The sequence below is a fragment of the Erythrolamprus reginae genome, chromosome 1 (assembly GCF_031021105.1).
Source record: "Erythrolamprus reginae isolate rEryReg1 chromosome 1, rEryReg1.hap1, whole genome shotgun sequence".
Taxonomy (NCBI): domain Eukaryota; kingdom Metazoa; phylum Chordata; class Lepidosauria; order Squamata; family Dipsadidae; genus Erythrolamprus; species Erythrolamprus reginae.
This window is the reverse complement of record NC_091950.1, coordinates 338,640,277-339,610,872: the sequence shown is the minus strand read 5'-3', so window position 1 is coordinate 339,610,872 and position 970,596 is coordinate 338,640,277. Positions and strand designations below refer to the sequence as shown.

Here is a 970,596-nt window from a genome sequence, read left to right as displayed (position 1 = left end):
CTCTGGTTATGTTTTTCCTATCGTAATAAATGAGGTTGAATGTGTATAATTTTAGAAGAACTGTGCATGCATGTGCGTACATATACTTTATATAGTACATAATCAGGGGTGGGCTACTGCCCAGACAGGGGGGAACGCAAATGGAGCTCCACCCCGGAACACCCAATTTGCATTGAAAGATGTTGAAACAAAATGCAGAGCGTCCTGCATAAGCCACGCCCACAGTGTGCTAGCAAAAATTTTGGTAGCCCATCACTGATTAAACCTGTGTGGTGATGTCCTTACACAGCTTCCAAATTATGTGAGATGCTGCTAGTTGGTTGATGTAGCAGCCAATATTTTCCAAAACATATTTCTGGAGGTTAACTTGAATATTACCTTCAGATTTGTGAAGACCACATACTACATTTTGTCCCTGAGTATGAAGGGTACTGTTCACCTAAGTGGTAGGAGACCAGACAAAAATCTGATATTGATCACTCCCTGAAGCCAGCTCATTCCTATAACATCGCTGGTGGTCTTCATCCCCTGGCGCTTTTGCATGAGGCACGGGGGACACGGCTACCGGCGTAGCCGCCATCTTGTTTGAAGGCCGAGATCTTGCGAGACTTCGCGAGATCTCGGCCGAAGTCTTGGGTGGCTTGGCCACCCGATGACGAGTCCGGCGAGCAGTCAGCCAGCCCTATAAAAGGGCTGTCTGGCTCAAAATCTCCCTTTTTGCCCGGACTCGTGCTTGCAAACCCCTACCTGCCCTCCCTCAGGGGTTGCCCTAGGGGCCGAATAGGAATTTTTTGTGGCCTTGGCATTTGCCACGATTGTTTTTTGCCTATTCCACACTGTGGAGACAGATAAGTGGTTAGGGGGTGTTTTGCCCCTGTTCAGGTTAATTGGCTTACCTTTGGTCATTTGGGTAGGCAGGTTAGGGACGAAAAACTGGGTGGTGGTTTAGCAACTGCGTGTTCTCCGCTGGGCATCTTTGGGGATGATTGACAGGTTCTCTCCAAAGGCTTGTGGTTTTGGCGACCTGAGCAATTGGGGGGAACCTGTCTTTGGGTCCCGCCCATTTAATTCCCCGTGCAGGGGTTAGCCAGCGGGACTTCCCACATGCAAGTCCATGGCAATGTCTCAGGTGAGGGAGGGGTCCCTCACCTGGATTAGCATGGAGCTACGCCCATAAGTTGGCCCAGAAGTTTATCTGATATCATTTTCCGCCCCGGAAGCAATTGTTGACCCTGCGGGTCCATTTTAGGGTTATAGTTAATTATGCTAATTTATGCTAATTTATTTAAATAAATTATGCAAATTTAATTAATAAAAATGACCCAGTTTTAAATCCAGCTCTTGTGTCCGTGTCTTACTCCGCCTCTCTTGCAACATGATATTATTCTGCAATAATCAATTCTCTATTATGTTGGCTTCTGTACAGTTTGCATATAATTCTTAGCAGGCTGATAGGGTGATAATTCAAGGAAATGCCCTTATTAATTGAAATGGTAAACATCCCATTGAAACCTTATACGAGTTGTAATTTTAAAAATAATTTGCATAAGATATTCCCAAGTTTTCATTTTCAAGAAAACATTGTGTCATATCACAAAAAGCTCTTACACTTGGCCACAGGTAATATATAAGTGCACAATATATTATAAGTCAAAGAAGACCAGATATGATGCAGAATAGAATGAACAGCTTATGTTTTTCAAAATTTTGAATTCTTGACTGAATGTTATATTGGTAAAAGTTTGAGATTGATGTGGATGTCATTTGAGAATTACCTTTCAGTTTTTGAACTCTCAGTTCTTTTTGTGGTTGGTGTTTGCATGAGTCACTCTGATGCAGTCTCAAACCTATTGAAGTAATCTTGACAGTTAGCAATAGGGTGATAAAGGGAGTTAGGGTGGCTCTAAAATGTGTACTGTAAGCCACAATAACTCAACGTATTGCTTCCCAATAAAGAGGAGATGGAAGTAAGATGTGTGTGCAAGTAAAAGACAGTGCAAGAATCTTCAGGTTTTGGAGCTAGTCTGAATGAAACAGGCTGTTTCCAGATGGTGCAATAGACATAGCTAGTGTAATTTCTCAGGATAACCAAACCTATTAGTCGATTTTTTTCCCTTTCCATTCTCTTAAATGTGATCAGCAACTCAATTCTCCAAACATTAAACATTCCCTAATGGTGTTCCTCTCTCCAATCCCCACTCCTTCTTCCTATACAGGCTTTGTTAATTCCCCTGAACATCCTGGCTGTTGTTAATATGGGGTTGATTTTATTACATACTGATGCACCTATATTTTTGAACATCAGAATTTGGAACTTTGGGATAAAACCTCACCGTTTTAATTTTGAGAGTCATTCTGTGCATGGCTTCTATCTATATTTTACCTTTTGTGTTCGGACTTCAAAAAAGAAAAAGACCCTGTCTGAATTACAGAGTAGGTAGTTTATCAGCAAAAAGTAAATTCATATTTCCTTTCATTTGCAGAGGCCTCTCTGCCAGCATTGAATACAAGAAGAAATAAATGCACAATGCAATGACACTTCCATATTTAATAGCATTTTTCCCTTATATATTCATTTGCAGTTCCACATGCAGGATAAAACAGAAAATCAATCATAAAGTGCCAAGAAAACACATCTATATTTAGCTAAAGAAAGTGGTTTCATTTTAGTCTGTAAAGAAACTCACAGACTTTTTAGGCTAGCTGGGTTGTAAAAATCTACTTCATTGGAAGCAGTGAACTTAGGGACGTACATTGAAATAATGATGCAATAATAATAATGATTTATTTGTAAAAAAACTGAAAACATTGCAACATGTCATTACTATTTTCTTTCTACAGAAACAGAGTTTGTTCATGTAATAATTATTTCTATGTGGCTAGCACAAATTACCATTTATGCTGAGGAAAAATTCCTCCGAAAGATATTTCTTTTGGAAAAGTCATATTCTAAAGAGTAATCACTGAAGTTACTTACGGTATCTTAAAATAATGAGATCTCTAGATTTTTGTTCCTTTCCATGAGGTCTAAAACCTTTGAGGTTTTATTGGTTTGGAACTTCTAATGCTTTCCAAATAACTGAAATGGACTATATCAAGTTCAATTATTTGAATTCATCTCATCTATTTCAAAAGTCCTGATAGTTATGGAAATTTCTGCTTAACAATCTTTCTTGTTTCTATTCCCCTTCTACCCTTACTCTGCCCTTTCCTTTGAAGTCAGTGGTTTTATAATAATAAAACATTGTCATCTCAAATATAGTTCCATTTTTTCCTTTCACGATTTCAACTCAAATTCAGTGTTCAATTTTTAAAAATTATATCCCTGACTTCATTTTATCTAAAATATCAAAGCAATTTACTAAAACATAGTCTACATTTTTCGGCAAGGGAATAAAATTAATGTTAAAATACTATGTCAACCATTCGTAGGATAGCAGACGATTGTCCAGGCAACTGGGAAAATGTTGAGGTGAAAAGTCTTTGCCAGTGTAAAACATTTAATAGGGGAATTTTTGAAATCTCAGTAAGATTCTTTCAGATTATAAAGACCCTCCTCACTGGCATTACTAACAGAATACTGCTAAGACATTGGATTTACCATATTTTTGGACTATAAGACGCACTGGATTTTAAGTTTAACCTTAGTTTTGGGGGAGGAAAACAAGGAAAAAAGGCCTCTGTCTCCCAGCAATTTGTCAAACAGCAAACAGCACGGATGATATACATTGTTTGCTGTGTACTTCTGTGCATGCGTGCCTAACCCATAGAAATAGCAAAGAGTTAGATAAATGTACATTATGGCAGTACAGTGATCCCTCGCCATGTCGCAGTATGGATACATTGTGCCCAGGACAAAACAGCCTGAGGAGAACTAAGCATGTCTGGTGACTCTAAAATAGTAATTAACCATTTGGGATCACAGAGTCTTGGGAAGTCATTGACCTCAAGAAAAACAGGAAACAGTGGCTGAAAGGCCTTCACATGGCAACCGCTTATTGCAAATCTCATTTACCTGCATTGTGAGTTATATATTTGTTCTGGGGGGGGGGGGGGGGAAGGCAAATAGTTTTAAACAGTGAGAAAGCCAGGGATCTGGAATTTCTGACTTGAAGTCAGTAGATTCTTCCTTTATTGTGGCAGGGACAGGTATGATACACATACTGTTTTCAGTTTGTAATCAACCATGAATCATCATGTACAATGGCTAACGTATCAGAGTAGTGAAAGCAATATGAATAAATTAAAGGTCAGAGCAATTAAATAAAGTTTAATCAAATGAGATAAAGGGTCTTTGATATTGCTGGGAGCTAATCACAGCACATGGTTATTTATTGATGTGAAAATACAACAAGCTATCATAACAAGAAAAGGGATGGCTTTAACAAAGTTAAATAGTTCTATCTGTCCTCTTATTATAAATAGTCCCTTAATAGATGCCTGTAATAGTCAGTTGAAATCATTTCCTAAATATTCCTGTTGCTATAGCACCAAGTGCTGATTATGACATTTACATGCAAAGCACTAAGTGAGAAAATTTGCTGGAAAGTCATTGAAAAATGGTCGTTAATCAGCTTGTTCTCAGCCCACCCTCAAAATTTATGCAAAATTTAAGAACCGAAAGATTTGTTGAAGCTGTACATCCAGAGGTGTAATAGAGAGAAAGGAGCCACTTTTATGGCAACCAGCCTCAGCATGATGAATTTTAATAGTATGGGACAAGAGGTCCCATGATCCTCAGTCTTGTAAATATATTGCCTGGAGAGATTGCGATTACAGTCCAACACTTAGGCGGAGGAAGACTCAAATGAAATATGTTTTATATTGAAGATTTTATTTCTAAGAACACTACTACCCTTTTTGTTCACCAGTTTTCTTTCGAATAATGAAAGTTCTGGGGGAAATGTAGATTAAATCTGTTATTTTGAAGAAAAGACATGCTATAGCTGGCCTGCTATAGTAACTATAACATATCTCAACCTGATGGGCACATAAAACAAGGATCAAAATGTGCAAAGTTATAGTGAGCGACAATTTTTCTTTAAGATTCTCTAGCAATCATGAAACCAAGCTTACATTTTTTAAACATTCTACTCCATTTTTCTTTTTTAGTGTCCAGTCTGTTTTCCAGTCTGTTGATTCCACCTTCTTTTTATCCAATTCCACTCAGAACAGAAAAGATAAAATAATGTCCATCACTCTTCTCTTCTTCTACAACCCCTTTTGTTGCTTTCCTCCCAAATGAATCAGAGGTGGGGACTGCAGTGAGAATTGACAGAGATCAATCTACCTTCTTTCTACCAGCAGATTCATCCACCAGATCAGCAGTGACATATAGCCAGAAATAACCCATTTGTTTGTAGCTACCTTCACACCAAATCATTTGTATTCCCCACAGCAGTTAGAAGCAATCTCCAGCTGTCCTTACAGTGCTGAAAACAGTCAATTAACGCTCACTCTCAGCTGACAAATAGGAGACTAAAAAAAAAGTTAAACAATCTGCATCCTGACCTTTAAGCTACTGCAGATAATGGTATGAAAAAAAATCCCTCCAAGGGATGAGGATTATAAACTAGGTAAATTGTGAATGCCTCTTCCCACCCCATTGTCATGTTTCTACCTTATTATAATGAAGAGTGCAAAGTCATGTGCTTGAAGGTCCAGACATGAATGACTTAAATGACATTAATATCTGGTCCTGTCAGTCTTGAGCAAGGGTGGGGAACTATGGCCCCTTTTATGACTTGTAGACTTCAACTTCAACCAACATGGCTGGTTCAGGAATTTTGGAAATTATTATTATTATTATTATTACTATTATTATTATTATTATTATTATTATTATTATTATTATTATTATTATTATTTATTAGATTTGTATGCCGCCCTTCTCCAAAAACTCGGGGCAGCTCACAGAATATAAAACAAAGTGTACAAAACAAATCTAATACATTAAAAAACTACAGCTAAAAACCCTATATATTACTAAATCAGACAATCCAATCACACCATGCATCACATTTATTGGTCAGGGGGGCAAGATCTAATTGCTCCAGGCTTGGCAACATAGGTGAGTCTTAAGATTCTTGCGGAAGACAAGGAGGGTGGGAGCAGTACGAATCTCTGGGGGGAGCTGATTGAGGGATGGGGCTTCCACAGAGAAGGCTAGGCCCCTAGGCCCCACCGAATGACATTGTCTGATAGATGGGACCTGGAGAGGGCCAACTCTGTGGGACCTAACCGGCCACTGGGATTTATGCGGCAGAAGGTGGTCCCATAAATAATCTGGTCTGATGCCATGTAGGGCTTTGTAGGTCATTACCAACACTTTGAATTGTATCTGGAAACCAAGCGGCAAGTTGAAGCCCACAAGTCATAAAGAGGCCATAGTTCTCCACCTCTGGTCTAGAAAGTAGGCAGGCCACACCTCATCCCATGTTGGGCAAGTCCAACTCCTGCAACAAATAAGGAGCAGGATGATTTCTGGTTCAGATAATCTTTGAAACAGGGAATGAGTCAGCCCTACTCTTTCGACTTTCATCATCTCTCAGTCATGTAAGAAAAAAAATGCCCCAACTCAAAAATAGTTGACGAATTAGAAGAAAATAGTCACCTAGGAAATAGTTGATGTGGATTAAAAGTCTGTTGAGTAATTCTGTGGATTGATCCAAGTTTGTATCCTGACTCTTCTCCCTGCCTCCACACACCTGTATTATGTGTTAAGGAATTTGTATTCCTTCTCATCATTCCTATCATTCTTTTCCTCCCACTTAGGACTGTATGACTGTAACTTGTTGCTTGTATCCTAAGATTTTTATTAATATTGATTGTTTCTTCATTGCTTATTTGACCCCTATGACAATCATTAAGTGTTTTACCACATGATTCTTGACAAATGTATCTTTTTCTTTTATGTATGCTGAGAGCATATGCACCAAGACAAATTCCTAGTATGTCCAATCACATCTGGCCAATAAAGTATTCTATTCTATTCTATTCTATTCTATTCTATTCTACTGTACTCTACTCTACTCTACTCTACTCTACTCTACTCTACTCTATTCTTCCTGGAAGTGTCTTTGAGTTAAAGTTGCAGGAGCCACGTTATATCCTTTTCCTTTTCTACCAATTTTCAATTAGTTCCTGGGCAGAGGTGGGTTATTGGTTCTTCAGAACTAGTAGTGGAAATTTGGCACCACTTTCCAAACAGACAGCGATGTTAAGCAGACCAAGCTCCTGAACTGGTCCTCCGGTCACCGCGGATTGCAAAAAGACCCTCTGCACAGAGGATCATTTCTGGAAGTAGTGCATGCGTAAAACTGTTGCAATGTAAACTGGTGGGGAAGGTAAATAGAACCCACCCCTGTTCTTGGGCCTTAATTTGCATAAGCTTTGTATCTCCTCATAGAAGCACTGCTTGCATTCTAGCAGGAAAACTCTATGTTGCTAAACTGCAGGGTCCCCCCCCCACTTTCTTCCTCCACAGAGGCATGGCATCAGACCAGATTACTTGTAGAACTGTGTACTGCCACATGAATCCTGGTGACTGGTTAGGTCCCACAGAGACGGCCTTCTCCAGGTCCCATCAACTAGACAATGTCATTTGGCAGGGCCCAGGGAAAGAGCCTTCTCTGTGGGGGCCCCGGCCCTCTAGAATGAGCTCCCCCCCAGAGGTTCTTACTGCCCCCACCCTCCTCACCTTTCGTAAGACTCATTTATGTCATCAGGCTTGGGCCGATTAGATCTTGGCCCCTGGCCAACGAATGATTGTATGATCGTTATACAACTGGGTGTGATTTATTTTAATATTTAGAGATTTGAGATAGCTGTTTAATTTTAATTGAATTGGATTAAGGCTATTGTAATTTGCTGTTTTTATATGTTGTAAGCCACCCCAAGTCTTCGGAGAGGGGCGACATAGAAATCCAATTAATAAATAAATAATAAATAAATTGTGCACAGATGGACTTTCTCTAGAATCTAAGTGTAATGGTGGCATCATATCCAACAAGCTCTTTCCCAGAAAGTGGGAGGAGGATCTAGGTCAGAGTTTCACCACTTTAGCAACTTTAAGGTCTGTGGACTTCAGTTCCCAGAATTCTTCTGCCAGGATGTTGAGATCTAGATGCTGCTGTTAAGACTTCCACTAGGAAGTGGAAACCAGTACACTCCTAGGCATATTTGCAAGCAGCATGTCTCATAACAATTCATTTAATGCAGTGGTGGGTTCCAACTCACCTCTCTGCCAGTTCACTCCCTCCCGCGCCACATGGGTGCATCTCTTAGGTATGCATGTGCATGTGCAATAAAAAATAATCCAAAATCCGCAGCCATCACTGGTTGCTGATCAGTTTCTGATCACAATTCAAAGTGTTGGTTATGACCTATAAAGCCCTACATGGAATGGGGCAAGAATAGAAACATAGAAGTCTGATGGCAGAAAAAGACCTTCGGTATTCCGATAAGGTCCCACAGAGTCGGCCTTCTCCGGGTCCCATCGACTAAACAATGTCGTCTGGTGGGACCCAGAGGAAGAGCCTTCTCTGTGGCAGCCCCGGCCCTCTGGAATCAACTCCCCCCAGAGATTAGAACCGCCCCCACCCTCCTTGCCTTTCGTAAACCCACCTATGTCGCCAGGCATGGAGTAACTGAGTTGCCCCTAGGCTATGCTAAGGCTATGGTAGAATTGTGTAAGGTTTGTCTGAGTTGTATGGTTTTAATAATGGGTTTCTAATGTGCTTTTAATATATTGGTTTGTGATATTGTATTCTGTTGTGAGCCACTCCGAGTCCTCAGAGAGAGGCAGCATACAAATCGAATAAATAATTATAAAAAACAAACAAACAAAGAAAAAAAGACGGCAACCGCATGCACAGTGCTGGAACTCTGCTTATATGCATGCTTAGAAGGAATTTTTTATTTTTTTAAAAAAATAAAAAAAATAAAAAATGATGATGGCATGGACTGGCACTGACCTATCCGGTTTGATGATGTCATCATGTGACATTACCAGTGGGTCGCTACTGGTTTGGTGAAGCAGTCCAAACCAGGAGGAATCCATCCCTGATTTAATGGTTTCCAGACTCTTCTGAGCTGCTGATGAGAAACTTCCAGACTGTGAACAAGCTAGGCCTACATGCATTTAAAAATTGTGCTCACCATAAAGGAGAGATAACTCTATTTTTACAACCATGTAGTTTCCTCAACATGTGTTGCTAAAAGGACTGCAGGAAGGGAGGTGTTACTTAGAATGCTTGGAGACATCAGGAAAATGATTAAAACTCTGGAAATAAGAGGGATAGAGTAATGGTTTCTAGAGGCCAGGAAACATAGAAACATAGACGATTGACGGCAGAAAAAGACCTCATGGTCTATCTAGTCTGCCCTTATACTATTTCCTGTATTTCTTCTTAGGATGGATATATGTTTATTCTGAGGCATGTTTCAATTCGGTTACTGTAGATTTTCCAACCATGTCTGCTGGAAGTTTGTTCCAATCTATTACTATTTCAGTAAAATAATACTTTCTCACGTTGCTTCTGATCTTTCCCCCAACTAACCTCAGATTGTGCCCCCTTGTTCTTCTGTTCCCTTTCCTATTAAAAGCACTTCCCTCCTGAACCTTATTTAACCCTTTAATATATTTAAATGTTTCGATCATGTCCCCCCTTTCCCGATTGAATTCATTAAGTATTTGCTGATAGGTTTTAAGATCTTCATAGAAACATAGAAGATGAAAGATAGAAGGAAGCACAGTGAAATAAGAAAAGAAGATACCACAAACTCTGGAAACATTTGTATATGATTCTAGATACTTTGTATTGCAGTTGAATGAGAAATAAATCAGCTTAGTTGATGAACAAAAAGAAAGGCACGAGACCATATAGCTACGGATTTACTTCTGGAATTGTGGAGAGCATCCATGGTGCTATGCCTTATGGGAGAAACTTTTGAGTCCCATCCAAAAATGATTCCATTATTCCCCCATTTCAGCATGTCAACCACAGATTCAGAATGGTTTTTGGAAGCTTCTTCAATTTAAAAATTGTTTGCTCGGCAATCGAAGCTGTAGTTCAAGAAACACAAGCCAAAATGGAGTGATTGAATCCTTTCAATATAGCTAACATCCTTAGATTATTAAGAAAAGAGATTATATGTGTGTTTGTGTGTTTGTGGGGTATATTTATGGTCCACATTTTTTGTCAGCACAGTAATTGCAGCACTTTGTTACATAGCCAAGTAAGCATATTAATGTTTATTCTCATGGTGGCTGTACATACTTTATTCATGAGTGCAATTACTACTGCAAGATGGGATAGTATGACACAGTGACTTATGTATAGAGAAACAGAAGGGTCAGTGCAGGAGATGAACCCCCCCCTTAAAGTTCTAAATGAGAAACTGTTAGTGGTTATATCATATATGATTTATCTAGGCTGTTATGCCCTTAAGGAGTTCACGATGGTGATGAGTACTGCCACTTGACTTTCTACTAGCAAAGTTTGGAAGAAAGTGCCATATATAGAAAACCGCATCTTGGAGGTACATGTGGCTCCTTGATTTCTGCAACTACTTGACTCTTTTGTTATTTACCATACTTTTTGGACTATAAGACACAGCGGTGTATAAGATGCACAAAAATTTCAAAAAGGTAAGTAAGGAGGCCTCCCAAACCTTTTTGTTTTTCACAAAAACAGATCCATTTTCCACAAAAAAGGGGCATGCAGAAGGTTTGGGAGGTCTGCAGAGTTCTCCTGAGGTCTGGGGGAAGACAAAAACACCCCTGTTTTTGCAAAAACCAGCCAATTTTTGCCCACTTTTTTTCTTTTTTTTTGCAAAACTGAGGGTGTTTTTTGCCTTCCTCCATTCCCCATCCAAAATGATTCCATTATTCCCACAGGAACTCTCTGCAGGCTTCCCAAACCCTTTTTTGTGAGAAGCGGGCCCATTTTTCACAAAAATTGGATGCTTGGACAGGGCTTCAGGAGGCCAAAATGGCTGTATTCGGTGTATAAAATGTACTGACTTTTCTACCTGCTTTTAGTGAGGAAAAAGGTACCTCTTATACTCCAAAAATACGGTATTTCATGAATAGATTTATAACACCCATCCTTCAGGACTTTAAGAAGGCATATCTGACATTCCCTCTATTTTTTTACCACATCAACAACTCTGGCTTAAGAGAAAGTGACTAGCCTAAAAGAATGCAGAGAGCTTCAGAGATTGAGGGGGGATTTAAATTTGGTTCCCCCAGCATTATTTTGCAAATCATTGATATGGCCCTCATGAAAACTTTTCCTCATCCCACAGTATATTTCCATGCAAAGGATATGCCAACAAATTATGCTTAGTGCTTCACATTTTAGAAGCTAGGACTACCTGTGAGTCAAATTTATATTAAATAGGATATTAAATAGGGAGAATCATATACATAAGCAAATAATCTGATTAGTTAGCTTGAATTTCCAGTTTCTCTTGTAAAATTTCACTTTTCCATAGGGATAGTTATTATTGCGAGATCTTTTATAATTATTGGCTATCTATTCATTTAAGTTATAGATTCCAAAGACTCCCATCATATATTTTTTTCACGTTTATAAAGCTGCTCCATAAAAGATTCCTAGTTCTCTCTATATGCACAAGTATTTTGCTTAGCAAAGTTGAAGCAAGATGCCTCACACTTCTGTGCATTACAATATTAAGAATTCTCCTGTGCATTACAATATTAATAATTCTACTTGCAATATATCACAATGAAGATTGCTTTGGTTTCCAGAGTAGTTTCCTGAGGCTAGAAATCTGTCATTTAACCCTATGTCAGAATGCTGAAATCTTATGAAACTTTAAAAGTTTTGGGCAAGATTTCAATGATCTCATCTTGAGAGTTGAGCAATTGCACCATGCCATCAATAAAATATAGCCTTATTAATGCAACTATGGACAATTCAAAAATGACTTGGAAAACTGCCTGCAGACTTGATGCAAACCCAGTTATTCATGTAAACAGCCTCACTAGATTTCTGTGTGAGCCTGAGAAAGAGATACCACTGCTGTAAAAATGTAGTGCAACTCTTACAGGCTACACTGAAAAGTTTTTTTTTAAAGGCTGCTTTTAAACTAAGGCCACTATAATAGAAAAAAAATCCCCTTGAGGTGTTTTAAATATTCAAGGCTGCTTTACTGCCCATCCAGGCACAACCCTAGGTGCTTTGATTTAGTGGAATAACAGAATAGCAGAGTTGGAAGGGACATGGGAATTTTCTAGTCCAACAATCCCCGGCTAAGGCAGCAGACCCTATATCAGTGATGGCAAACCTTTTGGGCACTGGGTGCCCAAAGTGCGCACACATATCCAAACTGCAATGTGTGGGTATGTGCAGTAGATACCCGAACACCAGCTGGCTTGTGGGAGGCGCATGGCAGAGATTAAAAATAGAGCTGGGCCAACAGTGCATGTGCCCCCATAGGTTCGCTACCATGGCCCTATACCAGTGATGGCGAACTTTGTGGTATACTAATAACAAAAGATTTAAGTGCCAAAGCCCATTGCAGCAACATAGCCAAGAAGGCTTCAAGAGTTGTAAACCTAATCCTACGTAGCTTCTGCTCTGGTAATCTTACACACTACTTACCAGAGCTTACAAAACTTTCGCCAGACCCATCCTCGAATACAGCTCATCTGTTTGGAACCCAAATCGCATCTCAGACATTAACACCCTTGAAAATCTCCAAAGATACTTCACCAGAAGAGCCCTTCACAAAATGCGAACTCGTGTTCTTTTTCATGCAATTTTCTTGGCAAGATTTTCGAAATGGTTTGCTACTGCCTTCATCCTACAGTTGGCCTAGAGTCATTTAGTTAGCTTTGTTACCTCAGGAAAAATTAGAATTCACAGTCTCTAGCCTGGTGCGTTAAACCATGACACCAGTCTAGTTCTCAAGGTTTCTTTAGTTGAATCAAGAAATCTGCAAGTTTGCACAGCTGAACAAAACATAAAAGTCTAGTAAATTACCTAATAATCATAGGTTTTCAGCAGAAAATTGCTTCTCATGCTTTGAGGTATATAATTACAAGAAGTTAGATTTAAAACTTAGAAAAAATCCTGGGTTGAAAACTGGGACATATGAAATATATGAAAAACCTATTGATAGAATTAGACATCGACTCTCTTTGCAATACTTTCATCTCACCAATGGTAGCACTAAATAAGGAGCTTTCTCTTGGCAAGATGAAGTTTGTATCTTTCTCGTGTGATACAAATCAAATATTGTTTTGTTTCTTCAAGGGGATTACTGAGATTTAAGATCTGGGGATTTATATAATTCTAATATTTCAGTATATAATGCAATACCTGGAGAGAAGAAAAAGAATGAGGGAACAAAATATAAATAATAGAAACATAGAAACATAGAAGACTGACGGCAGAAAAAGACCTCATGGTCCATCTAGTCTGCCCTTATACTATTTCCTGTATTTTATCTTACAATGGATATATGTTTATCCCAGGCATGTTTAAATTCAGTTACTGTGGATTTACCAACCACGTCTGCTGGAAGTCTAGGGCTTTCTCCTACTAGGTTGCAAAACTCCAAACAATCACTATATGACAGCAAGGAGATGGAGAAAAACCTTATTCTTCACTGCCTTTTACTGGTCATCTGAATTTTGCAGTCCAAAATAGGGGTCTCCAACCTTGGCAACTTTAAGACTTGTGGACTTAAATGCCCAGGATTCCTCATCCAGCAAAGCTAGCTGAGGAATTCTGGGAGTTGAAGTGTACAAGTCTTAAAGTTGCCAAGATTGGAGATCCCTGGTCCAAAATATGGTAGCCCTATAAAAACCCAAATATAATTGTATAACAGTCACAATTCTTTTTGACTCTTTCATATGTATGCCATGGTCTGAATAAATAACAGAGAGTACACTACACCATAAATATTCTGACCTTTGGATTTTGTTGGGAAGAGCTAGAAAAAATTCTGGTTTAACTTGCATAAAAAGAAACATTTTCCTTTAAGCTAGAATGTTAAGGACATAGTTATCTAATAAATTTGAACTGTTGGATATTTAACTTGAATCATTATGTGTTTGTATCATTATGTATTTAACTCAACTTTTGCTGCATTAAGGCTCTATTCTTTAAAAAAAAAATTCACAATTTTGCATTCATACATATACCATAATATTAAAAACATTACATACGTTTATACATTTATTCAAAATGCCAGAAACAAATATCCTAAATTTGCACCTTTTATCCTTTTATTTTATCTTGCATTTTTGGAGTGATTGAATGAGTTAGAGGCTTCTAGGAACCGAGCCTTTCCATTTCCACATATTAACCTCCTAAAAAGCAAAATTGTTGAATTTCAGCAGGATAATTTTAGAAATGGTTTGTCTCCCGAAGGTCTCTTTCATCCAATTCCACCTTTATTTGGAGGGAAATAAAGAGCATCGGAAAATGAGTTATTTTGTATTGAATGTATCTTCCTCCTGCTGGGAGGGAGCGACACTTTGTCCATTTGTGGGCTGCATCAGCGGAATACAACAGAACGCAGCACTCAAGTCCTCAGGGATGGACTGTATCATGTCATAGAAAAGTAGGGAATTTTTCAAAGTGGGGAACTGTTTAACTTCTTTGGCATTTGCAGCAAAAATAATAGCAAATTAATTGCAAAAAATCTGTATGCTTATGAAATTATTTTACAGCATCAGGAAGGCTAGTTTTTCCAATTCAGGAATATGCTGGAGTGGTCAGGAAGCAAAAAAGAAAAAGGCTTTCAAAATGTAACTGATTAAAGTCTTGTCGCTGGCAGGCAGCAGGGCAAATGTGTACAGGACAATACTAATTAAGGTTTCACAGCTGAGCTCCTGCTGTGTTTAATATTTATTGGCGAGGACTATGTCACAAAAGCTAATCAGGAAGGGAAATTGAGTAAATATTAAAAAGTCAGACAATAATAGATTTTAATGCTATGCCTGCTGGATGGAGGACATAAGGACAAAAAGGAGGACATATCCTCCTTATACCAAATGTCTAGTAACTGTGCCCAGGTGAGACACTAGAGCCATATTTATCTATAGGAAGGCCTCTGAACCCAACATGGGTGATAGTGACTATCCTGAGGCTGGTTTTATGTTTGTAAAATGGATGTTGGGTAATTGGCAATCCTTTGTGGCAGTCATGTTGTGCATCCAATGGCACTTTTGAGAATGCCCACCAAATATTCTCAGAATTATCAATACTGAAGCTTTTAACAGTTGTCTTTCCTGCAATTTGCTAAGGAGTATAAACACAGACATATCCTTTGTACAAGGCATTTTAAATTCCTTGCTAACTGGAAAATAATTTCTCCCTTAAAATATATGATCTTTTTTCCTGGTGGGTGATGCATTTATGCTATTTATAAGTTGTGTTGTGCAATGCTATGCTATTTTTACCTCCAAGAGCTGAAGAGACTCAAGCTAATGTTGAAGATATATTACTTGTGTGTGTGATGGGGTGTTTGTTTGGGCATATTTTTGGGGACGGGATCCCCTTATGATTGGAAAATTTTAAGTGGGGGTAGGCACAGTTTTTAAAGTCCCATGGGGACATGTCATGCCTATTTTTTTGCTCTTAAAAGAAATATGGAGGTGCCAAATGTTGACAGTGCAACCTGAGGATGGTATAATGGCTTCAAAAATAGAAACAGAAGTGGTAGGGACCTCATTGTCTAACTTGCTCATTCCTGTGATAAAGGAAAATATCTGATAATCTGAAAGTAAAACACTCACACATACACTCAGAACTAATCTACGGATTAGGAAATCTCAGAAAATATAAATACCGTAGTACCTCATGATACAAACCCCTCATCATACGAACTTTTCGAGATACGAACCCGGGGTTCGGAAATGTTTTGCCTCTTCTTATGGACTTTTTTCACCTTACGAACCCGCCGCCCTGAATGCCAAACCTGGAGGTTCAGCAAAAGTTCGGGATCGAGTTTGGGAGGCCGCCGAGAAGCACCGCTGCCCGGCTGTCACCTTCTGAAACAGCCGGGGGGCTTCTCGGCGTTCTCCCGAACCTGAACCTGAACTTTTGTTTAACTTCTGGGTTCAAGAAGAGCCCAGCTGTTTCAAAAGGTGACAGCCGGGCAGCAGCGCCCAGCGGAGTGCCGTTTTTGCGATTTTATTTTGCTTGCACACATTAATCGGTTTTACATTGTTTCCTATGGGAAACATTGTTTCGTCTTATGAACTTTTCACCTTACGAACCTCCTCCCAGAACCAATTAAGTTTGTAAGACGAGGTATCACTGTAGTTTGAAATTAAGAATTTAGACTATTGTGTTTCCCTGAAAATAAGACTCTGTCTTATTTCCCCCCCCCCCACGATAGGCACTAACCTGGCACTCTGTTATTGGCTAGGGAGGCCTTCAGGAAAGGTCTTTAGAAAAGGCCTCTGTAGCTGATAATAGAGCTCTGGATTTGGAATAACTAATTTCCAGGCTTGCAAAGTAAGTCTAAATGAATATGTACTGTAATTCAAAGAATCAGTTGAAAGGTGATCCCTTTGAATTGACACAGTACTTTCAACTATATGTATAGGAGAGTGCCAAAAGGATTAGAAAGCTGAGATCTGGTAGCTTTCTTTCATTTGTACAGATTCATTTTCTCCATAATTTTTTGGAAATTTGAATTAGATCATTAATCAGATCTGTTTGAAATTCTCCATTGAATCAATTTAACTTCTCAAAATTAGTAGGAATTCACACTGATTCTAGATTGATTTGCTCACCCAGAAAAATGAAAAGTTCATTTCCTCTTACAAGAACTGTTGTAAGATTGCACATTTCTTGCATGGAGTGGTTAACATAAACAGCTTCTGTGACAGAAGAATCCACAAATAATTTAAGGAACAACTCAGATACATCCAGGTATATGACCATTGTCCTGTTTGTACCAGATGAACAATTCTGATTAATTCAATCCAGTATGTAACATTGGCACTTTTTCAATGAGATGTATGCTGTATCCTGTTTCTGCTTCTCTCCTTTGGGTTTGGGGAACAGCAGGAAGAATTTCAGTTTGGCAGCCAATGAAACCTACTTTGCTCTTGTTGCAGTAGCAGGTGGATCATGAATAGATTGCTGCTTCAACACATTATTGTTGTCATTGTTCTATTATCATGGCATTCTTTATACTTTTTAAAATGTGAATTGCATCTCTTGATGCAAAAAGCAAAATTGGTTAATTTTTTTTAAAAAGCACTTTGCTGGCTTCACTGAAAAGCTGCAGACATTACTGTCATTGATGGCTTGGTTGAACGTCAGTTCGGGACTCGTTAGTCCCGAGTTTCTGTTCTTATTGACATGAATCGGATTGCTATATAAACTAAAGCTTTAAACAAAATTAATGTGAACTATTCAGCTAATTTGATTCCTTCCAGATATCTCTCCTTTGGTAGTTATCCTGGTTGGGAATTCAAGAAATTGCAAACTCAATATCTCATGAGGATGTGTTAGAGATATTGATCTGAACAAATGCCGTTTTAGATTTTATTTATTTATTTATTTTTTGGATTTGTATGCCGCCCCTCTCCGTGGACTCGGGGCGGCTAACAACAGTGATAAAACAACATGTGACAATCCAATAGTAAAACAATTAAAAACCCTTATTATAAAACCAAACATACATACAAAACATACCATGCATAAATTGTAAAGGCCTAGGGGGAAAGAATCTCAATTCCCCCATGCCTGATGGCAGAGGTGGGTTTTAAGAAGCTTACAAAAGGCGAGGAGGGTGGGGGCAATTCTAATCTCTGGGGGCAGTTGGTTCCAGAGGGCCAGGGCCACCACAGAGAAGGCTCTTCCCCTGGGTCCCACCAAACGACATTGTTTAGTTGACGGGACCCAGAGAAGGCCCACTCTGTGGGACCTAACTGGTCGCTGGGATTCGTGCAGCAAATGTCTAAACTTTATAATGTCTAGGTCAGAGTATGAGCAAATAGAATAATTTAAGCAGATTTCATTTTAAGAGACCTGCCACAAATTTTCGTTTATTGCTCCAAGCATAAATTAATAATAGTAACAGTTATAATTATTTCTCCAAGGAATAAAGAACAAAGCATTTCCTCCCATTTCAACATCTAAATGCTGTAAGGCAGGGCTGTCACACTCACAGCCCGCGGTCTGGATGCATCATGTGCTGGCCATGCCCATGTCTGGTTTAGTTGGGGGGGGGGGAAAGTAGTTGCAATACGTCACGTGATGATGCTGTGATAGCATAAATTTGACACCACTGTTATAAGGTTAAACAGGCCATGTAATAGAACAAGGTTTAAACTTCATGGTCATTATGACATAAATCAATGATTGGTTGTGTTTGCACATCATGCTAAATTGTAATCCATGGTTTACACAAGTACTGCAACTGGATTTGCTCAACAGTCTACGTGGCAACTAAGTATATTTGGGTCAGTATCAATTATGATTCATACTGTTTTGTTCTCCTGTCATGCCAAGTTATAATATAAATTGGTTTTGGCCAATTTATTTTTGTTGTTGATCCAGCCAACCATGACTTAGTCAAATTATGGTTAAACAAATTATGGCATATCACAAAGTGTAAAACTGAACTTTTTGTTGCCCAAACACATTATCCACGTACTTCCACAAGGTCTGTGATTTCATATAAGGATTTCTATAACAAATAATACATCAGAGGTAGCTAATAAACTACAGTGTTAGGTTAACTTAATTAGTGCCACCCAAGAGATCATAAGCACGATTGCATCCTCATGAAGCTTAACATTTGCTGCTGAATATACAGCTAACCAAACTTTGTCACCTAAATGCTGCAGAACAAAACTGACTTCCAAATGCAAACTTCTAACTCAGCTGCTTTCCCTAAACATTGTCGCTCTTGGAGCACTTCTGACAAATGGGCCCCAGAAGATTTGCGATGCATAAGATGCAGCCAACTATGAACAGACAGTCAAGCATTTTCTTAATCTCAGTGGCTACAGAATGCCTCACTGATCATTTTTAATGAGTTACATAAATGGTATTTTGTGATGGTCTACCTATGCAGTCCGCTTAGGTTAATGATTTTTTTTTTTTGCAACTTCCATTAGACTCGGATGATATGCATAACTGTTCAATCTGACGAAAACATTTTAGTGAAATGGTTTTCTAAAAAGCAAAGCTTTAGTATCTTTTTTTAAAATGGGGTTTTTGAATGACGATACCAGCATGACTTTCAAAATTAAGAAATGATATTTCATATACAGAGACATACAAACCTATTTTAGAGGCTCATTTAATTTCCCCATTGTTTATTTAGCACATTTTGCTTCTTTCTTGCACATTTATAAGTAATTGTAAACCCCCAACTGGTATCATTATTGAAGTAGACCCAAAGACAGGGTTTGAGCAATCGGTACTTTTATTCAGCTCAGAGAATAAGTGACAGCTCAGCAAGGTAAAGTGACGATTCAGCGAGTACCGACTGGCTCTGCAGGGAGAAGCCGCTTCTTTTATACTTTTGCGGTTCCCGCCAAAGCGAGAGCCGGCCGCGTCTGAGCCAATCAGGAGCGACTTCCTGCTTGGGCTCAGACAGCGCTGGAAAAGAGGAACAAACTATTTACAGCGTTACAAGGTAGCCATTTCAGGATACAACACCCCTCCCCTCATAGTTGGACCCATCCATCAAGAAAGCCACGTGACGAAGTCGTCCAATCGGTGAGGCCTTCGAGACTCTCGCGCTGACCTGCGCAATCCATTTTCTCCTTCGCCACTGACTGTGGAGGATGGCTCGCCGCTGTTCTCCCGGTGCGGCGGACTAGGCCTGGCGGGCCCAACGAAGGCCTCGGAGGACGAGGATGGCTCGGCGTCGCTGGATGGTTCCCCCTGGCCCGATAAGTCTCTCTGCGTGTTTCTTAGTTCGGGCAATGTATAAAAGTCTGTTGAGGGGGGAGAGTCCGAGTCAGCGGGTTGTTGTAATTGGTTTTCAGTTCGTTTCCGAATGTGGTCTATGTGTCGTTTCCACAAACGACCATCCTCCAGTTTAACAATATAAGTCTTGGGTGCATTTTGCTTAACAATAATTCCCTTCATCCAGTTTACATTTCCATCAAAGCATTTTACATATACATTTTGACCCAAATACATTTCTCTTTCTGGTTTTATGCACATTTGGTTATTATTCAAACAGAACCTTGGGTTTAACCTGTCTAGTGGTGACCTCAACTTTCTCCCCATCAATAACTCTGCAGGGCTTACATGTGTGTGCGAGTTAGGGGTAATGTGCTGGGTTAATAAGAATTGGTCCAAGTTCTGTTGCACATCTCCAGGGCCTGACCTGTGCAATGCCTCTTTTGCCACCCTTACGTAACGTTCTGCCAACCCGTTAGCCCAGGGCGAGTAAGGCGAGATGAGGGCATGTCTGACCCCCAGGCCATCTAGGAATAATTCGAATTGCCTGGCTGTTAGTTGTGGTCCATTGTCAGACACCAATAGATCAGGGCAACCATGGGATGCAAACAGTCTGCTCAATACCTTGATAGTGGCACTTGTGGTTATGTTGTTCATTGCTATTATTTCCAACCATTTGGAGAAAGCATCAACCACTATTAGGAAATACTGAGACCCCACTGGGCCAGCAAAATCAATGTGGATCCTAGACCAAGGGCCAGCAGGCTGTTCCCACTCAGCCGGAGTTGTTTTGGGGGGATTGGGCCTAGACTCTTGGCACGGGTCACACTTTGAAACCCAACTTTCAATATCAGCATCAAGCCCTGGCCACCATAAATGCCCCCTTGCTAGGCTCTTCATCCTGACAATCCCAGGATGGCCCACGTGTAACATTCTGAGTACCTTTTCCCTTAGGCGTTTGGGGATGATCACTCTATCCCCCCACAGCAAACAACCTTTTACATATGACAATTCAAGCCTTTTGTTCTTAAAATCACACAATTCAGGTTTAACAATATCATTTTGCCATCCCTTTAGAACACAGTTCACTACTTGTTTCAGGATTTGGTCTTGCTGCGTGTGTGCAGCTACCTCTTTTGCTGTGGTTAGTGGGTTTTCCTCGAGTTCTATCATTAGCACGTCTGTGGTTGGAACAGGGTCTTCTACCAAGTCTGCTATGGGGCATCTGCTGAGGCCGTCTGCATGATTGATTTCCTTCCCCCCCTTGTGGGTGAGCTCATACTGATACCCAGAGAGGAAAAGGGCCCATCTGATTAGTCTTGGAGACATAAAAGGTGGAGTGGGCTTGTTGGGGGCTAGCAGGCCTAGTAGGGGTTTGTGGTCAGTGACTAGCTCAAAATTTCTTCCAAAAATGTAATTGTGAAACTTCTTTACCCCTGCCACTAATGCCAGAGCCTCCTTGTCTAACTGGCTATAATTTCTCTCCGTGCTGGTCATGGTTCTTGAAAAAAATGCTATTGGGGCCTCTGTCTGATTAGGTAGAACGTGAGCTAGGACTCCTCCTATGCCGTACGGCGAAGCGTCGCACGTGAGCCTAATGGGTAGTGAGGCACTATATTGGACTACTACACTTTTAGAAGTTAGTAAATTTTTTATTTGAGCAAAGGCTTCACGTTCAATTTTCCCCCATGTCCAGCGGGCTTCCTTCTGGAGTAAACGATGGAGAGGCTCTGCTACTGTTGCCTTCTGCTTTAAAAAAAACGGAATAAAAATTAAGGAGGCCCAAAAATGCTTGCAACTCACTCTTATCTCGTGGCTCTGGGGCTTCTCTAATTGCTCTCAGCTTCTCAGTTGTGGGGTGGATACCTTCCTTATCTATTTTATATCCTAGGAATTCAATACTGTTAGTTCCCCAGACACATTTATCAGGCTTGATTCGTAACCCTTTGTCCTGTAGCCTCTTAAGTACTTCCCTTATTCTTTTGTTCACTTGTTCCTGGTTTTCCCCTGCAATTAAGATGTCATCAAAATATGGGATGGCCCCATTTACCCCTGACAATAGGCGTTCCATGATGCTCTGGAATATCCCTGGGGCTATGCTCACCCCAAACTGTAACCTCGTGCATTTGAAAGCCCCCCTGTGCGTTACAATTGTTTGAGCGTTTGCTGTTTGTTCATCGACCGGAAGTTGCTGGTAAGCCTGCGCCAGGTCGATCTTTGCGAACCTTTTTCCCTCCCCCAGGGAGTGTAAGAGTTGTTGCACAACCGGAATGGGGTAGGGGTGGTGTTGGAGTGCCTTATTCAGGGTTGATTTGTAATCAGCGCAAACTCTTAAGGAGCCATCTGGCTTCAGGGGTGTCACTATGGGAGTTTCCCATGGCCCCTGTTCCACAGGGACCAAGATACCTTGACTAATGAGTTTGTCCAGCTGTAAGTCTAGCTTGGGGAGAAGCGGGAGGGGAACCCTGCGAGGTTTCAGTCTAACTGGTGGGACCTTGGGGTCAATAGAGAAAGATATGGGGGTTCCCTTATACAATCCTAAGGTGGGGCTGAACACTTCAGGGAATTCTTTCACAAAGTTAGGCATAATATCACAGTTTACATTACACACACCCGAAATTTCAATCCCCAACGGTTCCATCCATGCTAGCCCTAGCAGGGAGTGTTTGGCCCCCGTCACAATAAGCATGGGAAGGGTACATTTGACATTCTTAAATACAATAGGTACATTTGCAGTTCCCAGGACCGAGATTACCCCCCCTTGGAAGTCTCTGATCACCAAAGAGGTTTGAATTAGGTCAGCCTCAGACACATTAGGCATATATAGCTTAAATTTTTCCCAGGGCATGATGGTATATCTCGAACCCGTATCTAGCTCCATTGAGCAAGGCTGGTTATTTAGCAACAACGAGATAACAATTTTAGCCCCCTTTTTGGTTGCCGTGTTATTCACGGAATATTGAGAGTTACCTCTATTGTAGTCTCGGTTAGCGGTGGGGTAATTCCTTTGACCCGAGTTGCGGAACGGTCTCCTTTCTCGCGATTGGGGGGGGTGGTTTTGGGGTCGCTGGTATTGTTGTGTGGCAAAAGTTTCTTCTGGTGCCGTTGCCCTGCATGCGATGGCGATGTGGCCTCTCCGGTTGCAACGGCGGCAAGTGGTGTCGCGGAACGGGCATCGATGGCGCTGGTGATTTCCCCGGCAGCCCGCGCAGGGGGCTGGATGAGTAGCTCTAGGGTGTCTCGGTTGGTCTTGCAGGAGGAGGCAGTCGTCCCCGTTGCTAGTTAGCTGGCCGCGGACGTCTGTTCCCATGGCGCTGGGAGACTCGGCGTCGATTTTGGCAATGGTTTCTCGCCTTCCGTGCTCTTTTAATTCTCTTGCCGCTGCGTCGGCTGCTTCCGCGGTTTGCGCTAATTTGATTACGGTTTGTAGAGTCGGCTCATCTTCGGTGAGGAGTTTACTTCTCACTGTGTGGTTCTTCATGCCGAAAATCAAGGCGTCGGTGAGGCGAGCTTCCGGATCTTGAAACTTGCATTGAGCGAGTACCGTTCGAAGCCGCGTTGTGAATTGGCTTATCGACTCGGTTTCTCTCTGAGCCATCATGTGAAATTGATGCCGGTAAACCACGGCTGGTCTGGTTGGTTTAAAATGGCTCGCTAGTTTCTGTTGAAGGACGTCCCACGCTGTGGCTCTTGCTTGTTCTGGTTCGGTGAGAGTTTGGGCAAGTCTACGGATCTCTGCGCCGCAGTAGTTTAGAAAAATAGCCCGTCTGCGATCGGCTCCGGCGTCCTGCATTCCCGCCGCCTCGAGGAATATCTCGAAGGTGGCCATGTACTCGTCCCAAGTCATTTTCTCGGCATCGAAAAGTTCTGGAGCCTGGCCGATCTGGATTTTGTCCATGTTGCACGCGAAGTTCTTCCGTTCGTTCGTCGCCAGTGAAGTAGACCCAAAGACAGGGTTTGAGCAATCGGTACTTTTATTCAGCTCAGAGAATAAGTGACAGCTCAGCAAGGTAAAGTGACGATTCAGCGAGTACCGACTGGCTCTGCAGGGAGAAGCCGCTTCTTTTATACTTTTGCGGTTCCCGCCAAAGCGAGAGCCGGCCGCGTCTGAGCCAATCAGGAGCGACTTCCTGCTTGGGCTCAGACAGCGCTGGAAAAGAGGAACAAACTATTTACAGCGTTACAAGGTAGCCATTTCAGGATACAACAATTATGACAATTTGCAGGCACTAAATTATAATTTCTTACCTTAAATAAAAAAATCTGGAAGCAAAATTCACACACTTGCTTGAATAATTTGGATATTTAAGTCAGGCATCCCTTTGCTATAATCTATTCAGGATTTCTTTCTTGTCGTTTTCTTTGTTAAATTATATTTTATGTGCAATTCTGCCCTCCCCCCAAGAGATTAAAATAGAATTTATCCAAAAGAAGATACAGTATTTTTCTTGAATTCTGATCAAAACTAATCTTCACATAAATATTCATGTTGTATCATACAATTAAATTAATAATAATGAATTTTGATTGTTATGAAAAAAGGAAAATGTATAAATCAATATGCATTTCAGTCTGCAATTAAGGCTTCTAGCAATGATAAAATATTGAAAATGAGGTACATTTTTCAAACTATTGGATATTCTTTGAGCATCAGGTTTTTTGTGATCAAAAATACACAAGGGATCTTTTCTATTGATCCCCTGTTAGTTTCCTACCATTGATATATAATTTAATGGAACATATTTAGCTACCAAAAGAGAAATAGAGATTTCTGTAAAAACATTAATATAGGAAACTTAGATCCAAAACAGAATTACTGTAGCAGAAACAGCATCATCTGAACATATTTTCTATCTTCATTCCTCTTCTTTTTGTTTCTGTTCTTTATAAATAGTCTTAATTTATAATTTTTATTATAACCAGTGTCTTATGTGATTGGGAAAAGATATAATATTGTAAAATAAATAAGTAAAGGATCATATGATTCTGTAGAACACATCGCTCCCTGAACAGCTTCCAAAAATATTGTAATGTTATATTCTAAAATATTTTTTCAGCTTTTTACAAAAAATATTAAGTAGTTCAGATTGGAAAATAAAAAGCGATCTCTGCATTAAAAAAACAAGAGGCTTACCTCTTTTTGAATCTTAATAATGTTCATTTTAAAAATACACTGCTGAAAAAATAAAGGGAACACTTAAACAACACAATATATCTCCAAGTAAATCAAACTTCTATGAACTCAAACTGTCCACTTAGGAAACAACACTGATTGACAATCAATTTCACACGCTGTTGTGCACATTCAACTTTGTACAGAACAAAGTATTCAATGAGAATATTTAATAATTAATAATTAAAACACTTTGCAATAATTCTAACAAAAACAATTGGTCTAAATAATTAGTGAATACATACTTTACAAGAATTTTTTATGAAAAAAAATTAAGCAATAAGATAAGTGTGATGACAATAGGAGAAATTAAAAACAACCATTGAAATTCTACTTAAATAATCAAATTACATTTGAAATTGCATGGGTAGCAAATGTAAATTTTTGGAAATACTTGTTGCAATTGAGGAATTGTCTTTTTATATTAAATTAATTAGTACCACCCACAAATATCTATGATATTAAATACTTGTGACAGTTTCAAAGTGTTGGTTATGACCTATATGACCTTCATGGCATCGGACCAGCATATCTCCGAGACTGCCTTCTGCTGCACGAATCCCAGCGACCGATTAGGTCCCACAGAGTGGGCCTTCTCCGGGTCCCGTCAACTAAACAATGTCGGTTGGCAGGCCCCAGGGGAAGAGCCTTCTCTGTGGCGGCCTCGACTCTCTGGAACCACCTCCCCCCAGAGATTAGAACTGCCCCTACCCTCCTTGCCTTTCGTAAACTCCTCAAAACCCACCTTTGTCGTCAGGCATGGGGGAATTGAGATATCTCCCCAGGGCCTATACAATTTATGTATGATATGTTTGTATGTATGTCTGCTTAATAATGGGGTTTTTAAAATATTTTAAATAGTAAATTATTAGATTTGTTATGAACTGTTTTATTGTGTTGTGAGCTGCCCCGAGTCTACGCAGAGGGGCGGCATACAAATCTAATAAATAAATAAATAAAATAAATAAATATCATAAATGGTTATTTTGAATGCTCTCATGCTTTGATATCATATGCTAGAAGAAGTACAACAATACCAAGGTAGAAATTATTATTATCCCCCCCTTCATCTCCCCTCCCACATACATATGTAGCAGCTACTCCTCACTCTTCATGCTTCATGCTCTAAATACTTCCCCCATTTATCTTGTTTCAGTACATATTATACTCAGCGGTGGGTTTCAGCAGATTCTGACCAGTTCTGGAGAACTGGTAGTGGACATTTTGAGTAGTTCGGAGAACCAGTAAATACCACCTCTGACTGGCCCCACCACAATCTATTCTCTGCCTCCCGAGTCCCAACTGATTGGGAGGAAATGGGGATTTTGCTGTAACCTTCCCCTGGAGTTCGGAGGGAATGGAGATTTTGCAGTATCCTTCCACTGCTACACCCACCAAGCCACATCATGCCCACCTAGCCATGCCCACAGAACTGGTAGTAAAGATTTTTGAATTCCAGCACTGATTGTACTAATTAGAATGTTACTTTTGAATTTATCATTAAACTGAAACTTTTAAACTGATAAAATGAAACTAAAGAGGAGAGGCAAAATTGTAATTTTTATTTATACTTTTGATTATATGTAAAGGAAATTAAATACAAGTTGTTTTTAAATCTTTATTCAATGCAGTTCTACAGTTTGATCCTGCCTACTCTAAAATATGGTCCAGGCTTTCTAGTCAATGGGTAGCCCACAGTATGAAATAGAGTCATCAGTTCTTGATTTAAATGCTTAGTAGCAAATTAGTGTTTGCCTATCTTGAAAGTAAAATTTTGGTCTTGGAAAGACCAATGTACTCCAGTGATCGTTGTGGGTGATGTGCTATCATAGATGTCAGTAAAAGTCTACAGTCTCTCAGCCGTTCCATCCTTGTTCTTCCCAAGTGGACTAAGGCCGCATGCCTGTAGGAATGGGGGATGGCTCGGGGTTTTGATTAGCATTTAAATATTCATTTGTAAGATATCTGTCTTGGGAACATGGGCATTAAAAGGAACGTCTCTCTGTAATTAAATTAGTATAATTTTTCATGGAGATATGCTATTTCAGCGTTGCAAGATGTTGTGATCTAGTATGTACCATTTGTCATGGCGATATAATTAACATTAATAAATAATGTCAGAATAAAGAGCAATGCACATTTAATTTTACATTTTCAGAGTGCTTTAAAAATATTCAGATCACAATCTCTCATGATGTTCTTCTTGTTTCCTGGAATCAAGAGGTGGTGCTTACATACTTAGCATACACTGTTTTCTAAGAGAAATACACATAATTGGCTGATAATCAGTTTGAAAAAAAGGGGGCATTTCTAATATCCATACAAAATGATTTGGCATGGGACATTACTGAAATGAAATCATACTTTCAATATTTTACTAGCACTCTCTGTGTAATTCTGTTTATAGGTGAATGTCCTACCCTATTGTCTTCAGATAATAAACTAGCCTTCTTGCTAATCATTTTCTACAGGCAGATGTTATTTAGCATCCAGACTTCTGAAAATAATTTAACTTTTCTGAATAATAATTTCCTCTGAAGCAGTGGAAAAGCTAAATTATCTCTACTTGCTGACAGTAAGTCAGAATATGAAGGAGCAGTTTATAAATCATAACTATTTCTGTGAAAAAGATGTGATTTAAGAGATTGCCTCACTCAAGGAGTCTTCAAGTCTTCTCAGCAGAATGCCATCAATCAATCAAACCATTAGAAAAAAAATTCCATACAATCCACCATAGTTTTAATATGTGTAGTAATTTTTTATATACCCTGTTTCCCCCAGAATAAGACATCTCCTGATAATAAGCCCAATTGGGCTTTTAAGTGCAAGGCAATAAGGTTAAGCACTTATTTCAGAGTTCAAAAAAATATGAGACAGGGTCTTATTTTCAAGGAAACCCGGTAGATAAATTTTAAATTAATTTTAAACCTTTTAAACCAATGTTTTGAAAACAGTTACAGTAATCCCTCGCTACTTCATGGTCCATTTTTTGCGGATTCGCTACTTCGTGGGTTTTCAAAGGGGGCTTAAATCCATTAAATCCATTGAAAATTTTAAATCCATTAAAAATTCATAAAATTCTTCTACCGTACTACTGTACTCTATTAAAGAAACTGGTAGGATATCACATGTAGTTCCAGCTGAGAAACATTATAGAATGACTGTTTAATGCAAAGGGTGGGTTTTAAAAGTCCAAATACAGTGGCACCTCATGATACGAACCCCTCGTCTTACGAACAACCCGAGATACGAACCCGGGGTTCAGAAATTTTTTGCCTCTTCTTACGAACTTTTTCCTTCTTACGAACCCGCCGCCGCCGAGAAGCCCCACCGCCCGGCTGTCACTTTTTGAAACAGCTGGGGGGCTTCTCAGCGTCCTCCTGAACCCGAACGCCAAACCCGAACTTCTGGGTTCAGCATTTGGGAGGCCGTTGAGAAGCCCCCGGCTGTTTTAAAAGACAACAGCCAGGCGGCAGGGCTTCTTGGCGGCCTCCCAAATGCCGAACCCGGAAGTTCGGGTTTGGCGTTTGGGTTCAGGAGGATGCTGAGAAGCCCCCCCGGCTGTTTCAAAAGGTGACAGCCGGGTGGTGGCGTTTTGTTGCATTTTTATTTCGTTGCATGGATTAATTGATCTTACATTGTTTCCTATGGGAAACAATGTTTCATCTTATGAACTTTTCGTCTTACGAACCACCCCCCGGAACCAATTAGGTTCGTAAGTCGAGGTATTACTGTACTCATTAAATACATTAAAAAATATGTTTCCTGTACTTCACGGAAATTCATTTTCCCCCCATGAAAAACGTGTGGAAAAACTTGTCCACACTGTATTATGGTTGGAATCAAAACTAAATGGCTAACTCCGGCATGGGAAATATTTAAATATTAAGTAGCTATTCCTTGTATTTTTTTCATAAATTCTGAAATACTTTTTTAGTACTATTCAGAATGCTTCTTTGCTACAATGAGTGTAACCATCCACACCCAACCAAGACACTCATCCAGAACAATCCCAAACTTAATAGTAGTGACACTTTTCAAGAATTTCAGGAGAATCCAGCTGATTACTTTTCCCTTGTTCTGCCTGCCAGTCAAGAAAAAATAACATACTATACTTACACTGTCAAATCGAGGCCTAACTTTTGATTGAATTAGATCTAGGGGACAGTTATCCTTAGGGGATAAAAATTATACTTAGGGGATAATTGTTAGGTGTAGAGTCATTTTCAGTTCAGATTCATTCCCTAAGCTAGGGGTGTCAAACTTGTGGCTGGTGGGCTGGATGCATCATGTGATGGCTCTGCCCCCCCCCAAGTTTGGCAAAAGGGAGAAAAATCCCAATATGTCATGTGATGCCACCATGATGATTTGCATTTGACACCCCACCCTAAAACAACAATCTAGTCAACTAACAATCAGTACTAAATTGGTGCTAGACAACAATTAACAGAATTCAAGAGCTGACTGGAGTTGGAAAGGCCAACTCATGATTCCAAGCTGAGTCCTTTCTTGACTGTTTCCAAGCTCTGCCTCTTCTCTTATACGAATTGAAACCAATAGGAGGGGTTATTTTACAAAAAGATCTATTTACATATATGAGTTTCACCTTTTTTAAATAGGAAGCTGAGGCAGTACATGCTAAGGTCTCTTTTGTATTATCTGAATAACTCTCAACTGAAATGAGGGATAGTGCTTAACTTTATAAGTTATGACCTATAAAGCCCTTCATGGCATCGGACCAGAATATCTCCGGGACCGCCTTCTGCCGTACGAATCCCAGCGACCAGTTATGTCCCACAGAGTTGACCTTCTCCGGGTCCCGTCAACTAAACAATGTCATTTGGCGGGACCCAGGGGAAGAGCCTTCTCTGTGGTGGCCCCGGCCCTCTGGAACCAACTCCCCCCAGAGATCAGAATTGCCCCCACCCTCCTTGCCTTTCGTAAACTTCTCAAAACCCACCTCTGCCGTCAGGCATGGGGGAATTGAAATATCTTCCCCAGTCCTATATAATTTATGTATGGTATACATTGTTTCTGTACATTATGTACATTGTTTCTATCAGTGCTGTGAGCTGCCCCGAGTCTACGGAGAGGGGCGGCATACAAATTTAAATAATAATAATAATAATAATAATAATAATAATAATAATAATAACAACAACAACAACAACAACAACAACAACAACACTGTCTTATGTACTGAAGGCACTAATTTTTATTTTAGCTTTCTACTCAGTTATTCAGCTGAGTTAGAAGAGTTAGTTAAGTACCAGGTCTGCTGGAGACATAAACGTGGAACAATCCCTGTACTTAGGCAGCAATTTAACTACTATATCACTGCAGCTGTAACCAAGGGAGTATTAATGTTACATAAATCTTATATAATGTTGCATAAATTGTTATCTTCTTGCACACAAATGATAATAGTATTTAGTAATTTTAACCATCTGCTGGGTTTTCTCAGTATTTCACTAACAGCTTGTGCAGTGTGTATTATCTTATTGTTCAGATCTGAGATGTATCTAATATTGACAGGTATGTGAAAGTTACTGTAGATGTATGAGAATCAAGGGCATATGTTCATACATTTCTAAATGCATCCAGTATATGGAAGAATTCATGGAGCTAATTCAAGTTTCTATTCTGGCCATCAGTACTGAAGAAACAGTGTAAGTAGGAAATTAAACCGTGTGTCTTGAGAAAGGTAAGTATAATCTTCCACCAGCAAAACAGTAAAATAATAATAAAAAAAAATCTGCAAAATTCCTTCAATTCTCATTGAATTTAAAGAAGAAAAATTGATTTTCACCCATTTTTGAAACGTATCAGCAAAGACTTAATGAACTCAATCTGAATAGTCTGGAGGACAGAAGGAAAAGGGGGGACATGATCGAAACATTTAAATATGTCAAAGGGTTAAAACAGGTTCAGGAGGGAAGTGTTTTTAATAGGAAAGTGAACACAAGAACAAGGAGACACAATCTGAAGTTAGTTGGGGTAAAGATCAAAAGCAACATGAGAAAATATTATTTTACTGAAAGAGTAGTAGATCCTTGGAACAAACTTCCAGCAGATGTGGTTGGTAAATCCACAGTAACTGAATTTAAACATGCCTGGGATAAACATATATCCATCCTAAGATAAAATACAAAAAATAGTATAAGGGCAGACTAGATGGATCATGAGGTCTTTTTCTGCCATCACTCTTCTATGTTTCTATGTTTCTATGATTTGCAAGTCACTTCCGTTTTTAAAAAAAAGCATATCTAATATACTTTCATGAGACCCTGCAAAAATATTTTAATAGGAAGGATTAGAATCATTGCAAATCAGTGCTTCAGAGGCACAGAAGGATATTGAGAAAGTCTCAAAGAAAAGTAGCAAGATTATGTACCCTATTTAATTTCTGATGTTGATCATCCACCAGAGTAATTAAAGTATTCTTATTGCTAGCAGTATTGTGCTATTTGAAACCATGACCTATTAATCTATTATTTTGTTTTTCATGGTGGCAACCAGATGCCAGGGTTACTTTGCAAACAGGAGAGGGAAACATATCCTTCTTTCCACATTGTTTCGGTACAACTGGTATTTAGAAGCAATTGTCCCCAATCTAGAGATTACAAGGTGACTGATTACCATATTTTCCGAAGTATAAGACTCATCAGAATATAATACAGTCATACCTCGTCTTACGAACCTAATTGGTTCCAGGGGGAGGTTCGTAAGACGAAAGGTTCATAAGACGAAACATTGTTTCCCATAGGAAACAATGTAAAGTCAATTAATCCCTGCAACCCAAAAAACCCCCCCGCAAAAAAAGGGCGTTCGCCGACTGCTGGGAAGCCGCGCGGCTATTTTAAAAGGTGACAGCCGGGCTGGGAGGCTTCCCAGAAACCTCCCGAACCCCGAACCTGGAAGTTCGGCAAAAGTTCGGGGTTCTGGAGGTTGCTGGGAAGCCCCCCAGCCTGGCTGTGACCTTTTAAAACAGCCGGGCGGCTTCCCAGCAGCTTCCCGAAGCCGAACGCCAAACCCGAACTTCCGCATTCGGCGTTCGGAGACTGCTGGGAAGCCGCGCGGCTGTTTTAAAAGGTGACAGCCGGCCTGGGGGGCTACCCAGCAACCTCCCGAACCACGAACCAGGAAGTTCGGCAAAGGTTCGGGGTTCGGGAGGTTGCTGGGAAGCCCCCCAGGCCGGCTGTCACCTTTTAAAACAGCCGCGCGGCTTCCCAGCAGCTTCCCGAAGCCGAACGCCAAACCCGAACTTCCGCGTTTGCTAACTGCTGGGAAGCCGCAGGGCTGTTTTAAAAGGTGACAGCCGGGCTGGGGGGCTTCCCAGCAACCTCCCGAACCCCGAACCCGGAAGTTCGGCAAAAGTTTGGGGTTCGGGAGGTTGCTGGGAAGCCCCCCAGGCCGGCTGTCACCTTTTAAAACAGCCCCGCGGCTTCCCAGCAGCTTCCCGAAGCCGAACGCCAAACCCGAACTTCCGCGTTCGGCATTCGGAGACTGCTGGGAAGCCGCGCGGTTGTTTTAAAAGGTGACAGCCGGGCTGGGGGGCTTCCCAGCAACCTCCCGAACCAAACCCGGGGTTCAGAAAAATTTTGCCTCTTCTTACGAACTTTTTTCGAGTTACGGACCGGCGTTCGGGAGGCTGCTGGGAAGCCCCGCCGCCCGGATGTCACCTTTTAAAACAGCCGCGTGGCTTCCGCAAAATTTTTCTGAACCCCGGGTTCGTATCACGAATTGTTTGTAAGACAAGGGGTTCGTATCTTGAGGTACCACTGTACGCACCTTAGTTTTTGGGGAGGAAAATAGGGGGGGAAATCTGCTTATCAGGTATTTATCTGGCTAGCATCCTTAGTCTGGTCAGCTTCAGCACATTCTTTTATCCCCTAGTTAAGGGCTTAATTTTTTTTTTAATTATGAGAGAGTAACAATGAATGAGCTTGTAAGCCAGTAAGAGCTGGGAACATCATTAGCACCTGGAAAGAAACAATCTGAGCAAGTAGAACAATGGAAAAATCCCTGCAAATACTTAGGGCTTGGAAAACATTCTTCTTTGCAGAGAGTAACAATGAAAGAGTTTGGATACATTAATAGCACCTGGTTAGAGCTGGAAAGAAATATCTGGAACAAGTAAAGCAATGAAAAAACCCCACTATAAAGACAGGGTTTACAATACATTCTTGGCAGAGAGTAACAGTGAAAGAGTTTGCAAGCCAGTGAGAGCTGGGAACATTGTTAGCACCTGGTTAGGGTTGGAAAGAAACTTACTCAGAGCAAGTTAGAGTAATGAAAAAAACCCTGCAAAGACTTAGGGCTTGGAAAACATTCTTCGCAGAAGGAGCCTGCAGGTTAAGAGCTGGGAAGATCTTTAGCAACTAGTTAGGGCAGAAAAAAAAGCTACATTCAGAGTATTAGATGCACTCAAATTATCAGCCTCTTTTAGGGAGGAAAAGGGAGCATCTTATACAACAAAAAATATGGTATGTGCCATCCAGTTGAGGTTAGTAACTACACAGATGATTTTTTCTCCATGATGATATGTCTCTAACCTGTTTTTTCAGGTCTTCAGTGATATAACCATAATCATTGTAACTGAGTCCATTCTCCTTGCTGCTCATTGGCCTCTTTCTATATTTCCCAGTATAGCCTTCTCTAGAGAGAAAGTCTTTTGTGTTTCCCCAAAAACAACACCTTGTTTTATAGTTTTTTGAACTGTGAAATAAGCGCTTGGCCTTATTGCCGTGCACTTAAAAGCCCAATTGGGCTTATTATCAGGGGATATCTTATTCTGGGGGAAACAGAGTAGTTCATAATAATGTATGAAATGAAAAACAAAACACAAGATTCCCTAAGCTCTTTAATGTGCATTGCTTTAAAGAAATACGTGGAAGCCAGATCTTGTTCAGTGGATCACTCGGAATAATAGATTTGATTTCCCTGTTAGTTGTTTGATTTCCCTACTGGTTGTTGAATCCCCGTTTCCTCTTTTCCCTTCATCGTTGATGGCTTCTCTTTGGGTTTGCACCTGTTAGTTGGCCATTATAATGATACCTGCAATCACTAAGTGAGGAAGAGAATTGCATGAATGAATCCTATCAACCATTTCAGAATTAATAGGCTGCACATGATTACTCTGAACCCAAAACTGAATCAATGGCCCAAATGCCTGCCATATTTGGTTTGCTTCCATTATTATTATTATTATTATTATTATTATTATTATTATTATTATTATTATTATTATTATTATTTAGACTTGTATGCTGCCCTTCTCCAAGGATTTAATCACTATATAAGTTGTCTATTTATCATCAGCTGCAGTTTACTGTTTGTGTTGGATGGGAATAGATAAATTGGATGAAAGCAAGCAATCACATCTGCCCTTATTGTCCCTGCAGCAGCAAGTGAATTATTTCTAGGAAATCTCTCTGCTTTTCTAATACCTTTCTGCTAATAAGGGGAGACATGCATATTCAAGGCTACACATGAGTGCACAATTGCTTTGGAAAAATGGCAACAATAATTGACTGACCAGCTCCCTGGCTTTGCTGCTTAGGATGCCATAAGGTTACATTAGCTATTTGACTGTCCCATCTGCAAAGGGGAAAATCTAATCTCATTTCTGAAAATGAAAATTGGTGAGTGCTGAGAGGGAAGAGAAGAGAACAAGTGAGCTTTGGCTACTTGATAGTCTTCATATCAGGGGTGGGTTTCAAAAAAAATATATCAAGGGGGTCCCTGCTGAGTGGGTGTGGCTATGGTGGGCGTGGCCTAGTCAAGAAAGAAAGGCTTGACGAAATTCTCAATCTTAAATTAGACAAAACACCAGAATGCTTCCTTTTAGGTATTTTAAGGCAGAATTTTTAAAAAAATCATATTTACTTAGTCATTCATATTACTACAGCGGCCAGATTAGCATTTACACAATGGTGGAAAAACGAAGACACACCCCAAAATGGGTTAATAGTAGAAAAAATTTAAAATTGTGCAGAAATGACAAAGCTAACTCTGGAACTTAGAAATAACGATGAATCTTTGTTTTATAACTGCTGGGACCCCTTTTACAGCTGGTTAGAAAAAAAGAATAATCTGCCCAACAACTGTTAAAAATGCGCCATATTAAAAAATTATCTCTATATAAAGATAATTATCTGGTGTTTAAATTATCTCAATGGACGAATGAAATAAAATACAGTGGTACCTCGTGATATGAACCCCTCGTGATAAGAACACTTTGAGATACGAACCCGGGGTTCAAATTTTTTTTGGCTCTTCTTATGAACTTTTTTCGCCTTACAAACCCACCGCAGATCGCAAAATGGCGCTCTGCTGGGCGCCACCGCCCACTGTCAACTTTTAAAACAACCCGGGGGCTTCTCGGTGTTCTCCCGAACCCGAACCTGAACCCAAACCTGAACTTTTCCAGTTTGGGTTCCGGAGGCCGCCGAGAAGTGCCTGGCTGTTTCAGAAGGTTACAGCTGGGCGCCGCCGCTTGGTGGAGCGCCGTTTTTGCAATCGGCGGCGGCGTTTTCGGCTGATCTGGAGGCTGGAAAGGAGGTGGGGAATCCCAATAGGGAATTCCATGGGCGGAGCTTTGATGTCACGAAGACGTTTTTCTTGGAGGCCACGTTTCGGCTGACTTATCAGCATCTTAACCACTTTTCAGGGAGATGGAAATGTCTTTCAAATAAATTGTGGCTATTCTTTTAATACCTGACCAATTATTCCAAGAGGTCACTTAGCAATCGAAATATCAACCTGGGCATATTTAAGCAGGTGAAAAAGAAGACTTGAAATAGACAGAGACTTCACTATCTAAAATGAGAAAAAATAACAGTGGATTCTCCCATTCTGTTTTCCCTAAGTGGCACCCACCAATCTTATTAGGTGAAGCTGTCTATGTCATTCTACTTGGTGGTTGGAGATTTGACTATCATTCAACATATCTGGAAGGTTGAAGAATGCTATTTCAGGGTTGTTGTTGTTTTGTTTTTTGTAGAATGAAACATTAAAATTACTTTGGGCATCCCTGCAGAAGATAAGTTCTTTCTTAGGGGAGCAAACTATGCAGGACAGAAGGCAATGACTTTTCAGTAGATACCATACCTTTCACTTAATGTATATTTAAGAGGTTCAGTTACTTCATCATAAAAAACACTTAAGTTGATTTGACATCTTGTTCATTAAGCTCATGTTGAGTTTTGCCTAGGATCTTATTTTTTTCTCATATCCTCTTACTTTTTCTAATACATTTGGAGGGGTCATGAAGCATTACTATTTGGTTCTTTTTATTTCCTCTACTTTCAATCTATTTGGATCAAATAGAGGATTTATTTTCTTAAATTCAAATATACCGTGATTGTCCTTAAACCTTCCCAAGCTAAATCTCCCCAATGACTTCCACAAATCCATAGGACATTCATCAAAAGAAGCCATCAGTTTGGAAAGAATCCAGCACTCCATACAAGTTTTTCTGAAGTGGGTTTACTTGTGTCTGAATCTGGATGAGTGAATCATTATTTCTATCTAAAGCTGTACTTCCCCTATTTCAAATATTTGTATGGAAAAACATTAGAGTCTCCTCTCCTGACTTTCAATATTCTACTACTAACTTTCTCAATTGTAAATGTTTTTAATAATGTTCTCTGGATGGGTTTTAATAAGATCATCAAAAAGTACTGCAGCAGGCAATGAAACATAACCAAGATATACACAGATTTGTAGATTTAAAAAATGCAGATGTTATAATGTCTGGGAAAATAAAAACTTTACTGCTGCGGGCAGAGAAGGGCTGCCATCTTTGGCACTACCAGTGCACCCTTCAAGGCTGTCACAGGCATGGGCACATCAGCTTCATGTGCATCCGTCGGTGTGAGATTTGGCTTCTGTGCATGGGCAGAAGCAAAAAAACCAGCAAAAATAGCTGAAACCTTGCTTGCACAATTCATGCAAGATTTCACTTGCTGCACATGCGCAAAAGCCAAATCTTGTGTAGGGGGTGCATATGAATGCGTCGGGGATGTGCAGCTCATACGCATCCTGAAAATTGCTACTAGAGTGGAGCACCTGACTGTTCCGGTAGCATTCCATAACTAGCTGCCGGAAAAGAGTACAAAGAAGTTGCAAGCAAATCTTCATGAGCAGAGAGAGGCAATATATAAAAAAACAAGACCCAACTATTTTTCAGGACATCTTTTTGAGTACCAGATTTCATCCATGGCTTTCCAAGTGTAGCTTGGAAGGTTCCTCCTCTGAAATCCTGGAGATAGGAACCAATTAGACTAACAGCCTGGAATCCCTGGATCTATGTAAGAGATCTTCCCATATTCCCTTATTAACTGGACCTAAATAATTTAAAAATTGGTATTTTAAAATCAGTATTTTTAATTAGGTCTGAAAATAGGGTTATATAAGACGAAGTACGTGTTTTATTAGACTGAAATGTCCAGATCTATTTTCTCAAGTTGCAGTTCTGTTTTGAGCAAATCAGCTTTTCTGGACTATTTCCAAAAGCAGCAGCTATAAGGCATTGCAATAATCCAAACAGAAGATTATGGAACATGATTTACCTAAACCAATTTATCTTGTTCTAAGTAGGTCTTAAATTAATAACAAAGGGCATTTAAAAATTAAATTAAAAATTAAAAAAACAGCATGGGTTTGTTAAAAACAGATCATGCCAAACTAATCTTATTTCATTCTTTGACAAGTGACTAAATGAGTAAACCAGTGAAATGCTGTGGATTTAGTATATTTAAATTTCAGTAAGGCATTCGATAAAATAGACCAAAACCTATTTCTTGGTAAGCTAGAAAAATGTGGGATGGACAGCATCACTACCAGATGGATTTATCACTGGCTGACAAACTGTACTCAATGAGTCATCCTTAATGGCACTACATATACATTGAGGAGGTACCACAAAGTTCTGTCTTAGGCCTGGTACTCTTCAATATCTTCATAAATGGCTTACATAAGGGAATAGTGTTGGTTATGGCCTATAAAGCCCTTCATGGCACCGGACCAGATTATCTCAGGGACCACCTTCTGCTGCACGAATCCCAGCGACCAGTTAGGTCCCACAGAGTGGGTCTTCTCCAGGTCCCGTCAACTAAACAATGCTGCTTGGTGGGACCCAGGGGAAGAGCCTTCTCTGTGGTGGCCCCGGCCCTCTGGAACCAACTCCCCCCAGAGATTAGAATTGCCCCCACCCTCCTTGCCTTTCGTAAGCTACTTAAAATCCACCGCTGCCATCAGGCATGGGGGAATTGAGATTCCCTTTCCCCCTAGGCCTTTACAATTTTATGCATGGTATGTCTGTATGTATGTTTGGTTTTTTATATTAATGGGTTTTTACTCGTTTTTAGTATTGGATTATTATTGTACGCTGTTTTATGATTGCTGTTAGCCGCCCTGAGTCTTCGGAGAGGGGCGGCATATAAATCCAATAAATAAATAAATAAAATAAAATAAATATAAGGGGAAATCATCAGATTTGAAGATGACACTAAGCTAAGCAGGAATAGTTAACACTCAAGAAGATCAGGATCCAAAAAGATCTTGATAAGCTTGAACACTTTGTTGGCCTTATCCAACAAAATACTTCTGTGGGAAATACAAAAGGAGAAGCCATACATCTTTTCGGTAGGGGTAGTGGTAGACCTTGTTAAATAACCTCCACAGTCTCAATAAGCAAATGAAGATTTTTTTCCCCTTGCGTTGTCTGAAGAGCATTAGATACATGAAGAATTTGGAAGAGTACTGACTTGTAGTAGAAACAGAGCTATACAACCAGAGTTCTGTAATTCCATTTTTTTTTAAAAAAACCACAACCCTACCTTTTAAGCTGTTTCTTACAAATATGCAAATCTCTGCTTGTTTACCTGAAAGCAAGTCTTCTGGGTATAAAATAATTTACTGATAGATGCACAACACTGCACTGTATTAATGCTTCTGATATTTACTTGAAAGAGAGTACATTCAGTATTTATTTTTCAAATATGTTTTGAATGCAAAACATTGGGTTTTGGAAGTATAACAACAATGTAATGTTGGAAAAGTTTAACATTTTCAACCTATCTACAGCAAAATGGTTTATACAAGAAACACCCCCGATTGGTGGTGGGGTACGAATGATTGTCTGGTAGTGGGCACAATCACTGTGCACTTGTTATATGTTGTGTGTGTGTTTTATATTATAAAATCAATTAAAAATATTTTTTTTAAAAAAACCTATCTATAGCAACAAAAGCAAAACATTAGCCTGAGAAGTATAGTATATCCCAAAACAGTCCTTTAAAGGTTGTTGTAAGCAGGCATTATAGAGAAATTTTTTAACCTGGAAACCAATAATAAACATTATACAGTATTTTGCCTGAGAAATAAGAAAGAACCTATTTTTATATATCAATGGAGAAAGCTGTATTTGTTTTGAAGAGGCTGCATTTCAGACAATAAATTAGAACATGTCTTAAACTAACTTGGCAAAAAACTAAAAATATACTAAAGCTTGCTGTGGCAAGCAAGCAAGCTGGACACTAGGAAGATCACGTGGAAGGCAGGAAGGCATGCGGGCTGCAGGGAATGGAGTAGGGAAGGCAGGCTGGGATGGCGGGCAGGGACACTAGGTAGGCCATGACTTCACAGGCTTACCTGGCAGGCAGATCGGGGGGCAGGGAGAGTGAGCGGCAACTAGGGGACTGGTGGTTTGGGGACATGGCCAACCAGCCATTGCTACCAGTCCTGAGAACCACTGCCAACCACTGCTACTGATACACCCAATCCAGTCCGGACCAGGAATATTTCACCCTTGGCTCTGATCCTAAGGAGTACTATTTCTACTGAGTTCTTCTTCTAGATGGTCACTAAAATGACCATTGGAGCATGAGGATTTCTTATATTACTATTAACAAGCTCTGATGCTAAGGAGGTCTACCCCACTCCCAACCTGAAAATAAATCTGATCAAATGCAAAACACAAGCAGAGGAGTTTCAGTTTTGCTTTTGCTTTCACAGCAGCAAGCAGCTTTACTATGGAACAATTGAGCTAAGCCACACACAGACTCCTTCCTTTCTCCTTGCACACACAGCAAATACTGTTTGAATTTCCCAACGCCCCTCAACCATCTCATACACAAACAAGACGCTAGCCAGATGAATACCAATGGATGCTAGTAGGCAGAGACAGGCACACATGGCTCTTATTTTCCTCCTCAGTTCAGACTAATCTGTTCCTTCTACTGTAAAACCAGTTAAAGGGAAAAGAGGCAAAAATGCAGGAAAAGATTGATAGAGCGATTAGGAAAACACAAGTAAGAGAAGCTGCCTGTTTCTCCCATGGCCAGTTCTATGTGGCATGCTTCAGAGTCAGTTCACTTGACAGGCTGGTCATACAGCAAAACCAGGAATGTTGTTTACAGGGAGGTTCTGAGCAATTCATCTGAAGGACAAATTGAAAGTCTATGCCAGTGATGGCGAACCTTTTTTCCCCTCACATGCCAAAAGTGTGGGTGCGCGCTATTGTGCATGCACAAGTGCCCACATCCATAATTCAATGCATGGGGAGGGCAAAAACAGCTTCCCCCACCATCTGGAGGCCAGAAACAGCCTGTTTCCCAACTTCTGGGGGGCCCATAGGTTCGTGTTTTACCTTCCTTAAGCTCAAAAAGCTTCCCTGGAGCCGGGAGAGGGTAAAAATGCCTTCCCCCGTTCCCCGTCTCTCTGGAAGCCAAAGATACCATCCCAGAGCTTTTTTTGAACCAAAAATCAACTGGCTGGCACACACATGCACGTTGGAACTGAGCTAGGGCAACAGCTCACGTGCCAGCAAATACTCGTGTCATAGATTCACCATCACTGGTCTATGCTATGCAAATAATGTCTTCATCTGTAACAGCAACTTAGCTTACCATCTCTAATGAAACAATATAGTCCCTTTTCAAGCTACTCATAATTTTCAAGCTTTAAATGTCAATTTATCAAGCCCCATCGCATTGTTTCACAGCGAAGCACTGGTATCAGCTAATTGAAAATATCTATCTAGTTGTGATAGAATTCTTGTAGTAGATATTTATCTTTTAAAGGAATTTTAGGTATAATAATCACCTTGTTAAAAAGAGCATAGCATTGAGGGTTTAACGCTGAAGTGGATCATAAAAAGCAAGCAAGCAGTTGATCAATTAATCAACAAAACAAACTGGAAAGGGAAGATAGGAGATTACCTGGCAACTAATTTATATTGAGCTTTCCATTTTCACTGTTAATATTTTTATTTTAAAATAGCCTCGATTAATTCTATGAAACAGGTGCGAATTTCCCATCATTCCATATAGCTCAAATAATTCCAGTAGACAGCACAAATGACAAACAAATTCACATGACTTGATCAACATATGGCACTATTCTTTATAAAATTTCAGGATTATATTGTTGAAAATTAGGTCAAATGAAACAAAATTTTGACCTTAATCTGCCTAGATCTGTTTACTCTGATTTTTTGTGCTAATCCTCATATAGTATTAGGATAGAAACATTATACCACATGATTATACTACTCTGAAAATATTGTAACCAATTATTAAGAGAAAAAATAAAAGCTACCATCCTAAACACTTTTCTCAGATGATTAATGTATATGAGTTATCAGCCAATGCTGATCCTTATTTGTCACCTTCTAGAATTTAAACAGTGTACAATGAACAAATCTAATATTTAAAAGAAAATATCTAAAAACCCATTATTTTAAAAACATGCACCGCCCAATTATCATTGAGGCTTCCTGCCAACAGCTGGTCATGTGTCTTAAAACATCTGGTCTAGGAAGTGAGGAAGAATTTTTTAAAAGTGCATTCAATATTCGGGGCTTTCAACTCATCAGGATGGCATAGAAATTCTCCTTTTAACTTCCTGAAAATACGACTCCCTTCAATTTCTCTATAAATCTCCATACTTTTGGCCTGAGCTTGGAAAATTGGTGGCAAAAAAATCACCATGATCACCATTCGAGGAGACATTAGTGCCCTTTGAAACATTTCAATTGAAATTGCCGAGCTTGGAGTTCGGAGCTCAGCGCAACAACCCAACTACCAACCCAAGCTATTTATATTCAAATACATTTCAACCACCTTATATTCCTTTAGTCTTCCTTAAACACTGGACCTAACATAAGTTCCTCTTGTTCCATGTCATTGGAAAGGTCCTGGCCCTGGGCTCAGGTTGCTGCTACTCAATGCCAGGTCGGTGGTAAATAAAGCTCTCCTCATTCGGGATTTGATCCTGGATGAGGAGGCCGACCTGGCATGTGTAACTGAAACCTGGCTGGGCCCAGAGGGAGGAGTTCCTCTCTCTGAAATTTGCCCAGCCGGGTTTCAGATATGGCATCAACCTCGACCCCGGGGAAGGGGGGGAGGAGTGGCTATTATAGCCAGGGAGAGCCTTTGCCTGCGTAGACTCGTTGCTCCGGAGATTGCGGGTTGTGAGTCCCTCCTGGTGAAGTTGGACTTAGGGGTTCAGGTGGGCTTGTTTCTCACGTACCTGCCTCCCAGCTGCGTGGCACAAGCCCTGCCTGTGCTGCTCGAGGAGGTAGCCGGGCTGGCGGTGGGGTTCCCTAGACTTATTGTCTTGGGAGACCTCAACCTGCCGTCGCTCGGCGAATCCTCTGGATTGGCACAGGAGTTCATGGCCACCATGACAGCCATGGACCTGACCCAAGTAGTTCAGGGTCCGACTCATGAGGGGGGGCACTCACCCGACATGGTATTCCTCTCTGAGCAACTGAGTAATGGTCTGAGACTAAGGGGCTTAGAAGTGTTGCCTTTGTCATGGTCAGACCATTTTCTACTGCGGCTTGACTTCCTGGCTCCAATCCTCCCCCGCAGGGAGGCGGAACCAATTAAGATGTTCCGCCCCAGACGCCTGATGGATCCAGAAGGCTTTCAGAAGGCGCTTGGGGTTCTTCCAGATACACTCGTCCGCAGTCCGGCAGAGTCTCTGGCTGAGGCCTGGAACAAGGCGGCAGCGGAGGCCCTTGACCGTATTGCGCCGTTGCGACCTCTCCGTGGCGCTAGACCCCGTAGAGCTCCATGGTTCAATGAGGAGCTCCGGGAGTTGAAGCGCCAGAAGAGACGTCTAGAGAAGCGATGGAGGAAGAGTAAGTCCGAATCCGATCGAACACTTGTAAGAGCTTTTATTAAGACTTACAAAGTGGCGCTCAAGGCGGCAAGATGCGCGTATCATTCTGCCTTGATTGCATCAGCGGAATCCCGCCCGGCCGCTCTGTTTAGGGTGACCCGCTCCCTTCTTAATCAGGGGGGAGTTGGGGAGCCCTTACAGAGTAGTGCCGAGGACTTTAACACGTTTTTCGCTGATAAAATCGCTCGGATCCGGGCCGATCTCGACTCCAATTGTAAAACAGAGTCGACTGACAACGAGTCAGTCGAGGTGACTGGGGCTAAACGTCTTTGTCCATCTGTCTGGGAGGAGTTTGACTTGGTGACACCTGATGAAGTGGACAAGGCCATTGGAGCTGTGAGTTCTGCCACCTGTTCACTGGATCCGTGTCCCTCTTGGTTGGTTTCGGCCAGCCGAGAGGTGACACGGAGCTGGGCCCAGGAGATTACCAACGCTTCCTTGGGGAGGGGAGTCTTTCCAACACTCTATAAAGAAGCGCTCGTGCGCCCCCTCCTCAAGAAGCCTTCCCTAGACCCAGCCGTACTCAATAACTACCGTCCAGTCTCCAACCTTCCCTTCATGGGGAAGGTTGTCGAGAAGGTGGTGGCACTCCAGCTCCAGCGGTCCTTGGAAGAAGCCGATTATCTAGGTCCCCAGCAGTCGGGTTTCAGGCCCGGTTACAGCACGGAAACTGCTTTGGTCGCGTTGATGGATGATCTCTGGCGGGCCCGGGACAGGGGCTTGTCCTCTGTCCTGGTGCTTCTTGACCTCTCAGCGGCTTTCGATACCATCGACCATGGTATCCTTCTGCGCCGGCTGGAGGGGTTGGGAGTGGGAGGCACTGTTCTCCAGTGGTTCTCCTCCTACCTCTCCGGTCGGTCGCAGTCGGTGTTAGTGGGGGGTCAGAGGTCGACCTCTAGGTTTCTCCCTTGTGGGGTGCCTCAGGGGTCGGTCCTCTCCCCCCTGCTATTCAACATCTACATGAAACCGCTGGGTGAGATCATCCAAGGGCATGGGGTGAGGTATCATCAATATGCCGATGATACCCAGTTATACATCTCCACCCCATGTCCAGTCAACGAAGCAGCGGAAGTGATGTGCCGGTGCCTGGAGGCTGTTGGGGCCTGGATGGGTGTCAACAAACTCAAACTCAATCCAGACAAGACGGAGTGGCTGTGGGTCTTACCTCCCAAAGACAATTCCATCTGTCCGTCCATCACCCTGGGGGGAGAAACATTGACCCCCTCAGAGAGGGTTCGCAACTTGGGCGTCCTCCTCGATCCACAGCTCACATTAGAGAAACATCTTTCAGCTGTGGCGAGGGGGGCGTTTGCCCAGGTTCGCCTGGTGCATCAGTTGCGACCCTATTTGGACCGGGAGTCACTGCTCACAGTCACTCATGCCCTTATCACCTCGAGGCTCGACTACTGTAACGCTCTCTACATGGGGCTACCTTTGAAAAGTGTTCGGAAACTTCAGATCGTGCAGAATGCAGCTGCGAGAGCAATCATGGGCTTTCCCAAATATGCCCATGTTACACCAACACTCCGCAGTCTGCATTGGTTGCCAATCAGTTTCCGGTCACAATTCAAAGTGTTGGTTATGACCTATAAAGCCCTTCATGGCACCGGACCAGATTATCTCAGGAACCGCCTTCTGCCGCACGAATCCCAGCGGCCAGTTAGGTCCCACAGAGTGGGTCTTCTCCGGGTCCCGTCAACGAAACAATGCCACTTGGCGGGACCCAGGAGAAGAGCCTTCTCTGTGGCGGCCCCGGCCCTCTGGAACCAACTCCCCCCAGAGATTAGAATTGCCCCTAGCCTCCTTGCCTTTCGTAAGCTACTCAAAACCCACCTCTGCCGCCAGGCATGGGGGAATTAAGACTTCTTCTCCCCCTAGGCTGATACAACTGTATGTATGGTATGTTTGTACGTATGTTGGTTTTATACATTAGGGGGTTTTAAGTTAGTTTTTAGTATTGGATTTTTACTGTATATTGTTTATGACTGTTGTTAGCCGCCCCGAGTTTTCGGAGAGGGGCGGCATATAAATCCAATAAATGAAATGAATGAAAGGTGACTGAATGAATGGTTGTAAGTTGAGGACTACCTGTATTAATACTAGAAGACTATATCAAAAAGGTCTTCTTCAGATGGGCTCTTCTTTCACCAGGTCTTTGTCCTTACTTTTATTTTCTTTTACAATTCTAATTCCCTTCCAGGTTTTAACCGGAGCTATGAATAACTTGAATTCTGCCTTATTCAAATTATTAAAATTAAATAAAAAAAATACAGCCAGCTGCACAATTAATGGGAGATATGTATGTGGAGAATTCACAACTCTAAAGAATTGCCAACTGTAATGAAATTCTCGTCTTGCACATTACAGCACTAGCCAAGGATTAATTTGTATGACAAATCCCCAGCATCTGTTTGCCTAGAATGGGAAGCCTGCACTGATATGATAACTCAGCTGAACCATTTTAAGCACTGTAATTGCAACTCCAGGAGAATTCATGGTGATTGCCTTTGGATCAGGACTGGAAACAGTAGGGATCAGGAAGTAAAGTTTTGATCTTGAAAGCAGGTAAAATCAGGCTTGTTTTCATTTGGAATTTGGCAGGAAGCCTTCTCTGAGGTGTCTGTTCCAGCAAATTCATTCAAGGAATAACATATTCACATAGCCTAGAGGAGTATCTAGAAGAGAAACAGGCAAGATCCCCAAAATGCAGCTAGAGAAATTTATGCACGTAGCAGCTTTGTTCTTGCTGCAAATAGAGAAATCAAACATATCTTTTGGAAGAGTAAAAAGGGAATACAAAACATGCAATCAATGGTATAAAAAGCATATATGTATTTTTAAAAGAAAAAAATTAATAAAAATTATTTTATTGAAAAAAAAAGCAGAACCAATTCCTCATACTAAGGCAGGCTCTTGAATCAACTTATGGAAGAAAAATTGTTCCGTTCTTGGTCCATTTTGCAATCCTTATTTAGGTATCTTTTCAGCCTCCTATACCAACCATTTTTTTCTGCATAATGCTCCACCAGTTGTATCTTAGAGTTATTAAGGTAGCAGAAATAGTATCATTCATTCATTCATTCATTCATTCATTTATTTATTTATTTATTCATTCATTCATTCATTCATTCATTCATTCATTCATTCATTCATTCATTCATTCATTTATTGGATTTTTATGCCGCCCCTCTCCGAGGACTTTCCAAGGATAGGTACTTAATGAGGACTTTCCAAGGATAGGTACTTAATGAGTAAGTACTTATTAAAACATAGAAGTCCGATAATGCACTTGATAATAATTGATAATAATACGACTGATGGACCATACTAATACAGATTATTCTTTCATTTCCCCTTCTTCATTTAAATTCTCCAGGGAATGCTTTGTCACTTCATAATGGAAGAAAGAAGTGATGGAATGTAGTTGAGGACAAATTCTAAGTTTAGAGTCAAAATTCACTGTTCTTGGGCCCACTTCTTAGTAGATGCTTCACATCTTCTGCGTGACCTTCTTAGAGAGGTCATTCCTGTTTTTAAATTAAAAAAACATTTGGAGTCTATTCCACATATGGATTATTTGCAGGCTAATATTTTAATATTTTAAAATATGCATTCTGCATTGTTTGTGATACTTTGCTGTTTTATATGTTTTCTTCTTTTCTCTTTTCATAGTCAACAATTAGTTGAAATGCCAGAAGGTGTTATTATCTAAGAAAAAAAGGGTGATGGCAGGATATGTTTTATTTATTAAGCTTATTATATCTCAACTTTATTTTGTATATCTCAAGTTGATATACCCAATGCTTCCTCCTCTTGTTTTTCCATAACAACATTTGGGTGGAGGGGGTTGGACCAAGAAAGAGAGACTAACCCAAAGATGCTTTCTAAGATAAAGGAGGAATAGAATGTCTTGCTTTTGAGTTAAACATCTTAACTACAACACTATGTCATAAGCTTAAAGTGTTCAATTTTTTACATTGTCAGTTTTGGACCTGGGAATGGATACTACTGGTAAGGGGATAGAGGGGAATTGTATGTGTGACTCTTGTTAAATTTTGGATTGAGAAGTTTAATTTTTGTAATTAGTTCCTCTCATGCACCAGCTTTTTCCTCCTATTTGAAGTGACATGAATGTCTAGTACCATGAGGATGAACTTATAGCATGTCTACCACAGGTGGCACAGGAGCCATATTGGAGGGTACGCGAGGTATTATCCTATGTCAGTTCCAGCACACATGTGCGTGCTAGCCAGCTGATTTTCTGCCTTGGAGAACACTGTTTCGCCCTACGGAGGCTTCAGGGGAGTCTTCAGCGAAGCTTCCTGAAGCCCCAGAGTGCCAAAAAAACCACCCAATGTGCAAACTGTAAGTTTGAAAAAATGCACTTCCAGTTTTCCCTTTCTGCTGTTTTTCACACTCTGGGGCTTTAGGAAGCTTCCCTGAAGGTTCCAGAGTGTGTAAAATAGTTCAACAGGCAAATTGAAAATCTGCTTTTCCAAACTTTTGGTTTGCCCATTTAGCAGTTTTTTTTAATCGTTCCAGGCTTCAATGAGGCCTGTGAGCATGTGCAGGGATGGGCAGTGCGCAGGGGCAGTGTGGAGGGGTACGCATACATGTGGGGGGAGTGGAAATGGGTGTGGGCACATGCACACATGCTATCACACACACACACACACACACACACACCCTTTTGGCACACGAACCAAAAAAGATTCGCCATCACTGTTCTAGTATATACCATTTAGACTCATCATTTGGATTTTACAGCAACAAAAGGACACTGTCAACTGTGACAAACAACACCTTACATGCAGATATAACAATGGTATTTATGACTGGGTGGTAGCTAGACATGTTTATCATAAATCAAGGCTACGACATCAGATTTATAAAAGAGCAGGAACCCCCAACCTCTAGTCTCTGGGTAGGCTGCGGCATGCTAGAAACTAGTACATGCAAATAAATGAAGCCTCATCCATGAATGCAGGCAGCACCAGAAACCATGCCCCCTTTGTCTGGGGAAAAACCTCTCTCTGTGGGATTGGTTCTTGATGCCCCCAAAAGTTGGGGCTGCTGTGTTCAGTTAAGGAGTCCAGCCTGGCACCTGCCACCATAAAGATTATATAAAATGTTCCAAAATGTTTCTCCAATATGCTGGAAATGCAAAAAAGAAAAAGGTATATTTTACCATCAATGGTGGACCTGTTCAGTGTTCAAAAATTATTGGAATAAGATGGCAGAATGGTTAAAAGAAATAACAAAGGAAGAACTGGAAAAAAATCCAGAATTATATTTACTGGGTGTTTTCAATAAGGAAGTCAAAAAAGAAGTACGATATTTGATTATCCATATTTTGACAGCTGCAAGGATAGTATATGCTCAACAATGGAAATCCGATAAAATACCAGAGAAAGAGACGATAATTAAAAAGATGATGGATTGTGCTGAGATGGTCATGCTGTCAAAAAAGTTAGAAGGGAAAGAAGATTCAGAATATTATATCAGAAGATATGGGGAAAATTTTATAATTGTCTAGAGTAAAGAAATAAAATAAATAAAACTCAAGGATAGATATCTAAAAATATAAAAATGCAAAGCAGTATGTTAATATAATAACAAAAAGAAAAAAGAAAGAAAATGGAAAATTCTCTGATTGAAAATTCTAAATGAGCAGGGAAAGCAATTTCCCAAATGTTTGTTTCATGTTTTCTTTTGTTTTGTTTGTCATTGTAAAGTTTATATATGTATAAAAAAATTAATAAAATATTTATATATAAAAAAGAAAGGGTCCAGCCTATAATATACCTGTAGAATAAGCAGATCTGTGAAGATTTTTGTTTTACTTGTAGAGCAACCCTATCTGTTTATTCAAAGGAAAATTCCATTGCTTTCAAAGGACTCACATTCAAGAAACTTGAATTAGAGTGAGAGTCCTTTTGTTCCCACCTGAAGGAAACCATAAAAGGCGTTAGTTATTTTTTATGATCAAACTATGACCATATATGTCGATACTATACCTTTCGTTCAGTTTTTCAGCAACAGACAGTGACTTATTTTAAAGGTAAACTTTTTATCAATGTTGTTATATTTATTTGAAGACCTTGAACACAGTTGGAATGGGTCTTATTATGTCCAGCTTTTATGGACTTCAGTCATAAATATTACAGTGATTTTTGTTTTTCAAACCACTTCTAATAGAAATTAGAATGGTAAACTCACTAGCAACTGATAATTAGAGCTTCATAATAGGTCACATCCTTCACATTTAAAAGACCCTGAGCAAATTATCTGACTTCTTGCTGAAAGAGTGAGGGAAAATCCTTTCTGAAACCCAGGGGGACTATTGCCTGCTAATGCAAAAAATACTAAATGGACCAATCTCCAAATAAAGCACTTTCTTATGTCTGTATGCATGGACAAAGCTAATTTAGAGTCTGCATGACTATGAACTGAACAATTTGAAGTATTCCTTCTGGGAATGCATCAGGCACGACAGAAGAAAGTCATAATGGATGTGGATACAGAAGGAGTCAAATATTGACTTTATTTTGAGCTAGCAGTATAATGTCTGAAAGGAGATTTGCGTATTTCCCCACACATTAAGCTATACATGCTCTCTCACATCCTAAAGCCACATTCACATATGATTTTCCCCCTTGTTATTAAAAAATGCCATAATAAGCTCAGGATAGACCTTTTCAGATAGCAAAGAAGCTCAAACTGAATCCAACCTCTGCTTCTTTATACAGAGTGAACCTGTACACAGCATAACTGTACAGTTGGTAAAAAGCCTCACAAAGAGAGTCCCTGGGTATATAGGATTCAACCCCCATGGGCTTTGTCCAGAGATTCTGTTGACTGCCTTGGTTCAAATCTTGGATTTGTTGGTGTAACCCCATTTTTGTCAGAGAACAAAAATCAGGCCACTTGGCTTGGGAAACTGAACAAAGAACCGAGTTAGTGACAAAATAAATGTAAACTGTTGAATTTTTCAGTAGATGTGGCAAGGGAATTCAGAGAATAACGCCGGCTGACTCACCGGCCCCACGGCGATGTTGCTGAAGGGCCGGGCAGACTCGGACCCTTCAGATGGCGGCCGCCATCTTGTTTTCGGCCGAAATCTCGCGAGACGAGATTTCGGCCGGGAATGCCCTGCCCACGTGGCTGGGCATGACGTCAGGTCTGGGCGGGGCCTGCTGGCCCTATTTAAGGGGCAGCAGGCCGGGAAACAGCCTTTTCGCCCGGACCTGGTTGCCTCAGCAGACACTTGTTTGGTGCTGCTCGGCCGCCATTTTGTGTCTCCCTCGTGTTGCGGCCGCCATTTTGTGGCCTACCGAGGGGGCGAAAAGTGCTTGCTAATACTTCTCTTGCTTCAGGACGTCGTTGAGGCCTCACTCCTTTCACCGGAGCTGTTTGCAGCGATCCCCCTCGGGCCCGAGGGGGACTGGTAACCTCCTCCCGGCTGGGAGGAGGGCGCGGTGGGGGTGTTGGGTTTGGGGCCCCCGGTCTTGGGCGGGGGGTGTTCCTGGATTGCAGGCCTCTAAGGCCTGCCTGTGCAGGGAGGTTTGCCATCATAATAATACATTAATCATACATACTGTGTCAATATATATAGCTAATTGTACTGTTATACCCAATACAGGGGTTAATAGGGGTAGCAGGGGCTCCCAGGCCCTAGGTAGGGCCCTGTGGGGGGAGTTGGGCCTGCCATTCGTGCTGTGGGTTTCGGCCTAGGTGGTTTTTAGTGGCTTATTGCTTACCTAAGGGGAAAGTGTGATGGCTCCTAAGAAGAGGCCTGCCACTGCTCCTATGGCTCCGCCAGCAGCGCGCCCCAGGAGGGCCCTTAGGCCTTCTGCCCGGGCCCGGGCCAGCAGGGAGGGGACTGCTGGGGTGGTCCCTGAACAGGGGGGGGTGGTCTCGTTGCCTCCTGCCCCTCAACCTGATTTTTCTCCTGCTATGTCTTGGGCCAGGGTGTTGGAGAGGCTCGATGAGCTCGAGCAGTGGAGGAGCGGTGCGGTCCCCGGAGTGTCCAGCGATCAAGTGCCTGCGGCGTTGGGGAGGGATCCGGCGGCGGCCCAGGCTGGGCAGCCGGCTCCGTTCGGTCGGCAGGCCCCTGCAGGGCCGATGGCGGCTTTCCCGGGCCCCACACCATTGGGCCCCCCGTGGATGTCTTCAACCCCATACGGGGCAGGTGAGGCTGCACCACACACCACATCTCTGTCTTTTCTTCCTCCCCCCGCCCCGGGTTTTCCCCCGGCGGGGGTCGGGAGTGGGTCCAGCTTTTTGGGGTCCCCCGCGGGCACCTGCGGGCAGGTGTGGGCTCCTCCGGTTCCTCCTCCGGGGCCGCCGGCGGCCAGCGCTGCTCCGTTGTCTGGGACGGGTCCTGCGGGGACACCAGCGGTGCCAGGGGCAGGGGGGTGGGTTCCTCCGGCCCCTCCTGTCATGCCCCCGCTCCCAGTTTTCCCCTACCCCCATGGGGCGGGTGTTTTTGGTGTGGCGGCCAACTCGGTATGGGACCCCTTCGCTTGTATTAAAGCGGGGGCCATACCGTGCGGGCTGCCGTCCACCCCTCTAGGATGCCACCTTCACCCGTCGGTCAAGGAGGCTATTTGGTGGGGCGAATACGTCGATCTTTTTTCGCTTTTGAACCGCGAGGTTCCCAAGCAGGAGAAAGAGATTGTCCCGGGGGAGAAAACGAAGAAGACCAAGGTAACGAAATGCTTCAGCTCCTGGCTGTATGCCTTTCTTACCTATGGGTCGGTAGTGATCCAACGGCAGCCGGCTATGGCCTCTGCCATGTTTAAGTATATAGACTTAATTGCCAGGGCCCATTTTGAATATAAGGGCACCATCTGGCGCCATTATGATAAGGGTTTCCGCATGAGGATGTCTGTGGAGCCCAACTTGCCGTGGGATATGGTGGTCCCGGACCTGTGGTTCCGGGCCACGCATATGTCCGGGAAGGAAGGGTGTAAGCGCACGGATAGTGGGCACTTTATGGAGGAGGAGCCCGGCGCGGCTTCGCCGGCCAAGGCGACTCCTGGTGTGGCTGGCAAGGGGGCCTCGCCCGCTTGTCATGAGTTTGCTGCAAAAGGGGCGTGTTTTCGTCCCTTTTGTAAGTACAAGCATGCCTGCGGGAATTGTGGGGGGTCCCATGCAGCTTCAGTCTGTCCCCGCCCCAAGAAAGGGGCGGAGAAGAAGGGCGGGGGTCCAGGAAAACCTCCCCCACCAGCTGGGGGAAAAGGGGCCCAGCCCAATTAATGTTTCTGTACTTGAGGGTTGGTTGATCGACTACCACCCTCGCCCGAGAGCCGAGTTGCTCTTGAGGGGCTTCTCCGAGGGATTTAGGATCCCTTATGTGGGTATTAGGAGGGCCTTCATGTCCGACAACCTCAGGTCGGTTGTCGGACATGAAGACATTGTACGGGCTAAGATTCGAAAGGAGGTGGCTGAGGGCAGGGTCCTTGGGCCCTTCCCGGAGCCGCCCTTTCCGAATCTTCGTGTGTCCCCCTTAGGTGTGGTCCCCAAAAAGGCGAGTGGTGAATTTAGGTTGATTCACCATTTGTCTTTTCCAAAAGGGGAGTCAGTGAATGACTTCATTCCTGACGAGCTTTGTTCCGTCCGGTACGCATCCTTTGATGCGGCCGTGGCTATGGTTAGGGAGTGTGGGGTGGGAGCCCTTATGGGTAAATGCGACATTAAGTCGGCATTTCGGCTCCTCCCCATTCACCCAGGCGACTTCGAGCTGCTGGGCTTCCATTTCGAAGGTGGGTTTTACGTGGATAGGGCATTGCCGATGGGCTGCTCTATTTCCTGATCCCTCTTTGAGAGTTTTATTACCTTCCTCGAGTGGGTGCTCAGGAGGCGGAGTGGCCTGGGGTCTGTCGTTCATTACCTTGATGATTTCTTGATGGCCGGGCCTGCGCAATCGGAGCAATGCTTTGCTTTGATGCGGGACTTCGAAGCCCTTTGTGCTCAATTGGGGGTGCCTTTAGCCTCCGAGAAGACCGAAGGCCCTGCCACCAGGATTACCTTCCTGGGTATTGAATTGGATTCAGTGGAGCAATCTTCCAGATTGCCCCTGGATAAGTTGATTAAGATCAGGTCCAAGCTTGAGGCGGTCCTGGGCTGCAGGAAGGTTACTCTTCGGCAGCTCCAGGAGTTGGCTGGGATTCTTAATTTTGCCTGTCGGGTGGTGGTGCCTGGTAGGGCTTTTTCTCGCCGGTTGTATGATGCGATGAAGGGGCTGAGTTTGCCCCACCATCGTACCCGCTTATGTGCAGGGGTCAGGGCTGACCTCTGCGTGTGGCGGGAGTTTTTGGAACATTTTAACGGGTTGTCGTTTTGGCGGCAGGAGCTTCTTTTGGAAGCGGAGCTGCAGCTGTGTTCCGACGCCGCAGGGACTTGCGGTTTTGGGGTAGTGTTAGGTGACCAGTGGTGCTGGTCGGCATGGCCTCCGGAATGGAGTGCCTGTTCATTGGTTAAGGACTTAACCTTTTTGGAGCTTTTCCCCTTAATAGTGGCCTTAGAGCTCTGGGGGGAGCAGTTCAGGGATAAGACTGTGCATTTTTGGTGTGACAATCTAGCGGTTGTCCATGTTGTGAACGCCCTGTCCTCTAAGAGTGACAGGGTGATGCGGCTTGTCCGCCATTTTGTGCACAGGTCCTTGTCTTTGAACGCCTTGTTTTTGGCTAGGCACGTCCCTGGTTTAGATAACGGGGTGGCTGACGCCTTGTCCCGTGGTCAGTTGTCCAGGTTTCGGACCCTGGCCCCGTGGGCCCGAGAGTCGCCGGAGGTGTTTCCAGCCCACCTGTGGAGCCTGGGCGGGCTCTCGAGAGCTGGAGGGACGAGGCCTCCAGGGCGATCGCCTTATCGGTAGCTCCTAGTACCCTGCGAGCTTATCAGCGTGCAGGTAAGGAGTTTGGGGATTTCAGGCTGGGTAAGGGTTACCCCCATTGCTGGCCTGCCCCGGTTGAGCACCTAGCTGAATTCTGTGTCCTGCTGAAGGGGCGTGGCCTTTCAGTGAGGACTATCAGGGCTAGGTTAGCCGGCCTCGCCTTTCTGGCCAAGGCGGGGGGGGTTGGTGATTTTACGGGTGATTTTCGCATCCGGAGGATGCTGGAAGGTTGGGTGAGGGAGCGACAGGGGTTTCCCGCTGACGCTCGTCGGGCCCTGACGGTTCAGCAGCTGTCTCTGATTAATCAGACATTTGGCAGTCTGTGCGCCTCTCCTTACGAGGCTCGGCTGTTCAGGGCAGCGACTTGCGTTATGTTTTTCGGGGCCCTCAGGGTCAGCGAGGCAATGGCCTCCTCGCAGTCTGACTTGTCGCTCCGCGCCTTCCAGCTCGCTGATCTGTCCTTTAGACAGGGGGGTGTCTCTCTTTTGGTGAGACACTCCAAGACAGATCAGTTACACAGAGGGGTTAGACTTGAACTTAGTGCAGCCACCGATAAGTCTGTTTGCCCGGTGGCTGCTTTGCAGCAATTTTGTGTTTTGCGTGGGTCAGGGCGTGGGTACCTTTTTATACACCAGGATGGTTCCCCCCTGACCCGGTATCAATTCTGGGCGATAGTGTCTAAGGCTATGTCTCAGGTAGGCATGGATCCCGCCGGCTATGGAACGCATTCGTTCCGTATCGGCGCCGCCACTAGCGCAGCACTTTCTGGTCTCCCGGCCCAACGGATTCAGGAGATCGGCCGCTGGCGGTCAGCGGCATATTTGGGTTATGTCAGGCCCGCTGAGGATCCGGGGCAGGGTTTAGGCTAGGTAACCTCTCTGTGTGTGTCCTCTTCCAGGTTCCCAGTCCAGGCAGAAACCGACGGCGCTGCTGTGTGGCCACAGCATGGTCTTCTGGGCCGGCCGCTCAGCAGCCAGAAGTGCCATCGGGACCCAGCTGTCGTTGGGACGGTGGGTCAATGTTGTTTGGATGGGCCGGAGGGGTATGCGGTGGGAGGGCCTCCTACCGACGCTGCTGGGTACGCAGCATCTCAGGGCGGTACCCGGTGCTGCTGGGCGGGCGGCTACCCATGGTCGCGCCCAGATGGGACTGGGTGGTCGGCAGCCCATAGCCGCACCCAGATGGCTGGTCTTGCACCTCGGTGGCAATGACCTATGCCTGCTTGGCGGTCTACCGTTGATCGTCCAGGCGCGCGAAGACCTGCGGCGGCTTCGCACGGTATGGCCCACCACGCAAGTGGTGTGGTCAGAGATCCTCCCAAGGATCGTTTGGAGGGACGCCATTTCCCTTAGGGCCATCCACCGGGTTAGACGTAGGGTGAATAAGGCCGTGGGAAAGACTGTCAAAGAATTAGGGGGGATTGTAGTTGCCCATCCCATCATCACTGTAGATCGGCCGTGGCTTTACCGGGCCGATGGCGTTCACCTGTCAGAACAGGGGAACGCCATTTTCTTACAGGACCTGCAGAGGTCTCTGCGTGAGCTGGCGCAGATAGAGGGGGGAGTCGGGGGGCCAAGATAGAGATCTGACCCCCGCTCCGTGGCAGGTTAGGGGCGGAAATCTGGGTGGTTTCAGCAACTGCGCGTTCTCCCTTGGGCATCTTTGGGGATGATTGACAGGTTCTCTCCAAGACCATGGTGGGTGCTACCTGCGCACTTGGGGGGAACCTGTCTTTGGGTCCCGCTATTGAAGTCCCAGGGTAGGGGTGAGCCGGCGGGACCCCCCTCATGCGAGTGTATGGCAGGGTCTCAGGTGAGGGAGAGGTCCCTCACCTGGACCAGCATCGATTACGCCCATAGTTGCCCAGGAATGTTGACCTTTTACGTCATTTCCGCCCCGGAAGTATTTGTTTGACCCTGCAGGTCCATTTGGTTCCGGGTCATAGTTAAGTATGTTGATTATGCAAATTTATGCTAATTCATGCTAATTTAATTAATAAATTATGCAAATTTATTATAATAAAAATGACCCAAGTTTAAATCCAGCTCTTGTGTCCGAGTCGTTACTCCGTCTCTTCTGCAATAACGCCGGCTGACTCACCGGCCCCACGGCGATGTTGCTGAAGGGCCGGGCAGACTCGGACCCTTCAGATGGCGGCCGCCATCTTGTTTTCGGCCGAAATCTCGCGAGACGAGATTTCGGCCGGGAATGCCCTGCCCACGTGGCTGGGCATGACGTCAGGTCTGGGCGGGGCCTGCTGGCCCTATTTAAGGGGCAGCAGGCCGGGAAACAGCCTTTTCGCCCGGACCTGGTTGCCTGAGCAGACACCCACCCGCCCTTCCCTATTTTGCAGTGTGCCTAGGGGTCGCCTTCGGGGGCCGAATGGGAATTTTTTGCAGCTTCGCCCATTAGGCCAGGCTGTTTTTTCGCCCATTCCACACTGGGGAGATGGATGTGCGGTTAGGGGGTGTTTGCATTTAATTAGGTTAATTGGCTTACCTCTGGTCATTGGGTAGGCAGGTTAGGGGCGGAAATCTGGGTGGTTTCAGCAACTGCGCGTTCTCCCTTGGGCATCTTTGGGGATGATTGACAGGTTCTCTCCAAGACCATGGTGGGTGCTACCTGCGCACTTGGGGGGAACCTGTCTTTGGGTCCCGCTATTGAAGTCCCAGGGTAGGGGTGAGCCGGCGGGACCCCCCTCATGCGAGTGTATGGCAGGGTCTCAGGTGAGGGAGAGGTCCCTCACCTGGACCAGCATCGATTACGCCCATAGTTGCCCAGGAATGTTGACCTTTTACGTCATTTCCGCCCCGGAAGTATTTGTTTGACCCTGCAGGTCCATTTGGTTCCGGGTCATAGTTAAGTATGTTGATTATGCAAATTTATGCTAATTCATGCTAATTTAATTAATAAATTATGCAAATTTATTATAATAAAAATGACCCAAGTTTAAATCCAGCTCTTGTGTCCGAGTCGTTACTCCGTCTCTTCTGCAACACAAAATTAACTCTTGGCTTTTAATTTTTCTAAAAAAACACTGTTCCATGTTACTGATCAGCTTATGTAAACCTGGGTCTTTTAGGTGACTCCTTCCTAAACATTATAAGTCCAGGCAGGCAAACTGAAATACCATTGTTTTAAATCATACCAGACCTTGTCTTATATATTTTTTTGAATCCTCACCCTCAAATAAGTATGTGGCCTTATTGCCATGCACTCAAAAGCCCATTTATTATCAGGGAATGTTTTATTTTGGGGAAAATTTTCATAGGACACCTTAGATGCATCACATTTAAAAACTATGTCAACTCTTAAAACTAGAAGTATAGACCATTTTTTCTCTTCTTCTTTTTAGGTCTCGTCATGTATTGTTCAAACTATGTATCTTGTCTCCACCCACCACCCACCTTGGGCCCACATTACCATATACAGAACAGATTAAAGTGCTTCTATTCGTAATCTTCCATTTCCTGAAAAATAATTCATTCACTCTGCTTTTTTGAGCAGAATGGGATATTTCTCAAATTCTTCTTTATGGAAAAACTTTTGAAATTTGATGTGGACCTTAAGTCTCCTTTACAAAAGAAAAAAAAAGTTATGTAAGCTAGGGTCCCCGGTGTTTTGTTTCAGAGTTATTTTCAGGTTTATGGAACAAATAGTGCAAATCTGAAATAATAATACCTGAATAGTACCAGAAGAATTTTATTCCCTGAAACCAAACATCTTTGAGACATCCTTAGAGAGGCTTGCTTCAACTTTCAACATTTGTTTACAATATGCAGGTAATCAAAAATGAATACCTTGAGATCCAATTAATGTCTTAATAAAACACAAAATCTATTAGGGTAATCCTGGTAAATGCGTACATTTAGCAATGAATGAGACAGATTCAAATTAAATGTGGTCATTTACAAAGCACTTGGTTAGCTTGCTAATAAATGTTAGGTTTTTTTCCAACTCAATTCCCCATCTCTTGCAAATGTTACAATTTAAAGCATGTCGAATTTTGGATCTTTGCTAGAGCATCTCTTTGGCTTGTATTTTGGCATATCTGCAACTGCTGTTTTCTCAGTGATACATCCCCTCCCCCTTTTGAAAATGTCAAATTCCCTTATTGGTTTCAGAACATGATTTTCTTTTTCCTCCCCAAGGCATCTCTTTTGCACCTTCTGCACAGGTAGTATTTGTTGTCCTTTAAAAAGACAGAGTGCAATATTGCATTGCCAGAGCGGGTCTGGATGAAACTGATAAGAGATAAACAGACCACTGGATGGGAAATGCTGAAGCAAAGCATTTACTTTACTTTGCCGTTTCAGAAGTCAGCCATGACCATTCAGGGAGAGAGGCGACCATGCTAGAAAGCAACATTTTTCTGATTTGCCTGTTTAGTATCAGGAAAGACTTAATGAACTCAATCTGTATAGTCTGGAGGAAAGAAGGAAAAGGGGGAACATGATCGAAACATTTAAATATGTTAAAGGGTTAAATAAGGTCCAGGAGGGAAGTGTTTTTAATAGGAAAGTGAACACAAGAACAAGGGGACACAATTTGAAGTTAGTTGGGAGAAAGATCAAAAGCAACGTGAGAAAATATTATTTTACTGAAAGAGTAGTAGATCCTTGGAACAAACTTCCAGCAGACGTGGTTGGTAAATCCACAGTAACTGAATTTAAACATGCCTGGGATAAACATATATCCATCCTAAGATAAAATACAGAAAATAGTATAAGGGCAAACTAGATGGATCATGAGGTCTTTTTCTGCCGTCTTCTATGTTTCTCGTCAAAACTTGACAAGATTTCAACTTCTACAGCATAGATTAAAGTATTCCTATTCTTAATTTTTTATCATAATTCAGATGTAGCAGATTCTAGGCCAGGGATGGCGAACCTTTTTTTCCTCAGGTGCCGAAAGAATGTGGGCATGTGGTAGTGTGAATGCCCACACCCAAAATTCAATTCCTGGGGAGGGCAAAAACAGCTTCCCATGCCCCCCGGAGGCCCTCTGGAGGCCAGAAATGGCTTGTTTCCCAACTTCTGATGGGTCCAGCAGGCTTGTGTTTCCCCAGGCTCCAAAGGCTTCCCTGGAGCCAGGGGAGGGTAAAAAATCCCTCCCCTACCCACCGGAGGCTCTCTGGAAGACAAAAATGCCCTCCCAAACCCTCTGTGTGAGGCAAAAATCAGCTGGCCAACACACACATGCACACTGGAGCTGAGCTAGGGCAATGGCTCGCATGCCAGCAGATATGGCTCTGTGTGCTGCCTCTGGCACAGGTGCCATAGGTTCGCCATCACTGTTCTAGGCAATCAGAATAGAAGATGGCTTTAGTACACCAGTACTATAGATTTGCATTTGAATTAAACATACCTTTGTTGGATAATTTATCTGAAAGAAGTTTGAATTTAGGACAATTTTGGGGCCATATTGATCTGGGAAAAAATTAAAAATGTAAATGATGTTTTTCATATTAAACAATATTCCCCCTATTATGACCTTTTAAAAGGGGAAAATAATATTCCTTTCAGATATGTAGAATAAAACATAATAAACTGGGATTAAATTAATTGGCAATACAGTTGTGGGCTTCTGTGAACTCAGATTTAATTTTGCTATGCAGAATAAATTCAAGAAAGATGCATTTATATACAATTAAAGCTCTCATTATGACCTTTAACTATGTGAAACAGTGCAACATAGGCAACAATGTTAGCTCAACTTACAGAAAATGTCCCAAATCCATGACTCCGGAGGGAATAAAATTAGGGAAAGTTGTAGCTGGTTTAGTGCTGCTGTCTGCTGCTGCTGCCACATTGCTGGGCTGCGTCTGTGATCACATAATCATCATTTTCAATATTCTGTGATGGTTTCCCAGCCTCTCTTGTAATCCTTTGCTCCCTCTTCAACCCAGAAGCAGTCATTTACTTGTCTGTTGGGAAGGAAAAGGAAGGGAAATGTATAATGCTTTCCTACCAAATTCCTACAAGAAAATTCAATGTGGACACTCTCAGTTTCCTTGTTACTGCTCACATTGCTGGGACCGCCAAAAATTCCTTTTTGGCCCCCTAAGGGCGACCCACAGTGGCACACTGCAAGATAGGGAGGGTGGGCAGGTGTTCGCTGCTCGTCGTCAGGGGCGAAAAGGAGGCCCCGATCCTGCACAGCCTCTTATATAGGGCTGGCAGGCTCAGCCCCGACGATGTCATGGACCAAGGCTGATGACCAGAAAATGGCCGGGATCTCGCGAAATCTCGCGAGATCCCGGCCAACAAGATGGCGGCTGCACCGAGGGCAGTGTCTCCCTGGCCCAGCAGCAAATCCGGGCCAGGGATAAGTCACCGGCCGTGCATTGTGAGGTGCCAATGATGGGGATGGTGGTATTTGTGGTACTGGGTTCATTGACTGTTAAAAATACAGTATACTGATGAGCTAAACAGGGCTGCATTTGGGTCTCATGCTGTGCATGAACTAGTTTCTTATGAAATCACCTTGGGGAAGATACCTTCTCCAAATTGAGATATTGATGTGGAAATTCACACTTTTAAATCTCTGCATATTTATATTCCTTCCCAGTATTTGGTTTAAGAAGACCTTAATTTTAAAAGGAAATTCATTTTAGTTCTTGCTGAATGTTTGTCTGGGTTTGTTTTGTCGGTATTTTTTGTCTGTTTCTAGCCTACCTGGATATTTTAGATGCTTGTTATCCTTAATCTTTGGTTTATAAATTACAATTCATGCAGCATTCTGTGTCTAATTGATATTACTAGGGTATAGTTGTATCTTTATCTGCATTATCTTCAGATTTGTAGAATTATTCTTAAAACTGAATGAATACATAATATTGATGCTTTGAATGGTCTTAGTTCTGCATGTTTGTTTAATGGGTTAAGTTTGATTTATCTTTGCTCCATTGTATTCCTCACTTGGAGAACAATTTGTTACAGGAAATTATAAATAAGCAAATGCTTTGACCAAGTGTGAAAAATGGCAATTAGAGACCAGAGAAAAGAAAGTTGTATTGCTCAAAGATGCAATCTTTCCTTTGGAAAGGGGAAGGGTGGGGTTTTACAATTTGATTCAAATTATTATTTGCAAAGTGTGGAAATGTAGTTTCAGTTGCCATTTAACTAACACGTATATTGATATCAAAAACATATTGAAATATTATCAGTCATAAGTGTGTTTAGTGAAAAGGGAATATCCTTCGTTCTCTTATATTTAAAAGGAGGTTGCTTTGCCATGATCGGAAAGGGAGATTTATTTATTTATTGTTTTGTCAAGTACATATTGGTGGTATACAAAGATATAACAATGTTTATATACATGATGGTAGTAAAAGAGAAACATTAGGGCAGGGGACAGAAGGCATGCTGGTGCACTTATTCAAGCCCTTTAGCCATATCACCGTGACATTTTTGCAAAAATATACATACAAACAACATTCTATGGAGTCGTTTCTTCTTTTTTTCATTTTTAAAATGTACATTGAAAGCTGACTGTTTTTGATATAACATCTACATTTTTAGTGTCAAGAGGCTTATCTAAGACACACACACACAAAAAAACCCCTCTGCAAGCTAATCCAGGCTTTTAATAAGAAATTTTAATTTTCCAGGTTTCAAGTATCAAAGATGCTATATTTAATTGAAAAAAAATGTAGCATTAAATAATCAACTCTCCCAGAAATAGAGCCATATGTATGACATCCAGTGCCATAGTTACATATGAATGAGCAAGTCATTTAAGAAGTCAACAAAGATATTCTCAAAATTATTAACCGAGAATTGTTTTACTAACTAATCAAACAAATGTGTACTACGTATTTTATTCAATAAATTGTATGGATAGAAGGATATATGTATCTTTAAGTGCTATTATTTGAAATTTATTCATTGTGGAAAAGTTGAAAACGATGGTTGGGTACAGGATAGTTTTTAATAACATTGGATGAAATGATTAGCTTGGTAAATAGACTGTGTTTCATTTCAGTTTACAGTATTATCAAAGCTGTATTTATGTACGGTTCTTATGAGAGCTTTGACCTTGAGTGTTAATTGCCAGTATAGTGTTTAAAGTCTTGGATTTGACTCAAGATAGTCATTAAGATTTTGGATTGGGAAAATCCTGATTCAAGCCAGTCATGAAGGTTACTTGTTGCTTTGGCCAAGTTACTGTCTTTCTATCTAGATTTTTTTTTAATAGCTCTCTTCATTAATAGCATGCAAATTAATTTTAGTGGAGATTTGTTGTTTTAAGCTCTCAAGAGAAAATGTAGGATATAAATGTAGTTACTGTCAGTCAATCAAGCTATCAGAATAATTAAGATTCAGGACAGATAAAAATGTGTTTCTTGATACAGACAATGGTTATCTTAGAACTGATGCCACAAAATGTGATGATGGCCTCTAACTTAGATGGTCTTAATTTAGCTATTATTAGCTACTGTTTATGAAAGCTACACATAATTGCTGTATCAGAGGTTATTGTCCTCACTTAAGCATTTAGTTTGGTCACTGTGGCAACACGGCATTGAATTAGATCAACTCAAGATTCATCCAGTCTGTTTACTATTCAAGAACATAACACATTTATTTGTTCCTTTTTTGTCCAGATGGAAGATGTCATAGCTCGTATGCAAGATGAGAAAAATGGGATTCCTATTCGTACAGTCAAAAGCTTTCTCTCCAAGATTCCCAGTGTTTTCTCTGGTAAGATTCAAAATACAGCATGTGCTTCATTCAGTACTGGAAAAAACACACACGAAAACAATGATAAATTAGAAAATTAGTACAGACAAGATTAAAAATAATGACTATGTGTCTGCAGTAATTTACAATGAAGTTTCCAGTCAATTTTGTTATGCATAACTTATTTTTATTTCCATTTCTCTTACTGTTGGCAGTATATCTCTACTTTGTACACACTAGCACACAAATTCTTAGTTATCTAACACATATAGATTTTTTTGAAAAATATCTATGGCTTTCACAAAAATAATTTTCCATGCAGTGTTAGCATATTATTTTGCATTGGGACTGGATACGATGCTCCCCCTGCCCCCAGCAGTTTCTTCTTTGAAAGAAGATTTGGAGCTTCTCAAGAAGCCATGTGTTTCTGGAACATTAATATTGACAAATGTCTCAGAAAATAGAAAAATAAAAATAAATTAAAAAGACAAGGGCAAAGAAGGCGCTTCTGATGTTTTCGACAATGGTTTTAAATGCATTTAGATTTTATCTTCTTTCTCTAAAGTTACATCATAATTTCTTTCTTCCATTAGCTGTTGTTTCTAACTGTCAAACTTACAAATAGCATTTTTCTTTTTTTCTTTTTGAGCAAGAAGTCCATAAGAAGTTTCCAGTCTCATTCGTTATGCATATTTTTATTTCCATTTCTCTTACTGTTGGCAGTATATCTCTACTTTGTACACACTAGTACATAAATTCTTAGTTATCTAAGACATATAGATTTTTTGAAAAATATCCATGGCTTTCAGAAAAATAATTTTCCACAATATTAAATATTGTTTTGCTAATTTAACTTGAGTCATTTTAATATCATTATCAGAGGTTGGTTTTGGTGGGCCAATTATTCTATTCCAATCTTCATTAAACCCCAATTTCCATATGGTTAACTAACTAATATAGTTAATTATATTAGTTAATCTATAATTCCTTGTAAAATGTTACCTTATCCTCCTATATGCCAATTATCAAAGTCATGGCCCCATGCAAAATAGCTTCAAGCCTGATATATACAAAAAAGCAACAGTCAATTTCAGTTGAGATCATAATTGGCAGTTTATACAGATGGCGAGATGTCCCTTTGCTTTTTATCTTTTCAGGGAATAGATTACAGAAGGGTGACAGTAGGATAGGCAATCTGACTGAGGAACAAAATGGAAGGAGCCAAACAGATGCTTCATGGTGTCTAGAATCTCCCATTTTTTGTGTATCAAATGCAAGATGATTATTATGGGTGATGGAATGCAACTCCTGTAGAAGTCTAAACACATATTTCCATTTAATATATGAGTGCTGGAGAAGAGGTGGAAAACTAGGCAACATCAGGGGAAGAACTGTGTATAAACCTGTTATCATTTCTGTGTAGAGAATTTTATTATGTGATGGTTTGTGCAGAGTAAGGAGTTTTATAGAAAAATGAGAATTAAGTTATTGGTAGATTGATTTTGATGAATGAGCCTTTTGTTATTTATTGTACATCAAAATCTAAGTCCATTTTTTCCAAGAATATAGGAAAAGACAAGCACTTGGAAGAAGGGCGTATTTCAGACTTAGCTTACCTATGTACACATATGCACACAAACACAGAAACCAATTTGTCAATGGAAAGTTTCATGGCATGCCTTGCACACACTTGATTGTAACCCTAATAGCTGCCTTTGCTCAGCCTTATTATGCAAAGTGATTATTATAATCTGCCTTTTTAAAAAATGGTATCTCGAATTTAAGCAATTGATCTGTGTTTGCTGAACTTTTGTTGACCTGGAACAATTTCTATTTCAGCTGAATCAGACCTGAAATTAAATGCAAATGTAATGATTTTACTTTTTTTTTTGGCTAGTAATGATATTAAACAACTGAATGCTATTCAATATTCCATGCCTCTGTTTTGGATTGTTTTATCTTTGCCAAAAAATCAGTAGCAAATCTGAAAATATAAAGTATCTAGTGGGTTGGTATAATTGGAGTCCAGAAGCTCCCTGATAGTGGATGTCATTCATATTCTTCATCATTTGACATAATCAGATATAATCATACTGCAGATTAGATGTCTTCTTGTCTGTCACTGATTAAGTATCAGTAATAAGGAAAGCAAGTTGATTTACATTCTCAAAGGTGATGATTACAGAGAGAATTGTCTAAACTAATGATAAGCTAAGGAAATCAGATCTATTAATTATAAGAATAGCATGGAAGGGTGCACAATTTTTGAATGTTTAAAATGTGATAAAGAACAGTTGAATAAACATGTTCCCAAAGAATAACTTTCTGTTTTCTTCTGTAGCTGGACCTAAATGTTGAAAAATTGACCTAAATGAAGGGGAAAGAAACAACCATTATAACATGGCTGACTTGTCAGATGTTTCTGCATGATCTGTTTTGTTAAACAAAGGCATGCATCCTAATTTATTTTATCCCCACCTATAGTGAGTAAGGTGAATTTTAGTGAATGATTTTTATAGATGGTAAAAGATCAGGAAACTTAATGGGATCTTTTTTCGGCTAAATGGTTTGAAGATGAAAAAGTCTATATTTGAATGTAACCATTCAGGCACCTTCACTATAGATTAAACTATCTATAATAAAGTAACATCTCTGGTTAATTTAGATTGTGTTCTGCAATATACAATAGCTTTGGATATCACTTCTAGGAATTGTACTGTGAAAACTATTGGTGGCAATCAACCCTTTTTTGTGTTATGTCAACATTTAACCTGCTGTTTTACAGGTTTTGTTGACTTTGACTCCTACAATCTTTCAAACAGTTTGACCTTTGGGAAAAGCTTCTCTAAGCACATGCTGGAAGTTGTCCAGATTCCGCTTTCTGCTGTCAGTACAATTCAAGGACAAGAAGGCCTCATATTGCCAAATAATCTCTGTAATTTCAGGACTAGGAGTCTAGTCAAGCATCTCACCACTTCTCACCACTTCTGGAATAGAGTGAAATGCTGAAACCAGTTGGGTTGCATATATCTCAATATTTCCCCAGTGTTTTTTAAATAAATAAATAAATTTCCCAGCCTTTTTTTAATGGATGCATTTTTAATGTAAGCCCACCAAGTTGGAATGTATTGACTCTCTTGAAATGTTAAGATTAGTATTGTTAAGAAGGAAAGTGTAGCCACAAATTAATTTTCTGGCTAGACCATTCACAATAATGGAGAATGCTGTGCTATTACAGACTCCAAGAGACTGGCTTTTATTGAACTCATTCCCATAAAAGTGTTATATTGGTCGCACTGCTGTCTGCCTAGGATCATTTATTAAGGTGATCAGCATAAATTTTCAGATTTTTCTTTCTGCAATATGTTTCCAACTTACCTTATATTTTATTCAGATAAATGGCACACAACTCACTGAACTAATTTTATTTGCTTGAATAAAAGAAAATAAAGATTGCAGCCTTTCTTTGTTTTTCTTTATTTTTTCCTTTTTCAAATGAACACGAGTCTTCGGAGAGGGGTGGCATACAAATCTAATTATATATATATATATAATATATATATATGACAGTCTTGGTATATTCGGGTTTCTTCCCGTGTAGGATTTGGAAACTTCTAGCGACGTTTCGATGAGGTCCCACTCGTCATCTTCAGGCTGGTGTTTCTGTCCTTGTTCTAGGGCGAACACAGCGAGACCTGAGCTGCCTTCCTTCTATAAATACTGGTGGCTGGGTGTGGTTTGATGGCTCAGCAATTGCCTGCTGTGTAGAAACTTCCTGGTGAGTCAGTGGGGTAACACCTGGGGTCGTTGATGTAGCTGAGGTATGCTGATTAGTTAATGGTTGTGGATTAGGCGTGATATTCTGAGTAGTTGGAGCTTGCAGGCCACTTGATTGTTTTGCAATGTATGTTCTGAGTCTGGTTTCAGTTTCTATGTCTGGGATACGTTTGAGGGCTGGTTTCCAGATGTCTGGTAGGTGGGAGGTATCATCCCGCTTGTTCATATTTTGGGGATGTTATATATATATATATATAGAATGGCACCATTTCGGCCTTGTTCTGGCCTCATAAGCTAGCCAGTAAAGGTGTGGCAAATAAGGAGCTGTGATGTTCCTTCAATACACCAGAGTGATTCGACACAAAAATATGTAACCCTTCCCTGGTGCAGAGCTGAAGGGATTGGATACTGTGGCTAGAGGATAATTCTCTGCCTTACAAGGCAAAGGTTGCAGGTTCAAGTCCCAGTGGGTATGGTTAGCTGATGAGGCCAAATAAAGCCAAAATAGATCTATCCTAGTCTCCCTTAATTTTCAAATTCAGCAAAAAACAATTGTGACACATATATCTATATCTATATCTATATCTATATCTATATCTATATCTATATCTATATCTATATCTATATCTATATCTATATCTATATCTATATCTATATCTATATCTATATCTATATCTATATCTATATCTATATCTATAGAGATAGAGATAGAGATAGAGATAGAGATAGAGATAGATACATAGATACATAGATACATAGATACATAGATACATAGATACATAGATACATAGATATACTGTATAGATACATAGATAGATAGATAGATAGATAGATAGATAGATAGATAGATAGATAGATAGATAGATAGATAGATAGAGAGATATAATTTTTGGTTTTGAAATTATCTTTCTTATTTTAAAATTTTTACATGTAAGAAATTTAAATTTGCTTTCACTTAAGAACTGAAAACATTTGAGGTTATCCTTTACTTTTTGGTGGGGTGATAACAATTTTGACTTCTGCTTTTCTAAGCTTTAGGTTTTTGTTTTTAAGTTATTCAATATCTGGGATTAAGGGAGGATTCTTAATAAAAGATTCAGATCACTAAATTGGACAGGTTAAAGAAGAAGGACATGGATTTGCTAGGGATAGCAATCTCTCAGAGTTAACTTTTCAAAACTTTTGTTAAAAAAAGATATTCACCAACTGTAGAAACTATTGCTGTACTCACTTCCAAATTATTTCCTGCCTTTATTATTTTTATAAATAACTCAAGGGAGCAAACATACCTGATTACTTCCTTCCTCCCCCTATTTTCCTCACAACAACAAACTGTGAGGTGAATGGGGATGAGAGGATGTGACTGTTCCAAAATCACCCAAGGAGAGACTTATAGTTTTAATTATATAAAATCACTTAAAAAACATCACATTTAAAAATAGTTTAATGTATAAACTAAATCTTCTCACATGTTTATTAATAGATGTAACTTCTGTTGATATGAGATGGATAGTTGTTAACTTGACAGAAGTATTTTGGGATTCTGATTTCAATCGTTGCATTGGAATCCTTCAAACTTGAAAGACCAAGACTCCCCAGAGCATGAAACCTGGGTATGGAGGATAGGCTGTTACCCAAGCAGCAGATTCCCCACTCTCCATGTCTCTGAAATAATCCAATGGAATGGCAAAGGCCAAAACGATTGGTTCCAGTTATGTCACAAACTGTACAGTCACAAACTGCTTCCAGGACTCCAGCACCAGATTTTGCCTCAAGGTTTATTTCTGAAGTCTTTTTTTCATTTATGGATATAACCACAAGGCAGTGGAGGTTTGCACTCAGAGTTTCCCTTCTCCTAGTGCAGTGATGGTGAACCTATGGCATGTGGAATCATATCTGCCAGCATGTGAGCTGTTGCACTAGATTAGTTCCACAGCGACTTTAGTAATCGGGTTGTCTAAGCATGGAACTCATTACCGGACCCTGTAGTATCATCCCCTAACCCCCAACATTTTACCCTAAGACCTCTCCAGATTCCTAAGAGGTCAGTAAGGGGCGTACATAAGCGTACTAGAGTGCCTTCCATTCCCTGTCCTATAGTCTCTCCTATATATCATATATCTTCTCTACTATATCCTCTATAACTTTCATTGTGTGTTATTGTGTATTGGACAAAATAAATAAACAAATAAATGCATTTTTAAGGAGGAGGAAAAAAACTAAAATATGTTAAACTATGTTGATGAATTTGAGGTGAAATTTTATGTTTGCTTAAAGAATATATACAGACACTTAATTATTAAATTTAGCATTAGCAATAGCATTTAGACTTATATACCGCTTCATATTGCTTTTACAGCCCTCTTTAAGCAGTTTACAGAATCAGCATATTGCCCCCAACAATCTGGCTCCTCATTTTACCCACCTCAGAAGGATGGAAGGCTGAGTCAACCTTGAGCTGCTGGTGAGATTTGAACTGCTGGACTACAGCTAGCAGTTAGCTGAAGTAGCCTGCGGTGCTGCACTCTAATCACTGCACCACTGCGGCTCTAAATTTAATAAGAACTGGAGGGAGGGGAATGAAATAATGGGTCTGACTCAGATAAAAAAGGAAACATTAAATAAAGGACATACACCTAAAATTAAAATATAATGGAATGACCACAGAGATAATAAATGAGAGTTATGATAAATTTAGAGATTGAAAATTAGCTTTGTCTGACTGTTAAATAATTGAATTAGAAATTCTCCACTCGTGGAAAGGTTTTTGAGGGTGTAAGGGAAAGTAGGAAGGAAGGAGAGAAAGGAGAAAGAGGAGAAGAGGAGCTAGGGAAGAGAAGGAGTAAGAAAGTAGGAAATAGAGGTGGAATGGCCACTTGAGATGGAAAGAGGAGAGTGGGTAGAGAAAAACTTGGGACAGACTGGGCGTTATAGGTTAAAATTGTTTTGTAAATTTAGGTTACTGCTTGTTAGAGATAATATATGGTTGTTATTATTATATAATGAAGGTATATGTGATATGTTGCTTGGTTGTAATGATGGAGAAAAAGAAAAACCTTTTGGAAAAACAGAACAGCAGGAAGACAATAGCTAAGCTATTAGCAATTCTTAATATATAGTAAAAGAATTTGATAGCATCTCCGATTTCCAGTAAAATGCCAATATAATCCAGTAGATGCTGATGGATTTAACTCTGATGTAGCCTTTGGCTTCTTATATATTGGAATTGCAAACTCCATCCATCATGCATTGCTGCTAGGGAAAAAAAACTGATGTCAGAAAATGTGTACTGACATTTTTACAGTAATACTTAGGTAAAACATATGTTGCACAATTTATCCTAGTGAGGTATAGTTCAGACTTGTAAAAGGCATACATTATGTGTAAATTCATGTAGATCTCTGATCTTCATTCAATAGTTGTTCAAGAGAGGGTTTTTTTCATCTATGAAGTTTCTAATTTAAAGATTGTATCTAAGACTGCTTTTTAAAGTTAAACTATCCTACCAAGCCATTTTGAAAAAAACTATAGTTTGTTGAACTGTTCAGTTTGGCTAATCCAAAACTAAACAAATGCTCATTATAATTTAGTGTAATGCAACTAATATCTTGGTTGGTTAAAGTACCTCTCCACATATTTTAATAAAATTACATGTGATGTAACACTTAGCACTTATGTAGTAAGATATTCCAATTTATGACATATAGCATATTGGGTAACAAATAATGGCATGACATATTTAGGGTATGTTTAATGTATTTAGGGTTCTAAGCAAATCTTTGGATAGAGAAAAGGACAATGTATAAATTTTATAAATAAATAAAAACAATTTGACAACTGTGCTTTTACATTATTTATTATCTTATCTGCTTACACAGGACCTTGTTTGCTTGTATCTTTTTACACGTTTTAGCTTTGCTATCAGTATGTTCCTCCACTTCCTTTTGATGTCTTTATGTGTTCTGATAAGCAATGGTTCATTTTGACTACAATTTCTTAATTAAGTTACATGGATTATGTGTCAAGCCCTTCAACTGGAAAGCACAATCAAGAAAATACGTTTCACACAGACATTGTTTAATGGGGTTTAATGCCAAAAATTAGTACAGAAAATTTAGAACAGAGATAATAATCTTCCAGTTCTCCTTTATTAGTGAGTTATTAACATGGGATTTCTTTGAAGCTTTTGAGATTCCCTTTTTCACAGGATGTCTCCACTATGGGCTATGAATCCATTCCTTTGACAATCCAGTAAACAACATTTCTGTAAAGGAATTTAGGGTTGATCTTGGGGAAAGCGTAAAAGAGAAAAGAGGTGGTAAGGAAGGACTTGGACTGGAAATTGCACAGCCCTGAAATTGAAGCAAGTGTAGAAAGAAACATAATTCCATCTTGATTTTTTTTAAAGTATAGGATGGGATGGAAGTAAATTTAGTCAAGTTCCAAGATTATACTACAATATCCTACAACTATAGAGTAGCATTTCTGGATTCCCTGCAGGGCCTGTTTCTTAACCTAGCGTAACTAGAAGGGCTGAAGCTTTCTCTTCAATGACTTCTGGTATCTAAAGTTACTTTTCCTCTCTTCAGCTCAAGATAGTATCTCACCATGTAGTTACCAAATTATGTTAAAACAAAATGAACTTCAGGATTCAGTCCTTGATCTGTCACTCTTCAACAAAGACATAGAGGAAATGCCTATCACATTTGCAGATGACATTCATCTCCATTCATAGTCTTTCTACCTCATTTGAGGGATCTGTTTCCCTAGGGCAGGGGTGGGGAACAATGGCCCTTTTGTGACTTGTGGACTTCAAGTCCCAGAATCCATGCGAGTTTGAATTCTTAGGCCCAACAACTTGACATCCCTTCCAACTATGCTATTGTATTAAATATTTTCTCTGGACCTTTGTTTCCTGCAGGCATCTACTTGAGCCTGAGTATAAATAATCCTTCAAATTTCCTCTCCCACCCTGATATTGCTAGAGAGACAGTCACTATCTTCCAAGTGGCTTTTTAAAAAAACTTGCAGCAAATCATAACTGGTAGATGGCAAAGAGGATTTTGGAAGCTGCTCTGGGCTGTTTTTGGCTCAAATCTAAAGAAAGAGAGATGGAATGGGCTTTTTCTTTCATTGATGGAGAGATTAAGTTTGAGTCACATTTCCTGAATGAATGAGAACCTTTAGCTCAGCTTGTTCCCATGGAAATGGGTGCAGTGCTTGCAACATCATGAACAATAAAAAAAATCATTTGATTTTAATTTTACCTTGAGAGAAAGTGAACCATGAGCATATACAATGATGTAAATATTTGTTTAGATTCTTGAGGATTTCTGAGGAAGGAAGGAAGGAAGGGGGGAGGGAAGGAGGGAGGGAAGGAGGGGAAGGGAGAAAGGAAGGAAATGGAAAGAAGGAAGGAAAAGAGGGAGGAAGCAATAAAGAGAGGGAAGAAGGAAGATGTTGTGGTTAGCTCTGGCCCAGCTCCTGCCCCAAGGAATGTGCAGGTGGATGTGGGGGAAACATCCACATGCTGCAGGCCTGTTTTGCTCCCGATGGAATCTGCCGATGAAGCCTCCTCTGACCAAGGAAGCAAGAGTGACAGGGAAGAGGGGAGTTTGGCAGACAGCCTAGGAGGAGATCAATCATCTGCATCACCCCTGGATTCTGAACAAGAATTAATGACACATCCACGCATGCGTAGAGTGATGCATAGGAGACAACAACTGAAGGATTATTACAAGAGAAAATGAGGTCACCTGTGGTTGGGTGGGGCTGCTGTAATTAGTGCTACAGATAAGAGGGCAGCTTGGTGTTTAAGCCTCATGGGAGTTTATCTGATTCATTGTTTCGTCAAGATCGTGGTTTTTGTGCTGTTCAAGATTGTGTGGGGACTCTCTGGACTTTAGAATTGGACTCAATTTCCCAGTTATTGGGTGAGCAATTGGATTGCATTTAACCTGTGCCTTATGTGTACCAGAAAATCCCTTTGACATTTAAAAAGGGAGCTGTTTCTGTTTTTCTATTCATAAAAACTTTTGGGTTTTTCTTTTATTGTGTGGTGTGTGTCTTCCTGGACTAATTACCCTGTAATTACGGGTGGTTGAAACACGCCGGCAGAACAGAGGGTAGGTAGGAAGGGAGGGAGGGAGAGGAAGGGAGAAAGGAAAGAAAGGTAAAGAAGGAAGGAAGGGAAGGAGGAAGGGAAGGAGGAAGCAAGGAAGGGAGCAAGGAAGGAAGGAAGAGAGAAAGGAAGGATCTATTCTGCAACTGCAAACCTTCAAGCTTCTAATTTAGTAGGGATACATAAGAATTGCTACATTTAAGCTAAATTTCTGTTCATATTTAAAATCACTACAAACTAATGCTCATTCTGTGCTTTGAAGAATATCAAAACACAAAGAAATTGTGAGTCAGCCACAGATATAGAAACACATTCAGTGTTTCTAGGTAAATGGTGTATCTTGCTCTCTCTGCCATCTGGTTCTTATCTCATGACATGTACAAAGCTGAGTCATTCTGTTGATTTTGCAGTTCCCAGTTGTTTCAATCTGGTAAGTGCTTTCCACATTAAACTACAGGCATGTGGCACAGTAGTCTATGTGGACTATATCTAGTCTCTAAGAGTTGACACCGACTTGATAATACATAAATAATGATCAAATGAATCAACGTGGCACTGTAAGTTGTTATTTCAGCAATCCAGGAAGGCTTCCTCTCCTAAGAAACCAGCATTAGGGCAATAAAGATGCTTTCAGAATACTCTGAAATTTTAAGCACTTATAGGCCAGTTAGCTTGACATCAGTTATAGTTAAAATGATGGAAACTCTACTCAAAAAGAGGATAAATCAGCACCTAAAAAACAATAACTTATTGGACCCAAATCAGCATGGCTTTACTGAAGGCAAATCATGTCAGACTAATCTCATTGATTTCTTTGACTATGTCACAAAGGTGTTGGATCAAGGTGGTGCCGTGGATATTGCCTATCTGGACTTCAGCAAAGCCTTTAATACGGTTCCACATAAAGAGCTGATAGATAAATTAGTGAAGATTGGACTTAATCCCTGGATAGTTCAGTGGATTTTAAGCTGGCTGAAGCATAGACATCAGAGAGTTATTGTTAATGGCGAGTATTCTGAGCAGAGACAGGTTACAAGCGGTGTGCCACAAGGGTCTGTTCTGGGTCCTATTCTTTTTAATATGTTTGTGAGTGACATAGGGAAAGGTTTGGTAGGGAAGGTTTGCCTATTTGCCGATGACTCTAAAGTGTGCAATAGGGTTGATATTCCTGGAGGGGTCTGTAATATGGTAAATGATTTAGCTTTACTAGATAAATGGTCAAAGCAATGGAAACTGCAGTTTAATGTTTCCAAATGTAAAATAATGTACTTGGGGAAAAGGAATCCTCAATCTGAGTATTGCATTGGCAGTTCTGTGTTAGCAAAAACTTCAGAAGAGAAGGATTTTAGGGGTAGTGATTTCTGACAGTCTCAAAATGGGTGAGCAGTGTGGTCAGGCAGTAAGAAAAGCAAGTAGGATGCTTGGCTGCATAGCTAGAGGTATAACAAGCAGGAAGAGGGAGATTGTGATCCCCTTATATAGAGCGCTGGTGAGACCACATTTGGAATACTGTGTTCAGTTCTGGAGACCTCACCTACAAAAAGATATTGACAAAATTGAACGGGTCCAAAGACGGGCTACAAGAATGGTGGAAGGTCTTAAGCATAAAACATATCAGGAAAGACTTAATGAACTCAATCTGTATAGTCTGGAGGACAGAAGGAAAAGGGGGGACATGATCGAAACATTTAAATATGTTAAAGGGTTAAATAAGGCTCAGGAGGGAAGTGTTTTTAATAGGAAAGTGAACACAAGAACAAGGGGACACAATCTGAAGTTAGTTGGGGGAAAGATCAAAAGCAACGTGAGAAAATATTATTTCACTGAAAGAGTAGTAGATCCTTGGAACAAACTTCCAGCAGACGTGGTTGGTAAATCCTCAGTAACTGAATTTAAACATGCCTGGGATAAACATATATCCATCCTAAGATAAAATACAGGAAATAATAGTATAAGGGCAGACTAGATGGACCATGAGGTCTTTTTCTGCCGTCAATCTTCTATGTTTCTATGTTTCTATTCAGATATTTTAAGCATGCTTCTATTCAGAATGATTGTGGAAATGAATAAACGTAGAGAATCTTTCCCTGATACTTTGGTTATACATTACCTTCCCAGATGACAGAGGGCATTTATTTCAGAGAGTTCCCATGGGGTCCCTCTGAAGCATCTCGGAGAAACCCCAAGAATTCACCCAGACAAGCATGTGGGCCTGCTGCTCATCAGGTCTTTTCCTATGAGCATATAAAATTCACTTCAGAAGAAACACAGTCCATGAAGCTGTAGAAACATGTTATACTCATAAGGCCCTATGTCCTAACTGGCTTTAGAAAGCCCTGTTTCTGTAAAAACAGAGTCCTGTTCCTATAAAAGGAGAAGACCTGTTCCTCTATAACAGCGTTTCCCCAACTTTTGACATCTATGTACACTTTCTATAATTTTTTTAATGCTTAGTACCCCTCAACAAAAAAAATATGGATATATTTTAATAACAATCAAATATATTTATTTTTTTCCTTTTTTTGGTACATACAAAAATAATAATAAATGAAAATTAAAATTGTTCATAATAAAATATAAATAAAAGTTATATTATAAATAACATTAGAAGAATGAAATTGTTTGTGCTGAGATGACAGATCATCATAACTTGGTTCCCCGGTTGTTAATTTTAATCTGAGATGCTGTTCCACGTCCAATAATTTTTTTCGACTTAATGTCTACAAATGCTGAAAAAGCAACTTCACATAAATATAAAGTTGGAAAAGGCAAGATGTATTTGAGAACTTTTTCTGAAGGCGTAGCCCCACCAAACTATTCCTGTACTCCTGGGGGTACACATACCAAACTCTGGAAAACACTGCTCTACAAATTTATATTTATTTATTTATTTATTTGTTTGTTTGTTTGTTTGTTTATTTATTTTAAAAAACCCATTATTAAAGCAGGCATACACACAAACATACCATACATGAATTGTATAGGCCCAGTGGAGATGTCTCAATTCCCCCATGCCTGATGGCAGAGGTGGGTTTTAAGGAGTTTACAAAAGGCAAGGAGGGTGGGGGCAGTTCTAATCTCAGGGAGGAACTGGTTCCAGAGGGTTAGGGCCGCCACAGAGAAGGCTCTTCCCCTGGGACCCGCCAGACAACATTGTTTAGTCGATGGGACCCAGAGAAGGCCAACTCTGTGGGACCTAATTGGTCGCTGGGATTCGTGCGGCAGAAAGTGGTCCTGGAGATATTCTGGTCCGATGCCATGAAAGGCTTTACAGATCATAACCAACACTTTGAATGGTGATGGGAAATTGATCAGCAAACAATGCAGACTGCGGAGTGTTGGTGTAACATGGGCATATAGAAATGTTTCACAGATCCATGTCCAAGGGGCGTATATAAGTGCACTGATGTGCCTATCGTCCCCTGTCCAATTGTCTTTCCCTATCTCATATATCATATATATTCTCTCCTTATCTATCTATCTATCTATCTATCTATCTATCTATCTATCTATCTATCTATCTATCTATCTATAATATTTAGTCTGCGGAGAGGGGCGGCATACAAATCTAAATAATAAAAAAAAATAAAAAAAATATATTCTCTCCTTATCTCTTATATCATATATATTCTCTCCCTCCCATCTACTTGTCTTCTTTTTACTTTCTATCATTATATATATTACTTAATGTCTTTTCTCTTCCATATGTATTGTATATTGGACAAAGAATAAATAAATAAATAAATAAATAAATAAATAAATAAATAAAAAGTTACCTTTAGAAGGAATAAACAAGAAGTGTGAAAATATTGGAGGACCAATAAGTTTGCAAAGTTCTGAAAAGTTTAGAGAGATGCCAAAAAAAGAAGAAATATGTTCAGTGAAAGTGCTGTCTCACTGCCCCAAATATGGAGAGTAGATGGGAGGTGTGTGTGTGTGTGTGTGTGTGTGTGTGCGTGCGCATAATATAATGAGGAATGTATAAATAGCTGTATTCTGTATTGGCAAATTAACCTAGAAACACATGGATATTTTCTGTGATCTCTTTGGTCTTAATATGCATATTGATCTTTGTTAATTTGATTTTGCTTAAAATAAAGATTTTCCCTTTTATTAATCTGAACTCCTGGATTTTTCTTACACCTGTCAAAGCAACGAAGCAAGCAAGCAGAAAATCAGCCTTGTTTTCAGATATAGCCAGGGATTAGATCATGTAATTAGAGGTGTATATGTTAAGTATTTCCATGTTCTAGCTAATTTTTCAAGCCACCTTTTCTGGAAACTATTACAGGGAATTGCCACTTTAGTTTGCTCTCATAAGCAATGCAGAAGTTACAAGATCTGAATGAATAGCCGGTCCGAGTGTTAAAAAGAATGAGACTACTACTTCAGACAAGGACAAAGGGGCGGTAGCATGTTGGATCAGATTATGAACTGTAGCTCATTGATGCAACATGCTCGCTGCCAAACATTAGTAAGCAAAGGGAGACACTTGCAAAAGCATTGAGGAGATAAGCTGATGGAGGACAGACAGGCAGTGAGAAGTAAACAGGTGAGATTAGAAAAAAGCAGATGGAAGTGGAGATCATGAGAAGTCACCAGTGATGGAAACAAGCCAGTGTGCTGAAAAGCTGAAAGAGCTGGCATCCCCCATAAGTGTGCTTAGATGTTTTATGGGGCAGTATCTATCTATAAATGGTAAATACTGTCCCTATAACAAGAAATTGTTATGTAACTTAAAAGCAATGTTTCTCCAAACCTAACCACACTAGGTTATCTTCTGGGTTATCTCCAAACCTAACCACTCTGGCTTATGTTCTGCCTTTTCACCAGGATGAGAGTTCAGAGATTAAGGGCTTCTGACTCGAGTGATCTAGGTTCAAGTTCAAGACCTCTTTCCCTATAAGACTTGCTGGGTCTCCTTGAACTAGTTGACAAAACTGGGGATTAATGGGAATGAGTGTAGGAGCAGGAACTCCTCAATAGAGAAGCATAATGAAAATATTATACCCTTTTTATCATTTAGAAAAGAGAGAGTGAATTCTGATTTTTTAAAAATGACTTATGCTTCTGAAACCTTTCTGTTTTGTCTCCTCGCCCATTCTGTTTTTCTTTTCAGAAAAACATATTCACTTGGTTAGGTTGCTCTCTGGTTTGTGTCTTCTGTTCCTCAAGTACTTAATATTACCCACTATACCTCATTTGTTGCTTCCTCATGTCCAAACCAAGAAAGCCTGTTGGAGGTGGGGAGGTTTGATTTGTCAGCTACTTATTAAGAACTCAGAATTCACTCAAAGCATCAGTAGAATGACATGTTAATGGAATAATCTGCTTTTACTTAAGACAACTTGTGACCTACCAAGAAGTCTTTGTGTAAACTCTGTCTGCAGACTCTCTGCTATTTTTTTCAGCCTGAGGCAGTTTTTTAAAACTCTTGATAGACCACCATAGATAAAAGGAGTACTATGTCCAGATTTTCTGATCACAAACTGGGCAGCACTGATTTCTCTAGTGTCACATGAAGGGCACTAATAAGCTTTGAATCATTCTTTAAATTTGAACAACATTGTTATAAGTGGAAGACTAATTCAATCCTCAATCTGAGTATTGCATTGGCAGTTCTGTGTTAGCAAAAACTTCAAAAGAGAAAGATTTAGGGGTAGTGATTTCTGACTGTCTCAAAATGGGTGAGCAGTGTGGTCGGGCGGTAGGAAAAGCAAGTAGGATGCTTGGCTGCATAGCTAAAGGTATAACAAGCAGGAAGAGGGAGATTGTGATCCCCTTATATAGAGCACTGGTGAGACCACATTTGGAGTACTGTGTTCAGTTCTGAAGACCTCACCTACAAAAAGATATTGACAAAATTGAACGGGTCCAAAGACGGGCTACAAGAATGGTGGAAGGTCTTAAGCATAAAACGTATCAGGAAAGACTTAATGAACTCAATCTGTATAGTCTGGAGGACAGAAGGAAAAGGGGGACATGATTGAAACATTTAAATATGTTAAAGGGTTAAATAAGGTTCAGGAGGGAAATGTTTTTAATAGGAAAGTGAACAGAAGAACAAGGCGACACAATCTGAAGTTAGTTGGGGGAAAGATCAAAAGCAACATGAGAAAATATTATTTCACTGAAAGAGTAGTAGATCCTTGGAACAAACTTCCAGCAGACGTGGTTGGTAAATCCACAGTAACTGAATTTAAACATGCCTGGGATAAACATAGATCCATTGTAAGATAAAATACAGGAAATAGTATAAGGGCAGACTAGATGGACCATGAGGTCTTTTTCTGCCGTCAGTCTTCTATGTTTCTATGTTTCTATTGTGCTATTCCCACAAATGTCGATGCTGCCTCATCTCTTCCCATGTTATCAATTTGCCCTTTAAAGATCTGATCTTGAATTTAAGATTGTGGGGATGGAGAATAGAAAATCACATCGTCTCTCTTAACCTTTGTTGTCAAACAAGCCTTTAGCTGACAGCCTTGAAAATTGTAGAGCAAATCCTAGAAAATATGGAATATGACATAAAACACAATCTGCAGTAGAAAAGAAAAATAAGTGACACATAAACAAAAAAAAGCTAGCCATAAATTGACATATGAAATTAAATCTATACCGCTTCCCGTTGCTTCTCCAGACAAAAAAAAAATTATTCTTATCTACATATCTTTCCATTACTTGCAATGGATTTATAAAACGTGAATGCATATGAATTGCAAAACAGTTCAAATGCAGGCATAAATTATTTCAGTCTGATAGTTTCCATTTGGGGCACGCTGATAAGTGTAGAGATAACATTTTTTTAAAAAAAGCCATATACATAGCCTTCTATTTATTTTCTTATTGTTGCTGCAACTAGTGGTATTTATTACTGGTGATAATTTACCATTATTGTAGGAATCACTTGCAGTGGAATGTAACTAAATCGTTTTGTACTTTATGTTATATAAAACAGTTTGGACTTTCATTGGATTACCAGTAGATATATTTGAGAAATAGCATTTAGTGCAGTCATTTTTCATACACTGTCTGGGAATTTATGGTATTTATTTGGAAGGATTTATGCTTCGCGTCGTGGCTTGGGGCTCCATCTAGTTTTATTTCTGCAATGAATAATAGACAGATGTAATTCTCTGCTTCTGTGAAGGCAACTCATTTGGAAGAGGTTTATGTAATCATTCTGGATGAAAGGAAAAGGAGGATCAGTGGGAAGATCTCACTCTGGCAGTCAGGTGCATGTGATTTGGCCTCTGCTCCGTCCTTTCCTAAGCTCTGACATAAAATCCTTTAGAGGTTGCTATAAATATAGAGGAGTTTCAGTAGATTCGCTCTGAAAAAGAAAATGCCTCACCTACAAACTTAATCCTGGTGACAGACATACAGTATCTATCTTTTCTTCACAACTAAACAGAAGCTGCTTGCCTTTGCTTACTTCTGGGTTATTTTTTTCAACTTCTCATTCTACAGGGAAATAATAATAATAATAATAATAATAATAATAATAATAATAATAATAATAATAATAATAATATTAGACTTGTATGCCGCCCCTCTCCTAAGACTTGGAGTGGCTCACAACAACTAATAAAGAAATACAAATCTAATATTAAAAACAATTATTAAAAACCCATTATAAAAAAGTCATACAATCCAAACAAACCATACATGAAATGGAACAGCTAGGAGTATGTCAATTTTCCCAAGCCTGGTGACATAGGTAGGTTTTCAGAAGTTTGCGAAAGGCAATCTCTGGGGGGAGTTGATTCCAGAGGGCTGGGGCCACCACAGAGAAGGCTCTTCTCCTGGGTCCCGCCAGATGACATTGTTTTGTTGCCGGGAACTGGAGAAGGCCAACTCTGTGGGACCTAATCGGTCGCTGGGATTTGTGCGGCAGAAGGCGGTCTTGAAGGTATGCTGGTCCGATGCCATGTAGGGCTTAAAAAAGAAAAATAATTTCCTTTTTAAAATTTAGTATATTTTAGGGAATATTTTTAAGGGATAAGAGAAGAAGGCGGAGGAGGAGAATGAGGAGGAGATGAGGAGGAAAGGAGAAATTACAACTTATTTAAAAAAAACCCTCACCTTCCATTGGCTTCACTGTAAGATTCAGGTAAATCAAATGATTAAAAAAATATAATAGAATAGAATAGAATAGAATTTTTATTGGCCAAGTGTGATTGGACACACAAGGAATTTGTCTTGGTGCATATGCTCTCAGCATACATAAAATAAAATATACATTTGTCTAGAATCATGTGGTACAACACTTAATGATTGTCATAGGGGTCAAATAAGCAATGAAGAAGTAATATTAATAAAAATCTTAGGATATACGCAACAAGTTACAGTCATACAGTCAGCATGGGAGGAAATGGGTGATAGGAATGATGAGAAAAACTAGTAGAATAGAAGTGCAGATTTAGTAGAAAGTCTGACAGTGTTGAGGGAATTATTTGTTTAGTAGAGTGATGGTGTTCGGGAAAAAACTGTTCTTGTGTCTAGTTATCTTGGTGTGCAGTGCTCTGTAGCGACGTTTTGAGGGTAGGAGTTGAAACAATTTGTGTCCAGGATGTGAGGGGTCAGTAAATATTTTACCCACCCTCTTTTTGACTCGTGCAGTATACAGGTCCTCAATGGAAGACAGATTGGCAGCAATTGTTTTTTTCTGCAATTCTGATTATCCTCTGAAGTCTGTGTCTGTCCTGTTGGGTTGCAGCACCAAACCAGACAGTTATAGAGGTGCAGATGACAGACTCAATGATTCTTCTGTAGAACTGAATCAGCAGCTCCTTGGGCAGTTTGACCTTCCTGAGCTGGCGCAGAAAGAACATTCTTTGTTGTGCTTTTTTGATGATGTTTTTGATGTTAGGTGACCATTTTAGGTCTTGAGATATGATAGAACCTAGAAATTTGAAGGTCTCTACTGTTGATATTATTTTAGGATGAGATAAGATTTTAGGATGAGAACAATTAATTCCACAGGAATACTGTATTGGCCTCGTTAAGTATATTTTTTAAAATTTCTAAGTACGTTTGAGATTGAACAATACATTATTGTAAACTTTTGTAGACCAGAGGTCAAATTATTAAATAGTGTGATTATGTGCTTGATTATGTTTATATATTTCCCTAAATTAGAAACCATTGGCTTAGGTCACAAATCCTACTAAGCTATAAAACATGGTTTATAAATCAAAAAGGTTGGATTCATACAATAAGCATGCCAAAACATAGTTGAGTACTGGGTAGTGCTATATTCACAACTTGTTGGCTACTGCATTGGGTAAACCCAACCATTTATAACAAACAGACTATGACAATGTAATCTATGAAGTCAATCAGTGTATATCTACTGAACAGCTAAAATAGATGTTATATTTGTCACAAATGACCTTACTTCTCTTTAAAGGATTAAAAACATAATGTAAAATCCTCAGTCGATCAAAACAAAGATAAGAAATACTGTACAGCACTTGAGATAACAAGACTCCCTTTCCTCATTTTCTTATAGATTTTTGAAGACATGTAGAAAACTGCTCTATAAATGTACTGTATTGATTTTTTAATGTGTAATGAAATATTTAAAAAATATTTCTCTCAGCCAGAATGTTGAGGCAATTCTCCTGATTAGCCTAGTTTTAGAAGAAATGCTAAGACTTGAATTGGTATTTGATGGGAACATGGATAATGGGAGAACAAACAAAGTAGTAAGATTGTTATTTTAATTAAAGCTTCATGCCCCAGGAGGGAGGAGCTCAGCTTCTGCCAGAATCTTTATTTATTTATTTATTCATTTTATTTATTTATTTAGTCCAATACATAATACACATTGAAGAGAATAGATATGTAGTAATATAAATAAAGAAAAGAATAGAAGAAAAGATATAAAAGTATAGGTGAACATATTTGAAAGGAAGAAAAGATAAATGAGATAAGGAGAGACAATTGGACAGGGGACGGAAGGCACACTGGTGCACTTATGCATGCCCCTTACTGACCTCAAATAATTGAATCTATTTATTTTCCAATGAAATATAACTTCTAGATAATGATCAGCATAGGTCTTTTGGAAGAAGGTATTTGAGATCTTCAGAATGTAATTCTTGGTCATTAGCTTTCAAACTTTTTGAGCAAGATTATGATGCAGCTAACAAACAAATAAATTATTTTTAGAAAGAGAGAATCCTGCATGCCCTATTTATTTAACAAATAGTTAAATAAAAGCCAGATAAATCTTGTCTTGGTGAGAAGTCTATACCATCATAAACAAAATCAGTTTGTTCTTCAGTTGACAAACCCTCCAGCAATGCTGGAGCAGATAATAACGATAAACCAATAAGAATTGAACTGTATCCATTAATTTGAAGAATAACCAGGGAGTTGTGGAAAGGCATTCTAGGATTGCAATGAAGGCTTCTATTTCATATTTTATATATATCATGGAATAAATCAGACCACGCCAAATTATCAAAGTGTTTATGATTATTAAAAGCCAATAAAGAAACAGAAAATGGTACTGCAGGGATGAATTATATTTAATTCCTGTATAATTTAATCCATGCTGTAACAACCTGGCATGTAATCATATTGGCCCGAAGATATATAGTAATCTCCATATAAGTTAATTTTGTGGAAAAGGACAGTAGGGTCACTGTGATGTCCTCCTATAATCATACAATTTGGAAATAAGAGTTTGGAGCTTCTCCAGATTTGGATATAAACACTAAGTTACCACAACTATTTTGCAAAGCACTTGAAGGCAAGTTAAGAAATAGTGGATGGAAACTAATCAAAGAGAGATCTAACCTAGAACTAAGGAGAAATTTCCTGATAGTTAAAACAACCAGTGGAACAGCTTGCCTTCAGAAGTCCTCCATCACTGGAGGCTTTAAGAAGTTTAAGTTTAAGTTTAATTGGATTTTTATGCCACCCCTGTCCGAGGACTTGGGGCAGCTCACAGACTATACAAAGACACAATAATCCAATTAATCCAATTAATAAACATAAAAAAATCTTTAAAAATTCTGACTTTAAAGAATTCTGACTTAAGAAGAGATGGGACAACTACTTGTCCGAAATGGTATAGCGTCTTCTGCATGAGCAGGAGATGGACTAGACTAGAAGACCTCCAAGGTCCTTTCCAACTCTGTTATTCTGTTAGTATCTCCTTCCGGTATAATATAGAGGAGAAAGCTTTAAAAGAAGGAATTAAGATGTACTGCAGTACTGTAATAATAATAATAAGGAAAACTTTTTATTATGGGAGACTTGCTCCTTTAGAGAAAAAACAATTGGGGAGGGAATAATATGGGAGATTTTTTGATCAGTGATTGGGCTAACACTAAGAATTGTTTAATGCAATTTGTAAAGGAATGTCAGCACAGGGGGGTAAAATGAGGACCCGGATTGTGGGGGCAATAGCCTAGCTCTGTTTAAAAGGTGCTATCGCTAACATGTTGTAAGCCGCCCTGAGTCTAAGGAGAAGGGCAGCATAAAAATCAAATAAATAAATGAATGAATGAATGAATGAATGAGGAACGAACAAACGAACAAACGAACAAACGAACAAACAAACAAACAAGATTTTGGACTGTAAGCTGTCTGTCTGTCTTTCTTTCTTTCTTTCTTTCTTTCTTTCTTTCTTTCAATTTTAAATATTTCCTTATGCATGGGTAGAAAGATTTTCCTTTTTTCCTTAACAGAAAAGATACAAATGTATATATTTATGGTATAAAAATTAGAGCAATAAAAATAATGGAAGGTATTGCCAAAGAATTGCAGAATGATGCCTATGGAGTCATTTAGAATTAAACCCACCTCAAAGAAATATTTTCTTTTCCATTATGGATTTGGTGTGTGTGTGTTTGTGTGTGTGTGTGTGTGAATATAAACAATAGATGTAGTCAAATTGTCCTTAAATGAAAAAGAACAATTCTATTTAAAATTTAAGACAACCCAAATGACTGTTTACATTAGTAAACCTTGTCTAATTAAATAACTTTATCTCAATTGTGATTAGAGTCACACTTTTCCATTCAATCTAAGTCAGTACAAACTCACAGCTGAAGCAACTACCATTTATCTTTAGCTGTTTCAATTTTTAAATAGTGTTTTCCCTTTCTTCTGATAATAATTTTTCTGGCTGATAGGAGTTAGAATGCATTATCAATTATGCTGTTGCTGAGGCAGTCTTGGATCAAATGTTTCTAGCTCCTACTGGTCACTTTAGATTATTATGGACTTGATCTTTTTCAGCATTTACTAGGTTAGGGGCAGTGTCTGGCCATGTTCGTTTAGCCAAAGGATGGATGGACACTTGGTTTCCATAGAGGCATCTTCTCACATAATTACCTGACCAGTGCTTTCCAAAATGCTTGCCAAGTTTGATGTGAGTATCTTATAAACAAGTGCTCTTTTGAAAGAGTGCCTCAAGAGAGAACTAGCTGTGTGCAATAGCCAGGAATGACAAATGGATTCTGCCAGCTGAATGCCACTCATACTGTCACATTGAGTGCATTAAACAAAATGTGCATCACACTGTGAGCATTACAGGGAAAAATAACACCTGCTTCTATCAACAAAGGCTTTATGTTTTTATTACTTTGAGAGAGTGATGTTTTACCTACTACATTCTGGTACCATGGCTATGCATAGGCTACTTCGGGATGCTCTTAGCTACAAAGACAGAACTAGACTTGCTGTGAATCTTACCATTTCCCCCCCAGCATTAGTTAAGAATGCAGCCCAATCATTTATTTATTTATTTATTTATTCATTATTTAGATTTGTATGCTGCCCCTCTCCGCGAACTCGGGGCGGCTCACAACAAAAAATATAAACAATCGTACAAATCCAAATAAATTCAATAAATTTAAGTATTTAAAATAGTTTTAAAAAGAACCCCACTATATTAACAAGCACACACACAAACATACCATACATAAATTGTACGTGGCCGGGGGAGGTGTTTCAGTTCCCCCATGCCTGACGACAAAGGTGGGTTTTAAGAGCTTTACGGAAGGCAGGGAGAGTAGGGGCAGTTCTAATCTCCGGGGAGAGTTGGTTCCAGAGGGCTGGGGCCGCCACAGAGAAGGCTCTTCCCCTGGGGCCCGCCAACCGACATTGTTTAGTTGACGGGACCCGGAGAAGGCCCACTCTGTGGGACCTAATCGGTCGCTGGGATTCGTGCGGCAGAAGGTGGTCTCAGAGATATTCTGGTCCGATGCCATGAAGGGCTTTAAAGGTCATAACCAACACTTTGAATTGTGACCGGAAATTGATCAGCAGCCAATGCAGACTGCGGAGTGATGGTGAAACATGGGCATACCTAGGTAAGCCCATGACTGCTCTCGCAGCTGCATTCTGCACGATCTGAAGTTTCCGAACATTCTTCAAAGGTAGCCCCATGTAGAGAGCGTTACAGTAGTCGAATCTCGAGGTGATGAGGGCGTGAGTGACTGTGAGCAATGAATCCCGGTCCAGATAGGGCCGCAACTGGTGCACCAGGCGAACCTGGGCAAACACCCCCCTCGCCACAGCTGAGAGATGGTTTTCTAATGTGAGCTGTGGATCGAGGAGGACGCCCAAGTTGCGGACCCTCTCTGAGGGGGTCAATAATTCCCCCCCCCAGGGTAATGGACGGACAGATGGAATTGATGGTCTCTTCTTCCAATTTCATCCTCCTTTGCTCCTGCAAACTGCAAGAAGGCCTGTTGTGCTCAGAAGTAGCCCGGTCATGGACACTGAACACCTTTGCACTCGTAACTCTTGTTTGAACATCTGAACAGGGAGATAAACCCTTAGTTTCAAGCATTTTCATCTCTTGCTTGCATCTCATTTGATGCTAAGAAAAGTTATTGCTAGTTGCTTTTGTCCCAGTAGACAGAGCTTAATAAGCTGGGGAGGAGGGGAGTCCACCAATTGCTCTCCTTAATTTTTCCTATATTTTAAAAGCATTCCTATCACTAGCTTCATTATTGTGGCCGAATAGGGATCGGCAATCAAGGTAGCAAATTTTATTACAATGCCCTTTTCTGCTGGTTCAAGGACTAATAGATAACCATGCCCTCTGTTTAATGGGAAATGATACATCTAAAACAATTTAGAGTGAAAATCATTTCATTTCTTTCCTGATCTGTTCCTGAAAAGTAGAGGGGTATGCTTGCATATAATGTGTTTTCCCTAAAATAAGACCCTATTTTTTTGAACCCTGAAATAAGCGCTTAGCCTTATTGCCATGCACTCAAAAGCCTGATTGGGCTTATTATCAAGGGATGTCTTATTTTGGGGAAAACAGGGGTAGGTGCATGAAAAGGACAGATGGGTGTTTTGTTACCTTTTCTCAATTAATGAAAATCAAACAAGGTGTAAAAATGTGTTAAAAATAGGAAAGCGGTGACAGAACAAAAAGTTTGAGTCAGCTAGACTGTTTTTGCTTTGCTTCTAAGAAGAATTAACAGGGTAAAACCATCAATGATTTTGATGAGGTAGAACAAAATAAAGCATATATACAGTATGTGAATACTTATATGTGAATAAAATACTTATAAGTGAATACTGATACCGAATTGATTTAAAGATCATGTTAAGCCATTCCTTATCATTAACTGAATAAACAAAACCAAGCCCAACATTTTGTGCCTGAAGGCAATATGCGAACCTTCTATAGTCCAGTAGTTATTGGTTTCAATTCTGAGTATATAAGATTTTCTTTCATATTAGCAGAATACAATTAAAATAATTGAATAGATAGATCTTAATTATATTTCCTATAGAATATTCTAGTTAGTTCCCATTATGTATTTATTCTATCAACCTTTTAATTTCCACTGGTAATGTAATTGGCATAATATGTACTTAAATGAAACTTTTGTAACTGTGGTTGAGTATCTGTTTATGTATGATGGTATAATTGTATGTGCCTTCACCCCATATTTGAAACCTGCTCTTTCTTTGCTAAAAAAAGGATCTATCTAAGAGAAGAAGCTATCTGTATTGATTTTATCCTGATAGCTCCTTTTTGTTCTTACACTCCTTTTTGTTTTTTTGACTACACCATGGTTAAAAGGGAATTATTTTGTGCTGTTTAGCAACCTTGGAGCTTTATTGCTTATTTTGAGTAACTCTGCTCAAGGGATCCATCTTCATTTATTCTAAACAGATTTCTGACATGTCCAGTGTCTGACATTTCAAAGATTAGTGCAGTATCTGCTATCATACTTTTAGGTGCTGATTGAAACTATTCCCCAAAGAATGTTATTGAGGAAGGCTTTTAAAAATTCCACTGCAATTTGAAGACGTCCCTTTATATAAACTCTTTTAATCTTTTGCCCTTCTCTTGTTGCGCTTTAATAATTTTTCAATTACAGGTAAGCTGTTCAAAAAAAAAAATCTGGAATAAAATCAATGAGGAAATGATAATGTGAAAAAAGGCCTCCCTGCCTGACTTTAAGAGTTTGGGAAGGAGGAAAGGGTTTTAAAAAATCAAGAGGTACAGGCTGTGACTGTACAATCATTTTTTGTTTGTGTCGTCCATGGTTACTGCAACCATCTTGTCTTTTTAACTGCAACTTTCTGGTGGATGCCTCTGGTTTCAATTGGAAATTATGTTTGTTTAAACATTATTACAAACTTCTATACTTGGCAATTTGGTAGAGATGGGCTGTCTAAAAAAGTAGAAGCAGGGATGGGTTCCTCCCAGTTTGGACTGGTTCTGAACCAGTAGCAACCTGCTGGTAACGTCACAATAAATAAGGGGGGGGGGAAGGAAGGTAAAAGGAGGGGGAAGGAAAGAAGGCAAAATCAGGAGGGAGGGTGGAAGGAAGGAAGGAATAAGGATGTGAAGTGGGTTCATGCGACTGGGTGGGATTGTGTGATGTTTGGGTTGGCCAACCAGGTTTTGTGGCTCTCGGCGTTTTGTTTTCTGTGGAAAATAGGTCCATATGTCTCTTTGAGTGTTTAAGGTTACGGACTCCTGACCTAAACTAACAAAAAGAAAAACAAACAAATGATTTAATGTGCCTCCTGCATCATTTTTATTTCCTTCATGATTTAACCTTTTAATTGTTAAGGTATCCAAGACTTCTAAATCCTTTGCTGGCATACTCCTTATGGCAGAGGTAGCAGATCACAAGAAGATACATATGAATAAAATTCACTTATATCAATCAGTAGGGCTGATCAGTATTAAGAAAGAGAGAGAGAGACAAGAAAGAAAGAAAGAAAGAGAGGGAGAAAGAAAAAGAGAGAAAGTGGGAGAGAAAGAAAAAGACAGAGAAGAGAGGAAGGAAGAGAAAGAGAGAGAAAGAGGAAGAGGAAAGACAGAAAAGAAAAAAGAAAAAAAGAAAGGGAAAGGAAGGAAGGGAGAGAGAAGAGAGAGAGAGAGAAAGGAAGGGAGGGAGGGAGAAAGAAGAGGAAGGAAGCAGCACAAACCCTGCCACTAACATGGCTTCAGAAAACACTTTGAAACAGCACAGCAATTTAGGGCTGGAAGATATCTCACAGCCCAACCCTATGCTGCAGCAGGAAACCTCCATTGTCTGGATTATTCTGGTGCCTCTAACAGAGAAGAAAATTGCCAGAAAGTAGGGGTTTACTAGGACAAGGCTGGCATGTAGAGGAAGGCATGACCACAATTGAGCCCAAAGCAAGAGCATTATTAAGTGAGCTTCACCTCATTTTACTCAATCCATGACATTACCTGGCTCTAACTGTGATGTGCAAGTTAGAGAAGAACATATGAAGGCATGTGTAATGTTCTAATGTACAAAAGTTATTTATTTATTTATTTATTCAATTTGTATGCCGCCCTTCTCCGTAGACTCGGGGCGGCTCACAACAGTAATAGAAAACAATATATAATACAAATATAATAATTAAAACTAAAAACCCATAATTTAAAAAACATGCACACAACATACCATACATAAACAGTATAGGCCTGGGGAAGTTATCTCAGTTCCCCCATGCCTGACGGCAGAGGTGGGTTTTAAGGAGTTTATGAAAGGCAAGGAGGGTGGGGGCAGTTCTAATCTCAGGGGGGAGCTGGTTCCAGAGGGTTGGGGCCGCCACAGAGAAGGCTCTTCCCCTGGGACCCGCCAAACGACATTGTTTAATCGACGGGACCCGGAGAACGCCAACTCTGTAGGACCTAATCGGTTGCTGGGATTCGTGTGGCAGAAGGCGGTCCCAGAGATATTCTGGTCCGATGCCATGAAGGGCTTTATAGGTCAAAACCAACACTTTGAATTGTTATGATTAATTATGATTAACTATGTGGCAGAAAGTGGACTCTGGGTGTGTTTTTTCAAATGCAGTAACTGTGGTTGAATATGTAGTTTTAGAAGAGGTGTGTGTTTGTGTTTGTACATACACATTCAATATATATAGTAGATAATGTATCTCTTTGTGTGCCTTTGTGTAATATGTATGTACACATATGATATATATACATAGGATTAAATAGTATATTTTGGATGTTCAGTAGTAGTAAATAGACAGGGAAATTATATTTTGTTGAGGCCTTTGAGGTGAGGAGAGGCCAGGCACCCTAACCCTAAGCCTTGACATGAGTAATGTCAAGTTGAGCACTCTCACCCAGTCACATGATCTCCCAGTCACATGATCACAAAGCCACGCCCATTGTCACATGACCATCAAACCATGCCCACAAAATAAGCCATGCCCACAGTGGTACTAAAAATATTTGGAACCACCCCTGAGTAGAAGAATAAGACAATATACATGCCCTCCTATCTCTTCTAAGGTGTGCGGTAGTTCTCAGTGCTTTTGCCTTTCCCTGGACTTGGAGTTATTTCTAAATGCTTGGCAAAACATGAGCAGTACTTCAGAAACATTTATTAATCCACAGAGTGACATTAATTTCAGCGAGTTTTGGATAACTACAGAGGCATTTAAGTAAGAACACAAAGAATAGGACAGATATGAAGCTGCTTCTCACTCTTACTTTACTTTAAAGTAAACAAACATAAAGCTAGGACCAGAAGATCAAAAAGCAGCCCCAAATCCCAGTTTTGGGTAGTTTTATTCAAAATACCAATCTGGAAAAAAGTTGTTGCTCTCTTGGAGTGACTCAACAGATAAAAATGGGATGCTTCCCCCCAAAAAAATCCTACCAAACACAAGACAACAGAAGTGGGAGGAATAGATTTCTGCCCATATTTCCCTCTAAGGTGTGCAGTGGGCTGGAGTGCACTAAAAATGAAGCCTGATGCACACTTTTCTATGGCTGCTCAGAGAGGAGGGTGGCGGAGGACACCCCTTGCCACCACCCGCCACCCGCTGCCTGCCGCCGCCACTACCATGAGGTCTTTGCCGGGACTGGCAAAGCAGCATTTCACTCTTCCTCCTCCACCTCCTCCTCAGCAGCAGCTCTGCAGGGCTTTGAAATGACATCAAGCCCTGCACCCAGGAAAGTGGTGCGCTTTTCAAACGTGCCGCTTCTCTGGGAAGCCGGCTTTGCCGCCTCCTCCTCTGCCGCGCTGGGGGCTGCCCCCTGCTGCCAGGTCCTCTCCACTGCCCATAGAGAGAAAGAGAGAGCTGCTGTGCTGGCGAGGGGCTGGTGGTGGTAGAGGCACTGGCGGTGATGTCACGTCAGTGTCGCTCTCAGAGACCATGGACAGCAGAGAGGGCTGTGATGGCCGGTAAGGAGGCAGCCACGGGGGGGGGCAGAGGGGGGGATCCGACTGTCCAGGCGCCAGGAGTCTGGTGGGTACATGTGGCCGAGTTCCTCCCACGTGGGCTTCTCGGGTGAAGCAAGCAAGAGAGAGAAAGAAAGAAAGCAAGAGAGAGAGAGAGAAAGAGAGAGAAAGAAAGCAAGAGAGAGAGAGAGAAAAAGATAGAAAGAAAGCAAGAGAGAGAGAAAGAGAGAGAAAGAAAGAAAGAAAGAAAGAAAGAGAATGAGAGAGAAAGAAAGAGAAAGAGAGAAAGAAAGAAAGAAAGAAAGAAAGAAAGAAAGAAAGAAAGAAAGGGAATCAAAAAGAGAGAGAGAAGTGACTCTTGATTTAAAGCATATGGTGAAAAGCAGCCAAATAATAACAGCCTCCAGCCCTCATCTGTTTTTGGAAATGGTTTAAGAGTTTTCTCTCTCTCTCTCTCTCTCTCACACACACACACACACAAGGGAGGGAGGAGATGAATGGAAAAAGAGAGGAGAAGTGAGAGGGGCAAATAATGAGAGGAAGAGGGAGGAAGAGGGAGAAATGAGAAAGAAATGGGAGAGAAAAGGGGGAGGGAGAGACAGGAGAGATACCCAAAAATGAGACAGTGGTAGAAATTTGAGGAGGGATGATTGATTATTAAACATGGATTGACTATGGAATGACGGTAAAAGATATATTTAGGTGTTGTTTAATATTAGGATGTATTAATTTGTAAAATTGGATTAGAATTATACAACTATGTAGAATTACATAGGTAAAATTAATGGAAGATTCATATGATAAATAAGGGTTTTATGATATGTACTGTATGATTTTATGACTTTGCATTTTGAATTTAAAATATACTTGAAAATGTAGAAGATTGATGAGAGTTAATAATAGTAAATACTAAGTGCCTGAAAATTATTTGAGCTTGGAAATATTGAATGAAATTATAGCAAAGTAAATATGGAAATATATTAATTGATGCATTGGTGTTCAAATAGATTTTCATAGTATTATTAGATTACTATAATACTATGATAAATATTTAAGAAATGAAGATTTTAAAGCATGGATTTATTAATAGTTGTGTTTTTGGTTTTGCTGGTTGTTTTAGTTTTAATAGTAATAGATTTTGGTTTTGTTTTATTATGAATTTCTTTTAATAAAAAAGAAGGGATTTTTTTTTCTTATTTATTTATTTATTTTTCTTATTTATTTATTTATTTATTTTTTACTTCTATGCCTCCCAGTCCTGAAGGGACTGCCACTCAGACACTATACTTTTACACCCACACCCAAAAATAAAAAATAAAAAATAAAAAATAGAGTGAACATTGTTTCTGTCTATTGAAGAAAGGTGGGATGGGGTGAAAATCATCTTGATTTACACATTGTAGTTGGCTTATTGAGCAGCTATTGAGTAAACAAAACTTGTATGGATTCACACATTATGCTCGTCATAAACCATGATTTACAAACCACAACGGCTAATTTCACACATTAAGACAAAACCAAAGATGGTGTTGCATAGTATGCAAACATACTCTGCATGCAATACCATGCATGAAAATTGACATCCAGCTTATGGTAACTTGTTGAAAAACTTTGAAAATTAATAAATAAAATTAAAAAAAAACCCTTGACCTCCAGTGCTAGTTCCAACAACACATGTTCTGACAAAGCACACAATATCTCAAAAATATTTCACTTTATTTCATACATCTAAAGCTCAAAAGGTGGGTGGTTCTTGTTCTGGTCTTCTTTTCTGCTCAATATATTTATATACATTTTTTTTTACCAGCAAACAATCAAAATGCAATTCAAAGAAACAGCCAAACTGAAGTGCTGAAATGGGGAAAAAAAGCCTTGGAGAGACAGGTGAGATAGAAGTTTAACAACAACTGTCCTTGGCTTGCGACCGTACTGGCTGCTCCCTGATTGGTTGAACTTAAACAGCCAGCGCGCGGGAGATTTGGACAGTTCTCATTGGTTCTTTCCTTGGGAGCCTCCCTATAAATAGGGGAAGCTGTCAGCCCCATTTCCGTTGTTGTATGTTGGAGCTGAATTGCTTTGAATAAACAGCTATTTTTATGCAAAGCTGTATCCTGCCTCTTCATTCGATCCAGACTTCCAGCTACAACAATAACAACAATGTAACAACAACAATAATAATAATAGGAGATAACATGTGTTAACACTAAAAATACAGTTACCTTTGAAAGGCATTTAGCTCAAAATATCAGAATCTTTTGAGATCCTTATTTTTTTTAAAGTAAAGGCCAAATTAAAGAGAAAACAATGACCTGTGGTAATATAGTCAACTATATGGTATTTATTTGTTTGTTTGTTTGTTTATTCATTTATTCATTTATTCATTTATTCATTTATTCATTTATTCATTTATTCATTTATTCATTTATTCATTTATTCATTTATTCATTTATTCATTTATTCATTTATTCATTTATTCATTTATTCATTTATTTATATATTTATTCATTTATTTATTCATTTATTACTTATTTATTAGATTTATAGGCTGCCCTATGGCGGTATGGTAGTTGGGTTATTTCTTCATTAATGTGTTACAACATCTTAGAAAGTCACTCTATCATTGTTGTGGCTATATAAATGTTGTCTTTATTAATGATACATGGCTGGATCATTAGGCTTACCAAATCTTGTATGCAGTCACTCAATTGGCTGCTAAATGGCAGCAAAAATCCTTCTATATCTAATTGCTGTGATCTGATGGCAATCCAGACTCCAGCAATTTAGAATTGATAGTCCTATCAGTGATGCTATAAAATGCTATAAATTACTGGTATGGAAATGGCCATGGTGTAGCATTTCTGGACTAGGGATTTATGGCAGCATTCAGCTATCATTAAAGCAACACAAATCTTAATTCCTGATATGTTGCCCCAGTGATGGTAGAGTGACATTATATATTGCTAGAGCTGAAATGCTCTTGCAGTGTTAAATATCAAGCCAAGAAATCTACGGTCCTGAATAAAAGGAGGTCAGGACATTTTAAAATAAGGATGGGAGATGGAAAATATACCAGTTTCCCAGTCATGAAATCCATTTTTTTTAAACTATCAGTTCTATGGACATGGCTTGGTGGGTGCGGTGTGGCTTGGTTGGCATGGCTTGGTAGGTACGGCAGGGGAAGGATACTGCAAAATCTCTATTCCCACCCCACTCCAGGAAAGGATATTGCAACATTTCCATTCCCACCCCACTCCAGGGGAAGGATACTGCAAAATCTCCATTCCCACCTCACTCCAGGAGAAGGATACTGCAAAATCTCCATTCCCACTCCACTCCAGGGGAAGGATACTGCAAAATCTCCATTCCAACCCCACTCGGGGGCAGTGTTCCCTCTAATTTTTTTTTTCGGTGTGAGCAGAAAAGTATAATGTTTGAGCGGCACATTTCCATGCCTGGGCGTGGATTGGTTAGAAACAAAAGGGGGGTCACGTGACCTCAGTATACACAGCAACGGTCATAAAAATGAAACAGCAGCAAAGTTTTGATCCTCTGATCATTGGGCTGCTGCGAAGGTCCTAAGTCTGAAAAAGGGGCATAAGTTACTTTTTTCAGGGCTGTTGTGACTTTGAACGGTCAGTAAATGAACCAATGGAGGCCAACGTTTTTCTCTCCTGAGTAAGATGGTTATTAAGTGAGTTCTGCCTCACTTTACCACCTTTCTTGCCACAGTCGTTAAGTGAATCCCTGCAGCTGCTTGAACATCCCAAAAGATGTTCACATAACCCTGGGACATGGCCACCCTCATAACTAACTTGTCAAGTGTCTAAAGTTTGATCCAATAACCCCTTTATTTTTCTAACAAAATCCTTTCTTCCCAGAAGGAAGAATAGAAAGAATAAAATGAAAAAGGGGATTAAAAGAGGATACAAAAAAAGAAAAAAGAAAAGGGTTTGGTTCAAAGTTCTGCTCAGATTGAAGAAATTGGAGTTTGAGAAGGGTTGATTAAGCTTGGAGTATTGTTTTGTTTGTTCTTTTTTAATTTCTATTTTTTTATTTAGATATATTAATTTAGGAATTGCTGAGATGTTTTAATAAAGTTAGAAGTATTGATTATAATAAGATATGCAGTAGGTGATACTGATTTGGATTAATGCATAAATGGAATTGAATTTAGCACTTTGGCATAATTTTTAAGTTAGAAATATAATTGGTGGTGTACTTTTTGAAGGAACATTAAGGAGGGAATTTAACTAAAAGAAAATGTATATAACTGGATGACAAATTTTTTTAAAAAACTTTTGCAACTTTTGGGATGATTGATATTAGTTACTAAGAAAATACTGCATTTTATTCATGGAAAATTAGATGGTACATTGTATTGTTTGAATGTATGTTGAGAGAAAAATTAAAAAATAATTACCCCCCCCAAAAAGTCTTTCCACCCTCTTTCCCTCCATTCATTTTATTCTTCCTCCTTCCTCCCTCCATTCTTCCTTCCTTCCTTCCTCTCCACTTCTCTCTTTCCCTCCCTCTCTTTCCCTTTTCCTTCTTTCTCTCTCTTTTCCCTCTCTCTCATTCTCTCCTTCCAGGTCTCTCTCATTCCTGCGTCCTCTCCCTCTCTCCCCCCTTCACTCTCTCATTTGTTTATCTCTCCTCTCTTGTGTGTCCAATCACACTTGGCCAATAAAGAAATAAAGGAAGGATTGTCCCGGAGCAGATTCCATTGGCTCCAAAATGGGGGGGGGGGGGACCCGGCCGAGTTGGAGGGAAACGGGGTGGGGAAGAGACGTGCTGCCAGGCACTCGGCTCCAGCCCCTCCCTCCTTTTCATCCTCCCTCTCCAAAGCTTCATCCTCCCTCTCCAACCCCCACCCCCCTCTCCGAAGTTTCACAACTCCCATTGTCTCAGCACTCACAATGGACAGCTTGCGTCTCTTTTGACTGCTGGATTCTCCATTTCAAAATGCACAGGGGGGGGGGCAATCTTCCAGGCCCTGCTTTAAAACCCCTTAGGAGGCTTTTGAGACTCCTTCACAGCGGTCGGGTGGTTTCTGTCAACAGGGGCCCCCTGACATCAAGCCTGCAGCCGGCTTTGCTGACCATTGCAGGTCTTGACGTCAGGGGGCCCCTGCTGCCCTGACCGCTGTGCTCGCCTTGTGCCATTGTGGGGGATGCGTGCAAGCCCCTTGCCTCTACCTCCTCCGTATCCACAGCCCTGCTGCCTGAGCCCATTTACAAGGGGCTGGTGGAAGGCCCGATGTCACTTTTGCTAAAGGTGGGGGGGGGGAGTAAAAGTGACATCGGTCAAGTAGGCACTTGAAATTTTTCTTTCTTGATGCATTCATTTTTCTAACCAGGGTCATTTTTTAAATTAATTACTGAAGTTGTTGTTTGAAATGTTTCTTATGTCTTGTTTTTGTTTTCCTAGGCTTGGAATTTCACTTGATATAAATTGTTTTTACTTAAAATAAAAAATAAAAACACTGCTGAATAGAAATAGTGAAAGTAAAATAAGTGAATTAATCCAGCTGTGTGGCTTGTTAGAGCTTAGCATGATTTGTAAATCTAGCCAGTTTTACCTGATGTAGAAAGCAAACTACAATTTATCATGCTGTGTTAACCTAGCCCTAGCCTAAGGAGGAAATTGAACTACTTTAATAATTTATCTTCCTTGGGTCAAAAATTGTTCACGATGGCACTTCTACCCCTGAAATGAAATGCAAGATAACCTTAGGTTGCACTGCAATGGTTAACAAGAATAAGATCTGGAAAAGCAGATATATTGATATTAATTCAAAACGCAGGCAAATTAGAACAATAGTCTGCCCTATAATGATGTATGGATGTGAGAATTTGACACCAAAAATGGCTGATTGAAGATGAATTGATGTCTTTGAACTAGGATGCCTGTGTGAATTATTATGTATGCCATAGACAGTCAACATACCCAACAGAGTATTGCATAATACTCTGTTGGGTATTTTAAATGTTAAATCATATAAAACCAGACAGATGACTAGAAATCAAAATCACAAGACTATGTCTGATTTACTTCATGCATGCAAATTCATTGGAGAAGTCCATGATGCTAAGAATGGTTAGTGAAACAAGAAGGGGCAAGCAAAGTGCATGCTGGCTTGATAACATATAAAGATCTTGACAGGGTAGAATGGAGAGACCTTGCCTATAAAGTTGCCAAGAGTCAGATACAACTGAATAGTTAAAGCAACAGTTAACCTAGCCATTCTGTAATGTTGTACTCCTTAACATGCACATAAATGTTGTTCTATGCTCATCATATTTTCACTGCAGTTAAGATCCATTGAACTACTGGCATGCAGTGTTGGAAACCTTATCAATCTTATCTCATGGGGAGGGGGGAGCAGGAGAACAAATATGTAATTGGCTGTAGAAAATAAAATAAAATGAACTGATCCAAAGATCCAATTTCAGTGCTTTTACATAAATATTTATTCATTCATTCATTCATTCATTCATTCATTCATTCATTCATTCATTCATTCATTCATTCAATTTTTATGCCGCCCTTCTCCTTAGACTCAGGGCGGCTTACAACATGTTAGCAATAGCACTTTTTAAACAGAGCTAGGCTATTGCCCCCACAATCCGGGTCCTCATTTTACCCACCTTGGAAGGATGGAAGGCTGAGTCAACCTTGAGCCGCTGATGAGATTTGAACCGCTGACATTCAGATCTACAAGTCAGCTTCAGTGGCCTACAGTACAGCACTCTACCTGCTGCGCCATCCCGGCTCATGTATTCCTTCATACATTTCAGGCAGGTGTGAAATGTTCCTAGTTCATTCATGCCTGTTGGTCATTGGAGAGCCAGTCGCGAAGGGAGCATGAGGCTCCGCTTACCAGCCTGGAGGCCAACATTTGGGTTATTTTACCCTCTGTGCATGCACAAAGCATTCTGTTCCTTCTGAACTGGGAGCATTTCACCCCTGATTTCAAGCCCGATAGATTCTTCATGAAAAGTGCCTCACCATTCAATGCACAACCAATACAAGCTATGGAATAGTTAGCATTGTCATACATTAATTACCTCTCAGAAACACCAGATTGTTACAACCAGAGGGCATCACCATAGCACACAAACTAACTGTATACCTGCAAAACATTTTAAGTAAACCAAGAGACACAGCAACCCAAGAAGAAAAAAGCCTGAATTATCTACAGGACTGTAACAGCCACTCTAACAAGTGCCAGAAAACTAGCAGAGCACATTCAATAAACATCAACAACGAGAAAGCAATGAAAATGCCTTAACTTCACAATACATGGACAGAGTCAACCGTAAATTTACCTGGGAAACTAGACTGAGCTAAATCTAAAAACACTACAGAAACCCTGGAAGCTTGACATTCTAACAAGTAAGCCATCAACTGGGACATAGAGATAGACAACATCATTCAAAAATGTATGCACAAGAAAATTGACCAGATTCATTCTGGTCAATTTTCTTTGCCCCCCAACTTTTTAATTTTTTTTTTACATTTTAATAAAAGTAAACTTTATTTAAACATGCAAAATGCAAACAATTAAACTCACACAGAAAAAGAGGGAAAACATTAAAATAAAAGTTGGACATTTTGTGCATACATTTTTGAATGATGTTGTTTAAGTCTATGTTCTGGATGCTGGATGTTATAGATTCATTCTATATTTAAAATTTCCAATCTTCGTTATACTCACCACCTTTTCTTAAATTTAAGAGTCAAGAAAATAGTGATAGTTATAAAACTACTCTTCTGTTCCAAAAAAAAGAAAAAAAGCTTCCTTTTCCAAAGATGGTACAATCTTTTATGCAAATCCAGGTAATAAATGTAATTATTGATGGCTCTGCCACAGCTGTAAAGCATCCAGAACCTGCCGACTATTGAGATTGATGACACTGTAGTGAGACCAAATGGCCCTTTGGATGCTCTGGAATTTATCTGGGATGCAATGCAAGTACCAAAAGAGGAATATAAATGAAGATGCTGGTACATAAAAATATAACTATAAGAGTTTGTTTGTTTGTTTCCTTGCATTTATTTATTTATTTGTTTGTTTGTTTACTTACTTACTTACTTACTTACTTACTTACTTACTTACTTACTTACTTACTTACTTACTTACTTACTTACTTACACTTCTATGTGCCCAATCCTGAAGGACTCAGGGCGGCTTACAATAATATAAAATTACAAATACAATTAAAAACAAATACAATTACAATTATAAAATCTAAAACTATAAAACCCCAATTAAAACCCACAGTTAAACTATCTAATCAGCATAACATTCACACCATTCACACAATTTTAATTTAATTTTTTTTAATTTTTATTCTTTGTCCAATATACAATACATATGGAAGAGAATAGACATTATTTATTTATTTATTTATTTATTACTTAGATTTGTATGCCGCCCCTCTCCGAAGACTCGGGTAAGTAAGATATATAACGATAGAAAGTAAAAAGAAGAGAAGTAGATGGGAGGGAGAGAATATATATGATATAAGAGATAAGGAGAGAATATATATGATATAAGAGATAAGGAGAGAATATATATTATATATATATATATATATATATATATATATATATATATATATATATATAATATATATATATAAAGATATAGATATAAATAAGGAGAGAATATATATGATAAATGAGATAAGGAAAGACAATTGGACAGGGGATGATAGGCACATCAGTGCACTTATATACGCCCCTTACTGGCCTCTTAGGAACCTGGAGAGGTCAATCGTGGAGAGTCTAAGGGAGAAGTGTTGGGGGTTGGGAGTTGACACTATTGAGTCTGGTAATGAGTTCCACGCTTCGACAACTCGATTGTTAAAGTCATATTTTTTACAGCCAAGTTTGGAGCGGTTAATATTAAGTTTGAATCTGTTGTGTGCTCTTGTGTTGTTGCGGTTGAAGCTGAAGTAGTCGTTGACTGGAAGGACATTGCAGCATATGATCTTGTGGGCAATACTTAAATCGTGTTTTAGGCACCGCAGTTCTAAGCTTTCAAGACCCAGGATAGATAGTCTATTTTCGTAGGGTATTCTGTTTCGAGTGGAAGAGTGAAGGGCTCTTCTGGTGAAATGTCTTTGGACATTTTCAATGGTGTTGATGTCTGAGATGTGGTGTGGGTTCCAGACAGATGAACTGTATTCGAGAATGGGTCTGGCATAGGTTTTGTAGGCTCTAGTCAGTAGTGTGAGATTGCCAGAGCAATCTCTGGAAGCCTTTTTGGCGATATTGTTGCAGTGGGCTTTAGCACACTTTTTTAGCACACAATTTGGCCATGATAGATGTTAATTCATGGCCCCCAAGGCCTGCCGTCAAAGTCATGTCTTCACACTCTTGCAGAAGGCCAGTAGGGTGGGACCAGTATGGACATTGGAGGGGGGAGTTGATTTCATAGAGCTGGGGTGGCAACAGAGAAGGCCCTCCCCCTTCATTGCTTAGTCGAGAGGACCTGGAGGAGGCCAACGCTGTGTGCTCTTCTTGGTTTCTTATTGGAGGTATGTGGCAGGAGATGGTCCTGTAAATAGTCTGGCCCTGAGCCATGCAGGGCTTTATAGGTAATAACCAACACCTTGAATTGTGCCTGGAAACTATAATAGGAAGCCAGTGCAGCTCACAGAGAATAGGTGTTATATGCAGCTGTGTTCTGGACAATTTGGAGTCCCCAAATACTCTTTAAGGGTCTTTAAAAGATGTTTAGTGATGTGTAAACTGTAACTCAGTAATAGAACACAACCTTTTAATATGTAAGTTTCTGAGACCTTCTCAGAACTTCTGGTCATCAGAGTAGGGTAGATGAACAGATTTTTTGCTTAACAGATCCAGCCTTTAGTGACTTGGAGAGTCAAGGAAGTCGTGCTGAAATTATCCCAGATATTCTCAATCCTAATGATTATTTACTCTGTGACTTGTTTGAATATTTGATTATTAATAAACTTTTTCTCCAATGATGTATCTTCCTTTATGATGGTTGGCTTTTACCTTGTGTCATTTGGAAGTTGCTCTGGCATAAGATGAGCTATTAGTGCAATTTGCCACATGTTAAGTTATCCTTGAATGATTAAAACTCCCTGTTTTGGGAACATTAACAGTCACAAGCAGCTGTTAGTGTGTTATGGAAGAGGTTACTGTTGTGCAAATTATAGAGTGTTACTGATGCTTTTTTAGAGAAACAGATTAGTTTAGTTTATGTGTGGGATACAACTTGAGAAGACAGAAGAAAATGTGAAAACATGGCACTGTTTTGACACCGTTAATGAAGGCTATTAGAATAGCCTCTGCAACTTAGTTATTGTGGTTCCCAGGCTACCCCACCTCCTTTTCTGAGTTCTTTGCAACTTAAGTGTGAAAATTTGCACTCAGTTAGCACACAAGAGTTGGACGCCTCTGGGGAGAAAAGAAATTATAGCACATATTCTAAAAATAAACATGCCAACTCTGGACTAATTGAAGTGTCTTAGCACTTTAAATCTAGCCAAAAAACAAAGAGTTACTGAAAATACTGAATTTAAAAAAAACTTTCTTTAAGGTATCTGTTCATAAAAAAACATTTTTTCTCCTTCAGTGTTCTCAACAACTCCAATAATCAAGTTGATGCCTTTTCAAAATAAACATTGAAGGAAAGCTTTAAACAACAGCAAGATAACTTTAATCCAAGATACTGGTGGGAAGATGGAAAGCAACCAAAACACTCAGTTTGTGATACATCCTCAAGTATGTAGGGACAAATGTTAGGGTGTGCTGACACACTATTTCAAATGAATAAGGGCAGGAAATACATTTAGTTTTCTGTTTCCTCATTGTTGTGAAAAAAAGATACACTAAGTTGATTCCCAGGCTATCACATAAATTATAGCTGTAAAAATAAATGCTAACTTTCCAGTATGTGCCTTGAAGGAAAGGTTAGCTTATCTTCAACGAAATGCTACACATTTTTGCAACAATTTAGTAATAATAGTTCATATTATTGCTTTATCTTCCTTATTTATAGCATTGTCACACAATCAAGGTTTGAATTAGAGTATAACTGAAAGAGGACTTGAAAATTGGGGGGAGCTTTTTTAACCCAGTTTATGTTACATATTTTCATAATGGACTTTTTAAAACAAACAAACAACAACACCGAGACTACATGGTTTGCTAATACAGAGATTAACATCTCAGATATATGAGAAAAACAGACTAGAAGGGAAAGTAGGTAGGGAAAGCAAGTAGGATGCTTGGCTGCATAGCTAGAGGTATAACAAGCAGGAAGAGGGAGATTATGATCCCGCTATATAGAATGCTGGTGAGACCACATTTAGAATACTGTGTTCAGTTCTGGAGACCTCACCTACAAAAAGATATTGACAAAATTGAACGGGTCCAAAGACGGACTACAAGAATGGTGGAAGGTCTTAAGCATAAAACGTATCAGGAAAGACTTAATGAACTCAATCTGTATAGTCTGGAGGACAGAAGGAAAAGGGGGGACATGATCGAAACATTTAAATATATTAAAGGGTTAAATAAGGTCCAGGAGGGAAGTGTTTTTAATAGGAAAGTGAACACAAGAACAAGGGGACACAATCTGAAGTTAGTTGGGGGAAAGATCAAAAGCAACATGAGAAAATATTATTTTACTGAAAGAGTAGTAGATCCTTGGAACAAACTTCCAGCAGACGTGGTAGATAAATCCACAGTAACTGAATTTAAACATGCCTGGGATAAACATATATCCATCCTAAGATAAAATACAGAAAATAGTATAAGGGCAGACTAGATGGACCATGAGGTCTTTTTCTGCCGTCAGACTTCTATGTTTCTATGTTTCTAGAATATTTCATGACAACTGTGAAATGAGAGTTCTCCAGTATAAAAGATGCAAAGGAATGGGGCCATGGCAAATGTCTCAGAAGGGACCATTTCTAATTTCTTGGCCCATAAATGTGAGGGGGAAGAGATGTACTTCCAGATCAGCACAATTCTGTCAATGTAACCTAATATACCTTCTGTTAACGTTAGAACTTGCTTAGCACTAGGAGTTTAGCACAACTCAACACTATATTTGTTATATTGAATTAAAGTCATCTTTTTCAAATCTGTACAATATAGCCCACATTACAGAAGACAAGAATTGCACTCCAGTAAAATAAAGTAAAACATGATCTGGATTAAATACTCTGAAACAGTTTAGGAACAGGATAAATTAAGGACTGTCCTTTTTCACAGATTGCTGTTAATAATTAAACCTGGTGATCAGAGACATACCCTGTTTCCCTCCAAATAATACATCCCCTGATAATAAACCTCATTGGGCTTTTAAATGCATGGCAATAAGGCCAAGCGCTTATTTCAGGATTCAAAAAAATATAAGAGAAACATGGTAGTTATGTCTTACTCTAAAAAAGTTAGATTATTGGATAATAGATTTTTTCAGAAAGAGTTTGTAATTACTGATCATTTCTGAGCAAAGTGTGGTTAGTTTCTCTTATTTATTTCTTTGAACTGTTCCATCTCTAAAGGGTTCAATAATATGCAAAATTTGTTCTTCAGTTTTTAACTGTGCTTTCCACAGTTAAAGGGACTTTCCCTTCTGCTCTCTGATGCAGCCCCCACCTCCAAAATAAACACTGATGTGTTCCCAGCAGTCTGGAGAAGTTCAGAAGACTGGCTGGGCCTTTCCCTATGTCAGTGATGGTGGTGGCATGTGGAGCCATATCTGCTGGCATGCGAGCCATTGCCCTAGCTCAGCTCCAATGTGCATGTATGTGCCAGGCAGCTGATTTTTGGCTCACACAGAGGCTCTGGGAGGGCGTTTTTGGCTTCCAGAAAGCCTACGGGGGGATGGAAGAGGGTGTTTTTACCCTCCCCCAGCTCCAGGGAAGCCTTTCAAGCCTGGGAAGGGTGAAACACAAGCCTACTGGGCCCACCAGAAGTTGGGAAACAGGACAGAGGGTCTCTGGGGGACAGGGGAAGTTGTCTTTGCTCTCCTGAGGCATTGAATTAAAGGTGTGGGCACTCATGCATGCATGATAGCATTTCGGCACCCGAGGAAAAAAAGGTTCACCATCACTGCCCTAAATTGTCAGATTTCAGGGCAGAAGCTAGCAAATTCAGTAAGGGATTTTTAAAAAAATACTAATACTTGCAGTATTTAAAGCAGAGTAAAAATAACCAGTTAGGGCCCACTTCTCAGGGTACCTTCGCCAGACAATGTCAGCTGGCGGGACTGTGTGGGAGGGCCTTCTCTGTGGTGGCTCTGGCTCTATGGAATCATCTCTCCTCTGAGATTCGCATGATCCCCACCTTTCTGGCCTTCCGAAAGGCCGTAAAAACATGGATTTACTGGTAATCCTGGAGTCAGTGAAGATCCCATCTTGTCCTGGCTGAATGTGTATGAATGTCTAGGGTTAAGGGTCTTAGAATTGTTTTTACTGTTTTATATTGTTGTTTGCTGGCCAGAGTCCAAAGGAGTTGGGTGGCCTAGAAATCTCAAAAACAAACAAACTGCTATCACAATCTACTTGTTGCATCCTTATGTTATATATTAATAAACAAATCTATTGAGAAAATCAACTTTTGCTTTGCTTTAAAATGACAGTAAAATGTGGCTAATTTTCAGCAAGTGCGTTTAAATTATATTATAATTTTCTTCCTAGGTTCAGACATTGTTCAGTGGTTGACAAAGAATTTGTCGATAGAAGATCCAGGTAAATTTCATTTTTATTTATCAACCACGTTCCACTTTGTCCCTGCAAATCCTTTAAACTTCTCTTTATGATTGTTTAATCATGGTATGGAATATTGTTTGTTTCAAAGAGTTTGAGGATTCTGAATTTTGTGTTGACTCCAGATTAAGAAACATACCATGTTTTTGTCTTCACATCTTACACGTGGTCCATTAGAGCTTGCTCATAATGAAAGCTTGTGGTTCTAAAAATACTCCCAACTAATGAATTATGTCAATTAAATTAGCCCTCTCTTTTGTATGACTTTCCATACCAAAGGACAATGTTTATGAAAAGATCAAAATATAGAATATTTTCTCTTAATGGTTTTCTACAACTCTGTCCCACTATCAATTCAGGTTGATAGCAGAAGGAACAGAGAAAATCTTCTTACTAGGATGTCTTCCCATCCCCTAGAGAGGTTGGGTTAGATAAAGATACAGTCACTAAATGCATACTATATTAACCATTCAAAATACTTTGGGATTTTTAAAAATAATTTTATGATTAAAATGGGCACAAGAGAAATATTCAATATTAAAAAAAATAGCAACATGTGGCTAACTGGTAAAATGTAATAATGTTGTAAAATTTAAAACCCCTTATACGTTTGGGAAAAAAGTCCCTTAAAGATAAAATTGAGATCCAAAGAGTTTCAATCCATTTCTGTTAATGGAAAGAGTAATTTCTCCTACTAAATTGTCTTCCATTGGATCATTCTGGATCTTAATATTCTCATTTATTTATATCATACCTTTATTAGTTTTATGAGGATATACCTAACACTTCTTTCTTCTCCTATTTTCCACACAACCACAATTCTGTGGATGGGTTAAGGGGAAGTGATTGACCCAAAGTCACCCCGGCTAGATTTCATGCCTAAAGTGGGATAGAACTAAGGGTCTCCTAGTTTCTAGCCTGGAGCCTTAACTATTAGACCAAACTAACTCTCTTTGAATATGATCATACAGAACTCTCCAATTTGAATTCTAGCTCAGCCAGCAGAGTAAAAAGAACCGCAGATATTTTACAGACTGAATGTGCTGGGAAGCGGGCAAAGTTTTAAAGGAATTTTCAACAGCAATTCATATAATCAGTGACTAGAAACGTTTTGAGAATTCTTATTGATTCTAGATGTGGACACTATTTTTCAGTTTTTCAAGAAGATGATACAGTAAAAACCCTTGCTTTTATCCTGTAGATTTTCTTATATATCCAGTGTATATTGTACTATTTTTTTTTTAAAGTGTACATGGAGATACTGAGGAAGGTTATCCATAGATCGGGGATTAAGGCCCTAAAAACATAGGAATTAAGGCCCTAAAAATATACCTCTGCATGTAGGCCTGGGGCCATTGAGCATTGCCATCAGCTCTGGCTGACAGTATGAGTGAATGAGTGTTACTGGGGTTTTTTTTTTAGCTGAATGGTTTTAATTGTGGGGTTTTTACAGTAGATTTTATATTGGGTTTCTCACATTTTGTATTTTTGTATTGATTTTATTATGTAAGATGCCCTGAGTCTACTGGAGAAGGGCAGTCTAGAAATCCAATTAAATTAAATCCAAATCAATCAATCAATCAATCAATCAATCATAACAATGCACTGAATAACAGCAAATTTTGTATCCTCTGAAAAGATGCTAAGAATCTTTGAACTGTACTGTTCAATGCAGTGAGGGATTAGACATGGGGAAGGAAGCAGAGCTGGGTTCCTCCTGGTTTGGACTTGTTCTATAGAACCGGTAGTAACATGGTGGCCTGAGTTGCTGGACCCAGCAGCAACCCAGGCCTGCCATGCCCCCAAGCCAGTTCTCTCACCTTGTTTTCTGCTTCTGTGCATGTGCAGAAGCTTTTTTTTTAGTACTGCGCATGCGCAGAGGGTCATTTCTGGGGAGTGATGTATGCATGCAAAATGTGTACTTCCATGGTGATGCAAACCAGTGGGGAAGATAAGTAGAACCCACCTCTGCAAGAAAGTGAAGCTCATCCCGACGTGGAGGAAATTCTCTTGACTAGTAGATGTGTCAGGATCAGGCCTACCTGAGAGAACATTCCAAATCGCAGAGAGAAGAATTGTATAACTTTAACAATGTAAAAACTGTCTCGTCATGGTGAATGTGCAAATTGTAATGTAACCTGATTGGCTGACAATAATACATAATGCACCTTTGCGTTGATGTGGATTGTGGCTTGGCTTGAAGGTATTGTGGTTTGGTGTGCTTTAGAGTGGCTTGTAAATTAGGTGGCTTGTAGTGGATGAAGAATTGTAGCTAAATATTGTAACTGAGAATACAGTACTACTTTGTATATTAACTACTAGAGAGCTACAGTGTAAATAGTTAGTGTAGATTTGCTACAACAGAAGTAAATATTTTCCTAAGAACCTCTTCAATTATCTTCAAGATAAAGGTTCCTGATATCCTGGTCTGAGGCGGGCTGGTTACCTGCTGTAGCTATCTGGGTGGGCTAGCTTCTGCAAAACGTTGCTCCAACAAGATGGTCTAACAGGGTACAAGGAATCCAACCCATTCAAGTTAGGGCAGAGTATCTCCGAAAGCTCAGGTTCCCAAATTGCACATGACTTTGGATTCTGTCAGTCTGCAGGGACTCAGACAGCAAGAATGGTTGAAAACGCCTTTGCATAGCTTTATTTGCCAGCTGCACACTATTTGGGGAAAAGGGATCTGGCTACAATGACTCATACCTTAATCACTTCTTATTTAGAATAACATAGGACATGGGATTGTCCTTGAAAACATTCCGAAACTACACCTCATAGAAATTGCAGTAAATAAATGTCTGCAGCCACAGTTTCAAGCTTGTGGTTTGTTTTTGGCACAAATCAGAGGATTGGTTTTGATCCACCTATTCCTAGATTGTGTGTAGGATGCACAGAGTTATCTTCATGAATGCTCCATAATTTACAATCCTCACTGGAAAATCTATAATTAGACTAGATTATTGGGAATTAAAAATGGGGCATCTTTGATAATGGCACCTTGATTGTTGCAGAGGAGGTGAGATTGACTTGCGCTGTTTTAAGCAAGTGATAAAAAACTGTTGTTCTATTGGGATTTTGAAGAATGTACACGTGTTGTCCTTCTTCAGTTTAATGTTGCTCTGAGCAATTTCCCCCACCCTCCTCTAATGGGGAAAATGGTTTTCTAAGTTCAGAAAATATGCAGTATATAGAGAGAGGAGAGGAAAAAATGGAGAAAGGCAAGAAAACAGAGCTGAATTTAAACTACTCCACCAATCTGACAGATTTAGCATGTTGTGATAGAACACAGAATGTAGAACATAGAATAAAAGAGTTAGAAGAGACGTCTTCTAGTCCAATCTCCTTCTCAATCAGGAAGTTATTATTATTATTATTATTATTATTATTATTATTATTAGTAGTAGTAGTAGTATCATCATCATCATCAACAACAACAACAACACTACATCACAGCAAATGAGACCACTGGATTTTGTATTTCATCACCAGTCGGGCGCTTCCCAAGCACCTAGGAGTGCATGATGTAGCGGCGAATTATGTGTGCTAACCCCAGTAAAGTGACCTTTTGCAGTTGACAGATGGAGATTTTGGCACTGCGCCCAGTGTGGCAAGGACCACTGGGATCACTTTCACTGGCTTATACCAGAGTTGTTGCAGCTCAATTTTCAAAACTTTGTATTTTGCAAATTTCTCTAGCTTCTTTTCCTCAGTTTTGCTGTCTCCTGGGTTTGTGCTGTCGATGATCCATCCTATATTTTTCTCCACAATCATGATGTCTGGTGTACAGTGTTCCCTCGATTTTTGCGGGGGATAAGTTCTGAGACTGCCCGCGAAAGTCAAATTTCCGCGAAGTAGAGATGCGGAAGTAAATACACCATTTTTGGCTATGGACAGTATCACAAGCCTTCCCTTAACACTTTAAACCTCTAAATTACCATTTCCCATTCCCTTAACAACCATTTACTCACTATTATTACTGGTACTCACCATTGAATAAGACACTTAGTGGTCCTGATATTTATAAACATAATTATTTATTAACAATATTTTTTTTTTAATTTGCAAAAATTATTAGTTTAGCGATGATGTATGATGTCATCGAGCAGGAAAAACTGGTATAGAAAAAAACCCGTGAAGTATTTTTTAATTAATATTTTTTGAAAAACCGTGGTATAGGCTATCCGCAAAGTTTGAACCCGCAAAAATCGAGGGAACACTGTATTATGTTCCCAAATTTGGTCATTATTGTTGTTGTTGTTGTTGTTGTTATTATTATTATTATTATTATTATTATTATTATTATTAACATTTATGGGGTGCTCTTCTCGTGGACTCAGGGTGGATTGCAGCAATAAAAACATAATACAAATTTTAAAAATACCCCAATACATAATAACAACACTAAAAAGTCTATCCCAATAAAACAACAGACAACCAACACTCATACAGACTATTAACCAGGTCGGAGGACCATCACTTAACGACCCCAGGCTTGCTCACATAAGTATGTTTTAAGCTCTTTTTGAAAGGCTAGGAGAGTGGGGGCAGTATGAATCTCTGGGAGGAGTTGGCTCCAGGGAACCGGGGACGTGACAGAGAAGGCTCTCCCCTGTGGCCCCACCAGCTGGCATTATTTGGCCTATGGGACCTGGAGGAGACCGACTCTGTTTGACCTAATTGGTCATTGGGACATATTAGGCAGAAGATGATCTCATAAATAATCTGGTCCTAAGCCATGTTATACTTTTCAGACAAATGATTATCTAATTTCTTCTTCATCTCTCTCTCTTTGCAGCATTTTTGAACATAGAGGAATTTGAATCCAAGTTGTAATATTAAACAGTATTACTCTTTCAGACATTTAGCATGGTAATATTTCTATAATTCCAACTCTCTCATGGATACAGGATCAATACTGTTTTGCTGTTTTTGAGGGTAGAGAACTAGGTTTAAGATATATCAATACAGACAAATTTGTGGCTTCTGTAAAAACATTTTGGCTAGTGAGAGAAAGATTGCAAACACCTTTGTAAAAATGCACACTCTATTTTTATTTCTCTCTCTTTCTCTCTCTCACACACAGGATATAAATGTAGATGCAGATATATATGTGGTTGTAGATATTGGTGTGATTTCCACACAGTGTCTGGCACTATCAGTTCTGCTGCTTCCTTTGGCTATGTGTGTTTTCAAATCCTTTGCAGAAGCACCTATCAGTTGAGCAGCAAGGGTGCTTTTAATGTCAGGGGTGATGGTACCTCACAGCTTGCTGCTTTTTAGGGCACAGAACTGAGAGATCTCATCTTCACACTGTTAAAATGCCGTTGTATGGTGTGAATGTGTTAGCAGCACATATATTTCTCGTTATTCATATAGCTTGAATTTTTTACATTTAATTTAAAGAGATGATGCTCTTTTTGGCATTAGAACTAGAAGAACCCTTTTGTATTATTTTAGAAGAGAAATACGGTAGCCCAAGTGAGAAACTTTCATGTTTAACTCTCAAGCCTTAATTGCTTATGTTCCATCTTCAGCAGAAGGATGTGAATGTGTCTTACTCAGGTTGTGTCATACTCATCACCCATTTCATTTGGTCAAAAATCATTAAACCAGGGGTTCGATCTTCCCCAGGCTCAGGGTTGTCTCAGCCTTCCATCCTTCTGAGATCCGTAAAGTGAGGATCCAGATTGTTGGGGGCAATATGTTGATTCTGTAAACTGCTTAGAGAAGGCTGTAAAGCACCATGAAGCAGTATATAAATCTAAGTGCTATTGCTATTCTATATTAAGGATCTTCTCTTTGAAATATAATCTTTGTATACAGTGATCCCTCATTTTTCACGGGGGATGCGTTCCAAGACCACCCGTGAAAAACAAATTTCCGTGAAGTAGGGGAAAGATAGTTTTTATGTATTTAACGAGTATTTGGACTTTTAAAACCCACCCTTTGCATTACACAGTCATTCTATAATGTTTCTCAACTGGAAGTACATGTGATATCCTACCAGTTTCTTTAATAGAGTACAGTAGTGCTGTAGAAGAATTTTATGAATTTTTAATGGATTTAAAATTTACAATGGATTTAATGGATTTGAAAATCCGTGAAGTAGTGAATCCACAAAAGATGAACCATGAAGTAGCGCGGGATTAATGTATATGTCTTAATATGACTTCAGACAAACAAAAGGAAGGATTCTTAGAATTCCTACCAGGAAGGATTCTTATAATTCAGTGATGGCAAACCTTTTATGGCTCAGGCGCCAAAAGGGTGTGTGCATGTGGTCTAGTCCACACCCATGCTTTCCTCCCACACATGGACACAAACCCCTGCACTACTTCCCCCATGCATGTGCACACCACCACCGCCCATTGTGCCCTGCCATGCATCCGCACAAGCCTCACTGAAGCCTCTGGACTCCTGAAGCCTGTGGACGATGAAAAATGACCGAACTGAAAGTTAGGAAACGAACTTCTGATTGGCCCATTGGGCCATTTTTTGCCATCCTGTGGCTTCAGGAACTTTTCCTGAAGCCTGGGCAGAGCAAAAATAGCAGAAAAGAAGCCCAAAATTAGCTGGCATAGGGCAATGCCGCACATGCCCTCAATTATGGCGCCGTGTGCCACCTATGTCATGTGTGCCATAAGTTTGAGATCACTGTTATAATTAGTTCCAAAATCTTATTTCCATTCAGTCTGAGCCCTTTGTCCATTGATTAACTGTCCAAAATCAATGTTTCAATCACCCTTTTGTTGCTTATTTATGAACAAAAACCCTTTTCTTTAAGTTCTTAAACTTACAGGAAACCTCTTTCACTGAGTATTGAAGGTGACCCACTCAGCATAATGAAACTTCTGAAGTTTCTTTGTACCCTAAAAGCAACTTACCTATTTTCGGCGTATAAGACAACCTTTTTCCTCCCTAAAATAGGCTGATAATTAGGTTGCGTCTTATACTTTGAATGTAGCTTTTTTCCCCCAGCCCTGACTAGCTGCTAATGAACTTCTCAGCTCTTACCTTGTAGGCTCTTTCATTGTTTCTCTCTGAGAAGAATATTTTCCAAGCCCTAAGTCTTTGCAGAGTTTTTTCATTATTTTAACTTGCTCTGAGTAAGTTTCTTTCAGCCCTAATCAGGTGCTAACAATGTTCCCAGCTTTTATTTATTTTAGACAAACAGGTTTTACCCACTTGCAAGCTCTTTCACTGTTACTCTCTGCAAAGAAGAATGTTTTCCAAGCCCTAAGTCTTTGCAGGGGTTTTTCTATTGCTCTACTTGCTCAGACTGTTTCTTTACAGGTGCTAATGATGTTCCCAGCTTTTATTGGCTTGCAAGCTCTTTCATTGTTACTCTCTCAGAATAAAAAAAAAATTAAGCCCTTAACAAGGAGATAAAATAATGTGCTGAATCTTACCAGACTAAGTACGCTAGCCAGATGAATACCTGGCAAGCAGATACTTTCCCCTATTTTCCTCCCCAAAAACTAAGGTGTGTCTTATATTCTTTTATACTCTGAAAAATACAGTACATGCCATTTGCAGAAGCAATTAAGAAAGAAAGTGGCAAACCCAGACAGGATTGTTGCAATGCACAGCAGAGAGCAAGAGTAAATCTCTGGCTCTCTAGTCTAAGCTTCATAATTGAACAATGTTCGGAATATGGGCTTCTCTCCCCCTTTCTAAGCATTGGATATTTATCCCAATGTTTACTTAATAATGACCATGGTGTGTGGCAAATGCAGGGCAAATGCAAAGAAGTAGTTTCGGAGCATTTGTGCTAACTCATCTAAGAACCCACTGCAAGGGAGTAGCAAAATCTACATAAAAATATCAGAATATGTCTGTATTGGATGTTTGCCATCAACGTTTAACCGTCATGATATTTTTTATTTACTTGAAATGGCATAGATAGTTTGCCCTTGTTAATGCACGCAGTAGTTCCAGTAACTGGGCTTGTGTATTCAGTTTTTAATACTGAATATTGAAATACTGAGTATTGAAAACTGAATATACAGTTCATCTCATTACATTACATCTCATTTATCTACCACACTTGTACTGATACATCAATGGTAACAGGTGAACAAAGACCCCAAAACCTCTATCATTAGATACCAGAAGCACCATCTGGGACATCGACTGTACAGATTGTGGTATTAATCATTTTAAAAATATCATTCAATTAATCTTATACTTCTAATTATATGCTAATGCTAAATGTTCTTATGTCAGCTTATGACAGAATTGGAGCAAGGACTGAAAATTTCAGAGCTAGAAAACTTTTTTTCAAAAAGATACTATTTTAAAACTACACACTCCACCTCTATGTATCATGTTAGCTCCTTTAATTTGAAATTGGAATATCTTCCAGCCATGCAATTGATCTATTTCCCATCACCACTTAATGCAATTATTCATTGTTATTAATGCAAACAATGCATGGAAAAAAATGACATGCAATTTTCAAAGTTATCCTGCAGCCATTGAATAGATGTGCTAAGAGGGGCATTAATTAATATTAATTAATATTAGCTCATCTATTTAACACCATGTATATAAACGTAATGATTTTTAAAATTAGAGTCATTACATACTTTGTATTGCATCTCCTTAATGATTGAAACAATACTGGTTTCAATTATGTATTAGGTAAGTCTCTCTTTTTCGTATTGCAATAGCATTGATTTATGAAACTCAATGAGTATTCTGTATTAAGTGTCAAGGGTATAAAGGGAATGAATTTCTAACTTAGCAGGTATAAAAAATTTATACAGTTCAGATGTAGGTTGTCTTACTTATGCCCTCAAAAGTTCCTCAACTCTACTTTTCAGATTTGGATGCTTTGATTTTTAGTTTCATTGTCTTGAGCCGTGTGTCATAATATGACAAAAGAACAGATGCCATAGTTTCAAATATTTTAAAGTGAATAAATTAATAATGATATATAGAAGAATTGGTGCTTATTCTAAAACTTCTCCTCGGGTAATAAAATAAAATACATTTTCTCAAGCTGCATGTGGCTTCAGAGGTGGGTTCCTCCTGGTTTGGACCGGTTCATCCAAACCTGTTGCAACCTGCTGGTGACGTTACGGAACTGGTTCGGTAGGTGCTGGTCCATGGGTACCGTCATCGTTTGTTTGAAATTTATTTATTTATTTATTTATTCATTCATTCATTCATTCATTCATTCATTCATTCATTCATTCTTCTGAGCATGCACAGAAGCCATGTTTCCAGCACTTTGTATGCATTGCCATCTGGTTTTTGGCTTTTAAATGTATGTATGTATGTATGTATGTATGTATGTATGTATGTATGTATGTAGATTGTTCTGAGTTCGGGTTTTGCCCCGTGTAATATTTTGCATGTCTATGTGACGTTTTGGTGAAATCACATTCACCATCATCACATCATCACATTCACCAAAACGTCATATATATATACATGGTGGGTTTTTTTTTTGCTGAATTTGAAAATTAAGGGCGACTAGGATAGATCTATTTTGGCCTTATTTTGGCCTCATCAGCTAGCCATACCCACTGGGACTTGAACCTGCAACCTTTGCCTTGTAAGGCAGAGAATTATCCTCTAGGCTACAGTATCCAATCCCTTCAGCTCTGCACCAGGGAAGGGTTACATATTTTTGTGTCAAATCACCCTGGTGTATTGAAGGAACATCACAGCTCCTATATATATATGATTTTTTGGCATTGACCATGTGCACGCAAGCAAAGTACATATGCACCAACAAGGCACAGTTACGTGGTGCAGGAGGAATGGAACCGGCAGCAACACCCCTGAGTGGCTTCATATATTCATAGCATAAAGAGAGAGCCTACTCAATTGGTTCCTAGAGCATTTCCTACCTTAAGATGACTTCATCAAAAATGCCAACTGCACTGGAGTTGCTTTCAGGAAAATGACTCTGTGCATTTTATGTAACAAATAGAAGGCGCTAAGATCCCAGTTTTCCAAAAACAGCGGTTAGTTCCTCACATATGAATCAATGCTCTGTGATAATAGCAAGGTAGCTATGTCCCCCCACTTGTGATTTCCTGCAACAAGGGCCTTGCTCGCCTCATAGTGTATTAAAACTTTGGTTTTCAAACTTTCTTTTGCATACAATTATGACCTGGGTTGTCTGGGGCACTCTGATATTTTAATTCCCATTGTTGTTATAAAGCTTCCATCCTTGGAAGTTTTCAAAAAGAGGTTGGGTAATAATTTTTCTGAAATGGTATAGGATAGGGGTAAGCAAAGTTGGCTCTTCTATGACATGTGGACTTCAACTCCCAGAATTCCTGAGCTAGCATGTTTGACTCAAGAATCCTGGGAGTTGAAGTTCACAAGTCATAGAAGAGCCATCTTTGCCTATCCCTGGTATAAGACAATGATGACTAACCTTTTTCTTGTCATGTGCTAAAAGTGCATGCACATGTTCTGCAACCTATAATGCAATGTGTGTGTGACACATCCAGCATGCTCCACCCTGATGCATACACATGTGACCCCCCACTTCCCTTGCATGCCTGCATATCCCCCCCATCCAATTTTGGGCCTAACAGGCCTTCCTGTAGCCTCCTGGAATAAAACAAAATGGGCTGCCAGGCGGAGCTGACCCTCCAGCCCCATGCATGCATGCGTTACCACCACCCCTGTGCCTGCATATGAACCTTCCATATACACTCTACCCTCTGCACATGTGTGGCAGACACCAAAAATCAACTGGCTGGCTGGCGGGTGGTGCAGGCACAATTGTGGTAGAGATGAGCTGGGCAACAGCTCACAGGCTCACAGAGAGGGCACTATGTGTCACATGTGCCATAGGTTTGCCATCATGGGTATAGGATCTCCTGCTCAAACAGTGAGTTAGACTAGAAGACTTCCAAGATCCCTTCCAACTCTATTACTCTATGTTCTATTATAGCAACTTTCTATTTCAAGATAGATTCCACGTATCACAAATTGTAAGAACATCACAAGGGGTGAAATTTAAATGCTTCCATTACCGTATTAAAAATACAGAGCATTTGTGTAGGGTACTCTACAAATATGTATGTGTCAAATACATAGTTGACTTTATAAGCGGGAGAAGATGGAGGTAAGGAATAACAGCATGTCTTCTTTATTTTAAGCTGTCAATCTAGAGAAACAAGTTGATAGATGTCATGAACTCAAGCTATACATTCTGTGAATCTTGTTACCCACCCACCTCACAGGGATGTGGGTGGATTTACTGTATATGTTTTTGTGGGAAATTTTGCCACTTACTTATTAGTAAAGGAAGTTGGACTACATGATGTCTAAAACTGATTAAAGTCTATATGTATCTGATGAAATTCAGTAAGGGAGAGGGGCGGCATACAAATCTAAATAACAAATAAATAAATGAATAAATAAATAATTAAAGAATGAAACCAATCATATGCTGCCTCCTGTTGATCAGTTAGGGGCAAAAAATATCCCAGGAAAGATGGCGGGCCAACTTTAAAATCTATATATTGTACTGTATCAACAGTACAGGTAAATTGATGAGGCAGGTGACTTTCCTGGAAAAATGTCTTGAAAATAAACATAATAACACTAATAACAGAAAAGGGTGAAACACTCAAAGATTTAGAAGACCACATTAAACAATCCATATTAAATAACTTGACAAGATGCCTAATAAGTCAGGAGAAAGTTTGACACATGTTCAAACTGATTCATTTTATTAAAAAGCATAAGCTAGAAGGCATATAAAAAGAATAAAATACAATGCATATAAAAAGCATAAACAGTAGAGACCTTCAAATGTCTAGGTTTGACCATATTGCAGTGTCTAAAATGGACACCTAACATCAAAAACATAATTAAAAAAGCACAACAAAAATGTCCTAATATTATTTGATTGCTTATTTGTACCCAGCCTATCATTAAGTGTTGTACCTTATGATTCTTAGCATATGTACCAAGACAAATTCCTTGTGTGTCCAATTACACTTGGTCTATTCTATTCTATTCTATTCTATTCTATTCTATTCTACTCTATTCTGACTGTGGCTCACATCATCAAATCCAAGGAGTATTAAACCTGCTCCTATGCTCGGGTCTATAGAATTTCTATTCTATAGAATAAAATAGAAATTTGAAACCCTGTAGATTATTTGTCATGCAGATCTGAAACTTGTGATTAATTGACTTTTCCTCATTTGAGCGGTTCGTACTATGTGTGTGTGTGTGTGTGTGTGTGGGTTGTTTACTTTTTGCTACACACTGATTGTTACATCCAAAACAGTACAAGTGTATAGTAAATGCAAACACAACAGCAGGGTTAAACTGATGTGGGATTTAAATTTATATGAAGCAAGGGACAGGGGAGAAAAGGAAGTTATGCAGTAGTAGGCTACGTGAGATGCAGATTATAAATACCCCATTAATTAGTAATTGCAAGGTGTTAAATTCCCATTGTATTGGTTAATTGTGTGTATGGAGTCAGCCTGAAACCTTTTGATGTGTGTGAGTTCCACAGTCACACTATAGTTTTGCTGTTCCAAAATGATACCTTTAGATCTATAATTGAGCATCCTTGGAAGTTAACATGTTCTGATACTACTTTGACCTTGTAAGTCATGATGACTTAAAGGAAGAGCAGACAAAATTACCTCTAATCCTGTGTGCAAAGTTGTTGGGGTGTCTGATAGAGTTGTTGGGGGTAAATGTGAGAGAAATAATAATAATAATAATAATAATAATAATAATAATAATAATAATATGACAATGTAACAAATATAATATTTTAAAAAACCATCTAAAAAACCCATCATTTAAACCATGCAACACAAGCATACCATACATAAAACTATATAAGCCTGGGAGAGATATCTCAATTCCCCCATGCCTGGCGATACAGATGGGTCTTAAGCAATTTACGAAAGACAAGGAGGGTGGGGGCAGTTCTGATCTCTGGGGAGAGTTGATTCCAGAGGGCTGGGGCCACCACAGAGTAGGCTCTTCCCCTAGGGCCTGCCAGATGACATTGTTTAGTCAACGGGACCTGGAGAAGGCCAACTCTGTGGGACCTTATCGGCCACTGGGATTCGTGCAGTAGAAGACGGTTCCGGAGGTATTCTGGTCCAATGCCATGTAGGGCTTTATAGGTCATTACCAACACTTTGAATTGCGACTGGAAACTGATTGGCAGCCAATGCAAGCCACGGAGTGTTGGAGAGATGTGGGCGAATCTGAGTAACCCCATGATAGCTCTCGCGGCCGCATTCTGCACAATCTGAAGTTTCCGAACACTTTTCACAGGTAGTCCCATGTAGAGAGTGTTGCCGTAGTTGAACCTTAAGGTGATGAGGGTATGAGCAACTGTGAGCAATGACTCCTGTCCAAATAGGGCCACAACTGGTACACCAGGCGAACCTGTGCAAACGCCCTTCTCGCCACAGCAAACATCTGAGTTTTCATGTTAGACTCAGGCTTCTATAGTTCTTTGAGATTAACTAGATTAAAAATTGAAATGATGGATGACTAGTGATGGGCGAACCCAACGATGTTCGGGTTCGGCAAGTTTGGACAAACTTTTTTTTGCAAAATGTGACCGAATCCGAACCCGAACTCGAACCCGAACCCGAACGGGGAATCCTTCCCATGAAGAGATTCCAGGGGCGGAGCTTTGACATCACCGGCAGGTTGCTAAGGACGCCAAGGTGATCACTTCCTGGATTTCATGGAATCCATGAAGTGATCACCTTGGCGTCCTTAGCAACCTTCTGGTGACATCAAAGCTCCATCCCTGGAATCTCTTCGTGGGAGGGATTCCCCAGCTCCTTCAAAGGGAGGTCTTCATATAAAAATAAACATTGTTATTTTTACGAAAAAGGACACCGCAGTGTCACTGCAAGCAAAGGGCGGTCCTTTCACGTAAAAATAAACATGTTAACTGCTATAGTGAAGCAGTTAGCATGAAGTAAAAGCTATATTTGTATTTTGGAAATGAAAGCTATATTTATATTTCTGAGAAATCATTATTTAAAATATGTTCCATTATGTTCAGAGTGTCATTCTGGAACTGTAATTGTGGGCTTCAGTTCAAGTATTTATTAGCTGAATTTCAATATGAAAAGAGTCTATTCTATCTCCTGTTCCAGGTGTTCCTTCTGTGATGCCTTACTAAGAGAGAGGTACTTATGTTTGAATGAGGAAAAAAGACTATTCTCTGCAGCATACAGTTATTTTAGTAATTTATCTGATGGCTTATATCATTATGTACAATGCTTAGGAAACACATTAAAAACTTACTAATAAAGATAATAAACTCATTTCTGATAATAAATTCAATTTCCTTTATAGGAAATTGAAAAAATACAGGTAGTACTCTCTTAGTGACCATGAGTGGGATCATTGACTCTGTTACTAAGTGCCACAGTTGCTAAGTGGAAAATAATCTCTTATGACATCACTACCCATTATTTCTTTTGATAGTGACTTTCAATTTTACTTCCGTATTCTCCATTACCTTTTTATCCACTTAGTACCAAACCTGGCTGCAGGCATCTTATTGGTCCTCAGTTGCCACAGTGGGGGAAAGAGGTTGGAATTAGTGATGGGCGAACCCAATGGTGTTCGGGTTCAGCGAGTTCAGACAAACCTGAACCCCAACTCCGAACGGTCCTTGGCGTCATAGCTCTGCCCGCGGAATCTCATCGTTTTTTATTTTTATGGATTTTAAATTTTTATTTATTTTTATTTTTATGAAAAAGGATGCCCCAGCAGCGCCGCAAGCAAAGGAAGGTCCTTTCATGTAATTTTTTTAAATTTTTATGTGAAAGGACCTCCCTTTGCTTGCTGCACTGCAGCGGCATCCTTTCAGGTAAAAATAAAAAAAAATTACAAAAAAGGATGCCGCAGTGGCGCCACAAGCAAAAGGAGCTGGGGAATCCCACGAAGGGATTCCGGGGGGGGGGGAGCTTTGACATCACATATACCGGAAGGTTGCTAAAAAAATTATTTATACACAAAAGGACCTCCCTTTGCTTGCGGCGCCACTGTGGCGTCCTTTTTCGTAAAAATAAAAATAAATAAAAATAAAAAATCCGTAAAAATAAAAAACGATGGGATTCTGGGGGTGGAGCTTTGATGTCACGTATACCAGCAGGTTGCTAAGCATGCCAAGGTGATCACTTCCTGGATTCTGTCCTCCCTCCATTATTATAGTTCCGTCCCCGGAATCCAGGAAGTGATCACCTTGGTGTACTTAACAATCTGCCAGTATACATGATGTCAAAGCTCCGCCCCGGAATCCCTTTGTGGGATTCCCCAGCTCCTTTTGTGCCTCCCTCCCAGCCTCCCATTCGGCCGACACCTCCCCAGTGTTCGCCTTCCTCTGCCGCCACCGGCGCCCAGCTCCTCCTCCTCTTCTCAGCAGATGACAGCCGGGCGGTGGCGCTTCGCAGTGCTCAGCACAAACGCCGAACCGGAGCATGAATTTAAAAAAAAATTGGGTTTGGATTCGGCATGCCGAATACCGCAAAATTTGGTATGGACCCGAATTGTGCAAGTTCGGTTCGCCCAACACTAGTTGGAATGCAGCTTTCCCGTGAGAACCAAAGTCATCTCTACTGGCAAGAGATAAGGTTGGGAAAGGAGTGTCTGAAGATTCCACCAATTAACCCAATTAATCAATATGACCTGTGTCACTTGGGTATAGGGTTATTTCATAGTATAATTGTACTGAAACCACAGGAAAGATTTAGATTTGGCTTTCCATTGAAGCTGTGCCAATATGATGTACTCATTAAAGAAGACCTTTGAGAAAGAGCCAAGTCTCAAGTTTTGATTTGCTTGGGTTTGTTAGACGGAGCCTTGACACTTTGCTTCTTACAAGCCAGTTGTCAAGCATAGAAATTGTGATTGTTTTGCAAGACATGACACAGATTGTAAATGTGCATCAGTTGTAAAAGCCCTGGGTATTGATCAAATGGGATGCTACAAAGCAGAGGATTTAATCCAGCAGGTTCTGACAGGTTCTAGAGAACCGGTAACAGAAATTTTGAGTAGTTTGGAGAAGTGGCAAATATCACTTCTGACTGATCCCAGAGTGAGGTGGAAATGGAGATTTTGCAATATCCTTATCCACAGAAGTGGGGAGGAAATGTGGATTTTGCAGTATCCTTCACCTACCACACCCACCAAGCCACCCCACACCTACCAAGCCCCTCCCACAGAACTGGTAGAAAAACTTTTGGATTTCACCATTGCTGCAAGGGTAATAAAATTGGTTGCAAAGCTTGGTAGTTTACATTACTGTAACTTTTACATTACTGTAACTTTAACTTTAAATGAAGCGACTAGTAAATAAAGACTATCTGCAACCTAGAAAATAATTTAAAAGGAAAAAAAAGAAATCTGAAAATTGTATTAGATTATTTTAGGACTATCCATCCTTTTAAGGCTTGTTAACAATAAATTTTATTTCTCACTGTTGGCTTATGTTTGCTGAAGATCATGAAGTTGAGAAAAGCTACTTTACCATAATCAAAAGAAATCTAATAGTGAACTGTCTTCTTTACCTGAGATACCTGGGATCCAACCTGAATCATCTATGTTATTATTATGATGATAAGTCATAGAATCCTAAAGGAGAGAAGCCATTAAGCTACTCAGTCTATCCTGCTGCTTAATGCAGAGGCTTCACGTAAAGCATCTCCGGCATAAATCTAGTTGGATAGTGAAGGAGAGCTCATCACTATAAAAATAATTGATTCCACTCTTGTATTGTTAGGATTTCCCCCCCCCCCTAATGTTCAGTCAGAATCTGCCTTCGTGAAAATTTCATGTCAGCCTTCTGGAACAATGGAGATGGGTCACAACCCCCTTCTGTACAGATTTCCCAATATTGAGCAGTGTAGCTGAAATTGGCAGTAGGAAAACTAACCTTTCCATCATTTGAGGAAAAATACAACAGATTCTCCACTTTGGCTGAATAATTTCAGTGCTATGTTTTATTGGCTTGCTTGCTTAATTCACAGTCATGTCTTAACAGTAACAGCAATACGCCTCCAGTGCCTCTTATCTCTTTTCCCACTCTAAGCCCTCTCAAAAGGGGTGATAGCTAAACTCTGCAGGACTCTCTCCATATGCCCAGACAGGTTTGGAGAAGAGGAGGTGGTGGTGGAGGAGGAGATGGCAATTCTTTTCCCCCAATCTCTTCTTCTTACAAGCCCTGATGAAACAGATGGAACTCTAAATAAGGGAGGGAGAGACAGTAGAAATGGAGGAAGATCTCCTGTCCCATGCAGTGCTTGCCATCCGGCTCTGTCTATCTCATCTTTAGAAGAAAGCGGTTACTTAGAGATTTCCTTCCCCTGTGCTTAAGATCAGAATGGAGGGGACACAAATGCACACCGAGTAGAGTGTCCCTGTGGCATATTTCCACATTCTTCCAGGCTCAGTTTTAATTTGGGAGCAGTAACTAAAAAGAACAAGTTTCTTGAATATGCATTAGCTTTGTTAAGTGAGAGTCAGTGACGGGCTCCTACAGGTATGATCAGGTATGCAGAACCGGTAGAAAATTTTTGATTTTTTTTCTTTTTTTCCCTCCTGGGCTCTGGGTATGTTTTTCCTGTTGCAGTAAATGATGATGAATGTGTATAATTTTAGAAGAGCTGTGTGTGCATGTATGTTTGTACATACACATACAGTTTATAGTAGATAATTTATATTTTTGTGTGCCTGTGTGTAATACGTATGTTGGCCTTCTCGGGGTCCCGTCAACTAAACAATGTCGTTTGGCGGGACCCAGGGGAAGAGCCTTCTCTGTGGCGGCCCCGACCCTCTGGAACCAGCTCTCCACGGAGATTAGAACTGCCCCCACCCTCCTTGCCTTTCGTAAACTTCTTAAGACCCATCTCTGCCGTCAGGCATAGGGGAACTGAGACATCTCCCCCGGGCCTATACAGTTTATACATGGTACGTTTGTGTGTATGTTTGCTTTTAATAATGGGGTTTTTAGTGTTTTTTAAATTATTAGATTTGTTTTTATATTGTCTTTGTTATTGTTGTGAGCTGCCCCGAGTCTACGGAGAGGGGCGGCATACAAATCTAATAAATAATAATAATAATAATAATATACATAGAATTAAATAGTATATTTTGGACATTCAGTAATAGTAAATAGGTAGGGAAATTGTATCTCTTTGAGGCAAGAAGAGGCCAGGCACCCTAACCCTAACCCTTGATGTGAGTGACGTCAAGTTGTCCACCTTTAAACCAGTCACATGACCTTTAAGCCATCCCCAGGCACATGATCATCAAGCCACTCCCACCTGGTCACATAGCTGGCAAGCCACACCCACAAAATAAGCCACACACACAGTGTGGTAATAAAAATTTTGCAGCCCTTCGCTGGTGGTTTAGGTTTAGGTTTAGGTTTATTGGATTTATATGCCGCCCCTCTCCGCAAACTCGGGGCGGCTCACAACAATAATAAAAAACAGTACAGTACACAATACCAAATCCAATGCCCACCCATCCAGTTCCAATTTAAATTAATAATCTCATAAAAAACAGTATATATAAAAAACAGGCACACAGGCAATCAATCAACAAAACAACATGGGCAAGGGGGAGGTGTTTTAGTTCCCCCATGCCTGACGGCAAAGGTGGGTCTTAAGGAGTTTATGAAAGGCAGGGAGGGTGGGGGCAATCTTAATCTCAGGGGGGAGCTGGTTCCAGAGGGTCGGGGTGGGAGTATTTAAGCTTGCTATTAAAACAACAATAATGTGTCCCCAAGATTGCTGGCCAGAATAGTCGAAGTACTTTGCAATCAACTTATTTTCTGATAGTATTTTTTAAAAATATGCTCTTACTAGAAATGACTGTTGCACATGCCTCATTTAACTCCTTTTATCATCACAAAGCTTTTTGCATGGAGCTGCCTTATGAATGATTTTGTATTCTCCTCGTCATCACCATTCAATTTCCCACCCCTCTTTGGAAGCACACATGGCAAGATGCACTAATGTTATCTCTACAAACCTTGAAAGAAAATAACTGCTCTAATGTCACCCTGCAAGCTTTGAAGTTGAGAAAGGACTTGCAAATGGATCTCTTCAGTCCAAGTTCAACCTTTTCGCTATTATATGATTCTGCCTCTTCATAAGTGGGTTATGTTTGAAGCCGCCTTGGACTTGGGATTTGCAGCAGAGTTCTAACAGTGAAGGTCATCCATGAGGGATTTCTTTAAATAACCCACGAAGAGCAACTGTGTGAACATTAGAGTGGATTATCCCAACAGACACAAATTTAAAGACTGTGAAACCTATTAATTGGCTGCAGAAAGGGCTTGTAAATATATTCTTAGAGCACTTTGTGTCTGTGGAATAACAATGTCTGATTTTATAATGTGTTTATTGTTCTGAGTTTAAATGAACCATTGTTTACTGTTCAAACGTGGTTGGTAAATCCACAGTAACTGAATTTAAACATGCCTGGGATAAACATATATCCATCCTAAGATAAAATACAGGAAATAGTATAAGGGCAGACTGGATGGAACATGAGGTCTTTTTCTGCCGTCAATCTTCTATGTTTCTATGTTTCTAAACTGTGAATAAACCAATAAACATTGATATTTCTATCATCTATGTTAGTATGTCCAAGGTTTTTGGTGCAGAAAAATAAAAGACAGGATAATTTTTTATACAGTTTTTCCAATCTAAATTCAATACAATGTAATGTTTGATTTCTCTTGTTGCCTCCTGTTCTTAATCAGTAGTGGACACAAGGGTACCAATTTAAAAAATCATGATTGTAGGTGCAGACATGAAAGCAAGGGCAAATGACAACACATGCATTATAACGTCATCATGACAATAGCCTTACATGAGACATCATTGCATAATTACTGCTTATACACAGTGATGGCAAATGTTTTTATTTTAATATTATTATGATTTCTATCAATTGTAAGAAGGAATTTTCCTCTATAATTCCAATCAGCCAAATTGTCACTGACGCATGAAAATTCTACAACAGAACATAGTTCAAGTAGAAAAAAAAAATGCATAACATAAAATATTACAATGTTTTTGTCTCTTTCTGGTATAGTGGAAGCCCTTCATTTGGGAACTCTTATGGCAGCCCATGGTTATTTCTTTCCTATCTCAGATCATGTTCTAACCCTGAAGGATGATGGTACCTTTTATCGGTTCCAAGTAAGTTTTTACAGCATTGTTTTTTAAACTTTAATTAATAACTAGAGTTATTCACCCCAAACGATAAGCAATTCTATTCATGAAGTGATGGTCTTCTCCAGTGATGGCGAATCTTTTTTTCTCGGGTGCCAAAAGAGCATGCATGCCTGCTATTGCACTTGTGTGAGTGCCCACACCCATAATTCAATGCCTGGAGAGGGCAAAAACAGCTCTCCCCGCCCATCTGTATGCCTTCTGGAGGCTGGAAATGACTTGTTTTCTAACTTCTGGTGGGCCCAGTAGACTTATGTTTTACCTTCCCCAGGCTCCAAAGACTTCCCTGGAGCGGGGGGAGGGTACAAAAACCCTCCCCATCCCCCTGGAGGCTCTCTGGAAGCCAAAAATTCCTTCTCAGAGTCTCTGTGTAAGCCAAAAATTATCTGGCCAGCGCACACATACACGTTGGAGCTGAGGTAGGGCAACAGCTCGCGTCTAACAGATATAGCTCCGCGTGCCACCTTTGGCACCGGTCTAGTCAATATATACCTCATTCTGTCCGGTATAGATATTTTCCCCACAGAGAGTCTCTTAATATTATGTCAATACAATAAGTTAGTTGGGGGAAAGATCAAAAGCAACATGAGAAAATATTATTTTACTGAAAGAGTAGTAGATCCTTGGAACAAACTTCCAGCAGGCGTGGTTGGTAAATCCACAGTAACTGAATTTAAACATGTCTGGGATAAACATATATCCATTGTAAGATAAAATACAGGAAATAGTATAAGGGCAGACTAGATGGATCATGAGGTCTTTTTCTTCCATCAGTCTTCTATGTTTCTATGTTTCTATAATCGTCCCTCACTTGATGCTTCCTAAATATTCTGATTTATAATAATTAGAACTAGAAAATATTACCAGTGGATGTGAATTATGGAAATAATATTATTGGGGAAGTCTATACATTTGGCCTTTCATAACCAGAATCACTGTTTATATTTTTAATGGACAGATTATTTACAGCTTTTGCTTTTCTTCTAACCCATAGCTAGATTAATTGTATGAAAAAAGTACAAATCAGGGCGATATGTCAGTGAAGATTCTCAGTGAGCCAGCAACAGTTGTCTGGAAGTTCAGTCAAGGAAACTGGACTTCTTTTCTTTTTTAGTTTCAAACAAAAAGTTGGCATGCCTCAACTTCCAGATATAGGCTAGGACCTTTTGACAAGCAGGTGCAACTAAAACCTAGTTTCAAGCTATTCATTGCAGTCAGGCAAGTCCTTGCATTCAAGAACAGTACAAAATATTTAGAAAAGATCAAGAATTCCTATTTATAGAAGAAACTGATTTCAGCTTAAATATTAGGTTACTTACACAATTTCAAATTGGGGAGTGCTAATAGAAGTGGGGTGTTTTTTTGCATTTAATGCCACGCCCACAGCATCTCAATTCTCAACACAACAATCTCAACACAAAAATAATATTTCCAGTGACCGATTAAGTCCCACAGAGTTGACGGGGTCTAGGGTAAGAGCCTTCTCTGTGGGGGCCCCGGCCCTCTGGAATCAGCTCCTCCTGGAGATTTGCACCACTCCCACCCTCCTTGCCTTCCATTAGAGTCTTGAGACTCACCTATGTCACCAGGCTTGGGGCAATTAGGTATTAACGAAATGAGATATATGTTGTATGATTGAACTGGTATGATTGTTTTTAAATATTGGATTTTTAGATTGTAATTTTAAATTTAATTAGATTTGCCATTGTACTGTATTGTTATATTATATGCTGTTAGCCACCCCAAGTCCTCGGAGAAGGGCGGCATACAAATCTCATTAATAAATAAATAAATAATAAATAAATATCAAAAATTCACAGCCTTAACATTGTCAAATAAAAGGAACTGTTGAGAACAAGGTGGTATTTAAACAGAATGAAATTAATAAATTAATAAACACAGTTATTTAAATATGCAAATTTATTCAATCAATAATTTCCAAGAATAGCTAATTTTATCATATTGTATAGCTGTCCATCTCACAGTGACTCAAAAATGGACATTCAGAATATATATCATGTGTTGCTTTGTCCATTTTTTTTCTTTGTTTTGTTTTGCAGACACCCTATTTTTGGCCATCTAATTGTTGGGAGCCGGAAAATACAGATTATGGTCAGTGTGCATCCCATTTCTTTCAGTCTGGAGTCTTGCAGTGAATGAACTAATCTGTTAATTTACAGTTTATAATTAAGCAACTCGTAGCTGTATTTTTCAAACTTAGAACGAGAACTACTAATGCTGAGCCCCAAATTGGCTTGGGTTCACTAAGTTTACTAAGGTGGAGGTCAAATCTTTGCATGGATTGCGAATACAAAAAATGCATCTCCTTTTGCAAAGGTGTGTACTATTCAGATCCAAAATAGACAAAGATACTTTGGATATGGTGTGGACATCTTATTGCACCTATTGGGTGCTTCTTAAAATGCCTGATAACCATTTGGCTCAGGAAAATATGTAGGATTGCTTCTTCCTTAGCTCAGAATGGATTTTCCTATGCCACCCATACGCAAACCAAGGGTACCATATTTTTGGAGTATAAGATGCACCGGAGTATAAGACGTACCTTAGCTTTGGGGGAGGAAAACAAAGAAAAAAGGCCTCTGCCTCCCAGCAATTTGCCAAACAGCAACGCAAACAGCACAGATGATTTATACTGTTTGCTGTGTATTTCTGTGCATGTGTGCCTGACCCATATAAATAGGAAAGAATTGGAGAAATGTACGTTATGGCAGTATATTAATCCCAGAAAGTTTTTTTAAATGTAATCACACTAACTCTTCCCAATTATTTAAATAGATCTACTCCAAACATGACTAAGTCAGGGTTTAATTAAGCTGCCTTATCTTAATACTAATACTTAATACTAAAACAGGACATTTCAGATTATACTTTTACAGATCTTTAAAATTGATGTGGCTTTCTGGAAGTATTCTCTGCTATTTAAAAGAAGATACAATAGCACCGGGCCTCTTCAGATCAAGCATTTATTTTAAACAGCTTCTTCATTTAGATTGGTCAGAACAATAATAAAGCAGTCTTTAAAAAAATAAGTCTAATAATTTGAACATTCTATAGATATTTATAGTTATTGACTTACCTCCTTGCAGCAAAAACCAAACAGCCAGTTTCAGCCTTTGCTTCTCCCTGCAGCAATTTGCCTCCGTGCAGCTTTAGTTTCACTTTCATTTTAGGAAGTGGGCTTGCTGGCAACTTCAATCAGTTGAGGGTTGGGAGGCAGATAATCAGCGGTTTGTGCTAATCATACTCTGCTGCTGTTTGCTGCAAGGAGCTAAATTGCTGGCAGGCACAGACCAAAGAGTGGGGGTCAGTATTGGGTTGCTAGCCAGTATGGACAACACTGCATCCGGTAGTGAAAATGGAGCCAGGTTGCCAGCGGGCACGTGTGCACCCCCCAGTGATATTTTGCTTTTGCGCATGTACAGAAAGCAAAATCTTGCAAGAGGATGCGTGTGTGAGAGAGATTTTGGCAATATGCCGCAAGAATACCAGCGACTGATTAGGTCCCACAGAGTTGGCCTTCTCTGGGTCTCATCGACTAAACAATGTCATCTGGCAGGTCCCAGGGGAAGAGCCTTCTCTGTGGCGGCCCCGATTCTCTGGAACCAACTCCCCCCGGAGATTAGAACTTCCCCCACCCTCCTTGCCTTCTGTAAACTCCTTAAAACTCACCTCTGCCATCAGGCATGGGGGAATTGAGGCATTCCCCCCTCCCCTGGGCCTATATGATTTATGGATGGTATGTCTGTGTGTATGTCTGGTTTAATAATGGGGTTTTTAAATGTTTTTTAAATTTATTAGATTTGTTATGATTTGTTTTATTGTATGCTGTGAGCCACCCCGAGTCTACGGAGAGGGGCGGCATACAAATCTAATAAATAATAATAATAATAATAATAATAATAATAATTTTTAAATCTCTATTTTAGAATCTCTATTTTAGCAGATAGTGCATCAAAACGTATGGCATTTAGTAATATGCAAAACACCTGTACATATTGTTTTCCATAGGATATAATATTTCAATCTAGTGAATTATTTTATTTTAGATTGCACAGCCTGAATAATCCTTCAATCAATTGTCCATGTGTTTTTAAGTATATACAGTACTGACTTCCACACCATGAAAAGTTTCACATGTTAACTATTATTAGACGTGACTACATTAAGAATGGCACATTCTGGTTGTTTTTGTTATATAGAAAGGAACCCAACTGCTTAACATAAGGTAGCGTTTCCTTGTCTTCAAGAATTCATTACTGAAAAGCATATTCTGAATAACGTGGAAGAAAGTTACAGGGAATGAATTAATACCGCTAGCCACACAGATATAGAGCCATTTAGAATTTTGAAGAGAATTTTGTGAGTCGTTCTTTGATTTTTTCACCTCAAAATTATGAACAAGCTCTGTCTGAGGTGATATCAAGTGATGCATTCCTTGAAACACATCATTTAATGCTGCTTTGATTAATATCTGCATATATAGAAGATAGTTCTGCCTGGGCACCCTGGGACTGATTATTATCACAACAGCCCCAGATAAGTCTGTTAAGTACATATCGATACGAGAGCCAGATTAAGTCACAATTCAAAGTGTTGGTTATGACCTATAAAGCCCTTCATGGCACCAGACCAGAATATCTCCGGGACCGCCTTCTGCCGCACGAATCCCAGCAACCGGTTCGGTCCCACAGAGTTGGCCTTCTCTGGGTCCCATCGACTAAACAATGTCGTCTGGCGGGACCCAGGGGAAGAGCCTTCTCTGTGGTGGCTCCGACACTCTGGAACCAGCTCCCCCCTGAGATTAAGATTGCCCCCACCCTCCTTGCCTTTCGCAAACTCCTTAAAACCCATCTCTGCCGTCAGGCATGGGGGAACTGAAACATCTCCCCCTTGCCCATATTGTTTTGGTGTTAGATTGATTGTGTGCTTGTTTTTTAATATTCTGGGGTTGTTTTTTATGAATTTTTTAGCTTAAAATTGTAATTGGATTGGTGGGTATTGGATTTCTTATTATGTATTGTTTTTACCTTGTTGTGAGCCGCCCCAAGTTTGCGGAGAGGGGCGGCATATAAATCCAATAAATCTAATCTAATCTAATCTAATCTAAGTCATCCTAGTCTAGTGTTTTGTTTCTCACTGTAGCCAACCAGTTGTCTGTTTGGTGCTGGCAAGCGGGAGACAAGAATGGAGTGAAAGTAGAGGAATTAATAGATTATGGGTGGATCAAACTGAAAGCAAGGGAAATCAAGTGGTGAAGAGGAATTCAGAAATGCACAGGCAGAATGAATGCTTGTTATCCCCTTCTTCAAAGCTGGCTATAAATCAAAGAAGAGGAAAGTGCAGCTGAGAGTAGCTGTTCTGGCAACTTGCATTGAGATAGAAAAGTGAGGTCAGTGCAACTAGTCATGAAATAGATTCTTTTTGATTTTGTGGGCTAGATTGGGGTTGCTTTACCTAGGCCATAATTCTATGAGTTGCAAAGTGCATGTAACCCTACCTCCCAGCATGCGATGACACATCCTTTTTTTACTCTCCCCAGGCTTTGGAGCCTTTCTAGGAAGTGGCCTTTGCCAACGGCCTTCCCCAACCCTCCAGGGGCCCTCCAGAGGCAGAAAATGGCCCACCTGCCAAGTTCCAATTGAATTGGAAGGCCCCCCCTCTTTTTTTGCTCTGCCCAAGCTCCAGAGCCTTTCTAGGAGCCTTGGAAGTGTGAAAGCGGCCTCCCCCACCTTCTGGGGGCTACCAATGGCTATTTCCCAGCTCCCAATGGGCCCAGAAGGCCCCCAAATCAGCTGGTTGGTTATGTGCACCGGACCTGAGCTCATGTGCCCACCAATATGGCTCCACATGCCACTTGTGGCACATTGCCATAGGTTCGTCATCACGGGCTAAGGCCCTTGTGATGAACATGATTAAATCCCCCTTTCAACTTGTGTGGGTTCTTTTTTTGCAACTTGGTCATCTTTTATTCTTACAAATGAAAGCATATATACGTGTCCCAGGATAATGTTGCAGGATCAAATCTGGGTCGATCACTGGGACCAGAGGCTTTTTCTTTGGAGTTTTCAGACTCATGCTGGAGCCCTTCTTCAGGGAACTTCCCTCTAGCAGAATGTGTGCTGTTCTGTGTGTAGTATTTATAGTGCTTTTTGTAAGTGTCTTTTTAAAGACGTTGACTGGGGGGTGTTGATGGCTGGCTTTTAAGTCATTAGCTGTCATTTGCTTGTGCTGCCCAGCCCTCGCCTTCTGAGAACTTGATAGGCTGGGGGTAAATCAGCACTGCTGTTGACTGACCTAGGGCCATTTCAATTCAATTCAATCCAATTTATTAGATTTGAATGCCGCCCCTCTCCGAAGACTCGGGGTGGCTCACAACAATAATAAAAACAGTATAACAATGGAACAAATCTAATAATAAAATTACATTAAAACCCCCCAACAATTTAAAAACCATACAACACATACATACCAAACATAAAATATAAGAAAGCCTGGGGGAGATGTCTTAATTCCCCCATGCCTGGCGATATAGGTGGGTCTTGAGTAACTTGCGAAAGACAAGGAGGGTGGGGGCCGTTCTAATCTCTGGGGGGGGGAGTTGATTCCAGAGGGCCGGGGCCGCCACAGAGAAGGCTCTTCCCCTGGGGCCTGCCAAACGACATTGTTTGGTTGACGGGACCCAGAGAAGGCCAACTCTGTGGGACCTTATCAGCCACTGGGATTCGTGCGGTAGAAGGCATTTCCCAGTTTCAATCACTTTCCTGTCTGTTTCTGTGCCTGGTCATCCAACATTCAACTTTACAGCAACTAAGATCATTGCTTTGAATCAATGTTGACTCCTGTTCACAGACCTGGACAAATCCCTGCAGTTTTCTTGGCAAGATTTCAGAAGTCATTTGCTTTTGCTTGTTTTCTAGGACCGAGAAAGAGTGGCTGTCTCAAGGTCATCCAGTTGATTTTGTGCCTAAGGGGAGATTAGACCTCATAGTCTCCTGGTTTCGAACCACTACACTAAGCTGGATTTTCCAATTAGTCCTTTCTCCCCCTTTTTTTTCTTTGTTCTCTTCAACTGTCTTCTAGGTCTGTGATATTACTATATATAATAGCCAGTGGTGCTCATTCCGGGAAAGTCTATAACACATGCCTCTCCCACCATACTAGGGTCCAATCTACTATTCCCATACTTGGGTTTATTCATTACACAGAGACATCCCTCATCTCCCACAGTCCTTCCTTTGAGACTGTTTTTTGGAGACACACTGTCCCCAATTCCAATGTAACCCAGTGAGTCTTTAAGATCAATAGCTTTCAATAGAGTCGGCTTTCTATGAATTTATCCAGTTTCTTTTAACATCATCCATATTAAGTGGCCATACCATAAATTAATTAATGCACCATGTAAAGAAGTGGTTTTCTACTTGGTATGTATTTAAATAAGTTCTTACTGTTCCCTTTTATATTTTTTAACCACAAATTCCTCAGACCCACTCGCTTTGTATGTTTCTTTTTCCGTCTCTGTTTCTGTGTCTGTCTCCACATTCCTTAATGTCCCCTGACACATTTTCTGTGCTTCCTTTAGTCTTTTTATTATTATTATTAGAACAAGCTTTCAATTTCCTCAAGGAAGCCTCCTTAACTTTTCCAGCTCCTGGGGATTATTAGAAAACTTTGACTTCCTTGGATTGGTTGATCTTTTATTCTTCAAAACAACATGCCCTCTTGTTCTTTGATGCACATTTGAAGATAATGATGACTAGATGGAATAGCAATCTGGTCAAACAGATATTAAAATTTAGTAGGGTATAATTGTTTTAATGGAAGTAATGTCTAGTATTCTACTTCAATCACTGACTCAGCTTCCACTATATATAGAAAGCTGTGGGTTTCCTGCAAAGTAAATGCAGATAAAGTATAATTATTCCACTTGTTTGCTCATAGTTTGGAATCTCATAATGATCTGGTCTCTACTGGCCAAAAAGACATGCTAAAATAAAAATAAAAACAAACATATGGCTTTGATGAGCTTGAAGGTACAATTAAATTGCTGACAGTGGAGCAGAGGGGAAAAGCAAAACATCTCCAAGTAAATTTAAAAAGCGTTTGTTGTGTTGGAATGTATTTATAATCTGTTGCTAGGAAAGAACAAGTGTAGAATTTAAAATATGTTTCTTTGTAGAACTTCTTAATATTAGACTAATCTCTAACTACATTTAACTAGATTTAACTACAGTGTAATCTTGTTTTTTCATATGAATTTGTTATCCTACTCTAGTACCCATGTTTATGTGTAAACATAAACATGGTGTGCATAAGCGCACCATTGTGCCCACCGTTCCTGTCCTACTGTCCTATTGTCCTTTTTTTATCATTACTTTTTACTTATGTTTATACAAACTACTATCCTATACATACTTGACAAATAAACAAACAAACAAATAAATAAATAAATACATAAATGTTTAGTCTACGAGTCTACGGAAAGGGGCGGCATACAAATCTAATAAATAATAATAATAATAATAATAATAATAATAATAATAATAATAATAATAATAGTATGCAGCAGGAATAATGTGTGTAGGAGTATCCAACAAAACCTCACACTATTTACAGAACAGGATGCTGTAAGACAGAAAGTTTATAAAAGTAGTGCATAAGGATCCAAAAATGGCAGAAGTTAATTCATGTCTCCTATCTCATATGTAATATACAGTAAGAAGCCTATTTAATCTCTTCCTTAGTGCAAGTTGAAAATATATTTTATTTATTTATTATTTCGATTTCTAGGCCGCTCTTCTCTGGAGGGTGGCCTACAACATGAAGAATAAATACATAAACATAGCACAGTCAAAATCAAAGTTAAAACCAAACCAATTTAAAAACTAAAATCCATTAAGCATACTAAAATCCAATTTAACAAGGCTAAAACCCATATCATTAAAACCATTCAGTCACATTAATCCACATCTCTGTCATAATGTGGGCTGGAACAGAATATTTATGTTCAACAGCCCCAAGGCTGCTGGCAAAGGTGTTTTTTCTTCAGCATCTTCCGAAAGGAAGAGTGGGATATATTGGCATATCACGATTTGGGATGACAGGATATCATTGGGCAATGCGCAGAGTGCATCTTTGGCATCAATTGATCACCTGTTTCTTTAGAAGCAGCCTTTCCTAGCTGTACATACTGTAACAACATCCAGCACAACCTATTTATTTGTTTAATTATTGATATAATTTGCTTATATTTCTAAGATAGGGCAGATAACCTTTTTGTGGGTATTGATTTTTTTAAATGTTTTCAAAACAATTGTTTTCCTCCTCAAAGGGCTGCAAAGTTATGGCACCATTGTAGTAACTTCAGTAGAATTCCCAACCCCCCCTCCCCGTTGTGTTGTTCTGCTTATTTTTCTTCTTTATAACTAATGTGTAAAATCTGTTAAAGAAAAGCATGCTTGCATTCTTCCTCTGAAAACAATGGAAATTGAGGCCAGTATAATTCTGCAGATTGCTATCAAGGCCTGCTGAAGAAACAGGGAGCTGCTCTTTTCTCCATGGGCTTCTATTATAAGAGCTCAAGGTAGACCATGCATAGCCAAGAGGATCCCAAGCTGGGCTCTCTTTTCAATCATATTAGGGGTGAATAATTTTTCAGGGTTTGAAAGAGACACTTAACTTTTGAGGAATGTGTCAGGCGCCAATAAATAAATGAAATTACACACAAACAAAAAAACAAACGAGAGAAAGAAAAAGAAAGGAAGGAAGGAAGGGAGGAAAGGAGAGAGGGAGCCATACTTCCAAAAGCTAATATGATCAGGACAAACACATGGAGTGAGGATAACTACATTTGTTCTAAATTAAAGGTAATTCAGACAAAATCCAGTATAGTTATTCCATTTAATTCTCTCTATAATCAATATTTTTGCATTATGTCACATTGAAATTACAATTCACTGTGACTTTTGCATAGCTGTGGTACTGTCTCCCCACCACCACCACTTATATACACATCGGCATTGGCTTATATAACCTTTCAAGCAAGATCAATCTTTGTTTTTTATAGCTCTGATCAGCTGTACTTATTTATAACCCAAGCTATATACTTTGCCTTTTACCAGAAGGCAAATGGACTGATTAGAAAAATGCAACAGCGAATTAGGCTCTGGGTAGCTAATATTATAAGGAATTGTTCAGAATATGACGTTTTCTGGCTTCAGACCAGTGACTGAATTCCTTGTAATGATGAATAGCCTGTGGCACTCCATGTGCAACTCAATCTGTATTTAAACAAAAATATATCTGGCCAAGTTCAGTGCTTCCTTAAGGACTGCACATTGGCATGTATTTCTCAGTTGCTATTTCAAGACTCATTTTAGCAAAGTTAACTTTATAATGGGTCTTTTAGGAAAACAAAATGTTGTTGGCTCTTACCAGTGAAGAGCTGCAAAATTTTTAATACCACACTGTGGGCGTGGCTTATTTTGTGGGTGTGGTTTGCCAGCCATGTGACCAGGCAGGAGTGGCTTGACGATCATGTGACCGGGGGGTGGCTTAAAGGTCATGTGACTGGCTTAGAGGTGGCCAACTTGACGTCACTTACATCAAGGGTTTGGGTTAAGGTGCCTGAACTCTCCTTGCCTCAAAGAGATACAATTTCCCTATATATTTACAATTGCTGAACATCCAAAATATACTATTTAATTCTATGCATATATTATTATTATTATTATTATTATTATTATTATTATTATTATTATTATGTCAATACAACACAGCAAATGAGATCACTATGCTGGATTTCATATTTCATCACCAGTCGGGCTAAATCATAATAAGTGTGTCTTGCTTCGACCCAGCACCCTCAGACTGATGGGGGAACAGAAAAAACCATTGGAATTTTGGAACAATACCTATGGTGCTTTGTATCAGACCGGCAGGCTGATTGGTCACATTTCCTCCTGGTAGCGGAGTTTGCATTTAATAACTCCCGGCATACCTCCATAAGACTCACGCCATTTTATGCGAACTATGGCTTCCATCCCTGGTTTTTCCCATTAACCCTGTTAGATTCCCTGGTCCCCGCAGCAGAGGACTTCTTATTGGAACTGCAAGCAGTCCACGAGATTGTGAAGCAGTATTTGATTAAGGCCAAAGAGGACTACAAACGGGTGGCGGACCGGTCCCGGTGAGATGTCCCCCCGATGGCTGTTGGTGACCAGGTGTGGTTATCTACCAAACATCGCGTCGGAATTACCTCAATGTAAACTGGATCCACGCTTCATGGGCCCTTTCCCGATTGAGAAGGTCATCAATCCGGTGGCCTATCGGCTTACTTTGCCTGCCAACCTGCGTGTTCACCCTGTTTTCCACCGTTCCCTTTTGGTACCTGTTTCTCCTGAGTGCCCACTTCGTCCCAGTGTCCCTTTGTTGCCTGCCCTCTGTATTCAAGATCATCTGCCCAAGGTCATGGTCCATGCCATCTGGGACTCCCATTGGGTGAATGGTTGTTTTCAATATCTTGTGCAATGGGTGGAGGTTGAGCCTGACGATTGTCCGTGGGTGGAGGCTGCCCTGGTTGATACTCCCGTCCTTGCTGGGCGTTTCATGACCAATTTCCACAGAAGCCTCATTCCTTGCGTGGGAGCCCGGGGAGGGTCCTTCCGGGGGGGATGGTGTTGTGGTTGGCTCTGGCCCAGCTCCTGCCCCAAGGAATGTAGAGGTGGATGCAGGGGAAACATCAACATGTCATAGGCCTGTTTTATTGCCGACAATCAGGTAGTGCAGTTTCCTCGGACGAAGAAGAAGGTGGGGGTGACTTGGAAGAGGGGGGCTTGGCACACAGTCCAGGAAGCCAATCTCCATTATCTTCGGTTGATTCGGATGAGGAAGTGTTAGACCCAGCATGCACAGAATTATGCATCGAAGAGACCAATTGAAGAAATATTAAAAGAGATAAGAGAGGCCACCTGTGTTTGGGTGGGGCTCCAGTAATTAGAGCTGCTGATATAAATAGCAGTGTGCTGGCTTGGCCATTGTGGAAGAATATCTGATCGTTGTTCTTCAGGACCGTGCCTTGATGTTTCCGAACTTTGTTTGTTGATTTTTCACGACTTGGAAACCAAAGCAGAGCAAAGTGTGTGTGTGTCACTTCATGGAAGAAGGAGGGCTGTGACATTTCTTCACAGCTGTTAGCTAAGTACTTAAGGACTTATTAAGGGGATTGTACAGCCTACAAGGTTGTTTTGGGACTAGTGCTCCTTGCAATACAAAAAGGGTACTTTGTTTCTTTTGAATTTTGTGATAAAGAACATTGTTTTTGAACTTTCAAGTGGGTGTGTGTCTGAAATTTTTACCCTTGAATTTTCGGGGGGACTCATACCAGAGAGCCCGGCAGAACATGAAGAAAGAAATGTAAATTCATGAACACAGGCTGAGATATTTATGAAGGTGGAACTCACTTTGTATCAAAACTTGTATAAAAGGTAGACGAAAATAAGACTTAGCCCAACACAGAAAATATAATTAAACTTAATACATTTTGAATATTTCCCAAGGATATAGAAAATATCATAGGACTGTTTCAGCGGGCTGATTTTGGTCTGCCTTTAAGCTTGAGTTACCAGATTTAAGTATTGCCCACAAGATCATATGCTGCAACTTCCTTCCGGTCAACGACTACTTCAGCTTCAACCGCAATAACACAAGAGCACACAACAGATTCAAACTTAATATTCACCACTCCAAACTTGACTGTAAAAAATATGACTTTAACAATCGAGTTGTTGAAGCCTGGAACTCATTACTGGACTCAATAGTGTCAACTCCCAACCCCCAACATTTCTCCCTTAGACTCTCCATGATTGACCTCTCCAGGTTCCTAAGAGGCCAGTAAGGGGCGTATATAAGTGCACTGATGTGCCTATCATCCCCTGTCCAATTGTCTTTCCTTAACTCATATATCATATATATTCTCTCCTTATCTCTTATATCATATATATTCTCTCCCTCTCATCTACTCTTCTTTTACTTTCTATCGTTATATATATTACTCAATGCCTATTCTCTTCCATATGTATTGTATATTGCAGTGATTTTCAACCTTTTTTGAGCCGCGGCACATTTTTTACATTTACGAAACCCTGGGGCACATTGAGCCGGGGGGGGGGGGGACTAAAAAAAGTTTGGACAAAAAATTATCTCTCTCTTCCTCCCCTTCGTTCTATTTCTTTCTCCCTCCCTCTTTCTCTCCCTTCCTTTCTCTTTCTTTCTCTCTCTCTCTCCATCCCTCTTTCTCTTCCTTCCTTCCTCTTTTTTGCTCTCTTTCTCTCTCCTTCCCTACGTCCCTCTATGTCTTTCTCTCTCTCTCCTTCCCTCCCTCTCTTTCTCTCTCTCTCTCTCTTGCTTTCTTTCTCTTGCTTGCTTTCTCTCTCTTTCTCTCTCTCTTTCTTTCTCTTGTTCTCTCTCTCTCTCGCTCTTTCTCTCTCTTTCTTTCTTTCTCTCTTTTGCTTTCTTTCTTGCTTGCTTTTTCTCTCTCTTGCTTTATTTCTCTCTGAGCTTCGCGGCACACCTGACCATGTCTCGCGGCACACTAGTGTGCCACGGCACACTGGTTGAAAAACACTGGTATATTGGACAAAGAATAAATAAATAAATAAATAAATAAATAAATAAATAAAAGATAAGAAAACTGGCAGAGTTTGTATTGACTTACAGACAAATTTGAGGGGGGGTTTCCCCCTGATGTACCAGCTTTTTTAAAAAAATCTGTTCTTGGCTGAATTGGATTGCTAAATTATCCTGACTACATTTTTTAGATAAGCATTTAGAGCAGTGTTTTTCAAACCTGGCAACCTTGAAATAAGGGGACTTCAACTGCCAGCATTCTCCAGCCTGTATGGGAATTCTGGCAGCTATGGGCCTAGCATCTTAAAGTTGCCAATTTTGAAAAACATTGATTTGGTGCTTTATGTAGAAATTACATTGTCAAAGGGTCCAGAATTATTTTTGTGGACAAGGTTGTTTATGTGAAATACCTACTAATGTCCTGTTTCAAAATGTAAACATATTCCTCCTCACTCTGAGGTTTACTGGTCTTGGGGGAGATTTGCACCACAGTCGCCATTGAAATAGAATAGAATTGAATTCTTCATTGGCCAAGTGTGATTTCGCACACAAGGAATTTATCTTTGGTGCATATATTCTCAGTGTACATAGAAGAAAAAGATACATTTGTCAAGAATCATGAGGTACAACACTTAATGATTGTCATAGGGTACAAATAAGCACTCCGGAAACAATATTAATATAAATCATAAGGATACAAGCAACAGCTTACAGTCATACAGTCATAAGTGGGAGGAAATGGGTGATAGGAATGAGAAAAAACTAGTAGTAATAGTATTGCAGACTTAGTAAATAGTTTGACGGTGTTGAGGGAATTATTTGTTTAGCAGAGTGATGGCATTCGGGGAAAATAGATCGAATAAATTGACTGAATAAAAATAGATTGAATAAAAATAAATTTAAAGAAAATAGGCTGAAGGAGCACCAAATATTAACTGTTTTACAAGAATATCAAACAATAGCATACATTTATTTCTTAAGCAATTTAAAACCTTACATTCCAAGTGGCAAAAGCTATCTGTCAATGACTATTTCAGCTTCAACCACAACAATACACAAACATACAATGTATACAAATTTAAGGTAAACTGCTCCAAACACAATTGCAGAAAATACGACTTTAGCAACAGAGTGGCCAATGCCTGGGATACATTACCTAATTCTGTGGTTTCATCCCCAAATTCCCATAACCTTAACTTTACTGTCTACTGTTGACCTCACCCCATTCCTAAGAGGTCTGTAAGGGGCATGCATAAGTGCACCAATGTGCCTAGTGTCCCCCATTTATTTGTATTCATTTCCTATACTTATAATTATGTTTATACTTATAGCTGTTGCCTTATACATGCTTGAATGAATGAATGAATGAATGAATGAATGAATGAATGAATGAATGAATGAATATTTCTACCCTTGTAGTCCTTGGCTTTCAAAGTCACCTCTAGGCATAGGTTGTAAAACTCGCCAGACTTTGTAATTCTTTTTTCTTTAGTAACAGTGCATTCTTTCTTAAGTAAATGGCAAACATAAAAGCAAGCAAACAAAATTTAGTTGTTTTAATGGAACAATTTAATGGAACTGGAAAAGCTACAAAAAGGGCAACAAATATGATCAAAGAAATGCAGCACCTCCCTTATGAAACCATGCCTTGGTCTCTTCAGCCTTGAAAGATGGTGATTAAGGGGTGACTTGATCAAAGTGTATAAAATCATGCATGGAATAGAAAAGGTGGATAGAGAAAAATTCTCTATTGTGTGATAGAGAAAAATTCTTTTCTCTATCACACAATACTAGGACGCAGCGGCACTCCCTAAAGCTCATAAGTAAGAAAGTGAGGACAAATGAAGGGAAATATTTCTTCACCCAGAGGCTCATTGGTTTATGGAATTCACTTCCAGAAGAGGTCGTGACAGCTGTCAGCTTGGATAGCTTCAAGGCAGGATTAGACAGATTCATGGATGTCTAGTGTATTGGTGGTTATTGAAATGGATGTCCAAGTTCTGCCTCTACGTTGGTTGAGGATGGCAGGATTCCCTTGGGTACCATTGTTGGGGGTCAAGGAAAAGGAAGGATTTTGCCTTCTCTTTCTGCTCAAGATCCCCGTGTACAATTGGTGGGCAGCTGTGTGACACAGAATGCTGGACTCGATGGGCTTTGGCCCAATTCAGCATGGCTCTTCTTATGTTCTTAATGCTTTTGGGCAGATCATCATGTTTTCAAAAGAAATACAGGCAAAAATGTGATAGTCAGAACATTTTTACTCAATGAAGCACATATTAAAGTTTTAGGTCTTGATGTCTGGGCTTTGAGATAGTATCAGAGATAGCAAGAAATGATTGATATTTTTTTGTGTGTGTTCCAGCTGTTTACCTCTGCAAGCGAACAATGCAAAACAAAGCCCGGCTTGAGCTAGCAGACTATGAAGCAGTAAGTACCTGGATCCTTTCCTAGAAGCGAGGCTTGAAAATTGGGTCATGTGACTTGGATACTCTGCCAGAAACAAAAGCAAAGCCCTTGCAACAATCGTGGTCTTGAAAAAAACCCCACGATATTTGGGAACTTAAAATTGCTGGCAGGCATTGATATTGGAGTTTCACAAGCACATTAAAAAGAATGGCTAAAAATTCTATGGGATAGCATTGTCTAAAAAGATTGAAGAGCACCATGGCAAAAATAGAGATCATTTCACTTAAATTGCAGAAGACTCATAGTCATCCTCAAGAAGAGCTCTAAAATGTTCAGAAACATTGGTAACAACCAAGGATTTGTGTTAGAGAAAACTGCTTTGGTCTATGTTGACTCTAACTCAGAAAGCTTCATCACAGAAAAGCTCACTCTGAATGCTCTACTTACACTGTTTAAAATGGAGGGTGTTTTCTTTTCTTTCCATTTCAAGAATGTAGATTGGGAAATCGGTGCAATTTTATTTTACTGCCAACCTGTTTATTGGTTGTACCCACAGTTCAAATAGGACACAGTGTGTTTTACTATCCCAAAAGAATGCATTTAGTTCTCAGAGCCCATATATATGTAGCATGCTAATGTAGATGGGGAAATTGTGCATTGATTTGCTATGGAAATGAAGGAACAGAATTGTTGCATCTTTCTAGGTGAACACAGTATCTTTTTTTATTTATATAGCAATGTTTAGAATAGGTCAGATCTGTGGGAGAAAAACCACTATTAACTGATTAAGATGTTTCCAATAAAAAAGAAAACAAAATTCACACCTCATTTAGGACTGGGGAGAGAAGGCAAAATTTGACAAGCATAAATGAATGCCTGGGGAATACAGGGTCTGTGAATTGAAACATTTCAGTGAACAAAGACGTAGCTTCTTATTTTAAAAATGATGGGTATATCCAGAGGTCGGTTTCAGCAGGTTCTGATCAGTCCTGGAGAACTGGCTGTGGGAATTTTGAGTAGTTCAGAGAACCAATAAACAACACCTCTGACTAGCCCCACCCCCTTCTATTCTTTGCCTCCCGAGTCGCAGTTGACGGGGAGGAAATGGGGATTTTACAGTAGCATTTCCTTGGAGTGAGGAGGGAATGGAGATTTTGCAGTATCCTTTCCCTACCATGCCCACCAAACCACGCCCACCAAACCACGCCCACAGAACTTGTAGTAAAGAAATTGAATCCCACCACTTGGTATGTCCATTTAGTTTTCTTTACATTGGTCCTGAAATTGATGACTGTTATCTTCTCCCAGGAGGTATCTTCAGCTTTAGTCTACAGTTGTGAAGTTCTCTGGTGGTCTCCCATCCAAGTACTAACTATGTGAGACCCTGCTTCGGATTCCAGAATCTTGTCACCTGCTCAGTCAAGCCTTACTTGGAATCTTGAAATGTCAGAAGAAAATTGCAATGACTTGGATCTAAATTACATTTATGTAATGAAGATTTCAAATTCTCCAAAGTTTTTCCTACTCAAGAAACTTTCTAATATGTACTGTGTTTACAGGAAAGTTTGGCCAGGTTGCAACGAGCATTTGCACGGAAGTGGGAATTTATTTTTATGCAAGCAGAAGCACAAGCCAAGTGAGTAGCCACAAACATTTTGTTGCTTGATTTTTCATCTGCTATCTCTGGAAGCATTTCAATTTATCTTTTTATATTATTTATCCACCTCATCGTTTACAGAGTGGACAAGAAAAGGGACAAGATAGAAAGAAAAATCCTTGATAGTCAAGAGAGAGCATTCTGGGATGTACACCGGCCAGTGGTATGTAAATTAATCCTGTCAGCCTTTACATTCAGAAATGATGGTGTAGTTAGTGTATAGTTTTAGAGATACAATGGTACCTCTACTTAAGAACGCCTCTACTTAAGAACTTTTCTAGATAAGAACCAGGTATTCCAGATTTTTTTTGCCTCTTCTTAAGAACCATTTTCTATTTAAGAACCTGAGTCCCAAAAACTTCCCAGGAAATTTGAGAGTGACACAAAGGTTCGGCCAGTTTCCTGCCATTCTCCCTTTAATCCTGACCATCTTGGGCTTTTCTGGGCTGCCAGAGGAGCCTTTTGGTGGCGCTTAAGGAGGCTTTGGCAGTCCAGAGTGAACAAAGCATTTTCCTTTCTCTGGGTGCTTGGAGAGGGAATAAACCTCTGCCATCGCCCAGAGAAAAGAAAATGCTCCCTTCGCTCTGAGCAGCCCAGAGTGAACAGAGCGCTTTCCTTTCTCTGGATGCTTGGAGAGGGAATAAACCACTTCCCTGTGGTGACTTCCTTGATCTGCCTCCCATACACCCAGAGTCCCTCTTTTTTTTTAAGCCTTAAAGTTTTGGATTGTTTGGTTTTTTAAAATGTTTTTTATTGAAATTCTTTAAAAACATTAACAAAACATAAACAAACATTTGCAAAACAACCAAGATACAAAAATAAGAGAAATCAAACAACACAAAAGAAAAACACAATTACAAATAACAATCAATATAAACGTACATCACAGAAGGAGGAAAGATATATATTCATCTATTAATAATTATAAAAACTCGTTCTATCACTCCTTTCCATTCATTTAAATTCTGGCAAATACAGTTGGCATCCCGATTAATTATTTTGGTTATTAATTTTTACCTGTAAATCAATTATTATTTCTACCGCCTTACATTAATTATATATTCAATACTTAGACACCTTCTTCGGCAGCTACTGTCCTCCTCCTCTTCTTCTTCCTCCTCCTCCAACCCAAATTCCGAGCTTTTATTTCTTTCCTAATGGGTTTGCATGCATTATTTGCTTTTACATTGATTCCTATGGGAAAAATTGCTTCTATGTACAAACATTTCTACTTAAGAACCTGGTCACGGACCAAATTAAGTTCTTAAGTAGAGGTACCACTGTATATTATTCCCTCCTTCTCTCCCTCCTCTCTTTCTTCCTCTCCCCCTATTGACTCATAAGACTTCACAAATGCAGAGATGCTGACCCCCACAAGTAAAAAATGGCTGAACTCTCTCCAAGCCATGGCTGCCACCTGCTCTTTGAGCAGGAGTCTTGAGTCTAGGAAGACTTCCAGATTGCACTCCAGATCTCTCTGGAGCAGTGCCTCTCCATCGAAAACTAGGGATGGAAGAATCTTATCTCTGGATGGTTCAAATAGGAAATAACTGGATTATCTGGATTAAAATAGGAAATAACTAATTACTAAATAACAAGTTACCATTGGACAAAAATGTTGAGATGTGAAATCAATGAAATAAAATTTATTTATTTATTTATTTTAAATGAAGGAAGGACAAACTCTCACAAATCACTTGCTGACCCCCAAGGGTGCATCATGATGTCACATTTTACTTGCATCAGCTGTCAGCCTGTAAATTCTTAGGGGTGGAGTTTGTGCTTTTATAGTTTGTGCTTATGTTTTCATAGTTCTAATCCCTCAGTTCATTCTAGATGTCTAAGAAGATGGGAAATATATGGATTAATGTGGGTGTCATAGGATTAATTTGACACCAAATTCTCTAAGTAAATACCATCTGAATTCCCAACAGGGAGTGCACTCATTATCTATAAATTTATTTATATATCACTGTTTCTAGTTTCTTGGCTTGGAACTTGCAATGTTCACACCTAATCCAAAACAAGCATATTGCCTACTTGAATTCTTCTTCAGTCCAACTGTAATCTGAAATGAAGAATAATTCATTCTTTCAACTGTTCGTGGCAATATGGGGTAAAGTATGCTTAATTTTGAAACCATTGCTTTACAGCTTAGTTTAGGTAACATTATAACTGCCAGTGAGTGTAGCATTTGCGCTCTCTTTATACACAGTAGCTTGATGTGTCAGTTTTAGTGGGAATATAATTTTCTCCTTGCTTGTCCTTTGATTAGCATACTGTTTTCCACTTGGCATTAATTCACCTTATTTGGGTGTTGGCTGCTAGAGGGGATGCGTTCTGGTCTTTTTATTTCCTCCCTAGCCTTTTTGTTATCTCTTTTGAAGAGTGCGTAAATATGGTTTCTTTTTGTGTTTCTAATGATGGCTGATTTATCTGAATGCCAGATTTCCAGGAATTCCTTAGCATTTTTGACTTGGCCTGGTCTAGGATGCTTACACATTCCCAGTTGAAACTGTTTTTGAGTCTGTCTTTGTGTCATAAGATTAAGTTTTTATCCTATGTTCTGACTGCTAGTTGGTGCTCATGGATATGTTATGCTAGTCTTTTGCCTGTTTGGCCTACATGGTGGTTGTTATAATCCTTACACCTTACATTCATTCCTGTTTTTCTTCTTGGGCTGATGGGTCTTTTGACTTAAGATGTTCTGAAGAGATTTGGTTGGTTTGTGGTTTAAATGGTCTGGAAATAGACTTATCTTTTTATAGGGTTTCTGTTGCTGAAGAAATGGCAGGAAGAGGAGAGGGAAAATTCTGTTTTGCCTTTTTCTCTACAACTATTGTTACAACAGCTAGTGAAAAGGAAGGAAAATGCTTCATGCTGTAGCTATGGAGCACTACAGCATTAGAAAATTAAGAGTGAGTAAAGAGTTTGAGAAAAACGTAAACTGCAGGGACAGGATTCTTTATTCTCCCAGCGACATTATCTGGGCTGTGACAGGTTCCTGGGCTTTTAAAAATAGCTGTCCTGAAAAATACCAGAACTGTTTGTGACTTTGAGGAAGTGCTCTTAGCTATTCAAGTTGTATCCTGAATCATGCTTTGGGGAGATGGGACTGTTTTGAATGAACTATACTGCATGATATCCATGTTTACAAACATTTTTGTTTTATTAGGTATTATTTCCAATATCAGCTGGATCTAAAAGAGTCCTTCTGGTTGATGCCAGTCATATTCATACACAAAACTAGCAAACTTATTTGACTGAGTGAGACAGAATTAGTAAAGGAAGATGTGCCAATCCTAATAAAATGGAATAGTATGGTAAAAGATTAAAAAGTAATGGCCTATATATGTTACCTCTCTTTTCATTTTTATAAAAATAACAAGTATGTATGAGAATAAACAATGATGGTTGTATTCATTGATGTGTATCTGCATAGACACTCAAAAGATTACACGGGGCAAAACCCGAACTCAGAACAATCTACATACATATACCCGTGAAAATCTACGAAAACACACACACACACACACACACACACACACACACACATATATACATGTTTTTTGCTGAATTTGAAAATTAAGAGAGACTAGGATAGATCTATTTCGGCCTTATTTTGGTCTCATCAGCTAGCCATACCCACTGGGACTTGAACCTGCAACCTTTGCCTTGTAAGGCAGAGAATTATCCTCTAGGCTACAGTATGCAATCCCTTCCGCTCTGCACCAGGGAAGGGTTACATATTTTTGTGTCGAATCACCCTGGTGTATTGAAGGAACATCACAGCTCCTTATTTGCCTCTCGGCCCAACCCAGGGCCATTTCCAAGACAGTTAATTTTATTGATAGCTGACAATTCTATCTATATGTGTTACATGTTTTTTTTGCTGAATTTGAAAATTAAGGGAGACTAGGATAGATCTATTTCGGCCTTATTTTGGCCTCATCAGCTAGCCATAGCCACTGGGACTATATATATATATATAGTATGGGTGGGAGATGATATATTTCCATGTGAATGTAAGACTTATGAGAGGAATATATATGTAAATAAGTATGGAAATTGTGTCTGTGTGTATATAGCCAAATTGGAAGTAGGGGAGGGGTAGATTGTGCTTGTTGCATTATACAGGTAGTCCTCCACAATTGGGACCAGCAACTTGGTTGCATGTATATATATATTATTTTACTATAAAACATACAACAATGCTAAAGGAAATAGTAACTTAAATTCGTATCATATCATATCAAGACTATGACATTCTTACACAAAGTGTTTAAATTTGTTTGTCAAATCTTCCCCTGAGCCCCTGATATACAAAGCAGCAATTGCAACAAGAAGATTTAATTAAATTCAATTGAGTAATTACAAATCCATGCTTGTAAAATGAAAAACAGATGCTTTATGGTTACTAATGGGAGCAGTGGATCAATAGCCCTATATTTATTTGCTGTTTGATTATAATATTTAATCATGCAATCATGAAGTTAGAAGTGGCCTTATAGACTTTCAGGTCTAGCATCTTTCTCAATGCCAAAAGTTAAATGAAAGATTCTTAATAGAAAGCCTGTACTTGAACACACCCAGTGAAAATAGGTTTTCGGGCAATTGGTTCCATTATCAGACTGCTCTTACTGTCAGAATTTTTTAAACCTCTTATGCAGTCAGAATCTATTTTGAATTTACAAGTAGCTGGATGTAGAACAATGACTCATCTTTACCTTCTTCTCTGTAATGTTGCTTGAATGCTATTGTGTCCCTCATTGGTCTTCTGTTCTCAAGGCTAAATATTCCAGTTCACTCTCCTCAAATAACTTAATTTCTGGATTCCTGGTTAACTTAATCAATTTTCTCTGAACTTCTTCCGATTATAGACTTATATACCGCTTCACAATGTTTTACAGCCCTCTCTAAGTGGTTTACAGAGAACAAGCATATTGTCCCCAACAACCTGGGTCCTCATTTTACCTTGGAAGGATGAAAGACTGAGTCAATCTTGAGCCTACTGAGATTAGTCTGAATCAGTAGTGGGTTGCTCCCAGTTCATCCCAGTTCTGTGAACTGGTAGTTGTGGAAGTGGGAGGCTCCTCCTACATGCCCGGGACATGTGTCACTTCTGTGCATGTGCAGAAGTGTCGACGTGCCCATGCACACAAAATGGCAGCAATGAGGTTTAGAACCTGGTACTGGTCTGAATGCTTCTTAAAGTAGGATGCTAAAAACTAGGCACAAAACTCAATTTGACATCTGAGCAATGCAGAATAAAATGGATTTTCTTGTCCTTTGGAAGCTATTATATGTCTACACATGTCCTAAAATTCCATGTGTGTTTTTTGCAGCTAGATCATGATGCTAAAACTTATTTGGTTTGCAGTCAATATTATTCCAAAATTGTTAGAAGCACTTTATTACCAAACTAGGTATCCCAGATGCTACACCTGTGCATCTCATTTCTGTGTGAAGAGCTTTGCAAGTTTCATGAATTTCATTCTTTATTTTGTACCTATTTCTCTATTCCATGAAGGTCATTTTAAATTGTATTTCTGTCTTCTGGGCTGTTCGTAATTTCTTTTTCTTTTTGGTATCATGTTTACCCACAGGGACAATTCCATTGCTTGTTTTTCCCTATGGAGAGCTGTTTCTTCTGTCAACTCATGTTGTAGTACTTTCCTTTGTCTGTCTGATAAATCTTTATCTTCATGAGCTGAAGCATGCCCATTTGTTGCCATAGTTAGAAACATAGAAACATAGAAGATTGATGGCAGAAAAAGACCCCATGGTCCATCTAGTCTGCCCTTATACTATTTTTTGTATTTTATCTTAGGATGGATATATGTTTATTTCAGGCATATTTAAATTCAGTTACTGTGGATTTACCAACCATGTCTTCTGGAAGTTTGTTCCAAGCATCTATTACTCTTTCAGTAAAATAATATTTTCTCACATTGCTTCTGAGCTTTCCCCCAAGTAACCTCAGATTGTGCCCCCTTGTTTTTGTGTTCACTTTCCTATTAAAAACACTTCCCTCCTGAACCTTACTTAAACCTTTAACATATCTAAAAGTTTTGATCATGTCCCCCCTTTCCCTTCTGTCCTCCAGATGAGGAGGGGGGGGGGACTTACTACTTATTCAAGTACAAGTAACCATAGTTCCCTCTAAGCTGAGCAGTGAGCAATCGCTCACTTAAAAATCATCATCAACTCAGAATTTTCCAAACCTGCCCAGAAGCCGAGAGGGAAAGAGTGAGAGGGAAGGAGAGAGAGAGGAAGAGAAGAAGAGAGAGAAACAGATAGAAAAAAGAGAGGAAGGAAAAGAGAAAGAAAAAGAATGGGAGTAAGGAAGAGAGAAAGAAAATCAAAATCTAGTTTGAAACTAGCTCAACCATTTAAGTGGCATTTTGATATTGATAGAGTTGCCCTATTATGAGCTCACTGTTATAGAAACACAGTACAGTATTTTATTTTGAAATTCTCTGAGGCAAAACAGGGTGGGTTTTTTGTTTGTTTGTTTGTTTGTTTGTTTGTTTGTTTACTTACTTACTTACTTATTTATTTATTATTTCTGTGCTGCCCAGTCCCAAAGGGACTGCCGCTTAGACACTATACTTTTCTGCCCCCCCCCAAAAAAAAAATTAGAGGGAACACTGCAAGTGACACTTTATATTTTCTGCAAACATTTGCCAGATTGTTTCCAGGCAAGATCCTTGACAAATAATAATAAATAAAAACAAATAAATAAACAATCAAGGTCAGAGACCATCAAGGACTCCGCAACTTCAGTGTTATGTTGTAAAAACCACCAGTAGGAAGTGTCATACTTCATCTGGTTGTTGTTGTTTTTGTTGTTCATCTTCTTCTTCCCTTCTTTTAGTTCTCTTCTCAAATTTTCCAGGGAGGGGAAGTTTGAAAGATATTTCCCCTTAAACTCTTTGGCTGTTGGACCTCTGTTCTCAATTAATTCACCCAGTAAATAAAATGTATTTCTTGTTTTTACAATAGATGAGATAGCTACTTTTAAAGCAAACATGGAAAAACATTGTGTTTCTATGATATAAGCAGTAATTGATATAGCAATTTTATTTACAATTGGTTGCCATCATGAAAGGTAATGTTATACAGATAATTATATAAGATGGCATTATGTAATATTGCCTGCTTGCTAAGCTACTTGCTAAGCTCTTGGGAAACGAAGTCTAGCCACATCTAGAATATTTGTGTAAAGACAATTTGAGTTTCTGAGACTGAATAGTCTCATAAACTCAAGCTGTCTTCATACAAATATTGTTAGACTTCATTTCCCTTGAAACCATAGCTGAATCCATTCCAACAAATTACAGAAGCAATAAAATACCTTAATTTGGCTGTGGATTAAGAACTGTTCATGATCATTGTGTATACAGGTAGTTCTCAATGACCACAGCTGAGACCAGAATTTCTGTTGTTAAACATGGCAGTTGTTAAGTGAATCATACCCAATTTTACTACCTTTTTTGTCCTGGTTGTTAAGTGAATCACTTACAGTTGTTACATTAAATAACGTGTTTTGTTAAGCAAAACTGGGTAATGACATTGACTTTGCTTGTCAGAAGCCAGCTGGTAATGCCACAAAGGACAGTCAAATGAGAATGCAATTGTCATAAATCCATGCCAATAATGAAGCAAACAAATTTTGATCTCACAAACATTGACACACCGTGATGGTTGTAAGTGAAAATATTGTTTGTAAGTCACTTTTGCCAGTGGCATTTTGAATGGTCACTAGATGGATAGTTGTAAGTCAAGGACCAATTTTAACAATAGTTATAGAGTATCAAAACCCTTTGTTCAATAGAGTCAAGTGTAATGTGTATACATTTTTTACAAAAACACAGAGGAAAAATGTTGAATTTGAAATTTTAAAAAATCTAAACGCTAATATAAAACAATCACATTTATCTACATTATGTTTTCAGCCTGGGTGTGTAAATACGACTGAAGTTGATATTAAAAAGTCTTCAAGAATGAGAAATCCTCACAAAACAAGAAAGGTATGTTCTTATCTTTAGTAATTATTTACATATAAGCATATTTTGCTTTCCCTTATAGTGGAGAAATCCATTATAATATTTCTGGGTATATATATTTTGATAGAAAATTCTTTAAAAAACAAAAACAGGTTTGGATTTATTATGGAAGCAAGTATCCCCCCCCCCATGGAATGAATGCTTAGAATTTAGGGGGGGATTTCTCCAGCCCTTTGCCAATTCTTCATTAACAAAATCAACCCTTTTGCAAATAATATAAACTGCTCTGGATCATCTCAATAGAAGCCATCCTGTGCACTTCTTATGTGACAGCAAATGCAGCATTGGTACATGACCTTTTAATAAATGGTTTCTGCACTCGTGACTTAACTCTCAACTGTATCTGTTTATCAAGAATAGATCTATTAAATGATGGATGTCACCATTGTGAATATCTGCTGTAAAATTGGGAATTGCAAGTCCTGATATGGCTAGTAACTGCTTGGTCAGATGTTGCCGCATGGATATTTCTAGTCATGGTGTTCATGAAATTTTTCTGGCAATAGTAATTATACATCTGAAACAATTATTGCAGGTGTGAGTTCCAGCAATATGACTACATAAATGCAACAGAGGAACTGGCCTTTGATTTAGTCTCTGAAGGAAAGGCAACCATCAATTAGAAAATGCAATGACATAGAGAGGTTCCCAGTCCTGACTACAAAACTATTCAAAGTGAGAATGAAAAAGTGGTGACATTTTTCAGATATTAGAATTAAATCCACATATTTGTTATCCTGGATTAGGATTGTACATTTTTGAATGAAATAAAATGGCAATCCAAAATGCAACGTGGTTCAGTTAAAATATTAGTGTTTAAGCCAATAATCAGCTTTGTTACAGTAGGTTATAATGACATTTTGGCTGCTGTATATGTAAAAGAGTTGTGCCAAGAATTAGTCACATCTCAAATATTTGGCATATCGTGAAGATGTGTACAAATAATAGGCCATTACAGCATTTGTAACTTTAAAAAAAATTAGCTCACAAGCACAACAGCTATTTCTAGATCTCTAGATAGATAGAAACACCCCTACACTAACCATCAACCTCTTCTTTATTGATGTAAGTAATGTTACACAAGGCACAGAAAAGGAATAAGAAATAGTAAGCCAGACAACTTTTAAGATGTGAGATAGGGAAACAGGATTCCCTTAAATCTATTAATACCAATACCATCCACTATACCTTTCTAACCCTACAAACTATACTTCTTTCCCTTACATTCATCTGTTACTTTATACAAGGGGAATGTATACATTGCTTTTGTTCTTTAAACTTCATCCAACTCTGATTTTCTCAGCCTTTCATTTTAGTTAATCCGTTCACCCTATCTTTAAACATTTGTTTGTTTCTATCCACATTCATTCTCTATAGGATCAAACTACCTCAACATACTTCTTGATTTCTGATCATTTATATTTTTGTTCAATTAGAATTCATTTAACATTAATTCGTCAACCCATATTTTGTTGTTTGCCCACACCACCACCCAGTAAGTAAGTAAGATAGCTTACTTTTATCAACCAATCAAATCTTTATTCATAGACCAACAAATAAAACACTAGAGTGTTCACTTTTTCACTTCACTTATTTTACCAATAATTAATATTGATATAATTTTCACATAGGTCCTTGTAATATACTTCTTGTTTCCCATAAAGGAGAATGTTTGTAGCTCAGGGATGAAATGAGGGGTCCTTGGAATGAGGTTAGTTGTTTACTTGCAGATGTTTCATTACCCAAACTAGGTAACATCATGAATGAAAGTGTCCTTGGCCATTACTTTCACCAATTGCTTCAACAGAGATGGGAGTACAAGAAGACCTCAAGTCACCACCACCCTTCTTCAGGGAAAGCACAACCCTATTCAGAGTAATGCAGGGCCAATGTTTTTGAATGTTTACCGTATTTTTTGGAGTATAAGATGCACCTTAGCTTTTGAGAAGGAAAAAGGGGAAAAGAATCTGCTTACCAGATATTCATCTGGCTAGCGTCCTTAGTCTGGTCAGCCTCAGCACGTTATTTGATCCCATGGTTATGGCTTTAAAAACCCTTATTTGGAGCGGGTAACAATGAAAGAGCTTGCAAGCCAGTAAGAGCTAGGAAAATCATTAGCAACCGGTTAGGGCTGGAAAGAAACATTTGGAGCAAGTAGAGCAATGAAGAAACCCTGCAAAGACTTAGGGATTGAAAAACATTTTTCACGGAGAGTAACAATGAAAGAGCTTGCAAAGTAAGAGCTGGGAAAATTGTTCGTACCTAGTCAGGAAATAAAAGCTTTAAAAAAAGCTACAGTCAGTATATAAAACGCATTTGAATTTTAAGCCTCTTTTAGGGAGGAAAACGGTGTGTCTTATACTCTGAAAAATACAGTAGTTCTTTACTGATAAAGAGTAACTCTGTCCAGGGTTTGTTTTGTGGATGTTCAGGACTTCTACACTATTTCTGATTTGATCCAAGGTAGCAATGTACACTTGAATTTCAATCACATATTGATAAGACCTCACCCCAGTCTGAAATTTGACTTCTTTCAGTGATTTCATGTAGATGTTGAGCAAGATAGAGGAGAGCACTGAGTCTTCTGGAATGCCTCATGGCAATACCCGTGGACTTAAATGCTTCTCCTCATGACCACTGATGGAACTGTATAGGTATAGCAATGTTCTGTTGTTATATTAACATTTTTCCTTCTACTTTTATATGCAGTCTGTTTATGGATTACAGAATGATGTTCGAAGTCATAGTCCAACACACGTACCAGTGCCAGAAACAAAACCTCCCACAGAAGAGCAATTGTGTAAAGAGGTTTGTGAGATTATATTTATTTGATTTACTCACCCATGTAACAAAACAAAATGCTGGACTTATTGCATTCTGTAAAAAATAAAAATATAAAACGCATTATGTATTACTTAAAATGAATGCCTGGAATGTTTTGAAAATGTCAGAACTGAATGAAATCCTCTACAGTAGATGGCAGTCCAGATTCATAATGGCTAACCCCAGAGGGCTCCTGGGCTTTCAGTCTGATGTTGCTCTATGGAGATAAGTCTTGGCTGAGAGTGTTGGAAGCAAGTGGGGGAAACCTAGAGGGGAGAGAAAAGGAATGTCCATCTGGGAATAGCATTGTTTTCAGGGTTTGATTCACAACACACTCAAATATAATACAAGGTGCCATATTTTTACCACCACCACCAGTCGCTTCCATTTTCCTAAAAATATTAAAGGTTATAATTTTGATCTATTATACTCTCTAGATTTCAGTGGATAATAGAAGTAGCTCTGTGTGTGCGTGCATACGCATGTGCATATATGTGTATGTGCACTTTTATCTGTGTTTTACATGCACACACACCAAACTCTTTCTCTTTGTCTGTCTTTATGTCTGTCTGTCTGTCTGCCTCTCTCTCTCTCTCTCTCTCTCTATCTGTCTGTCTGTCTGTCTGTCTGTCTGTCTATCCATCCATCCATCCATCCATCCATCCATCCATCCATCCATCCATCCATCCATCCATCCAACCAACCAACCAACCAACCAACCAACCAACCAACCAACCAACCAACCAACCAACCAACCAACCAACTATCATCAGCTACCTATCATCTATCTTCATCATCATCATTAGCTAACTAGCTAGCTAGCTAGCTATCATCTAGTTAGCTATCATCTAGCTAGCTATTGCATTTCAAGAATAAATCCCTGGGAAATAATGCTATTCTCTAATATATAGCAACAGCACTTATATACTGCTCCATTGTGCTTTACAGCACTTTCTGGTTGGTTTATAATGTCAGCATATTTTTCCCAACAACCTGGGTCCTCATTTTACCAACCTCAACAAGAAGGAACCTTAAGTCAACCTTGAGCCATGTCAGGTTCGAGAAATCCTGTATTCTCATGGAACAATCCTTAGGTCAATGCACCATACATGTTTTATTGCAAACCCAATATTTCGACAGTTTTCCATGAGCTACAAAATGATGTTTACTGTTAATTTTATTTTAGGGTGTGATCCAACTGAACTTAGATACTTGAACCTCTGAGTGATTTTTATGTTCAGCCTTGCTTTGAATCCTGATTTTAATAAATATTATGGAACACATCTGTATGTATATATTATAGGGATGGTGAAAGAGGGGTTATCCCCTTAGATTGATGATAATTTAATTATTCAAAACTAAATATATTTATATCATAGATACAGAATAATTACTCATAAATAATTTTATCCTTTTTGTTTTAATGTATGTGGATCTGCAAAAAATCTACATTCTTTTAGATTCAATGGCAAAAGTCCTTTTACTATTATTGGCCATGATCGCATTGTTATGAGATCTTTATTTGAGTTGGATTGTGCCTTCTCTTGACTTAATTTATAAACAGATCAATGCATAAGGTCTCATGGCTTAGCATGAGTTCATATAAAATGCTCCATTTCCTTAGGCCAAATTTATCTCTGTTTACTCAAATCTTGGGCTGCATTTACCAGTTGTTTGTTTTTTGCCTTTTTGTAGATAAAATATTGGCAAATACAGCTAGACAGACATCGGTTAAAAATGTCAAAAGTTGCTGAAAGGTATGTATATTATTATGAATTTGAGTAAAGTCAAAAAGCTGCAATTTTCTTTACTCATAAAATAAATGGGAGCCATTATTAATGAACGATTCCAACATAACTGAGAAAAATGCATTTAGTTAGGACCTTTCTTTGTAAAATTCTTAACATTATTTGTAATAAATGAATTGTAAAAATGTTAGCTGATTGTGTTTTTCTAGTCTACTAAGTTATACCGAGCAGTATCTGGAATACGACCCTTTCCTGCAGCCAGCTGATCCCTCTAATCCTTGGCTGACAGATGATGTTACTTTCTGGGAAACAGAAATAAGGTATGTTGGGGGTAAATTTGGTCTTTTTTTCCCAAATAAAGATCAATAAAGATATTCAACAGCATTAGTTTTAAAAAATCAGATTGCACGAAAGAAGGAGAAATAATATTTTTTGCAATGTTCTGCTGTTAAAGGTTTTCCTAGGTAAAAGACAATCAGGGACCAGTTTTTATGTTTCTAAATTCTCTTATGTCTGTGTTATCAAGCAGTGTTCTCTCCCTAGGATTAGTTGCTAGAGTGAAGCAAGGGGGGAAAAACCACACAGATATGCTGGAAGAATTGCATTATGCCGAAAATAGTACAGTTTCCATATAACCACCCATGTGAACGTGCTAACAACTAATAGTAGTGGAACCAAATACACTAATAGGATTATTTTTCTTGGCCAAAATGCTGCACAGAACTGATGTTATTTAGGAGATTAACATTCTTTGAACTTTACCATGAAAAAAAGCTTTAGTTATCTGCCTATGCCATAGCTGTAGTGTGGCAAATATTTACTGCAGTTAAAGCAGTGCTTCTCAAGTAGTGGAGGCGCGTGAATGTGCTTTTTTTGCCACAGGGAAAAACCTTCGACACATTACTTGGTGTTGTGTCCAGGCCAGCCCATTCTAAAAGAAAACATGTCACAATTTCAATCAAATTTCTTGAACTTGTGAGATGTTTTCTTTAGAACGGGTTGCCCTGGAAATAATGCTGAGGAACGTGATGGAGACAGTACTAGTGTCCAGGTAGGACACACGCTTGTGGTGGGGTGCAACTTGGGGGTGGCAGGTTGGGCAGGATGGGCTATAAGTCGTGCATCCTACATGGACTTGAAGCTCCGTCACATTTCTGGTGTTGTATCCACTGACCCTTCCCTGCCTCTGGCTTTCATACGAACCTCATGAGAAACTCTTGTGGTCTGCTTGAGCTGACAGCCAAAGTTCTAGCTGGGCAGGTGCTTCCTTGTCTCTTCCAAATACATCCCTGTTCTGTCGGGGTCTCTGGTAGACTCCTCCCAAAAATTCACAGGTACAAATTTCAGACACACACACGTTTGAAAATTCAAAACAATGTTCTTTATCATGAAAATTCACTTAAACTAAGCCCTCTTTTGGTATAGCAAAGATCACTCGTCCCCAAACAAACTGGTAATTTGTACAAGTCTGGTTTAGTTTCAAAGTGGGGAAAAATCAGCACACAAAAGGTCAAAGTCAGCAAAGCAGTCACGAAACACAAAGATCAGATAATCCTCCACAATGGCCAAACCCACAGGCTGCTATTTATAGCAGCCTCACTAATTACCACAGTCCCACCCAACCACAGGTGGCCTCATTTTCTTTGATAATAATCTCTCAGTTGTTGTTGCCCATGCATCACTCTCCGCATGTGTGGCTGTATCATTAACTCTTGTTCTGAATCCAAGGAGGAGCTAGATAATTGATCTCCTTCTGAGCTGTCTGCCACACTCTCCTCCTCCCTGTCACTCATGTCTTCTTGGTCAGAGGAGCCTTCATCATCAGATTCCACCGGGGGCAAAACAGGCCTGCAGCATGTGGATGTCTCCCCCACATCCACAGTCCTTGGGGCAGGAGCTGGGCCAGAGCTAACCACAACACATCACTCTTTCTTGGCAGTGGGGAGGGGGGAAGAGTGCGTGTAAGACACAGAACCAGATGGAACCTTGCATGCATGGTCTTACATACATAAAGAGTGCATGTAAGACACAGCTCCAGAAAGAACCTTGTTGAACACAAGAAATCTTTCCCCTTTCGTTCCAAGGGTCTCACGAACACTCACATCTGGCAGAGTTTTGAAGAGAGAAAGATTTATTGCATTCAGTGTGTTTGGAAGAAACAAGGAAATACAGTTGAACCTGTCTAAAAGTTGCAGGGCGCATGAAATGTTTACTTCTTTCTAGGGGAGGAGGTAACAGAAAATATACTGCTCAAAAAAATAAAGGGAACACTCAAAAAACACATCCTAGATCTGAATGAATGAAATCTTCTCATTGAATACTTTGTTCTGTACAAAGTTGAATGTGCATAACAGCATGTGAAATTGATTGTCAATCAGTGTTGCTTCCTAAGTGGACCATTTGATTTCACGGAAGTTTGATTTACTTGGAGTTATATTATGTTGTTTAAGTGTTCCCTTTATTTTTTGGGGCAGTGTAATTGAGAAGCACTGAGTTAAAGTACGGTAATATGCAGTTGAAGTAGCCCTTTATGTGATTAGGTTACTTTGCACGGCCTGCATCATCTTCTCCCAATAGCAAGACAGATACATAAGCAATCCAGCTATTTCAACAAGTCTGAGGGATTGTTGGTTTGTTTGTTTCCTTTCAGCAAAGAGCCACATCAGCAAAGAGTAAAGCGATGGGGTTTTCGCATGGATGAAGCGCTGAAAGACCCGGTGGGAAGAGAACAGTTCCTCAAATTCCTGGAGTCTGAATTTAGTTCAGAGAATTTAAGGTTAGGCTTCCCCTCCACTCATTGACATCAGGGCTGTCTAAGGAAATAGTATAACTGGGATGAATCTGTTATTTCTCCTCAATGTGCTCAGCAGAGCCCATTTTCCCCACCCATGGGAGTTTTTAAATGAGGCAACAGCAGGAGTCCAATTTCACATCTGGCCTAGCTTATACAATCCTTCTGGGAAGCCCTGAGTGATGTTTCCACTTCTTTTTTCCCGGCTAGGGGGGTATAACCAGTAAGTAATCTATCAGTGGGGCATTGTTGAGCCTTCCTGAGAATATGTATTATTTCGCCAGTGATCATTATCATCGTGTTAATAATCTTTGCTGCATTATTATTATTTTTTTCTGAAGCATTGAACAGGAGAAATAAAAGATGTATTTGAGATAAATGCTTCTACATCATTCTAGATAAAAATTAACTTACAGGATGATTTGGTTGAAATAGCATTTCTCTAGAACAGTGTTTCCCAACCTTTTTGGAGCCGCGGCACATTTTTCATATTTTCAAAATCCTGGGGAACATTGAGGGGGGGGGGGCTAAAAAAGTTTGGACAAAAAAATCTCTCTTCCTCCCTTTTGCTCTATTTCTCTCTCCCTCCCTCTTTCTCTCTCTTCCTTCCTTTCTCTCTCCATCCCTCTTTCTTTCTCTCTTCCTTCCTTCCTCTCTTTCTGTCTCCTCCTTCCTCTCTCATCTCTCTTTCCTTCCTCTCCCTCCCTTTCTCTCTTTCCTTTCTCTCCCTTTCTGTCTATCCTTTCTATCTCTCACCCCTTCTCCCTCTTTCATTCCCTTTCCCTCTCATTCCTTTCTCTCCCTCTTTCCTTTCTATCTCTTTCTTTTTCTCCCTCCTTCATATCTTCTTTCTCTCCCCCCTCCCTCCCTCTTTCCTTTCTCCCCCTCCCTTTCTCTTCCTTTTTCTCTATCCTTTCTACCTCTTACTCTTTCTTTCTCTCCCTCCTTCATTCACTTTTCTCTCCCTCCCTTTCTCTCTCTTTCCTTCCTCTCCCTCCCTTTCTCTCTTTCCTTTCTCTCCCTTTCTGCCTATCCTTTCTATCTCTCACCCCCTTTCCCTCTTTCATTCCCTTTCTCTCCCTCCCTTTCTCTCTCATTCCTTTCTCTCCCTCTTTCCTTTCTATCTCTTTCTTTTTCTCCCTCCTTCATATCTTCTTTCTCTCCCCCCTTCCTCCCTCTTTTCTTTCTCCCCCTCCCTTTCTCTTCCTTTTTCTCTATCCTTTCTACCTCTTACTCTTTCTTTCTCTCCCTCCTTCATTCAATTTTCTCTCCCTCCCTTTCTCTCTCTTTCCTTTCTCTCCCTCCCTTATTCTCCCCTGTGCCTGCCTGTGCCTGCCCTGCACCACCCAACACGGACGGACAGCCCCCGGTCGTCGGTTCGTCGCCCCCTCCCACACGGAGGGAGATCAGGCTGGCGAGAGCGGTAGATCTGCGTCCCCAGCCACTGGAGGGAAATCGGGCTGGCGGGGGCAGCGAATCCACCTCCCCAGCTGGGCGGAGGGAAATCGGGCTGGCGGGGGCGGCGAAACCACCTCCCCAGCCGGGTGGAGGGAGATCGGGCTGGCGAGGGCGATGAATCCGTGTCCCCAGCCGCGCGGAGGGAAATTGGGCAGGCGGGCGGGTGGCCGCGGCTCCCTGCGCGCCCCTGGAAAAGGGTGCGCGGGGGGGCATTTTGGGGTGCTCTGGCGCAGGCGTGCCCAGCCTACAGGGAACGGTGCCCGGGGCCGCTGCAGCCGGCAGCCTCCCGTTCCTGCTACCATTGCCCTCCCGCCGGGCCCGAAAGGACACTTGTTGCCGCCTCCACTGGAAAGCTCCAGCTGGGTTTCCGGTCTCAGAAGCTGAGCTTCATGGCACACCTGATGATGTCTCGCAGCACACCAGTGTGCCGCGGCACACCGGTTGAAAAACACTGCTCTAGAATATGCTAGCTATGGAGATTTTCAAGTCATCCAGGTTATTGTTGTCCCGAACGTGTTGTTCAAAAGGCAACTGGACTTTCTTTCTTTCTTTCTTTCTTTCTTTCTTTCTTTCTTTCTTTCTTTCTTTCTTTCTTCCTTCTTTCTTTCTCCTTGAAAACATTTCTCATATATTACAAAGCTTCATGAACAAGAAGCTTCTTGGATGAGAAGCAAAATATTTTTAAGGAAAAAGATTAAGAAAGTCCAGTTGCCTTTTGAATAGCACCTTTGGGACATTTCCATAGGATGAAGCTGTTCAATGTATACTTTGATGAATCCTGGACAGTAATTTAAAGAAGGAGCTGTAGCTGAATTAAGATATCAACAATGTGGCTATGCACATTTGAGTGTCTCCTAGTGTTTTTTTCCTAAAAGAGGTTAGCAATAAAAGGTCAATTTCTCAAGGATGTAGAACAGGGAAAGGTTCAAAGATAAACAGAGACCATCATAAGAGTGAAAGAAGTCAACTTTATTCCAAGAGCGAATGCATCAAAATCTCCTCAAGCAATCAATCAAATCCAAACTTCTTCCCAGCCAGATTTCTTATAGGAATGTTATCTCTATGCAACTTTTGCTCTGTAAATGCACAGTTTACATGATGTCGTCATTCATACACAATGAACAGTAAGCATTCATACTGTTGCAAATTGCAAGGGCAAAATCTAGGGAAGTCTTGGCAGCAGGCTTTGAGGCTACAAGCTAGAATTTCCCCAATCTAGAATTTTCCCAGTCCTTCAGGCCTACCCAGAACTCTGTGTTTGCAAAGCCTAGAGTAGGGGTAGGCAAAGTTCTATGACATGTGGACCTTACCTCCCAGAATTCTTGAGCTAGCATGATTGGCTCTGGAATTCTGGTAGTTGAAGTCCACAAGTCACCGAAGAGCCAACTTTGCCTATCCCTGACCTAGAGTTCAAAACTCATGCTAACTTATGCTAACTTATGCTAACAGCATAATGTAAACAGAGCACCTATATGTGGCTATGGATCACATCTGGGCATGCCCAACCATGTGACCTTAGACCTACACAAGGAATATTACAAAAGGATATAGTGTTTTATTGCACCAATAAACAAACAACACAGGCACATTATTTTAATATAATTTATTTAAAAAATATCTACTTGAAGTTTCAGGGATTCCTAAGGGTAAGAAAAATAATGATATGAATGTTGAGCTTAAGGAAACACAAAATTTGTATAAATGCAGTTTTGTTTGTAGAATGGAATCATAAAATATTTGAAATTTGCTGATCCACATTGATAATTTTATGGATACAGCATAAAATATACATAGATTGCAACATGTTAATATAGAGTCATAGGATTGAAGAGTACTGTTGGGAGAGTTTTGCGCATGTGGAAGGTAACCCCACCAACTAGCCATAGTTCACACTATACCTAATTGAAGTCTTCAATGAAAAGCACTGCAGCAGGCTTTTCTTCTTAGCAAAATGTTTCTCGAAATAAAGTATCACAATACTATCATACAACTCCTATTACATCCACCACTGCAACCACCCACAAAGCACTAACCAACAAACCCCTATGCACAAACCATTAACTACAAACTACAAAACCACAAACCACACCCATGCAAGGGTACTATTTCCTTTATATAGGTTTCAGCCAATCAGATTGCACTACAGTTAGCAAACCCATGATTACATACTGATTATGGATTACATTAGCCTTTCCTATGGTTAGAGACCATTTTCTTGCATTGGAATATTACTTCAAGAAATAAACTTATTTCTGACACGAGATCTTCTAGTTCAACCCATGCCCAATGTAGGAATCTTCAAACCAGATAAATGGCTGTCCAATCTTTTCTTGACTCCTTCCACCCACCTCAGGAGCCAGACTGTTCTCCTATTTAATGGCTCTCCCAATCAGGAAATTATTCCTTGTTTCAAGCCTGAATTTTCAATTGTTGCTTCTCATACTATTCTCAGGTACTATGGAAAATAAATCTACACCCTTTTCCTTGTTACAGCCCTTCATATATTGGACAATGACTATATGTCTCTCCATAACCTTCTCTTCTTTAGGTTAAGCATACAAGTTCCTGATGTTGTTTGTAGGATTGACCCTCAAACCTCACTATATTTATCAGTCTTCTCCGCACTTGGCATTAATGCCATACATTAATTGACACAGAATAATGTTAAAGCCCAATTAAATTTAGCCAAACATTAAAGATTAGTCTTTTCTGTTTTACTTTCATTCCTATAATATTTCTTATGGCTTGGATTCTTTTTTATCTTTTGATAATGTTTCTTGCAATGTCATGTATTTCTCAAGATAAATTTATCTTCCTCTTCCCTTTTGTCCTTTTGTCCTTAGGTTATTTGCTATTTTCTAATTGTTCCTTGTCCTCTAGGCATGACAGCTCTTTATCCAAATCCAAAACAGTATATTTATTGAAAAATAAGAAGATGCATGACTCACTTGCCATTTCTTTGTTCAGCAACAATTCCTCTATTTTGAGTTGTTTGCAGCATCTGTTGTTCCTCTTCTTCCGATGCTTCTTTGACTTCTTCTTACTCTTGGCCTCAGATTTATTGTTATTTTTCATTATTATTTGCATTATCCATTTTCATTCCAATATGTGAATACCTCCTATGTAACTCATAGGAGAAAAATCATAGAACATAGAATAATAGAATTGGGAGGAATCTCGGAGGGCTTCTAGTGCATACTCTATGCTCAACTAGGAGAACCTATAGCATTTCAGATAAATGGTTGTCCAATCTCTTGTTGAAAGCTTCCAGTGATGGAGCATCCATAACCTCTGAAAGCTAGTTGTTCCATTGCTCTCACTGTTAGGAAATTTCTTCTTAACTCTAAGTTTTCTTCTCTCCCTGGTTAATTTACATTGATTATTACTTTCCTTGCCTAGTGGTACTTTGGAAAATAGTTTGACTCCCTCGTCTTTGTAAGAGCCTTTCAAATATTGGAACTCTGCTATCATGTCTCCCCTAATCCTTCTTTTCATTAGACTAGACAAACCCAGTTCATGTAACTGTTCTTCATATGTTTTAGCTTCCTAATAATTCTTGTTTGTTCTTAATCATTTTTGTTTGTTCTTCTCTGCAGAAAAATAAATAAACCTTGATTCTCTTGCCACAAAATGCTCTGAAATCAGGCAGGCATAGCAAAGACTACAGGAAGCTTAGAAGTGGTGCCCTGTTACCTGTCTTCCTTCTTTCTTATAATTTTGATGGATGCTGAGTACAGGTTCATATATGATGAAATGCAGCTCCCATATCTTCACTGTTATCTTACAAAGTCTTTAACCATAAATGTTAAGACCCCATTTTGTTGCATCAATGATCACTACTGCTGATTTTTTCTTGGTATCAATTTTTGTAAGGCATGAATTTTGTTTATGGGTGCGTATCTATTTCTAAAAAATGCAAAATCAAAAAAGGCAAAACCTGTCCCACACATCTGATAACTACTCTTAGCACAGCATTGCTCAAACACAGATGGCATTTTTTGCCTTTCCAACTGGGAGTACCATAAATTATAATCTTATTGAAAGGCTAGCTGGATGAAGATGCAAGATGAATCTTTCACTTGATGAATACTCCATGTTAGAATGACTAACCAGAGAGTCAAAGAAAGATCAGAGGTCTCGATTGAATATTGTTACTTGTGTTAGCAAAAACTTCAGAAGAAAAGGATTTAGGGGTAGTGATTTCTGACAGTCTCAAAATGGGTGAACAGTGCAGTCAGGCGGTAGGGAAAGAAAGTAGGATGCTTGGCTGCATAGCTAGAGGTATAACAAGCAGGAAGAGGGAGATTATGATCCCGCTATATAGAGCGCTGGTGAGACCACATTTGGAATACTGTGTTCAGTTCTGGAGACCTCACCTACAAAAAGATATTGACAAAATTGAACGGGTCCAAAGACGGGCTACAAGAATGGTGGAAGGTCTTAAGCATAAAACGTATCAGGAAAGACTTAATGAACTCAATCTGTATAGTCTGGAGGACAGAAGGAAAAGGGGGGACATGATCGAAACATTTAAATATATTAAAGGGTTAAATAAGGTCCAGGAGGGAAGTGTTTTTAATAGGAAAGTGAACACAAGAACAAGGGGACACAATCTGAAGTTAGTTGGGGGAAAGATCAAAAGCAACATGAGAAAATATTATTTTACTGAAAGAGTAGTAGATCCTTGGAACAAACTTCCAGCAGACGTGGTAGATAAATCCACCGTAACTGAATTTAAACATGCCTGGGATAAACATATATCCATCCTAAGATAAAATACAGAAAATAGTATAAGGGCAGACTAGATGGACCATGAGGTCTTTTTCTGCCATCAGACATCTATGTTTCTATGATCTGAGGAGGTTATTTAATTACATGAACGAAATTATTTGATTGATTACATGAAATAAATTATTCTTTGGTGTGAACTATCCTTACGTAATTTAAATAGATCCTTATATATTGACTTGTTTATACTGTGATTTTCAACACAGTTTTCTGCACAAAAGTAATTACAGTATATTCTTCTAAACCAAACTATCAGTTACTTAATCCAAAGAATTTTAATCCAGTGACATACTCCTTATAATTAATGCATTTGTTTAGTGGGATAAAGAAGAGGACAAGCTTTATTTTTCATTGTTTCTCCTATTCTTTGAACCATTGAAGATTATTATTATTATTATTAGACTTCAACTTCCAGAATTCCTGACCCAGTCATAAGGTCCACAGGTCATAAAGTTGCCATAGATTGTTTGTTTACTTGTCTAACATGTATAAGATAACAGATATAGGAATAAACATGATTATGAATACAGTATAAGGATACAAATAAATGGGGACAGTAGGACAGGGATGGTAGGCACATTGGTGCATTTATGCATGCCTTTTACAGGGGGTGAGGTCTACAGTAAACAGTCTAAAGTTAAAATTATGGGGGTTTGGGGAAATAACTACAGAGTCAGATAGTGCATTCTGGTCATTGACCACTCTGTTGCTAAAGTTGTATTTTCTGCATATAACTATTAATATTAATATTATATTAATGTAATATTAATTGCATTGTATTAACCCACTTCTATTTTAGAGTGTTAAAGGTATAAATCCAGGCACACCGATTCTTAGTACCTGATGTTCCACTAACCACAGATAGTCAAGGATTTACTTCTTCCTCCTCCTCCTCTTCCTCCATCTTCTTCCCACAAGTGCAGGGTCTGCTTTTTTCAAATCGACCCAAAGGTTGCAACAGGAATTTGCCAAGTGGCTTGTCGACTAAGCCTAATATCAATGCCTGAGAGAGTATTACTGGCATTATCTCAATGTATAAGGCAGGACTAAAATGCACAGTTTCCTGGTTTCTAGCTTTAACCTGGTGCTTTAACCACTACATCAAACTGGATCTCATCTCATCACACTTACACATAGAATATAGGATGTACTGATCTAGGGATTAAAATGATATCTATCACAGAAGGATGCAAAAGACCAAAGGGATGATGAAATGGAGCATATTGCCTTACATGCATTCAGAGAGGAAAGAAGGCAAACCCATCACTAGATAGAATCTACTTGTTCCCATCTGACTCTGATGTTTCATATATCTTTTCATGGCCTATCAGAATACTAAAGAAAACTCTATAGAGAGGTTTTTTTTCTCAAATCAAACATAATACTTCTCTTATACTGATAAATTCTATATTTAGTGTTGATTAATTATGGATTTAAATAAAATCATACAATGCTACAATGATTATAATACGGCAATTTCTCCATCTTTATAGTACATATTGTCATGTCTCTTAGTTTTAAAGGATGGTTATAGATTGCTGAAAGGAGTCACTGAATACAAATTGAGTCGATATTGCCTTTAGTTCCCATATCTATAACCATAGTTCTGATGTTTTGGTTCTGGTGTTTTGGTCAAAATGGTGAACCCAACATGTACCATCAAGATGCACATATAAAAGGGGCAGAGTTTTAATCATAACAATGCAGGTTTTTTAAAAAAATCATTTGTCCACTTCTCCTGAATTGTCTTTATCCACAAGATATGCCTGATAAATAAAATAACAGTGCCTTAAATACAATTGCCCTGACATTGGAGATGCATGTTCATCAGCTTTGAACTCTAACTACAGTAAGATAATTGCCGACATCTGTCGCTGAAAATTCTGACACGTCTATAAAAAATTTACTAGCTCCCTATTCTGAAGTTATTTATCTATCAAATTTTTGAGAAAAAAATACTTCAAACATGTATTTAGGTTAATATTTAGAACAGAACAGAACAGAATAGAATTTTATTGGCCAAGTGTGATTGGACATACAAGGAATTTGTCTTGGTGCACATGCTCCCAGTGTACATAAAAGAAAAGATAAGCTTGTTAAAAATCATAAGATACATTTAATGATAATCTGGGTACAAATAAGCAATCAAATCATATTAGGAACCTAATCTTATGTAGCTTCTTCTCCAGTAATATCTCACTACTAACCAGAGCATACAAAACATTCGCCAGACCAATTCTGGAATGCAGCTCATCTGTCTGGAACCCATACCACATATGGAACATAAATACATTAGAAAGTGTCCAGAGATAATTTACGAGAAGAGCCCTCCACTCCACTACTCGCAACAGAATACCTTATGCAATCAGACTTGAAATCCTGTGCTTAGAAAGCTTAGCACTACATCACCTTCAGCACAACATAAGCATACCTCATAAAATTATCTGCTACAATGTCCTTTCTGTCAAGGACTACTTCAGCTTCAACCATAACAATACATGAGCACACAACAGATACAAACTCAAAGTGAACCACTCCAAACTTGACTGAAGAAAATACGACTTTAGCAACAGAGTTGTTAATGCCTGGAACTCATTACCTGACTTTGTTGTTTCATCATCAAACGCCCTTAGAATGTCCACTGTTGATCTCACCCAATTCCTAAGAGGTCAGTAAGGGGCATATATAAGTGCACCAATGTGCCTACTGTCCCTATCTTAATGTTTCCTCTTATCAGTACCTATTTTATAGATATAAACAATGTTATATCAATGTATATTACCAATATGTACACTTGTCAAAATATAGATAGATAGATAGATAGATAGAGAGAGAGAGAGAGAGAGAGAGAGAGAGAGAGAGAGAGTAAGCAACAAAATTACAGCCATACAGCCATTTGTGGGAGGAGATGGGTGATGGGATGATGAGAATATTAATAGTAGTGCAGATTTAGTAAAAAAAAAAATGGAGTTATTCTTGAAACATCTCAAAAATAATGTGAACATGGAGAAGAACTATGAATGAAAAAACACACGCACACCACAAAGATGTATGAGAAATGGATTCATCTACTTCACATTAAAGTGAAATGAGACCCCAGAGAGATGATGCAATGCTTTCAGGCTTCTACATGTATTTTTAAAGGGATATTTTAAATCAAACCAACCTTTCACGATGATTCAGTATCCAGTCTATTACTGCTCTTTGCCCATTTTGTTATACAGGTTCTGGTTAGCAGTAGAAGATCTGAAGAAGAGACCCATCCGCGAGGTTCCTGTTAGAGTACAGGAAATCTGGCAAGAATTCCTTGCCCCTGGAGCACCAAGTGCCATTAATCTAGACTCAAAAAGTTATGACAAAACCACACAGAATGTGAAGGAGCCAGGGCGTTATACATTTGGGGATGCTCAGGTTGGTATAAATATTTATACAGATATGTACCGGTGATGTGTTGATGGAGGAATAGAGCTGTGAAAAACTGTTTCTGACTCCTTTTCTAATATATTCCAAATCTGTATTTAACAAAGATCACTATATGTATGCAATGTGCTAGAAATTAAGCTTAAATGCTATTTTAATAACTTGTCCGCTAATTTAAAATAGGCTTGTGCCAATAAAACCTAGATATAATTTCCTTGAATCAACAAATTTTTTGTCTAATAATAAAGTTTCTTAATAATCATATAATGTAATTAATAGGATAACCAAGTTTATTTACATTCTAAAAATAACTTAGTAAGTAATGGAAATATACTATAACTTTCCCCCATATACACCCTGTAGCTAGTGGCACATTGATCCTAACCAACAAGTCAACTCCTAAAGTTTTGGGAATGGCCACAGAACTATTCCAAAGTAACTTTTAATGCAACAGAAGTTGAAAGTATGATGAAGGCAGAGTAGTGTTGTAGTAATGGAAGCCCTGCCTCTTTTGTACAGAGGATGGAACTTGTGTCAAGATACCACAGTGCTGTTTTTATCACTTGCTTGCCTCATCCCCTCTGAGAATCCCTCTGACTAAGGGAAGGATTTGATTAAACTGAAATAATTCAATTTAATTTAAAATGAAACAATACTTTCTTTTTATCTTGACAAATGGTCTCTTTGGTCTGGAATTGTGTTGTGTTGCTTTGGATTTGGTATTTTTTATATGGCACTGAGATTTCCTATTAAAAATTTAGGCTGTTCTACTCCAATAAGTTACATGCAAAAGAAACTGAGTACAAGGAAAAGGTAGGATCTGAGTTCAAAATATAAAACTTGTAGTTTACTCACATAGTTTTCAGATACAAGCTGAATAATAGAAAGCAGGTTACTTAATTGATCCAAATCACCCTAAATCACTTTCAAATATTAAATCACTAATAATTACTATTAAAACATTAACAATTATTTATTTCCTCAAATGAATTGGAAAATCATACCCAAATTCAGTCTTCTTCAAGTGAATAAGCTAAATCAACTTAGTAGGGCATTTCGTAACTTTAGGCAGCTGTCCAATGTCTTGAATTTTATCTTCAACTCACAGTAAATTAGCCAGAAACATTGGCTACAGCTGCCTGCATTTTACTGACAAGGTCCAGAAATGTAGGGTGACATTTTATTTAAAAATGCATCTGAATTTTTCTACTTGCTAAAATCTATGCAGAAAATGCCAATAATTTTGATGCCACTAGATGGCTGTCTATATACATATTTTCTGTACCAGCTGCCTTGTTGGTCTCTGGTAGGTTTGCAATAGTGGAAGTGATTGGATAGTGCAGTGTTTCTCAAACCTGACAACTTTAAGATCTGTGAACTTCAACTCTTGGAATTGCTCAGTCAGCATGTCAAGTTGTCAACTTGTCAAGTTTGAGCAACACTGTTCTATCTTTGTTTTTCTGAGATACAGCTTTGGTGTTTAAGACTGTGGGCTATTGCGAGCTGTGTGCTTGAGCACACTTGTTTTAGTAGCTGTCTTATATGAAAAAAATATCAGCTGGCAGCTGTCTAAACAGAAGTGCTACTGTTTAAAAATGAAGAGGTGTTTTATGTACTTTTTAATCCTCTTGCACCTTTAAAGATAATAGAAACCCTCAAATGTTGACTTAGTGGGTGACTACTTGGAAGAAAGACTTTTCAGTAGCCATTTCCAAATTACACTATCATTTGTTATCTTTTCAGCACCAGGGAAATACTTTTTAAAAAAAAAAACTCTCAGCCTTTTAATGCTTTGTATCTTTGAACTGCTGCTTGGTCTTTCTTTCCATTTTATTATATGATGGCTCCTTTAGCCTCTGTTTCTGTTACTGGATTATTTTATTTATTTTATAATTATACAATGCTCTGTATACTTACTCATTTGAAAGACTCCAAAAAACTTACAATACAATGACACTAAGACAGTGATGGCGAACCTATGGCACGGGTACCACTGGTGGCGCGGAACCATATTTGCTGGCACACGAGCCATTGCCCTAGCTCAGCTTCAGTGGGCATTGTGTACCAGCCAGCTGATTTTTGGCTCACACAGAGGCTCTGGGAGGGCATTTTTGGCTTCCAGAGAACCTACAGGGGGGATGGGGGAGGGCATTTTTACCCTCTCCTGGCTCCAGAGAAGCCTTTGAAGCCTGGGGAGGGCAAAACACGAGCCCACTGGGCCCACCAGAACTTGGGAAACAGACCGTTTCCAGCCTCTGGAGGGCCTCCGGGGGGGGGAGATGTTTTCGCCCTCTCCAGGCATTGAATTATGGGTATGGGCACTTGTGCATGCATGATAGTGACCACCCACACTCTTTCGGCACCTGAGGAAAAAAAGGTTTGCTACCACGGCACTAAGAGATACATGGAAGTTAAAACTCAAATGTACCAGCATCCAAAACCTCTACAAAATAAAATTGTTTCCATCCACTCGAAAAAGGCTAAGGGTATTTTGGACTCTGTGTGTGTGTGTGTGTGTGTGTGTGTGTGAAGCAAGTACTTTGTGATCAGCCACAGAGGACGATAACTGTGTTTCCTTCAGCCCTCTTGGGTTGGGGACCTTTGGCACATCCCTGTGGGGATAACCACCTGGTTGATAACCATCTGATTGAGAAAAATGCTCTGCCGTCGCAGATTATTACTTTTTGATTTACAGCGGTACCTCTACTTAAGAACTTAATTCGTTCCCTGACCAGGTTCTTCAGTAAAAACGTTTGTAAGTATAAGAAGCATTTTTTCTCATAGGAATCAATGTAAAAGCCAATAATATGTGCAAACCCATTAGGAAAGAAATAAAAGCTCAGAATTTGGGTGGGAGGAGGAGGAGGAAGAAGAGGAGGAGGACAGTGGTTGCTGACAGAAGAAGGTGAGGGGAGGGGAATAAAAAAATCCAAAACTTTAAGGCTTAAAAAAAAAGAGGGACTCTGAGGTGGTGAGGAGGAGCATGCACCTCCCATACACCCGGCACGAGGCTGCCTCTCATACATTGTGCCAGGGAGAGAAACTCAGGGGAAATGGCAGGAAACTGGCCAGGCCTTCATGCTGCTCTCAAATTTCCTGGGAAATTTTTCCAGGCTCGGGTTCTTAAGTAGAAAATGGTTCTTAAGAAGAGGCAAAAAAATCTTGAACACCCAGTTCTTATCTAGAAACGTTCTTAAGTAGAGGCGTTCTTAAGTAGAGGTACCACTGTATATATTTTTATATTTTTATGATATGTATCGTTCAAGATAACATTAGCTATAGGACAAGTAAGTAATCCTAGAAAAACCCCCCACATGTTTTTATAAGCCAAATGAACTCAGTGATCCGGCAAGAATCTCTTTTGCTTATAGATTTTCCTTAAACAATCATTAGTTTGAGAATATCACAGAGCCAAAGTTCTTGGGTTTCTTGACATTTTTGCACTAAATTTTATACTGGTGTAAAATTGACTAATTCATGCAAATTAGATAAATGGCCATTAAAAGCCTCTTTTTGCTGAAACAAAATCCTTGTAAAGTAGCTTGCGCAGAAGGCTCTCCTAATGCTTGAATTGATGCCAATTCTTGCTAATTTCTTTAACTGAAAACCTTAAAGTTTGCGGCTTTATTAGAAATCAATTTTTAGTAAGCACTGTATTAACAGAACCAGATTTTCAAGGCCTTTTCCACATGTACACAATAATATGCATTTTTTTTAATCGTATCCTCTTTCTTTTGTTTAAAAAAATACTTTCAAAAGTGAAAAACTTTTCTATATTCTTCTATCTTAGGAGCACATCTACAAGTTGATGAAAAGTGACTCATATCCACGTTTTATACGATCCAGTGCCTACCAGGAATTACTGCAGGCCAAGAAGAAGGTATTATTCCATCTTTTCTATGTATTTCTATTCTTTCAGCAGTGGTTCCCATATATCGTACTTTCTCTCTTTGGGCAAATGAGCTGAATATCTGGTAGGTAAAGAGTTTAGTTCAATCTGAGCATTCCGTAATAACAGTGGGATCCATGCCTATATTTATTTTGCATCTTTGCATGAGCAAATTAATTTCATGTAGACATTTATTTTGTATCATTCTGCAAGGAATTGTAGGACTACAACAGCAAAACAGATAAGAGCAAGTCAAAACATTTTAGAAAGACATATAATTATATTTGATGTCGTATGATTGTTTACTTTGCAGCAGATATACTTTAATTACACAAAGCTACAAACACTGAATTTGTTTCATCTAAGCTTTTTTTTAGTCAAAGGTAAATTCCACTAAGTTCAATAAGGACTCAATCTATACTTAATAAAATCATGAAATTTTGCAGCAATAAATCCTTGGTTACTGGGAATTTTTCTTCTTCTTGGTCTTGTTCAGGATTTGTGGCTGAAAAAAAAGGCCATTAAAACATCCTTAGAAAGATAGTGCACTATTGGCCTCTAGCCCTTCCAGCAATTGAATCAGATGAGGATGTCAGGGTCAGCATCAAGGCAATGTGAGAGCTCCGAAGGGAAAGAGGTAATGAAGCTGTCACAGAGAGAGAGAGGGAGAAATGGAGCCCTCATATGGAGTCAACAGCCCCCAGGTCTTGAGGTGACTGATGAGGAAAAGGAAGAACAACTAGGTCCAGTGCCTGGTACGTGGATGCAGAGAAAGCAGAGGAGAGGAGGGCAGTGGAAATCTGGGGGCCAATCCTTGGGATGAAAGAGCCACCATTGCTAGCGAAGTCCCATCCTAGCTCTGGAGATAAAAGTCAGGGGGCGGAGATGAATGGATGTGGCAGACAACGATTCATCTTCCTCAGTAATGGGTTCCAGGTTACGCTATTTCTAGTGCCACCCTGGTAGGAAAATCCGGGATGCGCATGGAGCTGTGTGTCCCTGACATGCACATGAGCATGCACAAGTGCGACTTGGCTTCTGCGTTTGAGCAGCAAGTGAAAAGATGCTTGTGTGAAGATGCTCACATAAGCAAGATTGCAGTGATTTTCACCAATTTTTTTGCTTCTGCATATGTGTGGAAGTAAAAATATTGGTGAAAATTGCCGAAATCTCGCTCGTGCGTGAATCCTCACTTGAGATTTCACTTGCTGCGCATGCACAGAAGGCAAATATCACATCGACAGGCATTGGCACACCACCAGATGCTCACATGCCCGTGATGCCCTCGGAGGGCGTACTGGTAGCACCGAAGACAAACGGCCCTTCTTTGATCTTCCTGCCAGTCAGACTCGTTAGCATTGCGGCGGGAGATAAATTTTTTGCTGGGGCTGCTGATGCTCCTAATAAAGGAGTCATTGATTTAACTTCAGAGGGTCTGCCATGTTTGGGAAGCTAGAACAGTTAGATAGTGACAGTAAGGAAGGAGAACATAATGAAAGAACAGTGAGCTTAATGTTCCCAAAATCGAACAATTATAAATGATTTTAAATGTGTACTTACAACACATTTAGACTCTACATATTCTTACCCATGCACATTTGTTTCTCACACTCTCAGTCCTTTCTTTTTGTCTATCTTCTCCTGTCCCCGTTCATTTTTTGGTGGGACTTTTGGCCACCAAAAGAAAGAAGAAAGAGTTACCTTAATACTCATTGTTTTTGCCTTACCATCCTTCGCCTTGATTGGACTATTCTTGATTGGACTATTCAGTACAAAGATTTCTTGGAGACAAACAAATTGGTCTCATACCTGAGACTTGTATTTTTACTGTCTGTATCTCACATCCAGAGGCGGGCTACTGATTTCAGCCCTACCAGAACGTGCCGGGAAAGCATCTCTGTGTGTGTGCCCGATGTGCCTCGCATGCCCCTGGTGCACACCCATGCCTGGCATGTGATTTGGCTTCTGCACATGTGCAGGAACCAAATCTCATGTGAAGATGCAAGCATGCATGATTTCTGGGTTTTTTGCTTCCACGCATGCATGGAAGCATAAAACCCCTGGAAATTGGAGACAAGAGCTACCGGTCACTTGCGACTGGCAAAATAAGGTAAGAGCTGAGCCGCCAGACCCTGCCGCCCCACCCCCCAGCCCACTGCCCCCCACCCCCTGCACCGGCATGAGCGATGGGAGCTGCTGGTTCCCATCCACCCACCGCATTGCCAGCCACAGTCATTCTGACCCCGCCCCTGATGCCGGCACGAGCAGCCTGCCCGTTCCCCTGCACTGCGGTTCTTACCTTTGATCTCCTGGTTGATGGGCCATGGTGCGGGCAGCAGGCAGGGCAGCCCCGAGCTCTCTGCTCTCCCATGTGCCCGAGAGATGCCAGCAGCGTGGGACAGCAGAAAGCAAGCCACCCAGCCGGAGCTCAGGCGGGCAGCTGTTGTCTGCTGGCCCCAGTTGCCGCTCTAGGTGCCGCAGCGAGATTTGGCTGCTGTGCACGTGCAGCAGCCGAAATCTCAAGTTGACATCCTTGCGACATCCAGATTTGGATAAAAATTGCTGCTTCTTTGCTTCTGCGCATGCGCAGAAGCAAAATACTGGTAAATTTTACCGGAATCTCTCTGGCTGCACATGCATGTGCGTGCACGCCCAGCAGCAAAGGAGTGGGCCTACGCAGTCCATTGCTGCTGTTGGAATGACATTCCTGCCATTCCGGGTAGTAGCCCACCCCTGCTCACATCCTATTAGATATCTGTAGAGAAGGGCTGGCAGATCTAAAAACACAGACCACAAGTTGTGAGAGGGAAACCCTCAGTCTTTGCTGCCATCTAGCAGTTGTCTGAATTTTTCCAGCTCAGACTAAGAAAGGTTACAGAGGCAAAATCAAACAGAAAATAATCCTCCAGCAGGCAAACTTCAAAAACTTTGAATTGTTCTGCATAACTCTAGATAACTGGCTACCTTAATGCTAGTAATATGGTATGGGTGGATAACTTGAGTCACCATCCCCATCCTACCATTGATCTTTCTTTTTGAGGAGAAAACTGAAAATAAACTGAAGAATCTGGGATGAGATATTTTGTCTTAAAGTTCCTGGTCATGGACAGTTTCTGCACATAGCCAAACAAGCTGAGACCTCTTTGAGATCTTCCCACAATGTGTGTTAATAGAGAACCAAGACCTTCCAAGGTTGAGAAGTTTGATGTTGGGAATGTTTTGACTTTTTATATTTCTTCAAAATATTTATTATTATTATTATGACTATTAATTTTGGATGTCCATGGATGTCACCTAGGGTTTAATGGACACCATAGTACACACATGCCAGTAGTGAGTTCCGAATTAGTTTGGTATTTATTTGCATGTGCACTTGCGTGCACATGCTTGCACACACACTTGCATGTACATAAGTGTTCCAGGCTGATGGGAAGAGACTGCCGCTGCCACTACTGGTTCTAAGAACCAGTCCAAACCAGGTGCAACCGACTGCTGATAAAGGCTTTGTGTTATTAATTACTTTTACTACTACTGGATGAACCCATGTATTGGGTTCATTTATGCAAGCCCCCCAAAGTAAATACCGTAAGGACATGGATGCACAGAGAGAATTTGGAGAATGGATATGCATGGATAGCCGGCTTCCACTGGTCTTATACCTCTGTCCACACTACATGGAGATCTTATAAAGAGCATCAGTTAACTCTGATAATTTAGAGCTCATAATTATCAGACCTCTGGATCCAACGTAATGTACTTATGTAGCTTATTTCGGATCCTCGTGCTGAATTTATTTATTTATTGGATTTATATGCCACCCAACTCCCAAGGGACTGAATGTTTAAAGATCCAGTAGGGGGAAAATAGTGCAAAAACAATGGAGAGCTGGTTTGCGAGCTATATGTAGAATTTAATGAATAATGCTTACATAGGAGTGATACGTTGTGTCAGTCTGTAAAATTCGGAAGGCAGACTATAAAGAATCCAAATAGTGCAAATCCATAATCCAGTTTTGTAGTAACAGTAACAATAACAGTGACAGTAACAGTAACAATAACAATAGAGAGCCAGCATTGATAGAGGTCAACAATAGGAAGCTTCTCAAGGCGAAGCAAACTAAGGAACAACACAGAAAATTCAATGTCGTATGGACAGCTGGCGGAACAAAGCATTGCATGGCCAGTTCTTGGAAAAGATTGAAGGCAAAGTGGATAAAGAAAAGACCTGGTCATGGCTTAAAAGTGGAACACTCAAAAAGGAGACAGAAGGACTAATACTGGATGCACAAGAACAGGCCATTAGAACGAATGCTATCAAAGCCAGAATTGAAAAGTCCACAGATGATCCAAAGTGCAGACTCTGTAAAGAAACAGACAAAGCAATCGATCACATACTCAGCTGCTGCAAAAAGATTGCACAGACTGAGCAAGCAAAACTACTGTGGGACTTCAGACTTAACTGACGGAATTCTGAAGCCTAACACGCCAGACATCCTGATTGTGGAGAAAAAGAAAGTATGGATCATCGACATTGCAATCCCAAGAGACAGCAGAATTGAGGAGAAGCAGCTAGAGAAATTAGTGAAATATGAAGATCTAAAAATCAAGCTGAAATGACTCTGGCATAAGCCAGTGAAAGTGGTTCCAGTGGTCCTTGGCACGCTGGGTGCAATGTCAAAGGATCTTAGCGGACATTTGAAAACCATCGGAATTGACAAAATCTCCATCTGTCAATTGCAAAAAGCTGCTTTATTGGGATCAGCACACATTAATTCGCCGCTACATCACGCAGTCCTAGGTGCTTGGGAAGCGCCCGACTGATAAAATACGAAATCCAGCATAGTGATCTTGTTTGCTGTGTTGTATTGACAACAACAACAAAAACAACAGAGTTGGAAGGGACTTTGGTGATCTTCTAGTCCAACCCCCTGCTTGGGCAGGAGACCCTACACTACTTTAGACCAATGGTTATCCAACATCTTGTGTTGGACCATTCACAACTTGGGAAGGCAAGCCGTTTGACTGATCAATTGTTTTAAATTAACTGTCAGGAATTTTCTCCTTAGTTCTAAGTTGCTTCTCTCCTTGATTAGTTTCCACCCATTGCTTCTTGTCCTACCCTCAGTGCTTTAGAGAACAGCCTGACTCCCTCTTCCTGGTGGCAACCCCTGAGATATTGGAACACTGCTATCATGCCTTCCCTAGTCCTTCTTTTCATTAAACTAGTTCCTGAAACCGTTCTTCATATGTTTTAGCCTCCAGTCCTCTAATCATCTTTCTTGCTCATCTCTGCACTTTTTCTAGAGTCTCAAAATCCTTTTTACATCATGGTGATCAAAACTGAAAGCAGTATTCCAAGTGTGGCCTTACCAAGGCATTATATAAATTAGTTCATGTTCCTCCTCTTAAAAGGTTAAAAGCAACAGGAAACCAAGGAAATAAAATTAAACCATCCAAACAGCAAGAGTGAGAAGGCATCACCTAGGAATACAATAAAAATAAGCTCCCTTCCAAAGCTTGTCTTGGCTCGGAGGACTAATAGTGTTAAGATTCGCATAACAAAAGGAGATCAGGGGCACAGGAACAAGTATACTGCTCAAAATAAATAAATAAAGGGAACACTCAAATAACACATCCTAGACCTGAATGAATGAAATATTCTCATTGAATATTTCATTTGCACAACTATTCCATTTGCATAACAGCATGTGAAATTGATTGTCAATCAGTGTTGCTTCCTTAGTGGACAGTTTGATTTCATAGAAGTTTGATTTACTTGAAGTTATATTGTTTTTTAAGTGTTCCCCTTATTTTTTGGAGCAGTGTATAATATTTATACTTTATGCTTTTAAAGGCTTCCTGGAGGCGGCCGGCTTCTGATAGCCATTCAAAACTCCCACTTGCAGCTAGGCCAATCAGTGAGTGACATGTAAATTTAGACGGTACCATAGTATGTAATAATATGTAGTAATATGATGGAGCATCTTATTGAGCCTGTAGCAGCAGAGAAAAGAGATAACTAGCTCCTTGTACCTCAGGGATCTGGTCCACCTGTGCTATTTAGCATTTTAAAAGATACAAGGAACTTAAAGCAATGCATTGTCCTAACATTTAATGGCATGTGTGCCTTGAAAACTGTTTAAAATCAATACTCCTCCCTGAGGTGAGATACTATTAATACAATAAACAAATGGAGATTTTTCTTAAACAGAAGAGGGCTAAACATTAAAAAAAATAGTTTATGTTCTTAGATTGTGTAAGTGGTCACGTAATTGGCAGAATGTGCAGGGCTCCTTGTCTCGTTTTAATTTCATGTTTTGTTTTGTATTATCCAAGTTTGATCGGCTTGGCAGTTAATTCTAAGCAAAGCTCAGATCTCGTACGTCAGTGATGTTCTTCACCCAGTGAATCAGCACTGTCAAAACTGACCCAGGCAGACATCCATGCAAGGGAGGGGTGGGGTGGGGTGGGGGGGTAGATGAAGCATGGGACAACTGCTCCGGTTGCCAAGTGTGATTGTCTCCGTCCCGCCCTTTCCAGCCTCTCTGTGCTCCTCTGCATGCCTAAAACTAAATTCAGGTTGGCAACCTATACCCCTCTATGCACTTTGACTTCCCTGCCCCAGGGGAAAATTGTAGGGGAAAATATATTTCCCCTTCTATTTCTATGAGCATTTCATCTTCTTTGCTTGCTTTTGTATTGTGGGTTTCTTTTTAGGACTTTTGTGTTTTAGCAACCCATTGCTTCATTGTGCTTTTATTTTTTATGTTGTTGTTTTGCTTCTTTTGCTTTTGTTTTCCTTTTATGTTTTTTTTCTTTCACAAGTTGGGAAACACACTGGATCGCCGAACATCATTTGAGAAATTCACACGGAGTGTGGTAAGTTTATAACCTCGTGAGCCTTACGATTGACGGATTGTCCTCTGATATTATGTGGGTTTTGTTGACGCTGACCTCCAGCTACCAGGCGATGTTACAAGTCAGGCCCTGCTGGCAATAATTTAAACAGCAAGGGCAAAGAAGCTGTTCAACAATGCCACCTCAGTGCTGTACCAGAAGCCTTTTCTTTTAAAGAGAGAGTATGACAATTAGAATGTTATTAGACTGAATCCATTTGACCTCACATTTTCTTATCAAAGCCACCTGTAAAAAAAAAATTAGACTCGGGTCTTGGGTTTGTTTAACAATGCATGTGCCAATGCCTTTGGATTCACAGTTTTCAAGCTTTGCACCGGTTCAAACTAAAGCGTTCAACACATTTATTTTTGTAGGGCAGAAACATCCCAATTTTCCCCTGCCATAAAAACTGTACACCAACACTGAGGGCGAATACTAACCTGTTATGAAAAGAGGTAGAAAGATCTTGGCTTCTACTCCCGTGTGTTGACCTTGTCCGCCGAGTGGTGTGCGTTTCCTGTAAGCACTTGTGGTGTGTGTGTGTGTGAATGTGCCTAAGTGTGCTGTATTGTGGCTTTTGCTGTTGCAGTCAGTTAACAAAGCTGTGTATATTGAAGTGATAGTTTATGAAGACCATCAGCAAAGATCATGGTTTTTGTTTTCTGTGTCTTCAGAAAACCAATTCTCTTAACATTTTGTAAATAAGCAAGGTTTTATAATGATAAGAACCCCATAGCAGGCATAGTAAATCTCTATTACAAACAGTATGATTTTGAATACTTCGAATGCTTGCAAGGAAAATTAGGTATTTGGAGAATGGGACTTAGAAATTGGATATTTAGGGGGAAAGAGTCAAACCTAATAGTAATAGAATGAAATATAAATTTAAGAATTTACCACATTTGGGGCTTCGTAACCCATTCATCCAGATCCTGTTCCTTTTAAATAACCTTGGACATTAAGAATTGTTTGAGAATTGTACCCCTGCTTGTCGGCCAAATAAACAACAACAAAAAAATAGTGGAGAGTTTGAAACAAAAACCCCTATTTTTGCATGGTGGTTTCAGTATAGCTTGTTACATTGTGAATTCTGTTACTGTTTGGGAGCAAAAAGGACCTAGAAAAGCAACACATTTGTAGATGTGTAACTGAACTCTCTATTATAACTATAAAATTATCCCCTAAGGGTCAAACTCAACCCCTGGTGGCTTGCTTATAGGCAGCAGTGCAGAAGTAACTTGGGCTATTTTAGGGATTTTTATTTCGTTTAGTTTCAATCCCCAATGTAACCTAGAGAAGGCAGCCTGTACCGGAACTTTGTGTTGTCTGAAGATCTCTAAATACTAACCAGGTACAATTCTGTTTAGCTTCAGAATCCCAACAAGTTGAGATACTATCATCTGCTGAAAATTTCTAACTAGTACAAATCAGTAAATCCAAGTCTCAAATAGTAGATTGTCATCTCTGAACTCTTAAAAATATCCTCTTTGGCAATAGCGACGAGTGTTTTCAAAGCCATAACCACACATACGCTGCACCATTGTAACAAAATTTCCTCTATTTTTCCTTTCTTGCTAGCATAGATGATCAAGTTTCAACAAACTCCAGGCATGGCTTGAGTCCATCTGAAATCTGAAAAATAGCTATTAATTCAGATGAGACTTACTGGAACTACTAAGAACAGGGTTTGGATGTCCAGTTTCCTCACCAGAAATATAATTGGGATTTGATGAGATGTGACAGTAAGGATAGAAGAAGGGGTAGGTTGCTGGGAGTTATATATTAGCCAGTTGCTTTGCTTTCAGAATGTGAGAATCAAATACTATGTACAGTATCTTTATGTTAGTGGAAGAACTTACACAATGAGAAATTCTAAGATGGTAACTCCATCCACTTATTAAAATTACTGTATCAAATGCATAAGCTCCAGCAGGTTTTCTTACAGAATGTTTCCAGCAATGGATAAACAGCAGAACTTCAATGAGAGAGAAAATATTGAAGGGTATAAAAGATGTTGCTAATGACCCTTCTAATACTATGTATGTCAGTAGGAACTGTGTCCTTTTTATTAACACAGTATTTTCTTCCTTTAATCAATCTATTGATCATGAAGTTGTAAGAAATATGAAGATGTCAAATAACAAACTAGGTTTATAAAAACACTGCAGCCCAATGAAATTAATGCCATTTTAATCTAATTATCCTATTGTTTACTTTCCTTTGCAGATATACTTGCATTGTACATACATACATACATACATACATACATACATACATACATACATACATACCTATTTATTTGTCCAATACACAAATACATAGGAAGAAAAATAGACATGTAGTAATATATATAAGGGTAAAATGAACTTAGAGGAGAGGATATATGAAAGAAAGAAAATATATATGATAAGTGAGAGAAAGGAAAGACAATTGGACAGGGACGAAAGGCACACCAGTGCACTTATGTACGCCCCTTAATATACATACTGATATACACCCCCCTTTAATATACGTACTTAATATATGCCCCCCTTACATACATACTGATGCCCATTTTCTGATTACTGGGCTTCTGTACCAATTGACTACTATTATAACAACCAGATACAACTTCATCTGGTGAGGCAGTTTGATAGATAGCATTACCAGCTGACATAGCATGCTTACAGCAAAGGAATCTCCCTTTTGGCATCACAAGATAATTTGAGTGTGGACATGGTTTGTTTCAGGATTTGCGGAATGAGTGTGATAGCTTCACATATTTCACTTGCCTTATTGATGTCAGTGTCAAGAAAGTATACCCTATTTTCCCCAAATAAGACATCCCCTGATAATAAGCCCAATAGGGCTTTTGGGTGTATGGCAATAAAGCCAAGCACTTATTTCAGGGTTCCAAAAAATATAAGATAGAGTCTTATTTTGGGGAAAACATAGTAGTTTAGTGTAATTATATATGATCCTAGAATAGAAATTAGAAAAAGAAGAGTTATAGAAGTTACCTGGATAATTTCCATTAATGACTTTGAAATTTTTGATTTTTAGAACTGCAAAACCTCTGTGGTTTTGTAGAAATATGTAAATTGGTGATGCCCATTGCTCTCAGCTCTACATTCTACATTATATGAGAAATCCCAATGACTTTGTTTTTCTCATCATAATACCCATTTGCTATATCATTAAGATGTCCTTAATACAAGGCCTCTTGGTATTATTGCTAATATGTACAAGTGATAATCATCGAAAGAAAGGAAAGATCAGATTTGATGATTTTATAACAATACAGAATTGATGTTGGGGGGATTATATGCAGGTAATTATCACCAGCAATATAAATAATGAACTGCATTTAAAATGTAAACCATTTTAGCCATTTGATTGCTTCAATTCATCGCGTTAAAATTCAGGGTTTCATAATGAAACTTAGATCTCCATTGCTGTCTTCAGAACACTGAACATTTGGACATTAATACCAGATAATGAGAAATCTGAAAATGTGCAGGTGAAATTGGATGGTTTTCAGAATGCAATTTTAATGGCTTCCACTCAGGGGTGGGCTACTGCCCGGATGGGGGGAACACAGTGGGGTAGCAAAAATGGAGCTCCATCCCAGAGCATTCAATTTGCACTGAAAGACATTGAAAGAAAATGCAGGGTGTCCTACATAAGTCATGCCCACAGTGTGGTAGTAAAAATTTTGGTAGCCCTTCACTGCTTCCACCCGATAAAATGTGAGAGTTCCAAGAAAAAGTGATGGTTTTCCAATCAAGCCTACGTTGATCAGAGGAGGCTTATCTCCCTTGAGTCATTTGCATTTGGGTTTGATTCTCTTGATGATGATTGGAAGCTGGTTTGGTGAACCAATTCCAGTGGTTCCAATCATTTTAGATGGTCCAAAGTTCCACCTGTGCAGTTGTGTCTGAAATAATACGATACTGCAGCAACAAAGTGATAAGCTGCTCATATCTGAAAGAACCCAAGGACAGACATCCCATATTTAAGGTTGTGAAAAAATGTTAGTGGACAAGTAAGTGCTTAATAATAAACTGGGTTTTCAGTGAACATGCCTCTGTCTTCTGTTTTCTTTTGTTTGTTTGTTTCTATCTTTTCCCCAGGGGAAATCGCTCACATCGAAGAGATTAACCAGTCTAGTGCAGTCCTACTAAGAGGATCATCTTGTAGCATGGAAGCAGACTCAAGTCATTATACATACTTTGTAGCTCACTTATTGCCTGAAATCAAAGGACAATAGAACAAGATGTTGCATGAGCAAGGACCTGACTTGTTTTCTTTTGTGTATATCAAGGCATTACAGACTCCAAGGAACTCACTACTGTAATCTTTTGATGCCTCCATTTTGAAAACTCTCTGCTCACTTTCGCCTTCATATCAAGCTGGATCTGTGTCTATTTATTTTCTGCAATTTCCAGTACAGCTTTTTTTTTTAAGCTTCTGTTGGGCACAGTTTATTTACAGTGCTGTCATTCACAAACTGGAAGACATGTAAAAAAAAAGAATATATTAATAAATATACCTAATATGGCATCACAGCTATTGCACAATAAATTAGCACAGAAGGTTCTGTCTCACAGATGTATTCACATCAAGAAAGAAAGTCTGTGTCTTTGTCCGTTGTCTGTAAATTCTGTTAATGTTTCTTGCATTTATTTTTATACCATATTTTAAGGGGAAAAAAGAAATTCTTTTATTCCAAATGTATTTAAACTGATCCTTTCTCTGTAAATTTGTGTATGTTTATATTGTTGTTTTATCTTTCATTAAAATATGCAGAATCTCTTCTGTCTGGTAGACTTAAGCTTCTTGACTTGGTGGAAACACAAATGAAATAATTCAAAATATTTCATTTAATTCAGTGACATTTAAAAAACATAAATTACAAGAGGACTGTGAAGACCATAATTTGATTACAAACAGCGAAAGAGGAGAGTGAGATTAATAAATTATATTAAAAAATCTTCCCCACTATTCACATATTTATCAGACCTCTATTTTCATTAAAATTCCAGTATAATGTTCATTGTAATAATAATAATAATAATAATAATAATAATAATAATAATAATAATAATAGCAACGACTCTGGCATAAGCCCGTGAAAGTGGTCCCAGTGGTACTTGGCATGCTGGGCGCAGTACCAAAGGATCTCAGCGGACATTTGAAAACCATCGGAATTGACAAAATCTCCATCTGTCAATTGCAAAAGGCCGCTTTACTGGGATCGGCAAACATAATTCACCGCTACATCACACAGTCCTAGGTGCTTGGGAAGCGCCCGACTGGTGATGAAATACGAAATCCAGCATAGTGATCTCGTTTGCTGCGTTGTACTGACATAATAATAATAATAATAATAATAATAATAATAATAATAATAATAATAATTATTATTATTATTATTATTATTCCTGAAATGGATCACAGTAGGGAAGGCTAATGTCAATAGTATTGTTAAGGAGTATGCAGAATCCTTGAGTTATCAAGGATATGCACAGAGGAAATGTGGGATTCCAGCAGATATCCAGGAGATATGATAATTATTCAGTCATACAAGGTAGATATATTAAAGTGTATAAAATAGTGTTTACTTTATAAATAGCATAGCCAAGTTAAACAGTCAATACCTCCAATACAATAATAGTATTACAAGCCTGTCTTTGTTTTACATATCAGGCATATATTACAGCTTAAAAATCCATCAAACTAACACAGAGCTTACTACATCAGTCACAGTGAATTAGCAGAAAGAACAGAGAGAGCAGAGAGCAGAGAATCATGCTTCTGGCTCCCTCTTATGGCAATTTGCAACACTACCTCTTAAAGCTATAGTACTTCAATACAAACAAACATTCATTGTTAGCTTGTTTATATATTGTAAACCCAACGGTTTTGTACATAGTACTAACAAGTATGATAAAGTCTCTGAAGAGGGGCAGCATACAAATCTAATAAATAATAATAATAATAATAATAATAATAATAATAATAATAATAATAATAAAAACACAAATAGTGGCATTTATGGGGTTCTAGGACTGTAAGCATCTGCCAGCATGGTGGGAAAAGAGACAAGTAACAAAATGTGTGTTCCAACATAGAAACACAAACTCCATCCATTATGTACTTGCATACAACATCCATGCAAATACAAAGGGTAGAACATGTGTCATAATGTCACAATGCCTGTTTCATCTTTTGACATTGCTATGGTCAGGAGCACATGTGTTTGTCTGGATTCAACTCCTTGTATCTTGGTCTACCAATTCACAGAATCAGGCCATGAATTTTGCTCCCTTGATTTCATTTGCTTTGAAAAGCTGCTGCTCGAGAATTTTATTATAAATATTATAGCAATAGGAATTGATTCAGCAACTGCTAAAAGGAAAGCCAATTCAATTGCACAAGCAATTTAAGTGGTTAATTGGGTGATGCAAAAGTTATGCTTCAACACCATCTATAGCAGTATAAAGAATAATCTTATAATTGGACCACTGCAGTCCTGAAAAGAACAGGAATCTCTTTCTAGTGTATATTGGAATCTATTTATGTCCTTATAATGTCCCCTTCTGGTGTCTTGATTTTCTCCCAAATGGCCTTGAAAAAGAGATGTTTTTCTTACCAAAGACTGTGCCTCTTGAAGCCTGCTGGATGAACTACAGAGGTTCTCTGCCAACAATGGTATGTGATAATTTCCAGATGTTCATACAATCAGTGTATGAACTGATTGTCTGTGTTCTTAGATTGCTAGCAAACAAATTATATGAGTGGTCATTTAGGATATTGTGGAAGGACACATTGTTAGAAAACAATAACAAATTACTAGGAAAAGCCTAAACAAAAGCATCCATGACAAAACTCCTAATCTGATTTCACCCCACCCTCAAGCTGTTTACTAAGAAAATTCAAGGTTGCTGCTTCCAATTATTATTTCATATTCAAATAATGTATAAAGGTGACAAGCATATTTGGGACAATGTTCAGGATATGGACATTCAGTAGAGAGCAATAATGCACAAGTTTTGGGGTAATCCATATACCCAAAGTAGCAATCTTAAATTAGTTGATATATAACACATAAAAGTCTTTTATTGTGAATGTGCTGTAAAATTTCCAAATACCGGTATATTGAATACATCTGATGTAACCTTAGGATCCTGAGCATAAGGGCAGAGCTACAGATTATTTAAGGAATGCGGGATTCCAAAACTGTTGATGGTGGAAATTGAATTATTTGTAAAAATAATACAAGTGGGATATAAATAAATAAAGTATTGTGCAGTCCAGCATTTTCAGCATAGACAAAATACTTAACCTGCCTTTTCCCATCAACCAATTCTTCTTCTTCTTCTTCTTCTTCTTCTTCTTCTTCTTCTTCTTCTTCTTCTTCTTCTTCTTCTTCTTCTTCTTCTTCTTCTTTTTTGCTATTTTCTTCTTCTTCCCCCAGTTAAGGTCAGAAGCCAACAAATACGTTAACCAACTTAAAAGCCATCTAGGAGGAAGTTACAGGTAATTATCAGCAGGTAGAAAATGAACTTAAACAACATACTGTATTAAAGGAATGTTTTCAACAGGATCTCTGTGCCTCTCAATTACTCTGACGTATCACACATACCTATATTTGCTAACATATTATACCTTCATTTGGGTGTGAAAGGACTAAAACTGATGATATTAATTTACTTTGGCTAATGAAACATAACCAAGCTTAAAGAGCACCAAGAACCCCTCATTTTAATCCTGAACTACAAATATTCTCCTTTATTGGTTTCACCTTAACCTGTTAGAATTAGTCAAAAGGACTTATTGCAGTCTAATGAGGATCTCCTCCACTCTTCTTCTGCAATTTGTAAATATTTTTGTAGTTTCCAATCACATGGTCACATGTCAAGATCTAACAGCCAAAGAATGTGAAACAATCTGGTTTGCCTAATCATCTTGGCCTACACCAGTGATGGTGAACCTTTTTTCCCTCGTGTGCCAAAAGAGCGTGAGTGCACAATATTATGCATGTGCAAATGCCCACACCCATAATTCAAGGCCTGAGGAGAGTGAAAACAGCTTTCCCCGACCCTCAGAGGCCCTTTGGAGGCCAGAAACGGCCTGTTTCCCAACTTCTGGTGGGCCCAGGAGGTTCATGTTTTGCCCTTCCCAACCTCCAAAGGCTTCCCTGGAGCCAGAAGGGTAAAAAACGCCCCCCATCCTTCCAGAGGCTACCAAAAACGCCCTCCGCACAATCAAATAATTAAAACGCAGCAATTAAAAATGCATTTAAAGCCCTAAATAACTCACTACTACATACTATCAAACATCTCCACCACTTATATCTTGGCTGGAATAAGATGTCTTCTTTTTAATAATAAGTTTTATTGATTTTTAATAACAATAACACATACACACTACATATAGTACAGTGCACAGTGATCCATGCTCCCACCAGCCACCTCCCAGAGCCTTTGTGTGAGCCAAAAATCAGCTGGCCGGCACACACATGCATGTTGGAGCTGAGCTAGGGCAATGACTTGTGTGCCAGCAGATATGGCTTCGCATGCCACCTGTGGCACCTGTGCCATAGGTTTGCCATCACTAGCCTACACCTTCAGTTTTCTCCCTGACCGCTGTGTAATGAGGCTCTGAATGCCACTTTTATGAGACAAGATAACATGTGGCACAGGGGTTGGGATTCAATAGTTCTCCAGAACTGATCAGAACCTGCTGAAACCCACATCTGATGTGACAGTCACAAAGAAAAGACAATGTTCATCTGATCTGGTTGGTACCACAACATGGCAAAGGACAATGTGCACCAAAATGGGTGCCTATTTCTCAAACATTGTGGTGTTCTTGGTTTTATTTGAAATCCATTGATAGTATATCTAGCCCCATACATTTCTCGCTTCCCCCCCCCCTCTTTGGGCTTTCCTGCTGTTGATCAACCTCTCTTTTTCCCTTGCTTGATGGCAGAAAAGCAGTTTTGGAGACTTGGTAAGCTTTTATTTCTGTAGAGAGCAGATTTTAATATCAGACCAGTTTGCAGTCAAAGCTTTCTCCATAAAAATTTGGCTATTTTTTTTTTACCCATCTGTCAAAGAAAGTTACTTGTGAAACTGCAAATGCTGTCATTTCTATCATCCTCTGATCCATTCTGAATTTGCTTACATTATTAATACATTCTTTAAATTGTTTCCTCTACAATTTACAGTACATTCCATTCATATTTTTTACATTTTTATTTGCCTGATGTTGGGGAAAGACAGGGGTTCTTTAAAATTAGATTTAGATTAGGAGTTAGATTTGCTGAGAAATGTAACTAAATCATTCTTAATCAAAGATAAATATTTTTAAATAAATGTTTTTCTTCTCTTTTTCTTATTCACATTTCTGAACCATCCATCTCACTCAAAGAGGTACTTTGGGTGGTGTAAATAAAAACAGTACATACAAATTAAAATGTTGAAAATTTAGAAATATTTTTTAAAAAAATTATAGAATTGTAAATATTTTCAAGGAGGCAAGAATAATGACAACATCTTAAAATTATTTGACAAAATCAAAGGGAGAGCTCTCATGGCACCAACCAAACCAATTGTGTTGGTTCTATCAGGGCAGGTCAATATTTTATTCCTAGCATATTGATTATTATTATTATTATTATTATTATTATTATTATTATTATTATTTATTACATTTGTATGCCGCCCCTCTCCGTAGACTATTGTAATTTAGTTACTTTATGTCCTGGATAAATTATTTTAGTTTTAATAGAAAACACCCCCCACCCACCCCCCAAAAAAGTTGCAGTACAACTTTCAGTCATCAGTTTGAAGTTTAGATTATTTCAAATGCATCCAGCCCTTGCTTGCAAAATCACAGCTTCGGGAGGGTTTTTTAGGCATAGAATATGCTCACTGGTACACAAATTTACACAATCCACACACAATGGTAAACAAAATTTTTGAGGACCTCTGACCAGTAAATTGCTATTTCTGGCCTCCCAATTTAAAACCATTTTGGATTAATATCCAGTAAAGGTTAACTCAAAACAGGTATTGTTTTTTCTCTCCCCATGGATTCTTCTCCCCATCATCTAAGGAAAGAACAAAACCATCCTCTCTGCATGTGACAGGCTCTCTCTTGGACTTATGTTGCACCTTCTCAATCATCAACCAGCTGTTCTGCTGATTAATAACACTGTCCTACTGGGATCAATCTCTGTCTTCACAACCCCTAGCAAAGTTCCTGTAATGACTCCCACTGTGAAATGGTGAAAGCAAACTCAGAAATACTGCAGCTTTTTTAAACCTCCTGCCAGCAGAGTGTACATATACATGTGAAGGAACCCACTGGTTGCAGGAGATAAACAGATGCTAGTAAACAGTTACTCTCTCAATATCTTGAATAGAGTAGAGTAGGGTAGGGTAGGATGGAGTAGAGTGGAATGGAATAATAATAATAATAATAATAATAATAATAATAATAATAATCATCATCATCATCATCATCCAGATGATCCACTGGAACTTGTGCCGGAACTACCATTTACCAGTGGCAAAGAACTGGTGGGATCATAAGCCCGAAAAAGTGGTCGAAAATGAGCAAGCAAAACTACTGTGGGACTTCAGACTTCAAACTGACCGAATTCTGAAGCATAACACACCAGACATTGTGATCATGGAGAAAAAGAAAGTATGGATCATCGACATTGCAATCCCAGGGGACAGCAGAATTGAGGAGAAGCAGCTAGAGAAATTAGTGAAATACGAAGATCTAAAAATCGAGCTGCAACGACTCTGGCATAAGCCAGTGAATGTGGTCCCAGTGGTACTTGGCACGCTGGGCACAGTACCAAAGGATCTCAGCGGACATTTGAAAACCATTGGAATTGACAAAATCTCCATCTGTCAATTGCAAAAGGCCGCTTTACTGGGATCGGCAAACATAATTCGCCGCTACATCACGCAATCCTAAGTGCTTGGAAAGCGCCCGACTGGTGATGAAATACGAAATCCAGCATAGTGATCTCGTTTGCTGTGTTGTACTGACATAATAATAATAATAATAATAATAATAATAATAATAATAATAATAATAATAATAATATTTGTATGCCACCCCTCTCCGCCCCCCGGGGAATAGAATAGAATAGAATAGAATAGAATAGAATTTTAATGGCCAAGTGTGATTGGACACACAAGGGATTTGTCTTTGGTGCAAATGCTACAGCCTCCTACATTTCTTGCTACCAAAGACACAAGGGAAGTGCTCCCTTGGCTTGGATCCACTTTTTGTACTCTGCCATAGCCTCTAATGTAGAAATCCAAGAGGCTGAGATCACATAACCTATTCAGTGCTAAATCAAGGCAACCACATTATGGCATGATTCCCACATTATTAAGGCATAACATGGGTTTGGCTTTAGCATGTGGAATGAACCCAGCCTCTGCAGTCGCAAATCATTGTTTTGGCTTTACTGGGGAGTTGGGGTATGGCTCAGCATATCATGCAAGCCAATTCTATGGTGTAAATCAATGTTTTTCAACCTTGACGACTTTCAGAAGTGTGGACTTCACCTCCTGAAATTCTGGGAGTGACCACCCCCTTGAAGTTGTTAAGGGATGCTGCAAGCAGGCGGGGTGGGGGACAGAGTTGGGGAGAGGGAGGGATGGAGGGAATGTTTGAGCATGTTTGCTCTAGTGGTTAAGGCATCAGACTATAAACTAGGAGATTGTCACTTCTAATCCTACCTTAGATATGAAATCCAGTTGAGTGTCTTTATGCTGGTCAATCTCTCTCAGCTTTATTCATTCATTCATTCATTCACTCACTCACTCACTCATTCACTCACTCGCTCATTCATTCATTCATTCATTCACTTAGTCACATTTGTATGCCGTCCTTCTTCTCGTGGACAACAATAAAATGAATATACCATGTTAAAAACCTCCAATAAAAAGCATTCATCCATCAATCATTCATCCATAGGCTGGAGCAAGATGTTGGTGTTGGCTTATCTACAAAAAGATATTGATAAAATTGAACGGGTGCAAAGACGGGCTACAAAAATGGTGGAAGGTCTTAAGCATAAAACTTATCAGGAAAGACTTAATAAACTCAATCTGTATAGTCTGGAGGACAGAAGGAAAAGGGGGGGACATGATAAAACCATTTAAATGTGTTAAAGGGTTAAATAAGGTTCAGGAGGGAAGTGTTTTTAATAGGAAAGTGTACACAAGAACAAGGGGACACAATCTGAAGTTAGTTGGGGGAAAGATCAAAAGCAACATGAGAAAGTATTATTTTACTGAAAGAGTAGTAGATCCTTGGAACAAACTTCCAGCAGACGTGGTAGATAAATCCACAGTAACTGAATTTAAACATGCCTGGGATAAACATATATCCATCCTAAGCTAAAATACAGGAAATAGTACAAGGGCAGACTAGATGGACCATGAGGTCTTTTTCTGCTTTTTCTTCTATGTTTCTACCTCACAGGTTGTTGCTTTGGGGAAAATATGAGAAAGAAGGAGTGTTAGACATTTTTACTACCTCAAATAGTTTGTAAAAAATTATAAAAGTGGAAATACAATAAATAAAAATACATAATATTTATTTTCCTGCCTCCCACTCCCTTCGGTAGGTGGAATAGGGTTAGAAGTCACACACTGATTTTCACCCAAGTGGAGTTGCTGAAGTAGCTATAAATTCTATACAAAATAAAATGGTATGAGATTAAATCGCTGTTTAAGGACAGGCGCTCTGCATATGCTAGGTGGCACATTTCAGGATTGAACTCTAGCAGGCAAAATGCATTGAGGACTCATCCTATGGTAACTCTGACTCATTTTAAGCCTTGAAATTACCTATTAAAGCTGTTGTGGAAATTTGTTCCCAAGTTGAATGTTTATTCATCAAAAAGGGAAATCAGATATCCTTTCCCTTTCACGACTGGGAAAAAGATCAATAGTAAAGTTTGATATAGATTTTGAGGAGAGAAAATAGAGTTTGCTTGGATAACTTCCTTTCCATCTGTGCACTTCAGCATGATTTTTTTTAAAAAAAAATGGTGATCATTCAGAAATGACTCCCTAGTTAGTAAGTTTACTTTTCATTAAAGCAGCCCAATTCTATGCAAACTTCCACATCAAAAAGAAAAAGCATTGAAGTAAACGCTTAATGAAGCCACATAGGGAAGTCTTGGGGAAAAATAAGCTGTTTTCATAAATGGAGGGGATTTACTGCATTCACACGAGGCCTGCAGAAACAACAAATAATCCTAAACCAGGGTTCTTTTTCTAAGCCAGCTTCTAGCTGTATACTTTTCTACGCTTTGCCAGAAGTATATCACTCCAGCAGATGGCAGCATTGGGTTTGACTTCATCAGGAATGTCTTGAAAATTTCCCCAAAAAACAGCACAAGTTGACAGACATTCTTCAAACAATGTGATAGGAGCCACCACTGAAGAAGATTACCTGTTTCCCACATTTGTCTTTTTACTAACTGACAAGTAGTATAAAGATGTGCGGAAGAAGCTAGAAATAGAAAGGGGGAAAGAAAAAAGAGGGGGAAAGATTGCCATCCCAAAAGGATGCATCTCCTGTGTCACAGAAACACAGAAGACTGACGGCAGAAAAAGACCTCATGATCCATCTAGTCTGCCCTTATACTATTTTTTGTATTTTATCTTAGGATGGATCTATGTTTATCCCAGGCATGTTTAAATTCAGTTAATGTGGATTTACCAACCACGTCTGCTGGAAGTTTGTTCCAAGGATCTACTACTCTTTCAGTAAAATAATATTTTTTCATGTTGCTTTTGATCTTCCCCCCAACTAACTTCAGATTTATTTATTTTATTTATTTATTAGATTTGTATGCCGCCCCTCTCTGTAGATTGTGTCCCCTTGTTCTTGTGTTCACTTACACTGTCCCACTAAACGAAACTGTGTAAGTGACAGGACCCGTAATAGGCCCATGCTGTCAGATGTTAATGGAAATAAAGGGAGAGAGGCAGTCCAGTAAACATCTGAGCCTTATGCCATGAAAGGTTTTATATCTCCCAACTTGCATCATGAATTACGTGCAGCTAACCAGGTAGCCTGTGGAAGAACAATATTACATAGGCCTATCAAAATTTGCCAATAACTGTTGGTGCTTCATCATTCTGGACCAAAGGGCAAAAACAAATACCAAGCTGCTAGGAAATATTGTAGCATAGTTCAATCATTTCCTAGAAAGAGATAGAGATTGCAATATCTAGAACAGAGGTCTTCAAACTTGGCAACTTTAACTCCAAGTCCTCGGAGAGGGGCGGCATACAAATCTAAATAATAATAATAATAATAATAATAATAATAATAATAATAATAATAGATTTCAACTCCCAGAATTCTCCAGCCAGCTATGCTTGTGGACTTCAACTCTCAGAATTCTCCAGATCGTGCTGGCTGGAGAATTCTGGGAGTTGAAGTCCATAAGCCTCAAAGTTGCCAATCCCTGATTGAATATTACTTAAGAATAGTTTAGTTCTTAGTGACTTAGGAGAGTGACACTAAGCTAAACTAAACTAAACTAAACTGAACTGAACTGTAGCACGGATTGGCAAGTAACCCTGGGGTCTATAAATTAATCTGGAATATGGGGGGAAAGCATCTGGAAGATGGCACAGGCATTTCCACAAATATAATGTAGAAAGTTCATTTAGTCATCAGGAGCTGACCCTAACTTTCTTAGGGTCCTGGAGATAAGAAGCATTCTTTTTTTACTGTTATTTCTTTCTAATATTTCAAGCTTGGCAACTTTATTTTTTTTAAATGCTAATCACAAGGGCTATATACTGAATCAGGCTGAAAAGCAGCTGGACCCTGAATACTAGTTGGAACCAATGTAAGGAGTGTTACTATCACTGTGATACTTGTAGATGTTCCTAAAAATAAGAGGCTCTCTGATTAGGAAATATTTTGGTCTAATTACTTGAGTTCAGACATGTGTTTATGTGTGTTGAATTGCTTGTTTGGGCTTTCGAAGCCAAAGATATTTTATTGAAAACATTAGACAAGGTAAGACACGTGGCTAAATGTCAAACGTTAGGTTCACTATGATCTGGGTGGAGTACATGATTCAAGGATCTGGTATTGTCTATTTAGGAAACGGTACATCTGTAAAATGCAAAATCACATTCTAGGTCAATGAGTTTTAAATACCATTTTTTGAGTGTAATAGGTTTCATAAGATTGTCTGGACACTATATGCTTGCAGCTTCAGATTGAAATGCCAATGGCTTCCTGTATAACAAGCGAAGCCTGCCTGATTTCTTCATTGCCTTTTGACTTAGGAAAAGTTTATATAACTTATCCCTCACAAATCCCTGTCAGTGCAGTTGCAGTCTAACTTCTGGCTAAAACATCTGAAATATCTTGTCTGCTTGGGCAACTATCCTGATATTTAGGAGGAATTCATATTAGTTTCACTTCTCTTAGGTGGGAACAGTTATTCTGATGCAGAAAAGTTGTGTGAGTCAGGTCTATTTGGATAACATCTTATCATTCATTTTTGGGTAGACCATGATGAAATTGGGATAGTAAACCTTTTAGAGTAGATTAACCTTGCCACATTTCGGCTGGAAACCATCAAGGGTTTGACTGCATGACATTAAAATATTTCCCAAGCACCTCCTTCAAGGCAGTGATGCATAGCAAAAATCTAATTTATGCCGAGTCATGCCAAAAGTATCCTGCTCAGTTTAGAATGAAAATGAAAAAAAAATGCCTTTTTAAAATGTAAGCTTTTCCTTTTCTACTTCCACAGTGCCATGTAGTCACTGGAGAGGGGCCACCAATACAGTAAATAGAGAGTAAAATTGCAGATTAGGGTATTGTGATTTCATTTAAGGTGGAGCCAATAGTGTTAAATGTTTATTTTAAGGATATCTTTACCTGTTCTCACATTGTTGTTTCATACACAATTGAATGCTGAGATGAACATGAATGAGTTGAGAATCCATTGATCCTCAGGTCTTTTACATGCTCTTTGAAATCCTGCCATGATACACATGTCTGAAAGGAGACTTATTACCAGAGATCACCTTGCACTCTCTACCTGCTCTTATACAAACATATACCTGTTCTGTTGGGCTCTCTGGTAGACTCCTCCCAAAAATTCATAGGTACAAATTTCAGACACACACACATTTGAAAATTCAAAACAATGTTCTTTATAATGAAAATTCACTTAAACTAAGCCCTCTTTTGTTATAGCAAAGAGCACTGGTCTCCAAACAAACTTGTAATTTGTACAAGTCCCTTATCAGTTCTGTGATACTTAGCTTGCAGCTGTGAGGCAATTCACACTTCTTCTTCTTTCACAAAGTGAAACACACTTTGCTCTGGTTTAGTTTCAAAGCGGGGAAAAATCAGCACACAAAAAGTCAAAGTCAGTAAAGCAGTCACGAAACACAACGATCAGATAATCCTCCACAATGGCCAAACCCACAGGCTGCTATTTATAGCAGCCTCAGTAATTACCACAGCCCCACCCAACCACAGGTGGCCTCATTTTCTTTGATAATAATCTCTCAGTTGTTGTTGCCTATGCATCGCTCTCCGCATGCGTGGCTGTATCATTAACTCTTGTTCTGAATCCAAGGAGGAGCTAGATAATTTATGTCCTTCTGAGCTGTCTGCCACACTCTCCTCCTCCCTGTCACTCATGTCTTCTTGGTCAGAGGAGCCTTCATCAGCAGATTCCACCGGGGGGGGGGGGGGGCAAAACAGGCCTGCAGCATGTGGATGTCTCCCCCACATCCACAGTCCTTGGGGCAGGAGCTGGGCCAGAGCTAACCACAACAATACCTTGATCCCTTTTCAACGTATAGTAATTAATTTTTTTAAAGTGCTTAGATTACCCACTTCCACAAATGAAATCTAATTTCTAATTTCTTTCTATAGAACAAAACTCTAAGAAAAGATTATACAGTTTTGCTACTATTAAACTAATGTTGATCGAAGAATGACAAACTAATATTGATCAAAGAATGAATCTCATTGAGATCCCAAAGCAACCTTCTGTGGATAAATTTATACCAGGGACTTTAGGGATATCGGTTGGGAAGGGAGAGTTAAATTAAAGTCAAGATGGATTTTACAACTGTATAGAAAGCACCTCAATTGCATGTCTATGACCCCCATCTTCATATGTTGGATTTTTCCTATTGATCAGGGGTCACAAACTCGTGTTGTCCCAGTGGCGTCATGTGATGTATCATGACTTTTTCCCCTTTGCTAAACCAAATGTGGGTGTGGCCAGCGTGTGACACATCTGGCTCATGAAACACGAGTTTAACAGCCCTGCTATAGGTGTTCCTGAAGGACTTACAGTTTTAAGTCCTTAAACAATCAGCACATTCCAAGTGTATCCCTTATCCACAGGAAAAGAAAAATATGTTTTCTGGCTGGAAGAAATAGTGTACATTTGTTTACAATGGATAGATCTATATATGTTAAATTAAATTGTCTTTTGCCAATATGTATCTTTCACATATGTGGCCTCCATTTTGCACCATGCATAGTTGGATAATAAGCCTAGAGATTGCAATAAACCTAAACAGTGCCAGGTTGGAGAGACTTGCTGGTTTTGAACAGGTTTTTTTTTTGTTTGCAGCATTAATATTTATATTGAGTTGACTTGAATGAAAGAAAGCACGGAAACCATAGCAGCTCAAGCTAAAGCCTGACAAATCAAATCATGGCATAGAACTTTAAGACTTTAGCCTTGCTCAATGAAGAATTCTGAGAGTTAAAGTCCACAAGTTTAACTTAAAATTGCCAAAATTACACACTCCTTAGAGTGATTTATGAAAATGTAAATGCTCACCATTGTCCATGAACCTCCTTCTTTATCTAATGAAAGATTATTTTTTTAAAAGTGAGTATTTAATTTATGAAAATCACAATAAAGCACAGACTTATTCCAATGTGCTAGAAAAAAATGGTTGCTTTGATCCTCCAAGGTATCCAATAAGCATCCAAGCAAATAGAAATAGTAGTTGAAATTGTGAGCCGCAGAGGCTGCAGCCCATGAAAGTTGTTAATGGACAAGCCTGCCAATCTAAGAAAGGTCAAATTGTTCAGAAAATAATAGTAAAAATAATAACCACCATCATTGGGAAAAACCTATGAAGTAGAGTAAAAAAACAAACAAACTAGCGGCATGAAAGATTTTTGAAAAATCCTCAGTATAACTATCTAGAATTAGTATTAGAAGAATTTAAATATTTATAATTGAGATGAAGCTGCAATTATATAACATATTTATGAAAATATGTGTGTGTAAGAACTGTGTGTATATATGTAGACACACAAACATATACCCGAGAGCAGCATTATTTATAAAAGAACTGGTGGTCCTATATCTCTTTAGGAGAATGGCAAGGTACAAGAATCCTGCTTTACACAATGTCATGGAGATAACCAGCTGCCTTACCTATTTTGCACTTCAAGGTGCATAATCTAGGCTTTCATTGTATGTTTGAGTTATTTGTGGAAGGATAGCTGGAAGCCCTTAAGGCTGCATTCTCCAACCCACAGCTCTCCAAGGAGGTCCAGTCCCTGAACTGATCAATTGCATTGGCTCAGAGTTCTGAGTTCTATACTTTCAACCTATCTGGAGGGCTCCAGAGGAATTTGGCTAACATACCATGAAATAAGCTGATCACTGGGGCAGCACAACCTGGTTTCGATAAAGTCATAGATTTAAAGTCATAGATCTTCACAAGAGGAACAGGCAAGTGACATCACATGCACCATCATATCATGGTACAAATGATACAAATTGCAAAACTTGTGTCATTGATGCACTTATGTCGGTATGCATACACTATCATCTACTACACTCCTATGCTTAAGGTAGTGTCTATTATGATGAAAGTATAATATGACATATTGCACATACAAGCATATTAATTCCTATCCCATGCAAGAAACGGTTAAGAAGATCAGCAGTGATTTCACATTTGGCATTTGTATTAACTCTCCTCAGGTTCTTTGCTCAGCTCTTCTTTTCATAACACTCTATTTATGGTACATCATTGATAAGTCTTAAAAGACTTACAAAGCGAGGTAGACACTTTTGGAAGGCTAACAAGTTTATTAACCCTGCTGTTGTGTTCGGATTTACTATACAATTGTACTGTTTTGGGTGTAATGAAATGTAACAATCAGCGTGTAGCAAAAAGTAAACAAAACGAAAAAACCCCCACCCTCATAGTAAAAACCCGTCAAATGAGGACAAGTCAATTAATCACAAGTTTCCGATCCGCATGACAAAAAATCTACAGGGTCCCATATTTCATTTTAGGTCATATAGACCTGAGCATAGGAGCAGGGTTAAGCTCAATTAACAATTGTTAATAGGGAAACCGCAAGCCTGTCAGCTTAGCGCAGCACACTCTAGCTAACAGAGTGTGCCGTGCTTAGCATATGCTAGCAGCAAAGTCAGCACCATTCACAGCTCTTTATATAGTCACACCAGAACGGCGGCGACCAATCAGCTTGCAGCTGCAGCTAGTGTCAGCTGTGGATCTGAAGGAAGCCTGGACACAGCACCCCTCTATCACTAGATGGCGCATTCCTAGTCCTGTAGGTAGGAAGGCCTTCTTCTCATTCTTTCAGACCTCCTGAAGATTTCTGTTGAAGCTGGAATAGGTAGGACTGCCACAGAAGATCCTGCTGCCGTCTTTGGAGACTTCTGCTCTGCCAATTCCTTCCATCACTGGAACAAAGTTCTTAGTGTTGGGAGAGTCATGCTTACTTTGGTTGCTGTTGGTCACTTCACTTCCTGGAATAGGCCCATCTGTAAACAAACGTTTATCTGGTTGGAGTTATTTTCTAAGGTGTATGCTTTTTTCTAGGGCTCCAGCAAGCCTTAGTTGGTCAATGTGGCATCGCCACATTCACCCATCTTCCAGAACCAGTGAATATGACCTGGGGCATGCTTGGTTAGTGAAAGTTCCCGACAACCATAGGGGATGGCTTGTATAACTTCTATTTTTATAAGTAGGTGGTGTTGTAGTCTTAAGTCTCTGATGATACATACAAGCTGTCTCTCAGGGTTAATACACTAAGAGACAATACCCTGATAAACAATACCATGATAAACCAATATAGGTCTTCATTCAGGGCAGCTGCCCTTTACTACTAGATAATTCTAGTAGTTCAGGGTAGTTCAAATTCACAGTAAAGTGCAGCTGCCCTGAATTAAGACCTATATTGGTTTTTTAGTTTCCCCCTCTTTTTGGTTTCTGTGATAAAAGGCATACCTTCTGGATATCACAGATGGAACAGGGGAATAATAGTTCCTCAAGCTCTCTGAAATAACACCCCAGGGCACAGTGTGTACTTTTTGAAGAGCCAAAAGATTTTTTGCAGTTTCAAATACTTCATTTCGCCAGAGAGGAAAAGGGCTTTCCCCCCATTATTAGAAATGCAAGAGAGTTTGTTAGCCATTAGAAAGAATTCAGATTTATCTAAGTTACTGTCCCAAGATTCAGCTGCAGGACTGTAAGTGGCAAAAACAGGTAAGGCTGCCATTCTCCACAGAAGGAGATTTATCGTACTGACTTCCACTCTTTGTACGATAGTTCACATCCATGATTCTTCATCTCTGTGTCTTTAGTCTAGTTTGTTTTGGGGATGTCTATCCCACCTTTGTCGCCAGTTGATAAGTCTTAGAAGACTTACAATCCGAGGCAGACATGTTTGGAAGGCTAGCAAGTCTCAGGAGAAGGGCGGCATAGAAATCGAATAAACAAACAAACAAATAAATAAATAATAAATAATAAAAATAAAAGTTTATTCAGCTCGATTAACAATTGCTAACAGGGAAAGCGCAAGCCTGTCAACTAAGCGCGGCACACTCTAGCTGAGAGCGGCAAAGTCATCACCATTGACAACTCTTTATACAGTCACATCAGAAAAGCGGCAACCAATCACTCTGCAGCAGCAGCTGGTAGCAGCTACGGACCTGAGGGAAGTCTGGACATAGAAATCATCACCAAGGAGGGTCATATCTATCATGAGACATCAAACGTGGCTAGCTTTTTGTCCTTCACTAAACATGAATATCCTTTCTCTACCCTTGCCCCATTTTGTCAGGCACAAATATAATGCAGGTTGAAAGTTCTGAGCTGCTTGTTGCATTCAAAAAGAAGCAGAGAAAAAGGATGTGCATGTGTGTGACCACTAGATGGCAAGATAAGCAGAAACTGATTTTATAACACAGTTTCCAATTTGCTTAAGTCTTGGACTAAAACATTTAGAATTCCCAGGGAGTCATAAAATGACTTGAAAATCAAAAAGATGGTCCACCATCTCTAGAAAGCATCAAGTTGGGGAATTTTACCCAAATACAATATTGCCGTCATAATATTTATGTATGTATGTATGTATGTATGTATGTATGTATGTATGTATGTATGTATTTATTTATTTATTTAATTTATTGATTGATTGATTTTGTCCATTACACAATGAAGGTTATAGTGGGTATACACATAGTAAAATACATAATGAAGGTTATAGAGGATATACTCATAGTAAAATATATCTAAGAAAGAATAGAAGATGTAGGAATAAAGTATATCAATGAAAGAATAGAAGAAGAGATATAGGAATAGAAGAAAGGTATAGGAGATATAGGAGAGCAATAGGACAGGGGATGGAAGGCACTCTAGTGCACTTGTACTTGCCCCTTACTGACCTCTTAGGAATCTGGAGAGGTCAAACATGGATAATGTAAGGGTAAAGTGTTGGGGGTTTGAGGATGACATTATGGAGTCCGGTAATGAGTTCCACGCTTCAACAACTCATCACTGGCTCAAGGTTGACTCAGCCTTCCATCCTTCCGAGGTGGGTAAAGTGAGGACCCGGATGTGGGGGCAATATGCTGGCTCTGTTAAAAAGTGCTATTGCTAACATGTTGTAAGCCGCCCTGAGTCTAAGGAGAAGGGCAGCATAAAAATAGAATAAATAAATAAAGAAATAAAGAAATAAATAAATAAATAAATAAATAAATAAATAAATAAATAAATAAATAAATAAATAAATAAATAAATAAACTCGGTTACTGAAGTCGTGTTTTTTACAGTCAAGTTTGGACCGGTTAATATTAAGTTTAAATCTGTTGTGTGCTCTTGTGATGTTGTGGTTGAAGCTGAAGTAGTCGCCGACAGGCAGGACGTTGCAGCATATCATCTTGTGGGCAATACTTAGATCATGTTTAAGGCGTCTTAGTTCTAAGCTTTGGATTGAAAGTCTTGTCTCGTAAGGTATTCTGTTTCGAATGGAGGAGTGAAGGGCTTTTCTGGTGAAGTGTCTTTGAACATTTTCAAGGGTATTAATGTCTGAGATGCAATAATCAAACTGAATGTGTTCCACCATGTACCAGTACTAATTTTGTATTGTCCAAATCAAGACATTTTGATCCTACATCCTGGTGTTGATTCTGTTCCATCCAGAAATCCAAGACAATTGTTTACCTACAGCTGGACAAATATGACCTTCACACTAAATCCAGTTCCTAAGAACTTTTTCATCAAGTTCTGAATTGATAGCGATCCTGCTAATTTATCCATCATACAAATCAGAGGTGGGTTCCAACAGATTCTGACCAGTTCTGGAGAACTGGTAGCATAAATCTTGAGTAGTTTAGAGCAGTTTAGACCTTGGCAACTTGGCAAACATAGCAATTTTGGTCTCTCTGTATCGAATTCCTATAGTGTTCTTGCGAATTTAAATAGTAAGGATGTTGGAGATATTAGCAAGGTCCCTCAGGCAGAGAATGAGGGGATGTTCAAAGGGGAAGTTGTTGTAAATGTCACCAAACCATCAAGTACAGTTAGTAGAAATAAAAAGAGGACACATTTTCTTGTGGGTGATTCGACCGTTAGAGGTGTTGATTTGGGACAGAGCAAGGATGTGGTTAAGGTGCTGAGGTGTCTCCCAGGGGCCACTGCCAGCAGGGACAGGAGGCGGATTACAAACATTGTTAAGACTGTGAGTAAAGGTAATAACGTTGATGTGGTGGTGCATCTTGGCACAAATGATTTGTCCCAGAGAAATGTTAATGTAGTAAAAAGAGATTTTCAATGTCTAAGTGTGGAGCTGGGTAAAATAACTGATTCAGTGACTTTCTCAGAGGTGTTACCAGTTTGTGGCCAAGAGGATAAAACAACGTGTATCAGAGAGTTTAATGTGTGGTTAAGGCAGTGGTGTAAAGCTGAAGGTTTTGGCTATGTAAGTCATGATGTCAGAAGGTGGTCTAATAGGGAGTTGTTTAAGAGGGATGGTTTGCATCCATCATACAGAGGTACCCAGGTGCTCGGTGAGGAATTCAGAACTTTTTTGGACAGGCATTTAAACTAGATAAAGGGGACAGAGATGTAACTGATGTGGGTGATTTCTGTCCCCGACCAATGAGGATAAAGCAGTTTTTGGAAGCTTATGAAAAGGGAGCTGCAAATAATATAGATGTAGTTGTTGATGATAAGGGGCAAACTAATAACGAAAATAATGTTCTTCGGGTAATGTGCACAAATGCTCAAAGCTTGAGCAACAAGCTCTGTGAATTAATGGCCATAATATTTAGAGATAATTTGGACCTGGTTGCCATAACTGAGACATGGTTTAAGGATTCTAATGAATGGGAAATATCCATACCAGGATATACACTGTATAGGAAGGATAGAATAGAGAGAAGGGGAGGTGGAGTAGCCATTTATATTAAAGAAAGTCTAAAAACAACACTAATTCAAAATACGTGTCAAGATCTAGAGACTCTCTGGATTTGCATGCAAAATAAAGAAGGTTCTGTCATTAGAATTGGGGTGATCTATAGGCCTCCAGGGCAATCCGAGGAATATGACAACAAGATGGTGGATGAAATTACCCAAATGGCAGTAAAGGGAGATATTGTGGTTATGGGTGATTTCAACATGCCTGATGTTGACTGGAATATCCCCAGTGCCCTTACATGCAAAAGTAAGAATATAGTAGAGGCCTTTACAGGAGCAGCTCTGGCACAGCTGGTTAAGACACCAACTAGAGGGGAGAATATTCTAGATTTAGTTTTTACGAATGGGAATTGGGTTTCAGATGTCAAGGTGGGAGAAAATTTAGGTTGCAGTGACCATCTATGTTTGTGGTTTGATGTAAAAACTCATTGTGAGCAATCCTATAATGCAACCAAAGTATTGGATTTCAGAAAAACAAATTTTAATGCAATGGGAGAATATTTAGATAATGAATTAAAGGGGAGGGATAAAATGGCAGGAGCGAGCATCCAGTGGACTGTATTAAAAAAGGCCATCTTAAAAGCCACTGGACTGTATGTAAGACAAATAACTAAAGGTAAAAGGAAGAAGAAACCGCTATGGTTTAGCAATGATGTAAGGGCTATAGTCAATGAAAAAAAGGCTGCCTATAGGATGTATAAAGAGTCTGGAAGTATAGCTGATAGGGAGGTATATAAAATGAGACAGAAGGAGGCGAAACAGATAATATATGCTGCTAAAGCCTCAAAAGAGGAAGAAATTGCCAAATCTGTAAAGAAGGGGGATAAAACCTTCTTCAGATATATTAATGATAAGAAGAAGAAAAACTGCGGCATCACGAAGCTTAGTACCGGGAATAATACATGCATTAATGGGAATAAGGAGATCGCTGACCATTTCAATAGCTACTTCTGTTCAGTTTTCTCAAAAGACACCTTACAAAATAATACTATAGAGGGATATAGCATTGCTTCCAGCTGTACGGATTCAGCTCCAGTGATCTTAGAAGCCGATGTCTTAGAAGAACTTGAACGATTAAAGATAAATAAGGCAATGGGTCCAGATGGCATTCACCCCAGAGTTCTTAAAGAACTCAGATCTGTCATTGCTACCCCCCTGACTGATTTGTTTAACCAATCCTTGTTAACAGGAGAAGTTCCTGAGGATTGGAGAATGGCCAGTGTTGTCCCTATTCACAAGAAGGGCAGTAGAGAAGAAGCTGGTAACTACAGGCCAGTTAGCTTGACATCAGTTGTAGTTAAAATGATGGAGACTCTACTCAAAAAGAGGATAAATCAGCACCTAAAAAACAATAACTTATTAGACCCAAATCAGCATGGCTTTACTGAAGGCAAATCATGTCAGACTAATCTCATTGATTTCTTTGACTATGTCACAAAGGTGTTGGATGAAGGTGGTGCCGTGGATATTGCCTACCTGGACTTCAGCAAAGCCTTTGATACGGTTCCACATAAAGAGCTGATAGATAAATTAGTGAAGACTGGACTTAATCCCTGGATAGTTCAATGGATTTGCAGCTGGCTGAAGCGTAGACATCAGAGAGTTATTGTTAATGGCGAGTATTCTGAGCAGAGTCAGGTTACAAGCGGTGTGCCACAAGGATCTGTTCTGGGTCCTATTCTTTTTAATATATTTGTGAGTGACATAGGGGAAGGTTTGGTAGGGAAGGTTTGCCTATTTGCCGATGACTCTAAAGTGTGCAATAGGGTTGATATTCCTGGAGGCGTCTGTAATATGGTAAATGATTTAGCTTTACTAGATAAATGGTCTAAGCAATGGAACCTGCAGTTTAATGTTTCCAAATGTAAAATAATGCACTTGGGGAAAAGGAATCCTCAATCTGAGTATTGTATTGGCAGTTCAGTGTTGGCAAATACTTCAAAAGAAAAGGATTTAGGGGTAGTGATTTCTGACAGTCTCAAAATGGGTGAACAGTGCAGTCAGGCGGTAGGGAAAGCAAGTAGGATGCTTGGCTGCATAGCTAGAGGTATAACAAGCAGGAAGAGGGAGATTATGATCCCACTATATAGAATGCTGGTGAGACCACATTTGGAATACTGTGTTCAGTTCTGGAGACCTCACCTACAAAAAGATATTGACAAAATTGAACGGGTTCAAAGACGGGCTACAAGAATGGTGGAAGGTCTTAAGCATAAAACGTATCAGGAAAGACTTAATGAACTCAATCTGTATAGTCTGGAGGACAGAAGGAAAAGGGGGGACATGATCGAAACATTTAAATATATTAAAGGGTTAAATAAGGTCCAGGAGGGAAGTGTTTTTAATAGGAAAGTGAACACAAGAACAAGGGGACACAATCTGAAGTTAGTTGGGGGAAAGATCAAAAGCAACATGAGAAAATATTATTTTACTGAAAGAGTAGTAGATCCTTGGAACAAACTTCCAGCAGATGTGGTAGATAAATCCACAGTAACTGAATTTAAACATGCCTGGGATAAACATATATCCATCCTAAGATAAAATACAGAAACTAGTATAAGGGCAGACTAGATGGACCATGAGGTCTTTTTCTGCCGTCAGACTTCTATGTTTCTATGTTTCTATGAAGATATTTGGACTCCAACTCCCAGAATTCCCCAACCAGCGAATGCTGTCTGGGGAATTCTGGGAGTTGAAGTCCAGATATCTTCAAGTTGCCAAGGTTGGGAAACACTGGTTTAGAGAACCAATACCACCCCTGGCTGGCCCCATCCCCATCTATTCTCTGCCTCCCGAGTTCCAGCTGATCAGGAGGAAATGGGAATTTTGTAGTAAATGTCCCCTGGAGTGGGGAGAGAATGGAGATTTTACAATATCCTCCCCCTGCCATGCCAACCAAGCCACAAAGCATCCACCAAGCTACACCAACAGAACCAGTAGCAATAACATTTTGAATCCCACCACTGATAAAATATCCAATTTCAATTTCAGTATTATTTTAATTAATAGCTCAGAGATCCACTTATTGCCTGAAAATAAAATAGTCAGGACTGTACAGACAGGAAAATAGGATGAAAGAAAGGAGAACAAATTTTTGCCAAAGGATTGGTCCTTTTCATGAACTCCTCTACTTGTAATGCTTATTGTGACTCATCATTCAATCATTATCTGCAGATGTAGGCCTTGAGCTCCTCATGCTGTCCATTTTGAGCACAGTCCAGAAAAGGCTAATGCAGAGGTTCCAGACGAGCCAAAGTCAAAATGAGAGTTAAGAATGCTTAATTTCCTCCATCAAACATTCTTAACTGTGGCTAAATTATATCTTTAATGTTTAATTAGATGAGTCATCTGAAGTACATAATCTGTGGCATTAATACTTCACCATATTTTTAGAACTTTGATATACACATTAAAGTAGTACCACATGGAACCCAGATTGCATAAAGCTGCCATTGGAGTGACACATGAAGATTACTGTGCACTTCCAGTAAAGAATGCTGTGTTTATAATTTGTTAAATTTCGCCTTCTCTCCCTAGCTACTTTTACCCTCTTGCTTTGCCAGACTCATTGTTTTGTCTTCTCCTTGATACATTCTCCTAATCCGCACATTTCAGCAATGAGAATACATGCTGCTTGTCCTCCAGACGTGTAGACTGGGATGACAAGTGCAGTTCTTCCCTGGCAGTATAGCAGCAGGAAATTCGGGAAACTGTAATTCCAACATATTTGGAAAACACCATACTGGTGACAGATAAACTAAAGTTTAACAGAATATCTGATGAAACGTTTTTGGGGTATTGCGGGAAAATGAAGAGCAATTTAAAGAGAAATGCATGTTTGTTTGTTTGTTTGTTTATTTATTATTTATTATTTATTATTTATTATTTATTATTTATTATTTATTATTTATTATTTATTATTTATTATTTATTATTTATTATTTATTATTTATTATTTATTATTTATTATTTATTATTTATTATTTATTATTTATTATTTATTATTTATTATTTATTATTTATTATTTATTATTTATTATTTATTATTTATTAATTATTTATTATCTATTATCATTTGTCATTTGTCATTTGTCATTTGTTATTTGTTATTATTTATTTGTTATTATTTATTTGTTATTTGTTATTATTTATTTGTTATTTGTTATTATTTATTTGTTATTTGTTATTTGTTTGTTTATTAATTATTTGATTTGTATACCGCCCCTCTCCGTGGACTTGGGGTGACTCACAACATGTAAACAATAAACAGTATACAAAATACAATTGGATCCAATTAATATAAATAGTTAGTTTAAAACATTATAAAAGCTAAATATCAAAAACATTCATACAATACAACCAAGCATAGTAGGCATTCAATGGCCAGAGGCTGGGATCTAGTGATCCCAAGCCTGGTGGCATAAATAAGTTTTCAAATTCTTACCATGGTAGCTTGGCATTTTTATTTCAAAATATTTTCTAGGTTGGGATGGGCTAATAGCTAATTGCTAGCAGCCTGGATAGCACAATGCCCAGCATTCTCCGATGTTAGGGGGTTTCTTTTGATGGCCACTCCTGCTTTATGGACTTATAGAAAAAGTAAGTATCTTAGTAGGACAAAAACCAGAGATTAAAACTAGTAACATTGGATCCACAGCTAGACTTGGGTAGCGATTCTGGTGCTGGATTGGAGACCAAGGTTCAAGTTCTGCTTGAGCACAGAAGTCATTAAATGACACTTACCCCATTATTATCTCCCAGCCCTACCAACCTCACAGAATTGCGATTGTGGGAATTAAATCAGGGAATGTTCTCTTTCTCCCATGTAAGCAACTTTGAATTCTTAAGGGGGAAAATCAGGATATAAATGCAATCAATCAATAATTCAATCAGCCCTAAGGAATCAGTGGAACTTCTGCTTGTTTCAATGGCTCTGCTCAAAGCAAACCAGTGTCTGGAGCAACCTGTAGTGCCTGATGTGAAAGAAAATAGGTAGACTCTCTCCTGTAGGGTCATTACAGGACAAGGGCACATTCTCTGGCCTTGTCTGCTAGAATAATTGCAACTAGCATGTGTCTGTTGAAAGCAGTTCTGGAGCAGTTGTTTTAGTATTATCCCGTGTCCTTAGCAAACATCACCGGAAAGACTATCTTGTGGTCAAGCAGCTATTTTCTTTATCTGTGTGGGCTTTCTGCTAAAGTTAGACTAGAGCCAAAACCCAGACCCAAACTTCTTTATAGCTTGGATTATGGAAGGAATTTGGTTCTCTTTATGTCCTAATCCTGATAGTCCTGAAATACAAATCTTCAATTAGGATTAGGTGGTCTTTGGAACAGTTCAAGACTGATGTCAGTAAAATGTCTTTGCATTATTTCTTATGGAAAAGTATATAATCAAATATATCTGACAGATAATTTTTGACTTAATATTCTGCCAGAAAGCCAACTTCGATAGTGTTATTTATTTATTTATTTTATTTATTTATTCAATTTTTTTATGCCGCCCTTCTCCTTAGACTCAGGGCGGCTTACAACATGTTAGCAATAGCACTTTTTTAAAAAACAGAGCTAGGCTATTGCCCCCACAATCCGGGTCCTCATTTTACCCACCTTGGAAGGATGGAAGGCTGAGTCAACCTTGAGCCAGTGATGAGATTTGAACCGCTGACCTTCAGATCTACAAGTCAGCTTCAGTGGCCTGCAGTACAGCACTCTACCTGCTGCGCCACCCCAGCTCTTATTATTAATATTAATTAATGTCAATATTAAACGTATTTACATATAATATTTCATTCAGCCGGAGCATTTCATGCTTGTTGTGAATGAAAGGAAAAAAAACAAAAAGAAACCATGGACCAGCTAATGAGCAATTGACACTGAAGTGGTACTCTTGAAGTTAAGTGGATTGCACTACACAAGTGGTTCATAAATAACTCTTAGAAGTAATAGCACTTTCACAAGGCTCTTCTCATGATTGTGAAAGTTCTTGCGGATCCAAAGGAGCAGAACACCAATGGGGACAACCACTGACCTTCCCTAAAGGCCCATTCAGAAGTTTATAATGTTAGGCTAGATAGGCTCCCATAATACTCCAATGCTATGTATATACTGTATGAGCAGAACACTTCAGCATGTTTATTTAGAAATAAGCCTTATGAACTCCATTAACTTGTTTTCCAATAAGCATATTTAGGTCTACAGCCATGGTTTCACTTGCTCATGCAATGTTTGAGCACTAGGGGTAAAAGAGCTCTTTTATTCTTTCTCCAGACTGAACATCATCTTAGTGTCACCATGTAATGTTTTTTTTTTGTTAAAAATCCCAAAAGTTCCATGGAGACAGTGAGGGGCTACCAAAATTTTTCCTACCACACTGTGGGTGTGGCTTATGCAGGACGCCCTGCATTTTCTTTCAACATCTTTCAATGCAAATTGGGTGTTCTGGGGTGGAGCTCCATTTTTGTTATGCCACTGCGGTTCCCCCCCATTTGGGCAGCAGCCCACCCCTGTATGGAGATCTTTAAAAAAAACCTGGCAAGTGCCAAATTTTTCAAACTTCATCAAACCACAAAGGAATGTGAAAAAATGGAAACAGGAAGTATTATGAAGGGCATTTATCATTCCCCCTTTCTCCCTACCCTTGACAATTTTCTCCAAAGAGTTTCCTCTCTTCTTTCTGGAACACATTTGAGAAGTGCACAAAATGGGGATCTTAAAAAGACAGTGGCAGAATGTGCACACACCAGTAAAATGAATTACTGAATGAAATTTATAACCAAGGAGCACACCAGGGGTGGATTCTACTTACCTTCTCCACCGGTTCGCATTGCGACATTTTGCACACATCGTCTTGTGCAATTTGGCTTCCGCACATGGTCAGTAGCTGGAATCAGCCAAAACACAGCTGAGGAGCTGATCAGCTGTGCTTCAAGTGAAAAAATAAAGGTCAGCATTAACTTGGGGGCAGGCGGGAGGGTTCTTTTTCAAGCAGCTGAACAACAACAACAACAAAAATGGCGGCACGCATGGACTGGCACCAGCCAATCCAGTTAAGTGACATTACCAGTGGGTCGCTACCAGTTTGGGCGTTCCATTTTAAACAAGAAGGAACCTACCCAGATGTGGATTGTATTTACTCACATTTACCATTGCACTATGCGCACAGCTTCAGGTCTCTGGCATGCGCGCACAAATGTCCCAGCGTGTTTTGCTTCTGTGGAATCCGCAGGAAGCAAAATCTTGTGAGCGGACATGCATGAGATTTCCACAATTTTTTTCTTCTGCGCATGTGCAGAAGTACAAAATCATCAGAATCTCTCATGAGCATGCATCCTCTCACAAGATTTTAATTCCTGCGGATTCCACAGAAGCAAAAACACGCTGGGGCGCATGTACATGCGTGCCAGAGACCCAAAGCTGTGTGTGCAGTTCCAATTTTAATAATAATAATAATAATAATAATAATAATAATAATAATAATAATAATGATGATAATAATAATATTTATTAGTATGTTTATTACTGTTACTGTTACTGTTACTGTTACTGTTACTGTTACTGTTACTGTTACTATTACTATTACTATTACTATTACTATTACTATTATTATATTTATTATTATTTAGATTTGTATGCCGCCCCTCTCCGAGAACTTATTCCTGGTGCGGTGTCCTTATTTGTACTGGTAGCAACCCAATACTGAACCCACCTCTGGAGCACACCGACACACAACAAAAGCAATCCAAGACAATCCTTTCCCTTATCAGTATTACCTTGGGAACCCAAGTACTGACTGATTACAGCTTCTGTTTAGTTAGTTTCTGGTTTTTTGTTCTAAAAGCTGGCAAGGCCTTTAGAAGCATTTCTTCAATATTTCTTTTTTGGCTACACACAGAGCAAAGACGCTTCAGTTTCCATGGTACCACACCTACAGCTAAATGAATGTGATATCTCAATGTATATATACCTAAGCATAACCCTAACCCTATATTCTGTATATACCTATACAATGCTCTTCTAAACTTGGGAATGTAATCTAAATGAAATCACATATGCACATATAAGGAAGCATAAGCATTGTGAAGACTGTATAGCACTCTCTATATGGAGGCATAATGTTTCTCATGTAGCATAATTGAGCGGTTATTTAGAGGGCTAAATTAGACATTAATTTTGGCTTCTTGTTTATTTGGCCTCTTGGTCTGGTAGGTGTCTTTTTAGCACTGGGACAAAATTCCAAGTTTAATTTATATAACCCTGAGCCTAAGCAACACAATATGTGAACACACACTGACAGTAACTGTGTGTCTTTGCCCAGGCAATGAATGTAACCCAGATAATCCTACCAGGAAAAAAAAAGTCTCCTTCGTTCCAATGAATGAATGAGAATATAATTACCTGCCTGCTACAACTCCCAGCTTAATTTAACGGAATGTGAGAACTCTCACTGATACTATAGAAATGTGGACTTAGAAGATATGTCACTCAAACAATGGAATTATTGATAGAGATTACTACAGATAGATGGCAGTGGAAAAGAACATATCATCCTGACCAGTGCTGCAAACAGTGATGGATAAAAAAAAAAAGAAATAATCCAATTTGAAAGCCTAGCACATTCACTGGTTTTCAACATAACTGCCATTTCATTCCACCTATATGGACTAACACTGATTAATCCAAATCCACCCAACAAAATACCTCTCACCACTTCACAACCCCAACCTCAACCTCAATCACTTCCAATACTCCAAAAACCCACTAAATCTACCACTGATATCTCTACCCTAGTCAAGGATGCCATGGAACGTGAACAAAAATGCCAGAATGCTATCCTCTTTGGTCTTAAAGAAAGCCATGAATCAGATATAACAAAAATAAGAAATATCATTCACCTGCATCACTCACATGCACAAACAATCGCCCAAGAAGACATTTTGGAAGTTACCAGAATTGGACCTGAGCACAAGTATAATGATGGCTCAATAGCACCCCGCTTCTGCAAAGTGGTATGCAAAACTGAACAAATAAAACAGCAATTCGTCAAGACCATTAACCACATTGCCAGAAATAACAAGTCTTTCAACAAACTCAGATCCAGACCAGATCTTTCTCTCCTCCAACGTATTCGCTCTCGTGAACTACGGGCAGAACTCAAGAGACGCTATGAACTTGGTGAAACAAACCTTTACATAGATAACTGCACGGAAAGAATCAAACCCAAAACCCATAATCCTCCCTGCATCTTCCGGTCTAACTTCTTCCAACCTACCATCTCACAACATCAAACTGACACCTGCCAGACCACCATCCAAAAACAACAAATGGACATTCCTACCACCTCAAAGAATAGGAAAGTGTGCCCCTTACTTCCTCTAACCACCCCAAAACCAATCCCCAACACAAGACCAATCTCAAATGTAAACTAATAATGCTAGAAGTTTAGTCAACAAGATGTCTGAATTCCTCCTTCTACTTGACACCTCCAACTTTGATATAATTTTTATATGCAAAACATGGCTAAATGATTCCTAACCAGACTCCATTATCATATAAAAAAACTACCATGTTTTCCGCTCAGACCATGAATCCCGCAGAGGAGGCGGAGTAGCTATATTCTACAAAAAATCGCTGAACCTAAAAATCCTCAAAGTTGCACAGGATTTATCGGTACCTGAAACTATTGTCTGTGATTTATCCCTAAATACCACAGTTCGCTTCTTACTCTGCTACAGAACCCCGGACTACGACAACGAACATGCAAACAAACTATCCACATTACTAACGTGGGCAACCAACTGCCCATACCCCATTATCTTCCTCGGAGACCTCAACCTACCACACATTAACTGGTCCTTAAATGAATGCAGCACGGAACCCATCCATTCTACCATATATAATACCGTCACCTATCTGGGACACGACCAACTAGTAACTAACAATACCAGACTTGATAACTGTCTGGATCTCATCTTCTGCAACAGCAAAAGTGCAATACATATGGCTTACAAATAACAGAACCATTTTCCAACAGCAACCACAGCATGATAAACTTCAGTCTCAACCTAGGCCACACTATGATCCACCAAAATAATACAACACCAAAATTCAATTTCAAAAAAGCAAACTACAAACTCATTGAAGCCCACCTCTCAACATTAAACTGGAAAACTCTATTCTCTGAATGCTACACTACTGATGACCTCTACAACACATTTCTACTCAAAATGAAAATTATCATCAGACTTCATGTACCTCTAACATGTACCATAAACAAAAAAAAAATAACCTCCCCATCTCAATAAGAAAATTACAAACAAGAAAAAAATCTTTCTGGAGAAAAAACAAAAAAGGACAAGTTTCCAACTTCAAAAGCCGATATAAAAGCATTTGCAATCAAATAAAAGCAGAATGCCTTAACTACTACAACAAACAAGAGGAAAACCTCCTACGCACCAAATCTAATAGAGCTTTCTACAACTTTGTCAACAATAAACTCAAAGACTCTAGACCTATCCCACCTCTCAAAGGACCCAACAACAAAAAATACCACGATGATTCATCCAAAGCCAACCTCCTCAACTCTTTCTTTGGCTCTGTCTTTGTTAACAGCAATGGCTCATCCCCCAATTTCATCAATCGCACCTCAAACTCCCTCAATGACCTAAGCCAAGTAGACTTCACTGAAGACCGAGTTGAAAAAGCATTATGTGACCTTAAACCTTCTCTATCTGTTGGACCAGATGGTCTATGTGCTTACTTCCTAAAAAAGCTCTCTTCTACCATAGCTGAACCACTAAGCATAATTTTTGAAAAATCCTTCAGAACCAGCACACTTCCTAAGCTATGGTAGAAAGCAATGGTCATCCCCATCTTCAAAAAAGGAGACCCCTCTCTTGTCGATAACTACAGACCAATTTCACTATGCTGTGTGCCATACAAAGTCATGGAATGAATTATAAACAAATCAATTACTCTCCATCTAGAAACTAATAATTTGCTCTCTAACAAACAATTTGGTTTCAGAAAAAACTATCCTGCAACCTGCAGCTCCTCCACTGCAAAAATATATGGACAACTCATCTATATCAAGGGAAATCTATAGAAGCAATTTATATCGACTTCTGCAAAGCCTTTAATTCAGTGGTCCACGACAAACTACTCCTAAAACTCAAATCCTATGGCATCTCAGAATCCCTCCATAGCTGGATTACAGCATTCCTGTCAAACAGACAACAAGTGGTCAAAATAGGAAGCACCATATCCACCCCATCCCAGTTAAAAGTGGTGTTCCCCAAGGTAGTGTACTGGGACCAATGCTCTTCATTCTCTATATCAATGACCTTTGCAGTTACATCACAAGCAACTGTGTCTGCTTCACTGACGATGTAAAACTCTGCAACACCACCAATAACACAACTACTCTCCAACAAGACCTGAACTCTGTTTCTGAGTGGTCTAACACATGGCAACTCCAAATCTCAACTAGCAAATGCTCTGTCCTACACATTGGGAAGAATCTGAACTCCAAATACGAACTGAATAATTTGCCGACCCCTATTCTAGTCGAACTCCATTTTCAAGGCAAGTTCCATGATGCTGGATACTGCTACTCTGTCTACAAGAAGGCTTTCCAGGCCTCCATTCAATCAAAAGGCTGCCCACAACTTTCACTCCTACATAGATTCACTAGCTTAGTCAGCTGGAATCAGCTTTTTTTTAAAATTGTCTTTCCTGCTCATTGATCCAGTCCTGCTCTCTGGAAAAGAGTGAGTATCTCTGCTCCCCTGTCTGCCTTTGTCAATCTTTTAGCTATTTGAAGCCTGCTATCATGTCTCCCTTGTCCAAGCTAAACATTTCTATCAGCTCTTTAGCTGTTCTTCATAGCACTTTCCATTCATTTCCCCCACAACTGATTGTCAAACTTGGTTTCTAAGTTTCTTGCACGAAATTGCCTACATTTGGTAAACTGCTCTATAATTTGGTAAAACCATCCCCATTGCAACAGATCAAATTATATGGAATATAAAATAATAACTGATGGGGCTTATCGGTATTTTAATTCTTGTTTATAACTTATTTCATTCAAAATGGATGCAATTAGTTCAGAATCTGAGAAATGGCCCTTTCCTATGCATTATATTCATGGCCAAATAAACAAATAAATCCCCCAACTTCAGATTTGAGAGGGGTACATGGGCAAACTGGATCAGGAAGAAAATTTGAATGACTTTTTTAATATGTGTATGGATGTGTATGTACCCATATATACATTGCAGAATAAAAATCTGTTCGTTGAAGATTATATTCTATAATTCACCATGCTGATCCAATACAACTTGGTAGATTTTTTTAAAAAATTCCCAGTCTAGGACTAAGAGAAACAGCTGGTGCAAAGTTATGCAACAGGCTTCCATTCTTAAGGAAGACGTAGAACTTGAATGTCTTCATTCCTTATCCAGGATCTTAACTAATGCACCAATACTTGCTCTCTCCTAAGGACAGATATATAAAACAGTTGGAAATTTAATGCTGGAAATTAATTATTTGGCTGGCTAGAGATAGTGGCAGTTATGTCCAGCATATATGGAGGACACTAACTTAAAGAAATCTATCAGACATCATTGTGTCTACATTTATAGAATAACTTGTTTTCCGACTCAAGATATCAAAGCCCCACTTTCATTTAATTTGTTGCCTGGTTAGAATGAAAAATTACCATTACCTTTGCTAGGATTGGGGGATGGGGTGGGGATTCTTCATCCCTGCTTGGCCCCCAAATAAGCCAGATAATTGAGCAAATAAAAATATTTGCAAAGTCAAGTGACTTTGAAATACCCGTGTTCCTAATAGGATTATAATAACTTGTGGAAGGTCATTATAATTCTAAATAAAAAGATTAAATAAGCAATAAGTCAGGCACAAATTAAACAGACTCATGTAAAACAAGTAAAATGAATAGACAAAAAATGAAAAAGTAAGGTTTGGGAAGGAACTTAATGATGGTTTATTTAGTATGATGCATGGAGTGTATTGAGAAGAAATTACGCTACTATATTTTTCTCCAATTTATTTTAATTAACTACTCTGTGTATTTAAACAATATATTCTAAGTATTTTAGCATAGTATAGTTGACAGAGTTGAGAGATTGCTTTATCTGAAGAACGAAAGGTCAACTTCAATTTTATGTTCAGTAAATATTCCTCATTAAATTATATCACAAAAATTAATCAACATTTCAGTTGTATATAGAAAAGATAAAATATGCTGAAGAATGGTTTAGGTGAAACTGATATAATGAAAACACTCTTTTTTCCTCCTCCTCTCTCTCATACTCATATACTGTATATCCATTACACAGTGTGCTTGGGTTTATTCCATCAAACCCACACTGGCTACTTTTAGTTTCCTTTTACTGTTACTCAGTCACAGCCTTATAGATTTCATCAAGCAGTCAACTTTGAGTTGGTGCCCAACTCCTCAAAACTGTGATTTGGGATTGTTGAATTGTCAACATTTAAAAATGTTGACAATTTAAAATGTTTAAAATATACATTGTAAGGCGCTATATAAAAACTAGAACTCAACACTCAGAGCATTAATAAAGCTAATTTATCCTTGGGGGTCGTCGTTACATCATCTCTGCCCTCAGGGCTTGAATATGATGGAACAATCAAGTCCTCACTAACTTTTTGAAAACCAAGGTGGAGGGGGCTCTTTGAATATTGGAAAGGTGGTTCTCCAGAGAAGGGGACAATGACTGAGAAGTCATGTCTCTGTGCTTTGTGTAGATGACACACTCTGATTAAGGGGACATATAAAGAGGCCAATCTTCTACATCTTATCAGGTGTTGTGATTCCGTCTGAGGCTCCTCAGGGAACGGCTGAACCTCTGCCGGCTCCCTGCTCAGAGGGGGAGGATGAGGAACAGGAGGAGGAGGAGGAGGCCCAGGCAGAAGGGGAGGAGGAATATCAGGCCGAGGGAGAGGGAGAACAGCCAGAGTCCCCCGGGGTGGAGCTCTCCCCAGCAAGCAGCCTGGAGTCCTTAGATGAAAATGCTCAAGCCATCATCGATCACAGGCAGAGAAGAGCAGAACAACGAAGGGGACAATTAGCCAGGTACTTCCAGTCCTAAATAGGTAACAGCTGCATTTGGGTGTGGTTCTCCCCAGAAAGGCTGAAAAGGCAGACCCACCCTTCCTGTATTGTGGAGTATTATCTTTGGGAGTCCTGGGACCTGGCTGTGATCTTTGGCGTCTCTGATTCTGACTTGTGGCCTTGAAGGCTGAAACCTTGGGGAAAAAGGCGTGGGGGCTTATTCTCTACAGTGGTGTGGGTGCCAGCAAGAAGTCTGCTGTATTGTCTGGCCGTCAGGACTTTGCTGTGAAGCCTCATAGCCTGCCTGTTGGGAAGAACAGGTTTTTCTCTGTGTTTATTTTTCAAACTATAAAGTGCTTTTGCTTTTACCAGCATGTCTGGCTGCTTTTTCCAGTTGGTGTTGAAGTCTGGGGGCACCCAGACAGATCATCAGGTAGGCAGAAATCATCAGGACAATGTGGCGCACTGATATCCAGATCCTGAAGGATTTTTATAGAGAATCAGCACTTTAAATCGTACACAGAACCCAACCAATGCAGCTCTTAAAGTAGGTGTTATGAAGGTGCCTCCAGGTGTACGCATAACAATTCAAACTCCTGTAATATGAACCAGCTGTAATTTCTGAATGAACTTTAAGAGGAACTCCTTGTAAACCACATGGCAATTGTCCAGTTGATAAGTTGTCCAGTTGAAACTAAGATATGAATGACACTGAGTAAAATTCCCATCCCAGGAAAAGTTGCAAATGGTGGATGAAATAATCCTGTGCAAAAATCTTGGGTTTGTGGAATTCAGAACTAATTGTTTCCCATCCCATTCTGAGACTATTTGGACACTTGCCAAGACTTTGACATTACTTGTTTGGTCAGGCTTGAGATGTAAAATTCGGCATCATCAAAATAGTAATAAAATTTGAACCGGATTGTCTGACGCTTTGTCTTCCCTATGGATTGAATACATTTTGAATAAGAGTGTGGAGCATAGAGTCCCATGGCAGCCCAAAATTGAGGCGCACATGGCAGAGTTTCTCCTCTTACACCATTATTAACTGGACCTGTTCCTTAACATAGGAAGAGAACCATAAAATCATAGACTCTTTACTCTTCGGGGCAGCTCAGCTCAGACAGCTATGACTGATGGTACTGAAAGCTGTTGAGAGATCAAGCAGGACCAAGAGGATCACACTATACCTATCTTGGTCTTATCAGGAATAACCCACAAGTATGCCTAATGCTATCTCTGTGCCTTATCTAGACTTGATGTCTGACTTGAATGGCTGGGGATAATCTGTTTCCTCCAGGGCTTCCTACAACATTTCATTCTGGTGAATGCAGATTTGAAGGTCTTATAAAAGCTTCATCTCATTTTACTAGACAGCAGAGTGAGAGGAAAGTGCCTCATTCAACTTTCTGGTTATTTGGGGGTGGGCGGGTGGATTATATTAGATCCTTAGGGGAGCCCTCCTCTAACTTCTCTCCCTACTCCAGGCAATACAAAACCTACCATAAAATGCAGTAATGCAGGCTAAAGCACTGCTCACTCTAGGAGTTCGATTCTGAGTGGCTCAAGGTTGACTCAGCCTTCCATCCTTCCAGGATCAATACAAGGAGGACTCAGATTGTTGGGGGCAATATGTTTAGAGAGGGTTGTAAAGCATTATGAAGTGGCATATAAATCTAAGTGCTATTACTATTGCTATACACAACTTTCAGCCATATCCAACCCAAATGAGAAGTGGGAGGGGGGGAAGACTGTATTTGCCACATTTTTTGCAATAAATACCAGTACTTTGGTCCTCCCCATTCACTGGTTTGTTGGGTCATTCACATATGGTGTTTGCAATAGAGTGGCAGACCTTAGTAAGTGGGCACGCTTGGCTCCTGAAAACTGCTCACACTAAGAAGTCTACTTAGATCATTAAGCAGCCACCAAACTCAGGCAATCTCACAGCATCTGAAAACTATCATTTGTTTTCACACACCCAGGGCCTCTTGAAATGGAACAGTGAAGTTTCTTTTGATTGGAGCTCAATTGCTGGTGGATGCCCATATTGTCAAGAAAGCTGCAGTGCAGAAATGGTTTGCTATTACTTCACTCTGTTGTTTATTTATCAGCCAGTCTAACGTGGGAATTCTGATTTCCCTCATACCTTAGTACAGGTAATCCTTGACTTACAACAGTTTATTTAGTGACCATTTGAAGTTACAACAGCACTGAAAAAAATGACTTATGACCATTTCCCACACTTGTGACCATTGCAGCATCTCCACTGCAGCATCCCAATGGACACATAATCAAATTCTTGGCATCTGGCATCTCTTTATGATGATTTCAGGGTCCCAAGTTCACGTTATCCCTTTTCACAATTTTTCCACAAGCAAAATCAGCAGGGAATCCAGATTCAGTTAATCATGTTAGTAACTTAACTGCAGTGATTCCCTTAACAACTGTATCAAGGAAGGTCATAAAATGAGGCAATCTTCCCTTAACAAATGTTTTCACTTAGCAACAGAAATTTTGGGGTCAATTGTGGCCATAAGTCGAGGACTCCCTGTGATTAGGCCTACTTTTGCTTAACTTTTGAACACAGATGAGGTTGACAAGATGTTACATCAAAATGAATGTAACTGTAACATCAAGCATGTAACTGATAAAATATTAAGAAGCAAAGTAACACTAAGCCAGGATTTTTTGCTATCATACTTGGTTAATATAATACTGAATGCTAACAAATTAATTTGGCCATATTACATATTATGATAATATATGAACAGTGTCATTATAGCCTAGTGCAGAGGTCCCCAAACTTGGCAACTTTAACATTTGTGAACTTCAACTCCCAGAATTCTGCATGGTTGGAGAATTCAGGGAGTTGAAATCAACAAGTCTTAAAGTTGCCAAGTTTGGGGACCCCTGGCCTAGTGTTACATGTAACTGAAGCCAGCCAATTGGAGTGTTGAAATATCTCTATCAGAGTTAAGTTGTGTTTAACAGAATCCAAGGATTCTGTGTGGTTCCTTAGACTGAAGTTTAAAATCCTCTGTTTAGCATGTTTCTGGAAAAAAGATCATATCTACATATATATTCAACACTATTTTCAAATCAATGATGTAAAAGCAAGATGTTTATATTTTCATTAACTTGCACTTCGATATATATTTTTCCTAGACTAAATCAGACATATTAAATATTTTTTTTATTTTTTTAGCCACTCAAAAAATAGATTGATTTAACTGCATCCTTTTCAAATTGGTTCAATCTTATTTCTCTGGATGGTGCGCCCCCAAACACAATCCAAATCACCTATACAGAACAATATATTCTATTGCAACCTTCCTTCCTTCCTTCCTTCCTTCCTTCCTTCCTTCCTTCCTTCCTTCCTTCCTTCCTTCCATTTATTTAATTCAATTTGTACGCTGCCCTTCTGTCTAGGGATCTAGGCTGCTCATAACAAAGATTAAAACATCTAAATAATATTAAAAGCTCTAAAAAAAACCCAACCTATTTATGGGAACAACTGCAGGAAACTTGTATCAACTCGTGACATTTTCCTCTGCCACTTTCAGAGTTCAGCTCCTCAAAGTTGTGACCTCCCGTCGTCTCACATCATTTGCATCACCATGTTAATACCATGCAATGAATTCCGAAATGATTCTCCCAATTCCTTGTCCAAGTTTCCCCAAGACTTACAGGCAAGAGCGAGCGAACAGTCCCCGCACTCCCTCTTCGAATTCATATTTTTCTTTAATTTTTTTTAAGCACTCTGGCTTTTTTCAGAAGTATCCATTTCTCCTCAACTGCACGCAGTTTGAGGATGGCGACGGCGGAAAACTTAACTTTACGGGAGTGGTGGTGGGGGGGCAGAATGGTTTTCTAGGCAAGCCCCGCGGATCCAACGGTACAAGATACTCTAGGCTGCAGGTGAATAAAACTCGCAGCGAAGCGTGGAAAAGACCCAGAAAAAGTAGCGCGCCTGCCTGACCGGAGGGCGGCCGCAGCGTTTGTTTTAAAAACAAAACACAAGAGAGAAACAGCCTCCTGAGGAGAAAGCGGCGGGCGGGCGGGCGAGCGGGAGGGACTTGAGGGGAGCGCTGAGCGGCTCCGAAAAGGGGGAGGCGGGTGTGATTTGTTTGGTGACCGGAGCCAATAAGAAAGCGTAGGCTTCGGCAATATCCCCATGCGGCGACCGAGAAGGGAGTCAGACCGAGGCGTCCCTTCTCGCGCCTTCTCGCCCGGCAGCCCTCTTTTCCCACACGACTTCTCCCGCCTTGGCTCCGCCGCGAAGCGTGGCACCGCGCCGCCGTCAGGAGGGAAATAAAAGGGAAAACGCGTCCCGAGGAGCGCTCGCCGACTACTCGGAAGAGTCTCCGAGCCGACGGGGTTTGGGAAAGGAACCCAGCGAGAAGCTTCTCTCGATCCGGAGAGCAGAAGCCCAGGGCCGGCGGTTGCCGCCTTGGCTCAGCTGACAGGTAAAAAGCCGCCCGAAGGGACTGTGGAGGTGGCGGCGGTGCCTTTTTTGGACTAGGAAGCAAGGAGCGGGCGGACGCCGAGTCCCTTTTCTTTTCTCAGGGCAGGCAGAAGACGCGCGCGGGCATTGGAATTCCACACATACCCCAATAAAAAAAGGGTCAGAAGCGTGATCCCCCCCCACTTTGGGGAAGATTCGACACCCCCCCCCCCATTTTTTGCGGGAGCGGGTGGGGGGGGGGCAGATAGTGTAGCATCCCAGCCCGCTTTTTGCTTGCGCTCTTCAGGCTTTCGCGTTTCTCAAATCAAAATCGCGGCTTCCTAGATACTGAACTACCAGGCAGGCGTGTAAGGCACATCGTTACATCCCGGTTTGTTTGAAGCAAAAAGGGGTGGATCGGGTTGTGCTCCGTAGCCGAAGACCATGCTTCTTCTTATCGCTGCGCATGTGAAAATTGAAGGCTAAAGCCCTCAATATATATTGTATATTGTATTTTATTTTGTATTTATATTTTATATTGTTATATTTGTGTGTGTGTGTGTGTAGGAAACAACACTGATTGACAGTTAATTCCACATGCTGTTGTGCAAATGGAAATGGAATAGTTGTGCAAATGAAATATTCAATGAGAATATTCCATTCCTTCAGATCTAGGATGTGTTATTTGAGTGTTCCCTTTATTTTTTTTGAGCAGTTTATATATCTTATATCCTAGATCTGAATAAATGAAATATTCTCATTGAATATTTCATTTGCACAACTATTGCATTTGCACAACAGCATTTGAAATTGACTGTCAATCAGTGTTGTTTCCTCAGTGGACAGTTTGTTTTCACAGAAGTTTGATTTACTTGCAGTTATATTCTGTTTTATAATATAATTTTATATTATATTGTATTTGTGTACACATACACACACACACAGAGTATAAAATATAATTGATTTCTCTCCTCCCACCCACTTTGTGGTAAACCCAGTTTTAGGATTAAATGATTTTGGATAGGCCTGGTTTAGCGTAATTAATCCTAAACCATTTTTAAAAAAATAACCCGGCAGTTTTTTAAAAAAAAGTTCTAAGGATTTATACCAGTTTAAGGATTTATACCAGTTTATAACCATACGCTTTTGCACCGCAGAATGTGATTTTAATGATTTGAATCAGGAGTTGTTACAGGGATAGAAATTCATCCTTGCTAGGAGAGGAATGTTTTGTTTTAAAGGGAACCAAAACTTGGAAATAAATGTGATAGCTTTTGAACTGGACCTAAACATTTAAGCAAGCTGTTGGACACAGAAACGTGGAGAAAGTTTTAATTTGAGGTGTCAGGAAGTGTGCTAGGAGTTACCTAGTTTTCTTTAAGGAAGATTTTAGGAGGATAAAAGGAATAGCTTGACTTTGTTTTCAAGAAAGCAACCTTCTTAAAGGAGAAAAGGAGGAGGGAGTGAGGGAGAGAAGGATGGGAATGTGGACAAGCACTCACCTTGAAAGCCTCTTGAATACTGTAAGTTGAACCTGGGTCCCAGCCAGTTCCAATCGCTGTAGTAAATGGTTTTTGATGTAAAGCTACAGGAATCCAAACAATGCCTTCTGAATCAAATAGCAACAGGTGCATGGTCCACTCACTGGGCCTTAATTAGCACTTTGCATATCAGGCCACATTGGTGGTGCTGCATGCTAATTCACTATGAAATCTAACATCCGTTCAGGTTCTTGACTTCCCACCAGCACAAATACAATGCAGGCACTGTGTTTCCTTGAGGGTTTATTTTCTGTTTTTTTAACATGTTGAATAAGGTAAGGAAACAAATATTGTTGAAATCATTGTTCTGGTATGTTGTGCCGTGGACTGAAACCAAGCAAATGTAATTTTCTTTAACCTCTGTGGGTATATTTTTTTTCTAGCCTTTCTTCTTTTGTTATCTGTTTATTATAAACTTGAAAGTAGAGACAAAGAACACACTTTTTGAATGAAGGCTGATAAGGAAATCGCCAACCCAATCCATAGACCTTGTGGACTAGAAACTGAAATGATTTACACCTGATCCCGAGCATTTCCAGGTGTAATGAAAAATACTGCAGCTGGGAACATATATATATATTTGCCCCTTTGAGCTTATATTTAGCTTTTCCTCAAGAGATGTAAAGCTGGCTCTCTGCTTAATTTAACTGTAACATTTGCTGATTTGTCATATATATGAATCCTCCAAGTCAAATAGTTGGAGTCAAATGCTATTAGTTTTAAAACAAAAGACATGTTTTTAGCAAATAATTCAGAAGGTGAATTGCTTTCAATTCAGTGGGACTGCCTTTGGAGTAGAGATGCAAGAGTTCTAAAGTTAGTCTTTTGAATACATTGCTTGTTCCCAAAGTTGCCTAGGGAACATGGGACACATTTATTAAAACTACACTTATAGGTAGAAGACATTACTTAGATAAAGGATTTTATCTAGCACTGGACTGATAGGATATTTGTAATGTAACTTTTTGGAAGCTCTTGGCTATACTTTCGAAAACAATGTGAGAGTCTCAACTTAAAACTGGAAGTGAGTAATGAACCTGCCGTTGATGTATTCAAGAGTCAGCTTCCTAAGGAGAGCTGATTATTCAGGGAAGCAGTGGAGGAGGTCTTGTTCAATGTTAATGCTAAACGTTTAACATAGCTATTATGTTAACAGTGTCAATAGCTCTTTATATCTTTCATCAGTTATTTAAATTAGTCTGTGATATCAGAAACTTGCATTAGCAACAGATTTTTATTTTTTAAACTTTTTTTTAAAAAAGCAACAACTTAGGACATTTAGAACAACCAAATTAATAAAACAACAGTAAATAGTTTTGTGATAGAAGTTGAATCTGTTTCTTTTGGATGGGCGAGTCCAGCGGAAGACAAGTTTTATTGAGCAGAGGAAATAATCTGAGATAAAGGGATGAGTCTTTTCTTTACAGACATCTTCTCCTGTGGTTCTTGTACTTAATTCCTCCACTCAATCTGTTCTTTTAGGGTTGAAGGATCTTCAAGCAGGGAAAGGAATGGTCCTGGCAAGAGAATATAAACTATCCAATGCTGTGCTTTTTTGTGTTACAACAGATCAATTCAGCTATCATTTTAGACATTGCTAACTCTGCTTTATATAATTGCTGGATTTATTTAGGGAATTGTGTAATGAGAAAATATGGAAATCTTTGACTGTATCCTTAAGATCCTTTTGATGAAGGAATAGGTTCTCTGATGAGGAGTGTTTCTTCTTCTTCAATTGTATCAGATTTTTCTGTCTTTTCCCTGGAGAAACCCCTCCTTAATCTGTAAATTTTAGCTGTACATCTGATAAAATGCAGTTAACAGAAAGGTGTGAAGCTCCTTAGTAAGAATAAGCCTCTAGTTTTTTTTCCTTTTCTGAGTCTTATACATGGGGGCACACACATATGAAACAGACAGTAGTAATAAAAATACTTAAATACATGAGGGAGATTTTCAGTGGCTCCTCATTGCTTTAGTTAGCAGATCTGCAGGAAACTCAAGACAAATCCTGTAAATCTGTCTGCCTTGTGGCTTCAATCATTCAGGATGGCTGTCTTTGCTGTAGCAAAGTTCCACCTATTGTAGGGAATGAACAACAATTATATATAAGTGGATCGTTTTATTAGATACCACCATATCCTTTAAACTTGTGAATTGGGGACGCTATTATATGCAAGTGTTCAAGTTCAGGGTTTTTATCCCATCTTTTTAATTATAATCCAAGGCATTGAACATACCTAATACAGTGGAACCCCGACATAAGAGCTGCTCTACTTAAGAGCAACTCGAGATAAGAGCTGGGAGGGGAGAGATATTTTTGTTCTACTTACAAGCCCAAATTCGAGATACAAGCGCCAAGGAGCTGTCTCCTGAAGCCAAACGCTAACTTCCGCGTTCGGCTTCAGGAGACAGCTGCGAAGCGGCGCGCGTGTTTTAAAAGGTTGCAGCCGGCCTGGGGGGCTCGGGGGGGTGCTTGCAGCTTTCTTTCTTGCTCTTTTTCTTTCTCTCTTTTACCTTCCCTTCCTCTATTTCTTCTTTTCTTTCTCCTTCCCACCTTCTTCCCTCCCTCCCTCCCTTCACTCATTCCTCTCTTACTCTCCCCTTTCATAAGTTTCCTTGCTTCCTTCCTCTGTTCCTGTCCCTTCCCCCTTTCTTTCTTTCTTTCTTTCTTTCTTTCTTTCTTGCTCTTTTTCTTTCTCTCTTTTACCTTCCCTTCCTCTATTTCTTCTTTTCTTTCTCCTTCCCACCTTCTTCCCTCCCTCCCTCCCTTCACTCATTCCTCTCTTACTCTCCCCTTTCATAAGTTTCCTTGCTTCCTTCCTCTGTTCCTGTCCCTTCCCTCTTTCCTTCCTTCCCACCCTCCGTCCATTCATTCACCCATTCCTCTCTTGATCGCTTAAAGCCGGTCCCTGGTGCAAAAAGGGTTGGGGACCTCTGTCCTACAGGATTGGGTGGCAGAGAAGTTGAACATATGTAAATTTAAAAGTTTAAGAAAGTTTACAAGTTAAGTGAAAGAAACTTCATTATTCATTTATATGTACATGTACATTTCTTCATTAAAAACATGTCTTTCTGCATAATTTAGACTAACTTTGTGAGTTTTTTGAGGGCTGGAACCAATTAAAATTATTTACATTAATTCCTATGGGGAAAAGTCGTTCGAGATAAGAGCTGCTCGACTTAAGAGCCCAGGTCCGGAACGAATTAAACTCGTATCTCGAGGTACCACTGTACTCCTGCCTCTTCCCATTTTCCCCACAATGACAACCCTGTAAGGTGAGTTGGGCTGAGAGATTGACCGACCCAAACTTATCCAGCAGCTTTCAGGCCAAGAGAAACCTAGAACTCAAATCTCCTGGTTTCTAGGCTAGCATCTTAACCATTCTCCAGATTTGTTCTACTAGTTATTATTTTGTAATTCACCAAGCTGTCATGAAGGGTAGGGTTGTTATTGTGGCAAAAGAAAATCTCTGTATTCATATTGTTTCCCCTATGCTTCAATTTAAATGTTTTTCTAAACCTGCGTGTTCTTATTTTTCCTTGTTGGGAAACCATGATTAACTATTATTAATTCTAAACAAACCTTGGAAATTTTTTCCTGGTTATAAGTATAGCGGCTGGAATGGTGTTACAAAAATGCTCTTGATGCCTCTAAATTCAATTCCACACATGCTTTTTCAGTTAAATTCTGTGTAGACACACAGTCATTGTGTGGTTTTTGAAAGAGATGTCAGATCTCTTGAGGCAAATTTATATACTATTTATTATTTGCAGAGCTTATAGGCCATTTCAATTTGAGCCCAACAAATTGAATTAATGTTTTTTTTAATCAAAAGTCATATGGAAATGCTACTTTTCCAGAGTAAGCTTATGCATATTTCAGAACCTGCATTATCCTGAATATCCAATATAGATAGGACTGTAGTGAAAGATTCCCAGGAGCGGAAAATTCTTCCTTTTTCTCTTTTGGCCAAACTAGTAGGTCAAATAATGGCACAATTAATTAAGTTGTTAACCTAAGAAAGGGATCTCCAAACTCTTCACTTCATCATTGACTTCATGAAGTTTCATATTGTTTATTGGTATCCAAAATTATATGGTGTGAATATAATTAATATTTGAATTATTATTATTATTATTATTATTATTATTATTATTGTTGTTGTTGTTGTTGTTATCTAATGTATTATGTAATAATAATAAAATATGTAATATTTAAATATGAAAAACCTACATTTTCATTAATGGGAAGGATGCTTCTGATAAGTAACAACATAAGCAGTGACATTTGATTGGAGAATGAGTTTAAGTTGTAAGTCACTATACTCTTCCAGGTTCCGTCTATTTAGATTCAGTATATTCAGGTTCAGTCGAGCGTGAACCAAACAGCAATCTTAGGCAGCTAAATGTTAGCATTGTATAATGTTAGCACTGTACACGCCTGACTAATGTAACTTTGTCATGATAGATAGATAGATAGATAGATAGATAGATAGATAGATAGATAGAATATTCCTATTGATCCACAGCCATTTACTGATGACTTGGGTAGTTCTATTGACCCTTGAGAGTTAATATTGATCACTTTGGAGAATTCTAAGATAAATTCATCAAAGACTTGAGGTTTTCATCTAGAGTGGTTATTATAGGCAATCTAAATCCAACATTTATAAACCAAGTTTGTTTCTTTCTTTATATTAGGACGTTTGAAGTCTCATTGAAAAATGTTATATTATGCAAGACAAATTCTGTCCTGGACGTAGCCAACAATGTCATTTGGCGGGACCCAGGAGAAGAGCCTTCTCTGTGGCGGCCCCGACCCTCTGGAACCAGCTCCCCCCAGATATCAGAGTTGCCCCCACCCTCCTTGCCTTTCGCAAGCTCCTTAAAACCCACCTCTGTCATCAGGCATGGGGGAATTGAAATTTTTTCCCTTCCCCCTAGGCTTATAGAATTTATACATGGTATGCTTGTTTGTATGATTGGTTTCTTAAATTGGGGGGTTTTTAGACTATTTTTTAATATTAGATTTGTTACATTGTTTTCTTTATTGTTGTTAGCCTCCCCGAGTCTTTCGGAGAGGGGCGGCATACAAATCAAATCAAATCAAATAAATAAATAAATAAACAAACAAACAAACAAACAAACAAATAAATAAATAAATTTCTTCCAAGTAAAATGTATTATTTCAAGGGAGTTCAGTGGCATGTTTACTATGACAGTTAACGGAACATTGAAAGTCAAACTAAAATCCAGGGGAAACTGATAAAAAACACATTGCACTTGTGGAGACATGGCCCAGCAATATTGGGAAGTTTAAAGTTTCATTTGTTGGTTGTTCAGGCTTCATCATATGGGCATTTATAGCCAGCCCTTTACAGTTGTGCCAAATTTCACAAAGCTTGAAATTTGTAATATGTCATTTTAGTCAGTTCTCTGAAATTATCCTGCTTTTATTGTTGTTTTCCAAAGATTTTATTGAATTCTTGGAACTAATGACCTGAGTTAATATTTAAGAAGACACAGTGATAAACAATCTCAAAAACAAAAGTATATGTGTAAGCATATGGCAGTCATAGAACTGGCATCTTGTCTAACTGAAAGAGAATATTCTGAAAACTTGGGTTTATTGTTGATTGCCAAATCATGCAGTGTATCTGTATAAGAGTACTTTTAAAGAACAAAGTTAGAGGTCACATTACTGCTTCTCAGATTTAAAAACATAGCACAGGATGGCACACTGTTTAGGTGCCAAGATGAATGAGAGTAAATACTTGACTAATGGAATAAGCAAAGATCTCTAGCTTAGAGCTGCTGATTTAATAAGCTGTGAGGAATATAGTAGAGTTACCTTGCAATTTGTTCTGATGGTGGGAAGGCAATATATTTACTAATATCAGGAAAGAATAATTAATGATATCAAATGGACAAAAAGAAACCATTGGTGTTTTAGCAGTGTTTCTGGCTTTGCTTGAGGAATGAAATTGAATATGTAGGAGATGGTATTATGTTGTTTGGATTTGTTGCTGTGTAGAGAACATTACTTGTTCTTATAGAAAATTAAATTGCTTTTCTATCAAATAGCAATTGGTGCATTTAGTTTAATGACTGTAGCTTAAAACAATGAAGAGAGCCAAGAAAGGAAATTATAAAGTACACACAATTAAGTCAGGTCAGAAGCCCTGGATTCTGCATCCCCTCCCCTTGGCCATAGCAAATATGGGAGGAAGCACCTTTGCTTTCCTTTTTGGGTAAAAGCTGATTTGGAGGTGAGCCTGTAGCACAGAGGTTAATATCCTGCCTTGCTTGCAGCATGCTACAGGTTCAAATCCCAGTAAGGGTATGTCTGGCTGATGAGACCATAACAAGGTCAAAATACAGTGGTAGCTCTACTTAAGAACGCTTCTACTTAAGAACTTTTCTAGATAAGAGCCAGGTGTTCAAGATTTCCCCCCCTCTTCTTAAGAACCAAGATGTGGTTGGTAAATCCACAGTAACTGAATTTAAACATGCCTGGGATAAATGTACTGTATATCCATCCTAAGATAAAATACAGGAAATAGTATAAGGGCAGACTAGATGGACCTTGAGGTCTTTTTTTGCCGTCAATCTTCTATGTTTCTATGTTTCTAAGAAGATCTTGCACCTGTGACATTTAAACCAAGGGGGGGAAAAACTACTTATGGGACTTCCTTTGAAGACTATTCAAACTCTACAATTGGTCAAAGTGCAGCAGCCTGTATGTTGGGATGTGCTGGTTATCAAGAACATGTAACACCAATATTGTGCATTGGCTCTGTGTTGGCTAGCAATGATGTTCGCTGATTTTGCCCTATAAAGCCCTAAATAGCTTAGACACTTTCAGAGGTATCTTCAAGGAGAATCAACCCATCCTGTCTAACCGTTTTGAGAAAGGTTCCTAGTTGTTTTGCACTTCTGTGAAATGTGGAGACTGAGGCTAGGAAGTGTGGAGTCTTAATCATGGCCCTATGAGATATTTTATGCAAAATCTTATAAAAAAGATTGCCACCTTCTCTTAATACCATCCCTGAAGATTACAGGGAATATTTGATAACTAAGGTTTGCCATCATTTTTTTTCCTGTGCTTTCTCAGTTAATACAATTTTTATTAGTTTCTATTATTTTAATTAGCTTTTTCACTGACAATATTTTCAGCATTTATGTTATAAATATTTTAGTTGTCACTTGTAAACCAGAGAGTTTATTATACAATACATCAATTTATCATCAAATGTCTGGAAAGCTGCAGGTTCCATGAACCTTTAGGCTAAGGACACAAATGGCTGTTAATGGGGTGGGGTGGGGTAGGGGGGAAAGTCCTCTTATGGAAGTCCTCCTAGGAAAGTCCTCCTAGGAAACTCTGCTGCGATTCTTGTCTTTGGGAATGATCCTGCCATTGGTGTGGCTCCTACCCTTATATTAAAATACAGTTTTGAAAATCTGGTTACTCTCCCAGGATTTAGACAGGCTGATCGATTGTGGACTCTCCTTTTGTCTTTTTGCCTGTTTTGATTTAATTGGACTTGTTTTGAATACTTTGCTCTTCCAGTTTAGTTGTATCTGTTGTATGCTTTTCGTATATACATTCTAAATTGTAAGATGTCCAGAATTATTTTGGAACCAGGCAGCTGGTTTAGGAGTCACTGAAGGAGAGAAAATCTTTTTTTCCCTTCTTTGATTTTCTTTCTTATCCTACTTCTTCATATTGTATGTTGTTTTTTAAAATGAAACAATCTTTCCTTTCCTGCTGACTTTTATAGAGCTGATTACCCTTGAGTCACATCTTAATACAGCTTCTTAGCTAGCTTTGTGGATGGCAGCACCTGCTGACTTGTTGGATTTAGAAGTTTAGCAGGGTTAGGACTGATTAATACTTCCATGGAAGACAACCAACAAATTCTACTTTTGTAGACTAGGCAGGGAAATAAACAGACAAACCAACAATATCAAAACATTCTGGAATAATTTAATTTAACTTAATTGATTTGATTTATATGTCACCCAATTCCATATCAGGGCAGTTTACAACAATAAACAATACAATACAAAGTTACAATAAAAAGGTCAAATAATAAAAACAATAAAAGCCCCATTAAACTAACAATAAAACCGAAAGCTAAACTATCCAATCAGACACACATACATACCAAATCAATCACAGATGTTAACATTCATGACCCCCAGGCCTGATGGCAAAGCCAGGTCTTCATGGCCTTTTGGAAGGCCAGTAGGGTGGGAGCAGAGGGAGAGAACATCAGAGGGTAGTTGGTTCCACAGGGTCGGGGCAGCCACAGAGAAGGCCCTTCCCAGCAGGCCCACCAACCTGTGAAATTATTGCCAAGAAAGCAACTTGGTTTTGTTGATCCTGTCATCAGGATCAAGACTGATTTCAGAATATCTTTGTCTTTAAACACAGCCTCCCTCTGGTTCATAACAGGAATTGGAGAAGAGTCGCAATCAATATCAGGTTCCTACCGGAATGGGGGGGAGGGGTGCACTGGTAACAGAAATGGAGCTATAGGTGACCAGCAGGTCCTCATGAACAGGTAGATCACTGTTATGACCATTGTTGGGACCAGAATTTCCATTGCTTACCAAGGTGGTTGTTAAGTGAATCACACCCATCTTTATGCGGTTTTTGAGATTATTGTTAAGTGAATCACTGCAGTTTTTCAGTGAATCATTGTCAATAAGCAAATTTGGCATCCCCTGTTGCTTGTGAAAAGCTGGCTGTGAAGATTGAAAATCGTGATCACGTGACTCTGGGATGGTGAACCATCATAAATACATGCTGGTTGCAATGAAACCTTTTTATTGGTTTATCAAAATTATAAAATACAAAGAAATATTCAAAAAAGTAAATAGATGCCGGTTGCCAAATGCCTGGAATTTAATCAAAGGAACTATGACAGTTGTAAGTGCGAGGATTGATCATAAGTTGCTTTTTTCAGATGCATTGTACATTTGGACAGTTGCTAAATGAATGGTTATAAGTCAAGGATTATCTGTACTCCAAACTGACACTCAGTCATTTCAAATTTACTAATTTAAGAATTGATTGGTACGTGCAAGTGAGATCATCGGGAAATTCCAGGAGTAGAAAATCAGGTGGGGGTGGGGGGATTCAAGAAGGCCAAGAAGACAATGCAGTCATATCAAAGTATATTTTAAAACCATAATGTACATTTTTCCAATTTTTTTGCTATTTCTATGGGTCAGGCACACATGCATATATGTGTGTGTGTGTGTGTGTGTGTGTGTGTGTGTGTATGTATGTATGTATGTATGTATGTATGTATATGTATGTGTATATGTATATGTAACATATTTTTGCTGATGATGAAAAGGAAGGGAGACTACTACAGATCTGTTTCGGGCTTATTTGCCTTCATCAGGTAGCCACATCATTTTTGTGGGATTTGAACCTGGGGCCTCTGCCTTGGTTCCAGCTTCTGCGCATGAATAGAGCATCCTTGATGACATTCAGGTGGGTGAGTGGAGCCTCCTGCTGCCATTGCTACCGAGACACCTGAACTGGGGTGAACCAGTTGAAATCCACCACTGGATTCACTCTGTTTTCTTGAGTACAATGCTCCAAGGAATTTAGGCTAGGGGTTGAGGAGTCAGGTCTCTGTCTCTTTCTCCCCTGCAGGGATTTCCAAGCCAGCCAGTCTCTTAACCCCTCCCCCTACTCTAAATGCAGATTCTCTCATACCTGCAAAGGAATTATTTGTGAGAGGGAAGGGATCTGATATTGATGAGGATGAGTTTCAAGGTATGATTTTCTTGGCCCTTGAAGTTTTCTTGTGTTCACATTATGCTTATGGGCTTTTCACTGAAATGTAGTTGACTACCATTGAAAAACAGCCTAATGACTTTAATCTGATTGGATCTTCTGCTTGATTAGTATTTTGCACATTTCTGCAAAAGTTTTATTTACCATAGTTTTTGGCGTATAGGACACACCTTTTTCCTCCCTAAAAAGGGCTGAAAATTTGGGTGAGTCTTATACTTTGAATGTAGCTTTTTCTTCCAGCCCTACTAGGTGCTAATGAACTTCCTGGCTTCCTATTCCTCCCAAAGAAGATTTTTCCCAGCCCTAAGTCTTTGCAGGCTTGTTTTCATTCTTGCTACCAAAGCCCTACATGGCATTGGACCAGAGTACCTCCGGAACCTCCAGAACCGCCTGCTACCGCATGAATCCCAGCAGTCGATAAGGTCCCACAGAGTTGGCCTCCGGGTCCCGTCAACTAAACAATGTCGTCTGGCGGGCCCCAGGGGAAGAGCCTTCTCTGTGGTGGCCCCAGCCCTCTGGAATCAACCCCCCCCCCCGGAGATTAGAACTGCTCCCACCCTCCTTGTCTTCCGTAAACTACTTAAGACCCACCTATACCACCAGGCATGGGGGATTTGAGACACCTTTCCCCCAGGCTTATTATAATTTATGTTTGGTATGTATGTGCTGTTTGTTTTTTAATTATGATAGGGTTTTTAGTTTTTTTTAATATTAGATTTGTGCCAGTATAATATTGTTTTTATCGTTGTTGTGAGCCGCCCCGAGTCTTCGGAGAGGGGCAGCATACAAATCTAATAAATTATTAAATTATTATTATTATTTCTCCCTGTGAAAAAGGCTTTTCCAGTCCTAACTGGGAGATAAAATAATGTGCTGAAGCTGAACAGACTAAGGACTCTAGCCAGATAAATACCTGGTAGGTAGATTTTCCCACCCTATTTTCCTCCCCCAAAACTAAGGTGCGTCTTATACTCTGCAAAATACGGTGTAGATTCCAGAACAATTTCTATCATAACATCCGTCCCCTGTCCTAATGTTTCTTCCCCCCCCTTTTTTACTAGTATCATGTATATAAATATTATTATATCTTTGTATATATACCACTAATACATACTTGACAAAACAAACAAATAAATTGTATTAACAAGATGTATTGCATTTGCAAATACAGTGATCCCCCGTTTATTGCGTCCCCAACCATTGCGAACAGGGTACTTCGCTATTTTTCAACCCGGAAGTCAAAATACCATCTACGCATGCGTGCCCGGGGCACGCATGCGTAGATGGCAACCGGGAGATCAGCTGCTGGGCGGCTTCCCTGAGTCTTCCCCCTCTTGCTGGCGTCAGCGAGGAGTTTCCCCACCGCCCACGCAAACTCCTCGCTGCCGCCCGCCCTTCGCCCGCCCACGCCGTTCATTCTCGCCGCTTTTGAGCTGAGTCCGGAAGCGAATTCGCTCCCGGACTCAGCTCGAAAGCGCCGAGACAAGCCGTTCCTTGCCGCTTGCTATCGGCGCTTTTGAGCTGAGTCCGGGAGCGAATTCGCTCCCGGACTCAGCTCGAAAGCGCCGAGAGCCAGCGCCCCCCAGACCCCCAACCCGGGTTTGGGGGGCTGCTAGGAAGCCCTCCATGCCGGCGGCAAACAGCCGCGCCGCCCCCAATCTTCGGCTCCTCGCTAGCGCTGTGGGAGTAAAAACACCATCTGCACATGCGCAGATGGTGTTTTTACTTCCGCAGCGCTACTTCGCGAAAACCCGCTCGTTGCGGGGGGTCCTGGAACGGAACCCTCGCAACGAGCGGGGGATCACTGTATATCTTTGCGAGAATCCCTATAATTCAAACACTGTTACAGGGATTCCTTTCTTATTCTGAATCAGGGACCGAAGTACAGTAGGGGTTTTATTTTTATTAGTGAGCAATGAATCTTGGCAACATTCTTTTTCTGTCCTCTGCAGGAAGGAGAACTTGAAAAACTGAAGAGATAGCTGCATGGATTGTTTGGCTTAAGTCAGTGGTTCCCAACTTGGGGCCCATGCCCCACAGCAGGATAATTTGATTTTTAATGGGGGCAATTGGAGCCTTGTTTAAAACCAAGTTAATGGCCTTTTAGGTTAGGCTTCACTTTTTGAATAGTAAGAATTATATGTCATGGGGCATCAGGATTTTAGAGATGCTTGCGTGGGGCATGGCCAAAGAAAGGTTGGGAACCACTGGTTTAAGTTGAAGCATAGGCAGAAGTGATACCTATTTCTCACATTGTTATACAATCTGCTGGAAATAAGTTTTATTTGTTTGTCCTGCCTTTATTATTTTTACAAATAACTCAAGGCAGGTAACATATCCAGCACATTTTCCTCCCCCCCCAACCTCAACAACCCTGTGAGATGGGTTGGACTGAGAAAGTGAGTGGCCCCAGCCTGACTTTCATATTAACCTCGGACCTAAACTCATAACCTCCTGTTCTCTAGTCCGATGTCTTAACCACTAGGCCAAACTAGTTCTGAATAACAACAGCTGTTCCAAATATGATGTTATATGAAAAAAGACTAATATATTTCGATAGAAAATTGAGAAGAGTAATTGAAGGTTTATAATAATCTTACACATGCCAAATCAGAACTGTCATTTCACTTCAATGTTGAATGGAATTTACCCCCAATCAAATAATATAAGCTGAGAAATAAAGGAATTCAGAGTTTGGCTAGGAGTGAAAGTAATTTCCCCCCTAAATTATTAGGTTGTCCAGCCTTAAGAGAAACTAATGGCAAATAATTCTAGTAATAATCACCCAGGCCCTCCTTTTCAGTGGAGGTCACCTTTTCCTATCAACTCATCTGACTGACTTTAAAATGTGTCTGTAAGCTGAAGCCAGAGTTCACATATATTTACCCAAATCTCTTTCACATATATTTACAAAACGTCCTTACAGAGATAACTTAAATCAAGAAAATATCATTGTTTTAATAAGGCACATATAGGACATTCCTTCTGGATTCCTTTAGGCTTATTCTCTTAAGAGCAAACATACCCAGTGCCTAAGCAAGACACATTTTCAGTTATCTGTTGGGAATGGTTAGAATACTGGACACAGCCTAGAGAGAAATGAACCCTGTTTGAACTGTTCACAATCTCAACACAAACTGTACATAACTTAGGGGTTCTTTTAATTTGCTCTTATCTCTGGACTCTCACTACTGTCTAGGTAGGAGTATGTTTTGACTACAAGGGCTACTCAGAAGTATAAAGAAAGATATCCAAGATGCTTTCCAGCAGCTATCCATTCTATTTTGGCTACATTCTTTTTCTTCTCTTTGAATGTGTTTTGTACTTTCCAAACTGATTGATAATTTCATGATTACCAAGGTTTGGAAGAGGAAAAACGTGTTTTCAGAAGTTGCCAGGTAGAATTGCTTTGTAAAAACAAGCTTTGAAATGTAATTGTTATGATACCGGAGTTATTCAACAGGCCAATGCACCAGAAAACAATCTCTTTCACTGTTTTCTACTCCTGCCTTTAACATTCCGTGAACCTTCAAATTATCTTCTGTTCTCCTGCTCATTTATTTGAAGCAAGTGCTAATTTTTCTATAAATCCGGGAAGGAAATGAAATTATTTCCCATTTTAAAAACTCTCAAGGGGGAGGAGCTCATTTTCCATCCAGGAGCCATTATATTCAAATGCATTTTCTTTTTTAGAACTGGAGCTACGAAAGCATTGTGGATGGTCACTCTGCCTTTTTTGTAAGAAACAGGATCATTGGCAAGGGTCTGTGAATTTGACACATTCTGCAATGTAAAACAGAATTTACTTAATTCATTTGTGGAGAAGGGGATTAATTATTGTATTGCAACCTGCAGAAGATCCCAGCATTTATTATTCCATCTTCTGTTATGTAGGTTTTTAAAAAAAATAGATTGAAGAGGGTCCTGAAATTGATCGGAGGAGTGATTAATTTATTATGGAGCATAGGCAGGGGTAGGCTACTGCCCGGATGAGGGAGGGGGAATGCAGTGAGGTAGTGAAAATGGAGCTCCACCCCAGAGTACCCAATTTGCCCTGAAAGATGTTGAAAGAATATGCAGGCTGTCCTGCATAAGCCACGCCCACAGTGTGGTAGTAAAAAATTTGGTAGCCCTTCACTGAGTATAAGGGTTCTGGAGTATAGATGTTATACTGAGTAAGGTTATGTTTCTTGGGTGGGTTCTCTTCTTAGAGCAGGCTTTGCTGGTTAAGCAATTTGTCTTATGCCCAGGTTTTAGAGTTTTCTTACGTGTCATTTAAACAAAGCCTCTTACTCTGAGAATACCCAAAAGAGCTACAGAATTCTTTGAAGAGGTGCTTTGCTCTGATGAAGGTTCAAATGAAGCACCCACTCCAAAGTCACTCTGAGATGCAATGGCACACCACGGCTCCTAAGAACAAAGTGAAGCAGCCATGTGGCTCTGCTTGTCTGTGCTTCACGGCCCCTCCAATATCTGCTGGCATTTGCTAAAGCTGGAGGAGGCTGTTCTATAGGCACAGCCCCTACTCAGAAAACTCCTTCAGCTCTGTTGTATGTGTGTAGCTTGGCTGGCTGATTGGGAGTCTCCTCTCTGCCTCCTCCTTAAATGAAAGGCACAGGCACATATGAGTGGAGATGACTGCAAGAAGACTCTTCACAGCCTTTTGGGGGTGTCAAGCCACATATTGGTAGAAGGTTTGTGAGGAGATGGTTTGCAGTGTTCACAGTAGTGCAGAAGCTTGAAAGATGGAGTGCCTTGTTGAAGTAAATGTATTGCCTCTTTGCTTTTGATGAAGAGGTTTATATCATTTCAATAGCACAATACTCTGTCAAAGTGAATCTAACTCACAGGTATTTAATTTAATTTAATTTAATTTATTAGATTTGTATGCCGCCCCTCTCCGAAGACTCAGGGCGGCTCACAACAATAATAAAAACAATATTCCAGTGAAAACAAATCTAATATTAAAAAGTACATAAAACCCTATCATATTTTAAAAAGCAAACAAACAACATATACATACCCAAACATAAATATAAAAAAGCCTGGGGGAAAGGTGTCTCAACTCCCCCATGCCTGGCGGTATAGATGGGTCTTGAGTAATTTACGAAAGACAAGGAGTGTGGGGGCAGTTCTAATCTCCGGGGGGGAGTTGATTCCAGAGGGCTGGGGCTGCCACAGAGAAGGCTCTTCCCCTGGGGCCCGCCAAACGACACATATACAGGTCGTCCTTGTTTAGTGACTGCCTTGTACACTGACTGTCCACAATTATAATGGTGGTGAAAAAGCAACATTGGGACCATTGGGTCCTTGCAATTTACACTGCTCAAAAAAAATAATAAAGGGAACACTTAAACAACACAATATAACTCCAAGTCTGTCCACTGTCCACTTAGGAAACAACACTGACTAACAATCAATTTCACATGGTGTTGCGCACATTCAACTTTGTACAGAACAAAGTATTCAATGAGAATATTTCATTCATTCAGATCTAGGATGTGTTATGTGAGTGTTCCCTTTATTTTTTTTAGCAGTATTTTATAACCTTTGCAGGTCTGTAAAGCAAAGAAAATTTGAAGTGAGATCATAAGCACAGTCACTTTGCTTAATGTCTAGTCTGATGTTTGGTTGCTAACTGAGAACTATGTATACCATCCACACTTTTTTATGGTGTATGGAGAGCAAAATCCTGAGTTGGGCTGTCAGCAAGCTCAAGTGTCTGGATCATCAGTGTAGATTCCTTTGAAGTTAAATCTTCATTTAGTTGTAATTAGATTCTAACTTTTACTGAACATTACAAAATTTAGAGGCATATTACAACCTTCTGCAAACATCAAGAGTTTCCTTTCTTATTCATGCAGAGCCTTTCCAAGCCTTCTTAAAGTGGTGTTGGAGTGGAATGGATGGAAGAACTTCCTAGAGAAGATAGATTACTCTTTTTTTCTGTCAGCACAATTGATAGGTCATCTCATTTGTCCTCTCCTGGATTAGTTTATATTCTGGCAAGTTCTGAATCCCATGACCTCTGTTTGAGAAGAAAATGAGCAAAATGAGGAATTTCCTTTTCTATTTTGATTTTTTTGTTAGGGTGCCAGTGGTACCTCTACCTAAGAACGCCTCTACTTACAAACGTTTCTAGATAAGAACCGGGTGTTCAAGATTTTTTTGCCTCTTCTCAAGAAAGAACCATTTTCCACTTACAAACCCGAGCATCTGAAACTGTAACCGGAAAAGGCAGGGAGAAGCCTTCGTGGGGCCTCTCTAGAAATCTCCTGGGAGGAAACAGGGTTGGAAAAGGCGGGGAGAAGCCTCTATGGGGTCTCTCTAGGAATCTCCTGGGAGGAAACAGGGCCTCCATCCTCCCTGTGGTTTTCCCAATTGCACACATTATTTGCTTTTACATGGATTCCTATGGGAAAAATTGCTTCTTCTTATAAACTTTTCTACTTAAGAATCTGGTCACAGAACGAATTAAGTTCGTAAGTGGAGGTACCACTGTATCTCCTTTAAGTAACTTATGAGACTGTGCCATATCCCACTGACAAAATCGCTAAATGAGAAAATTCTTGCCTGGATGCTTACTTAGTCACTGAGGAACAAGGCTGAGCCTGTAATGTATAATGTACCCTGTTGAGCTAGATCCCTGAAAATCTACATAACACTGCACTTTATTATATAGAGTATGTGGAACACACTTTTTCCTAGAAGATTCTGTCCACATTTCCTTAATATTTTTTATTAATTTTTTTTGTATTTTATTTGATGACCATAACCCCCAAGATTCTGCTGATGATAATAATAATTTTCTGAATAGTATATAGGCCAACAAACTGGCTTAACACATCTAAAAACAAAATAAAGAGAAATGTATACAAATTGGCTCCCCTTCACCATTCATAGTATACTATTACATAACAGTGCTGAATCACTGCCCTGCCCATGGGATCCTTATTTAATCTAAATGTATTGCTTAATTAACTTTATTTTATTAATCAAATGTACATAGTAAGCCTGTCTCACCAAAAATGACTCTGGATGACAATTGAAATTGTACTATTTGAATGCTACCTGCAGCACATATAGTGGGGGTGGTGGGGGTGGTTTTTGTCTTTAATGTAACTGAAAAAAACAACAAAAGTTCAATGATAATAGGCATAAGTGAATCAAAATTCAGAAAGGATAGACACATAGATGATAGATAGGTAGGCAGGCAGGCAGGCAGGCAGGTAAGTAGATAGGTAGATTGGTACATAGGTGGTAGATAGATGGTAGATAAATAGTAGATGATAGACCATAAATAGCTAATTATAGCTAATTATTAGCTGATTAGAAAGAAAGAATGGAATAGTGTAATATAGTTTTAAGGGAGAGATAATAAGTTTGTAATAGGAGTGAAGATCTTAAGCTTCCAAATAGGCCAGAAATTCCCGCCTCTTTGAAATAGTCAATGGATTGCTGTAATTAGCTGCAAGAAAGTAATATGCTGTAGCCTAATTGTATAGGAACACATGAGGTTACAACAGGGAAAAACGTGTTCAGAAGCAGAACAAAGTGTGCCATGATACTGCTTTGAAGAAACTATCCTGGCTATGGGGGGAAAAAAAGGAAGTGTAGGTTAATCCTTAATGTAAGGCAAATTCTTAAATTGTTGTGATATATCCTGGAGTTCTCCAGATAGCAAATCAACTCTGTTAAGTGTTGTTAGGGAAGTAAGTAACAGAATGCCCGGCCAGTGACTTATCCCCGGCCCGGATTTGCGGCAGGGCCAGGGAGACGCGGCTCCCGGCGCAGCCGCCATCTTGGAAGATTTCGCGAGATCCCGGCCATTTTGTGTCATCGGCTCAGCCCGATTATGTCATCGGGGGCGGAGCCTGCCAGCCCTATAAAAGGGGCTGCGCAGGCTTGGGGCCTCCTTTTCGCCCCGACGACGAGCAGGCGAACACCCTCCCTCCCTATCTTTCAGTGTGCTACTGTGGGTCGCCCTTAGGGGGCCGAATAGGAATTTTTGGCAGTCTCGGTATTTTCTGTGACTGTTTTTTTGCTTATTCCACACTGTGGTGAAGGATGGATGGTTAGGGGGTGCTTTGCTCCCCGATTAGTTTTAATTGGCTTACCTTTGGTCATTGGGTTGGCAGATTAGTGGCAGAAATTGGGTGGTGTTTAGCAACTGCGTGTTCTCTGTTGGGCATCTTTGGGGATGATTGGCAGATTCTCTCCAAGGGCTCATGGTGCCTTTAATTCGATCTGAGCAATTGGGGAGAACCTGCCTTTGGGTCTCGCCCATTTCTATCCTCTTTCAGGGGTTAGACGGCGAGACCTCCCACATGCATTCGCATGGCTGGGATCCAGGTGAGGGCGTGGCCCCTTCACCTGGATCAGCATGGAACTACGCCCATATGTTGCCCCGGAAGTTTTTCTGATGTCATTTCCACCCCAGAAGTAATTGTTTGACCCTGCAGGTCCTTGTTAGGTTGAATTAAATTTATGCTAATTTAATTAATAAAAATGACCCAGTTTTAAATCCAGCTCTGTGTCCGCATCGTTACTCCGCCTCTGCTGCAAATCAAAATATAGCCTTATAGAAAATTTCCAGAGCTATGATGAAGGTGCACTTGGATTCACCTTTGATAACTCTCATTAGTAAGGTCCCATTGTCATCTCCCAGTTTAAATACAAAGAGAAATCAAACAGTTTTACCTATCTATTTTTTATTTGATTTTTAGTGCACTCTTGAACTGTTCACAAAAACCAGTCCCTTTATTATACTTTTGACTCACACACTCTTTTGTTTTAACCAAGATCTAATAATAGATCTATAGCTCATAATAGATTAGCCGTAATTACTGCCCAGTGGTACCATTACTAAATTCTTCATTTGTACAGGGGGTTGCATTGCACCAAAGGAAGATTAGGGTCAGCTCTGCATTGCTTAAACAATTTGCCTGGTACGGCATTTGCTAAGATGAATGGGGAAAAAAAATAAAACAAAAACTCACAGGCACTGCAGTGAAAGAGCAAAGCAGTAATCAATACACAGACTTTTGTTACATGAGACCAGAAGGAAGGGTTTAGGATTCAAGCTAATGTGGTTTTATTTGAGTCTTATTCTGATAAACACCTCTTTTTATGCTTAATTTAAACATGGATATTTCCAAAACAACATGCCTGAGTCGAAGAGGACTTTTGAATGACTCAGTACTCTTTAGCTAACTAGCTATGTCCTCGTCCTGTTGTTCTCCCCTCTCTTCTCAGAATATTGTAACATTCCAGGAAATTTTCAATTAAACATTCTCTTGCATCCAAATTAGGAAAATGTGGTTAAGAATTTCAGAGTGAGATGGGATGTTAAACCATGTTTTGAAATTGGTTTCAGATTTTGTCATTTTTCCAACTATTAGGAAAGTACGGTGAATGGAAAACTTTGAGGTTATAGTAAATGCAGTGAATGGAATGGGGAAGAGACAGAATGCCATGATACAAAGTTTGTAGGAGTCCGTTAAGTCAAAGTGCTAATATTTTAATTGATTTTGATTACTATGTTCAGAAGATTAGATGGGTGCTTTAGTGTGGAACAGTAAACAAAGTTAATGTTTGCAATTGGATAGGAAAAAATGGTAATGAAAATAGAAATTTTCATTTTAAAATGTGCATTCCTGTAGGTTGAGTGATTCATAAAAGTACATTGATACATGAAATAAAACATATCCCCAAACACACTTACCCTGTTATCACTCAGAATTCTCTGATAAGGAAATTCTTTCCCTTCCTTTCTTAAGTGCTGCAGGGTGTTTTTTTTTAAGAACAAAACAAAAACACGATAATAAACAGTGATTTAGGAAAGATGGAAAAAACCTACAGGATTATTTCCCCTTAACTAAAATACTGACCTTAGTCTGACAAAAAGTAAGCCAGTGCATGAACAATTCATTCATGTTTTACTGTTAACCAGAGTATAGGAAATTAGAGAATGAAAATAACAAAAACAAATGCATGTGTTGCTTTCCTTCTCTCTAGCACAATAAGTGGTAAATATTCTTTCCCAAATTATTTAATTTAATGTAAAAGACTGCATTTCTCTGGCAGAAGACAACTAGATCTATAGATAGATCTAAGGTATACAGGAAGTCTTTATAAGTGTGGTCATATCAAATCATGTTAATGTTAACAAGTTCTTCTCTGGATTGTTGTCATCTAGAAGTTCAATGTCATAATCTCCATTCTCCAGATGTCTGTTTAGCTTCACCTGATTGTTAAAATTTTGTGTTGATGCATAAGCAAAGCTGTCTTCTGTTGTCATTTTTTTTAAAAATCAGCCTGTTCTTTATTTTGAATGAAATCTTTACACCACCACCCCCTTTCTACTTGAAGTACTCATAAAGCATATTAAACAATCACTCTTCTTTTAAAATATCAGGGATTTCATCATAGCAAATCTAAATGGCTTCATTTGCTTCTGAAAGAGTAGATCTCTCTGAATGTGAGTGCTCTTTCATTTAATAAAGGATAAGCTGAACAAACCACTTCTCTGCTTAGCAAAAATAAATTGCTTACTCTGAAGAGCTGCAGCCAACAGACTGTCTGGTGGCTAAGTTAAAAATTCTTAATATTTAATTAGGAATGTTCTTGTGCCCCTTCCCTACTTTCCTTTAAGAATTAATCTACCACTGTAGTATTTAAAGTTGTATAAGTTGGAAAGAAGGACAAGGGAGGATGCAAGAGGGCACAGTCTTGCATTTTCCATAGATGAAATGTTACTTTAGGATAGAGGTGAATAACATCTAGAAAATTTAGAGAACATCAAAAACCAACTATCTGGCAATAGAAGTGAAGAGGAAGGCTCTGGATGAGTGGTTAGAGAAGGAATAACAGAAATGTTTTGTCATTTATTTATCTTTTCTTCTTATGTATCTACAGGAGGAGATTTTATTTATTTATTTATTCAATTTTTTATGCCCCTCTTCTCCTTAGACTCAGGGTGGTTTACAACATGTTAGCAATAGCACTTTTTAAACAGAGCTAGCATGTTGCTCCCACAATCCGGATCCTCATTTTACCCACCTCGGAAGGATGGAAGGCTGAGTCAACCTTGAGCTGGTGATGAAATTTGAACTTGCAAATCTAGCAGTCAGCTTTAGCAGCCTGCAGTACTGCAGTCTACCCACTGCGCCACCTCGGCTCATATAATGTCTGCTATATGATTCTTTAATTTCCTAAACCATTGTAAGGAAAGGTATGGTGTATCTGAAGACATTTTCTAAACTAATATATCCCAAACTTTTCCCCTCTGGGCGTGTTAGGCTATCATGCCCGTTGTCCACAGCAGGGGTGAAAGGCTCCCAATTGGCTCGTGCCTGTCAGTTGTTGGAGAGCTGGTTGCAAAGGGAGTGCGATGCTTCGCCCACTTGCCCGGATGCCGCCATTTGCGTTCTTTTACTCTCTGTTGCATGTGCAAAGTTTTCTGTGCATTGGTTGCCGATAAGTTTCCGGTCACAATAAAGCCCTTCATGGCATTGGACCAGAATATCTATGGGACCGCCTTCTGCCGCATGAATCCCAGTGACCAGTTAGGTCCCACAGAGTTGGCCTTCTCTGGGTCCCATTGACAAAACAATGTCAATTGGCGGGACCCAGGGGAAAAACCTTCTCTGTGGCGGCCCCAGCCCTCTGGACCCCACCCCCCCAGAGATCAGAATTGGCCCCCCCTCCTCACCTTTCGTAAGCTCCTTAAAACCCACCCCTGTCGTCAGGCAGGGGAGTACTGAGATATCCTTTCCCCCTAGGCCTATACAATTTATACATGGTATGTTTGTGTGTGTGCTTGTTTGGTTTTTAATAAGGTTTTTTTTTAGTTATTTTAAATATTAGATTTGTTATATGCTGTTTTTATTATTGTTTTTTAGCTGCCCCGAGTCTATGGAGAGGGGCGGCATACAAATCTAATAAATAAATAAATAAACAAATGGTGGCATCCAGGTGGATGGGTGGAGCCTGACGACTGACAGGCAGGAGCCAGCCGGAAGCATTTCACCCCTGGTTCACAGGGGACACTGAGGAGACCCCCAGGAGACCTGGAAGGTGATCCCACACCCATTTAATCCAGTGCAATAAACATGTGGAATCAGGAATAGCTTGCTGCTCCTTTCCTAGACATTTTCTATTTCTCTCCTACAAAACTGGAGAAAAGTGCTCATTATCGTATAACGTTTTATTGCTGCTCACTTGGCTAATTTATTTTTTTCAAATGTGCCAATAAAAACTTCATCGTTCTCTATCTATATCACTACATATTGTCTTCCCCCTCCTTCTGAAATCGTAGTTTCTATGGAAACTAATTAAGATTCAGTGCTATGTCTGTATCTGTGGCAGTTCTGCTGCATATGGCTCTGAGGCTAAAAGGAGTGTGACCGGCATCCATCGGTCAGCCTTCCAGTTATCAACCACAGTTATAGCACTTCTCTTCCAAATTACTATTTTGATGGCCCTTTCTGAAAGCTCTGCTTGTACTGTAACTAAGATTCAAAACATTACAGGAATGTTCGCCAAGCCATTTTTACTTGATACCTCCTTGGTCTGGTTTCCCCCTTTTTGGGGAAAGAGTGCTGTAACACATATGCCTGGCTGCACAAGGAAAAAAAAATAAAGGCTTTGGGTTTAAGACCTAAGACAGTATAGATGAGTTTCAAATTACAGACTGAGACCTCATATTATACTGAACCCCAATATAATTGTAATGTGAACTTTGTTTTAGTGTGTAGTATGGAGCCAGAATATTATGTCTTTATAAATTTATGATTTAGTAAATTCGGTTAAATTTCTCTAGATAAATATATAGTGGTTTATGCAATGTGTGAATTGAGTTAAAGATATCTTATGCCTCTAGGTAGGTCAGATGATGTTTAGATTAATACATTGTTCTAACAGGAGACCTCTGGAGAACAGAAGCTCAGCACCAATAGAATAGTTGACTCGGGTTTTCTGTATATAATGCAACTTCGGCCAACAGACAGTTATGCTGGAATTATAGAGCCCAGAATTCCCAAGCAGCATGGCCACAAATGAGAAAGGTTGGCAGGGGAAGGCTGTTTAAAATCAAAACTATGATTGAAAAATAACAGATAATCCTTGCCATTATCATAAGGTTGAACCAGGACAATTCATGATCCGCAGAAGGCATCTCCCTGCCCCCAATCTCCAAATTGTGGAGTAAATAAAGAGTGGTGCATTTGTTTCGTAATTCAGATAGATGGGAACATTTTCTACTTTGGCCTTCCGCTGGCTGATACTCTCAGAATTTGTTGGAACTACATCATCTATAATTCCTAGTCATTTGAGTTGATGGCTGTGGGAATTGTAGTTTTAACAGGTTTGGAATGGTGGATTTACACAACAGAACTCTGGCAGTTTTTAGCATATTACATAATACCTAATTTAGGAATTAAGTAAATATAAAGGCAACATTCTTCAGCATTTTAAGTACTATAGAATCCGTGTCATACTATGGCCAACATATATATTTTATTTTAGCAAGTAAGGACATGATGGACTATGGTGCTGTGTGGAACCAGAAAGCTACATTGTAAAACCTGTTTAATCTTCAGTTCACCACATTTAAAATGTTATTGTGTTGGCTGAACATTGTGTGTGAAGCCACTGTTTTAAATCCTTACAGTTCAGGCAAGCGGTATTAGAAGACTTGACCTGTAACTTGGACAGCTGCCAATACTGAGACTTAAAGGAAAACTGAGGTATTCTTGAAGTGTAATACCGTGAATAACAACAGAGTAAAGAGATGTTTGTCAGCCTTCCCTAGTAATTGTAATGCTTTAGGAAGCAGTGCTGCCAATACAGTCTGCCAGGTACATATAACTCTTCTAATATTTGAACAGTGATTTTCAGGAGCTGGTGATTATCCACATGTTCTCTAGTCATTAGGGTTAGTGTGGGAACAAATACTGCTTTTCAAGCTGGATCCAAGGTCATTGATTTCACCCATGTCAGTTCCTTTCTAAAAGGATGATGTTCATCAATTCTGAAACTGAGACTTTAGTGTAGTATTCTGAGATCTGGCAAAAGTTAGAATGAGCAAGAATCTCCAATTTTAATATTAAAATTTCCAACACTGTCTTAAATTTTAGTTTGAATGATGAGTCACTGGGCTTGTTAGATATTGCTAATTATTACATATATTTTACTTTGTTCACCTTCCAAACTAATGTAAAGCAAAGTCTAAAAGATCCCCAACTCCTCATAAAATTCTAATCGCCAATACAGCGGTACCTCTACTTATAAACTTAATTCATCCCATGACCAGGTTTTTAAGTAGAAAAGTTTGTAAGAAGAAGCAATTTTTCCCATAGGAATCAATGTAAAAGCAAATAATGTGTGCGCTTGGGGAAACCACAGGGAGGGTTAAAGCCCTGTTTCCTCCCAGGAGATTCTTAGGCCCCACAGAGGTTTCTCCCTGCCTTTTCCAATCACAGTTTCGGAGGCCCTTGGTTTGTAAGTGGAAAATGGTTCTTGAGAAGAGGCAAAAAATCTTGAACACCCGGTTCTTATCTAGAAAAGTTCATAAGTAGAGGCATTCTTTGGTAGAGGTACCACTGTATTACAATACAATATTATATATTACAATATGCTAATTGTGAGAATGCGGATTGTCTGCACAATCTCTACTGCTCCCAGTTGTTGATCATTAATGTAAGGAAAGCAATGATAGTATCAGGACCCGGACCCAAAGTCATATGTGTACCAATTGTGGCTAGCAGCAGCCAGATGCCTATGGAAAACATGCAGGTTAGAATGTGAACGTAGAAGAAATCTCCCATTTATGTTCACCAGCAACAGATAATCACAGGCCTACTGCTTCTGATACAGAACGTAATCTGGAGTCATCAGGACTGGTAGCCAGTGATAATCTAATCCTCCTAATCCTTTTAAAGCTATCCAAGTGGGAGGCATCACTACATTTTTTGTCTTAGCAAATTGACTTCCTTTTATCTATTATGAGTTTTTCATCAGTCAACTTCATTGGAAGAGCCTGGGCCCTAGTTCTTTGAGGGGAAAAACAAATTCCCCCCACCCTGAATAATTTTGTACACTTCTGTCACCTTAATTTTATTTTTAAAAGGGTTATAATATTGTCGGTTTTAAAAATATATCTTCCTAAGTATTCTTCCCTAATTTTTTTCCTTTTTAAAAGAACCAGAGCAGCATATTACACTGATTTCTTTATTGGTTTCTCTTCATATTCAGATACCTTTTCTAATCAGAGAGTTTTAGAGCAGTCATTACTTTTATCTTAGAGTTCAAGAATTCTCAAACAATAAAGTCTTAAAACTGCATGGTAACCTTTACTTTGGCAACCTCTATTTATGAGATGACAATAAAAATGTCACTTTATGCACAGATATCTTATAATCCAACCATCCAAATGCATCTGTACTTGGTAAAATAATAGCTTTTATTCTCCTTGCTATGAATCCTAAGCTTGTTAAAATTCATTTGCACTGTTTGCATTTCTGGTGTGCAAGATGTTTGTTCTTTCAATTTCTGATAGAATAATATTTTAATAAAGATTGTATTGATTGATTATACCCAGAATTTCTAATATTTTACTTCCCAAAATTCTAGGGGGATTTGATCCTATTGATTTCATCATTAAAAGTTATAATATACTCATATATTTCACATATATTTTGCAGGGTGTCGGCCAAACCTGTAAAACAGGGAAATCAGGGAATTATCAGGGAAATTGGTGGTTTGGGAAATATCATAAAATTATCAGGGAATTCGTGAAAAAACAGAATAAATCAGGGAAGAAAACAAACTATTAAAATGTTTAAAAGTCAGGGAAAAATCATGTAAAAAAAATAAACAGATCGCGCTGCCTGGCAGAGTCAAACAAAAATGAGCATAAATGTAGCAATAACTTGCTTCCTCAGCTACCAATATTTCTCCACAGCTTAGCCATTTAGTATGACATTATCTATAACCGCATCTTAACTAGATTGCAAGTTACAGGGAAATATCAGGGAATTTCAAAATGCTTTCTTCCTGGACATCCTGATTTTGTTATTGCATTTATTTTAAACATGTACATACCTGCCCATCTTTCAGCCCACTATGGGTGTCTCTGAATCATTTTCTTTTGAAGCCAATCTAAGATAAACCGCTAACTTACTTTTGAGATCTGGCACTGTTGTCCACAGTGGTTTGGGGACCCTGAATGATATTCACCAAAAGGGATTAAAAAGAGTAAAAGCAGATTGACCAGAACAAACAAAAAACATCCTGCCAACAGGGTAGCGAGTCCTCATACCAACTGGTATCTTGAATAGCCACATCTCTGTGGCCATTTTAAAGTCCAGCGGTAATGGGGTGGTCCAGACATGGGGTAAAATGTTTCACAGTTCAACCAGTATTGAGAAGGCCTGATGGGGCTGCCATCAAGCTTTCTTTCTCCAGTCTGATGATATAGATAGTTTTAGTTTGGAGAAGGCAGTCATCTGGATCCTGAGCCATGTAGAATTTTAAAAGATATAACCAGAATCTTGAATTTGGGGATCAATAGAGATTCCAGAGGAGTGCAGTGCAGCTGGTTCAGTTTACCAAAGAAAATGCATTATGTGTGTGTGGGATCTTTGGAATAACTACCCAGGCTGCCTCTTGCACACCAGGTGAAGCTTCCTAATGGTCATCAGGAGAAATCCTAAATTGACTGAAGTGCAGTAGCACAACTCTTAACAAAGATACATAGGACAAATAGACAAAAAAGCAGAATTCTTGTGAACTTTTAGAATCTGATATAAAATGGGGAAAAGAATATACCATATTTTTCAGATTATTAGGCACTCTGGACTACTAAGACACACCTAGCTTTTGGAGAGGAAAACAAGAAAAAAATCTGCCTCTGCCTCCCAGCAATTTGCCTCCTCGCAGCAAACAGCCTGGTCAGCTTGAGCACAGCCTGACTTAGCATGACAAGCTGATTGGAGGTTGGATCTGCCTCCCGGGATACCACCTATCAGCTGTTCCAGGCTGCAGGGATCACCACCATCCATTGCCATTGCTGTATATCACGATCTCCACATGCCACATTTTCAGTCACTGGGCACCCCATTTCCATCCTCCACGCATTACATTTTTGGCCCATTCCAGGTGGCAGGGATAGGCAGCAGCAGCAGCAATCCTAGTCACCTGGAATGAGCCAATAATGGGACATGCAGAAACTGAAAATGGGGCATGCAGAGGCCATAAATGGGATGGGCATGCGGGTGTGGAGTTAGGCGGCAACAGCAATGGGTGATGGTGATCTCTGCTGCAAGGAGGAAAATTGCTGGGAAGCAAAGGCCGAATGGTGGAGGCTGGAGGGTGGGTGGGGCTTTGACAACATTCGCTGTATAAGATGCACAGACATTTCCACCCACTTTTGAGGGTAGGGGAATGTGTTTTATACATAGAAAAATATGGTAATACTTTTTTTAAAAAAATTCTGCTGTCAACTAGAAAGAAAAGGGAGGGAAGGATTATTTCGTTACAGTAAATTGTACAATGGCATTAAGTTTTGCATTCATATGAATAAGTAGGAAAACTCAATGTACAAACCAGTGATGTATATCTGTTTTCCAATCACTTGAATTTAGAATAATTAAATAAGCTTTGATCCAGATGAAGTTCTGACTCATTGTTTGTATACTTTTGGGTCTGGCAACAAGGAAGGAAAGGAATAATACTAGATTCAGTTGCATCTCCAGAGAAGTCCGTGATTAGCTGATTGGAAAGGAATTTGGCCTCTGCATATCCAGTTGAGATCCAATGATTTTGGCCATAATAGCTGAGTGTTAGTCAAGTAGAATGCTATGATTCCTCTGAAGACTGGCTGGAGTCTTTTGATGGAGATAATCATTTTACATTTTGGCTGCAATCCTGAACACACTTATTTACAAGAGAAGCTTATTGATTTCTGCTGGATTTTGATTCTACGACAGCTGGAAATAAGCATCTTCAAGATTTAAGATCATTGAATAAGCATAACTCAGGATAAAGTCAAATTTAATGTATAACTAGTTTAAATTATGCAGAAAATTGTGCTGGTAAAATAGCTGTGCTCGCTATGTTTTCTGATGATTTTTTTCTTTGCAGGATTCTAAGACAATAGTCCCTTCTTCTTCCAGAAGATCAAGTGAATGGCTCAAGATTTTGGCATCCATTTTCTGCTTAAGTAAGTAGCTTCAAAATGTTCACATTCTAAGTTAAACTCAGATTCTATTCTATGTATCAACCAGTTTACACACTTAACTCCATATGCAAAATAACCCCCTTACCAAGTATGCAATAACCTAAGACAGTTTGTGCTTGAACTGCTGATTTCTATAATTATGCTAATCAGTGAGCAGTCTCAATTTTATGCTGGAGAATCATTCAAAGCCAATCTCTTTGCATGGCCAAAAAGAAAGAAGGCAGATACTTGTCTGATTTCCATCTCAGGTGTCTCTAATATAGAGTTTACTTGAAGCATCTGGATGGATTTGTTATATAACCATCATACTTATTGTATTTTGCCTTATGCTTGGAAAGAATGGTGTGGACCTATTGCATTATATTAAACCCCGATGACTTAATTTGGAATAGAACAGACATCTGGCAAGGCAGTTCTAGGCTCTATCAGACCTCTTATGATTTATATCCTCTCACACTTTACATGGAGCACAATTAATCTGATAATTAACTCATGGGCAAGGAAAGTTGCCATCAGTTAATTAATCAAGGAATCGTTATGGTGCCTCCTGTCTTTCCAGAAAGCAAGTGAAAAAAGCATTTTCTTATTGGTTATAAGATCAGTTAAAATACAGTGATACCTCGTCTTACAAACGCCTCGTCATACAAACTTTTCGAGATACAAACCCGGGGTTTAAGATTTTTTTGCCTCTTCTTACAAACTATTTTCATCTTACAAACCCACCACCGCTGCTGGGATGCCCCGCCTCCGGACTTCCATTGCCAGAGAAGCGCCCGTTTTAGCGCTGCTGGGATTCCCCTGAGGCTCCCCTCCACAGGAAACCCCACCTCCGGACTTCCATGTTTTTGTGATGCTGCAGGGGAATCCCAGCAGCGCAAAAACGGGCGCTTCACTGGTGACGGAAGTCCGGAGGTGGGGTTTCCAAGCAAGGGGAGCCTCAGTGAAATCGCAGCATTGCAAAAACACAGAGGTCCGGAGGTGGGGTTTCGAGGACATCAGTGTTTTTGCGATGCTGCGATTTCACTGATGCTCCCTTCGCTGGGAAACCCCACCTCTGGACTTCAGTTGCCAGCGAAGCGCTCGTTTTTGCAATGCTTGGATTCCCCTGCAGCATCGCAAAAACACAGAAGTCCGGAGGTGGGGTTTCCCATGGAGGGGAGCCTCAGGGGAATTCCAGCAGTGCAAAAACCTGCGCTTCGGCTGGCAAAAGAGGTGAATTTTGGGCTTGCACGCATTAATCACTTTTCCATTGATTCCTATGGGAAACATTGTTTCGTCTTACAAACTTTGCACCTTAAGAACCTCATCCCGGAACCAATTAAGTTTGTAAGACAAGGTATCACTGTACTAGAAAAAGAAGGTGGTGTTATGTATGCTTGTGATTGTGTTGAGTTGTAAGTTTGTCCTTATACACATTGCAGAGGGAGACTACCAGTGTATGGAAGTGAGAAGATGACATTACATGTTTGCAGAAGCAGCGGGGAAATCATCACATGTATTTCTCTTCTTCCCAGTTCCTAAGACATGTTTTCATGAATGTGCGCTTAGGTCCCCAAAGTAACCGCCCTTGAGTTTTTGGAGAGTGGCGGCATACAAATCTAATAAATTAAATTACATTACATTAAATTAGACAATGGAACATTTTGATAATAATTCAGAAAAAAAGGGCTATGGAGAAGATAGAAATACTTTCTGCAGCTCTTCAAAGCAGCTGTGCCTCTTCCCTTATCATTGATAAGACAATCCCAAGAAGAAAAATTGACCAATTTTAAAGAGTTTCATATGGGTTCTGTGTGCATGTTCCACTCCCTGCTCCGAAATATTTTAATAGATATAAATATGAATCCTATTGCTTGCCTCCAGGATGAAAAGAAAATGATAGTAAGTTTCATTTTAATATCTTAGCAGGTGGCAGCAGATGGTTGACCTTATGGTTGGCCAACTTAATATACCACTCAAAAAAATAAAGGGAACACTCAAATAACACTTCCTAGATCTGAATGAGTGAAATATTCTTGTTGAATATTTCATTTGCACAACTATTCCATTTGCACAACAGCATGTGGAATTGACTGACAATCAGTGTTGTTTCCTAAATGGACAGTTTGATTTCACAAAAGTTTGATTTACTTCAAGTTATATTCTGTCTTTTAAGCGTTCCCTTTATTTTTTTATTTTGAGTGTATTTAGAAGGGAAATCATTAGAGAATATTGAGAAATATTTTTAAAAATACTAGAAAAAGGCAGTGGCAAATGTCTTTTGTATTATTGCCAAGGGCATGGAAAACATTTTATCAATTTATAAACCATTTCATAGGCACTAATATTTATTCTAATCTTTTGTTCCTTCCTTTTGTTAGTCATATTATAATTAGCCCTGTCTAACCCCCCCTGTTTGAAAAGTGGTGGATCCTTGCTGATTACAATCACTTATAGGACAACTATACATTATATAGTTGTGATATATTTGTGTCTTATATTTGTGATATTTTATGAGAACATTTGTCACACACCGTTTTAATTTCAAAGTAATTTTACTGTAGTTATATGATGTATTATAATTATGAATGTGCAATTGATATTTTCAAAAGTTTAATTCCAGAACCAAAGTGGACTATTAAGAGTTAATTTGTGATAAGATATGAAATCAATAAATTTAATATTTTTAAAAAAAATTGGATTGAAGCAAGAGCTTTGTAAAACATTCTGAGCCTCCCAAAAATATATTAGTGATGCTAATGAAGTCAAGTCAGTTTCTTTTTTTAAAAAAGCCCTGAATGTATACTATTCTGCTCTTCTATTTTCAATTGCTTATTTATTTCGGAGTTATTTCCTAAAAATCCCTTGAGGGTGCAGAATAAGACGTGCAGAATTAGAATGCTTAGAATGATACATTTTGAAATGATGTCTTGCCTGTTTTCTAGACGGATAACTTCTATTGTTGTTTTGGGTTTCTTACTGCAGGATGATCTGGAAACTTGCTTTATCGTTGTTTCTCATGTCCACTCTGGTTCAAGTGATAGAACCCAGGAAAAATCGTCCTGCGGGAGCCATCCCTTCTCCTTACAAAGGCAGCAGAAATAATAACTCTGACCGACGGCCGCATCTGAACAAAGAAGTGCTGGCCTCCAGCCAGGAGGCCTTGGTGGTAACAGAGAGGAAATATCTGAAAAGTGATTGGTGCAAAACCCAGCCCTTACGGCAGACTGTCAGTGAGGAGGGCTGCCTTAGCCGTACAATTATAAACCGCTTCTGCTATGGCCAGTGCAACTCCTTCTATATCCCCCGGCATGTAAAAAAAGAAGAAGAGTCTTTCCAATCGTGTGCCTTTTGCAAGCCTCAGAAAGTCACCTCCTTCACAGTGGAACTAGAGTGCCCTGAACTGGACCCACCTTTTCGACTTAAGAAGATCCAGAAAGTGAAGCAATGCCGATGTATGTCGGTGAGCCTGAGCAGTACAGGCAAACAATAAAAATGAGATTTGGCAGCTGACTCTGCCTTAAACCCTTTCTTCAGACACAAAACTGGTTGACTGTTTTTTTCCTTGACTCAGTTTGGAACATTTCTACAGCAGCATCCTTCGCTTGGTTTGCCTACTGGAAATAAAGGCTGCTATCAGCAGATCAAAACATCACATCCTTATCACCCAAACAGCTCTTTGTCCACTGGGCTTGCCACTAAATGAGAAGTCGTTGTCTGATGTGAAAGTGAACCTTTCGGGGGCCAGTGATATAAATTCAGTAATTAACTCTTCCTTCCACTGTGTGGAAATTGTTTTGGCTTTCACTTTACGCTTTTGGATGAATAATGGCTGGATGAAGTATTTGTCATTTTCCTTTCTCATCCTTGGTTAACATTTTGGTTTATTTCTGACTATTTAATCCTGTCTTCTGTGCGATGGATATAGCTAGGAACAGCAAAGGGAAGCATTGATCTGTCTTGATTGATAAGACTCGTGTGCTTTTTAAACAGCCTTATCTTCCATGGATATATCAGCTTGCACTTTCCAATGAAGAGGCTGCAGTGGATTTATACCTATTTTCAACTAAACTGTCTCAAGTACAGAGTGCTACAGCATGGTCTCATTTGTCATGTTACTGCAAATAATTGTTAAGCTTTTTAATGTAGACATAAGCATGTATAATTTGTGAGATGACTCACTGTTTGAAGTCTTGAGATGAATCTTAAATATGAGAGCAGATTGTCCCTCACAGCCCACAGGATTTTGCTAGTGTTAATTTTCCTTCTGTAGACTTATTTTGTGGATTTATCCCCATCTATTTTGAGTGACTACATTTGTGAAGGAAAGCAAAAATTGATCTTTAGCAATATCATAGCACAAAGCAAGCAACACAGTGTATTTTTCCTTTAAATTAATTCCTGTTTCCTTTATACGAAATTGCATCTATGTAGGATAAAATTTAATGTATGAAAACTTGATAAACCCAATTAATACAGGATTGCATGTTAGGGTTTTGCATGTTCCAGAAGTTACCATTGAGATTTCTTTGAAAATTTCTGGGTAACTCTGATGGTGACCCCAGTGCATGGCTTGACGTTTGCATTTGTGATAAGTATTCAAATTTTCAAATATGATTTTTGTTACTATTTTCCTCCTGATGTGATCAGAAAGGTTTGAATAAAGCTGCAAATTGATGCCACCTCAAGGGTTCAAGGGCACAGGTGGGGTTTTTTTATGCTAGACAGGTTACTTTGAGAGGTTTTTAGTGATTGATCTTCATTAGGCCTGTCAATTATGGAAATTGGCACAGGAAGAGGCGATTGGGTAGGTATGTGGCCTTAGAATTCAATCCCTTATGTGATGTTACATAAGAATAATATCATGCTTAGAAAACACAGTAAAGAAGAATGGGGCTTACCTTGGTGGTTTTGATAATAACTTATGATTTATATCAAAGATATTAGGGATGAATTAATTAGGATAGCTGTATTTTTATGTACAGGCTTGCTGCCCAAGAACACTGCTTCTTGGAAAAAGAGAACATTTGGTTCTTATTGTTAGGACTTGGTAAAACATTGTTCAAGCAATAATGTAGTATAATTATTTAGAGAGAGCTCTTTACCAGCCTGTTACAAACAAACCAGATCTGTTATGACAGGGGAATACTTTTCGGGTTGTTTTATAAGAGTTGAGTTAATGTTGTAATAGTTCATACTATTTAAATTTTGTTTTATAAATGAAAATGAAGTGGAATAAATATTATAAATATAACAATTATTTTTAGGCGTATTGTTAAATTATAGAAAAAGCTACTCTAGAGATATATGGAATTCATGTATATTTGTTTCATGTATATATTCGTAGAGCTTAAGTTTAACCTTTGTTAGGGAGTTTTCTTTGTCCACTTAATTTAAATATGAAATAATTAAAATATAGAGCCATTATAGAATATTTCAGTTAAAGGCAGCATACGTGTAGCTGAAAATAACTAATGAAAAGTATCACTATGAAATTTTATGTATGGAAACTGTGAATGTAATAGACATACATTAATTTCCAATTTTCTGTTATATCACAGAGAGAACCTTTAATTCTCCAGTTTTATTGCATGTCATCAATCCCAACGATATGGCTGTAGTTAAGCAGTATATCAGAAATTAAAGGTCCTGTGTCAATGCAATGTATGTTATGTATAATATATATACAACCTCAATTCTTAAATAAACTGGGTTTATTGATTGATGATTTTGAATGAATGAAAGGGGCATCATGATTGTTCTTCTCCAAACGAATAGTTGTAAATACACAAACTTCAACATAACATTAACATAACACCTATTAATATTACTGTACTTTTTTGATCAGCAGTTGGAGCTGTTGTCATACAAAAACATTTTAATGGAAATAAATGAAGGAAATTACAACTGTAATAAAACATAACACCTATCATTGCAACTGTACTAAAATTGGGCTACTGAATTTTCTTTCTAACATCTCAGCTATGTTTTATTTGCAACTTTCTATATTATTTTTAGTGAAAGGGGTAGGACTAGGTATCAAAGCAGTATTACTCTAAACATGACATGGAACAATAAATAACAATTGGAATAGATTTCGTACCCCAGGAGTGGAGCTGAGCGCTATTTCTCCCCACCCGATGGCTGCAACTGGCAGTGCCTGATCCGCCCCACCTTCTGGGAGGAAGCCCACCCAGTCGCTTCTCGGAGAGGCGAGGAGCAGCAGTGGCTGTGAAGTTGGAGAATCTTGGAAGAAATTGTTGGAGAAGCATGGAATTTAACCCTGTGGAATAAATGGTCCTCTGCTACAGGATACCAGGGTGGGGGCTGCAGGGGGATAGAAAAAGGTGAATGGCAGCGAAGTCTGTTCCTGGCGTGTTTTCACATGGGAAGAAATTGCTCTTGAGGCGGAAGAAATCCAGGAGGACTCACAAGGTGGGAAACTTGCCATGGGTGTGAACGTTAATCAAATGTATTTAGGTGGCTCAGTTACATTGAGGTATAAAAATGTAAGGAGCCAAGCACTAATTAATGAGATATGCCGGAGAGATAATGGTATATGTTAGCGGCTCCCTGGACCAATCAGGTGATGAAGAGAGCGAGTTCCAGAACAAGGGACTTGATTGAGCATGAATGATCCTTCTGTTGGCCATGAGTGTTTGTGTGTGTGGGTGCGTGCGTTTGTGTGTGTGTGAGTGAGAGAGAGAATTGGAACATTTTTTTTTAAATAAATCTTTTTATTAATTTTCATAAAAGGACGCACAAACTTACAAACATTAAACATATAGTTTGGGGAGGTATCCTCCCTACTTATCTCAAAAGTATAAATGCAGATATAGAAAAAAGAATACATAATTGAATACATAGTTGAATACTAATACATAAAAAATAGCTAATAATAAAAAAACTAATAACAAATAATTTAAACTAGGATGAAATCAATTATTCTTCTCATCTTATTACTATTGTATATGTAAACTAATTCTAATACTATTCCTTAAAAAAAGGTAATTGGGACATTTTTTAAACGCCGCAGGATGCGGGACAAATTATGAAAAAGCGGGACTGTCCCACTAAAAGTGGGACGTTTGTCACTTTAACATACGCACACACAAGCATATTAATATTTGTAACACAGCGGTGGTCTAATTCAGGAAATCAATAAAGTTCAGCTCCATTCAAAGGAATCTTGCAAAGTTCTCTTACATGGAGGTATAGACACATGAAGTTTTTCTTTTATAGAAGAGGCCATGAACTGGATCCAGTTTTAGTTCTAGTGATCCATTGAAATAAGCAATTCACCTTAGCTATGGCCAGAGTCACCATCCAAATTAGGCAACAACCAGTCCTGATCTCAACAGCACTCTTTTTAGCTCTTCTACCTTTGCTTGGCAGAGGTGCCGAATCTTGCCCAGTAAGGAACTGGATTAGCCCAATTCCTGATTCTAACAGGTTATTGTCAATAGTAGTCATGACTATAGACAAGGCAGCAAACAGAGTTATAAACAGACCAACATATGCCTAGTGTTGGGAATCATGCATTCTTCATTCAACCTGGCCTGCAAGAGCTAGACTGACAAGACACTTTCCTAAATATAACTTGAGCTCATTGGTTAAATTAAATTAGTTTGGTTAATTCTGAATCAAAGCCACTTTATGTTCTTCCCAAATCACTACAAACCCTTCTATTCTTGTTGCATGGTATTCTTTTTTCAACTTTATAGCAAAACATTTTGCAATTGAATTGTTAAGGAACTACTATCGCCACTTCTTCCAAGCTGGCGTCTTTTCCAGTTGCGTTACAATAGCTTTTATTGTTCCAAATAACATGGCCTTTGGAATTGGAATGATGGGAACCACATAAATTAATGCAGAAAGAAAAAGAAATCAGAGCTACCGGCTATAATGCCATCCAGTATAATATAAAGCTTACAGAGAGATAAAACCATTTTTCTTGCTAATTCAAAGCTAATATTTTAAGACATTAGCCTGCCATCTGGTGGTAGATAGATTAATCCATCAGTTATAAATTGTCATATTTACAGATAATACTCAATACAAAGATAGCCCAGCTTCTTGTCTATGGTAGGCTTTCAATTGCCAATCTTGTACTGTAAGATATTCTTACAATAACCACATTTTGAATTTTCAGTAAATAGTTTGGAATAAGAACCTGGAAACTAAGAATTACTTGGAATCACAGGAATATTTTGCAAGTTACACACCCCAAACTAGTGACAATAAAACCATTATTTCTATATGTCTACCGAGATTCTCATCCAAGTCATGATTGTCCCAAAGGTGCTTTTTTTTACAAAAGGCAACTGGACTTCCTTTGTTTTACATGAAGATGTTTCACTTTTCATCCAAGAACCTTTTTCAGTTCTGGAGGTTCTTCAGTCAGAACTAAAGAACCTTCTTGGAAGAGAAGTGGAATGTCTTCAAGCAAAAAGAAAAGTCCAATTACCTTTTGAAAAAAATTGCCTTGTGGATGATAATCTCAAATTCAGTCTTACCCACAACCACTTGTTCTAGGCTTCTTTATCTTGCAGCATACAGTACATAGCTGTGGTGAGATAAGAAAGTAATATGATATAGTTAGACTTTAAAGTCAGTAGAAACCAACTAACAAAACCAAAGCATGAATCGCATGTGTTAGATGAGAGATGAATGGTCATCTCCGAGCATTTGGAGACTTCAGCTGGTACAAAATGCAGTGGCACATGCAATAACAGGTGTGCCAAGGTATGCCCTTATTACTCCGACTTTACGGGAGCTGCATTGGTTACCAGTCAGTCTCTGAATGCAATTCAAGGTGCTGGCTATCACCTTTAAAGCCCTAAATGGCTCAGGGCCAGACTATTTATGGGACCGTCTCCTACTTCCTATCTCACTGCGGCCAGTAAGGGCCCACAGAGTCGGCCTTCTCCAGCTCCCACCTGCCAAATAATGTTGAGTGGCGGGACCTCAGGGAACCCTTTGGAATCAACTGCCCCCCGAGTTCCATACTATCTCCACCCTACCAGTCTTCCGGAAAGCCATTAAGACCTGGCTTTTCCAGCAAGCTTGAAATTAGGATTGACTGTAAGCGGTGATGGGCTCCTACGGGAATGGTCAGGAATGCAGTTCCGGTAGCAGAATTTGGAGTTTGACGCCAGAGCACCCAATTTGCACTGAAAGATGTTGAAACAAAATGCATAATGCAAAATGCGGAGAGGAGCAGCATACAAATCAAATAATAAATAAATAAATGAATAAATAAATAAATAAATAAGCAAGCCACACCCACAGTGTGGTAGTAAAAAATTTGGTAGCCCTTCACTGACTGTAAGTATGCATGGTTTTTTAGAACATATTTTATTGAACTGTTGATTTTATTGCTGTATTTTATTGTTTTTATGATTATTGTTAGTCCTTTTTTGGAGTGAGCGGCATATAAATACAAACAAACAAATAGGATGGCACTTTTTGAAAATAAGCTATGTTACAGTGGAGGGTCAGTCGAATTACCCCCCTTCCATGGCAGAAAAGCCCCCTTTCTGTCTCTACCTTTCCCAGCGGCCATTGTACTAAGGCCCGTTAAGTTCCGTCCTCACCAAGCCAGGGAGAGTGGGTACCTCCATATCCTTCCCTTCCTTCTAATATTGTCTCTGGTGAGACTGAGCTAGAGACCCTTCCCACAGAAGTCCTGCCACTGTGAAGGAGTTTCTACTGTGGATGCAGCAGCAGCCTCGCCCCCGTCCCCCACAGTTATTTAGAGATCCGTGCCTTGTTTGGGGGTATTTGTGGCTTAATGAGATCACTATAAAGGAAGCCTGTTTCTCTAGACAAGGTGTGTGTCTGTGTGTGTGTGTGAGAGAGAGAGAGAGAGAGAGAGAAAGTGCAGGGGGAGTCACTTGTTTGGCAGCAGAGCGGGGTACGTCTTCCATGGGTGGGAGGCTGGAGGGGCAACTGCAAGAGAAGCCTCCCCTACAAGGAGTAGCAAGAGGGTTGGCAGTGTGGGGCAAGGACTTCAGGTTCAGTGGAAGGGGGTCGGTCTGGAACTGGTGCATCTGCTTCCTGCTGTCCCCCCCCCTCCTCGGTGCAAGGGAGTGGGACAGGCATGATAGCTGTACATATGGGCAAGGCAAGAGGGAGCAAACCAGACATGGACAAGTGGAGGAGGTGAACAGTCCCATTCTGGGATGAGAGAAATGAGGTATGGTCAGAGTAATCCAGAGGACGAGACCTAGAGGTGCAGTGGGAAAAGTTTAGTATTGCAGGCAAACTCCGCCCACAGCCTGGAGTTCAATCCTGATGGGGCTCAAGGTTGACTCAGCTGTCCATCCTTCTGAGCGTGTTAAAACGAGAACCCAGATTGATGGACGGCAATATGGAAACAATGCTTCTACAGTGCAAATTGGAAAGATTGCTGTAAAGCACTCTGAGGCGATAAACAAGCCTAAATGCTATTGTTATTACTAGAGGAACCTCCTCTTATTTAGATCTGAATAGATAGAGAACAATATGACAAATTGAACCCTGGTAGTGCAATGGTTAGAATGCAGTATTGCTGGCTAACTGCTGACTGCCAGCAGTTCAGTTGCAAAGAAACACCCCTTTTTGCCTTTCTGCGCCCAGATGCTCCAGGAGGCAACCTCGTGCCAGGTGTATGGGAGGCAGCGCGAGGGAGTCACTACAGCAAAGTGGTTTATTCCCTCTCCAAGCATGCAGAGAAAGGAAAATGCTGCCCAGAGCAAAGGGAGCATTTCTTTTCTCTGGGTGCTGGCAGAGGTTTATTCCCTCTCCAAGCACCCAGAGAAAGGAAAATGCTTTGTTTGCTCTGGACTGCTAAAGCCTCCTTATGCACCACCGAAAGGCTCCCCTGGCAGCCCAGAAAAGCCTGAGGTGGCTGGGATTAAAGGGGAAATGGCAGGAAACTGGCCCGGCCTTTGTGGTTCTTAACAAGAGGGGAAAAAATCTTGAACACTCATTTTTTTATCTAGAAAAGTTCTTAAGTAGAGGCGTTATTAGGTAGAGGTACCACTGTATTAGTCTAAGTGCTATTGCTAAATGCTAAATTGAGGAAGAAAGCATGCCTCAGCTAGTATATCTCTTTCCTGATTCTTCCCTCGGTGTTGGCTTTATATATTGTTTTAGATTATATTGTACATTTCTTAAAAGAGGAAGTTTTAATTTTGTTTAACAAATAATTCAATTTTTTTGCGATCAGAGTGATTGTTAATCATCTCAAGAGACACAAAAACTGAAGCACTACAGTGATTTCGTTATTTCTTTTATTTTTCATATAAATTAACATTCTAAAAAAAATTGGAATAGAAACACTAAATACAATATTGCACATAGCGATCTTTGTTAAGTGTAGCATTATTCAGTTTAGAATGGCAATATACACACAGTAGATACTGAAGGGAACAGGAAATCTACAAAACAGAAACATGCTTCAATGTTTTTTAAATGCATTGAACTGAAAAAAAATGCAGAAACAGCAAAAGACTATAAATTACATAAATACAAACATGAGTTTAATCAGTGCTATTAAAATATGTTTTACTTCTTTAATTGCTTTTAATAGGTCTTTTCTAACAATCTTCTCTTTTCCCTTTCCCAAAGAAATAATCTTTATTCTTGATGCTATTTGATCATATAATGCAGTTTTGGGGCTATCCTGAAAGATGATAAAAGTTTCAAGCTGATCATGTAACAGGAAATCATTTCCCAGTGGAGGAAAAATATATATTTTTAGTGACTGGTATTTTAAAAATTCAATTCCTGAGGTCATATTTTATGCAGCTCTTATGATTCCTGGAAAAACATATTAATCTCTGGACAACCAGGTATCATATAGAAGGTTACATGAAGAAAAATAAATATTTCAGAACTTAGAGATTGCATCACTCTAGCACCTTCCATACTAAGAGGCATTGAGATATATACATAATTTCCCTACTTTTGGCTTTTTAAAAATGTTTTAAAAAGTTGCTCTTAGAAAGTGTGGAAAAAATGTGGTAACTAGATCTGCCCAATCATTAAATTGTTTTTAGCAGTTGAGACAGAAATATTGCAAAACAATTGCATCTGCTGTACTTTTTGTAATACAAGTACTTAATAAAATATAAGATCAAACAGAAGTAATAATCTTTGTTTTATCCCCAGAAAAACAAAGGCTCTTAATAATCTTTCATAATTTAGAATGGGAAAAGGGAAAGATCTTTAGTTCTTTAATTTTTACTCAAGAGTTTGATAGAAAGTCTACCACAAGTTTCCTGTTATTTTGCAGTTTCTTCGATGAATATACTGTAATATTGAAATACCCGAGATTGTTTGGTATCTACCAAGTGAGTCCTGTGCTTAACTATAATTGAGCTTTCCCCTTTTTGTTTCCATCCCATTCACCAATATCAGCAAATCATGATCAACTTTGTCAATTATAACAATAGCTGGGGTGAATGTCATATTTATGACATATTTTGTCAGGAGGCAATGAAGTAATATTGGAGATCATGGCTTAGAGTGTAAAAGAAACACTTTTACCAATTCAGAGTACACTTACCGTACTTATAGGAAATAGATACAAACAGTTCTTAAGAAGTAACATTCTTTCTAATCTAAATGCAATGTTGTAATGTATTTGCTTTGGGGGGAAAAAATCCTGCAGGAATGGAACAATAAGATGTTTATAAAGTTTTCAGTATGTTTAAGACATACTGAAATACTGCTGCTTACACAGACTACTTTAGTCTTTATTATTATTTTACCATATAAATTGCAAAATAATATTTGGATGGAATGAATGTAATATATGGGATGCCTGTAAGAGGAAAAATATCAAATAACTTCCATTACTGGGTATCCATCGTGCAAATCTGTTCATCAATAAATGTTCATAGTAGTCAGTGTAAACAGGAAACAAAATGCAAGAAAATCAAGAATGCAGATGAGCTGAATGGTAATATTTCCTTTTCCCCTACCTCCCCAAGGCATGATCAATTTATTGAGTCTGGATACAAAGACATAACTCTTTCTTCTTTCAAATTTTCATACTTATCTTTGCTTTCTGAAAATGAAGGGCACAGAACAGAGTGAGCAAGAAGAGATTTTAGTATTTCATAGCATATTCATAAACAGAAACCTGTTATATAATCCACAGTCCTGCATCTGTTCAGTAACTTTGATACTGTGCAATATTACTCTAACTCTGCTTCCTGAAAAACAACTGTACTACCTTTATAGGATCAAAAGTGTTCTGTGTATGCATAAAACACAATTGAAACATTTATCTCCCAACAGAAAACATTAAAAAACCTCTGCACATCAAAGTGATTGCGACCCACATCCTTAGTGAATGTGTGTCTGACAGTTTAAAAAGTAGTTACCAGGGAAATGGTACAGAGTAAGATTTGCTGTTAATCACCCCAAACAAGACAAAGAAACACAGGAAACAATTTTTCTATAACCCAAAGATCAAAATTCAATTAACTCAGACTATTTGGATATAAAGTTGAGTTTTCCCCAAGATATAATCTCCAGATGCTTAAAACAAACCATTTATCTTGTATTACAATTAACTGACTACAAAAGATCATTTACAGCTATTTGTTGCTGTAAATGATCACCATCACTACTGCCTAAATCTAGTGAGCTGGTTAGTTTTATTTTAAGATCTAGCATTCATTTTCTACATCTTGGTTTAACATTTAACATTTTTATAGATAGTAAGAATAATTATACTTACAATTCCAGAATCATGCTTTTGTTTTATATTGTAAAGTGATTTTCCTTTTTTCTGTCTACATACTTCTTCAGCCTCTTTAAGTCTGCAATACAATATGTTAATACATCAAGTCAATAATCCTTGCAAAATACAAGGCTGTTGTAGAACAAGTTCAATACACAACCATCCAGATCATATGCAAAATATAAATTATCAGCAAATACCATCAAGGAAGTACTATCGGGCACCAAAAACCCCAATGGTTACTGTAGCTGCTCTATGCTGCCGTAAAATTAATAGAACAGAAAAAGAGCAGCTACCCAGCTTCAACAAATTGCTTATTGAAAACTGGAGATACATTGCACAATATGTAATTTCTATAGTTTAAATGAATAACACTGTAATAATTGGTTATGTCTTCATCTGGAAGTTGGCTCAAGAAGAATCGAGTTTTCGGAGAGGGGCAGCATATAAATCCAATAAATAAATAAATCTAAAATGTTCCCAAATATATTTTAGACTTTTAGAAAATTGGAGAGCAAAAATGAAGAGTATTCTACTGATATCCTGCTGAACTTTGTTCACCTCCTGGAAGGTGAACTGTCCCAAAGCAATCCCTTCTCCAATTTCTTCTACAGCCACTACTACATGAGTAGGAAGAGACAGTGAGTAACCTTAAGTCATTGTCGCTATGCTTGAAGATGAAATTTCAGCTGTGTTTTGCTAGTCCTAAACCCAAGATATTTGCAGTTATATCACAATTCAAATAGGTCTTATACTGATACTCATTGTCTATGTACCGATCCTCAAATCATTTTGATTTTGAGGTAGAAAAACAAATATGTAATGCTTATGCTACTTTTTTTATGCTTATAAGCATAATGCTTATGCTACAAGTATTTTTCTACTTGTTCTTTTTTCCTTGTTCCCACTTCATTTTCAAGCTGGACATTTTTATTTATTTATTTATTTATTTATTGATTGATTGATTGGATTTGTATGCCGCCCCTCTGCGTGGACTCGGGGCGGCTAACAACAGTGATAAAAAACAGAATGTAAAAATCCAATACTACAACAGCTAAAAACCCTTGTTATAAAACCAATCATACATACAAACATACCATGCAGAAATTGTAGAAGCCTAGGGGGAAAGATTATCTTAATTCCCCCATGCCTGATGGTAGAGGTGGGTTTTGAGGAGCTTACGAAAGGCAAGGAGGGTGGGGGCTATTCTAATATCTGGGGGGAGTTGGTTCCAGAGGGTCGGGGCCGCCACAGAGAAGGCTCTTCCCCTGGGCCCCACCAACTGACATTGTTTAGTTGATGGGATCCGGAGAAGGCCCACTCTGTGGGACCTAACTGGTCGCTTTTAGAAGAATGAGCTTCTACAGTATGTGACAAATAAACCAAGAACTCAAAAGATTTTTGAAAGAACCTCAGCAACTTCTTATGCCATCCATTGACTTGTAAACTCCCAACTCTTGAGTGAAACATTTTATTATCACAAACTCTCAGAATCTGAGATTTAATGTTTTCATGAAAGGGAGCGTTTTTTCTCTGGCAAGGCCTTTCCATTCTTCTCATACAGTGATTTTGACTTATAAGCTCATTCCTTCCGATACGCAGGCAATTTGTTAGCAGTTGTAGGGAAAGAACAGAGCATTTCAGGAGACAGTGTGGCTACATGCTAGCATTTCTGGAAGCTGTCTGAGGCTTGTTTAGATGGAAAAATCTACAGTCCAATCCAACACATACACAAAGAAACTACTAAAACTGCAGCAAGAGAAGTTATTTCTCTGATTTTTGTTCAGAGCAGATGGCGATGGTGAAATTGGCTATCTGAATAAAAGCATTTATTTGCAAGAGTATTTTCCCTCAGACTAAAATGTTGACAGAGTCCAAAGCCACAAACAATAAAATTAATGAAAATAATCATTATAGGCTGTGTTGTGAGAGATAACTTAGATGACGGTTTCCTGGGACCAAACAAGATGCCTGTGGCATGGATGCAAAGAAAACTTCAATAAACTGTGCATATTTTGATTGTGCTTGCTTTCACCACAGCACAACCCAGTAGTTAAACCATATTCCTGTTTTTTAAACCCTAATCTATATTGGCTGCAGCAATGACTGAGGAAAAAAGCCAGGGACATAAAAGCTTGCAGAAGATGCAAGCTTTAGTAGACCTAGTTGATGAATCCTCTTAGCCATAGCAACAACATATTTGTTCATCTGAAGCCAAGGGAGGCTGATCTGCAAAGGCTAACAAAGGCATGAGTCTTGCCTGGGACCTTCAGGATTGTAGTAGAGACATCCTAGTCCCAAAATGGCAATACAGTGTTCCCTCGATTTTCGCGGGTTCGAACTTTGCGAAAAGTCTATACCACGGTTTTTAAAAAATATTAATTAAAAAATACTTCACGGGGGTTTTCCCTATACCACAGTTTTTCCCACCCGATGACATCATATGTCATCACCAAACTTTTGTCTGCCTTTAATAAATATTTTTTTAATAAACTTTAATAAATAAACATGGTGAGTAATAATCTGAATGGTTGCTAAGGGAATGGAAAATTGCAATTTAGGGGTTTAAAGTGTTAAGGGAAGGCTTGTGATACTGTTCATAGCCAAAAATAGTGTATTTACTTCCGCATCTCTACTTCGCGGAAATTCGACTTTCGCAGGTGGTCTCGGAACGCATCCCCCGCGAAAAGCGAGGGAACACTGTACTTCTGTTTTTATGGAACATGACAGTCTTGGGAAGGAATCGCTCATACACAGGAAGAAGGAAATATTTCTTACAAATAATATTAGGCAGGTCTAAATTTAATTTAACCTTCCAATTTTTTGAAGGGTAGCAATAGGTTATTTGGTGATGATCTCAGAAAGACTGTGGCCACTTTATTTGTAATGGTAAACTTTAGTAATAGTGATATGAAATCATGTCTAATTTGAAGTTTTTAAAGTCAAAAGTAGCACAATCAATATTTCAATATTGTTTTCTTTTATGTGTGACATACAAACTATGGAATACAGGCATAAACTATAACTGACTAAGAACAATGCAATAATAATTGTCATGCTGATGCTAAATTTAGAATGCAAAATAAAAAATTTTAAACTCCAAAATTTCCAAGATGATTTTCTTGGAAATGCTAGTCCAAGTGGAAAATTGAATAGTTCTGTTTTGAGGACAAGATTTCAAGAGTTAGGATTTGGGCTGGCTAAGCATTAAGGGAAATATTTTGGGACAAACAATTATGCACAAGCAGGGAAAGCACCTCTTAATCCAAAATAAAGCCAGATCATTGACAATATAAATAACAAAGAGAGTATTAAATTGACCCATGGAGACAAGCCAAGATGTGATTCAAAATGAATCATCTGGGGGCATCTGAATGAAAATATTTATGGTCAAATTTGGGACAATTAGGATTAAGGAATGAATGAATATGCAGTTGTAAATGTTAGCTAGTCCAACAGTGGAAAGATTTAATTGTTTACAATTAAACAATTACACAGAGAGACAAAAAAAACACATACAATTTCCCCCTTATATTAATGTTTGGCATATCTTCTTCAGGATGAACAGACATGACTATTGTAAAAAATATAGAAATAACAGAAAACTATTGGAATCAAAGGCACCCCCAAATAAACTATCGACAGAAGGAAGGGAGCTGTTCTGTGTATTCAAAAGAGGTGTGTATTAAACTAGAAAGTCCAAAATGTTGTAAGTTCCACTTCAGAATCACAGAATTGGATTACAGAAGTAACTGAATCCAGGAGACTGCTACTGTTTCCTAGATCAGGGTCTGCAACCTTGGCAACTTTAAGCCTGGTGGACTTCAACTCCCAGAATTCCCCAGCCAGCAAAGCTGTTCTAGACCAAAGATAATCAGAGTGTTGGGTTCTATTATTCTCACATGAATTTTAGCACATGCATTTGAGAAAGGGACAATATTTCTAGATTTCTTATATGGCTACATTGAAGAGAGTTCTTTGTAATAGTGAGCAAAAAAAAAATGCAGACCAGGAATGATAAGTGGCATGGAGAGAATTGTGCAAGATGCATATGGTGTAAGGGAAATAGTGACATGCACTGTTCTGGAAGGTGATGAAGCAAAATTACTTCAACATTCAATCTGAACTAGTGGTGACTGGGTCAGGAAAGATCCTGACATCGTGGTGGATTATGAGAGAAACTTAGTGATGAGCAGAGGTGAATTCTATCAGTATTGATTTGTAAAATCACTGGAATTATCAATACCGGAATGTGTAGCATTACATCTCAAAGGCCTAGTCTGTAGAGTATATGCACTTGTGGTTTGATAAAAGCCTGATACCCGAGTTTCTATTTTATATTGTTAAATATTAACTTCACTTTCATGCAATATTTCATGATCAAGGAAAGACATTTGGAACTAGCTAGCTCCCTCAGCTTGAAAATACCCCCCCCCCCCCAATGCATGAGACTTTCTGTTACTTGAGAGTTGGGGCAAAAATGAAGTCAATATAAATAAGGCACTTTAACTTTTTAGACTAGAATAGAGTAGAGTAGAGTAGAGTAGGGTAGGGTAGGGTAGGGTAGGGTAGAGTAGAGTAGAATAGAATAGAATAGAATAGAATTACTTATTGGCCAAATGTGATTGGACGCACAAGGAATTTGTCTTTGGTGCATATGGTCTCAGTGTACATAAAAGAAAAAATACATTTGTCAAGAATCTTGAGGTTTTTTATACTCAAATAAAGTAATTGGAAAAATGACATGACATGTCCCTACACATATATACTGCTCAAAAAAATAAAGGGAACACTCAAAGAACACATCCTAACTCTGAATGAATGAAATATTCTCATTGAGTACTTTGTTCTGTACAAAGTTGAATGTGCACAACAGCATTTGAAATTGATTGTCAATCAGTGTTGCTTCCTAAGTGGACAGCTTGATTTCACAGAAGTTTGATATACTTGGAGTTATACTGTGTTGTTTAAGTGTTCCCTTTATTTTTTTGAACAGTAGAGAAAGATTTATGGAACCCATGCCTAGTACTTAAGGATTTTTTTGAAAGTTTATAAAACACTAGCATTTAAGACTTATATATTACTTCATGGTGCTTTATTGCCTTCTCTAAGTGGTTTATACAGTCAGAATGTTGCCCCCAACAATATGGGTCATCATTTTGCTGACCATGGAAGGATAGCAGGCTGAGTCAACTTTGAGCCACTCAGAATCAAACTCTTGGAAAAGAGCAGAATTAGTTTGCAATGCTGCATTTTAACCACTGCGCCACCACAGCTCTTAAAACTGCTTACAAAGCCTGTTATTCACACACATCCAAATTCTGACTTGAATTAATTCAGACGGAGAGCAGAGGATTAACCTGGACAAATAGAACAGTTCCTTGTTTCCATCATAATGAAGTTGTTGGGTTTCTTCCCCCCCCCCCACCGCATCCCTCTTATTTATTGTCAGTGTATACAAAATGCTGGTTGTGATTAAGCCTGGAAACAGCACGCAAGATGAGCAAGATAAAAAAATAGGTAAAAGAAACCAGACTTCCCTGAAGCAACATTTTATCTTCTTTCTCTACCAAACACCAGCTGATTGTGGGTTTATCGTGGTAGAAATTCTCCCATCCTTCAACCCAGCCAGAAAAAAAAAGACACTTCCCATACGACTAAGCATTAATAATTTTGTCTGGAGAAATATCTCTGGGAGACAGATTCATTTCCGACTGGCTCCAAGAAGGCCTGGAGCAGATACCTTTATACTTTGCCCGAGTCTAGTCATACATGACTAATTTAAACAGACTGGCAAGCCTGGAATGTTTGTGTGCTTGAGAGAGGAAGGTGTCAGAGCGACAAGTCCACTCAGGAAGACTAAGGAATAGTTCCCATTCTTTCTTACACACAGAGAGAGAGAGGGGGGGGGGGGGGGGAGAGAGAGAATATACCATAAATTAGACTTTAACTTTTTACACACTCAAATGGAATAATTAAACAATGAAATGACATATTCCTACACCCATACTTAATTTGTGTGCACACACATACATAGGTAGACAAATATGTATTTGGAACCCAAGTCTAGTATTTAAAACCCTGCTGTTCTGTTCGGGTCGTATGTGACCCGAAGCCAAGTTTGAGTCCCTGTAAAAAATTTTCCCTGCATATCTGAAACTTGAAATTTCATGACTATTCATCATTTCAGGGGTTCTCTCTATGAGAATTTTTTTGGGGGGGTGGGGGGCTTAGTTTTTGCTGGGCAAAAAAAGTTACAAATCTTATGTTCCCGGGTCACCCTGACCCGGACCGAAAACTCTTCATTTGCAGTGCTTATGTTTGGTCTTTTTGAAAGCTTTTTTCACTTGGAAAGTAGTCTGAACATTTCTGCACACAATGATATGAAAATTGAAATGAAAAAAGTAAATCTTATTGGTTTATTTTGCGGATATAATGCACGCCCCCCCCGTTTTTGTGAAATTTTTTTCAATTTATGGATAGTTTTGCTTGCAAAATGCATTCTATTTTACTAAAGTTGGTGTGGGATTGGTAGCTTGAACATTTCTGAATATAAGAAAAATATAAAGGAACTGAAAAAAATGATTCTTATTGGTTTTTTAACATCAGAAATAAGGCCTCCCCCCCCACTTGGCTGCTTGCAACCATTTTCACTTTTTATTTTTTTATGCTCCAAATCCGAAATATTCTTTAAAATCTTAGGCATTCATTTACTCAATTTAACAATGCTGATCATCAAAAAATATTTTTGGGGTGGTGGCTAATTGTTTTCTGGGCAAAAAAAAATCATAACTTTGAATCTGTTTCTGTTCGTATGTGACCGGACCAAAAATAATTTTTTTAGGTACTTGAATTTGATCTTTTTGAAAACTTTTTCAACTGGAAAACTAGTTTGAACATTTATGAACATAATGATATGAAAATTGAACTGGAAAAATTGAGACTTATATTTTTATTTTGATCAAAAAGCCCCTCCCCCCATCCTTTTTAAATTTCGTGTCAATTTCTATTTTTTAAGGCTACAAATCCCTAAGGAATTTTCCCCCAAAAGGTTTGATATACTAAATTGAACATTTCTGAATATAAGAAAAATATAAATGAACTGAAAAAAATGGTTCTTATTGGTTTATTTTTGCCACAAAAGGGCCACCCCCCCTCGGCCTTGCTGTGTGCCATTATTGTCACTGTTTATACATATTTGTCTAGAAATATTTGGAATATCCTTTTGAAAATCAACCACATTGTAGCCAGAGAACTAATTTTATGAAACAAATCCATTTTACTAAAAAAAAGTATGTAAGTTTGAAATTAACAGTATAATTTTTATATAAATTGAAATAATTGAGGCATACTTTATGTGCAAAATAAACCAATATGCATCAATTTTTCCAGTTCAATTTTCATATCATTATGTTCAGAAATGTTCAAGCTACCAATCCCACACCAACTTTAGTAAAATAGAATGTATTTTGCTAGCAAAACTATCCATAAAGTGAAGACTATTTAAAAAAAACGGGGGGGCGTGCATTTCATCAACAAAATAAACCAATATGCATCAATTTTTCCAGTTCAATTTTCATATCATTATGTTCAGAAATGTTCAAGCTACCAATCCCATACCAACTTTAGTAAAATAGAATGCATTTTGCAAGCAAAACTATCCATAAATTGAAAAAATTTTCACAAAAACAGGGGGGGCGTGCATTATATCCGCAAAATAAACCAATAAGATTTACTTTTTTCATTTCAATTTTCATATCATTGTGTGCAGAAATGTTCAGACTACTTTCCAAGTGAAAAAAGCTTTCAAAAAGACCAAACATAAGCACTGCAAATGAAGAGTTTTCGGTCCGGGTCAGGGTGACCCGGGAACATAAGATTTGTTACTTTTCTTAAACAGAACAGGATATTTTTCAATGTTTAAAAGATGCTTACAAAGCCCTTTATTCATTACATTTTCAAATTCTGACTTAAATAATTTCAGATATAATAGATAGCAGAGGGTTAATCTGTTTTTCTTCCAAGACCCTAGCATGGCAATTATCCATTTATTAATTTAATATTTTCTGGAAAAAGAAAGCAATTTTCCTAACTGTTGCAGGTTTAAAACATAGCCCCAGTTTAATTTGCATTTGCTCTTTAAGATGAAAATATAAAACATTCTGTATTGATTTCCCAAGATTTATAGTATAGAGATCCTCACTTTTCAATGGGTATTGAAGATCAGATTTTAAAGTAAAATCTGCAAACTGTGTAATTTCCATTTATAACTTAAAGATTGAGCCAACAGATCTGCAGCAGACCATTTTTAAAAATCAATAACATTTCCTTCACTATGACTAATCACAACCAAATTATTTGATTTTTAAGTGCAGCAACGAGGGGGGGGATTTAAACTGGCATGATTTAACCCCCACTCCACACCACCTGACTCTAATCTTGTTCAGAGGGAAAAGAGCTGCTTATAAATTAAGTTTAAGTTTAATCAGATTTGTATGCCGCCCCTCTCCGCAGACTCGGGGCGGCTCACAGCAATAACAATACAATGTAAAACAAATCTAATATTTAAGTTAATTTAAAAAACACCACAAATTAAAACCAATCATACATACTAGCGTACCATGCATAAATTTTTTAAGCCTAGGGGGAGGGAACATGTCAATTCCCCCATGCCTGACGACAGAGGTGGGTTTTAAGGAGCTTATGAAAGACTAGGAGGGTGGGGGCAACTCTGATATCTGGGGGGAGTTGGTTCCAAAGGGTCGGGGCCGCCACAGAGAAGGCTCTTCCCCTGGGTCCCGCCAAACGACATTCTTTAGTTGACGGGACCCAGAGAAGATCCACTCTGTGGGACCTAACTGGTCGCTGGGATTCGTGCGGCAGAAGGCGGTCCCAGAGATATTCTGGTCCAGTGCCATGAAGGGCTTCATCGGTCATAACCAACACTTTGAATTGTGACCGGAAACTGATCGGCAACCAATTAATGCAAAGTGCCAGAAGATCAGGTGTTCATCTCCAACTCAGTAAGATAATATGACTCTTGAGTTAGAAGCAACCATCATTGATGGGACTTCGAGGAAGGATATGTCAACCTCTAGGCATCAGGATCCAGAATGAAGAAATGGACATGACATGGAAATTGTAAGGTGTGAAGGGAGTTGAGAGAAACAGGCATGTTCAAAGAATGGGATGGAAACAACTGATGAGGAAGAAGATATTCACAGTAATTACCTATGCCCAGTTCTTAAGAACTTTAGCTACTCTTGATTTTGTAGGTAAAACCCAAGTATATGGGGGCAATGTCCCAGGCCGCCAACCTTTCTCTCTTTTGATTGTCCCTAAAATGAGAATTTCCATGTCTCCAGGTATCTTGTTCCCAAGTCAAATTCATTGACTTCTCTTTGGTGGGTAATTTACTTTGAGAGCACATGCCTCGTGCTACAAGATTTAATGCCCTTCTTTGGAAGTAGCAGTGACAGCTTACCGGCATGCTCCTTCCTATGCAGTGCATAGCTACACAATGCCAGACTTTAAATCGTTCAACAGCAAGCCTTAAATCATCCTGCCGAGTAATCTGTAGGGAGACATACCAGCCTTTCTTCAGAGGGAGATCAATGAGCTGTGGAGACGTATTGGCCAGGAATCTACGCTTTCATCTAGAAGTACAACATGACACACCAGGTGCCAGCTTAACTGTTATTCCTGAAGGAGGAGGCAACTTTTATAGCAAAGCAAGTCCCAGATACATCATGGGATTGATATTTTGGAAGTTGATAGCGGAAAGCGTTTGGATATTTTTGATTCAATCTGCGATAGACTTGGTGAAATGTGATTAAATGTGATTTGCATTACATTTAGGGATATACAATTTGGGAAAATTAGTGATTTTCAGACTTTTTATTTTCAGCTTAAAAATATCTTGAACTGGACTCTAGTGCAAGATAAGAATAGTTTGTGGATATAGAAGCCTGTATAATTTTCACTAAGAGAGCAAGCATTATAAAAATATTATGGCCATGTCTTCACTTTATTTGGTGCAATTGCCATAACGAGGCGGAAATGAGAAGAAAAGGTTTCAGGAAAGAGATTAACAAGATCTTCAATACTGTCTCCACATTCTCTTCCTTAAATCTGCCATCATGACTAAAGATACTGGTGCTTTTATCAGCTTTAGTTAATCTAATTGCAAATGTTTGGGGAGAGGTATAACTAACCCAAGTAATCCATGCTGAATCTGGATAATCACAACGTGCTGTATATATGTCTACTCCTGTGGATAAATCAAATGTTTCAACGAGTACAAATCAGTTATCTAATTTCTGGCTGGTATAAAATGGTTTACACACATTTCAAATGTAAAACGATTCAACTGAACGTTTGGAGGCAACAATATCTAATCAGACTGGGATCTGACTGAAATGGGATTAAAAAATTTAACTCAACTAAGCATTAACTGTTTGAATATCTTGCCAAAAGGGAATCATTATGTTCTCGGGGGTCCAAATGAGTTCCCAGAAGATTTTCTATAAATTCAATAATTAATTTAAGGAATATATACTGCTAGGCTAGACAGTGCTCTAGATGCCTTCATAGGTACTGCTTTACATACTATGTTGGGGATGATTTAAATCAGGGGTGTCAAACTCACATCATCACGACAGCATCATGTGATGTATTGGGACTTCCCTCTCCCTTCGCTAAACTGGGCGTGGGTATGGCCAGTGTGTAACATAACCAGCCCATGGGGAGTTTGGCAGCCCTGATTTAGATCAGAAATATTGAATATTCCTGACAAAGAACCATTTAGCCTGATTAAGCTTATTTTATAACTGGAAGTCTACTGCTTCTCTAGACAAGTGAGTCCATGGGCAAATTATATTTTGGTGTTTGGATAGCAAGGTCAACATTTAATTGGACTCAGCTTTCTTGTAATTTAAGCCCATCATTCTGGCACCTATGATCTACAACAGTGTTTCCCAACCTTTTTTGAGCCGCGGCACATTATTCATATTTTCAAAATCCTGGGGAACACTGAATGGGGAGGGGGGGGGCTAAAGAAAAGTTTTGACAAAAAAAAATCTTCCTCCATTTCGCTCTATTTCTCCCTCACTCTTTCTCTCTCTTCCTTCCTTCCCTTCTTTCTCTCTCTCCATCCCTCTTTCTTTCTTCCTCTCTTTTTTGCTCTCTTTCTCTCTCCCTCCTTCCCTCCCTATATGTCTTTCCTCTCTCCCTTGCTCTCTCTGCCTCTCTTGCTATCTCTCTTTCATTCTCTCTCTTTCTTTCTTTCTCTCTCTTTCTCTCTCTCTTGCTAGCTCTCTTTCTTTCTCTCTCTTTCTCTTTCTCTGTCTCTGTCTCTCTCTCTCTGCCTCTCTTGCTATGTCTCTCTTGCTCTCTCTCTCTTTCTCTCTCTTTCTTTCTTCTCTGCGGAGGCCGGCGAAGGTTTTTCTTATTTTAAATGTTCCGGGTGGCAGGGGGATGCGGAGCCCGCATGCACACACCCCCGACATTCCAAATCCTGCCTCAGCTGTGAGAAGAAAAAAGCGCTCGGTGAAGGGACTGCATGCAAGAGGGGCCGGGCGGGCGTTAGCAGCCCGATGAGGAGGACGAGAAGCCGCTGCAGCCACCCCCAATCCCCCTGGAAAAAGGCAGGAGGTAGCAACGAGGCGCGAGGACAAGCAGGCAGCTTGGCGGAGGGGAAGCGCTGACGGGCTCTCTTCCTTCCCCACCCCCGCGCTTCTCTCCTGCCCTGGCTTTTGCTTCGCCCGCAGATTTCCCCGCAGTTCAAAAGGAGGCAAGAGGTGGCCTGGATGAAATTGCGGGGAAATCATGGGGTAAAGCGAAAGCCAGGGCGGACTTGCAAAGGCGGGCTCAGGCTGCATGAGGAGAAAGAGGCGGAGGGAAAGAAGGCAACGGCAGCGGGACCTGCAGCTTAGTGGGCATCTCCTCGTGGGATAGATTCCTCTCTTTCTCATGCTGCTCCCACCATGGCTGCGTGCGGTCCCGGTGCCCCTGGCTGAAGGTCGTCCTGTGGCTGGTCTTGGGCTTTACGGTTGCTTCCTGGTTCCCTCTCCTCCCTCCGCCTGTGTCTACCGCCAGCGCCTCATTCCTCGGAGCTGCCGCTTCCTTCCAGGCAGCCCAGCCACGCTGCCATAGAAAGTGCAGAGGTTATTGCCGCCACCTCTGCCTCCACTCAGGGAGCCATCGTGGTTGAGCTGAGCGAGAGGAAAAGGCGCGGTGACCACGGTGGCTCCCTGAGTGGAGGCAGAAGCGGTGGCAATAACCTCTGTGCTTTCTACGGCAGCGTGGCTGAGCTGGACGGAGGGGAACCCACGGCAACGGGCAATGGCTTGGTGGGAGGCGACGGCGGGAGACACAGGCGGTGGGAGGAGAGGGAACCAGGAAGCGACTGTGAAGCCCAAGACCATCCACAGGACGACACTCAGGCAGGGGCGCCGGCAGCACCCCGCCCAGCTGGAGCTTCTCGCGGCACACCTGGCCATGTCTCGCGGCACACTAGTGTGCCACGGCACACCGGTCGGGAAACGCTGATCTACAACAATATGCAAATCCTGGCATTCTCTTTGCTGATAACAATGTTATCAAAACATTCTTCAGTATTTATATACCTCAGCATAAGCATACAAGTCTTTTCAATTACTTTTTCTAGAACTTAGTTTCTATTCCTTGATAAACCTTTGGCTTCCCTTGATCTCATTCTTTTTTCAGCTTTGATGATCAGAGGGGGACATCATACTTGAAATGGATCTTGACCAACATAGAGTAGAACACTGTTTCCCATAATTTGAATGCCATGATTTCTATTGATTTCTTCAGTGCTTAGGATGAAATTCATCTAACTCTAGAGACCTGGACTCATTAAAAATAAATATTTCCTGATCATGTCTCTATCAACCTGGCTGTTTAACTTTATCCTTTCAAATTTTCTATTAGAATACATGCCACTTTTCTAGGACATTTTGAACTTTATCATTTTCCTTGAAGACATCCTTATTCTTTTGAAATTGCAGAAAATCACTAAACTCTTCAGTCAACCACACTTCTTTTGATTCTTTTCTGTTTTTCTCCTACACAGGAATCACTTAGTATAGTTCCTCCTTTCTTAGTGTCTATGGAGATTCTCAGTCATCCTGGGCCTAGAAAGTTTAGAACTAAGACGCCTTAAACAAGATCTAAGTATTGCCCACAAGATAATATGCTGCAATGTCCTGCCTGTCGGCAACTACTTCAGCTTCAACCACAACAACACAAGAGCACACAACAGATTTAAACTTAATATTAACCGCTCCAAACTTGACTGTAAAAAATATGACTTCAGTAACCGAGTTGTCGAAGTGTGGAACTCATTACCGGACTCCATAGTGTCATCCCCAAACCTCCAACACTTTACCCTTAGATTATCCACGGTTGACCTATCCAGATTCCTAAGAGGTCAGTAAGGGGCGAGTACAAGTGCAGTAGAGTGCCTTCCGTCCCCTGTCCTATTGCTCTCCTATATCTCCTATACCTTTCTTCTATTCCTATATCTCTTCTTCTATTCTTTCATTGATATGTTCTATTACTAAATCTTCTTTTCTATTATTTCTTAGATATATTTTACTATGAGTATCTCCTCTATAACCTTCATCATGTATTTTATTATGTGTATATAGATATATACCCACTAAAACCCTCATTGTGTATTGGACAAAATAAATAAATAGATAGATAGATAGATAGATAGATAGATAGATAGATAGATAGATAGATCGATCGATAGATAGATAGATAGATAGATAGATAGATAGATAGATAGATAGTTGTCCCAAAGGTGCTTTTTCAAGAGGCAATTGGACCTTCTTGTTTTTCTTTGAAGACATTTTGCTTCTCATCCAAGAAGCTTCTTCAGAGCTGAATAAGCTTCTTGGATGAGAAGTAACATATCTTTAAAGAAAAACAAGAAACTCCAGTTGCCTCTTGAAAAAGCACCTTTAGGCCTCCTTTCTTGAGAATATCTAATCCTTAGAGTTATTTTGTTCATTAGTTTTTCCTTGACATGGAATCCTACTTAGCATTATTCTGTATTTATTAAAATCCACTTCCAGTCCAAGCTATGTATCTGTTAAATCTTAGTCCTTTTTAAGGACTAAATTTTAGTTTTAGTCTTTAGTCTTAAATTTAAGTTTTCAGACACTTTATTATTACAGCCAGTTCTCCCAGTACCACATTTCTGCTACTTCCTTTTCATTAACTCAACAAGCATTAAGTCAGGGATAGTTTTCTTTTGGTATCTTCCTTCAGCAATTTTTCAGCATGACAAGCCTGAATATTCTGGTGAGACAACACTTAGTAATCTGTCTCCCAATGGTTGCCATAATTACTTACGACTTCTTTGAAAGATCTGCAAGATGCTTTCTGAAAGTATTTAAAATTATTCCGGATTGCATCTTCTGCACTGTTAATATATTTGTGTTAAGCCATCCTACACTGAATTTTTTTTTTAAAAAAAATCAATAATATGCTATCCATGTGGCATAAGGCCTAAAAATAAATATAGAATTGTCAATCAGAAGATAATAGCAGATTGCTATTATGAAACAAACAAACAAACAACAGGAACCTTTATAGCAAATTCTACAAAATGCGTTATTGGGTTCCTAAGGAATGATCTGTATTAATGCAATATTCTGTCCACAAGAATGTCAGCATTTTAGTTAAAACCTTCACTTCAAGTTTTCTAAATCTTTTGCTGTAGCAGGGATAACAGTTATTAGTACTGAGAAAGTGCAAGGACATATGTTTCTTCTGCTGCAAAGAAAGATGTGATCAGAAATGCAGTCGCTCTTCCAGAGACCTAAGAGATGCTGTTCATTTCAGGAATAAAATCTTCCCCTTTCAATTCACACCCTGCCTAAAACACAAGAGAAATGGTAGGGGATAAAGGGGTTAGGGAACCTTGGAATGAGCAATTAAGATTCCTGCCATCAAGTAAGAAGGATAAGTTGTTCTCTCTTAGCCAAAAGTGAAGAATAATGATGACTACTAAAAGAACAGAGTGCAGTCACACTCCATTGCTGTCAATGTTGAGCTAAGTAAACCTTTGGATACCCTCATGTATTATGAATGACTGGAATGTAAGCCATTGTTCATGCAAGCAATATCTGGTTACTCAAAGATTCAGCGCATACCACTCTGAATTGTGTTTTTTAAAAAAGCCCCCTGCATTTAAAATAAAATTCTGGAGAAGAGAAAAAGGTCAAAGGTTCCAGAGCAAAGTTAAAATACAGACAGCAGGTGCACCATTCGGATATGATGTCAATGAGGAAGTGTCCATGCTTTGCTAAACAGTAGCTTGAGATTCTACTGAATCTGAATATAATCATCATATTGATACAGTGAAATAAAGCAACAAGGTGTTTGGCTTTAGTAAAAATTCATGTCATTAATTATTTGCTTCCATTTCTGGGGAGAAATGTAATACATACTACTAAAGGAATTCAAACATACACGCACACACAGATACACACACAATATATATATATATATATATATATATATATATATATATATATATATATATATATATATATACATACACACATATACACATATACACATATACACATACACATACACATACACATACACATACACATACACATACACATACACATACACATACACATACACATACACATACACATACACACATATATATATATATATATATATATATATATATATATATATATATATATATGTTTTCGTAGATTTTCACAGGTATATGTATGTAGATTGTTCTGAGTTCGGGTTTTGCCCCGTGTAATGTTTTGAGTGTCTATGCGACGTTTTGGTGAAATCACATTCACCATCATCAGGCTGAAGTTTTGAGCTTCGTGCTGTTGTACAACAGCATGAAGCTCAAAACTTCAGCCTGATGATGGTGAATGTGATTTCACCAAAACGTCGCATAGACACTCAAAACATTACACGGGGCAAAACCCGAACTCAGAACAATATCTATCTATCTATCTATCTATCTATCTATCTATCTATCTATCTATCTATCTATCTATCTATCTATTCTAGTCTCCCTTAAAACAAACGTATCCCAGCCATACAAACTGAAACCAGACTCAGAACAACACAAGACACTACTACCAATCCCCTCCACCAGACCCAAACCCACACCCATCCTACAGACCAAATACAACCACCACTCAGAAGCCAAACTACAGCAGTGCTCCCAACTGTTGCAGCCCCCTCTGACTTGCACACAAAGCAAACCGACAAACACCATAAACACAAGACCAGACCACAAGCCCACAGGACAGAAGCACCAGCCTGAAGATGATGAGTGGGACCTTGTCAAAACGTTGCCAGAAAAGTCTGAATCCTACATGGGAAGAAACCCAAATATGCCAAGACCTTCATGCCTGTACCCATGAAAATATACGGAAATGTATGTATGTATGTATGTATGTATGTATGTATGTATGTATGTATGTATGCATGCACGCAGGTAGGTAGGAAGGTAGGTAGGTAATGTATATATATGTGTATGTGTTTTTTCTGTTGGATCACCCTGGTATATTGAAGGAACGTCACATCTCCTTTTTGCCTCTAGGCCCAACCCAGGGCCATTTCAAGGCAGACTAGTATAGATCTATTTCAAGCTATTTTTGCTCTCATCAGCTAGCCATACCCTTACTGGGATTTTGAACCTGGGGAGTCTTCCAATAACATAGCAGTAAGTAACATTGTAACAGCTACAGTTATAGAATCTTTCAAGTCTGAACTTGATTCATTCTCTCCCTCACTTTATCTTTGTCTAAGCTGGAGAGGGGCCTGACTGACATATTTAATCAAATTAGTTCCTTGAAATGGGCTCAAGCCCCAATTTTCCTCCTGTCCTTCAAGGCTTTTCCCTATTCCCTCTGTACTAGAATAACTGGAAATATTAAAATGATGATAGGTTAGAAAATCAAGTAAAATAGGTACTAAAGATCCATCTACCTCAGGTAACTTGGTGCCCACAAAACATTTCTATTAATGGATTGTCAGAATTGACAGTATCTGGAGGGCATCAGGCTGGTCTAATCATCTTTGGCAGTTACTTTCAAAACTTTTTGTTAACCATTTTTTTAGTGGCCAATAACTTTTTACTGATTTCCAACTGATATGATCCATATTGTTACTTTATAGCTTCATCTTTGGTATAAGTAAAATTTCATCGTTGCAGTTTTATAAGCCATAAGAACTTTTTATAAACCATAAGATAGAATAGGGTGGAAAAACTGAAAATAAAAACCGTTGAAATGAATGCTATTGTACTGAGGATTCTATAGTCTTCTGAGTTCAAAATAGCACTGTCAATTAAAATAATACACAAAGACATTATGTTGAAATAATATGGCTGCATATCTTGAGACAAATAACTAAGAGCTCAACAGATACATGAACATGAACCTCTTACACATCTATTGTTTTGAATTATTTGTGTTGGGAAAGCTGAAGTTAAATTGTGATAGACTGGGAGAACTGAGCGATTTGCAAAAGCTTGCAGTTCCTAATTATTTTAATAATAGTGACTGACCTTCCTCCCCCAAACTGTTCTGCTTAAATGATAAAAGTTTTGGTGAGAGCAATTGGGATTGAATTTAGAGTTACAGCAATTGAAATCTTTTAGTTTTGCTAATTTGAAATATATTTTGGACTCAGGATTCTGTAAATCTGAGAGCATGTCTTTTACGACCTCAGGGCCAATGCACCCCAAGAGTCTTAGTATAAAAACAAAATAATTATCATAAACTTACTTAAGTTTTATGCTGTTAAGGAAATGAACTGAGCAACAGCTGCAAATCACCTAGAGTGCTGTCCGGGAATGGTTGGTGCTGATACATTCAAGCAGCAGAACTAATGCTTCATATTCTTTGCCTATCTATTCCCACTGTTCAAAAATAGAAAGTGGAGGATGCTTCCTTTGACAATGAATTAAGAAAACATTTAGTAATAATATGTAGGAATAAAAGCTTATTCCACCTTTTCTTTCCACAAAAAAAATTAGTCTTTCTGTTGGGAAAAAAAATTAAACAGGAAAACTTTATCCACGTATTCATTTTTTAAATGGGATGAAATAGGTCTTTTTAACTTTTTCAAAATATTCCTGGCCAATTTTCTGTCTTAACAATGAGTACATAAAAACATTTCGGTGAAACCACATTCACCATCATCAGGCTGAAGTTTTAAGCTTCGTGTTGCTGTAAATTCCATATTTACAGCAACACGAAGCTTAAAACTTCAGCTTGATGATGGTGAATGTGATTTCACCGAAAAGTCGCATAGACGCTCAAAATATTACATGGGGCAAAACCCGAACTCAGAACAATCTACATATATATATATACACACACACATTATATATAGGGTTTTTTTCCTGTTGGATATGGCTAAGGCTAGCTGATGAGGCCAGAACAAGGCCGAAATAGTACTATCCTAGTTTTCCTTAATTTTAAAATTCAGCAAAAACATGTGACACACACACATATATGTATGTATGTATATACATACATACATACATACATACATATATATATATGTATGTATATATATATGTATGTATATATATATGTATATATATATACAAATACATATATGTATGTGTATATACACATACATATACAAACATATACATATATATATGTATGTATATATATATGTATATATATATACAAATACATATAGGTATGTGTATATACACATACATATACATACATATACATATATATATATATATATTACATATATATATATATAACATATATATATATATATATATATATGTATATATGTATATATGTATGTATATATATATATATATATATATATATATATATATATATATATATATACAGTGATCCCTCGATTAGCACGGTCTCGATTAGTGCGAAACGCTACAACACGGTTTTTCAAAAAATATTAATTAAAAAATACTCCACGGTTTTTTTGCTATACCATGGTTTTTCCCACCCGATGATGTCATACGTCATCACCAAGAGTCACTTCTCTGTCTCTTTCTCTTTCTTTCCTGTCATTCTCTGCTTCAATCATTTTCTTATTTCTCTTTTTTTCTCCACTTTTTTCTATCATTTTTCTCTCTCTTTCTCTCCCTGTTGCCGGCGTGGTATATGAGAGAGAAAGAGAGAGGCAGAGGTCAGGCGCATTACCAGGAGGTGGAGGTGGCGTGGGGACGCTGGGTGCCGGGGACACCGAGGAGGGGGTGGACGTGGCCTCTCAGCTGCAGAGCCGAACAAGGGCGGAGGCAACGGTGGAGTCCGGCGCTGGGGCCATGCGGGGCCGCTCATCCAGGGGGGCGTGGACTGGCAAGTCGCCCTCCTTTCTCTCTCTTTCTCTCTCTTATACCACACCGGTAACAGGGAGAGAAAGAGAGAGAGCGGAGGGCACCTTGCCGGTCCACGCCCCCCTAGATGAGCGGCTCCGCATGGCCCCAGCACCGCCCAGGCAAAGGGGAAACCCCAAGATCGCTTGCCGCTTGCTGCTTGCCGTATTGCAGCGAAGGAGGCGAAGCAAGGCTCCAAGCTGCAATACGGCAAGCGGCAAGCGGCAAGCGATCTTGGGGTTTCCCCTTTGCCTGGGCGGCGGGAAGACCAAGGGAAGGTTCCTTCAGCCGCCCAACACCTGATCCGCTCCGCAGCGCGGCAGCAGCGAGGAGCCGAAGATGGGGTTTCCCCTTTGCCTGGGCAACGGGGGAACCCCATCTTCGGCTCCTCGCTGCTTCCACGCTGCGGAGCAGATCAGCTGTTGGGCGGCCGAAGGAATCTTCCCTTGGTCTTCCCCGCCGCCCACACGCAAACTCCACCATCTGCGCATGTGCGGCCATGAAAAAAATGGTGCGCATGCGCAGATGGTGTTTTTTACTTCCGCACCACTATAACGCGGAAATCGATTAGCGCGGGAGGTCTTGGAACGTAACCCCCGCGCTAATCGAGGGATCACTGTATATATATATATATATATATATATATATATATATATATATATATATATATATATATATATATATATATATATGTGTTAAATGTTTATAGCTGGAATTTAAAATTAAGGGAGACCAGGATAGATCTATTTCGGCCTTATTAGGCCTCATCAGCTGGCCACACCCATTCTTTTACTGGGATTCGATCTGGGAAGCTTCTGCATTGTAAAGCAGATCGAATCCCAGTAAAAGAATGGGTGTGGCCAGCTGATGAGGCCTAATAAGGCCGAAATAGATCTATCCTGGTCTCCCTTAATTTTAAATTCCAGCTATAAACATTTAACACATACAAAATATAGTTTGTCGGCTATAGATATATTACTGCCTTGCAGTGGCCCTGGGCTGGGCCTATAGGCAAAAAAAAGAGGAGCTGTGACGTTCCTTGGAAATATACCAGGGTCATCCGACATAAGAAAAAACATATATATATATATATATATATATATATATATATATATATATATGTAGATTGTTCTGAGTTCGGGTTTTGCCCTGTGTAATATTTTGCATGTCTATGCGACGTTTCGGTGAAATCACATTCACCATCATCAGGCTGAAGTTTTAAGCTTCGTGTTGCTGTAAATATGGAATGTTTGTAACTGCCATTATATATATATATATAATTGTAATATATTTATTTATTTATTTATTCAATTTTTATGCTGCCCTTCTCCTTAGACTCAGGGCGGCTTACAATATGTTAGCAATAGCACTTTTTTAACAGAGCTAGGCTATTGCCCCCACAATCCGGGTCCTCATTTTACCCACCTCGGAAGGATGGAAGGCTGAGTCAACCTTGAGCCAGTGATGAGATTTGAACTGCTGACCTCCAGATCTAAAGGCAGCTTCAGTGGCCTGCAGTACAGCACTCTACCTGCTGCGCCACCCCGGCTCTTTATGTATGTATATGTATGTATATGTATATGTATGCATATATAATTGATCACTTCAATAATATATATTACTCTGGATATATACTGTATATATCCACTAACAGATAAACTAATGCAAAATGCACATGCCTCAGCAGCATGTTATTTCAAGACACAGACCATTCTATATCTGGTGTTTTGCAGTACAAACTAGACTGGGTAGCAAGTCTTGTCAACAGACACTGGAGAAGGTGGAGAGACCATATGTGCCCCTCGAGTTTTGGTATGGTTTCCAGCCTCCTCCTCCTCCTCCTGCTCAACATTTACTAATTATAAATTTAAAATAAATATAATAGCTTTAAGATGTATGGCACAATATGATAAACTTAGAAAATCTTGGGAGAAGACATAGCAAAGAGAGATTTTAAAATAGACAAATTTGCTCTGGTATTTTCCAGGTATAAACAGTGATGTTTTGGAATCTTATCTCAGAGTAAAATCTTGCCAGGATATTTAGCAATATTATGCTGTTGTAAGAAGAGTACAACATGTTCTATGGCAGCATAACAGAGAACATATAAATTATAGCATGTGTTTTAACAGACAAAGATTCCACTATAATCTTTGATGGAGATTTTAACATAGAAATAAGGAGTCTCTAGTAAATTTTCTAGAATTTGAAATGTTTAGATATCCTTTACTATTTTCATGATGACAAAATCTGAAGGTCAATAAGCCTACTAGCTGTTATCATTTATTTTTACTTTCAGATTTATCTATTGCTTTCTTCAGTTACAACCAAGCTTTCCTGTCTGCAAACAATCACAAAACAAGTAGTCCTTGACTTACAACAGTTCATTTAGGGACCATTCAAAGTTAAAATTGTGTTTTAAATTATTTATTTATTTATTAGATTTGTATGCTGCCCCTCTCCGTAGACTCGGGGCAGCTTACAGCGTTAATTTAAAAAATGTATAACAAATCTAAAATTTAAAATATCTAAAAAACCCTTATTTAAAAAGCAAAACATACACACAAACATACCATGCATAAACTATATAGGTCTGGGGGAGATGTCTCAATTCCCCCATGCCTGACGGCACAGTTGGGTTTTTGAAGAGTTTATGAAAGGCAAGGAGGGTGAGGGCAATCCTAATCTCCGGGGGGAGTTGGATCCAGAGGGTCGGGGCCGCTACAGAGAAGGCTCTTCCCCTGGGTCCCGCCAGATGACATTGTTTAGTCGACGGGACCCAGAGAAGGCCAATTCTGTGGGACCTAACTGGTCACTGGGATTCGTGCAGCAGAAGGCAGTCCCGGAGGTATTCTGGTCTGATGCCATGAAGGGCTTTATTAGCTTTTTAAATGTTTTAATATTAGATTTGTACTTATATTGTATTGATGTTATGTTGTGAGCCGCCCCAAGTCTTCGGAGAGGGGCGGCATACAAATCTAATAAATTATTATTATTATTATTATTATTATTATTATTATTGTTGTTGTTGTTGTTGTTGTTATGATGATGATGATGATGATGATGCCACTGAAAAAAGTGACTTATGAGTGCTTTTCACATTTACAACCATTGTAGCATATCCACACTCATGTGATGCCTATTTATGACAGTTGCAGTATCCAGGGTCATGTGGTCAACATTTTGTAACATTCTGACAAACAAAATCAATGGGGGAGTCAGAACTGCATTACTCATTTAACAACTGCAGCGATTCACTTTCAATTGTAGCAAAAAAGGTTGTAAAATGAGTTAAAATTCACTGAAAACCTGTCTCACCTAGCAATAGAAATTTTAGGCTCAGTTGTGGTTGTAAATTGAGGATTACATACATGAGAAATGTATGACAAAAAGAAAGAAATCCCTTCCCTCAGTCGGAAGATCCAGTCTAAAATTCCCAAAAATGTTCTAACCATTTAAAGTCTATTAGATGCTATCCTCAGCATATAAAGAAAATTATTATAAGCTCCTATGCAGATGGTATTTACCAATCTTTAGCCAAGATTTACCCAGCATTACAAAACATATGCTGGAAATGCAAAAAAGAAAAGGGCACTTTTTTCCATATGTGGTGGTCCTGCTCTAAAATTCAAAAAATCTGGGAAACCATTCACAATTGGCTCAAGGAAATGACAAAGGAAGAAATAGAATATTCACCCGAGGGCATGCTTCTTGGAATTTGGAAAAGATCATACTCTAAGCAAACACTTTTCTTATTGACTCATATAAACACAGCTACTAGAATTGCGCAAACATGGAGAAACGAACAGACTCCTAATACAAACTTAATAATAGACAAGATATACTCATGTGCAGAAATGGACAAGATGACAAACTTACTTAAGGGAAATAGAATTAATGAATTTAAAAATATGTGCTGTAATTGGCACGAATGGATTCAGAAGAAATTTCTTGTATAATATGATACAAAATTGCAGTATAAATCGTAAACAACAAATACCTTTTGAATGCTTTTATTCTGTTCTTTATTGCATAGTATTAAGATAGAGTTACTTATAAGACCTAACATAATTAAGAACGATTGTAACAGGTAAAAAAGTTGGACAAGATCTGTAAACTGAACAAACAAAATGTGATATATATATATTTATGAAAAAAAATAAAGTCTATTAGATGCTACTTACCTTTCTTGCAAAATAAGTTTATTTTCTTTTTTCCAAAATTCTTTAAAATCAGAACTGAATTCATGCCATATGCTGAAGAAAGCATTCAAGGAGACCTCCTTTTCACCCATTTTTGGTTTCATATAGAAATATGCTGCAGTCTCCAAAAAGCTATCAAAGGAAACAAAGACAGAAAGTATTTATTTAATATTATTTCATCTGCTTCTCTCATACGAAGATGATACTTTTTACAACTTATTTTATATTTGCCTAGAATACATTCATCATTCCCTTCATCTTTATAATCAGTTTCAGCAAAGGTAAAGACTGACATTTAGTATCTGCAAGGGATTGTGAAAGCAAAATTGCATTGAAAAATTGCATGGGACCAGTTTTTAAAACCAAGAAAACCAAAAATTGCTATATCACTTTTTAATAGCATATCAATCCTTTTACAATGAATGTCATGCTTGCAGTTGTGATTTCATGGCTAATACAACAACATGTATGCTTTTAATCTGTCTGCCTGTAGCACATGATGTTTTTTTTTAACAAAATCAATTAAAACAATAAATAAAAATAAACTCACACTGGGTAGCAAAGCATCACTGACCAACAAGGTTAAAAATAATGAGGGGAAAAATGTTACATATGCATGGCTGGCTAAATTTTGTGCCTAACATGCAATATTTGTTCCGTGCATAGAACAGAATTCTTTATTGGCCAAGTGTGATTGGACACATAAGGATTTTTAATGGGTTTTTTTTTTCTTATATACTTGTATATTTGTTGCTTGTACAAACAGATATTATGCTTTTTTTCCTCTATGAAAATATTATTTTGTTAATATTGTGGATATAAGCATGAGAAAAGCTCAGATCCCACCATTACTTTCTACTTTTATTCTTGAGTAGCCTACTGTTTTTTGTTTTTGTAGTGTTACCCATTTGTTTTCTAGTCAATGAATTCTTTATCAGTTACAAAGCCACCATGGCAGCCACTTTTGACAATGAAATAGATCCCTTCTTTATGTCAGCTATTTTATGAATGAATGAATGCCCATGACATTCCAAATATGGCCACCAGCCTTAAAAATTGAGGATTGCTGAAGAGTTGTATCATTCTCACGCAATAAAATATATACCACAGTAATGAGAAAAGGTCCTCCAGTCAAATCAAACCATCCCCAAAACAATTATGAAATAGTTAGAACAATTATGAAAATAGTTTGAACAATTCATCAGTGGAATGGCTTGCCTCCAGAAGTTGTGAATTGTAGGTTTTTAAGAAGATGTTGGATAACCATTTGTCTGAAGTAGTGTAGGGTCTCCTGCCCAAGCAGGGGGTTGGACTAGAAGACTTCCAAGGTGCCTTCCAACTCTGTGCCTTGATTTATGACAGGTGAAAACAACCCTTCTCCCAAACTTAGTCAAACTCATGGAAATGAACAATATTCTAGGTCTTTTCAAAGACACTACAATCAATATGCGGTCCCAAAAGATGCTTTTTTTTAAAAGAGGCAACTGCACTTCCTTGTTTTTCTTTGAAGATGTTTCGGTTCTCATCCAAGAAACTTCTACAGCTGAGAGCTGAAGAATGAGAAATGAAACATCTTCAAAGAAAAACAAGGAAGCCCAGTTTCCTCTTGAAAAAACCACTTTTGGGACAACCATGACCTGGATGACTATGGACTCTCTCCCTAAACAATCAGTGTGCAGCTCATTCAGAAAGTGGAAGCATTAAATATCACCAAATTCTCCCACAAATATATTGTGTTTTTTCAGACTTCATATGTTTCCTATACAACACTGTATATGTATCAACTGGAACTACCTCGGAATGATATGCTAGGACCACAGACAAACACTACATTTACCCAAGAATATATAAGTTTAAAAGCATCACATTCAAACAAGCCCCTCCAGGCTTCACATTTAAATATAAGATAACAATAAACCACAATTCTCCATCTCAAGCCTTTTCAATATTAAAAATATAGAGTAGATTGAAATTCTGACAAATAAATTCTTGATGAGTTTGATAAATAGCACCAACATTTACCGGAGACATGAAAGCTTTTGTTAAGAATACTATGTGATCAAAGAGGGTAAAGGCAGGCTTTTGCACAGATCACTGCTAATCTTGCTGGGAACGAAGAGAAAGCTGATTCAGACACACGGAGACATTTAACTGCCAACGGAATTCCTTTATCTAAACAGCTACAAAAAAATAATCAAGTCCTCAGCTGGGTCACTTCTGCAAAAAGTGAGCTTGTTTGTAAGATGCAAAACATCAGACACTGGAACGCTGTCAAAAATAATACACAAATATCATTTATATACAAATATGGAGACTAGGGATTGGAATACAAGGAGGCTTAGAAGCAGGGTTCCTGTGGAATTAAGTTGTTTATCAAGTGAGTGCAGGCAACTTGCATTTAAAGTAATCACCTCCATTTGTTCTGAGAAAGTTTCCCATATATGGTGATTAAACCAACTCCACAGCATTCATTTATTTAAAAAAAGAAAGAAAAAAAACCAGAGAAGTGAATGCAAGGTTTGGAACACTATCACCGCTGTCTTCTCAAAAACTAGTTCTGATACACAGAGAGTGCAAATATCTGAACTTGAAGGGAAATATATTTGTTTTTTTAATAAGCTGCTAATATTTTAAAATAAAGTTTTATAGCTAGAGAAGAATTTTGCACCTTTACAAACAACATTTGAATTCATAATCTATGCATTCTGAGAAGAACTTTGCTAAAGTGATTAACTTCAAGATATAGTTTCCTACCAGTTTACAAATGTGAGTTTGCGTGCCTCATCTGGGCATGCCCAAGGTCTTCTGCCCATGTGCAGGGCTCATGCATTACGTTTGGGTGAGGAGGGGTGGAGCCTCCCACAGTTGCCGCTCTCGATTCACACGATCCGGAGAGAACCGGCTAAAAACCATCCCTGATTTACATGTATAATGAAGGGGTCTCTTTTAGCAAACAATTCATGATTAGTTTTAGGCACAGCTGCAGATGAACTGTGATCAATTCCAAAGGCTGGTAACAAAACTTCAGAAAAACATATGTATATAATATGACCCTTTCTAAGTTTTGCTACAGTTATATCAAGGTATTTCTCCAGGTTTGGTGCAAACAATTGGCAGCTGTAAGATTTTTTTACTTTGACTTTTTGCTATGATCTAACTTGTTTTTTTCCCTTCTGCCTCTATCTCTGTCTGCATTAATCTTAGTTTTGGAAAATTGGGAAATTGTTTATTTTGCTTAATAGTTAATTTTACTGTTTTGTTATTTTGGAAGGCTTTTTTAAAGGTTAAAAAGCAGGGTAGAAATGTCTTTAACAAATATAGGATGCAGAGTAAGACACAACTTTTCAAGAGCTATTTTCAGATGGCTTCCAAGGCTATTTTATTATCGTCCTGTTTGTACATTGAAGTGTTTCTTTCTCACAGATCTATAAAACCCCAAATCTATTATAAAGGATCCTATCATTCCCAGGCATGTCTTCCTATGAATCTTGCAGTGAATAAAAAAAATCTCTCCTGTGAATTCCTGGATGTTATACTGCTGGCAGTTGGGCAAACTGGAAGCAACTGAAAGTTTAGAAACTCATTAAACTAGGAATGTATTGAGGAGCAATCGATCAAAGGAAATCCACTTAAACAAAGAGATTTCTGACAACAACACAAGCGTTAATGGGGAAAAAACTCTTAAAGTAAGGCAAACTAAAGAAAAAAGATGGCAATATTTTATTGCTATCACATTTCTTATAAACAACTAAGCTTGCGAAGGTTATAAGATAAAAATGGAAACAGAACATCTCCTATTTACTGTCTGCAGCGAATGCTCAATAAATAAATCCTTAAAAGGCAAAGATGAGGACAAAACCAGGGTCAATGATTTCCCAAGTACAAGGGCTTGACATAGAAAACTGCTGAAGTGCTAGGAGGGTGTAGAAGTGTTGTAATTAGAGGAAAAAACTTCCAGCCAAAACTCCACAGTTCTCGTCATGGGTTTGCTAATTACTTGTCCCTTTGGTGAGGACACTTCCTAATGAAGAGCAGCCTTTGAAAAGCTAGTGCAGGAGGTTGAAAGCTCTTGGCTTAGATGCTTATCTTGAGGGTTAGAACGCCGTACCTATGTTTCCACCACTAACACAGAAGGTGGGGGAGGTCGCTGTTAGGGATTAATAGAAGCAGCAAAGGTCAGCAGCTTTGCTTCAGCTAGCATGACTTTTCAATCCTGCTTAGAAAAAAAAAACCCGAGCCTTTGGTTGTTCACCCTGCTATTTTGTTTATGGAGGGCAGAGGCTAAATATCTCCTGCAAGGATTTCCAAGCAGCTCAGATCCCCCATATTCAAGACTGAGATATTCCTAAATAAAGATAGTGCCTTGATATTTGCTTTTTATGGCTTCAATTCCAGAACAAGTAGTGGAACGAAAATCCAGCAGAATCAAATGGGATGATTCCTACCTACCCCACCACCAACCTCCAGGAAAACAAGGGTGGAAGAGATTCTACTAACAACACTTCGGGTACATGGCTGCAAGGGAATTATTTTGTGCCAAAATAGAACAAAAGTCAACAACACTAAGGGAATATCTTGGCTTGGACTCTTTTTTAAAAAAAGATTCTAAAAATTCCTAAATGCAATTTGGTGGCAATTTCTTACTGAAATGTTTTAAATGCCACTTAAGAATGCTGTACTCATAGAGAAATATCTGAACTTCATTTTAAGGTATATGGGATATATGGGTACTCTATTGAGCCCTGATTTATATGAAATGAATTTCATTACTTGGTTACCATCACAGGAAGACCCTACATTGATCAGACTAAACCAAGGCCTAAAAGTATATATTTTAAATGCAAATGATTCGAGTTAAGCAGAGAGTTCAGATGTGAACATTTTATCACTATAGAGAGCATGGCAACATCCCTCGTAAATATTATTTCTTTTCCTCATAGGAGAGCCTTTAAAAAAGAAAATATTTATTTTGTCAAGCATATATAGTCAATGATAGACAGCCTACGATTAAAGTTTTGGGGATTTGGGGAAGAAACCACAGTCAGGTAGTGCATCCCAGACATTGACCACTCTGTTGCTGAAGTCATATTTTCTGCAATTGGAGTGGTTTATGTTAAGTTTGTATCTATTGTGTGCTTATGTATTGTTGCGGTTGAAGCTGAATTAGTCACTGACAGGTAGGGCATTGTAGCAGATAATTTTACATACTACACTTAGGTCAGACCGAAGGCGATGTAGTTCTAAATTGTCTAAGCCCAAAATTTCAAGTCTGGTTGTATAAGGTATTCTGTTGCATTCACAGTGGCAAGACCTGATACCCTACTTCTTGAAAAGTTATGAATAATGACATCCCTTACAGGAATGCTTATCAGTGTGCTTGGAAGTAGTGCAAGTTCTATTGAGTTGCCCTTTATACCTTACCTTGCAAGCAGAGCTAATTTCTCCCCTTATTAGCAGATGCTTGGGCTGGCCGCAATCAGAGATTGTAAGTATTTTATTAAGAGATCAGTCTAGTGAAATCTCCAGGAAAGTTGCAAAATTCTGCACCACCGCAATTGCTATTGGAAGGCGTTGGGTCTGATCTATGCATAGACAAGAATAGATTTTGATAAACATACTAGATTATGAAGCTTTTAAAAATTATTTTTGCTTGCTTTGTAAAGTTGCTTTCAGGTAACTTTTTTTTCCAATCTGATGTCAATCTTTGATCTATATGGTATGTGTATGCAACTGCATACCTAATATCTATATATCTCTTTATCTACTTATAAAGTACAGTGGTACCTCTATTTACAAACGCCTCTATTTACGAACTTTTCTAGAGAAGAATGGATGTTCAAGATTTTTTGCCTCTTCTCAAGAACCATTTTCCACTTACAAACCTGAGCCTCCAAAACTGTAACCAGAAAAGGCAGGGAGAAGCCTCCGTGGGGCCTCTCTAAGAATCTCCTGGGAGGAAACATGGCCAGAAAAGGTGGGGGAAAGCCTCCGTGGAGCCTCTCCTAGGAATCTTCTGGGAGGAAACAGGACCTCCACCCTCCCTGTGGTTTCCCCAATCACATCCATTATTTGCTTTTACATTGATTCTTATGGGAAAAATTGCTTCTTCTTACAAACTTTTCTACTTAAGAACCTGGTCACGGAACTAATTAAGTTCATAAGTAGAGGTACCACTGTACTGGAAATTTCTGACCATGGCAACAAATGCTGATGTATAAATCAGAAGTACACAGTGCAGGTTAGACTGCATCTTTGTGACCAGGAGGAGGAGTGTATTCTACAAGAGAGCAATGGTATTGAGAACAGCCTTTCTTAGATTACTATATGGTAGATTCAAGGTAGCACCCTGAAGAGATATTTCCTGCTAAATCTTAGTTGATGGGCTACATAAAGAAAAGGGCATACTAGCATTTCTTCAGTTTCTCAGCAGTTTGAGGCTTTGTATTTCATTAACTCTCCCGTGGGCTTAGATAACTGGCAGCCGGTACAACATTTTCAGAATAGTTTAGTAACTATTCTAACTATTTAATAACCTAGCCATAGCATTCCACACTAGTTGGAGTCTCTGGGCCAACTACATGACTAACCCCACCTGCAGTACATTTTACTAATCTAAGACTGATATCATTTTCTAGTTAATATGACGCTTGTACAGAAATAATCCTGAGTAAATGTAAATATTAAAAGCAGAAAGTTCTCAGTATATTAAAATTTTCCCCCTAATGCTCTAAAATGACAGGAGAAAAATATGTGTTTTCAGCCATCTTTTAAAGTTATCTGACTTCCTTGGATGACAGCGGTGGCAGGGACTGATGAGGGCAAGGGATAGCATTTATAGCATTTAGACTTATATATTGTTTCATGTTGCTTTACAGCCCTCTCTAAGTGGTTTACAGAGGGTAAGCATGTTTCCCCCAACAATCTGGGTGAATTTACCGACCTTGCAAGGATGGAAGTTTGAGTCAACCTTGAGCCTATTGAGATTCGATCTGCCAAACTGCTGGCAGCCAGTGATCAGCAGAAGTATTTATTTATTTTTTTATTATTTATTTATTTATTAGATTTGTATGCTGCCCCTCTCCGCAGACTCGGGGCGGCTCACAACAGTAATATGAATAATGTATCACAAAGCTAATTTTAAAAAGTCTCTAAAAGCCCCTTATTTAAAAAGCAGACATACACACAAACATACCATGCATAAATTATATAGGCCAGGGGGAGAGGTCTCAATTCCCCCATGCCTGATGGCAGAGGTGGGTTTTAAGAAGTTTACGAAAGGCAAGGAGGGTGGGGGCAATCCTAATCTCTGGGGGGAGCTGGTTCCAGAGGGTCATGGCCACCACAGAGAAGGCTCTTCCCATGGGTCCCGCCAGACAACATTGTTTAGTCAACGGGACCTGGAGAACTGGAGAAGGCCAACTCTGTGGGACCTAACTGGTTGCTGGGATTCGTGTGGCAGAAGGCAGTCCCGGAGATATTCTGGTCCAATACTATGAAGGGCTTTATAGGTCATAACCGAACACTTTAAATTGTGACCGGAAACTGATCGACAACCAATGCAGACTGCAGAGTGTTGGTGTGACATGGGCATACCTAGGGAAGCCCATGATTGCTCTCGCAGCTGCATTCTGCACAATCTGAAGTTTCCGAACACTTTTCAAAGGTAGCCCCATGTAGAGAGCGTTACAGTAGTCGAACCTCGAGGTGATGAGGGCATGAGTGACTGTGAGCAGTGACTCCCGGTCCAGATAGGGCCGCAATTGGTGCACCAGGCAAACCTGGGCAAACACTCCCCTCTCTACAGCTGAAAGATGTTTCTGTAATGTAAGCTGTGAATCGAGGAGGATGCCCAAGTAGCTTATACTCTAACCACTGTACCACCGAGGCAGTGGTTTGCACAAACAACCTAGCTTCTGCACAGGTGCAAATGAAGCTTTGTGTGCTCATCCACTGCTTGCATGGCCTGATTCTCAATAGCCCACAGATTAGTACTGTCCCACAGCCTGGATGTTGGAGACCCCTGTTCTAAATGGCAACAAGAAAGAGACAGGCTTCAATTTTGTGGAACTATGACATCCAGCAGGTAACCTGGACTGAAGCATCCCAAAGGTGCTTTTTCAAGAAGCAACTGGAAAGAAGCTGAAGAAGCTTCTTGGATGAGAAGTGAAATGTCTTCAAGGAAAAGCCAGAAAGTCCAGTTGCCTCTTGAAAAAAGCGCCTTTGGGACAACCATGACTTGAATGACTGAAAATCTCCATAGACATTTAGCTATGTACTTTGGCTGGACTGAAGCGATGTATACTAGACCTACATTTGCATCATGCTGAAGAAGTCATATAACATTTCCAATTCCTGAAAACTACATGTTCAAAATGCCTTCATCTTCTTGAACTCACTAGTCTCCAACAGTGAATACCACTTCCAGATTCCGGTCTTGCACAGACTCTCTTGATACAGATAAAACAGAAAGACATGCCTGGGATAAAAACATCCATCCTAAGATAAAATACAGGAAATAGTATACGGGCAAACTAGACGGACCATGAGGTCTTTTTCTGCCGTCAATCTTCTATGTTTCTATGAAAGCTCAGAGAAATAAAGTTGAATGGCATTGGCTCAAATCCATATTTCCCAATGTTCTTGAGCTATTATAGCTTAACTGCCATGAGAAAGAAGTATGATTATCCCATGCTATACTCAGAGTGAATCACAGAAGAACAACATGGTGCCTAGATGTCTAAGAGAATAACTAAAGTTGTGCTCTAATGGAATATCTGGTTAAGGTTTCAAGGCAAGAAAGAGAAAGGTACTTCAACAAGGCATTCAATGTTATTTCCACAGTTCACTGAGATAAGTTATTATCATTTTTCAGATGTCTAGAAACTGTTAACAATCAAAGGATCAGAGCACATTTTCTGACGAATACATACCTCCTTCAAGCTATCTAGCATTATAGGCCAAATCCATCCTGTTAAGACTCCTATAGTTAGATCAAATTGGCCATAATAGGTAGAAATAGAAGCTGGGAAGACATGGAGCTGAATGCAAGGTTGCTCACACGTTTGGGTTTCTAGAGCTGAAATTACTCCTACAAAACAGAAGGGGATGGGACCTTGAATGCCCCTTTGCACTTGCATCAACGGAAGCAAACCACATCAGCACAAAACTGAGTGATTTTATTCCAGTAGTGCCTTGCAAATGAGACAGAGCAGATGTCTGTGGGTTCCACAAAGTTCACTGGGGAGCAGCAGATGTTAAAAGCCCCCAAACCAACTGCATGAAGCAACTTTCCTGGATGGTGCAATGTTAAAAAAAAAAAGGGGGGGGGAGGAACAAAAAAGAGGACATTTTTTCCTTCAATAAACCTCCTAGCTTCTTGATCTACTTAATGAGAATGACAAGGAAGTTTCAAAGGCCAGCTCTTTATCCAACCTGTGTATTTGAACTCTAGCCCAAAAATAAGTTTACAGTAGTCCCTCACCTATCGCTGGTGTTACGTTCCAGACCTGGCCGCGATAGGTGAAATCCGCGATGGGGAATTTATCGACTGATAGTACTTATTTAAGTATTTATATTGTAATTGTTTGGTAAGTTTTCATTGTTTTAAGTGTTTATAAACCCTTCTCACACAGTATTTATTTTAGATACAGTATTTAAATACAGTATTTACAATTTTAGATTTTTATTTTTTTTAAAAAACCCTGCCGATCGAGTTCGGCGGGCTGTTTAAATCTGCCAATCGACTTCCTCAGAAACCTGCGATGAAATGAAGCCACAGTAGGTGAAGCGCGGTATAGCGAGGGACTACTGTAATTGTGTTCAGACACTATATTAAGATTTCTTTCTTATATGGATAAGAATATTACAAAAACAACATGTGCTGAAATAAGCATGAACATAGTTTATAAAGGCTATTTTAAATAAAACAATTATTTCTATTTTTAGTTTTTTTGTACGTCTGTTATGAATCCTGTTAGGAGTTACTGGAGTAGAAATTTAAAGCATTGCTGCTGATACAGCCAACCACCTCCACTCTTCTTTCCAGAAGTTCACAGTTGCTACTATGATACTCCAGCAGAGCGATGCACATTTACATCACAGAGCAGAGGATTACTGCAACACCACCAGTAAAGATACTTTGCCATGAAGTTAGCAGCACCTCTTACGAAATATTAGTATTATATGTTTTATATATCAGCCAGATACCAAGGAAAGAGCATCCTGTATGTGCGTAGCAATAAATAACAGCTATTTTTTAGAAATGCACAAAACAGTGCAGCACATAACATCAAAAGCATACACAGAAACAATCCATACAAACGCAAGTTCAGGACAGTAAAAATTATTCATCATGATTACTGGAAAAAAGTACAATGAAATACACACTTCCAAGAGTTGACACACAAAGATGCAACACAGAATCTCATGTTTCACCTTAAAACATATACTTGAACTTCTGTTTTAGCTTTGCAGTATATCCACATATATATGGGTGCCTGTGTTCATTTTCCTGCTTTCCCAGCTACCTCTTTCTCTCCATCAGATGTAGACTCTTCAATTTTTTTCAGACATAATCCAAGACAGATAAAGATTTGCTTTCAAATTTCTTTTTTAAAAATGGAAGCTTAAATAATAATTGACATCACAAACAATGTAAGTAATTGTTTTTGACTTAGGACCGTTTGTTCAATGACTATGTGAAATTAAGAAATTGGGATGAATAAAGTGACTTATGATCAGTCTTCACACTTACGACTGTTGCAAAAGTTCCCTCTTAACCTGATCAAAATTTGGATGCTTGGCAACTGGCATATTTACAACAGTTGTAATAACTGGGGGTCACATTGTCACCATTTGCAGTTTTGCCAGGGGGCCTTCCAATGAACAAAGTCAATTGGGAAACCTGGATTGGCTTAACAGTTGCATGATTTGGTTAACCATTTGTTGTGGTTAGCTCTGGCCCAGTTCCTGCCCCAAGGACTGTGGATGTGGGGGAGACATCCACATGCTGCAGGCCTGTTTTGCCCCCGGTGGAATCTGATGATGAAGGCTCCTCTGACCAAGAAGACATGAGTGACAGGGAGGAGGAGAGTGGGGCAGACAGCTCAGAAGGAGATCAATTATCTAGCTCCTCCTTGGATTCAGAACAAGAGTTAATGATACAGCCACGCATGCAGAGAGCGATGCACAGGCAGCAACAACTGAGAGATTATTATCAAAGAAAATGAGGCCACCTGTGATTGGGTGGGGCTGTGGTAATTAGTGAGCCTGTGGGTTTGGCCATTGTGGAGGATTATCTGATTGTTGTGTTTCGTGACTGCTTTACTGACTTTGACCTTTTGTGTGCTGATTTTTCCCCGCTTTGAAACTAAACCAGTATCTAAGTATCTAAGTATCACAGAACTGATAAGGGACTTGTACAAATTACCAGTTTGTTTGGAGATCAGTGCTATTTGCTATACCAAAAGAGGGCTTGGTTTAAGTGAAGTTTCATTATAAAGAACATTGTTTTGAATTTTCAAACATGTGTGTGTCTGAACTTTGTACCTGTGAATTTTTGGGAGGATTCTACCAGAGAGCCCGACAGAATGCCATTATGGCAAAAAAGATAGCAAAATCTGCTGTGATTCATTTAATAACCACATGGCTTAATAATAAAGTTTCAGTCCCAATTGTGATTATAAGTTGAGAACTAGCTACATGTAGAATTTAAGGTCAGAAAGTGAGATAGACAAATAAAACCCGAGTCTTCGGAGAGGGGCGGCATACAAATCTAAGTAATAAATAAATAAATAAATAAATAAATAAAAACGATTTTTTAAAAAACGTTTCAGGCCACATACTTCCTTAATTTGAGATTCCAACTGTTTCAATCAAAACTTACATCGCTTTTGCACAGAATGCTGAAGATCTCAACTCTCCTGAAGAAAAGTAGAGACCTTTTAATTTTTTTCCCCGATTTCCAAAAAATGGGATCTGTCTTTCCACCCCTCCACTTCCAGATTAAAGAAATTAAAGAAATTGCACTGATCATGTACACACCAAATTTCACACAATTGGATTGTCGCTGAGCAGAAGGACCCCTTGTTTCATTTTTACAAAAGATAGCGGATTCCTCCCTTGTGAGTCCTCTTTTTGTTTAAAAAAAAAAAGGATTTCACATAGAATGACTGAGAAACAGACTTAGGGCTGAGATCTTGAAAAATAGTGTCTGTCTTCGCTGAAAATTGCGAATGTTTATGCCTGATACACTGTCACGTCTTCTTTTGAAGCAAGCTGTATTTTTCACTTGAGTCTGTGAAATATTTTATGGGTTCTTGAGAACTGCCCAAGAAAGCTGCAATTGGGAAATGTCATATCTTTTGCTCTTGCACTTTATCAATATTATTCAGGGACTGACGTCATTGTTTGGGACTGTATCACTTCAACTTTAATAACAGGCTGGAGCCTTCCTTGTCTGCCTGTGTAAGCTGGATAAACACAGAATGGTGTGAGGGTTTTTTCACCCCCCTTGTCTCAGGATCCTCACCCAGAGATCACACAATGTGGTGTTATTGGGAAGTAAACATTTCACTTTTCTTTTTGCTTGTGTGCCAGAAACCCATTTCTTGAATAAACACTTCACACACTGTCGGTCTTAAAGTCACTAAATATGATAAATAAATAAAAATGTATACAGCCTTTCAGAAACGATTAAACACCTCACTTCTGACAAATGAACAGCCGGCGACTTTATAGAATCCACAGGTCAAACATACCATTTCATTATGTGTGAAAGATTAATTTTCCATTTCAGCTCAACTGATAAACAATTAAATTTTTTCCTCCTAGAACGTTGTGCTTAAAACAGGATCCACTTGAAGAACTTTTTAGCTATTTCACTTTCTTTCATGGCTGCTTGGCTTTACAATGCCATGGAGAGGCAGCGTTGTAAAACCATTTTTCCATTTCAAACAATGAATCAATGTTTCCTTGTCATTCTAAGACATGTAATCATGACAGAGACACTCTGTGGCATATAGTCACTTCAAAAAGAAAAATCCAACCACATTAAATCACATTAATTGTGCTTCAGCTAATCCATCACTGCAGCTAGCAGTAACTCGTCTATTCACCCAGTGCCTAGCTATTTTACCCATGATTACCAGAATGCAACTAATCTCTTATTTATTTAATTTTCTTGAGCTCTCCTCTCACTCTCTGCCCCAAAAATGTCTTTGACATTGACATAGTTTGAATGGTAAATAAAATTTGGACAGCACGTATACCTAGAGGAAGAAAAAAGCAACCCAGTTTACTGTGGCAATATAAAGGAGTATTTTTCCACATCATATAAATGCTAAAATATTTCCAAAAGCTCATACATACAAAGCAAGCTAAAGACTTAGATAATTGTATTTTAAAAAATAAAAACAAAATCATGATGACATGCATTTTGCTTTACGATCCCTGGAAGATTTTTTTTTGTCTCTAAATGTTTCATTGTGTATTATAGGATGGAATCCAAAAGTATATTTCTTTGAATTAATTTCCACAGAGAAATTCCTTTATATCTTTAAAATCTGCTCTAGAAATAGACTGAATGACTATCTGAAATATATGGGAATATATGAGAATGAGTTGGAAAGAAGGGAGCTGGCATAATCCTGTTATGTATTTAGATACTGATCACGTAACAATGGATTTATCACAGAGTTCAGTAAGATAATATTCTAAAGTATTTAGAAAATTACAGTGTGTTGTGCTGTTCTTGTCAATAGTTTTTAAAAAGTTTTAAAAGTTATAGATTTCCGGGGGGGGGGGGACAAAATAGATGGTTAGATAGAAAACCACAGTCAACCTCCTGCTACCACCAAACAACAGTGAAAATTGGAGAATTTCCAATTGTTCATCTACAGATGCTTTAACCAATTCTTAAGCACTACTGCAAGAATTTTATAAATGTAATAATTGAAATAGCCTCATATACAAAAGGTGAAATCAATATCTCCCTGCTCCTTCCTTTAGTGTAGCCAGTTCTCATTAAGCATGAGAGGTATATCTTTCAAAGTGCAAGTATAAATCTTCAAAAAATGTGACTATAATCAAGGATATAAGAACTCAAAGCCTTTATGTGGCCCATGTCTTCAAGACTGCACAGTTCCTTCCTTGTATCTACTCATAGAATTCTTCTAAGTAAAGTTTTTAAAGTAATTTGCAGAGTTTAACAATTATTTAAGTTTTTCTGCCCAATACATGAAGACTTAAATTAAAAAGAATATTGAGATTCATCCTTCTCCAAACTTTCATAGAGTGAGAAGTAGACTGAGGCAAGCACCCAGGTATTTAAACTACTAAAGATTATGAAGCAAATAATGGAAAAAATACAGCTACAACCAGAGTAAATTCAAAGCCATTTAACCTAAGGAAACATTTCTAACCTAATTAGGGTAATAGGAATACATTTTCCTCCTAAGGATGTTCTCTAGCGTTCCTAATGTTTCTAGAATCTGTTTGGATTATTACATATATAAATACTTAATTTTGTAAAGCCACGATTCAAAATTTGGCAGCTCTGTCATTTCCAGTGGATTTGGAAAACATGAATTTTAAGAATTGGCTTTAATAGCAATGGAAATTTCTAAAAAATTTCCATTTGCTACAAAAACCAGTTCTTAAAGTAAGCCGTATGAGCAAGGAAATTGCAAAAAGGCAGAGAAAAGAAATTGTGCAATAACAACTAAAAAATCTTCAAAGCCTCAGTTCTTGCTAATGCTTACATCATTACTGAATTAGACCGACAGCAGTGGCTTTTTTACAAACTTAATTTGACACATAAAAGCAATGTTGAATTTTCAGTATGATTAATAATTTAATACCATCTTTTTTTCTCTTTCCTTTGTATGTAGTGGGGAGCCTTAAATATAGCATAAGAGTAATGCATCTGTTTTTAGTCTGAAGAAAATTCCCACAATTTCAAGCAAACAACCACTGTATTTGAATTCTTTCTGTAGTGCTGTAGTAATTTCAGCAAAAGCCTAAACCTTCCAGCTTTAATAATGTATGAGAAAATGGGCTACCCAAAGATCTGAAATAAACTATGTTTGCATGATTGTCCTTTAAGATTTCTTTCATAATCTAGAATCAATGAGTACCAAAGGAGATCTTTTTTCAAATTAAACTTGTTCATCTCACCTTTTGTGGGTCTCTGCCAGAGATTTTTCTTCCATCTCATGGTCAGTTTTGGCTAGATGACAAACAGAAAATAAAGTTAAAGATAAAATAAAGGTTGTTGTGGTGAATGTTATTAAATAAGCTCTCATTGCACATACTTTGGGGGAGAAAACTACCATCTCAGGATTTTTTACAAGATTCTTGAAGCAATGAACGTGGCCTTGACTTTAAAATAACAAAATGTAGAGTTAATATGTCCAGAAACAGTTCAAAGTTGCTTGAACTCATAGTAGAAATGAGCATATCTGAAGACATTTCCATATAAGGGTTTTCCTTAATTGCCCCAATTCTTTATAAACAATTTTCAACTTTATAAAGTTGTTTTTATAAAGACTGTTTTTCACAGTCTTCAATTCTGCCAATTTTACCATAAACAGACAGGATCACCATGAGCCCAGCAATTTTCTCCCAGATGCCATTACATAAGGTTTCCCCCCCTTTTTTCAAGCCTCAAACTGAATTTCTTTTTAATAATAAAACACAGTTCTGGGGGGGAAAATCACCGGCTTCTATTCAACATGAAACAAAAAGAAAGTGTCTAATGACTGCACATTCTACACCCCACCCCCTGTATCTTCAGTATATGTTGTGGGTATCTATGAGCGTATGATATGGGCAGCATAGGGAACTCTTGGAGTATCAGTAGAGAAGAGGGAAAGTGATAGTTCATTTGACCCCAGATTCTGGGGAAATGGTTGAAGAGTGCTGCTTATAAAACAGGGGGGAAATCAGTCTGTGTGGGTTTGTTTTTCCTTTTATTTAAGGATCATAAGAATGATTAGATATTGAAATCAAGTTTGCTGAACAATATTGCTTAAATAACCATCCAGTCTTTTTAACAGGGACTGTAAATTTGATTCAAAAGTGACTACAGGTAGTCTTTGACTTACAACCGTTTGTTTGGTGATTGTTCAAAGTTACAGCTGCACTGAAACAGGAACTTATCAACATTTTTCACAGATACCACCTTTGCAGAATCCCCATGATCATGTGATCAAAATCCAGATGCTCAGCATCTGGTTCATACTTATGACCGTTGTTATGTCCCAAAGTCATGTGATCCCCCTTTCGCAACGTTCTGATGAGCAAAGTAAATGGAAAGTCAAATTCAATTAGCAACCAGGTTACTTACTGATCAACTGTCACAATTCACTTAGCAAGTGAGGGTTGTAAAATGGAGTAAAATTCACTTATCAAATGTCTTGCTTAGCAGCAGAAATGTATGGCCTTAATTATGGTCGTAAGTCAAGGACTACCTGTACAAGCACAGAGTCAAGTAAGAACAAAGCCAATAGGAAATAAATTGCTCACTAGATCCTGTAGGCTTTTAAAAAGGGCACCCTTTCTCCCTTTTAAAACAAAATGGCTCAGAAATTTGGATAATCTTTTAAAGATTCATCAAATTTATTTTCATGCTCACCCATGAGGGTGGGGGTGGTAAACCACCATGACTCATGGTTTTGTTATATTTTGTTTGCATTAATGATCTTTCTATATGTTATGATAATCCTCCACTTAAAATTGAATATCTTTACATTAATACTCTATTAGATATATTTTGATGACGAGTTATGATACAATTCTCCCTTTTGGCAAATTATACTAATTAAGAGTAACTGTATTATTCATTATTCTTTAGAAGCACTACTAAGGGAGGAGATAGAGGAAAATAATATAATAATAATAATAATAATAATAATAATAATAATAATAATAATAATAATCCAAAGTGCAGACTCTGTAAAGAAACAGATGAAACAATCGATCACATACTCAGCTGCTGCAAAAAGATCGCACAGACTGACTACAAGCATAGACATGATGCTGTGGCACAGATGATCCACTGGAACTTGTGCCGGAACTACCATTTACCAGTGGCAAAGAACTGGTGGGATCATAAGCCCGAAAAAGTGGTCGAAAATGAGCAAGCAAAACTACTGTGGGACTTCTGACTTCAGACTGACCGAATTCTGAAGCATAACACACCAGACATTGTGATCGTGGAGAAAAAGAAAGTATGGATCATCGACATCGCAGTCCCAGGAGACAACAGAATTGAGAAGTAGCTAGAGAAATTAGTGAAATACGAAGATCTAAAAATCGAGCTGCAATGACTCTGGCATAACCCAGTGAAAGTGGTCCCAGTGGTACTTGGCACGCTGGGCGCAGTATCAAAGGATCTCAGCGGTCATTTGAAAACCATCGGAATTGACAAAATCTCCATCTGTCAATTGCAAAAGGCCGCTTTACTGGGATCGGCAAACATAATTCGCCGCTACATCACGCAGTCCTAGGTGCTTGGGAAGCGCCCGATTGGTGATGAAATATGAAATCCAGCATAGTGATCTCGTTTGCTGTGTTGTACTGACATAATAATAATAATAATAATATATAAGATGTTATTGCAAGCAGATGGGCGTATGATCTAAGAATTGACTAAATAGTGGCAAAGTGAATTACAAGTAGATGTGCAAGAGATGAAGAATATAGTGGAGACTATAAGGAAAATCAAGAATATAAGGAATAGAAAAAGAAAATACTACATAAGTGCTATCACACATCTGCTCAACTTGCATATTTTCAGCAGCATGTTAAGAATACTTGTTGGCAAAAAAAATGGTAATATTTTGAACATGCAAATAAACCTGGCAGATGGCTAGCGTATAAACTTAGAAAACAGAGTCAATCAAAATTAATCCAAAAATCAGAAGATAAAGATGGTAAAATAAAATATGATACAGAAGGTAAGGCAGACATTGTGTATAATTTTTATAAAGAATTATGTGCTAAAGATCATGTTATTGAAGATGAAGTTTTTAACTATTTAGAGGCTTCAAATTTACCACAAATAACAGAAGATCAACAGGCCACCATGGATGGACCAATAACAATGGAGGAACTCCTAATAACAATTAAAAAACAGAAAAGCAACAAGGCCACAGGCCCAGATGCCATACCTGCAGAATGGTACAAGATAGACAATGAAACAATAAGAAACCATATGTTAGAAACTTTTAATTTATGTAGACTTGAGGGAAAAATCCCCAAATCTTGGTCAGAATCACTGACAACTTTAATACATAAACAGGGTACAGAACCAGAAAAAATTAAAAACTATAGGCCTATATCATTATTAAATGTAGACTATAAGATTTTTATTGCCATTTACGCAGAGAGACTCAAAAGAGTTATAAATGGAATAATACACCAAGACCAAAATGGGTTTCTTCCAGGGAGACAAATTAAAAATAATATTAGAACTGTAATAAATATACTAGAGTACTATGAACAACACCCAGACAAGACGGCATCTCTAATGTTTCTGGACGCTCAAAAGGCCTTCGACAACGTTAATTGGATATTTATAAAAATGCAATTAAATAAAATGAGATTTGGCCCAAAATTTGTTAACCTAATAGATACCATATATTCAAAACAAACAACGAATATAATATTGAATAACAGTCAATAACCAATACTTGACATAAACAAGGGAGTTCGCCAAGGATGCCCTATATCACCATTGTTATTTATTATGACCCTTGAAACCCTATTAATTAAAATAAGAGCGGACCCCAAAATAAAAGGTTTAACCGTAGGAGATGAAACCTACAAACTTCAGGCCTTTGCAGACGATCTAATGTTTATAATTGAAGAACCGACTACAACAGTTCCTACCTTACTACAAACCATTGAACAATATGGAAACGTAGCAGGTTTAAAGATAAACAAAAGCAAAACACATTACTTGACCAAAAATATGAATAAAATACTAGAAACTAAATTAGAAAGTATTTCTGGAATAAAGACTGTAAAAAAGGTAAAATATTTAGGAATAAATTTAACAGCGAAAACAATAACATTAAAAAATGATAATTATATGAAATTACTAGCAGAAATTAAAAAAGACTTAGCAATGTGGAATAATTTGAAAATATCTTTCTTAGGAAGAATTGCAACAATTAAGATGAACATTTTACCCAAGGTTTTATTTCTTTTCCAGGCAATACCAATAAACCCAGGGGGTATCTTTTTAAAAACTTTAACAAACTTAGTTAAAAAATTTATATGGCAAGGTAAAAAAGCAAGGATAAAAATGAATTGTTTAGAAGATATTAAAGAAAGAGGAGGATTTGGCCTTCCAAATTGGAAACTATATTATCAGGCCGCTGCATTAACATGGCTTAGAGATTGGATAATCTTAGATAATAAAAGAACACTTGACCTAGAAGGACATGATTTAATGCTTGGATGGCACGCATTTTTATGGTATGATAAGGACAAAAACCATTCATATTTTAAAAGGCATACATTAAGGAAATACTTATTAGAAGTATGGAAAGACATAAAGAAGAATCATTTCTTAAGCATCCCAGATTGGTTAGCTCCTTTAGAAGCAATAACGCATCCAAAGTCTATAAAGGACAAGAAAATGACTTATAGATATAAAGAACTATTAAATGATCAGATGAAGCTTAAATCTAGAATTGAACTACAAGAAGAAGGGATAATAATAGATTGGTGGCACTACGCCCAGATCCGATCTAGATATCAGAAGGATAAAACTCTTTACATTTTTAATAAAAGTAAGAATCCTTTAACTACTTTAATAACCACTAACTCAACAAAAATGATAGGGAAAATATATAAACTACTTATTGCTCATAAAAATATAGAGTTGACTTTAAAAGATACTATGATAAGATGGTGTAGAAATATTGGTAAGGAAATAGATATAGACACATGGGAGAAAGTGTGGATTAATAATTGGAAAATGACTAAATCAGTTTCCCTAAAAGAAAACCAAATCAAAATGTTTTATAGATGGCATCTCCCACCAAATAGGATAGCAAAAATGTTTCCCAAAACATCCCCAATATGCTGGAAATGTAAGAAGGATATAGGAACTTATTATCATCAATGGTGGACATGTGGCAAAGCAAAAATATATTGGAAGATGATTGAAAAAATATTAAAAGAAATAATAAAGCAAGATATAGATAATACCCCGGAATTTTACTTATTAGGTGTCACAAACCAGATCTATAAGAAAGAAATTTTTTATTTAATTATACACATATTAACTGCGGCTAGAATAATATATGCGCAAAACTGGAAAGGGGAGGAAATCCCCAAGGAAGAAGAGGTTATAGCTAAGATATTAGATTGCGCTGAAATGGATATGATGACAAGAAGATTAAACGATCAAGAGGATACTAAATTTTATGAAACATGGAACAATGTTTACAAATGGATAGATAAGAAAAAATAAGATATATCTCTAGTGGTTGTTTTTTTTATCTTTTTTTGTATTAGTTTTTACCTAGGTGATAATAATATTAATATTAGTTTAAAAGGACTTTTTGATGATTATGATATAGTAATGTATGTATAAGTATAAGCAACATACCAAGATTTTCGAAGTATAATAGTTGAATTTAGTTTTACTGTTTGGACTGAAGATTTGATACTATTTTACTATAGTAATTAGGATTATATTAAAGGTATTTTTTCTTTGGTAATTATGTTATACTAACCCTACCTAACACCCATATTAAGATTTGTAAACTTTAACTCAAATTTATTAATTTTTTTTTCTATATAACAGTTAACATATATTTAATTATGTATTCTTTTTCTATATTTGAATGTATACTTTCATAAGAAGCGGGGGAAACACACCCCCACTTTATGTTCATTGTTTGTATGTATTTGTTTGTTTTTTATGAAAAATAATAAAAAAAATTGAAAAAAAAAAGAATACTTGTTGGCACGGGTGTCAAGATAAGGGGGCATTTATGCATATGATTTGGGAAAGTCTGGTAGTGCAGAAATTTTGGAAAGAAGTGCAAGTGGATATTAATAGGATGTTAAATATAAAATGGACAATTACAAAGGAAATGGTAGTATTAGTAAAAAAGAATGAGATGAGAGAATTTAGAGAAATAAAAGAAGCAGTGATAGAAAGCGCTCAGGCGGTAATAGTCCTAGGCTGGAAGGATGCGACAAAATGCACAATACAAAATTGGTATCAGCACATGGTGGATCGTATTCAGTTTGAAATTATGGATAAGAGGATGAATTCGGCCAATGAAACTAATCTGCAGGAACTGATGGGACGATGGGACAAGATAAGAGGATATGCGGTTAGTAGAATTTGAGACCAAGGTACAAAGAATACATTAGAATTACTTTATAATATGTAAATAGGATATATTGCTCTCAAGTTAAAATGGTATATGGAAAATATGCCCCCATCTTGGTGGAGGGGTACGAATGATGTTTGGTGGTGGGCACTTTGAGCCTTGAGCACATTGTTATGTGTTGTGTAAATGTTTTATTATTATTATAAAAAACAATTTAAAAAACTTTTTAAAAAGTAACCATGAAATTTGCCTATAATTACACAAGTACATGGATATAGTCTTTGAACATAATCTGAATAGAAACTAGACCTAACAAATCTTGATGAAAAAAAATATGGATATGTTGACTGCAGTTAGTGAGAACTTGCGGGATATTTGCTCCAAGAGACTTGAAGACATGGTTAAACTTAAAGAGCACAACAGCATATCAATCAGATCCATTAAAGTTCAGCTATTATGCCTACCATTAAAAGTTAAATTAAATTAAGTGTTAATTTAACTTAATATTGGAGCGGTCTACACCATATCAACAAGACAACGAGTCTTCAGAGAGGGGTGACATACAAATCTAATAAATTATTATTATAAGAGGTTTCACAAAGGTTTTTGTCCTCTTCCTCATTCTCTTTCAGTAATTTGTTTTTGTTAGGATTGTGTAACGTTTAGAATTTGATCTCTGAAAACTGTTTCACAGCATCCTGGTGTATGAATGTAACACTTGTCTGTAACAGTTTAAAGTGACCAGTCTGTTATTAATATTACATTTATTTTCTAAAATCTTAATTATCATCTCAACACCCCATCATTAGACAAAATGCTCAGGAGAAATTGAAAAATGACTACATCCACATGGTTTTGTGGATGTAGTCATTTTTCAATTTCTCCTGAGCATTTTTTTAAATACCATGTTTTTAAAATAGATACTTGATCTATTTTTTGTTTGTTTGTTAAGAACCATTGACAAAGGATAGAAAAGGACAAAGCTTTGTTAAAATTCATGGAAATGAGATCCAAATTTCAGGTAATCTGGATGTAAAGATTCCCTACGTTTTCATCGTATTGGTTTTACAACCCGTGGAGACACAGAGTTTGATGACAGGGCACCAGATTTTCCCATTAAGTTACCCACAATAATAAGTCAATGTTAAACTCAATTAAGTTAAGGCTCACAAACATGCTTCTTGGGGTTGGACAGCAGGAGAAACATAACATTAACTTCACAACCATTTCATTTTATTCCAAGCCTGCAATTTAACATTAAGCCAAATTGGGCCTGCAGCCAAATAAATTTAAACTGGGTAAACCATTACATAATTATCCTTTGAGCAGAGGTATACTTTTTTTTAAAGGCTTAATTACAACTATTCCTTAACTACAAATGCTAAACATTATCTCAAAAACAGTGCAGCTCCTTGGCATCAGAGGTGGGTTCCAACTTCCTACCGATGCGCCTTGGTGTGCTGCTCTGTTAGAGGCCCGCTGATTGCACAATTTGCACATGACAGCTCCGGTGCTGTCTTTGCCAGTTCATCCATGGTGCCATCTTTTTTTCCTAATTCTCAGCATTTTTTCTGTTTTCTGAGCATGTGCAGAAGGAAAATTTGCTCATGCGTGGGAGCAAAATTGCACAAGGGGACATGTGCACACACTAAACATCACAATGTGGATGCGGTGCATTGGTAGGAAGTTAAGAGGAACCTTCCCTTGTTTGGCATCCACTACAGTTGAAATACTGCTTAACAACTTCCTAGTATAGGAAGGTTTGTTAGTGAATGTTAATTCGGTGTACAATTAAGACATAAGTGAATACCTAGAATGAAGGCAAATACAGTAATCCCTCATTTTTTGTAGGGGATGCATTCCAAGACCACCCGTGAAAAATGAATTTCCATGAAGTAGAGGAAATCTATTTTTTTATGTATTTAATGAGTATTTGGACTTTTAAAACCCACCTTTTGCATTAAATAGTCATTCTATAATGTTTCTCAGCAGGAACTACATGGGATATCCTACCAGTTTCTTTTATAGAGTACAGTAATACTGTAGAAGAATTTTATGAATTTTTAATGAATTTAAAATTTTCAATGGATTTAATGGATTTAAGCTCCCTTTAAAAACCTGTGAAGTAGTGAATCCGAATCTGAGAGTCAAGGCTTGTATCTGCCATGGCATAACTGGGAGGCATCTTCAGTTGGGACAGTGAATTGATTGAATCATGTGATGGACATATGAGTACAGAGGAAAGCACTCCTTTTGGGTGGGGAAAACCCAGAAATTTCCCAGATGTGCCAATGTGACATCTCTAATAAAATGGATCTTTGGGGAACTGGGTGCCTCAGAATCTTACTTGGTTGGAGGTGTTACTTGGAATGCTGACTCAGGCAGGATATTGGACTAGAAGACCTCCAATGTCTCTTTCAACCCTATGATTCAAAAATGTATCTCTGTCCCCCCTCCCCCCTTAGGGCATTTCATAAAAACATTTTTTTAAAAAAAATAAGCCTTTTGGAGATGAGAAGGGCAAGAATATGAGAGCAATATCCAGCATTGTAAATCTCTTTATGATTGTGTGGGACATAGGATAAAAGTACAAGTAGAACCAGAGAACATTGGTAAATACTTTTTCTTCTGTAAATAAAAACTGTACAAGTAGTAACAAGTCCAGCATCTTATACAGAACAATGAGAAAACATGAGCCAATGTAGATGAGTGATTGCTATCAACAGTCCTATGCCACATGTCTTACTCTTGAAAGAGATGGGAAGATGACACAAAACTATGTATAGAAATAACTAGAGAAAAAGAAGCCAACAATTTTTGACACTCAGTGCCACATTCATGCTGCTTAGTTACTGGCTCTTCACTCTTAATAAAAGGCAACTGATACTGGAAAGGCTTGTGATGAATAACTGTTGAAATATAAGCATCTTGAAAGAAAGTATGCTTAGCATGAAGTAAAAAAAAAAAGATAGCAGGCAATTTCTGCGTTAGAGCCAAAAATAAGTTTGCTGAATGTTCTTGGAGACCAAAAGTTTCATTGTTGTTTTATGAGCTTACAACTATAAGAATGGCGATTACTTCTCAATGAAAAAAAGTTGTCTCGTTGACTAAACTAAGAACTGGATTCAGAAAGACACTATGGATGGAAAAAATGATGAATCGAATTAATGAGAAAAACGTTAAAGATTACATCCTTTTTTAGAACATGCACGGAACAAATCCATAGAAGCCAAGCAAATATGGAATATAAAGAATTACCCATAGTAATGAAACCAAATCTTTCATTTTTACTAATGTTTTTAATTAGGTTAAGGAAAGTATTGCCCACATCTATTGAGAAACTTGCACACTGTCCTGAAAAAGCCGAGTCTCTTTATAACCTATGGAGAAATTAAACTAAAAAAAATGAAAATTCCATTATTAAAATAAAAAGGAGAAATCAATCTTCTCTTTAAATTGCAATCTTACAGAGGAGTTCACATTGCAACTCCCATCATCTCTGATCTGTGGACATAAGATGGCTAGAATCTATGAAAACTGGAATCAAATGATGTCAAGAGTATTGTCAGCCTATTTTGATCGGAAGAGAAACATTAAACTGGGTATGAATAATCACAGATGGAATGCAGCAAGAATCTTTACATCTCCTTGTGTGAATACTTCTGCAAGTTTACTGATTTTTTATTTTCCTTGTTCCTTTGCTACATTACATGTAAATTTGGCCCACATTTCAAAGAACTCACACCGTTAATTTAAGAAAATGGATAATTGGTTAATGTTTTGCAGGATGAATAATGTGAATTTTCCATGTTTAAATTAATATACCTCTTTAAGCAGGAGTGTTAAAATATTGTGGGTGCATGTAGCAATTTATTGCAATGTATTTATATGTATATATACCATATAATTAATGATCTTGTGATAAACTTAACAATCAGATTGAAAATGGTTGTAAATATTATTATTATTATTATTATTATTATTATTAATTGGATTTGTATGCTGCCCCTCTCCGTAGACTTGGGGCGGCTAACAACAGTGGTAAAAACAACATGCAACAATCCAATACTAAAACAGCTAAAAACCCTTATTTTAAAACCAATCATACATACAAACATACCATACATAAATTGTATAAGCCTAGGGGGAAAGAATATCTCAGTTCCCCCATGCCTGACGACAGAGGTGGGTTTTAAGAAGTTTACGAAAGGCAAGAAGGGTGGGGGCTATTCTAATCTCTGGGGAGAGTTGGTTCCAGAGGGCCGGGGCCGGCACAGAGAAGGCTCTTCTCCTGGGTCCTGCCAAACGACATTGTTTAGTTGACAGGACCCGGAGAATGCCCACTCTGTGGGACCTAACTGGTTGCTGGGATTCATGCGGCAGATCTATGATCTAGCACACAGAAATTTAGATATTTTTCTTATTTTAATTAGGATTTTTTATTACCACTTTAATACAACTGCATCCAAAAGGAAGAGAACATTTCACTAGATATAAAATAAATTATAGACTCATAGGATCATAGGGCTGGAAGGGATCTTGGAGGCTTTCTAATCCAACTCCCTGTCTTATGTGAGCTGCCAAAATAGATAATCAAAAACGCAGAAAGTAGAAGCTCCTTATTAGCATGTAATGGCAATCCAGATAAGTTGGAAGTCCAGATAAATCAGTCCTAATTTTCCCCTACAGGGTTATGTGTTGGGAATTAACAGATTTAACATGTTAATAGAGTTGGAAGGGACCTTGTAGGACATCTAGTCCAACCCCCTGCTCAAGCAGGAGACCCTACACCATTTCTGACATATGGCAGTCTAATCCCGTCTTGAAAGTTTCAAGTGATGAAGCTCCCACAACTTCTGAAGGCAATAATAATTATTAATTAATAATTATTATTTATTAGATTTGTATGCTGCCCCTCTCCGCAGACACGGGGTGGCTCACAACAACAATAAAACAATGTACAATGTGACAAATCTAATGTTTAAAAGAAAACACATTAAAAACCCAACATTTAAAAACCATGCAACACAAGCATACCATACATAAAACTATATAAGCCTGGGGGAGATGCCTCAACTCCTCCATGCTTGGCGATATAGGTGGGTCTTAAGCAATTTACAAAAGATAAGGCAGGTGGGGGCAGTTCTAATCTCTGGGGGGAGTTGATTCCAGAGGGCCGGGGCCGCCGCAGATAAGGCTCTTGTTGTGGTTAGCTCTGGTCCAGTTCCTGCCCCAAGGAATGTGCAGGTGGATGTGGGAGAAACATCCACATGCCGCAGGCCTATTTTGCTCTTGATGGAATCTGCCGACGAAGCCTCCTCTGACTAAGGAAGCATGAGTGACAGGGAAGAGGGGAGTTTGGCAGACAGCCCAGGAGGAGATCAATCATCTGTATCATCCCTGGATTTGGAACAAGAATTAATGACACATCCATGCATGCGTAGAGTGATGCATAGGAGACAACAACTGAAGGATTATTACAAGAGAAAATGAGGTCACCTGTGGTTGGGTGGGGCTGCTGTAATTAGTGCTACAGATAAAAGTGCAGCTTGGTGTTTTAGCCTCATGGCAGTTTATAGGATTCATTGTTTCATCAAGATCGTGGTTTTTGTGCTGTTCAAGATTGTGTGTGGACTCTCTGGATTTTAGAATTGGACTCAGTTTCCCAGTTATTGGGCGAGCAATTGGATTGCATTTAACCTGTGCCTTGTATGTACCAGAAAATCCCTTTGACATTTAAAAAGGGACCTTTTTATGTTTTTCTGTTTATAAAAACTTTTGGGTTTTCCTTTTATCGTGTGGTGTGTGTCTTCCTGGACTAATTACCCTGTAATTGAAACACGCCGGCAGAACAGCTCTTCCCCTGGGGCCTGCCAGATGACATTGTTTAGTTGATGGGATCCGGAGAAGGCCAACTCTGTGGGACCTTATCGGCTGCTGGGATTCGTGCGGCAGAAGACGGTCCCGGAGGTAAGCTGCTCCATTGGTTGATTGTTCTCACTGTTAGAAAGTTTCTCCTTGTTTCTAGCTTGAATCTCTCCTTGATCAGTTTTCATCCATTATTCCTTGTCTGTCCTTCAGGTGCTTTGGAGAATAGCCTGACCCCCTCCTCTCTATGGCAGCCCCTCAAATATTGGAACACTGCTATCATGTCTCCCCTGGTCCATCTAGCCATGCACAGTTCCTTAAACTAGCTATGCACAGTTCCTGCAATTGCTCTTCATATGTTTTAGTCCCCAGTCCCCTGATCATCCTGGTTGCTCTCCTCTAGAGTCTAGAGTCTCAATGTCATTTTTATAGTGTGATGACCAAAACTGGAGGCAATATTCCAGGTGTGGTCTAACTAAGGTTTTATAGAGTGGTATTAGTATCTCCCTTGATCTAGATTGTATCCTTCTGTTAATGTCTGGAGCAAAAATAATTTCCAGTTCTGGTTAGCTTCCTTTGGGATAGCAGTTTATAAAGTTCACATAAAAGTTTACAAAACAGATAATTTTGTATGTGACTTAGATCTACGCCTGCATTAAATATGTGGAGTTAAAGGCTGCATTAGATAGGAAGATTATGGAAACAAAGAAAATAAGTCCAGCTGCCAGGATTCAATTTCCAGACCTGGATGGCTGAGAAGCTTCAACAACATATCTGGAAGCAAGCTATTTTCAAGGCAGTAGTTGCTATTGCTAGCTGTAACCTAACTCCTTGTGCCCTAACAATCCTTTTTCTTTCAGGATTTTTGCAAATCTGCTTCCAACCGATAGACTAGCCAATACAAAAAGGCTAGATTGAGCAGAAGAAATTGTGTACAAAAACCCAAGTACATACAGTGGTAACTCTACTTAAGAACGCCTCTACTTAAATTTCTAGATAAGAACCGGGTGTTCAAGATTTCCCCCCCTCTTCTTAAGAACCATTTTCTACTTAAGAACCCAAGCTTGGACAAATTTGCCAAGAAATTTGACAGCACCACTAAGGTCCTGCCAGTTTCCTGCCATTCCCCCTGGGTTTCTCTCTCTTGCGCAGTGTATGGGAGGCAGTCTCGCACCAGGTGTATGGGAGGCACGTGCTCCTCCTTGCCGCCTTAGAGTCCCTCTTTTTTTTAAGCCTTAAAGTTTTGGATTTCTTTGATTCCCCTCACCTCACCTTCTTCCTTTGGCAACGACTGTCTTCCTCCTCTTCTTCTTCCTCCTCCTCCCACCCAAATTCCGAGCTTTTATTTTTTTTCCTAATGGGTTTGCATGCATTATTTGCTTTTACATTGATTCCTATGGGAAAAATTGCTTCTACTTACAAACTTTTCTACTTGAGAACCTGGTCATGGAACAAATTAATTTCTTAAGTAGAGGTACCACTGTACTTCATTTGCCATTTTAAAAAATGAAATGTTTAATCCATGAATTGCATATTGGAGAACTATATACTCGGTGCTAACTTTAAGAAATTAAACTTCAAAAATTGTTTTGAAAACTTTTCCTGAATACATCCTGTATAAACAAATCTTCAAAGTTGACCTTTAAAAAAAAATTTTTTTTTTCCACAATCGAATGCTTGAAAGAAATGCCACAAAGGAGCTCAAAATCTATTTGTCTGTCTGTCTGACATCATGACCAGTCTCCCCAAAGATAAAAGAGCAACTCCTAGTTTGGTGTGGAGGAGACGCCAGCAAAATAAATATCAAGTTCAAAAATGAGTTGGATCCAGTTAGAGGAGGTGGTTGGAGAGCAACTTGGAATGCTGCTGGCTACTCCATTCAGAAACCCTCCTCCCTCCTAGTCATGTGATCTTGGGTGGGCCTGCTTATGAAGGGGTTGGAAAGAATTTCAGAAGCCGTGCTCTGCATGCTTTCCTTGTTTTGCTTCTTCTCCATTATCTTTATGTGTCCAGTCTTGCGGAAGCAACCCGTTGATTAAACCGACCTCAATAACAAACGGCCATAGAAAAACCTATTGCAATTAAAGCCTATCAAATTCTCAGCGGGGAAGAGAAATCCTGCCTGAACTTTTTCAAGTTTGAATTTGATCCAGCCAAATAAAAATGAGAGGAGTTTACATTCCAAGGTATATAATGTTACTTTAATTATAGAAATTAACCAAAGGTTTTGGCCATCTATCTCGTATAGGGCAAATATAGGACTTTTTAAAAAACTAATATGCTGCTGGGAAAGATATTAAATGGAAATGACATCCACAGGGGAGAATTAGATGACCAGAAGGGCCTATATAGGATGATTTCCAATCAGCACATCCATGTCCTGTGTGGTACTGTTCTTTCTATAGCAGAGATTTTCCAGGTGGGAAAAACTGCCAAGAAGAATGTTTTTAAGGGGAATGAAAAGAGAAGAGGCTGGAGAAAGAATTGAAATCAGATGGAAAGATGATACAATTGGGAAAGATGATACAATTGGGAAAAACCATGTCCAGTCAACAAAGCAGTGGATGTGATGTGCCGGTGCCTGGAGGCTGTTGGGGTCTGGATCAATGTTCCCTCTAATTTTTTTTCGGGGTGGGCAGAAAAGTATGGTGAATTTCTAAAGAGAAATTTTCTAAGTAAGAACAATCAACTAATGGAGTGGTTTACCTTCAGAAGTTGTGGTTGCTTCATCACTGCAGGCTTTTAAGCAAGAGACTGGTCTGGAATGGTATAGGGTCTTCTGCTTGAACAGAGGGTTGGACTAGAGGACCTCCCAGATCCCTCCCAGCTCTGTTATTCTGTTATTTGTCAGTCTTCTGATTCTTGGCAGAGTCAGCAGGTGTCAGAATAATTTAAATCTTCCATTATCACAATCGCATGCTTCTTTGAAAGACTAGTCACCTGATATAGCAGTGATGGCGAACCTATGGCACAGGTACCACTGGTGGCATGCGGAGCCATATCTGCTGGCATGTGAGCCGTTGCCCTAGCTCAGTTCCAATGTGCATGTGTGTGCCAGCCAGCTGATTTTTGGCTTGCACAGAGGCTCTGGGAGGGCATTTTTGGCTTCCAGAGAGCCTCCGGGAGGATGGGGAGGGCATTATTACCCTCCCCTGGCTCCAGCGAAAAAGGTGGAAATGGGGAGGGCAAAACACAAGCCTACTGGGCTCACCAGAAGTTGGGAAACAGGCTGTTTCTGGCCTCCAGAGGGCCTCTGGGTGGCAGGGAAAGCTGTTTTCACCCTATCCAGGCACTGAATTATGGGTGTAGGCACTCGTCATTCGCAACAGGGAACCCCCACGCTCTTTCGGCACCCAAGGAAAAAAAGGTTCTCCATTACTGTGATATAGAAAGGCCCCATCTGTATTCACTTTTTCATCCAAGTCCATGAAGATCCAGGGTTGGAAGAATACTGATAGTATATTTTTAAGAATTTCAAGGTACACCACTACTAAAGACACTAGAAAGACACTTTCTTATTTAGTTCCAAAGTAGAGGTCCTTTTTTCCCTTAAATAATTTGAGTGTGTATATTTGTGCATGTGTTTATGTGGGCATGATAAGGATAAAAACCACTGGGAAAAAATGAAATAAAGATGAAAAAATAACTATGTCCTGGTGTCTAATCTACTAAAACTGCAACAATAATGGTATTTGCTGTATTGTAACTATGTCCTACAAACCCACATTTCTTTTTATATTTCCTGAACGTGACCTGGACATTTTTATAAAATTCTTTGGATTTTGTTTCTAAAACATATGACTGTCCAGAGACAATCTGCAAATGAAATAACCCAGAAGTTTACAGGCCCTTTGAAAAATATCACCATGTATTTGGACACAAGTCAAAGCACCAGTTTATGAAACTGTCAAGAAGCAAATGTTGGAAAATTGCTTCCTACACAGAATACAAACTCAGAAAACTTTCTTAGAGAACAATGGCTACTAATAACATTCAGAAAGGGAGCACAGAACAGGTAAGCTATTTTGAAATAAGAAACCATCAGATTAAGCTAATCTGCACATTTCTATGGCTCCAAAATAAATAGACACGTCATTCACCATGTCTAAATATTGTTTCTACAACATTCTTGTGACAAAGCTTGGAAAGATTAAATTACTAGTCATTATTTACCTTGACTAATGAATTTGTCCAAGTTGTCTTTAAAGGGTTGGATGTGTTCTTCTAATGAAAACTTGCAAACTTTGCCTGCTTCTGTTTCACACGCTGAAAATTAAAGTAACATGAGGATTTGAAATAAAATACTGATTTATTATAATATTCATTATAAAGAAAAGTAGACTTTCATTTTTAGTTTCTCTGTGTTAAATCTAAACAGACATTTAGGATAAATTGCAAAGACTGATTTCTCACTGCAAAGGTACATATTTTTGTTGCATTATTGGCACTTTGTCTGAAGTTTATTAAAGACATATGATTGGTCATGAAAATCTATACTAATGTATTTTTAATGCGCAGCAATACAACCTCCATAGTTATCATTGCAATGCCACATATCTAGAATAAAAATGCATCTCACTAAAAAAATCAGCATGCAATATCACAGTAACAATATACTATCTGAGCCATATAAAAGGCTCAACTGTTTGCTTTTCTGATGCAAGCCAAAATTTGCTTCCTTATGAATGAATATGCATGCAGAATCCAGTGGCAAATTTGAAAGTCATTTAAATATATTGGCCAAAGAATAGATCTTTAAGATCTATATGTTGTTATTGTTTTTATTCTTAAAATTTCCAAATCCCAGCTAAAATATGGTGAATAATTCATCTTTTATGGTTACCAATTTAATATTTATTGTTAGATGTATAGCATTTTCTTCGGGAACTCAAAGCTACACACACAGTAATCTTACTCCAATTTTTCCCCAATAGTCTCCACGTGGACAAGTTGTGGTTAGTAAGAATAATAACTGGTCCAAAGTCACCAATATGTTTCAAGATAACCAAAGTACTTCAACCTGTATCTTCTCAGTTTTGATCCAACATGTTACCACGATAAACCCATAAAATTATCTTGTGAATGGTAACCGACACTCACCATTTGAGAGAAAAGCAGAATAAAATTATGAAAGAGTTTTAAAATATTGAATGCTCGGCAAAGCTGTGGGTAACCAATTTTAACCATTTCTTTCAAATCACATATGAAAAAACAACTACTTGTGCTCATGCTAAGATATTGAACCGAATGGTGTATTTTTCAGGTTATCAAGCTCAGAGTATTCAATGGTTATGTTTAATTGTACACTTCAAATTAAAACATTAAACACAGAAAGCAAAATATAAAGTGATCTTAACTATTAAGGGTACATAGATGTGGATTTTATTACACATGTGGTCTTAAAATTGGCAGAATGGAAATTAAAGTTTCAAACTTATAATAACTGGAATTAGGAAAAAATTAGAAAAAAACTCAATTTTTATTTTTAATTAAAAAAAAACCCAATAAAATGAATTATGGTAGTTTTTCTCATCTTGGCACCTTCCAGAAATAACTAGACATTCTAGAAGAAATGCTTCCAATAAAAATTAAAGAAGATTGAGTCAAAATGTACTGTAGCTATTTGCTTATTTAATTCCTTAACATTGCTTTTACATGAATATAAAATCCATGACATGGCTTTGAAAATAAAAGTTTTTGAATCAGATCTAGAGAAGGTACATTAAAATTACATTGGGAAATAAATATTTACTTATAGCAAAGTCTTAATGAAAGTAGTAAGACTTGTTTAATAGGTGAACCTGCTTTGTTTTTAAAAATAACTAACATTTGCTCCTTGAAGAGATTAAAAAAACATTAATACTGGATCTGCCTTACAAGGATAAGCTTTTAAAACTTATCCACAAGTGCAAATCAGATAGCCAAAACTATTTTTAAACTCTCTGGAATCCTTTACTCAGTTACAATAATTTACCAAGGCTCAGATCACACACGCTTGTAAACATGTTTAACAACCCTACCATGTAAATTCTATTGACCTCAATGAGACCATTCATGGTTACCAAGTTTAGTGTTTATAGGCTCTGTGTCTAAACAAATGTGATGTTAGGCCAATTACATAGTAAGTGCGGGAGCTGCGGTGCAATATAAGCTTGTTTTGATCGCTTTTGTGGTTTCACTGACTTCTGTTGTCTCTTCAGGGAAAACCAGTCTGGTTTTTGACTTCAAGAGCAGAAAGTAGAAAACTAAATGTACATGTTTAGAGTGAAGAATGAACTATTGACAGTTAACAATGTCATGGTGTTATTCTCTTTACAATGTTCAAAGCTTTGGACACAGCAAAAATGAGCCTCATACATTTTGCCTACGAAGATATAGGAGGAAATATTGATGTTATTATCAACAACAATTAATTAGAATCAGTATTTTTTATTATATCAATCCCCCATCATCTCTTTTGACCAATTGAAGACAAAATAAGTGGATTCAATTTACCAGTAAATTTATGACATCACAAGGATGTGACAACTCACAGACACATACAGTTATGTATCTGGATTCCAAATTTGCCACTGCTTCTGGTAACAATATGCTATTTATATGACAAAAATAGCATATGTTCACAAAAGGACAGGTCTCTTTCTCCAAACACAACAGTTTGTTTTAAAGCTTCTGGGTACATGTGAAAAGTTCAATATGCATTTAATACTTTGTCAAACCATAGCAAAAAAAGAAAAAACAGTGGTAACAAATCATAGTAAATTAGACTGTAGGTGGTATTAATATTGAAGAGTGAAAATGTTACAAAAATTCAGCCAAACTTCTTTATAGAAGATGCACTTTCTTGTGTGCTTCATCTTAGCTTGGCACGCCTGGAGGAGGAGAATACTCATGTGCAAATGCTGTTTGTTGATTTCACTTTGCTGTTCAACACAATAATTCCCTAGCATTTTGTGAACAAACTGGGTCTATAAGGTTTTAATACTTCTTTTTATAACTGGATACTTGATTTCCTTATGGATAGGCCTCAGTTTATGTGAGTCAGAAGAAATGTTTATATTTCCCTCTCATTGAATAGGTTTCCTACAGGGCTGTGTCTATTGAGTCTATTACTGTTCACCTTGATGACCCATGACTGCTGTGCCAAGTCTCCTGCAAATCATATTCTGAAGTATGCAGTGATGGAACTTATCCAGGATGACAGTGAAGATTCTTATAGGGAAGTGGTGAAGGCTTTGGTGGACTGGTGCAGTAAAAAATAACCTGGTTTTGAATGTTAACAAATTAAAGGGGAATACTGTTGATTTTTAAAAGAAACGGCATAGTCATACTCCACTTTGTATCAAGGATGCAGCTGTGGAGGTGGTAATAGTACTTAAGTTTCTGGGGGCACAGTTAACTAAGAATCTGACTTGGTCTCCTCATATTTTATCTTTAGTGAAGCAGGTAAACCAGAGTCTGCATTTCCTGTGTTGGATAAGGAGAAGACATATTTCTCCTTCTGTCCTGGCCACATTTTACAGAGGCGCAATTGTGAGCATTTTAACAAACTGCATCACTGATTGGTTTGATGGTAGAAGGTAGATAGAAGGTCCATACAGAGAGTGGTAAGGACAGCAGAGAAGATTATAGGATATTGCTTATAAGCACTATGTGTTTAGAGCTTGAAGTATTGTTAGGGACCCCACACATCCACTTCATGGTTCGTTTCTTTTGCTCCCTCTGGGAGAAGGTTTCAAAGTATCTATAGCAGGACTTATAGATTCTGTAACAGCTTTGTTCCTTATGACCTCCATGTTATAATCTTTTCTCCACCCATATGCATCCAAATTAGACTCTGATGTTTTTCTGTGTCGTATGTGTGTCTGTATGTGTGTATATGCATAAGGGTTATCTTTTGAGAACTGAATGCAACAAAATGTCATTTTCATATATGCTGATTAGGGTACATTTAAATTGACAATAACGTTTTTATTCTATTCTATTTTAACCGGAAATTGGAGGAGAGGATATTATAATATTAAATCTCAGTTACTACCCCTCAGGAAAAGGTATTAAAAATACATTCAAATTGTACAAATTCAATACATGAATTGTCCCTGTAATTTAAACATGGACAGATGTGAATGCATTTTATTTCCTGCTCTAAACATTCTTCCAAACCCTTTTATTAATATATATTGGACATATGAGCCTTGGTGGCGAAGCAGGTACAGTGCTGTACTGCGGGCCACTGAAGCTGACTTGTAGATCTGAAGGTCAGCAGTTCAAATCTCATCACCGGCTCAAGGTTGACTCAGCCTTCCATCCTTCTGAGGTAGGTAAAATGAGGACCCGGGTTGTGGGGGCAATAGCCTAGCTCTGTTAAAAAAGTACTATTGCTAACATGTTGTAAGCCACCCTGAGTCTAAGGAGAAGGGCGGCATAAAAATCAAATAAATAAGTAAATAAGTAAGTAAGTAAGTAAGTAAATAAGTAAATAAGTAAATAAGTAAATAAGTAAATAAGTAAATAAGTAAATAAGTAAATAAGTAAATAAGTAAATAAGTAAATAAGTAAATAAGTAAATAAGTAAATAAGTAAATAAGTAAATAAGTAAGTAAGTAAGTAAGTAAGTAAGTAAGTAAGTAAGTAAGTAAATAAGTAAATAAGTAAATAAGTAAATAAGTAAATAAGTAAATAAGTAAATAAGTATGCATTTAAAAATATTCTCTATGAGATTTTAATCTGATCTCTCTACTCCATAGCCATACAGAAGCTGCAAAAGTTGGGAACTATAAAGATACTTCGTAATGTAGCATCAGAAGAGGAAATCACATTTAACTCTGGGTATACACCTTCTCTTTTAATTGCCTGTTCTGCGAAAGGATTGTTCTGACTTAGGCCAATGACTGTTGGGGCTTCATAACCTCTCCCAGAAGAGCCTAGTTTGGAGCTCTAAGGATTGTAAGACATGACTCAGAGACTGAATGAAATCTTGCCTTTCATTTACATATGGTTTCAGTTTAGAAGTCTGGATAGAGCAGTGTTTCAGCCGATTAACCATTTCAGCCATATTTGCAAAGACTACTGCTGTCTGTGGATGCGGCAAGGATGATGAGCTGGCCGCAAGAGCCTTGTATGAGTTGGGTCAACAGCAGTCATGCAAATCACTGAGGATTTGAATGGCCTCATTATCTTAAATTGAATCACATCCAAAGAGGCAGCTCTTGTATGCTGTTATTCCTCATTCTACAGGAGTAAATAGCCTTGGAGTATCACTCTGCAGCTTTGGTCTATCTAAGTAGTTTAGGATTGGAATGGCATGGAGGTTCCTAAGAGTGATTCTGCACTGCCCTCTATCGGGGTTACTGATCTTGGTTAGCCAGAAAGTTTGTTTTGTACTCCTATGTGGCTGATACATGCCACTTCTGAGTTGTATAATTTTCCCATAGAAACTCAACATTGGCAAGTTCAAGAGGTGGGGACTTTAACTTCCATATATCTTAAAGTTGTTGTAGTAGAGAAATTATGTTATATTTTAACCTACACAATAACCCACATATTTCAATGGTAAACTGTTTCTTAATGTTGACTGTGAATCATATAGTGCATTTCAAAATAAATTTGAGTAATTCAAGTAATAATATGGCAAGGTCTCAATAGGGTTATGAAATTATAAGTTATCACTGAACAAGACTTAATATATTTAAAAACATATTAAAATTATGACTTTTTCTACATTTTTTGAGTTCATCATATTTACTGATCTTGTATGTTTAATGTGACATATAATTATGTAGATGTCTGAAAATAAAATCTCTGTAGATTTAAGTTTAGATTTTGAAACAGTTGGAATTTTATTTACTGAATCGTGATTAAACTGAACCGGAGCTGATGTTTTTATTGATGGCCGGAGTGAAGGAGGTATATCCCCTTCGATTCAATGTTGACTTCTAGCAATCCCAGAGACCAATAAGATCTCACAGGGTTGGCCTTCTTCAGGGCCTGTCTACCAAGCAATGTAGGTTTGTGGGCCTGCAGGGAAGGGCCTTCTCTGTGGCTGCCCCGACTCTATGGAACCAATTCACCCCGATGGCTGTACTGCTCCCAACCTACTGGCCTTCCGAAAGACTGTGAAGACCTGGCTTTGCCGGCAGGCCTGGGGGCCATGAATTTTATATCTGTCATGGCTGAATCAAGTATGAGTGGTATGTATGTGCATTGATGGGACTGCTGCTTTGTGGGTTTTATATGGGTTTGTTTAATATTTAATTGTTTAATATTCAATTTCTTTTTATTATTGTATTGTGTTTTTATAGTGTTGTAAGATACCCTGAGTCCTATTGGGATTGGGCAGCATAGAAGTTGAATAAACTAACTAATCAACCAACCAACCAACCAACCAACCAACCAACCAACCAACCAACCAACCAACTAACTAACTAACTAACTAACTAACTAACTAACTACCAGTATTAGTCCTGCAGTTTTCTTGGCAAGATTTAGGAAGTGATTAGCCATTGCCTGTTTTCTAAAACTAAGAGAGTGAGTGTCCGGAGGTTACGGAGCTGGCTTTGGGCCTAAAATAGGACTAGAACTCATGGTTTCCCCATTAGCTCATTACACCTAACTGCCTTTTATTTGTTTTTTGCTTTTTAAAAGAAAGAAAACTTTTTATTTTTTAGGTTAATTAATAGAAGTACATAAAGCATCTTGATGTAAATACCAAGAGTTCCTCTGGGTACATTTTATTTTTTAAAAAAACCTTTCCTATTCCCTTCATATATAGGGGAGGCCATTCTTATAATACAAAGAGGTAATTACTGTAGGTGTTCCAAGGTTTCACCCTTTGGAATGGCTTTTCTGTATGTATATTTTACTAAAGACCCTAAGAACCAATATATAAGCCATTCAGTCTCATCTTTACCTGCAAGGTGGGTGGCATATATATTTGATAATACTGTAATAATGGTAATATTAGTAGTAATAGTAATAATAATACAAATAGAATAGAATAGAGTAGAATAGAATAGAATAGAATAGGATAGGATAGGATAGGATAGAATGGAATAGAAAAGAAAAGAAAAGAAAAGAAAAGAAAAGAATAGAAAAGAATACTTTATTGGCCAAGTGTGATTGGACAACACAAGGAATTTTTCTATGGTGCATATGCTCTCATAAAATAAAAGATATAGATAATAATAGTAGCAATAATAATATCTCGTTGCCATCAATCTTATTTCCAATCTATTTTTAAAATATTTAATAAAAATATTATAATCAAGCAAAGAGAGACATTTTGAGAGTACCCAAAATTAAATTTCCCAAGCTAGGATTATGCTGCATCAATTTTTGAAAGAAGTTTGTCTAGCACTGTTTCCTGACATGCGTTGGGAATAATTCAGTCTCAACTTAAACGTGGTTTATCTCTAGGTAGTTGTGCATATTTGCAAACTAGGACTGAAGTCTCTTGAAAAAGTCCTATTTTCAGTTAGTTCTAAAATGTGTGCATGTGTGTGTGATTGTGGTGGGAGGGAGGAGGCTTTTCAGAACTCGATATCAATATTCCATGTAAAATACCCCTGCATTGTATCAGTGGATCCAGCTATTCGATACGCTTTAAGACAGCCAGGTGATTTAAGTCAAGTACTAACATTTTGAGTGACGAATGAGTGAATTACCGAAAGTCATAGCTTGACACAACTAGATCAAGAAACTCTGGTGACAGTCAGGAGAGATCAAAAGCAGATCAGATTGCTTAACAAACTCTGCGTCAAGGAACTGAGAAAGGCACAACTGAGAATCCTGGAGAGCTGTGAAATTGAAGGGCAATTAATGGAGCCAAACCAGTAGATATATTAATGAAATCCTGAGCTGTCTCAGACCCTTTGTTTATTAGAATGTCTGTCTGGCACATAACAGATTAATGTCCAGTCACATAAAGCTTTAAAGCAAATGGGAAAAAAAACTAGTGGTAGCTGAAGAAGAAATATTATAGAAATTGTAACTTCCAGGGGTAGGTTCTAACTTGCCCCACTGCCCGTTTGCTTCCTCCTGTGCTGTGTGAATGCATGTGCACTTTGTGCCAAAAAAAAAATCATTTTTTTTAAAAAAGAGCCAAAAACAAGATGGTGATGCATGCGCAGTGCCAGAAATTCAGCTTCTGTGTATGCACAGAAGAAAAAAACCTGGAAACACCCCCCCATTTTTTTAAAAAAATGGTAGCGCCCATGGACCAGCACCAACCAAACCAGTTCTGTGATGTCATCGTGACATCACCAGTGGTTTGGCCAACCAGAGGAATCCACCTCTGATTACTTCAACTACAATAAAAAATCACTTGTATTCTAAAGTACAAGAAATCTGCCTACATCCTGAAAAGGAAATATCTAAAATTAATGTTTTTTTTAAAATCTAATATGCCTTACATCTTTTTTCCTCCTGACTTAACAAAGTTCAATGCTTTCTTCCCGTAAAACAAGCAAACAAATAAGGTGTGGAATCTGTGCAGTTACTATTTTAAAAATATTGAAAAAATGATTCTTCCTTTCAATGAAATTCAATTTACCGCAATTCTCCTTTTTAGCCCTGTGTATACTAAAGATATCACCCTGATTATGTACCGTAAAATAAATATTGTTATTACAAAAATAGTACAGGCTTGTTTGAGGGCCAGTTGGGTGTCACCCTAGAAACCAGGAGACTGTAAATACACGTCCCACTTTAGGCACAAAGCCAGCTGAGTGACCTTGTAACTGTTTCTTTCTCTTAGTTCCAGAAAGGAGACAGTGACAATTATTTCTGAAAAAAAACCCTTGCCAATACAACTGCAGGCACTATTCCAGGCAGTGTCTGAGAATTGGACACAATTGAACTGAAAGCTACCTACAGAGCAAATATGAGCATCAAATAAGGCTAGTTATAAGTGTTTCCTCCTTTGTTGACACAAGTTATTGACACTTTTAGATACAGGAAGAAGCTGCTTGTGAAAGGAACTCTGTTTTCTACATGCATGTACAGTGGTACCTCTACCTAAGAATGCCCCTACTTAAGAACTTTTCCAGATAAGAACTGTGTGTTCAAGATTATTTTGCCTCTTCTTAAGAACCATTTTCTACTTAAGAACCCGAGCTGGGAAAAATTTCCCAGGAAATTGGAGAGCAGCACGAAGGCCCGGACAGTTTCCTGCCATTCCCCCTGGATTTCTCTCTCTGGCACAGTGTATGGGAAGCAGTCTCGCGCCGGGTGTATGGGAGGCGCATGCTCCCCCTCACCACCTCAGGGTCCCTCTTTTTTCTTTTTTAAGCCTTAAAGTTTTGGATTTTTTTGATTCCCTTCACCTCACCTTCTTCCTTCAGCAGCGATTCTCCCCCTCCTCCTCCTCTTCTTCCTACTCCTCCCACCCAAATTCCAAGCTTTTATTTCTTTCCTAATGGGTTTGCATGCATTATTTGCTCTTATATTGATTCCTATGGGAACAATTGCTTCTACTTACAAACTTTTCTACTTAAGAACCTGGTCACGGATTAAGTTCTTAAGTAGAGTACCACTGTATTTAATTTGGGAGGGCAGAAATAAATGCTTTATATCTAGCAGGAATTTAAAATGTGCAACACCACCAAGACTCCTGGTCACATCCACATCTTGGGTCCCTAGTAGTCATGCTGTTTTTAATGCTGTTCCTGCCCTTTGGTACAACCTTCGGGGTAGATCCAGCTGGCCCCAACCCTATGGGCATTTACAAGGTGCATAAGATTTATTATTATTATTATTATTATTATTATTATTATTATTATTATTATTATTATTATTATCATGATCATCATCATGATCATGATCATGATCATGATCATCATGATCATGATCATCATCATCATCATCTTGTTTATTTACTTACTTACTTACTTATTTATTTATTTGATTTTATGCCGCCCCTCTCTGCATACTCGGGGCGACTTGAGTTGGGAGAAAAGGCAAGTCCTGTTGTTCTTCTTGTAATATCTTAGTGACTTGAAAGAGAATGATAGCATTTTTGACCCCAGTAGTACATTATAGTAGGGTTGCCTATGGATTTTATGAAGTATGTCATTGTTTTTTGTTTTAATATCTGTATGCCATCCAGAGTATACAGAGATGGGCAGCTCTACTACTCAAATTGTTTGCAAACAAAGTTAAGCTAAATTAAACTAAACACAACACCCTGGAAATCATTCAGTATACATCCTTCATTTATTAGTGCCATTATCCCTTTTAATTACTTTTCTTATTAATGACTCAATAACCATAGACATTACAATCACCACCCTAATTCTAATTGGTAGAGAAATCTTGGGTGTATAAAATCAATCCCATTGCCTTCATCTGAGCCAGAAGCTGTCTTGTGACTTATAACATTGTCTTACCCTTCTGTTTGGCCTGGCTTCTGTCTTGTCTCAAACTACAGCTCAAACATTCCAATGAAATGCAAAATGCCATTCTTTCATTGTGCATACAGCAAAAGTGATCTGACTTACATTTTGGCTATGCTGATCACATTCTCTCATGTCCCTTGGAATAATACATTAGTGGAGGAAGGACCAACTTAGTGGTAGAAATAGTACTATACTTCAAGACTTCCAATACCCTAATTGTAGGCTTGCTCTTGTAATGTAAACTTCACTAATAACCTTTCATTAATACACAGGTATTTAATATCAGCACAGGATGGGCTGAAATACTATTCTTGCATGTATTCCACATTCTAGAGAGAGATGTGTTGCAAAATTGAGAAAGGTACATCCCTTTTTACTAAAGCTCTTTAGAAATCGACATTTAAGGCAGGGTAGATGCCCTATATATGATTGAGAGAAGGCTAAAAGATTCAAAAGAAATTCATTCATTGTTTTTAAAAAACTATTTTATGAATTGATCCATTTAATTTAAATCTATTTGATTACATGATCAAGCTCCCAAGATTACAGGTGGTCTACATAATGTGTACTCTAAAGTATAATGATTAAGAGTATGTCTGTCATATAGCATTACTAAAAAACCTGCTTTCCAAAACTGATAATCAAATGAAGCACTTATAATTACTTCCCAAATGGCTACTGAAAAAAGACTGCTTTGATAACTGTGAAAGCTAAAAGAAGAGCATCTCTGCTAGAAAGGGATTTCAAAGCCTTGGACCTATGACTAAGAAGGACAATTTTAGGTTTTACATTCCATTCAATTCTTAATTCAGGAAGGCAGGTTTTAACAACAGGAGATTTTCCTTAACTTTAATCCTGTACAGCAGTGTTTCTCAACCTTGGCATTGTTTCTCAACATTGAAGATATGGGGAGTTCAACTCCCACAATTCTCCAGCCAGCTTGAAGGTATTTACCTTTTTTATAGCAACTTTATGCTGTGTTTCAATTTTCATACATTTGTTCATTTTCATTCCTAAAATCTATTTTCTGCCCAGTCACTGCTATCACAGTATTATTTTAATCCAATTCCAAAAGCAAAAACTATTTTTATCCATTATATTTACCATGTTTTTAATATCTATATTAATCCATATCACACAGGCTCACAAGAGTGTTGATATTTTGCTCCAACTATGTATTTGCTTTTGTTGTATTATGGTACTTCTATTTTTAAAGCCTGTTTATCCAGTAAGAACAGTTTCTTTTGGGGTTCTTTGTGAATCACCAACCAGCCTTGGTTTCAATCCTTGGGGACAAAGAAAATGAGGGCCTGCCTATATAATGGAAATTAAAGTTTAGGGAAAGTGTCTAGAGCCAAAGATATTAATTTTGACAGCTGGAAAAAGTTAGTATATTTTATATCAGCTTTCTTGGCAAGAGACACCTCTCCCCCCCCCTCATTCTTTCTTTCAATCCCTCTCATTCATTCTCTTTCTTTCTTATATAGTATTACATATCTATAATCCTTAATAGGCTGTTAAGACATGCCAATATTAGTATTCTGATATTAGCATTAGCATATACAGGACAGAAGGGTGAGGCTTGGAAGCAGAATTAGAGCAGGACACAAAATTCTTCACTTGGTTTGTGGGCAGAGCAACAGGGTGGATGGTTTCACCTACAATTTCTCCAAGGTGACCTCTCCTCCCATCATTGATAACTACATTGAAAAGGCGGGATCAATTCCTCCAAAAAACGTCTCCTAGAATTTAACTGATGCATTGGAAATCAAACAGAATGCACACACCACTGAAAGAGATATTTCTAAAATAAAGAGAGAACATTTCCACATACCCTTTGGCTACATTGTAACACAAAAAGCCCAAGGCTATCAGATTCCCTTCTTGAAAGGAAGTTTAAAGTTTCTTGACCCAAACAGGCCTGGCTGCCTAGCTTCCTGATTTGGACACTGCATTTGCCACACAATTAAGATAAAAAGGCGGGGTGGGAAACATTGTAGGATTTTTTTTTCTGCCCTGTGCTAGACAGAACAATAGCTAATTGCCTTAGAGAAACTAACACTTATGGCAAAGATGAGATTTGAGCTGACCACTTTCAAATCTTCCTATTCTTTGCCCAACTTCTTAGGCTTTCGAGATAGATTGCAGAAACATGCAACAACCTTGATGGATCAGGATTGTGGAGGGTTTTTTTCTGCAATTTAGCAACGGAATTGTATGCATGTCAGTATGGATAGAAATCCTTCTTAGTTTCGTGAAACTAATTCCGGGTAATTCTGCACAGGGTGTAGCCCAAGAAGTTTCTCAAACAATGAACCCTGAGAATATGAATATAGATATACATATTCATAGTCTCCCTTCCTGTTCATTATCAGCAAACAAATATATACAAATATATACTCTACAAAAATCACACACACATACACACACACATATTAATTATTAATTATTAATTATTAATTATTAATTATTAATTATTAATTATTAATTATTAATTATTAATTATTAATTATTAATTATTAATTATTAATTATTAATTATTAATTATTAATTATTAATTATTAATTATTAATTATTAATTATTAATTATTAATTATTAATTATTAATTATTAATTATTAATTATTAATTATTAATTATTAATTATTAATTATTAATTATTAATTATTAATTATTAATTATTAATTATTAATTATTAATTATTAATTATTAATTATTAATTATTAGATTTGTATGCCGCCCCTCTCCGGAGACTCGGAGGTGCTCACAGTATATATTATACCCAGTTTCCCTGAAAATAAGACCCTGTCTTATATTTTTTTGAACCCTGAAATAAACACTTGGCCTTATTGCCATGCACTCAAAAGCCCGATTGGGCTTATTATCACGGGATGTCTTATTTTGGGAGAAACAGGGTATAAAATGCCACCTGGTGCCCAACATATTTCTCTATCTGAGAATTTGACTGTTGTGGTGGCATTCTCGTTGCCATTTCTTTTACACTTGATGGTACAAATTAGGCACTAGGTGTCATTTTACCAGCATGTTTCCATATTCTGCTTAGAAGTCAAAGCTTTTACCTTTCAAGTCTTTTTTCAGTTTGCGAAGATCCTTAGTGAACTCTTCAAATTTTAGCTGAGAAGCTTGAAAAAGATCTTGCGGCTCTGGAAGAGGAAAGATGCATTGTTCTTTTCCAGCATCCTGGCAAAACAAATAAGAAGGTTGAACATTGAGACAAGAACTATATATTTTTCTCCCTTTCATTACATATGTTGCCAAAGTTATTCAAGAGCAAGTATCACTTAAGGCAGAGGAGAGGAATATGGTGCTTTCGCCTCTGCTAAATTTCTATTTTAGCGATACCAGTAGTATAATCTGTAAAGGGAATGTTCTTGTCAATTAAATGTCAGAAATAGCAATTCATTGGCAAACCTAAGAGCTGCTTTGGTATAGCAGTTAAAGCACCAGGCTAGAAACCGGGAGAGTGACTTTTACTCCTGCCTTAAGCTGGGTGACTTTAGGCCAGTCACTTTCTCTCAGCCCAACTCAACTTCCAGGGTTGTTGTTATGGGGAAAATAGGAGGAGTAAGGAGTATTAGGTATGTTTTCCCCTCTGAGTTGTTGATAAAAATAAAGACAGCATACATACATACATACATACATACATACATACATACATACATACATACATACCAGAGGTGGGTTCCTCGTGGTTCGGACCAGTTCTCTACAACTGGTAGCAAAAATTTCTTGTATATATATATATATTTGGTCCCGGTTCAGCAAGCAGCAAGAAATTTTTGCTACCAGTTGTATGTGTGTGTGTGTGTGTGTGTGTGTGTGTGTGTGTGTCTATATATATATATATATATATATATATATATATATATATATATATATATATATATATACTATATATATATATATATATATATATATATATATATATATATATATATATATATATAATCTTGTTAGTTTTGTTTTACTTTGACAGATTTTAGCCAGTGATACTACCGAGTAGTATGCTAGCGAAATCTTTCACTTTTGAAAGTATATAAACAAACAACAACCAAATTTATTTACTGCTTCATTGCATGATTAAGGAACCAGAACATTAAAAGATGACATTCAATATTGCGAAAGGAAATTCCCTGAACATGCAACACTTTTTAACACTCGCCTTTATACTGCAAAATCCCTATGCCCTCAAATGCTTTCCTTAGTTGAGAAATGAAGCTTGAGTTTGAAAAAGCAGATTTTGAGCATGTATGAAAGCATTTGTCAACTTATTCTTAGTTCCCTCAAGAAATTGCTCTACTAGATCTCACCAAAGGTTAAATGACAAAAACAAGAACTATCCCAAAAGAAAAAAAAATTGTTAAATTGGAAGTTCATACTTACCTCATCAAAATTGCGCAAATAATATGAGACAATATACGAGAGAAGACTCCTGCTGTTATCCTGTATAAAGTCAAAATTAAATAGCATTTACATATGAAATATATTGACATTTAGATTGAATTATTTGTATTTGTATACATTTGGAGCACAGATAGTTCTCAGATAACCACCACTCATTCAGTGGTCATTCCAAGTTATGATGGTGCTGAATGAGGAGACTCATGGCCAGTCATAGCAGTTGCTGTCACTGTGTGATCATGGTTTGGGTGCTTGGCAACCAGCTTGCAATTATGATGGTCGCAGCATCCCACCATCACATGAGGAGGCCAGGTGGTGCTAGAATCCAGTGGCTGGAATCCAGTATTGTAGGCTAACTCTCCTCACAGTCTGGAGTTTGACCTGATGGGCTTTAGATTAACTCAATTTTCTATCCTTCCAAGGTTAGTAAAATGAGGATCCAGATTGTTGGGAAGATTTTTGCTTGCATTGTAAACTACTCAGAGAATTCACATGTTGTGATCTTCACTGCCAATTTCCAACCAGCAAAGCCAATGATGAAACTGGCAGGAGTTCTCAAATGGTAATCATATGACAATGTTCTTAACTACAATGTGCAATTCGTTTAACGACTGCAACTGGGATTGCTGGAGCTGCTGTTGTAAGTCTGTGCAGTCATACAATACCACACTTGATGAGATTGCTTAGTGATGGAGTTGCCAGTCCCAGTTTTCACCATTAAGTGAAGTCTACCTGTGTAATTGCAAGAAAGCAACTGAAACCCAAAAATTGAAATGAGAATAAAATCAAAAGCCTTCCATGCATTTATTCAACTGATAATAAAGATTTTTAAAGTATCACTTTTAAGATAACGTAATAGTTTTATAGCGTAGTCAAGAATTCTAAGACATGTTGAAATGAAAAGATCTTCCATCTGTGAGCCTTACAAATAATCTTTCTTCAGGTTGTAATTTTTTTTATATTAATGAAATTTTAAAAAGGAAAATATATGCTAGCAGTGGGAAGATTACTTAGATGTTATATAAATTGATTATTAAAAGGAACACTTACGAAGTTTTAAAACCACTGAATATGTTTATTTTTCAATATTAATAATAGGAAAAATATCAGAATGTTAGATGTTGTAATCCAATGTTTTAGCAATGAATAGGATTTTGTGACAAATTAATTTGTCAGGTTTGGGATTTTTCCCCACGAACACCAGTTTATTCTATTTCACTATGAATTTACAAATTTGGAGGGAAAAAATAGCACAAAACTGATGGATCATTGTTATATGTCCTGGTACATCATTTTTTATACTCCCCCCTCCCAAATACACATATAAGTAGTCCTCGAGTTACTACTACAACTCTAGGCCAAAATTTATGTTGCTAAGTGAGAAATTTGTTATGCTCCATTTTATGATTTTTCTTGCCACATTTGTTAATCGCTGCATTTGTTAAGTTAGTGACATGGTTGTTAAGTGAATCTGGATTTCCAATTGGCTTAACTTGTCAGAAGGCCACAATCACTGGATACTACAAAATATGAACCAGTTTTCAAGCATCCAAATGTAAATCACATGACCATGAGGATACTGCAATGGTCATAAGTGTGGAAAAATGGCCTCGTCACCCCCCCCCAAGTATCATTGTAACTTTGAATGATCACTAAACAAAGTATTTTAAATTGAGGACTGCCTGCATTTTCTGCAAACATTTTGTTAGGCTTTGAATTACAAACTACAAAAATCTGTAATTGAGAATGAATTGTGTAACATCAATTTGTTACACAACACTAGCATCCAAGAGTTATTACAAGACTAAATAAAATAATATCATGTTTTATCTCTGCATGTGGAGATTCCTTCCTTCCTTCCTTCCCTCCCTCCCTCCTTCTCCCTCCCTCTTCTTTCTTTCTTTCTTTCTTTTTTCTTTCTTTCTTTCTCAGAATCAAACTCCTGGAGTAAGCAATGAGTTAGCCTGCAATACTGCATTATAGCCACTGCGCCACCAGAACACTGTGAGCATGGGCCTTTCATGCTTAATAAAGCAATGCAGCATATTAAATGCCATAATAATTAAGACATGGGAGGTAAAACTTACACTACTCTTGACATCTTTGAGTTTGGGAAGTATGTCTAATCCAAAGCCATCTGCTTGTCCTCTTGTCCTATTTCCACCATTCATGTAATTCCCAAAAGCGAGGACCAAGCCTAGAACCCGCATTACTCCTGAGCCACTTTTTAATATCTGGGGAAACAAGATGCAGAGAAGTTACTACAGAACATGTTAGAAATATTTCATTTTATTTAATGAAAAATGTACAGACATAACTGTTGTCCAAACAATTTAATTTTAAATAATTCATAATCACATTGGGATGATCCCAAAATAATAAAAATTGTGAAACTTCAGTAAAGCTTGATTAAATGTCTGTAACTTAAACCTTTTTTTATTAATACTGAACAACTTTAGCATAATAGGCTGGGCCCACAACCAATACTATAATCACTCTGGAGCAGTGGTGAAGCGCTACTGTTTCGGCCTGGTGCGAGTATACCGATAGTATACTATTGGTTCAAAGAACCAATAGTGAATATAAAATGGGTGATTACAAGGGAGATGGCAGTACTAATAACGAGGAGGGATATGGGCTATTTCAGAGAAATTAAAGAAGCAGCTACAGAAAGTGCCCAAGCAGTCATAGTTTTAGGATGGAAGGATACAACAAAATGGACAATACAAAACTGGTATCGGTACATGGTGGAACACATTCAATTTGAAATTATGGAAATTAAAATGAATATGATCGATGAAAATAAAGTTGAAAAACTGATGGGAAGATGGGATAGGGTCAGAGGGTTTATGGCTAGTAGAATTTGAGACCGAGCCATAAAGAACAAATTGGAATCACTCTACACACCTGGTTTTAAAATATTATAAATTAGTGCACCCTCATTTGGTGGAGGGATTGAATGATTGTTGTTGGGTGGCGGGAGCACATTTCACTGTGCACTGTTTTGTGTTGTGTGCATTATTTTATATATAAAAATCAATAAAATTTATTTTTTTTTAAAAAAAGAGAACCAGTAGTGGTTGAAGCACGAGGCTCCATCCACCTGCCCAAACATTACCATTTTCTTTTTTAACCCTATGCTCATGCAGTGCAGCAGTGGTGTGCGTAGATTTCACCGCTGCTTTGGAGACAATTTTTGATGTAAAACTATCACCTAAAAGATGCAGGGAATGCTGGATTAACTAAAGGTAATGGTATTGGAAAATTCTTTTGGAGATAGAGCCAAGAGATGCTGTCTAGGGACCAGTCAAATAAGGGAAAGCACAATCTACAACTAGACAGTGGGTGAGGCAAGAGATTTGGAAGAAACCTTCCTCAGTTTCTTAGATTTATTATTTATTTATTTGATTTTTATGCCGCCCTTCTCCTTAGACTCCGGGCGGCTTACAACATGTTAGCAATAGCACTTTTTTTTAACAGAGCCAGGCTATTGCCCCCCACAATCCGAGTCCTCATTTCACCCACCTCGTAGATTATAAAGGAGATGGGCAGAGAGGAAAGAGATATACTTTCAGACTTGCAACATTTTTATCAATTTAGCTTTACAATAAAGTATAATTAGCTCATCTGGTTTTGATTCCCATCTAGTTTACCCATGAGACTAACTTCAATATTAGAATCTTTCCTCCTACTTCCTTTACAACCCAAGAAACTAGGGGAGAATCCTTTCTGAGACTGTTGCCCATCCCACTATCCAATTGTAGGTCATGCTGTCTCTTATTCAACTGTTTCCTTGGCAGGATCACTTGGCCCAGTCTCCCAAGGCCTTTCCCATACACCATCAGACCAGCCTCCTAAAGCAGTGTTTCCCAACCTCGGCAACTTGAAGATATTTGGACTTCAACTCTCAGAATTCCCCAGCCAGCTTTTGCTGGCTGGGGAATTCTGGGAGTTGAAGTCCAAATATCTTCAAGTTACCAAGGTTGGGAAACACTGTCCTAAAGCACTAAGCAGGCAGTAGAACATAGACAGCAGCAATTGTAGGAGAGTGAGTTAGTCTCCTGGCACTGAAACACTTGAAAGAACCCTGCAGGCTGAGCCCTATAATCAGTGCAAATATTTCTGAATGGAAGAAGGCATCTGGCAAAATTAAACTATGCAAATTAAACTTTATGAAGTATATTCGTGATTTGGCAAATGTGAAAAACACAGAGCTTTGTAATAAAGGGGACACAGATCTATCCTTTCCTTAAGGAGGCATAGGAATTCTTGATAGCTACGAAATGTCTGGTGAACAAAAAATACTCCACCTTTTTTTTAAAAAAGGAACAAATGGCTATATTGATAACTGTATGAGGATAAAAAATTGGATAGCCTCATGTGTGCCTTCTTGTTCTCCTTCAAGAAAAAGTGGGATACAAATAAACAAATAGGCAAACCACCACACTGGACATGATTTAACTGCCTAACAAAGTAGACACACTACTGCTCTGTATATAATTCTCATTCCATTAAAGTTGATAGTAGTGAATGAAATATTTGGGGGAGGAGCATATGGATCAGTTCCCATGAAAATTTCAAATGGAATATAATGCAAGGACTTTCAAATCCCTTATGACACTTCTTCCAGTTAAATTATATGGATATATGGAATAGCAGCAAAATGTTCATCAATAGCTTGACCTCTGACTGGTTGCAATGCGGAAAGCATTGAAACTGGTCCAGCATAACAGCAGTGGTAGCAGAACGGGCTGCAAACAAGCATGACACAAGCTTTGAAAAAAGGCAGCAAAGTTTGGTGACTGAGGAACATGACTTTAACTTGAACATTTTAAGCAATCCATTAAAGCCCTGTAGATTTTCCCCATGGAGAATTACAGCTATGAAAGCCTCACATAGAACGAGAGTATTGCGGGGAAAAAGGGGGAGCACCGGAGTGTTATATACCCTCCTCCCACAATAGTTTAAAAATCATCTTTGCAGCATTGTCAATAGAACTATGATTAGTTGAAAGTGAATCTTGAAGTTATAGTAATTCAAGATTATATATCCTGTATTAACTAATATTTGTTCATTGTTATAAAGTGAAATGTGAGAGATTGCTGCTGTTGCCAATGCTCCCAAAATTACATTCGGCTGGTTATTATATATTATTACAGAAACAAAGGCACTTCTAAAAGAAAAAAAAATCAATGCATGTTTGTTTGGAAATACTGAAGGGAAAGCCAGTGCCTGTTACAAAGAGAGAAGATTTTGCTTTGGCACAGGAAAAAGGTATATTATTCTCTAGAGGTTGATGTGCATTGGCTATAGACTTGTGGTGTTATTATACTTTAGCACTGAAAGCCAAATCTTAAGATTTACTTTGATCTTGAAGCACAATCATAAAATGTTCCATTCAGCAGGACTGCTATCCTTCACATTTAATGAGCATGTAAAATAAATAAAACTTTTGAAATATGAGTATTGTTGAATAAGGGAAGATTAAATATCAGCCAATCTAGCCCTTGCATCAGATGGTCCAGAACCTACCTCACACAGTTTCTGCAACAATTCAAGTTTGCTTCGGAGGGAGGAAATACTTTCAGAGAATGTTGATTGGAACAGGATACAAAAGGCTCGTTCAGAGAAGTTGGGAATCAGGGAGAGCTCATAAAGAAACCTGAAGATATTAAGGAAAAATATGACTGAGGTCTATTAAAAGACCTTGATGGACAAAAATAGGTTCAGAACTATAGTATAAATTCATTCCCAATGAAACCAATGAATAATGAAAATTTCTTCTGAATAAGAACTGATTATCTGTATGACTGTGTAATCCAGACATAGGGGGAAGGTTAAGGATATTTATTGGTTTTGGGCACAACAGGTAAAGCAGGTAAAGGATATTTATTGGTTTTGGGCACAACAGGTAAAGCAGGTAAAGGATATTTATTGGTTTTGGGCACAACAAAGAACAATGAGATCCATTCATTCTCTGAAACTGGCAGTAGAACTTTGGAAGCTACCTGGAAGTCTTCCACCTGAAATGGGACTTCCAATAGATACAGATACCTCTCACTCCTTACCAACTCAATTTAAGCCAGTGCTAAGCAATGGGAAAAAAACAGCTTTGAAAATAGTGACCGTCATTTTAATTTCCCACAAGAACACTGTTATCCCAACAGAGAAATGTTCTGACACTTGCCTTGAGGAAAAAGAAGACAGCGGGAAAAGAGAAGATCTATTAAAGTACATATTCCTTGAAAGGATTTAGGTCCTCAAAGAAGTGACTAATAGTAACTATGCTGTTATTGGGGCTCAGAACTTTGGTTCAGATATTGATGTGATTCACTCATCAGCAGCAGAAAAAAATAGATTAAAAGATAAATTATCTAGATCAGGGGTGTCAAACTCGATTTCATTGAGGGCCACATCAGGGTTGTGTTTGACTTTGGGGCCCAGGGTGGGTGTGGCCATTTTGACATCCTTCATGTCAGGGGCATCTGTGGTGGTCCTAGCGCTCTGCCAGTGAAAATAGATGCCTGAGGTCCGGTTCCAGACACAATGGCCTCCTGCCATCTTCTGCCAGGGAAAACAGTGTTGGGGGGGGGGGCTATGTGCAGCTCTCTAGAACTCTGTTTTTGCTGGCAGAGGCACCGCAGGCTGGTCTTGAGTTTGACACCCCTGCTCTAGATGTAAGTATAGACTTGTGGTCTGTACAGGTTTATATAGTTCTTGAAGTGGATGGGAATAAACATCAGAGATTGCTGCAAAATCTTACTTCTCCCTCCTGATAGAGGACTGGTTAATACAGAAGTACACAAACTTATGTACACATATACACACATCTTTGCCTGAAAATTTAAATTGATACTAAATATTATTATTATTATTATTATTATTATTATTATTATTATTATTATTATTATTAATTAGATTTGTATGCCGCCCCTCTCCGAAGACTCGGGGCGGCTCACAATAATAAATGTCCTGTAACTTTCCATAAGAAAAGTCTTGAGACACAGGCGAGATCTTGCAACATTTCATCTATCTCACATTATAATTTAACTATTTTTAGCATATAATCAGCGAGTTTGCGAGATGAATTAACATTATAAGAAAAGTGACATCAAATATAGTTTGGTGCCTATCGAATACTATGTTTACAAGTGCAGTTACTGAACACACATGCACACACGCATATATATATACACACACACACACACAGAGAGAGAGCTAAATTGAGTATATTTGAAGTAGGGATTAAGATGTAAATCCAAAGAATGTACAAAAAAAAAGGAAGTATCAAGGTTATGAAAAAATAGCTAAGCAGGGATAAGGATCAAATTAATCCTATTCTCATAAAGCAAATAATTCTTTCTGGGGAGAAGCAAACAAACCAAAAGACATGTAGCAAATTCATTTACTGGAAGAAGTTTGGGAAAACAGGAGGGCATCACTATTGTACAAATCTCCAGAATAGCTTGAGAACATCATAATCCAGTTTTCTCAACGAAAGTGGAACTGAACCTCATGGTTATTTATATGTATTGAACAGGTTAATTATTTGTTCCAATTACTGTGTTTCCCCTCAAATAAGACCCTGTATTAATATTTTTGAACCCCGAAATAAGCGCTTGACCTTATTTTCGGGGAGGTCTTATTATTTTGGGGTGTGTGGAGCAAGACAGGGCTAGAGGAAATGGCATTTTGCAGGGGGGACTTATTTTCAGGGGAGGTCTTATTTTCTGGAAAACACCATAGAACAATTTGTGTTGTATCTGAACCTGAATTAAAAAGTTAATACTTGGCGCTCTCCAACCAGTGTAGATGATTTATAGTATCCTTACTGTTCAGGTTTGTCCAAAGATTTGGCATTCTCCTTTTCTTTACTTGATTTGCCATGCTTTTCTATCTTTTCCAGTTCATCCGACTGTGCTCTCTTGAAAAAAAAGATTCATAAAGAAAATTATGAATGGAAATAATAATCATGTGTATAAATAAGTATCCAGTAAATTGAATAATGCTTAAGTTCATTTATAACCATTCAATTATAATTCTTTCAGTTTATTTTAATTATTTATACAGAAAGATACTCAATATTTAACATAAATATGTGGTAAACTTAGTTCATGAAATAATGTTAAACATAACTATCACTAAATAAAAACCTACTTTCAATGTCATTTTATTCAAGCGTGGATTAAGCTGATGCATATATGAACGAGAAAGCCACTTTTTTAATAGAAAAGGGAGAGAAAAACATTTAAAAGAAAGACATAATTATTTTAAATTCACACTCAATATGACTTTATTGTAGGAGATTCAATCAGTTCACAGGTCATTATTTAAACAGAAATAGGCATGACAATTTGAATCGAAAATTGCAGTGTATGATTTTTGCAATAATTCCTAGTTGCCTTTATATTAATAAGTTGATTTCTTCTCTCCAACTGTATACAAAGGATACAAAAAAAATGCAATTTTACACAAAAATATATTTTTAAATCAAAGCAACACACTGAACATTCTGTTAAAGCGTTCTACAATTTATCATCTGGAATATATCAAATTGGAAATGACTGATTCACGGATATGATTAGGAGATGCTGTTTTCTTTCAGCAGTATTCTGTTCCAGGTAAAGAATAACAGTTTATTGTTAGCAATACATTTACATCCCACCTTTATTTCTATTTGGTTCAAAGTAATGTGCATACTGCACACAATAAAATCTTCCCTGTGAAATGGGTTGGATTGAGAGACAGCGATTGTTATTTTAATGTATTTTCAAAGAATTTTTCCTAAATGGAATTCCAGTCACAGAACTTTAATGCTTATAAAAACATGTCCTTCTTTCTGAAATTGAAACCCAGACATATAGCTTCCTGGCTCTTAAACTGTCAACCTTATAATGTATGCATTAAAAAAAGAATGCTGTGCAAAATCTTTAATCCTTTTCCATGATTTCATATTGTAAAAGCAAATTTCTAGCATCTAATTGGCAAAGATGTTTCAACTGAACTTCGGGATGTAAGAACTGCGGTTGTAGACTCTGACACTATTTCACAATTAGACTACAAGTGAGATAATCGGTCTATTTAGGAAAACTAATGGAATAAATCACAACCATAGCTAATACAAAATGTTTGAAAACGTTACAGCATAGAAGTGTCAGATTTTTAACATAATATAAATTAATCTGAATTGTGCAAGAATATGTGTTGGAGCAGGGATAACTTTATTTTCCCTGAATACAGCAATGTACTAGTTATTCACAAAGGAATCATACACTGAAAACTTGCACAAAGTACAAAATGTCACTGCCAGCAAACAATCGGCATGCAAGACACAATCCTGGGAAGTGGTAAGGATGGGGTTAGGGGAGATACTTTGCCAGATTGAGAGATCCAAGAGCTGCAGGCCACATGGGAAAAATTACGCTAAATTAATGCTTGAGGATGTTTTGGCAAATCCATGTTTCTGTAGTGGCTGTCCAAATCTTGTTAGATTTTACTGAGATTTACTGCAGCCAATCAAAAGTAGAGTTGCAAAAGATCAAGCAACTTTCTGAACAATGAACCATTCGCTCAAATCTCCCATCTGGAACAAAATGAATAAGCAGCACACTTGTATGCGAAAAGAACGACAGAGGTACGCCCTCTGTGAAATAGGTTCTTAAAAGTGACACATTATTCAGTTCTGTAGCTGTCTCTGTTATTTTGAATGCATGCAGAGGAATTCCCAGGATGTGCCATCTGATAATAGGAAAGGAAGGCAAATTATCATTAAAAATCCAGGCAAATGGAAGACAGCATTGCTTCTAACGTATGTGAACCTGGGACATCTATTGTAAGTGAAGTATACTGAAAGTCTAGGAAGCAAAATAACAGATATTTTGTTTCCCCAGAGGCCTATGTCAAAAAGGCATGCATGGTTTGCTTATAAATGTTTATTTATTAGATTTATTAAATGTTGTCTGACTCTATGACTTTAGGATAGCAGTCCCCAAGTTTTGCGGACTGGGGGGGAGGTGTTCTATTCCCAGGCTATCGGAGTGAAACCACCAACTCAAAATTCACTATTTCATGGTAAAATCACACTAAAATCTGGCATTACCAGAAGTGGACAAGGAGTGCTCACAACAGGGGAGAGGGGGTGTTGCAGTGGAAGTGGCAGGTAAGCAGGTGCACCCAGAGATGTGTGCTCACACAAATGGAGCTTTGATCATGTGCCCTTGCCCACTGCTTACATCAGTAAACTATGTGCATGTGTATACCTGCCTACTGTGTATGCAACAGAACCGAATGGGCTGTGGCTCAGTACTGGGCCACTATGCAAAGATTGGGCACTATCCAAAGATTGGGCTACTATCCAAAGATCTGGAAAGCCATTAAGCCTGGCTTTTCCGGCAGGCCTGGAATTAGGCTGATTGTAAGTATGTATCCTGTTTCCCCAAAATATAAGACAGCGTCTTATATTAATTTTTGCTCATGTCTTAGATGTCTTATTTTTTTTCAATGAACAAACATTTATTATATACTGGGCAACCCCTATTTCCAACTATTAGTTAATATCAATCTATTGCTGCCCTAGACTTTAATTGCAATAATTTATTTTAATCAATAAAAAAGAAAGAAAGCGAGAAAAGATTGATGCAGTGTTTTGGGATGCAATTTATGGACAGCTGTTCGGGAATGCTGCAAAATGAAACCTTTCCTATGTCTTACTTTTGGGGGTGACTTATTTTTGGGGAAACAGAGTATGTTTTTTATATTATTGTTATTACTGATTTTTATTATTAGATTTTAACTGTTTTTATTGTTGTATTTTTTTCTGATTGTTAGCTGCTCAGAATCCTTTTGGAGTGAGCGGCATATAAATACAATAAATAAATAAATAATAAATAATTGAGGACTACTCTCTAGCTAGCTTATACTAAAAAATAGAGAAGAAAAAAGCCCCATGGCTCCAGGGAACTATATTCCTATAACATGTCATACAACCAATAGGATCTCTATAAATTAGTCTCTATCTGTGGTGTTTCTCCAGGTTTGGTTATAAATATAATCTTAAAAATGTCAAAATATTTAATAAATGTATCTAAAGAAATTAAAACACACCAATCAATCTTTCATTATTTTCCAGAACTGATATGTTTTAAGGGCCTATGATTAACATTTGCAATATACTGCTCAAAAATTAAAGGGAACACTTAAACAATACAATATAACTCCAAGTAAATCAAACTTCTGTGAAATCAAACTGTCCACTTAGGAAGCAATTTCACATGTTGTCAGCACATTCAACTTTGTATAGAACAAAGTATTCAATGAGAATATTTCATTCATTCAGATCTACGATGTGTTCTTTGAGTGTTCCCTTTATTTTTTTGAGCAGTGTATTATAAATTTATTTGAGTCACTGATTATCAAAGCCCAGGTGAGGTGAAGTGGACAGAATGAATGACCACTGTATGCCTCACCAGTTACTGTAGAGTGTATTGGAATATGAGAAGAGACCTCAAGGTCAACAACTCAAGTATTACCAAGAAGTTGAAAAATAAACTGTACATCACTGTGACATCCAGATAAGGGAACTGAAAGCTACAACAGCAGATGGAAGCCAGTGGTGAGCCCTGTACTATGAAGATGCTACCAACTTTGAACAACATGCCACAAAAAACTAATAGAAAATTGTGAACGGTCTGAAAATAACACCCACAGTTACTACAAAATGGACTTCCAGTGCCCCCACTGTACTAGGTTCTGCATTTCTAAACTGGGACTGGAAGTGCAGAAGTGTCCACAGATGACTTGCCCATCAGGGTGTCTTTTCTGAGCTTGAAGAACTACTCTATATATTGGATTACTGAAGGAAGCTGAGACTTTATGCATGCAAGTATTAGACTTGGAAAATAATTTAATCTCTCTTTTATAATGGTAAAATTCTGATATTCAGTGAAACTGAATGGGGAAAATTTAGAGGAAACCTTGCAGCTATGGGATTTGGAAAGGTCCCTAAATTTCAACTACGGAATTTGTAATGGTCTGTATCGTAAACAGAAAGTAAATAAATTGACCAAAGCTAAATATAATTAGTGTCCTGCAATCATAAAGCTTAACTATTAACTCCAGAATCAACATAGTATGATTCTGGGTATCCATCTCTTACAAATAATTGTGGATTATAGTTTTCATGCCCTACTATTTAGATTCTTATCCACTGTGCACTAGGTAAGATCCAGCCAGGCACTTACAAACGATGAGATTTAAAATAGACTAAAGCTCATTTGGTCTTTGATGTGCACAGTACAAAACCTAGCTTTCAAAAACCTTTAATTATTTCCTGATTACAACATTTTTGGATGAAGCTTTGGTGAGATGACAAAGGTTTAAGCCTTCCACTCTCCTGATTTGGATCAGTGTCACGAACAATAACAAGTAAGCTTGGAAGTTATTATTCTGCATCAGTTAGATTACTACATATTCATACATCATGGTGGAGATGTTGTTTATAACATTATTTGGGAGAAAAACAAGCAAACATCTTGAAGACTTCTAATCTCTTAGTAAAAGGTCTCTAGTTTTGAGTCTTGCAATTAAACATAAATTTCCATATGGCATCTAATGTACTGTGAGCAAGAAAACTTCCCTGATACAGGGATTTGTGTGTATGAAGCACCATCTGAGAAGGTGGTGTGTGTGTATATTGGACAATAGCAAAGGCAAGCTTTTAAAATGTCATTTTACTCCTTTCCAAATATTCATTTGAACGTGTCCAGGAAATACATAACTTACTATTCTCACTGGATCTTTCTGATGCAAGCAGAATTTTGTAACATATTATTTGAGTAATGAGACAGAACCCTTTAAAGATAATTTTGGCTATATATCACTCCTTTCTTCTTTTCTTTTTAAAAACCTAAACTAAATATATTGTGTGTATATATAGGAAATAAAAAAGAGGAATTTTCCCCTCAAAGACATTTTATCAAAGGAATATTTAGCAGATGGTTCACATAAAATTTCATTAGCCCCTGATTACATTTGACACATCTTTGAAATGATACATTGAAATAAGTTAAATAGAAACCTGCTGGGTGAAAACTAATTATGATTCAGAACAAACAGAATGCAGGATTACTATATATTCTTTTACAGTTTCCTATTTGTTATACTTCAAATTAGAAACCAAAACATTTTGATGAAAACATCTTGGAAGGAAGTCTTCGGAACCCATCAATCTAGGGCTGTTTATAAAGAGAGAGTTCTTTACAGGTATTATCTCCTACAACAGAATTATATCTATGACTAACAAAGCCAATTTCAAGACCTCTTTTTGACTGATCTTCTTGGACTGTAATAAATGCAGTTTAGTGTAGGAAACCAATAAAAAGAATAACAAATCCACACCTTGTGAATGGTTAAATTGCAGGCTATGGCATCTTGACCATGGTAAAAACTGAGCAGAGGGACAGGTGGAAGGCAGAGACCTGAAAGTTGCTTTATTGTTACTCATTGGTCTCATGGTAAATACTGGTATAATCAATTGAGGGCACTTTGTGAATGTTTAAATGTAAGGTTGTGCCATCTTAAATAGAAACCGGGATCTCTAAAACTGATCACAACACCCAAATTGTTTCATTTAAATGAGGCAGCATTTCAAATAATATGAATCAAGGTGTTCCAAGCTAGTGCTATCAATTATAATGGAGATGATGGATTAGATGTGATAATCTCCCATACAACACTGCTTTCCCCTTCCCAGAGCTGGTTTGTATGTTGGCCTGCACATGTTGAATTGATGTTTTTCATACTATAGGGCAGTGTTTCTCAACCTTGGCAACTTGAAGATATTTGAACTTCAACTCCCAGAATTCTGGACTTCTCCCAGAATATCTGGACTTCAACTCCCAGAAGTCCCCAGCCAGATATCTTCAAGTTGCCAAGGTTGAGAAACACTGCTATAGGGGTTTTAATTATTAGTTTTAGTGTTAGGTTGGGTTTCACTCATCATAAGAACATAAGAACATAAGAAGAGCCATGCTGAATCAGTCCAAAGTCCATCAAGTCCAGCATTCCATGTCACACAGTGGCCCACCAATTGTACATGAGGATCTTCAGTAGAAAGAGAAGGCAAAACCCTCCCTTTCCCTTGACCCCCAACAAATGGTACTCAAGGAAATCCTGCCTGCCTCAACCAACATAGACGCAGCACATGGACATCTGTTTCAATAACCACCGATACACTTGGCATCCATGAATCTGTCTAATCCTACCTTGAAGTTATTAAGGCTGACAGCTGTCACAAACTCTTCTGGAAGTGAATTCCATAAACCAGTGACCCTCTGGATGAAGAAATATTTCCCTTCATTTGTCCTCGCTTTCTTACCTATGAGCTTTAGAGAGTGCCCCCTCATCCTAGTATTGTATGATAGAGAAAAGAATTTTTCTCTATCCACCTTTTCTATCCCATGCATGATTTTATACACTTTGATCAAGTCACCCCTTAAATGTCATATTATATTATAAAGGTCATATTATATTGCATTTTATTCCTTTGTTGTAAGCAGCCCTGAGTCTGTGGAGAAGGGCGGCATAAAAATCCGACTAGGTAGGTAGGTAGGTAGGTAGGTAGGTAGATAGATAGATAGATAGATAGATAGATAGATAGATAGATAGATAGATTGATAGATTGATGCATTCAGCCCATGGGCCACAAGTTTGACATCCCTGTCAGCTGTCCATTGTTGCCTCAAAGTGAGATGGCTGGCAAAAAAAATCTAATAAATAAAATAAAGTTTTGTGTTAACACAAAACGTGAATTCTTCCTATATTTCTTTACCTATAATTCTGACCTCGCTATAATTCATTAATTCTGACATCTCAGTTCATGAAATCATAGCAAATTGATTATTGACTATAAGAGGCTTTCTAAGTAAAAAGTCAGCAGAAAGTAATTTGATTTCTTTCATTAGCTAAAATGAAATGGTTATTTAGATACTTGTAGTTTAGTTAGTCATAAAGAAGCAGCAGTGGCCATTCAATGCATCCTTCTTCTTCTTTTTTAATCATTGGAGAAAGAAAATAGTATTAGGAATGACAGCTTAAAGGTAAGGTAAAAAGGATGAATAACAACAGTTTGCATATTGGAGGTTCCTAAAGGAATGCTGAAAAACTCTGTATTTTTAAGAACATTTGAGAGAGGGGTGCAGAATAGCTCTTCTCTGCCTGAGGCTTTGGAGATCTGGCACCAAATTAAATACTTTTTGTAAAACAACTGATCAATGTTGACAGGGTAAGCCACTAGTATGTGAAAATAAGACCAAACTCCACTCCCTTCTAGTACTGATGATGTTACCTAGTTTGGTAATTAAACATCTGCAAGGAAACCATCAATCTCAGAAAGCACCAAGGACCTCACAGGTCAACCCTGAGCTACAAATATTCTCTTCTATCAATAAACATTTTTTGGTTAGAGAGACTCGGAGCCTGCCTTATATGAGATGCCTCCCAGTGGATTGCATTCTAAATTTTGATATTATGTAGATACATAAGGAATGTAGAATTATAATGGCTGAGCATTTGAGCATTTGATACATCAAAAATATAAAGCTAAGGGATAAACATGGCGCGCAAGTGCAAGCACAATCACAGTGCCAAAAAACAAGCTTACATGTGCAGAAGTAAAAAAAAACCAGCTTCTGTGCATGTGCAGAAGCATAAAACAAAATGGCAGTGCCTATGGCGCTGTCTCTAGACCCAGTTCGGGGGCATGGCCAACCGGCGATCACTCCCGGTTTGGCAAGCAGGAGAAAATTCCCACTACTGGTTCTATAGAACCGGTCCGAACCACCTCTGCTATGAAGTCCTTCCTGGCATAAAAGGAAGGACTTCATAGAACATTATCAATGTTTTGAATTATCCCTGGAATTTCAATGGAAACCAGGGCAGCCTGTGAAACAATGGCATACAAAGGCAGGCCAAGGACTGCTAATGCCATTGCATTCTGAATCAGTTGCAGCTTCTAAATAGTCTTCAACGGCATTCTGTGTACAACACATTGCAATGTTCTGACTGTGAAAGGAACAAGGTAGGGCATAATTGATCATCTGGAAAACTCCTGATCTAGGAAAGGCTGCAACTGTTGGACAAATGAAACTGTACCAAAGTCTTGGCTGTGAATACAAAATGACCCCTTGATTGAGCACCAAAGGAAGATATTATACCATTGAAATATAGCTATGGAAAAGGTCCAAGTTGTTTTAAAGAAACATGACAATGTATGTGTTAAGTTCAGTACATAAAAGTTTTTTTTTGTTTATTCATTCATTCATTCATTCATTCATTCATTCATTCATTCATTCATTCATTCAGTCCAATACACAATGAGGGTTTTAGTGGGTATATACACACATAGTAAAATACAAGATGAAGGTTATAGAGGAGATACTCATAGTAAAATATATCTAAGAAAGAATAGAAAAGAAGATATAGTAATCAAACATATCAATGAAAGAATAGAAGAAGAGATATAGGAATAGAAGAAAGGTATAGGAGATATAGGAGAGCAATAGGACAGGGGACGGAAGGCACTCTAGTGCACTTGTACTCGCCCCTTACTGACCTCTTAGGAATCTGGATAGGTCAACCGTAGATAATCTAAGGGTAAAGTGTCGGGAGTTTGGGGATGACACTAGGGAGTTCGGTAATGAGTCCCACGCTTCGACAACTCAGTTACTGAAGTCATATTTTTTACAGTCAAGTTTGGAGCGCTTAATATTAAGTTTAAATCTGTTGTATGCTCTTGTGTTGTTGTGGTTGAAGCTGAAGTAGTCGCCAACAGGCAGGATGTTGCAGCATATGATCTTGTGGGCAATACTTAGATCTTGTTTAAGGCGTCTTAGTTTTAAGCTTTCTAGGCCCAGGATTGAAAATCTAGTCTCGTAGGGTATTCTATTTTGAGTGGAGGAGTGAAGGGCTCTTCTGGTGAAGTATCTTTGAACATTTTCAAGGGTGTTAATGTCTGAGATGTGATATGGGTTCCAAACAGATGAGCTGTATTTGAGGATGGGTCTGGCAAAAGTTTTATAAGCTCTGGTAAGTAGTGTGAGATTGCCAGAGCAGAAGCTACGTAGCATTAGGTTTACAACTCTTGAAGCCTTCTTGGCTATGTTGTTGCAGTGGGCTTTGGCACTTAAATCTTTTGTTATTAATATACCAAGGTCTTTAACCGAGTGGGGATTATCTGTGAAAATTTGATTATTCAGTTTGTATTTGGAGTTCAAATTCTTCTTCCCAATGTGTAGGACAGAGCATTTGCTAGTTGAGATTTGGAGTTGCCATGTGTTAGACCACTCAGAAACAGAATTCAGGTCTTTTTGGAGAGTAGTTGTGTTATCGGTGGTGTTGAAGAGTTTTACATTGTCAGTGAAGAGGACACAGTTGCTTGTGATGTAATCACAAAAGTCATTGATGTAAAGAATGAAGAGTGTTGGTCCCAGTGCACTACCTTGGGGAACACCACTTTTAACTGGGATGGGGTTGGATACGGTGCTTCCTATTTTGACCACTTGTTGTCTGTTTGACAGGAATGCTGTAATCCAGCTATGGAGGGGTCCTGAGATGCCATAGGATTTGAGTTTTGGGAGTAGTTTGTCATGGACCACTGAATCAAAGGCTTTGCAGAAGTCGATATAAATTGCATCTATAGATTTCCCTTGATCTAGATGAGTTGTCCATATATTTTTGCAGTGGAGGAGCTGCAGGTTGCAGGATAGTTTTTTTCTGAAACCAAATTGTTTGTTAGAGAGCAAATTGTTAGTTTCTAGATGGAGAGTAATTGATTTGTTTATAATTGATTCCATTGCTTTGCATAGGACGCAGCATAGTGAAATTGGTCTGTATTTATTGACAAGAGAGGGGGTCTCGTTTTTTGAAGATGGGGATGACCATTGCTTTTGACCATAGCTTAGGCAATGTGCTGGTTCTGAAGGATTTTTCAAAAATTATGCTTAGTGGTTCAGCTATGGCAGAAGAGAGCTTTTTTAGGAAGTAAGTACATAGACCATCTAGTCCGACTGATAGAGAAGGTTTAAGGTCACGTAATGCCTTTTCAATTTGGTCTTCAGTGAAGTCTACTTGGGTTAGGTTGTTGAGGGAGTTTATGGTGCGATTGATGAAATTGGGGGATGAGCCATTGCTTTTAACAAAGACAGAGCCAAAGAAAGAGTTGAGGAGGTTGGCTTTGGATGAATCATCATGGTATTCTTCATTATTGGGTCCTTTGATAGGTGGGGTAGGTCTAGAGTCTTTGAGTTTATTGTTGACAAAGTTGTAGAAAGCTCTATTAGATTTGGTGCGTAGGAGGTTTTCCTCTTGTTTGTTGTAGTAGTTAAGGCATTCTGCTTTTATTTGATTGCAAATCCTTTTATATTGGCTTTTGAAGTTGGAAACTTGTCCTTTTTTGTTTTTCCTCCAGAGAGATATTTTTCTTGTTTGTAATTTCCTTATTGAGATGGGGAGGTTATTTTTTTTTGTTTATGGTACATGTTAGAGGTACATGAAGTCTGATGATAATTTTCATTTCGAGTAGGAATGTGTTGTAGAGGTCATCAGTAGTGTAGCATTCAGAGAATAGAGTTTTCCAGTTTAATGTTGAGAGGTGGTCTTAATGTTGAGAGGTGGTCTGACTGATTTGTTTAACCAATCCTTGTTAACAGGAGAAGTTCCTGAGGATTGGAGAATGGCCAGTGTTGTGCCTATTCACAAGAAGGGCAGTAGAGAAGAAGCTGGTAACTACAGGCCAGTTAGCTTGACATCAGTTGTAGTTAAAATGATGGAGACTCTACTCAAAAAGAGGATAAATCATCACCTAAAAAACAATAACTTATTAGACCCAAATCAGCATGGCTTTACTGAAGGCAAATCATGTCAGACTAATCTCATTGATTTCTTTGACTATGTCACAAAGGTGTTGGATGAAGGTGGTGCCGTGGATATTGCCTACCTGGACTTCAGCAAAGCCTTTGATACGGTTCCACATAAAGAGCTGATAGATAAATTAGTGAAGATTGCCCTTAATCCCTGGATAGTTCAATGGATTTGCAGCTGGCTGAAGCGTAGACATCAGAGAGTTATTGTTAATGGCGAGTATTCTGAGCAGAGTCAGGTTACAAGCGGTGTGCCACAAGGATCTGTTCTGGGTCCTATTCTTTTTAATATATTTGTGAGTGACATAGGGGAAGGTTTGGTAGGGAAGGTTTGCCTATTTGCCGATGACTCTAAAGTGTGCAATAGGGTTGATATTCCTGGAGGCGTCTGTAATATGGTAAATGATTTAGCTTTACTAGATAAATGGTCTAAGCAATGGAAACTGCAGTTTAATGTTTCCAAATGTAAAATAATGCACTTGGGGAAAAGGAATCCTCAATCTGAGTATTGTATTGGCAGTTCAGTGTTGGCAAATACTTCAAAAGAAAAGGATTTAGGGGTAGTGATTTCTGACAGTCTCAAAATGGGTGAACAGTGCAGTCAGGCGGTAGGGAAAGCAAGTAGGATGCTTGGCTGCATAGCTAGAGGTATAACAAGCAGGAAGAGGGAGATTATGATCCCACTATATAGAATGCTGGTGAGACCACATTTGGAATACTGTGTTCAGTTCTGGAGACCTCACCTACAAAAAGATATTGACAAAATTGAACGGGTCCAAAGACGGGCTACAAGAATGGTGGAAGGTCTTAAGCATAAAACGTATCAGGAAAGACTTAATGAACTCAATCTGTATAGTCTGGAGGACAGAAGGAAAAGGGGGGACATGATCGAAACATTTAAATATATTAAAGGGTTAAATAAGGTCCAGGAGGGAAGTGTTTTTAATAGGAAAGTGAACACAAGAACAAGGGGACACAATCTGAAGTTAGTTGGGGGAAAGATCAAAAGCAACATGAGAAAATATTATTTTACTGAAAGAGTAGTAGATCCTTGGAACAAACTTCCAGCAGATGTGGTTGATAAATCCACAGTAACTGAATTTAAACATGCCTGGGATAAACATATATCCATCCTAAGATAAAATACAGAAAATAGTATAAGGGCAGACTAGATGGACCATGAGGTCTTTTTCTGCCGTCAGACTTCTATGTTTCTATGTTTCTATGTAGTTCGCTTTTTTGAAATTGAATTTTGGTGTTGTATTATTTTGGTGGATCATAGTGTGGCTTAGGTTGAGACTGAAGTTTATCATGCTGTGGTAGCTGTTGGAAAATGGTTCTGTTATTTCTAAGCCATATATTGCACTTTTGTTGTTGGAGAAGATGAGATCCAGACAGTTATCAAGTCTGGTATTGTTAGTTACTAGTTGGTCGAGTCCCAGATAGGTGACGGTATTATATATAGTAGAATGGATGGGTTCCATGCTGCATTCATTTAAGGACCAGTTAATGTGTGGTAGGTTGAGGTCTCCGAGGAAGATAATAGGGTATGGGCAGTTGGTTGCCCATGTTAGTTCATCAACTGCCATGTCATTTGGATGCTTTTTATTAAAATGGAATAAAAAAACATAGTGATTGCTAAAGAATTGATATATAAAGTTGCTATTTTATATATGCAGCTATGCTATGCTTTTATAAAGTTCTCTATTAAATAAGTAAACCTTTATTGGAGAATTGACAAATATATGCAACACACACACACTCTCTCTATATATAAATCTATTTAAAATTAGAAAGCAAGGCAAACGAAGAGGAAGCATGAAGACCAAAGGAAAGTAATGAGAAGAATGTCCTCCCTGAAGAAATGATAGTCCACTTTTTTTGAAATGAAAAACTTAATAGGAACTATGGAAAAACAAATACTTGTGTAACAATTAGATAAAATATATTTATTGTCTCAAACCCAGATAAATTAATAAGCCTAAACTAGGGTCCTTTGCTGTAGGCTAACAGACCAAAGGACTACAATATGTTTAGTAACTATGTAGTCTAACAATACTTGAATTCCTTAGTAAACAGGAATTGAGCCTCAGGATTGTGGCTTTTGAAATTAGGGTGTGTTTAGACTTGGAGACTGCCCAAACTTCTTTCACATCTCGAAGGAAAAGCCCCATGCCAAACATATGTAATCAGGAAAAAAAAGTGATTACATTTTGAAGAAAGATCATAAAACAAGTGCTCCCATATGTTGCAGAGATCAAATAGAATATCTGAGAACTTGCACTGCAATGTTTTAACTATATAGTAAAAAGAATGTTCTGATCTGACAATTAATGCAGTGTGTGAAAAATAACAGAAAAGGTCATGTAAGTTAATAAAGAATTTTAGAATAAAGAACAACTTATTTTAAAATGTGTATATACTGTAGATATGGGAGAGTGGATTACTCAAGTTTTGCTTAAAATCTAATCAATTCAAATAAATAATTTATCATCTCCTGAATCAGAAATTGCAGATCAAAGACAAAGGAGAACAAGAACCATTTAATTCTCAGCATCCTAAAACTCTTAACGAGGAAATTAATGAAATGATTATCGAAACCAGCATATTTATAACATATATGGCACATCAGCATTGTTACTGGGTTTATTTTTTTCAATAGATGAGTTAATTAGGTAGGTATTTGAATCACCTGGAGTTGCTTTACATAAAAATGGAGAATAAAATATACAGTACAGCAAAAATTAAGTGAATTGTATATAATCCAAAGTTTTCAGCATTACAGTGATCCCCCGTTTATTGCGTCCCCAACCATTGCGAACAGGGTACTTCGCGATTTTTCAACCCGGAAGTCAAAATACCATCTACGCATGCGTGCCCGTTTTTTCTATGGGCATGCATGCGTAGATGGCAACCGGCTTCCCTGGGTCTTCCCCCTCTTGCTGGCGTCAGCGAGGAGTTTCCCCACCGCCCACGCAAACTCCTCGCTGCCGCCCGCCCTTCGCCCGCCCACGCGGTTCATTCTCGCCGCTTTCGAGCTGAGTCCTGAAGCGAATTCGCTCCAGGACTCAGCTCGAAAGCGCGGAGAGCCAGCGTGGACAAGCCGTTCGCTAGCGCTGGCTATCGGCGCTTTTGAGCTGAGTCCTGGAGCGAATTCGCTCCCGGACTCAGCTCGAAAGCGCCGATAGCCAGCGTGGACAAGCCATTCGCTAGCGCTGGCTATCAGCGCTTTTGAGCTGAGTCCGGAAGAGAATTCGCTCCCGGACTCAGCTCGAAAGCGCCGAGAGCCAGCGTGGACAAGCCGTTCGCTAGCGCTGGCTATCGGCGCTTTTGAGCTGAGTCCGGAAGAGAATTCGCTCCCGGACTCAGCTCGAAAGCGCCGATAGCCAGCGTGGACAAGCCGTTCGCTAGCACTGGCTATCGGCGCTTTTGAGCTGAGTCCTGGAGCGAATTCGCTCCCGGACTCAGCTCGAAAGCGCCGAGAGCCAGCGTGGACAAGCCGTTCGCTAGCGCTGGCTATCGGCGCTTTTGAGCTGAGTCCTGGAGCGAATTCGCTCCCGGACTCAGCTCGAAAGCGCCGATAGCCAGCGTGGACAAGCCATTCGCTAGCGCTGGCTATCAGCGCTTTTGAGCTGAGTCCGGAAGAGAATTTGCTCCCGGACTCAGCTCGAAAGCGCCGAGAGCCAGCGTGGACAAGCCGTTCGCTAGCGCTGGCTATCGGCGCTTTTGAGCTGAGTCCGGAAGAGAATTCGCTCCCGGACTCAGCTCGAAAGCGCCGATAGCCAGCGTGGACAAGCCGTTCGCTAGCGCTGGCTATCGGCGCTTTTGAGCTGAGTCCGGAAGAGAATTCGCTCCCGGACTCAGCTCGAAAGCGCCGATAGCCAGCGTGGACAAGCCGTTCGCTAGCGCTGGCTATCGGCGCTTTTGAGCTGAGTCCTGGAGCGAATTCGCTCCCGGACTCAGCTCGAAAGCGCCGAGAGACAGCGTGGACAAGCCGTTCGCTAGCGCTGCGGACTCAGCTCGAAAGCGCCGAGAGCCAGCGCGGAGGAGCCGAAGATTGGGGGCGGCGCGGCTATTTTAAAATGTCGCCGCCGGCATGGGGGGCTTGCCAGCACCCCCCGGACCCCCAACCCGGGTTTGGGGGGCTGCTAGGAAGCCCCCCATGCCGGCGGCAAACAGCCGCGCCGCCCCCAATCTTCGGTTCCTCGCTAGCGCTGTGGGAGTAAAAACACCATCTGCACATGCACAGATGGTGTTTTTACTTCCGCAGCGCTACTTCGCAAAAACCCGCTCGTTGCGGGGGGTCCTGGAACGGAACCCTCGCAACGAGCGGGGGATCACTGTATATATGGCTCATCTGGATAAGAGGAAATACTCTGAAAATAAAAATACAGTAGATGCTAAAATAGACTAGATGCAAATTTTTGGCTCATACTTAAGTGGTGGTTTGCTGGGACACTAACTCCCTTAGTTGCTAGTGTTGAAACAGGTACCGTCTATTTTATACCAGTGTATTTGATTTTTCTTGTCTCTTGCAGCTGGCTGAAGAGCAGACAACAGAGAGTTATTGTGAGTGGCGAGTATTCTGAGCAGAGACAGGTTACAAGCGGTGTGCCACAAGGGTCTGTTCTGGGTCCTATTCTTTTTAATATGTTTGTGAGTGACATAGGAGAAGGTTTGGTAGGGAAGGTTTGCCTATTTGCCGATGACTCTAAAGTGTGCAATAGGGTTGATATTCCTGGAGGCGTCTGTAATATGGTAAATGATTTAGCTTTACTAGATAAATGGTCTACTCTAAGCAATGGAAACTGCAGTTTAGTGTTTCCAAATGTAAAATAATGCACTTGGGGAAAAGGAATCCTCAATCGGAGTGTTATATTGGCAGTTCTGTTAGCAAAAACTTCAAAAGAGAAGGATTTAGGGGTAGTGATTTCTGACAGTCTCAAAATGGGTGAGCAGTGTGGTCGGGTGGTAGGAAGAGCAAGTAGGATGCTTGTCTGCATAACTAGAGGTATAACAAGCAGGAAGAGGGAGATTGTGATCCTGCTATATAAAGCGCTGGTGAGACAACATTTGGAATACTGTGTTCAGTTCTGGAGACCTCACCTACAAAAAGATATTGACAACATTGAACGGGTCCAAAGATGGGCTACAAGAATGGTGGAAGGTCTTAGTCATAAAACGTATCAGGATAGACTTAATGAACTCAATCTGTATAGTCTGGAGGACAGAAGGAAAATGGGGGACATGATCGAAACATTTAAATATGTTAAAGGGTTAAATAAGGTTCAGGAGGGAAGTGTTTTTAATAGGAAAGTGAACACAAGAACAAGGGGACACAATCTGAAGTTAGTTGGGGGAAAGATCAAAAGCAACATGAGAAAATATTATTTTACTGAAAGAGTAGTAGATCCTTGGAACAAATTTCCAGCAGACATGGTTGGTAAATCCACAGTAACTAAATTTAAACATGCCTGGGATAAACATATATCCATCCTAAGATAAAAATACAGGAAATAGTATAAGGGCAGACTAGATGGATCATGAGGTCTTTTTCTGCCATCAGTCTTCTATGTTTCTATATGTAGGCACTTGCTTTTTTCATTACTGAATTGTATTTTGTTGAATAGAGCTCACTGTTCAAGCCTATCAAGATTCTTCTGAATCTTGAGTCTATCTTCTAAATGTTATCTATTCCCCCTAGCTTGGTATCATCTGCAAATTTGATGAGCTCCCTTTCTATCCAGTCTGATCTGGAACCATCTTCTGCCGCACGAATCCCAGCAGCTGATAAGGTCTAACGGAGCTGGCCTTCTCCGGGTCCCGTCGACTAAACCAGGGGTCCCCAACGGCCGGTCCGCGGACCAGTACCGGGCCACAAGGCATGTTGCACCGGTCCGCGGAGTCAGCAGCTGCTGTGGAGCCAGCGAGTGCCAAGCTGTTTCCTGTCTCTTTCCCCTCACGTTCACTTGGGACCGCCATTTGCCTCGGGCTGAGAAAACCTTTGCTTGCTTGCTTTCTTCCTTTTCTGTCTTTCTTCTCTCGTCGAAAGTGGTCTATTTCCTCCTTGCGAAGCCCTTGCAAAGCCCTCGCTCTGCCTGCAGCTCAAACGAAAAGGCTTTGGCATTGTGCAGCTCTTTTTTTGCTAGGCTCCCCCACCCTATTCCCAGGGTCCTGGGTGGGAGCGAAGCCAGGGGTGTGTGTGTGACCATGAAACCCCCACCACCAGCTCTGGTAATTTTCTTTTGGAAGGATTCCTTGCTGCAAGAAAATTACCAGACCTGGCAGTGGTGGGCGCTCCAGGCAGGCAGCGATCGCAAAGGAAGGTGACTGTGTCCGTGGAGGCACCTCCCCCTGGTCTGGGATTCCTTGCTGCAATCCAAGCCGGAACGGGGGGGGATGTCCTCTGGAACTGCTGAAAGGCAAACGGCGGTCCCGAGTGAACAGGAGGGGAAAGAGACAGGAAACCGCCCCCTCCTACCCTTCCTCTCTCTGTCACCTCAACTCCCCTGCAAAATTAAAAAGGGGGGGGAGAGAGACAATGGAACGATAAGCTAAACCCACTTTCCGCCCCCACCGGGCCATAGAAAAATTGTCTTGCTGAAACTGGTCCCTGGTGGAAAAAAGGTTGGGGACCACTGGACTAAACAATGTTGTTCAGCGGAGCCCAGGGGAAGAGTCTTCTCTGTGGCGGCCCCGGCCCTCTGGAATCAACTCCCCCCAGACATTAGAACTGCCCCACCCTCCTTGTCTTTTGCAAATTACTTAAGACCCACCTTTATTGCCAGGCATGGTGGAATTGAGACATCTCCCCCAGGCTTTTATAGTTTTATGTATGGTATGCATGTGTTGCATGGTTTTTAAATGATGGGTTTTTTTAGATTTTTAAAAAATATTAGATTTTTTTACATTGTAACAGTTATTATTGTTGTTGTGAGCCACCCCGAGTATCCGGGGTACAGAGGGGCAGTATACAAATCTAATAAATTAGGGAGGAGAGAACCGACCCCAGAGGAAACCCACAAGGGTGGGACCTAGGAGTCGACCTCTGTCCCACCACCAACACTGACTGCAACCAACCAGACAGGTTAGAGAACCACCATAAAATGGTGCCTCCCACTCCCAGCCCCTCCAGTCAGTGCAGAAGGATACCATGATTGGTGGTATTGAAAGCTGCTGAGAGGTCAAGAAGCACCAGGATAGAGGAATATCCCCTACCTGGGCCTGCCACAGATTTGTTAATGCCTTGCTGAAATCCACGTACACTATGTCCACCTCTGTTGTCAGGCATGGGGAAATTGAAATTTTCCCTTCCCCCCTAGGCTTATAGAATTTATACATGGTATGCTTGTATGTATGATTGGTTCTTTAAATTGGGGTTTTTTTAGATTATTTTTAATATTAGATTTGTTTACATTGTCTTTTTATTGTTGTTAGCCGCCCCGAGTCTTCGGAGAGGGGCGGCATAGCAATCTAATAAATAAATAAATAAATAAATAAATAAATAAATAAATAAATAAATAAATAAATAAATAAATAAATAAATAAATAAATAAATAAATAAATAAATAAATAATAAATAAATAAATAAATAAATAAATAAATAAATAAATAAATAAATAAATAAATAAACAAACAAACAAACAAACAAACAAACAAACAAACAAACAAACAAACAAATTTCCTACATCTAATAATTTTCAAATTAATTAGAATAGGATAGAATAGAATGAGCTGGAAGGGACCTTGGAGGTCTTCTAGTCCAGCTCCCTGCACATGCAGAAGAACCTGTGCCATTTCAGAAAAGTGACTGTGTAAACCAGGGGTGTTTCACACTCAATTTCATCAAGGGACACATCAGGGTTGTGTTTGACCTTGGGGGGCCGGGATGGGCATGACCAGCTCAATGTCATTCCTGTTGGGGGCACCTATGGTGGTCTGAATGCTCTGCCAGAAAGAAAAGGCTCCCAAGCTCCGTTTTCGGTTGACACGGCCTCCTGCAACTCTCTGCCAGTAAAAACAGAGCTCAGGAGTCTGACAGTCCATGGATAGAAGCTGTTTTTAAACCTGTTTATACATCAATGGCTTCTGCCTGATGGCAAAGTGAAAAGAAAGACTGGCCAGGGTGTGAATAATTCCTAAGTATCTTCCTTACTATGCTGAAACAGCGAGACCTGGCCTGATGATGTCATCCAGTGGTGTTAGGGGGCAACCAACGCTTTCTTGTGCCGAATTAATCACTCTCTGTAGTGCCTTCCTGTCTGTGGCTGTTAAACCAGCTGTCAGCAAAGCCATTTTATTTGGGATCTTTGGCCCGCCACTCTTTATACCATTCCACTATGCATTTTCTTCTGTGGGAAAATGGGAAAGGGGATTGTATGAGGTTGCTAGTAGGTAGCCGTAACAAATTCTTTCTAGAAAGCCAAGGTCATCCATTGTCTCTGGGTGGACTCTGCCACCATGGCAATTGGAGATTGGACAATGTGGTGGATTTATGGGTGTGGGGGCATGGACTTGAACTTTCAACTGGGTGGAGAAACCCAGAGGACTTCAGATTCAGGTTTCACCCAGATATACCAACATACAAATCTAATAAATAATAATAATAATAATAATAATAATAATAATAATAATAATAATATACTACTACTACTACTACTACTACTAATAATAATAATAATAATAATAATAATAATAATAATAATAATAATAATAATAATAATAGGGACTTTGAGGAATACTTTGATCTGGCCTCTGATTTAATTTGGAACCCTGACACCAGCGTACTATACTGTTATACAATACGTGAGGACCCTTTCTATCATGGACCGATAGAGGAAATTGCTCCACTTGATTTTTCCAGAGGCCTCTAAAGTCTTTGTTGAGCCTAAGGACCAGGGATGTGTTGTTTTTCAGGTGACTAATGAGCCCTCACGACAATTTAAAAGAGGAAACCTTCTCCATACAGCTGCCCTTGATATACAGTGGGGAAGTACCTCTCTTTGCTTCTGAAAATCCAGCACCATCCCCTTTGTCTTGCTAGTGTTTATATGTAGGTAGTTTTTTGAACATGGTGTGGATAGCTTCTGCACTTCTTTCATGTATGCTGATTTGTCCTTTCTAGTGATAAGACCATTGTGTCATCTGCAAGCTTTATTATGATGTTGGATGGATCAGAGGATACGCAGTCATCTCTATACAGCAAGTACAGGGAGCCTGTGCTGAGCTTCAGGGTGGACCCAATCTTTACTGTTTGTGGATGTCTTTGATCCAATCACAAGTGAATGGAGGAAAATTAAAATCAGTCAGATTTTCAATGAGAATGCCTGGTAATATGGTATTCAAGGCCAAGGTAAAGTCATTCAGTCACATACACTCAGAATGGGAAACAGTGCATTAGGTATTAAACTGGCACAAATTTAACAAAGAAATATAAAGTCAGGGAAGAAAAACAGTCACTTTCTTCCATTTGGCACAAGCCTAACAGATCTTCCCTTCTGGTAATTAATCCATCATGGTTTCTCCATCTCTGTATGACTGCTCTGTTAGTAAATCTAACCCTAATTTATAATACTGAATCCAGGCCTGTCCAATTTCACAATTAGTAACATTCCTTCAGGTTTTGCATGGTATTTACATTTAATTGTCACTGAGCGATTGTTCTACCATAGTTATACAATCAGTCATAATTGTGATTCTGCGATTTTTGGCAAACATTGTAAACTATAATTAGTGCATGTGCATTTTTGCTTTGTTACTCACATTCTCATAAAGGGCTTGAAGAGTCTCTAAGTCCACCACAGAGTTGTCCAAGTTCATGACAGCTATGAATAAGGCAGACAAAAAATTTAAACAAGGAATACGTTTCAAGAAAAGACTAAGCACAATATAGACACTTAGTCAAGTCATATATCATATGTCATATATATATATATATATATATATATATATATATATATATATATATATATATATATATATATATATGACGGTCTTGGTATATTCGGGTTTCTTCCCGTGTAGGATTTGGAAATTTCTGGCGACGTTTCGACGAGGTCTCACTCGTCATCTTCAGGCTGCTGTTTCTGTCCTTGTTCTCAGGCGAACACTGCGAGACCTGAGCTGCATTCCTTCTATAAATACTGGTGGCTGGGTGTGGTTTGATGGCTCAGCAATTGCCTGCTGTGTAGCAATTGCTGAGCCATCAAACCACACCCAGCCACCAGTATTTATAGAAGGAATGCAGCTCAGGTCTCGCAGTGTTCGCCTGAGAACAAGGACAGAAACACCAGCCTGAAGATGACGAGTGAGACCTCGTCGAAACGTCACCAGAAATTTCCAAATCCTACACGGGAGGAAACCTGAATATACCAAGACCGTCATACCTGTACCCGTGAAAATCTACGAAAACATATATATATATATATATATATATATATAAAATAAATCATATACCGTATACCGTATACCATATACTGTATACCTTATACCGTATACCGTACGCCATACACCATACACCATACACATACACCATACACCATACACCATATTCCATATACCATATATCATATATCATGCTGTATATCATCTGTGCTGTTTGCAATAAAATATCTGGTGTCATTAATAAAGTTATTTATTTGAGATTAGAGTGCAGTACTGGGGGCTACTTCTGCTACATGCTGGCTGCCTGCAATTTGGCAGTTCAAATCTCACCAGGCTCAAGGTTGATTCAGCCTTCCATCCTTCCGAGGTGAATAAAATGAGGACTCAGGTTGTTGGGGGCAATATGCTGATTGTGTAAAGAGCTTAGAGAGGGTTGCAAAGCACTGCAAAGTTGTATATAAGTGTAAGTGCTATTGTTATTGCTTATAGGAGAAATATATGATCAAATCAAATCTGTATTATTGTCACAGGCCAGTGATTCTTATCCTTGTCTTCACCATGGAACTCCTTTTCATACTTTTTCTGTCCCTGGACTTTGGCTATGGTTAAATCTTAACCGAAGAATTAAATCATAACATTTCTTCAAGCCCTTGTAGACCCCCTGTAATGACATCGCATCAATAGTCTGTGGAGCACAGATTGAGAACTGCTGTCATAGGCCATAAGGAGGGTAGGGAAAACTGAATTTTTGGACTCCGGAAACCATCCATCCATAACATTTCTTTTCTGACTTCAGTTAAGTGCCATATACCCAGCCCCCCAAAAGGGAGAAAATCAGTCATCTGATTACAATGCAATTTCTTTCATGTTTCTTCTTTCTTCTATTTAGTATTTTCTTCTGCTTTCTATTTAATCTATGTACCTATAAGGCAAATCTTGACCTGCAGCAAAACTTAGCTAGAATTTCCTTTGACAATTCCTGACAAAAACTTAACAACAGATTACATTGCCCTCTATAAATCAGTACCTTTCACTGCTGCTAAATGATTTTGTGTATACACCTCAAGATTAGAGACAATATAATTCATGCTCATTTGTTTTTCATTGCTGTAAAGCATTTAGTGATAAAATCCAGTGTCTGGGACTCATCACATTTTCTCCCTACAGGTCTGAAATATAACTTTAGTTACAGTATAATAAAAGAATATATAAATAAGGAAATGTTGATCTTGATTGCATGAAGCAGAGTCCAGAGCATTCTTAAGAGATTGGAGGGAAGAGTTTAAAAAGATAAAAATAACATTCCTTCTTTTCAGGATATTTTTTCTACTACCATTTTCTGAAAAAATAATTTTATTTTTTCCAAATGTTTTATCATGGTTTACTTCTTTCCTTTTCTCATTTACCTATTTTTACAAAACATTTTTGTCTATCAATAAATTATCTTTTTATATATCTGCATGAAATATTTTACAAGTAGTTCCCCATGACATACATTTTTAACATTTTTTCTTCTTGAAAATAGTAAAAGTTAACTTTTCTTTTTAAAAAAAAAATCTTTCCAAAATCAAACATCTAGTCCTTAAACTTAATAAAGTACATTAAAATTTCAACAAATCAGATTGCCTCATTTGAACAGCAATATAGATCAATATCATAATATACCACTATAGAATTTCATGTAAGTTATTTTGCACGGAAACTAAAACAAATCATCTATCTAGAACAGGAGTAGGCAAAGTTGGCTCTTCTATGACATGTGGATTTCAACTCCCAGAATTCCTGAGCTAGCATGATTGGCTCAGGAATTCTGGGAATTGAAGTCCAGAAGTCATAGAAGAGCCAACTTTGCCTACCCCTGACCTAGAATAACTAAATACAGTTTTAATTAAGTGAGGACTCCCCATGTATCAAATATAGCAAGCAAAGTCTAAGTCATGGCAAAAAAATATTTTATATAGAACAAGATGGGAAGGGAGCCAGGAAGAGAAAAATATACTTGCTAAACAGATGTATTGTCATTTTCTATTTTTAATAAGGAGAAAAAGTCTATGGTTAACCATACATTCATTATTAATAAAAACTTGCAAGGTATTTTATGATGGAATAGATTGAATCATTCTTGCACAGATAATATTATCCACAATGATTTAAAGGAGTACGAGATTTCAGGAATATTGCAAAGGGCAGGGTTAATTTACAGAACTGAAACATTTATTCATTAAAAAAAATCTTTCCTTTTATCAACAAATTAAGGCAGTCAGTATACATAATATATTTTCCTCCTATGTTTCCCACAACACAGTGTGGTTGGGTGATCTGGGCAAAGAGAGAGTAACTAACCCAAACAGCTTTTATGACTAAAAATAAATATGAGCCAACAGTGTGTAGCAAAAAATAAATAAAAATGAGCCAACAATGTGTGGCAATGGCCAAAAAAGGCAACACAGTCCTAGTCTGTATTAATAGAGGGATACTGTATAATCCAGATCACGGGACATTCTAATATTGTTTTACAAAGCCTTGGTAAGACCACACTTGGATTTCTGTATCCAGTTGTGGTCACCACAATATAAAAACATAAGTTGAGACTCTGGAAACAGTGCAGAGAACAGGAACAAGAATGATTAGGGGGCTGGAGGCTAAAATATATGAAGAACGGTTACAGGAATTGGATAATTTGTTTGTTTGTTTGTACAATATAGCAGATATAGGTATAAATATAAACATAAGCAAAGTAAGCACAGATAAATGATGAGAATGGGATAGAAAAACAGGGACAATGGTGCACTTTTGCCCGCTCCTTATATACCTCTTAGGAATGGGATGAGGTCAACAGTAGGCAATTTAAGATTAAATTTTGGGGGGTTTGGTGAAGAAACCACAGAGTCAGGTAGTGCACTGCAGGCATTTGTTACTCTGTTGCTGAAGTCATATTTTCTGCAATTGAATTTGGAGTGGTTTATATTAAGTTTAGATTCTGTTGTGTGCTTGTGTATTGTTGCGATTGAAACGGAAGTAGTCATCGACAGGTAGAACATTGTGGCAGATGATTTTATGAACTACATTTAGATCAGATCGAAGATGACGTAGTTCGGAGAGGGGCGGCATACAAGTCTAATAAATCAATTAAATCAATCAGTTCTAAATTGTCTAGGCCTGAAATTTCAAGTCTGGTGGAATAAGGTATTTTGTTGCAACAGAGGAGTGGAAGACTCTTCTCGTGAAATATTTCTGGACTCTTTCAATTGTATTAATGTCCATTATGCAGTGTGGGTTCCAGACAGGCGAGCTGTATTCATGAATTGGTCTAGCAAATGTTTTGTATGCTCTGGTTAGCAGTGTAATGTTGCCAGAGAAGAAGCTACACAAGATTAGATTAACTACTCTTACTGCCTTTTTGGCAAAGTTGTTACAGTGAGCTCTGGTCATTAGATATGAGTACTCCAAGGTCCTTGACAGAGTGAGGGTCATCTACAAAGTTGTGTCCTCCAAGCTTGTATTTTGTGTTGTGATTCTTTTTGCCAATGTGAAGAGAATGCAGTTGCTTACAATATGACCACAAAAGGTCATTCATGTAAAGCATGAAGAGTGTTGGTCCTTGAATGATGCCTTGAAGGACACCACTCTTGATTTGATATGGCAATCCCTATTTTAACCACTTGTTGTCTGTTTGACAGGAGCACAGTTATCAAATCATGTAGAGCTCCAAAGATGCCATAAGATTTTAGTTTCAGAAGTAGTTTGTCATGTACCACTGAATCAAAGGCTTTACAAAAATCTTTGTAAATTGTGTCTATTGTTTTACCTGATCTAGTTGTGTAGTCGATATTTTTTTGCAGTGTAGGAGTTGTAGATTACAGGACAATTTTTCCTGAAATCAAATTGTTTGTTAGAGAGTAGGTCGTTAGTTTCTAAGTAGAGGGTAATGAATTGGTTTATGATTGATTCTATGACAATGCAGGTGACCGCAACATAAAGAGATTGGTCTTTAATTTTCAATGTTATTTGGATCTCCTTTTTTGAAGATAGGGATGACTGTGATTAGTGACCATAGGTTGGGTAAGGAGCTAGTCCTGAAGGATTTTTTCAAAAATTATCCTTAGAGCTTCAGTTATGGCTGTGGAGATATTTTTTAAGAAGTATGCACATAGTCCATCAGGTCCAATAGATAGAGATGTTTTTAGGTTGTGTAATGTCTTTTTAATGTTATCTTTTGTAAAATCAATTTTTGTTAGATCGCTGTAGTTATTTGTGCTACAACTGGGAAATATTGGGCATGAGCCATGGCTATTTACAAAGATTGAGCTGAAGAATGTGTTAAAGAGGTTTGCCTTAACGGCTTCATTATTATAGTCTTTACCATTTGGTTTTTTTAAGGGGTAGGATGGTTTTTGAGCCTTTGAGCTGGTTGTTTGCAAAGTTATAGAAGGTGTGATAGACTAAATATGTCTAGTCTAATGATTTTTTTTTCAAAAGACAGACAAGAAACAATGGATGAAACTAAACAAGGAAAGAAACAACCTAGAACTAAAGAGGAGAAATTTCTTAATATTGAGAGCAACCAACCAATTAGACAGCTTGCCTTCAGAAGTTGTGGGAGTTCCATTACTGGAAACATAGAAACATAGAAACATAAAAGTCTGATGGCAGAAAAAGACCTCATGGTCCATCTAGTCTGCCCTTATACTGGAGGCTTTCAAAAAGAGACTGGACAACCATTTATCTGGAAGGGCATTGAGTCTCCTACTTGAGAAGGGAGTTGGACTAGAAAACCTTCCAACATAGAGTTGGAAAAGGCCTTAATTCTATTTTCTATGTTCTAAAACTCACAGGGTTTTAGAGAGACTATGTTTTAGAGCATAGCACTATAATCACTATACCAAACTGACTTTTACTTAACTATATAATTATTACATAATTATAATTATATTATTAATTGAAACTTAATTATATTACGATTGTATAATTACAATTATATAATAATTATTAAATGCATAAAACTGTGCTCATGATAAAGACTTCTACAGATTTGTAAAATATAAAATGCAAAATGCTTCCCCAGTCTTTTTCCAAAAGTGTTGCTGAAGAATTATTGTTAAATCGTTGTTAAAGAAGTTAAACAATATTGAATTTCCTCGTTTCCCTGCTATTTGAATTACATTAAACCTGAGTATAAATGCTTAATAGTCAGATTAATCTTTCCATATATGGTACTTATTAACAATCTATTAATATTTGTAAAAACACTGCACAGTGATGCCTACTGCAGGTATTAGTGAATTCTGTTAAAAGGCTATTTTTAGTACATTAGCATTTCTGCAATTCCTTTGAACAAACTTGAATGCAACTTTTCTCCTTTTTGAAAAAAAAAACACATTGCACACTGCTTTTACATTCTTTTAAAACTCCATTTTGGAGCTTAAAAATCCTCTCTAAAATGTTAACTTTAGTGAACAAGAAATATAGCATAGCTTCTTGTTTTACATTTTTGAAGCTTGTTAAGATTACCAAAAAATGAGAGGCAGAGCAATAGAACACTTCTGTTTAAATACTTACAGGAGATAAAAGAAGGTCTGGTCTGGTACCATGATACCAGGTGGTTTGTATATCTTCAGTGGCCCAGGTAAGCAGGCTACTGCTTGTATTTCACACAACTGCTCATATATTACGATATAAAGCACAACAAAAGCAACTACTCTATAATATCATATTATCATAGCCCACAAGTACAGCACAAAAATAAAAATCACCATTAGGTAATAAAATGCAACCAATTTCCATACTATTGCTGATAGTGAAAGATTTGCAGTTTTTCAATAGTTTCTCTGGCACAATTAAGATGTTTATTAAAGGCCTACATGATTTAGCAAGTGACTCCATCTTCCATTATACATCTGTCTTGCTGTTGATCATGAGGCTTTTTAATGATTCTCCTGCTGTTATTTTAGCACTTGGGAGAAGGCCATGTATAGCATAAAGTGACCAGATTTTAAGATTGGGAAAGAGGGACACCATTGAGGGATTCTTTTTCTCTCTCTCTCTCTTCCTCCCTCTTCCTTACTCTCTTCATCCCTTCCTCTCTCTTTTTTCTGCTCTTTCTCTCTCTCTTCTTTCCTCGTCTCTTTCTTTCTCTCTCCCTCCTTCCCTCACTCTCACTCTTTCTCTCTCTCTTCCTTCCTCTCTTTTTTTCTCTCTCTCTTCCTTCCTCCCTTTCTATCTTTCTCTCTCCCCCTCTCTCTTTCTCTCTCTCTCTTTCTTTCTCTCTCTCTCTTCCTGTCTCTCTCTCTTGCTATCTCTCTCTCTCTCTGTCTCTCTCTCTTGTATACCACATTGCCACCTCCCCCGTTGCAGCTCTCGGGAGGCGGGCAAAAGAGAAGCAAATGTGTGTTCTCACTCCTGACTTTTTCTACTTAATAAAAGTGACAATATGATGAACTGAGATGTTGGGAATTTTAACAAAATTCATATTTTAGTTCTTGTATTTTTCAATATGCTAATATCTGATGTCTGGCTTAAATGTCATTTTTGCTATATATTTCCTGCCAAAATGATTTCTTAGGTCATGTATTCAGGGACATAATGAAGTATTACACTAAACCTAATGAAGTATTGCATAAAGAAGACATCAGCAATTGGTTAATAACTGGCAAAAGTCCCAGCAAAAAGGACAACAATAGGAAATTACAGGCTTGTAACATGCTTGCCTATATTTTTAAATTATTCACAGGCATAAGAACAGACAACATCCAAGATTTCTTAGAAGAAAATAACAACCCTCCAGCAGAAGGAAAGGAGACAGCAAGAAAAGCAGAGGTACAAAATATCAACTCCTGATTGATAAAATGGTTTGGGGGAATTGTAAAAAATGCAAAATTAATTTTTATACGGTCCAGATTGATTCATTCATTTGATTCATTTCTACATATTTTAGCAATATTTCAAAACAATCGGTATCAATACAATGTTAGAATATTGATTCAATATAATAACATAGAAGTATACGACAGAATTGTTGGTTGGAAATGAAAAATCTAGTAATAGCTTCTAATGCTAATATTAGGCATCTTCCACAATCCAGTGGTGGGTTCCTACCAGTGCAGTCCAGAGCCCTGCAGCAGTAGGAACCCACTGATGATGCAATTTTTGGCATTTTTCCCCCAGCGTCTCCATGTTGGAAGAAGCCCTCCCACCTGCCTTCATCTTAATGCCGATCTTTATTCTTCGTCTGAAGCACAGCTGAGAAATTCCTCAGCTATGCTTCAGCTTATAATGTGGTCCTGAGCATGTGGGAATGTGAAATTGTGTGGTGGGATGCGTGAGCGTGTGCGCATGCGCACTGGTAGCAAAATTCAACTGGAACCCTGCCCTGATAGTGACCCATTATCACCCGTAATCTCACTTTCAGTGACTGGACTGTTTGGATCAAAAATATAGCTAATAACTATTCACTATGCATTACATTCCTGATTTGATATTGACATGTTGTATGCAGGACACAGATTACATACCCTTCAGAGATTTACTTCAAGTCAAACAAACTACAGGAAGTCCTTGACTTACAACAGAGCATTTATTGTTTGTTTGATTTATTTATTAATTAGATTGCTATGCCGCCCCTCTCCAAGGACTCGAGGTGGCTCACAACACATAATATACAGTATAAAAAATCTTAAATCCAATTAATTAATTAAAAAATCTAAAAAAACCCAAAACTTAAAAAACCAATAATTCAATTCACTCAACATTCTCTCAACACATTAGAAACATAGAAACATAGAAGACTGACGGCAGAAAAAGACCTCATGATCCATCTAGTCTGCCCTTATATTACTTTCTGTATTTTATCTTAGGATGGATATATGTTTGTCCCAGGCATGTTTAAATTCAGTTACTGTGGATTTACCAACCTCGTCTGCTGGAAGTTTGTTCCAAGGATCTACTACTCTTTCAGTAAAATAATATTTTCTCACGTTGCTTTTGATCTTTCCCCCAACTAACTTCAGATTGTGTCCCCTTGTTCTTGTGTTCACTTTCCTATTAAAAACACTTCCCTCCTGAACTTTATTTAACCCTTTAACATATTTAAATGTTTCGATCACGTCCCCCCCTTTCCTTCTGTCCTCCAGACTATACAGATTGCGTTCATTAAGTCTTTCCTGATACGTTTTATGCTTAAGACCTTCCACCATTCTTGTAGCCCGTCTTTGGACCCGTTCAATTTTGCAATATCTTTTTGTAGTCATTCATTGGCCAAGGGGCAAAGATCTAATGGCCCCAGGCCTGGTGGCATAAATGAGTCTTCAGACTCTTACGGAAGGCGTGGAGGGTGGGGACAGTACGAATCTCTGGGGGGAGCTGATTCCAGCAGGCCGGGGCTCCACAGAGAAGGCTCTCCCCCAGGCCCTGCCAAGTGACATTATCTAGTTGACGGAACCTGGAGAAGGCCGACTCTGTGGGACCTGACCGGTCCCTGGCATTCATGCAGCAGAAAGTGGTCTCGGAGGTATTCTGGTCCCATGCCATGTAGGGCTAATGTTGATGTTACAACAACACCAAAAAAACTGACTCATGACCATTTTTCACACCAGTGAAAACGTTATAACCATTGCACCAATGTTACAACCATTGCAACATTCCCATGGTCATGTGACCAAAGATTTAGATGCTTGGTAACTGAGTTATATTTGTAGTAATTGCAGGATCCTGAAGTAATGCAATTGCCGTTTGTGAAATTCTGACAAGCAAAGTCAATGGGGAAGCCAGATTCCCTTAACAACCATGCTGCTAATTTAATAATTGCTGTGATTCACTTAACAATTGTTGCAGGAAAGGCTTTTAATAGTAGTAAAATGAGACAAAACTTAAGAAATGTCTCACTTAACAACGTAATTTTTAGACTCAATTATAGTAATAAGTCAAGGACTACCTGTATCAAAGCAGGGGTAAAAAGCATGCATTGGTTGATTACATAAAATATTTTTATGTAAGGTCGTCACCACCTTTTTCTACCTCCTTTTCAAGGACAAGATCAAGGTAGGAATATTCATTTTCTCATGCTTTTAATTTTCCCAGGGATCGACTCACCTTTCCATTTCTTTCTCTAAGCCCAAACTTCAGCATTCCACAGTGTATATTTGTAGAGAGGTTTATCTGTCTGTACCATTCCCCATCCTATCCCATCCCATTTTGAGAAAAGCGGAGCGAACATGGCTTCTTTACCAACAGTGTTCATATAGGTACCATTTCCTTTTGTGAAATAAAGAAATGTGATATCTCTTTACTGTGTTTCATGTGACCCAGAGGGAGGGGCAGTTGCCAACAATCCAAAACGATGCTCCTTTGTCTTTCACATAGTAACAAACTGGGGAAATATGGAGGGATTACACACACAACACACACCAGGCTTCAAACTGAACACAGTGATTTATGAAGTCGAACTTTTTTTATGCTGGCTTTCCCCCACCATACATACAAACATACCCATACCTGTTCTGTTCAATTTGGAGTGTTGATTTTACTGACAGTCACATAGAGTTCCAACCCTTACATAATGTATTTTCAATATTGTAGGTTAAAGAGAACCATGACCTTAAACAATTAAAACAAATTGCCAAAATAATGTTAGTATTAGCATTTAGTTTTTTCTAGTGTTTCTAGTGAAAATGTATTGATTTGAAGGAGAGAGATTTTGATTCCATGGGCAATTTTATGCCTGTGACTTATGCATATTTCTTATATATTCACTTCTCACAAAGGACAGTATATATACCGGTAAGTGGAAAAGCAAAGGGTTCCATAAAATATTGTGTCATGACCATTATGTTCTAGTCCATAGCAATAATGTTATACTGATACAGGTTTTAAAGAAAATGCTATAAAATAAAAGGTATTTTTAGTATAAACATTTCCAATGCAGGCATCTTGAGTAAACAAGCTTATATAAATTCAAAGACATAAGTTACTGATTAAATCAGCCAAAACTTCATACACCTATACAGTTTGTTTATAAAATTTGTGGAAGTTAAATTCGTAGAGAACAAATACATTTTGTTTAAGTCAGTGTGTCGCCTTCTTGTCTGGGGAAAAAAAAGACCCCTGTGCACTAATTCTTTCAGAATAAAATGTTTAAATGCAAACATGATTAGTATTGTAGACTGTTTAATCTAGGGAGATTATGTTGCATTACTATTTTTTTTAGAGTTTTATTGATATGGGCCATAGTGATTTCTTCAGTGCTTATCTTAATTATTTGGGCATATTTATTTAAATCTGTAAAGTAATAAAGACAGACTGAATAAAATATGAGGATCTTAGATGGATGGGCAAATATATTTTTAAAGGAAAGAATCCAGCAAAAGCCAAATCTATCAAATCTGTCCCTTAATAGATTACAGCAGTCCACGCTGATAATATATGGTAGTTCTGTATGAGTAAAAACAGAACTGCAGTGTTTTTCATAAAAAGTAGAAAGCATGCTTTGGAGTTCATTGGAATATGAATGTAGCACCTGTGTGAACTTCTTTAAACTTATGGGTCTAAGTTCTATTGTGTGGGATGAATTTGAATCTGTGACTCCTGAGTAGTGATGGGTGAACCGAACCCGCACAATTCGGGTCCATACTAAATTTTGGGGTGTTCGGTATGCCGAACATGAACCCAAATTTTTTTCAAACTTCGGGCAAAGTTCAGGGTCATGTTCGGCGTTCGGAGCTTTGACGTCACTGGCAGGTTGCTAAGGATGCTAAGGTGATCACTTCCTGAATTCCATGGAATCCAGGAAGTGATCACCTTGGCGTCCTTAGCAACCTGCCGGTGATGTCAAAGCTCCACCCCCAGAATCTCTTCGTGGGAGGGATTCCCCATTCGGGTTCGGTTCGGGTTTGGCTGAATTTTGCGTAAAGTTCGTCCAAACTTGCCGAACCCGAACACCGTTGGGTTCGCCCATCACTACTCCTGAGGAAGTGGACAAGGCAGTAGGAGCGATGAGTTTCTCCACTTATCTGTTGTATCTGTTGATCGTGTGCCCCTCCCAGCTGGGGCCAGTTTATGCATTTTCTTTCAACATCTTTCAGTGCAAATAGGGTGCTCTGGGATTAAGCTCCATTTTTGCTACCCCCACTGCATTCCACCCCATCCAGGCAGCAGTCCACCCCTGCTTAGGGTCATGTTATCTTTGAGACTGCCTTCTGCCACACAACTCCCAGTGACCAGTGAGATCCCACAGAGCTGGTCTTCTCCAGGTCCCGTCAGCTAAATAGTATAGGCTGGCTGGCCCATGGGCGAGGGTCTTCTCTGTGGCTGCCCCAGATCTCTGGAATCAATTATCTCCGGCGGTCAGAATTGCCCCCACCCCATTGGCTTTCCACAAAACAGTTAAAAGCTGGCTTTTTTGGCAGGCCTGGGGCTCTTGAGCTTGTGGTTATAATAGGCGAGATGAGGCCATGGAATGATAGGTATGGGTTTTAATTGTTTTAATGCTTAAGATGTTTTAAATATTTTATTCTGTGGTTAAGCTGCCCGGAGTCCTTTGGGAGTTGGGCGACATATAAATTTAATAAAAATAAAAATAAAAATAATAAAATAAAATAAAAAAATAAAATAAAATAAAATAAAATAAAATAAAATAAAATAAAATAAAATAAAATAAAATAAAATAAAATAAAATAAAATAAAATAAAATAAAATAAAATAAAATAAAATAAAATAAAATAAAATAAAATAAAATAAAATAAAATAAAATAAAATAAAATAAAATAAAATAAAATAAAATAAAATAAAATAAAATAAAATAAAATAAAATAAAATAAAATAAAATAAAATAAAATAAAATAAAATAAAATAAAATAAAATAAAATAAAATAAAATAAAATAAAATAAAATAAAATAAAATAAAATAAAATAAAATAAAATAAAATAAAATAAAATAAAATAAAATAAAATAAAATAAAATAAAAAATAAAATAAAATAAAATAAAATAAAATAAAAATAAAAAAATAAAATAAAATAAAATAAAATTGATTGACTGTGTGCCTGTTTTTTATATATATTGGGATTGTTTTATGAAATTACTAATTTTAAATTGTAATTAGATTGGTGGGCATTGGATTTGTTATTATGTACTGTTTTTTATTATTGTTGTGAGCCGCCCCGAGTTTGCGGAGAGGGGCGGCATATAAATCCAATAAATCTAATCTAATCTAATCTAATCTAATCTAATCTAATCTAAAGTAAAGTAAAGTAAAGTAAAGTAAAGTAAAGTAAAGTAAAGTAAAGTAAAGTAAAGTAAAGTAAAGTAAAGTAAAGTAAAGTAAAGTAAAGTAAAGTAAAGTAAAATAAAATAAAATAAAATAAAATAACATATTTTTTTTGTCCAGGTGAGCTAGTAGAGTATTTCATTAAGTTGTAGTTCCAAACTGGGACCATGGTGCCTAAGATCTCTGTAGAATCATAAGCTACTACCTCGCGGTAGCTCACAGTTTTGTTCAAGGGAAGCTGTTAAAAAAATGCAGGATACTCTGAACTAAGAAAGTTTAGGAAGCTCTGCATTAAGCAATGTGAAATGTGTTTCCCATAATATGAAAAAATATGGTTAATGTGACCAAAAATGATTCCACTTTTAATAAAATGCTGAACATCTCAGAGAAATACTCAAAATACTGTAAAGTTTGAAAGTTCAAAATACTGTATGTTAAAATTGCCTTTCAGTTCTAAATATAACTTGGGAGTTGAAACAGTAACTCACATGGCTTGTTCTCTTCAATTAAATTTGAAGGTGAAATCAAAAGTGAGTGGACTAAGTATGTTTTCCTTAGCTATATTTTTAGTATTTGGAATGCATTAAGGCAAGCAAAGATTGTAGATTTTCTGCGTATGAATATTGGTCAAAACAATTACTATAAAAAACAGTACATAGGAAGAGAAATCTATATTTGAATTGTAACAATAAAATAAATCAGTGTTTGGGGAGTTGTTTTGTTGATAATATAATTTCCGGGTCTTTTAACATTTGTGCTTTTGTGCAAATTGCTAAAGCTTTGTGGTTGTGCTGATCCTTCAGTATTGTTATTATATCTGTGTTTTCTTTTGTTGATTAGTTTAGTCTGTGTTTTCAAATTGTTGAGCCTGCCTGTGCTTTCAAATTGTTAGATTTACTATAGGGAAGTTAAAATTAGTAACAAATTATGTAGGAAACTGCCTTATGAAATATGAGACTGAGTCATCTTAATACTGACTATTTAGCTGCTATACATGAATATTCTCCAGCTTTTCCTGATAAGCTGGAGTCACCAGCTGAGACCTTGTGTATATACTTTGTGCAAAGTATACACTTTTTATCCTAATGTAAAAAAAGAAATTGTAAAAGTTGCAGTCAACTTTTAATTTTCAGTTTCATTAGTGTATAAACAATGATGAAGCAAAAATGCAGTTTAACAAAAAAAATTAATAACTGAAACATACTCCTTAAATAAATTGTTGTCAAAGGTTTGAAAACCTTTTAAATATTAAAAGAAGTTTTATGCATGTTCTTGATACTCTTACGAAACAAATGACAACACTGTAATGAACTATATTTTGGAGCATATTAAACCATTAAATCAAATTTCTCAGAGAGTATCTTGAGAAATCTATTAAAATCCTGATAAATGTATGGAATCAAAACAAATTTAATTGCCTACAAAATATTGATAGCATATTCGGATCCACATTATAGTCATTACAAATTAAAATGGGAACATTAAAATATTGCTAGCATATTCGGATCCACATTATAGTCATTACAAATTAAAATGTGAACATATTTTATACAAGCTTTTTTATGACATTCACATTATTCATAGTCTCTCAGCTCAAAATGCAACTCTACCTGCAGTATTTTTCAATACAACCAATGTACTAAATTATTGTCATAATCACTTTTCAAAAATAATTACTGCTGGGCTTGTCTGTTTCAAAAATTCAAACAATTGGTGGTTTATTTTTTCATGTTTGCAGGAAGTAAAATTAAAAGAAAGAAAAAGAAACAGCCAGATTTGGGAAGGAATGATTTAGGGGCAAATGGGATTTGTCCATTGTCTTTTCCTCATCCTCAAATGAAAGCTCACATAGGAAGGATGAATCATATAATTTTCATGGCAATTATACAGTAGTGAATTGTTCTTATTATCTTACGAGCTCCTCTTCTATTTGCAGAAATCTATGGAACTCTTCTGTCTGAATGTTGGCTTGGATATCCTATTTAGGGATGTCTTGAAGCCATACACATGTGTGCAAACTGGGTGTGTGAGCATAGTTCATGTGCGGAACACATTTTCATTGCAAACCGGTAGGTAAATTATGTAAACCCCACATCTGTGTATACATATTTATTATTGCAATTTTAATCACACTGATACAAAACAAAGTATACTCCCCTCCCCTAGTTAATAACAATTAGAAAATATAATGCTTTCAATGGAAGCTTTCTAACTTGGAAGACTTTGCCTCTCGTACAGTTCATCTACAAATGCTAACCAATTCTGATAAGAAATGAAAGTGTTCCATTTTTGAACCACATAGTCTACAAAGGAACAGATGTTCATTCTTATGAATGGTGTGGTATATCTGGGTATCTTGTTGGATCAATGCAACTCCTATGTTGGCCTAGATTGAGCCATGGTAGTGCAGTAGTTAGAGTGCAGGCAAACTCTGCCCACAGCCAGGAGTTTGATCCTAATTAACTGAAGGTTAATTCAGCCTTCCAACTTTCTGAATCAGTCAAATGAGAGCCCAGATTTTTGGGGCCAATATTCTGACTCTGTACACCATTTAGAGTTTACGGCACTCTCTAAAAGGTTTACAGAGTGCTGTAAAGCACTATGAAGCAGTATATAGTGCTATTACAAATCTAATAAATTATTATTATTATTATTATTATTATTATTATTACTACTACTACTACTACTACTACTACTACTACTACTACTACTAGAATGAGCTATTTCCAGGTAGACTCCTTGTGTTGAGTCTGGCATCTTGCATCATCCTAAGACCTTCAAAAAATTTTATAGCAAATATAAAAATGTATCTTAAAAATAAATAATAGAAATATATCAAAATATATAGATATTTTGTTTTAATATTTTTGTTTTAATATTGTTGGTTAGAAATGAATAGAGAAGCTGGCTTCAATATAAGCATAAAATGTATTTTAATCATAATGTCAAAAGTTTAACCAAAATGCGTCTGCACTTTATATTCCTACAAAAGAATGGGTGTCAAACCAATAGTAGTAATGAAGACGCCATGATGACATTGTCCAGATGTAACAGCGATGATAATAGTAACATTTTACTAAGGAAATAATCTTTCTCAAATTATCTTAAAGCATGCTTGTTTGCAAAATGCAATAACCTTGATCCAATCACAGCATAAATAGTAGAAGCAAAGAGAGAGAGAAAAGCTATCCAAAATTTAAAAGTTAACAAAGTATTTAATACCCTCCCCTCTTTCTCTGCTTCTTTTTATAAGAGATCATTTTGAACCGACACTATTTCCATATGGGAGAGAGACAGTGTGTCCAATGCTAGTAGGAGAATAAGCATGATCCTCATTATTATTTTTATTTACAGTATCTACGGGAGAGAGACTTTTCAATTATATGCAGCTTCTTAAAAATGTTCCTGCTACTATGCCCTTCAATGAGATGAATAAATTTAAGGATGATTGGAACTCTGTTTTGAAGAAACCTAGTATTTTGAAAATGGTGCCTACACTTTAAGAAGTACTTTTGTTGCAGTGCACAAAATATTTTCAAAACTATTTTCACAGCAGAATGTTTGCAGAGGAAGTCCTATCCATTAATTCCAAAGAAGCTGTACCTCTTATTGAACAGATCACTAACAAAACTGGGGGGTGGGAAATGTCAATTTGAGTATTCTGTACTATTACACATCCTCTTTGGGCAATCAGGGAACTGAAGTAACATTCTTATATGGAATATACAATAAAAATCAATAAGCTCGAATCCTCTTCCTTCAACCCAATTCTTGACTAATGTTGATATAACAATGAAATTATGCAGTAAGCTAAATTTGCAATGATGAAGGCAAATGCATTACATTGATTAGATTTTTTGTGGACACGAGTAGCAATTAACTGCTTTTTATAGCAAACAATCACGAGAGAGCTAATTATAGCAGGATGTGAAGTTAATGATAGCTTCCTGGGGCTGAAGCTGTAAGACAATTTTATCATTTTATCAGTCATATGCTAAAGAGGCAAATTAGGTTTCCCTTTGCATTCATGTCATGATGAAACAAATGAAAATTATCAATGAAATAAAGTTCATTTACAATGGTTTTTTAAAAAACTTCCAAAGGGATAATTCATTTTGGAGGGAGATTTGATCAAATGATCAAACAAATCACCACTGCTCTTCAAACTATCAATTCAAAATAAGTAAATTCTATTGTTTCAAAAATATTCAAAGGCAGTTTGAAGAATTGATGTACTTTTGAAAAGTCAGTGGCGAATGAATTTCTTCATTTCAGCCAACACCGCACAAAGATATATTTAGGGGAGTGATTGTAGTGATCTACTGGTTTTGTCTCATTAGGATAGGATAAGATAGGATAGGATAGGATAGGACAGGACAGGACAGGACAGAATAGAATAGAATTCTTTATTGGCCAAGTATGATTGGACACAGAGGGAATTTGTCTTAGATGTATATGCTCTCAGGGTACATAAGGAGAATAAAATACATTCATCAAGAATAAAAAAAATATAACTTTTAGTGATAGTCAATATTTATTATAGTAATAAGAATGTATTTGGATAGGTTTACATGAAGTAGCGGGGGATCATACTATATTTTTTTATTCTTTTCTATAACTCCTTTTAGCTCTGTGACATTTACCGTATTTTTCGCTCTATAAGACGCACCTGCTGATAAGACGCACCTAGATTTTAGAGGAGGAAAATAGAAAAAAAATATTTTGAGCCAAAAAGGGGAGAGGAAGAGAGGAAGGAGTGAAAGAAGGGAGTGAGGGAGGAAAGAAGGGAGGAAGGAAAAGGAAAGCAAGAAATGGAGGGAGGAAAGGAAGGAAGGAAGGAAGGAAAGAAAGAAAGAAAGAAAGAAAGAAAGAAAGAAAGAGGGAAGGAACAGGAACAGAGGAAGGAAGCAAGGAAACTTATGAAAGGGGAGAGTAAGAGAGGAAGGACTGAAGGGAGGGAGGGAGGGAAGAAGGTAGGAAGGAGAAAGAAAAGAAGAAATAGAGGAAGGGAAGGTAAAAGAGAGAAAGAAAAAGAGCAAGAAAGAAAGCAAGAAAGAGAGAAAGAAAATGAAAGAGAAATAAAAATAGAGAGGGGGAATGAAAGAAATGGAAGGAGGGAAGGAAGGAAGGAGAGAAAGCAAGAGAAAGAAAGAAAGCAAGAGAAAGAAAAAAGAATGAAAGAGCAAGAGAGCAAGAGAGAAAAAGAAAGAAAGAAAGAAAGGCAACTTCAAAGAAAGGCTCACTGAGCATCTCTCACTCTCTCTCTTTCTATCCCTCTTTCTTTCTTTCTCTTCCTTTCTCTCTCTCCTCTTCCTTTATCTCCTCTCTCTCCCTCCCTCTCTTTCTCTCCCCCCTCTCCCCCTTTCCCTCTCTCTTTCTCTCTCTCCCTCTCTTGCTATCTCTCCCCCTCTCCCTCTCTCTTTCTCTCCCCCCTTTCCCTCTCTCTTTCTCTCTCTCCCTCTCTTGCTAGCTCTCCCCCCTCTCCCACTCTCTTTCTCCCTCTCCCTCTCTCTCCCCCTCTCTCTTTCTCTCTCTCCCCCCCTTTCTCTCCCTCTCTCTTTCTCACTATCTTGCTGTCTGTTGCTCTCACTCACTCTCGTTCTCCGTTCTTCTTAGCGGTGACGCGCGCACGCCCTGCCCGCCTCACCTTTGCCGAGAGCTCTCAGCAAGGGGGTTGTAGGAGAGGCGGGGCCGGCGGCAAAGGTGATATTCAATGTCGGGGGCGCACGGGCGGTTGCAGGCGTTCCCTATCTCCCTGCTAGCCCACTCGGAATATTCAAAATAAGAAAAACCTTCGCCGGCAAAGGCTTTTCTTATTTTGAATATTCTGAGTGGGCTAGCAGGGAGATAGGGAACGCGCCAACTGCCCGTGCGCCCCCGACATTGAATATCGCCTTCGCCGGCCTCCGCTGACAAAAGCCTTTGCCGGCATTTCCTCTCGGCGCAGCGGCGGGCGGAGAGAAGGAAGGGGGGGGCAGCGGCGTCCCTCCTTGCCTTGGCGGGCCGCCCGACCCTCCCCACCTCCTGCAAACGCGGCGGGCGGCGGGGGGAGAGCGAGGAGCCGGTTCCGGCGGGCGCGGGGCTTGGCTGGCTGGCTGGCGTGGGGAGCGCCGCTGGTGGTGAGGAGGGAGACCCTCCTCCGGGAGGGAGGGGGCCAGGCAGCAGCTAGCCAGCCAGCCGGCGGGATGGCGCTTCGGAGTTCGCAGCCTCCCCCCCCCACCCTGCCTGCATCTTCGCTCCATAAGACGAGGCTGATTTTTCTTCCTACTTTGGGAGGAAAAAAACTGCGTCTTATGGAGCGAAAAATACGGTAGTTTAGTTTTATTGCATTTATATGCTGCCCCTCTCTGAGGACTTGGGGCGGCTTACAACATATAAAAAAGATAATACTGTATACATCGAGATTCATTTAATTAAAATTAAAAGTTACATCTAAAAATAAAAGAATCAATTAAAATACACACATATCCATTCAATCAACAAACCCACTATACAGTGGTCCCTCGATTTTCGCGGGTTCGAACTTCGTGAAACAGCTATACCACGTTTTTTCAAAAATATTAATTAAAAAATACTTTGCTGGTTTTTTCCCTTTACCACGGTTTTTCCTGCCCGATGACGTCATACGTCGTCGCCAAACTTTCATCCGCCTTTAATAAATATTTTTTTTAATAAACTTTAATAAATAAACATGGTGAGTAATAATCTAAATGGTTGCTAAGGGAATGAGAAATTGCAGTTTAGGGGTTTAAAGTGTTAAGGGAAGGCTTGTGATACTGTTCATAGCAAAAATAGTGTATTTACTTCCGCATCTCTACTTCGCGGAAATTCGACTTTCGCGGGCAGTCTTGGAACGCATCCCCTGCGAAAATCGAGGGAACACTGTACATTCATCGGCCAGGGGACAGAATCTAATGACCCAAGCTTGGCGGTATAGGTGAGTCTTTAGACTTTTACAAAAGGCAAGGAGGGTGGGGGCAATACAAATCTTTGGGTGGAGCTGATTCCAGAGGGCCGGGGCACCTACAGAGAAGGCTCTTCCTCTAAGTCCCACCAAGTGACATTGTCTAGTTCAGTGTTTTTCAACCAGTGTGCCGTGGCACACTAGTGTGCCGCGACACATGGTCAGGTGTGCCGCGAAGCTCAGAGAGAAAGAAAGCAAGAGAGAGAGAAAGAAAGAGAGAAAGAAAGAAAGCAAGAGAGAGAGAGAGAAAGAGAGAGAGAAAGCAAGAGAGAAAGAAAGCAAGAGAGAAAGAGAGAGAAAGAGCAAGAGAGAGAGAGAGAGAACAAGAGAGAAAGAATGCAAGAGAGAGAGAAAGAGAACAAGAGAGAAAGCAAGAAAGAGAGAGAGAGAGAACAAGAGATAAAGAAAGAAAGAGAAAGAGAAAGAGAACAAGAGAAAGAGAGAAAGAGAGAGAGAGAAAGAGAGAGAGAGAAAGAAAGAGAGAGAAAGAAAGCAAGAGAAAGAGAAAGAGAGGGAGGGAGAAAGAGAGCAAAAAAGAGAGGAAGGAAGGAAGAGAAAGAAAGAGGAATAGAGAGAGAGAGAAAGAAAGAGGAAGGAAGGGAGAGAAAGAGGGAGGGAGAAAGAAATAGAGCGAAGGGGGGGAAGAGAGAGAGAGATTTTTTTTGTCCAAACTTTTTTTAGGCTCCCCCCCCCCCGCTCAATGTGCCCCAGGGTTTCGTAAATGTAAAAAATGTGCCGCGGCTCAAAAAAGGTTGAAAATCACTGGTCTAGTTGACAGGACCAGTCAGGGTGGCACAGCAGGTAGAGTGCTGTACTGCAGGCCACTGAAGCTGACTGTAGATCTGTAGGTCAGTGATTCAAATCTCATCACTGGCTCAAGATTGACTCAGCCTTCCATCCTTCTGAGGTGGGTAAAATGAGGACCCGGATTGTGGGGGCAATAGGCTGGCTCTGTTAAAAAGTGCTATTGCTAACATGTTGTAAGCCGCCCTGAGTCTAAGGAGAAATAAATAAATAAATAAATAAAAAATAAATAAATAAATAAATAGAAGGCCAACTCTGTGGGACCTAACTGGTCGCTGGAATTCATGCGGTAAGAGATGGTCCCATAAGTAATCTGGTTCCATGCCACGTGTGGCTTTATAGATCATGGGGCTGGAACAAGGAATTGCTTTCAAGCAGGGATCCCTTGTTCCTCGAGAGTAGCCTGCCCCATGTCTCCTGTCATATCTGCCTCTCCCCAGCAAGACTGAAATATTCTGGCCCTCAGCCACCTCAGAGATAAGCTCCCTCACTCCTCTCACATCCAGGCTGCCAGGCAAACTGTCCCTTCTGTTTATCCTATTCATCCCAAACATCCTATCCTTCCAATCATATCCATTCATCCATCATTAAAATTGGGCTTCCTTAATTCATTAAAATACAGTAATAAAAATACATATTCAATACATTATGCTAACATTCATTCATTCATTCCATTCTCAACATGCTCAACATTCACATTCCTCCCCTATCCATACAACATAAAGATCCACCACAGATAAAACTAAAGACAAACCCCACCCAATTTAATTTATAGTAAAAACCAATCACCTATCTTTCCCTCCCAGAACCCCACTCAGTCTAAAAAGTTAGATTAAAAAGAGAAGGTTCAGATGTAAAATTAGGTATTGCCTCTTTTCCCCTCTCGCCAGGGAATGTCCTCACCCTATGACCATGGGGGTGAGGGCAATGTTCTTAGGAAAATCCTCTTAGTCTGTATAATTGTTTTCATCAGAGGAAGGAACCTTAGTCGGCTGATGTATAAAATTAGTTTAAAACTGACACAATCTTTGCATATTTCACTAAGATATTCTGCAGTAGAGTCAATGTAAACAACAAAAGGCAAGAAGCTAAGAGTTCCAAAGGAGGCCATTAGTATCCTATTGATCTTACAATGACCTGATAATGAATTTAGTTAATTTTAATATTAGTTACTTAGTTAACTAGTTAGCAGCTCTTCAGCTGCTTCTCATTTTCCTAATTTCATCAAAACAAAATGTAACAAAAAATTGCTTTGGTCTTTGCTGAATTATAGGCATTCATATTATCAGTCCCCAAACTGTTACTTCACTCTAACTTGAAAATGCAACTCTAAGAATTCCCAGCTAGTACAATAATGCCAAATTTCAAAGTTCAAACCTGGAAAAGTCTACATAAAAGTACTTATTTATTGAATTAGACCCTGCATGTGAAGAACAGCATGTGAAGAACAGCAAATAATGCTTTAATCCCAGAAAATAGACAATGAGCTGTGCCAACAAATTATTAAATTAATATCTTAAAGAAATTATTCGCTTATTTTTTAAAAGTTAGGGGCCTGAAAATGATGGTCTTTTCAGTCTTTCCTAAGAACATACTTTTACAATAATTTTTGAAACTTTTCTTTTTAGTTGAAATTGGACATATTGACCAAATGCACCAAAGACAAATTCCTTGTGTGTCCAATCATACTTGGCCAACAAAGAATTCTATTCTATTCAGTATTGGTCCAATGAGTCTGAAAAAAACTCTGGCAACTTCAACCAAAACGAATCAGCTTCTTAAAATCTATGAAGATTATCAGTCATAGACTTTCTTTGTTTTGCTTGAAGATGTTTCTCTTCTCATTCAAGAAGCTTCTTCAGTTCTGACTGAAAAAGCTTCTTGGATGAGAAGCTAAATGTTTTCAAGCAAAACAAAATCCAGGCATAGGCAGAGTCATTTTAATGAATAATAGAAAGAAGCCACATTTGCTCAAGGTCCAAAATGATTCTCCTGATGCATTTTTTAAATTTGCAAAGCCTTCTACAGGCCATTTCTGAGCCAAGTTGCTACACTTCTTCTTTATATATCCTTTCTGCTTATTTATTTTATTATTTGGATATTATTTTCACCTTAAAGGAAATGCAGAGGAGAGGGTTTAGAAACTTATTGTAGCAAAATCCAGAAAGTAAACAGATTAAAGTCTTCTAAAACATCTACCATGTTTGTCCTATTTTGCAAAAAACTATAGCAGCTGCAAGCTTTTTGATGCTTCCCCAATAAATGCTGTGATTGACACTTTATCAAATCACATCTTGCACCAATTGGAGTAAATCCTTGGTGCTTTTGAAATTCAAAAATCAAATCAGAATTTACCCTATAGCACCAATTTGCATTGAAAAATGTGGAAACAAAATGCATAAGCCACGCCCACAGTATGGTAGTAAAAAATTTGGTAGCCCATCACTGATCAGAATCCTGTCTGAGATAATCAAATATTCTACTTTCCTTCCGTTTAAAATCTAGTTAAAATCTCCTGACAAATCTCCAGAGTCTTCAGAAAACAATATGGGCTCAATGAAAAGATGTGGAAACAGTTTCACATTTGGATATATGAGGCTTTGAGAATTGAGAAAACATTGAGAGCTTTCCGTTGGAGTTGGTTGGAATTGAGATACAACTTTGTCAGTAACACTGTCTCCTCCTCATTGATACAGGGTTGTTTTATTGCTGTTCTTTAAGAGTTTGTATATTTTCATGAGATTGTTTGTCTAAATATAGGCATAGAACAATTACAAAACAAAGACTACAAAGATAAGGCCATGCTCTAAGCATTCTTCAAATTCTACCCATCCCTGAAGATTTCACCCTATCCCACCATGAAATGCAGAAAATGTTCAGCATTAACTGTTGTTTACCTCTGACTGCCTATTTTAAGAAAACATGGTCCAATTTCAAAGCCATTTCCTTCAATGACATGACAATGTATATGTTCAGCCTCATCCTTATGCAATGGTTTGGATTAGGAGGAAGTAAACTTATTCACAGAAATTTCAAGGGATAAAAATTTCTTCCTTATCCTCAGATCTGATTTGTTCAGCTTTTTTTTTTGTGCCTGGGAGAAAAGATATTGTTGGACCAAATTTGAGTGACTCAAGATTTCCTAGCCAATATAAAAGTTTTTAGGATTATAGAACATCAACATTTTTAAAATGAGGAATACATCTCACTCTTTAAAAAGCAGATCCAATGAAGTAAATATTGTAATGACATATGTTAATAGTATTTTTAAGATGTTTCCCAGGACTTAAAACATCAATTATAAACCTAAGCAGGATGTATATATTGTTATATGATGGCATATTTTACTAATGTCTGGGGGGAATTATTAGGGAAAGAGCTGGAATAGTATTCATCCCATATGATTCTGATTGGAATATGAACTCATATCGTATAAAATTTCATTTTCACAAAAATATAGTATATAGGCAAAGGTAGATGTGCCTTTGATTTTTTTTAAATTTCAACCTATTTTCTTTCATCTAAAGGCCTTCTAGTACTTTTGTTTTCCAATTGCTTCAATATGATACCTAAATGCTATCATTTCCTCTTCATTTTTAGTTTTACTGTTCTGACTTGACTAATGAAAATAAATGGATTGAAAACAGCTTCATGTTATTAGGGATACACTAGCTATTCTTCAAAAATGTTTAGAAACACCATCTATATACACCTTGGAGTTTTCTTTACAGTCTTTTACTATATTCCCCAAACTAACAAAGTACTAACTAACAAACTGTTCCAGGACCAGAGAAAACAGGGAAATATTTTCTATGATTTTATGTGACATTCCAGGCCTTCCTTTTTCACTTGTTAAAAATGAAAGCGTGTATCTGGACATACTCAGATTAAAAGCAACCTAAATTCACTGCATTTGCTATTTGTTGAATTTGTTATTATTTAGAATTCCTGCTCAGGTTAGGTTACATGATGATTAGATTAGATTAAGTTATTAGAGCTGGAAGGGACCTTGTAGTCATCTAGTCCACCCGACTCACTGTCTCTCTCTCTCTCACACACACACACACACTCATGCAGGAATCCCTATACCATTTTGGACAAGTGCTGAAGCTCTCACAACCTCCGCAGGCAAGCTGTTCCACTGGTTGATTGCTCTCACCATCAAAAAGTTCCTCCTTATTTCCATCTCTCTTTGGTCAGATTCCTGAATCTCTCTTTGGTCAGCTTCCATCCATTATTCCTTGACTGGCCTTCTGGTGCTTTGGAAAACAACCTGACCCCCTCCTCTCTGTATTGGAACATTGTCATCATGCCACCCATGGTCCTGTTCTTTGCCAGACTGGCGATGCTCAGTTCTAGCAACCGGTCTTTCTGTGTTTTAATTTCCAGTCCCCTTATCATCCTGGTTGCTCTCTTATGCACTTTCTCTAGAGTTTCAATGTCATTTTTGTAGTGTGGTGACCAAAAGTGGATGCAATACTCTAGGTGTGGTCTAACTAAGGCTTTATAGAGTGGTATTAGTACCTCTCTAGTCCTAGATTGTATCCCTCTGTTGATGTAATTTAGGATTGCATTGGGTTTTTGGCTGCCACTGCACATTGATGGCTCATATTTAGTTGGTTGTCCACCAAAACTCAACGATCCCTCTCGCAGTTGCTACTATTGAGTGTGGTTTCACCCAGTTTATATGTATATCTTTGGTTTTTCTTACCTAGGTATAAGATTTTACTTTCCTCTGTTTTGAATTACATTTTATTTGATTGTGCCCAGTGCTCAAATCTGTAAAGATCCATCAGGATCCTGAGCCTGTCCTCTGGGATATTATTAGGTATTCCTGCCAGCTTGGTATCATCTGCAAATGTGGTTAGTTCTCCCTCTATTCCCTCATCTAGGTCATTTATGAAGATATTAAAGGATATTGGGCCTAGGACAGAACCTTATAGTACCCTGCTGCTTATTTTTTCCATGTGGACTTAGACCCATTGAGGACTACTCATTGTATGAGGTTAGTCAGCCAGTTGTTAATCAATCTGGTTGCGTAACTGTCTATCCCACTTTTCTTTAGCTTATGAAGAAGTACGTTGTGGTCTACTTTGTCAAATGCTTTGCTGAAGTATAAGGTTCTTTTATAGGAATCAGTCTAGACGTCCCCAATCTGAATTGAGTTTCCTTCCCATTGTATTCTCACCTAATTAGAATGCCTTTTCTTGGATAAACTAGTTTCAAAAGGCTATACATATAATTCTAGATTTAAACATTCTGATTAATTTATATAACAATATCGAGAATTTTTTAGCTATATCTGCATTTACATTTTATTAGAATTATTATTTATAATTATAATTATATTAGAATTATATTAGAATTATTATTTATAATTATAAAAACATAATTTTATGTTTTTGCATAGCCTGGGGGAACAGTCTTAGGTCTGATTGCTGGGTATACATACTTACCTAATTCTTATGGAAAGAATAATGAAAGCCAATAACTTTTACAAATGCATCTGTTCAAACTGGTTTTTTGTGGGTTCACACTGAACAAGTGATGGCAAGATCTCAGAAATACAGAACCCTACCTTGCAGGGTTGAATATTTAAATATCATTCCCCTAGTATAAAATCATTCAGGGTCTTCCAGTTTTAAAATTAATCTGAGGAGGAAAAATTGGATATTTATCTCTACATATCCAGTTACATGTAGTGTTTGAATTAGATCAGGGATAGTAGTTCTACACTGAAATTTGGGGAAAGGAGGAATCCTCCAGCTATAAAAATATAAAGACTCCAGGTTAATTTCTTTATTCTTGAATAAGGGCTTCAAGCAAATGGGAAATGGAAAATAGAAGGCCATTTACAGCACGTAATGATACATAAGAAAATGGATATATCTGTTTGGGATTGATTTTCTCATCTATAATGCATATATTGTTATTATTATTATTATTATTATTTTTAGTATCATCATCATCATTATTATTATTATTATTATTAATTAGATTTGTATGCCGCCCTTCTTCTATTTTTCTATGTTTAGAAACCCTGAACAACAGCTTGTGAACAGCCCTTGTCAAATGCCTTGTATTACAGCCTCACTCCATTTAACAAAAATAAACAAATAAATAACATAAATAAAAACAGTTTTTCCTAAATATGCACATTCATCAAGACCAAAACCTAAGTACTAAGCTCAAGTGTGTGGGGGAAAAGCGCTGCAGGAAATTTCGTAGGGTAGAACAATTACTTGCACTTAATCCTAACCTCTTCAATGAGTGACATTCATGCCATATTATTGTTAGCATTGCATGTTAAGCAAGCAAATTTTCAATCAACTTGTGTTGGCTTTACCACAGACACAGATGTTAGGCGGACTCCTTTGTTCATAAGGTTCTCATTATTAACTCAAACCAAGCTGAATATTTGACTGAAGGAGAGACCATATCATTGTTTTCAGATTTCACTCTATGACTTAACTGAGCTACATCTGCCAGCTTTAGAAATACCAAGTACTTCTTGGCGCCAGTGCTGGCGCCTCGATCTATGACTACCAGCCTAAATGCTTCAACTTGAGGAAGTTTAGTAACCATGAAAACAACATAAGAAAAACGTAAATTGTAATTAAAAATTGCTCACAGACTGACAGGGTGCACCAACATTTGCACTGTGTTGAATTTATTCCACCAAAAAAAAAAGCAAATAGAATTCACAATTAAAATAGGTAGGTTAGAAAAGCCAGAAAGCTGTTTTTATGATTTATGAAGTCTGCAACATACTTGAAACCATATTTATTTAATAGGTAAGCTAGCACTATACTGCTCGTTTACATCTGCTTTAAATCTATTATAAGACCTTAGGAGGCAAGAAGAATAGTCCAAATATAAATATAGCTCCACTTTTCGCCTTCTGCAAAGCTAACTTTAAATGGGCAGGAAAGAATTATAGATACCTCCAAAGGTTGCTTCCAAAATCGTATTTTCAGGACATTTTTAAAAAAGTATTTATTGCAAAATAAAGGAAATGAAACTTCAATTTTATTGACAAAATGATAATTATAATTAAAAATCATCAAATTTTAAATTCCAATGCTAGTTTTTGAAAGTTGCAATCAGCAATGTTCTGTTTTTATGTAGGAATCTTTCCTGTACAAACTAAAGGAAATTCTCTCCTACGGTTGAGTCACAATTCCTTTCAGAGAGAAACATGTCAGATAGTAAATGTCAGTAAATTATTCATAAAGAGGTAGATTTGGGGATAAACATAATACCATTTAATTGAAATATCTAGATTTATTAGTTGAATATAAAATGATATTTTATTATCCTAAGTTATTTTGTTAAAATACAAAGAAATTATTTCCAATGGGAAAATAAGAAGCCACTTAATTAAATTTAGTTAAAATATATATCTCTTACCGTGCTGTATATCTTTCATGTCTAAATGAAGACTAGACATTAATATACCAACTGCTTGTGATCTTTTGTTGCTTAATAACTTGACAACCTGTCAGAGAAAAAAAAGGCATTATTTTTCAAATAATAGCTAGCAAACATGCATTCCTAGCATTCACACCATAAATTTGTAACACACATTATTTATTATTATTTAGCATACATCATATCATACATAGACTAGCAATATATATATAACACAAAAATTATATTGAATAAACATAGTAAAATGATGGTTTCTAATTCAGTTTAATAATACATTTGACAGCTTTTAATTTTGTGAAGAAAATCTGTGTGCATAATATATTACAGAAAATTTTAAGTGTCTCTGTTACAAAAAAAAAACTTTCCACAAGATGAAAATACGTTATTTTAAACAATATATTCTACTATTATTTCTTTGATCTCATTGGGATTATGAGTAGCAAACAATATTTCATGGAAATAATAATAAATAGTAAATAAACAGGCAAATAATAATTTGTAAGGTGAATCAACATATTTCAAATAATATTTTACCCATATTTAAGTGCCTCATCATTCTATCACAACTGACTGATGGTAATTGTAATTTAGTTAGAACTACGGTATCAGCATAAGTCGGACCTATATTAATGCAACCTATTCTATGTTGTCCATATTTTCAATAACTTTTTACAATCAGTTTCTAAAAATTTTCTCAAATACCCTGATGTTGAATGTAGCTTTCATATATTAATAGAGCTGGAAGTAGTCACTGGGTCCCACTGACATTCTTATATTGAATCCCAGAAGCTGCTGGAGATTTTCTATGGTTAGTATATACATTGTTTAAAATATGAAAATAAATTGCATTGTTATAATTAATATAATGTGTAACATGACTAAAGTTTGACTCAAATTAAGTAATTTATAGTCACTTAATGGAACAGAGGCCAGCACATCAACCTCGCTTTATAGTATGAAATAAAATATTCACAGAAACAGAATTCCAAGAACTGCAAACCTCTAGAAGTCCTAGAAGTGGAATTTGTTAAAATATTCATGAATTGGGAGAGCCATGTTAACATTGGCTATTCAGCCAATGAATAGGCATAGCAATTAAGTCAGCCAATGGGAGGTAAAGACTTCTGAGTCTGTGCAGAGAATCAAAACTAAAAACTGCTCTCTATCCCACTCTGAACTGAACTACATCTTGTCTGCTGCTGGAAATGAAACTGTTTGTAACTGCTTGTGTTTACTTGAAGAAATTATCTACCTGTGATATTGTATGTGTGTGTATGTGTTTACACACACACACAAACACACACACACAAATATGCCAAGACCTTCATATACATATACCTTCATGTATGTGTATGTGTGTGTGTATATATATATATACACACATGCACACACACATACATACACATACATACACATACAATGCACACACACATGCATGCATACATACATGCATACATACATGCATACATACACACACACATATATAACCATACCACAGGTAGATATTTCAATTCGGCAAACATATTTTTGCTGAATTGAAAAGGAAGGGAGACTAGTATATATATAGTTTATAAAGAAATTTATGAATCCAGCTGAATCAGTCATCTGGGTGTGCTTTTGGAAATTGATTTTTCTGCAATAAACTCTGATAGAATTCTTAGAAGGGATTTCACCTACACTTCTTTGTACTATATAGAAAAAGAATATGTTATTAATCATATTCCTATGCCGCCCTTGTCCTGAGACTCATGGTGGCTCACAACAAAGCAAATACAAAAACTACAAGAAATCTAACATTAAAACATACTCTAAAGAACCTTAATACTAAAAACATGTAAGAAACTAACTTTAATTTCATATCCTAAACCCCCAATTCATTTAAAAACCAATCATCCATATTCATCCTATCATACCATATATATTCTAAAACTGTAACCTAGATTTTTAAATATTAGATATGTTACTATGTATTGTTCTTCACCATTGTTGTGAGCCGCCCCGAGTCTGCGGAGAGGGGCAGCATATAAATCCAATAAATCTAATCTAATCTAATATTCAATCGTAGGGCAGGGTCGATGTTAAGATTCAGTTGGCAGAGGTGCATTTTAAAACCTTATGGAAGGCTAGGAAGATAGGGACAATACAAATCTCCAGCGGGAGTTGATTCCAAAGGGCCAGGGCTGCCATAGAGAAGGCTCTTTCCCTCAATCCTGCCAAGTGGCATTGTCTAGCTGATGGGACCTGGAGAAGGCCAACTCTGTGAGGCCTGACTGGCCACTGGGATACATGAGGCAGAAGATGGTCGTGTAAGTAATCTGGTCTGACGCCATGTAGGGCTTTATAGGTCATAACCAACACTTTGAATTGTGTTCAGAGACCAATGAGTAACCAATACAGCTCTTATATACTATAAGAACATCCTGATCCTGGGATCAAGCAAGGTCCAGTATTCTGAATTGCAGAGGGTCAGCCGAAGGGATGTGGGAAGCTCAAGTTCCCTCTATCCAGGGAAAGAAATAAAAGCCTTGTCAGAAATAGTTCAAACTTTAGAGGCAAATCAGGAGTCAAATCAGTAATGTGTTTGGTGAGGTGCGGCTTAAGAGAGGTGGCTTAATATTGGTACAGATCAGTGATGGCAAATCTTCTTTTGCTTGGCTGCCAAAACGGTGCGCTCGCATGACAAATATGTCACCCTCATCATCAACAGGAGAAATATAATGAAAACTGAACAAATCAAGATGCTCTAGTAGTAGTATTAAGAATCTGGATGAAGACAATAACTACAAATACCTAGGCACTGTTCAAGCTAACATCATCAAGCACATTGAAATCAAGAAGGTTACAAGTGAGTATATCATAAGAATGAAGAAAATTTTGGCAAATATGGCAAATGCCAGTGGGCATGACCAGTGTATGACTCATCCAGCCTGTGGGCTGGGAGTTTAGACATTGTAAATTTAGTGAAGGATTCTGGGTAGATTACAAGGATTAAAACACAGAAAACCTCACTGCATATTACTCCCAGCACCATAGTTCCCTCTAAGCTGAGCAGTGAGCAATGGCTCACTTAAAAATCATCATCAACTCAGAGTTTTTCAAACCTGCCCAGAAGCTGAGAGGGAAAGAGTGAGAGGGAAAGAGTGCCGCCCAGTCCCGAAGGGACTGCCGCTCAGACACTATACTTTTCCGCCCACCCCCCAAAAAAATTAGAGGGAACACTGCCAGCACCCAAGGATAAATAATATCCCCAGACATTAAAACACATAACAAAAACAACAACAACAACAACAACAACAACAACAACACTCTTCTTTTCATCTAACCCAAATGTCTGTGTGGAAAGAGCTATGTCTTCAATGTTTTATGGAAGGAGAAGAGGAAAGACTGCTATAAATAAATAAAATTGGCAGAGATGAATTGGCCTAATACCATCTCTCAATCCCTGGCTTTCATTTCTTCCTGATAAACATGTTTGGAAGTACAAGTACTGAGATTTAGCTTTCCATCAAGGACACTGTCTTCTAAACTTTAATAAAAAAAACACTGACATATTTACAGAGACATGGAGGATTTATTTTTACAAAAAGTGTTTTGGGGTTACACATTTATTTTATTTGTTGGAAGTAGCATATTTCCAAGTACAGTTTAATAATTACGCTGGGCCATTTGTAAAAACAAACAAACAGACAAATGTACAAATGCTTTCAAAGAACAAATAAAGTAGATAATTATGAACAGCTAAGATTAAGAACTGGGAAAGACAACATGATTTTTTAAAAAGAAAAACCAAATGTGAATTCTAGTAGTTGGATAAGTTTTTCTTGTGAACTGACATTAAATTAAATAAATAAATAAAATATGTAACAATAAAAAACATTGGAGCTGTGGAGATAAAGATGCTCACCAGTACTGAAGAGATAACACATGATACTTCAGATCGTGCAGAATGCAGCTGCGAGAGCAATCATGGGCTTCCCAAGGCATGCCCATGTTACACCAACACTCCGCAGTCTGCATTGGTTGCTGATCAATTTCCAGTCACAATTCAAAGTGTTGGGTATGACCTATAAAGCCCTTCATGGCATCGGACCAGAATATCTCCGGGACCGCCTTCTGCCGCACGAATCCCAGCGACCGGTTAGGTCCCACAGAGTTGGCCTTCTCCGGGTCCCGTCGACTAAACAATGTCATTTGGTGGGACCCAGGAGAAGAGCCTTCTCTGTGGCGGCCCCGACCCTCTGGAACCAGCTCCCCCCAGATATCAGAGTTGCCCCACCCTCCTTGCCTTTCGCAAGCTTCTTAAAACCCACCTCTGTCGTCAGGCATGGGGGAATTGAATTTTTTCCCCTTCCCCCTAGGCTTATAGAATTTATACATGGTATGCTTGTTTGTATGATTGGTCTCTTAAATTGGGGTTTTTTAGATTATTTTTTAATATTAGATTTGTTACATTGTTTTCTTTATTGTTGTTAGCCGCCCCAAGTCTTCGGAGAGGGGCGGCATACAAATCTAATAAATGAATGAATGAATGAATGAATGAATGAATGAATGAATGAATAAATAAATAAATAAATAAATAAATAAATAAATAAATAAATAAATAAATACAAAAATCATTTCCAGACAGGACCGCTCTTAAATTTAAATTAGGCTGCCAACCATGAGTGAACAAGTAGAAAAAGGGCTAGTAAACAGGAATATAGCAATAATTTTTCCCCATTTCTATGTTAAATGAGGAAGTCCATTAAAACAGAATGTTAATTAAAGACACATTTTTAATCATTGAGAGTGTTTGTTCATTCTAGAGTAGTTAAAGTTTGAATTCAAGCACTTTTGAGAAGAAATATGCAAATGATAGAGAAACAGATAAAATAACACAACTCAAAATTAGCTTCTGGTACGAGTTGATGTAAGTCCGTGATGGCAAACCTATGCTATGGGTGCCCAAAGTGGCATGCGAAACCATGTTGCCCAGCACTTGCAGCCTTGCCTGTTTATCTTCCGGATTTCTGGTACACATGCACACACGGGGACTAGGTGTCTTTCATGCACATGGTAGTGCCGAAAACAGGTGTGTATGCACACTGGCCAACTGCAGGTTAGAAACTGAAAGTTTGGCTTTTCCAGAAAGCAATCCCTTCATGCATGCAGCAGTGCCAAAAACTGGGCAGCAACATGCATTTTTATATTTTATTTTATTTTATTTTATTTTATTTTATTTTATTTTATTATTTTATTTTATTTTATTTTATTTTATTTTATTTTATTTTATTTTATTTTATTTTATTTTATTTTATTATTTTATTATTTTACTTTACTTTACTTTACTTTACTTTACTTTACTTTACTTTACTTTACTTTACTTTACTTTTCTTTACTTTACTTTTTATTTTATTATTTTATTTTATTTTATTTTATTTTATTTTATTTTATTTTATTTTATTTTATTTTATTTTATTTTATTTTATTTTATTTTATTTTATTTTATTTTATTTTATTTTATTTTATTTTATTTTATTTTATTTTATTTTATTTTATTTTATTTTATTTTATTATTTTATTATTTTACTTTACTTTACTTTACTTTACTTTACTTTACTTTACTTTACTTTACTTTACTTTACTTTACTTTACTTTACTTTACTTTTCTTTACTTTACTTTTTATTTTATTTTTTTATTTTATTTTATTTTATTTTATTTTATTTTATTTTATTTTATTTTATTTTATTTTATTTTATTTTATTTTATTTTATTTTATTTTATTTTATTTTATTTTATTTTATTTTATTTTATTTTATTTTATTTTATTTTATTTATTTTATTTTATTTATTTTATTTTATTTTATTTTATTTTATTTTATTTTATTTTATTTTATTTTATTTTATTTTATTTTATTTTATTTATTTTATTTTATTTTTTATTTTATATTTTATTTTATTTTATTTTATTTTATTTTACTTTACTTTATTTTACTTTACTTTACTTTATTTTTTATTTTATTTTATTTTATTTTATTTTATTTTATTTTATATTATTTTATTTTATATTTTATTTTATTTTATTTTATTTTATTTTATTTTATTATTTTATTTTATTTTATTATTTTATTTATTTACATTACTTTACTTTACTTTACTTTATTTATCCAATAGACAATACATATTGAAGAGAATAGACATGTACTAATATATATAAAGAAAAGGATAGAAGAAAAGATATAAAAATAGAGGAGAAGATATATGAAAGGAAGAAAAGATATATGAGATAAAGGACAGATAATTGGACAGGGGACGAAAGGCACACTGGTGCACTTATGTACGCCTCTTACTGACCTCTTAGGAACATGGAGAGGTCAATTGTGGATAGTCTAAGTGGATAGTCTAAGGTAGTGGTCCCCAACCTTTTTTCCACCAGGGACCAGTTTCAGCAAGACAATTTTTCTATGGCCCGGTGGGGGCGGAAAGGGGGTTTAGCTTATCGTTCCATTGTCTCTCTCCCCCCCCTTTTTAATTTTGCGGGGGAGTTGAGGTGACAGAGGGAGGAAGGGTAGGAGGGGGCGGTTTCCTGTCTCTTTCCCCTCCTGTTCACTCGGGACCGCCGTTTGCCTTTCAGCAGTTCCAGAGGATACCCCCCCCCATTCTGGCTGGGATTGCAGCAAGGAATCCCAGAGCAGGGGGAGGTGCCTCCACGGACACAGTCACCTTCCTTTGCGATCGCTGCCTGCTTGGAGCGCCCACCACTGCCAGGTCTGGTAATTTTCTTGCAGCAAGGAATCCTTCCAAAAGAAAATTACCAGAGCTGGTGGTGGGGGTTTCATGGTCACACACACACCCCTGGCTTCGCTCCCACCCAGGACCCCGGGAATAGGGTGGGGGAGCCTAGCAAAAAAAGAGCTGCACAATGCCAAAGCCTTTTCGTTTGAGCTGCAGGCAGAGATAGGGCTTCGCAAGGGCTTCGCAAGGAGGAAATAGACCACTTTCGACGAGAGAAGAAAGACAGGAAAGGAAGAAAGCAAGCAAGCAAAGGTTTTCTCAGCCCGAGGCAAATGGCGGTCCCAAGTGAACGTGAGGGGAAAGAGACAGGAAACACCTTGGCACTCGCTGGCTCCACAGCAGCTGCTGACTCCGCGGACCGGTGCAACATGCCTTGCGGCCCGGTACTGGTCCGCGGACCGGCGGTTGGGGACCCCTGGTCTAAGGGATAATACCAAACAGCTGATCATGACATGCATCCATACTAGAACCCAGAAGTTCAGCTTTTCCAAAGTGTGGCCCCGATGAACATGCACATGTGATGTTTCCACGTGACAGGTTTGCCATCATTGATGTGATGAACAAACCCATAATAAGTGAACCCATATCCTCCATAACAGATTGAAAAGGGAAATTGTCACTGCTGAGGTGCTTCACTCCAACATACTGTGTTCAAATTCATTTCAGGGCACAATATTTTAAAAAGGAGTCAGAAAAACTGGGACAGGTTCAGAGAAGAGGACTGGGGATGAGCAGAGGACTAGGTTCTGTGAAGAGGGAATAATGGTGCTGGTTAAGTTTAGTTTTGAGAAAAAAATTACTGAGAGAAGTTACCACAGCACTTTTCAAATACTGATGATGTCACATAAAAGAAGTTTAAGACCTATTCTCTGTGACCAATATATTCCATGACAAAGGAAAATATTTCAATTATAGGAAGTATTTGTGATTAAAGGTTTAAAAGCTTCAGAACAATTCATGCTGGAACCAATTCTACTGAACTTCTCCTAGCTGGGTTGCTTAAAAAGAAGATTAAGTGGTATCTCTACTTACGAACTTAAATCGTTCCGTGACCAGGTTCTTAAGTAGAAAAGTTTGTAAGAAGAAACAATTTTTCCCATAGGAATCAATGTAAAAGCAAATAATATGTGCGATTGGGGAAACCACACAGAGGGTGGAGGTCCTGTTTCCTCTCAGGAGATTCCTAGAGAGGCCCCGCAGAGGCTTCTCCCTGCTTTTACCGGCTGTGTTTCCTCCCAGGAGATTCCTAGAGCGGCTCCATGGAGGCTTCTTCCTGCCTTTTCCAGTTACAGTTTCAGAGGCTCAGGTTTGTAAGTAGAAAATGGTTCTTGAGAAGAGGCAAAAAAATCTTGAACACCCAGTTCTTATCTAGAAAAGTTTGTAAGTAGAGCTGTTCTTAGGTAGAGGTAACACTGTATGTACATAGCTATCAGTCCAAATGGATTAATTTGGATTTGTGCCCTGAGCAAGGGATTGGCCTAAATTGCTCTATGCAATTCTATTTTCTTGCAATGAAATAAAAACAGGAATAATGGAAAAGTGATCAGTTGTCAAAACCAGGCAAATGACACCAAAAGAAATAATACCTTGTGATAATTTAATAAAGCTCAGCCTGATGACCTTTCAGCTGAAATCAGCCCAAAATAGTCAAATATATTCTACTACTACATTTTTGGCTGCTTTTAGAGCTACATACATAAAATAAAAATCACTAGAGAAAGGAGAACATAAAAACATAAATAAAAGATAGAAATGATATCTTAGGAGTTTAGATAGTTGCAGGCAGCCATCTATGTTCTCGGCCCTTGTTATATTATTCCTTCTCATTATTGCTGATGCAGACATCGGCTGCTATCATGTGCAAATGTGTAACTGTTTCAGGAAGATCTTACCTTCACTCTCCAGCATCCCCATTTTAATGTATTGGGTAACAGATAATTATGGGAAAGCGCTTTGTTCAAGGTGACAAATATCAGTGAAGATAAATACCAAGTAGATTAACCTCCCCCCCCAAAAAAATCCCTTATATGGCACCAAGCAGGTTCTTACATACTTTTGAGAAGTGATATACAATAACTACCGTATTTTTCGCTCCATAAGACGCAGTTTTTTTCCTCCCAAAGTAGGAAGAAAAATCAGCCCCGTCTTATGGAGCGAAGATGCAGGCAGGGGGGGGGGAGGCTGCGAACTCGGAAGCGCCATCCCGCCGGCTGGCTGGCTAGCTGCTGCCTGGCCCCCTCCCTCCCGGAGGAGGGTCTCCCTCCGCACCACCAGCGGCGCTCCCCCCGCCAGCCAGCCAGCCAAGCCCCGCGCCCGCCGGAACCGGCTCCTCGCTCTCCCCCCGCCGCCCGCCGCGTTTGCAGGAGGTGGGGAGGGTCGGGTGGCCCGCCAAGGCCAGGAGGGACGCCGCTGCCCCCCTTCCCTCTCTCCGCCCGCCGCTGCGCCTCCTTGTTGCTCTCACTCACTCTCGTTCTCTCTCCGTTCTTCTCAGCGGTGACGCGCGCACGCCCTGCCCGCCTCACCTTTGCCGAGAGCACTTTCGTACCGGGCTCTCAGCAAGGGGGCTGTAGGAGAAGCAGAGGCCGGCGAAGGTGATATTCAATGTCGGGGGCGCACGGGCGGTTGCGCGCGCTCCCTATCTCCCTGCTAGCCCACTCGGAATATTCAAAATAAGAAAAGCCTTTGCCGGTGAAGGGTTTTCTTATTTTGAATATTCCGAGTGGGCTAGCAGGGAGATAGGGAGCGTGCGCAACCGCCCGTGCGCCCCCAACATTGAATATCACCTTTGCCGCCGGCACCCGCCTCTCCTACAACCCCCTTGCTGAGAGCCCGGTACGAAAGTGCTCTCGGCAAAGGTGAGGTGGGCAGGGCGTGCGCGCGTCACCGCTGTGAAGAACGGAGAGAGAACGAGAGTGAGTGAGAGCAATAGACAGCAAGATAGTGAGAAAGAGAGAGTGAGAGAAAGGGGGGGGGAGAGAGAAAGAGAGAGGGGGAGAGAGAGAAAGAGGGAGAGGGAGAAAGAGAGTGGGAGAGGGGGAGAGATAGCAAGAGAGGGAGAGAGAGAAAGAGAGAGGGAAAGGGGGAGAGAAAGAGAGGGAGAGGGGGGAGAGATAGCAAGAGAGGGAGAGAGAGAAAGAGAGAGGGAAAGGGGGAGAGAGGGGGGAGAGAAAGAGAGAGGGAGGGAGAGAGAGGAGATAAAGGAAGAGGAGAGAGAGAAAGGAAGAGAAAGAAAGAAAGAGGGATAGAAAGAGAGAGAGAGTGAGAGATGCTCAGTGAGCCTTTCTTTGAAGTTGCCTTTCTTTCTTTCTTTCTTTCTTTCTTTTTCTCTCTTGCTCTCTTGCTCTTTCATTCTTTTTTCTTTCTCTTGCTTTCTTTCTTTCTCTTGCTTTCTCTCCTTCCTTCCCTCCTTCCATTTCTTTCATTCCCCCTCTCTATTTTTATTTCTCTTTCATTTTCTTTCTTTCTCTCTTTCTTGCTTTCTTTCTTGCTCTTTTTCTTTCTCTCTTTTACCTTCCCTTCCTCTATTTCTTCTTTTCTTTCTCCTTCCTACCTTCTTCCCTCCCTCCCTTCAGTCCTTCCTCTCTTACTCTCCCCTTTCATAAGTTTCCTTGCTTCCTTCCTCTGTTCCTGTTCCTTCCCCCTTTCTTTCTTTCTTTCTTTCTTTCTTTCTTTCTTTCCTTCCTTCCTTCCTTTCCTCCCTCCATTTCTTGCTTTCCTTTTCCTTCCTCCCTTCTTTCCTCCCTCACTCCCTTCTTTCACTCCTTCCTCTCTTCCTCTCCCCTTTTTGGCTCAAAATATTTTTTTTCTATTTTCCTCCTCTAAAATCTAGGTGCGTCTTATCAGCAGGTGCGTCTTATAGAGCGAAAAATACGGTATTCAACAGAGTGAAGATAAAATCGTCAAATTTTCTGAAGAACCTTAGAGAAAGCAACAAATATTTCTTAAAACAAATATTTTGTTTATATGATCCAAAGATAATATGTGGATAGCAAAAGATCTTTTATAAAACTATACAAACTAAGCAATATATTTAGTTCTTGTTTGTTATTTAAAAAGTTTCATAAGCCTAATTATTTTTTTAAACCCTTTGTAGAATAGTAATTGCTTTTGTCACCAACAAGTATAATGTTAAATGTTTCCTGAAATTACAAACATTTTGAATAAATACTACAGTATCATTTTTCCTCCAGCACAGTGGCTGCAACAATACATGGCTAATTCTCAAAATATGAATATTAGCATAAAGGTCTAAAGCTGTTCCCACAATTAGAAATAAAATAAACCCATTAACTGTGGCCACACAAGCCTACAGGCTACAGACGGGAGACGCCATTGAACTGAGCAACTACAAAAGTTTGCTATTCAAATCACATCAAGATCAAACCATCTCAAACACAATACAGATCTCCTTTTTTAAGTTAAGAATTTGGAACAATGTTTTAAAAACAACTTTTAAAAATACAAAAGAAGCTTGAGATATTATCAGAACATTAACTTCTATGACCAAGTTTCTAGCTGTTGAGTGGCCCTTATTGTTGATCAGTAAACAAACGACATGCCAAATTTGTTCCCGCACAGATAACACAAGCAAAAAGAGTCAAATACTTAAGGAGACATAACACAATGCAGATGTTATATAATTAAACACTTGGAGAAAAAGAAAGTGCATCTTTTTACTGCAACTTCCTGAATAATTTGTTTTGAATTAAATTCTTTTGGAAAGATATTTAAATGTACTTAGTAATTGATAGTGTCTCAGAATTATTATTCATTTTAACCAACCAAATTATTACTTGATTACAATTCTTATAAAACAACTCGAAGTTTACAATGCAACAGTACTATACAAAATGACAAATGTAAATGTTTGTGTTTAGGCTTGCGAAATCTGGCAAAATGGGCACATAGTACTTTTAAATCAGTGTTTCTGAAATAGTGGGGTGGGCAGCCCTGGTGGGGCATGGAGCAATGTCAGGGGGCACGTGACCCCAGGGAATGTGGTTTCTTTGCTGCAGGGAGTTGGGTTTTTTGCTCCAAACAATAGCATACAGCACAGAACAAGAGATACGAAGTGCAGATAACAAACCTTAAGGTACACTATGGAAAAATATTTAACAGGGATGAAAAGAAAGGAGGAGAGAGATGGAGCTAATGAGACAAATGTAAGTCTCACAAAAGCTAAGACTAGGAAATATGATGAAGTGTACGTAGCACTTGGCTTCACTGTGACAAAGGAATAGTGGGAGACGAGGAAAGACTGTTATGTTTACTGTGTCTAAAAATGTTGGCAGCGGACAGCATGAAGCCAAATAAATTAAGGCATCACTTAAGCATATTACACCCCAATCACACTAATAAGCTGCTTGAGTGTTTTCAGCGAAAACCTGCTGAATAGTGCAAACAATTGTCCTGGCGGAGAGCTGGGGGCACATGAAATGTTTACTTCTTCCTAGAGATGACATTACGGAAACACTGCTCTAAATGGATATACCCAATGTTATTGTTATCCCTAATCTATGAATGAAATATATTTGCTTTGACTTAACAGATGTCAATTTAACCATTGTGGTTTAGTGTTACATGTTAAATAGGCTACTTTTTGTTAATAAAGCATGGTTAAACATTCTGATTTAGCATGATGCTCTTGCTCTTTCATCTCTTATATCACTGAAGTGTTGTCAGGTTCAAGGCTAAAGATAAGGTAACAAAATTCAATCAAGTCCAATCCTTGTTTTCCGTACACCCAGTGAAGGGCTACCAAAATTTTTACTACCACACTGTGGGCATGGCTTATGCAGGACGCCCTGCATTTTCTTTCTACATCTTTCAGTGCAAATTGGGTGCTCTGGGGTGGAGCTCCATTTTAGCTACCCAAATGCGTCCCCCTCTGTCCTGGCAGTAGTCTGCCCCTGGATAACACTTAAAATTATATTATATTATATTATATTATATTATATTATATTATATTATATTATATTATATTATATTATATTATATTATATTATATTATATTATATTATATTATATTATATTATATTATATTATATTATATTATATTATATTATATTATATTATATTATATTATATTATATTATATTATATTATATTAATGTATGTATGTATGTATGTATACATACATACACACACACACACATATAATTTTTTAATTTAATTTTCAAATTCAGCAAAAAAACCATGTGACACACACACACACACACACACACACACACATATATATATATTTGTTTTTGTAGATTTTCACGTATGTAGATTGTTCTGAGTTCAGGTTTTGCCCCGTGTAATATTTTGATTCAAAATATTACATGGGGCAAAACCCGAACTCAGAACAATCTACACAGACACACACACACACACACATATATATTGTGCCAACACAAAATATCATCTAGCTAATATATTAATAGATTAAATGATGCAGTTTTTCTAACATAGGGATCTTAACTTTAGGAGAATTTTCTTTCTCATTCTGCAAAACTCTACAATCAGGCAAAGATAACGCAGCAACAAAGAATATTCATTTTAACTGCATTAATTTTTGGCATATGAAATTTTAAAATTCATTTTTCTTTGGTATCAATTTAAAATTTCTCATGTAAATTCTTGACATTTTAAGAGCTGGACCATTAATGTAAAGTTAGATAAAAATTTATAGGAATTCTAATGCAAAGTTAAACTGATTATTACATGCTAAGGCTGCATCTGGCTGTCTTTCCAGTTGTTACAGAATCAATCATGTTTATGTCCATAGAAATGGCCAAATAAATGGCTTGCTTGTTTGTTTATTCAATTTGTATGGAAGCCCTTCTCAAATCCATGACTCTGAGTGGCTAATAAAACTTTAAAACAAGGTAAAATCGTTTTACAAAATTACAAATAACATACAGTGGTGCAGCCAAGAAAAATCACCAGCAATAGGCTTATGTCATAATTGTTATGATGCACCAGTGGATTGCTGATATGTGTTCTCTATCATTTTTTTTGAAAATAATTTTATTTAAAACTACATATATAAAAAATACAATACAATACCTCTTACAAAAAATACAAACAGAAAAATTAAAAAGGAGGGAAAATGTGACAAAGGAACAGAGAAGAAAAAAGGAAATAAATAAAAAAGCCACTTTCCCCTTCATTTCAGTAGATAATAATAATTTAATCGCTTATCGACATCTCCAAATAACACATATTTTTTCTTCTCTGCATAATGTGTCTCTTAAAATAAGAAAAACAAAGTTCAAATACTCCATCAATCAATCTTTGTCTGCAAAAGTCGAGTAACTACAACCAGATGTAACTATTTTCTTCTTTTTACATTGGTTGACTGAGCCATTTTATAAATCTTCCTTGATTTTTTTTTAACCAAGTATTTATTAAACCCATTTAAAAAAACAAAAAACCCTCAGATATTTTCTATTATTTAAATTAAAGGGCTATACTAGTCATTTAATAAAAAATGTTGTTTCGGATTTGCTTGGAGTTGGACTCTAACATCTTTAACAAAAAAGAAAAAAAACACAAATGCTTTTGTGGTTTTAAAATAGTACAAATGATATGAAGTAAATATCTAAATGGAAAAACACCTAAACTTGTTTGGGGGAAATGGACAGTCTAGGAATGCAAAATATGAATGAATGAATGAATGCAAAATATGAATGAATGAATGAACGGAAAATATGAATGAATGAAAGAATGAATGAATGAATGAATGAATGAAAGAGTGAGTGAGTGAGTGAGTGAGTGAGTGAATGAATGAATGAATGAATGAATGAATGAATGAATGAATCAACCCGAGCATAGTATGAAAACAGAGACATCATAAGAAACAGTACTTTGGCCCCATCCTTTCTTTTTTTCTTTCAATCTACTACCAAATGTTTCAATAGTGGGGAGTAAAAACTTCCAAATAGTAAACAGCATTTTGGGTTACATTTTTTTCCCCCAGCAGCAAAGAATGTATTTCCATTCTTTGCAATTCAATTAGTGACGTCACAACTTTCCCTTACTGTATAACAAAAATTTTCTATGGCTTATCTGGAACTGCATCTAACTCCTACATGGAAGCAGTGTGCAGCAGCTGCCAAAAATGCCAACATAGTTCTAGGCTGCATTAACAGAGGGATAGAATCAGGATCACACAAAGTGTTAATACCACTTTATAAGGCCTTGGTAAGGCCACACTTGGAATACTGCATTCCGTTTTGATCATCGTGATGCAAAAAGGATGTTGAGACTCTAGAAAGAGTACAGAGAAGAGCAAGAAAGATTATTAGGGGACCAAAGGCTAAAATATATAAAGAATGGTTGCAGGAACTGGGTATGTCTAGTTTAATGAAAAGAAGGATCAGGGGAGACATGATAGCTGTTTTCCAATATCTCAGGGATTGCCACAAAGAAGACGGAGTCAACTTGTTCTCCGGAGTGCCTGGGGGGTAGAACAAGAGGCAATGGGTGGAAACTGAATAAGAAGAAAAATACCGTAACTTAGAACTAAGGAGAAATTTCCTGACAATTAGAACAATTAACCAGTGGAGCAGCTTGCCTTCAGAAGTTGTGAATGCTCCAACACTGGAAATTTTTAAGAAGATGCTGGATAACCATTTGTCTGAAATAGTGTAGAGTTTCCTGCCTAGGCAGGGGATTGGACTAGAAGACCTCCAAGGTCCCTTTCAACTCCTGTTGTTGTTGTTGTTGTTGTTATCTATGACCATATCTCCTATATCTATTCTCTATTCTAAATTTGAACTGATAATAAAAGAAAAAATGGCCCTTTCCCAACATGTTCTTCTCTTTCTCTGCCATCTCATCAGTGGTGGGATCTAAATAATTTTGCTGCCCATTTGTATGGGCACTGGTGCTCGATACTTCTGCACATACAACTGGCACTCCGAGTTCTAAGAATCAGTCCAAACCTGGAGCATCTGCTGCATCTCAACCTATCCACCATCCAGTCTCTCATATGAAATTCTTTTAAATAGAGGTCTTCAAATTGTAAGCAATCTTTCATTGTATTTTTGTCATTAAAATTGCAGCATTTCAACTGGCTGGATAAAAGAAATGTGTTGCTTTAAAGAACTAATCCCTAATTAATATAGAACTGCTCTTGTTAATGCTTCTTTGTATGACATTGGATGAAAGATTTCTCATATTGTTTAGATTCACATATACAGCAGTAAGTAAAAATAAGCATCATGTTCTACAACAAGAGACAGAGCAAGACAATTTAAACATTTCATTAATTAGGAACAATCAGAGAATCCTCAGATATAAAAGATATCCAAGCAAGTGAAAAAAATGTTTTCAAATTCTGATTTTAAACTAAATTTCTTGTGCATATTATCATTAACTATGTTTAGTTTAAAAAACTAAACATAGCTGATTATTAGTTACAGTACTAGCAGCATTTCAATCTGTGACAGAAAGGACTCTAAAGAGAAATCTTTAAAAGTCTCACTGCAGCATTGCATTTGCAATATTACCTAAAAATAAGAGCATGATGCCAAAAGTATTAATGCACACAGGAGGGGTGGACCTTACCGCCCCCTTCTGATATATATAAAATCAGCTGTATGGTGATCAGATGTGCCGTGCTATCTAGATTAGATAGAAAGCGGGATTTCCCCCTTTGTAGCTAATCTAAATTGTGTGTCCCAGCTGAACCTCCCCCTCGCTGTTCTACTTACCTTTGCTGACTCTGATGGCTTCAAAATGCTCCTTTTTCAGCAATGAACATGCACATACAAAGAGCGTGTGAAGCAAAGCAGTAGTAGACTTCATAGGATTTCACCCCTAATAGTGACAGGTTGAAATACGGCAATTCTGTAGTGCCTTTGTTCTCAACTGCTTTGAAATTCATTAATTTGGTACTCAATGCATTTTGAAAAGAAAATTTTGTCCTGGTACGCATAGTTTGTTTGATACTCAATGGACTATCTACAACTTGTCTGTGTCGGCTGCCTTGTGACTCACCACATTATTCTGTATGGGAAAATTTGTTCAGTGTTTATTGTTTTTGATGCTCATTGTGCCTCCTGAAACCAATTAACGATGAGTACTGATGTACTGCTGTATCATTATAATGCCCTTTTTTGCTAATAAAATAGGCTGTTTATATCACACTGAATTGCTGAGAAAAGCTGGTATTATATACCAATTCATTAGTTACAACTGAGTTTTAGTTTTGACATCAAGTATCTTAACCTGCTACTCTTTACCATATGTATTTTTCTGAACATCCAGGGAAACATTTAAAATGTAGTGGATCAATCTTTTCCTCATCATGCTATCATCATGGTGAATTGTGGCTGAAATGGAGTAGTCTCTCCAAGAAGTGGTGACCCGTTTCATCATTTTTAAGTACTTTTTTCTTAGAAATTCTTCTTTTGGAGCATTAGAAAAATATAAATAGAATAATATATTGTTGAGAAATAAGGTTGAAAGTTTAAAAGTGGGATGAAAAGTGGTAAATGGTAATTTGGGAAATAATTTATGCAATCTTAGGAGAAAAAAAATAGAATTTCTAAAGGAAATTGCAAGCACCACTATTGCAACATTAAGAATAGGAGAGAAAGTACAGTGATACCTCGTCTTACGAACTTAATTGGTTCCGGGATGAGGTTTGTAAGGTGAAAAGTTGGTAAGACGAAACAATGTTTCCCATAGGAATCAATGGAAAAGCGATTAATGCGTGCAAGCCCAAAACTCACCCCTTCTGCCAGTTGAAGCACCCATTTTTGCGCTGCTGGGATTCCCCTGAGGCTCCCCTCCATGACAAACCCCACCTCCAGACTTCCGTGTTTTTGTGATGCTGCAGGGGAATCCCAGCAGGGGAATCCCAGCAGCACAAAAATGGGTACTTCGCTGGCAACGGAAGTCTGGAGGTGGGGTTTCCAGCGAGGGGAGCCTGAGTGAAATTGCTGCATCGCAAAAACATGGAAGTTCTCGAAACCCCACCTCTGGACTTCCGTGTTTTTGTGATGCTGCAATTTCACTGAGGTTCCCCTTGCTGGGAAAACCACCTCCGGACTTCCATTGCCAGTGAAGCACTCGTTTTTGTGCTGCTGGGATTCCCCTGCAGCATCACAAAAACACGGAGGTCCGGAGGTGGTGTTTCCCATGGAGGGGAGCCTCAGGAGAATCCCAGCAGTGCAAAAACGGGCGTTTCGCTGGCAACAGAAGTCCGGAGGGGGGGCATCCAAGTGGTGGTGGCTTGGGTTTGTAAGGTGAAAATAGTTTGGAAGAAGAGGCAAAAAAATCTTAAACCCCGGGTTTGTATCTAGAAAAGTTTGTATGACAAGGGGTTTGTAAGATGAGGTATCACTGTAATACCTATCCAGATGGGGGCAGTAGCTTCACTGGTATCCCAGAAAACAATAGAAGAGATATTACCCATAGAAAAAACAAGTGTGAATTTGACCCTTCAAACGATGCAATCTACCCTTCAAATGATATAGGAGACTATAACAAAGCTACAGAAGGTGATGACAAAAGGACATGGGTACTTGAGAACTCATATAGAAAAATCTGGATAATAAAGTAGGCTTGAGCCAAAAGGTGATACAATGAAATGAACAGAAAATAAAATCGGTGGAATTGAAAGCTGAACAAACAGATAGGAAATTAGAATAAATGGATCAAAAAATGATGGAAAAAAATAAGGATCTAGAGAATTCCTTGATTCACCTTGAATTGAATCAAGCCTCCTTTTATTTGAGGTTTCAAAATGTGGTAGACACAAAAGATGAAGATTTAAGAGAAGTAAGGACAGGATTGATTGCAGAAATTCTCCAGAGGGAAAACACAGAGATTATTAATGAGGTGGATGAAATAGAATAGAATAGAATAGAATAGAATTTTTATTGGCCAAGTGTGATTGGACACACAAGGAATTTGTCTTGGTGCATATGCTCTCAACGTACATAAAATAAAATATACATTTGTCAAGAATCATGTGGTACAACACTTAATGATTGTCATAGGGGTCAAATAAGCAATGAAGAAGCAATATTAATAAAAATCTTAGGATATACGCAACAAGTTACAGTCATACAGTCAACATGGGAGGAAATGGGTGATAGGAATGATGAGGAAAACTAGTAGAATAGAAGTGCAGATTTAGTAGAAAGTCTGACAGTGTTGAGGGAATTATTTGTTTAGTAGAGTGATGGCGTTCGGGAAAAAACTGTTCTTGTGTCTAGTTGTCTTGGTGTGCAGTGCTCTGTAGCGACGTTTTGAGGGTAGGAGTTGAAACAATTTGTGTCCAGGATGTGAGGGGTCAGTAAATATTTTACCCGCCCTCTTTTTGACTCGTGCAGTATACAGGTCCTCAATGGAAGGCAGATTGGCAGCAATTGTTTTTTCTGCAATTCTGATTATCCTCTGAAGTCTGTGTCGGTCCTGTTGGGTTGCAGCACCAAACCAGACAGTTATAGAGGTGCAGATGACAGACTCAATGATTCCTCTATAGAACTGAATCAGCAGCTCCTTGGGCAGTTTGAGCTTCCTGAGCTGGCGCAGAAAGAACATTCTTTGTTGTGCTTTTTTGATGATGTTTTTGATGTTAGGTGACCATTTTAGGTCTTGAGATATGATAGAACCTAGAAATTTGAAGGTCTCTACAGTTGATACTGTGTTGTCTAGTATTGTGAGAGGTGGAAGGGTGGAAGGGTTTCTCTTAAAGTCTACCACCATTTCTACAGTTTTGAGTGTGTTCAGTTCTAGATTGTTCTGGTCACACCACAAGGATAGTTGTTCAACTTCCCGTCTGTATGCAGATTCATCATTGTCTCGAATGAGTCCAATCACTGTTGTATCATCTGCAAACTTCAGTAGTTTAACAGATGGATCGTATGAGATGCAGTCATTAGTGTATAAAGAGAAGAGAAGTGGTGAAAGTACACAGCCTTGGGGGGCACCTGTGCTAATTGTACATATATCTGATGTGATTTTTCCTAGCTTCACCTGCTGCTTCCTGTCTGTTAGGAAGCTTGTGATCCACTTACAAGTGTGTTCAGGTACCGCTAGCTGATTTAGTTTGGTTAAGAGAATGTCCGGTATGATGGTATTGAATGCTGAACTGAAGTCCACAAAGAGGACCCTGGCGTAGGTCATTGGAGATTCAAGATGTTGAAGGATGTAGTGTAGAGCCAAATTAATAGCATCATCTGTTGATCTATTTGCTCGGTATGCAAATTGCAGGGGGTCTAACAGTGGATCCGTGATGGCTTTCAAATGCAACATCACTAGCCTTTCAAAGGTTTTCATAACTACAGATGTTAGAGCAACTGGTCTGTAGTCATTCAGTTCCTTGATGGAGGGCTTCTTTGGCACTGGGATGATAGTCGAGCGTTTGAAGCAGGAAGGAACATAGCACAACTCTAGTGATTTGTTGAAGATTTGGGTGAAGATGGGGGCCAATTGGTCAGCACAGACTTTTAAGCAAGAAGGAGTTATCTTGTCTGGGCCTGGTGCTTTTCCAGGCTTCTGTCTGAGAAATAGATCTTTCACTTCCTTTTCTGTGATCACTAGGGGTTGTAAACACAATCTATACAAATTATGTAAAACGGCATCATCTCCCTCGAAAAGTGCATATACAAATTGCACAAAAGAATTTTCATGATGCTATTTGCAAAATAACAAGGACTGGACCCAATTATGTTTTGGTTGGGGAATACACTATTGTGTACTATGATTTTCTTCTTTTTTTGTATATTGACTTGTTCTGTTATATTTTCTCACTGTTTATGAGTCACCATAGCTTTGATGTATAAGATAGGTAGCCATATATATTTTTTTAATTTAATTAATTGCATTTTATTACTTACATCAAATTCTCTTTACAGATAGTCCTTGACTTACAACTACAGTGATCCCTCGATTTGCGCGTTCTCGATTAGCGCGAAACGCTGCAACGCGGTTTTTCAAAAAATATTAATTAAAAAATAAGTCCGCGTTTTTTTTCCTACACCACGGTTTTTCCCGCCCGATGACGTCATACTGATTGCTGATTGGCCAAAATCTCGACCAATCGTTGCAAACGCAAAAAAAAAGCTTTGCAACTGTTGGAACTTGTTCAGACTTGTTGGAAGATGCCTCCTAAACGTTGCACACGGAGTGGAGGCGGTGACGCTAAAAAGACCAGGAGGATACTCACAATTAAAGAGAAAATTGACATTTTGGACATGCTGAAAGGGGGACGCTCTTATGCAGATGTTGGTCGGCAGTATGGGATCAACGAATCGAGGGAGGGTTGCCATTGCCATTGCCGCCAGCGCTGCCCCAAGAAAGCCGGTGAGAGGAAGGAAGGAGGGAAGGAGGGAGGGAGAGAAGGGAAGGAGGGAAGGAAGGAGGGAGGGAGAGAAGGGAAGGAGGGAGGGTTGCCATTGCCATTGCTGCCAGCGCTGCCCCAAGAAAGCCGGTGAGAGGAAGGAAGGAGGGAAGGAGGGAGGGAGAGAAGGGAAGGAGGGAAGGAGGGAGGGTTGCCATTGCCATTGCCGCCAGCGCTGCCCTGTGGGTAGCGGCGAGGAGCCCGGAAAAATCACCATTGCATTGCCAGCCTCCAAACTTGCATTGCTCCACCTTCTGCGCATGTGCGGCCATGGAACAAAGGGCGCGCATGCGCAGATGGTGTTTTTACTTCCGCATCCAGTATAACGCGGAAATCGGTTAGCGCGGGAGGTCTTGGAACGTAACCCCCGCGCTAACCGAGGGATCACTGTATACACTTAGTGACCATTTGAAATTACAACAGCACTGAAAAAAGTGACTTATTACCATTTTTCACTCTTCCAACCATTGCAGTATCTCCATGGTCATGTGATCAAGATTTGTTGGCTCATAGTTATGAGGGTTGCAATGTCCCAGAATCACGATTGCTTTTTGTGACTTTCCAACAACCAACATCAACGAGGAAGTCAAATTCATTTAACAACTATGTTACTAATTTAACAGGTGTAATAATTCACTTAACAACTGTGTCAAGAAAGATCATAAAATGGGGCAAAACTCACTTGACAATTGTCTTCCTTAGCAATAGAAATTTTGGACCCAGTTGTAGTTGTAAGACAAGAACTATCTCAGTGATGGATTTCAATTTTTTTTTCACTACTGGTTCTATGGGTATGGCTTGGTGGGCATGATGTGGCTTGGTGGGTGTGGCTTCTGGGCATGGCTTGATGGGTATGGCAGAGGAAGGTTACTGCAAAATCTCAATTTCCTCTTGACAGTAGATAGAGGTGGAGTCAGTCAGAGGTCGTATTTACCGGTTATCCAAACTATTCAAAATCTCCATTACCAGTTGTCCAGAACTGGTCAGAACTTGTTGAAACCCACCTCTGGACTACCTTCACTGTACATCAGTACCATCTTCCCCCATACATTCATATTTTTTTATATTTATTTATTTATTATAAAACTTGGCAGAAAGTTTACAAGTGGTGGAACACAAAAAAAGATGAATAAAGCTATTAAAATAAAGTATTTATTAGTTAAATTTATTAGATGGAATATATTTTATAGTGATATTTGATAGACAAACTTATTTCTTTAAATTGACTTTAATTATTTTAATTTTAATTATAATTGTATAATTGCTGGAAAGTATAAAAAAGTTAAGATTTTTATGTTAGTATAGATTATATAGAGATATTTCATTGATTAGTTTACTTTTCTGTATTGATCTAAACTATAATTAGTTTTTCTTTCTGTATTAAGAAGACTTCTATACTGAGCGGAGCAATTGTAGCTCCTTTTTATGTTAAATGTTTGTCTTGTCCTGTCTTACATTTTAAAAAATTAATAAAAATATTTTTTTTAAAAAAGAACTCAATTACATTTTCAATAAACCTGTTTTGTAAAAAAAAACCATGTCCTTTTAGAGACCTTTCAGGATATTCTGCTCCAAGTTTTTAAAATATGCTTTAAAATAATACAATAAAATGCTTACCACTGCAAAAGAAAACAAATCCTGCCAGACATTGAAACCACAGCCCCTAATGTTTAACCACAACTACTGCCTGTCTATTTAATCACTGTTTGCAAAACACAACTCGGTAGCCATCATTTTATTGTTTGCAGAAGTTTGTGTTTTTAAATTTCATGTTAAATAAACTTAAAATGTTACAGACACATTGATTTGAACACACAGCATCCCTATAATAAATAAAATTGGAAAAATGCACCTTTCTTAACTAGTAAATTATTTAATACCATGTATATATTAAAAACTCTATAAAGCTATAAAATTCTATACGGATATATTTGAAAGCTGAGCAACTGATCTAATGTCAGTTGTGTACTTAATGGAAGGACAGATGCCCCTAATGGCTGGGATTCCTACTTAATTCTATTTTAAAAAACAGAAATACTAAATTTCAATTCCTATTTCCAGCTGTTCTCTATCGATACTGTACTGTACTGTACTTTCAATGCTAAAATGTAAATAAGCATCTTTATAATTTAGAACTCCTAGAAAGAAATACCAGTCTCCCAGTTCCAAAAATTAATGAATTCCATGAGAATTCATTTAATGATTCATTTATCACTTCAGCCTTGAAAGACAGCATTTAAGGGGTGACTTGATCGAAGTGAATAAAATCATGCATAGGACAGAAAAGATAGATAGAGAAAAATTCTTTTCTCTATCACACAATACTAGGACGAGGGGGCACTCCTTAAAGCTCATAGGTAAGAAAGCGAGGACAAATAAAGGGAAATATTTCTTCACTCAGAGGGTCGTTGGTTTATGGAATTCACTTCCAGAAGAGTTTGTGACAGCTGTCAGCCTTGATAGCTTCAAGGCAGGATTAGACAGATTCATGGATGTCAAGTGTATTGGCGGTTATTGAAACAGATGTCCATGTGCTGCCTCTATGTTGGTTGAGGCAGGCAGGATTCCCTGGAGTACCATTTGTTGGGGGTCAAGGGAAAGGGAGGGTTTTGCCTTCTCTTTCTGCTCAAGATCCCCAAGGACAATCAGTGGGCCACTGTGTGACACAGAATGCTGGACTCGATGGACTTTGGCCTGATTCAACATGGCTTTTTTATGTTATTATGTTCTTATTTATTATTTTATTTATTTATTACTGTGACTTGTATGTCACCCAACTCCTCACAGACTCTGGGTGGCTTAACATGTTAATAAAGCCACATGCTATGTTTGATCAAGAATGCCACTTTGCCATATCTATCTACTAGCAAATATTAACTCATTACAAAAGATAAATTTTGCTGTGTTTCTAACATGTAAACAAGCATACAAACAAATAAATTCTGCCTTATACATTTGATTTTTAATTTTAACATTTATATTCTATTTCTGACGAGATACATATATTCAGTATAGCACTGTTCATAACCATTTGTTTCCGCTGAATGTATCTCTCTCTACCTTCAAACTGATGTAGGCAGTACAGTGTTCCCTCGATTTCCACGGGGGATGCGTTCCGAGACCGCCCGCGAAAGTTGAATTTCCCCAAAATAGAGATGCGGAAGTAAATACACCATTTTTGGCTATGGACAGTATCACAAGCCTTCCCTTAACACTTTAAACCCCTAAATTACCATTTCCCATTCCCTTAACAACCATTTACTCACCATTATATTTATAAACATAATTATTTATTAACAATAGTTATTTTTTTTGTTATTTATTTGCAAAAATTATTAGTTTGGTGATGGCATACTACGTCATTGGGTGGGAAAAACCGTAGTATAGGAAAAAAACCGTTAATTATTTTTTAATTAATATTTTTTGAAAAACCGTGGTATAGGCTATTCACGAAGTTCGAACCTGCGAAAATCGAGGGAACACTGTAGTCATGAGATACTCACAGATCTCCTACCCAAGCTTGCATTTTTCCAGTAGACTTAGCCAAAGTTTTCTAATTCCCTCTAAAGAAAAGTGCAATTTAATACTCACTTGTTTATTCTTTGTCTTGGTGATCGTATCCGAAATAGGTTTTTTCCGCTCTTTAACAGCTGTTTTAGAAAACAGTTCTTCAAATTCATGATAATCTATTGAAGGCTCTTCAATTTTTTCCCACACAAGTGAAGCACTAGAATCTCTAAAGTTAAGCAAAAGACCTATGTAGGACAACATCAGACTGAATAGTCACAAAATGGTGGAATGAAGATAGATGAATTTCATTCATATCAATTTCATTGCTAAATGCATTCTTCCTATTGAAAATGGATTACAAAAATATTGAAGCTTTCTGATTCGTAAAATAAATATACTGCCAATTTCCTGCACAACATATAAATAATACTTTTCAGTAGGATATATAATTATACTAAAATAATAAATATACATGCAATAATTTATATATTATTAGATTCATACTGAAGGCTGCTTACCATAAAAATTACAACAGTTGAGAAAATAATAATATGTGGAATAATAAACCAAAAATATAATTAAGGAGGGGAATAAAAAAAAAAGTCAGAAAATATAGCATGAACTTTAAATAAAGCATAGTCTCATAATGATAATTATTAAGGCTTTCTATAATTTTCAATAAGCAGCATCAACCAGTGCATGGCTCACATATTATTTCTGAAAGAAATTCATATTAAATAACAAGGATCTTTTTTCTCCCAATTTTCTAGATTTCCCATTTAAGAGACAATTGATATAGGAGAGCTTATTAAAGGTTTATAAAAATGGGAAAAGGGAATTGTGCACATAATAGTAGATTAAGAAAGGTCAGAAAGAAAGGGTAATCCAGATTACTTCTCACTTCAGTTTCCATTTTATATATGTATCACATGTTTTTGCTGAATTTGAAAATTAAGGGAGACTGGGATAGATCTATTTCAGCCTTGTTCTGGCCTCATCAGCTAGCCATACCCTCTCACTGGGATTTGAATAGTTAGCAAATCTCACCACCGGCTCAAGGTTGACTCAGCCTTCCATCTTTCTGAGGTGGGTAAAAGGAGAACCCAGATTGTTGGGGGCAATATGCTGATTCTGTAAACCACTTAGAGGTTGTGAAAGCACTATGAAGCAGTATATGTCTAAATTATCTGCCTGCCTGCCTGCCTGCCTGCCTGCCTGCCTGCCTGCCTGCCTGCCTGCCTGCCTGCCTGCCTACCTACCTACCTACCTATCTATCTATCTATCTATCTATCTATCAATCAATCAATCAATCTATCTATCCACACACACACACACAGATATACACACACACACACTACTAAAAAAATAAAATAAAGGGAACACTTAAACAACACAGCATAACTCCAAGTAAACCAAACTTCTGTGAAAACAAACTGTCCACTTAGGAAGCAACACTGATTGACAATCAATTTCACATGCTGTTGTACAAATTCAATTTTGTACAGAACGAAGTATTCAATGAAAATATTTTATTCATTCAGATTTGGATGTGTTAATTGAGTGTTCCCATGTATCACATGTTTTTGCTAAAATATATATGTTTTTTCTGTTGGAAAAAACTTAATTTTAAATATTCAGCAAAAATATGTGAGATATAGCTGTGTTCGCCCTAGAACAAGGACAGAAGCACCAGCCTGAAGATGATGAGTGGGACCTCGTCGAAACGTCTCCAGAAATTTCTAAATCCTACACAGGAAGAAACCCGAATATACCAAGACCATCATACCTGTACCCGTGAAAATCTACGAATATATATATATTAGCTGGAATTTTAAAATTATATATATATTAGCTGGAATTTATATATATATATTAGCTGGAATTTTAAAATTAAGGGAGACTAGGATGGTCCCATTTCAGCCTTGTTCTGGCCTCATCAGCTAGCCACACCCTTCCTTACTAGGATTCGATCTGGCAGCCTCTGCCTTGTAAGGCAGAGAATTAGCAGTTGAGCCACCAGACCTGATCCCTCCAGCTCTGTACCAGGGAGGGGCTATATGTTTGGGTTTTTTTATGTCGGATCACCCTGGTATATTGAAGGAACGTCACAGCTCCTTTTTGCCTCTAGGCCCAACCCAGGACCATTTCAAAGCAGTTAATTTATTCATAGCTGACAACTACATACAGAATATAGTTGTCAGCTATGAATACATTAACTGCCTTGAAATGGTCCTGGGTTGGGCATAGAAGCAAAAAGGAGCTGTGACGTTCCTTCAATATACCAGGGTGATCCGACATTAAAAAAAAAACCACACACACACACACACACGCACATATATGAATTAATTTTCAGAATATATTCAGAATATATACACGCATGCACATACATATTCTGAATATATTCTGAAAATTAATTTATCATGCCATCACCATATAGAGAAATATCCATGTCTTGTAATAGTTTTATCCATCCACATTAGGAGCTACAATGTCCTTTTCACAGCCACTGATCCTTATCTTCAGACCTTCTCTCTTTATAGTTGATAAGTCTAAAAGTTATTTTTAATGTGAGAATAAAGAACATGTATAAGTTAAAAACTGGGTAATTTGTCTAAAAATATGTTTGGTTCTCTACTTTGCACAAGATATGTAGATTTTTCAGACAAGTGATGGTAATAAGGGTTTTTTTGGGGGGAGGGGGGTAGTTGTCCAGATTGTTCATGGAACAAGTCTGTTATTGGTTCATTTCTAACCACCATCTGGACATATTTGCTAAAATTTAGCCATGTGCATATAAACCTCAGTTCACAATAGGTTATCTTCATATGACTGCAGGAAAAAAGGTAAGGTTGAAAAAAATAACAACAGAATCTAGTACTGAGGCATGATGTGTATGAACTGGTCCGTGAGAAAAACCAATATACAAGAAAAAAATATATCCAAATATACCCATGCTATTACATTTGATTAAGAAAGGATAAAAATACATATTGCTGCATTGGAAAAATAAGTGTATCCTGCCAAAAACGTTGTGGTAGGGCTATACCACATGGTAGTATTTACCTTTAAAAATATTTAGGATACTATTTCTTCCTAACTTTGTTTCAGAAAGGTTTAAAAATCAATAAAGTGAAAAAAGCATTTTACGTTACAGTTCTGAATTTATAGTGCTACAGAAAAAACAATATACACACCAATATCTTATTGTATTTACAGTTTTAGAAAAAAATGATGCTACGTTTCAAAAGCTTCAGACCAACATTTTAAATGTATCGTTTACCTTTTATTATGAAGCTGGATTCTTGTCCAATAAAGAGGCTTCATGGGTCGAGAAGGTTCTATTGCATGCTTTCTACTTTTTTCCTGGTTAATGCCCATTACAAATAAACCAGTTGGCAAGGGAGGAGGAAGAAACCCAGATACTTGCGGAAGACTAGGAGCTGGGGGTGGTGGTACACCTATTCCAGGCAGAGGAGGAGCTCCCACCCCAGGCATAGCTGGTGGAGGAGGCGGCACTGTCAGTCCTTGCAGAGGCGGCGGCGGAGGAGGAGGTCCTCCCATACCTGGCCAAGGGGGTGGTGGAGGAGGGGGTGGCATTCCCATGCCTGGCAAAGGAGGAGGGGGTGGTGGAAGCACTCCCATGCCTGGTAATGGAGGTGGGGGTGGAGGTGGGGGCACTCCCATGGCTGGCAATGGGGGTGGAGGTGGAGCAGGTGGCACTTCCATACCTGGCAATGGGGGTGGGGGTGGAGGAGGGGGCACTCCCATGCCTGGAAATGGGGGTGGGGGTGGAGGAGGGGGCACTCCCATGCCTGGCAATGGCGGCAGCGGAGGAGGAGGTGGCACTCCCATGCCTGTCAATGGTGGTGGTAACGGCGGAGGAGGTGGCACTCCCATGCCTGGCAATGGGGGCGGGGGCGGAGGGGGTGGCACTATCCCTGGCAAAAAAGAACTAACTGGTCCTGGCAAAGGTGGAGGAGGTGGAATTCCAGTTACAGGAAAAGGTGGTAGAGATGAAATCTCGGTAGCTAATCCAGCCGTAGGCAAAGGAGGCATAGAAGAGATGCTTGCAGGAAATAAAGAAGGGGTAGGTGGCATCACATCCATTCCTGTCAGACATGATGGGTAAGAAGTCCTTTGGGTGGGGAATGATGTAGCAGAAGTTGTTGCTATGTCACACGAGGACCCTAAATATCCTGAGGCAGAGAGGGATGAGGACGGTGACCCGGATGAAGATAAAAATGGGCCACCTGTCCCAGGCAGGGAAATTCCAGTGTCAGTAGATAGAGAAGTAGAAGTGATGGGAGGATATAAAGATGAGGAATGTTCATTCCATGTTACAGTCTCTGTACTCAGAGGGAGATGGGGGGTGGGGGGCACAGATTCCTCTTGAAATAAACATGACGTTTGTGGCATTGTCAATTGTTCCTGGGAAGCATCCAGCTGTACAGAAATCTGTTTTGGTGACAGAACTAAAGCTATTTCAGAGCAAAAGGTGTTTTGTGGCTCAAGTGTTGGCAACAGCTGAGTTGGCCCTCGACCTGGATCCCCTTTGAGGTGGGGAGGTGCTTGTGGCAGTGTACTGTCTGAAGGCATTATGTGTGTTAAACAATCATCTGTTGGAGATGTCTGCACAGATGTTGTGGTTATAGTTTTAGCTAAAGCACACAATTCGTGTTCTTGAAAAGCTCTGTTAGGTAGTCCTTCATGAGTTGGCTGTTCGGTCTCATTCCACACGCTTCTGTTCGAAACCAACTCCTCTGTTGCTGGAAACTGTTTCTCTAGCTCTGCAATTTTTGTTTTTAAATCCTGTATGGTTTGCTCCAGCCGTTGAATTTCATTTGCCCGCATTTCTGATTTCATTGTAACATTTCCCTAGAAAATAGGAAAGAAAAGTCAACATGCAGGAAGAAAATAAGACCTTTGCCTGATGCATACCGAGACTAACCATATAAAGATAATATATAGCCTGCAAATATTTTAACGCATTATGAAAGCCTTAATGCTATTGAATGCTCAGGGCAGGCTACACTTCACATTTTTATTTTTAAAAATTGTCACATGCAACCTATGACATTTATTAGATAATACAATACAGGTATCTAGGCTTAAGTATATCATTTCAGAATCCTGAATCTAACTTTGCCTTTCCACCATTTCTGTGCTTGTCCATATTTTGTCCAGTTCTTGCAGATCTTTTGTCTTTCCAATCAAGTTAAATGTTGAAAAGAAAATTACCTGACGGCATATCCATCCTATTCTTTTAGCACTCCAAAACTAAAATGGAAGGGAATTAAATTTGCTGTGGTTAGGAAAGCTGGAAAAAGAATAATTTAAAAAATAAGCAAGGTTTGGCCAACGGCTGCAAAGGGGGGGAAAATGGAGAAAATTATCTATTACATCCTTCTGGAAGAAACAGCTGGGAAGCAGCTTAGAATATTGATGATTGCTCTTTTCTTAACACCTCTGTCCTCCTGATCATATGACCTTGAATATAGATGTTGTTAAGGAATTCCATAATAGCAATAGCAATATTATTTATACTCATATGCCACTTTGCAGTGCTTTACAGCCCTCTCTAAACGGTTAACAGAGTCAGCCTCTTGTCCCCAACAAGCTTGGTCCTCAGTTTATCCACTTCAGAAGGATGGAAGGCTGAGTCAACATTGAGCCTGATGGGATTTGAACTGCCAAATTGCAGGAAGCCAGCAGGCAGCCGAAATAGCCTGCAGTACTGCACTCTAACCACTGTGCCCCTATGGCTCAATTCCATAAACCATTTGGAAGCTACTTTTTCCTAGTTTATGTCTCAATGTATGTATTTTTAACCCCCCCCCCCCCTGAGTCCCATGGGATTGGGCGGCATATAAATAAATAAAATTAAATTAAAGTTTCATTTTGCAAGAATAAGGACTAATAGGTCAGTTTAATTGGGAATGCATTTAATTTGAATTACCGTAAGTAAAACCACATCCACCCCAAATTAAGTCACACTATCAGAACAACAGATGTAATGCAATTTGTCTTTGGTGTTTAGCTGCAACTGATTCCACCCAGTTTAATAGCTAACACCAATGCACAAATATTAACCATCAAATTTGGGAAGAGTATAAAGAAAAAGACCTGCATCGCTCCTTCATAAAGGCATAGCCGATTTTGACTGATTAACATTGCTGCATTAGCTATTTGGGATTAATCCCATGGAGCAAATAACAGGCTACAAGAATGCTAAAATAAGCTTGTGTTTACCACTGGAGCCACTTTGATTTGGGATGTTTGAAAAAGCCAAAAAAGAAAAAAAGGAAAAAAAGAGAGAGCCATCTAAAGCTCTAAACAGCACAATGGATAGAGACGAAAGGGTAACTTAGTTTGTTTCTCCAATTACATTTGGTGCCAGGTTTTTTTCATTCATTAAATTTCCAATTAAAATCATGGGGTTTTTTCCCCCTGTTGTTGCATTTGCTTTGTTTGCTTATTTGAGGAAGAAACAGAGACATTGACAATCACTTTGCTTTAAAGACACACAAAAGAAAAAAAGAAATATGAAGAAACATCAGCTAACTATAAAGTTGATCGGTGTAATATGAAAGATTCAGAAAAATTAAGGCCCATTCTGTAACATCTACGAACAGAAATGTCAGCAGCACTGCAGAGAACATTGTTTACTCTAGCATGCATTTCAGAGATATCTATAGCAACTGCACTTAGATTTCTATACCACTTTATAGTGGTTTACAATCCTCTCTGGCAGGGGTGGGCTGCTAGCCGGAACGCTAAATTCGGGTTGCTGCCACGGCTTGAGAGTGCTTGCGGGGCCAGCGCGATTTTGCTTCTGTACCTATGGAGATAGCAAAATCATGCATGGAACCGCAGGTGCACCCATGTTTCGGCTAGGTTTCTTTGCTTCTGCGCATGCTGAAACATGGGCGCACCTGTGGCTCTGTGCACGATTTTGCTATCTTGTGCAGAAGCAAAATTGTGCAGGCCCCAGAAGCTCTCATGAGTTGCAGCGGCAAGCCCAATTTAGCATTCCAGCTAGAGCCCACCCCTGCTCTCTGGGCAGTTTACAATGTCAGTTTATGTCAGTTTATTAATTAATAATGATGATGATGATGATGATGATGATGATGATGATAATAATAATAATAATAATAATAATAATAATAATAATAATAATTTATTAGATTTGTATGCCACCCCTCTCCGAGGACTAACAATCTGGGTCATTTTACCGACCTCAAAAGGCTGGAAAACCAAGTCAACCTTTAAGTCCCATCAAAATAGAACTCCAAGCTGTGGGCAGAGTTAGCCTGCAATACTGCATTCAAACCACTGCACCACCGGGGCACCTAGTAAGATACTCGTTAACTGCACTGTTGTTGTTGTTGTTGTTGTTGTTGTTGTTTTCCCTAGCAAAGCCCATGTAAAAGTAGCTGATCACAATTTAATTAACATCTTCCTTTGATCCCATTAGGTTTCTTGCACTTTATAAATAGCAAATTTCATGGTGATCCATCCAAAGATATCGAGAGATTGGTAAAGGACAATATGGTTTCACACCTTCCTCCCCTGCATTTGACTCATTGTAGTTTGCTTATCAGAAGCACCACTATAGCACTTTCCTATGTGTTTCATTTTAGCTTGGTGCACCCGGAGCAGAAGAATATTCATGTGTGAATGCTGTTTGATTATTTTAGTTCAGCATTCAACACAATCATTCCTAAGCATTTGATGAACAAGCTGGGCCTAGTAGGTTTTAATATTCCTTTACTGTATGTAATTGGATACTGGATTTCCTTGTTCATAGGCCTCAGTTTGTGCAAGTTGGAAGGAAAATTTCCATCTCTATCTCCTTGAATACAGATTCCCTACAGGGCTGTGTCTTGAATCCACTACTATTCAGCTTGATTACTCATGACTGCTGTGCCAAATCTGCTACAAATCATATTGTGAAGCATGTGGATGACCCTACAGTGGTGGGTATTATCTGGGATGACATTGAAGATGCATATAGGGAAGAGATGAAGGCTCTGGTGGATTGGTAAAATAAAAGTAACCTGGTTCTAAATGTTAATAAAACAAAGGAGATCATTGTGGAGATCATTGTAGATTTTAAAAAGATCCGGCATAGTCATACTCCACTCAGGATCAAGGGTGCAGCTGTAGAGGTGGTCAAGAATATTACAAAAAGTATCTGGGAATGCAGATAACAAACAATCTGAATTGGTCTCTCCACACATCACCCTTAGTGATGTATGCAAACCAACGTGTGCATTTCCTGAGTAGGATGAGGAAAGCACACCTTTCTCCTTCTGTCCTGGCCACTTTCTGCAGAGACCCAATTGAGAATATTTTACCCAATTGGATCACTGCTTGGTTTGGTGGCAGCAGTGCCTTAGATAGAAAGTTCATACAGAGAGTGGTGATGACAGTAGAGAAGATTATAGAAGCTTATTCAGGATACTGCTTAAAAGTAGTGATGGGCAAACTGAACCTGCACAATTTGGGTCTGTGCTGAATTTTGCAGTGTTCGGTATGCCGAACCCGAACCCGAATGTTTTTCAAACTCTGGGCAAAGTTCGGGGTCATGTTCGGCATTCAGAGCTTTGATGTCACCGGCAGGTTGCTAAGGACGCCAAGGTGATCACTTCCTGGATTCCATGGAATCCAGGAAGTGATCACCTTGGTGTCCTTAGCAACCTGCCGGTGACATCAAAGCTCCGCCCCTGGAATCTCTTCGTGGGAGAGATTCCCCGTTCGGTTCGAGTTCGGGTTCAGGCAAATTTTGCATAAAGTTCGTCCGAACTTGCCGAACCCAAACCCCATTGGGTTCGCCCATCACTACTTATAAGCACTATGTGCTTAGAGCTCAAAGCATTGTTAGAAATCCCACACATCCACATTACCATCTGTTTCTGTTGCTCCCCTCTGGGAGGAGGTTTCAAGATATTTCTAGCAGATTCTGTTACAGATTCTGTAACAGCTTTGTCCTCTATGCCATCTGTCTAGTAAACTTGCAAGATTCGTTTTTCTTGCCAGATAAATGTATACATCCAAAATAGATTGTGTTGTTTATCTGTGTCATATAATATATGTGAGTATATGCATAATTTTATATTTATTTATTTTGTCATGTGCATGTAATATATCTCAGGGACCGCCTTCTGCTGCACGAATCCCAGCGACCAGTTAGGTCCCACAAAGTGGGTCTTCTCCGGGTCCTGTCAACTAAGCAATGTTGCTTGGCAGGACCCAGGGGAAGAGCCTTCTCTGTGGCGGCCCCGGCCCTCTGGAACCAACTCCCCCCAGAGATTAGAATCGACCCCACCCACTTTGCCTTTCGCAAGCTTCTTAAAACCCACCTCTGCCGCCAGGCATGGGGGAACTGAGATGCTCTTTCCCCCTAGGCCTTTACAATTTTATGCTTGGTATGTCTGTATGTATGTTTGGTTTTATAATAAGGGTTTTTAACTGTTTTAATATTGGATTGTTATATGCTGTTTTTGTTGCTGTTGTTAGCCGCCCCGAGTCTGTGGAGAGGGGCGGCATATAAATAAATAAATAAACAAACAAACAAACAAATAAATAAATAAATAAATAAAAAACAAATAAATAAATAAATAAATAAATAAAGCTGCATGCAATGACATTTCATTTTAATGTATTCTGATTAGTGCACATTCAAAGTGACAATAAAGTTATTCTAACTCTAAGTCTATTCTAAGAATATTGGCAGATATGGCTGGATCTTTTACTCAGAGCAAGTGCCTGCTACATACCAATGAATTTGTTACCTGAGTTTGAAGGAACACCTGTAAAAGTTTCATCCTCACTACCCATAATTGGATAGCAGAGAATTTCAGAAAAAAGACACACACACACACACACACACACACACACAAACACACACACAATGTTAAGAATCAAAGAATCACCAGGCTAAATGGTACTTTGGAGTCTTCTAGTTCAACTTCCTGCCCAAAGCAGGAGTCCTTATACCAGGGGTGGGCAATTAATTTTGCCATGGGGCCGCATGAGAAATTGGGATGGTTTTAGAGGGCCGGACTAATATAATTAACTCAGTTCTACAGAATACTGTAAAGACCCTGGCCTGACCTAAGCACCCAGACCCACTCTACAGACCCCTAATTGTTTGCTTTACGGCAACACAATGCACCACAGTCACTGCTCTGGAGTGTTTGAGTGGTTTCTGTACTCAGCCGTTCTCGGTAGGAGGTCGCGGTCCGCTCCAGTGCAAGGATGAAAGAGCTCACCATGTCTGCTGGGACTCCTCCGGTTCCTGCTTTCCTCATGATTCATCAGGAAAGCAGAAACCGGAAGAGTCCTGGCAGATGCAGTGAGCTCTTTCATCCTCACACTGGAGCGGACCCCGACCTTTGTGGACCGATCACAGATAGCGGGTGGGCCAGTCACAGACAGCGGGCAGGCCCGCAGGCTGCCCCTTGCCCACGTCTGCCTTATACCATCTCAGACAAATGATTATCCACCTTTTTCTTGAAGACCTCCAGCATCTTATGCAGTATCTATTTGTTAAACAAAACAAGATTACTATTCTGCTTCTCTCAGTGTCTATCTCTTTCTTTTGTTCAACTTTGCCCCCACTTTTTCATCCCAATTTGACAGAAGTTGGGCTTGACACCACAGCATGTCTCGCACTGCAGACGTACATGATTACCCTTCCGGAATTCATAACCACAAAATTATAAGCAAATCACAGACTTATGGGAATTCATTTCACAAACAGGGATGCTTTCAAAGACAAGAATGTTTATAGGCTGACAGTTCCGATTTAATGTTTAAAAAGACGAGATAAACAATCAATATTAATGAAGGATTTTTTTTCATTATACACGCAAAGAAAATAAACGTTTTTAATGTGCCTCCTAGAAATGATTATTCATTTCTAACAGAGTGGGGGTGAGAATGATAATGAAAAGAACAGCAAAATGAGTAGATACACAACTATATGACTGGAATACAAAGGTTGCTTATCCTGTTTGTATACTTTAAAAAAGTGTCCAACTTAAACCTGCCAAGAATGGTGTATGATCCATTGATATGGAGACATAAGGACAGTCAGTCTCTGCAATATTAATGTCACTGGAACATGCCAGAAACAGAGTTATGTGCTTTCATTTACTGTGGTTTCTAATGCTTGTTTGCCTTATATCCGCCCAAAGCCACACAAACCCTTAGGAAGAGCTGAAGTTGGATCTTTGGTTGTCTGGAGAAGTAGAGACAAAATCAGGCTAGCAGGAGACCTATACAGACCCAAAAAGCACTGTATAGACAGAAAGACTCCTTCACAAGGCATTGTCTTTTTTTTTCCTTTGTAGAGAATTTGTCTCACAGAAGTGCCAAACCAGAAACCCAGAAACTGCCCATGTAGTCAAAAATATGGATATTAAATTAAGACACAGTAATACTATATCTATAGCATGGTTAAGTACATGATAGAAATGGCTGTCTTATAAAATAATTAAGAGAGACCATTACATGCATCTGCTAATAATCAAATTCTATTGAAGTTCATTGGTTCATACAATTGCACTTAATCTTTTAATTGATCCATCAGGATAGCAAGCCAAGTATAGAAACATCAGTTCAGTCTGCACATATATCATATTGAGATAAATATTAAATTTAAGATATGCTTATAAAAGCTTAGTAAACTTATTTTTTGGGGGGGACCGGACAGGTTGGAAAATACTTTTAGTCCCAAATCTTCACGAAAGTGTCATTTTCTCACAAAGAACATCTTGCCTCTTTTAATTTTTCTGAATCTATCCATCCACTGAGTAGATGAAAGAACTGCTTCAGGAAAAACAAGTCAGTGACCTTCTTCATACAAATTGGCTTGCCTCTGAGATAACCTTTAGAATGTCACTAAAAAGAATAATTCAATTTATACTATCTAAAAATCTTATTTGTGGAAAGATAGAATTTTTCCTTTGAGTTCAGCCAAAGAGAAAAACCCTGGATTGGCTATATCCTTTAATTTTATAACATCCGTACAAACCAATTCCAACATGAAGAAATTGTTATTAAACAATAAGACCCAAAAAAGATGGCATTTCTGATTGAAGACAGTTTCTCTTGTCTGTTTAAAATTAAAGTTGATTTTTACATCTCTTTTGCAGATATCAAAGTCTTTAGGAATTTTAAAGAAAGTTTAAAGTTTAACAACAATAATTTTCAATACCCACTTATACTGTATAATCAAAAAAAGGTAAACTAAGTTATTTCTTTTCGGAAAAGCAGATTATTTTGATTTAGGCAATCCAATAGCTTTTTAGTTTGTTTTATAAAAGATACCACAAATCTGTCACATATGCAAAAAAGTGAAAGTTCTCATTCAGGTATGCATTGAGATTAGAAATGCATTGCTATAAAAATTTACAAAAAGCAAAAATATTGGACAGAATACCTGCAAATAAATTATCATTTGACCGATAATCTGCAATATAACTTGCTGGCCACTGAGTCACATGGGCTGTTTGATTAAATTGGCAGGATTTAGCAGGACCTACTTGTGTTTTTACATGATTTTGTACAACTAAATGATGGACTCAAAATACTAGAAAGGCTAGAGCAGGGGTGTCAAACTCATATCGTTGTCATGTGATGTATTGGGACATTTTCCCTCTTTGCTAAACTGGGGTTGTGCCTGGGCAGCATGGGATCCATCAGGCCCACAGGGCGTGAGTTTGACACCCCTGGGATAGAGGCATACAGAGTTGCTGAAGTTTCTTACAACTTCTTCTGCAGTTGCACTGCAAATAGTTCAGAACTGCCTAACTCTGCAGAATTTCACGATAGTAGTATTTTCTGAAAGACTCGAGTGCTTCACTTGCCAAGCCTTTCTACCCATTGATAGATGTATTTCTATCTCAACAACAGTTTAATGTTGAGCTTAAGACTGCCAAAACCATTTCCATTGTCCATTGCCAGAGAGATTTACCAGTGTCTCTGGGAAAGGAAATTATTACTACTATTATTTCCATCAAGAAGACTTAATAAAGAAATATTAGGAACATATGTCTCTTGTAATAAATGATTGTGATGTATTTACGATTTACAGTACAGTATATTTTCTTTAGCTAATATTTAATATTACCCATTTGTTATTTACTTTTTAAAATCATCCCCTCCCTTTTAAACTTTCATATACCAACTCCTTTGTCTTACCAACTTATCAAAATCACCACACTGAATTATTCTGCTATAATCTGTCTAATTTAAGCACCATACTTATCATTCATTGTCGTAAATGTCACCAAACCATCAAGTGCAGTTAGTAGAAATAAAAAGAGGACACATTTTCTTGTGGGTGATTCGACTGTTAGAGGTGTTGATTTGGGACAGAGTAAGGATGTGGTGAAGGTGCTGAGGTGTCTCCCAGGGGCCACTGCCAGCAGGGACAGGAGGCGGATTACAAACATTGTCAAGGCTGTGAGTAAAGGGAATAACGTTGATGTGGTGGTGCATCTTGGCACAAATGATTTGTCCCAGAGAAATGTTAATGTAGTAAAAAAAGATTTTCAATGTCTAAGTGTGGAGCTGGGTAAAATAACTGATTCAGTGACTTTCTCAGAGGTGTTACCGGTTTGTGGCCAAGAGGATAAAACTATAGTCAATAAAAAAGGCTGCCTATAGGAGATAGGATGGAAGTATAGCTGATAGGGAGGTGTATAAAATGAGACAGAAGGAGGCGAAACAGATAATATATGCTGCTAAAGCCTCAAAAGAGGAAGAAATTGCCAAATCTGTAAAGAAGGGGGATAAAACCTTCTTCATATATATTAGTGATAAGAAGAAGAAAAACTGCGGCATCACGAAGCTTAGTACCGGGAGTAATACATGCATTAATGGGAATAAGGAGATCGCTGACCATTTCAATAGCTACTTCTGTTCAGTTTTCTCAAAAGACACCTTACAAAATAATACTATAGAGGGATATAGCATTGCTTCCAGCTGTACGGATTCAGCTCCAGTGATCTTAGAAGCCGATGTCTTAGAAGAACTTGAACGATTAAAGATAAATAAGGCAATGGGTCCAGATGGCATCCACCCCAGAGTTCTTAAAGAACTCAGATCTGTCATTACTACCCCCCTGACTGATTTGTTTAACCAATCCTTGTTAACAGGAGAAGTTCCTGAGGATTGGAGAATGGCCAGTGTTGTGCCTATCCACAAGAAGGGCAGTAGAGAAGAAGCTGGTAACTACAGGCCAGTTAGCTTGACATCAGTTGTAGTTAAAATGATGGAGACTCTACTCAAAAAGAGGATAAATCAGCACCTAAAAAACAATAACTTATTGGACCCAAATCAGCATGGCTTTACTGAAGGCAAATCATGTCAGACTAATCTCATTGATTTCTTTGACTATGTCACAAAGGTGTTGGATGAAGGTGGTGCCATGGATATTGCCTACCTGGACTTCAGCAAAGCCTTTGATACGGTTCCACATAAAGAGCTGATAGATAAATTAGTGAAGATTGGACTTAATCCTTGGATAGTTCAATGGATTTGCAGCTGGCTGAAGCGTAGACATCAGAGAGTTATTGTTAATGGTGAGTATTCTGAGCAGAGCCAGGTTACAAGCGGTGTGCCACAAGGGTCTGTTCTGGGTCCTATTCTTTTTAATATGTTTGTGAGTGACATAGGGGAAGGTTTGGTAGGGAAGGTTTGCCTATTTGCCGATGACTCTAAAGTGTGCAATAGGGTTGATATTCCTGGAGGCGTCTGTAATATGGTAAATGATTTAGCTTTACTAGATAAATGGTCAAAGCAATGGAAACTGCAGTTTAATGTTTCCAAATGTAAAATAATGCACTTGGGGAAAAGGAATCCTCAATCTGAGTATTGTATTGGCAGTCCTGTGTTAGCAAATACTTCCAAAGAAAAGGATTTAGGGGTAGTGATTTCTTACAGTCTCAAAATGGGTGAACAGTGCAGTCAGGCGGTAGGGAAAGCAAGTAGGATGCTTGGCTGCATAGCTAGAGGTATAACAAGCAGGAAGAGGGAGATTATGATCCCGCTATATAGAATGCTGGTGAGACCACATTTGGAATACTGTGTTCAGTTCTGGAGACCTCACCTACAAAAAGATATTGACAAAATTCAACGGGTCCAAAGACGGGCTACAAGAACGGTGGAAGGTCTTAAGCATAAAACATATCAGGAAAGACTTAATGAACTCAATCTGTATAGTCTGGAGGACAGAAGGAAAAGGGGGGACATGATCGAAACATTTAAATATATTAAAGGATTAAATAAGGTCCAGGAGGGAAGTGTTTTTAATAGGAAAGTGAACACAAGAACAAGGGGACACAATCTGAAGTTAGTTGGGGGAAAGATCAAAAGCAACATGAAAAAATATTATTTTACTGAAAGAGTAGTAGATCCTTGGAACAAACTTCCAGCAGATGTGGTAGATAAATCCACAGTAACTGAATTTAAACATGCCTGGGATAAACATATATCCATCCTAAGATAAAATACAGAAAATAGTATAAGGGCAGACTAGATGGGCTATGAGGTCTTTTTCTGCCGTCAGATATTTATGTTTCTATGTTTATTGATTAGACAATTATACTTTTCAAAATAATGTAAAATAAATGCAAATATGTGTTTGTATTATATGCAAATCAAATTAAAGATATGTCTATATCCATAATTACAAAAAGTGGATTCAGCAGGTAGAAAGTAAACCCCAGTATGAGTAAAAAGCTTTGTTTTCTTTTTAAACTGAATTTTATATTAAGTGGAAAAGATTTATTATTTCTGCTCATTCAAGTCAACTGAAATCAAAGTTAACAATTTTGATTTCTATAAAGCAGAAATCAAAGAGCGATCCTAATAGCATTTTGATTTCCAACTAAGAAGTGAAGTAAAAATCTAAATGGGAAAGATTAATGGTGGAGATTGTTACTTTTAAAGCCTCAGTAACTCTGGATCTGGGTATCTTTGGAACTTAACATACTCCCTATTGACCCTATTTGTCCAATAATATCAAGAAAAATGGGCTTTCTTCTGATTCTTTCTTTGGGAAATTGACATTTTCAATTGGGGCCTTACTTCTGAAATAATGCTCTTCGGTCTGGAATAACACTCCCTCCAAAACCTGCATGATCTAATCTCTGCTAGGTTTTATAGTAGCTGCATCCTAGTGTTTCAACAAATCATGTAGACCAGTGGTGAAATCCAATTTTTTGTTACTACAGGTTCTGTGACATGGCTTGGTGAGCGTTGTGGGCATGGCAGGGGAGAATATTGCAAAATCTCCCTTCCCACCCCACTCTAGGGGAACGATACTGCAAAATCCCCGTTTCCTCCACACTCCTGGGCAAAGGCTATTGCTAAATCTATTTGCTGGTTCTTCGAACTGCTCAAAATGTATATAACCGGTTCTCCGAACTACTTAAAATTTCTGCTACTGGTTCTCCAGAACCTGTCAGAACCTGCTGGATTTCACTTTTGATGTGGATGGATATGTTATGAGATTATTTCTCTTTTGCAATGGTGATACATTTGTTATTGATGCATTTTATTGTTTTGTGACTAATAAAAATTTATTAGATGAATTGTAATGCTTCATTTTAACATTGTTGATAATACAGGACACGGAACCCAAAGTAAGCAGTATTGGCAGGGGTGGGTTCTAAATGACCTTGCTGCTGCCTCGCTTCTTCCCATACTGCATAGCCATGTTGTGTGTGAGCGCTCAGGCGCAGTGCCAAAAATACCCAAAAAATCTCTCCCAAAAGCTGAAAACAAGATGGCCACACATGTACAGTGCTGGAAACTTGGTTTCTGTACACACACAGAAGAAAAAAAAATCAAAGAAAAATCTCCACCCCAAATTCCACCCCCCTCCAAAATTCCCCAAAAATGGCAGCATCCACAGACTGGCACTGACCAAAAGGCTCCGTGACATCACCAGAGGTTTGCTATTGGTCCAGGAGGAATCCACCTCTGAGTATTGGTTCAGCATGTAAACTTGATAAAGGAAATAATTAAAGGAAATGGCCATTGTTATGGCTTCATGTACAAATAGGAGAGACTGTGTGCTGTGGTAATTAAAGTGGTGGCGTATGAGCAGGGAAAACACCTGGAGGTTCAAGACTCTACCTGACCATATAACTCAATTACTGATATAGCTTAGGACCAGACTACCTACAGGACCATCTTCTGCCTCATTCATCCCAGCGGCTGGTTAAGTCCCACAGAGTTGGCCTTCTCTAGGTCGCATTGGCCAACCAATGTCGCCCGGCCCTCTGGAATGAACTCCCTCTGGAGATAGATACCACCCTCTCCCTCCTGGTCTATTGGAAAGCCCTGAAGACCTACCTCCAGTGGGCATGGGGACTGTGAGCCATGAGATTGTCCCCCGGCCGATGAATTATTGAATTGGGTGAATGTGCATAAGGAGTTTTAATTTTTTTTTAAAAAAAAGAGTTTTTAGATTTTTATTAATTTTGTATATGTCCTTTTAAAGTAATTGGATTTCTCACATAGTTTGTATTATAATGTTGTAGGCCGCCCTGAGTCGCTTCGAGAAGGGCGGCATAGAAATCTAATTAATAAGTAAATAATAAACAAATTTATTCTTTTTATCTTGGTCTATATCTAACTCAGGGTTGCTGTTATATGAATTAAATAAGCAGTTATTAAACACATTGCCTAAAAAAAAAATTTGGAGGTAAGATGAATTACACACGAAACAATGAATTTGTTAATGCTAACCATGTTAACAGCTAAAGAATAATGATTAGAAATATATTTTAAAGGAAAACCACACAACATCTCATTCTGCACCCATGTGAATATACAAAAACCTACAACATGACACCTATCAGTTTTGTATTAAACCAAAATATACACATACCAAAAGAAAGCTAAAGTAACACCCAGATACATCGATTAGAAATTCAGCAGTCATTTTCAGAGAGACAATTTACTCTTGTTATTTATTTCCCTTAATCTTGTTAGGAGTGAGATGATTTAGGGCAAGAAAGTTTTTGGGATTTTTTTGTATCTCTTTATCAGTTTCTTCAAATTCGCCAACTGACTTTATAACAATTACCTTTGGACAACTGAATTCTAACAATTTAATACACAGAAAATAATTCTTGAAAATGCAATGTACCAGCTTTTAGAGTAACAGGCTATTATTATAAGAAAGGTTGTAATTATTGTACAATTATTTTTTCCTGAAGGACATATATTTCTATCTAGCAAATATATTTTGAGGTATTTCAGGCCACTTTGATAATAAATGTATTTATAGCTCTTTACATACAAAGGCTTCTTCCTATATTTGAAAACTTTTTGGGGGGTTAACCCATATACGTCATCACAAAAGAGGAGGGCTATTCCAATGAAATTATAGCTCTTCAAGTAAACACGCCAAATAGGGATCTGATTTACAACTCATGATTTGTATTGCTATGTCACCATACGTTCTTTCATACGTCACATAATTTGGAAAATGTTGCCACTGCAATTGCAATAAATAAAATATTTCCCTTAAAATAATGCTTTTTAAAATGGACAACTCTTATGGAATAAATTAATATTTGTTTTGGTACTCTGTAAAGATTGAATATAATCTGAGTCTCCGGAGAAGGGCGGCATACAAATCCAATAAATAAATAAATAAAATAAATAATCAGTAAAGGGCAGCCATTCGCTGCCATACTGGAATGGTTGGGAAGGGAGAGGGTGGTGCAGGGGCATGCGCCTACTCTTCAATTTCCTGTGCATGCACAGAGTCATGAGCCAAAGTCATCCCACCTGGGAGCCACCAGGAGGAAGAAATCCTGCAGGAAGAGAAGCAGCTCATCGGAGAGATGATGCTTCCCAGTCTCTGGCAAGCGGGCAATGCAGGCGACCATAGTCTACCCAAAGAGCTGCTTTCCTTCCTGCAGGATTTCTTCCCTCTGGCAGCTCCTTGCTGGAATTGACCACCACCGCCGCCATGCAGGACCCAGCCTCATGGCTGCCGGCTGGTTGCATTGGCAGCAGAGGCATCCCGGTTAGTTCTGCCCAGAAGCCACCAAAAGGAAGAAAGGAAATCAGCTTGTTGGAGAGACGTAGCTCTCCTGTCTCTGGCAAGCGGGCAACTCGGGCCACAGTTGTCTCCCCGATGAGCTGCTTTCCTTCCTGCAGGATTTCTTCCTGCTGGCAGCTCCTGGCCGGGATTGACTGGGGTGCCTCACACACTGCCTCAGCCACTGACGCAGCTAGCCAGCAGCCATGGAGTTAGGTCCTGCATGGCAGCAGCTGCGGCAGTCAATTCCGGATAGGAGCCAACAGCAGGAAGGAATCCTGCAGGAAGGAGAAAAGGTTGTTGGGGTGATGACACTCCCCTGTCTCTGGCAAGTGGGCAACACGGGTGACCATCGTCTCCCCGAAGAGCTGCTTCCTGGCAAGCGGGTGAAGCAGGAGCGATGTCATCTCCCCAACGAGCTATTCTCCTTCCTGGAGGATTTCTTCCTGCTGGTGGCTCCCAGGCAGGACTGACCAGGTGCCTCTACTGCTGCAGAGGTGCCCTGGTCAATCCCACCCAGGAGCCACCAGCAGGAAGAAATCATCCAAGAAGGAGAGCAGCTCATCGGGGAGACTCTGGCAAGAAAGCGAAGCAGGAGCAACATCATCTCCCCTACAAGCTTCTCTCTTTCCTGGGTGGGGCGGTGAGATTCGGCTGCTGCACATGCGCAGAAGTCAAATCTCGCGTACACATGCGTGAATGCACATGCACCACCGGCAGTGATGAAGCTGGGCACGCAGCTTCATTTTAGCTGGTGGAACGTCATGCCGTGCTGTTCCACTTGCTGCTCAACCCTGAGTATATTAACTATGAATCTTTTTTTTTATGCTCAATGTATGAAATTAAAACCATCTTCTAAATTTCAAATTTGGAATAGTGTAGAGAGTTAAGCATTATTTTTCAGATTTGGGATATAGGGTAAAATTCCACACATGGCTGAGATTTATCAAAATATTTGGACCCTGTATACTTGTAACTCCATTAAACTTAATAATATTCACATAACCTGTATTTAATGTCAGGTCATAAGGAGTGCTTTTCCTGTATCAAACTGTTTACTTGTTGAGATCTTCATCCTCAATATTCTCAGAAAATTAATTTTCTCATTTAATTTTTTTTAAAAAGAGAACAAGAACATTTTTGGTGGTTCCATAAATGTCAAATCGTTTTCCCTCAATTGCTTTGTGTAAGACAGCCAAAAAGTTCCTCACTTTAAAAGGCTTTGGGATTATATGTCTGGTCTCTATTTTGATGCAATTTTTAAGTGCAGTGTTATTATTACAATTTGTATGTTTATTAAAACAGTGCCCTTTTTAAAAAAAATCCCTGACAAATTGATTATATTTACTATTGTCTATAATAAATTAGGCAACTATTTTAGCATAAGGAAATATTAAATCACCAGCCCAGTTATTTTAAATACAGGTAAGTAAACAAATCAGGGTGTATTATAGGGACAAAGTACTTTCAGGCCTTATTCTATGGAGGACAATAAATATATGTGGGTATTCCCAGCTATAATACATATTCTTTATTGGCTAAATGTGAATGAACACACAAGGAATTTGTCATTGGTGTATGTGCTCTCAGTGTCCATAAAAAGGCAAGATACATTCATCAAGAATCATAAGGTACAAAACTTGATAGGCATAGGGAACACACAAGCAATGAAATCATACTAGGAAACAATCAATATCAAGATAAATCATAAGGATACAAGCAACAAAGTAACGGAGGCACCACTGCAGCAATTGAAATAACCACTAATATCTGCTTCAAATAAATAAATATCCCCACTCAAAACAACATGTTTAACAGAAGAAAAAAACTTGGCTAGATCAGCAAGACTCATTTTGAGATGTACAACTGCCACCTAGTGCCTACGTACAGATCCTACAGAAACTCTGTATTAAATATACAGTACAGTATACCGTAATTTTTTGTTTTGCTTTGGTTTTAAGTTGGCCTCATGAAGCTTAAGAAAGGTTGACCTCGCAAAATAAATAGGAAATATCTGAAATATTTCCAAATTATAACTCCAAATACTAGATTTAAATATTAAATTTCCACAATGTGCATCAAATCAAAGATTAAAACGTTTTGGTAGTGTTCTATCAAGAAAGCTTTTTAGTAAGGCTGATGACTCTTAGGGCTGTACAATACTTCATCAAGAAGGGGGGGGGGAGTACTCAGAAATATGCACTTAATACCTGCCCACAATTTCTTAAAACAGTTGCACAGTATTGGCATAACTACCTTTGAAAAATAATCGGAAACTTCAGATCGCGCAGAATGCAGCTGCGAGAGCAATCATGGGCTTTCCCAAATATGCCCATGTTACACCAACACTCCGCAGTCTGCATTGGTTGCCGATCAGTTTCTGATCACAATTCAAAGTGTTGGTTATGACCTATAAAGCCCTTCATGGCACCGGACCAGATTATATCAGGGACCGCCTGCTGCTGCACGAATCCCAGCGACCAGTTAGGTCCCACAGAGTGGATCTTCTCTGGGTCCCGTCAACTAAAGAATGTCGCTTGGCGGGACCCAGGGGAAGAGCCTTCTCTGTGGTGGCCCCGGCCCTCTGGAACCAACTCCCCCCAAAGATTAGAATTGCCCCCACCCTCCTTGCCTTTCGTAAGCTGCTTAAAACCCACCTCTGCTGTCAGGCATGGGGGAATTGAGACCCTCTTCCCCCTAGGCCTTCTCTGGGGCGGCATACAAATCCAATAAATACATAAATAAATAACTTTTAAAAATGGCAACCAAATGCCAGCTTTGGACCTTGCATGCTCAAGGCAACTTTTCACCTTTGAATCTGAAAAACAGCAGAACCATCATGATTACCATGGAATACCACAAGGCTTTATTAAGGATACCTGATCCTTCTTCCTCCTCTTCATGAAGTCTATTTGAAACCTCCTGGCATGACAGTTTTATTTATAGTTGTCATTTCTGACTTGTTTCTTTTCATTGCCCACGGGTTACTTTCCGCCTTTTACCTATGTCATTATTTGGAAATTAGTGTCTGGCTTTATGTTATCTTCTGTCTCTGCCTAATAACCATCCCTGAGTTGTCCCAAAAATGCTTTTTCAAGAGGCAACTGGACTTTATGTTTTTTCTTTGAAGACATTTCACTTCTTCACTGGGGTTTTGGTGGACAGCTCAATGAAGATGTCAACCCAGTGTGCAGCAGCAGTGAAAAAAGCAAATTCTATGCTTGGCATGATTAGGAAGGGAATCAAAAATAGGTCGGCAAGCGTTGTATTGCCCCTGTACAAATCAGTGGTGAGACCACGTTTGGAGTACTGTGTACAGTGCTGGTCACCTCAAGAACGATTTTATGGAAATGGAAAAGGTGCAGAAAAGGGCAACAATAATGATGAAGGAAATGGAGCACCTCTCTTATGAAACCAGGTTGCAATGCCTTGGTCTCTTCAGCCTTGAAAGACGGCGTTTAAGAGGTTGACTTGATCGAAGTGTATAAAATCATGCATGGGATAGAAAAATTCTTTTCTCTATCACACAATACTAGGACGAGGGGGCACTCCTTAAAACTCATAGGTAAGAAAGTGATGACAAATAAAGGGAAATATTTCTTCACCCAGAGGGTCATTGGTTTATGGAATTCACTTCAAGAAGAGGTTGTGACAGCTGTCAGCCTAGATAGTTGGATAGCTTCAAAGCAGGATTAGACAGATTCATGGATACCAAGTGTATCGGTGGTTATTGAAACGGATGTCCAAGTGCCACCTCTATGTTAGTTGAGGCAGGCAGGATTCCCTTGGGTACCATTTGTTGGGGGTCAAGGGAAAGGGAGGGTCTTGCCTTCTCTTTCTACTCAAGATCCCCATGAACAATTGGTGGGCCACTGTGTGACACAGAATGCTGGACTCGATGGGCTTTGGCCTGATTCAGCATGGCTCTTCTTATGTTCTTATGTTCTCATCCAAGCAACTTGTTCATTCTTGGATGAGAAGCAAAAGGTCTTCAAAGAAAAATCAGTCGCCTCTTGAAAAAGTACCTTTGGGGCAGTCATGACCTGGATGACTGAGAATCTCCATAGTTGGAAGGCCTCTGAGTTAGAACCTGTTACCTTGTGTCTATTATTACCTTGTGTCTATTACCTTGTGTCTATTATTATGATCTCATTCTGAGTATAATTTTCAAGCGAGGACAAGGCCATGCATAAGTGCACCAGCATGCCTACCATCCCTGTCCTAAGTTTCTCTCTTATTAGTACTAATATCATGTATATAAAGAGTGTTATTTCTTTGTATACTATCAATACATACTTGACAAATAAATAAATAAATAAATAAATAAATAATAGAATTGTCCCGTATCCATACATCAATGACTTGCTGTCAGAATGTTACACAATACTCTTATCAAATGCTTTACCTAAATTCCAACATTCAGCTCTACTCCTTACTTGCTTTTTACAATTGTCTGAAAGAACATATACCTTTTTGCAGGAAAAGACTGAACCCAAATCAGTTGAGTAACACTATCAAACTTCCATCGACTCCATCTGCAAAATGTTCCCAGTTTACTTTAAGTCCAACTCTTCTCCCACCACTATACTCCCACCACCATAACAATAGCAATAGCATTTAGATTTATATACCACTTCACAGTGTTTTACAGTCCTCTATAAGTGGTTTACAGAAAGTAAACATATTGCCCCCAAAATCTGGATCCTCATTTTACCCACCTTGGAAGGATGAGTCAACCTTGAGCCTTCTGAGATTCGATCTGCCAAACTGCTGGCAGACAGTGATCAGCAGAAATAGCTTTCAGTACTGCGGCTTTAACCACTGCGCCAACCAAGGCTCTATAGTTCCCAAATGCATTTAGAATGAGCTGGAAGCTTCCAGGGAGCAACTTCAATCAGTCATTGCTCAGCTCAAGCTAGTTGTAAGGTAAATTCAGAATGTTCGGCCACCTATACTTGCGCGGGAATCTTTGTCTTCATTGTCAGTCTATATCCTGCTTTTCTTACTGGGTCACCTGTTTTCTTTCAATGTGATATGTGGCTAAGCCTAATAATTTTGTAAGTTGGAGGCAGACAGCTTACACACAAGATTTGAGTAGCATTGAGACTCAACTAAAACCCCCCAAAATAAACAAGTATCAGTTACCTAATAATTTTGATTTTGATACAGGGACTCTCCTTAAAAAATAAGGTACCTAGGAAAATATTTACATAATGTATAATTACAGACAGCTTTAATGTACAATTACAGACAGCTTTAACAATTAAATGTTTATAAATTGTAGGATCAGTCGATTCTATTTAATTAATTGTATATCTTGGATTCAAAATTAATATGGTGGTGGAGGTAAAAGCTGCATTATAATTATTAATTTTTCAAACATCTATGCTAAATTTATGCCTCTTTCTCTGGTTTCTTTCTCCTTTACAGCTCTAAGTATAACTTTTCTCCTGTTTATTCCAATACTGAAATCTGTTTCCATCATAAGGTTCTATCCAAGCCGCAGTCTCAATCTTTGATCCACAGATGTAACTTCACACCAAGGCTATGGTAAAGTATCCATGATCAAAAAATAGCACAGCATTGACTAATGTCTGTCTTGTGGATAAGGAAGATCTAAAACAATAAAGAATTGTTATGTTCCCCGAACATGATATTTTGATTAATTTCCAGAATAAACTGCTTTTCCAGACCTCAGTAATTAAATAAATGACATGTACAGTAATCCATATGAAGAAGCAAAAAACAAGCAGTTGTGATGCTTGCTTTGCCATCCGAGGCTGTGTTGATTGATATACTTTTAAGAACCACTGAGGCTAAAAGAATTGTTAGGAGCCTTGGTTAATTTTTTCTCCTACCAGCAGGATTGCTGTGGGAAAGTTATCAAATCCCCAAGTCTAAAAATAAGTTTATTCCCACAGGGGTATGATCACAAGAGATTTTGGCTAGACTCCTTCGAGTTAAATCAACAGGTGAGTGAAAAACATACACAACTCTGTAGTCCGAGGCCTCTTATCAACGTTGTAGAAGAACTTTGCAACTTTCCCCCTCAATGAGCATACAATAGTATTACTCTATGCTACAACTGCACAGTCATAGCTACTACTATAGCAAGAGAGAACAAAGGGCCTAATGGTCAGGAGGGGAAAGGGTCATTTCAAAGTCACTGATTTTCATTCAAGAGTAACTATGGTAGATACTACAGAAAGCCCAGGACTCACTCAAGTGGATTGGTAGAATGAAAATCGGTATTCATTCTATTGTATTTCCAGAAACTGCATAACAGCACTTAATGCTGTGGGAAAGGCAACACTCTCTTGGTTTAATTGAAATTGAATAAAAAGGAAAAGGGAGAAGCCATTGAAGCACAGAGAAGCATTACACTAGCCCTGTTTCAAATTCCTACTCCTGGAGAAAGAGTCCTATGCTTCCCAGAGCATACATTTGGGGAAAAGGATGTTTTTCCCTTGTCTATGCTTCCAACATGAAATCTTTATTTCTAAAAGGCACTTACATGTTAAAAGAAAACAGCGTAGAAATACATCCTAATAGACTTCATTTTAAATTTCACATCTGTGACTATTGCATCTGCTACTGTGTCCAGAGAATAAGATAATTCAGGCAAGCTGGATGCAATGGACATTCTCATTAAAGATTTATAATAAGAAATGTTCAATATTTGGTATTTCCTGGAGTTAATTCTCTGGGATCTGGATTGCATCTTCTTCACCAATCTTATTACAAGGAACATCCAATTTATTACATTCTGCAATAATTTCTCTAGCCTCATGCATGCATTTAGTTATTTCTCAACAGACAGAACTAGAAAATTATCTACATGATTAGAGGTCAAATTCTAATACATTTCATAGTTCAGAATCCAAATGAAAAATCTCCCCAAAGAACCTTTCTTAAATAGCTGTTCTCGCTTCTTTTCTCTTAGAGCAGTGATGGCTAACTCTTTCTGGATCGAGTGGCCAAAATGTGCATATGTGAGAATGCACACACTTGCACCTGAACCCCCAAATGTGCGTGTGGCCCCTACACGTGCCTGTGACCTCTGCACATGCTCCATTCCCTGCATACATGTATCCCCTGCAGAGCTGAACTGGGGTGACGGCTTGCATGCCCACAGAGAGGGTGCTGCGTGCCATAGGTTCACCATCACAGCCCTGAGTATTATTTTCTTCTATTTAACATTTAACATTCATAATAAAGTCCAATTATTGCCCGTCTGGCTATGTCTCTCACCATTAAATTCATGCTTGCAATAACTGATACCTGAATGTTTTTGCCATCTTTAAAAAAGGAAACGTAGGAAGAAGTCTTCATGAAAAATTAACAGGTACAGTGGTACCTCTACTTAAGAACGCCTGTACTTAAGAACTTTTCTACATAAGAACCTGGTGTTCTAGATTTTTTTGCCTCTACTTAAGAACCATTTTCTACTTAAGAACCTGAGCCCAGAAAAATTTCCCAGGAAATTTGAGAGCGGCATGAAGGCCCGGCCAGTTTCCTGCCATTCTCCTTTAATCCCGGCCATCTCGGGCTTTTCTGGGGTGCCAGAAGGCAGGCTTTGGCAGCCCAGAGTGAATGGAGCATTTTCCTTTCTCTGAGTGCTTGGAGAGGGAATAAACCACTTTGCTGTGGTGACTCCCTCCGGCTGCCTCCAATACGCCCAGCGCGAGGTTGCGTCCTGGAGCGTCTGGGCACAGAAAGGCAAAAGGGGACACTCGCCTCACTTTCTTCCTTCAGCAGCGACTCTCCTCTTCCTCATCTTCCTCCTCCTCCTCCCACCCAAATTCCGAGCTTTTATTTCTTTCCTAATTAGTTTGCATGCATTATTTGCTTTTACATTGATTCCTATGGGAAAAATAGCTTCTACTTAAGAACATTTCTACTTAAGAACCAGGTCACAGAACGAATTAAGTTCTTAAGTAGAGGTACCACTTTATTTGTATATGAGGCTAAATGAATATATTCGTTTAAAAAATGGCTTGAAAATGCATGGCGGTAGGCTTGCATGTGTAACTTTCAGATAGCCTTGCATTTGAAAAGGCTTTTCCATTCCTACACAGTAACTTGTGAAGTCCTCAGGTTTGTATCTAAAGAGGCCCGTATCTAATACTAATTACTGTTGTGAGCTGCCCCGAGTCTTCGGAGACATTAACACCCTTGAAAATGTCCAAAGATACTTCACCAGAAGAGCCCTTCACTCCTCCACTCGAAATAGAATACCCTATGAGACTAGACTTTCACTCCTGGGCCTAGAAAGTTTAGAACTAAGATGCCTTAAACAAGATCTAAGTATTGCCCACAAGATCATATGCTGCAATGTCCTGGCTGTCGGCGGCTACTTCAGCTTCAACCACAACAACACAAGAGCACACAACAGATTTAAACCTAATATTAACCACTCCAAACTTGACTGTAAATAGTATGACTTCAGTAACCGAATTGTCGAAGCGTGGGACTCATTACCGGACTCCATAGTGTCATCCCCAAACCCCCAACACTTTACCCTTGGATTATCCACGTTTGACCTATCCAGATTCCTAAGAGGTTAGTAAGTGGCGAGTACAAGTGCACTAGAGTGCCTTCCATCCCCTGTCCTATTGCTCTCCTATATCTCCTATACCTTTCTTCTATTCCTATATATCTTCTTCTATTCTTTCATTGATATGTTCTATTACTATACCTTCTTTTCTATTATTTCTTAGATATATTTTACTATGAGTATCTCCTCTATAACCTTCATCATGTATTTTACTATGTGTATATAGATATATACCCACTAAAACCCTCATTGTGTATTGGACAAACAAACAAACAAATAAATAAATACTTAATTAATAACAACAACAGCAACAACAAACACACAGGTTGTCCTCATTTAGTGACTGCCTCAGACAGTGTCCATATGCAATTATGAAAGTGAGGAAAAAGTAACTTTGTGGCCAATGCCCACATTCATGATCTTGGAGTGCTCTCTGTTGGTCATGTATTTGCCATTACAGTCAGTTAATACACATTGTCTTGTGTCTTTTTTTCCCTCCTCCTTTTCCACTAGCAGAATGGTAAGCTTGTCTAAACAAGATACGGTATTGATTTGAGCTGCTTTACTCTGCAGCCCAGCTGCATTCCTAAAAAGTGCTAACTGCAACTTAACAAGCTCAGTTCAAAGACTGACTCCTGTCCAGTGCATTACAGTAGCCTAACAAGATGAAACTTAAACCTGAGACAAAGCCAGATCTGACATCTACAAACGTATTTGTATGCAAACATGCTGCTTGCACCCAAATTTAAACATCTAAATACAGGACTGAATGTTACAAGTACAGTATGTGGAAATAGAGAGTTTGAGTGTCCAAGGGGGATAGAACTAAACTGTTTACATTCCTGATCGCTAATTTCCTGACTTACAAAAACATTGGACATTATATACTTTTCTACTCTACCTCGCCCATTTCCAAAAAGATGGGAAAGGTAAAAAGAAACGCTAAGAGTTTGTAGAAGTAAATGTTTTCAAATATTCAGCTAGGTATGTTAATATTGAATTGGTAGTAGGATAATTAGAAATTACAGCAAATAAATCTTTAGAGCAACACCATGCAAGACAGGACTCATTTAAAATCTGCTTTATAAAATGGATGAAAGTTATACAGAATATTATCTAAGATTGTAAATGGTTTAAAAATGATTGGAACAAATGTTTTGGACAACACACAAGTACAATATCTCATTTATTGAAGTTCCAGTTCAAGCACCTTACTGCTTAAAATAACCACCACATTTTTCCTCAGCCTGACATACCATAGAAGAAAGAGAAGCTGCTTTAATGAATGGCAGGCAAACTATTTTTCTGCCCCAAACCCAAAATATTGCTTTCTGATGAGCAATGCCTTAGCATCTATTACCATGTCCAGTCAACGAAGCAGTGGAAGTGATGTGCCGGTGCCTGGAGGCTGTTGGGGCCTGGATGGGTGTCAACAAACTCAAACTTAACCCAGACAAGACAGAGTGGCTGTGGGTCTTACCTCCCAAGGACAATTCCATCTGCCCGTCCATTACCCTGGGGGGGGAACTACTGACCCCCTCAGAGAGGGTTCACAACTTGGGCGTCCTCCTCGATCCACAGCTGACATTGGAACATCATCTTTCAGCTGTGGCAAGGAGGGCGTTTGCCCAGGTTCGCCTGGTCCACCAGTTGCGGCCCTATTTGGACAGGGAGTCATTGCTCACAGTCACTCACGCCCTCATCACCTTGAGGTTCGATTACTGTAACGCTTTCTACATGGGGCTACCTTTGAAAAGTGTTCGGAAACTTCAGATCATGCAGAACGCAGCCGCAAGAGCCGTCGTGGGGCTTCCAAGATTCGCCCACGTTTCTTCAACACTCTGTGGCTTGCATTGGCTGTCAATCAGTTTCTGGTCACAATTCAAAGTGTTGGTCATGACCTTTAAAGCCCTACATGGAATTGGACCAGATTACCTGCGGAACTGCCTGCTACCGCACGAATCCCAGCGACCGATAAGGTCCCACAGAGTTGGCCTTCTCCGGGTCCCATCGACTAAACAATGTCATTTGGCAGGGCTCAGGGGAAGAGCCTTCTCTGTGGCGGCCCCAGCCCTCAGGAACCAACTCCCCCCCGGAGATTAGAACTGCCCCCACCCTCCCTGTCTTTCGTAAACTACTCAAGACTCACTTATGCCACCAGGCATGGGGGAGTTGAGATATTCCTTCCCCCTAGGCCATTACAAGTTATGCATGGTATGTTTGTGTGTATGTTTGGTTTTATAATAAGGGTTTTTAGTTGTTTTATTAATTGGATTGTTACATGTTGTTTTTTATCATTGTTGTTAGCTGCCCTGAGTCTACAGAGAGGGGCAGCATACAAATGCAATAAATAAATAAATAAATAAATAAATAAATAAATTCAAATATTTAGTCCCTTCAGCATTTAAGTATTTTGCCATTAACACATTCTGGATAATGAGGCAGCTCTATAAGTTTAGGTTTAAAATATAATTATTTTGATAGAATATACGTTAAAGCAAGCTATAAGTGTGCTTAATTATCCTCTCCTCTGCTCATCATGCCGTTCCAGATTTCTCCTTCACAGTATGTTATGAACAATAGACAAAACAGAACCAATGACCCCACCCCCTTGTTAATCCTGATTAAACATTTAAAATGAACACTTCTAAGGGTGGAGGTTTTTTTAAAATTTAAACTCATGTAAATCACAATACAAAAACAACAAAAAGGTAACTTTTCTTTCTGCTGCTCTGATGCTAGGCAAATTTCCTTGAGAATGAACACTTTTTATCATAGAGAAGAAATCAAACACAAAATCATTAAAATGAACTCTGTAACCATAAGCATGTGAAGCTAGCCTTCTTTTGATGAAGTATGAGGGAGGAAGGGAGGATGGACAATTCAAAGGTTTTCCAAGATGCATAGATGCTGAATTTGAGCTGCATGCTGTTACCCTACTGCCTAGTGCTTTCCGCAAAGTTTGGCCCCTTTCAGACATTTAACCCTGAACTTTGGCCCAAAGATGTATTCCTATCACTGATTCTGAAAAGTAAACTTAAAAGCAAATTATGTTATACTAAGAAATATAACCAAGGGCTGTACCTTGCACATTGTAAGAGATTTATTTTCCGTTTAAACATTGCCTTTAGCAATAATAATTTAAAAAGAATCCTCTGGAAGTTAAGATAGATAGATAGATAGATAGATAGATAGATAGATGGATGGATGGATGGATGGATGGATGGATGGATGGATGGATGGAGAAAGAAAGAAAGAAAGAAAGAAAGAAAGAAAGAGGGAGGGAGGGAGGTAAGGAAGGAAGGAAGGAAAGAAAGAAAGAAAGAAAGAAAGAGGGAGGGAGGGAAGGAAGGAAGGAAGGAAAGAAAGAAAGAAAGAAAGAAAGAAAGTTTCAATATAGTTGTGTCCTCCTAGCATGATCTTACCTGTAACTGTTGAACAATCTCTGTATCATCTGTCTCTGTTGCCTCAGCAGCAGCTTCAGGTTCTGGATTGGGAAATAAAATTAAGGCTATTCAGGGATCAAATTTTTACAAGTATGATCACTTCTGTTTCTACTGCTGGTATAATAAAGGACATAAAGTACACACTGTTAAGAATGCAATCAATTATTCTACCATATTTCTCCTAAAATTTGACCCACCCCCAAAATAATGTTCTAGCACTGCAGATGCGTTAAAATTAAGCCCTCTTCGAGCCCTAAAAGTTGGCCCTATTTAAGCGCATGTGCAGCCAGGCTTGCTGGAGTGGACAACAGCAGGCTTTTTCGGGTAGATGGCTACCAGTAGCTGGAGTGACTATTACAGGTAGGTAAGGGTGCCCAAGGTGCATGTGTTGCATCACTCTTTTTAGCCATAGAAGAAGTATCTACGGAAAGGGGCGGCATACAAATCTAATAAATAAAATTAAAATAAAATAAATAAAGTGGCTTGGTGGCCAGGTGAGGCATTTTGGGCAAGTGGGATGCTCTTTTTGGCCATGAAAGAAGCAGCCCGGTGGCCAGGCGAGGCACATGGGGGAAAATTAAGACAACTCTTGAAAAGAAGGCCTAGCCTTTTTTGGTGGGAGGGGGTATCAAAAGAAAATAAAACCTGGTTCTATTTTCAAAGAAACAGGGGTAGACAGTTGTTGCCCTCTTGTGAAAAAAATTACTCTTCAGTTGTTTTAAATCACAATGTTTTCTACTAAGACAATTATTTAAATTGGATATGACATTTTCTATCTCATTAACTCATATAAGACTCATACATATTCATTTACATTCAATGTAACTTTCTTCTAAACCCTTACACCGTCCATTTACTGTTCACGTGATTGAAAAGAATTGAAGAAGGTAATTTTTTACCAATAAGCAAATTTCAGTGCTTGATTCAGTTTGAATAATTAAAATCAATACTGCATAATTAAATGTACTATTAAAAGAGCACACTCATCAATAGTACAAGGACTGAAGCATTTAGCTGCTCTGCAAGAGGTTGGCTGGAAGCCCCTCATTCCTGCAGAAAATATAAGCACCAAACTGTATGATGTATAACTAACTTTTATACTGCTGACTATCATAATCTGATTGCAGTATTCCATAAAACAAAACCAAGAACATCAGAATAAAGCATACTGCAATGCCAAATAAAGATTATATTAGAACTGTCAACTATTAGAAAACAGGACAGAAAAGTGTATTTTTAATGCCTTTTTAAAATATTAGCAACTTCAGTTCTCTAATTTCATCAGGAATTGCATCCCCAAAATGAGCAGTGCAACAAAGAGGCTACTGAGTGGGAAGAACTTTAGGCTTACATTTAGATATATGTATACTCTCCTTACTGAACGCAATATTTTTGTAATTTTTTATCAATTACAAAAACTTTCCAAATAGTATTGGAAAAAATATGTTTCCCTCTATATGAATCCCAGCGGCCGATAAGGTCCCACAGAGTTGGCCTTCTCCGGGTCCCATCGACTAAACAATGTCATCTGGTGGGCCCCAGGGGAAGAGCCTTCTCTGTGGTGGCCCCGGCCCTCTGGAATCAACTCCCCCCGGAGATTAGAACTGCTCCCACCCTCCTTGTCTTCCGTAAACTACTTAAGACCCACCTATACTGCCAGGCATGGGGGATTTGGGACACCTTCCCCCCAGGCTTATTATAATTTATGTTTGGTATGTATGTGCTGTTTGGTTTTTAATTATGATAGGGTTTTTAGGTTTGTTTTTTTTTAATATTAGATTTGTGTCAGTATAATATTGTTTTTATCGTTGTTGTGAGCCGCCCTGAGTCTTCGGAGAGGGGCGGCATACAAATCTAATAAATTATTATTATTATTATTATTATTATTATTATTATTATTATTATTATTATTATTATTATTATTATTATTATTTTGGGGAAGATTTCAAATTTTGTGCACATAGCTGCATATTTAACAAATAGTAGTATAACCATTTTGGGCAGGATTGCCTTCCTCCTTGTCACACTGATGTCTTTTAATGTATTTATTTATTTATTTATTTATTTATCATTTATTGTTTAGATTTATATGCCGCCCAATCCCATGGGACTCAGGGCGGCTTACAGCAAGATTAAAAAAACAATTAAATAATTAAAATACAACGATTAAAAGATTAAATAACGATTAAAAGTTAAACAACAATTAAAACCCTAAATAACCTATTACAATCTTACTATCAAACATCCCAATCAAATCATATCTTGGTCAGAATAAGGTGTCAGTGTCGTGGCCCCGAGGCCTGCTGGCAAAGGGCCTTATGGAAAGCCAGTAGGGTGGGGGCAGTATGGACCTCGGGGGTAGTTGATTCCAAAGAGTTGGGGCCACAACAGAGAAGGCCCTTCCCATGGGTCCACCAACTGACATTGCTTAGTCAATGGGACCTGGAGAAGGCCAACTCCGTGGGCTCTAATACGTCTCTGGGAGGTATGCGGCAGGAGACGGTCCTGTAAATAGTCTGGTCCTAAGCCATGTAGGGCTTTATAGGTAATAACCAACATCTTGAATTGTGACTGGAGACAATTGGTAGCCAGTGCAGTACACGGAGTGTTGGTGTGATGTAGGTGTACCTAAGTACACCCACAACAGCCCTCGTGGCCAAATTCTGGACTAACTGAAGTCTCTGAACACTTTTCAAGGATAGCCCCATGCAGAGCCTGTATGTTATACTCCATGACAACCTTGTTGATTATACATCCTAGTACTCCATTCTACAGGTAAGAATTCTAGAAAAAAACATCTCCATCATGAACCTGGTCTCATCTTTCAAAGAAGTGCTAATATACCCAGTTCTTCCATACCAGGTGTGCCCCACTTCCAGTCCAGGGCCCATTAATGGTCATGGCTTGCTACGAGGCATGGCCTATTGGGAACCTGGGAGCACAAGTAGCTGGCAAGCTCACAAAACTCCATTTGTGCACAGCAATAGCGCTTAACAATGCTTTTACAGCCCTCTCTAAATGGGCTGACAGAGTCAGCATATTGCCCCCAACAATTTGGGTCCTCATTTTCACCCACCTCGGAAGGTTGGAAGGCTGAGTCAACCTTGAGCCAGTGAGATTTGAACTTGCATGCACGGAATTAGATTTCACATGTGAAACCGTCCCCTCCTGCCCACTGGCACTGCCACCACAGCCTGTCCACCAAGCGAGAAAGATTGAAGTTCACAGATCTATACCATGAACTTCCAGAGTAAGGGAAGTCAGTTCTACCTAAAGTAGGCTGGGCAAGATTAAATGACAAGGGCTGAAGGATAGGAGTTAAAGTGTTGGTAATGACCTATAAAGCCTTACATGGCATCGGACCAGAATACCTGTGGGACCGCCTTCTGCCGCACGAATCCCAGCGGCCAATCAGGTCCCACAGAGTTGGCCTTCTCCAGATTAAGTAAACAATGCCATTTGGCGGGACCCAGGGGAAGAGCCTTCTCTGTGGCGGCCCCGGCTCTCTGGAATCAACTCCCCCCGGAGATTCGAATTGCCCCTACTCTTCCCGCCTTCCGCAAGATGTTGAAGACCTATCTATGTCGACAGTCATGGGGGGAATAACTATCTCTTTCCCCTCCCACCAACTTTTTTCCTGACTGTAATACATGAGAATGGTGTGATTGTGTAGTAATGATTTATTTTAATATCTATGGGTTTTAAATTTCATTTTTTATCTAATATTGGATTTGTACTCTGTGTATTGTATTGTTGTTGTTGTGAGCCGCCCCGAGTCTTTGGAGAGGGGCGGCATACAAATCTAATAAATCTTAACCTTAATCTTAAATGACATAACTGACATAAGAAATCATTGTAGAATCTTTCTCAACTAGGACTGTAAGGGGAAACAACATTGTAACAAGTATTCCTGTTTTGGGAATTCAGGGGTACATATCTTTGCCTGCAATGAAAGAATATATGTTACTTTCGAATCCATTATAATAATGAATACGGTAGAATCAAATACTTACATAATGAAGGTAATTTAAATTAACACAGAAGACCATATGTCTAAAGTTACTCTACTGATTATTTTTAAAATTCCCACTATCCCCACAACCGTAAAATCTGAATTATTTAATGATGGAGTAAAGAAGAGAACTCTAGAGTAACATAAATTGCAGCACCTGCTGCAATTAGCTGGCTGATGATTTAAGCTACCCTCAATCCATATGTGATTTTTTTTCCCCCTCCAGATTGTATTCCCAGCAGTAAGGAGCTTTCTTATCTTTCTATGCAGAAACATTTACACTGCAGTCAGTCTTGAAACGATAATGCCCATGGAGTGCAGTATATTAAGCTAAAGAGATAAATCAATATGTTGTTCTTTTCAACATATTGAATCATTTATTTCCTCCATTTCTATAGCTGCCCATCTTATATGATTGATTCTGGGCAGCAAATCCAGTTTGTATTACCAAACTTCCCTCGGTTGTTTAAGTAGCTATAGGGGGGGAAAATCAGAAATTGAATTGAAAAGAGAATCTTGATTTTCCTTTTTCTCCTTCTAAAATTATTAAAACTGTTGTAGGGCAATACCAGTGATGGGCTGCTGCCCCCATGGGGGGGGGAGTGAGATGCAGTGGGGGTAGCAATTTTATGCACTATTTATTGAATACTTAATAGTTTTTTATTGTTCTTCCTTCTGTAGTACCTTAGTATGATCCTTAATTACTTTTAAAATAGGAAATAATTAAATAGTATGTTTTTATCCATAAACACCATTTTAATCATTATCTAGAACTGAACTTTTATAGCAATTAAAGGAAATTGAGCTACTTGCCTAATCTGTTATCATACTGAAGCTTGTGGGTTCAGTACAAAACCTTAAAATGTTTCTGTGCTCCTCAATAAATAATGCTGTCTATCATTTGTCCTTTTTGTGGCTATTCAAATAATGTGACTTAATCAACTGAAAAAAAGTCCAAGCACCTATTTTAAAACTTATCTTGATCAGTAAGTCACTCCCACCTAGTCAAATAACCTTTAAGGCACCTCCGGTCACATGATTGTCAAGCCACTCTCACCTGGTCACATGGCTGGTAACCCACTCTACCCGTTCACATGACCATCAAGCCACACTCACAAAATAAACCACGCCCACAGTGTGGCAGTAACAATTTTGGCAGCCCATCACTGGGCAATACCTACCCAATTAGTGCATAGAGAAGCAACAACGGTTACTGTAGATACGGTCTGTGGGGTTGCAGAAAATTTCCAGGAATAATAATGACAATGATCTGATTTGCTTTGTGTTCCACTCCATTTAACCTGCTATTTTCAATATTCTTCTCAGGCTAACCTAGGTATATACTGTATGGTATATAGACACACATGCACAAATTTGGATCCGAAGAATTTGTACTAATGATTCATTTTACTTCAGTTGGCCTAATTGGACATATCTACTCAGACATTTTATTCCCCTCCTCCATATAAATGAAAATATAGCTTATAACAGCTTAGAGGAAAGCACTATGAATTTAGAACCATCAACATCAATTCTAAATAATTCCTACCAAGAAAATGTTTATGCTAGATGTATTTCTATGACTGTTAAGATTAGGAAGAGGTAAAGTCGTTATTTGAAAACCTGAAATGAATTTTTAAAAACTGAAGAAACGACAGCTGATGGAGTGGTTAATTTCTTTATATGCCAGGGGCAAGTTGAATACACAGGATCCACTTTTCATCCTAAAACTGATTGACAGAGATTATAGTGGCAATTGCAAAAGAACAATTGCCATTATACGATTGCCACTATATATCCTTTCTTGATTAAGGACTATGGCAAACTTCAGGTGGAAAGTTGAAAGTCTTTATAGGCCAGAACCTTACCTACACAAAACAAAACCTGTCTCAAGGTAAACAGTTTCAGTGATTCTTTTCTCCGCCTCAGCCCCAAGAAAAAGTTCTTCCTTTGGTTTTTTACTGTACTTACAAATCCTTTATTGTAATTTCAGCAAACCAAGACAGGAAGCCTATATATAATATCACGGCAATGTGCCATTTAAGGGGAATAAATACAATAGTTTTGTGTCCCTCTCAAGGTTTTTCAAGAATGAGAACAAGCTGTGTGAATGGACTTACACTCTTATTTAACTAATAATTAAGGCAAACTACAATGCCAAGAGAAGAATATTGTTTCTCTAGTCTTGAGACAGAGAGGGATGGGATTTTATAATTTGAATAAGTTAGTACTGATTGTTCTTCTTTGCATCTTCTTTATCCAGAATTATCTTTAAATGTATTTAATTATATGCACAATTTATAGCTATCCATCTCACATGGGTCTAGGACTTTTTGTGGCTGACTCTTCATTCTCCTCAGGTGTTTCTCCTTGGGCAATTAGCCCCAATTTATTTCTTCAGGTGACACCCTCCACCTATTAGCCCTGGACAATAGGTAACTGGCATCTGTGTCCCACACCCTTTGATGTTAGAACATAAATTATTGATTTCTGGTGGGGTGTTAAGTTGAGAACTTAGCATTCAACATGGCTGTTTTGCAGAATGATGGTCCGTCCTGGGTGTTCCATTTCCCTGGACAGTTAGCCCCCAACCAATAAGCTAGAAGGGCCTACCACCACCTATACAAATCCAGCAAAAGAAGAGAGAGGAAGTGATATTTTAATGATCTCAATTGCCACCCCCCCAAAGACACATTTTCTCCACTTTGCTTTACCTGGGTTCCAACCCCCCTGTATGGGAGGCAGCATGAGGGAGTCACCACGGTGAAGTGGTTTATTCCCTCTCCAAGTGCCCAGAGAAAGGGAAATGCTTTGTTCACTCTGGACTGCCAAAGCCTCCTTAAGTGCCACCGAAACACTCCTCTGTCAGCCCAGAAAATCCCGAGATGGCCGGGATTAAAGGGGGAATGAGAGTAAACTGGCCAGGCCTTTGTGCCACTCACAAATTTCCTGGAAAATTTTTCCAAGCTTGGGTTCTTAAGTAGAAAATGGTTCTTAAGAAGAAGCAAAAAAATCTTGAACATCCGGTTCTTAAGTAGAGGCGTTCTTAGGTAGCGGTACCCCTAGTATACTAGTATCCATTTACCTTTCTCTATATGGTTCACTTTCTGTTCTTCATCTGGAGGCTTTGGGGCTGGCCACACTGATGGAGTTCTCCTTGGAAATCTTCCTTCCGTGTAATCCGATGAATGAGTGGGTTGATTGACTGCAGCCCATGTATAAAGCTGATCTTGCTTTATTTACAAGACAAAAATAAAATACAAACGTTATGCATTTTCAAAGCTATTAGCTCTCATCTGCTTTTAACAATGCAGTGCTGGCTCCGGATATTGCTTTCACATTTTACTTTATAAAACCTAAAATTGAATTTATTTTTGAAAAAAATCTTGAAAATTCTTGGCTCTACATTTGTTGAATTAGCAGTATTAAAAAGTCCATCTTTATAGCTGCCTAATAAATAACGTCAGAATATTACATTAAATATTTTAAGCCAACGTTTCTGGAAAACTCAATTGTACAAACAAGATTATCTTGATCTTGTACAAAGAAAGACTTCAGAGCAGGGATGAAATGCTCTCGGTTTGCTCGTGCCTGTCAATTGAGCCAGTCGCTTAGGTAGCACAAGGCTCTGCCCACCTGCCCAGATGCCACTATTTGGGTTATTTTACCCTCTGCCCATGCGCAAAGAATTCTGTGCATGTGCAAAGGGTAAAAGAACCCAAATGGCGGCATCTGGGCAGGTGGGTGGAGCCTTGCTCTGCATTTGTGATTGGCTCTCTGATGACCAACAGGCATGAGTGAACCAGGAGCATTTCACCTCTGCTTCAGGGAAATGTTTCAGGATATTTATGGTTTTTAATTGTTTTAATAGTTAAGATGTTTTTAATATTTTATTCTGTTGTTAAGCCACCCAGAGTGCTTTGGGAGTTGGGTGACATATACATTAGATAGATAGATAGATAGATAGATAGATAGATAGATAGATAGATAGATAGATAGATAGATAGATGATAGATAGATAGATAGATAGATAGACACATAGATACATAGATACATAAACTATATTTACAGCAGCACGAAGCTTACAACTTCAGCCTGATGGTGGTGAATCTGATTTCACCGAAACGCCGCATAGACACTCAAAATATTACACGGGGCAAAACCCGAACTCAGAACAATCTACATAGATACATAGATAGATACATAGATAGATACATAAATAGATACATAGATAGATATATAGATAGATATATAGATAGATACATAGATAGATATATAGATAATTTTTTAAAATCCCAATTACCTGTGAACTGGTAGAAGACTTATACCTTAACATTTAAAACTAAATTGCGTACAATATATGGGACAGCACAGACTCAACTCAGAAGCAACGAAGTTGCTTCGTTGTTGTTTGTTAGCCTAGTCAATTTAGTTCATAAACATGATGCCATCCTCATGTTGCTGTGGAAAATACTTTGGGAATAGAAAATCTCAAATAAACCCATTGACCTTTAAAAAGCATACATTGTGAATAACAACTTTATTTTAGGATTTTACAAAACTTGATGGCATATTAGACTAAGGTGCAATAGCTTGTTTGGTGACGTTGCCATGATGAGATTATTAATTTATAAGTACTTTAAAAACATTTGAAGCTGTAACAATATGATTTCTGTAAAAATGTGTCTGTTATATCCTAAGTACCTTGGGTATTACTATAAAGGAAAGATCAGTAAAAATACTATACTGTACACATTTATTTTTAAAAAACTCAATTTATACAACCCTGTAGTCTCTATTTGGGATATTTTAAAGGATTATATACATTAATCTGGGGTCTGGAAAAAAATCCTCTTTGAAATTCACATGATCATCCATTTCTATTTTCCTTGTCCAGCATCACCGTCAGCTATTTGGAAATGGCTATCTATTTACTTTGTAAAACCTCTTTCATGCTCACGCGTACAAAAAGTTTTGTATGCATGTGCATAAAAGCATAGCTGCTGAAAATAAAACAACAAAACAATACATTCTAACTACAATATAGTAATGTTACAAAAAGCAATGTTACAGTTTTACAATACAGTATTTGCAAATATGCAGCCTGTCATCAAGAAAATTGAACATTTAACTATGACATTTATATATTGCGTCTTCCTTTCTGTTCTTTATGTTGATAAATCAGATAGAAGTTCACCTTTGATACTTCTACAGAAGTCATTTTGGTTTACAAGGAAGCAAAGTTCTGTACTGCTACTGTCAAAATCTATCTATCTATCTATCTATCTATCTATCTATCTATCTATCTATCTATCTATCTATCTATCTATCCTTCCATCCATCCATCCATCCATCCATCCATCTATGAGAACCATACAGTTTTTCTTTAAAACTTTCAATATCAACAATAACACAATAATTGTAATAATACAAACTTTTCATCTGTTATTAAGCAGAGTAGCCTTACAAGTTAATTGCTCAGCGAAGAGCTGCTTACAAAATGTATATAACATATCCTCTTTCACAATGATGTTGGCTTCTGGTTTAAAATTGCCGAGCTATCTTACAAGGGCGAGGCACCCTATTTGCCTGCAGAATCTGGAGAGCGCATCCAGTTTCTAATCAATACAGCTACTGCCTTCTCTCATTACATTCACCCTAACAGTTCTAATTTTCTCACAGATTTGCCTTTATTCTACAGCAGTTTACAAAATAGTTACTTCCTATTGATAGGAAATTAGATTGTTAACTGCCAAGTTATCAGTTAAAGCCGTAGAGTACTTACATTAAGATGAGACCTCCAAGCTGAATTATAGGAACACTGTTGTCTTGTTTGCTTCTATACTGACGTAAGCAGGCTCATCTTATGAATAAGTAAGTAGCAACTAAAATCTTACAGTGCATTTCCCTGTAGGTATTTTAACTCCTAGCACTCTCTGTTCACAATAGTTTCAGCTCTTGGAAAATCCCCAAACAAGGTAAATTTAAGAGTCACATGTGATGAATATTGAATTAAATCAATTCACACTTAATCACTTGAAACAGTTGCAAGGAACTTATAGTGAGCTTTAGTCAGCAATATGAAAGAAGGAAAGAGAGGGGAGGGGAGGGAGGGGATGGAAGGGAGGGAGGGAGGAAAGAAGGAAGGAAAGAAGGAAAATAAAAAGTACTGTAAAATTAAAGGACAGATATTATCAGTAATTCTATTTTCTCTTCATTTTCTTTGAAGTTTATTGAATATTTTCCAGTTCTTTTTTTAATAATAAAAAGTGCCAAGTATAACAGAAAAGCAATGTCATTTCCAAAAAGCCTCCTTGGTTTTTTTAAACATTTATTTTTGATTACCAGATAATGCTCTTATTGCACTCATGTTCTTATTGCAAGCAATGTCCTTCGATGTCCATACCACTGATAGTTTTCTTTCAGAAAAAGTTACCAGTACATCCTGCTAAAATGTTTGTTTACTTCACAAAGCCTTCCCAAGATTTGTTTAGATACCTGCAGCGGTGAATTGATCCCGGTTTAACCCGGTTCTAAGAACCAGTGGTGCTGGCAGCAGGAGGCCCTGCCCACCCACTCAGGTCGCTTCTGCACATGCACAGAAGCACTGCACATGTGAACCGGTGAGGTTTAGAACCCACTACTCGATACCTAGTATAAAGAATGTAAACTTTGAGAGTAGAATGAAGTTTGTTAAATCAAATATCTCAGAATGTCCCTGCTTATCTTCAAAGTAAAAATATACTGCTCAAAAAAATAAAGGGAACACTCAAATAACAATCCTAGATCTGAATGAATGAAATATTCTTATTGAATACTTTGTTCTGTAACAAGGGTAGGCAAAGTTGGCTCTTCTATGACTTGTGGACTTCAACTCCCAGAATTCCTGAGCCAAACATGTTAGCTCAGGAATTCTGGGAGTTGAAGTCCACATGTCATCGAAAAGCCAACTTTGCCTGCCCCTGTTCTATACAAAGTTGAATGTGCACAACAGCATGTGAAATTGATTGTCAATCAGTGTTGCTTCCTAAGTGGTCAGTTTGATTTCACAGAAGTTTGATTAACTTGGAGTTATATTGTGTTGTTTAAGTGTTCCTTTTATTTTTTTAAGCAATGTATATTTCAAAACAAGATTAGAGCAGAATACCTAAATAGGAATGGGCCAGCATTGGGAAAGATGTTAAGCACTGTTTGGTGGTTTGACCTATCCAGAAAGTTCTCTTCTCTTCTATTTGTGAGCAAAGAAAGACAAGGAAACAGACATGTACTTATTGCAGTCATATTCTTATTGAAAGCGATGGAGATAAACTTTCAATGCCCATAACACTTTCTTGCTCAATGTTCAGAAAAGTGGATGCTGTTCCTTAGACATGAAGTCTCTTGGATAATACTCAGAGCCTGCCAGTGACTCAGTTGACAGGAAAACGGATGAGTCACTGGTTCATTAAAATCCCATATTAGAAGGAGAATGACATGACTCACATGTGTGTCTCTCAGTTTTTGATGCAGCATCTGAAATCTTGCTCACTCTGGAAGACTCACACAGCAGGAATGCAGAATGTGAGCACATCACATGGATGCTAAGATTCAGGGAGCCTTTCAACAAGAAATGTACAGTGGTACCTCTACCTAGGAATGCCTCTACTTATGAACTTTTCTAGATAAGAACCAGGTGTTCAAGATTTTTTTGCCTCTTCTCAAGAACCATTTTCCAAACCTGAACCTCCGAAACTCTAACCAGAAAAGGCAGGGAGAAACCTCCGTGGGACCTCTCTAGGAATCTCCTGGGGGGAAACAGGGCCAGAAAAGGTGTGGAGAAGCCTCCGTGGGGCCACTCTAGGAATCTCCTGGGAGGAAACAGGGCCTCCACCCTCCCTGTCTTTTCCCCAATTGTACACATTATTTGCTTTTACATTGATTCCTATGGGAAAAATTGCTTCTTCTTACAAACTTTTCTACTTAAGAACCTGGTCACGGAATGAATTAAGTTCATAAGTAGAGGTACCACTATATTTTCGTTTCACAGCAGATTATAGAAATTTGAGGTGAACTAAACATAAAAATATACAGCCACGTTCTGATAACTCCTGTGATGTAGCTGGAACCAATTGTATTGGCCTTTGCCATTCCATCGGATTATTTCAGAGACATGGAGAGTGGGGATCTGCTGCTTGGGTAACAGTCTACCCTCCATACTAACCTACCCAGGCTTTGTGTTCTGGGGAGTCCAGAGGATGATACCATGGTCTTTCAAGACCAAAGGATGCCAATGCAAAAAAAAAAAAGAGAAGAGGTTCTAAAAGGTAGAATGGAGAGGAACATAATAGTCCTACTTATGACCTGTAAATGGTTTGTTTTCAAATGACTCTATGATATCTAATAGGTTATAATAAAATTCAGTTCATGGATAGGCAGTGTGCAAGATGTTGCTGGAAAAGATACGGTGAGATACAATATTGCTATAGTCCTTAGAATAGGCTATGTATATAGTCTATTCTAAGGAACAATGTAATGAGTTATTTGCACAAAACAAAAATAAAAACATATATTGATCTTTGGATAGTCTTGTTATAATATGCATGGACAAGGAATATCAATGCGAACTGTTACCTCTATTCGGTAACAACAGAATTCCAAACTGAATAATATTACATCAGTGGTGATTTAAAGAAAAAGAGGAATCCAAAAGCTGATAAGATATGGTGACATAGCAAATGGACAGAATCATTAAGAATCAGGCAAACAGTGATGGGCTCCTATGGGTACAGTCAGGTATGCAGTACTGGTAGCAAAATTGTGGTTCTCCCCCACCCCCAGGCTCTGGGTATGTTTTCCCTATCGCAGTAAATGAGGTTGAATGTGTATAAATTTAATTGCATGAGTGTATGTACATACACTTTATATAGTGGATAATCAGGGGTGGGCTACTCCCCGGATGTGGGGGGAACGCAGTGGGGTAGCAAAAATGGAGCTCCACCCCAGAGCACCCAATTTGCACTGAAAGATGTTGAAACAAAATGCAGGGCATCCTGCATAAGCCACGCCCACAGTGTGGTAGTAAAAATTTTAGTAGCCCATCACTGCAGGCAACATACAAGTTTAATAAGCTATTATTATAATAGCTTCTTCGTTGTGCCATGAGTCCTTGTTTGCAAGCAAATGGTATTTCCTGCAAATATTCCAGTGAACCATTGTTGCTACTTTGTCATAGTATTGTTTGTAGTCAGACTGTGTGATCTTCTTGCAACAGTTACTATAATTAAGTTGTCCTTTGTTTCTTCAGCTTCTTTTCAGATATTTATTTAGTTACCACAAATAAATAGAGGGTAGTATTGAATTCAGGGCAGTCTTCTATAGGCTAGATTGTATATATCATTAACAGATGGCTCCGAAGTATATATCAGAGAATCTATGTTATTAGTAAAATCAACTGATTGATGACAAAGCCTGGTCTTGTACTATTGTTTTCCTACTATGACTTCCAAATCTACTACCAAACCTCATTTTCCCTGAATTAACGACTAAGAGACTTCTAAAATGAATGCATCAAGAGGTACCATTAAAAAGTAATGCAAATAAGTTGTGATAGCAACAGTTATGTGTGTAAACTTTGTTTTATAATTATTTTCGCTGGCATCCTGCTGTTCTGTTTGGGTCTATTTGACCCGAAACAAAGTTTGAGACCCTGCAAAACATTTTCCCTGCATATCTGAAACTTGAAATTACATGACTTTGCCTCATTTGAGGGGTTCTTTCTATGGGGTTGGGGGTTGGGCGGTTGCTTAGTTTTTGCTGGGCGCAAAGACTATACACTTGTTCTGTTCCCGGGTTTTTTTGACCCGGACTAAGAAAAAGGTTGATTTTAGCTACTGTAAGTGTTTTTTTTAAATACCTATTGCATTGGTATACTAATGTGAACATGCCTGATCATAAACAAATGAAAAATGAAATGAAAAAAAGTAATGTTTATTTATTTATTTTGCTCAGAAAAGACCCTCCTGCCGACTGTTTGCAATTATGTTCGCTTTATATATAGACTAGGTAGGCTGCAAGTCCCAAATTATATCCTTTTTTTAGAATGGATTTTTTGCATACGGCTAGTTGATTGGTTATCATGTTCTTCTTCATATTCCACTTGCATAACAATCACAGGCTGCATCAGTATGTGTGTGATGGGGCCATTAAACAGACCCTGTTCAAATCTGTACTCAATGCTCATCCATGCAGTCAATATGCAGTGATTGAATCCATGCAGTGATATATTGATTTATTGATTGCATGGATGATGTGATATGCTATATGTGATCATATGTGATGTTATACGTGATGACATGATATGTGCAATGGCACATATTAGCTTACTTCATGGCACAGTAATCCATAATAACTGTACAATATGCACCCTGTTGAAAAATGAGATGAAGTAACAGAAAAGTAAGTACATGATAATCAAACAACTAGTTTTAGGCAAAAAATCCATTGTGTAATAATAATAATAATAATAATAATAATAATAATAATAATAATAATAGTTGTTGTTGTTGTTGTTGTTGTTGTTATTTATTAGATTTGTATGCCGCCCCTCTCCAAGGACTATAAAGCCAACATAATAGCAAATGGGGGAGGGGTCTTTTCTGAGCAAAATAAATAAATAAAAATTATTTTTTTAATTTCATTTTTCATTTGTTTATGATCAGGCATGTTCACATTAGTATACCAATGCAATAGGTATTCATAAACACACTTACAGTAGCTAAAATCAACATTTTTTTAGTCCGGGTTAAATAGACCTGGGAACAGAACAAGTGTATAGTAAATACGAATAGAACAACAGGGTTTAAATTGGTACATTGAGTTATTAAGTAATTTAATAAATATAATTGAATGCATGGCCCAGGAACATGAAATAAAGCAGAAGAACAATTTATCAATATCTGCTGATATCTTGCTAACAGAGTTTTCAGAAACCAAAACTATGATTTTATACATGGTATAACCAAATAGAATCCACAGCAATCAGATTAACTGTATTGTTGGTAGAAGGAAGGGGAAAGGCTCAATATAACAGCTAAGACATGGCCAAGACTGACTATGGAACAGGTTATAAAATGTGCAAACTCGAAGTAAAATTAAAGCAGAAGAAAGCCAACCAGTTTTCACAATATGGTCTGGAGCATATACTCGTACTACCATTTTCAAGGAAAACATTAAGGATTACTTGAAGTCCTCTATGTCAATAATTGTGAACCAGAAAAACTGTAAAAAATTGTGAACTAGAAAAACTTAAAGAAATTTTATGAATATAAAAGGAGATTGCTGGAAAAGAAGAAAGTAAATTGGATGTTAGAACAAACTATAGAAAATGCCAAGAGGAGAAGCCCAAGCCAAGAAAGATAAAGATCTTAGGAAAGAACTTAACAATGAAGTTCAGAAAACAAGTTGTGTGTCTATCCCATCAAAGATCAGAATTGTGCAGGCAAATTGTGCAGTGATATTATATGGAAATTGGACTCTGAAGAAGCAGGACAGAAACAGTATTCAAGCTTTTGAATGTTGATATTGGAGAAAACTGCCAAGAATACCATGGATAACCAGGAAAACAAACAAATGGATCACTGAAGGAAGCGGATAATTGTGTTCTCATTTTAGGAACAAATGACCAAGCTCAAATTACCCTACTTTGAATACATTACACAAAGACCAAAACTTCCTGGAAAACTCTAGAATGGGGGGAAAATGGGGGGTGGGGGAGGTAACAAACAGCAGCAAGGCTGACAGATCAAAATGTTTAGTGGTGATGGGCACATTATATTGGATGATATGAAGAACAGTTGGGAGCAGATCTTTCTGGAGAAAACCTGTCTTTGTGATTGGTAAAAGTTGATCTCTGTTTGATAGCATATCTACTCAATCAATCAAGAATATACATTAGTTTATCTTAATATATCAATTTAGTACTACTAGTCATTTAGCAACCATTATTTAATATCTATTTTCAAAGTTGCAATAGCTGCACACACACACACACACACACACAGAGAAATTGAGAGAGAGAGAGAGAGAGAGAGAGAGAGAAAATGAGAGAGAGGGAGAGAGAGGGAGAGAGAGAGTCAAGTAATCAACTTGGCAACTGGGTCACCTTCATGGTTACTCCATTCCGTAGTTAAATGATTATTTATGATTTGATTTGATTTGATTTGATTTGTATGCCGCCCCTCTCCGCAGACTCGGATTGTGATTATGAACTGTGACCTTTTTTTGCCAGTTTCTGGTGTTCAATTTCAGTTTCTAACAAAAAAAATACCTATTAGGGAAAATGGATTTGCTCAACAACCATAGCATTTGCTTCACTGTCATGGCATTTACTTAAAGACTGCTGCAAAAATTTCAAAATAAATAAATAAATCAGGTCTGATGATGAAATGCCATAACTTATGATAATAACTACTTAGAACTGTAATCCCAGGTTTAATTACAGTTATAAGTCAAGAAGAAGATGTGCTGAAAAAAGCCTATATTGGTTAAAATGATTCCGGCTCTATGGAATCAACTTCCCCCTCCCCATGTCTGTACTGCTCCCACCCTATTGGCCTTTCATAAGGCCATGAAAACCTGGCTTTGCCGGCAGGCCTGGGGTCCATGACTCAACAACTATCATGGCCAAATTGTATGAAAGTTATGTATGCATGTTAGTGGGTTAGCTTATTAGGGCTTTTAATTAATGTTTTACAGTTTAGATTTATATTTGATTTCTTTTTATTGTTTTGTACTTTACACTGTTGTAAGCTGCCCTGAGTCCTTTGGGATTGGGCGGCATAGAAGTTGAATGAATGAATGAATGAATGAATGAATGAAAAGGACAGCATATCTTATGGACATTTAAATGACAACCCAAAGTAAGTACCCGTATTTTTTGGAGTATAAGGCACACCTCCCCCCCCCCTAAAAGAGGCTGAACATTTGGGTGCATTTTATACTCTGAATGCTTTTTATACTCTGAATGCATCTTTATACTCTGAAAAAGCTTTTTCAAAGCTTTCCCCCCCCATCCCATACAAGGCGATAACAATCTCTCTGGCTCTTCCTGGCTTGCATGCTTTTTTTCCACTAATGCACGGTCGGCGCCTTAAAAAGTCAGCCGAAATTGCCCCCAGAGCCGGGGAGATGCTGCCGGTGCTCGTTTCTTGCTTCCAGGGAAAACTGGAAGTGCGGCTTCTGGCAGAGCACCAGGCTGGCGCGCTGCCTCTTGGGCCTGGGAGGAGGATCTAAGCCGCCCTATTTAAGGATGGCTCGAAGCGGACCTCCTCCTTTTGCCCTTGGCTATCCTGAAAGCGAACACCCGCCTGCCATTCTCTATCATACAGTGTGCCTACATGGGGTCGCCTCAGGGCCGAATAGGAATTTTTGGCGGTCTCTCTTGGTGCAGCCAGTTTTTTTGCCTATTCCACACTGTCGTTAAGGATGGAGTGGTTAGGGGGTGTGCCGCAATGTAGAGATACATTGGATTAATTTGGCTTCCCTCTAGTCACTGGGGTTTGGCAGGTTAGGGGCAGAAATGGACAGTAGGAACAGCTGCACATTCTCCTTTTGGGCATCTTTTCAAGATGATGGACCGCCTCTCCCCATGAACTAGAGGTGCGTACAACTTTGGGGATTGGAGAGGGGATGCCCATGGGACTCACCTTATCCAATTTCCCTCGGGGTTTGGACGGTGAGCTCCTCCCACACGCTTATGGGCGTGGCTCGGATACAGGTGAAGGTGGCTACCTTCACCTGGATCAGCAAAGAGTTATGCCCAAGAGTTGCCATGAATGTTTTGACAGGTAAATTCCGCCCCATTAGTTGTTGGCCTCTGCAGGTCCTTTGTTTACACTGTTTTAACGTTTGAATCACGTTATTTAAATTGACATTATTCAAATTGACATTATTTAAATTTATGCTATTTAATAAAGTGACCCATTTTTAAAATCCAGCTACTGTCTCAGCGTCGTTACTCAGCTTCCTGAGCAGCTAGTCACTCTGAAGAATGCTTTTTACAACCTTAAGGAGGCGCTAATGATCTTCCCAGGTCTTACTGGCTTGCAGGCTTCTTCATTGCTGCTCTCTCCGAAGAAGGGTTTTTTTTTACAGCACTAACTAGGGGATAAAATAATGTGCTGAAGTTTACCAGACTAAGGACACTATTTCCCTCCCCCAAAACTAAAGTGCATCTTATACTTGGTATCTTCAGAAATACTTAACACATAAAAGAGCAAATGATCACAAAAATCTCTGTTAAATAGAAACAAGAGTTTAAGCTGTGGCTTACATCAAATGCTGGTGCACTTTGTTGTGCATTCTGGCCGCTAGGTTCTCTGAAGCAGTCACTGAAGGGGAGCAAAAGACCCATAGCAATGATCCAAGAACAAAGTTTCTCTGCTTCTTCTTGGGGTGCATTCTCCTGCTGACTGGAGAGCTTTTCTAGCAGAGTTCGCCCTGTGAAGGATAATGAGTTAATTAAGGTTAGACTTACCGCCATCTGCGAAGCATCACAACCTGACAGATAGAAAATATTATCTAATGCTTCATATAGTACATGTGAATAAAACACCTCTTCAAATTAGGGGCGACATGCTCCCAGTGCGTTTGGACCTGTCGGTCATCAGAGAGCCTGTCGCAAAGGCAGTACAATGCTCCGCCCACCCACCCGGACCCCGCCATTTGGCTTCTTTTATTCTCTGCAGAATGCTTTGCACATCCTCAGATGGTAAAAGAACCCAAAGGGTGGTGTCTGGGCGGGTGGACGGAGCCTCGCATTGCCTTCACGACCAACAGGCATGAGTGAGCCAGGAGCATTTCACCTCTGCTTCAAATGTTTTACTATAGCTTCAATTTGATAACACCATCATCTCAATATGATTTAGATAACACCATCTTGGATTTGGATAAGCTACAGCAGTACCTCTACTTACAAACTTAATTCGTTCCATGACCAGGTTCTCAAGTAGAAAAGTTTGTAAGAAGAAGCATTTTTTCCCATAGGAATCAATGTAAAAACAAATAAAGTGTGGGATTGGAGAAATCACAGGGAGGGTGGAGGCCTTGTTTCCTCCCAGGAGATTCCTAGACAGGCTCCGTGGAGGCATCTCCTGGCCTTTTCCAACCCTGTTTCCTCCCAGGAGATTCCTAGAGAGGCCCCCACAGAGGCTAGTAACCTAAGAAAAATGAATCAGATGTGTTGGTTTAAAAGAATAAAAAAGAAATGACATTTTTGAGCTTTCCCCTCAAGAAACATGATGTGGTTTCTGCTAACTTACCAGTCGGCCAATTTTTTCATAAATAAACCTCAATTAACCCAAATCCATCAAATGGATTAGCCTGTTTTTTCTTGAAAAACAGCAGAAAGTTCAGTTTATGCTCACATGAGCACATAAACACAATATGGCAATAGTACATAGAAGCTATCAAAAAGATACAAGAAAGCAGATTCTTAATACAAATGTTTTCAAGATGAGTTTTTATATCCCTTATAACAAATAATGAATATTGTTTTATAGAATGGAAAGATTCCGGACAACAGGAAGGAAGCTAATATAACATTAATATCTAAAAAGTGACAAGATTTGACTTTAATAAGAAACTATTGACCAGTGAAACTATTGACTTTACTGAATAATGATCATCAGTTTATTTTTTAATTTTTTATTGGATTTATATGCAATTATTTGCTTATTTGCTCTGCTACTGTTATGTTACTGCTATGGTTATTCCTATTTATAGGCAACCTTGTAACAGAGTTCTTAGTTGACTCACAAAAGAGACTATACATTCACAAGGACACTAAATCCTAAACCCATACTACAGGACTAACCTCACCAAAAACAATAGGGTTTATTTATATCCTAACATGCACAGGATACATTGTTGGTTACTCATTTGCTCTGAAATAATCACCTGTCACATTCAAAGCTACCTAATGATTTTAGAAACACAAATTGTTTCAAACAGCTGCTCGAGACAAGATTTTAAACAACAACAACAACCATTTAAATACCAGGGTATTTTCACTAGAAAAAAAATAAAAGAAGCAAATCAGACATTTTAAAAAAAATCTTCAAATAATTTAAACATATTGACCTATCAATTCAATGATTAAACTGCAGACCATTCTAAAGGACAAGAAGAAATAAACGAGCATTTTGTGACACTGTATTTTGCATTGAGTTTTTTTTTTTTAAAGGTGAAGATGCAAGACAACCTAATGAAAAATAAGCTCTCAGACTAATATTTTGCAATAAATTTAGCAGCAATGTATGAATGCTAGGACCTTTCTGTCATTTAAAAGAGTTGCTTAAGAAGTGAAACTTTCATGTAGAATTGTAACCCCTGTTGATGACACCAGGAAGAAAAAGAATAGAAAGTCCTGTTCTGTCTGCTAACCCTAACATGGCCTCTCTCCTACTGCATTATCATGTGCTTCATAAACATTTAGTATGCATATGCTTACACACAAAGCATAGCCCTTCCCTAGATGGAAGATTCTTCTTCTCAATCTATCAATACACATAGACACACACATGATTTGTTTAAATAGTCAGACTCCTAAATGTGAAACGTAGAGAACAGTACAAAAGAATTCTAGGATCTAGACCAGTGCTTCTGCATCTCAGGAACTTTAAGATGTGGAGAACTCCACATTATTCCAAAATTAATTAGCCTCCCCAAATTCCAGGAGTCAAAGTTTTAAGAGTTGAACATCTGAAAGTTGCTATGGTTGAGAAATACTACCATTTATCATCTTGTGTGGAAATTGCACCCCTACTTCGAGTCCTTGGAGAGGGGTGGCATACAAATCTAATAAATAATAATAATAATAATAAATTCAATGTTTTTCTTAAAAAAAATTCTAACTATGGCATACAAAACCTTTGCCATACCTATCCTTGAATACTACTCACCTGCCTGGAACCCACACTGTATTTTGGATATTGATACATTAGAGAGGGTCCAGGGATATTTTACAAGAAGAGTACTCGACTCTTCTGCTCGCAATAAAATTCCTTATTCCAGTAGACTTGAAATTTTAGGCTTTGGTAACCTTGAACTATGCTGTCTACGTTCTGACCTAAATTACAGATGATCATCTACCTTAACGTCCTACCTGTTAATGACTACTTTAATTTCAACCACAATAACACTAGGGCTATAAATAGATACAAACTTAAGGTAATCCTCTCTAATCTTGATAGCAGAAAACTTCTGCAATAGAGTAGTAAATGTCTGGTACATTTTACCTGATTGGGTTGTTAGTTTCTGTAACCCGCATACCTTTTGTATTAAACTGTCTACCATGGACCTTACATGTTTCTTAAGAGGTCCCTAAGGGGGCATGCATAAGTGCACCAGTGTGCCTACCATCCTTGTCATAATGTACCCATTTATATCCAGTCATTTTATGTGTTTATGGCTATGTTTTGCTTTTTTATATCCATTTATTTGTGTCATTTCTTCATGTGTCCTATTTTGTTTCACTTGTTGACAAATTTTATTTTATTTTATTTTTATTTTATTTATTGTTAGAGTTGGAAGGGACCATGCGGGTCATCAAGTCCAACCCCCTGCCTAAGCAGGAACCCTATAGCATCCTAGCCAAATGGCAGTCCAATTTCCTCTTAAAAATGTCCAGAGTATTGGAGTTCACAACATCCACTGTGACACACACACACATGTTTTTCTGCCGAGTCACCTGGTATACCTAAATATGGGAGGGAGCATACTGCTTTTTTTGCCTTTCAACCCCACTCCAGGGGCCATCCAGGACCAAAACCATATTTTCCAAACTTGCAAAGAAACAATAAAGAAATAAAGGGACACTAGTATAGATCTATTTTGAGCTATTTGGCTCTCATCAGCTAGTCATACCCGTATAGGATTCCGAACCTGGGCTGCTTTTTGCCTTCCTAGGCAGTGCTTTTACCTTCTAAGCCTCCTTCTTTTTATCAGCTGAGCCAGGGAAAGATTACATGTTCTTCTGTCAAATCACCTGGTATACTCAAATATGGGAGGGAGCATACGGCTTCCTTTTGCCTTTCAGCCCTACTCCAGACACCAAACCATATTGCCCAAATTTGCAAAGAACTAATAAATATTTTCCAAACTTGCAAAGAACTGATAAAGAAATAAAGGGAGATTAGTATAGATCTATTTTGAGCTATTTGGCTCTCATCAGCTAGCCATAACCTTCCAGGCAAAAAGCAGCCCAGGTTCAAATCCTAGAAGGGTATGGCTAGCTGATGAGAGCCAAATAGCTCAAAATAGATCTATACTTATCTATACTTGTCTATATCTATACTTGTCTCCCTTAATTTCTTTATCAGTTCTTTGCAAGTTTGGAATATATAAATATGTAAATATACAAGAGCATCTTCCAACAGCTACCACAATAGTTAGGAAAAGCTACAAGCCAAAGCTTAATAATTAGGATGTTTAGAATTTTAAAAGTTTCTTTGATTATATTTTTCCCCCTCAGAGAGTGCTGGGTTATCCTTGGGTCCATTCAGTTTTTTTCTCCCTCCACTTGTTGTTATAAGAGACTGAATAGATTGAGGGCAGATGCTTTCCTTGGACAACTTCCAAGAAAAGGGCAATATTGAACAATGCTGGTTTATGTAACATGGAAGTCAAAATCTTTCTACAGCACTGACTCCACAGCAGGTTGTTTCCTCGGAGCAGATTTGAATATGTCAATATGCCAAAGTTTATGCGACGGGGGAACATGAAACATATGAATGTTTAGCTTCCTCTTCTTTCACTGAATGTGTTACATTTCTGCCCCTCGTAAAGAATCAAAGTATTTGAAGAATAGCCTCAATGACTAAACATGTTCCTTCTTGCCATCCCCAGATCCCGTCTTTTTAGAAACAGTTCTGAAGAATAAACTCTTTGAAAACATCCCCAAGCAGCCTTTTCTTTATTTTTGTTCAGCAATGTGATCATATGATGTAACTGTTTATTCAAACTGGAATAAAGAACCTAAATGCCATTATGAGAGAAAATGGATGTGTCATATCCAGCAAACAGCATACTTAACTTCTAAATCCATGAACTCACATATTTCTCTCCAAATTTCACACCTAAATTCTGGCCGTTGCTGAAAGACATATATTAGCCAGCGTTATTTCTTAAACAAGTAAATCCTTTGTACAACTTTGTTCACAAATTCAGTATGCAAATCTGGCCATGATACAACATTTTTGACTTTTTGCCAAAACTCCTAAGAATGGATGCATTTATACAAAAGTTTCCAAAGAATGTTAGTTTGATACCACTCAGAGCAATTACTGATTTGATTCATTTCTTGGTTAAAATACAAATTTGGTAGAAATGTCAGGTGACCGAACTGCAAGACCAGTGTGTTTTTACAAAACACAGTAAAATATATCAGAATCATTCTGTATATCTCTAGTGTTAATAGCAGTCACATTCAGAGGTTCAGCATACAATTAAGGGACAAATGTACCATCTGCTTGATGGCTGGGTGAAGCCTATAGAACCATCCGTTTAATTATAGTGGGAAACTAATAGTTACTGTTAAGTTCAATCTATAACAAACATTTATTTGTATTTTTACTTCCACATCTTGAAAAGTATTTTTTAAAATTTGTATTGAAATAGAAATGGCCAGGCCAAACATGTGGATGTTAAATATGTTGTGAAAAACAGGAGTTTTCCTTTTATGATATAGAAGGGGGGGGGGGTTTAAAGAGAAAAATAATGAAAATGTTTGTATCAACACAATGTATATTATTTTGTCCCCAAAACCCCACTTCTGACTATCTTGGTTGTTCTCAAGACATGATAATTTTTTTTTGAAATTCTTTCAACCATTATGAGGATTCCCTATCAATTTATCTGCCCTTTCCTAGTTTCACAGAAGGATTCGTGCATTTAGTAACCAAATCATTCAATCCTGAATAAATACGGTATAAAGATATTTTTTTAAAAACCCATCCCATAGTCAGTTGCCTTACATTCGATAATCGATAAGGAAATAAAGTCCACAATAATACCAGATAAAGCTTGGTAACAGATTTTTTTAAAGTCTACTAAGAGATATAAACAATGAAAACTGACTTGCCAACCTTTTTAATAAAACAACAACATTGTGTTTGATTATACTTGCTTTGTTCTAGAACAGTGATGGCGAACCTATGACACGCGTGTCAGCACTGACACGCATAGTCATTTTTAGTGACACGCGGCCGCCGGAGAAACTTTCGGAGAGAATGCGCCAAACGCACACGACGAGAGCCAAAACCCCCAAAAAACTCCTCACTCTCACCACCCCCTCCTGTTTCACCTTCGTTGCTGCTTGGAGAAGCCCGCGCCTCCTTCGCCTCCCCCCCCCAGCCCGGGAAGGAAAAAGCTGGCAGAGCGCAAGCGCAGGTTCTTAAAGGATCCGCGTTGTTGATTTCCAAGCACCAAAAAAAAAAAAAAGGGACGCGGACGTGCGAAGAGCAAGAATAGGAGCCCGGCCCGGCTGGAGCTTCCCTGGTGGTGATGGCAAGTGAGCTTTTGGGGCCCGGTGGGAGGGCGCCGGCCATTGTGTGCCCACACAACCATTAGGAACCCCCTCCCCCGGCAGAAATTTTTGAAGTGGCGCAAAGCCACGCAGTCCTGAATCGCTCCCTTCTCCGGCCAGCAAAGTCGGCTGCCCAGGAAAGCGCCGTATTTGAAAAGCGCGCATTTAAAAATCGCGCCACTTTCCCAGGCAGCCAGCTTGCTGGCCGGAGAAGCGAGCAATCCGGGACTGCCTGGCTTTGCGCCGTGATGACAACAACGGCGCCATGGTGGCCTTCAAGCGTCGCCCTCCATGGCGCCCAACCACCCGTTCCTGAGGTAGATGTCTGGCGCGCTACCGGGAGGTGGAGGCGGCGCATGGCCAGGCGCTGAGCTCCATGGACACCTGGGAGGGCAAAGGGGTGAATGTGGCTGCTGCCTCTTAGGCGGAGGCGAAGGCGATGGCAGAGTCTGTGCTGGGGCCATGCAGGGACGCTGATCCAGGGGGCCACGGACCGGCAAGCCACCCTCCACTCTCTCTCCGCTCTCCCTCTCTCTTTCTCTCTCTGTTGCCGGCGTGGTGCATGAGAGAGAAAGAGAGAGAGAAAAAGGAGGAGAGAGAATAAGAGAGAAAGAGAGAGAAGGAAAGCAAGAGAGAGAGAGAAAGCAAGGGAGAGAGAGAAAGAGAAAGAGAGTGTGTGTGTGAGAGAGGAAGAGAGAGAAAGAAAGAAAGAGAAATAAAGCAAGAGAGAGAGAAAAAGAGAAAGAGAGAAGGAAAGTAAGAGAAAGCAAGAGAGAGAGAGAAAGCAAGAAAGAGAGGAACAGAGAGAGAGAGAAAGAGAAAGAAAGAAAGAGAGAGAAAAAGAGAGAAGGAAAGTAAGAGAGAGAAAGCGAGAGAAATCAAGAGAGAGAGAGAGAAAGCAAGGGAGAGAAAGAAAGCAAGAAATAGAGAAAGGGAGGAAGAGAGAGAGAGAGAAAGAGAAAGAAAGCAAGAGAGAAAGAGAGAAGGAAAGCAAGAGAGAGAGAAAGAGAGAGAAAGAAAGAGAGAGAAAGAAAGAAAGCAAGGAAGAAAGACAGAGAGAAAGAAAGCAAGAGAGAGAGAGAAAGAAAGCAAAAGAGAAAGAGAAGGAAAGCAAGAGAGAGAGTGAGAAAGAGAGAATAAAAGAGAGATAGCAAGAGAGACAGAGAAAGAGAGAGAGAGAAAGCAAGAAAGAGAGAAAGAGGAAAGGAGGGAGAAAGAGTAAAAAAGAGAGGAAGGAAGAAAGAAAGAGTAAAAAAGAGAGGAAGGAAGAAAGAAAGAGGGATGGAGAGAGAAGGGGAAAGAAAGAGGGAGAGAGAGAGAAATAGGGCGAAAGGGAGGAAAAGAGGGGGGTTTTGTCCAAACTTTTTTTAGCCCCCCCCCCCCCGCGCTCACCGTCCCCCAGGATTTTGTAAATGTGAATAATGTGCCGCAGCTCAAAAAAGGTTGGGAAACACTGCTGTAGGCCATTTGGGATTTCTGAATAAAATATAGCCTGTAAATAAAAGAAATATTTTTTCTTTAACAAGAAAAAAGATAAATAAGAGGGAATCTTGTATTCCTTTTCTTTCCTGTTAAAAGCTGGGTCTCTACACATTTGAATGGATGCCTTCAACCTCAATTGAAGATTTAGCCAATGAAATTCAACAACAAAAAAGTCACTAAATCAGTGATGGTGAACCTGTGGCAGTCCAGCTGTTGCTGGACTGCCACAGGTTCGCCATCACTGGAAGAATTCCCCCTCCCCCTCACTTATCTTAGTTCATGGCACCACACACAAGTTAAATAATAGCAAGACCAACAAAAGAAACCAACTGACAGATTAACAAAGAAGTCACTAAGCAGATAAGTTAAATAATTATACATATTTGTTATTTAAACTATAAATATCACAAAATTATGTTTTTTTCTCAAGGTGACACACCACCCGAGTTATGCTTGGTTTTTTGGCGAATTTTGACACACCAAGCTCAAAAGGTTGCCCATCACTGTTCTAAAAGAAAGAGCACTGAATAAGAGGCAAACTGAATGCCATCATTTATCCTTGGTTGTTTTATATTTATAACTCTAAATATAAAAAGAAGAGGGAAATAAATACTTTTTACCATCTGTATATAGAGTCACAGACGCATTCTGATGGATTTGACCTTAAGGTTTTTCAATAGCTTCTCTGTATGTGATAAAAACAATGAAGCAGCTGGTTTCCAACAAAGTTCACCCAGTGGTAAAAACAAAAATACCCTCTACTTCTCCAAAACTAAACATTGCACAGCCTGTTTTTTTAAAAAAAATATTTTTGTAATTATTGAAGAAATATTTGTTTAATGCTGTTCAGTTTGTGATCCACTAAGACAGAGGTCTTCAAACTTGGTAACTTTAAGAGTTGTGGATTTCAGCTCCCAGAATTCTCCAGCCAGCTATGCTTGAAGTCCACAACTCTTAAAGTTGCCAAGTTTGGGGACCCCTGTGACTAAGAAAACCTGTTAATCCCCAGACAGGGCCTGGTTATGTACGGCTTGGACAAAACAGACAGAGGCTTTTCATTTTATAATGGTTGTGGCTGAGCAGGCCTGACAAATCTTTTATTCCCTCCCACACCCCTGTTTATGGATGACAGCTGATGTGAAGGGGAGACTCAAAGGAAGCTAATAGAGCCACTTAGAAAGCGGAAGTTCTGTCCTAATTAAAAAGCAAAAAAAAAGAAAGAAAGCTTAAACTCTGTCCTGCCAGGCTCTCTGGTAGGAAAGGGTACAAATTTCAGACACACAAACGTTTGAAAATTCAAAACAATGTTCTTTATCACAAAAGTCAAAATAAACTAAGCACTCGTTTTGTATTGCAAAGAGCACTCCTCCCAAAACAACCGGGTAGTCTGTACAAGTTCCCTTAAGCAGTCATTAAGTACTTAGCTAGCAGCTGTGAAGAAACTTCACACCCCTTCTTCTTCCAACGAAGTGAGACACACACACACACACACACATGTTCCTCTGCTTTGGTTTCAAAGGCGTGAAAAATAAAAAAACTAGAAAACAGCAACACAGGATTCCTGAAGAACTGCGATCAGATACTCTTCTCTTCCACAACGGCCAAACCCACACACTGCTATTTATAGCAGCAGCCCTAATTACTGGAGCCCCACCCAAACACAGGTGGCCTCTCTTATCTCCTGTAATATGTTCTTACTTGGTCTCTTCTACGCATAATTCTGCGTTTGCGTGGGTCCAAGACTTCTTCATCTGAATCAATGGAAGATAAGGGAGATTGACTGCCTGGGCTGTGTGCCAAGCCTCCCTCTTCCAAGTCACTCCCACCTTCTTCTTCGTCCGTGGAAACTAAACTCTGAACTGACTCTGTTGACAATAACACAGGCCTATGACATGTTGAAGTTTCCCCTGCATCCACCTCCACATTCCCTGGGGCAGGAGCTGGGCCAGAGCCAACCACAATAAACTCTAGAAACAGAAATGCAAAGAAACATTGAGGCAGGAAAAAATAACATTTGAGGAGTCTACTGCCCAAACTATTGATTCCTTCACATGCACGGCAGTGCTGAAAACTGGCCTGCGCACCAGCCAACTGATTGTTGGACATCATATGCGCTAGAACCCAGAAATTTGGCTTTTCCAGAGCATGGCTACAATGCACAAGTGTGCATGTTTCTGCGCAAGCTTTTTGGCACTCAGTGCTGAAAAGATTCACCATCACTGCTATAAACTATGACTTTCACATAGTGGAATATGAGACTTTGAATATGTGATAGTTAGAAAGTATAGTCATGCATTCACAACTGAATCAGTAAGCTCTGAGGAAGAAAGCAGAGATGATTAACATTTATAATTTCAAGGTAATTTGGGTTCAAGAGATTCCTCTACTAAAAGCATATTCATAACATATGATTTTTCTATATTTTCTATACAGTATTTTTATATTTTATTTCTTTGATTTTTATGCCGACATTCTCCTTAGACTCAGGGCGGCTTACAACATGTTAGCAATAGCACTTTTCAACAGAGCCAGCATATTGCCCCCACAATCTGGGTCCTCATTTTACCCTCCTCGGAAGGATGGAAGGCTCAGTCAACCTTGAGCCGATGATGAGATTTGAACCGCTGACCTGCAGATCTACAGTCAGCTTCAGTGGCCTGCAGTACAGCACTCTACCTGCTGCGCCACCTCGGCTCTTAGCTTCTAGCTATTTATTTAGCAATTAGCGAAAATATTATATTCAGCTAGGACTCTCTCAATCTCGAAGTCAAAGTTATAAAGTGGTTTCAGTGTGGTGCTGTGGTTTTCATATTTAAAGACTTACAGTTGATGTTTCTAAATTGTTGTAGATTGTCTTGTGGGATTTTTAGCAAAAAGAAATAGCAATAGGAATAGCACTTAGATTTATATACAGCTTCACAGTGCTTTACAGCCCTCTCTAAGAGGTTTACAGAGTCAGCATATTGTCCCCAACAAACCGGGTCATCATTTGACCCACCTCAGAAGGATGGAAGGCTGAGTTAACCTTGAACTGGGTAAGATTTGAACTGGTGACCTACAGCCATCAGTCAGTAAAAGCAGCTTGCAGTACTGCATTCTAACCACTGCGCCACCAAAACCCCAGTGTTTCACTGCTCACCCATCTGAAACTTGTTCAGATCTGATTGAACGGTGGGCAGGGATTTATATTCCTTTCAGTCATCTGGTGTTAGTTCTCTGAAGGTCAATCATGAGTCCTCTGACAGTCATTGAGGCCACTTGGGGATTTTTCAGAGTCACGTGAATCAGGTGTGGAACATTCTTGGAATTGCAGTTCATGGATGAAAAGCAAAATGTTTTCAAGGAAAACAACCAAGAAAGTCCAGTTGCTTTTTCAAAAAAGAGGCAAGGATAATTAAGATACTGTTAAAAAGTAATTAAAAGGCAAAGGGGGGGCTTATTCCTTTTACTTTCAACACCTCTAGAAAATATATTTTTTCCATGAATAAATAAATGTAATAAATATAAATATATTCTGTAAAGGTGAGAAATTAATTCCATGATAATAAAGAATATGACATATAGTCAGTCACCCTTGGAGAATAACCTCATTTGGGAGAAAACAGATCATAAATGACACACCACTGCCTACAACATAATTTATCTTTATGATACAATTTAATTTTCTTTACAAGGATTTATTGCAATGAGTTAGCACCTCCCCACAGCATCTAAGACTATATCAATCCCATCATATTCTTTCAAATTTATTAATTACCATTATTCTCATTTTTAATTACATGAATTAAACAATTTCTACGTGAAATACCATGCTACAACTACAGTATATCTAACTCTTCAATGGGATGTCACTGATAAAATATTGAAGGGATTAATCTTATAATTCAGCTGCCCTATTACTAAAACCAGCCAGTAACTGTTTCTAGAGGGTAGGAATGGATGACATTGCAGTCCATTAATTCCCCAATTCACCTTGGAAGTGACTTGAGGACATGCTTCTCTGTTTCACTTTCAAAATACATTTCCCCATCTTACATTGCCTGGAGAGTTTCAACCTGTCTGGGACAGAGAGTTCAGATTATTTTATGTTAACCTGAACAGTTCATTGGCTCTCTTGTTGAAGATGGACCACTTATTCAACTAATGCACTTTGGTAGTAGCTTTTATACTTTCCCTTGCTGGCACTGCTGAAATAGAAAAAAATCACTAGCCTGAAACCTATCTGAATTTTTAAAATGATGAATATATATTTCCTGAAATAGCTCATTTTGTCTCTTATTAAGTCCTATTTTTGTTTTGGTTTGAAGGGCAATCGGAGAACTAGCTACTCAAAAAAGAAGAAAAAATATTTCTCTCTAAGCATATCTTCTCTAACTTAATCACTCTGCTTTTTCAGCAAGGATCATAAAAGGAACTTATATAACTTATTCAGACTTACTAGAGAGTAGAAAAGAGTATAAAGAAAGACCTTTTAGAAAAGTGTGTATATCCATGTGTACATATAGGTAGTTTGGAGGCTGTTGGGGTCTGGATGGGTGCCAACAGACTCAAACTCAACCCTGATAAGACGGAGTGGCTGTGGGTTTTGCCTCCCAAGGACAATTCCATCTGTCCGTCCATAACCCTGGGGAGGGGATCATTAACCCCCTCAGAGAGGGTTCGCAACTTGGGCATCCTCCTCGATCCACAGCTCACATTAGAGAAACATCTTTCAGCTGTGGCGAGGGGGGCGTTTGCACAGGTCTGCCTGGTGCACCAGTTGCGGCCCAATTTGGACCAGGACTCACTGCTCACAGTCACTCATGCCCTCATCACCTTGAGGCTCGACTACTGTAATGCTCTCTACATGGGGCTACCTTTGAAAAATGTTCGGAAACTTCAGATCATGCAAAATGCAGCTGCGAGAGCTATCATGGGCCTTCCTAAATATGCCCATGTCATACCTATACTCCGCAGTCTGCACTGGTTGCCGATCAGTTTCCGGTCACTATTCAAAGTGTTGGCTATGACCTATAATGCCCTTTTTGGCATCGGACCAGAATATCTCCGGGACCGTCTTCTGCTGCACGAATCCCAGCGACCAGTTAAGTCCCACAGAGTTGGCCTTCTCCGGGTCCCGTCGACTAAGCAATGTTGTTTGGCGGGACCCAGGGGAAGAGCCTTCTCTGTGGCGGCCCCGACCCTCTGGAACCAACTCCCCCCTGATATCAGAGGTGCCCCCACCCTCCTTGCCTTTCGTAAGCTCCTTAAAACCCACCTCTGTCGTCAGGCATGGGGGAACTGAGATATTCCCTTCCCCCCAGGCTTATAAAATTTATGCATGGCATGTCTGTTTGTATGATTGGTTTCTTAAATTGAGGTTTTTTACATTACTTTTAATATTAGATTTATTCATATTGTCTTTTTACTGTTGTTAGCCACCCCGAGTCTATGGAGAGGGGCGGCATACAAATCTAATAAATAAATAAACAAACAAACAAACAAACAAACAAACAAACAAACAAAGAAAGAAAGAAAGAAAGAAAGAAAGAAAGAAAGAAAGTTCTTGGTTACCGATTGCCCTGTTTGGAAATCATTCTGACCTATGAGAGTACTGAGAAACCTTATGACTGATCCTCAAACTTACAAAAGTCACAGTCACCTGATTGCAATTCAGGTATTTAGCAAGTGGTGCACATTATGGATGCAACACCTGCACTTGATTGCCATTTGCAATCTTATAGCTGGTTTCCAATAAAGTTACTGGAAAAGCTAGCAGTAAGTCCCAAATTTGGGTCATATGACACCATTGCAGCAAAACTGACTTTGTATGTTGGGTGTGCTGTTGGATGTGATGGTTCACTGAACCACCATGTCACTTATTGATGGATTTACCAGTCTCAGCTGTAGTTATTAAAAGAGGATTATTTGTACCCAAGTACAGTGGTATTTCTACCTAAGAACGCCTCTACTTACGAACCTATCTAGATAAGAATCAGGTGTTCAAGATTTTTTTGCCCCTTCTCAAGAACCATTTTCCACTTACAAACCCGAGCCTCCATAACAGTAACCAGAAAAGGCAGGAAGAAGCCTGCATGGGACCTCTCTAGGAATCTCCTGGGAGGAAAAAGGGCCATAAAAGGTGGGTAGAAGCCTCCGTGGGGCCTCTCTAGGAATCTCCTGGGAGGAAACAGGACCTCCACCCTCCCTGTGGTTTCCCCAATCGCACACATTATTTGCTTTTACATTGATTCCTATGGGAAAATTGCTTCTTCTTACAAACTTTTCTACTTAAGAACCTGGTCACGGAATGAATTAAGTTCGTAAGTAGAGGTATATTTGTCAAGGAATAAGCTTATAAACTGCTGCAAAAGCTTCTCAGTCCATATGGGATTGTTTCAAATGATCATTAGCACATCACGAAAGCAGCTTAAATAATAAGTGTGGATATGACCTAACATAATTCCTCCATCATATCTATTTCCTATTAAATATTTAGATATTACAAGAATGCATTAAAAAGCAGCTATATTTTATCCACTCTCTCTCTCAAACACAAACATACAAACAAATACAGGTTCCCATTAAGTCCAGCTGGGATGAGGATCAATTACAGTGTAGAAATATAGTGTATTAAAAGAAAAATGATTTCCTTAGCATAGCACCATTATTTTCTTCCTCAGACAGGCAAGAGCTTATATATATATCCACAATACTTATACCTTGGTTGAGCATCCTTCAAAAACTGCAGTTGTAGCTGTTCATTACCATTTACGTCATATGTTAGATAAATCCTTACCCAGAAAAAAATCACATGGGCTGGGCTACTTTTAAAGTATCATGGCAGAAAGCCCAGCTATAAAGCACTGCAAACTAGGCCACTATTTGCTCACTCCAATATCACTGGGAAAAGCAAATGAATTGAACAGAGATGCTTCAAATTACATATAGCAACAGCAACAGCAGATTTTTTCATCATGCATGTAGAGCAAACTCTATGATTTGATTTGATTTGATTTGATTTGATTTGATTTGATTTGAATGCCGCCCCTCTCCGAAGACTCGGGGCGGCTCACAACAATGATAAAAACAGTATTATAATGAAACAAATCTAATATTAAAAAGAAATATATAAAACCCTATCATATTAAAACCAGACAACACAGACATACCAAACATAAAATATAAAGAGCCTGGGGGAAAGGTGTCTCAAGTCCCCCATGCCTGGCGGTATAGGTGGGTCTTGAGTAGTTTACGAAAGACAAGGAGGGTGGGGGCAGTTCTAATCTCTGGGGGGGAGTTGATTCCAGAAGGCTGGGGCCACCACAGAGAAGGCTCTTCCCCTGGGGCCTGCCAGATGACATTGTTTAGTCGATGGGACCTGGATAAGGCCAACTCTGTGGGACCTTATCGGTCGCTGGGATTCGTGCGGTAGCAGGCAGTTATGCAATGGAAAATGTCAATTGAATGCAGTAAATGGGAAATATTGCCCTATCCTTGCTATCCATTGAAAATAAATATTTTTCTTCTCAATTAAATGATCAGTGTGTCAGACATCTATTTTTATAGTACAACTAAGGAAGCCTAAAATCCTGGTTTTGCTATTGGACTTAGTTCAGTTGTAGCTGCTTAGCAATGATGGCTGCAGAAGAGAGACCAGCCTTAGACCTTCACACACTGAATAGGGGAAGATGATTCAGTAAGTTATTATTTAAAACAGAGCTCAGAGCTGAAGGTACAGCAAGGCACTTCCTTTCATAAAGAAGTCCTTATCTGATGGTGAAGGGACCCAAAGCCATGCTATGTAATTGCGTTGAAATGTCAAGATGGCAGTAGATTTAGCATCAGAAACCTTGGGTTTGACCTCTGATCAAGAAAACCTTAGAATAAATTCTGAAATGTCTCAATCATTCCACAAATAGAAATATTTTGCAGTATATCTTGCAGTATAAAACAAATATCATTTGTTGACAAATATTATTTGTTGCTGCTTATGAAGGAGTGCTGGATGAAGTAACATCTAGTAACATTGAACATTCAGCTTCAGCTTCAACCACAACAACACAAGAGCACACAACAGATTGAAACTTAATATTAACCGCTCCAAACTTGACTGTAAAAAATATGACTTCAGTAACCGAGTTGTCAAAGCATGGAACTCATTACCAGACTCCATAGTGTCATCCTCAAACCCCCAACACTTTACCCTTAGATTGTCCACGATTGATCTATCCAGATTCCTAAGAGGTCAGTAAGGGGCGAGTACAAGTGCACTAGAGTGCCTTCCATCCCCTGTCCTGTTGCTCTCCTATATCTCCTATACCTTTCTTCTATTCCTATATCTCTTCTTCTATTCTTTCATTGATATGTTCTATTACTATATCTTCTTTTCTATTATTTCTTAGATATATTTTACTATGAGTATCTCCTCTATAGCCTTCATCATGTATTTTACTATGTGTATATAGATATATACCCACTAAAACCCTCATTGTGTATTGGACAAAATAAATAAAAAATAAATTTTAGAAACAGCTTGCTAACCATAATATCAGTTTGAGGGGAGGGTGGTAAGTGACCGGGAGATCTATGGCTCTTACTTCAAACTTACAGATGTTTTGTGACTCTTGTACAAATAATAGAATGGCACAAAATATTCTAACTTTGGAAAAATGGAAGGACATTTTTGAAAAATAAAGTCAGACATTAATGCTAACAATGTTAATAGTGATATCTGCCTCAAGATATTATGGAAGATGAACAAATTTTATCCGACAAGACAGAGACTGAGTTGAAAATAGATTTACAAATGACAGGCTACAAAAATGTCATAGAAAATAATGTTACAACGGTCATGCCAAAGAAACCAACTGATATTTTAATAATTACAATGGACATACAAATAATAAACCAAGAAAGTGACCTGGATGTTTTTTCTCTCTCCAAAATTGGGCATACAAAAGAGATTTGTTAAATCTTTAAAAATCTTATGAGAAGAAGAAATGAAAAGAAATCAAGTTCTTTGACATTATTTGAGTGGACTAAGGTTTAAGATTACAAGTAAAAGGAAAGAATATAAAGCTGATTTATTTGACCAAGGTTAAAATAGATATATTGTTACTAATAAAGGAGCATATTTGTAGATATATTGTTATTTCTAATAACCCTTAATGACTTTTGGTGCTTTATGGGTTTGTTTATAGGTTAGAGAAGGAATATTGAAATTTAAGAGTTTAAATATTGAAATTGAAGAGATTGAAAGTCTCTCTCATATACAAATTCTTACTTTTCCTTTTTTCTTCTGTTTTTCACTTCTTCCCTTTTTTCCTTTGCACCTTTTACTCTTTCTTTTAATTTATATTAGTTTTCCCTATTGCAATTCTAATGTTTAAGAAAAATATTTGTAAAAAACTGAGTGAGGTCTTCTATTTGTATTCTATAATGAAATTGTATGGGAAAACTTTAGCTTGTTTTCAGAAAAATGCTGTCATGTAAAAGAACCTACATGAACTGAAAGGCAAAATCAGCCTCTTGTCAAAATTAATTCATTTAATTATTTATAATTAATTATTTCATAATTTACTATAAAGGATAGAACTTCTGCAGCAAAGGACAATGTACTAAAGTTTCCCACTGAGAGAAAGTCAGATGGGGGGAGGGGAGGGGAGAAAGAGGAAACTCTGGAAGAAAAAAAGAAAGTGGGTTAAGAGCCTGAAAGTGAAGTAGTCATGAGATGTATTGTGCTAATGCTTTAGCATGACAAAAGCTAGCAGGGAAAGTGAAGCAGCTTTTTAAAATGCAAAATCTACAAGTTAGTGACTCAATTGAAAACATCAAATACTGAAATGAAAGATAGCTAACTTAGAAAATAGGTCTCCACATTTAACAGCCATCTGCTGGGTTTAAAATTGAACAAACATTCAACATTTTCCTTTAGAGACAGTGTTAAGAAGAAATATTCTATTCTTTGTACAAGTGTCACAAAAACATCTGTACGTTTGAAGTAAGAGCCATAGATCTCCTGGTCACTTCCCACCCACCCCCTCAAATTGATATTATGGTTAGCAAGCTGTTTCTAAAATTTTCAACCTTACTAGACATCCCTTCATCCCTTGTAAATAATTTACAAACTTTTGAGCAATGAAGGGATTTTCCCCCTGACAAGTTAAACTATCAGGCCATCCTTGCTTAGTACATTATCCTTCCTGTTTATGTGCAAGCAATAGGATCAATTCAACCACAGCCAACAATGAAAAGAAGTAAGCTGAAGACTGGACTTCAGTGGCGGTTGACAGCTTGAAAGCTATCCCACAATAAGGATTCATGCTGAAATTCAAGAGCAAGCTATTGTATATGACTAGAAATTTTGGCTGGGACTTTTATTATTCTGCAACTTTCACTCAGGATACAGAATAACAGAATTAGAAGGGATCTTGAAGTTTTTCTGATCTCACCTTCTAATATAGGGTAGGCAGAAAACCCTATATCATTTCAAACATATAGTTATCCAACATCTTCTTAAAAACTTCCAGTGTTGGAGCATTCACAACTTCTGGAGGCAAGTTGCTCCACTGATTAATTGTTCTAACCATCAGGAAATTTTTTATTTATTGTTTCTTTATTTGATTGATTTTGTCCAATACACAATGAGGGTTTTAGTGGGTATACTCATAGTAAAATATATCTAAGAAAGAATAGAAGTTATAGGAATAGAACATATCAATGAAAGAATAGAAGAAGAGATATAGGAATAGAAGAAAGGTATAGGAGATATAGGAGACCAATGGGACAGGGGACAGAAGGCACTCTAGTGCACTTGTATTTTCCCCTTACTGACCTCTTAGAAATCTGGATAGGTCAAACGTGGATAATCCAAGGGTAAAGTGTTGGGGGTTTGGGGATGACACTATGGAGTGAGTTCCACGCTTCGACAACTCGGTTACTGAAGTCATATTTTTTACAGTCAAGTTTGGAGCGGTTAATATTAAATTTAAATATGTTGTCTGCTCTTGTGTTGTTGTGGTTAGGGTTAGTTCTCCTTAGTTATAGGTTGTTTCTCTCCTTGATACTAGCATATGTTTATGATTATTTGACCCCTTTGACAATCATTGTGTTGCACCTCATGATTGACAAATGTATATTTTCTTTTATGTACACCGAGAGCATATGCACCAAAGACAAATTCCTTGTGTCCCCAATCACACTTGGCCAATAAAGAATTCTATTCTATTCTATTGAGTATTACTGTATGCCAATTTCTAACCTATATCAAGATATGCTTTTCAAACTTACATTTCTTTTGGATTTCTGTTCAAGCTCTTACAAGATTCACAGGCTTTGGAATGTGTAGGGGCATATACATATGATCCCTGTCTGCAACTCCTTGAATTAACCAAGACCACTCCTCAGGTTCACAAAGGTATCCTTGATACCTACACCACACCTGCAGCAAAGGACTTATTTAGATTAAGGTTGCAAAAAGCGGTTACCCAGGACCCTATGCAGCATTGTACAGGGCCATCAATTAATTCTAATTGACCTATTATTGTCTACCTGTTATGTCTGTATGCTTAATAAACTTCCATACCTTCTAAAACAAGCTTAGGATATTAATGTGATTGTTTCACAGTGTGTGACTCATCTTTTAAAAGACGGCACAGTGCTTACCATTATATGGCTGACTTCATACGGTTCATTAACATGCCAACTAATCATAGCCTAGGCCATTGATGGTGAACTTATGGCACGGGTGCCATAGGTGGCACACAGAGGCATATCTGCCGGCACGCGAGCTGTTGCCTAGCTCAGTTCCAGCACAAATGTGCACACTCGCCAGCTCATTTTTGGCTCACATGGAGGCTCTGGGAGAGCATTTTGGATTTCCGGAGGGCCTCTGGGGAGATGGGAGAAAGTGAAAAATGGGCTTACTGGGCCCACCAGAAGTTGGGAAACAGGCTGTTTCTGGCCTACACGGGGCCTCTGGAGGGCGGAAATTGACTCTCCAGGCATTGAATTATGGTGTGCGCTCTTGTGCAGGTGCGATAGTGTGCGTGCACACACTTTTGGCACCCAAGGGAAAAAAGGTTCGCCATCACTGGTCTAGGCTCTTGTACAAATTCAGGCAATGTCTTTATAGTATGGATGTATGGAATATAGTATGGAGTCATATAAATTCCCAAAATTGGGTTAAGTGAATTGTGTTTAAATTAACTACGTGTGTATTAAAAACACTATCTCTAAGTGGTAGTAATTGATTCAATTGTATTCAACTGTTAAGAGAAAAATTATAAGAATAACAAATGTAGTTTTGTCTGACACTTTCCCTAGTTTGTTGTATCAGTTTTAACACAACTCAGTGCACTTTACTGCCTTCAATCTATGCCTTCAAAGAGAATTTTAATCTACCTCTCTGCCAGGTCTCACGTTCTATTATCTATTTTACTCTGTCATTGACTTGAATGAATTCTGGATTAGTTTCTGGATTAGCTCCTTTGTTAAAAAGGAATTTAAACTGATTCAATGTTTCCCCTAAATTTGATTTGTTTGTTTTTCAGTTAGATTTCATTGTATATTGCTAAGGTACCATGTAAATGTTAATTTGGATATACAGTACTTAATAAAATGGAGCAGAGATATAATCAACGTTATAACAATACTTTGCAATGAATGGTTCTAATGCAGAAGAAAATATCTAGAGCAGTGGTTCTCAACCTGGGGGTTGGGACCCCTTTGGTGGTCGAATGATTGTTTCACAGGGGTCGCCTAAGACCATGTGAAAAAACAAATTCTATTCTGGCGCCTTGGAATATATTTTTACAATCCAACCAATCAGGCATTTACAGTGGGGGTGTGCCTCTGACCTTCCTGTCAATCAGTTTAAGCTCTGTTGGGAGAATTGATGCTAGACTTATGGTTGGGGCGGTCACCACAACATAAGGAAATGTATTAAGGGGTCGTGGCATTAGAAAGGTTGAGAACCACTGATCTAGAGCATGTTTTTGCAATGCTATGAGGGATGGGCAGGGTTTGATTCCCAGAAATTGCTGAAATATGGAGATTTGCTGTTTGAGAATTTCTGGAGAAATACAGGCTGCCTTGACTATTGCTATGTGAGTAACACCAAGGGGAGATAATATGAAAAACTCATAGTGCAAACTCCCTTAGTTTGTATGGATGTCAATATGTTTATAGCAAAAGAAGGAACAGGGGAGCAGAAATAAACTAAAATCAAAGAGATCATAATAATTTATTCTATTTAGGCAAAAAAGTAAGTTGGCATGTATAAAGGAACCCACATTTACCCAAGATTTATTTGGAAAGCATCTGAATGTCATTCCTAGGACTACATGGATTTTATATCTATGGTCAAGGACTTTTTCATCCAAACAATCAAAATTGAATTTCACTTTGTTCACCCTGAGATCAATGGGAGAAGTTGCAAAATGGGAACTTACTCTCATGACAAAGCTCCCCAGAAATATGAAGATATCAGGTAAAATTTGTCTGTGTTATATTCTTGAAATGGTTCTCCAGTCCATCTTTCTTCCATGGGTAGGTGTCAGTGTAGATCAGGGGTAGGCAAAGTTGTCTCTTCTATGACATGTGCACTACTCCCAGAATCCCTGAGCTACCATGATTGTCTCATGAATTCTGGGAGTTGAAGTCCACAAGTCATAGAAGAGCCAACTTTGCTTATCCCTGGTGTAGATGATAAATGTAATAGGGCATATTTATTTGCTAGATTTCTATACTGCTCCAATTAAGCCAGATTAGACTCATCCCCATATTCTATTGCTCTAAAAAAGTTATTAAGTTATTACAAATATTACAATCCAAAGCAGAAGACACAGAAAACCAAAGATAAATAGGCCTCTATATTTGTTAAACATCACATTAGACAATAGGGGTCATACATCCCCTCCACTCAGGTCTGTTGGGAAGAAAAAACCCAACAGGTTTGGATTGCCTTTCTAAAACCTAGCAGTATATGGTTCAGATTTGGACCTTGGAGAAATGCTACTCCAAAGAGAAGGAACACTGATTGAAAAGGCACATCTCCAAGGTCCCTGAAAATGACAGTCCATTAAATGAGGAGACTTAAAGTAAGATCTTCTACAAGATCTTATGATGGATGGATTGGGCGAAGGCAGTCCTGAAGATAGCTAGATCTTCTATCTGGGAAAATCTCCTTATTGCAAACCAACTCATTCACTGATTGAACACTTTGCAAGTGAGTGGTTGATCGTTAAGCCGCGGAGTCATCAATTCATGCCAAATGCATCTTAAAAACCACATGGATAATATTCAGCATAAAAAGATAGATTAAAGACAAATTCAAATGGAGCCCCAATCTTGGTGTCAACATGCAATATGTTTGGATGAGTAGTGAGAATCCTAGCATAGTGTAATATAGTATTATTAGTCCCAATACTACAAAATGAAAAATTTAGGCTGCCCTGAGAAGTACAGAGAGGGGCTATTGCAGCATCACTTCTTTTCCCCAAATGTCTTTGGGTCCTTTCTTTAATGCAAAAGTCCTTGAAATGCTAGTAGATTCATAAAAGGAATGTGAGAATATGTTTCTATTCACTACCAGGCTGGGCTTTGAAGAAAGTGGAGGGGGGAGAGAACTGAGATGTCACCCCCTATCCAATAAGTGCTATTTAAACCTAAATTTAGCACAGAATTAAGTGCTGGGCCCAACTGTCCTGGTCCCTTCTTTTCATTTATCCTCTTGTAGAATTTTTATGGGCATTACAACCATATCACAAGGAATGCTGAATGGAAGTGAGGTCCAGAGGTGTTTGGGACCGAAAAAAGTAGCTCCTAGATGGTAGATATCAGAGAGGGATCCAGCACCTCACCCCTTGAAAGCTTGCAGGAGATCCAGGGCTCTCTTCAACTTTCTGGATCCTTCAACAAAGGATCCAGAATAAACCTCAAGCTATAAAATATTTGCATATCACAGTCAATGCAGAAAATAAATTATCATTATTAACAAGTTGTTCTATGGGCACAGTAGGTCATTTTCCTCCAAAATGAAAGTGTTTGGTTGTGTTGGGATTACATCTCCCAAAACTTCTGAACAGGGATGAAGTTCTCCTGGTTCACTCATGCCATTCATGAAGGAAGCAAGAGGCTCTGTCTACCCACCCAGATGCCACCATTTGGGCATGTGGGTGCTTTGTGCATGTGCAGAGGGTAAAATAACCCAAATGGCAGCTTCTTGCTCCCTTTGCAAGTGGCTCTCCAATGACTGACAGGCATGAGTGAACCAGGAGCATCTCATCCTTGCTCTGAGCCATTACGGTTCACCAGGGCTGTACCCAGAATCCTCAATCATCATGAACACACCAACATATCTGGAAGACAGTAAGTCTGGAAAGGCCCACACAAACTTAGAACTTATATTTACTGGCCTTGGTGCGTACAACTCAGTGATAGTTTATAACATACTACATCACTTGCCTGAAATGAGAATTTCTAACATGTTTTTGGGAGGAATTTTGCAACAAACATTACACTCATTTCTATTGGAAATACAGACCCCCTGTAGTTATTTGCAGAGGTTGGAATCTCAGCTGAGCTACAAATGAAAGTCAAGTTAACAAGAGAAAAGAAGTTATTATTATGCTTAGATGTCTCTGCTTCAGAGATGAAGCTGCAGCAACTGTTTGTTTACACGGGACACTTACCTCGAAATACATTAGGGAAGGCATCAGCAGAAGGTGACATTCCTGAGATCTTTCTCAAATGATTCAAAGGCACTCGTTCCCCTTGGATACCGTCTCTGGCCTGCCGGTACTCCAAAAAATCCGCAGAGCCTGACTTCTGAGCTATTTCACTGGGCTGATCCGAAACCTCGCGAGTCCAGTCTGCAGATCGGCTGAATGCCCCGGCCAAACTGGTAGATCTCTGTTTCTTGCTTGGTGCCTTCTCTTTCAGCTGAGAGGGCTCTCGCCTCCTTTTAAAGAGAGGGCTCTGCGAGGGGGAAAGGCAGGGCGAGTGGTTGGGAGAACTCAGCTGCCTAGTGGTGGTTTTGATGTAGCAGGGGTTGATGAAAGGGTACGGTTTAAAGCATTTGGAAGTGGGCACTGGGCTGCTGGGGACCTCCTCTGAGGAATGAGTCCTGCTTTTCATTTCCACAGGAAAGCCCTCCTCCACTGCTTCTCTGCTGGCTGACAAACTCCATTTCCTGTCTGTGGCCACAGCAACCCTGCCTGCATCTGTCATCCCAGCCTCTCTTTCACCACCTGTGCCTTCTTCAACAGCCACTCCATCCGTTTCACTCTCCCCAGCCGGGGATGGGAAATTAAAGACCAAACTTCTCAGCAGAGTCCCCTCTTCTGTAATTGTGGCATTTGGAGTAGCAAAGAAATCCCCTCCTTCCCCAGCAGGTTGTTCCTCTTCAGCTGACAATTGCTCGGCTTCTTCCTGCATCTCAAACACACTGCTGTAGGTCTGCTCCATTCCATTTGCCCTCTCTGGCACTTCATCCTGACAGCTTGGGACATCTTCTACGGTTTTTGATTTCGCAGAGACCGGCTGCTCGGTATCTGGGCTACTGTCTTTGTCACTGCTGAGTGAAAAAAACCTTTCAAAATCTAACGGGGTTGCTTTGGAATTAGCCATGTGTAGGGCCATTGTTTTGGTGCCCTGCTGCTCAGTTCCAATGTTAATTGTCCCCTGCTGCTGCTGCTGCTGCTGCAGTCTAATTGCCTGCTGAATATCAGAAAGCAAATCCTCTTGTTCGGTGGCTGAATGGAAACTGTATATATCCGTATCCGAGCCGGAGCTGGTTCTTTGTCCATCTTGCGGTTCTGCGGCTGCAGGGCGAGTTTCATTTGTGTTTTCGAAATGATCTGCCTCGGTATCCGATAGACCCCCTTCATCTGCGGAGATGCTTATATCGGGAGTTTTGGTGAGGATGGAGTGAGCACTGTCTAGCTCTCCTGTGTGCACAGCCTGGCTGTCCAAAACATCCTCCCTCGAGCTGCTGTTTCCATCTTTAGACTTGGAAAGGTTTTTCCGGATGCGCAGATTGGAAAACACGGAGGACCTGGCTTCAGACTTGCCCTTCTTCTTCGATTCTCCCCCTTTGCCGTGCCTGCCCAGGGTCTTTTTGCTGCCCCCTCCTTTCTTTGTGCCCTCAGCATCCCTGGGCCCAGAAGCATCCTCGCCGCCTTCGTGTACCTCACCTGCATTCCTCTTCAGCTTCCCATCCTGGTTCCCCATGGTGTTCAGTGGTCGGGCAACGTCAGGAATCAAGCCATGGTGCTTGGCTTCCTTCACCTGGGCAGGCAGGCAGGCCCCCTCAAGTAATCCAGGGTTGTTTTCGAGCGGTGCTGATGCAAGGGGAGGGAAGGCTTGCTCTGACTCTCTCTCGGCTGCTCGAGCTGCCTTTTTGCATAATGTGCTGCCTGCATAAGGCTCCTCTGAGACATGCTCAGTAGAGCACTGAGAGGTGCAGACAGCTCCTTCCCATGGCAGCTCCTGGTACCGTTGCCTTTTCAGCTTTGCTCGTCTCTCTTCCTGGCTCTGGCTCGATGGAAAGAATTGTGTCTGGACAGCAGGGACTTTCTCCTCCTCCGGTGCCTCCATCTCCTGCATTGTGAACTCGCAGGAGGTCAGCTTGTGACAGGGGGTCAGGATTTCAACAGTTTCCTTTCCTAGAATTGGGTGTTGGGGAAAGAGGAGAAGGAAGAAAAGAACAAAAAACAAAGGGGAGCAAAAATAAATGAATTAATTAAACCTCATGATCCATACCAACTTTCTGGTTATTCAACAAGAAATCTGGGACATTATGTTGCTTTCTGTAATACAGAAAACTGATGAATTCGGTTAAGCTTTTTTGGGGTAAAATTTGCTTTTGGTTTTATGAGAATCATAGAAACATAGAAACATAGAAGTCTGACAGCAGAAAAAGACCTCATGGTCCATCTAGTCTGCCTTATACTATTTTCTGTATTTTATCTTAGGATGGATATATGTTTATCCCAGGCATGTTTAAATTCAGTTACTGTGGATTTATCTACCACGTCTTCTGGAAGTTTGTTCCAAGGATCTACTACTCTTTCAGTAAAATAATATTTTCTCATGTTGCTTTTGATCTTTCCCCCAACTAACTTCAGATTGTGTCCCTTTGTTCTTGTGTTCACTTTCCTATTAAAAACACTTCCCTCCTGGACCTTATTTAACCCTTTAATATATTTAAATGTTTCGATCATGTCCCCCCTTTTCCTTCTATCCTCCAGACAGAATCAGCTCTCCAATTCCCCCTCCCCCTTATCATAAAATAAAACTTATCAGGAAAGACTTAATGAACTCAACCTGTATAGTCTGGGGGACAGAAGGGAAAGGGGGGACATGATCAAAACATTTAAATATGTTAAAGGGTTAAATAAGGTTCAGGAGACAAGTGTTTTTAATACAAAAGTGAACACAAGTACAAGGGGGCACAACCTGAGGTTAGTTGGGGGAAGGATCAGAAGCAACGTGAGAAAATATTATTTTACTGAAAGAGTAGCAGATGCTTGGAACAAACTTCCAGCAGATGTGGTTGGTAAATCCACAGTAACTGAATTTAAACCTGTCTGGGATAAACATATATCCATCCTAAGATAAAATACAAGAAATAGTATAAGAGCAGACTAGATGGACTATGAGGTCTTTTTCTGCCGTCAATCTTCTATGTTTCTATGTTTCTCTTTGAAAGACAAACATTTCATTCTGATACACATGCAGACACACACAGTGCTGTACTTTAAATATATAAATGTAGTATTTAACTGTGCAATGGTTCATTGGAAGAAGTGTTGTGGGTTAATGATGTTATAGATTACTGAGGGGTTTGGTCTAAGTGACCATTCAGAAAGACATTTGTATTCCAAGGGGATATAACTAGTGATAGCCCTCCAAGGGAAAAGCCTCATCAATATTCAGCACGCACTCATTATCCATTAAAAAGAGAGAGAGAGAGCAGATGAGAATGTTTGGTACCAAAAATAAATGACACCGAATTTCCTCAGAAAAACCCAAACCTAGAATAAGGTGCATCTCAGGCATTTTCACACTGTGCTGTTTCTACAAGCTTTATAAATACTACTTTTAAAGTTTGATATGGCTTGTTATATCTAATTGTGCATATTTACTCTTCTGGTAAAAAACACCACATAATCACATATTGCTTACTGTGAAATTACATTATTTTAAATGAAAAGAAAAGAATTAAACTTGACATTGCAAATAATCAAACTAAACTTCATCTCTTTCATTATCTTAGAGCAGCCTTCCCGAGAGTTGTAATTATTAGAAAAAAACAGATTTGGAATTTTAAAATATTTAGCAGCAGACTTGAGAAATATAAATATCTTACAGATTATTATCATTTAGGTATTTGCATTTTCATAAATTACACTGCTTACCAATCATAAATATTCATGCTCACTTTGCCCATTTTAGAGTAATGTCCCCTGATCTCAATGGGACAGACACTAATTTTTAATAGGAGACTCATTTCCTTCATTTTAATAGGACATCTCTAAAATATGCACATGATAAAAATAATAAAGTTTATACAAAGCCCCCCCCAATCAATATACATAAATATTTTATAGATTAATATTATCATTTAGGTATTTGCATATTCATAAGTTACCCTGCTTACTAATCATAAAAAATGCTGATTTCTAAAATCTGACTTTAAAGACTTGCAACTTTATCTTAAATTTATTTAGCATAATAACTTAAAGAAATTAAAGTAAACCTGCAGACAGTAGGGCAGCTCAATGATCTTGGATTCTTAAACAGCTTTCAGGAGCCCTGCTTTGGACAATGCCTAAAATGGGAATGTACTTCTACTATCCGATATGATATGCATTTCATAGTAATAAGAAGCACCATTTTAGTGTAGAAAGCTTTAAAATAGAAGTAATGCAATAAAAATGTGTAGCCATTATGTGATGGCTATTGATGATAAAAAACATCCCAACCAGAAAAAAGATAGTAACCATGTTATTGTCAACTTAAGGCTTCTATGCAGCATCAGTTTAAGGGGAAATGTTTCCTAAGAGTTGAGATTTCATCTACACTGTGACACAGTATCAGCATCTCGCATGTACATCACGCCGTCAAAGTTTAGCCTTAAAAATAAACTTGATTCCTTATTTTAAGAATTTTTTGCTTCGTTTTTACCAACTGACATTTTGACAAGTGACAGCAACTAAACCAGAGAAGGCCTTATTGTTTTTATATAGCTCTCTAAGTAGCAGAAGTGAACAGATACTCTGGGTCTAGGTCAGGGGTGTCAAACTGGCAATCTCTGGACCGGATGCGTCATGCGCAGGCCATGCCCACCTCAGCTCTGTGAAGGGAAGATATTGTGATATGTCATCATGGGACTGCAATCTGATGGCACGAGCTTGACACCAATGATCTAGGCACATATTTATCCTTAGTAAGCTAGTGTAAGTGTTGATTGAAGAGTAATCTCTGTTGTTTCAGAATTACACAATAAATAAATTGAGACCTTGGAAGACAGGTTTTTGAAGCTAAAAATTACTTTTTCTTTCTTCATTTATTGAAGAAAACATGTCAGACTCTGAGTAGAAATGCTTAGGAACTGCAATAGTACAAAAGATAATTTCTGGATCAAATGTTTAATTGCATTTATTTTCTGTGTAAAGATCCACACATAAAATATCAATTTGATGTTAAAATCCTTCTGAATAAATGGTTAAAATCAAGTCTAAGCTTGTGATCACAAGCTTAGTATATTCATTTAATTAAAAAGCTTCTCACTTGGATAGATTTTGGCCTTAAATTCATATGCACATGCAACCATGTAGGAAGACTACTTTCTCTTTTGAAACAAAAGGTCAGACAGCAAAAAAATCAAACTTTTATCTCTCTCGGTGATTGTGAAATTACAATTAGGGTTTTAAAACCAGAAATTGAACCTTTTTACCTAACTTAGACTAAATGAAACTAAATGGACCAATCAACAACTATGATCTTTGATCTTTAGCTGAATAGTAGACTCTTAACATTCCAAATTTGCAGAGCAAATGATGAGAACAGATGATTAATATACTGTATATAAATATTCCACCCACAGGCGTTTCTTTTCTCAGGTGATGAGATCTCTTGATGTCAGCTATCTATGGTAGTCATGGTTATCAATATCCTCTGTTAAATCTCCAAAGACAAATTTCTTAACATGGAGACTAAGAAACATCCACATTCCTAAGTGTTATCTCTCTTGTGGGTTGGAGTTTAAAAATTGCTATGCAACAAAAACTATTATGCTTAGTTTGATATAAGCAAATTTAATTTTTCTCAGCACAAATTATAATAGTCTTTTTTCACAAATCACACCAACTTTAGCATTATATGGAAGCCAGGCCACAATGACTTATTCAAGAATACATGATTAAAATGTATCCTAATAAAGATTGCATGTGAATCAGATCATAGAAAACAGGGATATCAGTAAAGACAACAAGGAATACTAGCTATTAATAGACATCTTACACTTGTTTCATTTTCTATTTTGAGAGAAGATCTAAACTAAAGATAGCAAATATGTTGCAATACCTCATCATTATCAATAAAAACAAGCTTGCTTAAGTTTATTCAAATGAACATTTGAACGCTTCTTTCAGTTTATTTAATTTAAATAACTTCTAGTTCTAAATTACTAATGCTACTTGAGCCTCAATGAAACTGGTCTTTTTACAGAGATGTAAATTATTATACATTTCCAGTTTTGCACTCTGATATTTTCATATTATTAGACAATATTTCTACACCATAACATTTACACACAGATAAACACTTGGAAGTCATTAAAGATGATCTGCTGTCATTTAGGGGGATAAATTTTAAGGAAAAGGTTTCCCCCTCCCCCCCATCCCTCTGAAGAATAATATCAACATTACCACCAATTTTCAACTTTGTTTTGTTAAATATTTTCTGTTGATTATAATGAAAAACATCTTACAATTTAATGTTTGGCAAAAATATATACTTGGTTCTTAACAAGGTTACTTATGTATAACTGTAGAGAAACATCATTCAATCAAACTTACATGTTGAAGGGGCTTTCAGATATACAACTTTGCCTTTAAACCCAGAGGTAGAAGGTCAGGTGAAATCTTCCTTCTCTCAATTTTTACTTTAGATTGGACTGCCCTTTCCTAGAGAAAGCAGGAACAGGAAAAGGCTTGGTCATTTTTGCTGTCTTCACCTGGAGTAGATAAACCAGCATTTCCTAGAATAAAGCCAAGTCTAAGCAGACCTACACTTTCTCTGTAGGAGCAAATAGCCAAAATAACACAAACATTGCTTTAAATATAGCTTCCTTTTTCATGGTTCTAGATATTAACTTTGTTATTACTCAGTAATCAAGAAATGAAAAACATGAGCTAGGAAAAAAATGCTGTGAGCATTTCACTTTAAAATGAATTTAACAGCACAGCAACAAAGCACTAAAAATAGAAAATAGCCAAATACTGAAAAAAGAGCTATAGAGGGCTAAAGTTATTGAGCTAAACCATGCCTAGCATGGTTTAGCAGGTAATTTAATAGGATAGTGAAGCAGTTTCTTAGCAGGATGGGATACCACCACCTACCTACTCACCCAATTACCTACCTACCTCTCACACATTTCTTATAACCTACCGGTAATTACTTGTAATAAGTGCAGATAATCACAATAGGCCACAAAGACTGCACTGAAGGAAACATCTGCAGTTTTTCACATTTCAGCAGCTGTTTTGCTTACTACGTTAGGCTGTAGAGTTTCTCATGGTGTTTTATTGACTAAACCACAATTGGCTGGTTTTAATCAGTGGAATCATACCAAAAAGTAAAACATGAGCAAACAAGCCACATGCTTATGCTCATACCATATATTAAGGTGTAGTAATCTTCACATTGTTTATTAAATAAACTAACTGGGATCTTGTGACACAAAATGGATAAATAATGGTTTTTGTAAGCTCAGCTGTGGTTTCTATAGCTTCTGTTTAGTATGTTTTGTTAAAGAACAACTTGCTTTAAAAGTAAGGTACCTTTCTTTCCTGTATATATTAGTCAAAGTAGAACTTTATTTATTTTTTCAATTACAGACTATATGTAATTTCATGAGAATATGAAACTTTTAATAAATTCATGACAAAAATAATGGCAAAATTTACATTAATTTTGGCTTAAATGACAAATAGCCAAACCACCTTTCCTCACAACGACATTATAATTAGGAAACATATTCTATATTAAAGACCTGGATATGATTGTCTTTGTCTGAACTGTTAATCATAATGGAGATTATTGCTCTGAGTGGTTTTTAAATTATGATAAATAGAGCATTTCTATTTAAAATGCAAAAGCTAGTTTCAGCTCAGGAATTTATTTTATGTAGGCACAGTCTGATTCACAAGCAGCCAATTCTAGAGAATTCAGCATGACATGCAAATCAAGACAACTGACCAAATATGGTTTGTCTAACCATGGGCAATTGTCTCATTTGAACACAGTCAATGCCACATGTTTTCAGGCTTCCTGAAGCCAAACTCAGAAAAAATGCCCAGTTTAAAGGAAACCCAAAATAGTCATATTTTTTGCCTAACAGCAAAGAAAGCAGGTGCATCTTATTGATTCACATTTCTACAGAATTCACATTTAAAACTACTTTTAGAGAAAAGCTCTCATTTAACTGGGAAAAAACATCAGTATTCTTGAATGATTCTCATGATGATGCAATAAAAATATATTTTAAAAGTAGGCTGTTACTAACTGTTGCCTGTGCAGAAAAATATGCATCCTGCTGCTTCTAGATCATTAAAACTATTGACATTATTGATATGAAGCTATAAAAAGAACTTGTGAGTCATAAAATACAATCGTTGATTGTCTTTAATGCACAAACAGTTGGCTAGTTTATGGTTCACTGTGTTGCATGAACCCAGATGAATGCATTGACTCAGTACACTTGGTTAAGTATTCTTGAATGAATATGTTAATATTATTTGTCTTCTCTTTCATGGGCACATTTGGAAATTCAAGTCTGCCTGGAAACTAAAACGGGCCTCTTCTCAAGAAAAGGCCAGAGGCCAACCCTGCCCAGCCATGAGAATTCCAACAAGTTGGATTTTCTCACTATATCCTAATAGTGCTGTACCTGGTGGGGAGTCTTAGAAGAAAAAAAAAAGATTTATTTCTGTATTTGCTGGAATTATAACCCAACTTTCTTTCAGAAGCTCGGGGCTATTTACTTGAGAATCTCTATGTTATGCCCTGTGGGGTGAATGGGGCTAGGAAAAACTGATTGGTCTCATGTCACTTATCAGCCTAATGCTTTAATTGTTAGACTACAATAGTCTTTGGAGATAAATACTCTTGAAGATAAAGGAAAAAGCACCATCTTTTCCCACAAAGCAGGATTGCTCAGTGTTAATCTTGGCCCAGTGATTTCCTGCTGACTCCTACGATTCAATTATTAGTATGTTTGCCATTTCCCCCCTTCATTGCTTGTCAGTCCTTCAAGGTAGATTGGACTAAGTAACCAAAGTCATGTAAGTCAATGTTACTTTTATTGTAAAGCTCGCTAGCAGAATCTTGCAAGTCTGTATGTGCCCCACCATCACTCCCTTACCTTAGGAATCCTAAATGCTCCCTGAGCTTGGTTGCTTCATAGAATAGAATGCTTCATAGAGCAGACAAGGATAGGATGGGATAGAGTAGATGTTGTGGTTAGCTCTGGCCCAGCTCCTGCCCCAAGGACTGTGGATGTGGGGGAGACATCCACATGCCACAGGCCTGTTTTGCTCCCAGTGGAATCTGATGATGAAGGCTCCTCTGACTAAGAAGACATGAGTGACAGGGAAGAGGAGAGTGCGGCAGACAGCTCAGAAGGAGATCAATTATCTAGCTCCTCCTTGGATTCAGAACAAGAGTTAATGATAGAGCCACGCATGCGGAGAGCGATGCATAGGCAGCAACAACTTAGAGATTATTATCAAAGAAAATGAGGCAACCTGTGGTTGGGTGGGGCTGTGGTAATTAGTGAGGCTGCTATAAATAGCGGCTTGTGGGTTTGGCCATTATGGAGGATTATCTGATCATTGTGTTTCGTGCCTGCTTTGCTGACTTTGACTTTTGTGTGCTGATTTTCCCCCGCTTTGAAACTAAACCAGAGCAAAGTGTGTTTCACTTTGTGAAAGAAGAAGGACTGTGAACTGCCTCACAGCTGCAAGCTAAGTATCACAGAACTGATAAGGGACTTGTACTAATTCCCAGTTTGTTTGGAGACGAGTGCTCTTTGCTATACAAAAAGAGTGCTTCGTTTATTTGCATTTTCGGTATAAAGAACATTGTTTTGAATTTTCAAACGTGTGTGTTTCTGAAATTGTATCTGTGCATTTTCGGGAGGATTCTACCAGAGAGCTCGACAGCACAGTAGAGTAGAGTAGAGTACAGTAGAATAGAATAGAATAGAATTCTTTATTGGCCAAGGGTGATTGGACATACAAGGAAATTTGTCTTTGGTGCATATGCTCTCCATGTAAATAAAAGAAAATATACATTTGTCAAGAATCATAAGGTACAACACTTAATGATTGTCATAAGGTACAAATAAGCAATCAGGAAACAATATTAATATAAATCATAAGGATACAAGCAACAAGTTACAGTCATACAGTCATAAGTGAGAGAAGATGGGTGATAGGAACACCAAGAAGACTAATAGTAATAGTAATTCCGCTTTAGTGAATAGTTTGAGAGTGGTGGGGGAATTATTTGTTTAGCAGAGTGATGGCGTTTGGGGGAAAATGTTATTGTGTCTAGTTGTCTTGGTGTGCACTGCTGCCATTTTGAGGGTAGGAGTTGAAACAATTTACGTCCAGGATGCAAGGGGACAGTAAACATTTTCATTATCCAACTAGGTAATATCATCACCATTGATAACATTACTTACTTGAGTAATGGAATGTTTGCAAGAAAACAAACTCTGGGAGCATGTAGAGTCTTCAGATTGTTCCTTTTGCCCTCTACATTGTCCTGTCCTTTCATTCATTCATTCATAGCATAACCCTTTTCTATTTTCCTCACCAAAATCTTGTGAGTTGAGTTGAACTGAGATAGTCATCCAGCTGCTTTTCAATATCTAGACCAGGATTAGAACTGTCAATCTCCTACTTTATAGCCTGATGCCTTAACCACTAGACCAAACTGGCTCTTTTATCAGACAGCAACATGGTTCATAGATCAGTGTTTATTTTAGCCATATTTATTTTTCAAGCATGTACAAGGTAGTAAGTATTGGTATAAACATAACCATTAGCAAAACAGATGCAGGTAAATTAGGCAATAGGGAAGTAGGACAGGGGCAGTAGGCACAATGATGCACTTATGCATGCCCTTTATAGATCTCTTACGAATGGGGTGAGGTTGACTGTAGATAGTCTAAGATTAAAGTTTTTGGGATTTGGGGAAGCAACCACAGAATCAGGTAGTGCATTCCAGGAATTGATCACTCTATTGCTGAAGTCATATTTTCTGCAGTCAAGTTTAGAGCAGTTTACATTTAGTATGAATCTATTACGTGCTCATGTATTGTTGAAGGTGAAATAGTCATTAACAGGGAGGAGATTTTATGAACTACATTTAGGACAGATAGAAGGCAACAAAGTTCTTGGCCCAAAATTTCAAGTCTGGTGGAATAAGGTATTTTGTTGTGAGCAGAGGAGTGGAAAAATTCTGTGAAATATTTTTGGACTCTCTTGATTGTATTGATATCTGATATGCAGTGCAGGTTTCAGGCAGGTGAGCTGTATTTAAGAATTGAATACAGCTTTTAATGCAGTTGTGGTTAGACCAGCGTTTCTGGATCTGGGAAACTCTAAGATGTATTAACTTCAATTCCCAGAATTCCCCAGTTAGATAGCAAACTGCTTTATTCTGACCCTGCTTCATAGTCCTCTAGAAAGCTGCTCCAGATACGTAGTCCAGGAACTAAACATACTGAAGATTGCCACGTTGAAAAAAGGGGTGGGTGGATAAACCTTCACCACTTTGGGAAGAAAAAAGTGAAGGAAAATTCATTAGTTGTTGATGTTACTCAGCTCATTATTATGAGGGTTCTTTTTTGGATTGTTAGCTGTACAGTAGAACTTTTAAAGACAATTTAGACTTGAGGGCAAAAATAAGAGGCTGGGTTTTCCCTCCATACCTATTTTCTACAGCCCAAGCAGAAATCAGATATATGTTTGTAATGAGGAAAGAAAGAAATGTGATGACATTTCACTTACATCAAGAGAAGAAGTGCTGGACAACTGCATAATTTACATGATATCAACACTCTGGCACAAATTATATTAATCTCTTAGAGAGTACTTCTGCCCTTGTCCAAAGCATTTTAAGAAATTAGATGTGGGAGCTATTTTGTCAAAGAGTTGAATTATTCCACCCCTGGAACTCTAGTTTTTTAACAAGCTCATATAGTAGCCAAATTCATAGAGATATGATCTCCTCTAAAAGAACTGCTGACAGATTGTGGGAGGACTGAGGTGAAAACCAGCAGCTCTCAGCCCAGCAATGGAAGTTATGCAAACATAAAATCCTTGGCTTAGAGACCATCCACTGTCACACCAAGCATCTGCTAATTCATGAGAAAGTGGGTGGAAAATTAGATTAAATTACTGAAAATATAAAAATCAGTCAAATGCTCTCACTTGGAAGTTAGATACAACACCAAGTGTTTTCACATGGTGTCAGTTTTGTCTACAACAAAGATTTTTTTTAATCTAGCTGACCTATTCCTCCCTTATTGATTGAATTTAATGCAGAAGCTCATCCATAAAAAATTTATCAGCATAGAACAATTGGCAGATGGGCGTACGTAGGACATACAAGTAGTAATGGGCAGCCAAATTTTTTACTGCCACGCTGTGGGTGTGGCTTATTTTGTGGGTGAGGTTTGATGGTCATGTGACTGGGTAGGAGTGGCTTGCCAGCCATGTGATCAGGTGGGAGTGGCTTGAATGATCATCATCGTCCAAGTGAACTGTTAAGTCCTTGACTTACAACCTCACCAGTGTCTTTCTCTGGGGTGACAATTTGCTTCGCGTTTCCCGCGCTCTCCTCCCTGGGTCGCCCCTTGCCTCAGGCTGGGTAGCTAGGCGAATAGGTGCTGATCAGCTGTTGAGAAAAGAGGGGGGAAGAAATGGGCCCCCTGCAACTCCTGTCGGGGCTGGTCACCCTGCTGCTTTTTCGAGGAGGAAGAAGAGGATGGGAGGGGGGATAGTCAGCTGGAGCTGGGCACACAGCTTCATTTCCACCGGTGGAACTGTGTTCCACCCCGTACTGCCTGCTGCCCACCCCTGCATACAAGGAATATTTCAACTTTCCTTTCTGTTAGCTTACACAGAAATATTGAACAGAAGATGCAGCTTTCTAATCATTTTGAAACACCCACAGAAGTTCACTGTACTTTTACTCGAATTAGTATCCATCTCGTGTATATAAACAGTGTTATAGCTATGCATATTACCAAATATGACAAAATAAATAAAATTAAAAAGTGCAATCAATCCTCTTTCAGTTCCTTAGGGTTTGATCAGGCTGCTATCCTTGTGGGAGGCTGAGTCAGCCCTAGAAGAATGTTCCTTCCCCAATCCCAGCTGAATACTAAGGGCCTTTGATACTAATGCTAGGAATAGGGCTTTTTAATACTAGGCCAGATAGAAAGGGGTGGTTATTTCTGAAAGAGCTAAGTGGTTGCAGTTGCACATCTGTACTTGGTCTCTTAGGAGACATGTACCATCTGTGAGAAAGGGATGAATAAGAAAGCATGGATGATACCCTAAACCAAGGCCCCCCTGAGAACACATGCCTCATCCAAGCAATATGCTAATATTCAAAAGGATGTCAATCTTTGTTTCCATGAGGATAATTCTTCCCCTCACACATTATTTATACACACACACACATGTATATGTATACCCCTATACATTTAATAAGGTTCTGCCTTTATTTTCTATCTCTTTTATGAGATGCACCCTGTTTAGAATAGTTGTAAAAGCCTAATTTTACCTTGTGTGTCTATTATTCAAAAGCAACATGCAAAGAACAAGGTTTATTCTGCCTGTATCCCAAAGATCATAACAGATCCATCGATGACCATATTAACACAAAATAAACAAAAAGGTAAATACTTTTTGTTTTATACATCAGCCATGATTATTTTTTAAAAAAAGCAAGAATTGTTTTTCTTCATGAACTATGAACTTACATTTACAAGTATTCTGGTAGTTTATGGTCCTCTTTTTCTGTATTGATTTTTTCCGTATTAAAATGTTGCACCTTGGAATTTGTTGCACCAGATTCCGTCTTAAATGTTGCCGTGTGGCAGAGATGAAATAGGTAGCATCCAGCTGAACCTGCCAGCTTGAATTTGCTAAGTGGTCATGGTGGTTCAGAAGCATCCAGTACTTGGTGCAGAGTCAGGAAACCATCATAACAGATTTGCAAAGAAAGTCTGTGAACAAAGAACATGCACTTTACTGAAGCCAAATGAAACATATGCTTGGATTTTTAAATTTTCCAGCTGCATTTCTGGAAGCTCATCTGAATCCCATTGAAAACTGCTTGCCTATTTGTTTTAAATACTGGTAACTATTGTAACTAGTGTGCCTATATTATTGTAGTTGGTCATGTAGTCAGCCAGATATTTAGATTGGATTTGACATTTTTGTCCGCCTTGTCCAAGGACCTGGGATGGGTGGATGTTGTTTTTTGATGGTGGCATTGGCATAAGCTGTAAGCTGTTAGAAATAAATCTGGCTTTTGCAATTGTTTACTGGCAAATTTGTCAATGATGATGGCATTCAAGTGGTGCTCCAGATTTTAATAATAACAGAGTTGGAAGGAACATCGTAAGTCTTCTAGCCCAACCCCCTGCTTAGGCAGGAAATCCTATACTACTTCAGACAAATGGTTATAGAAACATAGAAGACTGACGGCAGAAAAAGACCTCATGATCCATCTAGTCTGCCCTTATACTATTTTCTGTATTTTATCTTAGGATGGATATATGTTTATCCCAGGCATGTTTAAATTCAGTTACTGTGGATTTATCAACCATGTCTGCTGGAAGTTTGTTCCAAGGATCTACTACTCTTTCAGTAAAATAATATTTTCTCATGTTGCTTTTGATCTTTTCCCCAACTAACTTCAGATTGTGTCCCCTTGTTCTTGTGTTCACTTTCCTATTAAAAACACTTCCCCCCTGGACCTTATTTATCCCTTTAACATATTTAAATGTTTCAATCATGTCCCCCCTTTTCCTTCTGTCCTCCAGACTATACAGATTGAGGTCATTAAGTTTTTCCTGATACGTTTTATGCTTAAGACCTTCCACCATTCTTGTAGCCCATCTTTGGACCCATTCAATTTTGTCAATATCTTTTTGTAGGCGAGGTCTCCAGAACTGAACACAGTATTCCAAATGTGGTCTCACCAGCGCTCTATACAGCGGGATCATAATCTTCCTCTTCCTGCTTGTTATACCTCTAGCTATGTTATCCAACATATTTTTAAAAACTTCCAGTGTTGGAGCATTCATAACTTCTGGAGGCAAGCTGTTCCATGGATTATTGTTCTGTCAGGAAATTTCTTCTTAGTTCTAAGTGCCATCTCTTCTTGTTTAGTTTCCACCTATTGCTTCTTGTTCTACCCTCAGGTGTTTTGGAGAACAGGTTGACTCCCTCTTCTTCCTTTTCTGGGACTGCATCTAAGACACCTATTGCTATCTATACTATCTTTGCTTTCTATTCTCACAGCTATGCTACTTCTATTTGTACCTCTGTCTGCAGGTATTGCAACATTCATTTACCCAGATTTTTTTTCTTTCTTATTGATAGTTTATTGGTTTGTTTGTTTGTTTGTTTGTTTGTTTGTTTGTTCGTTCGTTCGTTCGTTCGTTCGTTCGTTCGTTCGTTCATTCATTCATTCATTCATTCATTCATTTATTTGACTTCTATGTTGCCCAATCCTGAAGGACTCAGGGCGGCTTACAATAGTATAAAATACAAAGACAATAAAAATAAGTCAAATATAAAATCTGAGCTATAAAACCTTAATTAAAAACTCTCCAGTGGTCGATGGTATCGAAGGCCGCTGAGAGGTCAAGGAGCTCCAGGATAGAGGAATCCTGGGCTCGCCAGAGATCATCCATCAGCGCAACCAAAGCGGTTTCCATGCTGTGACCAGTGCTGAAACCAGACTGAAAGGAGTCTAGACAATCATTATTAAGTCTGGGATGTTGTGCAGCAAAAGTTCATTTGAATTCTAAAGTCCCAGAGAACTTCCTCATTTTTTTACTACTTCAGTTTGTGGTCCCACCTTTTCTTGCTTTCAGGCAAATTGAATTTTTTGCAAATATTCCAGTATACCATTTTTGCTACTGTCTCATGCCTTTGCTTTGCCAGCTTCTTTGCAGAGGCAGCATTTGCTCTCTATTGCTGTCTTTTCAATTCTGGCTTTGTATGCATTTATTTTTAAAGCTAGTTCTTCTGCAACCCCAAAAAAAAAAGCACTGCTGCCTCTTTTTTTTTTGTCTGCATTTAGTCATCGCTAGATCTTCTTCTCATTGTTACAATTATTATTTAGACTGAAACTTTACCTTTTCACTAAGAGCTCATGACAGTTTGCGTAGTGTGAGGAAGGCTGTCCATTTTATCTCCAAAACAGCAATATTGAAATTTATCTCTGGCAGGTTAACAGATTTGGAAGGGACCTTGTAGGTCATCTAGTCCAACCCCCATGGCCAAGTAGGAGACCCTACACCATTTCTGACAAATGACAGTCCAATCTCTTCTTGAAAGCTTCCAGTAATAAAATTCCCACAATTTCCATAGGCAAGCTGTTCCATTGATTGATTGCTCTTACTGTCAGAAAATTTCTCCTTATTTTCAGATTGAATCTCCCTTTGTTCAGTTTCTATCCATTATTCTTTGTTTGGCCTTCAGGTGCTTTGAAAAATAATCATCCAATGAGCTTCAATGCCAAAATATGCACACAGAAAAGTATTTATTTTATTTTATTTATTTGATTTCGACCTTTATTATGTTCATAAATACCTCATCTTATGAACCCCTCGTCATATGAACTTTTCGAGATACGAACCTGGGGTTTAAGATTTTTTTGCCTCTTCTTCCAAACTATTTTCATCTTACGAACCCGCCGCCACCACTGGGATGCCCCGCCTCCAGTTTTCCGTTGCCAGCCGAAGCACCCATTTTCACGCTGGTGGGATTCCCCTGAGGCTCCCCTCCATGGGAAACCCCACCTATCACAAAATCCAGAGGTGGGGTTTACCATGGAGGGGAGCCTCAGGGGAATCCCACCAGCATGAAAACGGGCGCTTCAGCTGGCAACGGAAGTCCAGAGATGGGGTTTCCCAGTGAGGGAAGCATCAGCGAAATCGCACCATTTGCGATGCTGCGATTTTGCTAAGGCTTTCCTTGCTGGGAAACCCCACCTCCGGACTTCCATTGCCAGCTGAAGCACCCGTTTTTGTGCTGAAGGAATTCCCCTGCTGGGATTCCCCTGCAGCATCGCAAAATCTGGAGGTGGGGTTTCCCATGGACGGGAGCCTCAGGGGAATCCCACCAGCATGAAAATGGGCACTTCGGCTGGCAAAAGGGGTGAATTTTGGGCTTGCACACATTAATTGCTTTTCCATTGATTCCTATGGGAAACATTGTTTCGTCTTACGAACTTTTCAACTTACGAACCTTGTTTTGGAACCAAATAAGTTTGTAAGACAAGATATCACTGTAACTCAAGGTAATGTACATATCCAATACACTTTCCTTCTATTTTCCTCACAGCAACAGCCATCAGGGTTGAAGGAGAGTGACTGGCCCAAGGTCACCCAACTTGCTTTTATGGCTAAATACACCCTCTACATATAAAGAGTATTCTAATGGATTGCTGAAAATAATAATGTGCCAATACAATGACATTCTGTAAGGCACACTTCTTTGGATGTGTATCATGACATCGTATGCACAACAAAGCTTGGAGACAAAAGTCACAATTGCTTTCATCAAATTGGAAACATAAAGAACCCATAAATGACCCCTAATTAACCTAGATAATGATGTGTAAGTGTCACAAGACCAACATTAACATTCAAACTGGTCCTGGAATACAAGAAGAAATAAATAATGCTACAGTTCTCTGCTAAAATTGCAATTCAGCCTAGTTCATATCTATATTAATTCAACCCAAAGTGTTTCCATCCCACTTTGTAACTGGAAAGTTTCCCAGAGTGTCTTACAGATCAGTAAAATTAGAAAATCCTGTCTTCAGGCTTCAAATATACAGCCAAAAAAAGAAGAAGAAGAAGAGAAGGGGGATTGGGAAGAGGAAGAAGAAAGCAAATGTACTACTTTTAATATTATGCAGAACATCATGACCAGCTGCAATGCATATGTGGTGCTGTAATATTGATAGAACATGGTGGTTGTTATAGTAAGCTCTATTTTATTAAATATTATTGAATAGGAAAAATATCAAAAAACACTGAATAGTATTACAGTGTTCCCTCACTTTCTGCGGGGGATGCGTTCCGAGACCACCCGCGAAAGTTGAATTTCCGCGAAGTAGAGATGCGGAAGTAAATACACTATTTTTGGTTATGAACAGTATCACAAGCCTTCCCTTAACACATTAAACCCCTAAATTGCAATTTTCCATTTCCTTAGCAACCATTCAGATTATTACTCACCATGTTTATTTATTAATGTTTATTAAAAAAAATATTTATTAAAGGCAGACAAAAAGTTTGACGATGACATATGATGTCATCGGGTGGGAAAAACCATGGTATGGTTTTTTTACGCAAAGTATTTTTTTATTAATATTTTTGAAAAACCGTGGTATAGACTTTCCGCGAAGTTCGAACCCGCGAAAATCGAGGGAACACTGTACATTGTAAAAAACAGTAAGTAAGTAGCAAATAGGCCATAAAAATGGCTCCAGCAATATTTATGATCATCACCATTAGTTGAGCAAAGCTGTAGGCTCCGACATCTTGACGATCCAAATTTTTAGATACTGTACGACCGTGGAGGAAGGCATTTGCAACTCTTCTTAGAGTGGAAAAAGTCGATTAATCTTATTCTCTGTGTAAAACTCTCTAAAGCAGTGTTTCCCAATCTTGGCAACTTGAAGATATTTGGACTTCAACTCCCAGAATTCCCCAGCCAGCAAATGCTGGCTGGGGAATTCTGGGAGTTGAAGTCCAAATATCTTCAAGTTGCCAAGGTTGGGAAACACTGCTCTAAAGTATTGTATTCTCTCTATAGTTCTTCATTTCTTGTTAAACCAGGATAAGTAATATTGTCATTGAAAAATAATATTGTTAAACCAAGTGAATCACACCAGAAAAACAGGCGTGATGGGGAGGGAGCTATAAATAAAATTATATTATGCATTAGTAAGAGTTTATCTTGAAATAGTTACATAGAAACTTTGACAAGTTACAAAGAAAGAAAGAAAGAAAGAAAGAAAGAAAGAAGGAAGGAAGGAAGGAAAGAAAGAAAGAAAGAAAGAAAGAAAGAGGGAGGGAGGGGAGAGGGAAGAAAGAGAGAGGGGTAGGAAAGAAGGAGGGAGGGAGGGAAGAAAGGAGGGAGGGAAGGAAGGAAGGTCTATGTCAGAAGTTGATGATAAATCAACGGTTTGCCACACAATCTGTATAAGGCCTAATGTTTATGGGAACCTGGGAGGGGTGATTTCATGAGGGAGCAGATGCAGCCACAAAACATTCTTTCAAGAAGTTCAAGGCCATCATATGTCCACCAGCTGGGTGGAAGTGGAAGGAGGAATTGCCGCGGTGGCACAACTTAAGTGGGCAATGTGACAAGTTTGTGGGTGGGGAACAAGGCATGAGAACTTTCAATTGAGTGGGAAGCTCAGATTCGGGTTCCCCAATGTAGGTGCCAGGATGGCTCCGGAAATAAATTGGAACTTTGAGGAATACCTTGACTTGGATTCTGATTTAAATTTGGATGTTACCTGGAACCTCGACAGTCTCTTTCTTAAAAAAGAAAAGAAAAAGCACCATTAGTTTAAAAAGTCTGAGGTTTTTTTAAAAAAAGCAATTCCCTTGATAAAGAATTGTTTTGACAATACTGTAAATGTATTATTTATTTAATTATAAATTATAAATGTATTATAAATAAATTATAAATGTATTATTTATTTAATTATAAATTATAAACAATTTTGTATTTAATTATGTGAATTATGTGTAGCTGTTCACTTCTTTTCTGTCACGTTCTCATGATATGCTGTATAATAATTTATTATAATAATAATGTGCCTTTTTGGAAAGAAATGGAGGGGGTTTCCATGTACTGTAGATATAAATGGGGATCTGAGATCATTATGATAAAAGGTTTGCTTCTGAGATTTTGACATACTATATCTAGAAATGCTGTAGATTTCAATGTAAAATATAATGTGTAGATGTGCCACCACCTAGTGGCTAAAGTTAAAACAAGTTTCTCTGCTCTTTGATGCCTTTGAATGTTCATCTTGGAACTCAGATAACATTGCCCAAAGCGAAGTTGATTGGAAACCTCTCATGTTCTCATACTGACATCTAGTGCCCATGGTCTATTACTGTACAGCATGAATAAAGGATTTAAGAATTAAATCCTTCCGAATAAGAGTCTACTGCAATGTTTTATGTGTATATATGATCACAAAGCATAAACATGAGTGTGAATATGTATGATGTATAAGCATAGTTATGAGTACATGAGATGATTACGAATATATGGGGACATTAGGACAGGGAAGGTAGGCAAGCTTGTGCGCTTATGCACTCCTATTATAGACCTCTTAAGAATGGGATGAGGTCAACCAGATTTGGGGAATTGAAATTGACAGAGCTTCAAGTTGCCAAGCTTGAAAAACACAGGTGTCCAGCACTTACCTTAATGTTATTTAAAAAAAATTGAATTCTAATATGCACATGGCTTTTCTCCCCATTTGTGATTTAATTATTTCTTAAACCATGAGGGTTGTCAACATACCCTGATATTCCTTTGATATTCGCTCATGCCCTTATCACCTCGAGCTTCGATTACTGCAACGCTCTCTATATGGGGCTACCTTTGAAAAGTGTTTGGAAACTTCAGATCGTGCAGAATGTGGCCGCAAGAGCTATCGTGGGTCTTCCCAGATTTGCCCACGTTTCTACAACACTCTGTGGCCTGCACTGGCTGCCAATCAGTTTCCAGTCACAATTCAAAGTGTTGGTTATGACCTTTAAAGCCCTACATGGCATTGGACCAGAGTACCTCCAGAACTGCCTGCTACCGCACAAATCCCAGCGACTGATAAGGTCCCGCAGAGTTGGCCTTCTCCAGGTCCTGTCGACTAAACAATGTTGTTTGGCGGGCCCCAGGGGAAGAGCCTTCTCTGTGGCAGCCCCAACCCTCTGGAATCAACTCCCCCCGGAGATTAGAATTGCCCCCACCCTCCTTGTCTTTCGTAAATTATTCAAGACCCACCTATATCGCCAGGCATGGGGGAACTGAGACACCCCCCCAGGCTTTTATATTTTATGTTTGGTATGTATGTGTTGTTTGGTTTTAAATAATGGGGTTTTATATGTTTTTTCTCTTTTAATATTATATTTGTTCCACTGTAACATTGCTTTTATTATTGTTGTGAGCCACCCCGGGTCTTCGGAGAGGGCGGCATACAAATCTAATAAATTATTATTATTATTATTATTATTATTATTATTATTATTATTATCATTCATAGTTAGTCTAGATTAATTCTATAGACTTAATCTGAAAATGGTTTTAGGCCCACTGTAGAATGTGCCATGGGGTCTAGCATATTGCTCTTATAGAATCAGAGGTATAAGAATACAAATAATGCCTTCAATAGTCCTCCATAGTAAATTGCACAGGGTTTCAAGCACATGAGGCATTATGTTTTGGGCCTAGACAATGGAAGTGATACTATCCTACCATAAAATGGGAAACAGCCACCAGAATTTCAAATATTGGAACTGGAAGATCAGAGTCAGGCATTCAAAGATAATTCTTGGTTAATTTATCATTTGAATAAAAAGCCATTTCTGACAAATGGCAGTCCAATCTCTTCCCAAAAGCCTCCAGGGATGAAGCTCCCACAGCTTCCCAGGGCAAGCTGTTCCAGTGGTTTTTTATTATTATTATTATTATTATTATTATTATTATTATTATTAATTGGATTTGTATGCCGCCCCTCTCCGTAGACTCGGGGTGGCTAACAACAGTGATAAAAAACAGCATGTAACAATCCAATATTAAAACAACTAAAAACCCCTTATTATAAAACCAAACATACATACAAACATACCATGCATATATTGTAAAGGCCTAGGGGGAAAGAGTATCTCAGTTCCCCCATGCCTGACGGCAAAGGTGGGTTTTAAGAAGCTTACGAAAGGCGAGGAGGGTATGGGCAATTCTAATCTCTGGAGGGAATTATTCCAGAGGGCCGGGGCCACCACAGAGAAGGCCCACTCTGTGGGACCTAACTGGTCGCTAGGATTCGTGCAGCAGAAGGCGGTCCCGGAGATAATCTGGTCATTGTTTTCACTGTGTGAAAATTTCTCCTTATTTCTAGTTGGAATCTCTCTTTGGTCAATTTCCATCATTATTCCTTGTCTAGCCTTCAAGTGCCTTGGAAAATAGCTTGACCCCTTCCTCACTGTGGCAACTGCTCAGAAATTGGAACACTGCTATCATGTTTCCCCTGGTTTTTCTCTTCACTAGATATGCTCAGTCACTATAACAATTCTTCATATGTTTTAGTCTCCAGTTCCAAATAATCCTGGCTGCTTTCCTTTGGACTTTTTCTAGAGTTTCAACATTTTTTTATAGTGTGGTGACCAAAACTGGTGCAGTACTCTAGGTGTGGTCTTACTAGGGCTTTATAAGGTGACATTAGTTTGATCTTGATTGTATTGTGCAGAATGAAGCCGCGAGAGCAATCGTGGGCCTCCCCAGATATGCCCATGTCTCAATAACACTCCATGGCCTGCAATGGCTGCCGATCAATTTCCAGTCACAATTCAAAGTGTTAGTTATGACCTACAAAGCCCTACATGGCATCGGACCAGAATACCTCAAAGACCGCCTTCTGCCGCACGAATCACAGTGGCCGATTAGGTCCCACAGAGTTGGCCTTCTCTAGGTCCTGTCGACTAAACAATGTCATCTGGCGGGACCCAGGGAGAGAGCCTTCTCTGTGGCAGCCCCGGCCCTCTGGAACCAACTCCCCCCAGAGATTAGGACTGCCCCCACCCTCCTCGCCTTTCGTAAGTTATTAAAAACTCATCTTTGCAGCCAGGCATGGGGAAACTAACACACACCCCAATTGTCAAGGCTGGTGTATGGTTTGATTGGTTGTGTGATTATATTATTTTATTATAAGGGTTTTAAATTGTATTTTAAAATTGTATTTGTACACTGTTTATGTTGTTGTGAGCTGCCCTGAGTCCTCGGAGAGGAGCGGCATACAAATCTAATAAATAATAATAATAAAATAATAATAATAATCCCTCTGTTAATGCAATTTAGGATTGCATTGACTTTTTTGGCTGCTGCTGCACACTGCTGGCTCATGTATAACTGATTGTCCACTAAAACTCTAAGATCCTTCTCACAGTCACTGTGTTATGTGAGTTACCAGTAGAACAATTAAGCCTGATTCTATCAGTTGACTGGAGACTCTGACAGTTATAGTTGAACACATCTTGAGAATGAGGAAAATCTGCTGTATGTTGTTCCCTTGATCAATATTGAATTAATATTGTAAGCATATGTTGATTGATTTTGTTTATAAGGGAAATATTCTAATGAGGGTATTTTTGTCACAGCTACAAGCAGAAATTTCAAACCATAGGTAATATACAATATGAAATGTGTATTGAACGAAAAAGTCTTTCAATTAGTTTCAATTAGTTAAGGTGACTTAAGGCGATGGACTAGAAATGAGGAGACATTAGTTTACTGTTTAGTCTACCCAGGGTAAATACTCTGAGTGACTTGGAATTAGTCACTCAACCTACCTCTTAGAATTTCTATTGTGGAGATAAAATGATAGGTAATCATCTTCAGTTCTTGGAGGAAAGACAAACTAAATAAAATAAATCTAATCAAGATAAAATAAATAAATAAAATATGTAAATTTGAGATATGCATTGGGAAATAGTTACAATGAATATCAGCTAATGCAAGAATATAAGAACAATCAAAGAACGACTAGGGGTGACATGAAAGCAGTGTTCCAATAACCCAGGGGTTGTCACAAAGAAGAGAGAGTCAAGCTATTTCCAAAGCATCCGAGAGTTGAACATGAAGCAATGGGTGGAAACTAGTTGGAAAGGTTTCCTGACAGTTAGAACAATTAATCAATGGAACAACTTGCCTCCAGAAGTTGTAAATGCTCCAACACTGGAAGTTTTTAAAAAGAGATTGGATAACCATTCGTCTGAACCTATTTTTCCTTGCCAAAAGTGTGGTGCGCATGCTATCGTGCATGTGTGAGTGCCCACACCCATAATTCAATGCCTGGGGAGGGCGAAAACAGCTTCCCCCAACCTTCCAGAGGCACTCTGGAGGCCAGAAACGGCCTGTTTCCCAACTTCTGGTGGGCCCAGTAGACTCATGTTTCATCCTCCCCAGGCTCTAAAAGCTTCCCTGGAGCCAGGAAAGGGTAAAATGCCCTCCCCCATCTCCCCAGAGGCTCTCTAGAAGCCAAAAACACCATCCCAGAGCTTCTGTGCAAGCCAAAAATCAGCTGGTCAGCACATACATGCATGTTGGAGCTGGCCTAGGGCAGCAGATATGGCTCTGCATGCCACCTGTGGCACCCATGCCATAGGTTCGCCATCACTGGTATAGGGTTTCCTGACTAAGTAGGAGGTTGGAGCAGAAGACCTTCTTTGGGTAAATGTTGGAATAGAAAAAATATGTTTGGTAATACTGAAGGACACAGAAGGAGAAGACATTAGAAAAGGTTGAAAGATAGAATCAAAGAGGTTAGTGAAGGGGCTATGACTTCTTATTGTAAAAACCAAAAAAAATAGACATCCTAATCCAGCAATTTACATTCAATCATGGGAATAAATTTTTCAACACTTTTCTGATTATAAAGTAAAATTGATGGTTTTGCAACTGAACAGGAAATGGTGTATCTCTGGATGGTTGTACCTTGAGACAAGGTGTTGAAGGACAAAGTCATATAATTGTAATGTCTAGGTTTATACATGTAGGAGCAGCATTAGCCAGCTGTGTGAACCTTAGCCATTTTGTTTTGTAAACAAAGTTCTATGGTCCAGCACAATGTTCCAGTTGAACTATTATGTCTCAGTCAATAAACTATGGTTAAGAAAGTCAGTCTTTGTGTGATTGGTTAATTTGTACATGACCTGGAAACTACATTATCTACAGAGAGGGGCAGCATACAAATCTAATAAATAAATAAACAAAATAAATAAATTATTGCCTTGTAGGTATTATAGGGTTTTATATGCGTGCTTAATTGCTTTTGGAAGGCATTAGCTAGATCTTAACCAGAATCGCTGGTGCTGGGTAAAAAACAAACAAAACAAATCCTCAGCCAGTCAGATTGTCTTCCAAGTTTAAGATGTTTTTTCTAAATAAGGATTTTAATGAAAACCGATACATCGTAATAATGTTTATTGCTGCCTCTGAAGCAATTAATAATCAATACACTTCATATAGAAATGAGCATGTGTCAGTATATGGCAACAAAAATAAGTTACAGTGGCACAATATTTAACAAGGTATACAAAATTTCAAAAAAAAGGAAGAGATTGCAACACAAATAAGTTAAAACGTCAACTCTCCTGAAGACTTGAAAAATATTCATACAATTTCAATCACATTATTTACAGTTTTGTCATTATTTAATCTGATACACACAGATGTTTTAAGTAGAATAAGTGAAGTGGAGTATGTGATACTGCATTTGAGTACCAGATGGGTATCCCTGAGGGCACAAAATAGGTTACATGGGCTGTTTCTCCATGAAACATGTTTTTAAAACATTTATTCACATTATATAAATATGATATAATCTAATAGATTTTAGCAGCATTTCTACATATGCTTATTGGAAATTTGATTGAAGAAGGGCATTGAGACTTGCATAACTTAATCCTTTGTTTATTAACTAGGATATGTTATTCAGGTTGAGTTCCTCAGAACTGGTTTTACAATGTATAAAATGCACACTTGGAAATAGTTGCTATTAGCACATGCTATAGCAGTGTTTCTCAATCTTGGTAACCCGTGCTGTCTGGGAATTCTGGGAATTGAAGTCCGCACATCTTAAAATTGCCAAGGTTGAAAAGCAATGCTATAGGTTTGCAAACTGTGCTTCTGTTGATCGGAAAACATTCCTTTTTCTGCAAATATTCAAAGGGCAATTTATGCACTTTAAGCAAATCCTGAAATATTATGATTGCACATTCTACATAGGCATGTGCAGGACATCATTCTGTCTCCATTAAGTGCTCTCTGCTCTTACCCTTACCTTTATATTTTGATAGCCTATTTTCAGCATTGCCATTCTGCCATTTGCCTTCCATGCAACAAAACTACGTTGCTCATCATATTGGAGGATTTTACTTCAACACCTAATTTCTGAAAGTAGAAAAAATGACCCATCGGCATAGCTATAAATATGAAGATGTGTATGATGCAATTGGTTTTGGTTGCAGCTCCCTTTGAATAGAGACATGGAAGAAAAAGTGTGTTCTAGCTCAGTGTTTCCCAACCTTGACAACTTGAAGATATCTGGACTTCAACTCCCAGAATTCCCCAGCCAGCATCCACTAGCTGGGGAATTCTGGGAGTTGAAGTCCAAATATCTTCAAGTTGCCAAGGTTGGGAAACACTTTTCTAGCTAATAAGAGAGAAACAGCAAGAATAAAGATCAAAAGAGCTGAAGGTGTGGATTAAAACAAACTAAGAGTAGTCAATAACCCAATTTTTAACAAATCTAGCTCCAGTCTTAAGGGGATCATTCAAATTATATATGTCTTGGCCAAGAGTTTGGGAAATAAATTTTAAAATAGAAGGACTGAAGGAACATTGTTCATTATATACAGTATACAGTGGTACCTCTACTTACGAACTTAATTTGTTCCATGACCAGGTTCTTAAGTAGAAAAGTTCGTAAGAAGAAGCAATTTTCCCATAGGAATCAATGTAAAAGCAAATAATGTGTGCGACTGGGGAAACCACAGGGAGGGTGGAGACCCTGTTTCCTCCCAGGAGATTCCTAGAGAGGCCCCACAGAGGCTTCTCCCTGCCTTTTCCGGCCCTGTTTCCTCCCAGGAGATTCCTAGAGAGGCCCTATGGATGCTTCTCTGAGTCTACGGAGAGGGGCAGCATACAAATCTAATAAATTATTATTATTATTATTATTATTATTATTATTCTTATTATTATTATTATTATTATCCCCGCTTTTTCCAACCCTGTTTCCTCCCAGGAGACTCCTAGAGAGGCCCCACAGAGGCTTCTCCCCACATTTTCCAGCCCTGTTTCCTCCCAGGAGACTCCTAGACAGGCCCCACAGAGGCTTCTCCCTGCCTTTTCCGGTTACAGTTTCGGAGGCTCGGGTTTGTAAGTGAAAAATGGTTCTCGAGAAGAGGCAAAAAAAATCTTGAACACCGGGTTCTTATCTAGAAAACTCCTTAGGTAGAGGTACCACTGTATTTCATATTCTCACTGTGGAAAGCAACCTGGATTAGATGTACTGCATTCAGATTAGGAACTCATTCCTTTTGGTCAGTCCTCCCTCTTTGGTAATGAGCTGCTGACTAGGTAGCTGTGTTTGTGACCAAGTTCCCCCCCTTCTGCTGTTCTATCTAACCATGTTCAATCACTGGTTCAGAGTATGCTAACATTTTCAACTGTTCCATTGAAGGAGATAAAAATCAATTTCTCTACATTTGCAAAATACAGTGATACCTCGTCTTACAAACGCCTCGTCATACAAACTTTTCGAGATACAAACCCGGGGTTTAAGATTTTTTTGCCTCTTCTTACAAACTATTTTCACCTTACAAACCCACCGCCGCTGCTGGGATGCCCCGCCTCCGGACTTCCGTTGCCAGCCAAAGCACCCGTTTTTGCACTGCTGGGATTCCCCTGAGGCTCCCCTCCATGGGAAACCCCACCTCCAGACTTCCGTGTTTTTGTGTTGCTGCAGGGGAATCCCAACAGGGGAATCCCAGCAGCGCAAAAACAGGCGCTTTGCTGGCAACGGAAGTCCGGAGGGGGTGCTTCCCAGTGAGGGGAGCCTAAGTGAAATCGCAGCATTGCAAAAACGAAGAGGTCCAGAGATGGGGTTTCGAGGACTTTGGTGTTTTTGTGATGCTGCGATTTCACTGATGCTCCCTTCGCTGGGAAACCCCACCTCCGGACTTCCATTGCCAGTGAAGCGCCCATTTTTGCGATGCTGGGATTCCCCTGCAGCATCACAAAAACACAGAAGTCCAGAGGTGGGGTTTCCCATGGAGGGGAGCCTCAGGGGAATCCCAGCAGTGCAAAAACGGGTGCTTCGGCTGGCAAAAGGGGTGAGTTTTGGGCTTGCACGCATTAATCACTTTTCCATTGATTCCTATGGGAAACATTGTTTCGTCTTACAAACTTTTCACCTTAAGAACCTCGTCCCGGAACCAATTAAGTTTGTAAGACAAGGTATCACTGTACAGACTTGTGCCTTCAGTATTTGAAGCAGAAAAAAAGCCATGAAAAATACTGCATTTCGGAGGGGAAACTATTCATATGTATTTGAGCTATATTATACCTGCCAACTCGACAGAACTTAAAAAGTATTAACAGCATCCAAACTTACCATCCTGCTGAATAAATAAAAAGGTTTGGGAATACATTGTAAGCCCTAAAATTGCATTCAGCACCTGGATCTTGAAGCAAGTGCTGAATCGGGTAAATGTATACTACACATTGATCAAATATAAATTAATAAAATGAATGTTTCTGGAAGTCAAGAAACAGCCCAGAAAAAGTATATCTTTTGCTCTGACTATTTGCTGTGACATGACTCTTGCAAAAATCTTTATCTGAAAATTATTCTGTCAACGTATGAGAACAAGACACAGTAATACAGTACTTCCATAATCTTCCTTTTATTAATGTTTCCTGATTTAAGGAAATTATTGATTTGAGAAACTGCAATGCTTTATAAAGTGCAAAACCAAAGACTCATGTTTAAGATATGTGCTCTGAAATAAAACAGATTTTGTTGGCTAAGCATCCCATAGGAATATTTCCTATAGAAGTACTTTATTTTAGCATTTCAAATCTGAAAGGGCAAGAAAGTGAGGATTTTTCATTATCTTATCTCTATACTTTCAGTAACTTTGATTGATTTAGCACCATTAAGCTGGCATTAACTTTTATTGACTACATGAATAGATTCTACTGATTCTTAATTTTACAGATGTATTTCAAAGGCTAATTGATACAATTAAATCTCAGTATTCTGTATAGAGCTGAGCTGAAATGATTCACTCCATTCACGTTTTCAGTGAAATTGAGAGGAATTTCATTTCCCCTTGAAATTTATAAATCAGAGGAAATATGATCTATTTGAAAATCCAGTGGATTGCCTTTCACAATGTACTACTCAACTATTCTAAAATAGAATATTGATAGAATTTTAATATCATTCAGCATCAAGGGTTAGCTTTTAGGGATGGTTGGATCGTAAACTAAATGATTGAAGCACCGGAAGGATTTAAATTATTGAAAGACTGAAAATGTGAGAGCTGTAATTTACAAGACTGGGATTCTTCAGCATTTACAGATGGTCCTTGACTTATAACAGTTCATTTCATGACCATTCAAATTACAATGACAGTGAAAAAGGGGACATGATTATGTTTCACACTTATGACCGTTTTACATTGAGACACTTGATAACTGGTTCAATATTTATTTCAGTGTTGCCAGAAGGGGTAAAATGCTCACAGTTCGGGCATGCCTGCTGGTCATCGGAGAGCCGGTAGTGTCAACATTGCCCACCCGCGCCCAGACACCGTCAGTTCGATTCTTTTACCCTTTGTGCATGTGCAGAGAGCCAGTAGTGACGGCATTGTGAGGCTTCACCCATCCGACTAGACACTGCCATTTGGTTTCTTTTACCCTCTGTACATGCACAGAATTTATTTATTTATTTATTATTTATTTGATTTTTGATTTGATTTGATTTGATTTGTATGCTGCCCCTCTCCGAAGACTTGGAGCAGCTCACAACAAGAAACAGTACAAATCCAATACATTAAAACAATTTAAAATGCTTAATATAAAAAAAAATCATAATCTCATACAGACCATACATAAAGCGGAAACAGCCCAGGGGAATCAATTTCCCCATGCCTGATGACAGAGGTGGGTTTTAAGGAGTTTGCGAAAGGCAAGGAGGATGGGGCAGCCCTAATCTCCAGGGGGAGTTGATTCCAGAGGGTCGGGGCCACCACAGAGAAGGCTCTTCCCCTGGGTTCCGCCAGATGACATTGTTTCATTGACAAGACCCGGAGAAGGCCAAATCTGTGAGAATGCTTTGCGCATGCAAAGAGGGTAAAAGAACCCAAAATAGCCGCCGCCAGGTGGGTGAGCAAAGTCTCACACTGCCTTTGCTACTGGCTCTCCAATGACCAGGAGGACATACCTGAACCGAGAGCATTTAACCCCTGGTTTCTGGGTCATGTGATCCCTTTTTGTGACCTTCTGTCCAGCAATGTCAATCGGGGAGCCAGATTCACTTAACAACTGTGTTACCAACTTAACAACTGCAGTGTTTCACTTAAATAATTGTGCCAAGAAAAGCCGTAAGATGGAGCAAAACTCCCTTAACAAATTTCTCACTTAGCAACATAAATTTTGGGCTCAATTGTGGTCGTAATTTGAGGACTACCTGGGTATTTAATTCTACCTGTAAGCTATTGTCTGACTGCTGTTTGGCTAATTCTTCTGGTTGTTTTTTTAAAATTTATGCATTTAAACATTATCTGTCTATCAAAAAACTTGAAGCAGTTTTAACAATGTGTACTAAGAATTTAAAAATATAGTGTTAAGTATCGGTGTTTATTGTAGCATATTGGAGAGTGGAGGTAGTTCCATATGGCAGAACCACACCATAAGTTGCTTCTATACAGAAAGCAGGTACTTGCTGTACCTGCTGAGCTGAGATGTTTTGGAAATTAATTTGGTCTCATGTTCTTTAAAGGCTTTCTCAACAGATGGAAGCACCTGAGCAACTTTGTCTAGATTCAAAATCAAGCGAGGTTGGGCACATTGACTATCTATCTATCTATCTATCTATCTATCTATCTATCTATCTATCTATCTATCTATCTATCTATCTATCTATCTATCTATCTATCTATCTATTTATTGGACTTATATGCTGCCCTTCTCCGCGGACTAATTAAAGAGAATCCATCCAGGAACAGGTCTGGGAAATTGGGGGGGGGGGGGGAAGGCACTCTAGAAAAACAAGATGGCAAATTATTTTATGGTGTCAATCAAAATATGAGAACTGCCTTTTTGATCGCTAGAATTGAACCTCACTCAAGGGAATCTTTACCTTTAACTTAAATCCATCCTATCAGTTTGAACTTGTTGTAGTCAGGGAACCAATGGAGTTACGGTACTTTTATCAACTGGCTCTCCTGCAAGCTTTGCATGTCTTGAAAGCTATGTTCTGAAAAAGAAGTTTTACATTTCTTGCTGAATGCTGTCCATCCCCCTCCACCCTCATGATTTGGAATCTGAGCTGTTGAACTTATCAAATACTTGCAGATATTTTTTTTCCCCCTGACAAGCTGTTATTACAAATTTTCGTTCTGTGCTTCTTTCTAAAGGAATTACATAGAAATAATATCTATTGTTGTCTTTTGAATCAAAGGGTAGAATTGTGGCGTAGTCAGAAATTCAAAGTGCTTAATTAACCTGAGAAATCTGCATAGGTCCCTGCAGATCTGCTGATCTTGCTCCAGTAATTTCTTACCATGCTTTCAGTGCTGGCATGTATAGTAGAAAGCATCCCAAAGGTGCTTTTTTTCCCCTCAAAAGACAACTGGACTTTCTGGTTTTTCTTTGAAGTTGTTTTGCTTCTGGTTTAACTCTGAAGTTGTTTTGCTTCTCATCAAAGAAGCTTCTTCAACTCTGACTGGATGGTGGGGGAATGGAAGGATTTCATTCATTTCATTTCATTCAATTCATTCATTCATTCATTCATTCAATTCTTTCATTACCCACTATCAAGTTGGACAGAGCTAAAGAAGCTTCTTGGATGAGATGCTAAACGTCTTCAAAAACCCCCCCAAAAAGTCTAGTTGCATCTTCAAAAAGCCCCTTTGGGGCAACAATGACTTGGATGATTGAGGATATCCCTAGACCTTTAACATGAAGCATGATAATGCAGGACCTTAACTTTTATAGAACCCAAAAGTGAGATATGAATTGTTTTGGCTGCAGATGTTCATGGATTAATGTTGGCAGGAGAGTAGTAATGTGATGTCTGCTTCCTGAGAAGGAAGTTCCTAAGCCTGTTTTGGTAAACAAAAGTAGAGCTACAAGACGTTATTTTATTTTTCCACTCCAGAAGCCCTTCAAGACACCTTGCTGTCAACCTTACCACCTGTATAAATTCAGCTGAAAGATGATCTTTGATTTGATGGCCACTGCAGCGTAATACCTTTGGTAGGTTATTTGGGAAAGGTCAAGTCAAGAATAATGAAAAATTAAAAGGTCTGATCTTTTGAAAATGGCCTTTGTAATTCTGTTTCAGTCTCCTCAGTTAAACAGTAATTCACAAATTCTATTGGTATACCCATAGGTATACCTGGGATATACCTGTATAATGTGACAAATTCCTGCACTTTGATCCGTAATACCATTAACAGTCATGCTAAGATTTCTTGGTCTGCTCTTGTAGGGAAAAGTCATCCTTCTCAATGTGAGTTTTCCACCAGCACTCTTATTAACTGTGGGAGTCATATTCCATCAGCACTACATAATTAACAGAGTACAAGAAAGGCCTAGAGGGAAGGGGGGGGGGGAGTTGAGCCATTAAGGGATATGCGTTTAGACACTATAAATGTCACAGTAGAATACTTCCAAATTTTATTAGCATCAGGTTGTACCTCAGAAGTTATTCTAAGATACAGCAACTTTTTTCTAAGCCACATTCTCTGTTAACTCATTTGGGGCTTGGGAGTTTATGGATATTGGTTCTCCCCAAGGGAACCATTGCATTGTAACTAAATCTACCTGTGCCATCCATGGATTAATTGTCTTCCTATGCCTATGCATCTCTGTGTCCATATGTGCAGCTATATATACACATATACCCAGGTACAGACCAAAAAAAAGTATTCATAATTATATCCATCTGTCAAAAATCCTGTGAACATTATATGCCTGTCCTACAATTATCAGTGACATCTAAGAAGCTGATTATGTATCAAACACTAAGCAATCCCTAATTTATTTCATTGTGTAAACAATGGAGACATTTTGCTTTCACCAAAAGGTGAAAATTATATTAACACACACACACACACACACACACACACTGTATATGCATGTATGCATGCATGTATTGTATGTATGTATGTATGTATGTATGTATGTATGTATGTATGTATGTTTTTGTAGATTTTCACGGATATATGTATGTAGATTGTTCTGAGTTCGGGTTTTACCCCACGTAATATTTTAATATTAATATTTCAAAATATTACACGGGGTAAAACCCAAACTCAGAGCAATCTACACACACACACACACACACACACACTGTACATGTATGTATATATGTATATACACACACACACACTGTGTGTGTGTAAGATAGCATTCTTGTCACAGTGTGACTTTGAAATTATTAGATGAAATTGCACAAGAGAGAGAGGGAGGGAAGGAGAGGGAGATGGTATGTATAGTGTTGAAATACATTTATAAGTCAATTAAACTGTGAAAGATGGGCATATTTTTCAGAAATGGTAGATAAAAATTTTCTAAGGACCTAGAAAGAGTCACGGAGGGAGTCAAACCATGGCGTCTTTGTTGATACTGGTGGGCCTATCCAAGAGTTAAAACCTTTGGTTTCAGCATGCAATGAATTGGCTACTTCATGACAGACATTGGGAGATGGGTTTTTTAATTTTTCTACATTCAATTTTTAGGAGTGTTACGGCTTGTACAAGCCTCAGAGAATTAGCATAGAATTTTAGACAAAAGGTCAAAGTTCATTTGGGTTTCAGGGTCCTGGAAGAAAAGTTAGATTTAGTCGTTAATTAGGAGCATGGAATTCAGGAGTAGGGTGTAAGAAAGGGCTGTCTCTTTAATACAGGCATGCTGTAATCATCAAATTTTGTCTGCTCCTCACAGCAGATGTCCAGTGAGTGACAATCAGCACAGCAGCAAATAAAACCAGAGTCTGTGCTTTGATTGATTTTCTCCTGGGGATTCCCCAGCTACTTTGCGCTGCTCAAATCAGAAAGGTGCAATGTTGGGAATGCTCAATATTGTGATGTTGCAGGAGGAAGCTGCACGGCCAACTTTGTAGTTCTATGGAGTTCCCCGCTCTCTGCTGGGGACCCCTGATATCCACACTGTGAGGAGGTCCTGTAGGGGTGGTGGGGGGGAAAGAGGCGCTTACTGATAAGCTGGAGGAGGTGGCAACCCCCCACCCCCAGCCAGCTTTGTCCACTTGGCCTGCAGTGAATGGAAGATTATGTTAAGTGTCATCCCAGCTGTGGCAGCCAGAAACAGCAGGATTAAATTAGAAAGATTGGAGTCAACTGGGAAGAGGATATTAAAGCTAAGTGCTGGAGAGTGTGAAGAAAACAGAAGCTGGTGAGTGACTTTGCCAAAAGAAAACATTAGAAGAGTATTTTAACATTTAAAGGGGGGGGGAAAGAGGACCGGAAATTAAGGAGTGGCCATGTAGCAAATGGAGACCATGGAGTAAAAAACCTTAAAAAGTGTAACTAATGCCTAAGGAGTGAGGAGCTTTGCTTTAAAAGACCTGGTAGAGATATGAGAAATTGAGAAGATAATAATTTGAGGAGAATATTTTGGAAAGTAGAACTGAATTAAAAAATGGAAAAGGCAGAGTTTGGGAGATCGGAATGGAGAACTCCACCTGTTGGGCAGACGATCAGGAAATGCTATGGAAATATGCTTGTGTTAGCAGATGGATGGTTTTTAAAATGGACAACTTGTGATCTTGAGAAATGGAGAGAAGCGATTTTGAAGGACTGGTGGCATACACCGAAAGGCTTTTGAACTTGGTGGAGGCACACTTTTTATCATAACTGAAGTTTGTTGAACTTTTGGATTGGAGGATTGTAATCTCATAGACATGGAGGAAATTAATTATGAGGAATTGGTTTGATTTGAGAAGAAATTGTGGAATCAGAGTAAAGGAAGAGGACAAGAATGAAATACAAGAGGGACAAAAAGCAGAGAAAGAAACAGTAGAGGAAAAGATGACTAATAAAAACACTGAGATATACACGACAAAGTGGAAAAGAATATTGGAAATGAAATAAAGATCAATGACTATGTTGATGAATACCATATTTTTCGGAGTATAAGACACATCCTTTTCCTCCCTAAAAGAGGCTGATAATTTGGGTGCCTCTTATACTATGAATGTAACTCTCTCCCAGCCTTAACTAGCTGCTAATGATCTTCCCTGCTCTTACTTTGCATGTTCTTTTATTGTTACTCACTGCGAAGAATGTTTTCCAAGCCCTAAGTCTTTGCAGGGTTTTTTTCCATTGCTTTACTTGCTTCAAATGTTTCTTTCCCGGTGCTAATGATGTTTCCAGCTCTTACTGGCTTGCATGCTCTTTCATTGTTACTCTCTCCAAATAAAGTTTTTTTAAAGCCCTAACCAGGGGATAAAATAAAGTGCTGAAGCTGATCAGACTAAAGACACTAGCCAGATGAATACCTGGTAAGCAGATTCTTTTCCCTATTTTCCTCCCCCAAAGCTAAGGTGCGTCTTATTTTATCCCCTTTATTTGGAGAGAGTAACAATGAAACAGCTTGCAAGCCAGTAAGAGCTAGGAGCATCATTAGCACCTGGAAAGAAACATTCCGAGATAGTAGAGGAATGGAAAAAAACCCCTGCAAAGACTTAAGGTTTGGAAAACATTCTTCGCAGCATAATAATGAAATAGCCAGTAAGTCAGTAAGAGCTGAGAGCATCATTAGCACCTGGTGAGGACAGGACAGAAACATTTGGAGCAAGTAAAGCAATAAAAAAACCCTACAAAGACAGGGTTTGGAAAACATTCTTTGCAGAGAATAACAATGAAAGAGCATGCAAGTGGGTAAGAGCTGGGAACACCATCAGCACCTGATTAGGGCTGGAAAGAAACTTATTTGGTGCAAGTTAGATCAATGAAAAAATCCTGCAAAGACTTAGGGCTTGGAAAACATTCTTCGCAGTGAGTAACAATGAAAGAGCTTGCAAGCTGGTAAGAGCTGGGAACATTGTTAGCACCTGGTTAGGGCTGGAAAGAAACATTCAAAGCAAATAGAGAATGAAAAATAAAACCTACAAAAGACAGGGTTTGGAAAACATTCTTACCAGAGAGTAACAATGTAAGAGCTTGCAAGCCAGTAAGAGCTGGGAACACTGTTAGCACCTGGTTAGGGCTGGAAAGAAACTTATTTGGCTCAAGTTAGAGCAATGAAAAAATCCTGCAAAGACTTAGGGCTTGGAAAACATTCTGAGCAAAGAGAAACAATGAAAGAGCTTGCAAGGTAAGAGCTGGGAAGATCATTAGCAGCTAGTTAGGGCTGGGGGAAAAAGCTACATTCAGAGTATAAGACATGCCCAAATTATCAGCCTCTTTTAGGGAGGAGAAAGATGCGTCTCATACTCCCAAAAATACGGTAAGTAAATGTCACAATAATAAGAATTTTTGGAAGAGCCGTTGTTAGTTTAAAATTTGAGAATACACCATCAGTCTGCTAATCCTGAGGTGAGTCAGAACAAAAAACACTCAGGGAAAGTAATGAGGGTATAAGAGGAAGTAGAAAGGGGGAGAAGGGGGAGAGAGAGGTAGAGCAGGAGTGAAAGACTAAGAAGGTAGGAGGAGGAGCTAGAGAGAGAGGGAGGGGAGTGCAAGGGGGAAAAAGTGGGACAGACTGATGATTGTTGAAGAAAGTGCAAAATAAGATATTGGCTTTTGAATGATTGATAAAAATGTATAACTATGTATTTTATTTTAATATTTTAAGGTATACGCATATTGATTTGTAAATGATGTTGTGGAGAAAAATATTATGATGTTGCATCTCTCATCGGATTGGTCTTTTTAGCCACACTAGATGCTGTTCTAGGAACTCTTTCCGGAGCATGATAGAATAGTCTTTCAAGACTGAAGGTTGCCAATGAATGCATCTCTCAATATGCAGTTATTCTCCGAAACAATCTGATGTTTATTCACAAGTAAGACACAGAGCTGCCAAACTGAAGGGATGAGATATGATTATTGGTTGAAACAGTGTAAAACAACAGAGACACATCTCTGCTCTGGATTCTCTCTTTACAAAGTCATTTTTCGTACTTTTAAAAATATGTATATGAAATACTTGGCTTTTTTCGACAAACATTGTTTTGAGCAGCTTACAGGTGCTGGGTGCCTGAATACCTTATGTAGTATGTCGTTTAAAAATGTACATGCATTTCCTGCTTCTCCTTCTTCTAATCTGTACAAAGCTGTCCCCATTCATTTCTCAATAGTTACACTTTAGAACTTGACTTTCCACAGAGTTGCTGTTCAAAGTGATGCTTTTTAAAATGATTGACCCGTCTTGTGCCAATAAAGTGTCACTAGATAAAGTTGTGTCCCTTACCCAAAGTTGCTTCTCTATGCTGGGAAAAGCAACCACTTTAGGAATCTAAATTTGGAATATCTAAATTCAAAATTTAATGTTCCGGATCTCTTAGAAATTGCGCGGCCGGTGATTGATCCCCGGCACGGATTTGCTGCAGGGACAGGGAGACACGGCCCTCGGTGCAGCCGCCATTTTGTGGCCAGGATCTCAAGAGATTTCACGAGATCCCGGCCATTTTTTGGGCATCGGCCTCAGCCGATGATGTCGTCGGGGGCGGAGCCTGCCAGCCCTATATAAGAGGCTGTGCAGGGTTGGAGCCTCCTTTTCGTCCCGACGACGAGCAGTGAACACCCACCCGCCTGCCTTATCTTCCAGTGTGCCACTGTGGGTCGCCCTTAGGGGGCCGAATAGGAATTTTTGGTGGTCTCGGTATTTTCTGTGACCGTTTTTTGCCTATTCCACACTGTGGTGATGGATGGCGGTTAGGGGGGGGGGCTTTGCCCCCCCGATTAGTCTAATTGGCTTACCTTTGGTCATTTGGGTAGGCAGGTTAGGGGTGGAAAATTGGGTGGTGTTTAGCAACAGCGTGTTCTCCGTTGGGCATCTTTGGGATGATTGACAGGTTCTCTCCAAAGGTCATGGTGCCTTTAGCTCGATCTGACCAATTGGGGGGAACCTGTCTTTGGGTCCTGCCCATTTCTATCCTCTTGCAGGGGTTAGACGGCGAGACCTCCCACATGCAGGTGCATGGCTGGAATCCAGGTGAGGGCAGGGCCCTTCACCTGGATCAGCATGGAGCTACGCCCATAAGTTGCCCCGGAAGTTTTCCTGACGTCATTTTCCGCCCCGGAAGTAATTGTTTGACCCTGCGGGTCCTTGTTTAGGTTTTAGTTAAATTTATGCTAATTTAATGAATAAATTATGCAAATTTAATTAATAAAAATGACCCAGTTTAAATCCAGCTCTCTGTGTCCGTGTCGTTACTCCGCCTCTGCTGCAAACAATGTTCCGGATCTCTTAGAAATACAAGAACTTAGTCAGAGGAAGATTCTAATTCATCACCCCAGATATTCCCTTTGGATATTGTTCATCCCATGCCCAGTTCTATGACATACAGGTTAGTAACAACTCTCCTCCCCATTGCCCTCTCCCATTTTTCAATCTTAGAAAGAATGCCTGCCTGGGTTTGCAAAGGATTTTGAGGGGGGGGGGTATGTTGCCCACAAGAATCTTTTCAATGTGCATAAATGTAACCTACCACAATCTGTGATACACAAACTTGGAAACCGTGTTCATGTTTCAAGAACACTTTTATGATCTGCTTGAAAAGGACATTACAGTTGAAGACCAAAGAGCAATATTTATCAACATTTAAATAAAACATTTCGGTGGCATTTCATGTATATAAATATTTCTTCATGTCAATAGATCACAAAATTAAATAGCTCAGATACACAGACACTATTTAATATACTTTCACTGTTGTCAAAATCACCTGTAAACACCATCTCACACTGAATACAAAAGCAGCTTTTATACCAGTTCCGTGTTCACAACACTAAATCCTCTTTTCATAAAGGAAGTTGTTGTTGGGTTTTTTTTTTAATTGTCAGATCTGAGTGTCAGATCAAAAATGAAAAAAAAAAGTGGGGAGAAGCCCCATAAAACTCTTGGTTTATTGAAAATGTAATATACAAAATTGCTTTTAAAAAAAAATGTAAAGAAATCCTGTCTGAAACAATTGCTTAAAGTACAGTCCTCTCCTCCGGCATGTCTTGACTTTTACAAAGTACACCAGGGGCATAGACCCCTCTGGAACATTTCCTGTGCACACAGCCCTGGATGAACCAACCGGAGTTGCTAAGAACAGGGAGGGAGGGGGATCATGTCTAAGCTCTGCTGAACTGACCAAACTGATAAATAAGAGGGATCACTGCTTGTGTCTCAGCTACTTTACAGCCCTTTTTTTTTTTTGTCTTTCTGAGAAGGTGCTTAGCTATTTGAATTGGCAAACAACTTACATTCACTTGGGACATTGTACTGCACAAACTGGAAATCTCCACTACTGTTTGAAACAAAAAAACAGCAATAATAATAATAACAGAAGCTTTCAAAACCGACAAGCATTATTGAAAGTGCCATTTTGTTATTTTAAAAAAATACAGTTATTTTATCCCATGTCTAAAATGCCTTTCAATGTACAGAAAATAGAGACAAGACTCTGGTGCATTCTCCTTGGGAGCGTGCCTGATGCAGACAGCTGGGAAGAAGTAATGTGCTTATTCCATAGATTCTTTGTCCTCGTCATACGCTTCAACAAAAACACAGGATAAACACAGACCTGACTTTTTGTTGCTTTTAAGCCTCTTTCTCAGGCTTTCTCTTTTTTCTCCCCCCACTTCCCTCCATCAAATTTGTAGAAAGGATGTGCCTTTCTGTCCCAGCTTTTCTACAGCTTAAGAGATTCCCAGGGCTACGCTGGGTACTGTCCTGAAAAATCTAAGTCCCTTTATGAACCTCACATTTAAAGCAATCCTGTACCCATTTTTCCACGAAGTTGAAATTCCTGTGAGGATTCTGCCTTCTGCATATTTAAAGGATATCTCTACTTGAAAAATATACATACTCTGTTCTTCTGTTTGAATGTCCGGGGATAACATGCACCCTTTGGAAATTTTTCACTGATGAACATAACATTACTTTGTGGAGTTACAATTTTAAGATTGACCGAATTAATACAATATAAACAAGTTCTGAAAAACTCTTTTCAAGGCCCCTTGTGCTGCTCACATCCCATAGTGATGGTAATTACTGCTGAGAAAGACAAGACCTCATCTTTCCTGTAAACAGAGAGCAAATGCTGAGTGCATGGGATGTCCCCTGCACAGGTTATTTAATAAACTGAGTCAACAAAGTGTCATTATACCTACAAAAGGAGAAGATAGGAAGCTCTAAAATGTTTGGGACATCTGTACAGTATTCGGAACACACATAAACCCACATTTTGAAATAGATCAATCCAATCGGTGACATACTGGATCCTCCCAGATTCATCAGAGAAAAAAAAACATATTGGGAGTGGGCTAGCTACGTGTGTGCTCTCCTGAGATCCCAGAATGGATTAACAAGTGCAGGACTTGAATAGATCACTCATAGTTTCGTATGCAGTTTTCTGGAATTGTGTAGATAAATTTTCAGATATCTGATTGTTCTTTAATAAATACATTTATAATTTGTTTTTGCTTTGTGTGGCTTCAACTGTTACAGTATACAGGGAAGTATTAACAGGATACATACACCAGGCTGCTACCTTCACATCTTTGAAGATATGTAGTTGGCTCCAGCAACCACCCTCCCTTTAATGTTTATTACTGTGGTTAAAAAATGCTATTCTATGAAGTTTCCCGTGGAATCCGCTTATGAAAAATGACTGATGGTTTCTGCTGGTATTGTTGCCTACGTCGTTTACGTTTGTCACACTGACAGAGCAGTAACATCTTGAATGTGGTTCTGAAAGTTTTATTACACAGTGCATAGCACATAGGGTTCACTGTACTATTGATGTAGCAAAGCCAATACCCCAGGTTCCAAACTGTTATTGGGATACAGTTACAAAATGTGTTTACCAGGACCATGATATTATATGGGGTCCAGGTGATAATGAAGGCAAACAAAATGGCGCTAAGTGTCTGTGCAGCTTTCTTTTCTTTGATAAGTGACATTCGCTTTCGCTTGGTGATCTGACTTCTTGTCTTCAAGGCAAACTTCTTGGCCAGGGTGGCTTCCTTGAATGACAAAGGTAAGGCATTAGATGCCTTCATCCCTGTGGAATTGCAGTCTGAAGCCTTTCCTGTGTGTACTGCAGATGCTTGTTGAACAGGAAGCTTGGGAAAGCATTTCTGTAAATTCCCATCATCCGTGCTCTTTTGTGGATGAAGCCTTTTGGGTTTCTGATCCTTTGACTCTGTGTCCAACTTCTGCAGTTCATCTTCTGAGCCAGGCAGGTCTTCTGATGAAGGCAGTTTTGCAGAATTGAGAATTGTACTATGTCCAGGAAGCTTTAGTACAATGGAGTAGATGGCTCGCGTGTCCGAGGCAATGTCATCTTCATCAGAAGAGGCAGAGTTCTCAAGGGAAGCGTTGCCATCATTGTTGTTCCAGCTGTCGCTGCTGCTATGCTCCTGATCAACTTGATCCGAACTGGGTTTCCAGCTCTTGGATGATGCCCAGAAGTTGCAGCCCCCATATTTTCTTCGTTTGGTACGTTTTGTGTTCTCCTGCTGCAGTTCATAACTGCTGCAGCTTCTAGAACTTCCTGTTTGGTTGACAAAGCACGCTGCCTCAGCCTCGCTCCCAGAAGCCTGGAGTCCTGCTAACTCTTTGGTACGTTTCTCTGTCTCCTTGTATATCCTCCAGTACAAGATACTCATAATAGTAACTGGCAAATAAAAGGCAGCTATGGCAGTGCCAAATGTGAGGACAGGTTGATTTAGGAACTGGATATAACAGTGACCCTCTTCGACAGTCCGCTTCCCAACAAAATATTGCCAGAACAGAATAGCAGGAGCCCAAAGGATGAAGGAGATGACCCAAGCTAAGCCAATCATCACTGCAGCCCTTCTGGTTGTTCGTTTAGCTCTGTAGGTAAGTGGCCTCGTGATGGAAAAATATCTGTCAAAACTGATGACCAGCAGGTTCATGACGGAAGCATTGCTTGCCACATAGTCAATACAAAGCCACAGATCACAGGCCAAGTTTCCCATAGCCCAGCGGCCCATGATTATATATGTGGTGAAAAGGTTCATGGAAACAATACCAATTATCAGGTCCGCACAAGCAAGACTCAACAAGAAGTAGTTGTTAACCGTTTTTAGCTGTTTGTTGACTTTAAACGCCACAATCACCAAGATGTTTCCGATGATGGTGACAAGGGCCAGAATGCCAGTGAGGAAAGCGATCAGGACAACTTGCCAGACAGCATGTCCTCCAAGAGGATCGTGAGGAGCATTGGACACATTGGTCATGTTTGTGGTAGTGAAGAAAAAGCTCTCGTTTGTGTGGGAAGGGCTGTAGGTGCTGGTAAACAACGGAGCATCATTGGGAAGTCCTTTTCTCTGGGAATCTCGAATCCAGAAGGCGCTGACATTTAGAAGCAACGAAGGGATTGTGCTGTTGCTAGACGGGATCATTGTGACATTCTGACATATTCTGCAAAAAGGTTAAAAGAAAGAAATGGCATGTAAATAACATACTTATGACCGCACACGCAGCATCATTACTACCATAAAACATATTATTCAGAACATTAAGTAGCTAAATCCTGTTGTGGAATGGGTGATGAAAACCCCTTAAACATTTGTCCTCAACACTTACGCTGTCCCCAAATTCCCCATATATCGAACTTGAAATAAGTGTTTAACTTTATTGCTGACCTCACCCTTGACTGTGAATGAACAAGAGGCCATTGTTTAACAGTTAAGAGATGTAAAGTCTATTGTTTCGATGCTACAATTGAACTTTCAGTCAGGATCCGATAGCAAAGTCAGCTCTGTAATACGATTGCCACTTTTAGCTTGGGATATTCCTTTATGCAGAAACAGAAAACATCAATTAACCAGGCCAAATGTAAGTCCCATTGGTTTCACAATATAAGACAGTTGCAATGACTCTGGATATTTTCTAAAACTGTTCTCTACCCAGTGAGGGATGATGTTGTAGCACAGCGGTCCCCAACATTTCTAACTTGGCAGCCTGGCCTGGTTAGGGTGTGTATGAGTGGCAGAAGGATGTGTGCACACAAGATGCAAAGCCCTCCACTCCCAGGAAGGGAGCTTCATTTGCTACAGGAGGGTGCATGTGTTTGTGCATGAAGCTCCACTCACACAAGTGCCAGGCACTTGTACTTGCATGTGATGCTCCAGATTGGTAAGCAGAGAGCACTAGCACACAAAGCTCCATTTATGCAAATGGAGCTTTGCATGTGATTGCAAGTACCCTCCACTCACATGAATGGAGCTTCGTGTATGAGTGCAAACTTGTTCCACTTGTGTGAGCGTGCACACTTACCTCCCCCTCCTGCAGCCTGGTTTTTAACAGGGTGTGGGACCCCTATTGTACATGATTGTCTGAATTCTGTTTAAGCATCTCTACTGCCAAAGACCCCCACTGAAAGATATTCCAATGTTAGAAAGTTTCTTACAATAGTTGAATAAAATCTTTCCTATGTTTCCAATTTCCATTTTCTCCTGGATACCTTTCAACCATTTGAGGATAACTATGTTGTCTTCCCACAATTTTCTCTTCTCTGGCTAAATACAGTACTTAATCTTTCCATTAGTTCTCACAAAACTAGATTTCTGGCTTCTTTTTTAAAAATCTTGGCTGCTCTTCTATAGTCCAATTAGTCAACATCTTTGTAGGATATGGTACATCAACCAGTTGCAATAAACAAGGACACAAACGTGCCCCAACACCTTTCCCCCACCCCAAGATGGTGCCTTCATCAATACTCAGAATAATCAGTCTTAAATTGTCCATTAGTGGTATCAATTTTAAAATAGCATCCCTATCTTGAAACCATTCAGGACTGGATTTAAGGTAAAATCAGTTAATTTTTGTTACTTTGGTACCTTGAGTAGCTTGAAACAGAAAAAGTGGAAGGACAGCAAATTTCATGCAGGTATGGTTTTCTGCTGATTCATGGATGAGCAAATGGTAATTTAACTCAGCAGTGGGGAAAGGTTGTAAAACATATTACTTTCTTGGTGCAATTAAAAAGCTGGTTATATTTCAGCAGTTTCTTTGTACCTGTAGCATTGCCAATTCAGGTGTCTTTTATTTTATATATGAATAACCCATATAAAGAAGAATACAGAAACACATCAGCCCTGTCAAAGACGGAAGCCAAAACTGAAATTATACCACGTATTCACGATAATGCCACGTCATAGTTACCTAATTGTAGCAAAAACCTTTCCTATTTAAATTACCACACGGCTTTCATAGTCTCATAAACTTGTTTCAAATGCATCATGTTTTAATTGAGGAAAAAAGAGATTAGATCAATTGGCAAAGCAGCTTGTCAAATATATGGAATAAGTAGGGAAAAAATGTCCTGATTGTACGTCCAAAGCAGGAGGTGTAGGAAAGCATTGTAAAATGAGATACTGTCAAATGTTGGAAGTAAAATGAAGAATAATTGAGCACATCAAACAAAGAATAAGATCTGCAATGTTTCTTCATAAATTAGGTAACATTTGTTTGAACATCCTGCCAGCCAAGCATCTGGTTCACAGAGTGCTTTACAAAAGCAAAAGACCCACACGTCAGTTGTAACAGAAGTGCCAAGAGTTTGCTTTAAAAGGTTGAAATTCTAGCATATCCAGATAGCAACATGACCTGACTCAACAGGGCACTTTCTCTGATTTCAAAGAGCTGCTGGCATTGTACCCACGCACGCACAGACAGACAAACACAGAGTGGGCCTGATAAACCAATGACCTTATTTAGGATAAATTAGCTTCTTCTGCTCATGGAAAACATGAAATACCAAATCAAATGTAAACATTGACATTGTTTTGAAAAACACAAGAGAAGTCAAATGCGAATCACAGAAGGGAGAGAGGAATGGAGGGAGGCTAATATCTATTCACGGTAATGAGAACAGAGCAGAAAAGGAGTAAGTGAACTTCTCTGGCAATATTTAAACACTGTGTAAGTCAACTGTCTTAAAACAACATCAATTGTGTTTTGTTAATTCTCCTTTCATATAGGGTGGTATGACTTTCACCTTGCAGTGAAGCAAACCTTCACTTCCCTAAGAACTTACATATTCACTCTACTCAAAAGTGAAGCAGCTTCAGATTTTTTAAATTTCCACATTGTCCCAGGTTTCTTTAAAATCCAATCTAGAATTTCAAATTGCTTCACTTTGTGATTGAAACTTGAATTACAATCTTAAATTGTACCCACTTTCAATTTTGAATCTCTTACTCATGTAAAATGAGGAGTGATTTTACCATGTTTGGAATGTTTTTGATAAATTGAATTTTCCCTGTCCCTGACATGGTAAAAGATATATTAGAATGTATTGTATATCTGCACCTTATCTGTTTGGAGCTGTTTAAAAGAGACACAATTTTAAAACAACAATTCCCAAAGAAGACCTAAATATTGTCCAAAATACTGTTTTTCAAGCACGGGTAGACAAATCCTTGTGCTAAAAATTCCACTAAACTATTATAGTGTGTTTTCATTTCTAAAATTAATGAGAAATAAAATGAATATTTAGTTTCTATGAAAAATAAATGAAAGTGCAAACAATTCAATGAGGAGGAAAAGATATATATTGTTTTGATGATGTTTTTTTTTTAAAGAAACCACAATGTTTTATCTGACAAGAATTATTGTATTGCTTAGCAACTGGATGCAAATTGATAATCTGGTTATAACACTGAAAATCTTGGTTGGTGTATGAATCTTTTTATATACTTAAAATAAAAATTAAACATTGACCAATGTATTTGAATATTTATAGATCATAATGCCTTATGTAATGTTTATTACAATGCAATAAAAGTTTATGCTATTGTAGAACTAAAGCAGGTCTGTATTGCTATGGAATAAAATATCAATGGTAAAATATTAATAAACTAGACAATAAATTCTAAACAAGAATAGATCACAAAAAAGGGGAAAAATCAAATGTACTTTCTTAGTTTATATTAAACCTTAATTATTTTCAATTTTAGGCTACCAAAGATGTCTGTTACTTCATAAACACTGTGGCATTACTGCATAAGTATTAATCAACATTTATGAAATGCACTATTACAATCTTTCAAGCATGTTCTATTAATAGTACAACTTAGCCATCAATTTAAACACATTTATTAAAAAGTTGCTAGCATTTCCCGTACCACCACCTTTTATCTTGCACAGGTTCTGTGAGTCATTCATTTCATAATTTCTGAGCTGCTTTGCAGCTGTTCCTAAATTATGGAAATAAGGATTACCACAAGCGTATTTCCTCTATCACAGTGGACTTTGCTTTATCAGTTTGTCCTGAGATGAACTCTAGGGACTATAGGTTGCTATAGGAAACACCAAATGTTGCATAATACTGATAATGACCTAGGGCCAAGACTAAATATTTCTGACCCTCAGAAATCATGGTTCTATTATGGTTAGGCTCTGACCTAGCCATAATATGCATCCTTCCAAATACAGTGATACCTCGTCTTACGAACTTAATTGATTCCGGGATGAGGTTTGTAAGGTGAAAAGTTTGTAAGACGAAACAATGTTACCCATAGGAATCAATGGAAAAGCGATTAATGCGTGCAAGCCCAAAACTCACCCCTTTTGCCAGCCGAAACGCCCATTTTTGTGCTGCTGGGATTCCCTTGAGGCTCCTCTCCATGGGAAACCCTACCTCCAGACTTCCGTGTTTTTGTGATGCTGCAGGGGAATCCCAGTAGGGGAATCCTAGCAGTGCAAAAACAGGTACTTCACTGGCAACGGAAGTCCGGAGGTGGGGTTTCCCAGTGAGGGGAGCTTCAGCAAAATTGCAGCATCACAAAAACACAGAGGTCCTTGAAACCCCACCTCTGGACTTCGGTGTTTTTGTGATACTACGATTTCGCTGAGGCTCCCCTCGCTGGGAAATCCCACCTCCGGACTTCCGTTGCCAGCGAAGTGCCGGTTTTTGTGCTGCTGGGATTCCCCTGCAGCATTGCAAAAACACGGAAGTCAGGAGGTGGTGTTTCCCATGGAGGGGAGCGCTTCGCTGGCAACAGAAGTCCGGAGGCCGGGCATCCCAGTGGCAGTGGCTTGGATTTTTAAGGTGAAAATAGTTTGGAAGAAGAGGTAAAACAATCTTAAACCCTGGGTTTGTATCTCAAAAAGTTTGTATGACGAGGTATCACTGTATTGATTTCATCTATTTGTTTGCAATGGTGGAAGACAAGGCTTTGAGATAGAAATGGAATAGAAAAGTTTCACCTATAACTGGGCAACTTTACTTTATGCTGAACTGAATTGAAATACTGAATTATACTGTGGCTCTCCATCATGAAAAAGAATACAGTAGTGTTTTGAAATCCACTAGAGAGAGGATGGTAAGGCCTTTAAGTCAAGTAAAATTAGTTAATGGCACGATGTGTAAGTGTATTTTTGTGACTTAAGAATGATAGGACAACCATTTGTCTGAAGTGGTATAGGGTTTCCAGCCTAAGTAGGTGATTGGACCAGAAGACCTCCAAGGTCCTTTGCAACTCCCTTATTTTCTATTCCTATTCCTTTTTTTAATAATAAATTTTATTAATTTTTATAATAATATAATAAAAACAACACACTACACAAAAAACAGTGCACTGTGATATGTGCTCCTGCCACTCAACATCATTCATTCTATCCCTCCACCAAATGAGGGTTTACTGATTTATAATATTTTAATCCAGGAACATTGGAATCAGTCTATACAAAATATAGAGTGATTCCAATTTATTCCTTATAACTCAGTCTTGAATTCTACTGACCATGAAACCTCTAACCCTGTCCCATCTTCCCATCAGTTTTTTCACTTTATTTTCATTGATCGTATTCATTTTAGTATCAATAATTTCAAATTGAATGTGTTCCAACATGTACTGGTACCAATTTTGTATTGTCCATTTGTATTACTTGAGCAGGGGGTTGGACTTGATGACCTGCAAGGTCCCTTTCAACTCAAACAAACAAACAAACAATAAATAAATAAATAAATATTGTTGCATCCTTCCAACCTAAAACTATTACCGCCTGCGCGCTTTCTATAGCTGCTTCCTTAATTTCTCTGAAATCACCCATATCCCTCCTCATTACTAATACTGCCATCTCCTTTGCAATCACCCATTTTATATTTAACATCCTATTAATTTCGCCCTGCATCTCTTTCCAAAATTTCTGCACTACCAAGCACTCTCAAAACATATGCATGAACACCCGTCTCCTGACATCCGTGCCAACAGATTCCTATTCCTTATTCTATTCTATTCTGTTCTGTTCTATTCTATTTCACTCCACTCCACTCCACTCCACTCCATTCCATTCTATTCTACTCTCGGTGTTGGGAGAGCCTCAGATAGTTTGCCTATATCCACATGTCTACAGGAGTGGGTTGTACTGGTGAGGTCCAGTGTGATCATTCCGGTAATGGCCCGCCAATGATGCAAATTTGGTGCCACGGCTCCAGTGCTGTCTGTGCTGTTCATTTTTTGGGGGTAATTTTTTGTGATTTTTCAGCTCTCTGAGCATGCACAGAAGTAAAACCGTCCTTCTGAACATGCAAGGAAGTAAAATCGCGCAAGGGGCCTCATGCATGCGTGTGAGTGTAGCATGTCATGATGCACACCAGTAGGAAAAGGTAAAAGGAACCCACCCATGGTCTAACATGAATTAAAAATATAGCCAGAGACTTTGCAAACTTGCTTTCATTGGTAGCTGATAAATTTACTCCTTGAAACAAAGGAAGAGACTGCAGGCCAACTATGTTTTTAACATATTTAAAAACTTGTAATAGGGCTAACAAACATTAACACAACTGAAATTATTGGGCTAATTAGGGGATGCAGGGTGTAGTTCTGTCCTTTAGAGTGTAGTTGGATGGACAGAGGGGCTCAGGGAGGAGGACTGGGGAACTATGATACACTGGTCTTATTTTGCCTCCAGGACATACTTGTGATTCTTCCTCTTATAAATGTATTATGTGTCCTAATATGGTAGAGAACATCATGAACCTTTCATATAAATTGTAACAATGTAATACAAGAAAACAGACTATAAGGCCAGAAATACAATTTGTACCTGCAAATTACAGGAACTGAAAGACTGTAGTTAATATGTTACTTTAGAAGTGTATAAAATGTACGTTTGGACCAGAAATCAATTCTTACTGCTTTTACTGTAGTACTGTTTGGGCAGGTACCAATTGATGCATAATATTCAGTCAACCATGACAAAAACATGAAATAAAACTATAACTTTCTTTTTAAAAAGCCACCCAAAAAACCCCTTAAATATAAACTAAATAAAAGTAACTGCATTGGGGTGGGAGTCATTTGTTGTTAAGAATAAAAGAAACTGTTATGCATAGAGAAATAAGCAACAAAGCAATAATATCTTAATATGCTTTTTTTAAAAAAAAAATCCCTCTCCTGACTAGTACATTTGTGTTAATGCATATATTCACATTCCTAAACAAGGGAATCCTCACTTTTATTGAGGTTTGGAAAATCTCCAGGACAGGTTACAATCCTTAGGTGACATGATTAAGAAAGTGTAGGATTTGGTATATATTTGGGAATATTTTTTTTAGCAGGGACGTTATCTTCAATTCAGATAACCAACCTTTTGGTTGGGGTGTGTTGGTAGCCACATTAGAGTAATTTTTTTGGGGGGGGGCGGGGGGTTCAAAACCTTCCAATTTTAAAATTTACATTACATTTAAAGCTCCAGTTTATGATTTGAACATTTGAACAAAATAGATTCAAGCTATCTAGTATCCACTAGATGGTGCAGTGAACCCGTAATATAAGTTGATTGTGAATAGCAATCAATGGTATTTTGTAGAAAGGCTAAATTTCAAAGTAACGAGAACATTTTTCTCGAAACTATAAACAGCAACATACTTAATTTACCTAAGAATATATATATATGGGATAATTTTTGGACATGTTTGCTAAAGCACAACTCTGTAGTAACTGCTGTTTATTTATTTATATATTTATATAGTCTATTTACATGGCTGCCCACCCCACAATATGTGACTCTGGGCAGCATACTGTCATCGCCCCAAATAGCATCTGAGATGCTATTTGAGATGCCATCATGTTGAGATGCCTTCATGTGGAGTCAGAGGCTTTAGCCTGCCACATACAATAAATCCATAAAGACAAATTTAAAAAAATTAAGCAACATTAAAATCAAGATTAAAAATCTAGGAAAGAGTATCAGATATCACCAATAATGGATCCACCTTATCCTATAAATCTCAGTTCATATTAAACAATTTAACACAACGCACCACAGTGTTATTCTTTTAAATTTTGTACAACAGTGGTTTTTACATCACAAGACAATGCCAGGTCTACTCCCATTTTTGTTTCACCTGTTCCTTTCCTTTCCTTTCCTTTCCTTTCCTCTCCTCTCCTCTCCTCTCCCTGCTTAATGCTGTTCTCAACTGACCGTTTTTAGTGCCCACATGCTACAATTTACATTGCTAAAATTTCACAAAGCAGTAATAGCAAACTAATAAGGCATTATTTTTTCAAAAATATAATAAAAGAGGTAAGATTCTGTTATAGCGATGGACTGAAAATAATTTATCTCAGCCTCTTATTCCACTCTAGTCTTCAGAGGTTGTCCTATTAATCATTTGGATCATAAAACCAAAACTAATGCAGGCTACTTAAAAAAAAAGAACAACTGACATTAGCTTAACAACTTCCGACAATATCCCAACTCACTGTTAAATCTGATGTGGAATAGACTTCAATTTGGAACTGTAAACAGTTTGGATTTCATGATTTATAACAAAGTGTAATGTAACTTTACAATTTAGCATAGTAAATTTTGTACAATAATATGAGCCTGGAATAAAAAGACTGATTTAAAAGTAATTCACCATGAGGGACTAAAGGCTTGCTCAGGGACTGTGGTATTTCACATAAGGAGAAATACTTTCAGAAATAATCATGTTGAATGTATGAAAATGACAGGAAAAAAATCAATATTTAACACAACTGTAAATTTTAAGTTGACAACATAATTAGAATTTTACTCATTTCTTACTACAAAATAGTACGTTTAATTAGTTTAAGACGGAGCAGCCTTGTTGAGGGTTACAAACATAAAGATGATTTTTTTATTTATAGCTTGTAATTAGAAGTTTATCTATCTGTCTGTCTGTCTGTCTGTCTGTCTGTCTGTCTGTCTGTCTGTCTGTCTATCTATCTATCTATCTATCTATCTATCTATCTATCTATCTATCTATCTATCTATCTATCTATTTTGTCCAATGCACAATAATACACAATGACGTTTATAGAGGATATATGCAAGTAAAATATATTACAGAATAGAAGTGAAAATATAGGAATAACATATATCAATAAGAGAATAGAAGAAAAGATATAGGGATAGTAGATACTATATATAAGATATAGGAGATACAATAGGACAGGGGACAGGAGGCACGCTAGTGCACTTATGCACGCCTCTAAAAAAAGTTTTTTAACAATAAAAGTTGTCATTTACTATTAAGAATAATATTTTGAACCAAAAATGTTCTTAAATTTTGTTCTTGCAAAGTCCTATACATGATCAAAAGCTACCCTGGTCTATTTAGTGATGACCTAGGTCATTATTATGTGATGACCTAGTGTGGGGGTGTCAAACTTCCATCATCACGGCATCATCACATGATCTTTGGGGACTTTTTTCCCTTTGCTAAAGCGGGTGTGGGTGGGGACAGCATGTGAGGAATTTGGCTATCAGGCCAAGAGTTTGACAGCCCCGACCTAGTGCTTTAAATTGTTTTGATTTGTGTTTCCCTTTTGACAATTAGTATAATAGAAAACAGTTTAATGTGGCTTCTCTCAGAATCTTTTATTGTCTTCCCAGAATTAGCCAATTTAAGGATTCTGAGGCCATTTCCAGAAGAATATCCTACAAAAAAGGATGTAGAATTTAAGGGGTCTGTATAAGCTACAGCTTGATTTTTTTAAAAAAAATGAAGAAAGAAAATAAAGATAACAATTTGTCACAACTGTCTGAACATGAAGCTCAGAAAGAAGAAAGAATGAGTAAGACAATTGTGTCTGCAGGGATTAAACAAGGCCTCTTGAAAGATATAATGCCATTAACCAGAAAAGAATTTTTCCATTTCTTAACATAGCAGCAGCAGCTTCTTTCTTCTTGGCCTATAACTACTAGAGAAAGAGGACATTGCTAACTATTTAGAGTAACTAGGATAACAGTATCCTAAAATCAATATTAATATCTACTAAATAAGAACACAGAATAGTTTTGATTGGCAAGATTTTTAAAGTCATTTTAATGCCTGAAATAAAATTCAGAAGGATTAACTACTGTATGTATCAACATTCTGTGTCTTTGAATAGAAGCCTAGAGAATTGTTAACTTATGACCATTTTTTTGTTTCTTTTCTTTCTCTACTGCAGTTTAGTTGTTACCAAGATTCCTAGATTGCCATTCCCAGGTCCGTTTGGCTGATATTGAAAGCATAAGCAATGTTGCATCAGCATGAGAAACCACAAGGCGACCACAGATTTTAGAATGTGGGACAATGTCATCAGCACTAGGAAGAAATAGAGGTGAAGAAAGCTGCCATAAAGTCAAACCTTTATTTTTGGAAGTCAGAGAGAAAGTGAGGTTCAGCAATGAATTTCTAACTAACTAGCTAGGTAGAAGGCTTGCTTGTATCAGGTTTCTGGCACTGAGCAGCAACTGAAGAAAAAGATAAAGTCTGGTTTACAATTTCACCCTCATTTCCCCCATCACGAGCAGTGCTGGTGCCAGTCTTCTCCTTCGGGGAGAACAAACTCTTCAATCAAATCTCCAATCCACATAGTTTCATCATCTGCAGACTACAGAAATGGCTTAAAGAGGGTCATTGGTTTTAGAACTGGGAGGAAGCTCTCTGCCAATACCAGTTAAACCTGGCTTCTTTTACAAGCTGAGAGCCAGTGAGGAGCAGCGGATGAGCGGAGAAGCTTTATCCCTTGTGTTATCGGCGGCATCTCCGTGACCCACCCCCTTCTGCAAGAGAAGCCCAGGAGTAGCTTGGGTATTTTGGCAGACTCCAGGTAACCCATAAGGAAGAATTAAAGAAAGAGAAAAACAAAAAGAACTGTTTGCCTGTTGCAGAGTCTGTTTGTTTCCCCCGTCTGAGCCTTCTTGTCTCCCCCACCCACACCCACACTGGAGGAAATTAGTTCAATATTCTGCAGGTCCTGTTGGAAAGGACATGTTTCATTGGCAAGCCACAATTATGGGTCGTAATGACAGTCCATATCAAGGTGGTGTTTTCTTTCTGATAATTCACTTCCCTATAGACCAGTGTTTTTCAACCAGTGTGCCGCGGCACACTAGTGTGCCGTGGGACATGGTCAAGTGTGCCGCGAAGCTCAGAGAGAGAAAGAGAGAGAGAGAGAAAGCAAGAGAGAGAAAGAGAGAGAGAGAAAGAAAGCAAGAGAGAGAAAGAGAGAGAGAGAAAGAGAACAAGAGAGAGAGAAAGAAAGCAAGAGAGAAAGAAAGAGAACAAGAGAAAGAAAGCAAGAGAGAGAGAGAAAGAGAGGGAGGGAAGGAGAGAGAGAGAAAGACATAGAGGGATGTAGGGAGGGAGAGAGAAAGAGAGCAAAAAAGAGAGGAAGGAAGGAAGAGAAAGAAAGAGGGGTGGAGAGAGAGAAATAAAGAGGAAGGAAGGGAGAGAAAGAAAGAGGGAGAGAAATAGAGCGAAAGGGAGGAAGAGAGAGAATTTTTTTGTCCAAACTCCCCTCCCCCCGCCCCACTCAATGTGCCCCAGGGTTTCGTAAATGTAAAAAATGTGCCGCGGCTCAAAAAAGGTTGAAAATCACTGCTATAGACTATCATTTCAAGCCACCTATGGTTGCAATTATAATGCAAATTTTATTATCCTGTTTTATCAACCTGTTTAAATTTATTGGTTATATCTTGGGGGTATATGTGTGAGTATGTATGTGTGGAAAGAGTGTCAGGATTGATTAGGAGTGACTGAGTCTCGGGGAGAATGAGTGAGCCGGAGGCAAAAATGGAGCTCCCTCTGCTGAGTGTGTAAACAGAAACAGATGGGGACTCAGATGTAACCCTTGGCTTGGTATGCATGGGGAGTCCAGTCTTCTGGGAAGGAGGAGGACCATAGATTTGGAAGAGGGTATTTCTACGGTGATTGAGAGCTGGAGTGTTACGAGCGTAACTGGAGAGGTAGATATAGCAAGAAAGGGGTAGGTCGCTCTCGGGGAACTAGGACTCACTGTTTTAAAGCAATTACTTGTTCTGGCCCCTCTTGTATACCTGGTAACTTATGATGTCAGGGCCCTGGCCTCAGGTTGCTGTTGTATAATGCCAGGTTTGTTGTTAACAAAGCCCCCCTCATTCAGGACTTAATTCTGGAGGAGGAGGCTGACCTGGCATGCATAAATTGAGATCTGACTAGGCCAAGAGGGGAGTGCTCTCCTCTCAGAGATATGTCCGGATGGGTTTCAGGTTTTACATCAGCTGCGACTCCAGGGAAGGGGTGGCAGTCATTGTCCTGAAAAGTCTTTGTCCTCGTAGGATCCCTGCCCTGGAGATTGTTGTGTGTGTGTGTCTCTTCTCTTGAGGCTGGACTCAGACGTTCAGGTGGGCTTTTTGTTAATGTACCTGCCTCACAGCTGCATTACAACAGCCCTGCCTGGGCTGTTAGAGGTGATAGCTGGGTTGTTGTTGGAGTTCCCCAGGCTTATGGTACTGGGAGATTTCAATTTGCCATCACTTGGCAATCCCTCAGATGCAGCTCAGGAGTTCATGGCTTCCATGACAACCATGTCATGGTCAGATCATTTCCTGCTGAAATTAGACTTTAGGATGCTACTCCCCCACCATAGGGAGGCGGAGCCAATTAAATGGTTCTGTCCCAGATGCCTAATGGACCCTGAAGAGTTCTTGAAGGAGCCTGGGGTGATACCGGACTCCCTAGTCTACAATCCGGCTGAGTCCCTGGTGGCTGCCTGGAATAGGGCAGCATCAGGGACACTGGACCGGATTGTGTTTTTGCAACCTCTCTACTGCAATGGATCCAGGAAAGCTTCCTGGTTTACTAAGGAGCTCCGGGAGGTGAAGCACCAGAAGAAACGTCTAGAGCGACACTGGAGGATCAGTAACTCTGAGTCTGACCCAACAATTTTAAGAGCTTTTATTAGAACTTATTTAGTGGTGATATGGGCGCCAAAGTGTTCACATTTTTCTACATTTATTGCATCCACTGATTTGTGCCCAGCCACCCTATTTATGGTGACTCATTCCCTCCTTAATGTAGGGAGAAAGGAGGAGCCCTGAAGAGTAGAGCTGAGGAGTTTGCGCAGTTTATATTGGATAAAGTCACTTAGATTCAGATGGACCTGGATTCTGCTTGGGCAATTATTATTTATTTATTAGACTTGTATGCTGCCCCTCCGAGGATTCAGATCGAGATGACAGGGGCAGATCTTAGTCCTATTATATGGGATGAATTTGAGCCTGTGACTCCTGAGAAAGTAGACAAGGCTGTGGGAGCGATGAGTTCCTTCACTTGTTTGTTGGCCATGTGCCCTTCCTGGCTAGTTTTGGCCAGCAGGGAGGTGACATGAAGCTGGCTTCAGGATTTAATTAATGAATCCTTGAGTGTGGGGTCTTTCCCGCAAGCATTAAAGAAGGTTATAGTGATATTCCTCCTCAAGAAGCCTTCCCTAGATCCAGCAGAATTAAAGAGCTTTCATCCAGTGTCCAATGTTCCCTTTGTGGGAAAGGTTGTAGAGAAAGTGGTGGTACTTCGACTCCTATGGTCATTGGATGAAATGAATTATCTGGACCCTTGTCAATCTGGCTTCGGACCTGGCTTTAGCATGGAAACTGCTTTAGTCACACTGATGGATGATCTCTGGCGAGCCTCTATCTTGGTGCTCCTTTATCTTGGTGCTCCTCTATCTTGGTGCTACTTGGCTTCTCAGAAGCTTTCGATACCATGGACCATGGTATACTTCTGGAACGATTAAGGCAGCTGTGATTGAGAGGCACCTTGCTGCAGTGGTTTTCCTCCTATCTTTCTGGTCGTTCACAGTTGGTGCTGACAGGAGGGCAGACGTCGACCCCAGATCCCTTGTTTGCAGGGTGCCTCAGGGCTTGGTCCTCTCTCCCCTCCTATTTAATATCTACATGAAACAACTGGGTGAGGTCATCCAATGTTTTGGGGTGAGATATCAGCAATATGCTGATGATACCCAGTTGTTTATCTCCATCCCACATCAGTTTAGTGAAGCAGTGGATGTAATGTGCTGGTGCCTGGAAGCTGTGAGGGTCTGGATGGGTGCCAACAAGCTCAGACCTAACCCAGACAAGACTGAGTGGCTGTGGGTACAGCCTCCTAAAGACTGTATTGACTGTCCATCCTTGGCTCTGAGGGGGGGAGAAATTGTCCTCCTCAGAATGGTTCCACAATTTGGGTGACCTCCTAGACCCACAGTTAAAATTAGACCATTTAACAGCTGTGGCTCGGGGGACATTTGCACTGCTTCTTCTGGTGCACCAATTGCCTACTTGGATCAGGAGGCTCTTCTCACAGTCACTCATGCCCTTATTACCTCACGGTTGGATTATTGCAATGCACTCTACATGGGGCTACCCCTGAAGAGTGTGTGGAGACTACAATTGGTCCAGAATGCAGCCGTGCGAGTGGTTGTGGGTGCACCTACATGTTACACCAATCCTCTATGAGCTACTCTGGGCTCAATTCAAGGTGTTAGTTATTGCCTTTAAAGTCCTACATGGATAAGAGCCAGCTTATCTTCGAGCCTGCCTTCTATCTCAGAGTTCCCAGCGACCGATAAGATCCCACAGAGTCGGTCTTCTCAGGTTCCAGTGTTGACTGGCGGGCCCATGGGGAAGCGCCTTCTCTGTGGTTGCCCCGGCTCTCTGGAACCAACTACCCACTGAGATCTGGACTGCCCCCACTCTGTTGGCCTTCCAAAAAGCATTGAAGACCTGGCTTTTCCGGCAGGCTTGGTCTCACAATTGAGAGATCCCGCCTGAATAATATGCATGTATGTGATTTTTAAACTGTTTTTTTAATCTTTTGTGATGTTTTTAAATGTATTTTCTATACCCTGTTGTAAACCACCCTGAGTCTCTTGGGAGTTTAAATACAATAAATTAAATTAAATTGAATTAAATTATAAGATCTATATAACAATTAGATAATTGTTAGATTACAAAATGGACCACTAGAAGCCAAACCATTGTTATGAATATAATTCCAATACAAAAAAACAAAACTTGTGAATATGTTTCTTCTCTGCCTCAATCTATCCCCTTGAATTTCTCCTTCCACTCAGACTTCATTATTTTTCTTTCTTTCTTTCTTGTCCCTTGGAAACAGTTTTGACTTCTGGAAATTGGCTACATTTTTCTTGGCAAGATTTTCAAGAACAGCTTGCAATTGCCCGCTTCCTAGGGTTGAAAGTCAGTGATTGTCTAGTTTCTCCTCTCATTTCATGTTTAAGGTAGGTCTAGAACTCACAGTCTTCCAATCTTTTAGCACAGAGCTTTAACCACTACCCCAAATTAACTCTCTTTCGTTTCATGTAGGTATGAAATTTCTGTTCAAAGAGAAATAATACTGTTACGGGCTGCCCATTAGTTAGTTACATTTTATAATTAAACACAGAAATAATTTGATGGAATATTGTCATAACTTAAAACAAACCAACAAGCAGAAGTGTGCTTTGTGTCTTTTGAAGAATGTGGATTCTCAAAAAGAATTTCCATCCTGGAACAAGGAATGGAATGGTGTACAGCAGTGATGGCAAATCTTTTATGGCTCGGGTGCCAAAAAGGTGTGTGCTTGCCCGCACCCATGTGCACAACCCTGAACCCTGGGGAGAGCAAAAAGAAGACCAAAAATCAGCTGGCCAGCATGCATATGCACACCAGGGATGAGATAGGGCAATGCCTCACATGCCCTCAAATATGGCTCTGCGTGCCACCTGTGGCTCTGCATGCCATAGGTTCACCATCACTGGTATACAGGTAGACCTCAATTTATAATCACAGTGGAACCCAAAATTTAAGTTGCTAAGTAAGAAATTGGTTAAGTGAGATACCTCTTACAGTCTTTCTAAAATTCAGACACATTCAAGCAATTTCATGTCTTTAAGTATTGAGTTTTACAGCAACGATTAGCAGTAGAGATATAAAAAATGTGGGGCAGAGATTGAACATCTAGACTGAATGTAAGAATGTAATAATAAAAGTTGTAAAAATAAAAGATTAAAATGATATAATATGTGTAACCAGTGCTCTGGATCCCAGGTCATTTTTTTTAAAAAAAATATTCTTTAAAAAAAAAAAAACCCAAAAGAACAACAATAAGAGAGGGGCGACATAGAAGTCCAATTAATAAATAATAAACAGGTGAAAAATATTCTTAGAAAGCAAACCTGCTAAACGACTGCAGTCTAATTTCTTTATGGGGGCAGGGGGGGAGAGGGTCAAATATGTTGGAAAGATGTACAAAGAAAAAACCTTACCAGTATATCCACTTTCCAAAGCAGTAAATGAAACATTGACTATTTGGGGAGGAACATGAGATTCAATTACTATAGTAAAGGCCAGTGCGGTATTGCATAGTGTAGTTGGGGTAGTGGTTAGAATGAAGTTCAGAGCTTCTCCTCTAAGTTCACTGAATATTTTCATTAATTCTAGCTGACTGAGAATTGTTGGAATCACACTGGAAGAAAAGGCATATTACATTGCACCTTGAGTTTCTGGCACAAAGCTGTGGCATATAAAAAATAAACACAGGCACAAAGGTAAACTTCAGTGATCAACACTTCCAATGTTTGAGAAAGAACAGTTCCCACTAATCCCATAATTCACTTTATAATTTTTCACTCTTTAGAACTCAAAGGAAGAACCTCCCCTATTCCCCCTCAATTTACAGAATCCTGTTTCTTAGTTGAGAGTCTCCTATTTGATAAACAGAACCAAAATATTTGTCAGATGGGAGGTGGGGGACAGGGGACAATACAGCACTGTGTTACAGATTCCCCTCCTAATGACAAGTAATAAAAGACGATTATAAAACATTTATATAAATATCGATGTTATGCTGCTGTGTTTCCTTGTGCAATCTGCAGAACAGTGAAACTTATATAGGCAACCTTTTCATGACTCTTACACATGCAGTACTCATTTTTTCAACTGTTCTTTTTTTCTTCCTATCATGCATTTACACACAGGCGGTAACATCTTTGACTGCCAAGGTGGAGGTAAATTGCATCAGGCGGAAGGAACAAAAGAACCTTCATTAATGAAACGGAGGAAACAACTTTGCCAATGTAAAGTGTCAGCAGAAAGCATCAGGTTCAGTTTCAGACTTCAGTGACCTTATGAAAAGAGAAGCAAGCAGAAAAGGGATATTTAAAGTTATGGCTGTATTGCTGAGAATCACCACTGCATTGTGAGAAATGGGTGAATGGATTTCTCCTTGAAAACTTAATTCCTGCTAGGTACCCTCTTTTCGTTTTATGACGGCTAGGATCGGCCTTTTGTGTATAAGGCGAAAAAGAACTGTTAAGAGAGTAAAGACAAATACTAATTACACCACACTGCTATTAATAGTTCTGTATTTCTAAAGGTCTACCTTTATTTCCATACAGTGTATGGTCTGAGCACAGTTTAAAAACATTGGGGAGGTTCTTAGAATAGTTCAGAGGTTCTTAGGCTTGCCTTTATAAAGCTCTACATTTAAGCAGTCTAAACAAATATGGGCTAGGACCATGATGGTGAACCTATGGCACGTGTTCTAGTTCATGGCACACAGAGCCATATCGGAGAGCACACGAGACAGCCCTGTATCAGCTCCAGCGCACATTTTTGTGCACTGGCCAGCTGATTTTCAGTCTTGGGAAAAGCCTTTTCGCCCTCAGGAGGCTTTCCGGAAGTCCCAGAGACAAAAAAATAAAAATAAAAATCCCCCAATGAACAAACTGGAAGTTTGGAAAAATATGCTTACTTTTAGCTATTGTGCTGTTATTTGCACTCCGGAGGGTTCAGGGAAGCTTCCTGAAGCCCCGGAGTGCAAATCAGCATAATGGGCAAACTGGAAGTGCATTTTCCAAACTTCCAGTTTGCCCGTTATGATGTTTTTTGCACTCAGGAGCTTTAGGAAGCTTCCCTGAACCCTCCGGAGTGCAAAAAACAGCACAACAGCAAACCGGAAGTGCATTTTCCAGAACTTTCAGTTTGGGCATTTTTTTCCCCACGTAATAGGCTTCAGAAAGGCCTGTGTTCATGTGGGTGGGACAGTGTGGGAGCTGTACATGTGTGTGTGTGTGTGAGGAATTGGCATTTTGTTGTGAGCCGCTCTGAGTCCTTGGAGAGGGGCGGCATACAAATCTAATAAATTATTATTAAATAATACCAATAATACCAATAATACCAATAATACCAATAATACCAATAATACCAATAATACCAATAATACCAATAATACCAATAATACCAATTATTATTATTATTATTATTATTATTATTATTATTATTATTATTATTATTATTATTATTATTATTTGAACCAAAAAAGGTTCACCATCACTGGACTAGGAGCTAACCTGGATTTCAACCAGCACAAGGATCTTATACACTTATAAAGTCTGCTCCATTTTCTTCTATGTTATATAAAAAAACCTTACACTTTAATGTGCAGCAATGGGTTGGCAAGAGAGTATCAAGAACAGCAGAATGTCACTCAGATTAAATAGAGTTCATAATCTTGTACTATTGCTGGAAAAATTCAACCCTGAGCTGATAGTCTCTTCTCACTACAGTGTTTTAATTCTCTTTTAAATCCAACCAAATTCTAAATTCCATGACTGATAGTTAAGCAAAACATTTTACCTGTAAGAACATTTTCTTGTGTGCAGTCTTTCATTTGGCAGCTAGTTACTATTCTGTCACTTATGTTGCCTGCCAAAGCAATATCTGTGATACCCAGACAAAGATACACTTTGGCATGATGCTCTGAAACACATGCATGTATCTTCCTTCCTTTCTCATATTTTAAATGTTTGTCTCACATAATCTCTTCTATTCCTGTCTACTCCAATTACTGCTGGAATACTCTACAGGGATTGCACATATTTTCAAAGATATTCAGAAAACGTTTTGTTGGTTCCTTGGATTATTTTTGAATAATGGCTTCCACAAAGAAGAAAAGATCAACCTATTCTTCAAAGCGCCAGAAAGCAAGACAAGAAACAATGGATTGAAACTAATCAAGGAGAAGCAACCTAGAACTAAGGAGACATTTCCTAACAGTGAGAACAATTAACCAGTGGAACAACTTGCCTTCAGAAGCTGTGATTGCTCCATCACTGGAGGTTAAGAAGAGATTGGACAACAATTTGTCTGAAATGGTATAGGGGCAGTGATGGCGGACTTTTTTTTGGCTCAGGTGCACACTCATGCCCTACCCCCTGCGCATGAGCACAACTCCCACGCTGCCCCAGTGCATACTCACGGGTCTCACTGAAGCCTTTGAATTCCTGAACCCTGAGGAGAGCAAAAAAACAGACAAAAGTTCAGAAACGAACTTCTATTTGGCCCGTTTGGTCATTTTTTTGCCATCCCCAGGATTTAGGAGGCTTTCCTGAAATCTGGGGAGAATGATAATGCCCCAAAAGCCCCAAAATCAGCTGGCCAATGTGCGCATACATGCTGGAACTGTCATATGGCAATGTTTCACGTGTCCTCAGATATGGCTCCATGTGCCACCTGTAACACGCGTGTCATAGGTTCCAGTCCTACTCTCCAGGACTTCACCATTACTCTGGTGAAAGATCATAAATGCTCATTTGTCCACAACTTGTAAATGTGCAGCTTTGCATTAAGAACTATTTAGTAACTAGCTCTTCTGCTATGCTTCCTATTAGTGAATTAATTTGAAGCCTATTTAAAAAAAATTCCTAAGACACAAATGCCACACAGCCTCCTCTTTAACTCATAAAATATATGGGACTGTTGATACGATAATGAAAGAAATCAAAAGAGGAAGGGAAATATTCTGTGAAGTCAAATGGTTAAAAACATGTTTAATTTCTTCCTGGTCATGTACCCTTCCTGTATGCTCACTGCTAATATTTTCTCAGGTCAGACTCTTCTAGCAAAGCTACTTGCAGATTCTTATCAGTAAAAGCAGCTTCTTTAGTATCACAATTCTGTACCTGCCAAAGACAATCAATGGTATTCACTGCCCTTTCCTCTCCTTTCATCAAAATAGCAAAAATCAAGATCTGCTATTCAGCCAAACAGGAAATTGAGAAATTAAATTTGCTGGTTTAAGTCCAAAATGGTCTTGCCTTTCAGAGTGCTCTCCAGTTTTGACCAAGAAGGAAAAATAAGATTATTTGGTATAATAAAACTAGGAAATTGCTTAATTTTTCATCATAAACACTTATTGTTGATTTAATTTTATTTCTGTAAAAACAGGCATTGTGTTGTAATAGCCCGCCGTCAGTCAAAATATTGGCTTGGGGATCAGATCTCACCTCTGCTTAACCAGGTTGCTGGTTTCTCAATACTATTAGTTTATTTTTTGTTGTGTTGTAAGAGTTGTCAGAACAAAAGGAGTATTTCTTATGGTATCATCTGCCACTGAGTATCACCATTGTAACATTTTTAAGAAATCACGATGAATAAAAATAGAAGGAACTCTGGAGGTTGCTATCTATGAGTCAATGCTGTGAAACGATGTCTAGTGATTTAAGGACCCATGTGTTAATAAGCAGTAATCCATATTCATTTGAAAGTTTTATTTGAGGTTTTACCATTAGAGATACACATGAGCTGTATTGATACGATATTGTTGTGGCCCACCAGCATTCCATGCAGTTGATAGCGGATCCCAGAGACCAACTTGGTGATGTGCCAGTGACCTGTGCATCTGGCACTCAAGTCGGACAGTGAGGAGGCTGGCAGGACTCAATACCAGAAGCAGAGGTTTATCCAGGGCCTTCAGTACCTCCAGCACCTCATAGCAGTGATGAGGAAGAAGAGATTTCTCCTTTTCTTAATGCACGCACACACAGAGCTTCCAAAAGGCAGGAGTGGAGGCTCCTTACTCCTCGGGAGCAAGACTTGGGGATCCTTACTCCTCAGGAGTAAGACTTAGGGTTAACTGGCCACTCCCCTAGACTACTTAAGGAAAGCAGAGGCAACTGAATCTCTGCAGGAAACAATATTTGAAATTTGTGTGCGCGTCATTTTGCCTCGTGTTGGGAGAATCGCTGCTCTGCTTATCTGCTTCCGTTTGTTTCCCAAAGACAACTTCTTATTGAAGGTATTTAGCCAAACTTCGCAAGCTATCAAAGACTAATTGCTATTCTATGATTTAAGACTTTCTGAACTTATCCCAACTGTTAATGGTGATTAATTAACAGTTGGGCTTTTGCATGAAAAGACTGCCTTTAAGTTCGTGCGTGTGTGTGATCTCTACTAAGACAGTTATTAGAGGTCGGCTATTGATTAAAATAAGTTTGAACAAATTGTGTGTTTGCTACGTTCCTAGGTGGGGCAGAACAAATAGCTCAAATGCCGAACTTTTGAAAGATATATGCACAAAGAAGAAGCAATTCATCTCTATAATTTTAGATTTTTAAAGTCACAATTTTAATCCTATGAAATTGATACTGAAATCCCATTTGAGAGATTAAACATAATCCAGGGCTCCCCAAACTTGGCAACTATGCTGGCAGGAGAATTCTGGGAGTTGAAGTCCACAAGTCTTAAAGTTGCCAAGTTTGAAGACCCCTGACATAATCTGTTACACAGGCAGGATTCAGCTGTAAAAGTCAGGGCCTCTACAGGGAGTAAACAATGAAAAAACAAGATGCACCATGTCAAGATACTGTAGTTATAATAATTTGCCAATGAAGGAGCTTGCAAACTGATCCCAGCAAACAAGCCTCTAAGGATTCTAAGCCAGCTTCACTTTATTTAATTGTAATGGTTGCAGAAACTGAAAAAAGGACATAGATAACGTGATGTAGAAACAACAGAGGTAGAGAAGGTATCGTCTGCATCAAAATCACTGCCATAGAATAAGATCTACAAAGCGCTCCTACTTTGGCGACCTTTACTTTTACTACTCCATTTACTAACGTTAGTACTTCCAACTCTGAATCTATAAAATCATATCAAAAATTCAGGTAGCCCTCTGAATTTTGTGAGCTTGGCCAGAATACCAAAGGTATTCGGTATTCTGTCATTTCTGGCATGGATTATCATAGGCATTTCTGACCTTATGTAGCTGTAAACCCCCTCAAGGTATTCTGATATATAAGCACCAGGAGTGAGCAATCATAAATGTACGACCGCCAGCTTAAACCACCGGCCGAAATTGCCCCCGAAGCAGGGGGACGCTGCGGGCGGCTCTATGGAGCCCCGAACTTCCAGGTTCTGAAAAACCCGGAAGTTCGGCTTTTGGCAGCGCGCCAGGTCAGCGCGCTGCCTCCTGGGAGTCAGGGGAAGTCCTGGATCGCCCTATTTAAGGGCGATCCAAGCAGGACTTCCTCCTTGCCTGCTGCTGTTGGAAGCAAACACCCGCCCAACCTCTGCTATTAACAGTGTGTCCTAAGGAGGTCACCTCAGGGCCGAATAGGAATTTTTTGCAGCCTCCCCTTTAGAGGCAGCCGTTTTTTCGCCTATTCCACACTGATGGTGCGGACTGGATTGGTTAGGGGGTGCGGCGCACTTAGATGTCAGTATAGGCCTCCCTCTGGTCATTGGGGTTTGGCAGGTTAGGGGCGGAATGGGCAATTAGAAGTGACTGCGCATGCTCCTTTGGGCATCCTTTAAAGGGTGATGGACCGCCTCTCTCCAGGAACTAGAGGTTGGAACAACGACGGGGATTGGAGGGTGAACTCCTCCCAGATGATGAAGGGGTGTGGCTTGGATCCAGGTGAAGGTGGCAAAAACTCCTTGCTGGCTACCTTCACCTGGTTCAGCAAGGAGTTTTTGCCCAATGTTGCCAAGGAAGTTTCTGGTAGGAATTTCCGCCCCGTTAGTTTTGGCCTCTGCAGGTCCTTAGTTATGTTGAATTTAAATATTTAAATTTACGTATTTAAAGTTACGTTATTTAAATTTATGCTAATTTAATAAAATGACCCTTATTTAATCCACAATATGTCTCAGCGGTTTTACTCCGTTTCCAGGGCAATGCTTCATTTGACTTCTTGTTTATTTTTTACTTCTGTTTATTTTCTAGTTTTTGAAGTTGTCACTAGCTTGACCATGAGTAGGTAATTATTGTCCATAAAAAAGAAAACCAGCCTGATTTCCTATCAATAAATCCTGTTCATAACATCTTTATTTTTCCTGCTTTGATAGGCATCATATTTGATGCTTATAGAATCATAAAAGACTTGAAATCATAGTAAGATCACATTTACTAATAAAATCATGAACATTGAAATCGGTGCTGTAAAAACCGAACTAAGGGTCTTCTATCCATTTATAAATCCAGGTTACTCCTACATTGCATCATCTTTTTTAATAGCTGGAAGAGATTTACAGTAAAAATTGACAGATTTTGATTTAACTCATTCTCTTATTTTCTGGCTATAAGTTTGTTCTATTCTATTTTTGCATAAAAATAATGATGTACATTTCTCTCATGTTTATATATTTTTCATTGGGGTCTGGTCGCTAATACTGTATAGAGTTATCTGCTGTTTCATTTATATTTATTTTTGTATATGTTTTCAGTAATGTGATATTTTCCTTTCTAGAAACTTTATGACAACATTTGCAAAAACTTAAATAAACAAATATTAGTGTTTTCATTTACATATAAATATTTGAAGGTCAAATTTGACATATTAACATCACAAAGTGAAGTAAACAAATGTCTATCCCATCCTAATTTATACCACTTCTTTCTGCAAACTAGATCTGTGTGATAAAGTCCAAGTTAGTCTTATTTGGTGTCAAATCCTAAGTAATTGATTGGTACCATTTATCAATTTGACATTTAGCATCAGCTCATGAAAAACAGAAGAATTTCTGGTTCACCTTCAAATCAACTGCCTTGCACTTCAATTTTACATAATATTAACAACTCTTTAGATAGTCATGCACATTTAAAATTATATCTGTGAGTTTGTCATAAAAACAAAAAAACAGTTTTTCAGTTGTTGTTTTTAAAGAAAAAGTCCAATTGTCATCTCAAAAGCGTTTTTTCCAAAAAGCTGCTGGACTTCCTTGTTTTTCTTTGAAGATTATTCACTTCTCAATCCAAGAAGCTTCTTCAGCTCTGTGACCTGGATGACTGAGAAGCTCTATAAGTGAAGGTGAACTTATGGACTGAGTGCCCAAAGTGGCATGCAGAGCCATTTCGTCTGCACGTACAGCACTGGCCATTACTCTTCCAATTTTCTAGGAATTTTTTTTATTTTTTCTCCACACCAATCACATAGGCAATATAATATACAATACAATAATACAATTTTTGAATTGCGTATTCATAATTTGTCCAGTGCTACCTCCTGTACTTTTGACATCTGGATAAAAAATAATTATTAAAATTTCTTATATGCATTTCAAAAGCTTTTATTATTATTTTACTATTATTTATTAGATTTGTATGCCGCCCCTCTCTGCAGTTTCTTTTAGCTGCTTCTTTTCTTATTACATCTGATCATTTAGGCCGTCATGCTTCAATCTCCTCAATACAGTGATCCCTCGATTTTCGCGATCTTGATCTTCGCGAAACGCTATATCGCGATTTTTCCCACCCGATGACGTCACTCTCTTCCTTCCTTTCTCATCTTTCTTTCTCTCTCTCTTTCTCTATCTTGCTTCTTCCTCTCTCACACTCTCTTCCTCCCTCTCTCATCTCTTTCTTTCCTTCTCTCTCTTTCTCTATCTCTCCCCCTCTTGCTGGCGGGCGGCGGGCGGCGGGCGGGCGAGCGGGGGCATCAGCGAGGAGCCGGGATTTCCCCTTTGCGTGGGCGGCTGGGAAACCCCGATCTTTGTCTGCTCGCTGCTGCTGCGCCGAGCAGATCAGCTGCTGGGCGGCCGAAGGAACCTTCCCTGGGTCTTCCCCCTCTTGCTGGCGGGCGAGCGGCGGGCATCAGCGAGGAGCCGGGGTTTCCCCTTTGCGTGGGCGGCCGGGAAGACCCAGGGAAGGTTCCTTCGGCCGCTCAGCAGCTGATCTGCTCGGTAGTGCAGCAGCAGCGAGGAGCCGAATCGGGGTTTCCCCGCACGCAAAGGGGAAACCCCGATTCGGCTCCTCGCTGCTGTTGCGCTACTGAGCAGATCAGCTGCTGGGCGGCCAAAGGAACCTTCCCTGGGTCTTCCCGGCCGCCCACGCAAAGGGGAAACCCCGGCTCCTCGCTGATGCCCGCCGCTCGCCCGCCCGCCAGCAAGAGGGGGAAGACCCAGGGAAGGTTCCTTCGGCCGCCTAGCAGCTGATCTGCTCGGTAGCGCAGCAGCAGTGAGCAGACGAATCGGGGTTTCCCCTTTGCGTGGGCAGCGGGGAACGCAAACTCCACCATCTACGCATGCGCGGCCATAGAAAAAAAGGACGCGCATGCGCAGATGGTGTTTTTACTTCCGCAACCCTACATCGCGAAAAATCGATTATCGCGAGGGGTCTTGGAACGGAACCCTCGCGATAATAGAGGGATCACTGTATATCCTTAATATCAATTTCATATATATTTCTTACCATTACTTTTAGTGCAATCGCCCTTTAAAAAGAAAAGAAAACAACCAGATTTTCCAATCATAACAACTAAGTCTTAAATTTTATCTAACTGTTACAGGGATCTGACATATATCAATTCAAAAGCGGAGAAAAATCCAAATAATTTATCCTAAATGTCCCAATTAGCTCAATTAATAATAATTTTCTAGCATACATGTGCACGCACCAATCAGCTGGCCTTTGTGTGTGTGGCAGTGCTGCAAACTGGAAAAGCTGGTCTTCCATTTTCCGTCATGCACAGGCAGGTTGGCCCGCTGAACGGTCCATGTGTATGTGCAGCAGTAACTGGAAGACTTGGCATGCACCGTAAAACTAAAGTTTATTTTTTTCTGGCGTGCATGCCTCTTGGACAATTCTTCTTCCTGATCTTGGCCCAGATGAGCGTGCATGCAAAGTGTTCCCTTTTTGGCACTTGGTGCTGCGTGCGCATGTGTGTGATCCCTTTTCAGTGTCACTGCTATAGACATTAAGTACAGTTGTCTATAATGTTCCATATATTATTTAAAAATCTAATTCTGAACATAAAAATACAGTGGTGCCTCTACTTAGGAACTTAATTCGTTCCGTGACCAGGTTCTTAAGTAGAAAAGTTTGTAAGTAGAACCAATTTTTCCCATAGGAATGAAGGTAAAAGCAAATAATGCATGCAAACCCATTAGGAAGGAAATAAAAGCTCAGGATTTGGGTGGGAGGAGGAGGAAGAAGAAGAGGAGGAGGACAGTCGCTGCCCAGAGCAAAGGGAGTGTTTCTTTTCTCTGGGCACTGACAGAGGTTTATTCCCTCTCCAAGCGCCCATAGAAAGGAAAACTCTCTGTTCACTCTGAGCTGCTGAAACCTCCTTAAGTGCCACCAAAAGGCTCCTCTGGCAGCCCAGAAAAGCCTGAGATGGTCGGGATTAAAGGGGGAATGGCAGGAAACTGGCCGGGCCTTCGTGCTCCTCTCAAATTTCCTGGGAAATTTTTCCGGGCTCGGGTTCTTAAGTAGAAAATGGTTCTTAAGAAGAGGCAAAAAAATCTTGAACACCCGGTTCTTATCTAGAAAAGTTCTTAAGCAGAGGTACCACTGTACTTACTTGGAGCTGAACTGTTATAATAGAAGTACTGAATGTTAAAAAGGGCAGAACATAACTGTCTCAACAGAGTCTCCTCTCTGGGGAAGAGACATACTGAACATGATTCATGGGAGGTGAAAGAAGACATTTAGTGTCTATTCAGACAACTGAACAGTCTTCTCCAAATATGGCTGCCTTTGATAAAGTCTTGATTCGAATAATAAATTCAGAAAAATAATGCAAAATATCTAATACATACTTTTGAATATGTAAATATGTTAATAAGGTAAAGTTACATATACAATGGATGAATTGCTTATTTTAAGTATATAAAATATTGCTAAATGTCAATAGTTAGAATAACGTCCTTCCTCACTGAAGCTTTGATTATTTCATTTCCCTATTATTTGTCTCTAATTAATAGTGAAACACATATGTGTAATAATCTCATGCATGACGAGATGAAGAGCAATTAATGGCATTATTTCCAACAGCAGCAAAAAATAAAATGAGACATTGCACTCGTATATATTCAAGTCACCTTAAACTTATATTTTAGGAGTCATTGGATTTAGTTAATACTACTTAGAAGCCGAAGAATTGCTGAGCATATAAGTATCTTCAGTTTTTCTTGCTTTGAAATCAATGAATAGAGCCTGTATTCTATTCAAAAGGGTTTATTTATGTAGGGCATTTCCACATTTTTGCAATTTTTGCAAGAAAAGCCAATGATAATTATGCTTTTCTTGCAATTTTTAGTTCTGGTCAAGTGTGCCTTTTGATTTGGAATAATTGCAAGAGTTTGTCATTAATTGTATCCTAATTATTTTGATGTCCAGGTTTTGTTTTGTTTTTTGGCTTTTTATGTCTTCGTTGCATATGACTGATGTGGGTTACAATTATTGCAAATACATACATTTATGCATACTATATTTGGATCTGAACTTGAGATTATTTGCGTGGAAAGCATGTTCTGCTGTGAATCTACGAAGTTTTCAATCTTCAGTTGCATTGCTGAGTCAAAGTATTCCACAGTATAGAGACATATATAATGTATCTGATGCTGTTTCTGAACCTCACTGAGTATAAAGTAAAAACAAAACATGAGCTATATAGCAAAAAATGAACAATTCAACTGTGAAATATTACACTGGAAGGAGAAAAATAAGTATCAGCCAAAAATAGGACTTTTTTTTCCTGAAGTTGCATCTCTATAAGGTAGGAGGAAAGGTTTTCCAATTTAATTTCTATTGACTAAAAAGAAAAAAAAAACCTTTACCTATTATTTAAATTATTTCCAACTTTTTGAAAATTGTCTTTTTTATTTTCACTGGATAATGATGAAGTTCCAAGTATTTGCTAAATTTTATTAACCATTCTTCTTTTCAGCAATACTACAAATAACGTCAGATGAAAATTAAACAACAACTAGTAGACTATAATATGAATGCCTTGCAGTCTCTACCCATTATTTCATTTCAGACTGTAGCTAAATACAAATTCTCTGTCAAATAGTTTCACCACTGCTTGTTTTGTTCTGATCTAATGGAAGTGAATTGAACTTAGAAGCTTATAGGTTATCCCCAGGTGAGCCCTGCTGACTTCTAAAATTTCGACTGCAAGATTATGAGGTGTTCAAGCAAAACTGAGAGGTCAATAAATCATACAAGAAAATAGGAAAGTCGCTATTCTACAAGTAGTTTTTATTGCAACACTGGAAATACAGTAGTTTCATTTCAAGTATCTTTGCATTAAATGTAGAATCCGTAAGTCACTGCCTCTAAGGTTTTAGGCTAAGAATTGTTTACAGATTTTTCTTGTATAAAATAAAAACATTACATGTCATGATGTATCAATATGTCAACTGGTTATGGCATGTATCTGACAATCAACATTAAACCATAATAAATACTGAAATGCATTTGATTTTCAGCCTCCTCGGTTTGCATTGGAGTCTTTGCAATTCTTGTACAAAACAGAAGGAAAGTATAAGAGTCCAGTAATTTATCATCTTTTGTCTTGTCACATGTTTTCAGGTATATTTCAGATCAGAACTATTGATTGTTGTTTTCAGGGACGCATGGAAAATGCAGAAAAAACAATTGCTGCCAATCTGCCTTCCATTAGGCAGATTATGTCCCACAGAGTTGGCCTTCTCCGGGTCCCGTCGACTAAACAATGTTGTCTTGCGGGACCCAGGGGAAGAGCCTTCTCTGTGGTGGCCCCGGCCCTCTGGAATTAACTCCCTCTGGTGATTCGAACTGCTCCCACCCTCCTCGCCTTCCGCAAGACTCTGAAGACCTACCTATGTTGCCAGGCATGGGGTAATTGAGTACAGTTTTTCCCCCGAATGCCATCACTCTACTAAACAAATAATTCCCTCAACATTGTCAAACTTTTTACTAAGTCTGCACTCTTATTTGTACTAGTTTTTTCTCATCATTCCTATCACCCATTTCCTCCCACTTAGGACTGTATGACTGTAACTTGTTGCTTCTATCCTAAGATTTTTATTCATATTGATTGTTTCTTCATTGCTTATTTGACCCCTATGACAATCATTAAGTGTTGTACCACATGATTCTTGACAAATGTATATTTTCTTTTATGTACACTGAGAGCATATGCACCACGACAAATCCTTGGCCAATAAAGAATTCCATTAAACTGACAAATGGTAATAACTTACTGTATTTTTTGGAGTATAAGACAGACCTTTCTCCCCCAAAAAGAGAATGAAAATCTGGGTGCATCTTATACTCTGAGTGTACACCCCCTCCGCTCCACGCATTGCATTTTCAGGTGGTTCCAGGTGGTGGGGAACCTCACTTTCACATGGAGTCTGCTTCCCAAAGCATCCCAGGAATGCGCATTGAAAGCTGGGTTTTCCCACAGCAAGGCCTAATAGAGAGGAAGCACATCAGTCCTCCTGGGCCTGCCATTTCGTAAACATGCTGCCCGACTTCTTAGCAAGCCCCTTCACCTTTGCTGCCTCAGTCAGAGCCTGATTCCTGGAAGCAGCCCAGGGAACTGTGTTGAAAGCCTTTTAAACAAAAGCGTTTTCAGGTGGCAAATCCCCCTCCCTGATTGCGAAATGGGGGCCTGAAACACTAGGATCATGGAAGAAAGAGTTTTCAGGTGGCAGATCCCCTTCTCTAATTAGGGTTGGGGTATATTTGTACATCAAATATAGGAAGAGAAACAGCATCTGCAATTCGTGCAGAATGCAGCTGCGAGAGCAACCATGGGCTTCCCAAGGCATGCCCATGTTACACCAACACTCCGCAGTCTGCATTGGTTGCCGATCAATTTCCGGTCACAATTCAAAGTGTTGGTTATGACCTATAAAGTCCTTCATGGCTTCGGACCAGAATACCTCCGGGACCGCCTTCCGCCTCACGAATCCCAGCGACCGGTTAGGTCCCACAGAGTTGGCCTTCTCCGGGTCCCGTCGACTAAACAATGTCGTTTGGTGGGACCCAGAAGAGCCTTCTCTGTGGCGGCCCCAACCCTCTGGAACCAGCTCCCCCCAGAGATTAGAACTGCCCCCACCCTCCTTGCCTTTCGTAAAGTTCTTAAGACCCATCTCTGCCATCAGGCATGGGGGAACTGAGACATCTCCCCCAGGCCTATACAGTTTATACATGGTATGTTTGTGTGTATGTTTGCTTTTAATAATGGGTTTTTTAGTATTTTTAAAATTATTAGATTTGTTCTTACATTGTTCTTGTTATTGTTGTGAGCCGCCCCGAGTCTATGGAGAGGGGTGGCATACAAATCTAATAAATAATAATAATAAATAATAATAATACCTAATATGATGTGTAATCAGCCTCATATGTAAATGGCTCGCCACCTTTTGAGGGAAAATGATTGCATCATTGATTTTTGCATTTGGCCTGGTTTGGAGCTTCTGTTACTAAAGAGAATAAAGGATACTGAATGTGGAATGGTTCACACGATATGTGCTTCTTTAAGTATCACGTGGACACATTTCATGCCTAAGTCAATTGTATATACATAATGCGTTAAGCAAGGTCGCTGTGGCAATATATAGAAAGTTTCTGTCCCCCTTCTCCCACTGTCCAACAATTGGTTCGCCCAAAGGCCTCTGTGACTACTCATCCCTAGGACCACCACTGTTTATTTTTGTCTACACAGCCATCTTAGAATATACGGTAGATATTCATGCTGGGAGAAGTCCAATTAATATGGACTTTCATTCTAGCTTCCATTCATTTGCTTATGGGATATGCCTAAATCAGAATTGTTGCCTATTAACTTTGATGATGTTACTCAGTCGTCTGCTAGTGGTACTGACCAGACAGTCACATCTTGACATTAAACACTCTTCATCAGAAATTCTAGAACAGGGGTCTTCAACCTTGACAACTTTAAAAGACTAGCGGACTTCAACTCACAGAATTCCTCAGCCGGCGGAGGAATTCTGAGTTGAAGTCCGCAAGTCTTAAAGTTGTCAAGGTTGAAGACCCCTGTCCTAGAAAGACTTTGAACATATTGGTTTATAAATCTCTAAAGAAAAGAAGCAAAATAAATCATGATAGTCGTGAATTTTTTGTTACAGCTTCATTAGCTACAATACCTACAACAATCTATTCTGCCATCAAGGTTCATAACTGGTCAAGCACAAATAAACCCCTTTCATCTACAATAAAAAAGTGATCAATCTTCAATGAAGACAATTTCTCCTTTCAACCTTAAGAAAATATTATCAAGGAAATCTTTTACACATTTTCCTGAAATAGAAATAAGCTGATGTTAAGCAACTGAGCTGATTGCATTTCTTCCTTGAATCTGGCAGTACAATACAATACAAAACATTTTCTTTTTAAAGCAATAGTTCCCATTCTTGGATCCCTCGATGGTGCCTAATTAAAATTCCCATCATCTTTCATTAGCCATGCTGGCTGAAAGGATGGGAGATGAGGCCCAGAATGAGCAGGCAACCAAATTTGGGAATAATCTTTGAAGGATCACATAGTATAGAAAACCGACACCAGTACTGCAAGCGGTGGGAGATAGTAAAGAGCCAAATTTTGGGGCTGTGCAAAGCTTCAAAGGGATGATTTTATTCCAAGGAGATTAAATAAAAATATTTATTGAATCAATTTTTCAAATCAAACCTCTGAGGCTGTTTGAGCTATTGTATTCCATTAGATATCTTTGAATCATTTCAGAAATATTTGAAGATGATTCAGAGATTTCATGGAGCTTCGTTTTCATAAAATCTAAAACATTGTTGCAGCTTCTTTCCATATAAAGACAAAATAGAGAGCTAGGTTCTTAAACAAGGAGCAAGGAAATGTTTTTTCATCGCGTCTTCCTATTGGAGCATGGCTGGAAGTATTCTGTGTTCTCAGTCAGTACATCACTACGTTTTTCATTTGTCTCCCGACTATTCAGAACAGAACAAAAGTTGCTTAGCTTCAGCATAATGGTTGAAGCTCTTAAATCCAGTTGGCAAGTTATAGTAATTCTATCCTTTTCAAAGGAAATTGAGATGACAAATAATAGAATTATCACCATAACATGCAATTTCAACTGCCTGTTGCTAAGGTAGTTTCTCAGTGCACATTTTATGTCTCTGTATCCCATCTCCCCATCAAGCAAGCACATAGACAGTTTTTAAATGTATATAGTATTTGGAGAGTATTAGTCTGCTAAATTTCAGAAAAAGAAAATGTTACCCACAAACACATAAAGTCAGAATAGGGAATTTTTTAGTCCTTTTCTGAAATCAGCAAGTCACCACTATTATCTTGCCTGTTCCATTTTGTTTTGATATGCTCTTAATTACACTTGAGCCTACATTAGAGTACATGTAACAAAGGCAAATGATGGATATGAACAAAAAACTCAGAGGTTTGTTGCAGTCATATATATTTATTTACACTATGATGATTATTCACAGCAATTTGTAACTATTGTACCTTCCCCCTCTTTTTAATCTCCAATTGTCTTCTAAATTCTTCAAAATTATAATCTTCCTAAACATTATTCAAATAATGGATTATCATGGACATTCATCAGTTGCAAAGAAAGGAATTAATGAATTGAAAATATACTGCTCAAAAAATAAAAGGAATATTCAAATAACACATCCTAGATCTGAATGAATGAAATATTCTCACTGAATATTTCATTTGCACAACTATTCCATTTGCAAATAGCATGCAAAATTGGCTGTCAATCAGTGTTGCTTCCTAAGTGGACAGTTTGATTTCACAGAAGTTTGATTTACTTGAAGTTATATTCTGTTTTCTAAGTGTTCCCTTTATTTTTTTCAGACGTGTATATAATCTTCCACCATTTTTGTAGCCTGTCTTTGGACCCATTCAATTTTATCAATATCTTTTTGTAGGTGAAGTCTCCAGAACTGAACACAGTATTCCAAATGTGGTCTCACCAGGGCTCTATCCAGCGGGATCACAATCTCCCTCTTCCTGCTTGTTATACCTCTAGCTAAGGGCAATTTTCAAGGCAATTTCTTACTATTATTTCTAATTTTCACTTTCAGACATTAGAAGCTAAAATTTGAATAACATCTGTATCACTTCCAAAAATCTCAGCATTACAAAGTCCCTGCAATATGACTGACACCTATTTTGCTCTTTCTCTCTTTCTAATGGTCCTGCATTGCTGATTATTCTCGCTCTCTTTGCCTTTCTCTACAGCAGAGGTCTTCAAACTTCGCAACTTTAAGACTTGTGGAATTCAACTCCCAGAACTCTGAGTTGAACTTCATAAGCCTTAAAGTTGCCAGGTTTGGGGACTCCTGCTCTACAGTTTTTTCAGCCCTGACTCTGACGGTCGAGGACAGGACTCACTGACCCTTCCTCTCTTCTTGATGAATTTTAATACAGCTGATTGATACATCTTTCACTCAACTTCAATGGAGCTGCCATTTCCGCTGTGTTAAATTCCAAAATGAAAAAAAAAAATCCTGGGCCAGAGCTTCACAATGGATTTTGAACTGAGACAAAGTATACGAAAGCTATTTATTCTGCATTATATAAATAATGATTTGACCTGACTTAACCTTATTCATTCCAGATTTTGAGTTTCATCCACATCCAGTGTACAATCTTAGAATTTAGTTACCTACAAAACTGGCATTCAAGCTTCCCAAATGTTCCAGTGCAATATAACATAACATAACGCAACACAACACAACACAATGCAACATAACATAAGAAGTTTCCAAATGTGAATTTCAGATATACAATACACAAGACACTGGCTTGCAGATGTAAATATGAGAGTAATATTAATTCTGAAATAGAAAGGTTTAACTTCCTGTTTAATCCCACATTGTACCTTTACCCTGATATTCTATATAATCTTTCTGCACAGTTTAATTGCTTCGGCAATTGTTTGAAAGAATGCTCGGGGGGGGGGGGATTTTAAGTACTACATTATGCTTTAGAACCAAGATTGTTACTGCAAATGCAAGTGAAATAAGAAAAAGGAAGATTTATTTAGTCCAGTCTTTTAAACGTTTTAAAAGCAACCGCAATCCTATTTGATTCCTTTCTTAGCAGCCAGGTTTTTTTCTAACTTGTAGTAAAACAGCTGGAATGGGTGAGTGGAAAAGGGCTTTGGGGCTCATTTTTCTTTTAAGCTGCAACTAAGTGTATTCTTAGTGGAGTCCTTGAGACTGTGTGGAAATTGTTTTAATTGTCGTTACTTCACAGCTTTTAAGATGTAAAGAGTAACAGGTCCTTCCTGACATGGATTAAGTACCATATTTTTCAGAGCATAAAATGCATCTTTCTGCCCACTATAAGAGGCTGCCTTTGATAAAGTCTTGATTCGAATAATAAATTGAGAAAAATAATGCAAAATATCTAATACATACTTTTGAATATGTAAATATGTTAATAATGTAAAGTTACATACAGTAGTCCCTCGCTATACCGCACTTCACCTACTGCGGCTGAAAATTTGGGTGAGTCTTATACTCTGAATATAGCTTTTTACTGAACTTTTGTTTTAGCCCCAAAGAGATGCTAATGCGATCTTCCATGCTTGGCTAGCTAGCAATATTCCCTTTGCCTGCTTCTTTCATTGCTGCTCCCTCCGACAATCAGTTGAGCCTTTTTTCAGCCCTAAGGAGGTGCTAACAGTAAAGCAATCTTCTGTGCTTTGCCAGCAAGTGGTCTTCTGTGTTTTTTTTTCAGCCATAATGAGGTCCTAACAAGTTAAGCTATTTCTATGTTTGCTAGTGAAGCTTCCCTTTGTCTGATTTTCTCATTGTTTCTCTATAAAGTGAAATGTTTTAGAAATTGTTTTTTTATCCCCAACCAGGGGGTAAAAAGCAAGCACATGGACTCAAAACCATCAAACTAATGTGCTGAAGCTGACCTGACTGAAGACTAGCCAGATTATTGTGGAGGCAGATTATTTTTTCCACATTTTCTTCCCCCCCAAATTAAGGTGCATTTTATAATCTGGTGTATTTTATACTCTAAAAAAAATTATTTATTATTTATTTATTTATTAATCAAATTTGTATGCCACCCCTCTCTGCAGACTCAGAGCAGCTAACAACAGTAATAAAACAATATAAACAAATCTGATATTTAAATTATGTCATGGTGGCCATGAACTCCTGTGCCAGTCCAGAGGTTTTGCCAAGTGATGGCAGGTTAAAGTCCCCCAAGACAATAAGTCTGGGGAACCCCACCGCCAACCCGGCTACCTCCTCGAGTAGCACAGGCAGGGCTTGTGACACGCAGCTGGGAGGCAGGTACATGAGAAATAAGCCCACCTGAACCCCTAAGTCCAACTTCACTAGGAGGGACTCGCAACCCACAATCTCTGGAGCAACGAGTCTATGTAGGCCAAGGCTCTCCCAGGCTATAATAGCCACTCCTCCCCCCCTTCCCTGGGGTCGAGGCTGATGCCATATCTGAAACCCGGCTGGGCAGATTTCAGAGAGAGGAACTCCTCCCTCCAGGCCCAGCCAGGTTTCAGTTACACATGCCAGGTCGGCCTCCTCATCCAGGATCAGATCCTGGATGAGGAGAGCTTTATTTACCACCGATCTGGCATTAGTAGCAGCAGCCTGAGTCCAGGGCCAGAATTATACTCATCACCAGTGCCCAGGGTTGGGTTCACAGAGCCTGAACAAGGGATCGTTATTAAGCAGCAATCCCTCGTTCCCCTGGAATGGCTAGCTCTGTGGCCCCCGCCATATCTGCCTCTCCCCAGCAAGACCAGGATATTCTGACCCTCTGCCATCCCAGACATCGGTGCAATGTAGTAATTGTCAGGATTGGGGTTTACAATAACCATATCTGTCCTTAAAATAATGTTTAGCAGTGTCACTTTAAACTTTGAAGTAAAAACAAACCAATGAAGAGGGAGATATCCTAAGAGTAAAGAGAACATTCCCTCCCCCCTCCCACACGCACCATTTTAAGAAATACTTCTTGCTGAATTTTCTCTGGAGTTTTGTTGATTCTACAAAGAAAGTGCAAAAGTAAACAATAAAGCAACCGCTACCGTTTATTCTTCCTCATGTTCAGAGCAATGCAGCATAGTGAAGAAAGAAGCATCTCATCCACTTTCTCCCTTTATCTAGATATAATGTATGAAAAAGCCTGATACATTATAAATAATTTAAATCACACAAATCACGAGGAAAGAATCAACTTGCAAAACACAATCTTTCCTAGTGAATTCTTGGTGCTTAACATGGATGTCTAAATAATTTATATATGATGTGTATCAACGTTTCAATGGGATTAAAAATAATTCCTCTTTGCATGAAAGGAAAGCACTTTATAGTTCATACATTTCCACATCATGAAATGCTGTCTATAAAACTACTAAGACATTATCTCCACAGGATAAGTATCGGTAATATAAAGTAACTACTTCTAAATACTGTATATGTACATAATTCTAGAGTTCTACAGTTTGATGTTTACTATGTTTTATTTTACTTTTATTTCTTAGATGGAGATGCTCATCAACATCTCCCTAACCAGCAAATGAGCTTCCTGGCCTCATGACATTTCTCTTGTCTTATCCCCAACCTTCAATTCATACTTTTTAAAGTTTTCTGTAATTTCCATCAATACAGTCTAGTATACTTCTAGAGAGCTTGTACACCAAGACAAATTCCTTGTGTGACAATCACACTTGGCCAATAAAGAATTTTATTCTATTCTATTCTATTCTATTCTATTCTATTCTATTCTATTCTATTCTATTCTAGTCTAGTCTAGTCTAGTCTAGTCTAGTCTAGTCTAGTCTATGGCTCCGCATGCCAGCTGAAATTTCAAGAACTGGGGTTGTAAGGTGAGGAGGAGGAAGGACATGAGAATAAAAGTGGCTTCATAAAGAACTATAAAATGGTACATATGTGGAAAAAGTAGGCAGGCATATTTTTTTCATTCATTCATAGGGAAGTGACATTCAACTGGAACATCTCTAAAAATGCATTTATTAAATTTAGAGATGTCAGAGTTATTAATCACAGCAGTGACTCCAGCACTGTAAAAAAATGGTCTCTTTCAGTACAGCTATTCAAGAAAATACGATTAGGGATCTACTGTCTTCCTGTATCCCCCTTTTTTATATTTCCATATGCATTTCAATGGCTACTGTAGAAAAAGAATTGTAGATGAGATAGACCTCTGGTTCCATTTGAGATGATTACCATATTTTTTGGAGTATAAGATGCACCAGAGTATAAGACACACCTTAGTTTTGGGGAAGGAAAATAGTGGGGGGGGATCAAATAGATAGATAGATAGATAGATAGATAGATAGATAGATAGATAGATAGATAGATAGATAGATAGATAGATCTGCCTACCAGATATTCATCTGGCTAGCATCCTTAGTCTGATCACATTATTTTACCTGCTGGTTAGGGCTTAAAAAACCCTTATTTGGAGAGAGTAACAAGCTTGCAAGCTGCTAAGAGCTGGGAACATCATTAGCATCTGGTTAGGGCTGGAAAGAAACATTCTGAGTAAGTAAAGAAATGAAAAAAACCCTGTACAAACATAGGGCTTGGAAAATGTTCTTTGCAGAAAGTAACAGTGAAAGAGCTTGCAAGCCACTAAGAGCCGGGAATCTGGTTAGGGCTAGAAAGAAACCTATTCAGAGCAAGTAGAGCAATGAAAAAATCCCTGCAAAGACTTAGAGCTTGGAAAATATTCTTCTTAGAGAGAAACAATAAAAGAGCCTGCAAGGCAAGAGCTGGGAAGATCGTTAGCAGCTAGTTAGATCTGGGGGGGGGGGGGGAGGCTACATTCAGAGTATAAGACTCACCTGAATGTTCAACCTCTTTTAGGGAGTAAAAAGGTGCGACATATATTTAGAAAAATAGGATAATTATTATATAGTTACTGTTATAATGCAAATATTGGATGCTTTATTCATTTTTAAAACAAACAATGTGTGGAACATGGTTTCAGAATATCCTTTTATTTTTTTAAAAAGGTCTTCTTGATCTAACAGAGGCAGGTGGAATCTATTAAGAATAATCATATTTTTATTCCAACATTTTAAATTCACTTAATTTTCTTTCTCCTTCTCCTTGAACCTCCTGTTCTCCCTTCCACTTTGCAAACATCATTTTTCCTTAAAAACAAACCTCAAGCAAATCAGAGAACTAACAGTACATCCAAAATATATGGTGCGATATTACTTTGAGCAGTTCTCCCATTCTGACGAATTTCAAATTGTGGAAAATGTTCTAAACTCATTATATATATTATGTGAAAAAAAATAATAATTGTGGAAGGCTAAGAGTATTCCTGTTAGCCTTCTACAATGACTTTTAACCAGTTGCCTCAAACCCAGCAGCTTCTAAAACGGTGCTGCTAAAATTAGGAGATGAAAAGGAAGTGTGATTGTTTTCGAAGTATTATCTCTATTCCATTTGATGTATGACAAAAGGGAAATTCTTAAAATAAGTGAACTATGACAGGAGTTCCTTAAACCATTTTTCCTTCCAAAACGGGATTTCCTGAACGCTATCACCCACAATTCTTAACAAAGCTTGGCACCATTTTTACTGCCTGGTTTCTTTAATGAAAGCTTTGCAAGACTCTATTCTACCAATTTGTCCTTATAGTCTTAACTTCAGGCAGTTTCCTTTATAAAGCTCTAAAATGCTTACTTTTCTTGTGAATTGCATTGTTTAGTTACTAAAATATACTTAAATCAATTTTATTAAAACCAGTGGTGTTTTTTTTACTTCATTACCATGTCAATAGCACACAGTGAAAATTGTACTGCTCAAAGTCATATTAAATCTAACTGAAATGAAAAACTGTGTTTAAAAAAAAATCAGTGGTGTGATTGGCTATATAATGCTTAAAAAAATAAACAGCACTTTCCATGAAAATGAGGTTGTAGAAATGAAAATACATAATGCTTGAATTGATATGCTTGAATTATTTTTAGGATTTTAGGATTTGTCCAGAATTTGAGACATAGCACTATTCAATAATGTCGGCATCTCTACATAAATCATTGGACAATAAATACGGTTTTATTATTAGTTGTTCTATACCATGACCATCTATATTATAATCTGTATCATTTCCATTGAGCTTACTAAATGTTTTGAAATGAACTGTTTGGCTACAGGGAAGAAATAGAAAACTTGCCATTTAAGAGATAACCCAAATTAACTGATGGGTTGGATTAAAACCTATAGCATTTTCAATAAATTTCAACTGTATATTTTCATATAGAGAAAAATAACTATAAAACTATATGGCCTAGGACCAAGTCATCTACGGGACCATCTACAGCATTGATGGTGAACCTTTTTCCCCTCAGGTGCCGAAAGTATGTGTGTGTGTGCTATCACGCATGTGTGAGTACCCTCACCCACAATTTAATGCCTGGGGAAAGCAAAAACAGCAAACCCTGTCCCCACAAAGGCCCTATGAAGGCCGGAAATGGCCCATTTCTCAATTTCTGGGAGGCCTGGTGGGCCCTTTTTTCACCATCCCCAGGCTCCGGAGGCTTCTCCCCACCCCAGAGGCCCTCTGGAGGCTTAAAACGCCCACCCAGTGCCTCCTTGTGAGCTGAAAACCAGCTGGCTGATATGAAAATGTGCTCTGGAGCTGAGCTAGGGCAACGTCTTGCGTGCTGGCAGATATGGCTCCATGTGCCACCTGTGGCATGCATGCCATAGGTTTGCCATCACTGGTCTACAGGCTCATGTATCCCAGCGACCGGTCAGAGCTCACAGAGTCGGCCTTCTCTAGATCCTGTCAGCCAAGCAATGCTGGCTGGCAGGCCCTAGGGCCTTCTCTGTGGCGGCTCTGACCCTCTGGAACCAACTCCCCCTGGAGATTCTGCCCCCACTCTCCTGGTCTTCCGGAAGGCTTTAAAAGCTCACTTGTGCTGGCAGGCCTGGGGCCATTGAGCTTTAACATTTGCTCTGGCCATTAATTTGAGTTTGACTGGGGTATGAATGAGTATGAGTGTATGGTTTTAAATGGGTTTTAGATTATTAATTGGGTTTTTGAATTATTTAATATTGGGGTTTGTATTTTAATTTGTTTTTATATATTTTTTCTTTTATATATTGTAAGCTGCCCTGAGTTCTCAGAGAGTGGCGGCATATGTCTAATCAAACAAACAAACAAACAAACAAACAAACAAACAAACAAACAAATCTATTAAAAACTATAAAAGAATTCTGATATTTTAAAAAGAGTTTTGCTTCCTTGGTTTTAGCCCATAACAAATTTGAAAAAAGTTGTTTCTCATAAGTTATTTATTCTTTGCTATTTTGCTATTGTTAAATCTATTATAATTGGTCTGTTGATTCCCCCCCCCCAAATAATATTGCTATCCTTTAATTTAATTTCTAAAGCTCTAAATGTCCCATGTATAAAATGCTCTTAAATTACACTATTTAGAATATTTAATTTATTTTACTGATCTATAGGCATCAAAAACACATCACTGTTTAATGCTTGAAAAGATAATTTAACATTAAAAGCCTTTTATATTTGAGTACCCAAGGAGACCATGAACAAGAAAATGAGCATCTTCATTGTAGATTTCAGTCATGCAAGTAAAGCTGTGTCCAGGGGAAATTTATGACATGAAAAATACTGAGAGAGAAAGTCAATAGCTTGAAACAAAATGGAAATGGCTAATTGTGGACATTTGTATGGAGACTCATGCCTGTCTCTTATATGCACTAAGCAAGGGTATGACAGCATCTTCAGACATGGCATGCTAATGATCAAGATGATGGCAAACAGTAATTACACCAGCATCATGCTTTGAAGGTTGATGCTAAAAAAGAAAAAAAGAGGTTAATTTCCCTGGTAATATTGTTTTCTCAGTTATTTGACTTGCTCATTTTGACTTAGGCCTTCTCCCCATGATCAGAGTACAAATACTGTTTCAATCTACAAAAAGGTTGTGTGCAAAATTGATTATGACAACCTAGACATTTATGTAATGGGCTTCCAGTAAACACAAAGCTAAATAGAATAATCCCTTTCACAGAGAATACTAATATCAGTTTTGATGCCTCCAGCAAGGATGCATTTTCAAAAGCCAACCAGCTTGTCGTGTGTATATTTAATGACTGTTAAATAGAAGGGAGAAAAAAAGAAAATTAATTTCCTACTTTATTGTATACAAGTTCCATTTCTCTGCCTTTGGCAATGAATGGTTATGTCATGATACTCCATTTGCAAGTGCTGACTCATTTTCTGAGAGAAAAAAGTAAAACCCGATTGTTTTCTAAGTTTCAAAAAAGATTGCAGAAGGGATTGAATGGGTAGAAACAGGAGACAGAAAAATCTTCAAAGAGACATCAATTGCATCAAAAACTTTCAACCTACACTCAAAAGATCCCATCTATCATTTGTTATGTCATAATACAGTTAATAAAAAATTAGCACCAATTAATGTCTTTTTAAGGTCAAGGATGAGCTCATATTTTGCTGAACTAATAGTTCTATGATTGAAGTATTTCTTTTAGTAGGGATGTCCAAAAATTATAATCCTGATTGTGAAGTGGATGTTGAACTTTAAAGAAGCAGGGTATGAAATATATTGTTGCCTTTGAACTTTGGTGTTGGAGACATCTGAAAATATTGTGGCAGCCAAGAAAACAAACTGGTGGATTGTTAAACAAACTAACCCAGAGTTCTCACCGGAGAACTCAAGGCTCAAATTATTCTACTTCAGACATACTATAGAATGCAAAGAACCAGATCTTTGGAAAAGGCTCTAGTGCTGGGAAAGGAGGATGGAAAGGGAAGATGATGATCAGCAGCAAGATGGATGGACACATTGGCAATGGCTACACTGTTGGGTGACATAACAGAACAGGTTAGGGATATATCATCATGGAGAAATGGCATCTATATGGTCACTAGAAGTTGAAAACAAGATGTCTAATTTGGGACTTTTGCAAATTAAAAAAAAATGAAGCCCACACTCCTTTCCTTTCTTAGGAAAGTAAAATAAAACATAAACATTGATTGTCCTAGTGATGGTGGAAAGCCACCAAGCTAAGTTTATATTTGGACCCTTTCCTGATCTTCATACCCAGACACTATATTGACGTACCAGGAGTTAGGAAGCTGGGAGAAACAAGTATCTCATCCAGGGCTATGCTGACTGATGATTGTGTGTAACGGTTGCTGACTGTTCCTCAAACATTCTTCGCATGTATGTATGGATGGATGGATGATGCATGGATGGATGGATGGATGGATGGATGGATGGATGGATATATGCATCAGAAGTGGGTTCCTTCAGGTTTGGACTGGTTTTATAGAACCGATAGCAGGAAATTCCCCACACTCGCCAAACTGGCAGCAATGGCTGGTTGGACATGAACTGGTTTGCTCCATGGCCCCATAGGTGCCGTCATTTTGCTTTTTGAATTTGCACAAGCACAGAAACTGGGGTTTTAGCACTGTGCATGCATGCCCACACTGCATGTGAGAAAGCGAACCGGCAGTGAGGTAAGTTATAACCCTCCTTTGTATGCATGTATGTATGTTGGATACAAAGATTAAAGACAGCTGACAGGCTTTAATCTTTCTATCCAGATTCAGTATAAGGGAAACAGACAAAAACACCATAGGAATATACTGCTCTGTGATAGGATCTTCATTCATTCCTCATTTGGTGCACCAGTTGTGGCCCTATCTGGACCGGGACTCACTGCTCACAGTCACTCATGCCCTCATCACCTTGAAGTTCGACTACTGTAACGCTCTCTACATGGGGCTACCTTTGAAAAGTGTTCGGAAACTTCAGATCGTGCAGAATGCAGCTGCAAGAGCAATCATGGGCTTTCCAAGGTATGCCCATGTTACACCAACACTCCACAGTCTGCATTGGTTGCCGATCAATTTCCGGTCACAATTCAAAGTATTGGTTATGACCTATAAAGCCCTTCATGGCATCAGACCAGAATATCTCCGGGACCGCCTTCTGCCGCACGAATCCCAGCGACCGGTTAGGTCCCACAGAGTTGGCCTTCTCCAGGTCCCATTGACTAAACAATGTTGTTCGGCGGAACCCAGGAGAAGAGCCTTCTCTGTGGTGGCCCCGACCCTCTGGAACCAGCTCCCTCCGGAAATCAGAACTACCCCCACCCTCCTTGCCTTTCATAAAGATCTTAAGACCCATCTCTGCTGTCAGGCATGGGGGAACTGAGACATCTCCCCCAGGCCTATACAGTTTATACATGATATGTTTGTGTGTATGCTTGCTTTTAATAATGGGCTTTTAGTGTTTTTTAAATTATTAGATTTGTTCTTACATTGTCTTTGTTATTGTTGTGAGCCGCCCCGAGTCTACGGAGAGGGGCGGCATACAAATCTAATTAATAATAATAATAATAATAATAATAATAATAACAACAACAACAACAACAACAACAACAACAACAACCAGAGAAAGCTGAGGAGTTGAACATTATTTCTACATCCATGAGCTTTAGGGACCATGAGCTATTAATAGCTCTTACTAAGAAATCTTTTTCTTTTCATTTTTTCTCCACTCCATTTCCTTTGCAGCTCTTAATATGTTAATATGTCTGGCATCTTCCTTCCTAGCTTGCTTGCTTGCTTGCTTGCTTCCTTCTTTCCTCCCTCCCTTCCACACCCAAAATAGTGTTTGTCATTGAAAATATGTATTATTGAATATAAATCAAAATTTAATGTGTCCATCTCTAATATTCAAGTGTTATCTCTTCTAGTAAAAACTAGGTTGTGAACATATTACACTTCAAATAAAAAATATTTCTGCTGATGTGTGTTTCTGTGAGATTTGGAACTGAATGATAATTCTAGAATTTAAAATGAGGCAGAAATCTGTCATCTTTACTGTGGGCAACAATAATGATGATGATGATGATGATGATGATGATGATGTATGTGAAGAGAATGATGTCACCATTTATTCAAACATTTTCTCACTAAAATCAAGGAACATTACTGACAGGAAACAAAGTTTGAAGAGAGTGAGAGAAAGGAGAATGTAGAGTGCAGCTGCAGAGTCGATAGCTCATACAGAATCAGATAATATATATTTACTGCCCAAGTCTTGAAGTCCTTATTGTAGATCAAAGCACTAATAAGGATGTAAGGGCATCAAAGGGATTGTGGGTTTCACAGAGATCAGCCCTGGACCTCTTTTATATTTGTGGCATTTCCTGTTTGGCAAAAGCTGTCAGCACTTAGTAGGTAAAATGAGGAGAAAACTAAAAAAGAAAATTGTCTATAGAAAAATTGTGATATAAAAAGAAGAAATTGGCGAATAGAAAGAAAAATGTTTTCTTAAATGGGATGTCAAACCACCTGGTAGTACTGTGTTACTATTACTATTATCCTTCTCATCTTTCCTATTACCTACTTCATTGTCTACTTATGACTATAACTTTGTTGTTTGAATCTCATGAGTTATGCTTTTATTTAGTTCCTATTATGATTTATATTGATTGATTATTTAGTATGCTATGGCTATCACTGAGTGTTGTGTGTTATGATTTATGATGATTGTATTTTATGATTATGCACACGATTTATCACTTGTTGCTTTTATGTATGCTGAGACAAATTTGTTGAGTTTCAAATCATATTTGGCCAATAAAGAATTTCTTAAATGTTGCAATTTATATGTTAATGCTCTTCATTTTTGTTGAGTGATAATGGTATTAAAATAGTATTAGGTTTTAATATTCAATTACATTGGTTTTACAAAAGTATATTTGAAGAATGTAGGCAGGTAACATAATTCTTCAATTGCCATTTTACTCTCCTGAGAAAACAAGCTATTTCTCATATTCTGCTAGTATAGAAAATAGAAAATAAAATGCATCTTCAATCATCATCAATTTTTTTTACCTGCATAAACACAATACAGTTGTTTTGACTGGCAAAGGAAAACAAGATTTTTGCTGAAGAATGAATGAGGAAGAGCATAAATCACAGCATAAAACATTAAAGTATAATACAGCCTGGCAGAAAACTTTGCAAAAAGCAATAGAACACATTAGCTGCTTGAATAAGAATATGAAATGTTTCATGTTTCTTGGGATTTTTGTGAATGTACTATCCACAGTTTTCTTGATTCTTATCAATTTTATAAAACTGAATCACAATTGCCCATTATCATTTAAATCAGTGGAGTTTAGTTATTTAAAAAATATAAATGGGCTTTTCTAAGTAACATTATAAAAACATACCATTAATACATTTATGAATGAAATTCCAACATTTTGTGGTATAGTAATTGATTTATGTCAATGGAAGAGAGAAGGAAAGAATTTTCTTTAAGGTCTTTTGCATATTTTAACAAATTTACTCAGAAAGGGGGAAAATACCGTAGATTGAAGAAGGGTTGAGGTTGTATAAACCTTAAATGTATGATATTTTTTGCTGTACATATGGAATGGCCCAATAGTTGAAGGGCAGATCCTGAAATTTTAGAAATGAATTTAGTTTATATAGATTGTTCAGAGATTGTTTAAAGGTCTTTGGAACCTTCCCCTTTGGTGAGTTTCAGAAAAGGCAGCCTTAGCCTCCTGCCATTTATCATGGAAAAAACACAAATGCTTATAACTTGCTGATTTATTTTTTCTATGATGGAGCAAAATTAATAGGAAAGTTGGAAGTCATAACAGTGAAACATGCATTATATAAAAACTGTTTTTCACATTATGCTCTACTAAAATCTTACATGCTTTTTAAAATAGATGTAACTATTGTTTTGAGTTACAGTATCATTAAATGTATTTAATTAATTTGTATCCCTTTTTTAGTCTTACTAACAATATAAATAAACACAGGAATAATATAGAAAATTCTTTAAATGGTAATGAAATCATTAAAATCTTGTTAAATTTGTTGTAATAATAGTCTCTTTTGTGGGGAATATCTAGGCCAACTTGTAAACTGGTGGAGCTTTTTTTGAAAAGGAATAGGGTGTTAACAATGAAGAATCCCAATGATTTATGAATATAGAAGTGTAATTTGAGAGAGCTGAAGTGAAACTATAAGTTTTACAGTTCATTAACCATTACCAAGCAGTCACTCAGGATGAGAGATTAGCTAAAATGAGACAGAGCTATGTTTTGAGAATAATAAAATCAAGCGTCTCTCTCAACTTTTAAGATCTTTTCAACTTACAAAGCAGTATGAATTGATTTGTGGACAGATTTATCAGTCACTAAATCCAATTTATGTTTATGCTCAAAGATCAGCATATATAAAAAAGGCTAAAATAAATAAAATAAAAACAGTGGTATGAATCCAGACCGATAAATTTATCCCATTTCACTGAGGCCATACAAAATTTGGCTTTTATATTGCTAGTAATATGATTAGAGCCTGAAAAAGATAATGTAATACACTTCTGCTCTTCCTGGAACATCTTGCAACAACAGCAGTATGTAATCTTTGCATAGATCCATATACACACTGGAGGATTGTGGCACCATGCATGTGAGATGGTTTCTATGGGCAGGAGAATTCTGTTAGTGGGATTTTGATGAATCTTTCCTGTAATACTGCTGACAGGAGCACACAGTTCCTAGCTCTAAAAAAAGATACCTTCCTTAACCTAAAGAAGGTTAATGGTATAGATAGCTTGCATATTGTCGTGTGCCTTTTGCTATCAGGACTTTGCTGTTCTGGGAAAGGGTGTCAACTTCAGTTTGGTATTCAATATCATTCAACCTTGAAGGACTATCTTTCCTAACTGGATCGAAGCAGGTTGAGAGAAGAAAATCTATTGCAAGCCAGGTGCGTCTCAGTCTTTAAGTCACTGCTAATATCCACGTTGACAGTGATTGTCCTTCAGAATTAGTGGAACCAAGACATTAGGGAAGAGTGTTATGCTATAAAGGCATACCTGTTTTCCAAATAAAACTTAATAAAAATAAGGAGTTTAGTCTTGAACCATTTGAGTTATTAGCTCTTTGGCTTCCCTTCCCTTCCCTTACTTGTCGCCAGGCATGGGGGAGTTAAGTTATCCTTTCCCCTAGGCTATTACAAGTTATGCATGGTATGTTTGTGTGTATGTTTGGTTTTTTATAATAAGGGTTTTTTAGTTGTTTTTATTAATTGGATTGTTCATGTTGTTTTACCACTGTTGTTATCCGCCCCGAGTCTGCGGAGAGGGGCGGCATACAAATCCAAATAATAATAATAGTAATAATAATAATAGTAATAATAATAATAATAATAATAATAATAATAATAATAATTTTATTCATTTATTTAATTGATTTGGATGCTACCCAGTTATTATTATTATTATTATTATTATTATTATTATTATTATTATTAATTAGATTTGTATTCCGCCCCACTCCAAGGACTTTGGCAGTTCACCACAATAAAATAATATAAAAAACAGCAGCATGCAGAAAATTAACCAAAAGAAGTACAAAAATTAGAATAAACATAATCCCGAGGCGGCAAGTCAATAAGCAAGCATAAACGTAACAAACAGGAGAATCCTACCCTTCTGGATATGGAAAAACCACTCCCAAATATTTAAAGGTAGGCACCTGCTCAATTTTATTTTATATCCATTTGCATTGCGTTAATTTTCTTTTAAATGCCAAACTTTTAAATTTTGGTAATTTTGAATTTGCTTTGCTTCCTTGGATTATAGTTTATGTGGCATTTCTAAGGCTAATGACCCTGTAAAAAGACAGAACTGGAAGTAGCCTATTGTCTGCTGTACACCCTTCCCAATGGTAAGGATTTAGAGTAGAACTTCCCAAATTGTGAGGTCTGCCTCCCTCCGAGAATTGCTGACAAAATCCTAGAGGTATATGAAGAACCTTTCATTTGCAAATTGTTACAATAAATCCACCTTTCCCCAAATACTAGTTTGGTTAATAATGTGGTGGTGGAGGAAGAGGCGCAAACTTCATTGTTCGTTTGTAATCATCATGGTATTTGGATTTGTGGAATTAGAATTAAGATTACATTAAGTATGAGGACAAAAAAAAGGGGGAACCCTGGTTTAGAGGAACCTTTCAGGTGGGTTCTACCCAATGAAGGGCTACCAAAATTTTTACTATCACACGGTGGGCATGGCTTATGCAGGATTCCCTGCATTTTCTTTCAACATCTTTCATCTGAGAGTTAAATCTGAATTCTACTTCTGGATGAAAAGCAGCAGGCATTTCTCAATATTTGCATTTCTGATATCTTCCATGCATGAAATAAAAGCAAGGGTTAAAATCAAGGAAGGTCACCTGAAAGGGATAAGATGAACATAGTCAGGTTTTTCCACAGCTGCCTAAACCAAAAGTGTTTTTCATGTAAGCACAAGTTATGCTTAAATGAAAAATACTTTTGGTTTAGGCAGCAATGCAGAACCTGACTATGTGTTTTCTTTAATAAATTGATTGATATGGATAGGAGAAGTTATAAGAATCCCAGAAAGTGTATTATTATTATTATTATTATTATTATTATTATTATTATTATTATTATTATTTGTATGCCGCCCCTCCCCGAAGACTCGGTATTATTTTTAGTTTAGAAATAAAATATATCTGTGCACAGAGGAAATACTCTGATTTTGTTCCCAACAACATTTTGATGAACCAATGAGAAGTCTGTCTCTTCACTGATAACACTAGCTGGTTGATTACATAATGGTTTCTTGAATCTCTATCAGACTGGGAATCTGTTCTTAGATTTATTCTGTTTCCATAGCACTCAAGCAGATGCCTGTGAAATACTTAGAGATTGAAAAAGACAGCCTAACCTTCTGCTAATGATGTTGTCCAGCACCTGGTACTGGAAAACCTATTACCTTGGATACCACAGATAATATTAACTATTTGAATCAATACTTATTGATTACCACATTGCCCATGTATTTAATTGTCATCTGCAGCTGTTCAAGCTGGTAATTGCCTTTATATTCTGAGGTAGTGTGCTTTTCCTCTAATTCATATATATTTGAATTTTGAATTTTCATTTTAAATCCTACAAGCTATTTGTATGATTTATGCATTTTAGAAATCAAAATAAATACTTGAAAGAGCTGGTTCAAATCTTCCATGCCACACAAATGTAAATATGATTACAGCAGTACTACATCATTAGCCTGCATAAAGGAATGGCATTTATATATTATGCTTTATTACTAAAGTACAAAGTGTGTTTGGATTAAAGTCATTCAATATTTAATTTTGAAATATCAAATATGGTATTTGTATTTGTATTTATTAGATTTGTATGCCGCCCCTCTCCGAAATATATGTTGAATTAAAAAATAATTATAGACAACAAAGCATGATTATTATTATGTCGTATTTCTACCAGTTCCACAAAAATGCTCTGTTATGTTACTGGATCTCTTTAAAGCAGCAGAAATTGGTCAGCACCTTCAGACATTGCAACGCTTAGAGTGCCACACAAAAATGATAGAGCATTTTTAAATTTTTACTCAGTCTCTCAATTTCTGATGTTATAAATTTCACTTAATTGGTTCAAGCATTATATTTTTGACATCAAACAGAAATTTGGTTTTGAATATAAAATTTAATCATATGAACCTAATAGATTATTAGAAATAAAGGAAGATCTTTATTTCTACTATAGAAAAGAAGCAATTTCTATCACCTCTAAACATTTTCTGAGGGAATTTCCAGAAAAGAGATTTTTTTTGGAGGAGTCCTGAGAAAGCTGTTTCTCCCCTTCCACTACCAACATTCCTCGAAATACCTTATTTATTATATAGAATTGATTAGGACAGCGCTTTAATTATGCTTTATGACCTTGGTGTTGTAAACTGTTATGAGTCATTTAGATTTTACAATAAATGCATGCAGAAAATAAGTAGACAAATAGAACCTGTAGAAAGAGGGGACATTTTGGTCATAAAAAATACAAAGTCCTGATGCTAAATCTCATTACCCTAAACTTTACACACACAATTACAGCTTGTGTCCCATGTTTAACTAAAGTCATTACATATTTTTCCAATAAAAAACAGGAGAAAATATCAAAAGTTAGAACATCATTTTTAGCCCAGATGATGAAATGGACATTGTATGGACAAGTTATGTTGGGGCCAAAGCTTAAAACATTTGGGATGTTCAGATCCCTGATAGGAATTGAATCTAGAGAGAGATGGCAAAAGAAATAAATTAAAAGAAATTAAAAGATAAAATAAATATTTCTTGTATGAGCAAGAATTTTACATTTAAATTTGAAATTTTCTTGGAGTGAAGCATTCACTTGCCAAATACTGACCCTGAGAACTAAATTCCTTTGCAAGACAATAGCAATCTCACAAATATAAGGTTGTTAATGGATTATTTAGTAGCCAAAGTTGTATGGTGATTGTTACCACTAGATCTCCCTAGTAAAAAAACAGATTAAAAAAATGAAACTAAATGATGGATTTAAGTTGCCATTGTCTATACACAGGAAATGTCTCTAAAATTTTTAAGATGTTATATGTTTGGAGATGTTTGGAGATGCATTGTGTGTGTGTGTGTGTGTGTGTGTGTGTGTGTGTGCATGTTATGTGCATGTTGTGTGTGTGTTTGTGTTCATGGTGTTGGACTGAAAGAACACTATGAAGAAAATCATCAGATTGCTTTAACACCAAAACCTGTTAGCTCCCTATTTGACTTCTAACCACCAATCCATCTTTCTTTCTGGTATGGCTTGATTTAATACAGATACAAGACCATATAACTGAGTTGGCAAGGTCTTTTGCACTGAGTACAGAATCAACGAACATTTTGATACAAATGTTTTACATCCTACAAATAGAAAAGCTAATTTAATGTGACATAATTGTCCAGAGGTGCTTTTTCAAGAAGCAACCAGTCGTTCCTTGTTTTTCCTTGAAGATGCTCCACTTCACAGAAGCTTCTTTTGTTCTGGATGAGAGGCCAAACATTTCCAAGGAAAAAACAAAGAAAGTCCACTTGCCTTTTGAAAAGCACTTTTGGGACAACCTAGATGACTGAAAATCTCCAGTGACCTAATTGAAAAATTCTTGTGAATATGTGGTATTTTTGAATAAGTTCTTTTATGATGAGGCTGCTTCTTTCCTGTTAGGTACAGAAAAGAGCAGGAAAAAGTACATTCTTTACTGGAAATGAGAAACAAAAGAACACCAGATTTTTTTCTACATTTCAGTCATTGAGTCGACATTGTGGCATTAAATCCCATATGCAGACAAACTTTATTGTTGGCACAAAAATGACTGTAAAGTGTGGAAACATTTAAGAGATTTAACAGAGTTGGAAGGGACCTTGTAGGTCATCTAGTCCAGTGATTTTCAACCTTTTTTGAGCCGCGGCACATTTTTTACATTTACAAAATCCTGGGGCACACCACCAACCAAAATGACACAAATTAAATGAATAAATAAATAAATAAATACATACATACATACATACATACATACATACATACATACATACATACATACATAACCCCCTCGTATATACAATCCCATGTAACATCCCCTTATAAATACAGTCAATCATCAATCATCCCTACTCAACTTTATATCTCATTTCTGGGTACTTCTCCTGTCTTTCCCCCTTTTCTCTCTCATGTTTGTCATTTCTCTCTCTTCCTCCCTTTTTCCCTCATTCCTTTTCCCTCTCACTTCTCCTCTTTTTCCATCCCTGTCTCTCTCCCCCCCCTTATGTGTGTGTGTGTATACACACTGGAACCATTTCCAAAACCAGTTGAGGGCTGGGGTTTTTTCTCTTTTATTCTTTTCAAAAAGAGGTGTGGGCTGGGGGGCATTTCTTATTATTTGGGTGCTTTTTACCATATGCTTCAAGAATCACCCCTCTCTCTCTTTTGTTTCTCTCTCCTCTCATTCTCTGCCTCAATCATTTCTCCTTTTTTCTCCCCTTTTTGTTCTCATTTCTCTCTCCTTTCCTCTCCCTATCTGTCTCTCTTGCTTTCTCTCTCTCTTGCTATCTCTTTTTCTCTTATTTTCTCTCTCTCTCTCTTGTTCTCTCTTATTTTCTTTCTCTCTCTCTTGTTCTTTCTCTCTCTCTCTTTCTCTCTCCCTCCCTCTTTCTCTCTTTTTCTCACTTTCTCTCTTGTTTTCTCTCTCTCTCTTGCTTTCTCTCTCTCTCTCTTGTTTTCTTTCTCACACTCTTTCTCTCTCTTGTTCTCTCTCTTGCTATCTCTTTCTCTCCCCCCTTTCTCTCTCTCTCTTTCTCACTTTCTCTCTATCTTGCTGTCTGTTGCTGTCACTCACTCTCGTTCTCTCTCCGTTCTTCTCAGCGGAGGCCAGCGAAGGTGATATTCAATGTCGGGAGCGCGTGAGTGGTTGCGCGTGCTCCCTACCCCCTGCTAGCCACTCGGAATATTCAAAATAAGAAAAGCCTTCACCGGCGAAGGTTTTTCTTATTTTGAATATTCCGAGCGGCTAGCAGGGGGGTAGGGAGCGCGCGCAACCGCCCGCGCGCTCCCGACATTGAATATTACCTTCGCTGGCCTCCCGCTGAGAACGGAGAGAGAACGAGAGTTGGGCCATTTTTTGTCTCCTGCGTTCCGGGTGCGGGAGGAGCCACGCCGAAAGGCAGGAGACAGCGGAGGAGGAGAGGGGGCGGGCGGGGGGCAGCGCCGAAAGGCCGAGGGGGCCGGAGGCACCGTGGGGAGGCAGGGGCGGCCGCGGCTCCCTTCCCTTCTGCTGCCGGCGCCTCCCCGCCCCCCCGCGGGCTGGCAGGGAGATGAGGAGCGCGCTTTCGGGGAAGCGACGGTGCTTTGGGGAAGCGACGAGAAGCCATGAGCGCGAGGGGGCCGACTTTCAAAGCAACCTTTGCCGGCCTCCCGTGGGAGGGTGCCAATAGCGGTGGCGGCGGCAGCGGGGGGGGGGCAATAGCTGGGGGGGCGAACCGCCTCGCGGCACACCTGACCATGTCTCGCGGCACACTAGTGTGCCGCGGCACACCGGTTGAAAAACACTGATCTAGTCAAACCCTCTTCCAAGCAGGAGACCCTGCACCATTTCTGACAAATGGCAGTCCAATCTCTTCTCTCAGCGACTTTCGATACCATCGACCATGGTATCCTTCTGGCTGGCTGGAGGGGTTGGGAGTGGGAGGCACTGTTCTTCAGTGGTTCTCCTCCTACCTCTCCGGTCGGTCGCAGTCAGTGTTAGTGGGGGGTCAGAGGTCGACCCCGAGGTCTCTCCCTTGTGGGATGCCTCAGGGGTCGGTTCTCTCCCCCCTGCTATTCAATATCTACATGAAACCGCTGGGCGAGATCATCCAAGGGCATGGGGTGAGGTATCATCAGTACGCTGATGATACCCAGCTTTACATCTCCACCCCATGTCCAGTCAATGAAGCAGTGGAAGTGATGTGCCGGTGTCTGGAGGTTGTTGGGGCCTGGATGGGTGTCAACAGACTCAAACTCAACCCTGATAAGATGGAGTGGCTGTGGGTTTTGCCTCCCAAGGACAATTCCATCTGTCCGTCCATCACCCTGGGGGATGAATTATTGACCCCCTCAGAGAGGGTCCACAACTTGGGTGTCCTCCTCGATCCAAGCTCACATTAGACAAACATCTTCCAGCTGTGGAGAGGGGGGCGTTTGCCCAGGTTCGCCTGGTGCACCAGGTGCGGCCCTATTTGGACCGAGAGTCACTGCTCACAGTCACTCATGCCCTCATCACCTCGAGGCTCGATTACTGTAATGCTCTCTACATGGGGCTACCTTTGAAAAATGTTCGGAAACTTCAGATCCTGCAAAATGCAGCTGCAAGAGCAATCATGGGCTTTCCCAAAAATGCCCTTGTAACACCAACACTCCGCAGTCTGCATTGGTTGCTGATCAGTTTCCGGTCACAATTCAAAGTGTTGGTTATGACCTATAAAGCCCTTCATGGCACCGTACCAGGGTATCTACGAGACCGCCTTCTGCCGCACGAATCCCAGCGACTGGTTAGGTCCCACAGAGTGGGCCTTCTCCAGGTCCCATCAACAAAGCAATGTCATTTGGCGGGGCCCAGGGGAAGAGCCTTCTCTGTGGCGGCCCCGGTCCTCTGGAACCAACTCCCCCCAGAGATTAGAATTGCCCCCACCCTCCATGCCTTTCGTAAACTCCTTAAAACCCACTTCTGTCATCAAGCGTGGGAGAACTAAGACATCTCCCCCTGCCTATGTAGTTCTAGTACATGATATGACTGTATGTATGTTTGTTATATTGGGGTTTCTTGCTTTTAGATTTTAAATGTGTAATTTTTATCTTAGATTTTTTAATTATTAGATTTGTTAATATATATTGTTTTTGTTGTTGTTGTGAGCCGCCCCGAGTCTGCGGAGAGGGGCGGCATACAAATCTAATAAATCAAATCAAATCAAATCAATTCTTGAAAGCCTCCAGTAATGAAGCTCCCACAACTTCCAAATGCAAGCTGTTCCATTGGTTGATTGTTCTGACTGTCATAAAATTTCTCCTTATTTCTAGATTGAATCTTTCCTTTATCAGTTTTATTCCTTGTCTGGCCCTTGGTTGCTTTGGAAAAATAGCTTGACCCCTTCCTCCCTGTGGCAGCATTGGAACATTGCTATCATGTCTCCCTTGGTCCTTCTCTTCACTAGACCAGCCATGCTCACTTCTTGTAACTGTTCTTCATATGTTTTAGTCTCCAGTTTCCTAATCATCCTGGTTGCTCTTTTCTGCACTTTTTCTAGAGTCTCAAATTTCATATGGTCATGAATGAAACTAATAGCATCTCATATTATGATACATAAAATATATATTTTAATTCATATTTCTGGAAAGTATTATTTGAAACATGTTAAACAATTTGATTCTTTGTCTTTTGTAAATTGATGAGAAAGTTGCCACTATTTTCAAGAATAATGTTGGCTTACTCTTTTAAAAATTAAAGATATTGCAAATGGGAGCATAGATTCCTAAGAATCACACACACATAGCTGAGAGTTGCCAGACACAAACAACCAGAAATGCTCCATGAGCAGGTCAAATAGGTTTCTTTGTTGTTGATCATCAATTTATAAGTATCTCACCAGACTTTTCTGTCTTTTCATATTTTCTGGTCAAATGTCCCCGTCCCCCCCCCCAATGAACTCTAAGACATAATATCTTTTAATTCCAATTTTGAAATGGCGGCGTCTCTTTCAGCTGTTTGTTCCACCACATAGTTATGTGTGCCCATTAGACCTTGTTAAATGTTTTGCATTATGTATTTGCCAGTGGTAGGTATACAAGCAACATAAAAGTATACAAACTTCATTTTACTTCTGAAAACCTGCAGGTCACTAGCAGGCAAAAATGTCTGGAGAACTGTGGGAAATGCACACACTTATTTATGAAGAAAGTTGCCTTTCAGCAACCATTATTAACAGAAATAAACAAAATAGACATTTGATAAAACATGAGCTTTAACAAAAGTAAGAATAATGAAAATACCTATTATTTTTACTATACTCATTCGAAGTAAAGATTTGACCTTAATCAAATTATACAATATGGACTTGGAATAATAAATTAACAAGAAATATTTTTAAGAAAATCACCTATTACATTATATTCAAGAATCTCTATCAATTCTATTTGATTTGCACTATTATATTCAAGAATCTCTATCAATTCTATTATACTGCACAGATTTTACCATAAGAATTCTTATTTTAAATTATTACAGAAAGGTCTAGATTTCTAAAGTTAATCTTTACTTCAAAGTAAATGTACCAAAGTAGTTTCAAAGAGTTTTCACTTCTATTTTTGACCTATGTCTTTTCAAATAGGATCTAGTTTCCATCAGAAAAAAGGAATATTTTTTTTAAAAAAAGCTTAGTTGTAACCATCTGATTTAACACATCACCTTCACACTTTATAATAATCCCCCCTTTGAGAGCCATTACATGATACTGCCTTATGCAACTGAACCCGTATTTTAGAATACCTGACCTGATTTTGCTGAGAAGATATTTGACAATTTTACAGAGTGCTCAAAACTATCATGGGCTTTCAAATGCTATTTTATGATTTCTTCACAGCCTGAAATTTTCTTCATTTAAACTCTGCCCTGTGATTTCCTCATGAAATTCCTGAACATTCTGTTAAGATAAGTATCTCTCAGGAAAATTATTGAACACTATTTCAGTAAATATAAGACGGGTTTAAAATCAGCCAGATTACTTCTCATTGGAGTTCAGTTGATGTTTCCAGGTAAAAACACACTGCACTATCCAGTGATATTTAAAAGCTTAAACATTTTGTTACAGGTAGAGATTGTGAAAAGCTATTATAACTGCACTTAAAAAGGTAGAATTCCTAGGTTTCTCCTGCCTAGAACTTTTGAATGTGGTCAGCAAATTTTATTTTACTTTGTATGCTTCAAAGCATTTTTGCACACCGGAAACATTTTCTGATTGCTTCAATTTAATAAACTATGACTTAGTTCTAGCTTAAAAAACTGAGTTGGATTAAAAATGAATTAAAATATTAATACCCCTCCAATACTTTACTTTAATACTTTGTACAGAAATATGTAATGAAAGCATTTAAAAAGCTTATCTCACTACAGCATGGGCATTTAAAATCAAAAACTAACTATAAAAAAAGTAATGCTGGAAATGTATTTGTCTTGTCAAAGCATTTTTGGTTCATTAGGAATCAGAAAGTTTTTTTCCGAGTGTCATGAATGTTGGGAACCCAACAATGCAAAGTAACCTTCTTCAATATAATAATGCTTTCAGTGTCTGGCCCATTCCTCGCCTCATTTCCTTTCAATTTCATCAGGAACGGTCAATTTCCAGCCAAATTTTTCAACAAGTTCACAGTTATGCTTTTTAAAATATATATATGTATATTGCAAAGTGAAGGCTGGGATTCATTGCTGTCTGTTTCTGAAAGAAATAGTATTCTCCAAAAGGATTTAATTTGAAATATTTCAAAGCAACACGAGTTTGCCTCAAGTATCATATTTGTATTCTAATGTAATAATAATTCATAATTCTTCTGAAATTGCTTTTCAGCTCTCCACATAAACTATTCAAGTTTTATTCACCCAGGAACAAGAAAACTCAGTGTTGATCCTGGGGGATTTATTAGGAAGCATTTAATGTTTTTCCATCACCTGGAAAATAACAGCTGCCAATGAAACTCATTGCAATATTCTCTTTTTCTGTCCATAAATGTACTGTACTTGTATACAACAGACATATATCCTGTTGTCACATATTGTCACTTTAAATTTGAATCACATAACAACCCACTTCCAAACATATTAAACTACATGCCCTCCATCCTTTAGATATGTAATTGGATTCTGAAAACCAAATTTTAACAATAGCTTCTTGAAATCAATCTACCATATTTTCCAGAGTATAAGACACACCAAAGACCTTAATTTGGGGGGAGGAGAACAAGGAAAAAAAAATTCTGCCTGTGATTCCCAGCAAACAGCAAACAATATAGAGAATATATATTGTTTGCTGTGTATTTCTGTGCATGTGTGCCTGACCATAGAAATAGCAAAGAATTGGAAAAAATGTATATTAATGCCAGAATGTTTTTTTAAATGTAGTCACACTAACTTCTCCCAATTATTTAAATAGATCTACTCCAAACATGACTAAATCAGGATCTAACTAACCTTATCTTAATACTAAAAACGGACACTGTTACATTTTAGACTATACTTATTGATTTATTATTTTTTTGATTTAACTTCTATGCTGCCCAATCCCATGGGACTCAATGCAGCTTACAACGACATAAAAAAGCAATACAATAATAAAAAGAAGTCAAATGTTAATTGCCAAACAATAAAAAACTCCATTATAAAACCCACAATCCAATCCAATCAAAACAATACACATACCAATCAAACACAATTCGGCTGTGACAGATGTTAGTATTCACACACTCCAGGTCTGCCGGCAAAGCCAGGTCTTTGCTGCCTTTCGGAAGCCCAGTAAGGTGGGAGAAGTATGGACATTGGAGGGGGGAGTTGGTTCCATAGAGCCTGGGCAGAGAAAGCCCTCCCCTGCAGTCCCACCAACCTGCATTGCTTAGTCGACGGGACCCAGAGAAGGCCAACCCTGTGAGATCTTATTGGTCTTTGGGAGGTATGCGGCAGGAGACGGTCCCATAAATAGTCTGGTCCTAAGCCATGTAGGGCTTTATAGGTGCTAATGAACACCTTGACTAATCAGTAGCCAGTGCTCTGTGCGAAACATTGGTGTTATATGGGTGTACCGAGGTATCCCCATGATAGCTTGCATGGTGGCATTCTGAACTATCTTCAGTCTCCAAACATTCTTCAAGGGTAGCCCCATGTAGAGTGCATTGCAATAATCAAGACGGGAGGTGATGGGAGGTGATGACGGCCTGAGTGACTGTGTGCAAAGCCTCCTGGTCCAAATAGGATCACACCTAGTAAACCAGGAGAACATGGGCAAAAGTCCCTCTGGCCACAGCCGAGAGATGGTAATCAAGGCTCAGCTGTGGATCCAGGAGGACACCCAAGTTGCGGGGGGTGGGGGTGGTCAGAATTTCCACTTCCCCTAGAACAGTGGATGGATAGATGGAATGGTCCTTTGGAGGAAATGCCCAGAGCTACCCGGTCTTGTCTGGGTTGAGCTTGAGCCTGCCAGTTCCCATCCAGACCCTTACAGCTTCCAGGCACTGGTACATCACATCACATACTTGTACAGATGCTGTTCAAATTGTTGTGGCTTTCGGGAAGTATAGTTATTCTCTGCTATTTAAAAAAATATACAACAGCACTGAGCTTCTTCAGATAAAGCATTTATTTTAAAAAAGCTTCTTCATTTTGTTAAGTTGTCTAGAACAATAATAAATCAGTCTTTTAAAAAATAAATCTAATAATTTGAACATTCTATAGGCATTTATAGTTATTGATTTACAGTACCTTCTTGAGCAAACAATAAGCAGTCAATTTCAGCACACACTGATTATAGCACAAGAAAATAAAAATCTGCCTCTACCTCCCAGCAATTTTCTTCCTTGTAGTTTTAGTTTCACTTTCACTTTTAGCCAAAGCAGCTAATAGTTTCAGGCTGCAGGGATTGCCATAGCCTATTGCCACCTACCTGCAGCCTGATTCAGCTGATAGTCGGGAGGCATAATCAGTTGCTTGTGCTAATTAGACTCTGGGCTGTTTACTACAAGGAAGCCAAAGGATAAGAGTGGCTGGACAGGGCTACATTCAGTATATAAGACACACCCAAGTTTTTGCCTTCTTTTAGGAGGAAAAAAGGTACATCTTATACTCCAAAAAATATGGTAGTCCTTATTGTATTACAAATCGAGGAAGGCACTAGAAACAGTATCTGCTTTATTCCATGGCATAGTGGGGGACAGTGATGAATTTGCTTGCTTTGTTTCAGGAAAGTAAGAGACAAGGGACTTGCCTGTCATCTACTACTATCACTAGGCGTCCATCTTGCTGCTACTAAAAGACAAGAGAACTTCTTTTCCTTACAATTGTGTCATTGCCAACTGAACAGGCCAGGTTACTATTCTTGCCATTAGATCAATAAGGAAGGTTATGAACTAAGTGTATAAAAAGACATGGCAGAGATGGACAATTCTGTCAGCCAAAGAACACTTCTCAGCCAACAGTATTCATTTATATTTGATATATGCATTATAAGTACTGCAATATATTTCTCAGCCAGGAATCATCAAACTTGGCAACATCACTTACTTATATTCCCATATGCAATAGAGACACCTAAAGATAACCTCTATTCAAAATTAGACATAAAATGGGTCTTGGTATCTACCTGATACACCCCTTCTTGTAGGATGTAGCTAATCTCCAAGAATGGGATGACCCCATCTCTTCAGCCAATAAGCATTGAGTCTGACTTCTATATAAAAGTGTCCCTTGCCTCTATTTCCCCTCTTCTGACGAAGGACAGTGGCCAGACTCTGCGTGAAGCTCCCATTAATACAATTAATACAATTATAGAAAAGAACTCCCAAGGCAGACCAGACAAGATTCAGGTGGGACTTGGAATTAGCTCCAGCACCCATTCACCATAGTGGGTGGAGCTAACCTCCAAGAATGGGACATATCAAAGCAGTCTGTCCTTCAGAAGGGCTACATCTGGCTGGAATAGAGAACCTGAAAGCATCTGCTGTAGCAACCTGCATCCAAATGCAGCACCCGCTGCAGCAAAGTTGTCCAGTTTATAGTGGCAGATGAAGGATGTAGGCAAGTAGCCACCCAGGAAATCTCCTCAATGGAGGTTTGTGTGGACCACGCCATCATAGTAATTGCGCTAGAGTATTCCATCACTCTGCAGAGTTGTGGCAAGGACTGCAGGCCATAGGCTATGGCAATGACAGTATGGCCCACTGTGGACGCAGAGCCTCTGTGTCCCAAGGAGGAGGACTGGAAGGAGACAAACAGTGCCTTGTGAAAGGAGGTGGTACAATCAAAATAGATTGTCACAGAGGGTGGGCAATACAATCTCCTGAGCCCTATGAAAATACAAATTTACCTTAGGGAGAAATGTAGAGTCAAGTCTGAGAACTACATGGTCAGCAGGAATAATACACAAATCCCCCTTACTGGCAATGCTGGCAATCCAAAAACCTACGCAAGGATCCTCTTTGTAGACTTTAGTTCAGCATTCAATACTTCAATATTCCAGACACTCTTCTAACTAAGCTGATCCAACTAGCAGTACCTAAACACACTTATAAGTGGAACATAAGCTTCCTAACAAACAGGAAGCAGTAGATGAAGCTGAGCAAAATCACATCAGAAATTTGAACAATTAGCACACCCACCCACAAGAGCTGTGTGCTCTCTCCACTTATCTTCTCTCTATATACCAATGACTGCATCTCAAACGATCCATATGTTAAACTACCGAAGTTTGCAGATGACATAACAGTGATCACCCTCATTCAAGACAATGATGAATCCGCATACAGACAGGAGATTGAACAACTAATTTTGTGGTGCGACTGGAACAATATGGAACTGAACACACTCAAAACCATAGAAATGGTGGTAGACTTTAGGAAGAATCTGCTCATACTTCCATCTCTTATAATACTAGGTATCATAATATCAACAGTAGATACCTTCAAAATTTTAGGTTTGACCATATCAGAAGATCTAAAATGATAACCTAACATCAAAAATGTCATCAAAGAAGCACCACAAAGAATGGTCTTTCTGCACCAACTCAGAAAGATCAAACTGCCCAAATAACTGCTGATACAGTTCTACAGAGGAATCATTGAGTCTGTCATCTGCACTTCCATAACTGTCTGGTTTGGTTCTGCAACCCAAAAAGACAGATACAGATTTCCGAGGATAATCAGAACTGCAGAAAAAACAATTGCTGCCAACCTGCCTTCTATTGAGGACCTGTATGCTGCATGAGTCAAAAAGAGGGCTGTGAAAATATTTACAGACTCTTCACATCCTGGATACAAACTATTTCAACTCTTACCCTCAAAACAACCCTATACAGCATCAATCCACAGCTGACTTTAGAGCTCCATCTTTCGGCTGTGGTGAGGGGGGCGTCTGCCCAGGTCCACCTGGTGCACCAGTTGTGGCCCTATTTGGGCAGGGAATCTTTGCTCACATTCACTCATGCGCTTATCACCTTGAGGTTCGACTACTGCAATGCTCTCTATATGGGGCTACCTTTGAAGAGTGTTTGGAACTTCAGATTGTCCAAAATGCAGCCGTATGAGCGGTTTTGGGCCTTCCAAGACATGCCCATATCTCGTCATCACTCCGTGGACTGCATTGACTGCTGATCTGTTTCTGGACACAATTCAAAGTGTTGGTTATGATCTATAAAGCCCTACATGGCATAGGACCAGACTATCTCTGAGACCGGGTTCTGCCGCACGAATCCCAGTGACTGATAAGGTCCCACAGAGTTGGTCTCCTTAGGGCCCCATCAACCAAACAATGTCAGCTGGTGGGACCTAGGGATAGAGCCTTCTCTGTAGGGGCCTCGGTCCTCTGGAATCAGTTCCCCCCAGAGATTCGCACTGCCCCCACCCTCCTTGCCTTCCAAAAGAGCTTAAAAACTCATCTTTGTTGCCAGGTCTAGGGTTATTAGATCTTCCCCTTGACCAATGAATGTTTTTAGTGTGATTTATTGAATGAATTTTAATGAAAAATTTTAAAGTTTTTTTTGTTTATTAATTGTATTAATTGTATTAATTGTATTATTGTGTTTTTGTATATGCTGTGAGCCGCCCCGAGTCTCGGAGAGGGGCGGCATACAAATCCAAATAAATAAATAAATAAATAAATTTCACAGCAGAACAACTAGACACCAGAACAATTTTTCCCAAACGCCATCACTCTGCTAAACAAATAATTCTTAAGACTGTCAAACTATTTACTAAATCTACACTAGTATTAATCTTCGCATCGTTCCCATCACCCATCTCCTCCCAGTAATGACTGTATTACTGTAACTTTGTTGATTGTATTCTTACAATTTATATGACTTGATTGCTTATTTGTACCCAGACTAGCATTTACTTAATTAATTAAATTTGTATGCCGCCCACTCCTGAAGGACTCTGTCATTAAGTGTTGTACCTTATGATTCTTGATGAATGTATCTTTTCTTTTATATACACTGAGAGAATATGCACCAAGACAAATTTCTTGTGTGTCCAATCACACTTGGCCAATTTTTTTAAAAAATCTATTTTATATGTTTAAAACTGTATGTGTTACTAGGTAAACATAGGTTTACCCAGTAACACATACAGTTTTAAACATATATGGTAGCACATTTATGTGGTAAAAGACAAATTGGACAAAACGATTAGCAGTAATAGCCACTGGCACTGATTGTAACTGTGTACCTAAAAATGGAATTACAAGATTTTGTGCTCATTAAAGTACGCAATGTCCAAATGATTTTAGATTCTTATCCAATTCTCTTGGTACCTATCAAAAACATTTTCTGTATCAACCTTTCTGCTTTTACTCTAGTGAGGGAAGGCATATTCATTATAATTTAATCTTGGTGCAAGAACATCATACTCACCAAGTATATTTAACCTCAAGATGTCGTAAAAATAAAACCTGATACTTCTGTTTCATTTCAAAACTGAAAAATCAATGCACATTTATCTCCATGTGGAATCATCTTTTATTATTTTTGATTATTCTTGACTCAGACTTTGTCCCGCAAGATATTATGAGAGAAGTTCTTAAACTATGGAAAATATTAGTTAATCAAAAATATTTTTTTATCAAAGCAACCTCTCAAAAGCCATACATAGGGGAATTAGATATATTAAAAGTTTTGCATGAAAATGTCCCAGTTTGGATTCCTGGCATGTGGCATCTTAGCTCTGTCCAAGGACGTTCAGATGCATCACCCACCCCTACCCCTCAAGCCTTCGCAAGAGTTTCAAGTAACATGATTGTCTTCCTGCCCTTCAACTTAAAGGGAACACAGAGTGCAGATCACTGCTGTGCTCTGAACTCCTGAAGATCCTATGCCAGAAAAAGGAAAAAGGAAAGGGAAGACATAAAGTTCATAGCTTGACATTTTGCAGACAGATTGATCTGGAGTTAAAGAGAAAGAATAAAATGACAAAATACTTAACAATTTCATTACACTTGTTTTGTTTGGGCTCCTGAAATGAAATTGCAGAAGCATTTAAGTTTGCATTTTGTTGGAGGATCTGAAGTTTTGTGTCCAAAGAAAGGATGAGGCATGAATTTCCCCTCATGGAGATATGTAGCCTCAGTATCTTGGTTCAATCCAACCAATAATTTTGCAGCAGTTTCAACTTCAATATGACTGAATCTAAAATAACTCAGTTGAGTTCTCCAATATTACTAAGTAATATTGCAGAGAGTAGAGGTCTGGAGCTGCTTTCCTACTTGGCACATAATCTGATGTGGAAGAGTCTTGAAGCCTTTTGAAAATCAGTCAGAAGACAACAAAAAGACATCCAAACTTCCAGCAAATGTGGTAGATAAATCCACAGTAACTGAATTTAAACATGCCTGGGATAAACATATATCCATCCTAAGATAAAATACAAAAAATAGTATAAGAGCAGACTAGATGGATCATGGGGTATTTTTCTATTGTCAGTCTTCTATGTTTCTATCTTGTGATCATATAAGATTCTCAAAACTTCTGGAAACACAATACTGACAGGCTAAATTTATTTGCAAGAGAGGCGGAGTAAAGACACGGACACCCAGAGCTGGATTTAAAACTGGGTCATTTTTATTAATTAAATTTGCATAATTTATTTAAATAAATTAGCATAAATTAGCATAATTAACTATAACCCTAAAATGGACCCGCAGGGTCAACAATTGCTTCCGGGGCGGAAAATGATGTCAGATAAACTTCCGGGGCAACTTATGGGCATAGCTCCATGCTAATCCAGGTGAGGGACCCCTCCCTCACCTGAGACATTGCCATGCACTTGCATGTGGGAGGTCCCGCTGGCTAACCCCTGCATGGGGAATTAAATGGGCGGGACCCAAAGACAGGTTCCCCCCAATTGCTCAGGTCGCCAAAACCACAAGCCTTTGGAGAGAACCTGTCAATCCCCAAAGATGCCCAATGGAGAACACGCAGTTGCTAAAACACCACCCAGTTTTCTGCACCTAACCTGCCTACCCAAATGAACAAAGGTAAGCCAATTAACCTGAACAGGGGCAAAACACCCCCTAACCACTTATCCGTCTCCCCAGTGTGGAATAGGCGAAAAAACGATCGTGGCAAATGCCAAGACCGCAAAAAATTCCCATTCGGCCCCCTAGGGCGACCCCAGAGGCACACTGCAAGATAGGGAGGGCGGGTGGGTGTTTGCTAGCTCGAGTCCGGGGCGAAAAGGGAGATTCTGAGCCAGCCAGCCCTTTTATAGGGCTGGCTGGCTCCTCCCCGGATTCGTCATCGGGTGGCCAAGCCACCCGAGACTTTGGCCGAGATCTCGCGAAGTCTCACGAGATCTCGGCCTCAATTCAAGATGGCGGCTACGCCGGTAGCCATGTCCCCCATGCCTCATGCAAAAGCACCGGGGGATGAAGACCACCGGCGATGTTATTAGATTTGTATACTGCCCCGAGTCTACGGAGAGGGGCAGCATACAAATCTAATAAATAAAATAAATAAATAAATACATATTCCCTCATATTTTGTTTGCAACAAGCTTTACCATATCTGGGCTTCAAGAACAGATGATAGCAAAGTTAGTGTTTACTTTGTCTTTCTGTCCCCACCCCATCTACCGGTAATGATTATATGGATTTTGGTAGCCCAGATGTGAAAGAGCTATCAATATCAATAATACCTTATTGTGTCCTTGATAAGAATAATAAATGGACAAGAGACTAAATTAATAAGCCAAAATATAGTTGCAACCTCTATGGATGAACTCACTGAAACAGTTTTGTGAATGCAAACATTGCACAATTATAAAAACTAAACAATCAGAACTGCAGAAAAAACAATTGCTGCCAACCTGCCTTCCCTTGAGGATCTGTGTACTACACGAGTCAAAAAGAGGGCTGTGAAAATATTCACATCCTGGACATAAACTGCTTCAACTCTTACTCTGAAAACATTGCTACAGAGCACTAGACCAAGACAACTAGACACAAGAACAGTTTTTCCCCAAACACCATCACTCTGCTATACAAATAATTCCCTCAACACTGTCAAACGATTTACTAAGTCTGAACTACTATTACTACTAGTTTTTTCTCATCATGCCGATCATCCATTTCTGTCTGATTGTATCTTGTTTCTTGTATTCTTAAGGTTTTTATTAATTGATTGTTTCTTATTGCTTATTTGACCATCATTAAGTGGTGTAGTTCATGTTTCTTGAAAAATGTATATTTTCTTTTATGTGCACTAAGAGCATATGCACCAAAGACAAATTCCTTGTGTGTCCAATCACACTTGGCCAATAAGAAATTCTATTTTATTCTATTCTAAGTACTTAGTATGTTAAATGTACTCTTCTGGAAGATTTGTAAGATAAGAGTCAGGCCTTTCTAGTTTTCACGATTCCAAAATTCTATAAATCTTGGGCATGGTATTGAACCACTGTCTTTCTAAAAGAGGTGCAAAATAGGTGCCAATTCTTTTTTGCTAGAAGTCTCCCAATTTTTCCAATTTAACCTCCAATTGATATCTCTTTTCTATTAAATTTAAGACAAAAAAAGAAAAATATTTCAAAGCACCTTAAGCATAATGACAGTTTGTAATAAAATGCTTCTAAAACATGTATCCCACAAAGTGTCATCAAAAAGTTTTATTTGTCTTTGTTATATAACTGCCGTTTTATATAAAAGTACTGTAAGACTTTTTGAACAAAGGACGAAATCCAATGTGGCTTTATACTGATGGTATTGCTTTCCTCAGCATAATTTTTTTTAAAGGCAATCCCTCCATGCTTTGTACCTCCCACCCATTTGCCCTAAAGAACAACAGAGGACTTACAAACTTGCTCAGACTTTTAAAACATTATAATATCTACTCTTCAGTAGAAATCTCTTTGTAGTATTAGAGGTTAAGAACTAACAGTTTTTGCTCGACTGCTTACTTCACTTGCAATGTCTGTAAGCCTCTTTGTTTTCACTTAGATCTATTTTCAGATCTGAAGACAAATCAAAAATTTTATCTCCTAAATAGATTCGGTAAGCATTTGTTTGTCTTCTTTCCCCATATTAAATTATACGCACTTATTGGAAAAGGTTACCACTTCAGCTTGCTCTTACTCAAAAGAATAACTTCTGCCATTGGATAACAATTACAAGCAGTGAAGGGCTACCAAAAATTTTACTACCACACTGTGGTAGCACATTTATACATTTTTTCAATATCTTTCAGTGCAAATTGGGTGCTCTGGGGTGGAACTCCATTTTCACTGCCCCACTGCGTTCTCCCCACCATCCAGGCAGCAGCCCACCCCTGATTACAAGCAGTGTTCCCCCCCACACACCCTTTTCCATGGGCGCGTGCTCCCCATCCCCCTGCCAGCCTGCGGGGGAGCGGGGGAGGGGAAGTGCTGGCAGTAGAAGGGAAGGGAGCCGCAGGCGCCCCTGCCTCCCCATGGTGCCTCCGGCCCCCTCATGCCCCTGGCCTCTCGGCCCTGCCCCCCACCTGCCCGATCCACCCCTCTCCTCCTCCATCACCTCCTGCCTTGGGGCGCAACTTCTCCCGTGGCGGTGGTGGCTGAGGCTGCAGCTTCTCGGGACAAAAGTGCTCCCAGCCAGGGGGCTGTGAGAGAGGGCTTTCTCCCTGTGCTTCGGGAATGCCCACCCTGCCCCTCTCATAGCCCCTTCGCTGGGAGCGCTTTCGTCCCAGACTTCCAGCAAGGGGGCTGCAGTAGAGGCAGGGCAGACATTCCCGAAGCGCTCGGAGAAAGCGCTCTTGCAACCCCCTCGCCGTCGGTGCCTCTGTTCCAGAGCTCTGCCTCACAGCTGATCACCCTGCCGCCACCCCATGGCTACTGCCCAATGCCACTGCTGAGAGAAAGAGAGAAAGGGGTGGGAGAGAGAGAGATAGCAAGAGAGAGAAGAGAAAGAAAGCAATAGAGAGAGAGAAAGAAAACAAGAGAGAAAGAGAGAGAGAGATGAAAGGAGGGGAGAGAGAGATAGCAAGAGAGAGAAGAGAAAGAAAGCAAGAGAGATAGAAAGAAAGAGTGAGAGAGAAAGAAAGCAATATATAGAGAGAAAGAAAACGAGAGAGAGAGAAAGAGAGAGAGAGCAAGAGGGGGAGAGAGAAAGAGAGAGAAATGACTCTTGATTTAAAGCATATGGTAAAAAGCACCCAAATAATAACAGAGAGGAAAAAAACCAGCCGTTTGTGTGTGTGTGTGTGTGTGTGTGTGTGTGTGTGTGTGTCTGTGTATGAACTCTTGAACCATTTCCAATAGCTCACCTGTTATTGGAAATGGTTCAAGAGTTCACACACACACACACACATACACACACAAGGGGGGAGGAGACAGGGATGGAAAAAGAGGAGAATATAGTAATAAAATAGATTTTGGTTTTGTTTCCCAAAGGGACTGTCGCTCAGACACTATACTTTTCCGCCCACACCGAAAAAAAATTAGAGGGAACATTGATTACAAGTACTATAAATACTGTTTTAGAAAACTGTAAAGAGGTGCTACTGAAAAAAATCCAGTCAAATCCCAGGAGTAAAATGTTGAGATCTTGTTATCAGTAAAACTACCCTATTACCATAAATGAAAATGGATTGAGAATGATTTCTCCCTTCCTGTATTAAAGATCCAAACTTTAGTTAAGTCAGGCTCAGTCCACGAATGGATAATGGTTGTTATGGATTTAGCATGTTGTTCTTTCTTTCAGGTTACTTGTTTGGCCCCATATTTTGAAATTCAATCAGGAATATCTTTTAGGAGACTGGATTAGGAATTTCTTCTGAACAAAGAAAAAAAGTAGATTAAGAAAGGATTTTGTGAAAGCAATGAACAAGAAAAGTGAAAGCATTTGTTATTTGAGACAGACTTTTCCAAGAATAACTGAGGCCCAGGTTGTGGAAGCATTTTTGTTCGTAAGATACAGTACATAATCAATGACAAGAGATTCTAAGATTTGTTAGTAGAGATAGAGAAAATTGCCAGGAAAGCATTCAAAGATATTGTTGAAAATTTTCTTGCCAACTACAGAGCACCAAACTACGTTTAGTTGGTTGACAAATTTACAACAAACAGGCCATGGAATGCAAGATGTCACTGAAGATTCATTTTCATTTACACTTGGACTTCTTTCCTGAAAATCAAGGTGTACTCAATAATGAATATGGTGAAACATTTCATCAGTACAGTGGTACCTCAAGATACGAACCCCTCATCTTACGAACAACTCGTGATACGAACCCGGGGTTCAGAAAAATTTTGCCTCTTCTTACGAACTTTTTTCGAGTTATGAACTGGCGTTCAGAGACTGCTGGGAAGCCACGCGGCTGTTTTAAAAGGTGACAGCCAGCCTGGGGGGCTTGCCAGCACCCCCCCAAACCCCAAACCCGGGTTCGGGGGGGGTGCTGGGAAGCCCCCCACGCCGGCTGTCACCTTTTAAAACAGCCGCACGGCTTCCCAGCAGTCGCCGAAAGCTTTTTTTTGCGGGGGGTTTTTTGGTTGCACGGATTAATTGACTTTACATTGTTTCCTATGGGAAACAATGTTTCGTCTTACGAACCTTTCGTCTTACGAACCTCCTCCTTGCACCAATTAAGTTCGTATCATGAGGTATTACTGTACATTGTCCCAATGGTAAATTAGATCAGGGTAATTGGAATCTCTCAATGTTGGCTGGCTATTCTTGGACACTGCAGTGAGATGAATCAGTCACTGAGTATAAACAAAAATCAGAAGCAAAACACGTTTAGCTTTTGAATCCATGCAGCATGTCAGAAACATATGCAGTTAAATATGCTATAGTTATCAAAAGTTAATTTCAAATTTCTCAAGATTCTTATGTGATACAGTCAGTCTGACATTATATTTCTGTACAGTTTGGAGGGATCTATCACCATCATCAAGGTTTTTTTTTCCAGAAAGCAAAACTTTAGGGAAAAAATGTTGTCCAGTGGAAATCAATGTATGACTCAAGAAGCTCTCCACAGTGTAGCCAGAGCTCTTTTATCTCATCATGGTGAAAACATTTGACGAATATTCACACGCGACAGAATATCTGGTTTTAAATTCCAACTGGGAATATTATTGGGATGCTGAAAAATAATTCAAAATTCAAAAACTGACTGAAAATAATTCATTCTGGTACTCATGGCCATGTAATATTTATTTATTTATTTTATTTATTTTATTTATTTTATTTATTTTATTTATTTTATTTATTTTATTTATTTTATTTATTTTATTTATTTTATTTATTTTATTTATTTTATTTATTTTATTTATTTTATTTATTTTATTTATTTTATTTATTTTATTTATTTTATTTATTTTATTTATTTTATTTATTTTATTTATTTTATTTATTTTATTTATTTTATTTATTTATTGGATTTGTATGCCGCCCCTCTCCAGAGACTCAGGGCGGCTAACAGCGACAATAAAACAGTGTACAATAGTAATTTGGTATTGATGATTAAAAATCAATTAATATAAAAAACAAACATACATACATACATACCATGCATAGAATTGTAAAGGCCTAGGGGGAAAGAGGATCTCAATTCCCCCATGCCTGGCGGCAGAGGTGGGTTTTAAGTTGTTTACGAAAGGCAAGGAGAGTGGGGGCAGTTCTAATCTCTGGGGGGAGTTGGTTCCAGAGGGCTGGGGCCGCCACAGAGAAGGCTCTTCCCCTGGGTCCCGCCAGGCGACATTGCTTAGTTGACGGGACCCGGAGAAGATCCACTCTGTGGGACCTAACTGGTCGCTGGGATTCATGCAGCAGAAGGCGGTCCCTGAGGTAATCTGGTCCGGTGCCATGAAGGGCTTTATAGGTCATAACCAACACTTTGAATTGTGACGGGAAACTGATCGGCAACCAATGCAGACTGCGGAGTGTTGGTGTAACATGGGCATATTTGGGAAAGCCCATGATTGCTCTCGCAGCTGCATTCTGCACGATCTGAAGTTTCCGAACATTTTTCAAAGGTAGCCCCATGTAGAGAGCGTTTATTTATTAGATTTGCATGCCGCCCCTTTCCGTAGACTCTTTTAAAACTTACTATTTTTTAAAAAAAATATATTTTATTGATTTTCAAAAGAGAGACATACATAACAAACACCACATGTAACATTTAGTGGAGCTACAGTCGCTCTGCTCAAAATAGAAGCCATCATTGCAATAAGAAAAAAAGAAAGAAAAGAATATTAAAATCATTTTGTTATATTACATCATCTATATGATATGCATAACTGTCAATTTTGATATAATGAATATAGACATAAGTAAAAATTTATAAACATCCATGTAAAAATTTTCAAGAGAGAATAGAGAAAGAAAAGAAAAAAGAAAAAAAATTGATATTTATGTTATGTATAATATATATTGTAAATAGTCACTAACTATTACGGTTTATCTACTAACTTCAGATATTCAAAATAATACCTTTATTTCTTTTTCTTTATTTCCCACCAAATATAAACCTTCTGCCAGACATCATAAAATTCTGATTCTTCTTGATTGTTTAACCTTCTCGTCATCATATCTAGCTCAGCACAATTTAAAATTTTCTTAAGAATATCTATTTCTTTTGGAATCTCAGTGTCTTTCCATTTTTGTGCAAAGGCTATCCCGGCTGCTACCAGTATGTGAACCATTAAGTAATATAAGTCTTTTTTGTATTTATTGTTGGATATACTCAATAAAAATACCTTACTATTTTATTTGGGTTAAGCTGTATTTTCCTTATTTTACGTGCTGTACCAAAGCCCTACTCTCTGTCTGTCAGATGAGGAAATGTAGGGAACATTTAGTGCCACAAGAGGAAGCAAACCAGGTTTTCTGTGGGAAGACATTGCAAGGAAAAGTAAGATTGGGATACACTGAACTCCTCTGCCAATTTATGCAATTGGCTTTCTCATTGTTTAATCGAGAGTACAGGAGCAAATATCTGGCAGTCAAAGTATGCTAAACACCTCATTCTGACATTTCTGCCAATATTGCAATTACTGTTTTTTTAAACGCAAATCAGCTATTTTGTCAGGCTGGTCAAGCAGTTTATCCATCAGCTCCAAACTAGCAAATGAAACGGAAAGCTTTCTTTTTTGTTTTGAGAACCAAATGTTATGTGTAGCTTGCTGAACTAAATATTCTTCTTTACATGGCATCCTTCAAATGCAGCTTTTGAGAAAAACTTTTTTTTTACTTCCTCAAGTAAATTACTGAGTATAATTATAATTGTCTGTAATATTTGAGCTACTAAAAAAATAAAGCAATCTTCACATAATAAACAACTCTATACTTGCCATCAGAAAACAGAAACATATTGCACTGGTTCAAATTCAAGTACAAGATATATGGAACCAAGTTGGCAGACATAAACCTCTAATTATGCATTCTGCTTCCCATAATAGCCTTATCTTTCAAAATCACTAGATTGGGGGATCATGTTGAAATGGATGGGCAGCAAACTGCAAGGCTGATAAAAGGAGACCATCCCAAGCTGGATAAGGGTACCTTCCATAAGTGGAATATTTGGAGCCAAGAAAGTTGATGGATGCCAGCTTCTGGCTTCACACCAAAGCACACTCCAATTACAAAAACCTTGGAGATAGCCTTGTTCAACTGGGAGCTCCCCAGAATTATGGGTTTCAACTTCTAGAACTGCCAGAATTGGCCATCCTAATGGAGGAATACTAGTATCTGATACTGTATCTGAAGACTGACAATATTAGAGAAGACTGCTATAATTCATCAGCTAACTCTTCCCCAAAAAGTCTTAACTGAGGCTGCTCCAAGTTGATCTCCTTAGACAGGAAAGATGTCTATTTCAATATTTCTAAATCAGAGATTCATTCAAATGTAACAGTTAATTAGATGCAAATGAAGATAAAAATGTGAGGATTACATATTTGAGTATAAGCAATCTTTAGAAAGGTGATCAATTTTTGTTCAACCTTCTTAAAAGGAGTTCATATTTAATTATAATTAATCAGACAGACTCTTTTCTGCAATAATAAAACAGTTATATTTTTGAGTGACAGCACTTGCTTCCTTTTGTGTATAATATGAGAGGAAAAGAAAATCATTTAATGTAACAGAAACATTTGATTGAGTACAAATTGAGTACAAATTTCCATCCATTTTGTTTGATTATAAAATACACGCAGTAATAATTTTTTTCCGTAATTAGAATTATCTAGCAATAACTATTTCAGTTCTTAATCAAAAGATAATATTTTAACTACAGTATCAATAAAGAGAATTCTTGCATTAAAAATATAGTTTGTCCATCTTATAACAGAAGCAAGTTCACTTATAATTAACCAACTTGTAATTAATTATTGATTATCGCTGGATAGGGATTGTTGACAAATTAATCTATCTTCTAATATTTTTTCAAGACTTATATTTTTTCATCTGTAGTCACTCCATTATAAATGTAGTATAAGGGGTTTTTTTCTGCTACACTCATCCCCACCCAAGATCAACCCTTGAAAGTATCAAACAAATATTTGCCCCATAATCCGAACCTTTCAGAACTATTTATTCTTCATGTTTCAATCTTTCATCATAGTCAAAGATGCTTTTCAATACGTTATTTTCCCAAGAATAGACTTTCACTTTAATCACATATTCATTACAGTAAACAGCCATTTGATTAAAAAAAACCTTATTGCCAAAGTACTAAGTTTACATTTAAATCTGAAGCATTTGCCTGAACAAAAGTATGACTGTGTGAAAAACAATTACTATATCTTACATGAAGAAAATACAAAGCTTGGATCATGAGACATAGACTCTTGGCAATCTTTTTGTCTCCCAGTTGCTACACTGACTAAATGTCTGATTAAAGACATTTTTCCCAGGCTGTTTGCTTACTAGAGATCTTAATGACATTTACAAGTAGGAACAAACAGATATCGGTCCCTAAATTTCAACATTTTTTCCCCACATCAAAGCCTTTCCATAACAACTGATTCAATATTTTCACCACTAGGGCAATGGAAAATTACTTGAAACATTTTTATTTACTTATTTATTTCTGCCTTACTACTGTTACAAATTGGAAAAAAAAGAAAACTTGGGCCAAGCACTTGAATGTTGCTCAGAGATAATAATAAAGGACAAGGATTTGGTGCTATTTGCTCTTCTCTCTTACCTTCTAAGGAATTTATTTTGATCAAGTATCGTAGGAAGAATTCAGTAGATGGTTTGCCAAAAGAGTCATGTGTTGCAAGTGTAAAGTAAATGCTTTGAATGCTGAGTGATAGAAAGAAATTGGGAATGAACTGAATTGCATGAAAATGTAACCCAATTTACATATTTGTCCTAACCTTAATGCACCTCTAATTTATTTATTTATTTATTTATTTTAGGCTAATTTATTTATTTATTTATTTATTTATTAGATTTGTATGCTTCAAAGACCTAAAATGGTCACCTAACATCAAAAACATCATCAAAAAAGCACAACAAATAATGTTCTTTCTGCGCCAACTCACGAAGATCAAACTGCCCAAAGAGCTGCTGATACAGTTCTACAGAGGAATTATTGAGGGATCTAGGACTTTTCTCTTCCTCCTATTGGCCACACCTGATTGGGCTATGCTTTTTCTTCTTTGCTGAAAGGGCCCTAGCTGTTCGGCCTTCCATCACAGCCCCTCCCTCCACAGCCACTTACTCACAGACCTTACTCCAATTGGGCACAAACCCCATTCACCCTGGGCTTTTGGGTGCACGGGACACTTTGCTGCCAGCCAGTCAGAGGAGCAAGATCTTTCCCTCTAGTTTGCTTTTGCTCTCTTTGTGTCCACTAGTTTGCACAGAGGGTTTCCTTCTCGCAAGAGAGGAAAGTTGGAGATTCATCCCTTTTGCACTCTATGTATCCACTAGTTTGCACAGAGAGTTTCCAACCCTTCCTTTATTTTTCCCTTCACTCTGAACAATCCCACCAGCTTCTCCCTCATTCCAGTGAGAGAGGAAAGTTGGAGATTCACCCCTTTTGCTCTCTATGTGTCCTGTCTCCTATATGTTCTGTTTTTGATAGGAAAAACATCTATTCGCCGGGGTGGCGCAGCAGGTAGAGTGCTGTACTGCAGGCCACTGTACAGACTGTAGATCTGTAGATCAGCGGTTCAAATCTCATCACTGGCTCAAGGTTGACTTAGCCTTCTATCCTTCCGTGGTGGGTAAAATGAGGACCCGGATTGTGGGGCAATATGCTGGCTCTGTTAAAAAGTGCTATTGCTAACAGGTTTTAAGCCGCCCTGAGTCTAAGGAGAAAGGTGGCGTAAAAAATCGAATAAATAAATAAATAAAAACTCTGAATTGCAGGATATTCATATCTTTTGGCAGGTCCAAAGGAAGGGGTTCAAAGGTGGGCTCCTATCAGTTCTAACTGGTTCTTTAGAACTGTTACTACTTCAGTGCTGATTTCATGTCTCAGTGGGTGCTGCCATCTTGGATTTTGCTTCTGCGCATGCACAGAAGATAATATTTTACTCCTGTGCATGCACAGAAGCTGTTTTTTGATTGTTGTGGGCGTGCACACACAGCGTGACCCTGAGCGAACTGGCAGCAAAAGGAGGGGTCAAAAGCTACTGCAATTTTGTTTCAATGTCTGCTATTATAGCATATATCAAGCATAATTTTTATTCTTTTCCCCAAGTTGTCTCCAATTAATAATTTACAAGTGAGTTCTAGTTCAAACAACTCTGCAAAAAGGGACACAGCTTCTCTATTAGTTTTAACTGTTACAGTTCAATCATTGTCTTATCAGTGCTAAATAGAGATGGGCAGCTCACCTTGGCACATATCAGATTACCTTGGAAATCAATCAAATGTTCAGTTAATTGTTGGCTCATGCCAGATAGTTCTTTGAACAGCCCCAACAAAGCAATATTTTTTTTTCCTGTGGATTATATTGAAGACATGAAATTTCCTATAAAACCAGAATAGCGGTAGATAAAAAGTAATTCAGATGGTGAGTATCTGCTGGATTTTTAAAGGACAGCTCATAAACACAACTCCCTAGGCAAACAATGAGTTTTATTTTAAGAGTGTTGCCTAAAAGCAAGGAAATAGGAAAACATCAACTTTCTGCTTTTGTCAAAATGATTTCAAGAACTTTATAGCATTGTGCTGCGATTATCTATATACGGGTCAAGACATAGATACAAATGGGACAAAGCTTGCATCACAATATTGATTGATTGATTTGATTTGGTTTGATTTGTATGCCGCCCCTCTCCGTAGACTTGGGGCGGCTAACAACAATAATGAAACAACATGTAACAAATCTAATATTTAAAATAAAAGATCCTAATGTAGAGGTCTTCAAACTTGGCAACATTAAGATTTGTGGACTTCAACATCCAGAATTCTCCAGCCAGTATAGCCGGCTGGAGAATTCTGGGAGTAGAAATCCACAAGTCTTAAAGTTGCCAAGTTTGAGGATTCTTGCTCTAATGCAATATTCTTCATCTTGTCACTTCTGCAGACACTACTGAGGATCAAAATTTCTTTTCCCAAAGTCTGAGGACCAGCCCTTTAATTGAGAAATTTTCAGATTTGATTGTAATCCAGTATAGGATTCAAAGTTTTTCAAAATGTATCTCTAATTTCAGAGATAAGGTCCTGATTTCATGAACCATTATAGCAGTGACGGCGAACCTTTTCCCCTCGGGTGCCGAAAGAGCATGTGGGTGCAATATCGCGCAAGTGTGAGTGCCCACACCCATAATTCAATGCCTGGAGAGCACAAAAACAGCTTCCCCTCTGGAGGCCGGAAACGCCTGGAGAGCACAAAAACAGAGGCCCTCTGGAGGCTGGAAACGGCCTGTTTCCCAACTCCTGGTGGGCCTAGTAGGCTTGTTTTGCGCCCTCCCGAGACTCCAAAGGCTTCCCTGGAGCTGGGGGAGGGTAAAATCGCCCTCCCCCATCCCACTGGAGGTTCTCTGGAAATCAAAAGCGCCCTCCCAGAGCCTCTCTGTAAGCCAAAAACACATATGCACATTGGAGCTGAACTAGGGCAATGGCTTGTGTGCCAGCAGATATGGCTCCATGTGCCCCCTTCGGCACCCATGACATAGGTTCACCATCACTGCATTATAGCATTTCTAATCCTGAAGGGATGATGTGTCTTTTCAAGTAATACACCAGATGAAACAATTGAAATTGATGTTTAGTGTAACATACATAGAACTACAAGATCTGAGCAGGAAGAAAAAAAATCTGAATGACCACTAGGTGGTAGCAAGTATATGTTAAAATGCAAAAACGAAACAAAAACCCTAGTTCTCTACTCCTACCTAGTGACCAACCAGATTTTTGCAATGCAAATATTATTAATGGTTTTTAAATAATGATGAATGCAACATTTGAAAAGACATCACTTCATTTGAGAATGTGATATGTGTGGAAAACCTTTGACTAAGAGGATGGATTAGAAGAAAAGTTTATAAACTCCATTAGTAGATTTCTTAGATTTCTTTTTCAGTGTTAAAAGATTAAAAACAAATAGTTTTAAATATTTTATACCTGCAATCAATCTGACACAAAAGACAAATAGGTCCAAAATATGAATGCAATTCTTTCTGATACCAAATCAGCAAATATGCAACTTCAAGTGAAAGCAGAGAACATTTAGCTACGTCGGCATCCCTTCATTAAAATCATCCATCTTAAAGAACTAGGTCTGTCAACTGAAATCTGGCTATAGCTTTACTACTGAAATCTACTTACTATCACTCATAATCAAATTCTGTAGTCATGCAGAAAATACAGCATGCAAACCAGAAAGCCTACCATACTACTTGCTAAATTATATAACCTGAAAGTACAGTATATTTCTTTATATAATTATTAATCTTATTAAACTAATCAATTGCAAACCAGAATATGTCCCAGAATATTCTGTAATTATGATATCTAAAATTTAAGAATTGATGTGCTATACCCATATTTTTGGTGTCCACTTCTTTTTTAAGAGTTGCCTTTCACTCTTGCAAGCAAATTTCATGAACCCTGTAATTGTTTCACAGTGTCGCTAAACTCTAACAGCAGACATCTGCAGAGTATAAGTTCAAGGGTGTGCAAGTGAAGCTTACAGTAGATTTGCTGCCTGCGTCTAAAGGAATAGGGGAGAGCAGACAGCTATCTGATCCTGAAATCTCTTGCTTATAATTACAGACATATTATAAACAGATACAAATTGCTGGTAATAATGCAACAATAAAACAATTTAAAAGAAGCTTGCATTAATACAGAAATAAAACTTTCAGTTTTAATAAACCCACAGAATGGTAAGCTCGATAATATTCCAGATTCAATAACATCCTTTTGGAGAATGTGTATTCTTAGCCTTGCTCGTCTTTTGGGTTTTTTTCCCCCCTTCTTTTTAAATAAAAATCAAATCTTTCTTGGCTTTATGCAATGCGTGATAAAATTAAATATATCTCATGGTGTTTGTTTTACCAGATTCTAATATTTTCTTCTATTTTTAATATTGCTTTTTTGTCTTTCAGTCTCTCCTAGATAAGCAAAAACTAAGACATGCTACATTCTTGAGAATACAGCAACTTCTAGTTCCATGGCAATGAAAAAAATTAAGTAAAAATTTAGCAATAAATGTTAATTGTCTGAATAATCTAGATTATTTTTAATTATATACACCACACTTGTTTTTACGGGTAAATGAATTTTTATTTATTTGTATCCCTTCTTTATTACTTTTACAAATAACTCAAGGTGGTGAACATTTCAAACATACTTTTGTCCTCCTATTTATCCATAATTTATTTTAACAAGTGACTGAAAATGTGCTGTCAATGGATGACACCTGCTTTGTTTTTTCCAAAGTTTCTGGCTTGCTCCTGTAAAAAAAAAAGTGCTATTGTTCTAGTTTTCTGAAAATGTTGCTTCTCCAATATCAAAGAGATATTCCCAGGCTTTCTGTCTTTGGCCACATTACTTAGTGATGAGTATTTTGTGCTCATCAAGAACCTCCCTGACCCGAGCAGCTTTCTGAAGGACAAGTGGGACTTGACAGAGAGAGGTTACATGGCAGTGGTGGGTTGATGCTGGTTCGGACTGGTTCGGCAGTGATGAGCAGCGGTCGACACTCCTGAACCAGTCCCCTGGTCACCGCGGCTTGCAAAAAAATGCCTCTGCACATGTGCAAAGGCTTCTGCAGTTGCACAGAGGGTCATTTCCGGGTGTTTTGTGCAATGTGACAGGCACTTCCATCACAATGCGAACCGATAAGGAAGGTAAGTGGAACTCAGCCCTGTTACATGTTACATTACAATCAGCAGTGACAGCAATTCATGCTGTGCGATCACTTTTGTCCTCCTTTGTCCGTAAACTAGCCAAAAGATATGTTAAAGACAGGATATATCCAGATATATTCTATTTTATCTAATCACTGGAAGTTTTTAAGAAGAGATTGGACAACCATTTGTCTGAAATGGTATAGGGCAGTGATGGCTATCACGCATGCGTGAATCCCCACATCCATAATTCAATGCCTGGGGAGGGCAAAAACAGCTTTCCCTGACCCCCCCCCCCCCCGGAGGCCCTATGGAGGCCGGAAATGGCCTGTTTCCCAACTTCTGGTGGGCCCAGTAGGCTCATGTTTCCCCTCCCCAAGCTAGAAAGGTTTCCCTGGAGATGGGGGAGGGTAAAAACACCCTTCCCCATCTCCAGGGAGGCTCTTTGGAAGCGAAAAGCACCCTCCCAGAGTCTCTGTGCAAGCCAAAAATCAGATGGATGGCACACACATGCACATTGGAGCTGAGCTAGGGCAATGGCTCACGTGCCAGCAGATATGGCTCTGTGTGTCCCCTGTGGCACCCGTGCCATAGGTTTGCGATCACTGGTATAGGATTTTTGGCCTGCACAAGGGGGTTGGATTAGAAGACCTCCAAGGTCTCTCCCAACTATGCTATTCTATTTTAAGTATCTATTTGTTTCACTTATATCCATCACCATCAAAAGATAATATTAGGGTTTATGTACATTCATAAACATTTAATGAAATTTCCACAATATAGAAGTAAAATAGCAAACAATAAAACAAAGCTAAGTACACATTAAAAATCTTCTAATCAATAATGAATGGCACAAACTCATATCACCACAATAATTTAGTCTATAATAAATTACAGAAAACCAATATTGTGGGCTCTATTAATTAGTATCTCAGATAATAAGCCAGGGTGGCTCAGTGGTTAGACTGCAGCACTGCAGGCTACTTCAGCTAACTGCTAGCTGCAGTTCAGCAGTTCAAATCTCACCACTGGCTCAAGGTTGACTCAGCCTTCCATCCTTCCGAGGTGGGTAAAATGAGGACCTAGATAGTTAGGGGCAATATGCTGATTCTGTAAACTGCTTAGAGGGAGCTCTAAAAGCACTATGAAGTGATATATAAATCTAAATGCTAAGATGGATGATCTCTGGTGGGCCCAGGACTGGGTTTTTTCCTGTGTCCTTGTGCTTCATGACCTTTCAGCGGCTTTCAATACCATCAACCATGGTATCCTTCTGCGATGGCAGGAGGGGTTGGGAATGGGGGGCACTGTTCTGCAGTGGTTCTCCTCCTACCTCTCTGGCTGATCGCAGTTGGTGTTAGTGGAGGGTCAGAGGTCGACCTCGAGGTTTCTCCCTTGTGGGGTGCCTCAGGGGTCGGTCCTCTTCCCCTTACTATTTAATATCTACATAAAACCACTGGGTGAGATCATCCAAGGGCATGGGGTAAGGTGCCATCACCTAGGGGAAGAGCCTTCTCTGTGGCGGCCCCAGACCTCTGGAATCAACTCCCCCCAGAGATTCGAATTGCCCCCACCCTCCTTGCCTTCCACAAGATGTTGAAGACCCATTTATGTTGCCAGGCATGGGGGGGGGTTTAATCCCCCCTTCTGACTTGTAGCATTTGAGTGTGGTGTGATTGTGTAGCATTGATTGTTTTTAGTAATAATGGGTTTTAACTTGTTTTTCTTAATATTAGATTTGTATTGTATTGTATTGTTATTGCTGTTGTGAGCTGCCCCGAGTCCTCGGAGAAGGGGGGCATACAAATATTATTATTATTATTATTATTATTATTATTATTATTGTTGTTGTTGTTGTTGTTGTTGTTATTATTATTATTAATTCTAAATGCTATAATTAGATGGAAGGGCAGGACTAGAAAGCAATTGTGTGTTGTGCTTGTCTGATCAAACGTTTTATCAGTAAAGTATCTCATATTCGCCTAAAATAGAAAAGTGTTTCTGTCTTGAGATGTTATATGGAACATTGGAAATCTATGGGTGCCAATAAAGAATAAATAGTTCTTTGTGAGTTTAACTCTGCCACATACCCATTGAATAAGTTATATGGCTTTTAAAAATGGCCCAAGTAAACTCTATTCATCAGATTTGAGTAGATGAAGAATATCTGTTGAAGGTTACATATCATCAGACCAAGATATAATAGGCAAATGCATGAAAATGGACACAGAGACAACTGTTTCATCTTTTCAAAGAATTACACCTTGAACAATTAATGTCCCTCCACTCCAGGCATTAGGTAAATTTGTTTTTTTAGGAAGGCCTTTGTGATTAAGCACCTTATTGTTTATTATGGTTCACAATTTTATATTTTTAAATTATATTTCTCATATCATGGTTTGATTCCATATATTGCCTAGAGTCTCTGGAGTTTAGCAATCAACCAATAACCCTCAATTCCTTTTATTTTACCAGAACAATATACTGGGTCAAGACACTTTTGGAATATTCTGTACAGCCCATGGTTCACATATACACCTGGCATTCATTCATTCATTCATTCATTCATTCATTCATTCATTTGATTTCTAGGTCACCCTTCTCTTGAGACTCAGGATGGCTTACAGCATAAATTACATATTTAACACAGAAATCAGAATTAATCTAAAACAACCCAATCTAGTAGAAAACTTAAAAATAATTTAATCAACCACCACAACTCATACATCAATCTATCATACCAATCATCTAATCAATGACAGGGGCAGGGGCACAAATGTGTTTTCAAGTTCTTCCAAAAGGCCGGGAGAGTAGGAACCGTGCAGATCTCCAGGGAGAGTTGATTCCAGAGGGTGGGGGCAACCACAGAGAAGGCCCTTCCCCTAGGGCCTGCCAGCTGGCATTGTGGGCCCTGACTGGTCACTGTGATATATGAGGCAAGAAACAGTTCCGAAGGTAATCCGCCCCTAAGCCATATGTTTATATAAAGCTATATGATGCGATATCCCCAAATCTTGCTGTACAGTATTATACAAAAGAGCAGCTTTGCCTTCCAGCCTCTACAATAGTCTAGAACAGGGCTGACAAACTCCCAGCCTGTGAGCCAAATGTGTCACATGCTGGTTTAGCGAAGGGGGGGGAAATGTCTTGATAAGTCATGTGACCCTGCCGTGATGACGTGAATTTGACATCTCTGGCCTAGAATGATTCCTTTGTCTGCCAAATTAGAGCTACACTGAATACTGATATACTCCCATTCTAGCTACAAGAAATTATGCACTCTGAATGAATAGTGAATCTTCTGTGAATCTCTAAACAGATGGAAAATAAATTGACAAATTATGAAAATGGCATAGCTGGGATCCGTGGCAATCTTAAAATTATGATATCTCAAGTTCTTCAATTTAATAACGATTTGAAAGCATGGAAGAAAATTATTACTTTTTTCTCATGAAATGACAATTAAGACCTTAGGGGGGAAAAAGAGCAAGTTCATGATGAACTCATAATAAGCCTGCAGACTATTTAAACTGTACAGGCATATTACCAGAAACAACTTTAAAATAATCAAATTACTTCTAGATGCAGAGAAACAAAAGCCTTTGCTAATTTACAAGGAAGAAGGTATTCAAGAAATCTTTTTATTGCCAGCTGTTTTTAAACTTCAGAAACTGCATGCTTACATTTCAAGAACACAAGATAATCCTGCCAGGAAATTTGTTCCTATAATATAAAGTCTCTGGGATGAATATGAAGCATTTATTCCCAAAGTTACTCTTGTTATCAACTCAGTATTTTAATTTTATACAGATGGGGAAATAAATGCTAGCTACTCTACCTATAATTCATGCCAAAAATTTATAGTAGGTAAAGTTAAAATGTAGCTACCACATTTAGAATAATTTTAACATTCTTTGAAATATATAAATCAAAACTTTTGGGAATCGGGAGAGAAAACTAGAAAGTTTCTTTATTGTTTGCAGCAACAAAAACAATATGCTTTTAGCTTAAATTCAAGTCAATGAGAGTCAGTTGTGTACTAAGACAAGGTTCTACTAATTACCAGTTTTACAATGTTTATAAACAGTTTTACAAATTGGAGTCATCTGTAACTGAAGAGCAAATAATTACTTTCTTGGGAAATAGCTGAAATGGAAAAGGGTGGCGCAGCAAGTAGAGTGCTATACTGCAGGCCACTGAAGCTGACTGTAGATCTGTAGGTTAGCGGTTCAAATGTCATCACTGGTTCAAGGTTGACTCAGCCTTCCATCCTTCTGAGATAGGTAAAATGAGGACGCGGATTGTGGGGGGAATATGCTGGCTCGATTAAAAAGTGCTATTGCTAACATGTTGTAAGCCGCCCTGAGTCTAAGTAGAAGGGCAGCATAAAAATCAATCAATCAATCAAACAAACAAACAAACAAACAAACAAACAAACAAATAAAAGATGTCTTAGATTTGCATTTCCACTAGGGAAGTGATGGCAAACCTTTTTTTTCTTTGGATGCTGAAAGTGCACTTGCATGTGATATCTCACGCGTGTGCTTGCCCACATCCTTAATACAATAGCCCCCACACACTATGCCCAATGAGCATGTGTGCATGACCCTTGTCTCCTGCTACCCCTTTTCCCGACTTTCAGCAGGCCTGCTTTTCACTCTCCTCAGGCTCCAGAGACTTCCTTGGAGCCTGGAGAGGGCAAAAATGCCTCCCACCCCCCAAACATCCTCTGGAGGTCAGAATTAACACATTTCCTGATTTCTGATGGGTCCAGTAGATCCGTTTTTCATCCTTCCCAGGTTCCAGAGGCTTCCCTGGAACCTAGGGAGGCCAAAAATAGCATCCCCACCCCCTGGGAGGCCCTCTGGAGGCCAAAGGCATCCTCCCAAAGCCTCCACACAAGAAGGAAATCAGCTGGCTGAGCTAGGAAAATGGCTCATGTGCCAGCAGATATAGCTCTTGGTGCCACTTAAGAACATAAGAACATAAGAAGAGACATGCTGAATCAGGCCAAAGCCCATCGAGTCCAGCATTCTGTGTCACACAGTGGCCCACCAATTGTCCATGGGGATCTTGAGCAGAAAGATAAGGCAAAACCCTCCCTTTCCCTTGACCCCCAACAAATGGTCCTCAAGGGAATCCTGCCTATCTCAACCAACATAAAAGCGGCACATGGACACTAACAGCAACTGCGACCAGCCAGCCTTCAATAACCACCGGTACACTTGGCATCCATAAATCTGTCTAATCCTGCCTTGAAGCTATCAAGGCTGACATCTGTCACGACCTCTTCTGGAAGGGAATTCCATAAGCAACGACCATCTGGGTGAAGAAATATTTCCCTTTATTTGTCCTCACTTTCTTACCTATGAACTTTAGGGAGTGCCCCCTTGTGCTAGTATTGTGTGAAAGAGAAAATATTTTTTCTCTATCCACCTTTTCTATCCCATGCATGATTTTATACACTTCGATCAAGTCACCCCTTAAACGCCGTCTTTCAAGGCTGAGAAGGCCAAGGTGTTGCAATCTGGTTTCATAAGGGAGGTGCTCCATTTCTTTGATCATACTTGTTGCCCTTTTTTTGCACCTTTTCCAGTTCCATTATATCCTTCTTGAGGTGAGGTGACCAGAACTTTACACAGTACTCCAAGTGTGGTCTCACCATCGATTTGACAATACAACACTTAACACAACACAAGTGCCATAGGCTTGCCATCACGGCACTAGGGAAAGTGGCTGTATATACCATTCAAATAAATCCTAAATTCTGTAGTCTCTGAACTAGACAGCTGCTTACACTAATGACCATGTCTAGTATAAAATGCAAGGGTCCATGAGTCCAATTCATGGTAGAAAATGTGAATCCCTTATCTAGAACCATATCTTAGTACCATCTCTGATGAATCCCAAATAGGGCAAATCTGCTCACACAGCCTCGTGGTGATCAGTATTAACTAAAAGTATTACATAGGATATAAACTGTATTAACATTAGAGAGATTTCTTTCTCCTTATACAGGTGGTGGTGGAAGTCATGTGGAAGAGTGATTGGACCCACAAGGAATTCGTCTTGGTGCACAGACTCTCGGTGTACAAGAAAGAAAATATATCAAGAATCTTAAGGTATAACAATGATAAATCACTTAGCAGTCTAAGAGGTTCCTGTAATTCTAAGAGATCTCTTTAAGAGAGCACTTGAAGCAAAACCATCAATTCAATATTATAAGGAATTGAAAAACAAAATAAAAGTTAGTATTAGTTACATATCTGAACTCAAAATAAAGTCTTGCAATATACAATTTTGGAAGTTAAACAGGCCCAGAGTTTCATAAATGTAAAAATTGATCAAAGCTTAATAATGAAATTAATTCATCAAAAATATTTTTTGACTACAGGGACCCAGAAAACATCTTTAAAAATTGCCAGACAACAGGATTTTTAAAATATATTTTAAGAAACACAAAGATTCTTTAACTAATATGATTTAGTCTTCTATAAACATTGATTTGAAATCATGACAAATTTATTTTCACAGTTTGTCAGTTATCATAACTGATCTTACCTTTGAGAAAAAGTCCAGATTGCTTTCTTCAGTTGATCAAACCAGATGTATCCACCTTAGGGTTGTGCATGTCTCTTTTGACAAACACAGAGGTGTTTCAATTTACCCAAGTGAAGAACACCTCGTGGTGCATTTCACATCATAAAAATGCACCATGGAACACAGCACAAATTTAGAGGAGATCATCAGAGAGCAAGAAGCAGGAGTTAGGTACAATTGGAAGTGTTCGCAGGCAGTGTCTCCCAAACCACGGGTGATGGAAAGGATCTAAAAAAAAAGTATATAACAGATTTGTTTTTCCAAGGAAAGAAAAAAATAAGGAATAGAAAAAAGAAATTTAAGACTCTTGTAAATATGTTAATCATAAAAACATTTCAATATTCAGAAAAATAAAAAAAAATAGTTGTTTTTTTCTGAATCTGAATCTTTTAATGCTAGTTTCTTATTCTGCCAAATCAATATTTTTATATGTATAAGGTGTTTTGTTTTAAAAAATGTCCTTTTAGCCAAATACCAGATCTTGCTATTCCATTCCATCACTCCAGATTCTAAAATTAAATAGTTGTTTAAAGAGATTCATGGTTGAACTTATGCTTACATTACATGCTCAGAAAAAAAACACAACAAGAATATAAACTTTACTGAATTGCCTTCAAGACTTTTACTGTATGTACATTTTTATTTTGTTCTTTTATATTTTTCTTTTTCTGTTATTATTTTAAAATCAATAAAACTAAATTATAACTACATACATTTTGTTATACTGTATCTCCTAGATCAAAGCTTCATATTGACACATCTTTAAGTGATGCTACAATATTTCATAACAATTATTTAATATAGTTAGACACAACGTATATATGAACTTATGAATTCATACAATTATATTTCACAATTTTGTTTTCAATAGTTATCTCTAATATTTTAAACTATTGTTTTTGCTATATTTTATTCTGTTTTTAACTGTTACCTGCCCAGAGTTATGCATATATAATAAATGGCCAAATTAAAAAATTAACCTTGTCCAAACTAAGGATTTAGTTTTTAAAGGCTTCAGACAATAACTGAATAGTCCATTATATTTTTATTGCTAGATCTTCAAATAAAGGTTCTCTAATCAAAGAGTTGTATATATCCCATAAAGGTTTTTAAAAGTTTTTAAAAATTTACTAACTTCATAGACTTTAAATTTAAAATGAAAATGTATATTTAGCAAAGGAACAGGTTACCTGAGATTCAAAAAAAAAAAAAGCTCTGAGTTGCTCTCATTTGTTTCTGAGACAGGTAGAGAAACATAAATTTTCCAGCAAGATGATTAACTTAAATAGAAAATTATATAACACTAGTCTGATATTAGAAGATATTTTTTTAATTTGTACTTGGGTGCAGTGGTTAATCCTGTAGTTTATTTTTTTTAAAATGGTGTGTTGTTGAGATTCTTTTCTATATTGACTGATTTGGACAACAAATTTGTAATTTTTCATAATTATTGAAACATATCAATATTGTTTATTACCATTAGAGAACAAATACTTTTTCTTCAGAAATAAAGTTGGGGCATAACAAGCAATCCACTAGTAAAAAACACCCAAGGAATATTATGTGAATACATTTCCAGGATACAACTGTTCAGGTTCTGAACTATTATGTTTACATTACTGCCCATTCTTTTGTTTAGCATATTTCCTAAATGAAATGTTCTTTCACTAACGGTGAATGAAATATATTTACCATATCATTCTCCAAGTCATGTACATTGGCAATCATCACCTATGTAATTGTACCATTGGACAGCATGAGTTTCTATTGTAATTGTTCTATTATTCTTTATTAATAGCAATTTTCCAATAGGCGGAAACCCAAACTAAAACGCATAACATATATTTAGGTCATTTGAAAAAAAATTGCATGTGATACAACTTTATGAAGTTTACATATAAATAGCTATGTTAATGTATACTCTCTCTCTCCCTCTCCTTCCCTCTCCCCCAGAAATTGGACTCATTGAAAAAACATAACCATTCCAGTAAAAATCTTATTAAGTTGCAAAATTCATAATCTGTCTTTTTATCTGTTTTATATGAAAATTCAATGTATATGACCCGTTCTACATTAATTTTTATGTTAATCTTATTTAAATATAAGAGGCACACAGTAATGAATATTACATGATGTTCTATACATAATGCCTCTTCTCCTTTCTCCTACTGTTCACTGTGGTGCCTGAAAAGTGAAATGTTGATTTTAACCAAACATCATTGTTCTATCATATGAACATGTTTTTCACTTGCAGCAATTTACCTCTCCCACTTCGGCCTAAGAAGACATAACATTCATTGTCTCTCAGACTCTCAAATGTTTTATGCCAAGATATGAGATGCAACCTACAAAGTATTATGGGAAGGGATTCTGGTAAAATGTGCTTCTATAACATTGTAAATCTATGTAATCCCCAAGAGTCAAGCTCAACTCAAGGATTTTTACTGATTAAGAGTAGCTAATGATTTGTGAACCATGTACATACCATGCTTCTCTGTTTTGGGGGCAGTTTAGATTAAACCTGCACTGCCTGAAAAATGAAGTCTGTTCAAGAAAAGGGACATACACTTTTTTTTTTCAAAGGAGGTGATGCCAAATAGAATTCTGCATTAGTTCAGGTCATTAAGGTATATGAATTGTGTGCTAGGATATTAAAGGAACTTTCTGATAAACTATTTATTAACTTTAGGAAATATTAGGGCACAGCTGAAAAGGTAGATGACAAACAGAGAAGATATCCTATTGATAAATTTAAGGAAAAATTAACAAACCAACACCCATTAACAATTTTATCGTTACATTATAGTCCACGGAGTCCATTAGAGTCCACAGAGAGGGTCGGCATACAAATCTAATAAATTATTATTATTATTATTATTATTATTATTAGTAGTAGTAGTAGTAGTAGTAGTAGAAGTAGTAGTAGTAAATTATTTTTCTTAAAATAATCCAATATCGATGTAATGAAATAAAAGATCTGAGAAACCATGCATGTAATGAAATCCTTGATTTATTAAGCCCCAAATTTTTGTTGTTAAGTGAGATATTTGTTAAGTGAGTTTTGCCCCATTTTATAACCTTTCTTGCCACAGTTGTTAAGTGAATCACTACAGTTGATAAGTTAGAAACCTGGTTGTTAAGTGAATCTGGCTTCCCCAATGATTTTGCTTGCCAGAAGATTGCAAAAGTTGATGCAGTGGTTAGAGTGCAGTACTGTAGGCTACTTCTGCTGCCTGCCAGCTGCCTGCAATTTGGCAGTTCACATGTCACCAAGCTCAAGGTTTACACAGCCTTCCATCCTTCCAAGGTGGGTAAAATAAAGTCCCAAATTGTTGTGGCCAATGTGTTGGAGGTAAAACTTCTTAGAGAGGGCTGTAGAGAGGGTATATAAATCTAAGTACTATCGCTATTGCTATCACATGACCTTGGGACACAGGTTTGGTCATAAAATGATCATATGAACCAGTTGCCAAACATCTGAATTTTCATCACACCATCATGGGGATGCTATAAAGATCGTAACTGTGAAAAACAGTCATTTTTTTACAGTAGAGTTGTAACTTTGAACAGTCACTAAATGAACTGCTGTAAATAGAGGACTATCTGTAAAAGATCTGAGAAACGCTAAACTGTAGTTTAGTTGGTTTATGCCTAAATCTAGCTCTGCTAGCATAGCTCTTTCAATTCCAAAACGTGGATCTAAATTCAGAATGAATGCATTACTTAGGGTTAATAAATGATTAACCATGATTAGATTTGATATCCTACAAACAAAAAAGCAGAGAATTCCCATTAAGTTCCCTGAAAATTAATTCTAGAGCAATAGGTACCTTTAGGCATAGACTGACAAATGACTGTAAGATATAAAGGAAAGAGATAACTAGAAAAACTAGCAAAATTGGAAACATCTTTCAAATTGGCCTACATTGGTCAATAGATGTCATAATTTGCTTGCTCCAACTATTCTTTATTAACTGTTTATCTTTTATTCAGCTGAGACTTCACTACAGGAAATGAAGATAAATACTGTAAGAATAAAAGAGGAAATGTAACACATTAATGTGCAGAACAATAATCTGTTAGTGAGAATGGGAAAATGCTGGGCCAATGCTATGATAGTGAGGTCTGTGGGTGACTAGCTTGTTTTACTGGTTCATGTTTTTCAGCCTACCATAATTGTGTGCCGAGTTCCAGCCAACCATAATTGTACTCTTTGCTATATTTAGTTATTGTTTGTAAATAATTATCTTACCTTAAAATACAGCAAATATACATTATATGATATATAGATATACAGAAATACAGAAAATATACATTAAATAGACAGACAGATAGACTGACAGACAGACAGACAGACAGACAGACAAGAAGATCAAACATTTAGTGGTTAAAGTTGGCTGATTTCGGAACAAAATATTTTTGAATTACTGCCTCAGGAAGAAAAATGAACTCATCACAAAACAAAACAAAACTCCACATTACCTGTCAAATGCTTGAAAAGCCTCCAGAGAATTGCAAGGATTAAGTTTTGCTGGAGAGACGGAGTAACGACACGGACACAAGAGCTGGATTTAAATTGGGTCATTTTTATTAACATAAATTTGCATAATTTATTCAATACTTTGCATAAATTAGCATAATCAACTATGACCCGGAACTGGACCTGCAGGGTCAAACAAATACTTCCGGGGCGGAAATGACGTTATGCCAAAAAACATTCCTGGGCAACTCATGGGCGTATCTCGATGCAAGTCCAGGTGAGGGCCAGGCCGTCACCTGCGACCCTGCCATGCTGTGCATGAGGGGGGTCCCACTGGCTAACCCGAATCGGGGAATTAAAGGTGCAGGACCCAAAGACAGGTTCCCCCCAGCTGCTCAGGCAGAAACTCCCTCCATGAGCTTGCGGAGAACCTGTCAATCATCCCCAAAGATGCCCAAGGGAGAACGCGCGGTTGCTAAACCACCCAAGTTTTCCGCCCCTAACCTGCCTACCCAAATGACCAAAGGTAAGCCAATTAACCTAATAACTGCAAGCACCCCCTAACCGCACATCCATCACCTCAGTGTGGAATGGGCGAAAAAACAGCTCTGCTAAAAGGCAGAACTGCAAAAAATTCCCATTCGGCCCCCTAAGGGCGACCCCTAAGCACACTGCGAAATAGTGGAGGGCGGGCGGGTGTCTGCTCAGCTCTGCAGTCCGGGCGAAAAGGGAGAGCCCCGGGCCTGCTCGCCCTTATATAGGGCAAGCAGGCCCCGCCCGGACCAATCAGGAGCCTGGCCAATCAGGCCCTGATCTCCCGAGCGAAGTCTCATCTCACGAGACTTCGCTCGGGATCCAAGATGGCGGCCGCCATGAGGGACCGTGTCTCCCGGTCCCTCCAGCAAAGCCTGCGTGCCGGGTAAGTCCGGCGCTGCCCTTGCTGGAGAGACGGAGTAACGACACGGACACAAGAGCTGGATTTAAATTGGGTCATTTTTATTAACATAAATTTGCATAATTTATTCAATACTTTGCATAAATTAGCATAATCAACTATGACCCGGAACTGGACCTGCAGGGTCAAACAAATACTTCCGGGGCGGAAATGACGTTATGCCAAAAAACATTCCTGGGCAACTCATGGGCGTATCTCGATGCAAGTCCAGGTGAGGGCCAGGCCGTCACCTGCGACCCTGCCATGCTGTGCATGAGGGGGGTCCCACTGGCTAACCCGAATCGGGGAATTAAAGGTGCAGGACCCAAAGACAGGTTCCCCCCAGCTGCTCAGGCAGAAACTCCCTCCATGAGCTTGCGGAGAACCTGTCAATCATCCCCAAAGATGCCCAAGGGAGAACGCGCGGTTGCTAAACCACCCAAGTTTTCCGCCCCTAACCTGCCACAGGAGTGGGGGTCAGATCTCTATCTTGGCCCCCCGACTCCCCCCTCTAGCTGCGCCAGCTCACGCAGAGACCGCTGCAGGTCCTGTAAGAAAATGGCGTTCCCCCGCTCAGACAGGTGAACGCCATCGGCCCAGTAAAGCCATGGCCGGTCTATTGTGATAAGGGGATGGGGCACTACAACCCCACCTAGTTCCCTAACTGTTTTACCCATAGCCCTATTCACCCGTCGCCTAGCCCGGTGAATGGCCCTAAGGGAAGAGGCGTCCCTCCCCACAAACCTAGGTAATATTTCTGACCACACCACTTGCGTGGTGGGCCATACCTCACGAAGCCTTCGCAGGTCTTCGCGTGCCTGGATGATCAGCGCCAGGCCTCCCAGTATGCACAGGTCATTGCCACCTAAGTGCAATACCTGCCACCTGGGTGCGGCCACAGGACGCTGCCCACCCAAACCTACTTGGGCACGACTCCAGGAGCCGCCCCACCTACTGCCGGGCGCAGCCACAGAATGCTGACCGCCCAGCACCGCCGGTAGGAGACCCTCCCACCGCACACCTCTCCGGCCCATCCAGGCAACCCTGACCCACTGCCCCAGGGACAGCTGGATCCCGACGGCGCTCCTGGCCGCCAGGCGGCCGGCCCCAAAATCATGCTGTGGCCACACAGCAGCACCGTCAGTATCATGTTAGCCTGGGGACCTGCAAGAGGACACACACACACAGAGAGGTTACCTAGCCTAAGCCCTGCCTAGGATCCTCAGCGGGCCTAACATAACCCAAATATGCCGCTGACCGCCAGCGGCCGATCTCCCGAATCCACTGGGCCGGTAAACCAGAAAGTGCCGCGCTAGTGGCGGCGCCGATACGGAACAAATGCGTTCCATAACCGGCGGGATCCATGCCCACCTGGGCCATCGCCCTGGATACTAACGCCCAAAATTGTAAATGGGTCAGAGGGGTACCGTCCCAATGCCTAGACAGGTACCCCGGGCCTGACCCCTGCAGAAACAATAAAGCTGTAGGGCGGCCACCGTACACACCGTTTGGTCGGCGGCCGCACTAATTTAGATGGTAACCCCTCTGTGTAGCTGATCTGTCTTAGACCGCCTTACCACAAGGGACACACACCCTTGTCTAAAGGCCAGATCAGCTTACTGGAAGGCACGGAGCGAATAGTCAGCCTGAGATGAGGCCAGGCCTCGCTGACCCTAAGGACCCCAAAAAACATGACACAAGTCACTGCCCAAAAAGACGGGCCTCGTACAATGAGGAACACAGACTGCCAAAACCACGTTGATTAAAAACAGCTGCTCCACCGTCAGGGCCCGACGAGTGTCACCAGGGGCCCCCGCTTGCTCCCTCATCCGGCCTTCCAGCACCTTCCGGATGCAAAGTCACCCGAAAAATCTGCCAACCCTCCCGCCTTGGACAGAAAGGCGAGGCCGGCCAACCTGTACCGGATCGTCCTAACTGACAGGCCACGCTGCCTAATCTGGACGCAGAACTCAGCCAGGTGCTCTACAGGGACAGGCCAGCTAAGCTGGTAACCCCTGCCCTGCCTGAAATCCCCAAACTCCTTACCCGCACGCTGGCATGCCCTAAGGGTGCTGGGCGCTACAGACGAGGGGATTGCCCGGGATGCCACGTATCTCCCCACTCTGGATCCCTCCCAGACTCCAGAGATGGCCGGGGAACTCCTCTGGCACCTCTCGGGCCCACGGGGCCAGGGTCCGAAACCTGGACAACTGACCACGGGACAAGGCATCAGCGACCCCGTTATCCAACCCGGGGACATGCTTAGCCAAAAACAAAGCGTTTAGAGACAAGGACCTGTGCACAAAATGGCGGACAAGCCGCATGACCCTGTCGCTCTTCGAGGACAGGGCATTCACCACATGGACAACCGCTAGGTTGTCACACCAAAAGTGCACGGTCTTGTCCCTAAACTGCTCCCCCCAAAGCTCTAAGGCCACTATTAAGGGGAAGAGCTCCAAGAACGTCAGGTCCTTAACCAACGAAGAGGCACTCCATTCCGGAGGCCATTCCGACCAGCACCACTGGTCACCTAACACCACCCCGAAACCACAAGTCCCTGCGGCATCAGAGCAGAGCTGCAACTCAGCTTCCAAAAGAAGCTCATGCCGCCAGAAAGACACACCATTAAACCTGACCAAGAAATCCCGCCACACGCCGAGGTCATCCCTGACCCCAGCGCAGAGGCGGGTACGATGATGGGGCAAACGGAGCCCCTTCATCGCGTCATACAACCTCCTGGAAAAAGCCCTACCAGGAACCACTACCCGACAGGCAAAATTAAGAATGCCTGCCAATTCCTGAAGCTGCCGTAGGGTCACCTTCCGGCAGCCCAGCACCTCATCAAGCTTCCGCTTAATCTTGACCAATTTCTCCAGGGGCAATCTGGAAGATTGCTCCTCCGAGTCTAATTCAATACCCAGAAAGGTAATCCTGGTGGCGGGGCCTTCGGTCTTCTCAGAGGCTAAAGGCACCCCCAATTGAGCACAAAGGGCTTCGAAGTCCCGCATCAAAGCAAAACACTGCTCCGAATGCGCAGGCCCCGCCAACAGGAAATCATCAAGGTAGTGAACGACAGTACCCAGACCACTTTGCCTCCTGAGCGCCCACTCCAAGAAGGTGCTAAAACTCTCGAAAAGAGAGCACGAGACCGAGCAACCCATGGGTAAAGCTCTGTCCACGTAATAACCTCCCTCAAAATGGAAGCCCAACAGCTCAAAGTCGTCTGGGTGTATGGGGAGGAGCTGGAATGCTGACTTAATGTCGCATTTACCCATAAGGGCTCCCACCCCACACTTCCTAACCATAGTCACGGCTGCGTCAAAGGACGCATACCGGACTGAACACAGCTCGTCAGGAATGAAATCATTCACTGACTCCCCTTTTGGGAAAGACAAATGGTGAATCAACCTAAATTCACCACTCGCCTTCTTGGGGACCACACCTAAGGGAGACACCCAAAGATTCGGGAAGGGCGGTTCCGGGAAGGGCCCGAGGACCCTGCCCTCGGCCACCTCCTTCCGAATCTTCTCCCTAACAATGTCTTCATGTCCAACAACTGACCTAAGGTTGTCAGACATGAAGGCCCTCCTAACACCTATGTAAGGGATCCTAAATCCCTCCGAAAAACCTAGCAAGAGAGCGGCCGCTCTCGAGCGAGGGTGGTAGTCACCCAACCAACCCTCAAGCACCATTAAATTAATTGGGCTGGGCCCCTTTTCCCCCAGCAGGTGGGGGAGGCTTTGGGAGACCCGAGCCTTTCTTTTCAATCCCCTTCTTGGGGCGGGGGCACACGGCTGCGGAATGGTTCCCCCCACAACTCCCGCAGGCGTGACGAAACCTGCAAATGGGACGAAAACACGCCCCCTTTGCAGCGAACTCGTGACACACCAAAGAGGCCCCTTTTCCAACGGCACCCGCCACGGCCTTGGCCGGCGCGGGCGTCACGGGCTCCTCTTCCATAAAGTGACCGCTATCGGTCCTATCACAGCCCTCCTTCCCTGACATATGCGTGGCCTGGAACCACAGGTCCGGAACCACCATATCCCAAGGCAAGTAGGGGTCATGGGCAATACGCATCCTGAACCCCTTGTCGTAATGCCTCCATATGGTGCCCCCATATTCAAAATGGGCCCTCGCTATAAGGTCGATGTACTTCAGCAAGGCAGCGGCCCTACCCGGCTGCCTCTGAATTACCACCGACGCAAAGGTCAAAAAGGCATACAGCCAAGAGCTGAAGCACTTTGTGACCTTTGTTTTCTTAACCTTCTCCCCAGGCACCACCTCCTTGTCTTGCTTGGGGACCTCCCTGTTCAGAATGGAGAAAAGATCGACATACTCCCCCCGCCATATGGCTTCCTTCACCGACGGGTGGAGATGATAACCTAAAGGCGTCGCGGGCAACCCACAAGGGATGGCCCCAGGCTTGATGCTGGCGAACGGGTCCCACACCGTGGTGGCCCCCGAGCCCAGCACGCCAAGCCCCGAAGGATACACAAAAGGGGGCGGTGGCATAACGGCAGGTGGAGGAGGCATCCAACCCCCCACCCCCGCCCCAGGCGGGAAAGACACCCCTGGCGCCCCCAGTGGCGGGGCAGGCGGAGACCAGACCTGCCCGCATGTGCCCGCAGCAGCCCCCATGAAGCTGTTGCCACTCCCCAATGCAGGCGGGATAAACCCGGGACCCTGCACAGGAAGGAGCGGTGAAGTGCCTACGTGTGGTGCGACCTCACCTGCCCCGTAAGGGGTAGAAGCCATCCACGGGGGACACATCCTTGTTGGTCCCTGCAACGATGACCACTGCCCCGACTGGGCCATCTGCCCCGCCGGGGCCGTCTGCACGGTGTGTGCCAGCTGAGAGGTGTGGGCAACCTGCCCCTCCTGGGCCGGCTCCTCTTCGGGGTCGGCACCCCAGGCTGCGGTAGCAGTCATGGGAAGCCCCTCCGGGCCAGCACCTGACCGCCACCGCTCCAATTCATCAAGCCGCTCCAGGACCCTGGCCCAAGAAAGAGAAGGGGAGACCTCAGGTTGAGGGACCGTGGGCATAAAACCCACCCCCCCACCACCGGGACCACCCCCGGGGGCCCTTCTGCCACAGCCCGAGCCCGGGCAGACGGCCTGGCAGCCCTCCTAGGCCGCACCACCGGTGGGGCCGGAGGGGCCTGAGCTGGCCGCTTTTTAGGGGCCATCAACCCTGACTTGTAATCTGTTATTAACCAGAAAGATGGGGAGAGGGGGTGACCCACTCCCCCAAAGGACCCTGCACCTACTAGGCAAGGCCTGCCCTAAGCAGCAGGCCTCAGAAGTGCAAACCTCCCAGGAGGCCAATCCACCCCCCCACTCAAGGTGGTAGCAAGGCCCACCACCAGGCCTTTTATAGACAAGGCCACAGGCCACCCCAGAACCCCCGCGGGCCCGCGAGGCCGCAAGAAGGCGGCACCCCACACCACCCCCAACCAGGCAATGGGGCTCCAAACCAGAGCGGAGCCCAGCCGATGCTGGCTCCGCTATTGCAAAAGGCTTCTTTCCGCTCCAAGACAGGCCACAAAATGGCGGCTCGCACGAGGCCACACACAAAATGGCCGCCGCGAGCAGACAACTAAGTGTCTGCTCAGCTCTGCAGTCCGGGCGAAAAGGGAGAGCCCCGGGCCTGCTCGCCCTTATATAGGGCAAGCAGGCCCCGCCCGGACCAATCAGGAGCCTGGCCAATCAGGCCCTGATCTCCCGAGCGAAGTCTCATCTCACGAGACTTCGCTCGGGATCCAAGATGGCGGCCGCCATGAGGGACCGTGTCTCCCGGTCCCTCCAGCAAAGCCTGCCTGCCGGGTAAGTCCGGCGCTGCCCTTCTGAAAAAGATTTTGATATAGTGCAATTCTTTCGCACGACTGTCCCATTCACACAGGAAGTAGCAATGCTTAGTATATCTACCTTGAAGACCAAGTAAAATAGCAACCACTTTCAGGTCACCAAAGATTGCCCATTGATGTTGACTATAGTTAATGCATCTTAAGAGGTCTTTCAAATTTTCATATGTTTCTTTCATTGCAACAGCATAAGCACCTGGAACGGATGGTAGCTGATTGCCATTATGGAGCAATACAGCTTTAAGACTCATCTTAGAAGCATCAACAAACAACCTCCACTCATCTGGGTTATAATTTATGTTGATGGCCAACATTAAACCATAGATGCTGTTACAAGCAACAATACCACCTTCCTGGTCAAAGGATGGAAGAAGATCTTTTTGACAGTCACGATATAGAGATGTATGAACGTCACTTGCCAGGAGATTCCACTGCTTTAGTCTTGAACCTAAAACCTCTGCCTTGTTCTTCAGAAGATCCAGATCTCTTATTAGGTCATTCAATTCCATTTGTGTTATGAAGTGTGGTTCAGCGAGGTTCTTCCTCACTGGACTCAACTATGAAAAATGCAGGCGCTTTTGGAATCTTTTTAGTCTTTCTCCATCAGGTACTGGACGTATTTGAGACCTTTCTCAATTAGAGGCACCATACAAAAATAACAATTACTGACATGATGTTGGGGTTCTCCCCAAATCATTGGCACTGCAAAATGAAATGATCCGAGTAAACGGCTCTGAGTTAAAACGCTTTATTCTTTTCACAGAGAAACAACAGCCGCGGCTTACTTTCACTGCCGAATGCAATCTGACAGGAGACGCGTAAGCCCGGTAGCACAGGAAAACTTTCGCCCGGCAACAAGCGACGCCTGACAGCTCTTTAGTTTGGCGCCCAAAGCCCAGCGGCCAATCAGAGGTAAGTAAACAGTCCTGTCTGATTCTAATGACTTTTGCTTAACAATAACTCTTTAACTAAATTCCCTGGTAACAGAAACTTCTGGATTTAACATCCCTCCCCCTTCTGGTTGATTTATTACAGATGTTCACTCTGATAAATATGTAATAAATTCGTCCAAACGGGCTGGTCTTCTGGGTGCCCGCTCAGACCTTCGTGGGTCTTGGAGGACCTGGGTATCCACCGATGAAGAGGGCTCTTCCGGATGGGACTGTCCAGCACCCCCATGGCTGGAGCCTTGCGGAGCTGCAGCTGCGCTGGCTTGACTAGTAAATCCAGGTAAGTCCCAGTCTATTTGTTCCTGGTTCCTAGTAGGTCTTGAGTAATTTCCTGTGGGGTGTGAAGGAGGAGAGGCCCCATTACTTATGGCAGCCATATTGTCCCTTATACTGGCAGATGCCAATCTCCCTCTAATGTGATCTATGTGCCTCTTCCAGAGGCGGCCATCACTTAGGGCAATTGTATATGTTTTTGGACCGGTTTGTTCTGTGACTATTCCACTCTCCCACAATGTGCCCTTATCAAAATTTTTAACATACACGTTTTGACCGATACATACCGAGCGTTCCGGAGTGGTGACATTTACCGTTTTTAACTGGACATAGGCTGGGTGCAGCCTATCCAATGGTGACCTTAACTTCCTCCCCATCAGTAATTCAGCCGGGCTTCTATTTGTAGTCATACTTGGTGTTATATGTTGCATTAAAAGGAAAGTGTCCAGTCTGCCTTGAATTTCCCCTGGGGATGATCTTTTGATGGCCTCTTTGGCCACTCGGACATACCTTTCAGCCATCCCATTAGCCCACGCTGCGTGGACTGAGACCAAAGCATGTTTCACCCCCAACCCGGCGAGGAACATTTCAAACTCCCTCGAAGTAAATTGGGGCCCATTATCCGATACCAGAACATCTGGACACCCATGTGTCGCAAACAATCTCCTCAACACCTTTGACACTGATGTTGTTGTAGTGGACCCTAGTAACAGTATCTCCAGCCACTTGGAGTATGCATCCACCACTATTAAGAACATGTTATTGTTCACTGGCCCCGCTAGGTCGATATGTATTCTTGACCACGGGCCCCTAGGGGTGTCCCACTGTGCAGGGGTGGTTTTGGGAGGATTTGGTCTGGTCTCCTGACAGGACTTACATGTAGCAACCCAGTCCTCTATAGCCCTGTCCAGCCCTGGCCACCATAAATACCCCCTAGCCAAGGCCTTCATCCTGACCACCCCGGGGTGTCCTTGATGCAGCAGCTGCATCACTTGGGGCCTTAGGGAATGGGGGATGACTACCCTATCACCCCATAACACACATTCATGCATCACCGACAGTTCTAGCCGTTTTGTCTTAAACTCACCTACTATTGGGTCATCCCCATTGGCTGGCCATCCTTTTAGAATATAGTGAAGGACTCTTCCTAAGACAGGGTCCAGTTTTGTTTCCTTGGCTACCTCTTCTGCTGTCACAAGGGATGGATTGCCTAAGTCAATTAAGAGGACATCTCCAGCAGGGGCTGGATCTACCACCTGCTGACCCAAGGGGCAGCGGCTCAAGGCATCAGCATGATTAATTTGAGAGCCACCTTTATGCACTAGAATATAATCATAGCCAGCTAAAAATATAGCCCACCTGGACATGCGGGGGGACATGAATGGAGGGGTAGGTTTCCCAGTGGCTAATAATCCCAGCAACGGTTTGTGGTCAGTAATCAATTGGAAAGGGCGGCCCAACAAATAATTATGGAATTTTTTAACGCCGGCAACCAAAGCTAGGGCTTCTCTATCAATTTGGGCATAATTTCGTTCAGCCTGGGACAAGGTCCTTGAAAAGTAAGCTATAGGTGCCTCCTGACCATTAGGTAATATATGGGCTAGGACAGACCCCACCCCGTATGGCGAAGCGTCGCATGTGAGTCTGAGGGGTAATGTGGGACTATATTGCACGACTACACTTTGGGAAGTCAGAAGTTGTTTGACAGCAGTGAAAGATGCCTGTTCAGTATCTCCCCATTGCCATTGCGCCCCCTTGTGGAGAAGTCTATGAAGCGGCTCAGCTGCAGAGGCTTTATGCTTCAGAAAAACTGAATAGAAGTTCAATAACCCTAAAAAGGCTTGCAGCTCTGCTTTACAAGTGGGGGCAGGTGCATCTCTAATGGCCCTAATTTTATCATCTGTGGGATGAATTCCTGCTGCATCGATTTTGAATCCTAGGAAATCCACAGATGGAGTTCCCCACACACACTTGTCAGGGTTCAGCCTCAGCCCTTTTGATTGTAACCTGGTCAACACCTGTCGGATTCTAGAGTGTAATTGGTCCCTTGTGTCCCCACAAATTAGAATATCATCGAAGTAAGGGACCACCCCTTTAAGCCCCCATAACAAGCGTTCCATTAGTCTCTGGAAAATACCTGGGGCTACACTAATGCCAAATTGCAGGCGTGTGCACCTGAAGGCACCTCTGTGGGTAACTATTGTCTGGGCTAAAGAAGTGGCTTCATCTACAGGAAGCTGTAGGTATGCCTGGGCAAGGTCCAGCCTTGCAAAGACCTTCCCAGACCCTAAAGTGTGCAGCAAGTGCTGCACAACTGGAATTGGATAAGAGTTGTGCTGTAATGCCTTATTCAAAGTGGATTTGTAATCAGCACACACACGCAGAGATCCATCAGGTTTAAGGGGAGTTACAATAGGTGTCTCCCAGGGAGCGTGCTCAATAGGAACCAAAATGCCTTGGGCTTGGAGTTTGTCCAATTGGGCATCTAATTTGTCAAGCAAGGGCAGAGGTACCCTTCGAGGCTTTAGTCTCAAGGGGGGAATGGCTGGGTCTAAGGAGAAGGAGATTGGGGGTCCCTTATATGTTCCCAACCCTGGTTTAAAGACATCTGGAAATTCCTTCACAAAATCAGGTGTGTTAGGAGCAAAAATTTTGTGGACACCGGTGATGGCTAATCCTAGGGGAGCCATCCAATTCAAACCCAACAAAGAATGATTGGCCCCGTCCACAATTAAGAGGGGCAACCTATGGTGCACATTTTTAAAAGTTATAGGGACGCTAGTAGTACCCAATACACTAATTGGGTGTCCCTGAAAGTCTTTGATGACAATATCTGAAGGCAGCAAAGAGTCTCGAGACACATCTGGTAAATAAAGTCTTAGTTTGTGCCACGGCATCAAAGTATATTTGGAGCCCGTATCCAGCTCCATGTGGCAGGGATGTTGATTTAATAGGAGAGGGACAACAATTTTATTAAGGGGAGAAGGAGTAGCTGCAGAAGCAGGGCTTGCAAGGTTACCTCTGTTGGACCATGGTCTCCTATTTCCCCGTCCTTGTTGTCGGAATGGCCGGTAGGAACGCTGGGCAGGGAACGTTGGCAGCAGATCTTGGTTCCCTGAGGTGTCATCTGGCAGGGCGGCATGGCATACAGCAGCGATGTGGCCTCGTTTGTCGCAGCGGCGGCAGAAGGCGTCCTTGAAGGGACATCTCGAACGTGCGTGTTGACCTCGGCAGCCAGCACAAGCAGGGAAGTTTTGGCGGAGTTGCCGGTTAGGGGGTCCCCGAATCAGGCAGCACTCGTCGTCTTGGGCATCAAAATCAGCGGTGTAGTAGTCCAGCGAAGAGTTGACCTGTGCGCGAGGATGTGCAGTGAGTTTGCATACCGTTGACAGCTTGTCATTCGATTTCAGTTCAGCGGCAGCAGACTCTGCCACTTCAGCCGTCTGGGCAGCTTTGATCACATCTTGTAGGGTCGATTCTTCCGTTGCTAATAGCTTATTTCGGATGGAGACATTCTTCATTCCGAAGATAATGGCATCTGTCAACCTCGCCTCAGGGTTATCAAACTGACATTTTGCCAATATGGTCCTGAGGCGAGTGGCGAACTGGTTAATTGTTTCCCCTTCGGCTTGTGCCGTGCGGGAAAACTGGTGCCGGTAAACCCTAGCGGGCTTAGTTGGTTTGAAATGGGAGGCTAATTTTTCTTTCAGAATTTGCCACGAGACGGAATTGGCAGGCTCTGGGTCTGTCAGGGTGCCCGCCAGCTCAAAAATTTGAGTGCCGCAATAATTTAGGAATAAAGCTCTTTTGCGGCTGTCAGTGGCATCTTGCATGCCGGCTGCTTCCAAAAAAATTTCAAATTTTGCCATATAGGCAGTCCAGGTTGACCGTTCAGGGTCAAAAAGCTCTGGCGGCTGAATGATTGACGGGGTAGACATAATGACTCAAGGAGAAAAGCAGTCCTCAAGACCCTCGTCGCCAATGAAATGATCCGAGTAAACGGCTCTGAGTTAAAACGCTTTATTCTTTTCACAGAGAAACAACAGCCGCGGCTTACTTTCACTGCCGAATGCAATCTGACAGGAGACGCGTAAGCCCGGTAGCACAGGAAAACTTTCGCCCGGCAACAAGCGACGCCTGACAGCTCTTTAGTTTGGCGCCCAAAGCCCAGCGGCCAATCAGAGGTAAGTAAACAGTCCTGTCTGATTCTAATGACTTTTGCTTAACAATAACTCTTTAACTAAATTCCCTGGTAACAGAAACTTCTGGATTTAACACAAAAGACATAGAAGGCTTTTTCCAATTCAACCATTGGAGAAGTCTCAATCCACATGAATTGTAGCATATGTGTAGTGCCCAGTTTTTGTCCTGGTCTCCTATTTTGCAACCGAAATACAAGTTGTAAGCTTTTGTAATCATGGTTGTGATCCTTCATTTTTAGGATGCCAAAGTTAACTTCACTGTTATGTGTTAAATATACTAGCACAAAACAATGTTTAAAGATGCTGTCTAACTTGCCAAGAAACAGATATTGTGACTTTTATAGAATTAGTTGACATATTATTGGCTAATATTGCATCATGGTGGTTTTCTATTAGTCACCGACTATGTAATCTATGGTGTTAGTTGCTTCATGCATTTTATAAACCCTACTTCATTAGTCAGTTGCTTATATCATGGAAACTAGACCCAATGTACATTTTTAAATGTTATTTTCATTTTTAGCACCCCAAGATTAGGTAAGAACAGCTGTTTTCATGCTTGCAACTTTTTACCTGTAGAACAGTGTATTCTACTATTATGCTATTATTAGTATACTAATTATACTATAGTACTATTATACTATTATTCTGTATACTATTCATAGAACAGCCAATTATAACAAGCACACAAAAAAAATCCATGAACATTAGGGCATTTAGATGCACATAGATGTTCATGCAGTAGAAAGACCTGTGTAAGACGTTGACTGATATGAATCTGTAAAACGTTTAGACAGTGACCTATAACATAAAAGGAGGGTTTAAGATAAGTAGATTTTATTATTTGCCTTAAATATCTTTGAATAGTTTCTGTATTTAACTGAGCTAAATGAAATTAAATAATTCTCAACTGAAATTTATCATTTTCTTTCCCTGAAAAAAAAGCAATTCTGCTGCAACCAGTCTCTTCATATTGAACAAGTTTGCATGCAATAACCTATTTTGCTAATCATGAAGAGATGAAGAAGCCTTTATGAGAAATCCTGCAGAATTTGTGATGTACTAAATGATTGAAGAAGGGCAACTATCTACAGGTTGAAAAAGGGAAAAGTTGGACACAGAGAACTACTATCAGATAGTAATATATAAAAATAATAGTAAATAACAATAACAATAATAATAATCTGAATTAATAAATAGGTAAACATCAACGCACCATATTATTAATTAATTAAATTTATCCATCAGCCATGTTTCTGCCACATGACTGTTGGTCCCCTACAACTGTTAAAACTAAATATTAAATATTAAAACTGACCTGGTAACTGTATGCATAGTTCCCTCTAAGCTGAGCAGTGAGCAATCACTCACTTAAAAATCATCATCAACTCAGAGTTTTCCAAACCTGCCCAGAAGCCGAGAGGGAAAGAGTGAGAGGGAAGGAGAGAGAGAGGAAGAGAGAGAAACAGATAGAAAAAAGAGAGCAAGGAAAAGAGAAAGAAAAAGAATGGGAGTAAGGAAGAGAGAAAGAAAATCAAAATCTAGTTTGAAACTAGCTCAATTATTTAAGTGGCATTTTGATATTGATAGAGTTGCCCTATTATGAGCTCACTGTTATAGACACACAGTAGAGTATTTTATTTTGAAATTCTCTGAGGCAAAACAGGGTGGGTTTTTTGTTTGTTTGTTTGTTTATTTATTTATTTATTATTTCTGTGCCGCCCAGTCCCGAAGGGACTGCCGCTCAGACATTATACTTTTCCGCCCACCCCCCCAAAGAAATTAGAGGGAACACTGACTGTATGTGTGAAAATAATCTTGGAATTAACTTAAAATGAAAGTTGAAAAGTCCTAATTATCATTATGAATCAGGATATCATCTAAATCAGAGGTATTAAACTCATTGTGATACATCACAAGCTGCCCACACCTCCCCCTCCCTCCCTTGGTTTAGCAAAGAGGAAACAAGTCATGTGATGACAATGTGACACTGTGGGTTTGCCATCACTGATCCAACTGGTTTGTCATTAAGTTTGCGCAGCACATTTATCAACATCTCTCATTCTACAGATGTAGCAATGACTTTATATATATATATATATATACATACATACAGTGGAACCCCGACATAAGAGCTGCTCTACTTAAGAGCAACTCGAGATAAGAGCTGGGAGGGGAGAGATATTTTTGTTCTACTTACAAGCCCAAATTCGAGATACAAGCGCCAAGGAGCTGTCTGCTGAAGCCAAACGCTAACTTCCGCGTTCGGCTTCAGGAGACAGCTGCGAAGCGGCGCGCGTGTTTTAAAAGGTTGCAGCCGGCCTGGGGGGCTCGGGGGGGTGCTTGCAGCTTTCTTTCTTGCTCTTTTTCTTTCTCTCTTTTACCTTCCCTTCCTCTATTTCTTCTTTTCTTTCTCCTTCCCACCTTCTTCCCTCCCTCCCTCCCTCCCTTCACTCATTCCTCTCTTACTCTCCCCTTTCATAAGTTTCCTTCCTTCCTTCCTCTGTTCCTGTCCCTTCCCTCTTTCCTTCCTTCCTTCCCACCCTCCGTCCATTCATTCACCCATTCCTCTCTTGATCGCTTAAAGCCGGTCCCTGGTGCAAAAAGGGTTGGGGACCTCTGTCCTACAGGATTGGGTGGCAGAGAAGTTGAACATATGTAAATTTAAAAGTTTAAGAAAGTTTACAAGTTAAGTGAAAGAAACTTCATTATTCATTTATATGTACATGTACATTTCTTCATTAAAAACATGTCTTTCTGCATAATTTAGACTAACTTTGTGAGTTTTTTGAGGGCTGGAACCAATTAAAATTATTTACATTAATTCCTATGGGGAAAAGTCGTTCGAGATAAGAGCTGCTCGACTTAAGAGCCCAGGTCCGGAACGAATTAAACTCGTATCTCGAGGTACCACTGTATGTATAATCAGTTCATGCACATATGATGCTACATCATGCCTACATTTTGGGACGTTTTCATGTGGAGTAACTTAACTGGAATAAAAGTTGGTAAAATAATGTTGATACAAATCTACTATATTATTGATAAAATCAAAAGCATCCCATATGAGGGCTTTTGGGAACAACAGTATGATAATTATGATAATTAGAAAAGCTATTTAATTAGCAGCTGTTTTAAAACACTATAAAATATATTATAAAACATTAAGAGAAGCAAAATGTAAATAGACTAAATGTTAAAGTATGTGATAAAATAATATATTAAAATTTAAAGCAATTAAAGAATAATTATTTTTAATTGGATAATGGAATAATGCCAGATCTAACATCCTATTACTTCTTGTCAAAAGTTAAGAGAAATATACTATTTTTCTCAAAGTGGAAAATAATTTGCTGCTTATGTTGTGCATTATATGAAAAGCTTGATTGAAACATAATCCTATTTAAAGGAGACCTAGTGAAATCAATGAGGCTTAATTTCATTATGATTAACTTCTCCAGTCGTTTCACTGAATCTTCAATGACTAAATCTGGATCCAACCCAAACTGTTTCTTCTACTTACACAGATGCATAAGAAATGAAACACATGAAGAACTGTATTTCCTTTCTATCCTAATAGTTAACATGAATAATTGTAAAATTAAGGAGCAGCATCAGCTGTCCTAACCTTTACAACTAGACTTAAAGTAATTAAAATACAATTCAGAGAATTTGGGGGACTCTGGCTCTGATATTCTCCAAGGGATTATTTTTATCCCCAACTGGAGGATTGCTATAATAACCATTCTTTTCAATGCTACAAAGCCAGACACACCGAACAATGCAGTAAAGGCTCCATTTCAAGCAAAGCAGAGCTTCTGTACTGGAATATAACATTGTTTGCTGATTAGGAAACGTGAATAAGAAAAACTCAAGATAACAAAAAATGGCCAGAGGAAACATTGAATAGTTTTTAGCTGAGTGCTATCACCTTTCTCAGTTTATTCACTTGTACAAAGGATTATCCACGCTTAATCCAACACTAATTATTCTTAGGAAAACATCGTGTTTTGCAGCAGCAATCATATTAAATGAAAATGGTTGATGTCATCAATCTAAACTGAAAGCACTCAGTGCATATTACATTTTTAACATAGACATCTGTGATGTATATAAATAATATTGGCTTATTAGAAGAAACCTGTGATAGACTCTCCCACATATCTTAATAGCAAATGAAGAAAATTGTACAGCAACAACTTTCCTATAGTAACAACAGCAGTCTATAAAATCAGCTCTGTTTAACCACTTCTTTTTTATAGCAAAACAAAAGTCAAAACACTATATACTATTCTTCCAATCTGTGATATTTTGGGGGGGGGAGGGGTAATTTTTTTCTCTCTCTTACCTTCAGCAGACATAGGCTGAAAGAGGGTGCCCCCATGTCATTTTCAGTATACTGAAGCTAAAATAATCCTTCATTTACACAGGTCAACTCCCACAACGCCACACTAAAATTGCAGATGAAGTGGAAAAGATTACCCAGCAGCTTGATCAAAAACAGCCTACTTCATCTAATCTTGCAACAGTGTGTAGATTGGACTGCAGGACACAAACTGCAAATATTACAAAACAAAAATAAGAATTGCCCTGAGCAACCATCCAGCAACAGGAAACAGTTATTAATGATATTAGAATTATTAAAAAGGGAGGACAATTGCACTGTAATGCTAGATTTAAGTAGCTGTAGGGAGGGGCAAAACATCTGACAATTAGTTCAAGCAGCTACAGCAACAATTCAGAATAAAGGCTCATTTCTTTACCGATACTTGGAAAGGTTTTATGCCTGTCTTCTTTCTTACCCTTGGGAGTTTTTAATGATCACAAATCTGCCCAAAATATAGATGGGTGTTTGTGTGTGTGTGTGTGTACATTTTTTTATTAAATTCAATTATTACATCACTTTTGATAACCTGGGAGCTTGTAACATATAAACAGTATTTATTGAAATATTAGGCCATTTAACGGTAAATACAATGATAAAATGATAATGATTATCATTATTGTCTATCTCATTTGTAGTGCCAGCCCTGGAGTTTTTGCAGAAGAGGCGGAGTAACGACACGGACACAAGAGCTGGATTTAAAATTGGGTCATTTTTATTAATTAAATTTGCATAATTTATTTAAATAAATTAGCATAATTAACTATAACCCTAACAAGGACCCGCAGGGTCAAACAATTGCTTCTGGGGCGGAAAATGACATCAGAAAAACTTCCGGGGCAACTTATGGGCATAGCTCCATGCTGATCCAAGTGAGGGACCACGCCCTCACCTGAGTCACTGCCATGCACTTGCATGTGGGAGGTCTCGCCTGCTAACCCCTACAAGGGGAAGTAAATGGGCGGGACCCAAAGACAGGTTCCCCCCAATTGGTCAGGTCGCTCAAACCACAAGCCTTTGGAGAGAACCTGTCAATCCCAGCGACCAGTTAGGTCCCACAGAGTTGGCCTTCACCGGGTCCCGTCGACTAAACAATGTTATCTGGCGGGACCCAGGGGAAGAGCCTTCTCTGTGGTGGCCCCGACTCTCTGGAACCAACTCCCCCCAGATATCAGAGTTGCCCCCTCCCTCCTTGCCTTTTGCAAGCTCCTTAAAACCCACCTCTGTCGTCAGGCATGGGGGAATTGAAATTTTTCCCTTCCCCCTAGGCTTATAGAATTTATACATGGTATGCTTGTATGTATGATTGGTTCTTTAAATTGGGGTTTTTAAGATTATTTTTAATATTAGATTTGTTTACATTGTCTTTTTTATTGTTGTTAGCCGCCCCGAGTCTCCGGAGAGGGGCGGCATACAAATCTAATAAATAAAATAAATAAATAAATAAAAGATTAATTCACTGCATTACCTCTATTTCTGATGAATGGGTGGTATCATAAGTACAATACATTAGGATTAGATGTGTGTTTAAATAAAAAATATCAAAAATTTGCTCAGAATGAGACCCTGACGATAATGAAACAGGATCAATGGAAAAAATAAGAATCTCTGTACTTACACAATATCTACAGAGAGGGGCGACAAAAATCAAATCAAATCAAATCAAATCAAATCAAATCAAATCAAATCAAATCAAATCAAATCAAATCAAATCAAATCAAATCAAATCAAATCAAATCAAATCAAATCAAATCAAATCAAATCAAATCAAATCAAATCAAATCAAATCAAATCAAATCAAATCAAATCAAATCAAATCAAATCAAATCAAATCAAATCAAATCAAATCAAATCAAATCAAACCAAATCAAATCACTCTATCCCAAAACTCTGTGGTACATGGGTGGTTTCTGGTTTTCTTCATTGCCGGTTGGCTCCTTGACATGACACGTGGGTGTGCGTGAGTGCACATGTGCAGTGCTAAAAAAAATAGCTCCTGCACATGCACAGAAGCAAAGAAAAACCAACATCATGGCACCTATGGCTCCACCGAGAGAGTTGGTTGAGCAGCCTGGCAGGCCTTATGGTTCCAGCAACCCAGGCCATCAAGTTACTACCAATTCCATAGAGCCAGTCCAACCTGGGAGAAACCCACCTCTGATGCTATAAAACAATTAATGTTGACTTAACCACTCTTGGAATTGCAGGCTGCCTTGTAAGTTATAATAATGTAAATCACCACCTTTTCCCACCATAGGTTTTAAGATTAATTAATTAATTAATTTGTTTGTTTATTTAAAATTCATGACATATCAGCAACATATGTTAACAACAAAACAACAACAACAAAAACCTCAATACCTTACTAGTCCCTTAGCGTCCCAAGGTCTCATAATATAACTAGGTTTTGAAGGACTTTCAAAGAATCAACAGTAAAACAGTAATCCAGAGGAGAGGGAGAAGATGTTCATAATGAGAGTGCCATGTCAAAGAAGGCTCACCTCCTAGGACCCGGACAGAGTAGCTCCCTAGCTGAGTTCATATCATACGGAATGGGCAGATAGTTTGCAAAAGACAGTCCCTAAAATAACTTAGCCCAGCACCCTGCCACAAAGAGATTTAAAGGTCAAATCAGCACCTTGAATTGGACCCAGAAACAAATTGGCAGCCAATGCAGCTCACACAGAAAAGAGATGTGTGTGATACAAAAACATTTATTGGGAATATGAAAACACCATTTTGAAACTTAATCAGAAGTTGTCTCTTCTGATATGACAATCCTGACTAGAACAGTTATCTCAATTAATGATTTTTTTTGCCTATAACTATTTGCGCTGGAAGCGGAATAACGATGCGGAGACAAGAGCTGGGATTTAAATTGGGTCACTTTATTTAAATTAACATAAATTTAAATAACATAAATGTAAACATTATAACAAGTGCAACCAAAGGACCTGCAGAGGCCAAGCAAACTAATGGGGCGGAACTTACATATCAAACATTCCTTGGCAACTATGGGGTGTAACTTCTTGCTGAACCAGGTGAAGGTAGCCACCTTCACCTGGATCTGAGCCATGCCCTTAAAGCATGTGGGAGGAGCTCACCCTTCAATCCCCTTTGGGAAATTGGATTAGGTGAGTCCCATGGGACTTCCCCCCTCCAATCCCTGAGGTTGCACAAGTTCCTGGGAAGAGGTGGCCCATCACCTTTGAAAAGATGCCCGAAAGGAGAATGTGCAGTGGCTCCTACTGCCCATTTCTGCCCCTAACCTGCCAAAATCCCCAGTGACCAAAGGGAAAGCCAAATTGACCAAATATGTATCTATCTCGCACCACACCCCCTAAACAGTCTATCCTTAACGTCAGTGTGGAATAGGCAAAAAAATGGTTGCACCCATAGGAGGGACCGCAAAAAATTCCTGTATGATAGAAGAGGGCAGGCGGGTGTTCGCTTCAGGATAGCTGAGGGCAAAAGGAAGTGTGCTGCCCTTAAATAGGGTGCGCTGGGGACCGCCTTCAGCCCAGGAGGCAGTGTGCTCTTGGCGCACTGCCAAAAGCCAACATTCCATCAGCTAGGACGGATCTGGGGGCAACACACATGCGCGAAAGCCGCGTCTCCCGGCTCCAGCATATTTTCGGCCGGCGATCAAAACTATGCATTTTAAACAAGGGAATTAAGGATAAATATCATAGAACATAAGACCTTAGCATAAGTTTTTTGCTCTATGTTAATCAGCATGGCTTTGTGTTTGCATTTTGCTAACTACAATAATATTCAGAAAGCATATACAGCATTCATACTTAAATTTCTAAACTAGAATTTCTTATAAAGACTACAGCTAATGGGCAATTAGTAGAAAAACTGTTTAAATTGATTCCTTTAAATTGACCCGATAGAGTGATAGATATAAGAGAAGCAGTGCCTTCATGATCCATGCCAGGTATGCCCATGTTTCACCATCACTCCACAGTCTGCATTGGCTGCCGATCAATTTCCGGTCACAATTCAAAGTGTTGGTTATGACCTTTAAAGCCCTTCATGGCATCGGACCAGAATATCTCCGAGACCGCCTCCTGCCGCACGAATCCCAGCGACCGATTAGGTCCCACAGAGTGGGCCTTCTCCGGGTCCCGTCAACTAAACAATGTTAGTTGGCGGGCCCCAGGGGAAGAGCCTTCTCTGTGGCGGCACCAGCTCTCTGGAACCAACTCCCCCCGGAGATTAGAACTGCCCCTACTCTTCCTGCCTTCCGTAAACTCCTTAAGACCCACCTTTGCCGTCATCTCCCCCTGGGCACGTTTAATTTATACATGGTATGCTTGTGTGTGTGTCTGTTAGTACATGGGGTTTTTAAAATCTTAAATATTTTAATTAATTGGATTATTATGATTTGTTTCACGTGTTGTGAGCCGCCCCGAGTCTTCGGAGAGGGGCGGCATACAAATCCAAATAATAAATAAATAAATAAATAAATTATATCTTAAACATCTGAACATCCAAATATCAATTTTTTGTTTAAAAGACTGATTCCGAAGAAATTTTTGATTTGGAATTGAAAGCTACATTGAATGAAGAGTTAGGATCATTGTTTTTCTTGCAGACTGCAGTCATCTAGGGTGAACCAAAATGTTATAGGATAAAAAGTATTCTCAAAAGCATAAATAGGACTTCTGTAAATTTTTAAAACCAAATGCCAGTACTAACATTTTGCTTTGGATCATTAACATTTAGCTACAAAAGCAATTTAGGAAGAATTAATATTAACATACTTGTATTTATGACCAAAAATTGGTTATCTATATCAGTGTTTCCCAACCTTGGCAACTTGAAGATATCTGGACTTCAACTCCCAGAATTCCCCAGCCAGGAATTCTGGGAGTTGAAGTCTAGATATCTTCAAGTTGCCAAGGTTGGGAAACACTGATCTATATTACATATTTTAAAATATTACATATTTTAATAGCCAGCAATAAATAAGAAAGACGTTTAAAGTACATTCAGTGAAATAGTCTGAGCTACTAAAACATTTCATATGTTGACATCCAAGATGGCTTCTATTGAATAATTTATATAATAGTTTGATTTCCAGTTGTAGCACAATGATTAGACAAGATGAAAAATTAGGTTTTGGATTTGATGATTGATGCAGAATTTCCCACTCTGTTTAAACCACTATTTCTCAACTTCAGCAACTTTGAAATACATTATGTGGACTTCATCTCCCAGAATTTTCTAGTCAACACTGAAGTCCACACATCTTCAAGCTGCCAAAATTGAGAAAAGCTGGATTAGTCTCATCCCCATCAGATTTCAAATGTAGGAGATATGTGAACAATGCAGTCCTGAAAAGGAGATAAATGGATGTGTAAGCCCCAGGCCTTTTATAGCAACACTTGTTGAGTAAATTGCTTCTATTAAAACACGCAGGATAATGTAGGGATCAGTGAGCAACAGCTCTGGTCCTGAAATACCCACATTATAACAATAGATAGCAAAAGTATGAATCTAAGATGCTATTTAGAACCTGCATTTGTTCACTTTTCTGATTGTTTCCCATAAGTACCAATAAAGCAATTACACAGCAGCTGATTACTGAGATATGCTATTTAGCTAAACTAGTTATTATCCCAGGTACAATCTACAATTGTTTTTTATTTGTCAGTATGACTTAAAACTCTGATAGTATCTGTAAATGGTATTGATTAGTTATTTGTCTAGATCAGTGGTTCCAATGTGGGGGCCACCCCCACCCCCCTGTGGGGAATTTGATTTTTAATAGGGGCAATTCCAACCTTGTTTAAACCAAGTTAATAGCCTTTTAGGTTTTCTTTGCATGAAAAGGAGTTCAGCTTTTGAAGAATAGAATTATATATCATGGAAGGGGGGGGGCATCAGGAATGAAACAAACCTGAATAATATAATAGGTGAGTTGAAGAGTAGGGGCTTTAACAGGATATAATAGTTATATGAGAATGATGGAAGAGTTAGCAGAAGTCGCATACAATGATGGTTGGGGAAAATATATGCATATTTGAATGAAAGAGAGAATAAAGAAGTACTACTAAGAGAAGAGACAGAATTAGAGAAATTTTTAAGAAATAAATATGACAATATAAGGTCATAGGCAGGTAATATATATAGGATGTTAACGCAGGCAGACGGGTGTGTAATTCAAGGATTAACCAGATGGTGGCAAAGTGAACTTCAAATAGATGTACAAGTGATGAAGAATATAGTGGAGAGTATAAGGAAAATTAAGAATACAAGGATTAGAAAAATGAGAGGGAAAATATTACATAAATGGTATTATACAGTTTATATTTATGTACCACTGTATATTATTATACATACATGCCAATCACTCACAGTTCGGCCATGACTAGATGTAATACTCACGGCCCCAGGCAGGTCTTCATGGCTTTTCAGAAGGCCAGTAGGGTGGGAGCTGTATGGACATCAGGGGATAGTTGGTTCCATAGGGCCAGGGCAGCCACAGAGAAGGTTTCCTCCATGGGCCTCCAACCTGCATTGCTTAGCTGATGGAACCTGGTGATGGCCAACCCTGGGTCATCTAATAGGTCTCTGGGAGGTATGTGACAGGAGACGGTCCCATAAATAGCCTGGTCCTAAGCCATGCAGGGATTTATAGGTAATAACCAACACCTAAGTCTTAACCACATTTGTACTCTGGTTATTGATAGCAGCAATTTCAAGGTTTTACAAATCCACATTTATTAGTGTTTCGGACTCTATGAATTTAATTTAAAAATAATTACTGAAAAAAGTTCTATTTTAGAAAGAAACCCAGAGAAGTGAAAAAGAGAGCACACCAAAGAAGAAAAACACTGAGTTTTTCAAAGCAATCAATATTATTATATGTTGTTATTATTGAAACCAATAAATATAAATAATCTTGTAAATAATTTGGATTTAGCAAACAGAAAATCTAGGTTTTAATAAATAATATTTTCTGTACAAGAATAGATTATAAACACCACAGTAATTTAAATAAACCGGTTTTTTTTAATGTCAACTTTAGTATGTTTACAAATAACTTAACACAGTTAATATACTTATTCCTTCTTCCTAATATTTACCCCACAACAACCCTGTAAGGTGAGTTGACCCAGTGGTGAAATGTTCCCAGTTGGTTTGTGGCTGTCAGTCATAAAAGAGCCAGTCGGCAAAGGCAGCGTGAGGCTCCACCCACCCATCCGGACACCACCATTTGGGTTCTTTTACCCTTTGCCCATGCACAGAACACTTTGCATATGCACAGAGGGTGTGGGCAGGTGGACGGAGCCTCATGCTACCTTCGCAACCTGCTTTCTGACGACCGATAGTCATGAGTAAACTGGGAGCATTTCACCTTTGAGTTAACCTGACAAAGGGTTACTGGCTCAATGTTGCCCAGCTGGCTTTCATGGCTATAGTTGGACTAGAATTTAAAGTCTCCTGGTTTCTAACCTGGTGTCTTAACCATTAGACTAAACCAGTGTTTCTCAATTATTTTCTGTTACGCACCCCCACAACTCTCCACCGGGACTATTGTTTGCAATATTCAGCATGTTTTCGCTGAAAAAACTCAAGCGGCTTATCAGCATGATTGAGGAATAATGTGTTTAAGTGACACCTTCATTTATTTGGCTTCATGCTATCTGCTGCCAACATTTTTAGACACAGTAAACATACTGGTCTTTCCTTGTCTCCCACTGTAATCACAGTGAAGCCAAGCATTACATACACTTCATCACATTTCCTCATCTTAGCTTTCAGGAGATTTACATTTGTCTCATTATCTCTGCCTCTCTTCTCCTTTCTTTTCATCCCTGTTAAATATTTTTCCATGGTGTCTCTTAAGGGTTTGTTATTGTTGTGGTTAGCTCTGGCCCTGCTCCTGCCCCAAGGACTGTGGATGTGGGGAAGACATCCACATGCAGCAGGCCTGTTTTGCCCCCGGTGGAATCTGATGATGAAGGCTCCTCTGACCAAGAAGACATGAGTGACAGGGAGGAGGAGAGTGTGGCAGACAGCTCAGAAGGAGATCAATTATCTAGCTCCTCCTTGGATTCAGAACAAGAGTTAATGATACAGCCACACATGCGGAGAGCAATGCATAGGCAACAACTGAGAGATTATCAAAGAAAATGAGGCCACCTGTGGTTGGGTGGGGCTGTGGTAATTAGTGAGGCTGCTATAAATAGCAGCCTGTGGGTTTGGCCATTGTGGAGGATTATCTGATCCTTGTGTTTTGTGCCTGCTTTACTGACTTTGACCTTTTGTGTGCTGATTTTCCCCCGCTTTGAAACTAAATCAGAGCAAAGTGTGTTTCACTTTGTGAAAGAAGAAGGACTGTGAATTGCCTCACAGCTGCAAGCTAAGTATCACAGAACTGATAAGGGACAGTTTGTTTGGAGACCAGTGCTCTTTGCTATACCAAAAGAGGGCTTAGTTTAAGTGAATTTTCATTATAAAGAACATTGTTTTGAATTTTCAAACGTGTGTGTGTGTGTCTGAAATTTGTACCTGTGAATTTTCGGGAGGAGTCTACCAGAGAGCCTGACAGAACAATTATATGCACTTCATATCTCCTACTGTGTGCTGTGTGCTATTGTTCAGTGCAAAAAAACCCCTACTCCATGCATGAAAAATGCCCATTCCCCAGGGTCACGAGCCCCCAGTAAGGCTCTGCACCCCACCGCCCCCCCCCCACTATTTGAGAAACACTGCTTTAAGCATGAACAACATATTGTTAAGATTATCAATAGTTCAGCAGGATGGTTCCAATTATAATGGTTCCATTTTAGACTTTGTTGTGCAAAGCCACAGTTTAGGGTATGATCCACCAAGATCTAGAAGAAGGGGGGATTCATTCCAGAGGGCAAATGCTACAATAGGGAAGATGAGATTCAGGGTCCTAATTGTTTGGCATTGTTTAATCAAAGAATCCAGAACACACCAACCCTATCATATTGAGGCAGATGCTAAAGCAAATAGGTATCTCTCAAATATTCAAGACCTATGTCACGGAGGGCTTTATATATAATGACAGATCACAGTGGATTAATGTCAGTGAAACCTGTGAAATCATTCATCCTTACAAGCATGATAACACAGTAATATTGACAAACAGTCTAATCAAGAAGCACAGCTCTAAAATTCCCCCAGCACATTTTTTTTGCTAAGGCTCAGAAGCCTGCAGAGACACAAAATTAAGTTTTGTGATTTGGGTTATCAATTGAGAAGCTGTACAAATAAACCGGTTTACAATAAAATGGCTGCAGAAACCATGCAGATGAGCTAAAGTTATTCAAAAATCAATCTGAGAAAAACAAAGCTAAAAAGAAAGGATTATGGAATACAAAAAAGAAAACAAAGAACTATCTGCAATGGTACAAGACCCAGCTAAGAAATAAAATAGTGGGGTTTTTTAAAAAAAGAAAAGAAAAATAGATATAGTAGCCAAGTATTGAGACTATTAAACATCAGTTGTCTATGATGTCTTTTGGCTTAGCGTCAATCATGAACCATCAAGTCTCTGTGATTAATAAAGCATGATTTATGGTAAGTGGATACCAGGGTGAGCAGAAAGAACAAGCCAAACTTTTAAGTCTGTTTGTTTCTTCTCTCTTTTTTAAAAAAAATTCAAAATAGACAGAACAAGCCTACCAGAGGCTAAAAGTAATCTCTTATAAGCCTTATTTTACATTTAAATAATGTGAAAAGTCAAGCCAAGAAAAATAATTTATCACTGCATTCCCACCCAAATTTCTACTTTACACTATCTCCTTATTTTGAGTCTTCAGATAACTCTACATTTGAGGTATGCATTCACATTTCCAGGAACATGTTATAACATTTTTTTAATGCAGAAGTTATGCCAAATTGTTATTCACATTGGGATGCATTGAAACATATAATGACCATGCAATCATACAAATGTATCAGAAGTGGGTTTCTGCCGCTTCGGACCAGTTCTATAGAACCCGTAGTGGGAATTTCCCCCCGCTCTTAACTGGCCCGCTTGGCGGCACTATAGATGCCACCATCCTGTTTTTTAGATTAGATTAGATTTATTGGATTTATATGCCGTCCCTCTCCACAGACTTCTGTGCTTCTTTGCTTCTGTGCACACGCAGAAACTTTTTTTTGTGCTTCTGCACATGCACAGCAACTGGGTTTTTAGCACTGCACATGCGTACACCCAAAGTGTGCCCATGCAACACATCAAGAAGTGAACCAGCAGCGAGGCAAGCCAGAACCCACTCCTGAAGTGTATGACCCAGACTACTTTGTGAGAATGCAACAGTTTTTGCAAACCATTCGTTACCTTGTTCCGCATTCTACACTAAGAGACATGGCCCAGATGGCTAAGAATTTTCACCTTCATGCTCTTGCTGTCTGTATCCCCATCATCCCTTCTACTGCCATAGCAAGATCACAAGAAGAATCCAAGGACTAGACAATTTGACCAGAGAAAGGAATAGGCACTAATGTTGCCATCAAAACTGATTTTTGCATAATCATTGCTACTGTCTTTTGTTTAGCACACCAAAGAGAAGCCAAAACATAAATATGATGAAGGGCTGTGAAAATATTTACTGACCCCTCACATACTGGACATAAACTGTTTCAACTCCTACTTTCAAAACATTGCTACAGAGCACTGCACGCCAAGACAACTAGACACAAGAACAGCTTTATCCCAAATTCCATCACTCTGCTAAACAAATAATTCCCTCAACACTGTTAAACTATTTACTAAGTCTGCACTACTGTTACTACCAGTTTTCTTCTCATCATTCCTATCACCCATTTCCTTCCACTTATGACCATATGACTGCAACTTGTTGCTTGTATCCTTAAGATTTGTTATTAATATTGATTGTTTCTTCATTGCTGCCTCATGATTCTTGACAAATGTATCTTTTTCTTTAAAGTACACTGAGAGCATAAGCACCAAAGATAAATTCCTTGTGTGTCCAATCACACTTGGCCAATAAAGAATTCTATTCTATTCCAAGCAAGGAGAGAAGAAACCTAGAACTAAGGCGGAATTTCCTAATGATGAGATCAATCAACAAATGGAATAGCTTGCCTTCACAAGTTATGGTTGCTCCATCACTGGAGTCTTTTAAAAAGAGACTGGACAACCACTTGTCTCAAATGGTATAAGCCTCATGCTCAAGTAGGGGATTGGACTAGAAAACCTCCAAGGTGCCTTCCAACTCTGTTATACAGTGATACCTCTACCTAAGAACATCTCTACTTAAGAACTTTTCTAGGTAAGAACCGGGTGTTCAAGATTTTTTAGCCTCTTCTTAAGAACCATTTTCTATTTAAGAACCTGAGCCCAGAAAAATTTCCCAGGAAATTTGAGAGCGGCACGAAGGCCCAGCCAGTTTCCTGCCATTCCCCCTTTAATCCCGTCCATCTCGGGCTTTTCTGGGCTGCCAGAGGAGCCTTTCAATGACACTTAAGGAGGCTTTGGTAGTCCAGAGCGAACAAAGCATTTTCCTTTCTCTGGGTGCTGGAGAGGGAATAAACCACTTCGCTGTGGTGACCCCCTCACGCTGCCTCCCATACACCTGGCACGAGGTTGCCTCCCAGAGCATCTGGGCATGGAAAGGCAAAAGGGGACACTTCCCTCCAGCCGGATCAACTCGGCTTCAGCCAAACTGAGGAGTCACCACAGTGAAGGAAAGGTGTTGGCTACAAAGCAAGCAAGTGAGAGTAGAGGGGAGCCCTTCAGCATGGGAGGTAAGAGGAGGCTGATAGCAGCTGCCCCCTTTCAGTCAAAGGAGCGAGTGTCCCTCCCTCTCTTCCGCCTGAATTTCTCTCTTTGGCGCAGTGTATGGGAGGCAGCCTCTCGCCGGATGTATGGGAGGCGTGTGCTCCTCTTCACCACCTCAGAGTCCCTGGGGTTTTTTAAGCCTTAAATTTTTGGATTTTTTTGATTCCCCTTACCTCACCTTCTTCCTTCTGCCGCAACTGTCCTCCTCCTCTTCTTCCTCCTCACACCCAAATTCTGAACTTTTATTTCTTTCCTAATGGGTTTGGACGCATTATTTGCTTTTACATTGATTCCTATGGCAAAAATTACTTCTACTTACAAACTTTTCTACTTAAGAACCTGGTCACAGAACAAATTAAGTTCTTAATTAGAGGTACCACTATGCTCTTTAAAAATAGTCTAGTTGCCTTTAAAAGGGGGGGGACACACCTTTGAGACAACTATGACTTGAATGACTGAGAATCACAGAGAACTGTAGCCTTGACTGCCATAGAAGCTATTCAAGAATGTATTCTACACAAAGCAAGGCAAGAGCAAGGTGAGAGTGAGGGCATATTACTGAACAAATTATTTTTTTTGACTAGCTTTTTCAGATCCCCGTCAATTAACTTTGCATTCCATTGCATATTTAGCAATAAGCCTTTCATTTTCAGAGTCACAGCACCACCTATGAACCCTAACTGCAATTTGACCTGTATGATTTTGCTTGGAAAATATTCCTGTCACTTTTGATAAAGTCATGTGCATTGCCTATACACCAATGTGCTCCATACTCAAACAAAGGATTTAATTATTTTTTAACCACACACACAAAAATAATTTTTAAAAATGCTATCAAACAAGAATTACATAATTTTCATATCAAAATTATCCCAAACTGTTCCAGTTTATTTCAGTTTATTATTAGTTTTATTGTTTCAAGAGACTACACATATGTAGATTTATAGTGTTCTGATTTATGTGAATCAATCTATTTTCAGAGAATGAAATACCATGTATTTCTTGATGTAAACTAAATCTTGTCAATAAAAGAATATTCACAATGAATAGAAAAGAGACTGAATACTTGGAACCAGAATTGTGAGTCTGTGTAAACAAAGAGATTAAAGGATTTCCAGCCTGTTTGTTGAAGTGCAGAAGAATCTCTTTGATTCAGAAGCAAAATGCCTCTTTATTAATACATATCCTTATGCATTACCTGTAACAAAGTTTTATGTGTCTATGTTCTTCCATTCTTATTCACTGCAATTTCTAGCCAGAATTACTGAGGTTTAAACATTATACTGTACTAGGTTGCTGAAATGAAAAATTAGCAATGAGATCAGAAGCAAGACATATATGACTACATAAACACACAGAACAAAAGTGTTATGGCATACATTGATAGGGAATACATTTGGAAATTTCAATTCAACAGATCCATTGTGGGACACAGAGTAGCTGGAAAACAAAAATCCTGGGTAGAGGGGGGGAGGAGTCCACTACCCCAACAACTCAGCAGACGTTTCATATCAAAATTAAGTTCTTATATGAAAACAATATTAAGATATGCTTCCTCCCTTCATTTTAATCTGAACATTTTCTTCATTTCATATTTATGAAGAAACCAGATTCATTCGCTGTGGTAGGTGCAACTTTTCCTAGTAAAAAGAGGACCAGGTTGTAGATACACCTGCAGAAGATAAGTAGTCTATCAAAAAAATATGAAGTAACCAAAGTGTTAAATCAATACTAGGAGGCTGATTCAATGCAACAGGTTTATTTCGTGAGGCATAACAGAAGGACATCTCACTATAACAATCAATTACCAACAAGGGCAACGGCTAACCCGTTGCCCTATTTATACGTTTTGTTTAGACGGGAACTTTCTTAAGACAACCATTTAATTTTGGCAGTTCTTTCTATTCAAGCCACGTCTTAGCCAATCAATGAATTTATGGCTTATTTTCTTTTCGGACATAACACAAAGAATCATATATGTAATTGTAAATATGTTTTCATGTATAATGATTATTCTGCATATTTTTTCTGTTTCCTGTAGTTACTGTGTTTTGTCTTTGTCTTTTAAAAAACCAATTAAAAATAAATTAAAAAAAGAAAAAAGAAAAAGCAAACCATGTTCAGAAGCACATATAATACAAATCCAGATTTTTATGGACAAACAACACTTAAGATCTATTAGATGGATAAATCTATCATCTTGCTTTTTACCATATTTATATTTTACTTTAAAGAAGTGATATTCTTAGAGGTTTCTTTCCATTTTATTTAAGAAGAAATTTATGCCTTTAGAGTGATGAGGATTTTCATTCCTGGTTAGCCACAACATGAAAATGAATCATTAGGATGGCAAAAGCCATGGATTCCTGGTGATTCCCAGAATAGAGTTTCTCTAAGGTTGTAATTACAGTAGCATAAAAGCTGTTTGTTCACTAACAGCTGGGATGCTTCTAAATCACATCACATCCCACAGTAGAAGTAATTAACACATTTATTCAGTATGTAGTCTATTGCTTGAAGATAAATCTTGATCTTTCCCCAATTTTTGTTTAAGAAGCCAATCTTTTTCATTGTAAAACAAAACAAAACCCTGCCATCCTACATTTTAAAATATATTATGAGCATTTTCAGTCACACAAACATATTTTTTTTGCTTGGAGGGTAAAACTGCAAGCATCCAGCATTTTGGGTTATTCTTCAAAATCCAGTCTTGGAATATTTGCTTTATTTTGGGTAATAGAGGGCAATAAGTAAATGTTCTATTTCCCCTCTCTAAAATAACATACATGGAAGCCTTTTAAATCTTCTTTGCCCTTTCTTTTGGCTGCTAGCAGACTTAATATAAATAAAAATATAAAAAATGAAGTAGCATGAATGTGACAAGGCACATTTCTTCAATCCAAATTTGTGAATTCTGTTCATGGAAACTATTTTATCACAAACAAAAGATGAAATTAAAAGGTTCTATTTCTCAATTCCTTTTCTTGATAAGAAGGAATTATGAATAACCAGTCTGCTCACGGACTCTTCATTCCACTGCAGTTGTCAGTTCCACTTCAGTTTGCTTCTTGAAATTGCTTCTTAGCTACTTTTCAGCTATTAGGGATCTTTGCATTGACAAGTTTGAAAATACAGGGAGAGATTCCTTCAATCCTTAGCCAAAGAAGTTGTTCTGTCTTAGTGCCGAACCCCAATCAGATGCACACAAATTGTCTAACTCAAGGGTAGGCAAAGTTGGCAGTTCTATGACATGTGGCCTTCAACTCCCAGAATTCATGAGCTAGCATGATTGGCTCAGGAATTCAGGGAGTTGAAGTCCAGAAGTCATAGAAGAGCCAACTTTGCCTATCCCTGGTCTAACTAATAAAATGATTTAATATTTACAAAAGTTTCAGTATTGTAAGAGACTTTTCAAAGGGAAAAATAAATCTAGCAAAGTCTTATCAATTGGCAAAAATCCCAGAGCGAAGATAAACCTGGTAATAATTACCAGCTGCAGCAAGAGTTCCAAGGTGTAGTTCTCAGAAATTAACTGGAAAGCCAAAGCTCATTAGCAAAGCTTAAAATTCTTTTGAAACAGAAACTAATTCAAGAGTCAAGATGAGATGATTCCGATATGAATGACATTGTTTTCTGCAACAAGGCATGGCATGCATCACCCTTAAATAGTGTGAGAGAATGACCCAATAGCCAGCAATAATATTCATGAGTCAATCTTTTCTTAGCCAACCATTCATGTCTCCTAGATGCCCTCCAAACTCTGGCATCTAAAAGAGGCTCCTCCTCTTCCCCTGAGTCACTCAGCACAGGAAATGCTAAATCATTCCTGACAGGAAGTGTTGACTCAGTCATGCCAGGAAGTGCAGAAGGCCCTGGTTGTTCTGACCCTGACCCTTCATCACTTTCAATATCACTCCCAGGTGCCAAGAATACAGCACTCCTGCAGCGCCCCTCGACAGACTCTGTATCCTCTGAGTACATATTATTTGCGCAGGATGCATGCAAACCATCAGAGAAGTTTTAAATGCAGGTTCAGCAGTAGGGTGATTATAATATTAATTTAATAGTTAACAACAGAATAAAGGTCCACATGTATTTGAAATAAGATTTTGAAATTAATTAAAAGAATTGTTCCCATAGAAAAAATGTTTTTGTTTTGAATTCTTAAAATAAATAATAGATTGGAAATTTGGATACTACCAGGATACTATATTACAATTACGGTAAAGAAGATCGTCTATCTTTGATTTACTAATACAGAATTCAGGAAAATACTTAAACATTGGAATATTTGTAAACAATTGTTTCTGACATTAATATCAATAGTGTTTGCTGTTGAGACTGTGTTCAAAAGTTGTTATGGAATAGGAACATATTTTATTGGACCCAAATGAGACTGATCTTGAGTGGATTTAAATATGATAGGCAACAAGAATGATATGGAAAAAGATGCTGCGCTGCATATACAAATGAAACGGGTTAATATCTTAATAATTCAAAAGAATGTACAAATAAATCAAATGAAATAGCTCTCCTGTACTGGATATACAAGAGATGTGCTTTGTTTTGAAGGATTTTATGAGAAGGGACAAAGAAAAAAATTAGAAGAAATAAAATTCTAGGACATTTGAAGAAATTAAAGATCAAGTTTGTTAAAAGTAAAAAGAAGGAATGCAATGTTCTTTTATTTGATCAAGATTAAAATTGATGTTGTTAGCTCTGGTATCCCTTAATGGACTTTTGGTGACAGGGCTGAATTATGAGCGCTTTAAGGATTTGTTTATAGATGAGGGAGGAGAAATGGGAAGGGTAAATAATTTATATATTCCTTTTTTTTCTTTACTATATTCTTATTTTTTCTGTTTTCTCTTTTTCCCCCTTTAGTTTAAATTAGTTTTTATCATTTTAATTGTAATGTTTAACAAACTAGTAAAATATGTTTCCCCATTCCCTACTGTGAATGTCACTTAGTATTTGCTATGTTTTTGCAGATTCAGAATCCAGGTTTTATTTATCTGGATCAACAGAATGCAGTTAATAATTTCCTTATCCTCTTCATTTTCACAAAATAAAATATTCAGTCATCAGTTTGAAATGTATTGATGGTATCACTATTAATGTGATGGAAAGCATAGAAAAATTGGAATTTGACATGTCTCAGCTTGATTCATTTCTTTCTCTCTTTTGGTTTAAGTCCTTTTAGCAAAATTCCTTCACCAAGTGTATTAAAATGCTGCTATTGGATAAGGGTCAAAGCACAGGTCATCAGCATGGAGTGTGTTCCACAAAAATAATTTCCCTACTATTAACAAGAACAGTTTCAAAGGCACACTTCTCTTCTCTCATAGGGACTGTATAGTAAAACTAATAATATTTTCCAAAATCACAGACTAGCAGTGTTATCTTGTATATACTTATATTTTACAAAATAGTACTCCCAAGAATTTATAGTAGGTTTGGGAGCAAATTTACGCCCCAAATATATGTAAATTGATACACAGAAAAAAATATAACGAAGTCATTTTTATTGAATTAAAAGAGAAGAGAAAACGTCTAGTGATGAACTAATGCCTTTCCTTATTAAAGATGCCCAATGATTTTTTTGGGTGAGACAGAGCTCCCATAAAACTTTATGAAGCTGGGTGTGCTTTAGAAAGTGTAAGATTAAAATCTTGAACCAAGTAGAATGGAGTAGATCATGTTCCAGCTGCAGAAAGTAGGGAAGCTAAAAGTAGGACCTATCCAACAAAATGAAATTTAATGTGGAGAAAAGAAGATTTCACACCTGGGCAGGAAAAATCAAAAGGTACAACTGGCTCAAAAACAGCAACTGTGAGAGTGATCTTGGAGTCCTAGTGGACAATCACTTAAACATGACTCTGCAAGCATATTCAACAGACTTTACTGCTGCTTTTCCACAATAACTCTGTAAGATGAGTTGGGCTGAAAGTGAGTTTGCAGTGCTATCCTGTTAACAGGAAGCCCATTATTGTGCGTTTGTTGACACTGGCTTTCAGATGACTTCAGGGCTGATGCAGGCTATGCCAGAAGAAAATTGGGGCATCACTGGAAGAAAGGATGGTCTGAAAAGAAATATAATCCATGTTCGGTCAAATCCATTATGTTTTTCTCTAAGGAAATTTGAATGCTAAATTCTTTGAATGTCCAGGCAATTGGATGGCTGAAATGTCCTGTGCCATTTGACAGCATCTATTATTATTATTATTATTATTATTATTATTATTATTATTATTATTATTATTATCATCATCATCATCATCATCATCATCATCATCATCATCATTTTATTTTGTGGTTCAGTATTTAAGATACTGAATACTGGGGTCTGAATTGAATTTTAATTTTAATTTCTACAATTCCTCACATTTCTCTTCAGACCACTCTTTCTTCCAGTGATCCAAATTGAAATGCCCCAATTTTCTTCTGATGCAGCCTGCAGTTAAGGTATACTCTGTGACACAAAGAATGGTAAAGCATTAGGTGCTTTTCTGTAATTATTGTGTCTATGGATAGTTTGTCCAATGGCTCTGTTTAGAGTGACATGTGCACTCTTGGACTGAAAGGGCTTGGAGAACCTCCTGAAGGGTCGTATAGAAACATTTGTTCAGCATCTGTCAAACAGAGTAGCTTAAACTTACTTGCAATTGGCTGCTGGCCTTATTATAGAGTGGAGGGCATATCTGGGAAGGGGTCCTGCCTGGTTATTTAGGAATGATTTGAACCAGCAGTGGATTGGTCCTGGTTTTGTCTGATTCTTAGAACCAGTAGCAGCAGCATCAGGAAGCTCTGCCCACCTGCCCAGCACATTACTGCACATTCACAGAAATTTCACACGTGCACGAGAGCATGAACCATTAGCAACTGGTTTTAGAACTCATTACTGGTTTGAACCTTCTTTGCCTAAAGAAGACTGGATTCTCAGGAATCTCTGAGTATGGATCTCTGTGTATGGATCTCTCTGAGAGACCCATACTCCTTCTGGATTGTTAAAGCATCATGGGTAGTATCATGTGAGAATTTCTAGAAGTAGTAAATTCTTCCTGGAGTGAGGAAGTTGTTATTTTACCTTTTAAAGAGACCTTGGTTCATCCCTTTGTCAAGAAGCCATCGTTGGATCCCACAATAATGGATAATTTTTGTCCAATAACTAACTTCCCCTTTTGAAGGAAGATGGCTAAGAAAGTGGTTGTACAGCAGTTCAGAAATGACATTGGTCACATTTTTGACTAACCTCTAAGGAGAGATGGAAAGTTGTGCATCCTAGGAAAAAAATTAAAAAAATTACTCTGAAAAAGAAAGTTGTGCATCCATCCTTACTCCAACTGAGCTCTTTGTAGCTTCAGTACCATTGACCCGTGGTATCCTTGATTCATGGAAGATTTTATTTATTTATTTATTTATTTATTTATCTATCTATCTATTTATTTATTTATTTATTCAAACAATTATACAGTGGTAATTTGTACAAATAAAACATTAGATAAGTAATGATAAAATTAACAAAAGAAGACAATAGGACAGGGACGGTAGGCACAGTGGTGCGCTTATGCACGCCCCTTACAGACCTCTGGGTGAGACTGTGTTATACTGCTTTGCCTCCTTTATCTGTGATTGGTACCAGTCAGTGGTGATTGAAAAGGAGAGAGCCCCTACTATGTGTGATGCTACAGGCATCGGCATTTTCTCAGCTTCTATTTCACATATGCACAAGACTACTGAGAGAACTCATCCATCACCATGGTTGAAGTATCATTAGTCTGCTGGTGACACACAAGTATACAGTATGTCACTGCTTCGATGAATTAAGCATTGCCATGAATGTCCTATCTTGGTGTCTGTAGGGTCTGGGCAGAAAACAACAAGCTTCAAGCAATACCCTGGATAGACTGAGTGGTTTGAGGTTTGGGTACCTGCTGGTTCCAAGATTATGCCATACTTGGCTGTGGATAGTGTTCCATTGATCCAGATAGAAACACTCTGAAATCTGGATGTCTTCTTGGACTCACAACTCCTGTTCAAACAGCAGGGAGCTGTCATGGCTAGAAGGGCCTTTGCACAGCTTTGGGTTGTGCACCAGTTGTAAGAGGTGGGACTTTTCTGCCATGGCATCCATTTTATGGAACATCAGCTCCATCCTTACTTATTTTCTGGAAGTCCCTGGAGATATGACTATGTCATCAGGCTTGAGAGTCCCAGGAGATCTTGAGTAGGCTCTCCTGCTATTCCCTCTCTCTTTCTCTTCTTTCTTACTTTCCCTTTCATTTTTATCTCTTTCCTGTATTATCTTGTGTAGTTTGTTTTTACATTTTTAAACAATAAGTTTAATAATTTTAATAATAAATGTTTAATTGCCTTATGTCTCTGTTGTATACTACCCAGGGTCATTTCCCGAGAGCCATATAGATTTGATCAGTAAATAAGTAAGTACGGATAAGTAAATAGTATTCTGTGTTCAGTATCTAGGTAAAGGTGTTTGTTTTTGTGTCTACATATATTATTTTTTAACTTCCATTTCCTTCAGAGTCAGTCTCTGGGAGGAATTTATATACTAGTAAGTTAATTGCTATTTTCTTTTGTATCATCTCAGACAATTGCCCTGTAGAACAATTTGCAAATACTGAAGCATGTTTTGCATATTGAATAATGATATGAGCAGAGGGATATTCCTTTAAAATAAGAAAATGTGATAAAGGAAGCTAGCACCTAGCACACAATATAAACACCACCACAAAGGCAGCCCAGCACAAGCTGTACTCCACATGCTTGTCTGACAGTTTCGCTAATTAAAGAAAGAAATTTTCTATGCTGTTTCAAAAGGGGGGGAAAAAAAACCTTTTACCTAGTAATTTATTGTACAACGACTCATTTTAGGTACTATGTAACGAAATGATTTTAAGAAATGAATAGCAAATGGATGAATTGTATTAATGCACTGTAGACATTGTAACAGGACTCTAGAATTCTAGAAATAATTTCTGGAAAATGAGCAAACATTTGTTAGATGAGAGAGAGAGAGAGAGAGAAGAAGGATAAGGAGGAAATATACACCCCTATTCTTAGTTTTCAGATTTATCTTAAAATCTATTCTACATCTTATCAAATGGGTTCCTTGCTTCTGATAGTCACAATATTTATTCCGGGATTTTCTTTCCCCTGCTGTCTCTTAGGGAATCTCTTTTGACAGATGGCTTTGATTCACTTGAGTCTCCTCCCTCAGCAATCTCTGACTTTGTCAGTATACACCTGTCAGAACATGTACTTTCAGCATTTTAGACTATGCATAAATATATTTTTTTTCTAGGAAAAAATTACCTTTGAGAAAATTGAATGATGCAGTGATGCAGAAAAAATAAGTGCTGGAAGATTTCTGTGTCCAGTGCTAGTTGAAATAGCATATCTTCTGGGTGCCATTAAGGTAGCTGTCTATGAGAAAAGATGTGTGGTTTTGCTTCTAAAACCTGTGATGTATGAACAATGTAGGCAAAGGTTTCATACCCAGTCTTCCACAACTGGTGGGGTCATGCATATCTGCTTGTGCTCCCTTGTGTTATGGCATCTCAGGATCACAAGCTTTTAGTTCACCCAAGAGCAAGGGCAGAGCAACAAAGAGTTAATGCATGGCCCTGCTGCACCGAGTGGCATCCTAAAAGGAATCTTTCACACATTCAAATAGCAGCTTAACTTACTCCTACCACCTGAACCCTACCTCTTTAACTAATTCCTTAATCATTGAACCTTTCAGTCATTGGATTCACCACTGGAATAGTGGAGTGAACTCAAGCCGAACTAAAGGCTGGTAAGACAAGAAAAATAATGACAATGATGCCTTTCATCCATGCAGCAACTTTGAAAGACTCTACCTACCGAGGTAAATTGAATGTTGCAGGTACATCAGATGGATGAAGAAGAAAACAGGACATTGAAAGAATATCTGAAAGACAGTGAAGAAGATACATTGAAGCTAGTATCCTGGGAAGGCATACTGAGTACTGGAGAGGCCAAACTGACCTGTGAGAAAGATCAAATGACAAAGAAGAGAAAGATGGCATAGGAAGATAAAACTTGAAGGACCGCCTCCTGCCACATGAATCCAAGTGACCAGTTAGGTCCCGCAGAGTTGGCCTTCTACAAGTCCCATGAACTAGACAATGTTGGTTGGTGGGACCTAGGGGAAGAGCCTTCTCTGTGGGGGCCCCGGCCCGTTGGAATCATCTCCCCCCGGGGATTCATAGTGCCCCCACCCTCCTCGCCTTTCGTAAGAGTCTGAAGATTCATTTATGCCACCAGGCCTGGGTTTATTAGATACTGCCCCCTGGCTGATGAATGCATTGTGAGCTTGCTGACTGAATGGCTATGAGGGTATGTTATCTGGCTTTTCATGTATTTTAGATTATTAACTTTAATTAATTGGATTTGGATGTATACTGTTCCTTATGTGTTGTAAGTCACCCCAAGTCCTCAGAGATGGAGGGCATATAAATCCAATAAGTAAGTAAGTAAGTAAGTAAGTAAGTAAGTAAGTAAGTAAGTACAAACAAATAAATAAATAAATAAATAAACAAAAAAAAACATTGCACGGTCAGTACATTAAAAAGGGAACACAGAAAACAGGACCTGGCTAAGAGAGTGAGAGTAACAGAGTTGGAAAGGACTTTGTAGGTCATCTTGTCCAACTCCCCCCCCCCTCGGTTCAAGCAAGAATCACTACACCATTTCTGACATTCGGCAGTCCAATTTCTTCTTCAAAATTCTCAAGTGTCAGAGCTCTCACAACAGCTGAAGGCAAGCTGTTCCGCTAATTGATTGCTTTCACCGTCAGCAATTTTCTCCTTATTTCCAGGTTGAATCTCTCCTTGGTCAGTTTCCATCCAGACAAGGAAAAATGGATGGAAGACCTCAGATAATTCACCTGTGTTCCAGGATTTTTGAAAGATGTGGTGCAGAGTAGGGTGGTGCAGAGTAGGGCTGGGCTGCCACCGTTGCGGTAGGCAATTTGTGTGTGACCGCTCTGGTGCCAGTCCTTTGGGCACTGACATCTTTTTTCTTTATTTTTTAATATTTTTTGCTTCTTACATATGCGCAGAAGCATTGTTTTGCGAGGGGATGCTTGGGTGTGCAAGATTTCTCTAATTTTTTACTTCTCTGCACGTGCGGAAGCAAAAAAAAAAGGACCAAAATCTTGCCTGCACACGTGTCTCATCATGAGATTTTGGGATGATTTTGCTTCCTGTGCATGGGTGGAAACAAAATCATGCTGGGGATGCATACGCACGCAGCACATGCAGCAAGTAAGAGCAATCCACCCCCTGGTGCAGAGGTTTTGAGATGATGATGACGATGACAATACAACAAAGCAAACGAGATCACTATGCTGGGTTTCGTATTTCATCACCAGTCGGGCGCTTCCCAAGCACCTAGGACTGCATGATGTAGCGGCGAATTATGTTGCCGATCCTAGTAAAGTGGCCTTTTGCAATTGACAGATGGAGATTTTGTCAATTCTGATGGTTTTCAAATGCTGAAATCCTTTGGCACTGCGCCCAATGTGCCAAGTACCACTGGAACCACTTTCACTGGCTTATGGCAGAGTCGTTGCAGCTCGATTTTTAGATCTTCATATTTCACTAATTTCTCTAGCTGCTTCTCATTAATTCTGCTGTCCCCTGGGATTGTGATGTCGATGATCCATACTTTCTTTTTCTCCACAATCAGGATGTCTGGTGTGTTATGCTTCAGAATTCGGTCAGTCTGAAGTCGGAAGTCCCACAGTAGTTTTCCTTGCTCATTTTCGACCACTTTTTTGGGCTTATGATCCCACCAGTTCTTTGCCACTGGTAAATGGTAGTTCAAGCACAAGTTCCAGTGGATCATCTGTGCCACAACATCATGTCTATGCTTGTAGTCAGTCTGTGTGATCTTTTTGCAGCAGCTGAGTATGTGATCGATTGTTCCATCTGTTTCTTTACAGAGTCTGCACTTTGGATCGTCTGTTGATTTTTCAATTCTGGCTTTGACAGCATTTTTTCTAATGGCCTATTCTTGTGCCACCAGTATTAGTCCTTCTGTCTGCCTTTTGAGTGTTCCACTTATAAGCCATGACCAGGTCTTTTCTTTATCCACTTTGCTTTCAATCTTCTCTAAAAACTGGCCATGCAATGCTTTGTTCCACCAACTGTCCATACGACATTATTATTATTATTATTATTATTATTATTATTATTATTATTATTATTATTTAGATTTGTATGCCGCCCTTCTCCGAAGACTCGGGGTGGCTTACAGGATACAAAACCAACACAATAAATCTAATTAATTAAAAATTACTACTAAAGTCCCATATATAATAAAATCAGTCATCCAAATCATTCACAACCACACATTACATCTCGTAAACAGAGGAAGGGGGCTTAATCTAATTGCCCCATGCCTGGCAACAAAAATGAGTTTTGAGGCCCCTGTGAAAGGTGAGGAAGGTGGGGGCAGTGTAGCGGTGGGCTACGAGCCGGAGCGCTAAATTGCGCTTGCCACCATGGCTTGTAAGTTCTTTTGGGACCAGTGCAATTTTGCTGCTACACCTGTGAAGGTAGCAAAATCATACACAGAGCCGCAGGTAAGACCTTGCTGAAACATGGGTGCAATTTTGCTACCTCTACAGGTGCAGTAGCAAAATCACGCTGGCCCCACAAGAACTTACGAGCCGCAGCGGCGAGCGCAATTTAGCATTCTGGCTCATAGTCCGTCGCTGGGGCAGTGTGAATCTCTGGAGGCAGCTGATTCCAAAGGGCTGGGGCCATCACAGAGAAGGATCTTCCCCTGGGCCCCGTCAGATGACATTGTCTAGCTGACCTTTGGGACTCTGGGATATAATCCACCTGGTCCTGATGTGATTTGTATTCATCAAGTTCAGACAGGTGATCTCTTCTGTTTGTTTTATTTTTTTGGCTTATGTTAACTTTTGTTTCTGGTCTGTTTTTTTCCCCCCAGTGGTATTTCCGGTTAGTTGGGCTGCAATTTCTTTCTAACTAATAAATGTTTTAAATAACTGTATTAGGAAAGTACACACTGTATAGAAGAAAGTTTATACTAAAAACAAATGAAACAAATGAAAAACAAAATGAAATAACTCTTCATTCCCTAATGTGCGTTTTGAAAAATGAGGGGTATAAAAATATATTTCCCCATGTATTATACATAGATGCGGTGAAAAAAAATACTATTCTCAACTTTTACCAGAACTGTCAAATTAGCGGCTCATGGGCCTGACATATCACATGCAGGCCACGCCCACCCCAGCTCTGCAAAGACAAAAAAATCGCAATACATCACGATCTGGCCATTGACACGATCGAGTTTGACACCCATATTTTACATGGAACTATGACAACAAAAATAGTATGCAGACTGCTTGGCTCAGTGCCTCATTTTGTTATCTTGTCAAACAATAGAACACTGTTAGGATTACTGTGGGAACAAACAGAAAAGTTATTACAGAATTTATGAAATAATAAGCTTCTATGGGAGGCTTATGATGGATTTTGACAAAATTAAATAGCTGTCAGCCTGAGTATAAATTGTTTATATCTTTTTGCACTTGACAATAAAAGTTATAATTAGATTATTTTACATAAATAATAGAGAGAGCAGAAAGGTAACATTAAATGGAAGAAACTTTTTTGGAATCTATAAATTTTCTCAGATACAGAATATGTTCCATCTGAAACCATTAAATCTTTTAAAATTAATATATTCATTAACATTAATAGATTTATTTTTGTAATATTGTTTTCTTTCTTTCTTTTTAGAGTGATTTTGTCATGTTCATTTGTTGTAATCTACCACAAGTCTTCAGAAAGTCTGGACATATAGACATACCATAAATGAACAAATACTTGTACTTAATAAATAGCGCCAGCGACTTACCGCCGGCAGCGTTTGTCGGAGGGTCGGGGGAGACACCGGACTCCCCATGGCGGCCGCCATTTTGTTTTCGGCCGAAATCTCGCAAGACGAGATTTCGGCCGAGAGTCAGGCCTACATGGCCTGACATGCTGCGTGGTCCAGGCGGGGCTTGCTGGCCCTTATTTATTTATTTATTACTTAGATTTGTATGCCGCCCCTCTCCGAAGACTCGGGGCGGCTCACAACATGTAAAAACAAATCATAAGCAATCAGACAAATTTAAAATATTTAAAAAACCCATATACTAACAGTCATACACACAGACATACCATGCATAAATTAAACGTGCCCAGGGGGAGATGTTTCAGTTCCCCCATGCCTGACGGCAAAGGTGGGTTTTAAGGAGTTTACGGAAGGCAGGAAGAGTAGGGGCAGTTCTAATCTCCGGGGGGAGTTGGTTCCAGAGGGCCGGGGCCGCCACAGAGAAGGCTCTTCCCCTGGGGCCCGCCAACCGACATTGTTTAGTTGACGGGACCCGGAGAAGGCCCACTCTGTGGGACCTAATCGGTCGCTGGGATTCGTGCGGCAGGAGGCGGTCTCGGAGATATTCTGGTCCAATGCCATGAAGGGCCCTATTTAAGGGCTTGCAGGCCCTGGGCCAAGCCTGTTCGCCCGGACTCGCAGCCTGAGCAGACACCCACCCGCCCTCCCTATTTTGCAGTGTGCTATTATGGGTCGCCCCTCGGGGGGCCGAATGGGAATTTTTTGCGGCTTTGCCCCTTAGGCCGGGCCGTTTTTTCACCCATTCCACACTGGGGAGATGGATGTGCAGTTAGGGGGTGCTTGCACCTTTTAGGCTGATTGGCTTACCTTTGGTCATTTGGGTAGGCAGGTTAGGGGCGGAAAACTGGGTGGTGGTTTAGCAACTGCACGTTCTCCCTTGGGCATCTTTGGGGATGATTGACAGGTTCTCTCCAAGCTTGTGGTGGAAGCGACCTGAGCAGTTGGGGGGAACCTGTCTTTGGGTCCCGCACCTTGAAGTCCCCGGGTAGGGGTTAGCCGGCGGGACCCCCCTCATGCAAGTGCATGGCAGGGTCTCAGGTGAGGGAGTGGTCCCTCACCTGGACTAGCATCGAGATACGCCCATATGTTGCCCAGGAATGTTTATTGCTACGTCATTTCCGCCCCGGAAGTATTTGTTTGACCCTGCAGGTCCATTGTTTGGGTCATAGTTAGTTATGTGGTTATGCTAATTTATTTAAATTAAATTATGCTAATTTATGTTAATAAAAATGACCCAGTTTTAAATCCAGCTCTTGTGTCCGTGTCGTTACTCCGTCTCTTCGACAAAAGATGGTTCAAATTCTCAAAGGGATTTTTAATTCAGTGAGAAATATTTCTTCAAAGCTGTTTGCTTTGAAGCGATGCAAAGAAGCGATATATCCTCCATCACTTTTATAGAGCAGAGCGTACTAGATGATGGAAAAATGGATGACCTTTTTGAAACTCAGTTAACACTTCTGAGAAATCTTTTTTCCCCCCAAAAGTAGAGTTTTAGCAGAATTGTTGTTTAATTTTACAAAATCCTTTATCTTCTTATTTCTTTTGATGTACTGGACCAGGGCAAGGAAAAAATATCTTGACTTAGGAAAATAGTGTTGGCTGGATGATGTGAAGCACAGTTTAGAGTAGAATTAGGGGTGTATGCTGTAAACCAGCCTAGATGATGGGATTTGAAAAAGAAAATGTCGAAAGATTTTCAATGGCACTGATTTTTTTTTACTTTCTATGATACAGAATGGTAAAATCAAAATCTGCTACTGATGATTTCAGTCTTTCCCTTAAAGTAGTTATGGAACATTGTGGCTCTCCCAGAATTTTCACTCCTTGGCTACTTTGATTTTGTATAAAAACTAAAAAAAATTACAGTGTGCAATTTGAAAAGCAATATGAGGACTAAAAATTAAAATCCATCCATCTATCCATCCATTCATTTTCTATGGCCACCTATCTCAGTCAATGACTCTGGGCCTTTCTGTATGTATTTTAGGTTCTGATACTAAAATTTCTGCTATGCTGTAATGCTTTATTCTTCCCTATTCTTTCCTAAGTTAACTTCTGCTTCTTCTAATATAATTGAAAATCTACATTACAAAAATCCTTTCTATTTTCCTGCTTACTTTTTTTCTAGTCCTAGTATATTGTGTTTTTTTCTATATTTACTTACTGGCTAAATGTTCTAATATTACAAACTGAAATTCAAGATATTTGTCAATTCTCTCTAAATCTAGCTTCTCTTTCAAAGAGTTGGTATTTCCTTATGAAGTGGGAATATTTGATGTACTTGTTTCTGATAGTTATCCAGCCTGAATATTAACTTGTCTTTCTTTATTAACATAAAAAACACATAAAAAGAAACACTTCTTGATTTTAAGCAGAGAATCCTCAAATTCCCATGTAAGAAACGTTCAAAATAAGGGGTGGTTTAGAGAGAGGGGGGAAGAGGGAAAGAAAGAGAGAGAGAGAGAGAGAGAGAGAGAAAGAAAGAAAGAAAGAAAGAAAGAAAGAAAGAAATATTTTTTAAAAAAGTATTGGAACAAAAGTAAAGGAAATTCATTTTCGCAATCCAAATACAGAGAGATGATTAGAAATTGGAAATGACATGGCTTTTGGCAACTTTGGCTAGAACAATTGTTTATCATACAGCAAAAGTCAGGAATACTCTATGGGAACAAATAATCATATGCAATGCATTATTTATTAAATTGATAATACACTCACCATGAAGCTATTATTAAATGCTGAACAACTAACAAACATTTGTAAAAGCATCTAATGAAGAATGCTGCCTTGTACTGTATCTAACATTTATTGAGAATGCAAGTAAGAAAATAAGCATCAGGTTTGAAAAAAATGCAAAAAAAAATAATAATACTTTGCTGCTAATGGATTCATAATAGAATTGTCAAGCACACTCCATCAGGAATAGGAAGAAAAGGTCTCTGTTTATAGGAGAACTCCAAACCTATAAAGCAGAAGTGTGCTGTGCACATATGAGACTGTGTATAAATGAACTATGACTACTGTAAAGTAAGAGGAAATACAAATTTCAGTCAACAAATACATAAGAGCAGTTGAAACACAAGCAACAAGAAGTCTAGCTTCCTTGCTAGAATTTGCATTGAACATCAATCAGAATCTCATGTTAGCAACTCTGACTTGTATACACACACACACACATACATAGACACACACACACACATATATTCATAGATTTGCCAAGACCTACACACACACACACACACACACACGTTTGGAACATTTCAAGTGGAATTTTAAATATGTAGTAGCTATTCTCTTGAAAAATTCAAAACACTACCATAATAGCAATATGAAATAGTCAAAACTATAATCTATCCAACAATTCATATGGCAATATGACATGAATTAACACATTAACCTTTTGATTTTTTTGAAATGGATTATCATAATTGTTTTGCTCTTTCAAAAGTGATTTTCATCATATTAACATTTTATATTAAACTTTTTTTTAGAGGAGCAGAATATTTTTCTTGTGAACTATTATGATCTAAAATTGTGTGTGTGTGCATGCAATCACCCCCCCCCCCCATATGATAATAAAGAAATATAGCAAACCATTTCGGTCCTATGTGAAAAGGCATTTCTGAAATCATATTTATCAAGACCTGATGTTATTAAAGTAAAATAACATGTAAGCTGTCAGAAAATATCTGCATGATAATTAAAAAAGAAATTTATGTTGCATTGCAGTGAACTTTTAATATTACATATTTTTCTGGTCTTACTTTTATTGTTGCTAATACTGGTTATAATAATAATTGTAATTGCCAGCTCCATTTAATCCATTTACATATCGCTGCTTGACCAAGATATATTAGATTTATTCATAAAGTACTCATAAAGAAACGTGATATTAATCTATAGACAGGTTTGGAACTACATACACTGCATTTGTCCTTCCCTCAAACCAGGGGTGGGTTTTGGGTTGCCTCGCTGCTGGTTCACTACTTAATGCACTGCTAAAAAACTAGATTCTATGCATGCACAGGAGACAAGATATCGACACCTATGACACTGCCGAAAGAGCCGGTTTCGGGGCATGGCAGCCTTGGGTCACTGCCAGTTCTAGTGACCCAAGCTGCCAATTTACTACCAGTTCCATAGAAGTGAACTGGGAGGAACCCACCACTGACTAAAACCATGGCTTAAAATTCTAGTTGATAAACTGATATAATATTGGAGCATTTTGGAACTCATGGCAAACATAATTTTCATAGATTTCATAGAGCTGAAGCTTGCTTATGGAAAGGAGAGGATGCAAGCACATGGTTCTGGTGTTCCCGTTCACTAAGCAATAAAAATCACATAGTTGATGGCTCTGCCTAGCTCTGCTTAGCCCAGAATGACCTGTATCACATGAAAAGGTAAATCACTGAGCTTCTGTATTCCCCTTGTCTGTTTCTATTAAGCATGTTTCTCATTGTGTCAGAACTGGAGCGTGGATTGTTTTAACAATGGAACATTGAAACAAACCAAATCATGAATGACAATTCAAAATCATTTCAAAATTAACTCTTACCATCATTCTTCATTCAGATGTTGTAAATTAAGCAATTCTGATTGCTTCATGGCAGAGGAAAAGAAGGAAAATATATGAACTTAAGTCTTTAATTTTAGTATTGGTATAGTTTGATGGAGAATGCATATGCATGCGATGTATATGTGATAATGTTTTAAATTATGAAATTACAAATGGGGAAGAAAGAATCATATAATCCTGCTTTCTTCCCTTTTTAAACATACTTAGTAAGTTCATTATTTAACTGACTTTTCCATAAAGCTGAGTTCTGCCTAATTCAGTATATACATTGTCTCTACTTAATCTATGGAATTTGCTATTATAAATTATGGTGATAGCCACTAATTTAACTAGTTTTAAAATGGGAGATATAATATTATTCATTATAATAATGAATTTATTTTAAAAATGAGAATATTATCATTGTAATTACTACTACAGTGATACCTTGTCTTACGAACTTAATTGGTTCCAGGATGAGGTTGGTAAGGTGAAAAGTTCATAAGATGAAACAATGTTTCCCATAAGAATCAATGGAAAAGCGATTAATGCATGCAATCCCAAAATCCACCCCTTTTGCCAGCCAAAGTGCCTGTTTTTGCGCTGCTGAGATTCCCCTGAGGCTCCCCTCCATGGGAAACCCCACCTCTGGACTTCTGCATTTTTCCGATGCTGCAGGGGAATCCCAGTAGGGGAATCCCAGCATCGCAAAAACAGGCGCTTTGCTGGCAACGGAAGTCCGTAGGTGGGGTTTCCAGTGAGGGAAGCCTCAGTGAAATTGCAGCATTGAAAATGGTGCAATGGCGCAAAAAGGTGGCGGCGGGTTCGTATGGTGAAAATAGTTCGGAAGAAGAGGCAAAAAAATGTTAAACCCCAGGTTTGTATCTCGAAAAGTTTGTATGACAAGGAGTTCGTAAGACGAGGTATCACTGTATTATGCAAGCAGTCACATTGCTGCAAGAAACAGTTGTAAAATGAGGGTATTCTCTAAATCGATCTAGGATTTGATTTTTTTTTTCACATAAAAGATGATACACATCAATGGTTAGAAAGCCTAGACATTGGTGTCTGAACATACGGTAAATCTCTTTAACCTTCCTATTTTATTATTTCTTTTTAAACTAGAAGGGGTGTGCATAGGTTTACTAACATGCCTATCATCTCCATCATTTTATTCTTGTTCTCATTTTTGATTGAGAAATCCCAAGTAAGTGAGTGAGTGAGTGAGTGAGTGAGTGAGTGAGTGGGTGAGTGAGTGAGTGAATGTTAATATGAATTTCAGGTCCATGTATGATACGCCTTGTGTTAAATAAATAAAATTTGTAAGTCTGTTACGTTATTTAGTAAAGACAATGTGATAAAAATGGCTTCCCATGGATCGTGAATATTGATATTACTAATCCTAGACTTTTTATTTTCAACGCTGACTCAGCTAGTACAAGCATTTAATCACATTTAAAATTGGAGTAAAACAGATTAACTTTTCTTGGACAAACCTGATTGTGGATGTCTTTCATTTTATTCTTAGTCAAGGATTGCATTGTTTTAACACTTACTTACTCACTCATTCATTCATTTGTATTGTAATACACTACAATGGATTAGCTTTCAGCAATTTACAGTCAATAATTTGAATTTAAATGCATGGTAAATCAAAGTAAAGTCCAAAGTCAGAATCATGAAATAACATCAAAAAGGTAAGTCCTAACCAAAACAAATGACAAGCAATAAATAGCTATATGGTCACATTATAAAGTAAAAAGTTATCTTGACAATTCTGTCAATTCTGTTCTCTATAATTTCCTAAAACCAAACAAATAATAAACAACGCTTTAGTCCTAGCAAGTTTGGACGCACCAGTGATCTCTGTTTCTATGTTTCTATGGGGGCAAGATGCTGACTCTCTGTACACAGCTTAGAGAGGACTGTAAACCACAGTGAAGCTGTATATGTCTAAATGCTATTGTTATAAGGAAGGGAGAGAGGGAGAGTAAAAGGAAGCAAAGAAAGAAAACAAAAAGGAACAAAAGGAGACAGCGAGGTAAGAGGGGAGAAAGAGAAGAAGAGAAGGGAAGAAAGGAAGGGAGGGAGGGAAAGAGGGAGTAAGGAAATGTAAACGGAAGGAAGGAAAGAAGGAAGTGAATGTATGATTGAGAGGTGGGTGGGAGGGAGGGGGGAGGGAGGGATATCCATCCTAAGATAAAATACAGGAAATAGTTTAAGGGCAGACTAGATGGACCATGAGGTCTTTTTCTGCCGTCAGTCTTCTATGTTTCTATGTTATTTCATAAGAAATCTATTGTAAATGAACTAATAAAATCAAATTTCCAATATCAACTAGGAAAAGAAGAAAGTCTATAGAAAATACTCTAATTCTGAGAAATCATTTACTTACCCTTGAGAAATGTTGTACTGAGAAATTTGCTTTATCATGGACATATTTAACACTTCAAGCAAGCACTAGCTTTGCTCTTGATTTCTTGCATTGCAATCATGTAAACAGACAGCTGTACCCTTCACATAAAGTCACTATAATGCTGCAATATCTCACATATATATATTATTTACAGGTGGCGTTGATATCCCTGTGAGGGAGCACATCATGCATGCAGAAGGACTCTCATGTTTAATTCCAGACATTTCCACTTTATAAAATAATCTTAGATGACAGAACAGGGAAAAGCCTCTGTCCACCAAAGGTTTTAGAGAATAAAGTATTAGACAGCTTGGATCAGTTGTCTGAATCAGTTTAAGATAGCGAACATATTTTTTTCAAAGTATCATTTATCCCCAAATGTCTAAAAGTAGCTACAAAACTTCTTCAGAGCCAAATTATGCTTGAACCTGGCATGAGTTATCCAAACCTTCAGGCAAACATTTTGTTTCCCTCTTGTCCTAAAGCTAACACTGTTGTTCTCAACTTGAAATCATACAATTCCTTATGTTTGTGCAAAGTCTCTGAAAGAGGTAAAACAGAATGCATGGCAGTAATCCAGCTAATCCAGAAGTTTCTCCTGCCTATTTTGGCATATGTGTGCATGCATAGCAACTTATTTTAATTGGGAGGATAATGAATCTTCTATTGAAAGTATAATAGAATTATACTGTGGTATATTATCTATAGCAGTGATGATAGGTGGCACAAGTGGCACACGGAGCCATATCTGCTGGCACATTATACTGGCTCTGTTAAAAAGTGCTATTGCTAACATGTTGTAAGCCGCCCTGAGTCTAAGGAGAAGGGCGGCATAAAAATCAAATAAATAAATAAAAGAAATAAAACATGAGCTGTTGCTCTAGCTCAGCTCCAACATGTATGTGTGTGCCAGCCAGCTGATTTTTGGCTCGCACAGAGGTCCTTGGAGGGCGTTTTTGGCTTCCAGAGAGCCTCCGGGGAGATGGGGGAGAATGTTTTTACTCTCCCATGGCTCCAGGGAAGTCTTTGGAGCCTGGGGAGGGCGAAACATGAGTCTACTGGGCCCACCAGAAGTTGGAAACAGGCCATTTCCAGTCTCCAGGGAACTGGGGAAGTTTTTTTCACCCTCCCCAGGCATTGAATTATGGGTGTGGGCACTCACGTATGCACGATATCACACTCTCACACTCTTTCGGCACCTGAGGAAAAAAAGGCTCACCATCACTGATCTATTGCATGCTAAAAAAGGAGGTGGGGGATAATTTACACATTTCTCTCTTTTTTGTTTCAATAATTCTCTGATATGCTCCACTTACATATTAATTTTTAACTATCCCCCTCTCACCCCTGAGATATTCCAAAGGGAAGAAATAAGTTTATTCAATGAAAATACATGATCAAACGCAAATGTTATTTTTTTAAAAAAATGTATCCTGAAGGAAGGGAGGGGGGGAAACTATGCAGTTTATAGTGGAATTCTTCTTATGCATATTTATTCAGAAGTATACCCAACTGAGTTCTCTGGGAACTTACTTCTAAGTAAGTGTGTGCAGCATTGGAATTTAATAATCTCTTGAAGCCAGAGTTTAAAATAAGTTTGTTGATACAGAGAAACATGAAGCTTAAAGAGAGACTACAATTTTTATATGCTACAGTTTTCTTTCAAGTTGCCCTGTCTTGCCAAATATGGTAAATATTTCTTCTTTGTTGTCACTCAGATATATTCTGTTCATGCAAGGCTTCTGAATTTCATTTCCAGCCATTTGTTATTGTAAAGGTTACTGATAAACTTAATTCCAGTGAGTGAGGGCAATAGTTCTCAAATTGAAATAATACGTTATAAACAAGACATGCTCTAGCTAAATTATAATCTTTTTTCTTCTTTTTTTTTGGTGCCTGAAAATGGTGCATGCAGTCATAAGCTATTTGGAATTCATACTTTGCTCAGGTATCATGTACTGTATTTAAGTAAAAATTCTTCTATAGATACAAGTAATGATGAATGTACATGAATTTATTTTATTTCACACCTGGTTTTCCTACATTATTACATTTCCAAAGAAGCTAAAAAGCAGAACAGCTACTGAAAGGAGAAGTGGAAGAAGCCAAGCATTATGTTCCATTTGGTAGATTGCAACATACAATCAGATTATTGGGGACTGGAACGAGGCAAAATTTTTACAAAGAGATGAAACCAAAGTCAAGTGGAAAAGTTCTTGGTTGACAGTCCATTACCAGCAAAGTATATTCTCTTACAATGTGTGGCTCAGCAGTTAAGATGCTTAGTTGGAAAGTTGACAACCCAGATTTGAGACCCAATCTCCACACTACAGAGTGATCTCCCATCCTCGCCCTAGCTCTTTCCTATCTAGCAGTTGAAAAGCATGCAAATGTGAGTAGATTAATTGGTACCACTTCAGTAGATAGTAGTCCATTATGTCATATAGGCCACATGACTACAGAAACATTTTCAGACCGTGGTAGCTTAATAGTTTTGAAGCAGAGATGAACACTGTCCCCTATTGTTGACAATGACCAGCGGAGTAAAATCCACAGGAATTACTTTGTCTTTTTTTAAAAAATATCCTCTTATGGACAGTTTCCATTCAAAGAAGAGTTCAAAATAGAAAATTTGGTGGGTTTTTTTAAAAAAACAATCTGATAAAAGTATTACTGATAAAACAATCACAACTCTATACACCTTACATAATATATTTTAAACATATAGATGTGATGTGAATAGCTTGTGTTTTAAGATGAGGAATCAACATTTCTCTTCCTTTTATTGGTTTTACTTCCAGTTTTAGCAGGGTTATGACTTCAACTTGCAGATTTTATCTTGTCAATTGCTCTTGCAACCTGCTCCTTGAATGTCCATTGCTTGTAGAACAACAATTGGATTGTTCAACATTTTGAAAAAACAGAGAAATGCTTGTGTTGGCTAACCTTAAGTTGAAAACAAATTTCTAGAAAGAAACTTTATTTTACAATTTAATTTAATTTAGTCCATTTTAAACTTATTATTTTCTAAATTGTTTGTGTATAGTAAAGGTTCTATATTATTCTAAATATATTATGTATTACAAATATAATATCTAAGGTGTAAGAGCCTGTTATTTTAAAGACAAAAAAACCCCCAGATTATTTTGGCACGTACATTAAAAAATGCCATTATGTATGTGGACACATATGCATATTCTTTTTCTACCTCAAATGTACATAATACTACATGTACACATTGTGTATGCATTAAATCCTATGTAATAGAGATTTTAGTTTTCATATACCACTTTTTTTCCTCTGGTGCCAAAGATATGCAAGTGTATGCTATTGAACATGTACAAGTGACCACACTCATAATTCAATTCCCTGCTTCTCTGCCTCCCATGTGCATGTTATTCTCCATGCTGCCCCCCTGTGCATATGTGCACAATCCTTCTGCTCCCGACGTCTGATGCTAGAGGCTTACTTGGAGCCTGGGGAGGGTGAAAATGGCTTCCCCCACCCCCTGGATGCCTTCTGGAGGTCAAAAATGTACAGATCCTCTGGACAATCTGAAAATCAGCTGGCTGGCATGCCCATGTGCACTGGAGCTGAGTTAGGGCAACGGCTCACTTGCTGGCAGTATGGCTCTGCATGCTACCTGTGACACACGTGCCATAGGTTTGTCATCAGTGTCATATACTATTTGGTAATTTGTACTATATCACACTAATTCATGTAATTTGCATGGTTCACTATATGCTATTTTGGCATAATCCCATCCTCTAAGCCTAAAAGGTCATCATTATCAAGAAAAATATATTAGTATAAAGTAATAGAAAATGTCTTTTTAGGATGACAGATACTGTATATCTATTTTTTCCAAGTTTGAGATATAAATATAGGGAAGACCATTTGCACTGTGTTGTAAATGTAGACCTTCATTCCAGACTGTCATGGATAAGAGTGAGTAGCACAATGTGCCCTGCAGCCTCTGATTGAAGTAGTATCTGTCCCCATGCTTTACCTCCTGTTTTGGAAGATTAATAGTTCTCTCATCCATGGATAGAATAACTTCATCACCTTACAAATTAAACTTGGTTAAATTTGTTAATTATATTAGGAAAGGCATATTTAAAAGCTATGGTACCAATGCTTAGAGGAACTCTTTCAGGAATACTAAATTAATATAGTGAAAAAACTTATAAACTTTATTGGCCAGCCAGCTTACTATAGGGTAACTCTAGGTTACATCTAAGCTATAGTATAAAAATTTTAAAATTGAACATTAAAATCAAAGACACATTGGGACGGCAGGGGTGAATGGGGGCAGGTAGGATCTATTATTACTCAATAAACCACATGCCCATTATCTTGATCGCTCTACCACCAAGTGTAAAAATAATATAAAAAAGGGTGAAATGATATTCCTGGCAGTAAGAAAAATAAAACCAAGTTATTCCCAACCTTCCACTTCATCATTTGTGCATATGTTATAACCACTTTGATTTCCCACTCAAATTCAAGAGTTCTGCGCTGGTAGCACAACAAATGATAGAATCAAATATGCAAATAAAGTTAGCCAATATACCTGATTAATTCTGACAATTAAACAGCATTCCAAAGGGGAAATATATACATTTCTTCAATAAACATTGAAGGTTCTAAATGAACCTTAGGGAAAAAAATAAAATAAAAATAACTTAACATTTCTGGAGGAGTGAATGAAAATAGTCTTTAGTACCACTTTGCTTTTTAAGCTTGGCATGTGGAGAATATACAATATATACATATAATCATATAGGTCAGTTTTAAAATTGGAATCATAAATAATTGTGATTGTTAACAGCAGAAAAGAATGCTGGTCTGCTAAAGAATCTCAAGGAAAAAAATGTACAAAAATGATGAAGCTTTTAATAGGAAATAAAATTGTATTTCATCAACAGTTTTATTAAAAGGATCACTAACTGAACCTCCTGGTTCAGTTATCTTCTGTCCCTTGGTGAAAACCTACTGCTTGCTAAATGGGATATGAAGTGATGAAAAGCCATTGTGAACTTTGGCAAATTATAATTTGCCTCTTTAAGATAATGTTTTCCATTCCGTAAGTGCTCTCCACTATTTTAAGAGATAAAAATGATATATATCTTTATAATGTTCTCACTGAGTTACAAGTTGAAGCATCTAAGCCTGACTAAAAATTCTCTGCAACTTCTGATTTTATTCATGTATTTACACAATTTAGTGTGCCACCAACTACCAAGGTCTTTTAGAAATTTAGAATTTAAACTCATGATACCGTGTTTCCCCGATAGTAAGACCCCCCCGATTGTAAGACATATGGGGGGTTTCAGGGGGGTTGGCTAATATAAGCCATACCCCGAAAGTAAGACATATGTCTTACTTTCGGGGAAACACGGGGGTATTGCCGGGGGGGGAGCCCGATGACCAGCGCCGTCCTTCGCCACCGCCTCTTCCCCGGCTTGGCAAAGCGAAGGACGGCGCTGGTCCCTGCTAAGCCTTCTGCGCCTGACTCGGCGAGGCGAGAGGGAAGAAGGAGAAAGGTTTTGATGCCGAATGCTAATTCAGCAGTGGATTCGTCTGCTCAGCTATATAGGTTGGGTCTGTACAACCCAGTATTTCAAAAGAAAAAGGAAAAAAAAGAAGAGTGTTTTTAGGCTCCTATCTCCCGATCCAAATTGCTTTTGAGCAGACCGGATTCGCGAGTGCCGGTGCATCCGCTCAGGTGGGGAAAAAATAAATAAATGTTAAGGCGCGGAAGGTAATCCGATCGGTTTGAGAGCCGGCTTCTCCTTCGCGCGCCCTGAATTCGCTTCGCCTCGCCTCGCCTCCCTCAGCCACCTGCGCTCTGCATATGCCTCCGAGGTGCAGACCCCCTTCGGGCACGCCGGGTTTCCCAGAGGCTGACAGCCCAGCCTCTCGTTAACCCGGCTGCCGACGGGAGGGCAGCCAGTTGCGAGCACAGTGGAGGGAGGTGGAGGGAGGGGAGAGGGAGCCCGCCTCCTCCTTCCCCAAGGTTGGACGGCGGTAGAGGTTCTGCAGGCGGCAGCGACGGGATCATTTCGGGACTGGGCGGGCTGCTCTGTTGCTTATTTCTCAGCCGCTACTGGAAGGGCCCGGGCAATGCCCCCAGCCGCAGGCGCAGAAGGCGCAGAAGGCTTAGCGGGGACCAGCGCCGTCCTTCGCTTTGCCAAGAAGAGGCGGTGGCAGTGAGGCGAAGGACGGCGCTCCCCTCCACTCGGCTCGCTTCGGACCAGCGCCGTCCTTCGCCTTGCCGCGGCGCCACCGCCTCTTCCCCGGCTTGGCAAAGCGAAGGACGGCGCTGGTCCCCGCTAAGCCTTCTGCGCCTGACTCGGCGAGGCGAGAGGGAAGAAGGAGAAGCGCAAGTGGATGCGGAGCGCCCGGGAGGCATTTATCCGCCCGGGAGGCATTTATCCATCCTTCGCTTTGACGGCGCTGGTCCGCCCGCTCGGCTCGCTTCGGACCAGCGCCGTCAAAGCGAAGGACGGATAAATGCCTCCCGGGCGGATAAATGCCTCCCGGGCGCTCCGCATCCACTTGCGCTTCTCCTTCTTCCCTCTCGCCTCGCCGAGTCAGGCGCAGAAAGCTTAGCGGGGACCAGCGCCGTCCTTCGGTTTGAGAGCAGGCTTCTCCTTCGCGCGCCCTGAATTCGGGGCTGGGGGTGGGTGGACGCCTAACGCCGCCCGCCCGGAGGAGAAGAGGCCTCGCCCGGGCCAAAGCCCGAAGACGAGCCGGCCCCGGTGCCCAGGACAATATAAGACATACCCCCAAAGTAAGACACAGTGGGGCTTTTGGGGGTAAAAAGATAGTAAGACACTGCCTTACTATCGGGGAAACACGGTACTAAAAAATAATTTAATCAGCAACTAAAAGAAATAAACAATAAAATAAATGAAGGCTACTTAAAATTCTGGGTCCAAAGTCAATCAAGCTTCTTTCACTGCAAGTAACTTGCAGATACTTGCTTTCTACAAGTATCAAGATACAAAATTTCTACAACATTATATACTACCTGATTCCTTCTCTGACTTAGATGGCAGCATATAGCTAGGATTTATGTGGAGAAAAATGGAACCTAAACCCAAGAATGCTTGATTAGGTAAATGTGATTAATTACTGATAATGACTAAATTTCATTGTTGCTCTATGCTTGAGAAACAAATACAACCTTGGTTGATCAGTAATAGCAGTTTTGCAATGCACCAGGCTAGAAACTGGGTGTCAGGGTTTCAAATAGCATCCAAACTAAATCAGAGTCTGAGGCATAGCATTCCTCCAAGTTCCAATTCATTAACAGAGCCATGTTGGTACATCTGTGAGAAACCCAAATCTAAAGCTATGAGGGTTTCTCCATCCAGTTTGAATTCATTCCCTTGCTCCCACATCCACAAGTTCATCACACTAACCGGTTGTCTTCTGCCAATGTGTCTGTTACTCCCATCAGCTTCCAGGCAGGTACTGAACAAAGGATGACCATGAGAATCTGGAAGGAATTTGGTATGGCTACATCTCTACATCCCTCACGCAACAGCTCTTCCCAAGTTTCCACAGCAAGAATACATTAGAAAGAATAAATTGTGGCAGGCCAAAGTCTCCAAGTCAACGATGGCTTCGGCCTGACACTGAGAGGTTGTAAATTCTAGTTCTGTGTTAGCCATGAAAGCCAGTTGGGTGAACTTGGCCTCAGGCATTCCCTCTCAGGGCAACTCACCTCATGGGGTGGTTGTTGTGGAAAAACAGGAGAAAGGAATTTTAGGAATGTTTGTCACCTTGAATTATTTATAAAAATAAAAAAGACGTGATAAAAATCTTTTTAAAAACACAATAAACTGTGATATAATAATAAAAGCCCGATTTTAGGAGTTTCCAGATAACAACAAATTTATTGAATGATAGAGGAGTGTGGTTCCCAGATGAATACTCTATACCAAGTCAAAAACAGCTTTAGGTCATTGTGATCCCTTGAAAGGTGAGATGATTCTCCCTCTCTCCATTTTTTGAAACATTGGTAAAATCTGTCTTTTAAAATTTGTCTACTTCTGACAAGCTGTTTCCTCCTACAAGAACTTCTGTCTTGTTTTTCTCTGGACTCTTGGGCCTCAACTGCCCTAGCAACTGTTTCAAGGGGGGGGGGGGGAGAGTAGCTGGCAGTTCACTCTATTTGGAGAACTAAAATGAAGCAGCATACAAATAAACACCATGTGGCATATGGACATTGATAAAGGAGTGAGGGAGATTTTATTTAATTTATTTAATTAATTTATAGGCTGCTTCAATCCTTCCGGACTTTGGACGGAGATTGTGTGTTCAAGCAATTTATTTCATCTTTGCATGAAGTAGAAATCAGGGAATGTTTACTTCCTGCTTTCAGAGCTTTAAGGTTGACAACAGAGATGACTGTGGCTAATCTTTAAACTGTTATTGAACAATTGAGGCACATAAATGGCAGTAGTATGGAAGTGGTCTGTATACAATTCTTTTTCCCTTTTTTTGAGTATTCTGAATATACAAGTCTGAAATCAGATGTATAAATCTGTTGGAATTAAGTGGTACAAAACCCATTACAAACCTACTGAAATTTAAACTGAGTTTTCACAAAGTTTAAATCCAGTGAACTATTGCAGTGGGTTTGGAAAAATCAAACATGGACTTTATAATTATATCACTCTTTTTAGTGGAAGGAAAAAAAGCTTGCCCAATGCAGAGAAGACTTTAAAGGATATTTTATAGAAAGCTTATTTATTTCTCTACCTAATTGAAAGTATTACTGTATGGGACTGATACTGGAATCTGATAATATTTGATACTTATCTTAAATAAAGATGCTCCATCAATAATACTGTGTTTCCCCGATAGTAAGACAGTGTCTTACTTTCTTTTTACCCCCAAAAGCCCCACTAGGTCTTACTTTCGGGGTATGTCTTACATACCCCCCCCGCCGTTTCCCGCCTCCACTCACCAAATTGACAGGGTGAATTCAGGAAGACCCAGGGAAGGTTTCTTCGGCCGCCCAGCAGCTGATCTGCTCGGCAGCGCGGCAGCAGCCCTGGCGGTGGTTCCCTCCGCTTTGACGGCGCTGGTCCGCTCGCTCGTCCCCACAACTGACCCGCTTCCCCGACACGCGTCTGGAGGGGAGGAGCCGCTCTGCGCAGTTGGGCAGCCCTGCCTGCCGGAAAGGAGGCGAGCGAAGGAGGGCGCAGCTCCGGCCGCCCGCTCGGCTCGCTTCTACAACTTCGGACCAGCGCCGTCCTTCGCCTCGCATTTCCGGGTTGGCGAGCCTGGATTGTTTTTCCTGCGAGCGCTGGTCCCCGCTAAGCCTTCTGCGCTTGACTCGGTGAGGCGAGAGGGAAGAAGGAGAAGCGCAAGTGGATGCGGAGCGCCCGGGAGGCATTTATCCTTCCTTCGCTCCGCATCCACTTGCGCTTCTCCTTCTTCCCTCTCGCCTCGCCGAGTCAGGCGCAGAAGGCTTAGCGGGGACCAGCGCTCGCAGGAAAAACAATCCAGGCTCGCCAACCCGGAAATGCGAGGCGAAGGACGGCGCTGGTCCGAAGTTGTAGAAGCGAGCCGAGCAGGCGGCCGGAGCTGCGCCCTCCTTCGCCCGCCTCCTTTCCGGCAGGCAGGGCTGCCCAACTGCGCAGAGCGGCTCCTCCCCTCCAGACGCGTGTCGGGGAAACGGGTCGGTTGCGGGGACGAGCGAGCGGACCAGCGCCGTCAAAGCAGAGGGAACCGCCACCAGGGCGCTGCGAACTGCTCCAACGCCTCCCTCGCTTTTAGTACCGTGTTTCCCCGAAAGTAAGACATATGTCTTACTTTCGGGGTATGGCTTATATTAGCCGACCCCCCTGAAACCCCCCATATGTCTTACAATCGGGGGGGTCTTACTATCGGGGAAACATGGTAGAAACATAGAAACATAGAAGATTGATGGAAGAAAAAGACCTCCTGGTCCATCTAGTCTGCCCTTATACTATTTCCTGTATTTTATCTTAGGATGGATATATGTTTATCCCAAGCATGTTTAAATTCAGTTATTGTGGATTTACCAACCATGTCTGCTGGAAGTTTGTTCCAAGGATCTACTACTCTTTCAGTAAAATAATATTTTCTCATGTTGCTTTTGATCTTTCCCCCAAATAACTTCAGATTGTGTCCCCTCGTTCTTGTGTTCACTTTCCTATTAAACACACTTCCGTCCTGAACCTTATTTAACCCGTTTAAAATATTTAAATGTTTTGATCATGTCCCCCCTTTTCCTTCTGTCCTCCAGACTATACAGATTGAGTTATTTAAGTCTTTCCTGATACGTTTTATGCTTAAGACCTTCCACCATTTTTGTAGCCAGTCTTTGAACCCATTCAATTTTATCAATATCTTTTTGTAGATGAGGTCTCCAGAACTGAACACAGTTATTCCAAATGTGGTCTCACCAGCGTTCTATATAGCGGGATCACAATCTCCCTCTTCCTGCTTGTTATACCTCTCGCTATGCAGCCAAGCATCCTACTTGCTTTTCCTACTGCCCGACCACACTGCTCACCCAGTCACCCAATCACTACCCATAAATCCTTCTCTTCTGAAGTTTTTGGTAACACAGAACTGCCAATACAATATTCAGATTGAGGATTCCTTTTCCCCAAGTGCATTATTTTACATTTGGAAACATGAAATTGCAGTTTCCATTGCTTTGACCATTTATCTAGTAAAGCTAAATCATTTACCATATTACAGAAGCCTCCAGGAATATCAACCCTATTGCACACTTTAGAGTCATCGGCAAATAGGTAAACCTTCCCTACCAAACCTTCCCCTATGTCACTCACAAACATATTAAAAAGAATAGGACCCAGAACAGACCCTTGTGGCACACCACTTGTAACCTGTCTCTGCTCAGAATACTCGCCATTAACGACAACTCTCTGACGTCTACGCTTCAGCCAGCTGCAAATCCACTGAACTATCCAGGGATTAAGTCCAATCTTCACTAATTTATCTATCAGCTCTTTATGTGGAACCCTATCAAAGGCTTTGCTGAAGTCCAGATAGGCAATATCCACCGCACCACCTTCATCCAACACCTTTGTGACATAGTCAAAGAAATCAATGAGATTAGTCTGACATGATTTGCCTTCAGTAAAGCCATGCTGATTTGAGTCCAATAAGTTATTGTTCTTTAGGTGCTGATTTATCCTCTTTTTGAGTAGAGTCTCCATCATTTTAATTACAACTGATGTCAAGCTAACTGGCCTGTAGTTACCAGCTTCTTCTCTACTACCCTTCTTGTGGATAGGCACAACACTGGCCATTCTCCAATCCTCCGAAACATCCCCTGTTAACAGTGATTGGTTAAACACATAAGTCAGGGGGGTAGCAATGACAAATCTGAGTTCTTTAAGAACTCTGGGGTGGATGCCATCTGGACCCATTGCCTTATTTATCTTTAATCGTTCAAGTTCTTCTAAGACATCGGCTTCTAAGATCCCTGGAGCTGAATTCATACAGCTGGAAGCAATGCTATATCCATCTATAGTATTATATTGTAAGGTATCTTCTGAGAAAATTGAACAGAAGTAGCTATTGAAATGGTCAGTGACCTCCTTATTCCCATCCTTATTCCCAATAATTCTAACTTCTACCTATGGGACAGTCTCTTGCCTCATGTATCCCAGCGACCTGTTAGGGCTCACAGAGTTGGCCTTCTCCAGGTCCTGTCAGCCAAACAATGCTGGCTGGTGGCTCTAGGGAAAGAGCTTTCTCTGTGGGGGCTCCGGCCCTGTGGTCTTCCGGAAGATGCTTAAAATGCACTTATGCCAGCAGGCCTGGGATCTTTGAGCTTGGACACACTGCTCCAGCCCTGGGATGAGTGGAGATTGAATGGATGGCGTTAATGTTTGGATGACTCAGGTTGGAAAGATTTTTTAAAATGTTTTATTGGGCTTAATTTTTAAATTTAGTCTAAAATTTTCAATTCTAAAACACTTTTATGTATTATTTATGTTATAAGCCACCCTGAGTCCTTGGAGAAGGGCAGCCTAGAAATTGAACAAACAAACAAACAAACAAACAAACAAATAACAAAAAAGATACAAATAACTCAAGAACAACTTGGAGCAATGACCAGGTGATATTCACTTACTTTCACTACAGATTCACAAATTTAAGTGTATGTATGTGCTTTCCTCATGCATGTGGCTTGCACTCATATATGGGGCTTCAAAATATGGCTAAGTAGGATGGTATAGACTGTTACCCAAGCAGCAGACACCCCTCCATACTAACCTACCCTCTGGGGGTATCCAGAGCATGATACCATGGTCTTTTGAGACTGAAGGATGCCAATGCAAGGATGGTATAGGGCAGGGGCGGTAGGTGGTAGCAGATCACTACTACTGATTTGCCTGAACTGGGTGAATACCACCTCTGGCAATGGCCTCTGCCTTCCTTATAGTTGGATCAGGCTACAATAAGACAGATGTTCTGCCCCCATTGCTTCTCTCCTAGATGGCATTTCATTCCTCCTCTTCCATCACTATGATTCCGCATTGATTGCCCAATATATATCATTATCACAAATTCCCATCACAGATCTTAAATTCTCTGGAGATCACTAAAGTCTTGAAGCAGCCTGTTGTAGGTGAATGTTCTGCAGGTTCCCAAATATCTCAGGATCCTCCATTAGTGAAATGTGATCCCCATAATCAGCAGCTACCTGTGTTAGTGAATCTACAAGCTCCTTTTTTAATCTCTTCAAATATTTTATTTTAGTTGTAATCTTTTTAAATTGTTAAAGAAACTCTTTACAATATACAATAAACTAAGGATTAAAAACAGAAGTTCAATAATATAAGAAATAGATCTATAAGATCACATTGAGAAGCAATTAAAAGAAAAGAAGTGAATGAATGGAATTACAGATTGTTTTGCCATAAGACCAGCTGGAAAAGGCAGATCCTGATGGCTCTTCCGAAAGCCAGCAGGTATGGAAGATCTCTCTATGTATCTGAGTTGTGTTCAAATTAACACTGCAGGAGAGCTGTCTGTTAATTAAATACCAGTTTTTTATTAGGTATAACTGTGGAAAGCTATAAACCAAAAATAAGTATGAACAAAACATTGCTCTATTCTATGGCCACATATTTCTATTCCTAGAAAAAGCTAACTAATTTAACCAAGGCCTTAGAATTAACTGAACTGAAAGTTAATAACCAGGTCAATTTGGAGCAGGTATGTTTTATGTGTCATTTTTCTATGCCAGCAGCACTTTTCAAAAAATCATCAAGAAGCTCATTACAATAGTCAATGCCTGAGGATAGTAAAATTACTATCAAAACTGCAACTGAGAAATGAAAAAAAAATGTTGAACCAACTGTCTCCTTGCATGTAAAAGCCAAAGCTTGGAAAGGAAAAAGAACAAAACCTATCATGGATTTTCCTTACCACCTGGTTTTTCGTGCCTTTCCAGTGAGAACAGCTTTAGTTGTAATACCACGACAAAATCTGCAATGGTATATTGAATGCCATATTAGCACACAGACTTTGCATTCCTTTTGAGTTTTTGTTTCATCGTAACATATATAGAATGCTTTCACTCACATAGTTTTTATATAGCACTCACTTCTTCCTTAGCACCTTCAGGACAACTTGCTTTAAAATGTCAACCTTTACTTAACAAACACCTATTAAAATCAAGGATGAAGATTTTTGAATATTTTTGAGTTTCAAAGTAGTTCGTATGCTTACAAGAAATGAAGTGCAAGTGAATTAGCCATTTTCCTTTGTTTCTTCTGTTATTAATTTAAAATGTGAAATTCAAATCTAAACTGAGATGAAATCTGTAAAACAATGTCTATACTTTCAGGCCCCAATATTATTATTATTATTATAATAATAATAATAATAATAATAATAATAATAATTTATTGGATTTGTATGCCGTCCTTCTCCGCAGACTCGGGGCGGCTAACAACAATAATAAACACAACATGTACAATCCAATAATAAAAAACAACTAAAAACCCCTATTATAAAACCAGACATACACACAAACATACTATGCATAACTTGTAATGGCCTAGGGGGAAGAGCTATCTCAGCTCCCCCATCCTGGCGGTATAAATGAGTCTTGAGTAGTTTACGAAAGACAGGGAGGGTGGGGGGAGTTGGTTCCAGAGGGCCGGGGCTGCCACAGAAAAGGCTCTTCCCCTGGGGCCCACCAACCGACATTGTTTAGTCGACGGGACCCGGAGAAGGCCAACTCTGTGGGACCTTATCGGTCGCTGGGATTCGTGCGGTAGCAGGCGGAGGTTCCGTAGGTACTCTGCTCCTTTGCCATGTAGGGCTTTAAAGGTCATGACCAACACTTTGAATTGTGCCCGGATTGGCAGCCAATGCAAGTCATGGAGTGTTGAAGAGACGTGGGTGAATCTTGGAAGCCCCACGATGGCTCTCGCGGCTGCGTTCTGCACGATCTGAAGTTTCCGAACACTTTTTAGAGGTAGCCCCATGTAGAGAGCGTTGCACTAATCGAACCTCGAGGTGATGAGGGCATGAGTGACTGTGAGCAATGATTCCCTGTCCAAATAGGGCCGCAACTGCTGCACCAGGTGAACCTGGGCAAACACCCTCCTCGCCACAGCCAAAATATGATGTTCCAATGTCAGCTGTGGATCGAGGAGGACGCCCAAGAAGAAGAAAGCTAAGCCTCTTTGAACAGGTTTTTCATTTTTACACAAATTGCTTCGGACATTTTAATCCAGGGGTGTCAAACTTACAGCCCGTGAGCCAGATGTATCACATGCTGAGAATTCCCACACCTGGTTTAGCAAAGGGGAAAAAGTCATGATATGTCATGTGACCATGCCGTGATGATGTGGGTTTCATACCCCTGTTCTAACTTATCATCACAGCAATGCATTTTTACTTTCTAGGTATTACCAATACATTAATACTAGTAAAAGTAAAAGTATTATTTTATAATCTTTTAAAGTCAATCAACATCATCAGATATCTGTGAAAACTCAATATCATTACAAAATTAGAGGAATCAAAAAGGAAGAAGGGAGAATGAAGTCACATCTGACTAATCTTAACAACTTCCAACTTTTTAACTTTGATTTTGACTTTGACTGCAGGGGAAGATAGAATTAAACCATAAAACATTAAGGCCATTTTTTTTCTGTGTCAGGTGAGACAGCTTTTGTAAATTGCTATTCCTCCACCTAAAATGGGTGATAAATACAAACTGAATTTACAGTTTGAGCTACTCTTTTCATAATCAAGTAATAACTTAGAGCAGGTAGCCTAAATACCTCCTACTTTGATAATTCTCTAATTCTGTTATTTTATGTTACTGTGTTAAATAAGAATTAAGATTTGATTTGTCAAATTTATGTCTCAAAATTAGTTGTAAGCAAGTTGAGCAGTTAGTAAGAAGGCGGAAATCCTAAGTACATTTTTTAAAAAAGCAACATTGAACTTAGAAGTACAGCACAGCACAATTTTACAGAGCATAAATTTCTGAATTGGAGATTCAATGGCATTTTTATTAATATTTAGAACTACATTCAAGAAGTTGTTCCTAAATTACTATTATTATTCTTAACACTGTTCTTTTCGTTCATTTTTTCCACTTCTATTATCTGCTATACAACATAATATTCAGTGGGTCATAAAGCAGCTTGATACACAATAATTTTATCTCAAGGTCCCTTTATCACTATTACAATATTGTATTTAATATCTTCATAATTTATAGCTAAAGCATTCAAATGAGAACTCAACTGCTCCTCAGTATTGTTGAACAATTATCATATCTATCCTCACTGGATGATTATAAGAAATATGTCTGATTTAAAATTTATTTGTTACAAAAAGGAAATCTACCAGAGATCATCCCTTACCAACCTGCACCAATCACAAACCATCTCAGCTGAAGGTACTGGCTATAAAAATAGGAGTACTCTCTCAGGCCCACTAGTATGAAAGAAAGAATTATTACATCATGGATCCCCAACCAGACTGTGCCTATTTACAACCAGGCTGTGTGAATGGCAGACTGGTATAGATGCGTGCACAACTCAACTCACATGAGTAGTGAATTGGTGAGCATGAACATGTGCACTCAGCTCAACTAGTTGTGCCTGCCACTTGCATGAGTCGAGCTATGCCTGCCAGCCAACCACTCATGTTGCCCAGTTTCCTTCTCTCTCCAGGTGGGCTACCAAGCCGCAAAGATTGGGGCCCTCTGTGTTACATTATCAACATATATAATGGTGAAGAGAAATATATTGGTCATCTTCGATAATGGATTTTTTTCTATTTAAAAAAGTATAGTTGCTTTTTGAAAAAAAAAACATCTTTGGGGAAACCATAATCATGATGATTGAGAATCTTCATAGGCATTTGGAAAATGGAGAAAACTCAGGTTTTGCCAGGCCTTGATTTAATACAGAAGTTTTTAAAAAGGAAAGAGAAAATGTTTTGCCCTCTCTGAATGTTGATTGGAAGTCTGAAATTTTGCAGTGGCTCCCTATTGGATCGTCTTCGTGCTTTCAAGGATGAGCAAGAACAAGATTTGATCAATGGAAGAGACAAACAGTTACTCCCTGAGTCCATTCAAGGGCCTGAATTAAAGTCAATAAATTTCTATATATAAAAGTCAAATACCATACACTCATTACGAAATCTCCAGAACTGCAAAGCCTTCAAAGGTGAAACTTGGCATGTATGTTCCCCTTGGCTTCCAGGTGCTTGCTAAGAAAGATTTTTTCAAAATGATTAGTATTTCTTATACAGTATTATATTAATTATCATGCTCTGCTGCTAAGAAGTTAGATGATCTACTCTCCCTCCCCACCTGAAAAGAACTCTGCTCCAACTGCCAGTTGATTTATATTAACATGCTCCGATACTATCCCTTCGCTAAACCAGGCATGGGCATGGTCACTCATCTGGCCTGCAGGTTGGAAGTTTAGACATTCTATCCCACTCCCCACCTGAAAATAACTCTGCTCCGACTGCCAGTTGCCTTATATCAACATACTCTGATGCTAAAGAGTTAAACATTCTACATAAATTTTCAAACTTTATGTGTCAATGTATCAATGTATCAAGCCCGATCATAACTACTCATTAATTTTCAAGCTGTAACTGTCAATTTATCAAGCTCGATCACATAGTTTCATAGCAAAACATGGGTATCCAGCTACTAGTGCCATATAAAGGATCTCTTGCAAGTGATTAATGCAGTTTTCCATTAGTTGATGACAGTTGGGACAAACCTGGCTTACTTTCTCTGCCAATATATTGCTCTGTGAGTTTTCCACAGAGGTGCCCAGCGTAGAGCTTACTAATTATGCAAACAAGGTCTTAAGATGGATATTAACTAGGTATTTCTTGTCCCTTTCCTATATACAGTACTGAGATATTCAATTGCAAGCCTTACAAACCACTCTAATCAAAGCCAACTGTGAGTCACATGCAATTCCTCATCTTTGTAAATGAAATTAAAAACACGATTAAACACAATCTAAATAATAATCATATCAAAGGTTAGAACCTATTCCAGGCTTTCAAATTGAATGGATGGATTTTATCATGGAAATAAGGATTCCAATACTAAATGCCATTTCTATGCATCTCTCTGAGTCCTCAGAGAGGGGCGACATATAAATCCAATTAATAAAATAAATAAATAAATTTCCCTTTAGCATTAACACATTACTCCAGCTGCCTAGCCAGTTTTGAGATATGAAATAAGCTTGGCCATTTCAGAGGGAGATATCAGGGTCAATTCATGCTTTCATCAGTGCAGTGATCCTAAAAAAAATATCAGGATTATTGGCACTTTGCTAAATGATGTATGAAAACAATTAGCCCACACCTCAGCAGAAATTATGCAATGAGATTCTGTAGAAGCTTTTGGAACAAAAGTGGCAACAAATGGTTAGAAAGCAGTAAAGTATGCATGCATCTGTACACTTCTCAAAGCTTTTTTCCTTGCCCAAAGCCAGTTATTTTATTTTTTAAATCTTTATTAAAGATTTTTTAATAAAGTCTTCAGAGAAGAGTGGCATACAAATCTAATAAATAATAAAACAATAAATAATAAATATATACGTTAAAAATGAAACAGATAAATTCTTGCACATGAGGTGAATCAAAGGTTTTGTATTCTCTGAAGTTTTCAATCAGTCTGGCCCTAGCCTCAATACTTTCACAGTTGAACTATTAAATAGATAAACTATTAAAGAGGTCCTTGGTTTTTCTGGATCATAGCTAAAATCTTAGATTATAGGATAGCAATAGTGCTTAGACTTATATACCACTTCAAAGTACTTAACAGCCCTCTCTAAGTGGTTTAGAGCAGAGGTCCCCAACCGCCGGTCCGCGGACCGGGACCGGGCCGTTGGGGTTTTCCAGCCAGTCCGCGGCGCCGCTGCCCTCCCGGCAGAGGACATTATGCAGGACAGGGTGGGGCGTCGGGCAGGGCGGGGAGAATCAGGAGGCTCCTTTGGCGGCTGGTGGCTGCCTGGCTTTGTGATTTTGGCTGGGGGGGAGTTAGGAAGGTCCTACTTCTCCCCCCCCCAGCCAAAAACTCAAAGCCTATCTGCTGGATACGGGCGATGAGCGGGACGAGCGGCGCCGAAGCCGGTGGCTGTGGCAGCTGCTGCAAGAGGCTTCCGCGCCGCTCTGTCCCACTCATCGCCCGTATCCAGCAGATAGGCTTTGAATTTTTGGCTGGGGGGGGGAGAAGTAGGACCTTCCTAACTCCCCCCCCAGCCAAAATCACAAAGCCAGGCAGCCCCCAGCCGCGAGGTGCCCCCTCCCCTCCCATGGAGCCCTGCCCTGTTTGGTGCCCGCCGGCCGGGCAACGGCCTCCCTCCCTCCCTGCCTCGTGTTTGCAGAGCTCCGCCGGGCAAAGTTCGGACGCCTTCCGGGCGCACGCACACATCCACACCTCCACCCCCCACCCCCCCGGGAGGAATTCACCCCCTGCCCAGAATTGGCCAGCCCAGCAACGCTGCCCTGCTCCCTTCGGAGGTGCGGAGAGGGCGGGGAGAGGAATTTAACCCCGAAAGTGGCCAGGGTTGCGCAGAAATTCCCCCAACCTTCGCTGGTTTCGGGCCAGGGAAGAGGGGGCCGTGTTTACCTGGCTGATTCGGGGATGAGAGACCACCAGGAGCTCCGCAAGGCTGCGTGACTTGGATTGGGAAGTCCGAAAAAGACCCCCGGGATGGGTGAGTGGAGGGAGAGGGAGAAAGAGAGAGGGAGAGAGGGGGGAGAAAGAGAGAGAAAGAGATAGCAAGAGAGGGAGAGAGAGAAAGAGAGAGGGAGAGAGGGGAGAGAGAAAGAGATAGCAAGAGAGGGAGAGAGAGAAAGAGAGAGGGAGAGAGGGGGGAGAGAGAGAAAGAGAGGGAGAGGGAGAAAGTGAGAGGGAGAGAGGGGGGAGAAAGAGAGAGAAAGAGATAGCAAGAGAGGGAGAGAGAGAAAGAGAGAGGGAGAGAGGGGGAGAGAGAGAGAAAGAGAGGGAGAGGGAGAAAGAGAGAGGGAGAGAGGGGGGAGAAAGAGAGAGAAAGAGATAGCAAGAGAGGGAGAGAGAGAAAGAGAGGGGGGAGAGAGAGAGAAAGAGAGGGAGAGGGAGAAAGAGAGAGGGAGAGAGGGGGGAGAAAGAGAGAGAAAGAGATAGCAAGAGAGGGAGAGAGAGAAAGAGAGAGGGAGAGAGGGGGGAGAGAAAGAGATAGCAAGAGAGGGAGAGAGAGAAAGAGAGAGGGGGAGAGAGAGAAAGAGAGGGAGAGGGAGAAAGAGAGATGGAGAGAGGGGGGAGAAAGAGAGGGAGAGGGAGAAAGAGAGAGGGAGAGAGGGGGGAGAAAGAGAGAGAGGGAGAGAGAGGGAGAGGGGGGAGAGATAGCAAGAGAGGGAGAGAGGGAAAGAGGGGGAGAGAGGGGGGAGAGAAAGAGAGAGGGAGAGAGAGAGAGGAGAGAAAGGAAGAGGAGAGATAGAAAGGAAGAGAGAGAAAGAAAGAGGGATAGAAAGAGAGTGAGAGATGCTCAGTGAGCCTTTCTTTGAAATTGCCTTTCTTTCTTTCTTTCTTTCTTTCTTTCTTTCTTTCTTTCTTTCTCTCTTTCTTTTGCTCTCTTGCTCTCTTGCCCTTTCATTCTTTTTTCTCTCTCTTGCTTGCTTTCTTTCTCTTGCTTTCTCTCCTTCCTTCCCTCCTTCCATTTCTTTCATTCCCCCTCTCTATTTTTATTTCTCTTTCATTCTCTTTCTTTCTTGCTTGCTTTCTTTCTTGCTCTTTTTCTTTCTCTCTTTTACCTTCCCTTCCTCTATTTCTTCTTTTCTTTCTCCTTCCTACCTTCTTCCCTCCCTCCCTTCCTTCAATCTTTCCTCTCTTACTCTCCCCTATAAGTTTCCTTGCTTCCTTCCTCTGTTCCTGTCCCTTCCCCCTTTCTTTCTTTCTTTCTTTCTTTCTTTCCTTTCCTCCCTCCATTTCTTGCTTTCCTTTTCCTTCCTCCCTTCTTTCCTCCCTCATTCCCTTCTTTCACTCCTTCCTCTCTTACTCTCCCCTTTCACCCCTCCCCAAAGAAGGTAAATTTCATACATAATTGGTATGTCGCAAAATAAAGTAGTTTTAAAATGGCGGGGAGGGGGGCCCCCAGACACTTAGGCTGTATGGGGCCCCAAAATTCCTGATGGCGGCCGTGGCTCCACCCCTCCATAACCCCACCCCCATATGACCAAAGCCCCCCCCCCCCCCCGGGCCATGGAAAACTGGTCTAGCTTAAAGCCGGTCCCTGGTGCAAAAAAGGTTGGGGACCTCTGGTTTAGAGCATTATCACATTGTCCCCAACAATATGGATCCTCAATTTCTGACCTCAAATCTTGATCTAACCCCCGGCAGTCAGTAGAATCAGTTTGCAATATTGCATTCTAACCACTGCACTACCATGACTCATATGGATCTTGAATGGGTTACAGTATTCAGCACAGATAATCTGTTGGAGCAGAAGGATATTGACTGAGTTTAGAAAGCACAATAAGTACCTTACATACTTAATCTGGTAATTGGTTCCTGCCTATGAGATGGATATTGGTTATCATTTTCATAAACAGTGGAAGGTGATAGCTATTTTTTGGTAGCAATTGAGAAGGTGGTATTAATGGATAGTAAATTATTCAAAACCAGAACAGTAATAATGTTCCTTCCAGTCCACTATGTAAATTCCCCTTCACAATTTCCATTAATAGATCCAGTTAGGTTGCAAGAACAAATTGGGATCAGTTGGGAAAACACCATAAAAAATTGGTATTTTTGGAACATTGGGGAAGAAAATAACACTTGAACTCCCTGCATTTGGATATGGTAAATTCCAAGATCAAGATCAAGTTCTCTAAATTCCCTGAAACATTATTAGCTGACAGTAATCAATGTTATGGTTTTTCCAATTTCTTCCAATCATATTGTAATCTAAAACATACGTTATCTATTCTGAGGGTTTTCTTCCATTTTAATTTTCTTGGTGGTTTTTTTACACATTCTACATAATAGTTTTTTTACTCTCTATGTTCTATCTGAAATTAGCCTTGTTTTTTAATTGCATTTTAGAATTCATAAGGTTGATAGTTATATATTGCTTAGACTTTTCTCAGATTACCCACAGGATTAAATGTCAACTCCTTGACAGACTTCATTGCCATACAGTAGCCAAACAATGCTCCAATGTTTTGTGATCTCCTTATCTAATCATACTTTCTGCAGTGCTCCTTAGAGCATGAGTTCTTTCCTTACATCTTTCCAGCTTTGTTATAGCTATCCTCGAATACTTGAAAGCTGAGAGATCCCAGTTTTTGTTGTCAAGAATAGTAACAACACTTGCAGAGTTTTTAATCATTCCAATTTGCTCTCTCCAGTAAGCAATTTCTGTTAACATTTTAATACTTTAACCTGAATGCATGTGTGTAATTGTTTAATTGATTTCTATGATAGTTATATGGGTACCATCAATATTACTTTCTTCACTCTTAATACTAGGGAAATAATCTGTAACAATGAGTACATGAATGACAATATTTCATCTATTCATTGCTCTTTGATCTCCTATTCTCAAGTTCAAGGGACATGTTTACAAAGACAGCGAGTTTATCACTCATATTGTTTACAACTATTTCTAGTTCGCTGAAATCACAACCACTTCTAATTTTAGTCTGTATAATCTGTCTTTGAACTGAATTGAACTGAATCTTTCTCCCTTAGTGCAATTTTTACATGCCCATGACTGCCCTTTCAAATATATATTTTATAAATGTAATCAGTAAACTATAGTGATAAAGTACAATATATATTTATTTATTCAAGAGCAAATTTTGTCATAATCCTAAAATTCATTGATATTGTTTAAACTGCACAATAGAATTGCAGCTGGTCATATGACTGTAGTCCTCGCTGATCTATATCAGACTGCAGGACAAGAATTGGAGAGGACACGGTGCTCCCTGCTAGAATCAGAAAAGTTTGAGTTGGCAATATCCAGCTTTTGAGTTATTTTGTTAAAGTCAAGTTCAGTCCATGTTGCTCCAAGCATTATGACATTATGATATTTTTTCGTTCATTCAATCAATCATGTCTGAGTCTGCTTGGAAAAGTCCCTTTAGTTTTCTTGGCCAGGTTTTTCAGAAGTGGTCCGACATTGCCTCCTTCCTAGGGCTGAGATAAAGTGACTGGCCCAAGGTTACCCAGCTGGTGTTATGCCTAGAACTCATTGCTTCTTAATTTCTACCCTCGGGCCTTAAACACTACACCAAACTGGATTGCATGACATTTATATTCATAATTAGATACGAATGACTAGGTGGAAAACAAACTGTATAATAAAGTAAAAATTAAATTAAACAAGTCAGGGAATCTCAGGTTATGGGAAATTTAAAAAAGCAAACAAAACAATACCTTGGAAAAAGACAATAGCTAGCCCAATTCAGTATTACAATCAAGAAATTTAGTACACTAAAGGCACTTGGAATCAAATTAAACTCCAATGTTTGTTTTCTCTGCTTAAACATTGATACCAAGGGAGGAGAGGTTTTTTGTTGACTGATTGCATTGTTTGGGGAGAAAGAATGAAACCAACTGGGAGAGAAAAATAAAATCAGCGCTCTCTGCGCATGCAATCCTGAGTTGAACTGGGAGCAACAAGCTTATTTGAAAGCAAATAAACTATTAATGTAAAGTGTATTTTGACTCCAAGACATGTAACATTTTTTCCTTGAAATTTCCCTTTCCCCACTCTCCTGGAGGGCCTAACGCCTCTTGCTTTCTCATTCTCTCAGGTGTTTGACCTGGGAATAATCTGTTATTCTTTCACACTTCTCTCCATATTTAGGCAAAAAAATGTGCTCTTTTCCTTGAAACCCATTTTCATCCTAAAGCAGCATTTTAATCATTTTGTATTATCCTTCATTACATTCATAGGGAGCAGGTTATTGATTGAACAGTCACTTCTAATCTGGCAGAGGAGATATTGAAGAAAAATTCCAGAATAATTTTCCAGACATTAATTCCCAGGACATATTCATACTGCTCTCTTGTGCCTAACTACCTATCAACCATGCTGTTCAAAATCAAAATTAATTCTATTGTCTATAGTTCAGGGAAAGGAAACATAATGCCTAACAATTGATTCTTAAGAAATGCATTTTTAAATACTGTTTCTTGCAAAAGCTAGTTAAACATTCCAGTGGATCAAGGGTCAGTAGTATGTTAATTACAAAACATATTTCCTTCTAACTAAAACTGTAACTTAAGGGTGAAAATGAATTACAAAAAGATAAAATGATATCTACAACTCTACAGTTCTACAGAGGAATCATTGAGTCTGTCATCTGCACCTCTATAACTGTCTGGTTTGGTTCTGTAACCCAACAAGACCGACACAGACTCCAGAGGAAAATCAGAACTACAGGAAAAAACAATTGCTGCCAACCTGCCTTCCATTGAGGACCTGTATACTGCACGAGTCAAAAAGAGGGCTGTGAAAATATTTACTGACCCCTTGCATCCTGGACATAAACTGTTTCAACTCTTACCCTCAAAAGGTCATTACAGAGCACTGCACACCAAGACACTAGATACAAGAACAGTTTTTTCTCAAATGCCATCACTCTGCTAAGCAAACAATTCCCTCAACACTGTCAAACTATTTACTATGCAATACTCTTACTACTAGTTCATTCCTATCACCCATCTCCTCCCACTTATGATTGAATGCCTGTAACTTGTTGGTTGCATCTTTAAGATTTTATTGTTTCCACATTGCTTATTTTTTCCCTATGACAATCATTAAGTGTTGTACCTCATGACTCTTGACAAATGTATATTTTCTTTTATGTACACTGAGAGCACATGCATCAAAGACAAATTTCTTTATTGGCCAATCACACTTGGCCAATGAAGAATTCTATTCTATTCTACCCAACCTTTTTATTCCTTCAAGATAATTGTGGTTGTCCGCTAGCTGGCAGCAGACTTTAACGAGGAGGTGGTTGGGGAGGAACTTGGGCCAATGTTGGAATATGTTCTGTCTGGGTCACTCCGGAAGCCAATACCAACCCAAAAAGAGAAGCCAGACACACCGGTAAAAGGCAAAGGCAGTTTATAAAATTCAAGAAAAACACAGGTAACAGAAAATGTCCTTACAAACAGGAAAACGCTGTATCTTCAAATGTATCCACGAAGGCAAAAGTCCATGCAGCAATACAGGATTCTTGCTGCCAAGACGAGGCTGTAGATAGCAGACCTACACCTCCCACGGGTCTTCCAAACTGCTGGGCCACAAGCCAGGAACAGAGACGTCGAGAACAAAACAGGACACCGTAACTCCAACTGATAACACTCCACTTGGCTTCAAGGGCTTGCCTGCCTTTTAAACCCTGCTAAGGAGGACCACACCCAAGCAAAGCTGTTCCTAATTCAGTGCTGATAATACTTCTTTAATTGCTCCTTTCTTTGATCTGACCATCTCTGTCGCATGTCAATGACGGCTTGTGCTTCATCACCTAATGACTCCAAGCTACTGGCTGGGGAGAGCCCCCCCCGGGGGCTCTCATGCTCTTCTCCTTCGTCCCATTCCTGACTTTCCTCTCCCCCGTCCGACTGTTCAGCCCCCTCCTCTTCGCTGTCATCCTCCTCCGGGCATGGAGCCAGCAGAGACACAGCCGGTCCCTGAGCAGCCTCAGGCTGAACCACAACATAATATTGTGAAGACTCTGATGGATGCTCTGCGTTGTATGCAGAGATAGAACCAGGGTCCTCTGACATTTCCCAGCCACTGGAGAGGCAGATTCCATTGGAGGCTGGTATGAGTGATGAGGAAGGACAGTTGGGGCTTGTTCTAAATACACATATGCGCAGAGAGTTAGAAGAGGTAGGAGACAAGGAATTGACTTTGGAAGCAAATCATACATGGATGCTGAATGTCCTCTCCCTGGCTAGGGAATAAATAGAAGGAAAGGGGAGTGGTTGTCATAGGAGATAACAGTTTGTATTTCTGAAGATTTTGCTTATTGTGTTTCCTGCCATAAAGACTGCTTGGCAGATTTTCAGCCTTTCGTCTGGGAGCTCATGGTCTTGCAATTATAACAAGAAAGTGATAAGGTCGGTATTGCAGTTAACTCCTTGAAGGACTATTGCCTAGAATTTTTGATGGGTGAGTGCAATTAATTCACAAGAGGTAAACAAAGATGGCTTTTTTTGTAACAAGGAGTTTGTTTCTTGTTTCCGTTGAGGCTGGGTCTGAACAATAATAATGTTGGCCTGGTGTCTATATCAACTTTCCTAATTTAATGATAAAGTCTGTTTCAGAAAAATATAGCAAGCATAAAACAAGTTCACTGGCAACAGTGATTAAAAATTAGCATTGACAGAATATAGCAATAGCCCTTAGATTTATATACTGCTTCACAGTGCTTTACAGCCCACTCTAAGCAGTTTACAGAGTCAGCCTATTGCCCCCAACAATCTGGGTCCTCATTTTACTGACCTTAGAAGGATGAAAGGCTGAGTCAACCTTGATCTGTTCAGAATCAAACTCCTAGAATGAACAGTACTGCATTCTAACCATTGCGCCATCATGGCTCACTTCATATAATCTCTTATTCTAATTGAGGTTTGTTCAAACAAGATGGATTAATGGACAACCATTAAGAATTGAATTGGTGACAAAGAGCTGCATCAATATGTCTCGAATATAATCATAAAAGCCTATATCTTTGCTGTGGCATATACATGCTCATCCACTAGTACTATGTTATTGTTAGTTTCAATCTTTAAAAATGTTAGTCTTTCTTTGGGTTTTTTTAAAAAGCATGAGTTATCATTTATTCATTTTCCTTTCCTGTCCACACTTGATTTGTCTCTATCGCTTCGTGCTATAAATTTCTGAATCTTTTGGTTTGCTTCCTGTAAATTTCATATTGCACACATACAAATTCGCTGCTTGTAATATTAGCAAGCTTTATATATACTCAGATGGTTGAATTATCTAGTGAAAATGATACTAGCACAGGAAAGGAATCTATTCCAAATGCTTTGATTACATGGTGAATCTTTCAAGGTTGCTAAAAATGAGAACAACAATTTATCACTGAAGAAAGAACTAAATGAAAGAACCTAGCAGAGACTTTCTACAGACCCACTCATTCTATTCTGGAAAGAAACATCACCTTATGTAGTTAAATATTCAAATCATATACAGAAAGATCCCCAATCCCTGGTCCATAGTCTGGCACCAATCCAAGGCCCACCAGGAACCAACAATGCATGCATGGGATATGGCCAGTGTGCAAAACGACCATCACCCCCGGTCCATGGAAAAAAGCACCCTCCATGAAACCGGTCCCTGGTGTCTGAAAGATTGGTAGCCACTGATATACTGTACATGTTTTAACCAGTACAAACTGAAACAGTATGAATACATTGTTCACACATTCAAGAACTTTTAATGAAAATGGTATACAAATCCAAATCCTAATCCAAAATCCAAATCCAAATCTATATATATATATATATATATATATATATATATAGATAGATAGATAGATAGATAGATAGATAGATAGATAGATAGATAGATAGATAGATAGATAGATAGATAAATAAATAAATAAATAGTTCCACAGATCTCTTCCATGAATATTTATTGTCCAGATATGAACAAACCTTTAGGGTAAGGTGTTCATGTTCAGATCTCTATTAAATTCATCTTCACTGGCAGTTTCTTAAAAGTGCAGTTCACTTTGATTAAAAGCTTTCCACACAGAGGCAAAATACACAGAGCCTTATTTAAAGTAGATAACACTCTTATAATACAGCCACATTAAATTTACCCAAGCTGAAATTTCTCTATATGAATGCAGTTTCCTAAATTGGTAGCCCCCAATTATATTTTGTTCAGGTTCACTATTTCATTTCTTACTTTTCTCTTGCTGATAATATTATTTGGTTGTCTGTGTGCTATGTGCTATGCAAGGTGTTTGCTGTACATTAATTGATTCTTATCAACTTATTGAGGAAATCATTTATAGAAGGTTTAACAGAAATTGTCAAACAACTCCTAGGGTTATCAAATGTTCCTGCAAAGCCTAGCTATTGTTTCTGTTGTTTGGCAATGGTTTCATTATGCAAGCATTGATACTAGTTCCTCAAATGACTGTTTTGCCAAGGCTGATAGATTTCCAGTTGTTTTGTATGGCACTGTGCCATACTGTCTAATTGTTTATGTCAGCTACAATTTAGTCACCTATAGATCCAAATGGAAAGCATATTCCTTGGTGTAGAGTATATTAATATTGAAAACAAAGAAGAAGAATTAGCCTATCATTACATATCTTGTTTTCACTGAATTAACAATGCCCTCTGAATTTGAACATTAATTCATCTTTGGTACACCAAATTCCAATGAAGCAATTAGAAAACACAGGTCTTACTGGTTGCAATGATCTAGGTCAATTAGACACTGTTAATTATTCTACTTCAGCTGAGAGTAACACCAAAACAGAATATGCACATAATAATATGAATAATTGAATTTATTGAGAATGCATTGTGGTTTTTTTGGTCTGTTTTTGCTTTAATGACAAAATGACTAGTATCCCTGAAGCATGTTTGTCACAAGTTTCATCTATTCCATCCAACCATTCCGATTTCATCCTCAAACGGCTGATCTAAAACTGATCTATCCTTGCATACACATTTTTGCTATGGAGGCAAGTTATTATTCTTAATGTACAATAGAAAAGGGTTTTCTTACTCTCCCCAAACAACTTCCTCTTGCAACATTATAGCATTTAGCAATACAGTGTTCCCTCGATTTTCGCGGGTTCGAACTTCGCGGATAGCCTATATCACGGTTTTTCAAAAAATATGAATTAAAAAATACTTCATGTTTTTTTTCCTATACCACGGTTTTTCCCACCCAATGATGTCATATGTCATCGCCAAACTAATAATTTTTGCAAATAAATAACAAAAAATAATTATTGTTAATAAATAATTATATTTATAAATATCATGATCACTAAGTGTCTTATTCAATGGTGAGTAATAATGGTGAGTAAATGGTTGTTAAGGGAATGGGAAATGGTAATTTAGGGGTTTAAAGTGTTAAAGGAAGGCTTGTGATACTGTCCATAGCCAAAAATTGTGTTTTTACTTCCACATCTCTACTTCCCAGAAATTCGACTTTCGCGGGTGGTCTTGGAACGCATCCCCCGCGGAAATCGAGGGAACACTGTATTACTACTTAGACTTAAATACTACTTTATAGTGCTTTACAGCACTCTCTACATGGTTTACAATGTCAGCATATTGTCCCCAACAATTTGGCTCCTCATTTTACCAACCTCAGAAGGATGGAGGGTTGCGTCAACTTTAAACAAGCAAGGATCAAATTCCTAGCAGAGTTAGCCTGAATACTGCATTCTAACCATTGCACCATCTCAACCGTATTGTATAAAAAGTAAGGAACATACTTCGCCATACTTAAAGCTTATGCATGATAGATAAAGTCTCTTGAACGGGGTAAAAAGAAAGGTAACAAATAAAAGTTTCAAAGGCTGTTGAATATCAGAATGAAATATGAAATATTACAACTGCTGAGCCTCCTTTTTGGTCAGATCCAATTTGAACTGAGCCAGTTGTTTTGCCAACTCTTTCTCATGGTGGCTGTTTAGCTTCAACAACTGATTCCTGCTGGGGCACTTAGGAACCCAGGCAGCCAGGTGAGGAGGGGAGGGGCAAGTAGAGGCTGGCGGGTCACCCCTCAACATGAGTGACATTGAGTTGGGCATGCCCATCCAGCCACATGACCACCTACTCACGCCCACCCAACCGATCATTAGGCAAATCATATTAGTGGTCTGTGGAATTTAAAATTATGGATTTAATGGTCCCTGAGATCCGAAAGGTTGGTGACCCTGGTATATCAGACCAGGTTGAAGCAAGAAATGGGTGAGTTCAGAATCAGAAATGCATAATGACAAATGCTATGTATGTCTATATTTGCTTTTCTTCTGCCTCTCTTTCATTCACTCTCTATTTTTCCTTTTGACATGCTTTCTGTGTTTGGCGGAAAGAGGCAAACAGCAAAAGGTCCTGGCAGCTTTCTGAGGTAGTCCAGATTAGAAAATTAGACCCGTTTGATTGAAACTGTCCTTTCTGATGTACAGTAGTCCCTCGCTATACCGCGCTTCACCTACTGCGGCTTCACTTCATCGCGGGTTTCTGAGGAAGTCGATAGGCAGATTTAAACAGCCCGCCGAACTCGATCGGCAGGGTTTTTTTAAAAAAAGAAAATGTCTAAAATTGTAAATACTGTATTTAAATACTGTATCTAAAATAAATACTGTGTGGGAAGGGTTTCTAAACACCTAAAACAATGAAAACTTACCAAACAATTACAATATAAATACTTAAATAAGTACTATCAGTCGATAAATTCCCCATCGCGGATTTCACCTATCGCGGCCAGGTCTGGAACGTAACACCAGCGATAGGTGAGGGACTACTGTAGTCTACAGTAATAAAGACTTGAAAGCCTTATTTTGTATTCCCATTTCTCTCTCTCTCTCCCTCTCTCTCTCTCAGGGCAGAGTCAACTTGAGTATCCTTTTTATACACTTCTAATTTCTGAGGCTTAAAAAGTGTTTTTGTAACTGCCATTGCTTCTCCAATGCTATTTGTGTGGCTTTCTACAGCTCTAAACTGATTTTGTGTCAAAAGCTATTTAAAATTAAGATTTAAAAAAGTATATAGGCCACATTTCATTCCCTTCTGACATAAATGAAAAACTGGGGGGAAGGGGAAACAGAAGAATATCTCCCTTATCCACAGACAATAGCCAGCTTTTACATCCTAACACTCCTTTTGAAAACCAAAGTCGCAACAATACATGAAGAACCAACAGCATCTAAGGCCCGAAAAAGAAGTGAAATAAATATTTCAAAAGTAATATTATTTAAAAGTATCCAGTGATCTCCAAGTTAGAAGCCATATAAATAACCTCCAGTACCTATTTTCCCTCTTCTGTTACCTGAAAAGAAAATGATGCAATGGTGTCTCCCTGCAGAGAATACATCATTAAAGAGCTGCACTCATTTTCCTTCTCAGGTAGAAAATGTTTGAATAGGTACAATATGTAAGATCAGAGAACTCATTAAATGGAATACTGCTGAACACCCGAGAGTGAATTGAGGCTCCTTACCAACACACATTCAGGGAGGATCTGACAAGTCTGTTTATAAAGTTATAATCTTTTCAGAGGCACCATCAGATTAGACTCCTATCACACACTGAAACCCTCTCTGGATCCTTGCCTGTGGCTCTGACAAAGCAGCAGGAAATGAAATATATAAAGCCTGCCTCTCATTATTGAGAATATAAGCAAAAGGCTTTATTCGCATTGCACACATGCAAAGAACTTCTGCCTCCAAACTAAATTGAGTGCCAGCAGGAGCTATTAGTAAGGAGGGCGTATATAAAGAGAAACATTTTCGTCAGGCATTCATCACATCCATCATTATATCACAGTCCAGGTGAAATTTCCTATCCCCCTTTTCTCGATCTGTTCCCTCAGTTTATGAATTTACATTTCTAGTGTAATATACTTCTGGCATTCCCTACTTTTCTTCAAATCCTTATTATGGATCCATGCATTTTCTATTTGACAAGCCAAGTATTTTCATTTAGTAACTAGAATTGTTTGTTCATTGCAGTTTTCATTTATATGCTGCACAGAGTAAGGAAGAAATATGCAGGCTTCATCGTCAAGTAAAAAGAGCAGAAGCATTTTTAAAGTCCAGAGTTATAAAATAAATATGGAAGCTGCTCAGGAAGACATCACCCTTATAACTTGAAGTATAAAGAGGAAGAAGAGGTATAGCACAATGAAATGCATGCTTTTAGAAATATTCATACTAGATTTCATGCTGTCTAGGTTCAGCTTGAGGGTTCATTAAAAAATTGGAATGGATTTGAAAGAGATCCAGGAGCAGCGGCTTTTTCCCAGACTTGGGTAATGTAAAGGAAAAGAGTCGTTGCTATTGCTCAAGATCTGAGCATTTTGCAGGAGAGGCGGAGTAACGACACAGACACAATGAGCTGGATTTAAAACTGGGTCATTTTATTAAAATAAATTTGCATAATTTATTTTAAACAAATTAGCATAATTAGCATAGGCCTGGAACAGGGCTGCGGCAGAGGCTCTTGACCGGATTGCGCCTTTGCGACCTCTCCGTGGCACTAAACCCCGTAGAGCCCCATGGTTCAACGAGGAGCTCCGGGAGTTGAAACGCCAAAAGAGACGTCTAGAGAAGCGATGGAGGAAGAGTAGGTCTGAATCTGATCGAACACTTGTAAGAGCTTTTATTAAGACTTACAAAGTGGCGCTCAAAGTGGCAAGATGCGCGTACCATGCCGCCTTGATTGCATCAGTGGAATCCCGCCCGGCTGCTCTGTTTAGGGTGACCCGCTCCCTTCTTAACCAGGGGGGAGTTGGGGAGCCAAGTTGGATTATTTATGATTTGTTCTATCTTGTTGTGAGCTGCCCTGAGTCTTCGGAGAGGGGCGGCATACAAATCTAAATAATAAATAAATAAATAAATAAACAAACAAACAAACAAACTAATAACTATAACTATAACTCTAACAAGGACCCGCAGGGTCAAACAATTACTTTCGGGGCGGAAAATGACGTATAATAAACTTCTGGGGCAACTTATTGGCGTAGCTCCATGCTGAGACCTTGCCATGCACTTGCATGTGGGAGGTCCCGCCGGCTAACCCCTACAAGGGGAATTACATGGGTGGGACCCAAAGACAGGTTCCCCCCAACTGCTCAGGCCGTCAAAACCACAAGCCTTTGGAGAGAACCTGTCAATCATCCCCAAAGATGCCCAATGGAGAACACGCAGTTGCTAAACCACCCCCCAGTTTTCCGCCCCTAACCTGCCTACCCAAATGACCAAAGGTAAGCCAAATAACCTAAAACAGGTACAAGCACCCCCTAACTGCTTATCTGTCTCCGCAGTGTGGAATAGGCAAAAAAACAGTCCTTGCTAAACGCCAGGGCCGCCAAAAAATTTTATTCGGCCCCGTAGGGCGACCCCAAATGGCACACTGTAAGATAGGGAGGGTGGGCGGGTGTCTGCTGCACGATGTCCGGGCGAAAAGGCCAATTCCGAGCCTGCCAGCCCTTTTATAGGGCTGGCAGGCCCTGCCCAGACACGTCACTGATCAGGCCACTCTGGCCTGATCATCGGCCGAGATCTCGTGAAGTCTCGCGAGATCTCGTCCGAAAACCAAGATGGCGGCTCTGCCGAGTGCCTGTGTCTCCTGGGCCTCCAGCAAAAGGCGCCGGGGGATAAGGCCACCGGCGCTATTTCCTGAGGAACAAGAGACCAGGATTACAAATCTAAATAATAATAATAATAATAATAATAATAATAATAATAATAATAATAATAATAATAATTACTATATCACAACTCTGAACTTAAAATGAGTGCTTTCTATGTTGTTGTTGCTGTTGCTGCTGTTGTGGCTGCTTCGTTACTGTTATTTTTAATATTCAAGTAAAGCAACAGGTTAAGATGCCCAGCAAATGTGTATCAAACTTTAAATAAATTATATTATGTTCCATTTAGTTTGATACAGTATGTAGATTCTAGCCCAGGGCTTCCAAAGCTTTTACTTTCATTATTAAAAACGACTAATCAGAATGTTAACTTTTTATCCAATGTAAGTTAAACAATTTAAGTCAATTTATGTCCCTGTTGTGATTGGATAAATTGGCTTATGTGTTGATACCCAAGGAAAAACATTTTCACCCAGTTTTGGGTAATTTGTTCAGGTTCGATAAGTACTGCTTTAACCAAAAGTTAACTAATAAAATTAGATATGGTAAAACACACACACACACACTCACACACACAGAGAGAGAGAATTTAACAATGCTTTCTAAGAAGTTAAACATAGGCAGAAAAATAAGAAAAAGCAGTAGAAATATAAATGATTTCTGTTCTGAAATCATTAGTCCAAGCTTGTTCAGTCATGGTTTGTTTGTTTTTTTTGCAAAAAACCAAATTATTGTTCTTTCCCATTAAAACAATTGTTGAGCTAAGAACTCCATGCATATTGTTTTAATTAAGTTTTTGCTTTCAGTCTGGCATGTACACGTTGACCATTACCTTCCTCTGTTTAATGGAGCAGATGCTTAGAATAATTTACCATATGCTAAAACATAATTTTAGAAGACAAACTTTCCAGGAAGATGTAGTGAAATTAGATTTTTAGTAAATGCCAGAAGAATATTTAGGATCTATCTACACATGGCCTTAAACTGTTTCATTTTCTAGCACTCAGGTGTAAAATAAATTGAGTTCCAGTATAGTAAAAGAAACTTGGATTAAATTAATATCTGAATTTTATAAAAAGTAATTTATAAAAGTAATGTTTTATAAAAGTAATAAAAACCTACTTTTTAGTTATGTTGGAAACTAAAATTACACTACTTAAGTAGCTGGCATTTATTTTCCCTGAAGCATATATGTGACAATTTTTAGATTTCCATTGCCTCTGAATAAAACCTTCCTTAAAGCCAGAAATATGGGGCTTAATTTATTTCTGTCATTTTTTGGTTACTACAGTGCTTCTCAATTATTTTCTATTGCACACCACCTAAGAAGAAGTAAACATTTTGCGCCTCTCCAACTCTCCGACAGGATGATTGTTTGAAATATTTGGCACGCTTTTGCTGAAAAAAAAAAGTTTTTTTCACAAACACAAGTGTAATGTTTTTAAATAACACCTTAGTTTATTTAGCTTCATGATGTCCACTGCCATCGTTTGTAGACACAGTAAACATACCGGTCTTTCCTCGTCTCCTACCGTAGTCACAGTGAAGCCAAGTGCTACATACACTTCGTCATATTTCCTCCTCTTAGCTTTCAAGAGACTTACGTTTGTCTCATTATCTCTGTCTCTCTCCTCCTTTCTTTTCATCCCTGTTAAATATTTTTCCATGGTGTCTCTTAAGGGTTTGTTATCTTTACTTCATATTTCCTGCTCTGTGCTGTGTGCTATTGTTCGGTGCAAACCCCCCCTACTCCCTGGGACAAAAAACCTCACATTCCCCAGGCTCATGCACCCCCTTGGCATCGCTCTGTGCCCCCCAGGGGACCCTGCCCCACTATTTGAGAAGCACAGGTTTATTAAAAGCCCACAGAAATTGTACATCAATAGCTGATTTATTCATCAGCTGTTGAATAAAATAAAACTATAGAAATGTGGGGAAAACTAGGCATGACATTGGCATGAGATAGTTTTTATTTCCTAAAGGATTAATATGCAGAATAATAATGGTTAAAATGCAGAAAAATGTTTTTCACTATGTGGGACAGGATTGTATCCATTATAGTACATATGCTGATTCTAATATGAGTAAATAGGGACATGCGGTGAAACTTCATACAAATAATCCTTCACTTACAACTGTTCATTTAGTGACTGTTTGAAGTTACATCGGCACTTATTACCATTGTTCACACTTAAAACCATTGCAGCAGCATACCCATAGTCACATGATCAAAATTCAGAGACTTGGCAACTGGTTCATATTTATGATGGTTGTAGTATCCCAGTGTCACCTTTTGTGACCTTTTGACCAAAGTCAATAGGGAAGCCAGCTCCACGTAACAACGGTGAGATCATCCAGGGGCATGGGGTGAGGTATCATCAGTACGCCGATGATACCCAGCTGTACATCTCCACCTAATTTCCAGTCAACAAAGCAGTGGAAGTGATGTGCCGGTGCCTGGAGGCTGTTAGGGTCTGGATGGGTGTCAACAGACTCAAACTCAACCCTGATAAGATGGAGTGGCTGTGGGTTTTGCCTCCCAAGGACAATTCCATCTGTTTGTCCATCACTTGGGGGGGGATTATTGACCCCCTCAGAGAGGATCCACAACTTGGGCATCCTCCTCAAACCACAGCTTACATTACAGAACCATCTTTCAGCTGTGGCGAGGGGGGCGTTTGCCCAGGTTCACCTGGTGCACCAGTTGTGGCCCTACCTGGACCAGGAGTCACTGCTCACAGTCACTCATGCCCTCATTACCTCAAGGTTCGACTACTGTAATGCTCTCTACATGGGGCTACCATTGAAGAGTATTTGGAAACTTCAGATCATGCAGAATGCAGCTATCAGAGCAATCATGGGCTTCCCCAGGTACGTCCATGTTATACCAACACTCCGCAGTCTGCATTGGTTGCTGATCAGTTTCCAGTCACAATTCAAAGTGTTGGTTATGACCTATAAAACCCTTCATGGCATCGGACCAGAATATCTCCGGGACCGCCTTCTGCCGCACGAATCCCAGCGACTGGTTAGGTCCCACAGAGTTGGCCTTCTCCGGGTTCTGTCGATGAAACAATGTTGTCTGGCGGGACCCAGGGGAAAAGCCTTTTCTGTGGCGGCCCTGACCCTCTGGAATCAACTCCTCCCGGAGATTAGGATTGCCCCCACTCTCCTTGCCATTCACAAACTCCTTAAAACCCACCTCTATCGTCAGCCATGGGGAAATTGATTCCCCTGAACCGTTTTCCGTTTTATGTATGGTTTATATGAGATGTATGATTGCTTTTTATATTAAGGGTTTTAACTTGTTTTAATCATTAGATTTGTACTGTTTTGTGTTGTGAGCCGCTCCGAACAAACAAACAAACAAACAAACAAATAAATAAACAAACTGTGTTGCTAATTTAACAACTGCTATGATCCACTTAACAATTGTGGCAAGAAAGGTTATAAAAATGAGCCAAAGCTCGCCAAATAAATGTCTCACTTAGTAACAGACATAGTACCTGTATTTAAAGTAAAAGCTTGTTTTTGAGCACCTGGGAATAAAAATGTAGCACTATGTACCAAATGAAGAGTCTGTAACTCTAAAGAGCAGCAGCTTTTTCTGAGGTTGTATGACCTCCCTTTACAGCAGCTAGTTCAACTGTAGACTAGTCCTGTATTTGCAACCCAGCAGGTTTGCATGAACCACATCACACAGGTTTGGGTTTTGTTTTGCTTTTTGTTTTGGTCCGACTAGATTTAATGCAGTTTGTGAGAAGACATAGAGATCTAATTTGGGTGGAGACATCTGCCTGTCTCGGCATCATAATCCTCTCCAGATTGCTGTTCCAGGAATTTAGCTCTTAGCCCTAACTGATACAAAGTGGAACCAAAAAATATTATTGTTGAATAGATATTTCTTTGAACTCAGTTTCCCAAAATTAAGCTCAGGGCCAGAATTATTCTAGCCGACAATGATAATATGTCTATTTCTTTTCTAAGAAATTCAAAAACACAATATACATATGACTTTATCATTGAATGGAACAACTTCTTTATTGTGTTCTTTATTCAATTAATTAAGAAAACTGGCATTAAACTGTAAACTATGGAGATGGTTTCCAATAATAAAGGAATGGTCTTATGACAGGAAGAACTGAGTAATATAAAATCATATTTGATTTTTCTTCACAAATTGTTTTAAAATTACTTAATCTGGAAAATATTTTATTATGGATTTAAACATATGTCTTTTACAAATTTTTGCACTCCAAGACAAGGGAGGTGCTAATACCACTCTATAATACCCTAGCTAGACCACACTTAGACGACTGCATTTAGTTTTGGTCACCACGCTACAAAAGAGACATTAATACTCTAGAAAAAGTGCAGAAAAGAGCAACCAGAATGATAAAGGGACTAGAAACTAAGCATACGAGGAAAGCTTGCAGGAACTGGGCATGGATAGTCTAGCTAAGAGGAGGTCCAGGTGGGACATGATAGCAGTCTTCAAATACTTCAGTGGCTGCCACAGGGAGGAGGGGGTCACATTATTTCCCAAAGAACCAGGAAGCCATAGGAAGCTATGGTTTAGCATGACATGTAAATCTGTATATAAGTATGCATGTATGGTGTTATGTTTGTACTTTTAAATAAAGGTGACCGCTGATTGGCTTAGACGCGGCCAAGGGAAACCTTGGCACGAAAGTTTTTAAAAAGAGGAACTCACCGCTTTTTTCCCCGCGCTAGCAAGGTATATATAAGGTGCGGCTTTAGCTGGTAGCTCGCAGTCACTTCCTACCTGCGAGCTGGTCACATCTACTGTTCCTGTTGCCAATAAAGAGCTGTTAATCTTCCTCGGCCTCCAGCTTCTGATTTAACATATGGCCTCTGTGTGATTTGTAAAGATTCTCCTTTGCATCTGGACCATATTTTGATTTTCCTTTGTTATCTAGACTGGACTAAAAAAAGTTTGCCACACTCAAAACAGAAAAGTACTGCCAAGTCCATGGATATAGCTGATTTTAAACTTTGCAGATATGCAAATATTTAGTAGAGTTAAATTGTTACAGTAGATATTTAATATCTACAGAGGATTTAATTAATGGTAAATATATCTGATTTTATCAGCTAGCAGAATCTTAGGACTGATTTTCAGCTTAGTTGTGCATGAAATACAGATTTAATCAGACTTTTACCTATCAAAAGAATTAATCGAAAGAATTAAGAACACAAATACACAAACATTTTTCTCCTATACTTCTGTTCTTCCTGTATGCCAGCTTGTTGTGTAATAGTTATAGAAGTGTTCACATGCATAAAAACCTATTTAAGCAACACTTCATTAGTTTGAATTGCATTCTTCTGCTCGTTTAAAATGCAATCATAATTAGTTTAATCTCAGCTCAGATTCTTGAAAAGCTTCTATCCCCGTGATACTATGGGAATTCCCTGCTCTTTGTTAGTATGGCTGATTTAAGAGATTTGCAAATCCCAAATATTTGTGGGAACTACAATCAATTATTACACACCAATACATGCATTTGATTTGAGCCTTCAAATCAGTCTTGACTTCTAATGCGTGCAAGGCCAAGACTATGCAGACAACATGTTTAGAAGTCTTGCCATCGCCTTCTTCCCAGTACTGAGAGGGTAGCAACTGGCCCAGCTGCCTTCGTGTCTCAGGAAGAACTAGAACTCATTGAATATTCTTTTTAACGTAGTGCCTTTAGCTACTATACTAAACTGCCACTCAGTAGCAATGAACTCCAAAACAATTTCTGTCTAATTCAGTTCCATGATCATTAACATAAGATGATTTTAAATAGTACAGTAAAGTCCATCAATTAGAATACAGTATAGCACAAGGCTGCAATCAGATAACTATGAAACTGCCAACCCAAATCTTGTTACACATTCTGTGTTCTTAGAACTGGACAATGGACATTTCTTATAAATGTTTCTATGATTTCCTGCTATCTCTTTTCATCATCTGAAATTCTCTAGGAATTTACTATTTTACATGAAGTCAAGAAACAAGAAAGATCATTTCTCCAGGGTCACATGTACAAACTATTGGATACTAATTTCAGATCTCCCTAGCAACCAGACTAGAGATGAACAGGCAAGGAATAATTCTCTTTGCCCACAGAGTCATAAGATTAAGAAAAAGTTTTAAGGGAGAACCCAAGTATTTGGTCAAGTAAATATGATTTCACATGTAGGAGTTGTATCTATGGAAGCCAAAGGCGATAAATTCTTCCTTCCCACTTGCCACTGCCTCCTACTTTTGACATAAGGGGGAAGATGCCAATTTCTTCTCTGCATAACCTTTCTTTATTTTCCCAGCCATGTTGTTAATATTAGCATTGTCTCTTGTGACCTCTTTACTTCTCCATCTTTTCTTAATGGGTTTTTGATTTGTCTTTATCTATTATAAGGGTCTCTGATCAAAGACACTGATGATACCTTGAGATTTATATTCTTCTGAAATGGCGGGACTGGATAAGAATAACCAGATAAGACACACTTTCTTCCATGAATTAATTTGATATAAGCAGATAATATGCCAATTTATGCCTTTTTAAAATTATAATTATGGTTTATTAATCGTTGCAATAGCATGCTGTCATATCAGCATACCAGGACTGTGAGAAGATATCTTATTTGCATTTACTGGTTGCAGAGGTCAATGTTTATTATCCTGCACAATTCTTCCTCTGATTTATTTTCCTTAAAAGTTTAATATAGTTTACAAAGTTTAAACATAAGAGATATACAAACTACATACTTCCAGATGTTTTGGATTATTCTATTAGTATTGTGGAGGCTTCATCATTGGAGATTTTTAAGAAGGGAATGTACGGCTATTTCTCTGGAATGGTATAGGCCGTAATGATGAACCTATTCTTCTGAAATGGCAGGACTGGATAAGAATAACCAGATAAGAGACTCACTTTCTTCCATGAATTAATTTGATATAAACAGATAATATGCCAATTTATGCCCTTTCAAAATTATAATTATGGTTTATTAATTGGTGCGATAGCATGCTGTCATATCAGCATACCAGGACTGTGAGAAGATATCTTATTTGCATTTACTGGTTGCAGAGGTCAGTGTTGATTATCCGGCACAATTCTTCCTCTGATTTATTTTCCTTAAAAGTTTAATATAGTTTACAAAATTTAAACATAAGAGATATACAAACTACATACTTCCAGATGTTTTGGATTATTCTATTAGTATTGTGGAGGCTTCATCATCGGAGATTTTTAAGAAGGGAATGTACGGCTATTTCTCTGGAATGGTATAGGCCGTGATGATGAACCTATGACATGCATGCCAGAGGTGGCATAAGAACATAAGAAGAGCCATGCTGAATCAGGCCAAAGCCCATCGAGTCCAGCATTCTGTGTCACACAGTGGCCCACCAAATTGTCCATGGTGATCTTGAGCAGAAAGAGAAGGCAAGACCCTCCCTTTCCCCTGCCCCCCAACAAATGGTACTCAAAGGAGTCCTGCCTGCCTCAACCAACATAGAGGCGGCACATGGACATCCGTTTCAATAACCGATACACTTAGCATCCATGAATCTGTCTAATCCTGCCTTGAAGCTGTCAAGGCTGACAGCTGTCACAACCTCTTCTGGAAGTGAATTCCATAAACCAAATACCCTCTGGGTGAAGAAATATTTCCCTTGATTTGTCCTCACTTTCTAACCTATGAGCTTTAGGGAGTGCCCCCTTGTCCTAGTATTGTGTGATAGAGAAAATAATTTTTCTCTGTCCACCTTTTCTATCATATGCATGATTTTATACAGTTCGATCAATGCAGAAGCCTCTCTAGGGGCACACGAGCTGACCAGCTGGTCTTCGCAGGTGTCAGAACACTGGAAAACTGCTTGAAAATGGCCAAAAAACAGGCCCTTTTCAGGCCAGTTTTGGCCTGAAAAACAGCCTGAAAAGAGCCAAAAAAAAAAAAAAAAGACCAGGCATTTCTGCACTGGCCAGCTGGTCTTTGGATTTCTGATGCTACGGCATGTACAAGATCAGCTGGCCAGTACACATGCATATGCTGGAAACCCAAAGACCAACTGACCAGCACACACATGCCCATTGGCCAGCTTGTCTTCAGTTTCTGGTGCTCCATCCCATGCATGCACATACATGTACACATGTCCCAGTTTGGGCACTTGGTGCTGAAAAGGTTCGCTGTAACTGGTATAGGGCTTCCTGCTTGAGAAGGGTTGAACTAGAAGACTTTCAAGGTCCTTTCCAACTCTGTTATTCTGAGTTGAAAGTAGTTTACTTATTTTCAGGATGGACAAAAAGCTGTTTGTAAAATACAAGCATTTGGTCTTCAGTTACCTAAGGACTCAGGTAAATCATCCAAAACATATCTGGGAGAAATGCCTATTTTATTTTTTTACAAATCTCCATCAATCTTGTTTACTTCAGACTACAGTGTTCAATCTCTATGAACCTAATGGGAAGTAAATGCAAGAAATTCAAAAATGTTTTTCATGATCCCTAAATGAAGCCACTATATAATAATCAGTAGAATCGTGCAGCCATTCATCCAGATGGCACTTTGCATTTGCATTTGATCAATTAACACATGAATCAACATAGTAACAAAGCTGATTATAAAGATGTTTATCTTTATAATCAAATATTTCAGAGTAAAAATTGTCTATAGGAAATAAAAAGAAAATGGAAAATTCGAACTGACCTTTGGTTTGGCAGTATTTTCCTTTTATGGTGAGAGATGTTCAATGTGTAAGATGAATTTTCAATTAGTTATACAAGCTAACCTCAACTATTTATTTTAGTTAGAAGAGAATTCTTTATTGGCCAAGTGTGATTGGACACACTGTTCTGTCGGGCTCTCTGGTAGAATCCTCCCAAAAATTCACAGGTACAAATTTCACACACACACACGTTTGAAAATTCAAAACAATGTTCTTTTAATGAAAATTCACTTAAACCAAGCCCTCTTTTGGTATAGCAAAGAGCACTCGTCTCCAAACAAACTGGTAATTTGTGCAAGTCCTTTATCAGTTCTGTGATACTTAGCTTGCAGCTGTGAGGCAATTCACAGCCCTTCTTCTTTCACAAAGTGAAACGCACTTTGCCCTGGTTTAGTTTCAAAGCGGGGAAAAAATCAGCACACTAAAGGTCAAAGTCAGTAAAGCAGGCACGAAACACAACAATCAGATAATCCTCCACGGATTTTGCACATGCGTCGATCCAGATAGACGCACCGAAAGAAAGCTCCCTCATGTGAAGGAAGAAAAGTGAAAGTTAACCCCCGACAACCCTCTCTAGCTTGGTGAATAGCGGATTGAGAGGAAGTGAGTTGAACAGAGCTGTTGAAAACTTTATAAGAAAGAGTGTAAAGAAGAAGCAATTAACAGTTTTAAACGTGAGTAAGGGGGAAAAGTGAGAACAAAGGAAAAGATGGCGTCTACTTCGGAGCTGGAAGGAAAGATGGATTCATTGCTAACGGCATTTGCCAGTATGAGACAGCTACTCCAAGATATGAAAAAGCAGATTGCGGCTGTCGGAGCTGGGGTGTCGGAATTGAAAGAACAGTCTAAAACACAAGATCAAAGAATTGGGAAACTGGAGGAGGGAAAGTCTCGCCAGGAACTACGCATAATTAACTTGGAGGACAGACAAAGGAGGCCCAATCTTTGCCTGAGGGGATTTCCTAAAGATTTCGCGGAGAGTAAACATCTTATTCAAGCAATTCACCAGTGGTTCAGTGAAAACAATGTTAAATGTGACCCAGAAGAATTTGAAAGAGCGCACTGGGCTTTTGGATCTCAGAACCGAGGTGATCAAAAAGATATTATTGTAAGGTTTACCTCGGAAAGGAGAGCGGCAGAAATATTCAGAGAGTTGAAGCAGATTCCAAACTTACGTTACAAGGCTATTCCAATATGCGTTTTAAAAGATTTGTCTGCTGAAATCCTCAAGATGAGAAATCAGATGAGAGAAGTGACCTCCCAACTTTACGAAAATGGAATCAGGTTCTCATGGCGTTATCCAGCTACAGTATTTGTTTTTAAAGACTCCAAAGTTTTCCAGGCAAGATCTTTGGAGGAGGGAAGAAATTTGCTTCATCAGCTGGAGATAAATCCGGAGGGAATGTCCCAGGCACCGATATCGAAAAGCCAGCCAGAAGCAGGAGAGGATGAGTTGTTTATGCTCCAACCGACCCGTGTAGCAGAACAAAGCAAGGAAGAAAAAATTGCAGCTCTCCAGAAGGAACTGGATTTTCTCCAGGAGAAAGAGAAAGAGAAAAGAGATGAGCCAAGAGTTACGCGCCAGAAGAAGAAATAATGAACTGAACTGAGCTGATTTGCTAATATGGTACCATGGTTTTCAACTAATTAATCTCTTTTTTGTGTATTTTTGGGGGGGTTTTCGCTAACTAATAAGGGGAGAAGAGGGAAGGAGGGGGGAATCTTTTGATATGCTATTAAATGGGGAGAGATGGGGGAGCTTTCTGGTGGAACGCAAATCTAGGGGTGCCTCTCGATAACGAAAGGTTTTTTCATTGCCTCCCCTGGGGGGGGGGTCAGGGAAGAGGCACTAGGGTGGGGATTCATGGTAATTAAAAAGCATTTTTCCGGTAGGCTCTGTTTTGCAGGAGGGGGAAATGTATTTAAAATTATGTAAATGGGTGATATAGGGTTATTGTCGTTGAATGTAAATGGTCTCTCATCACAGAAAAAACGTTATAGAATCATGAAGCTGGCTAGGGATAGTAAAGCTGATTTTTTATTCTTATCAGAAACTCATAAAGGAAGGGAAAAAACAGATAAATTAGTTACAAATAGCGAGTGGCAACAAGTTTATGAGTCGAGAGGGATGACCAAATCTAGAGGAGTCACCATCTTGTTTAACCGAAGAGTGTACTTTCAATTAATTAATATTAAAAGGGACAAAGACGGTAGAATGTTATTTATTAAGGGGAAATAAAAAATAAGTTAGTAACCTTAGCGGTAATCTATGCCCCCAATGTAAATGCAAAACAATTTATAATGAATGTAAAACGGAAACTAGATAATTTTACGGAAGGTACAGTGATTTTAGCAGGCGATTTCAACTTGGAATTAACAGCGGGGGGGAGAAAGAAAAAGTTACATTTAAATAAAATCAATATGATGGATTTACATGAAAACACAGTAAACAGGGACACCTTTTATTCTGCAAGACATAATAAATTTAGTTGTATTGATTATATGTTAATTAATAAGACAGCTGAGGCAAAGCTCAAGAAAGTGGAAGTGAAAAGTATTTGGTTATCAGACCACGCGCCTTTATTAGCAGTGATTGAGTTAGAGGCTGGCAGGAAACAAAGGATTTGGAGATATAACCCTGTGGTTTCAGCTAATGAGGAAAATAGAATTAAATTACAAAAGGAACTGAATGGATTCTTTTGTATTAATGCAACAGGTGAAATTAAGCAAACAATAGTTTGGGATACACATAAGGCTGTTATGAGGGGTAATTGTATCAGTACTGAAGCTTTCATTAGGAAATCCTGGGAAGCTGAAAGGAAAAATTTATTAAGAGAAATAGATTTAATCCAAGAAACCTTAAAAATTACAAGAAATAGAGATTGGAATTCACTATTATTACTTAAGAAAAAGAAATTACAATTACTTGATGAAGATGGAATAAAATGAAGATGATTATAAAACATAGAATTAGGGGATGGGGGAACAAATCAATGAAGCAAATGGTACACTATTTGAAAAAAAGAAAAGAGAAATCCCATATCTCTGCTTTAAAGGACAAGGAAGGTGTAATTAAACGTAGTAATGTAGAAATGGAAAAAATAATGATTTTTATGGGAACTTATACAAAAAAGAACATATTACTTCGCAAACCATAGAGGTCAAAGAGAAATTAACGGAAGAAGATAGACAAATGCTAAATGCAAAAATTACAAATGATGAGATATCTAGAGTTATTAAAGGGTTGAAACCTGCTAAAGCCCCAGGTCCAGATGGTTTTACTGCTGAATATTATAAGATGTATATGAATGAATTATTACCGCATATGGAAAAATTGTTTAATAATGTAATTAAGACTTTTGAAACTCCACAGACGTGGAAAATATCAGAAATTATAACTATCCCAAAACCAGATTGTGATTTAACTGATCCAAGTTCTTATCGCCCTATCAGCTTATTAAATCAGGATTATAAAATATTTATGAAAATATTGGCAAACAGGGTGGAGAATATTTTACCAAAAGTAATTGGAGAAGACCAATATGGATTTGTTAAAGGAAGGAAGATTTACGAACCAATAAGGAACGTGGTCAATGTTATACACCATGCTACCAATACCAAAAGAAAACTAAGTATTCTAAAGTTAGATGTCTACAAAGCCTTTGACAAAGTTAATCATGATTACCTATTTCAACTATGTAAAGATTTAAATATGGGAGATTCATTCTGTAGAATTATAGAAACAATATATAAGGATAATATAGCTCAAATCAGAGTAAATGGTAACAGAACAGAAACGATTAAAATTCAGAATGGAACTAAGCAGGGTTGCCCACTATCCCCAATGTTATTTGTATTAGCAATTGAGACTTTAGCAAACAAAATTAGAAACAATAAGGAATGGAGAGGTTATCAAATAGGGAAATTTGAATTGAAATTAAATTTGTTTGCAGATGACGCTATAGTGATGTCTGAAACCCCAATTGAAATGATGAAAAGAATAATGATATTGCTCCAGGAATTTAAAGATCAATCAGGACTTATGGTTAATATAGAGAAATCAGAGATAATATGTTTAAATACTGGCCCTAAAGAGCAAATTGAGATACAAAAAATATCAGGATTGAAGTTAGGTTGTAAAAAAAATGAAATACCTGGGAATTTGGTTGTTCAAGAATCCAATAAAAATAGTAATGGCCAACTATAATTTAATATGGAAAAAAATCCAGAAGCAGATAAAAAACTGGAAGGGTAAAAAGTTAGGAAGAATTGCCAAGATTAGGGCCCTTAAAACGATGATAATACAAAAAATGATGTATCTGTTTCAGGTTCTACCGGGTATCTTCCCTGAGGCAAAACTAAGAGAATGGGACAGCAAATTAAATTTTTGGATTGAAGGAAACAAAAAGCTTAGAATAAGAAAACATTGGCAGTTTGCACAAGAGAAAGAGGGGGGTTGGGGCAGCCCGTGCTTAGTACTATATAGAGAAGCATTTCAAATAGAAAGGTTAATGGAATTACAGTTATGGGGGGAAAAGAAATGGGTAGAGTTAGAAAAGGAAATCAATAATATAAATAATAAAGAGTTATTATTTAAAAATTGGAGTAGAACAGAAATTAGCAATTTAAGTGACCCTCTCAAAGCATGTTTAGAAATATGGTCTAAATGGCAGAGGAAAGGTGGAAATAGGATCTCCAGGCTATCAACGTTATATGTATTGAATATAGGGGATGACGTTAACTTAAGCAGAATTATCAAAGTATTAAATAGTAAAGGGATAACGAGAATTGAACAATTATATGAGAAAGATGGAAGAGTCAGTAGAACTCGATTGGAATGGTGGATTGGTAAACAGAAATGGTTGCAGATTAATGCAATAAGCACATATTTAAATAAAAGTGAGAATAAAGAAGCTCTCTTACGAGAAGAAAATTGCTTAGAAAAAATAATAAGAGAAAAGATAAATGAGAGTAAAGCACAAGCCGGTAATATATACAGAATGCTATTGCAGATGGAAGAGGAAGTAACAAAAAGTTTGACAAGATGCTGGCAAAATGACTTACAAATAGATGAAAGGGAAATGAAAGAAATAATAGAAAATATATATAAGATTAAAAACACGAGAGTTAGAGAGATGAGAAGGAAAATTTTACATAAATGGTACTCTACACCAGTACAAATTGCACACTTCCAGGGGAAAGAGAAGGGTAATTGTTGGCATGGGTGCCAAGAAAAGGGAATCTTTATGCATGTGCTCTGGGAGTGCGCAGAAATTCAGAAATTCTGGAATGAAGTACAGAATGAAATTAATAAAATGCTAAACATTAACTGGACAATTACAAAAGAAATAGCAATTTTAATTAAATACAGGGAACTAGGAGAATTCAAGGAAATTAAAGCCACAGCATTGGAAAGTGCTCAAGCGGTGATGGTATTAGGTTGGAAAGACTCTACAAAATGGACACTACAAAATTGGTACTGGTACATGGTGGACCACATACATTTCGAAATTATGGAAATAAGATTAAATAATTTTGACGAGAACAAATTGGAGAAGCTGATGGTGCGATGGAATAAGGTAAAAGATTATATGTTGAGTAGAATCTGTGATGTAAATATGAAAAATAAACTGCAATCACTCTTTTAGTAATATTTGATGCAAGATAGAGCCAAGGAACAATAGATAACCAAATTAAATTCTTTGAATCCTCTTGTATGGGTGGTGGGGGTTATGGGGCGTGTCTTGTTGTTAGGTGATGGGCACATGCACCGTGCACTGTTGTATGTTTGTTTTATGTAACTACTTTATAAAAGAACCGTTGTACCTACCTGAACGGTCTTCTCGATGCCCTGGAAGGAGAGTCCAGCATGGGTTTAGCTCAAGTCTTATTGGTAGGACTGAGTTTCAAATTAACATAAATAAATAATAATTAGGTACCGCCCCCTTGCTGCCCCAAGTACCCAGTTTTAAAAAACGAAAAGATGTAAAGGTAATGAACTTTATTAACAACCATAATAACATAAGAAACAGTATCATCAAACCAAACCTCCCATGGTTCTTCGGGAGGGTATGGACTCTCCTTCCAGGGCATCGAGAAGACCGTTCAGGTAGGTACAACGGTTCTTCTCCCATGCCTCCTGGAAGGAGAGTCCAGCATGGGATATACCCAAGGTCCAAGGTTCAGGGAGGGAGATTGTGAACCATGGGTGGTACCTCCCCGCACACCTTCTGGAGTACCCGTCTGCCAAAAGCAGCTTCAGCTGAAGCGAAGGTGTCCAATTTGTAATGGCGAATAAAGGTTGTGGGTGAACTCCAGGCCGCGGCTCTGCATATATCTTCAAGGGGGGCTTGTGACGCCCAAGCTGCCGAAGAAGCCGCACTCCTTGTCGAATGAGCCTGTATACCACTCGGTGGAGTCCTTGCGCTCGCTTTATATGCCTCAACTATACATAGTCTCACCCACTGGCTGATAGTATTAGATGATACCTTGAGGCCCAGTTTGCTAGCACTAAACGAAACAAACAAAGCCTCAGTCTTGCGAGAACTGCCGGTACGCCTGATGTAAAGCTTCAGCGCTCTGCGTACGTCTATCTTGTGCCATTTAAGCTCTAAAGGGTGAGTACCATGAGCACAGAAATCCGGTAACACCAGCTCTAGAGCCCTGTGAAAGTGAGTGTTAATCTTTGGAAGAAAGGTGGGGTCCAGACGTAAACAAACTCTGTCTGGATAAAATTGACACAAGTCTGATCTGACCGACAGGGCGGACAGTTCGGAAACCCGCCTTGCCGAGGTGACCGCCACCAAAAAGGCCGTCTTAAAGGAAAGGTAACGCAATGGAACAGTTCTCAACGGTTCAAACGGTGGTCCCGTGAGAGCCTGAAGGACCAAGGTCAAGTCCCATGTGGGAAAACGACGAACAGGAGGGGGATGCGTGTTGGTAGCCCCTCTGAGAAAATCCTTAATCCAAGGGTGACTAGTTAAAGGTCCCCCATCGTCCCGCTTTATAATGGTGGCAAGCGCTGCGACCTGGCGTTTTAGCGTGTTTGGCGCCAAACCTTTCTCCAAACCCTTCTGCAAGAATTCCAGGACAGGGATGACTGAGGAATCCTGTGGTCGAAGGTTCCTGTCATTGCAGAAGGAATGAAAGGCTGCCCATGTTGCCTGATAAATTCGGACTGTGGAAGGGCGTCGAGCCGCTTGAATAGTCGCGATAACATTCTCGGGAAGGAGACAGCTCCTCAACCTGTCCCCTTCAAATGCCATGCGGTTAAGTGAAACCATTGAGGTTCCGGGTGGTACACGAACCCCTGGCTGAGGCATATCCGGTCGTCCGGTATCCTCCACGGTGGAGAAATGGACAGTTCTCTGAGGTCCGCAAACCACGGTCTCCGAGGCCAATGAGGTGCTAGCAAGATCACCTCCGCCTCCTCCGACAGGATCTTCCTTACCACTGATGGAATGAGTGGAATCGGGGGGAAGGCGTACAGTAGGACCTTTGGCCACTGAAGATGTAGTGCATTGACTCCTTCGGCTCCCGGAGTTGGAAACCGGGAGTAGAACCTCCGGAGTTGGGTATTCTGGGGGGTAGCGAAGAGATCCACCACCGGTTCCCCGAACCGACGCGAGACTTCCTGGAACAGGTCCGGATCGAGCCGCCACTCCGCCGGATCCAGTTCCTGGCGACTGAGCCAATCCGCCTGCTTGTTGTCCTCCCCCGCGATGTGCTCTGCATGGAGGGAGGAAAGATGAGTCTCCGCCCAGTTGAAGAGGAGGACCGTCTCTTCCATCAACCTGAGAGAGCGCGTTCCGCCCTGGTGATTTAAATGCGCCCTGGTCGCTACGTTGTCCGTGCGTACAAGGACGTGGTGACCTTCCAGTAAGGTGGCGAAGGCTAGCAAGGCCAAGCGGACAGCTCTCAACTCCAAGAAATTGATGTTTATTGGACATAGTTCCTGGGGGCTCCAGAAGCCCTGAGCCACCTGGGACTGGATGTGAGCCCCCCACCCCAGCAGACTGGCGTCTGTGGTGAGGATCGTGTGATGGCATGGTCCGAAGGAAGTGCCCTGCCGCAGTGCTGCAGATCTCCACCAGCGGAGGGAGTGTTGTAACTCGCATCCCACGACAGTTAGACGGTGTGTATGACTCAATCTGCGACGCTGAAACGGGAGCAAGGTCCACTGGAGAAGTCGATAATGGTAACGGGCCCAAGGGACAATGTCCACGCATGATACCAGGGTCCCGAGTACCTTTGACAGGAAAGACAACGGCACCGTTCGGCTCTGTTGAAGGCCGGCTATGAGGGAACAGATGCGGTGCTGCCTGTCCGGGGATAGATACACTCTTTGAGAGACCGTATCTATCACCGCACCCAGATGAATGAGTCTGGTGGCAGGAGCCAAATGGCTTTTTGGCGTGTTGATGGTAAAGCCATGACGCTGTAGACAAGACATCGTGGTTCGTAAGTCCTTGTGCGCCCTCTGGCGGGTTGGAGACAGAAGTAAGATGTCGTCCAGATATGCGAGAATCCGTATAGGGCGGGACCGCAGATCGGCCAGTAGTGCATCCAGTACCTTCGTAAAGGTACGTGGGGCCGATGATAGGCCAAAGGGCATGGCCCTGTACTGGTAATGGACGTTGTGTAGACAGAATCGAAGGAATTGTCGATGGTACGGGTGTATGGGAATGTGCAGGTAGGCCTCCTTTAGATCCACTGAAGTAAGCAGGTCCCCTGCCCGAACAGAGGCCAGGATGGAGCGGAGGGAGGCCATCTTGAACCGTCGGTACAGAATATACTGGTTGAGACGTTTTAGGTTCAAGATGAGCCTGCAACCCCCGGAGGCCTTGGGTACAAGGAACACCCTTGAATAGAATCCCGTACCCTTGGAATTGTCCTGAACAGGTTCGATCGCCTGGATTTGTAAAAGGTGGAGAATTTCCTGATCCAACAGAGACCTCCTTTCGAAGTCTCTGGGGACCGGACAGGCAGTAAAATGGTTTGGAGGATCGTGTAGGAACTCGATCTTTAGCCCCTGCGAGATAGTGGCTAAGACCCAGGGGTCTGAGGTGGTAGCTCGCCATCTGTCGCTGAACTTTTGTAGCCTGCCCCCCAAAGGAATGTCGTCCGGGCAGTCACTTGGCACGTCTGGCGTTCCGTTGTTGGTATCCCCGGTATGGGCGTCTCGTCTGGGAGAAACCTCTGCCTCGTTCCTGGGAATACTGTCGGTCATTCCTGTAGGATGAGGAAAAGGCCCCCTGTGAGTAAGGTCTGGCCTGCTGTGAAGGGGTGGACCACGAGTCCCACCGAAAGGACTGCCTACGCGAGTACGGACCAGCCCTGCGGTCCTGGCGGCGGAAAGATCTTGGGAGGACCTTCCTTTTATCCTTATCCTCCACCAGGACAGGATCTAGGGCCTCCCCGAACAATTTAGTGCCCTCAAAGGGAGCTGAAGACAAAGTCCACTTGGACTTGGCATCCACCTGCCAGTTCCTGAGCCAAAGCAGGCGCCTAGACGCGATGGTGGAAGCCATAGCCCTGGAGGCAAATTTCGCGGCATGCAGGGTGGCATCTGTGGAAAATTCCGCAGTAGCGAGTAGCTTATTCAAGTCCTGCCGCAGTCGAGTCTCTTCAGGAGCCAGTCTCGCCTGAACCTCCTGAATCCACATAATGGATGCCCGACTGAAGAAGGAGGCAGTGGAAGCTGCTCGAAGAGCCCAGGCGGCCATCTGGTGGGTCTTTTTGAGAAGAGTCTCCGCTCTCCTCTCATCCGGTTTCAAATTGTCCGCCGTCTCTGAAGGCACAACTGTGCGGGAAACCAAAGTGGCCACCGGTTTGTCCACGGGGGGAAACTGGAGTAGCGTCTCCATGCTGTCATCAAAGGTATAAAACCTGCGTTCCAGGTTAGAAGGCCCCTGTGCCGCCGCCGGATGTTGCCACGGGCGCTTGACATTCTCGAGGAAAATCTCCAAAGCAGGAACCTTGTCCGATTCCTTAGCGGGTTCCTTGCATAAAGCAGCCGAGGTGCGTGGCCCCTCTGATGGCTCCACTAGTGGGGTTGCTCCTGGCACATCTAAGGCTTGTTTTGCCTTGCGCAATAAAACCCTATACAAGGAGGGTTTAAAGAGTCCCGCCACTGCTGGCTGCTCTGGAGTAGTGAACTCATCATCTGACAGGCCCTCACCGTGGTCACTGTCCTCGTCAAAGTCAGTATGGTCAATGGATACAGAACCCAGCCCAGTCGGGGGCGGTGGTGCTGACCAGATGTCTCTGGGCTGGATAGGCTGAGAGGGAAATACATTGGCTCGTTGTGTTGCCGCAGCTATGCCCTGCGTAAATGCATTGGCCACAATGTCCTGTATAGCAGGGGCAAAGGCCTGCCAAGCATCTGCATTGTCTCTAAGCCCCGCTGCCGTGGGGGTGAAGGTAGATGAAGGCACATAACATGGTGTCTGTAGCTCCCCTTGAGACAGTGCCTGTCTATGAGAGGAGGTAGGCCTTTCAGGCCTCGCTGCAGGTGATGGCAATGGAGGAGGAATCTGCCTGTCAGGGGACCAGTCTCTCTCTGTTGCGGTGCCCTGGAGCCCCATAGAAAGCGCAGGTGAAAGAGCAGATGGAGGAAGGGGCTGGAACGGGCCTATAGTTAGTCCTCCTACGGTGGGGGGGGACAAGGCCGCCTCCAGACGCTGCTCTAGGGCCTTGATCTTCCTCTCAGCCTCACGAAGAGAGGAGCTGGATTGAGAAGGCTTATTTTTAGGCTTGTTGGCCTTATCCTTCCCCTTAATCGGAGTTTTGGCTGCCTGGGCCTGCTCCTCCCCAGTGACAAGTTGATCTGCCATATTTATTGATATGGGGCAGCGTACTCACAATCCAAGCCACAAACAATGAACAGCCACAGTCGTTTGTTCAGGAATAGAAAGCTCTGCCACACAAAAGATGAACAAGCAGGCAAGCTGACAGTGAAAAGGCAGCGTTCTCATAGGCTGTCAGCCGGTCACGTGACCCCTTCTGCTGTCACCGGGCAGACTGCCTAAAGCAGATAACTTGGCCAGCTGCCCAGTTCGCACCTAATTAAAACGGCAATCCATGCCGTTCGCGCTCTTGGCTTGGTGCCAGCATCAAAAAACATGGCGACGTGAGGCGATATAGAAGCCTCCCATGCAGCTCGCTATTGCGAGTGCTTCAACAGCTGTTCGGCGGCTCCTAACGGCCGCCGCGGCTTTTCTCTTGCTCCCCTGTCTCTCGGCGCCATCCACGGCTGCCCGACGAAGCAACAATCGGCGCTAGCCGCTCGCTCTTTGCGAGCGCTCGAACAGCTGTTTGGCGGCTCCTAAAGGCCGCCGCGGCTTCAATTCCGGCATTCTCCGTCTCTCGCCGCCCCCGAGAATGGGGAGGGGCGGACCCCCCCCATCTGGGGTGATATGGGCTCACTAGACCACCAGGTCAGTAATTATTATTATAATTATAGCCCCGTTGCTCCTCGGTGGGCAGTACCCGCTGAGAGAAGAGGCCCCAAAAGGAGAAAGGTGGGGGTGGTGCCCGCGGAGGGCAGAGACCCCATCAGAAACAGGAACCTAGTAAAGGAGAAAAAGGGAAAAAAATTACAAGGTTCACAGACATTTAATATACATTAAACTACATTTACATACTCAACCCAAAGGGAGAGAGAAAAACTCATGTCCTTAACCTCGACTGAGTTTTTTAAAACTGGGTACTTGGGGCAGCAAGGGGGCGGTACCTAATTATTATTTATTTATGTTAATTTGAAACTCAGTCCTACCAATAAGACTTGAGCTAAACCCATGCTGGACTCTCCTTCCAGGAGGCATGGGAGAATCAATAAAAACTTTATTTTAAAAAAAAAACAGATAATCCTCCACAATGGCCAAACCCACAGGCTGCTATTTATAGCAGCCTCACTAATTACCACAGCCCCATCCAACCACAGGTGGCCTCATTTTCTTTGATAATAATCTCTCAGTTGTTGTTGCATATGCATCGCTTTCCGCATGCATGGCTGTATCATTAACTCTTGTTCTGAATCCAAGGAGGAGCTAGATAATTGATCTCCTTCTGAGCTGTCTGCCCCACTCTCCTCCTCCCTGTCACTCATGTCTTCTTGGTCAGAGGAGCCTTCATCAGCAGATTCCACCGGGGGGAAAACAGACCTGCAGCATGTGGATGTCTCCCCCACATCCACAGTCCTTGGGGCAGGAGCTGGGCCAGAGCTAACCACACCACACACAAGGAATTTTTCTTGGTGCATATGCTCTCCATGCACATAAAAGAAAGGATACATTCATCAAGAATTTATAAGGTACAACACTTAATGATAATCATATGATACAAAAAAGCAAACAAATCACATTAGGGAACAGTCAATATAAATTATAAGGATAGTTTGTGTACATGTTATTAGTTCTTTGCATACAAATTATTAGTTGTTTTTCTTAGCATCTGTTTATTGCAAGGGTCTGCATGTTTTGCACTCAGGTCATCTAGTTCTCCAGCAAATATGATCATGCATAGTACAGTGAGAGCTTTAAATTTTCAGCCTATGGTGGTAGAAACAGATACTGATTGTGGTCAAGAGGAAGCGACTGATTCAGCTGGCTTCTATGCTTAAGGAAGAACTAGAATCTGCACCTTGACTTTAGTTCTTATATCAATAAGCACACAAATTTATGATAAATAAGTTTGACAGGTATATCTTGTAGTTATCCTTATCATGTCATTGTGTGACCTAATTCTTTCTTAACATATCAAATTCTATCCTTTTCAAATTCTTGAAATAATTTGTGGCTGGAGCATTTGTTAGCTTCTCAGAAGAGAAGAGAAAATAGTGATTGCCAAAGTATCATCCCAACCCCATTTTTAAAAAAACATTTGGACAAAAACAAGCATATAGATATATAAAGCTGTGGATGCCTCCACCACGATTATCCTTTCCATAAGGCCAGATTCCAGAATAAATGTGCAAAATGATGACAATGGAATCCATGACTTTATTCTGCAGAAGCATACCTCTTTCGCCAAAATATCTTAAAAGCAAACAGAGAGCATTGCAACAATTATCACTGATCCCTACCTACTGGATTAAAAAAAAAAGTGATGTGCAAAAGGGAACAAATAATGTGTAAAAGAAATTTTCTCCCACTTTCTTCTTACTGTGTGAACAATGGAAAGAAAACAAAGCAGTTCTTCTTTCCTAAACATTTTACAGAACTTGTCAGACATGCTAAAGCCAGTATCCTTGACAAGTTCTGTACATTCTTTGGGAAACAGCCATATACAGAAGGAGGCTGTACTTCTTGCCTTCTTATATGCACATGGTAACAGTGACTTTGTTAATCTATTTCAAGTGTTCTGGAACATAAAGCCATTGCTGCATTTTTATAAAAGAGAATCTGCAATTCCCTATGCACTGATCTACCTCCATCTCATCACTGCCGTAGTATTCACTTATATATTTCTTTTCAAATCCTAGAGACTTTGCTTAGAGGACTTCTTTTCAAGATTCCCTCAGAGAAATCCCCATTTCACATAATGTGATTAGTTTCTGGGTAAGCATGCATTAAGTTGTTCTTGATTGGTTTTCCTTTAAAGTTGTACCTATCACATTTTATCAAAGCACACAGATAGTTGCTGAATTTGGGGACAGGAATTTGAACGGAAGAATGTTAGTTTTTTCTCATTAAGGGTAAGATTATCTTCGGACTGAAAACCTTCAACTATTGTGCATGCACCTTTGTTTATTCTGCATTTGATATGAAGAGCTCTAAGCATACATAGGATGCTTCTGTTAAATGAAGAGCTGTGTAGCATCAGCATTTTTTTTATTTCAGCAAAACAGCATTTTCAAGTTGGGTTTTGGTATTATAATTACTCAGTTGCCTCAGTGTGGATTATGCACCATGCAGAATATAAATTGGATATCTATACAAAAGAATCCCTCATGCTCCAGCATCCAAACATTCTCCAGTCAGAGAACCCATTCCTAAAAGAAAATAAATGCACCCAGAGCATTGATATCACCAAATATAGTATTAGTATTTATGTTTAATCCATTGTTGAGTGCAATTATGGGTTTCAGGTTAGTTTATAAACAGAGCATTACAGATGTGAGAAAGTAGAGAAAAATTGAAAAAAATTGAAAAACAGATATAGATGTTTTTGGTTAGTGGGAAGTGAAAATATATTTCATTTTGAAAACGGATATGCTCACCTTGATTTGGAGAATTTGGATCCAGCATTTGTGCAGACACAATTCAAGTGGTAATTTATCAACGCATTCATTCATATACATGCCTATATGTTACATTCCTCAAGTGATGAATACATCTACTGCCACAAGTAATATTTGAACAAAATACTATATTATAGTTGGGTGTCTAAGGAACCATATCTGAATAGGACTAAAGTCCTTTAATGGTGCATGACATGGAAACCAAATATTCCAGAGACCATTTGGCAAAACATTGCTTTAATTTTCTTTTATATACATTGTCCTCCATTTCCACAAATGGCTTATTCAAATCACATGTCCCAGCTCACCCTCAAGATGCTTTGCTAACAATTCTATATGTACACATCTTTATGAAAGTCTTCCTCTCCTTCACAGCATATAGCTCATTTATCTGAAATAATGAAGATGTTTTCCTTCCCCCTTTAACTCCTTTAGTTTCCTTTAATAATGGGGGTACTTGCATGACAACAACACAGCTTTGCAGTTGATACTGCTGCACTAAATCACAACTAACAATACTAATTGAGTTAGCAGAACAGACTGAGAAATCTACCTCAGCTCAGCTTTGTAAGTCACACAGCTTAATCACTGGTTATGATATGCCAAAAAGCTTTTCTTTGCCAAAAGTATCCATTTTAAATATATCCTGTTGTTTTTCTGAAGTACAATCTTTAGCTAAGGTAAAAGATTCAGCCCTCCAACCTACTTTTCGTGCTTTTAAAAAGATTTTGCATACCATTGCAACGCTGGCAGCGATTGAAACAGCACTTAGACATAGTCTATTTCATAATGCTCTACATCCTTCTCTAAGTAGTTTAAAGAGTCAACATCCCCCCCCCCCAACAATCTGGGTCTTCATTTTACTGATCTCAGAAGGCTGGAAGGCTGAGTCAATCTTGAGGCAGGGCTGGGTTCCTTCACCACCGGTTTGCATTGTGACATTCTGCACAAGGGCACATCACCTCGTGCAATTCTGTTTCAGCACATGCTCAGTAGCTATAATCAGCTGGAAGCACAGCTGAAGAGCTGATCAGCTGTGGTTTGGGCAAAGGAATAAAGGTAAGTATAAACTCAGAGGTGGGCAAGAGGGCCCTTTTTCAAGCAGTAGCAGAGGAAAAAACAGTAAAAAAATTCAGAAACAAAGTAAATATAAACACAGAGGTGGGTGAGAGGGCCCTTTTTCAAGTGGCAGCAGAGGAAAAAACAGTAAAAAAAACCAGATTTTTCTTTTCAAAACAGTAAAAAAGTCAGAAAAAAATACAAAAAAAGATGATGGTGCCCATGGACAAGCACTGACAGGACCGTATCCATGATGCCATTGTGGCATCAACAATGGATCACTACAGATTGAGGCAATCTGGTCCAAACCAGCAGTAACCCACCCCTGTGTTGAGGTGCTTATGATCGAACTCCTGGCAGTGGACAGAGTTAACTTGCAATATTTCATTCTAACTATAGCATCACCATGGTAGCTCCAGATGCTGAAATAGCCTCAGGCAGAAAGATGGTAACAGGCCACAAACGAAGCAGGAGGAAGTCAAGATTTGCTTATACAAGTGGAAAACTTTGGGTGGTCCAAAAGGGAGAAAAAGAAATATAGTCCAGAATGTTTTTAAAAAAAGAAGATGCAAGAACTCTATATGTTGGTTATTAACAAAAAGAAGAATCCCTAGGAGAAGTAACATAGAAAGAAATTATGATAAATATTAGTACAGAGCATAATACCGTACATAGATAATTGTAATAGTTAATATGTAAGCTCCAAAAACTATTAGAGAAAATAGGAAAAGACCATGTTTGCTAAATTTTAAATGTATCACATTGGATCCAGAAATATATTGGCTCTTTTTTCAAATATAAATGAGATCATAAACAAGCACAATTGCTGGATGTTTCCTTTGATATTTATTCATTCACTAGGTTTATATGTCATTCTGAGAGACAAGGGACTTTTAAGTAGCTCACAAAGCTCCTCTGGTAATCAAATACAAAATCATAATAACACTCACCACAATAATAATTCAAACTGAAGAAACAAAATCCTAACAGAAGGGAATTCCCTGGTCAACAAACATCCCCCAATAAAAGGAACCATCCCATCTTTCAGGCTAGGGATTTGAAATAACTAGGTCTTAAATATCCTTACAAAACACTAAACTGATATCTGGGGGCATAGTATTTCAGAAAAAGGAGACAGCAATAGAAATATCCATAAATGACACTCTATAATAGTAAGGGAATAGAAGAAGCCCATGTACAGTGGTGCCTCCACCTACGAACTTAATTCGTAAGTAGAAAAGTTTGTAAGTAGAAAAGGTTCTTAAGTAGAAAAGTTTGTAAGAAGAAATTTTTCCCATAGGAATCAATGTAAAAGCAAATAATGTGTGCAATTGGGGAAACCATAGGGAGGATGGAGGACCTGTTTCCTCTCAGGAGATTCCTAGAGAGGCTCCATGGAGGCTTCTCCCCACCTTTTCCAGAAGAGACGGAGTAATGACACGGACACAAGAGCTGGATTTAAACTGGGTCATTTTTATTAAAATAAATTAGCATAATTTATTCAACTAAATTAGCATAAATTAACATATCTAATTATGACCCAAACAATGGACCTGCAGGGTCAAACAATTGCTTCCGGGGCGGAAAATGACATCACATAAACTTCCTGGGCAACATATGGGCGTAGCTCCATGCTAGTCCAGGTGAGGGACCCCTCCCTCACCTGAGACCCTGCCATGCCCTTGCATGAGGGGGGTCCCGCCGGCTAACCCCTAACGGGGGACTTAAAGGTGCGGGACCCAAAGACAGGTTCCCCCCAACTGCTCAGGTCGCTTCCACCACAAGCTTGGAGAGAACCTGTCAATCATCCCCAAAGATGCCCAATGGAGAACACACAGTTGCTAAACCACCACCCAGTTTTCCGCCCCTAACCTGCCTACCCAAATGACCAAAGGTAAGCCAATTAGACTAAAAAAGGTGCAAGCACCCCCTAACCGCATGTCGCTTTCCCCAGTGTGGAATGGGCGAAAAAACGGCCCGGCTAAAAGGCCAAGCCGCAAAAAATTCCCATTCGGCCCCCTAGGGCGACCCATAATAGCACACTGCAAAATAGGGAGGGCGGGCGGGTGTCTGCTCTTCTGACGTGGTCCGGGCGAACAGGCCGAGCCCGGGCCTGCACGCCCTTTTATAGGGCTGGCAAGCCCCGCCCGGACACGTCAGCAATCAGGCCACCCTGGCCTGATTCTCGGCTGAAGTCTCGCAATCTCGCGAGACTTCAGCCGAGATCCAAGATGGCGGCTGCCATGTGTCCGTGCCGTCCCGACCCTCCTGCAAAAGGCACCGGCTGGTAAGTCTGCCGGTGCTATTCTTGAGAAAAGGCAAAAAAAATCTTGAACACCCGGTTTTTGTCTAGAAAGTTCGTAAGTAGAAGCATTCTTAGGTAGAGGTACCACTATACTTAGATCTTATTAGTCAGGCAGAGGCCATAGGGAGAAGGTAATTCCAAAGATACCCAAATCCCAAGCTATGAAGAATTTTAAAGATGGCAATCAGCAGTTGAATTGTACCTAGAAATCAACTGGCCAATGCCTTGAGTTAATGGTTTAAAAAGTGAAGCAATTAATAGGTGTAGTTAATTGAGGTTCTGCATTCTGGACTAACAGTTCCATCTAAAGGCTCTTCAAGAACAGCCCCCTGGAGAATCCCAATGGGAGTTGACCAAGGCATGAGTGATCATGAGTAGGGGTATCAGATTCAGAAAACACTGAAGCTGGCTCATGAACTACAACTGAGCAAAAGCCTTCCTAGCTTTTGTCACCTGGGCTTTGAGCAGAAGCTATAAGTCCACAGAGGTACTCAAATAACAAGACCATGTATGCATGAGAAAGAGTCACCCCATCTGTCCCCCACTGGTGGAATAACCTTGGTATCAGAAAGTTTCCAACCTCAAACACAGTTTGTCTTGCTGGGATTAAGCCTGACTTTATTTTTCCCATTCAGACTGTTATTTTGTTACAGAACAAAATAAATTGCTAACAGTCTTGAGGCACCACAACAGACCACTTTCTCAATAACTTTCCCAAGAAAGGTTGAAGACTGGTTGATAGTTCCTTAGTATTCATAGGATCTATGATAGTTTCTTGAGGACAGACTTGCTATTATATTATGCAGATGTATAATATAGTCTCTCCACTTTTGAATAATAGTTTGATTGTTAAGGTCTTCAAGTAAAGTTACCTTGTTATGGAACATTATAACACTAATCCAAAAATGGTCAAATATGTACATCCATTTTTACAGGTGATCAAGGATATGTTTTAATATTACACAGGAGTCAAGATATCTTAGACATAAATTACTAAATCATCTTTTTTCACCCCTGTTAAACACACAAGAAATACTTTCAATATCTGGTCCAACACACTTAAGGGTTAATGCATTCCCAAATGCATTCCCATGAAGGCAGGTATTTTTACATTTTTGTTTGTGCATTTTTATAATAGGCTATGGTCTGACCCATATGTATCGACTGAGGATAAGTGAAATATTTTTTGTGGATATCTATTAGTCATCCAGGTCATGGTTGTCCCAAATGTTTTTTTTTCCAAGACGCAACTGGACTTTCTTGTTTGTCTTTGAAGATGTTTCACTTCTCATCCAAGAAGTTTCTGAGCTTATGGAATGGAAGCGAAACATCTTCAAAGAAAAATCATAAACTCCAGTTGCCTCTTGAAAAAGTACCTTTGCAACAATTTTGGGGGTACTCGTGTTTCAGCAACAGAACATGTTATTCATGCAATAAATCATTCATAACAGTATCATAGATTTTTACTAAATCATTCCTGGATTTCAAGATTTGCATTATAGAAATATCTCAAGACTGGAGGGTTTGTTTTTTACATTTCCCAATATGCTACTAAGGGCATAAGATTATCTTGTCCTGAATCACCAGCTTCAATTATCTTCCCCTTTCCCCTAGATTACTAGCGCCATCTATTGGAATTGCTTTTCCACCTTCCTTTTCTTCCAGTTCACATTCTGAAATGTTACAGAACAAAATAAATTGCTATTTTCCCCCATGTTACAGTATTTCTCAAGTTTCTGCTTCACCAATTTGTAAAGAGCAAACTGGTATTTCTAAAAGGTCAATTCTCTGATGCCTTTATTATGATCAGTTTTACTTTTGTAAGAAGAAAATCACTGAAAGTTAAGTAGGTAAAGTTCTCTCAAATATACTGCTCTTTTGTTACAATGAATTTATTTGTTATTCTGTCACTATCCCTGCATGTCTCCTCTTCTTCTTTATTTTTGTTTTGAAACATATGGATAACTTGGCATCTAGAACAATAGGCTACAGTTCACAAAGTTTAAAGTAGCTTTTACAAAAACGCGTAGACTTTCAGTAACATACATTTACACTTATTATTGCTGTACACTGGAGCATCAGTCTATTCCCACACTTGAATAGCCACATGGGATCATGAATAGCATGGGTATCTTGGATTCTAACACCTCTATAAGTCTGAATACATTTTATTACAAAGGATTCAGAAATAATCAATGATCCAGCTGACTATGTGCAAAACCTCTGGTGTTAACCTCCTGTAGATGCCATTGATTAACACTGTTCCACGAGCTTTTTAAAGCTTAGCAACAATTATAGAAGAAAACTGGAACTATCCCACTCAATATGCAGCACACATCAATTCAAAAATATTTCTATTCTGTGATAAAGGAGATCATAGAAGCAGGAAAATAAATAAGTCAAGTTAGAAAACTAAAGATCTGAAATAGATTTTTTTTAAAAAAAATTGAGCTACTCAAAAGTTATTCTCAAACATAACATTAGCAATAAATAATCACATCAGAATGCAAATAGTTTATATCAAGGATGTCAAACTCACATTGTCACGGGAGCATCATGTGATATATCGTGACTTTACCCCCCCTTCGCTAAACTGGACATGGCCAGCGCTTGATGCAATGTTTTTAATCTTTGGAATTATGAATTTCCATGCAGGTATAGTTATTTATTCTTTATATATAGTGTGACTCCATCTCTCCTTTTGTTGGGTCTGTTCCTTTTGAACAAATTGCTTCCTTCCAGTATTGTGTTCCAATCATGATATCCATTCTACCAAGTTTTAGTTATGCATAAAATCTCATATTTGTCCTCCTATAATCTGATACAAATTCTGTATCTTTATGGCAGAAAGATTACTTTATGTACAAAAATTGAATGATGCTTCAATTTCCACAATGGACAAATGGTTGGAAAGAATAGGAAAAATAGGGGAGGGAAAAAAGAAGCCAAAATAATCGGAAAGAAGGGAGTTGGTAGAAGTGGCTATATTGGCTGCTTTGATAAAAGAAAAACACAAATTACTTTCGTACTTGGAAACCGCTTCTGGACTTTGTGCTTAAGGTGGGGGAAAATATATAAATAGCTACTTTATATTTTTATATAAAAGTAAAAAGTTGAGGTTTGCTGTTACTAATCTTATTCTACTACACCAAAGGGAATTGGAAACCAATTCCTTTTCTTTCTTTTTCCCTTTTTTCCTATACTTTTGTCTTCCTTTTTCCCTCCCCCATTTTCCTATTCTTTGCTTTTATATATATTTTTTCTATTAGTTTACATTATAAACTAATAAAAAAGATATAACTGAGAATTTTAAAAAGGAAAAGTATTCCCTTAAGTTTTAGTGTTGCATGTCCCAATGCATTTCTAAGCAACCTTTTTACTACTGCATTCCTTATTGTAAGATTTATTGCCTTTGGCATGACTTTGTGAATGTGGTTCTCCTTCCACCTCTTGATTTAATTTAAAGCCCTTCAAATAACCTTAGAAAGATGTCTTCCAAAGGCAGTCTTTCCAAGATTGGTGGTTTGGTCTATCTCTTGGCAGAAGGCCTTAAGGAGAATGAAGGATATAGTTCAGGAAGCCAAAGTTTTCACGGTGACATCATCCACCGCCAGAAACATTTGTTCCTTTCTTGGGTCATTACCATCAGTTGGAAGCAATTTATTATTTCCTTCATGAAATATGTGTAGAGGCTATGCTACAATTCTGAAAGTACAGTACTATATGTTTCTACAAGCCCAGCAGGACTTTTGATTTCTCTTTCAACTGCTTTTAAAATTGATTCAGTTACAGAATCACCTGAATGGGAATTGTTGACTTCAGAAGTAATCCAGTACATTTTCAATCCAATAAGAAATTTGCATGACACTGAGAAACCCTTTTACAAGGGTTATGAGCATTACCTCGTAAATTTTTGAGCTTGCCAGCACACATGGAGTTTTTTATAGCAGAATCCTGGCAAGCATGAGATATTTGAAGCATTTCATTGGCCTTACTACCATCTTCTATGTTAACCAGTCCAGCAACTGTAGTGAAAAAGATTTGGGTGCCTTTTATATTCCAAATGTAGTTTTTTGGAAACTTTTTTTCCAGCCCTAACTAAGTGCTAACTATCTCCTCCCAAGAAGGGTTTTTTCCTGCTCTAAGTCTTTAAAGGTTTGTTTTCATTCCTGCTCCCTCTGAAAAAGGCTTTTGCAGCTCTAACCAGGGGATAAAATAATGTGCTGAAGCTGACCAGATGAATACCTGGTAGAAAGATTTCCCCCCTATTTTCCTCTCCCAAAGGTTATGTGTGTCTTATACTCTGGTGCTTCTTATACTTTGAAATATATGGTAGGTGTGATTTTTCTATTCCATGTCAATATTCTCTGCCAAGTTACATTACCAAGAGCAAGATTATCTGCCAACCCAACATTAATTTTTTTAAAAAATATTGTTATTTAAGTACTGAAGATAAAGATTATCATAAACAAAATAAACAACATAAGTTCCAATCATATGAATGTGGCTAGCATATTAAAGACACTAGACCTTCCCCAGCACCAGCTCTTCTAATTGTAGAATATCTGACATCTATGTTTAAGTTTAAGTTTAATCAGATTTGTATGCCGCCCCTCTCCGCAGACTCGGGGCGGCTCACAGCAATAACAATACAATGTAAAACAAATCTAATATTTAAGTTAATTTAAAAAACACCACAAATTAAAACCAATCATACATACTAGCGTATGTATGTATGTATGATGTATGATGTGTGTTTCATGTGACATAATTGTCATGTGTCTATGTGTGTTTCATGTGACATAATTCAGCCAAAATAAAATATTTTGTAATGGAGGAAAAGCAAAGCAAAAACAAACTTTAAAGATATTATTTCTAAAGGGCCCAATTTTAGACTGCCTGCCCTTTCTTTCCTGTAGATGGTCAACTCTATAAATGTGATACTAGGAGATACATATTAATTCACTTGCTAAAAATGATACCACATCTTAGGACAGGAAAAAAATAAAAATGAAATGAAATGCACTGCTTTCTTCTCTGAATATCAAAATGCCATCTAAAAACAGGTTTGTTTAAACAGGCTACTTTTTCAAAATGCAGAAGAACTCATTACACAATCTTGAATAAACCTTCTAAATTGTTGGGGAGAAGAACTGTTTAAGACCTTGGCTTGATGGGCAATGTTGTGTAGCCAGAGATCATTCTTTCCTCCCTTATTGCCCCAGGCAAAACCAGTTAGAGCTTTTAAGGGGAAATGTTCAGCTAATTATATCAGATCTGTTTGTTGTCAAAGTGTTTTTGAACTAAACCATGATGATCTTTTGTTTACTCTTGGTGCTTCCCATATTAACATATGGTTTCAACAATTTATCTTGTTTGCAGACTGCCTAACCTTTTAAACAATGTCATACATTCTTTCTAATTATCAGAAGTATCTCCTGAAGAGCAGGTGTTGTTTGCTTCTTATGGCATTTGATTCACTGATGCTTACAGCTTTAACATATTAATTCCTAACAACCTGACCGGCTTTAAATTTAAAAAAAAAGTTTCTAAAATTGTGAAAATATTGAATGTAAATCAATATATCTACTAATATGCCTGTTTTCGTAACAAATGAGTGAGGTTTTTAAGAAATAGGCAGTCCGGCAGCTTCTAAATTGAACAAATAAAAAAATATCCTTCTAAAAATGATGATATAGGAAATGGTGTACAAGAGGACAAATGATTATGTTGACAATTGAGTTAATATTTATACCTTAAGTCTTCCATGAGAAAGGAGGAGCTTTTTAAACATCATCCTGAACACAATGTAGAAATGGTGTACCTTATTTTTAAATTATTTATTCATTCAATTTAGATACTGCCAACAGGATGATTCTGGGCAACTGACAAAATGGTAAAAAGATAAACATAAAAACAGTTAAAATTAAGAAGACTTACACAATCCTTTGCTTTGTGTGTCAAAAGATGATGAGAGCAACTTACTGTCTGTTTTCTTGTTTGTTTTGATTTTCTGAATATAGAGCCAAAAAGCAACAGAAATCATATTGGATTGGATTGGATGGGATGGGATGGGATGGATTCATTCATTCATTCATTCATTCATTCATTCATTCATTCATTCATTCCAAAAGGACTCTGGGCGGATAAAAATCAGAATAAATACAACAACAATAAAAATCAATAATAACAATAATATAAAAAACACACATACAGTGGTACCTCTACTTATGAACTTTTCGAGATAAGAACCGTGTGTTCAAGGTTTTTTGTCTCTACTCATGAACCATTTTCTATGTATGAACCCTCGCTTCTCTCTTGGCTGCTGCTGCAAGCAGCAGCCAAAATGGTGTGTCGGAGGAGCTCTCCACAGCCACCCCATTTCACTTTCACTTTGCCCTCTTGCCCTCTGCTTCCTCCGCTCCCCGCAGCCGCCCCATCCCATTGCCAAAATCTCCCCTCGCCTACTGCTTCTTTTGCCCCACCTGCTTCCAAAATCACCCCTCCAGATGCTTCCTACGCCGCCCCAAATTGCTTCCAAAATCACCCCTCCAAACGTTTCCTTCACTGGAGGAAGCGATTTAGGACAGTGAAGGAAACGTCTGGAGGGGTGATTTGGAAGCGATTTGGGGCAGACACTTCCTTCGCTGCCTGTCTCCACTCATTTGCCTTCATTAGAACTCCATTTCTCGCTTCTCCTCACTGCCTGTTTCCACTCCATTTGCCTGTTTCCACTCTGTTTGCCTTTGCTTCGTATGCCTGTCACTTTTTTAAAAAAAAGCCTTAAAGTTTTGGATTTTCCTAATAGGTTTGCACACATTATTTGCTTTTACATTGATTCCCATGGGAAAAATTGCTTCTACTTACAAATGTTTCTACTTAAGAACCTGGTCACAGAACGAATTAAATTCATAAGTAGAGGTACCACTATACTTACAATCAGCCTAATATAGTAGGTTGCAGAAACCTAAAATGTCCTTAGCATTCAGATAAATAATTATACCGGTTGCCTTTTTCTACTCTCTTCTTTTCAATTATTTATGTGTGCAAATAATTTTGGAAAATAACTGTTGGGAAAACAGGACTGAATCCAAATTTCTATAAAAGATAACATTAAGGAAGTTTTCCTTTTTTGGATCTTAGAAACCATTCTGTATTTTTCCTAAGGGCTGGAAAGATTTGAACAGATATACGTCAATATCAGTTGTGATACAATCAATGAAAATCTGAAAAAATATTCTAAAAGACTCTATCTCAGTGAGGTATATGAAGAATTCTATTCTACAACTGAAGCAAAGACTAAAACTGGGATTATCAAACAGAGGGGAGCACTCACCAAAAAGATTTATTATGAAATTCCAAGGAGGGGGGGAGGGAGGAAGGGAGGAAGGAAGGAAGGAAGGAGGGAGGGAGGGAAGGAAGGAAGGAAGGAAGGAAGGAAGGAAGGAAGGAAGAAAATTATTGATTTAAAGCACACCATCAACCATAGTTCCATCTAAGCTGAGCAGTGAGCAATCGCTCACTTAAAAATCATCATCAACTCAGAGTTTTTCAAACCTGCCCAGAAGCCGAGAGGGAAAGAGTGAGAGGGAAGGAGAGAGAGAGGAAGAGAGGAAGAGAGAGAAACAGATAGAAAAAAGAGAGGAAGGAAAAGAAAAAGAAAAAGAATGGGAGTAAGGAAGAGAGAAAGAAAATCAAAATCTAGTTTGAAACTAACTCAACCATTTAAGTGGCATTTTGATATTGATAGAGTTGCCCTATTATGAGCTCACTGTTATAGACACACAGTACAGTATTTTATTTTGAAATTCTCTGAGGCAAAACAGGGTGGGTTTTTTGTTTGTTTGTTTATTTAATATTTCTGTGCTGCCCAGTCCCGAAGGGACTGCCGCTCAGACACTATTCTTTTCCGCCCACCCCCAAAAACTATTAGAGGGAACACTGCCATCAACACCTTAGAGGAGAACAACTTCTCACCTCAGGACACAGCTACAGGGCATTGCATACCAAAACAACTAGATACAAAGACACCCCCCCCCCTCCATGCCATCACCCTCCTAAACACCTAATTCTCACAGCACTGTCTTATTTCTAATGGTATCTAACTTTGTAGATGTACTGAATTGTTACGATCCTTGTCATCTTCACATCTTTCTCATCGTCTCACCTTTCCTATGTGTATTCCTGTTGGTATGATTTATCACTCATTGTATTATCTTTGACTTACCACTTTGTTGTTTGTATGTACACTGAGGAGAGCTAATGAACCTATGTATTCCTATTAACAGGTAGAGAGAGATCAGAACTGCAGCAGCATGAATGTGATTGCTACCTTCTCTGATTCGTATCCCATAGCCTGATTTCTTCCTCTTGAAAGTGCAGTAAGGGGAGAAGAGACCTGAATCAAATTATACCTCACATCTTTTCTCCATATCGCTTTTAAAAAGCAGATCCTCACACCTTGTCAATTAGACTAAGCTCCCTTAGAAACTGTTCTCCATTCCTTTTTTACCACTTTCCTTTCCATATTCCTCCCATCCTTTTTCGCAGGACCTCATTTGTCACCCAGCTTCACCAGGATTGTTTTAGTACTTTCTGCAGGGTACACAAAGAAGCATACTTTTCCTGTCTGTCTTCCCTCAAACCAAAGCAGAACAAACAAAACTCCTAGTTAAGTAACCTTTCCTTTCCTTTCTCTTCTCCATTCTTTTTTCTTCTTCTTTTTCTTCTTCTTTAGAGTCGATGGACATTCAACTTTAATAGACTCCCATATGCCCAAATAGTCCATTCCATCAAGATGTTATTGTAATAGTAAACAGTAGTATGGCGTTTATAAATTAGATATTTATATTGTAGGCAAATTGTGATGCATCAATTCTTCCACTGGCTTGTTTAAACCAGAAATTTCAATCTGCAGAGATTTATGAATTAGGATAATAACACAGAAAAACAAAAAAAAATTGTTCCAATAAATTATGAGAACTTATTTGACTTAATTATCATCCTTACCAAGCCATTGCCGTATTCACTTGCATTTGTGTTTTAAAAATAATTTTAGAAAAAGCTTTCAATGAGCTGACAGGTTTTTTTCCAAAAGACCCGCCTTTTTATATTTAAGGAAATTTTTTCAAGCTATTTAATGTCCTGAGGCATATGGCTTTTCACTTGTTGATAAAGCCTAAAGTACATTCAGTATGCAAGAGAACATTCAAAAAGGCACAGCACATTTGCTGATAAGGAAAAGAGGAAAAGGCAAGGGGGGAGGATTTGGTAAAGGCTCCAGAGGTGCCTGCTAATGCAATCAAATAAGGAAAAACGTCAGGTTATAGAATGCCACTGAATTTATCAGTCGCACAAAGGATCATAAGGCAGAATCACCAGGGGTCAATATTATTGCACAACTGTCACTGTGTTGATTAATCCACATAAGTCATCTGCAAAGCTAGCATATAGAGCCCCTGCTGGATCAGACACAAAGGTCTCTTTCGTGCAGCATCCAGTTTCTCATAGTAACTAACAGGTGACTCATAGAAGCTCACAAGCAAGAAGGAGGCCATGTCTCCCCACCCCCATGTTTTTGGCTCCCTATCTCTTATGCAGATTCAGACAGCCTCTGCAGAGTCAAAAGGCTACCAAAAATGCTGCTACTATTAAAAGTAGTATAATTTGACAGCACTTTTTTTCTGCTAACAAAAACGTAGCTAGTTCTTTATTTTCAAATTAAATTATTCTGAATGTTGTCACAGTATACACAGAAGGCAGCCGTGGCCTGTCTCTTTCATATTTCACTTTCAGCTTCTCAGAAAGTTTTTGCCAGATACTGGGTTGCTGGTATGCTCTTTTTGATGATGCAGTAGTTCAATCTATCGTGACATTTTTATGGATAGTGGAATAATTCTGGGGAAGCAAAATTTCACGGAGCAAAATCTGTAAAAAAAAAAACCGGTAGCTTCTAGTCCAATAAAAACATCTCGATGAAGCCCATTTTATAATCTATTTTAGGGGAAAGGGCTAGATGAGGTCATTTTATTTACTGAAATATATCAACTTGTATCATTTTTAGACTGCAATGACGTTTTCATCACTTGCTTTTTATCAGAAAAAATGTTATTGTTTTATTCTACTACAGTAGTACCTTGTGATATGAACCCCTTGTTATACGAAGTTTCCGAGATACGAACCTGGGGCTCGGAAAATTTTTGCCTCTTCTTACGAACTTTTTTCACCTTACGAACCCGCCGCCCGAACGCCGAACCTGGAAGTTTGGCAAAAGTTCGGGTTCAGGAGGCCGCCGAGAAGATCCGCTGCACGGCTGTCGCCTTTTGAAACAGCCGGGGGACTTCTCGGCATCCTCCCAAACCCGAACGCCGAGCCTGAACTTTTGCCGAACTTCCGGGTTCGGCATTCGAGAGGCTGCTGAGAAGCCCCACCGCCCGGCTGTCAGCTTTGTAAAAGAGCCGTGGAGCTGTCAGCCAGTCGGGAGACTCAAACGGAGGTGGGGAATCCCAATAGGGAATTCCATAGGTGGAGCTTTGACGTCACGGAGATGTCCTTCCTGGCCGGCTGAAACGTGAACTCCTCGTAAGACGAGGTATTACTGTATTTTTATTTAATATTGCAGTTAATTATTTTTACTCTATATATTTGAATATCACCCAGATATGGGATATGTTGGATTAGAAGATCTCCAAGGTCCCTTTCAACTGCGCTATTCTATATCTAATGGAACTAAACATAATGAAAGGCCAAGAATTTGGCTCTGAGAATCCTAGGCTATGGTAGATTTGTGTATGGTATGACTGAATTGTATGGTTTTAATAATGGGTTTTTTATGTGCTTTTTTAACATATTGGATTTGTGATATTGTATTCTGTTGTGAGCCGCTCCGAGTCCTCGGAGCGGGGCGGCATACAAATCTAATAAATAATAATAATCTATCCTATCTACCTATCTACCTATCTACCTATCTACCTATCTACCTATCTACCTACCTCCCTACCCATCTATCTATCTATCTATCTGTCTGTCTGTCTGTCTGTCTGTCTGCCTGCCTGCCTGCCTGCCTGCCTGCCTGCCTGCCTGCCTGCCTACCTACCTACCTACCTATCTATTATTATCTAGCTATCATCATGATGGCTTGTTTTGATGAAATATATATTTTTATTAGAAAAGAAGATTCCCACATTCCTAATTCTCAGGCTTGGGTGTTTTAGGGTTGAAGAAGATCTCAACAAGGGGACATATATTTGTTGAGCATTCCCCATTTGTCTCAGTGGACCCTCCTTGTTTCTCTTTTCCCCACTATTGATATACTCCCTTCCCAGAAAGAAGCATCTCATATTCACTGTAATAGTTTTTGGAACACTTTGGATATGCTACAATCACATCAAGCAATCTAGAGTTATCTCGGATGCCTTAGTAGTCTATGGGGCCATCTGGAGGGTCCCCTATAGCAAGTTGTTTGTCTTTCAGATTATTTTGATATCAGCTTTTCATTTGTCTAAACCAAAAGAGCCTGTAAAGTTATAACTGCTCTTTAGATGGTCATATCCTGAAGATGAAACTCAAATATTTTGGCCACCTAGTGAGAAGTAAGGACTCATTGGAGAAAAGCTTAATTCTGGGAACAATTGAGGGCAAAAGAAGGGGATGGCAGAGAATGAGATGCTGGATGGAGTCACTGAAGAAGTCAATGTGCACTTAAATGGACTCCAAGAAAAGCCTGGAGGAACATTGTCCATGGGGTTGCAATGTGTCACATACAACTTTACAATTAACAGCATTCTTTGAGCCGCCCCGAGTTTTCGGAGAAGGGCAGCATACAAATCTAATAAATTGAATTGAATTGAACAACAACAACAGAGAAAACTAGAGAAACGTGGAAATGTTGTATGATAAATAGCTAGTAAGGACATTCAGTTTTTGCTTGTGGTACCTTTAAACAACAATATAAGTTTTAAAAGATTAAATAAATATTCCCATTGCAATACATAAAATTAAATTTAACATGTTATGAATAAGAGAATACAGAGACACCAGGAAGGCACTGCAGAAAAGGATCCCATTTCCAAACTTGAACAGAGTTTTTACCCAGAAAAGAAATTCCAATATCTGAAACACCTCTTCCTCCACTGAAATTAGAATAGGAGGCAATGGCATGAATTCTATAGATCAGCGAGATTCAAAATCCATTTAGCTCCCTAATTTGCCATTAATCAAGATGTAATCCATGTCAGTCCTGATGCTGACATAAATATATTAACTTATGATTGATCTTAATAGAAGAGAACATGTTTATTTGTAAAGTGGCCGGATTGTGGAAAGTAAAATAGATGAAGTCTTGCTTCAAATTGAGTTCAAGCTTGGCAAATTTATAGATGCACTCAGGTACTACATTTATCTATCCACTGCAATTTTTATTTTATTATTATATTCCTGATGGTTTACAACTTTATAAACCAATGGATAAAAAAAAGAATAAGACAAATAATATATACACACATACAGTATGTATGTATGCATATATGCATGTATGTATGTATGTATGTATGTATGTATGTATGTATGTATGTGTGTATACATGTGTGTATATATGTGTATACGCACATACATACATATAAAACCGTATCAAAATATCCACACCCTATTGCCAAATATTAAAAGATATTTTCGGAGAGGGGCGGCATACAAATCTAATAAACTATAAACTATCCTTATTAGCCGGAATTTAACCATTAAAATCCTAGGGAGGCAATCTGTATTAAGCTTATGCCAAGCAGTGGTTCCACAACAAAGCACCACTTATTTTTATTGTGGAATAATAGTGGAATAATTCTGGGGAAGCAACATTTCACGGAGCAAAATCTGTAAAAAAACATGGTATATATTCTACTGGCAGCCAATGCAACACCTTTCTAATATGCAAAAAGCAAATTTCACTGCCAACACATGGAAATGTTGCATTTTCTAGCATAATAGAAAAATAAATTGTCATCCTCAGTGATTGTGGGTTGTAAATGATTTTGCTACTAGTTCATGTGCATGCTCATGAGCACATGTGACACTCTCCACATGCACAAAAATATCCCAGGTGAGTGGGTAGAGCCTCCCATCCCCAGTACTACCGGTTCTAAGAACCGGTCGAAACCGGGAGCAACCCACCATTGAAACTTCAGGGTTTATCTTCAATTACCCAATATAACCTACAGCTCTAAAATTCTACAGAAGTCTGCCTAACCTCAAACCCCATACAAGGTTCATGTGGTGCAGGCACAAGCCATCTGGTGAAACTCAGGTAAGAATCAGAACAGCAAATTCTTCCCCAATTTCATTTCTACCTTGTTAACTAATTGCATACCATTCTGACAACAAACAACATTGCTGTTATAATTATTTAACTTTTTTTAAAAAAAATTAATACTGTATTCATTTTTCCCATCCAAATTTACAAATGCATATTTTAAAAATCTAAAAATAGCAGCATTCATTTAAAAACAATTAAAGCAAACAATCAGGAAATCAATTTAATTAATGGTAGAATCAAGAGCTTCTTAGAAAAATAAATGTTTTCACATCATGACAGAACATACCTCATGGGGAGATCACCTAACTATTTGGACATATTATCCATTCCCCAAATCTATTGTTTGTTTGTTTGTTTGTTTGTTTGTTTGTTTGTTTGTTTGATTGATTGATTTTTTAATGCCGCCCTTCTTCTTAGACTCAGGGCGGCTTACAACATGTTAGCAATAGCACTTTTTAACAGAGCCAGCATATTGCCCCCAGAATCCGGGTCCTCATTTTACCCACCTTGGAAGGATGGAAGGCTGAGTCACCTTGGTAATGGATCTTAAGAATGTGGCTCACACAAAGCAAACAACTGAATAATGACCATCAGCATCATCAGTTCAAAGAGTGAGAAAAATGTTTCATTGCTTGTTTTAAAAACGTGATCTATTTTTGCATGGTATATTACCTGCAGGAAATTTCAGAATCACACTATAAACATCTAAACAAAGAAGGAAAATCTTTGCAGGATTTGTCCAGAATGGAATGTACTAATAAGCCTGACAAGCTAATAAAAAACCAAAAGCATATCAACTCTTTCTGGATAGTTCAGTGGATTTCAAGCTGGCTGAAGCATAGACATCAGAGAGTTATTGTTAATGGCGAGTATTCTGAGCAGAGACAGGTTACAAGCGGTGTGCCACAAGGGTCTGTTCTGGGTCCTATTCTTTTTAATATGTTTGTGAGTGACATAGGGGAAGGTTTGGTAGGGAAGGTTTGCCTATTTGCCGATGACTCTAAAGTGTGCAATAGGGTTGATATTCCTGGAGGGGTCTGTAATATGGTAAATGATTTAGCGTTACTAGATAAATGGTCAAAGCAATGGAAACTGCAGTTTAATGTTTCCAAATGTAAAATAATGCACTTGGGGAAAAGGAATCCTAAATCTGAGTATTGCATTGGCAGTTCTGTGTTAGCAAAAACTTCAGAAGAGAAGGATTTAGGGGTAGTGATTTCTGACAGTCTCAAAATGGGTGAGCAGTGTGGTCGGGCGGTAGGAAAGGCAAGTAGGATGCTTGGCTGCATAGCTAGAGGTATAACAAGCAGGAAGAGGGAGATTGTGATCCCCTTATATAGAGCGCTGGTGAGACCACATTTGGAGTACTGTGTTCAGTTCTGGAGACCTCACCTACAAAAAGATATTGACAAAATTGAATGGGTCCAAAGACGGGCTACAAGAATGGTGGAAGGTCTGAAGTATAAAACGTATCAGGAAAGACTTAATGAACTCAATCTGTATAGTCTGGAAGACAGAAGGAAAAGGGGGGACATGATCGAAACATTTAAATATGTTAAAGGGTTAAATAGGGTTCAGGAGGGAAGTGTTTTTAACAGGAAAGTGAACACAAGAACAAGGGGACACAATCTGAAGTTAGTTGGGGGAAAGATCAAAGGCAACATGAGAAAGTATTATTTTACTGAAAGAGTAGTAGATCCTTGGAACAAACTTCCAGCAGACGTGGTTGGTAAATCCACAGTAACCGAATTTAAACATGCCTGGGATAAACATATATCCATTGTAAGATAAAATACAGGAAATAGTAAAAGGGCAGACTAGATGGACCATGGGGTCTTTTTCTGCCGTCAGTCTTCTATGTTTCTATGTTTCTATGTTTCACAAAAAACCTGGAACCCATGAAATAAGGCTAGATATGATAATAAGACATAACTTTCCTGTTTTCCTTGCTTAAAGAGAAATTCTCAGCTGGCTTCAGAATTAACATGTATTTGCATTTTTTATTCAGTTATTACATAATTTATTGGGCAAGTTAGTTCTAAAAATCTTATGCCATGTACATGTTCAGAAGCAATTGAAGAAAAGGGGATTTAAGCCAAGTAGTTGCATAAGAAAAACATTTTGTTCCTGGCATAGTATATACTAATAAACGCCAGGATAACTTCATTCATGATGATAAAATGACAGCAATTATGAACTAGCATGCACTTCCTATAAAGTACTATACTGGTAACCTCAACAACCCCACATAATTGCAATTGTGAACAGACTTGTGCTATCTCATTTTATTTCTAATTAATTATTTTTAATTAATGCAAAAAAGAATCTATAACTATAAAACTTGCTTAATATGTTACCATTGATATTTATGTCTATAAATGCAAAAATCAGAGCAATAAATCACTTTATTTTGTTTATTTTATTTACAAAAGTATTGAAAATGCATTAAGGGTAACAATATGTTCTGACAAATATCTATTACCTTTACTACTTTTATTGTAATGTTTACTCAGTTACTATATTCCTAAAAGCATAATTAATATTTATTCTGACTCTACCATTTCCGACAAACTACACTTGATCTTAGCCAAAAGGCCAAGAAGAGATTAAACTGAGAATACATGAAATATCAACAAAATCCATTGCATAGCAAAGGAAACCAACAAGAAATTCTGCTCAATTACAAGCCAAAGACAATAGAGAGCAAGCTCCTTCTTAACCATGTTAGAAATTTAAAACAACATAAACTGCAATCACAACATTTGGCAGAAGAGCTGCTTATCTGTATAGGGAGGAGAAAAACATGGAGATGGATCTGTCAGATTATCCTCACAATTTTTTTTTAGGAATTGCAAAGATACCAATCAACCTGAATTACTGTATTGTTCAGAGTATAAGATGCACTGGAGTATAAGATGGAGTATAATAGTTTTGGAGAAGGAAAATAAGGAAAAAACAATCTACCTACCAGGTATTCATCTGGCTAGTCTTTAGTCTGGTCAGCATCACCACATTAATTTGCTGGTTTTGAGCCCACATGCTTGCTTTTTATCCCCTGTTGGGGATAATAAACAGTTTCTAAAACACTTCTCTCTCTCTTCAGAAAAAAAAACAGTCAGAAAATCAGGCAAAGGGATGATCACTTCACTAGCAAAGCACAAAAGATCGCTTCACTCGTTAGCACCCTTGCTAGGGCTGAAAAAAGTGTGGAAGATCGCTTGCTAGCAAAGCACGGAAGATTGCTTCACTCTTAGCACCTCCTTAAGGCTAGAAAAAGTCTCAGCTGATTGTCAGAGGGAGGAGCAATGAAAGAAGCGATTAAAGGGAAAATCTGAATTGACTGAAAACACATTGGATAATATAATTGGAAACAAGGTTTGAGATATTTTAAGAAAATCCAGAAAATAGCAGAAGATAATAGCACTACAAAAAAGAGGAAGAGGATTGAGTTTTTCACACAAAGTTATAAATTATAAAAGGAAATGACTATGAATTGGAATTATTAATGATTTAATTTTATTGGAGTTTGGTAATGAAAAAATAATAATAAACAAACAAACAAACAAACAAACAAATAAATAAATAAATAAGATATTAAAAAGTTAAAATGGAAGGCTTGAATAAGGAGTGAAAATTGAAATGGTTATGAATGAGAAAATTCAAAACCGTTATGATTATTATGGATGAAAAAATTGAAAATAGCTATGATTATTTTGGATGATTATTACCCTTGATATTTTTATTGATTGTTTGAATTATAAATTGATTGTGACTTAAGGTGATAAATAAAATAGGAGGAAAGGGGAAAGGATATAATACTATATAATATAATACAAGTTATGATTATTAAAGGAGGATTAATGTGGGATAATAACTAGTATTGATTATATTAGGTATGACAATGAAAGACAGACGAAATAAGGAAAAGTTGAATTAAACAGATTAGGGATGATTATCACACTGAATTTGGTAGTGTAAGACAGTGGTCCCCAACGTTTTTTCCACCAGGGACCAGTTTCAGCAAGACAATTTTTCTATGGCCCAGTGGCGGTGGAAAGGGGCGTGGTTGGGGGCGGGATTAAGCATGGGGGTGCTGGTCCTCCCCGCCCCTCTTTCCCGCCATCGTCCTGTGGCCGGCAGAACCTGCCTCCCAAGCCCTCTTGCCCAGCGGGAGCTAAGCGCTGGAGAGAGGGGGTCAGGCTGGCCCTCCTGCCTCCCCCCAGCCAAAAACGCAAAAGCGCCCCACGGCAGAAGCCAAAAGAGGCTTGAGCCTCTCGGTCCTTCCCGCCCCTCTGTCCCATCCATCGTCCTGTGGCCGGCAGAACCTGCCTCCCGAGGCCTCTTGCCCGGCGGGAGGTGAAGCGCTGGAGGGAGGGGGTGGCGGCATGAGGGCCGGCAGCTGCTGACTCCATGGACCGGTGCAACATGCCCCGCGGCCCGGTACTGGTCCGTGGCCCGGTGGTTGGGGACCCCTGGTGTAAGATATATAGAATAGGGAAAATATATAGATTAGGGAAACATATAGATTAGGGAAGATTATCATGCTGCAATTGGCAGTGAAAACAATTAGAGTAGGGAAGATTATTACACTGGGATTGGCAGTGGAATTTATAGATTAGGGAAGATAATTACACTGGGATTGGCAGTGGAATTTATAGATTAGGGAAGATAATTACACTGAGATTGGCAGTGGAATTTATAGATTAGGGAAGACTATTACATTAAGAATGGCACTGGAAAATATATAGATCAGGGAAGAATATTACTATATGGAAGATACTTTTCTTGAAAAATAATGGAATAGTATGATATATAGAGTCTTCGTAGAGGGATGGCATACAAATCTAATAAACTATAACTCTAATAAACTATAACTATAATGATTTTGATTTGTTAAAGTGGAAAATATATACTGGTATAATGAAAGAAATGAAAAGAATGAAGCGAGATATTTAAAATCTTTAATAACAACTCTTCCTCCTACTGAGAGGGGCAGCATACAAATTTAATAAATTTAATAAATAAATAAATAAATAAATAAATATGTATATTGATACTGTTATAATAAGGTTAAGACATGATGTGCATGGTATTTCTTTCTTTCCTTCCTGGGATTTAAAGAGAAGTAAATTTGGAAATCCCTTCTGTTAAGAGCAGCTATGATAAAATGAGAGTTTAAAAAGTAGGGATGAATTAATTAAGAATACAGGAAATGGACTGAAGCATGGCAGCATAGTTTTAAAAAACAGCAAATAGCCAGAGAAATTTAGATAGCTAATAGCACTTTGAATTCAAATGAAGGCAAAAAAATAAAATAAAAAATAAAATAAAAATATCTGAAATCCGGATGATAGTATTTGAAAAGGAGGTAGCACAGGATGAATGATATGTACCAGAATAAATTGGATAAATAATTAGGAAAATTGGATTAAGAATTTGGCATTTGATATTATATTGTATTGTATTTTAATTTGTGGTATGTGAATTTGAATCTCTGTACGGAGTGGAAAAACAATAAAAAATTATAACCCCCCCCAAAAAAACAAGATAGCAATAGCACTTAGATTTATATACAGTTTCACAGTGTTTTACAGCTGTAACTAAGCTGTTTACAGAGACAGCATACTACTCTCAACAATTTGGGTCCTCATTTTACTGACCCCGGAAGAATGGAATGCTGAGCCAACCTTGAGACAGTAAGAATCAAACTGCTGGCAGTCAGCAGAATTAGGCTGCAAGCAATACTGCATTGCACCAGCATGGTTCTTATTATCTCATTCATCTTTCCTTTATATGACTAATCACAATTTCAATAACCATGGACCATCTTGCTATGTTCTCAGTACCATGCTATTCTTTTTTTCTCTAAGCATTTTTATTTGATATTCTTAACATGCAGAACAAAAGATTCTTTAAAGAAAAAAATTAACAGAAATGAAATGTATCAACAAATAATGCAAACTAAAAAAAAAGATCAATAGCCACTGATTTACTAATATATACATTCAATACAAAATCAGTAGAAAAAGTTAATATAAAATATCACAAAATCCTTTCCATAATAATATATATTGCTTCATCTGTTTATTATTTCCGTTTCCAAAACAGATAGATCATACATTTCACATTCCTTAACATATAAAATTGTATTTTATTTACAATTTCTCAAGATGACATTTTTAGCCAAACCGGACTCATGGTTAACATAACCATAATTCCTGATAAATGGTTTCCAAAGCTTTGGTATATAGTTTAAAATAACATTACTATCTTCAATATTTAAAGACACTGCCAACAATCTACTTATATGCATTAATACATTATCCACAAAAGATGCCAATGATCATATTTCCCATCATATGATTAGTGAATCCTCATTTTTTTAACCTCCAAGAAAATCTAATATGCATTCTTACTAATATATGCTTTGTGGAGTGTAGTCCACTCTAATTATTATTGTTATTAATGTTATTATTTTCCATTTTAATTTCATAAGTGTGGATGGAACATTATTGGAGATTCCAGTTCTTCAGTTCATATTTGAAATATCCACCAGTGGGCTTCTAGCCAGAACACTAAATTGGGCTTGCCACTGCAGCTTGTAAGTGCTTGCGGGACCAGCACAATTTTGCTTCTGCACCTGTGGAGGTAGCAAAATTGTGCATGGAGCCGCAGATGTGCCCTTATTTTGGCATGCATGGAAGCAAAAAAACCTCACCGAAACACAGGCGCACCTGCAGCTCCGTGCGTGATTTTGCTACCTCCACAGCTGCAGAAGCAAAATCACACTGGCCTTGCAAGCATTCATGAGCCGCTGTGGCGAGCCCAATTTAGTGTTCCGGCTAGAAGCCAACCGCTGGAAATATCCCAGAAATTTCTACTTACAACTTTGTAGAGAGAAGCATTCTGCACAAGGGCTGAGGCAATGGATCTCTTAGCTTGCCAAGACTTCTAATGTCATACCCAGATCACATCATTTGCATTAATGTAACCCACATAGTTTTTAATCCACTTTTATCCTTTTAAAAATACATGATAATTGTGGGTTCAAACAATGCTATATTCATTTTAATATAAGTTGTCAATTAATATCAAATTGCATTTAAAGCAAACCAAAAATCAGTTAATGTAAGCTAACATATTCACCACTGAGGCTAGCACATATGTAACTGCAACTGGTTTTCAGATGCTGTTAATCTTGAAAAATGGAGAAAAGGAAGGTTCTGTCTGAGGGCAACAGTTCAATTTTTAAAAAGATCTTAGGTAACCGAATAAAGATAGAGAAATAATGCATTGATTGGAGAGGTATATTTCTTTAAAATTGTGACTCCTTGCTTTGACTTCTGATAAACCAGGAATACCTCTATCTAATCTGGATTAAGCAGACCTTTGTTTTCCTTTAACTAATCCATCAGCAGTATTGAACATTGTGCTTGTACACCTTCCTTGGATTTCAAGCCTTGAGTGATTCAGCAGGTTCAAAGAAACTGTGTGGATGATCCCAGATTCACACACTAAGAGACTTTATACCAATTTCCCAGTGCCAGTCTTTAGTATTTCTTCTACCTTGACTGATGCTATCAGGCCCTTAAAAAAATATTAAATACACAGCCAGAAACAAAATCTGCAACTCCAGAAACAAGCGTGCACTTTGGGCTTTGCAAAACTTCAAGAGAGTGCGTGATTTGATAGGGCTTCAATTGAACCACCCATCAAAGCAGATCCGCAAATTAAAGGGCAGACTCACTTCAAGGCAGCTAATCCACTCGGGTAGCTTCAAAGCATGGGTCTTTAAAAAAAATAATTTTGCAGATTTGATGGCCTTCCTGCCACTACTAGATTATAGCTAATATAAAATGTTGCAATCTCACTTCCATACTGGAAAATACTGGGAATGAAATTTAATGGTGTAATATGCTCATCTGCTGATGTGAATATCTATATATGTATATTGCCTGAATTTACGAGGCTACCTTCTATCCAAAGAATTCTATGTTTTAAACAAAAGCAAATAATAACAATCATAAAATACACAAAGAAAAACTAGGTTAAGTCCTCTTCATTAAAAATATTCACCACCACTATCCTGCTAAAAGAACAAAAAATAAAATCAGCCACTCACAGCATATGCTCATGTCCTGAACACTGTCTGTGGAAAGAAAAAGACCTTCAAAAAGGTGATAAAATCAGGGCAACCCCTATCTCTGGGAAGAGGTTGTTCTATAGATCAGGCACCATGAAGACCTGCCTCTTTGAGCCCACCAGATGACATTGTCTTATGGGGGGGGGACCAGGAGCAAGACTTCTCTGCCATGCTTAGTGGGAAGAGAAGAAATCATTGAGGAGAAGCCCAAAACCATGCTCCATTCAATATAGGACTTAAAGATGCCAGTCAGCATGTTAAATGACACTGGGAATCCTACTGGGAGCCACTGCAACAGGCTTTCTTATATTTTATGTTTTGTATGTATGTATTGTATGGTTTTTAACAGTTGGGGGTTTTAATATAATTTTTATTATTAGATTTGTTCCATTGTTATACTGTTTTTATTACTGTTGTGAGCCGCCCTGAGTCTTCGGAGAGGGGCGGCATACAAATCTAATAAATTGAATTGAATTGAATTGAATACTAGCAGTATTATGTGGGCATACTGCAGTCCATCCAGCACTACATCTGCCACTATATTCTGGGGCAAATGAAGCATCTGAATGGTCCAGTTGGGAAATATTTAAAGCAGGAGTGATGGGAAGTTTTACTTACAACCCATCCCCACGTTTCCACTGCTAAACCACCCTCACAGTCACATGATGCCATTTGGGGAAATTGGTTTGCATTTATGGCCACTTACAACATCACACTGTCACATGTGAAGGGTTTTGTTGTTGTTGTTTTGCAATTTTCTGCCAAAAAAAATATCGCATATTGGAAAAAATGGGTTCATACTTGCCATCATATGGTTTGCTTAACAACCACAGTGACTTGCTTAATTACCATCGTAAAAAATGGTCATAAAATTGAGTCCAGTGGCACCTCAACTTACAACTGCAACAATTTACAACCAAAATTCAAGCTCCAATTGTCAAGGAGTACAATTTGTATGGAATTATATGTCAGTATAAAAGCAGATTCTGCCACCTCTGCACTTGTCTAATATAAAGTATTATTAAGAACCCACAATCCTGATACACATAAGTCATGTCTATTTGTAATGTTAACCATCTTGATATTGCTCAAAGCCAGAGGAAAATCAATGGTAATTTTTCTGAGGCCTGTCCAGGAGATGTCAAAATTTGCCAAGGTACCCCAAACAATCTGGCATTCTACTAAAGCGGGGCCAGGGGAAAAGCCTTCTCTGTGGTGGCCCCGGCCCTCTGGAACCAACTACCCCCGGAGATTAGAATTGCCCCCACCCTCCTCGCCTTTCGTAAGCTCCTTAAAACCCACCTCTGCCATCAGGCATGGGGGAACTGAGATATTCTTTCCCCCTAGGCCTTTACAATTTATGCATCGTATGTTTGTTTGTTTGTATGGATGTTTGGTTTTACAAGAAGGGTTTTTTAGTTGTTTTAGTATTGGATTTACATACTGTTTTTATTACTGTTGTTAGCCGCGTCGAGTCTATGGAGAGGGGCGGCATACAAATCCAATCAATCAATCAATCAATCAGTAAAAATAAAAAAATAAAAAAAATAAAAAAAATAAAAAAATAAAAAATAAAAAAAATAAAAAATAAAAATAAAAATAAATATAAATAAATATAAAAATAAATAAATAAATAAAAAATAAGTGAATCTTTCTCAGAAGAGCCAAGCTTGCCAACCAATTAGGTCATACCTGCTGGTACCCAGAATGTATTGTGATTGGAAACAGTACATGATCCATAAGGGAAAATCAAGAGTTGATATGATCCCAGGCATTTCTTTCAGAAAAGCAAAATGAAAATTTTGTTTTTGATGTTTATATCCAAGTTTTAATTTACTTTATTGATATTTGCATTTAGGTATCTATGAATAATTGCCTTCTCAGACTTCTTCCTCCAATATCATAGTTAAAAATTTTACATTACAAAAAGAAATCTCCAAATTGGTGAGACATTTATTTTACTTAAAGGAATGAAAAGGAACAATTCATAGAAGGTAATGCCATTGAATGCCTTACTCTTCTTTGTTCCTTCCTTTTTGCAAATTGCTTTGTTACTTTGGACTTGGACTTTGGATTCTGCATAACAATAGTATGCGCACCATTTCATCCTGGACAATTCTTACACCTTACATTGCAGGCTAGTTATCAAGATGTTCAGCTGCAGTTTCTCTAAACAGAAAGTATAAAACTATTACCAATAACTACTTATACACTCAGGCTTCTCACTTTAGGCACACGATATGTTGAGCATTTAATGTCAGGTTTTTCTACAATAAATTTCTTTATTCATATGATGGCATATCAAGACCTATCTGATTTCTCTATGAACTTTAATTAATATTAAGTAAAAGGAACTGTTAGCTTTTGAAGACATACTAGTTTAGGGATCTTACAGTAATGAACATAATTAATCTACTTATAACTCCATTGCTTTTGAGCCCAGCCGCTCTAAGTCCTCGGAGAGGGGCAGCATACAAATCAAATTAAAAATACAAACAAACAAACATTATATAATCTATTAACTTTTATTAAAATAACTAACAATAAACAAATAGTGGCTCTGACATCAAAAACTCAACCTATCCAAGGGTAGAATAATATAAAAAGAAATAATACAATAATAACAAAATAAATGTTTTTGAAAGATATTATAATCAAGAAGAAAAGTAGCAACATTTAATGTACTAGGATTAATTCTGACTATAAATGTTGCATGTTTGCACTTCAGTGAACTTAATTTATTCAATCTTTTCCTCATTTTTTGATCTCATCATAATTTTATCTTCATTTTTAGTCTCACGGTCTCACAGAATCATGGTTTCATTTTTGACCACTTGGGCTATTTTTGTGAACCATTTATTTTTTTTTATTAGCATATGTAAAAGGTAGGAAATAGAAGCTACCAAAACATAAACAGATATTTATAAATGGATTAGAGAAGATACCATTTGAAGTAATTTCACTGGATTGTGTATTAATGTTTTTCTACATTTGCCATGCAAGTCAAGGGCAAGTGCTATAATTCCCTACTGGGATCAAAATAAATTGTTTCAAAATACTTTAATATACACATAAAAAGAAAACTGATTTTTTTGGGAGGTGTATCTCCAAATCTGATAATGCAATAGCAGCATAAAATAGATTCTGGCAAAGCCAGTTTCCGTGCTATTCATTGTCTTTCTTTCCAACAGAGGAATTAAATGTGTTTCCTGGACTTTGTTCCCTGTTCTGTTTCCCAACAAAAAAGGATGGTACAAAATGAACTTTTGCTGTGAGCACCAGAGTGCTTTACTTCACTAAATTGGTCAACTGGCTGATTAATGAACAGTACTGATCTACAGTATATAGTTCATTCTCAGTCAGAATAGTATTAGAGGATCTGTAAATTAAGGATATTAAATTTTTAACAGGAGTGCTAATCTGTCTATTGCTCTCAAGTATTACTTTTGAAAATATTTTAAACTTCAACCTGCAAGATTAAATGTACTAATTTCCATCCCATTTAAAAGATAATTTAGTAAATGAGCCATGGCTTTATTTTTTATGTTTGCATCTCTTTATATAATCTTATTAGTCCTCATTTCTGTAAACCACTTGAAATAATTACTCAAATGTATACAGTTTTAAATAAATATAGAATAAAAAGAATCAACAATGCCAAAAATAAAACTAAATGGTTCATACGGGTGCCAACTTGGGGGGGAAATACAGTCTAAGAAAAGAAATTAGAGATTCGTGTCATGCCACACAGGAAAGGGAAAAACTACTTAGGAAAAGTTGCCAACTAGCCTGATTCTAAGTTATTTCCCATATTTTGGGGACATCAAAGTGAATATTGGCAGTGAAACTCAGTAACTTATTTCTGTTAGGCTGCCTACAGGGGATAAAATAATGTGCTGAAATTGACCAGACTAAGATTGCTAGCCAAATAAATATCTGGTAAGCTGATTCTTTTCCCTATTTTCCTCCCCCCAAACTAAGGTGTGTCTTATACCCTGGTGCGTCTTATACTCTGAAAAAAATATGTTATATAAACAACGATAGGTAAGTATAACAAAATGATTCAAGGCGATTTTAATTGCACAAGAAATGTCTTAGTGCTTACTATTTTAATACATTTTTATTTCCTACCACTTGTCCCATAGATTTCAAGCTGGCATAATAGAGTCTCCCACCAGCAGTTTTATCCTCAAAAGAGTCCTGAAAGCTACTGTAGGCTGGGAGATAGCAGCTAGTCCAGCATAACCAGTTAACTACTATGGCTGAGCAGATATACCCTGTTGTTGCTAAGTAACTGAGCACTTCCCTCCCACTGAGCATGTGATGGTTTGTTGGGAAGGGGAAAATCCAAGAAACTGCATTTTATGTGTTTTGTGGAAAAAATATTATGCTTATTTTTCTACATCACAATTAGCACATCCACTGCAATCCCAAATAATGACTTTTTTCTACAACAGCAGCAGCAAAAACAACAACAAACTGGGATCCCTTATATTATTGGTGATTAGCAATATTTTTTCTCATCTCTACTTGCTGATCTAATTAGATTTTTAAAAAATATTTTTAAAAATATAGGGGAAAATATTGATATTATCCTGAAACTTATATTTTTAAAAATATTTTTAAAAATATAAGCTTCAGGATAATATCAATATTTTCCCCTAAAATCAAATCAAAAGAAAACATAATAATTTCTAAAGGTTATACTTTCAATAAAACAACAGAAATATGGATGAAAATGATCACATTTATTATATTAATAAATAAAGGGGGGGGGGTTTAAAATCCATCACAGCTATGACCTCAGTGCTAGACACTTAAATGACAGAAACTTCGAAACAATTAAAAAAGAAAAGAAAATGAAATGAAACTATACTATATATAGCATGAAATTCACAATATAATCAAGATTAATTAAGTGTAAAGCTGTCTAAGCAGCCTTAGTCTAGGCCATTTGACTAGAGGGATGTTTATCTTGAACACAGTTGTGAAATCTAGGCCATTTGGAAGCAGACAGTTGAAAAAGAGCCTTAGAAAACATCTAAACTGGAATAGAATTACAACCCACCAAAAATATTCTTGACATGTAAAACTTTATTATCATATTTACAAGTATATTTAGTATTTAAAATAATTGACTGGAACATAATTTTCACGAGAAAGGCTTTTAAAATTCCATGTCAGTGGTCTCCACATTTATTTCCCAGTTTCTGAGGAAGGCACAACTGAATTGGAGTATTTTCTTTTCCAAAAATGAAATGAATTTTTCTAGAGGCACAGCAGTTACAACTCTGTTTTTCAAGTTTGCCTCAAAAAATAATAATGCTCAAAATTATGTTTCATGGAAACTGATGTCTTAGAGAAACAGCTAGAAATATTTTGGTGACTAAACTCGAAACAGAATATCCTACGAAAATAGACTAACAATCCTGGGCCTAGAAAGCCTAGAACTACGGCGCCTAAAACATGATTTGAGTATTGCCCACAAGATCATATGCTGCAACGTCCTACCAGTCAATGACTACTTCAGCTTCAACCGCAACAACACAAGAGCACGCAACAGATTCAAACTTAATACGAACCGCTCCAAACTTGACTGTAAAAAATATGATTTCAACAATCGAGTTATCAAAGCGTGGAACTCATTACCGAACTCAATTGTGTCAACCCCTAACCCCCAACATTTCTCCCTTAGACTATCCACAATTGACCTCTCCAGGTTCCTAAGAGGCCAGTAAGGGGCGTACATAAGTGCACTGATGTGACTTTCATCCCCTGTCCAATTGTCTTTCCTTTCTCTCACTTATCATATATATTCTCTTTGTTTCATATATCCTCTCCTCTAAGTTCACTTTTACCCTTATATATATTACTACATGTCTATTTTTCTTCCTATGTATTTGTGTATTGGACAAATGAATAAATAAAATAAATAAATAAATAATACACAGAAAAAAGATTGAAAAATGAGGAATATAAATATGATGTGCTAGTCAAAATTTAAAATAAGAATATGCAATAGAAAGGAACATGGTTCATCTTCCATGAACTGATATCTCAAAAGTGACACAATAAAGAGAAACAATTGTTTATTGAATGCGTAATTAATGTGGATGCTATTTTTCAGTACAATGCTACCATCCCAAATGACCCATTTGAAAGATTGCATTTCAATAAGTAGTATAAGGAAGGTACTAAGGAAGACATGGGCATACATAAAAATAACCTGGTGATTTCACCATATATTAGAATTCAACCCTTAATCATTTAACCTACATTCTAAATCATTAGCAATATTATATTTGTCCTATATATAACTAATTGCAATATAGCCACTGTCATTTTCAGCATTCAGTTTTGCTTTCAGGTTTATATAAGGTCATCAAGTGTTAGTTACAGAAGAACAAATGAATGGCAAATATTCAGAAATGCGCCCTTGTTTACATGTAATATGTTTATATTTTAAACACACAGTAACATAGTATTTGACATATTTCTTTTTTTCAGTTTTTTTCCCATTTCATTCATAAAGTTACAATACAAATTTCAAAAAGAAGTAAAATAATTATAAGAACAAACCAAAACTAAACAAGAAAAGCATTTTTAAAAATGTGCATAGAAAGGGGGAGATTATATATTCTTGTCCTGCCTTAGGCATAAAACCAGCTGAGTGACCTTTGGCCAGTCATTCTCTCAGCTCTAGGAAGAGAGTAATGACAAACCATTTTTGAAAATGTTGCCTAGAAAATGGCAGAGACTTGTCCTGGGAGCCATCAGAAATTAATTCCGATTTGAAGCCACAAATACAAATCTATATACAGTGATCCCTTGAGTATCGTGAGGGTTACGTTCCAAGACCCCTCGCGATACTCGATTTTTCGCGATATAGTGGTGCGGAAGTAAAAACACCATCTGCGCATGCGCGCCCTTTTTCCATGGCCGTGCATGCGCAGATGGTGGAGTTTCCCCTTTGCGTGGGCGGCGGGGAAGACCCAGGGAAGGTTTCTTTGGCCGCCCAGCAGCTGATCTGCTCGGCAGCACCGCAGCAGCGAGGAGCTGAAGATCGGGGTTTCCCCGCCACCCACGCAAAGGGGAAACCCCGATCTTCGGCTCCTCGCTGCTGCGGCGCTGCCGAGCAGATCAGCTGCTGGGCGGCCGAAGAAACCTTCCCTGGGTCTTCCCCGCCGCCCACGCAAAGGGGAAACCCCGATCTTCGGCTCCTCGCTGCTGCCCGCCCGCCGCTCGCCCGCCCGCCACCCGCCGCTCGAGAGCAAGAGGGGGAGAGATAGAGAAAGAGAGAGAAGGAAAGAAAGAGATGAGAGAGGGAGGAAGAGAGTGTGAGAGAGGAAGAAGCAAGATAGAGAAAGAGAGAGAGAAAGAAAGATGAGAAAGGAAGAGAGTGACGTCATCGGGTGGGAAAAATCACGATATAGTGTTTCGCGAAGATCGAGATCGCGAAAATCGAGGGATCACTGTAATGCTAAAACTCTCATTATTGTGACCTTGCACTGGATAAAATGATGCATTATAGGGCAACAATTTTTGAAACAATGTGCTTCAAATGGACTAACTTACAAAAAATATCCACAATCCAGAACCCATGACCCCCGGGGGGAGACAAATTTGGGGAAGTTGTGGCTGCTATAGTGTTACTGACTGCTGTTACATAACTGCTGGTTCCATGTAATCTTCATTTTCAATGTTCATGACAATTTCTAGTCAGTCTTACAATTTCTTGCTCTTTCCCCCACCTAGCAGGAGCCATTTATCTGCTGCTGGGAAAGGAAGGGGAGGGAAGTGGAGGGGAAGGGAGATCTTCAATGCTTCCTGCCAGATTCCTATAAGGAAACTAAATGGCAAAGGCAGCAGGAAGTCAGAAGTCACTGCTACTTTTTTGGCCATCCTTTGTCAATCTGTTTCTCTGTTTGGATAACAAAATATTTCTGAAACAATGAGGCAATGGGGCACAGCTTTCTGAGCATATCATAGCATGTTTACACCTGTATGGAGTCGGTCACTCTGTTTAATCTGAAAAGACATGGTTATTACAAATCAAGACACTCTCACCATCAGATTCAATTTTACAACCTTTTTGGGCTGGTTGTTAAGTTAACACTATGGTTGTTAAGTGAATCAATACATTCCTGTAAAAGGGGTGGGTTTTTTGACAGAAACCATTAATTTAATTTAATTTAATTTATTAAATTTATTGTATTTCTATGCCAACCAACTCCTGATGGACTCTGGGTGGCTTACAACAGGATATAGAAAATACATTTAAAAACATCATTAAAAAAACAGTTTAAAAAATCTCATACATGCATATCATTCAGGCCAGACTTCACAAATTGTGAGATCAATGGCCCTAAGCCTGCTGGAAAAGCCAGGTCTTCAATGCTTTCCAGAAGCTCAATAGAGCAGGGGCAGGGAAATCCACTTAATTGGCTCTGCCTTCCTGCGGTGGAGAAGTAGCATCCTGAAGTCTAACCTCAGCAGGAAATTATCTGACCATGACAAGGGAAAAGAATCTACACACCTTAATTCCAGATCATCTCTCCACTGCCCCGAGAGGAACACCAGATCAAGTGTGTCCGTCCCCCCTTATAAGTCAGACCCTGAACTACTTGGGTCAGGTCTATGGTTATCATGGAAGCCATGAACTCCTGAGCCGCATCTGAGGGATCACCAAGTGATGGCAAATTGAAGTCTCCTAGCACCATATGCCTGGGGAACTCCACCACCAACCCGGCTAGCAGCACAGGCAGGGCTGTTTTAAAAAGCTGGGAGGCAGGTACATTAACAAAAAGCTCAACCAAACCCCAGAGTCCAACCTCAAGAGGAGAAACGTACACTCAGCATTGCATATCAGATATTAATACAATCGAGAGAGTCCAGAAATATTTCACAAGAAAAGTCCCACACTCTTCCTCTCGCAACAAAATACCTTACTCCACCAGACTTGAAATGCTGTGATTAGACAATTTACAACTACATCGCCTCCAATCTGATCTAACTTTAGTTCATAAAATCATATACCAAAATGTCCTTCCTGTTAGTGACTACTTCACCTTCAACCGCAATACCACCTGAGCACATAACAGATTCAAACTAAATGTAAACCGCTCCAAACTAGACTGCAGAGAATACAACTTCAACAATAGAGTAATCAACGCCTAGAATGCACTAACTGACTGCGTGGTTTTTTCCCCAAACCCCAAAATCTTTAACCTTACATTGTTTACAGTTGATCTGACCCCTTTTCTAAGAGGTTTGTAAGGGGTGCATAAGTGCACTATTGTACCTACCGTCCCTGTCCTACTGTCGTATTGTCTTATTCTTTTACCTTTTATTTAATACATGCTTGATGAAACAAACAAACAAACAAATAAACAAACAAACAATCTCTGGGGTAGGGATCCTATGAGGACAAAGACTTTTCTGGACAATGACTGCCATTCCACCACCCCTTCCCTGGAGTCATGGCTGATGTAAAACCTGAAACCCATCTGGGCAGATCTCTGAGAGGGGAACACCCCTTCTTGGCCCAGCCAGGTCTCAGTTATGCATGCCAGGTCAGCCTCCTCCTCCAGAATTAAGTCCTGAATGAGGGGGGCTTTGTTAACCACACACCTGGCATTAAGCAACAGCAGCCTGAGGCCAGGGCCCTGATATCCCAAATCACCAGGTATACTGTGAGGAGCTCTCAAACACCCTAGAGATCCCCTCCCCCACAGAGTTGGCCTTCTCCGGGTCCCGTCGACTAAACAATGTCGTCTGGCGGGACCCAGGGGAAGAGCCTTCTCTGTGGTGGCTCCAACCCTCTGTAATCAGCTCCCTCCAGAGATTAGAACTGCCCCTACCCTCCTTGCCTTTCGTAAACTCCTCAAAACCCACCTCTGTCGTCAAGCATGGGGGAACTGAGACATCTCCCCCTGCCTATGTAGTTTTAGTGCATGATATGACTGTATGTATGTTTTTTATACTGGGGTTCCTTGTTTTTAGATTTTTTTAAATGTACAATTGCTATTTTAGATTTTAAATTATTAGATTTGTCAATACATATTGTTTTTTTGACACTGTTGTGAGCCACCCCGAGTCTACAGAGAGGGGCAGCATACAAATCTAATAAATAATAATAATAATAATAATAATAATAATAATAATAATAATAATAATCTACGGCCCTCTTCCTTCCCCAGCAGGCCGGGCTGCCCACTCAGACCAAGCCGAGGGTTGTATCTGAGTCCCCATCTGCTTCTGTTTACACACTCAGCAGAAGGGGCTTCATTCTTTGCCTCCGGCTCACTCATTCTCCCCGAGACTCAGTCACTCCCAATCTAACCCAACACCCTTTCCACACACACATCCGCACGCACACACACACACACACCAAGATAGAACCAATCTATAAATTAAAACAGGATGACAAAATAGGATAATTAAAACAGGATAATAAAATTTGCATTATAACTGCAACCCTAGGTAGTTTGAAAGGGTAAAAAAGATTTTAAAAGTTTAAAGAAGGTTAACGGTTTTTAAAAGTTTTGAAACTGATAAAAACACATAATAAAACTGAATGCTGCAACTAGCTACAAAGGTTAGCCAATTGCCAGGCACTCAAAATGCAATAATGTGACTGTGAGAAGAGGTTTTTTGGAATTCTGGAACAGAGTTATAAGTAATCATTGTAACTTTGAATGGTTGCTAAGCAATCGGTCATAAGTTGAGGACTACCTGTACTGATGATAAACCCATACAATCAACATTTTAAAAAACAAATTTCAAGTAATTCTAATTCAATAAGCTTGTCAGATATTGCAGTCTATTGTTTCCTCTCTTGTAGTTTAGGGCCCATATCTTCAAATTATGAAGGATTTCATTTTGTGGTTTTGCAAGATCACTGTTGCAGTATTCTAAAGGCACAATCAAAATATGGTATGATAAATTATTTTTTATTTGGTATAAATATTGCATGATCTCATCATTCAGAAAGAGTTCTCATTCATCTAGGCAACCAGGATCAAGGTGACCCATCCCCGACAATTTGCTTTTTGAATAAGCATTTTCAGAAATTTTTCTATAAAGAACAGGTGCATATGTGAGATAGGTAGATACATGAAACATGAAACAAATAAACAAGCACCTAATATTTGAGTATGATTCAGTTTTATGGGAAGGAGAACAATGTATAATGAAGATAAAGAAAGGGAAGTAGGAAACTAATTATCCCAGAGTAGCAAAGTGTTGTTATTAGTTGTCTCAATAAATCCCTGTTTTATTTGTATTTTAGAGTGATTTGAGAAAGTTTTGTTTATGAAATAACTGTTCAGTCAAAAAATAGTTTGGATTTCATATACTCTAGCAAAACACGCAACAACTCTGATTTATTTGACTCTCTTTCTAGTATCTGCACAGTGAAAGTGGGAAACCTACTACTACTTCCAACAGTTTAATAAAACAACTTACCATCATAAGTTTAAAAAAAAGACCTGGTAGTCAGGGAATGAATACTTGTAGAATTTCACTGCCAAGTTAGTACTGCATCATTTTTTGCAAGAAGCTGTCCAAATATTTAAGACTGAGAATGAAGAAACAAACACGGGGGGTCATCTGGGTCAGAGAAGCCATTTTCTTTGAATCACTTTCTTTATTTTTCTTGGCACAACTATATTAAAAAAAAAAGAAGTATTCAGATTTCAGTTGTATGACAGATATAATTGTTAAATCCATAACAATGCAATACATGTAATGTTTGACCTTTTTGTTTTTTACTTTCACAGCTGTAATCAAGATTTTTGATGATTAACAAATTCATTTGAATCACAGGCCTCTGATGCCTAAAGGATATCACATTTCGAAAAAATTGAAATAATTCCTCTTTATCATTCATGACTGTAAATAGGTTCTGGATCCATATGGAAGGGAGAAGTCTGAGAAGTCATTAGATTGCGATGTCACAATGTGCACCATTAGGTAAATGAAACCCACCCCTGTTTCATATCATGAATAGTGTTGGGCGAACCGAACTCACACAATTCGGGTCCGTACTGAATTTTGCGATGTTCGGTATACCAAACCCAAACCCATTTTTTTTAAAAATCCGTGCCGAAGTTCGGGGTTTGGGTTCAACGTTCCCTCAAACAACGTGAAACGCCACCACCTGGGAGAAGAGTGGGGAATCCCATCGTGGCATTCCCCACCTCCTTTTGCTTGCCACACTGCAAGCAAAAGGAGCTGGGAAACCCCACGATGCAATTCCAGGGGCGGAGTTTTGACGTCATGTATACTTCTTACTGACCTCCCTTTACTTGCTTAAAAGAGAGGCCAGAAACATAGCTAATTCTATAGTGTAATGGTTAGCTCTCTCGACTTTGAATCTAGCGATCGGGGTTCAAATCGCGGTGGAAACACCTTTTTAAAAAATTTTAATTTTAATTTTTTATTTATTATTATTACTATTAGTATTAGTATTATTAGTATCATCAACATCATCATCATCATCATCATTATCATCATCATGCTTCTTTATATAATAAAAGGGGTTTGGGTCCTTTTAATCCTTTCTTAGTGGGAAAAAAAAGCATTAAAAATACCCTCCAGCTCTTGGGGGGCAAAAGGGAACCTTCCCGATGTGCCCGTGGAAATAATTAATAAATAATGATGATGATGATGATGATAAATAAAAAAATAAAAATTAATTTTTTTAGAAAAAGGTGGTTCCACCGGGATTTGAACCCCGATCACTAGATTCAAAGTTGAGAGAGCTAACAATTACACTATAGAATTAGCTATGTTTCCAGCCTCTCTTCTAAGCAAGTAAAGAGAGGTCCTTTCAGTCCTTTCCTTAACATTGATAAGCAAAGCTTATTGGGGCACTTTCCTCAGGCAAATGGGTTTGTGGTGGCTATTGTTTGCAAAATTGAAACCATCATCATTATTTATTAATTATTTCCATGGGCACATTGGGAAGGTTCCCTTTTGCCCCCCAAGAGCTGGAGGATCTTTTTAATGCTTTCTTTTTTTCCCACTAAGAAAGGATTAAAAGAACCCAAACCCCTTTTATTATATAAAGAAGCATAATGATGATGATGATACTAATAATACTACTAATAATAAATAAATAAATAAATAAATAAATAAAATTAATTTTTTTTAAAAAGGTGGTTCCCTGATCACTAGATTCAAAGTCGAGAGAGCTAACCATTACACTATAGAATAGGCTATGTTTCTGGTCTCTCTTCAAAGCAAGTTGTTCTGTCTGGGTGCCCCCAGACTTCAACACCAACTGGAAAAAGCAGCCAGACACGCTGGTAAAAGCAAAAGCACTTTATAGTTTGAAAAATAAACACAGAGAAAAACCTGTTCTTCCCAACAGGCAGGCTATGAGACTTCACAGCAGAGTCCTGATGGCCAGACAATACAGCAGACTTCTTGCTGGCACACCCACCACTGTAGAGAATAAGATCCACACCTTTTCCCCCCAAGGTTTCAGTATTCAAAGTCACAAACCAGAATTCCAAGACGCCAAAGATCACAGCCAGGTCCCAGGACTCCCAAAGATAATACTCCACAAGCCAGGAAGGGTGGGTCTGCCTTTTCAGCCTTTCCAGAGAGCACCACACCCAAACCCAGCTGTTGCCTCTTTAGTGCTGAAAGTACCTGGCTAATTGTCCCCTTCGTTGTGTTGCTCTTCTCTGCCGAAGATCGATTATTGCTTGTGCATTTTCATCTAAGGAATCTAGGCTGCTTGCTGGGGAGAGCTCCCTCTCGGGGGACTCTGGCTGTCCTCCCTCTCCCTCAGCCTGAGATTCCTCCTCCCCGTCTGCCTGAACCTCCTGTTCCTCATCCTCCCCCTCTGAGCAGGAAGCCGGCAGAGGATCAGCCGTTCCCTGAGGGGCCTCAGACGGAATCACAACACAAGTAAAGGGAGGTCCTTTCAGCAAAAGTAGCTGGAAAATCTCACAATTTTGACATCATGGAGTGTTTGGGTTTGGGTTTGGGTTTGGGTTTGGGTTTGGTGATGTCACCCGAATTTTTTGTAAAGTCCGCCCGAATCTGCCAAACCCGAATTTTGTCGGGTTCGGCCATCACTAATCATGAAGTTAAGTGAAAATTACCAAGCTCAAAGATTACACTAGCATCTTATAATAAATCTCATTTTATTTACTTTACTATGTCTATGTATGTCAAAGAATCATGCTAATAGCATGTAATATAAATGCAATTAAAAAAGCACAATAAACTTAATTGGTACAATCATTAAAAAAATTGGACGTCAAATATTACTCATATTTTACCTGCAGGAAGCACTAGAAAGTAGATAGTGTGCAAAGGCATAGTGGTTTATATAGAAGAACCAAGTTGAAAAGTTTAGGTGATAGTTTCCTAGGATATATAATTCATCTGACCGCAGATACTTATATTTATCCAAGGTAGCTATTTTCTTTCTTACTTCTTCTTTTAAGCCTACAATTTCCCCCCTCTCCTAATAGCAATAACAATAGCATTTAGACTTATATACCACTTCACAGTGCTTTACAGCCCTCTCTAAGCAGTTTACAGAGAGTCAGCATATTGCCCCCCACAATCTGGGTCCTCATTTTACCGACCTTGGAAGGATGGAAGGTGGAGTCAACCTTGAGCCTACTGAGATTCGATCTGCCAAACTGCTGGCAGTCGGTGATCAGCAGAAGTAGTTTTCAGTACTGCACCCCAAACACTGCACAACCGATGCATAATGGCATAATGATGGCTTTATCATGCCACAAACTAACTTGTCTAAAATAATTTCACAGAATCTTTGTAGAACATTATGACAAAAAGTTCAGTTTGGTTTCTGACCCTATTCATTATTATGGTGTTCACTATTCAATATGTTATAACAGATCTAAATCATATATCTCAATAAAATCCAAACTGCTAAGAAATAGACATAGGTTCTCAATACATGTTCACATCTTCTTGCATTCTTCCACTAATATTCTCCAACTTATGTAATTAACCATAAAGAAATAAAATATCTGAAACTTCATGCTTCAATTGACTTTTATATAAAACAGAAACGCATATCTAAAATAAGCCACTGGAATATATATATACAGTATATAGATATTAGTTAAATATATTATTAACATTTTCATCAAAATATTTTCCAAGACAAGTATCGCATTAAAACTACATTTTACCCCAAAGGTTTGATTCTGAATAGATGTGACTGCCTACAATCATATAATTGATGGTTACTCTAGATCAGACCTGGGCAAGGGGCGGCCCGTGGGCTGCATCCAGCCCACCCGCTGTCTGTGACTGGACCGCCTGCTATCTGTGACCAGTCCACAGAGGTCGGGGTCCACTCCAGTGCGAGGATGAAAGAGCTGCCTGATGAATCATGAGGAAAGCAGGAATTGGAGGAGTCCCAGCAGACACAGTGAGCTCTTTCATCCTCGCACTGCAGCGGAACCCGGCCTCCTACCAACAGTGGCCGAGCACAGAAATCACTCAAACACTCCAGCGCAGTGACTGTGGTGCACTGTTTTGCCATAAAGCAAACAATTAGGGGTCTTTAGAGTGGGTCTGGGTGTTTAGGTCAGGCCAGGGTCTGGGTCTTTAGAGTGGTCAGCACCGAAAAAATTCCCTAACTGTGAGCAGTACAGGAGTGGTACAGATACCACGTGCTTCCTCCCCTGTCCCCTGCAGCAGCTACCAGTGCTCTGTTCTTCTGAGACTCGTGCAGAGAATCGGGACTGCCATCAGAAGAATTAGCCAAGGTTAGCTGTTAGTATATGCAGTATTGGGTAGAACTGAGTTAATTATATTACTCCGACCCTCTAAAACCATCCCAATTTCTCATGCGGCCCCATGGCAAAATTAATTGCCCACCCCTGCTCTAGATCTATCTCAATGTCAGCTCCATTCTTTGATCACATTCCCGTTTTACCTGATACAGATTTTGCTCTAATTGTTCTAAAGAGATTTTTTGTTTGAAAGAATTGTTCAGATATAAATTTCTCCATCTGAACAAAAATCTATTTTTTAGAAGGAAATGATGAATAAAGGCAGAATGGATTTTGTTTCATACAAAATTTCTGACTTTACATCAATGTATAATAGGTTTTGTTGATCTAAAATAATTCTCTCTATACTTCCATTTGTTCATTGGTTATATATTTTTACGCATTCATTAGTTAATAGCATTCATTAAGGAATCCCAGGCAAGAGAAAACAAATATACAGGCTATATTATTCAGTACACAGATTTTCCACTCCATACTTTTTCCAGTAGAACAGTATGACTGCTCCAAACTGATTTTCTAAAACAAGTGCCTAAAAATGATTGATATTCTTTGATGCTTACAATTATTTTTAAGATCAAGTTCTAAAAGTGTTGCAATGCTTAACATAAGCTACTTTGCTCTTTCTGCTCCCTCTACCTCCCTCCCTCTCTCTCTCTCTCTCTCAGCCATGGGTTTCTTTTGCTTTTATTGTGGGGAATGTCTAATTAAGATCCAGTTACCTTACATTCTTATATTGCTATTAATATTAGCCAGTCCTCTTCCATTTTCAAATAACAGACTCTCCAAATAGAGCAGCAGTGGCATTTCTTTTTTAGTGCAGTACATGTTAGTAATCCTCAAACACTAAAGACATTTTTATTAGAGAGTAAGCCCCACTGAACATACCAGTTCTTAATTTGTAAGCACTTATACAATTGTAAGCAAAGCACACTGTAGCATATTATTACTTCACATGTTCATTAGGCTTATTTTTAACTGTTCAAATCGTATTTTGAATCGGTTCATAACAATTTCACAGTAAGCAAACAGAGCAGAGCCTTCAGCAATGCGTACTTTGGTCTCCGTGTTGTGAAATCAAGCTGCTATGGAACAACGGAGTTAAAATAACAAGTCAGTTTTCAGCTATGAAATGTTGGAATATATGGTTTATCACTATTATTCAATCAATTTATATTCTGCCTTTTTTTTTGGCCCCAAAGTATTGAGACTGGTTAGTAATCCAGATAAATGCATTGTCTCAGTAACTGAATCCTACTTCAGCAGCATATCTGAATATATTTGGTGATAACATTATTATGGATTTTACCCAAAAGGAAGAGGAATCTTATTTTAGGGGGGGGAATGAACCCCTTTCTAGGAAGAATCCAAATATCAATTCAGGAAAAAAAAGAACTGTGTTCAGTTCTGGAGACCTCACCTACAAAAAGATATTGACAAAATTGAACAGGTCCAAAGACGGGCTACAAGAATGGTGGAAGGTCTTAAACATAAAACGTATCAGGAAAGACTTAATGAACTCAATCTGTATAGTCTGGAGGACAGAAGGAAAAGGGGGGACATGATCGAAACATTTAAACATGTCAAAGGTTAAATAAGGTTCAGGAGGGAAGTGTTTTTAATAGGAAAGTGAACACAAGAACAAGGGGACACAATCTGAAGTTAGTTGGGGGAAAGATCAGAAGCAGCGTGAGAAAATATTATTTGACTGAAAGAGTAGTAGATCCTTGGAACCAACTTCCAGCAGAGGTAGTTGGTAAATCCACAGTAATTGAATTTAAACATGCCTGGGATAAACATATATCCATCCTAAGATAAAATACAAAAAATAGTATAAGGGCAGACTAGATGGATCATGAGGTCTTTTTCTGCCGTCAGTCTTCTATGTTTCTAACTTGGATAGGACAGACCTTTTTAGGTTAGCAATATTAAATCCAATTCAAGCCAATCTGGAAAAAGGTACCAAGTTTATAAAATGATTTTATCTGCATATAACATGGTTTCTTACATACATGGACAAAGACATGTGGATCTCTCCTTCTAAAGAAAGAGCAAAAGGGAAAGGAGGGAAACATAACAAAGTTAAGATTTTTTAAAAAATGGATATTGATGCTAGCAAAAGACCAAAACAAAAGGGAGAAACTGGATGGAAGTGATCCAAGGAAAAAAGCAAAGAATGACAGATGCCCTATTTAAAAAATAACACTTTCTATTTAAGTCAAATTTCTATGGACCCCATATATGTTGTTTTCTTACAAGAGTAGAGCAGTGAATTATTCTTACTCCCTTCAATAAATTTGTTGTTCACTTCCCAAATCAAAATCAAATGTGCTATGATTCCCTGGTAGTCTCCTACCAAAAAAAAAAAAAAGAGTTGTGGCCATCAGCTCTATAACAGAAGTGAAACCCATCGGCATCCTTCTCAGTACCTGCCAACAAGAGTAATTTAATGTATTCTTCATATTTACCCATAGTCTGCAATAAGGTTGCCCTCTTGCTTGTTCCTTACTTGAAACAGTATTTTCGACTCCAAGAGCAAATATGAGCTAATTGCAGCTAATTATGTGTCACTCTTCCCAAGTAGACCAGACAGGAAGCAGACCAGATGAATTAATTCTATTTTATCGGAAGGCTACATTAACAGAATCTTCCATAGTACAGAAAGTACAAGCCTCCTGCCTCTCTTCTTACAGGCTTATATTTGGTGGTTGGGGGGAGGGGGGATCCATTCTAAGTTTCTTTCTCTGCCTTTTATGCAGCTGCAGGCTCCCCACCCCTTTTATCTGATTTTTTTCCGGGGCATTGTCTCCACCCTGCCTCTCAAGGTTATTTCCACATTGCATTACACTATAGGAAGAAAAACTCTTGTATGTAAACCAGCTATGTAACTTAAAAATCAGAAGAGAATTCCTGCCGGTTCAGAAGAGTTCTACAGAACTGTTAGTAACTTGGCAGTCTGGCTCACTGGAACCGGCAGAGTACCAGACCTGCCAAGCCCCAAGGCCAGTTCCTCCTGGTGGTGTCATAGGTGCTGCCATTTTGTTTTTTGCTTTTGTGCATGCGTAGAAGCTTTTTTTATACTGTGCATGCATACACACCAACCTGCTGCATCTTTAGCAAATCGGCAGTAGAAGAATCTGGAACTCATCTCTGGTTAAAATATTTATTTATTTATTTATTTATTTCAATACACAATGAGGGTTTTAGTGGGTATATATCTATATACACATAGTAAAATACATGATGAAGGTTATAGAGGAGATACTCATAGTAAAATATATCTAAGAAATAATAGAAAAGAAGATATAGTAATAGAACATATCAATGAAAGAATAGAAGAAGAGATATAGGAATAGAAGAAAGGTATATAAATTTATAACCGCAAAAGCAAAGCGCCTATCAACTAAAATTATAGGTTGCTTCCCTTCCATCCTGAATAGTTTGAAACCATGGCTGTGGGTATTATAGAATCCAACCTCTAATTAGATTCCGCTTTTTAAAAATCGGAAGGTTATGCAGCGGCCAAAAATGCATTTCCACACTTAATGCTAGTGCCAACTGTGTCCATTTCTGAAGATGACAAACAACATTGGATCAAATTTACAGCAACAGTCACTTCTGGATGAAAACTGCCAACAATTTTGTTTAAATATATTTGCATTTTTAACTTTTAATAAAATGACTTCTCTATATATTTTAAAACCATTTTAGCAAAACTGCATGGAATTTTGCAGCAATATTTCCCCCCGATTAAGTTAATAAGACCTCCATTTCAAAGATGTAGATGCAAAAGCTTTGTGCAGGTAAAATCTTTAAAGTTTAGGATTAAACTATTATTAGGAACTTGAAAGTCAAGGACCAGGCACACAGGACCTTGAGAATGAAATTTATAAAATCCCTGGCTCCTAAGTCTTCCAATACTGGATGACTTACCCATCACTTACTTTTACATCTCAGTGCTTAAATCTTGAATTAAATAAATGGAGCAGACTCAGCAGAGCCTTCAGAAGGAGTATAGGTGACATGAAAGGGCAGGAAGACTAAAATTAGGCATCTGTCTTCAGTACAAGAACAAGCGTATGGCACGTTTGTCTCTATTTTCAGTTGTGAAATGTTCAAGGATGGCATAATTTACTATCAGTAATGACAATCATTAAAATTTCACAAGGAGGAAAGCTCGGTCATAATTGTCATTTTTCATAGACTCATGTATTGGATTGATACTAACTTCCTCCCTGTGTGCCAATCTACTTGATGAATATTTTATTGTTTGCAGAATAGAATAGAATAGAACAGAACAGAACAGAACACAGGCCACGTATGATTAGACACACAAGGAATTTTTCTCCTGTGTATATCTGTATATCTACAGACCTACAGATCTACACACTCAATATCTATATCTGCAGTTGTAGATATTTTCTCAGCCCTCTTTCTGGCTTGTGTAGTATACTGTACAGATCCTCAATGGAAGGCAGGATGGTTACGATTGTTTTTTTCTTGCAGTCCTAACTATCCATTGAAGTCTATACCTAACCTGCTTGGTTGCTGTTCCAAACCAGGCTATTAAAGAAGTACAAATGAGAAATTTAATAGTACATCTCTAACCATATCAACATCTCCTGGGGAAGTCTGAACTTTCTGACTTGACAGAGGAAGCACATTCTTTGTTTTGCCTTTTAAAGGCAGAATGCATTTGATGTTAGGTATCCATTTCAAATCTTGGGAGATTATAGATTCCAATCCTGGGAGATTATAGCTACAGATTAGATATTCATATATACTATATTTTTTGGTGTATAAAATGCACCATTTTCCTCCCTAAAAGAGGCTGATAATTAGGGTGCGTCTTATACGCTGAATGTAGCCTTTTCTCCCCCAGCCCTAACTAGGTGCTAATGATCTTCCTAGCTTTTACCTTGCTCTCTCCAAATAAAGTTTTTTTAAAGCCCTAACTAGGGGATAAAATAATATGCTGAAGCTGACCAGACTAAGGATGCTCGCTAGATGAATATCTGGTAAACAGATTCTTTTCCCTATTTCCTTCCCCAAAAACTAAGGTGCATCTTATATTCTGGTGTGTCTTATACTCCGAAAAATACTGTGTGTGTGTGCGTGTGTGCACGCATGCTTGTGTGTGTGTGTGTGTGTAAAAAACATATGTATATATTCAATACAGCCCCTGAAAAACCCTAACAAATATAGTTGTATCTCTCTACTCTTAGCTACTCTTCTCCTCACCCCAAAAAGTACAAGTGCACTAGAGTGCCTTCCGTCCCCTGTCCTATTGCTCTCCTATATCTTCTATGCCTTTCTTCTATTCCTATATCTCTTCTTCTATTCTTTCATTGATATGTTCTATTACTATATCTTCTTTTCTATTACATGTATTTCTTAGATATATTTTACTATGAGTATCTCCTCTATAACCTTCATCATGTATTTTACTATGTGTATGTAGATATCTACCCACTAGAACCCTCATTGTGTATTGGACAAAATAAATAAATAAATAAAAAGCTATGAATAATTAAAGCAAAATCATTTTAAAAAGAGAGGTACTGACCATATGAAATCACACAAAGTAGGGACCAAGAGTGGGTCTCTCCTCCTGAATCATCAACATGTACAACTGATCCCAGAAAAGGAAAACTACTAATAAAATATTATATCATCCAACCCTAATAGCTGGAGCTGGCCCCAAAGCTTACAGGAGTCAATGGTACTGAAAGGCTGCTTCCATCCTCCATCCTAGCCCACCAAAGTTGGCTAATGTGATTTCTATCCTATTCCTGGTCCTAACTGAAAGGTTTTGAGATAATTCAGATAATTCATTTCATCCAGAGCTCTTTGAAGCTTCTGCTTCCTCAATCAGTTTAATCCGTAAAGGGTGTGAACCCTTTGCTCAAGTAATTGTTCACCAATGCTAAAACCTACCCTAATAACAATACTTGGACAGCTTTAACTACAGTAACCAGAACGGGCAGGTTTCTAAAGAGCAGTTAGCCAAGCTCACAGTACTAAGGACCCTATCCATTTCTTCAAAATGATCATAGATGATAAAGCAGGGGCCTCTTTAAAACTTGCAATAAAACCAGCATCCAACTGAGAACAAATTCAGGTGACTTTTATCTGACAGATGCCAAGCAAATTCCTCCACCAGGCCTCTTTAGAGGGGTCTGATTCCTGTCTATCCAAATGGCTTCAAATCACCATGAAAAGGTTGCAGGGCAGGTATCTATAGATGCAATAATAGAAGAAAAGTCTTGACACTTTGCTACCATTAGCACCAAAAAGTAAGCCTTAATAGCACTTGTGGTTCTCTGGGTGTCTCCTTTCTTGTTTCATCTACCTCAGTTTATCCATGAACCACAGAAAATGACGTGGCCTGATCCAAAGCCTTTGCATCCTTCTTGTTCCAAGTGACCATCAAGTAACTGTGCAGCAGACCAACAGGAACAACCCCTAATTTTACTACTGGCCTGAAATAACTCTTTAAATAGCCACATTTGTCTAGCTTTCAGCTACCAGTACAATCCAATAAACTCACTCCGCAGGACTAAATAGGCACTATTTCTTTCTATTACTGCTTGGTAAAACTCAGATTTAAAAAAATTAGATCATGTATACACATCTCTGTTTCTTTTTGCACTCAAATGAACTGTAATGTGTAAAATATAAGAGACTAAGAAGTATTTTAAGTAGAAACTTTATACCGTTAATATTTCCCTATAATAAGATATTTTTCTATACATTAATATTTCTGTATATATTTCATCCTTCAGGAAAGCTGTGCTATAGCCACCTTTTCAACATCTAATCAAACTTTTATTTCTTCTAATAAATACAAGCTATTTGGTTTTGTAAGTAGTTTTCTTTATACATTGTCAGGTGCGGGAAACCAAGAACAACACTTATAAATGTTCAAAGTAGTTTCTTTATTGCTGTACACCAAAAGACAGAATCTTTCCACCCTAAAGCATATTCTGGATAATGATCTAATAAATGAAATTTTTTTTGCATCACAACAGCTCAAGTCTAATGTTTCTCTTTACTTGTCCTTCTGCTAGCTCAGTGCCAAATTCCACCACATCTATAAAAGAAGCACCTTTTTTTCTTACAATTCTGATACATTTAGCTAAAAATTACTTTCTGGTCTATAGAGATAATTTCTACATTAGCACAATTAATTACATTCCTTTTCATAGTCTTATTGTCAGAATTATAAAGGCAATTTTGAGGTCCTTTATATAATTCAGTTTGAAAATTTTAATGATTGTTTCTTGTGTTTTTAGAAAGGAACACTAAGACTCAGTGACAAAAGCTAACCATGTATAACATAAAGGGGAAAAATAAATGTGTTCACCAATACTAACAAAAATTAAATCTCCTATGAACTTGTATTATTTATCTATTCTAAATACATTTCTAATCCTTAGTTGTCACTGCTTGAGGTACTTTCTGGTTGCAAACACAAATATGCCCTTATTAATTTCATTATTTAGAGCAGTGTTTCCCAACCTTGGCAACTTGAAGATATCTGGACTTTAACTCCCAGAATTCCCCAGCCAGCATTCCATCTTTCCGAGGTGGGTAAAATGAGGACCCGGATTGTGAAGGCAATATGCTGGCTTTGTTAAAAAGTGCTATTGCTAACATGTTGTAAGCTGCCCTGAGTCTAAGGAGAAGGGCAGCATAAAAATTGAATTCATTAATGATAATAATAATAATAATAATAATAATGATAACAGATGATAACAGATGATAACAGATGATAACAGATGATAACAGATGATAATAATGATGATGATAACAGATGATCCACTGGAACTTGTGCCGGAACTACCATTTACCAGTGGCAAAGAACTGGTGGGATCATAAGCCCGAAAAAGTGGTCGAAAATGAGCAAGCAAAACTACTGTGGGACTTCCGACTTCAGACTGACCGAATTCTGAAGCATAACACACCAGACATTGTGATGGTGGAGAAAAAGAAAATATGGATCATCGACATTGCAATCCCAGGAGAGAGCAGAATTGAGAAGCAGCTAGAGAAATTAGTGAAATACGAAGATCTAAAAATCGAGCTGCAACGACTCTGGTATAAGCCCGTGAAAGTGGTCCCAGTGGTACTTGGCACGCTGGGCGCAGTGCCGAAGGATCTCAGCGGACATTTGAAAACCATCAGAATTGACAAAATCTCCATTTGTCAATTGCAAAAGGCCGCTTTACTGGAATCAGCAAACATAATTCGCCGCTACATCACGCAGTCCTAGGTGCTTGGGAAGTGCCTGACTGGTGATGAAATACGAAATCCAGCATAGTGATCTCGTTTGCTGTGTTGTACTGACATACTAATAATAATAATAATAATAATAATAATAATAATAATAATAATAATAATAATAACAACAACATTAATAGCTAAGTTTATCACAGGCACACATCATTATGAAACATAAGTTCTTAATGAATTTATTCCCAAGTGTTAATCAAAACAACTTGTGAAAAAAATGTAAAGAGAAACTTCTGAACACTGCATTAGAACCTGTTTCAAATTAAGTCTAGGTACACATAAGGAATTTCTTTTTAGCCATACACATGTTATAGGCATTTTAATCAATAATATAATTAACACTTCCATCTCTATAATATAACCATTATATAACAATTCTAGTTAAGTATAGTATTGAAATAACTGGGTAAATTTCTCCCCAATGAATTCCACCCTCTTGAATACTGATACATGCAAGAGATGTATACAGATGTTGGACTGATCATAAATAATCAAGCTCATGTGACTCTTGCCTGGAAGATGGGATATTGCAGGAATTTATTAAGTATTAGTGTACTTCACACTTTATAGTAAATAATTGATAATTCATCTGTAGCATTTACAAGTTGTAACTTAAAAGAAAAAAGGTTGGATAATATGGTGATAGTTGTATGAAATTACCATGGTGTAATGAAATCTGAAAATGACTTTGAGGGAAGAGTTGCTGCAATGGGAACAATCAGAATCAAACAAAATATGGGACCGCCTCCGACCTCATACCTCATTGTGGCCAGTAAAGGCCCATAGAATTGGCCTTCTCCAGGTCCCGTCCGCCAAGCAATGCCGGTTGGCGGGACCTAGGGGAAGAGCCTTCTCTGTGGTGGCTCTGACCCTATGGAATCAACTGCCCCCAGAGATTCTCCTCCCTACCGGTCCTCCAGAAAGCCATTAAGACCTGGCTTTTCTGGCAGGCCTGCAATTAGATTGACTGTTGTATGTGTATGGTTCTTTTTAACATATTATTTTATTGTTATTATATTACTCATTTTATTATGCAATTTTGATTGTATTTTAATGCTATTGTATTTATTCCACTTGTTAGCTGCTCTGAGTCTACTTTGGATGGAGCGGTATATAAATATAATAAATAAATAAAATAATCAAACAATCAAAATAAACAGAGGAGCCCCCAGCAACTCAGCAGAAAGAGAAAAACTTAGGAAAGACCTTAAATTCATACAAGAATATAAGATTCTGTCAATGTAGCCTTACAATAAAGTTGAATTAGTTTAAAATTACCTGTAGGTTGTGTTTCTTTTTCTGGTTTTCCTGGGAGTGCTGGCACACCAAAATTTGGCTTTAGAAAACATTGGCAGTACAAAATCAGGTGAGATTGCTCACTGGGAGAATTTTATCTAAATGCAGACGTTATTCAAGAGAATCCATGTTTGATGTGAACAAGGCAAATGGATCAACCAGATTTTAACAAAGAAGGTACTTTGATATAAGGGATATAAAGAAATTTAATTGAGGGGAAAATACATTTTAGTATTAATAGAAAATACATTTCTACACTTCTCAGTTGACCTTCTGTTAGAAAGTCAGGTATTGTTCTCTATTAGTCCCTTACCATCAAAACAACTTCCAAAGTTATTTTTCTGCTGCACTTCCAAAGTACATTTTTACAGTGCCCCTGTTCATTTCAGATAGCATGCTCCAGTTTCTATCAAGATAAACTCATAAGTTCACTAGAAAATTTGCAGAGGAAAGAACTACCCCTTCAAATTAACCTATGCTTACCATATCTCTAGACATTTTAAAGCAGTCTTTTATAATTAACACAATGTTTATAATATTTGTTTTATGTACCTAGGGCTGTTATTTCAAATCTGGAGATAAACTTTTTAAAAATGCTGGGGGGTTTTCCTGAGCTTCCTGCTTGTCCATCTGTTTTAAAAAGAAAAAAGAAAACAAACACGCCAAAATAATTGTGTGGGGTCTTAAATAAGCAGTATATTGCCTACAAAGTAAGAGTTTATTCCACTAGCAATGGCTGCTCTAAAGAACATCAGAAAGAAAGATGATAGCAATAAATATGCTTCTTTAAAGAACTGCTTGTCCTGCCTTTTGATGATTGAAATTTGTACATATAAATTCAATTTAATTGTCTATGTGTATGCATGTCTCTTTTTGATCTAGCTTACACTGTAGTGTACAGAATGGATATTTTTTCTCTTTCTTTCCTCAAGTAGTGTGCTGCAAACCCTTAAAATATATACCATTCCATCACAATCGTGAGTTACATTTTTTCAACTTTTCTTTTGTATAGAAATATAGTTCCATAGTTCATACGACTGTGATTTTAAGTTTTTCTGTCCCAATATTCAAATGTATTCTAGATTCATATTATGTATGTAGGTTTACATAGAAGTTGATAGCAAATTGAACTTTCGTGATCTTTTCTGCATGTTTATCTTAAATCATCATTCTAATAGAACCAGTGAGTACAAACATGTAAGATATTATATCATTCTGATCTATTGATTGATTGATTGATTGATTGATTGGGTTTGTATGCCGCCCCTCTCAATAGACTCAGGGCGGCTAACAACAGTAATAAAAAAACAGCATGTAAATCCAATACTAAAACAACTAACTAGTACACTGTATCTCCCCGTATTCCATCCCCAGGTTGTTTTTGTTCTGGTTCAGATTCAGATAAAGGCAGAAGCATTATTACAGCTTAGGAAATAATAAAAGTTTTTTCTACTGTTTTTATTCAGATTAAATTTAATTCCCTAGATTCTATTATTGCAATTTTCAATATTGCTTTCTTCAAAAGATATATTCATTCTTTCGAAGCCACCGTTTCCAGATGTATCTTTGTTTAACTAACTTTCTTTTGAGCTCAGAAGCTAAGCAGAATTGAGTATACTGAATAAAGGTAAGCAGTATTTCAAAGCTTTGGTCTCCAAAAGAAGCTTCAGACCACATGGGAGTTTAAACTTAACACCTGTCTGAAACACCATAAAAACAGATGTCTCTTGTGACTCAGTATATTTGTCTGGTAAAACAAGAATCCTCTCCCTATCTGTGTTATAGTAAAAATAAAATAATTAAAATGCCACAAAATTGGAATAAAACAGATGCTTCTTCCCAGAAAAGAATTACCGGTAACTGTTTAAATATTTAAGTGTTGAGTGTTAAAACTTTTCAAAATCAGAATTATGCCTCTAACATTATTTTGGAATTATTTTTTCATCAGATTTACTATTTAAACACCTTCCCCTTCAAAATGCTTTGTCCCTCCAGAACACATAAAAGTTTAATTTAAGATTTAATATGTATTTTTACTGTTTAAACCACAAGAACTATTAACAGAAGTTTGATAAAGATGGTATGTCTTTTTTGGAACACATTGCCAAGCAATATCTGTGGGTTTGTGATTTTGTTAATTATTTGTAAAAAATGTAAGTGCACAGTCTTATTCTATTGAATTGACCACAATCAACTCCATTCCTTCCTTCCTTCCTTCCTTCCTTCCTTCCTTCCTTCCTTCCTTCCCTCCCTCCCTCCCTGTTTGTTTGATTGATTGATTGATTTTTATGCCGCCCTTCTCCTTAAGACTCAGGGGGGATTACAACATATTAGCAATAGCACTTCTTAACAGAGCCAGAATATTGCCCCTACAATCCGGGTTCTCAAAAGAATAAAAGCATATTGGAAAAAAAGTGAACAGGATCTATTCATCAGGATTCAGATGTAATATGAAATTCTGATTTTTATTTATGTATTTAATAGATTTGATAGATTTATATGACTGTCCAACTCACATTCAATGATTCTGGGCAATGTACAGCATTAAAAACCAGCAAATATAACCCCCCCACAAATCTCCTACCTACAATAATGATGGCCACAAATGCAATCATACAAACCACTTGATTGACTTTAAACAAAATGATACCAGATGTATGTTGTATGAAATGAAACACAACTGCAAATTGCATTTAATACAAATCATAATTTGCAAATCAACTGCAACTAGGGTTGGGAAGATAGCAATTCAAAAATAGTAAATCATTGGAAGATTTTAGGCTGGTTATTCTATATGTTCAAGATATTTAACAAATTGTTGTTATGGGGATAGAATTAGAAGAATGGATATTACTGATGCCACGGAGAACCTAGAGGTAGTGCTATAAAGCTAAACAGTAACAATGGTTGCAACGGAGAGGGGCGGCATACAAGTAAAATAAATAATAAAATAAAATAAAATAAAATAAAATAAAATAAAATAAAATAAAATAAAATAATAAAATAAAATAAAATAAAATAAAATAAAATAAAATAAAATAAAATAAAATAAAATAAAATAAAATAAAATAAAATAAAATAAAATAAATAAAATATGTACATGCGCAAAGGAAAGAAAACCCTGGAAAATCCTCCCCCCAAAAAGTTCTGTGATGTCATCGTGATGTCACCAGCGGCTTGCTATTTCGGATGAACTGGTCCAGACCAGGAGGAACCCACCTCTGTTTCAATACAGGATAATATATGTAGCATAGGATGGAAATATTTTCTCCCATCCCTTTGGTGCTTTCTGAGCTTGGTTGTTTTTTTGCAGATGTCTTATTATCCAAACTAGATAACACCATCAGTGCTAGCACCACCTACTTTGGGTAATGAAATCTCTGCAAGAAAGCAACAAAGCTTTTTTCTTTTTTCTTTTCACTCATCTGAGTGCTCAACTTAACCATCTTAAAGGTAACTACTGAACGAGCACCCACGGACTCCTACCCTGAAGGACTTCTAGCGAAAAGCCTCTGCAAAGCTCAGCTAAGAAGAAATCAAGAACAAAAACCTTCAGATCCTTGCAAGCATGCACGGGCTCAAAGTTCAGCTATCCTGGACAGAGGATAAGCAGGGACTATAGAAGAAATTGCGCGGGATGGGAGAGAACTTTCGAGTTAATTAAGCCAGCCGAAACTACTGTGGGGAGGGAGAGGATTTTTGCACTGCAAAAGGAAGCCACTAGCTGGGAAAGGAAGCAAGGAGTCACTAGCTTTGATCTCCTCCCCGACGCCCAGCTGGATGCCTCCCAGTGGTCACTGACAATAGGGAAATAGCCTCCACCAACCTGGGATTCCCCCCCCTGGTACTCCCCAAAGCCAACGCTACCAGCCTGAGCCACCTTCGCCCATCTGATTCTTCCCCCCCTCACGGAGCCTCCAAAATATATATATATATAGATCTATCCTAGTCTCCCTTAATTTTCAAATTCAGCAAAAAAACATGTGACATATATATATATATATATATATATATATATATATATATATATATATTTGTTTTCGTAAATTTTCACGGGTATATGTATGTAGCTTGTTCTGAGTTCGGGTTTTGCCCTGTGTAATATTTTGCATGTCTATGCGACGTTTCGGTGAAATCACATTCACCATCATCAAGCTGAAGTTCCAAGCTTCGTGTTGTTGTAAAATGGAATGTTACAACAACACGAAGCTTGGAACTTCAGCCTGATGATGGTGAATGTGATTTCACCGAAACGTCGCATAGACATGCAAAATATTACACAGGGCAAAACCCGAACTCAGAACAATCTACATATATATATATGTATATATAACCTTCATGAGACAGATTCCCATCTGATTTCCTCCCCCAGAGCCTCCGTCAACTTGGGATTCCCCCCCTCCTTAAGCTGCCTGCCTGAGCCCCTGACGCCCAGCTGTTTCCTCCCCCCTCACCTTTACAGAGCCATCAGGTAATATTCAGGAGGATTCCACTTCTAATCTCCAGAAGCCCAGAGATCTCTCCTCAAAGCTCTGACTCCTGAAGACCCATCCTGCAAATCTAGCTTCTGCTGAAAGTTGTATCCACCATTAAAGAAACTTTAACCTCATGGCTTCAAACAAAGCCACTCTTCTAACAAAGAGACCACGTGATCCCATAGGTTAAAGGGACCAAATAACCAAATAATTTAAATAAATAAATCAAGTGGCTGCGAGGGGCACTGAAGCTTAGCAGAATCATCTCAGTTTCCAGAGACTACCATAAACTCCAATAGCCCAGCCTAATCATCCCTGATTGCTCCTAGCTTCAGAAACACAATAGATCCATCAGCAAGCCCCAAGATACTTAACCTCACTGACCTTAACAAAGAAACAACATTTACTACCTACTGTCTAACAGCATTCTACTTCAACCCACCTACTGGCAAACACTATTTTATTAACAAGAATGCCAACCAAAAAATCAAAAACCGCCACAACCTCCCCCCCAAATGGATGGTGATTGCACCAACACTGATGATTTATGCTACAAATGCATCAAATCCAGTATACATAAAGAAGAATGCACTAAATGCCAAATGTGCCATAATTACATCCACAATACCTGCCTTGAAATTAGCAAAAAATGTCACCAACTTCGTACAAAAAACTTCCTCATTTCTACATTTCTGCCCTTCATGTTTACCTAAAATGAATGACCTAATCACCATGTCAATAAAATTTTGAAATCTCGAAACAACCATAGCCTCACAAAAAGTCCTCATAGATTCCATTGAATCATGCATTGAAGAACGCTTGCAAGCCCACATTGAAGAACGCTTGCAAGCATACTTCACATCTTTGGATAACAAAGTCACAGCACAATCAAAAGGAAACCCAGTTCATCTAAACCATACTCCAATTCAGCAACAACAATCATCACCTCAACCATATGCCCATCAACTGCCACCACCACCATATGTTCAGTCACAACATCCACTACCTCAACTATCCTCAAACCATCCTAATGACATTTCCCTACTCATCAAAGACACCCTGGAACATGAACAAAGACAGAATAATGCCATTGTATTTGGACTTGAAGTCACTAACGAATCTGATATAGACCAAACTTGAAAAATCGCATCCAGTTTTCCAGCTGATGAAATCATTGAAGTGACAAGAGATGACCCGGAATACAAATATAGAGATGATTCAGTAGCCCCCAAATTCTGCAGAGTAGTTCTCACAAATGAACTCAGCAAACGCAAATTCATTAAGACCATAAGTTCATTGACCAGAGATGACTCAAACCCTAAAAAACTTCACTCTAGACCAGACTTATCAATTTTACAACGTATCCAATCCTGTGAATTATGAGCAGATGTAAAAAAATGTCAAGACCAAGGCCAAACTGATCTTTATATCGATTACCGTGCCGGCTGCATCAAAACCAAGTTATGCAATCTACCAACCAACCCCCAAACCATCATCAACCAAAACCACCCCAACCTCCAATCTACCCTCAACCAAGATCAACCCCTCGTTAACCATTACCTTCAAACCACCAACGCCCACAACCGTTCTAACTTCCAATCCATCACTACTCAAAACCAACTCTCAATAAACCAAGACTAGGTATGCACGCCCCTTACTTCCTCAACAACATCCACTGCTAATCTCAAATGTAAACTGATGAACTCAAGAAGCATCGTTAATAAAATACCTGAACTCCTTCTCTTACTACAAACTGCTAAATTTGGCATCATATTTATCTGAGAAACATAGTTAAATGAATCCCTCCCCAACTCCGTTATCACAGTGACTATCAAGTTTACCATTCTGACCGTGAATCCCGCAGAAGAGGTGGTGTTGCAATCTTCTACAAGAAATCACTCAACCTTTAAAAAGTGCAAGTTAAACAAGAACTTTATCTCCCTGAAACCATCATCTGTGAACTGACTTTAGATACCACACTTCACTTCTTTCTATGTTATAGAGCTCCAGATTATGATATCACACACGCGAACAAACTAACCTCATTACTAACGTGGGCAAGCTCCCACCCTCATCCTCTTATATTCCTTGGAGACTTAAACCTTCCACATATAAACTGGATCCTAAATGAATGTTCCACTGAACCCATGCATTCAACCCTTTACAATGCCATTACTAGCCTAGGACTAGATCAACTAGTTACTAACAACACTAGACTTAACAATTGTCTTGACCTCATCTTCTGCAACAGTTTACACTCAATTTACTGACTACAAATAAAAGAACCCTTTTCAAACAGTGACCATAGCATGATTGACTTTTACCTAAACATACACCCTCACAAAAAACATCTGAATGAAAGGACAATCAACTATAACTTCAAAAAGGCCAATTACAACCTAATCGAAGCCTCTCACCTCTCGACTGGCACACAATTTTCTCTGATTGCATCACTACTGAAGACCACTACAATATGCTTTTACTTGAAATCCAAAGAGTCATCAAATTATATGTACCACTAATATTCACCAAAACTAAGAAAAACAAATTACCCATAAAAATAAGAAAGCTCCAAACCAAAAAAAGAATTCTTTGGCGCAAATATAAAGCAGGCCATGTTTCCAACTTTAAAAGCCGGTATAAAAATTTGTGTCACCAAATAAAGACTGAATGTACCAATTATCACATCATCCAAGAAGAAAACCTTCTATGGACAAAGTCTACTCGTGCCTTCTACAACTTTGTTAACAATAAACTCAAAGATTCTAGACCCATCCCACCCCTTAAAGGACGAAACAACAGAGACCATAATGATGAATCATACAAAGCCAACCTCTTTAACATCTTCTTCAGATCAGTTTTTGTTAACAACAATGGCTCATGCCCAACATTTCCTAATCACACCACAAATAACCTCAATAATCTTACACACATTGATTTACAGAAGATAACGTTAGAAAGGCATTACACAACCTAAAACCATCTTTATCTATTGGACCAGATGAACTATGTGCATACTTCTTAAAAAAGCTCTCCTCCACCTTGGCTGAACCTCTGAGCATAATTTTTAATAAATCTTTCAGTACTAGCTCCCTACCCACACTATGGTCACTTGCCACAGTCATCCCTATCTTCAAAAAAGGAGATCCAAGCAACGTTGAAAATTACAGACCTATTTCTTTGTGTTGTGTCACCTGCAAAGTTATGGAATCAATCATAAACCAATCCATTACACTCCACCTTGAGGCTAATAACCTACTTTCCAATAAACAATTTGGTTTCAGAAAAAAATTATCCTGTAATCTACAACTCTTACACTGTAAAAACATTTGGACCACTCAACTTGACCAAGGTAATCCAATTGATGCGATCTATATCGACTTTTGCAAAGCCTTTGACTCAGTTGTCCACGACAAACTTCTTCTGAAACTCAAATCCTATAGCATCTCTGGACTACTACACAATTGGTTAACAGCATTCCTATCTAACAGACAACAAGTGGTCAAAATAGGAAGTGCCACTTCTCTTCCTGCTCCTGTTAACAGTGGTGTCCCTCAAGGTAGTGTTTTAGGACTCACACTATTCATACTATACATAAACGATCTTTGCGATTGCATCACTAGCAATTGCGTTCTCTTTGCAGATGATGTCAAACTATTTGATACTAACGACAATGCTGCTACCCTTCAAAAAGACCTTGACCACGTAGCAGAATGGTCTAAAACCTGGCAACTTCAAATCTCCACCACTAAATGCTCTGTCTTACACATTGGTAAAAAGAATCAGAATATTAAATATAAATTTGGAGGAATTGAACTTATTGATAACTCTCAATCTGTCAAAGACCTTGGAGTACTCATATCCAATGACCTAAGTCCTAGAGCCCACTGCAACAACATTGCCAAAAAGGCTTTAAGAGTTGTTAACCTAATCCTTCACAGCTTCTTCTCTGGTAATTTTGAACTGCTAACAAGAGCTTACAAAACATTTGTCAGATCAATCCTAGAATACAGCTCGCCTGTATGGAACCCACATTGCATATCTGACATCAACACAATTGAGAGAGTCCAGAAATATTTCACAAGAAGAGTCCTTCATTCCTCTTCTCACAACAAAATACCTTACTCCGCCAGACTTGAAATTCTTGGTTTAGACAACTTACAACTCAGTCGTCTCCATTCCAACTTAATTATAGTTCATAAAATCATATATCAAAATGTCCTACTTGTTAACGACTACTTCACCTTCAACCGCAACAACACATGAGCACGAAATCGATTTAAACTAAATGTCAACCGCTCCAAACTTGACTGCAAAAAATATGACTTCAGCAACAGAGTAATCAATGCCTAGAATGCACTACCTGATTCTGTGGTTTCTACTCCTAACCCCAAAACCTTTAACCTTAGACTATCTACAATTGACTTCTCCCCCTTTCTAAGAGGTCTGTAAGGGGCGTGCATAAGCGCACCATTGTGCCTACCGTCCCTGTCCAATTGTCTTCTTTTGTTACTTTTTTATCATTACTTATCTAATGCTTTATTTGTGCAAATTATCACCCTAAAATTGTTTGACAAAATAAATAAATAAAATAAATAAATAAATAAAATTAATCTCAGAGAGCTCCTGGAGTGGGGGGGGCGACATTGTTTATGCTAATTAAAAGATGTTATTCATTTTTCAATATTGCTTTCAAAGTAAAATATTTCCACTTAGCTTCAAATCCCCTCCTCATTTTCATTACCATTCTCTGAATCTGTTCCAGGACGTTTGACCCTGCAATGGATAAGCATGATCCTACTAGATATAATGCTTGAGATGAGGATGAAACAATTTCAGAATAAAGTGGAATTGTTAATTGTTAATCTGATTTTAATTTTATACTCTCTTTAGCATCACAAACTTCATTCAATTGCAACTCTGCCTCACTTTCTATCACTTGTTCCTTTTGAGCAATCCACATCCTTCAGTCATTGTTTTTCAATTATAGAAATCATCCAACCAGGTCTTCATTATGCCTTCTTGTTTGCTTTTGGTACTGTTCAAACTCAAGCTTTGTTTATTAGCAAAAGTATGGGCAATAAAGGCTATAAACTTTACAATTTTATAGACTTCCTGGTTTTTAGTTGATTGGTTTAATAGGCCTCATTTAAAAAAAGATACTTCCAACTTTTCTAAACTATACAAGCCTTTACCTAAATTTTTATTTCAGGATGTAATATAAATATGTTCATATCAATATGTTCATAACCAATTAATCTAGTTGCACCCAACTGCTGGCGTGAAGTTATGGGTTACACAAAAAAACTGCATATGCAGAGATCACTGTTGTATTACATTACAATTTTATAGACTTCCTGGTTTTTTAGTTGATTGGTTTAATAGGCCTCATTTTTTAAAAAAATACTTCCAACTTTTCTAAACAATACAAGCCTTTACCTAAATTTTTCTTTCAGGATGTAATATAAATATGTTCATATCAATATGTTCATAACCAATTAATCTAGTTGCACCCAACTGCTGGCGTGAAGTTATGGGTTACACAAAAAATCTGCGTATGCAGAGATGACTGTTGTATTATATACAGTTCCTCTTTGATGCTTGAATTGCTTTTGAAGTCTTATCCAGAATATAAAAATAAGATTGTACATATTGGAAAAACTATATGCTGTATTATTTTGCTCAAATGTAAAATTATTAAACATATCAAATCAATTAAATTACTAGGGCATTTGGTAATAACAAGGTTTTATGAGAAGAAAAATGTTCATGAGAGATTAAATAACATCAAGAGATAAAAGTAAGATAATAAGAAGATACAAGTACATACAGGCATTAAAGCTGGCAAAAAAACACACCCCGCAATATTGAAGGGAAAAAAATCCTTCGAAGACACTATAAACTGGAATACCTGCATTACAATTTTTATCCAAACTGACACTAAGTTTCCCCTTTTTGTTAACCAGTATAACCATCAAGGGTTTTGACTTCCTGATAGACTTAGTTCAAAATACGAACTTACAGCAATCAGAATATACCCATCATTCCATCTTTAAATGTAATTAGTCAGAGTTATGTTGCTATGTTCCTCCAAAATACTTTCTGAATACATTTAAGAATTAACACTTAAGTTTTAGATCTAGATCTTTTTATCTATTTCATCAACTGTTAGTTTTTCAATCTGCATTTGCAAAAATAGCTCATATCAGAAATACAAATCTCATTTTGAAAGTCTAAATATGGCTTATGTGGCAGAATTTTTTTTCATCTCCAATCCTGACAGGTTTTCAAGCTCAGTATTCTTTGGGCAAAACTGTACATTTTTTGCCAATTTTTGTGAGATGTAACTGATCTATCACTAAAAGTCCATCAGCTAAATAACTCAGACCATTCCCTTAGAAATCAAATCCCAGGAATATCTTTTCATAACCAGCATTCATTTGTAGGATTTTCCTCTCTAGTCCTTTTTCACAGATTGGTAAACTAAATGAATTATTTCAATCCCAGTGTTAATTTGCTTTGTGTGAATGCCAGGAGTGTACTGCTGTTGTATATCTCCCCCCCCCCCCAATAGTTTACTGAAAGAGGGTTTCTTGCAAATTGGTATCTCTCTTCTAAAATTCTGGCTAAGATAGGTCTGCATTACATGTGCTTTGCAGTGCAGAAGCAGAATTCTGATTTCTTATTTTTTTCACCTTTCCTGATTTTTTTTAAAAAAAGGTTTGTATTCCATAAATTGGGGTGTGGGGTAAATGGGAAGTATAGCTAGCACTGGTATTCAAAGAGACAAATACTAGTGCAGGGTTTTTTTTTTCCACTCATGCATTTATATATATGTTCTACTGCCAGATTTATCACTATATTTCCCCCCAGTACTTCAAAACTTAACAAAAACCTTTTGGATCTCATGGCTTAATCAAGTGAAACAATGTTAGATTGTATAATGAAGTGCTTAAAACACAATGAGCCATGAAACTCCAAAAGAAAGTGTGCATAGTTACATCATATGACCAGAATTTAAATATTTATAGAAAGTCTGATTGAAAGAGTGAAAAAGGCTATATCCATGGCATCCACTTGCTGGCACACTAGACAGTGAGCTAAATCTGATACTATTTTTCCAAACAGTGAGGAATTGCTAACTTAAAAGTAACATAAAGCAATTATATACATCATCATTCTAAAGAAACATTTCCAATCTACTCCACTTCAATCCTATGAATTTGAACAAACACATCTGTGGTTAGTTTAAACCATAGCTTGCCCTAACAATCCAAAATCGAACTGATTCTTATTTAGATGAACTAAAATTAAATATAGTCCCAACTCCCAGTCCCAATGAAATAAAATTTAGAATCCAAGCTCATTCATCAAAATCCTCAGTCTCAACTTTATGATGCAGCAAACTCATTCAAGCAAAACAAGCATAATGACTTTTTTGGTTGATGAAATGTGCCATAAAAACACCCATTCCATCTCCAAAGTTTTTCTCCAGTTTGTCCAGGCCATCACCAAACATGTTTGGAGAACATTTTTTTCCTTTTCTTCCTTTGTCATATGTATCTTTTTTTCTTTTTAAACATGTGCAATAGAGAAGTAAGAACAAAGCCAAAGAATTTGTCACAAAGTGTAGATTTGGTTACCATATTCATTTGGATAGTTGTTTATATGGTCAAACCGCTATAGTCAATGAATGATTTGTTTATGGTTTTCAGAAAGAATGAACATTTTATCTGTCTGTCTGTCCATCTATCTCCAGAAATCAATGCTGAAAGCAAAACTTGGTTTTACCTATCTCCTCAAACCAGAGTTTCTTAACTCCTTTCATAACTATATTTTGGCTTGTTCAACAAAAACAAGCAGGTCTGTGAAGCCTGCATAGTTGTTGTTTTTAGAAACTGATCAACTAGAAAAGCTTTGATTTTAGAAAAGTTTAATTAATTTAATTTTATAGCAACAATGTGCTTTTTAAAATAAAGTTTTACCATGTCAAATGTTATACCTATATATTATTTGGTTTAATTTGTAGTGTACAGGATCACTAAATCTATTTAATCCCATGTAAGATCCAAGCAAAATCTTGTTGACAACACAGTTTCGGGTTCCATTGTAAGTACATCAGATTCCATGAGATACATGGCAACCTTCTTTTGGGTAAAGGAGTCATAAATATTAATCCAAATATCAACTATTCTTTACAGTATTTTAAACAGGTAATATATTTTTTCTACCATAAAGCTAACAGATGTGGAATTAACAGGTGAATAGTGATAACACCCGGCTGATGTTGTTTAAATTTGAAAGCTAAACAGGAGTCATTCTTAGTACTTGGATGGTCTTAGAACTTGAATGGTTCACCCCATACATATAGCAGCTGCATTCACTATTACATCTATGCACACAAATGGGACCTCATTAAAGAACCCTTGTAAGACAACATTCACAGTAAATTGAATTCATCCTAAGCAGCAACAGGAAGAGGACTCCCTGAGGAATCTGGAGCACAGTAAACTGTATCTCAAAGATGGTTTGGCTAGCATGCTGATCTAGTAGGATCGGGATAAATAATAATAAGTTCACAAAGATGGGCTTATCCAAAACACTGCAGTGTCAACATTGTTGATTTTTCACTGTATCTTGCTTTGCCTTTGCAATGCAGTGTGCCAAATCAATATAGGTTCTGTTCATGGCAGCTCAGAAAAGCAACAAAGCTTTGTTGGGGATCTAGTAAAGGTAATGGTTCCAGGGGCTGCTCATTCTCCATTTCTTAGCTGACGGAGTCAGCATTGTCCAAGGACATTATCATGGTCATGTGGCCAGCATGGCTACATGCCAGGGGTAGGCAAAGTTGGCTCTTCTATGACTTGTGGACTTCAACTCCCAGAATTCCTGAGCCAATCATGCTAGCTCAGGAATTCTGGAAATTGAAGTCCACATGTCATAGAAGAGCCAACATTGCCTACCCCTGCTATATGTCAAGTTGCATGGAACACTGTTACCTTCCCGCCGAAGTAGTGTCTATTTATCTAGTTGCATACTTTCAAACTTCTAAGTTTAAAGGGGCTGGGACAAATATTGGGAGCTCACTATGTCACACAGCACTTGCTGTCAACTTTCCAGATCACAAGTTTAACATCTGAGCCATCATGCCCCCTTTTGTTCAGGATCTAATGTATACTGGTTATTGTTTGTATTCCTGTGAATAAAATTAAATTATATCTTCAGAGTGATTTGGTTGCTTTAGATGAGCCAAGTTTTGGCTACAACAGTAGAATTCCAGGTATAAACTAAACTAGGAAGTTTTAAAAAATCCTGAAACAATAACAAAATGCTATCATACTGTTCTTATGAAAAATGCATAGACATGTCCATGTACTTATAAAGAGCTGCTGTTTTCTTTTAACATTGTAACATAATCCCATGTGTGTCTACTCAAAATGAGGTGTCATTAACTGTAATGGTATTTATTCTCTATTAACTGTAACTATTCTTTAGTCTCTATTAGCTCAAACTATTGACCACAAATTCATTACACCAAAAAATTAATGCATTTTGAACTGATGAGGTTTATATTATTCTGGTTTTGTACTGTTTTAATATGCTAGGACTATTTCAGAACTCTCAAACACTATTGACATTTTGTAGGATCCAGAGCTGCTGAAATATTTAGAATTCAAGAACAGATTCTGCTGAAAGTATTATTAAACATTGTTTATAAAAGAACGCCTAAATATTAATCCCAGGGAACAAGTAGTCAGCACCAACATCTGCGGTGAATTCAAAATGTACTTTGCAGTTTTTCGATGGTACACGCATAATAGCAACCATATTTTGTACATGGCACTCCACTTGTCCACCACCGAAAACCAAATACAGTAGGAGATTTAAGGAAGACATGAGAAGAAATACACTTACAGTAAATAAGAAGACAGAAAGGCTATATTGTGTCATTGATTTTTCTTAGTGAAACTTCGAAAAACAACAAAATCAGTGTTGCAAATCAGTGCTCCTGTCTTACTTGGATAATAAATGCATTTTTTAAAAAAAGGACAAGATTATGGTTTCATAATTTGTAAACCTATTATGAAATGTGTTGAATTAATCCATGAAAGAATAGATTAAGACTGATGTGATGCAATTATTTTTTGGGGGGGAGGGGGAATTTAAAGACAGTTCATATTCTGAGCTGTATTTTAGAATATGAAACGTCAGCTTTCTCTATTTCTACATTAAATAAGATATCACAGGTATATTATCTATAGTTCTGTTTCAGATTTAGTTTCTATAACCTGCGTGGTTTATACATTCATTACAAATTTACACAGAATGAAAAGCACTTCAATGTAGTGATACCTTTTGGAAAAATCACAATACAAAAGACAATTGGAAGCTGAGTAATATTAGAATTGTCTTTATATTATAGACATATTATAAACATTGCCTCTACTGTAAAGCATTGAATATTTGAAAAATTGCACTCCTTCATCTTAAGATTCCCCAATTTGACACAGTCAGAAGGCAGTCCCACATATGGTTTAATGTCTTTCCAGTACATTTTAAGGTTTTAATTTCCAAAAATTCACATATCTGGATAAAATTAGAGATATGATTTAAAAATCTTTATTGTTATTTTTTATGGTGAGCCCACTAGCACACATGAAATTATGTTATTTGCTCTCAAAAGAAATATATATCTATTACATACATAACACACATATACACCAAATTTATTGATTGATTTGATTTGATTTGATTTGATTTGTATGCCACCCCTCTCCGTAGACTCGGGGTGGCTAACAACAATAATGAAACAACATGTAACAAATCTAATATTTAAAATAATTTTAAAAACCCTTATTTAAAAAACCAAACATACACACAAACATACCATGCATAAATTGTATAGGCCTATAAATTGTGTGTGTGTGTGTGTGTGTGTGTATGTAGTGAAGGGCCGCACTTACCTTTTCATACTGGATTGATCCCAGAGGCCAGCACAGTGGCGTGTGTGCACACCCCCATGTGAGTTTTTCCTTTTGCACATGCGCAGAAGCAAAGAAATCAGAAAAAATGACCGAAATCTCACGTGAGGACACTTGCATGAATGAGATTTCAGCAATTTTTGCCAATTGCTTCCATGCATGTGCAAAAGCAAAGAAAGGCTGAAAATCACCAAATTCTCCTGTGTGCAAGCATCCTCGCGTGAGATTTCAGCAATTTTCACCAATTTCTTTGCTTCTGCCCATGCATGGAAACAAAATCGCACACAGAGTTGTACAGGGGAGTGTATGCATGTGGCAGGGATGCGCAGATGTGCATGCATTGTCATTTCTGCTACCGGATTGGCGATCAAAGGCATACTGGGGTCAGCCCAATACTGTATGTATGTATGTATGTATGTATGTATCTATCTATCTATCTATCTATCTATCTATCTATCTATCTATCTATCTATCTATCTATCTAGCTATCTATCTAGCTATCTATCTATGTATACTCGTCCTCCGCTATGAAACTATGTTATGGGACTTAATAAATTGACACTTAAAGCTTGAAAAGGGGACTGTATTATTTGGTTAGAAATGGTAAGCTACGTTTTTGTTACAGATGAAGACATTATTTGCATAGCATAGATCACCAAATTCTCCTGTGTGCAAGCATCCTCGCGTGAGATTTCAGCAATTTTCACCAATTTCTTTGCTTCTGCCCATGCATGGAAACAAAATCGCACACAGAGTTGTACAGGGGAGTGTATGCATATGGCAGGGATGCGCAGATGTGCATGCATTGTCATTTCTGCTACCGGATTGGCGATCAAAGGCATACTGGGGTCAGCCCAATACTGTATGTATGTATGTATGTATGTATGTATGTATGTATGTATGTATGTATCTATCTATCTATCTATCTATCTATCTATCTATCTATCTATCTATCTATCTATCTATCTATCTATCTATCTATCTATCTATCTATCTATACTCGTCCTCCGCTATGAAACTATGTTATGGGACTTAATAAATTGACACTTAAAGCTTGAAAAGGGGACTGTATTATTTGGTTAGAAATGGTAAGCTACGTTTTTGTTACAGATGAAGACATTATTTGCATAGCATAGATGTTCAATTCGTCCTTGCTCAGGAGCTCCCTGTAAACAGCATTCCTGCTTTTGCTGTCTGGTTGGAGGATGACCAGGCTGTCAGGTGTACTGAGTCTGAAGCATGCCACATAGAACTCTCTGTGGGAGAAACAGGCAGCTTCTCTTGTGTTTTCCTAATCCAATCTGTAAATCTTTTCCTGTGTTTTTTGCCTCTTTTCCCTTCAACTGGTGTTACAGTAAAAGGAACAGATTTGTCTGAACTGCAGGAGGAAAGTGGGGGGTGGGCATAGATCTGTCTCTGTCTACCGGCATCCATTGGTATTAATCTGGCCAGTGTTCCCTCTAATTTTTTTGGGGGGATGGGCGGAAAAGTATAGTGTCTGAGCGGCAGTCCCTTCGGGACTGGGCAGCACAGAAATAATAAATAAATAAACAAACAAACAAACAAACAAATAAAAAACCCACCCTGTTTTGCCTCAGAGAATTTCAAAATAAAATACTGTACTATGTGTCTATAACAGTGAGCTCATAATAGGGCAACTCTATCAATATCAAAATGACACTTAAATAGTTGAGCTAGTTTCAAACTAGATTTTGATTTTCTTTCTCTCTTCCTTACTCCCATTCTTTTTCTTCCTCTTTTCCTTCCTCTCTCTCTTCCTCTCTTCCTCTCTCTCTCCTTCCCTCTCACTCTTTCCCTCTCGGCTTCTGGGCAGGTTTGGAAAACTCTGAGTTGATGATGATTTTTAAGTGAGCGATTGCTCACTGCTCAGCTTAGAGGGAACTATGAATCTGGCTAGCATCCTGTTAGTGTGTGAGAAAGTTGAAGGGTGTTTGGAAATTCAAACAATATTTGCTGTGTGAGTAAGGAGACAGGAAGGAGTATGTGTGTGGCTTAGCTCAACTGTTCTGCAATAAAGCCGCCTGTTGCTGTGAAAGCAAAAGTGAAACTGAAACTTCTCTGCTTGTGTTTTGCATTTGGATCAGATTTCTTTTCAGGTTGGGAGGGGAGAACTTAATTCATTCTGTGACCAGGTTCTTAAATAGAAAAGATTATAAGAAGAAGCAATTTTCCCCATAGGAACCAATGTAAAAGCAAATAATACATGCAATTGGGGAAACCACAGGGAGGGTGGAGGTCCTATTTCCTCCCAGGAGATTTCTAAAGAGGCCCCACAGAGGCTTCTCCCCACCTATTCCAGACCTGTTTCCTCCCAGGAGATTGCTAGAGAGGCCACACAGAGACTTCTCCCTGACTTTTCCTGTTACAGTTTTGGAGGCTTGGGTTTGTAAGTGGAAAATGGTTCTTGAAAAGAGGCAAAAAAATCTTGAACACCCGGTTCTTATCTAGAAAAATTTGTAAGTTGAGGTGTTCGTAAGTTCTTGTCTAGAAAGGTTTGTAAGTAGAGCTGTTCGTAGGTAGAGGTACCACTGTATATTGCTTGACCTTTCCTAAAATCTTACTTTTTTAATGTGTTCATTTTTATGGCAATATCAGGGGGGAAAATGAGCTATATTTGAAGGAAAACTGTCAAGATATCAATCATTTCTCTTCTTGAAAGATCTGCCAGCATGACAACAAATAGGAAAATGGATCTCCACAAGCTCACCATCTCGATCACCGGAACATAGAAACTTTAATAAAACCACTTAGCTTTCGTTAGCGTGCTGCTAACTTCCTCAGAGTTTTAAAATGCCGTGGGAGACAAACATCTTTATAAAGCATTACTCAGTCTGCTCATTGCCCACGTCACGGGGCCACACCCTTCCCTCCCCCCTGCGGTAAGCCTAATTGTGGGCTTAATCATGCTGGCTGAAGGGAGATCTACCTCTTTTGCTCGTGTTTGTTGTCTTTTTCCCTCCCCAAGGGAGGGGGTGGAATTGTGAGGCTTAATCCTGCTGGCTGTAGGGAGACCTGCCGCTTTTACTCGTGTCTGTTGCCTTTTTCCCTCCCCAAGGGAGGGGGTGGAGTTGTGAGGCAATGCTTCGGAGGTGTTTGGTATTCCTTTCTTCCCCCCATTGTCGTTGTTACTTTTTATAATGGTACATGTCTGCTCTTGCAATTTTTTTACCCATGTCCTCGTCCTAGGTCTACACTGTTCTAATCCCCCCTTGTCCTCTATGTTAGACTTAAATTGTGCCCCTCCACCTCTACCTCCGTATTGCTCCAGTATGTTCCCTTGTTTCTCGTGGGGGGTTATCCCACCCTCATTTGGCTGGTTTCTATGTCTGGCCTGGGGAATTCTGCTGGGGGCTGTGTCCAATCTTAATGACCCATCTCCTTTAAGTCGTTGTTGGTGCCTTAAAGCCTGGTATGCCGATGGCATATCGATGTGTCTATTTAAAGAATTTTCATTCGAGAACCAGGCTTCTTTTAGGAGGCGACCTCCCTTGGTTTCATCCCGTGCCAGAATCTCAGTTCCCTGGAAATCGAAGCCGTGACCTTGCTCCTCCATGTGTATCCAAATCTGGGAGCGCTGTTCCTGACGCTAGTTTGTGTTCGTGTACACGGGTTCTCAACCTTTTAGCTGTTTCACCCACATAGTGGTATGTACAATTACTGCAGTTTATACGGTAAATTACCGAGGAAGACTCCTCCTTCACTAGGGTTTCCTTCGGGCGCATTACTTATTTTCTCAAAGTTTGATCCGGCCTATGCGCTACTTTGACCCCGTGGGGTGCCAGTATGCGTGCAGCTGTTTCGGATACCCCTTGTATGTACGGGAGTACCCTCCACGCTGATGTTTCGTTTGTGCTTTCAGTAGGCTGCCGGAGTCTAGGTGTAACGCACCGTTGGATAAAATCCCTCGAGTAACCATGACGTATACAAGTTTGGTAAAGATAAGCTCGTTCTTTTTGTTTGGCTGCCCGTGTACTACAATGGGTATTTATCCTGTTGAATAGTGTCCGTATGCAGCTGACTTTATGTGCGTTGGGGTGGTTGCTTTCGTTGTGTAACATGCGATCCGTGCTGGTGGTCTTACGGTACACCTCCGTGTCGATGCTTCCATCTGGGTTCCGGTTAATCTGTACATCTAGAAAGGCCAGTTTGCCATTGGCCTTTTAAAACTCTGACGAAGTTAGCAGCACGCTAACGAAAGCTAAGTGGTTTTATTAAAGTTTCTATGTTCCGGTGATCGAGATGGCTGCTGCCTCATCATTCATATATATATATATATATATATATATATATATATATATATATATATATATATATATATATATATATGTAGATTGTTCTGAGTTCGGGTTTTGCCCTGTGTAATGTTTTGCATGTCTAGGCGACGTTTCGGTGAAATCACATTCACCATCTTCAGGCTGGAGTTCCAATCTTTGTGTTGTTGTAAATGGAATATTAGCAAACTGACATTTCTTTCTAGTATGTAGTGTGGGGGTGGAGATTTGCTTTGAATGTAGCAAATAGATTGGGTGACTATGCTTCAGTGATCTGATTGGTTGGTGTAATCATAGTTGTTAGAAGGAATGACATGAAGATTTTATGAAGTTTTTTGTTTAAGGCTGATTTCCAAATATAAAATTCTAAAATCATAATAATTAGAAGGATTGACATGTTGATTATTATGAAGTGTTTATTTTGTTTAAGGCTGGTTTCCAAATCTCTGGCAGGCGGGAGGTATCATCTCTTTTATTTAAACAAAGGGGTCTCTTTTCAATTTCGATAGCTTCTAGAGAGATTCTTTTATAGAACAATCTACATACATATACCCGTGAAAATTTACGAAAACAAATATATATATATATATATATATATATATATATATATATATATATATATATATATATATATATAATGTTAAATGTTTTTAGCAGCAGTGGATAGCAGAAGTAATAAAACTGCATTCCATCAATGATTTTAGTTGTTTATCATTTACCTGGGAGTACAAAATACTGAAAGTAATGAGATAAACTTTTAAAGCATATCAAGCACCAAATTAAACATGAACTGCCTTTCTTTATTTAATTTATATACAGTCACAGTTCATCTGAAAGGTATGGTTGGAAAGTCTACATTAATGCTTTTGGAACAGATGGAGAAAGGGAAAGTTGAGTGTATCAGGGTATTAGCCACATTCATAGGTATCCAAAAGAGCACCAGAAATATCAGCATGGTTTTCATATTTACATTACATGTGTAACATATTTGCATTACAGTGGTACCTCATGATACGAACTTAATTGGTTCCAGGAGGAGGTTCGTAAGGTGAAAAGTTCGTAAGATGAAACAATGTTTCCCATAGGAATCAATGTAAAAGCAAATAATGCGTGCAAATCCTTCAGGAAAATCCCAAACTTTAGAAGGGAGGCGAACAGAGGGCAGGGAGGAGCAGCTAAAGGGGGTGGGTGGAAGAAGCAAGGCTAGGCTAAAGGGTGAGTGGGAAGGAAGAAAGGCAAGGGGGGCACCCCTCCCTTTTCTTTCTTCAAAGGACACCCTTTCAGTGCCTCTGCAAGCACGCTGTTCTCTACAAACTCTTTCCCCCTCCAAGCCACCCCTCCCTTTTCTTTCTTCAAAAGACACCCTTTCAGTGCCTCTGCAAGCACGCTGTTCTCCTACTTTTGTTAATGCAAAGTCTTTCTCCCTCCAAGCCACCCCTCCCTTTTCTTTCTTCAAAAAAGGGGGAAAAAAGAAACCCCTTCATCCCAGCAGCAGCGGCTTGGGTTCGTAACGTGAAAATAGTTTGGAAGAAGAGGCAAAAAAATCTTAAACACCGGGTTCATATCTCAAAAAGTTTGTTAGAAGAGGCGTTCGTAAGATGAGGTGCCACTGTATATTACATCTTTGTACACAGAACTTAATTGACCCACCTTGAGTCTTCCAAAAGATACTATCACAGTGAGTATATGAGGTTCATTAGTTTTGGTTTATTCTTCTTTTCCTTTTTAAATAACATATGAGCGCAATTGGGCAGATATTAATTTAATTAAGTGAGTATTGCTATGTAAAGATGGAAACTATTTATTCTACCAAAGCCATTGCCCAAATATTTGATACATATGTTTCTGAAAACTGTGCTCTGCATAGAGCAGAATATAGCAGCTGAGGTATTAATGCAAAACTGTGTCGAACAAAAAAAGGGTTGCTATCACTGCTCTATATTGATCATCACGAATACACTCTTGCAAAAATATTTCATATTTACAACTCAAATTGTTTGAAATATTCTTTTTTAAATAATATTGCTCTGTAATTTCTTGCTAAAGTCAAACCCTGACACTGTGTAGGCAGGGCCGCCGATAGACGGGTATTACTGGGAGGGTTGTCACGGGCCCGGGCCAAGGGGGGGCCCGGCGCCCGCCAAAAGCTCCCCAACCCCGATTGAGACAAACTCTGCCACTGCGGAGCTTCTCCGACCGCGGCCCGCACCAAGACAACAAAAGAGCCAGGGCTTGCACGACCGGTGAGGGGGGGGGACTCCCTTCCAAAGCTCCCAGGGGATCCCCTTCCCTCCCACGGCCAGGAGGGGAACGAAGAAGGGGGAAGCAAAGAGAGAAGGCTGGCAGGCGCCGGTTTTTGTATGGCCCGAACGAGTCACTTCTCTCTCTCTCTCTCCGTCTCTCCCCGCCCGGCCGCAGACAAAGGAGCCACTCGGCGCCATCCTGCAAGGCGCAGGGAAGGTGGAAAGGGTGGGAGGTGGTCAGATCTCTCCCCCCGGGGCAGGGGAGGGAAAGTGGGGGCGAGGCAAGAGAGAGGGGGGAGGCCGGAAGGAGGGGAGAAAGCGGGGAGGCTTGGCCGCCGGGTAGCTGAAAAGGAAGAAGCCGGTTTTGGAGCTGCCCCCTTAAAACGTGAAGCGCGGAGCCGGTGCGGGCACCATGGCTCCGTCTTGCAGGAGGTGGCTCGCCAACGAGGGAAGCAAGCATCTGCTCGCGATGGCCAGCAATGCTGCTGATAGCAACCACCCGATTGCTGGGAAGGCGTCTCAAAAGCCTCCTCAGGGGGTTTAAAGCAGGGGCTGCAAGATTGCCCCCCCCCCGCATTTTGAAAGGGAGAATCCAGCAGTCAAAAGAGATGAGAGCTGATCATTGTGAGTGCTGAGACAGAGTTGTAAAACTTCGGAGAGATGGGTGGGGGTTTGGTAGAGGGAGGACGAAGCTTCGGAGAGGGAGGATGAAAAGGCAGGAGGGGCTGGAATCCAGTGCCTGGCAGCATGTCTCTTCCCCACCCCGTTTCCCTCCAACACGACCGGGTCCCTTCCTTTCCCCCCCCCCCGGTTTTGGAGCCATTGGGATCTGTTCCGGGATGATCCTTCCTTTATTTCTTTATTGGCCAAGTATGATTGGATACACAAGGGAGGAGAGATAAACATATGAGAGAGTGAAGGGGAGACAGAGGGAGAGGATGCAGGAATGAAGAGACCTGGAAGGAGAGAATGCGAGAGAAAGAAAAGAGAGAAATGGAGGGAGGAAGAAGGAAGAATGAAATGAATGGAGGGAAAGAGGGTGGAAGGACCTTTGGGGGGTAATTTCTTTCTCTCTCAACATTCAAATAATACAATGCACCATCTAATTTTCCACGAATAAAATGCTGTATTTTCTTAGTAACTAATATCAATCATCCCAAAAGTTGCAAGAGGTTTTTTTCTAATTTTGTCATCCAGTTACATACATTTTCTTTTAGTTAAATTCCCTCCTTAATGTTCCTTCAAAAAATATTTCTAACTTATTAACCAGTATGCCAAAGTGCTAAATTCAATTCCATTTATGCATTAATCCAAATCAGTATCACCTACTGCATATCGTATTATAATCAATACTTCTAACTTTATTAAAACAGATCAGCAATTCCTAAATTCATATATCTAAATATAAAAATAGAAGTTAAAAAAGAGCAAACAAAACAATACTCTAAGCTTAATCAACCCTTCCCAAACTCCAATTTCTTCAATCTGAGCAGAACTTTGAACCAAACCCTTTTTTTTATTTTATGTATCCCCTTTTAATCCCCTTTTCCATTTTTTTCTTTCTATTCTTCCTTCTAGGAAGAAAGGATTTTGTTAGAAAAATAAAGGGGTTATCGGATCAAACTTTGGACACTTGACAAGTTAGTTATGATGGTGGCCATGTCCCAGGGTTATGTGAACATCTTTTGGGATGTTCAAGCAGCTGCAAGGATTAACTTAATGACTGTGGCAAGAAAGGTGGTAAAGTGAGGCAGAACTCACTTAATAACTGTCTTACTCAGGAGATAGAAACATTGGTCTCATTGGTTCATTTACTGATGGTTCAAAGTTGCAACGGCCCTGAATAAAGTGACATGGCCCTTTTTAGCACTTAGTACCTTCGCAGCAGCCCGATGATCGGAGGATCAAAACTTTGCTGCCGTTTCATTTTTATGACCGTTGCTGTGTGTCCTGAGGTCACGTGACCCCCTTTTGTTTCTAACTGATCCACGCCCAGGCATGGAAATGTGCCGCTCAGACATTATACTTTTCTGCTCACACCGAAAAAAAATTAGAGGGAACACTGCTTGAAGATATCTGGCTGGGGAATTCTGGGAGTTGAAGTCCAGATATCTTCAGGTTGCCAAGGTTGGGAAACACTGGCCTATGGGACCGCCTCGCTTGGTGTAAAGCGGGAAATGATCCCCGGGGGATGGAGTGGCTCGGTGACTTAAAGTAGTTTTAAAATGGCGGGGGGGGCAGACACTTAGGCTGTATGGGGCCCCAAAATTCCTGATGGTGGCCCTGTTTGTAGGTATTAATATCATATTAACATTTTTCCAAGTGTCTGGCATCTTTCCTCCTTGTAAAACAGAGCTCGTCATACTTTGAAGAGGTTGTAAGAGTTCATCGTCAAAATACTTATAAGACTCAATCTGTTCTAAGCTATCTATCTATTTATTTATTTATTTATTTATTTGATTTTTATTTTTCATACTTTGATCAATGTCAAGGTTAGCATCAATAATTTTTGCCCCTCTTTTCATTTTTCAACCAAGGAGGCATATGCTTTTCTGTTACAGAAAATTCTAATAGGAATCTCCTTCAGAACAATTATACCTCTATTATCCATTCTGAATTTTGTATTAAAATGCTGCTGCAGGACTTGATCCTTTCTAACAAAATGGATCAAAACATTCTTAGAAACATTCCTTTTTCTGTCAAATCTGGAATTTATTCTATTCCAAATTATTCTTTATCAATATCAAGTTCTGTGTCCTCCCCTTCCTTCTCCAAGTGTAAAAAATTGCCATAATGCTAATAATCCGTTCCCTAATATTGTCATCTGAAACCTCTACAGGAGGTCTGAATCTCAAATAGGATTCTTTCTCAGTTCCAGTAAAGCCAGATTAGCCAGTTCTCCTTCCAACTCTCTGCTTGGAACGTCTGCCTTACTCTCTAAAATTTCTACTTTATCATTTATTTGTTTTACCTCCAAATATTTGTTTTATGGAACTTTCCATCTTTTTAACAACTACTCTCATTTCCTCTCTAAACTTTACAAATCTTTCAACTATTCTTTTTTTAAACCATCCATTTTATTTGCTATCTGTTCAAATTATTTCTGAAGTATATCTTATGTAACTATGTTTTTGCAGATTGCTATACCAACCCTCATCTTCCCCTCTCTTGCCATTTTAGTAGCCATTTTCTAAGTAAGCCAAAAGTGAATTGTCTCAAAAAGGCAAAATAAGAAAACAAGTGTCTTCTTTATTTGTTTGTCTTTTTGAAGTTTTGATATTTTCATTTTAGTAGCTCTTGACATTCTCAAGAAATCAAGATTTTAGTGCAACAGCTATCAAGGTTAATGTTAAGAAAGGGAACTAAAACTGAATTATGTGACACAAGAAATGCAAATAAATCAGGAAAATGTTTGGTTTATAAACTATGAATAGACAGATAAAAGCAAATGAAATTAAAATTGCAAGAGGAAGTGTTAATGTGGTGTTAATGTGAATATCTATTATATATAGAATAATATATATTATTCTAATTGCTTTATTGAACAATATCATATTGTAAGTTTAATATTTTTGGATGATCATGGATTGAACAGTAATAGTTATGCATTTACATTATAGTAATTGATGAATACAGTATTATTACCTAGATTAACTACACTAAAACCATCTATTTTTATAAGTCTGTTATTAACGTATTTTTTGACATCACTGTGTAATATAATAGTACAGTAGGCATCCTTGAGATCCTCGAAGCTGGGTAAGATATATTAAAAAAAACAGTAGAGGCCATATATATTATTGAATCTAATAATAAGATATGTGCATATTTAAAGTGCCTGAAAGGCTATGTCTTGGAACAGGTTGTTGAGAAGGTGGTGTCACTCCAGCTCCAATGGTCCTTGGATGAAGGCGATTATCTAGGCCCTCAACAGTCAGGATTCAGGCCTGGCTACAGCATGGAAACTGCTTTGGTCGCACTGATGGATGATCTCTGGTGGACCCAGGATAGGGGTTTATCCCCTATCCTGGTGTTCCTTGAACTCTCAGCAGCTTTCTATACCATCGACCATGGTATCCTTCTGTGCCAACTGGAGTGGCTACAAGTGAGAGGCACTGTTATGTGGTGGTTCTCCTCCTGCCTCTCCGGTCGGTCACAGTCATGTTAGTGAGGGGTCAGAGGTCAACTCCTTGGTCCCTACCTTGTGGGGTTCCTCAGGGGTTGATCCTTTCCCTCCTGCTGTTCAATATCTACATGAAACCACTGGGTGAGATCATCTGAGGACATGGGGTGAGTTGTCATTAGTATGCTAATGACACCCAGTTATACATCTCCACCCCTTGTCCACTCAGTGAAGCAGTGGGAGTGATGTGCCAGTGTCTGGAGGCTGTTAGGGATAATTCCATCTGTCCATCCATCACCCGGGTGGTGGTGGAACTTTTGACCCTCTCAGAGAGGGTCCACAACTTGGGCATCCTCCTCGGTCCACAGCTGACTTTAGAACATCATCTTTCGGCTGTGGTGAGGGAAGCATTTGCCCAGGTTCGCCTGTTACACCAGTTGCGGTCCTATCTAGATAGGGAGTCTTTGCTCATGGTGACTCATTCCCTTATCACCTCGAGGTTTGACTACTGCAATGCTCTCTACATGGGGCTACCTTTGAAAATCGTTTGGAAACTACAAATTATGCAAAGTGCAGCAGCGTGAGCAGTCATGGGCTTGCCCAAACATGTGCATATCTCTCCAACACTTCGTGGTCTACATTGGCTGTCAATTGGTTTCTGGACTCAATTCAAAGTGTTGGTTATGACCTATAAAGCCCTACATGGCATGGCACCAGAATACCTCCGAGACCACCTTCTGCCACATGAATCCCAGTCAGGTCAGGTTCCACAGAGTCGGCCTTCTCCAGATCCCATCAACTAGACAATGTTGTTTGGCAGGGCCTAGGGGGATAGCCTTCTCTGTGGGGGCCCTGGTCCTCTGAAATCAACTCCCCCCGGAGATTTGTACCTCACCCTCCTCGTCTTCCATAAGAGTCTGAAGACTCATTTATGCTGCCAGGCACACCGGTTGGGAAACGCTGTGCTAAGGCATCTGGAACTGAAGAAAGAAGACATTACATTCTATAAAATTATCAAATCACTATACAGAACAGACTAGAGTAGAGTAGAGTAGAGCAGAATTCTTTATTGGCCAAGTGTGACTGGGAATTTGTCATTGGTGCATATGCTCTAAATGTATATAAAAAGACAAGATACATATATATCTCTCCCAGGAATACTGAACATATTATCCTAGGATATATCCCAGCAATGCTGAACATATTTAAGTGTGAAAATGTATATCTTCCAAAATAAAAGTATATGCTACTTGTTATGAAATCAGTCTTCTCATCCAATAATTTTAAAACTTAAAAAAAAATTATGTGACATTTTAGAACAAAGTCTAGTGTACTATTTTAAGCACTATGAAATCATAAAATAGATATTGGAAGCCCTATATACTACTGTACATATCTTTTGAAAAGTAATGTTTTTTAGAATTCAACAGAGCACACTTAAAGGAAATAAGTTTACTATTGCAACCCAAGTGACAAAGGCTACAGCACTTATGAATGTTATCTGAGAGTTTAATGAGGCTTAGTTTTGTAGAAATATACCAACTTGGACTAAAAGCAGGCTGAAAGATCTCTCCTAATAAGACAAGTTTAAGGACTATTATTTTATAAACTAAGAATTTGTAAGGATTTTAAATGTGTTATATGTAAGATATAATATAATAAAAGGCCTTCATCTTTTTTAATGTATCTAAAGAGAATGAACTGTCACAATCTCTCTTAATATATCACAGGGAAGGCTCTTAATATGTATAATTCCAGATTCATTCCTATAAAACTATAGGTACAAAGTCTAAAGCAGAAAAAATTGATTAAAAACAAAAAGCAAAAAAATATAGTTCCTATTAATAAATTATATCTTCCCCGCCCTCCCTCCAGATCCCAGTGATTCAACACTACTTGCTATGTCTTTGAAATACTATCTAAATATAGTATTTGTTATTTGTTCTTCTTTTCAATATGGCAACAAGCAGATAAGGCAATCTTTCATCTGCTTGCTTTTTCTGATTATAGGATTGATGATGCCAAACAGCAACTTTTTTTATAAAACAAAAATATTTTCCATTAATAAGCCAAAATACAATACAATAAATAAAGCCCTTCATTTTTGTGTGTGCATATGGAAAGTAAATGAACTGTCAAAACCTCCCTTAATTTATTTGCACAGCAGAATTATAATACAGCAGAAAACATCTTACAGTAATGTAAACAAAGCTTTTCATGCAGTGCTAACTGGACAAGTTTATTTAATGTAATATATTGCACCAACTCATCATTGTTACCTTTCAGTCTGTTCTACTATGGGAACAAATTGTTATGACAAACAGAACCCTTGTGTTAAAAATCTAATATGAACCTGCAGGCACCATTTGAAGTGCTTTGCTTCTACTAAAATGATTCAATATTACTCCCCACATTACATTTCTAATCTGTTTTATGTGATACATGCTCTTTAAAACAATGGTTTACACAGCAGGTCTGTCCATGTATTCAAGAAAACATCCCACCAAATTAAAGGACATTTACTCCATACTAAGCATACTTTGGACTAACTACAAACAATGGTAGCCATATAGTTTTCTGCCTGTAGTCTGCAAAATCAATTGTTTGGTAAAAGTGAGCACAGTACATGTTCTGGATCACAAGTAATTCTTCTTCTCTTCCTCTTGTACCAGAAGAGCTGCACATCTTGCAATTTTAGCAGTTGGAAGTTAACCATCCATTTTAGGTGCTGCATATGCAGTAAAATTGGAGCACAAAGCACAACTTAAACCCACAGAGGCTAGGTTTTTTTTTTCATTTCTATATATATGTATAGAAATGAAAACTATATTTTAGGTTTAAAAATTGCTTGCAAGGAAAGCTATATAGACAGAGGTTCACAGCATTAATCTTATAAAAGCGTGAAGTCTAATATTTAGATTACTGTGGTATATACCTTAAGACTATTTATTTTGCTTCAAAAATGTGCTGAACTTGGCTGTGGCTGCTGACCATTAGCTTTATATATTTTTCAGCCACTCTTATCAGCTTTGGAGTAGGAGGAGAGAAGCAATGAGAAGTTTTAAAATAAAACTCTGAGTAGTATGTCCCTATTAAGAAAAGCATCTGCGTTGCTTTTAATTTGTAAATTTGTGAATGGAACTGTGGGACAATATTCTGAGTTTTACAACTCTGCATGACCATCCACCCCAAGTGACTACTTTGAGATCAACAAATCGTGAGAGAAGCAACATATTGTCGAGCATGTGGTGCAATTCAGTGATTGATGTAGGATATGGTCTTCCTCAGTGTCCATGATGGAAAGTAAATATACTTTTTTGAATTAAAATATAAAATATATTTAAATATATTCCATTCTTTTCACAAAAGGATGCTTAGTGTGTTTGTCAGTGTGTTTGTCAGAAAAAGTTATGATGATGGTATGATTTCAATGTTTAAATATAAAATATTACGTACTCCAACTGTTTGTTTTTTCATCATACTGATAAAAAGATTGGTTTGTTTTTGGCTCCAGTGCCATTGGACTGTAGAAACAATTATAAAACATGTAATGATCAAATAGATTATGTGGTTCATAACTTATGAAATGAAATAGCCAGCTAAAGCAGGAGAAAATTTTAAAAATCCTTAATTGATTAAAAATAATATCTTTCCGGAATATAATTTTCAGTATCAAGTTGGTATATTTGATGCATAGTTTACATTTCATGGGGCTGGCATATGAACAAATCTAATACACACACACACACACACACACACAAAGACATACAGGATTGCTTCCAAAGCATTGCTTTTCTGTAATCACTTACAAAAGAATTTAGAAATGGTGGCTATACAATAGTTTGTTATTCAATTACAAGTCTCACTACACACTGGCCAATAAAGAAAGAAATAAAGAAATGTTAGTTTCTCATTCCTGACCTAAAACAATAACAGTAACTTGAGCTCAAATTCAAATCTTAAGGGATTACTATCGCTGAAGGAAATTTCTGATACAGTATATCTTTACTATACTTTAATTGCTACAACACAAGTAGAGTGTAATGATCCTGAACAACATCTTTATAGTAAAAGTCTTGTTTCTTCAGAAATACATTTTCAACAATATCTTTCAAATGATCTGTTTCCATTGTGTATAGCATAAGATTGAAAACACTGACTCAAACTTCTTTTAACTTATGGAAATTTAATTACAAATGATTTAAAGAAAACACTTATTGAATTTTATATAGTCAATTACTTGTCAGAAGAGAAAAAAAAGGGAACTTTTTGACATGTTTCACTAGTTTTGAACAGATATGTCTTTAACACATAATGGAGTATGGGAAAATCTGAAGGAATTTTTGGTTATTTAAAAATCTAGTGTTTTGCATTAAGATGATCATCAAGTAATGTTTTAGAACTATCACTAATGGGCAATATATAAATTAATATGTTACCTTGGGTTTCAGGCAGTGGTGGGTTGCTCCTGCTTCAGACTGGTTCTTAGAACTGGTGGAAGGAGACTCTGTCTATCTGCCTGTGATGCTTCTGCGCATGCACAGAAGCTTCATGCGCACTAACCGGTGGCAAAATATTTTACAACCCACCACTGGTTTGAGGAAACAATACTGCCACAAATAGATTCTGGTCAGAGATTGTGGTGGAGGCAGAAGTTGGGAAATGATTATTTAAGACTGATAGAAGTGATTTGAAAACAGGTGAAAAGGATGGAATACGTTTTTGCTAAAAGGAATTTGAAGTACAGAATTGCTATCACATTAGCCAGAAGAGTTTTAAAACTTTAAAAATTTGTTTTCTTTTTAAAAAACTGATATAAATCCCAAGCACATAAAACTTTTTTTCATTCTTTTGCAGCAACCTAGCAGTAAAGTTTAATAGCTGCCAACATCATCTGATAAGCTCATTTTTATATTCCAAACACTTATACATATATATGGCATTTGCCCAACTTATATTGACACCTGGAAAAAATTTCTTGTGTTCCAAAGGTAGTGCCTTTTACAGCAGATTTCTAATAAAACTGAGTACTGACTACCCTGGCTATACTATGTCAATAGTGTTCTTTCTATAAATAAGATAAGACAAAATAGCAGGATGTGTACCCTTTTTTTGTTTCCAGTGCATCTGGTGTTGTACTGAAAACAAAAGTCACCAACAACTAGTTGGTCAACTTTAACTCTTAAATAAAGCATCTTCAATTTATTTAGCTATGTGCAGAGGTCAATTAGATATTTTTATCAAGAGAAAATAGGAAAATTATTTCCTCTTGTATTTCTTCTTACTATTGCTGAGAGTATTACCTATTCTGAATTCCATTCAAGAGGCAGGAGACAGAAGCAGGAATAACATTGGCTATCTTACTTATTAAATAGTATTTGCATAGCAAACTTTATTACTATACATTACTCTGGTAACAAAGGAAACTGGCCATGTGGATCTAGAAAAACAATGATAAATAATAAATTCTTGATTAATAAACATTAGCCTATAATTAATTAATTACATGACGCAATGAAATATTTTTGTATTCAATTTTTTCCCATCAGGGTTGGACCCAATGACCCTGGAGGTCCCTTTCAACTCTATGATACTATGATTCATTAAGTATATGCTCAGACACAATATGCTCTTATAAATAATTCTTGTTCTATATCATCTTCCTATTTCTGATTTCCCATAATCTATGGATACTAGCTGCATTCTAGTCTACTGAGAGATCTGTGGGTTAATCTGAACCCTATTGGACAGGACAGGACACATTTTCCTTACCTCTACTGAGGTAACTGAGGTTGTCCACTAGGACTCCAAGATCCCTCTCACAGTTACTACTGTTGGGTAATGTACCATATATACTGTACCTGTGCATTTTGTTTTTCCTGCCTAAATGTAGAGCCTTACGTTTTTCACCATTGAATTTCATTTTGTTAGATAGTGTCCATTGTTCAAGTTTGTCAAGATCCTTCTGTATTTTGTACCTATCTTCTGGAGTGTTGGCTATTCCTGCCAGTTTGGTGTCATCTGCAAATTTGATAAGTTCCCCATCTATCCCCTTGTCCAGGTCATTGATAAAGATGTTGAAGAGTACTGGGCCTAAAATAGAGCCTTGGGGTACTCCACTACATACATCCCTCCATGTAGATGTAATTCCATTGCGCACTACACATTGAGTGCAGTTAGTTAGCCAAGGAGGTGTTGCTGTCCATATCACATTTTTCTACTTTATTTAGTCGTAGGTTATGGTCTACTTTGTCAAAAACCTTACTGAAGTCCAAGTAAACCACATTTAAAATAGGATAATGAGGTATATTTGTGGGGGGAGGAGGGAAAGACAAAATATATGGTGGAGATGTTATATAGATTACAAGTATTTATCAAAAAGCAATTATAATGTGTTAAAATCCCATTGTGTTTGTTGAAGATTAGATTAGATTAGATTTATTGGATTTATATGCCGCCCCTCTCCGCAAACTCGGGGCGGCTCACAACAAAGTAAAAACAATACATAATAACAAATCCAATACCCACCAATCCAATTACAATGTTAAGCTAAAAAATTCATTAAAAACAACCCCAGAATATTAAAAAACAAGCACACAATCAATCTAACACCAAAACAACATGGGCAAGGGGGAGATGTTTCAGTTCCCCCATGCCTGACGGCAGAGGTGGTTTTAAGGAGTTTACAAAAGGCAAGGAGGGTGGGGGCAATCCTAATCTCAGGGGGGAGCTGGTTCCAGAGGGTTGGAGCCACCACAGAGAAGGCCCTTCCCCTGGGTCCCGCCAGACGACATTGTTTAGTCGATGGGACCCAGAGAAGGCCAACTCTGTGGGACCGAACCGGTCGCTGGGATTCGTGCAGCAGAAGGCAGTCCCGAAGATATTCTGGTCCAGTGCCATGCAGGGCTTTATGAAGCCTCCTGTGATAGCCTAATATTTTTTATTGTATGTGAATCCAGCATTATTTTGCTCAATAGCGCCCCCCCCCCAATAAAATGGCTACTTCGGTATCTGTAAAGTAGCCAAAGATCCCGAGAGCTGAAATTATCTGCACTGTGTCATTGTTTTGAAGCCTGATACATTCCTTTGCACAAAGTCCTAAACAGAACCCAGAGGATTATTGTTGGCTTCTCATAGCATATATCACATTAATGAAGTATCAGAAGATACTTTAATCTTTGGTGTTATTAGTGGTCTAAATACATGGGATTACTGCAGGGTCTGGTTCCCACATTACTATCATTATTCTGTTATTCGCTGTTGCTTGTGAAAAACTGCTTCAGAATGGAATGTGCAAGTGTTGGTTTGTCATCCAGTGTCTTGTCCAATATGGCTCATAGCTGATTAATAATGCATTCGTCGAATGGCTTAATTTGGGACATATGGACAAACTAGCAGAATGCTACAAAAAAGAAGGTTCAACCTATTCTCCAAATACCTGAACATGACAAGAAGCAATGGATGGAAACTAATCAAGGAGAATCTAGAACTAAAAATTAGAACTAAGGAGAAATTTCCTACAGAACAACTAATCAGTGGAAGAGCAAATCAACAGAAACTAAAAGTTTAAAAACTAAATGCCTTAAACTTGCTAAAAACTAAACCTAAAAAATCCACATAATTAAAACCATTCACTCTTAACACTAGAGATTTTTAAGAAGGGATTGGACAACCATTTGTCTGAAGTGGTAGGGTTTCCTGGTTGAGTGGAAAGTTGGACTAGAAGACCTCCAACCTTTCTTTCATATTATTCTGTATGTTATTGATTTATGGTCTGTCTTTTAACAGTCTCTTTTTCACCTGAAAACATATTATCTTGATAAATATAGGCAGAATGTGATGGATGCAACTCAATTCACTTTCTGCTTTTTCCTAGGTACCTTAGCCTACTAATTGTGGGAATGCCCATATACTTTACTACTCAAATGCTTCCTACCTTGGTTACCTGTAATTAGTTGATCATCTTGTTCAGTCTTTTTTGCAGTATTTGTTTTTAAGCGTTGTAAAAAATATTAAATCCTTTATGTTATTTCAATATAAAGATATGGCTTTGTGCAGTATTTTATTTTATCATCAAAGGCTTTTTAACTGCCATTTTACTGCACAAATTTGTGTTATGTATTGAAGTGTGTGTGTGTGTGTGTGTGTGTGTAAAGCCCTGCTAAAGTAAAACTAACCTTTTCATAACCCTAACTATTAACTCCAACTGTTTTGGAGGGAAACTTAGAACATTCAGATTTGGGCGGGCTTTTTCAAGTATTATGATTAGTTAAAGCAGTGTTTTTCAACCAGTGTGCTGTGGCACACTCGTGTGCCGTGAGACATGGTCAGGTATGCCGTGGGCAAATTTAACATGGGTCCCCAGACTATGGCCCACGTGCCGGATATGACTCGTAGAGGCCATTTATTCGGCCCGCCGCCAGCCGCCTCCATCCGAACAAAAACATTCCCCTCACAATCCCTCCAGCTATCAGCGACAGGAAGAGTGGAGGCACAGGGAACGCTCAACTGACCAATCACCTTCTAGGATTCATCCCAACCACTTGCGATGAACCAATAGCAGGCCACCTCTCATCCACACCCAGGAAGGTCCCCGCTCGGGCTGCTGCGCACTTGTCATTGTGTGGCCGCAGTGAGTAGTTGAAGCTGCTACTACTCCCCATGGTCCCAATTTCTAATCCTGGTCATGACTGGAGCTGGTTATGTCTATCATGATGGTGTATATAGATATTTGACCTTTTTCTTTTTATAAGAGACCCCCGCAGAGGGTGATATACAATGCATAACAATGTTATCTTATTGTATATGGCCTCCTGAAGGGTCATCTTCTTAAAGAGCTTATAGAAACTATATTATTAACTATATGTATAATATGTACTGTGTTAGAGTGTCAATTTGTGTCATTTTGGTTGGTGGCATGCCCCAGGATTTTGCAAATGTAAAAGATGTGCTGTGGCTCCAAAAAGGTTGTAACTCAACAAACTCAAACTCAACCCAGACAAGACGGAGTGGCTGTGGGTCTTGCCTCCCAAGGATAATTCCATCTGTCCGTCCATTACCCTGGGGGGGGGAACAATTGACCCCCTCAGAGAGGGTTCGCAACTTGGGTGTCCTCCTCGATCCACAGCTGACATTGGAACATCATCTTTCGGCTGTGGCGAAGAGGGCGTTTGCCCAGGTCCGCCTGGTGCACCAGTTGCGGCCCTATTTGGACAGGGAGTCCCTTCTCACAGTCACTCATGCCCTCATCACCTCGAAGTTCGATTACTGCAACGTTCTCTACATGGGGCTACCTTTGAAAAGTGTTCGGAAACTTCAGATCGTGCAGAATGCAGCTGCGAGAGCAATCATGGGCTTCCCTAGGTATGCCCATGTCACACCAACACTCCGCAGTCTGCATTGGTTGCCGATCAGTTTCCGGTCACAATTCAAAGTGTTGGTTATGACCTATAAAGCCCTTCATGGCATCAGACCAGAATATCTCCAGGACCGCCTTCTGCCGCACGAATCCCAGCGACCGGTTAGGTCCCACAGAGTTGGCCTTCTCCGGGTCCCATTGACTAAACAATGTCGTTTGGTGGGACCCAGGGGAAGAGCCTTCTCTGTGGTGGCCCCGACCCTCTGGAACCAGCTCCCCCCAGAGATTAGAACTGCCCCCACCCTCCTTGCCTTTAGTAAATTACTCAAGACCCATCTATACTGCCAGGCATGGGGGAGTTGAGAGACCTTTCCCCCAGGCTTTTTTATATTTATGTTTGGGTATGTATATGTTGTTTGCTTTTTTAAATATGATAGGGTTTTGTGTGCTTTTTAATATTAGATTTGTTTTCGCTAGAATATTGTTTTTATTATTGTTGTGAGCCGCCCCGAGTCTTCGGAGAGGGACAGCATACAAATCTAATAAATTGAATTGAATTGAATTGAATATCACTGGGTTAAAGCCCTGTGGGCCCAAGGTATAAATTAGAGGGATTTTCTTACAATTCCTCCAGTCCAATTTTCAGTCAATTAATGTTGTTGTATCTATTATGGTCTGTTGCTTGCCTGCTGAAGTCCGGTACACAATATTTTGCATATTGGTCGTTCTGCTGATTTAATAATAATAGTAATAGTAATAAGAACAAGGGGACACAATCTGAAGTTAGTTGGGGGAAAGATCAAAAGCAACATGAGAAAATATTATTTTACTGAAAGAGTAGTAGATCCTTGGAACAAACTTCCAGCAGACGTGGTAGATAAATCCACAGTAACTGAATTTAAACATGCCTGGGATAAACACATATCCATCCTAAGATAAAATACAGAAAATAGTATAAGGGCAGACTAGATGGACCAGGAGGTCTTTTTCTGACGTTAGACTTCTATGTTTCTATAATCCCAATATGTGTATCCTTTTTTAATATCTCTCATTCCAAAAAGTCTGTCCTAAGAAGCCAAAGCATTCTCTGCATTAATCAACATCTGGAAATGCATCAATACATTTGAACAATGGAATTTTGTGATAGTCTTGTAGAGGAATGTTTTTTCCACATTCCTTTTTCCACAAGCTTTGTTGTATTATTTTTTGGCCTCCACAATATTATGCCACTGTGGTATTCAATTAATTCTACTTCTCTCATTCCACCTGATTTTACATATCAGCTCTGAAATACCCAGCCAGATTCCAAAGGCTTCTTTTACAATCCATGTACTATATTTCAAATTTATTTATTTATTTATTTATTTATTTATTTATTTATTTATTTATTTATTTATTTATTTATTTATTTATTTATTTATTTATTTGTATGCCGCCCCCTTTCCGTAGACTCGGGGTGGCTCACAGCAATAATAAAAACAATGTAAAACAAATCTAATAATTTAAAAAACACTAAAATCCCCATTAAGAGCAAACATACACACAAACATACCATGTATAAACTGTATAGACACGGGGGAGATGTCTCAATCCCCCCATGCCTGACAGCAGAGGTGGGTTTTAAGAAGTTTACGAAAGGCAAGGAGGGTGGGGGCAGTTCTAATCTCTGGGGGGAGCTGGTTCCAGAGCGTCGGGGCCACCACAGAGAAGGCTCTTCCCCTGGGTCCCACCAAACGACATTGTTTAGTCAATGGGACCCAGAGAAGGCCAACTCTGTGGGACCTAACCGGTCGCTGGGATTCGTGCGGCAGAAGGCGGTCCTGGAGATATTCTGGTCTGATGCCATGAAGGGCTTTATAGGTCATAACCAACACTTTGAATTGTGACCGGAAACTGATCGGCAACCAATGCAGACTGCGGAGTGTTGGTGTTACATGGGCATACGTAGGGAAGCCCATGATTGCTCTCGCAGCTGCATTCTGCACGATCTGAAGTTTCCGAACACTTTTCAAAGGTAGCCCCATGTAGAGAACGTTGCAGTAATCGAACTTCGAGGTGATGAGGGCATGAGTGACTGTGAGCAGTGAGTCCAGTCCAGATAGGGCCGCAACTGGTGCACCAGGTGAACCTGGGCAAATGTCCCCCTCGCCACAGCTGAAAGATGGTTCTCTAATGTGAGCTGTGGATCAAGGAGGACACCCAAATTGCGGACCCTCTCTGAGGGGGGCAATAATTCCCCCCCCCAGGGTTATGGACGGACAGATGGAATTGTCCCTCGGAGGCAGAACCCACAGCCACTCCGTCTTATCCGGGTTGAGCTTGAGTCTGTTGACACCCATCCAGACCCTAACAGCCTCCAGGCACCGGCACATCACTTCCACTGCTTCGCTGACTGGACATGTGGTGGAGTTTCATGTAGATATTGAGTAGCAGGGGGAGAGGACTGACCCCTGAGGCACCCCTCAAGGGAGTAACCTAGAAGTCGACCTTTGACCCCCCGCTAACACGGACTGCGGCTGACCAGAGAGTTAGGAGGAGAACCACTGGAGAACAGTGCTTCCCACTCCCAACCCCTCCAGCCGGTGCAGAAGGATACCATGGTTGATGGTATCGAAAGCCGCTGAGAGGTCAAGAAGCACCAGGACAGAGGATAAACCCCTGTCCCGGGCCCGCCAGAGATCATCCATCAATGCGACCAAAGCATTTTCCGTGCTGTAGCCGGGCCTGAATCCTGACTGTTGAGGGCCTAGATAATCGGCTTCTTCCAAGGACCGCTGGAGTTGGAGCGCCACCACCTTCTCAACAACCTTCCCCATCCTTGTTATGTTCTTACTAGATACATGTTTCCACTCAGGTCCTGCATTTAGGCAAGAAAAATAATTGAATGCTATTGGCTGCTTCTCCTGGGCAGCCCTATATAAAAGGGCAAGTTGTCTGACTGTCTTGTGCTGGTTCCTTGAGATGTGCTCATAAAAAAAGCTGTTCTGAAGTCTGTCTCCAGTGATCCTTACCCACTATCTAACGGGGTGACGAGGGCTTGGGATCAGAAAATGAAGACTAGCCTCTCAAGCGCTGCAACCAGCCAGGCAGCTCCCACTTACTGCCAGGATGTCGACCTTCAACCCACCAGCACCATTTAATCCTGCACGTGAGAATGATGACCCCTACAAGCGGCATTTTGAGTGCTTACTCAAATTACAAATAGGAAATTGGACTGCTATCTGGCTGGGGTGGTGGCAGGGGTTTGGACTTGATGACCTGCAAGGTCCCTTTTAACTCTAATGATAGATAGATAGATAGATAGATAGATAGATAGATAGATAGATAGATAGATAGATAGATAGAAGGATAGATAGATGATACATAGAAAGATAGATAGAAAGATAGATAGATAGACAGACAGACAGACAGACAGACAGACAGACAGACAGACAGACAGATAGAAACATAGAAACATAGAAACATAGAAGACTGACGGCAGAAAAAAGCCATCACTCTACTAAACAAATAATTCCCTCAACACTGTTAAACTTTTTATTAAGTCTGCACTTCTATCCTACTAGTTTTTCTCATCATTCCTATCACCCATTCCTCCCAGTTAGGACTTTATGGCGGTAACTTGTTGCTTGTATCCTAAGATTTTTATTAATATTGATTATTTCTTCATTCCTTATTTGACCCTTATGACAAGCATTAAGTGTTGTAGCACATGATTCTTGACACAAAGACAAATTCCTTGTGTGACCAATCACACTTGGCCAATAAAGAATTCTATTCTATTCTATTCTCCTCACTCTTTTTTCATAGATAGATTTTCAAACCATATTTACTCTATAATTTTGTACCCTTTTATTTGGGACTAAACCCCATTTCATTCAAAAGAATTTCTGGATAAACATGTATATAATTGCACTGACACTATTTATAGCATGTAACAAAAGAGGTGGGGATTTTCATTTTAAAGCTGTTATTTTCAAGAACCAGAAGCTTTGCTGGAAGGATTTATGACTTTAAACTGATGATGAGTCATAATGTAGATTACTACAGAACCAGGGGTGGGTTCTGGATTCTCTCACTGCCAGTTTGCTCAGGGACGTGCCACCCAGGCATGCACGCATGCACAATACTTAAAAAAAATATATTTTGTGCATGCACAGAAGCAAAAAGCAAGATGGCAGCATCTATGCCACCACCAGGAGAACCAGCTTGGCAGGCCTGGGTCATTGCCGGTTCTAGTGAACCAGACCACCAAGTTACTACCAGTTCTATAGAATCAGTCCGAACAGGAGGAACCTACCTCAGTACAGAACTAGGAAACATAATTCCTCATGTTCCAAAGAAAGGAAAACAAATCCAAACAGTTTTATTTTCTTCTATTAGAAATACTACAAATACCAGCCATTTCTACTTATTAAGGGATGGGCAGAGAAGCTTAAACTTTGTAAGCTTCTGCACAATTAAACTAATTGAAAATATATCATTCAAGTATGATTGGCCTCTGATTTTCATACATCAGAGTACATTTGAATTGGAACTGTGTGCCAAACAGTAGAAGCAGAAAAATGAAGTATTGTGGTTTGTTTTCCATATCCCTAGATCTAATATTTGTCAAAAAGAAATTGTAATATAGTATGTTTCTGTTTGTTTCTCATGGTTCCAGAGATTTTGCAAAGTTTTCAAGCATATACTGCATGTCAAACATAGGCCAAAATAATACGCACATTCTAAACAAACTGATCTTCAATTGTATAACAAAATTTCAAAAAAAAAAAAAAAGGAAACAAAATCAACGCTTCCAAGGCAAACATTTGCTACCTTATCCTTATATAGATCTCCCTGGATTTATTTATTCAAACTTCTATTTATAACTGCTGAAAGCAAAACTTCATTGATCAAAACAAAGTAATTTCAAGCAAAAATATGTTGAACTAGAATGAGTGATTTTGCTATTTATCATTGTACAAATGACTGAGCAGCCTCATAATTTGAGCCAAGTTCCAATCCGTGTTTTCTTTAGTCATCAAAATGTTATCAGACTTATTTAAATGTTCACAGAAAGTTAAGTACGTGAGAATATACTGTACCTATAGTGAATGAAATATGCAGCATCTATTATAAGCTTGTTTGAATTTGATATCCCTCCTATTATTAAAAATACATCAGTTCGGGTAAATAGGTATTTCTGTCTGAATTAATGTTTGGCCTCTCCAGTATCAAATTAAAAAGTAAGCAACTACATTCAGGATGTCTCCACAACAACTTTTGAACTACTTTGTTTAAACAAAAGGCTGGGCACCTTCTAAAGAAACCTTTTTGTTTGTTTGTTTGTTTTTGTATCTTTCAGACAGTGTTGACTCTTGATGACTGACTAACAAGTCCTTCTAGTTTTCTCTGCAAAGTTTTTCAAAAGTAGTTTACCATTGGCTAAGGCTGAGAAAAAGTGAGTGGTCCAAGGCAATCTCAGTTGACTTTAAGAATAGTATGCAATTAGAATTTATAGTCTTTCATTTTCTAGCCTTATGCCTTAAACCAGTGATGGCGAACCTATGGCACAGGGGCCACAGGAGGCACTTGGAGCCACATCTGCTGGCACGTGAGCCATTGCCCTAGCTTAGCTCCAACATGCCTGTGTGTGCTGGGCAGCTGATTTTTGGCTCGTACAGAGGCTCTGGGAGGGCATTTTTGGCTTCCAAAGAACTTCCAGGAGGATGGGGGGAGGGCATTTTTACTCTCCAGGGTAGCATTTAGAGCCTGGGAAGGGTGAAACATGAGCCTTCTGGGCCCACCAGAAGTTGGGAAAGCAGCCTGGCCTCCAGAGGGCCTCCAGGGGGCGGGGGAAGCTGTTTTCGCTCTTCCCAGGCATTGGCTTATGGGTGTAGGCACTCGCGCATGCACGATAGTGCATGCCCACACTCTTTCAGCATCTGAGGAAAAAAAGGTTCTTTGATATTTGGTAAACAATACCAAAGAAAGCATCCAGAAGATGCTTATTTTAGCATACTTTAAAAAGGAATATTCTGATAACTTTATTATCTACCAATGTTAACACATTTATAGATCTAATTTTGTAAGAATGATAAATATTTTATATTCATTTTATGAATATTATATATAGTACCATATCCAAATGGAAAAGTGAAATCTACAAAGGAAAAAGAAAACCAAATGGTTGTAAGAGAGATGAAGCTAATCCTGGAAATCCTGATATATCAAGTTGCCCCACAGACTCAGCCATAGGACTGAGTCCTACTTACTTGCATACTGGGCTCTTCTCTAACAGACTGCATTAAAGAAATGATGGGAGTTTTTATAGTTTTATCTAGCCTTCCATTCTAAACTAAAAGGTGTTTTACTACCAGCTTTTGACCTTAATGTGTTCTTGGTGTAACCTTGTTTACACATACCCAGACTCTTGGATAGATCTGAGGTTTTGTTATCATTTGAAAAAATGGGTCTCTTACCCTAAACTTTAAATATTTTAGGCAGCAACAGAGTTTTATCATATCTGGCAACTTTATAAGCTTATTCATTTTCATTTTTAAAAGTTGAATTTTAAAATGATTTTTAGGAATCCCACATATGCCATCTGGGGATTGTTTATCCAAGCTCTAACTCTTTCAGACATCTAGGTATTTTTATAAATTAAAAATCATAATCTACATGGACCATTGAGACAGGTTCAGTAATGTTGACTGATATCTAGCTCATATCTGGATACTAGGTATGAATCTGTGTTACTCTGTATTGAAGCTATCACTGTTTACTTCTCAAAATAGTATTTATTTGCACATATAAAATGAACTAACTGCCAAATCAAAATGGTTTCTATCATCTTGGAGGTGTCATGAGAAAAGAACAGTTGTTAGGTGTTGATAGAAAATGGAGATTGTAAAAATATATTTTTATTACCATCGCATATAGGTGTGAATTGAAGCATATTCCAAATAGTCAATGATAAAGGAAAAGACTGAGGCTGTAGCACTATGAATACTTCTAAAGCAAGTATTCTCACTAAATTCCATAGGGGCATTATTCTGAAGATAGGCAGAGAATTGTGCAACATAATGTAAAGTATTATAAATCCATGCCAGCAGGAATTTTGCTTAAGGATATAATGGGGTAGATCAGGATTTGGTCATACCCTGCACAAAAAATACAAAAATGTAAAGACTGAACATAGTGTAGCATCCAATATTTCTTTGTAAAGATTATGTATGTACTTAATGTAAGTTTTTTGCATTTAGATCATGTATCTGTTAACTATTTGCATAACATAAAAATGAAAGCTTTTATTTATATATATATATATGTATCACATGTTTTTTGCTGAAATTTTAAAATTAAGGGAGACTAGGATAGCTCCATTTCGGCCTTGTTCTGGCCTCATCAGCTAGCCACACCCTTACTGGGATTTGAGCTGGCAGTAAGGCAGAAAATTAACAGCTGAGCCACCAGACCTGATCCCTTCAAGGCCGAAATGGTGCCATCCTAGTCTCCCTTAATTTTAAAATTTCAGCAAAAAACATGTGATACATACAGAATATAGTTGTCAGCTATGAATAAATTAACTGCCTTGAAATGGCCCTAGGTTGGGCCTAGAGGCAAAAAGGAGCTGTGACATTCCTTCAATATACCATGGTGATCCAACATAAAAAACATATATATATATATATATTCTTTGATAAAATATTGTCATAAGGATCATTAGGCTGCATGAATTGTGATGTACAAAATATTAAGGAAATATAGAGTCATAATTTTATTGTCACTTTAAATGTACACTAATCGGTATACATTGAAATGAAATTTCATTACATAAAACTCTCAAAGGGTCACTACCTCCAATATACACTATATAAACATGACAAAATAAATACAAAATTATGTATATGCCCGCATATATTATATAACACAGAGAAACAACACAGTCTAGTTCGGATGTATATGTGTATATGGTGAGAAAAATATATCTTGCAAGTTTACCAGATGGATGGCAATAGGGAATAGTATTTTGAAGTGCAGATAATAAATTATTTAATTTGATGTATTTTCTATACAAAATTCATTTCACTACTTTCATTTGAACTTTCTTTCTCTCAATTTGTTAATTTATTCCTATTCCATGATTTTTTTGTAATCTAATTTACTTGAAAGGCTGACAAATCATATCCACATCTCAGGGAAGAAGACTTTTTTCCAAATTATTAATTTTTTACCATATTTTTTTAAACATTAAACTTTGCAGTCATGTTCCTTAGGCACTTATTGTCAAACAAATACTTCTCTGCGGTACAACTTTTAAAACTGGGTAGGGCAGATAGTAATAGTTACCATTGGTTATTGTATTAATGGGCTTGCACAAACAATATGACAGTTGTACCCAAACAGGAATTTTTAGTTTATGTTGGAACAAAAAAGGCTAAAGAGATTTTGAAATTTGAATATCATCCAAAAGCAATAGATTAGAGCTCTAATAAGTGGAAATAAGTTAGGGATTATATAGGTCCAAGGAGGATGTGGGATAGGGAGAGGATGTAAAAAAAAGGGTTATTTTTTAAGGAGGGTGTTGGGGGAGGGAGAAGGATGAAATGAGAGAGGAAAACAATTCAAAAAAGGCTATGGAAAACATTCAGAAGTCATTTCAACATGTATTGAATGAACAGCAAGAGTAGAAGTGGTTGTATGATACATAGAACCTTTCATGAAGAATCCTGCAGAAAAATCTGCTCAAATTCACAATAATAGTAATCCTGAATTGTCTTTGCTGTGGAAGATCTTGTCTTAGTTCCACATATTCTAGACTCACTCAAAGTGGAAAGCTCTCAGGATGAAGGAAATAGTTGGCAACTATTTTTGTTAATGGGACAGCAAAATACAAATGGCTTTTAGTATGTACGTTTGTGTCAATGTTTGTATATATGTATCAAAAAAAGAACCATTCTCTCCCCACTCCCTAAATAATAATAATAATAATAATAATAATAATTTATTAGATTTGTATGCCGCCCCTCTCCGAAGACTCGGGGCGGTTCACAACAATAATAAAAATAATGTTACAATGGAACAAATCTAATATTAAAAGAGAAAAAACATATAAAACCTCATCATTTAAAACCAAACAACACATACATACCAAACATAAAATATAAAAACCTGGGGGAGGTGTCTCAGTTCCCCCATGCCTGGTGATATAGGTGGGTCTTGAGTAATTTACGAAAGACAAGGAGGGTGGGGGCAGTTCTAATCTCCGGGGGGAGTTGATTCCAGAGGGCCGGGGCTGCCACAGAGAAGGCTCTTCCCCTGGGGCCTTCCAAATGACATTGTTTAGTCGACGGGACCCGGAGAAGGCCAACTCTGTGGGACCTTATCAGTCGCTGGGATTCGCGCGGTAGCAGGCGGTTCTGGAGGTACTCTGGTCCAATGCCATGTAGGGCTTTAAAGGTCATAACCAACCCTTTGAATTATGACCGGAAACTGATCGGCAGCCTGTGCAGGCCGCAGTGTTATAGAAACATGGGTGAATCTGGGAAGCCCCACGATGGCTCTCGCGGCCACATTCTGCACGATCTGAAGTTTCCGAACACTTTTCAAAGGTAGCCCCATGTAGAGAGCGTTGCAGTAATCGAACCTCGAGGTGATGAGGGCATGAGTGACTGTGAGCAATGACTCCCTGTCCAAATAGGGCCGCAACTTGTGCACCAGGCGAACCTGGGCAAACGCCCTCCTCGCCACAGCCGAATGATGGTGTTCCAATATTAGCTGGGGATCGAGGAGGATGTCCAAGTTGCGAACCCTCTCTGAGGGGGTCAATAATTTCCCCCCCCCCAGGGTAATGGACGGAGAGATGGAATTGTCCTTGGGAGGCAAGACCCACAGCCACTCCGTCTTGTCTGGGTTGAGTTTGAGCTTGTTGACACCCAATGTGCGAGGTACAGCATGCTTGGTGTGGAAGCATCAAAGGAAGGAACACAGATTCATAAAAAGAAGTGGTTACCATAGTCATCAATTCATTCAGCAGTTTATATTAAGAGATCTAGAAATAAAAGGTAGAAAGTATTAGTAAAAATTGAATATCCTTAGCAACCTTCCCTAGCCAAGAATAATATATCACTTCTAGCTACACATGACCAAAATATGCACCTAAAAGCCTTTCTATTCATTCAACACAAGTAAGATATCAGTCTTTATCCTGCAGAAGGAAAGGCTCGATAACCTAAAATCGCCAACTCCTTTAACAGAAGGTCTGTGTCCTGAATTTACCCCATGATTGCAAGTTCCTGCCTCTAGAAATCACAATCTGAGAGAGAAGAAAAGCAAAAGTGGCTTGCTAGATCCAGAATAGGTAACGTGGCACTTTCAAGCTGTTTTGAGCTGTAATTCCCAAAGTTTCTTGGCATTAATATCCACCCAGGAAGTGCTAGAAAGTTATTTTTGAGAAATTTGAAGAAGCAAGCAACCTGGTGTCTTCCTGAAGTAATATACAGTGTTCCCTTGATTTTCGCGGGTTCAAACTTCGCGAATAGCCTATACCACGGTTTTTCAAAAAAATATTAATTAAAAAATACTTCGCGGTTTTTTCCCTATACCACGGTTTTTCCCACCCTATGATGTCATATGTCATCGCCAAACTAATAATTTTTGCAAATAAATAACAAAAAAAATAATTATTGTTAATAAATAATTATGTTTATAAATATCAGGATCACTAAGTGTCTTATTCAATGGTGAGTACCAGTAATAATGGTGAGTAAATGGTTGTTAAGGGAATGGGAAATGGTAATTTAGGGGTTTAAAGTGTTACGGGATGGCTTGTGATACTACATAGCCAAAAATGGTGTATTTACTTCCGCATCTCTACTTCGCGGAAATTCAACTTTCGCGGGCGGTCTCGGAATGCATCCCCCATGGAAATCAAGGGAACACTGTACCTTTGGAGTCATATACCTTAGTGTTCAGAGGTAAAGGCTTTCAGTCACCCAAAATAATGAAGAATGATAGTACTAGTTCCTAAGAAGCCACATAATTTTTGTAATTATATTCAAAAGCCAAAATGCCAGTTCAGAGTCCACCTTTAATAAGAAATCTTTTATAAGGAAACAAAGACCAGATAAAAAGAAAGAGATGACTTGGTGGCAATCCCATAATTTATTTGTTCTCATGACTTAAAAACAATACTTGATTAGCCAATTAGTTTACTCCTCCCTAATTATAATACCAGCTTGGTCACTTTCTTGTTTGGTCAGAATAAATCAAGCAGAGAATATCTGAATTCACTCACAGGGGAAGTGCTAGTACTATAGGTGAAAATCTGGGTGTTACAATCTGGGTGTTGTAATCCTAGCATGATGTTCTAAAAAGTAAATAATTTGGGGGTAAAAGTATTTGCTATTTGTTAAAAAGTAAATGCTATTTGAGGTATAAATGAGAAAACAGCAAATAATTATTTGATCCTACTCAGCTTTGGTAGATCACTTTTGCAATGCTGTGTTCAGTTTTGAGCATAACAGACTAAAAACAATATTTACAAATTTAACATACAGAAAGGTGATACCCAAATGATGATGTAAATGAAAGTCAGGTATTGCAAGGAAGAGTTAAAAGAAATGGATAGTTTTATCATGCAGGAGAGAAGTCTGAGGGAAGGTGTTAATAGTGGAGTTCTTTTACATGGTTCTGAAGGACCTAAGTAGGACCAGGAAGTACATTCAGGTTAGCTAGAGGAATTTCTTGATACGAAGAAAGGCACTAGAATATATTGCTTTAAGAGACTGATATATTCTTCTTTGTTGGAGTCTTTCAAAAGAGACTGGATACCTATCTCCAAAATACTTTAATAGCTCCTGCACCAAGAGTTGGATTAAATAACATGAGACCCCTTTCAACTCTATGGTTCATGAGTATATTTTTAAACAAAATTGACTTATTTAGTATGCAACTCAAGAATTAATTAGTTGCGTATGAAAATAATTATGTGAAGCCAAGCCTTATTAAAATAAACAGGAACATGATATTACTTTGTTTAATAGATTTATCAAATGGTTATAGAAGAAAAAAGCAGCTCACATCAAACTTTCTCTTTATCTTCAGCTTCTCATTATCATCTGCTTTGTTGACGAAAATGGGTGCCGACATGCCCACACCCATAATTTAATGCCCCCCACATGCCCCATCCCTGTACATGTGCACATGACTCCCCCGTGTGCTGCTGTGCCCCCCACACATGCTAACATGACATCACCACTCCATTTCCCAATTTCTGGTAGGCCTGGGGCTTTTTGCCCTCCTCAGGCTCCAAAGCCTTTCTTGCAGCCTTGGGAGGGTGAAAACATCCTTCCCCACCCATCCATAGGCCTTCTAAAGGCTGAAAACACCCTCCCAAAGTCTCCATGCAAGCCGAAAATCAGCAGGCCAGTTAGCACATGCGTGCTGGAGCTGAGCTAGGCCAATGGCTCGTGTGCCGGCAAATATGGCTCTGAGAGCCACCTCTGGCATGCATAATAATAATAATAATAATAATAATAATAATAATAATAATAATAATAATAATAATAACGATGACAACAACAACAACAACAATAATAATTTATTAGATTTGTATGCCGCCCCTCTCTGAGGACTCGGAGGGATTGCCATAGGTTTGCCACAAGAGTAGTTGATTGGGAGGGGATAGCATGCATACATTATTCTTTTAGTTGTACTCTCTCTTACCCTCTCTCCGATACACACCTACCTATTTTGAAATAATTTGTTCTCCAATAAAAACAAAAGTCCTGAGGCAGACAATAAAAATGTCAGGCCTCTGCAAATCAGGCCTTATTTGATTCAGACTAGGGATTTGAAAATTTAATTCAATTTATGTTTGTGATCCAATGATATACCGATTCAAGCTGCTTAATATTTTTAAAAAGTCTGTAGGCTATAATGGGAAACACTTAAATGTTTGTGGATGCATCATTTTTAGCAGAATGGGATGAAAATAGCAGGAATATTCTTCGGAGAGGGGCGGCATACAAATCTAATAAAACTTAAAACTTAAACTTAATATTAGAATCTTTAGAGGACATTAACCTTGCCACATTTGATTTGGATATTATAGAGAGGTTCACCACAATTAAACTTCAAAATATTCTCCCTGTATTTCTTACAGAAGAATATCGTACGCAAAAATAGCATGTATGAAGGAAGGACAGCATTGCAATCTTCCAATTTTCCAGAAAACCAGGAAACTACTGAATCAAAGCAAAAAGAATAATCCTCATTAATTAAAAACACTATAAAATTATCAGCTTATTTTTTATTTACTTGTTACATTTTCAGGTTTGACGTAATGCCAGACTTGTGCTTGTGACTTGTGCTTGTGAGGAACTGCAATTCCGCTGCTCCCATCACCAGGCATTGTGAAGTATCAAAATGATTGGCAACTTGACCTCTCCAAGAAAATAAATCTGGTTTCAATAGGGGACCAGGCTGGGCAAGCTTTATTAACAAATTTTAGGACTTGGTTGTACAATGGGGGAGAGTTTTGCATTGACTTTTTCAGATGGGTGAATTAAAGTACTTTACATCATATACTTAACTGACAGAAAAACATATGAGTACAAATTGTCCTCATTCTCATTCTACCACAACAGCCAGTTAGCAAAGAATACAAAGCTTTCAAGTTTGGGGGGGGGGGAGAAAATAGATCTTTACTAAGTAATAGATCCCTACTAAGGAAAGGGATTGGGGAATTCTCCTATTTCATTTCCCTTACCTGCTAAGCATACAGCTGCTTAAATGATAACGTAAGTTGCCCAACTAACAGGTGGTAGGAGATGAGATGAAGTGAAACATGACCATTCCAGTGCTTCTTACAGACCATCCCTCTTTATACCTGTTGTTAGTAGGGCTATATCTAGCACTCTTTTTCTTCTTTCCTTCCTGGTTTAAATCAAGTTTAGGTGCCGCACAGGACAGCTCTTTTTTCAAAGGCGCACCAAACCTGGGTCTGAAAACTAGATCTGATGCACCAAACCTATGAGATACCTGCATAAACTCTGAAACAAAAGTCTTGGTGGAAGCTGATCCAAGCCAATGTGGCAATGAGGGTAGTCTCCAGTGACCTAAGTATGAGAGGTGATTCTGCAACAATTAAAGTAGCCCACAGGAAACAAGCAGATCCCAGTCTGACATACCAGCAGTAAAAACCTCAGCAATGTTAGCTCACGTTTACATTGGAAGAAATCAGTATTACTGTTACCATAGTTCCCTCTAAGCTGAGCAGTGAGCAATCGCTCACTTAAAAATCATCATCAACTCAGAGTTTTCCAAACCTGCCCAGAAGCCGAGAGGGAAATTTTATTATTATTTCTGTGTCGCCCAGTCCCGAAGGGACTGCGGCTCAGACACTATACTTTTCCGCCCACCCAAAAAAATTTTAGAGAGAACACTGACTGTTACTACAGAACATCATCAGTGTTAGAATGGGTAAGATTTGCTTCCGGTTTATATATACAGTAGTAGCTTGTTCTGCCACTATTGGTGTGGGTTGTGCTTCCACCTTGACAGCTCCTTCATGAGAGCATTAAGCAATTCTATTGTTTAACTTATAAGGAAGTACCAAGGAGAAAACCACATCTCTACCAATACTGGAAAAGCAAACTAACTAGTGTATATAAACGGGAAGCAAACCTTACACTTACTAGCACTGATGACGTTATCTAGTGAGATCATGAAACACCTGCAAACAACCAACTTCGGAGAAATTCAGGAACTCCACAATTCAACCTTGAGCTAATGTATATTGTTTTCTATTAGCAAGGTATTATAATGGAGAGCAAGAGGGTCACTTGAACAGGGGTGAATGGCATTCATTGTCTTTATCATCACCGCTTTTCTACCATTCTTACAAGCAGTAAGGATTTGAGCCAATATCTGTACTGGCATTTACTCATTGCCTAAAGATTTAAACCTACCCTAATCATACATAAATTAAATATAAGGGTTGGCATAAGAGTGTGGATTAAATTGGTCAGTCATGGGCCTATATTCATTAGTCATGAGCCTATATTTTACTCCAATTTAAAGCTCTAGTACTTTTAATAGAAAGTCTGAAATTATGGTTTGTGGTTATCACCTTAAGGAACTGAAACCCAAGAAAGAAAGAAAAAAGCAGAATTTGCCTTGCCACCACATGAGAGCTCCAATAAACTGAGTTAAGTGGGGTTATAGACCCCACCACTCTACTCCACTCTCTCACCACTCTCTCATTCAACACTCTTAGAAATAAGTTGCTTATTGTTTGCAATAACCCAGAAGCAGCACAAAAGCCTTTCAATCTATCTTCAGAAGACAGCAAACAACTTGAAGCATCCTAGCTGCTTCATGAAATAGTGGGCTCTCCTCCACTGGAGGCTGGATGACCATGGTAGAGGTGCTCTTAAAGATCCTGCATCGAACAGATAGCTGAACCAGATAACCTCTAAGCTTGCTTCCAATGCTATCAATCAATTATTTGTATTGAAGAGTTGTCTCTACTTCAGTTCATGAATCTGTTTCAGTTACACGGTTTTATCAAAGCTTTGTCAATTCAAAACTTCTCTTCAAAGACTTGCATAGCCCTTAAAAATATTTTATATTATATGGAAATGGTTTGTGCCATTTTAAAATCACACATAAGAGTCTGTATGTTCACTTCATATCATGCATATGAATACTGCGGAGAATTCATTTTAAATTATGTTTCAGGAGAGAGGATTAATTCTGATTTCACTAAGGTAACTAGCAAAACATCCCGTATCAGTTTTGATGTTATTATTAAAGGCACAAGGCGCAACAATTAGGAAAGAAAAATCCAGATAAAGAAAATCGAATATCAATACCTAATTATGGCATAACAAAATGCAGTCACCATTTATCTCTTGACTTTGTGATAACACTGCTTGATTGGTCCAGTTTCACTTCGGCATTCTGAAAAGCCTATTGTTACAAATGTAAAGCCTTCTGAATGATAATTTCCCATGGTGTTTATAACTTGTGAAGTGGTAGCCCAGCATATTTAAAGTCTGTTCCTTAAGCAACTAATTTGGTCATTAGGTCAGTATCCAAAGTAAGACCTGGGTTTAAACATTGTATCTTTCATTCCTTTAGTTGCAGGAAAATTTATGTAATTTCCTTTTTATTCATTTGGCAATATTTCAGCTGATAAAAATACAATTAACTCAAATAGAGGAGATGCTACAAGAGGGCTTGATAGAGTCTCTCCACCAGGACAAAAGGAACCAAGTCCAGTGGATGAACATGATAGCCAGAACCAAGGAATTTTGAAGATGAAATTGTTTCAGCAGAAGATATTTGATTCCTGAGTTCATGTTCTGTATTATCTGGATGATGGATTGCTGGCATAAAATACTGGCTACACCTCAAAAAGACCAGGAATAATATATCTGCCCAAAGTTATGTTGATCAGAAGGTCTTCACAATTAATCCTCTAAGAACTAGAATCAGAAATTAAAAATTGTAAGGACTTGTACATTGCAAGAGTAAACAACAGAACAACTAAACTAAGACTAATATAAATCATTCAGTGAAAAATTAGAAACGGCACTGATTTGGAGTTATGTTGTGTGTATTCTAAAAACATGCAAAGTTGGCATGCTTTACTTGTCTGCTTCACTTCATACAACATACATAAAATTTCTGCCAAACTAACTATCAAGGCTTATCCATATTGACCAGTGGCATCAAGTCAAAGGAAGGAGCTGTTATATGGAAAGCATCTTCAAGACAGAGGGTTATTTCCAGTGTTAGGTTCCTACCGGTATCGTCCATTCTGCCATTCCGGTAGTGGCCCTCCCATTGCGTAATTTGTGTATGACAGCTCCGATACTGAATTTGCCAGACCATCCCATGTGCCATTGTTCTTTCTGAATTATTTACCCTTTTTTGTTTTCTGTGCCTGAGTGGAAGCAAAATCTCATGAGGGGACGCTCCCATGCTCAAGTTTCAGAAATTTTTTGCTTCTGCGTATGCAGCAAAAATTGCCAAAATTGCATGCCTCATGAGATTTTGCTTCTGCGCATGTGAAGGAAGTGAAATTCAAAAGAGGACACATGCATGTGTGTGTGGGAATACATGGCGATGTGCACACAGTGCACTGGTATCAAGGTAAGAAGAGCCCACATTTGGTTATTTCATAATTCTGCTTCAATGGAATGTGTTGCTCAAGCCTATTCTCTATCAGAAATAAGAATGACTAAAATATGGAAGAGAATAAATTGTGTCCTTATCTTCAAAAAAAGCAGGTTGTGGATGAGAAAAATTACCAAGGGAAAAACAAATTTATCTGACATAAAATATCTGTGAAGATTTTAGGAGAGAAATAAAGAAAAATTATCTATGAGGGTCGCCCAGAAAGTAATGCACCACATTTTTTTTCTCAGCCTACAGTAATGGTACGAATGCAAAGCTTTAGATATACATTATTTGAATTGTCAGGAGTGTGTGTGTAAATTTTTCATTTCTTCAGACAGATAGCGTAGCTGCAGCAGTGTTCTGAAATGGCTCTGTAAGTGATGTACGTTACAAGCAGTGTGTCGTCATTGAATTTCTCTCTGCGAAGAAAGAAACTGTTGGGAACATTCACAAACATTTGTGTACAGTTTATGGAGAATTTGCAGTCGACAGAAGTACAGTTAGTCACTGGACACAGAGGGTGAGGCCATTAGAGGTGATTTGCACAGTGCAGAAATGGCTTCGTGACCAGAACAAGGAGTGATACTGACAGGGCATACATGCCCTTGTGTCTCGCTGGAGGAAGGCCATAGAACAGGATGGAGATTACATGGAAAAATAGGGAGTATAGAAGAAACATCATTCATCATTCTTCTAAGTTTCATTGTGTTCAATAAATAATTGTTGAAGAAAAAAATGTGATGCATTACTTTCTGGGCGACCCTCGTACAAATATTATTAATAATTCATCTTGAATTTTCCAAAACCAAGACTTATCAGATGAATACATGCTTTGTTCATATAACTTGGGTAGTAATATCTGTGGTGCTCTCTGAGCCTATTTTCTTGCAGACATTTTGTTACCCAACTAGGTAACACTTTCAGTGCTTTGAATCTCAGTTCCCTGCTGAATACTGAAACTGTTACATAGCAAGATAATGAATTGTCTGTAAGAAAAAAACGAAGCCCAAGGGGCACCTACGGTTCAACCCTGAAGTACATATATTCTCTTCTACGTTTAACTTGAGTAGATTGTGAGAGAACACATTAAGTGTAGCATGTTTTAGTTCAAAAGCACACATTGCAATTAGGAAAGCAAGTTAAATATAGGTGAGTTAGATTGCTGTTAGATTACTCTAGCTGAGCTGAACACTTTGTTGAAGGAATATTTATCCATGGTTTTTTATCACACTGGAATGAGATATCAAATGGAGAACTAGATTGTTTGGTCCTGGGACCTACTATCAACATCTTTTTTAATGGTTTAAGTAAAAAGGTAAATTTAGGTAAATTAGGAAAAGGTAAATTCAATTTAAATTTATGGAAGATACAAAATTCGGTAGGTAGAAAGTAAATACAAAAAAAATAGTCTTGGACTGAAAATAACAAAATGAATTTTGAGAGAAAAAAAGATTTTTTAAAAAAATAATAATTTCATTTAGAAAAGAAAAAATCAAATATTTAGAAGAATGGAGGATATATGGAGTATCTGTGTATGGAGGTCTATGTATGTATTTTTAGAGCAAAGAGGTCTAGAATTCAACAATGCACACAGATATTTCCAGCTGTAAATAGATAAAGAAAACTCCTTCTTTGGTGACTTCAAGTAGTCATCTAGATTCTGGTAAACCTAGTCACAAACTGACTAGAAATCAGCAGGATGCGTGGTCAGTGTTCCCTCTATTTTTTTTTTTGGGGGGGGGGGCGCGAAAAGTATAGTGTCTGAGCGGCAGTCCCTTTGGGACTGGGTGGCACAAAAATAACAAATAAATAAACAAACAAACAAATAAATAAATAAACAAATAAAAAACCCACCCTGTTTTGCCTCAGAGAATTTCAAAATAAAATACTGTAATGTGTGTCTATAACAGTGAGCTCATAATAGGGCAACTCTATCAATATCAAAATGCCACTTAAATAGTTGAGCTAGTTTCAAACTAGATTTTGATTTTCTTTCTCTCTTCCTTACTCCTATTCTTTTTCTTTTTCTTTTCCTTCCTCTCTTTTTTTATCTGTTTCTCTCTCTTCCTCTCTTCCTCTCTCTCTCCTTCCCTCTCACTCTTTCCCTCTTGGCTTCTGGGCAGGTTTGGAAAACTCTGAGTTGATGATGATTTTTAAGTAAGCGATTGCTCACTGCTCAGCTTAGAGGGAACTATGTGCGTGGTGCTGAAAAGGCAAATGTAAACTGAAGTTCACTGGTGGAATTTAATTCTATGGGCTTGGTGGGCATGGCAGGGGAAGGTTACTGCACTCCAGGGGAAGGTTACTGCAAAATCTCAACTAAGACTCGGGAGGCAAATAATAGATGGGGCAGGGCCAGTTAGAGGGGGTATTTACTGGTTCTCTGAACTGCTCAAATTTCTGCTGCTGGTTCTCCAGAACTCGTCAGAACCTGCTGAAATCCATCTCTCCTTAGGTGTCTAAACAGTTAAAATTTCCAAATCACAGAGAATTAATCTTGCATACAGAATCTGATATCACCTTAAATAAAGAGACTGGAGCATCCCATTTTCAGAAAGATCCAAGAAATCAAGTTAGTTCAGAAAAGTTAGAAATTAGAGTGTTAGGCTAGAAAAAAAATAAGATAATTTGATATTTCTAGACTTCAGAAAAAGCAACTGAGATGGAATGTGACCGAATTCTTTAAATGTCTGAATAGGTGGTAAATATCTGTTTTATTATGTTTCAGACTACTGAATATTAAATGGGGTGGGGGGAGTTAAATGATGGAAGGTTGATTCCAACCATTGAAGGGCTCCTTATAACTAGCACTCCAGGTGCACTCCGGAATGCATGGGTGCGCATGCATCCGACATGTGTGGGTGCACATACTGGTGCAAGAATCGGCTTCTGCACATACACAAGAAGCAAAATCTCATGTGAGGACACTTGTGTGCATGTCATTTCGCTGATTTTGGGTGATTTCTTTGCTTCCACGCATGCACAGAAGCAAAAAAATTGCAAAAATTGGTGAACTCTCCAATGTGTGAGCATCCTCACGTGACATTTTACTTCCTGTGCATGTGCAGAAGCTGAATCTTGCATGGATGCATGTGTGCATGTGTCGGGGATGCGGAAATGTGTGCACATCTCCATTTTTCCTATGGAGACAGCGTATTGGACTGTCCATCCTCCAACCCAATACTGATTCCAACTGAATGGTAAATAAATAAATAAACAAATAAACAAACAAACAAACAAACAAATAAATAAATAACCAACCAACCAACCAACCAACCAACCAACCAACCAACCAACCAACCAACCAACCAGCAATTTAGTAACAGAACCAATTCTTGATGGAAAAGATGAGCTTCTCTTCATCACAAACTCAAGCAGAGATGGTTAACTGCCTGTTAGCTTCTTCCAACTCTATCTAGAACTGTAACTATAACTTACCTTCGGTTAAAAATAATCCATCCTCAAATGTATAGTTTCCAAATCCTTTTCTTAAAAACAACTGTGTTAAACACAAATAGTGGGTGGAGATAACACAGGCTAATGTGCTAGTATAAATATTATATTTTGGGAAAAGATAGATGGGCTAATGCTATACAATAAGGGAGTTGAATGAAAATAGGCAAGGTCTTATAGAATAGGCAGTTTTGTTTGAAACAATTTGATACATCTAAAAAGGCAAATATCCATGTACACTAATAGCTATTTATAGTTACTGACTTCTTTATTGCCCAGGATTAGCAGCAAATGTTATTCTTCACACTAAAATAATTTTCCAGCCAATACCAAATTCTATAACTGTTACGGATGATGCTCTAGGAACTATTACAAAACATTACTACTCGCATCAGTATAGTGTACAAAATAAACATTTTTGCCAAATAGAATCAGGCTATCATAAATTATATTTCATGTAATTTCAAGAAAAATACAACACTGAGATTTTCAAGAACAGCCAGCTAAGCAAATTTCAGCAACTAAGAAACCTCCCAACATTCAAGTGTGTGTAAAACTAATATATAAAATAATTCCAAAAGATTCAATTATTTTTTGCTATTTAGTGTTAAACTAGTAGATGAAAATAACCCTTTCCTATTGCTCTATCCAATTTAAAGGGAAAATAAGTCTTCTTATTCAAATAGGCATAAGGAGAGCCTAAGATTTGAAGCTCTAAAGCAATAACTTTATACCCCTACTTATTATCCATTTTACTCTTTGAGCTTTTAATGGGATAAAATAGAATAAAATATTGAACAGGTAGAAAAGCTGCACTACAGGCTATGTGAATCAGTTTAACCTTTTAAGTTACTACTAGGAACAGCTAGCACGAAAGAGAGCTTTTTCCCCCTCATGTCATATAACTGGCCAAAAGGAGTGAGATAATATCTTGTGTTCTAGCTCTATTACAAACCATTTTAAACAAACCAAACACTATGTCTGATTAAATACCCAGATGCAAACAAAATCAGACTGCAGTCACTTTAACATTTCAAACTGAAGAACACAGTGAAATTCCACTATAACTTTCAAAGCAAGTTTTTTTAAAAATTAAAAAACAAAAACAACTGAAAGTATTCATAAGCTGCAGCAACATGTTTATTTAAAAAAAATAGACACATTTACAGATATAATTTCAACCAACTGTTGTACTTAGGACTTCATTATCTTTGGAGAGTTCAAATGTCTTTTTATGGAGAAATTTAAAATGAGATCAAAGTTAATTCTTCTCCTAAAAAGTATTTGGATGACATAGGACGACATAAATAACCTGACATAGGAAGATATATATTTCTGTACATATTTGGAATCATGTGCTATAGAAATATAAGCATGTAATGTAATATGAGTATAATTATTTTGCAAGTAACTTACTCTTTAAAATATTTCCAGCAGAAATATATAATTTACTGCATCTACCCTAGAAATTCTGATCCTAAAAATCTTTCAGTCTAAATTAAATGGAAAAATATAAACAGTGTATTGCACTTGTTCATGGTTACCTTAACAATGGTTTTGCCCCAAAAAAATCCTGTCCCAACAATTGCACAAAAAACCAGTGCAGATAGAATTTACACATCATTCTAAGTGAAAATGTGGTTGAGCAGCTTGAGGGTCAGTATTATGCACAAGTAGCCACTGAGCCACAGGGTATGGAATCTGTTACCAAAGAAGGGGTTCTGAATTAAGTAACAACGATGAATATCAATCTAGACAAAAAATACGAGTTTAGGAAAGTGCAAGTGATAAACAGATAACAAAGTCTGCTAGAACCCCACATTGTTGCAATGTTATTTCAGTCCAAGAGTAACAAATAAAAATTGACTAAGAATTTCAAGTTTTACATGCTCAAAATCAACATATTAAAATGGACATAATAAGGATATTTATACTTATTATATATTTATACTATATATTTGTAAAGAAGCCAGCACATACAATTCTCATAGTTTCCAGAGCATATACCTGTTCCAATGTATTGGGAGGGGGGAAGGGAGGGAGAAAGGCAGAAAGAAGGGGGAGGCAGAGGAATAATTAAAATGTTTATAAAGTGGCTTGCAAGTCTACAAAAAAAATTGCCTTGATAAATTTGTTAGTCTTTATAGCACCACTGAATCTTGATTGGCAACTATGGTAAGACTCTTCTCATGTAGGCAGAAGACACACACACACACACACACGCACACACAAACACACACACACACATACAAACACACAAACACACACACACATATATTCAGTGCCAGTCAAGACTGTGTTTGTATGTGTGTGTGTGTTTAACATATTTTGCTGATAATAAAAAGGAAGGGAGACTAGTATAGATTATTATGCTCTCATCAGCTAGTTATATATGCCTGTCTCTGTGTGTATGTATGCACACACACACACATACACATACCAGTGACATCTATTGCAAGGAGTGATTTGAACTGAGGGCTTCCTTATGTGGAGCTCAGCCTCCTTAGAGATATATTATCTTGTCCTTTGAAAATGAATCCAGATTTGGGGATGGGGGGGGGGAAATCATCATTGTTCATTTGAAGTCCACCAATGAATCCATCCTGTCTCTGACTCAGTAAAAGGAGATCCATTTTCACTCCTTTCTTTCTGCCCCCCCTCTACCTGTTTTGAGAGTCATTACGGACACTGCATACCAATTCTCAAGGAGGGTACATCTCAGGTAAGGCAACTTTGCAAAGATGTATCAGGCAAAAATCCATTTGGTCCTTAAAGCACACCTGATCCACTCAAAAAAACGAGACGGGTCTATCCTTAGCAACTAATTTAAACGAGCCATTAAGCCAGGTTTTTCTGGGTGGGAGGACAGCGGCGGTAAACAGGTAAGCACAGTTTACCTGTACGGTATTTTTGCACAGCAAGTCAAACACAGAAAGGTTCTTTCCAACGTGGCGTAAGGTGATTTATCAGTACTGTATTGGCAAGTGTTCGAAACTGAAAAATGGTAAGCATTTTAGAATAATGGACGGGGAGGGAACGTTTAAGGAATCAAACTATTAGTTTTATTCCTACTAAAAATGTGATTTTTTTGGGGGGGGGCGTCGGGGCAGTAAATCCAACCCCGAGGTTAAACTAGGCTCTTTAAAACCATAATCCTGGCGATCGCCCTGGAAGGAAAAAACAGCCGTTTCGACGATTCCATTCACACCTGGATAAACCGAAGCAGCAAGGCAGATAAACCCGGGACGGATAGTCACAACGCCGGCAAACCGACCCCGAGTAAGAGTTTGCCCCTAAGGAAACCCCAAGGATTCCCGAGCTAATCCGGCGAAAAACGCGCCGGCACTCCCAGAAGCGAGCTGGGTTTTTTAGGGGGGGGGGACCTGGACTTTTAACGACGCGCGCTCCGAGCGGGGCCGTTCCAGCTGTCCTTTTCTTTCCCCGGCTTTCGGGAACTCTCGGGCTTCGGAGCGCAGGCTTCTCCCGCTCTGGGGTCGACTTTTCAAAAGTCGTCTCCGCCGAGCCGCTCAGTCCGGCGCGGTCCCCCCCCCCCCCCCTCAAGAAGTGATTCTCCTCAGAAACTTTGGGAGCCCAAACCGGGGATCGCGAGCTAGGCGGGGCGCGTCAAAAACCTCGCGCCAAAATTTTACTCCCCCCCCCCCCCCCGATACGAGACGGTTGTTTTCTTTTTAAGACGACGAGATGGAAACGCTCTTACCTGGTTGGGTGGCTGGGCGGGCTGAGCCGGGGCGCGCGCCCTTCCAGGTGGTAGGCGACAAGGCGTTGCCAAAAAAAAAAAAAAAGGCTGAGGCGAAGGAAGGAGGACGATATCCCCCCCCCCCCTTCCCTCACCTCAGGCGAGGCGCCCGGGTTCAGGGGCTCCCTCAGCTTTCCAAAGCGCGCGCGCTAATCGCCTCCGGCAGCTGGACACGGGCTTGCACCTGTGTGAGAGATAGAGGCTTCCTCAGCTTCGCTCTCTTTTTCTCTCCCTTTTCTTCTTCGTCCAGTCAGAGCGGAAACAAGCTGAAGAGTCCGGTCTCCCTTCTTCTTCTCCTTCTCTCTCCCTTCCCGCCCCTGAGGCCACGTCTCCGCGCTCCCTGCCTAGTGCCGGAATGTCCGAGCCGTCGTTTGGGAACCGCATTCACCTCGGCCTCTCCGCCCCCTTCAGCCGCACGCCAGGAGCGGGCACTTCCCAAACGCCCCGCTCATTGGCCGGCCCGACGCTGACTTCACTCCAGCCGCTCGCACCCGCCTGGTGGATTTTCCTCGGCGAGCTTTTTTTATTATTATTCTAAGGGGCGCCCGCTTGTGCTGCCCGGAGCGCCTCGGGCGGCCGCTACCGTCTCTGAATAGCCTCGTTGGGTTTTTTCCTCTTCTGCGCGGTGCTGAAGATGACGGAAAAACGGGCAGCTGGCTGCTAATCCCCACTGAGAACCGTTTAGGCTGGGCAGGGTGAACATGTGACGTAAAAGCCCGATGACAGCCGTGGCATAATCGGAGGGGCGCATGTGGCAATTGGCGGAGGACGCCAGGCGCTTCCACACGGCCGTCTTTTCTTGTCCCCGATCTGAGCAGAAAATAATTCGAGACTGAGGAAAAAGGCGATCAATATCGACAGGGAGACGTCCGGTTGACTAACCGAGGCTGCAAAGAACATCACGGATGCCTTGCGTTTAGCCGTCCCTCACTTTTATTCCAGCCCCAAAAGTCCTTTCAGAAGAGAAAATAAATAAATAGCCTGCCCCTCCCTACTTGATGTTTTGATGAAAATGAAGTTTTGTGTGTATTTGTGTGATGACAAAATAAACTAAACTAAATGTCAACTGCTCCAAACTAGACTGCAAAACATAGGACTTCAGCAATAGAGTAATTAACACCTGGAATGCACTACCTGACTCTATGGTTTCTACTCCTAACCCCAAAACCTTTCCCCTTAGACCAGTGATGGCAAATCTTTTTTCCCCTTGGGTGCCGGAAGATCGTTGGTGTGCACTATAGCACACGCACGAATGCCCACACCTATAAGTCAATGCCCAAGGAGGACAAAAACAGCTTCTCTCGCCCCTCCAGAGGCCCTCTGCAGGCCGGAAACGGCTTGCTTCCCAACTTCTGGTGGGCCCAATAGGTTCCTGTTTCTCCCTCCCCAGGCTCCAAAGGCTTCCCTGGAGCCATGGGAGGGTAAAAATGCCCTCCCCCATTCCTCCAGAGCAGGGGTGGGCAATTAATTTTGCCATGGGGCCACATGAGAAATTGGGATAGTTTTAGAGGGCTGGACTAATATAATTAACTCAGTTCTACCCAATACTGTAAAGACCCAGACCCTGGCCAGACCCACTCTACAAACCCCTAATTGTTTGCTTTACAGCCACATGGTGCACCACAGTCACTGCGCTGGAGTGGTTGCATGGTTTCTGTGCTCAGACGCTCTCAGTAGGAGGTTGGGGTCTGCTCCAGTGTGAGAATGAAAGAGCTCACCACGTCTGCCGGGACTCCTCCGGTTCCTGCTTTCCTCATGAATCATCAGGAACCGGAGGAGTCCTGGCAGACGTGGTGAGCTCTTTCATTCTCACACTGGAGCAGACCCCAACCTCCACGGGCCGGTCAAAGATAGTGGGCGGGCCGGTCACAGACAGTGGGTGGGCCCTTGCCCAGGTCTGCTCCAGAGGCTCTCTGCAACCCAAAAGAACCCTCCGAGAGCCTCTGTGCCAGCCAAAAATCAGCGGGCCAGCATACACATGCATGTTGCAGCTGAGCAACAGCTCGCGTGCCACCTGTGGCACCCATACTATAGGTTCGCCATCACTGCCTTAGACTATCTGCAATTGACCTCTCCCCCTTTATAAGAGGTCTGTAGGGGGCATGCATAAGCGCACCATTGTCCCTACCGTCCCTGTCCTATTGTCTTCTATCATTACTTTTTATTGTTACTTATCTAATGTTTTATTTGTACAAATTACCATCCTATAACTGTTTGACAACTGAATAAATAAAATAAATAAATAATAAATCTGAACAGTAGTTGTGGAGTGGAAGGCTTCAGTGGAAAGCCACCTTTCGTCATGCATTTTATTTATTTTTATTTATTTTAAATGTTTTTATTGAATATATACATTAAAAACAGGGTACAGAAAGGGAAAGGGAATATATATAATATACATTCTAACATTTATAATTTTCTTATATAGTATACGTAGGTAGGGAAGGAGAAAAAAGAAAAGGGAGGGGGTTGGGGAAGAAGGGAAAGAGATGTAAAGGGAAGAGGGATAGGAAATTGGAACAGAAGAGGAGTAGTAAGAAGAGTGTATAGGGCCAGCGTTAAAGCTGGGGCTTTCATGCTTTGCGGCCTTTGTTTTAAGCACATAGATGGTGTAGATTTCATCATGCATTTTAAAAGGCCCTTGTCATAAAGTTGTGATGATGAAACGGGACTATGCTGTCTGGTTTTTTGCATGATGCTTTCCCCAACAGTTGTGACCATGATTGCACGTGGTTGTGGTGACTGGAAATAACATTCTAAGCAGTGCCTTTAGGATACAACCAGACAGTTGTGTTGATATGTTCTCTTCTAGCCCTTGAGCCAGCAGAAAATAATGCTGGGTATAATTGCACTGCCATGACTGTCAAGTCCAATTCTGCTTCAGCAATGAGGCTGGCGGGTGGTGCTGTCTTTATAGTTTTAATGTGAGATAAGTTACAGAAAATAGTTGAGGGATTCACCTGGTTTTGTTTACCCTCCCATCAAACATCATTTATTGGCAGGAAAAATGACCAATTGGTCTCCTTAATAGGTCATGGAGTAGGGATGGGCATAAGCCAGTGCCTGGTACAGAGAATTTAGTCAACCATAAATTTGCCTGAGCGATAAGCTTTTTCTAAACATGGCTCTAGTGGGTGGGCTCTAGCACTGATGATGTTGCTTAGTTTGGTCATAAAACACCTGCAAGAAAACCATCAAGCTCAGCATCAAGGATATCAAAGAAAGAAAGATTCCACCTTAATGGTATGGGGCCAAGCTACTTGAAGAACCATCTCACCTCAATGGCATCGATGCATCCTATTCACTCAGAATAATGGATGGACCTTGTTGGCTAAGGAATTTTGGTTGGTGGGGTCCAAGAGAAGAGAGCTGCCCTCTGGCCCCTCACCATGAAATTTGTAATGTATTATGTATGTGTGTGTGTGTGTCTGTATATATATAAAGAGGTAGTAGCCATCACGAGTCTTCGGAGAGGGGCGGCATACAAATCTAAATAATAAATAAATAAATAAATGATCTCCAGAACATTAAAAAAATTATTTAAAACTAGTAAAAAACTACTAAGCTTTTGTCATTCCCTAATGACTTAGTCAGAGTGTAAAATCTCCATTGAAGAGATGGGGATTTTAAACATTCCTGAGATCATGATGACTACTACCTCTTTATTCATAACTATACCTGGAACTCACATTTTTTGGAAAATTCTTTGTGTGTGTGTGTGTAGTTGTGTTAAGCCCTGCTAAAGTGAAATTAACCTTTATATGACCCTAACTGTTAACACCAACTGTCTTGGAGAAAAACATTCATATTTGGGTTGACTTTTTCAAGTATTATAATTTGTTAAAGCCCTGGGGGCCCAGAGTATAAATTACAGGGACTTGCCTGCAGTTCCTCAGTTCCAGTTTCCAGTCAATAGATGCTATTGTATCTATTATTGTAAGCTGTCCAGAATTGCTTGGAAGTGAGAAGAGCAATATATAAATTGAATACTAAAATACAATGCAATGCAATACAATACAATACAATACAATGCAAAACAGATCAAGCAGTTAAAAGTGAAAGTGGACTGTTTATACTTGCAAGATTAATAGAGCCTTATAATAAAGTAGAATTGGTTTATGTAATCCTATTTTCTCTCTGGATTGCCATGGATTTAGAACATGGGTATCAATCTCAAGGCCTGGTGGCCAGATCTGGCCCACAGAGTGCTTAAATCTGGCCCCCAGAGCCAGCCTGGAAGTAGCAAAAGACCAGCCCATGATGCCTCTGATACCATCAGTTTTGGCTGCCAGAATGCTTCAGGAGGTCTTCCAGGCCCAAAACGGGGCTTCCGCTGTGCTCTAGGAGGCCATCTTCGACTCCGGAGTAGTGATGAGCAAACCCAATGGTGTTCAGGTTCGGCAAGTTCGGACGAACTTTTCGCAAAATTCTGCCGAACCTGAACCGTACCCAAACCCGAACGGGGAATCCCACCAAGAGATTCCGGGAGCGGAGCTTTGATGCCATGGAATCCAGGAAGTGATCATCTTGGCATCCTTAGCAACCTGCCAGTGACGTCAAAGCTCCGAACGCCGAACACAACCCCGAACTTTGCCCGAAGTTTTGAAAAATTTCGGGTTCGTGTTCGGCATACCGAACACCGCAAAATTCGGTACAGACCCGAATTGTGCGGGTTCGGTTCACCCATCACTACTCCGGAGGTTATAAAAAGGAGGAAAGGTAAAATATTTTATCTTAAAAGGCTTTCAGTATTCTTCTACTATAGTCTATGTCAATAATTATAGTTCTAATTTTCCTATGTAGTCGGTTTCTTGATCGGGTGTTCCCCTCTTTCATAAGGTGATGAATTAGATCAAGTAAGTATTAAAAAAAAAACCAATCCCAGAAATGTATGCCTCTCTATTTTTATAAGTGTATAATATCATGTGTGTGGAACTGTGGTGTCATGTCACACCCACCACGACCACATCCAGCACAGCCCCTCCCCCTCCCCCGGTCCTCGGAGATCAAACACAACCCTGATGAAATTGAGTTTGACATCCCTGGTTTAGAACATTTTCAGAACAAGTTAAGTTCCACCTTCAGAAATAGCCCGACTGGAAGAGGCATTGAGAACAGCACTGGGTGTGCTCCTTTCACTTCACACAATGCCCTTTGCATGGCTACTTCTGTACTTGGGTCTAGCATGCTTCTAAACATTTGTGTTCAAAAGTAGACATGCCACCTGGGAAGGGAAGTGATTCACACAGATTGGGAACATTGGTGCTCTCTGAGCTTGGTTGTTTTCTTGCAGACATTTCATTACCCAAACTAGGTGACATCATCAGCAAACTGGGTGACATCATCAGCAAACTAGGTGACATCATCAGCAAACTAGGTGACATCATCAGCAAGGTTTGGGGTTTTCTCTCTGTTTTGTTTGTTTGTTTTGTTTTGTTTGTTTGTTTATTAGATTTTTATGCTGCTCTTCTCCGCAGACTCAGGGCAGCTCTCAACAAAATAAATACTATAATAATAATAATTATTATTTTTATTTTTATTATTGATTAGATTTGTATGCCGCCCCTCTCCGTAGACTCCGTACAATATATAAGAAATATAAAGTTAGTATTAGATCTAAAACCCAATAAATTAAAACAATAATCCACATTCATTCCAAATACATTCCAATCCCATATACATTCCAATCCCATGTACATTCCAATTGATGGTCAGAGCTAGGTGTAACACTCAAGGGCCCCAAGCCTGCTGGCAAAGGTGAGTTTTTAAAGCCTTGCGGAAAGCCTTATATTATAACAATGGGGCATTGTTAACTTGATTATTGGTTTGATGTTAACACTGGAGTTAATACAGTATATGCTAATCTGGGCACCGATTGCTATTTGACTTTTTTGTTCCCTTTTTGGATTGTTGATTGTCTCTTTTGCACAGTATGAAGATATTATTTGTCTATGTGTATATTGATGACTAATTTGTCCGAGTGCCAGGCTTTTTGAAATTTCCTAGTGTTTTTGGACTTTGCTTGGTCTAGGATGCCCATAGTTTCCCAATTGAAATTATGGTTGAGTATGTCCATATGTTATGAAATTAAAGAGTTTTTATCATGTTTTCTGACTGCTAGTTGGCAGTCAAGGATGCACTCTGCTTCCAACTTGCCTGTCCTACATAGTAGCCGTTACAATATTTAAACTGTATGTTGTAGATGACTCCTGGGTTTTTTTTTCCCTCTTGAGCTACTGAGTCTTTTAATTTATTTAAAATTGTTTGGAGGGCTTTAGTTGCTTTATGAGTGTTTGTGATGCCATATGGTTCTAATAGTTTGTTTGTTGTTTCTGAGATATTTTTGACATATGGCAGTGTTATCCTTTTCATGGCTTATGATGGTTGTACAGTTGCCAACAATGACACAGCAAGTTACTGTATATAAAGAGCAAGCAAACTCTAAACCTACCAGCATTAGTACTAATCATGTTCCCTAATTATGTAATGAAACATCTGCAAGCAAACAACCAAACTCAGAGAGCACCAATGACTACACAGTTCAATCCTAAACTACATATATTCTTTTCTATTGAATCTCATATACATAAGGATACAATATAAGACACCATTTGATAGCAAATAAAGGAGAAACTGAGTAAGTAGAAATGAGTGGCCCAATTTATTTCAAAGAAATATAAGAAACAGACTGAAATGTAAGTTTGAAGAAAATATGAGTTTTAACCTTAAGAATGAAAGAAAGTAGTAACTTACATTGAATATCATCCATGATGAGAAATAATATGCAAATCTGTTTTATACCTATGGGCAAGGACAGATTTGAAGAGTTACCTGTTTACAGAAATTAAAATAATGTTCGCCCACCTCCAGCAGATCACATGGAATTAAGAATAAAAGGGATGAAATGAGATGAGATGAATCTAAAGGGAAGGGTTGCTGGAAGGACTATTTTATGGATGTGTATAGGAAACAGTAAAAAATTGAAGAATTGAATTGAAATAAGCTCTATTGGTGCAACCTTGGTGCCAGAGAAAAAATATGAGAAAACATAATTGCCATGTGAATGTTAGGAAAATGATAAGGTTGCAGGCATGGATAATATTTATTTATTTATTTATTTTTATTTATTTATTTTGTCCAATACACAATAATACACAATGAAGGTTATAGAGGATATAGTAGAGAAGAAATACAAGATATAGGAGAGACTATAGGACAGGGGACGGAAGGCATTCTAGTGCGCTTATGTACACCCCTTACTGACCTCTTAGGAATCTGGAGAGGTCAACCGTGGATAGTCTAAGGGTAAAATGTTGGGGGTTAGGGGATGATACTACAGAGTCCAGTAATGAGTTCCACGCTTCAACAACCCGATTACTAAAGTCATATTTTTTACAGTCAAGTTTGGAGTGGTTAATGTTAAGCTTGAATCTGTTGTGTGTTCTTGTGTTGTTGTGGTTGAAGCTGAAGTAGTCTTTGACAGGCAGGACATTGCAACATATGATCTTGTGGGAAATACTTAGATCATGTTTAAGGCATCATAGTTCTAAGCTTTCAAGACCCAGGATTGTAAGTCTAGTTTCGTAGGGTATTCTGTTTCAAGTGGAGGAATGAAGGGCTCTTCTTGTGAAGTATCTTTGAACATTTTCAAGGGTGTTAATGTCTGAGATGCGATATGGGTTCCAAACAGATGAGCTGTATTCGAGGATGGGACTTGCGAAAGTTTTGTAAGCTCTGGTAAGTAGTGTGAGATTTCCAGGGCAGAAGCTACGTAGGATTAGATTAACAACTCTTGAGGCCTTCTTAGCGATGTTGTTGCAGTGGGCTTTGGCACTTAGATCTTTAGTTATTAGTATCCCGAGGTCCTTGACCGAGTGGGAATATCTGGAGAAAGGGTATTTAATGGATGTGAAAATGGCTCTGCCACCTACTACGTGTGAATATTGAATTGGTACCTGATGATTGGAAGAATATCTTTGTGTACCTTCACGCAAAGAGACACAGGATTGAATGCAAAGACTGTAGGGGAAATTCATTAATTAAATGACTAGGAAAATGCTTGATGGAGCTGACAGCGAGCAAAGTTTGTATATTATGGCTTTCATATAGTATATATTGGCTATGAAAAAGAACAAAGTTTTTTATTGGTTGGTTTTAAAAGTGGACCGTATTGAATTATGGAAAGTCTAAGTTAATAATAAATTTAAATTTAAATGCTGAATATAGGCAGAACAATTCATAATAGAAGTAAAGCATCTTTGAGAATAATTGGTATGTCCAACAAATGACCCAGTCCTAGTCAAGATAAAACTGTTTGCTATCCCCCATATAGTTTACTATATTCAGCAATAAGATTCAGGTGAAGATTATAAAGCCATGTCCATTGGATATGGAAATATATATGTACTTTTATATAATGACAGTGATGTATTTTTGACTTAAAACCTGATCATCTGTAGCCAATGTTGAGTGATTCTACAATACAATAAGGATATTATGGACCTCAAAAGGAAAGCATCAAGGACTAATTTGTTTGACAATGAATATAATGTGAGCATTGGAAAATTGTACAACCATAGTTATAAATTAGAACAGCTGGATGAATTAGTATAGTTCTTAGTAGTATGTTTAAATAAAGATAGGGAAATCATAGGATAATTTAAAGATGTACAAATGGAGGAGACAGGTAGTTAATAATATATGATTTGTTGAAAGAACTGAATATGGCTATGCATAAGAGCTGCTTGCGGTCACTAGAAAGTGTAGGTCAGGAAAAATGTAAGGTCGGCTGGAGTATATGAGAAGTGTGTATGATAAAACAGATTGAATTAGGAATGAACAGTGATGGATCAATGAGAAATACATGAGGTAGTTTGATCATTTACAGAGAATGAATGAGTATAATACCACGAAACAAATAACTGAAGCAAGAATGAATTGTTTGAGAGGAAAGGGAAGATTTTGAAAATCATAGCTGGATGAGGTTGCTGAGACTTTTAAAAAGAAATGTGAGAAGTTTTATAATAAAAGGCAAAGCAGTATGGATACTATTGAAGCAGCACTGGTCTGCAGAGAATATGCGGAAAAATCTTAGTGAATAGTAGTGGAGTGAACTAACTATAGTTTGTTTTCCTTTCTTTTTCTCATACTGTAATTCCTGCCATTAGTTTATTTTGCTTAGTACTTCTTATTCTGTTCTGTTTTTCCCAATGTGATAAGTATGTAAACAAGAGCTGCATGCTATTCAGCATTCTATCGAACAAGGAGAAAAAGAACAGAGCTTTCAAAGGAGAAATAAACATACACAGGATTGTTCTCTTTATTTTCCCTTTGCAGGCTCTGCTCTTGGAAGATAGTGAACTTTGTATCTCTCCAAACTATAATGGTTTTGTTTGGATCAGTAAACTTTTGGAATCAATTCTCAATTTCAACTGAGCTTTAAACAAATAAAATCGAGTTTGATGTAGAATCCAGATTCAACCATTTTTCTCCCTGCTGTTGTGATAGTGGGTAATGACAGTAGAATGACATCTTTTAGGACGGCAGCTGAGTATCCTGTTAGATAGTAATGTACATGAGATTTTTCACTTGTTTTCTTTCAATTGTTAAGGTGCTCTATTTTGTATATTGTGAGAAGGACTCAAATGGCAAGTAAGTATAAGTATGTAAACAAGAGCTGCATGCTATTCAGCAAGTAACAAAAATGAGGCATAAGTAGCCAGAAAATAGGTGAGGAGAAAGTTTTAGCATGAACAATAGCAATATTGTTTATGAGCAATAGTATGAACACAGTGAAGGCAGAGATGAGTCCATCTTGAGGCCACAAATACAGGTGGGACCTAAAAAGTTGTATTTCTATGATGAAAACCAATTTTCAGCCCAGTTTCATTCATTCTTACTTAGAAGTGATGTGGTATTTTTTGTGTGACGGGATTACTTTTGTTAATGGAATTCAAGAAAATGTTATTTGCTGCTCCTCTTGCATTCTCTTGTAATCATTCTTCCCTCTCTGAAACTGTTCAGGAGAGTTGTTATTGATGTTGTGTTGTTGTTCTTGTTGTTGTTCTTGTTGTTGTTCTTGTTGTTGTTCTTGTGGTTGTTCTTGTTGTTGTTGTTATTATTATTATTATTATTATTATTATTATTATTATTATTATTATTATGTCAGTACAACACAGCAAACGAGATCACTATGCTGGATTTCGTATTTCATCACCAGTCGGGCGCTTCCCAAGCACCTAGGACTGCGTGATGTAGCGGCGAATTATGTTTGCCGATCCCAGTAAAGCGGCCTTTTGCAATTGACAGATGGAGATTTTGTCAATTCTGATGGTTTTCAAATGTCCGCTGAGATCCTTTGGCACTGCGCCCAGCGTGCCAAGTACCACTGGGACCACTTTCACTGGCTTATGCCAGAGTCGTTGCAGGTCAATTTTTAGATCTTCATATTTCACTAATTTCTCTAGCTGCTTCTCCTCAATTCTTATTATTGTCAATTCTTCTTCTTCTTCTTCTTCTTCTTCTTCTTCTTCTTCTTCTTCTTCTTCTTATTATTATTATTATTATTATTATTATTATTATTATTATTATTATTATTTTTATTGTTGTTTTATAGATCATTATCAAGTATGTTTTGGTTTGAAAAAATTAGAATCTGGCACATTTGTGTGTGAAAAGAACTTTAAACTCTCATAAGAAATTGGCAAACTCTAATGACTGGAGTATGAATATAATTAAAACAAAACTGAAAACAATTATCTTCAGGTAAACTATTTGTAGGTTGACTCTTAGGAAGGTCATTTATCACTAGCAGAGCCTTGCTTTAGACTAGAATAATAGTATATCTTGCAGGGATAACACAGGTAATTTATAGTCCATGTTTCATTCATTAGAAATTAGTATCTTATTTGTCTTATATCAGGCATGTAGACAAACCTTTGGGAAAGAAAACATGATTGGTGATATTACTTCTCCAAGAGACAGTCTGTGTCTTTCTGCCTTGATTTTTATTGCAGGGGCATTTGGTTTGTTTTTACTTGTTGAAGTGTTTTATATGTTCACATTCAAATATGTATTATGTAAACATTTATTTTCACATTCATTAGGTACCCCAAAGAACATAATTTTTCATTGCAGCTAGAATACACCAATTTGCAGGCAAAAGATTGGTTATTTTAAAAAAAAAAAAATCCCATGGGTTTTTTGTAGAATTAAAGTACATAGTTCTGTTCTCTGATAAGCTATCACCTGATTCATATTTCAAAGAAGATACTAAACCTTACACCCAGTCACAAAATATATGTCAATTAAATACAGTTACTGTAGTATACAAAATAATTGAATGCAAATTTTTATTATTATTATTATTATTATTAATAATAATAATAATAATAATAATAATGGACCCAGGGGAAGAGCCTTCTCTGTGGCAGCCCCGACCCTCTGGAACCAACTCCCCCCAGAGATCAGAGTTGCCCCCACCCTCCTTGCCTTTCATAAGCTCCTTAAAACCCACCTCTGTTGTCAGGCATGGGGGAATTGAAATATTCCCTTCCCCCTAGGCTTATAAAATTTATGCTTGGTATGTCTGTATGTATGATTGGTTTCTTAAATTAGGGTTTTTTAATTTAAATTAAACTTAAATATTAGATTTGTTTATATTGTCTTATTGTTGTTGTTAGCCGCCCCGAGTCTACGGAGAGGGGCGGCATACAAATCTAATAAATAGATAGATAGATAGATAGATAGATAGATAGATAGATAGATAGATAGATAGATAGATAGATATGATTATTTTATTCCTCTACACTGTATGTCATTAATTTCTTTATTATAGCATTAAGGTGTAATTATGTGAAATTTATTTGTCCATTAATAAAAACCTTGGAGCATCATGCCTAAAGTAAGATGCATTCTTCTATGAAAGTAGTGTGTTAAGAGATAATAACATATGTATTTAAATGTCAATATATCAGCACACATTGGTCTTTTCTCTTGATGTTGTGCATTCATTCCGGATATTTCCACCATGATAATCCTGTGAGGTTCTCTTGCAATAACTACTTGGAAAGGTAATTTTAATAATGTCACCTAAGATTGCTAAAATTGTGTAGAAGATTACAGTTAAGTAACTAGGTAACTAAATACCTACCTAGTTAGGTAACTAGGTAGGTATTTAGATAGCTAAATAGATATCTTTTACCTAGATATAGATGCAAGCCCACAGAAATGCATAAATGATAATGAATGTTACATTAGAAAATATTGTAGTTATGTATGGATGTGTTCTGCAAAGAGTGCAATTACAGTAGTCCCTCGCTGTATCGCGCTTCACCTGCCGCGGCTTCACTTCATCGCGGGTTTTGAAGTCAGCTTCATTTGAATCATTTCACCACACAAACGAGCGCTAGAATAATTCCAGCGGGACTCCCAAATGATGAGTGGGGCGGGGACTGAGCTCCGGCGGAGGCCCGTCCCCTCGTTCAATCCCGCTCGCCAGTGCCGAAAGGAAAAAAAAAGAAAGGAACGCGACGCGGCGGGGATTTCCAGACTGGGCTCAAGGGTGGAAGAGGAAGTGCTCGAGGGCGGAAGAGAGAGAGAGAGAAAAAAAGAAACAGCCGGGGCAGCTCTCCAGGGACTTTACAGCCGGGGCAAGGCAAAAAAGACAACATTTGGCCGAACTGCTGCAAAGAACAGAGTAAGTAGTAGTGGGGGGAAAGGTTAGCCGGCCGTTGCTCGCCTCCAGGCATCCGGAGCTGGTGGGAAGGAGGATAAATTCCCCATCGCGGATTTCACCTATCGCGGCCAGGTCTGGAACGTAACTCCCGCGATAGGTGAGGGACTACTGTACTATATAAGGTCCCTTTAGAATATTTTTTTTTTGCTGAATGTTCCACTTTTGGTACTTAGATGGTTACTAGTTCAAAACCATTTCAGCAACAGACTTCACTTGTGTGAAAACCAGATGAGCAAGAATGAGTTTGAAACGTCTATGGTAGTTGAAATACACGTGTTTGTGATAGTTTCTAAATTACTGAACTGGGAAAAACAATAGATTCATGGAGCAGCATAAAATTAGAAAATAAGACTTTACAAAGTCACCCAAAGTGTCCTAATCAAGTCTTGCTTTTCTGGCAGGAAAAGCAACACTCAGCAGACTATGCTCAAGGTAACTTTATTCTATTTATGGCACTAAGTATTTTTTTAAAATGCCTTGAGGACGTATAGAAATATGACAATTATTCTTTTCAATTATATTTCCACCCAAATTTGGCACAAAAAATAGTATGTATTTATACTTAGAATATATTTATAATAGTATTTTTTTTTTAAAAAATGTCATAATGCACTGCTTAATTTCATTGGCAAATTGCTTGGAAACAAGCTGTTAAATTTCTGCTATAGGTAAGCATGTCAGAATAAATATGAATATAGCAAGATTGTGCAAAACAACAGAAAGCTATTTTGTTTTGAGAAAGTTTTAATCAATGTGTCCTTTAGAAGCACTTAAAGAGAAGCAATTCAACTGACCAAGTAGCAGAGTAACCCCAACCTTTAAAAAAAAAATTAGAGAGAGATTCTATGCCTCTGCAGAAGCTTCTATTCTGATGATTTTGACCCTTAATATGGGCTTAATACCTTAACTTAATGAATAAAATTTATCCATTCTATGTTTCTCTCTCCCTCTTCCCTCTTCCTCCCTCCTTCTCTCTTCCAGCCCCCATTAGGAAAGGAAGGGGGTGGACAAAGTGAAAGAGAATTTAATTCTAGAAAATAAATCGAGTTACGCAGTTTCTGTCTTATAGTATATGCTGAATGATTGCATTGGCTGGCTGGCATATTACTAATTGTGCATCAGTTGAAGATCACCATAGCACTGTGGCACTGAAGAAATGGCTGCACATTTAAAAATTGTTGGTTATAGGGTCACATGGGAGAGATAAAATTCTGGAAGAGAAAGGGAAAGGATATATGAATGTCCTGATTGGGAAAGGGTTCAAGGAAATCTAAAGCAAGAATGCTTTGTGATTATAGGAACAGCTGGAAAAGATCAGAAAGATTGATTTATCTTGAAGATTTCAAAGTCAGAGATAAGATAAGGTAGAATAGAGGGGTGGAGTGGAGTGGATTGGAGTGGAGCAGAATGGAGTGGAACCAATTGGAACGGAACAGAACAGAAGAGAATAGTTCTCTCATAATTTACTGAGAGAAAAAGATAAATGCTCCTACTTTTTAAATTAGGGTTGGACTAAACTTTTAAGAAACCTAAAATATTATTAGAATATAAATTGTTCCAATTGTCAAAGAAATCAGTGCAGTAATTTTGAAACCTATTTTCTTTAGTAGAATTTTTAAAAGTCCACTTTTCTCACCAGAACATTGCTTTCGAATTATTTTTAAAGTGTTGTAACTTTTTGAATGTGGCAATGTTCATAATGAAAATAGCACCTATCTGTTCTGGTCCAACTAAGGCAAATCCTCAAATCTTTTCCCAAGGCTTTGATCTTCAAACAAATAAATCCTTTATTTTCTCTTACACAGAATATAAATGGCAAAAATACACGCAGGTTTGCGAGATCAGGCACAGTGAATACTTTACAATGCAATTCCACATTCCAAGCTCAAAAGCTGGAGAGGCAAGGCTATAAATCTCTCTTAAGGCAAAGGAGTTATCAGTGCTTAAAAGGTTTTGCTCGGTGTTCTTGTTAATCTAAATTAGCACATTCTGTCATAGTTTATCAAAAGCTTACTTTTTCCTGGGCTATGAATCAAGCCATATTTCAATCACGCAGGTTGTCCAAAAGCACTTCTTTTCCGGTTTATGATCAGGAAGTGATCCATTACCCATTTACCCAATTCTAACAACTGCAGATTCAAAGCTTTTTCCCAAAAAAATCTTCTCTTTGTTTTGCAAATTTCCTGAACCCATGGGCTGTCAGATCTTCCCCCATTATCTGAAGATGAATCACTTTCCATGCTAACTTCTAAACCATTGTCTCCTATGCTCTCGTCCCCACTGCCTTCTGATAATCTTCTTAAATCAGGATAAACTAAAATCTCTGTTTCCTCATCCTCAGAGTCTGATACTTCCTGAGCGCATGGAACACTCACAACACTATCCAGGGGCAGATTGGTGTTACCAGCCATTACTGATGTGTTGCGTGCGCAGCTTGGGTTGTCTTGTGTACACATACGCACCATGCAGGCAGGTGTGTGCATGCTCCCAGTGTGATTTTGCTTCTGTGCATGTACATGAAGCAAAAATGTGCCAAAATCTTGCGAGGGGATGCGCGCATGTGAGATTTTGGTGGGGCTTTTCCTGCCATGCATGCATGGATGCAAACAAAAAAGTTCAAATCTCACACATGCATGCATCCCCTCATGGAATTTCACTTCTGCACATTCTCATGAAGCAAAAAGTATGAAAAATTAAAGAAAAAAAGATGGTGGCGCCTGAAGGGCTGGCACTGGAGCGGTCACATGCAAATTGTGCAATCTGTCGGCCACTACCGATGCACTGTTGCCTATCGCACAAGTAATAAGCCATCCCTGCACCTATAATTTCATGAGGAAATCTACCACTCTATTACCAGGGTTGGTATTCGCTTACTTTCTCTACCGGTTCACAAATGTGAGCGCACACTGTTTTCCTGAGCTGTCAAATAAACATTTATGGAACTTTAACTTCTTATAAAACACTAACTTATACAGTATACAACAGTTAGTTCAAGGCCTGCTTCTTTTGATCATAAAAATAACTAAGAGTAATCATAGCCAGCAGCCAGCAATAACCTTATTTCCATGATTTGCCTGACCATTTCAATAGATGATCATTAAGACTAGAAAATTCTTCAGTTTAATTATACAGCCTCCTGAGACATCTAGCACTATGGATATCTGTGAATCTAGAACATTACAATCAGGAACATCTTTCAGTGATTATGTCAACAGGACTGTGCCAAACATGGTGTGCTATGTTCCGAGAAAAGAAATGCTAATGCCTAAAGGGGGAAAAAATGTGAAGTCATCTGAAGGAGCAAATGGGAAACTTCAGGATACTGAATATCCAAGATTGCTAGGACAAATATTGTTGTCAAATATTTTCAGGCTGTTCACTGTCCACACCATATGGGTTCTTTTATTGGTTCAGTTTGTTAGTGTGATGCTAAATAATCCCTGTTATGTTTGTACTTTTAAATAAAGGCGACCGCTGATTGGCTTAGGCGCAGCCAAGGGAAACCTTGGTGCAAAAGTTTAAGAAGGGTGGACACACAGTTTTCCCACACTAAGCAAAGGTATATAAGGTGCGGCTTTAGCCGTTAGCCAGTAGTCACTTCCTACCTGCGAGCTGGTCACTTCTACTGTTCCTGTTTGCCTAATAAAGAGCTGTTAACCTTCCTCAGCCTCCAGCTTCTGATTTAACAATCCCTGACACAGAGTCATTTGTATCAGGGATACCACACATAGAGCAATTCTGAAGAAACCCCTAAAAGAGGAGGAAGCAGGGGTGGGCTTCAAAAATTTTCTCAAGGGGTTCTCTGCCCGGCTGCTGCGTAGGCATGGCCATGGAGGTCATGGCCTAGTCTGCACCATAGCGGCAGCATGTTTTTGCCCTCCTCAGGCTCTAGAGGCTTTCCTTGAGCCTCCAGAAAGGTGAAAATAGCCTCCCCAGAATCCAGAGACTCGTTTGAACTTCTTCCTGAACTTCTGGTAGGCCCATTTTTTACCCTTTCTGAGCCACCCTGTTTGCTCTGCACTTACCTACATCCAAAACGGGCCAGCTGAGGACTCCCCATCTCAGAAGCACCATCTGTCATCTGGAGAAGCTCCAAAGGTGTAGCCTTGCCAAGGCTTCTCTCTGCTTGGAGCCACCATTCCTCTGCTGGTGGCAGGCTCTGTCCACTCATTGCCCCAGAAGAGTAGCAAAAGAGGCAGCTGAAGGGAGAAAGGCAAGAGTGACTGGCCGGCTCAGGTGCACAGGGCAGCATTTGCTGGTTGGGCAGCTGGTGGGACTCTGCAGGAGGAACGCCAGAGAAAGGCAGCCAGGGGACCTACGTGGCTGCTGGAGAGAGAAAAGAGGGGCATCTTGGCCCTGCTTTGATGATGGCCACCAGGTCATCTGCATAGGCAGCCCCCACTACTCCACCCTCACTAGCTGATCATCCACTGATGCTCCAGATCATCTAGGGCAGCGATGGTGAACCTATGGCACGGGTGCCACAGATGGCATGCAGAGCCATATTTGCTGCCATGCAAGCTGTTGCCCTAGCTCAGCTCCAACATGTGTGTGTGTGTGTGCCAGCCAGCTGATTTCTGGCTTCCACAGAGGCTCTGGGAGGGTGTTTTTGGCTTCCAGAGAGCCTCCGGAGGGATGGGAGAGGGTGTTTTTACCCTCCCCCAGCTCCAGGGAAACCTTTGGAGCCTGGGGAGGGCAAAACACAAGCCTACTGGGCCTACCAGAAGTTGGGAAACAGGCCATTTCCGGCTTCCAGAGAGCCTCTGGGGGGTGGGCGAAGCTGTTTTCACCCTCCCCAGGCATTGAATTATGGGTGTGGGCACTTACACATGTGCATGGCCATGCTTTTTCGGCACCCGAGGCAAAAAAAGTTTCACCATTACTGATTTAGGGCCAAGCAAGAAGTCCCCACAGACAGGGACAGGAAGAGGCCGCTGGGATCCACCCTTCTCATCTTTTGGCACCCCCATGAGTGCCAGAAACTTGGTCAGCTGGCTGATGTGCATGTGCACACTGGAAACAGAAAGATCATCTTCCTGGAGTGCGCATGCTCAATGGAAGGCTGCTCTTCTGGTTTCTGGCATGCACATGAAAACTAGCTGGATGGCGCACCAGAACCTGGAAGAGCAAGGGGTGACGGTTCCACATGCCCACAGAAGTGGGTCTGCATGCCACTTCCAGCACACACGCCATAGGCTTGCCATCACAGATGTAGGTGTTAAAAAGTGGTAATAAACAAATGTAAATAGGAGGGATATAGAAGGAAAAGCAAAAATGGTGTACACTACTAATATGTGGAATATCAATTGATTTATGAATTATATGTATAAAAGGAAAAGTGAAATAGAAGAGGAAAAATGTCTAAGTAGAAATGTTTATCAACACAAAAATGATGAAAAGAAGGAAATTGTATAAATATCTGGGTTTTTAAAAAATTGTTTAATAAAAATTAATTTTAAAACCCCTTGGACTATTTGTACTGGGTGCAGAATTGGTCTATATCCAAAACTTGTATTGAAATACATATAATTCAGCACATAAAACCTATCTAATTGTTTTAAAATATGGGCAACGAAAGTCTCCACACATTTACTTGAGACTACAATTCCATATTTACTGATCTGGGAGTCATGTTCAATGAACTTAGTAGAATGTCCTTCTACTATTCCTTCTGAATAGACCTGCACAGTGTTTTAAAATTAATAGTCTGACATGGCTGTGCATGTGTTACATATGAGTTGTTCAAGTCTGCTAACTCAGAGACAGCTTGCATGCAATGAGAAGGTCAAATCCAAACACAGAGCAATTTGGACAATAGAGCATGCCATATGGACCAAATAATAAGAACAAGATATGCTGATGTCAGTGTCAATGTACACATTTAAAAAAAAACATACACCAATAACCTCAGGTTGCATTTTCTTAGTAATATCCTCCCATAGGCGTATATTTATCTTCAAACACAGAGAATCTGCCCTCAGCAGATGTTATATTTACCTCTGTAAGATATAATCTGTAGAGAGTAATAATCTGGAGAAAGCTTCCTTATTGACATGTGATAAGCACATGATATAGATGGGATTGCAGCATGTTCTGTCTGCTCAGGATGCTTTTGCATTAGTCATTCAGTAAGAGGCACAGACTTAGTACATTGTTATGCAAGTCCAAAATGCCGTAAAATTTCTGGTAACTGCAGAATTGGTATTTAATGTAGTTTTATCCTGTAGCCCAGAAAGTATGAGAAATGCAGAGGATCACTGAAATAGTAGGATAGAAAGTCAACTTAATGCTTCATGTCGTTGAAGCAAGTACAATAAAACATTTTTAATTATTCAGCACACACAGGAATTGCCTTTTAAAACATTGCCTTTTCTATTTTGCCCTTCAATGTTGGGAATGGAGGATGCAGAACGTTCTCCAAAGGTGTGTGTAAAAATGCTCTTTTCTCAGTTGTTTAATTTGGTCATTAATTTTCATAGTCTAAAAGAAAGTGGGGGAGCCAAAGAAATATCAGTGAGGTTAACAAAGACAAATAAGGTGCCATGGTTAGATATTGTTGTGGTTAGCTCTGGCCCAGCTCCTGCCCCAAGGACTGTGGATGTGGGGGAGACATCCACATGCTGCAGGCCTGTTTTGTCCCCGGTGGAATCTGCTGATGAAGGCTCCTCTGACCAAGAAGACATGAGTGACAGGGAGGAGGAGAGTGTGGCAGACAGCTCAGAAGGAGATCAATTATCTAGCTCCTCCTTGGATTCAGAACAAGAGTTAATGATACAGCCACGCATGCGGAGAGCGATGCATAGGCAACAACAACTGAGAGATTATTATCAAAGAAAATTAGGCCACCTGTGGTTAGGTGGGGCTGTGGTAATTAGTCAGGCTGCTATAAATAGCAGCCTGTGGGTTTGGCCATTGTGGAGAATTATCTCATCGTTGTGTTTCGTGACTGCTTTACTGACTTTGACTTTTTGTGTGCTGATCCCCCCCCCCCCCGCTTTTAAAACTAAACCAGAGCAAAGTGTGTTTCACTTTGTGAAAGAATAAGGACTGTGAATTGCCTCACAGCTGCAAGCTAAGTATCACAGAACTGATAAGGGATACAAATTACCAGTTTGGTTGGAGACGAGTGCTCTTTGCTATACCAAAAGAGGGCTTGGTTTAAGTGACTTTTCATTATAAAGAACATTTTTTTGAATTTTTAAACGTGTGTGTGTCTGAAATTTATACCTGTGAATTTTTGGGAGGAGTCTATCAGAGAGCCTGACAGAACAGATATACTCTTGAGAAAATCATATTCCTCTATCTACATAATGTTCAAGGGCCTAAGAAGCCAAAACATTGCTCACAATACATTATTACAGTCCAATTCAGAAATGAAGAGATAGACCAAAATCCAATCCAGTTAGGTTTACTTAAACCTGTTGATTTTTCTTTTCTATAAACAGAGGGGAGGGCAATTTTGACTTGCATATGTCCCTAATATTTGCAGATTCCTGCCCATCTCATATTCCTGCCCATCATTTATTTGTGTTTCTAGTCAGAGAATCACAGTAATTTAAAGTTTACTTGCTTTAAAACAAAGCAAAAATATTCCTAATTCAGCAATATGACAGAGAACTCATAATTGCACAAATTAATATTAATTAGCTAGTGAAGTCTGTAATCAAATATGCATTTACCACACCATGGAAAGACTTTGTAAGTGTCTGTTACTGGATTTCACTAATGGATTTATGCACTAACATCTGGATAATGTAGACTTCTATAATATTATTATTATTTTCATTCAACATACTTAGACAAGTCATCCCAACCTATGCCCTTCAAACATAATTTTTATTGTCCAGACTAGAATTTATGAGATTCTACCAATGAATGCAATGGGTACTAATAGCAATAGCACTTAAATTTATATACCATTTCACAATGCTTCATAGTCATTTCTAAGCGATTTACAGCATCAGCGTATTGCCCCAAAAATCTGGGTCCTAATGGTACTGTGTTAGTGAAATTAAGGTAGTTATTTTTATCGGTGATGCTTTATCATTTTAATGCAATATATGTCAAACACACTGCTGATAATAAGGAAATTAAAATTAATCGTATTCAGGAGAGTTCCAATGGGAATGGCCAAGGCAAATGGACTAATGTTTTTACTTTAGACCCTTGCACCATGCTATGAGAGTCTGAGCAATTTTCCAAAGGAGAGTTGGGAGAAAAAAAGTCCCCATCATATGAATAGAAATAACCCTTGTTGATTCACACACTCACAAAACGTATATAGTTGTGCTCTCTTTGCTAAAAATAAGCATTTATGTATATATCATTTTGATCTGTTTTTAAAAGATTGCTAGAGTTGCTTATATAAACATCTATCTGAGAACATTGCATGCTACCTTCAGCTGTATGACTATGTGAAAAAATTATTTTCACTGTAACAATTTCTAAAAGGAGACACATAATCCAGTAATCTTTAGAATACAATGCTTGTCTCTCCCAGTCCTCAATATGAGCAAAATCTAACACCTTGTGGGGAGATCCACACTAAAAGAAATATATTTCTATATTTCCATGCAAGAGGGAATATAATTTTTCTATATATCTCCCAAAAGGTCTGATTCAATTTTTTAAAAAGAAGTTTGTAGATACTCTTTTTAAAAAGGAAGTGACATCCATGCTGGTCTCAAGAGAAGCATCCAAACTAAAATTAAATGGTTTGCTCTTTTGGGAATCTCTCTTTTTAGACAAGTATTGCTGATAATGCTATGCCTGGGTAGTTACTTTATGCTGAAACTGTAGCAAAGCTAATAACGCCCCACGGGGTTTATGTAAGAATTGATCAGAGCTTAGGGTCCTGTCGGAAAGAACTAAATAGTATTACTTTCAGAGTTAATGAAGTGACTCTTTGTCAAAAGTGTCCATTCTGTTTTCTTTGATGGGCAAGAACATTTTTGTTTGGGGAAATGGAAAATAACTTATTGAAAAAAAGCTTTCAAAGGATCTAGTGACCAGATTTATGTATCAAGTGTGACCCATCATGTGTTCAGTTAAGATTATCTAAATTCACTTCTCACCCATTTGTTTTTCTTTGGTAGTCTAAAACAAGGGTACCCAACACCATGTCCAGGCCATGGACTTTTCCATTGTTTAATTGACATGAAATATTAACTGAAACTAATATTAAAAGTTCAATAAGTGTTGAAGGTGAAATAAGAAATTAAAAATCCGGTTTTAGAAACATAGAAACATAGAAGTCTGATGGCAGAAAAAGACCTCATGGTCCATCTAGTCTGCCCTTATACTATTTTCTATATTTTATCTTAGGATGGATATATGTTTATCCCAGGCATGTTTAAATTCAGTTACTGTGGACTTATCTACCACGTCTGCTGGAAGTTTGTTCCAAGGATCTCTTTCAGTAAAATAATATTTTCTCATGTTGTTTTTGATCTTTCCCCCAACTAACTTCAGATTGTGTCTCCTTGTTCTTGTGTTCACTTTCCTATTAAAAACACTTCCCTCCTGAACCTTATTTAACCCTTTAACATATTTAAATTTTTCAATCATGCCCCCCCTTTTCCTTCTGTCCTCCAGACTATACAGATTGAGTTCATTAAGTCTTTCCTGATACGTTTTATGCTTAAGACCTTCCACCATTCTTGTAGCCCGTCTTTGGACCCATTCAATTTTGTCAATATCTTTTTGTAGGTGAGGTCTCCAGAACTGAACAGAGTATTCCAAATGTGGTCGCACCAGCGCTCTATATAGCGTGATCACAATCTCCCTCTTCCTGCTTGTTATACCTCTAGCTAGTTTTCCAGGACATTCTCAAGGCTGGACCTCAGAACTAAATATTAAACATAGCCTAAATATCCGTAAGGAATATAAGCAAATATTTTATTTATAGAAGAACAAAAAAAAATTTCAGTCCTTTTAAAAGCTTAATCATCTTGTTAAAAACTCATATTACTTAGGAAGGACAATTACAAGGCACAGGGAATATGAAACATTGGTTATTTATGGCTTTCAAAGCTTTAGCAGATTAATGGAGTTGGAAGAGACATTTTAGGTGATCTAGTCCACCCCTTCTCAAGCAGGAGACCCTACACGATTTCTGACAAATGGTAGTCCAATCTCTTCTTGAAAGTCTCAAGTGATGAAGCTCACACAGCTTCTATTCGGGTATAAAATAACGGTGGAATAAATGAAGAAAAACCACCATCATTTACACGCAGCCCCCAGTACAACTTTTCTAAATCCCATCGATTCCAGTTAGTAACTTTTAATATTCCTGTTCATGGGGGAATGGATTAGTGAACAAAATTATACATTGGAATAGGTCTGTGATATATTAGTTCTACATCCTTCCTACTAAGTAATTAAAGAGACCTGGTAAAACCATGTACTATAAATAGAAAGCTAAAGCTTTCCTCCTCCCCTTCTCACTTCCCAAATTGAATTACCAGCACACACAGGGCTTCTTCAGAAATATATCAATTTTGAAGATATACCCATAGATGCTGACTTTAACTTGTTCATTGTCCTAAGTTTTTCAAACCACCTTAGCTGAGAATTTGTCCCAGTTTGCTGCATGCTATCCTTTTACAAAATATCTGCACCTGTTTCTAAATAGTCAAGAAAATTATTTGAATTCCAAAGCAGACAAGATCATGGGGAAATAACCCTTTCATGTATAGGAATATTGATACAGCCTGTGAATAAAGTGTGTAATCAGACAAATATAGTAATTTAACCTTTCACCTTGAAGATAACTTATACTACACTCCGACATTCTTTTTTTTAAATTGCTCTTGGGAAAAAAAGGAAATATTTCTCTTGTAGATAGGCTGAATTTAAAGAACGTAAATGAATCTAGTGTTTTGCAGTCTTATCATCGTAAAATGCATAACAGAACCATATCTGGGAGGCGGCGCAGTGGTTGGAATGCAGTACCACAGGTTGCTTCTGCTGACTGCCAGCTGCTTGCAATTTAGCAGTTTGAATCTCACCAGGCTCAAGGTTTACTCAGCTTTCCATCCTTCTGAGGTTGGTAAAAGGGGGACCCAGATTGTTGGGGGCAATATGCTGACTCTGTAAACCACTTAAAGAGGGCAGTAAAGCACTGTGAAGCAGTATATAAGTCTAAATGCTATTGCTATGCAATATCACAGATGTTCATAAATGTGGATCAGTTTCTAATATCTGTAAGAAAACCAAAAACAACACAATAGAGAGGGTAAAATAAACTTTGAAATACGAATCAGCAAATTCACCAGTTATGGCTTGGCAAAATTATATTCCCTTAGCAATGCTCTGCAGATGCTATTCACAATTCCATTTTAGTCACAAAGTATTTTATTAAACCATATGAAATTTAGTGTAGCCAAGCAGAGTTTAATACAGGATGTTTAATCAAGAGTATATTGTTCTTAACAAAACAGTGAAGATAGCAGGAAAAGATGGGGAAAGATACAAAAATAATAAAGAAATAGGATTCACACCATCACTACAGTAAATAAATATTCAATAGTTGTATGAGATTGTTCAAATACCTAAGAAATAGTATTTGAAAATACATTACTTCAATATTATATCAGTGTTGCTCATTTCCTATTAATTTCTGCTTCCAGTTTAAATTGTAATCTTTTGATTTTTCAACACCTTGCATCCATATGAGTGACATTATGTATTTACATACATAAACAACATTATGTGAAATGTCGAAGTCTTAAGATGTACCATAAAAACACTCTCCTTCTCATAAACCTATCTATGTATATAATTAGCTTGGTGGTAGTCAATGAGGTAAAACAATGGCTATTTAACTGGTAAGACTTTTAAATTTTGAAACAAAATTTCAAAGTTCTGTGAAACTTCATTTAATAAAATTCCCAAGGGAACTTTACAGTGAGAAAGCGAACTTGAACTATGAAATGGTTATCCATCGTCATCAAAATAATCCCTTATAAAATTCAATAGTTTAGTGTTCATGGCATAGGCATGGAACTGACATAACAAGATGCAGCTTCACAACATGTATAAAATTTGTTTATTATGTAAATTATTAATGCAAGTATTGGCTTTCAACTGAAAGGATTATGTTCCTGAAATATTCAGTGGTTGCATTAATTGGGTTGAGTTAGTAATTGCAACTAGCTAAATATTTTCTCAGTAGCTTTCAACTCAGAGTATGATTTTTTAAAAGTTTTTAATCTCATTTATTCCCGGCATAAAAATATATACGCTGCAGGAATCCATGCTGGGCAGCATCTTCTCCAGCTCCCCCTGTTGTTTCTGGCTTCTGAGATTACCCAGATGTTCAACAGACCACTTGCATTCACCCAGTCAGACTTTTGCTTGAAGCTTTCTGGAGCTAAATTCTACCATCTGCTCCTAGCGTTAGCAGAACCTTCTAGGACTGACTCTCGTTTTTTTCAGCCATCATTTCAAATTTGAAACTTTTCCTGACAGGATTTTCTCAGAACGAAAAAGACTTCTCAAATCTCCAATCTATGTCAACTTCCAACTAAATGCTGTCTTCAATTGCCCTTGATTAATGTTATTTTTAAACATCGCTTTGAAATGAAACAGAAAAAAGCAGTAATTTTCCACAAGTAATTCTTTATAAAAATCCCTTCCATGTTCTTTATTTGTCTTTTTTAAAAACAGTTGGTACAAATACTCCCTTTGCTGTAGGATTGGCCAAACTTTGTTCATATAAGAATAATTCAAATCGATCAGTGAGGCTGTTTTTTAATCTAGATTAATCTAGATTATTTTAAATGTATTCTTTTCAAATAATGTTAATATATTGTTTATAATTTTTTGACCGTGAGCAGCTGCAAAACATTTTGTGGTAATTAGCTAAATAAAAATCTTATAGAAATGTTATTCCTTCGTGTTTATTATATGGTTTAGGAGAAAAAAAATCCTAGTCTGGAATAAATGATTTAATACTGTATATGGGTCATTCTTTGTCAAGTGGACCAATTTTCAGAATCCTCCTTTGACTGAAAGGTGGCTGCTACTGTTGCTACCTGCTTCCTCTTCCTTCCCATGCTGAAGGGCTCTCCTCTCCTTTTGCTCACTCGCTTTGTAGCCAGTGCCTTTCGTTCACTGTGGGGACTCTGTGGTTTGGCTGAAGCAACCTCATGTCGGGTGTATGGGAGGCAGCACAAGGGAGTCACCACAGCGAAGTGGTTTATTCCCTCTCCAAGCACCCAGTGAAAGGAAAATGCTTCGTTTGCTCTGGACTGCCAAAGCCTCCTTAAGTGCCACTGAAAGGCTCCTCTGGCAGCCCAGAAAAGCCCGAGATGGCTGGGATTAAAGGGGGAATGGCAGGTAATTGGCCTGGTAATTCCTATACACTATATTCTTTTACATTACTTTGATTACCAGTCTTAATTATGAGTTTATACATAAGGGATTTGTAATATACAGTGCCTTTTAATAGCTTGCATTTCTGTCTGATTGCAAAACCCCATTGCTTTATCCAGTGAGTCCACTCAATGTCTCTTTTCATGCCATGTGACCAGTATTCCTTCCTGGGTCAACCATCTAAAATTAACGTCATGCTTAATCAACAACATAGTTAAAAACTGGTACGGCTTCCACAATGCTCTAACTCTTCTTGGGGCCTGTTTTAGAACTATCAAATGTTTCCTTTGATACTGTTTTGGCTCATCTCTCGTCTTGTTAAGCACTTGATTTTATTCATGAACTTTACATGCACCTCCTTTGGTATACTGTACATTCTGTATGTTTCATCAATTTATATCAGCATCTCTTCTTTCTCTGTCCCTAATGACTTTGCCAGTAGCTCTACCATAGCATCCGGCAGATCTTCCCCTTTCTCCTCTTCCATATTCTGGAATCTCAGATAATGTGCTGCTTTTTCTGACTTTACCATGACGTTGGGTGACTTGGTTCAAGAGCTTCCCTGTAGACCTCAGCGATAACATTAGGACAACTATAATTTTTTCTCCATTCATTAGGAAAACTGCACTGTAGGTATTGTATACGCAGAGGTTGCCTTGTTGAAATTGAACACTAGACACAAACGACGTAAGTGCAAGACAGTTAACTGAATTAAACAATACACTCTGTCAATGCATTTAGCACAGTAGTGCTTCAAAGGAAAAAATAAATGAGAGCAAGTACTGAAACAGCACAAAACTATTTTTAGTACAACAAGCAGGTTTTATTGTAGACCTAGTTGGATGCCACACCATAACAGGATAAGTAACAGATGGAGAAAAGTCAGTAATTTATTACACGGGTAGAAAGTAATTTATAGAATATAAAAAACTCATTGAAATAAAGGCATGTGGCCAAATCAATGAGATCTGGGAGATGGTGGTATACTCCTGGGAATATACCAATTTATAATAAAAAGTTTTTCAAGAGGATCAGTTAAACTGTAATAGGAGCAAAGAACAGACCTAGTTGTCAGAGAAAGTGAGCAGGTCCTTGAAAGCCAACCAAGGGCTGCATTAATATGTTAAATGATCATTGTACTTTCCAAGAAGAGAACCTCTCTTATCAAATGTTCTCTTAAAATGTAATTTGAATTTAGAAAGAGTACTTCAGGAAGTACTTCAGAAAGTACCTCTTATTGTGGTTTTGAGAATGGCTAAATCAGATTGTTTAAGCAACACTCCATCAAAATACTGTACCAAAAAGAGGGTGAAAGCTTATGATGAGCTTAAATGTTGGCTGGATTAAAATTTATAGTAATAAATAATTTGAATTTTTAAATATTTTTTTAAAAGATTCTTGAACTATGGCATAAATTAGATTGTGCAACTGATTCCCCCCCTGCTTGATATTGGGTGAAAGTAAACATGGAGTTCAAAACACAATCAACAATGCAATCTCTGGGAATTTATAACAGCATTTAAATGATAGCTTGCCTCACTCAATGCAGTTAAATTTATTTACAGAATTCACTCGATAGCCAGCTTTTAAAAGCATTTCTTTTCAATCAAAAGAAGGGTTCATTGCTACTGCAAAAACATAATGAGTTATTATTCTCTTCGGGGATTAATAGTCAACATGGAAAGGCAATATTTTATGACCAAGAGTATATCTGCAATTGGAAAACACAAAATGGCTACCATGAAACACTTACTTATTATTACACAGGTAGAAAGTAATTTATAGAATATAAAAAACTCATTGAAATAAAGGCATGTGGCCAAATCAATGAGATCTGGGAAATGGTGGTATACTCCTTGGAATACAGCAATTTATAATAAAAAGTTTTTCAAGAGGATCAGTTAAACTGTAATGGAAGCAAAGAACACACCTAGTTGTCAGGGAAAGTGAGCAGGTCTTTGGAAACCATAGCTATTTTGTCATAAAATGCCATTTATGGAAGCAAAAGAGCCTCAGGATATTCTTTATTATTTTGTGGGGCCCGAAGTTACCCTTTTAAATTGTCTTCCCCATGTTTCTTCATAACTTCCAATACATTTAATTAATCCAAAGATCTTCCATTTGGTTCAAGAATTCTATATGACAAATATTTATAATATATTTTCCATGCTCATTAACAGATATCTGCTAAGTAAGAGATATTTTAACTTAACATCCAAAAAAACGGATAATTTTTCTTATCTGACAAAGTAGTTATGTTTAAAAGTTAGGCTTGCCTTGAAGGCAATTTTTTTTTTTAAAAAAACAACATTTTGCTGTCACAAAGTTAATGAAGAGCTAATTCTAGAAGTGGTAGGTTCTTTCCTATGGATTTTACTGCATTGTCTCTTCAGCAGGGAACTCTCAACTTAAAATTTGCTTTGGATTAAAAGATTCCTGTAATTCTGAATTCTCTGAAAGAGTTTGCACGGTTAGATACCTATGTTCCTATCTAATGCCCTGTATACCCCTGACTTCAACTGAGATTTTTGTTGTCTTGCATAATCCTATTATTGGTTGGTATGGGAAAGAACAAAGCAATTTGCAGATCCAGGAAATTATTTCTGTTTTTATTTGTAGGGATAAATATCACATGTCCCTTTTCAAAGTTTAAAGTACAATCATGCTGCAGCTTACTGGATGTATCCACTAGTGTGCCTAGAGGCCAAAATTGTTAGTTGGGGCTGACACTGCAGGAATCAATGATTCTCAAACAAGTCAGAAGTGTTATATAAACAAATTCCAGCTGCCTTCTATGATCTTTAAAAAAATGGCCAATTGCCCCTTGCTTAGAATGGTGGAAAGGAAAAGCATAGAATTGAAACCTTGGAGGACAGCCAAACAAATGGGCTCTGTTTGCTAAATACTGCAGCAGGCAGCCTTTCTGTTGTAGGTTTCCTTCTTGTCTGCAATAAAGTATCTTCAGTAGCCGAGTCATGTCTGACAATCCACTGCCAAGTAAGCTAAAAATAAAGAGTTGTGAATCTGGAGAGCCTAAACTTACAGCCATGCCAGGTGAAAATCTGACAAAATTGCTGAAAAATTTCTCAATGTCTGTTCTGTCTGGGTGCCCCCAGACTTCAACACCAACTGGAAAAAGCAGCCAGACACGCTGGTAAAAGCAAAAGCACTTTATAGTTTGAAAAATAAACACAGAGAAAAACCTGTTCTCCCCAATAGGCAGGCTATGAGACTTCACAGCAGAGTCCTGATGGCCAGACAATACAGCAGACTTCTTGCTGGCACACCCACCACTGTAGAGAATAAGACCCACACCTTTTCCCCCCAAGGTTTCAGTATTCAAAGTCACAAACCAGAATGCCAAGACGCCAAAGATCACAGCCAGGTCCCAGGACTCCCAAAGATAATACTCCACAAGCCAGGAAGGGTGGGTCTGCCTTTTCAGCCTTTCCAGAGAGCACCACACCCAAACCCAGCTGTTGCCTCTTTAGTGCTGAAAGTACCTGGCTAATTGTCCCCTTCGTTGTGTTGCTCTTCTCTGCCGGAGATCGATGATTGCTTGTGCATTTTCATCTAAGGAATCCAGGCTGCTTGCTGGGGAGAGCTCCCTCTCGGGGGACTCTGGCTGTCCTCCCTCTCCCTCAGCCTGAGATTCCTCCTCCCCATCTGCCTGAACCTCCTGTTCCTCATCCTCCCCCTCTGAGCAGGAAGCCGGTAGAGGATCAGCCGTTCCCTGAGGGGCCTCAGACGGAATCACAACAATGTCCGGGGAACATTTCACGCTAGAGACAACAATAAATCTTGATTCTCCAGACACTTTATTCATATTCAGTGCCTCGCATACAACAGAAATTCACAGATACACCATGACCAAATACATTACTTTATTGATGGCAACAGTAAAGCCACATGCACAGAGCTCTGCCTACTGCAATGCCCTCCCTTCACCCAAACCAAACTCTTGCTATACATACAGATTTTGCTCTAGGCTAACCCGCAGCCCGCAGATGTGCCACACGCTGGCCATACTTACCCCCATTTTGGCAAGGAGGGAAAAGTTGTGATACGTCATGACAACAATTTGTCATCACGAATTTGATTCGTGTGCTCTAGACCAGTGTTTTTCAACCAGTGTGCCGTGGTCAGGTGTGCCGTGGGGAAATTAAACATGGGTCCCCAAACTATGGCCTGCATGCCGGATATGGCCCATCCAAACATAAACATTCCCCTCACAATCCCTCCAGCTATTAGTGACAGGAAGAGTGGAGGCACAGGGAACACTCACTGACCAATCACCTTCTAGGATTCATCCTGACCACTAGCAATGAACCAATAGCAGGCCGCCTCTCATCCACACCCAGGAAGGTCCCCCTCGGGCTGCCGCGGACTTGTCAGTGTGTGGCAGTTGAGTAGTTGACGCTGCCACTCCTCCCCATGGTCCTGATTTCTAATCCTGGTCAGGACTGGAGGTAAATGTTGCCACCACTAGCCTCAGCTGGTTATGTCTATCCTGATGGTGTATATAGATAATTAACTATATGTATAATATATACTGTGTTAGTGTGTCATTTTGTGTCATTTTGGTTGGTGGTTTGCCCCAGGATTTTGTAAATGTAAAATATATGCCACAGCTCAAAAAAGCTTGAAAATCACTGCTCTAGACAAACAATATTTCTCAACTTTGGAATGAAGTTGAAGATACATGGACTTCAACTCTCGGAAATGCCCAGCCAGCATTGCTCATGCCTGACACACTGGTTCTGTCTGGCCTAAGAATGCCAGTTCCTGCCTCCCAGGATTTCATCCTTATGGAATGATGGTCATACAGTCACTTCTTCCCCTCCATTTCTATAGTAGAGAACCTAAGATCCAAAAGGGATTTGGAAAAAAAGGAAGTGACAAGCTGCAGCAAAGGCCAGGGAAACTACCAGGGCCTCCGATGACTCCACATCTAGCTCCTAGGTGCTCGGCTTCCAGGCTGCTCTCTTCTCACTTGCTAGTAATTCCTCTTTTCAGATAAAGGCCAGCATTTGCTCTATCACTGTGTTTCTTCATCCCAGTTTTGATAGCTCTAATTGTATTTCAATTGTTTTGTTTTTCAATTGTTTTTATTATTTTAATTGTGTGCATCATCTAGAGTCACATATGGGGAACTATATAAATTTAGTTAGTTGATTGAAGAATATTTTCCATCTGTTGTTTTTTTTCTGCTGTAGCGTGAAGGAAGAAAGATTTTGATTCAGATGCTTTTAATAACTTTTCATTACTATCTCCCTTGCTCAAACTATCTCATCTTCAAATCCCTCTCCTGCTCCTCCTGCTCCCCCTCCTTTTCCTCCTCCTTCTCCACTGTTTATGTTCTTTATATCAGCAAAAGAGAGTGATGAAATTTAGGCAGCTTTCACTGGCCTTTCTCGGTTGCTTTCACTCTTCTCATTGAATATGCTATGATGCAAAATAGATCTCAGCTGAAGTATGCATTGTTATCATGGCATTGTTTATATTAAAATAAGTATCATAATGTTGCTAAGAATCTTTTCTTAAAAATCATACCAGTGGTGATGACGCTGGGATCTGTAGTTCAGCAATATCTTTAAAGCCACAGATTCCCCTCTCTAATTTGTGTTCTGCCTTTCGCTCAAGAAAAATAACATCATACAAGTTAAATGTTTATTCTGTGAACTAGATTAAGCTTACATGACTCCTGGTCCTGATTTTCCTTGGAAGTGTTATGTCTGAGTGAGAATTTGTACTTAAATTATTCAAAACTTAGCTTGATTTCTACACTCTAGATGCCTCTACAAATTTGTTATTATCATCACTATTATCATTGACATGACTACAGCTTTTCCATCTCAGAATTTATTTATTTTTTATTTATTTATTTTTGTCCAATACAAATTGAAAGTTAAGGAGAATAAAAACGTGTAGTAGTAAACATCAGGGAAGGGATAGAAGAAGAGATATGAGAATAGAATACATCAATGAAGAGTAGAGGAAGGGTATATGGATGGGAGAAAAGATATATAAAATATAGGAGAGACAATTGGACAGGGGACGGAAGGCACACTAGTGCACTTATGCTCTAGTGCTTTTATTTTTATGAAGTAGACAGCACTTTGAAAAATCATTGAAAAATCACCCATAGAACTAGTTCATAAAATGCCTTACTTAAATATATACATTAATCCCTCACTACTTCGTGGTTCATCTTTTGTGGATTTGCTATTTCATGGGTTTTCAAAGGGGGCTTAAATCCATTAAATCCATTGATAATTTTAAATCCATTAAAAATTCATAAAATTCTTCTACAGTCTACTGTACTCTATTAAAGAAACTGGTAGGATATCACATGTAGTTCCAGCTGAGAAATATTATAGAATGACTGTTTAATGCAAAGGGTGGGTTTTAAAAGTCCAAATACTCGTTAAATACATAAAACAATATCTTTCCTCTACTTCACGGAAATTTGTTTTTCACAAGTGGTCTTGGAATACATCCACCGCAAAAAATCAGGGATTATTGTATCTATATTACAAATAAGATTAAAAGTAATTCACATACTTAGAGAATTGTTAATTGTATTGAACCTGTGAATTTGAAATCAGCAGGGATTTTGAGGTTTAGATTAGAATTTAATTTGGTCCAGGCATTGCTTCCAAGGCAGTATGGCTGATTGAACAACAACTCTGCTTTGAATATAGCCAAAATAGCACCAACTGAAGTGATCAGTTTTTTAAAATTCTTCTCCAGATTAAGGAGGCTAAATATTGCCCATGTTTAACTCCATACAGATTATCCCTCCTAAGAGACTGCAAAAGTATTCTCTATGCTAGGGCTATCAAATTTCCAGCCCATGGATGCATCAAACGCTGGCTACATCAGTGCCCATTTTAGTGATGTGATATGTCACCTTACATGATGATGTAATGTGACATTTTTTGCCTTTGTGGAGCCAGGGTGGGCGTGGCTTGCACGTGATGCATTTAGCCTGCAGGCTACCAGTTGCGTGAGTTTGAGAGATCTGAAGCCATGCTTGGTGCCTTTTAAAGAGATGCTGGGTTTGTCTACTTCCTGCCTTAATTGCTTAAGGAAGTTGCTTATTAGTGATTACTGATTTCTTTGGAATTAAGAACTTTATTAAAGACAAGCTGTATTACACTGGGAGATTAAATGTAAACCTGAGGAAGTTTGAAGATTAACAAAAGAATTTTTGGAACCAAATGGGAGCTGAAATGTTGATTATGGAAAATTAAGGAGCTAGATAGATCTAAAAAATATTTCCTGTGGAGTGCTTAAAAAATTATAAAACACTATATGGAGTTTTTGAAACTAATTGTAAGAAATCCTCCTGTGGGAAGTTTTGTTGATTGGAAAATAAACAATGATAAAAGAGGACTTGATGGCGAGAACACATATTATTTTTAAAGGAGAACAGATCCATTAATACAATGGAGCAACATATTTCACTACAGAAGAAATTAAGGCTGTTGGGAATAATTTAATCAGAAATACTTTGTAAGATTGGTTGACCCTATAATAGAGGTTATGGAAGAATAACATATTTTTAACTGGTTAAAACAGTGACAAAAAGTGATTTGAATATGGATTTGGAGTTTTAAAAATGCTCGCTTATCAAAGTGGCAGAAAAAGTTGTGGGTCTTAAATGGATTTTAAAATGTCGGAACATAAGAATGATATAGAAAAATAATACATACATGGATTTTCAAATGAAACCAATCGTTGTCTTAATAATGAAAGCGGACATACAAATAATAAATCAAAAGAGTGACTTGGAAAGCCTTCTCTGGATTTACAAATGGAATATGTGGAACCAAGGAAGCTCTTGCTGAGAAGAGACAAAGAGACACCGCTCAAGCTGTTCCTGGAAGGGGATAAACAGAATATCACAAGAAAGAAATTTATGGGACACTACAGCATGGGACTAAAAATCAATTCCATTAAAAATGAAATTAACATTTATCAGGTGAATTTGTTGGATAAAAATATGTATGTATGTATGTACGTATGTACTGTATGTTACAGCTTCTGGTAGCTTAATGGGATTTATTTTTGATTAGGATGAGGTTTTAAAGATTTGTTTATAAGTGGGAAGATATTTTGCTTTATTTTTTCAGAGAAAAGAATAACACTTTGATAAAATTAATCATTTTTAAAAATTAAAATATATCTTTACTATTTTTGACAATTCTTAATACACTTTTGCTGATTTAGATTGGATGATATGTTTTTCGTTGATACAATATAAGAAGAGGGTTTTCAAAAAATTGAAATACTAGAGAAGCTATTAGGCTAGCCAGATTGTTTATAACAATGAGTTGGAAGGGACCTTGGAGGTCTTCTAGTCCAACCCCCTGGTTAGGCAGGAAATCATACACTACTTGAGACAAATGTTATCCAACATCTTCTTTAAAACTTCCAGTGTTGGAGCATTCACAACTTCTGGAGGCAAGCTGTTGCACTGATTAATTGCTCTGTCTGGAAATTTCTCCTTAGTTCTAAGTTACTTCACTTCTTGTTTAGTTTCCACCCATTGCTTCTAGTTCTACCCTCAGGTGCTTTGGAGAATAGTTTGACTCTCTTTTCTTTGTGGCAACCCCTGAGATATTGGAACACTGCAATCATGTCTCCCCTGGTCCTTCTTTTCATTAAACTAGCCATATCTAAAGTGATGGGGGGAACAGTTTTGTATATATCTTTTCTGTCTTTTATTTTTGGTTTCTATTTTTCTATTTTTTTCCACTTTTTCTTTTTTTATGTTTTACTTAGTTTGTATTGGTTTTTTAATCTTTATATTTATAAACTTTAGTAAAATTATTGAAAAAATAAATTTAATTTGGTGCACTCAGCACTTCATAGATTGGTTTGTTATGAACAAATGGAGAGCAATAACAGTTTGAGCAATGTTTATGACCTAGGATTGCGGCTTTCACAGATTTAAGCTGTTATTGATTTCTCTTTGGATTGTGTTAAGTTTTTGTGATGTTATAATATCTTAAAACAATGAGACATTCAAACAGCTTTTGAAATATTTTTTCAACACTTTATCATAAAATCATATATGAGCATTTCTGGAAATAGATTTTAAAGCCTTTGTACTGCATTCTTTTGCAATATAGACTACATTTATATTTCTCTTTTTTCATCCTGTGTTACATTTACTTTGTTATTTTCTTTAAATATTTAATACTGTGAGTCATTGACCCAAACAGTTGTCCATATAGTACACACACACACACATAGATATGCTTGTATTTTTCACATTTATATTTGTGTCAGCAGAAACACATAGCTGAGAATATATATGGGCCATTGTTGGATGAATGAAGGCCTGAACATTCTTCTGGCTGTTCTTCAAAACCAAAGAAGGAAAGTACTGGCTGTGGAATAAAAGATTTAAAAAAAAACAACCATGAGGGAAAATGTTAAAATAAAATTTATTTATTTATTTATTATTAATTAAATTTAATGCCAGGATCAGGAGGTAGGGGAAAAACTAGGACACTGATCAGGGATATCTGTGCATTATTGAGCTTAAATCCATTCTGTGGCATTATTACCTGCTTTTACTCCTGATTCTGTTTTATTAAATGTTTTGCATCTTTCTAATGCATGGAAATTGAGATTTTATCTGAAACTTTCTCCATTATGTATCTTGTGTGCTATTTTCCCTACTATGCATTGTTTAAAATATTTTTCCTTTTAAAATGAAACATTGCTCCTGCAGTGGTTTTTTTTTTTTTTTGCCAGCAGTGTAAAATACTTAAAGTTAGAAAACTGACATTATTTGATTCCATGATTTCCTGCTATTGGCGTAATGATGGGACCTATAGTGGCATATCAGGTTATTTTACTCTGCAAGAAATCCATTGTAAATTTATTTCTCATTCCTATTGCACAGGTGACCACTTTTCAGCTGTTGAATGGAGAAAGAAGAGTATGGATTACAGGGCTGTTCCATTTGGCTTCCCTAATCCATCTAGCTATAAATAAAACCAAATTCCACTCCTGCACACTCCTTGTTACATTACTGAATCTATATATTAGCTATCACCATGTTTCCCCCTGCAGCTGATGAACCTGAGTATCAATTTACTTGCTTCTCTATCTACTGTGCCCTATTCAGTGCTCTTGTCACCATTTTCCTCCTTTGTATGCATGACCCAGTTCAGATCTTACTTCGTAATTGAAATGACCTTCCTGGGGAACTGCTCTGTTGCTCATTCTAATTTCTATCTTGTCATCTGTACCTGTGTAGAAGATATAAAAATGTTGACCATCTCATTTCCTAGCACAATTCTTTTCCCCACTTTTAATGAAAACAGTTTCTGTCCAATATTAATCTTTTCAGTAGTTTTTTTGACAATGCTTTAATGTTTTAATTTTTACTTTTATGATGTTGTAAACTACCCAGAGTCACTTGAGAATGAATTAGGTGGCGTATAAATTAAATAAATACAAGTTTCTCCTTTTTCATGTTCATATAACTTAAGAATTGAGTATAAAGTCCACAACAGGTTTTAATGTCAGCTACAACAATGCACCCAAGAAATAATCTCATGGTTATTTGCACAGGAATCAGTATGAAAGTACAAAAGTTGAAGCTTTAGAATACAAAACTGCAAAAGTCTTATAACTTCCTACTCCAGCTAACACTGTGCTTGAAGAATTCTTTCCTCCATGCTATATATAGCAGTATAGATACACTAACTTACAATGAGACTTTTATAGTATTTTTAATTAGTGATATCATCAAACTAAACTACCAAACACCACGTGGTGCAGACATCACCTGGCTAATGTTAACTAAACCCATCAGAAAAGGCTGCTTGCCAGCTCTAAGTCAATGATTAACTATCCACTTGATAGAATTCACCTCTAGTAACTCTAAGCTTTTACTACATCGCAAACCTATATTTTGAAACAAAATATTGTGACATGGAAAACAGTGAAATGACACTCTACCAAAATCACATGTACAACCTATTTATTGCCAGGTTTAGTACAACAATATAGGTTGTTGGAATTGCACACATTTCTGGAAGATTTGGACAAGAGGTGTCCATAGATGACACTGATTCAGTCATTTTTTTAATTAGTAGGGACAGGTGAAGATTCAGCTGTTAGGTATTTATGACAATGGACAAGCAAGATCCTAGAAAATGCCATGATCGCTGAGTTGTATCAGCAGTCCACAAACATATAAGTACATTTTATCAAATGAGAAAGTGGTACAGTAGGTAAAGGAGCTTATACCAAATCTAGAAATATATACATGCATGCATACATGCATACATGCATACATAAATGGTTTTTTTGTGTGTCGAATAGACTAGTCTCCCTTAATTTTCAAATTCAGCAAAAACATGTGACATAGGTAGGTAGGTAGGTAGATAGATAGATAGATAGATAGATAGATAGATAGAAAGATAGAAAGATAGATAGATAGATAGATAGATAGATAGATAGAAAGATAGATAGATAGATAGAAAGAAAGAAAGAAAGAAAGAAAGAAAGGTAGATAGACAGACAGACAGACAGACAGACAGACAGACAGACAGATAGAAAGATAGATACTGTTCTGTTTCAAATGTCTCAAAATGGCTAACAACTTTTGTGTAAAGAACTTCTTTAATAGATTCCTGCAAATTAAAATTTATGGAGGGTCTTTTCATCTTTTGAATGCAATGAGTTGTTTAAATAAAAATAAAATGAACTTTGCCATGGTGGATGAGCTCATGTCTTCTGCCTGTCACAGCTATCACAAAGAAAAGACCATTATACACTTACCATATATCATAGGAACTAGAACAAAACCTGATTTTTTTTCAAGCAATGAGAACAATAGTCCTGAATCCCCAAAATGTGGTTTTCTTCTATGGCCGCACAGCCAGATGCAAAGTTTCACACTGTCCTGGCACATGTGCCCCACTAACAGTTTTCCAAGATGCCATTTACAATCTCTGCAATTACCTTTTGGCAGGTTCTGATCCTGAAACTTGCAGTTGAGAACAAGTCTTTTTCTACCTTACTGACCTGCCAAATGCAAAAGATCAGGAGGAAAAAAAGCAATAGATCAGCAGCTTAACACTAATTCTACCAAATGTTGGAAATAATGTGAAGAAAGGGGGAGGGGATTTCTTGGTACAGATTGGATCAAACAGAGCACAGCCATCAGATTATCATGTTAGTCATGATCTAGTATAGGGGTCTCCAACCTTGGCAACTTTAAGACTTGTGGACTTCAACTCCCAGAATTCTGTTCAACTCTGGGAGTCGGAGTCCACAACTCTTAAAGTTGCTCAGGTTGGGAGACGCCTGATCTAGTGGGTGAAATAGGGAGAAATAGCTCTGGACACATTTAAAAAAATATTTTTAAACAGCCATATCTCCAAGCCTAAGTGTGTGTGGGGGGGGAAGAGATCATTAAAAAGTTGAGAATTTAAACAGATATTGAAAAATAGTGGAGGGGCAAAGTAATAACCAATACATGTATATATACTGAATTGACTGCCATGTACCTTTTCTTTTTGTTATCAGTTTGTATTGTGTTATATTGTTATGTATTTATTATGTTTTTCTCAAACGTATTATAAATAAAAAAAACTTATTTAAAAAGTTGAATTATAAAAAGAGTCGCCCCCCCCCCCCCCCCAAAAAAAAAGAGAGAAATAAACAGATAATTGAAAAATCAGGATACCTTATGAATCCATCACTGGATATTCCTAAACCATTGCTGAGCAGCTTATTTAACCAGGTTAAAGAAGTGTTACTTCTTCAGCAGGAACAATTACAAGGTAAATGTCTACTATTGGAACCCCGTCATTAATTGGCTAGATCATGGGTAGGCAAAGTTGATTCTTCTATAACGTATGGACTTCAACTCCCAGAATTCCTAAGCCAATCATGCTAGCTCAGGAATCCTGGGAGTTGAAGTCCGCATGTCATAGAAGAGCCAATTTTCCCTAACTCTGGCTAGATAATGAGTTTTATCGCCATTCTTCAAAGAACAGATTTGTCTGAAGGTAATTAGATTTAACTCTATAATTCTGTACAACAGGGGTTCCTAAGGTAGACCAGACCAAACAAAAATGAAGGCGATTAAACTTAGTAGTATTTATCTTCCACAGAATTCCTGCTACTTCTCACTGTCAGCTCCGCGTACCTCCAGGTCAAAGAGCTGACATTCAGGGAGCGGCGACGCGCATTCAGAGCCTCGACGCGCTGCTTGCTGGGGGATGAAAGCTGCCACCTGTAAAGCCGGCTAAGCAGCTGGGAGGCTATTGGATGACGTCAGACGCCAGGACAGCCGAAGAGCTGCTGGGCGTCGGCTATATGCAGATTGCAGAAGAGAACTCAGCTTCGGATTGGCGGGCTGCTAATCACCTGGGTGTGCGCGCAAAAGTTAAACAGTGGTAGGGAGCGCACAGAGCTAAGGTTTAATACAGATTACATTTTGTTTTTGCAAGTATTTTGGAATGCTGTGTTCAGTTCTGCATTCCTCACCTACAAAAATATATTGATAAAAATGATCGGATCCAAAGACGGGCTACAAAAATGGTGGAAGGTCTTAAGCATAAAACTTATCAGGAAAGACTTCATAAACTCAATCTGTATAGTCTGGAGGACAGAAGGAAAAGAGGGAACCTGATCGAAACATTTAAATATGTTAAAGGGTTAAATAAGGTTTAGGAGAGAAGTGTTTTTAATAGGAGAGTGAATACAAGAACAAGGGGGCACAATCTGAGGTTAGTTGGGGGAAAGATCAGAAGCAGGGTAAGAAAATATTATTTTACTGAAAGAGTAGTAGATGCTTGGAACAAACTTCCAGCAGCCGTGGTTGGTAAATCTACAGTAACTGAATTTAAACATGCCTGGGATAAACATATATCCATCTTAAGATAAAATACAGGAAATAGCATAAGGGCAGACTAGATGAACCATGAGGTATTTTCCTGCTGTCAATCTTCTATGTTTCTATGTTTTAAGTGTTTTATCAATACTTGCAGGAGAAGCCAAGTAAAGAAGATTTGCAAACCAGCATTGTTTTTGTGCTTTTTGTTACGGAGGCTGATTCTGGAACCTGACACTTTACAGGAGAGAGAAGCTGTTCAGGCCCTCTTAAAAAAAAAACAACTGATCCTATTCAGACCCAGAAAGAAGGTGATGGCAAGTTCCTGCTGAAAAACCTGGCCAAGAAAACTGCAGAAACTTGCCAAACAGCCTCTGAGAATCAGACATGATTGAATGGAAATGGGGGAAAAAAGGTTTGGCAAAGGCTCCCTACAAGCATGCTATTGCACACAGATACTGTATAGGAAAGTGCCAAGATTGCAATGGGAGATTCCCATCTCTCCCTCAAATTGGATTCAATTATTGAATGAAAGAAAAATGGCTCACCAAAAGGTGTACTCTGAATCAGAGAGATTGCAGGTGTACCACATCCCACTACTCAGACACAAAGGGCCTGCATACGTGCACCAGTGTGCCTTCTGTCCCCTGTCCTACTCTTTCTTTTTTACTAGTATCGTGTATGAATATTATTATATCTTTGTATACCACCAATATGTACTTGACAAAACAAACAAACAAATAAATAAATGAACTTGCCATGATCTGTCACTACTATAAGTAGACAGTGAATCCCATGACAAAAAGATTGCGGTGCTACCTGCTACATACCCAATACATGAGCCATGGTGGCACAGTGGTTTAGAATGCAGTACTGTGGTCTACTTCTGCCTGCCAGCTGTCTGCAATTTGGCAGTTCTAATCTCACCAGGCTCAAGGTTGACTCGGCCTTCCATCCTTCCAAGGAGGGTAAAATGAAGACCCAGATTGTTGGGGGCAATATGCTGACTCTGTAAACAGCTTAGAGAGGGCTGTAAAGCAGTGTAAAGTGGTATATAAGTCTAAGTGCTATTGCTATTGCTATTGCTATTAGATTCACCAGAATGGACAATCCTGCAGCAGGAGAGGAGGAAAGACTTCCTAATTCCATCTGTCTCCATGGTCGAACCTGCCTGGAGAAGTGCCAAAAGGAGGGAGGAGATCCCAGGCATCAGGTAGCAAGAAAGAGGAAACAACTACCAATTCACTGCATCATGATCTTGCAGAGCTACTGGAGTGGAGTGAATCTGGTAGATCACCATTCCAGATTTCTTTGCATGTGGGAGGAGAAACTGATGGGAATGCTGAAAACTCCAAAGTTGACCTTGGAGAGGAATGCAACTATTTGGCAAAACATGATTTAAGCTCAGGGAAGCAAGAGATCATTAGGCAGAAACTTAATCTGACTCTCCTTTAAGTTCCTTTGGTATTAGTAGGAAGGAAAATGCTGCCAGGCTTTCAAACTTGGTTACCACAGCCGACATCTTGTGGAGTCTGTTTCCTGATCTGGCCTACTTTGAAGGGCTGACAGCTGCAAACAGGTGACTGCATAAGGGTGTTGCCAGTTGTCCTTAGTGAAATGTGTACAGTACTTCCCCCACCTGTTGTTCTAAATCTTCACTATGACAACTGTCTAGCAATTGGAGGGAAATGGACATGTTTACCAGGCAGTATTTGAATATTGAAGCTTACAATGAAGTCAAAGGACTTTTTAGGCATTTGGATAAAAGTCACGTGAGTAGACTCTTAGAAAACTAGCATTTTGCAGAACAAGCAGGGAAATTGCAGAATGTCCATTTTTATATATGATAAAAATGCATAGAAAGTGTGTGTGGCTGGGTGTCAGGTGGCAAATAAATAACTTGAATTTATTTTATTTTTATTTATTTTATTTTATTAATTAGATTTGTATGCCGCCCCTCTCCGCAGACTCGGGGCGGCTAACAGCAGTAAAAAAGACAAATATAACAAATCTAATATAAAAAGTAATTTTAAAAACCCCAATTTAAGAGACCAATCATACAAACAGACATACTATGCATAAATTCTATAAGCCTAGGGGGAAGGGAATATCTCAATTCCCCCATGCCTGAAAACAGAGCTTACAAAAGGCAAGGAGGATGGGGGCAACCCTGATATCCGGGGGGAGTTGGTTCCAGAGGGTCGGGGCCACCACAGAGAAGGCTCTTCCTCTGGGTCCCGCCAAACGTCAATAAGATTTTTAAATACTGCATTTAAATATTGCAATCCTGTTGAAGAAAGGCTGTGCAAATCTATTCTTCTGAGCTTACCCTTTCTAATCATTAAATTGTGCTCAGGCTCACTTGATCAGGGATCAGGTCAAAACAGTCCCAAAGCAGTCTAGTCTTGTCTACTCCTCTCAACTAAATAATAGAGGTCTATCTCTTATATTTTTACCTGACACTTATGTCACTTTCACGTACCTGCTAAAAAAAAAACCCTATTCGTTGTCAGATTGAAATGGCTTTGTGAGGATTTACTCTCTATCACAGTACAGATCCAAATGTTGACTTTGCTGGAAACAGCAGATTTTCTCCTATAATTTGTGCTAAGGGTTGCATTGTGAACAAATTGTTACTTGCTTGTTAGGCACCTACCTTAGAAATAGGTTTCCCCCCCAAGTCTCTTGGAACATCTGTGCCAATAGATGAAAACTCATCATCATCATCCTCATCAATCATTTTTTAGAAGTGTTATGACATACCCTTTGTGCCCCTTTCTTCCCCACAGATTAGATCCACATCCATTCTTCACTTGAATTATAGCACTCTAGGTCACAGAGAAAATATTACAACCTTGCTGATAAAATGGATACATTCCAAAGAGTGCTGAAAAATCCTCAGATTTCTGACAGTAAGAGTCATTAAAACTGCAACATTAGACAACATTAATTCATATACTCCAAAATATAAATCAAATGCCTTAGAATGAAGTCTATCTACTAGTGTTTACATAACAAGAATTAAAAACCAATTACTTACCTGTCATGGGTTCTTTGTGCAGATCTAAAGGAGGGCTATTCACCATTCCACAGGCTGCTTGGGGAGTATAGCATTATATTATTTCAGAGTACAGGATATAAAAGCATATCAAGGAGATAGTTAAGTTAGAATAGTTGCTTTTAAATTACAAGAGTTTTCTAATGGAAAGAGCCTAGTTAATATAAGTTATTTATAAAATACAAATAGAATAGAATAGAATAGAATAGAATGCAAATGCTTTCAAAACAAGCCTGTCTCATCCATGTTGAACACTTGTTCAGCACAGTAACCCCCCCCCCTAATTATCTCAGCCAACCCTTTAGGAAACTCACTTGCTGCTTTCTCATCACCACTAGCAGCTTCACCTTGCACTTTAATATTATGGAAATTGGCACAAGCCTTAAAAGGACTAAACCAATCCCTTCACTTTCACTTCCCTCCCCCTTTTCTTTTTTCAATGTCTCAAACAATCTTTTAGCCTTCTCCTGAATCACCATAAGGCTCATTGGAATTTATTTATTTATTTATTTATTTATTGGATTTGCATGCCGCCCCTCTCCGTAGACTCAGGGCGGCTAACAACAATAATAAAAACAACATGTAAATCCAATACTAAAACAACTAAAAAACCCTTATTTTAAACCCAATCATACCTACAAACAAACATACCATGCATAAATTGTAAAGGTCTAGGGGGAAAGAGTATCTCAGTTCCCCCATGCCTGATGGCAGAGGTGGGTTTTAAGGAGCTTACGAAAGGCGAGGAGGGTGAGGGCAATTCTAATCTCCAGGGGGAGTTGGTTCCAGAGGGCCGGGGCTGCCACAGAGAAGGCTCTTCCCCTGGGCCCCGCCAAACGACATTGTTTAGTTGACGGGACCCGGAGAAGGCCCACACTGTGGGACCTAATTGTAGCTGGGATTTGTGCAGCAGAAGGCGGTCCCTGAGATAATCTGGTCCGGTGCCATGGACCAGATTATTATGTTGATTTTGGTCTTCCAACCAAAGCACTAATAATCTTTCCATCTCAATAATAAGACCACTATGCTGCTTGGTTAACACTGTCGATTTCATAGGAGCAGATCCTTTCACATGTTCAAGGAATGCGATCTTTATCCTTGATAATCATAGTGACAGTCAAACGACTAAGTCCAAGCGACCAGCCAATGTTTGTCGCTGTTTCCCCCTTATCGAATCGCTTTATGATATCTAATTTCACTTCCATAGTGATGGCTTTCTTCTTCTTCGATGCACTGCCATCAGAAGAGTCTGTCTTACACTTGGTAGCCATAATGAAGGGCAAAAAGTTCACAAAATCAAACACACACATGCACACGTGAGAGAGAATGACGTAGCAGCAAGCTAAAATGGCGTACAATGCAACTGGGGTAATGCCACCCTCCTCGGTCCTGAGCCGCGTAACTGTGTGTTCTTCCGCCGTGCACACCAAACACGAAGTTCGTGTTACGACGTTTACGATGCAAAACCACTTAAGTCGAAACAGGCTTTATACAGTAAATGGGAGATGTGTCGTAACCATGAAACATCGTAACTCGGGACTGACGTAACCCAAGAATCTCCTGTATTTCTTTCTCCAAATCCCATCAAACTATGGAATATATCCATGAACTTTGATGAGCATTGATATCTCTCATAATTTTTTTAATGATTGCATAGGAGGCATCAATTTCTTCTAAGTCTAAAAATTGATTCTATTTGGAATCTAAATTGTCTCTGGCATTTTTTGTCATCACAGTATTGGCATAATTCACAAGTTGTTATTTGTTCATTCTCTTAATTTAAAAAAAAAATTAGAATCAGCTGCACCATTAAAAAATAAAATTGTAAGTTAAAATGTAAGACATGCAACTTGACAGATAAGTTTGTTTTAATTTCATTTTTAAAAACAATTTTAAGGTAGAATGTTCAATAATATTTGAACCTCATTGTTAAGATATTCATGAACTAGGAGATGTTAACAAGGTCAGCCCTGAATAGGCATAACAACTAAATCAGCCAATGGGGATTAAACACTTCTGAGTCTGTGCAGAGAATCGAAACTGGAAACTTAAGCTTAAGTCTGGGCTATCAGGTTCAATCTGTACCCTCAGTCCATTCCATGCTTGTCTGCTCTGCTGAAATAAAACTAACTCTCCAGCATGTGTTTACTTGAAGAAATAATCTACTTGTGGCATTGTATATATATATTACTATGTTTATAAAGAAGTTATTGAATCCAGCTGAATCAGTCATCTGTGTGTGCTTCTGGAAATTGAGTTTTCTGCAACAAACTCTGATACTCATTTACACTTTTCATATCTGAGACTCTTTGGGCTAGAATGCTAAGACATACCATTAATAAAAGCAACACTGGAAACAAAATATCAGTAAGATTAAGAACAGCAAAAGCAATAGGATCAAAACTTAAAATACTATTCATATGTAAATAGTGACATATAATGTATATAGATTTTCTTTTAAAAAGAAATTACATACCACTGCATATAGTGGCACCAGGTTCTTAAGTAGAAAATTTTGTAAGAAGAAGCAATTTTTCCCATAGGAATCAATGTAAAACCAAATAATGTGTGTGACTGGGGAAACCACAGGGAGGGTGGAGGCCCTGTTTCCTCCCAGGAGATTCCTAGAGAGGCCCCATGGAGGCTTCTTCCCGCCTTTTCCGGCTCTATTTCTTCCCAGAAGATTCCTAGAGAGGCCCCACAGAGGCTTCTCCCTGCCTTTTCCGATTACAGTTTTGGAGGCTCGGGTTTATAAGTGGAAAATTGTTCTTCAGAAGAGGCAAAAAAATCTTGAGCACCCAGTTCTTATCTAGAAAGGTTCGTAAGTAGAGTAGTTCACTCTTCATATATTGAATTATTTTTGACAGTTTTGCATATAACTGACAAATTATATAAGGACACAACAGTTAAATTCACTTCAAAGAGGCCTCGTTTCATTTATAAATCAGGAGGAATATACACGCTTGCCCTGTAGTGAACTCATACTTTGACATAACCATTTTATTGTTTAAAAATTCATTCAAGATAAAACTGGCAAATCAAGTTTGGATTCTTGTTATCACACTGTTCAAGTCCTCACACTGGGAAGTAGAAGAATACCGTATATAGGAATAGATAAATGGAAAAGTTATGAGTAACTCAAGTGTACAGTAAACATATGAGAATGTAATGTAACAAGTTTTCTTTTTTTCAGATTAATTAAGATAATAAAGCGGAACAAATTCAGTGAGGACGGCTTCCAGAGTGAATAAATTCATTTAAGCATCTGGAGAAAGAAAAACTAAGTTTAATTTATCTAAGAATGTGCCTGGAGAAGCCAAAAGCATTCTCATTGTACAGGAGGCAAAAAAAAAAAAGGAAAATCCATTTCCTTTTCTTATTTGGATAGATTTTCTTCTCAGTTGCTCAGTGTCGAGAAATCAAATTGACAGAATATACGGGAAAGGAGTTTGCTTCCCAGCTTCTGGCTAAATCAGTTTTCTAAGTTTGTGGCTAAACAAGAAATGTTCTCAATCATTTAAAAACAATTTAGCACTAATATCAGTCAGGCTATATGCAAGGGAAAATTGAGTAAAAGGCAACTTTCTTCTAAGACTGAGAAAAACCTGAGCAGTGCTACACTTTTACTGCTATAATGCCATGTTCTTTCAGGTGAAAATCCTTGACACATGGAGCATACTCCTTATGTTGGAAATCTTTCCCACACAACTTTTATGAATGTGGAGAAGGACATGGAAATCAATAGTGTATTTTGTTTAAATATAAAAGTCTGAAAATACCAGGTGTTTTTTTAAAACTTCTCTTATCTTTTTTTGAGGAACATCTACAGACCCATGGAATTGCAGCCTCTGTCTGTAAAACAAATGTGAAAGCATTTGTCACCTTAGGTATACAGAATACGAATATAAAATGATAGGTAGCACTCCATATGAATGAGGGAATCTGTTTGTGTGTGGTACTAAACAATATTAGACCTAGAGATGCGTTGCAGATATCGTCAGGAGCATATACATAACAGGGAATGAAGCCTGCCATATTTAAACAAACATATATTCATTGAACTGCAAAGAACCCTATTTGAAAGACTTAGAAGTGCACATAGAAGTGCACTTAGAAGTGCACATAGCAATTCATTGAACTGCAAAGAACCCTATTTGAAAGACTTAGAAGTGCACATAGATTACCAAGTGATGTCAGATGATAATGTAACTGGCTTCTGTTGTCTACAGTATACTGTATATTCTATTTTCTTGGTGAGCTGCCCTGAGTCTTTGGAGAATGGTGGCACACAAATCTAATAAACAACAACAACAACAACAACAATAATAATAATAATAATAATTTTTACAAGAGGGATTGGCAACTATTTATCTACTATTTATCTACTACACTGCCATCTTTTAGTTTTAGGCATATATTTGGCCTTGAAAGGCTACAAGAAATTTAATCATGATTTGGTTTTGTCATTGGCATGTAAGGGATTCAAATTTCTGTCCATAGTGTAGTTCCTGTACATAGATTTCTCATGAGGCAATGAGATATTCTGAGATTGTTAGTTTTCTAAGCAAATTCCAACATTTGATGGGATTGATGTGATCAAAGGCCTGTGAATAATCAATGAAGCACACATTAACTTCTTTTGCTATTATTTGCTATTATTTGGATCTCTCAAAGGTTCTTTTTCAAGAGGCAACTGGAGTTTTTGATTTTTCTTTGAAGACATTCTGAGCTGAAGAAGTTTTTGGATGAGGAGCAACACGTCTTCAAAGAAAAGCCAGAAAGTCCAGTTGCCACTTGAAAAAGCATCTTGGGACAACCATGACAGAGACTCTCTATAGATATTTGGATTTCTCAGTTAGTCAGCTTGCATCAGAAGCAAAGGCTCATGTTCCTCAGCATTTTCTACAGCCAGCTTGAACATCTAATATCTCTTTTTCCATGTAATTGACCTTTATGTCTTACTTTAAACTCAAAGTTTCATGTTTTCATCTCAAACCTTTGGAAGATATTTCTCCTTCCTTCAGAAGGTGCCAAATCTACTTTCTTTGCATCCATTCACATTATTTTCTCCTGATTTTCTCTACCTCAAAGGTCTGTTTCCTACATTCCACTAATTTGAATCTCTGGATATAAAAATTTCTAGCACCCAATTTATTTCTTTGTTTCCCACAACAAACCACCAAGCCTCATAACTCATTTCCCTTACTTTACTGTAATTTTTTGAGCTAAAAAAGGGATGAAAAGGAAATCATAAATACTGTGATTTATGAAAACGGTATGGCTGCAGATCTGATTGGTTATTTAATGTGTGCATTAACATTGGATCTGTGCTTGATGATCAGAATTATGTATTATCTCCTATAGAGTGAGAAACAAAACAGAACATTAGCATATTTGGCAGAATCCTTACTGAAACACTGCTCAAGGTTTCAACTAAACAATGTCATTTGGCGGGACCCAGGGGAAGAGCCTTCTCTGTGGCGGCCCCGATCCTTTGGAACCAACTCCCCCCAGATATCAGAGTTGCCCCCACCCTCCTTGCCTTTTGTAAGCTCCTTAAAACCCACCTCTTTAGTCAGGCATGGGGGAATTAAGACTTTCCCTCCCCCTAGGCTTATAAAAATTTATGTATGATATGTCAGTATGTATGATTGGTTTCTAAATTGGGGTTTTAAATTAACTTAAATATTAGATTTGTTTACATTGTATTATTATTGCTGATTAATAAAATAAATAAATAAATAATAAAGGTGATAAGTGAGATTAAAAGCAGTGCAACTTTATGTTGGGCAGGAAATGTGTAGATTTTTTTATCAAGTCGCTTAGGAATGAATGAATGAAAGCAAGTTTCCTGAATATTTATCGATTTAGATAAATCAAATGATCAAGTGAATAAGCTAGAAATACAGAAAGGTTTACTCAAATATAGATTTTAAAGTCAATTGCCGAATGTGGTTAAAAATAGCATATGGTATAGTGAGAATGAAATAGAATGATTAATGAATGGTTCAACATTGAGCAGGAACTGTGGTAAGTGATGTCCCTTTGATAGCTTTATGGATTTATTGGTAAAGGTATAAGGAATCCTTGTGATGACATTAGAGGTAGGTTGACTGAGAATGTAAATGTGTGAGTATTAGTATAGGTGGAAAATGACATATTGTTGGCTCAAAATTTCAGCTGTGTGCAATAAATGTTAAAGAGATTATATAGTACAACAGGGAATATAAATCTGAAAATTAATCCATAAAAGGCCAAGCTGTTTGGCAGGGAAAATGGAGTAAATAGTTGTAAGATATACAGGAGAGTTAAACAGTTAGAGCAGATGAATTTGAATGCATTGGTAACATTGTTTATTTAAAATTGGAAAATGAATGAATTTTGAGACATACAATTTCTGGGAAAATGGCACTTGGTAGTATGTGATTTAATGTTGTTGAAAGAAGTGAATACACAAGTCCCTAAGAATATGCTTCTGCTTACTTTGTTGTATGGAAACAGGAGAAATGTGAAACTAAGTTGAATTCAGTGGGTATAGGTAGTAGTGGGTTTTACTACTGGTCCGCTCATGAGTATGTGTGTGTTCACATGAGGGACGCTTCTGTGCATGCGCAGAAATATCCCAGGCTAGTGGGCGGACCCTCACACATACAGTACCAGCTCACAGAAATGGGCCAAATCAGGAGCAACCCACCATTGGACTAAATGCAAAAGTAAGTTACTAATTAAAAAAATACATTGAGTTATAGAGAGAATTAATGATCAAATCACAAAACAAATATATGAAAGAAGAGTGAAGGGTTGAGAGGAAAGAAAAGACCAAGAAGTACTGATTAGTGTGTTCAAAAAGAGATGAAAAGTGTTAAAAAGTGTATCTTTTCATTCTTTTCCCCAAAACTCTTCAGAATTTTGCTTAGGTATTTATCCTGAAAGATAATAGCATGGATTATATGCTGGTATGTGTTCTGCCAGGCTCTCTGGTAGGAGCCTCCTGAAAATTCAAGGGTACAAATTTCAGACACACACACGTTTGAAAATTCAAAACAATGTTCTTTATCACAAAATTCAAAATAAACTAAGTACTCTTTTTGTATTGCAAAGACCACTCATCCCAAAACAACCGGGTAGTCTGTACAATTTCCCTTAAGCAGTCATTAAGTACTTAGCTAGCAGCTGTGAAGAAACTTCACTCCCCTTCTTCTTCCAACGAAGTGAGACCCACACACACATTGCTCTGCTTTGGTTTCAAAGGTGTGAAAAATCAACAAACAAAGTCCAGAGAACAGCAACACACGATTCCTGAAGAACTGCGATCAGATACTCTTCCACAATGGCCAAGCCAGCACGCTGCTATTTATAGCAGCAGCCCTAATTACTGGAGCCGCACCCAAACACAGGTGGCCTCTCTTATCTCCTGTAATATGTCCTTACTTGGTCTCTTCTATGCATAATTCTGCGCTTGCAAGACGTCTTCATCTGAATCAATAGAAGATAATGGAGATTGACTGCCTGGGCTGTGTGCCAAGCCCCTCTCTTCCAAGTCACTCCCACCTTCTTCTTCGCCGAGGAAACTAAACTCTGAACTGACTCTGTTGGCAATAACAAAGGCCTATGACATGTTGAAGTTTCCCCTGCATCCACCTCCACATTCCCTGGGGCAGGAGCTGGGCCAGAGCCAACCACAACAGTATGTGATTATATATTATTTGAAACAATCCAAGGAATTATTGGGTTAACAGTAGTGTTTGTTAAAATTGTAGTACCTTCAGATTGGAAGGTACTACAACTCCTAATATGCTCAGAAAGCATGGGTGGGGATGGGGATTTTGGAAGTTGTAGTTTCAGTACATCAAAAGATTTCCACCTGTTGTGAGAAATTAGTATAGCATCTTCCTTCGCTCATAAAGCTCAAATTTCTTCTCATTTTTCTGTTTTATTGTCTTAGTTCAGAAGTAGAAGCATAGGAAGAATACACATTCCTGAATAAATAATGTCCTTTTCCCAATATAGCAAATGTAGTACTGTAATACAAATAAAAGATTTGAAAGTGATATTGCTGGATGTATGAATCACTTGGAAAAACATATATTCACTGCAGCAATGGCAGCTAGCTGGTGATTCTGAAATATCTGGAAGGACATTGAGTGCATTTTGACTTTTTTTCAATACATTGTGCCAAAGTACTCCTAAGAATCAATTGGTTAACTACTTATATTTATAGAAACCCAACTCCATGCATAGCAGCTCTTTTCACAATATCTATGATACGTATTTGATATGTCTATTGATTTAGGATAATGCAGGAATATCTTGAGAGTTGTAAGTTGAGACCCTTATGTATATGGAGAACCATATGATTTGATGCGCTGTTTTTATTTAATTTTACAAGCCTTCAGTTATCTATGATTTAGTAACTAAATACTGTTTGTATTGTAACCCGACTATTTTGAAATATATGGAAAAAAGTTTGTATGGAAGAAAAATTTAAAAAAATTACCCAGAAGAATTAAATATTGCCTTAAGTATGTGAATGCCTAATTTTGCTTAGACTTCATGTCACCATAAATTCTAAAATCTATAAAATAGCATGTGATTTTAAATGCAATATGAATAAATTAGATTTTTCCCCAATATTATGTAATAACAGAAATAGGGAAAAACAATGCTGCTTTTGCCAAGAAGAATAAACTTATTTAGCTGTAGATGGCAAGAAGAATGAGGTGACTTTTAAAACATTGCCCGATACTAGATTAAAAAGCAAGCACAATATTGTGCAGTATTTATTGAGCTGACATGTACATTGGAAACCGAAGTGGCCGATCCAGTTCGGTGATGTAATTGCAATGTCACCAGCGGATCGCTGCCGGTTGAGGCAAATTGGTCCAAACTGGGAGGAAGTCACCCCTGGTGTCAGGCCCAAGCCATCATTTAGATTTAGATTAGATTAGATTTATTGGATTTATATGCCGCCCCTCTCCGCAGACTCGGGGCAGCTCACAACAATAGTAAAAAACAGTACATAGTGACAAATCCAATGCCCACCAATCCAATTACAATTTTAAGTTAAGAAATTCATAAAACAATCCCAATATATATATAAAAAAAGAAGCACACAATCAATCAAACGGCAAAACAACATGGGCAAGGGGGAGATGTTTTAGTTCCCCCATGCCTGATGGCAGAGGTGGGTTTTAAGGAGTTTACGAAAAGCAGGGAGGGTAGGGGCAATCCTAATCTCAGGGGGGAGCTGGTTCCAGAGGGTCGGAGCCACCACAGAGAAGGCTCTTCCCCTGGGTCCCACCAGACGACATTGTTTAGTTGACGGGACCCGAAGAAGGCCGACTCTGTGGGACCTAACCGGTCGCTGGGATTCATGTGGCAGAAGGCGGTCCCGAAGATATTCTGGTCCGGTGCCATGAAGGGCTTTATAGATCATAACCAACACTTTGAAATGTGACCGGAAACTGATCGGCAACCAATGCAGACTGCGGAGTGTTGGAGTAATATGGGCATACTTAGAGAAGCCCATAATTGCTCTCGCAGCTGCATTCTGCACGATCTGAAGTTTCCGAACACTTTTCAAAGGTAGCCCCATGTAGAGAGTGTTACAGTAGTTGAGCCTCGGGGTGATGAGGGCATGAGTGACTGTGAGTAATGACTCCCGGTCCAAATAGGGCCGCAACTGGCGCACCAGGCGAACCTGGGAAAATGCCCCCCTCGCCACAGCTGAAAGGTGTTTCTCTAATGTGAGAAGTAGAGACATTGGTCTGCCACAATTAGAGGAGTTCTGTGGGAATTGAGGAGGGGTGGTTGCATGAGAGAGGAAAGTTACTAGACACAGCACATTGCTTCCAGGAGATTCAAGGTCATCTTTTGTTCAGCACCAGCTGGAAGATGGGGATGGACCATGGACGTTAAGAAGACTGGAGTGGTCCACGTGATGAACTTGCTGGTGTTAGGATGAGGAATGAGCCTTAACCTGGGTGGGGAACTGTAGGAAAAGTTAGTATTGGTTTGACCATAGTCTGTATCCCAGATGGCTTTGTTAATAAATTGGAACCTGGAAGAAGGCCAAGGTTTGGACTCTGGCTTATTTCCCGGATGTTTACTGGGACGTTAACACCTGGATGTGCTTGAAACATTCTGAAGAAAGTTAAAAAATAGTGTAAACAATAGTGTAAACCATTTCTTGAGAAAGGAAAAGTTTAAAAAATAAAATATATTCAATACATCATTCCCCTCCGTCAAATTGTTTCTTTCATGCTACAAAATAGAGGAGAATCTTTCTCTTACTTCCCATTTCTATTTTGCCACTGTTATTAAAACAGTTGAAACCAAATAAAAAATCGTCCCCTTTGAGGCTATCCAAATCTGGATGCAGGTTTGTTTTCAGTGGCCTGAGAACCTTTCACAATTTTAATTATGTATATAAATTGTCTGCAATTTGTGTTTTTCTCTCTGCCTGCTTGTGCTTGCCTTTTGTCTCATTTTGTGAGTTAAACATTTTTGAAGTTTATTGATGTTTAACAAATAAACACCAACCTCGTGTGTATGTGTGTTTGTTTATTTAGTTTTTGAATTGAGCGCCATGAATGCTTGCTCTGATCTGAATTGCCTGGATGTAAGTTAGGAGCGAACTAAACTGGAAATTTCCCTGAGTCATTTTCTTACAGTCCACACAGAAGCTGGACAATATGCATAGATTAGAGTTTTAAATGATAGACAAAAATGTGCCTTTGGTTATGCCTCTTCCATTTTTGGGAAGAGACATACAATATCTCTTTGACTTGTACATTATTCTGCCTAAGTTGGGAGATCAAGATAAAAAAGGCCACCCAGGATTTCTGTCTTCAACCCATGTATAGATATTTTATAAATGACCTAAAGGGTGGAATAGTGTTCTGTCGAGCTCTCTGGTAGAATCCTCCCAAAAATGCACAGATACAATTTCAGACACACACACGTTTGAAAATTCAAACAATGTTCTTTATACCGAAAATGCAAATAAACAGAGCACTCTTTTTGTATATCAAAGAGCACTTGTCTTCAAACAAATTGGTAATTTGTACAAGTCCCTTATCAATTCTGTGATACTTAGCTTGCAGCTGTGAGGCAATTCACAGTCCTTCTTCTTTCACAAAGTGAAACACACTTTGCTCTGGGTTAGTTTCAAAGCGGGGAAAAATCAGCACACAAAGATCAAAGTCAGCAAAGCAGTCATGAAACACAACGATCAGATAATCCTCCACAATGGCCAAACCCACAGGCTGCTATTTATAGCAGCCTCACTAATTACCACAGCCCCACCCAACCACAGGTGGCCTCATTTTCTGTGATAATAATCTCTCAATTGTTGTTGCCTATGCATCGCTCTCTGCATGCGTGGCTGTATCATTAACTCTTGTTCTGAATCCAAGGAGGAGCTAGATAATTGATCTCCTTCTGAGCTGTCTGCCCCACTCTCCTCCTCCCTGTCACTCATGTCTTCTTGGTCAGAGGAGCCTTCATCATCAGATTCCACCGGGGGCAAAACAGGCGTGCAGCATGTGGATGTCTCCCCCACATCCACAGTCCTTGGGGCAGGAGCTGGGCCAGAGCTAACCACAACAAATAGAATGGATGCTCTTCAAACTTTCACACTGCCAAAAGGGAGAAGTGATTGATACTTTAGAAGACAAATTCATAATTGAAAATTATCTGGCAACAAGTCCAACAGGATAATGTTCAAATGCATCAAGCATAAATTCTTACAACTAGGTAGTAAAAGAACCATATACTGCACATGCAGAGGTAGGCTGCTGCTCGGACAGGGGTGGGTGGGTGCAGTGGGCTAGTGAAAATGGAGCTCCACCGCAGAGCACCCAATTTGCACTGAAAGATGTTGAAAGAAAATGCAGGGCGTCCTGCATAAGCTATGCCCACAGTGTGGTAGTAAAATTTTTGGTAGCCCTTCACTGTTCACAGGTATAGGATAAGCTTGGCATAAATATGACAAGTATCTAGAAATACCGCTGGACATGTATAACTAGGCCAATTCAATCTTGGTTTTCAGTAAGAGAAATACAGTATTTAAATTGGTTGGAACACAAAGAAGCGGGAGTGTCAGAAATTAAATATTTATCTATATTTAGTATTTTATTTTTTGCTTTTCCCCATTTGTTTTACTATTTGCAGATAGTAGCACAATGGGGTCAGACGCTAGATTAGAGATTTCCTATTTCTATCATTATCATTATATCTATATCTATCACTCTCTTCTTTATATATTACAAAAGCAATGCTGGTATTGCCTGGTATGGTTGTCTCTTATTAACATCCTATTAGCCACTAATTGTATAATTCAAAATTTTGCTTTGTCCACTTTCATTATATTTTGTGTTTGTTAGACATTACTTGGAATCCATTATCCACTTGTGGACACTGGATTTAAAAAGTTATATTGAAAAGCTGGAACTACTTCAGGAGAAGGTTTCAAAACTGGCAACAGGTCTAAAAATTAAGCCCTATCAGGAAAGGTTGAAAAAGTTGTGTGTGTTTAAGTTTTAGAAGAGAAAAGTGGGGCAGATATGACCTTTGGTGAGATAGGGACTTGTTCATCCCAAGTATATGAAGACTGATTCCAGACTGAATGGATGAAACCTACTAGAATAGGTCAACGGTCATGAAGGAGGTCTCTGCAAGTGATGTGGTATGCTAAGAGCACGGCAAGACATGAAAGAGACCCTGGTCAGCCACTAGAAGAAGGGAAACACTGACTGCAAACCTCCACTGCCTTGTGGCTATATCCATCATTGGAAAAGGCTTCAGGAATGATGCAAAATCTGGAGCAGGAGTCCTGGAAGCAGTTCATGACTGTATACAGCCAAGTTCTGATAACTCATGCGACGTAGCTGGAACCAATCGTATTGGCCTTTGCCATTTCATTGAATTATTTCAGAGATGTGGAGAGGAGGAATCTGCTGCTTGGGTAACAGTCTATCCTCCATACTAACCTACCCAGGCTTTGTGCTCTGGGGAGTCTAGAGGATGATACAATGGTCTTTCGAGACTGTAGGATGCCAATGCCATGGTATCCCTCTGGGGCGCTTTTCCTGCACTAATTCTTCATACAGGAGATCTTTTGGAATCCGACCATCAGCCATTTTCATGACATGCCAAAGCCCCCATAGATGTCACTGTTTCAATAGTGTATGCATGCTAGAAGCTCCAGCACATTTGTAACTGTGTCATGTCAGGTGATATCAAAGATGCATCAGAGACAGCACATATGAAAGATGTTCAACTTTCTCTCCTGCCATGTGTAAAGGGTCCAAGACTTGCTGCAATACAAGAGTGTGCTCAGGAAGCAAGGTCTATAAACCTGGATCTTTGTATGTTCCATCAGCTTCTTGTTAAGCCGTACTCTCTTTGTGAGTCTAGAAAATGTGGTAGCCGCTTTACCAATATGTTTAATCAGCTCAGTATCTGTAGCTGATTGGGGATCTCTGATGTAGTAGATTCCTACACTGCTAATGGTTTAGGAGAAGGTGGCCTATAATTCCATGATTCTGTAAGGCAGTAAAGAATATATTGTTGAGAAATTGTGTATATTCAATTTTCATTCAATGTGGTTAGAAGACAAAGTAATTTGGTAAAAGGAAAGCTATTTAAAATTGACTTCTCTTAACAAGACTGCAGGTTTAGTTGAGTGATCCTTTGTAAAGCTGTTTGAGATTTAAAGCTGCCTAAATTGGCTCCCATGACTTAATTCTGCAGGTATCAAGTGACTTTAAAAGGGATTGCCTTAGGTAGCATCCAGGCAATTTATGTGATAAAATCAGTAAAACTTTAATGAAAGTTGGTTGCAAATATAGTGATTCGATGTTACTCTAAAGCCAATTTGAATACATTTAATTCCATTTTCACAGCTTCTTGTGAAAGTGCTATATTTATGGAAAGAAGAATTTAATCTTTGTAATCCAAAAAACCCCTTTCAACTTTTCTCCATTTTATTAAAAACAAATAGTTCAGTTTTGTTATTTACATTTTTGAAAGAAAAATTGATGTGTTTCTGATCTGCCTAAGAGAGTATATGCAAAAACTGAATTTTATAACTGGGGAGAAAGGACCACCATACAAAATACCCATTTTAACTTTCTTCCCATAGTTTTTAGCTTTGGTCATGCTGATGGATGATCTCTGGCGGATCTGGGATAGGGAGTACTCTTCTATCCTGATACTTCTTGACCTTTCAGCGGCTTTCGATACCATTAACCATTGTATCCTTCTGCAATGGCTGGAGGGGTTGGGAGTGGGAGGCACCGTTTTATGGTGGTTCTCCTCCTACCTCTCTGGCCAATTGCAGCCAGTGTTAATGGGAGGGCAGAGGTCGACCCCTAGGCCCCTCCTTTGTGGGGTTCCTCAGGAGTTGGTCCTCTCTCCTCTCCTATTCAATATTTACATGAAACCACTAGGTGAAGTCATCTAGGTCGACCCCTAGGCCCCTCCTTTGTGAGGTTCCTCAGGAGTTGGTCCTCTCTCCTCTCCTATTCAATATCTACATGAAACCACTAGGTGAAGTAATCCGATGACATGGGATGAGTTACCAGAAATATGCTGACAATACTCAGCTGTATATCTCCACCCGATGTTAGTTCATTGAAGTGGTGGAAGTTATATGCCAGTGTCTTGAAGCTGTAAGGGTCTGGATCAGGGTTAACTGGTTAAAACTCAACCCGTACAAGACTGAGTGGCTGTGGGTCCTTCCTCCTAAAGACAATTCCATTTTTCCATCTTTGGTCTTGGGGGGGGGGAGAAACTTGAGTTTCCTCCTTGATCCACAGCTGAGGCTAGAGCAACATCTCTCAGCTGCGACTAGGGGGGGTAGCACAAGTTTGACTTGTCCACCAGTTGTAGCCCTACCTTGACACAGTCACTCATGCCCTCATTATCCTTTAAATCCCTAAATGGCTCAGGGCCAGACTATTTACGGGACCATCACTGACCTCATTGCGGCCAGTAAGGGCCCACAGAGTCAGCCTTCTCCAGGTCCAGTCTATATCCAGTCTATCATTTACTGGTAACCCCCCCTGCCCCCATGTAAATCTGCACCTTCTCCAGTTCATATTATTTTCCACAGGCATATAATTTTTTCTATGGTTCTTCATAGAAGCCTGGAATTTGTTCGCTTTTTTGCAATAGAGAGGGATATTTCTCATCAGTTCTCCATTAAACATCTAGCTAGTTAATTCCCGGAGGCATGGCCATGTTCTTCTATTACAGTAAAAATAACAGATACTTCAAAGACTAAATCTTTGCCATAAAATTTCATGGTTTACATCTACTTCATCAGATACACGGAGAATGATTATGAATCACAAATACATACACTGATAGGTCTATGGATGATTGAGCAGCAGTAATATTAATAGGCAGAGAATAATGAAATGAAAAGTGGAAAAACACTGTTTTTTTTTAAATAGCCATCACCATTCACAAAAAGATAAACATTAATACAGGACAGGAAAAGAAATGAGAGATCGCCATTCTCATGGGCTGAAAAGCACTCCTTGGGGATTTTGGCTGCAGTTTCCTAAAACAACCCCCAATTATAGTATTTTATGTATTAGGAAGAGGAGGAAATTATTAAATATTTTATTGGAGAATAATTATACGGATTGTGTTTAAATTTCATTAAATATAAATGTAAGTTACATAGACTGAAGTGATCTATATCTATATATAATGTAATAGATATAGATATCTATCTAGCTAAACATTTTTATATGATATTTATATAACATTTTTATATGATATCTACATACATATACCCGTGAAAATCTACGAAAACACACACACACACACATATATGTGTGTTTGTGTGTAGATTGTTCTGAGTTCGGGTTTTGCCCCGTGTAATATTTTGAGTGTCTATGCGACGTTTCAGTGAAATCACATTCACCATCATCAGGCTGAAGTTGTAAGCTTCGTGCTGCTGTAAATATAGTTTGTTTGCAGCCGCCATTTGTTCCTTATGTGGTGGGGGTGGAGATTTCGTTTGAATGTAGCAAATAGATTGGGTGGCTATGTTTTAATGATTTGATTGATTGATTTACTTTATATATATATATAAAGTAAAAGGTGCTGGAGAGAAAGAAAATTGCAAGCAAGTTTACTTATTATGTTGCTAATTTGTTGATCTCATCTGCTATATATATTTATTTTGGATATTTCTATTGTTTCTATTCATTTGAAATGTTTTTTGCATTTTTTTTTAACTGTAAGCCTGACTGAGATGGGGGACTGTAGAAATTGACTATATAAATAAATTCATTCTGATTATCCTAGTCCAGATTTGCACAATGTATATGAAATGCCTAATTTAAATTTAGGGGCATTTATAGCTGTTGTTTAAAAAGTCAGGATGGTGGCTATGGCCAAGAGAGCCTCATTTTCTTGCCTTTTTTTGATTCTTCCACTGAACCAGTTGCAGAGGTGGCGTGTGGTTCTGCCCACTCACCCTGGATGCTTTAGAATAGAATATAATAGAATAGAATAGAATTTTATTGGCCAAATGTGATTGGACCCACAAGGAATTTGTCTTGGTGCACATGCTTTCAGTGTACATAAAAGAAAAGATAAATTCATCAAGAATCATAAGGTACAGTACTTAATGATAGTCTGGGTATATATAAGCAATCAAATCATATTAGGAACCAGTCAATATAAATTGTAAAGATACAAGCCAAAAAGTTACAGTCATAGAGTATGTGGGAGGAAATGAGTGATGGAACAATGTGAAGATTAATTGTAGTGCAGACTTCATAAATAGTTTGACAGTGGTGAGGGAATAATTTGTTTAGCAGAGTGATGGCGTTCAGAGAAAAAACTGTTCTTGTATATAGTAGTTCTGGTGTGCAATTCTCTATAGCATCATTTTGAGGCTATAGAGCACTGTATTTTTTTAAAAAAGTACACAATAACAGACAAATTAAATTCCAGTTTAGGGAAATAAAAACTATTACAACAATTAGGCCATAATGGATCTTAGATTTAGGTTACTTATTATTTTCAGAGAAGAGACTGAAAACTAAATCCATTTCTCTAGATTTTCCAATAATGTTTTTTTTAAAAAAATGTTGCTTATTGGAGCATTTTAATAAAACTTGTAGAGAAAAGAAAGGGAGAGGATGTCTCATTACTTTGAAATATGTTAAAACACACAGTGCTAAAGTGCTTTTAAAATGTGCAGATTGTTTACTTTTTTATTAACAGACATACAATTAATTTAGTTTAATTATAACCTTTTATACTTTTTCTTAGAAATTTTCTTCTCTTGACAAATGTTCATGAATGTTAAGTACAATTCGCATTATTTTTCTCCCCACAGGGAAGATCTGGTATAAATCTCTTTGAAACAAAATATTTACAAATCTAAAAGTAAGATTTCAAGATTTCTATACTGTAATGATGTAAAGTAATGATGTAAAGAGGATAAAGAAAATATAAGTTGATTTTTGATAAATGTTTAGGAAATAAGTGAAGTAAAATATACTAATATTAAGAATACATAAGTTGGGAAATGACCAACATCTTTGTTTGCTGGAATTAAAAAAGGGATAAAATGAGAAGGGAAAAAGACTCTTTAGTCTGTCTTTATAGATATTAAGAGGAAAAGGAACGTGAGATATGTATTGAAAATGAATTGATAATATATTTTAATTACTTTAAAAACACAAAAAAATATTGTTAAGAATATTGTATGGATGTATAAAACTCAGAAAGCAAATGCTCATGACATGAGATGTTGAAAGACCAAAACCAAATTTATTTATTTTTGGTAAATAAACCATCATCAATGGTTTATTATATAATTCAGGGAAGGGAACATGGAGAAAAACATGGAATCAGAAAATTACAATTTCCTCCTCAATTTGTATATAGCTTAGAGTTGCTCTGTTAGTTACCTGTACAGTAATTGCTTAAAAAAACTGAGACGTGTTTTAATGAGGAGGGGATTTTTTTAAGGGTCATTCTGTCATTTTTATTATACTTCATTGCCAAAAAGATATTTTTGAAGCAGATATTGTTTAGCTTTTTCTTTTGCTCAGGAGTGTTTGGAAGTAAAAAATAAATAAAATTGTTTGCTTCACTGCAGACTTTCAATGGCTCATTTCTTTCAGAAGCGTGAATTTGCATAGGAGGCTGACTTTGTGAATCACTGGATGAAGTTACACAATTCCAGAAATTGCTGATGTCCGTGGGTAGGATAAAAAGATCTATTAGCCCTGAAAAATCTTTCCCTGAATTAGTAAGGATTCTTTTCTTAAATTTCTTACATTTGCACAGTGCTTTGGTTGGAGAAAAATGGGAAGAAATCCAATTTCTCTAGCTGTCATTCTCAGGTCCCTGAACACCTAGGGATTCAAAACCACCTTTCTAGAGCAATTTTCTTTTTAATATTGGAGGATTCAACACTCAGTGCAATATTTCAAATGTTTAAATTGTGAACAAAAGCAGACACATAATCATATACGAAATCTGAGACACAAACTGAGATAGATGAACACCAGCCTTAATTGCTTTAAACTCTGGCTACGGATAACCGATAGACTTTTTAAAAGAGATGTATGTTCTACTGCTATGCCATGGTCTGTCTTACAATGACTGAAAGGTTTTTATTTCTTCTAGGAAAAAGAATTCTTTTTCAGATGTTTGTTTTATGTGTATTTTATGACATTTCAGAGCTTTTTTCCTTTGGTTAGAGATTGTAAATATTGTTATAAGCTCTTGTTAGGAATGGTCTGGGAGAAGATAGGAATTAGAATCTGGATTCTTTATTTATTTACTTTATTAAATTTATATGCCGCCCATCTCATTGATAAGGAGACTCCAACATTATTTACGCCTCGAGAAGGGTGGCATAGAAATCAATCAATCAATCAAACAAACAAACAAACACATAAATATCACTTTATTCTCATTGTTCCCAAGAGACTACTGATAGACTCCATTTTTACCCTAGAAGCTTCTCCATTTGATTTGTAGAAAAGTTGTGACATCCCAAATAATTGCTTGCAGCACCAGGCTTTTCCATATGCTTTATGCATTTAATTATTAATTTTTCCAACAAAGTTGGACAAGTTGTCTTTCATTTATAATTCAAAATCCAAGCAAGTAATTTTGCCAATAAAAGCTAAGCTTGCAAACTTACACATATTTTCAACTATGACTTACCATACTTCACTTAAGAATTCAATATTCCACGTTGCATCTGATAAAATACAAGAGACCTTACACTGACTCCTGTATAGATAAAGCAGTGATGGGCTCCTATGGGTAGGGTAAGATATGCAGTACCGGCAGAAAAAGTTTGGTCAGGTACGCAGAACCAGTAGAAAAAAACTGAATGTTTTTCCTTTTTTCCCTTCTGGGCTCTGGGTGTGTTTTTCCTATTGTAGTAAATAAAGTTGAATTTTAGAAGAGCTGTGCGTGCATATGTGTGTACATACACATACAATTTATATAGTAGATAATGTATATTTTTGTGTGCCTGTGTGTAATATGTATGTACACATATGGCATATATACATAGACCTAAATACCATATTTTTGATGTTCAGTAATAGTACATAGATAGGGAAAATGTATCTCTTTGAGGCGAGGAGAGGCCAGGCACCCTAACCCAAACCTTGACTTGAGTGACGTCAAGTTGGCCATCTTTAAACCAGTCACATAACCTTTAAGTCAATCCCGGTCACATGATCGTCAAACCACTCCCACATGGTCACATGGCCAGCAAGCCACAAGCTACACCCACAAAATAAGCCATCCCCATAGTGTGGTAGTAAACTTTTTTGCAGCCCTTCACTGAGATAAAGCCAATTTATCCCCAACCCCATATGGCAGCATTGACTGGGGCAAGATCAAGAAGTCATTTCACCTCAATTGTTAAATGTCTACATATAACTAAAGTTCTTAAAGCTAAGAACTTCTTCAACCTTCGACTATTTATTACATTTTGGTTTTGGTTTGTCTTACAGACATCTTCAGTGCCAGATCAACAAATGGGCATCAGTGCTTTTGTGTAATTAGATCTGTATTTTCTGCCAATATCATTGGAAAAAAAGATCCTGTTGGCCAGGGAAGTTATATAACCTTATTTATTTTGGCAATCTTCAAGGATGCGGTTGTTTTTAGAAAGAACTTTCTATTCTACTATTGGGAATTGGGAACTAGCCAGGATGTCAATTCCCCAATGCAAGGTGATGTTAATTGTGCAGAAATAAGGCGTTATAAGTTTTCATGTTTAAACTATACCGGTAGTTTAAACTATAATTAATGTATGATGTGAATAATTTATGTTTATTGTGTTGTTTTCAGAGCCTGCTTGGGATTGTGCTGAAGGCATCGGGCTATAAATCATGAGGCAGTGAGTTGTAGTTCCATACATTAAGCACAAAGCCAGCTGGGTGACCTTGGGCCAGTCACTCTCTCACAGCCCTAGGAAAAAGGCAAGGGCAACCCACTTCTGAAAAACCTTGCCAATCAAATTTTTATCTAAGAATTGCAATGAATCAACAATGACTTGAAGGCACACACAAAATTTTCATTCATTTATATGGCTCCCACTTTGGTGACATTCCAAAGAAATATTATCCCAACCTTTGGACTAGGATGACTAGTGCCTTCTTTCCTGAATGCCAGTTGATGGGAGATATTGGAGTTTGCTAAATTCACCATTTTTATCCTTCTTTTTCTTTTTCTCAGTGTAATTTTATTATTTGACAATAATTTGATGTATTGTGAGCTGACTAGATTTAATTTGGAGTTTTGATGAATAAAATAAATGTATAAAAGCAAATATACCGTGAGTAATTGCTACTAAAGGAGATTTTGCATACGTCCCAGAACAAATGACAGGTTTTTGGTAAGAAAGGACAATGGAAATTTATATTACATTCAAGACCAATCCTATCCAGTACTGCTGAAGCTAACTGAACCTGATCTTCTTTAAGTTAACCAGCAAGTGAACTGCGGCCCTTAAAGAAACAGGTCTTATTAGAAACACAAAGGAGGAAAAGAACAACCTCACCTACAAAAAGATATTGACAAAATTGAACGGGTCCAAAGACGGGCTACAAGAATGGTGGAAGGTCTTAAGCATAAAAAGTATCAGGAAAGACTTAATGAACTCAATCTGTATAGTCTGGAGGACAGAAGGAAAAGGGGAGACATGATCGAAACATTTAAATATGTTAAAGGGTTAAGTAAGGTTCAGGAGGGAAGTATTTTTAATAGGAAAGTGAACACAAGAACAAGGGGACACAATCTGAAGTTAGTTGGAGGAAAGATCAAAAGCAACATGAGAAAATATTATTTTACTGAAAGAGTAGTAGATCCTTGGAACAAACGTCCAGCAGACGTGGTTGGTAAATCCACAGTAACTGAATTTAAACATGCCTGGGATAAACATATATCCATTGTAAGATAAAATACAGGAAATAGTATAAGGGCAGACTAGATGGACTATGAGGTCTTTTTCTGACATCAGTCTTCTGTGTTTCTATGTAACAAGAACACAATTTATATTTTTGAGGGATTTTGCCAAAGGAAATATGATTAGAGGAAGAGATCATGTTTGGCTGAAGGAAAATATAAAAGGGAAAGCCAGCAATGCAAATGAATTTATATCAATATCAGTCATGCCAACAATTAGTTGCTTGACTAAAGACCAAACATAAATTGAGGCAATCCTGCAGAGTCACCATGAAGTATCATTGAGTTGATGGTAACTGACAAAAACATCAGGCAATAATTTGTTGTTCCCAAATATTGTCAATAAATGAGGGCATCTTGTACTTCAATACACTTGGTAACAACATTTTTTTGCAAATGAAAGTATGTGAGGAAGACATGTAAACTAGGATTGATGGAGTGACCAAGATGAACCTTCTTCTTCTAGACTTGACACTGAGGCTTCACCAGAAGAGCCCTTCACTCCTCCATTCGAAACAGAATACCCTACGAGACTAGACTTTCAATCCTAGAAAGCTTAGAGCTAAGATGCCTTAAACATGATCTAAGTATTTCCCACAAGATCATATGCTGCAATGTCCTGCCTGTTGGCAACTACTTCAGTTTCAACCACAACAACACAAGAGCACACAACAGATTTAAACTTAATATTAACCATTCCAAACTTGACTGTAAAAAATATGACTTCAGTAACTGAGTTGTCGAAGCGTGGAACTCATTACTGGACTCCATAGTGTCATGCCCAAACCCCTAACACTTTACCCTTAGATTATCCAGTTGACCTATCCAGATTCCTAAGAGGTCAGTAAGGGGCGAGTACAAGTGCACTAGAGTGCCTTCCGTCCCCTGTCCTATTGCTCTCCTATATCTCCTATACCTCTCTTCTATTCCTATATCTTCTCTTCTCTTATTTCTTAGATATATTTTACTATGAGTATATCCTCTATAACGTTCATTATGTATTTTATTATGTGTATACCCGCTAAAACCCTCATTGTGTATTGGACAAAATCAACCAACCAACCAATCAATCAATCAATCAATAAAATAAATAAATAAATGTGTTTCCATGCATTAAGAGCTGCTGTGGTGTTGTGGTTAGAATGCAGTACCGCAGGCTACTTCTGCTGACCTCTGGTTGCTGGCTGCCTACAATTTGGCAGTTCAAATTTCACAGACTCAGCCTTTCATCCTTCCAAGGTCAGTAAAATGAGGACTCAAAATTGTTGGGGGCAGTATGTTAACGTTATAAACTACTTAGAGAGGACTGTAAACCATTGTGAAAGGGTATATAAGTCTATATGCTATTGCTAGCTGGGTCTACACAAAGCTATGCTGCATAAATCTAAATAATATTGTTTTCATCTTTCCTGCCTCTATCATGGCAAGGAAGACCAAATCATCTATATTATTTGCCATGGTGGATAGTCTTGCAATGGATGCTACTATCATTGATTCATTATGAAAATAATGAATATGACTACGGAGGAGATTTAACTTTCTTTGTCTAACCTTCAGGACACCTGCTCAATAAACACATATAGCACATTCAAAAAATGTTAACACAGCTTTCAATAGCTGATCCAAACTAACATTATTATATTAGTTTAACATCTTCATTCAGATGGGACCTATTTTGCCAGTAGAATCTTTATACATTAGTGTTTAATTTAGCATTTTCAATTTGAAAGGAAGAGGCCTAGGAATGCTTTCACATGTCTCTTATTTGATAGTCTGTTTTGAGATGGTAATTCACTTTTCAACTGCTTCTGCTTCTTTAAGCCATTCCTGATCCCTAACCCACCCCTTATAGGTTTATTGAATCTTTTAAAAATTCACAGTATACTTTAGAGAGCAAAATAATAGATGTTTCTGCTGCAGAGAAAAGTACATTTTGTCACACCAATTGGTAAATTTTAAAAAACAAAACATAACAAAAACCGCAACCCTTTTGTTAATATATTGCAGTGGTTGGTATCTTGCTCATTTGAATATTTTAGCAAGCCGTGTGCAAAGTTTGAAATTGAGGCTTTGTGGTACTGCAAGCAGGCCAATTAGATAAGCAAATAACCTGAAATATTTATTTCTTTTCAAAGTAAAGGAAAGCTTACAAGGCTGCATATCAAATGGGAGAAATAAAGACCACAGCAGAAAATGTATTAAAATTTCCAAAAGTAGAAAAATGGAGAATTGATCCACCCCACTCCATCTTTGCACTATATAAGGGCCTTCTTTGTGGTGCTGCTGGCTCTCTGGAATCAGCTGCCCTCTGAGGTCCATACTGACCCCACCCTACTGGCCTTCTGGAAGACCATGAAAACTTGGCTTTGCCGGTAGGCTTGAGGCCGTTGGTTAATTCAATACCACCTGATCCACCCACTAAAGGATATGAATGTTTTTAATGGGCTTTAGATTGTTTTTATACTGTATTTTTATATGTTGTATGCCACCCAGAGTCCAGAAGGAGTTGGGTGGCTTATAATTAATATTATTATTAATACATATATACATACATACATACTTAGTTCTATCATTGTGCCCATGAGTTTGATATTGCTCCCTACAATTTGTCTACAGATCTAATATTATTGGTTCAGGCATGCACATGATTTTAGGTATTTTTTGATATTGTTCCTACTTCAATAAGAGTGATCCATCTCTATAACAAAGCTGTCTTTTTCTCAAGTGTGTTTACCAGAGCACAACACAGTTTTATTCATAATAATAGTATGATTAAAGTAAATGTTTGAAATGTGAAACTACTTTAAAGATATGCTCCTTTATAGTTAGCCCTTTTAACTGAGGAATAAATATTAAAAAATAGAAAATGATAAAATTTTATAATATAAATATAAAATATAAAAAATAGAAATTTAATAAATAAATAAAAACTGCCCTTAATTGGGTTCCACAAAGAGATCAGTTCGAGGAAATCTTTTATTTTTAAACTGGTCTATTTCACTGGATTGTTTTTAACTATAGCGTATAAAGAATATATATAATTTCTTCTCTTGGCCTTTATAAACTGTATTTTGTCCTCACCTGTACCTCAACCTCACATATTTTATTTTATTTATTTAGTTTGTCAAATTTACAAGATAACAGGTATAAGTATAAACATGAATATGAATACAATAAATATAGGGTATAAATACATTCGGACAAGGACGGTAGGCATGCTGCTTATGCATGCCCCTTACAGAATTCTTAGGAATGGGGAGAGGAATGAATTAATACATATAAGATGTGTCATGGCCATAGAGGCAGAAAAGGCAGGAATAAGTTTAAAAATAAAGGCCACTTATCTAAATTTTTACACATAAGTGCTCTGGGAAGGGAACAACATGACCATTTTGTGAAAAAAATCCAAAAATATATGCTTTGTCTTTGGATGAAGGCTGCTCCTAGTTATACTTTAAAAAGTAGATGGGTTTAGATTTTAAAAAGTTTAAAATGTAAAGAGCAAGATCAGACTAAAAAGCAGGCAGAGCTTGGATGAAAAGTTTTTAAATATAAATTATCCCTATCTTTGAAATATCTTCACGGTTAAAAAAAGCTATCATATTACACTTGATACATTTTAAGAATTATATATTGCAAGTTATAGCATGTTGTCACAATTTAATGACAAATTATGTGACTGGGTTTTGGAGGCAATAGAAGCTTGTTCAAAATATTAAAATATCACCAGAATACCAGCATGCACATTATTCATAGAAAATTGAACATCACTAGTGAAATATTCAAATAAACCAGGCAGCCTATACTTTATTTATTACTGAGAATTATATGCTGTTCCAATTGGAAATGAATCTGAACAGCTTATACGTAAAGTAACAGAATTAAAAGTGTAATATAATAAGCAATTAACTGACATGCCAAGATCAGCACCTATTTTCCAAAATTCAAATGTTCCCAGATTGAGGGAAATGTTTGACATGTTTGACTTTAAATATCCCAAGGATGAGACAGTTTTGAAGTGGGAAGCATGTACCTCTCTGAAGGTTCAAAATCATAAAAATGGAATAAATAAATAAATAAATAAATAAATAAATAAATAAATAAATAAATAAATAAATAAATAAATAAATAAATAAATAAATAAATAAATAAATCATACTGAGTAAATAGCATTCTTATTTTGGCTTCCTAGACTTTACTCAGGAAATTCTGCATGGCCTTATGTCAAACAACTGAGCAAATGCTGATTCATGTACTGTGACCTCAGCTCAGGGTTAAAGTAAAAGGATTATTGCATTCACTTGAAATAACTCAGGCATAGACAATATGAGATATGTAGCAAACACAACAGTAATCAAATTGCTGCCTTGATGCTTCATCACAGAAGAGCTGCCTAAAAAAATAAGTCAGCTGGGTATCCAGAAGAGTCTCATTTTTTTCTTTGGAAGGTATGGATATTACGCTTTTACTGCGATTCTATACGTTTCCATTTTATGGTAAGTCCTACTGAGTTCAATCAGACTTTTCACAGGAGATGGGAAAAGAATTATAGATTTAATGATGCACACAAAAGCTGCTTGAAGCAGTTAGTTTGCTCTGCTCAACAAGATTAGGAAATACAGTGTTCCCTCGATTTTCACGGGTTCGAACTTCGCGAAAAGTCTATACCATGGTTTTTCAAAAATATGAATTAAAAAATACTTTGCGGGTTTTTCCCCTATACCACGGTTTTTCCCACCCAATGACGTCATATGTCATCACCAAACTTTCGTCTGCTATTAATAAATATTTTTTTAAATAAACTTTAATAAATAAACATGGTGAGTGATAATCTAAATGGTTGCTAAGGGAATGGAAAATTGCAATTTAGGGGTTTAAAGTGTTAAGGGATGGCTTGTGATACTGTTCATAGCCAAAAATAGTGTATTTACTTCCGCATCTCTACTTTGCGGAAATTTGACTTTCGTGGGTGGTCTCGGAACGCATCCCCTGCGGAAAGCGAGGGAACACTGTACACTTGAACGAAATGGAAAATGAAAAATAAGGGGGCAGGGGGGGAGTGTTAACAAGCCAGGTTTGAGATGGTAATAGGCAAACCTGATAGAAATGAAATAGAAATATTTCTGAAAATGCACATGAAGAAGATCTACTCCACATATGAGAATGTGCATTATGAGCAGTATCATTCAAATAATTTATACTGGATATTTCTTTCTTTCAAAGTCCTTCACAATTAATGAGCTTGCTGTAGTGATGCAATTTCCCCCAGAATATACAGAAAATATATATACATGCTTACAAATGTTATAGGCTTCCTGTTATTACTTTGAAAATACATCATAGTGGTCTACTGTTACAATTATCCACGTCTCAGAAATTATCAGCATAGAATTTTTAAAAATATATGCGTAACGACTAGTGTTGGGCGAACCGAACCTGCAGAGTTCGGGTTTGTACCGAACTTTGTGCGGTTCGGTATACCAAACCCGAACCCGAATTTTTGCAAAAGTTTGACAAAAAGTTCGGGTTCAGGAGAGCGCCAGGAAGTGCCGCCGCCCAGCTGTCACCTTCTGAAACAGCCGGGGAGCTGTCGGCCAGTCAGCAGGCGAAAAAGGAGGTGGGGAATCCCATGAGGAGATTCCAGGGGCGGAGCTTTGATGTCACTGAGACACCCTTCCTGGCCAGCTGAAACGGGGACTCCAGGAAGGACATCTCAATGACATCAAAGCTTCACCCCTGGAATTCCCTCATGGGATTCTCCACCTCCTTTTGTGCCTCCCAACCGGCCGACAGCTCCCTGGCTGTTCTGGGAAGTGCCGCCGCCCAGCTGTCACCTTCAGAAACAGCCGGGGCGCTTGTCAGAGGTCTCCCGAATGCTGAACCTGGTGGTTCGGCAAAAGTTCGGGTTCGGGAGAGCGCCGGGAAGTGCCCCGACTGTTCCGGAAGGTGACAGCTGGGCGGCGGTGCTTCCTGGTGCTTTCCCGAGCGCCGGACTCGAAGAAACCCGAACCCGAACTTTGTTGTGTTCGCCCAACACTAATAACCACACAAGTCTTTGAACAATACCATATGTTGTGTTAAAATTTGTGGTGTAAAAACAACCTCCATCCATTGTAATCTTTGCTTCTTCTTTCTACTGTCAAGAATTAGTGGTGACAAAGCCTCACAACCTCAGAAGCTTCCAGCTGATGGACAGCTGGAATTTAGTCTAGGAATCTAAAATGACTTTACTGCATTTCACCTTCCCCTGGTTGTCTTCCTTATGTGACCTGGAATGGTATGCTGGTGGCATTGCAAACCTGTAAGGACATGGTTTTGCTTGGTTTGAATCAATTTCACTCATATATTAGAGTATTCTCCAACAGAATTCTGTATTCCCCCCCCCAACCTTTTCTGTAATTAAACTGAAGAGGAGCAGAGTAATATCATCTCCCTTTTCATTTCTTCTCAGTTTCAATTGGTTTCTAAAATACTCACTGGATTATATGGAGCATTCATCTACCCATCCGAACTTTATATTTTAATTATTATTCACTGATAGGGATTATGCATGAGTGCTTTTTCCCCTTTATTATCCCAAAGGATGCAGAAAGAGAATGGACTGAATATGTTCCCCAGACGTTGAAGTGTTTTCCCCATAAAATGCAAGAGCGGAATAATTGGAAGACTACAGCTGCACTGTCTTGTAGCAAAACCATAAAATCCATTATGCTGAAGAATTAAATAGTGCAGTCAAGCTGCTTCGGTGACAAAGACCCACAAATAAATAAAAGAGGCATCTTTGAAAATTATGTGACCTTTTGTCCCACTTTTCAATGGACGAAATGAATCTGGTTCCCTGATGGTGTCATTATCAGAGTTCATTACCCAGACCAAAAGCAAAAACAAATTCCCCAAGTTGGTTTCTTAGACTGCTCACTCTGTCATTGCACATTTCTAATATATTTTCAGCTTAATCCTTTCTCTGTTTTTGTTGAACTGTCTAGTTCAGGTTGCTGGTTGCTTTGGTGAAAAAAGAAAGTTTATTTAAGATACAAATATTGGATTGCAAAAAGCAATGTGTGGGTGTATTTGGATATTTGGAAAAAATATGTTTTCATAAGAAAATATGTTTGTAGAAGAGATTTCCAAAATTAAATGTTTGGACAGGAGGTAAGGAGCAGTTTGGGGCACCGCTCAAGTTGTGCACCTAATGTCTCTGTTAGTGAGCTGCATTTGCTTCTGGGTCCTGTTCTGTCGGGCTCTCTGGTAGAATCCTCCCAAAAATTCACAGGTACAAATTTCAGACATACACACATTTGAAAATTCAAAACAATGTTCTTTATAATGAAAATTCACTTAAACTAAGCCCTCTTTTTGTATAGCAAAGAGCACTCGTCTCGAAACAAACTGGTAGTTTGTACAAGTCCCTTATCAGTTCTGTGATACTTAGCTTGCAGCTGTGAGGTAATTCACAGTCCTTCTTCTTTCACAAAGTGAAACACACTTTGCTCTGGTTTAGTTTCAAAGCGGGAAAAATCAGCACACAAAAGGTCAAAGTCAGTAAAGCAGTCACGAAACACAACGATCAGATAATCCTCCACAATGGCCAAACCCACAGGCTGCTATTTATAGCAGCCTCACTAATGACCACAGCCCCACCCAACCACAGGTGGCCTCATTTTCTTTGATAACAATCCCTCAGTTGTTGTTGCCTATGCATCGCTCTCCGCATGAGTGGCTGTATCATTAACTCTTGTTCTGAATCCAAGGAGGAGCTAGATAATTGATCTCCTTCTGAGCTGTCTGCCACACTCTCCTCCTCCCTGTCACTCATGTCTTCTTGATCAGAGGAGTCTTCATCATCAGATTCCACCGGGAGCAAAACAGGCCTGCGGCATGTGGCTGTCTCCCTCACATCCACATTCCTTGGGGCAGGAGCTGGGCCAGAACTAACCACAACAGGCCCCATTCAAGGTGCTGGTTCTCACCTTTAAAGTCCTTCAGGGCAAGGGAGGTTATCCAAGAAATTATCTCATCCCAATTACATCATTCCATCCAGTGAAGGGGTACTAAAATTTTTACTACCACACTGCGGGTGTGGCTTATGAATTTTCTTTCAACATCTTTCAGTGCAAATTGGGTGCTCTGGGGTGGAGCTCCATTTTCTCTACCCCACTGCGTTCCCCCCCATCCAGGCAGTAGCAGTAGTAGTGGTGGTAATAATGAGAAGAAACTCTGTATCATTATAGCAAAGGCTGGATGATGCTATGAAGGTATTATAACTCAGGATGTAACATGGAAATGACCACCATGCTTAGATATTGATTTTTGCAAGGCAAAGCTGTTGATTGAGGCAGATTGGTTCATCCCCATCCGCACAAATCCCAGCAACCGGTTAGGTCCCACAGAGTTGGCCTTCTCCGGGTCCCGTCGATTAAACAATGTTGTTTGGCGGGACCCAGGAGAAGAGCCTTCTCTGTGGTGGCCCCAACCCTCTGGAACCAGCTCCCCCCAGATATCAGAATTGCCTCCACCCTCCTTGCCTTTCGCAAGCTCCTTAAAACCCACATCTGTCGTCAGGCATGGGGGAATTGAAATTTTCCCTTCCCCCTAGGCTTATAGAATTTATACATGGTATGCTTGTATGTATGATTGGTTCTTTAAACTGGGTTTTTTTAGATTATTTTAATATTAGATTTGTTTACATTGTCTTTCTTATTGTTGTTAGCCACCCCGAGTCTTCGGAGAGGGGCGGCATACAAATATAATAAATAAATAAATAAATAACCCTGCTTTTTGCAGGGTGTCCAGCAAACCTGGAAAACAGCAAAATCAGGGAATTATCAGGGAAATTGGCGGTTCGGGAGATATCAGGGAATTATCAGGGAATTCGTGAAAAGAATGAAATAAATCAAGGAAAAAACCCAAACTGTATTAAAATGTTTAAAAGTCAGGGAAAAGTCACGTAAAAAAAACCCAACAACAATGGATCGGGATGCCTGGCAGAGTCAAGCAAAAATGAGCATAACTGTGGCAACAACTTGCTTCCTCAGCTACCGATATTTCTCCATGGCTTAGCCATTTGGTATGATATCATCTATGACTGCACCTTAATTAGATCGTAAGTTACAGCGAAATGTCAGAGAAATATCAGAGAATTTCAAAATGCTTTTCCTCCTCGAAACCCTGCTTTTGTCTAGACAGAGACGCTCTTTTGCAAGAAGTGTCATGGTAGTATAATAACAGAATCACAGAACAAAATAACAGAGCTGAAAGGGATTTTCCAAGGGTTGTCTAGACCAGTCCCCCCAGTTTAAGCAGGAAACCCTATACCAATTCAAACAAATGGTTGTCCAATCTCTTTTTAAAAACCTCCAGAGTTGCAGTATTCACAACTTCTGGTGGAAAGTCATTCCACTGATTAATTGCTCTAACTGTCAAGAATTTTTTTCCTAGTTCTAGATTGCTTCTCTCCAATGTTGTGGTGGTGTTATAATGCAGCTGCAGCTTCTGCTGCCTAGTGGCTGTCTGCAATTTGGCAGTTCAAATGTCACCAGTCTTAAGATTGACTCAGCCTTCCATCCTTCCGAGGTTGGTAAAATGAAGACCCAGATTGTTGGGGGCAATATGCTGACTCTATAAACCTCTTAGGAGGGCTGTAAAACACTGTAAAATGGTATATAAATCTAAGTGCTATTGCTGAGTCCCTCTTTAAGACAGTGTCTTCTAGACACAGTTCTCCTGCCATCTGGTTTAAGGTTGACTCAGTTTCCATCCTTTTGTGGTCACTAAAATGAAGTCTCAGATTGTTGAAGGCAATATGCTGACGTTGTAAACCCATCAAAGAGTGCTTTAAAGCACCATGGAGCAGTAAATACTTATAAATGCTATTAATATCTCTGCACACCATCCTTTTAGAAATAGTCCTCAACTTACAACAGTTTATTTAGTGACCCTTCAAAGTTACAACAGTACTGAAAAAAAGTGACTTATGACAATTTTTCACACAATCTTTGAAGCAACCTTACGATCTTTGTAGTATGTGATCAAAATTAAGATACTTGGCAACTGGTTCATACTTATCATCGTTGTTGTGTCCACTTTTTTTTGCAACCTTTTGATAAGAAAAATCATTGGGGAAGCCAAATTCACTTAATAACCTGGTCACTAGCTTATCAATCACAGTGATTCACTTAACAACTGTGACAAGAAAGGCTGTAAAGTGAAACCAAACACACTTAACAAATGTCTCACTTAAGGACAGAAATTGTGGTCATAAGTCAAAGGCTACCTGTTTACCGCTGCAAGATGCCATCACCTTGACTAGAAAATGTAGAGGAAATAACACAGAAAAATTTTTTTATGCTCATTGTACCATACTTCAACGATTGATTATAAATGTCTATGGGGTACATAATTCACATTGGACAGTTTATGTACTGCATGCTGTCATTTCTTTCATTTTCATTGCCTTGTTGTAATATGTAGGTATAAATTTTTAGAGTTTATTACCCCCATATTTCACCGGTCCAAGATAAAAATCACTTAAAAGTGAGGTAGCTTCACAGATACCTGAACAGATCAGAATAGTCACTGCTAAATGTTTATAATTCCATAGACCTCCTAAAGTGCACAATAATATTCTGCAAGGACATCTGTTATTGCAGTTCACATCAAGTGGAAAAAAGAGGGGAAAGTACAGTGTAAAATTGACTGAAAGATGTGGCACACAGTGAATGTAAACATTAAGCTTACAGCTAAGGAAATATACATGGCAAAGGTAAATAACTGTTGGCATTCTGGCAGAAAGCTATAATTATGGTAATCATATTTTTTATCTTAAATACCTATTCATCAAAAGTCTTGCTGGAATAGATTATCTCTATCTCTACTGAAACATTCTTCAGTTTGTAATCCCTAAGGCAACATAAAAGGACAAATGAAAAAGCAAAATTGTTCTGATAGCTTCCAATACAATATATTTGTATTTATGGCACAAATTTATGGCACTTGTGACAGGAATCTGTGGCAAGATGGAGGAGGAGGAGGAGGAAGGGGGAGAGAAGAGGAGGAGGAGGAAGAGGAGGAGGAGGAAGAGGAGGAGGAAGAAGAAAATGATTTTGTTTTGCCTTTCTTCATTTCATGATTTTTTCCTTTTTAAAGGAAGTCACGTTCCATTAACATTTTATTAATGTAGCATGTTTTGAATAGAAGCAAAGAAAAAGTAAATATGCTTGTAAATTCTGTTCCAGAATTTATACATCTATCAACCTGATCAAATTCTCACTACTTCTTTTTATTTCCTCATTTGGGGGTGGGGGGAGACCAGCATATGCAGCCAAACAGTAAATAATAAACAGCAAATGTCAACATTAATTGTGGGACAGGAATAAAAATTTAGAAGGGCTCATTTTGTGTTTGACATCTCTACAAATAAAGCTTTTTCTTTATTTCATAACCTGTTCATAAAACCTGGCCTATTTACCCACTTCTTATTAATATCATATTAAAATTATTACCTCATATTTCATGCCCCATAAAAAATCATTTAAAATAATTAAAAAGAACACATGCTGCAATAAACTATCAATATTTTAAATTATTGATAAACATTTCACTATTTATTATTTAAATCAAATGTAGTTTAATTAAGTCTTAAACATGAGAAGCAGTGTGGTAGAATACAATTAAATGCTGAACCATTTCATGAATACCGGTACATTAAATGAGAAAAGCTCAGCTCCTTCTCTCATTCTCACTCTTTCTCTCTCAGCCCAACCTGTCTCATGAAGTTATTTATTGCTGTGATTGAAAAATTGCATATCAAGTAAAATTACTAAAGCTAAACATCTTTCAAATTTTAAAAAAAGTTTTCACTAACATTCTAAAGAGCAGCATGTGTTGGCTTAATCAGGTAAGAATCAGGCTAATAAAATGCACATGTGATAAATGAATAGGAAATTCTATAAAAGTACAACTTAAGGGCTTGCTGTCAGTTCTTTCAGATGAGAATTCTGAATGATAGTTAGAGAGAAAGGAAGATTGGTGATAGAAATCAAGGAAAGACAGACAAAACTAGGGTGTCAAGCACAATGAAACAAGAACGACATGAGGAGTTACTTAAAATACTTTCTTTATTGTTGTTCATCTATAAATAAGAATTTTGCTAAACTAAAGCAAAATCTGCATAACTATTAGTGATATCCCGTGAAAAGATAGGGGGAATCTGTTCTGGCTCTCTTCCTGAATACTAAGGACTCCAAGCTGATCTGCCTCTTGGGAAAGACGCCCCCCTTCCCTTTCAGGGACTCTATACCGCATCTCACCACATTAGGGATCTGATAAGAAATCAAATAACTTAACATTTCATCAGAACTCTATACTGATATTCTTCACAGCCCAGTGTTTTCAAAATCCCAGCCAAATTAGTACAATAGCCTACAGCGTTCAGCATTCTGTGTCATACAATGATAAATCATTCATCCATTCAATCAATCAATCAATCAATCAATCAATCGGCTGCCCATCTTACCATAGGGTAACTCTGGGCATTTTATAATTATGTCTTAGTTAAAACATAAAATGTTAAAATGACTGAAATATTTAAATATGTTAAAGTGCTAAATAAGGTTCAGGAGGGAAGTGTTTTTAATAGGAAAGTGAACCCAAGAACAAGGGGGCACAGTCTGAGGTTAGTTGGGGGAAAGATCAGAAGCAATGTGAGAAAATATTATTTTACTGAAAGAATAGTAGATGCTTGGAACAAACATCAAGCAGATGTGGTTGGTAAATCCACAGTAACTGAATTGAAACATGCCTGGGATAAACGCATATCCATCCTAAGATAAAATACAGGAAATAGTATAAGGGCAGACTAGATGGACCATGAGGTTTTATTCTGCCGTTAATCTTCTACGTTTCTAAAAAAATTCCCAGAACTTTTTTTAAAAAAAATATTTTTCAAAAAGATGGCAGCATCCACGGACTGTCATTGACTGAACTGGGTCCGTGACATCACCATGATGTCACCAGTGAGTAGCTACCAGTTCAGGCAAATGGTCCAAACCCCACCTCTGGGGGACCCCTATCACATCCAGTGCTGATGAATTCTATACCTTGTTTATGTTTTCTGCAAAATAGTTCTTTTCCTAGACCAGTGAAGGCGAACCTATGGCACGGGTGCCACAGGTGTCACGTAGAGTCATATCTGTTGTCATGCGGGCCGTTGCCCTAGCTCATCTCAAACATACATGTGTGTGCTCGCCAGCTGGTTTTTGGCTCGCATAGAGGCTCTGGGAGGGCAATTTTGGCTTCCAGAGAACCTCTGGTGTGTGTGTGTGTGGAGGAGAGCATTTTTACCCTCCCTGGGCTCCAGGGAGGCATTTTGAGCCTGGGGAGGGTGAACATGAGCCTACTGAGCCCACCAGAAGTTGGAAAATAGGCTGTTTCCAGCCTCCAGGGGCCAGGGGAAGGTGTTTTTGCCCTCCCCAGACTTTGAATTATGGGTGTGGGCACTCCTGCATGCATGATAGAACACGAGCATGCTCTTTTGGCACCCAAGGAAAAAAAGGTTTGCCATCACTGTCCTAGAGTCTTAGAGTCACTGAATAGCCCTTAGGTTCTCATATTAAGAGAAACAGAGAGAAACCTCTATCCCATACCCAGTATGGTTTTATGTAACTCATAAATATCTCCTCCTCCTCTCCCCCAATTTCTTACTAAATTTAAAGTAAGAAGTTTAAGAAGAATTAAATAAAAATAATTTAAAGTAAGAACTAAAATTACTAAATTTCAATGTTCACTATTTTGTTTCTTAATGACTTTTCCTATACTTTCTTCTGGCGTGCCTCTCATTGGGAAGAGGCAGTAATGGGCAGCCAAAATTTTTACTGCTACACTGTGGGTGTGACTTATTTTGTGGGTGTGGCTTAATGGTCATGTGACTGGGTAGGAGTGGCTTGCCAGCCATGTGATCAGGTGGGAGTGATTTGAACTATCATCATCGTTCAAATGAACTGTTAAGTCCTCGACTTACAACCTTACCAGTGTCACTTGCTGGGGTGACAATTTTCCATGCTCTCCTTCTTGGGTTGCCCCCCACCTCAGGCTGGGTAGGTAGGCGAACATGTGCTGCCAGAAGCATAAATGCAGTCAGCGCTGCTTCCACCCAGGCCCTCTGCTTGCACCTTAGGTGGGAGGTGGCCACATGAGGTTGGAGGGGAGCCAGGCAGGAGAGAGGGAAGCTCGTCCGAGGCCAGGAAGGAGGAAAGAGGAAAAAAGAGAGGAGCCCAGATGCAGCAGCAGCAGGAGGGGAAAAAAGGAGAGCTGAGCTGAGACCATTAATCCAGGAAGTGAGAGCTGTCAATCAGCTGGAGCTGCACACACATCTTCATTTCCACCAGTGGCACTGTGTTCCACCCCATCCTGCCTGCTGCCCACCCCTGGGAAGAGGACTCCATTTTGCTGCATGGGGGCTGTGCTGGGGGACCCACATTCAACAAATGCCTGAAAAAGTGGACCCAGTTTAGCAGAAACATTCACAGGGCAATAGCACACTCTCCTCAGCAATGTGTTTTCCCTTCAGAATTAGGATGGCATGATTTACAATGGTTTTACAGAACTGTTTAGTTTTTGTGGCTTTATGGCATGACTGATTCATATTCAGATGTTGGTGTACTTTACCTACTAGATATTTCTCTGTGAAGTTATAATATATCACAGTCTCCCTAGGGCAATTCTGATTTTAGAGAAAGAAAAAAGAGAGCGAGAGAGGGAACGTCCTGCTAATCCTCATATTTGCCTGAAGAATAATCTCATGTCATGTCCTCAAATATCTGGAAAGTGAAAATAGAGCTGATGCCAAAGCTAGGAGAGTCTTTTCATCAAAATATAATGTTTCAGAAAAGTACATAGAATAGCACTTTACTATTCTTCTCCTGTATCTTTTAGAAAAATCCATTGTAGTTCTCTGTGTTTCCAGTATTGTATATCCTAAAGTAGCAAAGATTATTATTGATGTTTTCTAACCCAGTTGCATGAATATTGTGGGATACAGTTACAAACCATCCGTATGCATTTTATTCTGGAAACACCAGCATTGGCATTATCTTGAATGTTCTGTCAAGGCTGTTATTTCTATTACTTGCTCATTTGTTGGAAAAGATTATATTCGATGGAAGATTACTTTGACCTTTTCTTGGGATTATTGCTGATATTTTCATCCACAAGGTAGAAGAAAGAAAACAATACAGAGAGATTAGTGTAACTTCATTTTTGAATTTCTGTGCTGCAGCATAAATCCTTCAAATAAAGGGCACTCTTCTTTTCTCACCAAGTACATAGTTAGAAATAAAGAATGATGGACAAGAGAGATTATGAAATATCATGTTTTCCTTGCTTAAATTTCATTCAGTTGAGCAATGCTCCTATCAACTTGCATACCAATTTTATATTTGTATTTCATATAGAACTTATTCAGTTTATACTTATGGAACAAAACTGCCAACTAAATTATAATTTTCCTTCAGTATCTGTATTATTCCAATTAAAAGAAAAGTAAACATAAACATAGTGTTCATCATTTTATTATTAGGGAAAAACAAATTCCTTGTGTGTCTAATCACACTTGGACAAATTACCTGGCCGGTGACTCATCCCCGGCCCGTTTTGCAGCAGGGCCAGGGAGACACGGCCCTCGGCTCCCTGCCATCTTGGAAGGCCGAGATCTCGCGAGATTTCGTGAGATCTCAGCCAATTTTCGGGTGACTTCGGCCTACCGGATGATGCTGCCAGGGCAGAGCCTGCTAGCCCTATAAAAGGGCTGTGCAGGCTCCAGGGCCTTCTTTTCGCCCTGGACCGCTTACAAGGCGAACACCCACCCACCCTCCCTATCTTTCAGTGTGCTGATGAGGGTTGCCCTTAGGGGGGCCGAATAGGAATTTTTGGCGGTCTCGGCATTTTCTGCGACCGTTTTTTCACCTATTCCACAGTGCGGCAATGGATAGGCGGTTAGGGGGTGCTTCACCCCCTTTTAGGTTAATTGGCTTACCTTTGGTCATTTGGGTAGGCAGGTTAGGGGCGGAAAACTGGGTGGTGGTTTAGCAACTGCGTGTTCTCCGTTGGGCATCTTTGGGGATGATTGACAGGTTCTCTCCAAAGGCTTGTGGTTTGAGCGACCTGAGCAATTGGGGAGAACCTGTCTTTGGGTCCCGCCCATTTAATTCCCCTTGTAGGGGTTAGCAGGCGGGACCTCCCACATGCAAGTGCATGGCAGGGTCTCAGGTGAGGGCATGGTCCCTCACCTGGATCAGCATGGAGCTACGCCCATAAGTTGCCCCAGAAGTTTTTCTGACATCATTTTCCGCCCCAGAAGCAATTGTTTGACCCTGCGGGTCCTTGTTAGGGTTATAGGTAATTATGCTAATTTATGCTAATTTATTTGAATAAATTATGCAAATTTAATTAATAAAATGACCCAGTTAAAATCCAGCTCTTGTTGTCCGTGTCATTACTCCGCCTCTGTTGCAAAAAATATTCTCTCCTGCCCCTCACTCCATTCTGTTCCGTTCTGTTCTGTTCCATTCCATTCTGTTCTGTTCTATGTAATTATAAGAATGCATTGATTAAGCAAATTCACATGCACAATTATGTCTATGAGGAGATGCATATCTCAGAAGAAAAAGACATAGAAGCAAAAAAGGCACCTTGCTAGCAGCATTTACAAAAAAAACGCCGAAAAAACAAAACATACATTGATGCCAAAATGCATTGGAAGCAAGAAAGATTGGAAAAACAAATTGAATAAAACCTGCACAGAACATAAATTGACCATTTTGTTTAGCCCTGGGGAGAATGGCATGTTTTTTCATTATCCATCTCACAGCATATTGTAATCTTTGGACACCTACTGTGAAAATCCTACAATAGACTACCGTCATCTACAGTAAAAACTCAGGAATAAGAAAATGGTGTAACTGCCCATTTATTTTCCTTGCATGACATCTAAATCAGTTGTCTGATTCATTCTACTAATAGTCAAGTCTGGTGAAATGTAAGACATAAACTGGATGAGATTATATATTCTTCAGATATCGAAGGTGATTTGACATAGGAAATGAACAAATAGATGTAACTATTGATTGTATCTCAGCGCATTGCTGATTTCATTTTAACATATATCTGTTGCATGTATGCAGAGTAAGAGTTTCTGGTTCCTTTCCACTTTAATATCTTTGACTTTTGAAAATCTAGAAAATGGTTCAAAGACTGATTTCAAAGTTAACCTTAGCTGTTTGCTCAACCATGTGAATAAGCTGATATATGAAATGGTGTCAGCTAAGGAAAGGACTTGCCCTTTCAGGAATTTGAAGGGTGATGTTAGAAACCATGTTGGCTTGTTAACCCCTTCATCAGTTGCATATCAAGTGAGTGACAGATGGGAAAGGGAGGCAGATTGTAATTTAATTTTAAAAGAGTTATACAAGTGTAGAATACAATGAGCTTTCCCTCCAGTACAGCGATTTCTTCTAATTATCTGTGGGCTCAGGCATACTTTTCTCAGTACAATTCATTTATATTCTTCCTGGAATGACATGCCTTGAATGTGCACAAAGGTAACAAGCCTAGATGGAGTGGATTCAGCACCTTCATTCATGTGCTCCTTTTTATAATGCAATTAGAACTTTCCCCGCTTCAAAGAAAGCCAGTTTGGTGTTGTGGTTAAAATGCTAGCCTAGAAACCAGGACACTGAGTTCTAGTTTTGCCTTAGGCATGAAAAACCTACTGAGGTTTGGGCTGATTAATCTCTCTCAGCCCAGCGCACCTCGTTAGATGGCTGTTGTAGAAAAAAGAGTTTTGGGTATTAATAATAATAATAATAATAATAATAATAATAATAATAATAATAATAATAATAATAATTAGATTTGTATGCTGCTGCTCTCCGAAGACTCGGAGCGGTTCACAACAATAAAACACAGTACAAATGCAATTATAAAAAACAGTTTAAAAACCCTTAATATAAAAACAATCATATGTCCCAAACATACCATGCATTAAATGGAACGGCCCAGGGGAATCAGTTCCCCCATGCCTGATGGCAGAGGTGGGTTTTAAAGAGTTTGTGAAAGGCAAGGAGGGTGGGGGTAATCCTAATATCTGGGGGGAGTTGGTTCCAAAGGGTCGGGGCCACCACAGAGAAGGCTCTTCCCCTGGGTCCCACCAGCTGATATTGTTTAGTCGATGGGACCCAGAGAAGGTCAACTCTGTGGGACCTAACTGGTTGCTGGGATTTGTGCGGCAGAAAGTGGAGTCGGAGTTATTCTGGTCCAATGCCATGAAGGGCTTTATAGGTCATAACCAACACTTTGAATTGTGACCGGAAACTGATCGGCAACCAATGCAGTCTGTGGAGTGTTGGTGTGACATGGGCATACCTAGGGAAGCCCATGATTGCTCTTGCAGCTGCATTTTGCACGATCTGAAGTTTTCGAACACTCTTCAAAGGTAGCCCCATGTAAAGAGCGTTACAGTAGTCGAACCTCGAGGTGATGAGGGCATGAGTGACTGTGAGCAGTGACTCCCAGTCCAGATAGGGCCACAACTGGTGCACCAGGTCAACCTGGACAAACGCCCCCCTCACCACTGAAAGATGGTTCTCTAATGTAAGCTGTGGATCAAGGAGGACGCCCAAGTTGCGGACCCTCTCTGAGCGGGTCAATATTCCCCCTCCCAGGGTGATGGATGGACAGATAGAATTGTCCTTGGGAGGCAAAACCCACAGCCCCTCCATCTTATCAGGGTATGTTCAACCACCCTGAGTTGTATATGAAAAAAGGGGTAATACAAAATCCCCAAGTGACTGTGATTGGGGCAGATATGTGAACTATACAATGCAGAGGTGGGTTCTAACATACCTTGCCACCAGTTCACTTCCTCCCGTACTGCGTGAATGTGCTCACGTGTATGCATAATGCAAAAAACAAGCAAAATAAAGCAAATAAAGCCAAAACAAGATGGCATAGAGGTTCAGTGCCAAAAACTCAACTTCTGTGCATGCACAGAAGCAAAAACCAGAAGATAAAATTTAAAACATTTTTTCCTCAAAATAATAAGATGGTGGCGTCCATGGACCGGCACTAACAGAACTGGCTCTATGATGTTACCAGTAGTTTACTACCGGTTCTATCAAACCTATGTAAACCGGGAGGAACTCACCTCTGATACAGTGGTTGTTGTTGTTGTTGTTGTTGTTGTTATTATTAATAATAATAATAATAATAATAATAATAATTATTATTATTATTATTATTATTATTATTATTATTATTAATTAGATTTGTATGGTACCCTCTCCGAAGACTCAGGGGGCGGCTCACAAGATACAATATAAAACAATGCGTACAACAAATCTAATTAATTAAAAACTACAAGCTAAAAATCCCACTATATTAAAATCAGCCAACCAATTCAGTCAAAACCATACATCCCATTTAGTAGATTGATCTAATTGCCTCATATCTGTTAGAATAGACACCTTTCCATAGAGAGGCAGAATAATAAGCAGATCCTGAAAATTGTGCAGAAGAAAAGATTTTGTCTGCCCAGATGAATAAGCAGAGCTCTTGTGATTCCAGGCTTCCATGTTTCAATATTATTAATGCACCATGAAGCCTTCTGGAAATGTTCAGATGGGACAGCTATTTTTCACTGAGGTTAAAATCCCTGTATGCCACAGCTGAACAATTGCCAGAACCCACTGTATGTAAAAGTGTGCCAGCTATTTCCAGAAGCATGGCAATGAAGCAGCGGGGGAGGAAAAAATCTAGGCTAAGGTCACATTGGGGTTACTTTAATAAAATCTCTAAGCCATGTAAGTAGCTGGTGGACAACACTGCAAATGGCTGGGGAGGAGATTGTCTCATTTCACTACCTGTACCTTAAATACTCTTTTGAATCTGAGAATGAAGCAATTGCAGTTAAATTAGCCAATATTACTCTTATTTGTTCGTTCAAGCAATAGACTGTAGCAGCATAGACTCCGTTATGGCACATTTATATGCATACAGTATTTATGTTTTTTTGTCTTTACCATTGCATTCCTAATAAAGAATAATGTCAGAGGAATTATGAACAAAATGAATCATTACCAAGCTGTTAAAATATTGGTGCACTGATTAGACAGCAATGAGGAAGAGATCCGATTTGGGCAGAAAAAAACATTTCTCATCTTAGGTATTTTAATTAAGTAATTAAATATATTTAAACCGTGTTTGATTTTTCTAAGCTGCTGGTATTCTTCCTACACCACCCACTCTCTGGAAATTAAAAGAAAACTATCCATCAAAAGTGTGTATTTTGTAATTCTAGGAAATGTCTGGTAGAATGATTTTGTGGTTCCCTGGAGTGATTGTTTAAAACAGATTATATCAAATTTCTCTAATATAGTTGTTCTAATTCTCCCTATTAAATGTAATGGAGAAGTGGCTTGGGTGTTTAGAGGTAAACTAATGATTTTCCTGAAACTTTATAATATGGATTTTAATATGATCCTGTGAAAACGAAAGAATCTGAATCTATTTCATATTCCTAAATAGACCAGCATACTGTACATGAAATCCAGTTTAATGGTTGAAGTACAGAAATGGGAAAAAATTCATTGAAGCCAGAATTGTAACAAACATGCATGGTATATTTTAACTATGTCATAAAATGTAAACAGTGAAATAGTACAGAGAAGCAGGGAGATTGGTCATGAAGTAGATATGCATCAGCCATTATATAAACATCAATTTAACTGGAAGACAGGAAGAAGTAAAAAAAAAAGAGTATGTCCCATCTTGATTCTCTTTGATATAACAGGGTGAAGAGAAATATTTGTCAGGCTTTCAGGATTCCATTATTTTAACTATAAGCAGGAGTGCCCAGATGGGGAGGGATGCAGTGGGGTAGCGAAAATGGAGCTCCACCCCAGAGCATCCAATTTGCACTGAAAGATATTGAAAGAAAATGCAGGGCATCCTGCATAAGCCATACCCACAGTGAGGTAGTAAAATTTTTGGTAGCCCTTCACTGCCTATAAAGTATAGTTTTGGTAGTTCTTAAGTGTCCATTTCCTTACCTGGTCTTCCTGAAACAGCTGTCAGAATAGAATAGAATAGAATAGAATAGAATAATAATAATAATAATAATAATAATAATAATAATAATAATAATAATAATAATTTATTAGATTTGTACGCCACTCCTCTCAATAGAATAGAATAGAATAGAGTAGAGTAGAGTAGAGTAGAGTAGAGTAGAATAGAATAGAATAGAATAGAATAGAATAGAATAACAGATTTGCAAGGGACCTTAGAGGTCTTCTAATCCAACACCCTGTTTAGGCAGGTAACTCTACACTACTTCAGACAAATGGTTATCCAACATCTTCTTAAAAACTTCCAGTGTTGGAGCATTCACAATTTCTGGAGGCAAGTTGTTCTACTGAACAATTGTTCTAACTGACAGGAAATTTCTCCTTAGTTCTATGTTGCTTCTCTCCTAGATTAGTTTCTACACATTGCTTCTTGTTCTGCCGTCAGGTGCATTGAAGAATAGATTGATTCCCTCTTCTTTGTGGAGATCTTGGAACACTGGAGCAACATTTTTGACAAGTTATTTTTTTCCATCATTCTCTTCTCAGAAAACTGCAGTTCATTTGATGTGTGGAGTGATGACAATTAAAATAACATTATCTTACTGAAGTATCCATAGATGTTCTGAACAACAGTGATGATATCCCAGATGTAAGACGCCAGAATGGAAAATATGGGAATTACTGTATCATTTGTGCAAAGACATGAACACACACATGATATCACTTCTTCCCTTTGTGTTGTGCCTGTTCCTCTTGATGACAGTAGAGTATTTTACTGACATTTTATGCAACTGTATTAATTATGAAATTAATGACTGGCATGTGCATCTATTTATATGTGGAATGCAACAAGCATTATATGCACAGGTGAAGTTAGAAAATGCACTAAATCCCAGTTAATCATTTTTTTAAAAAGAGTTATGATTGCCTAGCTTCACAAAACATAAGGCAAATCACATTATGATTTATCTCAATATGTCAATTCTAACACAGTTCACATAGTTTCTCTTTCACAATAGAAAAGGGAAAAATCTATCTTTCCTTTAAAATTTAGGGTTATGCCCATTGCTCTTTCAACATCACTATTATATTTACTTATTTAAAGAGTTAAATAAGGTTCAGGAGGGAAGTGTTTTTAATAGGAAAGTGAACACAAGAACAAGCGGGCACAATCTGAGGTTAGTTGGGAGAAAGATCAGAAGCAATGTGAGAAAATATTATTTTACTGAAAGAGTAGTAGATGCTTGGAACAAACTTCCAGCAGACGTAGTTGGTAAATCCACAGTAACTGAATTTAAACATGCCTGGGATAAACATATATCCATCCTAAAATAAAATACAGGAAATAGTATAAGGGCAGACTAGATGGACCATGAGGTCTTTATCTGCCATCAATCTTCTATGTTTCTATGCTTATTTGGTTGAAAAATAAATTGAATGTCTGTGTCCCCCACCCCCCATTTCCCCCATCACATGTCAGATTACTTAGAATTAATTCAAGGAACACACAAGAAAAAGACTTTTTTTTTAAAAAAAATAGTTATTCCTGCAACTCTCTCATAATGTATTTAATATAAATTTCTATAGTAATGTAGCTAGATGTGATTTCAGAGAAATTCACCTTCTTCAAAATACCTGGATATTTTCTCTCACCCTCTTCCTAAAATCCTCTAGAGTTGTTTCAAATATCCTAAGGTAAAATAAACTCAAACTATAATCCTCTTCTGTAGAAATTTTTCATTACAAAGTCAAATCCACACTGGAGATTTTACACAGGTGAGGAAGGTTGATTAGCAAGGTCAAACAAGCATGTTAGGTGAGTGCATTTCAACAAAAGCCATCAATACAGCAGCAGTGTTCAATCACTCATTCTCCTGCTTAGACTATTGCTATCAATGATCTTTAAAGTTACTGAATGTTATGGTCCTATCTTGGGACAGCCATAGGATAGAAATATGCAATTCTGATTGATTTGGCTCATCAATTCAGTAGCTTGACCTGTTACATTTAAATATGTTACTTCGAAAGAGATGTAATTTCTATACCAAGATTTTATTGATTTCCATAAATAACATGTTTAAATTCAGTTACTGTGTATTTACCTACCATGTCTGCTGGAAGTTTGTTCCAAGGATCTACTACTATTTCAGTAAAATAATATTTTCTCATGTTGCTTTTGATCTTTCAAGTGGTCAAAGCAATGGAAACTGCAGTTTAATGTTTTCAAATGTAAAATACTGCACTTGGGCAAAAGGAATCCTCAATATGAGTATTGTATTGGCAGTTCTGTGTTAGCAAAAACTTCAGAAGAGTGATTTCTGACAGTCTTAAAATGGGTGAACAGTGCAGTCAGATGGTAGGGAAAGCAAATAGAATGCTTGGCTGCATAGCTAGAAGTATAACAATCAGGAAGAGGTAGATTGTGATCCCACTGTATAGAGTGCTGGTTAGACCACATTTGGAATACTGTGTTCAGTTCTAGAGACCTCATCTACAAAAAGATAAATGATAAAATTAAATGGGTCCAAAGACGGGCTACAAAAATAGTGGGAGGTCTTAAGCATAAAAATTATCAGGGAAGACTTAATGAACTCAATCTGTATAGTCTGGAGGACAGAAGGGAAAGGTGGGACATGATCGAAACATTTAAATATGTTAAAGGGCTAAATAAGGTTCAGGAGAGAAGTGTTTTTAATAGGAAAGTGAATAGAAGAACAAGGGGGCACAATCTGAGGTTAGTTGGGAGAAAGATTAGAAGTAACGTGAGAAAATATTATTTTACTGAAAGAGTAGTAGATCCTTGGAACAAACTTCCAGCAGACATGCCTGGGATAAACATATATCCATCCTAAGATAAAATACAAAAAATAGTATAAGGGCAGACTAGATGGATCTTGAGGTCTTTTTCTGCCATCAGTCTTCTATGTTTCTATGGTTAAACGAATCAGTCAGGGGGGCATCAATCACATATCTGAGTTCTTTCAGAACTCTGGGATGGATGCCATCTGGACCCATTGCCTTATTTGTCCAAGTTTTTCTAAGGCATCGGCCTCTGAGGTCACTGGAGTTGAATCCCTACAGCTGGAAGCAGTGCTATATCCACCCATAGTATTATATTGTAAGCTGCCTTCTGAGAAAACTGAACAGAAAGTAGCTATTCAAATGGTCAGCGACCTCCTAATAAATAAGGTACAAATGTTCCATTCAAAGGATAAGAAGAATGGAAGATGAGAGAGAGAAACACAAGAATTACTCTTTCGTTTGAATGAGCATATATGCAATAGATCTTCTATGAGTGATGCTGCCAATATCATTTTATCCTCAAGATTGTGCAATTCCTTTTCTAAAAAAATAAAAGTAAACTTTATTTAAACACACAAAATACAAAAGATTAAACTCACACAGAAAGAAAAACATTAAAATAAAAGTTGGACACTTTGTGATGTGCCTGTAGTACAAATCTAATGGTGCTTATTTACTATTACATAAATTGTATTTACATATGTACATCAGGTTTTGGCAAAGATCTTATTCTGGTATTCTAAAGAAATAAAAAATATGGATGAGCAAGAGTACATTAACTGTTGGAGTAGGTTTTATGACAGGATTGGAAAAAAAGTAAAAAAAGTAAAATCAGAGTTAATAAATATTAGATAATATGGGAGGAAAATGTCAGAAGACTGTGAAATTCCTGATAACTAGAAGCAGGGATTATGCCTCTCTTGTCTTCTTTGGAGCCTATTCAGGTTACTTTACTATTTTCCTTTCTCCATTTTACTCCTGGAGGGTGAGATGACAAAGAAACCCAGTGCAGCCAAAAATGAGATAAGGATGTAATCTATGTATCTTATCTGTATTCTCAGTTCTATATATAAGAATCCAAGAAGGCATCTGCCTGATCTGACCTAATGAGAAGCTATTAGCCCCACAAGGTAGACCAGACAAGAAGCACAATGAGCAATACTAGCTTTATCTTTATTGTAAGGGTACATTAACACAATCTTACAAGAAAGTATTTCTTTCCTCCTTTTCTTTTAACTGTCCAGAACATTAGTCTGTTCTGAAATGTTTCCCATGCCCTCTCTCATTTTGTGAATTCAGATAACTCCTGTCCAGTCTGAGGCTGTCAGCCTTGGCATGGAATCCAGGAAGTGATCACCTTGGCATCCTTAGCAACCTGCCAGTATACGTGACGTCAAAGCTCCGCCCCCAGAATCTCTTCATGGGAGGGATTCCCAGCACCTTTTGTGCCTCCCTCTCAGCCTCCCGATCGTCTGACAGCTCCCTGGTGTTCGCCTTCCTCCGCTGCCACCGGCGCCCGGCTCCTCCTCCTCTTTTCAGCAGATGACAGCCAGGCAGTGGCTTTCATGGTGTTTGGCACGAACGTCGAACCGAAGCACGAATTTTGAAAAAAAAAATGGGTTTGGGTGCCGAACACCTCAAAATTTGGTACGGACCCGAATTGTGCGGGTTCGGTTCGCCCAACACTAGTGATAAGGGGGTCCATTAGTGGCGTGCATTCCAAAAGCATGACGTGATGGTGAAGATTTATCCACCTGATGAAGATGGACAATAGGGATTGGTTATTTTCCAAAGGGGGGAGAGTGGGATACTTTGATATGGACAACTATCGCACCTTTTCCCTCAGACTTTACTTTGCTTGTGATGCATTCACTTCTAATTTAGTAAAGTTTACTTTTGAAGTTCAAAATGGACTCTGAGTTTATTTTTCTTAAATACTGATTGGAGCCATCCTGACAGAGGCTCTCCTTCCCACCTGTCTCACAAGATCATTTCCACATACCCTTATCTGTGTACATCCCTGGCATGAGACAGAAAATGTAATTCCAAACAATCATAGGCAACAAAAATTTTCAGCCCCCCAAACATTGATATTTTTCTTTATACATTTCAATTATTTCATTGCTAGTAAGAGACGTTAGAAATTGTGTAATGTACTAAATCATTTGTGAATCAAATTTTATATTACCTACAGTAGCATGCAACTGAATTTTAGTTATAGTTTGAACCTTATAATACATGTAATTATGCACTTCATCACCAATTTATTTTCCAGAAACTCTGAGAGAAGGGAAGAATTTTCTCAAGGCCACTCAATTGGGAACACATTCTAATCTTCCATTCTATTCTAGATTTCAGTACTATTTGTACTGTTTGAGAATGCCTGTGGAATTTCTCATCCAGGTCATTGTTCATTCTCAACAATCCAGATCAACCAGGTTGGCAAGTTCTTCTTATATCCTGTGTACTAACTTTCAGCAGCAGGTTTCTCAATCAGTATAGTGTAAATATATCATTGCATATTATGCTTTTATTATTATTGTTTAATTTTTATTTTAATTTTTATTTTTATTGGCAAATTGTTCTGTTCTTGTATGCGGTAGAGCAGTGTTTCCCAACCTTGGCAACTTGGAGATATCTGGACTTCAACTCCCAGAATTCCCCAGCCAGCGAATGCTGGCTGGGGAATTCTGGGAGTTAAAGTCCAGATATCTTCAAGTTGCCAAGGTTGGGAAACACTGTGGTAGAGAACCTTGAGTTGGTTGCCAATAAGGCAGTCTTGCAAATTCAATAAATAAATAAATGGCAAATAATTTAATTATGAATGCACAGAATTCTGCATTCACCAAAATAATGTTTATATAGTTTTGCTTAAGGGACTCGAGGAAAAGGTGTTGCTTCAACCTCTTTGGTAATTCAAGTTTCGTTTTAGAAGCTGCTCGAGGAAAGATTGGGGGAAATGGTAAGTGAATGGAGGAGGCTTCTAGTCATTTGTGCATTTGCTTTTCAGGACAGGAGAGGTCAGATCCAAATATTCGATAAGAATATTTTTCATAAAGTATTCTGGCCTTCTCTAAACCTTCAGGGACTATTGGAATACAGAATGTAATACATGATTTAAGGAGAACAGTAAATATCTTCAAATAATTTTTTTTACTTGCCATAGCATTTTACTTCAAGCAAACTAAGATGAGTACATTAGAAGAGAAGCAGTTCTCATTTTCCACACAGATCATATTACATATTATTATTATTATTATTATTATTATTATTATTATTATTATTATTATTATTATTATTATTATTCTGGAGTGGGAGGAAGATGTGCTTGTTAAACTTGCCAAACTTTTCAGGTTCTTGGTTAAAAAAACAGGTAGGAAGGGCAGTTTTGAACTGCGAAACAAGCAGAGAAGAAGAGGAAGGAATGCTGTTTCTTGTTCTCCCTGCTGTCTCTCTGTTCAAGTGAAAGACTCCAGAAAATTTAATGTTTCATCTCAAGACACTTCAGCCAACATGAAAAGAGAAAGGAAGCAAGGAAGCAACTTGGACACATTCCTATGGACAACAAGAACATGATATTGCTAATGTTTATTATATGGAGGCTGCATGTTTTTCTCTTACTTGTTGGCCGAATGAAGCAACTTGAGTGAAGCAACTTCCATAAGGTACTTTAGATGATGCTTCCATCTGATGCTTGAAAGGGTAGGCTGCTTTGAAAAACTGCAGGTAGCAGTACTGCCTTCTTTCCAGTGCCAGCACAGTAGAGTTGCCAATAAAGCTGCAACTTTGACACAGGTGTGAGAAGAAATGGGAATGGATGGAAGAAACATATGTTTTGGAAGCTCTGCAGCTACCAGCGGAGCAAAGCAGCCAAATAAAAGAAGATGTTTCTCTCTCAAAGTGCATGTATGGTCCAAAGGAAAAGAAGCATAGACCTACAGCAAAGGAAAATGCAAGTATAAAAGCACAATGCAGAAAACTCTAAGTACCTTCCATGCTGGCCAATAATAGAGAAGAAAAAAGCAGTAGAAATTCCAGAGAAATGAATTAAGGCAGAGCAGTGTTTATACAAAGAAAGCATTGTTCTGTAATATATCACTGTAGCATGTAATATAGTAATACTAAGTGAATAGTACTTGTAATTGTTATAATTACTAGCGTAGTAATATAGAAATAGTAACAATGGACTAAAGAATGAAGGCAATAGAAAACATGTATAGTTTTGTATGGTTTACATTTCACTTTTATACATAGGGGAAGTTGGATGGAAAAGGATGTAATGAAAGGGGGGAAATGTAGTTGAACTTAATGCTGTGACTTTATCACTTTCCATTACTGGATGAAGCAATCGAGACATAAGCACAGACAGAGTTTACTCTAATTATAGCAGACTTCCATAAATACTAACATTGCAAATTGGCCTGGAACAGAAGAACAGGTATACAATGATACAAGATGTAAATGATCATAGATGACACTATTTATATTCTTGACAATTGATGTTTTTATGGTGCTTGGGTGATTGATTATGTTTTTTTTAAAAAATTGACTTATGTCATCCCTTAGTGTAAACATTTTATTGACTACTAGATTAAAATCATTGTGCTGTTGCTGACTTCTATATACATATTTGAAAAGTAAATATTTTTTTTAAAAAAAATGATTTAGTGTGCAAATCTAAAAATTAATTTAGAAAGAATTCTGGCAGCTGTTACATACCAAATATTCAAATCATTTCTTCTCTTTCTTGTCTTCATTCTATATAAAAGGCTAGAGCAGTGTTTCCCAACCTTCTTTGAGCCGCAGCACATTATTCACATTTACAAAATCCTGGGGAACATTGAGGGGGCGGGGCTAAAAAAAGTTTGGACAAAAAAATCTCTCACTTCCTCCCTTTTGCTCTATTTCTCTCTCTCTCTCTCTTTCTCTCTCTTCCTTCCTTCCTTCCTCTTTCTTTCCCTCTCTTCATCCCTCTTTCTTTCTCCCTTCCTTCCTCTCTTTTTGCTCTCTTTCTCTCTCCCTCCTTTCCTTCCTCTATGTCTTTCCCTCACCCTCCTTCCCCCTCTTTCTCTCTCTCCCTTGCTTTCTCTCTCCCTCTCCCTCTCTCTTGCTGTCTTTATCTTTCTCTCCCCCCTCTCTCTTTTTCTCTCTTTCTTGCTATCTCTCTTTCTCTCTCTCTCGTTTTTTGCTTTCTCTCTCTTTCTCTCCCCCTCTCTCTCTTTCTTTCTCTCTCTCTTTCTCGTACACCACGCCGCAGCAGCGGCATTGGGCATTAGCCGTGGGGCGGCGTCAGGGTGGTCAGCTGTGAGGCGGAGCTCTGAAACGGAGGCACCGACGGCGGTGGCTGGAAGTGTTGCTAGATGCCGTACATGCTGGTGTTGCACTGAGTATGGGCATGGGGCTGGAGCCTCTGTCCTGGCCCAGCCAGCAGGCAAGTGCCAGCCATGCAATGACAGCATGTACGGCGTACAGCAACATGTCCAGTCACTGCCGTCGGTGCCTCTGTCCTGGAGTTCTGGCTTGCAGCCGACCTCCCTGCTGCCACCCAGCATCTACTGCCCGGTGCCGCTGCTACCACCGCCCTCCCACTGCCACCGCCCTCCCGCCAGGCCCCAAAGCTCACCTGATGCTGCCGCCAGGGAAGCTCCAGCCGGGCGGGGCACTGCAGCTGCCAGAAAACTTGGAAGGCGCAAAGAAGGAAGCTCAGCTTCTGGTCTCACAACTTTTTGCTCTTCGCACTCTCAGCAAAAAGTTGCGAGACCAGAAGCTGAGCTTCCTTCTTCACGGCACACCTGACCATGTCTCGCGGCACACTGGTTGGGAAACACTGGGCTAGAGGTATGAGGTACCGTTTCCAACTCTTTCTTGTTTTTCAATGGCCCAATCCAATATGCTTGTTTATGACCACATAATTCTTTGTATTTTAAAATGATATTTTACTACATGGTTGAAATTTAGAGTTATCTGCATGTTTCTTGTTTATAGAGCCTTCTCTGTGGCGGCCCCGACCCTCTGGAACCAACTCCCCCCAGATATCAGAGTTTTCCCCACTCTCCTTGCCTTTTGTAAGCTCCTTAAAACCCACCTCTGTCGTCAGGCATGGGGGAACTGAGATATTCCCTTCCCTCTAGGCTTATAAAATGTATGCATGGTATATCTGTATGTATGATTGATTTCTTAAATTGGGGTTTTTTACATTACTTTTAATATTAGATTTGTTCATATTGTCTTTTTACTGTTGTTAGCCGCCCCGAGTCTACGGAGAGGGGCAGCATACAAATCTAATAAATAAATAATAAATAAATAAATAAATAAATAGTGACTTTTCAGAATTAATTGTCGATGCTGCTACTAGTATAATTGTGTTCTTTTTTATCCCTTTTACTCTTTTAAGACTTGGGAAGAGCTGAATATTAATGAAAAGAGATACAATCCTTGCAACGTTCTATGTCTAAACATACATTTTTTATTCATGACATTGTATAAATTAAAATCCTGCTGCCAGATTCTAATTCTCTATCTTAAGTCATTGTCTCCATCTTGGCAACCAAAATTCTGTAAATATTGTTCCCTTGAAAAATTACTTCCGGACCTTTGAATGTTATTGCATTCTAATAAAGCTATTGTACTGTATCGCTTGCCTTGCATTTCTTGTTAAATTAAGACTAACTCACTTTTAACGAATTGGTGGTGAGGTTATTACATTTTTCTTTATCATGAATTTAATCATCTAAAAGTTAGCATAGTAAAATAAACATTGAACTAGCTTCCTTCCTTCAAAATTGATAATTTAGTTACCTATGTAGGTTTGATTTCTTGCAAACAACAATTTATTTCTCTGTTGGAAATGGTTGCCTTCTGGGTGGTCCTGCTTAGAGATGTTAGAGAGGTAAAGGGAGAGGACAGAAATACAGCTCTGGTAGTTGGTGGTAGTTTTCTCATTTCTTTTAAATTTGAAATTGCAGAATTTGGGTTTATTTATTTATTTATTTATTTTGTCCAATACACAATTAGGGTTTTAGTTTAGTTTTGTTTCAGCTTTTTCACTGAACATGGTTGCTCTCTTCATCTTTATTTTTTTATTTATTTTTATTTATTCTTAGAGTTGAAAGGGACCATGACAGCCATCGAGTTCAACCCCCTGCCCAAGCAGGAACCCTATAGTACACCAGTCAAGTGGCAGTTCAATCTTCTCTTAAAAATGTCTAGAGTGTTGGAGTTCACAACGTCCGCTGGTAGGTTGTTCAATTGGTTGATCGCTCTGACCATCAGGAAGTTCCTCCTTATCTCCATGTTGAATCTCTCCTTGGTCAGCTTCCAGCCGTTGTTCCTCATCCGGCCCTCTGGTGCCCTGAAGAATAAAGTGATCCCCTCCTCTCTGTGACATCCCCTCTTATACTTGTAGACTGCTATCATGTCCGCTCTGGCCCTCCTTTTCTCTAGGCTATCCATGCCCAGTTCCCTCAGTCTCTCTTTGTAAATCTAATGCATGCTGCAAGGACTTTCAAAATTCAGAAATCAAACAATTCACATCTGTCTGAATAATTCATTATTCCTCCTTGTCCTCCTTTTCCAGTTTTTTTTTTCAGATCCACGACAGATGGTCACATCTCTCTGAGCCTAAAACAAGGGTCACCAACCTTTCAGGGTTGGTTGGGACAACTAAAGTCATAATTTTAAATCTCATAGATTACTAATATGACCTACCTAATCAATGTCTGGGTGGGTGTGGCTAAATGGCCATGTGACTGGGTGGGTGTGGACAACTCGATGTCACTCACATCAAGGGGCATCTTGGTAGCCTCCCATCCCCCATTTTCCATCCCCTCTTCACCTGCACACTCAGGCTCCTTAGTGCCCCAACACGAAGCAGTTGTTGGAGCTAAGCAGCCGCCATATGAAAGAGTTGGCCAAAAACCTGGCTCAGTTCAAATTGGATCTGGCCAAGAAAAAGGTTCAGCAGAGGCACCTCACTGAGGGCCACAAGCATAGGCTTTTCAAGCAAAGGGAAGACCTGCGAGAATGTAAGACCAGATACCAGCACCTGGAAGCTCAGCAGGCTGAGATAGTCAGCCAGTTCCAGGCCTGGATGCTGTCCCACTGGAATAAGGCCCTCTGTCTCTTCGCCACCAGTAGTGCTTCCCTCCAGCCTTCAGCCAAAGCTCTGCATCAGAAGGCTAAGGCAGACCTCAAGTTGGAATTTCTGCCTCCCTCTGACCTGCACAAAAAGATCCTGAAGGAGGAGACTCTCTGCGGCAACATAGTTTCAGGACCACTGATTTAGTGCAATATAAAAAATGCAAATGATTTTTCTGCAGACCACCAAAATTTTCTTGTGGACCCCCAGTGGTCCACAGACCACCAGTTGGTGCCCACTGGACTAAAATGTGGAGGTTCTTCCAATGAAGTGTTGTGCATGGAGACTGAAATTTAGAGCAGGGAACAATGTTTCTGCAATTGTGGGTACAAAACACAAGAATCCTCTATCATCAAATTGTCTGGTCATTTAAATTTGTAAATGTGTTTATATTTTTGATCTAAAATGTTACTGGGAGTAAATAAAACCAAGGTATCACCCTTTTAAATATTGTAAGAATAGAATATGATTACATATGATTAATGTTAATATATTAATAATGTTATATAATAATATTATATATTATTAATTATAATAATTAAAATAAGCAGTCCTGTCTGTGGGGGAGGCAAGGCAAGGTCAGAAGGATATATCTCCCACCATTTTTCTATATGCAGCAAACAATTTCATGTATATCCTGATCAGGTGAGGCTTGAGCTATGATGCTATTTTTGTCAGAATGATGAAAGTAGTGAGAGTTGCAGATGCTACTGAAAATAAAGGGTGAATACAATGATAATCCTTAGAGGTTGCTCTATTCTTGTCAACACGTCCTTGAGGACTTCTCATTCAAAATCATATACATTCTTGCACATCTGTGACCCAAAGAGGATGCCAGACCTCAATTATCCTTTGCAATAGTCAGGATTCAACCTCTGGAAAAACATCTTAGTGAGCATTCAGAAGGCATAGAGATGCAAGCTATGCTGTAGGAAAAATCTGCCTGGGGCTAATAGCTATTCTATTTACTTAGACTTTGATAGGCCAACTTGGCACTGAAGTCCAAGACATAAGACCACACTAGTGCTGGATCCACATCATTTCTGATAATGGACTTCTTTCTGCCTGATTCTTAGATGTGACGAATATGATTAAGGATGACTTAATGCTTATGCTTAACTGGTTAATCATTCTGGGACTGAATTTTTGTGCCCCTTTATTTTGATGAACACCAGCTGTTACTACCATAGTAACCTGCATTATAACTAATGTTGCTTGTAGTTTGCTGTATCCCCCTCCTGCTATATCCCCCTCCTGCTGTCCTAATTACTAGGGTTTTGCACCCTTCAAAAGTGACTGAGAAGCACTTTCCCCTTTGAATTGAGGGCAGCCCAGTTTGCTATCCACTTAAGCAGCCTTATTTCTGCCCTCCCCCACACCCTCCCTTCTGTTTCTGTGTCAGACTAAAAAAAAAGGTAAAGTTGCTTTAAGAAGTCCAAACTTGTGAAGAACTGATAAAGAAGGGGGAGACTAGAAGACTATCCTTCATCATGTATTTTACTATGTGTATATAGATATATACCCACTAAAACCCTCATTATGTATTGGACAAAATAAATAAATAAAATAAATAAATAAGAATTCGAACCTGGGCTGGAGATTTTAACTCCGAAATAGATCTATCCTAGTCTCCCCCTATTTCTTTATCAGTTCTTTACAAGTTTTAAAATGATTTGGTGTCTGGATGGCCCCTGGAGTGGGGCCAAGAGGCAAAAAGAAGCAGTGAGTTCCCTCCCATATTTGGATCTGCAGGTAACTTGACAGAAAAACATATATATATCTTCATTCATGGCTTGGTGGCCATGGCAGGGGAAGGATACTGAAAAATCTCCATTCACTCCCCACTCCAGGGAGGTGCAAAATCCCCATTTCCTCCTAATCAGCTAGGACTCAGGAGGCAGAGAATAGATGGGGTGGAGCCAGTCAGAGGTGGTATTTACCAGTTCTCTGAAATACAGTGGTACCTCTACTTATGAACTTAATTCATTCCGTGACCAGGTTCTTAAGTAGAAAAGTTTGTAAGAAGAAGCAATTTTCCCATAGGAATCAAGGTAAAAGCAAATAATGTGTGCGATTGGGGAAACCACAGGGAGGGTGGAGGCCCTGTTTCCTCCCAGGAGATTCCTAGAGAGGCTCCACGGAGGCTTCTCCCCACCTTTTCCGGCCCTATTTCCTCCCAGGAGATTCTTGAGAGGCCCCACGGAGGCTTCTCCCTGCCTTTTCCAGTTACAGTTTTGGAGACTCGGGTTTGTAAGTGAAAAATGGTTCTTGAGAAGAGGCAAAAAAATCTTGAACATCCAGTTCTTATCTAGAAAAGTTCGTAAGGAGAGGTTTTCTTAGTTAGAGGTACCACTGTACTAAAAATTTCCGCTACACTTCTCCAGAACTGGTCAGAACCTACTGAAACCCACTTCTGCATTGTTCTGAATATTTTTGTAGTGCAAACAGTCTTACATCCTTCCCTAAGATTTTACCATCAGCTTCATGTTGAAACCTGGTCCTCCTCATTTGCCCAAATATGGTTCTTCAGGGCATAATCAGCTGGCGAAATCAGATCATTTTCTTAAATGCACCAAGGACCTTGTCAAAGATAATGCACAGCCTTCCCCAGTTAATTTTTACTTGTATGATGTACAAGGTATTTCACCTATGAGCACCCAATCTGAAAAAGGCAAAGAGATTTGCTAGTCTTTTATATCTCTTTGATTTTTAAGATCAGAAGGATCACAGGCTCTTTTGTACAACTTCAAGCTGAAACAGCTTCTGATCTTCTAATCTGTCTTGGAGACCTACTGCTATTGGGACCCGATGCCTGAAGCAGTGTCAGGGTGTCATACCACGTAGAAATTGCTGCTCTGAGGAAAGTACATGACATACAGTAGCCACACACATATAAAAAAGGCTGAAATTGTGTTGTGATACTGTCATGACACCCCTTGCCCCTCCGGTTGATGCTGCTGCTTGTTTTAATCATACAGTTCACAAAAATTGGTCGTAGCCAAGTGATAATGGCCAAGAGCGCTTTTTGCCTTGTGGCATCAAAACTGTCTGTTGTATGCTGTGTAGAATATTTGACTATTTCACTTCTTCAAAACTAAAATGTAAAATTCTTAATTCATGATGTTATCTATTTAAAATGTTATATTTTCCAAGTTCATTGATGTTAGATATTTGCCTGGGTAACCTACCCAGACAGGATAAAAGTCAAAAGTTCAGATTTGTTTATTGCATGTTGATTGGTTGCCTTCTTTTGGTGCTTAAAATGTATCTTTGTAAAACTGCCCTGTTGCTGGGCTAGATTGTATAAATAGGAGAACTGTCATTGTATAGAGCTCTCAATACTCCATTGCTTCTTGACTGAATTGACTTCCTTGTCCTGTTAGCGAAATAAACCTTGCTTGATTCAACCTTGCTTTGAGAATTATTACATTGGCGATGAGGAGACCGACCCTCCGTGTGCTATCATGGCTACTCTGTCGGTAGTCCAGCCACCTGAATTCTTCGACCCAGAAAGAATGACCTGGACAGCCTACATGGTGAAATTTGAAATATTTTTGGAAGCGGCCGGCATGAAAGACATCGACAGCGGCCGCGAGCATGCCCTTTTACTCAATTACTGTGGCACACAGATTTTTGAGCTGGCAGAAACCCTCACATCATTGGTGATTAACAATTATTTCAGATGAACAGATAAACTCATATTGGAAGAGATATTCCTTTGAAAATTGTCATTCTTGGATTTCATATTCTGGGACTTTGATGACTTGTCTCCTTCAAGGTCAGCTTGCTTTATCCCTCAGTTCATCACTGATGGCCTGATAGACACATCGGGCTGTAATTTGTGAAAGATGTAACACCCAAACATGCACAAGCAGACAGAAACAACCTAGTACGGGGTCCCCAACCTGTGGGCAGTGGCCCACTGCTAGGTCATGGCCTATTTGCAATCACTCCATTGAGTGGTGGGCTGGTGCATATTTAAGCACATATACATCCCACTTACATGAGGGGTGGACACTGGAATTCATAGCTTCACTCGTTTGAGTGAACCAGCATCCACCATTCACCATCCAACCGGCAGACAGCAGCATCCACCATTCACACAAATGAAGTTGGGCACACACACATGCACCTACCCTTCACACAAGACCATCCTACCCCACCCCCCACCCCCGTTAGGCTGCCAACCTGGAAAGGTTGGAGAATGCTGTTTTAGGATATTTTGTCAAATAAAAATACAGTGGAACCCCGACATAAGAGCTGCTCTACTTAAGAGCAACTCGAGATAAGAGCTGGGAGGGGAGAGATATTTTTGTTCTACTTACAAGCCCAAATTCGAGATACAAGCGCCAAGGAGCTGTCTCCTGAAGCCAAACGCTAACTTCCGCGTTCGGCTTCAGGAGACAGCTGCGAAGCGGCGCGCGTGTTTTAAAAGGTTGCAGCCGGCCTGGGGGGCTCGGGGGGGGGGGTGCTTGCAGCTTTCTTTCTTGCTCTTTTTCTTTCTCTCTTTTACCTTCCCTTCCTCTATTTCTTCTTTTCTTTCTCCTTCCCACCTTCTTCCCTCCCTCCCTCCCTTCACTCATTCCTCTCTTACTCTCCCCTTTCATAAGTTTCCTTGCTTCCTTCCTCTGTTCCTGTCCCTTCCCCCTTTCTTTCTTTCTTTCTTTCTTTCTTGCTCTTTTTCTTTCTCTCTTTTACCTTCCCTTCCTCTATTTCTTCTTTTCTTTCTCCTTCCCACCTTCTTCCCTCCCTCCCTTCACTCATTCCTCTCTTACTCTCCCCTTTCATAAGTTTCCTTGCTTCCTTCCTCTGTTCCTGTCCCTTCCCTCTTTCCTTCCTTCCTTCCCACCCTCCGTCCATTCATTCACCCATTCCTCTCTTGATCGCTTAAAGCCGGTCCCTGGTGCAAAAAGGGTTGGGGACCTCTGTCCTACAGGATTGGGTGGCAGAGAAGTTGAACATATGTAAATTTAAAAGTTTAAGAAAGTTTACAAGTTAAGTGAAAGAAACTTCATTATTCATTTATATGTACATGTACATTTCTTCATTAAAAACATGTCTTTCTGCATAATTTAGACTAACTTTGTGAGTTTTTTGAGGGCTGGAACCAATTAAAATTATTTACATTAATTCCTATGGGGAAAAGTCGTTCGAGATAAGAGCTGCTCGACTTAAGAGCCCAGGTCCGGAACGAATTAAACTCGTATCTCGAGGTACCACTGTAAAGTGGTACCAATAATACTATAAAATTATAATAATACTATACATATATAATAATAGAAAGCCCAACATGGCTTAGGACCAAATTACTTATGGGACCATCTCGTGCTTCACATATCCCAGAGGCCGATCAGGTCCCACAGAGTTGGTCTTCTCCAGGCCTTCTCTTCTAAGCAATGCCGGCTGGCAGGGCCTATGGGAAGAGTCTTCTCTGTGGTACTTCCAACCCTTTGGAATCAACTCACCCCAGAGTTGCCCTCACCCCTCACCCTCTGGCCCTTTCGTAATGATTTAAAAACTCACCTTTGCCGGCAGGCCTGGGGCTGTTGAGCATCAGAATCCTGCTGTGGCCGATGATCTGAGTGTGTGAGTGTTACAGGATGAATGTGGGTACCAGGTTTTAATAATTGTGGGGTTTTAGTATTGATTTTATGTTTATATTTCTTTTCATATGTCATATTTTGTATTTATTTCTATTTTGTAAGCCACCCTGAGTCTACAGATTAGGGCGGCATAGAAATCCAAACAAATAAACAAAACAAAATAAATAATAAGCTCCCTTCCTATTAAAAAAATTCTAAACTTCATTTTTTTAAAAAAATATGTGACTATACAGTCTAATTAATAAGGAGGTAGGAGATAGCTATGCCATCTGCTCATCAGATCTTCAATAATAGCAGAAAAGAAAACACACATGTACTCTGCAATGATCACATCTGTTGCCTGCAGCTTAAACTTGCAATTTCTCTGGAAGTAACCATGATGCTCATCCACCTGCGTTTCCACCTCTATACAGAGTTCAGCACTGCTTTTTTGCACTTACCAGGTATTAGACAGATGCTTTGTGTGTGGCTTTTCTCACTCAAGCTGAATTTCACTGCATTTTCAATTACAAAGGATGAGGTCTTTTATTTTAATGTCAGGCACATAATTAACAGGCGCTAAGAAGCTCTTTTCATATTCTATTGAAATGCAGGGAAAATTTGCAAGATGTCACTGCCTTTATATTGCTTTGCCTCCAAATTAGAAAAATGAGCTGATAAAAGCATAGCCAGACAGTTGGCAATAAACCAGTCTTGCTATAATTAAAGAAATAATGACTGAGAGCATGTGAATCACTTTAGTATTATGCAATCACCAGTCAAGTGCCTTTGTTCCAGTGGGTCAGTGTTCAGGTTAAAATCAGAATGCTCTGACATTCTGCTTACTGTCCTTCCCCTGACTTCAAAAAACACAAATTTATGCTGTCTTTGAAACTGCAGTGAATGAGACTGAGAAATCAATGCCAATGCCTATGCATAACTACAGTATGTTTTTCAAGTGATATGGTTTCATCGTGGTCTTATATTCCTAAACAGGAATATAACAAGCATAGATACATATAATAGAATTTAACTACTGTATGTAACTATATCAGTACTGTAATGGGTTGCAAATAACATCATTACTGGTTTGTATATGCACTGAGAGCATATGCACCAAGACAAATTCCTTGTGTGTCCAATCACACTTGGCCAATAAAAATTCTATTCTATTCTATTCTATTCTATTCTATTCTAAAGCATCCAGGGTGGGTGAGCGGAACCACCCACCACCTCTGCAACCGGTTCGTAGATCCGGGCCCTATCGGTAGCAAACCACCACTGAACTCGATCCATAAAGTCAATTAACTGGTAATCTTAAACATGGACTAGTGCAGTGATGGCAAAACTTTTCAGCACCAAGTGGCCAAACTGACGTGGCGCAGTGGGTAGAGTGCAGTACTGCAGGCCACTAAAGCTGACTGCTAGATCTGCAGGTCAGCGGTTCAAATCTCATCACCAGCTCAAGGTTGACTCAGCCTTCCATCCTTCCGAGGTGGGTAAAATGAGGACCCGGATTGTGGGGGCAATATGCTGGCTCTGTTTAAAAAAAAAGTGCTATTGCTAACATTTTGTAGGTTGTCCTGAGCCTAAGGAGAAGGGTGGCATAAAAAAATTGAATAAATAAAATAAATAAATAAACGAACAAACCGGAATGCGTGTACATGTGCTTGCATATGCACGCACCAAAGCAGGTGGTATTCTGGCACACACAAGCGCACTGGTACCGGAAACCTGAAGACCAGCTGGTCAGCGTATACATGCTGCTTTTGGGGCCATTTTTTGAGCTGTTTTCAGGCCATTTTCTGGGCCATAAATGGACTGAAAAACACCCCGGAAAATGGCCTGGGTTTGGGCTGTTTTCTGGTGCTACAGTGCCCATGAAGACCAGTTGACCAGAAGCCAGAAGAGCAGCTGGCAACGGTGTGTGTGCCCACAGAAAGCTCTGGGTGCCACCTCTGGCACACGTGCCATAGGTTCATCATCACGAGACTAGTATAAAGGGCATGTGTGTCCTGAGCTGAGAAATATGAAATAATAATATGTGGTATGGAGATCCCTATGCACCATGAATTGTCCTGCCTGGGAAAATTCTCTGCCATCCAGGTCACAGTTGTCTCAAAGTTGTTTTTTTCTTCAAAAGGCAACTGGGCTGTTTTCCCCATCCCTCTTGAGGAAGAAAGTCTCAGCTGTAAATCTTCCAGGCTCAACAGTCAGTACCTATCCTTCCACCCCCCTGCCATCACGCGAATAAAGCTTCTTGAATGAGAAGAAAATGTTTTATTCTTCTTCCTCAAGAAGAAAAAAATCCCAGTCCAATTGCCTTTTCAAGAAAAAAAAAATACATATGAGTTTTAATTCCACCTACAGCCATTTAAACAAGGGCGAAACTTTCCTTTATTAGATATCCTCTTTAATTTATTGATGGATAAATGGCTTATTGTCAGTGGTTGGTGGATTTCCCTCCCCCCCCCATAGATATTAGGCATATAGCAAGAGCAATTTGCTTTTAACATGTTACCTGTATATTGCATGAGCCAAAAAGAGGGCTGTGAAAATATTTACTGACCCCTCGCATCCTGGACACAAACTGTTTCAACTCCTACCCTCAAAACGTCGCTACAGAGCACTACACACCAAGACAACTAGACACAAGAACAGTTTTTCCCAAATGCTAAACAAATAATTCCCTCAACACTGTCAAACTTTTTACTAAGTCTACACTTCTATTTTTACTACTTTTTTCTCATCATTCCTGTTCTGTTGAGCTCTCTGGTAGAATCCTCCCGAAAATTCACAGATACAAATTTCAGACACACACGTTTGAAAATTCAAAACAATGTTCTTTATACCAAAAATTCAAATAAACTAAGCACTCTTTTTGTATAGCAAAGAGCACTCGTCTCCAAACAAACTGGTAATTTGTACAAGTCCCTTATCAGTTCTGAGATACTTAGCTTGCAGCTGTGAGGCAATTCACAGTCCTTCTTCTTTCAGAAAGTGAAACACACTTTGCTCTGGTTTAGTTTCAAAGCGGGGAAAAATCAGCACACAAATGTCGAAGTCAGCAAGGCAGGCACGAAACACAACGATCAGCTAATCCTCCACAATGGCCAAACCCACAGGCTGCTATTTATAGCAGCCTCACTAATTACCACAGCCCCACCCAATCACAGGTGGCCTCATTTTCTTTGATAATAATCTCTCAGTTGTTGCTGCCTATGCATCGCTCTCCACATGCGTGGCTGTATCATTAACTCTTGTTCCGAATCCAAGGAGGAGCTAGATAATTGATCTCCTTCTGAGCTGTCTGCCACACTCTCCTCCTCCCTGTCACTCATGTCTTTTTGGTCAGAGGAGCCTTCATCATCAGATTCCACCGGGAGCAAAACAGGCCTGCGGCATGTGGATGTCTCCCCCACATCCAGAGTCCTACGGGCAGCAGCTGGGCCAGAGCTAACAACAATTCCTATCACCCATTTCCTCCCACTTAGGACTGTATGATTGTAACCTGTTGATTCTAACCTAAGATTTTTATTAATATTGCTTGTTTCTTCATTGCTTATTTGACCCCTATGACAATCATTGTGTTGTACCATATGATTCTTGACAAATGTATCTTTTCTTGTATGTACACTGAGAGCATCTGCACCAAGACAAATTCCTTGTGTGTCCAATTACACTTGGCCAATAAAAAATTCTATTCTATTCTTTCATTTCCATCTATGCTGTAGGAACTCCACCTGTTGAAAACAAGCAGTAGATGACAGTCCTGGCAAATCGATGTCTGTTGAGTTCCAAAGAATTGGAAGCCACTGAATGACTGAACAGAAGACTCTGATGTTTGATTTCCCAATATCCAATCAAGAACTTTGCCAATGAAACGTACCTGCGGATGGGCAGGAGAATTCATTTCTCTGAGGGATGATGCTCTGTTCAATAGAATTCATATCAACAGACATTATTTTCACCCAGAATTTCCTCAAAATAAAATTTAAATAGCAATAGCATTTAGATTTATATACTGCATCACAGTGCTTTACAGCCCTCTCTAAACTCTAAACTGTTTACAATGAGTAAGCATATTGCCCCCAACAATCTGGGTCCTCATTTTATCCACCTTGGAAGAATGGGAGGCTGAGTCAACCTTGAGCCGACTGAGATTCAATCTGCCAAACTGTTGGCAGCAGGCGATCAGCAGAAGTAACTTGCAGTACTGCACTGTAACCACTGTGCCACCAAGCAATAAAATAAATAAAATAGACGTACGACATGTCAAAGATTTTACATGTCTTCAAACATTATCACTGCCTAAGTTGAAACAAATTAACACAGTCCTTAACACTGATATATTCAGTATGATCTATGCAAAACTCCAATATGGTATAGAGCAGATCAAGCTTACTTTAATACTTCTCACTTGCCTCTACCAATTAGAAAAAGGAAGATGAAATAGCATTTTGATATAAAAGAAACTTTGCCACGGTGTGTTGGCAGAAATAGCATCTTCTACACAGGGGTGACATTCAAATTTTCCCCCTACTGGTTCTCTGGGCGTGGCTTAGTGGGTGTGGCTTGGTGGGTATCATGTGACTGAGTGAGCATGGCCAACTCAACAGCTTAATCAAAATAATATCTATCTGATTATTCATATCACCACTGCAGCAAGGCTTGCTTTTGCCCAAACGTGGAAAAAAGTAGAAACCCCACAAGACGAGTTAATACTAGAAAAAATAACCCAATGTGCAGAAATGTCTAAATTGACCCTCAAAATTAAAGGCAAAGATGATTCACAATTCTTTGAATATTGGAATCTACTCTACCACTGGTTAGAAAATAGGTAAAATCCTTGCTAAGTACACTACGAACATGTAATTAATATATATATATATATATATATATATACTTGATGAAAGCAAACAGAGCAAATAAGATAAAGGAATGAACTTCTAGACGAACATCTGATTTCTATGTTACTTATATATCCTGCTTCTATTTTCTTTTATATGTTATTTAAAAGAGACAAATTGAATTTTGATAATAACTGTAACTGGCTAAAGAAAATTTACATAGTTCCGGAAGAATTTATAGACTGATCCTGTACTCGCCTATATTTTAATATGTAGTTTTGATATACTGTTTTTTCTTTCTTTCTTTTTATATACGTTTTCTTTTCTTTTTTTTCTTTCTGTGTATTATATTTATATTTGTAAATAAAAAAATTATATAAAAAAATAAAATAAAAGAAGGAAGATGATTTTGATATAAAAGAAACTTTGCCACGGTGTGTTGGCAGAAATAGCGTCTTCTACACAGGGGTGACATTCAAATTTTTCCCCTACTGGTTCTCTGGGCGTGGCTTAGTGGGTGTGGCTTGGTGGGTGTCATGTGAGTGAGCATGGCCAACTTGACATCACTCATGACAAGGTGGGGTGGCATCATCCCACCGGCCTACCCCCACAGAACTGACAGAAAGTTTTGGCCAAGTCTCCTAGTGTTCAACTTGGCTGCTTCTTGCCCCCTTTTCATGTTTGCTCTGTGTGTATGAGCTGGAGAAGGAAGAGAGAAGGAGTGAGTGGAAAGGGCATGGCTATTCAGGGCATGGCGATTTACCGGTTCTCCAAACTGTGCATAATCATAATCACTGGTTCTATAGAAACTGTCCACATCTGCTGAATTTCACTCCTGCTTCTACATGTTTTTTGCTGTACCTTCTAAATGAAGCCAACCTAATAATTCTTGCCTTAACTACTGTATTTTCCTGAAAACAGTTAAGAACATGTTATTCATTTCATCGGGCCAGAATATCTCCGGGACCGTCTTCTGCCGCACGAATCCCAGCGACCGGTTAGGTCCCACAGAGTTGGCCTTTTCCGGGTCCCGTCAACTAAACAATGTTGTCTGGCGGGACCCAGGGGAAGAGCCTTCTTTGTGGTGGCACCGACCCTCTGGAACCAACTCCCCCCCCAGATATTAGAGTTGCCCCCACCCTTCTTGCCTTTTGTAAGCTCCTTAAAACCCACCTCTGTCTGGCCTAAAATTGCCTAATTTGAAATTGTATTATGATGCAACAGTTTTGGTAGCTATAAGTGACTGGGTAAACTTAACTAATGAAATGATATTGAATATAGAAGGGTATGAATTGTTATATGGCTGGCATGCATATTTGGTTTATAATCAAAAGGTGGATAGGACTTTCAAGAGCCATGTACTAAGGAATGCTCTGTTGCGTGTCTGGAGAAAATATCAAGGGATAATGGATTATAAAGTACCTATATGGGTGGTGCCCAGACATGCAATAGAGAATACTAGTATAGAACAAAGGCAAGATGTTGTAACATATAAGGAATTATTGAAATTAACTGATGTAGTATTACAATTAAAATCTTTGAATGATTTAAAAGAAGAAGGATTAGTGCAAACATGGTTTCAATATGCTCAGCTGAAGGATAGATGGCAAAAGGATCAAAGACTTGGTATGGAACAACAGGAAGGACAATTAATAAAACAAATTAAGGACCAAGGTCCAATGCACATAAAAAGAATATATAATATACTTATAGAAAAAGACTCTGAAACAGAATTAATTAAGGATTGTATGATAAAATGGTCACAGAATTTTGAGGAAACGATTACATTAGATACATGGGAAGTAATTTGGGTAAGAAATGTTAAATTCACACAAGCTCAAAATTTGAGAGAAAACTTTTCTAAAATGTTATATAGATGGCACTTGGATCCTAAGAAGTTGGCTAGTATGTATCCTGATATACAGCCTAAATGCTGGCAATGTGATTGTATGGACGCTACTTACTTTCATGTGTGGTGGACATGTGTAAAAGTAAAAGCATTTTGGATAAAAATATGGTGGATTATGCAAAATGTTCTTAAGAAAAAATTGAAGTTTATACCACAGTTGTTCTTATTAGGTATTACTACAGACTGTACAAGCATTGAGACTAAATTGATATTGAATCTGATAACAGCAGCGAGACTCTTGATTGCCCAATATTGGAAGAAAGAAGAGTTACCCACAATTCAAGAATGGACAATAAAGGTCACGAATCTAGCAGAGATGGCGAAGATATCGGCCTATATGAAGGATCACTCGAATGAAAAATACATATTGGACTGGAAAAAATGGATTGATTATATTCAAATTAAATATCATTCTAAAAAATTTCAAATAGCATATGAATAGTTTAGGATTCTTATTAGTATAAAGAGCCTAAACGGATTTGGGTGTGAAGGTAGTAGAGTTGGGGAGGATAATAGATAATATAGAATTTAAGAATGTATGATTTTGATTTTAAGGGAATTGATAATTTGATTTCACTCTGGGAAGTTCGAGGAGGGGGGGAGGTTGGGGGGGTAGGGCGAGGGGGAGGGAAAGAGATTAGTGTAAGTGTTATGGGGGAAAACTTTTATATATGGGGGTTTTTTGGACTTATTTTATGTATCTTATATAACTATGAGTGGTCGTGGTTTGTAATATGAGAAATAATGTTTGCAAAGTTTCCTATTATTTCAATTTGTATAATTTTGATAAAAACTAATAAAACTTCAAAAAAAAAGATAAATAAAGAAAAAAAACCCACCTCTGTCGTCAGGCATGGGGGAACTGAGATATGTATGATTGGTTTCTTAAATTGGGGTTTTAAAACTACTTTTAATATTAGATTTGTTTATATTGTTTTTTATTGTTGTTAGCCGCCCCGAATCTATGGAGAGGGACGGCATACAAATCTAACTAATAAATAAATAAATTCATTTTACAATTGCCAAACACTTTGGGTCTAGAAGACACTACATAACCATCTAACTGGTTAGCAATCTTGATAACTTTAACCCTTCCATGGATGTTTGTTTAAAACTTTAGTTATCTACAAAGGGTTTATTTATTACAACTAACCTGGCACATTATGTTCTTTGCTCCTGGGCAGCTGGCTCTAAGTACAAAATGTAACATTAGATTTTTTTTAAATTATTTATGTTTTCTCTAAATACTTTCCAACCACAAAAACAGGATCTTAGGTAGTTTAGAAAAACAACAAAATTAATAGAAAATGCTCACCTAATCACACTTTTAAATAGTTGGTTATTTTAACAACGATGATCTTGCATGGTAAAGTTCTCAGTAACATTTTATAAAGTCTGATTTTTTAAAAATTTTCCATGACATACAAACTGTTATACATTTCCATGCAGTGCTGATTCTCTTAACAGGTGAACAGTTTTTATAACTAATAAAATCACCAGAAAAAAAGAGGGGGGACTTTAGTTAATGAGTAATGAATTTGGATTTATGAATATTGAAAAGAATATTTCAATTTCCTCTCTCAAACAATGTGTTGATCTAGGAAGTGTAAGACAGGAAACCATGATTTATATATGCCTTTGATTAAACCTCTCAGATATGAAAACTTGGCAAAACATTTTGTCATGATCCACAGTAAGCATTGATTATATCAAATGTTGGCTTTCACTTAAATAATATTACCTGCGGCCAAAATACACAAAGACAAGGGTCACAACTGTCCAGGATTGTAAGACAGCCTTTCAAGTTAGTGACTTGGTGATTTATAGTAGAGTAATATTTAACTAAAATGTTACGCCATGTGTTAGAGACATATCGCTAAACCAATTCTACATTATCGTAGGAGCAATCATCTATGAGCAATTTAATAGACAAAACCAATATTGCAGATAAGAATGAACCAGCAAAGATACATAGAAGGAACTAATATGCTTTGTAGAATGCATCCCATTTAATTTATTCTAATAATTTAAATATTGGTTTGATTATCACCTAAACTATACAAAATCTTTAGCATGTTTGGATGTTCTAACTGGATGGTTGCAATTGACTGAAGAATGGTACACTTCTTTTTTCCTCTTCTATCAAGAAGTTTATTCTCCTGCATTGGAAATTTTCAAACATAAGTTGGATAGTCATCTATCAGGGATGGTGTAATGAATTTTTTAGTGTGCATTGGATTGGACTTGATGACCTCCTGGGTCCCTTTCAACTCTATGATTTTTAATTGATTTTGATGGATGAATGCTGTCCAAAGTCATAAACATTGGTTGAATGTACAAACCCCTAATGAATTATTTCTGGATCTCAGTCTTGGAAAAGGCCCCTGTACATTTACCACTATTCCAGGGCAGATGACAATTAAGAAAGCGGAATTTATCTGGGGTTGGGACATACTTGAATTATACATGAGTGTATATTTACCAGCACGTACCTCTGAAATGCAATGAATTTAAAATTACTTGTCACTGACTGTGATCCTGCATCATTAGATTTCAACTAAAAATAATCTCTTGAGCATGCAGTAGAATACAATGTATGTTTTACTCAGAGAATAGCACCTTTATCTGGGCATTCAGAAGGGCTCTTTAGATGTATGTTTGGTAATGCAGATAAATTTTTTCACTGTTAAAGCTAGAAATAGTTATGTTTTATTTCTACTCCATTTATGAGTTTTTTTAAAAATAGAATTTAAAAGAAAAAAACTTTATTAAAATTATGTGAATGCTCTGATGAGCAAAAATCAAATGTTAAATTTTTTACAGAAGTCTTTCAACATTTTTTTTAAAAAAAAACATGGATCAGTTTAATTAATGTTTTTTCTCCTTACAATATATTGGTGTCAGCAGCTATCTTGAAAAAAAAAATGTCCAGAATCTAAAAGTTATTTTGATAAGTCTTCTAAAAGCAGGAGAAAACACACCTGAGAAACCTTATCAAATGTCTGGTTTGGAGAGATGCTTTCAAGTTATTTTAAAGGTGCTTTGAATTAGTTCAGTAGCTATGAATTAGATTTAGTGAAATGTATCCTAAATTGGTGATTTGGCAGTGACATCCAGATTGCTGGCACATAGTCTACTCTAAGATATTCTTAAATTTCAGACATCTTTAGGATACCATAAGACTGTTCTGGAAACATGTATTTCCTTTCCACACAGCAATGGGTTGCGTTTACCTGAAAACTGGTGCATTATGCATGCATCCTCTTGATCCATACATGCACAGGAAGCAAAAAAGCAAAAAAAACTCAAGAAAAAAGATGGTGTCCCCTGATAGACCGGCATTGGAGCGGTTGTGTGCAAATTGCGTAATCTGGTGGCTGCTACTGGTATGGAGTCGCCTATCGCACCAGTAGGAACCCACCACAGATCCCACACCTATGTTAGAAAGAGACGTGTTACTTCTTGCAAAATTGTAATTCTTTAATTCTATTTAAGTTTTCAAGAATGTCAGCTATTTTGCTTGTCCTCTTTCAGTCTTTCTGTACTTACTTCCTGTTTCAATTTCCTTAGATATTTTTAGCTTCCCTTTTAGAACTTTAATAACTCTTTCAAGGTTGTTAATGTAATACAAATTTGTACAGCAATCCTCTTGCTCTTTTTAGAACATTCTGACTCTAGATAATTTGGGAATATTATTATGCTAACTGGATTCCATGTTATTTAGGGTATTTAATGAATTGTGCCTCAAAGCACATGGGTTCCCTACAAACCTAGCAGAGAATCATAGCATGGTTAGGACAATTTTTAAAAGGTGATAAGATTCCAATCATTGATCTATCTAAACCAGCTGGTAAGAAGACACTTTTATTAAGGTGAATATGAATCCTATGTAAAAGGAACTATGTTCTATCCTTTGAAGGGTATATACTCTGATTCTAATTTATAAATAAAGAACAAAAAAAGGGGGCTTCAAAGTTCTCCATTACATATATTTATGCCTGGGGATGCTGTATAGCCAGCAACTATTCCTCACAAATGTGAAATATGAATGCACAGGTGAGCTTATGTTAGGCAACAAAATTTCTGTAATCTTATTTTCCCTTCTTATATCTGAGCAGCACAAAGTGTTTATTCTTGTGTTATCCTCCCCTAGGAAATCAAAACATGCTGACAAATGTGATGGAACTTTCTCTGCATACGCAGTGAAGCCTTGATTTTTTTTTTTAAGACTGTCAAACTGAACGAACTACAGTTTATTTCAACTCCCCAACATCTATTGCAAACAATCCTTTTGTTAGGAAAGATGATGATGGGATGAAATTGAGAGCAACAGTGGCTATGGAGGGTGAGTTAATCTGCAAGATGGTGGCCATGGCCTCACGACAAAGCCCCATCTATCTGGTGTGTGTTTTGACATTGCATGCATATAAAAGAGAGGTGGAGCTTCAGTCATGACAAAGTCGTCTTGAATTTTGACTTTCTTCTATCATTGAGATGCTGTCCACAACTGAATCCTTTACTAACCAGAGTGATGTACAAGGTGATTTAAAGACTTTTGTGATCACTCAGATTATCATTCAATACATTTCCGGGACCACCTTCTGCCGCACGAATCCCAGTGACCGGTTAGGTCCCACAGAGTTGGCCTTCTTTGGGTCCCATTGACAAAACAATGTCATCTGGCGGGACCCAGGGGAAGAGCCTCCTCTGTGGTGGCCCCGACCCTCTGGAATCAACTCCCCCCAGAGATTAGGACTGCCCCCACCATCCTTGCCTTTTGCAAACTCCTCAAAACCCACCTCTGCTGTCAGGCATGGGGAAATTGATTCCCCTGGGCCTTTTCCACTTTATGTATGGTCTGTATGAGATGTATGATTGTTTTTATGTTAAGGATTTTAAACTGTTTTAAATATTGGATTTATACTGTTTTTCTTGTTGGAGCTGCTCTGAGTCCTCGGAGAGGGGCAGCATACAAATCTAATAAAATAAAAATAAAAATAAAAATAATAATAATAATAATAATAATAATAATAATAATAATTTAAATGCTTTTTAAAAAACTCTTTCTAGGGATCTTGGAAACTACAGTTCTACAACATAAGCTTTAAAAGATCACCAGGTCAAAACCTTTAACAAAACAAAAACCTTTAAGTCTATAATTGTGTTTTCAAGGATTCTTGAGTTATTTTTAAAATTAAAATTATTTTGTAGGAGAGATAATTGAAAAAAACTTTAAATTCATGTTAGCTTTTATCACAGTAAGGATTTAATATAATATCTACATATGCATAAGACCTGTTTGATATACAGGAGACATTTGTACCCATATTTATTCTTGAATTTAAAAGTTATGCGGATGAGCAGAATGTTAACACAAAATATCAAGATGAATTATGTGATGTAAAGTTGACACTTGAACAGTATTGAGCCCCCGGCTTAAGTCTGACTCAGCCTGTTTGCTAATTGCATGGGCATTTTCTCTCTTTGCTGAAGTCAGGACTTGCAATGTCCTACTAGTTTCCTCACTGTCTTATTATACATAAGAACTCTGCACCATAAGGTCAATGGATTGAAAATGATTTTGCAACACAATTGGATGCAACAATCATCAATTTCTACCTTCTGCAACATAGGGCCCTCCAGATACGTTGGACTTTAGCATTTAGACAGGATGTCTGAGAATTACAAGAACTTATTGTAATGTCCAATATCACTTAGGATATTGAGCAAATTTATAGGGTTGATTGGGAAGTATAAGTCTATGGCACTACTAAAAATCTATTCTTATATATATTTTAGAGAGTTTATTGCTTTAAGACACATTTTATACAAAGAGTATTGGTATCTTTATAATTATTACAGTAGCAGATGAGTAAGTTTAATTTTTAATTATATAGTTTTTGATTTTTTTGAAAGGTTACTGTTGCAACCATTATCCTAAGACAACTATTGAGATTCGTATACATTGGTAGAAAACTCAGCCTGTGCTCCATCAGAAAAAGTATTAAGCAAAAGCATTTCAGATTGTCAAAGAATGAAATGTAAATCTAATTTGCTGAGCTCTCCACAATCAGCCTCTTCAAAAATACTACACACCAAGAAAAACCAATTACAACACTTCAGAATAAATCAAGATTTGCTTGATTCCGTAACATGCAGTACATGTATGAGCCATAGTTCCATCTTAGCATTGACTCCTTCCCCAACGTATGTGTTGCTTTGTGCATAGCAAAATAAATCAGAAGCTTCACAAATGACTGCATTTTGCTGATTAAAATAACTTTTTATGAACATAACAAAATATTTCTACTATACTATACAGTGATCCCCCGGGTATTGCGACACCGATCATTGCGAAATGGCTATATCGCGATTTTGCAACCCGGAAGTAAAAACACCATCTGCGCATGCGCGCCCTTTTTTCTATGGGCACGCATGCGTAGATGGCGCCGGGCAGATCAGCTGCTGGGCGGCTTCCCTAGGTCTTCCCCCTCTTGCTGGCGGGAGGGCGAGCGGCGGGCATCAGCAAGGAGTTTCCCCACCGCACATGCAAACTCCTCGCTGCTGCCCGCCCTTCGCCCGCCCACGCCGTTCATTCTCGCCGCTTCCCAGCTGAGTCCTGAAGCGAATTCGCTTCAGGACTCAGCTGGGAAGCGGCGAGAGCGAGTGCGAGCGAACGGCTTGTCCGCCGCCCGCTCGCGCATCGCCCACCCACGCCGTTCATTCTCGCCGCTTCCCAGATGAGTCCTGAAGCGAATTCACTTCAGGACTCAGCTGGGAAGCGCGAGCGAGCGGCGCCAGCGAACGGCTTGTCCGCCGCCTGCCTGCCCGCTAGCGAGGAGCCGAAGATTGGGGGCTGCGCGGCTGTTTTAAAACGTTGCCGCCGGCATGGGGGGCTTGCCAGCACCCCCCGGACCCCCAACCTGGGTTTGGGGGGCTGCTAGGAAGCCCCCCATGCCGGCGGCGACATTTTAAAACAGCCGCGTGGCTTCCCAATATGTCCCGAAGACAAACACGGAAGTTCGCCTTTGACGTTTGTCTTCGGGACTCAGTTGGGAAGCCGCGCGGCTGTTTTAAAATGTCGCCGGCGGCATGGGGGGCTTCCTAGCAGCCCCCCAAACCCGGGTTGGGGGTCCGGGGGGTGCTGGCAAGCCCCCCATGCTGGCGGCGATGTTTTAAAACAGCCGCGCGGCCCCCAATCTTCGGCTCCTCGCTAGCGCTGTGGAAGTAAAAACACCATCTGCGCATGCGCAGATGGTGTTTTTACTTCTGCAGCGCTACTTCACTAAAACCCGATCATTGCTAGGGGTCCTGGAACGGAACCCTCGCAATGATCGGGGGATCACTGTATATTCTTCCAGAGATAACGTGGAGAGATGCATTCACAATGAACTTTAATGGAGAACCAACTAAGCCACGCCCTTCTTCTTCCTCAGTTTTCTGAACATGCTCAGTCAGCACTTCAACATGATTGGCTGACTGAGTCACCAGACAAGATTCATTGACTAACCATGTTCTGATTGGCTCTCCCAGTCAGGAATAAATCTCAACACTATGGTCATTAGCCACAGTCATACCTATCTTTACAAAAGGAAACTCTGGTCCAGTAGAAAATTACAAACCAATCTGCTTGTGCTGCATCACCTGTAAAATCATAGAATCAATTATAAACCATCCCATACAATAATAAAAGAAGTCAAAATTAATACTAAAAAATTAAAATAATAAAAACAATAACCCCCCCCCCCCAGCAATCCAATCAACCAAACATACATACCTATGCAATCAACAATCAAAAACATTTGGACCACACATCTTGGCCAAGGTAAAGCAATAGATGCAATTTACATAGACTTCTGCAAAGCCTTTGATTCAATGGTGCATAACAAACTGCTGTTAAAACTAAGTTCTAATGGCATTTCTGGATGAATAATTGCATTCCTGTCAAACAGGCAACAAGTAGTCAAAATAAGGAAGGCCCTATAAAATCTGGCACCAGTTAATAGCGATGTCCCCCAAGGCAGCATTCTAGGACACACACTCTTTTTACTTTACATTAGTGACCTATATGATTATATTAAAAGCAGCTGCATGCTTTTCACTAACAACATAAAATTATTCAGTACCACTGACAATGCCACTACCCTACAAAGCAACCTATCTCCGAGACCGCCTCCTGCTGCACGAATGCCAGCGACCGATTAGGTCCCACAGAGTGGGCCTTCTCCGGATCACGTCAACTGAACAATGTCGGTTGGTGGGCCCCAGGGGAAGAGCCTTCTCTGTGGCAGCCCCGACTCTCTGGAACCAGCTCCCCCCAGAGATTAGAACTGCCCCTACCCTCCTTGCCTTTCGTAAACTCCTTAAAACCCACCTTTGTCGTCAGGCATGGGGGAACTGAAATATCTCCCCTGGGCCTATACAATTTATGTATGGTATGCTTGTGTGTATGTCTGCTTAATAATGGGTTTTTAAAAATATTTTAAATTGTAAATTTATTAGATTTGTTATAAACTGTTTTTTTATTGTGTTGTGAGCCGCCCTGAGTCTACAGAGAGGGGCGGCATACAAATCTAATAAACATAATAATAAACATAACCTTGACCATGTATCTGAATGATCATGGAATTGGCAACTCCAAATCTCAACTAATAAAGTCTCTGTCCTACACATTGACAATAAAAATCAGAACACCAAATGCAAGTTCAGCAGAAACAACCTTGTAGGACACCCTCGCTCTGTCAAGGACCTAGGAGTACTCATCTTAAATAATTTAAGCCCTAGAGCCCACTGTAACAGCACTGTGAAAAAGGCATTATGAGTTGTTAACCTAACTTTTGCAAAGCTTCTTTTCTGGCAACATTGTATTGCTAAGGCATGCAAAATCTTTGCCAGACCAATTCTCGGTATCATTTTTTTTATTTTTCTCCACCATGAAATAAAACAATATATGATTATAAACACAACAACAATGCTGAAAATCAATCATATACAAACTTTTCTTTTCTCATTACTGGCTCCAATTCTCGAATACAGCTCATCTGCCTGGAATCAAAACTATATGTCAGACATTAATAGATTAGGTCCAGAGGTACTTCACAAGAAGAGTACTCTACTCTTCTATTAACAATAGAACTACCAAGCTTGAAATTTGGAACTGCGTTGCCTGCAGTATGATCTAAGCACAGTACACAAAATTCTCTGCTATGACATTTTACCTCTTAATTACTTCTTCACCTTCAACATCAATAATACAGGGGCAAACAATTGATACAAACTCAAGGTAAACTGTCCAAACTTGATTGCAGAAAATGCTACTTTAGCAACAGAGTAGTTAATGCCTGGAATGTTTTAGAAACATAGAAACATAGAAGTCTGACGGCAGAAAAAGACCTCATGGTCCATCTAGTCTGCCCTTATACTATTTTCTGTATTTTATCTTAGGATGGATATATGTTTATCCAAGGCATGTTTAAATTCAGTTACTATGGATTTATCTACCATGTCTGCTGGAAGTTTGTTCCAAGGATCTACTACTCTTTCAGTAAAATAATATTTTCTCATGTTGCTTTTGATCTTTCCCCCAACTAACTTCAGATTATGTCCCCTTGTTCTTGTGTTCACTTTCCCATTAAAAACACTTCCCTCCTGGACCTTATTTAACCCTTTAACATATTTAAATGTTTCGATCATGTCCCCCCCCTTTCCCTTCTGTCCTCCAGACTATACAGATTGAGTTCATTAAGTCTTTCCTGATACGTTTTATGTTTAAGACCTTCCACCATTCTTGTAGCCCGTCTTTGGACCCATTCAATTTTGTCAATATCTTTTTGTAGGTGAGGTCTCCAGAATTCCAAATGTGGTCTCACCAGCACTCTATATAGCGGGATCATAATCTCCCTCTTCCTGCTTGTTATACCTCTAGCTATATAGCCAAGCATCCCACTGGCTTTCCCTACCGCCTGACTGCACTGTTCACTCATTTTGAGACTGTCAGAAATCACTACCCCTAAATAATTTTACCTGACTCCGTTGTTAGTTACATCCTTTAACTCTCACAGTTTCAACATTAAACTGTCTATCATGGACCTCATCCTATTCCTAAGAGGTACATAAGAGGGCATGCATAAGTACAGCAGTCCTACTGTCACCATTTATTTGTATTCATTTATTTCATTCATGTCCATGTTTATATTTATACCCACTATCTTGTACATATTTGATAAACTGATAAACAAACAAACAATAAATACAACAAGTGTATTTTTTCTTATTTAAACAACACAAGCTAATAACAGTTTTGGGATGAATGAAAACATGGAATTCAGCAGAAGATGAACAAACACTTCTAATACAACACCAAACAGCAATGAGATCAGAAATAATAAATAAGAATTGTAGAATCAGTGGTTTTTTAGCAGTTGAGCTTTTGAATGAAGTTAGTAGATTACTGCTTTTCAGATAAAATCTTTCAAAACCTTCGTCTGTTCTATTTTAAGAGAAAGTGATGAGTGATTAAAATTATTTATAGTTGTGAGGAAGGGAAAGATAAGGTGCTACAAAAGGGTAGAGTCTGTTGACAAAACTTATTTGGTAAAGGACTCCATCTAAAATGCTGATCAAAAAACAAATGAGCTTTGCCAAAATTGAAGCGTCAGCAATAAGAGAAGATCTATGATCTAACAAGCATAGATCAAATAAATGGAAGTTAATACATTAATGCCACTTTGTCCATCATGAGATGCCATGTACCAAGACAAGCTCTTGTTACTAATCATGTAAACATGTTCTCTAACATCTGCCTTTTTAGTATAAATGCTTGTGGTATTTGCTTGTTTTCTTTGTTTGGGAATTTGTTTAAATATATAGTAAGCAGATGTTTTAAAAGACACTAATATCTAAAGTGGGGTTGACAGTATTTTAGCAGTGAGGAAACCAGAACTAAGCATTTTGATCAAGAAACAGAAACAGAAAGCCCCAGACAAGCAAACAGCTCTTATTGTTACCCTAAAAATCTTTAAAATCTGTTAAAAAGAAAGATCTGGGAGAGAAGTTTCTTTTGCCACCCAGCGTGATCTCAGCCAACTAGTTTGCTATGGTCATGCGATCACTGATAAGAAACAAACATATCATAATGTAACAAGGAAAATATTGAGTGACAAACGAAACACATTTACCTCAATGTTTCACCATAAATTAAGGCAATAAACCAAATGTGAAAATTTTATTTATTTATTTCTCTCTCACTTTTATTACTTTTATAAATAACTCAAGGTGGTAAACATTCATAATATTCTTTCTGCCTCCTTTTCCCCCCACAACAAAAACCCTTTGAGATAGGTTGATCTCAAAGACAATGACTGTTTCAAGATCTGCCGTACGAATCCCAGCGACCAGTTAGGTCCCACAGAGTTGGCCTTCTCCGGGTCCCGTCGACTAAACAATGTCATTAGGCGGGACCCAGGAGAAGAGACTTCTCTGTGGCAGCCCCAACCCTCTGGAACCAGCTCCCCCCAGATATCAGAGTTGCCCCCACCCTCCTTGCCTTTTGCAAGCTCCTTAAAACCCACCTCTGTCATCAGGCATGGGGGAATTGAAATTTTCCCTTCCCCCTAGGCTTATAGAATTTATACATGGTATGCTTGTTTGTATGATTGGTCTCTTAAATTGGGGTTTTTTAGATTATTTTTTAATATTAGATTTGTTACATTGTTTTCAGAGAGGGGCGGCATACAAATCTAATAAATAAATAAATAAATAAATAAAGTTTCCATGCTTAAGGCGAGACTAAAACTCACAGTTTCCTGATTTCTAGCATGGTGCCTCAATCTCTAAACAAAACTGGCTCCATAGCCAGTTTGAATGAAAAATAGCCAATAACAGAGAATTTTTAAAATCTACGTTGCTCCTTTCTGCCTCTTAAATTGAATGGGTAAACATTTGGTTTAGTGCCATTATTCATTTATAAAATGTATAAATCTGCCTATCTCACCAAAGGCAATTCTGGGCAGTGCACAACATTACTCGAAACCCAGGTTGTCTAAAGCCTGTATTTACACAGTGGCGAGTTAAGCTTTTTGCTATAAAATGTAAGACTTCTTGACAACTGCAAAGATATGAGTTTTATGTTTGAATGTTTCTTCTGACATTCTTTGGCTTAGGACATCCAGAAAGTTGTCTCTAAAAGGATTTCCCCGGTCACCAAACCACAGTTGTTTTGCTTAGAGAACACAATGGCACGGATGTTACAGCAAAGTCTGTTGTGTTATTTTTCATTTGTTGTGTGGAAACCCAGAGCCTCATTTTTCCCCATGTTTGTTTGAATTCTGTTGACGCCATTATCAATAATGTACTGGCATGCTATGTTACAATCAGGCCATAAATATAATACATGTCTTATATATAATAACATTTGTATTGTAAGAAATAATAGATTACTGACAGTGACATCTAATAAGTGTGAGTCCAAAAGGATTGGTGTTTTCTTGCCATTATACTGATTAAGTTATAAACACCAAAGACATTTTAATAAACATGTCTGAATTGTTTATTTCCAGCCAAGGAAGTAAGCACTTGACATTCATTAGCCTGAATAGATGGGATCCCCCCACTGACTTTTCACACAATATAGTTGTTTTTGTAGCACAGGTTGAATATCGTATCATGAACACCTTCTGGGGAATTGCTTGAAATGGAAAATGGCTGTTAAAAATGGCCCCATTTTTGTATACAAATGTTGATCTTCATGGAAATAAAGATGTAAATAAATAAAGATATAGTATTTTATTTCAAGGAATACCTGGCCGGTGCTTCACTCCCCGGCCCGTTTTGCATCAGGGCCAGGGAGACATGACCTCTGGCGTAGCCGCCATCTTGTGGGCCGAGGTCTTGCGAGATTTCGCGAGATCTCGGCCATTTCCTGGTGCATCGGCCATGGCCGATGACGTCGTTGGGGGTGGAGCCTGCCAGCCCTATAAAAAGGGCTGTTCAGGCTTGGGGCCTCCTTTTCGCCCCACAACGACAGAGCGAACACCCACCTGCCCTCCCTATCTTTCAGTGTGCCACTGTGGGTCGCCCTTAGGGGGCCGAATAGGAATTTTTGGCGGTCTCGGTATTTTCTGCGACCGTTTTTTTGCCTATTCCACACTGCGGTGATGGACATGCGGTTAGGGGGTGCTTCGCACCCTGCTTAGGCTAATTGGCTTACCTTTGGTCATTTGGGTAGGCAGGTTAGGGGCGAAAAACTGGGTGGTGTTTAGCAACTGCGTGTTCTCCGTTGGGCATCTTTGGGGATGATTGACAGGTTCTCTCCAAAGGCTCATGGTGGCTAGCCGAGCTGAGCAATTGGGGGGAACCTGTCTTTGGGTCCCACCCATTTCTTTCCCCTTGTACGGGTTAGATGGCAAGACCTCCCACATGCAGGTGCATGGCAGAGACCCAGGTGAGGGCGGGGCCCTTCACCTGGGTCAGCATGGAGCTACGCCCATAAGTTGCCCCAGAAGTTTTTCTGACGTCATTTTCCACCCCGGAAGCAATTGTTTGACCCTGCGGGTCCTTGTTTAGGGTTATAGTTAAATTTATGCTAATTTGATGAATAAATTATGCAAATTTAATTAATAAAAATGACCCATTTTAAATCCAGCTCTTTGTGTCCGTGTTGTTATTCCGCCTCTGCTGCAATATGTTTAACGAAGCCAAATATACATGCCCTTGGATAATATAGGAGGATTAAGTCTGGCCAGTCACTGGGACCAGAAGTTCCAAGCTTCTGGATTTGTGCTGGAGCCCTTCATCAGGGAAGTTCCCCAAAGATGGTCTCCAGCATGAGTCCTAAAGTTCAGTGACCGATTCCAATTTGGATTCCTCAATATGTTTAATGAACATAAAGAAATATCACATTCTCAGCAAGCAATGTGGAGGCCAAATTACCCAGCATTAAGCAGTCCCAAAGGTGCTTTTTCAAGAGGCAATTGGACGTTCTTGTTTTTCTTTGAAGACGTTTCGCTTCCCATCCAAGAAGCTTCTTCAGTTCTAACTGGATTTCCCCTTATCATACAGTCAAAGTTGAAAAAGTTTCTTCCATGAAAAGCAAAATGTCTTCAAAGAAAGAATAAGAATCTATCTATCTATCTATCTATCTATCTATCTATCTATCTATCTATCTATCTATCTATCTATCTATCTATTTATTGGATTTGTATGCCGCCCCTCTCTGGAGACTCGGGGCGGCTAACAGCAACAATAAAGCAGTGTACAATAGTAGTCTGATGTTAGAAACAATTAAAAACCCATTAATATAAAAAACCAAGCATACATACATACATACCATGCATAGAATTGTAAAGGCCTAAGGGGAAGAGGGTCTCAATTCCCCCATGCCTGATGGCAGAGGTGGGTTTTAAGCAGCTTACGAAAGGCAAGGAGGGGGGGGGAATTCTAATCTTTGGGGGGAGTTGGTTCCAGAGGGCCGGGGCCGCCACAGAGAAGGCTCTTCCCCTGGGTCCCGCCAAGCGACATTCTTTAGTTGACGGGACCCAGAGAAGATCCACTCTGTGGAACCTAACTGGTCGCTGGGATTCGTGCAGCAGAAGGCGGTCCCTGAGATAATTTGTTCAGTTGCCTCTTGAAAAAGCACATTTGGGACAATTATGACCTGAGAATCTCTATAGAGGTTTAACATTAAGCAGTGTGACCCAGTTCTCTGCAACCTCACTAATTGATTATCTTATTTATCTTAATATCATCAGTGTCTGCATGGGTGGTCAAGGACAAGACTTCGGATAGTGCAAAGAGCTGCATTTTTTGTATGTGCATTATTGTTGCACATAGTACAAAGAATAGGATTTCAGACACATTGCGATAACTGACACCATGCATTTTCTGACCACCCATGCTGATAATCGCCCTCCCCAGCAAAACAAATGGCAGGATAATTTATGTAACATAAATATTTTGCTGTGAGTTGTCATATATTTGACTGATTCATTTCTCTTTTAAAAAAAAAAATTTAGATGCTTTTTAGTGTTTTCAAAGAAAAACATATCATATATGTTTTTTTATTTCGGACAATAGTGAACAAAAGGCAAGGGAAGGCAAATCAAAGTAGTGAGATTTCAGTCATGAGCAGTGGTGCAGTGGAAAGAGTGCAGAACTGCAAGCTATTTCTGCTGATCACCGGCTGCCAGCAGTTTTGCAGATCGAATCTCAGTAGGCTCAAGATTGACTCATCCTTCCATCCTTCCAAGGTCAGTAAAATGAGAATCCAGATTGTTGAGGGCAGTATGCTTACTCTCTATAAACCACTTAGAGAGGGCTGTAAAGCACTGTGAAGTGGTATAAGTCTAAATGCTATTGCTATTTGGATTCAGGATTAAACCAAATCTGAGAACCTAAATAAAAACTGTTTAATTTTAAATCACCACATCTATAATGGAAGCAAAACAGTTACAGGTAGTCCTCCAGGGATAGGTTCCTCCCAGTTCGGACCAGATTTCCTGAACCATTAGCGACCCACTGGTGACATAATTTAGGTATCATGGATCCAGTCCATGCGCAGCATCTTTTTTGGGATTTTCTGGCCATTTTTGTTTGTATGGCTTCTCCTCATCCTCCGCTGTGAAAAAAAAGACCTCCTGCCTGTTCACAGGTTAATACTGATCGTTATTTCTTCATCTGAAGCACAGCGGAGCATGTGCTTCAGACATGTGTTCAGATTATGTGTTTCAGATATCATAATAATAATCACAATAATCACAATAATCACAATAATCACAATAATCACAATAATCACAATAATCACAATAATAATCATAAAAATCATAATCATAAAAATCATAATCATAATCATAATCATAATCATAATCATAATCATAATCATAATCATAATCATAATCATAATCATAATCATAATCATAATCATAATCATAATCATAATCATAATCATAATCATAATCATAATCATAATCATAATCATAATCATAATCATAATCATGGGATTATGAAAGAAGAAAAGATTGAAGAAAAGAGGAGGAGATATATGAAAGGAAGAAAAGATACATGAGATATATGAAAGACAATTGGACAGGGGACAGAAGGCACACTAGTGCACTTATGCACTATATATTGTAGCTCAATATTCCTTAATCAAATTAATAATCAAATTAAATTAATGGGGCTACTCTTGAAGTTCTGAGACTTCAGCTAGTTCAGCATGCAGCCGTGCGAACCATGTTTGGTGTACCCAGGTATTCCCACATTAGTCCAGCACTCTGTGCACTGCACTGGCTACCAATTGGTCTCCAAACACAATTCAAGATGTTGGTTATTACCTATAAAGCCCCATATGGCATTGGACCAGATTATTTACGAGACTGCTTTCTGCCTCATACATCCCAGTGACTGGTTGGTTTAACAGAGTCGGACTCCTCCAGGCCCCATCGGTCAAGAAAAGTCAGCTGATGTGACTGCGGGGGAGGGCCTTCTCTATTGTGGCCCCGATCCTCTGGAACTAACACCCCCTGGAGATTCTCACCCCCTCCATTGTCCTTGCCTTTTGGAAGGCATTAAAGACACACCTGTACCAGCAGGCCTAGGAACCGTGAGCAACAGTTTCACTCCGGTCATTGCATTAAAGAAGGATGATTGATTGTTTTATTGTGAGTTTTTAAAGTTATTTGTAATGTTTTAAATTATATTTATTGTAATTGTTTCTATTTTATTCCGGTAAGCTTCCCTGAGTCTGCGAGGAGAAGGGCAGCCTCTTAATTTAATAAACCCTAATTATTTTCGAGTTGCTAATTGTTTTTTTGGTAAGTGGGGCTCTTGTCATGAAATCATGGTGGTTTTCTGGATAATTTGATTTTATGTTTTTAAAATATTTTATACCTTAAAAAATGTTGTCAGATTGCTATGTTGTTACATTTTATTACATGAAACCAGGGGTGGGCTGCTGAGGTATTGTAGGGGTTCAGGAGAACTTCTAGCTAAGATTCTGTGCAGTCCGAAGAACCCCCAAATCCCACTACTGGCTGACTCAGCCCCTCGCAGGAGTCCCCACATCCACTTTATCCGCTTTGGATGCAGGTAAGTGCAAGGCACACAGAGGCTCGGGGAGGGCAAAAAATGGGCTTACTGGAAGTTTGGAAAGGCCAGAAATGGGCCTATTTCCAGCCTCCAGAGGGCCCTGGAATCTGGGGAAGCCGTTTTCACCATCTTGGAGACTAACAAAAAGCCTCCAGAGCCCGGGGGGGCAACCCCCTCCACTAACATGGTGCAGGAGGCTGACTAGGCCACACCCATCATGGCCACGCCTACACAGCACCTGGGCAGAGAATCCCTTGCTAAAATTTTTGAAGCCCGTCCCTGCTTTAAACATACATTATGAAAATGCTTTGTATCCCATGATACAAAAGGATCCCCTGATGCCAACCAAAATTGTCATTGTGCATTGGATTGAATGCAGGGTGCAGAAAAAATCTTTTACAGAAGAAATAAATGGTTACTTTGAAAGAAAAGGCAACTTTTCCCTGTTGTGTACACACACACACACACACACTCACACACTCTGTTGGATTCAATAGGGCAATGTGAAATCATTTTCCTCTTTAAAAAGCGACTGGAGCCTGAACTAAGATGCACATGACACATTTCATTGTACAGGTGTCAGCTGGGATTTTGAAGCTCAGAAATAATATATATACAGAAAATATCTCAGAAGTGCTCTATAATCTAATAGGAAATTGTTCGCTGGTAGAAAGACTATTTTGGACTATATCTGAGAGCACACATAAATCAGCTTCCTGGTAAATGTATTGCAGTTGGGCGGAGAGTTCTTTGATGAAGAATGTAGACTCCAAAAAAAGCTGTCAACCTGTCAGGTATTAACCCGGCAACTGATGCATTCCCTCTTTCTTTTATTTCTAAATAGCTCTGCACACGAATGCGTAAAGTGCCTTTATTGTGAACTTCTGGCAAGAGATGAAATGTTATTTCTACTGTCTTAATACTGACCATTTGGGTATCCTTCCCAGATTCTTTAAATGCTGACTTAAAAGAAATTATAAAGGAGTGTTTCATTTCATTGTCTACTTATTAGCTAAACAAATGTTCTCTATCTTCAGGGAAGTTTTGAAACTGAAGGACTGAGAAAAAGCAGAAACAATTAGTAGAAGCAATGCCATTCCATTTCAGAAGAATGTACTAGGTGAAAATCATTTACTGGGTATTGTGCTCAAACTTTCGTATTGATAGATTTTATTTTCCCAAGATTGGTGTCTTTCAGGCTCGCTGTGAAATTCTCTGACTTGGGAAGGTGATGACAGCTGATATAAAGAAAGCCATTTTTAGATTTATTTTGCATAACTCATTGCACAAAATAGTATTGAATGGAACACATAGCAAGATAATCAGAAAGGGGTTTAGTAGTGGAAGCATTGGTAATAACATTTTCTATATAGATAGGTCTATTCAATAATGTAGAGATCTTCGTTTTTTAACCATCTAAAACTAAGTTTTTAAAAATATTAAATTTATATTAATTCACTCTGTTTTCATACAGGTAGTTCTTGCTTACCTACCTGTATTTAACTACAGTGGTTGCTAAGCGGAAAATAATGTAACCCTAATGGACTTAGAACCTCACTTCCATTGTTAAGCAAATCATTATGGTTCTGAAGCATAGGTCATATAATAACACTGACTTGCAATTTCACATCCACAATCTCCATTAATTATGCTTGTTGGAAGCCAATTCTGAAAGATGCAAATGGTGATCATGTAACCAGGATATGCTGCAACAGTTGTAAGAGTATTGTTTGCAAAACTGTTTCTTTCCCCAACCATGTAACTTGGAACAGTCACCAAAAAGCTTGACTACTTGTGTATTCATATACTTACATTATGTCTCAGTTTTCATAAAGTGTCTGGGACACATTGCTGGGGACTGAGATATATGGGCCATGATGGCTGCTAATAGATTCTTTGTCTGTGATGCATCCTCAGAAAGTCCTTTAGTCAATTCTGTCAAATGCTTGATTGCAAATAGCAGAAAAAGAAATGAGAATTCTTAAAACACAGAATTTACATTTCTGGAAAAATAATATATTCTGACCTAATAGGATTGCCAAGGACTATTTTCAAAGTATCAATGAGACTAAATTCTCAGCACATCAGTCTCTGGAGTTTGAAATATAAATGGCTTGTCCTTCTAAAAGTCTAGCTTGCGTATAATGAAAGAGATATATACATATTTTTGACCTGAGAGCATGTTTACAAGTGCATGGATCACACCTTTGGCACCTTTTGAGGTAGAAGTATTATTTATCCAGTTGGAATGTACAATTCTCAATTTTCCTATCAGCTATCATCAACACTTTGTGTTCTGTCCTAGTGCCAGCCCCAATAATCAGATGCACACAAATTGTCTAATTAATAAAAAGGATTTAATATGTACAAAAGTCTTTTAATATTGTAAGTCTTTTAAGAGTCTTTTCAGAGAGAGAATCAAGCAAAGTGTTATCAGTTGGCTAAAATCCTAGAGAAAAGATAATCCAGTAACAATTACTAGCTGTAGCCAGAGTTCTCAGACAAAGGTTTCAGAAATTAACTGGAGGATCGAAGCTCATTAGTAAAGCCAAGAATGTGCCTTTTTAAAATTCAAACCAAATACAAGAGTCAAGACAAAATGATTCCTCAATGAACAATGTTGTTTTTCTGCAACAAGGTAGAGCATGCCACACCCTTAAATAGTGCAAGGGAGTTACCCAATTACCTAGCAGAACTACTTATGAGTGACTCTTCTCCTAGCCAACCATTTGTGTCTTTTACAAGACTTCTGAACTCTAGCATCCAGAAGCAGCTCCTCCTCTTCGCCGAGTCACTCAGCCATGGAAATGCTAACTCATTGCTTATAGGAAGTGCTATTTCATTCCTGACAGTAAGTGCTGATTCACTCACTTCATGCAGTGCTAAAGGCCATGGCTGTCATTCCGACCCTGACCCTTCAACACTGTCCCTGTCACTCTCAGGCGTCAGAAATACAGGATGCCTGCCTCACCCCTCCACCTTCTCTGAGTCCTTGTGCAGGACGCAAACAAACCATCACACCTTGGTAAATCTAAAGTGCTCCAATATAAATACTGTAAGATGACCCTGAATTTTAATTTTGTAAGATACTTCATTCTTATTTTTCTGATGCTTTTAAAATGTCCTGCATATTAATAAAATTTTATAAAGGTAAAGTTTATCCTTTCCAGTCATGTTTGACTTTAGGGGGTAGTGCTCATCTCTGTTTCTTAACAAAGGGAGCCATTGATGTCCAAAAACATTTTCTGGGGTCATGTGATCCATATGATTATATGTCAAAGGACATGGGACTCTCTTTTCCCACCAAAGTGATACCTATTTATCAATTTGTTGTGAGCCGCCCCGAGTCTTCGGAGAGGGGCGGCATACAAGTCCAATAAATTATTATTATTATTAATTTATTTGCATTTGCATGCTTTTAAACTGCTAGGTTTGCAGGAGCTGGGGCAAGTAATAGAATCTCACCCCATTATACAGTGCTTGGACCTCAAACCTGGGCTATCTGCTTTCCATTTGCCAAATGTAGCATCTTTAACCACTGAACCATCACACCCCATGATGAAAATTTATACTGAATTCCACATTTTCCACATGTTTATGGATGCAGCCAGCCCATGGTAAAGATGAAATTAAGTTCCTTAAATATTTTAGTGATGAATCTTTAGCATTCTTTCTACATTATGGTGCCACGGAGAAACGTATGATACATTGGAAAATACCAGCCACACACAAACCGCAAAAACATCCATAGATTAAAAATTATATAGATGGATAATTCAAGAATAGTCAATAGGGAATGAGAGTTTCTGTTAGTACATTGGTAATGTGGCAGAAAAAATAGTATGTTTTTTGCTAATCGTTCATGCTAATCAATCCTACAGGTACAATTGGGAAATTTCATATTATTGTATCAAATTTCACTTAATGAAAGAACTGAAATGCATTTGCCATAGTCTCCTTTTCTCATGTTCCCTCCCCCACACTTCCCCATTCTGGCTTCTTCTATAATTTGCTAAATTAGAAAAGCAATTATGTACTTGCTCCTTGTACATTATTGCCTCTCCTTTCAAAGTTGGGTATTATTCTTTTCTAAAATAATTCCACTGATGTATTATGATTTACCAATAATTTATCCTGCTTAATTCACACATTAATAGTACCATCCCAAACTTGTTTACTTAGAAGTAGGACAATTCTTTAATAATCTCTGATAATTGTAAAAACACAATTTCGGTCTTAAATTACACAGAATTTAATTGACCTATACTCTCATATCTCTTTCCTTTCCCCTCTATTACATAAGATAGTACATCTGTGATTTTATTATTGCGTGTATCATATAAGATAAACTAAAAGTATTTTTAAAGCCTTCTGTGAATAAATAATATTCCTGGATTTGATGATGAGGTGTCCTTCTTCTATTTATTTAGTGTTATGGATATTTTTATAATTGCCATAGTCTTTATGTATTTTTCTGGCTATGCTTATTTATATGGATTTTATAATTGTAATGTAGCAGGAGCAGGGTTACTCATGTGATTAGGATGCTGGGTTGGAGGTTTGAGCACTGTTGCTTAGTGGATGAGCTCCTGTCGCTTGCTCCAACTCCTTTGTGTGGACATGAAAGGAGTCCCCATGGGCATCCCAAAGACAAAGGTGATGTCACCACCTAGTCTCCTTTCAACCAGGAAATGCCTTAAAAAGTGCCTCTGATACAAATGGGATGGGGAAATTGAATGTAATATTAATTGATGAATTTTATTGCACTCTGCTTTGGGGTTGGATATTAAAGCAAAAGTGCAAAAATGGATATTAAGATACAGAGAAAATTACTTCTGCTTCCTAAAATCATGTGATTCTAAGTAGAGATGGGAAAATTCTCACTCACACATTGTTTGAGTCCAATGATTTCAATACAGTACACATTTCAGAATTATCTTTAGTTATCATAATTATTTTCCAGGGAAGCATAACGTGTTCCTCAATTATCTCCTCAGCACAATTCCCTCTAAGCTGAGCAGTGAGCAATCACTCACTTAAAAATCATCATCAACTCAGAGTTTTCCAAACCTGCCCAGAAGCCGAGAGGGAAAGAGTGAGAGGGAAGGAGAGAGAGAGGAAGAGAGAGAAACAGATAGAAAAAAGAGAGGAAGGAAAAGAGAAAGAAAAAGAATGGGAGTAAGGAAGAGAGAAAGAAAATCAAAATCTAGTTTGAAACTAGCTCAACTATTTAAGTGGCATTTTGATATTGATAGAGTTGCCCTATTATGAGCTCACTGTTATAGACACACAGTACAGTACAGTGGTACCTCAAGATACGAACCCCTCGTCTTACGAACAACTCGTGATACGAACCCGGGGTTCAGAAAACTTTTGCCTCTTCTTACGAACTTTTTTCGAGTTACGAACCGACGTTCGGAGACTGCTGGGAAGCCGCACGGCTGTTTTAAAAGGTGACAGCCGGGCAGCGGGGCTTCCCAGAAGCCTCCCGAACGCCGGTTCGTAACTCGAACAAAGTTCGTAAGAAGAGGCAAAATTTTGCTGAACCCCAGGTTCGGTTCGGGAGGTTGCTGGGAAGCCCCCCAGGCTGGCTGCGACCTTTTAAAACACCCGCGCCGCTTCCCAGCTGTCTCCCGAAGGCGAACGCGGAAGTTCGGCTTTAGCGTTCGGCTTCAGGAGACAGCTGCGAAGCAGCGCGGGTGTTTTAAAAGGTCGCAGCCAGCCTGGGAGGCTTGCCAGCACCCCCCGAACCCTGAACCCGGGTTCGGGGGGTTGCTGGGAAGCCCCCCAGGCTGGCTGTCACCTTTTAAAACAGCCGCGCGGCTTCCCAGCAGTCGCCGAAAGCCGTTTTTTTGCGGGGGGTTTTTTGGTTGCACGGATTAATTGACTTTACATTGTTTCCTATGGGAAACAATGTTTCGTCTTACGAACCTTTCGTCTTACGAACCTCCTCCTTGCACCAATTAAGTTCGTATCATGAGGTATTATTGTATTTTATTTTGAAATTCTCTGAGGCAAAACAGGGTGGGTTTTTTGTTTGTTTGTTTGTTTGTTTGTTTATCTATCTATCTATCTATCTATCTATCTATCTATCTATCTATCTATTTATTATTTATGTGCCGCGCAGTCCTGAAGGGACTGCCGCCCAGACACTATACTTTTCCGCCCACCCCCCAAAAAAATTAGAGGGAACACTGCTCATCAGAGTAACTCAGTAGGTCAGATTAGTTTGAAAATGTCCCAACATCTTCCAGTAAGCTTCAAATCTTGACTCTGCTCTCCCTGGGCCAAGTGAAGCTATTTCATCAAAAGGGAATGAACATCTTAACAATGAGTCAATGTTAGCACAACAGGATTAGGAAGCTACTGTAAAGAAAAGTGCTGCTGATAAGATTTGGGCAGGATAATCTTTCTTCGTGTATTTGAATTATTCAGTTAAAAATGAGAAACTTTCCTAACTAAGTGAATAGTTATATTTCTTCTTAATTGTACAAGGAAATTTTCAAGTCTCATGGTGTACTTTTTAATTTCAATATTTTTTTTTAAAAAAAATATTGATGTGGCACGGGGCGGGTTCCTAAATATTTTTACTACCACTCTATGGGTGAGGCTTATTTTGTGGTTGTGGCTATCTCTGTTTGCTGCTGCCACCCATTTCCCTTCCACTTTAACAGCCCGAGTAGCTCTGAACTTGCGATGATGCTTGGGATCATCACCATGCATTTGGAGATACTTGGACTGCTGAGGTGGGGAGGAACTGAGATACTGAGATTTATTTATTATTTATTTATTTATTTATTTATTTATTAGATTTGTATGCCGCCCCTCTCCATAGACTTCGGGCAGCTCACAACAATAAATGGAGTGGTGGTGGGTTTTGCCTCCCAAGGACAATCCCATCTGTCTGTCCATCACTTGGGGGGGGGAACCCTCACAACACCCTGCCTTCCTCCTCCTCCTCCTCCCCTTGCCCTCTCCCTCATATTCCTTTCAGCCGTGGCTGCTGCAGGTGATTAATGTTTGTTCTAAGACTGTCGCACTGAATGGAGTTGGGTTCAAAGAACTGAGCGGGCTGTCCTTGCTGCGCAAAGGGCGATCGCTTGCACAAGCTGTTCGCTGGCCGGAACAGAGCGTCACATTCCCAAAATGCCTCCCACACCCACCTTGTTGCAGAAGCTCTTCAACAAAAAGAACGGCTTAGTTCCCCCCCTACCAGCCCTCCCCCCACCGCAATGTTGTCCCGCTTTGCCGAGGTTACAATCTGGTCACTTTATCTACAGCCACTCCTGAGCTCCCCTCTTTGCCGCCAGTCTCAGCCCCCACATCTGGCTCCTCCCACTCCTTCCCCACCTTTAATGAGCCTAGGATTGGAGGAGACCCTGGGCTCACTCATGGTGGACTCCAGGCCTGCCACTGCAGAGATTTCAGGCTGCTCTGGCTCCTCCCACCCGTTCTCTGCCTTTAATAGGACAGCCTGCGGCCTGGAGGAGGCAGCCAAGAGGCACACAGGAAGAGACAGAGAATTATTCTCCATCTTTGCCCCTCAGCAGGGAAGAGAGGGAATTGGTGGACCTGAGCTATCTAAGCTGTAGAATGGGAACAGTGAGAAAGCCACGCTATAGCAAGGATTCAAGTCAGTTACTGAGGTGGGAGGGTTATGACGGTAACGTCTTCATGACATCACCAGTGGGCTACCGCTACCAGTGTGGGTGCACCAGACTGCACCAGGAGGAACCGACCTCTGATGTGGGAATATCAACCTTTCCTGCAAAACTATCTAAATATTTTAAACATTTGAAGTCCCACAGTAAATGTTAAAACCTCAAGGTCAATGTTTAATGCTTAGCCTGGAAATAATGCATAGAATCTATTACACTCAAAGAAACTGAAAAATGTACAAGCTGGATTGGTAAGGTTGAGATGGACAGCTATAGAAATTGAATAAAATAAAAGGTGGTCAGTGAGAAATTGTCTCAAGTAGGGTTGAGCATATCTTGTGCTGACTTCTTTTTTTGTATTTCTTTTCATCTTCAATCTTATGTTGCTCTTAATCTGTCCTGCCATTTCTTTCTTACATTCTCAGACTTATAGAAAAGATATTTGTCCAGTGAGTTAATTTCAGCTTAGTTGCTTTGAACTTAGCTATGATGAGATAGTCAGTGCCAATCTGCCAGAAGTCCTAGCTAGTTGACTGCTTTGGGTTTTTTCAAAACTTTACAAAGAGAAGACAAAACAGGGATGAGAATAGAGTGTACATAAGCCAAGTCAGCACTATTCAATGTTATAAATATAAAGAGCTGATAATAATTTATAAGTTCAGTAAGTGCTTAGTGACTTGCAACA

General features: G+C 38.8%; 4 protein-coding genes, 1 long non-coding RNA gene and 1 pseudogene across 16 annotated transcripts in view; 2 read left to right on the top strand and 4 right to left on the bottom strand.

Annotated features, from left to right (window-relative positions):
- The window catches only part of RGS7 (regulator of G protein signaling 7), a 225,059-nt gene extending 41,250 nt beyond the window's left edge, over positions 1–183,809 (top strand). The window contains exons 3-20 of one of the 3 annotated variants that reach the window (XM_070740670.1): positions 62,796–62,892; positions 105,120–105,170; positions 125,280–125,386; positions 127,480–127,531; positions 141,426–141,490; positions 143,029–143,105; positions 143,208–143,289; positions 151,085–151,159; positions 153,905–154,003; positions 155,714–155,775; positions 155,976–156,086; positions 158,417–158,542; positions 168,028–168,214; positions 172,014–172,103; positions 178,937–178,985; positions 180,149–180,152; positions 180,195–180,241; positions 183,121–183,353. In XM_070740670.1, the coding sequence (XP_070596771.1) occupies positions 62,796–62,892; positions 105,120–105,170; positions 125,280–125,386; positions 127,480–127,531; positions 141,426–141,490; positions 143,029–143,105; positions 143,208–143,289; positions 151,085–151,159; positions 153,905–154,003; positions 155,714–155,775; positions 155,976–156,086; positions 158,417–158,542; positions 168,028–168,214; positions 172,014–172,103; positions 178,937–178,985; positions 180,149–180,152; positions 180,195–180,241; positions 183,121–183,257 (1,518 nt within the window). In that variant the 3' untranslated portion in view covers positions 183,258–183,353. Of the gene's footprint in view, positions 1–62,795; positions 62,893–100,897; positions 100,977–105,119; positions 105,171–125,279; positions 125,387–127,479; positions 127,532–141,425; positions 141,491–143,028; positions 143,106–143,207; positions 143,290–151,084; positions 151,160–153,904; positions 154,004–155,713; positions 155,776–155,975; positions 156,087–158,416; positions 158,543–168,027; positions 168,215–172,013; positions 172,104–178,936; positions 178,991–180,148; positions 180,153–180,194; positions 180,242–183,120 lie in introns of those variants that run through there. The other 2 variants (XM_070740662.1, XM_070740653.1) reach the window with 2 other exon arrangements.
- A 36,961-nt stretch (positions 183,810–220,770) lies between these two features.
- On the top strand, positions 220,771–256,650 carry GREM2 (gremlin 2, DAN family BMP antagonist). Of its 2 annotated transcripts, none has more exons than XM_070734024.1 (3): positions 220,771–220,821; positions 250,850–250,928; positions 253,911–256,650. In XM_070734024.1, the coding sequence occupies exons 2-3, from the start codon at positions 250,894–250,896 to the stop codon at positions 254,416–254,418; spliced, it is 543 nt and encodes a 180-aa protein (XP_070590125.1). In that variant the 5' UTR covers positions 220,771–220,821; positions 250,850–250,893; the 3' UTR covers positions 254,419–256,650. The 2 variants fall into 2 exon arrangements, with proteins under 2 accessions (XP_070590125.1, XP_070590124.1); XM_070734023.1 differs by lacking the exon at positions 220,771–220,821 and adding an exon at positions 221,030–221,369.
- Positions 256,651–262,187: 5,537 nt separating this feature from the next.
- FMN2 (formin 2) lies at positions 262,188–886,921 on the bottom strand. Of its 5 annotated transcripts, none has more exons than XM_070734019.1 (20): positions 497,452–497,473; positions 494,885–494,992; positions 488,492–490,465; positions 465,084–465,250; positions 453,861–454,008; positions 446,743–446,804; positions 418,966–420,560; positions 415,767–415,911; positions 391,036–391,123; positions 362,979–363,040; positions 342,135–342,226; positions 339,835–339,964; positions 336,390–336,536; positions 334,285–334,344; positions 332,961–333,081; positions 319,662–319,754; positions 303,436–303,487; positions 288,244–288,393; positions 264,661–264,742; positions 262,188–263,982 (listed from the first exon to the last, which is right to left on the bottom strand). In XM_070734019.1, exons 3-20 carry the CDS (start codon positions 490,404–490,406, stop codon positions 263,956–263,958), a joined length of 5,136 nt encoding a protein of 1,711 aa, XP_070590120.1. In that variant the 5' UTR covers positions 490,407–490,465; positions 494,885–494,992; positions 497,452–497,473; the 3' UTR covers positions 262,188–263,955. The 5 variants fall into 5 exon arrangements, 4 of the variants coding, with proteins under 4 accessions (XP_070590120.1, XP_070590119.1, XP_070590121.1 ...); XM_070734018.1 differs by lacking the exon at positions 497,452–497,473 and adding an exon at positions 495,477–495,534; XM_070734020.1 differs by lacking the exons at positions 494,885–494,992; positions 497,452–497,473 and adding an exon at positions 886,912–886,921.
- On the bottom strand, positions 527,100–836,664 carry CHRM3 (cholinergic receptor muscarinic 3). Of its 4 annotated transcripts, none has more exons than XM_070734014.1 (4): positions 836,213–836,664; positions 762,481–762,679; positions 616,431–616,697; positions 527,100–531,016 (listed from the first exon to the last, which is right to left on the bottom strand). In XM_070734014.1, the coding sequence occupies exon 4, from the start codon at positions 530,995–530,997 to the stop codon at positions 529,201–529,203; it is 1,797 nt and encodes a 598-aa protein (XP_070590115.1). In that variant the 5' UTR covers positions 530,998–531,016; positions 616,431–616,697; positions 762,481–762,679; positions 836,213–836,664; the 3' UTR covers positions 527,100–529,200. The 4 variants fall into 4 exon arrangements, with proteins under 4 accessions (XP_070590115.1, XP_070590116.1, XP_070590118.1 ...); XM_070734015.1 differs by lacking the exon at positions 836,213–836,664 and adding an exon at positions 776,949–777,032; XM_070734017.1 differs by lacking the exons at positions 762,481–762,679; positions 836,213–836,664 and adding an exon at positions 643,950–643,968.
- Positions 745,371–745,478, bottom strand: LOC139158250 (U2 spliceosomal RNA; annotated as a pseudogene).
- LOC139161470 (uncharacterized) lies at positions 871,462–875,669 on the bottom strand. 2 transcript variants are annotated; one of them, XR_011558109.1, is made up of 3 exons: positions 875,551–875,669; positions 874,359–874,421; positions 871,462–871,765 (listed from the first exon to the last, which is right to left on the bottom strand). It is a non-coding gene; the product is annotated as an uncharacterized lncRNA (long non-coding RNA). The 2 variants fall into 2 exon arrangements; XR_011558110.1 differs by lacking the exon at positions 875,551–875,669 and adding an exon at positions 875,086–875,244.
- Positions 886,922–970,596: the final 83,675 nt, after the last annotated feature.

Bases quoted from the DNA above. Each gene is read 5' to 3' on its own strand.
- FMN2 (XM_070734020.1), bottom strand. From the start codon at position 490,406: ATGCAGGAGATGGAGGCACCGGAGGAGGAGAAAGTCCCTGCTGTCCAG. The intron at 446,805-453,860 runs GTAAATGGATAC...TTCCCAATCCAG, and splicing joins AGTGAACCATATAGAGAAAG to AACCTGAAGCTGCTGCTGAG. The intron at 334,345-336,389 runs GTAAGTTTTACC...GACTTTATACAG, and splicing joins TCAAAGATGTCAAGAGTAGT to GATAACAGCAGGAGTCTTCT.
- CHRM3 (XM_070734014.1), bottom strand. From the start codon at position 530,997: ATGATCCCGTCTAGCAACAGCACAATCCCTTCGTTGCTTCTAAATGTC.
- GREM2 (XM_070734024.1), top strand. From the start codon at position 250,894: ATGGCTCAAGATTTTGGCATCCATTTTCTGCTTAA. The intron at 250,929-253,910 runs GTAAGTAGCTTC...TTCTTACTGCAG, and splicing joins GGCATCCATTTTCTGCTTAA to GATGATCTGGAAACTTGCTT.